The sequence below is a fragment of the Dermacentor variabilis genome, chromosome 6 (assembly GCF_050947875.1).
Source record: "Dermacentor variabilis isolate Ectoservices chromosome 6, ASM5094787v1, whole genome shotgun sequence".
Lineage (NCBI taxonomy): Eukaryota > Metazoa > Arthropoda > Arachnida > Ixodida > Ixodidae > Dermacentor > Dermacentor variabilis.
Genome location: NC_134573.1, coordinates 197043462 through 198137884, shown reverse-complemented (window position 1 = coordinate 198137884; position 1094423 = coordinate 197043462). Strand labels below are relative to the sequence as shown.

The following is a 1094423-nucleotide window of genomic DNA, read 5'->3' as shown; positions in this document are numbered from 1 at the left end:
GCAAAGAATCATGGCCCTCCGGTGAAGTTAAAACGTATTATGTACTATAAAATCCCTGAACACACTCAGGCGTATGCACGCGTTGGTGTGCACTCTTTATCAATACGTCGGCAAATAAGGCACGTTCACTCCTTTCATTTTTCTGCAGTGTTTTACATCTGGCACATATTTCAAGTGGCCGGATAGCTGCTTTACAAGTACGCTTTAGACATGAAATAGGTTGTTCTTAGATGAGCATGACGTTCATGTACACGTTAACTCTGTAAACAAAACTCATTGAATTGACAATTCTAAATCTGTTTAGGATCTCTATGTTTTTCATGATTGTAAAGGCGCAATAACTGTAGGCAAAGCACATTTTCAATAGACTGAATTAATTAACACCTGAAGAGGTTAAAATACGCCTAAATGCGACAGCTGCAATCACTACGGTATGCCTAACCTTCGCGCATAGTGCGACGCAGACGAGATTGGCGAGTACAGGCGCGCGCGTCAGACAAGTACATAAATTTGCGAGTTTGAGCATCAAACATTTACAGCGAAGCTGTTAGCCTCTAGTTGGTCGGAATTTCTCGTGGCGTGCTCACCCCAAAAAACAAACGGCAGTTCGAAGGACTTGTGTTCGTGTTACCGGGTAACATAATTATGTTTTCCCATGCATTCGAATTACAATCCAATGCTAACACGTCTGCAGGTTGTGTGTCAGCCATACTTTACGAACTTTCTGACGCATTTTACTTTCAGAAATTCAATAACGCACTTGCGTTAGGCGGACGGCCTACAAGAATGAGGATGTACGATGGATAGATGGATGTAATGAGCGTCCCCTTTGGAACAGGGCGGTGCGTTGCGCCACCAAGCTCTTGCTCTTATACTGCCCAATGTTCTAGTTAAGTTAAACAATAAAAAAAGGAAAAGGAAACACGATGAACTCCCACAACCGAGTTTTCTGATCCCCTATTGCGAACTGTGCTTTTGTACGTCTCCGTTTTTTGTCGTTTCCCTACTTTTCTTCCACCAATCCTCCAATCGCCTCTTACTAATCCCTATTGCGGACACGTTTACTTTTCCACTGCTCTCACTGAACCCAAAGGCTTCAAAGAGGCCAGTAGTGCCTAAATCGATCGCTGGGTAGACGTCTTCATATTCTAATAAAACATGCTCCATAGTTTCCCCAGCTTTAACGCAGCAAGCACATGCTTCATCTTCCTTCTTATGTCTCGCTTTATAGGTGCGTATTCTAAGGCATCCCGATCTCGCTCCGAAAACTAATGAGCTTCCCTTTGAGTTATCATAAATTGCTTTTTTCCTGATTTCGTTTTTTCCTCTTAAGTAGTTACTCATGGCAAGTTTCTTTTCCATTGCCGCCACCCATGAGATTATTTCAACCTCTCCGAATTTCCCCTTGACGTTCTTTGTTTCTGTGTTGCCCACCCTACAGGCCGCACACTTGCTGGTAAGCTTCTTAGTTCTCTTCCTCCCCTGTGAATCAATGTTTTTCCTGTACAGATGCCTCAACACTCTCCCAGCCCATTTACTTTCTTCCATCTTCCTCAGCCGTTGTTCATAATGAATTTTACTGTGAGCTTCCCTCACTTCAAAACTTGTCCAGCCCATATCAAATTGCACAGCTTCATTTGTAGCCTTCCCGTAAGCGCTCAATGCGAGGCGGCCCACTGAACTTTGGTTCACACCAAGTCCTGATGGTACCCCTGATTTAAAGCAAACAACCGCATTTCCAAAAGTAAGTGCTGGAACCATTACACCTTTCCACATACCTCGAAGCACCTCCTACCTATTGTATCCCCATAGCGCTCTGTACTTCATTATGGCTGCATTTCTCTTCCCTTCACTGTTAATGTTATTTCCTGTTTCCATATATCTATTCCTTCGTTTATCCATATACCAAGGTATTTATATTCTGCTACCCGAGGTATTTCCTGGCCCTGTATCGCCACTGTCTGTTTACTGTTTTCATTGAATGCCATAACACCTGATTTTCTAACACTAAATTTCAAACCTAAATTGTTGCCTTCCTCTCCACAGATATTAGCCAGACGTTGCAAATCGCTTTGCTTGTTAGCTAGCAACACAATGTCGTCCGCACAAAATAAACTTGGGAGTTGCTGCTCTACTACTGTACCCGCCTGTTTGTATGAGAGATTAAACCCGATATTACTTCCTTCTAGCGCCCTCTCCATCCTCACCATGTACATCATAAACAGCAGCGGAGATAAAGAGCACCCCTGCCTCAGTCCCTTGTTGATATGAACTTTCTCCTCGCTCCTCATCCCTTCCCATTCAACGCAAACGGTATTTTCTAGGTAAATCTCCCTCAAAAGCTGTAGCTAATAATCACCTAAGCCTTCACCTTCCAGAATATCCCATAAAATGTTGCGGTCTACGTTGTCATTGGCTCCTGTAATGTCTAAAAAAGCCGCATATAACGGTCTGCTTTCTACTTTTGATATTTCAATGCACTGAGTAAGAACAAATAAGTTATCATTTAAACGCCTACCTATTCTGAAGCCATTCTGAAGTTCTCCCAAAATGACATTATCCTCTGCCCATGCTTGAAGCTTTAATTTGATTGCATGCATTGCTAGCCTGTATATTACCGATGTAATAGTCAACTGTCTATACGAGTGAATTCTCTCCCCCTCACCTTTATAAGTTCATTCTACTTTGTCGCCAACTGCCTGGTATTCGTATATCTTTTAAAGTTTCTTCCACTGCTTTCACCAGAGCTTCCTTACTTCTTGGTCCTAGTTCAAAAATCAGCCTAACGGGAACCTCGTCTAGCCCAGTGGCTGTGCGCTTAGGAATTTTCTCCTCGGCTTTCTTTCAGTTGAAATTTGTCAGCACCAGCTCCCTTTCCCCCTGGGTCTCTTTCATGCTCTTTTTTTCTTCAAATACAACCTCGTCTATTGCCTTAGAAAGATTCGGCTGTTATTTTTCGGATGTAATTTATTGCCGCTTCTCCTTCCAGTCTGTTCTCATCTTCGTCTGGGATATGTTGTTGTATTGTTGTTGACTTCCTGCCTAACAATTTTATGTGATTCCAAAATATTCTAGGTGCGGCCTTCTTTTTCTCAAGTGTTTCTGACAACCATCGTTCACTCTCACCTTTTAATTTTGCTTGCACCAGTATTTGAACCGTAGAATTTTTCTCCCGGTATATTTCCCATTTACTGGGTACTTCATCCTGCGGCAACTGCGCCTTCTTTGCCTGCCTGTGCTCTTGTGATGCTTTCTGTCGTTCGGCGGTCGCTTCTCTTATCTCCCTGTTTCACCAGCTTTTCGGTTTATTTTTTCCTTTCCAACGAATATGTTGTTTCTGTTTCCGTATTTTGGCCATACCTGGCCATTGCGCCACTAAACAACATATATTCAATTCAATTCTTTCCGTATTTCTGTCGTTATTACACTTAGAAGCTCACTATATTCCCACTCTTTATTTGGCCATTTGCCAAGTTCTTCCTCGACTCTAGTGACTATATTTCTTATTTGTTCAGCGTTCAAATTTGGACTGGCCATTTTGCACTCCTTGCTCTCTTTCCCAACTACATATCCCATTTTCAAAATGATGCGTTTATGGTCACTCCCTAGGCTGCTATACCCTTCCTCATCAATGACCATTTCTCTAAACTAATCATTAATTCCTTCTGTCATCAGACAGTAATCAGTGGTTGACTGCCGCTTTCCCACTTCCCACGTGACCTGCCCTTCAAACTTAGGCCCTGTAGTCACGATAACGACGTTATGTTGCTCACAAAGCTCTAGCATTGACTTTCCGTTGTTGTCAGTACAGCCATCTAAATCCTGTATGTGGGCATTCATGTCACCTAATAAGATAATTTCAGCACCATTCCCGAAACACTCAATATCAGCGCTTATGCATACCACTAACTCTTTATTCTTCTCTGTCCAATTATTTCCGGTTCACAAATACGTAACGCCCAGCAAAGTTTTTTTCCCACTCATTGTACCTGATAACCAAAGATGCTCTTGACATATTGAATTTACTCTTTTCCATTTGGCTCCCTGATGGATCAGCATTCCGACTCCCCCTCCCTTGCCTTCCGACTTAGTTCTGTTGTACCCTTCCCAAACATAATTCTCAATCACTGGCGGCTCTTCTGAGTCTCTAAGTTGCGTTTCTGTCACCGCATACACTCCTATTTGTTCTCTATTTAACTGCTCCCAAATCTCTGCCCACTTTTTCTTTCTTCTGCCGCCCTGCATGTTTATGTAGCCTATTGCATGGCGAGCTCTCTTTCTTGCTTTCCTCCTTTTTTTGTTATCTACGGCAATGCTCTTCTGAGGTTCCCCTAGGGGACCTTCTTCATTACTACTCACTCTGGCCTCATGAGCGCCCGTGGGCCCCCTAAAGAAGCAACAGCGAGACCAAGTCGCCAGCCTGTAATTGAAGTGCATCCCGTCTCGTTTAAAACCACCTCCACACCGTCTCACTTCCCTGTTTACTTCGACAACCTTGAAACCTTTCTTTCGGCTCATTTTCCATATCTCCTCATTAGCAGCCAATATGGCTCTTTGTACGCGACTGTCACGTACAGGCACCTCCGGCACCTTGTACACCACGATCTGCACCTGAGGGGATAGCTCGCGCAAGTCGTCTACCCCCTTCGCCAAGTGCTGGGCTAGTCCTGTCCCTTTCCTGTTTAGGGCGTCATTAAGCCCACCTGCTACTATGACAAGGTTGCGCACATGGGCATTTTCCGCGAGCTTTTCTTTTACTCGCTCCATGACAGAACCCAGTGTCCGCCCTGGAAATGTCCCTACCGCCACTCTTTTATCGCCTTTCACCCTCTCCACAATTGCTTCTGAGCACCCAGCCAGGTTTGAGAGAGTGAATCACCCTTTCACTCTCTCCTACCTCTCCCTGCTTCCCTTTGTCCTTTTCCGCGTGATTCGGATTCGACAAGGGGCATTGTCCCCTGTGCTCCTGCTTTTTCCGCCTGGCAGCCTCAAGGTAGGTAGCGCTCTTTCCAGCTAACCCTTAACCATGTTGCACGCATTCCACGTACTTTGCTAGCACTCCCTCTCCTGTCACGTCGGGAGACTGCGTTCCATTGTCACGTACATTCTCGTTCACAATGGCGGCCCTGTTCAGCTTTTGCTCGGCTGCTTCAAGTCTTTTTTCAACTACCTTCCGTGCATCACGCTCCCTGTTTAGCTCATTTTTGAGCTGTTCCACCTGTTTTACAAGCTCTTCCTGGAAGGCCTCCATTTTCTGCAGCCTAGTATCGACATCGCAGCGTGTGCCGGTTGACTCGATTCCCTCTCCATTCTCATCCGTGCCCTCATCTGCCTTGAGGGACCCCCGCGCACTGCCTGCTTTCCCGCCTTCTTGCCATATTGCACGGCTTTTTCTGATGCAAATGCTATAATAATATAATAATGCAGAGCACGAACCTTTTAGCAAAAACCGATACGCACAGGATCCAAATCCTCAAAATGTCGCAAAGCAACTCTCACCACTGTTTCAAAAGCAATAAATGCTGCGGAGACCCAAGATATGACACGCTCTCGCACGCGCTCAACCACGCGCCCACGCTCTCATTTTCCTACCAAAACATGCACAGTAAAACCACTAATAGCTATTAGTCTCAACTATTAGTCAACTAAGCTATTAGTAGTCTCGACTATTACTAATAGCAATTAGTCTCTCTAATAACTCAACATCCCACCCGGCCGCACGTGTTGAAGCACGTAGCCCGAAAGGACTCTCTAACCATCCTGAAAAATCAAATGTATACGAAACACACCCGCGCACGCGAAATACGAGAGGCAAAAAAAAGGAAAAAGAAAACCACCCAATAACTATTTAAAGGAAAAAAAGAAGGGCAAATAAAGAACAGAAGCAAGCTCAAAGCATGCACAGAAACTGTGGATTTTGTCGCCGCCACGGAGCCCGGAAAAGTACGTCAATTCGCCACAAAATCTCAAGCTTTCGCTGTGCTAAGGTTACCGCCACTTAGCGGCTGCGGTCACTCAAGACTTCAAACGGCAGCTGGAAAAGGGCTTTGTCTTTCAGCTTCCGTCAACGTTCTTCAGATCTAAAAATGTTGGTTTGCGAGTAACATAATGTTACGGGGACGTTGCGAGTATATAAAAACTATATTTACAATATATATACAGGATGAGTCAGAATAGTTAAGATGGCTGACCCCCAACAACACGTAGCAGCCGGCGTCTCCGATCTTCTTCCTCTGTCTTCCCTCATCCTTCCGTAACCGGACCCCCGGGTGGCGAAGCGCCGTCTCGGCGCATGGCAGGCGATGAATTGCGAGCGAAGTATGGTTACAGTCGCGAAACGTGCACGACGACGACAGGCGTCTGACTTGAGGATACATCAAAGAGTAACGGCGAAATCTCGTAATTGACGTCGTTAACTTGGCGTAGGACTTCATAAGGCTCTGTGTAGCGAGACAGAAGCTTCTGGGAGAGGCCAACCCGACGATATGGTGGCCAAAGGAGCACTCAAGCACCTGGTGCGAACTTAACATCGCGATTGCAGCGGTCGTAACGATCTTTCGGTATATGCTGTGAGGCTAATAAACGAGATTGGGCGGCTTGACGTGCCATGCGAGCGCGATAGATGACTTCACGAGCGTACTCAGTTGCAACACGTGGCACAGAAGGAAGGATGGTGTCATACGGCTGTGTGGGGTCGCGACCATGCAAGAGATAAAAGGGTGAATACCCTGCGGTGTCATGTCGGGACGAGTTATACGCGAACGTCACGTAAGCCGGCGTCGCGTCCCAGTCGCGGTGATGGTTGGAGACGTACATCGACAGCATCTCTGTGAGTGTTCGGTTGAGACGTTCCGTAAGACCGTTCGTTTGTGGTTGGTAGGCGGTGGACAGCTTGTGATCAGTGGCACAAGAGCGGAGGAGGTCGTCCACAACTCGACACAAGAACGAGCGGCCGCGGTCTGTAAGCAACTGTCGAGGTGCACTGTGCTGGAGAATGACGTCATGAAGGAGAAAATCGGCGACGTCAGTTGCGCAACTAGTCGGCAACGCCTTTGTTGTCGCGTAGCGTGTCGCGTAATCGGTAGCGACGGCGATCCACTTGTTCCCTCTAGTCGTTGTCGGAAAAGGGCCAAGCACGCGAACGAACGGCTCAGAGGGAACTTCAATGGAATAGAGTCGTCCGACAGGTGACAGGGGAGGTTTCTTCCGGCGCTAACACAATTCGCTAGTTGCGACATAGCGACGCACGGAGCGGTAGAGATCCGGTCAGAAGAACCGGCGTTGTACGCGGTCGCATGTACGCAAAACTCTAAGGTGTCCCGCCGTCGGTGCATCGTGAAGCTGTTTGAGAACGACGGGTCGCAGATGACGAGGAAGCACAAGCAGCAACTCAGGGCCGTCAGGGTTGATATTGCGGTGGCAGAGGATGTCGTCATGCAGCACAAGCATGCGGCACGTGCCGTCAGTGCTGCCAGATTGCACTCCGGCGATGTTGGACTGTAAGGATGTCTCGCGTTGTTCAGCGCGCATGTCGGTCATGTCAGTCAAAGCCATCACGCAGGTCACCGGATCATGCGCAACAGGATCGGGAGAATTCACGAGGTGACGCGAGAGGCAGTCAGCGTCCTTGTGGAAGCGTCCAGTCTTGTAATGGACACTAAATGAAAATTCCTGGAGCCGCAAAGCCCAGCGACCAAGCCGTCCAGTCGGGTCCCGTAGGGAGGACAGCCAGCAGAGTGCGTGGTGGTCTGTGACGACCGAAAACCTGCGGCCGTACAAACATGGCCGGAACTTGACGACAGCCCAAACTAAAGCCAAGCACTCCCTCTCGGTGATGGAGTAATTTCTCCCGGCAGGTGACAGCAGGCGGCTGGCGTAAGCTGTCACGCACTCGGTACTATTCTGATGTTGGGTGAGAACAGCGCCGATGCCATAGCCGCTTGCGTCAGTGTGGACTTCGGTCGGTGCAGACGGATCAAAGTGGGCAAGTATGGGAGGGGTGGTCAGAAACCCGATGACAGCGGCGAACGCGTGAGCCTGCTCCGGGCCCCATGAGAATGGCGTGTTCTTCTTTAGAACATCTGTCAAAAGCCGAGCAACGTCGGCGAAGTTTTTGACGAAAGGGCGAAAGTAAAAACACAGGCCGACGAAGCAGGGCACGTCAGAGGCAGAACATGGCACAAGGAAAGTGCGCACGACGCGAACTTTTTCCGGGTCTGGTAGGACACCGGATGCGTCAATGAGGTGTCCCAACACGGTAATCTGATGGCACCCGAATCGACATTTCGTGGAGTTCAGTTGGAAACCGGCTTTTCGGAAGGCCGCAAGAATTGCAGCGAGACGGGTAAGGTGGCAGCCGAACGTGGGAGAAAAAATAACATCATTGGTGTAACAAATACAGGTGGTCCATTTGTAGCCCCGCAGAAGAGAGTCCACCATACGTTCAAATATCGCAGGAGCGTTGCATAGGCCAAAGGGCATGACTTTGAAATTATATAAGTAGAAACCGGATTTTAGGCAAATGCCTATTTTGACTTTTGCGCTCCTATCGCCCCACTTTGATATATGAGCATGAATTAAAGGTTAAGAAGGGCTTTTATGGTGTTTTTATAGTGCCTATAAATGCCTATTTTGGCGTTTGTGCCTAAATGCCGACAACTGCCTATAAATGCCTATTTTCAATATCAGCGCCCATATGAAAACTATTTAGCCTCAAGTTTCGCTTTTGAGTGCAGCTTGAGACCGTTATTTATGTTGCCCGGCAACATTGTCTGTTCGGAACTTCATGATGTTCAACCTAGTCCTCTAGTTCAATTAACTCTCGGAAAACAACCGCCAGCAGCACTGAAATGGGACGCGCCGGCTAGCATACGCCGCCGCGCTGACATGGCGCGAGCGGTTGGCGAATGCGAAACCACGGAAAGCCGTCAGAGGAAAGGAGAGTGAAGAGCACAAGAAGAAAGATGTGACGCGCACGCGGCTTTTGTTTCGTTTGTAATTTACTTTTTAAGGTGTTCACCGCCAGGTGTGAAATTGGCTCTATGCGATTCGACCCGGCTAGGGAGCCTACATGCAAGCTCTGTTTAAAACAGCGCTTGCATGTTGGTTCCCTACGACCCGGCCATCCCTCCCTTCTGGTTTTTTAGCGGTCCGCCCTTCTCAACCATGCCGAAAAGAAAGACACCCAGGAGTGTGTTGATTCGACGGTGGACACTTGACTCACCATGCTACAGAATAAACGGAGAGGCCGTGTTTTGCGAACCGTGCGGGAATAAGGTGAGCCGACGTGTTTTTTACGTGCCGTGAGCGTTTCATTTGATTCCGCAACTGTGAAGTCGTCCATTGCGCCGCGTTGGTTGGCGACTAGGGGTCATGGCCGGGATTCGCTGTTTGCCTTTCGTTTATATTGTCACGTGGTGGTGACGTTGAAGAACTCAGTAGCAAATACTGTGAAAGACAAAACTAACTTTTATTGGGCGAACCTGTGCCCACAAACACAGGCTACACTTATAGCACAACGATAGCGGCGAACACAGTCGGCGATCGTCGAAAATCTGACCAGCGGGTCAAGCGCGTCGGCTTTTATACATCAGTCTTCGAATGTTCCAGAGTAATCGCTGGGACCCGTGTGCTTTCCACAAAGTTCTACATTATTCGCGTCGCGCACACATGCGACCAGATTACACAAGGTTCGGTCAGAGACAGCGCGTAGAAGCATCGATAACATTTCAGAAGCTTCCGATACATGCAGGCGCGTCCTGCGCTGTGCGATAAGATTTGTTAGGCGGTAAAACGTGTCGCCCGATAAAGACAAACAAGTTCACGTGTCAATACTGTCCCTTGCGCTAAAAAAGGAAGGAGGCACCTGTATTTCGAAAAATGCAGTGCTTCTTTGGGTGCCTGCTTTTGGTCAAACGTTGCTTATTTTGCATACTAGCTTTGTTTATAAAGTTCTAAACATTCCATACCATTGAGGTTATTGGGACAAACTGTGTTAGAAACCTTGTGGTAGTGAGTCACAATTCTATGTACCGTCCCTGTGTGCTGCGTTAAGTGAACATTGAAGCATTTGTTGATCGAACGACCAATTGATCGGTTGATACTGAAAAACGATGTTTCAGAAAGATGACGTACGGAGCATATTTTTATGCTGTGCTCTAAACATTGGTTAAAATGAGGTCCACCTAGTAGCTGCACGGCTAAATAACATGTGTATGCCAGCCAGGCACATACGCAGGATTCTTTTTCGGGGGGGGGGGGGGGGGGGGGGGTCCCAACCCAAGGTAACTTTTCTGAGCAAATAAGGGGGGAGGGGTACATTTGCTAGTGTAAATGTGAATAATGTCCACCGTTCGCCATAAAAACGCGTAATCCCGCAAAAGTGAAATAAATTCAGGTGTATCTCAAAGGTATACGCCTGTGAGATAGAACTCTCCTTTGCTTGAAAAACAAGGAACCACATCAAATGGACTAAGCACAGGAAAGAAGCGCAGGAAGAACACTGCCCAGAACAAGTAAACAAGCGTAAGTGTAAAATAACGATTTCTAGTAGCGTTTTTCTTTTAATTAGCTTTGGAAGAAATACAGAGAAATATATGTTTGCGGAACAATCACAGTTCTTTTGGATCCCTCGTTTACTGATTACCAAGTTAAATGCCAAAACCGACTGGTATTGTTATTTGGGAAGTTGCGTAATGATGCGTGGCTGCCAGTCCCGTACAGCCGCGCAGAGCGTAGGACGCTGCCGTTCTAGACATACTGCGCCCACCACGGAATGTTAGGAAAACACCCACATAAGCATAGTAGAGAAGTGGCTACGTCAGGTAGATAGACTGATAACGGTAGAAGCGTCATTCAAAACACACGGAATCCTTCTCCATTTCCGGCGGTGTTCCCGCTACTTCCGTTTTTTAAGTAAAAAGGTGTTGATCCATAAATAGTTTCACAAGCAACGGTTAAATATGTTAATTTTCGTTTTTTTCCTTTCTCACTCTAAGAACAGTTTACACCCTTTGGCGTGCCCCTTCTGCCACACAACGATAATCCTTAACGCTGCGAGCCCGGTACTTTCCAGTAACGAACGGCACGCGCGTTATCAGCATGATAGCATTGCCGACAGGAAATGCTATCATGCTGATAACGCGCATGCTGTTCGTTACTGGAAAGTACCGGGCTCGCAGCGTTAAAGAAAGGAAACGTATCAAAGCAGATGACGATTATCGTTGTGTGGCAGAAGGGGCACTCCAAAGGGTGTAAACTGTTCTTAGAGTGCTGTTTGAGTGTTGCCTCGGCTCTCTCCTTTAGTAGATCGCTTAATTTCTCAACTCCTTGCGACTCTTGTTTCCAGGTGACAATTTTGCATGAAAAGTACTGTACAATTAGGGAAAAACCAGACGAGGTAACGGATCACATTCATATTCCTTATGGGTTTAACGGTTATTGCAGGGTTTGATCATGGACGCTGTTTCGCATGATTTTATTTTCCACCTTATCTAACCCATATCGCGGGTATATGGTTTCGAGAACATGCCAGCGTCGCAGCGAGCCGTCACTCGAGGAAATAATGAAGCAAAAGGAAAAGTTAAGCGCAACTGGCATTAGTCAGTTTTAGAATAGCGTTTGTCGCCTTACGTACGTTAAACATAAGAGACCTTTAGCGTGTCCGCTATTCCGGCAAACCGGGGCGATTTGGGCGGATTACCGGATGGTCGGGGGCGTAAACGTGAGCGGCCGGAGCGGTGCAGCCGCCTGGTGTTGTAGAGCTCAATCAGACAAACACAGAGCTAAAATTGCAGTAACCCACTTTATTCTGCTTCGCTGCTGGTGCAAATTTTCGGCAGCGGCGTAATTGTGTTCACAATTACGCCGCTGTCGAAAACTTACACCCCAGCTAAGAAGAATATAGTAATTGGCACTGTGTTCGGGTGGTTGAGCTTTGCACCACCAGCTGGCGCCACCAATCTGGCCGCTTACGTTTACGCCCCCCGACCATTCGGTAATCCGCCCCACGGAGGAAGGAAACTAAGGAGAGGCCCTACCCCCTCCGCGCGCTTGGCGAAAAGTGTGGTGGAAATGACGTAGAAGGTTCTCATTTTTTTTTTCTGCTTTTTTATTTATTTATTTATTTTTTTTTTTTTTTGCTGTATGGCCACGCCTTTTGGGCCACAATGGCGGCGTTGTTATGGTTTTGAGCGCTCACACGTGTTGCTCTGGTAGGTTTCATGCCGTGGCAAAGGCGCTGTGTGGGCGGGTTTTCGTTAGTCACCGTGTCTTTTTGCGCTGTGTTACCTGCACTGTGCTCTGCCGGATGTTGCTGTGGCCATGTGGGACAGGAGGAACTAAAGCTCGTGAAATGAACGCGCATATGTAACGCTGTACGCAATGTACCGCGCCACGGCACTGACAACGGACGAAGGAATATCCGCGGGAAATTTTGCCTCCACTTCAGCAGAATCATGCTAACGTGCCATCGCAGACCGAAACCGATGCGTTTCAGAATCTGTACAGTGAACGCCTTGCAGGTCAGTGATTCCTGCTTTTGACAGCGCATGTTGCATTTGCGGCACGTAGAACGTGCGTTATTCAAGAATGCATAATCCTAGTTTCAGAACTTCGTGTTCAGTAACAACATGCTTTTGCGCATATTAAAACACGTGTTGCTCAACTGTTGCTTGTTTCTCGCATTACTCGCGACAACGCCGACTCTTTTAGGCAGAGCACGTGCGAGGGTGATGCACACCTGCACAGGTGTACCACAATTAACACACGTGCTGCTAGAGATTTACCCAGAATATGTGCATTTTGCTGCCCTCGACATCGACATTTTCACAAGCTGCACGCCTGCTTTATACCAACATGTAGTGTTTCATGACCTAGATTGGCACGTCGATTTGTACAGCAGCCGTTAAAGCGCTGCATTCATGTAACGGCGCACCATACAGAGAAGCACACGGGTCTATAATTAAAAAAAAAACTAAATAAAACCAGTACTGTACAAAACTATTTGGAAGGCATTCATGACATGTACAAGTGGAAGTGAAATTTCAAAGCGCACAAAGAGCAAGAAATGCACAATCCTCGCGAGCCAGTTTGCATAATGAGTTTATTAAGCAAGTTCTCCAAATTGCGTCTTTGTCTAATACGATTTGAGCGTAGGGAAAAAACATTAGTTTAATTCGGTCACCTTTTCTATAGGCACTTGTGACTGGCAACTGTAAAAGTTCGCACACCCTGTGTCTTAAGTCCAGAAAAGGTTTGTTCATCTTCAAGCCTCTCATGGGAGGGGCTAAAGATTATCATTTAAATACAACATAGCAAATGCAAACCACTGAATCAACAAGTTGAATGTAAGGAGTTCTGCGCCATATAAATGGGACTAATCTAATAAGGAATATACGCATAAGATACTGCTGTGTATTGGTATGGATCAAAGAGATATGCGTGGCAATTGTATTCATATAATAAGTTCAATAGAACATTTAAACCATGGAGTAAAAATGTTGTGCATTAAAACAACTTAGATTGGCAACACAATCCGTTCTTTTCATCCATTTTTATTTTCCTTTCTTATTCATGTACATCAATTAAGAAGTATTGATTTCTCCTATGTTTCAATTTCTTTTGGTTTCCTACCGTTTTAACTAGCAGACATTGAGCCCCTGGATAAAAAATGTTTTAATATGTTGCTGTCACGTGACAAAATCACCTAAAATTATGTGACCGTGTTGGACAATGCCTAATGGAACTAATGTGTGTTTTGTTTATTTCTTATATTGTGGTGGAGAAAGTAAACGTTCAAAGAAGCAACTCGCACCAGAAGATAAATGCGTGTGAAATTGTATACGTCCCATACAACAGCAGCATATTCTAGCAATAGCCCGATATATTATTTTTTGCAGACTTGCGGAAGCTCTTCTTAAGTGCGCCAGTTTCTTCCTTGCTTTTTTCCACTATGGTTTTTCAAGTGTGAATTATTCTTCCTAAGGCTATCAGAAATATCTGACAGGCACTTATTACTAGATAGCACGGATAGTAGATTATGACTGATGCAATGAGTAAAAGGTTCTTCTAGGTATTGGTCAGTCAGAGTTCTTTATTTTTAGCATGGGATAAAAATGTGTTTAATGAGCCCATTCTAAGGCAAAATGGTTTCGTGGTACAGGATTGAAATATCAGCAAACTGCCATATATCCATGGCCATGTTATGGACAGTGTTATTACCAAATAGCAGATCCAAAAGAGAGGCACGCACAGAACATGTCAGAATACTCAACTGTATAGTAGCGCATGAACTTGTGGCAACACAAATTAAACACACATTGTTGTTTACAAAAACAGTATGCTTCATCAAAACGCTGAAGTCATTTCTCAGTATTAGTTTCAACTTCAGTAGCTAATCGATTATTTCTTTTTTTTATACCCTCAGTGCTTTCACATTGCATAGGGGAATGTTTTTAGACACTTGTGAACAAAAACAATAGACGGAAGTGTGATATAGGAACAATCTTGCAATCAACAAGAACATTTTAACATGCATGTATGAAGAACAGTGAATGCAGGGCTAATGAAGCACTAAATAACGCCACCGGTGCATACGCATTGGAACATCAGCAAAGTCAAAACTTGATGAAAAGATAAGCAGGAAAATGAAAAAAAAACACATTGAAGGTTTCAGTACACATTCAACACAAACACATATTTGGCATTACCTTGACTGGAAAAATTGAAATGACGTCATTACTTTCCTTAGTAAATGAAATGTTGCAACAAAACTTTATTGCCCTTTAAATTGAGTCAGTTTTGTGAACATTTGGCACACTTGAGTGCTGTGGAAACTCTGAGTTGTCTCTTTTCCGACATGATAGAGGCGTACATTCAATTAACATTCTGCTACACTTCTTAAAGGATGGACATAATGATTCTCCAGTGGAGAATTATCAAACATGTGCGAGTGTAGCTCTGCAAACAGCTCTCTTTGCTGCAGTGATTCAAGCACTTGGTTTACTAAGTCCTGCAATACTGTTTTTGATGACAATTTTTTTCATATGCACAGCCCATCGAAGAAGAGATACTGATTTTTGGCAAATTGAAATGACACTCTTTGATGGGTAGTGAAGCCTTCCTCTGCTCTTTCTTTGTATAAATGCAGTGTCTGCTGTTCCAGGTGTACTAAACAATGCCGCTGTGCACTGCTCACACATCAGCTTTTGGCCCAGCTTGTATACCACGTAGCCAGCGACGTAGGCCACAATACGACTCCCAAAATCACTGATTTTTTCTAGTGATGCAGAGTAATCATGTTCACTGGCTATTTGTCTCTGCTCAACCACCGACTCCTCGGTCAAAAGCTGCTTCCTCTGTGTGCTTGCATTCAGCACATCGGTTGGTGAACGTCTTATGGCTTAACTGCATGACAATATTGTAATACTGTCCAGGACTCGACAATTTCCCGAGACATCAGAAAGTTCATTTTGGACTATCACTTTCTTGAATGCTGCCTGAAACTGCTGTGATGTGGGGTTGTCGTTGTGACCGCCATGTGCTCTAATTAAACCCAAAAGTAATTCCAAATGGTCCTGGCGAATCTTGTGCACTGGAATGTACTGTAGTACTTTCTTTTCAGCAAGGAAATTATACATGGCTATCACACTCTTCATGCATATAATAAATCCCAAGAACCCAGTCTTCCGCGCTGTTTCTATCAAGTTTCTTCTATTTACAGGCTCTTTCAAAACGGAAAGGTACTGTACTGCAGTATTAAATGGACACTAAAGGTTACTATTAAGTCAACGTGGACTGTTGAAATACCATCACAGAAACCTCGAAACGCTTGTTTCGTGCCAAGGAGAGACTTAATTTAAGAGAAAATGCGTTCTGAAGCGTCCGCGTACCTCTAGCGCAGTTCAAATCGCCCGCCCTCCGATCGAGGAGTACTGACATCATGGTCTCATAGTGACGTTGCGCCATCGGTGAGTAGAACGGCGTCCGCAGGCGGCGCTACAGCTTTTCTGCGCAAAACGCAAACGCGCGGCCAGAAACAGAGCCAAGACAGAGCCGACAGCAGAGCGAAAGCGGGAGTATAGTGGCTAGTGGAAGGAGAAAAGCGCGACCATGGGACTCTTGCATTGCCCAGGGGGCGCTGCGAGAAAGGTGCTAAAAAGCGCCCTCTGTCCTAAAATGGGTCGTACCAAGCTCGGTCGTCTGCTTAGGAAAGCACGTTTACAATATGGACCCACCACTTTCGGTTGTGTTGAAGCACGGCCTGCTGCGTATATCGGGCGCCGAAGATTTTTTCAGGGGTGGCACGCTGCGTAAAGGCAAGAAATTATGCAGTGCCGAATACGTGTACGCCGTTCAAGAATTAGGCGGCGAAGTTTTAGCACGGTGTCAATCGCAAGTGAAGCGAGTCGCGTACGAAGTGGAACTACAGGTAAGGTTTGCACGCTAGCTGCTAGATTCAGGCGCGCAAACGCGAGGAAATGCGTGCTATAAATGAATCCACAGCAGCGATAAGCAGACATCATGTGTACGGAACTGCTTGAGCACACGACGGTACGCGCCGCGATGTACGAACTGCTCGAGCGCACGATCGTACGCGCCGCGACGGCAGCGGTCTTTCGACATGCCGCCAAACGGCGGGCCTCCTGCAATCTTTGTTGACTGCATGCCGCTAAACTGATGCAATGCATGTGAGCTCGCACGTACGTGCGAATCGCGCTGCAGCGCGAGCTCGTGCGCTGCTCGCTTGATGTAGATTTTAATGACAGCGCTCGAACATCGATGTGCTGCAATCAATATTGCCTTGCTGCGCTGCCTCAACGTGCTGGCTTGAGATCAAGGATGAGCGCATTTAACTCTCTTAACCTGTGCTGCTCGTAGAGTAGTAGTGAATTGTCATCGAATGAGCCCGACCATTTGTGCTCATTTGCACACACTTCACCACTTCGCATCGGTCGAATTGTTAATTGTCGCTGTGGCCGGGTCTCGAATCGTGAATTACCAGCCATGCCTGCTGCTATGTCGGTCTGCTGTCGGTACTGTAGGTGCAAAAGACCGAAATTTCGAACGCAGATAATCAAGCAAGCTTCAAGACAGGCGAAGCAGTCAGCATGGCACGAAGTTTCGCTTACTCAGCGCGACGAACTGCAGCTATGCAACGCGCCCGACGCTCCACTTCGTGAGGCCTTGAAAAAAACGGTAGAATCTGATGTTGGGATTCAGGCCCTCTTGTTCATGGCAGCCCACGACGCAGAAGTAATGACGGTGACGCCTTTTCGAGGCTGGGCAAGGTCTCTCCGGATCGGCATCACCGATTCCTTCTGCTCCCACCATTACGTCCCACGGCACACGGAGAGTCCGTATTCGTTAAAGGGGTTGAGACACCAAATTTTGAGGCTATAAAAAGCATGTTGTAGGCTGCTTCCGTATGCAAGGACACCCAGAACGAGGTATTGGACGCTGTAAACATTTCAAAATAATTTTAATTGAGCTCCAAAGAGTCATTAAAAACTCCTTCTCGTAGTCGAGACCCATCGCTAGCGCGGCAGTTACTACGTCACAGAGGAGGAACGAAAATATTGACGTCATAGCACACCAGCACAAAAACGTGACGTATGATGAGTAGCGATGAAATGCCGATTACGGAGCCTGCTGAGCCGAGCAACCGAGCATAGCCTCCACTACGACCGAGCTACAGGCATATAGAAATCCTTTCTTAATGCAAAGAAGGGGTAAGGCGTGCAGACACGGACACAAGAGGAGAGAAGTGGACAACATGAACGCCGCACGCCGGCCCGCGAACGGCAAACTGCGTGCGGCGAGTTGCCCTGCGGACGGGCCTTTACACGTTTGAGTGTAACACTAGCCGGCCGACTCCGAAAGGGACCAGGATATGCGGCGTTCGTGTTGTCTGCTTCTCTCCTCGCATAGTCGCGTAGTTCGGCAGCTCGTAGCGGACTCTCCTTCGCTTGGACTTTCCACGTTACCGGCCCGTCCACGTTACCGGCACGGAACTCGCCGCACGCCGTTTGCAGTTCGCGGGCTCCCGTGTGACGGCGGTTTTGCTCGCGAACGGCTGGATTTCCTTGCCGTAGAGAGGACGGGCCCAGGACCCATTTTTGCGGCAGCCGTACGGCGAAGCGGCCAATCAGCGACCGAGGAGTGGTCGCTCTGGCATCGACGGCAGCTTCACCGCCTCTGATCGTTCGGCGCCGCCGATATCGTCGCTAGGCCTTTTCCGGTTCACTTCAAAGCTAGAGCTTACGGCGCTTTGGAATGAATCACCGACTCTCACAAGCCGCAATATTTTCTTACCGTTGTTGTCGCTCTTCGCAATAATTATAATAATCACGACATGCACTTCGAATCGCCAGTGGTTGACCCCTGCTGGCAGAGCACGCGTATGCGCGAGCAGACGACGCAGCATAGTTTTACGTCACTATTTTTGTGGGCCACGTGACCAAGCCATGTTGCGTTTCCTCCTCTGTGACGTCATAGCATCCCCCGGAGCCCAGAAACCGAAACCGAAATCGCTCGGTATAATAATGCTATTATTAAATTATTTATCGGATATATATGAATCCCGCTGTGTGTATCGTGCTCCCTGAAGCATGACGCAACGTTTGAATCAACAAACGCATGAACGAAAATTTTGATGTCTCCACCCCTTTAAACTATAGGCTGCGGCGAGCTCGCAGCGTGGTCGGCGTGGTCTGTGAGAAGTGACGAGCCTTTTCGCACTCGCAACAGGGCATAAAAAAGTGCGAATCGACGCAAAACTCGGCCTAGAAACGTGCTTCGCCACAGCCAGGGCTCAATACGACCCAAGCTGGCACGACCCAGATGTCGTTTCCCGCACCGCCACCAGGCGCCGCTACTATACCTCAAACTTTATCAAACTCCAGCGCAAGACGCCCATAAGCTGGTACTTCATTCTATGACGCAAACTTCGACGCTCGTCACAATGGACCCTGACACCGACAGATTGGCTCGCGATGGTGGGCTCAACTTCAGCAATTTGAGCACATGTTTAGAAGAAATTCTATTTTCAGTCTTATCATAGACCAAGACGTCAGTAGCCGTTTCAAGAAGTTTTAAGAGGTTCTGTGTTTCATGGGCCGCTGGCACAGAAGTGTTGAATGGTGTTGATTTGACGGTCGACCGCTTCGGTAGTGTCTCCTGGACCCTGCAGTGCGCTTTAATTAATGCGGCTCTGCTTCTGCACGCCCTGTCTAAGTTGCCCGCTTGACATATTCGCATGGCGTTTCTTTTTCAGAAATAGCAGCAACGTACTGTACCGTACCTTGAACTTAATACCCTGTTTCCCCGCAACCGCTGTCGTATCATACCCAGGAATTCTGGACATGCGTTTAATTTCTTTTTTGGCCACCACGGTGGCGTATCGACCTTAAGAGGAAGCTTTAGCACAAGTGCTCCTATCTAAATACATGTAAAAGGAGAATTCGTTTTTCTCGGCAACCACTGCACCAAATTTGACAAGGTTTGTTGCATTTAAAAGACAAACTTAAAATCTAGTGACTGTTCGTTTCGAATTTTTGAGTTAGATTGTCAATTTTTTATTAAAAATTGGCAAAAATCAAAAATTTTCAAAAAACGAAACTATCAAGTTTACAACTCTGGAACTCAACAACGAAAAATGATAATACAATTCTGTGAATTGCATCTAATAGTACATCTAAAGCGGACAAAATTGATATGTTACACATGAATATAAAAAAAATTTAATAATAGAGAAATACAACTCTTGCAAAACCGTTGTAACCAACGTAACAAATTCACGTAAGATGTAAAATGACATATTGAATTTGTCCGCTTTGAATGTTCTAATGGATGCCGTTTGCAGAACCGCGATATCGGTTCTTGATGCAGAGCTATCAATTTATAAACTTCGTGCTTCTATTTTTTTCAAACGGTCAAATACTTGAAAATTGTTTTAAGAAAATTCAAGCCCTAAATCGAAATTCCGCTTCCAACAGTCACTAGAATTTAACTTTCTCTTTCAAACGCGACAAATTTCATCAAAATCGGTCCAGGGGTTATCTCATAAAAACGTTTTTGCGTTTTACATGTATTTGAATAGGCCGCGTCGGAGTTGGGCCCGAGCTAAAGCTTCCTCTTAAAGATTTAAAATTCGCGCCGTGACGTATCCAGACGCACAACCAAAGAAAACATAATAAAAAGAAGCACACCCAGAGACAGTTGCTTCACCTCGCCACTTGGAAACGAGTGCGCTTATGTATCAGCCTTATCTTGAAGACAACCTGCTACTTGCTCAACTTGCAATGAATCGACGATTTTGCTAGACACCTTGCCAGACAGCTCGTCGGCATTCCGGGTGAGATTCCTGGCCGAGATAACGGCTCCCGCAAAGCTTCCGCTGGGTTTCCTTTCTTCATTGTTTTTCCTTATTATTAATGCACCACTACGGCCGTGGGCTTCCGCATAGTCAGCGTTATTTTTCTTGTGTTTTCTAAGAACGCGTGTGAATCAATAAGAGGAAGCTTTAGCTTGGGCCCTTCTTCGATGCCAGCTGATCAAATACATGTAAAACGCATAAATGATTTTATGAGAAAATCGCTGAAACGATCTGAACGAGAATTCTTGCATTGAAGAGAGAACGTTAGGATGGATGGATGTGTGTTGTTTAGTGGCGCAAGGACCAGGTATGGCCAAAGAGCGCCATGACTGATAATGATGTGTTAAGCGCTGATTGGTGAGTTACGATGATGGGGTGTAACATGGCTGTAAAGCGGCCTTAAATTAATCGCTATCGTAGAAGCATAAAACGATATATAGTATAAAATTATGGCAGTGATACGTGGAGTGGTCTCTGAGCACGAATGACAAGTGATCATGGGGCTAAAATGCATGAATATGGAAATAGCACATATGTCTCCTTAAGGCCTTTGAGCCCGAAGGCTGGGAGGCAGGTGCTCTTTTAATGGTAGCTACCGCAGCAGAAACCTCTGTTAAGAGGCTGTGCTACGGATTTCCTGGGGCAATAATATGAAAAATATGTACAGCTTTTAAAAATTGAAACAGGGATTGATGTTTAAAGAGAGGTTCCATACCTATAATCATTTGAGGATGAAGTGGAATGTGTTGCCGGTGTGGTAATGGAAAATGCGTTATCCTATTTGCGTCTAATTCCCTGCATTGCATCAGGATGTGAAGCACGGTAAGTGTCTCACCACATTTATCACACGTGGGTGGATCACCACCGGACACGAGGTATGCGTGTGTACTGTATGTGTGTCCTATTCTAAGTCTGCAAAGTGTTACTTCCGTGCGGCGGTTCTTTGATACCGGCGGCCAGTTGCCAAGATATGGCTTGCTAACATGCAGTTTATTTTCTGTTCCTTTATCCCACAACCGCTGCCAGTAAGCCCTGAGCGTTTTCCTTAGGGAGGGCTTAAGGTCCATTACAGGGGCAGTCGTGGAAGAGTTGGAAGCGTTCGCGTGGACGGATGTGGCTAGCTGGTCAGCCAACACATTTCCTTTAATTTCGCGGTACCCCGGCGCCCAGCATACTACGATATGCTGCTTGGACGCATAGGTGGTGCATAATGCTGAATAGAGAGATACAACTATAGGATTTTGATATTTCTTGATAGTTTTCAATGCGTTTACGACGCTCAAAAAGTCTGTATATATAACTGCCTTTGGTATATTCAATTCTTTAATGTGTTTAACGGCAGCCTTTATCGCGTACGCCTCTGCTGTGAAGATGCTTGTGCTCGGGTGCAGAACACCGGTATCCGAAAAGGATGGACCGACTGCTGCGTAAGACACGCGAGAATAACACTTCGATGCGTCTGTAAAAAATTCAGGAGAAGAGTATTTGTGCTGTAATTCGAGGAAGTACATTCGGATATGCGCGACAGGCGCGCGCTTTGTAACAGCTACGAAAGATGTATCACAGTGTATAGGTTGCCACTGCTAGGGCGAGGGCGGTATAGCAGGGGGCATAAGGTGGTATTCAAGCAGTGGAACCCTTGTTTCTTCAGCTGTGTCTCTAACACGCAGTGAAAAAGGTTGTGCCACTGTGGGCCGGTTGCGAAAAAGTCGAAAACTGAACAAATCGTTTATAGTAGAATACGCGGGGTGCTCACTATTTGTGTTCACTCTCAGAAAATACACGAAAGACGAATATGTTCTCTGCAGATGAAGAGACCACTCATCCGATTCAACGCAAAGGCTTTCGACTGGGCTTGTTCTAAAGGCGCCTGTTGAGAAGCGAATTCCTAAGTGGTGGACAGGGTCTAGCATCTTTAGAGCAGTTGGAGTAGCCGACTGGTAAACTATGGCTCCATAGTCTAGTCGTGTGCGTATGAGGCTTTTATACAAGTTCATGAGGCATTTTCTATCACTGCCCCAGGTTGTGCGCGACAGCACCTTTAAGATATTCATTGTTTTCATACATTTCTAAGATACTTTATGTGCGGTACAAAGGTTAATTTCGCGTCTAAAATTATGCCTAATAATTGATGTTCCTTGTTTACAGGCAGACGCTCACCATGCAACACAATTTCAGGATCAGCGTGCAGGCCTATTTTTCTAGAGAAAACGACACAGGTGCTTTTTTGTAGGTTCAGTCTGAACCCGTTCTCATCAGCCCATTTGGAGACCTTGTTAAGGCCAAGCTGGACCTGTCGCTCACAGATTGCAAGAGAACTTGATTGAAATCCTATCTGCACATCGTGAACATATGTCGAATATAAGATGTTACGTGGTATGTGTAGACGAAGAGAATTCATTTTGCTATAAAGAGCGTGCAGCTGAGCACACCACCCTGCGGCACTCCTGTTTCCTGTGCAAATTTCCGTCACAGAACATTGCCCACTCGAACACGGAATGTGCGATTAGACAGATAACTTCCAATAACATTAAACATATTACCGTGTATACCTAACTGTGAGAGGTCTCTCAATATCCCAAACCGCCACGTAGTATCATAGGCTTTCTCGATATCTAAGAATACTGATAAAAAAAACTGCTTATGAACAAAAGCTTCACGGATACGTGCCTCGATACGTATGAGAAAGTCACTGGTGGATCGACCCTCCCGAAACCCGCACTGGTATGGGTCGAGGAATTTGTTTGACTCGAGAATATGTAGTAGGCGACAGTTAATCATTTTTTCGAATACTTTGCAGAGGCAACTTGTTAGCGCTATAGGTCGGTAACTTGATACAGAGGAAGGATCCTTCCCGTGCTTCAGAATTGGAATTATAATAGCCTCCTTCCAAACAGAGGGGATCTCGCCGGAAAACCATATAACGTTGTAAAGGGAAAGGGGTGTTTTCTGTGTTTCGGATGGTAGTTGTTTTAGCATCTCATATATTACGCGGTTTGAACCTGGGGCGGATGTATTACAACAGTTCAGTGCTGCCTGCAGTTCTGCTATGCAGAATGGTTCGTGGTACGCCGCACTTTTAGCAGATTTTCTTTCTAACTTTTGCCGTTCTGTTTGCGTTTTGTACTTTAGGAAGGTTTCGGAGTAGTGTGAGGAGCTCGATATGGTATTCAAAATGTGCACCAAGAAAGTTGGCTTGATCTTCAAGGCTTTCTCCGTGGCTATTTACTAGAGGTTAGGAATACATTTGTTGCCCATTAACTTTCTTAACTCTATCCCAGACTTTTCTCTCATCTGTATACGAGTTGATGCTTGATACAAAGTTTGCCCAACTCTCTCGCCTTGCTTGTCGGCGCGTTCTCCTTGCCTGGGGTTTGACATGCTTAATGTTTTCCAAGTTTTCTGCTGTTGGCGAATCGCGAAACAGCGCCCACGCTTTGTTCTGGTTCCTCCGTGCTTGCCTACATGCATCGTTCCACCAGGGAACACGCCGCTTGGAACCCATGCCACTCGCTTGAGTAATAAATTTACAGGCGGCATCTAGTATAAAAGCTGTAAAAATATGCAACAGCATCATTTATGGTTATACCAGACATCTCAGTCCAAGTCATGTGTGTAAGAGTTCGGTACCGTTCCCAATCGGCTGAGTAAATCTTCCACCGAGGGCCCTGCGGGGAAAGTTGACCTTGCTTCGGCGTAGTTAGGATCATTGGGAAGTGGTCACTCCCATACGGGTTGTTAAGCACATTCCATTTAAAATAGGGTAAAAGCGTCGGCGATAAAATGCTAAGATCTATGGCAGAGTACGACTTGTTGGCTAGGTTAAAATATGTGGGCTCCTTCGTATTCAAGAGACATGTTCCGGAGGAAAAAAGCACTTGTTCAATGACGCTACCTCGCGCATCACAGCGTGAATCGCCCATTAAACTACTGTGTGCATTAAAATCACCAAGAATCAAATAGGGCTTCGGGAGCTCCTCTATTAATGATTCTAAGTCGCGTCTGTGAAGCTGATAATGTGGTGGTATGTACAAAGAGCAGATGGTAATGAGTTTATTTAAAAGTACGGCTCGAACGGCCGCGGCCTCAAGGGCCGTTTTGAGCCTCAAATGCTGACACGCTACACTAGCTTCTATCAGCAATGATGGCTACACCGCCAGATGATGCGCAGCATCCTCGCGGTCTTTCCGGAAAGTCATGTATTCTCGGAGGAAGTTAGTGTGCTTCGAAGTTAGGTGGGTTTCTTGCACACACAGCACTTTAGGTTTAAACTTACAGAGAATTTCTTGGACGTCTTGTAGGTTTCTTAATAATCCTCTAATATTCCACTGTATGATGTCATCCATGTTGGAAAAGAAAGTTGAGCTGTGTGTCTCAAGAGATTTGTTAGGCCCTGCAATTGGCGTTTTGTCCTTTTTGGAGCGGTCAAGAGAACCTAGCCGCTCCTTCGACGCTACTTGCGCCGTTTGGCTTGGACTGGTGTCCATAGCCTCTTGCGAGGCACTGGATACCCGCTCCAGAGAGCGATGTGTTCGTCGCGTAGACTTTGTCTCAAGCGACGGAGTCTTCGATCGTCCCCACGGGGCCGGAGGTCGACAGGACCCCTGTGGCCTCTGCGGTGCCCTGGCTGCTCCCGGAGCCTGAAGAGGCCACTGGTGTGGACACTTTGAGAGATGGCAGGGCAGCGTTGGCTGCTCCTACCGTAGCGGCGGGTGGCGTTAGCCTCGGCACGCTAGGCGTGGTCCGGGCTGCCGCCAGAGGCCGTTGTGGTGCCGCCCCCCGATGCACCACTTCAGCGAAAGATGTTTTCAGTGAAAATATCGAGGAAACCCTTTGTCGTGCTTCACGGAATGTTATGTTCTCCTTAAATTTAATAGTAATTATTTCCTTTTCTTTCTTCTAGGCTGGACAAGCTCTGGAGTATGCAGGGTGACTGCCGTCGCAGTTCGCACAATGTACCTCATTGTTGCAGTCGTCAGCAGAGTGACCGGTTGTGGCGCACTTTGCACACATAAGTTGTCCTCGGCAGCTCTGGGATGCGTGACCAAATCTCTGACATTTGAAGCAACGTCGCGGGTTCGGAATGTAGGGTCGAACATGAAGTTTTACGTAGCCGGTTTCAAGAGTCTCGGGTAGAGTAGCTGAGCTAAAGGTATTAAATGCTTTGTTGGGATTTCATTGTCATTTCGTTTGATTTTGATGCGCTGCACATGGATTACGCCTTGGTCCTTCCATCCATCCAGGAGTTCTTCATTCAATGTCATTAGGTCTTCATCTGATACTACGCCTTTTACTGTGTTCATGGTTCGATGTGCGCTCACAGAAACAGGGATGTTACCAAAGGCTACGAGGTGTGCGAGTTTGTTGTATTGTTCCTTGTCTTTTAGCTCGAGGAGCAAATCCCGACTTTCCATCTTTGTTACCTTATAGCCAGCTCCAATGGTCTCTTTTAGGCACTTGGCCACAAGAAATGGTGAAATTGTTCTAGCTTTTGTGGATAATTGTTCGCAGTGAAGGACGTGGAATTTCGGGAAAGTTTCTTTGTTCTATGGAATGAATAGAGAGGTTGCGTCGGTGCGTACCCTTTTCGAGGCACGATCGGGTTAAAACGGGTTCGAGGATCCCATAGAAAAAGTGATTTGTTCGGCAACGGCGTCTGCCACCCACCACGGAGCCCAACGAGGGGACGTGGCAGAACATGTAAATAAGTCTGCACAGCGCCAGCAGCATGCCGTTACTATAACCCAATATGGTATACCCAAGGTAGGACAGCCACACCAGGTTAACCCTTGCCGCCAGGAAAAGTCGAAGTGAATGGAAAAGATGAGAAGACAGGAAAGATCAAAAGCGGAAGAGAAAGACAAAGATGAAGGTAGAGAGAGACAGGAAAAGGCGACTGACGCTTTCCTCCAGGTGGGTCAGTCTGGAGGTGCCGTCTATGTGAAGCAGAGGCCAAAGGGGTACGTGTGTTGCCTCCGCCGGGGGGCCTTAAAGGTCCAAGCACCCAGCATCGGCTCAACCCCCAGGATGGCCCTTTCCCAAGACACGGCTAAGCCGCACACGGCTACACGCGGGAGGATCCAACCCTCGTGTGCTCGGGTACGTGGTGTCGCAACACACCAAACGCCTGCTGACGCAGACGCCCCTGCGGGGAAGAGAGAACGTTAGATCACAGTGATCGCTGCAATAATAATTTTGATTTAGGCCATGACATTATTGACAAGAATTATCGGAAATCGGCAAATCTGCAAAAAGAATATAGTACGAAATTCGTTAGTTCGGATAAAAACTGATATCGCATCCCTCTAAACTGCATCACTTCGAGCATCTCAATCGGACAAATTCGATGTATGAATTTATAACATGTGAAGTTGTTACAATGCCTGCAAATATTTTGCGAATACCATACTCAGAAGTTAGTGGTGCATTTCAGGGTGGCATATGATACATCATTTTTGTCTGCATCAAATGGATATTAGGTGCAGCTTACAGAATTCCGATATTGTCTTTAGTTGCTGAGGTACAGAGTCGTATATTTCAAGTATTGTTTCTTGAAATTCCGAATTTTTTTTAAATTTAAAAAAGTGGAAGCTAAATAAAAATTCGTTTTCTGAAATCTCATTTTAACTGTTTCTTTTAAGTTCAACATAACTCATGAATTTTGGTGCAGTGGTTGTAAGAAGAAAGGATTGCTCATTTCCCATGTAGGAGCTAAAGCTTCCCGTTAAGTTAGGTTTATAATAACATTTTTGCTGAGAGAAGAAGCAAGACGGGTAGCATATGTACCAGGCACATACCCAGGGAGGTGCCCAGGGGGGCCCGCCCCCCCCCCAAATTCATCGGCATAACCCCCCCCCTTCATCGCCCACACCATCACTCCTCACACACATTTCTAAAGCGCTGACAAATCAATCTATTCGGCTGTCAACATTTTGATGCCGTTTACAGCGAGAGCTGTATATGACTAACCTTACGTAGTTTTTTTTCGTCATCCGTCAACAGAAAAATCGTCCTGTGGGCCGATCCTGGTGATAGTCCAGAAAGGGTCGAAGCTCAATGGCACATACCCCTGTGGGCTTGGGAACCTGGAACGACAGAAAGCTGAGCTAGTTGGTAAGGATTCATTATGCAAAAAAGAAGTGAGGCGCCTCACTCTAAAAAAAAACGCCTCACTTCTTTTTTGCATAATGAATCCTTACCAACTAGCTCAGCTTTCTGTCGTTCTAAGCTTCATTTCTGGTACTCTGAGCCCTTTTCCATGTTCCCCTACTTATCTGCACAATCCTGCTTCGTTAGCTTCCTTAATTGCGATATGTATGTTCCGCGCTAGAACCTTGTCGTGGTTTAGTCGTAATCGTGTCGTCCCATTGCAAGTTCATATGATGTGCGGTTTCCTTCAACCATCAACTGGGCATGCCAGGAGGATTGGGGCTATTCTTTCCGCTGAATCATGGCGCCAAGTTAGGTTCTACCAGGAGTGTCTAAGGGTCCGTTGCGAGGCCCTGGGAGACGGTCGCCATTGGAATCGGACTTCCTATGGAGGATGAAACTTCCGGAGCTTCAACAAAGTAAGAGGAAACACCTTTATAATTCACGGTCAAATAACGTACTGGTCCTTGGAGACGCCATCGTAAGTGATAACCATAGAAGAACCCTTGCTTTAGGTCCTAAGCACTCTTTTAAGCCTAACATAAAACCCGTTGACGTTTTAAGCATACCGCGCTGCATAACCAGGTTCGTCCCGGAAGAAGAACGCTCACGCTGTGTTTCGGATTGCATTGCTAGCATTAAACAATCAAATTCTCATTTTAAGACGTCTGACCCTGTCCGACCGTTAGTTGATTACCTTGTGGAGCATAAACTTAGACCAGTAATATCTGACAAGGAAGGTTATTTCGTAATTATGCCAGATGACGTTTTCAGAAAAAGCGATTTCAGCCATAGAATTTAGCCAGTAAAACTCAAGCCTTCGGTAGTTAAGCATGCAACGTGCGGTTGACCTCTTGTCAAGACATAATCTTGATAGGGTTGTCTGTAACGTCAAGAAAGCTAAATCTCTCAGCTTAGAACTGTTTTTCTTGGCCAAGACCCATAAACAAGAAATTCCGTTTCGTGCTATAGTGTCAGAGAAAGGGACGCGTGGCAGGTCTGCGTCGCTAGTTGCCTACAGAACTGCTTAGCTTCACTAGTTTTTTCAGACCCCTTTTGCTTACGTAATTCTCAGGCACTAGTTCAGTATTTGAGAGCGGAAAATCCTGGTGATTGTACAGCTTTTAGTATGGATATCGAAGACCTGTATTATTCCTTGCCGCATGACGGGTTGCTAAATTCCGCAAATGAGTGCATTAAAGAACAACTGCAAGAGTCGGCTTTTATTGACAGATGCGGAGATTAACTCTTGTGTCCTGTCTGCACGCCTCACTTCTTTTTTGCACATTGGGAACCTGTAACGCACCTTTCGAAATCTTTGGGATGGGCCCACGTATGGGGAGTGCTAAACGCCTGCTTCAACCCCGCCACCAGTGGGTCCAGTATTGCACTACCGTCGGGCCTACTCTTCTAGTACACTGTAGCCGGGCCGACCCGCGGCGGAGGTGAAGCAGGCATTAAGCACTCCCCATACGTGGGCCGATCCCGAATATTGTGTAATACTGGACCCACCCACTGCGGAGGTGAAGCAGGCGTTGAGTGCTCAGCATACGTGGGTCCATCCATAGGTAGTGCAATGCCGGGCCTGCCCACGGCGGAGGTGAACCAGGCGTTAAGCACTCCCCATAAGTGGTTGAAGCACTTTGCTTTTCGTTTGAGAGCTTTGACTGTCGTCAGCTCTCGCTGCCATTCCATCTTCACAGAGTCGAATGGTTGTAAATTTTTTCAATCCTTTGGATGGCGGTAGTTATCGGAATCTCCAGCGGCGTGAAGGCCAGTTTTCTCATCGATTCGGTGCCCGCGCGATTAACTCAAGACGAGTTCAGTTGTCACCATCTATTCAACGATCACGCGCATCGCTGCTCCTTTGTTAGTTCAACCTTCCTTGTTCAGCATACGTGGGTCCATCCATAGGTAGTGCAATGCCGGGCCTGACCACGGCGGAGGTGATCCAGGGACCAGGAAAAGGATTCGGTTCGTAGTCAGCTGGTCTGTATGCTCGAGGAACAAGTTGCGGTCGGAGAAAACGCCAGCTGCGTTAAGCGTTTCCCTTTGCTTCATTATTTCCTCGAATCACGGCTCGCCGCGACGCTGGCAGATCCTTGGAAGCATATACGCGCGATATGGATTAGATAAGGTGGAAAATAAAATAATGCCAAACAGCGTCCATCATCAGGCCCTGCAATAACTGGTAAAAATATAAACAATATGATTGTCACCCGTTGCCTCGTCTGGCTTTTCCCTAATTGTACAACACTTTTCATGCAAAATAGGCAACTAGAAAGAAGTGTCGCAAAGAGTTGAGAAATTAAGCGTAAGGGAAAGAGCCAAGGCAACAGCCCAATAGGAAGGAAAAGTGAAAATTAACAAATTTAACTGTTGTTTGTGAAAATATTATGGATCAATTTCTTTTTACTTAAAAAGGAAGTAGAGAAAAGGCCGCTGCAAGTGGAGAATAATTCCGTGTCTATTGAATCACGCTTCTACAGTTATTCAATTCAGTTATTCAGTTGTTCAATTCCAAGTTAAAAAGGCTTTCCAACCGAAAGAAATGACTATCAAATAGCGAATAAAATTTCACTGGCATCAAAATGGGATGCCTATAAGGAGGCGAACAGTACTTACACAGAAGCTATAAAACTGGCCAAAAAGTCATTCCAAGTACACACTTGGCCCACAATGCTTGTGAATGACCCTAAAAAGTTTTGGCATGTTATTAACCCTTCCAAAGATAATTCAGTCACATTGATTGATTCTAATGGTTCACCGGTACCAGAAGATGTATAACCCCATATCCTTAATTCTGTGTTCTGCAACAACTTTGTCGTATGTAGTAACCCTGTGCTTCCAACTCTCGAGTGTTGCGATTACCCACCTATGGGCTCTATTATCATTGAACCTCTCGGGGTCGAAAATGTAATTAAACATCTGAAGTTGTTATCAAGTCCTGGTGGTGATTTGGTTAACGTGAAATTTCTCAAAAATACTGTTGTTTATTATTCTCTTCTGCTTTAGAAAATTTTTCAGCAATCTTTAGATACCCATCAGCTACCTGCAGAGCGGAAGGTCGGGGAGGTGGTCCCATTTCATAAGTCCGGTAGCAAACATTCGACCCTCAACTACCACCCCACTTCCCTCACCAGCATTTCTTGCAAGGTTCTTGAACATATTTTGTACTCACATTTAGGAAAGCACTTAGACAATAATTCATTTTTCATAAAAGCACAACATGGTTTCCGAGAAAACGTGCCTTGCGAAACTCAACGTCTTTCTTTTACTCACAGCCTTCATCTTCTTCTCGACAAAGGTTCATTCGCAGAATTTTTCTTTGATTTTGCCAAGGCCTTCGACAAAGTGTGTCACAAGTTGCTTCTATTTAAACTTAGTAAACTTAATCTTGATCCTAACCTGTTTGCATAGCTTGTGTATTTTCTCCTTAATCGATCACAGTATGTTGTGTCAAACAATATGTCCCCACCTAATCCTGTAGACTCTGGTGTGCCCCAAGGATAAGTTATAGGCCCTCTTCTTTTCTTAATTTACATTAACGATTTACCCAATGGCGTTTGTTCTAATATTTACCTTTTTGCAGATGACTCTGTTGTCCTCCGTGAAATTTCGGACAAATCTGATAACAAACTCTTACAAGACAATATAAAGGCTATGCAATCGACAAATAGAACCAGGTAAAATACTTGGGCCTTCACCTCGTGTCCAACCTTAACTGGGACCCTCATATCTCCTCCATGTTAGAGTGCCGAAGGCAAAATCTTTCTTAGGAAGGAATTTGTGTAAACCTCCCCCACATGCCAAATTAAATGCCTACAAGACACTTATTAAACCATCATTAGAATACGCTGACTTAATCTGGAGCCCCTATCAGAAACACCCAATTAATAAAGTAGAGTGAACACAAAAAATAGCAGCCAGTTTCATATACTCTGATTATTCAAGACAGTCCAGTGTCTCAAATCTAATAGCGAAGGCAAATATAGAGCTACTTTCACAGCAGAGCAATTTCAAAGCTAAAGTTCCTTTACCTTCTATACCGTGGCCAATTCAATATTCTGCAGTCTTGTTATTTACTTGACCCTTTCCTACACTCATCAAGAACCAACCACATTAAAACAATTCGAGAACATTCAAGCTGCGTTAACACACTAATACTTGCTATTTCCCTCAGCAACCTCTTACTAGAGCATCTTACCTAATGGCAAGCTTACCCAACAGTGCTGTGTGTTGTAGTAACCTTTCGTTATCCAAGTTCAAACCATTCATTTGTGTTCGTGATGGCTTCTTTTTTTCACCTCTGTAGCCACTTCTGCAACAGCCATTCAGGCCTGCTGTATGTTTAAAAAAAATTAAGCAGACATGCTTAAGACTGCTCACATGTGGGAATGCAAAAGCACGATACTGTTTGTAGACCTCGGAACGTCACGAACGCACTCATTTTATATACTCATGACCTGGCACCACCACCTCCCCATTGGCAGCGCTGTCACGTGCCCAATGACGCCACGCATAAGGCCACAGTCAGCCAGATGGCAGCAATGTAAAGTGTGCAGTGACGCATGCACTAGGCACACCTTTAGATCAAGCAGAACCATAGAGCAGTCATGGTGTTGGGGAAGCATGCTCTTCTCACACCTAGGAGGTTCGAATCCCACCCAGGCCAAAATGTATCAAATTTTATTTTCAAAGCCATTAATTTTTTGCTTACAGGAACCTCCCCAAGAAATTAGACAGCAATCTGACCATTTCTTGGTGTGTTTTTACCCTTTGTTTCGTCAGCCATTTTGGGTACCATCTTTTGGCCATGCTATGACAAATTTTTGCGTAATGGGGCGTATGATGCTTTTGCAATAATAAAACCCTAGGTATATGCAACTGGGCATGTGCCATAGGGTATGTGAACATTCCTGACTAATACCCCAGGCTAGGTATGCACCACTGACTATGTGCAGGAAAAGACAGGCAGAACAAGAGGCAAGAAGTGAAGTCAGCTATAGAGATGTGAAGGAGACAACAACAGAAACAGCCGTGTGTGGAGAATGAAAAAAAAAATTTAATTTTGGTGTTTTACATGAGAAAACCCCAACATGACTGAGAAGCACTGTGAAGAAAAAAGTGAACGGAACAAAATGAGATCCAAGCAAGCATTAAGCAAGGTGTGTTGGGCTACAAAGAAATGAAGAAGTCGGTTACAAAGAAGTCAGCAACAGAAGCAGCGAGGCATGGGGAAGTTAAGTGAAAAATATAGGACCAGTGCGTGCATTGAGCAAGAAGCGTTGAGATACATAAAAGTGATGAAGTGAAGACGTTTCAGTAAACATAAAGGGAAGCTTCACTTGTTGCCAATTAACACATATGCATGGAATCTGCCAAACTTTTCAAGTTGGTGGGTGGATGCTTTCCAAGTATGCTGGACACAAAACAGCTGATTTTCTCATGTCTGAAGTTTGAGTAGCAAGTTCTCGTATGGAGTCTATATTTTGAAAACTTTAATATGTTCTGCAACATGTACACTTTTTCATAATTCTGAAGGTGCAAGAAATGTGGTGAAACTAAATTTTCAATTAACAAAATTATTTAGTGCCTGACGCGGATACGTCAGTGCTCTACAGGTCAACACAACTAAGACGTTGGCCACTGTATACAGTGGCAGCTTGTCTTGTTAAATTAAAGGATTAAGTGATACAACATTCCTGGTCTAATTATTATTGTAAAATCACATTTCACAGGGTACATCTGACCTGGAGAGAAGGTGAAGATCAAGAGGAAAGCCAAAGTGAAAACATGGGCTTTTCAATATGAGAAGTCACAGTTCTAGCAACTCTGACATCATAGTTTATCTAGACTTGGTGCCACAGATAACTGGCTCAAATTTTCCCAAAATTCCGGAAACCACATGTTGCACCACACTGCAACTAGGCCTTTGCAAAGCACTTCTAGAGCCTACTGCCTAGGCTTAGGTCAAGAAGACATGTAAACAGTTTCCAAATAATTTGTGACCACAATTCATACAGACCAGTCAGCTTGGATATATCAGTCACCACAGGTCGCCTACAATATGCAGAGTTAGTGGTGGAAGGCTTGGATATATTAAAAAAAAAGCTAATGATATTTTTTTTTCATGTTCCTTTTCTCATTCAGGTGCGTACAAGATTACATTTGTAGTAGTACTCATTAAACCATTAATTCACTTGACCGAAATTTAGTTCAGAAGTTTGAATGAGAAAATGATACTATGTTTTTCAAGATGTCTGATTCAACAGTTTTTAAGCTTTTTCCCATGTGCTCTGATGTACTCTCTGCAAACCCAACAAAGGTTCGGTTCTTTTCTGTCTGTACACATATTTGTGTGCATGTGTCTGTGTGCACAGCAATGTCTGCCAAGAAACGAAACGGTGCCAACCAGGTGCTGTTCACAAAGAAAGATGTGTACAAAGCTTCACTCTTTGCTCTCGAGTGCCTCAAGCACACAACTATCAGGCGGCGCACAGTCCTCTGGAACAATCACTTCATCTGCAGAGTCTTCCAGCAGGTTTTCATCTTCCAAAGTGCAGAGCAGTTGGTCATTTTCATAGGTTGGAAAATAGAACCTGCAACGATAAAGTGCTTAAACTTTACAATGACAGCCTTCATACAGAACTAAAAAAGTTGTCTGCTACCAATTTTGTGCTGCTCCCTTTCCTGTGAACTTTGTGTGGGCACAAGCAACAATATGAGACAGCATCAGATATGGCCAAAAGTGAAGAAAATTATGTTTAGTTTCACACAGAACATGCCAGACTAGAATTGCTTGTTTATCTGACATTACATGAATAGAAATTAAAGTGCTACAAATATTTTGCAGTCAGCAACAATGGTTTCTACTGTCTTTCTGTTAGCTAATGTTGAGTCGTGTTCGACTCCTGGTGACACCATAAATAACCGATCCCCTGTGAGACATATAAAGAATGCTTAAAGTCAGGGTGTTTGCCTGTGGCCTGATTGATGCTATTAATCCATTTTGTGCACTGGCAGCTAAGTGCTTTTTTTTATTCAAAGCTAGAAAGCAATAATCTATTTGGCATTCAATTAGCAGCCAACATTCAGGGTCAATCTCATTCAAGAATAGTTGGTAGGCGTCTATACTCTCTTGTATACTTAGCAGGCAATCATGTGGCTTTTCATGGTAACTACATTTACAACCGAAAGATAATGGGACACATGTTAAAAAAATATGGTAATGTATAACAAACTGGAAGCCAACAGACATGAATGCTAAGGACAGCACAATAGGAACTAAACTTATAGATACGCTGCCTATAAATTGGAGATGAGGGTTAATTTTCATGTTCTTGTTTATCATTATCATAATCTGATGTTCTTTATCAAGGGAAAATGAAAGTGGAAGAAAAGAAATTGCCATAGGTGATCACACCTACAATGTTCTACCAATTGAGCTATAGTAATAGCTGCCGACTGTCTCCGCTTTTTTTATATTTCTGTACATGTTAGGCTTGAAAGCCTTCTTCGGGGCTCTCTCTTTATAATGGCCAGTGCCATTAACAGTCAGCAGTATAACAACAGCCTCAATGATGGCAGTCTTTATGAATCATATAGCTTGCCAAATGGCTACTTTAAAGGGCCCCTCACCAGGTCTGGCCATTTTGAACTTACAAGCGCAGAGCATACACTGCTTGATAATGGTTGTGTTTGCAAAGTATTACATTGCTACGTGCCGCAGAAATATCTGAAATTTCAAACCGAATGCCATTTTTCCTTCTACTCGTGGCCGCCGCGCTCCAAGCCGGAGGATGACGTACTCGCGTCCCTGTGCTTACGTACTCCAGTCTGCAGTGTGATGTCGCTCGTGGTGACATGTGACTTCGAGAATTATTCAAGGCACCATCTGTTATTTCTGTGATCTGTTGCTTGAATTGACGAATTAAGTCTAGAGAAATAATAAAACACACAAACGGAATGTCTGCATGTTTTTTGCTTTACTTCACACCGAAGCAAGAGAGATGTACTTTTGCTTCGTCTGCTTGTCACGTGCGCAGGTACCGAAACTATGCCATTTTCTACCGTGTTCCAGCGTGTGATCGTGCTCTGCGATCCGCTTGTTCTGCCTCAGTATTCGTGTAGCACTGAATTATACCGCTAGTCATGTGTCTTTGTGCACAGCGAGCAAAATCGTGCGCTGCACGAAACGATGCCAGCTCGAGGGCAACACCGCCAGCGGAAATGCGCATCGCCGGTAAAAAAAAGACGAGAAAAAAATAAAGTGAAGGCGGGGCTCGTGACATATGTGTCACGTGATCCTTGAGGTCCGACATGGGAGAACGCAGGGAAGGAATTTCGCTTGCGAAGGCTAGACAGGGCGAGCAGAGAGGGAGTCTTGCTATGCAGTGGAGCCCGCCTGCTGAAATTATAAGTTCGCGGCACTGAAATATTTCTATCTTGACTATTAATGAGGAGACTTGAAAAATTCTTGCGGCAGAACATTTCCTAGAGGACACGTAACTTCCAGTATATAACCAAAATCTGCTATGGGGCCTGGTGAGGGGCCCTTTAAGAAACAGTGTGTAAAATCTAGAAAATGTATCAGTTCAGTTCGGGTCCAATTAGCGAATATTTCATTGTTCCAGTTCTGGATCGAAGGAATAAAAAACTATAACGCTCTGCCAACTGGTTTGGTGCATTGCACTTTATCACCTTATGAGTTGTTCTTGACACACAGGCTAAAGGCAAGTCCTCACTTGCAGAAATAAGCGTGTGCTAAAGAACGCGCCGCGTGAAAGGTGCTTTCGCAGCAAGAATTCGCTGCCGCGCAAGGATGGGTTGCGAACCCATTTTTTCGCGGCACCGCGTTTCTGCAAACCCGAGTGAACCAATCACAGGCGCTGAGGTCGTCACGTGGGCAGTGAGGTCAATGCTCTCGCCGAGTCCCAGCAGCCAGAGACGAACGACTGAAACGCACTTTTGAGGCATCTCGAGAGAGGGCAAGAACTCTCGCCTACCCGCCGCTCTCCGTGAATGCGCAGTGGTGTGACCTTTGGAACGCGGCGCGCGCTTTATTCCGCAAGTGAGGACATACCTTAAAACAACTTGCCCACATGAGAAAGTTCTGTCAACAGAAGGCACATATCCTGTGGAACTTGGGAGACAACAGTTGAAGTTTTAATGAGATTAGCATTGTTTGGGTACTTCACACGGTTTGCGGTATGTATCTAACTTCTTCCACAGGCGAGAGACCCAGCCACGGACAGCTCCTTCCCACCACTGCAGCCTCCGCCCACGAAGAGGCAGCAGCAACACAAGGGACAACAACAGATTAAGAAGACCCAAGACAACACTAAGGTGAGCTGGGGATCACCCAAAACACCACCTCCACACTCGGGGAAAGCTAATAATAATAGAGAGGAACTTAAAAATCTTAGAAAGGAAAACGAAGCATATCGCAAACGCATAGAACAGCTAGAAAGATGGTTGGAGGAGCTAATTAAAGCCTTGCAGGATCAAAGGACCGGTAGTCCCCCTAGACCGCAGACTCCACCACAACAACAACCACAGCTACCAGAATCTTTCGAAGACCAAATGAGAAAATTTATGATGTTTATACAAGAGAAAACAAATGCAATAGAACACAAAATGGCAATAATGGATCAGGAGATCCAAAACCAACACAAACAACAAATCTCACAACAAGCTAAAGACAAATTCAACCTAAGAAGACAGGGCCTCGAAAACTACAACGCGTCTAACACCGAGGACTAACCATGGCCAGACACGAAACAATAGAAATTTGGCTATGGAATTGCAGGGGCTATCGCAAAAAACAAGGGCAACTCCTAGAATACATGAACACACAACTCACACCACCAGATATCATAGCACTACAGGAGAAGGGGAAAACCACACCAATGCTAAAAGGCTACACATGCTATGAAAAAGAACGCACAGCAATACTAATCAGTAAATTCCTCACCGCCATAGCACACGACAGCATAGCCGACACAGACATAGACCACGGTATTGTCGAAATCATTCCAAAAAAGAAAAGACAGCAGTGTCTTTGTCATAAGTCTCTATAGTCCTTCGAGTCAAAAAGACGCGAACTTCCGCAAACTTTTTGCAGGAGCGAGCAAATTAGCCAAAACAAACCCCCTAGTGATTGTAGGAGATTTCAACGCCAAAGATCTGACCTGGGGTTACAAAAAACCAGACAAGAAAGGCATACAAGTTAAGGAAGCAGCAGATATATACGGCTGCACCCTCATAACAGACGACAGTACGCCAACCAGACTAGGTAACAGCATAAGCTCCGACACATGCCCCGACCTGACATACATCCCGGGAACAGACAAGGCGGTATGGGAAAACCTGCTGGAGAATCTGGGCAGCGATCACTACATCCTAAAAACGCAATTGGCAACCGGAAGAATAATAACGCAAAATTGGCACCACCAAGGTGACAGATTGGAATGCCTTCAGGAAGGAATGCAAAACTATACAGGGAAACATAGAGTCCCTAGAAGGCTTGGGAAACAAGCTCAGGGAGGTGCTCGACAAGTACACCAAAGAAATAGAAAGAACAGAGGAAACACCTGAGGTGGACTCGCGACTACTCAAGCTATGGGAGGCAAGACGCGGGCTCACTAAAAGATGGAAAAAACAAAGGCTAAACAGGAAGCTCAAAAAGAAAATCGCAGAGATAACCAAGGAGGCAGCGGAGTATGCGGCTCAGCTGACTAGGCAAAACTGGCAACAGTTTAGCAAGTCCCTAAACGGAACCCTTAGCACGGCAAAAACGTGGCACATACTCAAGGCGCTCCTGGACCCAACAAAAACAAAATCTGAAAACAATAAGGCCATACACTGCCTGGTACACCAATTCGAGGGACCGGACTCTGAACTGCTAGAGCAGGTCAGAGTCAAATGTTTTGGACATGACAACCCGGCGGCCTACACACAACAATACAAAGGGAAAGAAAACGAGCTGCTGGACAGGCCAATCACAAAAGAAGAGGTGTACGTGGCCATAAGAAGCATAAAAAAGAATACAGCAGCGGGCGCGGACAAAATCAGAAATTCACTTATTCGAAACCTAGGGGACGAACTGGTGGAACAACTCACCACCTTCCTCAACCAACACTGGGCTGAAGAAGCGGTACCAGAGGAATGGAAACACGCCGAGATTGTAATGATACCCAAACCAGGCAAAAAGCTACAGGTAACAAACTTAAGACCAATCTCCCTCACATCGTACTTAGGCAAATTGTACGAGAGGATAGTAACAAAAAGACTACAACATTACATGGAGGAAAACGAGCTATACCCCCATATTATGTTCGGTTTACGATCCAAGCTTTCGACACAGGATGTCCTTCTCCAAATTAAACATGAGGTTCTCAGCAACATACCATACAACGGAGAACACGTTTTAATGGCACCAGACAAAAAAGGAGCTTTTGACAATGTCAGCCACGCAGCAATCCTGGAAGGCCTTAACAGCGTAGACTGCGGGAAGAAAGTACACGGATGCGTCAAAGCCTTCATCTCCAATAGAACAGCCACAATAGGTTTGGGAGAGATCCGATCGCAAAAATTCCCCACACCAAACAAGGGGACACCTCAAGGTTCAGTAATTTCCCCGATACTCTTTAACATCGCAATGACTGGCCTAGGGCATAAACTAAGTGAAATCGAAGGCGTACAACACGCCATGTATGCAGATGACATCACCATCTGGGCCACTAAAGGCTCGCTGTGCCAAAAAGAAAGCTATCTGCAAGAAGCAGCCACAGCCAATTGCGTGGAAGAATACGTCGGGGAAAGAGGCCTTGAGTGCTCAACGGAGAAATCCAAGCTTCTGAGAATTACACGGGGCAAGAAAAGCATAGAAAGCCTTAACATGCGGCTAAAGGGGCAGCTGATACTGGAAAGCCAACGAATCAGGATCCTTGGAATGTGGGTGCAATCCAACCAGCGCTGCACCCACACTCTGAAAACACTCAAGCAGTAAACAACCCAAATAGCACGCATGATCACGCGGGTGTCACAAAAGAGATATGGGATGAAAGAAGGAGACACACTTAAGCTGGTTGGCAACCTGGTGGTCAGCAGGGTCGCATACTCACTCCCGTACTTCAACTGCACCAAACAGGAAATACAAGAAGCAAACACCATTTTACGCAAAGCGTACAAAACAGCACTTCACCTGCCGAACAATAAATCGACAGAGAAACTTGGTTTAAGCAACACCTTCGAAGAACTAAAAGAAGCCCACAGTATCGCACAGCTCATAAGACTCCAGCAGACCAGAACGGGAAGGGAACTGCTAATAAGGCTAGGCTTCGTGGAATCAGTCAAAGAAGCCCAAAGAACGGAGGGGATTCCTGATGAATATCGGAAAAAATACACTGTTAGGCCCCTACCCAAAAACATGGACCCAAACCTCCACACGGCGCGAAGGGACGCAAGGGCGAAATACGTCGAAAAGTACCTGGCCACAAAAAACACAACAGTATACACAGATGCTGCAGTATACGGCAAGCAAAGAGGCACAAACATAATAAAGACAGCTGCGATAGTAATAAGCCAGGACTACAAAGAGATCAGCAGCACGTCAATGAAGGATTGCTCGGTAACGGAAGCTGAGGAAATAGCTGTAGCTCTAGTGGCAGTGGAGGGCTACCGATCCGAAAGGTCTTTCACAATACTTGCAAGCTACGTGTCGGAATTACATGAACGGCAGAATAGGATGCAGAGCGCTTCACATCCTCTGCTCCTGCAGGGCTAACAACAAAGTCAGCCGTACAATTTTCTGGGTACCGGGACACGCTGGAATAGAAGGGAACCTAAGGGCAGACAAGGCAGCTCGAGAGCACACAAACCGAGCGGCCACAAGCACCGACCCTGAGGAACCCGTACCAGTCAACCCAAGCTACTCAGACATTCTGAATTACTATAAGGGGGTCCGAATCAAATACCCTCCACCCCACAACAGCCTAAATCAGCATGAAGCAACCTCTTGGAGGAGGCTGCAAACAGGAACATACCCAAATATAAACACACTAAGCAAGATGTTTCCCACCCAGTATAGAGACATTTGCCCCTGGTGTGGCGCCAAGCCCACCTTATATCACATTACATGGAGATGCATTCAGAATTCATTCCTTCAAGTAAAAGACCCGAGTGCAGAGCAGTGGGAGAGGGTGCTCTCCAGCAGCGACCCAAAAGTCCAGCATGGACTAGTAAAGCATGCTCACCGAGTAGCCACCCTCAGTGGTGCCCTGGAATAGGGGCGTCGACTCTGCACAGATGGGGAAGACCGTGAAGATGGCCGACCACATCTGCCACCGCTAATTTCTAACCAATTAGAGCAAATAAAGTTTTTCCTCCTCCTGCTCCACATTACTACTGGCCAAAATTGTCTACTAGCTTGGGCCACTAGGTATGTGCTGGCCCACTGTGTATGTGCCCAAGCAAACAACTTGCCGCCAATTGATGTCTGGCCCAGTAGACAACTTAGGTCACTGGGTATGTTCCCTAAAGAATGTGCCTAGTTGACAAGGGGGTTAGCGCCCCATACTCGTTCAGTGTGGTCGCTTGAGGGATAACCATTTTATTATTTTCACAATACTGCAGACATCTGTCCAAGCAGGAGGGGGCTACGTGAGCAGATACAAAAATAAGCAAACATACAAATATATACAAGGGTTACAGTCAACAAGATTCATCAAGTGGGTGGCTGTAACCAGCGGGAATTTCCAGGTAGGGCATTCCAATCATTGATTGTTTTCTGAAAAAATGAGTTTTTGAAAAGGTTTGTTTGTGCAAAGATCGGTTTTAAATACTGGCTGTGTTTGTGGCGGGAAATTCGAGATGTGTCCTTAATAATATAGTCACGCAGTTGTATTCCTAGTTTCCCGTAATAAAGCTGGTGAAAGATATTTAATCTGGCAGTTTTTCTTCGATCAGTTAGTGGTTCCAAGTTTGCGGCTTCCAGCATACTCGTTGGAGAATCACGTCATTTGAAGCGCTTATAAATGAAGCGCGCGGCTAACCTTTGAATTCTTTCTAGTTTTTCAATACCTACCACTGTGTGAGGATCCCAAACGATACTCGAATATTCTGAGATGCTTAACGTACGTTTTATAGGCTTTTAATCTTAATGAGGATGTGGAGTCACCTAATTTAAACTTTAGAAATCCTAATCTTTTTCGGGCTGCACAGGTTATATTGTCTATGTGAGGCACCCGGATAGACGTGAAGTTAAAGTTATCCCCAAGTATTTGCAGCTTTCTACTTCCCTAATCTTATTATCCTTTATTTTGTACAAGTATTCTAGCTTTCTTAACTTATTTGTAATACACATATGCACTGTTTTGTCATAATTAATAACCATATCCCTTCATTGCACCATTTGCAATGAAGTTCCATCAATCCATCAATGGACAAGAGGCTGCTGCTTAACCTGACAATGCGATGCCTTCAACCAATGCTGGTGCAGGTGAGCCAATGGACACTTCATCCTGAAGTGTGTATACACACGTGTATATAGAGAAAATGTATATAGAACAATTAAAGGGACAGTACGTCAAGCTCTTGAATAAACACTCCAAACTTGTACATACCACAACTCTGCCTGTCTATTTAGTTCCATTATTGTAATCATCAAATAATTGTCCCAATAATCATCATAACATACAACACACATCAATCACACCCCGATCTGTGATGAAGTACAGTGCAAAATTCAAAGCAGAAATGATAAAAGACAACGGAGAAGCTGACACCAAGAGGAAGATGAAACAGAAATGAAGGCCTCGCGCAGCACAAGAAAAAAAATCACCCGTGGCAGTGCAAGTGAACGCCAGTTGGACAAGATTGTTCAAACGCTGCTGGACCAGGTGGGCGTGACCAGGCCCACAGGGACAGCTGAACCCGCATCTACATATGGTGTTCTGAAGATCAGGTTCCTGTGTACAGGATGGGGAGTGCTTTGGGACGTAACCAGAAGTGTGACATCGGAGCGGTACGAGTTTGCTGCCGTCCTCTCTTCAAGTTTGCTGCCTGCTGCCATCATTCGTTGAAAATTACTGTTGGCTTCTGTTCAAGTCAGCGGCCATCCAAATTTCCTGCCCGTTCTGCCATTCCTTCCTCCTGCATCAGCCACCACCTCACCGGAGACAGTTCTACCGCATCGGGCACCACTAGCACTGCACCCAGTGAACTTTTGAGACTGACTAGCCTTATTTTGGAACCCCTCATGTTTGACTGAGCTTTTCACATGTGTAATGTCTGCGTGCCGATTTAATATAGTTTTTTCGTGTCGTAACAAAATGCCTTGTCTACCCTACCCACCACCTACCCAAAGTCACACACCTTGAAAAGTGCTTATCCTAACCTTTACACCATCATGAGATAGATTGCTAATTACATTAATGTTGCCAATTATGCCCAACAGACGGATGTGCCACCAATTTTTCTTACACTTCTTACATAGGACTGCGCAGCTAGTTGCATGTGTTTTAGGAATACTCCTCGCAGTAAATAGAGGTTAAATGTACGAGATATTAATAGTGCTAGTCAACCTACAAAATATTTAAGGTTTAACTTTGACACTACCGCATCACAGCTGCCACAGTAGCTTAACTCTTTCCTTATCACGAACAAAACAGCCCGTTTTTGAAGGCTTTAGCAATAATTTTTTATTGAATACACCATGAGTTACAATAAAATGCTATACATCAATAGTGCTTAGACCACTTATATTGTAGCCGCTTGTAGTGCAGAACTGGCTACAATGTGGCCTTTTCCAATTCCTGTTTACACTCCCATAGAAATCCATATATATGCATACCACTTACAGTGCAGTTGCACGAGATGAAATACCTGTCATAATGCTGCTTCCACAGGAAAATCCCGCCAACAAGCACGGTAGCGAGCACGCTTCTCAACGAGGGGCACTGGCTGACGGAAGGGGAGAGCAATGAGGGCGACGCGGAGAAGAAGGAGCACGAGACGAAGAGCAAGCAGAATGGAAAATAATAATAATAAAGCCGCGGTAGCACGATGCGGTGCTCAGTGGTTGCCTAGGCGATCGAGAAGCCTCATGATGGAGAAAGTTCAGCGCTCTGCACTGAACGCGGCTTCGGTTTCTGTGCACCCTTCGCAGTGTGCATCATTGTGATGTGCAGATATTGAGTGTGCAATCCTGACTGCTGTCACTTTAGGCAGTGTTCTGCCAATTTATTTTGGAGCTATTAGGCTTGTAATGAAGAAGAAGAGCACAGGAACAAGGCCAGCCAGATCGTCTCTTCCATGCCTGCTGTGCAACCAGTGGGCCAGCCGGATCGCCAGTGCTTGGCACGAGTGTGAGCCGTTCGAGCTACCAGCCGTTCCTGCTCTGTGTCATCTGCCTCCTCGGTTACGAAGAGACGTTACCATCGGAACTGCTCAGTTCACCCATTACAATTGGTGGAAGGTGCGGGGTACTCAAGAACATCTACACCCTGGAACTCCGGTCTTGGACTCTGCCTCCCGTCATGCCTGACTCTTGCCAGCCGACGCCACCGCCACCCCCCGTTGCCTGCTGTGGCGCTGTCCCGCAACGCCATCCAGCGGTTTTCAGCGGTACGGATGAACAGGACGTCAATGACTGGTTGGCTACGTACGAACGGGTGAGCTTGCACAATCGATGGGATGATACCGCCAAGTTAAATGCCGTCATATTCTACCTAGCGGGAGTGGCTCACCTGTGGTTTAAGAATCACGAAGCCGACTTTCAGTCCTGGTCCGCGTTCAAGACCAGTTTCGCTGCAGTTTTCGGTCGCCCTGCCGTCCACAAGTTGCGCGCCGAGCAGCGGTTACGAGAGCGAACGCAACAACCCGGTGAAACATTCACCTGTTATATCGAAGAGGTTCTCGACCTGTGCAAACGTGTGGATGCTTCTATGCCCGAAAATGAGAAATTAAAGCACATTTTGAAGGGCATCGCCGATGACATTTTTCAAATGTTGATTGCCAAGAGTCCGCGCACCGTAGCAGAGCTCATAAACTTGTGCCAAAGCTACGACGAGTTGAGAAGGCAACGCGCTTTGACCAGGCGCCCCTCAGTGGCTGACGAGGCCCGCTCTTCCATGACCGTCCTCCCTGATCGCTCCCCCCTGCTCACACAAATCCAAGCTTTCGTGCGGGAGGAAATTGCACGTCAGCTCTCTCTAATGCCCTTTGCTGAGCTACCCCAACAGCAGCCGCTGCCTTCACAGCCTCCTACACAGCTCGCCCCTACGCTCCGGCGGGTTATTGAAGAGCAAGTTGCTGAGGCCCTACCTATGCAGCATCAGCAGTACCCTGTCGCCGCGCCACTTACCTACACAACCGTCGCCGCGCAGCCTCAAGTTGCTGAGGCTCTACCAATGCAGCATCAGCTGTACCCTGGCGCCGTGTCACCTACTTACGCATCCGTCGCCGCGCAGCCTCCTCGTCAACCACTCGTTGCGCTACATCCACGGCCGCTACCACCCGTTCGTCATCCCGTTCATTGACCTGCTACTGCGTTTGCTAATCCTTGGCGCACACAAGACAACAGGCCCATATGTTATGCCTGCGGTATTCCCGGCCATGTTGCACGACTCTGCCGCCGCCGCATGCTGCACTCTGATGGGTTGGTGCAGTCGCCTCCCTACGCCGACGTGCAACCTTTTCAAGACACTTATCTTAGTCGGCAGTTGAACAGGCCACCAGCCGAGCGCCCGGTCCTTCCATGTCGTTCGCCTTCCCCGCGTCGCCGCTCGTTATCCCCCTTGCGTCGGCGCCCTTCACCCATGCAAGAGGAAAACTAAGCGCCGCAGTTCAGGAGGCAAGAACTGCGTCGCCATCGATCTGTACAAGTCCTCCATTGTCGCCTTCGAACGTAGTCGATCTAACTGTGGACGGCCTCCCTACCGTTGCGCTAATTGATACTGGAGCAGCCGTGTCTGTCCTAAACGAACGCCTCTCTCGCGCCTTACGAAAAGTTACGACGCCACTTTCTGGGTTTTCTCTTCGCACAGCAAGCGCCCAGCCAGTGCAGCCTTCAGCAGCTTGCACAGCTAGAGTTATTATTCAGGGCGTTCTCTATATTGTGGAGTTTGTGGTTCTTCAGTCCTGCTCTCACGACGTGATACTTGGGTGGGACTTTCTTTCGCGAAATAACGCCGTCATCAATTGTGCACGTGCTGAAGTCGAATTATCGCCTCTGTGTGACGTACCCCTCGTCGGCGCCACATCTCTTCCCGCTAAGCTAGTCCTTCGGGAAGACATCACCATACCGCCGTACTCGTCTGCCGTTGTTCCCGTCTTCTGTGGCACTGTCTCTGGAGGCACTGTCCTCTTCACTCCTTCGGAACTCTTCATAACCCCCAAAGATGTTCCCCTCCCTTTCGCCACGCTTGACATTTCAGCTGGACTCAGCGCCATCGTCCAATCGTCGTCCATCGTCTGCAATCTGCTTCCTACAGCCCTGACGGCTCTTTGCGGTGAAGCACTTGGCCATGTTCACCCTCTTGATGACATATTTATAATCGACGTGCCGGACGCTTCGTATACAGAGCTCACTGACTTCTGTGCACTTTCCACTTCTGCTCCGCCATCAGGTGACTTATTCACACCTTTCATTGCCGATGACCTTACTTCCGAGCAGCGCTCCTAACTTCTTCACCTGCTTGCCCAGTTCCGTTCTTCTTTTGATGTCGCTCAGCCTACTCTGGGTCGCACGTCAACCGTCAGCCACCACATCGACACTGGCTCCAATGCGCCATTGCGGCAGCGCCCGTACCGCGTATCCGCCAAGAAGCGTCAGGTGATCAGTGAGCACGTGGACGACATGCTTCAGCGCGGCGTCATTCGACCTTCCAATAGCCCGTGGGCATCACCGGTGGTTCTTGCCACAAAAAAAGATGGTTCCATTCGGTTCTGCGTCGATTATCGCCGTCACAATAAGATAACGCGCAAAGACGTATACCCTCAACCACGCATTGACGACGCTTTGGACAGCTTGCAAGGCGCTGAATTCTTCTCTTCGTTGGATTTATGCTCGGGCTACTGGCAGGTCCCGATGTCAGCAGTTGATCGCCCTAAAACTGCATTCATTACGCCAGATGGTTTATACGAATTTAATGTGATGCCATTTGGCTTATGCAATGCACCTGCTACCTTTGAACGAATGATGGACACTATCTTGCGCGGCCTAAAATGGAGCACGTGTTTGTGCTATCTCGATGACATCGTTGTGTTCGCCCCTGATTTCAGCACGCATCTTCCTCGCCTTCGGCAAGTGTCGACGTCCTTGACCAATGCAGGCCTGCAACTGAACCTGAAAAAGTGCCAGTTCGCCGCGCGCAAGCTCGTGATTCTGGGTCACGTCGTATCACAAGACGGCATTTGCCCCGACCCATCAAAACTTCGCGCCGTGGCAGAATTTCCGAAACCAAAGACACTCAAAGACCTCCGCGCCTTCATCGGCCTCTGTTCTTACTTCAGGCGATTTGTTCGCAATTTTGCCTGGATAATATCACCTCTGACACAACTCTTAAGTGGCGCCAACGACCTATCCTCCTGGTCTCCTGCATGCGACACCGCGTTCGTGACCTTACGCCGTCTCCTGACGTCTCCGCCTATACTGCGACACTTCGACCCCACCGCCCCAACTGAAGTGCATACCGATGCCAGTGGTATTGGCCTTGGCGCTGTCCTTGCGCAGCGCAAGTCTGGCTACTCCGAGTACATCGTTGCTTACGCCAGTCGTGCGCTGACCAAAGCGGAACGCAATTACAGCGTCACTGAAAAAGAATGCCTGGCCATCGTTTGGGCACTCGGGAAGTTTCGCCCCTATGTATACGGCAGGCCTTTCAATGTGGTTACTGACCATCACACCCTTTGTTGGGTATCCTCTTTAAAAGACCCGTCTGGACGCCTTGCCCGCTGGGCTCTGCGCATTCAAGAATACGACATACACGTCATATACCGCTCCGGTCGCAAGCACACTGACGCTGACGCTCTGTCCCGCTCTCCGCTGCCTGCCGACGCGGCCTCCCTCTCCACCATTGAGGCGGTATCCTCGGTCGACATCGACACGTTCGCATCAGAACAGCGCAAGGATCCTTGGGTGGCCTCTCTTTTGGATCTCCTTTCTGGCTCGCCTGCATCTCCCATCTCCCGCTCCCTGCGTCGCCAGGCTGTCCATTTTGCTGTCCGGGATAAACTCTTGTATCGACAGAACTACCAGCCCGATGGTCGCCAGTGGCTCCTGGTTATCCCTAAGACTTTGCGTTCCGACATGTGCGCGTCTTTCCATACTGACCCACAATGTGCACACGCAGGCGTTTTGAAGACGTATGAGCGCCTGCGGCAACGTTACTACTGGCGCGGAATGTTTACTTTTGTCCAAAAGTTTGTCCGCTCGTGCACGCAATGCCAACGCCGCAAATCTCTGCCTCATCCAGCCCACGGATTATTGCAGCCGCTTCCGTGCCCTGCTCGTGCCTTCGACCGTGTGGGAATTGACCTGTACGGGCCGCTACCACTAACACCCGCTGGAAAACGATGGATTATTGTCGCAGTTGACCACCTTACACGCTATGCCGAAACCGCTGCTCTACCTGCAGCGACCGCCAGTGACGTTGCATCCTTTCTGCTCCATCGTTTCATTTTTCGTCATGGCCCACCTCGGGAGCTGCTGAGTGATAGAGGCCGTGTGTTTCTGTCGCAGGTGGTTGAAGCTCTGCTTGCTCAATGCCGCATAGTTCACCGGACCACCACGGCATACCATCCTCAAACTAACGGACTTACAGAGCGTTTCAATCGCACCCTTGGTGATATGCTCGCCATGTACGTTTCATCGGAGCATACAAACTGGGACATCATCCTCCCATTTGTCACGTACGCATATAATACGGCTACACAAAGTACCACAGGATTTTCTCCATCCTTTCTTCTCTACGGTCGCGATCCTTCCCATACCATCGATACGGTTTTGCCTTATACACCAGACGCGTCAGAATGTGCTCCCGTTTCAGCCGTCGCCCGATACGCCGAGGAATGCCGTCAATTAGCCCGAAAGTTCACCTCCGCTGACCAACAACGACAAAAAGCCAATCGTGATGGCGACGCTACGAATCCGAACTTCGCTCCCGGCGCCCTTGTCTTGTTGTGCGTGCCTTCTACCACGCCTGGACTTTCGAAAAAACTTCTCTCGCAGTATGATGGACCATACCGCATCGTCGAACGGACCTCTCCCGTCAACTATGTCATAGGGCCGCTTACATCGACATCCGACAAGTGCCGCCGTGGACGGGATGTTGTTCACGTGCGCCGCCTGAAACAATTCTATGACCCGCTCGTCTCCACGTCGTAAGTCGCCAGGATGGCTCCGCTTTTGCACCGGGGGTAATTGTAATGAAGAAGAAGAGCACAGGAACAAGGCCAGCCAGATCGTCGCTTCCATGCCTGCTGTGCAACCAGTGGGCCAGCCGGATCGCCAGTGCTTGGCACGAGTGTGAGCCGTTCGAGCTACCAGCCGTTCCTGCTCTGAGTCATCTGCCTCCTCGGTTACGAAGAGACGTTACCATCGGAACTGTTCAGTGCACCCATTACAGGCTTTATGTGCACTCATGAGCATAAGCGCCACGTCTTCAATCTGCCAGGGAGAGAGGGGGCTGGGGCCTAATTCGCAGCCTCTTTTTTGTTATTTGTTTACGTCCCATTACCCGCCTGCCCATGCTCCTTAACAAGAGATGTACACAGGTGGAAAGGCAATACTGTATATGTAAACATCAGTGTTGTATGTTTCTAATGTCGAGTGAATATGCTAAAGAGAATGACCGCATGGTTCTTAAGATAGTAAATAAATAAATGAATAAACAAACTAAAAAGCATGTGCGTTATTTACTTGATTCTAACACATACTTTTTCCTGATATCATCATTATCAGCCTGTTTTATGCCCACTGCAGGACGAAGGCCTCTCTCCCTGCGATCTCTAATTACCCGTCATGCGCCAACTAAAAAAAAAAAAAAAGAAGAAGCTTACTGTGGAGCTCTAATACGATTCTGCTATTCCAAGATGGGTCTTAATATCAAAAGTTAAAAAGGTGATAAATGAATTTATGTAATTTATCAGATAGATGCCCATATAACTAGTGTCCGCCATGCTGATGGGGCAATAGATGTGTACGAAACCATTTTCACATTGATTAAATTTTACTATAGAAAATTTCCTTCTGATAATATCACACCGTATGTTTAACTGTTATGTGTGCTGCTGTCGCAGACATCTAAAGTATGTCCATGGTTCACACATCGTATATGTACATTAGACATCCAGAATGCGATGCCAAAGAACGTCTTTTTAATGACCACATAGCATGAAGAACAAATAGGACATTCCGTAGATGTTCATAAAACATTGTTTTTCATCTTAGACGTTGCGACCTTGCCAGTACATATTATGGACAATCATGGTTTACTAGGTAGACAGTTCATATAAAGGGCCGCCAGTTTTTCAAGTATTATGTCTCCTCCCTCTTTGATTAAATTGACTGTTATTCCATCTTCTCCTGCCACTTTTCCCCATTTCATATTGCAAGGCCCTTCTAACTTCATCGCTAGTTACAGAAGGAGCCTCTGTAACCTGTTCATTACTACTTCGAATGGAGGTATCGTAGCTGCTCTGGGTACTGTACAGGTCAGTATAGAATTCTTCCACTGCTTTTACGATATTTTCGAGATTGTCAATATTACCCTGCTTATCTTTCATTGCATACATCTTGGTTTGTCCTATGCCAAGTTTACTTCTCACCAATTTCATGCTGCATCAAGTCCGTACTGAACATGCGCAAGGCACAACAAAACAAAAACACGGTTAACACCTAATCTATACATGTCTACACTTACCAAGAAATAAGAGCTCTTTCTTGGTAAGGAACACAGATGGTGCGCTTACACACTTCTCGGGGCCAAGTTTATAGATGCGATAGGCTTCAATCAGCTCTCTTTCCTGCTGAGTTTTAGCCTTCGCCAAGATCGAAATGTCACTGAAGATAGGATTACAACCGCACTCCTTACAATGCAGCAGAAGATTACCTCCTGTGCCTGTAGGTATTAGATTCGCATGCTCACGCATGCGATCATTCACACAGTGACCTGTTTGTTCTATGTAATCTCTACATTTCAAAGGGATACTGTACACTACACGTGTCATACGTGTGGTGCATCACGACATGCTTGGTATTGCACATACTTTTTCGCGAACTGTGCTGCGAGACCCTCATGCAATGTTTTGCTAGCTCACAAGGCGCAGAACAAACTAAACTGACGTCGTTTCTTGCCACAACCTATTTCAATCTATGTGAAATGCCATGTACATACGGCATAACCACCAAGTTCTTTTTTATTTTGTCTCGCACTTCGTGATTCCCCATTTTTCCTTTTCAAACGCTTGTACATAGATTCAGTCACTGCAGTGATCAAATTCTTTGGCTAGCCTGCCACTAGCAGTCTCCTTTCTTGCTGGGCAGCACTGTCTTGCATTAGATGCGTACAACTCTTTTCCACCGCATTCGACAAGCACAAAGAGGTTATGCCACACTTGACCAGTTTCGAGTGAGCGGATTGGTACGGTAGCAACGTCTTTTTAGTTCTTGCATTATAAGCCCTGCAAATGTGACCTTGAGTATGAAAGGTTAGAGTCAAATCTAAAAACCTGATGGAATTTTCTTGTGGTGCGTCGTGGGTGAAACTAAGATGTCGAGAGCAATGCTGAAAAGCTGATAAGATACTGCAAATGATATCAGTGAGACAATCACTTCATCCAATACTTAAGAGAACAAGGAAACCATCATCATACCTAAACATACAAGCAACACAGTAATCGGTAATGGCGTCTGAAAGAGACCTGTCGAATTTCGCTAAGAAAATACCGCACAGTACCGACACAACACTTCACCCTATACATATACCATTCTTCTGCAAAAACACCTAGCCATCTAATTTAACAAAAGTTGTCGACAAGCAAAAAGATAACAGTTTCATAAAACTCTAAGTCGAGAGGCCAAACTAACTTGAAAAGAAGTCTCTCCTTGGCATTCAATAGCTTCCCGCACTGCCACAAAACGTTCATGCGGAATAGAATAATACAGTTCTTCGATGTCCACAGAAAATGCAGTGTTTGCTGTTTGCACTCCCGATCTCAAGGTGTCGCTCACTACATTTGAACTGTCAATGCCGAAAGAGTCCTCACTAGCAAGGGCATTCAAGGAACATTGCAAGAACCTTCCAACAGGCTTCTGCCATGAGCCTTCTTCTGTCACTATGGTTTTCATAGGGCAGTCAGGCTTGTGCATTTTTACAGTGAATAATGCGGAAAGCACATTACCATTGCTCTTCTTAACAGTCTTTTCTAAGAACTTCAGGTTAAGCCTCTTTCGCAGCTCCAAAGCCCTTTTTTTCACTTTTTCTGGCTATACACACACAGCCTTGAAGTTTTCGTTCAAAGCTTCTTTGGCTTTCTTACTGAACGAAGTATTCGGGAGGACAACAAACCCGCCTTCCTTATCGGACTGAAGAATTCCAAAGTCATTGTGAACGAGGAAACGTACAACCCGCCGCATGAGCTTTCCCGAGGGACCACGAGAAGGTTCTGAATTCTGGAGTTGTTCAATACCCTTTGATAGGCACCTTTCCTTCTCCTCGGAAGGTGCTTTTCGTGAAATTTCCCAGACAGTAGCTAGAAGCTGGTGACCACGCAAGCTCGGTGCTAAGGCAAACTTGGGTCCCTTGACCAGCAGGTCATGCACTCCAGCTGGAACCGAAGCGTCGTCGAGATAGACCATGCGTCCAGTATCCAGGTTTACCTTGCTCCGCTTCGGAACATGACGAATCACGTCACGCACCATCTGTGTTCCTTACCAAGAAAGAGCTCTTATTTCTTGATAAGTGTAGACATGTATAGATAAGGTGCTGACCGTATTTTTGTTTTGTTTTGCCTTGCACAAGTTCAGTACAGACTTGGGGGACGTCGTTTTCATGAATGAAGTTCAGTTGTTAGTCCAGCCACCTTCCTGTCCCTTTGTCTATGTCTGCTTCTTGATTTTTCCTACTTTCAAGTTTGCTGGCATTCTCCTAGTATAACCATGTACCAATTAGCCCAACAAGCCACTTTCATGATCACATTGCTTGTCGAGAAAAGAGCTCCAAGATACTTTTGAAAACAACAATGTGACAAAATACGTTAACTGTGTTTTCGGTCTGTGTCATCAACCAATATTTTGAATAAGCTCGATTATTCTGGCTTATTCATGGTTCCACCACAGGCACCATAAAGCCAGTGTAAAACAGCAACCAATACTTCATGTGTTGAACAATGGTTTATTAAAACCTTTGGACTCGAACTGTGCAAGTCGCATTGTGAACATCGTTGCCGCGAATGCAAGTTCGGAGGCTTGTGGTTTTGCTGAATGTTTAATTACGACCACAATTTCACGGCGTTCGCCCATTAATTGACGCAGATGTACCAATAGGGCGCAATATGGAGTGCTAAAATGTATAACAAAACTGATGAGCTACACACTGAGCAGACTGTACAACCTTATTCGTTCAGCACAGCTTTCCTTTCTGACCACCCCATGAAATGAGCGCCAGTTCAAATCATCTTTAGCTTATCTGCATATACGCAAACATGTAACATTTTTGTAATACACTCGTAACGCATTGTTTAGCACGAAACAGTTTTCATTTTCTCGTGACCTAGTTACAGTTATGCCACCAAACACATCCACACTTTAAAGATATCGACGCTGAAACGGATTGCTTAGGCTTGGATTACAGGGCTAAGTGCTAGCCAACGCATGTCTATGGGCTGTGTGGTTGCCACTGAACAAGCACATCCTTCTAAATTTGGCAACCTTATTTGGAATTAGTGTTTTGGCACAGGTTGGACCAGCTTGATGGTTGGGCACAAGATGGCGCAGGCGCGGCACTTCCATCCCTGACCATGATCGCAAAGCGAATCCCAGTCTCGGGTTGCATACTGAAGCAAAAGGCGGAGGCTTTCACACTTAAAATGAACATTGAGATTAGCGATGGGTGGCTCAGAAATTTCAATAATCGCAATGACTTCAAGTTCAAGATGATATACATTGAAAGTGGCGCTGTCGACAATTCAGCTGTCGCACAGTATCAGAATGGAAAGCTACAGTCTTTGTTTTAGCAGTTTGCACCTGAGAAAATTTTCAACTGCAATGAAACTGGACAAAATGCTTCCAGAGAAAACGCTTACATCTGCTGATGACCCCTACCATGGCGGAAACACAGCAAATAGCAGCTGACTGTCCTCGTCAGCAGCAACTTGTTGGGCAGCAAGAAGCTTCTGATGCTCGTTATAGGGAAATCGAAGAATCCAAGGCACTTTAAGGGGGCAACCCCACCTGTTCAGTATGAGGCCAACAAGAAAGCCTGGATAACACAGCACTTATTTGAATTGTACATTCGCAAGTTTATTGTACATTGTACAATAAACTTGATTGTACATTCGCAAGGACAGAAGGTTTGTGCAGCAGAATCGAAAAGTTACGCTGTTTGTGGACAACTGTGTTGTGCATGGCTACATCAAAGACCTAAAAGCTATACAGATGGAATTTCTGCTGCTGAACACCAAAGAAGTGCTGCAGCTAATGTACTAAGGTGTGATCTGGAAGATGAAGCTTGTGTATAGGTCAAGCAAGCTCAGCCACATGGTGCTGTGCTCAGACAGTGGCAAGTTACCCCATTGACCATAGGTCTGTTGGTGGCATGGTTGTGGACTCGCGGAAGGCGATTACCCAAGAGACGCTTCGCAACTGCTTTCGCCACGCGGGCTTCACACTCAGCACCGAGACAGCTGTTTTGCTCGGGAAGAAGGACAGCGTATATGATCAATCTCCTTCCACGAGTTTGTGTTCGATAAGTTGTGCGCACTGGCATTCAGATTCCAACCGGGATAACTTTTGAAGGATTCGCCAAAAAAGATCTCAAACTCTGTGTGGAGTTAACTGATGATGAAATCATCTGTCAAGTGATGGTGGAATCGAACGGCTCCGATGCCGAGATTGAAGAGCCAGTGCCTGCACAGCCGACGAGCTCAGAGTTGATGCAAGCATTGATGACGCTGTCATCAGTCTACAGCAATGATATGACCTTGGCTGAAATTGAAGCAAACATCATCGCATGCAAATGGAACACCATGCAAAAGGGGATGAACAATTTTTTTTCATGCTGCTAAGGCAGTAACAGGCAGCGTTGATTCAGCTAAAGCTAGCGCTGGCTACACTAACAGCAGTGTGTGTCAGATTTGAAAAAAATTTTATTAACAGCTCTTTTCAGAGAGACTGCAACAATGCATTGGCAGAGTTGCAGAAGTCTGATACTCCGTCCTTGACCCTCTCTATCCGTGAAATACCTATAAAACGGTGCATTTTCTGCATGCATTCGTTTTTTTTGGGACGGTTTTGCGGTCCCTTGGGAGTCTGAAAAATCGGACACTGACCGTATTCAAAACATTTCTACGGCTTACCAACAGGCCTAAATTGCCATGACGGTGAACCATTATGATCACGTATGTCTAAACATATTGTGCTTATACATACTGTGTATTTGTGATAAATCTAGCAATGAAGCAGGTGGAATCGTCTTGCTTGTGCCTATGAAACCAACTGCTCACTCATGTTTTGTATGTTTTCTACACAAATTGCTATCATGGCTGAGATAATGTGTCAATGCTTTCAGTTTATTCTTCCTCGTAGAGAACTGTATTGGTGCTCCTGCTGGCAAAAGGGCAATTTTATGGCAGTTAGTGCAGTGGAGACACTGGGTTTCTCACCCGTACTCTTGGGACAAAGGAACAACAACACAGTAGTGCAAACAATCTTAAGGGCATTTATTGCACCTTTCATAGACTAATGCCTGCTAGCCAAGTTGCTATCCACAAAACATGCCGATGGGCGCGCGACAAATTGCGGAAGTCCAACTCACCGCGACCGGATAACGAGCAAATATCTTCGCCCCATGCTGGACACCAACGCCTGGTCGTTCATGCGTACGGTCACGTGAACGGTGGCGCGTTCGAACGCTCATGTTCATCCATTACAGGGTAGGCTTCACGAGCAGTCTCGCAGAAGCATAGATTGGCACACGTGCAGAACGTCCACGCCGCTTTCCGACCCAGAGCCAAAGAGGAAGAGCCTTCTCCTTTACACACGCAAGTAACCCTGCTGTTAGGTGGCGTTAGCAGAGCCACGTTCACGCCATCTCTCGCAATGCGCTTCAACCACACCGACTGCTGCAGGCACCAAGCCAAGTGGTGAAGCCGGATTACAGGAGACTGGAGCTATGCGAGAAAACATGTCAGGGGACGCGAGTCGCGCATCCCCACAACACCTAATACATACAATGATGCTGGTGTGTTCTTGCTGTTTCAAAATGTAGATAACTTGTAAACATTTACTGTAAATATACTTTCATGCTTGCTTTTCTTTTCTTATTTAACAGTATGATTACAAGTGCTATGTACCTGGTCACATATTCTAAACCTAATTTAGTGACTTGTAAACAGACATGTGCCAGCAAGTTTTGCTTTCAAAGCCAGACCAGACTCTGCTTTTATGCCCCCCCCCCCCCCCGCCCACTATCTATACCAACAAAATACTTCAGTCTGAGTATATGGTTTGTTCTGCTTATGGCATCACACTTACTGTGGTTGATCCCAGCATGACTTGTCGATGACATTGTTGTCATGCACATTGCTGGATAAGTGAGACAACAGTTGATAATGACAGCTGAACTTTTCTGAGCACACGAAACATGCGTTCAAATAAACCTGTTGAACAAAAAGAGAAAGTTTATAGCAATGAAGAGCCAATAAATATATGCTAGAACTAAGGACAGACAGCTGTTCTATATTTCTCAAAGTACAGGATGTAATTTTTAGCTACATACTAAGCAATGTGGACAAACAGAAAATTCTGTCACAGAAATACCTAGCTTACAATGCTTCAAACACAATGATACATGACTTGGCAAGAGCTACACAGCACTCACTGCCCATAGTAATTGTGTCAGTACAAACCAAGCTGCAGAACCACCTCCTCTAAGCTTAATTGCACATCAATGCAGTTCAATCATATCATAGCCTTGTTTACTTTGTCCTTCACTAAAACAATGCTGCAAGTAACACTTCTGCATGGCCTGTAGTATGTACAGATTCAGTTGCCATTGTGTGCCCAATTACCAGCTATCCACTGCATTTGGATTCAGACACAAGAACAGACAGCATCTCCTCTTTTCATTCTGCAGACAAAAAACAGCAGCCATGGAATCAATGGCATGCAATGTCAATAGCATAGTCATGAAATGTCATTGGCAACACACGTAGTTGCCGTGATATGCCCAGGTTGCAAAACCACTTACAAGCATGTAATATCACTGATACTAACGATTACTTACCTGTTTCCGTAAATAGTTTATAACCTTTACTTGCTGGTAAAAGCCAAGGCTCTCTCTTATCTTAGTGAAATCAAATTTGTGAATGTCCTGGAATCCACAAAATGCCACAAATTCAGTGTGAGCAGATGAAGTTTAAACAAGTGGGAACTACTGAACACACCTTCATGTGCCTTGTGATGGCAGGAATGCTGGCATAGGCTTCGCTGCACATCAGGCATATGAGGCTTGTTTCTTCACTTTCATCCTCCCAGTCCTCACTGTAGTTACCAAAGTGCATGAGCATAAGCCTCATTTTCTGTATGTCCCAAATCTACTATGAAATAAGAGAAACTTGAACACATCTTTCATCTTATTATCTGGAAGTGAGATGTGTGATTGTTGAACAAGACTCTGCAAATGAATCACCCCAGTGTCATACACAGCATATAGAAACAAAAGTTCACCTTCTAGTTCATCTTATTGTGTTCACGTTTCATTCCAGCATGACAGTACATCACTGGAATGATGATAATGTGCTTAATGGAACAACGGTATTCTAGGCCATGGGGCCTAAGATGCCTCTGCGATTAAATGATCAGCATCATCATCTCAGCATGCATACATTTTGTAACATTATCTCCCTCCTCTCCCCCCCACCCCTGCATATTGTATGTCATCGGGATAACAGAAAGTATACGGTGGAAAAAGAAATGCATTCTTGCAATCAAGAACATGACAGCCCATGAAATATAAGTGCTACCACTTAGTTCTTTTTCACCCCATTTTTCATCATGGTGCCTCAGGCAAAAAGCAAAAGCACGATAAATAGCATTTAGGCACCAAGCAAGATGAACCTGAACCACAATGAGTCTATACCAACCAGCCCAAATTTCACTTCATCAACTTCATCATTTCATTTTTCCTTGGTTATTCTTTTTTCCAACAAACTATTAGGAAAGAACCTAGGACTTATGAAATCTTGCGGCAGAAAAACAGTTGCTTTACTGTTAAAAGCTTTAATACTCATAGGAAAATAACATTTATTCTGGTGCCCCATATTCTAGCAAGCAGTATTTATTAAGGCAACAGCAGCTTTTTTTAGCAGTGCTGATATGGTGTATGCACAGCGAGTTGAGGCTGTATAAGAGTGCTGTGTGGTGAAGTGTCCTTAAAAGCGGGTCCTTGTGTTGACCAAGTCAGGTGCAGAATGTTCCTTTCAGCAGAAAGTGCTAATTGTTGTAGGAGGTTCGACGAAAAGGAGTTTGTTCAGCATTTCAAAAAGCAAAAATGCAGAATCAGCAGGGACAGAATGCATAAATAAAAATAAAACTTTTCACATTCTTTCGAAAATCCTCACTTTCATTAATAATCCCTCAACTCAAAGAGCATGAATCCACAACATTGTCATGCACTCTGATGCAAGGTCTGATGTCATGGGTAACTACTGCTGTCTCATTACTTTTCTAATGCACCTCGTACTTTCATTACACAAAGAAAACGAATAAATATTTTTTTAATTTCTCAGTACATTGGCAGGTAGGTGAAGAGTCAACAAAGTTCAATGAGTCTCCACCATTGTTCTCCTTGTACATTTTACTTTAGATCTTGCAATTCTCAAGCAGTACTTGCTCAGACCCCAGTTGGAATATGTTTAATTAAATCATGACCACAATTACCACAAACAATATTTGCCTTTTTGTCAACTTGGGTTGACATTTCTGCAACTATAGACATATCTGTCCTGCACACTGAAGCTATGCCTCTTAGTGTAGGAGGTTAATCATAGCTTATATGTAACACAGAAAGACCTAAATATAGCACAAGAATCGAGAACAGGGAGAGCTGGATTAGGCTCGTCAAGCAGCCCGAAGAATAAACAAGGGCAAGTGCTTGTGTCTTGCCATCTTTGTGCTGCTGCATGACGAGCCTAAATATTGCAATTCAATGTCATTTTTCATTAATGCATGAGCGAAGCGCATAATCAGCACTCATCAATCTTGACATGCATGCAAAATAGCTACATACAATTCGTCAGGTTTGTCATTCACTGGCTCCATGTCTTCATCTTGCTCAGTTAATTTCGGGCCTCCGTGTTCCTGCAAGGCACCACAGTAAGGTGCAGTAACCCCCCCCCCCTCTTGTAATGAATGCACTTTACATGGCTTTTAGCTTATCCAAAATTCTGCTGACCAGTGAGCATTTGTTTTATACCAGAGTTTAAAAATTCTGGCAGAAACCACCTCAGGATGACAGTCAACATTATTGCAATTTGCACTGAAGCAGTGAAATGGTACACCATGTTGCCACCACCAAAACATGTCATGCAGGAGGCCGAGCCCCTCTCTTGCACTTCCCTCTGGACATGCTGTGCCATTTACCAGCACCGCCAGAAGGCATGTGCATAGCACGTGTCTAAATTTATAATCAGGCAAGGTTGTCTGAATACATGTGATGCTGCTTCGATTCCACCCAGCATCACAAAAATTTTGAAGTTCTTTTTTTTTTTTTTTCCTTATCACTGAAGAGTGGCAGTAGCACATACCAAGCGACCCTAGTTGCCATGAAGAAGGTTAATTGAATATACTCAGTAGCACATACCCAGTGACCCAAGTTGGCATGAAAGAGGTTAGATACAAAAGGAAAAACCTGAGAGGGGGTAAAGTTATGAAATAAAGCTAATCACATTGGAAATGCAATGATTAATTGGTTACTGTTTATTGGTGCAACGGTCAAATAGGGTCAAAGAGCACCACAAAGAATATTGATGAGTTGTCAATGGAAAAATGAATTGTAAATGATAGATTTAACATGTGTAAAGAGGCCTACAAATAGATTGTTGTAAAGTCAGTAAAATACGTAAGTATTAAAATAATAACAATGACTATTGATGGGTGCATAATAATAAAGGTTCCATCACAAAGAGATGATCTAGTAAAACATGTCGGTGACAGTAGCACTAGTGGCTTACCAGAGCTTAACACAAGGGTTGGGAGGCACATGCTCTACAAGAATGCTACTGGAGCAGCAGCCTCAAGTGAGGTTGTGCTACGAATCTATGGGGCTGATAACTGTGTACCAACATCTTTTAAAAACCTTAAAGGACCACTGACAGGCAAATTTTTGTTTGTGACTTTTACAATTTACTCAGTAGGTCTGCGCCTGATAACCACAGAATTCACTTACTCACTCAATCAATCAATCTTATTGATAACTAAATTAGTAAAGAAACAGTTGTATACAGGAAAGCGTCCCAAAGTAAAAACTCCAGGCAGGACCCCTTACAATGATGTAAATTAAGAAATAAAATGAACCTAACAATACATAGGTGAAATAATTAATGAGCAAGATGAAATTTGAAATAAGTACACTGATGTCATACATTTATTTATTTATTTGTATTTATTTGAGCACCCTGAGGGCCTGTTAGGGCATTATATGGGGGGGAGGGAAAGGTCTAGCATAAGTGGAATGTGTACAATGTAAATAATATAGGAAAACTTTAGGTACAATAAAAAAAAAAGACTGATCTAAACATTGAACAGAAACAAACAAAAAGAAAAAGAAAAGAAAAAAAGCGAAACGGAGTTTATACAATATCTGTTAATGTGAGAAATGCAAATGAACTAAAAACACGATGGAGAGGACCAGTCTCCATCAGAACAAGAGTTTAAATATACAATCAAAGAATGAATTAGGTAAACAACCTACAGAAATACATATAAGATAAAATGGAAGGAATGTTATACAATACTAAGCATACGAAAACACTGTTAAAGTAAATATCCAAGCATATGCTGGCTCAGACAGGTTGATACACTCCAAGAAGGTTAGCAGTGCTACGTGAAATGATGATTCCATAAGTGAGACAATACTTGAAGGTAGTGAGTTCCATTCGGCGATAGATAAAACCAGAGGTGAATTTTGATAAGCATTAGTCCTGGCAAATATAGGTTTTACTTTATGAACAGAGTAGCTATATCAATTTAACAAGTTACATGTAACTCCTCTCAAAGAGAGCTTAAAGCTGTAAACACCCGCACTAAATCTGCATATTAAAAGTCAATAAACACTGGTCACTTCCTATTTGTGTGTTGAAACAGTTTCTCCAACACTCCTCACTTGAAATGATTGCTTAACCGACAATGAGTGGCATGCTTTCGGGAAACAAGTGAGGACAGTAGAATTTCAAAAACAATCGTTCAGTCCTCTAGCTGCTGTCTGATATTTCAGTTGGCAAATGTGAAAATATTGTACATTATCAAAAATATGTCAGGCTATACTTTGGTCGACATTCCAGACCAGTAAATGCAGCGCAGTAATGAGAACGAAATGATGATGGTGTGCTTGTTAATCGTTCATATCCACATTGCTGTGCCACAATACTGCTATGAAAGTAAAATGTGAGTGTTATATCAAGGTATATATGAATTGAATGCTTGTTGCAGTTGTGCTGCAACTCAGCAAAAATTACACTGGACTGTAATTTAACTTCTCTACTGTATTTCTTCTATTATTATTGCAATACCAATTTTATGGGCAGTCTAAGCGCCTTTCTGCCATCGCCGTTGCCATGAGCTTCCGTATAAAGTCTAAGAGCGACAAAATTGTCGCCGTGCGCTGTATGCTACTTGCAGTGGCGTAACCAGAGATTTCGTTCGGGGGGGGGGGGCTCACAATGCAGCTCGGCCTCCTCCTAAGAGGAAACATTAGGTCAGATGCTCCTATCTAAATACATGTAGAAGGAGAATTCGTTTCTCTCGGCAACCACTTCACCAAATTTGACGATGTTTGTTGCATTTAAAAGAAAAACTTAAATTCTAGTGATTGCTTGTTTCGAATTTTCGATTTAGGTCGTCAAATTTTTATTGAAAAGTGGCAAAAATCGAAAATTTTAAGAAAACAAGACAATGAAGTTTACAACTCTGTAAATCAGCAATAAAAATTGATATCACAATTCTGTTAATTCCACATAATAGTACATCTACAGCAGAAAAAATTGATGTTACACATGAGTCTCAAGAAATTAAGTATTATGGAAGTACGGCTTTTGCAGAACCCTTGTACATAACATAACCAATACATGTAAGATACAAATAGACATACCGAATTTGTCCGCTTTTAATGGTGTAATGGATGCCATTTACAGAACCGCGATATCTGTTCTTGATGCAGAGCTATTAATTTGTAAACTTCGTGCTTCTATTTTTTTCGAAGTTTCGAATTTTTCAAATTATTTTAAACAAAGTTCGGGCCCTAAATCGAAATTCCGCTTCCAACAGACATTAGAATTTAACTTACTCTCTCAAATGCAACAAATTTCATTAAAAACTATTCAGGAGTTGTCTCAGAAAAGCGTGTCTGCGTTTTACATGTATCTGAATAGGCCACGTCGGTATTGGGCCTGAACTAAAGCTTCCTCTTAAACAATTTGCCTAGGGATCAAATACATGAATAACTGCATTGCCATTGCCAAATATGCTGCAAACGAATTCTTGGAATGCTACGCACTATCAATACAAGTAAAATATGTATTTTTTCATAAAATATTATACTCGTATGTGCCGAAAATTGTGCCCAACATAATTGATGTCAATGCTTCCATGTTTTTTGTCTATCTAGTAAGTAAAGAAATCATTCCACGAAATTTAGAAATATGTAATTTTGAAACCAGCCAAGCAGTGCACGCTGCTGATATAAAAAATGCAAAGGCCATGAAATGAACAAGTTGAGGACAAATATTTTAATGACCTTTGTCATTCAAGAGCCTTGTTTGCATTTTTGTACATATGCAACGACCAAGGAAAATCTCAATGTGCTGTCCTTTGTTACAGTGTATTCAGGATCAGCTCTCACCGGTCGTGTATCGTAATTGCACCGAAATTATAGTCGCAACAGAGAGCACGTGTAAAAAGCAGGAGTTCTGCAGAATATACGAGGGCGAGTCAAATGAAAGTGAGCCAATGCGAATATATAACAAACGGGGTACTTTATTTAAAAGTAGCGTCCATCAGCATTTAGACATTTGTCCCATTGACTAACGAGTCGTGTAATTCCCGTCTCATAAATCTCTTTGGGTTGTTGCTTCAAAACATCTGCAACTGACTTTCACGTCATCGTCCGAGACGAATCTAATTCTCTTGAGCTGTTTTTCTGGTTGCCTCAAAATGTGCAAGTCGCAAGGCGACAGGTCTGAGCTGTATGGCGGATGTTGCAGCGTTTCTTGCTTGAACTTTGCCAGTTTTGTATTAACCACATCAGCGAGATAAGGACGGGCATTGTCGTGGAACAAGATGACCCCATTCGACAATTTTTCACGTAGTTTGTTCTTGATTGCGACACACAGCCGATCCGGCGTTTCACAATATGGGAAACAATTGCTGGTCTCTCAAGATTTAGCAAATTCTATCAGTAATGGTCCCTAACGATCGAAAAATAAAAGTCAACAACACCTTTCCGGCGGAATAGACGGCCTTTGCTTTCTTTGGGGGTTGTGAATTCGAATGTTTCCATTGTAAGCTTTGCCGCCGTGTTTCAGGTTTGTAGTAGTGGCATGATTGTTCATCTCCGATCACAATTGCAGACAAGAAATCGTTACCCTTATTGTAATACCGGATCAGACGAGCAAAGGCAGCGCCAAACTTCTTCGTATTCTGGCGGTGGTTCAAAATCTTGGGCATCCATTGTGCACACAAGAGCCGATAGCCAAGATGGTCATGAATTATGGCGTGAGTGGTGACGGTGAACCGAATAGTGACTGATGTTCACACGCTCTGCCAGTTCATCGATGCTTATCCTCCGTTCTTGTGTCATCAGCTCATCGACCTTTGCAATTTTGTTCGGGGTGATTGCACAATGGCTTTGGTCCGGTCTGGGATCGTCTTTTCAACATTCACGTCCTTCTTAGAACCGTTTTATTCTAACGCTTCACAGCGGCCAATGAAATGCAATGTTCAATGTGCACGGCAGCCATACGGTGACTAATTTCTTTTTGGAAAACACCTTCAGCTGTCAAAAACCTCACGGCACCATGCTGCTCAACTTCTGGAGCGTCCATTACGTCATGCAACCATGTTCAACACAGTGTACGAGTGCATTAAAGAACATTTATCCTCACACCTGCGTGTCACTTTTGTAAATGAAAGATGCCTGTGTGTTAAGCGCAGGCCTTGCAGATAATGAACAGAACCATAATTGCGCAGGGCGGGTAGGCTCACTTTCATTTGACTTGCCCTCAGACATTAGAAATGCGAAGATACAATGGAATATACAAATGCGAAGATACAGCTTGGTAAAGGACAGAAAAGTGCCACTGGAAACAAAGTTCACTGCACGTATGCACAAAACCTCGCAACAAGATATCTAAACATATGTATAATTCTCCAATAAATCTACGTATCTAAGAAAAAGTCACAGTATATAATGGGTCAAACAAGGCAAAGAAACATGTTGTGCAATCAGATTCACAGAATCCTAGATCCCTCCCCCATTCCATCCACTCCCCCTGATGTATCGCGCGCGACGGAAAGCGGCGCGCTTGCTCCTCACTTTTCTCCTTTGCGCACACAAGACTGAGCCATCATCGACGGCTCACCGATGCCACTCCCCTCCCCCAAGATTTCACTCGCACATACAGCATGTGGCACAAGGTCGTGATGTTATCGCCCTTGGACTTTATGCGGAACATGAGGGTGACGGTGACGGCAGGAATGCGCCTAGTGTCCATGTAATTGCTATCGCAGTAATATAATAAGAGTATCCGGCAGCTGAAGCATCCCATGGCCCATTACTTTCTGAAAAAGAAGTAACAAAATAGAACTTTCACCATGCGACAATTCGCTGCGCCGCAATGTTTTTTATTTTCCTTTTGTGGGGCCCCCCGGGGGCACCGTAATGAAAAAAAAAAAACACGAAGGAAAGTATGTTGGTCACAACTGAATGCCTACTTTGGGCAACTAATGTGGCTAATAAAGGAATATCGAAGAAAACACGAGACGCTTGGTCCACCAAGAACCATGCGAATACTGCTCGGTATCCTATACCAGCGAGACAAGACTTTCTGGAGAGGTTGCGCTCAAGCGAACGTGATGCAATCTGTCGAGTCCCCACAGTGATGCCAGCAAGCGACCATTGTTTATTTTTCTCGTCTGCTAGCTAGAAAGCGTCCAAAACCTGCCAGGCGAAAATGCACTCAGCCAGAGAAAACCGAATGCGCACCGAAGTGTGCCATGCGGTAGTCGGGGCAACAAGAGAAAAATGCATGCGCTCTGGCTGGCTCTGGCAGCCCGCGGGTAGGGAGCGAGAACAAAAAAATTGAAGAGGCTCAATGTGTCGTCGCAAATAAAAGTCGAAGTTGAAAAAATAGATAAGAAATTCGTTGCTTTTGCTGGCTTTAGTGTCATGACATTGATGCTTTGGCAGAGGTGAATTAAAATGTTGATATTCTTTTCTGTGACATGACGGCACAAGTCTTGTCTGATAGTGTGATTTGGCATGTCTCATTGTATGGCCCGATGTACGACTTTGGAAAAGTTCATGAACCTTTGGCGTCAAATATTTATGGGAACATTAAACTTACAAAGTTCCGCAATTGAAAATTTAAAGCACACGTTTGGAAATGTCTATGCACCTTTCACATCAAAAGTTTCTGAGAACTTTATACACAAAAAGCTTCGGAATTGACATCCACACGCTTCGTAGATTTCATGATAGAGTGTAGATTCCGTGGCCTCCGCGAGATGCCGCAGCGAGCCCGTTCGCCATCAAAATGTCCTTGAAACTTTGTGATCGGATGGGGCTGCTTGCGTTATGTGACTCCCGGTGTGTGGGCTTTGCCGCGAAATCCAGCCCGAGTTCGCAATTCTTGTGGTGAAATGGCTTTTCGAGCGTGAAAAAGACGTTCTAACAAAATCCAGAATGATTTCCGGTGCTGCGGGTTGCTTTGATCGGCGGTGCATGGACAGCAAGAAAAAATTTCGGGGAGGGGGGGGGGGCTGAAGCTTCATAAGCCCCCCCCTCCCTCCCCCCGGCTACTTGGACGAGCGAGGAACGCGAGGTGGAAGCACACCCTCTTCTGTCGCGTGTGAGTCACGGGAGTTAGGCGAGCGAGGGGGGGCATTCTTCTCTGGCGGCTGCTGCTTACGGCGCAGCCATGCAGGCACCGTATCTTGAAACTGATGTGCAATGTGGCCAAAGTCTGCGCCAGTATGGGCCTCACCTTTACTGCGATCTGCGATGTTTGCAGTGTTTGTAATGCCGGTAGCTTTGTTTGTGTTGTGCTTTCAACGTTTCATTCACATTGAAGTGAGAGACAAACGAAGGTCAACTCACTCGTTGCTGCTGCCATGATTTCTCACTAGTGTTTTGACAGCGAGTTTAATAATAATAATATTTGGGGTTTTACGTGCCAAAACCACTTTCTGATTATGAGGCACGCCGTAGTGGAGGACTCCGGAAATTTTGACCACCTGGGGTTCTTTAACGTGCACCTAAATCTAAGCACACGGGTGTTTTCGCATTTCGCCCCCATCGAAATGCGGCCGCCGTGGCCGGGATTCGATCCCGCGACCTCGTGCTCAGCAGCCCAACACCATAGCCACTGAGCAACCACGGCGGGTTGACAGCGAGTTTGCGTGGTCATCGAGCGAGATGTGTTCATGTTTACCTGTGCATACGTCACACTTTGCTTGTTAATTTAGGTAGTAAGTGAATGTTTACAAGTCTATATTTATGCAGCCCATAAATATACTATCCTTACTTAGTACAGCTATCTACTAATTTGCTATCGCAATTGATACTTTGCTTTTCAGGCAAAACTTCGACTTCTTTATGCCTTCATTACCAACGTGAACTACTGCTGCAGGGCGTACAAACACATATGAAAACTGCACACCACAGTGGATTGAGCTGTATCAGCCAGAAATGCAGACCTCGCTCTTGAGAAAGGTTATTACTGTCTAGAAATGTGCTCTTTGATATATTTAGACATACGAAAACATTGAAAAAGCAATATGAAAGGTTAAAGCATTGAGAATGAGAGCAAATTAATGAAAAGGTCCACCATGATGCCATGTGAGCAGCGGTCAGTGTAGGCCACATGAGGTTAATCAGTACAAGCAGCGAGGCTAGCTTCATGGCAGAATGCTCATATCATGAATCCAAGTTTAATACTTGGCCAGCGGGAAAACTTTTTTTCAGGGTTAGAATATGAAGTGAGGCGGGATACAAAGTAATTACAAAAGAAAGAAGAGCACAACCTCCTACAGCAGTTAATGCAACAAGAAACAGAACAACTAACAAGCAAGGCTCTAGCAAACAGGAGTTATGTGAAACAAAAAATTACAAAAACAGAGGGCATAATGTTACACAATAGTCAAAGAAACAAAAATAGAGAAAAAGAAACAAATGCATGAAAAAAAAAAACAATTGCAGTAGTCTGTTATTCATAAATAGTTGTTATTCATGTCTGCACTTCATATGGTCACGAATACAAATGTCATCAGGTAAGTGGTTCCAAAGTTCAATGGTGTGCGGCAAGGCAGATAAGTTCACACACAGCTCACTTCACAGCTAAAAAGGCATGTGAAGCTGCAATGATTACATAAATGACGCAACATGTGAGACAGTGTGGAAAGGGGAAAAAATTGTTGCTTGTTCGCTGGAAGATACCTTCTGAAAAAAGCAAAGGAGGGCTATGGTTCGGCACAATTCTAAGGAAGGGAAGGAGACAAAGAAGATTTGATGCGAGCAACACTGGAATTTCTGCTGTCCTATTTCTTGGCAATAAAACAAGCAGTGTGGTTGCAAATGGATTCAAGTGATTGCATTAGATATTGTTGATGAGGGGACCAGATAGGAGAAGTATATTAAATTCTTAAACAAATTTTGTGTGCGAACAAACTGGGACAAAGAAAAGGAGCAACACAAGGACGAGCGCTTTCTAACAACTGGTTTTATTTTCGAAGAACCATCTGCGTGATCTAGTCAACAGAGCACACCTATAGCGCATATAACAACACTTGTGATAAAATGGCGTGCAACAACGCCACCCGGTCAACTTATAACAGCAAGGCGCATAAACCAAGCACTTAAGATGATGCGTTAGAGATATGATGACAGGAGTGAATTCTCTTTAACAACGAAACAGAAGGATGACTGATGCATTCTTCCTTTAGTTTTGCAATCCAGTGAGCTTCCACAATTTCTCTCGCGGTTTGATATCTATGCCTAAACAATATGTCAGTGCTTATAAGCTTATAAGACACGGTGCGCAAGCATGTTCTTGACAATGCATTGCCAAATGCGTACTAGGGCGACCTTTCAGACTTCCCTTTCAGTTCCCTTAGTCTAGTGTTAATGCATCTCGCAGTCTGCCCCATGTACACATGGCCACACGTCACAGGAATCTGATACACAACGTTCTTCACGCAATCGATAAATTGGTTCTAGCTCAGATGTTTAATGCTGCATTGTTTCTTTACATCATCCTTACTTTCGAACTTACTTTTTACCCTAGAACACACATTCCCTACTTTGTTTTTCGCCGAAAACACCACTTTTGCTTCGTAACTCCCGGCCACCTTTTTAAGTCTGTGTGAAAGGCCGTGCACATACGGAATCACTGAAACCTTGGAAGCTACATCTTTTTGCCTTTGATTCTTTATGCATAGTTCCTTATCCTGTTTAAGTTTTTTCGTTAGTCTAGCACATGACGCCAGCATCACAGCGAGCGGGCACCCAGCCTTTCTCAACCGATCAACTTGCTTAAGAAATGCAATGTTTACAGTGTGGTAACACGACTTCAACAACGCTGACCGGAAACATGAAATGGCTATACCATTCTTCACAAGCCTGGAATAGTTTGAGACATAGTTCATTAGCGGTTTTCCAGCTCGGGGCGAGAATGACCAACACACATGTTCCGGTATAAATTCTAACTTGACATCAAGAAACTGTAGCTTATTATCTACCGGTACTTCCGAAGTAAATGTCAAGCCTTTGCCCAGAGAATTAAAGGCTTCTACTACTCTATTCCTGAAAGCATCCTTGTCTACATGACAGCCCAAAATCAAGTAGTCATCTACATATCTGAATACCTCATATACTACACATTCTAAATCTTTTGCCAACTCTCCGTCTATGCTTCCCAGGATTTTCCCAGCGATATTCAATTACTCCTGTGTTGCGCCAGCCGATACAAAGTTATGCCTACAAGGTTCCTAATCTCATCACGCCACCTAATTCTCTGTTGTCAACTGGGCTTCCCTTCCCTTGACATCCATTCTATAACTCTAATAGACTGCTGGTTACCTGCCCTTAGGTCAGGTCAGTTTATTTCCTTAAAGGCCCCTTTATCAGGGGTGTTACATAAGGGGTGGGGTACATCTTGCAACAACAATTCAACGTGATAACAAACGTAACATTTGAAAAGTGGTAGATACCCTGTATAAACAAGTATATACTCGTGACAAATTGTCAATTAGAATAAAAAAGCAACAGTTATTTTGGCCAAAGAGAAGAAACAGTGGCAATGGACAATTCACTTCAGTAACTAGTGGAACATTTGAAAAAAGGTAGATACATTGCATACAATCAGAAACGTACGGTAGATGATGAACTTGTACAAAAGGTAATTAATTTGACAAAATTGAAGCAACCTTAGCAATGAACACATGGTGATTATTTGTACATACAACATGGTGGGGAAGGCCATTCCAATCAGTTGCGGTTCAAGAAAAAAAAGAAGCAGAGAAGGTAGTTGTGTGTGACCGTGGTTTTAAAACTTGGAGCGCATTGCGATATTCTTGCGGGTGGAATGATGTATGGTACACGATTAAGTGAACTGTAGAAAAACTTATGAAAAAGACCAATGCTGGCTATCTTACGGCGGTGCAAAAGCGACTCTAACTCAGATTTCTCTTTTAAGGATGATATGCTTACGTCATATGAGTATCTTACTGCACGATTTTGGAAGCGCTCAAGTGCATTAACGAGATATTTTTGATATGGGTTCAAGATTGGCGATGCATATTCAACTTTAGGCCTAGCATTCCTTTGCATTCTTTTGACTTAGCATTCCTTTGCCTCCCCAGCTCCATTTCTTCCTCTTAATATTGTTACGCGAACGAAGGATTAAGAACTGGAGACCATTTACAAAGTATATTTACAAAGGATAACTACAGCGCTGGCCAGTTCAGCTGACCGCTGTTGGAATCTCAGCGCTGACACCCGTTGTTGCAATCGGGTTGCAAGCCCCAAGGGTAGCGTTGGCCTGGCGGCCTGGGGCACAACTGGAAGCATCCGAAGGTCCCGGCAAAGCATGAGTCGACTGCTAACAGAACAACTTGTTTATTCTAGCATCGCAAAAGAGCGGCCGGTCAGGTCGACCGAAGTGGAGAGACGGGAGAGCACGTAACTCAACTGAAGAAATCGGAGCCTCTAGGGCGTCCGGGGGCAGCTGCTTTTATACTCTCGCAGTTGAGGGCAAGAAGGAACGCCTCCATAGATGCGCACGTGACGGCGCCGTTCGGGCACGTTGAGACGAGTAGGTGACGCATCCGCCGGGCCGGCGCCGGTCAGACCTCCTCGCTTCACAGTTGGGGGAGCTCCTCTCCCCGGCTGCCGCGCTTTGACAAGCGTGGGCACCAACATGCACACACACACACACGTGCACACGAAGACATGTGGCATTGGAACATGCCTGGACGCGCTTGGCGGGGAGGCGTAGCGGCGGCGCCGAACGGGCCAAAATGTCCGCCGCTTTGAACGAAGCCCCGGCGTCCGTTGCATCCGCGCCGGCTATACCGCGCGTCGTAGGCGAAACGTAACACCGCTCAAGAGCCAGAGAGCATTCGTCGTCTTCGTTGGGGCTCTCGCATGCATCGTCCACAAGAAACACGCAATATGCATGTATCATTATCCCCTGCAGCAGAAACACCGTTCCGCTGCATCTAAATATCGGTGATAACAGGAGAGTAATATGATTTGAGACGTGCAACATGCACCACGTATGTGGAATTCGGGGCAGGTGAGGCACTGGTACTGACTGGGGCGATTTCGTACGTAACTGGAGTCACAGCACGCAGCGCTCGATATGGGCCTGTGTACCAAGACAGGAGTTTTTCTGACAGCCCAATGTGATGAGTCAGGAACCACAGGAGTACCAGAGATCCAGGTGAAAAGTGTGCATCTCTGTGTTGGCGATTGTACAAACACCGTAGCTTCTCATGGAAGGTCAGCAGGCGAGCGCGGGCAATTTTGCGTGCTTGGGCTGCCATAGTGACGGCGTCAAGTGCATACTCGCTGGTATCTGCTGCGGTGGATGGAAGGGATGAGTCCAGTGGCAATGTGGTTTCTCAGCCGAACAATAGAAAGAACGGGGAATAACCGGTAGTGTTGTGACACAAAGAATTATATGCAAAAATGACATAGCGCAGGGCAAGGTCCAAATCAGTATGGTCGGACGAGACATACTTTGCAAACATGTCTGTTAGGGTGCGATTCAGATGCTCCGTGAGACCATTAGTCTGCGGATGATATGACGTAGTCAGCTTGTGCTTGGTTGAGCAGGACTGCAGGATGTCGGCGATGACTTTAGAAAGAAATGTCCGACCACGGTCAATAAGCAGTTGGTGTGGAGCACCATGCTGCAGAATCATGTCGCGTAAAAGAAAATCGGCGACATCTATCGCGCAGCTTGTTGGAAACGCTTTGGTGACGGCATAGCACATGGCGCAATCTGTCGCCACAGCGACCCACTTGTTGCCAGACAAGGATAGAGGGAAATGGCCAAGTAAGTCCAAGCCAACGCGAAAGAATGGCTCCGAAGGAATGTGAAGCGGTTGAAGGCACCTGGCAGGGAGCTACGATGGTGTTTTTCAGCGCTGCCATTTCTCACATGCCACAACGTATTTCCAGACAGAGTGGACATGGCCTGGCCAAAAGCGACGGCGAATCCAGTCGTAGGTAAGCGAGATGCCAAGGTGACCTGCCTTTGTTAATCGTGAAGTTCTTGCAGAAAAGCTGACCCGAGGTGCTTAGGAATGATGAGGAGTAGAGCAGGACCATCGGGATGTGCATTGTGGCGGTATAACGCACCATCCCGGAGAACAAACAGGTGAAGGGACGAATCAGAAGGCGAAGATTATAAGCCATCAATGATGGCGCACAAAGTGGCATCACGGCGTCGCTCGTCAGCAACATGTAGCAGCTGAGAAACGGAGAAAACGCAAGCGTCAGCATCGGGGTCAGGGTCGGCAGGTGGTCCGTCTACTGGATAGCATGATAAACGGTCTGCGTCTTGATGTAATCGGCCCGACTTGTACACTACCGCATAGGAATATTCTTGCAGCCGCAGAGCCCAGCAACCAAGCCGGCCAGTAGGATCCTTGAGTGAGGAAACCCAGCAGAGCGCATGGTGGTCCGCGATTACAGAGAAGCGCGTGCCATACAAGTACGGGCGGAATCTGGAAACCGCCCAGATGAGAGCCAGGCATTCACCATCTGCAATCGAATAGTTGTGCTCCGCTGCTGTGGGGTGGGGGCTAGCGCAGGCGATCAGATTGTGACCCTGTTGGCGCTGGGCTAAGACGGCTCCAATACTGTGACCACTGGCATCGGTACGTATCTCTGTAGGAGAGGACAGGTCAAAGTGGGCCAGTATAGGTGGCGTGGTGAGAATGTTGGTGAGGTGGGCAAATGCGGCAGTTTTAGCGGGGCTGCACGTAAACGGCATGGCATGTCCTTTTTCAGAAGACTAGTAAGTGGCCGGGCAATCACTGCGAAGTCTTTAACGAAGCGTCGGAAGTAGTAGCAGAGTCCTACAACACTTGGGACGTCTTTGACAGACTGAGTAAAGGAAACGGCGTGACAGCACGAATTTTCTCCGGGTCTGGTTGAATAGCAGAAGCATCGACGAGGTGGCCCAGCACTGTAATCTGCCGACGACCGAAGTGACACTTCGATGAATTTAGTTGGAGCCCAGCCTCGCAGAAGACTTGAAGAACAGCTGATAAGCACTCAAGGTGTGTCTCAAATGTAGGCGAAAATACGAGAATGTCGTCTAGGTAGCACAGGCATGTTGACCATTTGACCCCTTGAAGCAAAGAGTACATCATACGTTCGAACGTTGCTGAGGCGTTGCATAGACCACATGGCATAAATTTGAATTGGTATAGACCATCAGGAATGATGAACGCAGTCTTCTCTTGGTCCTTTTCATCCACATAAATTTGCCAATAACCAGACCAAAGGTCTATTGATGAAAAGTAGTTGGCACCATGGAGACAATCGAGGGCGTCGTCAATTCAAGGCAAGAGGTAGACATCTTTATTGGTAATGCTGTTTAGATGACAGCAATCTATGCAGAAATGCCATGTGCCACCTTTCTTTTTAACAAGCACCACGGGTGACGCCCAAGGGCTCAACGAAGGTTCAACAATGCCTTTGGCAAGCTTCTTGTTCACTTCATCTTCAACAACCTATGCTCTGAAGCAGAAACTCGATATGGCCGGCGATGAATAGGACTGGCATCACCAGTATTTATGCATTGCTTATCAACTGAAGTCTGGCCCAATTGGCGATTGTTGAGGTCAAAGATGTCATGGTAGGAAAGCAAAAGGCGACACAGAGCTGCTGCTTGTTCAGGCAATAGGTCCGCAGCAATCATGGTACGAAATGTGGCACCAGGGCAAATGCCATCCTGTGGCCATGGTGAAGAATCTGAGCAGACGTCTACTGAAAACGTTGTGACTTGGTCATCTCCTATAGCACACAGTGTTGCAACCATTGCCTTGGGGTAGAACTTCCTTTGTCAGGCCAAAATTGACGATGGGGACGCATGTATGGTTATTGGCGACGGTGACAACAGAGTGGGGCACAGTGATATTGCACATCAAAGGACATTAGGAACAGGTGTGGCGATGTAATCACCATCAGGCACAGGAAAAAATGATAGCAAATCGACAAAAGCCAAGGCTTTAGGCAGCAGGCGGACGAAGGCGGTCGTACTAAAGTTGTTTGGCAGCTCGGCACAAATATGCCCGAGCAGAGGAAGTTCGAGGCGAAGGGTTCCGGCAGAACAGTCAATCAAAGCTCAATGCACCGTAAGAAAGTTGAGTACGAGGATCAGGTCATGGGGAAAATTGGTCAGCACTGTAAAAAGAACAGGAACATGGCGGTCGGCGATATTTACACAGGGAGTACACATTCCAGTAACGTCAGCAATGCTGCCATAGGCCATGCGTACAGCTCGTGTAGTAGCAGGCTTGAGAACTTTCCTCAATCGACAACGGAGGTTACAACTCGTTATGGACACCTGGGCTCCAGTATCTATTAACGTCATCAAAGGGACACCGTTGACGTGAACATCAAGTAAGTTCTGGTTCATTGGGAGCGTCGATGGAGGATTTCGACAAGACGAAGATAATGCAGCACTACCCCCAGTATAGCTGCATGGTCTAGCTTTCCATCCGGCAGCGTCCATAATTGGTCGGCGACGAATAGCGGCTTGGCTGGGGCAACGAAGACTGACGGCGCTGACGTGATGGCGAGTGAGCAGGACAACTGTCATCGATGGATACATCAGAGGTAGGAGCCATATGGCAAAGTAACGGCGCGGGCCAGGGCGAGGAGACGAGGAAAAAGAAGCTCGGATACGGCAACGCCCAGGACGTGCAGCAGTGGCAAGCAACATTGCCAATGCAGAGGCAACGGAAGCAAATGGGCTGCTCGTCCGGAGTTCTCCACACGGTAGGGTTGCGGTACCTAGGAGGAGAATACAGATCGCTATGAGACGTAGCTATCGGCACCGGTCGGACGTCAGGTTGGGAGACGGAGTAGGCAGCAGGAAAACCTAGGTTTGATAATTCTTGCGCACAACTGCCTGAATGAGAGAGATTGCTGGGGCTGGTTGGTCAATGGTGGGGTCAAGTGGGCGTGGATGGAACGAACGGCACAGGACTTGTAGCCTTGAGCTCGCGGCGAACAATACGTGTGATGTGCTCATTTAAGGGTGGTGAAGCAGTAAGGTTGACGCAAGATGACGTCGCAGCCGTGTAAGGGAGCCGGGAGAACTGTAGGATGATGTGGTGGCTTTTGGCGAGCTCAAAGCGGTGGCATCCTTTGACAATGACGTCGATGGTGGACACATTGTTCAAGACCAACAAGTTGAATACGTCGTCCACAATCTCTTTGAGTACGTGCCCGACTTGGTCAACTTCAGCCATTTTCTCATTGACTTTCCGGCAAAGAGCAAGCACGTCTTGTATGTACGAGACATACGATTCAGTAGAAGATTGAACACAGGCAGCAAGCTCTTTTCTAGCAGCTACCTGCTGAACAGTAGGATTTCCAAAGAGGTCGCTGAGCTTCTCCTTGAAAGCATCTCAGCTAAAGATCTCGTCCTCGTGTGTCCGGAACCAGACACGAGGAGTTCCGCCTAAGTAGAATAGGACCTTTGCTAGCATAATGGTAGGATCCCAGCAGTTGTTTCGGCTAACATGCTCATACAGGCTGAGCCAGCCCTCAACGTTGAAATTATCTTGGCCGGAGAATATGCCAGGATCATGGGGATTGGTAACCATAACGTACGTTGTTATCGGGGTCACAGGAGTAGAAGCTGATGAGGTGTCATCACCGAGAGCCATGGCGGAAAGCGGGACGGTGCGGCTGCTGCGGAGCACCGTGGCGAGGGCAGGGAACAGCACCCTCCACCAAAATGTTATGTGAACGAAGGATTAAGAACTGGAGACTATTTACAATGTATATTTACAAAGGATAACTGCAGTGCTGGCCAGTTCAGCTGATAGCTCAAGAGCCAGAGAGTGTTCGTCGTCTTCGTCGGGACACTCGTGTGCATCGTCCACAAGAAACACGCAACATGCATGTATCAATATCAACTAGAATATCAGCTACATCCGTTTTCTCTCTTACCTATGCTGCTATCTTCCCGTCTCTTATAACATCTTTCACTCCATCGCTCGTAGCACAGTGCTTAATGTCTTCTCAAGCTTCTTTGTTAACCTCGATATTTCTGCCCCATGTGTTAGTACTGGTAGAATGCAATGATTGTATATACATTTCTTTTTAAGTATAGCCGTAAGCTGCAAGTCGAGATTTGGTAATGCCTGCCACATGTGCCACAACCCATTTCTTGAAGACAAGGTCTTCTTTGGTGAGTTCATGCTGATTTGGGGTTCGTGGGATCCGAGTATCTAACCACTTTCACATTGTAAATTAGTCTACTTGAGGCATTATAGTGCACACAAGACAAGGAAAAAGGTGTCAAAATGAAGCTTGGAACAAACACGATGCACCAAGTTAGCGTAGAGCTATGCACGGAGCAGTAATAATGCACAATTAGTGGAGAAAGGTGGGAATGAAACCTAGATGCGCTCGTTCCAACTGCACATGCCTATAACCAGAACCAAAATTGTGGTTTTACCGAACGAAAAATGCGGGCTGATCCTGAGGTAGTTAGTGCAGTCTGAAAACATGAGCCGATGTCGAAGGCAATACAGTGTAAACAACAAACATGGCAGGCTAATGCACCCAAGGAGACCTTGTATTTCTTCGATGTCAACCGCTGTTGATTCACGCCTGGCGAACACCTGGTGACTGGCCCAGCCCGGGGCCGGTCAGCGAGCCCATATCCGGAAAACTAAAAGCAGCAACCAATGGAGGTGCGGTTGCTGTCCGTCAAACTGACGAAGATCCTCCGCCGCTGAAGAAACTACCTCGACGACATAATGACACGCTGCTGTCCCGGCGAAGTCTGGAAGCAAAGAATACGAGGACAAAAGACCACCTGGTGACATCACATACCAGCCACAGGTCAACGCAACACAGCTGTGATCCGATGCCAAGACCGAACCGTAATGCAAGACAAAGAACCAACGACCTCGACGTGCTTCTCGACGGCCATGCAGTCCCCGTCTTAGTCGACACAGAGGCTGATTACTCCGTCATTAGTGGACACATCGCCGCCCAGATGAAGAAAGTTAAGGCTACACGGGAAGGCCTTCAAATTTAGACCGCTGGAGGACACCTCATAACGTTGACTGGAATATGCACGGCAAGAATTACCATATATGACTGGACTTACCCTGCCACCTTCCTTATTCTCCAACAGTGTTCAGGAGATGTCATTCTCGACATGGACTTCCTGAACCAACACGGCACAATCATCGACCTGAAGTCGAAGTCAATAATGCTGTCGGAAGATCAAGCGATACCGCCGGAGAGCCTTCCTAGGCACCGCGCCTTGAGTGTACGTACTTGAAGATCAAGTGAGCATCCCACCTCGCTCCAGCATTATTATTTCGGTCGGCACCGAAACACCCGCTGACGTAGAAGGCATCATCGAAGGCAACCAGTGTCTACTGCTCGACCGTGAAATTTGCGTCGCAAAAGGGACCGCTCGACTGCACGGAGGAAACAGGAAAGTGTTGCTGACAAACTTCAACCAGGTGTTCAAGCACATCAACAAGGGCACGACGATTGCATACATTGAGGAAATCCTGGAAACCAGCAATGCATTTGTTCTGTCGGATTCTGCCACATCTACCCCGACGACCGTAGTTCCCGAATCAGACTTCGACCTAAATCACAGTCTTCCCATGATTAAGCAACAGCAGCTCAGCAGTCTACTTCAACAATACAAAGAGTGCTTTTCGACGTCATCAAGGATTCAACAAACACCAGTCGCAAAGCATTGCATAACCAGCATCGCTGAACCAGAACCAATAAACTAAAAACATGCAGGAATACTCACGGTGTAATTGATGACATAGTATTTGTCATAAACTCTATTGTGAGGATTTATCTTCTTGTGCTGTTTTTTCCGCATGTGCTCTTTCAATGACTGCCAGTCTTTGAACGTCTTCTCACAGTACAAGCACTGCAGTCTTCATGAAAAAAAAAAATTGAAAAATGACAGCATTGCTTATGAAAATACCTCCTAAATGACAGCATAAATATGGTTTTAAACTTCCACGCACTTGTTCAGTTTGTCTTCCAAGACGTCAAGAAAGTCTTCAACATAAACTAAAAAAGAAAGGGCAATTTAGCAAGCTGTGCAGTACAACAATGCAATGGCACCAAGTTAAACTTTACCTAAATTATCAGGTCTTCCGACACTGAAGTTGTGGTCGCGAGCCATGTGATTGAGAAGCGCGGCCCTGCAATTAAAATACCGATGCTCACAAGCCTCAAGCGTGGTGCACAACACACGGTAATTATCGTACCTGTTTTCAGTAAAAATCTGCTTGCAAAACAAGCACGTTCTTCTGAAGGACGTGTCAGACCTTTCAAGTTCTTGACTTGCAAGGACATCATTCTAAATGTTGGAAAACATAGCACCGTACTTTAGACAAATATAAGCACCGTTTACTATAAGTTACGCACCAGCTTTGACTTGCGAAGTTTCCTGCGAATATCGTCGTCTTCAGGTAGCTTATCAGAAAGCAAAAAGTAGAATTCACTCGTTCCTGCGCACACAAGCACCTCCCATGTATCAAGACATCTTTGTTTCAGACTTTCAAGGCTAGAGAATTACGCTCACCGACATCATTCTGGCCACTGTTACTCTTCATTGCCACGCATACTTCTCTGATATCGGCAATCTCCCGAAACCGCTCTTTCCAATACGCAAAATATCTGGAAAGAAAGAAGTCGCTGTAAGCACAGGAACTGGGTTCGGGAAGTCTCGTGGGTGCCTGTGCACACAGGTATTACCCTTGAGGATCAGCAACGCCACTGAAATTGGTGATGACAAACTTGTGCGCGTTTAGCAGGTGTGTCAACAAGTTTTCGAAGTTACTCATCTTGTTGACATGAAACGCAATGTCACAGAAAATGCAGGCCACTTCATTGGTCTCTTCGTCTTTTTTACTTCGATTTCTAGATGGTAGAAACAGCGGTTCTAAAAGCGGACAAAAGAGCACTTCCGTCAACTCAAAATAGATCCACAGCAGTTTTCATGGGTGTTCACTGCGCTCTGCGCTTGGCTCACCGATCGAAGTAGCTGAAGCAGCCATTAGAAGACGAGCACGAGCGCCTACGGAGGGTTAAACTGAACCTATTAATACCCCTGTCACACGAGCATGCGAAAGGTCCTTTAAAGTTAAGGAGCATTGAGCATTTAAAGGTACGTTAGTTCAACGGATATGTGTAGGTGCTACACGCATGCTACACCAGCTACACGGCACGACCCATAGAGTTTCTATGGCATGACCTACAGTATCTGGGAACTGCTCGAACTCCAGACCAATGCCTCCTCCACAGAACAGCTATACAACCTATATGCCTCCTCCACACTCTATGGCCAGGCCCCGCACACTCTCAAGTTCAACAAATGGCCACAGAGGGCGAAAAGTCAATCGAGGCGCGTTTCAGCGTAAGCGCGCAAGTGTAGCTACTGTAATTTTGTCATATACTTTAATTTGTGCTTTCTCTGCTAGGGGCGCTGAACATGCCGGATTTTGCCGGATACCTGGTGGGATGAAGAAGTTAAGAAGGCCATAAAGAAACGTCAGGAAGCCTCCAGGGAACACAGGTATTCCAAAAGTAAGGGAGAACCTGAAGCAGAAGTAGAGAGGAAATGGGTAAACTACATAAAATGCAAAAGGGAAGCATCTTATTTGGTCAACGAGAAAATCAAGACAAAAGGGTCCCAATGGCTCTCAAAAATAAGCAATAAAAAAGATAAACAGGCAGCTAGAAAATTCTGGCAACATCTGAACTCCTTGGGTAATAGGACAAGCCTAGAGCAGAGGTATATAGTAACAGCTCAAGGTACTCGGTTAGAAGGAGAGGCGGCAATGGAGCATATAGGAACCATGATGAGGGAAAAATTTACAAAACAGACAAATGGTACATGCAGTACGTCGGAAAGGGATAGCCCGGTCAACCCACTGCTTTCGCTTGGACAAAAAGAGTGGGAAAGGGCGGAGAAGAGGGTACCAAGTAGCACATCGGCAGGCCCCGATGGTATTCCAATTATGTTAATAAAGAAATTGGGCCCGAAATCTAAGAAAGCATTGAGGGAGGTGGTGAGCAAAATGCTAGTGGATGGTAAAGTGCCTGACGAATGGAGGCTAAGTAGGATGAGAATGATATATAAGGGAAAGGGGGACAAAGCTGACATGAATAACTACCGGCCTATAACAGTGACGTCAGTGGTTTACAGGGTGGTTATGCAGATTATAAAGGACAGACTGCAGGCATGGGTAGAGAACGAGGGGGTACTTGGAGAGCTACAAAATGGGTTCCGGACGCATAGGAGGCTAGAAGACAATCTGTTCTCGCTAACACAGTGCATTGAAATAGCTGAAAAGGAACACAGACCCCTATGGCTGGCTTTTTTGGACATCAAGGGAGCCTATGACAGTGTACTTCAAGAGGGCTTGTGGGGCATTCTGGAAACTTTAGGAGTGCGAGATGGAGTAACCAATTTCTTAAAAGATATCTATGAAGGTAACCGGGTGATTATACAATGGGAAAAGCAGATTTCGGAGCCTGTGATGATTCGGCGGGGGCTTAGGCAGGGGTGCCCATTGTCACCTCTGATGTTTATGCTGTACCTACAAGGTCTAGAGGCCAAAATACAGCAAAGCGGACTCGGCTTCAACCTATCATTTCTCAAGCAAGGAAAATTGATTGAACAGTCAATACCAGGACTGATGTACGCGGATGATATTGTATTAATGGCTGACAATGCAGAAGATCTGCAGGAATTAATGGACATATGTGGTACAGAAGGAGACAGGTTAGGCTTGAAGTTTAGCAAAGAAAAATCAGCAGTCATGATTTTTAATGATAACAGTTGCGGCGAGCATAAGATACAGGAGGCCACGCTGGAGATAGTCGATAAATACAAGTACCTTGGGGTGTGGATAAATAATGGCATTGAGTATCTGACAGAGTACGAAAAATATCTAACGACTAAAGGTAACAGAAGTGCAGCGATTATGAAGAGTAGGGCACTGTGGAACTACAATAGGTACGAGGTAGTACGAGGGATATGGAAGGGGGTAATGGTACCAGGCCTGACTTTTGCCAATGCAGTTCTATGTATTAGAACAGAGACCCGGCAACAGTTGGAAATTAGGCAACGTGGTGTGGGTAGGCTCGCTCTGGGAGCACATGGCAAGACACCAAATCTTGGAGTGCAGGGGGATCTGGGATGGTCTTCTTTCGAGGGCAGAGAGGCTAGTAGCAAGATAGCATTTGAGGAGCGATTGAGAAAAATGGGGGAAATTCGGTGGGCTAGGAAGGTTTTCAGTTACTTATACACGAGGAATGTTGACACGAGGTGGAGGAAGCGAACTAGAAAATTGACAAGCAAATACTTGGGAAGTAGCGGGGGAACAAGTAAGGAATCATCTGTCAAGAAAAAGGTTAAGGAGGCAGAGAGGGGTATGTGGAGTACAGAGATGCAAACCAAATCGGCATTGGAGACATACAGGACGTTTAAGCAAGAAATAGCCAAAGAAAATATTTACGATAACTCTAAGGGAAGCTCATTGTTGTTCGAAGCCAGGACAGGTGTACTGAGGACTAAAACGTACCGAGCCAGATACCAGGAGATAGATTTGGTGTGCGAGGCGTGTAGAGAGGAGGAGGAAACGGCGGAACACCTGATACTTGCTTGTAAACAACTTCACCCTGCAGTTGAATCTAACGGGGAACTATTCAAAGCCTTGGGTTTTAAAGACAGTGAAAGTAGAATAGACTTTGAACAGGTAGAAATAACTAAACGGAGGCTATATGATTGGTGGACAATATCAACGCAAAAGTAAAGGAGTAAATACATAGGTATGCATGCATATAGAACCATTAAAGGCTAGGTGGCGCGCGGCGCCGCCGCCCGATTCAAAGGGTTGAGCCACAATCATCCATCCATCCATCCATCCATTTTACCCAAACCATTGACATAAACAATCGAGGTGTCTAAGGATGTTTTGTTACCTCAGACAAATAGGCAGTTGATTTTTTTTTAATTCGATTGTTGAAGCTGCTTTTTAGTCATAGCGTCAAGGTTTTTGTATTTGATTAACCACCGACAGCCGACAGCCTATTGGTATCGATGTGTTTCCTGGCCGTTGGCGTTCGAATACTACGGCGGTAAAACATTTTCGAAAGCATGCTGGTTTCGTCTGCGAGTCATTACATAGACTTGCTGTAAAGAGGTCTACTCTTGGCAAAAAATAGTGCCTCGTTTTGTTTTGGGCGTTGATTATCATAATGAATGCGGCGGAGGTTGAGGGAGTACGCTTGAAGGTACGTTTTTATGCCGTTGATCTCCATAACACCGTAAGTACGCAAACCGATGTCGCAGAACACCCGATGCATCATTGTGTGTTCTCCGTCATCGCTTGTTTGCTGTACGCCTACTAATTCTTCATTTCTTCTTCAAGTGTTGTACCCTCCTTTTGTCCTTGTTCTCTTGTGCTTCACTTACAGTATGTCGTTCCGTAAGCTGTAATGCGCATTTGCAAAACCAATACGTTTGATAAGACGCAGTGGTTATCATAATTTTACTACACATGTATTAAGCTGGCACATATGGTTCAGATACAGATGCCTGTTTGCGGACTTGCACGACGTTGATGCGGAGATTAGGATAATTATGACACCCGTAAGGAAGAGGCAGCTGACGGCCGTAAGCTGTTGCGTTCTTTCCGCCAAACTACCCGGCCTGGTAGTGCTGTAATGATGCCGTACAAAAGTGACACGCGGTGACAGGGAAATTATTATACTTAGCAGCCGACCGTACGTTTTGTAGCTTAGGTCTTCTTTCTTGTGCGCTTGTGCTACCCTTATTAATGAGCCATTTCTTGACTATGTTCTTGTCTATGTAACCGCGTTTGTGTGGATGCGTAGACGTGTGCTCTTTGTTGTACTTGTAAAATGCAAATAAAATATTTTCAGGCTTACTCAATCTTTGGTGTCGTGTGCGTTTATTCCAGTCGAGGCCATCGTGCCACCTGGAAACCGCATTCTGTCAGTAGCCCTACACGAAATGCAACAGCTGGAGCGCGGCGGCACAACTCGGGGTAACGGCGGCGTAATAAACGAAAACCCGCTCGAGATGCCCTTAAAAGTCAGTTCAGAGTGTGCCTCAACTCGATATGACTCAGCGCTACATGTATTCTGCTGCGCCTCGATCGTGCTACCGGCAGTTTGGTTGCTGTGTGGCAAACGTAGCGCCTACATATATATGTAGGCGCTACGTCTGCCACACAGCAACTAAACTGGCGGGTGCACGATCGAGGCGCAGCAGCCAGAAACCCAGTAAAGCGACAGAACACCTGGTAAAGCCAACGGCCATAATGTGCAAAACCCCGTTTCCGGATGGATGGATGGATGTTATGAGCGTCCCCTTTGGAACGGGGCGGTGGCTTGCGCCACCAAGCTCTTGCTACTATGCTGCCTAATATCCTACCTAGGTTAACCAATGAGAAACAAAAAAAAAAGACACTATGAACTACCACGTCCAAATTTTCTGATACCCTATTGCGAACTGTGCTTTTGTATGTCTCCGTCTTTTGTCGTTTCCCTACTTTTCTTCCACCAATCCTCCAATCGCCTCTTACTGATGTCTATTGCGGACCTGTTTGCTTTACCATTGCTCCCGCTGAACCCAAGGGCTTCAAGGAGGCCAGTGGTGCCTAAATCGACCGCTGGATAGACGTCTTCACATTCTAATAAAATATGCTCCGTCGTTTCCCTAGCTTTACCGCAGCAAGCACATGCTTCTTCTTCCTTCTTATATCTCGCTTTATAGGTGCGTGTTCTAAGGCATCCCGATCTCGCTTCGAAAAGTAATGAGCTTCCCTTTGAGTTATCATAAATGGTTTCTTTCCTAATTTCGTTTTTTCCCCTTAAGTAGTTACTCATGGCAGGTTTCTTTTCCATTGCCGCCACCCATGAGATTACTTCAGCCTCTCTGACTTTCCGCTTGTCCTTCTTTGTTGCTGTGTTGCCCACCCCACAGGCCGCATACTTGCTGGTAAGCTTCCTAGTTCTTTTCCTCCACTGTGAATCAATGTTTTGCCTGTACAGATACCTGAACACTCTCCCAGCCCATTTACTTTCCTCCATATTCCTCAGCCGTTCTTCATACTCAATTTTACTGCGAGCTTCCCTCACTTCAAAACTAGTCCAGCCCATATCCCCTTGCACAGCTTCATTTGTAGTCTTCCCGTGAGCGCCCAATGCGAGGCGACCCACTGACCTTTGGTTCCCGTCGAGTCCTGATTGTACCCCTGATTTAAAGCAAACAACCGCATTTCCAAAAGTAAGTCCTGGAACCATTACCCCTTTCCACATACCTCGGAGGACCTCGTACCTATATTGTATCCCCATAGCGCTCTGTGCTTCATTATGGCTGCACTTCTCTTCCCCTTGACTGTTATGGTTTTTTCCTGTGTTTCCATATATCCGTTGCCTTCGTTTATCCATATACTAGGTATTTATATTCTGTTACCCGAGGTATTTCTTGGCCCTGTATATCCACTGTCTGTTCACTGTTTTCATTGAATACAATAACACCTGATTTTCTAACACTAAATTTCAAACCTAAATTGTTGGCTTCCTGTCCACAGATATTAGCCAGACGTTACAAATCACTTTGCTTGTTTGCGAGCAACACAATGTCGTCCGCATAAAATAAACCTGGGAGTTGCTGCTCTATTACTGTACCTGCCTGTTTGTATGATAGATTAAACCCGATATTACTTCCTTCTAGCGCCCTCTCCATCCTCACCATGTACATCATAAACAGCAGCGGGGATAAAGGGCACCCCTGCCTCAGTCCCTTGTTGATATAAACTTTCTCCGCGCTCCTCATCCCTTCCCATTCAACGCAAACAGTATTTTCTAGGTAAATCTCTCTCAAAAGCTGTATACAATCGTTACCTAAGCCTTCCCCTTCCAGAATATCCCACAAAATGCTGCGGTCTACGTTGTCGTATGCTCCTGTAATGTCCAAAAAGGCCACATACAACGGTCTGCTTTCTGCTTTTGATATTTCAATACACTGAGTAAGAATAAACAAGTTATCATCCAAACGCCTACCTTTTCTAAAGCCATTCTGAAGCTCTCCCAAAATGCCATTATTTTCTGCCCATGCTTGAAGCTTTAATTTGATTGCCTGCATTGCTAGCCTGTATATTACCGATGTAATGGTCAACGGTCTATACGAGTGAATTCTGTCTTTCTCCCCTTACCTTTATAAATTAAATTCATTCTACTTTGTCGCCAACTGTCTGGTACTCGTCTATCTTTTAAAGTTTTTTCAACTGCTTTCACGAGAGCTTCCTTACTTTTTGGTCCCAGTTCATTTATCAGCCTAACGGGAACCTCGTCTAGCCCTGTGGCTGTGCGCTTAGGAATTTTCTCTTCCGCTTTCTTCCAGTTTAAATTTGTAAGCACTAGCTCCTTTCCCCCTTGGGTCTCTTTCATGCTCTTTTTTTCTTCAAATACAACCTCGTCCTTGCCTTTGAAAGATTCGGCTGTTACTTTTTGGATGTAATTTATTGCTGCTTCTCCTTCCAGTCTGTTTTCATCTTCGTCTAGGATATGTTGTTGTATTGTTGTTGACTTCCTGCCTAATAATTTTATGTGATTCCAAAATATTCTAGGTGCGGCCTTCTTTTTCTCACGTATTTCTGACAACCAACTTTCACTTTCACCTTTTAATTTTGCTTGCACCAGTATTTGAACCATAGACTTTTTCTCCCGGTATATTTCCCATTTACTGGTTACTTCATCCTGTGGCAACTGCGCCTTCTTTGCCTGCCTGTGCTCTCGAGATGCCTTCTGTCGTTCGGCGGTCGCTTCTCGTATCTCCTTGTTCCACCAGCTTTTCGGTTTCTTTTTTCCTTTCCAATGAACATGTTGTTTCTCTTTCCGTATTTCTGTCGTTACTACACTTAGAAGCTCACCATATTCCCACCCCTTACTTGGCAACTTGCCAATTTCTTCCTCCACTCTAGTGACTATATTTGCTATTTGTTCAGCGTTCAAATTTGGACTGGCCATTTTGCTTTCGTTGCTCTCTTTCCCAACTACATATCCCATTTTCAAAATGCTGCGTTTATGGTCACTCCCTATGCTGCTAAACCCTTCCTCATCGATGACCATTTCTCTCAACTTAACATGAATTCTAATTCTGTCAACAGACAGTAATCAATGGTCGATTGCCGGTTTCCCACTTCCCACGTGATCTGTCCTTCACACTTAGGCCCTGTATTCACGATCACGAGGTTATGTTGCTCGCAAAGGTCTAGCATTGACTTCCCGTTATTGTCGGTATAGCCATCTAAATCCAGTATGTGGGCATTCATGTCACCTAATAGGACTATCTCAGCACCATTCCCGAAACCCCTAATATCAGCGCTTATGCATTCCACTAACTCTTTATTCTTCTTTGTGCAATTTATTCCGGTCCACAAATACGTAACTCCAAGCCAAGTTTCTTTCCCACTCATTGTACCTGATAACCAAAGATGCTCTTGACATTGTGAATTTACTCTTTTCCATTTGGCTCCCTGATGGATGAGCATTCCGACTCCCCCTCCCTTTCTTTCCGACTTAGTTCTGTTGCACCCTTCCCATACATAATTCTCAATAACTGGCGGCTCTTCTGAGTCTCTAAGGTGCGTTTCTGTAACCGCATACACCCCTATTTGTTCTCTATGTAACTGCTCCTCAATCTCTGCCCACTTTTCCTTTCTTCTACCGCCCTGCATGTTTATGTAGCCTATTGCATGGCGAGCTCTTGTTCTTGCTTTCCTCCTTCTTCTGTTATCGACGGCGATGCTCTTCTGATGTTCCCCTAGGGGACCTTCTTTATTACTACCTACTCTGACCTCCTGAGCGCCCGCGGGCCCCCTAAAAAAGCAACAGCGCGACCCCAAAGTCGCCAGCCCACTTCTCGTGCTAGCCTGTAATTGAAGTGGATCCCATCTCGTTTAAAACCACCACAACTTCTCACTCCCCTGTTTACTTCGACAACCTCGAAGCCTTTCTCTCGGCTCATTTTCCATATTGTCTCATTGGCAGCCATTACGGCTCTTTGTACGTGACTGTCACGCACAGGCACCTCCGGCACCGTGCACACCACGATCTGCACCTGAGGGGATAGCTCGCGCAAGTCGTCGACCCCCTTCGCCAAGCGCTGGGCTAGTCCTGGCCCTTTCCTGTTCAGGACGTCATTTAGCCCACGCCATGCTGCTACGCTGCTACTGTTGCCGGATTAAAACTGACTACTGTCACCAAGTCTAGCAAGCGTCTCAGGAGCTGGCAACCTCGGCACGTAGCAACATGGCGGCGCTCTTGCGGTTCCCGAGGTGCTATTCTCGACACGCATGGCGGCTGCCATAGAAACTCTATGGCGGCTGCACGACCGCCATTATCCGCCATGTTGACTCTCTGATTGGCTGTGGCGAGCTCACGTGCCTTGAAATTTGTGCCGGGAAATGGAAGCTTTGCGAAATATCATTTTGCGTTTTCATCAAGATGACGAAACGTGACGTGAAGCTGCAAATTTGATGGATTAATACATTTTTGCGGTCCTTGGCAGATATATTGTGATGTTAGTGCTTCAAAAATAATGTGAGCGGTAGCGTGCAGAAGCCAGTGCAGTGCATCTGCAATTGCGCAAATATGTGTTGGCGATCCATGATACGCACCATGCCAGCCATAGAGTTAACTCTATGATGCCAGCTTGCTGATTGGCTGAAGGAATATCTCGTGAGGAGCGTCACAGGAAGGGCTGTTTCGTAAACGTCATTTTGACGATGCGTGACGTTGCGCTGGGCCGCCGTTGCTGAGATTTTCCGCCATAATTTTTGCTGCGACGAGCCGCGCGGATTATGCTAATGAGCAGCCATATGCAATGGCAGCCGAGAGGAATGCGTATCGCCACATTTTCCCCGTCGTTGGGCGCCTCGAAAAACTTTTGTTCATATCGCCAGTCAAATTCAAATCCAATCCGGCCGATCTTGCCGTTCGCTGTCCACGTGCGTGCTAGCTGCGTAGCAACAACGCAACGTGCGCAGCGCATCTCACGTTTGTGTCGTCGGCCTGCCTCGTGACACCTTACTGCAGTAATTGTTTTTCTTCCTGTGTAAAACTAGTGAAGGGTGTTCAGGTAAAGACACCTGAACAAACAAATTTTCAGCCAACTGCCTATTGCGTCAAGTGTGTATGAGATGAAATTGCTTGACTAACAGCTACGTGCTTTTTGGGCTGTGCTAAAAAAATTCACAGCTGGAATATTAAAAGCTACTGCAAGTCTGGATTTTTTTAAATAATGGAAGCACGTAGAGTTATACAGAAGATTTAGCTGGAATTACCAGTTTTTTGCATGTGATTCACCACACTGCTTTCACAGAAGTGTCGTAAAAAAGCCAGCTCACATTTTCATGATTATGCACTGCTTGGGTTGTTTCTGAATATGAAAGAGGTTACTACTAAGTAAAGATATTTAATCTACTACAGCTTATGTGAACCAGGATGCAAGAGGAATGAATGTCGTCATTTAACATACGGTAAGGGCCTAACTGTGTTTTGAATTATTCCCTATAATATAGCTATGTCAATCCTGTGAGAAAAACTTTCGCTATACACTCCCACAGAAGGCTACTTTTGGAATCCCTGCAGTGAAAAGGCACATAATGAAATCACACTTGCAGGTGTAGCTGATATCCATTGCTTGCTGGTAGATGGATATGTTCCTACACAAGATCTAATGGGGTACCAGAGTCGAAATAGCAATGGTTGGTCATTGATTCACCAGTAATATTTTAGACTGGCTACATGTTGAGAGTTATGGCACATAAGCAAGTATGAGCCTCATTATATTTAGTAGCGCCACTTGATAAAGCTCACTATATCAAAATATTTGCACGCGCATATACTAGTCTTTGTTTTTTTCTCCGAAATTCGCATTGTGATTTTATTGCCAAAAAAAGAGGTAGTTGCGGCTCGGTGCTTTTTGTTACTGTTTACATGCTAAAAGAGCACTGCACTGCTCTTAGTAGCGTATTTATCTCTGTTGAAACAAAACCTGAGTGCCAAGCAGTATTCAAGCGAAGGAAAGTTATTAAAGTATCTGATTGTTTACCTCAATTATTAAAGTTTGTCCAGTTTTTAATACGCTATCTTATTTCGAACCTTATACTACCTTGTGAAGTAGCTTTTCCGCACGAAAATTTTGTAGGATTTCCGGAATCTACAAAATAACATCACCATATTCCCTAAGTTTATTCGGTGAGATCTAATCGTTACCGTCGCGGTTCACGAATGCTGCATCTGATAGGCGTATATAGAATACACAATCTCTTCTAGATACGCGAGTGCCCATACGTTATTAGGGCGGAGAAAGTGCGCAGGTGAATGCAACTCCAAAAAAAGCTAATATACGCGCTGCATCTTACGCCGCGCGCTAAAAAAGGGCAGCGCCTTTTTCTTCACAATCTAATCAAGTCAGCTGTTTCGATGCGCTTTGTTTGCGATTAGGCGGAAAAGCGGTGCACAAGCGATGCAAAAGCGCCCACGGTCGATCGACGATACGCTAGGCATGTCGCCTGCAAAAACGGAGTGCGGCTTCGCCGCATAGACTTGGTTGCTTCTCAGGCAAGATGGCGGACCTACGCGCAACTCTGCTACCTACGGTAGCATATACAGACTCTATCCTCCCGTATCCTCCCGCGGTGCGAGTAACCAGCGAAACGAACAAGAGATGGCAGCGCCGGCGCTTGCGTCGCGCTAGTGGATATCTCTGGCGCGCGCAACGCTATCGGTGATATTCGGCCGTTTCTCAGCGAGCCGAGTCGGGCTGAGTCACCTGCGTTTCACGAGATAGCGATAACGTTGCCTAGAACGTGCGCGCATCGCCACTGGTAGGTCGCGTATCTTGTCTCAAGCAAGAAAACAAGCGCTTTGGCGCCAACATGCGATGACTCATTCCACTTTCCGGGGACACGCATCCTAGGTATTGAAGCAGACGACGGCTTGTACGCAGCAGACGACGGAAGCTGGAAGCGTTTTCGACGGAATAATCGTAGGCTTTGAGATAGGTGCTTTATTTTTACTGCGGAGGAAAACTGTTTTGCTTTACTGATAATGCCACATTCAGTGCCTTCATTTCAGTTTCTTAGGCGAAACGTCAAGTTGGCGTCACGTTAGGTAAGCAAAACGGGGCCACCAGCGCCATCTTGTTTGCGTCGCGCCTACGTCACGCATCGAAGAAAATGGCGGAATGTCCAGGGGCGCTATTCTGGACACGCATGGCGGCTGCACGGCCGCCATTATCCGCCATGTTTACGCTCTGATTGGCTGTGTAGAGCTCACGTGCCTGGAAACTTGTGCCGGAAAACGGAAGTTTTGCGAAACGTCATTTTGCGTTTTCATCAAGATGACGAAACGTGACGTGGAGCTGCAAATTTATTGGACTAATACATTTTTTTGGTCCTTGGCAGATATATTGTGATGTTAGCGCTTCAAAAAGAATGCGAGCGGTAGCGTGCAGAAGCCAGTGCAATGCATCTGCAATTGCGCGAATATGTGGTGGCGATCCAAGATATGAGCCATGCCAGCTTGCTGATTGGCTGAAGGAATATCTCGTGAGGAGTGTCACAGGAAGGGCTGTTTCGTAAACGTCATTTTGACGATGCGTGACGTTGCGCTGGGCCGCCATTGCTGAGATTTTCCGCCATGATTCTTGCTGCGACGAGCCGCGCGAATTGTGCTAATGAGCAGCCATGTGCAATGGAAGCCGAGAGGTATGCGTATCGCCACATTTTCCCCGTCGTTTGGCTTCACGAAAATCTTTTGTTCATAACCCGTGCTTATTGTATTTGCGTCGCTCTCGAGTGGTGTTGACATTTGTGTTTGGGGCCATCATTTTTTAAAAGAACGCGTTTATACGAAATAATATTGGTTAGACATAGCAAACTTTCGGCAATGTTGTCCACTTTTCACTGCTGCACTTGTATTGTAATCAAGATTAATGCCTTTTCGCACAATCAGAAGTTATGACAACGGCATCTTTCTAATTTATAAAAAGAAATGTACGCAAGGCGGCGCCTTGAAGTCTCCTCCCGCGGTGCGAGTAACCAGCGAAATGAACAAGAGATGGCAGCGCCGGCGCTTGCGTCGCGCTAGTGGATATCTCTGGCGTGTGCAACGCTATCGGTGATATTCAGTCGTTTCTCAGCCAGCCGAGTCGGGCTGAGTCACTTGCGTTTCACGAGATAGCGATAACGTTGCCTAGAACGTGCGCGCATCACCACTGGTAGGTCGCGTATGCTGTCTCAAGCAAGAAAACAAGCGCGTTGGCGCCGACATGCGATGACTCATTCCATTTTCCGGGGACACGCATCCTAGCTATTGAAGCAGACGACGTCTTGTACGCAGCAGACGACGGAAGCGAGAAGCGTTTTCGACCGAATAATCATATGCTTTGAGATAGCTGCTTTATTTTTATTGCGGAGGAAAACTGTTTTGCTTTACTGATAACGCTACATTCAGTGCCTTCATTTCAGTTTCTTAGGCGAAACGTCAAGTTGGCGTCACGTTACGTAAGCAAAACTGGGCCACCAGCGCCATTTTGTTTGCGTCGCGCCTACGTCACGCATCAAAGAAAATGGCGGAATGTCCAGAATAGCGCCCCAGAATAGCGCCCTCGAGTTCAATGCATGGGCCATAGAGTTTCTCACTATAACACCTAGAGGGTAATCTGGCGCCACCGTCTATGGGAGTTTCTTAGGGGGGCACCGTGCCGTCATGGGAATGACGGTATATGTGTCTGCGAGGCTCGTGTTGGCTGGTGTTGTAAGAGGCTTCGTCTAAAACGTGGATATGGCTACGCAAATAAAGCGTTCTCAAAGTAAAATCTTCATAAAATGTTTCCATTCACGCATATTACATCTTTACTCACCCACGATGCCTGACCAAGCGAAGAAAAGCAAGAACAGACGACCAACTGTTTCAAAGCGAGCGCGAACCTTGTCGTCCGTCCTCCAACTTTAGCGGCCCGCTGATACTTTTTACGTAACACGTAGTCGTACACACAATAACAAGTTCTCATAGCTAAACAAAACATGTTTTCGCGTAATAATAAAGCTAAAACAGCTTTTCATGTGCTGTTCTAGTAGAAAATGAATCATTGTGATACTTGCCATAGAGTTTCTAAATAAATACCCTAGAGGGAAATGTGGTGCTAGTGTCATGGGGTTCTCATGAGCGTTGCCTCAACCTACATGGGAATGACGGGAAGTACAGGCTTCGGATTGACTTCGATCTTTAGACTAGTGGCGTTTGCTTACAGCGCGGTAAACAAAGCTATACTCAAATATTATGGCGTAAAATCTAATTTTATTTCTTTATTATGTTATATAATGTACAACACGCTACATAAACTTTACTTGGCTTTGAGATGGAAGCATGTTGTACTATGGTTTGCTACTAGCACACACCAGGGTATGCATACTTGTGCGATTCTGTTCCCGATTTAACGCCAAAGAATAATTATTAATTTATTTTTGTAACAGCAATAACAACCGTGCATGTACTTATATAAGAATACTCATCAAATATTTATGGAAATAAAAATGTTGTATTGTGAGCAAGTGTTGCGCCCTTGAGCAGAATGCTACAAGTGTCGTCTGCTACGACGCCTGCTCGCTGCAATGCTAAATGCTAGTGGATGGTAAAGTACCTGACGAATGGAGGCTAAGTAGGATGAGAATGATATATAAGGGAAAGGAGGACAAAGCTGACATAAATAACTACCGGCCTATAACAGTGACGTCAGTGGTTTACAGGGTGGTTATGCAGATTATAAAGGACAGACTGCAGGCATGGGTAGAGAACGAGGGGGTACTTGGAGAGCTACAAAATGGGTTCCGGAAGCATAGGAGGCTAGAGGACAATCTGTTCTCGCTAACACAGTGCATTTAAATAGCTGAAAAGGAACACAGACCCCTATGGCTGGCTTTTTTGGACATCAAAGGAGCCTATGACAGTGTACTTCAAGAGGGCTTGTGGGGCATTCTGGAAACTTTAGGAGTGCAAGATGGAGTAACCAATTTCTTAAAAGATATCTATAAAGGTAACCGGGTGATTATACAATGTGAAAAGCAGGTTTCGGAGCCTGTAATGATTCGGTGGGGGCTTAGGCAGGGGTGCCCATTGTCACCTCTGATGTTTATGCTGTACCTACAAGGTTTAGAGGCCAAAATACAGCAAAGCGGACTCGGCTTCAACCTATCATTTTTCAAACAAGGAAAATTGATTGAACAGTCATTACCAGGACTGATGTACGCGGATGATATTGTATTAATGGCTGACAATGCAGAAGATCTGCAGGAATTAATGGACATATGTGGTACAGAAGGAGACAGATTAGGCTTGAAGTTTAGCAAAGAAAAATCAGCAGTCATGATTTTTAATGATAACATTTGCGGCGAGCATAAGATACAGGAGGCCACGCTGGAGATAGTCGATAAATACAAGTACCTTGGGGTGTGTATAAATAATGGCATTGAGTATCTGACAGAGTACGAAAAATATCTAACGACTAAAGGTAACAGAAGTGCAGCGATTATGAAGAGTAGGGCACTGTGGAACTACAATAGGTACGAGGTAGTACGAGGAATATGGAAGGGGGTAATGGTACCAGGCCTGACTTTTGCCAATGCAGTTCTATGTATTAGAGCAGAGACCCGGCAACAGTTGGAAATTAGGCAACGTGGTGTGGGTAGGCTCGCTCTGGGAGCACATGGCAAGACACCAAATCTTGGAGTGCAGGGGGATCTGGGATGGTCTTCTTTCGAGGGCAGAGAGGCTAGTAGCAAGATAGCATTTGAGGAGCGATTGAGAAAAATGGGGGAAATTCGGTGGGCTAGTAAGGTTTTCAGTTACTTATACACGAGGAATGTTGACACGAGGTGGAGGAAGCGAACTAGAAAATTAACAAGCAAATACTTGGGCAGTAGCGGGGGGACAAGTAAGGAATCATCTGTCAAGAAAAAGGTTAAGGAGACAGGGAGGGGTATGTGGAGTACAGAGATGCAAAGCAAATCGGCATTGGAGACATACAGGACGTTTAAGCAAGTAATAGCCCAAGAAAATATTTACGATAACTCTAAGGGAAGCTCATTGTTGTTTGAAGCCAGGACAGGTGTACTGCGGACTAAAACGTACCGAGCCAGATACCAGGAGATAGATTTGGTGTGCGAGGCGTGTGGAGAGGAGGAGGAAACGGCTGAACACCTGATACCACCTGATACTTGCTTGTAAACAACTTCACCCTGCAGTTGAATCTAACGGGGAACTATTCAAATCTTTGGGTTTTAAAGACAGTGAAAGTAGAATAGACTTTGAACAGGTAAAAATAACTAAACGGAGACTATCTGATTGGTGGATAATATCAACGCAAAAGTAAAGGAGTAAATACATAGGTATGCATGCATATAGAAACATTAAAGGCTAGGTAGCGCGCGCCGCCGCCGCCCGATTCAAAGGGTTGAGCCTCAATCATCCATCCATCCATCCATCGTCTGCTACGCGGTAGGCGGCTGTGCGCCGTTGTAATATATATAGTACGGTAGCTGTTGTGTTGTGACGAACTGCTTGTCTAGTTGATGATTTTTGCTAACACAATGACAGTGATGCCACAAGGCTTTGATCAGTCACTTGGCTCCAAAAGCTGACTGCCACCTAAAAAATGTCGGAGCGTGTAGTCCGCTGCTCTCTAAGACAGCGTTAAATAACCGCTCCTATTGCCTTTTTCAAGCAGATTATTATAAATCACATTGTGTATAGAGTTCGCAACGTACACAACAGTTTTATTGCACACGTTGTAAAATTCGCTTCTGCGCTCTTTAGAAACTTGAAACCACCGTAATGTTCGACGATAGAACGATTACCACTCATTTTAACTCTTAAAAGTTGTCTGTGAATGCGTCGCGAGTTCAAAAAGTGAATTATGCACACAGCTTCACTGCGTACGTATCTTAAGGGGACAGGGTAGGTCCTATTCTTGCCATGCATTTTAGGCTATGTTCGTGACCCTTTTTCTCATGATCTGTTGGGGTTAGAACATTAACCTTTGTTGCATTGTAATAAGCAATGTTACGTAGTGTTACTGAACCAGGATTATTCTTTTTTAAAGATTATTTTTTTGTTTTCTTTTTTTTACTGGACCCACCACATTTTAGAGCCAAAATCTGCAGTAAATAGCCTGTAAACAAAAATCCCCTACAAGAATATTTATAATCCTGGTTCAGTAGACTGTCTGTAATATTTGCTCAATATCTGGAATATATTATCTCCCTAGCGCTTGTAGTTTCTGAAAAAAAGGGTCAAATGCAGCAAAATTTGGTGTTTTGAGATAATTGGCTTTGAAGTGGAAGAAAGAGCTTTAATGCAATATAGGACTATATAGAAACAAATTCTGGCGCATTTTTTCAATAGCCACCAGCCTGGTAGTCCCCTCCGTCGTCAACACTTCTTTTCTATGCTAGCTGCCTTGTTTTCCGGGCCTCCTTAGTGACCAGTCGTGTAGCCCTCTCAGCAAAGTACAGTCGCCGCCGGTCAGCTTCGCGCAACCACTGGACTGTGAACCGTCCTGGAGAAACTCCGAATGACCTCAAAATGTCGGTTCGAGCAATGCTGCGGTCATTAAAAGTTAGCACAGCATCCATTGTCGCTATTTTCAGCGTCTTGAGGCCAAGAAAGACTTTCTTCGGAGCGCGCTCCCATACAACGTTGTTGAACGCCTCATTCGCGTTCTGAGTTTTTCCATGGAGACATTTCTGGAGAAGCTCAGGCTTTGAGAGCTGCTGAAACACCGGCGTTCTGCTTCAAGCGATCCGCCGAGCGCGAAAGCTTCGATGCAGACGCGCACGTGGTGGCCGCGGCGCCCACTCATGGATTGTGTTGCGGAGAATTGGCGTCATTGGAAATCGACTTATGCCGGTTTCCGTGGAAGAGACGTTTTTTAAAGCACTTCTTTCGCTTCGTCATTGCATTACCGCTAAATAACCAGCATCAAAGTATGAACAAATTCGATTGTCCGCGAAAACACGCCGAAGCACGAGCAAAATGCCGCGCGTTGCGAGTAATCCAGCTGCGTCTTAGGATTCGTTTTCCTAAGTGAAATATGCTAGCTAGGTTTTCACTTTTGCCAGATGAGTGGCAGCCATTCCGCTAAACGTGACGAAAAATAGGCGGTGAAAACAAAATTTTTTTTCAGTTTAGGAGAGGCACAGATCCCGAGCATGTGTCAAAAGGGGCGTGGCTGGATGCTGCCTAGGTTTCGAAAAATGTTGACTTTGAGGTAAATATTTCGCGTGCGCGCAAATGAAACACTGGGCCATGTTAAGGAAAGAATAGAGATTTTATATTACACAAAAACAAAAAATCGATTTTTTTCGGAAACTTTGCCTACCCTGTTCCTTTAAGCACCACCATTATGCTGCCGCCGTACCACGCAGAAAAGATAGCTTTACAGTTTGAAAAGAGTTCCGTGACACGATTTGAGGCCTGCAGTGCAGCACGTTTTCAAGCACTGGGATCGCTTAATTTTTTGCAAGCTTTCTACTGAGCTACACATCCAACGATATTAAAAACAAGATATGCTCACCTTCCCTTGAAACAGAATCGATCAGCCTATTGCACATATTGGGAGGAGGACTTACTCGTGAATACTTTTACTGTACTTTTACCAGAACATATGCCTTTCACTACGGCACACAGCAGTAAATCCTAATAACATCTACGACATTAGGCTATCTGTAATCAACTAAAAAAGCTAGATTATCCTATGAATCTCTTAAAACAATTTTTCCAGTCTCTTAAGGAGGCTAGGAAAGGGAAATTTATGCCGTCGATCCAGCATTGCAGCTGCCACCTATGCTCGTTGTTTACATTTCTTGCACCGCTCCTCCTCTTCTAGTTTCACTATTCAAACGCAAAACATTCGCAAATATGTTTTCTTTTGTATATTTGTGAATTTATTGATTTACCGCCAATACAAGCGCTTTGTGCCTGCCGAAGTGGCAAGACAAGCGCTGAACAGATCGCAGAAGCAGACGACAGCAAACAGGTTATAACTAGCGCCACTCTGCTTGTACGTTCTTTCCCTAGCGGCAAAAGGGGCGAACTAGACCAGGCGCGCTGCACTCTAAGAACAGTGTACACCCTTTGGCTTGCCCCATAGAGTTTCTAAATAAATACCTAGAGGGAAATGTGGCGCTAGTGCCTACGGGTGTTCTCATGAGCATAGAGTTTCCTACAAATTTTGTAGGAAACTCTATGCTCATGAGCGTTGCCTCAACCTACATGGGAATGATGGGAAGTACAGGCTTCGGAATGACTTCGATCTTTAGACTAGCGGCGTTTGGTTGCGGTGCAGGAAACGAAGCTTTACTCAAATATTATCGCGTAAAATCTAATTTTATTTCTGCAGTATGTTACATAATGTACAATACGCTACATAAACTTTGTATGGCTTTTAGATGGAAGCATGGTTTACTATGGTTTGACACCAGGACACACCAGGGTATGCATTCTTGTACGCTTCTGTTCCTGATTTAACCCCAGAGAATAATTATTTATTTATTTTTGCAACAGCAATAACAACCGTACACGTACTTATATAAAAATACTCAACAAGTATTTATGAAAATAAAAATGTTGTATTGTGATAAAGTGTTGCGCCCTTGAGCGGAATGCTACAAGTGTCATCTGCTACGACGCCTGCTCGCTGCAAACGCGAGACTTTTCTCGCAGAAGACAGGCACTTGCGAACTCTCTCGCTCTTTCGAAGGGCTGCGTCGGCTGTCATGATTGCTGAACGTCTTCAAGTACTTTTAAGCACATCTGCTGCAGTGCTAGCTAGGACGCTGTAATGGCCTCCTACGAGTAGGCTTCATCATATGTTATATTGACGTACCGCTTCCGAAGCGTTACGGCGTGGCTTTGCACGTACCCATTTTGCGACACTAGACTACAGCCAGGAAGCAGCAACCTTTCCTACCACAAGTAAGTTTGTGTTCTCAAAGACCTAGAACACGCATTTCAATGAGCACGTAAATGAGCAATGCATAATGAAGCATTCAATAAAATTTGATTGTCAACCCACTAGAAGTACAACTGTATATGTCTTGTATCAATAGTGCCTCCTTTTTCCTATTCTGAAGTTTCATAAAGCATGTAAGGCTATAGTGCCAACCTAACCCACTTAACAAACCAAGGTCCAAATGCTCAAAACATGTTCTTTCGACGTTTACGATGCCGCCGCTTTCTCGTCAGGGCTTCGACGCTACACCGCGACACAAACATCGTCCCAGTTGCTGGCCCAGCGCGCTGTCGCCACTTCGGGCAACAGTACAAAGGCAGAGAGCTTTGCGTTGCACTGTCCCACTGCAGGTTATAGCAATTGCGCTTGGAGCGAAACCAAAACTGCCAAAAAAATACTTGTAGACTAGTTCGCTAGTCAATAGAATGCCAATCCGAAGCCTGTACTTCCCATCATTCCCATGAGCGTGCGTCTAATTGTCGTACAAAAATCCCTCACGTGACCTGATCTTAGCTGCCTAGGGACAGGATCGTTTAGGGACTTTTGAGAAGGCATGATGGTGGTGGTGGTGGTAACAACTTTATTGACACTCTGCTCAGTTATGACCTGGCAGGCCCGAGTCCTAGAATGGCCCCTCACGAGGAGCGACCCTTTCGGCCCAGGCAACGAGGGCTTTTTGTACTTTTTCTTCCGGCGTTCTGAGCAGCTCTTCCCACGTCTGTTGTGAGGGAGCTGGCAAGAGCGACCTGGGAGGGGGTAAGCCCTCGCACCCCCAAAGAATGTGATTTTGGGTAGCCAATGTTTGATTTGTGCAATTTTGACATATTGGGTTCCATTGCCCGTTTGTAATTATGGATAGCCAATGTGGGTTGGGGAACGATTTAGTTTGGATTCGACGCAGGATCGAGGCTTGCGCTCGCGTGAGGCTTGCGTTTGGAGGCGGGTAAATTCGCCTTTTTTGCTTGTAATAGTTTGTTATTTCCTGGTATGTCGTCGGTGCCTCATCCATGGGATCCGAGTCTGAGGGGCACATCTCCCGGTTGATTAGACCTCGGGCTACCCAGTGCGCCTCCTCATTCCCTTGATTCCCCGAATGGGCAGGGACCCATACGAGTTCAACAGTGTTTTCATTATTAAAGTCCCGTAGGACTCGCGCTGCACATACGCCTATGCTGCCTCTCGAAAAGTTGACTATTGCCCTTTTGGAGTCGCTTATGATAGTTTGCACAGAGGGATTCATGATGGCCAAAGCAATGGCAGTCTCTTCCGCTTCCACGGTGGACGCTGTTTTTATGGTCGCGGCGTTGAGGATACTTCCCTCTCCGGTCACGACGCTCACTACGTAAGTTTGGTGATTTTGCTTTGCTGCATCGACATAAGCGGTGTGCTGGTTGTTTTGGTACCTTTCCTGAAGGGCCTTGGCTCTGGCAGACCGCCTCTTGTCGTGTCTCCCAGAGAGCATGTTCTTTGGTAATGGTTTTATAACCAAACGGCTTTTGACCGCACCGAGTAATGTTGTTCTTCCTGCTGAATTCATAACGGGATTCAGCCCGAGTTTACTTAGAATAACTCTGCCAGTTGCGGTGCGGGAGAGTCGTTCACGTTGGGCTGTTTTATGGGCCTCCACGAGTTCGTCTAGGGTATTATATATACCTAGCTCAAGTAATCGTTCAGTGTTCGCATACCTCGGGAGACCAAGGGCAGCTTTATGAGCTGTGCGAATGACGCTGTTAACCTTTTCCTTGTCAGAAAGGCGTAGGTGGTAGTAAGGGAAGGAATACACGACGCGACTGATCAGGAAAGCCTGCGTCAAATGGCAGATATCAGCCTCCTTCATACCGCGGTGTCGTGTGGCTACTCGTCTGATTAGGCCACATATTTGGCGGGCTGTCGTCCGTAATCGGACAATCGCCTCAGAATTATGGGTGTTATGTTGAATTAACATGCCCAGGACTCTTATAGTCAGTACGGGCGGAACTGGGCCGTCTTCCATACTGACTCGTATAGGGAAGGTGGCGTCCCTTTCGGTGGCGTGTTTGGTTGATTTATCACGGATGACGAGAAGCTCCGATTTTGTCGGCGAGCACGCTAGACCATTCTGTCGCACAAAATTTTGTACGGTATCCGCGGCCGCTTGTAATGCTTCCGTGATTTCTCCATCGGAACCGCTATTGGTCCAGATGGTGATATCATCGGCATAGATGGAGTGTTTGATATGCGGGATGCTTTCCAGTAATGGAGGCAGGTTTCGCATGGTCACATTGAAAAGGAAGGGGGAGAGGACCGCACCCTGAGGGGTGCCCCTTGTACCTAATTGAAATTGTCCGCTTTTAATGTCCCCAAAATGTATTTCTGCAGTGCGATCCTTGAGAAAGCTTGTAATATAGCTATAAGTGCGCTTCCCGACATTCATTTGGGCTAGATTTGTGAGTATTGAAGCATGTGACACATTGTCGAACGCTTTACTCACGTCCAGCCCTAGAATTGTACGGGTGGCTCTTATAGGGCCCGGATGTAGGATATCGTGCTGTATTTGCCACATAATGTCTTGAGTGGACAGATTTGATCTGAAGCCTATCAACGTATGGGGCAGCAGCCCATTGCTTTCAGTGTACTCGTTTAGCCTGTTAAGAATGACGTGTTCCATAACCTTCCCCAGGCAAGAGGTTAAGGAGATAGGGCGGAGATTCTCTAGCTCCAGCTTCTTGCCTGGTTTGGGTATGAAAATTACGTTTGCATGTTTCCAGCTGGTGGGTATAGTTCCCTCTTTCCAGTGGATGTTGAAAAGATTTGTGATTTCGGTAACCGACTGATCGTCTAGGTTCCGTAGCATTTTATTGGTGATGCGGTCCTCGCCAGCCGCCGCTGTTGTCTTGATGTTGTTTAGGACAGAACGTACTTCAGATTCCATAATGTCGCTGTCTAGTTCCCTGTTTTCCTTTCCGGTATAAGCTACGGGTAGAGGAATATCGGTGCTTGTATTAAAGTAGCGGTTTTTTAGAGCTTCAAAAAGGGCATCATTATCTCCCGGGAAAGAGTGTATGATCCTCTGAAGGTTCTTTTGTGATACTGTTTTAGTCTGACTGGGGTCAAGTAGGTGTTTAAGCAGGAACCAGGTGTTTTTGCACCCTAGCTGGCCATTAAGGCGGTCGCATAGCTGGTGCCAGTGTTCCTGACTGAGCTTTCGTGAGTATTTCTCGATATCCCGTTCCAGTTGCGCGATGCGTCTGCGTAGGCCACGGTTGTGTTTCTGCGCGAGCCAGCGCTTCTGCAAACTCCGCTGCGCAGACCATAGATGGACCAATTTAGCATCTGGAGCCGGGCCGTCCTCCTCCTGGTCTACCTCCGTGGTCGAGTTAGCTGCGTCTTTGAGAAGAGTGGATATCCATTCTTCAAGGTTTGTAATGGTTGCGGGTTCGCGTCTATTGCGAACATACCGGAAAGCGTCCCATCTAGTGTGCTTAATTTTCACCTTATTTCGCTTGTAGCCTCTGGAGGGTACCGTAATGGAAAGAATGTAATGGTCGCTACCAACGTTTAGTTCGGTATTCTCCCAGATGGCATTGTCTATGTTCCTGGTGAAAGTCAAATCAGGCGAGGTGTTTTGACTCACGCTATTGCCTATGCGGGTTGGTCTTTCAGGGTCAACAAGAAGAGTAAAACCAAGGTCTTGAACGGTCTCCCAGAGTTTAGTGCCCTTCTTTTGACATTTTTGGTAGCCCCAGGCCGAATGGTGCGCGTTAAAATCTCCCAGCAGCACGAGTTGTGCATGCTTTGCAGCTTTATATGCTTTGCCTATTAGTGTAGCTACTGCTAGGCTTTTATCCCTAGGGGGGCTATAAACATTCAGAATGTAGAGCGTTTGGTCCGATCGTCGTTTTGGCAGGATTTCAACGAAGGTGTATGACACCGCCATGAATTCAAGGTTTAATTGGTTGGCGGTCAGATTTCTGTTCACCATGATCGCCGTGGCCGGAGAGATATCTGGAGCGGTAATTTCGTTGTAAGTCGCAAAACCTGATAATTTTGCCTCTATCCCAGTTTCCTGAAGGGCAACTATGTCAGGTTTGGTTTGGTGATTTTGAAGCGTGTATTCCAGAGACCTGCGTTTACGGCGGAAGCCCCTGCAATTCCACTGCCAGATTACGATTGGTGCTTTGGCCATCACGTTTGTTTCTGCGGTTCCATGCACGGTGAAACCGTGCTAGGTGTTTTTGTGAGCACTCCGGAAGCGCGTTGAGTCACAGAATCGCGTAGCATGTTTGGTTCTGGCGTTGGTGCAGGCGGAGTTACCACCTGAGGCTGAAGGTAAGGTTGCGGTTGGGATTGGGGTTGTGCCGTGGTTAATCCAATGTGGGACATAACTGCAGTCATCGCGGAGCTAAGAGCGGCAACACTTTCTACCAGCTGTTTGTTTTGGGCGGCTTGCTGAGCAACCATACTCTCGATCACGCGTTCCAGTTTTGAAATTCGGGGGTCCGGCGCGGCGACACTCTCGACTGGTACTGCGGCGGGGCCTTCCGCCTTCCGTTTAGTGCGGCGCGCACCATCTACCTCCATGTCGTTTTCTGCATCCGCTCCACGCTTAGCACAAGCCACGATCTCGCTCGCGTTTTTTGTGCTGGGGGCATTACTAGGAGTATGTCCATTTTCTAATTGTCGAATTTTGTTATTAGCTGCAGCTAATTGTTGTTGGAGTAATTTCATTTGCTCCGCCAGCTCCCTTACCTGCGGGTTTTGGGGCAGCTTCTTCCGGGGCTTCGGCTGAGGCTTGGCTGTTCCCCAGGCGACTTGTGTGCTCTTGGAGCTCGAGCGGTCTCCAGGTGGCCGGGACGCCGACCGGTGCCTCACGCTATCGATCCGGCCGCGAAGAGGTGGAAAGGACTCGGTTCGGCTCTGGCCGCTCACCTGACCCCGCTCCTGTGGTCTGGACGTTCTCGCCGACGCCTTCTTGCCGTTTTCGTCTCCTCCACATGGTGACGGCGTGGTGTTAGCATTGGCTGGCTTGGCGGGCTGCTTTTTTCGGATAAACCGATATTTGCAACTCCTGCTGCCGGTCGGGTGGCCTCCACCGCATACTACGCAAGAGGGAGAGCAGGTTGGCTTTTCTCCGTTGGGTGGCGAAGGGTGTTCTTCCCCGCAGCGCCGGCATCTAGGTTCTGTCGGTCGGGGTTGAGGGCACACGTCTGCTCGGTGCCCCAGCTTCCAACAGTTGAAGCAGGCCTCCGGCCGTTCTCGGAACGGGAACACTTCAAACGTGAAAGCCAGGTAACGTACGAATTTCGGGAGCTTGACTCCGGCGAAGGTGATCACGAAGTGGCGAGTCGTGCCCATTCTCCGCGCGTTCACAATTGTCAGGTCAGGATTTCTGTTGCGAAGCTCGGCGTAGATGGTTTGGTCCGTTTCATAGCTGTATGCCCTGTACACCACCCCTCGCACCGAGTTGTCGGGCGCCGGAATGTACGTTGTCACAGGCGTATCAAGCTTATGCTGAGCGTGCTGCAGCTTTGTGATGTTGTAGTAGGCCTCGGCACGCTGCCGGTCCGGGGTACTGACCGTGATCGTGTTGTTGGTGGGGTGGATCCTCACCTGGTCAATAGGGAGGGCTTGGCGAACGTCGAGGTTGGCGGCGGCGCATATCGCGTCCGCGAGTATATATATACAGCTGGCCCAACCTCGGTCAGGTTGACGGCACCTTTCGGTCGAAAGACCACCTTGTAATCGTCCACTGGTAAGCGTGGCATGGGTCGACGGCGCACGATCGGAGGCGGGCGGGCCCGTCGTCGCGGTATCGGTGTTGGCTCACCCTTCGGCGAGGCTTCTCCGTTGTCGGGCCTCGATGCGGCTCCGGGCCGGCGTCGATATCTCTGCTGCATGTCCAGGGCCGTCTTCCACGTCCCGTCAGACAGCTCGGCTGGGTCAATGTCTTCGCCTTCTACGGCGTACTCCATGGCTGGGCTCGGGCGAGGCTCGGCGAGGCAGGCAAACGCCGCACAACGCGGCCGCGGCGGAGGCGAGACGCCGGTTGCCCTTAGGCAAGCGTGGCGCCCCGGCTTGATCAGGATAAAAGGGCTAACTGCCAAACAACTGTTACTTGCAGGGGTCTTCCGCTGGTAAAATCGGGTGCCGGATGAGTTAGGGAAGATCCATAGCAACTTTCGTGGTCATAGGTAGCCCGGTTGTGGTGAAATTGTAGAAAATATGATGGTTGCGCCGAGCGACGCCGTGGCGTGTTCGTTCTCGGCGTGATCGTTCACCGGCTCGCGCGGACCGCGCGTTGTTCAACGTTGCTTATGTGATTGTGCTTGCGTTGCTTGTGTGTTGGTTGTACGTACTTAGCGGGAAAGCCGCGAGTAGTGGTGATGCGACAGTGCGGCTTTCGCCATCTGTGCTTTCGCCTCGGTGAGCTCTGGCAGTACAGAATCTGCGTTGTGTGACCCGTGCTTCCTTGACAATTGAAATGTCGAAGTGCCTAGCGCCTCGGCAGCGAAGTTCTGCGAACCGCGATGCCGTGGCGTGCGTTGAATCTCCGGCCCACGCCGACCGCTGGTCGTGTGTCTCCGCAGTGGGATCAGTACTTGTTGGCTAAAAGTCGCGCAGTAGTAGTGGTGTGAGATCCGTATTTCTGAAGAATTCATTGGTGCTGACGATTGAAATATTCAAGTGGCGTAGCGCCACGGCAATGCAATTTGCGAACCGGCGCTGTGCAGCAGCGTCGTCGTGTTCGCCCCTTTTCGGCAGCGTCATCACATCGCACATGCACTTTACTTGACGGGACTCGTAGGCGGAGGTATCGCACGTGTTTTTCAACACGACTTACGTAAGTAATATAATGCTTAAGGTGGTGTTTGCTCACAACTGTTCACGCGTCCTTGAAATAGGGCAGCGCATGTTTTCAATCGTGTTCAGCGCTAGTGCACTATCCGTGACTTCATCTGATTTGCTTTTATCGTGGGCTTTACGACAATTATCGCGTAGTGCTGTGAACATAACGGAGCTTTAGTGATGTCACATGATCTGCCAGAATTCCGCGAACTGCAGAGTAGATGTTTACTATTATTCGTACTAAGGGCGCGATAAGCACAGTGAGGTGGAGCTTAATACTGTCCCCTGTGATGTTCAGCTGCATTTGTGCCCGTTTTTCGCGCTCTTAGTTTTAGCAACGGGACGCAGGGTTCGGTGCAAAGTTGGGACGAATGAATGTGTATATACGTCTGCAATAACTTCACCGCAACACATTTGTTACCTTGAACATACTGCCCCGCCCGCTTTACTATAATCTCAGGTGCTCTCGAACTCTCTATTTGCCGGTATTTTTATTTTCACGTGCTGAATGGTCCTACCGCAATACATATATATAGTGAGGTGAAGCTGATTAATGTTGCCAAGTGCTTTGACAGTGTCAGATCTAACAGTTATAGAATGACATGGCCAATACAACAGCTCATACCTTCACTTTAACAATTCTATTAGGACTGTCAAACTAATCTTACAGCACAGAAAAGCAACGTAAACACCTCAAGAGTTGATTAGCAAGTAATACTGGAAAGTTCAAGTCTAGTGACCAAGGGTGTAATGAAGTCCTTTAAACATTCAACCAACACACCTTAAGTGCTTAAAAATTTCTAGCATATTGATGCAGGCTGATCAGACTTACTTTGATATTGGTTGTTTTACAATGAAAATAATAGTACTGCATAAGAGGACGCAAGCGACTCGTGTGCTGCTTGGTTATGCAAACCACATGGGTGCCAGAAATACCCAAACATGGTGCTTGTTTACACACGCTGCTTGCGTCCACTAATCTAACGCTCTCTAATGTCAGCAGTATAAAGAGAGGCTGTAAAAATATGGCTTTGAATTTCACAACTCCAATTTTGTTTCTTCTGTACTTGTACAACCTATGGTTTTGTGACAGCATCTGCCTAGCTCATTGCCACATTTTGCGACAAAAGCAGTGACGATTCAATCAGAGTTGCCTGTCCTAATATTACTCCAATAATTCTTTAAACAGTTCATTTTTTAAGCACAAAGCATGTCATGCCCAACTAGAAAATTAACCATGCAATAATCTACTAGAAGTGGCTAAAAAATCAGCAGTCTTCTGAAGTCAGCTTGATTTGCAGCTGCTAAAATTGGCTATTATTGAATTAGGGCAAGGAAGAAACGGCTTGAATAAACATATGTCTCATCAGAAAGTTGCGGTGGTGTGCTGCAGGCTAAAAGCCGTTTTGGCATTGGTCTACCTCTGTCCCAAAACCAGGCACCACAGCCAAGGCGACTTCACTTGGCTTTGACAGCTTCAAATTCGCTTTCACAAGCACATAATACTCAGTCGAGGTGAGCTCAATGCACATCACCCGCACTGGGGATGCAAAGACATACGGCCAAGAGGATGCCACCTTGACGAAGCAGACACCACAGAGTGCACATGGCAAAGATGGAGTCATTTTTCAGATGTTGAGGAATCTTGCCGAAACAAGGAAGCAAGCACTATTGCTTGTAATCAATGAAATCTGGAATATTGGAATTCCCCACAGAGTGAAAACACTTGGTCATGATGCCACTACGGAAACCAGGCAAGAAACCTGACACCATAGACAACCTTTGATCAGTCTCACTCACATTGACAGTGTGCATATTGACTGAAGGAATGTGCCTCGCGAGGCTGAACCAGCATCTGGGAAAGACAATAGCCCCTTTCTGCATCAAACCATCGTCAATGCCAGCCGCTTTGGAGGAAAGATGTATGGGTTCTTAGTCACAGTCCAACCAAGAAGGATGTTGAGCACAGTCTGCAATGAGGAGGTACTGGTGGCCTTTCGTGAAGCCTGCCCAGTCATTAGTGGTGTGAAAGCCTCTAATGCAACCATATGTTTGAATATGAAGTTATAGTAAACAGCCAAAGACTTTTACCAACTGCACAGGTGGAAATGCAGGTAAAACCCGGACCAGCACACTTGGTTGCAGGAGCGATTTGCTGATGAGGTAAGAAGGTGACTTAACAGTTGGTGATAAGGTACACCGAATGCAGGTATGCGCAATATGTATACATACTGTTAGGCTGAAACAGATTAATTTTCTCCAAAGCAATATCAAAATCTCAATTTTGTTTAGGATGCCACTCATGTGCTTTAGGTAAGTGTGGACATCATCATCATCAATCTGGTTACACCCACTGCAGCGCAAAGGCCTCTCCCATACTTCTCCAACTACCCCGGTCATGTACTAATTGTGGCCATGTTGTCCCTGCAAATTTCTTAACCTCATCCGCCCACCCAACTTTCTGCCGCCCTCTGCTACGCTTCCCTTCCTAGCAGTGTGGACAGGGCTATATACAGCGGCATAGGCAAATGATACAACTAGATACAGCTGTTATGCGTAATATTTTTTTCTGGACTAAATTCTTGCTCCTTGAACTCATTCGAGATCATTAACTGTAGCACCAAAGTAGTGGAACACTACCAGAACAAAGGCATGTAGCGTGCACATCTCAATTCTTCTTATGCCAGTCTTCTTTTTTACACCAATAGCTGCTATGGGCCAACTCCCCTGGTTCTGATGTCTACTGGTGTTGTCACTCTAATTCCCAAATTTATTGCTAGAATATTGCAGATAAAGTTCTCATTGTGATTCATTCAAACATATGATCAAAAGATTGGCAGTCCACAATTCTACATTTCAGCCACTCTGCTGAAGGTACAGTCGTGGCGAATACCGATCCTGGAGAGTGCGATCTAGCCAACAGGTGCCATGATTGGCTAACACCTGTTCAATGTCTGCGTGCTGTATATAGAGCTGGCATCCACGCCTTCAAATTCTTACTCATCACTTTCCCCACTTGTGAAGGCAGTACTATGTTAATTTTTCTTCTTACATGTAATGACAGTGATTGGGTGCATCTGCTTTATTAATCTTCTAGTGCTTGGCTTCTCAGATTTGCTGGATGGGGCTGGTTGATGGGGCAGAGCGCGAGACCTAGCAATGAGTAGCTCAAATATAGCTTTGAGAAAACCAAATTAATTCAGCAGTAAGAAGCTAAAGGGTTGTTTTTCTGGAGACCAGAGACCAAGTCTGGATGTGAAAGAGGAGGAAGAAAACTAGTCTTTCCACTTCAACACTGGGAGGCACAACTCCCACTTATTTTACTTCTTTAAAGGAGATTACTGACTTGCACTGGCAAGTGTTCACTTCAACAAACACCGAATGAAGCAAGCTTCCTGCGCATATTTCACCATTTATTGCATCACTTTCACAGTATGAGTGGAACTCCAATTTTCGTTATGCCACAACTTGCCCAATCTTGTGTTTTGCAGTAGGATTTTAGCAGTGCTATTAAGGCACTTACATATTTGTGAATAGTAGCAGAGAAAAAAAGTAAGAAAACAGTGGCTCTTCGTGCATCGACTATGCATGCACCTGGTGCTCTCATGTCCATTTTTTTCCGCTATCTGCTAAACCGTTCTAAACAAGAAAAGCTCATACACAATTATTTTGCAGAGTCAGACAACTAAACCAGTATCCTTGGTAAGCAAGGTTTATTTATTTGGTGACATTTTCTGTGGCCCTGCTATTGGGCTTTCTTTTCATCCTTTTCCGCTGTGCAGATTCATTAAGAAGTGACAAGACAGTTTGACAATTTTAATCATTGAAAGACTTAGCGAAACCTTTTTTGGGTTGTTTTTCCTTGCTTTCAGACTCTGCACATTGCCGTTTAAGGCATGTTTTAAGTGTTTCTTTTTTTTTTATGGAGAGGGCATGTTAACATCTTTTACACCATGTCAATTATGTGGTGCCATAGTGCATTCTTGGATGGAGTCTTGCCCTTTCATTCAGTAAAATATAATGTTTTTTGTGTCATAGGCCGTTTTACATTTGAGTATGAGTGTAGCATTTCGCTAAGTTTTGCCTCTGTCACCCAAGCTTGCTACCCACTGTTGTTGACATGTGACTTTTGTTCAATAAAAGGAAGTCTGTCACTTATCCTGTGCACTGGTTGTCTTCTTGAATTACGATTTGTTGCCTATATTAGTTCTTTTGTTGTATCTCAGATTAGGAATGGCTATCAAAGTTGACATCATTTAATCATATTGCACACAATGTGGATGATATGTACTTGCAATATATGGCCACCATAAATAGAAGTTAATTCAAGAATAGTGCCTTTGCATGGTGGGGCAGCCATGAATTGTAGCTATAAGTTACCAGCACTGCAAGTAGCACTGTTTGTGCAGAATATAGTTCAACTCTACTACTTTCAAACATCATTGTTTTTATCTGCATTTGTATAGCTCCAGTTCCTGTGAACAACACGCATCTGGCGGAAGAGTGGCTTGCACCTGCAGTGGGGCCCAATGAATAGCCAAATTTCTGCCCGTTTTCATGTTATTAGCATATTAGTTGAGGCAGTCGTTCTTATAGTAAACTGTTTGCGCAGTGTAGAAGCCACTGCGGGTTTCAGGATCTTGTACACATCTTCAGCTTTGCAGGGGACACAGCATCTGGCACATAGTTTGTCACAGGCCATGTTTTTGGGGCAAGTTGGGTTTACTCACTTGCAAAGAGAGAACCAAGCTTGTTGGATATGAATTAAACCGCCTGTACACTCGGTGGCCTTCTTCATTTTGTGTGACATATATGGTTATAGCTACCCTTGCTTTATGCACTTCTTGTCCGGCAGCAGTTTTGCTTTTGAAACACTCAGGATAGCTTTCAGCAAGCTGGACAGGAATAGCACTGAAAAACCAGCAGATGTTAATTGTTGCACTTGTCATGCGAAGCTTCCTACAGTATGATGAGGACGGAAATTAATGAAGGTGTTCCTCAAGGCCTTCTAGCTTGTCATGAGTTTGGAGCAACGTGATGTATAGCACTTTTCTGATCGCATACTATAGGTTCAGTAGGTGTGGCCATGGTTGAAGTGCAGTGCAAGGTCAAGAAAACAGATATCTATGAGCAGCACACTGGTAAAGGAGATGCTGGGAAAACTAGTGGGAAGCCTGTTGAACATCTAATTGACCAAGTTGCTGGCTTCATCAGGCAAACTGTGATAAAGAGAAGGAAGTCATCAACACATCAGAAGGTTTTTGCGTATAGACACTGCTAAGGTTCTCAGACACGTCTCTTGTAACACGCCAACAAATCTTAGTGCGCAGGCTATGCATGACCAACTACATATGCCTTCTGTTTGGACAAAGAACTGCTCATTGTAACTGATGAAGATGGAGTGGACAAAAAAAAAAAAACGGCAGCTCCACTAATCTGGTTTCACTGGTATTGGCAGTGCTTTGTAAGTATGCATCGCCATACTCCCCACTGCCTTCTTGGTTGACATCAGCAAGGACCGGCTTGAGGCAAGGGGTAATAGACATCTTTACAAGCTAAAAATGCATGCATGCATGGAGAGCACGTTGTGTCCAAAAAGTAGGCACTTCACAGGGGCATTGGAGAAAAAACAGATTATTGACAGTGGCCAAAGGCAAGCTTATCTGCTACTAAACACCCAACGCTGTTGCCATGTGACACCTCTGAAACACTCCTTCTGAAAGAAGAAATCATCCTTGTGCATCCATAAAGAGGGCGGATAGGCAAAGCCCCTTCAGCAATGCGGCCAGCTTCAAAAGGCCCACTTGGCACATCCTGAATGCTTCCTTCTTAGACTTTGCTGGGTGCAAGCATTCTACTGTCCAAAAGTTGTCATTGAGAGCACTGTTGGTTTGGTGGCAATACAGTTCAGAAGCGATTGCAAGAAACCTTTCTTCCGAGTTGGTCTGGAGGCTCATGGTGCTCACAAAGCGACACCATGAGACAAGCAAGGTGACCGGATGCCTCCAAGCCCTTGTTCGTGTATCACACTGTTCTGTTAGTAACAACCATCAGATCTGAAACCAACAAGCTCAAGTTCAGCACTCGTGTGGTTACTGTGGAGGATCCATAATAGAAAGCACAAAACAGAAAACTGAAGGGAAAGGATAAGGCACCACTTAACACCTAGTATTGCTGCAGCCCACCCCCTTTTATTTTGTCTGGTCATGCTACATTTTTTTCTATATATAGGCATGAACTTATCCTGTGCACAGCTTATTGCAGAGAGCATAGGTGATGTTCCCAATCGGTGTCCGATTTTTATATACACTATATGCTGGCTCAAAGAGGCTCGAAACACTGCAATGGAAGCTTCTAATAGAAAAGGTGCCTGGAAGAAAGAAAAGCTGTGCTGCAACCATCTTGGCAACATCTTGTCCCCTTAATAAAAATTGTGCTTCCGTATAAACTTCAGCCTTCCAGTTTAGAGTAAAGTACCAGTGCACTTATGCAAAACGAATCAATTCTCAAAGAGCATGTGCAGTCCAGCCAGAAGCATAGGTATGAATCCGCATTGTGCTCCTGCATTGAAGGTGAATACTGCGTTACAAAATGACGAATGTGCCTTAGTAAGCTTCCCTGCAATATGAATTTGTAATGTACAAAGAATTGTCAATTAAGCTTACCAAGAGCACAGATGCACTTGCAAATTATATCACAATTGAAAATAATGAGCAAACCTATGTGCCCTTTCCACTATTAGTATGCTTTACTGCATAATGCTTATTTCATCCTCTGTATTGCGGTGTAGCAAGCTACGAAAGAAACGTTGCATAATTGAGCTTTTTAAGATTAACTTTTTTGCAATACACCTATGTTCTGCGGTGAAGCCTAAGCAATGTACTGCGTTGAAGCATACTAAAAGTGGAAAGGGGCCACTGTCACTGGACATAAAAAGAGTTCTTTAATTATACCCTATGATTATACACTCGCGCAACCGCCGCCTCTCAGGTCGCCTGAGTGGACATACTATGCTGGGTGATAGCGGCCCCCTCCCACTTTTAGTATCCTTTACCGCGTAACTAAAATGCACTGCGGCGAAGAAGCAGTAGATTTGTATTGAGTGAATAAACAAATGCTTTTTACAACAGTACAGAAATAAACGCGCACCATGCATCAGTCTACCACATGGAAGAGCGTCGCAACAAAAGGTAGCTGATTCACACAGGCTGTGTAGCCCACTTATCAGTCGTAAAGGCTATTCTGGGTAATTCATAATTTCGCACACACAGAAATATGTTTATATGTTTACGTTCGTACTCCTTGCGTAATAAGACTTCCAGAACTTCCACAACAGGTAGTAATTTACAACACACAAACGAAAACAACAGATACATATGCCTTGTTTTCAACTCGGTCGTCATGCAAATGACATATAGCACGGAAAAACGTGGAACATGCTGTGTGTTAGCATCGTAAACTTCATACTAGGCAAGGAGCACACCACAATCCCGCGACAGCCGCTAATGAGACCAAAACGGGAGCACATATCTGTGAACGTGCAAATGGAGACCCTAAGCCACTCTGCTCCTCCACCACCCCCCGCTGCACGGCTGAACCACTCGTTTCAAGCACAGCACACCTAACACACATTCAGCACTGAACAGTGGGCGGTCGACGCAGTCGCATTTACATGACTTGTAGCGAGCAGCACATCCCTCGATGTCCGTTAAGCAAAGTCGGACACGGCGACGCCACATCGCGGTTCGCAGAACTTCGCTACCGATGCGCTAGGCCACTTCGACATTTCAATTGTCAAGCAAGCACGGGTCACACAACGCAGATTCTCTACTGCGAGAGCTCACCGAGGTGAAAGCCGCACTGCCGCACCACCACTACTCGCGGCTTTCCGCCAAGTAACGCAGAACCTACAACCAACACACAAGCAACGCACGTACAATCACATGAGCAATGTTGAACAACGCGGGGTCGCGGGGTCCAGAGAACGATCACGCCGAGGACGAACACGCCACGGCGTCGCTCGGCGCCAGCATCGCGCCTTCTCAAAAATCCCTAAACGATGCAGTCCCTAGGAACCTAGGATCAGGTCACGTGACGGATTTTTGTACGACAAATAGACGCACGCTTCCCGCGATGGTTGAACGATCGCAGCGCCAGATTTGCCTCTAGGTATACTAATATAAAACTCTATGGCTTGCCCCTTCTGCCATAGAGTTTCCTACAAAATTTTTTAGGAAACTCTATGCCTTCTGCCACACAAGGATAATCGTCATCTGCCTTGACGCGTTTCCTTTCTTTATCGCTGCAAGCCCGGAACTTTCCAGTGACAAACGGCACGCGCGTTATCAGAAGGGGCACTCCAAAGGGTGTAAACTGTTCTATGCTGATAACGCGCGTGCCATTCGTTACTGGAAAGTTCTGGGCTCGCAGCAATAAATAAAGGAAACGCATCAAGGCAGATGACGATTATTTTTGTGTGGCAGAAGGGGCACGCCAAAGGGTGTAAACAGAGTTTCTCACTACATTACCTAGAGGGAAATCTGGCGCTGCTGCGCTGTGGTATGCATGGGAATGCCGGTATATTGTGGATTCGGATTGGCATCGTTCTCGTAGAGACAGGACACCTTGAAGACGCGCTTGGCAAGTACTGTTCCGTCTGTCACAATGATTCATTTTCTACTAGAACAGCACATGAAAAGCTGTTTTAGCTTTACTATTACGCGAAAACATGTTTTGTTTAACTATGAGAACTTGTTATTGTGTGTACGACTACATGTTACGTAAAAAGTATCAGCGGGCCGCTAAAGTTGGAGGACAGACGACAACGTTCGCGCTCGCTTTGAAACAGTTGGTCGTCTGTTCTTGCTTTTCTTCGCTTGGTCATGCATGGTGGGTGAGTAAAGATGTAATATGCGTGAATGGAAACATTTTATGAAGATTTTACTTTGAGAACGCGTTATTTGCGTAGCCATATCCACGTTTTAGACGAAGCCTCTTACAACACCAGCCAACACGAGCCTCGCAGACACATATACCGGCATTCCCATGACGGCACGGTGCCCCCTTAAGAAACTCCCATAGACGGTGGCGCCAGATTACCCTCTAGGTGTTATAGTGAGAAACTCTATGGGTGTAAACTGTTCTTAGAGTGTGGAGGAGGGAGATCTGTGCAGGTCTGGAGTTCAGTAGTTCGTGTGCATTTCCACTCTGTTTTAGCAGCGCCATCTGGCGTCCATCTAGGTAAGTTCCATGCGCTGCCGCTGCTTACTTTCGAACCACTGCGGAAGGTACAGTTTCCCTTCTCTAAAGTTGTTCTTTATTCTATGACGAACACGCCACGGCGTTGCTCGGCGCCACCGTCATGCCTTCTCAAAAATCCCTAAACAATCCTGTCTCTAGGCACCTAGGATCAGGTCACGTGAGGGATTTTTGTACAATTTAAGACGCACGCGAGATTTCGATAGAGTTGTAAGGTGCTCCGTTGACTCAATAGACTATTGACTCGGCGGTCTTTGAAACCGCCCGTGTAGCAGCTCGAACTTGACCTTTGAGTCAACTGACTATTGGTTGGAAGGCCTTCCAAACGCCCGTGTGACACGGGTATTAGTGTTTCTCGGTATGCCCGACAAACATGAGACTTGGCAAGCAACCCAAGACGCAGTCATTAATTTACTATCGAGTAGAACTGAATGAGTTTGACACGAATGCGACAGAAAGAGCCCATCGTTTAAGTGGTTCATATGTAAGTAAAATATGTCGTCCTGTCATAGTTAAATTCTCAACAGTTAAAATAAAAGGACTTGTGCTGGTGCAGTGACCGAGGTTGAGAAGCCAAAACTTCTTGGTATCGGAGGACTACTGTCAGGCGATAAGAACTGCACGCAAGATGCTGCACAATTATGCCAAAGCATTGCCTGGTAGACCGTTTCAGCTTTGTTACGTCAAGCTTATTGTGAACCACAAAAAATACGCTTATGAAGCTAGCACGGGTGAGGTTCATGAAACTACTACTCATATTTGCATCAATGGCAGCAGCATGCGTAACGAAGATAAGACGCACTCTTTTCCTGGTCACAGCCACAACCCTCATGCTTGTTCATCTTCTAACACTGCACCTCTGTCACATGCACTGACATCTAATGCTACTTAACAATCGGCGAAGGGAAGTGGCCACGAAAAAGTATTATGTACTATCTCTGTGCTGTATATTAACATCTGTAGTATCATGATGAAGCATGATGCTCTCGAGGATCTTACTGATTCATGTGAAGCCGAAGTGATCGCTACAACCGAGACATGGTTGAATTTGAATATTTGTGACGGTGAATTTTTTACAATTTCCAAGTCATTGCAAATTTATCGTTGTGATCGAGAAGGAAGACAGTGCGGTGGCACTTTGCTTGCTATTTCAAAACATTTCAAGTCGTTCCTTATTAACCTGATGCCTACGTTAGAAGGGATATCATGTGGACTGATTGCTAACAATAAGATGCATGTCTTTGGCGTCTGTAATTGCCCCCCAGATATGGACATTAGCTTGGTTCACAATAACATTAATGCAGTTACAATGCAGTACCCATCAGCATCAATGATTACTCTAGGCAACTAATTATCCTTCCATAACATGGGTGTTATCACAAGCCGTGCCATTTTCTTCTAACGGCCAATGTTTCCTCGATACCTGCAACTTTTTCAATTTAATGCAGATAGTGACTATTCCAACTCGTGTTACCAGTACTTCATCACACATTCAATGACCAAAACTATTCATTCAGTGTCCTCCCTTCCTGGTCTTAACGATCACTGCCTGTTACACTTTTACATAAACATCAGCATGCCTGCTCCTATTACGGAACACAAGGTCATCTGCGACTGCAATGCCACAAACTTCAAAGCAATTAACCATGAACTGTCTTTTCTTACACTTATACAATTTTGATCATAGAACCACACGGGAAAACTGGGATCTCTTTGTTAACAAAATTTATGAACTTACTAGAATGTTTATTCCTCAGAAGCTCACACCTGTAAACTGTCCCGCACCCTGGTATAATACATACTTGAAGCAACTTAAAAAAAAAAAATATTGTGTCGCAGTGCAAAATTCCAGGGTACTAATGAATGCTGGCGTGCTTGAATGAAAACTTTGTGCGCAGTTTTTCAGTTCTGTGTACTAGCATGTCTGTTTTTTGCCTATGCCCAATTTTTTTCCCATGTCTACAATAAAAATCGAAGCTCCTGGCATTGTAAAACTGACTGAATCACTCCCAATGTCCTCTGCTTGTGGTGTTGACAATGTTAATTCGAAATTTCTTAAAGAAACAAAACTATGCTCTTTTCTTGTGCAAAATATTTCGACAGTCTTTGGATCAAGGTGTAGTGCCTCGTGCTTGGAAAGAGGCGAAGGTGGTTCCACTACATAAATTGGGAAGCAAACAATCGGTCATTAAGTACCTACCTATTCACTCAGTTGCATACCATGCGAGATTCTGGAGCATATAATCTTCTCTAATCTGGTCACCTTCCTAGACTCTAACTCCGTCTTTAGGAAGTCACAGCATGGATTTAGGTAACCGTTCTCATGTGAAACACAGTTTTTATGCTTTACCCATTCCTTACACACCATTCTAGATCGTGGTTCTTGGGTCGACTGTATCTTTTTGGACTTTTCCCAAGACTTTTGACAAGGTTAACCACCACCTATTACTCTCCAAGCTAGGAGCCTAAATATCAACAGCAAAATTGTAACTTTTTGGATCGAGTTCCTTTTAACTAATCGCTTACGGTAAGTTGCTGCCAATAATTCTACCTCACTGCAGTCACCTGTTACCTCTGGCATGCCCCAAGGCTCTGTATTGGGTCCTTTGCGTTTCCTCATCTATATTAATGATTTACCCGATTGTGTTAGCTCTTCAATTCACCTCTTTGCAGATGACTGTGTCATTTACTGTGAAATTTCAAGTAACCTAGACGTTTGTTCTCTGCAAACTGATATCTCTAATATTGCTCATTGGTGCAGAACTTGGCACATGAAACTAAACACTAACAAATGCTAAGTTTTGCGCATTTCACAGACTAGCAGACCTCCTGTTATTTATAACCTAAACGCTACTCTAGAATTTGTTACTTGTTTTAAATACTGGGGATTCATATAACGTCTGAGCTGGAACGATCACATTAACTACGTTAACAATGGCAATTGCATGCTGGGATACCTACGACGTAACTTTAGTTGTGTTCTTGTAAGTGTGAAACTAGCAATGTATAAAACACTAGTGTGCCCAAAACTTGAATATGCATGCTCTATTTGAGAGCCCTCTCAATTGCACTTAACTTTTTGAGATGATACAGAATAATGTAGCACATTTTATATTATCTATCCCACTACACTAGTAGTAGCACATCGATGAAACACACCTTTTCCTTGCAGTCACTTGTGTCACGTCGCAAGGCATGTTGTCTTACACTTTTCCATAAGGTATTCCATCATCCAGTTTTCAAAGCTAAATTCATTACGATCCCATCTTATCATTCAGTCTGCTTAGAACATCACCACAAGGTATACGTCACTACTTGCTGCACTAACACTTCTTTTTTATTCTTTTGTTCCACGCACGTACGATGACTGGAACCACGTTCCCTCCGATATCGTTTTCATTTCAGGCCACAACTTTTGTGCAACCATACACAATTACTTATTTGATGATGCGTGAAGTGTGTGTGCGTGCATACATGTTAATTTCTTTTTTTATATATACTGTTTTTCGCGTTATACCTTAACTCTAACTTTCTTTTTTGTTAGCCTAACACTGCTTCCTCACGTCTTTTGTAGATTATATTATATTTGATATCTTGTTTTTATTTAATGTACCCCACTCCCCTTTCTAAAGCTTTGTGCGCTTGAGAGTAAAATAAATAAATACTTTATATGCTCCATATAGCTCATGTGGAATGCCAGCTTCTCAAGTCTGGTCTTTGTTCTACCCTTGAGTATGTTGATGAGGAAATAAAGGGATGTGGGGTATTACATTACTTTTTTTTATGGATGGTGGTGATGGTGAAACTTTATTTCCGAAAAGGTCCTGAAAGACACCCGACTGTTCAAGGTGTAGATGGCACCTCCAACGTTGGGACGGGGAGCTCTAGGTTCTCCACCACTTCGCGGGCCTTCTGGGCAGCCCAGAGTTGGTCTTGTAGCTCGCTGCTCTTAAGGGGGGACACTGTACTTCAAATAATGTCCATGACGTCTTCTATCAATATTCATGAAACTTTCTATTCTTGTTAAGACTTTTGTGCTGATTTCAAATATGTAATTATTTTTCCAATAGGCCATTTAGTTCTGAAGGTAAATGAAATTCATTGTTCATAATCTGCACAAACAATAGGGGAAAAAAAATGCGCTACAAAATTCATATTGGCACATGCCTGGGTACTAGAAAACATAAGGAATACAATGGTAGGAATACTATTTTGATACAACAAATATTAGTAATTTTATAGCAATTCAATCTTTACTGTTCGAATTGTGGCTACCCCACTATCTGATCTAAAGCTGAATTGAAAATTTTTAAAGCATAAATTCCAAAATCTGACCCTACCACTGTGTACCTTGCGCACTCAGCTACAAGCCACAACAAAAATTATGGCTCTATCTGCTTTGAAGGCAGAGATATCGCCGCGGCAAATCAGCAACAAGTCAAAAGTCGGTGTTTTGAGAAAACGAGAAAAAAGGAATACATTCACTTTTAATCAAAAGTACAGAAATAATTTTGCATTATTTTGCAGTGAAAGTGGCAAAAAGCCACCAGGAATATAGTCGCTCTGACCACGGCCACCCAAATGCGGCAAAAACATCGTTATTTAGCGCCGTTCGCCGATTCCCGGTGGCTTGCATCGCGCGCGCGGCAAGGTTGTCGTTCACGCGGGTCGAGCTCCGCGCCGACGCGATATCGCCGCAACACGCGCAAGTGATAACGATCTTTATGGCGAGGCCAGATTACCGTTCGCTTTTGCCTCCTGCGACGCTGCCGCCGCACACCTTGCACTTGACAAACGACATCAGTGCGTTCACGGAGTCCTACTGAGGATAGCGAAGCCTGCCTCGGCGTCGACTGGCGCGGCTGCAACGCCGTCGGCGCGAGTGAGCAAATCCAACACCCGCTTTGTTGCTGGCGTTGACGCAAGAACTCGAAGTTTTTTTTGAGCATTCATCTCCCTCTGCAACAAATCCGCACGCTGCAACATTGCAGTGTCACGCCGAACGCGGCCGCTGTCTGTAATGATTTCACTCATTTGTGAGCTGGCTAAGCCTACTTCGGCATCGTCCGCGGTTTCGGCATCATTTGCGGTTGGCGGCGAGCTACTCTCGATGCTTTCAGAAGGAATGGAGCGCTTTTGAAAGTTATAAGCTGATCGCTTCTTCTTTTTGCCGAACTTGTGCCTCGTGGCGAACTTTCCCGGTGGATCGGACATCGTTGGGCATGTGCCAACAAACCTACGAGACGCGCGGTCGCGTCGCCTCCGGAGTGGAGCAGACGATGGGAACCTCGCGCAGCCAACCACAGCACGCGTTTTTGGTCACGTGCGCTAGTCAACGAATCGGATCGCGCGTTCGGGCTTTTTTCCTCCCCGGATTTCAACGTCACTGGCGTACCGACGGAGTCACTTTTGGCGGGAAATTAAAGAAGGAAGGCTCCTCTTTCCAACGAGACCCAAGATGGCTGAGATCGCGCGCATAGAAAAAGAGCTACGCGCCGCGATAAAAAGGGCTGTTTTTGCGCGGAATTCAGCTCACAGTGATGTTATAAATTGATATTGCGGACGAAATACTCTTCCCTGAGATTCGAGACTTGGTGAATTAAAGGAATATTAGCTGTAGATATCGAAAATTTCATTTTCAAAAAATCGATTTTTTCGTGATTTTTTCGCCGCAAAGATCCGTGTCCCCCCTTAAAAGCGTCATCCCACTTGTTCTTGTCCTCCAGATAGGAGGCTTGCATTGCACATTTCCACAACATGTGTCCCAAGTTCACGTGTCCATCACACTATGCACAATTGAATGATCTGTTGTAGTCCAGGTCAATTCGGGTCATACGCCAAGGATTGGGGTACGAATTCATCTATAGCAAGCGGAGAGTGACTGACTGTGCCCTGTTAAGTCCCTTCTTTGGAAGAGAAAATTCTCTACGTCCTAAATAGAAGTGCTTGGCGAGGTCATTACATGTCTGAAATTGATCTTTAAAGGCCTTAGGAGGAGACAAGGGGGTCTGCAGGGGAGTGTGGCTGGCAAGTCCTCGCATGGCCGTATGAGCGGATTCGTTAAGGTTCTAATGTCCTCCCACAAAATTGCCCATATGGGCTAGGAACCAAACTGTAGAGTGGAGGCTAATGGATCTACCTTCGAGTAACTTGGAAACCTTTGCATCTACCACTCCCCTAGCAAAGGTGCGAGTGACTGTCCTAGAATCACTATAGATTACCAAGCGCTGTGGATCTAGCAGAGTGAGTGCAATGACAATTTGTTTGGCCACCTCCGGATTCTTGGTGTAAACAGAGTGTGCTGCAGGCTCGTTCGTGGGCATCTATTACGGCTACTGAAAAGCGTCACGACTGACGCTTGGGTGGCACGACCTGGGTGGCACGACCTGGGTGGCATCTATGAAGACAGCATCTGTAGTAGCCTCGGCAAGAAGAGCCTTTGCGGGGGCGAGCCTTCTCCCTTGGTTAAAGACTGGGTGGACGTTTCTGGGAAAGGGACGAACCACAATCGCATCCCTGATTTCTTTGCCAAGATGTCTGACGTTATCCTTTTTGCATTCTGTAAAAATTCCCGGAGTGACCAGGATGTCTCTGCCCGCTCCAGCGCCTGACAACCAGACTACCTGCGCTGTGTGCTGAGCCTCAGCAATTTCAGCAAGAGTATTGTGTGCTCTTAGTTTCAAAGAGCTTGGTGGATGCGTTGAACGGTAGCGCCAGGGCTACCTTGAAGACTCGAAGGATGGTGGTATCGAGGAGTTTCTCTTCTGTTTTCTTCCAATCGAGCATAGCTGCAACATATGACAAAGGACGAAAGCGTGAATGAGCCTAATGGCACATTCCTCGCTCATGACTCTATTTCTATTAATTGACAATGTGTCGAAACATTCGTAGAACATTCTCCACTTTGCCAGTTATCTTTTGTATCATCAAGCCATTGGATCCGTTATCTTGAATAGTTAGTCCTAGGACTCTGATCGACCCTACTTCAGGGATGCGGTTACCACTTATGTCAAAGAGCTCAATATGGCACCTACTATCTTGCTCCCAGCCCTTGGGTTTTCGTCCTGGCCTGGAAGGACGGTAAAAGAGCAATTCCAAATTTCTTGACAAGCATTTGAGGCCCGCTAGAGAAAGGCAGAGTTCCGTGATCCTCCTGCATTCGAGCCTCCAACTCTCTGTCGCTGCTCCCAGCACTCCACAGAGTAACATCATTGGCATAAATGGTGTGTTCGACACCCTCAATGTCCAACAGTCTTTTGGCCAACTTGGCCATGACCAGATTGAACAGGAAGGGAGAAAATATCGAGCCCTATGGAGTGCCCCTGTCACCTAGTGCATAAAGTTCTGATTTTAAGTCGCCAATGTGCAAGGAAGTGGTTCTGCCGTTCAGAAAAGATTGAATATAGCGGAAAAAGTGTTCACCAAGATTAAGATCCAAAATGGCCTGAAGAACTGCGATATGGCGTACAGTGTTGAAAGGCCCTGTCTACATATGACCCTTGTATCGCAAGTGACCCTTTCTATGAGCCTCTTCTTAATTCTAAGCATAGCATCCCGGGTCGAAAGTCCTGGACTGAATCCGCTCATGGTGTATGGAAAAAGTTTGTTCTCCTCCACATGGTTCGCGAGCCGGTTAAGCACAACATGTTTTGCGGCCTTACCGAGACATGACGTCAGAAAGATAGATCTGAGGTTTGCAAGCCCAAGAGGTTTGCCCGGCTTGGGAATGAGTACCGTACGTGCATGTTTTTATTCATTTGGAATGCGGCCCTCTTTCCAGGTTTTTGTTGATCTGCCTGGTTAGGTAATTGACAAAATTATTTTCGAGGTTGTGCAGAAGTCTGTTGGAGATCCCATCGGGGCGAGCGGCAGACCTACTGTTAAGCTCCCGAATCGCAAGGCGAATTTCACCTTCCGAGAAATCTCCGTCAAGGGCGTGATTGGGAGACCCCGAGTATCCGACCGAAAGGGGGTTGAACGATGGTGTCCTCTTGAGCGGCAGGTACTGACTAGCTAGGTCATCCAACAGCTTGTTATCCGCCATTTCTTTTTTCGCCTTGTGAATAATTTTGCATAGTAGCGACTATTGAGCGGATTTGGACTTGGAGCCACTCTCATCCAAGAGATGTTTCAGGTGGCCCCAGCCACCGCCTTTGCGGAGTCTGCCATCCAGGGAGAGGCATACCTCGTCCCACTGCTGTCTGCACAGAACTCTACAGTGTTCCTCAATTTCCTTATAAAGTCTCCTGTTCAACCGCTGACCTTTGCACTGTGCTAATATCGATTGCTTGGCCTCGAGGAGATGAGCGTGCCTGGAGTCCATCTTATCCATTTGGACGTCCGTGACAATAACCCTCTCCGACGCCCTGATGTCAGATCCGAATTGCTCTACCCAGTTTTAGAGCGGCGGATCAGCTGTAGCGGGGGCGAGTGTTGGGGGGGGGGGGGTCTCAATTTATGGAATTTGTCCCAATCAATCAGCTTATATTCCCTTAGCTTCATAGCGACTATCTCAAGTTTGATTGTTATTATATAATGGTCACTGCCCAGATCAATGTTGGTACTGTCCCAAATGGACTCCTCAATACCCCTGACAGAAGTTAGGTCGGGAGTAGAGTACCCGCACAAGGAGGTATCGCATCTAGTTGGATGTTTGGGGTCTGTAATAAGTGTTAGACTAAGGTCTGAAGCGTGCGTCTACAGCCTCTCCCCCTTGCTGATGGGGAAGGGGTATCCCCATGCTTGATGAGGTGCACTGAAGTCCCCCCCCCCAACAAGCAGAGGAGACTCCCTAACAAGTTTAGTGACCTTGGTTAGGATGGATTTCAAGCACTGTCTGGAATCTTTAGGACTGCTGTATAAATTGAGGAGAAATATGCTGCAGCTATTGCCTAGGTAACTGTTGGGAACAATCTCAACCGCAATAAATTCAACATTACTGTGTAGCGTGCGGAGCTAATGTCGGACATAAGAAATCTTCCCATTTATCACAATGGTGACACCCCTGCCTCTATCTCCTCTAAAAGACCACCTTGTAGCCTGCGAAGAGATCGATCGTCAGTGTTTTTTGGAGCATAACTGCGTCTGGTTTTTCAGCCTCCAATTTAATTAACTGCAGAAGGGCAGCGTGTTTAGGACTGATTCCCCTGCAGTTCCATTGCCAAACTCTGAAATTCTTATTAGCTGGTACCACCCTGATTATTTGGAGATATCTTATTCAAATGAGAGTTACTGCGAGACCTGCCCTGCATTGGTAGTTTTTTGGGGCAGATTTTCCCCATGACAAGAACTATCATCTCATTAAGATACGTCTTAATCTTCTGCAGTTCGATTCCCAATTCCTCCTTGCTACACTCAATACGACTAAGTCGGTCGTTGATTTGTCCGATGCTATCGTTAAAGGTAGAGAGAGCCTCCTTAATTTCAGACTTCGCGTTGGTTTGCAACTGGTTCGACAGATAAAGGGCCTTCTTTTTCAGAGCTGGGCAATGGTGGGCCCCACCTTCTAGCATTATCACCTCACCTCCACAGACTTTGGAACCTCATTAACCAACGGACACTCCGACGAAACAAACTTGTTATGAGTGATTTCTCTGTGGAACTCAACTAACTCTAGTGTAAGCCTATCGACCACCACCCTGAGGCTGCTAGTCACCTTTTCTAATGATACAATTCTGTTCCTCTCTATATTGTGCTAATGGCAGGAAGTGCTGCACTTTTTCAAACACAGATGAATATCTGCACAGGAAAAGAAATGGCAGCACCAGGCCTTTCAATTAATGCAAATAATTAAGTATGCCAAGTCTAGTAAAACATGTTGTTGGAGTAGTTGGTGCATCGTATTTAAGAAAAGAAACAGCCAAAAAAAAAAGAGACGCACACAGGAAACAGTGCCAAGGAGGTCTGGCAAAGTTCTCATACACAGAGGTTAAGAAACTCAATTGCTAATTATTTGGGAGGCACACACAGAAAAGGTGGCATAAGCCGCATTATCATTTTTTTTATTCATGCAGTTTGCCACAAGGCATGTGTAGTCAAAAATGAACAAAAGTGCATTTAATAAGAGCATGCAGCCCTGTGTAATGCAAGTGCTGCAGTAATGAGTTTGCACATATGTTGTCCATTACCTAACAGATGCAATCCTCTGGAACATTGGACTTGTCGGGTCTAAAGTGCTCTTGGCTACAAAGGAATGAAAACACATGGTAGTGCAGATGAACAAAATGGCATTTATTGCACTTTCATACACAGAAATGCCAGCTAGCCAAACTACACACAATCAATGGAACAGGCTGAGGAAATGAGGGGGTTCAACTTGCCATGGAAGCATACCAAATGAATAGGTTTGCCCCATGCAAGACACCAATTCCTAAGTCAATCGCAAGTGCAGTCAGGTGAATGGAGATGCATTCCAGTGATTAGGAAAGGCTTTGCGTATTGGTGCCATGGAGTGCTCAAACAAGTGTGTGGTTGGACTGCACGTGACGCCGTCCTCGTGCCAAAAAGAAAGGAAGCCAGTTCCTTTTGCAGCTGAGTACCCGTGCCATGAGGTGGCGCTAGTATTGAAACACTCACGCCATCTCTCTCACTACTATGTAACTATGACTTCCTCCACTGTGCATGTACTAAGCATGGAAGCCGTATATTAGGACAGAAGACGTAAGCCATGCGGGAAAAGCATAAAGGGATGTTCAAGTATAGCATCCTTACAGGCTTTAGTTTGGGTTGCTTGAGCATTGAATTCCAATTCAAGTTTTATTTCCTTGAGAGCAGGAGCTGCGACAAAAAGCTCAGATGAGCTTGACAGGGGACCCGACCCATTTGGTATGACAGCAATGCAGCACATGCACAAAAGAAAAATGAAATGAAATATAAGGCCTAAAATAAATCATACAGACAATAATACAAGCACACATAATTATAGACAAAGATAGATATCTACCTATACACCTATATATAGATAAACATACACCAATCCTTGTTGGCAGTACAGCCTAATTTGAGAGTTTGAGTTACAAGAAACTTCGAAATGTTTAGAAATAAGTTATTTAGGAGAGACGGCACAGTGTAAAGTGAGCAGCTGTGAAAGAGTTGCCCATTACCAATGTGTTCACACATATTTAAGATACCTAGGCCACCAAATTAACTCGCAATGTGGTCAGTTGATGTACGAAAAGTTTCAGAGCAAAAATATGGTGGTGTGGCCACATTTATAGAGCATGCATGATTCCATTTGGTTCAAAGCTGTCTTGTTGCTGGAATTCCAGAATCATGCTTAAAAATTAACTTTATGCAAATTTAAGATACAGCACAAATGACAAACCAAAATGATGTGAATGAATACTGAACAAATACCTTCAATTTGTTTTCTCAAATATGTAGTGTACTGTAGAAATGAAACATGTTTATGAAACTCTCGAGTCTTGCATTCCAAGTTAACCCTACAGTCATGTGTGACAATCTTTGGACATAATGGAGCCTTAATCTGTGACAAACATGGACAAGCTGTGTGCCACACAGTTTGCACACACTGTCACCTTGCATTGCTGTGCCAGTACATATTATAAAGTTATTATTCTAATATATTTATTTGTTTTCACTGTGATACTAAGAGCAAAAATATGGTGGCCATATTCGTAAGTGTATGCAAGAGATAAATGCATTGTTATGTGATTGTGATTACTTTAACATAGATCTCAGTGAACATTGCACTTCACAAAATTAAATTACATCAACGAGAACCAATGTGTCAATTATTTGAGACGCACAGGATATGTCTGAGGAAAGTTAAATGAAAATAAATAACTGTGTAATATATAAAGACCTAGTCAATATTCGTAAATGCAATGACAATTATTTGAATGAAAGAGTCCAAAGTGATTTGTGTGCCTTCAGGGTTTTCATGAACATTTATTTTCACTTTTTTTTAGATATGGTGCTGAAATCTGTCGTAACACAGGAAGAAAAGCACAATGTTATCCTCATGTAATTTGCTAATCACTCCTGCCTTCATGCATTATTAAAAATTTGCATGTGCACAATACTTCAATGTCTCGATCTATTCACAGCATGAGCCCATCTCTGGTAAGAATGGAAGCAGCATTGAGAGGTCAATGGCAGTTCCCTTGGTCTTTCCTTGCACTCTGTCAGTGGCCTAGCTGAAGAAGTTGGAATGTATTTCCTTGAATGTGCCTCCTGTGCATCACATTTAGTGCTTGGCACTAAACGTGTGCAGCAGAACCTCGTTCGTACGTTCTTCAAAAAAGAAACACAAGAAAAAACAGACTGGGAATTGTACAATCTAAAATCACAAAACAAATTTAGCAGACTCGACTGTAGTTGACATTTATATATTGCGGAGCGTTGCGTGAATTGTTGCAGCATGAGACGCCGATGTATGTCGATATAATGGGGACCAAGCGGCCCAACATGTATGCTGCCATTCTTGCTGCTTCAAAAAGCTTACATTCGCACTCCTTGACTTCAGCCCGAATCAGCAGCTTCTTCGGGAGGAGAATTTTCGCAGGAAGCTTTGACTTCCTGCAAAAGCTTCGGTGAGAATCATTGCAGCTTGCGTCAGCTAGAAAACGCATCATACGATTGCAATTTGTTGATATGATGAATATTAGTGCCAAAGCATCGTGTTTTTCGTGAACATATCACAAGATAAAGAAGAAGTGTAACTGTAGGGAGTCATTTCTTGCGTTCTTGACTGCAAACATTGGTGGCAGTAAATCATACAAAATAGGATCGTATCAACGAGGTTCTACTGTATAAGGTATTATGTAAAATTCTCCCTGCCATGTAGCCTGTGCAAACATTCTTTGCATGAAGTACTAAGAGTACGCGAAAACTCGTCCTAGCTTCAAGTGCCTGACAAGTCCAGCTTACTTTCGAAGGCAAATTGATCAGGTGATTGCATATAAGAAAGGTCTCGATGCTTCCTGTGTGGATAGCCATTGTTTCAAAAGCCTAAATAGCAGAAAAATAAGAGAAACAGAAGCTATGGTAAGAGGGTGCAGAAGAATCATTTTCTGCATGTTTAGTGGTATACTGTAACAACTTACTTGTAAGCTCTGTATTTTGCACTTGCAACCAAATGTAATGTTTTTGAATAACTAGTATAGTGCCCAGGAAAACACATTGCACGCCACTCAAAAACCATAAAAAGTTGTTTACAGCACACATTCATTCGCTTCAAAAATCAACTGTTCCCCCACATAGCACAGGCATATCGCAGCTAGCACTAATTCCAGCTAAGTCCACAATACTATTTTCTTTAGCCTGGTCTAACTTAGAAGAGTAGAAAGCCACAGGAACAAAACATGTGCTGTATCGTTATGATTTTATTTAATTGCAGTATGCTTCAGTAATGTCACAGATTATACTTGAGCATTTTTTTTTCTTCAGTGCTTGCAAAATTGAAAAAAGTGTTCGAAGGCGTTATCACTATTTACAGGGCGGGCAAGGAGTTTGAGAACATTACAACAACTTTAGAAAAAGCAATAATATTTTATACAAAAATAAGTACATTTGTGCCCAATTTCCTTGACTGTTGAGTGAAACCACCTTGAGCCTCAAAAACTGATTTAATTTGGCTTAGAAATGGCTGCATTGCTGAGAATTCCACAACAGGACCTTCCAGTCACTTTTTCACATTGTGCGGTCATTTGCTAGTCTACCTCATAAAGACATTCTATACCCACCATGGCTGCTTAGTGGCTATGCTGTTGGGCTCCTAAGCACGAGGTTGCGGGATCGAATCCCGGCCATGGCAGCTGCACTTCGATGAGGGCGAAATCAGAAAACACCTGTGTACTTAGATTTAGGTGCACGTTAAAGAACCCCAGGTGGTCCAAATTTCCGGAGTCCCCCACTACGGTGTGCCTCATAATCAGAAAGTGGTTTTGGCAATTAACCCTATAATTTAATTTTAAAGGCATCCTAGATGCAGTCTAGTGGGTTTAAGTTATGGGAACAAGGAGGGTGTGCTTTCAGTGTTCTTATCGCTTCACCACAAGTGACTTGTTGCCATTGAAAGCCATGCGCTTTTTCTGACCCTCAGGACAGAGGACCTTGTGAGGTGGAATCTGCAAGTTGCCTTGGCTAGGCTAAACCAACTTGGAGCAACTGTATTTATTTTCATCCCCTGTGTCAGAATGCCTACCTCTGAACAATCATGCAAGATAAGTGACAAAGCAGCTGATGAGGATAAATGCCTAGAGAGATGTAATGAGGGTGTTTTCCAAAGTTGTGTTCTCAAATACCCTGTGCACCCAGTACTTCTACTTAGCTTTTTTTTCAAAACACAGGCACTAAAACTACAACCTGATCTGATTCAGGGAAAACAGGGGGAAGGCGGGAGATGGAAATTCAAGACAATCAGCAAAACGGGAACAAGGTGAAAGCGGGAGCCAACGTTTCAACAAGTGGACTTGTCTTTTTCAAGGCGACATAAGTCGACATAAGTCAAAACAAGTCCAGTTGTCGAAACATTGGCTCCTGCTTTCACCTTGTTCTCGTTTTGCTCAACCTGATCCGATGTATCACAGTATAGATTGTGGCCAATATATTTTCATATAAAAAATAAAACATAACCATTAAAAGAGAGCAGATTTCTGTGGTGAGAGCTAATCCTCTGGAACAGTGCAGTAGAGATAAAGAGGGCATTTCTTCGGCAACAAATATTAGTTTGTTGCATTGGATATTAGTAAGTGGGTGATAACTGATGATGGGTTTAAACTGAAATACAGTAGTTAACTATTTTAGCAACCCTTTGTAACTGTGGAACTGAAGCTGGTTGTTCCGGCCTCTATAGTGTAATCCCAAGCCAAGCATCCCAATATGTTGCCAGAAAGCTGTGCAGCACCAAAATATATCATGCAAGGTCCAAACTGGTGCCAACCTGCTACAGCACTCACCAGTTTCAATTCCACAAGGATGTGTGTAAAGTAGACAAATCAATAGAGCACAATTCATGATGGCCAATGCCATGACTAGATTGCTAAAAATTACATCCCTAATGCACTGTTCTTAAGCTTTTGATTAAACACTTGATATACCAGCAGTACAGACAAATTCATTTTGGCTTTGCGTGGACAAGCACATATGTGTATTTGAGTGCTTGCTGCTTTTCAAGCCTTTGTCTTAAGGCAGGGCCTAGAATCATACAGTTCAGCAGCACAAAATGAACAGCTATTTCAATTGACTTAGCCATCAAGAGAGCAGGGCCTTTCTTCCATGGTAAACAGCAGAGCTTTCTCAATTTTCAGCTTCAGCCACTTGAGTAAATCTTGATCTTGGCAAACAAGGAAGCGCTCACTGCCTGTGAAACTTGCTATGGATTCATCCTGTGAGAAACAAGATCCTTAATAGAGCAGCTGCTCAGGGCAACCCCACAATGACAGTTCTTCTTGGACCTCACCTGTCTGACCCGTATGACAAGGCTGCTGCAAGAGATGAAGGGCACCGAGACTATGTCCTCCAATCGGATGCTCCACTGGATTGTCCAGCCACCCCAGGGTCGACATTTTTCCAAGAGAAACACATGCCTAACAAGAGGAGGGTGAATGCATACACTTAGTATAAAACGTTGTACTCACTTCCACAAGCAACAGACAAATCCACAGCAGACTGATCTCACTAGGTGCAGAGCACATGCACGCCTGTCCTAATGGCACCGGAAGTGCTTGGCAGCACCTTGCCATTTTTAAGCTCATGGCAGCATAGATTTGAGTGCAGAGGCCAGCTTCCCTGTGGGGTCTGTCAGTGGATTACATGGCTTCTTTTCTTCTTTGCTGACAGGGTGAAGGGCACATTTTGTGAGTCTCCTGCCACCTGAATCTACAGCACAATGCCCCAAGGGTTAAGCTGATTTGTCAGGAGAAAGACCACATGCTTTCAACCACAGTGGCCATTGTATCTGCTCAGGACTATCAGTATCTTCTGCAGCAGCGACCATGCTTGCCGTGAGATCAGCCTACAGTCCACGCAGAAATGGTGTTTGTAATGAAGCGCTTATTTCAGGCAAATGGTGTTACCGGTTATTTGTTGTAGGCTTTTTCAGTTGCTGCATTGGGTCCTTTTGCCAACTTCTGCATTTGTTTTGTTGTTTTGTGTTTGAACAAAAACATTGTTTTTGTTCCAAAGGTGATCTTTGCTTTCTCGATTTATTCAGTTTTGTCTATGCCTTCCATTGCAAGGTGGCTGAGCAACTGACCGCATGTGTGTCACGAAGTTGACCATGTTGTGTGTGTTTTACACATTGTACCACTACAAATAAAGATCAGTTGACAGCAAGTGCACCTGTCATGTTTGCATAAGAACCAATTAGACCAGCTTTCCACTCTCATGCAGAGAAACATCATGTTCTTTTGGCGTGACTTCCTGACATATATCACCAACAATTAACAGAGGCATCACACTGCTTCTATTATGCTTATACAGATGACTTTCGTTAATTGAACTCCACTTAGTTTGAAGTTTCAGATAATTTGATCCTAACAGAATGTCCTGGCCAGCATCCATACCCTTCTATGAGTGAAGACCGTCATTATTTCGATACTCAAATTGGCCCTCACTGAAAAATTCGTACTTGACTGGTCCCCATACACATGCCTTACCCCAATAACCACTGGAATTGTGACTTGGATGGCTGCCCCAATAACCACTGGAATTGTGACTTGGATGGCTGCAGCATCTTTCTTGAAGCCCTGATGGACAGTAACTTCATCAAAGGTGTGCCATATACGAGCAAAAATGCCGCTTTCTGACCTGTCTTCAGCAAATTTTCAAGCGAAAGTGGCAGTTCACAATTAAATGATTACCACATTTACCCAATTCTAATCTGCAATTTGATTTAATATGGGTTAAAAAAGTTGCCTGCACATTATACAGTGATACACAAGATAGGAACTGCATTCACAGTGTTGACAACAGCGTAATGTCAGAGCCAATTTAAACATCATCACTACTGTCCTCACCACAACTCTCATCACAACATAGCGACAGAACAAGCTTTTGCGTGGCTTGGCTCATTCAAAAGATAAGTTATTTCATGTGCTAAAGGTAGTCAAAACAGAGCTGTGTCAGCTGTTTTTGGTGTGTTGGAATCTTGCATGTGTCACAAGCATGTGCTGGTGGACTAGTTGGTTAAGCATGATTACAAAGACGGCGCCGAATAAAACAACACACGAAGAAGGGAGACAAAAAAAAAAAGCACCTACGTGCTTGTCTCGTGTCTCCCTTCTTCGTGTGTTGTTTTATTCGGCGCCGTCATTGTAATAGTGTGTCACAAGGTGAACTGGTGAATCGGCTGGCAGATGTGTAGGCCACCACCCCATTTGCGATAGTTGCGGAGTTGTTCAAGGAAAGTGGAACATGAAACGCAGTGGGCCACATGGAGGATGACATGTTGTGGCCCGTAGCAATAAAGAGCTGTCTGAGAGTCATGATGGTGGACATTATGTTTATACAAATTTCCATTCGGTGAAGTTAGCCTGATATAAAATTGTGTGGCCCACACACTCCCAAAATAAATTTTACACCCTTGGGATTTATCTTGTCCCCACACAATAATTTTTATGCACTTTGCATGCATCTCCTTTCGTTAACACTCTGTGCTCGCTTCTTTCCTATCAGTAATGGCTTGTCATGCTAATATGTGCATGCTGTCTGTCACCTCAAAGTACCAGGTGCAGCATTAAAGATAGGAAAGACAGGCAAGATAGATGACCATTACTGTTCGGTGACAAAATAAATCCTAAAGCAGGGGTCTCCAAACTATGGCCCACGGGCCGAATACGGTCTGGGGATGTCTTCCGACTGTACAGCAGCCAGTGGCGGTCCACCTGACGACAGCAGGCCTGCCGGTGTCTCCACCTTTAAGTGGGGCTTCTAAACAAAAGCTTGCACTATTGCGCATCTTCCAGGGAGGTGGCTTCACTGCAGTTACATGATTATATATGCTGTGATGCCACCTCAACCTAGGCAGTGCTGATGAATAAGTAGCCACGTGCGACCATCATGTGGGTAGTGCATGACACTCTCATTGGCCAGCCCTAGCCACGTCAGAATACATGCCAAAGCTTCCTTGACTTTGTGTAGGTGCGCTGAAGGGCCCAGGAAGATTTTGTCAGCCCTTTGCCCGTAGAACTACAACATGAATAGCTATATATAGTATAAAGCTCCTTTCTTCATTCCACAGAATGCAGCAAGCTTCTGTACATAGCATGCATGGTATAGCAACACGGCAGGACATCTTTAAAGAATCAAAAAAGACTGTATCTGCATACAGCTTGTCGCAATCTGTCACAATCAATGGGAGGAACATGCCTGAAATTAAAAAGCAGACACGTAGGGGGAACAATAAAAACTGCTGAATTTAGTAGATTCTCAAAGTCAACATTGTTGCACTGCATGATACACAAAAAGGCCCTTTATGGGAAGTACTATGTGGGCATGTCCTGTTTTGAAACTGGCTGTTTTAGCTGCTAATGTTATAAAGTCACACAAGCTCTATAACCACTAATCCCTATATTTATATATGCAATAGAATAGAAAATTGTAAACACAATGAATGATTATGGTACACTATTGTGAAATAGGACATAAGGATGCAAAGAAAGGATGCAGATGATAGTGAACAAGCCTGAACTAACAATATTGTTACGGTGGAAAAAGAGGACAAGGTCATCGACGGTGAAGAGGACGAAGTGGCAAGAGCCTCTCGGGATTCTCGGCAGCTGTGTATATACGCTTTGTAAATACAACATGTAAATAGTTTTATACTCGTGAAATTTGGTGGACGTGCAAAGTACGCGTCTTCGCCGCAGAGCTCCGCAGCGGACATCTCACCCAGCCTGGGACGATGCTTCCAGTGGAAGGCACCGCATCTGCAGCTGCAATGCCGACTATGCATACCCAGTACGTTGCTCTACCTCAGCCGCAAGACCCCGGCAAGTTCATCGGCCTCGATGGTGTTGAAGTGGAAGAATGGTTGAAGATGTATGAGCGCGTCAGCAAGGTGGGCAGGTGGGATCCAACCATAATGCTGGCCAATGTCGTGTTCTACCTCGACGGAACACCACGAACGTGGTTTTACACACGCGAGGAAGACCTGACCAGCTGGGACTTGTTCAAAGAAAAGCTGTCCGACGTTTTTGGTAATCCGACCGGTCGACAACTAGCCGCCAAGCAACAACTCGCCACATGTGCCCAAACTGCTACCGAGTCGTATGTCTCCTACATTCAGGACGTCCTAGCCCTCTGTCATAAAATCAACATGTCAATGCCAGAGACCTTCCGGAATTCCGGAATGCCAGAATTCCGGAACACCTTCCGGAATTCAAGTTCGCCCCGAAGTTCCTCACCCCACCGCTTCTATAACGCTTCTGACGCCACTACCTCGACTCGCCGCTATGCTCGCTCACCCTCACCTTAACGTCGGCAGCCACGTCCACCCCAGCTTCACCGCTCGCCCTTGCCGACTTACCCAGTACTGTCCCAGCAGGAAAATTAGGCAATGCGGCACCTCGAGGTGGTGCTGCAATGCCGGATTCGCCGCAAAATCCTCCTTTGACGCTGTTTACGAGATATAACCTTCTTGATGTCCAAGTTGATGTCACACCCGTCACAGCACTCATAGATACAGGAGCACACATATGGATTATGAGCAGTCGCCTACACCGCTATTTAAAGAAAATTGTTACGCCAGCTGTTACTCCGTTCGTACCAATCGCCAATGGTAGCATGGTGGCCGTGGTCGGAATGTGTACTGCACGTGTGAGCATTTCCCGCCGCCATACTGTCGTCCTTTTCACTGTGCTTGACCAATGCGCCCATGACCTCATACTAGGCCTAGACTTCCTCTTTGCCCATTCAGCGCTCATCGACTGTTCCTCAAGTACTGTGCGTCTTGACCTGCCTCTAGTGGATGTTCCTCCAACACCACACGAAATTCGCCTAAGACCGACTGATTTTGTTCACGCTCCACCAAAGGTGTTGACATACATCGAAATGTCGCCTTCTCCGCCAGTGCCCGATGGTGATTACACCTCCGCTCCCATAACTGCCATCGTTATCACCCACAACGTCACTGTCCCACATACAATCCTGAAGGTCACAGACAATCGCACATATCTCCCTGTGGTGAATTTCGGGCTCGCTAAGCAAACTCTGCCTAAAGATATCACCCTGGCTACAATCACTGCTTTAGAAGTTAGTTGCGTTGAGACTTTTGCCGTCGACGCTTCCTGTGAGCCTTTCCGGTCTGACAAATGTACTGACAACGACATTAGGAAAATGATTGCCCTGAATCTCGCTCCTACAGAGACTGAACAGCTCTGCAGTCTATTGCTTTTCTACAAGGATATATTTGACTTGAACAACCGACCCTTAGGCCAGACGTTACTTGTCAGACATCGTATCCATACAGGTGATAATCCACCTATCCATCAGCGACCCTACCGAGTCTCAGCTTCAGAGCGTCATGTCACCAAACAGAAGTAGACAAGATGCTAGCGAAAGACGTCATTGAGCTATCGTCAAGTCCTTGGGCGTCCCCTGTCGTGCTGGTCAAAAAGAAGGACGGCTCATGGAGATTCTGCGTCGATTACCGCCACCTCAACCGCATCATGAAGAAGGACGCATACCCACTACCTCGTATTGATGATGCCCTTGATTGCCTATACGGGGCACAGTATTTTTCGTCTATCGACCTGCGGTTCGGATATTGGCAAATCGCTGTCGATGATCTCGATCGTGAAAAGACTGCCTTTATAACGCCTGATGGTCTTTACCACTTCTAAGTTATGCCTTTTGGGCTATGCAACGTTCCGGCTACCTTTGAGCGTATGATGAACTCATTAATCCAAGAATTCAAGTGGTCGACTTGTCTGTGCTACCTAGATGATGTTATTGTGTTCTCGCCCTCATTCAGCACACACATTTGTGCGCCTTTCAGCTGTACTTGCTGTTTTTCGCAAGGCCGGTCTACAGCTCAACTCCAAGAAATTTAACTTCGACCACCGCGAGATTACTGTTCTTGGACATGTCGTCAATGCGACTGGCATCCGACCGGACCCACAGAAAATTTGCGCCGTGAAAGAGTTCCCTGTTCCACAGTCCGCAAAAGATGTCCGAAGTTTCGTGGGCCTTTGCTCTTACTTCCATTGCTTTGTTAAAGATTTTGCCACCATAGCACGCCCTCTCACAGATCTCCTGAAGAAAAGTGTGCCGTTTTCATGGGGACCCTCTCAGGCCACCGCCTTTTCTCACCTTACCACCATGCTCACCACCCCACCGATCTTAGGACACTTCGCTACTTCAGCCCCTACAGAGGTGAGCACCGATGCCAGTGGCCACGAAATCGGTGCCGTCTTGGCACAAGTTCAACTCGGCCATGAACGTGTCATTGCGTATGCTAGCCATCTTTTGTCACCTGCAGAGCGGAACTACTCTAATACCAAGCGTGAATGCTTGGCCGTTGTGTGGGCAGTGGTGAAATTCCGCCCCTATTTATGCGGCAGGCCCTTTTCTATTGTAACGGACCACCACACCCTTAGTCGGCTTTCGCCCTTAAAAGATCCCACAGGGAGGCTTGAACGATGGGCTCTGCAGCTGCAGGAGTATTCCTATTTGGTGATATATAGGTCTGGTCGCCTACACAAGGATGCCGACTGCTTGTCCTGCTACCCTGTACACACGCCCACCAACGCCGACATGGACACTTCCGCAAGTGTTCTTTCTGTTTCCCAGCTTTGGACACGGCCAACGAGCAATGCCATGACGCTACTTTGAAGACCCTCATTGATCGAATGGAATCTGTTCTTACTGATCCATCATTATGGTGCTTCGTCCTCAACGACGGGATATTGTACCGATGCAGTTTTCATCCTGATGGTCCTCCCTTTCTCCGTGTCATTCCTCAACACCTCCTCTCCACGGTGCTTCAGTAGCTTCATGACGCCCCAACTGCCGGACACCTTGGGTTTGCTCGCACTTACGACTGCGTGCGCCACCGCTTCTACTGGCCCGGCCTCGCTCGCTCCGTATGGTGCTATGTATCTGCTTGCAAGCCCTGTCAACATCGCAAAAAGCCAGCAACGCTTCCTGCCGGGTACTTACAGCCAATCAACATTCCATGTGAGCCTTTCTTTCGTGTGTGTTTGTATCTCCTTGGTCCTTTCCCCGAGTCCAGCTCTGGCAACAGGTGGATTGCTGTCGCTACTGATTACACGATGCGCTATGCCATCACTCGAGCCCTTCCCACAAGCTGCGCAACTGACGTCGCAGATTTCCTCCTCCATGATATCATTTTAGTATACGGCGCCCCACGACAGCTCCTTACTGACCGTAGCCGCACTATCCTCTCCCAAGCCATCACCGATATACTATGCTCATGTTCTAACCAGCACAAACTGGCTACCTCCTATCATCCCCAGACCAACGGCCTTACTGAGCGACTTAAAGGGACACTAAAGGTTACCAGAAACTCAAGTTAAAGTGGTAGAGCAATGTTCTAGAACGTCTAAGGCGTCAATATAATCGCGAACAGAGCTTTAGTAACCGAGAAATTGAGGTAAATGCATGACACGATTTGAGACCCCCCAGCGACATTCCGGTACTAGCCCGATGACGAAAGGACTCCTCATAATTTGTGTTACTAATACTCAACTACTCGTATTAAAAATATCATTTCATTCGATTATAAGACGGAAAAAAATGCTACTTGTCTACGTCTATTCGATTCTAAGAAAAAATAACATTTTGACGTTGCCCTTCAGTAATATGGGTGTTCGAAAGGTTTCGTATTCGCTCGACTCTGCGCGCTCGACTCTGCGCCGCGCACGCTTTGGAGTTTCAGTAGCTTCGTTATCGCGTCGTGCTGTGAGGGTTCTGCTGGCTCGCGAAACTTTCATTTGGAACAAGCAGCGAGAATGCCACGTCCATGTGATGTCGTGGGAAGCCCTCGTTGCTTTCCCGCTCCGGAGAGCCGGTGTCGAGGCCGCCGTCGTAGTACGCAACGACGCCGGCAGTGCGAGCCCTCAGCAGCAGGTCGCGCTCGTCGGTGCTCAAATCGCTGAAGTTGAGCCCACCATCGCGAGCCAATCTGTCGGTGTCAGGGTCCATTGCGGCGAGCGTCGAAGTTAGCGTCATAGAATGAAGTACCAGCTTATGGGCGTCTTCCGCTGGAGTTTGAGGTATAGTAGCGGCGCCTGGTGGCGGTGCGGGAAACGACATCTGGGTCGTGCCAGCTTGGGTCGTATTGAGCCCTGGCTGTGGCGAAGCACGTTTCTAGGCCGAGTTTTGCGTCGATTCGCACATTTTTATGCCCTGTTGCGAGTGCGAAAAGGCTCGTCGCTTCTCATAGACCACGCCGACCACGCTGCGAGCTCGCCGCAGCGTATAGTTTTACGAAAACGGACTCTCCGTGTGCCGTGGGACGTAATGTGGCACGTAATTCGTTTCTCCTTCCGCTAGCCACCATACTCCCGCTTTCGCTCTGCTCTCGGCTCTGTCTTGGCTCTGTTTCTGACCGCGCGTTCGCGTTTTGCGCAGAAAAGCCGTAGCGCCGTCTGCGGACGCCGTTCTACTCACCGATGGTGCAACGTCACTATGAGACCATGATGTCAGTGCTCCTCGATCAGAGGGCGGGCGATTTGAACTGCGCTAGAGGTACGCGGACGCTTCAGAACGCATTTTCTCTTAAAATAAGTCTCTCCTTGGCACGAAACAAGCGTTTCGAGGTTTCTGTGATGGTATTTCAACAGTCCACGTTGACTTAATAGTAACCTTTAGTGTCCCTTTAATTGGACCATTACAGACATGCTCTCGAAATACGTTTCACCCGACCGCAAGGACTGGGATGTGGTTCTCACTTGTGTCATGTTCGCCTATAATTTATCACGCCACGATACTGCTGGGTATTCCCCCTTTTACTTACTCTTCGGTCGTGACCCTGTCTTATCATTGGACACTTCACTCCCCTCGATAGAGGATTCGATGACCGAGTATGCCCGCGACGCCATCGCCCATGCTGACCATGCGCGCCAGCTTGCCCGTACTCGTCTGTTGGCATCGCAAGAATCTCAACAGCACACTTACAATCGCCGCCATCGTGACACATATTTTTCACCAGGCTCTCTCGTGCTACTTTGGTCCCTTTGCCGCCGAGTGGGGCTCTCGGAGAAACTTATTCCGTGCTACAAAGGCTCTTACCATGTTCTACGTCAAGTGACCAATGTCACTTACGAGATAATCCCTGTGACCTCCGACAAGCCACCCGATTCCACATCACCAGACGTCGTACACGTCTCTTGGCTTAAACCTTACTATGCCCGTACCGACGGCCCCGTCTGAAGCACCGGGACGGTGCTTTTTCTGCCGAGGGTCGTGTTACGGTGGAAAAGAGGACAAGGTCGTCAACGGTGAAGAGCACAAAGTGGCAAGAGCTTCTAGGAATTCTCGGCAGCTGTGTATATACACTTTGTAAATACTATGTGTAAATAGTTTTATACTTGTGACAACATGTATAACCAACTAGCCCCAACCTTAGCTCTTCTTTCATAGGCATGACTTATCATATGGCAGTTCGATGGCCGAGATTAGGAAAAGTTTTGTCTTGTTTGTTTACCATAGGGAAGAAATAATGATTGCCTTGCACGGAAGTATTGGGCCCTGAGCAACTTCTGTCCAGTTACGAGTAGCTCTAGAAATTGGCCTTTTGCATCGACTTAATGGACCACATGACTAAGCTTAATGTGAAGCTGCAAAGAGAGGCACACCTCACCTAATTCATGACCAGTACATGGACATAACAGGTCTCAGGGCAAAAGTCCAGTTTTTTGAGAAGCAGGTACAAAGTCACAACAGGGAGCATTTTTGCGGCTGTTCTAAGGATTAGTGCAGAGACTATAATATGGAATTTCCTTACCTGTTGCAACGTGAATACTTGGTCATCTGCACACAGAATTTTGTGAGCGATTCTCTGACCTTGATGCCAGGAAGAAAGAACTACAAATGTTCCAAAATCCATTTAGCTGCGATGTGAATGCACTGCCAGGTTCCTTTTAATTAGAAGCCATTGAACTGCAGGCAAACATCTTCAAGTCAGAAGTGAGTCAAAGTATCCTTATCATCATAAATGTAGCACCTTTGATTATCCATTTCTCATTTTTCTCGTGTAAATATTAGCTGCATTGCATGTGTTTTCATGTTCTCCACTGCTGGTGTGTTGTGTGCATATGATTCCAAACAGCGTAAAATATCTCCACCACATGAGCATTTCCGGTAGTGTATGAAGACGGCGACGGGAGTGACAGACTAGGCTTGGCCAACTATTTAAACACATAGCAGGGATGATCGTGTGCCAGCTTTAGCGATGGTTATCGAGCCCCTGAACGACATCGACAGCTTTGTTGAGTGTAGAGGCGGTGACAGCGAGCGAGATGCTGCACATGGTTAGAGGAGGGATTGTGACCCTTGATGATGCAGAATACGATATCAAGCAATCCTGCATCAATCATTATTTTGAGTAGTCCTGCTACAAGGGAAGGTAATGTGACATGCTTGTGCAATGCATTTTTGCCCTACTTTTTCTGTTTTTTTTTTCTTTTTGGGCAATTAAAAAATCTGCTTAATTTGAAGGTTTTTCGAAGTCCAGCAAACTTTGATTAACAATGCTTTACTGTACTTAGTGGAGATTTTAATTTGCTGGTATAGATCGGGATGCAAGAATTCCATTGTTTTCAGATAGGGCATCAGCTCATTGTATGCTCAAAACAATGGCAAAACACGGCATGGTTAGGGCTTTCAACAAGCGTCGACGAGTATAAGAACAATCCCAACCAATACTAAACTTATTATTCTGATGACACATCCATTCCCGACTATTTGGACTTGACATGTTTCACTTCGAAGATAGCATAGATAAGGTGTGGGTGTACTTTAAATCTGCCATTGCGACATTTCTTTGCAGTAGGTGCCACAAAGGAGGACTAAGCCCATTGACAAACGCAACCCATAGGTCTCCAGAAATCTTATCCACTTGAAGCAGCATCTAAGGTGAGCATGCCAAAAGATTCAAGTGAATGCTACAGCAGCTGCAACTCTTCGTACACAAGTTTGTCTTGAATTGAGTAAAGCTAGATCACCTTTCTTCAGATATTCTTTTGCCAATTACCAGCAGAATGCACAGCATTGCTTTTGGAGGTATCTGTCAGGTACAAAACTCTCTATTAAAATAGTATTAGTCAATGGAGCACATGCAGTGAATTTTCTCCTGTTGCCGAATAATTTAATAATCAGTTTACCTGAGTGTTTGCTTCCAGTGTAATTACATCCTCAAACAAAAAGCCACCACAAGTGGATCAGGACAATATATGGAATGGTGTTTTCAGAAGAGGGATAATTACATTGTTATTGAGGTTGGATGTCACCAGAATTCCTGGTCCTGATATGATGCTGAACGAATATTTGAAGACGCATTGTGAATGGGCATTGGAATATTTAGTTAAAATATTGTGATGGTGTCCAAATAGATGAAAAGTAAGGCACAGTTTATGTAGCCTATTTACAGAGATAGCCAAGATGGCTGAGTGCATGCAATGTCCCGGTTATTGTCATCTCCTTCATTTCTCCAAGGAGGTGGCTTGACATTTAACTGTTATGTTGTCTCAGTGCAGATTATTTACTACAGACCAGAACTTTAGGCAAAATGCCTATTATTTTACTTATAATGCTATCATGTCTATTAGATATATAAGCACGAATTAAGCCATTCTAAGCACTTTAAGTGTGGTTTGTTTGTGCCCATATGTGTATTGCAGCATTTCCACTAGTTGTTGAAGGCCTAAAGATGCCCTTTCCTGAGGTTTAAGGACCTAAAAATGCAATTTTCCACGTTTTCTTTTGGTTTCAATTCATTGCACACATCTTCAGGCTACATTCGCTGGCAACGCGAGCACCTTTACTCGCAACACTAGTGCATGTAAGCGCTTTGCTTTGAGCCTGTAAATTCATTCACTGTACACGTCACTTCATGTAAAGGTCATGAAAGCGAAGATTGTCATCCACCCAAATGTAGCATGAAGCTACAAAGGAAACCCACATGGGTTTCTCAGAAAGAAAGCTTCTGAGATTTTCCCTTTCATCACACTTCCTCCACCTTGTGAGATTCTGCAGAACTGATCTGACACGTGGAGGTTGCGCATCGTACATCTCACAGTAGAACCAGGACAAAATTATTCCTTTGTTATACAGGTCACTTCATTGCAGAGGCATTTGCCTGTAGTTGCTTTCTCATTGTATTATTTCTGCTGTTTTCTCTAGCTAATTCTTAGTCACCAGTGCATGAGGTGCATGAAAGATGCTGAAAAATAAGGACACTTAGAAGTGCGCTGCTCCAGCCATTGACCTGTGGTACTTCGTGGACGGAGGAACCATGTTCTGTCAACCATGTGGGAAACAAATGAGAAGCCACTGCAATGTATGGCTCTTAGCGCACTGAAAATGAGCAATGTATTAAAGTGCACACTTTCTAAATGATTTTCTCACAGTCAACCAAGAGCTTCTCCCATGTATGTATGAATATACTTTGGAGAGCGCATGGGCCTATCTTCCCCCGCGTCCTCAAGTTGTCGCGTTTGCACTCATCAGGAGCCGGTGCAGACAGGCGTGCTATGCCCTCTCCCGGTTGTCCCTCTCGACGCGCGTACCCTCTTTCCCTCCCTGACTTGCGGAAAAAGGAAAGCGATCTGACGCACAAGGAGGACATTTCCCTAGCAAAGGTAAAAAGGTATAAAAGACCCTTACCGGGAGAGACTCCTCTCTCTGGCACCTCGACCTCAAAGCTGTCAGATACGGACACCTGCTGCAACCCGTGGGTGACCTTGTTTGCCTGACTACGTCATGAAATGAGGCAAGCCTATTTATTATTATTGCGATCGCAATTACATGGACACTCCAGGCACATTTTTGCTGTTGGCATCACCGTGATGTTCCGTATAAAGCCCAAGGGCGATAACACCATGGCCACGCACTGTATGCTGTATGAGCTAGTGAAAGCATGCGAGGGGAGCCTACAATTACAGCACAATCTGGTGCTCGCAAAGGAGGAAGGTGGAGAGCAACCACGCCGTCTTTCGTCATGCAAAAGGCCGTAGGGAAACCGGAGGGAGGGAGGGGGAGACAGCACGAAGGTCACTTCGCTTGCTGCTGCTGTCGAACTTGCTCAAGCCAGCTTTTTGGCAGTGAGCGTCTGCAGTCAACGAGTGTGATGTGTTCATGTTTTCCACTGTGCGCTGACACCATGTTTCTTAATTCAGTTAGTAAGCGAATGTTTCCAAAGTTATATGGTCGACAAAACTATCCTTACTTCGTACAACTGTCTACTAATTTTCTGTCACAATCGATGCTCCACTTCGCTTTCAGGCGAAACTGTGACTTTCTTTATTACAGAGTGGACTTCCCTCTGCAAGTGTTACTTATTGCTTGTAGCAATAAACTACAATTACACAAACGATTGGTTGGGGAGTACCACAGAACGACTGTGGGTGGCTAGATCTGGAGCTTGCCTTCAGTCCTAGCCTTACGCAGAGCGAACCCCCTCCCCCCCCCTACAATATACTGGTTGATCATACTTAAGTTCTACAGAATCTTTAAATATTGCCTGAGGCAGATATAATAATTCTGGTGCTTGAGCTGTATAATTCGAAGAGGCAGAAATTACTAGCACGAGAATTTGAAACGCATATTCAATTAGTTAAGGAAATTTCACTAATTAATTTCCTAATTAATTACTTTACAGCATATATTGCAATTTGCAAATCATAGCCAGTAAGTTTGCAAGCTGTACCCACTTGTAATGAATTTCCAAGATTAAACCAGTTTCGTAATATCATTTCCTAAAGTGTAGGACAAAATACACTGCTTTTATGCTTCAATGCATAAAAAAGCACTGTTAGAAAAGTATGTATAACAGCAGTACATTTCTATGGCATGTTTACTGGTGTCATTCAGTAAATTTATTCCAAGTGTATACGCATTGCAAACTCATTGGCTACAATTCGTCAACTGCCACATGCGTCGGAACATAATTAATTGAAAAGTTAATGAGTAAATTGTTGTTAATTAGTTGAATATGTGTTTCAATTTCATGTAATGTCCACCTCTTCTAATAATACAGCTCAAGGATTAGAAGTATGTTATCTGCAATAGGTGATTTTTAAAAATTCCATAAAACTTAAAAATGGTCACCCTGTAAATCTTGAATACAGTCACAAATTTGCCATTGTGTTGATTTTCAGCTGCCTTTTTGAGTAGGCTTCACGCCTCGTAGTTTGTTTCTAGCTCTAAAAAATTATATAGATCCTATGCACTGTAGGTATCGATGTAAGCAAAGCTTCCTGTGCTGTTTGCTTTGACCTATGATAAATAGCGGTGATGCTGATGATGAATGTTTAATTTCTTCAGTGTTTAGTAAAATACAAGAGTAGTGAGTTGATGTTAAAGATTACCTTGCATGCACCACTGCTGTTTGTCTGTGTAGTACACAGAACACTGAGCGAGACATATTTACTTGAGGCATTCTTGTGTGCCATTGTTCATAACCTCTGAGAAGATTAGCATTGTCACTGCCTTATACGGCACATTGAATCATGGCAAAAGTGTTAAACTCTAATTGAATTATGGGGCTGTATGTGCCAAAAACACAATCATATTATCAGGTACGCCATAGTGGTGGAGCTCAGATTAATTTTGTCCCCCTGAGGTTCATTAACGATCATCTAAATTTAAGTATTTGAGCGTTTTTGTATTTCGCCCCCATTGGAAATGCAGCAGCCTTGGTCAGGATTGAACCCACAACCTCAGGCAATGCCATAGGCACAAAGCTACAGTGGCGGGCACAGAAGTGTTGATTCGACGTGCAGCCGCTTCCGCAGTGTCGCATAGACGCTATGGTGTTTTAATGCGGTACTGCATCTGCACGACCTACATTAGTTGTCTGCTTGACAAATTTCCGCGGTGTTTATTTTCAGAAATAGTAGAAAGGTGCCATACCATATCTCAAACATAAAATTATCCAGTTTGTTTGCAACTGCCGTCATGTATAGTAGTAGCATTTCATTGCCTTCTTATGTCTCCTTTTCCCTCTCCTGCCCTCCCACCAGATTTGTGAGCTGCAAGCGAAGGGTGGCAAGGCTGTTATTTTATTTATTTTATTTATTTAGTACCCACAGCGTCCATTCAGGCATTACAGTGGGGGGAGGGGGGGTACAGATGAAAAACAAGCATAAACATTGCAGGTTTGCATTACTTTTTGTAAGTCAACAACATATTATTATAGGCCGACAAAAAAAAAAGCACACAGCCAAGTTGCATGCAGCCATGTTGGACACAGGCACGTTGCAGATGTCACATGTCACATTTGAAAAAAAAACGAGTACATAAAGCACAATGATTACAGAGACTCATAATGAAAAAGCAGAAAGAAAAAAAAAATCGAATAAGTTGCAAAAAAAGAAAGAAACAAACAATGCGGTGATTAAGATACAGTGCGACAAGGTGAAAAAAGAGGCACTAAAAGTAAATGTCATTTGCAGCTGGGATTGTTTATAGGTCATGATGATTGCTAGACGTACACGGGATATTTATCAAGCCTTAGGGATCAAAAGATTCTATTGCTTTTAATGCGGAAAAGAACTTGTTAGGACAAGAAATTCCTACAACTGAGGAAGGAAGTCGGTTCCACTGAGTGATGGTTCTTGGGAAAAATGAGCTGCTAAAGGCCAATGTATTACATTTGTATTCTCTTATCTTCTGTTCATGATCTTTGTGTGCTGATGTGTAGTGAGGCTGGTTTATGTACACGTCACGCGGAATTCGAGTATGAGAGTGATATATGCTGTGTAAAAGCTTCAGTCGAAACGACGCTCTTCGGTGCTGGAGAGATTGCCAGTTTAGCATTGCCTTAGATTTAGTTGCACTAAACTGCCTGTCATACATTGCTATATCTAGTACATATCTTGCCGCCATGGACTGAACTTTTTCTAGTCTTTCTTTGTTGGTTACTGATGAAGGATCCCACACAGAGCATGCGTATTCGAGCGCAGATCTTACATAAGATTTATATAGTAACTCCCGGGTTTGTTGTAGAAACGCACGTGTATTTCGTCGTAAAATCCCAAGCTCCGACAAGCCTTGCCTACGGTATAATCCACGTGCCGATTCCATGATAAAGAGGGGCAAAAGTAAACGCCTAGGTATCTATATTCACACACCATTTTTACTGGACAGCAGTTTATCGTATATTCAAATTTTCCAGGATTTCTTTTTCTGGAGAACCTCATACACAGCATTTTCTCGAGATTCAGTTTCATTTCCCATCGCTCACACCACTCGTGTATGGCATATAAGTCGTTTTGAATTACGAAGCAGTCACTTTCACATGTAACTTTACAGTATAACATACAGTCATCTGCAAATAACCTAATATGGGACTGTACATTTTCATTAATGTCATTGATATAAAGTAGGAAGAGAAGGGGCCCCAGAACTGATCCCTGAGGTACCCCTGACGTAAAATTAGTTATTGCAGATTGTTTGCCGTTTACGACTACATATTGTCGCCTCTCACGTAAATATTCGGCGATCCACGCAATAACTTGGGGATTAATATTAATACTGGTTAGTTTCTGCAGTAACAGGTAATGTGAAACGGTGTCAAATGCTTTTCGAAAGTCAAGAAAAATACAGTCGACCGATGATTTGTTGTCCAGGGCTGCCTCTAAGACATGTGTGAACTCTACTAGTTGTGTGACGCATGATAATCCTCGCCTAAATCCATGCTGATTTGAGTTGAATAAAGAATTACTATCTATATGTTTGACTACTGCAGTATATAAAACATGCTCTAGAATTTTACTGCACACAGAAGTAAGTGAAATGGGACGGTAGTTATTAATAATGTTGCGCGGGCCAGTTTTATGTATAGGAGCAACCGATGCCATTTTCCAATCAGCCAGAAGTGAACTGTATTCCAAGGACTTCTCAAAAATAATTTTCAAATACATTGACACTATATGAGAGCAAGACTTCAACATAAAATTGGGTAAACAGTCAGGGCCCACAGCTTTTGCACAATTTAAATCACGAAGCAGTAATTCAATGCCCCAAGCTTCGATCACTATTTTAGGCATGGGTGTGTTTCAACAATTTCAGATCTTTCCGAGAATCTGTTGGGGCAGAGAACACTGATGTAAAATAAAGATTGAACAACTTGGCCTTTTCTGTGGCATCGCAAATTGTAACATCGCCATCGGTCAAAGCGGGGATAGAAATGTTGTCTTTTTTATTTCGTTTAATATGCTTCCAAAGTTCCTTCGGACTTTGCTTTATTTTACTTTCTATTGGTTTAAAGTAGGCTGATTTTGTTTGGATTGTAGCGTTGTTCACTTCTCGCGTTGCCAATTTTAGTTTACAACAGTTCTCTTTAGAAGGGTATCATTTAAATGAACGGTAAATTCTTTGCCTACGCTTCACTAAAACATTCAGTTCTTTAGTGTACCATGGCTTACTTCGATTACGCCTTCTAGTCAATACCCATGACGGAACAAACCGGTTGCGCAGTTCAAAGATTTTTTCTTTAAATAGAACCCATAGGTTTTCCACAGAATACTCATCCGCAAGTGTTTCGAACACAACGAAATATGCTTTCAGTGAAGTATTGATTGCTTGGATATCAGCCTTGGCGTAATTGTACATGCACCGACTTTCCTCATTGTAAATGCTTACATGTTTCATACTGTATTTATTTCGCTTAGCACGACGTCATGATCACTTATCCCTGGCAATATTTCAGTGTTCTGGACCATTTCTGGCATATTTGTGAAAAAGGATCTAGGATATGACTTCCTTGCGTAGGTTTCAGCACAGTTTGTCTTAATGAACGGAGGTTCATGAAATCGGCAATTTCAGATGTGAAGCTAGGGGAGCTTCCAGAGGCTATCGGCTGTTCATTCCAGTTGAGATTAGGTAGATTAAAGTCCCCACGCACAATGACGTAATCGGATGTGATTTTTGTAGCTGTGGCAGTGAAATGACACAATTCTCTGGCTGAACCAATTGGTGGCCGGTAAAAGGAGCAGACTGACAGGGATTTACCGTTCGGGAGTTTCAGCTGACACCAAACAGCTTCACTCCTATCCTCTATAATATTTATGCGTGTAGAAGGGATGCGCTAGTCTACCAAGATAAATACACCACCTCCGTGATAATTTCTATCTTTTCTATAAACTGTAAAGTTATCAGGAAATACTTCAGAGCTTGCTACGTCTTCATCTAGCCATGATCCGGTGCCAATAACTACACTAGGTTTGACCATGCGCACTAAATTGCTGAAAGCATCAACTTTGTTTTTAATGCTCCTACAGTTGACTACCAAAAAGGAAAGTGAAGTCGATAAGGACTTATTGGGTCATTTGCACGGCACAACCTTGTCTGAAAGGTCATCATAGGTGTACTTGATGCCGTCTATGTAGAGTATGTCATGCCTTAATTGAACACATGCGTCCTTACTTTTGTGTTCCTGAGCAAACCGCCACAGGTTTCGCCTTCTCTTGCGCACTGGCTCGGAAAAGTCTTCCGATATACTGATACCTGTATCTTTCAAATTCTTGGCCTTTCCTAAAATCAAATGTTTTTCTTTCAGAGACCCAAACCTTGCGATCAAGGGTCGCGTTTTCCCTTCTCGAAATTTTCCAAGTCGATGGGCTTTTTCGATCGACTCAGGGTTAACTTGCAATTTTGTTGCGCATACTTCCTTCAAAAGCAATTCAGATGATCACCAAGATTCGCGAATATTTGTATCAGGTATGCCGTAGAACACGAGGTTGTGCTGCCTACTACGATTTTCAAGATCATCAACCTTATTTTGGAGCAGCTTATTTCTTGACTGTGTTGGTTCTACCCATTCTCTGCCTCCTCTCTACCATTCCATCTACCTGCTCTCTGGACTGTTGCACGTTAATACAAAGTTAAGCACTGCAGCATCTGCGATGCCCTTTGGGGGGGGGGGGGGGTCATTTTTGTGTTCCTGTAGACCGGGATGAAGTCTAATTGATTAGATTGTGGTGATACGGTGATACGAGCTTGCGCTTAAGCTTCCATGTTTTATTGTCCCACAGTTGCCAACCGAATATTCACATTTGGCTAAATGCTATTAATAAACACTGCCCTACCCTCCTTGGAGAAAGTTAAATGAATGTGCCTATAATGTGATTAAGAAAACTATAAACAAAACAGTTTACTGCTGAAAGGTGGTGAATGTCTCCTACCAATAAACAGTCACAAAGTCAGGTTGTGAAATCAGAAAGGTGACGTGGAGGCTTTCTGTTTCTCTTTGGGTAGTGCTACGTTGGAGGACTCTGGTGCAATACAGGTGGTGCAGGACTGGGCACTGAGGTAGGTAGAGGATATACAATGTCATCACAGTCAAATGATGTTCTGGCTGGTGCTTGTTTAAGGCCAGAGGCATCTTTGAAAAAACTTGAGTTGTGCGTTATTACTCTATTTCCTCTCGATGCCTTGATTTGTGATCCGTGAATACTGACGATGGTATAAAGGCCTGCATCATAGCATGGAGGGAACTTGTCGTGTCCGTCTTTCTTGCACAAGACTCGTTGACCAACACAGAAGCGATGTGGTTGAGTGTGCCTTCGTGCACCAGCATGTTGCTTGTTGTATGCCTTTTTCTCGAGCACAGTTGTTTTCAGTTTTGTTAAGTCTTCCGTTACCGAAGCAGCTTCAGCGTAGCAAGGCAGAAGATTTTTCATCGCTCTCCCAAACAGCAGTTCATATGGTGATCTTCCTGTAGTCGAGTGCTTTGAAGACCCGTATGACATCAGGAAAGTGTAGAGCTCTACTTTCCAATCTGTGTTCTCAAGCTGACTTGTGTGAACATGCTTTTTCAATGTTCTCATGAACCGTTAAGCTTCGCCATTCACTTTAGGCCACAAAGGTGTGATCCGATGATGCCGAAATCCTAACTCTTTTGAGAGTGCAGCAAACTCTCGGCCTTAGAACGGTGGCCTATTGTCACTTATTACCTGTGCAGGGATTCCGAACTGGCAAAACACTTGTTGCAGAGAGGGAAGCACATTGTTTGCACTTGTGGAGTGTATGACATCCCACTGGGCATCATGAGAAGTCACCTATTACTACCATAGCGTACTTTCCACCTGGGAAAGGACCACAAAAGTCGACTGACACCTCTTCTCAGGGACTACTGGGTAGTTCCGTGATGGCAAGTGGTTTCTGCTTTGCTTGAGGTACAGGTGCTTGCCATGGTAGGCAGCTTTTAATCAAAGTGTGCACGAGCTTATCTATGCCTGGAAACCACACTTTCTCTCTCAACATTTGTTTTGACGATCCCCTTATGGCCCGTATGGGTGAGCAGCACTGCTTGTTTCTGCAGAGTAGTGGGAAGAACTAGGCATGTTCCTCGAAGGATGACGCCCTCAGGTATTGTTGTTAGTTCTGTCTTTATATATACAAATGGCTTCAGTTCAGCTGAGACTCAGCTGCTGAGTCTGGAGTGCTGGATAGCATTGATAAGTAACTGTAGCTGCTAGTCTGCTTTAGCTGCGTCAGCGACTTCTTGAACTGAGAAGGCCTTTGAGATGTTGTGGCACTGGAAAAGAAAGAAGCACAGCACAAGCGCTAACTCGCAACTAAATTTAGTTTCGAGTTAGTGCTTGCACTATGCTTCCGTGTTTGTTTTTTTTGTCCCGTCTTGGAACTGTGCTTATGAGTATTCAGTTGTTAAGCATGAACCAACTAGCCTAGCAACAAATTTTGTTACTTCTTGAATGAATAGAGTAAGGCACTCAACGCAAGCAGATGGTGATGATCTCGGGTTTCCCAGTATGCTTGCCAAAGGCTTGTGATCAGTCAGCAAAAGGAAGTTGATGCCATGAAGGTAAAGGCAGAAGTGTTCCATGGCCCATAAAGCTACGAGCATCTCATGTTCAATTTGGGAGTAGCAGCCTTCAACTGGTGTAAGCGCTTTACTTGCATAAGCTATCACTACAATTTGTTTATTGTCACGCTGTGTGAGGGTAGCACCCAGTCCATGTGGACTTGCATCTACCACAAGTTCTGTTGGTTTGGATAGGTCAAAGTAAGCATGGGTAGAGGCATCAGACATGGCTTGCTTTAGGCTCTCAAGAGCGTCCTGCTGTCGTTCTGTCCACTCCCATACAACATTCTTCAATGTCAGTTCACGTAAAGGCTTTGTGAGGTCAGCAAGATTTTTCAGAAATGTGCCTGTATAGTTAATCATTCTTAGCAGGCTCTTCACTTCTTGTGGTGAGCCCGGAGTTTTAATTTGTAGGAAGTTTAATTTGTAGGAGTTTTAATTTGTAGGATTTTGCTTTGTATGGGAACACTCTGATGGATGTTTCCTGGAGTTTCACCATTAGGCGATAGCTCCTAATCCCTTTCGGCAAAAATTGACACTGCTGCACCTGTGTCGATTATGAAAGTGACTGGCACATTGATGGCAGTGACAATAACTTTTGGAGATGGGCCTACTTGAGGGGAGGTCATGGCAACAAAAACATAGTCTTCTTGAACACACTGCCCTATGCACATTATAGAACCACAGGTGGTCAAAATTAATAGCTTACAGCATTGAAAAAAAATAAGTATTTTTCTTTAGTGTCCCTTAAAACATTGATGAAGAGGTTGAAGATTTTACAGAATGATTAAATATGTGGCACAAAAGTGGACCTAATAAATGAATGTTATATTTGATTACACTTATGATTATATTATCATGAGTTGCCTTCTTAGTAGACACAGTAGCAGCTGCAGCTTGCAGTTTGAGAAATTCAATTTATGGGGGTCTTACGGTCTCGCAGGAGTACTGACCACCGCAGGTTCGAGCTTAGAGAGCCACAAGTCGCATCAGCCGTCGCCTAGCGTGCCGTTGCATGCATAATCAGGCTGCAAAGGGGCTACCGAGCGCTACAAACGCAGGAATACACGGTATTGCCCTGATCAGTTGCTGGAAATCATTTATTGTCTCCGGTGGCACCCAACACTGCACAAAAGAACAGTCCCTGGGTTCACGGGAATCAAAGGTCTCCCACGCCAAGGGCGAAAATACGAACAGGGGCACCTAGAGCAAGTCGTTGCAAGAGCAAAGGCTCCCACGACATGCTGCTGAGAAAAGTCCTCGCAGCTATGTGCTTGCTCTTGCGATAACCAATGCGCCAACTTGCAAGAGCTCGGGTAATCTCCTTTAGCTTGGGCCTCTGATAAATGCAGCTCTGCAAAGTTAAACCATTTGCGAGCACTAGGCACCGCTCTTTGGCTTAGCGTCCGGACAGGATCAACACAAGGTACGCGCTTGCCGTACGGACAAAGGCACCGTATAGGAGCTCAAGTACGTGACACAAAGGGGCTGGTGGACGAGAGGAAACCGTCTGCGTACCCAGTGCCAGTCTAGTAACGTTGCCCAATGCAGTCCCAGGAGAGAAGCGTTGTGCTCCCATCATGAGCAGCTGACAGCAGCTATGGATGGATGGACGTTATGAGCGTCCCCTTTGGAAAGGGGCGGTGGGTTGCGCCACCAAGCTCTTGCTATTATACTGCCTAATGTCCTACCTAGGTTAAACAATAAAAAAAGAAAAAAAAAACAATGAACTCCCACAACCAAATTTTCTGATTCCCTATTGCGCACTGTGATATTGCACATCTCCGTTTTTTGTCGTTTCCCTACTTTTATTCAACCAATCCTCCAATCGCCTCTTACTAATCCCTATTGCAGACATGTTTTCTTTTCCACTGCTCTCGCTGAACCCAAGGGCTTCAAGGAGGCCAGTGGTGCCTAAATCGACCGCTGGGTAGGCGTCTTCACATTCTAATAAAACATGCTCCATAGTTTCCCTAGCTTTACCGCAGCAAGCACATGCTTCTTCTTCCTTCTTATATCTTGCTTTATAGGTGCGTGTTCTAAGGCATCCTGATCTCGCTTCGAAAAGTAATGCGCTTCCCTTTGAGTTATCATAATTTGTTTCTTTCCTGATTTCGTTTTTTCCTCTCAAGTAGTTACTCATGGCAGGTTTTTTTTCCATTGCCGCCACCCATGAGAATATTTCAGCCTCTCTGACTTTCCGCTTGACGTTCTTTGTAGCTGTGTTGCCCACCTTACAGCAGCGCTGGATTAAGGGGAGGGGGGCTAAGGGGGCTGCAGCCCAGGGCCTCACCTCAGACAGTAGGAGAAGGGAGCCCACTTATTCTAACCTGCTTAGTATATGGAACCATGGGCAACGGAACTTCGAGCGACATGTATGAAGCGAGAAAACCAGAACGAGCAGACGGGGCCCCCCGCCTAATGTAACAGCATGCATTTAGCCTGATTATTTTGGGAGAGCTTGTCGAGCTGCAAAAACAGGAATCCCCCGCCACCCCGGCGGGGCCTTCTCTCTTACGAAGCGAGGTGCGTTTGCTTGGAAGAGTTTTCGTGGTTTCCTGTCAGTCCATCTGTCCAGTGCTGTCTGGAGAGGAGGGGCAAGAGGGAAACACCTAAAACATGTAATGTGGGATGAGGACCTAAATCTCCCTTGCTCTTCGTCACCACCACGCTACCCTCCACCTCTCAAATAGTTCTGCCGCTGTCCTTCTCATAGAAAGGATGTGCTGCAGTACCCAACAGTGCCTCCCATTCGACTTTTCTTTACCGTGATGGTAAGTTGGACGGAAAAGGATGAGTCCGATAGCAGATGATGATGAGTCTGATGGCAGAGTCTAGGCAGGAAAGGAAAGAAGACGTCACACATGCTTTTGTCCGCATGCCGTGGGGCATGGAATCTTCACTGTTTGGGCTAGGGTTGTGGAAGAGTGAAGGGGGAAGTTGGAGAGCTGGACACAAAGGCCTGTCTCCAGGGCCCATTCCTGCCTAGTGGCTGTGCACCCTCGCGCGCGCTCGACGGAAGAAGTAGGTCAGACTGACCACCGAACTTTCCAAAAAGAAGTAGAAAAAGATGACTCAGAGGCGACGGAGGGCGTGCAACTTCGCCCGCACTAGGAGTCGCCCTCTCCCCTTCGTTCTCGCGCTCGGCGTCGACGGGGCGAAAGAAAAATCGAGAACCTCCGAGAACAGATGATTGCTCCTAGCCAATAGGAAGACGAGACTGGAATGGGAAAAGGAGTGAGTTTGTACGGAGAAGGAGGGAACTTGTACAAGGAACTCTATGCGTATGTGAACGCCTGCTTTGGCACTAGTAGCAGAAAGACGCGGCGCGCGTCTATAAAAGGAAGTTGATCGCGGGCTGCGATTCAGCCCTGAGCCGCCGGTTAAGCTTGCATAAGCCCGCCCGCTGAGGAGCCCCCGGGGGATGCACCACTCTCGGCCAGCCACGGACCATCCAGGCAGCATGCGCCAGTCATCGGGACGGCCACCGTTGGACACCTGCGTTGGACTGATGAAGTGTCCGGTGAACAATTAGCATCCATTCATGCGAAAATGCTCGGTCGGAAGCATCAAAGTGGTGCGTCTAAACGAAAGATGAAGTTAGAAAGGGAAGAGCATGAAAAGAAGCTACCAAAGATGACAAAGTACCTACTGAATGCAGCTTCCGCGGAGCAGTATGATAGCCCTACCCAGAGTCCATGTCAAACTCCCAATAGTACCAATTGTGCTTCTGTGGAGGACTTGCCAACTCCATCACCACGGTTTCCTGGCAAAAAGCAAGGTTTGACTCATCTTGGTTGTCTGGATCCTGTGAAAACGGTGCCAACCTCGGTCGTCCATATTTCTGAGCAACTGACGCTAACCGAGCCCTGTCCTGTTCCTGAGTCAGCAACGTCTATGCCACTCGGCCGGGCCCCTACCACAGAGCTTCAGGTGTACGGTCCGCCACACCCAGTTTCTACTACTGCTGATCAACAGGTGCGAAACCTCCCCGATGAGCCTCCTTCTACTGACGAGCGCCAGGAAACAACACTCCAAGAACCGACTCACTTGTTTCCTGTTAGTTTGGTTTCAAATAATCATGTTCCCACCCATAAAGTGTGCCTCAAGAGGACGAATGAGATGGCTTCTCAATGCGGCGACACAGAAGTGCAGACACCTTAGCAGCAAGAGGTACATTGCGAGATTCTCCGAAGTGACCCTGCTAAGTGGCCGGACGTTATTACTGACAGCTTTCGGAGTGTATGCCTTGAGAAAGGGCCATTGTATTTTCAAAATCAGGCAGAAAATTTTCTGTATTCCTAAATGCAATACAAAACTCAGAAACGCTATATGTCACCTCATCTTTTCGTGCGAAAGGCTGTAAATGTGGAGGCGTACGAGTGACACTGGTTAATGTACTCGGAGTCCAAAGGTTCCGTTTACAGTTTCATGTGCAAACTGTTTTCGATTTCAAGCAACCCCAGTGCTTTCACCACACACGGCTTTTCTGATTGGAAAAGAGCAGAAGAAAAGGTTTGCACACATGAAAATAGCATCGAGCACCGGAACTGCGTGGCAGCATGGCTCGCCCGCTCTAAATCTAGCAGCACAATTCACAAGGAGCTGGTTAAGCATCTTGTCACTGAGACCGCTTACTGGACAGAGGTGTTGAAGCGCATAGTCGTTGTAGTTAAGCTTCTAGCTGAGCGCAACCTAGCATTTAGGGGCAGTGAGGAGATTTTTGGTTCACCGAGAAATGGCAATTATATGGGAGTGCTTGAAGCCATTGCCAAGTTTCATCCCTTTCTAGAGGAGCACATCAAACGCTACAAGAACAAAGGAAAAGGTCACCCATCGTATCTGTCAAAAACCATTTGTGACGAATTTATCGAGCATATGGCAAAGGCTGTCAAGGAAAGTCTCGTTGACGAAGTGAAATGCGCAGAATACTTCTCTTTAATTGTTGATTCGACTCCAGACCTTACTCATGTTGATCAGCTGTCAGTTGTTTTATGATACTATTTAAATGGGAAAGTGGACGAACGCTTTCTTGAATTTGTTCCAATTGAATCGCATACCGGCTTGTATCTTTTCGATACCGTGATGTCCCTCTTGATGACCAATGGCATCTCAATTGATGATTGTAGTGGCCAAGCTTATGATAATGCGAGTAATATGTCAGGAAAATACAAAGGACTGCAACTCAAATCAAACACTTGAACGAATTGGCAGTCTATGTCCCATGTACTGGTCATTCACTGAACTTAGTTGGTGCGTGTAGCGTTGACAGTTGCCTTAAGGCAGTCAAATTTTTTCACTGTAAATCAGAGACTATTATGTGTTTTTTTGCTGCCTCACCTAAGCGATCAAGGTATCTTTTGGACAGCATGGGCGGAATTGGCCAGCAGCTTGTTTTGAAAAGTCTCTCTGAGACCAAGTGGTCAAGACACGCTGAATCCTGTAAGGCCATTCTGAAAAATGTCAATGCAGTCTTCTGTTGCCTTGAAGCTAATTAAAGAATGAGGAAGAAAATGGTGACACTAGGAATGAAGCGACTCTCTCTTCAAGAAAATGACAAAACTAGAGACTGCATCTATGGCGATTTTCTAGAGTGAAATCTTGGAGCGCTTTCACAAAATGAGCATAGCATTTCAGAAACCAGGCCTAGACATTTCAACTGCTGTAGACCTGTTGAGCTCTCTAGAAGGCTTTGTTAATTTTTTGCGACCTCTCTTTATACCTTCATAGAGAGAGCACGCACGCTAAGTACCAATCAATGTTATCAGGATGAGGGCAAACGCATCGTTTTGAGTAACTACCCGGGCCGAAAAAGCGATAGTGCGCTACAAGGTAGAAAAAGGTTTATCGTAGAGACCTAGAATGTTGTACTTGACAGTCTAGGCTCTGCTTTGGTAGTGCGAAAGGCTGCCTACACTGAACTCTGCGAAAGGTTCGGATTCTTAAAATTGCTGACAGAAGTTAGGAGCGAGGCCTCTCTGGCACAGCAGGCTGAGAAGTTGGTGAAAACCTACAAAAATGATTTGGAGCCAGCATTTTCTGCTGAAATCATTCAGTTTGTGAACTTTCTGCACAACTCTGTGTGCCAGGACACGAGTCCCCTGGGAATAATAAAGTTGCTGCACGAAAGAAAGCTTATTTATGTGTTTCCGAACCTTTCTATTGCTTTGAGAATGTACTTAAGCATACCCGTGGCAAACTGTGAGACCGAACAATATTTTTCCAAGTTGTCGCTGATAAAAAATCGCCTTCAGTCAAGCCTCCTCGACGACAAGGTGAACTCGCTTGCTATCATGTCCATTGAAAGTGACCTCCTGAGCGAAGGCGCGAAAGATGCCATTTTAAAAGAGGACCGTTTGCGCTATACATGAATAGTTCCAATAAGTTCGTTGTGTCGCTTCCCAGCCTCCAGGTTGCCAATGAAACGCTGAGCAGTGTAATTCAAGATATGCAAATCTTCGTTGCCCGTCTCTTGCTTGTTCTTCTTGTGATATTGAGCGTGCTTATAAAGAAGTGTATATTTGTTGTTTTTGATAGTGCCACGTTTATTTGGTGTCGTCCTTGCTTGTCTTACCTTTAACAAAATATTTTCAAATAATGTTTTGTAATTACAGTTGGTAATTTTCATCTGTATTATAGTGCATTTTCATGGTGTTTGTATTGTCTTAAGTATTGTATATATCTATATAATACTTATAGAGTAACATTTAAAGTGATTACTGCAGTCTGATGCTTGAATTTTAATAAAGAATGTTTTGGATACAACCATGTGTCTCCTCACGCGATTAAACTTAGTGATGCAAACAAAGCCTTGCTTCAGAAGGATCGTCATCTGAGCTGTGTTGTCTTTTCTACGTTCTTGTTCATCTTGAGTGCACTAAACTTTTCCTTAAAGCCTAGCTTTTGCTGAAAACAGAATGCAATTTAATCACAAAGTGAACATATGTGTTGATGTTTACAACAGCATGCATTTCAAGCAAGTGTTGTTGTTTTCTTTATAATAATAACAATAATAATAATCCTGTTGATCGCACTTCATTCTTTTTAATTTGGTGGAATTAAAATGAAACATGGCATATTTCCAGTAGCGTAGCAGGCGACGGGGGGGAGTCAGTACAGGGAAAGGGGGCCTGCATGCGCATTAGCCCAGGGCCCCCATTTTTCTTAATCCGGCCCTGCCCTACAGGCCACATACTTGCTGGTAAGCTTCCTAGTTTTTTTCCTCCACTGTGAATCAATGTTTTTCCTGTACAGATACCTCAACACTCTCCCAGCCCATTTACTCTCTTCCATATTCCTCAGTTGTTCTTCATACTCAATTTTACTGCGAGCTTCCCTCACTTCAAAACTAATCCAGCTCATATCACCCTGCATAGCTTCATTTGTAGCCTTCCCGTGAGCGCCCAATGCGAGGCGACCACTGACCTTTGGTTCCCATCGAGTTGTGCATGTACCCCTGATATAAAGCAAACAACCGCATTTCCAAAAGTAAGTGCTGGAACCATTACACCTTTCCACATACCTCGGAGCACCTTGTACCTATTGTATCCCCACAGCACTCTGCGTTTCATTATGGCTGCATTTCTCTTCCCCTTCACTGTTATTGTTTTTCGCTGATTTCTATATATCTATTGCCTTCATTTATCCATATACCAAGGTATTTATATTCTGTTACCCTAGGTATTTCCTGGCCCTGTACCACCACTGTTTGTTCGCTGTTTTCATTGAATACCATAACACCTGATTTTCTAACACTAAATTTCAAACTAGATTGTTGCTTTCTTGTCCACAGATATTAGCCAGATGTTGCAAATCCCTTTGCTTGTTAGCTTTCACTTTCACGTTAACTTTCACTTTTCAATTTTGCTTGCACCAGTATTTGAACCACATACTTTTTCTCCTGGTATATTTCCCATTTACTGGCTACTTCATCCTGCGGCAACTGTGCCTCCTTTGCCTGCCTGTGCTCTTGGGATGCTTTCTGTTGTTCGGCGATCGCTTCTCGTATCTCCCTGTTCCACCAGCTTTTCGGTTCCTTTTTTCCTTTCCAACGAATATGTTGTTTCTCTTTCCGTATTTCTGTCGTTATTACACTTAGAAGCTCACTATATTCCCACTCTTTATTTGGCCATTTGCCAAGTTCTTCCTCAACTCTAGTGACAATATTTGTTATTTGTTCAGCGTTCAAATTCGTACTGGCCATTTTGCACTCCTTGCTGCCTTTCCCAACTACATATCCCATTTTCAAAATGATGCATTTATGGTCACTCCCTATGCTGCTATACCCTTCCTCATCAATGACCATTTCTCTCAACTTATCATGAATTCCTTCTGTCATCAGACAGTAATCAATGGTGGATTGCTGGTTTCCCACTTTCCACGTGACCTGCTCTTCACACTTAGGCCCTGTGTTCATGATAACGAGGTTATGTTGCCCACAAAGGTCTAGCATAGGCTTCCCGTTGTTGTCGGTGTAGCCATCTAAATCCTGTATGTGGGCATTCATGTCACCTAATAGGACAATTTTAGCACCATTCTCGAAACACTTAATATCAGCGCTTATGCATTCCACTAACTCTTTACTCTTCTCTGTGCGATTATTTCCGGTACACAAATACGTAAGGCCCAGCCAAGTATTTTTCCCACTCATTGTACCTGATAACCAAAGATGCTCTTGACATATTGAATTTACTCTTTTCCATTTGGCTCCCTCATGGATGAGCATTCCGACTCCCCCTCCCTTTCTTTCCGACTTAGTTCTGTTGCACCCTTCCCAATGTAATTCTCAATAACTGGCGGCTCTTCCAAGTCTCTAAGGTGCGTTTCTGTCACCGCATACAGTCCTCTCTGTTCTCTATTTAACTGCTCCTCAATGTCTGCCCACTGTTCCTTTCTTCTGCGGCCCTGCATGTTTATGCAGCCTATTGCATGGCGGGCTCTCTTTCTTGCTTTCCTCTTTTTTCTGTTATCGACGACGATGCTCTTCTGAGGTTCCCCTAGGGGACCTTCTTCATTACTACCTACTCTGATCTTCTGAGTGCCCGTGGGCCCCCTAAAAAACCAACAGTGCGACCACCAAGTCGCCAGCCCACTTCTCGTGCCAGCCTGTAATTGAAGTGGATCCCGTCTCGTTTAAAACCCCCACACCTTCTCACCTCCCTGTTTACTTCGACAGCCTCGAAGTCTTTCTCTCGGCTCATTTTCCATATCGCCTCATTAGCAGCCACTACGGCTCTTTGTACGTGACTGTCACGTACAGGCACCTCCGGCACCGTGCACACCACGATCTGCACCTGAGGGGATAGCTCGCGCAAGTCGTCCACCCCCTTTGCCAGGCGCTGGACTAGTCCTGTCCCTTTCCTGTTTAGGACGCCATTTAGCCTGCCTGATACTATGACAAGGTTATGCATGTGGGCATTTTCCGCAAGCTTTTCTTTTGCTCGCTCCATGACAGAACCCAGTGACCGCCACTCTTTTATCGCCTTTCAAACTCTCCACAATTGCTTCTGAGCAACCAGCCAGGTTTGAGTCGCTGGCGATAATCACCCTTTCACTCTCTCCTACCTCTCCCTGCTGCCCTTTGTCCTTTTCTGCGTGATTCGGACTCGACAAGGGGCATTGTCCCCTGTGCTCCTGCTTTTTCCGCCTGGCAGCCTCAAGGTAGGTACCGCTCTTTCCAGCTAACCCTTAACCACGTTGCAAGGATTCCATGTAGTTTGCTAGCACTGCCTCTTCTGTCACGTCGGGGGACTGCGTTCCATCGTCATGCACATTCTCGTTCACAATGGCGGCCCTGTTCAGCTTTTCCTTGGCTACTTCAAGCCTTTTTTTCAACTACCTTCCATGCATCACGCCCCTGTTTAGCTCATTTATGAGTTGTTCCACCTGCTTGACAAGCTCTTTCTTGAAGGCCTCCATTTTCTGTAGCCTAATATCGACATCACAGTGTGTGCTTGTTGACTCGATTCCTTCTCCATTCTTATCCGTCCCCTCATCTGCCTTGAGGGACTCCCCACGCACTGCCTGCTTTCCCGGCTTTTTTGCCATGTATTGCACGGCTTTTTCTTATGCAAATACTATACTAATATAATAATAATGCAGAGCATGTGCCTTTTAGCAAAAACCGATACACACAGGATCCAAATCCTCAAATTGTCACAAAGCAACTCTCACCACTATTTCAAAAGCGCTGCGGAGACCCAAGATATGACACGCCCTCGCAAGCGCTCAACCATGCGCCCACGCTCTCATTTTCCTACCAAAACATGCACAGTAAAACCACTAATAGCTATTAGTCTCAATTATTAGTGAACTATTAGTAGTCTATGAGTAGTCAACTCAACTATTAGTAGTCTGGACTATTACTAATAGCTATTAGTCTCCCTGACCACTCAACGTACCATTCGTCTGCACGTGTTGAAGCACGTGGCATGAAAGGGCGCTCTAACCATCCTGCAAAACCAAATTTACATGAAACACACCCACACACACGAAATACGCGAGACAAAAAAAAAAAAGGAAAAAAGAAAACCACCCAATTACAATATAAAGGAAAAAAAAAACGGCAAATCAAAAACAGAAGCAAGCTCAAAGCATGCACAGAAACTTATGATTTCGTCACCGCCACGGAGGCCCGAAAAGCATGTCCATTCGCCACAAAATCTCAAGCCACTCTCCATGACGCGTGCGCCCTCACCACAAGTTATCGTGACTGGAGCGCCACCACCGACAACCGTCGCAAGTGGAAAGGGGGAGAGGCATAGGGATGACGGAACAGGTGAATGCCTGTACCATGGTGCCGGGGCACACCTCAATCCCCACAAATTTCATGAAGAGAAAAGTGGTTGATGGAAGAAGTGGAAATGATACATGGTTGCTAGATTCACAAAACATAGTTCGAAGATAACCCTCTAATAGTGAAATCAGAAATGAAGCTTTCTATAGTGCAGCTGCCTTTCTTGTGTCTCCTGCTTTCTGAATAAGAGTACAGTATTCATTCTTACATAGCTGCATTGCAGTTATTTTATTTGTAAAATATTTGCAATGACTCAGGCAGTAATGCTTTCATTTATGTTTTAACCACTTATGATACCAGTTTGTAGTAACAGTAACAACTTATTCATCATGCATAGACAAATTGAAATCTTGTAGACATTTTACAGCAAGCAGTTTATGCAATGTGCACTAGGGGCCATCCCAGGTGCACCGCCATTGAAAGCTTTCTGAATTGGGAGCAAGCAGGCACCAGCCACCGCTAGTTGCTCCAGCAGCATTCTACTGAGAGGCCAAGGATCGCGTAGCACTATTGAAAGAACAGACGGAAGACATGCTCTGCCATGAGCTGTAAGACTGTGACAGAGACTGGAAGGTGTGGGATAAAAGTGTGTGCGAGCTTTGGCTGCCTCAGCTGTATAAGAAGTGCCTGTGTTTAGGACCACTCGCTTTACACACCTTTCTGCAAGACAAGCACAAAAATCTCAACCACCAGTGCTGTATAGACAGTCACCAGCAATGACTTCCAGGCTAACGCCACTTGCAGCAAGAACACAGTGTTACTGCCACCACTGGCACAAAATATCACAAAATGCCGAACTTCAATAAGCATGCAAGTTAGCGCAATGTCCACTCCATGCAAGTGCGACTGATAGCAGTGAAGTCAAACGTGGAATAATAGGCAGGCACTGCGTGCTTTCTTTCTGCACCAGGAATCAAACAGCAGGTGAGCGATCACTCGGCCACAAACCTAACCCAACTTAACCTAACCTGCAACATTTTTGTGCAAGACATGTGAATGCATTTTAATCTGCGCTGTAAGTAATCAGAAAACCATTTCCAATTTCATTACTACATTTTACATTTACATATTGCCAGTTGGTGTTTTGAGCCAGCGAAGTCAGCATTGCGTGCCCAGCAAAACGGCGAAGAAGACGACGAAGTCAAAGATCCCGCGCCAGCTGGAGAACCGTCACTTAGTGCCTGGCATTTTTCATCTCTGGCTGCTCGTACTGTTACTTATTCTTGCGTTAGCACGTGACAAACTGGTGGAGGTGCTGGGTAATCTAACCTATGCACCACACCCCTCCGAGCCAGGAGCTCCAGCCCCGTACCGGTGGTTACGCCTGTATACTGCGCCAGCAGAAGGATCCGTGGACAAGCCCCTGAGTTTGGACTCCTCCCAGAGAAAATGGCAGCTCCGACCATGCCAACAGGTATGGAAGGCCTAACGCCGATTCATTGTAGGCTACTGAATCCACGAACGCCAAATCCCTTCTACAGCGCCATACATGAGGATGTTGAAGATTGGCTGGTCCACTATGAACGTGTTGCCGTGTTCAACAAGTGGGATGACGCAGAGAAACTGAAAAACGTATATTTCAGCCTTAATGATGGTGCACGTGTTTGGTACGAGAACTGTGCAGATGCCCTAAATTCATGGGCAGAATTCAAACGCCGGATTCTTGGGACGTATGCGAGCCCTGATCGCCGGGAGCGAGCTGAGCGTGATCTCCAGTCCCGTATACAAATGCCGAACGAAGGTGTCGCAATGTATGTTGAGGACATGACGCGTCTCTTTCGATGAGCCGACCCCAGCATGTCGGAAGAAAAGAAGGTGCGGTACCTGATGCATGGAGTGAAAGAGCAGCTGTTCGGCGGTCTCGTGCGCAGTCCTCCCAAGATTGTGTCAGAATTTCTTTCCGAGGCCGTCACCATGGAACAGACGCTTCGGCAGCGGGCACCATCATACGAACGCCAAGTGAACGCCGCCTCACCTTTGGACTTCTTCGGAACTCTCGGGGGCCACGTCGATTTCTTTCGAGAGCTCATTCGTTCCGTAATCCGCGAAGAACTCCAGAAGCTGTCAGTACCCTCACAGCCAACACTCAACTCCTTGTCCAGCATTCTCCGTGACAAAGTCCAGCAAGTGCTAACAGAACCACCCTTCAACTCAGAAGCTCGACCGCTAAGAACTGACGGCTCCTGTATGTCGTATTCGCAAGCTTTGAGGCAACCTGCCCCACCTCCCTCCCCGCTTCGCACCGCGTGCCCGGCCATGCTACAGCCCGTCCAAGCGGCCTCGTATTACCAGGACCACCGACAGGCCCCAAGCAAATCAGACGTGTGGCGGGCACCTGATCGCTGTCCCCTTTGCTTTCACTGTGGCGAAGCTGGGCACGTCTACCGACAGTGCTCCTATCGAGAGCTCGGACTACGCGGATTTTCAGCAAACTCGCCGCGACCTAGGTTCGGCCAGCATCCTCCTGAAATTGAAGAATACGTTGCCCAGCAGTGCGGATCCCCATAAACTCGACACCAGTCATGCTCCCCTTCGCCGCGGCGGTTTTCTCCGACTCACTGTACGTATTCGAGCGTGGTGCAGGGTCGGTTGCCCAGCCCGCGCCGGGAAAACTAACCACAGCGGCCTTCAGGGACGAGGCCGCTCAGTCTGGACGTGCTCAAGGACCCCTACTGACGCGTACGCGGACCGACGATACATTGACGACGACAGTACCTGCTGAATACAGAAAAGGAATTTCCTTGGACATTCCTGTAATGCTCGACGGTCGTGAATTGACTGCTTTAGTGGACACTGGAGCGAATTATTCTATAATCAGCGGAAAACTGGCCACCCTTCTGAAGAAAGTGACGACGCCTTGGAATCAAACGCCAGTTCGTACAGCTGGTGGGCACATCGTCACCCCACTCGGCATGTGCACGGCAAGAATACAGATTCGCGGCTCTACGTTTGTTGCCACCTTGAGCATTCTCCCTCAGTGTTCTTGAGACCTAATCATCGGCATGGACTTTCTCAGGGAGCACGGAGCTATCATCGACATTCGACAACGCCTCGTCACTTTCTCGACAAAGAGCGCCGCAGTGATGACCAATACCATCCACCCTTGAGCATCTTTTCGTGTCATCAACGACGCTGTCACGTTACCACCACGTGCAAGTGTCATGGTTCAGGTGGCATGTGACAGACTCTTACACGGTGAAGCGGTCGCAAAAAGCAATCGCTCTCTCCTGGTATCTCAAGGTGTTTGTGTAGCAAGAAGCCTTATTGATCTCCATGATGGCCACTGTGAGGTTCTTGTCACGAACTTCAGCTACGAGCACCGGCACCTTTCCCCGGTACTGTCATCGCCTACGCCGACCCGATCGCCGATGTCACTGAGTGCTTTGTTTCCGAGGCAATCGACAATGCTGAAGCACCTATACGCAATGTCGACATTAGTCCAACGCTTCCTGAAGAGAACAAACAACCCCTATGCGAGCTGTTGCTCAAGTTCCACTCTTGCTTTGCACGGTCGTCGAAGATACGTCAAACGTCGATTACGAAACACCGTATCATCACCTATGACGACGTGCCCCCCATACGACAACAGCCTTATCGTGTTTCCCCGACTGAATGACATGCAATTCAAACACAGGTGAAGGAAATGCTTCAAGATGGCGTAATACAGCCTTCATGCAGTCCCTGGTCATCGCCAGTCGTTCTTGTTAAAAAGAAAGATGGCACGCTTCGGTTTTGTGTTGACTACCGGAAGCTAAACAACGTCACAAAGAAAGACGTGTACCCATTGCCTCGTGTGGACGATTCTCTCGATAGACTGAGGCGCGCAAAGTATTTCTCTTCTATTGATCTGAAAAGTGGCTACTGGAAAATTGAAGTAGATGAGCGGGACCACGAGAAAACTGCGTTTGTGACTCCGGATGGCCTTTACGAATTTAGAGTACTCCCTTTCGGCCTCTGTTCCGCACCAGCCACATTCCAGCAAATGATGGATACAGTTCTCGCTGACCTCAAATGGAAAAGCTGCCTCGTCTATCTCGATAATGTCGTTATCTTTTCGGAGACTTTTGACGAGCACCTTCGACGCCTTCGGAACGTACTCGAAGCCATTCGATCGGCTGACCTTACACTCATGCCAGAGAAATGCCATTTCGGTTACGAGGAACTGAAGTTCCTTGGTCACGTCATGAGCGTGGCAGGTGTTCGGCTCGATCCCGAGAAGACTACTGCCGTAGCTGCTTTTCCCACTCCAACCGAGAAGAAAAGTGTCCGACGGGTTTGTGCTTGTGTGCCTATTATCGACGTTTCATTGAAAATTTTTTGAAGATTGCAGGGCCGCTATTTCGCCTTACACGTGACTACGTGCCATTCCTCTGGACTGATGAACAACAGACTGCCTTTGCGGAGCTACAACGTCGATTGTCTTCTCCTCCCATGCTCGGTCATTTTGATGAGGATGCTGACACAGAAGTACGCACTGACGCCAGCAATATCGGTCTCGGAGCTATCCTGGTGCAATGGCAAGACGGGACTGAACGAGTTATTGCCTACGTGAGCCACACTCTGTCACGGGCAGAGTCCAATTATGCCACCACAGAGAAGGAGTGCCTCGTGGTTATTTGGGCTAATATAAAGTTTAGGCCGTATCTCTATGGGCGGCCATTTAAAGTTGACCGACCATCACGCTTTGTGCTGGTTGACCAACGTCCGAGACCCTTCTGGACGATTGGCACGTTGGAGCCTGCGACTCCAGGAATTTAACATCACCATCGTATACAAGTCAGGTAGGAAACATGAAGATACTGACGCGCTATCAAGAGCACCTGTTGAATCTCAGAATCCTGACGAGGAAGATGACAACGCCTTCCTGGGAGCCCTCAGCAGACCGGACCTGCTCACTAAACAACAATCGGACGCTGAGTTAAGCCCCATCATTGATCACGTAGAAGGCGGCATTGCGTCCATTCCTCGCCCACTTTCGTGACGGTTGTCGTCATTTTGCCTTCCAGAGGGCATCTTATATAAAAGAAACACAGGTGCCAGCGACAAACCACATCTTCTAGTAGTGCCTCAAGCCCTTTGCGACGACATCCTATTAGCCTGCCACCACGAGCCGACATCTGGTCACTTGGGCTACTCAAGGACTCTGGACAGGGTACGGCAACTGTGCTACTGGCCTAGACCGACTGCTTGTGTCAAACGCTACGTGAAAGGATGCCGTGAATGCCAGCGCTGAAAGTCACCACCCTTCAAGCCTGCAGGCCTTCTACGACCCATCGACCCTCCACGTACGCCGTTTGATCAAGTTGGAATGGACCTTCTTGGACCATTTCCCTTGTCTTCCTCCGGCAATAAGTGGATCATTGTCGCAACTGACTACTTGGCGCGCTACGCTGAGACAAAGGCACTACCATGCGGGACAGCATCTGAAGTTGCCCAGTTTTTTATGCATAACATTGTGCTTCGGCATGGCACACCATCATACATCATCACTGACCGAGGGACGGCATTTATGGGGAAGCTTCTGGACGACATCTTCAAGTTGAGTTACACGAGTCATTGAAAGACCACTGTATACCATCCTCAGACTAACGGCTTGACAGAAAGACTAAACAAGACACTGGCAGACATGCTCTCTATGTACGTGGATGTGCAGCACAAAACGTGGGACGAAATCCTGCCGTACGTAACATTTGCGTACAACACTGCCACACAGGAAACTACACGATTTACGCCGTTTCGCCTCGTTTATGGTCGAGATGTTCAAACTATGCTAAACGCCATGATTCCATATGAAGACATCGATCAGCTCGACCAGTTAGCTCCTGACGTCGAGGAGTACATTCAGCATGCCAAGGAAGCACGTCAACTGGCCCGTGTCCACATGAGACAGCAGCAGTGTACAGATGCCATAAGGTACAATCTTCAAGATCGACAAGTTACCTATGAGCCTGGTGACCAAGTTTGGGTTTGGACCCCCATTAGATGGCGAGGCCTCAGCGAGAAACTCCTGAGCAAGTACTTCGGACCATACACAGAACTAAGGCATGTAAGCGATGTGAACTATGAAGTGGTTTCAGACGGAGACCTACCATCGCCCAAGCGCTGTTTACCACGCGCAGAGACTGCACATGTCGTCTGCCTGAAGCCGTATTTTGCACGGTGATGTTAAGTGTACTGGTGAAACAACCTTTTGTTTTTTGCTGTCGTCGCGTCGTCCTCCAAAGAACTTTGAAGCGTTTTTTTTTTCTTTTTTGTTCCCGACGACAGAACCCATTTTTTTTTTTGCCTCGTGTGCATGCCCATATGTGTGCTAGTGTGTTCCCCCCCCCCCCTTTTTTTTGTCTTACCTAATGTGCGTACTTTCCGTGTACGTCTTGTGTTTGAGCATCGAGTCGATGCTTCATTGGGAGGGGGAATAATGCCACCTGGTGTTTTGAGCCAGCGAACAGTCAGCATTGCGTGGCCAGCAAAACGGCGAAGAAGACGACGAAGTTAAAGATCCAGCGCCAGCTGGAGAATTGTCGCTTAGTGCCTGGCATTTTTCGTCTCTGGCTGCTCGTACTGTTACTTACTCTTGCGTTAGTGAGTGACAATATATTTACTCTCACTCTATATTTACATCTACATTTTACTACATTATGCAAGAAAAGGCGAGTTTGCACGCCTCACCTTTTCTTGCATAATGAATCCTTACCAACTAGCTCAGCTTTCTGTCGTTCCAAATTTTACTACATTTGCAATTTATTCAATTAGCACTAGCGACAAGAATAATGCGGTCGGAACCAACCACTATGGTCACAGCAGGTCGCAAACAGGCATTTTCTGTGCATGTACACGTGCCTATTCCCGGACAACGTTGTTGCACATACAGTTAATGACAACAGGCATATGGCTGTAACAGCCTTAAAAATCTGCCGGTGTAGAGACTAGAATATAAAGGGTAAAAGCAAACATTAGCAGGCTGTTAGGTTCATCACCTTCTGCTGGTAAGCTTGCACATAATAAGATTGCAGTGCAGACAGAACAGATAACTGAAAGTCATACTTAAACTGCCTCTCCATCAATGGGCACCATGAGAACCGAAATAACAGCTGTCTGAGCTGCGGGTGCAGCCATGGCGGCCATTGTAAACAAGAGAGCAAACACTGGTCAGAAGGCACTCACTGGTGAACGCTGCCATGTGACCAAATGTGACGGCACGCTGGGTATGGTGCTGTAAATGGTCTATACGGTTAAGATATGTGTATGGACAACTACACTACTCTTAGTTGGTACAAGTACTGGCTTTTTTGTGCTATTCTCATTTTAACATTCTTAAATGTTTGGCAGGAATGATACAGAGTATTGCTGACATTACAGAAACAGCACTACACTAGTTAAAACATGGTTGTCTTCATCTCTCAGTCATGCCACAAGAGATGCAGGGCCACTGCTTGAAGGCGCACTTGCCTGTCTGTAATCATGACAATGTTGGCCCTGTCATTGCTGCCAAGCGGTGCATGGGCCCAGTAGGTGTCAGTCTGTGAGTAATGGCCTTTGCTAAGCTGCAGGAGGAGCCGGTACCCTGTTGCCTGGTACTGGGAGAAAGGCCTCAGCCCCTGCAATTCCAAGGGAAAGTGCTGCTGTGGCCCACATTTGAAAGTCAAGAGTGGATTGGGGAATGCCCCTAAACATCTGCAGGAACAAGGTATACATTTGTAAAGTGGTATTATTAATATGCTTGACCTTATTTCTTTATCACCAGCATGCATATGCTGGTGATACAAATTGAGAAGGATGGCCGGAAGAATATTGTGTCTCATTTTGAAAAAAGTGCCACTGTATCTCCTTTGCAAACCATACATTTGACTAGTTAAAGGCACATTGCATATAGGTGTGTTTGATAACAAAACACTTAACTGAAATTGAGATAATCCAGCAAATTCTGACGTAACTGACGTGAATTTCAGAAAACAATGTTGATAAAAACAATGTGAAATCCACTTGGTTGTTGCCTACTGGTAAATCATTCAGACATATTGGAAAATGAGGGCATGCCCCAGATATCCCAGCTCTACCTATGTGTCAGCAGCATCTATGGGCAACATGGTGCTGTGGACTAGATGTGAGAAACCATAATAAAAATGAAAAAAATTTAGCCTGCTCAAAGTGTTGATGAGAGTTCATTGTGAGAGAATGTCTGGGACCGGTAATTAGAAATATGAAGCACAGTGCAGTGTGCCAGTGGCACAAGGACAACGCATATCAGCAAATTCGTTGGCACTCACCAGGTAAGTTACTCGAAAATAGTAGTTAGGTTACTTTACTGAGTAGCATAAAAAGTAACCAAGTGGACTAAAAGAAATACTTGAATATAATATTAATTACCGAAAAAATTATCTCATACTTGCAAGACACACTTAAGCTGCAAGTCACATATCCCAGAGGACAATCGTAAAGTCCAGCTTTACCAAAATGGCATGATTTTCCTCAAAAAGATTTCTTTCTTAGAATTACTGCACAGCTTCCACCATCTTTAATGGGCAGACTGATACTGAAAGAAAGGTGCAAGGGAGGTGGGAGCAAGGATTTATGGATGTGCTTAGCCAAGCTTTAAAGGCTGTTGCTGCTGCTGCGCAGCTGCAATAAAGGGCTTTGAATGTAAGCTTTAAAAATTTAACAACAGCTAATGCTCTTCCCATTGAATTTGTGTGAACTTCATAAGGTATATAGTTATCAATCAATCAAAAAGGAAAGTTTATTATATGATTAGTAAAAGTTAATACAGAAATATTTGGACCGATAGCCTAAATGGCTAGTGACTGGTCCAATACAAAAAACATTAGCAATCTTGTATAAACTGTTACTGGTAATAAAGACAGATAATCGGTACATATAAGCACTAATTAGTAACCAGCTATTTTTTACAATCAACATCAACCACAAAACAGACAAGAAAAAAAAAGAGAAAAATATAAATGATGGGCAGTACACAAAATGAAAAAGTACATCAGGAAAAGGTCAAGACAATGCTTGGTTAGAGAGGAAGTAGCGCTTGTATATTATGTTGAAATTTGTTGCAAGTTTTATTTTAAGAGGTAAGTCATTCCACATCTTGGCACTAGAAAATTTGATTAGCCTTTCACTGTATACATTGAAGCATATAAGATTGCCGTTGCTTGCACGTCATGTGTCTAGCGATGGGAAAATGAAGATGTTATGAGGCAGAGGTGTATTAGTGTTCATTATCTTGTTTACTAGGCAGGAGATCTTGTAGTTCCATATAGTAATAAACGACGGCACACATAGTCTCTCAAAGAGAGTACTACTGCAATGGTACACGTGGGAAAAAGTAATGATATGCACAGGCTGCTTTTGTAAACGGAGTAACGGTGTTAGGTAAGTTGTGTACATCTGGCTCCATGGTTTGCAACAATATCAAAGGTGGCAGTGAAATAGGCTAAAATACAAAGATTGTAGCAAAGTCAATTCAAAGTATTAAGGCGGAAGCCTTTAATGGCCCATTGTCAAGGTCATTTGCCATTAGCAGAAAATGTCACAGCTTTCCGGCCTCCTGATTAGTCTCCTCTGTGTTGTGACGTCATTGTCACTAGGCGCAGGTGTGCGCCACCAGATTGAGCGCTGTGTGGCCTGACGTCACAGTCGCGAGGCACGCGTGGTGACTGTCTGCTTGGGTGCGGTGTGGCGGCAGCGGAGGCGGCAGTTTACTTTGCGGTATCGTGTAGGAAGGCTACCTCGCCTTGCCAAACCAGTTTCTCCCAACACCCGACGTGAGGCAGCCGCTGAACGCAAGCGGCGCTCAAGAGACGCTGAGTGTATACATCGCATGTATCAAGGCGGCGAAGCGCGTCCGACACCACAGAGTCCAGGGACGCGATGGGCAAATGCAAGAGAGGCAATGCGTTTGAAGCGACTCGCTGCATCTGCGGGTACCAAGGCAAATGAAGCTTGAAAGCACCGTGACCAACATATTACCGCGGCAAGCTGAGCAAGTACAAGTCAATCGAGCGAAGTGGATGATGAGGATGGCCAACTACAGCCCGACACCGTCATGGAAGACACGTCTCCACCTGATCCACAAACGTGTACGAGTTGTGTGCTTCCGTGGTGTTTCCGATGCAACAATTAGATCGTCATTGGCAATGTGTCAGGCTTCCACTGTTTCACACTTTAGTCTCGACAAAGTGTCTTCCGTTTTTTTGTCATACATGCATGAGAGTGCAACAGCTGAAGGGCAACTTTTTACAAATGGCATTGATTTGGTCTTTCCGATGAAGGTTACTAGTGAGTATAATTCCCAGATATTTAATGATGTGAACACATTCAGTTTGGTTTTTAGTGATATATTATTTGAAGCAGAATTAGGGTTTTCATTCGTGAATGGAAAATAATGTACTTAGTCTTGTCAGCATTTAATAACAGTTGGTTGTCACGAAACCAGCTTGAAACCACTAGCAGTTTCTTGGACACAGTGTGTTGCAAGGATTCAAGTGTACTTCCTGTAAATAATATTGTAGTATCGTCTGCATACATTAAAGCATTTGATGACTGCAATACTCGCGGGAAATCAGTAACATATAAAGAGATCAAAATGGGACCCAATATGAACCCTTGTGGCACACCACATGTAACATTTCTTGATGTGGATAGAAACCCATCGATTTGTACTTTTGCGTTCACAATTTGAGATAACTAGAAAAGAAGTCATGGGAGCCATCAACAGTACCACAGCACTTCAGTTTCCCTAGCAGTGCCGAGTGACAAATAGTATCAAATGCCTTCTTTATATCAATGACAACTCCGATAATAATCATTTGCTGGTCAAGAACAGAGTTGATCATTTAGGATAGAGTAAGCACAGCAGTAGATGTGGACCTTCCTGGGAAGAAACAATGTTTCTCATGGCAAATCAGATTATTTTTGCGAAGGAAGCTCTTCAGCTGTTGTGCAATTAATTTTTCGTAAATATTGCTTACAGCATAGGTGGAAAGCTTTATTTCTCCAGGCGTGAGGGGGAGGGGGGGGCTCTGACCAGCTTTGCGAACTCTATATATATACATTTGACCTTAAATAACAGTTACACTTGAAGAAACTTCGTGTGACCTTGAAGAATTTTTCACTAAAGTGACAGCTGGATGGATGGATGTTATGAGCGTCCCCTTTGGAACGGGGTGGTGGGTTGCATCACCAAGCTCTTGGTATTATACTGCCTAATGTCCTACCTAGGTTAAACAACAAAAAAAAAAAAAAGAAAGAAAAAAACACTATGAACTCCCACAAACTAATTTTCTGATCCCCTATTGCGAACTGTGCTTTTGTACGTCTCCGCTTTTTGTCGTTTCCCCTCCTTTTATTCCACCAATCCTCCAATCGCCTCTTACTAATCCTTATTGCGGACATGTTTACTTTTCCACTGCTCTCGCTGAACCCAAGGGCTTCAAGGAGGCCAGTGGTGCCTAAATCGACCGCTGGGTAGGCGTCTTCACATTCTAATAAAACATGCTCCATAGTTTCCCTAGCTTTACCGCAGCAACTACATGCTTCTTCTTCCTTCTTATATCTTGCTTTATAGGTGCGTGTTCTAAGGCATCCCGATCTCGCTTTGAAAAGTAATGAGCTTCCCTTTGAGTTATCATAATTTGTTTCTTTCCTCATTTCATATTCTCCTCTTAAGTAGTTACTCATGGCAGGTTTCTTTTCCATTGCTGCCACCCATGAGATTAATTCGGCCTCTCTGACTCTCCGCTTGAAGTTCTTTGTTGCTGTGTTGCCCACCCTACAGGCAGCATACTTGCTGGTAAGCTTCCTAGTTCTTTTCCTCCACTGTGAATCAATGTTTTTCCTGTACAGATACCTCAACACGCTCCCAGCCCATTTACTTTCTTCCATATTCCTCAACCGTTCTTCATACTCAATTTTACTGCGAGTTTCCCTCCCTTCAAAACTAGTCCAGCCCATATCACCCTGCACAGCTTCCTTTGTAGTCTTCCCGTGAGTGCCCAATGCGAAGCGACCCAATGACCTTTGGTTCCCATCGAGTCGTGCATGTACCCCTGATATGAAGCAAACAACCGCATTCCCAAAAGTAAGTCCTGGAACCATTACACCTTTCCACATACCTCGGAGCACCTCATACCTATTGTGTCACCATAGCGCTCTGTGCTTCATTATGGCTGCATTTCTCTTCCCCTTCATTGTTATTATTTTTCCTGTGTTTCCATATATCTATTGCCTTCGTTTATCCATATACCAAGGTATTTATATTCTATTACCCAAGGTATTTCCTGGCCCTGTATCGCCACTGTCTGTTCACTGTTTTCATTGAATACCATAACATCTGATTTTCTAACACTAAATTTCAAACCTAAATTGTTGCCTTCCTGTTCACAGATATTAGCGAGACGTTGCAAATCACTTTGCTTGTTGGCTAGCAACACAATATCACCCACATAAAATAGACCTGGAAGCTGCTGCTCTGCTACTGTATCACATGATTTTGGGTTCTAGCGCGAAGTGAAACACGGACACAAAAAGGAAGCAGACAGGACAAGCGCTAACTCACAACTAAATTTTTATTGAAACGAAGAACATATATAAGGGCGATTGCAAAAACCGTAGCATGAGAACATGACAAAGTAAAAAGCATCAGTTAAACATATCAGGGGGTATGGAAGTCAAAGAACAAAAATTATTTCAGATTAGTACACGTATTGCGAAGGTACTCAAATTCGCAATCTAACAGAGACAACGAAGCATGACTGACGCAAGTGTCTCCTAATCTTTTTATGTGGAAAGCCTCGATAATTTCCCACGTGGTTTGGCATCTATGTCTAGAAAGAATTTTCGTGTCTTCAAAGAAAGGATTGCAACCACAATCGAAACAATGTGCCGCTAAATGTGATGCGTTAGGGTTGTTTAGTGAATGTTTGTGTTCTTTTAGTCTAATGTTAATGCACCTACCACTCTGTCCAATGTAAGCTTTCCCACACGCGAGTGGAATGTGATAAACTATACCCGTGTTGCAAGGGACTAAGGGGGACACATGTTTAACCCCGCAATCATCTTTTCTTTTTTTGCCTTCCTGTTCAAGTCTCCTATTTATCAAAGGGCACATGCTAGCCAACTTGCGTGGGGCCGAGAAAACGGTATTGACGTCATACCTATTGGCCACATTCTTTAATCCATGGGATAATCTATGTATGTAGGGTACTACAGCAAACTTCGTTTCTTTTTTCTGTTTTTCTTGTTTCTTACCAGGGCTTTTTACCCATTTTACAAGTTTTTCGCATGTTAATGATAACAAATGCACAGGATAGCTAGCCTTTCCAAGCCTTTCTATCTGTTGTGAAAAACTTTGTTGCATATTGTGTGGACATGACTTAGTAATGGCAGACCTGAGAGTTGAATAAGCTATCCCCTGTTTAACAAGTTTAGAATGGCAAGAAGAAAATTCTAGCAGTGGCTTCTTGGCCCTAGGCGAATAATGCCAACAGACATGCTCATCCTGGAATGTTAAGCAAAGATCTAGAAACTGTAACTTGTTGCCCTGGATAATCTCTAGCGTGAAACCTAGGCCCCCACCACATTCCCTAAAAACTTTTAAAATATCTGTAGCTTTCTTAGTGTAGTTATCGCGAGAACAAAACACCAGATAGTCGTCTACGTATCTAAACGTATGCACCGCCAATTCCTTAAGATTATTTTGCAGTTTTCTATTAACGCGACTTAGATAAATGTCGCTCAAAACTGGCGCAACTTTAGAACCAATACAAACTCCCGATTTTTGTACAAACATAGAACTACCCCATTTTACAACAGTATTCCCTATGTAAAACGACAAAAGTTCTAAAAACGATTCCACGGGCATCCCACAGTCCTGAGTAAACCGGAATTCATCATTGTTGAGAGTCAGTGCTTCTTTAACACTACACATTAGTTCCGATTGCGGAAGCGAATAAAAAAGGTCTTTAACATCAACACTGATCGCTTAATCTTAAGGAATTGGCGGTGCATACGTTTAGATACGTAGACGACTATCTGGTGTTTTGTTCTCGCGATAACTACACTAAGAAAGCTACAGATATTTTAAAAGTTTTTAGGGAATGTGGTGGGGACCTAGGTTTCACGCTAGAGATTATCCAGGGCAACAAGTTACAGTTTCTAGATCTTTGCTTAACATTCCAGGATGAGCATGTCTGTTGGCATTATTCGCCTAGGGCCAAGAAGCCACTGCTAGAATTTTCTTCTTGCCATTCTAAACTTGTTAAACAGGGGATAGCTTATTCAACTCTCAGGTCTGCCATTACTAAGTCATGTCCACACAATATGCAACAAAGTTTTTCACAACAGATAGAAAGGCTTGGAAAGGCTAGCTATCCTGTGCATTTGTTATCATTAACATGCGAAAAACTTGTAAAATGGGTAAAAAGCCCTGGTAAGAAACAAGAAAAACAGAAAAAAGAAACGAAGTTTGCTGTAGTACCCTACATACATAGATTATCCCATGGATTAAAGAATGTGGCCAATAGGTATGACGTCAATACCGTTTTCTCGGCCCCACGCAAGTTGGCTAGCATGTGCCCTTTGATAAATAGGAGACTTGAACAGGAAGGCAAAAAAAGAAAAGATGATTGCGGGGTTAAACATGTGTCCCCCTTAGTCCCTTGCAACACGGGTATAGTTTATCACATTCCACTCGCGTGTGGGAAAGCTTACATTGGACAGAGTGGTAGGTGCATTAACATTAGACTAAAAGAACACAAACATTCACTAAACAACCCTAACGCATCACATTTAGCGGCACATTGTTTCGATTGTGGTTGCAATCCTTTCTTTGAAGACACGAAAATTCTTTCTAGACATAGATGCCAAACCACGTGGGAAATTATCGAGGCTTTCCACATAAAAAGATTAGGAGACACTTGCGTCAGTCATGCTTCGTTGTCTCTGTTAGATTGCGAATTTGAGTACCTTCGCAATACGTGTACTAATCTGAAATAATTTTTGTTCTTTGACTTCCATACCCCCTGATATGTTTAACTGATGCTTTTTACTTTGTCATGTTCTCATGCTACGGTTTTTGCAATCGCCCTTATATATGTTCTTCGTTTCAATAAAAATTTAGTTGTGAGTTAGCGCTTGTCCTGTCTGCTTCCTTTTTGTGTCCGTGTTTCACTTCGCGCTAGAACCCAAAATCATGTTAACGTACCAACTCGCCCAAATGTCTATCCTTTTGCATTACTGTATCACCCTGTTTGTATGAGAGATTCAAACTGATATTACTTCCTTCTAGCGCCCTCTCCATTCTCACCATGTACATCACAAACAGGGGTTGGGATAAAGGGCACCCCTGCCTCAGTCTCTTGTTCATATTGTTACGTAGGAAGACACCGACGAAAAGCTATTTACAAGTACTATATTTACAAGGCAATACGCCGCAGTTGGCCAAGAGGCAACAGCCCGCGCTAGCTTCCAATCGTCGTCGTCGTCTTCTTACTGCTCGGCTTTTCGTCATTGGAAATACTATCCCGTAGCACTACCCCCGGCGGCAAAAGCGCCGTCCCGGAGCGACTAAAGGCCGGACTCTGAAGCAGTGTAGTAGCTCTTGAGCCTACTGACGTGCACGACATCACTAGATGCCAGAGTAGATGACGAGGTTGAGCTCACAGGAGCAATTTCGTACGTCACAGGCGTCACCTGGCGCAGCACGCGGTAGGGCCCTGTGTATCGCGAAAGGAGCTTTTCTGAAAGTCCGACGTGACGAGAGGGCGACCACAGGAGCACGAGTGCACCAGGCGAAAACTGTACGTCACGGTGGCGGGCGTTGTACAGACGCTGCTGCGTGGTTTGCGAGTCCGTCAGTCGAGCACGGGCAAGCTGGCGTGCATGGTCGGCAAGGGCGATGGCGTCGCGCGCATACTCGGTTGTTGAGGTCACAGCAGGAGGAAGTACCGTGTCAAGGGGCAAGGTCGGTTCGCGACCATAGAGTAGATAAAATGGAGAAAATCCGGCGGTGTCGTGCCGGGAGGAATTATAAGCAAATGTGACGTAAGGAAGGGCAACGTCCCAGTCGTGGTGTTCCTTCGAAACATACTTGGACAGCATGTCGGCAAGAGTACGGTTTAACCGCTCTGTCAGGCCATTGGTTTGAGGATGGTATGAGGTAGTCAGCTTGTGCTGAATAGAGCGGGAACGCACAATGTCGGCGATAACTTTCGAGAGGAAGTTACGACCACAGTCAGTAAGCAGCTGTCGCGGGGCGCCATGAATTAAGATAATGTCACGCAAGAGAAAGTCCGCGACGTCAGTTGCGCAACTGGTAGGGAGAGCCCGCGTGATAGCATATTGGGTGGCATAATCAGTTGCGACGGCTATCCATTTGTTCCCAGAGGATGACGTGGGAAAGGGATAGAGAAGGTCTAATCCAACACGAAAGAACGGTTCCACAGGGACGGTGATCGGCTGGAGATGACCGGAAGGTAGCACCTGAGGTGTTTTCCGACGCTGGCAGGGATCACAGGCAGCAACATAGCGTCGGACGGAGCGAGCCAGAGCAGGCCAATAGAAGCGGCGGCGGACGCGGTCGTACGTGCGGGTTACCCCAAGATGTCCTGCAGTGGGTGCGTCATGCATCTCAAAGACCACAGTCTGTCGTAGATGTTTTGGCACGACAAGAAGAAGATCAGGGCCATCAGGGAGGAAGTTCCTTCAGTACAGAATGCCGCCCTGGAGGACATATCGGCGAACGGATGCGTCAGTAGGTGTAGAGCGCAGACGCTCGATGAGTACTCGCAGCGATAGGTCTCGGTACTGCTCATCGGCGATGTTAGCGAAGGCAGACACAGAGAAAATGCCGTCGGCGGTACTACTGTCGGCGGAGTCAGGCTCGTCTACTGGGTAGCGAGACAGGCAGTCAGCGTCCTTGTGTAGTTGGCTAGATTTGTAGGTGACAGAGAACGAATATTCTTGGAGGCGTAAGGCCCAGCGACCAAGTCTTCCTGTAGGGTCTTTCAATGAGCATAACCAACAAAGCGCGTGATGGTCTGTGATAACTGAAAAGGGTCGGCCATATAAGTATGGGCGGAACTTCGCAACCGCCCAAACTAGGGCCAGACACTCACGCTCAGTGAAGGAATAGTTGCGCTCCGCGGGCGAGAGGAGCCTGCTGGCATAAGCGATAACACGGTCGTGGCCACACTGGCGTTGTGCCAGTACTGCGCCAATTCCGTGACCGCTGGCATCAGTACGGACTTCGGTAGGCGTAGAAGGATCGAAATGGGCCAGAATGGGAGGCGTTGTGAGAAGGTCGATTAGAAGCGAGAATGCAGAGGCCTCGTTATCGCCCCACTGGCAAGGGGCGTCTTTTTTCAAAAGCTCGGTTAGTGGTCGTGCTATGGCCGCGAAATTTTCCACGAAACGGCGGAAGTACGAGCAAAGGCCGATGAAGCTGTGCACATCCTTGACACACTTTGGAACAGGGAAGTGCGTAACAGCATGGGTCTTGCCAGGGTCCGGTTGCACTCTGTTCGCGTCAACGAGATGTCCAAGGACGGTAATCTGGTGACGGCCGAATTGGCACTTCGATGCGTTGAGTTGCAGACCGGCTCGTCGAAAAACGTCCAGGACTGCTGAGAGGCGCTCGAGGTGTGTAGCGAATGTTGGGGAAAATACTATAACGTCGTCCAAGTGGCACAGGCACGTGGACCATTTGAAACCGTGAAGAAGGGAGTCCATCATGCGTTCAAAAGTGGCAGGAGCGTTACATAGGCCGAACGGCATCACCTTGAATTGATAAAGACCGTCGGGTGTTACAAAGGCGGTTCTTGCGGTCGAGATCGTCCACGGCAATCTGCCAATAGCCAGAGCGAAGGTTAATAGAGGAGAAATAGCGAGCACCATGGAGGCAGTCAAGGGTGTCATCAATCCGAGGTAGGGGATACATGTCCTTTTTGGTAACCCTGTTAAGGTGCCGATAATCCACGCAAAAGCGCCATGAGCCATCCTTCTTTTTTACCAGCACAACAGGTGACGCCCATTGACTACATGACGGTTCAATAATGTTCTTGGCAAGCATTTTGCGAACTTCGGTGTGAATAACTTGACGCTCAGCCGGTGATACTCGATACGGGCGGCGATGAATAGGAGGGGCATCGCCGGTATTAATGCGATGTTTAACAGCTGTTGTTTGGGCCAAAGGACAATCGTTAAAGTAAAAAATATCTTGGTAGGAAATCAGAATGCGGTAGAGCGCACGAGCGTGCTCAGACGGCGTGTCGGGTGCAATCATTTTCTGTAAGTTGGCGATGGTATAAGTTGCTGACTGCGATGGTAGAGGAGGATCGGTTGAATTGTCGTCTACTGAAATCGATGCTACAGAGTGATCCTCGAATCAGCAAAGTTGGGCCAGAGACATCCCACGTGGCAGCACTTGTGTTGTCAAGCCAAAATTGACCACTGGCAGGCAGACGCAATTCGCCGTAATAGATAAAACTGTATGAGGTACTGTGATCCCGTGTGTAAGGAGGACGTCTTGCATAGGAGCCGCGATGTAGTGACTGTCGGGCACTGGTGGGGATGACACGAAGTCAACGTAAGTCAGTGCCGAAGGTGGAAAGCGAACGAAGTCGACGGAACTGAGGCGAGTAGGGTGTTGTTCAGCGGGATCCAGAACAGGCAGGTCAAGGCGGAGAGTACTGGCGGAGCAATCGATGAGAGCAGAATGTGCGGAGAGGAAGTCTAGGCCGAGGATGATGTCGTGGGGACAGTGAGCGATGACTGTGAATAGCATGGTAGTGGAGCGATCGGCAAAGGAGACGCGGGCGGCACACATACCAATTACAGGGGCTGTTCCGCCATCGGCGACACGGACAACAGGCGTCGTGGAGGGCGTGATTATTTTCCTCAGCCGGTTATGAAGGTCAGCGCTCATAACCGACAAATGCGCCCCAGTTTCTACGAGCGCAGATACAGGAACACCGTCGACTTGCACGTCAAGAAGGTTCAGATGAGTGGGCAACGTCAGGAGAGGATTTGGCGGCATAGGGAGCAATGCAGCATCACCTCGAGGTGCTGCATCGTCTAGTTTTCTGGCTGGGAGCGGCGTCCGAAGGGAGTTGGCGAATAGGAGCGACAGGGCTGCGGGGAGCGAGATTGTCGTCGTTGGGGCGAAGGCAAACGAGAATAGGGGCGGTTCGGCGCAGGAGAATCGGTGGCGGCTTTATCTGAGCGGGCAGCATAGGGACGAGAAAGGCCACCTGGGGGGCGAGAGTAGGCAGTATATGTAGACTGGTTCAGGGAACTCCAGCGACTGCGACAGTGCCGAGAAATATGCCCAATTCGATGGCAGTGAAAACAAATTGGCTTGTCGTCTGCAGTGCGCCATTCCGAGAGGTTGCGGAAACGTGGTGGGTAAGAAGGTGCGGGACGAGGTGGAATCGAAGAAGTCGGGTGGGTATCAGAGCGATGGGCAGAGCAGATGGTGTGAATACCCATGTTGGCGAACTCCTGGCGGACAACTGCCTGGATCAGGGAAACAGTGACTGCAGGTGCGTTGGAGGGGCTGGAGTCGAACGCAGCCGGATAGGCGGCCTCGATCTCACGCCGGACAATCCTGGTAACATCGCCAGTGTTGTTGGGACGAGGAGCGTTGGCACAGGAAGATGTCGCTGAGGTGTTGGGCAGACAGGCAAACTGTTGGTCGATACGTCGGCTTTTAGCGAGTTCCAGGCGGTGGCACTCTTTTATAACTGCATCCACCGTCGCCACGTTGTTAAATACGAGCAAGTTGAAGGCGTCATCGGCAATGCCTTTGAGGATGTGGGAGACCTCGTCGGACTCAGTCATGTGTGCGTCAACTTTGCGGCATAGAGCCAAGACGTCCTGAATGTACGTGACGTAGGGCTCCGTTGACGTCTGCACACGACCCGAAAGCGCCTTCTGCGCGGCAAGTTGGTGACCGTAGGGGTTGCCGAACAAGTCTCGAAGCTTTTGCTTAAGCGAATCCCAACTGGTCAGCTCATCTTCGTGCGTCCGATACCAAACTCGAGTTGTGCCACCGAGGTAAAAGACTACGTTGGCGAGCATGATAGTAGGGTCCCACCGGTTATTGCGGCTGACGTGTTCGTACAGGCTGATCCAGTCCTCGACGTCTTCCCCATCTTTTGCCGAGAATACGCCAGGATCACGGGGAGCGGAGAGGGTGATGTAGGTCATCGAAGTGGCAGCAGGTGTCGGAGCCGGCGGAGTCGGGTTGTTGTCGCCGGGAGCCATGAAGGAAGGCTCGACGTACCCTCCACTGCGAAGCTCCGTGACGAGGTACAGGGAACGTCCACCTCCACCAGATATGTTACGTAGGAAGACACCGACGAAAAGCTATTTACAAGTATATTTACAAGGCAATACGCCGCAGTTGGCCAAGAGGCAACAGCCCGCGCTAGCTTCCAATCGTTGTCGTCGTCTTCTTACTGCACGGCTCTTCGTCATTGGAAATACTATCCCGTAGCAATATGAACTTTCTCCTCGCTCCTCATCCTTTCCCATTCAACACAAACGGTATTTTCTAGGTAAATATCTCTTGAAATGTGTAGACAATTGTCACCTAAGCCCTCCCCTTCCAGAATATCCCACAAAATGTTGCGGTCTACATTGTCATAGGCTCCTGTAATGTCAAGAAGGCCACATATAACGGTCTGCTTTATACTTTTGATATTTGAATACATTGCGTAAGAACAAATAAGTTATCATCTAAATGCCTACCTATTCTGAAGCCATACTGAAGTTCTCCCAAAATGCCATTATTGTCTGCCCATGCTTGAAGCTTTAATTTGATTGCCTGCATTGCTAGCCTGTATATTACCAATGTAATGGCCAACGGTCTATACGAGTTAATTCGATCTTTCTCCGCCTTATGTATATAAATTAAGTTCATCCTACTTTGTCGCCAACTGTCTGATATTCATCTATCTTTTAAAGTTTTTTCCACTGCTTTCACCAGAGTTTCCTTACTTTTGGTCCTACTTCATTAGTCAGCCTAACGGGAACCTCGTCTAGCCCTGTGGCTGTGCGCTTAGGAATTTTCTCTTCGGCTTTCTTCCAGTTAAAATTTGTCAGCACCAGCTCCTTTTCCACCTGGGTCACTTTCATGCTCTTGTTTTCTTCAGATACAACCTCGGCATTGCCTAGGAAAGATTCGGCTGTTATTTTTCGGATGTAATTTATTGCCGCTTCTCCTTTCAGTCTGTTTTCATCTTCGTCTAGGATATGTTGTTGTATTCTTGTTGGCTTCGTGCCTAATACTTGTATGTGTTTCCAAAATATATTCTAGGTGTGGCCTTCTTTTCCTCACGTATTTCTGACAACCAACGTTCACTTTCACTTTTTAATTTTGCTTGCACCGGTATTTGAACCATGGACCTTTTCTCCCAGTATATTTCCCATTTACTGGCTACTTCATCCTGCGGCAACTGTGCCTTCTTTGCCTGCCTGTGCTCTTGGGATGCTTTCTGTCGTTCGGCGATCGCTTCTCGTATCTCCCTGTTCCACCAGCTTTTCAGTTTCTTTTACCCTTTCTAACAAACGTGTTGTTTCTCTTTCCGTATTTCTGTCGTTATTACACTTAGAATCTCACTATATTCCCACTTTTTATTTTCCAAGTTCTTCCTCGACTCTAGTGACTATATTTGTTATTTGTTCAGCGTTCAAATTTGGACTGGCCATTTTGCACTCCTTGCTTTCTTTCCCAACTACATATCTCATTTTCAAAATGATGCGTTTATGGTGACTCCCTATGCTGCTATACCCTTCCTTATATGGCCTTATATGAGTATACTGCCACCTGCAGTGCAAAATAAGAGACAGGAAGACAAGAAGGAAGAAGTGTGTGTGTCAACCCCGCCTGCTCGATAGCCTGGTCCCACCGCCATTGTTTCTCAGGAGCCAGCTGTCCTCATCAAACGTTGCCAGTCCTCTTTGAAGATGCATGACAAAAGTTGTGCGCAAAGAAATGCAGAAGATTTATGGTGCATCACCAGCTACAGTGAGCTCCATTGCAAATATTGTAAAAGATGAAGTACACCAAGCGCTCCGGTCCATCTTTCCTCTTGCTAACGCTGTGCCTGCACTGACTGAAAATCGCCATGCAACCTACACAGAAGCCCTGAGACTCCCTGCTTCATTACTCCCGATCTTTGTTCACGTCGCTTATCCGGTTGTACTTTTATCAGCCCAACCAGTAAAGTACATTGCAGAATGACGCATGCCTCCAGCGTTTCCACCTGCCACTCTTCCTGTCGTCCTTCATCTGGAGCAGCCAGTGCATTACACCGATGATTGACGCATGACCCGTTGGAAGACAGATGTTTGGCGCATCACCACACCGCCGTCCTCTGTGCTTCCCTGCGGTGAGGCAGACCATTTGTACCGCCAGTGCCCATACCGACGTCTCAGGTTTTGGGGCTTTTCCACCTACTCGTCGCCTCCCTGGCCTGGCCAACGATCCTAGGGTATTTAACATTATCTGGCTCAACAGCACACGCCATCACCTACTGGATGACAGTCACGCTCGCCGTTGTCAAGGTGATTTTCACCACTGCCCCAGCAACATTGCAGAGCATGATCGCCAAGTCCCCACTGAGAAAACTACAGCAACCTTTGGAGGTGAGGCCACTGGCAGTGGACGCGTTGAAGACCTCCGATCAAAGCGAACAAGGACGGGCACTGACACGACGTCAACTGCAGCTGAATGGAATGAACGGCTTTCGCTCGACATACCAGTGGAGATTGACGGTTACGCGGTTAGCGCTTTAGTGGATACTGGTGCGGACTTCTCTATCTTAAGTGGGAAGATGGCGATGTTTCTGAAGGAAGTAGTTACTCCTTCGCATGGCTCACAGATTCGGACGGCTGGTGGTCACGTCGTTACTCCGCTGGGAACCTGCATGACTAGAGTTCGGATTTCAGGATAGACATTCGTGGCCAGCTGCCTTGTCCTACACGAATGCTCCCGTGACGTCATTCTCGGGGTTGACTTTCTGCAAGAATAAGGTGCTGTTATTGACCTAGAAGAACTTCTTGCTGGGCAAGTTGGTGCATGACTGCATTTTAGGACGAGTTGAGCCTAAGAAAGAATGAACACAGGAAAAAACCAGGTAGACGAAAGGAGCGCAAACTATCGAATGGGTTTATTAGTGTCGAACCTGCACATATAGGCAGTGTTCACACGTGACAAAAGAAAAAAAAAAAAAGGAAGGGGGAGAGGAAGCTACATTTTTTCTGTTGGTGTGGAGTATTTGTTTTATTCGGTGCCTCATGATCAATTGTTCGTAGCTGTCAGAGAACGCATTAAAAGGAATGGTGAAATAGGGACCTTGAGAACAGAAATAGAAGGAACAATTGAATCCTGTACGGCCTTAAAGAATCAAAAGGGGAGCAGCAGAGTTTTCTCAAGGATACGGTTTCTAGGGCTGTTCTTGAAGGATTACTTCAGGTTTCAGATGTGAACATCAAACGGTTTCACAGTATTGGTAGGCCATCTGAGAATAAGGGTCAACCGGTAATATTTGCAGATTATGCCAGCTTGAGCATGTCCACACATTGAGAATGCGTGAACTTTGGAAGGTGCCTAGAACACGTACAAAGTACGGCACTCAGATGTTAAAATATCAGATAACTGTGCTGCTTAATAATCCAGAGTTCCAAATAAAACACAATACCACACCTATTTGTCTTATTTGCTTTGCTGTGATGCTATTTTCTCAGTGTTTTCCTTTCGCAACACAATGTGTAATCTCATGCGGTATTCATGCACTCATGTGAACCTGTTTGTGTCTACAAGCATTTTTTTTACACAATGATTTGTTACATGTTTTTCTACCAGTATTTATGACAGTAGCAACTGATTTAAGACTGTACAATTAATACACCTGACTACTGTACACTGTTCAGTTTATTTCTGTTGATGTGCTGTATTTCATGATCAAAAATAACGTACAGCGCGAAGGACAAGGACTGCGAAGACTGCGTTATTTTGATCATGAGTTACCAACTAGCTCAAGCAACCACCCTAGTGCTGTATTTGTCATGCGCCTTGTCTGCCAGTACTCGGGAGTGCAGACTTTGTCAAACCTGATATATGACTTTTTTGTCTGTACCCACCAAGTGTCTTTGATATAGAAATAATTGATTGATTGATTGAAGTTAATAGATGGCAGAGACAAGACCAGGATACTTAAGAGCTGTTCGGCGTGTAAGGGCACAGACTAGAGTATTTCAGAAGACTTAATTCTCTCCTAGAGTGCAATCACGCCGAAAAAAAAAAAAAAGCTCTGGGCGAATACGATAGAGAAAAGATTAAAGGGACACAAAGTGGTCTTGTCCTCTGACAAAGTAAAAATCAATGGCAAATTCTTTTGATGGGATGATGCGCAGTGCAACGTGGTGTCCGCAGTGCTAGCAAAGTGACCAAACTACTTATCTAGAAACTGCACTACTGGTTCCAGTAATGAACTGTGACCAAGTATGTCTACAGTGCCCACCGATTATAACTCAGTTTCTCTTATGAGCATTAATTCAAGAAGCATTGTGAATAAATGTGATGAAATTGAAAGACTTGTTTTGAAATATGATCCGGCCATAGTTACGATAACGAAAACGTGGCTGAATGAAAACATGCCTGATGTTGACATTATACCTAAGACACAAAATTATTTACCACGATCATGGCTCTAGAAGAGGAGGTGTGGCAATAGTTAAAAAAATGAAATTCCTTTCTTGCTTATGCCCCAAAGTACCAATGTAGAAATGGTGTGGGGTTTCGTTCAGTTACGTCACTGAAACATTCTTATCAGTGCATTTTATAGGCCACCCAATGCTGATATCACTGTTGTGGAATCACTACATGATTATTTACACGAACACAGCAAACAATTAGGTACATCATCATGTGTGGAGACTTTAAACTGCCAAAGATAAACTGGGACCTTTTGTGTGCTGAGCCGTCGAGTATGCACACTGAATTGCTCCTGGATTTAGCCTTCTCTTTTAATCTTAAACAGATTTTACGAGCCGACACACGTTCAGTCAAACTCAAATGCACTTCATCAAAATGGCAAGTTGGGCCAGTTGGGCCAGCGCCGGGTTGTCGTTTTTATACCTTGTTGTGTCCTTGTCTTGTATTGCACTGTAACAAACCACTATCATATGCATTTCTCGACCTTGTCTTTGTCTCACCTGCCGTTGACGAATGTGGGTTTACGGTTAAAATTCTGCCCGGCATAATGGATCACACAACAGTACACATTAGGAGCAAACTACAACGAATTCAGACAAGTGAGGAGCCGAAAAAATATTTAGATTTTAATAATGCTCAATACGAAAGTGTGCTTAATTTTCTGGAATGGGAATACGATGATTTTTCACAGAAACAAGCATCTGGCCTTGCTACTGTTAATGCATTGTGGTTACAATTAAAAAATGCCATACACCAATGCATCAATGAATATTTGCAAAAAAAAAATACAAGAAATGAATGTGCATCAACCCGTGGATCACTCGTGCGATCGTTTAAATAAAACAACGCCTAAAACGACTTTCATGTTCAAGTGTCAGCCATTGCAAAAGTAGTTTGCAAACTCTTCGTGCAGAGATGCAAGAGAAAATAAAATCATCCAAACATCACTTTTTTAATGTCGAGGTCCACAGATTCCTAACAACAGACCCACGTAAGTTTTAGTTGCACATTAAAGGAAGTAAATCCATTATAACCACGATACAGATCAATGACACCACTGTCACTGATAGCTGCATCATTGCTAAAACTTTCAATACATACTTTTCCTCTGTTTTTCTGGCAGGTAATGCACAGCTCGTCAATTTCTATGGCCCCAGTACTGACGTTCCAGAGCTTGCTGTGAGTGAGGAGGGCGTGTTCGCTGCTTTACTTAATTTAGATACAAAAAAAAATCTGCTTGCCAGGATGATATACCAAACACCTTCCTTTACAGATACGTTGAATCGTGTTCAAAATACCTTTGCATAATATATAACGAAAGTATAATGAAAGGGGAGCTTCCCATGGACTGGAAATTTGCCAAAGTATTCCCAATTCACAAATCCGGTCATAAATTTTCTGTACCTAACTATCGACCGGCCTCACTTTTATGTACTTTGAGCAAAGTACTTGAACACTTCATTTACAAGCATCTAAGCACCCATTTAGAAGGCAGAAACTTCTACAAGAGGCACCACAGGTTTCGTCGCGACCTGCAAGCTGTTACACAGTTGCTCCACATGACTAATGACCTAATGCTAGCACTAGACAAGGGAGAGCAAGTTTATATAATTTTTTTTTTTTCCAAAAAGCCTTCGATCGTGTATCTCATGCGAATTTAAGATAAAACTTAGATGTGTTCTTTGAGATCAACAGATTCTTCAATGGCCCGACTCCTATTTATCCAACAGAAAGCAATATGTTCACATAGGCACATCAGATTCACTACATGCACCCGTTCTATCAGGCGTTCACAAGGTTCAGTCCTTGGGCCACTTCTCTTCTTAATTTATTTAAACGATCTAGCACTTGATTCACCAGTGTGTTGGCATTTATTTGCAGATGATTGTGTTATCTACTTGAATATTCAGTCAGCTGAAGATAAACTAATATTGGATGATTACTTAAAGCCACTGGCAATTGGTGCTAGGAAATGTAGATGAGCCTTAATCTTTCAAAGTGCACACACATATCATTAACAAGAAAGAGGAATCCGTTAGAACACACATACACCATAAACAATGTCACAATTACGAGGGTTGACAAATACAAATATATTTGCGTGATCATACACAAAACACTGAACTGGAATGCTCATATTAAATACATAGCATCAGCAGCGTTATACAAATAATGGTTACCGAGACACTGTTTGAAACCCGCTACAAGTAAAACAAAGCTTGTCACTTACACATCATTAGTAAGACCCTTACTTTAATATGCTGATGTTGTTGGGGACCCGCATTTTAAGACAAATATTGCCCTTATTGAAAGTGTATGGAGAAAAGTATTTCGTTTCATTTATAATGCCTACAACCAAAATACATCTGTTAGTGAACTCCGAATTCGATCAGGCCTTCCAACACTCGACTCATGCTGTAAATTTCATCAATTAAGAATGATGTATAACATTCTGAACAACCAGACAAAACTGGAATTTGATACACACATGCAGTTAAACAAATCAAGACGCACGAGACATAAGCATGAAAAGACTATTCTAATTACGAACTTCAGCGTACCACTTTTCATTTTTCCCATGAACTATTGCAGAGTGGAATTCACTACTGCAAGAAGTAACAAAGTTAGCTGGTGTTGATTCATCTTTAGCTGCCCTTCCTGACCATGTGTGATCTATCAAATTTGCTACCTCAATTTTCTTTGTGTCTTATCAGTGGCGCACACTATGTGGTCTTACTACTGTCGTAACAATTTTTTTCTCAGTACACTTGTTGTTCACTAATTTATGTCCCATTTTTTTGTGTAATGTAGAGTTATCATTAAATATTTGCTCTTCATTACGCGCATGTGTTTTCAGATTGTTATTTGAAAGTGATCTTGACTTTGTGCTTGAGAACCTTTTTTTTTCTCTTTGTATTTTGCTTTTTTTTTTTCGCTCTTTTTGCTCTTTTGTTCTGAAATGTATGCACCTGTACCTAATGTAACACTAATACTTCATTGTTAACCACTCCTGCCTGGCTGCCACAAGGCAGCTAGTAGTGTTGTACAAATAAATAAAAATAAAATATACATGGAGGGGTAAAAAGAAAAAGCTGCCGATAAGGCAGCTTGATGGGTTCTCACCTCTGTATTTTTGAGTAGCAACCGTTTAAAGCCAGCAAAAATGATTAACAAAGAACAATGCATGTTCAAGCATTTTGCTCAACTAGTGCAGCTATAGTAACAATATGAAGTAGAAGACAAAAAGAAATAACTTGCATGCTGGCTTATACAAAGTTGCAGTAACATGCAAGTTTGTGAGTCATGTTAAAAAAAAAAGTTAAATTATGGGGTTTTCCATGCCAGAACCACTTTCTGATTATGAGGCACGCCGTAGTGGAGGACTTCGGAAATTTCGACCACCTGGGGTTCTTTAACGTGCACCTAAATCTAAGTACACGGGTGTTTTCGCATTTCGCCCCCATCAAAATGCGACCGCCGTGGCCGGGATTCGATCCCGCGACCTCATGCTCAGCAGCCCAACACCATAGCCACTGAGCAATCACGGCGGGTGTGAGCCATGTTCAACTGTATAGGAACGATTGATTATATAGGGGTAAAAAAATCAAAACAAGAAAAACAACACAAAGGAATAACCTATAAAAAATCTCCCTTAATTTATAATGTGGTTAGATTTTCTAACACAATACCACGATCATAAAAGTAATTTAATTTTTGGAATTGTACTTTTGACCATCTGCTCCCTGTAATTAGTACGGTTTAGGCGCACATTCCAGTGCTTCCAATTTCTTGTATTATATAGGTGTAACGGTAGTGTGAATTTCACAAGACAAGTTAGATCAGAATGGCGACGTCATTTTTCTCCTAATAATGTTTTTCTGAGACAATAATCATAGAAGGTTTCCATAGGGATTAAACCATACTTCTTTATTAGAGGAGCTGATGCCGTGTACCACTTAACACTAGATATAACTCTTAATTATCTAGGTTTGGGCACTAGCGAGTTTTCCTATATTAGTCGACATTGTATTGCCCCAGACAAGAAAGCAGTATTGTACGAGGGGAAGTCAAAAAGTAAAGGGACTTTTGCAATTTCTAGTACTAGGGTTTGGTAACACTGCTAGTATCCAGCGCAGAATTAGTGTCGTCTGTGACTCTTCTATGGAACATGTTTTCGTGCTATAATGTCAGACAAAGGGACATGGCAGGTCTGTGTGGCTAGTTGCCTGCAGAACTGCTTATCTTCATTAGTTTTTTCAGACCCCTTTTGCTTGTGTAATTCTCAGACATTAGTTCAGTTTCTGACAAAAAAATATGCTGGTGATTGTACAGCTTTTAGTATGGATATCGAAGACTTATATTACTCCTTGCCACATGACGAGTTGTTAAGCTCTGTAAATTAGTGTATTAAAAAACAAGTGGAAGAGTGGGCTTTTATAGATAGATGCGGTGTTTCCACGGGTGCTTTTCTAAAAATTATTTCAGTGTACTTAAAGTCGATGCTGGTTGGGTGGAGAGATGCTGTGTTTCTGCAGAAATCAGGAATTTGTATTGGTTCGAAGGTTGCCCCTATTCTTAGTGATATTTACCTGAGCAAGATTGACAACTGCTTAGAGAAGGCCTTGGGCGATTGTGTTATTAAGGTATTTTGTTACGTTGATGATTACCTGATTTTCTGCAATAGGGACGAATTTGATTCCGCTGGTACTTCAGTAAGTGAGAAATTTAAACTTAATGGAGGAGGATTAAAGTTTACCAAGGAATTTATTTCCTCAGAGATGCGTAATACAGTTTCTATACACTTCCTTCTAACAAAATCACATGTGTTGGCAGTACTTCCCTAGATCTTCAAAGCCATTGTTAAACTTTCAATCCAAGCATTCCAAAGTAGTAAAAAAGGGAATTGCCATGTCCTGCCTTAAGTCTTCTCTCCCCAGATCGTGCATGCACAAAATGAGCGCCAGTTTTAATGCACAGGTGCTGCGCCTATTAGAAGCAGGGTATCCTAGTGTAGCAGTGCCCAGTGTGGCTGAACACCTAAAGAAGTCGATTTTGAGGGGGACGGACATGATTACAGAAAGCAGTAATAGCAAGAAAAGAGTAGTGGCTATTCCTTACATTCATTCCACTATCGCACAGGCTTAAGAAAGTTGCAAGTAGATATGGTGTTAATGCTGTTCTCACTGCTCCCAATAAGCTAGGTAAGATATGTGCTGCCATGCAGAGAAAAAAGGAGCAGGTGAAAGGCAAAAAAAGAACAGATATTTGTCCAGTGAAGCACATCAAGAACAACAATTTTACTGACTGTCGTATGGGTGTGGTATATAAAGTTCCCCTTAGCTGTGACCATTTCTATGTAGGGCAATCAGAGGCTAATGGAACATAAAAGGTCGTTAACCGGTGGATCGCCTTCTAATCTTTCCTTACATTGCCAAGACTACCAAGATTGTAACTGCCCGCCTGAGTTAGATGAATGCGCGATATTCTACAGGCATAGGAATGAAGATACGCATCTTATGGTCGAGGCATGGCATATCAGTAATGGTGGAAGTGCGTGCATGAGTCAGCCTTCGATTACCTTACATAAGGAAGAGATCAAATGCCTTAACAGTTACCTCTCACATAGACTGGCACAAATACCTGATTGACACGCGGTGCTACCATTCCAGAGCATGTGCAGATGAGTTTTGTGTCTTTTCTCTTTTTTCCCCTCAGTGCTTCCTTCAGTTGATAGTTGGCGTTCATGTTATCCACTTCTCTTCTCTTGTGTCCATGTTTGCACGCCTTACCCCTTCTTTGCATTATGAACGTGTCACTATTATTCCTGCATTAGTCATTAGAATGTAGCAGACCGTTAAGCATGGCAGCTCCATTGTCGACCTGCACCAAGGAGGAAATGAGGGCAGTGATTGACTTTTTGTTTGCGAAAGGTGATAAACCTGCGTAAATTATTCGTCGAATGCAAGCACAGTGTGGTGACAGTTGTTTATCGCGAAGCAAGATCTATGAATGGATAGAGCATTTCAAACAGGCAAGAACTACTTTATGTGACGAGGAAAGATCAAGTAGGCCATCGACATTGACAACTGAGGACAAATTGAAAGATGTTGAGGGTATGGTGATGGAAAACAGACAAATAAAAGTGGACAAAATTGCCAATACTTTACATATCAGTCATGGTTCAGTGTATTCCATCTCACACGACAGGCTAAATTTTCGGAAAGTGAGTGCAAGGTAGGTCCCAAAAGAATTGTCAGCGCAGCATAAGGCATAAAAGTTGGACATCTCTTAAATTTGGCCTGTTCTTGTTGCGAGGGAGATGGAGTTTTACAGCAAATTGTTGCTGTAGAAGAAACTTGAGCACATCGTCACAAACCAGAAAGCAGGCTTGTGAGCATGGTTTGGCAAAACTCATCACCAGAAGGTAAGAAATTTAAACGTCAACTTTCAGCTGGTAAGATTATGTTAACACTATTCTGGGACCTGGAAGGTGTGGTAGCCGTTCATTTCATCCCAAGAGGCGAAACTGTGCACAGTGACAATTATTGTAATGTGTTGCAAACTAAACTGAAACCTGCAATGAGACCCAAACGTTGTGGAAAACTGCGAAAAGGTGTCATCCTGCAGCAAGATAACGCTCGGCCCCATCGTGCCAAATGGACGGCCGAAACAATAAAGGAGTTGGGGTTGGAATTGCTAGAACACCCTCCATACAGTCCAGACCAGGCTCCAAGCAATTTTGTTTGGACCATTAAAGGAAGCGCTCAGGGGAAGAAGATTTGCTACCAATGCAGAAGTCATTGATGCAGTGCAAAATTGGGTACAGATGCAAACCCAAAACTTTTTTTTTTCTGATGGAATCAAAAAGCTTGTGAAACGTTAGGCAAAGTGCATTGAAGTGCAGGGAGGTTATGTAGAAAAATAGTGTGCGTTTCAGTTTTCTATCATTAGAATAAACTTACCTTTTCTCAAAAGTCCCTTTACATTTTGACTTCCCCTTGTATGTTAGAAAGAAAAAGTGAGTGATATAGCAACATGCTAATGTCCACAGGTAGTACATCTCTATTCCGATAAAGCAAACATATTACTCGTGACAGCCTTGTTATTGTATAATCGGTCTGCATGCCCCAAAGCATATGTCCAGTGAATATTACACCTAAAGATTTAAAACTGCTGACTATGTCTATTGGATTGTCATTTAAAAAGAGTGAAAGATCTGCAGGCAGTTGCTTGCCCTTTAATCGAAATACAGTTGCCTTGGCTTTCTTCACATTTATAGCTAGTTCATTACTTGAGGCCCAGAGTGCTAGTTTTGAGAGAATTAAATTTTTTCGGCGGAATAGTGCCACAGGATTATTATCCAGAATGAATAAACTTGTATCGTTCGCATACATTACAAACTTTAAATTCTGATCAATCTGTGCAATATTATTATTGAACAAATTAAAATGGTATGGTCCTAAAATACTGCCTTGGGGTACGCGTTAAGGAATGGTTTTCACAGAAGAAAGGCGATGACGAATTGCTACACACTTTCTACGATTGCTCAAACGGGACAAAATAATGTTGTGTGATAAGCCACATATGCCATAGAATTGCAGCTTGCACAAAAGTAGATTGCGGTTAAAAGAATCAAATGCTTTAGTGAAATCAATAAAAATCCCTATCAAATTTTTACGTTTGTTGTTCTCCAATACACAGGGTGCCCCAGCTAACTTTAGCCACAGTTTAAAAATATGTGAATGCCATGTAGCTGGACAGAACTAAGGTAATATTGTTTGCCGTCACTTGGAAATACTCAAATTAATTTTTTTCATTCCGCCAAATTAGATAGTGAGCCTCAATTAATTAGTAAACTCCCCAAATATTATAATTCGATGAAAAATGTCAATTACAAAATTGTAGAGCGACATGAAAAACTCCCGATACAGCTTTATATTGCTCAAGACGTGCTGCTTAAAAGTGTTTCTCCGAGCACGAAAGAAGCCCGCAAAGTGGAAGTTTGTTGCACGTTTTGCTTTTCTGACAGGTACACAACCACACAGTTTTCCTGAGTGTGCTCACCTATGCAGTTCGATTATGCTATGTACGTAAATATTAGTGTAAGAGCAGGAACATTTGATATTTGCGAAATATTCTCGTGTGCGCATTTTCTAAGCCTTGAACTATGTGATAACATTGCATCAAAATTTTATTTCCTATAAGTTTCTTTTCTTTTTTTTATTGTTGTTATTCATGAATAAACAGTACATACATACGAACACAAAATATTTTTTTCTCACTTTACGGTCATCCCAGAAAAATTTCGGCAAATTTTGTTGGAAACAAGTCCCTCTGAAGAATCTAAATCTGCAATAAAAAACTCGACCCTGGGCGGTTGCATAAGGCGAAAAAAAATTGACCCTGAAAGGGTTGAGGGTTCGACAAAGACCAGTTGCTAAGCATTGTATAATAACCAATGAGTTTACATGACCACTACTTCAGAGCTTGCACAGAGTTTTGAAACGACAACATGAGGCCATAAAGCAACAAACTGATGAAATGCTGTGCAATGAAATTATCCAGCTGCCCAACAGTCTGTGGCCACCTGCTGTAGTTCTAGTGAAAAAAAAAGGATTGAACTTTGGACTTATGCATTGATTATCGTCATATGAACAAGATCATGGAGAAGGATGTAAACCCCCTCCCACAGGTAGAAGATGTGTTGGACTGGCTTTGTACACTAAGTATTTTAGAGTGCAGCTCTTAGGCACCCGTTCTTGCATTGAGCATCACCGTCCCTCGGTGTAACTGAGCGAACGATGAAAGAGCGAAAGCAGAATGCAGCAGGGGATGAAAAATGGCGACAGTGAAGAGAGCGCGAGGTGGAAAGCGGAGGAGGAGGGTATGAGAAGAAAAGTGTAGTATCATGCAAGATGTGTTCTGCAGCGACGATTGCTACAAGATGGCGCTAGAGTAGTGCGCATCGTCTTTTCACCGATGGCATCATCGATAAGGGATGTGGCGAGTATGACCATCTCATGCTCACCACATCCGCCTTTACCATACCACCTATACGTGGAAACAAAGTGCTGCATTAGCAGATATCTCCCTGTGGCGGCAGCTGTGAATCGCGCCCACACGTCACCCACACACTGCCTCTCACAATCTCACGATTAGCGAGGCAGTCGCACTGCACTTCGCTGCATTTGCGATGTGCCACACGAGACAGATTGTTTGCGCCAGCCAAAATATCACTAAATGAAAACAAATATAGAGTTGCGCTCAAATTTTGCCTTAGGGAGTATCATAATCGTTGGTGAATTTTGTTGATGGATCTCAAGACTGGCTATTGGCAAATAGAAGTCTACGAGAGGGACCGAGAGAAGACTGCCTTTGATATGCTGAATGGTCTCTATGAATTCAAGGTCATGCCATTTGGGCTTTGCTAGGCACCTGCAATGTTCCAGCACAGTGTTAGCAGCCGCTTGTCCGACTTTTTTTTGTTGTTGTTGTGCACTGCTACCATTTTGCTATGGTGCTGCTACCATGCATAAGTTCTAACTCATCTGATTTACCCTCTTTGGCAGACCTGTCTCATTTACTTGAATAACATAGTGTTTGCCTTGAGTTTTGACGATCACTTAGGAGGCCACGTACTGTATTAGAAGAAATCAAGTCTTTCATAGTGACCCTTAAGCCGGGAAAGAGCCACTTCACACACAAAAGAGCTCCTGTTCCTGGGCCACATCATCAGAAAATCTGGAGTCCATCCCAACAGAAAACAGCTGCCATCCCAAAGTTTCCACAGCCTTTTGACAAGAAGACAGTGTGCAGATTCCATGGCCTGTGTGCCTACTATAGATGCTTTGTCAAGCTAGGACTTGCATCGCAGTGCATCTGACCCTTCTAACAAAATAAGATGTCAATATTGTGAGGCTTGGGCTGAACGCAGGAAGACTCTCATAGTAGGGTAACGGTTTAATGCGGGTTAAGGTTACATCTTACACACCGACTGATCACTCCAGCGGCAATGGCTTGACTGACTCGCCCATCGCGGGCAAACAGCAAAAACAAGCGAGGCTCCCGGAAACGGAAGCAGGACAAGGTAGGTGACGATGTCGGTGCGGCTACTTGTTGCGCAGGTCACGTTGCGCCATCTGTAGCAGCCCACACCAACTGGGCCAAGCACCATCACGTCACTCACATTCCACCCCCGTCCGGATGACCATGTCCCTTGGTCTAACTTGGCGTCCATATAGTCACTCAAGCACGAAGTCTCGCAAGTGACGGGGAAGGTGGCGCACACGCTGTTGGCGCTGAGGCTGTGTTTGGTGGATGGCAGTTTCATCATCAGGGACTGTAGTGGCGGATGTTTCCCCTTCAAGGCTGGACGAAAGGTGTGCCACAGGAGATGACGGAGGCACATACAACTTAATTTGCGAAACATGCACAGTTCTTGGCTGGTTAAGCAGGCGAGCTGTCATTCCTGACACACGCAAAGCCTTGAATGTGGATGCAGTCAACTGCTCAATGAGATGGTAGAGCCTTCGGATGCGCGATGCCATTTTCTCGTGGGGCGCTGGTGCTTGACGTTTGATCCATACTAGGTCACCTACTGTGAAGCTATGAGAGCGATGGGTACTATCATAGTGGCGTTTGCGGGTGGCTTGAGCTGCTTCTGAATTGGCAGATGCCTCTGAACGTTGCGCTGTTACATCAAGGACACGCTCAACAAGGCCGGTTTGTTGGAGCAACCGTTGTTGCTGGAGAGGAACCTTAGGCACGTAGCTGAAGAGTAACTGGAATGGCGAAAAGCTGGTGCTCGAATTCACCGAAGTGTTAACCGCAAAGGCTGCTTCATGGAGCTTTGCAGGCCATGATAAAGGTTCCAAAGCACATATTTTCCGTAATACTGTAAGTAATGTTCCATTGCTTCGTTCAACAAGGCCATTCCCTTCAGGTCGGTAGGCTGTTGAATAGTGCAGCTCAACGTTATGTAAATGCATGAACCGCTTGAACTCTGTCGACTCAAAGGCCGACCCATGGTCTGAGAGACAGTGGTCACGTGCACCATAGCAATAAAATACTTTATGCAAAGTCTGAATAACTTCGCGTGCCGAGGTTGACGGAACGGCTCCTGGAGCAATAAAGCAAGTTGCAAAATCAATCACGTTCAGTATGTACCGTGATGAGTTGCTGGGAGGCATAGTTATGTGGTCGATAGCAATGCTCGAGAAAGGAACATCTGAAGTTGGCATTTTGCCAAGAAAACCAACACTTCTTGAGGTTGGACGGTTATACTGCTGGCAGCATTGGCAGGATGACACGTAGCTCTTGACTGCCTTTTCCATATCTGGCCACCAGTAGCGGTCTTGCACTTTGTGTAAAGTCCGCTTGACGTCGAAGTGACCTGCACCATCATGTAGTGCCTGGAGAATGGCGGGACGCAATGACGATGGCGCTACAACAGCGCCATCGTCCTGAAGGTGTCCGATGGTATAGCACGTTGTTGTAGGTTGAACAACAACGTGCTATACAATTACAATACAACGTGCAATTAGGTTGAACCCGGCCGGGGCATCTCCATTAGCAAGGCTTTGAAGAATTGCACTGCATTCGGGGTCTTTTTCTTGAATGGTAACCAGCGCTTGAGCGGAGTGCGTGACTGCACACGAAAGTCTATACAAATGGTCAGCTACAACATTCTGCCGTCCAGGCAAGTGTCTGACTGAGAAGTCAAATTCAACCAAGTCCATGAGCATGGAAGTAAATCTGCGAGATGATTTCACACACTTCGTCAAGCAAGCAACAGTCCAGTTATCTGTAACTAGGACGAACTTGATTCCGATTAGATACTGACGAAATTTCACTGTTATTGCCCAATGTACTGCGATGCCTTCCCACACGTTACTGTGAAGCTTGCGTTCGTCTCCATCCTGAAATTGTGACAACACTGCTCCTATGGCTTCACCAGAAGCATCAGTGGTTACTGTTGTTGCTGCATATTGATTGAAATGAGCAAGTAGTGGTGGCTTTGTAAGGGCTGAGCGAATAGCTTGGAAGGCACTTTCGCATTCTGGGGACCACAGAAATGTGGACGACTTGACAAGGGCTTGAAGAGGGGCTACCACTTTAGCGAAGCCCTTGATGAATCGACGGTAAAAGCTGGCTGTCTGTATCCAGAAAAGGACTTCCTTTCGGTTTCGGGGAGTTGCGATATGGTACATGGCAGCTGCTCTTTCTGGATCCGGGCGATGGCCTTCGCTTGAAATGATGAATCCAAGAAATTTGATGCAAGCGAGACCGAAGGAACATTTCTCAAGTGAGGCCTTAAGTTCACTGGTATGCAGCAACTGGAGGGCCTCTTCCATCAAGTCTGCAAATGTGGCGAATGACTCTGCATAGATAAGGATGTCATCGAGATATACTCGTATGCCGCATTTATCCGGGCGAGGCTGAAGGTCTTGGAATACCAGTTGCATGGCTCGCTGAAATGTGGACAGCGCATTCTTTAATCCGAATGGCATTCAGGTCCACATGTAAGTTCCATGGTGGGTGATGAATGCGGTTTTCTCATAGTCCTGGGGTCTCAGGCTGACTTGCCAGTAGGCGCACTTAATGTCCATTGTGGCGAAGTAGGCGCAGCCAGCGATGTCCTGAATGATGTCATCCACCAGAGGTAGGGGGTGCACAACCTTGATCGTACGTTCATTAAGTGGAATGTAATTCGCACACAAGTGTTTCTTTCCACAGCGAGACACCGCAACGGCTGGGAATGCCCACGGGCCAGATGCAGGGAGGATGATATTTTGAGCAAGAAGCTTTTTAATTTGCCTTTCGAGGAATTGCCTGTCTTCTGGCGTATATCTGTAAGGGCTGCGGCTGTACGGCACAGTATTGGGCAGCAAATCAATGCGATGTTGAGTGTCAGTAAAATGTCCAATGTCATCTTCATGGCGAGAAAAGACGGCATTGTTCTTGGCCAGTATGTCAGCAATGACAGACTGCTGTTCAGGGGAGAGCTGGCTGCCTAGGCTGGCTGGTGGGAGTTCGGGGTGGATCGTCACAGGCACCGTAGTGCAGACTTGTAGTGTGGCAGTGCTGCTTTTCAGCGGCACTGTCTTCGCCGCCAAAAGTTGCCAGGGAGGCTCTTCTGGCGAAGGTAAGGGTTCTCGTTGTAGACAGTCTTGTGACGTTGCTTCTGCCAGTGCAAAAAGTTTTGAGCGGGCTAAAATGACGGCATTGGCCATTCGCGGGACCAGACGCTGAGTGGCTAGAAGCGTTACACCCGTGGCTGGATGTTGTAGCTGAGTGGGCTCTGGTGGCTGGAAGATCAAGCGGGCTCGCGCTGCCAAAAACCAGTCTTCACCCAGAATAAGGGGCAGGACGTTGTTCTCCAAAACTGCTGCCTCAACCACACCAGTGATAGGGCCAATAGTTATCTTAAGGAGGGCGGACCCAACTGGTAGCGCTGTACCACCCCCAACGACGGCAAGAGGGAAATTAGTCCATGGCAAGATCACTGCGGAAGGTAGGATGGCTTTAGAAATCAATGTCACGTTTGAGCCAGAGTCCGGATATGCTTTGTGTTCACCGACTCCTGCAATGGCCGCCGTGAAAAATGGACATTGATGTTGGGAGCCTTCAAGTTTTTCAGGCATACTGTGAAAAGCCCGTGGCTGTTGGACATCAGGGATGGTTGACGGTGGTGCCCTGTTACTACGCGAGGGACATGCCGACGCCAAATGCCCTAACTCTTTGCACTTGTAACAGGTTGCTTGTGCGATGTCTTGGCCGCTCTGGAATGCTGGAGCCCCATACTGTGCAGAAATGGCTTCGTATCTTCGTTCCTGTTGTTCCTTGGGCAACTCGGAAATGCGCTGTCTTGGCTGTACTGTTGTAGCTGTTGGCGGAGCTGGTGGCTGGAAGTTATATTGCCGACGTCCTGTATAGCCACTTTGAGATGAACGAGGGGGTGGCTTCTGTGGAAGCAGCGGTTGCTTTACGCTTGCCCTGTCATGGGCACGTTGAGTGCACTTGTCTAGGCTTGTGCACGTGGACATGAAGTCACGCACTGTTAACGGCCTATTAGCGGCGATGGCCGCAATGACATGTGGTTCTTGAAGACCTTGTAGTAGGTAATCAATCTTCTGGGCATCGGTAAGGGTGACGGGGCAGCTTTCAACCACACGCAGCTTTGCGTAAGCGTACTCTTGTAGGCTCTCGCCTGGGCCCTGTCTGATCTTTATGATGCGTTCCTGCCATTTGATGAGGGTGAGCTCCGATGAAAATGTTTCCTTCAGGGCGGCGCTCCATGTTTCCCAGGTTGAATGGTGATTTCCAAAAGCGAGGTGCCAATTACGAGCTGTGCCTTTCAGTTTACTTGCGGCAATGAGACGGGTGGTGGCGTCGTCCCATGCGGCAAGCTGCTGTACCCGGCGGACGTCATTGAGCCAGACATTAACATTTTGTGCTGGAGACTGATCAAAGTAAGCAATCGATGACGACAGGTCTGGCAGTGTGGTAACTGTAGTCGAGGGGCATGGCAGCTGTTGAAACAGAAGTGCCAGACTTTCGAGCGTCGCGGTATCAAGGGTAAAACCTGAGTTGCCGGCGGTACCCGCCCTCTCCACGCTTGACCGTAGCGTTGCCTCACGACGTTGGTGAATGTGGGCTTCGAGGCGCTGAATGAGCTCTTCCTTAGAGCCGGTGCTCTCTAACTCGCGTCGGGCCAATTCATCGCGGATAAGGTCGACTCCGAGCCGCGACATGGTCGTTGAGTCAAGCTCCTCCCAAATAATTCCTGGCATGATGCACTGCAAAGCGAGGCTGGGCGCACGGGAGACTAGGCGAGTGAGCGCTAAGCCACAGGTTATGTGCGGGATTCAAGTTAGTTCCGGGCTAGTTGTGCACATTTTCAGTTTCAGTTTCAGTTTATTGAGCGTTTGAAATTTTTTACAGAAGTAACTCTAGGAGGTCCCATAGTCAAAGACTGAGGAGGGACCTCCAACAAAAAATACATAGAAAAAGTTTACTTAAAGCGGTTAACAACAGCAGTAGCAATCCTAGGAACAGAAAGTATTAACAAACAAAGTCGAGTCATAGTAATAACAACAAAGTATAAACACGAAAAGCAGATACAAGGTGTATTATTCGACATACAGAAGCGTAAAAAATATACAACACAATCACTTTCCCAAGAAGTGGTGACGAATTTTCCTCTTAAATAAATGAATGGAAGGAGATGATTTAATGGAGGGAGGTAGTGAATTCCATATAGATGTTGCCAAAAAGTTCGCAGTAAGTTTGCCGTAGTTAGTCCTTGGTTTCGGTAGGAGGTAGTTATTATGGTGTGAAAATCGAGTGCCAGTGAAATGGGGGGTTTGGTCTTTTGATATCAACGAAATTGGTAATTCTCCTCGACAAAATTTATACGTCAGGACACTAAGACAACATTTATTTAAATCCACTACGGACAAAATATTATATGTGCGGAGTAATGGCAGAGCACTACATGAAAAATGGCTGTAACTTATTATTCTCAAAGCTTGGTTTTGTGTGTGTTGCAGGGGTGCCAAGTGAGTTGCGTAAGTATTACCCCAAGAAGAAATGCAGTAAGAGATGTGGCTGTGAATAAATGCGTAGTAGAGTGAAATTAATATACGTATAGGAAAATAGGGGCGGACTTTGATTAGTATTCTGATACCATATGCTGCTTTACGCGTTAATAAGGATATGTGATTTGTAAATTTCAAATGATTGTCCAGTTCAACTCCAAGAAATGTTGCATGGTCAACAGCCTGAAGCGAAGTCAGACCAATGTTAATGCATGGCTTCTCCTGTACACTTTTTTGCGCGGATGAAAAAATTACAAATTTCGATTTAGTAGCATTAATACTGAGCATATTATCTCGGCACCAATTAACGATTCGAACCACGTCGGCATTAAGGTGAGATATTAGCGATTCCAAGGAAGTGTTAGAAGAATAAATTGTTGTGTCGTCAGCGTATAAAATACAACTATAAAATCAAATACATTCACGGCACTCTTCAGCTGATGGCCGTGCTTTTCTTCTGATGCGGAGTGAACACAGACGAGCGGTAAAATGGCAGAAGTATCTTCAGGAATGAGCCTTCGGCGGCGTGAGGGCGCCAGTACAATGACGAATGCGGCTAAAGAGGCGTACTGACCGTCATTCTTGCGCTGCCGTGGCTGAATGGCTTGGCAGAGGTTCGGGGTCGACTGCGCCAGATGTGAGGCTTGGGCTGAACGCAGGAAGACTCGCATAGTAGGGTAACGGTTTAATGCGGGTTAAGGTTACATTTTACACACCGACTGATCACTCCAGCGGCAATGGCTTGACTGACTCGCCCATCGCGGGCAAACAGCAAAAACAAGCGAGGCTCCCGGAAACGGAAGCAGGACAAGGTAGGTGACGATGTCGGTGCGGCTACTTGTTGCGCAGGTCACGTTGCGCCATCTGTAGCAGCCCACACCAACTGGGCCAAGCACCATCACGTCACTCACAATATGAAGTGGAAAACACCACAGGTTGAAACATTTCAAAAATTGAAATGATGCCTGCAGTCGCCACCAGCACTTACACACTTTGACAGTGACTCTGATGCCAAAATACATATACACTGGCGCAAGTAGTGACATAGGACTCAGTACCGTACTTGTCCAGAGAAAAGATGGACTTGAATGCTTCATAGCCTACCTAGCCAGTCGCTATTAAATGCAGAGGCCAATTATTTTATGATGGAAAAGGATTGCCCTGCGATAATTTGTGCTGCAGTGAAATTTCAACCTTACCTGTACGGTAGGCTGCTCAAAGTTCCAAGTGACCACTACACCTTGTTTCAGCTGGTGAACTTAAAGGATCCTTCAGGCTGGCTTTCATGGTGGAGCCTGAGACAGCAAGAGTTTGATATCACTGTGATCTACAAGCCCGCACCAAAACACTGATGCTGACTGCTCCTCTTATGCCCCCCTACGACACGATGACGACACCTTCTTAGGAGCAATAAGGGCAGATGACTTCGTCGAACAGCAGTGAGCAGTAACAGAGTTCCAAAGTCTTCTAGAGTACTTGGAAAGGCAAGACCGAAGTTGTTCCTAGGGTATTTAAGCATAGACTGCCTTCATTTGCATTGAAAAACAACATCCTTGTGGTGTCTTCTTGTCTCATCTCTTGTCTACATTTTGCGCTGTTAACAGCAGGATGGAAAACCAACAAGCCCAAGCTGCTATCCTTGTGGAGAACCTCTCACCAGTCTGTGCCAACTACCTTCGCGTTGTGCCATCAGCACTGTAGGCAGAGGTTCTGCACCCCTTTCATGATGATCCAACTGAAGGGCACCTTGGATTCTCTCGCGTGCTCATGAGGATTCAGAAGTATTACTTCCCAAGCCTGAACGCCTATGTCGCCCATTACGTCAAGACATGCTGAGACTGTCAGCGACGCAAGAGGTTGTTACAGCCTATTGAACACCCTCACCAACTGTTCCAGCAGATTGGGATGGACTTATTGGGGCCCTGTCCGATGTCAACATCAGAGAATAAGTGTATCATCGCGGCCACCAACTACCCTACCTGCTTCGGCAAAACGAAAATCCTGTGTTGAAGACAAAGACTGACATCCGTTGGACGTGGCTTATTCATTTAACTACCAAGATGGCTTGTTCTGCAAAGAGTTCTGACAAATTCTCATAATCCAAGCCATTACTTGGAGTAATTGGGAGAGGCGTCCAAAGCTTGCAACCTCAAGCAGTGGCTTGTGTGGAGGCACAGGGGGTGCCCCTACTGTGGTGAGACAAGCTGATACTGTATCACTTCACTGTTTTCGCTAGCAAGGGCATCAGTTGAAGGAGCTGCCTTTGGTGAAGAATCAGATCAGAACAAATCTTCACCAGCCATTGCAAATGAGGCTGTGACAACGATGAAGGACCGTTCCACCACAGAGTCTTGTGTGTTAATGGATCGTCGTTGCACGGCCGCTCAATAAAAAAGCAAGGTGCGGCCAGCTACGTCGCGCCATTGACAATAGGCGGGCATGTCTCGGTCCAGTTTACAGTTGCAACCGCTTTTCTTGGTAAGGGCGCCACTGCTCGAGGATACTTTTGTGACTTCGCATCGGGGCTAAGCAGGCGTTGGTTCTCACATCAGATAAACACTGGTGATGCTGGTGATGCTGTGGATCATTCATCGCCGACCGTATCGAGTGTTCACGGCAGAGCGGCAAGTCATTCAGCAAGAAGTAAACAAGATGCTCGCCAGAGGCATTGCTGAGCCTTCATCAAGTCCTTGGGCGTTGCCAGTCATGCTCGTCAAAAAGAAAAATGGCACGTGGCGTTTCTACATTGGAGATGCATCTTGAGAGCATCACAGCTATCCTTGATGTCTTCTGCAAGGCTGGGCTCCAATTAAACTCATTGAAGTGCCACTTGGTGCGGACAGATTACAGTGCTAGGCCATCTCGTCGATGCTTCCGGAGTAAAACCCCACCCGGAGAAGGTTCGAGCTGTAACTGCTTTTCCTGTACCTCAGTTTGTCAAAGACGTCCGGAGTTTTGTGGGGCTCTGTTCTTATTTCTGACGGTTCGTGAAAGATTTCGCAGCAACCGCTTGACCACTCACTGAACTTCTGAAGAAAGATGTACCTTTTACGTGGGGTTCCCCTCAGGCTGCCGCATTTTTATGCCTTATCGCGATTCTCACCAATCTACCGGTCTTGGCCCACTTTGACCCGTCTGCACCTACAAAGGTCCGAACCGATGCCAGTGGTTATGGGATCGGCGCCGCCTTATCGCAACGCCAACACAGATACGACCACGTTTTAGCCTATGCTAGCCGGCTCCTGACAACTGCAGAGTGCAACTATTCGATTACCGAGTGCGAATGTCTTGCTCTCATCTGGGCTGTTTCAAAGTTCCGCCCATATTCATATGGTAAGCCTTTCTCAGTAATCACAGACCATCATGCACTCTGTTGGCTTTCGTCGCCCAAGGATCCTACTGGCCGGCTCGGTCGTTAGGCCCTCCGACTACAAGAATATCCCTACACAGTGACTTGCAGGTCGGGACACCAACACCAGGATGCAGATTGCCTCTCTCGCCACCCAGTCGAAGACGCGACCTCTACGTCTGATACTGACACCGACGCCTGTGTTCTCTGTTTTTCCACTGCTCCATGTCGACAACGAGCAGCGCCGTGACCCGTCCTTTTGTATCATCATTGACCACCTGGAATTGTCACTTGCCGACAGTTCCCTTCGCTTATTCACACTTCAAGATGGCATACTCTACCGCCACAACATTCACCCCAACGGTCCTGCATTACTCCTTGTGATCCCTAAACACCTTCGCTCGGGTGTTCTCTACAAACTTTATGACCTTCCCACTGCTGGTCACCTGGCTGTGTCATGTACCTATGACCGGATCCGCCGACGCTTCTTTTGGCCAGGGCTTGCTTGCTCCGTTCAAAGATATGTAGCTACGTGTGAGAAGTGCCAGCGACGCAAGACACCATCGATGCTCCCTGCTGGTTACCTTCAACCACTCGACATTCCTGCAGAACCATTCCTTCAGGTTGGTTTGGACTTACTTGGCCCTTTTCTTCTTTCTAGCTCTGGGAACAGGTGGATCACTGTGGCCATGGATTACGCTACGCGCTACGACATCACCTGAGCGCTTCCTACAAACTGCGCCACAAATGTCGCCGATTTTCTTCTACGCGACGTGATTTTATTACATGGAGCTCCGTGACAATGTTTCACAGAACGTGGCTGGGCATTCCTATCAAAAGTTATTGCAGACATCCTGCAGTCCTGTGCCATGAGGCACAGGCTATCCACGTCAAACCATTCGCAAATAAATGGCCTCACGAAGCATCTCAATTGCACTCTGACAGACATGCTCGCAAAATATGTCTCTTCCGACCACACTAACTGGGACCTCACTCTACCGTTTGTCACATTTGCTTATAATTCCTTGCGCCACAACACAGCCGGTTATTCCCCTTTTTCCTTCTGTTCGGCCGAGAACCAGCACTGCCCCTCGACACAACCCTCCCTGTTCACGCGGCACCGACCAGTGAACATGCACTTGATGCCATCGCCCGCTGTGCCTACACAAGGGAAATTGCCTGTGACCGCCTTCTGAAATGCCAAGAGAGTCAAAGACGTTTGTATGACCGGTGACACCGAGACGTGCACTTCTTGCCTGGTTCTTCGGTGCTTCTATCGTCCTAGTCACATCAGGTCGGCCTGTCAGAAAAACTGGTGTCTTGTTACAGATGCCCATACCGAGCGCTTCGTGCTGTGACTCCCATCACCTACGAGATCGCCCCTGATGCCCCATCTGCTTCCCAGTCCAGTGATATTGTGCCCGTGATACGACTGAAGCAGTATCACCCTCCCAGTGATGACATTTAGACGCTCCGGAACGTCACTTGTGCCACCAGGAGATTATGCTACGCACGTGTGGTATTTGATTGTTTGAACGAGGCATGTGGGCGCCATCACTCGAGAAAAGAGGAGGAAGAACGAACTGGGCTCGTGCTGTGAATCTAACCGGTCAGTGCTGCAAACGCTGTTGCAAATATAACCTGCAAATAGTTGCTCATCTTACTGACTCGTTCTTCACGTAACAATGTGATAAAATAGCCAATGCAGCATCGTAGATTTCAAGGGCCTCTTCTTCAGTGGAAGCTCCCATGACGAGGTTGGCCACGTAGAATATGTCTGTAGGTGCGTAGCCATTATTGGCTGTCTTTTTCCACATTCCGAAGTGATGCTGCAAAGTAGCAGATAGAAAGAAAGAGCTAGATAACACTCCGAAGAGCACACAAGTCATTCGCCATTCGACGATGGAAGGTACTGTTTCCACTTCATCAGCTAGTCGGTCGACACACAGAAAGCGGAGAGCATCGTGGTCTTCTTGCCGAACTCAAATTTGAAGGAAATCCTTCCGGATGTCCACTGTCAACTGCTTATAGGTTCATCCTGAACTGTACAAGCAGTTGCAAGAGCTCAGCACCAAGTTTCACCCCTTTGTCCAAGATATCGTAGAGCTATGACATGGCAGGTTCATAGGTAGATGCATCAAACACTATGCATATCTTCGTAGTGATAGCTTTTTGGCGGATTACTGTATGGTGTGGGAGGTACTAAACCGTTGCTCCGTGCTCTAGAGAGGTGTCTACACATTCAGCCTGACCTTTTTTGATGCACTCACTGATGGTGTGGTCACAGTGGCATAGCCAGAAATTTATTTCGGGAGGAGGCGGGCGGGGGTTCTCTGCTAACAACTACCACTGCTCCTCCCCCTTCACCTCTCTCTCTGTGTACATATATGTGGAAGTCGTTTGACGTAGTAGTTCTGCGGGAACCCGCAAGGTGGAGAGAAGTAATTGATAAAGGGAAACTCAGACATCCACCGGTTCGTAGCAACTGCTACAAAGGAAACCCATACGGGTTCCTCAAAAGAAAAGCCTTAGAGTTGAAGAAAAATTTGTCCTGGTCCGGGACTCGAACCCGGGACCACCGCCTTTCCGGGGCAGCCGCTCTACCATCTGAGCTAACCAGGCAGCTAGCAGATAACAGGGCGAAGTCGAAATTTGTCGACAACACACGAAGCAAAGGTAAGTGTTTGACGTAGTAGTTCTGCGGAAACCCGCAAGGTGGAGAGAAGTAATTGATAAAGGGAAACTCAGACATCCACCGGTTCGTAGCAACTGCTACAAAGGAAACCCATACGGGTTCCTCGGAAGAAAAACCTCAGAGTTGAAGAAAAATTCGTCCTGGTCCGGGACTCGAACCCGGGACCACCGCCTTTCCGGGGCAGCCGCTCTACCATCTGAGCTAACCAGGCGGCTAGCAGATGGCAGGGCGAAGTTGAATCTGCATATGTGGAAGTCGTGCACCATGCAAAGACAAACTCCTGGCACTCCCCAGAGAAGAATGCTTTAACAAGGATGCGTGCATTTGCATTGCCAAAACAACACTTAGCTTAACTTCTGACAAACGTTTTTCATTGCTAAGGCGTCCACCCACTTCACATCAAATTATTCTGTTATCCTTAGCTATTTTTAAAAATGATATAAAAAAGAACAACCAAAATTTCATTTACAAATTGATACATTTATATAATGTCGATGACCTAGCTGGTACATGACTTCGAAAAACAAACAGCACTAAAAACGGGGCCAAACAAAAAAAGACAGCGTATTATCATGTGTCTTCTTCATCATCATCATCATCAGCCTGGTTACGCCCACTGCAGGGCAAAGGCCCCTCCCATACTTCATTTTGTACCTCTTATTAAGTTTCACAACAAGACCTGCCACCCTCTTGTTAATGCTACAGAATTCCTGTATGTTACCAGCTATATTCTTATTAATCAGGAATCCGACTCCTAGTTCTCGTCTCTCCGCTAAGCCCCGGTAGCACAGGACGTGCCCGCTTTTTAGCACTGTATATGCTTCTTTTGGCCTCCTAACTTCACTGAGCCCTATTATACCCCATTCACTGCCCTCTAATTCCTCCAATAGTACTGATAGACTCGCCTCACTATATAACGTTCTAGCGTTAAACGTTGGCAGGTTCATATTCCAATGGCGGCCTGTCTGGAGCCAGGGATTCTTAGCACCCTCTGCTGCGTCGTAGGTCTGACCGCCGCCGTGGTCAGTTGCTCCGCAGCTGCTGGGGACTGAGGGCCGGGGTTTGATTGTTGTATTCATATAGGAGGTTGTGGCCAAGTACTACACCAGGGTGGCCAATCCTGCTCTGGTGAGGGAGTGCATTACCGGTTCTGGTCACCGGGATCAGGCCATACTCCAGGCCTGTTTATGCAATTGTATCAACATGCGGCTTTTTTTTTTTTAATCTGGTGGAAAATTGTGCGGCACCGGGATTTGAACCACGGACCTCTTGCACGCGAGGCAGTGTTCTACCTCTACGCCATCTGTGTCTTCTTGTTGCAGGCCAAACTTGTTTCAGCCCAGGTTGTTTTCCAGCCAGACCTTCTAATGAGTGGTACGGCCATGGCTACATATGGAAGAGAGTGGCACTACTTTGCAAGCCGCCTATCACTCAATCGCACTTTCGGCAATGTGGGCATGCTATAGTATTCTAAACTTAAATATACAGGAATGGAGCTTTCCGCTAGAACATCAATAGTATCATATGACGCAAGTTTCACTCACTTTCGGCGATCTGCTGTTCGACTTTTTTGAAGAGATGTTTGGAAGTAACTTGCTAGCATGGTATTGTAGTCATCACACAAAGCAGGAGCCGCTGTGGTTGCTTAAATGCAGGACCGTGAAGGTCGCAGGATCAAATCCCGGCCACGGCGGCCGCATTTATATGGGGGAAAAATGCAAAGACACCTGTGTACTTTAATTTAGGTGCATGCTAACGAATCCCAGGTGGTCAAAATTGATCCGGAGTCCATTGCTACAGTGTGTCTCATTATCAGATCGTGGTTTTGGCACATAAAACCCCATAATTAATTAATCACGCAACAGATATTGTTATATGATCACACTCGGGAATTGATGAGGCAGCTAGTCCGAAGCAGGGCTGCTTTCTGTTTAGAAACCTTTGTGAAAATTACAGCATTCATAGTTCGTAGTAAAATAAGGGCCAGTAGCTCTGAGAGATTTGAAAGCGTCGTGTCTCCTGAAACCTGTCTATTCTGAAAATTGCTGAGACATTTAGTTAGGATGGGCTCTCCACAGCAAGCAGCATGTGTTACTATGGGGTAGGTGAGCCTCAGCTAGGCAACTGGAACGACTGTCTGGTGTTGAGTGATCGGGCAGTGACGAGATGGTCTTTGTTCATAACTACCCGCCAACTTTGTTCTTGACAACTTTTATGCGCATCCCCCCGCTCCTCATATCCATCACCCCTATCCTCTTCTTAAAATTCTTTTTCCATTAGTCACTGTCACACTCTTCAACATTCACTGGTTTGTTGAATGACGCTGCGGCTGCTAACATTCCTATACTTATGTTTCTGCGTGGACCTTGAGGCCATTCCCCTACCTGCCCTCCCACCTTTCTTTTGTGGCATTTTCTTAGCTTCCTTGGCCCAGCACCCCCATCCTTGATAAATTTTGCTGTGTGCAAATCAGCATTTTGTAGGTCTTTCTTTCTTGTCATGTTTTTTTGCATTGTTTTCATTCCTACCAGTGTGTACAAACTAGCCTAACTGCAAGCTCTTCTCAAGTTTATTAACACAATGGAAATTGGAGACAAAGGAAAGAAAAAAGAGAAAAAATAAGGGGTGCTTATTATGTGTATCCTAGACAAGCAAGTCCCATTATTTTTTAATGCTTTTCTTCTACACAGCGTGGTTGACGATTTGGTAAAGTAGCAGAAATGAGAAGCTCTTCGATAACACGAAGGTCTGCTGGGGAGCAACAGTGCCCCCATGTTTAATGCACACGCTTGTCCCATCTTTATCTGTGTGTGAAATTTTTATCACTGATCGTTCCTCAGCAGTTATGGTTAATATGATCCACAATAAGGTAGAGGCCCACCATGAGTGAGACCACAATGTTTTGTGCATTGGAAAGGGGATCGCCCCATGACACTTCCCCTCCTTTGGACCACCACTAGCCATCCCCTTGCTTTCACATTCAAGCTCCCCTTTCATCCATGTCGCTCTTTTGCAGCCCACCTCCTGAAACTTTGTTCTATGGGAAAGGGGGGAAGAGCTTCCACTGTCCTTTGAATCACTGAAGCTGGCATCTAAGCCCGTTTTTGGATACACTTTCGTTTTTGCTAGTCAGACTTCCCTAATGTCTTATCATGACAGGAGCCACGTAACGTACAGCTTACTTGTGTACGTATTGACATGTGAACTCGTTTATCTTTTACAGGTGAGCGCTTTTACTGTCCACGAAATCTTATTGCTCAGCACAGGACACGTCTACATGTATCAGAAGTTTCTAGAATGTTATCAATGCTTCTATCTGCTGTCTGTTGTCGCTGAACCTTGTATAATCTGATTACACAAGGCTTACACATTTGACGACTGATCTATAAAAGTCGACGCACTTGATCCGCTGAGCAGATTTTCGACGATCGCCAACTGTGTTCGCCGCTTTCGTTGAGCATTGAGTGTAGCCTGTTTTTGTGGGCACAGGTTCGCCCAATAAATCTTAGTTTTGTCTTTCACAGTATTGCTACTGTGTTCTTTAACATCACTACCACGTGACATCTGGTGGAGGTGCTGGGTAGGCGTGCCTAGGAGGGGGTGGTGGCGGATGACGGAACTGCGTCTTCACTGGGCCCTGCCGTTGGGGTGGAGAGGAAACGTGACGGTGGGCTACAGCGGCATATGTCATCGCTTGCGGCTGAGGCTGCAGTGATTCGGGGGCTACTCCGAGTTGTTGTTGGAGCTCCTCACGGACGGCGTCGGCAATTAAAACCACTTGAGGCTGTGATGAAGGGAACAGCTGCTGTAGCTCCTCCCGCACAACCACTCGGATAGCCTCGCTCATGTCTGCGGTGGCCAGTGACTGAACTCCGGCGTAGTTTGTTGAGTTCGTGTGGCGGTTGAATTGCCGGTTCCACATTTCCAGTGTCTTCTCAATGCTTGTGGGCTCGCGAAGAAGCTCGTCGACTGTCTTCGGTGGTCTCCGTACCATTCCGACGAAAAGTTCCTCCTTTACACCAAGCATCAGTAGGCGGACTTTCTTTTCCTCGGATATTTCCGGGTCGGCATGGCGGAATAGGCGGCTCATTTCTTCTATAAAAATCACGGTGGTCTCATTAGGCAGCTGCACTCGGGTTTCTAGGTGTGCTTGGGCTCGATCTCAATGTACGACGCTTGTGAATGTCTGCAGGAAGCCGCTTCGGAACAGGTCCCAGGTCATTAAGGTGGCTTCTCGGTTCTCGAACCACATCCTGGCAGCGTCTTTCAATGTGAGGAAGACATGTCGCAGTTTGTCGTCGCTGGTCCAGCTGTTCCAAGCCAAGCCAAGCCAGTCCCAAGCCAGCGTATGGTCGTCGTTGTGGCGACAAGTAGCGCCCTGGTGACAGCGAACGGGATGGTCGTCGAGAGTTTCACTGAGTGGCGGCTAGGTAGTCGGCGATGTCGTGTGGGTGCTCCCCAAGTTGTGGACGCGGCGCGTTGACGGCGAACCCTCTCAGTCCCAAGTCGCAGTATGGGCATCGGCGGTACACATGGCCGGCTTCTCCGCAGTGAAAGCAGAGCGGGCGGTGGTCAGTGGCTCACCAAATGTCAGTCTTCCTTGGAATGCTGCGTGGGGCGAGGGGTGGACGAAAACACTCTGACGCCGACTGCCTATTACGCGCCCCTATCGATCCCCCGCCGCAAGACGATGAGGACGACGATGCCTTCCTCGGAATAATAAGCGCGGAAGGCTTCACTAAACAGCAACGAGCAGACCCGGAGCTAAAAGGCCTCGTCGAGTATTTGGAAGGGGACGCTGACATAGTCCCTAGGGCATTTAGGCATGGATTGTCTTAGTTCACGTTACAAAACAACCTGCTCATAAAGAAGAACTTCTTACCAGTCCGCGCCAGCTACCTTCTTGTTCCATCAGCGCTGCGTCCAAAAGTACTGCACGCCCTACACGACGATCCAACCGCTGGGCACCTCGGATTCTCCCGAACGCTGTCGAGGGTACAGGAAAGGTATTACTGGCCGCGTATGACCGCCGATGTCGCCCGTTATGTCAAGACATGCCGAGACTGTCAGCGACGCAAGACACCACCGACAAGGCCAGCAGGATTGCTACAGCCGATCAAACCTCCTTGGCAACCATTTCAGCAGATTGGGATGGATTTGTTGGGACCATTTCCGGCGTCAACATCCGGAAATAAGCGGATCGTTATGGCGATGGACTATGTCACCCGGTTCGCTGAAACTAAAGCTCTACCGAAACGCAGCGCAGCCGAAGTGGCAAAATTTTTCGTCGAGAACATCCTGCTGCGACATGTTGCCCCACAAGTCCTCATCGCTGAAAGAGGAACAGCCTTTACAGCAGAGCTCACCCAAGCCATTCTGCAATACAAGCATACAAGCCACAGGAGAACAACTGCCTACCACCCGCAGACGAATGGTCTCACGGAGCGCCTGAACAAGACTCTCGCCAACATGCTAGCAATGTACGTCGATGTTGAGCACAAGACGTGGGATGCCGTCCTGCCGTACGTAACCTTCGCTTACAACATGGCGGTGCAAGAAACAACACAGATCATGCCGTTCAAGCTGGTTTACGGCAGGAACCCGACGACGACTCTTGACGCCATGCTGCCGCACGTGACTGACTCTTGACGTCGCTACCTATATGCAGCGCGCCAAAGAAGCCCGATAGCTCGCCCGCCTACGGATCAAGAATCAGCAGCATACCGACAGCAGACACTACAACCTCCGACGACGCTACGTCCAGCCTGGTGACCGTGTTTGGGTTTGGACCCCAATACGTTGACGAGGACTCAGTGAGAAACTATTGCGATGCTATTTCGGACCCTACAAGGTCATCCGAGGTGTTGGCAAACTGGACTATGAGGTAGGTCGTGCTGACGGCATTTTGCATTCACAGCAGCGCCGCTCACGACCTGAAGTAGTTCGTGTTGTGCGTCTAAAGCCGTTTCACCAGCGCTAATGAACTTTGGGGACGTCACATAGCTGAACTTTCGATTTTTTTAGACTGTGTCGCCCTGGTTTTTTTTTTTTGTTACTTTATTTAACAAGTGTCCTTATGTGTTTTACTCTGCTGTTATGTTTGCAGCATCAGGACGATGCCTTTTGAGAGGGTGGAATTGACATGTGAACTCGTTTATCTTTTACGGGTGAGCACTTTTACCATCCACGAAATGTTATCGCTCAGCGCAGGACGCGTCTACATGTATCGGAAGTTTCTGGAATGTTATCGATGCGTCTATCCGCTGTCTGTTGTCGGCGAACCTTGTGTAATCTGATTGCATGTATGCGCGACGCGAATGGTGTAGAACTTTGTGGAAGGCATGCGGGTCCCAGCGATTACTCTGGAACATTCGACGGCTGATCTATAAAAGCCGGCGCGCTTGACCCGCTGAGCAGATTTTCGCCAATCGCCGACTGCGTTCACCGCTTTCGTTGAGCATTGAGTGTAGCCTGTTATAGTGGGCACAGGTTCGCCCAATAAATGGTAGTTTTGTCTTTCCCAGTATTGCTACTTTGTTGTTTAACGTCACTATGTATTCGATAGTATAACGTCACGATAGTATTGTGTGAACTGCGTCACTGCTAGTTGATCACAAATGCCAGCGGTATCCTGAGGATTGGTGATCCTTAGTGCATCAAGTTGCCACACCTCCAATGTCATATGCAGCTTGCCCATTCTGCTCACACGCAATGAATAGGGCAAATGTGCTCGAGTTTCAATTAGGGAAGTCATTGGCGGGCTTTACAACCAACCGAAGACCGTCTCAATTGCACATTGGTCGCTGCTTAGGTGTTCTATTCTTCTACTCACTATGCACTAATATTAGTCTGATCCTATAAGGACATTGAGTGTTGGCATCGACTGATCGTCCAGTCGATGCTGATCTGCGACAAGCATCTTACGTTCACGCAGCAGTGCAAGCAGATCTTGTCCGATGGCTGGAGTGTTCAACGTGCAGACTTCTGCTACCTCCAAAGCATGCTTTGCATGCTTTGGTGCAGACTTCAGCTATCTCCAATGCATCTACATGATGTCATGGGAGACAAAATGACTATGAAGTTTGAGCTTGACACTTCCACAGCTGTAACGGTGGGAACACTTAGAAGTGCCAAACGTCAACAGAGAGAGGTCTTCTGTCACGAGGGAAGGCAGGTTGAGCCTTTTGAACAGGTCGCATCGAGTGAACGTTCCCTGGCTGCCGGTGTCAAGCAGTAATCAAATAACATAAAATTGCAGTTTTCGGATACCCACACTGTAGCCGTCTGCATCAAGACAGGTGCAGACGTAGAACTGCTGGCTGGAGCATTTGTTGCTGGCAACTCGTCGCTTTTCATTATGTCATGGTGGACAAGTGTATCACTGCTCTCAGTAGACGGGTGGTTGCCATCTTGTTTACATATGGTGCAAAGTGCTGAAAGATGTTTCGAGCAGCACTTGAACTTGAGCCATGCTGCGTTGCAACACTTTCGTGCGACGTGTCCCTCTCTGCTGAATTTAGAACAACAGTTCTTTCCCATTAGTTGGTGTCTAATCTTGCTGGCTGACAATGTGACATGCCAGTCCTTTGTGGCATGGTCACATTGATAGCACCGTACACAGCAGAGATGGCCATTCGGTGCAGATTCTGTGGCCAGTGCTAATGTTGACGATACTGGCGGTGGTAAACAAGGTTCGCATTGCCCTTGTCCAGCGGGGTTGGTTTCCGGTAGGGACTTTGAATGGGAGGCCTGGCTCTCTTCTCTGCTCTCAGTTTTTACCTGCAGGAACTTCATGACCTTCCGCACCTCCTCTTGCTGCAACCTTAAAGTAGCCTCCTCCTCGTCCTCAGTCTCCTTCATGTATTGACAGTAGAGAATGGTCATATCATTGGAGAGTGATTGCATAAGGACACAATAAAGTACCACCATGTATTCTGGTGCTGGAACCCCGAGAATGTCGAGGCAGCTTGTACAAAAGTGCACCTTTTCGCAGAGTTCCCACAGTGACGATACCTGAGAAGAGCAATCAACGAACGCGGTAGGACTGCCAAACCTCTCTAAGAGTATTTTCACTGCTACTGCATAGTTCACTTCCGTAAGGCGCACACCTCTGATGGCATGCTTTGCTGTTCCAGTTAAGTATGATCTTAAATATGAAAACTACTCTATGTTGAACAGCTTGCGGTTGTTATGGATTGTGGCCTTGCCCCTCACAAAATTCACTGGAGAAAATGGGTACCGGTAGTTTCAGCAAGGCAACTCACTGTATCAGTGCTCGGGAACATGCTTGAGTGGAAACGCCTTGGGTGGTGGGGTCGCTCACAACGCTCTGGGTCGCACTGTCTCCGGCCCTTGCAGCAGAATTCGAAAGCAAGTGGAAATGGCTCATGGTGTTACAGATCTTGTTGTGATACTCCAGAGCTACAGTGGCTTCCACCTCATACTCAGACCTCTTCCATTTAAGAATAGAACTGTTTATATTTATATATTTATCTTCTGCAGGAAACTTGCACAAAAGTGCACCTTTAATTTCATTCTTTGAAGGCTTGTTTCTATCTTCAATACTTGGAAGGCTTGTCTTAATTGCTTTGCAGTGCTTCTTATGGTTGCTTTGCCACACAACTGGTATACCAGCATCTAATGATGATTCGGCTGACATCAGTACCTGATGGCATTTTGTCAGGCAATACTGGCTCTGTCCAGCTGTGCCTGAGCACCAAGCTATGCTGCACATTGCCAGGAGCGACTCTCAAGGCGAGCAGTGAGTCTGCAGGATCCAGAGAAATAAACGGTTTCTTGTCGCATCTTGTGATGTTCCGAAAAGGGTTCCTAACATATCTCGGAACTACATTGTGTTGTAAACTTCTTAATTTACAGATGATAATGGTGGGCACAAACTGTGCTCAAGGTGTCCTTGCTTACATGTAAGAGGCAACATCGTTCTCTTTGTGCTAGGCCCTCTCTTTTAATAATGCACTTTCATTTCGCGTAAATTTTGCAGCGGCAGTTTTGCAAACCCAAGAAGCATGGCACAAAATCTCTGCAATGTAAGAACATATCTTGTGGTGTTTACTTGCTTACAGACTGAAAGCGTTCTTCTTTTCTCACAGGACGTATTATGTGATGTTAAAAATTGCAAATTTATATAAACCATATCTTGGTAATTTGGTGCAGCTCGTGGAAGTCAGGGAGTTGTTCCATTTAAAAAAGCTCAGTATGAACAATAAATTGAGCAACAAACATGCTACATGAGACATGCAACTTGCTGGACAGGAAACTCGGATGATATTATATGTACATACATATATAGCAGAAGTTTGCTTCTTGGCAACATTGTTCTAGGCTGGATTCTCGGCATATTGTTTATCGTCTGGTCTGAAATGGGCTCCACCTGCAGCACCAGCTGCAAGACTCCTATACAAAATCAGTGTTCGAGAATGATACTGTGGAAGTAAGAGAAAAAAAATGTATAGACTATGCTGCACTGTCACCCGACTAGAGCAAGTAAACTGCGCTAAGAGTTGTCTTTTACAGCACCTGTAGTCAACATGAATATTAAAATATTTATGTTGACGAAATGGCACTGTTTTGGCAGATGCTGTCAAGGCACTTGGAGGAAAAATGAGCAAGATGCGTGCCTCAATATACAGAGGGCATCTGCAGCAAAGGTCTTATTTGCATTCCATAATACTCCATTGCACTTCGTTACACCCATGTAATGCAGTGAAGCATACTGATAGCGGTAAGAACCTCCTTGCAGTGAAGCATACTACCTGCAGCTGTTTGTTATCGGAAAGAAGATTGCCAAGCTGCTTCAAGAATGCAAATGGAATCCCAGTTCGATCCATGTGTTCCACACAAAATGGGTGGTACTTGATTTTCTCACTGAGTGGCTCCGGGCATGGGAGCGTAAATTCCCACTTTTGATTTCTCAGGAGACTGTCTCGAGATGTGTGGGGTTGTTGAGATAATCTATATATAGGTAGATATACATCCGAATTCGTCTGTATTTATGCCGAATGAAAGTACCAGCGAACTGGCTCGAATAAAGTGCAAGTGTAAAATTCCGAAATAAAACCTGTAGATATAATGTCAGCTTACAAGTATCTCTAAAGCACACTGACCTGTTAATGGAATGGTAAGTTATCTTGTCACAGTGCACCGAAAATAGGAGACAAGGAGATGTACTACAAAAGCAGCCTCTTTAAGAAACCAAGCGTAGAGTCGTCTTCTTCATCTTTGGAGTTTCCCCACTGCAAAATGGAGTTTGCTGAAACTACCATTGTTCTTTGTCTTCTACATAGAACAAATGTGGCAATATTTAATGTATTACTTGATTGCATTATTCTCTTTGATTTAGCCATTCAGTGTGTTTGCATTCTTGGATAATGCCCTAGAATGGGTATGTGCCAATGTGATACAAATACAGAATTCTTAAATGTTATTTGGTATGCGTCATACTTCTCTGTGTATACACCTCCGTAATCACCATTCTTCCCTCCTCAAGCATAATTCATTACTTTCGTCCTCGTGACGTAGCTATGTAGATGTCCCGCACTATGCAGCCACCTGATTTAGAGTTTGCATTTTCATATAGTTTGTGACCATAGTGCTTAAACATAAAAAATGGGGGAGAATAAAGTTTTGAAATTTGTGGTGGATAAACATGAACATTGCATGACATTACAAATTGCATCGGATGAAAGTAAACAAAATTATATGCATCACTATTAGTTGTAAAGTGTTTAATTAACTGCTTTACTAAGCTTCGCTTTACATCAAATCTAACATGTGTGTTCGATCTGCACAATTTTCTATCTTAAGAGCAATCCTCAGGGATCGCTTCTTGCAACACTACCTTGCAGCAACATTGATCATAATAGGCAGGCAGCCATGTTCTTGCACAGAACTCTAGTTATCAAAGCTTAACTGAGAACATAAAGGGTGACATGTATCAAAGCCACGAAGGCATTAGCATATCAAATGAAACAAGACAGTGCTGTATAGCTCAGCGCTCAGCGAGCCTGCACATTAGAAAAATGGCTCTACTTTATATTGCAGCTTGGCAGCCAAAAACGCACATGCACAAAAATGCACATTACACACACATGTACAAAGAAACCTCAAAAAGTAGCAAAGTGGTGAAATGGGCCAGTTGGCACATTGTAATATGGATAAAAACCAGCGGATACACACGAGAAACCAGATGAAGACGATGGGACAAGACCCGTTGTCTTCTTCATCTGATCTCTCATGTGTATCCTCTGATTTTATCTGTTTTACAAGAACTTCAAAAAGCATGCTGATGTGTGCACCAGCCCAGATGGCAAGGTAAAATGATGCTGCCCTAACATCTCTCAGAAAGTTAAGGTGCTTGGTTGCAGCTTGATATATAAATGCACTTAAAAATTGTGTTAAGCTTTGCTTGTAAGTTAATGTGCTTGAAAGTTACTGAAACAAATAAAAGAACAGATATTAACAGTGGTCAAAAGTGATCAATCACAAGGCTCACCAGGCTAGGGTTGATGAACCTGGGTAGCCGCTGCCTCACCATGACACCTTTGCCCATTTCAGCAGCCCTTCAGCACCAAAAAGAAATTCCAAATACAGTGAGTTAAGGATAACAGTTCATATGCTGTTCTAAGTAGTTGTGACAAATTCCATCGTGATAACAGCAGAATAGCAGCTTAGGCTAAACTCTGGCACTCCACGACTGGCTGCGGCACTGCTTAGCAATCAATGACCCATTCTCGGCACTGAGCCAGCAAACATGACACTTATGAGGTCACATGATGAACTTAACGTTTTCTTAACTTAACATATTTACTTAACGTTTTCAGCTGGTGGACCAGCCTTCGTCAGAGTACAGTAAAGCATTAACAACATGCACACAGCTTTAAAATCACTGTATCAAGAGCAGATGGCGCACTATCTGTAAGCTGCAAGCTGAGTCCCTGCAAGCTGAGTCACCTTTGCGCCCGCATTCGGAGACTTCACGCCAGAAAGAAGCAAGGTGGCTGTGGCGTGAAACACAAGAACCCCCATGTAGATTGCCAAGTTGGCGTTATTTATCAGGTTCCCCTGACATGCGGCAAAACCTACATAGGCCAGATGTGCCGTTGTATGAACGTGCGAATCCGTGAACACGAAAGGTCTATTAAAAACTGGGAGCAACGTCATTTACCCACGCATTGCCTAGATCATAAATGCAGGCCTCTGCTCAATCAAGTTAAGATCCTGCGCAAGTGCAGTTACGAAAAAGCACAGGAGCTTCTAGAGGCATATTATATAAAAAAGAAGGGACAAGCATGCATCAGTGACACATCGATCATACTTTACAATAGGGAGGCACGTTTCCTAGAAAATATGATTAGCTGAGCCACGCCATTGGTTTTTTCTGATTTTGTGTTTTTTCTCCTCCTACCTGCTGCTGATACCCTGATGCGCCTGGCTGGCATGAACTGATATTTAAGTGTTTCCCTCGAATAAATATCAGCTGTTAGTTTGCGCCTGTCCCGTCGTCTTCCTTGTGATCGTCTACAAAACGCACCCAATCTTTCCAAATACAATGAATCAACTTGCCCAACAATGCATTCTGCTAAGCGCACTATCTGTGCTGACTAGAACTTACACTGGGCAACATAAATCATTATCAATGACACACATTTTGGAATACAAAAAATGAAATGCAGATATGTTCAGATACAATATATACAAACATGACTCAGGTAAGTGACAGCGGTTACCATGATTAGGCGTAGTGAAAACAAAATGATGTACACGTGCAGATACAAAGGCGTGATGTTTAGCACATGGCATCTCTAAGTGCAACTTGGAATTATCTAAAAATTGAGGTGTTAAGCGTACAACTTCAAGCCACATACGTCAAAAAGCCACATGCAAAAAAAGTGCTGAAATCATACATGTACACTGTGTGGGAAGTGCATATTTGTGCTCAATCTAAAGTTAGACAAGTTACTTTTCCTTTGTTTTCATTTATTCTGGACGAGACAGTGTTCAATTTATGAATAAGGTAAGATTTGCGAAGCTTGCGGCCATAGCTGGTGCGGAATCCAGATTCGAGTATGGTTACTTTGAGATTGTTAAATGAGTGGCCCGGCATGTTCAAATGTTTCGAGAGTGGTAGGTTTGGTAAGGATTTGGCATGTGATCTGTGGTTGTTAAAACCGATGCTGAAAGGTGTTTCAGTCTGGCCTATGTATTGCATGTGGCAAGTGCTGCACTCGAGCAGGTACACTACATTACATGAATTACAGTTGAAACTGCCTTTAATTGCGAACATGAATTGGCTGGCTATGCTGGTGGCAGTCAATGTAGGTGTTATATGAGGACAGACTTTGCAATGTGGTTTATTGCAGCGGCTGCAACCAGTCGGGTTAGAAGCAGCGATTTTTGACGACATTAGTATGTCACCTATGTTTTTCGAACACCGATACACGACACGAGGTGGCTCAGAAAAAAAACGGCCTTTAACCTGTCGCTTTGGGTGACAATGTTGTAGTGCTTGGGGAGTATGCCTGAGACCTTAGGGTTAGACGTGGAATGTGTGAGTATCAAATTAGCCGACTGGTAGCCACTGGGCTTGTTTCTGCTTTTTAGAAAGTCCATCCAGTCATGTCCTGCCACTCGGTGTATCGTGTCATCGATCATCTTTTCTGGGTATTTACAGTTGAGAACTTTCTTTTTGAGTTTCTGGCAAAAAGAATTAAAATCGTCTTCTTTGGAACATATGCACCTAAAGCACTGTGCCTGGCTTTATGGAATCGCAGTCTTGCAATGACGCACATGGCTGCTTTCAAAATGAATAAATTGATTATCAGTTGGCTTTTTGTAGAGTTTTGTGATTAGGAGTCTGTCAAAAACAGTAATAGTGACGTCAAGGAAGTCTACAGCCAATGGTGAGTAATGATGTGCGAATTTGTAGCGGGGTGTACCTGGTTGAATGCCACAATAAGTTTAAGAGTTCTGTTTTGCTATGTGTCCAAATACAAATTATATCATTGATGTAGCATTTACAGCAGACAGGTTTTAGTCGTACACTCTTAACGTTTTCGTTCCCATAAATGTTCCACTAATTTGTACATAATGAGAATTATTAAATTCGAAGTTGATAAACTCAAGAACTAACTTCAGCAGAATCTCGAGGGTTGAGCTGTCAATCGGGCTATTACACTGGAGGTGTTCGTAGGAGTTCAAGAGAGCCTGAATGCCATCCCTGTGGGGAATGTTCGTGTAGAGGGAAGTGACATCCATCGTCACCAGAAGCGAGCCTTCAGGAATGGTTAGATCTATTATGTTGTTAAGAAAAGCATTAGTATCCTTAACAAAAGAAGAAAATATGGCTGGAATAAATTTGATCAATCTGTCGACATAACAAGAGATGTTTTCTGTGACTGTTCTTATGCCGGATACAATTGGACGGCCTGGATTACCTGGTTAATGTACCTTCGGCAGCAGGTAAAAGCGTCCGGCTAATGGACTAAGTGGGATCAAGGAGCGTGCTGTCTTATCATCAATCTTCTGCTGCTTCACCAATGCTTTTATGGTGTCCTTAATCATGGATAGGAATTCGTCGGGAGGATCACAGGGAAGTTCTTTATAAAATGCGCCGTCAAATAACTGTCTTACAACTTCTTTTATGTAATTTTCTTTTGTCATTATCATGACTGAGCCACCCTTGTCCGCCGGTTTAATTACAATATCATCGTGTGTGGTTAGGCTTCTAAGAGCATTGGATTCGCTAGTGGAAAGATTTCCCTGGAATGGGGTGAGTGTCTTGTAGGTGTTGAGCACGTGAGAAACAGCTTTGATATATAGGTCTAGGCATTTGTCCTGTTGCGAGGCAGGCATCCAGTGTGTCGCGGACAGTATAGCTAGGTGGTCTTGTTTTCTGCTAGTGCAGTCATGAAAATATTCTTTGAGTCTTAAATTTCGGGAGAAGTTTTCAATGTCTTTCATTGATTGGAATTCGTCGAAGCCCCTGGTGGCTGGACAGAAATTAAGGCCTTTTGAAGGAACCCTTCCTTCTATAGGCAGAAGCGCAACATGGGAAAGGTTAACTATGGTAGTATCTCCAGCAATGTTTTAGCAATTGAGATTACAGAAGTTGTGGAACAGCTTTGTTTGGTAGAGTCAGTTACTACCGGGACATTGTCCTGCAACAGTTTCCGACTTTTTATTTTGCTTAACGCATTCACCTTTCTTCCTTCGTAAGCATTCAGCAAATGCACTTCATGCAGGATAAGTTGGTCAACCAAGGTACTTTCTTCTTTTAAAAGTGAGCTTGCCGATGATTCATAGTGATTTAATATAATACCGACTAGCTGGAGTGAAGCATTAGTCAGTACTTCTTGCGACTTATGCTTGTTTACGGTCGATAGTTATTTGGAGTTATTCGGGGTTATTTGGAGACTTGCAGCGTGGAACGTGGGATGGAGCTCTGTCCCTTGACATTGGGGTTCGTGCAGGTGGCTGTGTGGGCTCTTTGATAATGTGGCTGTGTGTCATTGATAATGATTTATGATGTACAGTGTAAGTTCTAGTCAGCGCAGATAGTGTGCATTCTGCTCTTGATATGGTGCTTTTAAAGCTGTGTATGTTTTGTTCATGCGTTACTGTACTCTGACAAAGGCTGGTGTGTGTGTGTGCGTGTGCATGCATGTGTGTGTGTTTTTCACAAAGAAAGGGTTTTCATACTTGGAAAAACACTTTTATGTAGTATGTATTAAGCAACAGAAAGCTGTATCGGGAGTTTTTTATGTCATGCTACAATTTTCTCATTGACACTTTTAATCTAACTATAATATTTGAGAAGTTCATTAATCATATTAGGACTAATTATCTAATTAGGCAGAATGAAAAAAATAATTTGATTATCTCCAAGCAACAGCAAACAACATTACCTTTGTTCTGTCCAACTATGTGGAATTTGCATATTTTTAAAGGTTTGGCTAAAGTTATGTGGGGCACCCTGCGTATGTGCGTGCGTGCATGTGTGTGTGAATTGATCAGTAATAAGTCAGAATGCATAATCTAGCACTCCTAACAATTCATACAAACATACAAGGTGTACAAAAAAAAAAAAGCCACTTCAGCAGTCACACAATGCATAACACACTCAACAAGTAACACTTATAAAACATGTAAGCTTACATGTAAGTAAACATGTAATATGCAATGTGATTATAATGTAACTGAACAAATACCAAAAGAAAAGGATGATTGGTGATACAGTTATTTTCTGAAGAATCATTGCTGCTTTCCAAATAGGTTAGCCATGCCTTTTGGACAGATGATGATTCTGTTAGTGTGACTACATTTGCTGGTAATGAATTCCATTTTGCCAGTTAATTGACAGCACAAAAGGGGAGCTTTGAAACCTAATTATTCGTGGAAAGATAGCTTTCAATTTTTTATTCTGGTTAATCCACTCGGAATTATAATGAGGCTGTTGAATGTGAGTCACGGCAAAGGGTGATTTGCTGTGATACAATGTCTGAAATAATGATAAGTGGGCGTGTTTTCTGCACATTGCAAGCGACCATATTTTAAGCCTTTCTTTCAGGCTCAACACACTGACATATACCTCTACCATATGACCGGCTTTCCACACTTCACACACATACACTTTTTTCCGCTTTGACACTATTAATGCCCATGCAACTCTTTACTTGACTTTTTTTAGGAATAACTTCAATCTTCACTAAAAAATCCACTATAGACAGCTTGGCTTGCGGAGTGTTGATTGACTACATGTTTCCATCCTGTTGATCTAGTGGAATAACCATAACGATTGGCACATAGCATGTGGCACATTTGAAAGCTCCTTTCAAACCCACTCCCTTGAGAAAATTGGATTCTCTACAGAAACTAAGCGAAATGACTTGTTAGTAAATTTATTCCTAAAGCATCTTTCTGCTCAAATAAATATAAACTATGGTCCTCTAGAACATTTAAAGGCTGAAAAATAAGAAAAAGTGTCTTATCCACATTGCGGAATGCAATGACAATCACGCTGTGTGGTCGAAGCATCATGAGGCTGAGGTTATCTACTTGATAGTAATTCGTGCAGCTAAATATTCTTTTACATCCCAACATAATGTGATGGCTGGAGGAAGTCTTGACTAACCACTTCAAGTTTGTGGTAGTCAACAGTCACTCATCTACCCTTATTTCTGTTAAATCGGGTGTCTCTCAGCGATGTGTTTTAGGGCCACTTCTCAAGGTGCTTTGAGACAACGTTATGCCACAAGACTCAGTGCAATTATTAGATAAAGGGCTGAAGTATGGCTTCAAACCCCATGTTCAGGTGTGTGAACATCTGACTTTAAACTGGCGTGTGGCAAATAGGACGTACACCTTGCGAGCAACGAGAATGATGGCTGCCAGATGGTGTGGACAGTTTGCACAGGTCTTCCCTCCAGTCATGTTAGTCGTCAAAACTTGGCTGCGCAATGTGTGGTAACCCTTTCCAAGATAATAATCTGTGTTTAGTGTAGTCTGACAAAGAAGGTGGTTTTGTGGCCCTACAGCACAGCACATTTAACGAGAAGGCCTTGCAGGCTATCACCAAAAATTTTAAACCTAACTAAAGTCACTTTAGAAAAAGTGAAAAGAAGTGCTGTTAAACTATGTGAAAAATGGGGTTGCATAAAACTGGCCAGGGACTCTCTATCTGGGCTTTTAGTGTGAAAACTTGCAAGTTAGACAACCTGTTTCGGTCTATTATAAGCGAGAAAGGGATGTGACAATACCAGGTGAGTAGATTTCTTCTCACAGCTCTTAATGCACTTGAGGTTAAGGATCCGTACCTCAGTAAGAGTTCTGACCATGTTGTTGTTTTTTCGGGGTTGCGGCAGTGTGGGTTACGGATATTCAGTGGACATATAAGACCTATTATATTCTGTTCCTCACTCTACTAAACTGTTTCCTGATGTGTTTGAATGCACTAGTAACAATGACGAGGTTGTATTTGTGAGAAAAGTTGAAATGACAGCAATTTTATGTCACTGTTGGAATTTTATTTGAACAACACCTTGTGTTGTACACACTTACCTGCAGAAGAAAGGTATTTGTATCAGTTTGCGCATTGCTCCAATTTTACGGGACATATTTTTATCTACTATTAACAATTCACTGGCAACGTGCTAACAGCTCACCTCTTTCTTTCAAAGTGTTTAGGTAAGTTTATGATTTTTTAGTTCTTTTAAGATGTGACTGCCCAGTGGCTTATCAGGAGGTCGTCGATTTAGTTTGAGCTGATTTCAAGCGATGTGGACAAGGACTGTCTTTTACCTTTGAACTGCCTGTTCAATTGAATCTCTCAGTTTCCCTTCTTCCCTCATTTATTCATTGCGAGGGTCTCGAATCTGGCAGCCTCGATGTCATTAGGTAGCATGCGAGGGTTTATTAGCCATGTGCCTGCTCTCTTAAGATCACGTGTTATGTGACGCCATTGAGCAATAAAGGATGTTCCAGATCTGCCCACCTTGGCTCTGAGTGGTGCTGGCTAACACTCCTAGGGCTAGAGCTAGTAAACATAAATACTCAAGTTAGTGGACCAATTGATAGCCATTGCTGTAGCACAATTGGCAATGCAATGCAAGCGTAATGCAGAGGTTGTGGGTATGGCTCCCACCAGCTACAAGTTATCTTTTCATCAACTTTCACTTCCCTTTTCTTTATTATTTTCTACATTCTAATTTAAACCACAGTTAATTTCCCCAATGCTTTCCTTGGCTTCATTGTCTGTTGGCTTTATGTGGTCATGATTAACAAAACCGAGCCCCTCAGTTTTCCTTCTAGACATGATAGGGATCATTGCAGCGGGAAGAGGAGTTTTTCAGAGAGGCTGATATGCTGAGACGGAGTCCATAATATGAAGGACATTCCAAAATTAAGTTTAATCATTTTTCTGAAAGAGAACATTAAATTAAGTACATGGTACACCAAGTGAAACAAACAATCAACATAAAAATTCACCGTTGTTGCTGGTGCAACGATGGAAGGAGCGTCAGTGGAGGAGGAATGACGCATGCGCAGTGCCCCAAAGAGACAGTAGCAGCAGACCAGCATGCCCACACAAGACCACACATGATCAGATTCATCACTTGGGATGGGAGAGATTGGATCATCCAGCCTACAGCCCTGATCTTGCCTCATCAGACTTTCACCTGTTCCCTGGATTGAAAGTCGCATTCTCGGGACGTCACTTCCAAAACAATGCTGAGGTGGAGCAGGCTGTGCGACAATTCCTTGCATCGCAGGGCACCAAGTTTTACTAGAGTGCCTTCTTCAAATTGATTGCATGCTACGACAAATGTCTCGATGTTGGTGGCGACTATGTGGAAAAATAGTGCAAGGTCTATAGTTCATGATGCCATGGTGTATATTTTTTTAGCAATAAAGTTTCCATGTGAAAATAAACGACAAAACATACATTCAGAATGTCCTCATAGTACGAGGGAGTGAGAAAGTAAGGGGTTGTGTGGTAGTGAGTGAACAGGGACTTCTGAGAATCCTGCAACTGCACAAGTGGCTCACTTGCAATATGGTGTGCCACACTAGCCCAGGTAATTGTGTCATGAGCAAGCTGAGTGTACAACTGCAGTACAGTGCGAAGCAAGAAGTCTATTGGAAGAATTCGTTCATGACCATACAGAAGATAGAATCCTCTTCTGAAGAGGAGGTCATGAAGCGGCTGGTGCAAAAGTACCTCCCCATCTACTCGAGCCCCAAAACAATGTACCTCGAGTACTCGGGACCTGCTGACCTTGAGCTGGACGCCAAGATCAGCAGACGCCGAGATCAGCAACGAAGAGGCTGCCTGTCACTCTACGAGCTCAACAGCAGTTCCATCCTGAGCTCCGACGGCATAACGAACAAGATCCTGCGCAACCTAGACGATCCATAGACTGACTTCCTGACTGAAGTCATCAACAAGGCATGGAAGTGCGGCCAGGTCCCTGACCCGTGGAAGCTCACGCACACTGTGTTCATCTCCAAGCCTGGCAAGCCACCCAGCCTGGACAAACTGTGCCTCATCTCGCTCATGTTATGTGTTGGCAAGGTGGCCGCTCAAAAGGCTGACCCGGTACTTGGAGGACAGTGGAGTGTTCCCACACACTATGATCGGTTTTCGGGCCAAGCTCTCAATGCAAGACGCCATGAAGCTGCTCAAGCGTTACGTCATCGACTGCAACACTCAAGAAATGCCGGCCATTCTCGGCCTGGGCCTGGAGAAGGCCTTTGACAACATTGCCCATTATTTTGTGTTGCGGTTGATCACCGAGCTCAGCCTGGGAGCCAGTTTCTACGAGCATACCAAATTGTTCCTGACCCGCAGGAAGGCCACCCTCACGGTGGGAGACCTCACGCCCGAAGAGATCGGGCTAGGCTTGTGCGGTACTCCGCAGGGATTGGCGATTTCAGCCACCCTGTTCAACCTTGCCATGATCGGGCTGTCCAAGAGGCTCTCGCGTATCGAGGGCATTAACCACATGATTTACGCCGACGACATCACCATTTGGCACTCGGCCGACAGTGACGGGCAGGTCTAGCACGCCCTGCAAGAAGCCATAAAAACCAGTGAAGACTACCTCCGTCCCACGGGCCTGAGATGTTCCCCAAGCAGGTCCGAGCACCTCTCTACCGACCCACATGGAGAGGGCCCAAGCCCAAGGGGCTGGAAACCGACTGCCGAGAGCGAGCTCAAGCTCCACATTGGTGATGGTGATGCAATACCCAGAGTCAACTCCATATGGGCCCTCGGCATGACCATCGAGTCTGCGCATCTCTCAGTGCACTGTAAAGCCTGCCCTTGTAAGCCGGTATTTCATGATGTGAAGATCCTGGGCAGAAGTAAAGATAAAATGGCATGTGAGCTATTAGACGCATTTTACATAAAAGAAAAATGTAGTGCCTGCGTAAGCCAGACTTCTGTTTTGTACAACGAAGAGATTTGGGAAGATCGTCAAGTGATCTTGCCAGCCCTGATAATCGCCCTCAGCAGTGGTAGGTGCATCTGTGTGTTAATAGTATATAGACTCTTCTCGCTGTCTTTCAAATAAAGTTGTTAGTAGTGCCTGTGATGTGTTCTGTATCTCTCCTTTGTAATTGTGCCTTCGCACTACATTATGTCGGTAAGTAAACACCAGCTAGCCCAACAACAAGTCCTTATACTATAGTCTAAGAATAAACGTTAATATAAACCAACCTCAAAGAAACACTGCAACTACAGTACAATATATGCAGCCTCACTCAAACGTAACTTTTTAGACTTCATGGCTAGCTTGTCGTAGCGTTGGGGTTACTGACATGGCGTAGTGTGAGCCTGGTCGCCATATGGCTGTTGTTGCACAGGACAAGCCTGACAGTAGGTGGGTTGTAGCACAAGACGGTGCCAGAGGCAGGGTGGCTACCATTCCATAGGATGGGGTCGGTGATTGAGTGGCACGGGTCAAAGTTTTGGCTGGTGTCTATGGTACAGGAAAGGTCTCAGACTGGCAGCAGAAACCTGACTGGGCACCATGATATACTGTCACAGCACTTTAGGGGAATGCCGAGCGGATGCGTTGCCAGTGGTTCCCCTCTCCTGGCCTGGTCTTGCATGCCATCTGCTGCCATCTCCAGAGCGCAGCCAATGACTTGCCTACTCAGCACATTCTCTTTTCCTTCTTTCCTTTCTCCCTGCGGTCACACACCACTTCTCTGGTACATTATTTCTGCATATCTAGCTGGACACTTCACTTCTTTGCCTTCTTTGTGTCCTGTTTTAGTATGTTTTTTTCTTTTCAGAGCACGTGAATGCATGGCATTCTCAGAGACACACTTTCTGCCTTATGCAGCAGATGATGGCTTGTACGCAGGAGACAACAGATGTTATCATTTTTTGACCGATTAATCTTTTGCTGTGAGCTGGCTCCCTTATCTTTACAGAGGCGGAAAAAGTGTTCTGCTTTATCAAGAATGTTAGCTTCACTGATTCCATTTCATTTTCTAAGGAGAAACATCAAGATTGCATCATGTTTCAAAAGCACATTGGCAGCTTACATTTGCCATCAGTGCTCTTATGTGTACGTCATGCTTACATCACACCCCAAAGAAATTCCAGAGTGTCAAGATGAGTGCCTGCATTCATTTGTCAGCAACAACACCAGTGTAAAATTTGACATAGTCAAATATGTCTATAGCAAAACATCTCTAGGTGGCCTGGTATTTTCGCAATAACCCAGAAGTGGACGATGCTTTGTTTGGGCTGAAGGAATAACGGGCTGAACCGTGCGCTCGGCTGGGCCAGAGCATGGCACTATTGTGCTCGGGCCGATCTTGGGAGGGGCCCGGGCCAAAAAAGATGGCTCATGCAGTGCCCTAGCTCAGGACGATGTAATGAGCAGTGGAACAGAAAACGGTAGGCATTACATTGAGAGTATGGAATAAGAGGCAAAGGCTGTTAGTTGACATTCTCATTTAGATAATGAACCAGAGGTCATTAATGCATAGAGAAAATAGCCAGTGGTCAACTAGAACAGATAGAGTGCCTATTAAGGAAGTAATACATATCTGGGCATGGTAGGGGATTGGGTGGGATTATAAAGATTACGGGCATGGGATGGGCTCAGTTAACTGCAGTGGCTCTAAGAAGACTGATGTGTAAAGCAAAACTCACCGTCGAATACCATCAAATGCTATGGTAAACATGTCAACAACTCCACCAGCAGGCTTAGTCATAAGCCCCATGAGCCCCTTGCCAATGCCTTTGAAGAATCCCTCAAGGCCTTCTGACTGGGCTCCTGGACAACACAGATGACATGGGCTATGATGTAATAGCACTCCTCACAAGACTCAGTGCATAAGTCCATGAGTGTTCATGGCACTGAAAGGCAGGTACAGAAACAGACACACAAAGGAATGAAATGGACAACACAGATGCCATCTGAAAAGTTGCACAATGGTGGAAAAGGAGGAAGTTCCAAACTTATCTGAACTTGCTCAAGAGAAGGCAGTGCCAACCCTGCCGACCTGGCAATCATGGACAGGTGTGGGCACTTGCAAAAGTTTACTGTTTAGGTATTAAAATTCCTCTGTGTGCAAGATGATCAAGAGCTGACTTACATGTGCGATACCACTATTAATGGTATGCCATGCCTCAAACATAAGGTGCACTTCTCTGTTTTTGTGCCTGAACTATACTGTCAGCAAATTTTGGAGTACACTTGCAATCACAACACTTAATGAAAGCTCGAACAGTGCTCCACTGGTCAATCAATGCTTATGCTCAATTAATCTCAGGTGCAATGTTCTGTTTGCCCCACACAAAGCGACCACACCTAAAGGGCACTTATAAGTTGCATCAATACGGCATTCTGCAAACTTTTTGGTAGGTTTCACATAATACCTGTCGGGCCTTTTTCTGCAGTTCAACTGGTTTTCCTTTCTTGCATGGCACTGCACATCTTTCCTTAACTTATTGTCAGCCATAAACACAACGACGACCCTGTATCAACTCTCTATACTCTCTTACGTCTGCGTGGCAGGGAATGAATGAAAGGAACAGCCCCAACTCTCTTCTTACTCTCAATGCACAGAAGACGCACCGCCATAGTAGGTAGATCGCACGAGTTCAATAAGAACCACCAGCAATTGCCACCCAGCGTATACCTCAGATACAACAAAGGGTGTTTATACAAGCCAGCATGGCGACAGTTCATAGATGGCACCACTGCCTATGCAATATGGCCGCGCCCATGAAAAAAAGGTCTATAGCTTAATCAAGCCCCCAAAGTTTGGTAATTGTGAAGTAAAAGCTGAGCCTGAGCAAAGTACCCCTGTGCTAACAGTGAATGACTAGAAAGTTGCTGTTTACAGTGGTGGGAAGTCCAAAGAAAACTTGCAGTAGTTCATTATGCAAAATAGAAGTGAGGCGTGCAGACAGGACACAAGAGTAGAGAAGAGATCGTAACTGCACGCCAGAGTTAGATGAATGCGTGATATTGTACAGGCATAAGAATGAAGATACGCGTCTTATGGTAGAGGCATGGCATATCTATAATGGTGGAAGTGCGTGCGTGAGTCAGCCTTTGATTACTTTACATAAGGAAGAGATTAAGTGCCTTAACAGTTATCTCTCACGTAGACCGGCACATGTACCCGATTGACACGTGGTGTTACCATTCCTGAGCATGCGCAGATTAGTTTTGTGTCTTCTTTCTTTTTTCGCCTCAGTGCTCCCTTCAGTTGATAGTCGGCGTTCGTGTTGTCCACTTCTCTACTCTTGTGTCCTGTCTGCATGCCTCACTTCTATTTTGCATAATGAATCCTTACCAACTAGCTCAGCTTTCTGTCGTTGCAGTAGTTAAAGCCAAAATTTGGTAGCTTGGTCACTGCTGAGATAAAAGCAGTAGTAGTTTATGACCAAGTTTATGCTGCTCCAGAGGCTGTAAACTGTATAATTGATTACTTGGCAAGGTTTATATGCTGAAAGTACTTGAAGAAAACAACCTGCACAATTAAACTGCCATGAAAACACAGTGCTCATCATCAGCCTGAGAGTGCTCTCGTCAACTGCAAAAGCAGAGGAATGCCTTCCACAGAAGGGGGTTTTTCAACTTCTCCATGCAGCTGAAAAAAAATATCACCTGAATACAGTTCACAGAAATGCTTATGAACTCACTATATGGGGTGATCATTTTAAGTTTTAAAGAATTCTTAAAAATCACCCATTGCAGATAACATAATTCTAGTCCTTGAGCTGGATTATTCAAAGAGGCAGACATTACTTCTACAAGCAATCAAAACACATATTAAACTAATTAACCAAAAGTCACCAAATAACTTTCTATTCAATTGCTTTATAGTACATATGGGAATTTATGAATTATAGCCAGTGAGGTCGCAAGGCATATCCAGTTGAAATGAGTTTCCAGAATGACACCAGTTTGGAGATAGTGCCATCAAGCTTGCCGTTCAATATGTGCTTTGATTTCCCATGCTAGTAATGTCCGCCTCTTTGAATAATACAGCTCAAAGACAAGGATTTTGCTATCTGCCACAGGTAATATTTAAAAATTCCATAAAACTTAAAACTGGCCACCCTGTATATAGAGTAGGCTTGAGGATCACATTCTCATTCTCTTGTTTTGAACACAAGGAAGATGTATAACAGCCAATCTCCTTCACAGCTTGTAGCCATGAGAATGAGACAATTTTATGTGACAAAAAAAAAACAAGACAAAAAATAAAATGTAGAAGCATGAAAGCTGGCAAAGCTTGACTATAGTAGAAGTATATTCTAGTGAAAGCTGCATCTAACAAACTAAGCGTATGAATTTTCTTCTTGTAGCTCATGTGACCTTTTGCTCAATTTAGTTCCTGGCTCACTGTTACAAAACACAAGTGCCTTTTTATCAAATCAAAGGTAATCCAGTTTGCCCATTTATATAGTTTCATTTAATTTCATTTTATTTCCTTAAAGACCCCGCAATAGGGGCATTGCATAAGGGGTGGTATTACATAAGTTAAACCATAAATGTCTTGCATGCTTATGCTTTTCCTTTTATATATATATATATATATATATATATATATATATATATATATGTAAATCCTGGCCTCATATAGGTAAAATAAATGCACTTTCTAAAATCATATTTAGTCAAACTTGAATTTAGAAAGCTGTAATGAATAACGAACGGGCTTGTCTTGTACAGTTGCATTTTCTTTGCTTTTCTGTTGTTGAATGCAAGAATTATTTTTTAATCATTATCACAAAATTTTTTTTGTTGGTGAATGTGCTTTTGATAGTGAAACAGTGGCTATCTTGTTTAACTGTGTAAATGGCAATGAATTCCAAACAAGCAAATGCCCTGATATGTTTAAATCACGTCTTGTGTTCTTGTGTTGTTCCTCTTTCTATATCTTAAACTTTGGCCTTGATTGTGGCAAAATAAATATTGCCTATCAAGTCATGCTCAGAAAAATATGAATTCCAAAAGGTGCAATAATGAATGGCCTTGTCCTTTATAGCAACTTTTTTTTTTCATTTTCTGTTCCTCAATACAAAAAAAAAATAAGAATTGACAAATGTCCTTTTTTTGGTTTTTGAGTGCGAGTGTCGTATAGATGGTAAAAAAGCGAACATCATGTTTTACATTGTAGATGTCAAACAAGTACCAAGCAAGCAAATGCCCTAACATGTTTACAAACTGTAGATTTTAGTATAAATATAGGTGTTTAGGAACTTAGGCACAGCGTTTAGGTTGCCATGTTATCTCTAGCATATCATTTATACCACATAACGGCAAAACCATGTTATACACGTGTCAAACAGCGCCCTTTCAGTCATAATCGAGCCTGACTGGGATCAAATTTCTTGATCGTGATTGGCTCATTTGCACAAGCTGTGGAGGGAGCCAGTTGCAGTCAAGAAATTCGACCATGACTGGGCTTGATCGTGATCAAGGCAGAAAGCTGGGCTAGTTGGTGTCCTGTCGTCTTCTCTGTCTTTGTCCCTGCTATTTTGCGCTAGTCTTTTGAATAATGTTGATCGTCATCGAAAGTGCTGGTGTGATACCGATATCGCAGCAACCACCTCCGGCTGGTACAATTTTTCTCCCATGTTCTTGTGATGCCATGTTCAAAGTCCTGCCGGGAGTTTTTCAATATAATATAATGTGGCCAGCATACCTGGTATTTTCACTCTGTTGGATTGCTGAAAGGTTGCTTGTGAGCCAATATACTACATCTGAACCTCGATATAACGAAGCTGTACATGCAGCGAAAAACTTCATTAAATGGTGAATTTTGTTAATTTGAGGTTTTAAATTTTCAGTAGAAAAAAATCATTATAAAATTCCCAGGACATTCCTCATGCATATTATTTTGTCAGTAATCACTTATAAACAAATCCTAAGGTCGGGCCATAGTAGCGTGGTTATGAGCACCAGTACAAGCGGTGAAGATCGTGCCAAGAGCAATACAATGGCGTGGCTCATGGCGTTTGAGATTATCGTGTCGCGTCGCTGAGCAGTAAATCTTGGACTCCATGGCTTACCACGCTTAGTGCCTGCAGCTGTCATCAGACAGCACCCTCAATTTAAAACAAAAGTACAAAAGGATATGAATATTTGTCCAGAGAACAAAAAGTCGCCGTTTTGCCACAAAGGCGGAACATTGATGCCGATAGCGAAGAGACAACTACACAAAGCAAGGTTCGTAGTTTTATCGGTGTCATGCACACTCAGGCAAAGATCTCTTGACAACCAAAAACACTCGCTGTCGCAACGCAAGCGAACGCTTCGCACTGTGCCTCGGAAAGTTGAGATTGCACAATGAACACTAGACACGTGGGAACAAAATGCACATGAAGGCACCAACCACCTCAGCTCAAACACGTTTGCAGTTGCCGAACATCACCTCCAAGATATGGTGCTTGGCACGCATATCGACAGTCATGCACAGTTACAGCAAGGATAGAGGAGAGGAGACGTGCTTACCCCCCCCCTCCCTTCTTGTGCTGAAGGAATCATTAGCTCTTGTGTTTCTCCGAGTGCTCAGAGCTGCTGTGCACCCTGCGGCCTCTGCAAGTTGCTACACGACAAATGGCGTGGTGCCGTTTCCTGTATACTGCATCGTGGCGTGCAGGCTTCGATGGCATTTTCGCCGCTTGAACTTTTTGTGCGAAAGGAGGCTAGCAAATAACTTCATGCTCGGCCGACATTTATATTTTGCTAGATTTACCAGCCATACAAGCTCCAATTAGAAGCTTGAAATGGCCAAAAGCTTCATAAAATCGAAATCGTGTCATGAAATTACTTTGTTAAATTGCGAAAAATGATACACGTTTTCAATGAAACCAAGATAGGGAAATAAAAATTGTTCGTTACATCCCGAATTTCGTTAAATCAAGGTTTGTTATACTGAGGTTTGACTGTACTATGTACAGATTGTCTATTGCGCTGATATAGTTTGCTAGGCTCTCCACAGTAGAAAACAAACTGCTCATTCTGACCAAGGCACTGGTGTTACGCAGTAGGATATTGAAAATCCTAAGCAAATTTTAAGATACATGTGCTTCAATAAAAGCAAATGTGTCACCGAGATGTAGGAGCCACATTTATTCACTGCCAGGAAGGTTTTTATGCATCGTATCAGCATGGCACTCCAGCAGCTTTCCATATGTTCTGCAGTGTCCTTGGAAACCTGTTGTACATTCTATAAAGAGATAAGCAAAACTCACATGCCCATTTGGCAGCTAAGTGATGGCTGTTCCAACACGCAAACTATTCTTCTACTCTGCTTGCTGAAAATGCTTTTTCCGAAAACATGCTCTCTAGCATAATAACAAAACAACCTACCTTATGCCAATATTACAGCTCCAAGCTCCTCTCTGCAAGCTAGCACCTGGTTCCTAAACGTTACCTTGGTTTTTCTGGACGATCATGTGGATTGGAAATGCTGTTTAAGATAATTCATACCTTTGCTGAAATTTTCCGTCAAGCATTCTAAAGCTGTAAAAATTGGAATAGCCAAGCCGTGCTTCAAGTCTACCCTCACCGAATAGCATGTGCACAAGAGGAGCATTAGCTTCAGCATGCAGGTCAAGTGTTTATTTAGAAGCAGGTTTTCCCTGTGTTGCCACTATCACAGCTCCCGAATGCCTGAAAAGGTACATCATGTGTTCCAGTTAGTGCATGGTTGCATAAAGTACTGACAGTAAGGAGAGATTTGTAGCTATTTCTTACATTCATTCTCTTTCACATAGACCAGAGTCCTTTAATTAGTCCAGAAATTTCAAGCCAAGTTTGCCATAGCTAGGGACAGCAGCTGCTGTTAGGGTATGCCACTGCAGATGAGGAGGCGCCAGTGTCGCTGGCTTGCTTTGGCCGTTTAGATGAGTTTAGGCCCAATTGCACTGGCCCGACAAGATTTGGTCTGCCGACTTCCTGCGGCATCTGTGTTGTGCCGGCGGCTGTGTTGGCAGGAGTGGAGCCGTTGGCAGACAAGTCAGATGATTTCATTGCCACACCAGAGCTAGCGCACTCTCAAGTTCAACAAATCGCCACAGAGTGTGAAAAAATCGACCATCGTGCTGCTAATAAAACAAGCATTGTACCTCCATTCAAAATATTCTATCTTGAGCATATCTCCCACTACAGGTGGCATAATAAGTGCAATTTTAACCTACAACCTTTCTTCCACACTTATTGAAGCATTTTTATTGCCTGACAAAAAAGTACAAAATTATTATTCCTAATTATACATTGCATTTTTTAATACTAACTGTCTTCTTTTAGCCACCATAAATGCAAAATAACGTTCAGCATCATCAACCTCCCACGTGACCTCGAGCATGAATTCATTGGTTCATACACTTCAGCTGGTTGCTTGTTTTGTACTAAAACTAGTTTACTGCACTTCGACATCTCGTGTTATTGAACTTGAGGTGATGTGTTTGCGAGCAGAGATGTAAGCCAGAAAGCTAGGTTTCGGCCGTGAACCATGCGGAACACATTTGCATCGAAACGGGAGCCGGATTTTACTGCGACTGAGGACGGCAATACTGGTCAGTCATTTAACATCGCAGCCTGAATCCTTATGTAATATTTGTCTTCTTAACTGACACGCGGAAACAAGCAAATGAACAAGATCCTGCAGTCATGTCGGCAGTGAGGACCCTTCATTGCTGTTCCTCAAATAAACCTTTAGATGCAAGTCAGCGTCAGTGTTTGTCCTCTTCTGCTTGTCCTCCTTTTTTGTGCTGCTTGTTCACATTAAAGACACTCTGTACAACAGTGGGTGTGAAAACAACGCACACTTGCAGCAGGCTGTCGTCATACACACACAATCATGAAAGAAAGAGAGAGTTATATCGGAACGCATGCCACATTTTTCATCTTGCAACTCTGGCCAAGGGCGACTGAGTAGCTTTATATATTTATGGATCATTATACCTCAAGTGTACTCGGTGCTTTTTGACCATGCATCTACGATTCTTCTGAAAAAAATCATACTGTTTTACCTCAATGTCGAAAGTAATTATTAAAGTGATTAAAAAAAAATTTCTAATGCCGCGAGGACGCTTCAAAGGTTGCGCACACAAGTGAAACTATACCAGGCAGAAACATTTCTACAAAAGTTATTGATGTGACCTGTTACTGCAAATATTTTTTTTGTATAGTCGCCAGATGGCACTCTTTTATGACTATTGTCGTTTATCACTTTTTGTTTTATTTACATAATTTTTAGCCGTACGGAAAAGCCGATAGTTGCCAATTGTTTATTATTTTTTTATAAAAACAGCTAACACTTCCATGAGGAATATATTCACAATATGGGGTTGGTATTTGTGTATACCAGATGATAAAAATACTCTGATAAGAAATAAAAACTGAACTTTTGCATAATGTCACGGCAAGAATGAAAAAAATTACATTCCGACTCAATTTGTGGCTTCGTTTTCACAATGTAGCGTTCCAAGTAAAAATATGGCTTAGTCATCATTGCATAGTATGCTTTGCTGCCTATCTGTGTAGAAAGATTTAAAGGATTAAATTTTGTTTTAAGCGAGAAAAAAATGTTTGAACTGCACAATCGCAAGATTGCGTGGAGCATCTCTTCGTTTAACCTTCACTGCACAGCACATCGGTTGGCATTTCAGCCTGTCTCATTTTATGTGTTTCTTCTTTTTCTTTTTGAAAACAAGGTCTTCTTTGGCAACTTCAGGTTGATTTGGGATTCATGGGGACTGAGTTTCTGGCCATTGTCATCTTGTAAAATTATATGATTTCAGGCCTTCTAGTGTACGTAGGACAAGAACATAGGCATCTGAGTTAAGCTTGGAACGAAAAAGATGCACAAAGTTAGCGTAACACTACATACGGAGAAGTTATAATACGGGATTATTACAAAACAGGGCAAAATAAATTTAATCCACATGTCCCTGTTCACACAAAGCGCGCCAAAACAAAAACCAAAACTGTGGCTTTATTCAACAAACAGGCGATTTGTGGCGTTCTGCTAAACCTAAAACAATGAAAAAGGCCACTGGCCCACTGGATACCGAAAATGTCTGCGAAGCGGCTTTAAATGTGTGGTTGTAACATGTATTCGTATCGTAAACGCGTCCCGCGACGCCAGCCACCAAAGTTGGGAAAGCGACATCAAGACGGCGGGAGGAGCTTGCATTACGAGCAGACGATAGGTATGTCGTCTGCTACTGCTCCTCAATATCCCAGGCAAAGCTACAGCTGGCACAGAGGCAAACAGGCGTCCACATTTATGGTTTCTTTACGATGGTCCATGAGTGAAGAAAATGTATCAAGTCGAGGACGTGGACAACAGTTTTGGTGCGTCTTCGGTTTCTGAGAATTCAGGTACATAGATTTGCGTAGTAATTCATGGGATGTTTAAACTACACGATGTCTCTAGTTCATGTATTTCCTCTCCAGGACAAGGGGTGATTTTTAAACCACTGTGTTGCCAGACGCACATAAAAATTCTAGCCTTACATTCGTAGGATGACGAAAAAACATAGCCGTAAAGTACAATAACATTTCTTGCTCTTTTTGCGTGACACAGGTGGCTTATGTCTGTTAGACTTTCTGGCATGTACGTGCCAACATATAATTCAATGGCACGTGTTCCTGGCAATAGTATTTTTACGCTTTATTTTCAGGTGGTGAATTACCACACTGTTCATTAGGACCGAATGGGTGTCACAGGACAATCTACGTGAAAGGTCAGTACATCAATAGTGTCAAAGAACTGAGCGAACTTGATCGCCGGCTCTTGATTCTGCGTTCACAATGCGCACTGTATAATACAGTATGTGGCCATCATCACCACCTCTATGTAAAGAAGTACACATCACACATATCATCCAAATGGTGCTCGAATCTATTTCTTACGCACATCAAGAATTACCGAGGATCATCTGTGATATCATTATCCTTGTCAGATTCGCACCCATCTTTCGATCTCATTCCTGGAGCTAGATTGTGCCAAGCTTGCATATGCCGGTGCGATGAAGTGGAGAAGAAGCATTCTTCTTTAGGGGTACTTCAGCATCTAAGGATGTCGGCACTTCCGGTGGTCGCACGTATGAGAGGTGTGAGTGGGTTGAGTGCCACAGCAATTGACGCATTTGCCAGCAGAGAAATCGGTGAAGGAAGCCCAACGTATTGTGTAACAGACTAAGGCCTGAGCCACGGAACCGCTGCACAGAGACAAGTGCGAACCTTTCCGGCACCCAGTCAGACTGCAAGGACAAAGAGACAATGCATCGATTTTATGCTTAGCGACTATGTGACTTTAATGGAAAATGTAAGAAAAAGGCCTCACGCAAAAGGAAAGCGCAAAAAGAAGATAGAGCTCTTAACCCTTGCTCCTGTGTCTCGGGCTCAAAAAAAATTATGGACTACTTTGGAGCCTCGCAAAAACAAGTACGGGCAGCAATCAAACTGAGAACTGCATGAATTCTCAGCACCCCCCCAAAAAAGAAATGCCACCCAATCAGGAAAGCATGAAGACTTTGATAAAGGACTTTTATGAAGATGATAGTGTCTCATATTGTCTCCCGGGGAAGAAAGATGTAATAGCAGGCCGACAAAAATGACTGCTGCTTTTGAATTTAAAGGAGCTGTATGCAGAGTGGAAAAGGACTCATAACATCAAGTGTGGATTTTCCAAGTTTGCAAGTTTGTGACTGTCAAACTGCATGGTAGCAGGGGCAAGTGGCACACACTCCATTTACGTCTGCATAGGTCATGAAAATTTTAAGTTGATGATCTACAGTTCTGGATTAAAGAAGTCCTTGCAAGAACTGTTGGCAACAACTGTGTGTGACACAGGAAATGAACACTGCATGCATGGGAGGTGCCAGACCTGCCCCGGTACAGATAATGCTGAAATGGCACTCCATAACAGCCCGCTACTTAATAACAAAGAAGTGGACCACATACATGTACAGCAGTGGGTAGGCGGCCTACGATGCAAACTCGAAACTCTTCTGCTAACACCAGAACACTTTTGAGATAAATTTTTGGGGATGCTAGCCAGAGTAAAAATTCACCATAATATCAGCTAGAAACAAGCATCCTACCGTTGTTATGCAAAGTCAAAGCTTACCAAAACCGAAGCGCCTGTTCTTCTAGACTTTTCAGAGAACTATACCTTCATTGTGCAAGATGCCCCGCAGGCCTACCACTGGGTGAATGAACAAACAACACTGCACCCATTTGTAGTCTATTGCTCCCCTGACGAAGAAATTGTAGTCAAGAATTACGTTGTCTTTTCCGACTGTACAGAGCATGAAACCGTTTCAGTGTCTGCGTTCCAGGCAGAAATTGCGACATTACTCAAGAAACAGTTGCCACATCTATGAAAAACACTCTACTTTTCTGACGAAGCTCCAGTACAGTACAAAAACAAAAGGAACCTTGTAAACCTCTGCAATCACGAAGATGACTTCGGAATTGATGCAGAATGGAATTTTTATGCTACGGCTCATGGCAACAGTTTCTGTGAAGGACTTGGAGGCACTGTGAAACACTCAGCAGCCTGAGCCAGTCTTCAGAGGCCTATTCATGACCAAATCATGACCCCACACCACCTTTTCACGTGGACAAAGGACAGTATTCAAGGGATAAATATTCTTTGGGTTTCGAAGGAAACTGTTCAAAAAAGAAAAATTGTGCTGTCCCCACAGTTCAGCAAAGTGACTACCACAAAAGGCACACGGAAGTTTCATCACTTTAAGCCCTTTCGCCGGCTTCAATTCTTGCTGGGGTTACATCCTATTCAACCACACAGGTAGTTCGAGTATCGAAGTGAACTATGCTTACAGCAGAAGGCTACACATGAACGGAGACAAGAAGACACGGGCACTTATATAAGTTATATCAAAGTAAGTTTGAAATAATGCCGTGCGAAATAAAGCAGTCATGAGAATGTATTTTTTATTTGCCATCTTTTATGTTGGGAATTGTAAATATTTGCAAACGAAACGCCGGGTAAAAAAACATGACTCACCATCTTGCGGTGGACATCAAAGAAAGTGTCTTTCATGGCGCACTAGGGCACCATGTGGTTTGTTGACTAGAGTGTTGTGGTTTGTTTGTTGTCTACCTTTGGGATCGGCCCAAAATTTTAGACAGCAATCTTTCCGGAATTGGCCCATATTTTTCATAGAGCCACACTACCGGTTTCGGATTTAGGTGCACGCTACGTAAACAGGCACGTGTAGATTTATTTTGCCATTGCGCATTGTAACTTCTCCATATATAGTTGTATGCTAACATTGTGCGTCTTTTTTCGTTCCAAGCTTAACTCAGATGCCTACTATCTTGCCCTACGTTCACTAGAAGGCCTGAAATCATCTGATTTTACAAGATGACATTGGTCAGAGACTCAGTCCCCACGAATCCCAAATCAACCTGAAGTCGCCAAAGAAGACGTTGACTTCAAAAAGAAAAAGAAGAAACACATAAAATGAGACAGGCTGAAAGGCCGACCAATGTGATGTGCAGTGAAGGCGAAACAAAGAGATGCTCCGCGCAACCTTGCGATTGTGCAGTTCAAACATTTTTTCCTCACTTAAAACAAAATTTAATCCTTTAAATTTTTCTGCATAGATAGGCAGCAAAGCATACTATGCAATGCTGACTAAGTCATATTTTTACTTGGAGCGCTACATTGTGAAAACAAAGCCTTAAATTGAGTCAGAACATCCTTTTTTTTTTCATTTTTGCCATGACATTAAGCGAAAGTTTAGGTTTTATTTTTTATCAGAGTATTTTTATCATCTAGTATACACACATACCAAGCCCATATTGTGAACATATTCCTCATGGAAATGTTAGTTTTTTTATATAAATAATATTAAACAAGGGGCAATTGTCGGCTTTTCCTTGCAGCTAAATATGATGTAAACTAAAACAAAAAGTAATAAATGACAATAGTCATGAAAGAGTACTGTCTGGCGACTATATATAAGACATATTTGCAGTAACAGGCCACAACAATAACTTTGTAGAGCTTTTTCTGCCTGGCATAGTTTCACTTGTGTGCATCCTCATGGCATTAGAAAATTTTAAAACATCACAAGAATAATTGCTTCTCACATTGAGGTAAAACAGTGCGATTTTTTTTTCAGCAGAATCGGAGATGGTCGAGAGAACACCGAGCATGCTTGAGATGGAATGACCCATATTATATATATATATATATATATATATATATATATATATATATATATATATATATACACTATATTTACTTTGACAAAGGCTGGTCCACCAACCGAAACATCAATCAAATATACTGTGCTTATTGAACAAACGTTGTACTCTTCTTCATTTTACTACCGGGGCCAGCGTGATTTCCTCTGCTATAACTATATATATATATATATTTACTTGTGCCTGCCGGCAGCTTCTCTTGTCCCCAAAACTGAATTGTATTGAAATGTATTAAACAGTTGCACGCATCGTGTGCAACTAATTGCCGACATCCCTGGCTGTGTTTTTGTGTCTTGAATGTTACTGTTCCGCCCCAACAGAACTTGTACCAAGCATGCCTCATGGGGTCCTTCCATAGCCAGCTGTCGCTGAAGGTGCGTTCAGAGCTGGTGCATGGCTTATTGCCAACCTTCTTGCCTGTGTTCTTGTGTCTTACATGCTACTGTTCTGCCCCAACAGTGCCTGTACTAAGTGTCTTGGTCTCAGGAGCCCCCATCTACACCAACAGGAAGGGGCTGAAGCCTAATTCGCAAGGTTTTTATACCATGAACAAAGAGGCGGATGCAGAAGTATTTAGATGAGATATCAAGTCTGCGGAGGACTGTTTCAAGACTGAAAAAGGCCTCTGTCATCATTCCACAAACATGGATATTGGCCGAGTCGTTCAGGTACCTAGAATTTGTAGAAATTCTTCATGCTCAGATGCAGCTGAAACCTCTGAACTAGCCCAGACGATGCTAGCCAGAAGAGTTCTGTCAGTTTGCCCTTAACTTCTTTTTCACTAGCCCAAAAGCATACAGGTACCTGGCATAAACGCTAAGCCTTACAACAGTAAAAAGTTTAAGAACCTGGTTATAGGCAATGTCACTCAAAACTAGATTGATGACAGAGATCCTGGATTTTGTAAAAGAAGAAAAATGAGAAATTGGGATATGATGGACAGGGCATATGTCCTCAATTTTGACGAAATTTCTCAAAAATGGAAGCTGCAATCCAAGCATAATTTTGTTGGTTACGTCGGCAGTGGCACTGAAAGGTCTGTTCATGTAGTAAATACAGCACTCTTGTTTCTGATGTCAGGTACAGTGAAGTGGTAGCTCCAGCCTTTAGCTTTTATGACAGGGGAAGGCACAGTTAATTGTGTTTACTGAGAGAACTAATAAGCCAGCTGAAGGACTGGTCGCAATATAAAGGCATTGATCTGCGATCAAGTTAGCAACAATTGTGCGGTTGGGACAGCACTCGAAACAACCCCACACAATCTTTTTTTTTTTAATGGATGGGACAAAAATATACTTTATTTTTGATCAACTGCATTTTTTGAAATGTACTAAGGACAACTTGCAGAAATGTGACCTCTACATTAGCAATGATGATGTTTCATATAAATACATGTTTAAAACATACGAGTCCACCCATCACCTAAAACTGAAATACCTACCAAGTGTCACTGAGAGGCATTTGTACAAAACTCCTTTTGGCAACGTGAAAGTAAAATTTGCCTTGCAAGTATTAAATAACAATTCCATTGAGGCATTCATTGTTTTTAACATTCTACCTGCTACTGCCATACACATAAGCAGCTTTGTAGAAAGGAAAGACAAGCTGTTCAATGCCTTGAACAGCTCTGCAGTGCACATAGAAAACTGACAAATGAGACAGGCCACTACCTCCTTCACAAAGCACAGTGAATTTCTAAAGGATTGCACGCATTGGATTAAGTCCGGAAGTTCAGTTGCTGTCGCCTACCTAGGACCATACCAGGATGGTGGATGACAATCAAAGCAGTCTTGCTGCTGTGGCAATATCTCCTGCAATCGTCTAATTTTTAATTCTTCGGACACAGCAGCTGAATCAGGATTCTCTTGAGAATATTTTCAGGCTCATTTGGCAGCAGTACGGTTGCACTGCAACTTCAAGAGTCGACCAGTTTTCTGCTGGACTTAGGCACATTGTTGTATCAAAGCTTTTCAAGCTATCTGGCAACCGCAACATTGAGGAGGACAAGGGTGTTCTTTTAACTCAAGTTAAGGCACTTCTACTGACTAACTTTAGCAGAGCGACTGAAGGGGCACCTATCTCCACTAGTGCTGCTTTTACAGAAGGGCCCTCTAAAAGTAGTGAAGAAGCAAGTGATGTGCTCGAGTCAAACATAGTTTACTATGCATACACACATTCCTAAAGAAAAGGCAGTAAAAGTTGTTGGGTTCTCACACCCGCACTCTTGGGACAAAGGAACGACAACACAGTAGTGCAAACAATCACAAGGGCATTTATTGCACCTTTCATAGATCAATGCCAGCTAGCCGAGTTGCTATCCACAAAACATGCCGATGGGTACGCAACAAATCTAAAAGTCCGACTCACTGTGACCGGATAACGAGCGAATATGTTCGCCCGATGCTGGATCCCAACGCCTGGTCGTTCGTGTGTACGGTCACGCGAACAGTGGCACGCTCGAAGGAGGCCTCACGAGACGGTCTCGCAGAAGCATGGATTGGCGCATGCGCGGCACGTCTGCACTGCTTGCTGTCCTCGACCCAAAGAGGAAGCGTGTTCTCCCTTGCGCCCCCAAGTAACCCTGCCATTAGCAGAGCAACACTCGCGCCATCTCTCGCACTGCACTTCAACCACATCGACCGCCGCGGGCCCCAGCCCATGCGGAGAAGCCGCATTGCAGGAGACGGGAGCTATGCGGGAAAACAAGACATCAGGGGACGTGTGAGAGTCGCGCATCTCCACTAACTCATGCCACGACCTTCATAAGGAAAGTAGCGAGGACCCTGCAAGACCTAGCCAGTTTGTTTAAAGCTATTTAAATAAAGACCTTTAAAGGCAGTTTGCATAAAGCGCAAAGCCCTCGGCCATCTAATTGTGCCAACTGAGGCAGCACACGTGTATCTTGTGAGGCTGGGGGACAAACTTAGACAAGCAACAGGTGCTATTGCACACCAGCAAGGTGTTACAAGTGAATTTTTCTCCATTGTGGCAGAGGACACCAGCAATTCCCCATTTTGCAGCACAGGCTACAAGTAGCAATTTCTGCAGCTCTATGTCCGCCTTTGGCTTCTTTGGCATTTGCAGTTTTAAGACTGCTACTTAGCTTGGCAAAAGTGTCTAAATTTGCTGCCAAAAGAAAACAGAACAAGCCACAGTAGTAGGTAGCTATCAGGGTTTCTTGACAAGCTAAGCATAATACTTCTTTTCTTTTTTGTTTCAATGACTCGTGGTTTTTGTTTTCCTCTTCTTAATCAGCTTCCTGGCCTTGTCAAATTGTTCCATTGGTGTCTTCAAGTATAACATTCTTTCTTTGAATGCAAGCTTTTTCATTCCCCATTCTTGTTGGAGATCATTTGTTTCCCTCATCCAAACATGAAGGTCACAACTGATTCTTTGCTCATTAATAACAGTCACTGTCTAGTAGCATAGTAACAAGTCTGTAGCAGTATTTCCTAATGTGTGCTGCCATGTGCAATTCTACTCCTGACATAGCTGATGCGGCATTGGATATGTCTTGCATTACCCTTTGCACCACATGCTATGTATCATTTGACTTTTCTCTATGTTTCTTGGCCTTCAGTGCTTGCAGAGCAGAGTGGCTTCTTTCTTTGAGATGCAAGCTTTCTCACTTGCATATGCAATTTCTGATTTTTAGTCTCATTCAGGATCGCTCTTCTTGCTTGACAGCCTGGTTTTTCTGCGGGAGGTACGCTTAAGTAATTGATTGCAGTCTGGTTTTGCTGCTGTCTCACTTGGTCATGGTTGCCATGCTATGTTTCTCGGGTGTGGTGGCCCAGTCAGTTGCATTGGGAAGCAGTCTTTCAAGATAAGCACCTGCTCCTGCAGTCTGCACAGCGACATAAACTCCCAATTTATGCACACTGTAGGTGGTGCTCCCTGCTCGTCCTTTCCTGCTGTAGCCATGGGCAAATTGCACTCGTGGCCTCCCTCGGCCAAGATTTGGCCTGAATGGAGACCAGCAGACATGTCTACATGGTCCAAAGTGTATGAAGTTGATAGCCACATGGGTGGAAAGGCACGCAAATGTGGCTGCGAAAAGTGATGCCCACGAATTAAACTGACCATGTCCATATTGAGACAAAGTGAGGCACCAAGTGTGAGCGACACGTTAGCGGCTCCTGAAACATCCAGATTGAAAAGGAGGTAACGCTAAAATGCTGGGTAGTCCAAATAGCTCTGTTGGCTGCGGCAGCAGATGCCTATGTCACACGACTGCTTCACATTGCAAGTTGCTTATCTTTTTTTACATGACACAGCGCCCGTCCTGTCATCTTCTTTCCTGTCGGTGTTTTTTTGCTCTGTTCCTAAGATGTTGCTTATTTTCAGTGGTGACTGTCAGTGCAAACAAGTGGGACGTGCTGCACAATCTTCTTGTGCTGCTAGTTGTCACTCATGACTGGACTGCTATGTGCGACAACTAAGGTGAGCTGCTTACGAGCTCACGCTAATGGTTTCAGCATATCTGGACATGCAAATTTCATTTCTGCTCTTGTGAAAGGAGGAGCTTTGCTCATTTCCTGTCAATAAAGTTTCACATCCTGTTCACTCACTTGTGGCTTGTTTGTATGGGCATCAGTAGAGGCGCCTTGGTCTACTGGCAATTAGAACACACCAGCTAGGTGGCGAGAACGCAGCGCATATGAAGCTATCAGCACTCGGTGCACTCTGTCCCCATCGCAGACTGCTTTCAAAATAGAGCTGCAAGCAGCCACGCCATACACAGCCACTGCCAGAGTATAACCCCCCTTCCCTCCCTCGACCCCCCCCCCCCCTCCCGTGCCTTGCACACGATGGAAGATGGCGTGCTACCTCCCTGCTTTCTTCCCTTGTGCACGAGAGATTAAGCGACCATCGTCAGCTCACCCTCGCATCCTTCCGCTCGCACATATAGCGTACGATTTGCGGCGTTGATGTTATTATACGGAGCATCACGGTGACACCGACGACCACGGCAACACCAACGACCACGGCGAAAATGTGCCTGGAGTATCCATATAAGTGCTATCGCAATAAAATCACACTGCAACACATGTGACTGCAGAGATATTTTCCGGTCCAGTTGCAGCATGTGAAACAGTCTTTAAAGTGCAACCTTCCACATTTGAATACTGATTTACCCGACTGGTGCATTTGTTTACACTCACATGTGGTCAAAGTTGGTCCATTAAAACTTCTTTCTGGGCGAGTTGGTGCATACTTGACATAAAAATTGTTACGGCGCAAACACATGCAACCACAAAGTAAGAAGGACGGGACACAAGCGCTGACTGTCAACTAAATTTTATTGACGGAAGACGGATACCTTTTATAAGGGGAAAGGCAGAAGTGAAGGGGGAAGGGAGTGATACAATCGGGGAAAATGACAAAGTGCATCGATGAACGAACGTGCCAGCAGTCAACGGAATCAGGCGCAGAAAAAACAAGAAAATGAAAAAACTAGAAAAACACTAGCAAAACGCGAGGGATACTAACATACAATGAAATCAGTAAGCAGTCGCTTCCAAAAAATGAAGCTCTGCCGCAAAAAGCGATGCAGAAGGGGTGCTTACGCACTTGCTGCCATATTTGTGTATGTGGAACGCTTCCAAACTGACGCGCGCCGTCGCGTCGGCACTCTTGCCGAGAACCTGCCCACGCATCTGCAACTCTAAAAAAAGAGGTTGTCAGCTAAAACATGAGAAGCGGTTCATCAAGTGTTCCACAGGAGTGGTCTACGCCATTCCCTTGAAGTGTGGAAAGGCTTATGTCGGCCAAACCGGCCGCTGCATTAATGAATGCTTGGGGGAACATGCCCGAAATTTAAGCAACTTAAAGGACGAGTACGCACATTTGATCGCGCACGTAATTGAATGCACAGGATGCGAAGCTCGTTTGGGAGAGACGAAGATTCTCGGCAAGAGTGCCGACGCGACGGCGCGCGTCAGTTTGGAAGCGTTCCACATACACAAATATGGCAGCAAGTGCGTAAGCACCCCTTTTGTATCGCTTTTTGCAGCAGAGCTTCATTTTTTGGAAGTGACTGCTTACTGATTTCATTGTATGTTAGTATCCCTCGCGTTTTGCTAGTGTTTTTCTAGTTTTTTCATTTTCTTGTTTTTTCTGCGCCTGATTCCGTTGACTGCTGGCACGTTCGTTCATTGATGCACTTTGTCATTTTCCCCGATTGTATCACTCCCTTCCCCCTTCACTTCTGCCTTTCCCCTTATATAAGGTATCCGTCTTCCGTCAATAAAATTTAGTTGACAGTCAGCGCTTGTGTCCCGTCCTTTTTACTTTGTGGTTGCATGTGTTTGCGCTGTAACAATTTTTATGCCAAAGTTGGTCGTTCCCTTCAAATACCATGTAACGCGTGTGTGCTGGCATAAAATAATGAAATTGTGACGAGGTTTATTGGACTTGTCAAGCGCCAGCCAGAAACACAGTGGCAGTAACGAGCGCTCAGCTAGATCAGTGAACTGGCTGTACGACACATGATGGCGACAGTGCTTTCTAATGTGCTGATCTTTTTCTGTCTCCAAGACAAGGGATAGTGATGGGACTATACAGCACCATATCTTCTTCCCTACAGTCACCCCCCCAGCTGAAAGAGGAGCCATCCTGGTGACCTATGGCAACGACGAAATGAGGGGCTCGTAATAAGGCTTGAGTCTGTTGACATGAACAATCTCGTGTCCCCAGTGACGATGGTCACTTGGGGGAATCAGTGGCTCATCAATGTAGTTTACAGGCGAAGTTTCGGCAATGATGCAATAAGGACCACAAAATTTCAGAAGTAGTTTGGAATAGAGGCCAGGACTTGTAGGTGGAGCCCAGAGCCATACAGGGGATTCAGTCGGGAAGGTAGGAGCAGCTCGGCCGTCGTCACGTTGAAGCTTTTGGCATGGCAGGATTGGTCTGCGGTAGTGAGCGAGCGGGCGAGCTGCAGACATTCCTCGGCGTGCTTAGTGGCCATAGAAACAGGAGTGCACCCTGAAGCATCTGTATCATTTGGACACACTGCCATGGCCACACTACAGGTTGGAATGAAATGAAGCACAGATGTTGCTATGGAGCTGGTGTGGGACCACTAGAAGTCACTTGCAACTATCGCAATGATAATTTCAGCGGTAGAGAAATCCACCTCAAATTGCAAAATGTTATGCTTGATGGTGGAGTGCATGAGACACCGGTAGTTCGACAGGATTCTCTAGAAGGTTCAGAAGAGTGGCTATCGACGAATATTTTTGCTGCGCTGAAGCCAAGTTTGTGATGTCCTCAGGTAACAGAGTGGGCAACAGGAGCGAAACGCTGTTGAAATCGGGTGAAACTAGTGAACGTGATAAAGCGTCGGCTTCAAAATGTTTGCACCCAGAGTGGTAGACAACCCTGATCTCATATTCATGTATATGTAGGGCCCATCGTGCAAGTTGGCCAGGTGGGTCTTTGAGCGATGACAACCAGCAAAGTGCATGGTGATCTGTGACGACATCGAAAGGTTGACTGTTAAGGTAAGGCCGAAATTTAGCAAGAGCCCACACAATGGCTAAACATTCCGCTATGACGTGCTCGCCAAAGCTATACTTTCGTTGTGCTAGCACTGTGCCCAGGTCAACGCCGCTAGTTTCAGTGTGAATTTCCGTAGGAGCATTTGGATCGAAGTGACGCAGAATTGGTGCCGAGGTAAGTAGACAATGTAAGGTGGTAAATGCGGCATGAAACTCTTCTGACGAGGTCAAAAGGTCACTGGTGCCAGCAAGCAGCTTTGTCAGGGGTGCAACGATGGTAGCGAAATTTCTACTAAAACAGCGAAAATATGAGCACAGACCTATGAAGCTCTGGGTCTGGACAGGCTGCCAATGGAAACTGACCCTGTTAACCTTTAATTGCCAAACTCTGTCGAGTGCGGCTAGCTTAGCAGGACTCTTTGAGGAACTATTAGACATTGTTTGGGATATCATCAACCTTAGTGAGATTAGAAGAACTGGTGAGGCTTATACATTACTGAATAACAGCCATGTCCTCTGCTATAGAGGTCTGCCAGATAAGAAACAATACGGGGTAGGACTCCTAATCCATAAGGATATAGCGGGCAACATTGACAAATTTTACAGCATTATTGAGAGTGTAGCTGTAGTCGTAATCAAACTTAATAAGAGGTATATATTAAAGGTACGTAGTACAAGCCTATGCTCCAACATCCACTCACAATGATGAGGAAGTAGTACATCAGTTTTATGAAGATGTTGAACTAGTGATGAGAAAAGTGCAAACTCAATCTACTGTAGTTATGGGCGACTTCAATGCAAAAGTGGAGGAAAAGGCAGGCTGGTGAACAAGCAATTGGTAACTACAGCGTCGATTTTAGGAACGCTAGAGGAGAGATGCTGGTAGAATTCGAATAATGAACACCTCTTTCAGGAAGCTTTTCCTTGTGTGCGTGTCCTTTGTGTTTCACTGCAGTAACCCCCGTTTTTCAAGTTTAGCAACAGAAAGTGGACCTGGAAAAGCTTTAATGGTGAAACAAGAAATGAAATTGACTTCATACTTTCTGCTGATCCCAGCATAGTGCAGGATGTAGAAGTGATAGGTAGGGTAAAGTGCAGTCATCATATAGGTTAGTAAGGGCTAGGATTCACCTCAATTTCAAGAGAAAAAGAGTAAAATTGGTCAAGAAGAAACAGGTCAACTTAGAGGCAGTAAGGGTAAAAGCAGACAAATTTAGGCTGGTACTTGTGAACAAATTTGCAGTCTTAGAACAGACAGATGAAGATGACATAGAGATAATGAATGAAACCGTAATGAGGCTGGCTTCAGAGGCAGCAATTGAAGTGGGAGGCAAGGCACCAAGACAACCAGTAGGCAAGCTCTCCCAAGTAACAAAGGACCTAATAAAGAAACGACAAAGAATGAAGGTGTCCAACTCAAGAGATAACATAGAATTCGCAGAGCTGTCAAAACTGGTCAACAAGGCGAAAGTAAGTGATATTCGAAATTATAATGTGAGAAAGACTGAAGAAGCCAAAGAAATGGATGCAGCCTGGAATCAGTGAGAAGGAAACTTGGCATAGGACAAACCAAGCTGCATGAACTGAAAGATAAGCAGGGTAATATCATCAGCAATCTCAAATGTATAATAAAAGCAGTGGAAAAATTCTATACTGACCTGTACAGTATCTAGAGGACTCAGGAGAACTCCATTCGAAACAATAATGAACAGGATACAGAAACTACTCCTATAACTAGAGATGAGGTCAGACGGGCCTTGCAAGGCATGAAACGGGGAAAAGCGGCAGGAGAAGATGGAATAACAGTCGATTTAATCAAAGATGGAGGAGACATAATGCTTGAAAAACTGGCGGCTTTCTATACCAAATGTCTATCCACTGCAAGGGTCCCAGAAAACTGGAAGAATGCAAACATTATACTAATCCACAAAAGGAAGACATTAAAGAACTGAAAAATTATAGGCCTATTAGCTTACTCCCAGTATTATATAAAATATTTACCCAAATAATTTCCAATAGAATAAGGGCAACACTGGTCTGTAGTCAACCAAGGGAACAGGCTGGCTTCAGGAAGAGATACTCTGCAATGGATCACATCCATGACATTAATCAGGTCAGCGAGAAATCCGCCGAGTACATACATAAGCCTCTCTATATGGCTTTCATGGATTACAAAAAGGCATTTGACTCAGTAAAGATACCAGCAGTCATCAAGGCATTGCGTAATCATAGAGTACAGAACGCTTACGTAAATATCGTGGAAGACATCTGCAGAGGTTCTACAGCTACCTTAATTCTACACAAGAAAAGGAGGAGGATACCTATAAAGAAAGGGGTCAGACAGGGAGGCACAATCTCTCCAATGCTATTCACTGCATGCTTGGAAGTATTCAAGCTATTAAACTGGGAAGGCTTAGGAGTAAGGATTGACGGCGAATATCTCAGCAACCTTCGGTTTGCTGATGACATTGTTCTATTCAGCAACAATGCAGACGAGTTGCAATAAATGATTGAGTACCTTAACAGAGAAAGTGTGGGAGTGGGGTTGAAGATTAATATGCAGAAGGCAAAGATAATGATGAGTAGCTAGGCAAGGGAATAAGAGTTCAAGGTTGCCAGTCAGCCTCTAAAGTCTGTGAAGGAGTATGTTTATCTAGGTCAACTAATCACAGGAAACTGTGACCATGATTAGGAAATTCATAGAAGAATAAAAACGGGTTGGATCACATACAGCAGACATTGTCAGTTCCTGACGGGAAGCTTACAATTATCGTTGAAAAGGAATGTGTACAACCAGTGCATTTGGCCAGTGCTGACATATGGGGCATAGACTTGGAGACTGACAAAGAAGCCCTAGCAAAAATTCTAATAGAAGTTTGTATTAGTCTAATACAGTTTTGTATTAGTTGTACAAATTTGGCATTATACCAATAGAAATTCCTATTAGTTGTACTGATTGACCTATAAGACCAATAGACCCTATTTATTAGACGTATTAGTCTTATACAAACAGTGTTGCATGTCTGCTAGTTTCGTTATTAGACTGATACGTCCTATTGTCTTCATACAGATTGTTGCTGGTCTGTTATGCAACATGCATTGTTGAATTCTGTTGCCCCTTTTTGCTGCTTGTTTAATGCGAGGGTGAAAGTTAATGAAAAATTAAGTCTGTATTGGGGACCATTTACAGAGAGGTCTCTGATTATTCACTGAATAATTAAGAATTTTGCTGTACAAAATATGCAGCACACAGCATTCGCACGTTTGTATTAGTTTCATCGCACTAAGCTTATCTCTCAGCGATATACACGATAGCGATCGTTCGACGCGTGCCTACATGGTCTTGCCAATTTTGTTTCACTGGCGACGTCTCATAACTAGGCCTCTGTTGAGCCTCGTCGCAATGAGTCGTGAGGAAACAGCTAGTGTTTACAACACCAGCAAATACTTCGCCACGAAAAAAAAAAAAAAAAAGCACAATGAACAACCAGCCGTGACCTGCAAGGCAGAGTCGCGATGCCCGGTGGGTTTACAAACGATGGTGCAATCGCAGCAACCATAGTTGTTTGCCACTGAAGTTTCGTTAGTCCCGTATCTTCTGTTGAAGTGCGCATAAAGCAGTGTTAAACTTGTAACCTAAATTGATAACTTAATACCGCATATAAAAGGCCGTAATATTTATTGACATCAATGAGCAGTATCGCAGAGAAGGGAACACGGCAGGCGGGAAGATCGCAAAAGTACGGCCGTAGTCAGCCGTAGTTGCGCACAGCACGTGTGCATTGGCGGCTGCCATGTTGCAGTGTACTGCAGCCATGTCAAGGCGAGGTGTGCGCGATTTTTAGTGAATGAACGATGTGTTTTTAAGGAACCCGAGATGCTGGCGTCTGCGCAATCTTATTCCTGCAGTATTATGTTTGGATAAGGGTGTTGTGTGACTTCAAAACAATGGAAGGCAACTGTTTTTACCCCTGTGCTTCGTGGATCTATCAGCGTGCATCGATGTGATGTGTTTTTGCCGGCGCCAATTCCTTTCCATTTGGAGGTAACTATTGTACTTATTTATGCTTCTATAGTATAGTATAAAGTTGTTTCTTTTTATCCCAATGGTGGATGCACTTCAGTACTGTGTCATTGGGCCGATTGTTGTGCGCATAGCAGCAGTGACATGCATGTTTCCGACAATGGTGTACAAGATTTCTGTCTAAAGTTGTTCCTTATCTGCCTACAGTTTTGATGTAACTCACAGAACATATTAGGTGCATTTTATGTGCTGTCTAATTGTTCTGTCATATCAGATGGCGTCATTTTTCTTTATGATAAACATGTCGAACTAAGCATATCAAACTTTGTCCTAAAATTAGTTTGGAAATTACGGGGCCATATTATTCCAATTTAGAAGCAAATATTGCCTGCTTAAACATTTAGTGGTAGAACTAGCACCCCTGCTTTTAAATGTTTCGATATGTGTGTATGTTTCTGCCCAGGTTTTTTTGACCACCCCAAAAGGACATTCTCTGGTCGAAGTGGTGGAGTAAAAGCTCTGGCAATCAAGATTGCTGACCTGACGAAGATCTCGAAAGAGAAATCTGTAAAAATATTTGTGTGCTAATAAATGCTTATAGCAATTATGCCTGTTTTTCATTCTGTAACTGGCGCATTGAAACCTTTTCTTTCACACCAATAGACCTATTAGACTAATATGCCGATATACCTATTAGACTAATACACCAATAGACCTATCAGACTAATAGGCCAATACACCAATAGATCTATTAGACTAATACACTAATAGACTGTATTAGTGTCAATAACCTCATAGGCTATTAGTTTTTGTATTAGAATTTTTGCTAGGGAGCTTACATCAAGTTAAGGACCACGCAAAGAGTGATGGAACTAAGAATGCTAGTCATAACATTAAGAGACAGAAAGAGAGCAGTTCAGATCAGAGAGCAAATGGGTATAGCCGATATTCTGAATGACATCAAGAGAAAAAAATGGAGCCGGGCAGGTCATGTAATGCGCCGGTTAGATAACCATTGGACCATTAGGGTTACAGAATGGGTACCAAGAGAAGAGAAATGCAGTTGAGGACGGCAGAAGACAAGATGGAGCAATGAAATTAGGAAATTTGCGGGAGCTAGTTGGAATGGGTTGACGCAGGACAGGGGTGATTGGAGATCGCGGGGAGAGGCCTTCATCCTGCAGTGGACACAAAACAGGCTGATGATGATGATGACACATTATCGAAGAAATAAACGTTTGCGGTGCACACTCCAATAGTCCTGAGCAACTCTCCACTCACAGCACGAAATGCATTAGCGTTATCCCAGTGAAACATCTCTTTACAACCTAGTCAGGTTTTGAAATCCAGGCTGATAACAGAGACACTCGCCCCTGTGTCCACTAAGGCCAATGTAGCAACATTGTCCACTTGTGTTAACTGACACCACCAAGGGCACGCGATGTACAATAAAAAGCAAAGCGCATGACCTGAGCAGGCAGTGTGCCTAGGCCCCTCACAGCGGCTACTGTGTCTTCATTGTCGTCTGGTCACCACAACTGGCGACGAGGGAAAATTCTTTAAGTAAACGGTGCCGGTGATGGTGACGCAAGAACAAGCATGCCGATCATTGGAAAGATAGATGAGTTCAACGCGGACATGGCAGACTGGACCAAGTACCGAGAATAGGTGGAACTGTTCTTGATGGTGAACGACGTGCCAGATGGTAAGAAGACGGCTGTATTTCTAACGTGTTGTGGGGCCGTCACGTATTCCTTGCTACGAAGCCTGCTGGCTCCTGAGAAACCTGCCGCAGCGAACTTAGCGGCAATTTTTGAGGCCCTCAACAACTGGCCAAAGGTGTTGGAAGTGGTAGCAAGTTTCAAGTTCTTCTCACGACATAGGTGGGACGGAGAGGCGGTGAGCGAGTACTTCGCGTCGTTAAAGCGGCTGGCCGACGACTGAAAATTTGGGCTATTCCGAGACCGCATGCTATGAGACCAAATCGTCAGTGGCATTGACGACGTGCCAATGCAAACACGGTTACTGGAAACAGCCGGGTTAAACCTGGAAACAGCAATGAGTATGGTACGAGCCATCAAGGATGCTAGAAAGGATTCCCGTACGCTGAGCGCACACCCAATGCCACAGTCGAAGTCAGCCCAATTGACAGTCGGAACTGTCATGGGGGCAGCAAATGTAGTGAAACCTGGGCGTCACGAATGCGGGTGTTTCCACAATGGTGGTGCCCATCAAGTGTGCCAGCGCCAACACGTCAACTCAGTTTGCTACAAATGTGGCCGGCAAGGGCATCTGGCAAGAGTGTGCAAAAGTGATAGTGAGATAGTAAATAGACAGGCGCGGTGCACAGACTCGAAGCGCGTGAAAACTGTGGATGAAGTGCTTGGGGCACTCAGAGTGAGTGAAACACCGGAAGCGTAGGTCCTTTAGGCACTTGAGGCGGTTGGGCCAGCGCCTATGCGCATTGCAGGTAACATTAACGGGGTTCCACTAGAGATGGAAGTTGATACTGGCGCCAATGTCTGAACCATATGTGAAACAAAGTTCATGCAACTGTTCCCATCGGAATTTTTGCAGAGACAAGCAACCAGTCGCCACAAAGTTTGCGGCTACTGTAAAGCTTGGGGAGGAGGACAGACAGCTGCTTCTGTTTGTGGTAAAGGGGCAGTGCCCAGCATTGTTTGGTAGAAGCACGATGAAGGAATTCCAGTTGGGAATCAGCAAGCCGAAATGTATTTTGTCTGTGTCATCTACAGAAGAAGCTGTGGACCGCTTTCAAGAGGTGTTTTCAGATGGTTTAGGCACATTCCGTGGGGTTAAGGCTCGCATCTTGGTGCTGCCAGATGCCAAACCCAGATTCCTTAAGCCCCGGCGGATGCCCTTTGCTTTGAAAGACAATTTTGAGGAATTGTTGCAGAGACTTGCTCGACCAAGGCGTGGTCCAATCAGTGAACACTGCCAGATGGGCAGCACCTGTCATTCCAGTACTAAAACAAGATAGGCAGTTGCGCATATGTGGCGATTTCAAGCTGACTGTAAATCCCATAGCACTCGTGGAAACGCATCCCGTGCTACGCATAGAGGAATTGTTCACAAAGCTGCAGGAAGGAGTAAAGTTCACAAATCTAGACCTAAAGGACACCTACCAGCAGATCGAGCTGGAAGAACAGTCACAGGTGTTCGTCACTATCAATACACCTAAGGGCTTGTTTCAATGCATGAGACTGCCATTCGGGATTGCTTCCACCCCAGCCATATTTCAAAGAGAGATGGAAAGCCCTCGTGTGTCCTCTTTCACTGTGTCCTCGTCAATTGTGCGCGCAAAATATTTCACTATGAATGGAAAATCTCCTGAGAAGTCTTGATCATGTCGCAGTTTACTTCGATGACATCTTGGTAACAGGCGGAAATGACAACGAACATTGGGCAAACGTCTGCAAGGTACTAGGGCACTTGCAAGAGGTGGGCTTGAAGCTGAAACCTGCAAAATGCAAGTTTTTGTAACCTGAGGTCTAATATTTAAGCCACATAATAAGTGCTGCCGGGCTACATCCAGATTCTGTCAAGACTGAAGCAGCAGGGAATGCTCCCAAACCTCGAGATGTGAAAGAGTTGCAAAGCTAATTGGGTTCGGTGAACTTCTATAGAAAGTTTCTCCCCAACCTGTCAGATGTACTGCAGCCACAGAATGGCTTGCTTAACACCGGAGCAAGGCGGCACTGGATGGCAGTTGAGCAATGTGCATTCATGAACAGCAAGGAGCTGCTCTCATCCGCCCGTGTCTTGGCCCATTATGACCCCTTCAAACCCACGGTGTTGATCACTGATGCTTCCCCTCATGGCCTGGGGGCAGTCCTGGCACAGAGAGAGCCTACTGAAGAAGAGCGACCGATAGCCTTTGCATCAAGAAGCCTCTCGGCTGCTGAGCAGAATTACAGACATTTGGATAAAGAGGCACTTGGTCTCATGTTTGGTCTCACAAAGTTCAGGCAGTATCTCTGGGGACGGAAATTTGAAGCGGCTACTGACCACAAATCCTTGTTGGGCCTGTTATGCTGGAAGGCCCATTCCAGAAACATGCTCGCCGAGGCTTCTTCACTAGGCGTTGCTGCTGGCGGGGTACAGCTACTGTTTGAGCTATAGGCCTGGAAGCCTGATAGCCCGTGTAGATGGGTTGAGTAGACTCCCCATGCCAACAATTGATTGCTCTCCAAGGGTGCCCGCGGAGGTATTCATGCTTGAAGGTGTCTATCCCCGTGTCCTTTCATCAAACGTGGTAGCAGAAGCCACTGCAAGAGATCCGGTCTTGTCAAGAGTGCTACAGGATTTATGGTCTGGTCATGTTCAAGACTTGACAGCAGAGGGCGGGGGGGGGGGGGGGGGGGGGGGGGGGGCGTATGTGTCCCAATTCAATGAGTTGAGTGTGCATCAGAACTGTGTGCTCTGGGGAAACCGTGTTGTGGTACCCTCCAGCCTCCAAGGGGAAGTCCTCAAGTTACTACACGACAGCCACCCTGGGGTCACAAAAATGAAAGCTATCGCCTGAAGTCATGTGTGGTGGCCGTTGTTAGACAGCGACATTGTAATTATGGTTCAAGAGTGCTTCGCCTGCCAACAACAACAGAGACCAATGAGACCAGTACCTATGATGCTGTGGCCGTTCCCAGACAGGTCTGGTCAAGGATCCACATGGACTATGTGGGGCCTTACCGGAATTCCTATTTTTTTTTATTCCAATTGACGCATTCTCCAAATGGATTGAAGTTTTTCCCATTTCATCACCCTCCGCGGAATGTACAATTGCATGAATGCGAGTCATGTTTGCGAATCAGGGCCTCCCTGACATGGTAGTATCAGACAATGGACCCGCATTCGTGAGTGAAGTGTACGAGACATTTTTGAAGGACGGCGTGAGCAGGATGCTAGTACCGCCCTATCACCCGGCTTCTACTGGTGCGGCGGAGAGAGCTGTTCAAACTATAAAAGTAAAATTACAGAAAGTTGGCCCAGGGGACCTTTATGCACAAATTGCACGAATACTGTTATCATATAGGTCGACACCCCACGAGGTCACCGGGTGTTGCCCATCCGAGCTGTTGATGGGACAGAGGCTCAGGACTGCATTGAATCTGCCGAGGCTGGACCTACGGAAAACAGTCCTCCAGAAACAACTTGCTCAGAAGATGGAGTACGATCAAAGAACAAAACCGAGAGTGCCAGTACAACCAGGAGACAGAGTATTTACTAGTAATTTTCGGCCAGGTCCGAGATGGATTCCTGCTGTAGTCACCAGGCAACACAATTCATAGGTGGAGCTAAAATTGTATGATGGGCGACGGATCCAGCATCTCGACCATGTAAGGCAACAGTCGATGCCCGACTAGCACAACTGTCAGTGCTCCAGTCCTTCTACCGCAAGCTTGGAACCACATTTGACTTTATCCTCAGAGACCGGAAGTACAACTGACAGTGTTTTACCCGAAGCAGCTACAAACTTGGAGGGTCAACTATTACTATCCGGTGAGCCCTATCAGCTGGAGACCAGTGACACCATAACATCAACACGCACTCGTTGCTCCCCTTCTCCTTCCATACCTCGGCTTCATCGGAGCACTAGGGAACGCCGTCCAGTACTTCGGTTTTCTCCTTGAATTGTAACTGCTTATATGCTGTTTATCTATTGTATTAAGGGAGGGGAAGTGTGGTAACTGACACCATCAGGGGGCGCGTGATGTACAATAAAAAGCAGAGCGCATGACCTGTGTGGGCAGTGTGCCTTTGCCCCTCACAGCGGCTACTGTGTCTTCATTGCCGTGCGCTATGGTCGTGGGTCTGGTCACCACACCACTAAAACACGAATCTTGTTATGATAAATGGTGACTGACAGAGGCATAGGGGCGTGTAGCTGATGATGACTGGTGACCTCACCTCCACTGGTCGCGCTCCGCCTAGTTTCCTGGCGGCGGTGAAGTGAGACGTCAATGCGGAGATGGAGACCTGCGCTGGCATCAAGGCGGCGGTGTCGTCAAGCTCCGCACAGAAGCTGGTGAGTTGCTATGGTAATTCGCCTGATAGTTTGTCCTGCTATCGAAGTCAGAAGGCTAGCATGTCCTGTCGCCATGCCGATTGCTACGCCAATAAAAAGTGCGTGGTCGCTCACAGAATGGTGGTGATGTGCAATGGCAATGAGGACAAAATCTGGCGACGTGACTGCAAATACCGCACTGGAAGCAGATGGGGCACTCACGGGACGCACCGAAATTGTCAGTAGCAGGATAACTGGCACGGCCATCCCACTCTTGATGAACTGCAGGTGGTCTGTTTGAGTAACCATCATAGAACTGATAACTGGGATGCACGTCCATAGTGTGGTTTGGTGCTCTTGAACGAGGAACGAAGTTGTAGGCGTCTAAGGAGGCGGCGGTGATGACATCTCACCAAAGTCGCAGTGAGAAAAGGGCTCTCGGACCCCCGGAGCTGAGAGGGAAGCCGCCTCACGTCGGTCAAACTCTTCGTGCACCACTTGCCGAATAACTTATGCAAGGTCGGATGGAGCTGGGACCATGTTAAAACTGGCAACATTAGTTACGTTGGCCAGGCAGCCGAACTTTGGTGTGATACGCCAAACTTTCAAGGCTTCAAATGTGTGGTAGTGCCAAATGATGTCACTTATGGAGTCCAGACTGTCTTTTCCGATGAGGAACTGTTACACGTCTTTGGCAATCCCTTTTAAAAGATGACCAACTTTGCCTTCTGTCATCTGAAGGTCCAGGGCCTTGCACAATTTCAGTACTTCCACGATGTACGTTGTGCAGGTTTCGGTGGGAACTTGGGCTCGCTGCATTAGGGTTTGCTCTGCACACTTTCTTTTAGCTGCCGGATCTCTGAAGCACTTTCTGATTTCGTCTACGAACTTTTCCCACGTCATCACACTTTGTTTGTGGTTTTCAAGCCACACAGACGTAGTTCCCCTGAGGAAGAAGGCAATGTTGTTAAGCTGGGCGGCGGCATTCCAGCTATTGAACCGACTTGCACGTTGGTAAAAGCTGAGCCATCTGTCCATGTCTTCCCCGGCTTTTTCGGTGAAGGTTCGGGGTTCGATGTAGGGCTGCCATGGGCAGGTGGAAGAAGGTGGTGAGTTGTCGCCGTTGGAAGCCATCTCTGGTGGCAGACCAGCAATTCCGCGACTCTGGCGAAGCTCCACGGATTCCGCTCCTGCGGGCGGTGCATTGTCGTTCTTCGGGGGCGCCATTGTTTTAACTTGCACCTCCACCAAAACTGTTACGATGGGGTGCGTTTATTTAAATATGAATTGACGAAAAGGGGCCACGCTGACACCGAGCCAATGCAAAGGCAAACACACTTCATTCTTCTCTTCCTTCGTCCTTGCTGTAGCTTTAGCGTAACAATATATATATATATATATATACATATATATATATTTGTTAGAGTAATAGATCCTACGTAGAAGCACATTTTTTGTTTCCAACATGGTTTTTGGAGGGAAATTCAAACAGCAGAATAGATGCAGCAGAGTTGCGCATGTTTTTGATGGACACTGATGCGTGCTTACTGTCAGAAAGTGAACTTTTATCAGGAAAAGAAGAAGAAAGCAAAGATGCAGTACTGAAAGTAATCTTTATGCTCCTAGAGGCACAGCAAGTCAAGGAAGTGGTTTCTGTTGAGCAAAATCCCAGGCATCAAAGTCATGTTTGGTGATGCGAGTCCATTAGGAATTTCTGAATACTTGGATTAGTCTTGGAAAACTAATCACTGACAAGATAAGTGTCTTTGCCTTGAAAAATATAACTGAGAAAAGCTTACTGGAGTGCTGAAGAAGTGAACCAAGAGCAAGCTTGAGTAACCAAGGCAAATATAAAGTTGCTCGTAGGTTCAAAGGATTGACCAGAAATCAATACTGGTATCCTATTTTTTCCTGAAGTGCTCTTTTCGGTACCTGTATTTTCTTGAAGCTAAACATTTCGACAGAATTACCTTTCTGGTTGGGGAATTGATTAAGTCTTTCAGACTGAGTCCAACCAAATAAGTGAATTTTATTAGCCCAACGTTTCGGAGCCTATTCGGCTCCTTCTTCAGGGGGTATTCTTTGGGGGTGGTGGTGCACAGCCTTTAAAGGGTCCTTTGTAAAAAGGAGGGCAGAGTACAGAAGGTGGGGAGATACTTGGCAGATGGGAAGAGACCTTCAACCATTGACTTCTCCCATACCCCAGAAACGAGTGTCCATCCCATATGTCAAAGGTACCAGTGAAACTCTCGGCCGAATATTGAAAAAAGAAGGCCTCAATGTTGTGCCCAAACTGATCAACACTTTCAATATCCTCCTCCCTAAGCCAAAAGATCATCCACCAAAAGAAAAAGCTCAAGGTGTTGTCTGCAAAATCAGCTATGCCAACTGTCTGGCATCGTACATCGGGGAAACCAAAAGTCTAAAAGAAAGAATCAGACAGCATGAGGATGATGTCAGGACGTTCAACTGAATACGCAGTGCTGTCGCCACACATTCTGAAGACGCCGACCACAAAACTGCTTTCCAAGACAACCAAGTCCTTCGAACAGAGACGAACTCACGAAAAAGGCTACTACTGGAGTCATGGCACATCCAGAATACAGGAGGTAACATAAACCGCATGAAGGGCAACCTACCCTCCATGTATATCCATGGCCTCGGTAACATGACGAAAGGAAGGAAAGGACGCCCAACCAGATAGATCCCTGCTCGAGGTCACCAACACCAAAATGTATGCGCTCCCCCATGCCCACCTGCCTCGCCTACCGTCAACGGCCCTCTCGCGGGTCAAGCTCCCCCAGCACCGGTCATCCCAGTCAACCAACACCAATGCAGCCATCCCCCCCTTTTGCTCCCCCCCCTTTCCTATATGTCAAGTGTTTCCCCACCTTCTGTACTCTGCCCCCTTTTTTTTACGAAGGACCCTTTAAAGGCTGCACACTGCCACCCTCAAAGAATACCCCATGAAGGAGCCGAATGGGCTCCAACACATTGGCATAATAAAATTCACTTATTTGGTTGGAGCCAGTCTGAAGGTCCTTGTATTTTCTACAAGGCAAATATAATATGAACAACATTACAGCCTGGTGTGATCAATGGTTAATGGTACTAAACAATAATAAATGTAAATCTATGTCAATTTCCCGCAGCCGTAATTGGCATGACTTTATCTACACAGTTAATGACATCCCAATCGACACTGTAAACTCTATTAAGTACCTAGGCATTACGATCACGCATGATTTAAACTGGTGCTCGCATATAACTAACATGATATCATCTGCTAACAAAACCTTGGGATTTCTGAAACGCAATCTCCGCAACGCTCCTCAACAAGCAAAACTACTAGCATATAAAACACTGGTTAGGCCACAACTCGAATACACATCACCCATATGGCATCCTCACCAGATTTACCTCAGCAACGCATTAGAATCCATACAGAACCGCGCCATAAGATACATTCACTCGACATACTCATATGATATCAGCGTATCGCCATTAAAAGTAGAGTCTGGTTTGGACACACTAGCGCACCGTCGCCGTATCGCGAGCTTATCATTATTCCATAAATTCTTCACCAGCTCGCTTCGCCACGCACCTTACATTGTACCACCTTCACGCATATCGCTGCGCACAGGCCTCACTAAATGTTGCGCGCCCTAGCGCGCGCACTGTCACCTGCTCTTCATCATTTTTTCATCGTACAGCTAAAGACTGGAATGGCCTTCCCCACCACGTCGCTGCCATCACCACCTCATCTGCCTTCGTGGATGAAGTAACGAATATTCTGTCTTGAAAATAAGATAGTGGGCAACCTCCTGTATTTTTGCACCACCCACCCCTTATGTAATACCCCGAAAGGGGTCTTTAAGGTAATAAAATGAAATGAAATGAAATGAAATGAAACATGATGTTCACAGAAAAGAGGTTCCTGCTGCAGCAAAAGTTTGTTAACGAGACATCCATTCTGCAAGACCAAGGCATTTTGTGCCTTTACAAGATCTCTGCTGTCTTGAATCACTTAGTCAAGTAGGGGCACAAAGAATCAGAAAGAAGATAATTCACTTTGGTAATAAGACTGCAACGTGGCTTTGTGTGCAGCTACACGTTTCATGGAGTACCACATGAATGTCTAAAACTTCATAAAATGCAGCCTCACCTTGTTCTATAGTAATATCTTGTGGAATCAATATAACATGTACATAGAAAGAAATTTGATGCAGAACACCATGTTATTGGGTAGATAACTCCTTGGTTAAGGGGTTAACGGGTGCATGGAAAATGAGCAACATGTTCATATTTCAACTTAAACAAGCCATACCTGAAATAGGGCTCATCACAACTCCGGAAACACCAAGCAGAATTCCAAGTGCAAATCCTTTAGCTGCAGTTGAAAGTGACTCTGGTAGAGAGCCTGAGTGTTGTTCTAGTCTTCGCCTTCGTTTCTGCAGAAAGAAATTAATGGTGATAAGAAAAGCAAAGGTTAGAATAAAAGCAAGTGAACTACAGCTGATACCCCTTTTAAACCCTTCCATGCCATGGCATTAACCCGAATTCTGACTCAACATGGCTAAATATCTAAAGCAAAGATTTTGATAGAACTAGGGCAATGGCGTAAGACAGCGCTGACCCCCTTTATTTGGCCACGGACATAGGGGACAGTAGGCCAGTGAACAGTGTCCTTATTCCAATGTGGCAGCAAACATAGCTGTTGTTTTGGCATGCTCTGCTCGAGAAGTGAGAAGATGATGACACCATACTTTTGTAGATAAAGGAGTGACGCATTCAGTCACATCACATAGTAATATATATTTTAACACTCACACTGGTGAACACATGGTGATCGGGAAACAACCGGCACACCAAGCACGTGCAACTTCATCATCCTCTTCTCTCTTCGAGCCGTTGCACCGAAAAGAAGTAGATGCTACAGGGCCTTCCCCATACTGAGGAAGGCACGGGGCTGCTGAACATGCGAAAGGAAGAAATGAAGCTCGTACCTGTAGCAAAACGCACTCTAGGATGGTAATATGTAGGTTTGAAGGAGTTTGCAGTGGTGTGTGTGCTTATTGATTTAATGTCTAAATGAGCCGGTTTAAGACGGTCAATGGATACGGTGTCTTCAGGCCCTCTGATCATCACTGTAAAGTGTTTGGGCGCATGGTTGAGTATCCTGAAGGGGCAATCTTATGGTGTTTGTAGCAGAGCATGGACTGTGCTTCGGCATCTGAAGACGTGTGAGCAGTCACTGAGGTGTGCGCTGACAAACGTGTTCTGACAAGTGGGGCAAACAGGTGGCGAAACAATGGTGTGCACCAATGCTCGGAGTTGGCTTGCATAGTTGGTGATTTCAAAGGGTACAGGTGATGACTGTGTACCAAAAAACTCTCCGGGCACGCAGAGTGTTATGCCAAAAACAAGTTCTGCCATAGAGCACCGCATGTTCCTCTTCAGTGCAGTCTGGAGGCCGAGGACGATAAGAGGCAGTCATTCCGTCCATGGCATGGTATTGTCAGAACACATTAAGGCAGCCTTTAACTGTTGATGAAAACATTTGACCATTCCATTAGCCGCCAAATGGTAGGCAGTTGTCTTAACATGTGTGATAACAAGTGTTTTCAAGATGTTACAAAAAAGTGGGGACTCAAACTGACAACCTCAGTCAGTTGTTATAGTAGAGGGTACACATTATCGGCTGATCCAAACTTCGACAACAGTCTGTGCGACTGTTTCTGTGGTAATGTTCGTAAGCAGAACAGCTTCAGGCCAACTAGTAAAACGGTCGACGCTTGTTAATATGTATCTATGCTCTTGCGCAGGAGGCAAAGGGCCAACGATATTGACACAATGTTAAAAGTTTCTTAAATGCAGCGCCCCCTGGCAGCCCTGCTTTTTGTGTTGCTGCTGCGCCATGCCTAGCGGGCAATATATAAGGGGCCGCAGTAGTCACGTTTTGGCTATAAAGATGTGAGTTCGTCACTACTAGGCGTGCTGGCCTGTTTCTTCGGTGGCTGCGTTTCGCGGGCCATACTCAATTGTATCAACTAGCAACGAGGTGAAAAGGACTTCTACTGCTGCGCACACTACGTCCGAGCCTTACTGCTGCTACGATACTGCTACTTCGGATTCTACTTCTGTGATGGATGCCAGGGACTTCGCCGCTGCTGAGACGCATCCTTGTTTGACCGCTACTGCTGCTACCGCGACGAATCCAAGTTGCTGCCCATGCTACTTTTGAAGAACCCCTTCTTGTATACTACAGCAACGACTTACACTACGGACTTCAGGCGCTACTATGGAAAGCATCACTACATCCTGCGACCTTTCCTCGGAATTTGTACGGTTGAGACGCTACCCGAACACTAACCCTACTTCGAACGCTTCTGCTGCGACGCGTCCACGAACGCCAGGTATGCCGCGCCTGCTGCGTTTCAAGTGAGTCTACGTTCCCGCACCATTCGACCACCCGTTCAACATGCCGAATTTCGGCAGTCTCGAGCCATTCGAGGGTGGAGGAAATGACTGGCCCTGCTATGTGGACCGACTCGAAGTGCGGCGAACGCTATCGCCGAAGTTTCAACTCCCGAGTTCGTGCGGAAGGTGAATCTATCAGCGAGTTCATTGCAGCGCTGAAAAGCCTCTCTGAGCATTGCAACTTCGGTGCCAAACTAGAAGACATGATACGCGACTGTATTGTATGTGGTGTGAACAATGCGGACATTCAAACAAGATTGCTGGAAAAAGCGGACCTCACTTTCCAGGATGCCGTGCAGACAGCCCTAGCAATGGAAGCAGTGAAAAGGGACACCGGGAAGATTGCACAAGCTAGCCCTAACAGCACCTTTTCAACCCACCGCGTCTCGTCAGGCTACGAGGCCGTCACCTGCTATCGCTGCGGGGGTGGACACCTTGCATCCGAATGCAAGCATGTGAGGACCGTCTGCAATTACTGCCACAAACGGGGTCATCTGGCGAAAGTCTGCAATACGAAACGAAAGGACAGCCAAGCCCGAAGCAGCAGCCCTCATGAGCAGCGTTTGCCCACTGCACGAAGTTTGCAGGCGTCAAGCAACCGCCTTCGCATGCACACTGTAAAAGATGAAGATGCCGCTGCAGTTTCGCCTTCAGAAGTCTGCGACATGTGGCATATTAACTACGCCGAACCGCCTCCGCTTTCACCGTCACCGTTGACGTTTGCAGCAAGCTGCTCCGCATGGAAGTGGACACGGGGGCAAGCGTCTCCGTCATTGCCAAGTCACGGCTCCTACAGCTTCTGCCTTTGGTTAATGTGCAGCCGTCGCAAGTGTTTCTGCGAAGCTATTCCGGGGAACTGAAAAAAGTCGAAGGCAAGGCTGACATCCTTGTGAAGTTTCATGGCAAGGAGGCGGATCTACCCATTTTTCTGACAGGGGACACTTCACCTACTCTACTAGGACGCAACTGGATGCGCGAGCTGGGCATCGGCCTCTTCAATGTTGAAGTAAATGTACATGCACTTTCTGACATCAAACACCTAGTCCAAGACTTCGCAGAGGTGTTCGAAGAAGGTCTTGGTACGTACAAAGGTACTGAAGCGTCATTACATGTTCCTTCAGATGCCCCACCTCGGTTCTTCATGCCACGCATTCTGCCATATGCCTTAACGGATGGAGTCACACAAGAAATACAACGATTAAGAAGAGATGGCATCCTTGTTCCAGTGAAAACATCCAGGTGGGCTGCACCTATTGTTCCTGTGGTAAAAAAGGTTGGGCGCATTAGAATCTGTGGAGACTTTAGTGTCACCATCAACCCAGTGGCAACAGTGGACAAATATCCAATTCCAAGAATTGAGGACCTGTGGACTGTCCTTGCAGGGGGTGAGAAATTCACCAAATTGGATTTGCGTGACGCGTATCAGCAAGTAGTTTTTGATGAGGCCTCCAGAGAGTATGTCACAATTTCGACACACATGGGGTTGTTTCAGTACACCCGCTTGCCTTTTGAAGTCTCATCAGCTACTGCTATATTTCAACGTGAGATGGAGAACTTGCTGAGAGGACTCCCACATCTGGCCGTCTATTTCGACGACATTCTTGTCACAGGTGCTAATGATGCTGAGCATTTCAACAACCTTCGTGCTGTGCTTCGCAAGCTTCAAGAATCTGGCCTCAGAGTGAAACTCGAAAAGTGTCATTTCTTCGTGCCACAAGTGGAGTATCTTGGGCACATCATCAGCAAGGAAGGCCTTTCCCTGAACGTCGACAGGGTGGCTGCCATTCTGCATGCCCCTGTGCCAAAAGACGTCAAAGAACTTCAGAGTTTCTTGGGACTTGTCAATTTTTATCGACGTTTTTTTCCTAATCTTTCTGCACTTCTTTCTCCCCTACACTCTCTTCTTTGTGATGGAAAGAAATGGGAGTGGGGGCAGGACCAGCAAGATGCATTCACAGCCTGCAAACACCTGGTGGCCTCAGCTCCAGTTTTCGTACATTTCCGCCCTGACACGCCTGTGTGCCTTAGCTGTGACGCATCACCTTACGGCATAGGTGCAGTTCTGGCCCACAAAGATGCTGATGGCCGAGAACATCCCATTGCTTTTGCCTCATGGAGCTTGTCAAAAGCAGAACGAAATTACAGTCAACTTGACAGGGAGGCCCTGGCACTCGTGTTTGGTGTAGAGCGGTTCCACCAGTACTTGTGGGGCATACCGTTTGAAGCATACACTGACCACAAGCCACTTCTCGGACTGCTGGGTGCCAACAAGCCTGTCCCTGTGCAAGCATCACCAAGATTAGTCCAGTGGGCTCTCAAGCTATCTGCGTACAAGTACGCACTTGTGTACAAGCCTGGAAGAGAGCTGGGCCCTGCTGATGCTCTTAGCAGACTGCCACTACCTAACAACAGCACCACACTGCCTGCCCCTGCCGAGATTTTCATGTTGGAGGAGGCCTATCCACGACTTCTTTCACCTGCTGTGGTGGCACAAGCCACCAGGAACGATCCAGTTCTGGGTCACGTTGTGCATTCTGTATTGAAAGGAGAGAGCCTTCCAGCTAGGCCAGAGTGGAACCCTTTCAGCACAAGAAGCTCAGAACTCAGTCTCCATGAAGGCTGCCTACTATGGGGGTCACGAGTAGTAATTCCCAAATCACTGCAGGCCCAAGTTCTTGGAGTACTTCATGCCAGTCACCCTGGTATTGAAAAAAGCAAAATGATTGCCAGGAGCCATGTCTGGTGGCCAGGCATAGGCAATGACATTGCCAAAAGTGTGAAAAGCTGCGCTACGTGCCAGACTCAACAACGGACTGCGCAGCCGGTCCCACAGATGCCATGGCCATTTCCGCACCGACCCTGGTCACGGCTCCACATTGATTTCGGGGGACCATTTCTAGGACACACATTCTTAGTCATCGTGGATGCTTTCTCGAAGTGGCTAGAAGTTTTGCCCATGTCATCCACATTTGCAGAAGCTACCATTTCTGCCCTGAGAATTGCATTCGCTCAGCATGGCCTCCCTGACGTAATAGTTTCTGACAATGGTCCTGCGTTTACCAGTGCACAGTACCTTGAGTTCTTAACTCGAAACGGAATACGCCGCATGCTTGTACCACCGTATCACCCCGCTTCCAACGGTGCAGCAGAACGAGTGGTACAGACTGTAAAGAACAAACTCAAGAAGTCTGGCTCTGGCGACTTCAAGACACAGATTTCCAGGCTTTTATTTCATTATCGGACAACCCCACACGAAGTAACTGGTTGGCCACCATGTGAGCTCCTAATGGGGAGAATGTTCAAGACTCCTCTGGATGTCCTGCGGCCTAGCCTACAAGCATCGGTGCTATTTAAACAACTGAAACGGAAGTTGAATGCTGACAGAGGGTCACGGCAGGCTCCATTACTCCAACCAGGAGATAAAGTGTATGCGAGAAACTTCCATACAGGTGCACCATGGGCACCTGCCAGTGTTTCAGATGTCAATCCACCGTCAGCCCAGGTTCTTTGTCAAGACGGTTCGACATGGTGCCGACATAATGACCACTTGCGCCTTGTGCAGACAGCGCCATTTCGTCCTGCTGGAGCAGAAGTTTCTCCTCAACTGGGGCAACCGCCCACCCATTCTCCAGCTGTCCCGGATGTGCTTCATGAAAGAGAACCAGCCATACATCTCCCAGCTGCACCCGATGTGCTACGTGAGGTACAGTCGCCGGGAAGTGTATCTGGAAGTAACTGTGCCATGGACGACCCTGTCATGGCTGCACCTTACACTCCACAGTTGCGCCGTAGCACAAGAACTCGCAAACCAGTGGTCAAGTACTCCCTGTAGCATATATCTTAAGAGAGGAGGAGTGACACAATGTTAAAAGTTTCTTAAATGCAGCGCCCCCTGGCAGCCCTGTTTTTGTGTTGCTGCTGCGGCAGGCCTAGCGGGCAATACATAAGGGGCCGCAGTAGTCGCGTTTTGGCTATAAAGATGTGAGTTTGTCACTACTAGGCGTGCTGGCCTGTTTCTTCGGTGGCTGCATTTCGCGGGCCATACTCAATTGTATCAGATATCTATGTTGATATGACTGAAGCAGGCATCAGGAGGTGGTAAACTTTCTAGTGGGCTGACTGTATGTCTAGAAACTTTAGCGTGTTGGCATTTCAAGGAACTGCACGTCCAGCTCTGAACACCAGCTTTTATATGGGCCACACATATTTAGAGGTTACTAGGCATTGCATCGCTCTCATTCGCGGGTATGACAGGGAGTGTAGGGCTTCAAAAACGGTTCGGCAAAAAGCTGGTGGCCCATATAGACAACAGCAGTTGTTTGAAGTATCACAGATGATAGGAACATCACTGCCAGGCATGAAAACTTCTTCAAGCGCAAACGAAGTACCAGTGGTGTGAAGCTCGCGGAGGTCGTTGTCATCGCACTGTGCTGCAGCTAAGCATGTGAAATTCACATGGGGTCTGGTGACGGAGGTTCAGTCAACCTGCAGCTGAGATAGTGCATCGGCCACTATGTTGTCATTGCCGTTGACCATGACGAATATCGCTGGTAAACTCGGATGTGTATGCCAGGTGTCAAAGCTCACAACGAGTATACGAGGTGCTGTTTGAATTCAGGGCATACGTTACGGGCTTGTGATCTGTCAGTATGAAAAACTGACAACCTTAGAGGTAGTGACAGAAGTGTTTGACGGCAAAGTATACAGCCAGCAACGCGCCGCCAAAAGTGCTGTAGCACCGCTCTTGTGCTGTCATCTTCTTAGAGAAGAAGGGGAGAGGCTGCCACGGGCCAGCAACAAATTGTTGGAGGACAGCACCAACAGTCACATCCGAAGCATCAACCATAACGGAGGTGAGCCTGTTGGGTATAGGATGAGCAAGGAGTGTCGCCTTGGCGAGTTCCACTTTTACGTTTTCGAATGCTGCGGTGGCTGCTTCTGTCCAAGGTAAAGGAACACTTGGTCTTGTGTGGCCACCCAACAAGTCATGAAGTGGCTGCAAGATGGTGGCACAGTATGGCAGGAACTTGCGGTAATAATTCATGAGTTCTAAAATCTCACAAAGTTTCCTCAGTGTTGTCGGCCATGGAAGTTCGGAAATGGCAGTGACATGACTGGGAAGTGGTCGGATACAGCAACAGTCGACACGATGGCCAAGGAAATCTAACTCTGAGATGCCGAATTCACTCTTTGTGGTGTTGGCAACAAGACCGTACTACCACAGTTGCATGAAAACTTGGTGCAGGTGAGTCTTGTGTTCTGATGTACTGCAGCTGAAGACAAGGATATCATCTAAATAGACGAAGGAACAGAAGAGGCCATGAAGTACTTCATCGGCAAAATGCTGAAATGTCTTAGCCGTGTTGCAGAGTCTGAATGGCATAGGAAGGTATTCGAAGATGCCAAAAGTAGCTATGATAGCAGTCTTCGGTATATCGGATGGCTCGATAGGGATCTGTTGATACACTTTCATCAAATCAGTTTTACAGAAAATTGTACAGCCATGGAGTGTGGCAGTGAAATCTTGTATACGCGGAAACGAATTTTGGTCGGGAATGCTTAGTTTATTCAAAGCACGATAATCCCCGCAAAGTCTCCAATCACCACTCTTTTTGGGCACCATGTGGAGCACTGAGGACCACGGGCTGGATGAAGGCCGCACAAAATCAAGTTTGAGCATGTGTTCAAATTCTTGGCGAGCAATCTTGCGGTGGTTTGGTGCTAGGTGACGAGGTTGTGCGGAGACTGCTGGGCCTTTTGTGAAGATGTGGTGCGTTACTTTATGGATGACAGGTGTGTCAGTGAAGTGCAGAAAGAAGGAAAAGGTCCGGTAATTCTGCAAGAACTGCTGACCAGGCAGATGGAATGCTGGAGTGTGTGTGGAGAAGCTGTAGTGGGGGAACATGCGATAAGATGCCTTGGACACTTGAGTGGGTTTCTGTGTCGATGAGGTGATGTTGTCCAACGTCAATGAGTAGCTAGAAATGCTTCACATGAAGTTCACGTGAACAAAGCTAACTTCCTTGAGTCGAACGAGTAGTTTCAATTCGTGCAAGGCTAACAGAATGAGGGAAGCAAAGTGGAACACCTCAACGCCTAGGTCCACCAGGTTGTGTCTCTCCACGTGCGACAGGCAGCTTCGTAAAGCCTTAGGCCTAAAGCATCGCTACCCTGACAACAACCGGCATCCAAAAACAACACCCAAAATGAGCGCAAAACAGGCAACCGTGAGGAGACGTCAGCTCGGAGTGCCTGGAGCCAGGCTGCAATACCAGTCAGCTCCTAGCCGCACCCGTTGCCCGTGGCCACCCAGCTCCCAGAGCCGCGACTTCATTAGAGTCAAAGAGATAGAAGAAGCTATTTATATAAGAAATTCGGACCACCCATGAGGCTTCCGTACTCAGTCGCTTCAGGCTTGCCAATGCTCTGTGGGCGCTAAGCCTCACTCTCGACGAATGTCATTGAAAAAAAATACTTGCGAAAATGCGTGGCCTGTTGAAAAATCAAACTCTACAGCCACTGATGCCTCGCTCAAGAAAGCCCACCGCCGACGCTAGCAATCGAAATCTATGCTAGCGGTACGTTCGGTTCAAACAAATGAATGAATGAATGTTTGATGTTTTATGGCGCAAGCGCCAATTATGGCCAAAGAGCGCCATGCCCGTGGTAATGAGTTTGCAGTGAAATCATGAGTTCTATGAAGTTGGTGTGATGTGGCTGTAGAGGGGCCTTAAAAATGATCGCGCTAAAGTGCGTAAAATCTGTATAATAAGATTATGGCGATGACTTATGTGTTCTATGAACAATAAGACGCACTTAAAAAGAATGATATGATGTCTAAAAATATATCAGGTTATATAAGATATGCTAGAGCACTACTGCCTCCTTAGAGCCCTTAAAACACAAGGGCCTGGAGGCATGTGCTATTAAAAACAATTATCGCAGCGGCATCCTCTGGAGCAAGGATGCTCTACAAATTTAATGGGCTTATAACATGTAGAACTACATCCTTTAGGAAGTCGAGCACTGCCTTGGTGTTAAAAAGCGGTTCCTTACCAAGAAACATAGCCGGGTGTAGAGGGATGTAATAACGGTATGCAAGCGGAAAATGTTTCTTTCTTTCAGGTTCAGCTTTCCGACACTCCAAGAGGACATGGAGGACGGTCAGCCTCTCACCGCATCTGCCACAGGTTGGAGGTTCACTTCCAGTAAGTAGAAAATGATGGGTCCCAAATGTGTGTCATATTCTGAGGCGACAGAATAGGACATCTGTTCGCCGAGATTTTGTTGGGGAGGGCCAAAAACCTAACTGTGGCTTTATAACGTGCAGTTTATTATTTACTTCTGCATCCCACATGTGTTGCCAGTGGTTTCGGAGTTTCCTTCTTAAGAAAGGCTTCAGGTCTGTAACAGGGACCGAAGCAGTAGGATTAGCTGCATGCAATGAAATTGATGTGGCCATCTGGTCCGCTAGAACGTTTCCCTCGATGCCCCTATGTCCAGGCACCCAGCATATAATCACATGTTGGTTAGACATATAGGCTTTACACAGTACGGAGTAGAGTTCATTAATTACTGGATTTCTGTGGTTACAGAAAGACATCAAGGCCTTCACAACACTAAGGGAATCCGTATATATAACTGATTTCTTGAGTTTTGATTTATTAATATACTTTACGGCTGACAGCAGGGCGTAGGCCTCAGCCGTAAAGATACTAGTTTCCGGATGCAGTACATCGGTTTCAGAGAATGATGGACCGACGGCTGCATAGGACACCCCCTCCCGTGCCTTCGATGTGTCTGTGTAGAACTCGGTGCAGGCGTACTTGTACTGGAGTTCCAGGAAATGCATTTGGATTTCAATCTCTGGAGCGTGCTTAGTAACTTGAGTGAAAGATGTATCGCATTGTATAAGCTGCCACTCCCAAGGAGGTAGCAGCTTGGCTGGATGCATTAGGCGAAGCTCGAGGAGTGGAACATGCATTTCCTGACTAAGCTCCCTCACACGCAGAGAGAAAGGCTGTCTTACGGAGGGACGATTGCGAAAGAGTGTAGCATATGTCATCTCGTTAACGGTATTATAACACGGATGTTGAGGATTAGAGTGGACTTTCAGAAAATATGTTTGGCTGATGTACGTTCTCTGGAGATGAAGTGACCACTCATTCGATTCTGCGTATAAAATTTCAACGGGACTTGTCCTGAAAGCGCCCGTGGCTAAGCGGATACCTAGATGGTGAACAGGGTCTAGCATCTTTAGCGCACTCGGGGCGGAGGAATGATAGATCACGGCACCATAATCTAATCGTGAACGAATCAGGCTCTTATAGAGATTCATTAAGCACTTCCTGTCACTACCCCACGTAGTCTGGGATAGAAGTTTCATTAGGTTCATTGTTTTCAGACATTTTTCTTTAAGATGTTTAATGTGGGGGACGAACGTGAGTCTATAGTCAAGTATAACACCTAGAAATTTGTGTTCTTTGTTTACAGGTATGTGTTGTCCACATAGTTCTAAGCAAGGATCTGGAATCAGGCCTCTCTTCCTTGTAAAAAGAACACAAGAACTTTTGTTAAGATTGATCTTACATCCATTTTTGTCTGCCCACATTGACACTTTGTTCAGGCCATGCTGTACCTGTCTCTCACAGACTGTGAGGTTACGAGATTTGAAAGCTATTTGAATGTCGTCCACATAGACAAAGCAAAAGATGGCCGGTGGGAATGAAGCACGAAGCGTGTTCATCTTCACGATAAAGAGCGTGCAGCTGAGCACGCCTCCTTGTGGTACACCTGTTTCTTGCGCAAAAGGACGTGAAAGTACAATGCCGACTTTTACCCGGAAGGTACGATTGGACAGAAAGCTTTCTATTAGGTTAAGCATATTACCATGGATGCCCATGTCTAACAAGTCTCTTAAGATTCCGTAACGCCACGTTGTATAATATGCCTTTTCCATATTGAGAAATATCGATAGGAAGAACTGTTTATGTATAAATGCATCTCGGATATTACCTTCAACACGTATGAGATGATCAGTTGTGGAGCGCCCTTCTCGGAAGCCACACTGATAAGGATCAAGCATTTTGCTCTGTTCAAGGAAATGAATGAGTCGCCGATTTATCATTTTTTCAAAAACCTTACATATGCAACTCGTGAGGGCTATCGGGCGGTAACTTGCCACTGAGGAAGGATCTTTGCCTTGTTTCAAAACAGGGACCACAATGGCTTCCTTCCATGTGGATGGAAGGTACCCTGCATCCCAGATGGTGTTGAATAGTGTGAGTAGTGTAACTTGCGTATCATTGTGTAAGTTTTTGAGCATTTAATACATGATTCTATCCGATCCTGGTGCGGAGCTCTTGCATGCGCTCAAGGCAGCTCTCAATTCGGCAATACTAAAAGGACGGTTGTAAGGCTCATTCTCTCGACTTTTTCTCGTTAATGGCTTACGTTCTTCTATTTGTTTGTATTTGAAAAAGGATTGTTAATAATTTGTTGGACTTGACATGCTCTCAAAATACTCCCCAAGTGAGTCTGCCTGGTCTTGGAGTGTATCGCCCTGTGTGTTTACCAGAGGGAGTGAATATGTTTGCTGCCCTCTAATCCTATTAACCTTGTTCCAGGCTTTGGCCTCATCTCTAAATGAGTTAATACTCGATAGAAACTTGTGCCAACTTTCTCTTTTGGCCTGTCGGCGGGTTCGCCTGCCTTGGGACTTCGCTTTCTTAAAGTTAACAAGATTCTCCGCAGTGGGAGAAGCGCGTAGCAACCCCCACGCCTTTTTCTGATTCTTACGGGCGATCCTACATTCGCTGTTCCACCACGGTACACGTTGTTTGCACGCCAAACCACTCACTTCGGATATGCATTTTGATGCGGCATCTATTATGAATGCTGTAAGATACTCCACAGCAGCATCAATTTCTAAAGAAGACATGTTAGCCCATGAGATGCTGGTGCGAGTTCGAAATTTCTCCCAGTCGGCTGTGTCTATCTTCCACCTAGGAGCTTGTGGAGGATATTCATTTTCTTTAGATGTTCTTATCAGTATGGGGAAGTGGTCGCTCCCGTAAGGATTGTTCGTAACTTCCCATTCGAGTTCGGGCAGTATAGACGGGGAAACTATACTAAGATCTATTGAAGAAAAGGTTCTGTTTGCTAGAGAGTAATATGTGGGTTCCTTCTTATTCAGCAAGCACGTACCTGAAGAAAAAAGGAACTGTTCAACAAGACGACCTCGCGCGTCTATACGAGAGTCGCCCCACAGGCAGCTGTGAGCATTGAGATCGCCAAGAACAACATAAGGTTCTGGCAATTCATCTATAAATGACTGAAATTCATGTTTGTTTAATTTGTAGTGTGGGAGTACGTAAAGCGAGCAAATGGTGATGAGTTTATTTAGAAGAACAGCTCGAACCGCCACTGCTTCAAGGGGTGTTTGTAGCTGTAAACGCTGACAGGAAATACTTTTATGAGTAAAAATGGCAACACCGCCTGATGATACGACAGCATCATCGCGATCTTTGCGAAACTTGACGTACGGTTGGAGAAAGTTTGTGTGTTGTGGTTTTAAGTGTGTTTCCTGCAGGCACAGCACTTTTGGATTGTGTTTTTGGACAAGTTCTTGCACGTCATCAAGGTTCCCAAGAAGACCTCTGACGTTCCATTGGATTATTTGTGTATCCATATTGGAAGTAAATAAGTGCTGTGTGTATGGAAACGGAGGTGATGCCTTAGGTTACAGAGCTCTTTCGAGGCCCCGTAACGGGGGTTCTGCCCTTTTTGAAGCATTCGAGGGAGCCTCGCCGCTCCTTAGGCGCTTGGTGCGCCTTGAGGATAGGTGTAGTGTCCATTGCCTCTTGTGAGGCGCCGGACACGTGCTCTTGTGAGCGAGAAGTTTCCCGAGAGAGTCCCACCTTGGAGGGCAAGACCCCTGCGCCCACCAGCCCGGAGGTCGATGGGGCTCCCTGAGGGATTTGGCTGCGCTGGCCATTGCCAGCGCTGGAAGGGGCCTCGGAGGTTGGAGCAGCCTTGGCTGTGCCCACCTTCGGGGTCGATGGCCCCGTCTGCTGGGTTGGTGGTGCAGCGCTAGCTGCAACCGCTACGGGGGCAGACGGCGTAGCTGCCAACTCACTGCTTGTGGGTCGGACAGCCGCCGGAGGCCGTTGTGACGCTGCCCCCTGACGCGCCACTTCGGCAAAGCTTTTTTTTGGCAGGTATGCTACCCACCTGCGTGCCTCCTTGAATGAGATATTTTCTTTTACTTTGATCGTTACGATTTCTTTTTCTTTCTTCCAGGATGGGCACGACCGCGAGTACGCGGTGTGCTACCCATCACAGTTTACACAGTGCAGAGGGTTCTCGCAAGTTTTAGTGGTGTGTTCATGGGCACTGCATTTTGCACATGTTTGGCGGCCCCGACAGCTCTGCGAACTGTGGCTGTAACGCTGGCGTTTGAAACATCGAAGCGGATTTGGCATGTACGGCCTAACGCGGAGCTTTATATACCCGGCCTCGATTGACTCGGGCAGGACACTTGAACCAAAGGGATTATTAAGTGCTTCGTCTGAATCTCTTTACCATCTCGCCTCATCTTAATTCTTCTGACATTGATCACATTTTGTTTGCTGAAGCCCTCCAGGAGTTCCGCTTCAGTCAGCTCAAGCAAATCATCATCCGACACAACACTGCGGGTGATGTTCATTGTACGGTGTGGGGTTACTGTTATGTGGGTCTCCCCAAATGACACTAGTTTCGGTAGTTTTTCATATTGTTTCAAATCGCGGAGCTCCAAGAGTAGGTCACCGCTTGCCATCCTGGACACCTTGTAACCTGGACCAAAAACCTGGACCATCCTTGTGTCAAGAATTTTGACACAAGGAATGGTGAAATGTTTCGCACTACTTTGCTTGGCTTTTCAGAGTGAATAACATGGAACCGAGGAAAATTCTGGATTTGGTGTCCGAAAAACTGAAATACATCTTCGGTGCGCCCTTGTTTCTGAGGGCGATCAGGAAGTTTGGGGAAAGAAGTTTCCATGAAAATATATAAAAATTCGGCAACAGCGCCGACCGCCCACCACGGAGCCCAACGAGGGGACGCGGCAGAGCTTGCATGCAAGTCTGCACGACGCCAGTCGTACACCGCCACTATAACCAAATATGGTGTACCCAAGGTTGGATAACCACACAGGGTTAACCCTTGCCGCCAAGAAGCAAGTAAATAAAAGAGAGAAGGAGACAGGAAAGGTGGAAAGTAAGGGAAAGACGAAGGTTGTAGGAAGAGAGAGACAGGAAAAGGCGACTGCCGATTTCCTCCAAGTGGGTCAGTTTGGAGGCGCCGTCTATGTGAAGCCGAGGCCGAAGAAGTGTGTTGCCTCCTCCGGGGAACCTTAAAGGTCCAAACGCCCAGCATCGGCTCAACTCCCAGGATCCCCTTTTCCCCAGACATTGCTAAGCCACGCACGGCTACACGCGGGAGGGTCCAACCCTCGTGTGCTCGGGTCCGTGGTGTCGCAACACACCAAACGCCTGCTGACGCAGACGCCCCTGTGGGGTCGGTTCAAACAAAGGTCTCGAACGAAGCAAAACTGTTAAAATTATCGTCCAATGCCCCAAGAGGTCCACGTTAGCCAGCCAGATGTGGATTTCTCACTCGTGCTCTTGAGACAAAGAAACGACAACACAGTAGTGCAAACAATCACAAGGGCATTTATTGCACCTTTCATAGACTAATGCCTGCTAGCCGAGTTGCTATCCACAAAACATGCCGATGGGCGCACGACAAATTGCAGAAGTCCTACTCACCGCGACCGGATAACAAGCAAATATGTTCGCCCCATGCTGGACACCAACGCCTGGTCGTTCGTGCGTATGGTCACCCGAACAGTGGCGCGTTTGAACGAACCTGTTCGTCCATTCTGGGGGTAGGCTTTGCGAGACGGTTTCGCAGAAGCATGGATCGGTGCATGCACAGGACGTCCGCACCGCTTGCTGATCCCGAGCCAAGGAGGAAGAGCCTTCTCCTTTCCGCGCCCAAGTAACCCCGCTGTTAGGTGGTGTTAGATAGATAGATAGATACTGTGGCTTTGCCCTTTGTATTGGGGGGTCACAACAGTGTGTTCTAGCCAGAATAAAGAAGAAGACGTTGCACGCACACAACATATACATCACAGTGTGGGAGTACTGTGCCCACAAGAGTGTGGCATAGTCAGTCTGAGTCTAGTGGTGGCATAGGGCAACCCACCATTGAGAGAGTCGTCGCTTAGTTACTGTCACTTCAGCGTTCGCCTCGTCCATAAAACCGAGCACCTGTGCCAGCATAACAGCCCCTCCTGGAGTCGGTGAGAGGCCGGCACAGGCCAGGATGAAGTACTCTGCAGTTTCCTCACCCACACCACACATGCTGCACGTTTTGTTCTGGAGACTTGAGTCGAAGCGCTGCCGGTAGGCAAGAGTGCATAGAGCTCTCGCTCGTGCCTCGAAGAGAAGGCTGCTGCCCACACCATTGTCAAACAGCCGCTTCATTCGAATTTCCTGCTTGGAACTTCTGTACAAGTCGAGCATCGGCTTCACCTCCATCGGCTGCCTCCACATCTCCCTTTCTCTTTCACGGACCTGGGTACCGGCAGCCACGGCCCACTTGCGCTTGCTTGTCTAACTCACAGGGTTGGAGAAAAAGCCGTATCGCTTGCAATGATGTTGTAGGCGCTTGGTCCACCTGGTGCGTACCCCACAGCGATGTAGGTAGTGTTAAGAACGGCCCAGCTGAAGTGCAAGTTTTGCCAGCCATTTGCGACAGCGTCGGCAACCTCATCTCGGAATGCCGCCGTTACGCTCTTGCCTCGTCGCCACTGTGACTAAATGGGTTCGGCGGGCTAACCATTGTTACCGAGCCCACCAACGTCGTCCTGTTCTGCTATGAGTGGGGGAGTCGCTGCGGGAACGCAGTTCAAGGCTCCTTCCCACGCGCCGACCAAGACGCAAGACAATGTGCTATCGGCCGTGCTACCCAGGGTCAGCTCTGAGTTCTACGAAATCCGTGTGACGTCGGCTCGGGACCGGGTGTGCGTGTGTGTGTGTAAGTAAGCCCTCGCGCAGAGAGGCGACTTGCTTACGATGACTGGACGGCTGTTTCCGTCACCTTGGGATCGAGGGGGGGACCGAGTGTTTATAAACGGCTGTTGTGCGGCTGCTCAGGACACTTCCTCAAGCAGTCATGTTAGACTGAGGTACTTTCTCTCGCAGTTATGCTCGACTGATGTAGATACTGTAAATAAACCCATATTCCTCGTTCTCGATGAGAAGTAGTCTTTCCCTTCATCAACGTCCTCAGCGTGGATAAGTTGGAGGACGGCATGGGCCAGCTACCTTCTAATCCATGCCGGACTCCAATCTTGACAACGAGTTACGAATGGTGGGATTGAGCCCCCAATCCTGACAGTAGTCGAAGACCCCTGGGCTCAACGATGGGATTGCATCAGCTGGAGTCTCCCATCGTATGCCACCTTGCTTGGCACCTCGTGCGCCTCGAAAGTCAACCACCCAAGGTCTCCCTGCATGGCCTCATTGACAACATTGCCATGGCATCGTGGCGCCAGCCTGCCCACCACACGCTGGGCGTGTTCTAGCCATTCGTGCATCGGTGCGGTCAGACAGATTGGCAAATTGGTTGATTGGCAAAAGTTAGTGTGGGCACATGCACCATCTTCCACAACTTCCGGACCATGAGGAACTGGTTACATCCCCAGAGGCTTCGCCTCCGGAGGATATTCCCGGGCACGTATTGAGCTCTGTTTAAGGTGGCCTTCATGCTGGTCTATACAGTCCGCACCATCGCTGAACTGGACACCCAGGTATCTGTAGCTGGCGACTACAGCCAGAACCTCACCACCTGGCAACTGCAGAAGATCTTCGATAGCAGCAGAGCCCATGAAGCACACCACGGCTGGCTTTTTGGCATTGGAGGTGAGCTTCAGCTGTGCCATACCATTAGCACAAATTGTCAGCGGTGCCTACAGTTCTTGCATTGTGTTAGCCAGGAGCAGTATGTCATCCGCAAACACCAGTGCCGGCAGGTTAGACTGTAGCCTTACACCCTCGCTTACAGAGCCCAGCATGAAGCCCAACTTCGACGCTATCAGTTGACGCTCCAATGGGGCTGCGTAGAGCATGTAGAGTAAGAGGGACATTGGACAGCCTTGTTTTAAGCTTTTCTTCACTGGCACTTCCTGGGATGTCACCCCATAGATGCCGGCCCTAGCTGCGTTGTTGGTGTAGAGGCGGCGCAGGATATTCAGCCATATTTGTGGCATCTCTAGACTCTCAAGGCAGGTGAAAAGCTCTCCATGGTGGTATGCTGTCATATGCCTTTGACACACCCAAGAAAGCGCAGATTAGGCCATGTTCTTCTTTCTGTGCAATCTCAATGCACTGGCTAAGCATGAAAAGATTGTCCTCAAGCCTCCGACCTCTCCGGAAGCCATTCTGAAGTTCGGTTAGGTGGCCATTAGTCTCTGCCCAACCGCTCAGCCACATGTTGACCACCTGGGCAAACACTCTGTAAAAGACACTGGTGACAGTGAGGGGTTGGTAGTCACGAAGCAGGCCTGCGTCTCCGCCTCATTTTGGCACAAAGGTCACCTTTCCCCGAACCCAATCTCGCGGCAGTGGCTCTCCTGCCAGGATGCCATTGAAGATATCGGCCAGTTGATCTCTCTTCTGGGGTCCCAGGTGCTTGATGACTCCAGCTGGGATATTATTGAGACCCTGTGCAGTGTGAGCGCTAATACAACCGATGGCTGTATCAATAGCTTGTCTCGACATCGTCCGCAGCCCTAGGTCGCTTGGTTGCATTGGCAAGTCTTCCCTGCCTCCTGGCCCACCGTAGGGATCATTACGGGAGAGCTGATAGGGTTCGGCTGTGTACAGATCACGGAGGTGTTTGTTAGGAGGTGCCGGAGAACGTCCGTTTTATGTCCTGACTTTTCATCATGAATTTCGGGCTGTGTTGCTTTCTTATCCATGAACGATACGTATGCCCATAATTTCCCTGTCGCCCCTCCCCCTGCTGCTCGGATCTCCTGGAGCTTGCGTTGATCTGCATCGGCTACCTAGCGCTGTGTGTCAGTGCCTGCATTTCGCGCTTACACCGAAGGCATTCTAGGCAGTATTGCTGGACGTCCTCACTGCCTAGCGTCTTTACAGTATGGTGGTGTTGTCGGTTCACCAATCTTCGGGCTTTGAAGGCTGCCTGAACTTCGGTGTCCCACCAGCTCTTTCTCAAAAATCCCCTATGAGAGCTGACATGCTTTTCATGTTTGCACATGACACGCCAAAGTTCCGAGATGAATGTCTTGTAGGACTCAGCTACCTTGTGCTGCTCACTATTTTCAAAGTCTGCCGCGACTAGCTCGTAGGGTGTGCTGGGAAGAAACCAAGTCGACATTTCTTGCGGTTTCATCTTTGGCCGGTGGTGCCACGGCGACGGCACGAAGTCTAGCCAAAGCCTGTTGTGGTCACTGCCCAGACTGTAAAGTCCCTCTTCATCGATGTGCATTGAGTTTAGTAGGCCACTCAGACCGTCAGAGAGCAGTGCGTAGTCAATGCAATTGTGGCTTCCACATGCACACCAGGTGAAAGGACCAGTACAGTCTCCCCTCATGTTCGCTATGTCAAGATGCAGGTTTTGTGTCAGCATTTTTATGAGTGTTCCATTGTGGTCTTCGTATCCATCCAGGTCCTGTATATGGCCGTTGAAATTATCCAGTAGCAGCACTTGTTCGTCGAGACCCCATCTTGCGACATCCTGTGCAATGCAGCGCATAATGGCAGAATTCTCGGAATGTTTCGCAGGGGATACCCCTCGGTACACCACTTGGATTAGGAAGAAACAGCGCTAACTAAGACGATCACGAGAGGGAGAACAACACAGGACAAGCGCCAACTTCATCTATCTTTATTCCGAAATCACCGAAAAATCAGCAAATATAAGGAAAATCACAGACATGCGCACAATGACCATAATGCATCATCTGCCAAACCGTTCCAGATAGGACATTTCGCTTTTGAAGAGGGTCACGGAAGTATCACTAACACAGTTTTTTCCTCTCTTCTTTATATGGAATGCTTCCAAAACCTCACGTGCCTTTGTTTCCCTGCTTCTGCCAAGAATCTTTATCTCTCCGAACCATGGTTCACACTTCTTGCAGTACTGGCATTGTTTCCGTGGCGAATGTTCTGCTGCTTGGTCACACGTAGTGCAACTTGCACAATGTTGCGTACCTCCTTCCTTCAGCAACCACACATGTTCAGCTGCACGACCATTCACGCATGTACCCGTTTGGCCCACATAGGTTTTCCCGCAGGTCAAAGGTATTTCATATACCACACCGGTGCAGCACTTTACAAACTGCTTTCCATGTTTTTTGGTGCAGCTGCTCCTCGTACCCTCACTTGCAACGCGGGCACAGAGCTGTGCTTATTTTCGAGGAGCCGAAAACACGACTGGGACGCTGTGTCTGTTTGCCACCTTTTTCATATTGTGGGCCATCCTATGCACATACGGAACCACTTCCGGCTTTGCAGCTAGTTTTTCTTGTGCGCACGGTTTCTTGACCATGGCACCTTTGATTTTTTGCAAGATCGCTTCAGCCACTGCTGTGATAACCGTGCTTGGGAACCCCGCTAAAACCAACCTATCAACTTGCTTGTCAAAGCTCGCACGCATTGCATGGTGACACGATTTCACGAGAGCAGACTCAAGACAAAGTTTAGCAATGGAACGTTTTACAGTTTTTGAATGCGCCGACGCATAAGGAAGAAACTCCTTTTGTGCTTGAGGTGCGTACTGCCAACATACATGATCTTCACCCAAGGTAATGTTAATGTCTAAAAACTGTAATCGCCCCTGCAAGGGTAGTTCGTGCATGAATACCAACTCCTGTCCCTCCTCTTTAACACTGTCTAGGACAGTGCTTACACCATCTGTGTAAGTCGACACGTTCAGTTTGTTAAAAGCTATTAAAAATCTGAACATGAACATGTTCAGAACACAGATGAACATGTGCAGTCGCTGAAAGAAGGAGGTGGGCATCTTTCGCAACATTGTGCAACTTGCACTGCGTGTGACCGAGCGGCAGAACATTCGCCACGGAAACAATGCCAGTACTGCAAAAAGTGTGAACCATGGTTCGGAGAGATAAAGATTCTTGGCAGAAGCAGGGAAACAAAGGCACGCGAGGTTTTGAAAGCATTCCATATATAGAAGAGAGGAAAAAACTGTGTTAGTGATACTTCCGTGACCCTCTTTAAAAGCGAAATGTCCTATCTAGAACGGTTTGGCAGATGATGCATTATGGTCATTGTGCGCATGTCTGTGATTTTCCTTATTTTTGCTGATTTTTCAGTGATTTCGGAATAAAGATAGATGAAGTTGGCGCTTGTCCTGTGTCGTTCTCCCTCTTGTGATCGTCTTAGTTGGCGCTGTTCCTTCCTAACCTAAGTATGCACTATCTAGCACAAATGAATGTTGTCCTGAACTAGGCATACCACGCCCACCATCACTTGAACATCATGTATGTGTCCAGACACCCATGTATGATCTGTGCATGAGTTCAGCATAGGCGTCCATGTGCTGTCATCTCGCCACAGAATACCCACCCCACCACCTCTCCGGGACGCACTGTCGTGTTTAGACCCAGTCCAGTGTGAACTGGGGGTTGCTCCAGTTCTCGCAGGTGTGTGTCTGCAACACCAAAAAGCGTCACGTCCTCCTCAAGCAACACTTTGTACAGCTCTTCCCATTTCGAGAGCCGGCGGCCACCGTGTAGGTTCAGGAACCCCACTGTCACTTTCTGTACCTGCTTGTGGTTTCGCCGCTTAAGTCGACATGTGGCTGCAGATGCAAGACCCACTCTCGTGTTTATATTCATCCCAGCAGTCACCGCTCGTTGCAAGCTCTGTTGCATGTCGATGGAGGAGCTTTGGTTTGCATTCTGCTGCAACTGTGCTTTTCTCGGCATGGGGTTGCTTATAGGGGTGGCCATTGCTTGGCTAGGGCTCTCTGAACTGCTGTTTCGACCAGGTCGGCTAAATTGTTTCGGCGCCTCTGGGGCAGACTTCTCCCGCCATGGTGCAGTGTATGGCTTTCGTTGCTCTCTTTGTTCAGACAGTGTGCCAGCGGTAAGGCCTGCACGCTCCACATCTGTTTTACATCTTGTCTGCCAGCTGGATTTTCTCTTTGACCTATCGTTCCTGGCTCTAGAAGTGTCCTCAGCAGCGGTCTCGAGTTCCAGGCGCTGGATCCATCCTGAGTGCTGGTTTGTTTTTTGTATGCACATTGGCACATTGCATGTATGCACGTATGCACATTTTTATATGCAGCTGTGATTTGTGCCAGTGTATTGCTCTAGGGCACAAAAACAAGCTGCCAGTTCGCCTATGATCTGTCCGACTGCCAGCGCGCCTTCTGGCCCGTAATGTATGCCATTTTTATGGAGCCGCGGTGATCGCTCTGCCTTAGTCACATCAAGATAGCGGTTGCCTGTGTTCTGGCACCACTTCTTCAGTTTGGCATTGGCGAGCACTGCCACTGCTCTGATCTCTACCTTGATTGGTCGGTTCTGCGATTGAACACACAATCAAGTCCCCCGGGTGGCCTGTCCACTTTGATCCTAGAATGTGAGTCACTTTTTCTGGCTGTCCCTTGAGTACATCCTGGATACCCACATGTAGGAGGTACTTAAGCGACGCTTCGCGTCCTTTGAGCTCATACTTTGCCACAAACCCCATTGCCTTTTCTACTGCAGCATTCCTGCTATATATAAGCTTGAGTGCATTCCGTAGACCAACCTTGTTCGCAACAGCTGGGGCTATAACTCCGACATTATCGTACCTTACTGGTGAAGCAGAGCACTGACACGGACACAGTGAAGACACACAAGAAAAGACGACACTCGCTGCACTCGCAACTATTTCATTTCAGAACACATACTTCATATTTATATACCTGCGCACCCTCAGGCGTCAAAGAAAATCAAGGCAAGATTAAATGCATTTTTTTTTCAATCATTTGCCCGCGCATACTCGGGCGTCACAGATATGGCACCTATCTATCATGGTGCGCAATCCTATTGTATTTTTTACAACCCTAACAACCATTTTTATTACACAATTATTTTATTTTCTTTCTTTTAGTGTACTTCCAAAAAGGCAACCTCACCATGGCTTAGATGTACAGATGGCTGACTGATACAACCCTCTCCCCTCTTGTGAATATGAAAAGCTTCGATTATTTCCCTGGTTAGCTGATCCTTATGGTGCGATAAAACTGTCGTATCATTGTAACGCGGCCAGCACCCATGTTGTGAGCAGCGCCCCTTAATGTGCGAATGAATGTTTTCCCCCATTGACCTTCTGTGCTCCAAAAGTCTTGTGTTTACACACCAACCCATTTGGCCGATGTATACTTTTCCACACGATATGGGCAAACAGTAGACTACGGATGACCTGCACTCGACAAGTTTTTCTTGTCTTTTCTTGTCTTGTCCGGACTGGATCGTAAAGTTTTAACAAAAATAAAAGTAGATGGTCGTAAGTGCACGGTGTATTATCCAGATATGTATTATCCAAGTAAGAAGCTACTTTGCTGGATTCAATCCGCGGTACAGTGCTCTTCTGTGGCATCTCTTGGTCGCAACTGACCCCAGTCGACTGCACGCTCTCTTCAGGTCCCCTGTGCCCACTCATGGTAGCTGCTGCTGTGGATTCGGGCCGCGATACAGTGCTCTTCTGTGTCGTCTCTTGGTCGCAGTTGACCCCCGTCAACTGCAAGGTCGCTTCAGCTCCCCCGTGTCTACTCATGACATCACGCAGCTGCACGCTTAGCTGAGCGACACAGCATTCTAGACCATCTATTACGCCCTGCTGCGCTGTATAGTGAGAGGGGTCCCACCTGGGCAGTCGTTCCTCAAGATTGGTCGTCCTGGAGCGGATATCTAAATCGGCATCTTCCCCGTAAGGTGGTTTGCCCAGTAACACCCGGAGTTGATCCTGCAGCTCTTGGACAGATAGCTGCAGTGTTTCCATTTCGACCCTTGTATCCTGTAGCTTTGCATGCAGAGCTTCGTGCATGGTGCACATCTCGCAGACAAACGGGCTTGCCGTGGCCGATTTCAGGTCAGGGAATCCCGTTTCTTCAAGGTACGCCCACCTTCCGCACTTATCGCACTTCACCTGTTCTTCATCAGCATGCTTCTGCCTCTTTGCACCCCTTGTCATGGCTAAGTGAGATTGCTTATCCTAGAAGGATGTTGGTAGCGGGTAGCGTCACCGCGTGTCACAGAGTTAAGGCAGAGCCACACTCGCAGAGCCATACTCACGCAAAGCCACACTCGTGCCATCTCTCGCAATGCGCTTCAACCACACCGACTGCCGTGGACGCCAAGCCACACGGTGAAGCCAGATTACAAGAGACGGGAGCTATGCGGGAAAACAACATATCAGGGGATGTGTGAGAGTCGCGCACACCTACAAGTGTTAGAAGGCATAAAACACAACTACTGCATGGCATTTCTTGACGATGTGCTCATTTATTCAGAAACTTTTGAGTACCACCAACAACATATCGATGAGGTACTGCAAGGAATTGACTCTGCAGGTCTGACAAACAATTCCAGCACCCGCCGTGGTTGCTCAGTGGCTATGGTGTTAGGCTGCTGAGCACGAGATCGCAGGATCGAATCCCGGCCACGGCGGCCGCATTTCAATGGGGGCGAAATGCGAAAACACCCGTGTACTTAGATTTAGGTGCACGTTAAAGAACCCCAGGTGGTCGAAATTTCCGGAGTCCTCCACTACGGCGTGCCTCATAATCAGAAAGTGGTTTTGGCACGTAAAACCCCATAATTTAATTTTTTTTAAACAATTCCAGCAAAGTTATATGCTGTGAACAGGCACCAAAGTTCCTTGGACATGTAATCTCCCCAAGCAAATGTCAACCTGACCCGGACAAGGTGCGAGCAGTTGCAGAGTTCCCATGCCTTAAAACAGTCAAGGAGCTCCAAATGTTTTTGGGCCTTATGGGATACTACAGGAATTTTATTCCCTGGTTTTCTGAAAACGCCAGACCACTGACAGCTCAAGAAAGGAGCCCATTGGGTCTTGGGTGCCGAGCAACAGACAGTATTCAAGGCTCTGAGGCTAACGCTGGCAGGAGAGGTGGCTGTGATACTGCCTGACCTGAACAGGCCCTTTGCGATTGAAACAGATGCCAGTGGCACTGGCATATCGGCAGTGTTGTTGCAGGACGTTGAAGGTGAATTCAGGCCTGTGTCACTTATAAGCAGGACCCTCAGCGCTGCTGAAAAAAACTATACTGTCCAAGAATGGGAATGCCTCGCTGTGGTGTAGGCTGTCAATAGATTCCGACCGTATGTAGAATTAACATAATTTGAGGTTCATTGTGACCATGCATCATTGGCTTGGATGTTTACAACTGAGCAGACATCATGCAGAGTGCTATGTAGGGTGCTGAGATTAGAAAGGTTCAAGTGTACCATAAGGCATCGTAAAGAATGGGCCAAAATCCCAGCGGATGCACTAAGCAGGTGCCCTATCCCTGCTGCTGAATCTGCTCTGCCTTGTTTGGTGGAGGACTGGTTTCCAGTCGAAGTGCAAGAGCCACAACAAACCATTCATTTTGAACTGACAGCTCCTGTTGACGTGACTGATGTGTCCCCACTCACCAACACTGCCAAGTTCCAGTTGGAACAACGCAAGGATCCACTTCTGCTCCAGCTGCTGCAGTACAATGTCTGGCCAGCTACCTGGTGACGCTAAATAGTCCAAGAGGATACAGGACCTAGCTGATGACAGTGAAATCTCGAACAAGGGTATCCTTATGTACACGGCAGATGAACGTAAAGTTGCCTGGCTTCCCCAACAATTACGAGACATGGCTCTTAAAATGGAGCATTACCACCCCCTAAGTCAGCATTTAGGCTTTTTTAAACTTGGAAACGTGTGAAGAGCCAGTTCACATGGCTCGGTATCCGTGCCAATATCTGCTGTTACATCCGCAGCTGCCAGCAGTTCCAGGCTTTCAAACCTCACCGGCAAAAACCAAAAGTACTGATGGACAGTTCATGACCCACCCAATGCAGCAGCTAAGTGTGGACCTTATTGGGAGACTGCCCACAATGGCACCTCAAGTACATCTTGGTGGTACTGGATAAGTTCACGAAGCTTGTGGAGCTTTTTCCATTATATGCGCCTACACCAAATTGATCACTGATAAAATGGTCAATGTTTTTTGCCGGCATGGTGTGCCTAGCTCCATCTCTAGCGACAATGAGAAATCATTCATAAGCAAACTGTGCAAAGGCATTCTCCAGCACTGTGGAATCAAGGAGAGCCCCACAGTCCCATACAGACCAGCAGGACAGACTGTGGAACACCATAACGCAATGGTTAAACAATGCCTAGTGGGCTACTGCACTTCCCACAGGGACTTGGACAAAAGGCGTTTGCAATGCGCACATCTGAAAATATAGTTACTGGTTTTACGCCTGCCTTCTTGTGCTATTGGCGGGAACTACAGAATCCGTGGAGCAATCACAATCAGGCAGCTGGCACCGGGGTGCCCGTTTCTATGCCTCATGCCCTAGCTGCTGAACTGGATGTGTACCTTCGAGATGCCTGGGCCTTTGGACGGGACGACCAAACTTTGGCAAAAGCCAGCCAGGCAAAGTATTACAACAAAAAGTACACTCCAGCTACCTTCCAGGTTGGAGACTTGGTTCTCCGGGACGCGCACCCACTAAGTAAGGCAGCCATTGGATTTACAGCCAAGTTTGCCCCTTGACGCACAGGGCCATTTAGAGTGACTGCATACCTTGCACGCAATACCTACAGACTGAAAGACCCGGCTACAGGGAAACAGAAAGGCCTCACTAATGCAGACCAGCTGAGCCCTTATCATGTGCCTTGGAAGCCCTCTTCACAGGATAAAAGGTGAGGGGGGAGATCTGTGAGGTTACCGGGGTGATGCCAGGTGGCATAGAGTCGCAGGCACGAGATGGTAGGCAACTGTGTAGAGTAGCAGGCATGGGACGGTAGGCAACGGTGTGTGGCAGGGAGGGAGAACATGGAAGGCATGTGCATGCGGTCAGCATGCGGGGAGCGCGCGAAAACGAACGGAGTGAGTGAAGTAAGCGGCGGAGCAAGCCACATGCGGTGCGGCGGGACGGAATGCAGACTGCGTGTGTGTGCATGCGCCAAGGATTTCCCGAAATAAAGAATGTACTTGACAGTTTGATCCAAGGTGATGTAGAAGGTGATGATTTATCATTTTTTCGAACAACTTACAGAGGCAACTTGTTATGCTGTCGGACGATAACTTGCTACTGAGCCCAGATCTTTAGCCCGTTACAACACAGGGATGACAATAGCTTCTTTCCATGAGGATGGAAGATGTCCAGCTACCCAGAGAGTATTAAATAGTGGGAGTAGTGTGATTTGTATGTCTTGGTGAAGGTATATAATCATCTTGTACATAACTCCGTCGCGACCCGCAGCAGAGTTCTGGCATGCATTCAGAGAAGCTTTCAGCTCAGCAATACAAGAAGGCTGGTTTAAAGGTTTGTTTGGGCTACATTTGTGGTCAAGTGACTTCTGTTCCTCCATTTATTTCAATTTCAGAAAAGACAAAGAATAGCGCATAGAGCTAGAAATGCGCTCAAAGTGGATGGATTTGCTGCCCCTTCAGTCTTAGCCCGTACCAAACTTTCACCTCCTGTGTGTACAAATTAATACCAGAGAGAAACCTCTCCGAGCTTGCCCTCCTTGCTTGCCTTCAGAGTCCTCCTTCCCTGCGATTTAATGTGTTTCAGTGCAATAAGGTTCTCTGCATTAGGATATCAACAGAGATTACCACATGCTTTGTTTTGTTTATTACGCACCTGTCCATCATTCCACCAAGGAGCTTGTTTTTTGCATGAGATACCATTTGTCTGTGGAATGTATTTTTCTGCTGCGTCTATTATAAAAGTGGTAAAATAAGCTAAGGTGTCGTCTATGCTAAATGTACTGATGAAATGTTGTGATAAATAACTTGCTTCTTTAAAATGATCCCAGCTGGCCGATGATATCCAACTCATACCTTTTCTTCTTATGTATTCAGGTTTTGCTATATCTAACACAATGTATTTTGAAGGAACTGGCCCCGTAGTTTCCCAGGAACGCTGCAGGCCTATACGCTAGGAAGTCAGGAATGCTATGCCTCATTTAACCTACAGTAGTGCCGTCTTCGATCAGTGAGGCATGGTTTGAACATTTCGCAGGTGGAAGCAATTTATGGCCCTGCTACAGTCACGCTCATAGTACAATTCCCAGGAATACGAACAAAAATACGCAAGAAAGAATAACTGCAAATATATATAAAAGGAACGGACGCAACTACAATCGTTCTGACATGATGAAAATCTGTGTGTTAACGTTACAAGTGGTGTTGCTACTTGCTTCTTCCTTATTCTTTGCATGAACACTGTAAATACGATCATTCTGACATGATGAAAATCTGTGTGTTAACTTTACAAGTGGTGTCACTACTTGCGTTTTCCTTATTATTCGCATGAACACTGTAAATACAATCATTCTAACGTGATGAAAATCTGCTGGTTAACTTTACAAGTGGTGTCGCTACTTGCATTTTCCTTATTCTTTACATGAACACTGTAAAACTTTCTCGTCACTTTTCTTCGTTCCTTTTATGCGTACATTTTGCATCATCAAAGAAAGCCAGTTTTGGTAGCTCGCCTCGTAAGTTGCTGTGGATAAATTCTTGAACATTTGTAATGTTATGGAGTGTGCAGTGCTAGCATCTATTCATATATTAGGTACCCCGAATATGTTTGCAAGTTCTGTATAAGCAAGTTTCTATGTATGTAGGCATACAAAGAAAGGATTGCGGCATGTGCAGATGTTAGGAATTTGTCTAAGTTAAATTTTCTAGTGTTGTCACTAGAAAGTATGTGCAAGGTATGCCAGTAGTGTATTGCAAAGCCTTTTCATAAAGCTTTCATGCTTAAGAGATCCGTTGATTTATCCACCCTCTGCGGCTTTTGCTGATTGTCATAGGTTGCACGATATAGTGTCAATTCTCGGTGGTCCTAACATGATGGTTCCTGAATCTCTGCATGGCCATTCTAGTATTATAAAATGTGTGTTCTGTGAGTTAAGGAGAAATTCAAATTTATATTCATGTGTCCTTGCCTGCACCCATGATCTTTGTTTGTATATTTTGGCATGGTCGAGAGAATCGTGCTGCTCTTTCGGCACCTGTGTGCCGGTGTTGCATCCATTGGCTCCCGAGAGAGGCTGGATGCCAACTTGCAGGCGGCTTGTTCCGTGTTTTAGGCTTCGACTGATGAATAGAGGCCTTGTAGCCCGAAGGCCCAAGAGTCGCCGAGCTCTTCTGCTGGGTCGGTGGAGTAGTTTTACCCACTGCCACCATGGGGGCAGGCGCCACACCCGAACACTTGCTGTGCTCAGGCTGGGGAAGTGACAGATGCCAACGCAGTGCTGCCCCTGACGCACCACATCTGCTTAAGCTGTACTGCGAAAAACTGAGCAAATTTTTCTGGCTTCTTTGAATAAGATATTTTTTTTTTATTTTCAACATAATTGTTTCTTTCTCTTTTTTCCATGTTTCACAGAATCAGGAATATGCTGAGTGGTCGCCTTCAAATTTCACACAGTACGATGTGCCAGAACATCTATCGGAGGGGGTGAACTTTGTCACCACATTTTGCGTAGGTGAGTTGACCTTGGCAGCTTTGCGAGCCATGGCCGTATTTCTGGCCGTACTTGAAACACCATTGAGGATTAGGGATGTAGGGTCTAACGTGGGTTTTAGTATAGCCTGTCTCGAGAGTGTCTGGTAGAGTACTAGAGGAAAATGTAATTACCTCAGATGCTTTGTTGGGCTTTCGTTGTTTCCTCACCTGATTTTTATTCGTTTTACCGCAATGACACTTTGGTCTTGCCAGCCTTCCAAGAGTTCTACTTTGGTTAGTTCTAGCAAGTCTAACAATGTGGGGTCATTGTTATTGGCATGACAGCAAAGGCTGTGAGTTTTGCAAGCTTTTCATGTTGCAGCTTGTCACTAACCTCAAGTAGCAGGTCGCTGCTTGCCATCTGGCTATAGCTTTATAGCCAAGTTCAATGGTGTTTGTTAGGAATTTCGATACAAGGAAAGGTGAGATAACTCTTAATGGTTTTTCAGGTTCATCGCTGTGGATTACGTGCTATTGTGGGAAAGATTCTTTGCGTTGAACAAAAAATTCAGGGAGCCTTCCGTGCGTTGCAGCGGTACGATCAGGAAACAAAGGGAAAGATGCTCTATGCATGCTGGATGTAATTACTTTGGCAGCAATGGCAGTGACCCACCAATGAGCCCAACAAGGGGATGCTACAAGTTTGACAGAGCAATGACTTGTACACACCATGCATGCATCGCTGTTATAACTCGATGTGCCACACTCAAGGGGGATACACTGCACCAGATTAACCCAAGCTGCCTGGGAGAAACAGAAAAAGTGGGAAGAAAAGAGATGACAAGACAAAAGAGGTAAGTTGATAGGAAAGCAATAGATTGAGGAGAGGGACAGGAAAAGGCGACCACTGATTTTCCCCAGGTGGGTCAGTCCGGGGGTACCATCTACGTGAAGCGGAGGCGAAAGAAGTGTGTTGCCTCCACCGAGGGGCCTTAAAGGTCCCAAACCCCGGCTTCGGCTCAACCCCCAGGATCCCTTTTCCTTGAACACAGCTAAGCCATGCACGGCTAGACGCGGGAGGGTCCAACCCTCATGTGCTTGGGTATTGTGGAGATGCGCGACTCTCACGCGTCCCCCAATATGTTGTTTTCCCGCATAGCTCCTGTCACCTGTAATCTGGCTTCGCCGCATGGCCTGGTACCCGCGGCAGTCGGTGTGGTTGAAACACATTGCGAGAGATGGCGCGAGTGTGGCTCTGCTAACGCCACCTAACAGCAGGGTTACTTGGGCGCAGAAAGGTGAAGGCTCTTCCTCTTTGGTTTGGGATCGGCAAACGACGCGGAAGTTCTGCATGTGCGCCGATCCGTGCTTCCACGAGACCGTCTCGTGAGGCCTCATTCGAACGTGCCACCGTTCGTGTGCCCATACGCGTGAATGACCAGGCGTTGGTGTCTAGCTTGGGGTGAACATATTCGCTCATTATCCGGTCGCGGTGAGTCGGACTTCCATGATTTGTCGCGCGCCCATCGGCATGTTTTGTGGATAGTAACTGGGCTAGCAGACATTAGTCTATGAAAGGTGCAATAAATGCCCTTGTGATAGTTTGCACTTCTGTGTTGTCGTTCCTTTGTCCCAAGAGCATGGGTGAGAACCCGACACTATGTAGTCTCACAACACACCAAATGCCTGCCCCTGCAAAGGGTTTTTGTTCACATGTGTTGGCTGTTATCCTTACCCTATTTTTTGTTTTGGTTGGTTTCCTCTGTTGCTTCTAGCCTTCAGTTTGCCAGTGCGATAGATGCAGTTTGCGCTATTAGCTGGCTGTTCGGCCATAGTTCTTGCCTCATTTGTTGCCTCATTAACTCACAACTTTAGTTCTTTTGTGACATTGGCTATGTTTCTTGACTCCCTCCTTTTTCTTGTATATAGTTCCATCTGTCAAATAAACCACCAGTTGATAGTCAGCACTTGCGTTGTGGCTCGGTCCTTGTTTCTCAAGCTGTTTCCGCTACAATTCTACTTAGCACCGATCACCAATTCCCACATATGCATGGTAATTTTTTTGTTATAGTATACTTGAAAAAAAAAAGAAAAAGGGACTCCTACTTGAAGCATTCATTTATAAAAAACCTCAACTATTTTATTGCAAAAGTGAACAGTACTATACAAGAAATTCACCAAATATTATGATACTCCCAATGCGAATTTTGTGTGCAGCTGTTTAGTGGTTTTGAATTTTCGATATATTGTGGCAAAGAATTTGATCCTAAATGACAGGGTCCTCTCGGTGGCGGCACGGAGCCTCTCCTCGGGCAGCTCATTTAGCAGTAGCGGCAGCCGAAGCATTTCCATCGGTCGCGTTGCTCATTGTTCAGAAAGAAAGCACGCACAAGAATGTGTGGCTCGTGCGGAGGGCATTTTTTAGGAGCAGCAGCGCAGGCGAAGTAGCCCATATGCAGTGGGTTCGATGCCCATGCCAGCACTTTGTTTCCATATGTGGCATTGGTGTATGTGCTTGCCACATGCCTGGTCACTGCCGTGAAGCACATTTTGTGTGGCACTCTGCTTTCCTCCTCACCCTTTTGCCCTACTCTCCTCCTCTGCTTTTCTCCTCATGCTTCCACAGCACCCTTTTCCTCCACTTTCCTCCTAGCACTCTCTTCACTCTCCCCGTCTCTCATACCCCACTGCACTCCACATTCACCCTTTCATCCTTCGCTGTGCTCATTCACCCAAGAGAACAGACTGGTGGCCTAGTTGGTAATACATAACTTGAGGCAAAGCACAAAAAAACATGAGGACAACAGAAGGAAACGATGTGGCTTCGTTTCCTTTTCTTGTCCTTGTGTTTTTTTTGTGCTTTGCCTCAACTCATTCGCTTGGTTACGCCAATGCTGGCAACTCAATGCAGGAACGGGTGCCTAAAAGCTGCGCTCTAAAATAATGTTGACGAAAACTGAAAAATGCATGTAAATAAAAAGTATTGCGATGAGCTGAGGTTGCTTTTGGCTATTTTTACCAGAAATGAATGGATCAACAGGCCAATACATGGCACAGAAGAGGTTAAAAGATTTTTAGCCTCTTCCTCCCCTTTGTGGGTGCTTGCTGCTGTCTTGCGCAATGGGGTGGTCCCAGATATAGTTCAAACTGAGGTGGTTCGAGGCAACCAGAGCCAGTATACACCATGTGGGGATGCACAACTCTCACGCGTCCCCTGATATGTTGTTTTCCCACATAGCTCGTATAAACCGGCTTCGCCGCGTGGCTTGGTGCCCGCAGCAGTCGGTGTGGTTGACGCGCATTGTGAGAGATGGCGCGAGTGTGGCTCTGCTAACGCCACCTAACGGTGGGGTTACTTGGGCGCGGAAAGGAGAAGGCTCTTCCTCTTTGGCTCGGGATCGGCAAGCGGAGCGGACGTTCTGCGCGTGAGCCGATCCATGCTTCTGCGAGACCATCTCGTGAAGCCTACCTATGGACGAACACAATCGTTCGAACACGCCACCGTTCGCGTGACCATACGCGTGAACAACCAGGCATTGATGCCCAGCAGGGGGAGAACATATTCGCTCGTTATCCGGTCACGGACAGTTGGACTTCCGCCATTTGTCGCGCACCTATCGGCATATTTTATGGGTAGTGATTGGCTAGCAGGCATTGATCTATGAAAGGTGCAATAAATGCCCTTGTGATTGTTTGCACTACTGTGTTGTCGTTCCTTTGTCCCAAGAGCACAGGTGAGAACCCCACAACCAATGCTGAAGATAATGAAAACAGAGGCAGCCCAGGCTAACCATGGGCTTTACACCGAGTGCAGACATGAGACCCAACACAACCAAAATAGGTCAAAACATGCGCTGAGTGCAGAGGAGATGACGGCTCAGAAGCATCAATCGAAGCAGGAATGTTTTTGATAAGCAGCGAAACATGGTTTAGAATGAGGAAATGCAAAGTGGTAACAATAAGCATCGACGAGTACTGTGAACATTTTGCTCAGTAACACAAAATGAAGCAGTGTCGACAAGCAGTGAAGAATGGCTTGGAACATGAGTGCACATTTGCTTGTAAACAAGAAGCTGGGCATTGTCAATACAAATCAATGAGACAGACAAGAAGACAACGAGACAAGCAGTGAAGAATGGCTTGGAACATGAGTGCACATTTGCTTGTAAACAGGAAGCTGGGCATTGTCAATACAAATCAATGAGACAGGAGCCGAACTGGATCGTGTCATGAATGCATGCAAACAAGACGTATGCTTGGGAAACACTTGGTGCAGGATGAGTTTAGTTTGGTATGAAGTCTGTGTGACAGACTCCGGTTCCTCTTGGATGCTGCTGCGGCACTGGAGTACCACTAATTTATGCTGAATGTATCCTAGTGAATATGTGTACAACTTCACTGTGTAATCTGTACATGCAAAGGTACATGTACATGTACATGTACATGTACGGCATTTCTCATAAACACCAAAGAAAGCTTAGCTTAAATCGATTTCTGCAGTGTGCGGGATCCACATAAACTTTCCAGGATGGCTCCAGAAAATTTGAGTGTACCAAATTAAGACGGCATAACACGCTGGTGACATTGGTCGTAGTACAAATGTGAGACTGCATACTGAGTAGCATTGGTGGAGAGGGGAAATGAAGTAGTGAGGCACAGGGTGAATGAAAAAAATATGATTAGTACGGCTCTGCAATTTACACTGTGGTAGTGGCAGAATAAAGTACAAACCTTCTTTTGCATCCTTCAATGTTTGAAATTTGTGCCAGCTGTTACCTTATGTATTAAATGTCTGACAAAAATCACCAGAGACTTAAGTCTATGTAAACTTGCATCAAAAGAGGCCATACCGCAAGGACTTAAGCAATGGCTGTGGTGAAATCAAGCCAACCACATGTACACTTACGTTCTGGTAATCTTCATCAAAGGAAAGCACAGCCAGAACTTGCCCCAGGGATCCTGTGATCAGGGCGATGGAACCAGCAGAGCTTCCTGGAATAAAAAAGGTGCTGCACAACATGAGCAAGAATAACCTTTTGCTTATGCATTTTAGGTTACTGACCAATGACGTGACCCATCAGGCTCTGTGCTCCTCTTGACAGACCTTCAGCAAACTCGTCTGGGCTCTGAATAGATCCCTGCAAAAAAAGAAAAAAAAGAAAAAAAAAGAAAGGTGATATTCAAACTGCAGCTATGCATAACAAGGCCTAATGTTTCTCCATTGTTCACAACTCAAATGGTTGCAGTGGTGAACTTTGTTATTGTCGGCTTTCTTTATTGCATTTGTCTCAATAGCAAGCAAGCAACTTTAATTCACCATGACAGAACCATAGAGAAGTGAGCCAGTAACAAATAACCCTAAACAGCAGCATGCTTGCTAAACACAGTGTTGCTTTTGGAAGTCATAGCCTTTGTGACACAGCCTTTGGAAGGGTCATATGTGCCCAGTTTCAGCCAGTGCTGTCTTGTTCTCCATATGTCACTCATGTTAATAACTGCAAGTCAAATGTGCAATTTCTGTCCCATTCAATGATAACATGACCCTCTTGAAGGGATTAGCAGATGAGAGAGGAGCGTTGAATCGGGGGGGTGTTTGATTCAGGTTCAACACACTCCGATTTTGTTCCGGTTTGGTTCCTTTTCCGAGAGATAAAAACTATAATGCACCATTTTGGTGCAGTCCACTTTATCCTCCCCAATGACGACATGCTGCACAGTGCTCTAGAATTGTCCCACGTTTTCTCAAGAGGAGGCAGAGATGGACTCCCTGGCAAATGTCAGACAGCAATTCATGTTTTTACATGAATATCATTATGAAGTTTAATATTGTACAGCTGCACCAGGCATAGACATAAAGACAACCACCTTAAGGAGTGGCATCACTAGAGTGTAAGGCAAGCAGTGCTGTGCCTCGAGGTGTCCATCCCTGCACTTCCTTTACCCCACATTTGCTTTTATGATCATCTGCACCATGTATGTGCAAGATTGCAGAAAATCGTCTTTCACTACAAGTGTTCAGGTTCCAGCATTCGTAAACACAAAATCTCATGGTCACAACAGAATTATGATAAGGTATTTCCTTCATAAATGGCACCTCGCAGACATTACAAAGAACTTTGTCATGAATATGCACAAGGACAACAAATGGCAAATCTTGAAGGTCAATGTCGTAAACTAGTCTTGAGCAAAAAATAAAACATCTGATTTTCTATGCTTCGCAATGTCAACAAACCCATTATAAAAAATTAGCCTACAATAACTTTGAAGCTCGATCATCAAGTGCACAGCTGAAAGTATCTTGCAGAAAAAATCTAATTTATCTGAAAAAAAAATCCAAAGAGAGAAGAAACACCATAGATGTAGTTGCTGTTCACTCAGTTATAATAATTTTTGCTGACACTCAGTGGCATGCTTGCCAAGACTGCATTGTAAGCCGCGTGTCATTTTTCCCCTTCTGCATAACCAAAAATTAACTGTCGTGTACGTTTAATAATATCAGAGAAAAAAAAAAACGGAAGCTGGCAGTGCATCACCTCTGAAAATACCCAACATTGAAAAGGTTAATTTTATTACGTTTTAAAATAAACCTAATGTCCTGTTTATTAGCAGTCATTGAATATACTTGACAGATAGTTGCCAGGAGGTTACATGTTGTTATGAGCTGGTTTAAATGTTTCTTTCATGTTTGTACCATATCCTCACTTATTAAAACCCAGTTTTTTTTTTCAGAGCACTAATTACTCATTTTGCCTTTGCTTTACTTTCAAGACCCTTAAAGTGAGCTGTGTCCTAACAGCAGAGAGACCAGCTCAAGCAGAGAAAGAGAAAAGCACTGACCACAATGGGTTCATAGAAGAAGTCTCCAAAGCCCTTGGTGAAATCCTTCACAAGACCGTAGGGATTGCCAAGCACATCCAGGCCAAAGATGAGGACATAGCACTGCTGCACAACTTGGGAGATGTAATGAGACTTGACCTCATTCACCAAGTCACCTGGAGCCACAAGCCTCCCCTTCTGCTCAAAAAAGGCCATCCTGAAGGAAAGGCACAAAATGTGAGTCAAGAGGGACCAGAAAGCATACATACCACTCATTCATTTGAAGAGCAGTGGTGGGAATGACAAAGAACGTTTTGGAGATAAAAATAACATTTCAAGATAGATACCCTTGGAATTTCTACCAAAAGAGCACTCAAAGAACTGCAGAAAAAAAAAACACAAAGTTGAATTCAACATATAATTTACTGATTTCAGCAGTGGGGCTGAATAAACAACCTTCTCCTCAGATTTAATCTGGAATGGGCAGATGAAATCTATATCCGTTAAAAAATATATAACAAAAGTTTAGACCTCAACCAAATTTTATATACTGCCAACATAAGACCCATTCTCGAGTATACCGCTGCGGTATGGGACCCGAACACAAATAAACTCGTCAGAAAATTGAAGGCAATTCAAAACCTATCAGCAGGCTTCATCATTAGCTCGTATCACTCTAACATAAGTATCACAGCAATAAAGAATACCTTGTCATGAGAACCACTGAAAAGCTGCCATACATTTTTCAGGCTCTCTCTTTTAATCAGATTGCTTATGAAATTACAGGAACTGATAAGTTAACATACCTTAAGCTACCTACTTAGGTATCACATAGGTAAGGTCATAGCCTTAAATTAAGCAAATATCATTGCTGTACTTCAATTTTCCCATAGCTATTTTTTCCCTGTAGCAAAAATGATTGGAATAAACTTACTGACACTCCTGTTCGTGCTTCTGATAATGCATTTACTGCAGCACCTAAACAAACATACTACAAATGAAGATCTGAATTCCTTTAGTCACATGATTGTTAATAGCTTGGTTGTCCCAGCTTTCCAGCATATATTCCACAATGTGTTGTAATTGCAGCTGTGCAAACATTGATTATTTTCTACTTGTGTTTGAACTGCATTCATGTTCCCTGTTAAATGCTTTTATTTTTTCACTGTATACTTGAATTGAGTTAAAGAGAAGAAACACTCCAAACAAAATTTATTTTAAAAACCCGACGTTTTGGAGCCTGACCAGCTTCTTCTTCAGGGGTGAGATGGCATGAGGCATAGATAGCAGTGCTTATATGCATTTTTGATGCTTTGACAGGTGTGCAGACATTTTTCATATACCGTGAGATTAAACGGCGGGAAGTGTTCCTGATGAATTATTGATGTTACCGGGCCGGTGTCTTCTGGATGTGCCAGGATTCCGAAAAGAGCTACCGCCGGTGGTTGTTTTCTGTCTCCAAGATGACAGCACTGTTAGGGCTAATCCGGTAATCAAAGCTTGCAGTGTTCTGCCACAGCACAGTGTTCTCTGTTTAGGTGGCGAATGTCATTCTTGTGCTGACGAATTTTTTTGGGAAGTTCTTAGTTTTGCCAATACACAACGCGGAGCACTTAGTGCAGGTAATTTTGTAAACAATTCCCTGTACCTTTTCGACAGGAATGTGGTTTTTTTGGATGAAGGAGGAGGCCACCAACCATTGAGAGAGGCTCGTGAGCGATGTCAACCCCTGCCCCTCACAGCACACAGGCTAATGTCTCGCTGATGCCTTAAACACATGGTATACCTGGCACCGTTGCGTGGGTGGTAAGGTAGTCACTGTCTTCCTTTCATTCTCGTTTTGTCGGTGGAGGGCGCAGTGAATAAATTCCTTTGTGTAACTGTTCATCTCAAGGCCACGGATCACTGTGCTCTTTTCTTCCTTCTTGAGGTGTGGAGATGAACAAGTTCTTGCAGCTCTTTTGATGAGGCTTCTGACAACAGAAAACTTATGGCAGGTGGGGTGATTAGAATTAAAGTAAAGACCATTCTGCATGTGTCGGTCTTTTTAATATGAAAAAGGCATTGTTCACTTGCTTTCTTTTCACAAGGATATCTAAGAAAGGGAGAGAAACATAATTTTCACAATTCACTGTAAACTGTACAGCCGGCTCTATGAAATTTATGTGCATGGGCAAATCATGTGCACGGGCAAATCATGTGCACGAGCAAATGTGCACGAGCAAAATGTCTGCAGTATGTTTACCTTAACTTGAACTGCACTGAATTGTACAGAATCGTACTGTAGCATCTGAATTGTGTTCATGGTGAGAACAGGAAAGAGATGTCGAGCAAGGTGAATTTTCTATATTTTTTTCATTAATTGTATTCATGAAAATGAAAAATTGCCATCCACTCGAATGTAGCATGAAGCTCCAAAGAAACCCACACAAGTTTCTCAGAAAGAATGCTTTGCAGTTGAGAAAAAATTCGTCCTGGCCCGGGATAAAAACCAGAGGTCAACGCCTTTTCGAGGCGGTTGCTCTACCATCTGAGCTAACCAGGAGGCTAGCAGCTTGCAGTGCAAGGGCGAATTAATCAACAACACTTGTCGATTAATTCACCCTCATGATACTTCCTCCACCTTGCACAATTCCACAGAGCTGATTTGCCTTAATTTATGTATTCATGTCCCCTGTCAAAAACTTTCTTGTATTTTTCTTTTCTATCGTACTTTTCTTCTTTTGAATGAATCATGCACCCCCTGCTTCAGTGTAGTTCGGCAAATGTAGTTATCGCAATAAAGAAAACAAAAAGGGATATGCCTCTTTTCAAAGTAGAAAAGAATCCATGATATAGAAAAGATAACACAGAATAATAAACTAGCACAAACGCTGCTCATATGATGGTGTTGTACTGTATATACAGTTGCTGCAAAATTTTCTAAAACAGAAGAGATTGTCAAAATCTCCATAGAATTGGCCAATTGAAAGAAAGGAATGGAGAGAAAAAAAAAAACAAGAGCAAACTCAGCTTCTTTGTTCACAAGCAGGCTTGTTAATTGCTGGCTGGCTGTCATCAGATACACAAGCAGGTGTCAGTGCACATGACCATGGGACCAATTGCCATTGATGACTACAAAGATGAATACAGCAGCAGCAACCTTCCCACGATAGCTGGCTGTCCGCCACCACACTGGCCAGTGATGAATTTTCATCGCAGTCACACAATGTCACTATGCCTAACACGTGCTGCTTCATCGGATGCTAGCGATCGATAGTTGCGGTCTGGTACTGAGTCAACAAACAATATTTTTGTAGTACCCAGTAATATGGAAAAAAGATGAAAAAGCAGTGAGTAACATTGCTTTCTTGCAAAGATCATTTCAGTCTGGCAAGAAACACTTGGACCTCACCTGAGCTCAACATCCTTGATTTCACTCAGAGTGGCTCCAATGGAGTTGAGGAAGACATCCAGGATGTCCTGCGACAGGCCAACTCCATCAGGAGCTGCCTTGTACACGGTGCCTCGTGGGCTGAAGCTCAGGTGGATCTGAAAGCAAAGCTGCTATTGACACACCCTCCATCCTCCTCCCATGGTGGCAGCTTACCTTTACAGGCGACAGGTGGACAAATTCAAACACAGTTCGCTGGGTGCGTGCAGTGTCCTGTTGCGAAAAGACAAAATGCATATCTGAGCCGGTCAAGGCCTACAGAAGATTCTTATGCACAAAAGTGAGCATAAGTCTGCACCAAATGTAAAGCTCTAAGGCTCACATTTTATTCGCCAAGGCCTAGTACTCAACTGGTTGTCATCTCATCTCTTTCGCTCATTTTGTCTAACTTGATGAGGAACATCACATATGCCATCAGTAGCACCATGTTTATAAAACTAAAACTGCTGTGCATAAATGGCACTGTTCAGCAGTCACACATCAGTTCCTGGTGTGTTAGGCTTTGTCAAGGAAGACGTAGTCAAAAAGCTCTTCTAACACTTATACTGAGATAATTATTATTATTTAGTGTGACAACACACACACGCACACACACACACACACACACACACACACACACACACACACTTGAAAGAGAAAAAAGGAAAAGCAGGCTGGTGTTTGCCACTAGAAGGGGCCTGCCTACAATTCAGAAAGAAGAGGACATAAACATAGAAATGGACTATGGTTGCACATTGCACTTGTTGGTGTGTCATATTAAATGCCATTGGTGTGGTGCATCTTAATATGGGACAAAGAGCCAGAGCACTGTGTGTGTGTGTGTTTCTGTGTCTCTTCGTCCTGCCTTAAATGTTTCTGAGTGGTCGTTGGTCTTTTAAGTGTTGAATTGCTAGTCAAAAGGTTGTGATGGTGCTGTCGATTAGCACAAAAAAATGTGCACGAAGCATCACTTTAAATTCACAGTTATATCAGGGACGTCATGAAACTTGCCATATAAAAAGCCTGCAGAGCAGCTACAGTTACTGGTATAATGGCCAGGTTTCTGTACTAACTTTAGATAGGGCCATGCTCAAGAGTAAGATGCATCAAGTTCAGAGCCACAATACTTAAGCAACAACTTTTAGAAAGAAAAATCCATCCAAATTCAACAAAACACTAAACCCGACTTCTCCTAAATCAGCTTCATTCGTTCTCTACTTTGATACTTTCGCAATTCCTGGATCTCAATAACTTTTTTTTTGCCTTTCTTTGCCTAGCACAAACCCCATGTGTTCTATCAACAGTATGCTAGCTTCCTTCCCCTTAAAATTGAGATATTTCTTTCTGGTGTTTATAATCTCCTATTAAACATTAACACAACTGTAACTGATACCGTAACACCCTATTACAGTCAAACCTTGATATAACGAACCTCAATGTAAGGAAATTTGCAATGTAATGAATAATTCTCATTTCCCCATCTAAGTTGCACGGAAAACCGTGTATTTTCTTTCACAATTTAACATAGTTTTCGGCCATCTCAAGCATGAACTTGGAGCCTGTATGGCTAGTTCAACTAGAAGAAAACTTAAAATGTCGGTCGAGGCAAAAGTTATTTCAAACACCTTTTTTTCATGAAAAGTTTGAACAGCAAAACTGCTATCAAAGCACGCGTGCCAATACGCGGTAGGCAGGAAACACTGCTGTGCCATTTGTTGCATTGATAAACAACTTGCAGAGGCAGCGGGGCATGCAGCAGCTTCCAGCACTCGGAGAAATGTGAGACTTGACGATGCCTTCTGCGCAAGAGGGATGGGGAGAGAGTGAATGCATGGTAATGTGCCAAGCACACGATGCGGGCAGGAGAGGCGGGCATTAATGTGCGCGTCTCCTCCTTTCACACCATGCACTCTCTCCACAGTAAGTACAAAGGTAAAGTCAAAATGGTTGGTGCCTTCACACGCATTTTGTTGTTACCACGCATCTAGTGTTGGCGGTAGAATAATCTCAAATTTCCAAAACATGCTGTGAAGCACTTGCGCATGTTGTGACTGCAAGTTCATGGTCATTGAGTAAGGTCCATTAATGTTTGCCTGAGTATGCATGGTACCGACAAAACTACAAGCCTTACCTTGTCTTGCTATCATCAATGCTCTGCCTTTCTGCCAAAACTGTGACTTTTCTTTTCCTTTCTATTTTTTTTTTTTGCTCAGGACGAATACCTGTATCTTTTCACACTTTTGTTTTTAATTTGTGGGTGCCAGCTGCGGGCACTAAGCGTGGTCAGCCATGACATCCAAGATTTACGGCTCCGTGCGATGCAACAGACGCATATCTTGAATGCTGTGAGCTCCATCAATGCATTGCTCCCGGCACAATCTCCACTGTATACGCTGGTGCTTATAACCTTGTTATTATGGCCCAACCTACTTGCAATTTGTTTATAAGTGCTTACTAACAAGATACTGTGGGTGAAGAAAAACTAGACAGACCCTGGTGCCTGGCATCCACAAATTATATTTTAGTCGAGCCCGCTCAATCAGGTGGAAGCCTGATTCCACCGATTTCACTGCTCACGCACCATCAGTGTGCTGGGCATGTCTTCGTCGTCTTTTTGTGACTGGATTATTGTGGCACGTAGTAGTGCACTACAAGGCCCCCCTTCTAGCAAGGAAGCCGTGAGCTGGACGAATGGCAAAGAGCGGATGGAGGTGGTGCGAAATGCATGCGGCGAGTGGAACTGGCTTGGTCAGGAGGGATTGTGACAGCAGAAGCGACTAAAGCTTCAGAGTTTAAGTAGGCAGGTTTCAGATGGTTGACAGGACCGTATCTTCCCAGCCGTTGATGAGCAATAGAAAGTGTTCAGGCGCACGCTTGAATACTTTGAACGGAACATCATACGGGGGCCATAAGAGAGGATCCAGAGCATTGTGGCACACAAAGGCGTGTGTGCAATTCTCAAGGTCAGTGTTTATGTATGCACACTGGAAAGAACATCATTGTCGGGAGGGAACAACAGTACACATGGTGCTGCGTAGACAGTAGGCATAGTCAGAAACGTCAGCAGGTACGGTGGGTGAGTCGAGAGGATGGCGGCACTAAGCCAACGTAGAAGGAAGGATGCAAATCTCAGTGTCAGTATCGATGAGATAGCGGACTTTGGTGGCATGGTGGGTGACATGAAAAAGGCGACTGGATTTGGGGCTGGGAACAGTGGTCGCCATCAGGATTCGGCCCAACCGCTTCCTGCATAGGAGCAGGGCTGGCGGCACTGGTTTGTACGAGAGTCATAGAGACGGTGGTACCAGCTAAGCATAATGTGAAGAGGAGAATGGCGTCCAGAGCGACCGGGTCTGGGACAGTGGGGTCGTGACGAAAAATGCGGCCGGCATGCTCGGATGACAAAGACCTCAGCTGTCAGTCGGGCTACTTGCCGTGCGAGTTCCTCATTAGCTTCAAGGAGACGTGCATAGCTGTGGCCAACGGCTGCACCGTGGGACGAAGGGTCAGGAGGGCAATGAACTGTGGCTACGAACGAAAAACTGACATCCATATTTTTGTCGGCCAACTGGGCCAGAGATTCCAATGTCGAGAATGAAGGCGCAATCAGGATCATGCACACCTGCGGTGGAAGGCGCTGTAGGAAAAGTTCCCGGAGAAGTGCGCTGTCAGTTGAAGGAGCCAGGTCTCCAGCCAAGGCTTGCATGCAACGCATTAAGTTGATAGGTTTGCGGTCGCCGAGCTCTTCCAGTGTAAGAAGTTGCTGTAATCGATGCTGCTCCATTTCAGTGGTGTACTGGATAAGCGTTGCCTTAAGGTGGTCATAGGGTTGGTTGACGGGTGGAAAGCATAACACATCGCAAACAATTGCAGCAGTAGTAGGTGGAAGTGCTCCAAGACGTGGTCAAACATGCTCAACTGCAAACTGAGGTGTTGACGACGGAACAAGGATTCGATGGTAATGAACCAAAGTACTGAATCCAACGATCAGAACTCCGGGAGCTTGAAAGCGGAGACCATGGGATTGCGGGGTAGTGGCTCCGACATCTGTCACAGCATTGTCAGACTGAATAGCAAAGGCCAAAAGGAATGAAAAATAAATGAGTCATTCTAAAATACAATTTCTTGACTGTGAATGTGCCGCAGAATATCGCAGTCACAGCTAGAAAGCGCAGCGTGCTGCAACTGCCCCACTTCTTCGACCAAGGTGCAGTGCACACGCAGGGGAGTGCAGTAACCAGCAGTAGCACTGGCAGAGTGCGATACCAGGCGGCAGGTGGTCTGTAATCGCTGACTAAGCAGAACGGTAGGTGTGGTGCAATGCCAAGTAGCTGACCGCTCGCGGGGGTCTTGAACTGCTGATTTAGATAGTTACAAGCAGCATCATGCACCACCAGATTTCGGCCCATTTGGCATGAAATTATCAGCAAATCCTTATTCTCAACAAAAAAGCGTTCATTATCTCCAGAAGCTGGTGTAACCATAGAAGCTAGGTATGCCCCTAGCCTCCATGGTTAGTTGAGGGTAACTCTCATTTTGCATGCATTTTTAAATTTCTTACTGTAATGAAGAAGAAGAGCACAGGAACAAGGCCAGCCAGATCGTCTCTTCCATGCCTGCTGTGCAACCAGTGGGCCAGCCGGATTGCCAGTGCTTGGCACGAGTGTGAGCCGTTCGAGCTACCAGCTGTTCCTGCTCTGCGTCACCTGCCTCCTCGGTTACGAAGAGACGTTACCATCGGAACTGTTCAGTGCACCCATTACAATTGGTGGAAGGTGCGGGGTACTCAAGAACATCTACACCCCGGAACTCCGGTCTCGGACTCTGCCTCCCGTCATGCCTGACTCTCGCCAGCCGCCGCCGCCGCCACCCCCCGTTGCCTGCTCTGGCGCTGTCCCGCAACGCCATCCAGCGGTTTTCAGCGGTACGGACGAACAGGACGTCAATGACTGGTTGGCTACGTACGAACGAGTGAGCTTGCACAATCGATGGGATGATACCGCCAAGTTAAATGCCGTCATATTCTACCTAGCGGGAGTGGCTCACCTGTGGTTTAAGAATCACGAAGCCGACTTTCAGTCCTGGTCCGCGTTCAAGACCAGTTTCGCTGCAGTTTTCGGTCGCCCTGCCGTCCACAAGTTGCGCGCCGAGCAGCGGTTACGAGAGCGAGCGCAACAACCCGGTGAAACATTCACCTGTTACATCGAAGAGGTTCTCGACCTGTGCAAACGTGTGGATGCTTCTATGCCCGAAAATGAGAAATTAAAGCACATTTTGAAGGGCATCGCCGATGACATTTTTCAAATGTTGATCGCCAAGAGTCCGCGCACCGTAGCAGAGCTCAAAAACTTGAGCCAAAGCTACGACGAGTTGAGAAGGCAACGCGCTTTGACCAGGCGCCCCTCAGTGGCTGACAAGGCCCTCTCTTCCATAACCGTCCTCCCTGATCGCTCCCCCCTGCTCCCACAAATCCAAGCTTTCGTGCGGGAGGAAATTGCACGTCAGCTCTCTCTAATGCCCTTTGCTGAGCTACCCCAACAGCAGCCGCTGCCTTCACAGCCTCCTACACAGCTCACCCCTACGTTCTGGCGGGTTATTGAAGAGCAAGTTGCTGAGGCCCTACCTATGCAGCATCAGCAGTACCCTGTCGCCGTGCCACTTACCTACGCAACCGTCGCCGCGCAGCTACAAGTTGCTGAGGCTCTACCAATGCAGCATCAGCTGTACCCTGGCGCCGCGCCACCTACTTACGCATCCGTCGCCGCGCAGCCTCCTCGTCAACCACTCGTTGCGCTACATCCACGGCCGCTACCACCCGTTCGTCATCCCGTTCATCGACCTGCTCCTGCGTTTGCTAATCCTTGGAGCACACAAGACAACAGGCCCATATGTTATGCCTGCGGTATTGCCGGCCATGTTGCACGACTCTGCCGCCGCCGCATGCTGCACTCTGATGGGTTGGTGCAGTCGCTTCCCTACGCCGACGTGCAACCTTTTCAAGACACTTATCTTAGTCGGCAGTCGAACAGGCCACCAGCCGAGCGCCCGGTCCTTCCACGTCGTTCGCCTTCCCCGCGTCGCTGCTCGTTATCCCCCTTGCGTCGGCACCCTTCACCCACGCAAGAGGAAAACTAAGCGCCGCAGTTCAGCAGGCAAGAACTGCGTCGCCATCGATCTGTACAAGTCCTCCATTGTCGCCTTCGAACGTTGTCGATCTAACTGTGGATGGCCTCCCTACCGTTGCGCTAATTGATACTGGAGCAGCCGTGTTTGTCCTAAACGAACGCCTCTCTCGCGCCTTACGAAAAGTTACAACGCCACTTTCTGGGTTTTCTCTTCGCACAGCAAGCGCCCAGCCAGTGCAGCCTTCAGCAGCTTGCACAGCTAGAGTTGTTATTCAGGGCGTTCTCTATATTGTGGAGTTTGTGGTTCTTCAGTCCTGCTCTCACGACGTGATACTTGGGTGGGACTTTCTTTCGCGAAATAACGCCGTCATCAATTGTGCACGTGCTGAAGTCGAATTATCGCCTCTGTGTGACGTACCCCTCGTCGGCACCACATCTCTTCCCGCTAAGCTAGTCCTTCGGGAAGACATCACCATACCGCCGTACTCGTCTGCCGTTGTTCCCGTCTTCTGTGGCACTGTCTCTGGAGGCACTGTCCTCTTCACTCCTTCGGAACTCTTCATAACCCGCAAAGATGTTCCCCTCCCTTTCGCCATGCTTGACATTTCAGCTGGACTCAGCGCCATCGTTGTCTGCAATCCGCTTCCTACAGCCCTGATGGCTCTTTGCGGTGAAGCACTTGGCCATGTTCAGCCTCTTGATGACATGTTTATAACCGACGTGCCGGATGCTTCGTATACAGAGCTCACTGACTTCTGTGCACTTTCCACTTCTGCTCCGCCATCAGGTGACTTATTCACACCTTTCATTGCCGATGACCTTACTTCCGAGCAGCGCTCCCAGCTTCTTCACCTGCTTGCCCAGTTCCGTTCTTCTTTTGATGTCGCTCAGCCTACTCTGGGTCGCACGTCAACCGTCAGCCACCACATCAACACTGGCTCCAACGCGCCATTGCGGCAGCGCCCGTACCGCGTATCCGCCAAGGAGCGTCAGGTGATCAGTGAGCACGTGGACGACATGCTTCAGCGCGGCGTCATTCGACCTTCCAATAGCCCGTGGACATCACCGGTGGTTCTTGCCACAAAAAAAGATGGTTCCATTCGGTTCTGCGTCGATTATCGCCGTCTCAATAAGATAACGCGCAAAGACGTATACCCTCAACCGCGCATTGACGACGCTTTGGACAGCTTGCAAGGCACTAAATTCTTCTCTTCGTTGGATTTACGCTCGGGCTACTGGCAGGTCCCGATGTCAGTAGTTGATCGCCCTAAAACTGCATTCATTACGCCAGATGGTTTATACGAATTTAATGTGATGCCATTTGGCTTATGCAATGCACCTGCTACCTTTGAACGAATGATGGACACTATCTTGCGCGGCCTAAAATGGAGCACGTGTTTGTGCTATCTCGATGACATCGTTGTGTTCGCCCCTGATTTCAGCACGCATCTTCTTCGCCTTCGGCAAGTGTTGACGTCCTTGACCAATGCAGGCCTGCAACTGAACCTGAAAAAGTGCCAGTTCGCCGCGCGCAAGCTCGTGATTCTGGGTCACGTCGTATCACAAGACGGCATTTGCCCCGACCCATCAAAACTTCGCGCCGTGGCAGAATTTCCGAAACCAAAGACACTCAAAGACCTCCGCGCCTTCATCGGCCTCTGTTCTTACTTCAGGCGATTTGTTCGCAATTTTGCCTCGATAATATCACCTCTGACACAACTCTTAAGTGGCGCCAACGACCTATCCTCCTGGTCTCCTGCATGCGACACCGCGTTCGTGACCTTACGCCGTCTCCTGACGTCTCCGCCTATACTGCGACACTTCGACCCCACCGCCCCAACTGAAGTGCATACCGATGCCAGTGGTATTGGCCTTGGCGCTGTCCTTGCGCAGCGCAAGTCTGGCTACTCCGAGTACGTCGTTGCTTACGCCAGTCGTGCGCTGACCAAAGCGGAACGCAATTACAGCGTCACTGAAAAAGAATGCCTGGCCATCGTTTGGGCACTCGGGAAGTTTCGCCCCTATGTATACGGCAGGCCTTTCAATGTGGTTACTGACCATCACACCCTTTGTTGGGTATCCTCTTTAAAAGACCCGTCTGGACGCCTTGCCCGCTGGGCTCTGCGCATTCAAGAATACGACATACACGTCATATACCGCTCCGGTCGCAAGCACACTGACGCTGACGCTCTGTCCCGCTCTCCGCTGCCTGCCGACGCGGCCTCCCTCTCCACCATTGAGGCGGTATCCTCGGTCGACATCGACACGTTCGCATCAGAACAGCGCAAGGATCCTTGGGTGGCCTCTCTTTTGGATCTCCTTTCTGGCTCGCCTGCATCTCCCATCTCCCGCTCCCTGCGTCGCCAGGCTGTCCATTTTGCTGTCCGGGATAAACTCTTGTATCGACAGAACTACCAGCCCGATGGTCGCCAGTGGCTCCTGGTTATCCCTAAGACTTTGCGTTCCGACATGTGCGCGTCTTTCCATACTGACCCACAATGTGCACACGCAGGCGTTTTGAAGACGTATGAGCGCCTGCGGCAACGTTACTACTGGCGCGGAATGTTTACTTTTGTCCAAAAGTTTGTCCGCTCGTGCACGCAATGCCAACGCTGCAAATCTCCGCCTCATCCAGCCCACGGATTATTGCAGCCGCTTCCGTGCCCTGCTCGTGCCTTCGACCGTGTGGGAATTGACCTGTACGGGCCGCTACCACTAACACCCGCTGGAAAACGATGGATTATTGTCGCAGTTGACCACCTTACACGCTATGCCGAAACCGCTGCTCTACCTGCAGCGAACGCCAGTGACGTTGCATCCTTTCTGCTCCATCGTTTCATTTTTCGTCATGGCCCACCTCGGGAGCTGCTGAGTGATAGAGGCCGTGTGTTTCTGTCGCAGGTGGTTGAAGCTCTGCTTGCTCAATGCCGCATAGTTCACCGGACCACCACGGCGTACCATCCTCAAACTAACGGACTTACAGAGCGTTTCAATCGCACCCTTGGTGATATGCTCGCCATGTACGTTTCATCGGAGCATACAAACTGGGACATCATCCTCCCATTTGTCACGTACGCATATAATACGGCTACACGAAGTGCCATAGGATTTTCTTCATACTTTCTTCTCTGCGGTCGCGATCCTTCCCATACCATTGATACGGTTTTGCCTTATACACCAGACGCGTCAGAATGTGCTCCCATCGGCGACACGGACAACAGGCGTCGTGGCGGGCGTGATAATTTTCTTGAGCCGGTTACGAAGGTCAGCGCTCATTACGGACAAATGCACCCCAGTGTCTATGAGTGCAGACACAAAAACGCTTTCGACTTGTACGTCAAGAAGGTTCAGATGAGTGGGCAACGTCAGTAGAGGATTTGGTGGCGTAGGGAGCAATGCAGCGTCAGCTCGAGGTGCTGCATCGTCTAGTTTTCCGGCTGGGAGCGGCGTCCGAAGGGAGCTGGCGAATAGGAGCGACGGGGCTGGGGAGAGCGAGATTGTCGTCGTTGGGGCGAAAGCGAAAGAGAATAGGAGCGGTTCGGTGCAGGAGAATCAGCGGCGGCGTTATCGGAGCGTGCGGCATAGGGACGAGAAGGGCCACCTGGGGGGCGAGAGTAGGCAGTATAAGTAGGCCGGGTCGGGGAACTCCAGTGACTGCGACAGTGCCGAGAAATGTGACCGATTCGATGGCAGTGGAAACAAATGGGCTTGTCGTCAGCAGTGCGCCATTCAGATGGGTTGCGGAAACGTGGTGGGTAAGAAGATGCGGGACGGGGTGGAATCGAAGAAGCTGGGCGGGTATCAGGACGATGGGCCGAGCAGATGGTGTGAAGACCCATGTTTTCGAACTCTTGGCGGACAACTGCCTGGATCAGTGAGACCGTGACTGCAGATGTGTTGGTGGGACTGGAGTCGAAGGTAGCCGGATAGGCGGCCTCGATCTGACGCCGGACGATCCTGGTAACACCGGCAGTGTTGTTGGGACGAGGAGTGTTGGCACAGGAAGATGTCGCTGGGGTGTTGGGCAGACAGGCAAACTGCTGGTCAATACGTCGGCTTTTAGCGAGTTCCAGGCGGCGGCAAAAACAGCATCCACCGTCGCTACGTTGTTAAATACGAGCAAGTTGAAGGCGTCATCGGCAATGCCTTTGAGGATGTGGGCAACCTTGTCAAACTCAGTCATGTGGGTGTCAACTTTGCGGCACAGAGCCAAGACGTCCTGAATGTACGTGACATAGGGCTCTGTTGACGTCTGCACATGGCCGGAAAGCCCCTTCTGTGCGGCAAGTTGGTGACCGTAGGGGTTGCCGAACAAGTCTCGAAGCTGTGTCTTAAGTGAATCCCAACTGGTGAGCTCATCTTCGTGCGTGTGATACCAAACTCTAGGTGTGCCACCGAGGTAAAAGACTACGTTGGCGAGCATAATAGTAGGGTCCCACCGGTTATTGCGGCTGACGTGTTCATACAGGCTGATCCAGTCATCGACGTCTGCCCCATCTTTGCCCGAAAATACGCCAGGATCACGGGGAGCGGGGAGAGTGATGTAGGTCGTCAAGGTGGCAGCAGGTGTCGGAGCCGGCACAGTCGGGTTGTTGTCGCTGGGAGCCATGAAGGAAGGCTCGACGTACCGTCCACTGCGAAGCTCCGTGATGAGGTACAGGGAACGTCCACCTCCACTAGATATGTTACGTAGGAAGACGCAGACAAAAAGCTATGTACAAGTATATTTACAAGAAAATACGCTGCGCTTGGCCAAGAGGCAACAGCCCGCACTAGCTTCTAATCGTCGTCGTCGTCTTCTTACTGCTCGGCTCTTCGTCATTGGAAATACTATCCCATAGCAATATGTTCCACAGGAGTTCCCTGTTCACGTTGTCGTATGCAGCGCTTACGTCCAGGAAGGCTAAATACAGAAGCCTATTTTCCGCATTAGCTATTTCTATGCACTGGGTAAGCACGAACAGGCTATCATCTAAGCGCCTACCACTCCTGAACCCGTTCTGAAGTTCTCCGAGTATTCTATTACTTTCTACCCATGACTGCATTTTTAATTTTACCGCCTGCATCGCCAGCCTATATATAACTGATGTTATCGTAATTGGTCGGAAGGATTTGATGTTCGTCTTATCGCCTTTCCCTTTATAAATAAAATTATTTTACTCTGTTTCCAGCTGTGCGGAATTTGCTTATTTGTTATGACTGCCTCCAATGCTTTTATCAGCGTTTCCTTGCTTCTTGGGCCAAGTTCATTAATTAACTCGATTGGAATTTCGTCTATCCCTGCAGACGTCCATTTTGGAACATTTGCTTCTGCTTTTTTCCAGTTAAGATTGGTCAGTTCTAAGCTGTTTTCTATTGTGCTATCCTGTGTTGCCCCCTCATTTGGGGCGATTACACTATCGTCTTTCCTAAATGACTCAGCTATAACTGAACTAATGTAGTTCACAGCGTCATCTCCCTCTAAACAATTTCCCTCGGCATCGTGAATCTGTTCCTGCTTTCTGTGATTTACTTTACCCAGCCAGCTTATATGATTCCAGAATTTTCTTGACCCTCCTTTACTTGCATCATGAACATCAGCCAGCCAGTGATCAGAGGACTGCTTTATTTTAGCCTGGACGAGGACCTGCACTTGTTGTTTCTTCTATCGATAAGATTCCCATTTTTGGACTATTTTCTCTTCAGATAACTGCGCCCTCTTTGCTTCTTTGTGTTCCCCGTGAGGCCAACCATTGTTGTTCGATGGCCTCCCTAATTTCCTTATTCCACCATCTTCGTGGCTTCCTCTTTCTTCTCCAGCGGTTTACTCCTTTTACTTCTTTTATTTTTGTACTCATGAGTAGCTCTAACTGATTTTAATCCCACTTTTCCATTGTATGTTTCTCTATTGCTTCCTCTATGCCAGCCGCTATTTGCGCTATTTGTTCGTCATTTAATTTTGCGTACTCTTTTTGACTTCCCTGCATTTCTCTTTTGAGTAGGGCTCCCAACTGTAGACTAATATGCTTATGATCACTTCCAAGGCTGTACTTCCCCTCTTCGTCTATTTCCATTATTGCGAGCTTGCTATACTTCCCCTGTGACATTAAGCAGTAATCAATGGTCGTTTGTCTGTTACGAGGTTCCCACGTGATTTGTCCCTCACACTTAGTTTCTCTATTTACTATAACTAGGTTGTGTCGCTCACAGAAGCCTAGCAACAACTTCCCGTTACAATCTCTGTATCCATCCAGATCCTCGATGTGACCATTCATGACACCCAGCAGACAAATATCGGCACCTTCTCCAAACTGCCTTATCTTGTCATTGAGACACTTCACTAGATCCTTGTTCTCTTGCTTGCATTTGTCCCCTGTTCCTAAATAAACTACTCCTAGCCATGTCTTTTTACCGGCAATTGTACCCGATACCCAGACATGTTCTTTGCAAGCTGACTTTATTCTTTGCCAATTTGTTCCTTGATGTATCAGCCATACCTACTCCTCCTCCCTTCCTCTCCATTGTTGTTCTGTTGCTCCCTTCCAAGACGTAGCCTTCAATAAACAGTGGGTCTTCTAGATTCACGAGATGTGTTTCGCATAGCGCGTATACACCTACTACTTCTGCTGTTCAATTTCTAACCACTTCACTCTCTTTCTACCAACTTGCAGGCTTATGTACCTTATACTGGTGTTAAATTTCTTTTTTGTACTTTTCTTCCTGGACCTCCTAGTGGCCATTTTATTGGTGTCAGCCTCTACTGTTGCGCTTTCTACATTGTTTCTACCTAACCCTATGCCCTGAGCCACAGTGGACCCCCTAAAAAAGCTACTGCCTGGCCTGCCAGGCACCAGCCGATCTCGGCTCCTAGCCTTCCATTAAAGTGGATGCCATTTCGTGTACAGCCTCCGCCAAAGCCTGCTCTATGCACTTATCTGTTTATGTCTGCCACTTCAAAGCCTTTCTCCTGGCTTAGCTTTCTTATCTCTCGATTAACAGCCACAACGTCCTTGGTAATTTCTCCGTTCCGTCCTTGCATCTCTGGCACTGTGCATACCACGATCTGAACTTGTTGTGCTATCACCCTTAAATCGTCAACTCCCTCCGCTAATCTTTCCACTACTTTTGCGGCTTCACCATTCAGGACATCATTTAGCCCCGCAGCTACCACTACCAAATTGCACTCTGCAACATTCTTAGAAAGCTCGCTTTTTGTCTCTCTCAGTACTGCGTCCATTGTCTTGCCTGGGAACGCCCAGACTGCTACTTGCTTATCACCTTTTGCATGCTCTATTATAGCTCTTTTGCACCTACTCATATTTGAGTCACCACCAATAAGTACTAGGGTATTCCCTTCCTCCCTCCTAACTTCCACATTATGCTGCCTCTTATCATTGACTATGACCTCATTCATTGGGGTTAGCTTGTTCCCCTTCTCTCCTTGCGCCCGCTGGTGCCCCTGTGGTTGCAGCGTTGCCTCACTCGGCGCACCGTTGCGCTGCTTCACTATAACTATGCCGATTCACCGGCGGCGAGTCGGCGACTGCTTGCTCTGCCTCCCTGCCTCCCACTTCGCCTGTAGCGTGTACCCTACTTTCTGGGCTTTTGCCACCGGCTTGATGTCGTGACCCATCATTTTTTGTTGCCCGCGTCTCAAGTGCATCGAGCCGCCTTTCCAGTTCTGCGCTCCTCTCCCTCTCTTCTCCAAGCTCGGCCACGGTACTTACTAATTGCGCGGCCTAGACCGCTTCCACCTTGACCAAATTGTCGACTTTCGCCTACAGTGCTACCCACTTCTCCCGCTCCTCCCTCAGATCTGCCTTAAGCTCTTCGAACTTGGCTGCCCAAGTTCCTTCCAGTTTTTGCACTGCTTCCCCAACACCCTCGCACAGCCTGCACGTAAAAGCTAGACCCCTCCACATCTGTTAAACTCTGGAAACTGGTCTCATCGAGGAAGCACCGGCGCAGGCACTCGTCGCACTGCACTTGCTTCCCCTCCCCCGTGGCCTTCCCTTTCTTCGGTTTCATTGCTAGGCCTACGTCCCTAGGCTCAACGAGCAAGTCTGCCAAATCACTCGAGCAAAGCCGACCACTATACCAAACAAAAATAAAAATTTAGCACTCCCTACCCCATGTAAGAATCACTTCAAAGAGCTAGCTGAGATAATTAAATAAGCTTATCAAATAGGTCCAGCCTACCACCTAGGCCTAACGGGGGAACTGCCAGACCTAGACAAAGCCGGTACGTTTACTACTGTTACCAAGAATTGAAAATTTGCACCCCTACTTCATGCAAAACAGAACACTTCGAAAAATCTAGCTAATAAAAAGAAAAGAGTACTTAGCTACGAATGACGTCGCCAAAGCCTTGTGCAGAGGAGCGCCCGCCACATCCACCGAGCAAGTACCACCAGCCTCTAACCCAGCGAGACCTACAGGAAATGTTTTTGCACTTTGGCATTCCTTGCGTCAAATTGCGAAATACCTGTAGTAGCTTTCTTGCTCAATTATTTACCTTGTTTCCTCTCTATTACCTACTGATTCACTATTGTGTGAAGTGCGCGAAAGTTGCCGCAATCAAAGACGCCCAAAAGTATGCTGCTCCAGCAATGGACTCTCGAATCTCATGGTAAATTCGGGTGGTCGATGCAGTCTTCATGATGGGAGCTTCACAATGTGAGCTTTCCTTTAGCCCTTGACTCCTGCAGAGCGTACCCCCACAGTGCATGGTGGCCGCACACAAGCAGCACTCCTCTCTTATCTTACTGCACCTCTCCTTCGCTGCGGTACAGCTGGTGAAGCTTAGTGAAATCTCAGATGCAACACCTAGCAGTGCCGTGCCACACATTGATGATGATGCTTGCACGTGGTGTGCTAAAAGCCAATGCCTCCACTTCTCTCTCTCACTGCAGCACATCGCGCTGGCTGAAAAAGAAAGGTATAACCTTTTGGTGTCTATGCCCCATGTCTACATCTCGTGTCTGCCCATTCTTTGATGCTGTGTCTGTCTTTCTGCACTCTTAAATCATGTCATATATGCACTAAGTCCTCTAAATGTATTTCTATGACCACCGAGATTGCATGAAATCTACACTAGCTAGCCAAGCCAAGCCGTGTGCTGACACAGTGGTGCCAAAGCAGCCGTGGGGACACTAAAGAGTGGTGGATAACACAGTTTCGCTTTCATGGGCCGAACGTGTCCGCATATATGGCTAACAGTGTTTCGAGTGCTGCGCCAAGCTCTGCAAAATGTAAACTGTACGAAAGCCTGTGAAACTGGAACTACAGTGAAACCTCGTTACTACGAACACCACATTAATGAACTGTTCAGATTAACAAACTTTTCAGAAATCTCCTGCTGACTTTTTATGGTTTCAATGTAAAAATATTCCAGTACTGCAAACTTCATAACTATGACCTTTTCAGAATAACAATCGTTATTCAGTTTCCATGTCACGTTAGCAACGCCTCAGTACTGTGAACTAATTTTCCGAAATCTGGGAATTCTTAGATTTTTGTGTATCCTCTACGGTAGCCAAAACAGTAGACTAGCAGACGACAAGGTGCAGGAGGTGGACGCCGTGGCGCACGGGTTTGAGAAACCTGAGACAGTGCTCAATAAATTTTTAAAAAAGAAAAAAAAAAGAAGAAACTCACACGAGGCCTTTAAAAACCTATTGTGGAGGCAACAATGCATTAGGTGTTGTGAGCGCATGATCCGCCCAGACAACTGTCTCCTAGCAATGGAGGCACGCCTCTTTCTTCCATGCTTCTTTCTCTGGCCGAACCTCCGTACTCGCGGGGATTTCACACAGTCGCACTTTGCACTTTCCGGAAAATGTTTACGCATGCTTGCACTTTGTAATAGTTCAGGTTACTGCCTTGAGTGAGACAATTGAGGTGTCCATGGCAAGGAATATGAAAAACAATCACCAAGAAACATTGCGCTTTGGAGGCGACATGGAGCTTCCTTTTTGTCAGTAGTTTTCTCAGGGTCTGCTTTGCGCATGTCACTCTTTTTATATGGTGCTTTGGCAGTGGAATCCATAAAAACAGCAAAAGTGCGGGCCGCGACCCTATAGCGACATTTTCGTGGATGGCTCAAACGGTGACAGCTTATGAACTGATGGGTTGATGGGTGGAATGGTTCATTTTGGGGCTTTCAGTATAAGAATTTTTCAGAATAATGAACGATTTTTGGCGGTCCCGCGTAATTCATTATATTGAGATTTTACTGCATTTTTTAAAGCCATGAAGGTCGCCCAAGAATACCACCCTAGCTGCTTAGTCGGCGCACCGTGTTGTGTGCTATGTGTTCTTCAACACAATGGACTGCATTCACATTGCAGCGTGCCAGTTGTTTCCTTCGACCACATCCCCATTTCACTGGTCTGAAAGAAAAATGAGCGAGCCAAGTGGAAAGCGGAAGCGAAGCACCATCACCTCAGAACGGAAGGAGGCTACTGTAAAGGCTGTCGTGCCAGATGCTAATAAGTCGCGTGTTGCACATGCCACAGAGTCTTTTGTTATCTTTTTTTTTATAGCACATCTGGCCACGTAGTAGTTTGGTGGGCCACAGAGCCATGACTGCTTTGCATGTTTAAAGTTGTGCACACCACCGGGCATACACTGCAGTAAAGGGCAATAGTCAATATAATGAAGTAATAGATAAAACAAAGTAATTTCGGCTTCCCCTTCAATTTCGATAGAATGAGGTTTGAGTTTACATATACAGTAAAAGTTTGTTAATTCAAAATTTTGGATAATTCAAAGTAGCCACCGCGATCCTTCCAATATCGTATTAAAATCAATATGTAATGCATCCCACTAATTCATACTGAAATCTTCACCGCCACTGATAATTCGAACTCCACGCCATCGTGGATGGGGTGAGTGCAAGTGCGCAGGAGCACGTTGGCGACGATCGTCACCAGGCAGCTTTGCTCATTCCATCTGTGGCTGTCTGTTGCAAGTCGGGTCTCTCCTTTTCTCAAGACCTTCAAAATAAAGACATGAACACAGCACTGCATCTTTTTTTAAAATTTATTTATTTATTTGTTTATTCATTTATTGCGATATGAATTATATGGACACTCCAAGTGCATTTCTGCCATCGGTGGTACAACGAGATTCGGTGTGAAGTCTAAGGGCATTAACACCGTCCCTGCGCGCCCTACGCTGTATGTGCGAGTGAAAACGTGCGAGGGGAGCCGACGATCGCGGCTTAATCTCACCCACGCGAAAGGGGTGAATAAAAAGAAGCACACCATCTTCTCTCACGCATGAGGCACCCAACGTTGTGCGGCACCAGCGTGGGGGTGGGGGAGGGGATTTTCTTTGGCTGCAACTGCGCATGTGGTGGCTGCACATGGTCGGGTGGCCATATCTTGAGAGCAATCTGTGTTGGGGAAAGAGTCTATTTGTGTCGGCGACTCGTAGGTTTGTGCGTGCTGTCTGTTCTCGGCGCTCACTTTCCGCTGAAGTGTTAGACAGCACGAATGCACTCACTGCTGTTGCCGCGTTTCCTCACACCAGGGTTTTGACAGCGAGTGTCCTAGTCATAGGGTGTGTTATGTTCATGTTTGCTGTGTGTGCCGACACCATGCTTAGTATTTTGGTTAGCAAGCGAATGTTGACAAGCTGATACGGCCGATAAGAGAACTATCCTTACTTCATACGGCTGTCTGCTAATTTGCTATCGCAATCGATGCTTCACCTTCTGGGCGAAACTGTGTCTTTTTTTTTTTCTTTCTTACTTTCATGTGTTCTGCCGAGAAGCAGCACCAGGTAATGTCTATAACACGGTGGCTGTGACGTGGCACCGTGTTGTAACATGGCGGCCGTGACTCAAAGGAAAGCATTGCTGGGATACGTGCTTGGATGCCACCTATGTGTATGGGCACCCTGCAATGGAGTTTGCCTGTACATGTCGCGCCACCTAGCAGCAGCGATGAGCCCCTGCGAGTAGGCCCTCACTCATTTCACCATTGTCCGTGGTGCCCTCAGGCCTGCCCGAAAGCCTGCTTTTCCAATTTTCTAATGGATTCACCATGGCCTCTCGGCAGCTCCACCATGGGAAGTTTGAACAAAAAGAGCAAGCACAGATACTACTGCATTCAGGAATGTCACAACTGCAAAGGGGATGTCGGCATTGAATTCTACCACTTCCCTTCAAAACTGGTGGAAGCAATCCAGCGGCTGAAATGGATCGTCGCGGTTCGTGTTGGTCTTAGGAATTTTTGAACTAAGGTAAATGCAAAAACAAGAAAAAGAATAAATAAATAAATAAAAAACCAGCAGCGGCAACTGTGAAAACACACAATAAAGCGTCAACTGCATAAAAACGGGTGAACAGATTCCCGCTATTGAAAATTAGTTTAGATATTTGTTTAGCTTGTCTTGCTCCAAAACACACGCGCAGTGGTTGTTACATGTCAAATCTAGCTTCGTAAGCACTCCGTGCTGGAGCCCTGTACACACTGTGCTTCTTCCTGCGCCAAAATCAAGACACAACTGCTGGAATCGGGCTCATTCATGCTGATGTTTTCTTGCGCTTGGAACAACAGAACTAAGGTTGGAGTACACTGCAGCACACGTCAAGTATTCGAAAATTAGCATTTCTCTCGCGCATGCTAGCACACATTTGTTCTCTATTATGCTTCAGTGGTAATGCCCTCTCACATTCGAGCCCGAATGGCAATACTAGAATATGTTCGAGGCACTTTGTCAACAGAGAAAAAAGCACTTGCCTGCCAATTCACCGAAATTTCTACAATTGTGAGGTGCAAGGCACGCTCAAAGTAATGAAGCTACAGATGACAGTTGAAAAATGTCCACGGCCGTATTTGCTCACTTAAGTGGCATAAAATAATGATTTGTTAATTTACTTTGAGTTCAACGTCGTAAGCATGCTTGCTTTGTTGTTACAAACACTTCACAAGCTGCGGTGGTTGCTTAGTGGCTATGGCGATGGGCTGCTAAACACGAGGTTGCGGGATCAAATCCCGGCCTCGGCGGCCGAATTTCGATGGGGGCAAAATGGGAAAACACTCATGTACTTAGATTTAGGTCCACGTTAAAGAACCTCAGGTGGTCCAAATTAATCCAGAGTCCCCCACTATGGCGTGCCTCATAATCAGATTGTGGTTCTGGCACCTAAAACCCCATAATTTAATTTAAGCACCTCGCTGCAATGTCCGTGCTGTTTACTTCTTGACATGAGGTACATGGTTCTGGTTGTAAATTTGATGTCCTTTCTCAAGCGTCGGTGATCCAAAATGGGCCTCGATACCTTCAATTGCCTTAAAACCGCAATTCAGAATGACTGACACTTTTCAAACGAGCACTGCAAAAGCATGCCTCCATAGCAGTGGCCGCCTCGGTGTTTCCTGGAACTGACACGGTGGCACTGACGGCTGAGCTGATCGTTGCGCAGTCTGACCATTGAAGGTAGCCCCATAAAGAAATATGGTAGCCCATAGTGGAACTCAGCAGCGTGCAGCCAGTGCATCTAGGAAAGTACAACTGAGACCACCGTCGCAGCAGGTTGTGATGCGTTTCGAGAGTGCATTTTAGAACCCGGCTCTTGTGAGTGCGGCAAGTGTCAGCACGTGTCGCGTGCGGCCAGTCACGCTATGGTGCTTGCGCTGTGCCAGCTGAAATGCCGTCCCCTCTAGACTTTGACGCGCACGCCGTCGGCTGTTCTCTTCGGAGCATACGCAGAACGATCCCTAACCCGTGTACCGCTTTGAACAGCTGCCGGTGATCATCGGCGAAGCAGTGTGGACACCTTTTTTTTTCCGTGCCATGCATTGTGTGTTGGCACAGTCAGCGTGACAAACGTGCGAATGGACGAAGAGCCATCTTGACACCAGGTACATCAGGCTGCATCCGGTTACATTGACTGCGCCAGTGCTTCGAAATATAGACATTTTTCTCGCCAACGTGACACAGCGTGTGCACGCACGCACTCACACTATTTCGGACTACATATGCACCTTAAACGAGCAATTTTTTTCTCCGACTTTCATTAGTTCAAATTATGTATAATTAGAATTTTTGTAGCATCCCTGTGGAATTCCAAGCTTTTACTGTATTTCATCAGAGAAATAAAACCTCTAATTGCAAGTACAGTGACCATATTGGGATGATGCTAACCCAACAACTCATCTAGCTTGCCACTTCAATCCATTACTAGACACTTACAAAGTGCCTAAACAACCCTGCTTTTATTTTGTGACACTTATAAAAAACAAAATTTCACTGTCATACATCATTATAAAAATGAAACATTTACTTACGAGGTCTGGCTTAAAAGGGTGCAGAGGTGCATAAATCAACTTCATATCGGACTTGAGATTCATTTTCTGCACACAGAATGCAAAACCATTGGAATTAAAAGCTCTGCACCAGAGTTGACCAAATCAATAAGTACCTCGTCTTGTCTAGCCAGCATCCCACTTAAGGCATCGTAGACGGAAAGGAGGAAGCCCTTGTCCAGTTTGATGTGCACCTCCTGCAGCAGAAGCTTCAGGTACCTGCAGAAACAGTATCGGGAAAGAAGTGCTCTGGCATCCGACAGTGCAGCCACCAACGTACTTGATGGTGTTCAGCTGGCAGGTGCAGCGCAGCAGCAAAGCAGCTTCCAGCATGGGCTGGGCTGAGCAGCGAGGTCTTGTAGGGGCCAAAGACCGGTGCAAGACAGTGGGGAAGACTGCATCGGGCAGCTGATTGTCCAGCTGGAAGGTGCCATTCCATTTTAGTATAAAAAATAACAGCATCAAGTGATTTGTCACTGTGCTTACATGACTATTCATAGGTCTTTCAAAGAGCAGATTTATGCAAATCCTGGTGCACGTATAACAAGGATGAGCATGACAAGCGAATTCTGCAGCAGCCTTCTTGGCTTGAGAATAACTTTCTAAGCTGCAGCTCTTTTTAGAGAGCACAACCCATCTTCGATGCATGTCATACTTACTAAGCGCATCCCCCAGGCTGTGTGCCCACATGATGTTATAGGCCAAGCATCTTCAACTGCACCCAGTCACCTTGCTGTGCATCCCCGCATATTCACAATCTGTGCTGTCCAGTTTGGACCCGCATAACCAGAAACAACTGGTGTGGCAGGCCTGACATGCAGCTAAGTCCATAGGTGTCCTGGACTAAGGAGCTGGTGCAAACCGAAAAAGAGGAGATGACTATGGCTGGTGTTCTCTTCTTTCGTTTCATGAAGTTTATTTCTGTGCCTCCTCCTTTACAATCTGTGAACATGTTTGCACTACCCTAGCTACTGCAATATACTGTCCACCTTTGTTGATGTACCCCATGCTCTATACGACAGCCTTTTCCTTGATCACCCTCCAACTGTCTTTTTATCTCTCTTCATTTTCCTGTAGCGATTCCCACAAAGCCTTCAGAGCAGTTTGGGTGAAAGTGACATGCTGTACAGATGTATTTTACCTCCACATGTGGCATAGAAAAGCACCAAATGAACTTAAAGCTGACACTTTAACCCAATAATGTAGCTGCTAGAACCTTGTATTTGTGAAAGAAGGTTTAAGCCACATGGCAACTAAGAAATGCTGACCAAGAAGTACTGATTGGGAATGTACAATAAAAGAAGGTCTAAAAAGGAACAATCACAGTTTCATGCAGTCGCATCTGGCCAGGATTCTCCACACCTACCAGAGGACTCCCTTGGCCTGCGGAAGAACTCCATCTATATTATTAATGGGACATGAGCTATGCAGATGAATTGACAATGTTTTAGTGTTATTGCCACTTATTGCCCGTCCAGTGGATTTCCTGCATGCATCAAGGTTGTTTCAAGTGGAAGATTCTATATGAACACACGACTACAGGTGGAGCAACTCTTGGACACTGGCCAAGGTGCTTGAAAGGGAAGTAAGGCTGAAGATTTGGATGGGGCTGTACACAACTGGCACCTGGACCATGTCAATCTGCGATTTCTAGAGCGATATCCAGTGCTCCAAGAATAGCCCTTAAGTCAGCCAGAGCTTCCCCATATTAGATTGAGGCTATGGAGGGCACCAAAGCTCACCAGGTGACACCTGTGCTTAGATCAATGCACGTCAAAAGACTGCTCGATCATTTCTCTTCTTAACCATTTCTTTCCCTACCATGGGGAAAATACAGTGGGCTCTCTTTAAATGGAACCTCAAGGGACCAGGGAAATTGGTTCCATTTATCAGGAGTTAAATTTACTGAGAGACAAAGCTGAACACAATTGCATGAATACAAAACCTACCAACCATGAGGATGGTGCACTGTTTAAGAGGCAATTCCATTTAAGCGATTTCCGTTTATCAAGATTCCACTGTACGTGTTTTTTGCATGTTAAGCCAGATTTCTTGTTCTGGAGGAACTACTGCACTCAATATATTATGTTATACATAAACAAAAAGCAGAATAAATGCCCTTTTCATGCACAAATGTTTTGTTAACAAGATCTATGTAAAAAAAAGAGATATAAATTGCCAGAATCAGGATTGTTGGATAAAACTGAACAAAATTTGTAAAGACAGGCTTCTATCTACAAAAAAATGTTACGAAAATTCTGAAACATAAAAGAAATGTAGCGTCATCTAATAGGCACTATCTTTGAAAAAATTGAAATTTTTCATTGACTAGGTCTCCCACAACAAAAATTACAAGCACTACAGTTGGGTGTGCCATGCGGCAAAGCAGCTCCTTGATGTAAAGCATAGCGGAATGTTGCATGTCTTGTACTAAACTCTTGTTTTCTGCTGGATTTTTCTATCTTGGTAGCACTCCTTACAGTTTTTATAGGTCTCCATCTTGGAAGGCTGGTGCTCAATAGCGAACTGGTGGTGTATCCTCAAGTTCAAGTAACTGTTTCAATAGCTCCGTTCCGAATGCCAGTTGATCACAGTGGGCAATTATTTTGAGCTCGGCGATTTCAGGATGTAGCTTCCAGTGTGCCTCAAAAATGATAAAGCTATTGACACAAGCAATGTCAATACAACGGAAAAAAACGATTTTCCACAACTGAATAGACTTCTGTAGCACATTGTACGAACCAATCAAATGGCCCGACTTGTCAACGCCAAGCATTTCTGCATTGTATTCATCAACCAGCATTGGCTTTTTTTTAATAGAAATTTTCTGCCATTTTCTATATTTTTTTTCCTTATCATTTGGCAAGCACATGCTGGTTTGCCATAGGTGCAATGCCCACCATGTGCACCACCCATTGATCTTTCCATTGGAGGTAAAGGATACCGCTGTCCCGGAGACAGCTCACATCTCCTCACGTGGTCTCTTTTTCCCAGCTGGTCTCTTTCAGTTCCATCGAGAATCCACGGTGGTCTTTACGTGTCGTCCCACATGCCAGTGTCTTTCGTTCAAGCTAGTGCCAAAACAGTGAGGTCAATGTGGAGAAGCTATTCATATAGATGCAGTATCTGTGGTCAAGGTAGAAATCACAAAGATGGGCTACAACATCATAGGCCAAGCCATTAAAACTAGGCTTTTCACATTTGCCAGTGTATACAAAGAATTTAACTCTCTATCCTGTTTTAGGGTCTGCAAGCACCAACAATTTGAAGCCCCATTTAGTCACTTTATCTCGAATATCTTGGCAAATTCCGGAGCGCTCCTCTGATTTCACCACCCATTTATCAACAGAAAATTCCTGGTGTGGCTGGAAAAACTCTGCTCATCGCTCATTCATGTGCTGTAGCAACCACGAAATTTTGTCCAATTTCGTTCCAGTGTGTCGTACGTCAATGTCTAGGTCGGGATACGTGCAGCATCCCCAACAGTGCCCAGAAACATCTTTTTGGCATTATTTTTGGTGGAATCAGACCAGGAAACAAGCTTGACGTGCTCCAATAAAGGCATAGGCCCGGCAGCTCGACCACTCCCGTGTATAGAAGAACGCCTATAAATATAAATCTCTGCAGGAGTGACCTCCTTCCTGGACCCGTCTTCTTCACTGTAGGTTGGTTTCTCTAGGATCATGAACCAGGCACATTTGTTAGTGCTTTCGCAGATCTTGGTAACTACCTCCACTGTGAAAAACAGACGGAAAACATCTAGCGCTCGAAGCAAACGATGAGGGATATGGTGTGGATACTCTGTCAATGAAATAAATAACATCGAGAACACAAATCAAGCACTCTAAACGACAATAGACAGGCCGAACGAACAAGCGAAACTAACTGGGCTGCAACCGCCAATGTTCCAGGCTGATTTGCATCGTTGTTGCGCTTCGATTCAAAGTCAGATAAAAAAGGCATCATCCTTAAACTCGCTGCTGCTCGATCCATCGACAAAATCAGCCACAGATGTAGTGGAATCGTGAGATCTGTGATCTGTTGAAGAACGTGCATGCGCTGTTTATAGGAGGTGGCCATTTTTTCTTTCTGCTATGATGATTGTGAGGCTTCGAAGCGTGTTAAAAAATCACCGTTAAGCAGGAAAAATGCAAGCTGACTGGAAAACAAAAATATACATCTCTTACTTCCCATCTTATGGTGCAGTGTGTCTGTGAGTGTTGCGGAAGGTCTCGAAAGCGGAATTTCATATCATCGTTAGCAGGCTAATGATGCCCAATGTGCATTGTATAGAAAGAGTTAAAGGAGAAGGAATGTGATGACAAAAGAAGACTGCCCGATTGCTTCTCTCCTTAAGGGAGAAGAAATGTTGTGATGAAAGATGATGACAAATGCGATACATGCTATCGTTTCCTTCTTCTTTCCCTCATTTTTGGTTCGGACAATAAATACGGCCTTGCTTGTGCAATAAACATCTTCTTATGCTCAACTATTACTGTCTTAACAACTACAGTGAAAGCTCTCAGCCATTTCCCAGTTTTTTTCTATGTGTAACGTTCCCTTGTGGCAAATCTTACCACCAAGATGAGAGAGAAGAGAAACACGCAGGAAGAGCAGTGCTGATGGGACAGAAGTTTCTTGAACTATCTTCTTTCTTAGCTTACTCTAACCTTTTCAATTCTTGACCTCCAACAACTTGATGCCATGAGTAGGACGGATTCTGTCTACAGTTGAAAACCTCTGCTGATGATGCAAGCTGGCTGAAGAGGTGGCCACAACGGATCAACGTCACAACACAGCGGAGGACCAGCTGTTCGGTGTTACACTCTGCCCATGCAACCTGGAACAATTCGAACGAAAGCATGGCACCATTCAAGCTTTTCCAAGATGAATTATCAATGACATGAAAGTGCTAATGAACACTACAATCCCAGTCGCTGAGTTGACTGACGAACTCAATCTGTTGAAGGTACTGTGCTCTACGACCTGGACAGCCAGATAGACGAATATGTAGCTGATGAAAATCTCAATGGGGAGTTGACAAGCACTGACCAGTGAGTAGAATTCTATAGTTCTAACCAAGTCTTGAGCCGAACTTCACTTGTCAGAGCTTCCATCCAGTACGTTGATATACTAATATAGATGCCCTGCACAAATGCCGGGAAGAGCTCAAGTGAGACTACTTAAGGCAGAAGCACAATAGCTTTATGGAGATATTATAGAATGGCCAGCATTTTTGGATCAATTTGAATCCTAAATCCATTCAAAGAAGTCTTTAGTAAACGTTGATAAGGTAAAGTGCCTATGTAGCTACTTGTCCAGATGAATTGAAAATGTGGTCTGCGGGTTACCAATGACCAACGAAAACTATGCGACAGCACTTTAACTACTGAAGGAAAATACAGACAGAGCTTGTTGATAATTAGGGACATATGAGCACATTTAAAGTGTACAATAGCTGTGTCTTACCAGTACTCATCTACGGGGCAGAAACCTGGAGGCTTACGAAAAGGGTTCTACTTAAATTGAGGACGACGCAACGAGCTATGGGAAGAAGAATGATGGGTGTAACGTTAAGGGATAAGAAAAGAGCAGATTGGGTGAGGGAACAAACGCCAGTTAATGACATCTTAGCTGAAATCAAGAAAAAGAAATGGGCATGGGCAGGACATGTAATGAGGAGGGAAGATAACCGATGGTCATTAAGGGTTACAGACTGGATTCCAAGGGACGGGAAGCGTAGCAGGGGGCGGCAGAAAGTTAGGTGGGCGGATGAGATTAAGAAGTTTGCAGGGACGACATGGCCACAATTAGTACATGACAGGGGTTGTTGGAGAAGTATGGGAGAGGCCTTTGCCCTGCAGTGGGCGTAACCAGGCTGATGATGATGATGAGCACATTTATGAACCATGGCAAGGTAATTCATCAGACGACTTGCATGGACTACAGAGACTACACAATGCAAATCAAACTCACGTGAGATCACTAAGAAAGTTTGGTGTAGAAAAAGACCAAAAAATTTAAGTCTTTCGTGCAACGTCAAAATAAAAAACCTAATGGCGTCTACTATAAAAATGCTGGAGTCCTTAAACAGAGCTAAAGAACACAAAGAGGGGTCTCTTAATAAGTTTTGCTTTCCTTGTGTGTGATCCATTTGGCCTCCCAGGAATCGTTACACTGATATTCAAGTTGCCAATGCAAAAGGTGTTACTGGAAAAGTATCTGGTACACGAAAACTTGCCAGGTCTTTTGCTCAGAGAACAGATGATGAGGACAAGCGGACTTTGCTGTATATGTCAAACTGCAGTGCCATGGTACTTTGGTTATTAGCTTGAAGATGCGAATGTGCACACAGTCATAAATATCCTCAGTGAAGCTAATCCTGATGCATATGGTTCCAAATGTGGTCCAAATGGATGAGCCCGGCTAGGTTGCTGAGAGATTGCCTCAAGTCCGTGTACGGTTTTATGAAAGGAAGACAACGAGAGTGCCTTCGATAGGTCAAGTGGTCTAGGTCAAGTCAGTCTTCGCTGGAATTCCTCTGGAACAACGTCCGGTGCACCCTACCCCCAAGGAGAAGGAACCGAAACCCAGGACCAAAGTGCTGAACCTGACCGATATTTCCGTTCCAGATAAGCACTTGAACATTCTTGAATTAGGCCCAAAGTTCTGCCTAGAGCCGTGCCTAGGCTCTAACAATAAGATAGCCGCCGTTAGATCAGTGTCCAAGCATGTAGAAGAAGATGAAAAATTCAGGTGCATTTCTGAGGGCGTTGACATGTTAGTCAGATATCAAGGAAACCAGAACGGCAGAGTGCAAGAGATTCAACCCCTTGTACAATTTCTAGGAGAAAATGAAGTGAAAGTACTGACTGCTGATAAAGAAGGGTACTTTGTCCTCCTAAAGGAAGGGCAGTTTTCTGAGAAAGCCTCAACTGCTTTAACAAAAAACTTCAAGAAAGTGCAAATTGAACCTAAGGAAGTCAAATATCAAGCAAAGAAATTGTTACTGGAATTGAACCTTGAACAAAAGTCAGGGGTTGAACCTTGAGGTTTTCTTTATGATAAAAACACATAAAGCTGAAAAGCCTTTACGCACAATTGTGTCTGAGAGAAACATATGGCAACACGTAGCCTCTGGTTATTTTCAGAAGAACTTAACAAGGCTCCAGGTAGAAGACCCATTCAAGGTAAAAACTCTGAAGATGTCGTTAGGTTCTTACAAGAAGGGGTGTATCCGGCATGCACAGCATTCAGCATCGACATCACAGATTTATATTATTCCCTTTCTAGAAATCAGCTGATCAAGACAATCAAAGATAGCATTATGGAATACGACGAGTTAAAGTTTAGGACTAGTGAGAGTGGTGTCCTGGTTCAGTCTTTTCACTAACTCTTGGTTTTTTATTTAAATTCCACATTTGTTATCTGGGATAATGAAATTATAATTCAGAAGCAGGGGGGTCTGCATTGGCTCTCAGGTCGCGCCAATTCTTAGCGGGATCTTTCTCGGCACTGTTGACCGGGCACTCGAGAGCGTCTTGGTAGGAACATTGATCAAGTGCTTCAGGTTTGTTGACGACTACTTGGTAGTTATCCGCTCTCAAAACAGTTCCAAAGATATTGGAGTTATTCTCGCAGCCTTTGATAAAGAACGAACGGGTCTCAGATTTACTCATGATTAATTGACTCATAATTAATTGAATCATGACTCATGGTTTACTCAAGATTAATATTGAAATTTAATTTTTGGATTTGCAGTTAAGATTAACAGCGCAACATATTTGTTGGCAATATAACCCCAGGACAAGCAAATGAAATCTAAACTAAGCGTTGGCACACTCAAAACTAGTGAAAAGAGGAATTGCTATGACGTGTTTAGGTTCATATCATATTGACTGGAAATAAGATGGGGACAGAGGGAGAGAACACAAACAGCACGGGCGGTAACTTTCAACTGTTTTATTCACAGCAGCCCATGGGCATATACCGTATTTACTCGCATAATGGTCGCACTTTTTTTGTCAGAAAAATTGACGCAAATTCAGGGGTGCGATCATTACGCGGGTTAAATTTCCCGCGAAAAAAAAAAATTTTTTTTTCGTACCGCGTTTGCTGCGGGATGCGAGATTGCGGGTGCGGGACACCAAAACAAAAATGGCGGCTGGCAGAGCAAGCCGAACGCGCCGAACGCGATTTTTTTTTCTTCTCGTGAGTACATTACGTGCATTGAAACACTTTCTTCCGTATCAGTGATGAATAATATCGTTAATATCGGCAAGTTTGCGGCAATAACGTAGCCATGTCCACTTTGAGGGGACAGAAACAGGTGGGCGCGCTTAGCTGCCAGTGACATAGAAATGCCTGGCCGACGTGCTGCGGAAACTGCGGCATCTGTCTTCACTACTATCCTAATACGGCACGTTTCCGCTAAGGGTGCGCGAATATCTTAGCTGTGTTACAAGCGTCGGCGTATGAATAGGGTACACTTTTAACGTATCAGAGTAAACGTGGCTACTATCATTGCCGCGCGCGATTTGTTGCGTGCTCACGAGTGCAGATGAAAAGGATCGAAATGCGCCTTTATTGTTTTTGTTGACATCAACCATTATAAAGCCAACCCATAATAAAGGCAAGTTTGGTTGCACCTCATTTTGTCATGGAAGTGCGGAAAGTGATGACAGTAATGAAATGAGGCATCTACTTAATGTTTGGTGCGTGCAGGCCAGTTAGCTTGTCTTGAAGAGTCGTTCGCGTAGCATTCGACAGATGGTAAGCGCGATCATTATTAGCTAGACTTAGCACACGACATATCGCTGCGGCAAGTTCGGGGTGCGATCATTACGCGAGTGCGATCATTATGCGAGTAAATACGGTATAGGCAAATAGAGCATTCGCAGATCGCAGCAAACAAGAATACACATCAGCTTAGCGTGGCAACCAATTATAAAAAAAATCTATTTCCGATTGAAACAACCTAATGGAGGTATCGCTAACACAGTCTTGGCCTTTCTTTTTTGTGTGATAAGCCTCCATCAGTTCACATGCAGTCTGGTCATGGCTTCTCCCCAGAATCTTTATCTCCTCAAAAAGAGGTACACAGCGACAGGCATTGCAGTGCGCAGGTAAGTGCAATGCCTGTCGCTGTGTACCTCCTTTTGAGGAGGTAAAGATTCTGGGGAGAAGCCATGACCAGGCTGAGTTGTTGCAGTGCAATGAACTTAGTACACTCTAGTAATGGGCGACTTTAATGCAAAAGTGGGGGAAACGCAGGCTGGTGAACAAGCAATTGGCAACTACAGCAGCGAGTCTAGGAACCCTAGAGCAGAGATGCTGGAAGAATTCACAGAAAGGAGTAAGCTTCGAATAATGAACACCTTTTTCAGGAAGTGTAGCAACAGAAAGTGGACCTGGAAAAGCCCTAATGGCGAAACAAGAAATGAAATTGACTCCATACTTTCTGCTGATCCCAGCATAGCGCAGGATGTAGAAGTGATAGGTAGGGTAAAGTGCAGTGACCATAGGTTAGTGAGAGCTAGGATTCACCACAATTTGAAGAGAGAAAGAGCAAAATTGGTCAAGAAGAAACAGGTCAACTTAGAGGCAGTAAGGGTAAAAGCAGACAAATTTAGGCTGGTACTTGCAAACAAATATACAGCCTTAGAACAGAGAGACGATAATGATGACATAGAGATAATGAATGAAAACGTAATGAGGCTGGCTCCAGAGGCAGCAATTGAAGTGGGAGGCAAAGCACCAAGGCAACCAGTAGGCAAGCTCTCCCAGGTAACAAAGGACCTAATAAAGAAACAACAAATAATGAAAGTGTCCTATACTCAAGAGATAAGATAGAATTCGCAGAGCTGTTAAAACTGATCAACAAGTCAAAATAAGTGATATTCGAAATTATAATGTGAGAAAGACTGAAGAAGCCATAAGAAATGGACGCAGCCTGAAATCAGTGAGAAGGAAACTTGGCATAGGACAAAACAAGATGTATGCACTGAAAGATAGGCAGAGTAATATCATCAGCAATCTCAAAGGTATAATAAATGATGCGGAAGAATTCTATGCTGACCTGTACAGTACCCCAGAGGACTCGGGAGAACTCCATTCGGAATGATAATGAACAGGATACAGAAACTCCTCCTATAACTAGAGATGAGGTCAGATGGGCCTTGCAAGACACGAAACGGGGAAAAGCGGCAGGAGAAGATGGAATAACAGTCAATTTAATCAAAGATAGAGGAGACATAATGCTTGAAAAAATGGTGGCTCTTTACACGAAGTGTCTATCAACTGCAAGGGTCCCAGAAAACTAGAAGAATGCAAACATTATACTAATCCACAAACAGGGAGACATTAAAGAATTGAAAAAATTTTCCAATAGAATAAGGGCAACACTGGACTGTAGTCAATCAAGGGAACAGGCTGGCTTCAGGAAGGGATACTCTACAATGGGTCACATCCATGTCATTAATCAGGTTATCGAGAAATTCGCAAAGTACAATAAGCTTCTTTATATAGGTTTCATAGATTACGAAAAAGCATTTGATTCAGTAGAAATACTAGCAGCCATAGAGGCATTGCATAATCAAGGAGTACAGACCGCTTATGTAAATACCTTAAAAGATATCTACAGAGATTCCACAGCCACCTTAATTCTACACAAGAAAAGTAGGAAGATACCTATAAAGAAAAGAGTCAGACAAGGAGACACAATCTCTCCAATGATATTCATTGCGTGCTTGGAAGAAATATTCAAGCTATTAAACTGGGAAGGTTTGGGAGTAAGGATTGACGGGGAATACCTCAGCAAGCTTTGGTTTGCCGGTGACATTGTTCTATTCGGCAACACCGCAGACGAGTTACAACAAATGATTGAGGACCTTAACAGAGAGAGTGTAAGAGTGCGGCTGAAGATTATCATGCAGAAGACAAAGATAATGATGAACAGCCGGGCAAGGGAACAGGAATTCAGGATCACCAGTCAGCCTCTAGAGTCTGTGGAGGAGTACGTTTACCTAGGTCAACTAATTACAGGGAACCCGGACCATGAGAAGGAAATTCACAGAAAAATAAAGATGAGTTGGATGGCTTATCTACGGCGGACATCGTGAGCTCCTGACTGGAAGCTTACCGTTATCATTGAAAAGGAAGGTATACAATCAGTGCATTTTACCAGTGTTGACATATGGGGCAGAGACTTGGAGACTGACAAAGAAACTTGAGAACAAATTGAGGACTGCACAAAGAGCAATGAAACGAAGAATGCTAGGCATAACTTTAGGAGACAGAAAAAGAGCGGTTTGGATCAGAGAGCAAACGGGTATAGACGATATTCTAATAGACATTAAGAGAAAAAAATGGCGCTGGGCAGGTCATGTAATGCGAAGATTAGATAACCGTTGGACCATTCAGGTGACAGAATGAGTACCAAGAGAAGGGAAGCACAGTAGAGGACGACAGAAGACTAGGTGGTGCGACGAAATCAGGAAATTTGCGGGTGCTAGTTGGAATCAGCTGGCGCAGGACAGGGGTAATTGGAGATCGCGGGGAGAGGCCTTCGTCCTGCAGTAGACATAAAATAGGCTGATTCTGATGATGATAACATCAGAAGAATTAGCGAAAATGGTAAAGTCATTGCCAGCTTTAGCTCCAAGTTCTGATGGCATAAGTACATCAATGATAAAAATATGTGAATTGTCTCTCCAGGAGTTCCCTAAATTTATAAATTTTTCAATTCAGAATGCATGAATTTATTCAGATTGGAAAGTTGACAAAGTAATTCCACTACTTAAAAAGCAGGGCGATAGATACACAATAGATAACATTAGGCCTATTTCACTCACTTTAAATCTTGTACAGTTAATAGAGAGAGAATTGTATGGCAATATTGAAAGGTGGATAGGTGACAACCAAATATAAAGTGACTCTCAAATACGATTCAGGCCTAGGTGCTCAATTTGGTGTGCTCATGTTGACTTGGAGAGTCGAATTCAACTCGCTCGCCACGACAACCAGTACACGGCATTAGTGACATTAGACATTATGAAAGCATATGACAGTGTCGAGCACACCATCTTGATCGACAGACTTGAAAGTGTGAATCTCCCACAATATATAATTGCATGGATTCGTAATTTCCTGAGTGAACATACATTTTATTCCTATCAAAACAATATTTCTTCTCGATGTTACAAAGAGGCCGGGCGTGTTCCTCAAGGTGCTGTACTCTCCCCCATTTTTATTTACTATTTTACGGAGTCCCATTCCTACACACCGTGACGTGCAGGTATATGTATACGCTGATGATATTGCATTTTTTTCAGTGTAAAGCGATATACATAGCCTTCACAAAGCATTGCAGTCATATTTGAATCAGATTGAAATGTGGCTTAAAGGAATACAAATGTCGCTAAATGTCAACAAAAGTGACATCATAGTTTTCCTCTTAACTTTCCCATCCTGATAACAATGACGTACGATCAGGAGACAATTCCACAGGTACAATCACTAAATTATCTGGGAATGATTTATACAGAAAAACTTGGTTGGCGGACACGCATAGAATACATAGCATCTAAAGGAGCAAGGACTGTTGGTTTAATACGAAGAGTCAGCAACAGTCATTTTAGGCTGCACAGGGATGATTTATTGTATGTATGTCCGCCCCATTTCGAAGTTTGGTTGGGTATTATTTTTTGGAGGTCCTGCTTATAAACTACACACTCTCATTCTTTTAGAACGCGAATCATTATGCCTATGTCTTGGCCTTCCAAAATTTGTAGCAAATAATATTCTTTATCATGAAACTCACTTGCCTTCTCTTCAAACTCAATTTCGAATACTGGCAGTCCAGATATTACTGAATATCTATGCTTCTCTCCAGAGACGCGCCTCCTATGTGTTCATTCGAGAGCTGACTGCATTCTTTGTGACTCAATGGTCTTGACTGCATCGTCCTCAGGTAATTTTGGTGTAGAAGCTATTAGAACCATTGCAAGCATCAATCTGTGATGTGATTTTATCAAATTTACTTACTGCAACAGTAAGCGTTGAATTCGATAATATATCTTCTAATAATGCTAAGCTTCTGCCTATTAGATACCTAAAAAGTTTGTTAGATGACCACTATGAGAACCTCCCTATATATACAGTAATAGCCACAGATGCTTCTGTCAGTGAAGAGAAGCCAGGAGTGGGAATTCTTTCGCCATCATCAAATTGGTCTTTCTCTCTTTGACTGCCTGACTTTACACCAATATTTCAGGTACAGTTATTAGCTATCATTCTAGCTCTACGAAAGCTTCCCTCATCTATTTCTTCAGCCGTAACCATGACAACTCCTTATCTATTTGTTCTGCTCCAACAGTGCCAAATTCATCTACCATTCTCCGAGAATTTCATTCATCTATTCCCCAACATTTACGCCTCATCCGTTTGGTATGGGTACCAGGACACATGGGACTCACTTTAAATGAGTCAGCAGACGCACTGGCATCTGTTAGAGGCCCTGTACTGAGAATCCTGAAACCTCCAGCATACACCACGGCTGCAAGATTTAGAAAATTTTGTGTTCAAGAAAAACATGACAAATCATGTGTATTAAATAACACTGATTTCCAGCACCTTAGATTCTCTTGGCACAGCAGGTGGTGTTCAACAAGAAAATTTGAAGTTTCATTCACGAGAATGCGTTGCCGAATACCAATGCTTCATTTTTATTCCCACAGGTCTGGTTTGGCACCTTCCCCTCATTGTCTTTATTGCAATGAACCTGAAACTATGGAACACTTCTTTATAGTGTTGTAGGTTCGATGTGCACAGAAAACGACTTCTAGAAGGTCCCCTTCGCCAACTTGGACTGGGCATTACGCTCCCTGAGATAATGTCTCTTGGGGTGTCGGCACTAGCACACTGCAATAGGAACGCATTTGATGCCATGTTTAATTTTGTAAGTGAAACAAAGAGACTGCCATGTTAATGTCATTGTTTTACTTTCCTAAATATGTACACAAAAATATTAACTTCAAATTTTAAAATAATACAGCCTGAAAATTGATAACGATTAGTATTCACTTCATATAATTTCTAAGTTAAAAAATTCTATTTAAGTATTCTTCCCTTTTTATGTACTTGCATATGTTAGAGGCATGTGGCGCAAAAAGAAAGGAAGAGGATGAAGTGCGCGGATCGGTCCAAACGGCACGAGCCCTCGAGGTGCGTGACCCAAGCTGTGATCAGGAAATAAGCGGCGCTGAGCTGGCATTATCGCACTGGCGACGGGAGCCATCGAGGTTCGGTGAAGCCCGCGACGCTGGCAATCCAGGGTATGGCCGTCGACCTCGGCGACATTCGAGCGAGGCTCCTTGGACCTGCTGCAGCCTCTCTCAGCAGTGCTGGGCACTCCAGAAATGATCCCCCTTCAGAGGCAGACCAGAACGCACGATAGCCCCTGGGGCGTCTCATCGGCATTCGAAGAAGTAGCGGCAGAACCCGGCGTTCGGCCTAGCCAGTGAGGCCGAAGTGCTACGTCACCGACAGAGTTCGGGACACCAGCATCAAAAGACGGACAGGTGGACTGGCCAACATCAAGGCAGCAACTTCTACAGCATCGGCGATGACGAACATCTGACACGCACCGGACTCAGAGGATACCATAGAGTTTCTCACTATAACACCTAGAGGAAAATCTGGCGCCACCGTCTATGGGAGTTTCTTAAGGGGCGCCGTGCCGTCATGGAAATGACGGCATATGTGTCTGGTCTGCGAGGCTTGTGTTGGCTGGTGTTGTAAGAGACTTCGTCTAAAACGTAGATATGGCTACACAAATAACGGGTTCTTAAAGTAAAATCTTCATAAAATGCTTCCATTCATGCATATTACATCTTTACTCACCTACAATGCATGACCAAGTGAAGAAAAGCAAGAACAGACAACAAACTGTTTCAAAGTGAGCACGAATCTCGTTGTCTATCCTCCAACGTAAGTATCAGTGGCTTGCTGATACTTACGTTTTATATAATTGCAACTGCAACAACAAGTTCTCGTGCATAGTTAAACAAAACATGTTCTTGTGCAATAATAAAGCTAAAACAGCTTTTCACGTACAGTTTTAGCAGAAAATTAATCATTGTGACTGACGGAATGGGGCTTGCCTGGCTTTCCGAGAACGATGCCAATCCAAAGTCACAATATACCAGCATTCCCAGGCATACCACAGCGCAGCAGCACCAGATTTTCCTCTAGGTAATACATGTATAGTGAGAAACTCTATGGTAGGTGGTAGGTGAGTACGACCACGACCTACTGGAAGTCCAGACCTGCACAGATACCCGGTTTCTACGGGAGCCACTTGCGCCCACTCTTGTTCAACCATTGGCCGTTGGTGTTGCTTTTATAACCTGTAATGATGTGCTCAAGGGGAGAAGCCAGGACCTTGAGAGGCACATTGAGACTGGGCTACCTAAGCTTAGAGAGGCCTCCAGGAGGGTGCAGGTGACCATATGCACTATCCCAGAGGTCTGGGGCCAGACTGACCAGGTAGAAAGGAGGGTGGTTGAGGCCAATCGGGTCATTAGGAGTCTGAGCCAACGACTCGGGTACAGTGTGATGGAGATCAACGGAGATGTGTACGGAGCCGGCTCCCGGCCTTTTGTACAGGATTGCATTCACTACAGTGGTGCCACTGGCAAAAGGGTAGGGAGCAGGATGGGTCGCCAGGCAACAGCTTTTTTAGGGGGACCCAGAGCCCTGAAGGAACCAGTGTAGGCATGGACGATTCGAGGCAGGAGCTACAAACAAGCAAGCATCGGCACTGTAGGAGAGGCAACAGAAGTAAGCACCAGAGCCAAATTAAGTCAGACATAAGGTTTATTAGCATGCAAGGTGGTGGAAATAGGCTAAAATGGGAGAAAATCGAAGAGCAACTAAGGCAGGAGAGCTTAATGGTTTATGGGTTTGTAGAGACACATCTTAGGGACATGGAACAACCGCCCTGCAACCCTGATTATGCATGGGGATACTGCAACAGAGTTCAGGGTAGCAGAAAGGGCGGGGGAATCAGAGCAGTCATTCATAAAAATACAAATTGGCAAAGGGAATGCAAGGAGCAGTTATGGCTGAAAGGAAAAGTAGCCGGGGAGAAAACACTTCTAGGCTATATACCTTTGGACAGGATCAAATGCTAAAGAGGAAAACAAAAAAATGTTGGACTGTATAGCAGCGGACATCAATGAGCTAGGAAAAGGATGTGAGATAATTGTTTTAGGAGACATGAATGCACATGTTGAAGATATGGATGGGTACACAGACTTCACAGGTAACATGCTGCTGGATATCTATGAGAAGTATAACTTAGTTGTCTGTAACTCTACTGAGGAGTGTGACGGTATCATAACATGGGAGGTAGGGGGTCGACACTCGGCAATAGATTATGCATTAATGTCACTTGGGATGTACGATAGATTTGGAGCCATGAATATAGATGAACAGGGCTCCAGATCTATATAGGTAGCAACCACAAACGTATCAAGTTGAGTTTTAAGAGGGAAACTAAAGCAGGAACGAGGCATGAGGAACAGCCAGATGGGGTTTTTAGACAGCTTTGGCAAGCTAGACAGCTTTGAAGATGTCCTTGGCTGCCAGTTCCAATTACATTATCACGTCATCATCAACTGTGACGTATTTGTCAGCTGTCACACCTGCTGATGCATTACAAGAAGCAGCATACAAACTGAGCAATTCCTGGAGCAGCGCAGCAGGACTACTTTTGACAGTGGCAATGTTGCCAAGTGTGTTGCTAGCACTGCCATTAGCAATAGCGCAGAACGCATCTCGCTGATGTCTCAGCTTGGCTCTCGATGACCAGCTCAAGCTGATCCAGAGAGCTGAGAAGATGGCAAGAGCCAGCGGATCCCTGGACTAGGGGCTCCAATCATTAGTGATTATTCTGATTATTCTTTTAATAAAGTATATATCTATCTGTAAAGGGCAGTGGTGGCACCACTGCTTCGTGTTGATTGTAAAGGAATAAATCAGCCATTGGGGCCGCCCAAATTCCTTCATAATACAGGCAAACTTGTTGTGTTCTTCATTGTAGAGGCATTCACAATAGAAATTAAAAATAGGAATCTGGCCTAGACCAAATTGATCTTTCATTAAACAGGCCTTTTCGCTGTATAGGCATTCGTTGTACAGGTGTTCTGACTGTACAAATTGATGCTTCATCAGAATATGATACAGGTTTAAGAACAGCATGCTGCATATTCTCTCATACAGCATGAGTACCTCTTCCTCACACAATTGAAAAGAAAAAATTTGGCAGAACCCATGTCACGATGACTGTCAAGGATGACTGTTTAGCACTGAATCACTATATTGACACAATGTATTGTCACCGTCAAAACAAGTTATGTATGAGGCATGAACTGCAGTGGCACTCCTCTTTCGGACTTCCATGAGAACAGTCGGCGCCATCTAGCAGCGTTAAGCTTGCACGTGGCCTCTGAAAAGCATGACACACTGATGCATGCGAGCGATTAGAAGTGCGTCAAATGGCAGCCAGGCTCCTCTCTCGAGCTTCTTTCTGGACACGCTGCACCATCTAGTGGCACTGCCAAGAAGTCTGCACATGGCCTCTGAGCCGAGAAGCATAGCGTGCTGGTGCCGGCAAAATGCTGAGAATTATTCTCTCACGTGCCGCACAGCCAGTGGCACATACTCAGCGACCCAAGTTGGTGAGAGGTTCATTAAGGAGTGGCACATACCAAACGCATTCATGGCGCAGCTCGCTAAAGTGTTGTCGTTAAAAGACGTTCATTGAAAAGCAGCATATACCCAGTGCATTTGTTGCACAGTTTGCTAAAGTGTCAGGTTGCTGTCCTTGAGGAACCCTTGTGACTTGGGTTCAATTTGGAGAAATTTAAGGGATCTTTTTCGTCATTGTAGAGCAGCACATTCCCAGTGGCATATGCCTAAGTACCCAAGTTGGTGCCAGATGTTCATTGAAGAGTGGCACATACCTACTGGCACCTACCTAATAAGTCAAGTTGGCACCAAAGAGGTTCATTGAAGACCAGCACAGAACGAGTGGCATATACCCAATGCTCAAAGTCGGCGTAAAAGAGTGAGTGAACAGCAGTACTTGCCCAGTCCTGCATCTACAGTGACCTATGTTGGCATGAAAGAGGCGAGTCCCACGGTTGGTTTCGAACCCTGTTCCTCTGCACAGCCACCTGATGCGCTACCCATTCGACCCATGGACCACGCAGCGACCCAGGTATGTGGGAAAATGATTAGATATTGTAAGTAAGAAGTGCGCCGTGCAGAGCTCCGCAGCCGCATCACCAGCGCTACTGAAGTGGGGCTCGGGCTAGACGGTGTTCCTGTGTGACTAGCTAAGCCTACGCTGTTGCGTCTTCCTGTAGGCGTCCTTCGTGTTGTCCACAGTCGTGTCGGACTTCTTTGCCATAATTGGTGGAGGCTTGCTGGGTCCCCTGCAATCCTGGAATTGCGCAGCCAGACTCTCCCTGCCATCATGACCACCGAAAGTGCCACAAGCTTACCACGACCTGGTCCCCAGTCCACCGTGTGCCCCGGCTCATTCCGCCAGCGGGACCCTCCTATCTTCAGCGGCACTGACGACCACGATGTTGATGACTGGCTCTCATCATATGAACGTGTCGGCCTGAACAACAAAAGGGATGACATTACGACATTGACCACCGTCCCTTTCTACCTCACCGGAATTGCCCACTTGTGTTTTCGGAACCACGAAAGCGAAGTCCCAAGCTGGACAGTGTTCAAGACAAAGTTCAGCGAGGTCTTTGGCCGCCCTGCTGTTTAAAAGCTTCGTGCCAAACAGCGTCTGCAGTCGTGCTCTTGGCAGCATGGTGAGAACTTTACCAGCTACATCGAAGATGCATCGATCTCTGCAAACGCGTCGATGCATCCATGACTGAGGGAAATAAAATCAAGCATATAATGAAGGGTATCGACAAGGATGCATTTCAGATGCTCATTTCAAAGAAACCCTCTACTGTTGCCCAAGTTATTGAACTGTGCCAAAGCTATGACGAGCTCCGCCGTTAACGTCTCCTCACCCGCCGTCCTGTTCCCCATCAAGAATCGTTGTCCGGCTCGACCTCTCCTTTTCCAGATTCCACCCTCTTCTCGCAAATCAAGGCTTTCGTCAGGGAAGAAGTTGCTCGCTAGCTCTCCCTCATCTCTAACCCGCTGGAATCAAGTTCGTCCCTTAGTCCAAGCCTAGGACACGTTATAGAAGAACAAGTGTCCGAGGTCCTTCCTCTGGAACGAGCGCCTCAACTCACCGCCCCATTGACTTATGCCGTCGCATGACCACGACCACCGACCGTCTAGGCTCCGCCTCTGATGCCTAGCCCTGTTTTTACCCCCACGCCGTCACGACCTCCAGTCCATCGAGTAATTAATCCCTGGCGCACAGCGGACAATCGGCCCATCTGCTATTCGTGCGGTATTCCCAGACACAATGCATTCCTGTGCCGCTGCCGTCCACTACATCCACGTGACGACCCACACACAGCTGCGCACGACCATCCGTTGTCTTACGCTCCGGATTGCGATTTACCCCCTTCTCCGCCCAAGGCTTCACCAGGTTTCTGACCGCCTTTCTCCTTCTCCTCATCGCTTGCTCTCCCCGATGCGTCGGCGTCCCTCTCCTGCTGACACGGAAAACTAAGTGGCGCAGTTCCCGAGGCAAAAACTGCGTCATTGCCGCAACGCTTAAGCCCTCTTCTTTTGTCGCACAACGTTATTGATGTCGCTGTTGAAGGAGTCTCTGTGCTTGCCCTCATTGACACAGGTGCCGCCTGTGATTGCCGAAAAACTATGCCACTCAATACGAAAAGTCACGACACCTTTCTTCGGTCCTTTACTCTGCACGGCCACAGCACAGCACGTCCAGCTGGTGTCTGCGTGCACCACCACACTTGAAATTCGAGGAGCGCTCTACACAGTCCAGTTCATCGCTCTTCCCCACTGTTCCCAAGATATTATTTTAGGTTGGGATTTTCTCTCCCGTCACCAAGCTGTCATTGATTGCTCCCGTGCAGAAGTCGCCTTCTCTTCGCTTGGCAATGCCATATCTGATGACGTTTTGCTTTCCTGCACCAAGTTGTCCCTGACTGACGACATCCAAATACCTCCGCACGCATCTGTTCTGGCACCTGTATCCTGTTCCGTTGCTTCCGACTCTACCGCACTCTTCACACCTTCGACTGCTTTCGTTCATTGCCACCTCTCACCTCTCCCAACTGCGCTACTTAGCCTTCAAGCTGGCTCAACTCACCTTCCTGTATACAGCCACTTCCCAATCCCGATTACGTTGCTTCACGGTGAATCTCTCGGCACTGTGGAGCCTTATGACACCATTGCCATGTTGGAACTTCCTAATGGATTTTCAGAGGTCAACACGCTCTACTGTAGTCCCGTAACTGCCACATCACCTGAAGACGTTTTCAATTATATCGTCGACAATGCCTTAAACCCCAAGCAACACCATGACCTTTGTCTCCTCGAGAATTGTTGCCCTGCTTTTGACAGCCATACCACTTCTCTGGGCCGAACGACGACTGTATGTCACCGGATTGACACCGGTTCTCACTCACCGCTACGGTAGGGACCAGACCGTGCATCGTCGACAGAACAACGCATCATTGATGAGCAAGTAGGTGACATGCTAAAGCGTGGTGTCATTGAACTATCCGACAGCCCATGGGCATTGCCAGTTGCTTTAGTTTAAAAAAATGGCTCGATCCGCTTTTGCGTGGATTACCGTTGCCTAAACAAAATAACCCGAAAGGATGTTTATCCATTGCCGTGGATCAACGCCACCTTAGAGTGCTTACAAGGTGCAGAGTTCTTTCCCTCCCTCGATCTACCCTCTGGTTATTGGCAGGTGCCTATGGCTGCAGACGATAAGCCTAAAACTGCTTTCATCACACCAGATGGCTTATACAAATTTCGTGTGACGCAATTCGGACTTTGCAACGTGCCTGCAACTTTTGAGCGGATGATGTGCACTATTGTTCGAGGCCTCAAATGGAACATGTGCTTGTGTTATTTGGATGATGTAGTAGTGTTTGCACCAGATTTTCTTATTCACCTTCATCGCTTGGAGCAGGTTTTACGCTGTCTCAGTGACGCTGGCCTCCAACTAAACCTGAAAATATGTCACTTTGGGGCACGCAAGCTGACTATTTTCGGACATGTTGTGCCGAAGAACGGTGTTCTCCCGGATGCCGCTAAGCTCCGTGCTGTTAAAGGATTCCAGAGGCCAATGTCTCTAAAAGACTTGCGCAGTTTCATTGGCCTCTGCTCGTACTTCCGCCGCTTTATTCGAAATTTCACTTTGATAATGGCACCACTGACAGAGCTTCTTCGGGGAGACCCCAATCTTTCTGCATGGTTCCCGGCTTGCGATGTTGCCTTTGCGACGCTACGTTGCCTGCTCACAACACCACCAATACTGCGCCATTTCGATCCAACTGCTCCCACGAAAATCCATACGGATGCTAGCGGTGTTGGTCTTGGCATTGTGCTCACCCAGCGAAAGCCTGGCTGCCAAGAATATGTTGTTGCTTATGCGAGCCGCACTCTCACGAAAGCTGAAGCGAACTATTCAGTCACGGAAAAAGAATGTCTAGCGATCATCTGGACCATCACAAAATTTCGTCCATACCTGTACGGCCGATCCTTCGATGTCGTTACCGAACACCACGCACTCTGCTGGTTGTTGTCTCTCAAGGATCCCTGCGGCCGCCTAAGCCTGGTAGGCACTGAAGCTCCAAGAGTACGATATCCGGGTTGTCTACCGCTCAGACAAGAAGCACGCCGATGCCAATGCTCTTTCGCGCTCGCCTGTCCATGCCGACATTGTCAGTGTCTCCGTCCTAGACGACCCACATCTCCCATTCGCTTCTGTCGACATGGCTTTGAAGCAGCGCAAGGACTCCTGGATTTCATCTTTGATAGATTACATCTCTGATTCACCTGCACGCCCACCATCCTGAGCGTTATGCCGACAAGCTTCGCACTTTGCCATCCGTGACAGAATCGTTTATCGCTGTAACTACAGCTCCGACGGCCGCAAATGGCTGCTTGTAATACCCCGGCAGCTCCGCACTGATGTATGTGCCGCTTTCCACACCAACCCTCAGTGCGCACACGCTGGTCTCTTCAAGACTGTGGGGAGGCGCGACTCTCGCGCGTCCCCTGATGTTTTTCCCGCATAGCGCATCTCCTGTAATCCCACTTCGCCGCGTGGCCTGCGTGACGTCAGCGGCGGTCGATGTGGTTGGGGCGCAGTGCGAGAGATGGCGCGAGTGTTGCGCTGCTAACGCCGCTGACAGGCGAGGTTACTTGGGCGCCGAAAGGAAGGCGCTTGCTCTTGGGGGTTCGGGACATCAAGCAGCACGGACGTGCCGTGCCGCGCGTGGAGCGACCCTCTTCCCCGGCGGGTCGGCGCGCGGCGTAGACGTCTCGCGCGCGCGCGGCAACCCATGCTTTCGCGAGACCGCCTAGCGTGGCCGCCTGCGAACGCGCCACCGTTGGCGTGACCGAACACGCGAACGACCAGGCGTTGGGATCCAGCATGGGGCGAACATATTCGCTCGCTTCCGGTTGCGGTGAGTCGGACTTCTGGATTTGTTGCGCGCCCATCGGCATGTTTCGCGGATAGCAACTCGGCTAGCAGGCATTGATCTATGAAAGGTGCAATAAATGCACTTGTGACTGTTTGCACTACTGTACTGTCGTTCCTTTGTCCCAAGAGTACGGGTGAGAGAGACCCCACAAGACCTACACCAGACTACGTCATCGATTTTATTGGCGTGGTGCGTACACATTTGTGCCAAAGTACATTCACTCTTGCACAGAATGTCAATGCCACAAGCCTGATCCTTGCCGCCCTTCTGGACCAATGCAACCTTTGCCGTGCCCTTTGCGACCATTTGACCGGGTTAGGATAGACTTATACGGACCTCTGCCATACGCAGCTGCTGGCAATCGCTGAGTCATTGTAGCTATAGACCACCTCCCGAGGTATGCAGAAACGGCCGCTCTACCAGCCACGACGGCTCGTGACGTTGCCTCCTTCCTGCTTCAACGCTTTGTTCTACGTCACAGCGCTCCCCGTGAACTCCTGAGCGACCGAGGCCGCGTCTTTCTCGCCGATGTCAATCAAGAACTTCTCGCTGAATGCCTCGTTATTCATCGCTGTACCACCGCATATCACCCACAAACAAACGGATTGACAGAGCGCTTTAACCGAACTCTTGGCGACATGCTTTTGATTTAGTAAAGCAATGAAGGGGCCTAGTTGGTGAACGTTCATGGTTATATTGCGCTCAGTTTTACAAACACGATATTAAAGAAGGAAAGGACGTGGACGGACGTAGCGCGAACTACCAACTGTTTAATATTGTTAAAGAACGTGCTTATATACAAGGAGATATGGTGCGGGGGCGGGGGGGTACATATAAAAAGATATGACAAGGTGACGACATGTGAACATAGTTTGAGTCAGGCATACATCATTCACATCGCACTTATCAAAGCTGAGGTCGAGTTTACCAGGGCGAACAGGTGCATGTGAACGATGTATGCCTGACTCAAACTATGATCACATGTCGTCACCTTGTCATATCTTTTTATATGTAACCTCTACATATAAATGTAGAGGTTACATATATATGTGTCGGACTTCTTTGCCATAATACAGACAGACAGACGGACGGACGGACAGCTCCTGGAAAATGTGTCAAGTACCCTAAGAAATGCTAATGCACTAAAAAAGAAAGCGTTGACCTTGTGACATAAATGTAGTTTGGCACAGGGCACAGCGTGTTACTCCAGCAGTGCTCTTCTTGGCCTCCTAGCAACAGGATACAAAACAACACAAGAAAAGGTTTTCCTTTGGGTATCATTACCTGGATCCTGTGAACCTTGACCAATACTAGAGCCTGACGATCTGACTGTCGGTACTGCAGCCACAGTGCCGGATGGTAAGTGCGCTGCAGTGATCCATAGAAAGGCTTGGTCATCTGCATCTTCTCAAAGTCCACCTGCGAAAACAGGGTCATTGCTATGATGCAGCTATGGCACATTTATTTATTGATTTATTTATTGGCTAATTAATTAAAAATACCTCCAGGGCCCAAAAGCACTACAGAAAGGAGTGGGGAAAAAATGGCAAGATGTGCAGCTTAAAAAAAAAAAATAAAAGCAAGGCATCTTGTAAAGCCATCTTTAACTCGTGATCATGTGGGTAGCATCACAAGACGCAAGGAGCAGAACTTTCTGACATTATTCACCTACAAACCACTGAATCACTCTGAGGAAGCAGTAGTATCAATTAATTGGATGTTAGTAGACATGCCATAGCATGTTTAGTGTCTGTCACAAGAAAGACAGTAGTGCTGGCGCAAATGACTATTAGTCGGCATCCTATAGGCAGTGTTGAAACTTAACACTGGCATCTAGCAGCAGCCTTGCAGTGTGATGAGCCCTCCTGCCATGCTGGCGACACCTCTCACTCTTAAATGTGCCAATTGCATCTTATCAGCAAACAAACTCTTTGCCCGAAGGTTATTGAGTTTGATGACTGGCTAACTTGGTTGAGAGGCTCGAAGAGGTGATCTCCTGAGAGAGGTGAGGCTGCATTGTTGTTGGGCACTGAGTGCGACACAGCTGGGACTGTAGTAGGCACATTATATGAGCCTATACTCAATGCTGATGAAGTTCGCCTGTGGCACAGGCCATCTAAGGAGACTTCACAAGTCTTTTGAGGTAGTGATCCTTCGCAGTCTAGCCAACCTAAGCTGCCTCAGAGAGCTAAGGCACGTTTCCCTAGTGAAATGCACCTAACTTTTTATTTTCACAAGCTCACAGCACATGTAATCTGGGGCATGTTGACTGAGGTGTTCCCTCATTTTGGCATTCTAGTGAAGATGACCATGGACAATGCATCCTACTTCACAGCAGAGGTGTTTGTGGTTGTGTGTATTGCCTGTTGCATTAAATGCTGCAAGATGACCACGCATGCCCACAAGATAACCTGAAAGAATGGTTTAACTGCAACCTCTAGCCCTCCCTCATGGTGTTTTGCCCAACAACACACTGATTGGGATGCGTACACCTGAACAGGAGGAGTTTCTTTTTACTGTCGCTAGTGAACCGATCAACAAGATACACACCCAGTTGTGACGCCCACGAAAGGTCTTTGCAAGCGAGAGTGAAGAGAGTGATGCTATGCATATTTCTATTGAGAATGATCTTGCAAAAATATCCTAATTGTCGTTTCACTATCGGTGAAGTATCGCTATGGCACTTTCAATATACTAATATCAAGAATTGAGGCTTCCACAGAATGTTCAGTTTGGGTATCACTAATTTCACTTTGTGTTGAACCTCAATGCACTTTCCACCTTAAGAGGACAAGATTGCACGATTGCTCGGTCAATTTATGAATCCATTTGACATAGGTTGGCCCACTCACTCATGAGTGCACTCACTCACACTCACTCGCACTCATTTCAAAGACGTCAGTGAGAGAGAGTGTGAGTGGAAGTGAGTGCAAGCGAGTGCCAATGAGTGTGAATGGAGGTGAGTGCGAGTAGAGGTGAGTGAGTGTGAGTGGAGGTGAGCATAACTGAGTGCTTGTAAGTGCTAGTGGAAGTGAGTCTGAACGTCGTGGTCTCTCGCTACGCTCGTGCCACACATGCTCAGATATTGTGCATGCCGGACAACCACCGTGGGTTCGAGCACTCCGAGCTGCCATGAATGCAGGGTGCCGCGCCTGTTCCAGCCTGGTGCATGTGCTGCTGCGCCCCGCCAGTCCCAGCTAGGGGGAAGGTGAGAGACCAAGCGCGCAGCAAGGGAGGCCCTAGGCGAAGCGCTTCGGAAGCAACAAAGAGCTGTGGTTTGGCACAAACCACAGCTCTTGGCAGAACCACAGCAATTAAGCTGTGGTTTGGCACAAACATAAGTTTAAACAAGACATCCGAATCTAAATCTAATTGCAACATAATACATGGCCAAACGGTCACTGGTGACTGCTAACGGCATAACAACAAAGAGCAAAGAGCCCAGCAGTAAGAGGCTGCCCATCCTTCGGCCAATGCCTGCCATCGTGTGCCCGATAGCAGAGAAAATGGAAACAGAAAGAAACAGAAGAACAGGTGGGGGCATGATCGAGCGGCGCTGCCTCAGGACATCGAGCTGACTGAGGCCCACTGAGGCCGGGACCCCGATGAGCCGAAGTAACCATCGGCAGGCGGTGGACAAAGGGGGCCACCGCTGGCAGAGAGGAACATGAACACACCTTTTTAAGCCTGATGTGGTTTCCTTAGACCCCGTCTTGTGTGTGCATACCCAGAGCGCATGCAAGCAGGGCCCAAATCCCACCAAAAAGTCAGCCAATTGATGAAGCCCGTTGACCTTCCGGTGGGCAGGACGACAGCTGAGTCATCTAGTTTTACAGCAGAGCTGTACATGGCTAGGGTTAGGTGACATAGGTGGATAGGTGACAACCAAATATAAAGTGACTCTCAAATACGATTCAGGCCCAGGTGCTCAATTTGGTGTGCTCATGTTGACTTGGAGAGTCGAATTCAACTCGCTCGCTACGACAACCAGTACACGGCCTTAGTGACATTAGACATTATGAAAGCATATGACAGTGTCAAGCACACCATCTTGATCGACAGACTTGAAAGTGTAAATTTCCCACAATATATAATTGCGTGGATTCGTAATTTTCTGAGTGGACATACATTTTGTTCCTATCAAAACAATATTTCTTCTCGATGTTACAAAGAGACCAGGGGTGTTCCTCAAGGTGCTGTACTCTCCCTTATTTTTATTTACTATTTTACGGAGTCCCATTCCTACAGCCGGAAAACTTTTCCCGCATGTAAAACGTCTGTGTAGATTGCCGACAGCTTTGAAGCAGCGCACAAATGCTGCATCCCCGCTTACGTTCCACGAGGCATGCAGGAACATAACAGTATAGTTGTTTGATCCGAAACGAACTCACTGGATCGCTGAATGCAGCTTTGCAAAAACATAATCACCAAAGAACATTTCTAACACGATGAGATGCTAACACTTCGCTTTCTTCATGTCGAAAGCACTGCTTGCTACCAGCATCTTTTGCTTTTTCGAGAGGCCAGCTCCTAGCAATCGGCTCGTACAAGTAGGGAGCAACGACGAACTCCTCAGACAAACGCAAGCTCCCGAAATTTACCATTACTGTCTCAGCAAAACAACACCGCCAAACCACCTTGCACCGTGCTTCATGTGTAGCTGCAGAGATCGGTCCGGACGAACACCACTGTTGACGTCACGAGATGCCTGACCAATCACAGGCGGAAACGAGGCGCGCGAGCTGCCCCGAGTCAAAATAAGATCTGTTTGCGTTTTCTTTCGCTCAATTTTGATGCGACATTCCAATTCGGAGGGTTGAAAACCATTACCTACAGTTATTCACTCATTTTTTCTGGAAAACCCTTCAGCTTCCCTTTAAAGGGGCCTGAGGCTGGGTCACGCATTAAAATAAAGAACATTTTATTCCCATTATAGAGACTGCATTCCGACACACCCCAACATTAACCTTTGGCAGCCTAGGAGTTCACTGCTTCGAAAGCAGATTCGATGGCAGATCCCAGTATGAAAAATTGCTCAAACCAGTTGGAAATTTCCAATTGGAACGAATTGGATATTTCCAACTGTGTTTTGGGACACTCACTGGAAAAATCCAACAGGTCCAATTGGACCAATTGTTTTTTTTAAACACAATTGGACTCAATTGGTCTCTGAATTAGACTTGGGACCAACATGAAAACCGAAAGAAAGAGAAACAGAAAAGCCTAGATGGGCCCCTAACCTTGGTGTGACACAGACATACTTGAAACTCCTTTTAAGAAGCACACTCATACATGAACACACCACGGCAATTCTCTTGATTCACATACCCAACACTCACGACTTCACTATGAGAGATGCAAGTCAGGTGCTATATATGTGAGCAGAATTTGGTTGACCAAGTGGTGCCAGTGGTACATGATAAATTGGTAAAATTTCAAGATAAATATTTAATGTGACAGAAGCTAAACGCTTCTCTCCATTGATCACACTAAAATACAAAGATCTCTTACTTTAAAGCTAACATTATAATTATGCTATTATTATTATAAACTATGTATTCTACTGTTTTGCAAGATTACTCATTGACTTCCAATTGGGTCCATTTGGGACCACTTGCCATACCAAGCTCTAGTGATGTCCAACTGAAACCAACTGGACTTCTTATGATGCCCAATTGGAACTTGGGCCTCCGATGGTGTCCAACTGGAACCAGTTGAGTCCCACTGAAAAATTCAACCAAACTCAATGGTTATTTTTTTTTACTGGGATGCGGCGAGATTTCGAACTTATCGGAACACAGCGAATCGCAGTTCCAATGGGAGGTGTGATGACAGGCAAACATCTCTGGCATCTAGGAAACATTCGCTGGAAGCCCAGAAGAGTAGTGCTTGGTCTGTTCACCGCCCATTTAGCAACTGAAATGGTGCTCTCCACTGCGCGGGGTGTAGGAAAGTGGTGTCATGGCACCCAGGAATCAAGCACACTGATCCATCTTCGATGGAGACTGTTGTGATGCAACCTAGCATTAATTTAATTATGCCCCAAAAACTATTATTGAATCTTACCAGAAGTTGAAGGCAAGAGAATTGCTTTTTGTTCCCGGAATGCCTGGCATTAAGTTGTGAGTTATGCTGCAGTACAAGCAGACTTTTTTTTTTATCACATATGCTGCCTTCTTCCAGTCTCTCTCTCTCTCATCTTTTTCTCCCTATACCCATTCCCCATGCTGCCCTGTTGAGGTGACCTCCAGTGAGAGTCAGTTACAGTGCTGCACTTATCTCTTCCTTTCCCTTTCAAAAGTCACTTTCTCTCATTGCAAGCGGCCTCATCCGGGCCTCATAAGAAAGATTGAGAAGCACACAGTTGTCCTCAATCATCAGAACAGACAAATGACCATGTACATTGTGACAATGACAAGTGCAAAGCTAAAATGTGCCAGCTTCCAGTACAAGGTCCCATGAACCTTTGAGTAGGCTAACGTTGTGGAGCAACAGACCATCTTGCAAATAGCCCTGCATGTAAGGTGCGCAAGTGCAGATGTCAGCGCTACTGGAAGATTGGGCATCTAGATTTTATGTTTCGTCTGGTAATTCAGCGAAAGTTCGACAAGTCGACGACGACGACTCTAGCTCACACAGCAGCAAAAAAACAATTTGTGTTGTCAAGGGACACAAACACGGCATTTACGCAATTGTCTGCATGGAAGGTCAGGCTATCTCGTTTCTGGTTAATACGAAATCGTCGGTCACCATTCTAGCAGAAGAACTCCATCGCCATTTTTTTCACAAGTACTTGCCTATGAAGCCTACCTCAGCACAGTTTTTCGACTACTCAAAGTCAAAAATAGGAGTTTAAGGATGCTTTATTGCATCAGCTACATTCCACGACAGAAGTGCTTGCACTAAAAAGCGCTTGCAAGTGTCTGTGGGGACCACTGTTCTGGGCCTAGATGCCATTGCGGCACTACAAATGAAGATTGAAGGTACATCGCTTCAGTGTCTTGCATTGAGCCTTAGCACTCGTGTATTGCCATCTGAGCTACGTTCAGATTACAAAAATCTGTTCGACAAACAGCTTGGATTTGCCAATGGATTCAAACACAGAGTTAAGGATTGCGATGTCCATTTCACCCATTGCCAGCAAGCTCCGAAGGTTGCCTGTTTCGCGAGCAAGTGTCAGCTGAATTACAGAAATTTGAAGCACAAGACAGACGTTATTAAGCATGTTGATGCCTCTCAGGGGGTTTCTCCAATAATGGTGGTTCAGAAAAAGGATGGATCAATATGAAGATGCATTGATCTGCTATAAATGTTGATAGCTTTCCACTTCCACAGACAGAAGAGCTGCTGCATAGCTTAGCTGGCGCCCAGCGATTTTCGAAGCTGGATTTAGCGTCTACTTACCACCAAATGGAACTCGACCCTGAGAGTCGTGACCTAACAACCATTATTACGCATGATGGGCTCTTTCATTTTAAGAGAGCTTCGCCTCCATCAGAATTTCAGTAGAGGATGCATCTCATACTTAAGAGGAAGCTTTAGCTCGGGCCCAACTCTGACGCGGACTATTCAAATACGTGTAAAACGCAAAAACGCTTTTCTGAGATAGCCCCTGGACCCCTTTTAATGAAACTTGTTGCATTTGAGAGAGAAAGTTAAATTCAAGTGACTGTTCGAAGTGGAATTTCGATTTAGGGCCTGAATTTCTTTACAGGTATTTTCAAAAATTCAAAAGTTTGAAAAAAATAGAAGCTCGAAGCTTACAGATTAATAGCTCTGCATAAAGAAAAGATATCGCGTTTCTGTAAATGGCATCCATCAGATCGTTGAAAGCGGACAAATTCAGTGTGTCATTTTATATCTTACGTGAATTTGTTACATTGTTTACAAGGGTTCTGCAAAAGCTGCATTTCCATATTACAATTTTTTTTTTTATTCGTATGTAACATATCGATTTTGCTGCTTTAGATGTACTCTTAGATGCAATTCATCGAATTGTCATATACTTCTTCTTTGCTGAGTTACAGAGTTGTAAACTTGATAGTTTTGTTTTATTAAAATGTTATATTTTTGCCATTTTTTAATAAAGGAATGAGGACCTAAATCGAAAATTCGATACCAACAGTCACTGGATTTTAAGTCTGTCTTTTAAATGCAACAAAGTTCTTCAAATTCGGTGCAGTGATTGCCGAGAAAAACGAATTATTGTTTTACATGTATTTAGATAGGAGCACCCGAGCTAAAGTTTCCGCTTAAGATGAAAATGTGCACTTTTCTACTGTGGGGTTCTCACCCATGCTCTTGGAACAAAGGAACGACAACACAGTAGTGCAAACAATCACAAGGGCATTTATTGCACCTTTCATAGATCAATGCCTGCTAGCCGAGTTGCTATCTCTAAAATATGCTGATGGGCGTGTGACAAATCGCGGAAGTCTGACTCACCGCGACCGGATAGCGAGTGAATATGTCCGCCCCATGCTGGATCCCAACGCCTGGTCGTCTGCGCGTACTGTGACGCAATGTTATTGATGGTTCGAATGTTATTGATGGTTCTGTCTGTTGTCTATATTGTTGCCAAGCCTTGTGTAATCAAATTCTGTGCACGATGGGAATAATGGTGTACATTTGTGGATATGGTTGATGTTATGTTGATAAGGCTCAACATGTGAGTGAACGGTCAGGAAAGGGCAGGACACTTTTCCACTTTGCAATGCACAAAGGTGCTGTGGCAGGGTTTGTCAACTCTCCGACACTGGGCAGAGAAGGCTCTGGAGTCAGTTCGCCAACAGACATGGGTTTATTCACCCAAGATACAGCACGGTGTGAAAGTTGCAGCACTTACGGGCAAAGGCAAGATTGATTGAGTACGCATGCCCGCTGTGCTAGGGCTAACCGAGTAGCGATCCACCATGCACAAGAACAAGAAGTCACGGAAGCAAAGGTCCCATGACACCAACTTGTTGCGTGCCTGTGAGCATATGCTGCAATGATGAAGTGCTCAGCGGAAGAAAGCTCGGGTGGCGAGGGCGTTCGGGGGCTGCCACTTGGGAGGCCAATAGGGCATGTCCTGATGACATTTGCTCGCGTGGTGACTTGACCTCGGGAGGGAGAAGCCCGGTCTGCGCGGGCAATTAGGTCCACTGCACTAGCCGTGTCCACTGTGTTGCAGTTATGGCAGCAGTTCCCGGAGAACGGGCTAAGCACAATGTGCAAGCTGGGGGATGAGGCGTGGGAAGGCACCTCGATCCCCACACATTCTAGAGCTTACGCAAGCACCAACAGTTAGGCTGGATGGTTAATTGAGCCGTGCATAAGTAGACTATGTGTCTGATCCACAGATCAGATTTCGCCTATCGCTGTCTGTGCTCGCCACCATTATTGTGTTTTAAGAGCGACTTGTTTTGCTAGGCACAGGTTCACCCAACAAAGAGTACATATATTTAAGTTACGCTTTTGATAGCATTATTCTATGCTGTCACAGCAATGTGACAATACGTAACTCCAAGATACGTTTGCTGATAATCCAGTGGCCACCTACTGATGCAAATTTGCATAAAGGTTTTGGACAGGGCTTGTACAAAAGGCACCATGTGCTAAATGGATACCTAAGTGATAGACAGGATCAAGCAACTTAAATGTTGTTTGTGACGCTGAGTGATAAACAATACAGCCATAGTCTATGCATGACTACGCAGAGCTTTTAAAAAGAGATAGACAGTACTTATCTGTTCCCCATGACTGATGAGATAAAATTATAAAAAGGTTTCGAGTTCTAAAACATTTCATCCTCAACAGTTTTACATGCCGGATGATAGTTAGCTTAGCATTGAATATGACATCCAAAAATGTCTGTTCTATTGTGATGACCAAGTTTCTCCCATTTGTTTCAAGTAAACATGAATAAACACAATGTTAATTGGCTGAAATACAATGGCTATAAAAATTTTACTTATTTTCTTGTTGAGGACACTTTTGTGCAATTCTGGGTAGCAACATTAAAATGGCATTCATGACCTGCACATAGTCCTTGAGCTCAGCGACCTTGCTGCTTGAGGACCACCGGTACTCGAGCCAGGCAGCCAGCTCCAGGGTCAGAGGCTTCCAGGCCTCATGGATGCGCACCTCCCACTGAGCGGGGGCACTGCACACACTCAGGTAGGCCAGCTCCACCAGAGACTTGCTCACCAAGGAGATGCCAGCCCCATGCAGGGACACAAACAGCTCAAGGTGCGACTGCTCACCATCCACCACCTGCGGTGCATTCACTGCCCATGCTGTGGTGGCTCCCTCATTTTTACACTGAGCAGGACACTGGGCTCATGTACAACTGCTGCAGCTAGCTAAGGTGAACTTATTAAAGCTTGGTCTATTAGCAACTCAACCAGTTAAATTAAACTATCAGCCAAATGCTGCATTCGATGCACACAGGGATCGATGAAGACTGCAGAACTATGTCCAACTGAGGAGAGGTTCAAGTACCATGATAGCAAACAAAGGCTTCCTCAACCACCTTCGCAATGGTTGCCTTTAGTCATTGTCTTAATGAACATGATAAAATGATAAGCTGCTTGCTTGACCTCACATGTTTACAAATCAACAAATTAAACTTAAATCTGTGGTCCAAGTCTTTACTCAAAGTAACCACGCCTCTTTATAAGATGGCTAAAACATGACAGCATGTCAAAATCCAGGCCTACAAGATGCCACTGACAAGAAAAAGTATGATATCTATGTCACTGACATAAACAACAAAAAGTGTGATATGTACGTCAGTGACGTAAACAACAAACATTTTGCAGGAAAATGTTCAACCTACACTAGCAGTCACCCAAGAAATCCATACAAACTGTCAACAAAGCAACTTGGCAAGCTGATAAATCTGCTGATATCCAGGACTGAGCCAGTCAGAATGATAACCAACCGCCAGTGCAAAGCTGAATCAACAAAGGACCGGATTACACGTCTTTGGTAACCACTCACTTTTCGAGCATCTTTCCAGACTCTCTCATCCTGTGTGAAGAGCAGCACCCTCTGACTCTGGTCAAGGAATGAGATCCAGTAGACAACAACAATGTCCTTGCGAGTCCTCTTGGAGAGCGGGCCATGCTCCGACTCGCTGTCATCTGCCACCATGGAAAGAGTAGATGGTAATTACAGAAGGCTCAAGTTGTCAGCGGTCTTGGTTGTGCATCAGTGAAAAAGGTAATGAATCTTGATTGTGTGTTCCTTAATGCAAAGCTTGCTCGTAAAGGCACCAGTAAACATACCATAGAAACAATCAGGGTGTCTACCAAGTTGACATTTCCAAATTCCCTGAGTTTTCCAGGTTTTCCCTGAGCACCTTTGCAAAATTCCCTGAATGAGCCAGAACTTTGTTTTATGTCAAGACAGGCTGACACCACATTGCCCGATGCTGTCACTCTCCAGTAAGCATACTGAAACAAAAAAAAAACTTAATCCAGTTTGAATAGTAAGGATTAATATCTATTTTATTTAAAAAGAAAACAGAAGGAAGGTGTTAGTAAAATGCACAGCGAAAGAAATGGTAAAGCCCATTCCAAATTGAGTCGAACATTTTCAAATACGAATGAAAAGGAGATGCATACGTAAGTAAATATTTTTTAATATGAGCTATTTCTATCAACTGATAGCAAGCTCATCTGTATGAGGCCCTGAACTTTGTCACAACTAAGGTTCTCTCTCAGCAGCTGGGAAGTCAACCTCAACTGTCCTGACATACTCTCAGCCCGTACACAACATCTCTGTGTTGGGTTTCACTGCTTAAAACAGTTTATTTTGGTTTGGACGAGGGACACCTGTATCTCAGCGTCAGCCAACACTTAGTTTTTTTACCTCAAGCTCCTTCAAAAAGGTGGCGGCACCCTTCCTTTCCCGTTAATTCCTCAGTGCATCGGTCCTTTCTGTTCTCATCCTCCTTCTACCACGCTTTCACCACATGGATCATCTGAAGCATCCTCTTGGTCAGTTGTACAGTCAACGTCCAATTTTTCGGATTCCCTAGGGGCCGCAAAAACATCAGAAAATTGGGCAGTCCAAAAATAATGAATGCCTGTCTTTAACTGTCCTTAAAGGATAAAATTGCCACAGGCACGTCCGAAAAAAGAGAGAGAGAGAGAGAGAGAGAGAGAGAGAGAGAGAGAGAGAGAGAGAGAGAGAGTGAGAGAGAGAAAATTATAAATGAAAGGTAGGGAGGTTAACCAGGACTGAGCCCGGTTGGCTACCCTACACTGGGCAAAGGGAAAGGGGGACGGAAAGATTAAAAGAGAAAGTCCACTGGGGATATCAGTCAGTCACTCAGTCCGGATCACAGACGCTGACTCAATCCGGTATCTTTCAAATATCGCAGCAGCGTTTTTGCGGCCTTTTGTAGCTGTGATATGCGAGGCCATGGTCCCAAGATCTTGTTCAAGGTGAACGGCTTTCCATCTAGCTGATAGAGAGCTGTGCAGAGGTCTTGCCTTTCATCTTCAAAAGATGGGCAGTAGCACAGTAGGTTTTCTACGGTTTACTCGACACCGCAGGCATTGCACTCAGCGCTATCAGCCATTCCAATCAGAAATGCATAAGCATTGGTGAATGCGACGCCCAAACGTAAGCGGCACAGCACTGTTTCCTCATTTCGCGGAAGACCTGGTAACAGCCGCAGTTGCATAAAGGGATCGAGGGAATGCAATCGATGTTGAGTGAATTCAGGTGTGTGCCACTTCTCCAATGTCAAAGAGTGCGCTAGCTTGCCTAAGTATTGGGCTGCATCGGTCTGCGATAAAGGTATAGAAACAAGGGTTGCTCCTTCGTGTGCTTTCCTAGCAGCTTCGTCAGCGAGGTCGTTGCCAGAGATACCGCAATGACCAGGCAGCCACTGAAACACGACGTCGTGTCCTTTCATGATCATGTGATGGTGCATTTCTTGTATCTTCGACACGAGTTGTTCACATGACCCGCGACGAAGAGATGACAGAAGACATTGTAAGGCCGCCTTTGAATCGCCCGAAAAAGCTCTTAAGGCCTGCCACTACACTTACTAGGCATATTGGTGCTCGTACTGTGACAGGAGATGGGGGTGCACGCGTGTATAATTAAGGAATACATACCGTGTCCCGTGACAATTGCTCCTTCCCACGCGACGAAGAGATGACAGAAGGCATTGTGAGGCCGCCTTTGAATCGCCCGAAAAAGCTCTTAAGGCCTGCCAGTACACTTACTAGGCATATCGGTGCTCGTACTGTGACAGGAGATGGGGATGCACGTGTGTATAATTAAGGAATACATACTGTGTCCCGTGACAATTGCCCCTTCCCACGCTTGTTATGTTTCACCGCCTAACACTAGTGTACTGAGGCGAAGCTAACTTTCGGAGACTGACATTACACAACGCGCTGTGCTCTGCGAGCTTCAAAGCCAATCGCGAGGATTACAAAGGCGAAGTGGGTGCCATTGGTGATAGCGGCGAATTCTTTCAATGAAAAACACGGCACCGCACGGCAAGAAGCTTAATAGCGAACATAGAAGCAGCTAGGCCTAACGTTGCCGCGGTGGTGGTTACGGCTGCCAGCGGATCTGCGTGCGAGAGTGCCGGTTGGAGGCGGCGAAATAATCAAAATAGCGGGGGTAGCGGCTTTGATTAATGCCATTTCAGACCTGCAGCCAGGGCAATATACGTGGTGGTGCCGCAAAGCCGTGCAAATTATTGGGTATGTCCGAAAAATCGGGCGTCTAGAAAATCGGTCGTTAACTACTCTGGCAATACATCGTGCCGATGACACGGCGTCAATGACGATTCGTTGCGATTCCTCTGTTACTGGAGCCAGCATTAACACGACTATCGTTCCCTTTCAATAAAGTTTACAGCTAATTTTCCCTGACAGAAGCACAAATTCCCCGAGTTTTTCCTGAGTTTTTCCAGACTGTTCAAATTCCCTGAGAATTCCCGGTTTTCCCGGTTTTCCCGGTTGGTTAGACACCCTGACAATGCACTAACCGCAGTATAATGCCCACTAACAGGGGGCATGTGGGAAGGAGTGCTTTGTGAACATACCAATAGGGATAAATGCAATCATGAAGCCTATAAAAGGCCCAAGAAAATGATCTGTGCCCCTGCAATGTGCAATGCACCATCAAAGGGAGTATGCTACTGAAACGCTGCTGATCATACGCTAGAGACCACATACAGTGTAAATGTGAAGGGTCGTATGGGGCTTCATCACAAACAATAAAATAAAAAATTTTGCAGATAGCCTGTGCATGCGAGAGAGTCCTTTCTGGGGTCACTATTTTTATGGCAGCATTCTTGCAAACAGAAATTGTAGGTGAAGAGAACAAAAACACAATACAAAGTTTAATAATACACCTTGACATATGGATATTCCTTGGCTGTAGCCTCATATTTATAGAAGCTTCTTTAGTTTTTCATAACACCAATTAGGAAATATGCAGGCACAACTTGGAATCAGCAAGTGCAAACAGAGTAAGTGGAGATCATTGGGAGAGGCCTTCATTGTACAGTGGACCTAAACATAGGCTAATGATTACGATGATGGCACCGTATGCGAGCTCAAGTCCGAGAAACAAAGGGGCCGACAGACAAGAGGAGAGCGCGATCATACCCAGTGGAGAGAGGGCACGCACTCCCATCGTGAGCAGCCGACCAGCGGCTATGCCACCCTGCGAACGCCCCTACTGCAAACCATCGCGAGTGGAGCGCCACCACCGGCAACCATCGTGAGTGGAAAGGGGAGAGGCATGGGATCGACAGAACAGGTTACTGCCCGCACAAAGGCACCAGAGCATATATCAATCCCCACAAACTGTACATATGAAAATGGATGGCTACACAGTACATGTATACAACTCAAACAACTCTATAGTTTTTAATAAAATCTGAGAAAAGAATCCGAAATCTGAGCTGTGGCAGCAGTGTGTTCACCACCCCAGAAAACTTCCAGCGATGCATTATTGACATGCATGTTGGCCAAGAAAGGAAGATAGGTACATGTTCTTGATGTGTTCAAATACAGTATAAGAAACATATCCCAAGCTACAAGGTTATGTATATGGCGTTAAACAACACTAAACAACAAATGCCCTTGTGATTGCAAACATGCAATCACAAGGGCATTCACTACATCTTTGACAGATCAGTGCCTGCTAGCCGAGTTGCTAAACACAAAGCAAGCCGATGGGTGCTCGACAAATCGAGGAAGTCCGATTCACCGCGACCAAATAGTGAGCCAATATGTTCGCCCCATGCTGGACACTAACGCCTGGTCGTTCGCACATATGGTCATGCGAACGGTGGCGCTTTCGAACTATCGTATTTGTCCATTACGGTATAGGCCTCGCGAGACGGTCTCGCAGAAGCATGGATCCGCACACGTGCGGAACGTCCATGCCGCTTGCCGACCTGAAGCCAAAGAGGAAGAGCCTTCTCCTTTCCGCGCCCAAGTAACCCCGCCGTTAGGTAGCGTTATATAGCAACCGCCATGCGGTTGCTATGCCATGCGACGAAGCCGGCTTACAGGAAACAGGCGCTATGCGGAAAAACAACATATCAGGGGACGCGTGAGAGTCGCGCATTCTCACATCGAAAACATAAGAAAGGGCTTATATTTTATTTTAAAAACATAGATACAAGCATATAGGGTCTCACACATAACTTTAGCCAAACTTTAAAAACATGCAAATGCCACGTAGCTGGACAAAACCAAGGTAATGTTTGCCGTTGCTTGGAGATCCTCAGATTATTTTTAAAATTCTGCCTAATCACCTAATTAGTCTGAATTAATTAACTTCTCAAATACTATAATTATATGATAAGTGAGATGAACAGCTCCTGATACAGCTTTCTGCTGCTCAATACGAGCTACATAAAAGTGTTTTTCTGACCATGAAAGAATTAAGCCTGCAAATGCATGTGAAATTGCCATGCAACTGGCCACTCAAGACACTCCTTTCATGCTCGGAAAAACACTTTTATGTAGCATGTATTGAGGAACAGAAAGCTGTATTGGGAATTTTTCATGTCACTTTACAATTTGCTCATTGACATTTTTAAATTAATTATAATAAGTTATAAGTTTTTTAATTAATTAATACTAGTTAATTAAACTTTGGAATTATGCAACATATACGAACAGCAAACCATCCGATGCTGTCACAACTACAACTAACTTGCGCAGTGTTAGTGACCTGTTGTCTAACATTTCAGCTAGGTGTGATAGCGCTGAAAATCGGATGCGACGCTCTAGCCTTCTGTTTTTTTTTTTTTTGGAATTGAAGATGCCTTTAACGAAGACTGGGTTGCATCTGAACAAAAAATAATAAAGTTCTGCCGAGAGAAACTTCAAATTACTGTGACAAATAGCCAATTTGAATGCGTTCATGGACTAGGCAGGTACAGTGACAATAAACGCAGGCCAATAATAGCAAAATTACATTTTTTTAAGGACAAAGAAAACATTCTGATGTCAGCACGCATACTCAAAGGATCGTCATTTACTATCAGTGAAGATTTCTCCCCAGCTACACGGCAGGTGAGAAGAAAGCTCATTGCATGCGCAAAGACACAGAAAAAGCAATTCAAATTAACATTTGACAGGCTGCGCATAGACAACAAGACATACATATTTGATATCGCTATACTAACTCTGTTATTCCTTCCAGTAGATAGCTCAGGGGCAGCACCCCCCCAAAATGCCATAATCGGTCTAACTCCTATCACGCCTTTCCTTCGGTTTCATTATTGTTCACTAACATTCGAAGCCTTGTGCATAAAAGTGACCAGCTTTCTTCCTTTCTTGAAGAGAGCAAATGTGACACACTAGCATTAACTGAAAACTTGATTGTATCCGGATATATCTGATAAAGAAATATTTGAATGTATTCAGGAATACAACATTCACAGATATCACCGAAAAGATTAAAGAGGCAGCGGCATCTTCTAGGAATAAGAAAAACACTTCCGTCTTATGTAATTAACTCATACTCTAACTTAAAAATTATCTGGGCTGCATGCACGTTCTCATCCTCGCAAATACTTATAGGTGTATGTTACCGACCTCCAAATTCCACTAATTCATTTATTAATGACTTGCGCAGCAACACAGAATCAGTGTCGAAGCTTCACCCGTTTGATGCCATCTATCTGCTAGATTTCAATTTTCCTCTGATCGACTGGGTTAACTTATCTTCATCCTATAATATTCCGAGAGAATTTATCAATTTAACCTTAGATTTTAACCTGTTTCAGGTTGTTACGCAGCCTACACGGGGTAATAATATTTTAGGTTTAATTCTCACCACAGCTCCTGAGACAGTTGATCAAATTGTGTCTATTAATGGTTTTAGTGATCATTCCTTACTGCAAGTAACTCTCAATGCACCCTCATCTTTTACAGGTTTCGATACTAAAAAATTATGCGATTATAATAAAGCCAATTACAATGTTCCGATTTTGGAATTAGATATATTCTTTTCCCACATGCTGTTTCACAGTTGGTCGGTGGAGGAGAACTGGATACTCTTCAGGAATAAGATGTCTGCCTTGGTTAACCAGTATGTCCCTCTCACTAAGATAACCAATGAGAAATCTAGCCCATGGTTCACCAGATCCCTACGCTTACTGAGAAACAGGAAGTGCCACTATGAAAGTGCTAAGCACTTGTGCACGCAAGCAGCTTGGGACATGTACAAAGAAAGCTTAAAAATTTACTATTCTGCCCTATCTTCAGCTAAAGATAAATGCTTCACTTATGGCCTACCATCTCTTCTAAAATCTAATCCCAGAAAGTTCTGGCACATTATAAGCCCATATCAGGACCACACTAACATTCTTCTACACAACTATAATAACGCTCCCATTCCAGATAATTACTGTGCTTCTACTTACAATTAATACTTCATTCCAGATAATTAATGTACTTCTACTTCCAATACTTATTTTTCTTCTATACTCGCTACAGAAGATCAGCTTGATCTGCCGGATGTATCGGAGCTAAACTACCGATACATGTCACCAATTGAAATAACAGTTGAAGGTTTCACATGCTTCATAAATAACCTCAAGCTTATTACTGAAGTACTATAGCGCCAAACAGACGACACAAGAAGAAGAGACACGGACGAGCGTTTACTAACAACTGATGCTTTAATGACGGAAACACACAATATATATACACAAATTTGGCGGCGCAACTCGCGCATTGTCAAAACATCACATGGTAACTAGGCAAAAGGCGATAGAACGATTGTGAAGGTGACGTTCGTGAAGATGACACGTGGTGTACAGGGCCAAATGACTATAAATGATTATGGTTACGCGATACACAAACACCGCCGTAAGGGAGTACCCCATAAAAAACTAAAAGATTAGGAATATTCACCCATTTAACTATGGGCTTCTAAAAATGACATCCCACTTTTATAGAGAATTTTCGATGGTTCGCTTACGCATTCAAGGCCCTTCCTTTTAATGTGGAAGGCTTCCTTCAGCTCGCGGGCCACGCTGTCTCGACTTCTGTCCAGAATGATGGTCTCTCTTAGGCGAGGCTTGCACCCGCACTCTTTGCAGTGGATAGCCATATTGGAACCAGTTCCTTTTTCCTGTGACCTTTCGTGTTCTTTCAGCCTCTCATTTAGACACCGCCCCGTTTGTCCTATGTAAACCTTTTTGCATGAGAGCGGAATTTGATATACTACCCCTTCCTTGCAACTGACAAGTGGATTGGTATGCTGGGTTCCGCAGGTCGCGCGTTCTGTTTTTTGGTTGTTAACGCGGGCGCACAATGTAGCAAGTTTTGAAGGGGCTGAGAAAACAACCGGGACTTTGAATTTACTGGCGACCTTTTTCAGGTTGTGGGCTACGCGGTGGGAGTACGGTACAACTACAGGTCTTAATCTCCTGGTTTGTTCTTGCGTGTTCTTTCTTGCTTTCCCTTTTATCTTCTGGAGCAGGCTCTCTACTACAGAACTTAGAACTGTCTGTGGGAACCCCGCCTCTTTTAGCCTTTCAATCTGCTGATGGAAGCTGCTCCGTATGGCATGCTTACATGACTTCCTGGTAGCCGATTCCAATGCCCCTGTGGCTATCGCTCTTTTTACGGTCTTAGAGTGGGCTGACTCATAAGACAAGAGCTGGGATTAACAGAGTTGTCACATTCTTCAAGGACAATGGCCTGCTGCTTTTACAGGCTGACAAGGAAGGAGGCTTCGTTGTGGTCCCACAAGGAATTTACAAGGAGAAGGCCTGCCGAGCTGTGGAAAAGAATTTCGCCACGTCAAGCCTCAAGCCGGCTAGGGTGAAATCTCAGGCTGTGTCCCTCTGCAAGGAACTGGAACTAGGAAAATAGCAAATGCCATAAGTAAGTGCAAAAATAAGACTTTGGGCATGTTTTTTACCGCTAAGACCCACAAAGAAGAAGTTCCGTTCCGGTGTATCGTGAGCGAAAGGGAATCTTGGCAACGTCATTTTAGCCAGTTTCTGTTGAAGCATTTGAGTTCACTTAACATGGAAGATCGTTTCGAAACAAGGAACTCCTATGATGTGGTAGGATTTTTACAGTCCTGCGGTACCGTAAAGATCTTTTCTATTCTATCCCACACAAGGAACTGTTTTCAGCTGTCCATGCATGTAATAAAAAGAAAGGCACCATTTCGTTTCAGAATTCTTTGGGCATGTCAGTTGAAAATTTTATTAGGCTTCTGAAGTTTTATCTCAGTTTCACGCTTGTTCAGTTTGATGATAGGGTTTATGTTCAGAAGAAGGGCATCTGTATAGGGTCCTGCGTAGCCCCTATCTTAAGCAACATTTTTCTTTCGGCCGTTGATAGCGTTTTGGACAGCATGCTTGACAAACAGAAGGTTTTGAAAGTATTTAGATATGTAGATGATTTCCTAATTGTGTTAAACAGACAGGATCCACCAGGCCACCAAGAAACTGTCAAAGAGATGCTAGATATTTTTATGAAATATAGCCATGGTTTAGAATACACCTTTGAACTACCAAAGAACAATAAGTTACAGTTTTTAGACCTCGAGCTCAGCCTGGGAGCGGAAGTGCACTGGAAGTACCAACCCTGAGCGCAAAAAGAGCTCTTGTCTTATGAGTCAGCCCACTCTAAGACCGTAAAAAGAGCGATAGCCACAGGGGCATCGGAATCGGCTACCAGGAAGTCATGTAAGCATGCCATACAGAGCAGCTTCCATCAGCAGATTGAAAGGCTAAAGGAGGCGGGGTTCCCACAGACAGTTCTAAGTTCTGTAGTAGAGAGCCTGCTCCAGAAGATAAAAGGGAAAGCAAGAAAGAACACACAAGAACAAACCAGGAGATTAAGACCTGTAGTTGTACAGTACTCCCACCGCGTAGCCCACAACCTGAAAAAGGTCGCCAGTAAATTCAAAGTCCCGGTTGTTTTCTCAGCCCCTTCAAAACTTGCTGCATTGTGTGCCCGCGTTAACAACCTAAAAACAGAACGCGTGACCTGCGGAATCCAGCATACCAATCCACTTGTCAGTTGCAAGGAAGGGGTAGTATATCAAATTCCGCTCTCATGCAAAAAGGTTTACATAGGACAAACGGGGCGGTGTCTAAATGAAAGGCTGAAAGAACACGAAAGGTCACAGGAAAAAGGAACTGGTTCCAATACGGCTATCCACTGCAAAGAGTGCGGGTGCAAGCCTCGCCTAAGAGAGACCATCATTCTGGACAGAAGTCGAGACAGCGTGGCCCGCGAGCTGAAGGAAGCCTTCCACATTAAAAGGAAGGGCCTTGAATGCGTAAGCGAACCATCGAAAATTCTCTATAAAAGTGGGATGTCATTTTTAGAAGCCCATAGTTAAATGGGTGAATATTCCTAATCTTTTAGTTTTTTATGGGGTACTCCCTTACGGCGGTGTTTGTGTATCGCGTAACCATAATCATTTATAGTCATTTGGCCCTGTACACCACGTGTCATCTTCACGAACGTCACCTTCACAATCGTTCTATCGCCTTTTGCCTAGTTACCATGTGATGTTTTGACAATGCGCGAGTTGCGCCGCCAAATTTGTGTATATATATTGTGTGTTTCCGTCATTAAAGCATCAGTTGTTAGTAAGCGCTCATCCGTGTCTCTTCTTCTTGTGTCGTCTGTTTGGCGCTATAGTACTTCAGTAATATGCACCAACTAGCCCAACAAAAAGTTCTGCTGGAACCTCAAACTAACCACATCCTGTGGCGTTCACATTAATTATAACATTCTGAAAAACACTGTTATAGCATCTAGTAAAATTCTGTCTCATATCTTAGAGACCGGTGCGCTACCCATAGACTGGAAGATAGCAGAGGTCATACCCATATTTAAGTCACGTAATAAACACACACCGGAAAACTACCGTCCAATATCATTAACATCTATATGCTGCAAAATGCTAGAACATGTAATTGCATCAAATGTCTACAGTCACCTGGAAGCCAACAAATTTTCATGTTCTAATCAACACGGATTTCAGAGAAACTTCTCTTGTGAGACGCAATTATTAGAATTAACAATTGATTTGCATACTAACATGGAAGAGCATCTACAAACTGATTGTGCTTTTCTAGACTTTTGAAGCATTTGACCTCGTAGCACATTGCCTTTTGATCTTGAAATTATCTGCTCTTAAATTAGATTCACTTACACCAACATGGATTCCCAATTTCCTTTCTAATTGTCAGCAATTCACAGCAGTTAATAATTTTTCCTCTCCTCTTTCGCACGTTACTTCAGGTGTACCCTAAGGCAGCGTTCTTGGGCCATTACTATTTCTAATATGCATTAATGGCTTACCCAATAACATTTCCTAACACGTGCGCATTTTTGTAGATGACTGCATTCATTGTCATTCCATCAAGTGTGCCGATGATCATGCAATCCTTCAAAAAGACTTATTTCTCTTTGGTGTAACACATGGCTAATCAAGCTTAACGTTTCTAACTGTAAAAATATCTTTTACCTGCAAGCATGCTAAATCTATGTTTCTTTATCACATAAATAACATCGCTATATTGCATGGTACTCAATAGAAATATTTTGGTGTTAACCTAACTTCGACTCTTTCGTGGTCGACACACATTGCATACACATGTGCCTATGCTTCCAGATCATTAGGGCACATAAGATGCAAGTTGCATAATTCTACTAAAGACATTCGTAAACTAGCTTATCCAACATTTGTTCAATCTCAGCTTGAATACACCGCATCTGTCTGGTCTCCCCATCAGAAATACTTGATCGAAAAACTCTAATCTATTCAGAATAGGGCTACGCATTTTATTTCACATTGTCATGACTATCAAAAGCATAACACAAATTAAACTTGACCTCTCACTACAGCCCTTGCATGATCGTCATGATATAGTCCTGCTATCATTATTTCACAAATATGTCCATAATACAGCACCATCAGTTCTGCCTCTTGAAACTGGTCACACCGTTTGTACAATCAATTAAATTTCATGCACATCTATGGAAAGACTGATTCACTTAACTACTCCACTCTTCTAAGAGCCATTCACCTTTGGAACAATCTTCTTAATGCCATCGCTTATGAGGGTGACCAGGAAAATTTCTGGCACCTTCTAACAACGCATTTTTCAAACTTTACATAACCCAACGTGTTATTTTTTCTTGCCTTTCACATTATTATTGTGCTATGCGAGGGTTCCACTCTGCGTGCGGCTAGGGCTGAAAGCGAGCTCCGGATCTAGCCCCACGCAGTCGCTTTGTGTTACTCCCCAACCCGTAGCGCGGGAATCGCGGCTACGTCGGGTTCGAACGAATAAGGCAACCAGCGGCCTCAACTGTAAGAATGTTTGTTGCTACCGGCAATAAAGAACACTGGCAGAGGGACGTCCTCTCTGTAATAGTAATAAATAGGCTGGCCTCGTTGCCCAGGATAGTCAGGCAAAAGTGGTCACTCACGGGTTGCGGCAGGTACTCCAGTCCGGCAGGTTAAGGGTCCGACCTCAGAGCGAGCGGGTCTCCCTCGGTCGCGCTGTTTTGTACCTTTTTACCTGGGCGAGGGGAATGTCCTCCTCGCCTGTCAGCTACCTGCCCGCGAGTCGGGGAGGAAGGGCGTGCACGCGTCGCGAGAGCAAGGGAGAATTGGGAGAGGGCATAGTGCACCTCTCTCCTGTCTATGCTGGCTCTCAACGTGACGGCGCGGGGGAAGATGGGCGCGTGTGCTCCCCACAGCTACAACCCCTTAAATACTGTTTTGTTATAGCCAAATATGTCCCACTCGCTCTGTAGTTCTATTGATTATATTTTACTTCGTGAAAGTTTCTTGTTCAATGACCTCTTGCATTCAACAGCATTCACTTTGTCCATTGTACAACTTGAACACCACATTACTGTATGTTAGCATATTTCATACACTGTATTTTTTGTACATTTATACGTGTACTTGTTTATCTTTAGCGGGCGACCACGTTTCACCGCCTAACAAATGTTATCACACAGCGCAGGACACGCCTGCATGTATCGTAAGTTTCTGGAATGTTATTGATGGTTCCATCCGCTGTCTGTCACCGAACGTTGTGTAATCTGATTGCATGTATGTGTGAAGCAAATAGTGTAGAACATTGTGGAAGACACGTGGGTCCCAGCGATTACTCTGGAACATTCAACGACTGATGTTCAAAAGCCGACACGCTTGACCCGCTGATTAGATTTTTGATGATTGCCGACTGTGTTCGCCACTTCCGTTGAGCATTGAGTGTAGCCTGTGTTTGTGGGCACAGGTTCGCCCAATAAAGTTATTTTCGCCATTCAGTTTTTTGCTGTGTTCTCGACCGTCACTACCACGTGACATCTGGTGGAGGTGCTAGTTCGTTCATGTACCAAACGCCCCCGACAAGCAGTGATCTAAGCCGGATGGCAAAGGCAACACCATCATCGTCCCGGAATATCGAGCAAGCTGCCGACTGCAACAGCTGCCCCCGAAGCATGGACTTCTACCTGAGAAGACCAAGAAGAGCGTGGCCAAGACAACACCAATGGCTGCCCCAGAGTCCCCAACTCTGCTGCAACAACCTCGGGACCCACAACCTTTCCATGGATCCTCAATTGAAGACCCAGAATCCTGACTAGAGACCTACGAATGAATCGCAACTTTAAAAAACTGGAACTCTGAAGACAAGCTACAGCATGTATACTTCGCCTTAGAAGACGCCGCCAGAACTTGGTTTGAGAACCGAGAGTCCACACTGACAACGTGGGACCTATTCCGTAGCAGCTTACAGGGGTCTTTTATGAGCATGGCACGCAAGGAAAGGGCCGAAGCTATGCTAGAAGCCCGAGTACAATTACCCAACGAGACCATAGCGATCTTCACTGAGGAGATGATGGGCCTGTTCCGGCACGCCAACCTGGATATGCCTTAGGAGAAGAAAATTCGGTTCCTCAAGCGTGGGGTAAAACACGAGCTCTTCGCCAGATTGATACGCAACCCGCCCAGGACTGTTAATGAATTTGTTTCTGAAGCAACAACCATTGAGAAGACACTCGATATGCAGACAAGGCAGTATAATCGCCGACACTACAACGATGTTCAATCACTCGGCAGTGAAGACATGCAAGAGACCATCAGAGCGGTAATTGTGAGGAGCAGCAGAGGCTCTTCCCTAGGTCCCAGCCTCAAGTGGCCTCTATCGCCAACATCATCAAAGAGGAGGTTCAGCGATGACTTGGGGTTACTGAAGTGCAACCGTCATCGCCACAACCCCAGCCAGAAACAATGACCTACGACACCATTGCTCGCTGTCAAGGTCTCCCTGCCCAATCATGCCAGGGCCTTGTAACGCAGCACTTCCGTTATCCACTGCCGCTGCCGCTGCCAGCATGCCCACCCATCGCCTAGCACAGCTACGTGAGGAAGACGGACATTTCGCGAGCCCCCGACCACCGCCTGCTCTGCTATCACTGTGGAGAAACCGGCCATGTGTACTGCCGATGCCTATACCGCGACTTTGGACTCCGAGGTTTCACTGTCAAAGCGCCACATCCACAGCTTGAAGAGCGCCCACGTGACATCGCCGACTACCTCGCCGCCACCCAGTGGAGTTCTCGACAACCATCCCGTTCACCCTCACCAGGCCGCTACTTGTCTCCACAACCCTGACCATACGCTGGCCTAGCCCTGGGGCCGGTCTGCGAGCCCATATCCAGAAAACAAAAATCAGCAACCGATGGAGGTGCGGTTGCTGTTCGTCGAACTGATGAAGATCCTCCGCCACTGAGGAAGGCGCCGAAAATCCTGTCTTGACGACATATCAACAAGACGCCACCATCGTGACGAAGTCTGGAAGCAAAGAATACACCGACGAAAGAAGACTTGACGACGCGACTTTCCAGCTTCAGTTCAACATGACACAGCCGTGACACGACATCAAGAACTAACCGCAACGCAAGGCAAAGAACCACCGATCTCGACGTGCTTCTCGACGGCCATGCAGTCCCTACCTTAGTGAACACAGGAGCCGACTACTCAGTCATAGGTGGACCCATTGTCGACCAGTCGAAGAAGGTTAAGACTGCATGGTAAGGCCCTCAAATTGAGACTGCTGGAGGACACCTAATAACATCGACTGAAATCTGCACCTCAAGAATCACAGTTCACAACCGGACCTACCCTGCCACATTCGTTATCCTCCAACAGTGTTCTTGAGACGTCATTCTCAGCATGGACTTCTTGAACCAACACGGCGCAATCATCGACCTGAAGTCGAAGTCGATAACATTGTCAGAAGATCAAGTGATACTGCCGGAGAGATGTCGTAGTCAATACGCCTTGAGTGTGCTCGAAGATCAAGTCAGCATCCCGCCTCGCTCCAGCATCGGCATCAAAACACCTGCAGACGTAGAAGGTGTCATCGAGGGTGACCAATGTCTACTACTCGACTGTGACATTTGTGTCGCAAGAGGGATTGCTCGACTGCACGGAGGAAAAATGAAAGTGTTGCTGACAAACTTCAGCCAGGAGTTTAAGCACAATTCTGGAAACCAACAATGCGTTTGTGCTCTCAGATTCTGTGGCGTCTACCCCGACGACCATAGTTCCCGACCAAGACTTCGACATAAATCCAAGTCTCCCCATGATTAAGCAGCAACAGCTCAGATGTCTGCTTTGATGATACAAATACTGCTTTTAGACGTCACGCAGGATTCGACAAACACCAGTCGCAAAGCATCGCATAATAACCAAAGAGTGTGCTCAACCACTCCGCCAGAGCCCTTACCGAGTTTCGACGTGAGAATCGGAAACTATAAGACAAGTTGATGAAATGCTGCGCAATGACATCATCAAGCTGTCTAAAAGCCCGTGGGCATCTCTTGTTGTCTTAGCCAAGAAAAAGGACGGAAGCTTACGTTTTTGCGTCGACTATCGTCGACTGAACATGATCACTAAGGACGTATACCCCCTCCCACGGATAGACGACAGATTAGATCGGCTCTGCAACGCTAAATATTTCTCGTCGATGGATCTCAAGTCTGGCTACTGGCAAATAGAAGTCGACGAGAGAGATTGCGAAAAGACCTCCTTCATCACGCCAGACGGCCTCTACGAGTTCAAGGTTGGCCTCTATGAGTTCAAGGTCATGTCACTTGAACTGTGCTCAGCGCCTGCAACGTTCTAGTGCATCATGGACACGGTGTTAGCAGCGCTGAAGTGGCAGACCTATCTTGTTTGCTTGGATGAAGGCAGTGCATAGATTCCTTCAGTAAAACACGTTGTGGGGCTAGTTGGTGCATAGCTTTCAATAGATTAGGCGCCAAAAGTGACAGCACACAAGAAGAAATACAGACAGGACAAGGAGCTACTTGCAACTGTTTATTGAAATGACAGGTGGCTGATTATATAGCTATGAGGAGAGAACAAAAAAAGGATGAACGGGTATGTGAAGCGAGGCTTCATGATATGACAATCATGTATAAAAGTAATGATTCTGTTGCGCATGAATTGTTGGAGGCCAACGAGATTAAGAAAAGAGGGGACAACTGTGTCAGTACCCCGTCTTTGAATATATACACGAATGAAGGCATGTTTTTAGATAAGTTTTATATTTAGATTAAGCGTGATTCCCTTTATCTTCAGTGTTCTCGCACGTGCGCATTCACATATTCAGCGTCCCTCTTTTTTCGTTCTCTCCTCATAGCTATATAATCAGCCACCTGTCATTTCAATAAACAGTTGCAAGTAGCGCCTTGTCCTGTCTGTATTTCTTCTTGTGTGCTGTCACTTTTGGTGCCTAATCTATTGAAAGCAGAGATTCCTTGGCATGTGTGCCTACTACAGGTGATTTGTCAAGGGCTTTTCATGCATCGCTGAGCCATTAACACATCTAACTAAATGTCATGCTTGGATGTGATGTTTGATGTTCTTCAATGTTGATGTTCAAACGTTTGAAGCTTTTCCACTGTGCCCTATATTGGTATAAAAAGGGAGAAATATTTAATGTTCTGTTTCAACCTTTTTCACCATGCCATATATCGGTATAAAAAAGGAGAAATATATAATGGAACCACATTACCGGTCACAATGCGTTCATAATTCATATAGCATCTGTGAAGCTGACTTGTCTTTTTTTTTCCCAAGACATTGTGTAGATCACACACACTGCAGGAATCTATGTTATGTGAAGCATTTTAGAATTCCGCAACACCATGACACATAGACCAACGTGCTCCTGCAAATTGTGTAGTTGTCTGTGTGGGTCGCAAGTACATGTGTGTCTGAATGGAGTGGTACGACAGCAACCGGGTGGTAGATGATCCTATGACAGCAGTGGCATGATTTCTACACCAGCTGTTCGATGTGAGCCTACAACATGGCAACTGTTGAGTTCTACATAGGTAGTGGACGAACATAAGCGACAGAAATGCGGACTATGACACCATCAGTGCCTATGTGTTAAACAATTGTACATACATATGACTAAATCATGTGGTGTATGCTAAAACAACTATGGCGTCTGTACTTTGGCAATAAAATGTTAAATCTTGATTTACTTGGATGACCATGAAGTTCGTACAAAGCCAAGCAGTTTCTATGCAGCGTAAGCTGCTATGAGGAAACCACTAGAGCAAGGTAGGCCAGTCCCAGCGATAGTGTAGCCTAGCATGGTGCTGCAAAGCGTGGGCTGTCACAAGGATAGAAGACAACAAAGTGGCATGGTGTGCATGTGTTTCAAAAAGCCGGCTTGCTTTGGCCTCAACTGCTGTGCCCTCAGCTGCTGCTGTGCTCGACCGCAGAGATTTGGTTCCCGCATCGGTCACACATTATTCCATTTCTTTTTTTAAAGTGAGGTGAGACAGAAACCTAGCTACTACAAAGAGCCAAGAATGAGCCAAAGACTGCTTCACATTAAAACTACTTTGTGATTGGAATAGATTGTCTTCTCATGTCATGAATGTTGCATCTAGTGATGTTTTCATTGCACTGTTAAAGTGACTATAGGTTCTTTCTTTTATTTGCACCACCTTGAAGCCCATGTTTCATCCTGCACTTTCTTTTCTGTTACCTGACTACTGCAGCTGATGTTACCTGATTCATGTTGTTAAACTTCATGTATATCTGCATAAGGGTTGCGCTGATATTAAAGATTATGAGATTTTACATGCCAAAACCATGATTTGATTACGAGGCACAATGTAGTGGGGGACTCCAGAATAATTTGGACCAACAGGGGTTCTTCAACGTGCACCTAAATATAAGTACACGGGTGTTACGCATTTCGCACCCATTAAAATGCGGCCGCGATGGCAGAGATTCAAGCCTGTGACCTCGTGCTTAGCAGCCAAACACCATAGCCACTAAGCAATCCTGGCAGGTCATAATGATATTATGATACTTGTATTGCGAATAGTGGTTTTAACCTGTAATATCAGGATAATTTAAATTAGATAATCTCTATGGTTATCTATTGGACCACTGTCACAGCTATGTCACAAACTTCTATCTTTGAATACTGTTATCATAAAGTACCATGAACACACAAGATATTGGAAGCTATACTCTTCAGTTGTTTCACATGTGCTGCTTCACAAAAAAAAATGCATTTGGCTGTCAGTGCCGCGATTATTCTGATGCTCTGTGTCATCATGCTGACAGTATCCTTTGCATCCAGTTCAAGCATGTTTACTCACGGCTTACATTCTGATAACAGTAACTGGGAACCACTAGCACATGAAACATTTTAGACATTCATGGACCTGCTTGACACCATTTGCTGCTAAAATGTAGTTTCAGCATAACACATGCAATTTGTGCAGCATTTGCACTGCAGTTGTAATTAAGCCACCTACAATGCAGAACATCTCAAAAATGATTTGTTCTAAACTCACCATCTGTGCTGCTCTGGTCAATCGACACCTTCTTAGTTGTTTTGTTGGTTTCCTTGACTGCAGGGCGAAGCGATCGAAACGAAACTTTTTCTTTGCCGAAACCATCCTGCAACACAGTTGACATGTCCATTTTACATGTTCTTCAAGGGCCCTTAATATACCAGAAAAGATCAGCCCATTTCATTAAACATATATAACAGGCAAACATGTACTAATTATGTTCACATGAAGTCATTTACCACTACACTATTGGAGTCTGACTGGGAACAGCGCCCATGTCTGTTGTTTCTTTGCTCAACCACATATCTTTTGCAGTTTTTTGTAAAGATGAAACCACACCAACCCATCCATTCTCAGTTTTGATGAACACCAAAAGGTCCGAATAACTCAGCATCTGAAAAAGTTCTGCCAGAAAAGCAGTAACTTTACTTCGTAAGTGGCCAAAGCTGCTTTGCTGTATGCGCCCCTAGGGGCTTGTAGGGGTGCTATCAAAAGCCCCAAAGTGGTGGATTTTGCAGTGGGTGAGCCGGTCCTGAGGTCGGCCAGAGAGACCTTGATCACCTACACCAAGATTACATTATATTATAGAAAAAATAGAAAAACGCTCCCAATGCCAGACAAAACCTTAATAAACCTCAACAAGTGGCATGGCAGAAGCTACAAATTAACGCCTTCCCCAACTCCTACATCTACTCCAAAGCCTACCCAGGAGTCTACACCCCCAAATGTAAGCTCTGCGGGGTCACAGAGGCAGATTTAAAATGGATTTTATTCAAATGCGACAATCGAAAACCGAAAAGAGAATGGCAACTCTCTAACGAGCTGGAGTGGGAGGATGCGGTGTCTAGCTCGGACCCGGCGGTTCAACTGTAGGCCATCAGCTGGGCTTTGGAAGTGGCTGACAGACAGGGCCTCACAACGATAACAGGTGGCACTGGAGGAACTGATCGGACGGCCAACTCACGCACCCTGGAAGCCCACTAAAGTCAACCAAATCCTTTCTGTTGACGAAATAAAGTTGTTACCACCACGTGAAACCAGGGATGGAAGAAGCAGCGTCCAGCCCTTTCACAAAGGGTGGCAGACATATGGGGCTGTGATGTTTTGCTTGTGTGTGTGCTGTGGTGACAGTGTACAGAAACAAAAGGCATTGTATACAGTGGTAGAACAGCCATTTCACCTTTTGGCGCAGGTCCTGGCGCAGGCAAAAAGCCGGTTTGGTGCGGCAGCTAGTACTTTTGGTGCAGGGTCCAACGCACGTGTGGTTACCAATGTTATGCAAATGTTAACTGATATAGTCGATATGTTGTAGAGATGGTTTTGCACGAGGCTTAACCTGCAAGCACGCTCAGGAAAGGATGCAAGGACGAAAGGACAACGGCTGGGTTCGTCAATGCGGCGCAGAGAAGGCACCACAGATATCATATACAGATGCATGTTTATTAACCCAGGATGCAATGCAGTGTGACAGTCACAGCTTATGGGCAAAGGCTCACTGCAAGACCAATCGAGTACACACACCTGCACTGAACGTGACATTATGCAATATACAGTCGAACGTTGATATATAAAACAGCACGGCATCATGAAATAGTTCGATATAGCCAGAATTTGACATAGAAAATCACGTAAGAAACACGTCAAAAACTTCTGCAAATAAATCAATGAACCAAGGGCGCGATCAGGGAACATTGTTCGGAGCGCGCATTCGGTTGGGCCATGTGTAAATGGCCTTGGTCGCACTGACTACATCAGCCGTGAGTGCCCGGTCGATTGCGCCGCATGCAGTTAGGCTAGGCTGCACCGCCTTTGTCAGCAATGTGAAGTTGGCGCGGCCTAGGCTAATCGTGCGTGGCACAACCGAACGCATGCTCCAAACAATCCCCTATCGCACCCCAATCGAGGCACAGTAAATACTCACTTGAAGTTTTACACAAAGTATCATTTAGTTGGCTTAAAGTACTGCAGCAGTGTAGCATGCTTCTTATTGGCAGCCGCGTGCTTAAACACGGAATCCACAACATAGTCTAATGATCCACAACCGATAGGCTGGTGCCCTCTATTGCGCCGCAGTAGCGGCACAGAATGGCCAAAGCAGCTACAGTCTCAGTTGAAGTCAGGAGCGGGGCAACATCAGCACTTGCAGGATCAACCTTGGCAGCGTCTCTGTTTGGCCGCTACTCCTGCTGCTATCTCCACGTCCGTTAATCGAAGCATTTTGAAATACTGTCAATAACAAAAGTATTAAGTGGCATCTGCCAAGGCATCTATGAGTGAGCCAGTGAGCGCGCACTGTCGTGTGTTTTTATGGATGCAAACTGCCAGTCCTCGCGAGGGGTGGAAGGCGCAGAACGCGGCAACAAGGAGGAGTCAGTGTGACAAATGCAATGCCAACGTCGTACAATGCGTCGTTGACATTGTCGAACTAGCCAAGCCGCTGCATGTGAACGCCGTTACTTTCAAATGGCACCCTTGGAGCAATCGATGCGTGCGCCTATAGTGCGCAGCAGTCGGGGATGCCCATCGTGCCACCGCTATCTTCGAGGATGTTGCGGCAAAGCTCACCGCCTGTCAACAGAGCGCATGTGGTCTGGGGTGGTAGAGTTCGATATATCGAGGTGTGACTGTATTCGTGTCATGCCATGCACATTAGCGAGTCTTCAAATAGGGGCCGCAAAAATTTTGTGACAGCAAAAAAAAAAAAAAAAGTCAGCACCACTGCACATGCACAAGATGCAAATATGGTTTTGCATTTGCATAGGCGAGGCCATTTCACAGAAATAGCGCAGCAACCCATGCTTGATACAAAAGTTTTGCATCAACGAACATGGCGGCACCCGTCAAAATGACCGCTCTCGCAGTGGACCACATTCGACCTCATTAGCTAATACCACTCTAAACTATGCACCATGTTTGATTCTTATTGCAGCAGCACTTTTACAAAACCACGATATTGACACGTGTACTTATCTTTATTGAGCGACCACGTTTCGCCGCTTAACAACTGTAATCGCACAGCGAGGGACGCGCCTGCATGTATCCGACGTTTCTGGAAAGTTATCGATGCTTCTACCCGGCTGTCTGTTGTCGCCGAACCTGTTATCTGATTGCGAATGGTGTAGAACTTTGTGGAAGGCACGCGGGTCCGAACGATTAGTCTGGAACATTCGACGACTGCTCTATAAAAGCCGAAGCGCTTGACCCGCAAATCAGATTTACGACGATTGCCGACTGTGTTCGCCGCTCTCGTTGTGCTTTAAGTGTAGCCTGTTTTGTGGGCACAGGTTCACCCAATAAAAGCTAGATTTTGCCTTTCACAGTATTGCTACTGCGTTCTTTGATGTCATGACCACATAACATCTGGTGGAGGTGCTTTGCGTTCATGTACCGGATGCCCCCACAAAGCAGTGACCCAAGCCCTCACTCGGAAGACACCAACGTCGCCAAGAACCAGCGAGGTAGCCGCAGGCTGCAAGGACTGCCCCCGGAGCACGGACTTTTGCCTGAGACGACTAGGAAGATGGCCACCAAGTCCACCCCTATGGCAGCCCCAGCGTCACCCGTCGTGCTGCAGCAGCCCAGGGGGCCTCCGACGTTCCGCGGTTCAACTTTCGAGGACCCAGAAAGCTGGCTTGAGACGTACGAGAGAGTCGCTACGTTTAACTGGAACAGCGACGACAAACTGCGATATGTCTTCTTCGCATTGGAAGACGCGGCCAGGACGTGGTTCGAGAACCGAGAGGCCACCTTAACGATCTGGGAACTTTTCCGAAGCGGCTTCCTGCAGACATTTGCAAGCGTCGTACGCCGAGAACGAGCCCAAGTGCTATTAGAAACCCGGGTGCAGCTACCTAATGAGACGACCGCGATCTACACGGAAGAAATGAGCCGTCTCTTCCGCCACGCCAACCTTGAAATGCCCGAGGAGAAGAAAGGCTGCCTGCTGATGCGTGGTGTGAAGGAGGAACTTTTTGCCGGAATGGTACGAAGCCCACCGAAGACCATCGACGAGTTTCTTCGCGAGGCCACCAGCATCAAGAAGACACTCGAGATGCGAAACCGGCAATTCGACCGCCACACGAACTCAACAAACTACGCTGGAGTTCAATCACTGGCCACCGACGACCTGCACGAGACTATCCGAGCGGTCATGCGGGAGGAGCTACAAAAGCTGTTCCCATCATCACAGCCTCAAGTGGCTTCGATTGCCGACGCCGTGCGTGAGGAGCTCCAACAACAACTTGGAGTAGCCCCTGAATCGCCCCAGCCTGAGCCGCAAGCGATGACCTACGCCGCCGTTGCACGCCGTCAAGGTCCCCCTCCGCGACCGCGCCAGGGCCCTGTCACGCCGCAGTTCCGTCGTCCGCCGCCGCCACCGCCAGCACGACCACCCGTCGCCCAGCGCACCTACGCGAGGAAGACGGACATTTGGCGCGCTCCTGACCACCGCCCGCTATGCTACCACTGTGGAGAAGCGGGTCACGTCTACCGACGATGTCCATACCGGGAGATGGGACTGCGAGGTTTCGCCGTGAATGCTCCGCGCCCGCAGCAAGGTGAACGCCCCCGTGATATCGCCGACTACCTCGCCGCTACTCAGTGGAGCTCTCGACGACCGTCGCGTTCGCCATCACCAGGCCGCTACCTGTCGCCGCAGCGCCGACCATACACTGGCCCAGCCCGGGGCCGGTCAGCGAGCCCATATCCGGAAAACTAAAAGCAGCAACCGATGGAGGTGCGGTTGCTGTTCGTCGAACTGACGAAGATCCTCCGCTGCCGACGAAGACACCGAAGAAAATACCTCGACGACATAACGACACGCCGCCGTCCCGACGAAATCAGGAAGCCAAGACTCCACCGATGAAAGACGACTTGACGACGCGACGTTCCAACTTCAGTTCAACACGATGCAGCCGTGATCCGACGCCAAGACCTAACTGTAACGCAAGACAAAGAACCACCGATCTCGACGTGCTTCTCGACGGCCATGCAGTCCCCACCTTAGTGAACACAGGAGCCGACTACTCAGTCATAAGTGGACCCATCGTCGACCAGTCGAAGAAGGTTAAGACTGCATGGTAAGGCCCTCAAATTCAAACCGCTGGAGGACACCTGATTATACCGACTGGGATCTGCACGGCAAGAATTACCGTTCATGACCGGACTTACCCTGCCACCTTCGTTGTCCTCCAACAGTGTTCACGAGACGTCATTCTCGGCATGGACTTCCGGAATCAATATGGCGCAGTCATCGACCTGAAGTCGAAATCGATAACGCTGTCAAAAGGTCAAGCGATACCGCCGGAGAGCTGTCGTAGTCACCACGCCTTGAGTGTGCTCGAAGATCAAGTGAGCATCCCGCCGCACTCCAGCATTATTATTTCCGTCAGCACTGAAACACCTGCTGACGTAGAAAGCGTCATCGAGGGCGACCAACATCTACTGCTCGACCGTGAAATTTGTGTCGCAAGAGGGATCGCTCGACTCCACGGAGGGCAAGTGGAAGTTATGCTAACCAAGTTCAGCCAAGAGTTCAAGCACATCAACAAGGGCACGACAATCGCATACATCGAGGAAATTGTGGAAACCAGCAATGCCTTTGTCCTCTCGGATTCAGCCGCATCTACCCCGATGAGCATTGTCCCCGAACCAGACTTCGACGTGAATCTAAGTCTTCCTATGAGTAAGCAGCAACAGATCAGAAGTCTTCTCCGATGATACAAAGACTGCTTTTCGACGTCATCGAGGATTCGACAAATACCAGTTGCAAACCATTGCATATTAACCGAAGAGAGTGCTCGACCACTCCGCCAGAGCCCTTACCGAGTTTCGACGCGAGAACGTGAAGCTATTAGGCAACAAGTCGACGAAATGCTGCGCGACGACATCATCCAGCCGTCGAAAAGCCCGTGGGCCTCTCCTGTAGTCCTGGTAAAGAAAAAGGATGGAACCCTACGCTTCTGCGTCTATTATCGTCGACTGAACAAGATCACGAAGAAGGATGTGTACCCCCTTCCATGGATAGACGACGCATTGGATCGGCTCTGCAACGCTAAATACTTCTCGTCGATGGACCTCAAGTCTGGCTACTGGCAAATAGAAGTCGACGAGAGAGATCGCGAAAAGACTGCCTCCATCACGCCAGACGGCCTCTACGAGTTCAAGGTGATGCCATTCGGACTGTGCTCGGCGCCTGCAACGTTTCAGCGCGTCATGGACACGGTGTTAGCCAGACTGAAGTGGCAGACGTGCCTTGTTTACCTGGACGATGTCGTTGTCTTCGCCGGAAATTTCGACAATCACCTTAGGCGGCTTGCGACAGTGTTAGAAGCCATCAAGTCATCAGGGCTCACTCTGAAGCCGGAAAAGTGCCGCTTCGCTTACGATGAGCTTTTGTTCCTAGGCCACGTGATCAGCAAATCAGGAGTATGCCCGTACCACAGAAGACAGCTGCCATCGCAAAGTTCCCGCAGCCAACCGACAAGAAGGCAGTGCGCAGATTCCTTGGCATGTGTGCCTACTATAGGCGCTTTGTCAAGGACTTTTCACGCATCGCGGAGCCGCTAACACATCTAACCAAATGTGATGTCGCGTTCAAGTGGGAAACGCAGCAGGCCAAGGCATTTCAATAACTCAAACGACGCATGCAGTTGCCGCCGGTACTTGCACACTTCGACGAGGACGCTGATACCGAAATCCACACTGACGCCAGTAGCCTAGGCCTCGGTGCCGTCCTAGTCCAGAGGAAAGAAGGACTTGAAAGGGTGATATCGTATGCTAGCCGGTCGCTGTCAAAAGCGGAAAGCAACTATTCTACGACTGAAAAGGAATGCCTCGCCATCATTTGGGCTACAGCTAAATTCCGCCCTTACCTCTATGGCAGGCCATTCAAAGTCGTCAGCGACCATTACACATTGTGTTGGCTAGCTTACTTAAAGGACCCTTCAGGACGGCTGGCGCGGTGGAGCCTCAGACTACAAGAATATGACGTCACGATAATTTACAAGTCCGGAAGAAAACACTCCGACGCCGACTGCTTATCGCGCGCCCCCTTCGATCCCCCGCCGCAAGACGACGAGGACGACGACGCCTTCCTTGGGATAATAAGCGCGGAAGACTTCACTAAACAGCAACGAGCAGACCCGGAGCTAAAAGGCCTCGTCGAGTATTTGGAAGGGAACACCGACGTAGTCCCTAGGGCATTTAAGCGCGGGTTGTCTTCGTTCACGCTACAAAACAACCTGCTCGTGAAGAAGAACTTCTCACCAGTCCGCGCCAGCTACCTTCTTGTTGTACCGTCAGCGCTGCATCCAGAGATACTGCACGCCCTACACGACGATCCAACCGCTGGGCACCTCGGATTCTCCCGGACGCTGTCGAGAATACAGGAAAGGTATTACTGGCCGCATCTGAACGCCGACGTCGCCCGTTACGTCAAGACATGCCGAGACTGTCAACGACGCAAGACACCACCGACAAGGCCAGCAGGATTACTACAGCCGATCGAACCTCCTTGCCGACCATTCCAGCAGATTGGGATGGATTTGTTGAGGCTGTTTCCGATATCAACATCCGGGAATAAGTGGATCGTTGTGGCGATGGACTATCTCACCCACTTTGCTGAAACTAAAGCTCTACCAAAAGGCAGCGCAGCCGAAGTGGCGAAATTTTTCGTCGAGAACATCCTGCTGCGACATGGTGCCCCAGAAGTCCTCATCACCGACAGAGGAACGGCTTTTACAGCAGAGCTCACCCAAGCCATTCTGCAGTACAGCCAGACAAGCCACAGGAGGACAACGGCCTACCATCCGCAGACGAATGGTCTCACGGAGCGCCTGAACAAGACCCTCACCGACATGCTAGCAATGTACGTCGACGTCGAACACAAGACGTGGGACGCGGTCCTGCCATACGTAACCTTTGCGTACAACACGGCGGTGCAAGAAACAACACAGATCACGCCGTTTAAGCTGGTTTACGGCAGGAACCCGACGACGACGCTTGACGCCATGTTGCCGCAGGTAACTGACGAAGAGAATGTTGACGTTGCTAGCTATCTCCAGCGCGCCGAAGAAGCCCGACAGCTCGCCTGCCTGCGAATCAAGAGCCAGCAGAGGACCGACAGCGAAACTACAACCTCCGACGACGCTTCGTCGAGTACCAGCCTGGCGACTGTGTTTGGGTCTGGACCCCGATACGCCAACGAGGACTCAGTGAGAAACTACTCCGACGCTATTTCGGGCCCTACAAGGTCATCCGACGTATTAGCGCTCTGGACTATGAGGTAGTGCCAGACGGCATTTCACATTCACAGCGGCGTCGCGCACGATCTGAAGTGGTCCATGTGGTGCGCCTTAAACCCTTTTACGGACGCTGACGAACTTCGTCATTTTTGTTCTTTTCTTTGCTACGAGTGCTTTTGTTTATTACCTTCGTTTGTTTGCAGCATCGGGTCGATGCTTTTTAAGAGGGGGGTATTGACACGTGTACTCATCTTTATCGAGCGACCACGTTTCGCCGCTTAACAACTGTAATTGCACAGCGAGGGACGCGCCTGCATGTATCCGATGTTTCTGGAAAGTTATCGATGCTTCTGTTGTCGAGGCTGTCTGTTGTCGCCGAACCTTGTGTTATCTGATTTCATCGCGTAACACGAATGGTGCAGAACTTTGTGGAAGGCACGCAGGTCCGAACGATTAGTCTGGAACATTCGACGACTGCTCTATAAAAGCCGACGCGCTTGACCCGCTGATCAGATTTACGACGATCGCCAACTGTGTTCGCCGCTCTCGTTGTGCTTTAAGTGTAGCCTGTTTTGTGGGCACAGGTTCGCCCAATAAAAGCTAGTTTTTGCCTTTCACAGTATTGCGACTGTGTTCTTTGACGTCACGACCACGTGACAATATTACCCACAGACATAAAAAGAAGCTTACCTCTAAACCTAGAGTGTGGCATCCTCCTTCGGCGAACTGTGAGGTATTACGCGTGTTCGATGAACACCAAAACAAAGCGCCAGTGGCACAGTGACAATACATTGTACGTCCGTCAGAAAAAAATTTGCGAATGACGAACCGTACAACTTTGATGGGCCCATAGAATTTCTCACTGTATAGTTAGAAACTCTATGCATGGGCCTCTGCTTCCTTCTATGTTGATGACGTTACATATTATGCTGTTGGTTTTGATTTCAGTTTTGCTAGCTGTGAAGCATCGACGGAAGGAGGGTTTCGCTCTTATACATGCTTTGGTGTAGGCTCGGCACAATTAGTGCAGCTGTTCCACCACTGTGCATATATCAGTGACCAATGAAACAGTATCCAATGAGACCGTCTGTGACGTTGATGATAACTGGAGGGCGCCACCACGTCGGTCAATAAAAAGCATAGAGTTTCTAAATAAATACCAATATGAAACTCTATGATAACAAGGCACGCATGACTGGGCTAGTCAGTGCATGGTAGGCCCTCGACTGGCGTGCTGTCCTTCACTCATGGCCGGGAAATGTTCCCAGCCTGGATTATCCCAACTGGCGACGAGCGATAAACCACGGTCACGTCTGCGTTGTCCACCCCCCTGTATTGGCCATGTCTGCTATTAGAAAGGTGGAACCATTCGGCGCGGGTATGTCGGATTGGACAGAGTATCGTAAACGGGTGGAACTGTACTTCGTAGTGAACGACATTGCTGAGGTGAAGAAGACTGCTGTGATTCTGACGTGCTGTGGATCATAAACGTACTCGCTGCTGCAGAGCCTGCTAGCCCCTACGAAGCCTGCCGACACCACGATGGCTGCAATTTTCAATGCTCTGAACAAGCACTACTCGCCAAAGGTATCGGAGGTTGTGGCCAGTTTCAAGTTTTTTTTCTGGACACCAGCGGGACAGAGAGTCAGTTAGCGACTTCATCGCATCACTAAAGAAGCTTGCCGATGACTGCAAGTTCGCATCGTTTTGTGAGCAGCATTAACAATGTCACAATGCAGACTCGGCTGCTGGAAACAACAGATTTGGAGTTTGAGATCGCAAAAGATACCATCATTGCCATGGAGGCTGCACAGAAAGATTGCTGTGCATTATGTACTCAGCTACCCCAAGCGACATCAGTACAATCCAAGGAGTCTGCGAATGTTGTGAAAACCAAGCAGCAGGCAAGTTTGCCTTGTTTCTGCTGTGGGGGGCAGCATCCGGCACCCCAATGCCATCATTTTAGCAGCGTTTGCTTCAAGTGCGAGCAGAGAGGTAATCTGGCCAGAGTATGCCGGTCAAGCATGTCACAGACTGCAAAAGCAAGGTTCCGAAACCTGTCCACAAGCTGGACGACGAGCTGGCGGCGACGGAATACAGGCCGGAGAAGGAGGGAGCATACAACCTATGCACGCTTCAAGCGGCCGGGCCAGAGCCAATGCGTGTTGAAGTTTTTAACAATGGGGTGACATTGGACATGGAGCTTGATACCGGCGCCAGTGCGTCAACTATTAGCGAGAGGAAGTTTACACAGCTGTTTCCCTCGGCTAGACTGGACACATCGGAGGTCCACCTCAGAGGATTTTTCGGCGACACAAAGCCAGTGGTAGGTAAGTTTCTGGCAACCGTGAAGCTCAGTGAGAGCGAATGTGTGCTGCCTTTGTTCGTCGTGAATGGCCCGTGCCCAACGTTGTTCGGAAGAAGTTGGATGAAAGAATTTCAGCTCGGAATCGGCAAGCCAGAAACAGTCAATGCGGCGACATCCGTGGAAGAAGTGGTGATTCAATTCCATGAAGTATTCTCGGAGGGACTGGGCACCCTTGACGGCGTGACCACCCAGATTACCGTGCAAGAGGGTGCTAAGCCACGATTTTTTAAGCCGCGGGTCGTCCCGTTTGTGCTACGAGAAAGAGTTGCCGAGGAGTTGCAGAGGATGGAGCCTGAGGGAGTCATCTGCCCTGTAAAGACGTCCGAATGGGCCACGCCCATCGTTCCTGTAGTAAAGTGGGATGGCCGCATTCATCTGTGCGGCGACTTCAAGATGACAGCCAACCCAGTGATGGTGCTGGAGTCATACCCAATCCCTCGCATCGAGGAGCTGTTTGCAAGGGTAACGGGGGGTGCTAAGTATACAAAGCTCGACCTGAGACATGCGTACCAGCAGGTTAAGCTGCACGAAGACTCCAAAAAATTTGTCACTATCAACACCCTGCAGGGCTTGTACCAGTTCACCCGATTTCCGTCTGGGGTGTTGTCAGCCCGGGCTTTATTTCAATGCGAGATGGAGAACCTTCTGCACAATCTTGACCACGTCATGGTATACTTTGACAATATACTGGTGACCGGCGCCAACGACAGCGACCATTGGACTAATGCGTGCTGAGTGATGGAGTGACTGAGGAGAGCTGGGCTGCGGCTCATCATCATCATCATCATCATCAGCCTGGTTACGCCCACTGCAGGGCAAAGGCCTCTCCCATATTTCTCCAACAGCCCCGGTCATGTACTAATTGTGGCCATGCCGTCCCTGCAAACTTCTTAATCTCATCCGTCCACCTAACTTTCTGCCGCCCCCTGCTACGATTCCCTTCCCTTGGAATCCAGCCCGTAACTCCTAATGACCATCGGTTATCTTCCCTCCTCATTACATGTCCTGCCCATGCCCATTTCTTTTTCTTGATTTCAACTAAGATGTCATTAACTCGCGTTTGTTCCCTCACCCAATCTGCTCTTTTCTTATCCCTTAACGTTACACCTATCATTCTTCTTTCCATAGCTCGTTGCATCGTCCTCAATTTGAGTAGAACCCTTTTCGTAAGCCTCCATGTTTCTGCCCCGTAGGTGAGTACTGGTAAGACACAGCTATTACACACTTTTCTCTTGAGGGATAATGGCAACTTGCTGTTCATGATCTGAGAATGCCTGCCAAATGCACCCCAGCCCATTCTTGTTTTTCTGATTATTTTCATCTCATGATCCGGATCCGCAGTCACTACCTGCCCTAAGTAGATGTATTCCCTTACGACTTCCAGTGCCTCGCTGCCTATTGTAAATTGCTGTTCTCTTCCGAGACTGTTAAACATTACTTTAGTTTTCTGCAGATTAATTTTTAGACCCACTCTTCTGCTTTGCCTCTCCAGGTCAGTGAGCATGCATTGCAGTTGGCTGCGGCTGAAGCTTTCTAAATGCGAGTTCTTGGTACCTAAGGTAGAGTATCTAGGGCATGTCATCAGTGCAACCGGTCTTCAACCGAACCCAACCAAAACCGAAGCTGTGCTGGCAGCACCAGTGCCTCAGAATGTGAAGGAGCTACAGAGCTACTTGGGCCTGATCAACTTTTATAGACAGTTCATGCCGAATCTGTCTAGTGTGTTGCACCCCCTGAACCGCTTGCTGAGGAGAGGGGCCCAGTGGTGCTGGACGTCTGAGGAGGACCAAGCTTTCCGGAAAAGCAAAGAGCTGCTTACGTCCGCTAGAGTTTTAGCACATTTTGACCCTGCAAGGCCGACTTTGCTGATCACAGATGCCTCACCTTATGGGCTGGGGGCAGTCTTGGCGCAGCGTGAGACGTCGGGGAAGAATGTCCCATTGCTTTTGTGTCTAGAAGTCTGGTGGCTGCAGAAAATAACTACAGCCAGTTGGACAAAGAAGCGTTAGTGCTTGTGTTTGGGGCCACGAAGTTCAGACAGTACTTGTGGGGTCGTCCGTTCGAAACCGTCACTGACCACAAGCCACTACTAGGTTTGCTTGCAGCAGACAGACCTGTCCCAGAGTCCTGCTCTCCCAGGGTGCTACGATGGGCCGTGCTGTTGTCTGAGTACCGATATACACTAAGCTACAGGTCTGGTAGCCACATAGCACATGCGGACGGACTTATGTCGCCTACCACTTCCCACAATAGAGTTTCTCGTGGACTGCCCTGCTGATGTCTTCATGCTGGCGGGAGTATACCCGCGAATGCTGTCGTCAGCTGCTGTTGCTGACGCCACTGCTCGAGATCCAGTGGTTTCGCGAGTTAGGGAAGCCTTGTGGACTGGCCGCCAGACCTGAGGGGAAACCCTATTAAACGCGGTTCCGTGAGATGAGTGTGCAAAGGAACTGCGTACTCTGGGGCAACCATGTGTTGGTCCCTGTGTCACTCCAGGGCGACACAGACTGCTTCATGAGAGCCATCCAGGGATATCCAAGATGAAAGCTGTAGCGCGGAGCCATGTATGGTGGCCTGCAATGAATGACAATATCGTTGCTGCCATCCAGGGGTGCCCAACATGCCAGGAGCAGCGGCGAGCGTGACGGCCAATACCCGTCATGCCCTGGCCATTCCCGGACAGACCCTGGTCAAGACTTCATGTGGACTATGCTGGGCCATACCGGAACACTTATTTTTTTATTGCAGTGGATGCATTTTCTAAATGGATTGAGGTGTTCCCAGTTCCTTCGCCATCTGCAGAAGCCACCATTACGTGCTTGAGAGTCATGTTCGCGAACCAGGGGTTACCTGACATTGTGGTGTCCGACAATGGTCCAGCATTTATTAGTGATGTGCATGCAACATTCTTGAAGAAGAATGGGGTGAGACGGATGCTGGTACCACCGTACCATCCAGCGTCTAATGGCGCTGCAGAACATGCCGTTCAGACCGTAAAGCAGAAGTTGCAGAAGGCTGGTCCTGGGGACCTTCGGGCACAAATTGCACGCTTCTTGCAGACTTATCGATCGACACCACATGAAGTCACGGGATGCAGTCCCACAGAGCTACTGCTGGGACGAAAAATGAAGACTGCAATTGACCTGCCTCGACCGGATCTAAGGGCCACCGTACAGCAAAAACAGCTCAAGCAGAAGATCAGATGCAACCAGTGAATGAAACCTCGGATTCAGGGACTGCCTGGAGATCAGGTATTCGCCAGAAACTTTCGGCCAGGCCCTGCATGGGTGCCGGCTGTAGTCACAGCTCACGGAGCGTTTTCATCGGACCTCCAACTGGCAGACGGACGACGATGGGCACGCCATCATGATCATCTCCGGCAGGCAAACCCGCTACCCCAGGCTGAGTATAGCCAAACATCCAGCACAGTCACGGACCCTGACGTTCCTGGGCCCAGTCCTGACATATCCAAGCCGGCAGGGCAGGTTGTGGCACCTGACTTGTCAGACCAGAGTTCTGAAATCTCCTGTCCAGGGGCATCAACTGAGGAACCAATGCAGCCAAGGGCTGCAGAAGGTGCAGCGTCTCCTCGTCAAACACCTGTCACCACGCCTTCTTAACGGGGCACCAGGGTTCATTGGCCTGTACAGCGCTACTCCCCATAACTCAAGTGCTGCCATTGTTACACTTAATCACCTTAAAATTGTTTGAGTTTTTTTATTTAACGTAGGGTGGGAGGCATTTGAGGTTATTGATCACTGGAGGGTGCCACCGCATCGGTCAATAAAAAGGCACGCATGAGTGGGCTAGTCAGTGCATGGTATGCCCTCTACTGGCGTGTTGTCCTTCACTCGTGGCCGGGAAATGTTCCCAGCCCGGATTATCAGAGGTCATTGGGATGACCCAGCCCACATAGACTTGCTTTATCCAGACAAGCATGACAAAGCCTGGCTGTTAAGTGTAGCTGAGCACTATTTAGCCACTTCAATGAATTTAGCCAATGCATGGTGCCACCACAGTGCATGCCACAACAACACAGCCAATAATTAGCGTAGAGGTGCACCTCACTTTTCTTTCTTGTTTTTCTTTTTTCTTTTTGCTTGCACATGTGCTGCTGCAAATCATGGCATCGCACAAGCAGCCATAGCTGTGCAGTGCGTCACCGTTCCTCTTTTTTTTTTTTTTAAGGCACATGTACTGTAAACGCTCCCGAACAGCACGGACAAATTTTTGTCGAGGAGGTTTCGTAACCAGTTTGAGGTTGCCATTACAAATAGCACAGCAGCGTTCATGTTTCTTTCTTCCTTCAGTTAAATTACTTTTCTGAATTTGGAAAGTACAGAAAGAAATTGGAAAGTGGGTTCAAGTTTACGAACAGAAAAAAACTAGCATCTACTCAAAACTAGTGCAAAGCTACAAGGCAATAGTGTACAGCTTTCTCAGTTTTGCAGTTGAAGAAAAATTTGTCTTGGTGCGGGGATCTCACTTGGTGAGACCAGCCTCTTTCCAGGACAGTCATTCTACCATGTGAGATAACCAGGAGGCTAGCAGATGCCCCAGTGCAAGGCTGAATTATTTGACAACTCGAAGCACAGAAACACTGACAGACCTGCCAACCTTAAAATTCGAAACACATTACAGAGGAAGGCAAGAAATATAAAAATTATTTGAAAGATACTAAAAATTATTTTTTTATTCAATATGTTTACTGTTTATTAAACACTCATAGACATTGTTCTGTAGGGATGCTGTTAACAGGCACTCTGCTCTATATAGTCGCAGCAACAATGTCCTGTGCCACAGAGAAAGAGAATTAATAAAGGGAAAGTGAGACATCCACCCAAATGTAGCTAAGTGCTGCAAAAGAAACCCATACGGGTTCCTCGAAAGAAAAGCTTCGTAGATGAAGAAAAATTGAAAGCTGAAAAAGTCCTGGTCCAGGACTCGAACCAGGGACCACTGCCTTTCCGGGGCAGCCGCTCTACCATCTGAGCTAACCAGTTGGCTAGCAGATAGCAGGTGAAGTCGAATTTATCAACAACTCAGAAGCAAAGGCAATAGTTTGGCATAATAGTTCTGCAGAAACCCGCGAGGTGTAGAGAAGTAATTAATAAAGGGAAAGTCAGACGTCCACCCAAAAGTAGCTAAGTGCTACAAAGGAAACCCATATGGGTTTCTCAAAAGAAAAGCATTGGAGTTGAAGGAAAATTCGTCGTCCGGGACTTGAACCCGGGACCATTGCCTTTCCGGGGCAGCCGCTCTACCACCTGAGCTAACCAGGCGGCTCACAGATGGCAGGCGAAGTTGAATTTTAACAACTCAGAAGCAAAGGCAAGAGTTTGACGTAATAGTTCTGTGGAGACCCGCAAGGTGGAGAGACAAGCAGAAATGCCTATGAAATTTATTACTGCAATATTCACGTAATGACAGTTAAAGATTTGGTTGCTGTTATACATTGGTTCTATCAGATGATGTCACTGCCGCACGAGTGCGACTGCTGAATAAATGTGTCTGAAAAATTGGGCCTTAAAAAGTCGCTTAGTAACTGTATTTGCCTTTTGTCGTTGCCTTAAATTATGTGCCAATATAAAATATTTGTGTCAATGTGACAATCACAAACAATCACTAAACATCAGGCGTTTTCGTAAAAGCTGGCAGGTATGCACTGGGTATAGTAAATCACTTCTGCAGAATTCTGCAAAGTGGAGAAATTTTTACGAAAAAAGAAAGTGTTGTCCACCTTTTTTCTTTCATGAAAATTCCTCAATTTCACTGCAGGATTTGCTGCATCTAGGGGTCAAGTTCAATTAGGCCATTCAGAAAACCCAACTTGGAAAACCCTAAGCCAGAGCTGCAAAGACATGCCACAGTTCTGATATAGGTGTTTCTGACTCAGTGGTTCGTGACCTGGGCGCCAATAAATGGTGCCCAGGCCAAAGACATGAGAGATTACCACACACACAAAAAAGGAGCCACAGAAGAATGAAGGAGCCTGGAGGTGCACTCAGCTCACCTGTTGTATGTGTGCAATGAATCCTGGCTTTTTCCTGTTGTAAATATTCCACATGAGCGTTCTTTCTAGAGTTGGGTCGTCCCAGGTGTATAACACTGACTGGTATGGACTCAGCAGTGTCACCTGACCCAAGCCCCTGAAAAAGGTGAGAAAAACGTCTAAGGGATTTCCAGAGGCATGTCCACCAGCAAAAAATGCCTCCATTGAAGTGCGTTCTATCAAAAATAAATTGGCGGATCTCACGCATAAGTGGGAGTTGGGGATAAATCTAGCTTTCGTTAATGTTCATGGGAAAGGTTAAAGCAAATGTTATGCAAATGTAGTGCTACTGAAACAAATGCAGTGTCATTTTTATGTAAATATAACATGCTCAAGCAAACGTAACCCAATAATGGACATTCAGTGCAATTTTTATGCAAATATAGTGTGGTCAAGCAAATGTAACACAATGACGTAACTGTTTCCAAGTGGGGGTGGCATCCATATCAACACGACATGAGTGCATGTTAAAGGGGCCCTGAACCACCCTGTGGTCTTGGTGAAAAACCACTTTCCACAGATGGTACACGATGCCGTGAGCATCTCAGCCACAATTTGCAGTCGTGTGTGGCATGTGGAGCACACAAACGGAGCACGAAGTTGCCTTTTTTTTTTAAGTATCCTCTTTTCAAACAGAAGCCTTCTCCTTACCCATTTTGGGGCTGTCAGTGGCTGCCATTTCATGTCATTAGGCAGGTTCCCCTTAAGTGCTCATGACCGATAGTTGACGATGGATAGCTGAGACTTGGCCGCCCCCACCCACATAGGAATGAAACTTGGGCCACAATGCTTATCGGTGTCATGGCCATCAGGTTTCGCTCATTTCGATTATTTTTGAACCCTCAACTCACCTCGAACCACGTGAAACTTAAGCCCAAACCCCCCTACGCTACGCTTACAGCGCCTTGTGAGGAATTGCGGTCAGCATCTACAAAGGACACATGCCAGCACAAGCTCCTTCTTGGTCACTCCTATCTAGACACATTGGCAGACAACACTTCGTATTGAGCTATTGATAAGACTTAAAAATGTGCTATTTGGATTTGTCTGCTATCCCTGCAGGGCAAAGCTATCCCTGCAGGGCATAGCATAGACAGGCTAGAGCATACGAGCACGAGTGCACACCAGCAATGCCTTGCACATAGCAACGGTTGCACACAGTTGCGTCTCCTACGTATCTATGATACGCAGCAGCCTTGGAGTGCCACGACGAGCCCTCTCGCCTCCGTGATGCTTGGACAACTGCATGTTCCGAGTGGTCTCTGTGGGTAACACGGATGCTCCAGCCCCAAGGAGATTAAACTTTTTTTGAAACTTCCTCAACCAGCCTGAGCCCTCACATACGAGTGGAAAAAGATGGAAGCAGTCATCTTCTCCCCAAGTTGCACACCTTCGAGTTAAGTTGCCATCATGGACAGAGATCATTACGTTAGGAATACTTTAAACCCAAGTTCGGAGTGCAGCATTCATCGTTTAGCTGATGTTGTGGGGATGCGCGACTCTCACGCGTCCCCTGATATGTTTTCCCCACGTCTCGCGTCTCCTGTAATCCGGCTTCTCTACATAGCTTAGTGCAGGTATCGGTTGGTCTGGTTGCAGCGCATTACAAGAAATGGCGCTAGTGCGGCACTTCTAGTGCCACCTAACGGTGAGGTTGGTCGGGCCCAACATGGGAGTAGGCTCTTCCTCTTTGGCTCCGGGTCGGCAAGCGATGTGGAGGTTCCGCGTGTGCGCCGGTCCTTGCTTCTGCAAGACCGTCTCATGATGCCTACACCAGAATGGACGAACACGATCGTTTGAACATGCCACTATTCGCGTGACTGTACGCGCGAACAACCAGGCATTACTGTCCCGCATGGGGCGAACATATTCGCCCACTGTCCAGTCGCAGTGAGTCAGACTTCCACAATTTGTCGCGCGCCCATCGGCATGTTTATGGATAGCAACTCGGCTAGCAGGCATTAGTCTATGAAAGGTGCAATAAATGCCTTTGTGATCGTATGCACTACTGTGTTGTCGTTCCTTTGTCCTGAGAGCATGGGTGAAAACCCCACAATGTGCACGATGCTCACATATTCGTAGAAGCGAACATAAAGACAATGTTTCCTTTGAGCCTTCTAAAATGTGTGACTGCAGTGGAGATAAGTGCGAAAGGAACAGTGCTACTCATGCCACTCAGTACGAGAAAAAGCAGCTGTGCGCAGCTATCTATTATGCAGTAGCACAGCAAAGTGATGAGACCAACGTTAGTACAGTAACAGCAACCGAAAGTATGTGTTGCCAACAGCACCCATGAGCATTCGCAGAAAGAAGAAACACAAAATTGAAGCTAGGTGTTGTCACACCATGGGCAGGCACTGCCCAACTTCCTCAGAACAGAGGCCATTGTGGGAGAACGAGAAAGGTTTATTGACATGATTAAAGAGAGCGAGAAGGCAGACATGGCACAAAAGAAAAGGGTAGACATGGGACAAGTGCTATTGTCAACTGTCCCATGTCTGCCCTTGTCTTTCGTGCATGTCTGTTTTTTTTGTGCTCTTTAATTATGTCATATATGCACCAACGAGGCCCTCTAAAAGTATATTTAAGAAAGGTTAATATTACGCTCATTATAACTGCTTGTACTAGGTCTTTTCAAAAATTTTCAAAAATTTCTTTCAGTGATGTATTCCTGCAAGGTACTATACCCGTTCCAAGGAATTTGAACCGTTGAACCGTAACTGAAACAACACAATTTGAAAGAACTAGTAACGAGGGTTTAGTGAATTCAAAGCTTTAGAATAACAAGTTCAATACTGTCCTATTCAGTTCGGTCGTTGAATGGAATAGTTGCTCTTGGAAAATTGAAATATTTATAGAATAACTTTCGAATACTTCGCATTGCCAACTATGCACCATTAAGCGTGAAAGCAAAGCAAAAATGCAATAAATTTCATCCTGGCAACCATAATTGACACAAAAGTTATGCAGCAGAGCACATAACATCCCTCAGAAAGCCAAACTTTTCTGGCTAAACTGCTGTCATTAACACTCAAATTTTTCTCAAACATGGCATTCAGCAGTGGGTATTGTTTGGCATTATTTATGAAAGCTGCATCTGTGCGTTCGCTTCAAATAAGATCTGAAACATTCTTTTCTGAAACATTATCATATACTAGGCTGCATGTTCTCATGTAAGGGTCACACTTTCTTTCGAACATAAATTTGGGCTCAAATTTCTTGGGTGCAGTTTATAAATGTAAACAAACATGTGTTGGCATGTTTGGCGCTGGGAGCAACGACATTGGGAAGCCTTTATTTTAGCAACCATTTGCTACCCCATGCATTGCATTGGCACACAAACGCAAAGCTGGAGTAACTAGAATCTAATCCCAGCAAGTGCGCTGTTACAATATGAAGCCATTCTCGAATGTGGGCTCCAACATCATACTACACATAAAGCTGCACGATGAAAAGAACCTGCAAACATTTTAGCTGGTGCAGTAGTGGCCAAAGCTCATTACACAAGTGTGTACAGAATGTACGCACAAAATGTGGAGCCCGTGGGGGATGCTGTGTATGTATTACATATTCGAATGCGTACACACAGTGCTACAAGACAAGCTGCAAGGCAACAGGATATAAATTTTACTGGTGCTAAGTCAACACTACAGAAATAAGTGAAGAGGAGACCAACATGCCAAGTGATACGCCTATATCTGCTTTTTAAAGGTGAATTTGCCCTCAGATGTTGTGTTGCATGTAAGGTTTTTGCGCAGGGGAAATTTAGGTTTGTATGTGAAATGACAACAGAATAAACATGTGCACACTTTTTGGGCAGTGAAGGAGCAGTTCCATATGCACGAAACAAAGACAACTTTGTATACACTGCATTGGTTGCTTGGCTGTGGCTGATAAAGTGCACGCATAGGAAGAAGGGAGTGCAGCCCCAACACATTCCTTTTTCTGAAATATTTATGCCTAAATTCATGGTTGCAGCCCTCGCACAAGAATATGACATAACAGCCGCATGAGTGGTAATCATTCCAACCAAAGAAAATATATATCTCTCTCTCTCTCTTTTTTTTGCTCTGCCAATGCTGGAAATGTCGCCCATTTCCAATTTACGCAGATACTAACTGGCCCATAAGGCTGCCGTTTTAAACTTTATTCCGATAATGCATGACTACTACATATGCTATGGAGAGTGCTCAGTATGCAAACAAACTGCTCATTCGTTTCTAATGCTTTATTTGTTCTTTGAATGAACTATGCCTCATAGTATGCAATGCAATGGCACAAACTTTCCGATGTTGGGAATATACTAGGGTGTGAACAATGTTTTTTATAAATTGTGAAAACTGCTGTTCATTATTTTAAAACTGTTCAATTCATATTCAATTCTGTTTCAAAAATCGCTATTCCAATACCCCAACTGGGTGGCTTTGGTAAGAAAGAATAATGAAGTTCAGATGAGGACAAATCCCACACACCTCTTGGTATGTGACCAATAGAAAAGACAAGAAACAGGTCTCACTTCTGGTGAATCTTGAGAAATAGGTCTTCACAGAGGTTCTCTACCCGCACAGGTGCATCTCCAGAGCTGTATGAGAACAGCGATATCTTCATGGGGCCATCTACTCCACCAGATACCTCCACACAAACTGCAGACTGCAATGAAAAAGAAAGAAAGTACTCCCTTAAGCAGGATATTTGTTTTGTTTTTGTGGCAGATACACAACGTTGCATCACAGAACAACATGGTGTTCCTGTGCCAGACACACTCCTTCCCTTATATGCCATTTGTCATTGACAATATGTGATCACTGAAGGAATGTGAACCTAGCACACTCATACTGCATCATCAGAACAAACCACCAAGAAACCTGGCAGCAGATGTCATTCTCATTTAAACCATTTTCATGCAAAAAGAAAGAGGGAAAAGTACTACCAGTCATGCGCTTTTGATGGCTTTGTGCTCTCGCTTTGACAGAATTGCATTCACTCGCATTCTATGCAGGGAGTGTTCAATTATTGGGACAACCACTGCTGTTCAAAGACAACTGAGGTAAGCAGTGTGTGAAGCAAGACCAGCCCAATTTGGTGTACTGCATTTGAGGCAGCTATGTGGTGGTGACTAAGGCAAGCATCCCACATGCAACAGCTGTTGTACTCAAAATAAAATCTGCTGGAATACCCTGCATTATTTTGTGCTTATGTTGCATACTAGCCAAGCTTTGTTGTAATTATTCCCATAGTTTGAATGAGACAGTGAAAAATGCTCAAAACACAGGACAAATAAAGTAAGGACGGGGAGGACAAAACTCTTAGCCTTGATTGAAATTTGCTCATGGTAAAATTAAAAAAAAAGAATAGCATTATCCAAATTGAAGTAATGTATTTGAGAGTCTGTCAGAACCCCATCTGGTAAAGGAACATCATGGTGAACGAAAGACATAATGCAAACCAAGGTAAAGTTCATTAAATAATGTTTTTTTAACTCTTCCATGGAAGGCCTGTTTACAGTAAAAGCAAATTTTGGATCCGGTGTTTAAAAACATGAAAGAAGTGCAGGTGCACGTAGAAAAGTATACAGACAGACAGACAGACAGACGGACGGACGGACGGACGGACGGACGGACGGACGGACGGACGGACGGACGGACGGACGGACGGACGGACAGACAGACAGACAGACAGTGAACTTTATTTGATCCTGAGGAGCTTCAGTGGGGGCCCCTATCGGGGACCCGTGGAAGCCGCTGGCCGCGTCCAAGTCGGGGCAGGAATACCGTGATGTTCCGCCCTTTCTCGGGCCCTCTGGATTGCCTCTAGTTGTGTCTGGAGCGATGGGCTTCAGAGTGCCTCTTCCCAGTTGGCTTCGCTGGATAGAGGGCCGTTAGGTAATGCGGGGCATTGCCAGGGCATGTGCGCTAAGGAACAATAAATCTCATTACAGTCCAGACAGCTTGAATCGACGTCTGTCTAGATACGGCTGAGAAAGCCCAGCGAGGGGAATGAGCCCGTCTGGAGCATTCTAAGTGAAACTGACTGAGACCTGTCTAACTACGGGTGAGGAAGAGGATAGGCCCTTCTACTAAGCCGATAGTGAGATGTTATCTCATGAAAAGTAAGGAGCGGATCGTTCTGCTGGATTTCATCCTGTCCCCATAAGGCCTCCATGCCGCCGCCACGTGTTAGATCTCGCGCACAGTCACGGGCAAGCTCGTTGAGGTTAGGTATGTTCTGATGAATGTCCGCACCCATATGGGCGGGAAACCAAGAGATGAAGTGAGTGCCAGGGTTTGTTCTCTTTTCCAGAATGGAGGCAGCCTCTTGGGCTAGGTTACCCAATTCGAAAGCTTTGATGGCCGCTCGTGAGTCGGTGAAAACGCTGGTGCGCGAGGGGTCGGTCATGGCCACGGCTATGGCGACCTGTTCCGCGACTCCGCTCGTAGATAACCTAACCGAGGCCGAGGAGCGTAATTCCCCTTTGCCGTCAATGATTGCCAACGCGAACGTGCTAGAGTTGCCGTACTGAGCCGCGTCGACAAAGACTGTCGAATCTTGATTTTCGCTGGCCTTCTGCAAAATCGCCCATACTCGGGCTTTTCGCCTCCCTACATTGTATTGCGGGTGCATATTCCGAGGGAATGGGCTGACCACAAAGGTTGCCCGTACCTCCCTGGATAAGGTGATTTTCCATTCATTGAGTATTCTTGAAGCCATGCAGGCCTCCTCTAGGATGTGTCTCCCTGCCCTGGCTGACGAGAGCCTGACTACCTGAGCAGTGACCTGCGCTTCGATCACTTCATCAATGTCGTTGTGCATAGTGAGTTTGCTTAACCTGTCCAAGCAAGTGGTTATACTGGTAACCCCAGTAGCTTTTCAATGCTCTTGCGCATGAGAATGTTAAGCTTATTCCTTTCGGTTTTGGTCCAGTTAAGGGCCGAGGCTACATAGTTGATGTGGCTCATTAGGAAAGCGTGATGGATCCTGAGGAGGTTGTCTTCACCTAGTCCCTTCTTTCTTCCGGATACTCTAGCAACTAGTCTCAGCATGCTCTCGGTTTTCGCCGTGATGCGCGTGAGCGTTTTGGCGTTACATCCACGCGTGTCAATCAGTAATCCTAGGATTCGGATAGATTCGACTTGAGGAATGGGCTGTCCGTTTCTTGCAAAGAGGGATATGGGAAGTTGGTTTAGGGGGGTGAGCCCCCTAACACTTTGCCTGGCCGGCCTGTACAGTAACAATTCAGATTTGTTTGGGGATAGTTGGAGGCCTGTGTCTTCCAGGTAGGACTCCATTGCGTCTAGGACTGATTGTAGCGTGTGCTCTACCTCTGCGAGTGATCCTCCCGGGCACCGAATCGTGATATCGTCCGCGTATAGCGAGTGGCTTATATTAGGAAGGGATCTGAGCCTTTCCGATAAGCCCTTCATGACTATGCTGAACAGTAAGGGGGAGATGACTGCTCCTTGGGGAGTGCCTCTGGCCCCTAGTGCGAACTCATCTGGCTTGAGTTGCGCAATCCTGATGGTGGCTGTTCTGTTCATGAGGAATGATCTAACAAAAGCCTGAAACCTTGCTCCCAGACCTAGGCTGGCCATGGCCTACAGGACAAATCGATGAGATACGGTGTCAAAGGCCTTGGCCAGGTCAAGGGCTAAGATACCTTTAACATGCCTAGTGCTGTTATCGAAAATGTGCTTAAGGAGTAGCATTACATCCTGTGTGGAAAGGCCGGGCCTGAAGCCGACTATTTTGTGTGGGAAAAGCAAAAACAAAAATTTTATTTTGATGTTTTAGCCGGGGTCCGGCCTTCATCAAGAGTAGAAGTGTGTGTGTGTGTGTGTGTGTGTGTGTGTGTGTGTGTGTGTGTGTGTGTGTGTGCATGTGTGCGTGTGTGCGTGTGTTGTTTAGGGGTTTTTTTTTTTTGCTGCACCAAATTTTTTAAAGATTGCCTATGGCAGATAGCACCATTATTCAAAAGACTAGCGCAAAATAGCAGGGACAAAGACAGAGAAGACGACAGGACGAGCGCTCGTCCTGTCGTCTTCTCTGCTTTGTCCCTACTATGTTGCGCTAGTCTTTTGAATAATGATGACACACCAACTAGCCCAGCTTTCTGCCTTGATGGCAGATAGCACAACTCTAACCCTTGATCTAGATTACTTGATAAGGCAGTCATTACTTCTATGAGAAATCAAAATGCTCAATTGAATAATTAACACAATTACATGAATTACATTTTTAATCAGTTACATTACGCCACATATTTAAATTTACAAATTATAGCTGCGGAGTTCGCACGGCATATCCACTTGAAACGATTTCTCTGGACAGCACCAGTTCTAAGATATTAATTTTCAAAGTGTCTATCAAAATGCATTGGTGTTCCACTTACCTTTGTATTTCAATGCATAAAACAGCAGTTTCTTTAAAAAGTAAGTGGAATGCCAATGCATTTTGTCAGACGCTTTGAAAATTAATAACTCGGAATTGGTGCTGTCCAAAGAATTCATTTCAAGTGGATACGCCTTGCGAACTCAGCTAATATAATTCGTAGATTTCGTAGATTGCGATAAGCATCTTCACCTATCTGTTTTACAGCGCATGGTGCGTAGTGCCGTTGGTAGCGTACTGCACGCTTTTAGTAGGCGATAATCCAAATGTGTCGCCTTTCCCTCCTGCAAGCGGCGCGATGTGGGCATCACACAACTGGAGCACTACCAGCTCAACGCGTCTCGGTGTCTCGTGCCCCAACGATCTGCCTACAATTCGCTTTACATAGATGTCCACAATAGTTGAGTCCAAAATAGTTTAGTCTGTCAAATTTTTTAGTTACTTTGGATCGTACGTTTCCTGGTTAGTACATTTTTCTCTTGGTTTTTCCAAAACATATAAACAAGGTCCTAAACAAGTGGGTACGGTGGACCAGACTGTGGCATGTTGTCACGAAATCCCCTTTTCTACTTCGTGCAGGTTCTGCTCGGTCTTGCCGGAAGGCTTGTTCCAGAATCTTTCTTTGTCACTGCCATGTGTCTCTGTGCTGACATGTGCGCTACCACGTCTCGGCTAGTTCATGGTGCGACTCCTTTCTTCATTGAAGCCAGAACGACAGCGCCATTTACTGCGACTGCGTCATTAGACCTGCCAATAAAGGATCGCCCACAGAACTACACCTTCAGTGGGTACGGCGGACCAGACTGAGGCACGTCACGAAATGCCCTTTTCTACTTTTTGCAGGTTATTTCTAGCTACAGCAGCTTTCGTAGTGATTATCATGGCCTTCTGGTCCTGCTATGCCCACAGAAGTGTATTATGATTGCATATGACGTATTCTCTGTATATGCGCTACTTCTGTGTGGTGATGTGGAGACTAATCCAGGCCCTCCTACAGCAGAAATGCTGAAGGAATTCTTGGCAAGGCAAAACAAATTAGCTGAAGAATGGCTGCCCTAAGGGAACAGCAAAAGAGCACGGAAAAAGTAATGTGTGATGTTACTTTGCACTTTCTTGAAACAGAAAAACGAACTGCCGAGGTCTAATCACTCAAAAAATCAATTAAGGTCTTAAGACGTTCAAATTTAGACGTTAAAATTTAGTGATTCTTGGAATGCAGGAAGATCCTAATGAGAAAGACTCGGATTTAAAGCAACAAGTTCTAAACGAGTTCTTTGCATCAAAATTACAGGTATCATGCTTATCATTAATAGAATTCATCGCTTAGGCAGACGTGGCAATCCTAGACCAATTGTAGTTCATTTTCAGGACTATAATGAGAAGAATGCATACAAGCTTAAAGGGACAAAAATATCCATTCAAAATGATTAATTGTGTGAGACACTGCAGAAAAGAAAGTGGTTTTGGGCTATTGCTAAGGATGAAAAACAGCAAAGAAAGAATGTTTCACTCATTAACGACAAGCTGCAAGTAAATGGGGAGCTGAAGATGCCTGAAACGAAGATGCCTAAACCAGAATAAAGGTTACTTTCTTTCATGCTAATTCTAAAATGGACTGACCTGTACGATCCCCTAGTAATTAACTTAAAGTTATTAACATAAATGTGCATAGCATCATTAACAGATCAACAGAACTAGAAGCCATCTTGTTAGCTTACGATCCCGACTATGTTGTTATAACAGAGACCTGGCCTCGTGAAGACATTGATGGCATTGATGTTTTTCCACCCTCATATCAGGTTTTTTTGCCGTGACCCTCCTCCTAGAGGCGGAGGCGTTGCTGTCTTGATAAAATGTGGCATTCAAACATCACTGCTATGTCGTATAGATAACCACGAAAGTGTTACTTTGAAATTGTTCTGTCCAGGGCGTGCTTTATTGTTGTCTGCAGTTTATAGAGCACCGGATGCACCACCACGATTTCTGAAAGATCTACATGATCATCTAGGGTTATTTTCTTGTAAAGAAGTAATCATCTTTAGCGATTTTAATTTACCTTCTGTTGATTGGCATTATCCATTTTCAAATACAGATCAATGTTCAGATGTTGGATCCTTGCTTGATATTATGCTTAACCTGGATGTGCAACAAGTAATAACAGAACCTATGCGAGATTGTGGTGCATCCTCTTCAATCCTAATCTTGTTTTTCTTCCTAAGACAATTGAAGAATATGCAGTCTCTGCTAATCCTGGTATATCTGATCATGCAATGGTGTCGTTATTGTGTAGCCTTGAAAAACCTTGTACTGCTCCCTCTGAAATAGTTTCTATAAAAGATTTTTCTTGTGCCAGGGATGAGTGTGTCCTGGATTACCTTGAACTAAAATTCAGCAGATTTCAAGTCTCAGATGTTAATATGATTTGGAATCAATTTAAACAGATATGCACTTACTGTCTCGATAATTTCGCACCAAAGAAAACTAAGAAAACAAAAAAATTGAATCCCTGGATAATGAGAGACGTCTTACATCTAAAAAAAACTTCAGCGCCTTAAAAAAAATTATCATCTACAAACACTGTTAAAGCCGCTCAAACGGCTTTTAATGAGGCATTGAAACATTCCAAATGCCATTATTTTCAACATACCCTACAAAATTTTTTAAAAGAATAACCTCAGAAGTTTCAGAAGAAAAAGTCTGTTAATGAGATAAAACTTGATGGCGTTTATATTGTTGACAATGAAGCCGTTGCGGAACATTTTAACATATTTTCACAGCATGCTTTTTGTCTCACCCCTGTATCACATTTTAATCTTGAAGGTATTATATCACTACAAGGTCTTTTGGCTATGCTTCTTAACATGAAGACTAAAGCACCACTTGGCCCTGATGGTCTTCCAAATGCGTTCCTTCGTCGCTATGTGGAAATGCTCGCCCCATTTCTTGCATGCATTTTTGGTGCATTCATATCATCTGCGGATCTACTGGCTGACTGGCGAACGGCACGTGTGGTGCCCATACACTAGAAAGGTGACACATCGCCGATTCCAAATTATCATCTTATATCTCCAACTTCTTCGAGCTGTAAGATGCTTGAACATATTGTTACACACGAGGTGTTTAACACAGAACCAGATGAATCTGGTTGATAGGCGCGGTTCTTGAAGAGCGGTCTCGCGGCAGCTTGGCCAACTTCGTTTTCTTCTTTCTTCTGGTTGTCTGCGCGGCAGGCGTGGTTCATGACAGCTTGTAACATTTCCCCGCTGGCAGATGAAGCCCGCCGGGCGAGTCAGTCATCTCGTGGGTTGTAACGCCTCAGACGCGCGACGTGCGTCACTTCAGCCTTGGCCGAGCGTCGTCCACTGCTCGTGAGACGCGCAATGCGGTATTTTACATCGCTGAGGCGCTCCAGAATAACGCAAGGGCCGACGTAGTGGGCGAGAAACTTCTGGCACAAGCCATGCTTCCGCAACGGCGTCCAGAGCCACACAAGATCACCAGGGTCGAAGTAAACGTGGCGGTGACGCCCGTCATAGCGGATCTTGGACCGATCCTGCGATGCTAGGGTGCGTAGCCTAGCGAGGCGTCGCGCTTCTTCTGCTCGACATAGGATCTCATCAATTGATTCGTTGTCATGAGCGAAGTAGGGAAAGATGGTGTCGAGGGTGTAGCGCGGCGGACGAGCATACAGAAGGAAAAATGGTGAGTAACCAGTGGTCTCGTGTCTCGCGGTATTGAAGGCATAGGTAATAAAAGGCAAGATACTGTCCCAATTCTTGTGTGCTGTAGCGACGTACATGGACAGCATGTTGGCAAGCGTTCTGTTTGTGCGCTCGACCAGACCATTAGTTTGTGGATGGTAGGGCGTTGAATGGCGGAAGCTACATGAACACAGACGAAGGGTTGCTTCAACCACGTCCGCGGTAAACTGTCGCCCACAATCGCTGATTACTATGCGAGGAGGTCCATGTTGGAGTATAACGTTAGCCAGCAAGAAGATAGAAACTTCTGTAGCTGTGGCCGATGGCAATGCGGCGGTCGCACAATAGCGGGTAAGGTGATCTATGCAAACGATAACCCAACGATTACCCTTGGAGGATCGCGGGAAAGGGCCCAGAAGATCTATACCAACTTGCTCAAAGGGGACGCTAGAAGGGGGGACTGGTTGAAGCAGGCCATGTGGCGCTTGTGGCGGACGCTTGTAGCGCTGGCATTGAGAGCAGCTGGCGACGTACCGTTCAATATCTGTCCGCATCTTAGGCCAGTAAAAACGTTCTTGAGCCCAGTAGAGTGTACGCGTGGAACCAAGATGACCGGAAGTTGGGTCATCGTGCATGGCGTGTAATACTTGATGGCGAAGGTTCTTGGGGACAACTAAAAGGTAGCGTGCACCGGTGGTCAAGTAGCACTTCTTATACAGCGCGCCACCATCACGGAGGCGAAAGCGACTGCCTGCAGGTGACTCCTGTGCTGCCGCGAAGAGCGGTTGTAAGCTCTCGTCCTTGTGCTGCTCGGATATGATGGTACCCATATCCGGAAATTCCGGAGACACAAAAGCGATGTATTCATCAAAATTGTCCGCATCACATTCAGTGGTTTGAAGTGGCATCCGAGAGAGACAATCAGCGTCAGCATGTCGCCGGCCACTTTTGTAGCAAATAACGAAATCATATTCCTGTAGACGGAGGGCCCAGCGCGCTAGTCGTCCTGAGGGATCCCGCAGATTCACAAGCCAGCATAGCGAATGATGATCTGTTATCACAGTGAAGGGGTGCCCATAGAGATACGAACGAAACCGTTGCACGGCGAAGATGACCGCCAGACACTCTTGTTCGGTCACTGTGTAGTTTCGCTCGGAGCGGCTCAAGGACCGGCTAGCGTAAGAGATCATGTGCTCACTGTCGTTAACACGCTGAACTAGCACAGCACCGATGCCTACGCCGCTGGCATCGGTGTGAATCTCAGTTGGTGATGAAGGATCAAAGTGCCGTAGAATTGGTTGGGATGTCAACAGGAACCTGAGCTGGCAAAACGATGAGTCGCAATCTGCAGTTCACTCAAAGGGAACGCCTTTTTGGAGAAGGCGTGTAAGGGGATGAGCCATGTCAGCAAACCGGGGAATGAATCGGCGAAAATAGGAGCACAAGCCCAAGAAACTTCTTAACTGCTTGACAGAGTTGGGTACTCTAAATGCTTCTATGGCCGCAGTCTTTTGTGGATCTGGTCGGATGCCTTCTTTAGCGACCAGATGGCCTAGCACAAGAGTTTGTCGTTCCCCAAAACGGCATTTTCTTTAATTGAGCACAAGGCCCGCTTTCTCCAAGCAGTTCAAGACCAAATCCAAACGTTTGTTGTGCTCACTAAACGTGCGCCCGAAGATCACAACGTTGTCTAAGTAGCACATGCAAACTTCCCATTTTAAGCCGCGTAATATCGTGTCCATGAACCTTTCGAACGTTGCGGGTGCGTTACACAACCCGAAAGGCATCACGTTAAACTCGAATAGTCCGTCGGGTGCTACAAATGCTGTCTTTTCTCTGTCGTCCTTGTGTATAGGAATTTGCCAGTAACCTGACCGTAAATCGATTGAGGAAAAGTAAGATGCCGCAAAGAGACAGTCGATGGCGTCATCAATTCGTGGGAGCGGATATACATCTTTCTTAGTGACGGCATTTAGGCGACGGTAATCAACACAGAACCGCCACGTACCGTCTTTCTTCTTCACCAATATCACGGGGGCTGCCCAAGGACTAGATGATTCTCGAATGACGCCTTTGTATAGCATTTCTTGGACCTGATCGCCGATTATCTTGTGTTCTGACGGGGATACACGATAGGGTTTTTGTCGGATGGGCTGGGCGGCTCCCGTGTTGATGCGGTGACGAGTTCTGGACGCAGGAATTGATGGCGGGCCATCGTGCTGCGCAAAGTCGAATACCGAGGTATGTTTCATAAGCAGGGCCATCAAAACTCGACGCTCGTGATCGCTGAGTGACTTGTCAATCATGGAAAGTATCTTCGAGCTCCCGGGGCTCGAGACACTGGTTGCTCCTCCATCGGGGAGCTCTGTAAGTACTGCCACCGATACGGGCGAGTCTTCCTGAAACGTGGCAATCTTTAGGCCTTGCGGTAGCACTGCCGCTTCAGCGGAACAGCTTAGCACCCACAGCCCCGCGCATGCATTGGTCACTGAGACCACGCAGTGCGGGACTAACACGTTTTTCTTGAGGCAGTTCCGATGTACAGGTTCCACTGCAGCGTTGAACGAGATAGGAGTCGGAGATGAACAGGCGACGGCAACATGCATCGCGGATAAGGCGGGCACAACTGTATCCTCAGACACGCACAGCACACTCTCCGGGCAAGCTTCACCTTCAAAGAGCACAGGTGAAACACTGGTGTCAACACTGAGTTCTCCCGTCCGGCAGTCAACATTCGCACCACACAATTGCAAAAAGTCAATCCCCAGAATCACGTCATGCGAGGAGCGAGGAAGAACAGTAAACTCTGCATTAAAAGCTTTCTCACCCAATGACACATCCACATTACACACACCAACCGGGTATAATGATTCACCGTTGACTCCACGATCAATAACTTGTGCACTGGTCCCAACGAAACATAACCTTGCGTCCCAGAAGGCCTTAACCCCCACACTCATGACCGAGACAGTTGCAACGTGGCGCCGCATAATGTGCCTGTTCTTCATGTCGCTGTAGCTCCTCACGGACTATCTGGCGGATGGCGGACGAAAGGTTTGGGAGCGGAGAACTCGTGTCAACACTTGCTACAGTTGTTACATTGGACAGCCGTCCAAACTTTGGTGTAATTCGGCGAGTCTTCAGCGCCTCGAACGTACGGCAGTGCCGTATCAGTTCTGATACAGTGTGCAAGTTCTCTTTACCTATGAGGAAGTTGTACACGTCTTCCACTATTCCTTTTACCACGTGCCCCACTTTATCTTCCTCTGTCATGTGAGGGTTGACGGTTCGGCACAACTTCAAAATTTCTTCCATATAGGTAGTGCAAGTCTCGCCGGGTACCTGAGCTCTCTGGGCTAATGTGAGTTCCGCACGTTTCCTCTTTGCGTCCGAGTCACCGAAACACTTTTTGATTTCCTCAACGAAGCGTGTCCATGTAGTTAGCATGTCCGCGTGGTTGTCGTACCATACCAGCGCCGTGCCGGCCAGGAAGAAAACAATGTTCCTAAGCTGACTGGCAGCATTCCAGTTATTGTATTGGCTTACCCTTTCGTAATGGGTTAGCCACTCATCCACATCTTCCTCTGCCTTCGCCGAGAATGTGTGCGGCTCTCGGTAGTGCTGGATAGGGACTGGGCTTGCCGAGGCACTGCTGGTGGGGGTATTTTGCTCTGTAGCCATGATGGAGCGCGACGGCGAAAGTCCGGCGAGGCGACGGCTTCGGCGTAGATCTTGTGCTGGTGGTTCCGTTGTAGGTCGTGGGAGTTACCCAGCACCTCCACCAAATGTTACACACGAGGTGTTTAACACAGAACCAGATGAATCTGGTTGATAGGCGCGGTTCTTGAAGAGCGGTCTCGCGGCAGCTTGGCCAACGTCGTTTTCTTCTTTCTTCTGGTTGTCTGCGCGGCAGGCGTGGTTCATGACAGCTTGTAACATTATTGTCACTAATTACATAATCAAGTTTTTAACAGGTAACAACATTCTCGCCTCTTTTCAAAATCGTTTTAGGAAGGACGTCTCTACAGTCACACAACTAACCACAGTAATTCACAATTTTGCAAGTGTTATCGACAAGTCTGGTCAAACTGACCTCATTTTCTTTTGGACTTTCGAAAAGCGTTCAACCTTGTGTGACGTAGTAGTTCTGCGGAAACCCGCAAGGTGGAGAGAAGTATTTTTTTTTTCTGCATTTTCTTCAACTATGAGCCTTATCTTTCGAAGAACCCGTATGGGTTTCCATTGTAGCAATTGCTACGAACGGGTGGATGTCTGATTTTCCCTTTATTCGACCTTGTGTCACATCAAAAGTTAATCTTCAAGCTAAAATACATTGGCCTCCCCTCTTTCATAATAAATTGGATTTCTGCTTACTTAGCAAACCGCACACAGTTGGTTTATGTTAATGGTAACCACTCATGTCGTTTGCCAGTTACTTCCGGGGTACCCCAAGGTAGCGCACTTGGACCACTCTTACTTTTTTATTTTTATTAATGATATTGTTAGCGCTATTACTGAACCTGTACAAATACGTTTGTTCGCAGACGGCTCAATTTTGTTTCATGATATTGCTCGCCAAGATGTTCAGGAACTTTTGAGTACTAACCTTCATAACATTTATTCATGGTGTAAAGAATGGGACATCAAGCTGAATGAAAAAAACAAAAACAGTATACATGCAGATAACCAAAAAAAGATGTAGATTGGCATTTCCCTATAGTCGTCCTACTCATCCTCTCGTTGAAGTAAATGAATAGTATAAATGTTTGGGTGTAACAATAACTAACAACCTAAGTTGGAATTCTCATGTCTCTAATGTATGTGCTGCATCATTTTGCAAACTCTGTATTCTGCTTCATAAACTAAAAGAAGCACCCCCATAACTAAACTTAATGCATACAGATCACTCATAAGGTTGCAAATGGAATATGCATGAACTGTCTGGAATCCACATAATAAACACAATATTAATGCACTGGAAATGATTCAGTGGAAAGCAGTTAGGTTTATTTCTTCCAAGTACCATATAACTGACACACCAACAACTATCATGCACAATCATGTTATTAAAACTACGGTGAAAAATTCTAAGGATAATATTTTGTTTTCTATTCATAAATAAAAAACTCTCGATCCATCCTGCTCCATATGCCAGACCCTTAACCACAAAACAAACCACACATCACCACTCTGAATCCTTAACTCCCTATCAAACAAGAACTAATGCCTTCAAATTTTCCTTTTTCCCTCGTACTATTGAAGAATGCAATGCACTACCATTATTATTCTTAAACAGCACTGACTCAATTGATCTGATTCATTTTTGATCTGTTAATGTTGCAACAGGGATGTGAGCGTATTGTTTGTTTTCTTCTGAATGCATGTGTGATGACTTTTTTTGTAATTTTACCACTCCTGCTTGGGCCTGTATGGCTTGCAGTATTTTGTAAGTACATAAATAAATAAATATAACACTAGTTCTGATAGTAAAACATAAATACCCAAGAAAGTGGATGGGAAAATGGCGCTGCGGTAGCTCAATTGGTAGAGTATCATATATATATGTATACTGCCACGACAACTTGGTCACATTCAAGTTGCGTGCCCTTCGTATAGGACACTGTGCATGCCGTACCGTAGTGTTGTTCCGCAACAACAGGCAGCAATCTTCATGGCAGGGATAGCCGGTTGGACCCGGCTCACATGCGCCACGCGCATGAGAAATCATGCAGGAAAGAAGACAACGATTTGAGGCCAGTTTTTGAATGCTACTGCCGGGGATTTCTTCACGACTGCAATGACTTTTAGTTGTGGGCACAGGTTTGCCCTTAATAAATATTGTTGTTTTGTTAACCTGTGGTCCTCAACATTGTTACATTTCTGGAGGAGGTGCGGGGTGTGAGTTGAAGCCCCACGAACAAAAGTCAGCGCAGCCCCGGCCACCAGCGAGTCCATCCCATAGAACTGACACCTGTGCACCAGCAGACCAGCCGTCGTTTTCGAGGTGACTTGCCCGAATTCCGCCCTCTTCTCTTCACGCTGTGGGGTTCTCCTCCCGTACTCTTGGGACAAAGGAATGACAACACAGTAGTGCAAACAATCACAAGGGCATTTATTGCACCTTTCATAGATCAATGCCTGCTAGCCGAGTTGCTATCCACAAAACAGGCCGATGGGCGCGCGACAAATCTAGAAGTCCGACTCACCGCGACCGGATAGCGAGCGAATATGTTCGCCCCATGCTGGATCCCAATGCCTGGTCGTCCGCGTGTACGGTCACGTGAACGGTGGCGCGTTCGAAGGCGGCCACGCAAGACAGTCTCGCAGAAGCATGGATCGGCGCACGCGCAGCACGGCACGTCCGCCCTGCTTGCTGTCCCGAACCAAAGAGGAAGCGCCTTGTCTTTCGGCACCCAAGTAACCTCGCCTGTCAGCGGCGTTAGAAGCGCAACACTCGCGCCATCTCTCGTACTGCGCCTCAACCACTCCGCCTGCGGCGGGCGCCAGGCCACGCGAGCCGTGCAGGAAAACAACATATCAGGGGACGCGTGAGAGTCGCGCATCCTCACAACGCCAAGGGAAATTCAAACAACGGACGCTGCCACAATGACTAGCCAGGTAACACCGGCACAGCTGGTCGTAAGTCAACCTTGCAAGCCGCCGACATTTCATGGTGGCTCGTTCGAAGACGTGGAAGACTGGCTGGAGCTGTTCGAGAGAGTGGCGAGCTTTGATGAATGGAATGAGAAACAGAAGCTCCATAACGTATATTTCGCTTTGGAGGACTTTGCAAAAACGTGGTATGAAAACCACGAACCCTCTTTGTCCTTTTGGGAGGAATTCGACGACAACTGCTAGCAACATATGCCAGCACGGATCGTAAAGAAAAGGTGAAAATTGCACTTCAAGCTAGGAACCAGCTCACAAACAAGAATGTGGCGATGTACATCGAGGACATGTCCTGCCTGTTCAAGCATGCTGATCCAAACATGAGTGAAGATAAGAAGCTGCGCCATCTTATGCGTGGAGTAAAGCAGGAACTCTTAGCCGTTCTCGTCCACAACCCACTGTGCACGGTCGCCAAGTTCAGATACGAAGCAACGACCATTGAAAAGACGCTGGAACAGCAGGCTCAGCAATACAACCGTGAGGCAAGCTGTGCACCTGCCCATGTCTTCTCTGGAGGTGTGCCGAACGACCTTGAAGTCCTGCGGGAGCTCATCCAGTCAGTGATCAGGTAAGAGCTCAACAAGTTGCAGACACCTCAGACTCCAACTGCACTATCTATCGTCGGCATTGTCCGGGACGAACTGAGGCAGGTCATACGGGATCCAGAGCGTGAGCCACAGCCGATGCGGTGCAGCCCAATGTACACCGACGTACTCAGGCAACCCGTGGTACACAGTAGTGGAGCAGTTGCGACGAACATTCCCTACCCGCCGACAGTATGCAGTGCACCTCATCTGCTGGAACCACCGGCTGCCTATCCGCCTCCAGTATGTAGTGCACCTCGTCTTGTAGAAGAAAGGCCCCGGAAAAGTGACGTCTATCGTGACCACGAGCGCAGGCCTCTGTGTTTTCACTGTGGAGAAGCGGGTCAGCTCTATAGGTTCTGCTCATACTGTCAAGCCCTTAAGTGCACCATGCCCCCAAAACGGTGAACGGCCAGCAGAGATCAAAGAATACTTGTTCACGCGTCAAAGTCCCATTGCTCCTTGCCAACATTAACCATGGTCACCGTTGCCCATGAACTACTGATAATCTAGCCCACGCGCATCTCCAAGATTGCCTAGGCATCGTTCACCAAGCCCACACCAGAAAAACTGAAGCAAGGGACCTGTGGAGGTGAGGCCGCTGATAACCAGAGTTACGAAGATCCTCCAACATGGTTCCAGGGCGATGACAGGATAATTCCAGTAAACAGCTGCACGAACGAAACAATGACATCAGGTTTGCGGTTGATAATAGACGAATGTGAGCTGAATGCCTTAGTCAACATCGGCGCTGATTATTCGATAATAAGCTTCAAGATGGCGAAGCATCTGAAAAAAGTTGTGAAGCAGTGGACTGGACTGCAGATATGCACGGCAGGTGGTTATCTTATTATGCCCCTTGGCCGATGCACTGCAAGAATTACGATAAAAGGTTTCACTTACGTTTCTGACTTTATTGTACTGCCAGAATTTTCACGGAAACTTATATGGGGAATGGATTTTCTACAAGCTAACGGCACCATAATTAACCTACGTAGGCCTAGTGTGTCTTTCTCGACAAAACAAGCTATACCTGTGGAAGAATCGGAGGAGTGACGTCTTGCTGCACTGCACGTCGTTGATGATGATGTAACTGTGCTGCCACGCTGCAGTATAATGGTTTTGTGGAGAATGAAACATTTTACGACTGCGAAGGCATAGCGGATGGAAACACAGAGCTCCTTTTCAACAAAGGTATTTGCGTGGCTTGGGGTCTTGTCCACTTAAGCAATGGCCATGCAAATGTCGCACTCACGAATTTCAGAAATGAATTCCAACACATCGCACAAGGAACAGCTATTGCCTATTTCCACGACTTCTGTGTAACGACCGAGTTATGCAGCCTAATGACGTCAACTGCTCTGCCAGGAACCTGCAATGTCAACAGATCAATTACCATCAACCTGAGACTCCCGGAAGCCTAAAAGAAACAGATATATGCCCTGATAAAGGATTTTTCTGACTGCTTCTCCACTTTCTCGAAGGTATGGTGCACGTCTGTTGCAAAGCACAGAACCATAACAGAGGACGCCACAAGACCAGTATGCCAGCACCTGTATCGAGTTTCGCCAAAAGAAAGGGAGATCATCAAGAAGCAACTAGAGGAGATGCTTTCAGGTGACGTTATTAAGCCTTCCAGCAGTCCATGGGCATCTCCTGTAGTGCTTGTCAAGAAAAAAGATAACACACTTTGATTCTGCGTCGACTACCGTAAATTGAAGAACAGCGTAACTAATCGGGATGTACTATACCCCCTTCAATGTATTGACGATACATTAGATGAGCTCCGATGTGCAAAGTTTTTCTCCTCCCTGGATCTCAAGAGTGGATATTGGCAAATAGAGGTGGATGAGCGGGACCGTGAAAAGACAACATTTGTAACCCCTGATGGCCTCTACGAATTTAAAGCGCTTCCATTTGGCCTCTGTTCCGCGCCTGCAACATTCCAGCGAATGATGGACACTGTGCTCACAGGATTGGAATGGCAGTCTGCTTAGTGTATTTGGATGATGTGTCCATATTTTCCGCAACATTGGCCAACGTCTAGAGCACCTGCGACTAGTATTACAAACTATTAGTGCAGCAGACTTGACAACTAAGCCGGAAAAATGTCAATTCAGCTTCGATGAACTTCGGTTTCTCGGACACGTCATCAGTGCTGAAGGCGTTCGGCCGGATCCCGAAAAGGCAGCTGCTGTTGCGAGGTTCCTGACACCCACAGACAAAAAGTCAATGCACCGTTCTTTGGGTTTATACGCATACTACCGAAGATTCGTGGAAAACTTTTCAAAGATTGCTGAGCCCCTTACAATAGTAACAAGAGAAGATGAACCTTTCATGTGGAAAAGCAAACAAGACGCCTTTGATGAGTTAAGGAAATGCCTGCAAGCTTCTCCAATCCTTGCCCATTTTGATGAGACAGCCGACACTGAAGTTCATACTGATGCGAGTAACGACAGCCTTGGTGCCATACTAGTGCAGTGGAAGAACGGGCAGGAGAAAGTAATAGCTTATGCCAGCCGTAAGCTCTTGAAAGCAGAGGCAAACTACTCAGCAACCGAGAAAGAGTGTCTTGCAGTCATTTGGGCAATATTAACTTTCGACCCTACCTCTATGATAAACCATTCAGAGCAGTCAGTGATCACCATTCGCTTTGCTGGCTGGCGAATCTCAAGGATCCATCCGGACGACTAGCAAGATGGAGCCTTAGGCTTCAAGAGTATAATATTACTGTCGTATACCGATCCGAGAGGAAACACAGCGATGCCGACTGCTTGTCACACGTACCAGTCGAGAGAACTGTGTCAGAAGAAGAGAATTCATCATTCCTTGTTATTGTTGACACGTCACAAATCGCTCAACAACGAGAACAACAACGAGAGACCCAGAATTGCTTCCACTTATGCAGCGCCTGGAGAGACTCGACGTTCAACTCCCGCATATTTTCTCTAGAGGGCTATCTTCATTCTGTCTGCAAGGAAGTGAAGTGTCCTCTAAAAGAGAAATTTCAAGAACAGCGAGACTGAGTTTTTACTTGTCATACCCACAGCTATGCGAGAAGAAATTTTGCATGCATGTCACGATGAACCGACGTCTGGACACATGGGCGTGAGCCGTACAGTCGCTAGGATTCGTCTGAAATACTACTGGCCCAAGTTATTAGCATCAATGCAGCACTACGTAAAGACTTGTCGCGAGTGTTAGAGGTGCAAGACTCCATCCATAAAACTGGCAGGCCTCCTCCAGCCAATAGAGCCACCAAAAGCCCCATTCCAACAAGTCAATATGGACCTCCTTGGACCCTTCCCAACATCATCTTTAGGCAAAGAGTGGATAGTTGTGGCCATGGACTATCTGACCCGTTACACAGAAACTGATTCCCTGTACAGTGCAACGGCTGTCAAAGTTGCAAAATTCTTTGTCAATAATATCGTGCTCAGGCATGACGCTCCCACAGTTGTCATTACCGATTGTGGAACAGCCTTTACTGTGAACCTAATGAAATGCTTGTTGCAAATGACATATACTGATCATAGGAGAACTACGGCGCATCACCCTCAGACAAACAGTTTAACTAAACGCTCCAACAGAACACTGGCTGACATGCTTTCTGTGTACGTTGACGTTGAACATAGGCTGTGGGATGAAATTTTGCCATACATCACCTTTGCATATAATACGGCCGTTCAAGAAACAACCCGAGTCGCCTCATTTGAACTTGTATTCGGCCGAGCAGTAACCACAACTTTGGATGCTATGTTGCCGTTAGATGAAGAAAACAATAACTCATCTGACCTAGATGATTTCTTGCAAAGAGCCGAGGAGGCACGACAGATGGCAAGGTACCGATACCCACCAACAATGCATCGACTCCAGCCGGTACAACCAGCGACGTAGTGAAGCTCATTATCAGCCCGGTGACAAGGTGTGGGTACGGACCCCAGTGCGACGCTATGGACTGTCTGAAAAGCTTCTCTGCCGATACTTCGGCCCTTACGAAATACTTTGTCGTATAAGCGATGTCACCTACAAAGTGAAAATCCACTGGACATGAGAGCCCAAGACAGTGCAACTCCACGGAAGTTGTGCAAGTTATTCACATGAAACCCTAACACGAGAGGTGAGGAAAAAAAAAAAAATGTGGCAGCCCACAGGAACCCCTACTTCCTCGCACGCATTAGGTCAATGCGGTAAGGAGGGGGGATAATGCCATGACACCTTGGTTACATTCAAGTTGCGCGCCCTTCGTATTGGACACTGTGCACGCTGTATCGTGGTGTTGTTCAGCAACATCAGGCAGCGATCTTCGCGGCACAGGTAGCCGGTTGGACCTGGCTCGCATACGCCACGTGCAAGAGGTATCACATGGGAAAAAAGAAGAAGACGGTTCGAGGCCAGTTTTAAAATGCAACTGCTGGGGATTTCTTCACGACCGGAGTAACTTTTAGTTGTGGGCACAGGTTTTTCCTTAATAAATATAGCTGTTTTATTAACCTGTTGTCCTCAACATCATTACAATATAAACGAAAAAAAAGGGGGCAAACCAAGGAGTTCGATATTTTATTAGTAATATCATAAGAAGCCAACAAACAATGACACCAAGGACAACATAGAGGAAATTACTTGTACTTACTAATTGAATTAAAGAAATGATAAATATAATGGAAATGAAAGTGGATGAAAAAACAACTTGCCGCAGGTCAGGAACGATATGACGTCTTCGCATTACGCATGCGATGCTCCACCAATTTAGCTACCACAGCACTGTTTTCCCATCCACTTTCTTGGGTATTCATGTTCTACACTAGAACTAACCCTGGGAGTATATATATATATATATATATATATATATATATATATATATATATATATATATATATATTGCAGTGAAGAGGAATGGATGGCAAAGGAGAAGGAATGGAGAAGAGGATGGTAGGCAGTGGTGGTGCAATGAACGATGCGACATTCAGCAAGGAGTGCGTTTATGACTTCGGAGAGGAAGACACGCCCTCTATCACTTAAAAGTTCACGAGGTGCACCGTGACTGAGAATAAAGTTTTTCAGGAGGAAGAATGCTATATCACGAGCAGTGGCAGCAGGCAGAGTGGCTGCTTCTGCGTATCGCGTCAAATGGTCGATGGCGACGACTATCCAGCGGTTCCCGAAAGCCGTGCTCGGAAGGGGGCTATACAGGTCAATGCCAATGCGATTGAAGGGTCTGGCAGGACAGGGGATTGGTTGGAGTGGACCAGAGACATGCTGAGCAGGAACCTTGCGATGTTGGCACTGAGGGCACGACCGAATGTACTTGCACACAAAGGTGTACATGCCATGCCAATAAAACCTGGAGCGAAGCCGGGTGTACGTCATGAAAACACCCACATGTGTACACTGCGGATTAGTTTGGAAGGCAGAACATATTTCATCACGAAGATGTCAAGGTATGACCAGCAACCACTTGCGGACGTCAGAGACGTAATTCCGGTGATAGAGAAGTCCATCCCGAATTTCGAAGTGAGATGCTTGACGGAGCAAAGCTCGAGAAGGTGAAGGAACAGTCGACAGGTTTGAAAGGAAGCGGATAAGAGTACTAATCCAGGCATCCTTGCATTGCTCCGAAGCCATGTCGCAGCATGCTGGGAACGAAAGTACTTGGTCAATGACAGAGAGGCAGGCATTGCTTTCGGTTGACACGGGCGAATGGGAAAGCGTGTCAGCATCAGTGTGGCGGCGGCCAGACCTGTAGCCAATGCGCACGTTGAAATCTTGCAGCCGCAAAGCCCAGCGAGCTAATCAACCTGAGGGGTCCTTCAACATGGACAGCCAACAAAGTGCATGATGGTCTGTAATCACGTCGAAGGGGTGGCCATAGAGGTAGGGTCGAAATTTACCAAGTGCCCAGATTATGACCAAACATTCCTGAGGGTGTGGCTTGCGTATGCAACAATGTACTCGTCGAGTCCAGATTTTCGCTGCGCGATCACAGTGCCAAGTTCAACACCGCTGGCGTCGATGTGTACTTCAGTTGGAGCTGTCGGGTCGAAGTGACGCAGTATGGGTGGCGAGATCAGTAGACGACACAACTCTTGGAAGGCATCGTCACAAGCGGACGACCAGGTGTAATCATTCAAGTCGCTCCGTAGAAGCTGATTCAAGGGAGCGGTGATGGACGCAAAATTCCGAATGAAGCGGCGAAAGTAAGAATACAGGCCAAGGAAGCTGCGAAGTTCTCTTACACAGGAAGGTTTGGGAAAATCAGCAACTGCACGGAGCTTGGCGGTGTCAGGAAGAATACCGTGTTTAGATACTACATGGCAAAGGATGGTGAGCTGACTTGTCCAAAGTGGCATATCTTCAGGTTGAGCTGAAGGCCGGCGGCAGTTAGGCACTGTAACACTTCCTCCAGCCTACAGAGATGGGTGGGAAAATTGGGTGAGAAAATGACCACATCATCTAAGTAGCACAGGCACTTTTTCAACTTGAGACCACGCAAAAGGTTGTCCATCATACGCTCAAATGTTGCAGGGGCGTTGCAAAGCCCGAAAGGCACGACATGAAATTTATATAGGCCATCTGGTGTCACAAAGGCCGTTCTAGGTTGGTCTTCGGGTGCCATGGGGACTTGCCAACAGCCACTGCGTAAGTTGATAGAAGAGAAGAACTCAGCGCCTTGAAGCCAGTCAAGGGCGTCGTCAATTCTCGGAAGAGGGTAAACATCTTTACGAGTTATTTTGTTAAGACGATGGTAATTGACACAGAATCGAATCGATCCATCCTTCTTCTTAAAAAGAACAACGGGAGATGCCCAGGGGCTGTCCGAAGGCTGCATGACGCCGCGCTTGAGCATGTCAGCTACTTGGTCGTCGATAACACGGCGCTCTGTCCAGGATACACGATATTGTCTTTGTCGCAGTGGCGCACTGGTACCCGTGTCGATGCGATGACAAACAGTTGATGTGCGGCCCAAGGGAACGTGCTGGCAGTTGAAAGATGAAAGGAACTTGTCAAGAAGGCATAGAAGCTGGGCGCATTGAGAAACAATCAAAGTGTTGGCGATGGAGCTATGTAAAAGATTGGACGAAGTCGGCTCCTCCGCGGCATTACAGGTCACTCCGGCCACCTCATGAGTGGCGATGAGACCAATTGGCATGTCAATGACGGTAGCAAGGTCGACACACTGGGCACGGCCAACGCACTCCCCATGAAGCAAAGTGAGAGCACAGGATAATCGGTTGGCGACGAGCAATCTGTTGACGCCAGCCTGAACGTCCAAAAGAGTGAAAGGCAGCGGGGAACATTTGCGACGAGCGAAAATTGCAGATGGTGTAAAAAGCGTGCTGGCATCAGCAACAATGTTGCATGACACTGTGGCAAGGGCAGATGAGTGCGGTGGAATTGTAACGCTTTTGGCAACAAATACTTTATCTTCAGGTTCACGAGCGTCAAGGAGTGGGGCATTACACAGCGTTTGAAATTCCACTTCAGCACAACAAACGTCGATGACGGCCTTATTAGCGGAAAGGAAATCCCAGCCCAAAATAAGATTGTGGGAACAAGAACACAGCACCATTCGACAATGTAGAGGAGGTCGTTGATCACAATGCGAGCAGTACACGCAGCTGCAGGCATGATGTGGTTTGCGCTGGCAGCACGAAGTGACACGTTGGACAGTGGCGTCGTGACTTTTTTGAGCGAACGGCAAAGTTTGGCACTAATAACTGAAACTGCGGAACCAGTGTCAACGAGGGCGAGTGCAGCGACGCCGTCCACACATACATCAATAACATTAGTCGGAGAAGGGAGAGGCCTTGGTCTGTCCGTGGGTGATGCAGTTCTTGCCTCTGGAACTGTGACGATTAGTTTTCCCATTCTGGCGAAGAAGGACAACGGCACATCATAGAAAGCGAGCGGCTTCGAGGCGATGGCGAATGGCGGTCAACAAGAGGGCGGTGGTCCGACTAGGAAGACATCTGGCCGGGGTTCTGAGACGCGGAGGATGACGGGTATGGGGAAACGCATGGTGCAGCATCAAAGCTACGTTGGTAGGACATTGCGCGGCGACAACAAAATCATGCAACGTGGCCAGGTACACCACACGCAAAACATATTGGCCAGTTGTTAGGAGTGCGCCATTGTCCACTGCTGTACCGCAGCTGAACGAAGCCAGGAGGTGGACACAGTGGCACGACCGAAGGGGATGGCGCAAAGGCCGGAGGTGGTGGCCACGCGAGAGCCTCGGCATAGCTGAGAGGTGCAGTCACCTCGGGAAAAGCAACGGGAGTCGGCACAGGCAGAGTCTTGCGGGCAGAAGGGGGAGCTGTGCACACTTGCTCGTGGATGACCTGGTGAAGGTTGGCCGGCAAAGGCGAAGGTGGTGGCGAGGCTGAGGACAGCAGCGAAAGCTGACGAGTGACCTCAGCATGGACGAACTCTTTTATCTGGCCAAGCAGGGAGTCCATCTCAGGAGCCGCGGTCATGCTCGCGAGGGTTTCGTTGGACGCAGGGGGGCGCCACGTGAGAAGGCGCTGTCTGCAGAGCTCGTCGAAACTCTGGCAAAGCTCAATGACCTGAGAGACAGTGCCTGGGTTTTTGGAGAGGAGCATATGAAAGGCATCGACGGAAATGCCCTTCATGATGTGACATACCTTGTCCGCCTCCACTATCGTTGGGTTGACACGCCGGCAGAGGTCGACGATGTCCTCTATGTAGCTTGTGAACGTTTCACCAGTTTGCTGGGATCGGCTTCGTAGGCGTTGTTCAGCGCGAAGTTTGCGCACGCCAGGGCGGCCGAATGAAAACTTCTGCAATGCCGGTTTTGAAGCTAGCCCACATAAGGAGATCGGCTTCGTGGTTTTTGAACCACAGCTTGGCGACGCCCGATAAATAGAAGATCGCATTGCCGAGCTTTAGGGGAACGTCCCATTTGTTGGTGTTGCTGGTGCATTCATATGATTCCAGCCACTCTTCAACGTCTTTCTCATCGATGCCGCTAAGATATCAGGATCCCGCTGATGCTGAGCACTGGCACATACGATGGCTGGAGTAACCGGAGGGGATGTCGGGCTGGGGTCGTCAGGCATGACGGATGGCAGGGTTCAGGTGCGTAATTCCAGGTTGGGGAAAACCGTAGCACCTCCACCAGAATCTAATATGAATACAGCACAAGAGAGCAGCAGGCAGCGTGTCTCAACCAGAGCAGCTCAGGCAATCTCGAGCTCGCGCCTCCCGGGCAACTGGCAATGTGGCTGCGGTGCCAGGCATTCCTCTTCACTACAATATATATTGTCGCAATGCAGGACAGGATGTGCAGACAAGAGACGAAGAAGAAGTGTTGTTGTTGCTGGGGCGCTTCGGCTGCCATATTCTAGTGTCAGCTCGTGCCTTTAGCATTCACCTTGCAGAAACAACATTCGTGCTTGCTTCCACCTCGCAACATTTTGGTGGGCGTGCGAGGTACCAACACAGAGTTCCGCAGTGGTCACCACGTGAGCCCTGACCCGATGATCGACAGCCAAGGTGCCACAATAACCAATCGCCCACCTGCGTTGCCACAGACTCTGACCTCCGTCGTGTTGTGCAGCCACGAGACCCAGGGACCTTCAATGGCATCGATGGTATGGGCGTTGAAGACTGGATTTCCAGGTATGAGCATGTAAGTGAAAATAATCGCTGGGACCCAACGCTAATGCTAGTGAATGTGATATTCCACTTCCAAGAGACAGCGCTAGCATGGTATGACACCCATAACGAGTTGGGACGTCATCAAGCAGAAGCTTCTAGACCTCTTTGGAAAGCTTTTTGGCCATCAGCTGGCAATGAAGAAGGAGCTATCGACCCATGCTCAAATGTCAACGGGCATATATTCAAGATGTCCTTGCACTCTGTCGTAAAGTGGACAAAGACATGAACGAGACTGACAAGATTGGCCACATCCTGAAGGGCATAGGAGATGATGCATTTAACCTGCTTATCTGCAAGAACTAAAACTTGGTGGACGCGATCATCGAAGAGTGCCGCAATTTCGAACTGATAAAGAGTCACTGCATTACACAGCAGTTCAACAGGCTACGAAATACAGCTTCGACATCTTTGTGTGAGGAACAGCCACGTAGACCTCCTCTGCCTAGACAAGAAAATTTGATGCGGTTACTTCGTCGCAAGCTCGAAGCCATGTCTCCTGCCATTCCTCATCAACATTACCCAGACAATGCATGTTCTGTCTCACTTATACAGGCCATTGTCAGACAAGAGCAAATTTAGGGCTCCCGTCTCTCTGCTCTATTCGAGGTTCCGCGGGCAGTCAGGACCGGCCCCGCCCAAACAATGGTTCCCCATTTTCAGCGGTTCCAACTCGCCGTCATAGCCCAGCCAACTGGAGAACACCAGACGACAGGCCGATTTGTTTCAAGTGTGCGCATGTTGGACATATCACTCATGATTGCCGCCGTCACTGGTCATCGCCCCCTAGGTGGAGCTCTCCGTCCGACAGTCCAGATCAAAGTGCCCCCCATCTCTCTGTGCATCCTTCATCTACGAATACCGACAACGTAACTCTGACCTTACGAACCAGCCAGTCACTATCGCCCCCAAGTCATCGGTCTAGTTCGCCACTGGCCCACCATTCTTCCTCCGCGCTCATGCCACAAAAAAACTAGTACGTGCAGCTCCCGGAGGTGACGCTGCATCAACGACCCAACCTGCAAATCCTCTGATCACATTGCCTACCCTTGGAAGTATATTAGACGTTGAGGTGGATGGAGTCCCAATCAAGTCCCTCGTTGACACCGGTGCGCAGATGTCTGCAATGAGTGCCGCCCTTCGCAAAAGATTGAGAAAGGTCCTCCCACCTGCCGTGCCGTGTACAGTACATGTTGCCGATGACAGTACGCCACCAGTTGTTGGCATGTGTACAGCACGAATAACGTTTGCCGGCCATCAAACCACTGTCTTATTTATTGTGCTAGAGCGCTGTCCGCATGATCTGATTCTGAGACTGAACTTTCTTTTGACCCATTCTGCCCTAATAGACTGCGCTACAGGTGTCATGCAGTTGAACCGTTCTTCTGACACCTACTTTGTTTCTGATGCTCATCATTCATCCCTGCGGTCTGCCAAATTCAACCGGTTGCTGCCTCAAGCTGCTACTACTGTACCTTTTAACGCTCAACCACATGTTCCTGATGGTGACTACATCGTCTCTCCGCTTGTCGGCGTTATTCTACAGCATGGCGTCAGGCTCCCAAGTACTGTTGTCACTATTGCCAATAATTCTACTTGGCTTCCTGTTCTCAACTTTGGGTTTGTTGCACATGTTCTTCCTGATAACATGACAGTGGCTCGTCTGACACGTGTGCACGAGTACGAAATATCTCCGCTCACGACCACTATTTCTGTCTCTGTCAGCCCTATCGTTATGTGTTCCTGTTTGGCTTCGTCATCCTACCACGACGTCAATAAAATGATCGCTACCAACCTCTCTCCAGCTTAAACTGAAGACCTTAGGTGCATTCTGTTTAGTTACCACAATGTTTTTGATTTCGATAACTGCCCGCACGGCCAGACAGCTGTAGTTACTCATCGGGTTCACACTAGCGATGCAAGTCCCATTCATCGCCGCTCCTACTACGCATTTGCTGCAGAGCGCAGCATCATTCAAAGCGAAGTCATGAAGGTGCTGAAGAACATCATTGAGCATTCCACTAGCCCGTGGGCCTCACCAATTGTCCTGGTTAAGAAAAAGGACAATGCCTGGAGATCTTGTGTTGATTATCGCCACCTGAACAAGATCACCAAGAAGAATGTGTAGCCACTGCCTCATATCGATGATGCACTTGACAGTCTACATGGGGCGAAATATTTTTCATCAATTGACCTCCGCTCGGGCTACTGGCAGATTGCTGTTGATGAGAAGAAACGAGAGAAGACAGCCCTTATTATGCCTGATGGACTTTTTCAATTCAGAGTCATGTCCTTCAGGCTTTGCAATGCCCCAGCAACGTTCAAGAGAATGATGGACACCCTTCTCCGAGGCTTGAAGTGGACGATCTGTCTGTGTTATCAATGACGTAATCATTTTTGCCTTAACCTTTGAAACCCACATTGAGCATCTCGCAACTGTCCTTGGTGTGTTTCGTGCTACGAAACTGCAGCTCAACTCGTCGTAGTGTCACTTCAGCTGTTGTGAAATAATCATTCCCGGGCACCTTCTAAACGTCAATTCAATTCAACCTGACCCGGCCAAAGTTCGAGCCATGCAAGACTTTCCTGTGCCATGCTCAGTTAAGGATGTTCGCAGCTTCATAGGCTTATGCTTGTACTTTCATCGATTTGTTCAAAATTTTGCTCACATTGCGCACCCTCTCATCAAGCTTTTAAGGAATGACGTCGCTTTCGCATGGGGACAGCAGCAAGCCGAAACTTCCACAGCACTCATCAGAATCTCGACGAGCTCCCCAATTTTAGCCCATTTTGACTCTACAGCACCCACTGAAATCTGTAGAGATGTTAGTGATCACAGCATTGGCGCTGTTCTTGTCCAGGTTTAGCGTGGTCAAGAGTGCGTTATCGCTTATGCAAGCCGTCTTCTGTCCACACCCGAGCGCAACTATCCTATCACAGAGCGAGAGTGCCTAGTACTGGTTTGGGTGATAGTGAAGTTTCACCTATACCTATTTGGTCGCCATTTCTGCATAATTACTGACCACCATGCGCTCTGCTGGCTCTCCTCGTTGAAGGACCCTACAGGGCGTCTTGGCATTGCGCTTGCAAGAGTACTTTTTCTGTAGTGTACAAACCTGGCTGCTTACATCAGGACGCCGACTGCCTGTCTCACCACCCTGTTGACCCAGGGGAAGCCACAGACCTCGAATCTGACACAAGCATTATGTCCATCTCAGGTTTCCTCAACATTGCCGATGAACAGTGCTGTGATCCCTTTCTGCGAACCGTCATTGATCGGTTAAGCTTGTTCCTGATCCTTCCCTTTGTCTCTTCTGTATTTCCAACGAAGACCTGAACAAATGCAACTTGCGCCCTAATGGTGATGACCTACTGCTGGCCATATTGCTACGGGATAGTATTTCCAATGACGAAGAGCCGAGCAGTAAGAAGTCGACGACGACGATTTGAAGCTAGCGCGGGCTGTTGCCTCTTGGCCAAGCGCAGCGTATTTTCTTGTAAATATACTTGTACATAGCTTTTCGTCTGCGTCTTCCTACGCAACATATCTGGTGGAGGTGGACGTTCCCTGTACCTCGTCACGGAGCTTCGCAGTGGACTGTACGTCGAGCCTTCCTTCATGGCTCCCGGCGACGACAACCCGACTCCGCCGGCTCCGACACCTGCTGCCACCTCGACGACCTACATCACTCTCCCCGCGATCCTGGCGTATTCTCGGGCAAAGATGGGGAAGACGTCGATGACTGGATCAGCCTGTATGAACACGTCAGCCGCAATAACCGGTGGGACCCTACTATTATGCTTGCCAACGTAGTCTTTTACCTCGGTGGCACACCTAGAGTCTGGTATCGCACACACGAAGATGAGCTCACCAGTTGGGATTCACTTAAGACACAGCTTCGACACTTGTTCGGCAACCCCTACGGTCACAAACTTGCCGCGCAGAAGGCGCTTTCCGGCAGTGTGCAGACGTCAAAAGAGCCCTATGTCACGTACATTCAGGATGTCTTGGCTCTGTGGCGCAAAGTTGACACTCACATGACTGAGTCCGACAAGGTCTCCCACATCCTCAAAGGCATTGCCGATGACGCCTTCAACTTGCTCGTATTTAACAACGTGGCGACGGTGGATGCAGTTATAAAAGAGTGCCGCCGCCTGGAACTCGCTAAAAGCCGACGTATTGACCAGCAGTTTGCCCATCTGCCCAACACCCCAGCGACATCTTCCTGTGCCGACACTCCTCGTCTTAACAACACTGCCGATGTTACCAGGATCGTCCGGCGTGAGATCGAGGCCGTCTATCCGGCTGCCTTCGACTCCAGTCCCACCAACACATCTGCAGTCACGGTCTCACTGATCCAGGCAGTTGTCCGCCAAGAGTTCGAAAACATGGGTCTTCACACCATCTGCTCGGCCCATCGTCCTGATACCCGCCCGGCTTCTTCGATTCCGCCCCGTCCCGCATCTACTAACCCACCATGTTTCCGCAACCCATTTGAATGGCGCACTGCTGACGACAAGCCCATTTGTTTCCACTGCCATCGAATCGGGCACATTTCTCGGTACTGTCGCAGTCACTGGAGTTCCCCGACCCGGCGTACTTATACTGCCTACTGTCGCCCCCCAGGTGGCCCTTCTCGTCCCTATGCCGCACGCTCCTATAACGCCGCCACTGATTCTCCTGCACCGAACCGCTCCTATTCTCGTTCGCCTTCGCCCCAACGATGACAATCTCGGTCTCCCCAGCCCCATCGCTCCTATTCGCCGACTCCCTTCGTATGCCACTCCCAGCCGGAAAACTAGACGATGCAGCGCCTCGAGGTGACGCTGCATTGCTCCCTACGCCGCCAAATCCTCTCCCGACGTTGCCCACTCATCTGAACCTTCTTGACGTGCAAGTCGACGGTGTTTCTGTGTCTGCACTCAAGACACTGGGGCGCATTTGTCCGTAATGAGCACTGACCTTTGTAACCGGCTCAAGAAAATTATCACGCCCACCACGACGCCTGTTGTCCGTGTCGCCGATGGCGGAACAGCCCCCGTAATTGGTACGTGTACCGCCCGCGTCTCCTTCGCCGATCGCTCAACAATCGTGCTATTCACAGTCATCGCTCACTGTCCCCACGACATCATCCTCGGCTTAGACTTCCTCTCCGCACATTCTGCTCTCATTGATTGCTCCGCCAGTACTCTCCGCCTCGACCTGCAAGTTCTGGATCCCGCTGAACAACACCCTACTCGCCTCAGTTCTGTCGATTTCGTTCGCTTGCCACCTTTGGCACTGACTTACGTTGACTTCGTGTCATCCCCACCAGTCCCCGACGGTCACTACATCGCGGCTCCTATGCAAGACGTCCTCCTTACACACGGGATCACAGTACCTCATACAGTTTTATCTATTACGGCGAATTTCATCTGCCTGCCAGTGGTCAATTTTGGCTTGACGACACAAGTGCTGCCACGCGGCATGTCTCTGGCCCAACTTTGCTCATTCGAGGATCACTCTGTAGCATCGATTTCAGTAGACGACCATTCAGCCGATCCTCTTCTACCGTTGCAGTCGGCAACTTGTACCATCGCCAACTTACAGAAAATCATTGCACCCGACATGCCCTCCGAGCACCCTTGTGCACTCTACCGCATGCTGATTTCCTACCAAGATATTTTTTAATTGAACAATCGTCCTTTGGCCCAAACAACAGCTGTCAAACATCGCATTAATACCGGCGATGCCCCTCCTATTCATCGCCGCCCGTATCGAGTATCACCGGCTGAGCGTCAAGTTATTCACACCGAAGTTCGCAAAATGCTTGCCAAGAACATTATTGAACCGTCATGTAGTCCATCGGCGTCACCTGTTGTGCTGGTAAAAAAGAAGGATGGCTCATGGCACTCTTGCATGGATTATCGGCACCTTAACAAGGTTACCAAAAAGGACGTGTACCCCCTACCTCGGATTGATGACGCCCTTGATTGCCTCCACAGTGCCCGCTATTTCTCCTCTATTGACCTTCGCTCCGGCTATTGGCAGATTGCCGTGGACGATCTCGACCGCGAGAAGACTGCCTTTGTAACACCCGACGGTCTTTATCAATTCAAAGTGATGCCGTTCGGTCCATGTAAGGCTCCTGCCACTTTTGAACGCATGATGGACTCCCTTCTTCACGGTTTCAAATGGTCCACGTGCCTGTGCTACTTGGACGACGTTATAGTATTCTCCCCAACATTCGTTACGAACCTCGAGCGCCTCTCAGCAGTCCTGGATGTTTTTCGGCGAGCCGGTCTGCAACTCAACGCATCGAAGTGCCAATTCGGCCGTCGCCAGATTACCGTCCTTGGACATCTTGTTGACGCGAACGGAGTGCAACCGGACCCAGGCAAGATCCATGCTGTTACGCACTTCCCTGTTCCAAAGTGTGTCAAGGATGTGCGCAGCTTCATCGGCGTTTGCTCGTACTTCCGCCGTTTCGTGAAAAATTTCGCGGCCATAGCACGACCACTAACCGAGCTTTTGAAAAAAAGACGCCCCTTTCCAGTGGGGCGGTAACGAGGCCTCTGCATTCTCGCTTCTAATCGACCTTCTCACAACGCCTCCCGTTCTGGCCCATTTTGATCCTTCTGCGCCTACCGAAGTCCGTACTGATGCCAGCGGTCACGGAATTGGCACAGTACTGGCACAGTACTGGCACAACGCCAGCGTGGCCGCGACCGTGTTATCGCTTACGCCAGCAGGCTCCTCTTGCCCGCGGAGCGCAACTATTCCATCACTGAGCTTGAGTGTCTGGTCCTAGTTTGGGTGGTTGCGAAGTTCCGCCCATACATATATGGCCGACCCTTTTCCGTTGTCACAGACAATCACACACTGTGCTCGTTATGCTCACTGAAAGATCCTACAGGAAGACTTGGTCGGTGGGCCTTACGCCTCCAAGAATATTCATTCTCTGTCATCTACAAATCTGGCCAACTACACAAGGACACTGACTGCATGTCTCGCTACCCGGTAGACGAGCCTGACGACGCCGACAGTAGTACCGCCGACGGCATTTGCTCTGTGTCTGCCTTCGCTAACATAGCCGATGAGCAGTACCGAGACCTATCATCGCGAGTACTCATTGAGCGTCTGCGCGCTACACCTATCGACACATCCGTTCGCCGATATGTCCTCCAGGGCGGCATTCTGTACCGAAGGAACTTCCTCCCTGATGGCCCTGATCTTCTTCTTGTCGTGTCATAACATCTACAACAGACTGTGGTCTTTGAGATGCATGATGCACCCACTGCAGGACATCTTGGGGTAACCCGCACGTACGACCGCGTCCGCCGCCGCTTCTATTGGCCTGGTCTCGCTCGCTCCGTCCGACACTATGTTGCTGCCAGTGATACCTGCCAGCGTCGGAAAACACCTCAGGTGCTACCTTCCGGTTATTTACAGCCGATCACCGTCCCTGTGGAACCGTTCTTTCGTGTTGGATTAGACCTCCTTGGTCCCTTTCCCACGTCATCCTCTGGGAACAAATGGGTAGCCGTCGCAACTGATTAGGCCACCCGATACGCTATCACGCGAGCTCTCCCTACCAGTTGCGCCACTGACGTCACGGACTTTCTCTTGCGTGACATTATCTTAGTGCATGGCGCCCCGCGACAGCTGCTTACTGACCGTGGTCGTAACTTCCTCTCGAAAGTTATCGCCGACATTGTGCGTTCCTGCTCTATTCAACACAAGCTGACTACCTCATAACATCCTCAAACCAATGACCTGACAGAGCGGTTAAACCGTACTCTTACCGACATGCTGTCCAAGTACGTTTCGAAGGACCGCCACGGCTGGGACGTTGCCCTTCCTTACGTCACATTTGCTTATAATTTTATCTACTCTACAGTCGCGAACCGACCTTGCCCCTTGACACGGTACTTCCTCCTGCTGCGATCTCAACAACCGAGTATGCGCGCGACGCCATCGCCTTCGCCGAACATGAACGCCAGCTTGCCCGTACTCTACTGATGGCCTCGCAAACCACTCAGCAGCGTCAGTACAATGCCTGCCACCGTGACGTACAGTTCTCGCCTGCTGCGCTCGTGCCCCTGTGGTCGCCCTCTCGTTACGTCGGACTTTCAGAGAAACTCCTTTCGCGATACACAGGGCCCTACCGCGTGCTGCGCCAGGTGACGCCTGTGACTTACGAAATTGCTCCTGTGAGCTCAACCTTGTCATCTACTCTGGCATCTACTGATGTTGTGCACGTCAGTAGGCTTAAGACCTACTACACTGCTTCAGACTCCGGCCTCAGACTCCGGGCTCCGGGACGGCGCTTTTGCCGCCGGGGGTAGTGCTACGGGATAGTATTTCCAATGACGAAGAGCCGAGCAGTAAGAAGACGACGACAACGATTTGAAGCTAGCGCGGGCTGTTGCCTCTTGGCCAAGCGCAGCGTATTTTCTTGTAAATATACTTGTACATAGCTTTTCGTCTGCGTCTTCCTACGTAACAATATTGAGGCACTTTCAGTGCACTTTGATTCAACAACTCTACGACGTGCCCCGCTAGGCATCTCGGTGTACTCGCCCCTTTGACCGAGTCCGGCGCTGTTTCTTCTGGCCCGGCCTCAACCTTTCTGTGCGCCGGTATCTGACTGCTTGCCACCTGTGCCAATGACGGAAGCCCACTCTCATGGCTCCAGCTGGGCTTTTACAACCCATCGATATTCCTACTGAGCCTTTCTTCCCTGTGGGACTCTACCTACTTGGCCCTTTCCCTTTCTCAACTAAGTGCAACAAATGGGTTGCGGTTACCAATTACGCCATGTGCTTCACCATTACGGGAGCTCTGCCTATAAGTTGTGCCACTGACATCGCAGATTTCCTCCTACACAACGTCATCCCCCAGCACAGTGCTCCACGTCAGCTCCTCACGGATTGCGGACGATACTTCCTGTTAAAGGTAATTGATGATATCCTCCGCCTATGCTCTACTGAACATCAAATAACCACTGCTTACGGTCTCACAAACCAACGGTATCACAGAGCGACTGAACAGAATGCTTATCGACATGCTAGCTATGTACGTTTCTCCAGACAATCAGGACTGAGACATCACTTTGCCATATATCCCCTTCGTGTACAATTCATCCCGTAGGTGACACTGTAGGTTACTCACCATTTTATATACAGTTTGGTCGTAATCCTGCTTTGCTCCTGGGCACTGCACTTCCACAAGTCACACAGTCACACACCGCTTAAGCCCTCAATGCGGTTTCTATGGCTGCACAAGTCCGTCAGGTTGCCCGCGCTCTCCTCAGTGATTCCAAGGCTGCCCAGAAGTCCCATTTACAATACGCACTATAGAGACATGCAGTATTTACCTGGCTCCCTCATGCTCCTGTGGTCACCATTTCGTCTTGTGGGCCTATGGGAAAGACTTCTGCTGCAATATTCAGGTCTCTACCGAATCCTGTGCCAGCTTTTGGATGTGACGTACGAGATTGCTCCAGAAGAACCAGGCCCGTCATCCGTACAGCCAAGAACTGATGTCATTCATGTCTCCCATTTAAAGCCCTACGTGCGTGCCTTTGCCGGGCCATAATCGCTTGTGCCGGGTCAGCGCTCCAACCCTGGCAGTAAAGTGTCGCGATGCAAAACAGGATGTGCAGGGAAGAGACGATGACAAAGAAGTGTTGTTGTTGCTGTGGTGCTTCAGCCACCATGTTCTAGTGTCAGCTGATGCCTTCAGCATTCGCCTTGCATAACCAACATCCGTGCTTGTCTCTCTCTCGCAAAAAAAAAAAGATATATATATATATATAAATAAATTATTATTATTATTATTATTACGATATTATCGGTAGAGACCCGAGAGACGAGCCGCCGCGAGAACGACGACGAAGTGGCTCTGTGCCCTTGGGCGAGAAAATGTCGGCCTGGCGCTCTGGCTCCAGTCCAGTGTAAATAGCTTGTAAATAACCTTTTCCGTCTGTATCTTTCTACACGTAACATTCTGGTGGCGGTCAGCGATCCCCGTCCTCGGCACGGAACTTCGGAGTGGTCGGTACATCGAGCTTGTCACCATGCCTCCCGGTGACGAGACCACCTCTGCAACGGCTTCGGCTTGTCCGACTGCTCCCGTCATCACGGTTGCCCAACATCGCGACCCTGGTGTGTTCTCTGGCCTTGAGGAATAGAACGTTGACGAATGGATCAAGCTATATGAACATGCCAGCGCTAATAACAGGCGGGACCCAACGATCATGTTCGCCAATGTCATCTTTTATCTCGGCGGCACCCCACGCGTGTGGCACCAGACGCACGACAACAATATAACCAGTTGGGACAATTTCAAAGAAAAGCTCAGGGAACTGTTCGGCGACCCCACTGGCTGCAAGGTGGCCCGAGAAAGGCTCTTGCGTCTCGTGTTCAGACATCTACAGAGCCGTACGTTTCATACATCCTCAACGTCTTGGCTCTATGCCGAAAAGCTGACGACGCTATGTCTGAAGCTGATAAAGTGTCACATGTCCTAAAAGGCATCGCCAACAACGCTTTCAATTTGCTTGTTTTCGGCAACGTCTCGACAATCGACGCCATCATTACAGAATGCCATCGCCTTGAACAGGCTAAGAGCTGCCATATCACAAACCACATCACGCGGCTACCCAACACTGCTGCTACGTCGACATGTGAGGGTCGACCACGTCAGGCTACCACCTGTGACGACGTCACCCGTATTGTTTGCCGCGAGCTCGAGGCCACTGTCCGCCAGCTTTCGCCGCGACGCCTCCCGATTCGCCAGCAACCACGATTGCGATGATTCAGGCCATAGTCAGACAGGAATTTGAGAACATGGGTCTGAACTCCGTGTGTACAACGTCTCAACCCAACATTCGCCAGTTCCCTACCGGCCCTCCTCGTCCCCGACAGTCCTTTTCTGCCATATCTCGACGCAACCCGTCCGAATGGCGTACCCCTGATGACAGGCCGATTTGCTTCCACTGCTGTTGCATCGGCACTGCCGCAACCGATGGCTACCACCTCCTCGAACATACGCCGCCACTTATTCCCGCACTTTTGGACCTTCTGTTCCCTATGCCACCCGCCATGAACCCACTGTTGCTGATGCCCCTGCTCCAAAGCTTCACTACAGCCGCTCGCCCTCACCTTGACGCCATCAGTCTCGTTCGCCACAACCCCGCCGATTCTCTTCGCCGCCTATCGCCTCCTGGACCCAGCCGGAAAACTAGGCACTGCAGCTTCTGGAGGTGAAGCTGCGTTGTCGACCCTGCCCTCATATCCTCTGCTCACGTTACCAACGAACCAAAACCTTCTTGACGTTGACGGCTATCCTGTCACTGCACTCATCGATACAGGCGCACATCTTTCTATTATGAGTGCTGGCTTCCGACGACGACTCAAAAAGCTCCTCACCCCAGCGTCGGCATGCGTCGTCCGCATTGCGGATGGCAGTACTGTGCCTATTATCGGCTTGTGTACAGCACGAGTCAGCATTGCCGGCCGCCACACCCCTGTCCTCTTCACCGTGATTGCTCATTGCCCCCACGACCTAATTCTCGGCCTCGACTTTCTCTCCGCGCATTCTGCCCTTATTGACTGCTCTGCCAGTACCCTTCGCCTTGAGTTGCCGATTCTCACAGAACCTTCTGACACACCCCAGCGCCGCCTACGCCCCACCGGCTTTATTCACCTGCCGCCAAAATCAATAGCCTATATTGAACTCGTCTTCACCACCAGTCCCTGATGGCGAGTACCTCGTCACTCCTCTGCCCGACATTCCACTACAGTATGATGTTACCGTGCCGCGCAGTATACTTGCTATTACTGCGAACCGCAAATGGTCCACATGTCTCTGCTACCTCGACGACCGTCATCGTCTTCTCGCCCATGTTCGACACTCACCTTGAGCATCTAACAGCTATACTTGATGTATTTCGAAAGGCGAAGCTGCAACTTAACTCATCGAAATGTTGTTTCGGCCACTGCCAAATTACTGTTCTGGGCCACCTCGTTGATGCTTCCAGAGTACAGCCTGATCCCGACAAAACTCCCGCTGTCCGAGACTTTCCAGTTCTGAAGACAGCCGCAGACGTTCGAAGTTTTGTCGGACTATGCTCGTACTTTCGTCGTTTTGTTCAAGATTTTGCGGCAATTGCTAGGCCCCTCACTAATCTTTTGAAGAAAGGCGTATGATTCTCGTGGGGTACTGCAGAAGCCGCCGCCTTCTCTCGTCTCGTCACTCTTCTCTCCTCACCACCCATTCTCGCCCACTTCGACCCTGATGCCCCTACAGAATTGCGTACAGATGCCAGCGGTCATGGCGTAGGTGCCGTCTTAGCCCAGCGTCAGCGTGGCCTGGATCGCATTATTGCTTATGCAAGCCGCCTCCTCACACCATCGGAGCGCAACTATTCCATTACGGAACAAGAATGCCTTGCTGTAGTCTGGGCGGTTGCGAAGTTCCATCCTTACCTCTACGGTCGCCCTTTTTCTGTAGTCACTGACCAGCATGCTCTCTGCTGGCTCTCATCCCTAAAAGATCCTACAGGACGGCTTGGTCGATAGGCTTTAAGACTACAAGAATTTTCGTATTCTGTGGTCTACAAGTCTGGCCGCCTGCACCAAGACGCTGACAGCCTGTGACGTTACCCTGCTGACGACCCTGACTCCTCCAATATTACCAGTGCTGCTTGTGTATTCTCTGTGTCGCAGCTGCTTCATTTCACCGACGAGCAACGTCGTGACGCCAACGTCAGAGGAGGACCCATCGACCGTTTTGAACACTCTCCGGCCGACGCCATTCTACGCCTCTTCGTCCTCCGCAATGGTACTCTGTACCATCGTAACCTTCATCTGGATGGCTCTGAGTTCCTACTTGTCATACCTAAACCCCTCCGTTCTAGAAGAGCTCCATGACGCACCAACGGCAGGACACCTCGGCGTATCTCGAACCTATGACTGTGTACGTCGCCGTTTTTTCTGGCCGGGCCTTGCCCGTTCCGTATGACGTTACGTCGCCGCTTGTGAAATTTGCCAACGACGCAAGAAGCCTTCCCAGCCCCCTGCTGGTTACCTGCAGCCACTCGACATCCCTGCCGAGTCCTTCCATTGTGTTTGCTTAAACCTTCTCGGCCCATTTCCGGAATCTACATCAGGAAACAAGCGGGTTGCAGTCGCGACTGACTACGCGACCCGCTACGCCGTAACCCGCGCTCTTCTGACCAGTTGCGCAACTGACGTTGAAGACTTCCTTCTACATGAAATCATTTTGATGCATGGTGCTCCGCGTCAATTGCTAACAGACCGTGGCCATACGTTTTTGGCGAAAGTCATTGACAACATCATGCGGGCCTGCTCCATTCAGCATAAATTTACTACCTCCTACCACCCTCAAACGAACGGCCTCACTGAGTGTTTGAACAGCGCCCTTACAGATATGCTATCCAAATATGTTTCAGACGACCACCGTGACTGGGACCTCGCTCTACCCTACATTACCTTTGCATACAACTCTTCCCGTCTCGAAACTGCCGGCTTTTCCCCGTTTTACTTCTTCTTTGGCCCCGAACCAACGCTACTACTAGACACCGTGCTTCCGTCCACCACAGCTTCAACTAGCGCTTATGCCCGTGATGCAATCGCCCATGCTCACCATGCTCGTCAACTTGCGCGCATTCGTCTACAAGTCTCTCAAGACAAACAGAAGCGATGCTACGACCTCCGTCACCGTGATGTCCATTTTGCGCCCAGCACCCTCGTGTTGCTTTCGTCACCATCGCGTAAAGTTGGCCTTTGTGAGAAACTGCTATCCTGTTATACCGGCCCATATCGCATGCTCCGCCAAGTGACTGATGTCACCTATGAAATTGTTCTAGCCATGCCCACTACGTCCTCCGGTGTGACAACCAGTGACATTGTCCACGTCACCCGACTCAAGCCCTACAACTCTGCACATGCCTTGGATATTTAAAAGCACCGTGACAGCACTTTTGCCGCCGGGGGGTAGTATTACAATATTATCGTTAGATACCCGAGAGACGAGCCGCCGCGAGAACGACGACCAAGTGGGTCTGTACCCTTGGGCGAGAAAATGTCGGCCTGGCGCTCTGGCTCCAGTCCAGTGTAAATAGCTTGTAAATAACCTCTTCCGTCTGTATCTTTCTACACGTAACAATATATATATATATATATATATATATATATATATATATATATATATCAGTGGTATATGCATGTGCAGCTGCATCAATAAAAGAATGAAAAAAGTGACTATGCTTTCCTGATAAATGCTGAAGACATTGCATCTCTCTTGCATACAAGGAAATAGAAGGATAACAGGTGCACCCCTCTTGTTAATACGATTTTATGCTGCCATTAGACAGTTAGGAACATCTCTCTCCACCACTTATTATTTTTCTTTGTGTGGCTTGTGTGTTTGTACTTCCTATGTCAAAAGCAAGTGCGCCAGCTTATTTTTTACCACAGTGCTAGGAATAAATTTTTACACTATTAGTTCGATAAACACAATCTCTTCTCTTTGACAAGCACCACAAAACACCAGAACTTGCTCTACACAGAAATAAGATGCTCAGCCATGCAAACTTGCACAGGCCAATTCACAGGCAATGAAACCTGGTACAGTCGACTTGTGTTAAATCAATCTTGATGGGCCCGCCAAGATTGATTCGAGTCATCCTGTGGGTTGAATTAAAAGAAGAGGCAGAAAACAGTCCATACACAGCACTGCTTTATTAGGTAATGTTTACTTATAGACAGACAGACAAAGAACTTTATTTACAAGGTCCTGAGAAGCTTTTCCCTATAGCAGGGCTGCGGGCCGCTCTCGCGTGGGGACTGGTAGGCAGAGCCTAAACGCTGCGTCGTGGGCTCTCTGGACAGCTGAAGTTTTTCGTGAAAGTTCTGAGCTCTGGATGGCAAAGCTCCATTCTTCTTCCGTGATGCGATGGGTCCCCGTAATGAGGGGCATCACCAGAGCATGTGTACAAGATTGCTAACAGACCCCCAGTCAGGGCAAGTAAAGCTAAAAGCCTCTGGAGTGATCGTATGGAAAAGGGCCAGGTTTGGATAGGACTCACTCTGAAGCATGCGTAAAGTGGACACCAGAGGTCTAGCCAGTTTGCTATGAGGGAGAGGATAAGTCCTCCTACCCAGGTGATAGTGCAGAGTGATTTCACTGAAAGTAGTGAGAGTGTCCCAAAATTCGAGAACCCCAAGTCTGAGCTCGACCCTGCTCCCCCGCACGGTGGGTTAGTGTGCACGCTTGGGAGTGGGCGATGTCACTAAGATTGGAAAAGGAGTCAAGTTGGGGGTCGAGGTGCACCAGAAACCATGTGATGGTGTACGGAGAGAGTATCTTGTTCTTGAGAACCTTGTGAGTCTCCTCAGTGATGACGCCTGAAGCGAAAGCCTTGACCACCGATCTCAAATCGGTGAAGATTTGTGATCTGCTGTTATCTAGGAGTGCTATAGCAACTGCGACTTACTACGCTCTGGTTGGTGTTGAGCACTTCAGGGAAACTGCATTCACTATCTGTCCATTGTGATTGACGAGGGCAATGGTGAAGTTAGACGACTGTCCGTATTGGGCTGCATCGACAAAACATGCCGAGTAGGGATCGTGTTTGGTATGTTTGAGGAGGGCGAGGGCTCTTGCCCTGCATCTGCCTACGTTGTGTTGAGGATGAACATTACGGGGAAATGGTGCAATATGCATGTTGTTTCTTTGATCTTCTGAGATTTCATATTTCCGCCCTTCCATGAGGATAGGGTTGATCCCAAGAACTGTCAGGATCTTCTTTCCAGCTGGGGTACAGGATAGATGGGCCAGTTGGTCTGACTCCTGGGCCTCAATTATCTCGTACAATGTGTTGTGCACTCCTAGTTGCATAAGGAGGTCCGTGCTCGCCCGTAACGGAATGCCTATTACTTTTTTGATACCTTTTTTGATGAGCGTGTTTAATCATTTCTTCTCGAAGTTATACCAATTGTGTATGGCAGCCACATAAACTATATGACTCATGAGAAAGGCATGGAACAACCTGAGGAGGTTGACTTCCTGAAGACCTCCACGCCTATATTCGAGACTCTGTTGATGAGTCTAATCATGTTCTCAGTCTTGGCTGTGAGCTTTTTGAGCGTCTTATTGTTACTGCCATTGGATTCGATGAACATGCGAAGACCCGAATGGTGTCTACTCTGGGGATGGTATAGCCACTTTTAGTGTAGAGTTTGATGTTTATTTCAGACAACGGTTTCCAGCCTCTAGGTTTGGGACTTCTCCTGACTGGCCTGTAGAGGAGGAGCTCAGACTTGCTCGGGGTGCATCTAAGCGTTGTATTTTCCAGGTACATCTCTGTTTGATCTACAGCCTTCTGTAAGCCTAATTCAACAGCTCCTTCGCTTTCTCCGGTGCACCAAATTGTCATGTCATCAGCACAGAGCGTATGATTGATCCCTTCTATGTTGGAGAGCATTTGCGATCGTTTCTTCATGGCAATGTTAAAAAGCAGTGGTGAGACTACTGCTCCTTGTTGCGCGCCTCTGGGGCCCAAACTGAAATTGTCGGACTTGAGGTCACTGATTCTGAGCGTGGCCTTGTGATCTCTGAGGAACGAGCTTATGTATCTATGGAAGGCATCTCCCAAATTGAGCTCCGAGATGGAGTTCAGAATGTGAGCATGGGATACAAAGTCAAAGGTCTTCTCCAGGTCAAGGCTAAGATGCCACTTATATCTCTTGTGGTGTTGTCAATGATTTGACACTTGATGATGAGCTTCATCACGTCCCGCGTTGACAGGGCCAGACGAAAGCCAATCATGTATGGAAACAATCCTTGTTTCTAGATGTACTTGTAGATGCGATTGTGTATAACATGTTCCACCACTTTCCCCGCGCAGGACGTGAGGGAAATGGGCCTGAGGTTTGACAGACTCGGAGGTCTTCCAGGCTTTGGAATGAGGATGACTGAGGCCATTTTTCAGGACTCCAGGACAACCCCTTGTTCCCATATTCCATTGATCTTCTCTGTGAAGCCGTCGTCAAGGTTTCTGAGGGCCTGATTGGGGATGCCATCAGGACCAGTGACCTGGTTATTTAGATTCTGGAGGGCTTCCCTTACTTCGCATGCCCTGAAGGGGTTATTTAGCTCGGGGCAAGATGTGCCTTTGTAAGGCGGATAGTCTTTGTCACTTGAGTTGCCCAGCGGCAGATACTTGCGAGCGAGTCGTTCGAGTACGGTATTTACTGCCTCTGATTGTGATGCCTCGTGTAGAACCTTCGCTATCAGTTGTGTTTGGTTTGACTTGGTATTGGTATCATCAAGCAGATGCTTGAGTAGGTTCCATTTAGCTCCAACTCTCATCTGGCCATCCACGAAATTGCAGACCTCATCCCACTGTTGTGTGCTCAGGGTTTGGCAGCGATCTTCTATAGTTTCGTTGAGCTCCGTGATATTTTTTCGGAGCCTTCAGTTGTGTTTCTGCCCTTTTCATCTGTTCAACAGTGACGTTTTAGCTTCTAGAAGATGAGCGAGGCAGCAATCCATCCTGTCCACCTCCAGTTCAGTCTGGACTTTCTTTGCCACCGTACTGATATTCTTTTTTAACTGTTCAGCCCACTGCTGTAGGCTAAGTACTGAGCCATGTGTTTGTGCTCGCTCTTCCCTAATCTTGCGAAAGTAATCCCAATCTGTAATAGCTAACTCTTTGAGGTCCCCGCTTTTCACGTTGATGGAGGTGGCCAGGATATTGTGATTACTGCAAAGGTCCACTTGGAGGTTGGACCAAGAGGCCGACTCTATATTCCGTATGAAAAAGAGGTCAGGCGTGGTATCTCTAGAGCAAGAGTTGCCAACCTTGGCCGAAAAAGCCGGATCTATTATAAGCATGAGGTTATTATTGGCTATAGTTTGCCATAGGTCAACGCCCTCGCAGTTAGTTTGTTGGTATCACCATGCTTGATGCGGAGCGTTGAAGTCTCCGGCCGCAGGGAGTGCGAATGTCTTGGCCTTGCTAGTAGCCCTATTGATAATTGCCGCGAATTTTTGTCTGAGGTCTTTGGGTGTATTGTATATGTTAAGTATAAATATACTGGTCTTGAACTGTCCACTGGGGACGATTTCAACGAGCAAGTGTTCTACCTTATTAGATTCAAGATTGAGATCGTGGGCTATGAATTACATTTGTTGGTGACTAATGTGCTGATGCCCCTCTTCCAATCACCATATTGGGTATGCGATATATAGCCAGGTAGGGTGACCATATCCGTGAGCGTTTCTTGTAATAGGATGACATGTGGCTTTTCCGGGTGGGTGCAAATGAACTGTTGGAGGGCATTCCTTTTACGATGGAGTCCCCTACAGTTCCACTGCCAGACATTAATTACCCCTGTGATGTGCCGCCATGGTGGGATGTAGCAGTTAGCTTGTATTATAAAATGCTGCAGAGTGCAGCCATTACCGACCTTTCAGTGTCGGTATTATTCAGTTTGTCCAACGATGCAATTGGAGCTGTTGCAGACACGTGGCGCTCCAAATTATCGCAACTGACCCCTAGTTTTCTGAATGCATCCGCGAGTTTGTCAATTACAATTTGAACTTTTTCGAGGGCTTCGTCAATTTTATCTATTTTTTTTTTTCAATTTAAGAGCACTGGCACTCTTGTCCGAGGCATGAACCGCCAATGCCCTCTTTTTGGGTAGACCAATGGCAGTTTGTTCCGTTAATGGGATCTCCATGGGCGTTTCTACCACAGGGGCCTGAGTGGGTTGAACTGTCTCTCACTTGCTGGCCTTTTTGAGTTCTGCAATTTCTGCTGTGAGCTGCTCCATTGCGTATTTTAACAGAGGGTTTTCTCTTTCCAACTGTGCTATCCTATTGTGCTCTGGCGATTGACCCCTTGTTACCTTTTCGGTGATTCCTTGACCTCGGTCAACACATGTAGTACCCCGATCAGCAGGCTCCTGGATCTGAACTCCTGGTCCCCTGGAACGAGAGTGGCCCTTGGAGCGGGAGCGGGTCCTAGGGGCCTTGCGGCTCCTGGAAGACGAGCGTACCTTTCAGAAACCTCTAGAAGAGGCCCGATCCTGGTAGCTGCCAGCCTCACTACCGGGGTTTCGGGATCGGCTCCTGGATCTGTGCAAGCTGCTGAGGGCTGGCTTGAGAGGGGTTGGCAACCCCATCGGTTGGTTCGATCATTTGCGGTTGTGCCATTCTCTTCTCTGTTGTCTAACTACAAAGGGCATTTGAAACCTTTGCTTGCAGGTTCTGTCGGCCGTGGGATGAGAGCCTCCGCAAGGGTGCACTTCGGTGTACCTTCGTGCTCATTGTCCGGGTTGCTCGCACCACAGCCGTGGCAGATTGCATTTTCAGGGGTTGGGCAAATGTCAGCTCTGTGACCAAGCCTTCCACATGCATATCAAACGTCAGTTTGTCTGCAATAGAGTGAGCATTTGACCAAACTGGGACCGCATTTTACGTAGTCCAGGACTTTGAGTCCATCAAACAGCATGACTACCATGCTGGTGTTCTTGATTCTTCTAACCTCGAGGGCGCTTGGATTCTTGGATTGAATGATGAGACATTTGAGCTCCTCTCACTCGATGGTTGGAACAATGTCACGAATAACTCCCTTGCATGAGTTTTCGGGGGCTGCGAAATATACACTAACTTTGTAACTTGCTGGTCCAATAAGTATCGCATTGAACATTGGCCTAAGCACTTTGATGGTGTGCTTACCACCAATATGTTTTGCACCATGTTCGGACATATGATATCCCCTGTCGTATCCGCCTCCGTAAGTCTAGCAGTGGTAGTGAGGAACAGGGCAACTCTGAGGTGGCCCATCTTATTGATGTCCAGTCCTTCATGGGGACAGATTATGACTCGAACATGCCCTTTCAGTAGTCGAGGCAATCTCCAAGCAGTGGTTAGCCGTGTCTTGACACTCGACAGAGCCTGGCTTTTGTTCCCACCACGTGGTGTATCTGTGACTCGGCTGCCCTGCCCGAGCGGGTCCTTGCTGATGGGCTTTCGCTTCCACTCAATGCTTTCACTGACTTCGTCGGGAGGAATATCCTCACCTTCAACGGTGATTTGCATAGCCGTAAACATTGTGGCTTGAGCGTGCAGAACCGCGCCGAGCTCCCCCGCCGAGCCTCTGCCGGGGAGAGGTCGCACAGAAAAGTCTTCGAACGATTGGGAAAACGTCCACCCACTGCTGAAAACTTGGTACCAGTGTAATCCTTGCAATTTTAGGCGTCGATTGGTGCTGACATCTTCAAGATTGAAGCGAATTTTCAACCGTAATTATGTAGACAAGCAGGAGAAGCAGATATTCGGTAATGTTTACTAGGGGTGTGCTAATAGTAATTTTTGAGACCAAATTGAATACAAAGTAGTGCCAGATAGGAATTGAATTGAATATAGAATACTTTACAAATAATGAGTAGTCGTTATCACAATTAATATAGCATGATGTTTTTTCTTTCTTATTTTTTTATTATGGGGCTTTCCGTGCCATAACCATTTTCTGATTATGAGGCACGCCGTAGTGGAGGACTCCGGAAATTTTGACCCCCTGGGGTTCTTTAACGTGCACTTAAATCTAAGTACATGGGTGTTTTCGCATTTCGCCCCTATCGAAATGCGGCCGCCGTGGCCGGGATAGCATGATGTTCACATCCCAGTACTCTAAAAGCTATCAACTGTCTGTCATTACATGATACATTATGAAGCATTTATGTTTATATGTTTATTTATGTTTATTAAAAGCACAAATGGAGCATTAGGAGCAAGCAAGTAATTTCTTCATATGCACAGGACTCTTCAGTAAGTGCGAATGATCGCTGTACAGCCTGCAAAGTACAGCTACCGACAGCCTGCTCTACTACACAAGTTCTCATTTTTTTATGTCCATGCTATGCCCGCAAAGGTGAAAATGTGCTGAAATTTTGCTCCAATTTTACGTTAAATTGGGTGCAGCTGACATTTCTAAATATTCTATGAGTATTAAGAAAACATTTGCATTCAGAAATACTGACTATTTGATTATAAGACTGAATATAACAGGGCACTATTCAATTTGTTATTCGAATGTTTTGAATATTCGCACACCCCTAACATTTACCTGATTCTAATGTGCCACCAAATGTAACACACATACAGTTTTTATCGGTTTTATAAGCTTATTTATACCAAGGAAAATGTAGCACACCTCAAATGATGGCAATCAAAAAAAGATTTTTGCAGAATTTACCTTCACAAAATGGAAACTTGCTTACATTTAATGTCCGTTGTCATCACTCTCAGATAGCTCTTTAATGCTATAGGCCACAAGATGTCATCCTCCATGCAGTCCAATGCCTTTGATATTCCACAGTTCTTGAACAACTTCACAACCGTTAAGAAGAGTACAGTGGCTTATGTCAGAACTCGCCAGTTCGTCCTGCGACACAAGACTCTGACATATCAAAAACATATGATGAGGCTCCACTACTGCTAGCTTAGCATGTAAAAGAACTTCTCTTCTGAATAAGCTCTCATCATTAAGGTCAAGTGTCATGACTGCCAATCTACATGAAAGCTTTATCTGTTGCCACATTGTGATAACAGTGCCGATGACGATGACACTGACCACAGTCTAGTGCCAATGTCGCAAATGTATTTTTAGTTTTATATCCAATTGTAACGCGTAGACAATTTTCAAACTATTTTTCTTGGATGAAGGTGCATGTTAGGATCGCAAAAATATAGTAATAATTCATTGTGAGCTGAATATTCACTTAAAACTCAGTTGAGGGGAGGTCAAAAACAAGGCATTCTCATTGGCATGTCCTTGATGCGTTCACTGCCCGCTAGTGCCGACAAGAAAGACGGTGTGGCCATTGGGGTTACCAATACCGTTTGGCATGTGTCTGCTGACCAGTTGAGTAAGAATTATCTGGCAAGGGCCAATTTCAGGAATAAAATAACGAAATTCTTGGCCTATAGAAGTGTATTGTTGCTGGCTGGGACCCTTAATTGGTATCAAATTAACTGAAAATCACATTAAAAGAGAGAAGGCCACTTCCAAGGTCACCTATATTACGCGCGGCTGAGAACCATTGTTTGGCGGCCCATCTCACCACCGAGAATTTGCCTTTGAGTGAAAGTCTCTGTCAATGCACCCTCTTCACATCCGACGTCCCAGCCTTGCGCAGAGCATCAGTACCAGCTCCGTCCCGTTCGATGCATGAGACAGGCAGCCAGGAACGTGAATGGTTTGGTGTACCTCCCTCCAGACGCGACTAGTGAATTCACAGTAAGCGCTGAAAGCTTTTTCATTTCCCAACTATCTTTCTTTTTTCCCCATTACATTTAAGTGCTGTTCAATTCCGCCGAAAATATATCATGTATCCAGCCACTTTCAGGGCAGCTTGCATACGGGAGACTCCGAAACCACGATGTTAGAACCATTGAGAAATACTATGCCGTGCCACCTGCCACGATCATCAAACCTGTATACTGCGGATAATTCAAGCACCTTTTCACGCATCTGAGATATACTAAATGGACTTAAATTGACTCTACCGACATGCCCCATGCTGACTTTCTAAGCCCCCTCCCCCCAAAAAAATTGCAGCGCTAAAGGAAGAGAAAAAGTGATGAGAAGGTTTGCAACAGCATGCGTAACGTAACGTCAACAGTTGCAAAGTTGAAACACAGAGTTTCATCAAGTAAAAAAAAAAAAAAAGTCATAGTTTGCGTCCAGTTATTTCTTCTGCATTTGCAGTTACATTTGTTTTCACGGGTTTCCTTTTGTACTCCTGTAGAGCACGAGCATGTAATCGCAACTGCAAATGGTCATCGGTACGCCTGTAGGGTTTGCCTAGCCGAGCTCACGGCCGTCAGCGCACGTGCTATTCCGGAACTACGAGGTCAGAACCATTTAGAAATCGTTCTATATTCTGTCGTGGATAAATCAAAGAAGCTTTTAGGCATGTAGTGCCCTCTGGGCTGCACTTGCCGGCGACAAGGTAGCCTTACTGCCTATGGGATTATCTGACTGAGCTATATCGAATGCTTGGTTGCGAAAGTTTGAATCCCTCTACAAGGTTTTTTTTTTTTCTTTAACATGGTGAGCTTGTAATTCACCTCCTCCAGTGCATAACATCTGCAGGCTTGGAGTGATGCGTGTCCCCACCAAAGGACACCGAGAGCGAGTGGGGCTACACTAATCCAGGTACAACCAAATTAGGAAAGCCCACTAAGCTTCAACAAGACACTCCCCCACGAGAACAGGAATTGGCCTTCCTGGTGCAGTATTCAGCCACTCCCTCCCAAATGGCTAACTCAATTACCCAATGGCCCTCAGTCCCCAGCGGCTGCGGAGCACCTGACCAAGGCGGCAGTCAGGTATGTAACGCAGCAGAGGGTGCTAAGAATCTCTGGATCCAGACAGGTCGCCAATGGATACTGACCCTTTGAATGGTTAACACCCGAGCACTCTCGAGTGAGGCTAGCTTAGCAGGACTCTTTGAGGAATTATCAGACATTGTTTGGGATATCATCGGCCTTAGTGAGATTAGAAGAACTGGTGAGGCTTATACATTGTTGAATAGCGAACATGTCCTCTGCTATAGATGTCTCCGAGATAAGAAGCAATACGGGGTAGGATTCCTAATCCATAAGGACATAGCGGGCAACACTTGCGAATTCAACAACATTAATGAGTGGGTAGCTGTAGTCATAATCAAACTTAATAAGACGTATAGATTAAAGGTAGTGCAAGCCTACGCTCCAACATCTAGTTACAATGATGAGGAAGTAGATCAGTTTTAAGAAGATGTTGAATTAGTGATGAAAAAAGTGCAAACTCAATATACTGTAGTAATGGGTGACTTCAACGCAAAAGTGGGGAAAAAGCAGGCTGGTCAACAAGCAATTGGCAACTACGGCGTCAATTCTAGGAATGCTAGAGGAGAGATGCTGGTAGAATTCACAGAAAGGAATAAGCTTCGAATAATGAACGCCTTTTTCAAGAAGCGTAGCAACAGAAAGTGGACCTGGAAGAGCCCTAATGGCAAAACAAGAAATGACATTGACGTCATACTTTCTGCTGATCCCAGCATAGTACAGGATGTAGAAGTGATAGGTAGGGTAAAGTGCAGTGACCATAGGTTAGTGAGGGCTAGGATTCACCACAATTTGAAGAGAGAAAGAGAAAAATTGGTCAAGAAGAAACAGGTCAACTTAGAGGCAGTAAGGGTAAAAGCAGACAAATTTAGGCTGGTACTTGCAAACAAATATGCAGCCTTAGAACAGAGAGATGATGACGATGACATAGAGGTAATGAATGAAACCGTAACTAGGCTGGCTTCAGAGGCAGCAACTGAAGTGGGAGGCAAGGCACCAAGGCAATTAGTAGGCAAGTGCTGCCGAGTAACAAAGGACCTAATAAAGAAACGACCAGAAATGAAAGTGTCCTACTCAAGAGATAAGATAGAATCACGAAACTGTCAAAACTGATCAACAAGGTGAAAATAAGTGATATTCAAAATTATAACATGAGAAAGACTGAAGAAGCGATAAAAATATAGATGCAGCCTGAAATCAGTGAGAAAGAAACTTGGCATAGGACAAACCAAGATGTATGCACTGAAAGATAAGCAGGGTAATATCATCAGCAATCTCGAAGGTATAATATAAGCTGCGGAAGAATTGTATACTGACCTGTACAGTACCCAGAGGACTCAGGAGAACTCCATTCGAAAGAATAATGAACTGGATACAGAAACTCCTCCTATAACTAGCAATGAGGTCAGAAGACCTTGCAAGACATGAAACGAGGAAGGGCGGCAGGAGAAGATGGAATAACAATCAATTTAATCAAAGATGGAGGAGACATAATGCTTGGAAGACTGGTGGCTCTTCATACGAAGTGTCTATATTGACTGCAAGGGTCTCAGAAAACTGGAAGAATGCAATCATACTAATCCACAAAAAGGGAGACGTTAAAGAATTGAAAAAATATAGGCCCATTAGCTTATAGTATTTATAAAATATTGACCATGATAATCTCCAATAGAATAAGGGCAACACTAGACTTTACCCAACCAAGGGAACAGGCAGGTTTCAGGAACGGATACTCTACAATGGATCACATCCATGGCATCAATCAGGTTGAGAAATCCGCAGAGTACAATAAGCCTCTATATGGCTTTCATAGATTACAAAAAAGCATTTGACTCAGTAGAGATACCAGCAGTTATAGAGGCATTACGTAATCAAGCAGAACAGTATGCTTACGTACATACCTTGGAAGATATCTACAGAGGTTCTACAGCTATCTTAATCCTACACAAGGAAAGCAGGAAGACAACTATAGAGAAAGAGGTCTGAGAGGGAGACACAATCTCTCCAATGCTATTCACTGCGTGCTTGGAAGAAGTAATCAAGCTATTAAACTGGGAAGGCTTAGGAGTAAGGATGGACGGCGAATATCTCAGCAACCTTCGGTTTGCCGATGACATTGCTCTATTCAGCAACAATGCAGACAAGTTACAACAAATTATTGAGGACCTTAACAAAGAGAATGTAAGAGTGGGGTTGAAGATTAATACGCAGAAGACAAAGATAATGATGAATAGCCAGGCAAAGGAACAAGAGTTTAGGATCACCAGTCAGCCTCTAGAGTCTGTGAAGGAGTATGTTTACCTAGGTCAATTAATCACAGGGAACCCTGATCATGAGAAGGAAATTCATAGAAGAATAAAAATAGGTTGGATCGCATACGGCAGACTTTGTCAGCTCCTGACTAGAAGCTTACCATTATCATTGAAAACAAAGGTGTACAATCAGTGAATTTTACCAGTGCTGACACATGGGGAAGAGACTTGGAGACTGACAAAGAAGCTCGAGAACAAGCTAAAGATTGCGCCAAGAGTGATGGAATGGAGATTGCTAGGCATAATGTTAAGAGACAGAAAGAGAGCGGTTTGGATCAGAGAGCAAACAGGTATAGACAATATTCTAATTGACATCAAGAGAAACAAAATGGAGCTGGGCAGGTCATGTGATGCGCCGGTTACATAACCGTTGGACCATTAGATTTACAAAATGGGTAACAAGAGAAGGGAAACGCTGGTGAGGATGTCAGAATACTAGGTGGAGCGATGAAATTAAGAAATTCGCGGGCACTAGTTCAAATCAGTTGGCGCAGGACAGGGTTAATTAGAGATCGCAGGGAGAGGCCTTCGTCCTGCAGTGGACATAAAACAGGCTGCTAGTGATGATGATGATGTGGATGTCCCCACAAACAAATATGGCTCATGCACCCCCCTCCATCCAGCCCAACAGTTCACTTGCCCCATGGTCCATGCGCAGCACGGTGCTCTGGTTGCTGCCAAACGGGAAGTGCTGGGAGGTGACGCTGCTGTCCTTGTGGCGCAGGTACATCTTCATGCTGTCCTTGTCTGGCCAGAACGGGAGGCACTGCAAGGTATGTGTCCGTTCTGACCATACCATCACAGGAGAGAACAACAGGCATACCTGGTGAGGGCCGATGTCGAACCAGAGGTCAGCAGCCTCGTTCTGCTCCATGAACCGGAAGTGATGCTGTTCCAGGGCATGCACAACATAAGCTCCTTTATTGATATGCCAACAGAATGCTAGCTTCTTAGCGTACCTGGCACCAGGGTTTCATAATAAAGGCACAACAGGCAACAAAGCTGATAATTCTATAATTTGGTTGATGCTGATTTTGATGACAGTAGTGCACTATACCACACAGAACAACAAAAAGAGCATGGTAACAATGACATAGGAAAAAATCAACAACAGAATCATGGTTGCACTTGAAAAGTGGGCACATAAGTTATTATGATTTCATTTTGCTTGTTGGCATCTGTGTTCCGAAGCAAGGTAAAATTTTCAATAAAAGTGAGTCGCAAGGCAGCACTTGTTCTGTGTGCTTATTCTTGATCTGTGTTGCATATTGTGCTGCAGTAATCAAAATTAAGTAGAACTTACATTTATATTGAGTGCAGAATATCAAAGACCCTACGCAGACAAAGAAATAGACAGGAGGTGCGCTTGGCTTGTAACAGTGAAATAAAACTCATAATGAAAGCGGCTGCAAGGAAGAAGTCGACAAAAGACAAATAATGCTTGTCCCCTATTTGTCCCTTATATGTAGTCACTTTCTTTGCAGATCACCAACTAGTTCATCCATGTTAATAATACTCAGTTCATGTCCAGCACTTGGGCCATCTATTTAATTTCTTTCCTTGTCCTGTGTTGGAAGCGTTGGAATGTTCTTGGAAGCAAACTGAATGTGCGACATGTGACCCCCCCTACCTCAATGTGAAATTGCATGTGAAATGAATGTGCAAAGTGAAATTGCTCTGTAGCCAGTTTCTAATGATGGAGTAAACCCAAATGTATTTTTTGAATGATGAATTAGGCTACTGTTACAAATGCTGGTAAACTTGAATATGAAACAAGGCGTTGTCGTTGTTTCAAAATTGTTCGCATTATGCAAACAATTTCACACTGAACTACACACTTACTATGCAGCAAACGCTTGTGGCGTCCGTTGGGCATCTGCTCCAATGCCCTTCTGCTTGTGCCAGAGTGTCCACTGAGGGGTGCTATAGGAAGCACTCCCATACCTTTACATGGGAATTTCGTGACCAAATAAAAAGTATACTCACATACAGTACAAGCAGATGATTGAAAATGACTCATAGAGAGCACAGACCTGACCTTTCCTCCAATGTAACTTGAAAGAGCGTAGGTTAGGGCGTGTTGGTATTCCATAACTGAGGTTTTTTAGCGCACGAAAAGGGACGAAAGACAGTGGCGAAACGAGGACACAGCGCTAACTTCCAACAATGGTTTTATTCCACAAAGCGGTAGACACATATATATATAGGTAACACCCACAACCATACGCATGCGCATATGTACTGATTTTTAGTCAAATGAGACAGCACCGAGACATGTGTAATGGAAAGTTAAGATGATATCAAAGATGAAGACCGACCATGCATAGCCAAAAAAATTTTTTTTGTAATTGCAAGTCTAAAAGATTATAGAAGAAGTAATAGGGTACCTGAAGACGCATGTAGGCAGCAATTTGAAAGCTTTCTCTATAAATGTCAAAGATCTATATTATTCACTGCTACATGATAAGTTATTAGTATGTGTTCAAGAGGCTATTGATGCTTACGATGAACTGAAGTTTGTAAACACCATTTGCATATCCACACAGGGTTTTCTTGAACTATTGTCCATGTATCTACGCTCGACATTCTCCAAGTGGGATGGAAGTGTTTATCTTCAAAAACAAGGAATTTGCATTGGTTCCTGTATTGCGCCAATTTTAAGTGACCTTTATCTTGCTCGTGTAAACAGGATACTGGATGCCAAATTAGAAAACTCAAATGTAAAAAAGGTGTATAGGTACATTGACGACTACCTTGTTCTTCTCGATCCAAGCCCTAGCGGGGAGGTTTGTCTTGATGTCACACAAGTGCTAGATCTTTTCAGCAAGTGTTTACAACCGCTCACTGTTACGCATGAAACGCCACAGGATGGTACTTTGCGATTTCTCGATCTAAAAATATTTTTTGAGGGATACCAGCTGTGCTGGGCATATGAACCAAGGGCGAAAAAACCGCTACTGCCATTTTCATCAGGCCACTCTAAGTTGGTTAAGAGGGGGATTGCAAAGTCAACCCTAATGAATGCTCTTTGCCGCTCATGTCCTCACAAGTGTTTGTCCAGTTTTATGGCGCAAGTGGATCGCCTGAAACAGGCCGGTTTCCCGCAGCACATCATCACAGCTGTGGCCGAAGGTCTCCTAAAGACCACAAAACGCGGACGACAGGATGAGGAGTCCACTTCACGGGAAAATACGAGAGTGAAGCAGAAACGCGCAATCATACCGTACATCCACGATATCTCGCACAGACTGAAGAAGATTGGCAATAACGCAAATGTAAGCGTCATCTTTTCAGCGCCAATCAAGCTGTCCAACTTGTGCAAGGCCAGCTACTGTGGTTCTGAGAAGCCCAGTTGCCGGACAAATCACAAGGAACGCTACGTTCATTGTGTGAACAATATCGTGTATGAACTGCCCCTGTCGTGCGGCAAAAAATACATCGGCCAAATGGGAAGGTGCCTAAATGACAGGTTGCGTGAACACGCAAATAATGTGCGAACTGGAGGAGTGGGGCATCTGGCTTTTCACTGCAGAAAGCATGGGTGCAGTCCCATTTTTAAACAGTGCACGGTGATAGGAAGAAGCCCAGCGCAAACAACACGTGAGATTATTGAAGCGGCAAAGATTGCTAGTTTAGGGAGCGCGTGTGTTAGCGCGCCTTCAATAGATCTTTCAAGTAAAGAATTCAATTTTTTAAACGTGACACAGAGGGTGGCCTGATGGAGATTACATTTTAATCTTTTAGACTTGCAATTACAAAAAAATTTTTTTGGCTATGCATGGTCGGTCTTCATCTTTGATATCATCTTAACTTTCCATTACACATGTCTCGGTGCTGTCTCATTTGACTAAAAATCAGTACATATGCGCATGCGTACGGTTGTGGGTGTTACCTATATATATATGTGTCTACCGCTTTGTGGAATAAAACCATTGTTGGAAGTTAGCGCTGTGTCCTCGTTTCGCCACTGTCTTTCGTCCCTTTTCGTGCTCCAATGTACTTTAGCCTGCAGCTCATATTGTTCAGATTTAATATATAACCCCAGTGTGAGTGCTTATGTTTTGATAAAAGGTGTTCTTATCTAATACACAAAAAAACAGTGTTTTATTAAGCAGACACTTTCAATAGGCAATGCCCTATTTTCCAGAGGTGCCTTCAAGGTGTTACAGCCCTCGAACAAAGATGTCAATCCAAAGCCACCAATTCACAGCATTCCCATACACACAATGCACCACTTATCCCCCTGATGGTAGTTGCAAAAAGAAAACACTACTGCAACATTTACAAAGGCAACAATTTACCTTTGTGTTGTTTATCACAAGAAATAAAGGGCTGATGGTGACAATCTTTGAGAGGTTCAGGCTTGACATCTGAATCCGCACAGAGAACTGAAAGCACAAAAGGCCAGCATGTGAAGCAGAGCCTGCAGTGAGGCCAGTGACAGACAACAGACCCTGTACTTCTTGTTACGCTCTTTGTCCTTGCACATGGCCACACCACTGTTGCCCACAGTGTCAAGGCAGAAGGATGATGACCAGGTTGAGTTGTACACCCGGATTTTGACCTGCACAGGGAGCCCACATATCAAGGGTTGCAACAACTGGCCAGCTTTCTTACTTATTTGACATTACGTTATAAAGGTATTCCAACCATTGATGCGCTAGAAGAAAGTCACAGTTTCGACCAAAAGGCAAAGTATTGATTGCAAGAGCTCATTATTAAACCATTAAATGCAGCAAGTTTAGTGGAGTTATCAGCTGTATAAACTGTTGTAAATGTTCACTGACTAACTAAATTGACAAGCATGGTGTCATGTGCACACAAGCAAAGATGAACGCTTCTCACTTGATAACTATGGACACTCGCTGTAAGAATGCTGGCATGATGAAAAATGGCAGCAGCGGCAAGCGAATGCCCCTTTGCACTGCCTCTCACTTCAACGCAAACTAGGTGCACGAAAACATGCGAAGCCAGCAGCTATCTCGGGTTGGCTAGCCTTTGAACCGACCCCAGGCTGCCTCCAAGATAGGATGCACGCGGCCATGCCATGCAATCCCGCAACCAGAATAGAAGCAGAGATGCGTGCTACCCTGTTCTCCTTTCCCCTCTCTTCGCACGCGCATATCTTCCCTCTCTCCCCATTGCTTCTAACACGAAAGGCTGGCGTGCATTCTCCCCACCTTCTTTCCTTAGGGGTGTGAGAAGACATCTCCACACCAAGTTACCATCATTCTCAGCTCAATTTCGGATGCTTTCCCTCACACCTACACCATACGGCGGGCGGCCACAATCTTGCTGCACTTAGACTTTATATGGGACCTCACGGCAAACCTGACACCAACGCTGAAGGTGTAAATTTGCCTAGAGTGCCCACATAATTGCCATCACAATAAAATATTCATTATAGACTGGTGCCAACAGTGCAGACCTTGTGAAGAAAGGAATAAGCTTAATTCACAAATCTATTAGAAAGCTTGTTTCATGTCCTTCCTCACTTTCCTGATGAAGAAGCCCTGGAGCCAGAGGGGGAGGACAAAAAGGGAGCTTGTTTTATTCGACAACAAATGTTTCAGCAGGAAAGCTAGGCTGTTTATAAGGACATATGATAAAAGCATGAAATTGTAGGCCAAGTAGCTACTCACAGCTTACCTTTCACAAGCAGCCAATGCTGCCAGTGCTATGTTTCTGATGTGAAAACCATTCTGGAATTCACTTAAGTGTGCTTTTCAAAATGCAACCCCGTTGAAGAGGAAGCTTTAGCTTGGGCCCAACTCCAATTCTGTCTATTCAAATACACATGAAACGCAAAAATGCACTTTTGCGAAAACTTATGGGTTGAGTTTAATGAAATTTATTGCATGAGAGAGAGAGCTAAATTCTACTGACTTTTGGAATCAGAATTACGATTTAGGGCCTGAATTATTTAAAGGGATTTTTCAAAAACAGGTAAGTTTGAAAAAATATAGAAGCATGAGGTTTACAAATGTGCAGCGCAGCTCTGCACTAAGAACAGATTGCACATAATAGTACATCCAAAGCGGATAAATTAGACATGTCAATTTATATCTTACGTGAATTTGTTACATTGTTTGCAATAGTTTTGCAAAAGTTCTGCTCATATATTAGTGGTTTATATATATTTATATATTATACATATTAGAGCCATGCATAATATATATTATAATATTAATATATAAATATATATAAATTTTCGATAAAAAGACCGATGACCTAAGTAAAGAATTCGCAACAAACAGTCACTAGACATTAACCTTTACTTTTAAATGCAACAAACCTCATCAAATTTGGTGCAGTGGATGTCAAGAAAAATGATTTCTCCTTTCCCATGTATTTGAGTAGGAGCCCCTGAGCTAAAGCTTCCTGTAAAATCCCCAGACAATGGGAACATTTCTGTTCACACAGAAGTCGATAAGGAAATCGAAGTGGCATTTTTGCGTCCCCAAATGTCAGAAACCATTTCTATATGAACTAGAATTACTCGACATTAAACATTAAAATAGACAGACATACATTTTATTCAGCACTCTTTTTTTCATACAAACAACCTAAAAAAATTGCACATCAGAGAAAAAGAAAAGTCACTAGCACAGAAATCCAGCTACTTCATACAAATACTTAGACATTAATCTTCCACCAAGCCTTTCCTGGACCCATCATGTTACTACATGTGCTAATGCTTCAAAATCACTAGGGTGCTGAAACCTACATTATTTGCCCTCCAACATCCGCAAGCTAGCTTATCAGACGTTTGTTTGCCCCAGCTCAAATTTGCCTCTCCAATGTGGTCACCCCTTCATAACAACCTAATCAGATTATTAGAATCAGTTCAAAATAAGGCCACTAGGTTTATCTCACGTAACTACACCAACAATTCAAGCATCTTACAAATAAAACTTGACATTACACTTCAGCACCTAAGTAATCGACGTGACTTTGGGCTCATATCATTATTTCACAAGTACGTTCATGTGGCTAGGAAATCTTCTTTATGGCTTCAAGTTGCACCTAGCACATCTCGCCGATTATATAATATATATATATATATATATATATATATATATATATATATATATATATATATATATATATATATATATATTTATATATTATATATAGGTGATTATATAATCACCTCAGCTTCACACACGTCTATGGGACCACTCATGCATTCAATTGGTCAGCGTTTCCTCGTACCATTCGGTTGTGGAACGCTCTTCTCGATTTCATTGTTTCCGAAACAAATCCCAATAAATTTCGCCAGCTCATAAGTTCATATTCCACTGCCTAACTTGAATAACATGCATGACACATTTTCTTTTGTTTTCCAATTATGTGCTCTCTTGTTTATGAGCTCATTACTTTCCTCATTATTCTTGTATTTTTTGTCCTATGACATTGGAGTGGCTATATTTATTACACAATTGTTTATCGAAAGAACTGTACGTTTTGTCTTTTCTCTAATATGTACACTACCGGTCTTATTGTTTTTGTGAAATGCTTTAATCTTTGTGTAAGATGTTGTGTAAACGTTTTTATACTGTCTAATAATAATGTATGTATATTATGTTTTGTTATATGCCCACTATATATACTATTTTAGCCCTTCTGTGATGTCCCCCTTACCCAATGCCTCATACAAGGCCTGTAAGGATATCTTAAATAAAAATTAAATAAAGTGGTTTATGCTTAGAGGAAAATAAGTCGTAGCGGCTGCACCTCGGTCAAGAAAACCCTATTGTCACAGCAGAGGAGATGCACAGGCGAACACTGTACGCGCTTGCACCTTTAATGGTGTGCTGGCACTCCCGGCAATATGGTTTCCAGAATCTCACTTTTTCGTTGCTGCCATTTGCACCCAGCTGCGCAAGTACCCCTCGGTCATCTCCACTCTGTCCATAGCTGCCATAGCCAAGGTTAATGATACCTTGTCTTTGCTGCTTTCCGCTACGCTATATGGTGATATCAAAACTGCACTGCTACAGCGCACAGCGACGTCGTCACACAGTTGCTTACAGCAGCTGTTCTCCATAGAAGAAATCAGAGATCATCAGCCTTCGTAACTTTTTCGGCACTTGTGTTCGTTTCTGGACCCAAGTGTGGCTAACATAGGTGACGCACTTTTATGCGAGTTGTTCCGGCACCACCTGCCAGAGAACGTACAGATAGTCCTTGCCGTTGTCGGTAACTTCAGCCTGGACGACCCTGTTTCTTTGGCTGACAATGCGTTGTAAGTCACTGGATCATCAGTCTCGGCTCTCACCTTCACAAATTCCTGTGAGCAGCCAGTCATTGTCGAGTTCCTCCGCCACTCCGTCATCACTTGACAGCATTATTCAAAAGACTAGCGCAAAATAGCAGGGACAAAGACAGAGAAGACGACAGGACGAGCGCTAAATAGCTTGACGAGCGCTTGACAGCCTCTGCGACCCTCTTGAGTGCATTGCCTGTGTCGCAGAACATCGGCGTTCTTCACCTTCTCACAATTGTTGATGGGGCAGAAGCATTTTTCGCCCCACACTTTCCTCCCATGAACACTCCCCTACTCCGTCCGGAGTGTGCTGGTACCATAGCTGTTTTGGAGAGGATGCGCGCCACTGTCTGTGCCCCTTCTTCTGGCTGGGAAACTGTCTGACCGACTTCTAGAAGTGACGAGTGGCCCGGCCCAAAGAGCAAGTCATCTGTTCTATGCCCGTGACTGTACCATAAGTTAGCAGTTTCTGGTAGATAGAGGTGCTGAAGTCAATATCGTCCCAGCGCAGCACACCAGATCATAAATAGCCACCAACTTTGTACCTTCGGGAAGTAAATGGCACAATTCCTGCCTACACACAGCGATCACTCACCCTACACTTGGGCTTATGCTGAAGTTTCTGTTGGGTATTTCTTGTTGCCGATATCTGCTGTGCAATCATCGGAGCCGACTTCCTGACGAGTCATGGCTTCCTGGTTGATGTCAAGCGTCGACGGCTTCTTGACAGCGTGATTCATAGGTCAGATGCAGGCTCTATAACACATGTGCCTTTCATTGCACAACTGACCATTGCCCCGACAGTTCTTTCGTTGCACTGCTTCGAGAACTTTCAAGCCTCACTTGACCACCTGATTTGATGCAACCTGTACAACGCAATGTACACCACCATATTAGAACAAGCAGTCCCCTCGTTAAATTACGTCTGTGCCACTTGGCGCCTGAAAAACTAAAAATCGCATGAGCAGCGCTTGAGCACATTCTCAAGATTGGCATCGTACAGCCTTCTTCTAGTGGCTTGGCTTTTCCACTACACATGGTTCCTAAGAAATATGGGCACTGGCGATTTTGCAGCAATTACTGTGCACAAAACAGAATAACAGTTCCCAACAGGTATCCTCTCCAAAACATCCAGGACTTCACAGTTGCCCTTCATGGCACAACGATCTTTTCAAAGATGGACCTGGTATGTGCCTACCATCAGCTACCTGTCACGGAAGATGATATACCGAAGACCACCTTAACCACCCTGTTTGGCTTTCTTTAATTTGTTCAGATGCCTTTTAGCCTTCGCAACATCGGCCAGTCTTTCCACTGGTTTACAGACTCATCACTCGAGGGTTCTCTTTTGTGTTTGCTTACATGCACGACCAGCTCATTGCAAGTTTCTCCCCTGACGAGCACATGGAGCATGTCATAGTGATATTCTCGCGCCTTGCAAGCCATGGGGTCGTGATCAGTGAGATGAAGGGTCAACTTGAGTTCCTCAGACATCTGGCCGACCCCTCCAGTATTAAGCCGCTACCACATAATGTTGACGCCAACAAGGATTTCCCTCTGCCCACATCAGTGACAAAGTTACGCCAGTTTCTCAACTTATTAAACTTTTACTGCTGCTTCATCCCGAAATGCACTCAACTAGTCGCTCCTCTCGACACCATGTTGCCAAGAAAGAAAAAGACTCCACATTGCAATGGATAGAAGAAGCTACCGAAGCATTCACTCAAGTAAAAATCGGGCTTGCCAAGGCCATACTGCTTGCACACCTCAAGGCCGATGCAGCAACCTCCATCATTACCGCCACACTCAGCACAGCTGTCGGTGCTGTCCCATAGCCATACATATGTCTTTTTCTCAAGGAAGCTCAAGCCGGCAAAAACACAGTACAGCATCTTTAAGCTGGAGCTCCTGGCTGCCAAACTTTGCTGTAAAGCATTTTTGCCACTTCGTCAAGTGTTGACACCTCGTGATCCTCACTGACCACAAACTCCTCGCCTGTGCGGTCAACCAGTCAGCATTGACTTATACTCTGAGAGAAATAGCAAATTTGCACGATTGTAATGTGCAAATTTATTAAATGATAGGTGCATTTAATTTGCATCTGCATTACAATCACAAACAATTCTACTGAAAATCAAATATAAAATAACGATTCGCACTACAAAAAAGAAAGAAAAGAAAAAAAAAGAAAGGAAAGCTCAATGCAAGGTAGCTAGCCACATTGTCATCGAACAGGTCATCTGAAAGCAATGTTCAGAGACATCGCAAGGCAAGTCCGTGGTGCATGGAATGCCCTCCCTCAGATGATGGTTGCGCAAGCTTTCAAGAAGTGTGGCAATTCTAATGCATTAAATGGAACTGAAGATGACTTTATGTGGTCAGAAGACAGCGAAAAGGAGGTGTCGTCAGACTATGATAGCGTCTAGTTGTCTGTGTCCCTCTCCTCATCCTGTTGTTTAGCGCTGTTACACTGATCATAGTTGCTAAAATTCAGCTGTGTATGTGCCAGTGTACCTTTGTGTGTTCCATAAAATCGTTTCTACACGCTGCGCATCGACTCAGGTTTCGTTATTTGATGTGCGCGATAGAATTGGCACCAAGTTATTTTTTGGGATATTTGGGCGATAATATAACTACGCATTACAACTAGTGGCATGGTAGAATTGTGCAAATATGGTATGTCAGCTTTCTTTTATCTCGAAATTTACAGCCGATTTCCGGCATGGCAAGGGTCGACATTCCTGCTGATGTACTGAGTCGCGTGGACGCTGTTAGGAATTTCACCTCTACACCGCCTCACTTGGATGCAGAACTTCTAGCTTGCCAGGAGAACACCACATGCACTTGTCGATGTCAGGCGTGCCTAAACACTGCTCCACGGCACGTACTTTGGCCCGAATCGCTGCCCCCAGCCGGGGGCCCCCGAGGTACCCCGGCGGCTCTGGCTCACCAGCTCTGGAGAGACACTCGGCCGCCGTGACAGCGAAATTTGCCAGTCGCTGATATCTTGAGTGCGCACAACTACACCAACGCTTTCATACAGCATGGAGGTTCAGGTGCAAGGGATGGACATGGACCCGAGCCAGTATGACCCTCAGGACTGGACCCAAGTCCTGAGAACATGGGCGAGCCCCATACCGATTGCTATGAGGCGTAGGTGTTGGCACCAGTCAGGTGTCAGGTCGGGAGACGAAGCAGGCAGCAGGAAAACAGAGGTCGACAAATTCTTGACGCGCAACTACCTGAATGACAGAGATCGCTGGGGCTGGTTGGTCAATAGTGCGGTCAAGTGAGCGTGGATGGAACAGCGCAGGACTTGTAGCCTCGAGCTCGCGGCGAATAATACGGGTGACACACTCATTTAAGGGTGGTAAAGCAGTAAGGTTGATGCAAGACGACGTTGCAGTTGTGTTAGGGAGCCAGGAGAACTGTGGAATGACGCGGCGGCTTTTGGCGAGCTCAAAGCGGCAGCATTCCTTGACAATGACTTTGATGGTGGACACGTTGTTGGAGCTCAACAAGTTGAACGCGTCGTCCGCGATCCCTTTAAGTACGTGGCTGACTTTGTCAACCTCGGCCATTTTGTCATCTACTTTCCGGCACAGAGCGAGCACGTCTTGTATGTACAAGACATACGATTCAGTAGAAGACTGAACTCGGGTCATCATCATCATCATCATCATCAGCCTGTTTTATGTTCACTGCAGGACGAAGGCCTCTCCCTGCGTTCTCCAATTACCCATGTCCTGCACCAACTGATTTTAACTAGCACCCGCAACTTTCCTAATTTCATCGCTCCACCTAGTCTTTTGTCGTCCTCGATTGCGTTTTCCTTCTCTTGGTAACCATTGTGTAAGCCTAATGATCCAACGGTTGTCTAACCAGAGCATTATGTGACCTGCCCAGCTCCATTTTTTCCTCTTGATGTCAATTAGAATACCGTCTATACCCGTTTGCTCCCTGATCCAAACCGCTCTCTTTCTGCCTCTTAACGTTATGCCTAGAAATCATTGTTCCATCAATCTTTGCGCGGTTCTTGTTCTCAAGCTTCTTTGTCAGTCTCCAGGTATCTACTCCATATGTCAGCACTGGTAGAATGCACTGATGGTACATCTTCCTTTTCAATGATAATGGTAAGGTTCCCGTCAGGAGCATGCAATGTCTGCCATATGCGATCCAACCCATTTTTATTCTTCTATGAATTTCCTTGTCATGATCAGGGTTCCCTCTGATTAATTGACCTAGGTAAATATACTCCTTCACAGACTCTAGAGGTCGACTGGCGATCCTGAACTCTTGTTCCTTTGCCCGACTATTTATCATTATCTTTGTCTTCTGTATATTAATCTTCAACCCCACTCTTACACTCCCTCTGTTAAGGTCCTCAATCATTTGTTGTAACTTGTCTGCATTGTTGCCGAATAGAGCAATGTCATCGGCAAACCGAAGGTTGCTGAAATATTTGCCGTCGATCTGTACTCCTAAGCCCTCCCAGTTTAATAGCTTGAATACTTCTTCTAAGCATGAAGTGAATAGTATTGGAGAGATTATCTCCCTGTCTGACCCCTTTCTTCATAGGAATCTTCCCGCTTTTCTTGTGTAGAATTGAGGTAGGTGTAGAACCTCTGTAGATATTTTCCATGGTATTTATGTAAGCGTTTTGTACTCCTTGATTACGTGATGCCTCTATGACTGCTGGTATCTCTACTGAGTGAAATGCCTTTTAGAAATCTATGAAAGCCGTATAGAGAGGCTTATTGTGCTCTGCGGATTTCTTGATAACCAGATTGATGACACGGATGTGATCTATTGAAGAGACTCCCTTCCTGAAGCCAACTTGTTCCCTTGGCTGACCAAAGTCCAGTGTTGACCATATTCTATTGGAGATTATTTTGGTGAATATTTTACATAATACTGGGAGTAAGCTAATGGGCCTATAATTTTCAATTCTTTAACGTCTCCCTTTTTGTGGATTAGTATGATTGCATTCTTCCAGTTTTCTGAGACCCTTGCAGTCAATATAGACACTTCGTGTAAAGAGCCGCCAGTTTTTCAAGCATTACGTCTCCTCCATCTTTGATTAAATTGACTGTTATTCCATCCTCTCCTGCCGCCCTTCCTCGTTTCACGTATTGCAAGGCCCTTCTGACCTCATCGCTAGATATAGGAGGAGTTCCTGTATCCTGTTCGTTAGTTTCTAATTGAGGTATCCTTACTCCTCTGGGTAATGTACAGGTCAGTATAGAATTCTTCCGCTGCTTTTACTATATCTTCGAGATTACTGATGATATTACCCTGCTTATCTTTCAGTGCATACATCTTGGTTTGTCCTATGCCAAGTTTCTTTCTCACTGATTTCAGGCTGCATCTATATTTTTATCGCTTCTTCAGTCTTTCTCATGTTATAATTTTGAATATCACTTATTTTCGCCTTGTTGATCAGTTTTGACAGTTTCGTGATTCTATTTTATCTCTTGAGTAGGACACTTTCATTTTTGGTCGTTTCTTTATTAGGTCCTTTGTTACTCGGCAGCACTTGCCTACTAGTTGCCTTGGTGCCTTGCCTCCCATTTCAGTTGCTGCCTCTGAAGCCAGCCTAGTTACGGTTTCATTCATTACCTCTATGTCATCGTCATCATCTCTCTGTTCTAAGGCTGCATATTTGTTTGCAAGTACCAGCCTAAATTTGTCTGCTTTTACCCTTACTGCCTCTAAGTTGACCTGTTTCTTCTTGACCAATTTTGCTCTTTCTCTCTTCAAATTGTGGTGAATCCTAGCCCTCACTAACCTATGGTCACTGCACTTTACCCTACCTATCACTTCTACATCCTGCACTATGCTGGGATCAGCAGAAAGTATGACGTCAATGTCATTTCTTGTTTTGCCATTAGGGCTCTTCCAGGTCCACTTTCTGTTGCTACGCTTCTTGAAAAAGGCGTTCATTATTCGAAGCTTATTCCTTTCTGTGAATTCTACCAGCATCTCTCCTCTAGCATTCCTAGAATGGACGCCATAGTTGCCAATTGCTTGTTGACCAGCCTGCTTTTTCCCCACTTTTGCGTTGAAGTCATCCATTACTACAGTATATTGAGTTTGCACTTTTTTCATCACTAATCCAACATCTTCATAAAACTGATCCACTTCCTCATCATTGTGACCAGATGTTGGAGCGTAGGCTTGCACTACCTTTAATCTATATGTCTTATTAAGTTTTATTATGACTACAGCTACCCTCCCATTAATGTTGTTGAATTCGTCAATGTTGCCCGCTATGTCCTTATGGATTAGGAATCCTACCCCGTATTGCTTCTTATCTCGGAGACCTCTATAGCAGAGGACATGTTCGCTATTCAACAATGTATAAGCCTCACCAGTTCTTCTAATCTCACTAAGGCCGATGATATCCCAAACAATGTCTGATAATTCCTCAAAGAGTCCTGCTAAGCTAGCCTCACTCGAGAGGGCTCGGGTGTTAAACGTTCAAAGGGTCAGTTTCCATTGGCGACCTGTCTGGATCCAGAGATTCTTAGCACCCTCTGCTGCGTTACATATCTGACTTCCGCCTTGGTCAGGTGCTCCGCAGCCACTGGGGACTGAGGGCCATTGGGTAATTGAGTTAGCCATTTGGGAGGGGGTGGCCGAATACTGCACCAGGGAGGCCAATTCCTGATCTGGTGAGGGAGTGTCTTCTCGAGTAGCAAGTTCTTTTCTAGCAGCCAGCTGCCGACCGATGGGATTTCCAAAGAGGTCGGTGAGCTTCTCTTTGAAAGCATCCCAGCTAGAGACCCCGCACCTCCACCAAAATGTAGCTTGAACGAAGGAATAAGAACTGGATAATATTTACAAAGTGTACTTACAAAGGATAATCCAGCCCTAGCCAGTTTAGCCGACAGCTCGAGAGCCAGAGAGCGTTCGTTGCCTTCGTCAGAGTGCCCGCGTGCATCGGCCACAAGAAACACGCAATATGCACATATCAATATCTACAGAGATTCCACAGCCACCTTAATTCTGCACAAGAAATGTAGGAAGATACCTATAAAGAAAGGGGTCAGACAAGGGGACACAATCTCTCCAATGCTATTCACTGTGAGCTTGGAAGAAGTACTCAAGCTATTAAACTGGAAAGGTTTAGGAGTAAGGATCGACGGCGAATACCTCAGCAACCTTCGGTTTGCTGATAACATCGTTCTATTCAGCAACAGTGTAGACGAGCTACAACAAATGATTGAGGACGTTAACAGCGAGAGTGTAAGAGTGGAGTTGAAGATTAATATGCAGGAGACAAAGATAATGATGAATAACCGGGCAAGGGAACAAGTGTTCAGGATCGCCAGTCAGCCTCTATAATCTGTGAAGGAGTACATTTACCTAGGTCAACTAAACACAGAGAACCCTGATCATGAGAAGGAAATTCATAGAAAAATAAAAATGGGTTGGATCGCATATGGCAGACATTGTCAACTCCTGACTGGAAGCTTACCGTTATCGTTGAAAAGGAAGGTTTACAATCAGTGCATTTTACAGGTGCTGATATATGGGGCAGATACCTGGAGATTGACAAAGAAGCTTGAGATGAAGTTAAGGTTCCTGCAAATAGTGATGGAATGAAGAATGCTAGGCATACCATTAAGAGACAGTAAGACAGCGGTGTGGATCACAGAGCAAACGGGTATAGATGATATTCTAATTGACATTAAGAGAAAAAAAATGGCACTGGGCAGGTCATGTAATGCACAGAGTAGATAACCGTCGGCCCATTAGGGTGACAGAATGGGTACCAAGAGAAGGGAAGTGCAGTAGCGGATGGCAGAAGACTAGGTGGTGCGACAAAATTAGGAAATTTGCGGGTGCTAGTTGAAATCAGTTGGTGCAGGACAGGGGTAATTGGAGATCGCAGGAAAGGCTTTCGTCCTGCAGTGGAGATAAAATAGGCTGATGATGGTTATCTATTTATGATGTTGTTCTTTATATTCAAACAAAAACAAGTACTTTTTGACTATTTTGAATAGCTAATTCTCCAGATGAACACAAATCAAATATCAAAGATTGTGTTCAATTCGTATTAGAAAATTCAAATACTCACATGCTCCTACTAATTAAAAAAGATTCATTAAGGAGCTTTTTGGTGATTATCACAGTTTTTGATGTTTGCCATTGCTATAAATCTTGGCCATCAAAAACTACAATCTTTTTCTTTTACCCCTTACTTCTCATAACTGGAGATAGTTAAGACATGCACGCAAAGCTAATACCCCAAGAGAGCTAGCTGATCAGGTATGGTGATCCAGTCCACTTTTCACAGAAGAAAAAGGGAAAAGGAAAAGCAATAAGCTTGATTGCACCAATTTACCTTTTTGTGCTTTCGTTTCTTGAATCGGAACAGCAGTGGTTCCTCAGATGAAGCACTACAGTCATAGATTATGTCTGAACTAGAGCTCTGAAAAAGAACAATAGGCAGGCTTATTTGTTGCTTACTTTCAACATGCCTTACAGGAGTACTGACAAATTATTTTCAAATCTTTTTTTATGCATTAATTGAAAGTACGGTACCTTTGAACCCCAGAACATACTGTTAAGCGTCACAGCACACCAAATAATTTAACATAATAGCTTTTCTACAACCAGTTTCAGTTTTGTTTCTACTGTGTTGCGACGTTATGATACAGTGTGTGGTCAAGAGGGAGTAGGATATCGCAATGTTTTGCCATGCGTTCCAGCTTGGTCAGTTGTCCACTATGCTGCTACATTAGCCCTCAAAATGAGCAGCAGCATATGAGGTGACTGACCAAGCTAGGGCAAGTGTCAAAATATCGCAATGTTTTGCTCCCACGTGACCACATACTGCGTCGTGACGTGAAAACACAGTATCCTCCTGGGAAACGAAGCTGTAACTGGCTGTAGAAGAAAATAAATTATTTACAGTGCTCCGAGGCTTGCTAGCACTTTTTCTAGGGTTTAGAGGTCTAGCACCTTCACTTACCAAAAAAGAAAAAAGAATAGTAAGTGTGACCAGGTTTATTGGACTTGTCAAGCAGCAGCCAGAAACACAGTGGCAGCAACGATAGCTTAGCTGGATAGGCGAACTGCCCACATGACATGTGATGGTGACAGCGCTTTCTAGCATGCCAATTTTCCTTTTGCTCTAAGACACGCAATGGAGATGGGACTTTCCAGTTCCATTCTTCTTCCATACATAAGAAATATGATGTCAGTACCCCTTTAAGGCGTATCTCAGCACAAGATAGAATGAGGTGGACAGATGCAGGCTCCCAACTGAAATTCACTACGAAAAATAACTATTTACAACAAAAATCTGTGCATGTACAAAAATGCAATCCCAACAGGTAGTTGTATTATTTAGTTTTTTTATATAGGGTACTGATTGTACTGAGTGTAGAACTGTATGCATCAACTATGCAGGCGTTAGCTAATATACATCACATATCAATGATCTGAGGAGAACCTGGAAAGCATATATGTGAATAACTAAACAAAGGAACCAGAGGCATATGCACACTTAAGATGGAGGCATCAATACGCAACTGGGCTGGTATTTTGTAGCGATGCCTTTTCCGATTCTATGCTTTTTCAGGCTTTTCGCGCTTGGCCGGTGGTCAGAGCGACAGTCTGCCCATGTTATCAACGGGATCAGGCGGCCGTGAGTGGTGGATGATAAGAATAGCATAGAATAAGGCATAAGGCATCGCTACAAAATAGCGGCCCTGTTGGAGAAAGATAACTATTCCAGTTAAAGAGTCTGTCACAGGGGTCACTGAAGTCTGCAGGTATTTTTCAGGGTCAAAAAAGCACACAAGGTAATTTGAAGCGAGGTGAACATACAGAAGCGCATTCATTCTCAAGGCATCAGTCATCCATACCTTTAAAAATAATTTTTAACAGGCTACTCTCTTTCAAAAATGTAATAAATTTTGTCCTGTTTGTATACTTAAATATATTGTCTATGTGCTTGGTGTTTAGAGTGAAAATTTTAAAACAATGTTGAAGTGAGAAAACATGGATGAGGCAGCCGCTGCTATTGCTTGTAATGCACTTGTCCTCCTATTGTCAGGATTTGCAGAAATAAAGCGAAAGTCTGGGTGCATGTGGGTGAGAAAACTCTGGTAATTACATTTTCGATGTGTGTGTGACGGGGGTGGGAGAGGGTGTTGGAGGGTAGGTTTCGGCATCGCCGGGGAAGGGGAGGGGGACTCTGCTCGGCCTGGAAAACTCTGGAGGAGGCTCGGGCCCCGGAGCTCACCTGTAGTCGGCATCTATGACCGACAGCACAGCACAAGTCAGCTATAAAAAAACGACACCCACCTTTGGCACACTGTGGGCTCTGCGGCTGTGCCACTGCATGGGCCGTTAATATGTTTGGCTACGTCATGCAGATTGGTGGTTGATATAACCTTTTCGTTAAAAAAATTAGTAGTTATTACTTGGTACAGCTGCCGAGCCTGCAGTGCTGCTTGTGTCTTGCTTTTGAATGTGTCAATGTTGCTCGCGCTCTGCTGCTGATGCCGGGCAATGTTGAAACAAATCTGGGACCACCTAATTTTCATGCTGTTTTGGCCGAACTACAAAAGTTGACCGCTGGACGGTCAACACTTATCACTGAAGTGCAAGACCTCAAAAATCAGCTTGTAGCAATAGATAAAACAATATCTTCCCTAAGGAAACAAATAGCTGATCTTGAAACCTAATGCGAGAGTGTCTTAGCACCCTGCGAACCGAACTCGAAACACTTCAAACTAGCACTGCGGGACTGCTCAACGGCTTTCCGAGTTAGATTCATGTCCTGATGACCTCGAGAACAGCTCGAGAAGAAATAACCTAGTATTCTATGGACGTTCCGACCCAAATGAAAAGTAATCTTACAAACAATCAGAGAAAATAATCATTCAGCACTGCCTTGATAGCCTGAACCTGGTAATCAAACCTAAACACATAGAGCACGCTCACCCTCTAGGCCGCCACAGCATAGGCCGCCAAAGACCGGTAATAGTAAAGTTTACTTCCTTCAAAACAAAAGGGATCGTACTTTTGAAAGGCCCTCACCTTTCGGACCTCGTTTCAACCTGTAAATAAACATCACTCGTAACATCTTTGGTGGACGTGCGAGGTAAATCTTGTACGATCCTGGACGACCCAGCTCTACCAACTGTCTGACGGAGTAGACGCTTGGCCGGTTTACGACCACAAGCAGCGGACATGGCCAATTCCGGAGAAGGCAATGACAATCCCACCTGCGGCAGACCAGACAGCAATCACGCAGGCCAGGCTGGCTACTGGACACCGCTGCGAGAGCCACCCACCTTTTTGGGGAAGGCGAACGAAGACGTCAACGACTGGCTTAAACACTACAACACAGTGAGTTGCCACAACCACTGGAGCACTACGAAGCGGCTCGATAACGTGTTTTTTTTTTCTCGCTGGAACCGCGCTCCTCTGGTTTGAAAACCACGAGACCGTTCTTACAAGCTGGGATAATTTTGTAGAAGAATTCACCAAGTGCTTCGGGGACCCGTTCTCTAAGAAAGAGAAGGCTGAGCAGACGCTTTCTCGACGAGCTCAACTACCTGGCGAAACATGTACAACGTACATAGAGGCTGTTCTGAAATTACATGGAATCGTCAGCGCTACCATGACAGACGAGGACAAAGTAGGACATCTGCTTAAAGGAATCGCTGAAGATGTTTATAATTTTGTTCTAATGAAGGAAGATCTTAGTACTCCGTCTGATCTGAAGAAACACTGCCGGGCATTTGAAGCGCTGAAAATGAGAAGGATTGGACAAAAGTTCGGAGGCTTGGAGAATGTCACCGCTATTGCAAGTGTGTCCGTCCCTGCCCATGACATCTCCTCGGTGATACGGCAAGTCGTTAAAGAAGAGCTTGAACGCCTTAAAGTTGTTGACGATGCTCATGTGTGCCATCAGTGTGCATTTGATCATCGCTCTCGTGTGCCACCGGCCACCTGGGCACCTCAGAGTTACCGAGGACCTCGCAGGACCTATGCTGATCGTACGAAGAGCAGCAACTTGCCACCGCAACACAGAAGTCTGGGACACCAACAAGATGCACCACAACGGTTTGTTCCGCGGGCTCTTACCTCCTACAACAAGCCTGAGAGTATGTTTCTACCCATGACACCCATGTCACCGGTGTCACCCGCGACAAGCTGCGACTCACGCATTTGCTACAGCTGCGGTGTGCCTGGACACATTGCTAGGTATTGCCACCGCCGCCAGCAGCATGCTCCGCAGTTTAATTCCTACACACCTCGCGTGCCCGCTGATGAGCCCTGGCCGTATCCCAGTTCCTTCCAGCCGCTGCAGCAGGGATGCACGAACCGCAGTGACTCCCCCGTTTCCGATCGCAGCCTCACACCACCACCGACATGACAACGACGCTCTCTATCCCCTCGCCGTCGCTTGTTATCACCACCGCCGCTGGGAAACTAGCTGGTGCGACCGACATGGGTGAGGCCGCAATATGTTCATCTTCATCAAGACCCCCTTGCGCAAAATTGTTTATAAACAAAGTGTGCATTTTAGTTGACAATGTGAGTGCTTTTGCTTTAGTTGACACCGGGGCGGCAGTTTCTGTTATGAGCCTGTCCTTCGAAAATCGTCTTGGACAAAGAGTTATGTTTTCTTGGGATCGGAACGCTACCTTTCGTGGAGTTGGCGGGGAAATGTTACACCCACTTGGGGTCTCTTCTGTTTCAGTTACGATAGGGGACCAGACATTTCGAAGTGAATTTACTGTGCTTGCACGTACAACGCATGACATTATTTTAGGAATTGATTTCTTGCGTGACTGGGGGGCAACTTTGGATTGTGGAAGTGGCGCAATTTCTCTTCGCCGCGACACACGAACTTCTATGACAGATAGCACCAGTGATGCCGCCAATGTTCTCTCCGTGTCACAAAATGTGTGTTTGCCCCCTCAGACTGCAATGTTTGTACCTGTCAATACTTCTCGCCCTCGTACAGGTTCTTGTTGTGGTTTAGCCGAGCCCGATTATAACAATGCGCTAAAAAAAAAATGTGATAGTCCCTCGCTCCCTCGTTGTAACCACTGATGGTTGTACTCATTTGTGGACAATGAACGTTTCAACCCAATCCATAACATTGCCGCTAGGACTTAAACTGGCAATTTTTGATGAACAAGCCATTGTCAGCGTCGGAACGGTCAAAATGTCAACTGCTGAAAAAAAATCCAACCCCGATTCCAACCATGATAATTCTGCTGACTTTAAGCGCATGATTAACAAGTCGTTGTCTTCTAGTGAGCAGTGTCTGCTGGAAGCTATGCTCACTCGCTACGCCACAGTGTTTGATTTTGCTCAAGGCCAACGAGCGTCCCATACCCCACCGGCATCTCGTATGCAACACCACATCGATACAGGGCAGGCAACGCCAATTCGTCAGAAGCCCTACCGCGTTTCACCTTCAGAAAGAAAAGTCATCGCCGAGCAGGTCGAAGAAATGTTACAGAAAGGAGTGATCCAGGAATCATGAAGCCCTTGGGCTGCTCCTGTGATCCTAGTAAAAGAAAAAAGACAACTCATGGAGATTCTGTGTGGACTATTGCCGCCTAAACACCGTCACAAAGAAAGACGTGTACCCCCTACCATGAATAGATGACGCCGTCGACTGCCTCCACTCCGCGTCGTATTTCTCTTCTGTTGATTTATGGTGAGGATATTGGCAAATTCCCATGCACCCCTCAGACAAGGAGAAGACAGCCTTCGTGACACCTGACGGTCTCTTTGAGTTCAACGTTAAGCCCTTTGGCTTATGCAACGCTCCAGCGACATTTGAGCGATTTATGGATACTGTGCTCTGCGGACTCAAATGGGAAATTTGCATATGCTATTTAGACGACGTCATTATTTACAGCCGGACATTTCACGAGCACAATCAGTGCCTGTCGATCGTTCTTGACTGTATCCAGCAAGCTGGCCTTATTTTAACCTCAAAGAAATGTCATTTCGGTGAGCATCAAGCCCTCGTACTAGGCTTTCTGGTCGACAAAGACGGCATACGACCAGACCCTGAAAAGATAGCAGTGGTTCGCAACTTCCAACAGCCACAAATGGTGAAAGATCTGCGAAGCTTCTTGGGCCTTTGCTCATATTTCTGGCGCTTTATCAAGAATTTCGCACAGCTTGCCTCTCCCCTCACGTCTCTCCTTCACAAAGACACCCCATACTTGTGGACTGGTGACTGCGAGTCGGCGTTTCAACAGCTGAAATTTTTGTTGACTTCTGGATCGCTGCATACTGACGCCAGCGGTGCAGGTGTTGGTGCTGTACTTGTTCAGCTCTGCGGTGGCCGTGAGCATGTCATCGCCTATGCTAGTAGGACACGTACAAAAACGGAGACAAACTACACCATTACTGAACTCGTGCGCCTAGCAGTCGTCTTCACCATTCAGAAGTTCTGTCCGTAACTGCATGGCCACGCATTCACGATAGTGACTTACCATCATTCACTCTGTTGGCTGGTTGGGCTATGTGACCCGTCTGGCCAGTTGGCCCGCTGGGCTTTGCGCCTTCAAGAGTACAGCTTTTCCGTTAACTACAAGAGCAGACGCTGTCACACGAATGCTGACTGCCTATCCCGTCTCCCTTCGCCGCACACTAAAGCTGAGGATGATGACTTCGATGACTACCTAGTTTCCATCTCTTCCGACTTTCCAGACCTGCGTACCTTCGAGAGCGAGCAACGTTGCGACCCTACCTTGAAATCTCTATGGGCAGCTGCATGTGAGCCAGCAGGAACAACCCCTTTTACTTTTCATAATGGTTTGCTGTACAAAAAAAATTACTCGGCTGATGGTCCCCCATTGCTTCTAGTTGTGCCCAAAAGCCTGCGCCCTGCTGTCCTTCGTTCCATGCATGACGATATCACATCCGGGCACCATGGCTTTGCACGCACACTACACTGACTTAGACAGAGATTTTTCTCGCCCAAGCTCTGGAAAACAACGAAACAGTATGTCGCCAGCTGTACTGTTTGCCAGCGCCACAAGCAAACGACGACGGCCCCAGCAGGCTATTTACAACCAGTTAGGCCACCGACGTTACCCTTAGAAAAAGTCGGCATCGACTTGCTTGGCCCGCTCCCAAAGACGTCAGCTGGCTACTGCTGAATTATAGTATGCGTAGATTACCTTACTCGCTACACGGAAACGGCGGCACTTCCATCTGCCACTGCAGCAGATGTCTCTTCATTTCTGTTGCATCATGTCATACTCAGTCACGGCACTCCCCGTGTTGTCATCAGTGACCGTGTACGGCAATTCACCGCCGACGTCATTGAAGAACTTTTACGGCTTTGTGCTCCTGCATATCGTCATTCCACTCCTTACCACCCGCAAACCAATGGCCTCATGAAGCGGACGAATTGAACCCTTACCAACATGTTATCAATGTATGTCGCTGCTGATCACAAGAATTGGGACGCCGTCTTACCTTTTGTAACGTACGCGTACAATAGTGCCAAGCACGAAGTTACTGGATATGCGCCGTTCTTTTTGCTGTATGCACGCACTCCCCAGAGCTTTCTGGACACTATTATACCTTTATCACGCCAAGAAGATCCTTCCATCGCCCAAACTCTGTGTCGTGCTGAGGAAGCACGTCGACTGGCGCATCTTAGGACGTTGTCCTCACAAGGCAACAGCAAGATTTGCTATGATGCGCGGCATATCCCCGTCAGCTTTCCTCCCGGTGATTATGTTTGGTTGTGGACACCTGTTTGCAAAAAGGGATTGTACCGCAAGTTTCTCGCCACTTACACCGGACCATTCGTTATACTCAGCCACTTCAGTGATGTGAGCTATGTCGTCGCCAAAGTGACTGCAAGTAATCGACGTTCACGTGCGATGCAAGTTGTTCATGTGGCCAGACTAAAGCAGTACCATCACAGGTCCCTTTAACTTGCTCAGCGAGCTTCGTGTGCCCCGGGGAAAATGTCGCAGCACTGCGCAACTGAGGCAGAGAAAGAAGAAGTAGAGTGTGCGCGCATGATCTCGGGGTACTCTGCGCCGACTGGGCCTAGCCTGTAGCTTCCCTCTCAGACCTCGTTTCACCCTGTAAATAAACATAATTCGCAACAATATTATGGTTCAAGTGCAGCGCCCCACCAGAAACCGTCCTCCTTAATGTCTGCTACAGGGCTTGTATCAGTAAGCCAAAATTAGTGCACAAACTTAACGACGCACTCCTCTAGATTACTAGGAAACACCCCAATGCACAAATTCCTTTCTTGGGAGATTTTAACTATCCAAGTATAAACTGGCAAACCATAGTCCCTCTAACTGCTGGTAACTGTGAAGCTAGTGACTTCATTCACTTGTGTTTAAACTTTGACCTGAGGCAAGTGGTGCTCGAACAAACTCGAGTTATGCATGGATCATCAAACACTCTGGATTTAATTCTAACTAACAACCCCGAAAGCTTATCGCTGATTATTTACCTGCATGAAATTAGTGACCATAAGGTCATTCATGCTATCTTAGGGTTTACCCCCATTCCCGGCAAAATGTTCAAGAAAACCATGTGCACGTACAACAGAGGAAATTACGAAGGAATTAACAACGAACTAGATGCTTTTCTGCCGTCTTTTCAATTTATATTTCATCACCGATCTGTCGTTGATAACTGGAGAGTTTTCAGAAACAAGATGAATGAACTAACAAACAAATTTATTTCCTGTATCAATTTTCGTGCAAACCGCCAAAGATAGTGGTTCTCAGACAATCTGAAAATATTAGAAAAAAAAAAATCTTTACAGTGCAGCAAAACGGAACCCGTGTACAGATGTATGGGATAAATACTATGTAGCCGAGGATATTTATTATGATGCAATTTGCTGTGCCGAAACAAAACTTTTTTTCTAACTGACCTACCAAAAATTCTAACGAATAACCCCAGGAGGTTTTGGGAAATAATAAACCCGCAAGGAACATGTGCCATTGCTCTCATGAACACCGCAGCCAAGGAATCTACTGATAGTGAATGCGCTGACATATTTAACCGTGCGTTTGTTTTCATTTTTACAGACAAAACTGACTCATCATTTCCCGCTCTGCCTAGCGTAATACTTTCAGCAATGACATCGATCGAATTCACTACGCAAGGCATCACGAACCTTATCGACAGAATTAAACTCTCATCACCTACTGGAGCTGACAAAATCAATTAAAAGATATTAAAAAACACAAAACATGTTGAAGCCATATATCTTTACTACTGTTTGCTCAGTCGCTTTCAACAGGAACCTTACAGGATGACTGGAATATGGGGAGGGTCATTCCGGCTCACAAATTAGGTATAAAAGATTCTCCGTTAAACTATCGTCCCATCTCCTTAACCAGCGCGCCTTGCAAACTCGTGGAACATGCCATTTATTCACATATCATCACCATTCTAGATTTCAACAATTTCCTTCATCCGGCTCAGCATGGGTTTCGTAGAGTACTATTCTGTGAAACCCAATTGGCAATCTTCATCTTAGACCTACATTCTAACCTTGACCGACGCATTTTTTAAATATTTCATGAAAGCATTTGACAACGTACCACACCAATGTCTATTACTAAAACTCATCGTTTTAAATTTGCACTCTAATATTCTAGCATGGATTAAAGAATTCCTAACTAGGTAAGTGCTCTCAGTTCGTTTCTATCAAGAATCACAGCTCAAGCACTCTCCTTATAAGACTGGGCATACCACAAGGGCCTGTGCTAGGCCCGCTTTCGTTCCTCATATATATTAATGATCTGGCACTCTAAGTATCGTATAAATTCCATATGTTCGCCAACTATGTAATTTATCATACTATTATTAACACTTCGGATCAAGCTACCCTTCAAGATGACCTTAACCACGTCTATGAAAGGTGTGGCCTCTGGTTAATGACACTAAATGCTAAAAAATTCAAACTGGTCTCATTTCATCGTCAACACAACCCTTTTATTTTTTCTTATGCAGTTGCTAACTCACCTATAGAAAGCGTCCAGTCACCAAAGTATCTTGGTATCACCCTCTGCAGTGAACTTTCTTGGCGGACACACATTACCACAATCATATTGTTATGGGAATGTTGGAAGTATAAGACTGTATTTACAATGTATATAAAAGCAGAGTCAATGGGGTTAAGATGGCTGACTAGTAACAACATGCCGCAGCCAGCGTCTCGCAATCTTCTCTTTCCTCTCTCTCCTTTTATGCTTTCGTAACAGGATCAGGAATCCGACTTTTAGTTCTCGTCTCTCCACTAAGCCCTGGCAGCATAGGACGTGCGCGCTTTTTAGCATTGTATATGCTTCTTTTGCCCTCCTAACTTCAATAAGCCCTATTATATTCCATTTACTGCCCTCTATTTCCTGCAATAGCACTGCTAGACTCGCCTCAGTAGATAACGTTCTAGCGTTAAATGTTGCCAGGTTCAGATTCCAATGGCGGCCTGTCCGGAACCAGGGATTCTTAGCACCCTCTGCTGCATCGCAGGTCTGACCGCCGCCGTGGTGGTCAGTTGCTTCGCAGCTGCAAGAGACTGGGCCCGGGGTTTTATTGTTGTATTCATATAGGAGGTTGCGGCCAAGTACTGCACCAGGGTGGCCAATCCTGCTTTGGTGAGGGAGTGCGTTACCGGTTCTGGTCACCAGGATCAGGCTGCACTCCAGGCCTGTTTATGCAATTTTATCAACACGCATTTTCTTTTTTTTTTAATCCGGAGGAAAATTGCACGGCACTGGGATTAGAACTACGGTCCTCTTGCACGCGAGGCGGATGCTCTACCTCTACGCCACCGCTGCACCTTGCAGTATATGTGGGTTATATTGCCACACCATTTTATCACTAAAGTTGCTTATACTTTGTCTTATATTCTTGAGAAAGTTATTCCTCGGAATTTTGGGAATGAGAGCCCACAAACAAATATCTTGAAACAAGAAACAAGAGCACAAGCCTTTTATCATAAATCTTCTCAGATTGAAATATTAAAAGCGTGACACATTAAGAGAAATCTAAAAATTATGCAATTTTCTTGGTGTGGCTGCGCACTACCTCTGGGATCAGCCCACGCAAGAGGCTGCATTTCTACCAGAAAACTTGCCATCATGCATAGCCTTCACTACCAGCATTTCCAGGTAAATATTTAGGTTACATAAGCTGCGGTTGCCGGGAAGCATCAGAAGCAGTCAGGGATCATTGAATGCTATCGTGTTACACTCTTAAAGGTGATGCTTAAGCATCCTCCAAATTTTAACTTTCTTTTTGTAGTAGCGAGTCAAAATAGAAAAGTTACAATTTACTTGTGAGGCAAAATAATCTCACCCTCGTGGAATCAGAACCACATATTAAAGAACACCTCAGGCTACCATGTTACCACAAAGCGAGAGTTATGCAATTATTGCAATTATCATGATGCAGTTATTACAACATAAATTGTATGGTGTGTTAATGAGTGCTTGCTGTGTGATATGCATGTCACCTCACTAATGTGGCTTTTTATCACAGGGACTGCGGAGTGATCAACACATCTTGACAAGTCTCTAAAGCACAGCATTCATGTATCGCTGCAAACCCTTCATTTCTTTAAAATGAGTGACAATGCTTTCTGTAGTTCAGCTGAAACACAAAGTGACAATAAAATATAATTAAGTATAATTGTGGTGAGCAGTGGGTGTAGCAGTCACAAATTGCGCACTCGACATGGGCAGTCATTGATTTTACTACAACAGCGCAAGGCTAACTGCTTCTGTACATTGTCAAAAAATGCAAACGAGATTTTGGGGCAGTGCTAAAACCACAGAAGAAATGGTCCTTAAAGATATGCATGCCATACGTGCACATGTAACATGTTGAGCACAGCAGACAATGTGTGGTGCGATCCATACTATCCGTGGTACTGTCAGCGCCCACCAGACAGCAAGTCTGCTCGATCTCTTGGCCAACAGTATCAAGGTTTGATTTTGCTGTGTAGAGAACTACAGTAAAATAACAAACCAAAAAATTGTGCAGCAAAATATATTTGATACACAAAAGACTACAAACAAGGATGTTAGAACAGTGTGATGTTCCGATGCACAGTACAGTTGCCGATGCAGTTTTCTTATACAGAAGGGTCCACAACGTTTTTCGAATTATTAAGCAATCGGAAAATGCAAATCTGAATGAGATAAAAAAAATTGCTAAATTTGGGAGTCAGTGACAAAAGATATGGTTTCATGCCTTGCTAACAACATCTTCACATCGGCGGTATGAAGCAAAGTCAGCCGTGCTTGCGCATTCACTTTGCCCCCTCATCTGATAGTGTTGCCTGCATTGGGACGACGCTATCATGAAAAGTGCTGGGGTGCAATGCTTCGTCTACGTGTCTCCAAAACTCGAGATTATGCAACCTCCAGTTGTGGGAAGGCAGCGCACATGATACCATGTCATCATCTCCAAGCGCATATACTTTGTGCAAGTGACCAATTAACTTCTAAAGCACAGCGCGTGGGCTGAATATGCGCTCAGTGGTGCCAACAGCTATGTGCAGCTATGGCCATGCAAAAAACCAGACATATGCCACCCTGGCCTCCATTCCTCCCGTCCTCCACCTACCACCCTCATGTGCACTTGATTGCATTATTGCGAGCTCACTCCATTCCCCACCTTTCCCCTTGATCGTACAAGATGCTGCCGCTGATTAAACCACAATCCTTCTCAGCTCACCTTCACATGCTTTCACTTGCACGTAAAACATACAGTACTCAGGGCACAATAGGATCTTATCGCTCTTGGACTTTATACAGAATGTGACGCTGCTTTGCTTCAGCAATCACTATTGGTTGTGCGGTTTGAGAGGTACGTTCACAAGCAGCTGCATGTATTTCGACCATTTGACCACCTGTGTCAGCAGAAGTTTCCATTTATTGTTTCAATATTCCTTCATGGTGGTAGCGAACTTTCGTTATACTGAAATTGTGTATAAACACACTTTATTATATAGAGGTTAAAATACATGGTGTTCAATGGACAAAAACATTTAGAAAATGAAATACATCGTTATATTGAGAATGACGTTATATTGAAGTTTGTTATATCGAACTTTAACTGCACTGGACTTCTACATCTATGGTGTTCTATAGACAAGTTATACAAAGCTAAATACTTCGTTATATAGAGAATTTCATTATATTGAAGTCAGTTATATTGAGGTTTACTAGATTAAAAAAGAAAGAGCTTGCGCGAGCACTGCCTTGAATCATTTGACCAGACAACTAGTCGGACTTGTTTCTGATGTCATGCAATATACGTTGTCAGGATCTACCCGGGTTCGTGAACAAGGGAGGGCTCGAGGCACCCTCCGATATACGGACGCTCCACAGCGTGGTGGTGCTGAACGATGGTGCTGACACTGGCGACGAGGATGGGATCCTCGTGACATACGTAGCATTTAACTTGACAAGCATCAGCCAAGCTGTTGTGATTAGATTGTCTTGAATGCATAGAACACAGTAGTAAGTGATGCTAAGCAAACTTCAGTATCAAGTGCGCATCTGTCCATTGTCTCTTTTGTGCATTCATAGTGAATGTGCACCTCCTTTCATCACTTGCCAAAGCCCACTGACCCTGATCTGCAGCGGCAGGCCTGTCTTGTTGATAATCCAGTAGGGAGCATAAAGGGACAGGTCGAGGCTGCCCCTGTCGGCCGGGTGGATGGTGATGCTGAGATGACGGTGCATGCGTTCCGCCTGCTGGGGCTGCATGCCAACCACTCGGCTCTCGTCCAAGCTTGCTGACAGCTCGGCCCGGCCCTTCCATGAGGAGCCCAGGTAGTAGGGCACCTGTCAAAAAAACCTCTTCACTGTACATACAATAAATGCAGCTCAAAACGAGCCACAAATGAATCACTGACCCATTCCCTATTGGCTAGAAACACAATTAGGGGAAGCCCCAGGAAATGAGCAAAGGCTCCACCAAACATTTTGCAGACTTGGGAATTCCATTATTCCCCACCACTGTCAATTTAGTGGATTTGCTGTTAAATAAAGAGTTAATAAATGTTCCTCAACTGTCCATCAGGTAACTTCAGGCGTACCGCAAGGCAGCATATTAGGACCGCTTTTATTTTTGATCTATATTAATGATATTGTTACGTAGGAAGACGCCGACAAAAAGCTATTTACAAGTATATTTACAAGGCAATACACCGCAGTTGCCCAAAAGGCAACAGCCCGCGCTAGCTTCCAATCGTCGTCGTCGTCTTCTTACTGCTCGGCTCTTCGTCATAGGAAATACTATCCCATAGCACTACCCCCGGCGGCAAAAGCGCCGTCCCGGAGCGACTAAAGGCCGGATTCTGAAGCAGTGTAGTAGCTCTTGAGCCTACTGACATGCACGACATCACTAGATGCCAGAGTAGATGATGAGGTTGAGCTCACAGGAGCAATTTCGTACGTCACAGGCGTCACCTGGCGCAGCACGCGGTAGGGCCCTGTGTATCGAAAAAGGAGCTTTCCTGAAAGTCCGATGTGATGAGAGGGCGACCACAGGAGCACGAGTGCACCAGGCGAAAACTGTACGTCACGGTGGCGGGCGTTGTACTGACGCTGCTGCGTGGTTTGCGAGTCCGTCAGTCGAGCAGCACGGGCAAGCTGACGTGCATGGTCGGCGAGGGCGATGGCGTCGTGCACATACTCGGTTGTTGAGGTCGCAGCAGGAGGAAGTACCGTGTCAAGGGACAAGGTCGGTTCGCAACCGTAGAGTAGATAAAATGGAGAAAATCTGGCGGTGTCGTGCCGGGCAGAATTATAAGCAAATGTGACGTAAGGAAGGGCAACGTCCCAGCCGTGGCGGTCCTTTGAAACGTACTTGGACAGCATGTCGGTAATAGTACGGTTTAACCGCTCTGTCAGGCCATTGGTTTGAGGGTGGTATGAGGTAGTCAGCTTGTGTTGAATAGAGCAGGAATGCACAATGTCGGCGATAAATTTCGAGAGGAAGTTACGACCACGGTCAGTAAGCAACTGTCGCGGGGCGCCATGCACTAAGATAATGTCACGCAAGAGAAAGTCCGCGACGTCAGTGGCGTAACTGGTAGGGAGAGCTCGCGTGATAGCGTATCGGGTGGCGTAATCAGTTGCGACGGCTACCCATTTGTTCCCAGAGGATGACGTGGGAAAGGGACCGAGGAGGTCTAATCCAACATGAAAGAACGGTTCCACAGGGACGGTGATCGGCTGTAAATAACCGGAAGGTAGCACCTGAGGTGTTTTCCGACGCTGGCAGGTATCACTGGCAGCAACATAGCGTCGGATGGAGCGAGCGAGACCAGACCAATAGAAGCGGCGGCGGACGCGGTCGTACGTGCGGGTTGCCCCAAAATGTCCTGCACTGGGTGCGTCATGCATCTCAAAGAGCACAGTCTGTCGTAGATGTTTTGGCACGACAAGAAGATCAGGGCCATCAGGGAGGAAGTTCCTTCGGTACAGAATGCCGCCCTGGAGGACATATCGGCGAACGGATGCGTCGGTAGGTGTAGCGTGCAGACGCTCGATGAGTACTCGCAGCGATAGGTCTCGGTACTGCTCATCGGCTATGTTAGCGAAGGCAGACGCAGAGAAAATGTCGTTGGCGGTACTACTGTTGGCATCATCACGCTCATCAACCAGGTAGAGAGAAAGGCAGTCAGCGTCCTTGTGTAGTCGGTCAGATTTGTAGGTGACAGATTATGAATATTCTTGGAGGCATAAGGCCCAGCGACCAAGTCTTCCTGTAGGGTATTTCAAGGAGCATAACCAACAAAGCGCGTGATGGTCTGTGATAACGGAAAAGGGTCGGCCATATAAGTATGGGCGGAACTTCGCAACTGCCCAAACTAGGGCCAGACACTCACGCTCAGTGATGGAATAGTTGCGCTCCGCGGGCGAGAGGAGCCTGCTGGCGTAAGCGATAACACGGTCATGGCCACGCTGGCGTTGTGCCAGTACTGCGCCAATTCCGTAACCGCTGGCATCAGTATGGACTTCGGTAGGCGCAGAAGGATCGAAATGGGCCAGAACGGGAGGCATTGTGAGAAGGTTGATTAGAAGCGAGAGTGCAGAGGCCTCGTTACCGCCCCACTGGAAAGGGGCGTCTTTTTTTCAAAAGCTCGGTTAGTGGTCGTGCTATGGCCGCGAAATTTTCCACAAAACGGCGGAAGTACAAGCAAAGGCCGATGAAGCTGCGCACATCCTTTACACACTTCAGAACAGGGAAGTGCATAACAGCATGGATCTTGCCTGGGTCCGGTTGCACTCCGTTCACGTCAACGAGATGTCCAAGGACGGTAATCTGGCGACGGCCGAATTGGCACTTCGATGCGTTGAGTTGCAGACCGGCTCGCCGAAAAACGTCCAGGACTGCTGAGAGGCACTCGAGGTGCGTAGCGAATGTTGGGGAGAATACTATAAGGTCGTCCAAGTAGCACAGGCACGTGGACCATTTGAAACCGTGAAGAAGGGAGTCCATCATGCGTTCAAAAGTGGCAGGAGCGTTACATAGGCCGAATGGCATCACCTTGAATTGATAAAGACCGTCGGGTGTTACAAAGGCAGTCTTCTTGCGGTCGAGATCGTCCACGGCAATCTGCCAATAGCCGGAGCGAAGGTTAATAGAGGAGAAATAGCGAGCACCGTGGAGGCAGTCAAGGGCGTCATTAATACGAGGTAGGGGATACACGTCCTTTTTGGTAACCCTGTTAAGGTGCCAATAATCCACGCAAAAGCGCCATGAGCCATCCTTCATTTTTTACGAGCACAACAGGTGAGGCCCATGGACTACATGACAGTTCAATAATGTTCTTGGCAAGCATTTTGCGAACTTCGGTGTGAATAACTTGACGCTCAGCTGGTGATGCTCGATACGGGCGGCGATGAATAGGAGGGGCATCGCCGGTATTAATGCAATGTTTAACAGCTGTTGTTTGTGCCAAAGGACGATCGTTGAAGTAAAAAGTATCACGAGCGTGCTCGGACGGCATCTCGGGTGCAATCATTTTCTGTAAGTTGGCGATGGTACAAGCTGCTGACTGCGATGGTAGAGGAGGATCGGTTGAATTCTCGTCTACTGAAATCGATGCTACAGAGTGATCCTCGAATGAGCAAACTTTGGTCCAGAGACATCCCGCTTGGCAGCACTTGTGTCGTCAAGCCAAAATTGACCACTGTCAGGCAGACGCAATTCGCCGTAATAGATAAAACTGTATGAGGTACTGTGATCCCGTGTGTAAGGAGGATGTCTTGCATAGGAGCCGCGATGTAGTGACCGTCGGGCACTGGTGGGGATGACACGAAGTCAACGTAAGTCAGAGCTGAAGGTGGCAAGCGAACGAAGTCGACGGAACTGAGGCGAGCAGGGTGTTGTTCAGCGGGATCCAGAACAGGCAGGTCGAGGCGTAGAGTACTGGCGGAGAGGAAGTCTAGGCCGAGGATGATGTCGTGGGGACAGTGAGCGATGACTGTGAATAGCACTGTAGTGGGGCGATCGGCGAAGGAGACGCGGGTGGCACACATACCAATTACAGGGGCTGTTCCGCCATCGGCGACACGGTACACAGGCGTCGTGGCGGGCGTGATTATTTTCCTCAGCCGGTTATGAAGATCAGCGCTCATAACCGACAAATGCGGCCCAGTGTCCATGAGAGCAGATACAGGAATACCGTCGACTTGCACGTCAAGAAGGTTCAGATGAGTGGGCAACGTCAGGAGAGGATTTGGCGGCGTAGGGAGCAATGCAGCGTCACCTCGAGGCGCTGCATCGTCTAGTTTTCTGGCTGGAAGCGGCGCCCGAAGGGAGTCGGCGAATATGAGCGACGGGGCTGGGGGGAGCGAGATTGTCATCGTTGGGGCGAAGGCGAACGAGAATAGGGGTGGTTCGGCGCAGGAGAATCGGTGGCGGCATTATCTGAGCGGGCAGCATAGGGATGAGAAAGGCCACCTGGGGGGCGAGAGTAGGCAGTATATGCAGACTGGTTCAGGGAACTCCAGCGACTGCGACAGTGCCGAGAAATGTCCCCAATTCGATGGCAGTGAAAACAAATTGACTTGTCTCCAGTGCGCCATTCAGAGGGGTTGCGGAAACGTGGTGGGTAAGAAGGTGCGGGACGGGGTGGAATCGAAGAAGCCGGGTGGGTATCAGGACGATGGGCCGAGCAGATGGTGTGAATACCCATGTTGGCGAACTCCTGGCGGACAACTGCCTGGATCAGGGAAACAGTGACTGCAGGTGCGTTGGAGGGGCTGGAGTCGAACGCAGCCGGATAGGCAGCCTCGATCTCACGCCAAACAATCCTGGTAACATCGCCAGTGTTGTTGGGACGAGGAGCGTCGGCACAGGAAGATGTCGCTGGGGTGTTGGGCAGACAGGCAAACTGTTGGTCGATACGTCGGCTTTTAGCGAGTTCCAGGCGGCGGCACTCTTTTATAACTGCATCCACCGTCGCCACGTTGTTAAATACGAGCAAGTTGAAGGCGTCATCGGCAATGCCTTTGAGGATGTGGGAGACCTTGTCGGACTCAGTCATGTGTGCGTCAACTTTGCGGCATAGAGCCAAGACGTCCTGAATGTACGTGACGTCGGGCTCTGTTGACGTCTGCACACGACCCGAAAGCGCCTTCTGCGCGGCAAGTTGGTGACCGTAGGGATTGCCGAACAAGTCTCGAAGCTCTTGCTTAAGCGAATCCCAACTGGTCAGCTCATCTTCGTGCGTCCGATACCAAACTCGAGGTGTGCCACCGAGGTAAAAGGCTATGTTGGCGAGCATGATAGTAGGGTCCCACCGGTTATTGTGGCTGACGTGTTCGTACAGGCTGATCCAGTCCTCGACGTCTTCCCCATCTTTTGCCGAGAATACGCCAGGATCACGGGGAGCGGAGAGGGTGATGTAGGTCGTCGAAGTGGCAGCAGGTGTCGGAGCCGGCGGAGTCGGGTTGTCGTCGCCGGGAGCCATGAAGGAAGGCTCGACGTATGTTCACTGCGAAGCTCCGTGATGAGGTACAGGGAACGTCCACCTCCACCAGATATGTTGCGTAGGAAGATGCAGACGAAAAGCTTATTAACAAGGATATTTACAAGGCAATACGCCGCAGTTGGCCAAAAGGCAACATCCCGCGCTAGCTTCCAATCGTCGTCGTCGTCTTCTTACTGCTCGGTTCTTCGTCACTGGAAATACTAGCCCGTAGCAATATAATAGACGCAATCCCCGATGATGTGCATGTCAATCTATTTGCGGATGACTGTGTCGTATTTAAAAAAATCGCTTCACGAAATGATCACGCATGCTTGCAGAAATCGGTCATGGCAATTTCCAATTGGTGCATACTTTGGGGCATGGAATTAAATGTACATAAAACAGTCTTGCTGCGAGTAACAAGAAAAAAGGAACCTAGTATATTTTCCTATGTTCTAAATGACACAAAAATAACTGAAGTTGAACAATACAAATACTTAGGCGTCACATTCTCTAACAGATTCTCCTGGTCAGACCATATTTCCCTTACATGTTCAGCAGCTTTGCGGAAATTATGGTTCTTGAAAAGGAAACTTAAGAAGGCTCCGGTAAACACAAGAATTTTAGCATATAACACATTTGTGCGATCGAAACTCGAATACGCAGCGGTTGTATGGGATCCTCGTACCAAAAAGGACATCAGGAATTTGGAACGAGTACAAAAGAAGGCCATTAGATTTATCTTTGGAAAATATAAAAGAGAGGATTCCCCGTCCTTACTAATGCTTAGGAATACAATCACTTCACTAGAGCGCAGGCGTAAAGTTAGTCGTCTCCAGTTTTTACATAACATCATAAATGGAAAAATCGGGCTTCAAGTACCTCAATATGTAACACCTCTTAATGCACGAAAAACAATATATAGACACAACTTTTCCCTTACGCCATTATTTGCTAAAACAAAATCTCACATGAATAGTTTTTATCCGCGTACTATAAACGAATGGAATTCTCCCCCTGTTGAAGTACTTCAATCAGGGAACTTCACAAATGCGTTGGAAAACTATTTTTTACATAAAATAACACAACCATAAACACAAATCTTTTCACTATTTTTCTCGTTTTCATATGTGAAATTTCCTGTATTTAGTTATGTTTAGAGTCCGATTGTTGTTTGGCACAGCATTTTGATCCACATATAAATTCAAATGTGCGATTATTTTGTTGTAGTCACTGTGCTAAGGGAAGCATTGTGATTTTTGTAACGTGGCTATGGGATGCATCATTTTCATGCACTGTTTATATATACATTTTTTTATTATCTTTGTTGCATTGTTATTACCTTGTCAACTGTATTACCCCTCCTGCATGGGCCAGTATGTTGGCCTGCAGTATGAAAAAATAAATAAATAAATAAATAAATAAATAAATAAATAAAGAAACAAACACAGTCACGAAAAGTGAAACACTATGTTTTACAGAAAAATCTTGTACAAGTTCACACATGATTGAGACAAACTGTAAGATAAACATTTTTTATGTAACTACTAGGGGCAATGCAAACATAAAATTTTCAATTTCGAAGCAAATTCGAATAATGAAAACCAAGTGCAAATCAAATATTTTTCTATATGCACTTGAAAGGAATATACCTTGAATATACCTGAAAGGAACTTCTCCCAGCTTTCTCTCTTCACCTGATGTCATATTCGCCTTCCCTGCGATATTATGTGTTTAAACTCAATGAGATTTTCTGTATTTGGCAATCTACGTAATATGGCCCATGCTTTATTCTGCCTCTTTTGCACATCTCTAGTCTTCATTCCACCAGGGAACATGTCTTCTAAGTGAACCGCCATTCGCTTGCGGGATATACTCTTCAGCAGCGTCAATAATAAAAGGGCTAAAATATGCGACAGCATCATCTATACTAAAATTGTTTATAAAATTGGGTGATAAATGAGTTGATTCTTTAAAATGCTCCCAGTCGGCTGATGCTACTTTTCACTGAGGAATATTTGGAGGGTCGTCATGCCGCATTATTAAGTTTAAAGTTACACGGAAGTGGTCACTTCCAAAAGGATTATTGATTAGATTCTATTCCAGATAAGGCAGAAGAGAAGCAGAGCCCATTGCTTGATCTATCGATGAACATGAGTTGTGTCGGATGCTATAATAGGTTGGTTCCTTCTCATTAAGCAAGCAGGCGCCAGATGTAAAAATAAAATTTTCAATAAGTCGGCCTCTTGCGTCACATCGAGTGTCTCGCCATAACGTGTTGTGTGCGTTAAAATCACCCACGAGTATGTAGGGTTCCAGAAGTTGATTTACGAGGTTATAGATACCTGTTTTTTGGAGGTGATAGTTCGGGGGTATATATATATGGAACAAACAGCTACCAACTTATCGAAAAGAACGCCTCTAACTGATACTGCCTCAAGGGTTGTCTGTAAGGCTGTGTGGCGACAAGCTACAGACTTGTCTGCAAGGATTGCTACACTGCCGCATGAGTCGTTAGCCTTGTCATGGTCCTTTCGGAAGATGGCGTACTGACGAAGAAAGTTTGTGTGCATTTTAGATGAGTCTCTTGCACACACAGCAACATTAGATTATATTTGTGTAAGAGTTCTCTAATATCGTCAAGGTTATGAATGAGTCTTCTAACATTCCATTGCAGTATTTGTGTCTCCATTATGATAAATGTATTGTGTGCTGTGTGCTTAAGAGACGAAGACTAGCTCACGGGCCCTTTCCAGGTGCCGTGACAAGAGCTTTGTCTTTTTTGGAGCGATTGTGAGAGTCTCGCCGCTCCTTAGGTGCTGATGGCGTCGTTTGGCTGGTGGTTGCGTCCATCGCCTCTTGCGAGGCACTGGACACACGCTCTTCTGAGCGCTGTGCTTGACCTGAAGGCCTCAACACTTTGGAAGAGACCTTTGAGGCCACCAGCCCGGAAGTCGATGGCCCCTTCTGCTGGGGTGGCAGAGAAGCGCTAGCTGCAGCCGCCAAGGGGGCAGATGGAGTCACCGTAGGCTTACTGCGTATGGGCCAGACAGCCGACGGGAGCCGTTGTGGCGCCGACCCCTGAAGCACCACTTCGGCAAAGCTGTTTGCTGGCAGGTATGACCCTCGCCTGTGAGCCTTATGAACGTTATATTTTCCTTTACTTTGATTGTGACGATTTATTTAAATTTTTTTTCAATATGTGCAGCACCACAAGTATGCGGCACGCTCACCATCACAGTTGACACAGTGTGGAATGTTCTGGCAGGTTGCAGAGGAGTGTTCATTGCCACTACACTTGGCAAGAGTCAGCCGACCTCGGCAGTTCTGGGAACTGTGGCCAAACCTTTGACACTTGAAGCATCTAAGGGGATTTGGCACATACGGCCTAGCACGAATCTTGAGGTACCTGGGATCAATGGTTCCGGGCAAAGCACTTGAACTGAAAGTAAGTATTAGGTGTTCGGTCTGAATTTCTTTTCCATCCCGCCTCAACTTAATTCGTTTGACACTGATAACATTCTGATTACTCCAGCCCTCCAGGAGTTCAGCTTCAGATAGCTCCACCACATCTGCATCAAAGACAACGACGCGGGTGGTATTCATGGTACAATGGGGGGTAACTGCCACCGGAACATCCCCAAAGGAAACTAGATTAGCTAGTTTTTCATGCTGTTTCTGATCACAGAGCTCTAGTAGCAGATCACCACTTGCCATTTTCGATGCTTTGTACACTGGTTTAAAGACTTTAGTTGGAGATTTCGTGATGAGAAACGGTGAGATCGTTCTCACCGTCTTTCCAGCTTGATCAGAGTGGACGATGTGAAAGCGGGGAAAGGTGTGCGTTAGGTTGGCCAAAAATTGAAAGACTTCGGTGCAGCCTCGTTTAATGGGGCGATCAGGAAGTGGGGGAAAAAAAACTTTCCATGAATAAACATAAAAAATTTGGCAACAGCGCCAACCGCCCACCACGGAGCCCAATGAGGGGACGCGGCAGAGCTTGCATGCAAGTCTGAACAATGCCAGTCGTGCGCCGTCACTATAACCAAATATGGTGTACCCAAGTTTGCATAGCCACACAAGGTTAACCCTTACTGCCAAGGAGAAAGGAAGTAAATGAAAGAGAGAAGAAGACAGGAAAGGCCAAAAAGTGGGAGGGAGAGAGAGACGAAGGTTTCAGGAGAGAGAGAGACAGGAGAGAGACAGTGGGCAATACAGCAGCAGCAGCAGCTTCAGCATGTTGCCTAAACGCTTCTTCTTGTTTGCACAGCTCCTGGATTTCTTCGCTGGTCATGCCGTTCGTCGCCGGGGCATGGCGTGCCCTGCACCAGTTGAACACGTGGTTGTTGCCGGCAATTCGTCATGGTTCTGCCCTATCGTCCAGGCGTATGACTGGCGTGAATTTCCTGTGCACTTTCTTCCTGGGGCAATTCTGCGCACTTCTGTGGATGCTCCTAGCATGGCTACTCTGACAGGGGACGCCATCGTATCAGTGACATCAAGCTTCATCACTATAGAAATTCCGTCGTTCCGGCGCCCCGGCAGTGGGCAATGCAGCAGCAGCAGCAGCTTCAGCATGTTGCCTAAACATTTCTTGTTTGCACAGGAACGTTACTTGAACAACTCGTACTGTATCCGATCCGATAATCGATTCCTGCTGCTGCTGTGTTGCCCACACAGTTGTTTGCGTAGTAGACTGACGACTGTAAGTAGTGTTTTGACAGCTTTGTTACCATTCAAAATGAGACTTTTGAATTCTGGCGACGTTGAGTCAAACCCTGGCCCAACGGAAAAGGAAATGTCGCAACTTTTATCTGGCCAAAGTAGCACGACTGCCTCTATCAATGATGTACTAGCCAAACAGAGTAAAATTGAAACAGACATCGCTGATTTAAAAGAGCGCATGCTTAGCTTGGAAGCTCAACTGAGTACTTTACACTTATTGCAAACCGATGTTATTAATTTCATTTTTCATTTCATTTCATTTATTAATACTGTCAGCCTCATTCAGGGGCTGTAACAGGAGTGGAAAGAAGAAAACGAAACTGAACAGTAAAATAAGTAGTACACAACATATTGAAATCCATAGTTATACATTAGTTAAAGAAAAAAAAAAGATCATCTCGTGAAATGCACACATAAACAAAAACAAAAATGCATCACTCAGAAATCAGAACAGCAATCTTATACAGCAGCAATCTGACCTCATCGCCCTGTGCTAGTGCCATAGATGAAGTTATCTAAGTGGCGTAGAAATACAGCTAATGATGTCGATCGAACAGCAGAATCTGGAAGAGAGTTCCAGTCCCTACAAGTTCGGGGAAAATAACTAAACTTGAAACAATTATTTTTTATAGTCGGTAATGGGATAAACTTACTATGACGATGCCTTGATGTTTAATTAGTTTTGATCTCAAAGTAATTTGATTTATTTATTTTAAGATAATTATTGATAATGAGGTAAAGAGTTTTTAGTCTTTCATATCTGGTTCTGGTTTCTAGCATAGGTAGTTGGAATTGTTGGCAGAGTTCTGTTGAAGAATGGTTCCAGCGGTATTTATTAAGATAAACCTTACAGCGAGTCGCTGAATCCTTTCAAGCATGCGACGATTAGTTGCTGTGTGAGGATCCCATATTACTTTAGCATATTCGATTATCGGTCTGACTAGGGTTTTGTAAGCGAGGCACTTTACATCGGGAGTGCCTAGTGCATAGTGCGTCGCAGGTACCATAGTGTTTTAAAAGCTTTGGAAATGACAATTTCAATGTGGGTATTCCATCGTAGATCTGATTTAAATGCTATGCCTAGGTATTTATACTGATCGACTCTTTCAAGGATATAACCGTTGATTTGATAACTGTAATCAAGAACATTTTTATTTCTAGTTACTGACACGAACACAGACTTTTTAATGTTTAACTCCATCTGCCAGTCGTTACACCATTTCACTATTCTTTGCAGGTTTGAATTTAATTTAATCTGATCATCAACTGTACTTACGGTACTGTACATCACACAGTCGTCTGCAAAAAGTCTTAATGGAACATCAATGTTACTTTGTAAATCATTAATAAAGATCAAAACTAGGAGTGGGCTTAAGACGCTACCTTGCGGTACACCAGGAGCAACGGGAAGTATCTTGGATTGACAACCTCTAACAGTTGCACACTGTTCACGGGAGGATATATACGCAGAAAACCATTGTGTGAGTGTTTGATTTTTAAAAACCGCATTAATCTTATATAACAATTTTTGGTGCGAAACTTTATCAAATGCTTTTGCAAAGTCAAGGTAGATAATGTCTGTTTGACCACGTGAATTTATTGTTTCTGCGAGGTCATGAACTATTTCTATCAGTTGGGTAATCGTGGACAGTTCCTTTCAAAAGCCATGCTGATGATAATACAGGATATCATGCTGGTCGAGATAGCCGAGCAGGTGTTTGGATATGATGTGTTCGAGTAACTTCGAAACAGTACTAGTGAGCGAGATCGGGCGATAATTACTAACAGAATTATTTCCGCTTTTATGAACCGGTATAACTTTTGCTCGCTTCCAATCAGTTGGAAAGCATCCGCTACTAAAAGAAGACTGAAAAATTTTGGACAAGTATTTAGATACCCATTCAGCATATCTATATAAAAACTCATTAGGGATACGATCTGGACCTTGGCTTTTCTTAATGTCAATATGTAATAGCAGATTTAGAACACCTTGCTCATCAATCTGTAAATCAGTAATAGGAGGTCTTTTAGTTTCAACATTAAAAGGAGGCAGTATACCATTATCACGTATGTAAACAGATGAAAAATATAGATTAAAATCTTCGGCACGCTATGGGCGTTCTCCTCGGTCTGAGCAGGGTGCAGAACTTTAGACGGATTTATATAGCGCCAGAATTTGCCAGGTGCCTCGCGAAGAAATTTTGCGAGTGTCACATCATAGAATCTTGTTTTTGATTCCTTAAGAAGTCTGTTTAAATCCTGACTCATGCGGCGAATACATAGTTTATTTTCGGGGTTTGGGTTGGGTGAGTAAGCCTTACATTTGCATTTAAGTCTTCGTTTGAGATGAAGTATATCTCTAGTTATCCAGGGATTATTTTTATTCGTGCGCTTAGTTTTCTTAGGAATAAAGTGATTAAGGCACCGTTCTGCTAATTCAGAAAAGAATTCCCATAGTTGGTCCGTGCTAGCACCTAAGTCATACAGCTGCATAAAATCTGAATATGAATAATAAAGACAGCCGATCACAGCAGCGTCATCAGCGTCATCAGCGTCATGAAAATTAAAGAAACTTTTTTTGGACAAAGTACTTATGACATCTGGTGATGCCTTTAATGACAACAAAACCATCCTGGGATTTGACAAGCCCTCCAGCGTTTCACATTCGCAGACAGAACTTCGTATTCGTTGGGAAACAAAAATTAAATCAAGTATGGATGATGTTGTAGGACATATCCTTGTGTAATCAGACACAACTTGACTTAAATTATGACAAAAAGCCAGTTCAAGTAACTGCTCACAACTAGGCACTTCACATGTTCCAGGTAATTGCGAACACCAGTCAATGCCGGGTAGGTTGAAATCTCCAAGTAACAATGTCCTACTATCCTGAGGCAGGTAAGTGTCCATAAATGTTCCTAGATTTACCAGGACGTCCAACGGAGCATTTGGAGCCCTGTAAACACCGCCAATGAAGACTGTTTGTGTATCTAATTTTAACTTGACCCAAGCGCTTCTACGCCATTCACATCTGGAAGTACAGAAAATGCTATGTTGTCTTTGATAATTAACGCAACTCTCCCCCATCTGTCTTCTCGATCCCTTCTTACTATTTTATAGTTAGGAGGGGTGACTTCAGTGTTGAGTACATCCTTGTGCAGCCAAGTTTCGGTGACTACTATTAGGTGAGGTTCATGTTCTATAAATAGGCTTTCTAATTTGACAAGTTTATTTAATATGCTTCTGGCATTCACATTTATCACTTTGAACGGTTTTGACCCTTTGTTCCTGCGTCAATTGCCACTCCCAGAAGGGGTGTGGCATTTGTACCTTTGTTTCGTAGTTTCGTCCTAGGCGTAAAGGATTTTGTTCACCTTAATCTTATCGAATACCATCTTTACCTTGGCCCCGTTTTTCCTTTCGTCAACAGTGGTATTCCAGAGTTTTTTCCGAATATCATGCACTCATTTAGAATAGTCCTCTGAAATGCTTATTTTCCCTCCTTTAAGCTTGTAGCAATTATTCATAATCTTCGTTTTTTCCTTAAAATCACCAATCCTAAGGATAACTGGACGATGCTTACCCGGATTCACCTTACCAAGACGGTGTATTCTCTCAATGGTACTTAGCTTCTCTCTGAGTTTTGCCTCAAAAACATCGTCGTTTACTTTTCTCAGCAACGTTTCTTCGTTTTCATTCTCTTCTTCCAGTGTACCTCTTACAATCAGGTTGCTATGCCGGGATTAATTTTCCAAGCCATCGACTTGTTCAGCTAGTGCAGCGATTTCCACCTGACAATCACTCATAGTAGCCTCAATATTTGATAGCCTTATTTGGGATTTCTCTAAGACCACGAGTTTTGCTTCGATGGAATCGAGTCGTGTTTGCATTTTCACTATACCTGCCTCAGACGAAGCTTGTTTTTCTTGAATTTGAGTAACTTTGGCCAAATATCTTTTTGGGTTTGTAGAATTTCATTTAGGGTGGCTTCAGAAACAGGCCCCGTGTTTTCCTCTACATCCCCTGTCAAGAAAACAGTAACTGATTTGGAATATAACGTCTCCAGCTTGCTATGTAAATTCGAATTAGAAAACAGAGGTAGAAGAAACAATTTGATCGTGTATGGCCTAAATGAACAAGACGGGGAGACAAACGATAGTCTCTTGAATGTGATCAAAAAAGATGTTTTCAAGGAAAGGCTTGGACTTACTATTGATAATTTAGAAAGATGTCACAGGCTAGGAAAGAAAAAAGAAAAAGCACGCCCCGTGATCCTAAGATTCTTGGACTATCGCGATAAAAGTTCAGTGCTGAAAGAGTGCAAAAAGCTTAAAGGGACAACGCTTTCTATAACCAAGAACTTTTCTTTGAAAGTTCGGGAAATAAGAAAAAAATTATGGCAAAACTAAAAAAAAAAGAATGTGACCAGGGCTCCAAAGTTAAACTAGTTTATGATAAATGCAGCATAGATGGTGAAATGTTTGTGTGGGATGTGGAAAAGGACAAGGGCTGTAAGCTAAAAAGAAGGAGCAAATGACCCGCTAACACTTGCCAATCACCATTCACCATCTTATACCTTAACTGCCGCAGCGTTGTCAACAAAGTAGAACAGCTTGAAGGCATCCTTTGCTCGCTTGACCCCGATATTGCCGTATTGACGGAAACATGGTTAAATGAAGATATATATGATAGCGAATTTGTCCCAATAAACTACAGAATAATGCGAAAAGACCGTGATAGAAGAGGAGGGGGCGTAGCTATATTTTTTAAACATTCCCTTCAAATCTTAAGAATGCCGGACACCTCGGGAGTAGAAAGTGTTTTCTGCACCTTTTGTATTAGCAATGCCAAATACATTCTTGGTGCCGTATACAGGCCCCCTAACTCGCCTGTTGCAAACTTGGAATGCTTAAGAGAATATATGTACACCCATATAAAACAAGCAGATAAACTAATCCTAACTGGCGATTTTAACTTGCCAAATGTCGACTGGAGCACATTCATGTTCCGCTCCACCACAAATATTGATAGTCAAATGATTGATATTGCTTTATTGCTTTTAATTTTGACTTATTACAGCTAGTTAAGGATTTCACTAGACCCCACAAAGATTCAAATGCAGTTCTCGATCTATTTTTTGTAAGTGGAAATATACAACATGATGCCTCATGTATGGTCACAGACGGCATTTCTGATCATCAAGCAGTGGTATTGTCATTGCAATGTGCCCCTCATAGTAAAAATGACAAGATTCAGTATTACCCGAATTTTTCTCGTGCAGATGACGCGTCTGTAACTGATACACTAGCATTTCATCTGGACGACTTTAAAAATAACACAGCTAGCATGAATGATCTGTGGCTTTTATTTAAAGGCATTATATTCAACTGTATGCAACAGTTTGTCCCCAAAACTGCGAGAAAGGCTACGCATCGGAATCCCTGGATTTCCCGGGAGACGTTGCGCCAGCAACGCAGGCTTAAACGGCTTAAGAATTCCGTAAAATTGAAAACTAGTTCCAAATCCGAAAGGGTCATTGAGGAAGCATCAAATAAATTAAAACAAATGATCATAAATGACAAAAAAATTACTTTAATGTACAGCTTCCTAGTTTCATGAAAACGTCTCCAGGGAGATTCTGGAGGACGATGAGTCATTCTTCTTCCCTGTCCAATATGTTTATAATAGGCGGTGAGAGTGTACACGATGAGCAGGTTGTATGTTCTACTTTTAACAATAATTTCAGTAGTGTGTTCACAACGGATGACGGTTGTCTGCCTTCTTTTAACATGGATTTGCCTTCCATTCCCGATATTGTTATTTCTTAGAATGGTATACGTCACTTACTGTTAAAAATTGATGAAAGAAAATCCCCCGGTCCAGATGGCATACCAAACACTTTCTTATAATGTTATGCCGAGTGGTGTGCGAAATACTTGGAAATTTTGTTTAGTAAATCGCTTCAGGATGGCATGCTTCCGGACGACTGGAAAACAGCAATAATCAAACCCTTATACAAATTGGGAAACAAGAATTGCATAAAAAAACTACAGACAAATTTCTCTGACTTCGACAACCTGCAAAATTTTTGAACACATAATCTATAAGCATGTAATCGGTTTCCTTGATGAGCATTGCGTGTTGACAAACGCTCAGCATGGATTTTGGCAGGGCTTTTCCACAACCACACAGTTAGCAGAAATAATTCACGATTTTGCCAACACAATAAATAATAGAAAACAAATCGACGCTATATTCATGGATTTCAGCAAAGCATTCGACAAAGTAGCCCACAGCAAATTACTTCACAAATTAAGTTTTATAAGTCATTACACAAAATTCTTTATCCCGTTTTCACAGGTGTACCTGCATTCATGAATCAACTGCACATACTTTATTTGCTTCTTTCTTCATGCGTCTTGTCCTTTTGAATTCAAGCATCGGCATGATTGCTTGAACTGTATGTTTGTATGAATGTACTTGTATGTTCCCGCCCTGCTAAGATCTTGTAAAAGATCGCAGTATATATAAATAAACAAATAAATAAATAAATAAATAAATAAATAAAAAGTGACTGCCGGTTTCCTCCAGGTGGGTCAGTCCGGAGGTGCCGTCTATGTGAAGCAGAGGCAAAGAGGTGTGTTGCATCCGCTGGGGGACCTTGAAGGTTCAAACACGCGGCATTGGCTCACCCCCCAGGATCCCCCGTTCTTCAGACACGGCTACACCGCGCATGGCTACACGAGTGAGGGTCCAACCCTCATGTGCTCGGGTACGTAGTGTCATAAGGCACCAAACACCTGCCGAGGCAGACGCCCCTGGGTGCACACTCTGACTAGTGAAACAAAAGAAGTCTTGCTGCTTGCTGAGGGGAACTCAAGAGCAAGCTGCAGTGTTCACAACACCAGACAGTGCTTGCACAAAATAAAGGCGAAGGCGTGTTAACTAGGGGTGTGTGTATATTGAATAACACCAAATAGAATCGAATAGTGGATGTACAAATATTTCAATCTGCAAATCAAATGTCTACTATTTGATTTTTCATATATTTGATATTGTTAAGATATAACAGCTGCTTAAAAGTCATGGTTCATTCAGTGTACAGGCCTGCACAGTGCCATATATGTTGCATGCGACGCGAAGCCCCTTGTGCATGATGCTGCCAAAATGAGCGTTACACTTTCTCTTTGCCACAAAAAGAGAGTGCCGTGTGTTCTGCACAGTAGCTGAGGGACGAGGCGGACTACCGGCAAGGTGGAAACCAAAACAATCTTTATTGTCGGAGCTCAACAGCAACTTGAGGCGCGAGAAGGCCTTTTCTTGACTGGGACCCCAAGTCCACGTGCTGTTCTCGTTTAGGAGGGAACGAATGGGCTCCATAATGTCGGATAAGTGAGGTATGAACCGTGCAACGTGATTGGTCATTCCCAGCAATCGTCGCACTCCACTGACGTCGGTCGGTGGCGGCAGATCTCTGACAGCCTTCACCGGGTGTGGCGAAATCCTGTCCGCCCCAATCACTACTCCAAGGAACTTGACCGAGCTGACCAAAAACGCACACTTCTTTTCGTTAAAGGTGACACCCTCCTCAAGGCGAGCTAGGACTGCAGCCAGACGCTCGTCGTGCTCTTGACGATCTTTCCCGAAGATTAGAATGTCATCAATCAGGTTCACGACTCCAGGCAAGCGCTCAAGAACCCCCGACATTAACTGCTGGAAATACTCTGGTGCCATGGCTATACCAAAAGAGAGTCTCTTGTAACAGTGCCGGCCGAACGGCGTTATAAATGTAGTGAGTTCCTGGCTGTTGGCGCTAAGCTTCACCTGATGGAAACTAGACCGCGCATCCAACTTGGAGAATACTCGCGCTCCACCCAACTGGCCGAGGATCTGTTCTACCGTCAGCAAGATGAAGAGCTCCCTTTCTATGATTTCGTTCAGCTTCCTCAGATCGACGCAGATTCTGTAGCCATCTGATTATTTTGGCATGACTACAAGACCGAAGCACCACTCAGTTGGAGCCTCTACTTTCCTTATGACATCCTGCGACTCAGGTCATCTAGCTCTCTCTTGACAACGTCGTTTAAGGGAATTGGAATCCGCCTTGGGGCGCTCAGGGAAAATGGAAGAGCGCCAGGTTTAACGCGAATGTGATAGTCGGCTTGCCGAAATTTTCCCAACTCTTGGAAAATCTTGGCTGGTGGGGAATGAACGCACTCGGCAGAATCCACGAAATAACAACACCAAGGGACTCAATTGCAGGGAGCCCAAGCAGGTGAGTGCGCTGACGTTCAACCACGTATAAAATCTGCACTGTGGACTTATTACCCCACTGTAAGGTTGCTTTAAAGGTACCAAGAAAATGCAGACTCTGTTTGCCAGGGCCCAAGATTTCCCCCTTCAACATCATCCAGCAATCGCGGTCGACCTGGGAACGACAGCGAGACAACAGAGACTTCCGCGCCAGAGTCTATCTTAAACACGGCCAGGTGCCCGTTCACTAGTATGTCTATGTACCTTGCTCATTGTGAATCCACGTCGTGAAGTTCGATGGAACCCAGTCGCTCATTTGCGTTTTTCGTCATGCACACTTCAGCAAAATGTCCTAGCTTTCTACAGTAGTGGCAAACTGATTTTCTGGCTGGGCAGTCTTTTCGAGAGTGACGCTATCGTCCACAAAAGCCACACGATAACCTAGCCGGGTCGTCAGACTGGTTGTGGAAACGTGGCGAAGGGGTGGGAGTATTGTTTCGCCGAGCCGAGTTAATATTTAGCGTTTCGGCAAGAGCGTTATCCATAGTCAATTTAGTGCGTAATAACCGCTCTTTTTCTGCGTTCTTGTGTATGCGGGCTTGGCACAGTGCTTCCTCAGCGGGAAGTTTTGTGCACCGGTACAATTGATCAGACAGTTTCTCGTCACGTATGCCTACGACGAATCTGTTGCAAACAAGGTGGTCCTCGACGAGCGGGCTGTTATAGCTGCAGCGTTTTACCAGGTTGCGTATTGCCGAAAAAAAGTCGTCCACAGATTCACCTGGCTGCTGAGTGCAGCGGTGGAAACGACGACTTTCGTATATCTCATTTACCGGATGCACGAAGTGCGAATCCAACTTTTCTTTGACGGCACTGAAAGAAAGCACTTCTGGTGTTGACACCCCCAAGGACGAAAGAATGGTCCTGGCTAGCGGTCCCGTACAGTAAAGAAGTGTCCATACCTGGGCCTCATTGCTGGCACTGTGGAGGCCGGCCACGAAAGCGTAATCCTTGGAACGTCGAAATCCACGTTGGCCATTCTCCCGGGTTTGAAAACGTGAAGTTCTCCAGTGGGCGCAGACCAGATGCACCAGCGTGAACGTTGTGCACTTTTGGTTCTGCGGTCTCGGCGGGGGTGGATCCCGTGTCAGGCATGTCAGTGTTAACGGTGGGATCCTATTCTGACACCGTGTTCTGCACAGGAGCCGAGGGACGAGGCGGACTACCAGCAAGGCGGAAACCAAAAAATGTTTATTCCCGCTCCCCAAAGCCCCTTATAAATACAAGGTCCTGTCAGATTGTAGCGCCACCTTATATAGACAGGTGGCGACCTCTACACCATGGACAGGCTTCCCCAGCTGATGCAGTAGCAGACTTTGTTACTGCAAGTGCTCCCTGACATCAGCCCGATGCGGGAACGGCAGATAGAGAACCAGAATGCAAAATAGCGCCGTGTCGACAGGGGCCACCTGTGTTGGTACTATCGGTTTGGCTGGGTCCAGAGGACCGATAAAAATGATAATGCGACACAATGCGACAGAGAGAATGGCAACAATGGTAATGCATACTTCATAAAGTGCAAAAGCATGTGTGAAGATCAGGCCGATTAGATTGTGTTGAATATGTGGCGACGAGCTTCACACCACTTCAAGAGCCATCAATCTAACCTGCACTTGTCACTTTGGGACCAATCGCATGACGAGCCATCTGTAACATAGTAGAGGTAAGCATTCCGTAGAGGCTTGCAGTGAATTTTCATCATGGACACACTGCCTAGGCTGTTTAGAAGAACTTCATGGCTATGTTAGGAAGAGTTGCACATATAAAAGGACGAACACAGGCGCCAAATGTACCACGAGTATGGTATACTAAATCCCGCTCAAATGTGGATAAGTATATGAGGGCCCAACAGGGAACTGCTTGAATGAACATGCAGGCAAGCATGCAGGGTCAATTCGGAAAAGAGAAGAAGCACACTTGCCCACTCATTACGCTGCATGTAAAGGATGTAAGCCACTGTTCAAGAACATTAAGATTCTAAGCAGGAGCAAGAACAAAATAGCCTGTGGGCTTTTCGAAACTTTTTACATCAAGAAAAAGGGCGATGACAGCATAAGTGAAACTTCAGTTACCTTGTATTACGTGGAAAACAATTTTATGTGCAGTTTCTGTTCAATTGGGGCAGGCTTGATTTGCCACTCCACCCCCACCCCCCCCCCTTTCCTTTTTGTCAAGTGTGAACACGACCTATACATGCAGCTTCGAAATGAATAAAGCCAGCTGCAGGATGGTTTCCACTCTTTCCATCTACCTTGTTTTTTCCTGTGCTCATCCTTTTATATGCGCAACTCTTCCTAACCTAACACTGCCTAGGCCATTAGGCCTAATCGGCAACATCGGGCATCACTGACTAATGCTACAATTTCGTGCCTAACAAGTGTAGGTCTATTCACAGCAGCTGCACACCACTCGGAAAGCTGACGCACCGCCTTGCAAACGAAAGCGAGTGCACAGGATGGCAACAAAGTTATTTACAGGCACCATCTTTGCAACACACGGTACGGTGGCCTCTCATTTCCGACATTGTTCATAGATACACATCAATGTTTTCTTTTTCTTTCTTTTTCTTCTTTTTCTTTAGCTTCAAGCAGCCATCACAAAAATAGCTCTGGTTTTCCATAAAAGGCGCAAAAGTGGATGGCGGATGATGGTAGAAGGGGGGAGCGACCATTACGCGAACTTACCATGACCCTACGGATTCCACAATCTTTCAGATGTGGCAAATCACGCCAAACTTGACAATGAAGCGGCGCTTGCTCTTTACTGTTGGCGAATTCTATGTGCAGAGCAGTACCCGCCACAATGGCTTAGCGGCTATATGGTCTTGCGCTGCTAAGCATGAGCTTTCAAGGTCAAATCCCGGCCACTGTGGCTGCATTTCAATGGGCGCGAAATGCAAAAACGGCCGTTTCCTGTGCATTGGAGGCATGTTAAAGATCCCCTGGTGGTCAAAATTAATCCGTAGTCCCCCACTATGGCATGCCTCATAATCAAGTCATGGTTTTGGCACGAAAAACTCCAAATTTATTCACGCACAGAGTGGTGATCGAGTCCCACGATGCGTGGTCGTCTTGATTGTCGTACAGATTGGCCTTACGATAACTCCCCTGCCGTAAAGTTGGGATAATCCTGCGATTTGGAGAAGCAGAACACTTTAGTGTAATGATGAAGACAGCCCAAGCGTTGCTGCCGCCACATGGCTTGTCAGGTGAGGAAAACAAAGGCCAAAGGGTCGGTGTCGCTGCTTTTGCTTGTGCTAGCGCTTGGCTGGAACTGCTCGGCTGCTCTCTGCTCTGGACCCAATGTGACTGGGATTCCCATTAACTGCCAATAAACCTCATAGTATTTGATGGAAGTACAGAGTACCTTAACACCTCACCCTGGAACTCCGCAGCTGCATTCTGCCTACCGCTGCCACCAAAACCATGCCAGATGACACCAGTGAGCGACCCACCCACTTCATTCACTGGACCAGTCACCTGTAGTGCCATTCATCAACGAGACCCAGCTGTGTTTAGTGGCACTGCTGATACTGACGTTGATGAATGGCTTTCGTCATATGAACGAGTGAGCAACTACAGCAAATGGGATGATTTGACAATGCTTACCAATGTTACTTTTTATCTTGCAAATGTCCCCAACCTCTGGTTCCGAAACCATGAGGCCACTATTGTGAAATGGAATGACTTTAAGACTGCTTTTGGGGAGGCATTTGGCGAAAGCTTCACCTCCACCAACGAGCTACAACAGCCGGGTGAGAATTTCACTAGTTATATCGAGGACGTCATCGATCTCCGCAACCGAGTAAGCTCCGCAACTGAGGATGATAAGAATAAACAAATCCTCAAAGGCATTGAAGACAACACTTTTCAAATGCTCCTGGCTATGAATCCTACTACGGTTGCAGCCATAGTAACCTACTGCCAAAGTTTTGACGAATTATGCCAGCAACGAGTTCTTGCCCATCAAACTGTTCCTCATGTGGCCTCCCTTTCCATTTGGCGAAAACTCCCAGACAGACTGATGAAGGGCCTCTGCTTCCTCACATCAAAGGCTTCAATCGTGAAGAGGTGGCCCGCCAGCTCTCGCTGCTCCCTCTCATCCAAAAGCTTGTCCAAGCTTTGTCCTCAGCCGTGCAGCAGGCCATCCGCGAGCAGGTTGCAGAGGCATTTCCACCAGCCTACCAGCATGTACCGATTGTTGCACCGCTGATGTACGCTGAAGATGTGCCGCATCCTAGACCAACGACGCTCCCCTACCCCAGTTGAAGCACTTCTCCCTGTGCTTCAAATGGCTCCTCAGTACTTTCGGCAGCAAGATCCATGGCGCACACGAGACAATTGGTCAATACGCTTCTTGTGCGGTCTCGCAGAACACGTGGTGTGCTATTGTCGCCGCCACCTACTGGGTCTGGACGTCGTTGTTGATCCACACATACCTGCAGCCCACTAGTATGGTGATTCAAAACTGTCACCAAACTTCTAGGCCAGGAACTTCAGCAGCCGTCGATCACCATCACCATGTTGGCATTCGATATCGCCGATGTGTCATTGCCTGCGTTCCAACGAGGGAAACTAAATGCTGCAGCTTCGGAGGCAAGAGCTGCATGCTTGTAGAAATGCCAAAGACCTCCAGTATCACCGCAAGACATTATAGAAATGCAAGTTGAAGGAGTCACTATGTTCACACTTGTCGACATGGGTGTTGCCATTTCCGTCATAGATGAGACTCTTTGCTGTAAGATCAGGAAGGTCACCACATCACTTTCTGCCCTTGTACTTTGTACTGCCACCACGGAGCCCATCAAACCTTCAGCCACATACACTGCTAGGATCTTTATTCAGGACATACTTAACACGACTGAGTTCCTTGTGCTGCCTTCCTGCTCTCATGACACCATCTTGGAATGGGACTTTCTCTCATGCCACAGTGCAGTCATTGACTGCGCCCGTGCCAGAGTTCCTCTGTCTTGCCTTAACAACACTCTGCCAGCCGCCTCTCCTGCCCCATTAATGATTATTGTTGTCGCCGATACTGATCTGCCACTAAGCACCTCAACGCCAGTCCCTTTGTTCTGTCCATCTGTGCCTGACGCCCAGGTACACTTCACGGCCTCATCTCCTTTTCTTCACCGCAAACCTCTACCACTTCCGTTTGCCATTCTTGAGGTAGCCGCTGGTACTACAATTATGCTAGTGCACAACCTGTCCGCATACCCTCTCACTCTCCTTTGCAACGAGTCCCTCGGCTGTGTCGAGCCCATTGACATCTTTGAGTGTTTAGATGTGCAGGGCTCCTCTTCTGGACTTTCGTTCAGTGCCATGACACCATTTACAAAGAGCTCCCAAATGGCTACCAAGGTCTTTGATTCGTTCGTTGACACCAACTTTTTCCATGAATACCACGAGCAACTCCTCCCTCTCCTAGATACTTTCCACTCTGACTGTACGGAACATGCCTTGGTGTCGTACGGACAGTGTTTCCCACCACACTGATAATGGGGTCCAGCCTTCGATCAGAGGACACCCTTATCGCGTCTCAGTGGTGGAGCGTCGTATAATCAACAACCAAGTGAATGACATGCTCGAGCATGGCGACATTCAACCATCTCAAGAGTCCGAGGTTTTCTGCAGTTGTGCTAGTGCATGAAGAAGATGGTTCTATTCGATTTTGTGTCGGTTATCGCCGTCTCAACAAAGTAACATGGAAGGACGTCTACCCTCTATCCCACGTTGACAATGCATTTGATTTTTTACAAGGCGCCTGGTACTTCTCGTCATTGGACCTGCTATCTTGTTCCTGGCAAGTTCCCATGGCTGCATGCGATTATCCTAAGACAGCGCTTGTCACTCCTGATGGGCTATATGAATTTAACGCCATGCCATTCGGACTCTGCAATGCGCCCGCAACTTTCAAGCTCATCATGGAAAACATACTTCGCAGTCTCAGATGGAACATCCGCCTGTGCTACCTTGATGACATCATCGCGTTTTCTTCAGATTTCTCGACGCACCTCTCTTCTCCAACAAGTTTTGACATGTCTTAAGAACGCTGGTCTTCAGTTGAATATCAACAAGTGTCACTTTGCAGCTCACACATTCACAATCTTGGGCCACGTAACCAATGGCCGCGTCCTCCTTGATCCCGCGAAACTTCGAGCTGTCACCTAATTCCATAAACCGACGTGACTGTAGAACCTCCGGAGCTTCATCAGCCTTTGTTCTTGTTTCCGTCACTTTGTGTGTAATTTCATGACCGCTATCGCTCCTTTGACACAGCTTCTCACTGTTGGCATCGACATGTCTAACTAATCTCCTGAATGCGATGACACATTCCAGATGCTATGCCAGCTGTTCGCATCTCCTCCAGCACTACGATCCCCGGGCACCTACAGAGGTACACATGGATGCAAGCGGCATGGGCCTTGGTGCGATGCTTGTGCCATGCAAGCCTGGCTATAACGAGAATGTTGTCGCCTACGCGAGCTAAACACTCACAAAGGCCAAGACCAACTATTCAAGCACTGAGAAAGAGTGCCTGGCTATGGTCTGGGCTCTTGGGAAGTTCTGACCCTACCTTTATGGCTGACCCTTTTATGTCATCATGAACTACCACACTCTTTGCTTGTTGTCGACTTTGAAAGACCCCTCGGGTGACATCGGTTGCTGGACCCTTCGGCTACAAGAGCATGATATTTAAGTGGTGTACAGTGTGCAAGTTGTGTACTCTGACGGCTGCTGCTTACGGTGCGGCCGCCGTATCTTGAAAGCGATCTGCGATGTGGAGAAAGTGCATGCCCACGCAGGCCTCATCTTCAAAACAATCTGCGATGTGGACAAAGCGCACCCAGTGCCGGTAGCTTCGTATGCGCTGTGCTTTCAACATGTAGTTCATGTTGAAACGAAAGAGAGCAAGTAGGTCAATTCACTCGATGCTGCTGCCGCTCTTATCTTGCTTAATTTGCTACCACAATCGATGCTTCGCCGGCGAAACTGCATTTTTGTTTGTTTTTTACTTTGGTCGTTCATCACTCACTTTTTGCAATAAAGTTGTTAGAGATAGCGACGAAAGCTTTGGAAGCGAGGCGTTTTGGATATTACGAACTTTGGATAAAATGTGCATTTCTTGTCGGACTATCAGGGTCCGCTGTAACGAGAGTCGGCTGTATTGACGTCTTAGAGATTCTTGAGGAGGGAATAGAAATGCAGAAGGCAGGGAGGTTAACCAGAATAACATCCGGTTGGCTACGCTACACCGGGGAATGGGAAAGGGGAAACAAAGATGACAGGGAGAGAGAGGAGGGAAGGGAAGAAGGAAATTGCGGTGAGTTCGCTGACGCGTGTGGTCTTATAGAAATTGCATTAATAGTCACAGATGGTTGCACAAGCCCGTCGCCCTCAAGAAGTGCAAAAGCACCTTCACCGCTTTATGGGCCGACGAGCGATGGGGGCGGTGTTCCAGCAGCACCTGCACAGAAAGCGGCCGATTGTACAGTTTTTGGAGAGCTTTGGCAAGTTCTTGTCTTTCTGGGGCATATCGTGGACAGTGGCACAGCAGGTGGTCGATATTTTCTTCGGTGCCGAAGACCTCGCATGCTGCAGAGATTCTTGAGCACTCTAATCTATCACTTTAGCTTGACTTAATATTTGCCTTTAGTGTCCCTTTAACAGCCAAGGGCCAATGCTTCATTGGCCTCAAGCTCTTCACTAACACCTTCCCCCCTATGTTCAACATATACACTATGTGATATTAGGAATCTCTTTTTGGTGCTTGAATTCCCTCTTGATGTTTATTGGATCATAGTAAGGTGGAAAGCAGGGCAATTTGGAATTTATCCATTCTTTGGATCAGCACAGAAATTTTCGCTGATCTAAAGAATGTGTCATAGGTGCCAGCAATGTTCCCAGCTAAATGGAGATTTGGAACACGTACCTCACCCATACATTAGACTTGCCAAACCCTGCAAAATACTGCAACATATCAACCTGATCCTGACCTTTGTAACCTTTGTACATTATTGAAGGCTGAGAACATATGGCCTGTAGCTACCACCATAATTTGCAATAATCTCCATTTGTTCACATACCACTGTAAAAGCTACGTTCTGACCACCAGCTCATCCATTCTGATGGCACATTATGCCTCAACTGGTCACACCTTGTTTAGCAGCGGATTCTGAATAGTGTATGCTCTTGTGCATTGGAACAACATTGCGTAGACCACCACTGCAACAGTTACTGTGATATTGACCCCATGACATCATGAGCCAATTTTCCATCACCAGTTGACCTCTCTGACATTACAGTGTATAGACAATTTCCATGCATTTGTCACAACATGGGTAGTGTGTCTAAGGTGAACACCAAATACAAACAGCAGTTGATGGCTGCTGCATCAACACTGCCAGTACTTCTGCAAGTGCCAGGCTCCCAGAGCCCACGTTGCCCCTAACAATTTCCAGGAAAGTGTAGATATGATTGCTGCAAAATAAAAAGCTCCAACACGTTCTGCACCAGGGGAATAAAAAGAAATGTGGATAATACCGGTGCATGTGGTCTTGGAGCATTGTTGTGCTTGCTACCTGCCAATGCCAAAAGGATAGGCAAATAGTGTGGCTGGGTCTTAGTGCTAGATAAGCTGTTGATGACAAACATATATGCTTAAATGGTAGAGAGTGCAGCAGTGCTTTTAGACCACCATGCTACTACGCTCACATTTCTTTTTATTCTACCAGTACAATGGCCAAAGTGGTGCTGCATTCCACCCTAATATCAGAACATAGACGTACATACCTCTATGGAGACTTCTTCACTTTCATTCGGTGGCACAGAAAAGACAGGTGCTGAGTCACCTTCATCAAGCTTGATTTCCTGAAGCAAGTTCTGCAAAAACATTGCATCAAAAAAAAAAAAAAGCTTTAAACATATTTACGATATGAACCTGCCATAGACCTTTCACACTATGAACTTTTACACGAACATTGACAAGCATGCAGCAAGAGCGCACTACTTCAAATGCATATTTATTTACTTGCATGACGCATGCCTCTGATGCAAGCAATATATCTGTAGCAGCAATACACAATGGTCGCGTGAAGTTAAGTACAAGAATTTGTTTGGTTAGTTGGTCTTACATTGTTGACGAAGAAAATTGTCGCAAAACAAAAGACAACTGACATAGGAAGAAATGGCAAGGACAAGCGCTGCACTCAGAACTGTTTATTAACAGGAAGGGTTTCACACATATAATACCTTGCCATGCATGCACACAATAAAAATGTACAGAAACACCACATATAGGTAAATGGTAGGTAAATGGCCAGGTAAAAACCCATATAGGTAAAATGCAGTTTCACAGGAAGTCGAAATCTGAGTTAAGAAGTGCAATCGAGAACTCACCTATACAACAATTTGTCCTTTTTTATAAGAAAGGCTTCCAATGAAAGTCTGGAAGCGTTACTGCTCGTACCAAGTATGGTAGTTCCTGAAAAAGTAGCCTCACCACCACATGCATATACCTGGGCCAACATATGAGCACCCTTGTCCTCTTTCTTGCTTACTTTTTGTGCACACTCCCTTAAGCGGTCGTTCATGCAATGCTTGGTTTGGTCGATATAAACTTTACCGCATGACATCTGGACGCCATAAACCACACCTCTGGAGCATCTGACAAAAGCCTTCTCATGCCTTGTACGGCAACCTCGCCTGCTTTCACAGCAAATTCGAGGGCACAGCTTAGAAAGTGGTTCGAGTGGTCCTGTTGACTTGAAAAAAACCTTGTGCCAACAAAGTGCACACAGAAGAAAAGCTGCACATGCCAAGACACCAACCACAGCGGGCGTTTTACCAAATAGTCGGCGAATACAGTTAAAGCTTGATATAACAAACTCCAATATAAGAAAACTCTCGATACAACAAACTATTTACCTTTTTATAACTTCATGTCCATAGAACATAAGATTTTTAAGTTCAACATAAGAAAGCGTGTTTATCTGGAATTTCAATACAAAAACATTTCACCCCTGCTGTAAAGAAAGACCGAGGCAACAAATTGACAGTACTGCAGGTGCCAGTGATAAGACGGTTAAATTACATGAGGTGGTTTGCGAATGTGCCTTTTCAAATTGCACACCATGTGACAAAGGGCCATTGGCCACGTATATATTGAGCTCTGCTGATGCTATCACAAGTGAGAGCAAAAGGGAGAGGGTGAGGATGAAAGGAGTCAAACACCATCGACAGCCTTTATTTGGTTTTTACACACACAGGGTTCGGTGAGTCCAGGGTGTGCTTGTTCAAGCACAAACATTTCAGCAGGTGCAGGCAGATCAACAACGTTTGCTGGCAGCGGTAAGCTACTGAAGGCATCAGCATCACCTGAGTCTTGACCAGGCTCGTACACAAGCTTGTACTTGTAAGCAGAAAGTTTCAGTGCCCATCTGACCAGTAGTGGTAAAGCTTGCACTGGAATGGGCTTGTCAACACTCAACAATCCCAGTAGTGGTTTATGATCCGTATACTCAGTGAAAGGAATGCCCCACAAGCACTAGTGGAACTTTTTAACACTGAATACGAAGGCTAATGCCTATTTGCCAATTTTGCTGCAGTTTTGCTCTGCACAAGACAAAGCTCTGGAGGCAAATACAATGGGAAGTTCTCGACCCACCCTCATCGCCACTAGTTACGAGTGTATGCTGAGCAGTGCCAAGAGGCATGCTCAGCAGTTTCTGTGGTCGCTCTCAACGGTTACGCCCAAGGAACAGGAAGCAACATGTACTACAGCCCGACAGTACACTGGGAATCGCACTGGAAACTGATCCCATGAAACTGTAACACGGCGCTAAACAGGTGCACAAAGTTACTTCTCCACCTCTTCCATCAGCAGCTGTGAAATAGTGCTTGAAGTCCTGGTGGAGGTCAAAGCCCCAAAAACATTCCACACGTCATTAGTCACAGGTGGTGCAGATGCACAGCTGGCACTGGACTCATCGTTGTCCCTCTACCGAGGCAGGGTTTTTTCCACAGCTGAGCAGAGACGACTTTTGAGCCAATTTCTCACTTGGGGTGGTGTAACAGGTAGTCTTAAATCGGAAGCCCAACACTGTGCTCAGGGCATATGTGGTCCGCAATATTATTTCAAAAAAACTAAACTTAATGCTTCAAAGAAGGTATCTTGTGAATACAGACTCATCCCCACCACTGTGCCCACAGCTGGGTCAGTAGAACTCTCATGCAATGCGTTAGATGTGAAAGAGTCAGGTGCTTTTCAGACCAAGATTCCCTTGTCGCCTCACGAACACATTTGAGGACTGATGTGACAGATGTCGTTAGGTGCCATTCACCTACGATTTGGATTATTATTCGGAATTATTTTGATTTCTTTGAGGTGACTCCTGGCCTGGGAGCTTCTCTTGTAGTGCCCTGCAATTGCTCAGGCCTTGGCATTGGCCCGACAGTACACAGTTTTTTAAAGTTCGGAGTGCCCTTTTCAAAGCAGCCGCAGCAGCAGCAGCAGCAGCAGCGGCGGCGGCGGCGGCGGCGGCGGCGGCAGCAGCAGCTGCTTTTTAATCTTCTTAATCTTAATCTCATCCACCCACCTAACTTTCTGCCGCCCTCTGCTATGCTTCCCTTCCCTTGGAATCCATTCCGTAACTCTTAATGACCATCGCTTATCTTCCCTACTCATTACGTGTCCTGCCCATGCCCCCATTTCTTTTTCTTGATTTCAACTAAGATATCATTAACTCACGTTTGTTCCCTCACCCAATCTGCTCTTTTCTTATCCCTTAATGTTACACTTATCATTCTTCTTTCCATAGCTCGTTGCGTCGCCCTCAATTTAAGTAGAACCCTTTTCGTAAGCCTCCAGGTTTCTGCCCCATACATGAGTACTGGTAAGACACAGCTGTTATAAACTTTTCTCTTGAGGGATAATGGCAACCTGCTCTTCATGATCTGAGAATGCCTGACAAATGCACCCCAGCCCATTCTTATTCTTCTGATTATTTCAGTCTCATGATCCGGATCTGCAGTCACTACCTATCCTAAGTAGATATATTCCCTTACCACTTCCAGCGCCTCGCTACCTATTGTAAACCGCAGTTCTCTTCCGAGACTGTTAAACATTACTTTATTTTTCTGCAGATTAATTTTCAGACCCACCCTTCTGCTTTGCCTCTCCAGGTCAGTGAGCATGCATTGCAATTGGTCTCCTGAGTTACTAAGCAAGGCAATATCACCAGCGAATCTCAAGTTGCTAAGGTATTCTCCATCTACTTTTATCCCCAATTCTTCCCACTCCAGGTCTCTGAATACCTCCTGTAAACATGCTGTGAATAGCATTGGCGAGATCGTATCTCCCTGCCTGACGCCTTTCTTTATTGGGATTTTGTTGCTTTCTTTATGGAGGACTACGGTGGCTGTGGAGCCGCTATAGATATCTTTCAGTATTTTTACATACGGCTCGTCTACACCCTGATTCCGCAATGCCTCCATGACTGCTGAGGTTTCGACTGAATCAAACGCTTTCTCGTAATCAATGAAAGCTATATATAAAGGTTGGTTATATTCCGCACATCTTTCTATCACCTGATTGATAGTGTGAATATGGTCTATTGCTGAGTAACCTTTACGGAATCCTGCCTGGTCCTTTGGTTGACGGAAGTCTAAGGTGTTCCTGATTCTATTTGCAATTACCTTAGTAAGTACTTTGTAGGCAACGGACAGTAAGCTGACCGGTATATAATTTTTCAAGTCTTTGGCGTCCCCTTTCTTATGGATTAGGATTATGTTAGCGTTTTTTCAAGATTCCGGTACGCTCGAAGTCACGAGGCATTGCATATACAGGGTGGCCAGTTTCTCTAGAACAATCTGCCCACCATCCTTCAACAAATCTGCTGTTACCTTATCCTCTCCAGCTGCCTTGCCCCTTTGCATAGCACCCAAGGCTTTCTTTACTTCTTCCGGCGTTACCTGTGGGATTTCGAATTCCTCTAGACTATTCTCCCTTCCATTATCGTCGAGGGTGCCACTGGTACTGTATAAATCTCTATAGAACTGCTCAGCCACTTGAACTATCTCATTCATATTAGTAATGATATTGCCGGCTTTGTCTCTTAACGCACACGTCTGATTCTTGCCTATTCCTAGTTTCTTCTTCACTGTTTTTAGGCTTCCTCCGTTCCTGAGAGCCTGTTCAATTCTATCCATATTATAGTTTCTGATGTCCGCTGTCTTACGCTTGTTGATTAACTTCGAAAGTTCTGCCAGTTCTATTCTAGCTGTAGGGTTAGAGGCTTTCATACATTGGCGTTTCTTGACCAGACCTTTCGTCTCCTGCGATAGCTTACCGGTATCCTGTCTAACGAAGTTACCACCGACTTCTATTACACACTCCTTAATGATGCCAACAAGATTGTCGTTCATTGCTTCAACACTAAGGTCCTCTTCCTGAGTTAAAGCCGAATACCTGTTCTGTAGCTTGATCTGGAATTCCTATATTTTCCCTCTTACCGCTAACGCATTGATCGGCTTCTTATGTACCACTTTCTTCCGTTTCCTCCTCAGGTCTAGGCTAATACGAGTTCTTACCATCCTATGGTCACTGCAGTGCACATTGCTGAGCACGTCCACATCTTGTATGATGCCAGGGTTCGCGCAGAGTATGAAGTCTATTTCTTTTCTAGTCTCGCGGTTCGGGCTCCTCCACGTCCACTTTCGGCTATCCCGCTTGCGGAAGAACGTATTCATTATCCACATATTATTCTGTTCCGCAAACTCTACTAATAACTCTCCCCTGCTATTCCTAGTGCCTATGCCATATTCCCCCACTGCCTTGTCTCCAGCCTGCTTCTTGCCTACCTTGGCATTGAAGTCGCCCATCAGTATAGTTTATTTTGTTTTGACTTTACCCATCGCCGATTCCACGTCTTCACAGAAGCTTTCGACTTCCTGGTCATCATGATTGGATGTAGGGACGTAGACCTGTACAACCTTCATTTTGTACCTCTTATTAAGTTTCACAACAAGACCCGCCACCCTCTCGTTAATGCTATAAAATTCCTGTATATTACCAGCTATATTCTTATTAATCAGGAATCCTATTCCTAGTTCTCGTCTCTCCGCTAAGCCCGGTAGCAAAGGACGTGTTTTGCACAGGAGCCGAGGGACGAGGCCGACTACCGGCAAGGCGGAAACCAAAACAATGTTTCTTCCCACTCCCCAAAGCTCCTTATGAATACTAGGTCATATCAGATTGTAGCGCCACCTTGTATACACAGGTGGCGACCTCTACATCCCTCCTTTTCACCTCTTATGGGACAGGGCCGTACAAGTCCAACCGTGGTCTCACTATACGACCGCTGCGAGTCAGTGTGACCGTTTCCTGCGGCGTTACTTCTGGTTGCATTGTATCTTCTTGAGGTGCTGCAGGCTGCATAACCTCGGGAAGGACAGGCGATGAAGGTGCCGGTTTAGCTGGGGCCGATGAATGAAGTACCAGATGTTGACGATTACGCTGAAGGACGCCTCTGGGGGTCTGAACAAGGTAGGACTGCGGACGCTGGGCCTGCGAGAGTACTTCACCATTGCAGAGTGCGTCAGTGACCCATACATAGTCTCTAGGACTCAGAGGGGCCAATTGGCTTGAAGCATGACGGCGATTGTAGGTCATCGCTTGCCGTGCCTTGTTCCCCGAGTCCTTTTCCCTGAAACTTGTGTGGCATGGTAACGACGGCATTAGTTGTTCTGGGAATTTCGGGAGACGAGTTTGTAATTTCCTTCCCATGAGGGCGTGAGCCGGGGAAATGCCATTAGGACCGGGCGTGTCACGGTACGACAGTAAGGCAAGGTAGGGATCAGGACCTTTGAAGAGGAAGTCTTTCCATGTGCATACCATGCGCTCTGCCTCTCCGTTGCTCTGGGGGTACCTCGGGCTGGTGGTCTCGTGATGGAAGCCGTATGACCGCGCAAACTCGGCGAACTCGTTGGACCCAAACTGCGGTCCGTTGTCGATCCGGACGATGTCTGGTATGCCAAAACGGGCAATACAGCTCTTGATCGCCGAGATAACTGCTGGTGCCATGGTGGACCCCACGGAGACTACTTCAGGCAACCTGGAATAATAATCAACAATCAGGACGTAATCGTGCCCTCTAAGTTGAAACAGATTGATGCCAAGGTGCTGCCATGGTCTGTCGGGTGTCACCATGGACAACATAGGCTCAGAACGCGGAACTCGAGTTTCAGCGCATATGGCACATTGGGTCACCATACGCTCAACATGCATATTACAGTTAGGCCACCAAACAGACTCCCTGGCCCGTTCTTGGCAGTGCCACACTCCCTGATGCCCTTCGTGTAATAGGGCGAAAATGTCTTGACGCAAGGCTGAAGGAATGACAAGTCGTCGGTTGAGCAGAAGGATGCCGTCGTATATGCTCAATCTGTCTCTCTCCTTCCAAAATGGAGCGATTTGCAGCGGCACCTTGTTTTTGTCTGGCCATCCTTTCGTGCAATACTTCATGACCGCAGAGCAGACTCCATCTTGGGCTTGGTGTATGTGGACATCTTCTAGCCGTCTTGCTACAAGAGGCGGTAATTCCTTGAACACTTCACTGACAAACAACTCCAGGGTGTCTACCGTGCGAGTAGCTGGCAAATCAGAGGGAGCTCGTGACAAAGTATCCGCCGTAGCTAAATGCTTTCCAGGCACATATTTCACCACATACTGATATCGCATCAGTTTTATCCGCATTCGTTGTATGTGAGGCGGCACGAGTTCTAGGTCCTTGTTTCCCAGAAAGGTGACCAGAAGAAGGTGGTCTGTCTCTACCTCGAAGCCTAAGCCGCAAAGGAATTGGTTGTACCGTGAAATGGCCCAAGTCACCACGAGACCTTCTTTTTCTGTTTGACTATAACATGCTTCCGTCGGAGTAAGCGCCCTTGAAGCATACGCTACAGCCCGTCGAGTACCTACAGGCTGGTCCTGTAGCAGTACAGCTCCCAGACCGTAGGAGCTGGCATCCGCAGATACTACAGTGTGGTAGGAAGAATCGTATTTTGCCATGCATGTGTCGGAGCTCAACAGCAACTTGAGAAATGAGAAGGCCTTTTCTTGACTGGGACCCCAAGTCCAGGCGCTGTTCTTGTTTAGGAGGGAACGAATGGGCTCCATAATGTCGGACAAGTGAGGTATGAACCGTGCGACGTGATTGGTCATTCCCAGCAATCGTCGTACTCCGCTGATGTCGGTTGGTGGCGGCAGATCTCTGACAGCCTTCACCTTGTCCGGTGTCTGGCGAGATCCCGTCCGCCCCAATCACTACTCCAAGGAACTTGACCGAACTGACCCGAAACGCAGATTTCGTTAAGGGTGACACCCTTCTCCTCAAGGCGAGCTAGGACTGCAGCCAGACACTTGTCGTGCTGTTGACGATCTTTCCCGAAGATTAGAATGTCATCAACCAGGTTCACGACTCCAGGCAAGCGCTCAAGAACCCTCGACATTAACTGCTGGAAATACTCTGGTGCCGTGGCTATACCAAAAGGGAGTCTCTTGTAACAGCGCCGGCCGAACGGCGTTATAAATGTAGTGAGTTCCTGGCTGTTGGCGCTAAGCTTCACCTGATGGAAACTAGACCGCGCATCCAACTTGGAGAATACTCACGCTCCACCCAACTGGTCGAGGATCTGTTCTACCATTAGCAAGATGAAGAGCTCCCTTTCCATGATTTCGTTCAGCTTCGTCAGATCGACGCAGATTCTGTAGCCGCCTGATGATTTGGGCACAACTACAAGCCCGAAGCACCACTCAGTTGGGGTCGCTACCTTCCTTATGGCGTCCTGCGACTCTAGGTGGTCTAAGATGGAGCCCAAGATGGAGTCTGCGGTCATGAAGTATTGCATGAAAGGATGGCCAGACAAAAACAAGGTGCCGCTGCAAATCGCTCCATTTTGGAAGGAGAGAGACAGATTGAGCATATACGACGGCATTAGTTGTTCCGGCAATTTCGGGAGATGAATTTGTAATTTCCTTCCCATGAGGGCTTGAGCCGGGGAAATGCCGTTGGGACCGGGCGTGTCACGGTACGACAGTAAGGCAAGGTAGGGATCAGGACCTTTGAAGAGCAAGTCTTTCACTGTGCGTACCATGCGCTCTGCCTCTCCGTTGCTCTGGGGGTACCTCGGGCTGCTGGTCTCGTGACGGAAGCCGTATGACCGAAGCCGTATGGGCGATAAATACTAGGTCATATCAGATTGTAGCGCCACCTTGTATACACAGGTGGCGACCTCTACAGGCCGTGCCCGCTTTTTAGCACTGTATATGCTTCTTTTGGCCTCCTAACCTCACTGAGCCCTATTATATCCCATTTACTGCCCTCTAATTCCTCCAATAGCACTGCTAGACTCGCCGCACTAGATAACGTTCTAGCGTTAAACCTTGCCTTTTGCACACTGGATGCCCAATCGTAAGCTATGTGCGAAGCGTGTGAACTAGACCATCCCGTTCGTGATGCTGCAACCAGGAAGTTTCTGGCATTGTCAGTGACAATGAAAACTAGAACCTCTTGACAGAGTCCTCATTCTTTTGCCATGTTCAAAGGGATGCACTTCAAGTTATCAGATAAATGGCTCTCAGGCATATGCCGGCATTCAATATGATAATTTGTAGCAGCTAACATGTCAATGTGACACAGCTAACCCTGTGCCTCGATGCCTACCCATGAGCCATCAGCAAGTAGCATCGGGTTTCATATTTGAAGTGAATGCAAAGTTCATTTTTAATCCGTTCTTTTCCCTTGGCGTAAAGTTCTGGCCTCACTCTCAAAGAAAACATTGTCCTTGATGGGACTTTCAACTCGAGTACTGCGGTGTGCTGCATCAAAGACAAAAAGCCTGGCTCCTCAATGCTGGAGTACGAGTGCAAGCCAGTGGCCAGGTACTGCACAACCATCATTGTTGGGCGAGATATAATATAAATGAATATAATGTAAATGTAGTGTAGTCATGCTACAGTTACACTACATTTACTGTTCGAAGTAATAGTTCTGCAGAAACCTGCGAAGTGGAGAGATTCAAGTAATTAATAAAGAAAAATGAAACATCCACCCAAACGGGCTCCTCGAAAGAAAAGCATCGCAGTTGAAGAAAAATTCGTCCTAGTCTGGGACTCGAATTCGGGACCACCGCCTTTCCGGGGCAGCCGCTCTACCATCTGAGCTAACCAGGCGGCTAACAGATGGCAAGGCGAAGTTGAATTTATCAACAACTCAAAGCAAAGGCAAGAGTTCGATGTAATAGTTATGCGGAAACCTGCAAGGTGGAGAGAAGTAATTAATAAAGGGAAATTCAGACATCCACCCAAACATAGCTCATTGCTACAAAGGAAACCCATACGGGTTCTTCGAAAGAAAAGCATCGCAGTTGAAGAAAAATTCGTCCTGGTCGGGGACTCGAACCCGAGACCACTGCCTCTCCAGGGCAGCCGCTCTACCATCTGAGCTAATCAGGTGGCTAGCAGATGGCAGGGCGAAGTCGAATTTATCAACAGCGCGAACCAAAGGCAAGAGCAATTTGTAGCAATTAGCTATGTCTGGGTGGATGTCTCATTTTCCCTTGATTAATTACTTTTCTCTACGTTGTGGGTTTCCGCAGAACTATTATGTTGAACTCTTGCCTTTGCTTTGAGTTGTTGATAAATTCGACTTCGCCCTGCCATCTGCTAGTTGCCTGGTTAGCTCCGGCGATAGAGTGGATGCCCCGGAAAGGCGGTGGTCCTGGGTTCGAGTCCCAGACCAAGGGGAATTTTTCTTCAACTGCGATGCCTTTCTTTCGAGAAATTCATATGGGTTTCCTTTGTAGCATTTAGCTACGTTTTGGGTGGATGTCTCATTTTCCCTTTATTAATTACATTTAGTGTGCTTAAAAATGTAATAGGTGGTGTCCAAATCCACACCCTAGTGGTGGCGCCCTTTCAATAAACAGATGCAGATCTGAAAGGCTATGCTTTTGGAAACGATTGCAGGAGCTGAAAACACGACACAGACTTCCGTTTTTAGACACCACTTATAGTAAATGTTTTCTGTAAAACTTCAGAAAACCATCGCTAGCAATATTGTTTACATTCATGCATTTATGTATACTCAGTCAACAAAGGTGCATGAGAATGGTGTAAGCAGGGCAAATATGAGAAGTGCACCCGTCATGTCAAGTCTCACGGCCAAAAAAAGAAAAAGAATTACGTGTAACATTATTACTGTAGCACATAATGTGATGCTTTTTGATGTGCAGTGCCCAGCGAATGAAATGCGAGGGGGCACGCCACCATACAGAACAAGGTCATACAACTGCCATTCTTTCTGCAGGCCACCCTTCAGTGAGCCGTTGCCCCTTTGCCCGACTGCTTTGAGCATAGCAAGGTAGCCTGGATGCTTCACTGACACCTGCTATCTCAACCGGAATACTACTAATACTACTAATTAATACTACTAACGCCACTAATACTCCTTGGGGACTTTAACTTTCCTGGCATTAACTGGCATACTGATCCCCCTTCAACCCAAGAGTGCTGTTCTGAATATTCCGAATTCATCAGCCGTTGCCTCGATTTTAACCTGCACCAGCTTGTTCTGAAGCCTACTCAATGTTCCGCACACTCGGCTAATATCCTAGATTTAATCCTTACTACATCCCCGGAATTTGTTTCGCCCCTAACTTACCTACCGGGTATTAGCGACCATTGTATAATCCAGTGTAATTTGCAGTTAACCATCCCATCTGTTACCTCGTCGAAAGTTATACGTGATTACAAAAATGCTGATTTTGCCGCAATTAATAACGAACTAGAAACATTCATCACTGACTACATTCCAAGTTTCCACACTCGATCGGTTGAAGAAAACTGGTCAACATTCAAAGAAAAAGTCAACTCCTTAATTAACCGGTACATCCCGCAAAAACGTATTTATTCTAATTCTCGCGCACCCTGGTTCAACTCGCGTCTTAAACGTTTACTGAACAAAAAGAAAAGGCTTTTCCGACGAGCAAAATTAACTGGCAATCATGATCGCTGGAATGATTACACAATAGCACTGAGCGACTACAAGAATACTGTAGCAGAGTCCAAAACAACATTTTATGAGCAAACGTTGCCTTCTTTTTTGAAAGACAACCCACAGAAATTTTGGAGTGTGGTCAACGCTAAAAATTCTAGTGCCATTGAACTGTGTGATCTTAACAACGAACCTGTCGATCGGAGTGTCTATTGTGAAGTATTGAATGACGCGTTCATCTCGGTATTTTCAGATTCTGTGCTGTGCGCAAGCGCTGTTTTTTCTCATGTGCATTATTTTCCAATGCTCCCTATTACCATTGACCTTGATGGCGTTGTAAAGTTGATACAGACCTCAAAAGTTTCTGCATGCAGTGGAGTAGATGGTATCAACACGAAATTTCTTAAGGGAACTATTACTTATTCATCTATAATTCTGAGCGAAATCTTTGCTCAGTCACTTCAAACCACCATCCTTCCAAATGATTGGAAGGCAGGGATGGTGATTCCCGTACATAAGTCTGGCAGTCGGTACTCCCCACTTAATTACAGACATATATCCCTAACCAGCGTTCCCTGCAAATTAATGGAGCACATAATTTACTCACACCTGGTTTCATTTCTCGAGTCCAACTTATTTTTCACCCCCTACCAACATGGATTTAGAAAACACTATTCCTGCGAAACACAGCTTTTGTCATTCACTAATGATTTATTCCAGGCGATGGATGCTAACGTTATTATTGACTGCATTTCTTTAGACTTCGCCAAAGCATTCGATACTGTTTCACATGAATTACTTTTAACTAAATTAAGTAACCTCAACATTGATCCTAACGTGCTTGCTTGGATCAGGTGTTTTTTGTGTAACCGTTCCCAATTTGTTTATGCTAACGAATACTTCTCTTCCACTGGTCGAGTAACCTCCGGTGTACCGCAAGGCTCGGTTCTAGGACCATTATTATTTTTAATTTATATTAATGACCTCCCAGACCAAATTAAATCATCAATTAGGTTATTCGCAGATGACTGTGTTCTCTATCGTGTCATTTCTAACTCTGGCAACTACGATACTCTTCAATCAGACATTGGCATAGTAACATCATGGTGTGCTAGATCCCAAATGAAGCTCAATTCTAATAAATGTAAGGCGATGCGTGTGTCCCGTGTTGTAAGAAATACCACCTTTCCTACGTACAATATTAACAACATACCTATAGAAAATGTATCATCATACAAATATCTTGGTATCTACATTACGCACAATCTTACATGGAACATTCATATAAATTACATTTACAGTAACGCTAATCGCATGCTTGGGTTTTTACGGCGTAATTTTTCATCGGCAACTGCAGCTGTCAAGTTATTTCTGTACAAATCCTTAGTGAGGCCTAAACTTGAATATGCATGCTCCATTTTCGACCCTTCTACTCTAAAGCTAAAAAACACCATCGAATCCATTCAAAACCGAGCTGCTCGTTTTATTCTTTCGAATTATTCTCGTCATGCAAGTGTCTCATCAATGAAACTAACCCTTGACTTGCCTAACCTAGAGTTACGTCGTAAATACTTTCGCCTATGCCTTTTTCACAAGATTTATTACTCTAACGAAACACTTAAGGATGAACTAATCTCCCCGCCATCATACATATCGTCACGCACGGATCATCGTTTCAAGGTTGAAGTTCCAACTTGTCGCACCAACGTTTATTTTGATTCCTTTATACCAAGAACGACGAATGACTGGAACCGCCTCCCTGCCTCCATCACTGCCATTTCTGACGCCACAAACTTCAAGAATATTGTTAACGAATATGTTTGTAATAATCACCACTCCTCTCTGTAATGCCTCCGGGCCTTGAGAGTATGACAATAAATAAATAAATAAATAAATAAATAAATAAATAAATAAATACCTGCCTGTCCAACTCGAAGCGGATCATCAACTTACCAATTTGCCTCCATTCCTGGGCACAAACGCACTTCCCGCCTAGCAGCCTAGCTGCACTATCAGTGTGGCCGCCCCGCCCCAGCTGCTACTTAGCCCGGAACTGTTTCTCGGCCAGTCGGGGCATGCCACCATATGGAACAAGGTCATGCAACTGCCGTTCTTTCTGCAGGTTAGTTACTTTGCAAATGCAAGTTGTGGTGGTGGTGGTGGTGGTGGTGAATTGTAGCAACAGGCAGGTTTAGCCTGGAGATCAAGGCCGGCAATTGCTCCGCCCGAGTGTCTCGCACAATACCGCTGAAGGGTTTCACCATATGTCCATCAAACCAGTCTCTCTTAAAAATTCGATGAGGAGACGTGAGGTTTCTTTGCGGGCTATAACTGAACCCTCGGGAAATATAAGGTGTTGCAGGCGCGCATGCGGAACGTCCTTGTTTTGCAGATTCTTCAGGAGAGTGTCTCTTTCATTTTGGAATTGCTGGCAGGACCACAAAAAGTGCTCAATGTCTCCTGTCTCATTGCATGCCGTGCAGTTCGGAGAATTGATTCGCTCCGTTTTAAATAACCAGGCCGGTGTATTAGCAGATCCTGTCGTTATTCGATATAGAAGTGAGGCTTCCTCTCGGTGCAAGTTGCTTCTGTCCTAATGACCGTTTTTTATTTGCGGTGTTGTCCCCCCCCACCCCTTGAGTTCACTGACACTTGCCGCAATCCATTGTGCAAGCTGTTTTGCTCCTGTTACGTTACTTTTCACATTGTATCTCTTCTACTCATACTGCCTGGTGATGTAGAATTGAATCCCTGCCCTGTCACCGACACTATTTCATCGCTTGAATCTATTTCCAAAGCACCACGCCAAATGAACTCGCACTAATCCGTACTTCCCGAACTAACAATGAAGCTGCGATCAGTGCATTTTCTGCTTGAGTTGACATCTTAGAAAAAAATAGTTGATGAATTTCAATCATTGTTAAAAGGTAAAGAAAAACCCGGGGCACTTCGCCGACCAAATAAAGATTTAAAAGAAAAGAAGACGTTTTGGCTCCCACACGGGAGCCTTGTTCACAGGTAAAATAAACAAAGGTGCTCGAGCAGTTCGCTTAAGTAGTCTTGAACACGTGACGCAGGCAGCGCGCGTACACTGACGGCAGATTGCCATCACTCCTGTTCAAAGTGTGTGGCATAGTCTGAATCATGAGGGACTCAAGATAAAGGCGTCTAGATAGGCCTTTTTCCCTGACAAGGACACGTGCCTTCCCCCAGTCGATTGCGTGGCCGCTTGAACTGGCATGCTCAGCCAAAGCACTGGATTTCACATTTTCTTTTTTGACGTCATAATTGTGCTGTTTAAGACGCCTTTCAAAGTCACCAGTTTCGCCAATGTACACGTAGTCGCAATCCGTGCATGGGACAACGTACACAACACCTGGGAATTTCTCTTTTGGTAATTTGTCCTTAACATTGACGAGTGATTGCCGTAGTTTCTGGTTTGGAATGTGTGCCACTTGAACATTGTATGAATGCAGAATACGGCTTAGAACTTCACTTGTGGACAGGATATATGGTATTCCGGCGCGCTTTTGACTAGAGGCAGCATAGGGTAACTGCGGATGTGCCATTTGTCGTTCGACAGAATTCAAGAAAGAGCACGGGTAACCACAGGCTGATAGTTCCCGCCATACCACACTTCAGGGTGTCTACCAAGCTGACATATCCAAATTCCTTGAGTTTTCCAGGTTTTCCCTGAGCACTTTTGCTAAATTCCCTGAATGAGCCAGAACTTTGTTTTATATCAAGACAGGCTGACACCATGTTGCCCGATGCTGTCACTCTCTAGTAAGCATGTTGAAACAAAAAATAACTTAATCCAGTTTGAATATTAAGGAGTAATATCTATTTTATTTAAAAAGAAAACAGAAGGAAGGTGTTAGTAAAATGCACAGTCAAAAAAATGATAAAACCCATTGCAAATTGGGTCAAACATTTTCAAATACGAATGTAAGGAGATGCATACATAAGTAAATATTTTTTTGAATATGAGCTATTTCTATCAACTGATAGCAAGCTCATCGGTATGAGGCCTGAACTTTGTCACAACTAAGATTCTCTCTCAGCAGCTGGGAAGTCAATCTCAACTGTCCTGACAATGACATACTCTCAGCCCGTACAAAACATCTCAGTGTTGGGTTTCACTGCTTTAAATAGCTTATTTTGGTTTGAATGAGAGACACCTGGATCCCGGCATCAGCCAACGCTTTTTTTTGAGCTCAAGCTCCTTCAAAGAGGTGGTGGCACGCTTCATTTCCCGTTAATTCCTCAGGACGTCGGTCCTTCCTGTTCTCATCCTCCTTCTGCCACACGTTCACCCCATGGATCATTTGAAGCATCCTCTTGGTCAGTTGTACAGTCAACGTCCGATTTTTCGGACTCCCTAGTGGCCGCAAAAACATCCGAAAAATCGGGCAGTGCGAAAAAAATGAATGCATGTCTCTAACTGCCTATAAGGGCTAAAATTGGCACAGGCACGCCCGCAAAAGTTCTTAAGGCCTGCCAGTACACTTATTAGGCATATCAGTGCTCGTACTGTGACAGGAGATGGGGGTGCACGCGCGTATATTTAAAGGGAAGCTGAAAGCTTTTCCAGAAAAAATGAGTGAAGAGCAGTACGTCGTGGTTTTCAACTCTCTTAATTCGAATATTGCATCGAAATTGAGCGAAAGAAAGCGCAAACATATTTTATTTTGACGAAAAGTGCAGCAGCAGACACGCCCAGCTCGCGCGCCTCGTTTTCGCCTGTGATTGGTCGGACGCCTCGTGACGTCAACAATGGTGTTCGTATGGACCGACTGCTGCCGCTACACATGAAGCACGGTTCAAGGTAGTTTGGTGGTGTTTTGCTGAGACGGTCATAGAAAATTTCGAGAGCTGGCGTTTCTCTGAGGAGTTCGGCATTAAGTCCAAACTCCACGAGAGCGATTTTGCACGCAACGGTGACGGGCGACGGCTTCGAGCAACAAAACGGGCCGTCGCTTTGCCCGTTTTGTCGAAGCCGAAACTGGATGTACATAACTCAAATACTACTGTTTGTCGCACCGAACGTGCAAACTATTGAATTTTACACGTGCAAAAATAAGAACCTAGTGCAAGACCTTCAGAAATATTTTATGCTCCTTCTTCAGTAAAATACATCAACTTAAGTTGATAATGCATGCGTCAAGCTAGTTTCGCCGCGTATATTACTGCCCTCATACCGGGAAGTCGTCGCTCAAAGCCGTCGCTCACGTGGAGTTCGGCTTGCCGGCGACGAGTGAACACGACAGACATTGCCTCGCTTGTCGCGCTGTCGCTGTCGCGTGCAAGATCACTTGTAAGGGGTTTATACTTTATTCCCTACATGTACGAACCGAGTGCGAAGAGCCGGCCTCCCCAAGAAGCAAAACATGCTGGTGCAAGCACTGCTTTCCACGCGAACGAAGGCGAAGTGTTAGCATCTCCTTTTGTTGGAAATGTTCTTTGGCGAGTATGTTTTTTGCTAAGCTGCATTCACCGTTCCAGTGACTACGTTTTCGGGCAAACAACTGTAGTGTTATGTTCCTACATGCCTCCTCGTAGAACGTAAGCGGTGGTGTGATCTTCGGCATTTGTGCGCTGCCCCAAAGCTGTCGGCAATCTACACAGACGGTTTAAACGCGGGAAAAGTTTACCGGCTGTTGTAGCACGTGTAGTATAGAACCTTCATCAGCGCGCCATCCGCACGCTACTCGTAATCGGCGAATTCCGTCAGCTACGTGAGATGGTCGGTTTCTCTATGTGTGCGAGAGAAGGGGGAGCTGTTAGGGTTGGCATCTGACACCACATGGCGACAGGAATTTTGCCCGACCTTCTCCCAGGATTCGTCGAAAAGAGGATTGACTTCTCCTGCGAGGGTCAACGCCAGTCAGCTTGCGCACAAAGGGCCTTCTCCCAGGATTCGTCGAAAAGAGGGCTGACTTCTCCGGCGAGGGCCAACGTCAGTCAGCTTGCGCACAAAGCGCCTTCTACCAGGATTCGTCGAAGTGAGGGTTGACTTCTTCTTCCCGTGCTCGGTAATGCAGGAGGAGGGGCCCTCTCTCTGTGCCTGTCACGTGACATCGACGGAAGCAAGATCCCGCCCACACTTGTAGAGAGCCTATTTAAGGGGCTCCGAAATGTACTTGATACTTCATGCTTTTCTTATTTTCTTTCAACTACCTTTGAATAAACTGTGCAAGTTTCCCACTAGCAAACCGTCTCGCCCTTGCTCGGTCGCCATGGTCTACCGGAGGCCTGCAGCCCGCCGACAACGCCACGCTACCCAATAAGTAATATCGGTCGAGCTTCGATAGGCAGGCACCACTACTTCTCGGCAGCAGTACGGTACGCTACCCTGGAGTACGCAACAGAGCGCAGCGTCCTGGCGTGAGCAGGCTTTCCAACACATGTAAACTTTACCCTTGCACTGCATTACGGTAGGTGCATGCAGGCTGTTTCACGACACACGTGCGAATAGAAAATTTGCGTTGCTTGGCGATGAAACCTGCGTCAAGAGTGGGAGATAAACATGCACCTTCCGTTCAGCGTGCTATATTATTTTTTTTTAAGCAGAAGCCAAAGCCCGCATTATTGACAAACTCCAGTAGTAATCGTCACGGAAGTGGTTAGAGCACAACACTGTTGTTCTTGAGCGCTTGAAGTTGTTTCGCTTCACAGCAGCCTCCAACTTAGCTGAAAGCTTCTTGTCTTGCAGGAACTAATGGAACATCGAAACATTGTCACGGCCGCTGGTGTTCGTGCAAGCGTAGGCTGCACAGAATGCCAGCATGATCGGCCTACAAGTTCAATTGATGCTCCGCACGTCAACTACCACTCCTATATACGCACAAACAAAGGAATGTAGGGTCGAGCGAAGCAGATTAGGACGGCACGCACACAGAAATAAGCCCGGTCAGGCACGGTCGCGGACACTGCGAAGGAGCGGAACACTAGTGTTGACGTCACTACGCCGCGGTTTCCGGTCTCCGCTCGCATCGTCAGCGTCAGCAGCAGCGCGTGGCGCTCGACGGGGGGCGGAGCTAAAGCGCAATTTTAACCGACGATTGCGTCGCTCCTAAGAGACAAATCCCCCCAAAATTTTACTTCCATGGTTTATAAGGTTCCCGCATCCGTATATGAGCGTCTTATTGAATTCGACAGACTCTTCAGCTTCCCTTTATGGAATACATACTGTGTCCCGTGACAATTGCCCCTTCCGACGCTTGTTAAGCTTCACCGCCTCACACTGCTGTAATGAGGCGAAGCTAACTTTCGGAGAATGGCATTACGAAACGCGCTGTGTGCGCTCTGCGAGCTTCGAAGCCAATGGCGAAGATTACAAACGTGGTGTTGGTGCCATTACTGACAGCGGCGAATTCTTTCAATGAAAAACACGGCACCGCACGGCAAGAAGCTTAACAGCGAACGTAGAAGCAGCTAGGTCTAACGTTGCCGTGGTGGTGGCTACGGCTGCCGGCGGATCTGCATGCGATAGTGCCAGTTCGAGGCGGCGAGATAATCAAAATGGCGGCGGTGGCGGCTTTGATTAATGCCATTTCAGACTTGCAGTCAGGGCAATATACATTTACTATATGGAGTACGTCGTGGTGCCGCAAAGCCGTATAAATTATCGGGCACGTCCGAAAAAGCGTCTGGAAAATCGGCCGTTAACTACTCTGGCAATACATCGTGCCGATGACACGGCGTCAATGACGATTCATTGCGATTCCTCTGTTACTCGAGCCAGCATTAACACGACTTTCGTTCCCTTTCAATAAAGTTACAGCTAATTTTCCCTGACAGAAGCACAAATTCCCTGAGTTTTTCCAGACTGTTCAAATTCCCTGAGAATTCCCGGTTTTCCCGGTTGGTAGACACCCTGCGCTTACGTCGGCTGCGTAGTCTTCTTGTCTCGTGCATATTTTCTCCGCGCGTCGTAGAAGCGTCGAAACCACTGCCCTTTTGTGAGAAACAGGTTGCAAGGAGCCGAAATGCAAGTAGTGTCCTGTGTGAGTTGGCTTTCTGAAAACTGCGAACGACAAAGTAGGCCCCTTTGTTTCAATCAGCATATCAAAGAACAGAAGCTTGCCGTCGACTTCCTCTTCTACCGTGAACTGGATCGCTGCTTCCATGCTGTTTAGGTGCGAAGTGAACGACTGAACTGCTTCTTTGTGAATGATGCAAAAACAGTCGTCCACGTAGAGAAAGAATGCCTTCGGAGCAGGGCTGAACGCGTAGAGAGTGCTCGACTTTCAAGTGCTTCCATTGTCAAGTTAGCGGCGGTTACCGATATAGAAGCTCCCATAGCCATTCCGTGGACCTGTTTGTAGAAACACTTTTGGAACGTAAAGTATGTGTTTGATAAACAGAACTGTAACAGCCGAGCCAGGTCCGGTGCATCAATGGGCGATCTCTCGAGTAGAGTTGCATCCGACTCCAGAGCGGTACTGCATACATCCACGGCCAGTTCCGTTGGCACACTAGTAAAAAGCGATTTCACGTCAAAAGAGACCAAGATGTCGTTTTTATCCAGTACGACGTCACGGACTTTGTCCATCAAGTCGTAGGAATTGCATATGTGAGTGGCACATTGTCCGACAAGGGGTAAAATCACACGAAAGAGAAATTCTCAGGTGTTGTGTACGTTGTCCCATGCGCGGATTGCGACTACGTGTACAATGGCGGAACTGGCGACTTTGAAAGGCGTCTTAAACAGCACAATTATGGTGTCAAAAAAGAAAATTGAAGGCTTATCAAGGTTAAGCCCAGTGGATGCTTCGCATCCACTGGGCTTAACCTTAGCATATCCTTAGCGTTTGGAGGCATCTTGACCGCATACACGCCCGGCGCAAAGACGCTGGCGCGGTTGCGGGCACAGAGACTGACGCGACGGCGGGCGCGCGCCGCTTCATCCCTGGCGTGACATCACATATCACGTGATGCAGCGATGGTGGCGCCGCCGCCGCGTCGTGCGCGACGGCGCGAACCGAAGCGTGGAGGCCTCCGCCGGGCGACGTCCGACGTCGCGATATGAGGCCCCATCTGCAGCCGGTGTGACGTCATCACGTGACGTCACATCATGTGATCTCACTTCAGGGTCAATGGTGGGCACCGCCGGGAGGCAACCGACGGCGCGATATGAGGCCCCATCTGCAGCCGGTGTGACGTCATCACGTGACGTCATGTCACGTGACCTACTTGAAGGTCAATGGTGGCCACCGCCGGGAGGCGACCGACGGCGCGATATGAGGCCCCATCTGCAGCCTGTGCGACGTCATCATGTGACGTCATGTCACGTGACCCCACTTCAGGGTCAATCGTGGCCACCGCCGGGCGTCGCGCGAAGGCCCGAAACCTACGTTAATATGCTTCACATAAAAAGAAAATGTGAAATCCAGTGCTTTGGCTGAGCATGCCAGTTCAAGCGGCCACGCAATCGACTGGGGAAAGGCACGTGTCCTTGCCAGGGAAAAAGGGCTATCTCGTTGGCTTTATCTTGAGTCCCTCATGATTCAGACTATGCCACACACTTTGAACAGGAGTGATGGCAATCTGCCGTCAGTGTACGCGCGCTGCCTGTGTCACGTGTTCAAGACTACTTAAGCGAGCTGCTCGAGCACCTTTGTTTATTTTACCTGTGAACAAGGCTCCCGTGTGGGAGCCGAAACGTATTCTTTTCTTTTAAATCTTTATTTGGTTGGCGAAGTGCCCCGGGTTTTTGTTTACCTTTTAACCATGTTTCATCCCGACCAGACGGGCTTCCGTCAAACACTGAACTTCAATTTCAATCAGTGCACTCCCAGCCTTCTTATGGCAAAAGCGACTGCGTTGCTAATCTGGGTTGCCAATTAAAAGTGCTGGTGGAAAAATTTGACGTGGAAAATCGACAGATGCGTTCTAACCTGCTGTTCTTGGGAATTCCCGATGCAAACAACGAAAGATGGGCGCAATCAGAAACGCAGATAACCACATCCATATCGGAGAAGCTTACCATTTCCAATGCAGCGGCTGATTTAGAGTGTGCACACAGACTATGCCGCTTCCAAAAAACAAAAATCGTCCGATCATTGTCAAATTTGTGCATTTTAAAGATAAAGCTGCCATCCTTCAAGCAGCTTATAAACTTGCAGGATATTCAAAAATTTTGCGCCTCATGAGAATTTCTCTACGTGCATGCGCTCAGCCCAGAAAAAGTTATATTCATTTGATATACAAACGGGCTCCCAATTTAAAATTCATTTTGACAGGCTCATCATAGAAGACAAACAGTATGCCAGCTATTAATATAACTACTCAGGGAATCTCCTATTTAATCAATGACCTTAAAGTTTCAGTGCACCAGGCCCAGACGGCATAATGGCTAAAGCCTTCAGGGGCACCAAAGCCCAATCTAGCAACTTCTTGCAATTGATTTTCACTCAATCTATTGCCTCTTCCACTATTCCAAATGATTGGAAAATTAGCAGTGTTGTACCTATACATAAATCCGATAGCTGTTCCAGTCCACGTAATTACCGGCCTATTTCTTTAACATGCACACCTTGTAAACTTCTAGAGCATATATTGTACTCCAGCACTGCATCTCATTTAGACAAGCACTCGTTTCTCTTTCCCAATCAACATGAATTTAGACGAGGCCACTCATGTGAAACACAACTGTTTGAGTGGACCACAGACCTTTACCTCCACCTTGACTCCTGTTTTCAAACCGATGTTATCTATCTTGACTTTGCAAAGGCATTTGATTGTGTTGCCTATCGTTGTCTTAACGCGAAACTTGCTAGCCTTAATCTTGACCTTCTTGTACAGTCCTGGATTGAATGTTTTCTCACAAACTACTCACAACACATTGTCATCGATAACCTCAAGTTGTCAACTAGTCCAGTCTTGTCAGGTGTACCACAGGGCTTGGTGCTTAGGCCTCTTCTGTTTCTCATTTTTATAAATGACCTCCCTAACAGCATTCTTTCATCAATCCGGTTATTCGTTGATGAGTGGGTCCTGTATCGGCGCATATCCTCCCATAATGACCAACTAATACTCCAGGAAGACCTAAGCAAAATAGTAAATTGGTGCTCTCTTTGGCTCATGTTCCTCAATGTTTCCAAATGCAAGTCATCATCATCATCATCAGCCTGGTTAAGCCCATTGCAGGGCAAAGGCCTCTCCCATACTTCTCCAACAACCGCGGTCATGTACTAATTGTGGCCATGTCATCCCTACAAGCTTCTTAATCTCATCCGCCCACCTAACTTTCTGCCGCCCTCTGCTACGCTTCCCTTCCCTTGAAATCCAGTCCATAACCCTTAATGACCATCGGTTATCTTCCCTCCTCATTACATGTCCTGCCCACGCCCCCCATTTCTTTTTCTTGATTTCAACTAAGATGTCATTAACTCACGTTTGTTCCTTCACCCAATCTGCTCTTTTCTTATCCCTTAACGTTACACCCATCATTCTTCTTTCCATAGCTCGTTGCGTCGCCCTCAATTTAAGTAGAACCCTTTTCGTAAGCCTCCAGGTTTCTGCCCCGTAGGTGAGTACTGGTAAGACACAGCTATTATACACTTTTCTCTTGAGGGACAATGGCAACCTGCTGATCATGATCTGAGAATGCCTGCCAAACGCGCCCCAGCCCATTCTTATTCTTCTGATTATTTCCGTCTCATGATCCGGATCCGCCGTCACTACCTGCCCTAAGTAGATGTATTCCCTTACCACATGCAAGTACATGTGTGTAACTCGCAAGCGGGAAATCCTTAACCACCAGTACTCTCTTAATTCTACAGTCCTCGCTCAAGTTGACTCTTACCGTTATCTCAGCGTTACTATCACTAATCAGCTTACATGGTCTGCACACATAACGCAACTTATAAACGACTGTTCTAAATCATTTGGCCTTCTCAAAAGATCGATTTTTCTGTGCCCTGTTCACGTACACGAGCTCGCCTATGAAACGGTCATTCGGACTAAACTTGAGAATGCCTCCGAGATTTGGAACCCTCACTAGACTTATTTTATCAACTCGCTTGAAACAGTGCACAATCGCGTGGCACGGTTTATCGCTTCAAACTATGACTGGTATAGAAGTGGCATTAAATCATCACTCAGCATCCTTGGTCTGACATTGCATAGGAAGATTTCACAACTTTCCGTTTTCCACAAACTGTATTATAATTTCCCACACCTCAGGAACACTATTCTGCTTCCACCCAACCGCACTTCTGACCGTCTGTTTAACCACCTCAGTCTACGTCTGCATGGTACCTCTAATGCCTTCAAGAAATCTTTCTTACCTACTGCTATTGAACTGCGGAATGTGCTACCCGACAGTATAGTAAATGAAAGTGACTCAGATAAACTCAGGCACCTATTGTCATGTTTTTTAACCCCCTTAACCTACCACTACTGCGCTGTTACTCTAATGTCTACCTTTTTTTTTTTTACTGCTCTGTTATAGTGCCAGTTGTGCTGCCATTTATATTGGCAGTTTGTACGTTATTTCTTGTTTTGTTTTTATTTTTTTCTCGCCCATCATCTAGCATGTATACTAAGTTTTGTTAACTGTTGTATAAATAAGTTAGCCATTGTATAATAATGACCATAGTGTTTATTGATGCCTTTGCCCATCCTTTATCTAATACCCTGAAAGGGGTCCTTTTTAAAAGAAATAAATTATGGTGATGATGATGATGATGACGACGACGACACTCAGAGCATGTATCTGGCGGAACGTTTTTCTGCCAGCGGTGGGTTCTGGGGACACTGATCTGATTGTTTTTTGTGTTAAATAAAAGCAAGTATTTTTGTGATGGACTGTGTCTGCATTTCGCCCCCTCAGTGATCACCCAGCATTTACCAGTGGCACAAAAAGCCAACCCTATGCAGTCTGAGTATCAATCTTTAATTGCTGAACACTGTACATGCTGCTTGGCTTTGTTCTGATTTCTAAAAAAAATGTATGCAGACAGGAATTCTCAAACTTCGAAAATGTTTGAAGCTTCTGAATAGTCCTATTCGATTCGATGGTCAAAGTGAACATGGTATCATTTGTTTTGTTATTAGAAAGCTTAGAATATTTGCACAACCATAACTTATTTACATAACAAGTTGAATTTCAATAGTATAACAAAATTTCCCTATAATGAACTAGTGCCAATTTTACTGACTTCATAATATCAAGTCTAGCTGTATGTCTGTTTTGTACTTCCTGAGGATATGAAGTTTTCTGCAACATTGTGAAGTGTTGGTAGCTCGCGGTGACATGCTTTAATGTTTGCAGAAAACAAAGGAAGTTAGCAGTAAGATGTTTGTTTTGTACTTCCTGATGAGAATCAGATTGGATTAGATTGGGAAAACGTTTATTGAGCCTGCCATAAAGCGTGCAGGCGCACTTCGGACGTGGCCTACATCGTCATCTTGGCGGGTGCTCTGCGAGGATCCCTGCTCGTCGTTTCCGGTTCGCCAGGCTCCTGCCTAGCCAGTGCCTCAATGACCTGTTGGAAGGCCTGGAGTTGTTTTTCTTGGTCATCGATCCACGTTGCTTTCTCGAGCTGCGGCGGTATACATCCTGAGTTAGCTTCGCTTGGATGTTTGGAGCAATCCCATAGCATGTGCTCGAATGTGGCCGACTCCCTGCAGCACGGTCTGCACTTGTCATCGGGGTGTGATGCTGCGTACATCCTATGCAATAGTGCCGGGCTTGGAAGCGTTCTCGTTTGTAATTGCCTGAACAGTACGGCCTGCGACCTGCTCAGCCCTTTGTAGGACGGCGGGAGAAGTCTGGGGGCCAGCCAAAAGGCCTTGGTCAATTCATTATAGCTGGTCATCCTGTCTTTGGCGCTGAACCACAGCGGGCGGCCATTGCCTTGGGCGTGGTCGGTTAGTCCTCACACATGGGCGTGTGCAGTTTTGTTGCGATTGGCACTCTTCGACGCTTGACCTGCGTTCGCCGGGAACCACTTGATTCGAGTCCTCTTGTCGTGGTCTGCCTGTAGGAGCAGGATGCTAGCTGCCGTTGGGGCAATTCTTCCTTTGGCGTAGTTCCTCACCGCCTGTCTGTAGTCGCTGAGGATCGTGTGGCATTCTCGGTCTACGATGGCCAGGGCGATGGCTATTTCTTCTGCTTCCTCCACTTGCTTGGTCAATGTGCTGGCGGTCACCCGTACATTGCCTCCAGAGTCGACCACCGCAATCACGAAGCCATTGCGGCCAGCATATTCGGCTGCATCCACGTATCTGGCGCCAGGGTCTTCCGCATGCAGGTCCGTCAGTGCCTTGGCTCTAGTGTGTCTTCTGCCTTCGTTGAATTCCGGGTGCATGTTCCTCGGCAAGGTTCCGTCGTACGTGGTCGGGGACAGGGCATTTTGGTCCGTGGTGTTCGTGATAACCGATGCCTAGGTTGCACAGGATCTTTCTGCCAGCCTTTGTTGATAACAATCTTTCCAACTGAGAGGCTCTTTGTGCTTCGGTGAGAATTGGAAGTCTTCCAAATGTACGTTAAGGGACACCAGATCTGGGTGGAGCCTACATACTGCTCACTCACATGGCCGTTCCATATGTTCCAAATAGTTGTAATTGGTAAGTTCGGCCCGCACGCATTGTAGAATGGATGCCATGGGAAATCATACTGGCAGTCTGAACCAGGGTGTCTACCAAGTTGGCATTTCTAAATTCCCCGAGTTTTCCAGGTTTTCCCTGAGTCCCTTTGCAATATTCCTTAATCCAGTTTGAATAGTAAGGGGTAGTGTTCATTTTATTCAAAAAGAAAGCAGAGGGAGGGGTTAGTAAAATGCACAGTGAATAAAATATCTTCGAAGGAAAATAGTAAAACCCATTGCAAACTGAGTCGAACATTCTCAAATGTGAATAAAAAAAAAAGATGCATACAGAATATTTTCAAACATGAGCTATTTCTATCGATTGATAGCAAGCTAACTGGTATGGAGCCCGAACTTTATCACAAGTTAGATTCTCTCGCAACAGCTGGTAAGTCAACCTCAACTGTCCTGACATACTCAGCCCGCGCACACAAGGCCTCAGTGTTGCGTTTCACTGCTTTAAAGAGTTTTTTTTTTACTTGGGTGACGGACACCTGCATCTCCGTGTCCGCCAACACTTTGCTTTTAACCCGCCGTGGTTGCTCAGTGGCTATGGTGTTGGGCTGCTGAGCACGAGGTCGCGGGATCGAATCCCGGCCACGGCGGCCGCATTTCGATGGGGGCGAAATGCGAAAACACCCGTGTGCTTAGATTTAGGTGCACGTTAAAGAACCCCAGGTGGTCAAAATTTCCGGAGTCCTCCACTACGGCGTGCCTCATAATCAGAAAGTGGTTTTGGCACGTAAAACCCCAAATATTATTATTATTAACACTTTGCTTTTAGAGTGCAAGCTCCCTCAAAAAAGCAGCAGCGTGCTTCCTTCCCTGTTCATTTCTCAATGCCTAGGTCTTTTGTCTTCTTGTTTTCCTTAGGCTGCGCATTCGCCACACGGACTATTTGAAGCATCCTCTTGGACAATTGTGCAGTCAGTGTCCGATTTTTCGGACTCCCTAGGGGCCGACAAAACGTCAAAGAAAATGAATGCATGTCTTTCACAGCCCTTAAGGGTTCAAATGCCACAGGCACGCCCGAAAAAGTTCTGAAGGCCTGCCAGTACACTAATTAGGCATATAGGTACTCGTACTGTGACAGAAGATGGCGGGTGTACGCGTGTATAATTAAGGAATATATGTCATACTGTGTACCGTGGCAGTTGCCCCTTCACACACTTGTTATGCTTCATAGCGTAACACCCCTGTAATGCGGTGAAGCTGACTTTCGGGAACCAGCATTATGCAACGCGGCGTGCTTTCCGAACTTCAAAGCCAGTCGCGATGACCACAAAGGCGGTGTCGGTGACATTGCTGATAGCGGCGAATTCTTTCAATGAGAAACACGGTACAGAATGGCAAGAAGCTTAAGCTAGGTCTAGCATTGCTGCGGTGGTTGCTACGGCTGCCAGCTGATCTGCGTGCAAGTGTGCCGGTTCGAGGCGGCGAGGTTATCAAAATGGCAGCAGTTGTGGCTTTTATCAATGCCGTTTCGGACCTGCGGTCACGGCAAAAAGTCCGGAAAATTGGGTTCGGCGAAGGGTTCTTGCGTCCGAAATTTCAGCGTTCTTATACACCCTATGGGGTACGTACTGGTGCCGCGAAGCCGTCCGAATTTTCTAGCGTCCGGAAAATCGCTCGCTGACTGTACTCAGACAAGTCCTCCAGCCGATGAGGCGGCGTCAAAGACTCGGGCCAGCATTACCTCTCTGTTACTCGGGCCAGCATTACCGTGACTTTGGGTTCGCTTTCAATAAATTTACAGCCAATTTTCCCTGATAGAAGCACTAATTCCCTGAGTTTTCCCTGCTTTTTTCCAGACTACTCAAAATCCCTGAGAATTCCCGGTTTTCCCGGTTTTCCCGGTTGGTAGACACCCTGCTGAACACACTGTCCTGACGAGGCATTGGCGCAGGATGCAGCAATGTCCACTGAAGCAGAGAAATAGCATTGCTGCCACCGCATTAGCCATCAAGTTGATTTGTTTCTAATGCAAGGCTCTGACAACAGTGGGTCAACATTGATTGCAACAACAGTCAGAATGAATGGACACCAGGGAAAGCAGTCAAACCAGAGTGTACGTTTTCATTTACATCTTCATTGCTGCTTGCAGAGCTGTCATTTTCCAACTTGCTGCTCTACAGGGGTCAAACTGAAAATGGCACACTACGTTCCCCATGGAAGGAGTTTCATCTTGCACAATGTCGTTGGCCACACTTAACAGTGACGATGACTAAGGTACTGATGGCAACAGCATAGTGTAACATGTCTGCAACAAGCTCATGGATTTTCCAATTGGCAATAGTGCCTCCCACCTTCATTGTTTGCGAGTGCACGTGATCATGGGTCTGGACAGCCGCAACCACAGCAGCGGCTAGCTATCTTTTCTGGCGATTGCTTTAATGTGGCGACAGAATTGATCATAATTATTCATATTATCTTTAATAATTCATAATGTCAGAGCTTTTACGATTTCATTCCATGATTATCACATAGACATCCCCTCATTAAAGCACATAAGTCAAAAACAAAAATTGTCCTGTCAGTGCTTTAATATATGAACAAAGACGCAATTTATTCTCCAGTAACTCCACCTGCTTGGCCAACTTATGTTCTAAATAAATAATAAAAAAATATCACCTAAATTTCATGCATCCTCTGACCTTGCCACCTGGTCTTGATAACAACAGACATGGTAAATAAATTTGGTCATAGTTGCTGCACTAAAACAACATGACCTCTTTTATACCAGCCACTGCATGAAAACAGCTGTGGACTGCTGTACCCACCTTGAGGTGCAGTTCTATGGTGTACGGCAGCGCATTGTGAAGCATAATGGGTGGCACAATGAGTAGTGTGCAGTTGGGCAGGGTGCCTTGGGCCACTGGGCGTGCGTCACGACTTTCTCGGCACACCACCTGCAGTGAAAAGCCAGTGTTGTTCTGGGAGCACATCTCAGGCGGTTGCAGTGCACTCTCTGCAGCAACTACGAATCGATGACAAGAGGATATGACAGCTGCGCTTATCATAGAGGAAGAGTGAGGTTAACTGTAGAAACCAAAGAAATGAATTGTGCCTTATACTATACAGTGTCAAAGCATAAGCAAGCTATGTGCAAGCTTAAGGATATGTGGCAGTTAACTTCTTCTTCTTCTTCTTCTTCTTCATCATCATCATCTTTTACGTCCACTGCAGGACGAAGGTCTCTCCCTGCAATCTCCTATTACCCCTGTCCTGCGCCAACCAATTCTAACTAGCACCCGCAAATTTCCTAATTTCATCGCACCACCTAGTCTTCTGCCTTCCTCTACTGCATTTCCCTTCTCTTGGTACCCATTCTGTAGCCCTAATGGTCCAATGGTTATCTAACCTGTGCATTACATGACCTGCCCAGCGCCATTTCTTTCTCTTAATGTCAATTAGAATAATGGCTAAACCCGTTTGCTCTCCGATCCAAACCGCTCTCTTTCCGTCTCTCAAAGTTATGCCTAGCATTCTTCATTCCATCACTGTTTGCACGGTCCTTAACTTGTTCTCAAGCTTCTATGTCAGTCTCCAAGTCTCTGCCCCATATGTTAGCACCGGTAAAATGCACTGACTATACACCTTCCTTTTCAATGATAATGGTAAGCTTCCAGTCAGGAGTTGGCAATGTCTGCCGTATGCGATCCAACCCATTTTTTTCTTCTATTAATTTTCTTCTCATGATCAGGGTTCCCTATGGTTAATTAACTTAGGTAAACACACTGCTTCACAGACTCTAGAGGCTGATGGACGATCCTGAACTCTTGTTCCTTTGCCTAGTTATTCATCATTATCTTTGCCTTTTGCATATTAATCTTCAACCCCACTCTTACACTCTCTCTGTTAAGGTCCTCAACATTTGTTGTAACTTGTCTACATTGTTGCTGAATAGAGCAATATCATCGGCAAACCGAAGGTTGCTGAAATATTTGCCGTCGATCTGTACTCCTAAGCCATCCCAGTTTAATAGCTTGAATACTTCTTCTAAGCATGCAGTGAACAGTATTGGAGAGATTATCTCCCTGTCTGACCCCTTTCTTTATAGGAAGCTTCCCACTTTTCTTGTGTAGAGTTGAGGTAGGTGTAGAACCTCTGTAGATATTTTCCATGGTATTTATCCAAGTGTTTTGTACTCCATGATTACCTAATGCCTCTATGACTGCTGGTATCTCTACTGAGTCAAATGCCTTTTAGCAATCTATGAAAGCCGTATAAAGAGGCTTATTGTACTCTGCGGATTTCTCGATAACCCGATTGATGACATGGATGTGATCTATTGAAGAGACTGACTTCCTGAAGCCAACTTGTTCCCTTGGTTGACTAAAGTCCAGCGTTGCCCATATACTATTGGAGATTATTTTGGTGAATATTTTATATAATACTGGGAGTAAGCTAATGGGCCTATAATTTTTCAATTCTCTAACGTCTCCCTTTTTGTGGATTAGTATAATTGCATTCTTCCAGTTTTCTGGAACCCTTGCAGTCAATAGACACTTCGTGTAAAGAGCCGCCAGTTTTTCAAGCATTATGTCTCCTCCATCTTTGATTAAATCAACTGTTATTCCATCTTCTCCTGCCGCCCTTCCTCATTTCACGTATTGCAAGGCCCTTCTGACCTCATCGCTAGTTATAGGAGGAGTTCCTGTATCCTATTCGTTAGTTTCTAATTGAGGTATCCTGACTCCTCTGGGTAATGTACAGGTCAGTATAGAATTCTTCCGCTGCTTTTACTATATCTTGGAGAGTGCTGATGATATTACCCTGGTTATCTTTCAATGCATACATCTTGGTTTGTCCTATGCCAAGTTTCTTTCTCACTGATTTCAGGCTGCATCCATATTTTTATCGCTTCTTCAGTCTTTCTCATGTTATAATTTTGAATATCACTTATTTTCGCCTTGTTGATCAGTTTTGACAGTTTCGCGATTCTATTTTATCTCTTGAGTAGGACACTTTCATTCTTGGTCGTTTCTTTATTAGGTCCTTTGTTACTCGGCAGCACTTGCCTACTAGTTGCCTTGGTGCCTTGCCTACCACTTCAGTTGCTGCCTCTGAAGCCAGCCTAGTTACGGTTTCATTCATTACCTCTATGTCATCATCATCATCTCTTTGTTCTAAGGCTGCATATTTCTTTGCAAGTACCAGCCTAAATTTGTCTGCTTTTACCCTTACTGCCTCTAAGTTGACCTGTTTCTTCTTGACCAATTTTGCTCTTTCTCTCTTCAAATTGAGGTGAATCCTAGCCCTCACTAACCTATGGTCACTGCACTTTACCCTACCTATCACACATCTACATCCTGCACTTTGCTGGGATCAGCAGAAAGTATGACGTCAATGTCATTTCTTGTTTTGCCATTAGGGCTCTTCCAGGTCCACTTTCTGTTGCTACGCTTCTTGAAAAAGGCGTTCATTATTCGAAGCTTATTCCTTTCTGTGAATTCTACCAGCATCTCTCCTCTAGCATTCCTAGAATCGATGCTGTAGTTGCCAATTGCTTGTTCACTAGCCTGATTTTTTCCCACTTTTACACTGAAGTCGCCCATTACTACAGTATACCGAGTTTGCACTTTTCTCATTGTTAATTCAACATCCTCATAAAACTGATCTACTTCCTCATCATCGTGACTGGATGTAGGAGCTGTGGGGATGTGGGACTCTCGCGCGTACCCTGATATGTTTTTCCCGCATAGCGCGTCTCCTGTAATCCGGCTTCGCGGCGTGGCCTGGCGCCCAAAGCGGTCGGAGTGGTTGAGGTGCAGTACGAGAGATGGCGCGAGTGCTGCGCTGCTAACGCCGCCGAAAGGCGGGGGTTACTTGGGCGCCGAAAGACAAGGCGCTTGCTCTCTTTGGTTCGGGACAGCAAGCAGTGCGGACCGTGCGTGCCGTGCCGCGCGTGCGCCAATCCAAGCTTCTTCGAGACCGTCTCGCGTGGCCGCCTTCGGACGTGCCACCGTTTGCGTGACCATACACACAAACGACCAGGCGTTGGGATCCAGCATGGGGCGAACATATTCGCTCGCTATCCGGTCGCGGTCAGTCGGACTTCTAGATTTGTCGCGCGCCCATCGGCATGTTTTGTGGATAGCAACTCGGCTAGCAGGCATTGATCTATGAAAGGTGCAATAAATGCCCTTGTGATTGTTTGCACTACTGTGCTGTCGTTCCTTTGTCCCAAGAGTAAGGGAGGAGAACCCCACAGAGCATAGGCTTGTACTGCCTTTAATCGATATCTCTTATTAAGTTTTACTACGACTGCTGCTACCCTCTCATTATTGCTGTAGAATTCGTCAATGTTACCCACTATTTCCGTATGGATTAGGAACCCCACCCCGTATTGCTTCTTATCTGGCAGACATCTATAGCAGAGGACATGGCCGTTATTCAGCAATGTGTAAGCCTCACCAGTTCTTCCAATCTCACTAAGGCTGATGATATCCCAAACAATGTCTGATAGTTTCTAAAGAGTCCTGCTAAGCTAGCCTCACTAGACAAAGTTCGGCTGTTAACGGTTGACGGGGTCAGTTGTCATTGGCGGCCTGTCCAGACCCAGAAATTCTTAGCATCCTCTGCTGCGTTAGAGGTCTCACCGCAGCCTTGGTCAGGTGCTCCGCAGCTGCTGGGGACTGAGGGCCATGGGTTAATTGTAAAATGTGCACACCATACAACTTATGTGGGCAGTACTGTTGCAGTTGACTGGAAGTTTGTAGTTCAGTGCTGGTGCACCCAAGAGCCAACAAGACTGGAAAGTTAGATACAGTGTCAGAGCCTGTGTTTTAATGCCTCATGGAGAGTGGTTTGTAAATTTTGTGCATTTACTTACACACATGATCAGCAGAGTGGCAAGAGGGGCTAGTTGGTGGAAGTTCATCTTATAATAATGCGGGTACTGTGCTATAAGCATACCTGTCCTGTCCTGTCCAAATCTACTTCTGTTGTCCGTGTGTTTATAGTGCAGCACCTCCCCTTATTACAAGGTGAACACACAATCAACTCCCATTTATTCAATCTTGATGGCACTAACAAAATTTACTGAATTATTCTGTGGGTCGAATCAAAAGAAGAATAAAAGCGTCTGAACACACCACTGCATTATATAGCAGTAATTGCCCGATTCCAACATGCTCAAAATCAAATGCACACCCAGTTATTATGGGTGCAAAGCAATGTGCACCCAAATATAAAGTGCAACAGATTTTATGAGACCAAAAAAAAAAAAGGTATAGCATGGTTCAAATTCTGGCAATCACCAAAAGAACATGTAGTTTTACCGTCACAGTATGAAAGTTTATTTACAGTTAATGTCCATCACTATCAATCTCGAAATGCTTTTTAAGACTAAGTACGGATTACGTGTCGTCCTCTGTGCAGCGCCTCATATTTGATATTCCGTATTCCTTGAAGGACTGTGCAACCATACCGAACCGGATGGTGGCCAACATTTAGACTTATCCCTTGGCCAATATGTTGTGTGTTGCATGCAGGTCTCCGGTGCAGTAGCATAGCCAGAAATTTATTTCGGGACGGGGTGGCTTCTCCACCGGCCACTACCACTCCTCCCCCTGCATTCACCTGTCTCTTTCTTTCTCTATACAGTCGACTCCCGTTAATACGAAGTTCACGGGGACCGCAAAAAACTTCGAATTAAACGAACTTCTAATTAAGCACAAAACACAAAAAACAGCACTTTATTTGTGGCGAAATCGAGTATTTTCTCCAAGAAAAATAGTCGGTCATCTTGCTTTGTTTCTTCTTGCCGAATCGCGCTGCTGAAAGCAAGTTCTGCAGGCTGTAGATGTGGCGGAACGCTTCTTCCGCGTTACCTTCAAAGAAGCGCTCCGCAAGAGCAAGGCCCGCAGCTACATCGGCAGCCTTTTAGGTTGCGGCTCGCCTTCAACGTCATCGTCGCTTTCCTGGGTCGCTTCCTGGGGCCGAATAATCTCTACAATTTCGCTATCCGTCAGCGCACCACACGTTTCGACCGCCTTGTCTACGGCGACGTAATCTTCAAAATTGACGTCCCCGAGAGCATCACCAAAATCAGTGCAGTCAAGCTCGCTTGTTGACGCTTCCTCCGCTGAAATTTCAGAGGCATCCTCCGAAGAAGCTGCCACAAAACCGCAAGCCCTGAAGCAGTTTGCGATTGTTTCTTGCTTCACACGATCCCATGCTCGCACCAACATGTGGATGGCACTAAGCAGGCTCATCTCGTACTTTGTGGAGCTATCCATACACAAAATCATGCGCTCGAGGAGGTGCCGCCTGTACAGGACTTTAACATTCTTGATGATGCCTTGGTCCATTGGCTGCAAAACAGCCGTTGTGTTTGCAGGAATAAATGCGAGGCGTATTGCACTCAAGGCTGGCACATTCACGTGAGCACTGCAGTGATCGACAAGGAACACCTTGCAGTTCGAAGCAGCAAACTTGCGGTCCAATTTGCTTATCCAGCTCTTGAAGATTTCGGCCGTCATCCACGCTTTTTTGTTCGCCTCACAGTCCACAGGCAGCGTCTTCACGCCTTTAAAACATCTCGGCTTCGCGGCTTTCCCGATCACAAGTAACCGACATCGTTCCGTGCCAGTCATGTTTGCCGCGTTCAGCACCGACACTCTCTCCTTGCTGCGTTTGCCCCCAGCACAGTCGTCATGCTTGAATGTCAGGGTCTTCTCTGGTAGAAGCCGATAGAAGAGTGCAGTCTCATCTGCATTGAAGATGTCTTCCGGTCTGTATTCGGCGAGATATTCATGCAGCTTTCCGTCCTTCCACGTGGCGCATGTTTCCTGGTTAACGGACGCCTTTTCAGCACACACGCTCTTGAAAACCAGGTCATGGCGATCTTTAAAGCGCGTCAGCCATCTATCTGACGAAACGAAGTCATCGATCCCCAACACTGCTGCAAGCGTTCGGGCTTTCATCGCAACGATGTCTCCGCTGAGAGGAAGTTTGTTGCTCCTGGCCTCCCTAATCCAAACCAGCAGAGCCTTCTCCAACTCTGGGTAAGCGCCGGTGCGCATTCGCTTCCGAGAAGTCTTGAACTTGTCGTTCTCAAATGCATCCATTATTGTGCGCTTGTTCTTGATGTAGTTAGAGAGCGTGTTCGGCTTGATCCCGTACTTCCGCGCTATGTCTTGTTTGGCGGCACCTCCCTTCTCAACTTCCTTCAAAACCTCGACTTTCGTTGCCAGGTCGAGCGTGCGATAAGAGCCACGGTTTGCCATGGCTATAAACTGCGCGACTAGGTTCAGTCAATTCCGAATCACTCGTGGAACAACCTAGCCTACGAGCTTCCCGCTTCCCGCACAAAGGCGCTCGACCAACACACGCCAGGCCCCGCACACTCTCAAGTTCAACAAATGGCCACAGAGGGCGAAAAATCAATCGAGGCGCGTTTCAGCGTAAGCGCGCAAGTGGAGCTACTGTAATTTGGTTGAATACTTTAATTTGTGCTTTCTCTGCTAGGGGCGCTAAACATGCTGAATTTTTTAATTTACACAAACCATTGACATGAACAATCGAGGTGTCTAAGGATGTTTTTTTACCTCAGGCAAATAGTCAGTTGATTTTTTTAAAATTTGATTGTTGAAGCTGCTTTTTAGTCATAGCGTCAAGGTTTTTGTACTTGATTAACCACTGACAGCCGACAGCCTATTCGTATCGATGTGTTTCCTGGCCGTTGGCATTCGAATACTACGGCGGTAAAACATTTTCGAAAGCATGCTGGTTTCGTCTGCGAGTCATTACACAGACTTGCTGTAAAGAGGTCTACTCTTGGCAAAAAATAGTGCCTCATTTTGTTTAGGCGTTGATTATCTTAATGAATGCGGCGGAGGTTGACGGAATACGCTTGAAGGTACGTTTTTATGCCGTTGATCTCCATAACACGGTAAGTACGCAAACCGATGTCACAGAACACCCGATGCATCATTGTGTGTTCTCCGTCATCGCTTGTTTGCTGTACGCCTACTAATTCTTGACTTCTTCTTCAAGTGTTGCATCCTCCTTTTGACCTTGTTCTCTTGTGCTTCACTTACAGTATATTGTTCCGTCAGCTGTAATGCGCATTTGCAAAACCAATACGTTTGATAAGACGCAGTGGTTATCATTATTTCACTACACATGTATTAAGCTGGCACATATGGTTCAGATACAGATACCTGTATGCGGACTTGCACGACGTTGATGCGGAGATTAGGATAATTATGACACCTGTAAAGAAGAGGCAGCTGACGGCCGTAAGCTGTTGCGTTCTTTCCGCCAAATTACCCGGCCTGGTAGTGCTCTAAAGATGCTGTATAAAAGTGACACGCGGTGACAGGGAAATTATTATGTTTAGCAGCCGACTGTACATTTTGTAGCTTAAGTTTTCTTTCTTGTGCGTTTGTGCTACCCTTATTAATGAGCCATTTCTTGACTATGTTGTTGACTATGTAACCGCGTTTGTGTGGATCCGTAGACGTGTGCTTTTTGTTGTACTTGTAAAATGCAAATAAAATACTTTCAAGCTTACTCAATCTTTGGTGTGTGCGTTTATTTCAGTCGAGGCCATCGTGCCACCTGGAAACCGCACTCTGTCAGTAGCCCTACACGAAATGCAGCAGCTGGAGCGCGGCGGCACAACTCGGGGTAACGGCGGCGTAATAAACGAAAAACCGCTCGGGATGCCCTTAAAAGTCAGTTCAGAGTGTGCCTTAACTCGATATGACTCAGCGCTACATATATTCTGCTGCGCCTTGATCGTGCTCCCGCCAGTTTGGTTGCTGTGTGGCAAACGTAGCGCCTACATACATATGTAGGTGCTACGTTTGCCACACAGCAACCTAACTGGCAAGAGCACGATCGATGCGCAGCAGCCAGAACCCAGTAGGTAAAGCGACCATACTGTGCAAAACCCCGTTTCCGTTTCCTGTTGTACAGCGCCGCCTGTGGTCACATACTTTAGTTCACGACGCCACCGCTACGCTTATTTCCGTAGCACTGTGGAAGGTACAGTTTCCCTTCTCTAAGTTTGTATAGGTGTTCTGTGCACACGCCTCGACGTAACGCCACAGAACACCTATACAAACTGGTAACGCTGCGCACACTGCAAGACTAATCTCGCACAATCTCGCCACTGCGAGTATGCAGCGCTGCGTGCACCTATGGCACCCGCGTGTCCTCCGCGATCAGCTCCGGCCACGCGCGGCAGCCGCGCGTGGCCTCCGGCGGGAGCCGCTTCGCCTCCCGCCGGAGTTGATCGCGGAGGCCACAGCAGCCGTAGCAATGAATAATCGCGCCGCTCCAAGAAGGATGGTGTTGCGGGCGGCTGCGGTGGCGATGACACCAACACGGCGCACGGAACTGTTGCAACACTTGAAAAATTGCACATTCTACCAAAGAATGACTGTCATCTCGAGGATCCCGTCTGAAAATTAACTTCCAATTAAACAATATTACTGGATGAGGACTTCGAATTATCGAGCGATTTCTTCTATAGGATTACCTGCAAAACTGACGGGACCAGCACTTCACTTCTAATTAACCGAAAATTCCAATTAAGTGGCTTCGAATTATCGGGAGTCGACTGTATTTATACCGTAGAACCTCGTTGATATGTTCCTGTAATGTACGTTTTCCCGACGCCAATGTTCGCAATCGTGAACGCAAAAAAATGACCCAATAGAGTTATGCTCATTTTTTACCAGTTCATGTGTTCCCGGAAAACTTGATTTTCCGGCACCAATGTTCAGTATGTCGCTAAACTGCGATGGTATGATACGTTTTCCAGCCGCTAGATCCCATGTAAACAAGAAAATGCGCGAGGTGCACGCAATCAAGAAGAGTATATGGCTGCCCACTGCGGCAGCTTAACTGATAGTCACCCGACTGTCTCACGTGAAAACGCTGGTGCACCATCAGTTTCTGATTTCAGTATCAGCAAATCTTCTCCTTGGTAGTTGCATGCCGCATTCACAGCTGTCGCCACCAAGCATGCTGCGATAAAAATCTTCAGCTACCTGTTTTACAGCAAGTGATGCATTGATAGCGTACTGCATGCTTTTAGTAGGCAATAATTCTAACGCGCCGCCGTTTCCTGCTGAAGGCGGTGCAATGTGGGCATCACATTCAGATTCGGTGGCATCTGGCATTGCCCTCTTAAAATACCACGCAATAGGAAAACAACAAAATGCGTCTCAGGCCGCCGAAGCTCCACCAGCCCCCTGTGCGTCGGTGTCTCATGCTGCAACGATCCGCGCAACGCTTCGCTTTACGTAGATGGCAACAATAGTTGAGTCGGTCAAAATTTTTTAGTTACTTCCGATCAGACGTTTTCCCGGTTAGTATGTGCTTTTTTCTTGTGGTTTTTTCCAGAACGTATGAACGAGATTCTACTGCATATATACTGAGTTTGTACACCTTGCGAAGATTCCTAGCACTCTCTGAAAAATAATGCTTTAATAATGAGGATGCTCATCTTAAATTGCCGACACAAGACTTTGCTTAACTTTTGACAAAAGTTTATTTATTTATTTATTTATTAGATACTGCCAACTGCCTCTTGGCAGTCCAGGCAGGAGTGAGTGTATACAAAGTCGGCACTGCAAGTCAAAATAACAAAAGCATGGGTTACAAGGAACCATAAAAAAATGCTGAAATATACAGACTATTGCATCGGGAAAGGCAGCATGTACAAAATTTACATAAATAGGAAAATGGTGATTCTAAAACGAACACGCTTCATTGCAAAGATTGTACGGCAGACACAAATGATTCAACCGAGGACATACAAGCGACTTCTTGCGGTAGAGCATTCCACTCTGCTATAGTTCGAGGAAAAAACGAGAAGCGATAAGCAGTAGTTTTAGTCGGTGGCATCACAATCGTTTTGCTGTGCTTGCGTCTGGTTTCTCTTGTTTTATTAAAATTGATGTATATGTCGGGATCCATTTTTGTTTGTTTATTAACGATATTAAACAAAGTTTGTAGGCGATGCAGTCTATGCCGAAATTCTAGCGATGGGAGGCCAGACCATGTTCTGAGATCAGTGATCGAGACTCGTCTATTATAAATATTATAAATAAATCTAAGGGCTTTCTTTTGCACGCTTTCAATGCTGTTGACACCGGTCTTTGTGTGGGGATCCCAGACAGCATCGGCATATTCAAGCAGTGGTCTAATGAGTGTCGTATAGGCAGCGAATTTAGTCCTACTAGTGCAATGTTTGAGCCAGTGTTTAATTAGCCATAGCTTCCTTAGCAACGCCGAAACGACGTATTGGACATGAGCATTCCAGGTTAACTTCGAGTCAATAACTACACCCAGATACTTAAATTTGTCAACCGTCCTAATTGCTACATTATTGATTTTATATGTACAAATTGATGGTGCTTTCTTTCTTGTAATCATCATTTGAGTACATTTTGAGGCATTTAAGTTCATACGCCAGGATTGACACCAATTATCGATTGCATTAAGGTAATCCTGTATAGCAGTCTGATCATTGAATGTTGTGGTACACAATACAATCATCAGCGAAGAACCGGCATCGTACCGGGGAATCGAAGGACAAGTCATTCAGATAAATAAAAAAGAGAAGAGGTCCAAGTACTGAACCTTGCGGTACACCGGAAAGTACGGGAGCAGGTGAAGAAAATGAGTTTCCTATACGGACATGTTGTGTTCGATTAGTTAAATAAGAGTCAAGCCAGCGAAGAATTTGTTCATTTTTCAGCGCACATTGTAGCTTGAGCTAAGCTTGAGTTAATTGCTAAGGCGTGCAGCCCGCTTTGTATCAAATTATGCTATCACACTTATACTATTTTTAAAAGCGATGATATTAAAACTATAACATTTCCTTTACAAATTGATGCATTTATATAAGGTATGTTGATGACCAAGTTTTTACTTAGAAAATGAACAGTACTAAAAATGGAACCAAACAAAACCAAGACAGTGCACTGTCTCATGTCTTCTTGAACAGCACCGTTTTTAGCGCTGCTTGCTTTTACAGGCATTTATATAAGCAGCAGCATTTACAAACACATGGTGGCTTCAGACAGCTTTTTGCAAGCTTCCCGATAGTTCCTTCACTAAAGTTTTTCTCTCGCGCTACCGTAATCACTATGTGCCTGTTGTATGCCATAGGAGAGCAGCAACGCAGGGGGGGGGGGGGGGGGGGAGAAGCAGTGACTCGGATGAACTTGAGTGTTCACTTCGAAAATGCCTCAATATCAGCTGTGAACGAAGCTAAGGCCGGCAAATATTTCTGGCATCTTCCTAGATACAAAAGCCCACCAGATTGCCCCTCTTGAAATGAGCTATATAAATTGTCTGCTGCCCTGTTCATGCCCACTAGCCGGTGTGTCCTATGCATAGGAGGTGAAATGTCTCAGTAAATTGCCCTAATATATTCACTACTGTAAACAGGCCTTCTATAATTTCTTGCTTCCCACCTTGTGCTTTCTTTAATTATTTTCCCTCTTCATTGCACCATCCCGCATTCTGGCCAATGTTCAGGTGTCAGCCATCAACAGTGTGGCCTGCGAAATTCTTTATTTCTTCCTACAAGCACAAATGTAGTCGCTCTTTCCACAATCAGATGTGAGCTGACACGGCCATGTAGTAAGATGAACCTTCCATGCATGGAAAACAACATCAGGGGACATGTGAAAGTTGCGCATCCCCACAGCTTATAGTACAACATTGAAATGTCAGATGCTACGCTGTCACGTCATATCCCCTAGACACAGCATTTAACCATAGTTGCATATTTGTTTAATTGCTCTCTACGCACGAGACTTAATCATAATACATATGGCCGTAAAAACATACTGCTGTATAACTGTGCCATTTTCGTATACCGCGAGTAGCATGTACAGAAGAAACCAGAAAATTGGAATGACATCCGAAGGCCATGTCTTCTCTTGAAGGGCATCTCATAGTATTTACAACTTACAGTGTATGTGAATAACCAAAAGGTGCACAAAACTATGTACTCGGCACCCAAAACCAACATGAAATAAATGTTGCTTGATTAGTAACATAGCGTACCAACAAATGCATAAAAATAACAGAACCGAATCTCTGAAGTACGAGTTTCTATCTGCCTTGTTTGCGTGTCAGTGCTGATGGTACATACCACTTGCACAATCTGCAGCTCCACTCGATTAGTTGCAGTTTTCTGGATTTGTTGAATGACAGACATTTCCCAACAACCTCTATAACAAAAAAAAAAAAACCATGAAATAGCTCTAGGCCATATGTCAACAGGTTTTCCGTCTTTTTTACTTTACTTTTTTATGTTGGTGTGCAACAAATGGCACCAATCACAGCAATCAGTGCGACACACCAATTGCTGCCAAGCTGCCAAGAGCGGGGGTGTTAATGTCTGCGATTGCGTTTTGCCTTGCACTTCTGGAGTGAGGAAAATTGCACCACGTGAAACAAGTTTAACTCGGCTAGCTAGCTTACTTTATAGAAGGTGAAAATAAATGCCTTTGTGTTTGCTTCCACTACTCTGTTGTCATTCCTTTATCCTAAGAGCATGTGACATTTGAGACCTCCAAATATCGGTGCGCGATGCCAACCCCAAGCCAAGAGCCGGTAGCTCGTTCTCTTTCCACCCGGGTGTCCACGTCATCAGATGGTGCTAGAATCAGAACACAAGTGCCATCATCATCATCATCATCATCCTGGTTACGCCCACTGCAGTGCAAAGGCCTCTCCCATACTTCTCCAACTACCCCGGTCATGTACTAATTGTGGCCATGTTGTCCCTGCGAAGTTCTTAATCTCATCCGCCCACCTAACTTTCTGCCGCCCCCTGCTACGCTCCCCTTCCCTTGGAATCCATTCCGTAACCCTTAATGACCATCGGTTATCTTCAATCCTCATTACATGTCCGGCCCATGCCCATTTCTTTTTCTTGATTTCAACTAAGATGTCATTTACCCGCGTTTGTTCCCTCACCCAATCTGCTCTTTTCTTATCCCTTAAAGTATGTTACACCCATCATTCTTCTTTCCATAGCTTGTTGCGTCGTCCTCAATTTCAGCAGAACCCTTTATGTAAGCCTCCAGGTTTCTGCCCCATACGTGAGTACTGGTAAGACACAGCTGTTATACACTTTTCTCTTGAGGGATAGTGGCAACCTGCTGTTCATGATTTGAGAATGCCTGCCAAACACTCCCCAGCCCATTCTTATTCTTCTGGTTATTTCAGTCTCATGATCTGGATCCGTGGTCACTACTTGCCCTAAGTAGATGTATTCCCTTACCACATCCAGTGCCTCGCTACCTATCGTAAACTGCTGTTCTCTTCCGAGTCTGTTAAACATTACTTTAGTTTTCTGCAGATTCATTTTGAGACCCACCCTTCTGCTTTGCCTCTCTAGGTCAGTGAGCATGCATTGCGATTGGTCTCCTGAGTTACTAAGCAAGGCAATATCATCAGCGAATCTCAAGTTACTAAGGTATTCTCCATCTACTTTTATCCCCAATTCTTCCCACTCCAGTTCTCTGAATACCTCCTGTAAACATGCTGTGAATAGCATTGGAGAGATCGTATCTCCCTGTCTGACGCCTTTCTTTATTGGGATTTTGTTGCTTTCTTTATGGAGGACTACGGTGGCTGTGGAGCCGCTATAGATATCGTCCAGTATTTTTACATATGGCTCATCTACACCCTGGTTCCGTAATGCCTCCATGACTGCTGAGGTTTCGACTGAATCAAGCGCTTTTTCGTAATCAATGAAGGCTATATATAAGGATTGGTTATATTCCGCACATTTCTCTATCACCTGATTGATAGTGTGAATATGGTCTACTGTTGAGTAGCCTTTACGGAATCCTGCCTGGTCCTTTGGTTGACAGAATTCTAAGGTGTTCCTGATTCTATTTGCGATTACCTTAGTAAATGCTTTGTAGGCAACGGACAGCAAGCTGATCGGTATATAATTTTTCAAGTCTTTGGAGTCCCCTTTCTTATGGCTTAGAATTATGTTAGCGTTCTTCCAAGATTCCGGCACGTTCAAGGTCATGAGGCATTGTGTATATAGGGTGGCCAGTCTTTCTAGGACAATGTTCCCACCATCCTTCAACAAATCTGCTGTTACCTGATCCTTGCCAGCTGCCTTCCCCCTTGGCATAGCACCCAAGGCTTTCTTTACTTCTTCCGGCGTTACTTGTGGGATTTCAAGTTCCTCTAGACTATTCTCTCTCACATTATCGTCGTGGGTGTTACTGGTACTGTATAAATCTCTATAGAACTCCTCAGCCACTTGAACTATCTCATCCATATTAGCAATGATATTGCCGGCTTTGTCTCTTAACGCATACATCTGATTCTTGCCTATTCCTAGTTTCTTCTTCACTGCTTTTAGGCTTCCTCCATTCCTGAGAGCCTGTTCAATTCTATGCAAATTATAGTTCCTTATGTCAGCTGTCTTACGCTTGTTGATTAACTTCGAGAGTTCTGCCAGTTCTATTCTAGCTGTAGGGTTAGAGGCTTTCATACATTGGCGTTTCTTGATCAGATCTTTCGTCTCCTGCGATAGCTTGCTGGTCTCCTGTCTAACGGAGTTACCACCGACTTCTATTGCGCACTCCTTAATGATGCCCATAAGATTGTCGTTCATTGCTTCAACACTGAGGTCCTCTTCCTGAGTTAAAGCCGAATACCTGTTCTGTAGCTTGATCCGGAATTCCTCTAGTTTCCCTCTTACCGCTAACTCATTTATTGGCTTCTTATGTACCAGTTTCTTCCGTTCCCTCCTCAAGTCTAGCCTAATTCGAGTTCTTACCATCCTATGGTCACTGCTGCGCACCTTGCCGAGCACGTCTACATCTTGTATGATGCCAGGGTTCGTGCAGAGTATGAAGTCGATTTCATTTATAGTCTCACCATTCGGGCTCCTCCACGTCCACTTTTGGCTAACCCGCTTGTGGAAAAAGGTATTCATTATCCGCATATTATTTTGTTCTGCAAACTCTACTAATAACTACCCGCCGTGGTTGCTCAGTGGCTATGGTGTTAGGCTGCTGAGCACCAGGTCGCGGGATCTAATCCCGGCCACGGCGGCCGCATTTCGATGGGGGCGAAATGCGAAAACACCCGTGTACTTAGATTTAGGTGCACGTTAAAGAACCCCAGGTTGTCAAAATTTCCGGAGTCCTCCACTACGGCGTGCCTCACCAGAAAGTGGTTTTGGCACGTAAAACCCCATAATTTAATTTTTTTTTACTAATAACTCTCCCCTGCTATTACTAGAGCCTATGCCATATTCCCCCACTGACTTGTCTCCAGCCTGCTTCTTGCCTACCTTGGCATTGAAGTCGCCCATCAGTGCCATCAGCTATGCATAAAAAGCCAGATTACAGGAGAAGTGAAAGCCCTGTGGGAAAAACAATATCAGGGGACAAGAGGGAGTCCCCACAATATATGTCTGATCAGTGATTTACCATATGCCAGAGGTAGCGAATACTACACTACTTGCTGTGCACATGCAGCCAGATTGGTTCCTCTATTTACTAGTGCCCACTTGCTGTGTTGACCTTCATGCTGACCTTCATACTTCATTTTGCTGTGTTGACCTTCAGTGAATTGATCTTCATGCTGCATCTCGCTACAATGCAAGCTATGAGGCGAAAACACAGCGTACACGAAGCTATCAGCACTCAGTGCACCATGTCCCCATCGCAGATAGCTGTCAAGATAGGGCCTGCAAGGCCGTGCACAGCTGCACCATATGCAGCCCCCGCCGAAGTAGAGTACTACCTCTTCTCCTCCTAGTGCCTTGCATGTGACGGAAGATGGCGTGCTTCCTCCCCGCTTTCCTTCCTTGCATACGCGAGGTTGAGCAACCATCACTGGCTCAGCCTCACATGCTTTCACTTGCACATAGAGCATATGGCGGTGACGACGTTAACGCCTTTGGACTTTATACGGGACATCACTGAGATGGCAGAAATGCACCTGGATTGTCCACATATTTGCCATCGCAGTAATAAATATTGTGACCACGTGGCCCCAGACAGCTTCCTGAGACAAGTCAATTGCTCCTTGTCTGTAGGATACAAGGCAGCAGAATAAAAAAATTAAGTTGGGCTTCTTCCTTTGCACAAAGTTTTCAACAATTTTAAAAGAATTGGTGAACGCATTGATGTCAGCGTGTTATTTCCTGCACCACACAAGATGATTGGTCTTTGTGCAAAGGTCAACTCTAGCACAGAGGCAGTCTTGTTACTTTTACCAAGTGTTAAGCCTGCTGGCTGGCAAGAGAACGACGCACATTCCAAATTATTTGTTCGTCCTCAAGAAGATCTGCAATATAACTTTGAATTACATATTGGTGTTTTTAGACATCAAGTTGCTCTTCACTTTCCCATCGATATGGCCATGGTTAGGCGCAAAGATGTGCTGCTTGCAGATCACATGCTCACTGAATGTATGCCATTGAACATACCAGGTGTTTCTGGGAATTCTGTTCGGGCAATACCTGTTTCACATATGGCCAATACAGGAAAATCAATGAAATAATGGAAGCCTGTATCTCTGTCACTACCACTAACCTTGGCCTTGCCAACTGCAACTCTGGGCCAAAGGTATTCGCATGCTATGCGGACTACCGACTTCTGTATTGTATGTAAGCAGTATGCACCACGTCTCCTGCTTCTCTGGATTTCTGTAGAACCAATGATTCCCTTCATAACTAAATCCGAGTGGGACAACAACCTTCCTTCATTGATGTCCTTGTGCTACAAATCCGCAGTGGGCACGCCAGCTGGTCATCCGTCAGAGCCATGACCAACCCGTTCATGTTGTTTACGCAGATTCTTCTATCCGTTGCGACAGCGATAGCCGGCGCCCTTCAAGATACGACTGGCAGCACCACCCCTGCACTCCCTTTCATACTCTGTGGAGACTGCGCAAACGGACCACTGCTTCAGCTGGATTCTTGGGCAAGCCTTCACAAGAAACCAGCGCACTCAACTTCTGTTCCACCCGACTACTTAAACACCCTCCTGCCCCGGGATACTCTCAGTGGGCACGCCAGCTGGTCATCCATCAGAGCCAGGACCAACTCATTCATGTTGTTTATGCAGGTTAGTAACACATACTCCTTCGTCAAAACGTCTCACCGCTGTCTAGTCCAGCTGGCGTGCCCTTCCAGCGTTAGTACTGTATGCATATTCGTTTAAAAATTCTTGCTCTCGTTGCTGCTGCTCAGTGTGGATATTGAATCGAATCCTGGACCCACTACTGAGCAGTTGCTGAGGGAAATTCTTGATGGACGAAAGAGTATGCAGAAGCGATTAAACACCATTGAGTCTAAACTTGAGAACGTGGAAACCATAGCAGCCAAATATGCATATGCGGAACTCGGAGCACAATTTGAGAACATGCAAAGAACAATACAGAATCTAGAAAAGAAACTCATTGATTTAGAAGATAGGAGTAGACGAAACAACCTATTAGTCTTCGGCTGTAAAGAAGATGTGAACGAAACACCGGATTCGCTATTGACCACATTAAATGAAGAATTATTTTTAAAGCACTTAGGTGTTCGTGTATTTTCCGTTGAAAGTATTTAACCTTAATACTCGAGAAATCACTGTCATGCGTGGAAATTTCAACCGACTGGATGTACGCGAAAGTCATCCCCATACCAAAAACAGCAAATCCGTCTCTCCTCACATCATACAGGCCAATATCTTTTCTATGCACATGCGTAAAAACCCTCGAACACATAATTTTCAAGCACATTTCTGCCTTTCTTAATGACAACGCAATAATTGATGCAAGACAACATGGTTTCCGGCGAGGTTTTTCTACCGTAACTCAGCTCATAGAAACAGTTCATGACTTAGCGACAGCTTTAGACAGACAAGGCCAAGTTGACTTAATATTTCTCGATTTTGAAAAAGCATTTGACCGTGTCTCTCACTCCAAACTACTTCTTAAACTAAAACCCATTTTAAAGAATGATGCCTTAGTTAACTGGATTAAAGCATAACTTTCATTACGGAAACAAAGTGTCCAGGTCAACGATGCAGCTTCGACACCCACAACTGTAGACTCGGGGCATTCCACAGGGATCAGTGTTAGGGCCGCTTCTCTTTCTTATCTTTATCAACAACATTATCAGTGACATACACGTCAAGATAAAGCTTTTTGCAGATGACTGCATCTCGTACAACGAAATACGCAATTCAAATGATCAGGAAGCTTTAAACACCTCGCTGTCTACAATACAAACATGGTGCTCAACATAGTAAATGACTATTAACCTCAAAAAGACTGTTGCAATGACCATTACTCGCAAAAAGAATCCCTTAACCCCTACATATAGCATTAACAACTAGTCTTTATCAGTCGTCATCATCATCATCATCATCATCAGCCTGGTTACGCCCACTGCAGGGCAAAGGCCTCTCCCATACTTCTCCAACAACCCCGGTCATGTACTAATTGTGGCCATGCCGTCCCTGCAAAACTTCTTAATCTCATCCGCCCACCTAACTTTCTGCCGCCCCCTGCTACGCTTCCCTTCCCTTGGGATCCAGTCCGTAACCCTTAATGACCATCGGTTATCTTCCCTCCTCATTACATGTCCTGCCCATGCCCATTTCTTTTTCTTGATTTCAACTAAGATGTCATTAACTCGCGTTTGTTCCCTCACCCAATCTGCTCTTTTCTTATCCCTTAACGTTACACCTATCATTCTTCTTTCCATAGCTCGTTGTGTCGTCCTCAATTTGAGTAGAACCCTTTTCGTAAGCCTCCAGGTTTCTGCCCCGTAGGTGAGTACTGGTAAGACACAGCTATTATATACTTTTCTCTTGAGGGATAACGGCAACCTGCTGTTCATGATTTGGGAATGCCTGCGAAACGCACTCCAGCCCATTCTTATTCTTCTGATTATTTCCGTCTCATGATCCGGATCCGCCGTCACTACCTGCCCTAAGTAGATGTATTCCCTTACGACTTCCAGTGCCTCGCTGCCTATTGTAAATTGCTGTTCTCTCCCGAGACTGTTAAGCATTACTTTAGTTTTCTGCATATTAATTTTTAGACCCACTCTTCTGCTTTGCCTCTCCAGGTCAGTGAGCATGCATTGCAATTGGTCCCCTGAGTTACTAAGCAAGGCAATATCATCAGCGAATCGCAAGTTACTAAGGTATTCTCCATTAACTTTTATCCCCAATTCTTCCCAGTCCAGGTCTCTGAATACCTCCTGTAAACACGCTGTGAATAGCATTGGCATTATCAGTCGTGTCTACGTACAAATACCTGGGAGTAATAATAACATCAGATCTTAGGTGTAATGAACATGTAACATACATTTATAAGAAAGCAATGAAGAAACTATGCTTTTTAAGCGATCAATAGGAAACGCTTCACCTGAAATAAAACTTTTAGCATATAAAACATTCATCCGACCAATACTAGAATATGCTGCGATTCTTCGGGATCCGCACACACAAACCAACATCACTAAAATTGAGAAAGTCCAAAGAAAATCAGCCAGGTTTATTTTCAATTCGTACAGCTGGTGCACATCCCCATCATCTTTTCTAGAAGCTGCAGAACTGAAAAACCTTGCAATAAGGCCTTACAGGGACAGAATGAAATTTTTCTTCTTACTCTATAACAGTCATTTAGGAATAGATAAAACATTATATATTCTACCGGCTAGCCACCGCTGCACGCACTCTTATCACAACAAAAAGGTTAGAGAAGATTTTTCCTGCAGGCCCAACGCATTTAAAATTCTTTTTTCCCGCTCACGATTTCCGAATGGAACGCATTACCTGGCAGAACTGTCGACTGTCCAACAGTTTCATCCTTTCTTTCTGCACTTTGTGAATAAACCCTAGCGTTCATCCCTCGTTTTTACCAGTCAAATCATGATTGTGAAAAGGTTTCTCTTATGTTGTTTGTAATGCAGATTCTTGTTCAGTGTCTGTAATGTTGTTTGATTTTATTTCATACTTGTTTTTTTGTTCCAAATGCCTATTCCTGCCTAAGGCCTGGTAACAAGGCTGGCAGTACTTGTAAATTAAATAAATAAGGCTCTTCTTTGCTGTGTACAGGTGGAATGCCCACACTGGTTGTTACTTTAATTTGGTTCATGTCACACTTCTTGCCGTATAAGCAGACTGTTGCCACATCTCTTATGACACAGGTCACATAAATCTGCTGGAACAAAGGCGAACAAACTGAAGACGCTTCACCGTCAACTGTCAGTGAACAGGTAGCCTGAAAAGCTTATTAGCAGACTCAAAGCCCGTGCCCTCCATCCTATGGCGTCTCCCACTAAGTCATTTTGAAAGTGTACTAGCGTTCCTTATGTAGCTGGTGTCAGCGAAGCTTTGAATCATGGCTCCACAAGATACAATCTAGGTATTGCATACATGTCGTCCAGCAAGCTAGGAAACCAACTTGTGAATGTGAAAAATCAGCTCAACAATAGGAATGATCCCACTGCGGTATACAAGGCATGATGTTCTGACTGCAACTGGAATTACATCAGTGAAACCACCCAATTCACTAGTAAACTAAAGGAACATCAAAGGGACATTTTTCTGACACAAAAAGATTTCAAATTCTCTTACCAGGCAGTTATGATAACAAAATATTATTTATCAACACTTGTAATTGTCTTACCATTTACTGCATATATTATCACACCAGAAAAATATCCTATATTAATTATTAGCAGCGAATTAAGATTTGGTGAAAGCCACTGCACCAATGAAAAACTCGTCCAGAAAGCAAGAACATCACGTTTCAGGAGCACATTGTTTGCTATTGAGGACAAGAAGCTCAAGACAAGCGATTGTGGCAGGGCTCCAAGGTGGCACCATGAGGGATTCTTGTCTGCAAAGGGATTTCTACAACCTGTCAGAACAGCTATTAGTCTTGAATTGAAGCCTGGTGCAGTGCCCAAGCCAGCTCTCTCCCAACAGCAATTCCGCAAGCATCGTTGACACTATTTTAGGAGTTCATTCACAACTTGTCAACAACAGTTTGAGTGGAGAGAGAGCTCTGCACCAAGAAATGTTTATGAAAAATTACAGAAACAAAACATGTTAGAGCAAAGTGAAAGTCAATGTGAACTTTGCCTAAAAGTATCATCTATAGCTGAAGACAGAAAAAAAAAAGAACAGTGTTTCAGAAGGAATAACAATACTCTAAGAACTATTCTTTCTTTTGCAGATTTCATCAGCAGCACTCATGCCCTCACTGCTGTAGCAAGTTTTCATGGAGGGGAGATAGAAACCTGAAATTACACTTACCTTCATCCAAAATAGGCGCTTGTCTTGGGGATTCCGTGAACAGCAGCTAAGAAATTTGGCACTCTTGTTGTTAAACACAATTTCCTGGGACCAGAGACCATCCGTGGAGGGATCATACCTGAAAAAAGGCAGCACCCAGACTATTCTTAACAAAATAAGACAATGCCACTATTCAGCTTGCAGATGTGGTGGTTTTGCCCATGCATGTAGACAAAAGCAAGATAGAATGCCTCAAAACTTTTTAAAGAGCAACAAAAAGTTGAAGGACAGAGGAACAACAGAAGAACAAGGTGCTTACTCACAACTAAAGAAGTTATTGACAACGCTTCACATACCGTGTGTCCCAGCTAATGTGGGTCAATCTGTTGGAAAAAAAAAGGGCCATGAGATACATACCACGATGGGACCAACATTGTTTTGTTGGCAGTCACCTTGTGCGTGCTGGTGAGTTCTTCTGCCATCATCCATTAGCTATTTAGTAAAAATTTCCTCAATATATAATTACTTGTATAACTGCACAAGCTTGAATGTCAAATTGCAAATTGCATTCGAAAACACCATATTAAACATTTTCCAGCTCGCTACGTTTTCTGCAGTTACTTTTTCTGCATTTTGAAGACGTGGTGCAAGATGTGAAAAAGAATGTGAAGTGAAGGTAAGCTCGCAGATTTTGCACATGCAACAGCAGCACTCTCAAAAGGATTTTCAAAGAATCATTGGTTGCCTTGGTGACCGCGAAAAAGTGACAAGGTGACAGCGTAGCAGGCGGCTGCTGCTATGAACACGCAGCCGTGTCATACTGTTTGATAGAGCATTGTGCATCGGCTTAGTGTGCCTATAATAGGACATGAGCAAAGCAAAAAAGAAAAAGAGAGGGAGCCCCGTCCGCTTGCTAGTACTTATTCTTTGAAAGTCCTCTTAAGGGTGCTGCTGTCGAGCGCATCTTCACTGAACATTCTTTTTCATGTTTTGCGGCACAACTTTGAAATGCGGAAAAAAAACTGGGGAAAACGTAGCAAGGTGAAAAGTGTTGAATGTGATGTTTACGAATGTGATGCACAATTTGACATTCCAGCTTATGCAATTATGTCAGTAATTATAAATTTAGACAATTAATTTTGACTAATTAGCATATCTTTAGTAACAGAAAAATTCACCAGTGTGCGCAAGGTGACTGCTAATGAAACTCTGTTGGTCTCGTTGTCGTATCTCATAGTCCTTGTATTTTTTTTAAACATCCTGGCCCGCATTAGCTGAGAGACACAGCAGATACTCATAGAAGTGATTGCATATTCAGAGCAAAGCAGGGTTAAAAATCAAAACAATATACCAATACTTAATCGTAACGAAAGCCGACAGCTAAAATTTACCATGCGTGCAGGCTAACAATAGAGAAAAGCAATTTCTTACCATGTAGCAAGATAGAATGAATGGCTGGCACATGCATCTAATTTTTTTCTAATGTGAAAGGTATCTGCTCTTTCTTGCATGAGTTGGTTAATATTAGCCGCCCACCCTACAATGGGCTGCGAAATGTGATAGCACTGATTATTTTTGTTATGCTTGAAACTCTCTTAGATGTACGTTGATACAATGGCCAGACTGGCCCACATAAACCTTGCAACAGCTAAACAAGGTAATGTGTACAATGCTTGAAATACACTCCACAAGCTTTTTGCTATGTTTAATGGTACATTCAAGGGACTTTCTATGAAGTTAAGAGCAAATATGTTGAAGCTTATCCTTAGCTGAAAATAGGACATCAACTTTATATCTGGCACCTATGTGCTTTAAATCATGAGTTGTCCTATGTAGGTACGAGATGACTGCAAATTTGTTTTTGAAATATCTCTACAACTGCGCGTCTTTTGCGCAAAGGCTTTCAATTCCTTAATGAGACTTAATACAAAAGCCATAACAACAGTCTGTGGATAGCCATCCTGCTTTTCAATGTGTCAACGTTACTTTAGAAACTCAAATCCATTAGGTGTTCGCACAATGTTTTTCAACATGGAGCCCGAAGTGGCTTTAAAGGGATCAATGACAGAGCAAAACGTGTCACGAGATTTTGATGGCAGTGAAAAGATTATGATTTATAGCAGACTTGTACATTACAAATGACATGAATTACTTGTAATTAATAACACTTTGGTAATTTATTAGAGAAAAATGAGACGTCCACCAAATTGTAGCAATTGCTACAAGGAAAACCCATACGGGTTCCTCGAAAGAAAAGCCTCGCAGTTGAAGAAAAAATCATCCTGGTTCGGGAGTCGAACCCGGACTGCTAGCCGCCTGGTTTGCTCAGATGGCAGAGTGGCTGCCCCGAAAAGACGGTGGTTCCGGGTTTGAGTCCTGGACCAGGACGAATTTGTTTTCGACTGTGAGGATTTTCTTTTGAGGAACCCGTATGGGTTTCCTTTGTAGCAATTGCTAAGATTGGGTGGGTGTCTCATTTTCCCTTAATTAATTACTTCACTTTACCTTGGGAGTTTCTGCAGAACTCTCATGTCAAACACTTTGGTGATGTTGTAATTTAACGATTACTTTGGTTACTAGGTGATGCTCACTGTAATTCAATTACTTTTTTCAGTAACCAATTACATGAAACCAGTAACATTTTTGACGAAACAAGCTCTGACAGGTGACACAGCTTTGAACACCTAAATTTGGTGGGAACTACCGAGTCTAAAGAGATGAAAACATCTATACGGGCTACCTCCTTCCCACAACCGGCACACTATTGCTATGCCTGAATCACCTGCATATGGCAGGCTTGCAGATTTTCACACTTCTCCTGTAAGTACAGCCTCTGAGATTTTCTCTTGTATTAAATGCACTTCTAGGCAGCCTTCATAGATGGTAAGCTGCTCAATTCTTCTTCATTTACTGCAGTCTATGACTGCTCTAATATAGACAGAAGTTTTTGGCTATTGACCTCATATGTCTTTATCTGTTTGATATTATGTGACTCATATATTACACCTATTTTTGTAATTGTAACAGTATTTATATGATGGTATAATATGCAGCATTAAATGACATAACAAATTTGGCCACCTTTTGAAGGAACGTGAAAGTTTGCTGGCATCCATTCTAAATAGTCTAAATAGCCAACAAGTGAAGGGCGCTGAGAGGACGTCCACCAGATGGCCGAAAAATTGAAACGGCACTTCTATGGCTAGATAGCAAAGGAAACTTCTGACGTTAATACCAGGGCTACCACAATTCTATAGGAATGGCACCGATATGCTTGCACATGGTCTGCACTGAGAAAGTGAAACATCACCATTTTTTTTTATTACTTACCGAAGGTACAGGTGTGTCTCATACACCGGTGTGACTTATAGACCGGAAAATACGGTCAGTGTAATTATAATCGGTTACCTTCTTTCTGTAACATGTACAAGTTTGATTCATAGCAATAGAATGGAGCATGCTGTTTGCAGTTTAAGTAGGAAATATAATTTTTAATTTGAGCAGAATGTCTCCAAAAACAAAAAAATTAATTTCTTACGGCCGGCCTGGTGGCACTTGTTGTCAACTTCCCATCCCCACCAAAGCCAGTGTACAATCGCTCACCTCTCTCTTTGATCGCTCACACCCCGCTGTTTCCAGCATGGAATTTATAAGCACAAGTGCGACGTCAGATAAAAAAATTGGATAAAAAAATGTTCCACAATGTTTTCTGCATTACTACTGATGTATTGGACACTCTGACCAGCAAGCTCTCTGTTGGTCTAAAAATAATAATAATAAATGAATAAATAACGAAAAAAAAAAAAGAAATAGACACTATAAATATTGGCTATCAGTCCTTTTACCATTTACTCTTGTTACCAGTTTTGAGTGCCCCACAAGAATGAGTAGAGCCTTTTTATATAAGAAAAAGAGGATATGCTTGCATCAGCCATCCTTCTTTCCTGCTACGCGGTAAGAACTTGCTTTTCTCGATTTCACATGCCTATGTACAAGTTTAACTTTCAGGTTGCTTTACAATTAGGTATCAGTATATATAATTTAGATTTTTACACCTGCCTTTGTCCACATGTGCGACTACTTCTATCTGCACATATGTGAAGCTTGTTCAATAAATTCTTCAACTGCGAGTATGCTTTTTGCCCGGTCGTTCCTCTGTCTTTACTGTTTTTATTGCACTTTACAAGGTTCTGAAGATGAATGTCAACCAACTAGCTCACTTGTTCATATTGCTGCAAGTGAGAATGCATGCAACAACTAGCAGGAAATGATGGTGCACTCATATACCAAAACCTATGTGCACTTTTGAAAGAAAGATTTCAGCCTTCAGTCTGCTTAAAGAGCAGGTGGTATTACAGCAGACCCTCCTTAACTCGAACTCTGATATCTCAATATATCGGTCAAGTTGTGGTTTCAACCCGTGTGTTTTTCACCTTGAAAAGCTTTGCACAGGACTCCAGATACCTGAAAATCTGGACTTCAAAAATAACAGGAAAAAGGGGACGGAGTAGCATTGGCAGCGTCGCTTAAACTCGCTTTTTACCCGGCGACAGTTTGCTAGCCGAGCCAGACGGCCTGCCGGGCCGTGCTCCTCGCTTGCCTTTCCCCCTGCTATTTACATATCACCGCTCACACGCACTTGCTTGGCTCTTGGCTGCTAAATACTACTTTGTTGTGGCCTCACACGACAGTGGTGAGGTGGGAGTCCATCCTTTTTTTCTCCCTCTCATTTAGGACACTGTCAGTGACACATCAATGTTGTTCACAGCATATTAATTGTAACCTTGGGCAAAATAATTGGCACTTTTGAGCAGGGGCGATCAGTCCACACCCTGCACCTTAATGAAGCCAGCAACCTTGATTAGGACGCTTGCTTCATGCTTGCACGACGGTGAGGCATAAACGCCCTGTCACTCGGAGTCTGCTAAAGCCATGACAATTGTGCTCTATTGTAGTTTCGGTTCTTTAAGCTAAATTTTCTGCAATTCATTACGATGTAGAAAGCAACAGTGTCGGCATTTGAATTTCTGAAAAAGGGTTAAGCTCAGGTGATTAGCTTCAAATGTATCATTAGGATCAATCATCTCGACTCTGTGCCAAGCATGATGTCTCGGTACACTGCCAGTAGCACCACTGCCCATTGACATCGACGTCTCCAATATCGATGCACACAAAATTGACTGAAAATATTACTAGCGGTATTTTCGAAAGAAACTCTTATGTAGTGTATGTGCTGCGAAGAGCTTCTATTTTCCTCATTTCGCTTATCTCGAAATTTTTTCTGGTTTTTACAATTCAAGTTAACGGGGGTTTACATATATTTGCATTTTCTACAGAGAACTTGCAATGGTTACAATTTCTTGGCACCTGCAATATGCACATTATTAATAAAAGAAATCGTCGATTAAAAGGTAAAAATTTGGCAGATAACTGCCTGGTTGGGGAAAACTGCACCTTTTCGACAGGAACCCGGTCTTTTACATGAGAAAGGATGCTATCCAACATAGAGAGAGGCTTGTGAGCGATGTCAACCCTTGCCCTTCACAGCACATGAGCTAATGTCTCGCTCATGCCTTGAAAATATGGTATAGAGACATGGCTCCATTGCAGGGGTGTGTCGGCAGCTGCCGTCTTTCTTCCAAATTTGGAATCCTGCCACATCCAGAACCCGCAGGCTAACATAAATCATTTGTCAGGAACACTTCCTGTCGTTTACTCTCAAGGTCAACAAAAAGTGTCTGTACGCCTGTCAAAGCACCAAAAACGCATATAAGCACTACTACTACACCTCATGTTTTCTCATCTCTGAAGAAGGAGCCGGTTGGGCTAGGAAATGTCACGAATTTTAAAATAAATTTTGATTGGAGTTTTCCTTCTCTTTAATTATATTGTCAATTAGTACATGACCTATTTTTATCTCCTGTCTCCCCAATGCTTTCACAATAGCAATAAACAATCACCAAGCTGCTACTTTCCTTGGCTCTTTCAAGGTTTCTTGGATGCCCTTGGTTTGTCAAGCAGGCAGAGAATGGAGAAAAAAGTGAACCTAAGCATACACATAGAGGTGTGCGAATACCGATTTCTGAGACCACATCAAATGGGAATTGAACAGTGACAGAAGCAAACAGAATATCGAGCACTTTTCGAACAGATCTTGAATAATGAATAGTTGTTACAACAATTAATATAAAACAATGTTCACACTCCAGTACTGTTAAAGTTAGAAACTTTCTGTCTCTGCATAGTACATTATGAAGCGTTGTTTATTAAAAGCACAAATAGAGCATTAGGGGCAGATAAATAGTTTATTCGTATGCACAGGGCTCTCCAGAGAGTGAGAATGATCCGTGTGCAGCCTGTAAAGTATGGTAACCTAAGTGACGTAACCTGTTCCACTGGACAAGTTCTCAAGTTTTATTTATTTTTATTTATTTAGAAAATACTGCAGGCCTTGTAGTGGCCCTTGCAGGAGGGGCAGAAGTACAGAAAAAAAACAGCAAGAACAAGGAAATGCAAGAGTATGTGAATAGCAAAACAAAAATAACAAGGATTAATTACAATGGAATGATTGCAGGAAAATTAAAAAAACAATTTCAGAAACACTGAACCGAAACAAAAAAAAGAAGCAAACAACATTTTTCAACTGTCACATGTTCAGCTGTCAATGCATTCAATGCTTTCAGTGTTAATAAGAGGCGATATGGGCAAGTTATTCCATTCAGTTATTGTGTGAGGAAACAAGGAATATTTATAGGTGTTGGTCCTGGCAAAATACGGAGTTAATGATTTGGCACGTTGGTGCCTTGTTAATCGCACTGTTAGCGGTTGTATGTATCGCTGCGGATTAAGAGATAGCTGATTATTCTGAAGCAGATAGAGGAACTTAATCCTTTGAATTTTCTTTCGCAATTTTAGTGTTCGTATATTATTCATTTTCATGTTTATAGTATGCCCGGGGGGTGAAAATTTACTGTACTTTAGCTCCTATTTTATGGTTCTTTGGATTTTGAAATATTCAAAAAGTATCAGACAAATATTTGCGTTTATGAATATTGAATAGTCAATTCAAAAACCAAATCCAATAGGACACTATTCAATTCATTATTCAGATGTTTTCAATATTCGCACAACCCTACACAGACGTTATGTTTGTTGGATTTTATATTCCAAACTTGCAAAGTGAACAACAAGGGATGCTCTGCACTGGGGTTGCAGTTAAATCTGGGGTTGCAAAGTGTGCACACCCACACAAATATATAAGTGTAATAGTGCGTATTGGCCAGATTCCAATGCAGCCATGTGCTCAGCTACAGAACACTACAGTGATGCAGAGGTGCACAAAAACCTTTTTTTTTCTTAAAGAGAGCTTTTTCATTGTTACAGACGAGGTGAAAGCAAAGAAGGTGTACCCTGCGCAGTCACTGGTGACGGATGTCGGCTGCAGGAAGATGCGTGAGTGGTAGGCCACAAACAGGGGCACATGATAAGTGGCACCCCCAGGGCCAAGTGTTGCCAGCCGAAGGTGTGTCTCGTGGAATGGGTTTTGAGCATATCGTTCTGTAGGCACGCCCACTGTTTCCAAACTGCACTTCTCGCACAGCAACTGTACTGGCCGCGGAAGGTGGTTCTCCAGCTGCAAAAGCCACGTTGTTCTCACCTTTCACAGCATCTCACAAATCACTTTAAATATAATGCCAACCAACAGTGGTGTAGCCAGGATTTTATAGGGGAAGCATCCAATACTTGTATACACAATGATGGCCTCCTCACTACCACTCCCTTGCATGCACCAGCACTACCTACGCATTGCTCACAAGACAGCAGTCTTAGAGTACCACGATATATTAAATTAGAGGTTTGCGAATGTTCGAATAACATCGAATCGAGTAGTGAATGTTTCAATAATTCGATTTGTGAATTGAATATCTACTATTCGATTTCTCTAATATTCGATATATTCAGCATAGAGACCTGCTCAGTGTCATGTGCGTTGCAGAGCCCCTTGTACTCTATGTCGCCCAAGTGAACATTTCACTTCATTTTCGGCATTTTCATTTGACATAGTAGTGGACTTTGTCACTGCAAGCGAGCCCCGACATTGGAACATTGCAGGGTGTGGGGATGCGCGACTCTCACGCGTCCCCTGATATGTTGTTTTCTCGCATAGCTCCCGCCTCCTGCAATCCGGCTTCGCCGCGTGGCCTGCATATGCCCGCGGCAGTCGGTCTGGTTGAGGCGCAGTACGAGAGATGGCGCGAGTGCAGCTCTGCTAACGCCACCCACCGGCAGGGTTACTTGGGCCCGAATAGGAGAAGGCTCTTCCTCTTTGGTTCAGGAACGGCAAGCAGCGCGGACATGCCATGTGCGCCAATCCATGCTTCTGTAAGACCGTCTCGCGTGGCCTCCTTCGAACGCGCCACCATTCGTGTGACCGTACGCGTGAATGACCAGGCGTTGGGATCCAGCATGGGGGGAACATATTCGCTCGTTATCCGGTCGCGGTGAGTCGGACTTCTAGATTTGTCGCGCGCCCATTGGCATGTTTTGTGGATGGACGTCAGACTCTGGAGTTTTGCAAGATGCGTAGCGCCACCTGCCGTCGCAAAGATGCAGTAATAGAGTAGTGCGAAGCCCGACTCCCTTGCGAAGTTGCGTATACAGCTAGCGACTGCGAAACAACGATTTAGCTAGATTTTGGTCCATATTGCGAGTGTTTTGAGCATTTAACACCCAGACAGAGAGCTATGAATTTCTACGCCAGTCGGATGCGCCGCCGAACTGCCATAAAGCGCTTGCTGGCTCACTCTTCAGACTGATGGCAGAAACGATGGCAACCGCGATAGCCCCGCGTGCTAGGAAGAAATGCCGCAATCGACGCTACTGTTGTGTTGTAAATTGCAATGAACGTGAAGGACAGAATAACAACGTTCGGTTTTACCAATTTCCATCGCGATCGTATGAAGGGGAAAGGTGAGAGCGCTGGATACGGGCCGTTCAACCTGTTGGGTAATCGGATTACTTGCATTCCCCACAACAGAGCGGCTCGCATAAGAAAGTGCGACAATTTTGTTCTTCTGTAATTGTGTTGTGTAGCCCTGACGGAGTACCGTGGTAACCATGCGAAAACTCAAGAATCTGCAGCCGCCACTTCATTGGTAACAGAAAAAACAACGTTGCGAACCATCCTGCTTATGTGCCATCGATATCTCCACCTTTTAACAGACGTCCGCATCTGCTTGACTTAACAAGTGGAACGGAGAGATTTGGCAGGTCAGCTTAGCCAAACATTTTGGTTCGTTTATGAATTCAAAATCCTGTTCTATAGCATCGCTGTATCACGAGTTCCTTTCTACGTTCGGTATTTTGTATGTCCTGCGCCGATACAACAAGCACGCTTCGCAATGTGCTCAGCCTGCTCGACTGCGTTTTTCAAATGTGAGCAATAAAGTTGCTTTTTAGGAGCACTGGATGAGTAATTGTGAAGTAACGCACGCGTGTGAAGAAACAAAATGTCACGTTTATTTACATTTATTTGTACGCACTTGTTGGTTGAAGCGTCTGCGAAAATCTGCGAAAAGTTCAAATTAAGGTACTGAGCGATGCTGTAGCTCCTGCGAGAAAGAAAGATGCAGCGTGTAGGCACTATAGGAAGCTTACATTCGATATGATCGCACGCTGTTTGCTGCCCTGCAAAAGGCTATGAAAGGATTTACACTTTGTAAATAATTGCGAGACAAAACATTACGATAAAATACATAAAAATATAGGAGGTACATAAGTCTTGCGTTCAGGACATATTCAATATGAACCAATTTGAAATGCTTAGATTTTTATGCTGATATGCCTATAGACAAACCTGATGCTCTCTGTACTTGCGAGTTGCAGCACGCCGAAATAACACTTGAGACTTTATTTTATATTGTACACGTACTTCGCCCTGCTGAGCTTCCTTTCCGAAGCGTAGATGGGCAGAAGAAGCTTTCCAGGTCCTTGATTTTTAGTAAACCGTGCCTCAACACAAATGAAAGAGAAGGGTCCATCGAGGCCTAAGCACCTTCGCTTGCGGACAGCTCTCCTTGCACTACTCAGTTAGCGCTACGACTGCGATGGGGGTGCTGGTGACGGGTTTTTCCGCAGAGCTGCCTGGGCAGTCTGAGGTCGGCTAGCAGGCATTTATCTATGAAAGGTGCAATAAATGCCCTTGTGATTGTTTGCACTACTGTGTTGTCGTTCCTTTGTCCCAAGAGCACGGGAGGAGAATCCCACATTTGGCTGCCCAACGTGGACCTCTTGGGGCATCGGACGATAGTTTTAACAGTTTTGCTTCGTTCGAGACCTTTGTTTGAACTGAAGCATAAGCCTAGCGTGGATTTTGATCGCTAGCGTCGGCGGCGTGCTTTCTTGAGTGAGGAGACGGTGGCTGTAGTGCGTTCGAACTTTTCAACCTGCTAAGCCTTTTCGCAAGTGTTTTTTTTTAATGACATTCGTAGGTACGAGAGCCACGTGGTCTGCATCCTGGAAGAGCGAGGCTTAGCGCCAACGGATCATTGGCAAGCCTGAAGCGAGTGAGGGGAAGCCTCGTGGGTGGTCCAAATTTCTTATGTAAATAGCTTCTTCTATCATTTTGGCTCTGATGAAGTCGCGGCTCAGAGAGCCGGGTGGCCGTGGGCCACGGGTGCCACTACGGGCTGACTGGTATTGCGGCCTGGCACTGGGCGCTCCGACACCGTCTGGGACGGCGGGCGCCGTCAACTCGGATGCTGTGTGCACCGAGCGGGGTAGGACCACCTTACAGAGTTGACGTCTCCTCGCGGCTGCCTGTTTTGCGCCCATTTTGGGTGCTGTTTTTTGGATGCCGGTTGTTGTCACGGTAGCGAAACTTTAGGCCTAAGGCTTTACAAAGCTGCCTGTCGCACGTGGAGAGACACAACCTGGTGGACTGTGGCGTTGAGGTGTTGCAATTTGCTTCCCTCATTCTAGTTAGCCTCACACGAATTGAAATTACTCGTTCGACTCAAGGAAGCGAGCTTCGTTCACGTGAACTTAGCATCTGAGTAGTTGCTCGATCTTTTGCTAGCCGAGTTGAACATCATACCACGTGGGCGATGCGCATGCAGAATTCCTCTCCCTTGCACTCCTTTAGTGTTTGCCAAGTGCGAGTGTACGCAGCGTGAGCTGAGTCACCCCTAGTTTTCTGTCACCTGCACATATCTGTGCTGCTGCCCCGGGCTACGATCGAGCCACCCCAGGCGATGGTGATGCTGTGGCCAGTTCAGCGCAGTGACTTCGGCGGCCGCCTGTATCCAGCTCGCAACCCTCGGCGGCGGAGAAAACAGCCGGCGGTCACCAACAGCTACTGCAGCTCTCACCAGCAGGGCGCGAGCGACGCTTGCTCGTGCCACCTACTGCATTGCCGTTTCCGGAGTCCTGGCCTGGAGTCGTGCCGTCGAGTCTGCAGAGCTGCTGCTGTTACCAGTGGACTAGCAGTGTACCCAAGGCCAATGTCGGCTCGCATGTTATGGACAGCGTGTGGACATTTCTTCGGCACGGCCTGTTGCATGTACCACCTTGTTCGCGAAGCACGCATTGATGTTAGACCGTGTGACATGTTTCGCCGGAATATGTAGCGAATTAAGGTTGGAGGGACGTGGAGATGCGCGACTCTCACGCGTCCCCTGATATGTTGTTTTCCTACATAGCTCCAGTCTCCTGCAATCCGGCTTCGCCGCGTGGCCTGCATATGCTCGTGGCAGTCGGTCTGGTTGAGGCGCAGTACGAGAGATGGCGCGAGTGTTGCGCTGCTAACGCTACCCACCGGCGGGGTTACTTGGGCCCGAATAGGAGAAGGCTCTTCCTCTTTGGTTCGGGAACGGAAAGCAGCGCAGACGTGCTGTGCATGCGCCGATCCATGCTTCTGCGAGACCGTCTCACGTGGCCTCCTTCAAATGCGCCACCGTTCACGTGACCGTACGCGGGAACGACCAGGCGTTGGGATCCAGCATGGGGCAAACATATTCGCTCGTTATCCGGTCATGGTGAGTCAGACTTCTAGATCTGTCGCGGGCCCATCGGCATGTTTTGTGGATAGCAACTCGGCTAGCAGGCATTGATCTATGAAAGGTGCAATAAATGCCCTTGTGATTGTTTTCACTACTGTGTTGTCATTCCTTTGTACCAAGAGCACGGATGAGAAACCCACAGGATATGGCACACACACACAGTGCCCAAACACCACAATTCACAAAGCTGTTCTGCACTGGCCGGGGCTGCCTCTGTCAGTACAAGGTTCAGCCGGGCCGACACGACCGATCGAAATGATAATGAGACATGGACAGATGGGACTGCAACAGAAGCAGCATATAATTCGGAAAGCGCGAAAGCATGTGCAAAGCTCAGGCCAATTAGCTACCATTAGGCAAGCAGATCGTATTGAGGTTTTTTAGCGCACGAAAAGGGACGAAAGACAGTGGCAAGATGCGGACACAGCGCTACTGTCTGTCTACTGTCTGTCTACTGTCTGTCTACTGTCTGTGCTACTGTCTTGCCACTGTCTTTCGTCCCTTTTCGTGCGCTAAAGAAACCTCAGTTATGGAATACCAACACACCCTAACCTACGCTCTTTCAAGATCGTATTGGATATGAGGCGGTGAACTTCACGTCTCGTCAACAGCCATTGATTAAACCATCATGCGTTATCTCAGGAATTATCGCTGATAAGCCACTGGCATGAACATGTTAGTGGTAAGCATTCCACGGTGGCTTGCAGCCCGTTACCATAATGGCCAGTGGCAAACTTTCATCACGGCCAGCTGCGCGACACTTCTTTTCGGGGAGGGGGGCCTACCCAAGGCAACATTTCTGTGCAAATGAGGGGGGGGGGTACCTTTACTAGTGTAAATGTGAATAATGCCTACTGGCAGGCGGTTCCAATCGTTACTTGTCTTAGGAATGAATGAATAAAAATATGAGCTAGTTCGAGAAAACAGGATACCTACTTTATGAAGGTGATCTCTACGGGATGAAATGCATCCTGGCTCAGATAGGACTTACTTAAGATGGCGATGATAAATTTTGTGAGTGATGAAAGACATTTCCCTTCGTAAGGAAAGAAGAGAAAGGTTCAAAGTAGAGTTCACTGTGGACACACTAGATAGACAAGAGTAGTTGTGAAGTATAAATCTTGCGATGCGATTTTGCACCGATTCCAAAGTTTGAATGAAACACTTAAGACCGGGATCCCACACTGAGCATGCATATTCCAGTTTTGGCCGTAAGAGCTATTTATAGAGTAAAAGTTTTAATGAGGATGGTGCCATAAAGAAATTGCGCCTTAAACACCCAAGCATGCGACTGCCATTGTTGGCAACGCAACTGGCGTTGTCTCTGACCACAACTCGTTCGACAAGCATACCGACCTGCTGACTACAAATTGAATTCCTTTCCTGGTCCCTGCATCAGTCTAAACAAAGAAGGTTGAACTAACAAAGCAACAGCGATGCGCGTGACCGTTGCAATATATAGTGACAACTAAATGCATCTCGAGTTAATGGTGAGGGCACTGAATCGATTAAAAAAGTGGCCTTCACACCTCAGGAGATGCCGAGACGTACCACCATCCAAAATGAGTGCAAGAGGCAGCAAAATGTCGACTGCCGAATAGCTGTCAAGTCTCAAGATTGAGTTGGTGGCGCTTTGGGAATGTGTGTGAGGAGTGGTGGCGCGGGTAAGGGGGGGGCAGCCCCCCCCCCCCCCCCGGTTACGTGCCTGAATAGCATACTAATTAATTTGGTGTTCCCTTTAATAAGAGTAGACCGCAGTATATGTCTTGACTTCTAGTACCTATGTTACTGATAGCTTGTAACATTCTTGTTATGCAATGCTAGGAGACTCCCAAGATGTGCAACACCGTACTTTCTTGCCCAATATTTGTAAACAGTAAATTTTGTGAAATATTTTCTGATATCTGACAGGATATTCGACTTTTTTCTTTATTCATTTCAATATCTACTATTTGGTATTCGCACATCTCAATATTAAATGCTAGCTAAGAAAGGCAGCAAAGAGAATTGAAGGGGCACTGATAAACTTTCCAAGTTACAAAAAGTGCCACAAACACTTCCCATGCATATTCTCTCGAGGTATCCCTGCTGAAAATTATTAACAGTGACTAATTTTGTTACAGTGTTGGCAATCCAAGCAAACTCAAATTACTGCACCTATCACGATAATTTATTTATCACCACTGTCATATCATTAAAAAAAATACTAAAGCAGTGACATTTTTCAGCGGCATTAAGACAACCAATGACACAAGACGAGCTGGGTATTTGCTTTCCTACGGCTAGTGTAGCAGCTGTGGGTGACTTTGATGTGGAGATCGTAGCAGCATGACAGTCTCTAATGCTACATGCACATAGTATTCCCTACTGCACATTCTCCAGGGCACTATGGGAGGAACACCATGCATGCAGCATGGTTGCCTTGCAAGGAGTGCACAAGAGTCAACTGGTGTAATGTGAGTCAGTGTAACGGGCTTGAGTGAGTTTAGAAAAGCCATCAAGTGGGACTGCATCATTACTTTGGGCTACAGCACACAGGTATTTACAACATGGCTTTAACCGTGGCCATGAGAGACGAGCGTGTGCCTCGAAAGCCTGGGTGTCCTGATTGTCCTCACAAGCCAGCACTCTTTACATGTTTGCGGGAACCGGCACAAAAGATGAAAAAGAGGGTTAGTCCGCAATATACCATGAAAGTGAGTACGATGATTCCAAGTGAATCTGACAATCTTTGAGCAATTTGCTTCTGACCCAAAATTTAAAGTGCAAGAGAATAGATGGCTTACATCCCCTAAATCAGCATTTGCAAATATAAGTGGCTAGGCTGTATAACAAATTGAGCAGTGCAAATATTGTGGAATAAAAGGTCTATATATGGCAAAATAATATAGTTCTGCACAGCTTCGCACTCAGCATGCACCCCATAATTACGATCAGTCAAACTTTCGCATATGACGGCATCTGCCTTGGCTTACACTGGTGGCACCACATTTATCTATGCAAGAAGAACAATATTGTAAACAAAGAGCCTTAACAAAATTGTGCTGTACTGCAGGCATGTCAGGCTTGATGCACTGAGGTAGAAATGAACAAACCTTGAATGCAATTCAAAGTGACAATTTTGATCACATGTGAAACGATTATACTAAACAGAAACATTTCATGAAACATTTCTGATTCACCAAAACATAGTTCTCTTTTCCTTGCATGATAAAAAAAAAATGTGCAGAAAGCTAAGTTGCATGATTAGATAGAGTTGATTCAAAGTATAACAAATTCAAAGGGGATTGAGAAATAGTTCAAAACAGTCGATCCCCGATAGATCAAACTCAAAGGGGATCATGAAATAGTTTGATACATTGATAATTCAAAATATAAAATATGCCTATCTGAAGCTTATCTGAGCATATCTCTGCACATCTTTGACAGTTTCGTGAGATTGTGAAACGCGAAAATTTACTGATTTGCTCTTCGAAGGCTGTGTGGAACACACAGAAGTTGACTTATTATTTGCTCGTGAATGTTGCAAGTCGCTCATGCTGCGAAATGATCTTTGATATACTGATTGCAATATTGACCCTGCAAGCCTGCATTGCCCAGATGCGAGACCACAGTGTGCCTTGCGCGTCGGAGAGCTTGTTGTGCATTTTCATTCAACATAAGGTAGAAAGTTATGTACCACCGAAGCCAACTAGCCTGTACAAATACACACCATGTCGCCATCAGTGCATTTAGATTGGTTTGGCCTGCGGACGAAGCTGCCAATTTTGGCTTGTTTAATTGATAAGTTGACAATGAAAATGTGGTGGAGAATGTCAAGAAATGACAGATAACAGTGTTTGAAGCAACCTAGGTCTAGCGTGGTCCTTTTTTCCAACCAAAAAAGAAAGACTGCAAAATTTAAGGAAAGAATACTACATTAGAATGCAGCCCCACACCAACGATATCAGCAGCCTCACGTGTAAGTCATCTAGTATGTTTTATACCTTACGTAAGTGCGAACAAGGGATGAGGTCTTGTAACAATTTGGAAAGCGCATCATTTCCTTGCCCTAGCGTGATTGGTCAGAATCTACCGTATTTTTGCTAGTGGTTTTCATAACGACTGAGCACAGTTTGTTCCTGGCAGATTTGTTGCGCTATGCGCATACAGTACAGTCCACTTATAACGATATCGAGAAGAAAGAAAAATTCAATTGTTCGTTTCAACGTACATGTTAACTCATGTCAGCTTTAAAGTGTGTGTAGGTGAAGACGCAGCGGTGGAGCACTCACAAAGAAAATGTGCGGTCACCCGCTCGTTCATTGGCTGGCTTAGTTGTCGTTCGCTTGTCCGTTTAGTTGTTAGCTTACTCGTTCAACTATTAGCTTGTTCGATCACTATGTCTCTGAGACACATGTAATGAGACAACAAAAGGTGCCTCAATATGAGTGACTGCATCATTTCACTAACCGCAATTTTGGCCGCGTCATAGTGTGACAATTCTTTGCGTGGTCATCACTCCACTGAAGTCATTTTTTTTCTCGGAAATCTTATTTCGGAGTGAGCACAACCATACTCAATGCATGCACCTTAGTACACCTCAGTTTGTGACAAGTATGTCACTTCGTGAATGGACGAGCAAGATGAAATGTTATTCGCAATGAGTCACTAACCTGAAAAAATAATGCACTTATTTGAGCCTGAATAAAGCGCTGTTGCTGCGCTTCCGCTTCGGGAACAAATACTAAGAAACTTATCATTTTCTATATACGCAGAATCCCGACTCGATGACCAGCTGCGCATATTTTTGTCGACTTTGAGGACTGAGAAATACAATAGCACCAGCGCCCACTTTGCGTGTGCTTAGTAAATTGTCAAGCACGCACGTTGGCGGCCCTGTAGCTTGTAATACTCTTTCGAACCTTTAGAGCAGTGGTCGTTCGTGCCTTCTGCCAGCCTATGTGTGTCATAGCTGATACGCTCCACGAATTTACGTGGTAAGGATGGTAAGGATTATTTAGGCTGCAGAGGGCTTACTGGAGGTCAGGATGATGGCACTCGATCGTAAACATATTATTTACAAATATCCATAACAAGATCTTGCAACACATGCTTGAATAATGTTGCGTACCTAATTGTAGTGCACTTGATATATTCGGAGTCGCCATGGCACAGCGTTAGTGCTCGTTCACATACTTTAAAAAAAAAAAAAGTTATCAAAACAGAAAAAAGGAAAGCTGCCATCACTGAATTTCTACAACCATCCATATAAAAATTCTATGCTGTACACGAAGTTATTCGGAGCTAAAAAGCCAACGTGAATGCTTAAAGTGCACCACCTTGCTATGCATGCATTCACTCTGCGAAAGGTTGTCTGCTATGCTCGAGCGGTGTAGGCAGCGCCACGGTTAGAGAGGAAGTGTGAAAGAGAGGAGAAATAAGGAGAAGTGAAGGCGGAGGAGGAGAGTGTTGCTACTTTACGAAGTTTAAGGGTCTTTACAGATGCGGAGCTACTAGTGTCATCTTGTGGCATGCAATGGCAACTTACGATGCTCTGAATCGGCGTTCGTGCGGGATACGCTGTGTGGTAGTGGCGGCAGACACGAACTCGCATAGGCAAACTTTTTGCCCCATCTCAGTTAAGGGGAACTTCGCAAAGCAAATTTCTCGATCATTCTGCATGGAAAGCGCTACCCAAAAGGCAGAATTTAGATCGTTATATCCGATATGTGGTGAATAGCATATATATATATATGTTTTTTTCTCATAGCCCTAATGCATACTTGATACTCTGAAGTCAACTCATCGTTATAACTGATATATCGTTATACGTGGTATCGGTATAATTGGACTGCACTGTTGGTATACCCTCTTCTAGAAAACGATGCTCAAATGTAATATTGCAGGCCATGCTAACATACATGCAAACGCAGCAAAAGCACCCAAGCCTGTGCATTTATACAAAACCCATTGTGTGAGTGGTATTTTTCTGTCCTGTCTTAGCTGTCACACATGGCAGTGGCCAGTACCGCTTGACTAGGAAGTCTCTTATAGCATCTTTGGCTGTGTTAATATCCATGTAAGTGGGCTTGTAAAATTCTAGACTTCCACTGGCAGCAAGATGCTTTACTTTGGTTCATCTGTGAAGCATGGTGCCGTAGATACATATATTTAGTCTGTTTATTTAATAAGACTAAAGCTAACAATAATAAAATTATCACTAACAATTCATGGTAACCAGAACAGTTCTCAAGCCCGGACTGCCCTGTGTGTAGTGATTATGCGGACTTCGAACATGTCCCGTGGGGCTGTGCCTCTGCCGGTCCCCCTTTCATCCAAGAGGAAATGACGAAGCTAATTAGGGCCCAGGATCAGACCTCTCAAATCCTGGCTGTCCAGAGGGCTCACGAGAGGGCCGTCAGGTTTCACCTGATGGTCCCCGAGTGGGCCTAGCCAGGTGACGTTGAGTTTGCTTGTGTCTATAGTGGACCTAAATAAAGTTGTTTCACCCTCTCACTAACAATTCATGGTGGAAATTTGTAGCGTGCGCATTAGGCAAGGACGCAGAGAAGATGGACACATGAGCACTTTCTCTGCATCCTTGTCGATTGTGCGCGCTGCAAGTTTCACCATGAATACTTAACGACTCACCCAACTATCAGTTCTGCTGCCATCACTAACAAGTTACTGTTGCAAACTGATGGAGCACATCATTAGTAAAGCAGTCATGACATATTTAGAACAAAATAACTTGTTATATCCCATGCAACACATGCTTTAGAAAATGACTAGTAACCCAACTTTTAGAGATAACAGAAGACTTTGCTTCAGTAATTAATTCCCGATTCCAAACTGATGCTATATTTACTGACTTCTTGAAGGCATACGATCCATCATACATTCCAAACTAACTGAAAAGCTTAGGTCCATTGGCATAGACTCAAAATTAATGGCATGGACTAGTGCCTATTGAATCATGTTGAATCATTTGTTAAATCAGATATGCTTGAAGTGCACTCAGGTGTACTGCAGGGGGTCAGCATTAAGGCCATTATTGTTTCTTATATATGTTAATAATGTCGCTATTTGCGCTGAGGATGGCATGGTGTAAAAGTGAGGCTATCTGCTAACAATCTTGTGGTGTACACCTGTGTGCATGGTACAGATGATCAGAAGGAACCAAACTCGTTACTAGATAAAATCGCTAGATGGCGCAATATGTAGGGTATAGAAATTAACATAAGTAAAACAAAGTGCATGAATATAGGCTATAAGAAGTCGATTACATTTGATTACACATCGATGGTTTCTACTATAAATCGAACAGAGGCTATAACATGTTTAGGTATAACCATTGGACGTACACTAAAGTGGGATATTCATATTGAACATATATGTGCAAAAGCATTCAGAAGACTCAAGTTCTTACGAAGTAAGTTGGCTGTGGCACCTGCTCTTGTCAAGCTAACAGCTACAAAACATTAGTGCAACCAATGCTTGAGTACGGTAGTCTAGTTTGGAACCCTCTTCCCATATACTTTGCAGGTAGGTTGAAAGGTGTCCAAAGTAGAGCACTACGGTTTATCTATTCTAAGTATTCTCACCAGGATAGCGTGTGTGCTCTTCAAAATGTAGCTGGGATACCTACGCTTGCTTGTCGATGACATGTGGCTACAATGAAGTTCATTTTTATGCTTTATCACGACTGCGTTAACGTGGATAAAAACCCGAACTTGAAGCCATCCTATTGCCATTTCAGTAGAAACTGCCATAACAAGCACCTGAGGCCAACCATCACACACTGCGACACATTCAAATTCTCTTTTTTTCCAAGGTCTATAGAGATATGGAACGCGTTGCTGCGAGATATTGTCGAAACGGACAGTGCTGAAAACTTTGTGGCTAAAGTGGAATTTTACTTTCTCACACAATAAGTGTACTGATATGTACTGATTTACGTGAATGCTTAGTACCACCTGCATATTGTCACAATTTAGTGTGAATTTTTTTCCCATTAACAAGGTGTAACAGTTATTTTATTGTACACGTTGTTTGGTAATGTAAATATTGTTAGGAATGGTCTGCTGAGGTGGCAACGTGCAAGTTATTTCAGCCCGCTGCACGTGTTTCGATCCACCCGCGGTGGGGGCGTCCTTCAGAGGACCAGCGAGGACAGCGCCAACCAACCGTGAACTTACTTCAGAGAACTGCGGACTACGGCAGCTCTGGAATTTAGAGGTGCCGGCTGGGCCCGGGCGTGACCAGCTGGCTACGGGGACGCAAGACAATGGACACCACGATGGCTGTGCTGCAAAGGTCATCAGCCCTCGGAGGGGGCACTGAAACCTGTGCAGAATGTGTGTGTGTAAACCCCCTGCCCACTTCTCTCAAAGGTGGCCACGAGGACTTTCTACGATGACGTCGAACGATGACGTCGAACGGAGTGGTTATAAGCGGCTGTTTGTCGGCTGCTAGAGTGTGCTCGAGTGCTCGTGCTCGTCTGTCCTCGTCAAGGTACCCGTCATCGTACTTGTGAGCTGTGTGCTCTTAAGCTGTGTGCTAGCCATGCTAGACTGTCGATGTATCTCTTGCTTAAAATGTAAATACTGTAAATAAACCCTGTTCACCTAGTTCCTCCCAAGTTCCTCTCTACGACCTTCAACCCTTACAAATGGTGGCAGCGGCGAGGTCGTCCGACGACTCCTACAACTGTATGCCAGTGGTGGGATCATCCGACAAATCTGACAATATGTGTACTACATGTGCTTCTGTGTCCACTTTATATCCCACTTCCTGTAACAGCCTGTGCAAGAATGACAATCTTTCTAAAAAAAAAGTTTTTGTTAACATATATACAAGAGTTTGACAATTAAATGGTTTACATTTTTACAAAGAGAGAGTATATAAAATTTTGTCAACGATCTCCCACTATAAGACACCAAATTATGTCCTACTGTAAAAAAAAAATTGGCCAAGCTATTCTTCTTGCTCTCGAGTTCCTAAAAGGTAAAAAAATCAATATAAGTTGTGCTTAGCTATTTATATTAAAATATTCTAGAACACAGTTTACCTTTCCCTGAAGTGAACTAGTTGTTCAATTGAAATTAAGGCCAGATTTGAAAAAAAAAAAAACTATTCTTCAAGAGCAAGAAATAATTGTGTGCTTACAATGATGGAATGGAGGCCTATATCAGCTAAAGAAATTATGTTCTGTGACTGTCTAAAGATCTGCAGCACTGCATAATCATAGTTGACAAACTGCTCTTACTTTCTCAAAGTAGAGGGAAGGTCAGCAGCTCACTGCAGGCCTCGATGCTGTGGTATTGCAAAGACGTATTTCAGAAGTAGCTACTGCATTGCCATGAATGAATGAAAGGCACTTGGTGATGACTTCATATGCTTGTAGCTTGTCAACTCGGGGCCGTGGTTTCATGTGTGAAAAATCTTCCACAAAATCATATATCATTCGCATATCAATATCATTCATCTTAAAAGAACACACAATCATGTAAGATAGCCCTGCTGTAGTATGAATTGCAGACTGTCAAGTGCTGAATGGCACGCACAAGCATGGTAAACAATAGGAAAAGCCGCATCGTCTGCTAGCATGCATGTCTGCTAGCAACAGCACTGGTGGCAGGGTACTCTGGCTGCCCAGTGTCACTACAATGTTGAAAGGTTCACGTAAAAAAAAAAGTTGGAAATTTGCACTACGGGGCCCAACGACTTTACTTTTGCCTTTATTTGTCATGCGCTACCAAACTCGATTTATGACTGCTTTAGGGTTATAAAAATCATGCAGATTCCATGCCCAATGGGGAATAAATGTAAGTGAATGCTTCCTGTGCTGTTTGCATAGATTGACCATAAACAGCAGTGATGTTGACGCCGAATGTTTAAGTTGTAGAGGATCCGATTCCGGCGCCGCTACCGTAAATGCCTGCACAACGAGCAGATGTTTATGTTTGTGGCGCCGGTCTCCTCAGCATGGAAGGCACACACAATAAAGGCTCAGTTTCACCGCCGCTCGGCTGCTCACCGGTTGCACTAAAAGTTCGTTCTCTTCACTCTGTGTGCGTCTTCCTATAGCAGACGCATTTTGCACCCCTAAAGCCTGGTGACCCGTCCATAGCAAGCACACGCCATGGAAGACGAAACGAACACTACAGCGTCCAGCAACGATGCCCTGGCTCCTCAACCCCAGTCAACAGTGACAGCCGACATCCCTGCCCCCAGCGCTGCCATGGACGCCATTTCCAATGCCCAGCTGTGGCTACCATCGCTTTGGCCGAAGAATCCCGCCGTGTGGTTCACGCAAGTAGAAGCCCTCTTCGACCTGCAGCGCATCACATCGCAACGTGTGATGTACCTGCACGTCGTCTTGGCACTTTCCTCTGAGGTAGCTGAAGAGTTCAACGGCGTCATGAGAGCCCCACATCCAGCAACACCCTTCGACCATTTCAAGGCCACAGTGCTCACACACAAAACCGTGTCGGAGAAAAGCCGCTTGCAGCAACTCCTCAATGCGGAAGAACTTGGCGATCGCCGACCGTCGCAGCTATTACACCGGATGCGACAGCTACTCGGCGACCGTACCCAAGACTCCGAGAGTCCAATATTGAGTGAGCTATTTCTGCAACGCTTGCCTCAGACACTTGTCGTGGTTTTGGCAGCTGCGGATGATATGCCTCTTGACAAACTGGCAGAGCTCGCAGACCGCATCAATGACTACTCCGATGCAAGCTCCGTGGTGTCCTCGACCACTGTCATATCAGACCTCGAGGCCTGGCAATCTCGCCTCGAGGAGAAAATTGACAGGCTGATGGACACCATGGCAGCAATGCAGATGGACACGCCTCATCACTCTCCATTGGCTAGGGGTGGCTCGTGTTCACATCGTCGGTACCCACCACATCCACACAACTGCATACCATCTGTTAGCAAATGGAATGGTGGAAAGGCTTCACCACCAGTTGAAAGCCAATCTTATTGTCTGTGACGCTCGAACTTCATGAGTCAACGACCTGCCGCTAGTTCTACTAGGTATTCGGTCGGCAATAAAAGAGGACCTCGGGTGTACTGCTGCCGAAATGGTCTATGAGAAGATACTATGTCTACCTGGTGAATTCTTCGCACCTCCTGCTGTCCCCAGCCTCACGCCTCCTGCCTACGTTGAGCAACTTCGGTCGCTCTTTGAGCGCTTGCGACCAAGATCAGCTCGACAGCCCTCCACTTACGACTTTTATGTAAGCAAAGACCTAGCTGCCTCAACTCACCTTTTCATGCATAGCGAAGGCACCCGGCCCACCCTCACTGCATTGTACGATGGCCTGTTCGAAGTGCTACAGCGCGGAACAAAGACTTTCACTGTTTCTGTGAACGGCCGTGAAAACATGATTGCAATTGACCGTGTCAACCTGCGTACATGGTAAAGTTGTGTGCTTCTCTTGCACTCCCCACTTGTTTCCTGGCCGAATCTCCCCCATCCGTACCGTGCCCCATGAGTAAACACGTGTCCTGGGCATCAGCGCGACAACAGCGACCTTTGTATCTACGGGGGGGAGGGGTCTGGAGAGGTTTCGATTCCGCCGCCGTGAATGTCTGCAGAACGAGCGGATGCTTATGTTTGTGGCACCGGCTCGGCGTGGAAGGCATGTAGAATAAAGGCTCAGTTTCATCACCACTCAGCTGCTCACCGGTTCCACTCAAAGTTCGTTCTCTTCTCTCTTTGCACATCTGTCTATACCGGATGCATTTCGCGCCCCTATAATGCTGTTCAGCACTTAGTGATATATGAGAGTGGGGAGGTGATGTTAAATATTACCTTGCATGCATCATGTGTTTGTCTACATAGTGCACAGAACAAACACTGACATGTTTGCTTGAAGCATAGTGGACCACTGTTTGTAGCCTGTGAAACTAGCACTGTCATTACTTCCCACAGCACATCGCATCATGGTGGAAATGTTAATTTGCTGGACAGTCGCTTGTGTAATGTCGTCTTGACATTACGGTACTCTAATGTGTATTTCCATCTGCACACCCTGCATGAGTTGTCAGCCTGGACAAACTTGCAAAGTGTTAATTTTTCAGAATCTGTATCTTAAATTTGCATTTTTCCAGTTTGTCCCTAATTGTTGGCATGTATAGTAGATGCGTTTCTTGTGTTGAAGAGACCTCAAACAAGGCTTGCTTTCTGATGTCGCCTTTTATCTTACCCATGCTCTTTCCATGTATGCAAGCTGTCACGAGCAAAGAGCGGCAAGGCTCTTATTCACTCATTTCGTGACTATGTTGGCTCTACCAATTTTCTGCCTCCTCTCTCTACCTTTCTTCTGCCATTCTGCCTACCTCCTCCCTGCACTGTTACATGTAAATACAAGGGTAAGCGCTGCAGCTTACCGCACAGCTTTACGGGGGCGCTGATTCACAAATGCAGCAGTCCAGAGGGCATTGTGGCAACAGGCAGGGTGCTATGGAGAGCACTGTGGCGCTGCCCAGGATGTGCTCATTGGAAAGGCCTAATAGATCTCAAATGAGGCATACCTAACACTCACTTTTTTCCCGATAAAACGGGTCCAAAAATTCTGTGCGCATTAGAATCGAGTACGACCCTAAATCTGTGTTACCATATCGGCATCAGCATTTCAAAATGGCCGCCTCGTACGCGCTTCGAGCTTAGCTGCTGTAGCTTTCTCCATGTGCTGCAGTACGGGTGCTTAGGCAATGCTTCTTTTCGCTTAGGTTAGTGCATCGTCCGTCTTCCCATTTTCTGCGTTTACTCTATCAGCATGGAAGTACCGACTGCAAAGACATGCTGTGTTCATCCCAATGCCGCAATTAAAAGGAAAGCAATCACGTGTAAATGACACTCTGTATGCAGTTCATGAACTGTGTCCTGTGGTTAACCGTACATACACTGCATGTCCCATCATCTTAAGAAAATAGGAGAATTCTTGGATGTTAAAGCTGTTTTCAGCACTCCTAACCAGCAGTCTCAGTTGGCAAGAAGGAGCTGCCCTGTTAAGGAAAGCAGGAGCCAATATTCCGTTAGCACAGAACACAGTTGGTGGACTGCGCACAGAGTGTCGTTTACAGAATTCCCTTGTCCTGTGGTGCGCGCTACGTGGGATAGATGATGCCTCTATGAGTGCTTGCAGGAGCATGCTAATAATGTCTGAAATGGAAAGGAAGGCTTTCTTTCTCTGCATGCCAGCACGAGTGGATGTACCCCAATTTTCCAGCAAACCATAGTGATTTGGGAATGTGAGGATGAGCTAATGCGTGTAATAAGCTAGGCAGCTCAGATGGCTAGGCAACAATGTATCTGCATGAGAAAACCGCCAGTTGCCTAATCCAGTAAAGAAATTGGATACTTGGAAGTATCTTGGAATACTTGGAGATACTTGAAAGCACAGTGGGCATCTGTGAAGTCTAAGCTTTCACTTTGCTTTTTGGTTTTTGTTGTCTGTTTTTTCTCATTGCAAATTGGTTTTATGTAAATATTTCTGCATATGCGTACATATTCACATTCCTGTGAATAAATATCGTCAGTTGGAAGCCAGCGCTTGTCCCATCTGGTTGCTTTTCATTCCTGTATTTTTTTCACACCGTTTACTGTCAGTATGAATCACCAACTAGCCCAGGAAGCCACCTTGCTAACTTACAACGTCCTGACTATGGTTGCTCAGCTGTATTTATTTCAGGAGCATGCATGTGTATCTAACAGAAAAAGGTGTTACTGGAGCTCTCAGTACCTAGCAGACAACCTAAGTGCACAAGAAAAGACCAATGACCATGCTATCAAGAAATAAAAACAAAGGTTATGAGCAGACGAGGATGAAGTGAGACACAAACATCATATACTGGCACCAACTTCCTACTGTTTATTCACTAGAAAACATGCAATTTTACACATGAAACCTAAGTGCAGAGTAATCACAGTAGAGATAAACTAACAGGGGTGATAAGAGCTAACACTACTCATAAGCCAGTGATATGATCTGAATTATCATGACAGGTACATAGAAGAATGTGTGCATCATAGACGTAATCTGAGTATCCAACCAAATGAGGTGGCTGCACATTCTAATCTTGGCCGCGATTACAGGCTATCTTTTATGAATGCCATTACTTTGTCACTTAATGCTAGTGATGGCATGCTAATGCACTTATTTCCTGCTCTTGTTATTAAGAAAGCCTCAATGATCTAATAATATATCTTATAGAAAGATGTAATATTTAACTCATTTAATATCTGAATATTTTGTGGGTGCGGTTTATAGAATGGTGCAACTTATATACGGAGTAGTTCTGCGGATAAAACGGACATTTTTTGTTGCATTATTAGGGTGCATTGTAATGAGAGTCGACTGTATCTGTGTAATCTGTTGCTTCACTAGACGAATTAAAGTTCAGAGAAATACTAAAACACAAACCAAATACCTGCATGTTTTCGTTTTACTTTGCACTGCAGCAAAAGAGATCAACTTCCGTTTTGTCTGGTCATTCCCATATCGTTCAGTCGTGCGCGCAGACAATGAAACTATGTAATTTGCTACCATGTTACAGCGTGTGATCATACTCTGTGATCCACTTGTGTCTGCTTCAGTATTCGTGTAGCACTGACTTATACCGCCAGACAAGTGTTCTTGTGCACAGCGCGTGACATCAGGTGCTGTGTGAAATGAGACAAACATAGGTTCTGCACGACAGTGTCAGCGGAAGTGCGCTGCGCAGCAATAAAAGCAAGGGGAAAAAAATGAATGCGGGGCCCGTGATGTATGTGTCGTGCGATCCTCGAGCTCCGCCATGGGAGAACGCAGGGAAGGAATTTCGCTAGCGGAGGCTTGACGGAGCAAGTGGAGAGAGTGTCTCTTGGCAGTGGCATTTACCTCCTGAAGTCATGGATTCGCAGAACTAAAATATTTCTATCTTGGCTATTAATGAACCAATTTGAAAAATTCTTGTGGCAGAACGCCCCCCCAAAGGGCACATAATAACTTCTAGCGTATAACTGAAATTTGCAATGTGGCCTGGTGAGAGGCCCTTTAAAACTATTGTCTAGACGTTGGAAGGTGCTTGCACGCATGTCAGCACTGCCTACTGCAAGATGCATGCAAAGGCGGTGGCCACTACAAACATGTATTTTTGTCACGGTTTCTCACGAGCTGATCCTCAATGAGTTTTTAAATTGCTTACTGAATGAACAGGTGCATCTTATACACCGGTGCAACTTATATACATCTTTTTCTGGAAAAGCAGCTGTTTTGAGGGGGGTGCAACTTATAGACAAGAAAATATGGTACTTGGAGCCTCTGTGGCTATTAAATCTAGCAAAACACTCTCAAAAATTGGCCGCGGCAGAAGTCATTATATGCAAGCATCCTTCCACATGAGAAGTTTCAGCCGCAGAAATGGCACTGCATGAATGCAATAATCGCATTCCTCGAAGAGCATGCGCAGAAGCGCAGTATGCAAGAGACACCGCTGCACCATCTGTAGCAATGGTAACCTTACGGAGGCAGTTGGGCTTGCCCAGCAGCTAAAAAATGAATGAATTAATGAATTGGACTAACAATAGCCAATCATGAAGGCCATGCATTTATGTGCTAAAGGTGCCAGAAGCCATTCTTAGAGTCTAAAACAAGTATTATCAGTCATGTTTCACCACCCAGCGATGGTTCCTTCAACACAAGGGGGTTGGGAAGGGGGGTGAGAATGCAGCAACGTGATCAAGTGCGTGCGAGGGGGGGGGGGCAGGAAACTTGCCTGCCATCCCTCCTTAGCGCACGCTCCTCCTCCTTTACCCTGGCCGTGGCTGCACATAGCTGTCTGCGCGGCTCAGCACATGAGCGAGCATTTTTTGTGTCGAGTGTTTTTCTAGTTTTTTTCTCGTTTTCTTATTTTTTCTGCACCTGATTCCGTTGACTGCTGGCACGTTCGTTCATCAATGCACAATGTCATTTTCCCCGATTGTATCACTCCCTTCCCCCTTCACTTCTGCCTTTCCCCTTATATAAGGTATCCGTCTTCCGTAAATAAAATTTAGTTGACAGTCAGCGCTTGTGTCCCGTCCTTGATACTTGTGGTTGCATGTGTTTGCGCTGTAACAATTTTTATGCCAAGTATGCACCAACTCGCCCAGAAAGAAGTTTTAATGGAGCGAGCCAAGCCTGAGCAGGGATGGCTAGTTCCTAGATGTGCGCTGCATTCCTCTGCACCTAGTGTTAGAGGTAGTGTAATATCAAGCTTCTGAGACAGGGTGAAGGAAGAGGCAACAAGAGAATCGGCTCCCCATTGCTGGCACTCTTAATCACGCCAGATTTGTGACAGTGAGTGTTCGTGGGCATCGAGTGACATCTGTTCATGTTTGCATGTGCATGCATGACACCAAGCCTCCTAATTTAATTAGCAGGTGAATATTTACTGCAATTTATACGGCTGGTAAAACTATGAACCTTATTTGTGTAGTTGTTTCTCTGCTATCGTCATCAATGCTTTGCCTTTTGGGTGAAACAGCTACATTTTCTTTTTCAGGGAGGATAAATATTCACATTTTTTACACCATTCTTTTTAATTTGTGGGAATCACCTGATGGTGGCTACAGGCACTAAGCACAGCCAATCATGGCAACGAAGATTTAGTGCACCACATGAGGCGCCGCATGCAAACCTCAGATGCCATAACCCACACCGATGCATTGCTCTTGGTGCGACGTGAACAGCACACATTGGTGCTCATAATTGTGCAATTACAGCCTAACCTTCTTGCAAATATTTGTTTATAAGTGCTTACCGACAAGATGCTATCCACCAGGAATGCCCTGGGAATATGTGAAATCACTCTTTACAGCTTAATCTTTAAAACCTCTCCTTATTAAAATTCCTGATTTAACGAGACGTTTATCATTGCAAGTATCACTTTGTTATGTCGAAGTTTGACTATTTCTTTACCACAGCAAGCACACGAGTTCTTGTAGGCGAGCACAGTTCTCGAACTTTATGGTAAAGGCAAAGCTGTTTTTGTTCATTCACAGCAGAAAATGTTTATTCAGCCCCAAACATGAGTCAACTCATGAATTTATGACCTGTGGCCACTGGTGCTTGCTCAAGTTACACTCACACTCACACAGACGACCACTGGGGACATATTCTATGACGATGACTTCGGTGATACTATCCCCTTCACGTGACAGTGCTCAACCAGCCAATCAGCGCATACCTGACAACCGAGGTGATACAATCGCTGAAAGTGGACCTCGCAAGATAAGTACCCCGGTTGCACTCAACTGCCCTCATCAGCACTCTCTCACCTTCACACTCACAGGCAATCACTCGTGTTCATACTTGCAACAGCCCACATTGGCACTGATGTATACTCACACTTGTACTCACTCTCACCAACATTCATTAAAAGTCATACTGATGTCAACTCACACTCACCAGCATTCACTCACACTTGCATTTACTCATACTCATTGGCACTCACTCGCATTCATACTCTCGTGTCCATTCACACTTGCCAACAGCCACTCCCATTCACAATAACATCCACTCACACACACTCACGATCATCACAGCCTTCATCCTTCACTCACACTTGTGCCTACGAAATAAGTGTATGAGTGAGTGTACTCATGAGTAAGTATGCTGAGCTATGTCAAATTTTATTTTGTGTATATCTTTGTGTGTGTGTGTAAAATGTAGCAATCTGTTTCAGTGTCTGCCATACACTGAATGTGCAATTTAATCATATAATATTTCATCATATACCTAAGTACTGTGGGGTTCTCACCCGTGCTCTTCGGAAAAAGGAACAACACAGTAGGGCAAACAATCACAAGGGCATTTATTGCACCTTTCATAGATTAATGCCTACTAGCCGAGTTCCTATCCACAAAACATGCCGATGGGCACCCGACGAATCGTGGAAGTGCGACTCACCCGACTGCATAGCGAGGGAATGTGTTTGCCCCATGCTGGACTAGACACCAATGCCTGGTTGTCCGCGTGTACGGTCACGCGAACGATGGCGTGTTCGAACGACCGTGTTCGTCCATTCCGGGGGTTGGCTTCGCGAGACGGTCACGCGGAAGTATGGAACGGCGCATGCGCAGGACTTCCGCGCCGCTTGCCGATCCCGAGCCAAAAAAAGAAAGAGCCTACTCCTTTCCACGCACAAGTAACCCCGCTGTTAGGTGGCGTTAGCAGAGCCCCGCTTGCGCCATCTCTCGCAATGCGCTTCAACCACATCGACTGCCGCGGGCACCAAGCCATGCGGTGAAGCCGGATTACAGCAGATCGGAGCTATGCGAGAAAACAACATATCAGGGGATGCGTGAGAGTCGCGCATCCCCACAGTACATAATAATGAATCCAATATAACATGCAAATGATATTTCTGCTGATATATGTACGTAGAGATCATTGCTATACTGATCATCTTGTGTAAAGTGCCAATTTTTGGGTCTCTATGGCTACTTGAAAACAAGAAACATATTGAACTGTACCATAGTGCTTGCCTGAGCTCGTTGGTTGCATCTGGGATAAAAGGTTTCCAGCAGAACGTAGTGACATGGACAGAAAGAGACGACAACACATGCTGAACTAGCAAGTGAATGTTTATTATTCATTTTCCACACTTTTTAGAGCCCAAGACAGCCAATGCTTTTCATTTTGTTTCCTTTTGTCATGCAGATTATCTGTCTCCGAGGGTGAAAGCTTGTTTTTGCATAAGTAGCCCTTTCCTTTTTTTTGTTAGTAGTACGTATCGATGGTGCACTGATGCAGGATTGCGCACTTCTGTCAATGGTCACAGCTTCGAAAATCTCGTGCGTCAGCTTGTTTTTACTTTTTTTCAAAACTGGATGTCGTGAGATTGTACGGTGCAATGAGAATGGTGATAATGAAAAGCGAGATGCTAGGTGGAGATTCTTTCCAAAGATGCTGCATGCTCTCTTGAGCTCTCTGCATGTTTGTCCTATATATCATAGGCCACATGATAATGGTATATCATACATCACCCCTTTCTTGCAGGCAGTGTACTTCTTGTGTTTTTTTGTACATTCTTTACTTTTCTGGCCAGTATTGACTCATGCACACATTAAATATGCCTCGTTTGGAGCTGAACATATTGCTACGGAACAGTATTTGCGATGACGAAGAGGTGAGCGGTGTGAAGACGACGACGACGACGATTAGAGGCTAGCGTGGGCTGTTACCTCTTGGCCAAGTGCACCATATTTCCTTGTAAATATACTTGTATAAAGCTTTTTCTCTGCGTCTTCCTACGTAACATATCTGGTGGAGGTGGACGTTCCCTGCACCTCGTCACGGAGCTTCGCAGTGGACGGTACGTCGAGCCTTCCTTCATGGCTCCCAGCGACAACAACTCGACTCCGCCAGCTCTGACACCTGCTGCCACTTCGACGACCTACATCACTCTCCCCACTTCCCGTGATCCTGGCATATTCTCAGGCAAAGATGGGGAAGACGTAAAGGACTGGATCAGCCTGTACGAACACGTCAGCCGCAATAACCGGTGGGACCCTACTATCATGATCGCCAACGTAGTCTCACACCTCGAGTTTGGTTTCAGACGCACAAAGATGAGCTCATCAGTTGGGATTCGCTTAAGCAAAAGCTCCGAGACTTGTTCAGCAACCCCTACGGTCACCAACTTTCCGCGCAGAAGGTGCTTTCCGGCCATGTGCATACGTCAACAGAGCCCTACGTCACATATATTCAGGATGACATGGCTCTGTGCCGCAAGGTTGACGCACACATGACTGAGTCAGACAAAGTTTCCTACATCCTCAAAGGCATTGCCGATGACGCCTTCAACTTGCTTGTTTACAAGAACGTGGCGACAGTGGATGCAGTTATAAAAGAGTGGCGCTGCCTGGAACTCGCTAAAAGCCGACGTATCCACCAGCAGTTTGCTCGTCTGCCCAACAGCCCAGCGACACCTTCCTGTGCCAACGCTCCTTGTCCCAACAACACTGGCGATGTTACCAGGATAGTCTGGCGTGAGATCGAGGCCGCCTATCCGGCTGCCTTCGACTCCAGCCCCTCTAACGCACCTGCAGTCACGGTTTCCCTGATCCAGGCAGTTATCTGCCAGCAGTTCGCAAACATGGGTCTTCACATCATCTGCTCGGCCCATCGCCCTGATACCCATCCGGCTTCTTCGATTCAACCCCGTCCCGAATCTTCTTAGCCACCACGTTTCCGCAACCCATCTGAATGGCGCACTGCTGACAACAAGCCCATTTGTTTTCACTGTCGTCGAATCGGGCAGATTTCTCAGCACCATCGCAGTCGCTGGAGTTCCCTGACCCGGTCTACTTATACTGCTCTTCTCGCCCCCCAGGTGGCCCTTCTCGTCCCTATGCCGCACGCTCAGATAATGCCGCCACTGGTTCCCCTGTGCCGAACCGCTCCTATTCTCGTTCACCTTCGTCCCAATGATGACAATCTCGCTCCCCCCAGACCCATTGCTCCTATTCGTCGACTCCCTTCGGACGCCGCTCCCAGCCGGAAAATTAGACGATGCAGCGCCTCAAAGTGACGCTGCATTGCTCCTTCCCTACGCCACTAAATCCTTTACTGACGTTGCCCACTCATCTGAGCCTTCTTGACGAGCAAGTCGACGGTGTTTCTGTGTCTGCTCTTACAGACACTGGGGTGCATTTGTCGGTAATGAGCGCTGACCTTCGTAACTGACTGAAGAAAATAATCACGCCCGCCACAACGCCTGTTGTCAGTGTCGCCGATGGCGGAACAGCCTCCATAATTGGTATGTGTGCCACCTGCATCTCCTTTGCCCATAGCTCCCCTATCGTGCTATTCACAGCCATCGTCAACTGTCCCTACGACATCATCCCCAGCTTTACCTTCCTCTCCGCACATTCTGCTCTCACCGATTGTTCCGCCAGCACTCTCCGCCGTGACCTGCCTGTTCTGGATCCCGCTGAACCACACCCTAGTCGCCTCAGTTCCGTCGACTTCGTTCGCTTGCCACATTCGGCACTGACTTACGTTGACTTAGTGTCATCCCCACCAGTGCCCGATGGTCACATCGCGGCTCCTATGCAAGACGTCCTCCTTACACACGGGATCACAGTACCTAATACAGTTTCATCTATTACGGCGAATTGCGTCTGCCTGCCAGTGGTCAATTTTGGCTTGACAACACAAGTGCTGCCATGCGGGATGTCTCTGGGCCAGATTTGCTCATTCGAGGATCACTCAGTAGCATCTATTGCAGTAGACGACAATTCAGCCGATCCTCCTCTACCATCGCAGTCGGCAACTGATACCATTGCCGACTTACAGAAAATCATTGCGCCCGGCATGCAGTCCGAGCACGCTCGTCAGCTCTATCGTGTTCTGTTTTCCTACCACAATATCTTTGACTTTCACGATCGTCCTTTGGCCCAAACTACAGCTGTTATACATCGCATTAATACCAGCGATGCCCCTCCTATTCATCGCCGCCCGTATAGAGTGTCACCGGCTGAGCGTCAAGTTATTCACACCGAAGTTCGCAAAATGCTTGCCAAGAACATTATTGAACCGTCATGTAGTCCATGGGCGTCACCTGTTGTGCTGGTAAAAAAAGAAGGATGGCTCATGGCGCTTTTGCGTGGATTATCGGCACCTTAACAGGGTTACGAAAAAGGACGTGTATCCCCTACCTCGGATTGATGACGCCCTTGTCTGCCTCCATGGTGCTCACTATTCCTCCTCTATTGACCTTCGCTCCGGCTACTGGCAGATTGCCGTGGATGATCTCAACTGCAAGAAGACTGCTTTTGTAACACCCGACGGTCTTTACCAATTCAAAGTGATGCCGTTCGGTCTATGTAACGCTCCTGCCACTTTTGAACGCATGATGTCATCATGATGACTCCCTTCTTCCCGGTTTCAAATGGTCCACGTGCCTGTGCTACTTGGACGATGTTATAGTATTCACCACAATGTTTGCTATGCACCTCGAGCACCTCTCTGCAGTTATGGATGTTTTTCGTCGAGCCGGTCTGCAACTCAACGCATCCAAGTGCCAATTCAGCCATCGCCAGAATACCTTCCTTGGACATCTCGTTGACGCGAATGGAGTGCGACTGGACCCAGGCAAGATCCGTGCTGTTACGCACTTCCCTGTTCCGAAGTGTGTCAAGGATGTGCGTAGCTTCATCAGCCTTTCTTCATACTTCCGCCATTTCGTGAAAAATTTCGTGGCCATAGCACGACCACTAACCGAGATTTTGAAAAAAGATGCCCCTTTCCAGTGGGGCGATGATGAAGCATCTGCATTCTCGCATCTAATCGACCTTCTCACAACCCCTCCCATTTTGGCCCGTTTCGATCGTTCTGCGCCTACCGAAGTCCGTACTGATGCCAGCGGTTACGGAATTGGCGCAGTACTGGCACAATGCCAGCGCAGCAACGACCGTCTTATCGCTTACGCCAGCAGGCTCCTCTCCCCCTCGGAGCGCAGCTATTCCATCATTGAGTGTGAGCGTCTGGCCCTAGTTTGGGCGGTTGCGAAGTTCCGCCCATACTTATATGGCCAACCCTTTTCCGTTGTGACAGACCATCACGCGCTGTGCTGGTTATGCTCACTGAAAGATCCTACAGGAAGACTTGGTCGCTGGGCCTTATGCCTCCAAGAATATTCATAATCTGTCACCTACAAATCTGACAGACTACACAAGGACGCTGACTGCCTTTCTCTCTACCTGGTAGATGAGCCTGATGATGCTAACAGTAGTACCGCCAATGGCATTTTCTCTGCATCTGCCTTCGCTAACATCGCTGATGAGCAGTACCGAGACCTATCGCTGCAAGCACTCATCGAGCGTCTGCGCTCTACACCTACCGACGCATCTGTTTGCCGATATGTCCTCCAGGGCAGCATTCTGTACCGAAGGAACTTCGTCCCTGACGGATCTGATCTTCTTCTTGTCGTGCCAAAACATCTACAACAGACTGTGCTCTTTCAGATGCATGACGCACCCACTGCAGGACATCTTGGGGTAACCCGCACGTACGACTGCGTCCGCCGCTGCTTCTAATGGCCTGGTATCGCTCGCTCCGTCCGACGCTATGTTGCTGCCTGTGATCCCTGCCAGTGTCGGAAAACACCTCAAGTGCTACCTGCCGGTCATCTCCAGCCGATCACCGTCTCTCTGGGACCGTTTTCGTGTATTAGACCTCCTCGGTCCCTTTCCCACGTCATCCTCTGGGAACAAATCGGTAGCCGTCGCAACTGATTACGCCACCCGATACACTATCACGCGGGCTCTCCCTACCAGTTGCGCCACTGACGTAGCGGACTTTCTCTTGCGTGACGTTATCTTAGTGCATGGCGCCCCGTGACAGCTGCTTACTGACCGTGGTCATAACTTTCTCTCGAAAGTTATCGCCGACATTGTGCGTTGTTCCTGCTCCATTCAACACAAGCTGACTGCCTCATACCATCCTCAAACCAATGGCCTGACAGAGCGGTTAAACCGTACTCTTACCGATATGCTGTCCAAGTACGTTTCCAAGGACCACCACTACTGGGACATTGCCCTTCCTTACGTCACATTTGAGTATAATTCTTCCCGGCACGACACCGCCGGATTTCCTCTATTTTATCTACTGTACGGTCGCGAACCGACCTTGCCCCTAGACACGACATTTCCTTCTGCTGCGATCTCAACAAGCGAGTATGCGCACGACGCCATCGCCTTCGCCGAGCATGCACGCCAGCTTGCCCGTACTCTACTGATGGCCTCGCAAACCACTCAGCAGTGTCAGTACAACGCCTACGCCGTGACGTACAGTTTTTGCCTGCTGCGCTCGTGCCCCTGTGGTCGCCCTCTCGTCACGTCAGACTTTCAGAGAAACTCCTTTCGCGATACACAGGGCCCTACCGTGTGCTGCGCCAGGTTGACGCCTGTGACGTACGAAATTGCTCCTGTGAGTTCAACCTCGTCCTCTACTCTGGCATCTAGTGATGTCGTGCCCATCAGTAGGCTCAAGGCCTACTACACTGCTTCCGAGTCCGGCCTTTAGTCCTTCCGAGTCTGGTGCTTTTGCTGCCAGGGGTAGTGCTACGGAACAGTATTTGCGATGACGAAGAGGCGAGCAGTGTGAAGATGACGACGACGATTAGAGGCTAGCGCGGGCTGTTGCCTCTTGGCCAAGTGCGGCGTCATCATCATCATCATCAGCCTGGTTACGCCCACTGCAGGGCAAAGGCCTCTCCCATACTTCTCCAACTACCCCGGTCATGTACCAATTGTGGCCATGTTGTCCCTCCAAACTTCTTAATCTCATCTGACCACCTCACTTTCTGCCGCCCCCTGCTACGCTTCCCTTCCCTTGGAATCCAGGCCATAACCCTTAATGACCATCGGTTATCTTCCCTCCTCGTTACATGTCCTGCCCATTCCCATTTCTTTTTCTTGATTACAACTAAGATGTCATTAACACGCTGTGATGTGCAAGGGCCCGGGCAAGCGAGCCCAAGACCCACGACGAGGAGCCACGGTTCTCCGAGGCCAAGTGCGGGATCGACAGTAGTTGACTGAGCGGTGAACAGGTGGCGTGAGTGCGGGGAGGACAGTGGCATGAGTGTGCAGGGAGAGAGTGGGAAGGGATCGGAGTGTGGTTACGGATGTTGTGGGCATGGAAGGTTGGTGTTCGGGAAATAAAGCAGTAGTTCGGGACAACGTGTGGCGTGTCGTCGATCGTGACAAGTGGGGGCTCGTCTGGGATCTACGTGGCCATGGAGACAGTGGACGTTCCCGAGCAATTAGTACAGCATCTGCTGGGGCAGACGAGCGGATCTACCATAGAACGCGAGCAAATCGCGGCAGCTGTCAGAAAAAGACTGATGGCGGCCGAGGCAGTACCTATGTGTTCTACGACAACGGCGGCGGCGATTCAACCGGCGAGCGACTGCGCTCCACGCTCCACAGGAGGCCAGCCAGGTCAGCCTCCAAGGTTTAAGGGGTTTAACGACCATCAGTCCCCCGAGGAATTTTTGGACTGGCTTGAAACGTTTTGTTTGGTCAGCGGTGTCACAGCTGACAAGAGGCTTACGCACATTGTGCCTGCTGTGCTGGAAGGTAGCGCGAAGTTGTGGTGGCGATTCGTGAACTCGTTTGCATCGTGGGAGGAGTTCACTGCGGCGTTTATTGCGGAATTCTCCTCCATTGACGCGAAGCGCCGCTTGAAACAAGAGCTGGAGCACCAGACGCAACATTCCCAAGAAAATTTAAAGGAATTCGTATATACCATCGCGGCCTACTACGACTGGATTGGCGGTGAAGTGCCCGAGTCGGAAAGGGTTGACCGCGTGCTGCGGCAGATGCACCCGCAACTCCAGGATTTGGTGGAGGGAAGACAGTTCAGCAGTCTCGCAGAGTTGGCGAAGGCCGCTGATGGTCTCATGGAGCGTTTCTGGAGGCGCATGCAGTACAAGCCACCACCGCCCCCGACTGACCAAGTCGCGAGAGACTTGGCCTTCCAATTGGCTATAAACGTAGCCGGCGTGCCGGGAACACAACCCGGAGGGTTGATCACAGCGGCTGCCGCGCCGTTCCAGTATCCACCGGCGGCATCCCCCTGGCCGTTGCACCCCGCGGCGATACAGCCCTCCTACCACCGAGACCAACTGCACAGATTGGCCGCATTCGCCACAAGGACGCCACATCTCTCAACACCGTCACAGCAGCAAAGGTACCAGCCACGGCAAAGGTACCACGGCAGATTCAACTGCCATCGCTGCGGAGGCGTCGGTCACATGGCCCGCGAGTGCCCTACAGGTCGGCGTGACGGGCCACCCCGCTGCTACCAATGCAACGGGATCGGACATATCCGCTCTCAGTGTACGAGAAACGGGGGACGGTAGGTGCTACACCGGCAAGCACCTACGAGACTGCGCTGCAAGTAGCGGCCTTGGCCGGCAACAAGGAGCCTCTCCTGGAAGTGCAGATCGGGAGGACGACGTTCCAGGCCCTACTGGACACAGGCTCGAGTGTGAGCTTGCTTGGATTGCCGGCGGCATGGGTAGCCGTCGAGGCGGGCGCCAAACCCAAGACACAGGAACAAGCACTCCGCCTGGCAACAGGTTGGTCTCAGTCAACGACTTCCCTCTAGTGCAAAATAAAGTCGGCCACAAGCAGCCGCAATCAACGCTTCCTGTGTGTGCCAGACTTGTGTCGGAACATTGTGCTGGGCAGAGATTTTTTAACAGCAACAGGCATCTCTTTACATGTATCGCTGGGTGGATGGACGATTGGAACCGATCCACAGTGCATGGTGCCATTTGCTAAGCGCGAAAAGGACCCAGCAACAGCACTTGGCAATAGAAGATGGAGAGTCGTACCACTTGCACAGCCTCTTTGAAGAAGTGCTTGTAGTTTCAGGCATTGAGAACATGCATCAGGCTGGCATCAGGGAACTACACCCAAGCATGAGTAAAGTTCTCGATGACTTTAGCCATCTGTTTACTACAGTTGCGGGATGTACTACCCTGGCTCAGCACCGCATTGACACGGGGGACAGTGTGCCCGTGAGATGCAAGCTACGTCCAGTGAATGCGAAGAAGCAGAAGATCATCGAGGGCTGTGTGGATGACCTCCTAGAACAGGGCCTTACAACACGAAGCACAAGCCCGTGGACTAGCGCCCCAGTGCTCGCTGCAAAGAAGTCTGGAGGCTACCGGCTCGCTGTGGACTACCGTCCGTTAAATGCACGCACCCGAGTACCTGCCTACCCAGTGCCTTGAACAGACTGGCTGCTAGCGCAGTTGGGCCGAGCAATGTGGTTTTCCAGCTTTGATCTCTCCCAAGGGTTTTTCCAAATTCTTGTTTGCAAGGCTGACATAGCTAAAACGGCCTTCATTTGCCATCAAGGTACATTTGAATTTACGAGGATGCCCTTCGGGGTGGCAGGCGGTCCAGCAACTTTTCAAACCCTAATGGACCGGGTGCTGCCGGGAATCAATCACCACTTTGCTATGGCATTTTTAGATGATGTCATTGTATACTCAGAGACACTGGAGAACCATGTTGAACATGTAAGGGAAGTGCTACAACGCATTGAGGGTGCTGGCCTTACGATTAATCCAGATAAAGTACAGGTCTGCCGTCAGTCCCTCAAGCTTTTAGGTCACATCATCTCCCCTGGGCAGTGCAGACCAGATGAGCGCAAGGTGCGTGCAGTGCTGGATTACCCAAGACCCAGTACAGTTAAGCAGCTGCAAGCCTTCCTGGGACTTGCCGGCTACTATAGAAGCTTCATCCCTCACTTTTCACTGACGGCACATTCACTGACCAACCTTTTGAAGAAGAACGAGCCATGGCAGTGGAAAGAGTGCCAAGAACAGGCTTTCACTGCACTCAAGCAAGCCTTAGCTCAGGATGCTGTTATAAGCCTCCCAGATCTAAATCGACCCTTTGTGGTGGAGACAGATGCAAGTGGCATTGGCATTGCAGCTGTGCTACTACAGGCTGGCCCTGATGGTCTGCAGCCTGTTTCCTTCATTAGCAGAGTCCTTACAGCAGCCGAGAGCCATTATACTGTCCAGGAGTGGGAATGCCTGGCAGTAGTCTGGGCAGTGGACAAGTTCAGGGCATATCTTGAATTTACGGAGTTTCAGATACACTGTGACCACTCCTCCCTGGCATGGATGTTTAATACCGACCAAGCTTCACCCAGGGTTAAGCGTTGGGTTCTTCGGCTGCAGGGCTTCAACTGCCGAATCAAGCACAGACGAGGGCTGGCAAACATACCCGCTGATGCCTTGAGTAGAGCCCCTCTCCAGTGTGAAGACAACCCAAGTGACAACCTACATGAGACGCTGTTCCCTATTGCTGCTCCAGAACCTGAAGGCAAAATTACATTTGATGAAGTAGCTGTGGCCTCGGAGGTTGACTCTTCCCTGCTGAGTGACACAACACAGCTGGTACAAGAACAGGCTCGTGATGACCGCCTCTTAAAGCTGAAGGCGGTGGTCCAAGGGACTCAGCTACCAAGCTCGGACCCTGATCATCGCCTCTTTCGCGATCTGGCCGAAACAACGGAACTGCAGCCAAGCGGATTGCTGGTTCAGCAAAGAGGCAACCAGAAGGTAGCGTGGTTACCTAATCACTAGCGGCAGCTGGCACTGAAGGTGGCCCACGACCATCCCACTGCAGGCCATGCTGGATTTTCAAAACTCTCAAGCGTATTGCTGCACGATTCGTCTGGCTGGGCATGCGAGCAGACATATCAAAGTATGTGCGATGCTGTACTGTCTGTCAGCGCACAAAAGCTCGGCACAAGAAACCAGAAGGCCTCATGAGCAGTCAGTGGGCAACATCGCCCATGGAAGAGCTCAGTGTTGACAATATCGGGCCCTTGCCATCTACACCTCGGGGCCACAAATACTTGCTGGTAGTTATTGACAAATTTACGAAGTTCCCAGAGCTTTTCCCTCTACGAGCAGCAACAAGTGCAAAAATACTGGAGTGCATGGTGCAAGTCTTCTGCCACCATGGCACACCTGTGGCCATCACCAGTGACAATGGCAAGCCCTTTGTTAGCACACTATGGCACAACCTCTTGAAACACTGGGGCTTCAAAGATCGTCACACAGTACCTTACCGGCCGGCTGGCCAAATGGTGGAGCGTCACAATGGCACAATTAAGCAGTGTCTACGGGCATACTGCTCCAATCATAAAGACTGGGACCAGCGTATACCTGAGATCGCCCTTGCCATGCGTACTGCCGAGAGCGTCGTCACCGGATATACTCCAGCATTGTTGTGTTACGGCCGCGAGTTGCGCACCCCATGGGAACCTGCAAGCGACAAGGAGGACACGGAGCCTCCGAAAGTAGCACACCATGCACTTGCTGCAGAACTCCAGCGGTGTCATGGAGAGGCCCTCCAGTACGCTCGGTCCCATCAGGCAGCTGCTTGGAAGGTGCAGAAATCCTGTTACGACCGTCATCGTCAGCCAACAACCATCAAAGAGGGTGACCTTGTGCTCCTGGATTCACATACCTTGAGTGATGCGGCCGAGGGCGTTTCGGCGAAATTGGCACCGCAGCGAAGTGGACCTTATTGTGTAGTCAAACGATTAGGTGACAATGACTTTGTTTTGAGCGATCCTGCTACAGGACGTCATCGAACTACCGCCCACGCTGATCAGCTGATGCTCTACCATGAGCCATGGCTTCTCCCTACCAGCACAGCTTCACGATTCGAGGGGGGAGAGAGTTGTGACGTGCAAGGGCCGGGGCAAGCGAGCCCAAGACCCACGATGAGGAGCCACGGTTCTCGGAGGCCAAGCGCGGGATCGACAGTAGTTGACTGAGCGGTGAACAGGTGGCGTGAGTGCGGGGAGGACAGCGGCGCGAGTGTGCGGGGAGAGAGTGGGAAGGGATCGGAGTGTGGTTGCGGATGTTGCGGGCACGGAAGGTTGGCGTTCGGGAAATAAAGCGGTAGTTCGGGACAATGTGTGGCGTGTCGTCTATCGTGACAGCGCACTTGTTCCCTCACCTAATCTGCTCTTTTCTTATCCCTTAACATTACACCTATCATTCTTCTTTCCATGGCTCGTTGTGGCGTCCTCAATTTAAGTAGAACCCTTTTCGTAAGCCTCCAGGTTTCTGCCCCGTACGTGAGTACTGGTAACACACAGCTGTTATACACTTTCCTTTTGAGGGATAGTGGCAACCTGCTGTTCATGATTTGAGAATGCCTGCCAAACGCACCCCAGCCCATTCTTATTCTTCTGGTTATTTCATTCTCATGATCTGGATCAGCAGTCACTACCTGTCTTAAGTAGATGTGTTCCCTTAACGCTTCCAGTGACTTGTTACCTATCGTAAACTGCTGTTCCATTCCGAGACTGTTAAACATTACTTTAGTTTTCTGCAGATTAATTTTAGTCCCACCCTTCTGCTTTGCCTCTCCAGGTCAGTGAGCATGCGTTGCAGTTGGTCCCCTGAGTTACTAAGCAAGGCAATATCATCAGCGAAGCGCAAGTTACTAAAGTATTCTCCATTTACTCTTATCCCCAATTTCTAAGTCCCCAAGTGCAGCGTATTTCATTGTAAACATACTTGTATATAGCTTTTCGTCTGCGTCTTTCTACGTAAAAATATAACTATGACGCCTTTTTTCCAGCTATCTTCTTACGTTTGTGGTTTAGGCCGTGTAAGATTTCACCCTTTTTTATAGTGAACACCCACAAAAAAGCATTCCCTTCGAAGTCATCGTGTCAGAAAGAAGCATGTGGCAGGCACAAGTTTCCATGTATCTGGCAGTGCAATAAATTATGGGGTTTTATATGGCAAAACTATGATCTGATTATGAGGCATGTCATAGTGAGGGACTCTGGAATAATTTAGGCCACCTGAGGTTTTTTAATGTGCCCCTAAATCTAAGTACATCAATGATTTCGCATTTCACCCCCATCGAAATGTGGCCACCGTGACCGGAATTTGTATCTGGCAAGGCAGTTGTAGTGGCTCAACGTCCATGATCCATACAGGATTGAAAACTCAGAAGCTGTTATACACTACCTTCAATTCCCATGGTTCTGTGGTCTCGGCAGGTTTTCTGTCGACATTCAAGACATGTACTACTTACTCTGTCCTCCATTCAGGTATGTTGCCGGTGCTAGGAGCATCATTCGAGGAGAAAGGCATTGTGCCATTCCAGAATAGTGTTGGCGTTTCCTTGGACGCCTTCCTCAAACTTCTATTGTCTTATTTTAATGCAACTGTAATTTATGTTGGAGAACAGCACTACATTCAGAGAAGCAGAATCTGTATCAACTCACAAGTTGCACCATACTTGTGTGACCTTTTCTTTCTCAGTTATGGCAGAAGAATTGAGGGTGCCATAAAGGACAACCATGTTCCAGCTATATTTTGCTATGCAGATGATTTTCTCATCTTATGCAATACAGCAAATGAGCCAGAACTAACCAAATGCACGGAAGGTGTCCTGGCCACATTCTATGAAGCATGTATGGATTTAAGCTTCACCTTTGAAATGCCAGAAAGAAAAAGAATCAGGTTCCTCGATTTGGCTGTCACCTCCGAAAAGCAACATACATGCTGGAAGTATGAGACCCGCTCATGCAACAGGTTCTTGCCATACAATTTCGACCATTCCAAGAATGTTAAACGAGTCATCATGACCACGGCACTACAAGCCACCGTAAAGAAGTTGTGTCATTACGTAATGGAAGAAAGCTTCATGTACCAGGTAACCAGGCTCAACAATGCTGGCTATTCCAAAGGCCCTACTTACAGCGGTTGTGGGCTGCTAAAGATGATGGGACTCCTGAACAGCAAGGTTCAAGCAGGAAAAAACATTCAAAAGAAAAGAAAGAAGGTTGCTGTTGTGCCTTATGTGCAAGGCCTAACCTACAAACCAAACAAGATAGTGGGAAAGGAAGGCATCACAGTTGTATGTTTGGCACCAAACGAACCGTATTCAATGTGTTCACGAGTCGACACTGGCCAGAAAAGTAAAGAATGTAAAAAAAAAAAACACAAGAAGAAGTACAATGCCTACAAGACAGGGGTGATATATGATATACCTTTATCATGTGGCCTACGATATATAGGACAAACAGGGAGGTGTCTCAATGACAGGACAAGAGAGCATGCAGCATATTCAGAGGGAATCTCCGCGGGGCATCTCACTTTTCATCATCGCCATTCCCATTGCACTGTATAATTTCACGACATCCAGGTTTTGGAAAAAAAAATAGAAACAAGCTGACGCACGAAATTTTAGAAGCTAAGGTCATTAACAGATGTAGGTAATCATGCATCAGAGCCTGATTGATACTACTAAGAGAGAAAAAAAAAGGGCTACTTCTGCAAAAACAATCTTTCACCAAGGAGACGGATAATTGGCATGACAAAAGGAAAGCATTGGCTGTCTCATGTTATAAAAAGTGTTGGAAACGAATAATAAACATTCAGTTGCTACTCCGGCGTGTGTCATTCTCCCTTTCTGTCAGTGTCACTATGTTCTGCTGGAAACCATTTGTGCTATGATGAACTGCAGCATCTGCTAGGTCTCTGTAAATTGATGTCTTTTCCACCTCAGCAAATGCTGCTCCAATCCTACCACAGTGTGATTCATTACTATGTGGACAGAAGCAAGTTCACCGATGTTAAAGAAAGGACAAACCCTGAGAGGGGACTGGGCAGTGATGGTCTTGATGCCATTTGCAATCTTCACATCCAGAATAAAAAAGTATCGCATCTTGTTCTGGAAGGAAGAAACAACAACATGCATAACTTTGCATACAACTGTTGCTAGCACAGAATAAAAGTGCAGAGCAGAGAAATGCTGGCAACAGAAACTTCACTCATGAGATATTGTGTTTACATTTATTATGCTGCACTTGCCGGTGAAAAAAGAAAGAAAAAAGACATAAGATTGCTAGGGTCGGCAGAAGTCAAGTTTTGAATTTGTCTAACCTGGAAAGCTCATGCAACACCTCTACGGGACTTTCTTGCACCGCCTGTGATGAACCACAGTGACCCACACACCAAACGATCCTGCTCTTGTTGCACCATAAGAGCATAATCCCCAAATGGCAGCACAAATGGGGCGCTTGAACCAAAACCCCAAATGCCGAGCCTGTGAGTCTCTAGAAACACACAGCTGCACTTTTGGCTCAACCTTATAGACAGGAAACTTGCTACTTGATATTATTATGCAATAGCCATCACATTCAGTACAAACTACAGAAAATGAAGTCAGCACTCACTTTCATTGGATGAAGGGCAAACAGTGAACTCCCTGCTTTTGTTGGCATCCAGCACTGGAACTTTTCAAAACCTGGAACCTGGAGTAAAGCAAGCGCATTACTTCACACAAGTCGCTTGGTAAGAAATGAAAACTGCTCAACCATCTAATGAAGCCGAACATCACAAGCAAAACTGAAACTGTTCAAAGCAGTGCACATCTCGTTGTGCTTTATCTACATTGAAGACAAGCATTCGACAACTTGTGTTACAGAGCAGTAATTCAAAAGAAAATTTAACTACAGCTCAGTACAGATCTGTCAAGGTCAGACTCTCATAGGTGCACTGCCCAAAGGCAGTTTGGGCAGTGTCTATGCTTACAAAGTTGGAGCGCTCCTTAGCAAAAACCTAGAGATGATTTTAAATGTTCATTCCCGTCTCATGTCTAGGTGTATCTAAAGGTTATACCCTTGAAAATGTCATAAAGAAGCAATGCTTGATCAATATGAGTTCACCAAAGAGCCACTAGATGAGCTCAAAGCTTCTTGTAAATTATTGCAAGAAGCTTGCGGCTCATCCAATGGCTCACCGGTGATTCCGCCTAAGAGTGCACGCACAAGATATACTGAAGGCCGCAGAAGCAGCATGCGAGTCCATGGGCAGCCAGCTGTAAACTACTGCGGGCATGCTTATCAAGTTGGGCCGCTATCTTGTATGCATTCGAAAAGCCGATGTTCGGTTTCACCTCAAGCAATTGTCCAGGCTGCGCCAATATCGTAGCCTAGGTCAATATAGGCCAATTGCGTGAGGGGAAACCGAACGTCGGCTTTTCGAACGTGTATAAGATGGCAGCCTTGGTCGTTGCGTGTACTGAATGGAATAGGTTAAAGTTCGCATGTTAGTAGAAAGCACAGAGCTGTATTAGCGCAGCATTGCCCAAACTGCGTCCATTGTGCAGTCAAATTTGCATGCAACATTTGGAATTCATAGAATCGCAACATACATAGAGCTGCGTGAAGGGTGAACACGAAACGCCTCCGTAGCTGTGAGCATAATGAAATTCCAGTTTACTAGCTGAACAAGCAAAAGTCTGTTAGTAAATTTTCTGTACTTCTGGCCAAACTGCTGGCATTGTAATGAAATGCCGAACTTATGCTTTTGAATGAAAATACGTGAATAACAGCAATGAAAATAAGCTGTTTCCCATGATTAAACTTTCAATCTGTGGGAATAAAAGCGCTCCCCCCCCCCCCACCCCCCTCTGTCTTTCTTTTTTGTTAGGTTTGTCAGTTTCTGGCTCTTGTCTCGAGGCTTTATGCAAAGACCACTATTCTCTTTGAACCAAAAAATTAGTATTTGCACCAGCCTAATTATAGGAAAGGCTGTGGCATTTTTCTTAACTAAGATAAGTGACATAAAAAAGTACTATACTATTCAAACTATTGCATTCGAAATTATTCGATCTGAATTACTATTCAATTTGACTGTGGCATCCCTAAACAGAAGTCCAAGCTCCGGCTCCTTGGTATGCGCCAATAACTGTCATAACAAAGAAAAGCGGTCACCTTAGGCTTTGGGTGACTGGCATTGCACAATGCTGAACAAAAGTGTGCTAAGGGAGCATACCTAATCTCTAGCATGGAACATACAGACTCCTCGAAGGAGTGAAGCATCTCTCAAAACTCGGTGCGCACTCTGAATTCTACCAAATTGAAATGGATCCAAAAGTAATTCAAACTGACGACCTTCATCACCCTTTTAGGGTGATATAAGTTTCACAAGATGCCTTTTAGAATCTCAACCATTTCAGAACATTACCAGAGGATGATGATTAAGTCGCATACTCGAGGGCTCGCAAGGCATTGGGTGCCACAGTTACGGCGTGCTAGTGTGGAGAAAGACCAAGCAATCCCACAATGAATGCCTTGATGTGGTCACTGAAAGCAGGTGTGCCCATGAACAAAGAAAAGTGCTCATAATGATCAAGACAGCAGAAGAGTGCTCATAATGATCAAGGACAGACCATGGCCCTCAGTTCCCTTCTAAGTGCCATGTTTTCTAATGACTATGGATTCAAGTACCACCCCAGTAGCCCCGATTCCTACAGTCAAATGGGGAAGCGGAGTGAGCAGTTTGCACCATCAAAGAGCTGCTGGTCATGGCAGAAGAATTCTACTTGGTGCTGCTATGTTACTGAGACACTCGCGGTATGTCGGGTGACAGCCCAGCCAAACTGTTATTCAGGCAAAAAAAAAAAAAAAGTTGAATTGCCTACCCAAGTCCCAGGAAGGTGGAGACCGATGGACACCGGACACCCTCACCAGATTGAGTTGCCAGGAAAAACAAATGGTACAAAAAGAGACAAGTGCTAGACTACAACCACAGACATGTGGCTTGTGATCCAACTCTAATGCACTCAGGCGACCTTGTCTGGGTTTAGTCTGAACAGTGTCCAGCAACAGTACTCAGTACTGGTCAGTGTCCTCGCTGCTACATTGTTGAAGCACGAGGAGCAATTTTGCAGCATAATTAGAGAGAGCTGGTGTCTTTGTCTTCTCCGTGAGAACAGCCAACAGATGAGTAAGTTCCCTTGTCACTTGCTACACAATTTCTACGGCTAAGCATTGGGCCACAAAGTGGCTATCGCACCCGCCACGGATGTTTAGTGGTTCCTCTAATGTCATTAGATTTACGAATGCAAAGAGGGGGAGATGTAGTGGTTGCTATTATCATAATCAGTGTCACAGGGTGACAGGTGGTGCCCTTGGTGTTGTGTATGTGGAAAGGTGTAATGGTCCAGGACTTTCATTTGGAAATGCAGTTGTTTGCTTGAAATCAGGGGTACAATCGAGACTCGATGGCAACCAAAGGTGAGTGGGACGCCTCGCACTGGGCGCTCATTGGAAGACTACAAATGAAGCTGTGCAGAACTCACAGAAGAATTCATTATGAAGACTGACTGAGGAATATGGAAAAAAGTAAATGGGCTGGGAGAGTGTTCAGGTATTTGTGCAGGAATAGCATTGATACACTAGTGGAGAAAAAATACTAGAAAGCTTGCCAGCAAGTATGCGGCTGGTATGGTGAGCAACACAGTAACAAAGAATGTTAAGCGGAAAGTCAGAGAGGTTGAGATAGTCTCATGGGTGGCGGCAATGGATAAGAAACCTGCCATAAGTAACTACTTAAGAGGAAAAAAACCGAAATCGGGAAAGAAACAATTTATGATAACTCAAAGGGAAGCTCATGACTTTTTGAAGAGAGATCAGGATGTCTTTGAACACACACTTATAAAGCGAGATATAAGGAGGAAGAAAAAGCATGTGCTTGCTGCAGTAAAGCTAAGGAAACGATGGAGCATGTTTTACTTGAATGTGAAGGTATCTGCCCAGCGGTTGATTTAGGAATCACTAGCATCCTTGAAGCCCTTGGGTTCTGTGAGAGCAGGGGGAAAGTAAACGTGTCCACAATAGAGATTAGTAAGAGGCGATAAAAAAGATTGGTGGAAGAAAAGTAGGGAAACAACAAACAGCGGTGGTGTACAAAAATCTGCCCGCCCGCCTGCCCATCCATCCGTCCGTCCGTCTGTTCAAGATTAACTCATTTGGTACCATGAGAAATGTGCTGATTTTCGATGCTTTTATGTTTAAACGTTTTATTTCAACGCGTAGTAGTCACAGCGTATACTGCAATACATAATATAGCCTGATCACTGATGTATTGAATGGATGTATAGTAGTAATATATGCTTAGACAATTCCGAGAATTCTGACGTGAAACTTCAAAGAAGTACCTCAAGGAACATGAATGAAAGTAATAATTTGCTATTTTTAGTTTAAGTACTGAGAGTAAAGAAAGCTGAAATATACAAAATGTGCACCTGGTTCCTTATTTTCCAATTTTTGTAAGTCAGATTACGCAAAACATTATTATGAAGAATTGTTGGTTTGAATACTATGGCCATGCTATGCTGGAAAGCAGTGTCTTCGCAAATGTGAGGATGGGTAATTTACTACTGCACAGGAAGCATTTGTTTTTATTCATTGCAGCAGGTACTTAGTTCATTTCTTACTGCATTCTTTAGGCTCACCAAGTAATGACTGTGAGGTCAGGGAGCATGCAGAATTAAGCCTCCTCCTACTTAATTATTTTGACCTGATGTAGTTGCTTAGTGGCTATGGTGTTGGGCTGCTAAGCACGAGGTCGCGAGACTGAATCCTGGCCATGGCAGCCGCATTTTGATGGGGGCGAAATGCGAAAACACCCGTGGACTTAGATTAAGGTACATGTTGAAGAAAATCGGTTGGTCCAAATTATTCCGGAATCTCCCACTACGGCATGCCTCATAATCAGGCTATGACTTTGGCACGTAAAACCCCCAAATTTTGTTTACTTTATTATTAATTCGATCAGCTTTTTCTCAGCAAGCAAGGTGGTCTAGCGTGTGTGCAACTGGCACTGAATCCTCCACATGCATTGTTCAGTTCATGTACAGTGCTGTACAGTAATGTTGAATGTTGCACAATATAATGTACAGTAATGAATGAGGGCACTCCAACAGGTGGCATTCAAAATATAAGAGCTCAGACAGGTAGTCGAGCTTCGGTCAAAGGTCGGTCTGTAATTGACTGCATGCTCTTGTGCAAATGAGAGCTATATGCAAGACAGGAAAGACTGCTCGTAATAACTTGTGCATATGCTGTCGAAGCGCTGATGGATAAAAGCAACCCACAGGGGATAGAATTAAGTTGCACTTGATTTTAGCTGAACACAATTATCAAAATAACATGCGCTTGTGAGCATCTATTATTGTATAAAGGGACACTAAAGGCAAATTTTAGGTCAACGTGGACTGTTAAAATACCATTACAGAACCCTCTCAGAGCTTCTAGCGTTCCAAGAAAACACTTTGTTTAAGCGAAAATTGTATCTGAAGGGTCCACATTCCTTTAGCGTAATTCAAATTGCCCACCTCAGACCAAGGGAGTGGCGACATTGCGTACGCCATCATCACACTTACTGCCGTTGGTGAGCAAAATGGAGGCCGACAGACAGCTTCTAGCACAAAATGCAAACGTGCGGCCATTGAGAAACAGAGTCAAGACAAAGCATCGAGTTCGCCACAGCAGGTGCTTTTGGTCAAGCAGTGTGAACCGTTTGGCCATCCCACAACATCACATGGACATGGAATCCTCTGCTACTTGTAATTTGTTTGAGTTTCGCGAGCCAGCAAAACCAGCACAGCACTGCACTATAGCTAAATTACTAAAACGCGACAAAGCAGGTGGAGTGCATTTGAGCGAAAACGAAACCTTTCAAACGACCGCATCGTTGTCTAGGGTAATGTGAATGAGTTCTTTTTTCTAAGCATCAACTAGAACTGGACAAGTTGTATCTTCTTCCTTCTTATAATCCGCCGCAATTATCTTTTTATTACGAGAGGTTCAGTACTAGTGAGATAATTATCAGGAATGCCTACATTATTGGGCTAGTACTCGGATGTCCCAGGTGAGTCGCGAATCAGGTCCTACATTTACACCAATTTCTTGATTACTAAAACTTTCTTTGCGATAATATTGATGCCTTAGATGTTCTCGAGCATTAATCTATCACTTCAGGTCACGGAGTAAGACAGTTAGGAGGTGAAACTCCCGTCAGCGCGAGCGAGCGCGGGCGACCAGGTAAGGTCACAATTGTTGTATGCGCCGACGGGGCCGTATACAGTGGTGGCGCCATGCAGCGCGTCGTAGAAGCCGCAGCGAAAAAAAAAGAAATGCAGCGCCCGGGCAGGCTGCTCCGGCGCGCTCTCAACGGCGGTAATTTCTTTCCAGGCCGCCAGCACGATAACGGCTCTGTGGGCTTGTGACCTTTTCTGGTCGCCGCAAACAGCGGAGTTTCCTCTCCTAAACGTTTCTTGCTCCGTGCTTTAGGTTGACTTAATATTTGCCTTTGGTGTTGTTATGATTGGGGGTTCAATCCCATCGCTTGTGATCCGTTGTCAAAATTGGAGTCGGGCATGAATTAGAAGGTAGCTGGCCCATGCCGTCGTCCAACTAATCCACACTGAGGACGTTGATGAAGGGAAGGACTGCTTCTCATCGAGAACGAGGAATATGGGTTTATTTACAGTATTTATATCAGTCTAACATGACTGCTTGAGAGAGAGTGTATCGAGCATCCGCACAAAAGCCGTTTATAAACACTCGGTCCTCCCCCGATACCCAGGTGACGGAAACGGCCGTCCAAGCACCGTAGGGGAGACGAGGCACCGTAGGGGATACGAGGCCCCGCAGGGGAGACAACCCGGCACCGTAGGGGCATTTATTCCCCGAGCTGCAGCGCGCCCGCCGGCCGCCCATTGTCTGGCGTCTTGGTCGGCGCATGGGAAGGGGTTTCAGTAGACGTTCCCGCGGCTCAGTAACAATAGTTGGTCTGCCGAGCCCATTTAGTTATAATGGCGACTTCGTCAAACTCGACTCCAGCAACGGAGAGTCGAGGACGCACGTATTGTTGTTTACACACAGTCAACTTAGTCACGCCGTGGCTAGAGGTGTGCGGCGACGCTCCAGGAAAGTTGCCGCCACAGTCGCAACTGGCCAGCAAAACTTGCACAGCAGCTGGCCGTTCTTAACAGTGTCCCTTTAAGAAAGCGTTAAAACAGCCTATATGCCTGATCAGAAAAATGGCAAGACAAGGTAAGCTTCTATGTCTTCACAGCTGCTGTCATTTAAAAATGATCTAGTCAAGTCCATGAAAGTGCAGATGTTGAGTCTTTTTATTCAAGAAGTGATAGAAACACCAGAAACTGATATTGACAATACCTCCAGTCGAAGATTTATTTTTCCAGACTCCTAAATCTGCAAGAAATTGTAAACTCTGAGAAGTAGCTAAAGTTCTTCGCGCATCCTCGGCAAGTCTTTCCAAATCGATCAGTAGCCTTACATATGCTTGAGTTTTTGCAGAGCTGAAAATAACGACATCCACTTCCACCTTACAGGCCACTATCACTAAACCATGCGACACCCCCTGCATGTATGGAACAACCACTTTCTTTCTAGTTTTGCGCATGCGCTTGCACATGCCAGGTCCCGGTTCCCTTAGCTTTTTCAGTAGATTTTCTGCCACTAACAGATGCAAGTGGACATGGTAACCTGTGTCCCGCAGCTGCTCTTTTTTAAGCTCAACGCATCCAATGAAGGCATGATGCATGGTGCACATTCACAAAACACAGGTTTATGATGGCTCACTTCACCAGCTTCAAATGTGACAAAGCATGCAGAAGCAGCACCTTTTTCTCTCAAGGGTGATATTCCCAACAGCAATGATTGGCAGTCAAAATTAGTTTGATGTCTAAAAACTGGATGGCGTTATTTAATAGGTAACTCATGCGTAAGAACCAGATTATCGAGACACACACGGAACAAGGCAACCACATCAGTCACTGTTTCAGTGCTATTTGAATAGAATTCCCATGGTACTAGGTAATTGCTTACATACCTAAAAATTTTTAAATTATTAACGCCTCCATTTTCTTTCTTTTAGACGTCTGTCATGACAGCTGAGAAACAGATCCCTTAAGGCAGGGGCTAGGCATGACCCTGTCAAGTACATTCTTTATTTTGGGAAATACTCGGTGCACGCACATACACGCAGTCTGTGTTCCGTCCAGCCCGGCACACGCGGCTTGCTCCACTGATTACTTCACTCCCTCAGTTCGTTGTTGCGCACACCCCGCATGCCAACCGCGCACACACTGCCTTCCATGATCTCCCTCCCCGGCACACACCATTGCCTATTATCTCGTGCCTGCGACTCTACGCCACCTGCCATCGGCCCGGTACCCTCACAGATCCCCCCCCGCCCCTTTATCCAGTGAAGAAGGCTTTCAAGGCACATAAGGGCTCAGCTGGTCTGCATTCGCGAGGCCTTTCTGTTTCCCTGTAGCCGGGTCTGAGCCTGCAGGTATTGCGTCCAATGTGTGCAGTCACTCTAAACGGCCCTGTGCGTCAAGGGGCAAATGTGGCTGTGAATCCAATGGCTGCCTTACTTAGCGGGTGCCTGTACCGGAGAACCAAGTCTCCAACCTGGAAGGTAGCTGGAGTGAGCTTTTTGTTGTGTGATACTTTGCCTGGCTGGCTTTTGCCAAGGTTTGGTGGTCCTGTGCAAAGGCCCAGGCATCTCGAAGGTACACATCCAGTTCAGCAGCTAGGGCATGAGGCACAGAAGGGGGCATCTCGGTGCCAGCTAACTGATTGTGATGGCTCCACAGGTTCCGTAGACCCCGCCCATAGCACAAGAAGGCAGGCATAATGCCAGTAACTACACTTTCAGACATGCGCATTGAAAATGCCACTTCAGGCAGACTTTTGTCCCAGTTCCAGTGGGAAGTGTAGTAGCCCACCAGGCATTGTTTAACCGTTGCGTTATGGCATTCCACAGTCTGTCCTGCTGGTCTGTATGGGACTGTGGGGCTCTCCTTCATTTCCCAGTGCTGGAGAATGTCTTTCCATAGATTGCTTATGAATGGTTTGCCATTGTCGCTAGAGATGGAGCTAGGCACACCATGGCAGCAAAAAACATCGATCATTTTATCAGTGATCAATTTGGATCGGTAGGCGCATGTAATGGGAAAAGCTCCACAAACTTCGTAAACTTGTCCAGCACCACCAGGATGTAATAGTGGCGCCACGGGGCTGAATGAATGAATGAATTTGTTGTTTTATGGAGCAAGGGCCAATTATGGCCAAAGAGCGCCAGGTCAGTGTTGATGAGTTTGCAGTGGGTAGATGAGTTCCATGAGTTATTGTGACGTAGCTGTAAAGGGGCCTAAAAGTGATCTCTGTAAAGTGCATAAAAGCTACATGTAATAAAATTATGGCAATGACTAGTGAGTACTACTAAAAACACAAGAGATACATTGTGATAGATTGATCATATTTTAAAATAAATGTAGGCAAACGTTTGCAAGACGCACTACTGCCTTAGAGAGCCCTTGAAACGGAAGGGCCTGAAGGCATGTGCTGTACAAAAATAAATTATCGCAGCGGCATCCTCTGGAGAGAGGATGTGCTACAAATTCGTAGGGCTAACAACGTGTAAGACAACGTCGTTTAAGAAGCTTAGGACTGCTCTGGTGTCAAACAACGGTTCTGTACCAAGAAACATTACAGGATGAAAGGGGATGTGCTGCTGGTATGCTAGCGGAAAGTGCTTTTTTCTCTCCGTTTCGGCTTCCCGACACTCCAGGAGGGCGTGGAGGACGGTGAGCCTTTCACCGCATCTACCGCAGGATGGTGGCTCATTTCCAGTTAGCAGGAAACTGCGTGTGGCATCATCATCATCATCATCATCATCATCATCATCATCAGCCTAGTTACGCCCACTGCAGGGCAAAGGCCTCTCCCATACTTCTCCAACTACCCCGGTCATGTACTAATTGTGGCCATGTTGTCCCTGCAAACGTCTTAATTTCATCCGCCCACCTAACTTTCTGCCGCCCCCTGCTACGCTTCCCTTCCCTTGGAATCCAGTCCGTAACCCTTAATGACCATCGGTTATCTCCCACATGTCCTGCCCATGCCCATTTCTTTTTCTTGATTTCAACTAAGATGTCGTTTACCCGCGTTTGTTGCCTCACCCAATCTGCTCTTTTCTTATCCCTTAACGTTACACCCATCATTCTTCTTTCCATAGCTCGTTGCGTCGTCCTCAATTTCAGCAGAACCCTTTTCGTAAGCCTCCAGGTTTCTGCCCCATATGTGAGTACTGGTAACACACAGCTGTTATACACTTTCTTTTTGAGGGATAGTGGTAACCTGCTGTTCATGATTTGAGAATGCCTGCCAAACGCAATCCAGCCCATTCTTATTCTTCTGGTTATTTCAGTCTCATGATCCGGATCCGTGGTCACTACCTGCCCTAAGTAGATGTATTCCCTTACCACTTCCAGTGCTTCGCTACCTATCGTAAACTGCTGTTCTCTTCCGAGACTGTTAAACAATACTTTAGTTTTCTGCAAATTAATTTTCAGACCCACCCTTCTGCTTTGCCTCTCCAGGTCAGTGAGCATGCATTGCAATTGGTCTCCTGAGTTACTAAGCAAGGCAATATCATCAGCGAATCGCAAGTTGCTAAGGTATTCTCCATCAACTTTTATCCCCAATTCTTCCCACTCCAGGCCTCTGAATACCTCCTGTAAACATGCTGTGAATAGCATTGGAGATATCGTATCTCCCTGTCTGACGCCTTTCTTTATAGGGATTTTGTTACTTTCTTTGTGGAGGACTACGGTGGCTGTGGAGCCGCTATAGATATCTTCCAGTATTTTTACATATGGCTCATCTACACCCTGATTCCGTAATGCCTCCATGACTGCTGAGGTTTCGACTGAATCAAACGCTTTCTCGTAATCAATGAAAGCTATATATAAGGGTTGGTTATATTCTGCACATTTCTCTATCACTTGATTGACAGTGTGAATATGGTCTATTGTTGAGTAGCCTTTACGGAATCCTGCCTGGTCCTTTGGTTGACAGAAGTCTAAGGTGTTCCTGATTCTATTTGCGATTACCTTAGTAAATACTTTGTAGGCAACGGACAGTAAGCTGATCGGTCTATAATTTTTCAAGTCTTTGGCGTCCCCTTTCTTATGGATTAGGATTATGTTAGCGTTCTTCCAAGATTCCGGTACGCTCGAGGTTATGAGGCATTGCGTATACAGGGTGGCCAGTTTCTCTAGAACAATCTGACCACCATCCTTCAACAAATCTGCTGTTACCTGATCCTCCCCAGCTGCCTTCCCCCTTTGCATAGCTCCTAAGGCTTTCTTTACTTCTTCTGGCGTTACCTGTGGGATTTCGAATTCCTCTAGGCTATTCTCTCTTCCACTATCGTCGTGGGTACCACTGGTACTGTATAAATCTCTATAGAACTCCTCAGCCACTTGAACTATCTCATCCATATTAGTAACGATATTTCCGGCTTTGTCTCTTAACGCACACGTCTGATTCTTGCCTATTCCTAGTTTCTTCTTCACTGTTTTTAGGCTTCCTCCGTTCCTGAGAGCCTGTTCAATTCTATCCATATTATAGTTTCTGATGTCCGCTGTCTTACGCTTGTTGATTAACTTAGAAAGTTCTGCCAGTTCTATTCTAGCTGTAGGGTTAGAGGCTTTCATACATTGGCGTTTCTTGATCAGAGCTTTCGTCTCCTGCGATAGCTTACTGGTTTCCTGTATAACGGCGTTACCACCGACTTCTATTGTGCACTCCTTAATGATGTCCATGAGATTGTCGTTCATTGCTGCAACACTAAGGTCCTCTTCCTGAGTTAAAGCCGAGTACCTGTTCTGTAGCTTGATCCGGAATTCCTCTAGTTTCCCTCTTACCGCTAACTCATTGATTGGCTTCTTGTGTACCAATTTCTTCCGTTCCCTCCTCAAGTCTAGGCTAATTCGAGTTCTTACCATTCTATGGTCACTGCAGCGTACCTTGCCGAGCACGTCTACATCTTGTATGATGCCAGGGTTCGCGCAGAGTATGAAGTCGATTTCATTTCTAGTCTCACCATTCGGGCTCCTCCACGTCCACTTTCGACTAACCCGCTTGCGGAAAAAGGTGTTCATTATCCGCATATTATTCTGTTCTGCAAACTCTACTAATAATTCTCCTCTGCTATTCCTAGAGCCTATGCCATATTCCCCCACTGACTTGTCTCCAGCCTGCTTCTTGCCTACCCTGGCATTGAAGTCGCCCATCAGTATAGTGTATTTTGTTTTGACTTTACCCATCGCCGATTCCACGTCTTCATAAAAGCTTTCGACTTCCTGGTCATCATGACTGCATGTAGGGGCATAGACTTGTACCACCTTCAATTTGTACCTCTTATTAAGCTTCACAACAAGACCTGCCACCCTCTCGTTAATGCTATAGAATTCCTGTATGTTACCAGCTATTTCCTTATTAATCAGGAATCCGACTCCTAGTTCTCGTCTCTCTGCTAAGCCCCGGTAACACAGTACATGCCCGCTTTTTAGCACTGTATATGCTTTTTTTGTCCTCCTAACCTCACTGAGCCCTATTATATCCCATTTACTACCCTCTAATTCCTCCAATAACACTGCTAGACTCGCCTCGCTAGATAGCGTTCTAACGTTAAACGTTGCCAGGTTCAGATTCCAATGGCAGCCTGTCCGGAGCCAGGTATTCTTAGCACCCTCTGCAGGGTCACAGATCTGACCGCCGCCGTGGTCAGTTGCTTCGCGGCTGCTGGGGACTGAGGGCCGGGGTTTGATTGTTGTATTCATATAGGAGGTTGTGGCCAAGTACTGCACCAGGGTGGCCAATCCTGCTCTGGTGAGAGAGTGCGTTACCGGTTCTGGTCACCGGGATCAGGCCGCACTCCAGGCCTGTTTGTGCAATTTTCTCAACACACGTTTTTTTTTTGTATTTTCCGGTGGAGAATTGCGCTGCACCGGGATTTGAATCACGGTCCTTTTGCACTGGAGACGGATACTCTACCATCCCCGCAGGAATTAAATTAAATATTGGAGAATGGGGTTTTGCGTGACAAAACCACTTTCTGATTATGCACGCCTTAGTGGAGGACTCCGAAAATTTCGACCACCTGGGGTTCTTTAACGTGCACCAAATTCTAAGTACACGGGTGTTTTCGCATTTCGCCCCCATCGATATGCGGCCGCCGTGGCCGGGGTCCGATCCCGCGACCTCGTGCTCAGCAGTCTAACACCATGACCACTGAGCAACCACGGCGGGTCCCGCAGGAGTTGTACGCCTCATTTAACCTACAGTGGTGCCCAATTTGATCAGTCAAGGTGGGCCAATCTGAGCTCGGTTATACCGCATGGATGGCACTCGGCTAGAGAACCTGGTATTTATGACCTGCACATGTGTGGCCACACATAATTGAGGATATATAATTTTTTTTTTTTTAGGAGGGTTTCCGTACAGTGATAAAATGAAGGAAAAGACATTAAAAAGAAAGAAAAAAAAAGGGGAAAAAAAGGAACATAACTTGTGATTTGAACTCGTGATCCTTCAATGTTGCCCGGAAAGGTGGCTCAGTCGGTTGGTTCGTCAAGCCAGCGGTTACTTTCAAGTGGTTGGAAGGCATAATTTCTTGGAAAAATGGCCGCCAGAGGAGCAGCGTGAACTCGAGCGGCTTTAGAGACTAGGAAAACTGCCTTACAATATTTAGACTTGAGGGGAAGCTTCGTTAACAAACTATAACACGGCAATCAGCACTCGAATACGACGAGAGAAATTATTGAGACGTGGAAAATTCCCTTGAAATAAATCTGGTTTGCGAGACAAATGCTTGTATGTATTGAATCTCTTAAAAGATGAGGGGGGAAATATGCGCTCACCGAGAGGGCATCGTCAGCACGAGCCCACCACCAGGCTCCTTACGGGGATGTGGAGAGCTTCGCGGCCGGAACGAAGCCTCCCCTCTCCGCCGGCCAGGCGTGGAAAACGCGCTTTCCGATCGCTCAAGGTTGCGCAGGAATAGTATAGCTCTAGCGTCTAGGAAAAGCTTTCACAGGTGCGAGGGCGGCACGCATAGCGTGGGAAGCTAGCCGCCGCGTGTGGCATATGTGTGTCCTATTCTGAGACGACAGAATAGGACTTCTGTTCGTCGTGTTTTTGTTGCGGGGGGCCAATAACCAGTTTTGGCTTAACCAAGTGAAGCTTATTATTTGTTTCAGCATCCCATAAGCGCTGACAGTGGCTTCTGAGTTTCTTTCGGATGAAAGGCTTTAGGTCTAAGGCAGCTAGTGCAGTGGTAGAATGTATGTCTTGTGAAGCTACTGATGTGGCAATTTGGTCAGCCAGCATATTACCCTCAATGCCCCTGTGTCCAGGTACCCAGTATACTATGACTTGCTGCTGAGACATGTACGATGTGCAAATAACGGAATAAAGCTCAGTAAGTACAGGGTTTCGATGATTGCGGAGGAACATTAGGGATTTTACGACGCTTAGAGAGTCGGTGTATATGATGGCTTTGTGCAACTTTCTTTTCTTGATTTCTTTAACAGCAGATAGAATTGCAAAGCTTCCGCGGTGAATATGCTTGTTTCTGGATGCAGTCCATTGGACTCAGAGAAGGATGGTCCGATTGCAGCATAAAACACTCCGGCATGTGACTTAGAAGTGTCAGTGTAAAACTCTATGCACGAGTACTTCGAGTGAAGTTCCAAGAAGTGCATTCGAATATGTGCCTGTGGGGCGTGTTTCGTCACCTCTACGAATGATGTATCGCATTCTATGGGTTTCCACTGCCATGGCGGCAATGGCCAATTAGCTAGGACCATTAGGTTTTGCTGAAGAACTGGAACTTGCATTTCCTCAGCAAGCTTTCTAATGCACAGAGAGAATGGTTCTCTTGCTGCAGGTCGATTATTAAAGAGCTGTGCAGATGCCACGTCATTTATGCTTACATAAGAGGGATGGTCACGGTTTGCGTTCACTTTTAGAAAGTACATGAAACTAGAGTATGACCTCTGAAGATGAAGCGACCACTCATTAGCTTCAACGTAGAAACTTTCTACAGGACTTGTCCTGAAGGCACCGGTCGCCAAGCGGATACCTAAATGGTGAACAGGGTCAAGCATCTTCAAGGCGCTTGGACTGGCAGATTGATACACTATGGCCCCATAGTCTAAGCGCGTGCGTATAAGAATTTTGTAAACGTTCATCAGACATTTCCTGTCGCTTCCCCATGTTTTATGTGATAAAAGTTTAAGAAGGTTCATTGTTTTTAGACATTTCTCTTTTAGGTGCTTTAACTGTGGAATGAAGGTCAGTTTTGAATCTAATATGATTCCTAAAAATTTGTGTTGCGTGACAACTGGTATGTGCTGTCCATGTAGTTCCAGGCTGGGCTCTGCAAATAAGCCTCCTTTTCGCGTGAAAAGTACACATGAGCTTTTAACAGGATTCAGTTTAAAGCCATTTTCCTCTGCCCATTTACACACTTTGTTCAAGCAAAGCTGGACATGTCGCTCACATATAGAAAGGTTGCATGACTTGAAACCCAATTGCACGTCATCTACGTACACCGAATAAAACATGCTCTGTGGTATATATAAGCGTAAGGAATTCATTTTGATTATAAAAAGGGTACAGCTTAATACCCCTCCTTGCGGCACCCCAGTTTCTTGTGTAAATGGCCTGGATAGAGCATTGCCCACCCTAACTCGAAATGTACGGTTTGATAGGTAACTTTCAATTAAATTAAGCATATTCCCTCGAATACCCATTTCTGAGAGGTCTCGCAATATCCCATATCTCCAAGTCATGTCATATGCCTTTTCCATGTCTAGGAAAACAGAAAGAAAAAACTGCTTATGGATAAACGCGTCGCGAATGCCTGCCTCAATGCGCACGAGCTGGTCAGTGCTCGACCTACCCTCTCTGAAGCCGCACTGATAAGGGTCGAGCATTTTATTCGATTCAAGGAAATGTAAAAGACGACGATTTATCATTTTCTCAAACGGTTTGCATAAGCAACTTGTCAGTGCTATTGGACGGTAACTTGAAACATCGGATGGGTCCTTGCCTTGTTTCAAGACCGGCACTACTAAAGCTTCTTTCCATGAGGATGGGAGGTATCCAGCAGCCCAAACAGAGTTAAAAAGTGCCAGAAGTGTCATGTGTGTATCAGTGTGTAGGTTTTTAATAATGTCATACATGATTTTGTCAACTCCAGGTGCAGAGCTCATGCACGAGCTCAACGCAGCTCTAAGCTTGACAATATTAAAAGGACAGTTGTACGGTAGATTTGGTCTGCATTTACGGTTTATTGACTGAAGTTCTGCTATTTGCTTATATTGAACGAATGTTTGTGAATAGCTTATAGAACTTGATACACGTGCATAATGTAATCCAAGGGCATCGGCCTGCTTTTCCAAGGTATTCCCTCGCTCATCAATCAAAGGTAATGGGTTGATCTGCTGCCCTTTTAGCCTTCTCAGCCCATCCCATACTTTAGCCTCCTGGGTACAGGAATTGATGCCTGAGAGAAAACTCTCCCATCTTGCTCTTCTAGCCGGCCGTCTTGTGCACCGTCCTTGTGACTTGATGTGTTTAAATGCGATGTAATTTTCTGCCGTAGGATATTGGCACAATCTGCCCCACGCCTTATTTTGTCTTTTTCGTGCATCCCTGCAGTCTTCATTCCACCAAGGAACTCGTTTCTTAGATGAGTGACCATTTGTTTGTGGAATGAACTTTTCAGCTGCATCAATAATAAAAGCGGTAAAATATGCTACAGCGTTATCCATGCTAAAATCGCGTATAAAATCTTGTGATAAGTAAGTAGATTCCTTAAAACTCTTCCAATCAGCGGAGTCAAGTTTCCAGCGACATACCTGTGGACGAGTGTCGTGTCGTGTTAGTAAGTTTAAAGTTATCAGAAAGTGGTCACTCCCAAATGGATTTTCTATAATATTCCATTCTAAGTAAGAGAAAAGTATGGAAGATCCAAGTGCTAAATCTATGGAGGAGTATGAATTATGCGCAACATTGTAGTAGGTGGGTTTTCTACTATTAAAGAGGCACACACCGGACGTAACAAGAAAGGATTCAATCAGTCGACCCCTCGAATCAGTCCTGGAATCTCCCCAGAGACTGTTGTGTGCATTAAAGTCCCCGACAATAAGAAATGGCTCTGGAAGTTGATTAATAAGTTCGTGGAATTCAATTTTACTCATGTGATAGTTTGGAGGTATGTAGATAGAGCAGACGGCTACTAACTTATTAAAAAGAATTGCGCGAACCGCAACTGCCTCGAGGGACGTCCGAAGCGGCAAGTGTTGGCAAGCAACAGTTTTATGGACAATTATCGCTACACCGCCGGATGAGGTGTTGACCTAATCACGATCTTTACGAAAAATAATGTGTGACCGGAGAAAATTTGTCTGTGTAGCTTTTAAGTGCGTTTCCTGAACACACAGTACCTTTGGATTAAGTTTGTGTAGGAGTTCTGTTACGTCGTCAAGATTGTGGATGAGACCTCTCACATTCCATTGCATAATTTGTGTATCCATTTTGATAGAGTTGGATACTGTGTGTTCTGGAAAGGAAAGGAAAGGTTAGTTCACCGGCACTTTGCAGGCGCCGTGACGGCAGTTTTATCTCTTTTGGAGCGATCGAGAGATCCTCGCCGCTCCTTAGGCGCTGGTGGCACCGTCTTGCTGGTGGTTGTGTCCATCGCCTTTAGCGAGGCGCTGGACACGCGCTCTTCCGAGCGCTTTGCCTTGACGTGAAGGCCTCGGCACGTTGGACGAGACCTTCGAGGTCACCTGCCCGGAGGTAGATGGCGCCGTCTGCTGGGGTGACAGAGCAGCGCTAGCTGCAACCGTTGCGGGGGCAGGTGGCGTAACTGCCGACTCACTGTTTGTGGGTCGGACAGCCGCCGGAAGCCATTGTGTCACTGCCCCCTGACGCGTCACATCGGCAAAGCTGCTCTTAGACAGGTATGACACCCGCCTACGTGCCTCCTTGAAAGATATGTTTTCTTTGACTTTGATTGTCACAATTTCTTTTTCTCTTTTCCAAGACGGGCAGGACCGCGAGTAAGCGGCATGCTCGCCATCACAGTTGACACAATGTGGAGTGTTCTGGCACGTTTCGGAGGAATGTTCATTGTCACTGCACTTGGCACATGTCAGCTGGCCTCGACAGTTCTGTGAACTGTGGCCAAACCTTTGGCACTTAAAGCATCTAAGAGGATTGGGCACGTACGGCCTGACACGGAGCTTGATGTACCCGGCCTCGATTGACTCGGGCAGGACACTCGAACCGAAGGTGATTATCAAGTGTTTGGTTTGGATTTCTTTGCCATCTGATCTCATTTTAATTCTTTTGACATTTATAACATTCTGTTCCTGAAGCCCTCCAAAAGCTCAGCCTCAGTGAGCTCCAGCAAATCATCGTCCGAGACAATGCCGCGGGAGGTATTCATCGTGCTGTGCAGGGTTACTACTACTTGGCTCTCTCGAAATGATACTAGTTTAGGGAGTTTCTCAAATTGCTTCTGATTGCGGAGCTCCAAGAGGAGGTCACCGCTAGCCATCCTCGAAGCCTTATATCCTGGCGCAAACACTTCGGTAAGAGTCTTCGATACAAGGAATGGTGAGATTGCTCGCACTTGTTTAGCTGGTTTTTCTGAGTGGATCACGTGAAAACGAGGAAAATTGTGGAATTGCCGTCCGAAAAACTGAAAGAATTCTTCGGTGCGCCCTCGCTTCTGAGGGCGATCAGGGAGTTTAGGAAACGCGTTTTCCATAGGTACAGTTGGGTTTTCGGCCGCGATGCCGACCACCCACCATGGAGCCCAACAGGGGGACGTGACAGAAGTTGCTGCTAGAGAAACCCTGCCAACGCCAGCCGTACATCGCTGCTATAACCAAATACAGCATAACCAAGGCTGGCTAGCCACACAAGGTTAACCCTTGCCGCTGGGAAACTAGGAAGTGAGGAGAAGTGATGAGAAGACAGGAAAGATGAAAAAAGGCGAGAGAGAAAGACGAAGATTGGAGAGGAGGACAGGAAAAGGCGACTGCCGATTTCCCCCGGGTGGGTCTGTCCGGGGGTGCCGTCTATGTGAAGCAGAGGCCAAAGAGGTGTGTTGCCTCCGCCGGGGGGCCTTAAAGGTCCAAACACCCAGCATCGGCTCAACCTCCAGGATCCCCGTTTCTCCAGACACGGCTAAGCCACACACGGCTACACGCGGGAGGGTCCAACCCTCGTGTGCTCGGGTACGTGGTGTCGCAATACACCAAACGCCTGCTGACGAAGGCGCCCCTGCGGGGTGCCACGGGGCTGTGGGCAGTGGCCCAATAAGGTCCACACTTAGCTGCTGCATTGGATGGGTCATGAACTAACCATCAGTCCTTTTGGTTTCTGCCGGTGAGGCTTGAAAGCCTGGCACTGCTGGCAGCTGCGGATGTAACGGGAGATATCGGAGCTGATACCAAGCCATGTGAACCGGCTCTTCACACATTTCCAAGTTATAAAAAAGCCTAAATGCCCACTTAGGGGGTGGTCATGCTCCATTTTCAGTGCTGTGTCTCGTAAGTGTTGGGGAAGCCAGGCAACCTTACGTTCACCGACCGTGTATATAAGGATACCATTGTTCGAGATTTTGCTGTCATCAGCTAGGCCCTTTACCCTCTTGGACTCTTTAGCGTCACCAGGTAGCAGGCCAGACTAAGTATTGCAGCAGTGGACCCTTGTGTTGTTCCAATTAGAACTTTGCAGTGTCTATTTTGTCTATTGCAGTGTATGGTATGCATGACTATCACAGAAGTAGATAACGTAACTATGTTATGTTATCTACTTGTTCGCGGGTTGTTGGCAGTCAGCGCTCGTCCTGTGTCCTCCCTTGTCCGTGTTTTTTGCGCTGTTTTAATTATGAATAACATAACTAAATGAGCAACATATTTGGGAGCAAACAGTGCTAACATGCCACACAGAGCAAGAGGACACAGACTTCAAGTACATGCATGTTATTCCACTGAGGAACAGGACTGAGCAAAGTCAACAAGCTTCCCATGCTGCTGGCATTGTAAAATTGAACAATCAATTTTTTTCTAGGAAATAAGTTTCTTTTTCAATTGCTTTTTTGCATACTTTAGCTATCTTCTCCGTGCTTGAAAAGTTAGTCAATGAATGCACACTTTTCAAGAGAGAGAGAGAGAGAAACAACTTTACTGGTCCGTTATGAAATGGAAAACCTTAAGCGTCTGATGGGGTGGCTCCCTCTTCACGGGCTCCATATACTTCCAGAGCTGCCTGGCCCCTGTGGATCAGTCGGAGCTGGTCTTGCAGGGCGGGGCTGGATAGCATGCTCTCCCATCGCTCGTAAAGGGTGGGGATAGTAGCGGGGTGGTCTTTTGAAAATTTGCATTTTCCTATGACGTGCCAAAGGGTGCCTAGCGCACTGCAATGAGGACATGTGTTCTTGCATCTTTCTGGGTATATTTTGTTCTGGAGGCAGGGGTGGGGAAAGGATCCTGCCTGGATTTGCCTGTATATTGTTTGTTCGGCTCTGGTCAAGGAGTGGAGGGGGTGCGGGAATGTCTTCCTACAGTCCCTGTAATATTTGACTATATCTATGTAACTTGCGATGGGCTGCCATCCCCTTGCCTCCTCGTCGGTGGCTCGGGAGTTGAGTGCTCGGGCCTGTTTATGAGCATATTCATTGCCCTCAACTGAGGAATGAGCCGGGACCCAAACTAATTAGATTGTTTGTTTAGGAGGTGTAGCTTTTCCGAGGATTTTTAGTGCCACAAGGGACACCCAGCCAGATCTGTAGCTCTTGTATGCAGCTTGTGAGTCCGCGACAATCTTGGCGACATTAGGTTGCAGGAGTGCGAGAGCTATCGCCGCTTCTTCTGCTTCCTCCAAAGACAGTGTTGATTGATGCGCAGGTGACCAGCTTTTCTAGCCCGGTGACCACGACTGTTGCCCTCGTAGAGCGTTTGGATAGAGAGGCGTCTGTATATAGGACAGTGTCGTCTTCTTCTAGGGTCCTGCAGATGGCTCTTGCCCGGGCGTCGCATCGTCCATCGCATCGCGGTAGTGGTTTGCATTCCAGCTTGTCACTCCACTTTTCGGGTAATTGGCCGTGGCGGGTGTAGTGCGATTCTTGCCATCCGATCTTGCGAAGGATGCTTCTGCCCGCCTTGGTCTGGCTAAGGTGTACCCTTTGATTGGATAGGTGGGCTTCTACGAGCTTGGCTACTGTGTTGTGGACTGCTATTTGAAGTAATTTTGTCGTGGACGAATTTATAGGAATACCTAGGGCCTGCTTCGTGGCTTTCCTGATTATTGTGTCAAGTTGTAAGACGTCCTTCTTGAGGAGTTGCAGGTATGGCGCTGCGTAGACTATTCGTGAGATAACAAAGGCCTGAACGAGGCACAAGGTGTTCGATTCCTTCAGACCCCTCCACCTGTAGACCACTCGTCTGATCATGTTCAAGATCTGGTCTGACATGAGCTTGATTTTTCTAATCATGGCTGTTGCCTTGCCGTCTGCCTGGATCAAGAGGCCCAGGATCCTGAGTTGAGGTACTGGGAGGATCCAGGTCCCTCCCAAAGTGATTTCTATGTTTTCTGCTTGTTTCACTGATTCACATGGTCTGACAATGGTCAGCCCCGACTTTTTAGGCGAACAGCAAAGGCCACAGGTCTTCGCATGGCTATTGACCATGTCAGCCACTTTTTGGAGTGTGTTTTCCATCCAGCCATCAGACCCTGCCCTCACAGTCCAGAGGGTGATGTCGTCGGCATATAATGCATGGCCCAGGCCATCTATTGATTCGAGAAACTTGGGCAACGGCAGGAGAGCCATGTTAAATAGGAGGGGGGAAAGGACCAAACCTTGCGGCGTTCCTCTAACCCCCAGAGAGATCGGTTGGAATGTCTCCTCTCCTATTCTGATCCTGGCCGTTCGGTTACAAAGAAAGTCTCGGATGTAGTTGTACGCTTTTACTCCACAATCTGTGTTGCGTAGGTTGTGGAGGACACTTTAATGTGTGACGTTATCAAAGGCACCTGTGAGGTCTAGCGCTAGTATCGCTTGCGGCGCCTGCTTCGTTGCCCGCTTAATTACCAGCTTGTTGAGTTGCACGAGAACATCCTGGGTGCCCAGGTGTTGCCTAAAGGCATACATTGTCTCTGGCATCTGATCGGTGGCATCCAGATGTCACTGCAACCTCTTAAGTACCATACGTTCCATGACGTTCCCCATGCAGGACGTGAGGGATACCAGTCGAATGTTGTCGATGTGAGGTGTCTTCCCAGGCTTGGGTATGAAGCGGACTTCTGCCTCCTTCCATTCCTGTGGAAGTTTGCCAGACTTCCAGACCCGGTTGATATACTCAAACAGCTCTCTGTGGGCCTTGTGCTCAAGGTTGTTGAGTAACTTTAGGTAATGGTATCGGGTCCCGGCACGCTGCCCCTGTTGCTCTCAATGAGACAGAAAGCTGGGGCTAGCTGGTATGTGTATATACATATTTACATGTGTGCTTGTTTATCTTTCTCCGGTGATCACTGTTCGCCGGCTAACAAATGTTAAATGTTGTCGCTCAGCCCAAGATGCACCTGCATGATTTGTAACTTACACGAATATTATCGTTCATTCTATGTGTTGTGTACGTCCTCGCCGAACCTTGTATTGCATGTGCGACACGAAATGCGTAGTAGTTACTGAAAACCAAGTGGGCACCGCCAATTACACTAGAACCTTCGACAAGTGATGTATAAAAGCCAACACACTTGACCTGCTGATCAGATTTCGCCAATTGCCAGCTGTGTTCGCCACTATGATTGTGCTTTGAATGTAACTTGCTTTTGTGGGCAAAGGTTCACCCAATAAGAAAGTTAAGCTATTGACAGTTTTGCTGCTGTGTTTTTTTACTGTCACTACTACATGACAATATACAGTAGACTTCTGCTAATTAGACTCCAACTAATTCAATTTTTCGGTTAATTCAATCCCAACCAAAAGTCCTGGCTGGTGCCCATGCATTTCTATGGGCCCAAATTTTTGTTATTTCGATCATAAAATTGACTTTTGCCAGATAATTAGAACTTGACCAGTCAGGACGCACGTGCCCAAGTGCTATAGGGACCCTATTAGCGACATCTTTAGTGGCAGCGAATGTCTCTACGAAGCTTAGGGGACAATGAATGCGTTGAACATGCATCATCTTCCATCAAAAACGCCTATTTTCGGCCTGTCCTAGGAAAATTTTCAAGCACCCATAGCTCTCACAATGTCCGATTATGGCAGTTACCCAATTCGAATGTGCACCTTCTTTTTAAAAAAAATTTGGTCAAAAATTGCCTGTGCAGTGCAATCGAACACAAAACCAAAAACTGCCTTCATGCCATTCATATGCTTTACCTGCAGCAAAGCTGACTTTTAGAAACCAGCCACAATTGAGCAACAAATATGAGAACCTTGCCCATTTTATTGCTAGAAAAACAGGTGTACATTAGATTTCTAGTTTGTTTAGAAGCTTTAGTGTCATTTCTACACGAGTTTTCTACTTTGTACATATCAAAAGTGGGCACGTGTTCGATTCGAGGCTGTGCTAGAACCGGGCAAACATTGCAAAATGAATCAGCAGTGTTTTCTGCCGTCTTTTTCAGCATATTGTTTAATTTGACCTGCCAGATAATTAGATCAATTTCGTTGGTGCCATCAGGGTCAAATTAAAGGAAGTTGACTGTATATATAATTATTAGAAAACAGTGAAGCACCATAACAATTAAGTGCGCTATGCTTCCAGCTATGCTTTCTGTGCTTGTTTTAAATCCATGCTGCGTTCCAGAAACTATGCATTACTTCTCCCTCTAGTTTCAAAAATGCACTACCTCTGTGCATCCACCTACCTCCAATGAGAGCTTCTCCTTTGTTCTCTCCCTGTAGAGGTCACACAAGGGTTTTTCCTGAAATGGTGAAAGAGGCGTGCCCACTGCCTTGGCATCTTCATTGAGCTGATCAAACGAGAACTGTCTCCTGCATAAAGCCACCAAGTGCACACATCTTGCATATAAGCCTTGAACAAAATGTCAGCACACTGTACACATAGGTGATGCAGTCTGGAAGCCTAGCCGATGGTTCATTCCCGTTCCTTTACAGCACTCAAAAACAACAATGGATAGTGTGATCACACTTCTTGATGGAGAGTATATTCAACAAACAAGGTGAAACCAGCGCAACAGAGACGCACAATACCTTTACACACCTTGAAACTGTTGCGCTTCCTCTTCAACAGTCGGTACAGGAAAGTGAAGCATACGAAACATTGTTGTCAAAGCTTCCTCAGAGCAAGTACTATGACAACTGTTGTGATCGTAGATGGTGCTGCATGTGCAAAACCACCAAAAGGCTTGTGATTGAACCACTTATATCAAGCGTCGTGGGGCACGAAGCTGACTGTTTGGTTTGGACAGCCAAGTAGACTGGCCACTTTCTAGTAAGCATATTTATTAACTCGTAACATTTGGCGATGAGGGTCCCTCAAGTAACATGTTTTGTTAACAGTTATTTCATTGTAATATTCGTCGGCCGCCCATGCTATAGCTGTCTTGGCGAAGTTGGAAGCGTTCACTGGTGAAGCCCAAGAGTGGGAGGAATATGTGGAAGTCTTAGAACAACACTTCATCACCAATATGGCATTGCTGACGACAAGAAACGACAAGCGTTACTGAGCTCCTATGGACCGCCGACATACTCATTACTACGCAGGCTACGGGCACTAATGAGACCTTGCAAAGTCACGCTTATGGGAAGCCTGTACCTGCTGACAATGTACTATGCCCCAGGACTTCGGTAATTGCTCTGCACTACCAGTTCTACTGCCAGGCGCAAAGAGAGGGCGAAGCAGTGAAGGACCTTGTTGCCAAACTGCAGAACCAGGTAGACCCACGCACATTTGGACAAGAACTGGATAATAACCTGAAGAGCAGCTCACCGACGGTTTTTAAGACAATGTGATGAGAAGGCATCTGCTAGAAGAGGAACACCTCCCACTGGAGCAGACCATCAAAGTCATAAATGGTATGGAGGCCTCTGCGAAAGGGACACAACAGCTGAACAGCCACGTGTCCGCAGTAGCCATTCACTGGCTGCCATAAGACAAGGACGGTGTTGGCATGCCTCTTCATTATCAGTCCCTAACAGTTCCAAACTATTGGGGACTGCTGTCCTGCATAAGATCTTCTTGGACAGCTTCACAAGCTCCACCTACCAGTTCGAGAGCGGCTACAATCGTGTTCAGACCGGAAGTCAAGGATTGTCTATGGACTCTAGGAGCTGTCAGCAGATTTTTGCTCAAACTGGGGCAAGCAGTTAGCAGACGATGGCTGTCTGAAAAAGAAGGAAGAAGTATTCAAGCTATTAAACTGGGAAGGTTTAGGAATAAGGATTGATGGCAAATACCTCAGCAACCTTTGGTTCGCCGAAGACATTGTTTTATTCAGCAACACTGCAGACGAGCTACAACAAATGATTGAGGACGTTAACAGGGAGAGTGTAAGAGTGTGGTTGAAGATTAATATGCAGAAGACAAGGATAATGATGAATTTATTATTTTTACCTAGGTCAAATAATCACAGGGAACCCTAATCATGAGAAGGAAATTCATAAAAGAATAACAATGGGTTGGATCGCATACGGCAGACATTGTCAGCTTCTGACTGGAAGCTTACCATTATCATTGAAAAGGAAGGTGTACAATCAGTGCAATTTACCAGTGCTGACATATGGGGTAGAGACTTGGAGACTCACAAAGAAGCGTAAGAACCAGTTAAGGACCGCGCAAAGTGCGATGGAACGAAGAATGCTAGACATAACGTTGAGAGACAGAAAGAGAGCGGTTTGGATCAGAGAGCAAACGGATATAGCCGATATTCTAATTGACATTAAGAGCAAAGAATGGCACTGGGCAGGTCATGTAATGCGCAGGTTAGACAACCGGTGGACCATCAGAGTTACAGAATTGGTGCCAAGAGAAGGAAAGTGCAGTCGAGGACGGCAGAAAATAGGTGGTGCGATGAAATTAGGAAATTTGTAGGTGCCAGTTGGAATAAGTTGGCGCAGGACAGGGGTAATTGGAGATCGCGAGAGAGGCCTTCGTCCTGCAGTGAACATAAATATAGGCTGATGATGATGATGATGAGAATAAGTTGCAGCAAAATGACTGAATCACCCACAGCCTTTACACACACACACACACACACACACACACACACACACACACACACACACACACACACACACACACACACACACACACACACACACACACACACACACACACACACACACTATGGATAGCCTCCTAAACCACCCAGTTGGGAGACAATGATTAGCAGAGTGAGAGCTGGCAAGGCAGTGCTCACCCAACACAGCCAGGGGTGCCCGAGCTGGTGGGGCTGAACGCTGGGGCCTGTCCCCATGCTTGCTGGGACACCACGAACCTCTCACCTGCATCCTGCACCAGTACAGTGTTGCTAGATTGAAAACTAGACTACTGGACACATTTTTGTTAGTACTGAAAAAAAATTATTTTGATCAACAACGTTGATGTCCTTGCATTTTTAATACAGCTTTGTTTTCTACCAATACTCATGTAGTAATAAGCAACACAGACTGCAACTCTAAATAAAATATTCACACTAGACCACATATATATTAGATTGCTATTATTGGAAAATGCAGGAATAAATAACCTCATATACAAAAAAGATCCTGATCGTGTGTTAATGTGGTTTTGCTGCATGTATGCTTAGGTAGCGTTTGCAACTTTTATTGGGAAGAGTAACAAAACAATGAAAGGCAAATCAAAGAACAAATCTCACATAGAAGTAACATTTCATGGCAGGCCTAAACAAGGGCCCTATGTGTAGCTAATTATCTCATTTCCATCAAGGTAGTGGTTGTACATATTACACAATTTCATTGCGCTTAATCGCTGGGTTTTTTGGGCATCACAACTCAGGCCTGCCTGGCATTACAACATTGCAAGAGTTGTCAGGTGAACTTTGAGATTGGCCCATGCTAACCTTTTTTACTGTTGACACACAAACACAAAAAAAAATATATTGAAATTATTATTATTATTATTATTATTATTATTCCACCGCAGGTCGGCCTGGTATTGCACCACCTCTAGGAATGGCCCACATTTTTGCCCAAGGTCAGGACAAAAGAAGTGGGGGCAGAGGTATACACCTTTGTTGTAAAACATAACTGCATAAGAAATAATGTGTTGATCAAAGAAACTATAGGAAGGAAAACCCAAAACGTTGTTGCATTACTAGCTTCCCCAAAAATGGAAGCAAATGTCTTCTTGACATCAACAATAAAACTTGAACAGAGAAATTCCAGTTCTTTCGGTTTGTCCATTTTCTCTATGTTAGTTTAGTTAATGGAAGAACAAATGAATAGATTTCATCAGCATTCAGCTGCTGTGTACCAAAAATGCAGCTGAGGTCACTGGGGCACCATGCTGGTGTCCGAGACAAAGCATGCTCTTCTTTTTTCCCACCAACGCTTAGCACCCCAATATTTGGCACATATCATAACGACTGCATGCACTGCACTTGCTCATTCACAATGTTCAAACCTGCTTAAGGTCGCCTAAGGAAAACAATTGAAATACTGCAGAGAATCCCTTCTTCCATCATCCCACAGGTTCAGAGAGAACCTGAGAGGAATGTCACCCGCATTTCAATTTGCAGTCTTCTGCTGCTGCATCACATGCACTGGCTGCTACAGGGCACCAGCTTTTGAACCTCCCATATTGTTTTTGAGGGCAGCAGATTTTAAGCACAGTGCACCTAAAAGCCTTGGTAAAGTGGGAAATTATTCCATAGCTTATGTCATGAAGTACGTGGCCAAAAGCCCCAAATACTCACAGTTACATGCAGAAGCCTAAACAAACAGTAAATAGAGTCAATGGCTGCACCACATTATTGCGTCAAACTTGATTTGAATTACTCAAACAAAACACTGCAACAGGAGAAACAAATTCACACCGAGTCATAAGAAGATCACTAAGGATTTACAGTAGAACCTTATTCATACAATTCCTTTTGTATGATTTCCCAGTGCCAACATTCGCGATCGAGAACACAACAAAATAACCCAATTTAGTGACATTCCCAGAAAACAACACCTTTAGGCACCAAAGCGCCATATATCCCGAAATTGCGATTGAAGTCTTTCGGCAGTTGGATCCCATGTACACAAGAAAAGGTGCGAAGCGCACCTGATTGAGAGCAGTAGGTACCCGCAATGGCAGCCTCCCCATAGTACTTGCTTGCCCGTGTCACATGAAAATGCCACAATGAACTCAGTTTCTTATTCCAGTTAACAGTTGCAGTTCCAGTTAACAGTTCCAGTTAACAGTTGCACACTGCCATTCAAAGCTATGGCCGCCAACCCATTGCAATAAGCATCTTCACCTATCTGATTTACAGGGCGCACTTCATACTGCCGTTGGAAGTGTACTGCACGGTTTTAATAGGCGATAAACCGACCCTGCTGCAGGCGGCGCGAAGTCATCCAATTCTAGTGTTACCCACCAGCTTGATCTCGTTTCGGTTTCCCATAGCCTGTCTTAAAACAACAATGCGCCTCTCACGTCGCTCGGCCCCACAAGCTTGATGCCCATCTGTGTCTTGTGCTGCAACGATTCTTCCCAAGTAGGCACATCAGAACTTCCTGCCAAAATGCTCAGCCCAAAGAAGCTGTTGACATACTGGACGAGTGCAAACATAAGCTTGCTAAAGCAATAAGAATGACAGTGTGCACCTTGGGACACTCGGCCCACACCAGATCGATATGCGTTGGCATCTCGTGCTGCAACAATTCATGCAAGACTTCACATTATCAAGATGTCCACTATAGCTGTGTTTTTAATAACTTCGGATTATATGCTCTCCCTGGTAGTCCGTTCTTGCATTTATTTCTTCTGAATGTATGAACAATGTTCTACTGTATTCATTAGTGTTGCAAAAATCTATGCCACTAAAACAAATACTTTGTACAACCAGAATTTTTTCTGGAAACCTAACAAAATGTTATAGACAAGCTTAAGCAAAAGCCAATTTTTTTTAGAGAATAATAGCTCTTCAATACGTCTCCTAAATACCAGAAAGCGACTTTCGTTCATATATATCTTAGCAAACGAGTTCTTGTCCATAATGACAAGTGCATAGTCATTCAGCAAAGGTTTCATGAACATTAGCTGGAGAAAAGGTTCCCTGTGGCCTTTGTCTTTGTATTGGCATAAAAGAACCAGCCAGCTTCTGATGACATCAACACTTTGTTGCAACCATGCTTCTATATGCTACATGTTACATGCAACCATGTAATGGCCTTTACAGAGATTTTCTGTCCAGCAGCATGATGTCCATGAACTTCTTAAGATAAAAAAGCATCACCTTAATCAGCAATGACACCAATGATGGCAGCGTTTATTTTCTGCACCAAATCCTAGCTGTGTTCGTGTGCAATCTTCTCGCCGACTACATGAGTCCAATGGTTGCCCTTTCTAGAGTCAGTAGGAATGCCTCTGATGACTTGAACAGACCTTGAATCTTAGTGTGGCCAGATCATGCTTACAAGCTCGCCAGGCTCGCTTGCAAGAATTACGAAACCAGGGACGAAAGACTTGGAGCTTCGGACATTGCTGTTCTTCGTTGATGTGACAATGCCAGTCTGTAGCATTTTCTATAAACCGCACAGTACACTTCTCACATCCAGCATATCCTTATAGTTACCTGCTGTTTGAAAGAGGAAGTTGAAGAAAGACTAGATAGGTTTGCTCAGAAATGTTCGTGTAAGCATGAACTAGAAGTCACACTCTTCAGCAGGTACCCAATGCACGGCCCACTTGACTGGGTTGTGAAAATCAGAGTGTGATGCATCTCTTTGCTAAGGAAATTAGCTTTCCAACTTGTGTCTCTTGAACTTATACACTGACTGATTTCAAGTTCTAGCCAGCACAACCTGGTGTCCTTAACATCGTAAAATTCTCTCATGTCCATGAGGTGTAGTTGAATGTGCTGTATACAGTTGCTGACGTCTATGATAATAAACCACCTGTGTGTGTTGGTCATAAACTTAACTGTTGGGCCTACATTTTTCAAATATAGGATCACAGGTAAGTCCTGCTTGGTCCTTCATGAAAGCTATAGTCACAGAAGAAAAATAGCTGCATAGCTAGTCTTACATACATAATCTCTATGTTGGTGGGGTAAACTTTGTGAGGAAATGCATGGGCTTCATGGCAGACAGCTGCTATATGCTGCACAGTTATCTTATGTATGTATAAAAATTCCCTTGTTTTGGACGCATGTTCTTTTTTTCATAAAAAAATAAGAGTGCACATTCTTAATTACGCAACTTTCAGCAAGGTAACTAGGCCTTAGCAGTCACTATTAAAATCCATGACGTCATGTCGAGCTGGTGTGAAAACTCCAAGCAACGTTGCCACCTGTCTTTCGTTTTTATGTCTTTTCTGACTTACCAAGCCTTTCCTCATGGTATAAGTGGTTTTTCTGGAATTGATATGTGTTTCTACTAGGGGAGTGAAAATACTGACATATAACTGCATCGAATCAAATAGTGAACATTCAAATAAGGGGGGTAGGGTAAACGAGCATCGCTCTAACTTGCCATGGCCCTCCACATTGCTAAGAGCACTCAAGACTAGTTTCGACCACGGTGGAAGAATATGAGAAGTGTAGGAACTGTGCGGCAGCACCGAGGAAAGAGCATCTCCAGAACTAGGTATAGTTTCTGATGATCAATCAGTAGATGGCACGAGTAATTTGGGACCTGCGAGGGCTGGGCCATCTTTACACTGAGGTAATGAGAAAATAAGAGCACACAGTCATGTTGCATGTGCTTTCTGAGGGATGTGTTGAGCTTTTTAAGTCATAATGGGGGGAAAATGCTTTGTCCCATATTTAGACTTGTGTGAATAGTGCTTTTTTGGTTCGAATTCGAAGCGAATAGCAATTCTTCTTGAATAATTTCGAAGCAAATACTGTACTTCGAATAGTAGCAAGTAAAGAAAAAAAAAAAAACGACAGAGGGCTGAGGTCTGGGATTTATTCAAGGAAAGTAAACAACTTGATCATTTACGAAAACCTACAAATTTTCGTGCAAAAACACTAGCTGTTCCTCATGCTGGGGTATGAGGTGCTCCCTTCTGCAGCTTACAACGGCTCTTGCAGTCGAAAAAAGTTTTTCACTTCTTGTCTGGGTGGCTGGTATCGAAAGATACCTACGGGCAGCTGCAACCAGGGTTGGGTAAAGGTGGCTGCCCTTGCTTTTCCACCACACAAGGGGTCTTCGGACTGGGAAAGAAGGGGGGCCTTCAAGTACCCAGCAACCTCATCCGAGATTGTACGGCTTGACTGATAATGTGCATGCGAACTGAGGTGTGTAAAAGCACTCCACACAGAGTCCCCCGATGCGTCTGCAGAGCAGGTGCTGTTCTCACTTGTTGCTGTACCATGTTGATCAACTGGCACAGTCTCTTCTGCTGCCGTTGTGAGTAGAGTGAATGCCCATTGCTTTGCAGGTCATTCAGCAAAACAGACATCTTTGTATCTAGGATCGACCAACATTGCCAATGCAGGAAGGCATGACATCTTGATATCAGGGAACCTCGTCTTGATGCTACGCAAAAGGCTTGAGGCAAGCAATGCTGCCTCACCACCTTTAGAAACATGTACAGCTAGAATCACCTCGGTACACTGCAAAAGGGGAATGACTTGTGACAGCGTGGGATATCTGTCCCCAGACAGTTCAGTTGTGGCATGGTCAAGTGGCTTCAAGACTTGCACTGCTGCATTCATAAGCTTCCACTCACTTGCGTTCAAGTTTGGAAATGCGTCATATTCCAAAAATTTTACAGTGATGACCGTACGGAGCTTCACGAGCCTGGCCATCATGGCACGCTCACTGTTCCATCGCGTTGGGACATAACCTCGAGAGGGTCCAGCTGCATGTTTCTCTGAATTTCCTGAAGCCTTCCTCGGGCCTTGGCACTCCGTTTGTATCTAGCCATAATTGCTCTTGCCTCAGCACAGAGCTGCAAAAACCCTGACACTTCTCCTTTGGCATCACTGACACAAAACTGAAGGGTGTGCCCGAAACACTGCACACCAATCCAGGACGACCGGGCTACTGCAGAAGTTAAGTTCCTTCCATTATCTGTAACGACGAAGATCGGCACAGCATCGTGGGCTGGAAGTTCCCACATCTTTATGACACCTGCGATAAAGAGCTCGAGATTTTCTGCAGTGTGAGAGTCCGTCATCTCCGTGCAAGCCAATGCATGCACATGTTGCACGAAGTCACTGTCCATGACGTGACGAGTTACACAAACGTAGCTGTGATTTGCCTGCGATGTCCAACCATCAGTTGTGATTCAAAGCGACTCCACTCCGCTTGCAAAAATGTCCCCGAGCTTCTTTTTCACCTTCTCTTTGCTTGATGCGTAGAGGTCCGGAATAATGGCTCTCGAGAACGTTGTCCGAGACGGCACAGCATAATCTGGCATAGCGAACTTCATCATGACGAGGAAACCCGGTTCTTCGACAATGTTGTAGGGGTGCATACCCCGAGCTACGAAGTGAGCTATCATTTTTGTCATCTGTTGGGCTTTTGGGGCCGACGCTTTCATTTTCGGCTTGAAACTATCAGCTATGGATGGCTGTTGACCACTTGCCTTGCTTGCCCCCTTGAGCTTGGATGGCCTTTCGCGTGCGTCCCGCTTCTCTTGGTAGTCCTTGTGCAAGTCCAGGTGTCTCCTTAAATGCGTTGCTAGGGTTGTTGTCGTACTTGTCGGGGTCTTCAGGACTGCCTTGCATTTAAGACATCCGAGCTTCCATCCCAGTGGAATCTTTACAAAAAAGTTCCAAATTGGATTGCTGGCCACATGGTGCTCTCTGGAGTGGTCGAAGGCGGCTGGAATTGATCCAATGCCGCAGCGGCAGAGCCAGAGTCGCCCACTAAATGCAATTGACCACACCACCATGCCGATGAGATGCGTTTTTGTACGCCGTTGTTCTGAGTATAGTTCTGTTTTCCTGGCTTGGTTTGGATTGGATTGGATTGGAAAAAGTATTACTGAATCCAAAACCGAAACTTCCGAAAATGCCTTGTCCCTGCCGCGTGTGGCTATTCGTTTGAGCCGAATACTTCGAAATTTCCGGATAACAAAATTCAAATCGAAGCGAATATTGAATAGCACATTATTCGTTCAACTATTCAAAAATATTGAATATTCGCACAAGCCTACCCGTGTTGTAATACAGGGTACAAGTCGTGCAAGGAAAAGTCCAGTTTTTTGTGCCAAAAGATTGAAGACATTGATGATCGTCTGAACAGTGCATGCAATCTCGAGGGAGGCTCATTTCTATTCAGCTGACAGACTATGTCTGCGAAAAACATTTCGAGCACGAAGTTGTGTGAAATTAATGGACAGCACAGCACAATCTAGTTTGTGGTTACAATGCGTAAAGATATGTTCCTATGTTCTTGCCGCAACCACAAATAAAAATTTTTTTTTTGTACATGTTCTGTAGCGCTTGATCTCTGTGGTGTCTGCGCCCTCGGTGCATTTGCAAATGCCCGTGTCATCTCTGTTCAGTAAACGCTTGTACTCTCACAGGTGCCCCCAAAACAAACATGACATTTAATGGTTTCTAAGTTGCTACATCGAATCACATAAGTTCAATTCAAACACTATTTATACTACTTCCGTTATTGTGAATACACTCTCTGGCAATTTGGATAAGGAACATGCCTGCCTGAATGGGTTTATTTCATTGCAACAAGTGCACAACTTCCCAACGACAGGCTCACCCTCCTAGAAACTGTGCGAGTTCACATGCACGATCAAATAAGTTGGACGGAAAGGTGGCAAGCGAAAATTAACATTCACAACTTGGTTGATGATGAGCACTCAATTCATTAAATACGAGGTTTAAGCCAATGCCTCATAGTACGATAACGAGGGATCGTTTCCCAGCATGTAGGTGTGCAAACTACGCAACAACAAAGCATAGACTACGGGCATAATACTTAAAAGCAATAAATGCTGACCTGCTCTTTTGAGATACTCAAGCTGAGAGAGCCGCTATTAAATTCACAAAGTGAAAGTGCCATAATTTGGCTGTTACAATCCCTAAAAAAAAGAAGGATGCAAAAAAAAAAATTGCACCAAGCTCCTTTTGGTTCATCTTGCAGCAGCACATCATTCCAGAGACAGCATATGTGTAGCATCTGCGTGTTATGCTGATATGTGTAAGAATGTGTCTTTTTGCAATTCCCCACCAATGTGATTCAACTAAGGGTCTAGCGTAGGCATACGGCTGTATTGAATTTGTGTTTCTAGCTTCGTTTAGCGGTTGTCATTATTACATCGGGGGATAAATTAATGTACTACAAAACACCAAGTGGAGCAGCCGCCTCGATATCAGTGTTTTTTATGCCCATTAATACGTGCCTAAGTTTGCTTTACCATATTTCTTACCATAAACAGTCCATAGTCAGTACTTGAAAAGAAAAGAAATGCATGAAAACAAGCTTCGGTGCACACTATATTACATATTATACTTGGGCATGCTTTGATAATGCACATATGCCAAACCGGCGGAACCCCGACGTGCAACATTAGCAAGTCTTTTTTCTCACTTGGATGCTAGAGTTCATACTCTTCTCATATTGTTCCATCGTGGTTTCAACGATACCCCCAATCACGCTTTTCTTTTCAGACTCCCCAATCTGCCCAAAAGTGGTTAACAATAAATGTTCAACAACGTGTTGAAAAACTTTCGATCAAATTGATCAAGTTCTATAGGCATGGTAACAAGAGTTAGTAAGAGTAGATCGTACTGTACATCTTGATTTCTATGTACCTAAATTACTGATAGTTTGCTACATTCTTGTTATGCAATGCAGGAATACTCCCAAGCAAGCATGCACAGCATCATATTTTTTTGCCCAAGATTTGTAGCCCAAGTTTTGCGAAAAATTTTCTGACATTCGCTTGATATTCAGCTTTTCTTTCTTGATTCAATTTGCTATTCAATTCAAAATCTACTATTCAGCATTCACACACCCCTAGACTTTACTACTGCACCTCAAATTTTTCTTTAGTGTCCATTTAAGGCCCACTGAAACGAAATTACACTTTGGCTAAATTTGTTATATGTGAGCAGTATATACCACTGAAGCAATTTTAGCACAATGGTTTTCTTGTTAGCACCACTTAAGCAGAATCACGTGACCCTGGTGATTGTCCCAGCACACTGCCTCTGGAATTTTTGAGCGCACTGTGGGCAGCGTTGCCTTAGCTCAGAGGTCATGCTGAGGAGTCACATGTTAGAGATTTCTGTCGGCTCATCCATCCATCTTCTGGCAAGTTTACTCCTCGCTAGGAGGCCTACAAACTCCATTAGCCTACGTTCGTCAGGCAGAAATATTAAAAAACGGCGGTTGTCGGTCGCAAGTTGCTGCAACTGTCATCAAAGCGTGGCTTTTATTTAATTGAGTCATCAAGTTCCAAAGATTATTTGCTTCTGCATGAAAGCAATGAGAGTAACAATAGTGTTTTCAATGCTACAGACATACAGAATTAAAATATATAGACTGTCCTACAAACATATAACAAATGGTTTGATTTTGTCGCTAATTCAGATCCTTTCCCAGTTACACTGTGTGTCCTCCAAGGATCAGTGTTCGGACCCATTTTGTTTTCACCATATGTGAATGACCTCCTGTTAATGCTACATAACTTCAATCCTGTCATGTGTGCAGATGACACTGCTCTCATTTGCGTACATGGGTTCATGGCTGAAGCTTTTCATGCCGCTAACAAAAAAAAAAGGAGGCTAATTTATGATTGGTTCCACGCCAATAAATGACTCCTAAACATTAAGAAGACAAAATATACTGCCACGGAGATTCACGAGTACACGGGGAAGAGATGTAACCATATATTACAATATTTACAGGCTGCTGCTACCACAGAATGGTTCACAGCATCTCACATGGTATGTCCTGTCTTCTTTCTCTTCACAGAACAAAACAGTCCATTAAGGGCAAGCTAATACGTGATGCCTCGTAACATCACTCCCGGAGGACTAAGCGCCACCACAGCACCTTCTAAAATCAGTCAGCACTGCTGGAGTCCACAACACGCTGGACGAAATAGCCGAAGCACAGAGAACGGTGCAACTTGAGCGTCTCTCCGAAACGAGAACCGGAAGACCGATACTGCGGGACCTCGGCCTTGAACCGAGGGAAGGCAAGCAGCAGAAAGACGTACCTATACCGGATAGCAACAACAGAAAGCTCAGGGCCTGCCCGATTCCAAGGAACGTGAACCCCGAGCACAACAAGGAGCAGAGGTTGGCGAGGGCCAGGGCTCTCGTGGACCTCCACGCCAGAGAAGAAGGCGCCGTTTACGTGGACGCGGTGCAGTATCAAGGGAGCAGCGACGCATATGCAGTGGTGGTTGTCAGGGCATCAACGGCTGCAACGAAGACAGCGGCGAGCGTCCAGACTCGAGAAGCGCACCGGGTGGAGGAGGTGGCCATCGCCTTGGCCGTCTCCGATCCAGGATGCACCACAGTGTTGTGTGACTCTAGAATGGCAGTGAAGAACTATGCCAAGGGTAGGGTATGTAGTGAGGCAGTGCACATAATGCGCAAGGCCGAAGACATTGGACGCAAAAGTGCTGTGGTGATCAAGTGGTTTCCGGCCCGCATGGGCAGTGACGTGTCGGAACGCGGGAACGTGAACCACAACGAGACGGCCAACTCGTCCGCACGAGGACTAACCAACTGTGCAGCTGCAAGCACGGCCAACTCGGAGTGTTGGTCGCGGTGCAGTGCCAAGGACAAGATGACCACCTTCAACGAAATAGTGAAGTGGTACAGACTGAACAGACAGACTATGCCACCACCTCACCCGGGGCTTACCCGGAAGGAGGCAGTGTTATACAGACAGTTACAGACGGGGTCCCTGCTCACCCTGGTGCTAGCTAAGCACGTGTGTCTGAGTGTGTATGCGAGTGACGTGTGTAGATTGTGCGCGAAGGAGAGAGACACCATGGCTCACATCCTTTGGGACTGTAGCATAAATTCGCGAGAAGACGACGATCCCACCGCAGCTAGAGGCTGCAACGAGGAGCTATGATCAAGAGACACAACTCAAGGCTGTCCAGCAGGTCTCGGCAGCTCTAGAGAGGCAGCGCCTGAGTGAAACCGAGGAGAAAGGGGGCAGCACCCCCAGGAAGGGGGCGGCGGCCCTCTCGGACCCGCAGAAGTAGTGAGGGACCAAGACCTCGAGGAGCACAACGCATGAGACTGACATAGTGGCCACATCGCGGTAAAAGCTTGTCCTCCCTGCGTGGAGGGAGCCTAACCGATTCTGCAGGCATTTTCAATAAAGTTGTTCTCTCTCTCTCGCTCACTGCTGGTGAAGTAGCGTTTTAGCCACGACACATGGACAACGTCAGTAGCACACATAAAAGAAGACAGGCGATGTGGAAGCAGAGTGATGAGGTAGGCAACGCCTTTAAACTTGCGGAGAACTTTGTAGGGTCCGGTGTAGTGAGGGAGGAGGTTCTTGCACAGGCCTTTGCGTCGAGACGGCATCCAGTTTAGGAGGGTACTCGACTTCATGGTGCCAGTTATCATAGCATTCTTTTTGGGAGGTTTGCAATGCACATAGCCTAGTGTGAGCAACCTGGCAAGCTATTCTGGCTCAAGAGATGAATTCTTGAGCACATGCGGTGGGTACGGGGATATCCTAGGGAGTTCAGCTGAGGCACTCAGTAAGATCGTTGATCTGTGGATGGCAGGCTGTCATAAGGCAGTACAGCAGCTACAAGGAATATCATTAATGACCTTCGCTAGGAAATTGCGGCCACGATCCGTAAGGAGCTGGTGCGGGGCCCCTTGTTGAAGAATGACGTCACTGAGCAGTAAGTCTGCAACGTCTGTAGCACAGCCACTGGGCAGCTACTGGGCATAATCATATCATATTTGATCGTATTGTCATGTGGTAGTGATGGTGAAGGAAGCAGCAATACGGTGGAATACAAAACTAGCTTTTATTGGGCGAACCTGTGCCCACAAAAACAGGCTACACTTATAGCACAACGATAGCGGCGAACATGGTCGGCGATCGTCGGAAATCTGATCAGCGGGTCAAGTGCGTCAGCTTTTAAAGAGCAGTCGTCGAATGTTCCAGAATAATCGTTCGGACCCACGTGCCTTCCGCAAAGTTCTACACCATTCGCGTCAGGTGATGAAATCAGATAACTTAAGGTTCGGCGACAACAGACAGCGGATAGAAGCATCGATAACTTTCCAGAAACTTCAGATACATGCAGGCGCGTCCCACACTGTGCGATTACATTTGCTAGGCGGCGAAACGTGGTTGCCCGATAAAGATAAGTACACGTGTCAGTATAGTCAGTTGCGACGGCAGTGCATTTGTTGCGAGATACTGATGTAGGGAAAGGTTTGAGCAAGTCAAGGCTGACGCGAAAGAAGGGCTCTGATGAAATGTCGACAGATTGAAGCAGGGCAGCCTGTGGAAGAGCAGGATGTTAGCGCTGTTGACAGTACTCAAAGGCAGCAACGTATTAGCACACAGAACGATACAAGCCAGGCCAAAAGAACTGCCGTCACATGCGGTTGTAGGTGCGTGAGGCACCGAGGTGTCCCGAAGTTCGAGCATCGTGTAGATGTTGAAGACTGGTGGTATGCAGGTGTTGAGGAATAACTAGCAAAACTTCCGGCCAGTCAGGTTTCATATTGCAACAGTATATAATTTCATTGTGCAGGACATACTGACATAAAGAAGGGTTGGAATGTGCAGAACAGAGTTGCTGAATGATGAGCTTTAGAGATTCATCCCAATGCTGGTCGGTGCAGCTGATGTCGCGCAAGTCAGATAGGGCAAGCACACAGGAATCATTATCATGGCCAGCGAGGCCATGACAATGAGGCCTTTCCGCCGGACCGTTCAAACTTGAGAAGCGGAACTTCACCACAGTTTAGCCCATGTGTTAGGCTGCCATCAGTACGTGATGCCACCTGTGACTTCTCGAGTCTATATATATTTGTGCGCAATAAAGGAGGTGCGTTCTTTTCATTGAGCTGCAAAGCGCCTCCATGTCACTTGTTGCCTGTGTGCATGTACTCCCATGGCACAATACACGAGACGCTTCCTATTAGCAAGCATACTAGAGTCAATGTCATCTTGCATACCAGGTCAGATGGTACCAAAGATAGTCTTCCTTATGTACTAACAAGACCAGATGCCTACAGGTAAGCATTTTTTCCCCATGACCATTGACAACAGATAATTTATAGCCAACATTAAATTCCTATATCCATCAAATCCTTGAATTCCCTTGAGGTAGACATTTCGTAAGTTCCACAGCTTACAAAAAGTAATGGCCTAGTGATAACATATCTGAACAGAGCCGTTAAACACAACAGTGAACACTAGCTGACTGGCAAGAGAAAACCAAAATTACAAGGCCAATACGTTGTCATGGTGTAGTGATGGTGAATAAATAATGAGTCTGACAATTCACCATGGCATGCCCAGAAAAATCAGAAACAATAAAGTGACAACAGCAGTGGTGAGCACAATCCGCAGTTGTCAAATCTAGTCTCACAGCTCGAGTCAGTCCAGTGAATTTATGCACACATTACCATATGTTCCAGAGCAATGACTCGTGCTCTGTAATGTACCTAGATTTGAAAAGTTACGACCACTAACACTATTCACATCATACTTGCAACCTGATTAGACACGACTTCCTAATTCTTGATTTGGTGAAGACATTTGTGAAGCTTCACATACACTAAGCATGTCTTTCTCGAGAGCGACAACTTGGCAACAGCGGCAATCCAGTAAAAGCAGTCACCTTCTCGAAATAAAACAGCGCATACATGACAATTCACCAATGTGCTCAGAGCTGCACTTGAATGTTGCCATGCAAATTTTAAGGTAGAGCACTAGTATCACCAGCAAGTGAAAATGACCCGAGTGAAACAAGATGGCAAACATAGAAAAGGGTAAGTATACTTATATGCTTACTTTGACAAGCACAGAGAGGAGCGACTCTGGGCCCAGCAAGTTGTCAACTATAACAGCTTCCTGGGACACATGACGGTGTTGTGGACAGACCATCTTTCTCTCCTGGACATCCTAAAGAATCAAAATGTTTAGCAACAACAAACATGGTATACTTTTCCTTAAGATTTGCAATAGCATTGATACACACATTTTCTACAGTCCACAATACTGGGAAACTGGCTATTCATAAAGAATGCTGGAGCTACAAACACAAGTCATTTCCATTAATACGAGACTTTTACAATAATAAAAATTAGGCACATATAAAAAGTTCGAAGGGCAATCATGGTAGATGGCAGAAAAAAAATTTGTTAAAAGAAGCACATAACGAATTTGACAGTTTTGTGTTCATCAACGGCTATAGCAAGGTTTAGCATTGATCTTGAACTCTTTGGACGATGTTTGAACTGTGCGCGGGTGTGACATACTCGCTCAACATAGCACACAAGGCTGCTGGGCAGAAGAAACAGTGCCCCGAGAGCTGCCAGGCATCGTGCCACGCTGGCGTGAAGAAGAGCACCACCAGTGGCATTGCAGGCGTCGCATCTCGATGGTGCACAAGATGAGATGACAGGAAACTATCGGGATTGGCCAGTGCTCATTAAAATATTAGACAACATTAGCTTGATGTTTACTGCTCGTACAGCTCAGACCAGTGCATACACACATCAGTTCAGCAGCAATGCTAGTCTGCTTATACTGCGCATCCATGCAATGCTCATGACAGAGAGAGAGAGAGAGAGAGAGAGAGAAAACATTTATTTATCATGAGTTTGGGCGACTTCCTCGCAGGGTGGAGCCCTTAGTTCAGGGCCCCATTGGCTCTCGCCACTCCGCGTGCCCGCCGGATCAGCCGTCGCTGCTCTTGCGGGTCTGAGCTGGTCAGCGCAGTCTCCCAGGAGGAAGGGGTAGGTGAAGGAATAGGGGAGTAGCCCGGAGGGTGTGGGCACTCCCACGTGCAATGATATACTGTGGGCTTTGCTCCACAATAGGGACAGTATGAGGGATATTGTGTGGGGTGGAAAAGGTGAAGGTAAAAGAGGCAGGGAAATGAATTAGTTTGAAGCTGTCGCCACGCGACGGCATCTTCTTGATTAAGGGAATTATGTGGGGGAGGGAAGTGTCTCCTGGTATCTCTGTAATATTGTAGAGTTTCAGTGTAGTTCAGTGGTTCTGTAGGTGCGTCGTCTGGGTTGGACAGCTATTCCAATGGCGCCCGGTTAGCGAGCTCTCGGGCTACCGCATTAGCGCGTTCATTACCATGGAGAGAGGCGTGTCCAGGTGTCCAGATGATACGCACCTTGTGTAACGCTGTGGGGTGTAATGATGTAAGGATGCGGTGTGTGTAGGGTGTCACCCTCCCTTGTGCCAAAGTCCTGCAGGCGGTCTGAGAATCAGTGACCACTGTGATAGGTCCATCCGGCACCGGCATGGTTGAAGCATGTACGATGGCTAGGGCAATAGCAGCCTCTTCCGCCGTGCCACTGTCCACAGTGTTGAGCGTGGCCGAAGCTCTCAGAATGTCTGCACTATCTAGTACGACTAGACATAGACATAGACTAGACATAGGGCACGTTTCTGTGGGTAGCGTGCCACGTCGGTGTATAGGACTGGAGTGTTTGATTTGTCATCGCCAAATAGGCGAGCCAGGGCTTGTGCTCTTGCCTTTCGTCGACCTTTATGACGGTCAGGGTGCATATTCCGGGGAATCGGGGCCACGTGAATTTTGTTGCGAATGCTAAGCGGAAGAAGTGTGCGGTTTTCCTGTTGTGGTTTTCTTGGTATTTGGTATCCTAGCCGGGATAGAATGTGGCACCCTTGCATTGTTCGTTGCAGACGTTGCAATTGGCTGTTAAAATGACCTTCAACTAGTTCGCAGATGGTGTTGTGCACCCCCAGTCGTAGTAGGAGCTGCGTAGACGCATGTTGGGGTAGTCCCAGCGCTGCCTTTAGTGCCGTACGGAGGAGGGTGTCCATCTGGTGCATCTCAGTCTGAGTCAGATTATGATAGGGGAGGTGGTATGTTAATCGGCTAATTATGAGGGCTTGCATGATTCGGAGTACGTCGTTTTCTTTCAGTCCTTGTCGGCGGTTTGTAATGCGCTTTATCATGTGCGTTATTTGGGTAAGTTGTTGGCGGAGCACGTGTAGGGTATGTGTGGCCTTCCCGTTGTGTTGTATGATAAGTCCTAGTACACGTAGTCTGTCTACCCTTGGAATAACGTTGCCATTGAGATGCAATGTGATGGCTGGTGGAATATGGGCCTTGTTCCGTTTTTTGAATACAAGCAGGAGCTCAGACTTCTCAGCCGCGCATGTGAGTCCTCCGGCTGTTGCATACTCTTGAACTATATTTACGGCTTCCTGTAGTGCGTCTTGAATGGCGCCGTCTGACCCTGCGGTTACCCAGATTGTAATATCATCGGCGTACAGGGCGTGCTGCACGTTCGGAAGTTTGTCGAGGAGCGGTGGTAGCTTTGCCATCGCCACGTTGAACAGGGTGGGTGAGAGAACCGAACCCTGGGGAGTCCCTCTGCCGGAAAGAGCAGGTTGTATGTTCTGCTTTTAACAATCATTTCAGTAGTGTATTCACAACGGATGACGGTTGTCTGCCCTCTTTTTACATGGATATGCTTCCCATTCCCGATATTGTTATTTCTGAGAATGGTATACGTCACTTACTGTTAAAAATTGATGAAAAAAAATCCCCCGGTCCAGATGGCATACCAAACACTTTCTTAAAACGTTATGCCGAGTGGTGTGCGAAATACTTGGAAATTTTATTTAGTAAATCGCTTCAGGATGGCATCCTTCCGGATGACTGGAAGACAGCAATAATCAAACCCTTGCACAAATCGGGAAACAAGAATTGCATAAAAACTATCGACCAATTTCCCTGACTTCAACAAGATGCAAAATTTTTGAACACATAGTCTATAAGCATGTAATCGGTTTCATTGATGAGCATTGCGTATTGACAAATGCTCAGCATGGATTTCGGCAGGGCTTTTCCACAACCACTCAGTTAGCAGAAATAATTCACGATTTTGCCAACACAATAAATAATAGAAAACAAACCGACGCTATATTCATGGATTTCAGTAAAGCATTCGACAAAGTAGCCCACAGCAAATTACTTCACAAATTAAGTTTTATAATTAGAAATGATAAGTTATTCAAATGGATACAGGCATACCTAACCAACCGTTTCCAATACGTTAAAATAAACCAGACTTCCTCCAACACATTACCTGTTGCCTCTGGCGTTCCGCAGGGATCCGTGCTGGGTCCTCTTTTATTTTTGCTTTATATAAATGACATTGGCAATAATTTATCTGTAAAAATTAAACTTTATGCGGATGACTGTGTACTATATGATGAAATTGACTCACCCCAAGATCAAATGAGGTTAAATAGTGACTTTGGCAAAATAGTTGCATGGTGCCATCAATGGCAAATGACTATTAACTATGAAAAAACCGTCTTTATGAGAATTACACTAAGAAAAAAGCCTCTTCTCTTCCACTATTTTGCCCAGAACACTTATATCTCCGAAGTATCTCACTATAAATATCTCGGTGTACACATATCCCACAATCTTTCCTGGTCAAAACATACTGACACTGTAATGGCTAATTGTCTTCGCAAATTGTTCACCCTCAGACGGTCGCTTAAATTCTCCACACCAACTGTCCGCCTCCTGGCATATAATACAATAGTTCGTCCTACTTTAGAATATCCAATAATCATTTGGGACCCTTACACAAAAACAAATATAGAGAAATTAGAAAGAATTCAAAAGAAAGCTGTCCGATTCATCTGCAATTCTTACGGTCGAACATCTATAACAGATCTCCTTAAACGTAGTGGCTTCTCTTCGATTACAGAACAAAATCGTGTCTCCCGATTAAAATTCTTTTTTCAACTAATGAATGGCCACTACCATATTGATACCTCACACATCTTAACACCTTTAACTGGTTATGCTACTCGTCATAAACACTCCCTAGCAGTAACCCCGTTAACACCGCACAACAACTGCTTCAAATACTCTTATTTTACAAGAACAATAGTTGATTGGAATAAACTTCCTGATAAAGTCGTTACAGAAAATTCTTTATCCCGTTTTCAGGTGCACCTGCACTCATGAATCAACCGCACATACTTTATTTGCTCCTTTTTCCATGCATTTTGTCCTTTTGCCATTTTCGAATTCAAGCGTCGGCATGATTGCTTAAACTTTATGTTTTTGTGGATGTACTTGAATGTTCCCACCCTGCTAAGATCTTGTAAAAGATCGCAGTATCTATAAATAAATAAAAAAATAAATAAAGTTTTATGATATCAGACCGAATATCACCTAGGCCGATGGTGGCTGTTCGGTCAGATAAAAAGGCTCGGACATAATCATAGATGCGCTTTCCGCATCGAGAGAATGCAAGGTTGTTTAGAATGAGGTCATGTGAGACGTTATCGAAGGCTCCTTTGAGGTCCAACGCCAGAATGGCTCTTGTTTGAGCTTTACTTGGACCATCCACAACCTCCTCCTTAAGTTGTAGGAGTATGTCCTGCGCAGACAGACCTGGTCGATAGCCGAATAAGGTATTGGGAAAGAACAGGTTCGCTTTGAGGTGAGGCTGGAGGCGATTTAGAACTACGTGCTCGAAGAGTTTGCCAATACACGAAGTCAAGGAAATGGGTCTGAGATTTTGGAGGGACAGCGGTTTCCCGGGTTTCGGAATTAAGGTGATATAGGCGTGTCGCCATTCCTGTGGAAGCGTTCCGTTTTGCCAATTGTCGTTGTAGTATGCAGTGAGTTGCCGTATGGCCTGGTCGTCGAGGTTGCGTAGCAGTGCATAGTGAATGCCGTCTGCTCCGGGGGCCGTGTTTCGTCTTATGCCGTGTAGGGCTGCCCTCACTTCTGTCTCTGTAATATCGCCATCCAATTGGGTTTCTTCCTCATGTGGATAGTCTTTGTACTCCGGTCGGTGGCCTGTAGCAATGTATCTTTGTTGCAGTGTTTGGAGGAGCGCGTCATCATTCATTTGTTCTTTGTGAATGATAGTGAGGACTGTGTTCGTTGTGTGCGTTTTTGTGTGCGTTGGGTCGAGTAGTGCTCTGAGGAGGGACCACGTTTTGGAAGTACTTAGTGTGCCATTAAGGCGGTCGCAGAGGTTGTGCCAATTACTATTAGTGAGGCTGGTGGCGTATTCTTCAGCTTCTGCTGTGATCCGGGCGATTCTTTGTTTCAGCCTACGGTTGTGTCTCTGCCTCTTCCATCGTTTTGTCAGGCCTCTTCGAGCATCCCAGAGATGGAGCAGATGTCTGTCCACATCAGGTGTCTCCGTTGTTGCAGTAATTTGCTTAGTGGCTGCTTTAAAATCTGCTTGTAGCTATTGTGTCCACTCGCGTAGAGATGGCGGGTCGTGTTGTTCAGATTTGGTTCTGTTGCGCCGGAAAGTGTCCCAGTTTGTTATTTTAATTGAACGCTCTGAGGTGTGTATGGCCACCAGTTGGACGTCTGTGGCTACAATGCTGTGGTCACTGCCCAGATTCTCCATTAGGTTGTTCCAGGAGCATTGAGTCAACCCCTTGACCATTGTTAGGTCAGGGCAGGTATCCCTGCTTACACTGTTACCCGTTCTGGTTGGTTTGTCAGGTTCTTTCAGCAGAGTGAATTGATGAAGGTTCATGGCGTGGGCTAGACGGCGGCCTTTTGGAGTTTCTGTTTGGTACCCCCATGCTGGGTGGGACGCATTGAAATCTCCCAGAATAATCAATTTTTTTGGCTTGTTTACTGGTGGCCGAAAAAAGTTGCCCAAAGTCGTCTCGTCGCGATTTGGGTGCACTGTAGATATTAAGTAAAAACAAGCTGGGTTCATATCGATTCCTAGGTACAATTTCTAAGAGCACATGCGGAATGTGACAGCTGTCGAGCGTGTGCCCGATCACTGTGATTTGTTTGGACACAAAGGTGGCAGCTAGTGGTTGTTTGGTGGTGTCATGCTTGTCGGTGTATGCATTGTATCCACTGAGTGTGGGAGTGCAATGTACTTCTTGAAGTGCTATAACGTCTGGTGGGTGAGGACGTGTGGCTAGGAACTGTGTGAGGGAACCCTTCTTCCTTCGGTACCCTCTACAATTCCATTGCCACACCCGGAAGGTGGTGGTAGTGCGCCTCTTAGGTTTATTTTATTTATTTTTTTATTTATGCAGCATTGATTTAGACACTGTGAAGGTCTTGGATGGCAAGGCTAAAGGCAGTACATTGTCTGCCTGACTAAGGCCCTGTCACCCATACATTGCTCAACAGTGCGGTAGCATATAACATACAGATAGTATACACACATATCAATAGCGTGGATTAGACATACATAGCATACATTGCAAACATACGTGCATTAAATTCAACAATCACTATACAACTTTCCAAGTAGAGATAGTTTAGGATCAACAGAGTAATATGAACACGAAAAAAGAACTTTATCTATTTACAAGCACAAAATGAAACGCACTTAAAATAATTGTACGTAAAAGACACAAAAACCAATTAGCACAATGTCAATCAGAAAGAGAAAGCAAATATTTTTTCATGGCACTTTTAAAGCAGTTTAATGATCTGAAGTTCTGCGCTATAGTGATCGTGTTAGGATGTGCATTTATGAAGGATGGGACTAAGTATGCTAGTTGTTTTCTACCGTAGTTCGTCCTGCAAAATGGAACTCTAATATGGTCATGCCTGAAATTGTATTGGGTGTAGCTTGAGAGGTGGTTTTGATAAAGAATGAGTGAATTTTTCACGAGTTCGCCTCGTATGTATATAGCGAGCTTAAGTTCGTACAGTTGATTAATTTTTAAAAGTGCATGCTTTGTGAAAAAAGGTGCCGTGTGATCGCGGTGTGATCGTGCTTGCCATGACTGGTTGATACCGCCTCGCTGGTGAGGGTAGGTGTTGTTGTACGAGCCGGACGGGTATAAGGGTGTGACCTTCTTGGTTCTCTAGTGGCGTTAGTGTCATGTGGAAGTGAGTCGTTTTGATGGCTGAAAGTTGAGCTAAAGGTTGCACTGATGAATTGTTTCATGTCAGTCATGGCTTGTTGTATGACCTGTTGTAGCATGTGCTTGACATCAGCCATGATCTCTTCCTTCATTTTTTGCATCTCCGCTCTTAAAACAGTCGCCATTTCCTCTATCATTGCGCACACTTCTTGTTTGGTGCAGGAATTGTGAGGGAGTTTCTCAGGTGCGAGTGTGTGTGTCTGGGTGAGTGAAAGCGTACATCTGAAAGCCTACATCTGAAATTGCGCAATAAGAGCTCGCAGCTGCCCCCGCTACCGATCGACGACTTGAAAGTGGTCTTCCGACCGAGAGATGGACTGAATCTCGGTGAGTGGCCGCAGCACTCTATAGCCAGAGCTATAGGCACAGCGGCTCAATTAAACGAGAGCACGCTCCACCAGCTAACCATCCGCATACGCCGAGAGCAGAACGTCGCAGTGGTCAGCACACCGGACGAAGAACTAGCGGCAAGACTGCAGCTGATCAAGTCTATATGCCTGGAAAACAAGCAGTACGAGGTTCAGGCCTATGTGGCTGCTCCGGATGCTTCCTGCAAAGGAGTCATCTCCGGCATAGAAAAGAACACAACCCCGACAACGCTGATGACAAATATCCGATCACCGATGGCTCAGGTCCTGCATGCACGAATGATGGGAACTTCAGCCACGGCCATCATCACGTTCTCTGGCATTCGGGTTCCCCGGTACATCTACTATTACGGAGCAGAATACCGGTGCTACATTCATAAACCCCGACAGCAGCTGTGCAGCGGGTGCCTCTCCACGGGTCATCGAGCAGATGTGTGCCCAACCCCGATAAACCCCGGTGTGCTGCGTGCGGAACTTCCAACCCCTCCGAAGGACATGACTGCACGCTGAAATGTTTTCATTGTGGTGGTGAGCACCCCGCCACTGACTCTCGATGTCCTGTAAGGCAACGCAAACCATTTAACAAGAGCCACGTGTTCCGAGAGCAGCAGAAAATGGCGGAGCAACAACTCCAGCACGACAAGAAGTCTAGCAAGGTAACGACATTCAACGATGCGGCACCTGGGACTACTGATGCAACACGTGGTCGTCCTCGCTACCGATCCCGGGGACACAGCCAGTCCCAAAGTCGCAGTAGGTCCAGGGTCCGCAGGCCATCCAAGGACCAGAAGCAACCACGTGGTCGAAGCCGATCTGGGAGCCGCAGCCTGACGCAGCAGAAACAGCCACCGAAGGAACCTCAGGCCGCGTGGACGAAAACGACCGACCATCACACCAGGAAGGCGACAGCGGTGAGCAGAAGTGAAAGGCAGAATACTGCACTGGCTCTGCCACTGAGGCATAGCGTTGGTGGTGCATCCATGCAGCTTCATATTTCTTGATTCCAATGCACTCGCGTCTTGGAGACCCTCTGACCCTCCTTGCACAAGCTGCGCATGCATGTCAATAGTGGGGACATACCACAAAGGCACCAACAGCGTGAATGTGCCTCAAAATGACTATCCAACCAAAACAATAGCGGACATAATTTTAGGTTTAATAGTCAGAGATAACACCGGGCTATCAAACTGAATTATAGTGGAACTAATGGGTATCTCAATAAGATCACTTAGCAATAGACAAAAATATAAGCCATATCACTACTTATAGTTATCAGTGGGCCAACCAGGCTCAGAAATAGAAGCTGCGCAACATTATCCATACCAAGACACACAGTCGGCACGTCGTTGACCAATCAACTGCCAACTTCCAGCCTTGCAGTACACCAGTCATAAACAAAGCACAACCTCGAAGGAGTGAAGTTTTGGCGTTCTCTCCATCGAAGGCCACTGCGAGGACGCCAACCACTTCTGCAGGGCATGTCCTTACCTTAGCCACGGAGGGCTTTTTGCCTCATGCACCCTACCCACGCAATGGTGAACACCCACTCAAGATTGAAGCGTACTTCACAGATATTGCAACGGGGGTGCTCGCCTAGCAGCGCTAATTCTAGGCTATAGCGGTAGGCTTAAACAGGTCGGCACTATATCGAAATGGGGAAGCAAGCACTTCTCGTCGTCGTCTTCTCTTTCACCAGCACCATGCCCACTGCCTTCAGTACAATCACTCCGCACGGAAAGTGTAGCCATCCTGGCGACCTAAGGACAGGAGCACACAGGGGGGTCATGGCACTGCTTGAGCCGGGAGACGTGAACAATCTCCTGGCCACGACGACGCTGGTTGTAAGGCGCTTCCATTGGCTCGATGAGGTAGTTGACCGCGGATGTTTGTTTCAGTACCCGATAAGGACCGTGGTACTTGGAGAGCAGCTTAGAGGAAAGGCCTAGAGGAGTAGAGGGCACCCACAACCAGACCAGTAAGCCAGGAGCAAAGTACGCAGCCATAGTAGATGAATAATGGCGATGCTTTTGGCGCCACTGGTCCTGGGATGTGAACGAACGAGCGAGCTGGCGACATTTTTCGGCGTAAGCAGCCGCTATAGAAACAGTCGTCCACTCCGAAGCATCTAGCGGGCAAGGTAGAATCGTGTCTATAGTTCATGAAGGTTCGTGTCCGTAAAGGAGAAAGAAAGGGGAGAACCCAGTGGTGCTTTGCGTGGCAGTATTGTAAGCGTAGGTGACGAAAGGCAGAATGCGATCCCAATTCGAGTGGTCAGATGAAACATACATGGCCAACATGTTGCCAAAGGTGCGGTTGAAACGTTCTGTCATCCCATTAGCTTGAGGATGACATGCCGTGGTAGTGCGGTGAATGATGCGACACTCCTTTAGCAATGCTGAAATGACATCTGAGAGGAAAACGCGACCACGGTCGCTCAGTAATTCTCAAGGTGCTCCATGGCGTAAAAGCGGGTTTTGAAGGATAAAACTGGCGATGGCTTTTGCTGTGGCAGATGCTAGGGCTGAAGTTCCAGCGTACCACGTGAGGTGGTCCATATCAACAATAACTCAGCAGTTGCCGCTTGGAGTGTTGGGAAGTGGACCATATAGGTCAATGCGGACGCGGTCGAACATACGTGCGGAGCATGGTAAAGGTTGCAAGGGGCCGGTGGCATGTTGAGGTGGTGTCTTGCGTCGTTGGCATATGGGGCATGACCGGACGTACTGGCGAATGAAACGGTACATACCGCGCCAGTAGTACCAAAGCTGGAGGCGAGAGTATGTCTTTAATACACCAGCGTGGCCGCATTGTAGGTCATCGTTGAACGTGGCGCAGATGTCGGATCGGAGGTGTTGGGTTATAACAAGCAACCACTTGCGGATGCTCGAATTGTAGTTGCGGCAGTACAGCAGGTTATCCCGAATGATGAAGTGCGTGGCTTGACGATGGAGCGTCTGAGAGATCAGCGCTGGCGACTGGCTAGACAGGAAGTCAATAAGCGAAGAGATCCATGGGTCTTTGCAGTGCTCTGATGGCAAGTCGGAAATGTTGAGGGCGAAGGCTCCTTAGGTGGAAATACGGGAGTGGACAGGACCAGAGGGGAGGGGTGACCGGGACAGAGTGTCTGCGTCTGAATGCTTTCGGCCTGAGCAATAAACGACGTGGATGTCGTACACTTGTAGGCGCAATGCCCAACGGGCGAGCCGACCAGCTGGATCTTTTAGTGAAGATAACCAGCATAGGGCATGATGGTCGGTCACAATGTCAAATGGACGCCTGTACACATAAGGATGAAATTTTCCGATAGCCCAAATGATGGCCAGACATTCCTTCTCAGTAACAGAGTAGTTCGCCTCGGCCTTGGTAAGGGTGTGGCTGGCATATGTGACAACATACTCTTCGAAGCCATCCTTGCGTTGTGCAAGAACAGCGCCAAGCCCGACACCACTAGCGTCTGTATGGATCTCAGTTGTAGCAGAGGGATCAATATGTCGCAGTACTGGAGGAGAGGTGAGAATGCGTCGCAGTTCTTGGAATGCGTCGTCACACATTGGGGACCAGGCTGATAGGTCAGAGCTGCCGGTGAGAAGCTGCGTCAAGGGGGCAATGATAGAAGCAAAGTTACGGATGAAGCGTCAGAAATATGTGCACAGGCCGATGAAGCTGAGAAGCTCTTTCGTGGTGGTTGGTTTAGGGAACTCAGATATGGCGCAAAGTTTCGTGGGGTCCAGGAGGATACCGTCTTTTGAAACTACATGGCCGAGAATAGTAAGCGTGTGAGTGCCAAAGTGGAATTTCTTCAAATTTAGTTGCAGTCCTGCAGTGGAGAGGCACGCAAGGACTTGCTCAAGGCAGCTGGGGTGCGATGCAAAGTCAGTGGAAAAGACCACAATGTCATCTAAATAACAGAGGCACGTTTTCCACTTCAGCCCTCGAAGAATGGTGTCCATCATTCGCTCAAAAGTGGCAGGCGCGTTGCAGAGGCTGAATGGCCTGACGGTAAATTCATATAGCCCATCAGGAGTTAAAAAGGCTGTCTTCTGGCGATCGGCCTCTGCCATTGGCACTTTCCAGCACCTGGAGCGTAGATCCAGCGAGGAAAAGAATTCCGCTCCCTGCAGACTGTCCAAGGCATCGTCGATGCGCAGCAGAGGATAGACATCTTTGCGCTTTATTCGGTTAAGGCAGCGATAGTCGTTGCAGAACCAAAAGGAGCCATCTTTTTTTTTAACAAGGACAACTAGAGATGCCGAGGGACTGTTAGAGGGCTGGATGATGCCAAGCTCCAGCTTGTCGTCAACGTGCTGGTTGATGATACGGCATTCAGCGGTCGACACCCGATACGGACGCTGGCGCAATGGCGTTTGTTGACCGGTGTCAATACGGTAAACGACTGTGGACGCTCGGCCCAAGGATGGTTGATCAAGGTCAAATGAGGAACGAAAACGTTGGAGAAGCTTGATGATTTCTGTGTGCTGCGCAGGTGTGAGTTCTGCATCGATGGCACGAGCGAAGACGACTACAGGGGCATCGGCCGCGGCGGGAGGAGTGAAGGTACAAATCGGAAGTGATACCATATCACCAAACATGGTGGCTGGGAGAACGCAATCGAAAGCTTCAGAGGCACCCAGGCACTCGCCGCAGAGTAGGGATGATGGGCAGGCAGACGTATTGCACATGTAAAGGGCAGCAGAACTGTCGCAAAAAGTGATGACAGCAAACGGAAGCAGAAAGTTCCGGCAGCGCGCACAAGTGGCCGACGGCGTAAACAGAACAGATGGGTTTGCAGCAGAGTTACATGACACAGGAACCAGAGCGACAGAGAAAGGTGCGATACTGATGTCAGAGGCGGCAACAACTTTAGTAGAATAATGGTCGTCAGGGTCAAAGCACGGCACTGATAAAGTAAGTTCAGCACAAGTGCAGTCGATAAGAGCTTGATTGACAGATAGGAAATTCCATCCAAGAATAACATTGTGCGAGGAACGAGGTAGGACGACAAATTCGATAGCATACATGACGCTTTGAATGACGACCCGAGCTGTGCATGATGCTAAAGGCTGAATGCGATGCGAGGTTGCCGTACGCAGAGAAAGGGAGGTAAGGGGAATAGTCACTTTGTTCAAATTGTGGCAAAGCTTCTCATTAATAATAGAAACGGCGGCTACGGTGTCGATAAGTGCGTGTACGGTGACGCCGTCTATGGACAGTTCAATTTCCTTCGCCGGGGCAGAATGAGGCTTTGAAATGTTCGATGTAAACGTAGTTCTTGCATCTGGAACTGCCACTGTTAGTTTTCCTCTTGGGCTCGGCTAGGTCGGCGAACCATCGGGGAATTGGATCAGCGACGTGGGGAAGGTGACCGGCGTGAATCGAAGGGGAGGTGACTGTAAGACGAGTCCGGAGGAAGGTTAGATGGGTCCTTACGCGGAAGTCGAGCAGGCCCGTAGCTTGAGGTGCCCCCACTGCCGAGTAAACGGGGGATGCGACGGCGGCAGAATCGTGCTATGTGGCCTGGAAAATGGCAGGAATAGCATATTGGCCGGTTATCAGGTGTACGCCATGGGTTGACAAGAGGGGCTCCAGCGGCCGAGTCAGGGACGACAATTGGACGCGAAGGTGGCGGCGGCACATGGAAGGTGCCGGTGGCCCAGTAGGCATCAGGAGCCGGCGGAGCGTAAGGCCGGGTGACAATGTCAGCGTAAGTTAGCGGTCCAGCTGCAGGCTGCGGAGGTAGGGCAGATGACAGCGCAGCAGCAACTTGCATCTGAATGAATGCCTGGAGTGTGGATGGTAATAAAAGGTGTGAAGCAAGCAGAGACAAGAGATGATCCGGCGGGAAGCAAGTGATGGTAGTTCAAGTGTACGTTTTAGTGCGGTTATGCTGGTATCACGAGAGTAATTGGAAGTTATAAACCGAGCAGCGCGATCTTGTATCGCTTCTATGTCATAGGTTAGATACGAATGGGAAGGGTGCCAGATAGATGACGCATATTCCAACTGTGGACGTACGAATGTTAGATATGCTAGCTTTCTAATTTCTGGTGATGCGGCTTTCAGGTTGCATTTTAAATATCTAAAGGTGCATGAAGCTCTAGAACAGATGGTGTCAATATGAGTTGCCCATGACAGTGTCGCTACAATGTGAACGCCAAGATATTTATAAGACGGGGCATTATTGGTAGGAGCTGAATTTATGGTTTAGGTGTGACTGGTTTAGGTGTGACTGGTTAAGCTGTGGTTGCGGGTGAATGACAGAGCTTTGCATTTAGTAAGGTTAAGCGGCATGTACCATTTCTCGCACCATACTGCGATGGAATCGAGATCCTGTTGTAGTGCGGTGATGTCATTCAAGCCTTTGATTGGGGAATATAGGACACAGTCATCTGCGAAAAGACGTAATTTATTCTTTATGTTAGCAGATAAGTCATTGATGTAGATGAGGAAAAGTAGAGGCGATAAACACGCGCCCAGTGGCATACCCAATGTTACGCTGCTAAGAGATGAATTATGATTCTTAACAAACTAGGCGAAGGCTACAGTTTGGCGGATAACATGCTTGCTGAAATTTTCCGTCAATAACGAACCACAGAAAACACCAATGCTGCACCGTGTGCTTAGTTCGGCCCGCCCGCATAGCCAGCTAGTGAGGAAGTGAAGCTGGGCGCGACTGCAGCGCCACGAAGGCGCGGATGGGTGGCGGTTCCGCACAACGGTGCCGAGTTTGAAAACTGAAGCTAGTCTAGTAAAGTTGGGTAAGGCAGAGCTGGACATGACGCTACCACACATTCAAAGATTTTGAATGAGGCTCATGCCATTACAGTACCAGTAAAATGTTTGTATGTCCCAGAAAGCTCTTGGCCACTGCATATACCCTGTCACAAGCTCCAACTGTTGCATCAAAGAGAAACCAAGATACAGAATGCCTGGCGAAAGAGGTTGCAGTTATAGAAGCCACAGAAGCTATAGCAATGACTGTGGATGCCCTCCTCAAACACTACCAAGAAGATGCTGTTTGTGTGGGTCTTCTCAAATTGTGCAAAGGTGGCTGGCCGGACCATTCATCGGATGTGCCTCAACTACTGCTCGACTATTGGAAAGAATGAGGCAGCTTATCTGTCGTCAAAGAACTGCTGAAAGACTGCAGAATAGTGGTTCCTAAGCCCCTCCAGAAAGCCATGCTGCTGAAGATTCCCGAGGGACACCAAGGTATGGGAAGATGCAAGGCCCTAACGCATGATTCGGTATGGTGGCGCACTATCAACAGTGAAATAGAGAAGATGGTGACTGGTTGCATGAATTGTGTGCAAACAAGAGTCCAGCACAGTGAGCTTCTACTTAGCTTAGTGTCTACTCCTGCACCCAAGGGTCCTTGGGAGTGAGTAGGCGTGGATCTTTTTGAACTCAAGGGCAAGCGATACATGATCCTTGAAGATTACTCCTCACGGTTTCTGGAAGTGATGAGCCTATCCTCAACAACGTAGCAAGCAGTGATTACTGCCATAAGAGTTGTTCTGTTCGTTTTGGTATAACATCCGTTGTGGTTTCTGACAATTAGCCACAATTTGCTGCTGAAGCTTTCATAGCTTTTAGTAAAGCATACGGCTTTTTGCATGTCACTGCAAGTACGCATTACCCACAAGTCAACGGGGAAGTGGAGCAAATAGTGCGCACCATGAAAGATATGATCTCAAATTTGCAGGATGTTTACTTGGCTCTTATGAAACTGAGATACACCCGGTGTTACAGGCTACAGCCCAGCACAGCTGTTGATGGGCAGACGTTTGAGGACAACGGTTCCAAAGGTCAATGACGCAGTAACTCCAAAATGGCCGCCCATGTTCAAGTTCAGGAAGAAGAACAATGCAGTCAAGAAAAAGCAAGCATACAATTCCAACAGGCATCATGCAGTCAGGCAGTTACGCTCTTTAGAACCAGGAGAAGAAATGTGGATACAAGGTATCCCTTGTGTGGCCAAAGCGGTAAGCCCAGTGCAGAGACCTCGGTCACACATAATTGAAACACCAACAGGAGTGATCCAGAGAAACTGTAGACACCTGGTGCCCTTAAACATGAAGTCAAGTGATAGTAGCCCGTCGCCCTTGGAAGACATCGATGCAGCACCAGTGGGCAAATCTCCATGAGAAGAGCCAATGGATCAACACACCTATCGAATGTGGACTTGCCGAATTGTCAAGAAGTCCGAAAGGCTGGACTTGTGATGGCATCATGCCTTTCAGGCTGAGAAGGGGGAGTGTAGCGACCCCTCGTGAGTGAACACTTGATTTACGCAATGACAATTGTGTGAGCTGCGACAGAGGGTGCGTCCAGTCTATATGTGCTGCAAGGTCGTGGCATGTGTGTTCTGTGTAATAAAAGGGGCTTTTGGTGTTTGGTCACGAGAGTGTGCAGTCGTGCTTGTAAAGGCGTTCCGGCATCGGCAGTGCCTAGGCCATGTAACATGCGACAGCACCTAAAGCACATAGTGAGCACGGCGTGATAGGATCATATCGCACTTGGACTTTATACGGAACGTGATGCGGCTCCACTTCAGCAGTGGCTCTTGTCGCGCAGCACACTATTTGAGAGGTGCGTTTGCAAACAGCCACATGTAATTAAATCATTTGACCATCTGTGTCTGTGGAAGCTTCCATTTATCGTCTCAACATTCCTTTGCAGCGGCAGTGAAATTTCATTATATTGAAATGGCATACAAACACACTTCGTTATATTGAGGTTCTAAATACATGCTTTTCTATGGACAAGAGGTTATGAAAAGTTAAATCCTTCGTTATATCAAGAATTTCATTATATTGAAGCTCGTTATATCAAGGTTTAACTGTATTATGAATCACATCGCTCAATGTTAATGATTAAACTCTACCTGCACACTTCAATTGTAGCCAAAGTTTGCTTTGTACAGAAATTGCATGAAACTGGTACCTTGTGGTATGTATTTAAAGTAATGTGCTATAGATGTGTTCCACATTGCTCTGTTTGGTGCAAAGAAAGAGCCTTTTCTTTCTTACCACCAGTGAGGCCAAGCAGTTGCATTGCACATTATTGCTGCGGTGTACATTGCCGCCTTGCATATTGTTGTTACAGAGTACAATAAAAGCTCATTAAACCATACCCACTTATACAGTATATTCGTTTTAAAAGCAGTAGAGTTAAATCCCCGATTCAGTGGCCATTGAAAATAATGCATTTTGTATCTGCATAGACCATACCAGCTTACTGCATACATATCGGTTAACATGTAGTGTTTCCTCTTTTCGTCTCGCAATCACGGCGGTGCACCATCCCCATCGGGCGGCCCAGCAGAACAACACGCCTCAGAGATCAGAACAACAGCCTCCAAGTGCCCTGTGCATTTGTGCCTGAAGCCACATAAACATCAACATCATTTCACTGCCTTGCCAAAGAGCGTTGTGGCATTCTGCAAGCTAGGACTCACGTCATGCCGAAGCTCGGATAAAAACAACGGGTGCTCAGCATAGAAACAAAATTGGACATTGTTCATGCTATCGAATGTGGCCCGAAGAAGTCGGTGCTGGAACGTGACAGGGATCTACCATTGACTATGGTGTGCAGCATTCGGAATGCAGAGAAGTTGCTCGGCAGCTCTGCTGTGACCGCGGAGCGATGACGGCTACGAGGTTCAACTTTTGGCCATCATTGCCTCTGTTGTTGCCAAAGTGTCGTCTAACGACAGTGATGATGACAACATGGAAAGCGACAGCATGGACCATTCAGGCCCAACAGTGGCAGAAGCTGCGCATTTCATCAGCCTCATGAATGCAATCATCGCAATGAGAAAAGCACCCTGCAATGAAAAAGGCGCCCCGCGACTTCTGCAGCGCTACTGCGCCCGTGCAAGGAGAATATGCAACGCCAACGAGAAATCTGCAATGCGAGCATTTGCCGAGAAGAGGGGGCTGGCTGAAAAGCTGGCTCGCAGCTTCAGTAAGTTTGAGGCCGCTGTCGTCGCTGCTAGGCCGCCACTGCATCAAATAAAAATAGCGGACTTTTGTCGCGCGAAGTGAATAAATACTGCATGTTTTTGCCCTTTCATCGCACTCTCCCCGAGTTCCATTTTTGACAGGCAAGTGGGCAATCTCATGCTATTTCAGTTAAGCACTACTACTGTTTAATGCATACTTTTCCTAGCTCCGGCCAATTACAGTTTAACAAGGTTTCACTGTATTGCATGGAGCATCACACCTCACTACAGCATCAGAATCCTAGAATATATTAAAGTGTAGCCCTAATTGCTAGCAATGATGCGTTTAGGATCATCCAATGCCAGTTTTGACCACAATACATGGCATGCAACTTTGCTCTCTCCTGACGTCCCTGTGCATTACACATTTAACATACAAAATGTCAACCAGTGAATTTGATCATGATATTATCATGAAATTTGTGTCATGTAACCCCTTATGCAATACCCCGTTACGGGGTCATTAAGGAATAAAAATGATATGAATGAAATGAAATTTGCTTGTAAGATTTTATTCAAACTGCTTAGAAATGTCATTTATGCTAAAATAAGGTCTCTTGGGAACTCGTGAAACAAAACTTAATTCACATTTTCAACATAAGAAAGTTTTCAGCAGAAAGTATTTCATTATATTGAGATTTGACTCTAAGTAAATTGATTTTTCAATCTAATGTGTCTTTTTAGAAATATCAAAAGTCTAAAAAAGAAATGTGGCCTACATTCCACAACTTGAAGAAAATTCTGGCTGCAGTGGAGGTGATATTGATGTTAAGATGGTCCCGAGAGTCAGCAAGGATGTATGTTGCAAGAGGAGTCTCGCTAAAGGTGTCTTCTGCACCGTCTCGAGCATCACCTGCAGCAAACAAATTGAAACTGGCAAGTCCAAAGACAGTCCAAGAGCTCCAAAAAACTTTCCAGAATATATACAGTCACTGTTTGCACCTTTTTCACTCCCAATATGAATCTAGGTTCAGTAGTAGAAAAATTTGGGAGCGTGATATGTAAATTTAATTAATGTATGCCTTTGTCATTAAAAAATCTGAAAAGGCAACACATAGATTACCTCATTATTTGCTACTAGTCGGGTCAAAGAATGTAGAAAGTGAGTTATCTTCAAATCCAAAGGAATATGTCCAAAGGAATATAATTACACTCTTCTTTCTGCTGCCATGCTTCATTTATTGTATCAACATGAATCTCTGAGCACCTTTCTCAAGAAATACTGGCCGGTCATCTGCAGTAGAGAGCTCGTTGTCAGCCATTTCAGTCTCTTCGGACTCGGACTTAGGCTCGGCAGCAGCCTCATTATCACTCCGCTCGTCGTCACTGCTGTGGTCCGAGAAGAGGTGCCCAAACGCATGTGCAATCCTCTGCAGGACGTTCTCATCAGTCTCCGAATCAGAGTCCACTGCCACCAGTGTCGAAGACTCTGAGGTGCAAAACATTATGGTAAATGTGTGCCCTCAGCGTGAGCCCCTCACCGGACGCACCCTTAGACCTGTGGCTGAGCGCCCTCTTGGACCGTGTGATTGGGTGCCTTCGGATGACAGTCATCTCAGTTTCTTCCTCACTGGCATCATCTGAAGTGCTTGCACTGCCAAAGGAACCGGTATTTGACACTCCGTCCAGCCCATCAACAGCATCAACAAGCAGGTTTGAGCTGCGGTGGTCTTGTGCTGAGGCGATTGGGTAACTGTGATCCTTGAACACCTGCATGGCGGAGCACTCATTTACTGAACAGGAAACGTTCACTGATGTAACCATGTCAATACAATCACAAATGAGAATGTTCCAAATACAGTCGAATCCCATTAATCTGACACTAACGAGGCCAACAAAATTGATTGAATTACTCAGTGAATCAAATTAAGTGACATAACTGCCGTGAAAAGCACGCAAGCAGAAGGCAAAGAGAACACACACAAGACGACGCATGTGTCTTCCTTTTGTGTGTGTGCTTTTGTGTCACTCAGCAAGAAACAACTAGACCAAGAGTAAGTTCTATTGGAGTTGAATAAACAAGAGGCAGAAAAACCCACAGATACAATGCAATCTTGCAGCCTAAATGAGGTGAAGCTTGTCAGAGTTAGCGAGGCAGCAGAAGTAGCGGATGAGAGGAGCACAGCGTCACCGCCTGTAGCTGCTAGCTGTCTGCATCACGAGGACAAAGGTGAGGTACGATGGCTGTTGACAGACGAATGTTAATGACAGGTTATGTATACAGAAATACAACACATACCTAAATATACATTTACAGCTTCAAACCCCATGCATCACAGTGGCACAGCCATTTTGGGAGAGTGGCCAGAAGTGGGCACATAGTCCAAGTTGTCTATTAGGCCAGACAGCAGCGAGCAACGAGTTGTCTATTGGGACATGTACGTACCTAGTGGCCCATGCAAGTTATCTACATATATTCACAAATATATCTGGCAAGGAAACAATGACTGCAAAGCCAAGAGGCAAAGTAAGTTACGCTTATAAAAAATGCTACAACACACAGCCCATTCATTTGGCAGTATTCATCTACTAACACACCCTCAGATCAAGTGTGCACCTAATTTAAAACCAAACCACTCTTTGCTAGCCCGCCTTAGTTTTTTGTCTGGGTCTCGAACTATATATAGGGTGTTCCAACTATCATGCACCAAGATTTAAATATATGCAAATGCCACATAGCTGCACAGAACCAAGGTAATGTTGTTTGCCGTCGCTTGGAGACGTTCAGATTATTTTTTGTATTCTGCTTAATTACATAATTAAACTTATTTAAGCTTTCCATTGCTCAATACGTTCTACGTAAAAGTGATTTTCCAAACGTGAAAGAACCTGCGAATATGTGCAAAGTGCCTCATGTGGCCAGTCATGCGGCACAACTGTTTGTCAACATTTCGTGCAATCAATCCCAGAATGACACCACTGGATATTTGCCAACTTAGTTGCTCTTTGGGCAGCATGTTGAATTGGCTTTAAAGACTCTACTTCCTTCAGCTGCCCACTTTTTTAAGGAATACGCCAGGGATGTCATTCCTAGACCCTATGCAGCTTGTCAATTTTCCCACGAACAACTCTCTGCATTGCAATTATCCCAGAATGCTCAATAAGACAGCCAGCACAGAGGCACGGACTTCACACTGAGCTTTCTAGCTCTCCTCTGGTCGCCATGTCACTGTGTGGGTCTATAAGAGAAGCTTCTCTCCTGTTACACCAGGTCGTACAATGTATAGAGTCACCTCGATGACGTCAATTATGAGATTGCGACACTGGGCCCTGCCTCTTGGGCTTCTCCACTACCGACTGACGTTGTGCATGCTTGGCAACTAAAACCACATTATGCATTCCACTAGCCGACGCTTACAACCAATGTAGGAGAAATATGACCGTTTTTCCTTCTCAGTTATGAACCAACTCGCCAAAATAAATGTTCTACTATGTCATATTTCACCTACATTGGGTGTAAGCACCAGTTCTTTGTATTCATCCCATCCGAGTTTATTCTGTGCAACCATTATTTCCTTGTCAGTTATTAACCAACTCGCCCAAGAAAATGGTCTACTAAGTCATATTTCTCCTACAGTGGATGTAAGCACCAGTTCTTTGTATTCATCCCATCTTAGTTTATTCTGTGCAACTATTATTTCCTTGTCAGTTATTAACCAACTCGCCCAAGAAAATGGTCTACTAAGTCATATTTCTCCTACGGCGGATGTAAGCACCAGTTCTTTGTATTCATCCCATCTTAGTTTATTCTGTGCAACTATTATTTCCTTGTCAGTTATTAACCAACTCGCCCAAGAAAATGGTCTACTAAGTCATATTTCTCCTACAGCGGATGTAAGCACCAGTTCTGTGTATTCGTCTCATCCCTGTTTGTTTCCTGCTACCATTTTTCCTTCTCATTTATGAACCAACTCACCCACGAAAATGTTCTACTAAGCCATATTTCTCCTACATTGGGCATAAGCACCAGTTCTCTGTATTCGTCTTGCCTTTGTTTGTTCTGTGTTACCATTGTTCCTTCTCAGTTATGAACCAACTCGCCCACACAAATGGTCTACTAAGTCATATTTATCCTACATTGGGCATAAGCACCAGTTCTGTGCAGTCGTCTCATCCTTGTTTGTTCCACACTTCTGTTTTCCTTCTCAGTTATGAACCAATTCGCCCACACAAATGGTCTACCAAGTCACATTTCTCCTACATTGGGCATAAGCACCAGTTCTATGTATTCGTCTCATCCATGTTCGTTTTGTGTTAAAATTTTTCCTTCTCAGTAATGAATGAACTCATCCCCCCCCCCCCCCCAAAAAAAAAGAGAATGTCCTATAGTAAGCCATACGTCTTTTACATTGGGTGTAAGTGGCAGTTCTGTGTACTTATCTCATCCCTGTTTGTTTCCTGCTACCATTTTTCCTTCTCATTTATGAACCAACTCACCCACGAAAATGTTCTACTAAGCCATATTTCTCCTACATTGGGCATAAGCACCAGTTCTCTGTATTCGTCTTGCCTTTGTTTGTTCTGTGTTACCATTGTTCCTTCTCAGTTATGAACCAACTCGCCCACACAAATGGTCTACTAAGTCATATTTATCCTACATTGGGCATAAGCACCAGTTCTGTGCAGTCGTCTCATCCTTGTTTGTTCCACACTTCTGTTTTCCTTCTCAGTTATGAACCAATTCGCCCACACAAATGGTCTACCAAGTCACATTTCTCCTACATTGGGCATAAGCACCAGTTCTATGTATTCGTCTCATCCATGTTCGTTTTGTGTTAAAATTTTTCCTTCTCAGTAATGAATGAACTCATCCCCCCCCCCCCCAAAAAAAAAGAGAATGTCCTATAGTAAGCCATACGTCTTTTACATTGGGTGTAAGTGGCAGTTCTGTGTACTTATCTCATCCCTGTTTGTTTCCTGCAACCGTTTTTCATTTGCATTTATAAACCAACTCACCCACTAAAATGTTCTACTAAGCCATGTTTCTCCTACATTGGGCATAGGCACCAGTTCTGTGTATTCGTCTTATCCTTGTTCATTTTGTGTTATCATTTTTCCTTCTCATTTATCAACGAACTCACCCCAAAAAAAGAACATTCTATACTAAGCCATATTTCTTTTACATTGGGTGTAAGCATCAGTTCTGTGTACTCATCTGATCCCCGTTTGTTTCCTGCTACTGTTTTTCCTTTGCATTTATAAACAGACTCACCCACTCAAATGTTCTACTAAGCCATATTTCTCCTACACTGGGCATAAGCACCAGTTCTCTGTATTCGTCTCGCCCTTGTTCGTTTTGCATTACCATTGTTCCTTCTCAGTTATGAATGAACTTGCCTGCCCCCCAAAAAAGATTCCATACTAAGCCATATTTCTTCTACATTGGGTGCAAGTGCCAGCACTATGTACTTGTCTCATTCCTATTTGTTTCCTTCTACCGTTTTTCTTTTTCAGTTATGAACTAACTCACCAAAGAAAATGTACTAAGCCATACTTCTTTTACATTGGGTGTAAGTGTCAGTTCTGAGTACTTGTCTCTACCCTGTTCGTTTCGCACTACCATTTTTCCTTCTGAAAGGCACATTTAAGAAGTGAAAGTACCAACGAATCCCCCTACACACAAGTCTCAGCATGCTTTTGTTTCTTTTTGTGCAATGAGATAACAAATTTTTATTGTAAGCAGCCAAATCCTACTTACAGATATATAATTTATTTATTTATATATTTATTTATTTATTAATACTGTCAAGCCACATTGGGTCATTACAGGAGTGGAAGAAGTACAGAAAGAACATACAAAGTGTTACATTCCTTGGCAGGTAGTGGAGCATCATACATCAATGTTGATTTTCTAGGTACAAGAATATTCTTTCAGATGAAAACTAGGTATACAATGTATACAAGATCAAGAAAGTGTGTTGTACACAAATGCACTCAAAGTGGCATACAAAGGTGATGCATAGAAAGACATACAAAGAGTGTCCAGACCCTAGCCCCCCCCCCCCCCCCCTAAAGCAATATCCGGTACGATCGGAACATTGCGCTTCTAATACTGTTTCATAGTTGAGCAAATATTCTAACGAACGAACACTTTCTGGAAGACGCACTATAGAGGTGTACTGATGAACAAATAAAGGTCACAGGGGACAAATTATGTAAAATATACAGACTTGACTTTTTCCTGAAATTCACCTATTGATGGTAGTTCCACTATAACGTCTGGTAGCCCGTTCCATTCACTGTTAGCCCTAGGGAAAAAACTAAATTTAAAAGCATCAATAAAGACAGAGGGAGGGGGAATGTACATACTGTGTCTATGCCTAAAATAGGTGTCTGGTTGGATGATCAAGTAATCGTTTCTCAGGGTGTCTACCAAGTTGACATTTCCAAATTCCCCGAGTTTTCCAGGTTTTTCCTGAGTGCCATTGCAAGTTTCCTTGAGTGATGCAGAACTATGTTTTATGTCAAGACGGGCTGAAACCACATCACCTGATGCTGTCACTCTCTAGCAAGCACATGAAAAAAATAAAGAAGCGCCTTAATCCAATTTGAATACTAAGGAGTAGTGTTTGTGTTATTCAAAAAGAGAATAGAAGGCAGGGGTTAGTAAAATGCAGAGCAAATAAAGTGTCTTAAAAAAATTGCAAATGGAGTCGGACATTCTCAAATACGAAAAAAAAGGAGATGGATATAGAAGCAAATATTTTCGAATATGAGCTATTTCTATCACCTGATAGCAAGCTCAGTGGTATGAGGCCCGAACTCTGTCACAATTCAGATTCTCTCTCAACAGCTCGTAAGTCAACCTCAACTGTCCTGACATACTCTCAGCCCACGCACGACTCCCGAGTGTTGTGTTTCACTGCTTTAAAGAGTTTATTTTGGTTTGGATGACGGACACTTGCATCTCGGCATTAGCCAAAACTTTATTTATTGAGCTCAAGCTCCTTCAAAACGGCAGCAGCAAGCTTCCTTTCCCGTTTATTCCTCAATGCGTAGGTCATTTCTGTTGTTGTTTTTCTTCCGCCACTCATTCGCCCCAAAGACCATTTGAAGCATCTTGGTCAGTTGCACAGTCTACGGCCGATTTTTCGAACTCCCTAAGGGCCGCGAAAACGTCCGAAAAATCGGCCAGTTGGAAAAAAAATAAATGCGTGTCATTTAGTGCCTTTAGGGGCTCAAACTGCCACAGGCACGTTCGAAAACGCTCTGAAGGCCAGTCGGTACACATATTAGGCATATCGGTGCTCGTACTGTGACGGGAAATACCGGGTGCACGCGTGTATAATTAAGGAATACATACTGTGTTCCGTGGCAATAGCCCCTTCCCACGCTTGTTATGCTTCACTGCTATACTTTAGCATATGCTTCACCAAGTAACATTTCTGTACAGAGGCGAAGCTGACTTTCAAGAACCGGCATTATGCAACGCACCGTGTTTTCGAAGTTTCTAAGCCAATCGCGAGGACCACAATGGCGTAGTCCATGCCACTGCTGACAGCAGATAATTCTTTAAATAAAAAACTCTGCATCCAACGGCAAGAAGCTTCATAGCGAACGTCGAAGCAGCTAGGCCTAGCGTTGCCGCAGTGGCGGCAACGGCTGACAGCGGATCTGCGTGCGAGAGTGCCGGTTCGAGGTGGCGAAGTAATCAAAATGGCAGCGGTGGTGCCTTTGATTATTGCCGTTTCGGACCTGCGGTCACGGCAAAACGTCCGGAAAATCGGACGGCGAAGGGTTCTTGCGTAGGAAATGTCACCCGTTCTGATACGTTGACTCTATGGGATACGTGGCGGTTTTGCGAAGCCGTCCAAATTATTGGGAATCCGGAAAGTCGGTCGTTGACTGTACACTGGTAACTCCTCCAGCCGACGACAGGGCGTCAAAGATGATTCATTACGATTCCTGTCCGCTACTCGAGCCAGCATTACCGCAACTTTCGACCCTTTCAATAAAATTGCCGCTAGTTTTCCCTGATAGAGGCCCAAATTCCCTGAGTATTCCCTGACTTTTTCCAGACTACTCAAAATCCCTGAGAATTCCCGGTTTTCCCGGTTGGTAGACACCCTGTTTCTAGTTATGCTAAGGTGATCATGAATAACAAGAAAGAGAAATTTTAGTCTTTCGAGGGAAGTTCTTGATTCTAGAGAGGGTAGATTGGCAATTTTGTTAAGTTCTGAGGGGGAGTCATGCCGCCGATACTTATTGTAAAGAAACCTTAAAGCGAGGCATTGAATTTCATTAAGTTTAGATATATTCATTACCGTGTAAGGGCCCCATATTATTTTGGCGCACTCCAAGATTGGTCTAATTAACGTTTTGTATGCCAGAATATTTATTTCAGGAGTTGCGCTGTGAATGCGTCTTCTTAAGGACCATAGTGCATTGCGTGACTTGGTACACATGTCATCGATATGAACACTCCATCTTAAGTCAGACACATTAGTAACACCAAGATATTTATGAGCGGAAACCCATGTTAAGGAAGTGTTCTCAATGGAGTATGTATAAAACAGAGGTTTCTTTTTTCTCGTAACCGTCATGACAACAGTTTTATTTGTGTTTAATACCATTTGCCATGTGTCACACCAGGTTTTAATTTTTTGCAAGTTTAATTCAAGAAGAGTCTGGTCATCGGGTTTTTCTACCTTATTATACAAGACACAATAGTCTGCAAACAGCCGAATGGATACTGCAATATTATTAGGCATATCATTAATGAAAATTTAAAAAAGGAGCGGACCCAAAATGCTGCCTTGGGGTACACCGGATAGTACCCCTGAGGAATCAGAGCGACAGTTTTCAAGCACAACATACTGTTCTCTGTTGGAGAGATAGGATAAAAACCATTTAGTGATCATCGGATTTTTGAAAATTTTACCAATCTTTAGGAGCAGTTTAGGGTGGGAAACTTTATCAAAAGCTTTGGCAAAGTCAAGGAATATTATGTCTACTTGTTTGAGTTCCTTCAAGGCACTTGCGAGATCATGTGTTAATTCAACCAACTGTCGAAGTGCTGCTTACGGAAACCATGTTGGTAGGGATTTAGGATATTTAAATCAGCGAGTTGTATGGATAATTGTTTGGAGACAATATGTTCTAGTATTTTGGCACATGTACTAATTAATGAAATAGGTCTATAGTTATTAACATCTAATTTATTACCACTTTTATGAATCGGAACAATTTTCGCCCACTTCCAAGCATATGGGAAGCAGCCAGTAGAAATTGAGGACTGATAGATAACTGTAAGGTATTTAGCGGTCCACACTGCATATCTATACAAAAACTCGTTAGGAATGTTATTGGGTCCTTGGCTCTTTTTGCTATCTATATTCAGTATGAGATTTAATACACCCTGTTCATTTATTTCAATGTCATTCATAGGGGGTTGATTGGGAACTTCATCAAAATTAGGTGTGGAGCAATCGTCTTTAGTTTAAACGGTAGAAAAATAAAACTGTTAAGAGACTGAGCTGTGTCTAAAGTATTATCCTTAGAGTCAGTGGGAGGCGAGGGGTATACATATCTCCAGAATTTACTAGGAGCATTTTTGAGGAATGATACCAAGGTAGTGTTGAAGAAGTTAGTTTTGAATCTTTAATAAGTTGCTTAGATTCCTGGCTCATATTCTTGATAACATTAATGGAATGTGGGCTACCAGGCTGTCCAAGCACCTGACGCCTTCGCTTTAATCTTCTTTTTGCATTAATAATGTCTCTGGTTATCCATGGATTTCTTTTTCTAGTGGTCTTAAAGACAGTTCGGAACATAGCACTTTATGCAATGTTGAACCATGTTGGAAAAATGATCCCAGAGTTCGTCAACGCTCTCACCAGAACGGTGCATAGTAATGAAGTCTTCAAATGATAAGGCAAGGTGATCTGATATACATACATCATTAGCATCTTTAAAATTCGGGATCAACTTTCGCATGCAGTCTGCTGAGATCCTTGCATCAAGCCTAAAGCATGTGATAACCATTTTGTGGTCAGACATTCCATCCTCAACCGAGCAGCCAGAAAGATAGGTATGTAACGGCTCAGAAAGAAATACAAGATCTAGGATTGAGGAAGTATTCGCACACACCCTAGTATTTTCCGAGACAATCTGGGATAAATTAAAACAGAAGGTCAAATTAAGCAGTTCTTCACACGATCGAGGTTCAGATGAGCCTGGATCCATTATTACCCAATTGATTCCAGGTAAATTAAAGTCGCCAATCAAGCATAATGCCACCTGGTGTTTTGAGCCAGCGTTGCGTGCCCAGCAAAAACGGTGATTGAAGACGACGAAGTCGAGGATCTTGGGCCAGCTGGAGAACCGTCCTTCTTGTGTCTGACATTTTCGTGTCTGGCTGCTGATACTGCTACTTATTTTGCCTTAGCGCGTGACAAACTGGTGGAGGTGCGGGGTACTTGCTGAGGAGTTTCTCGCTGAGGCCTCGCCGTCTAATGGGTGTGCAAACTCAAACTTGGTCACCAGGCTCATAGGTCACTTGTCGGCGGTGGAGATTGTACCTTATTGCATCGGTACACTGCTGCTGTCTTATGCGCACGCGGGCCAGTTGACGCGCTTCCTCGGCGCGCTGAATGTACTCCTCGACGTCAGGAGCTAACTGGTCGAGCTGGTCGGTATCTTCATATGGAATCATGGTGTCTAGCATAGTTTGGACATCTCGACCATAAACGAGGCGGAAAGGCGGGAAGCGTGTAGTTTCCTGCGTGGCAGTGTTGTACGCAAACGTTACGTACGGTAGGATTTCGTCCCACGTTTTGTGCTGCACATCCACGTACATAGCGATCATGTCTGCCAGTGTTTTGTTTAGTCTTTCTGTCAAGCCGTTAGTCTGAGGGTGGTATGCAGTGGCTTTTCGATGACTCGTGTAACTCATCTTGAAGATGTCGTCCAGAAGCTTTGCCGTAAATGCGGTCCCTCGGTCAGTGATGATGAATGACGGTGCGCCATGCCGAAGCACAATGTGATGCATAAAAAACTGGGCAACTTCAGATGCTGTCCCGCGTGGTAGTGCTTTCGTCTCAGCGTAACGCGTCAAGTAGTCAGTCGCGACAATGATCCACTTATTGCCGGAGGAAGACAAGGGAAATGGTCCAAGAAGGTCCATTACAACTTGATCAAACGGCGTACGCGGAGGGTCGATGGGTTGTAGAAGGCCTGCAGGCTTGAAGGGTGGTGACTTGCGGCGCTGGCATTCACGGCATCCTTTCACGTAGCGTTTGACGCAAGCAGTCAGTCTAGGCCAGTAGTATAGTGGCCGTACCCTGTCCAGAGTCCTTGAGTAGCCCAAGTGACCAGATGTCGGCTCGTCGTGGCAAGCTAATAGGATGTCGTCGCGAAGGGCTTGAGGTACTACTAGCAGATGTGGTTTGTCGCCGGCACCTGTGTTTCTTTTGTATAAGATGCCCCCTCGTAGGCAAAATGACGACAACCGTCGCGAAAGTGGGCGAGGAATGGACGCGATTCCGCCTTCTAAGTGATCGATGAGGGGTCTTAACTCAGCGTCCGATCGCTGGTGAGCGAGCAGATCTGGCCCGCTGAGGGCTCCCAGAAAGGCGCTGTCGTCTTCCTCGTCAGGATTCTGAGATTTAACAGGTGCCCGTGATAACGTGTCAGCATCTTCATGTTTCCTGCCTGACTTGTACACGATGGTGATGTTAAATTCCTGGAGTCGCAGACTCCAACGTGCCAATCGTCCAGAAGGGTCTCGGAGGTTGGTCAACCAACACAAAGCGTGATGGTCGGTCACAACTTTAAATGGCCACCCGTAGACATACGGCCTAAACTTTGTTGTAGCCCAAATAACCGCGAGGCACTCCTTCTCTGTGGTGGAATAATTGGGCTCTGCGCGTGACAGAGTGCGGCTCGCGTAGGCGATAACTTGTTCAGTCCCGTCTTGTCGTTGCACCAGGATAGCTCCGAGACCGATATTGCTGGCGTCAGTGCGTACTTCTGTGTCAGCATCCTCATCAAAATGACCGAGCACAGGAGGAGAAGACAATCGATGTTGGAGCTCCGCAAAGGCAGTCTGTTGTTCATCAGTCCAGAGGAATGGCACGTCGTCACGTGTAAGGCGAAATAGCGGCTCTGCAATCTTCGAAAAATTTTCAATGAAACGTCGATAATAGGCACACAACCCCAAAAACCGTCGGACACTTTTCTTGTCGGTTGGAGTGGGAAAAGCAGCTACGGCATCAGTCTTCTCGGGATTGGGCCGAACACCTGCCGCGCTCACGACGTGACCAAGGAACTTCAGTTCCTCGTAACCGAAATGGCATTTCTCTGGCTTGAGTGTAAGGTCAGCCAATCGAATGGCTTCGAGTACATTCCGAAGGCGTCGAAGGTGCTCGTCAAAAGTCTCCGAAAAGATAACGACATCATCGAGATAGACGAGGCAGCTTTTCCATTTGAGGTCAGCGAAAACGGTATCCATCATTCGCTGGAATGTGGCTGGCGCGGAACAGAGGCCGAAAGGGAGTACTCTAAATTCGTAAAGGCCGTCCGGAGTCGCAAACGCAGTTTTCTCGCGGTCCCGCTCATCTACTTCAATTTGCCAGTAGCCACTTTTCAGATTGATAGAGGAGAAATACTTCGCGCGCCTCAATCTATCCAGAGAATCGTCGACACGAGGCAACGGGTACACGTCTTTCTTTGTGACGTTGTTTAGCTTCCGGTAGTCCACACAAAACCGAAGCGTGCCATCTTTCTTTTTAACGAGAACGACTGGCGATGACCAGGGACTGCATGAAGGCTGTATTACGCCGTCTTGAAGCATTTGCTTCACCTGCGTTTGAATCGCATGTCGTTCTGTCGGAGAAACACGATAAGGCTGTTGCCGTATGGGGGGCACGTCGTCATAGGTGATGATACGGTGTTTCGTAATCGTCGTTTGACGTATCTTCGACGACCGTGCAAAGCAAGAGTGGAACTCGAGCAACAGCTCGCATAGGGGTTGTTTGTTCTCTTCAGGAAGCGTTGGACTAATGTCGACGTTGCGTATAGGTGGTTCAGCATTGTCGATTGCCTCGGAAACAAAACACTCAGTGACACAATATATTATCTGTGTGGCAAAAACTTGCTTCCATAAATGCTCTAAGGTTTCCCATTACGCTGTCGGTTGAGCCAGGAGGTCTGTAAAATACGCCTATGCAAAATGAACGGTTTGAAAGTTTTAGTTTAATCCATAGAGCTTCGATATTTCTGAAATCCGGCAATACTGTGTATGTAATGGAATTTTTTTACAAGTAATCCTACGCCCCCCTCCTCTACTGCATCGGTCCTTTCTCAAAAGAGTGTAACCGCAGGGAGTAACCTCAGCTTCAGAAATGTCATTGCGGAGCCATGTTTCCGTAATGCCAACAATGGGGGATCTGGCGCCGACATGGCTACCAGAAATTTACGCCTACTTTTCATGCAGATGACGTATGCTGCTTACGTGTTCGCCAACTTGACGTGTCCCCTAAGCGCCGAGAGCGCCGGATTGACCGACAGCTGTACGGCCCTTCGCTTTCCGGTTCGACGCGGAGCACTGAACACGACACCTTTCGACTTTGACGGCACCTGCCCAACTCTTCGCTTCACGGATCCACAAAGAACACTGGACGCTACAGCGACACCTGTGGTTGATCAACTCATCTGCTGGCAACAGGGGTTAGCCTCGGACAGAAAACTACATAAGCAGCTGCCTCGCCACACCACTCTGGGATCTGGTGCCGACATGGCTACCAGAAATTTACGCCTACTTTTCATGCAGATGACGTACGCTGCTTACGTGTTCGCCAACTTTACGTGTCCCCTAAGCGCCGAGAGCGCCGGATTGACCGACAGCTGTACGGCCCTTCGCTTTCCAGTTCGGCGCGTAGCACTGAACACGACACCTTTCGACTTTGACGGCACCTGCCCAACTCTTCGCTTCACGGATCCACAAAGAACACTGGACGCTACAGCGACACCTGTGGTTGATCAACTCGTCTGCTGGCAACAGGGGTTAGCCTCGGACAGAAAACTACATACCGTATTTACCCGCGTATAACCCGCCCCTGCGTATAACCCGCACCCCTAACTTTGAACTCGGCGGAAAAAAAAAAAAAAGAACTCGCGTATAACCCGCACGTTTACCTGAAAAAAAAAAAAAATGAGCGCTAGAAAGATGCAACTCACACTCAGTGATCATTTCGTTTTCAGAACATTTATTCAAACGACCGCCACCAAGTCACTGCTTATCCGATTCTTAATCGTCGCCGCTCTCACTACTGCCATCCGAGGCTTCATCGCCACTCTCAAAGACGTAGTCGTCCTCGGAACCATCCAGACTATTACTGATCGCACATTTTTTAAAGCTTTTGCGCACCAAATCGGCCGGTATCGCTTTCCACGCATCCACGATCCACTGGCACAGCAATGGAATATCAGGCCTTCGCACGCGTCCCGTCGGTGTGAGGGCGTACATGCCGTCGGCCATCCACTGGGCATACAGCCGCTTCACGTGTGCCTTGAACGGCTTGTTCAGGCACACGTCGAGTGGCTGTAGCATGGACGTCATGCCGCCAGGTATTATGACGAGGTCGGTGCTGGTCTCGGCAAGGCGAGCCTTCACCGCATCAGTGCAGTGGCCTCTGAAGGAATCTAGTACGAGCATCGACCGGCGTGCCAGCAAGGCACCTGGTCTTCGCTCCCAGATTACTCGAAGCCAGTCACCGACTAGGCCACTGTTCATCCACGAATTTTCTTCCGCACGCACAACGATTCCTGGGGGCAGTGGAATGCTAGGTAGCGTCTTGCGTTTGAAAATCACATACGGGCGCAGTTTCGTGCCGTCAGCCAAAGCGCATAGCATGACTGTGCAGCGCAGCTTGGCATTTCCGCCGGTCAGCACGCCGACTGATTTGGAGCCCTTTTTTTCCATGGTCGTGTCCATCGGCATCTCAAAGTACACAGGTGTTTGATCAGCATTTCCCACCTGAGACAGCAAATAGCTGTGCTCCTTCCGAAGTGCGATCACATATCGTTGAAAGTTCAACAACATTTCCTCGTAGGCTTCAGGAAGCCGCTGGCACATGGTTGTTCGCCGCCGCATAGAAAATCCATGTCTTCGCATGAAGCGCTGAAGCCATCCACGGCTTGCACGAAACTCACGTGGAATGTTCAATTCCCGGGCCAACTTCAGGGCTTCCATTTGCGCCATCTCAGTCGAAACAGCGTGGCCACGACTTCTCTGCTCCTCAATGAACTTCGCAAGCTGCGTCTCGAGGTGGGGGTACGCGCCAGTCTTCGGACCCCGAAACGCTCGCCTGTTCCGGTTCGTTGCTTCGAGACTCTCTTTTTTTCTTCCTCCAGTCGCGAATGCACGACTCGTCGACGTCATGCTGTCTTGCAGCAGCTCTGTTGCCGATTTCTTCGGCAGCGGCTATAATCTTTAGCTTCTCTTTCGCTGTGAAACACTGCCGTCGAGTCGCACTCATGATGCCAAAACAAAGCAGGCAAACAGTGCAAACTGGGGTAAGTACACTAAACAGCGCCTAACGCGAGGCTCAACAATGCTGGCCTTTCGTTGGCCCTTCATCGGCTTGACAAGCGTCGATGACGATGGGGATGGCGGACTACACGGGGAGGCCGCCGCACATTGCGGTGAAGCCGACCCCCCCCCCCTCCCAAGGAAACCCGCACCCCCACTTTTTAAACGCGTTTTTTCACATTTTGGTGCGGGTTATACGCGAATAAATACGGTAAGCAGCTGCCTCGCCACACCACTCTGGGATCTGGCGCCGACATGGCTACCAGAAATTTACGCCTACTTTTCATGCAGGTTAGTTACTCCTACCGTTTTGTGAATGGCAAGCCATTTAAAAAATCGGCGTCAGATCCCATTGCATGCTTACTATTCGCTGCAAGCAAACTGTGTTATTTTGGGTTAAGTTGCATTTTTAGCCCTGGTTGTCTGTCTAAGATTCACTTACTGCTCTCTGGAGATGTAGAACAAAATCCAGGACCCCTTTCTACAGAACAATAACAGCAAATGTTTCAAGCTATTATGAAAATTCCATTGATGATGCAAGGGCAGTCCGACATACTAGATGAGATCCGCTGCCTTCGAGCTAATCAGCAAGCTATGGAACAAAAGATAAACGATTTGAGTGTCAAAGTTCAACTCGCTGAGGAAACCGCATCAAGAGTCACATCACTGCATGCCACGATAGAAAGGATTTCATCTCGTGTTGAATCGGCCACTTCTGCACTTGCCTCAATGCGCGATAGCCAAGACGACCTAGAAAATAGGTCTCGCCGGAATAACTTGATTTTTTTCGGCCTTCCCGACACCGCGAAGGAGACATGGGCTGAATCAGAAGAAAAAATTACGTCCTTCTGTACAGAAAAATTAAATGTGTCACTTGAACTACAATCTATTGAGAGAACACATAGAATAGGGCGGTACTCTGAGCACAAGAAAAGACCATTAATAGTAAAATTTATATAATTTAAAGAAAGACAATGTGTCCTTGAGGCCGCCTCGAGACTAAAGGGAACAGGATTTGGCATTAGTGAAGACTACTCTAAGAAGGTTTGTTTTGAGCGCAAGAAGTTGCTTCAGTTTGCTAAATCACGTGGCAGTGATTTCAAACTTATCTTCAATAAGCTTAAAATAGGTAAAAAGACCTACAAGTATAATGCTGGTTCTGATAATGTAATCGAGTTAGACGGATAGCCATCACAGTTCGCTACATCTCGGAAGACTGCTCATAACCTGAATTTCATTGTCGTGAATTGTCGAAGTCTAAAAAACAAAAAACATGAGTTTGAATCTCTTTTGGAATCGACAAAACCACATGTAGTCATTGGCACAGAGTCATGGCTAGATAGTTCAGTCTACAACAGCGAACTATTTCCGTCAGACTACACTGTTTACAGAAAAGACCGCAACTGCCACGGTGGTGGCATCTTTGTTTTGATCCACAGCAGCCTCAGCAGCACTCCATCAACGTAGAAAGCTGCCTTTGTGAAACGGTCTGGTGTAGGGTGATGCTCGCAAACGGCCATTCTGTAGTAATCGGATCGTACTACAGGCCCCCAAACTGCAGGTCACCGGAGCCTTTGCTTCAAATGAATGACATCATGCTCTCGTTAAACACGACATATATTATTCTTGGTGGCGACTTTAACTTTCCCCATATTAAATGGGAAAACTTTCAACCGCAAAACAATTCCTCGTCTCTTATTTCCACAGCATTTTGCGAGCTGATAAAAGCCAACTCTCTGTTCCAATTTGTTGAGCGCTCAACAAGGTTAGGATCAGCTAATGAAAGCATAATTGATCTGTTCCTCTGTAACGATCGAGATCTTGTGTCCAGCGTCACCGTAATTCCTGGTGTAAGCGACCATGAAGTCGTTACTGCAAAACTAACGTGTACTGCTATGCGCAGAAAAAGCCCACCGCCACGGAAAGTGTTCTTTTATAATAAAGCAGATTACTCATCCCTATCTCTGGAACTTGACGGCTTTCTAGCTGAATTTCGGCGACACACCTCGAACATCGACGTTAATTCTGCCTGGTGTTTGTTTAAAGCTAAGCTATTGTCATTAGTTCAAATTTACGTGCCATCACGCATCGTATCTTCTCGACGGCAATCTGATAAGCCATGGATGAACCACAACCTTCGATCAATTATTAACAGAATGCACCGATTATATCGCAAATATTGCACATGCCTGGATTCCGACACGTATCTTAAGATGAAAGACCTAAGCAAGACTATCAACAAAGAAATGAGGAACGCTGAGGCTACATACCTGCGCACATTAGGTGACAAAATAAAATCTAATCCGAAAGATCTCTGGAAGTATGTCAAAAGTAAAAGGAACAACAAAGTAGCTGTGCCTGATACCATAGATGACGTAAATTATGGTGATGACGTAACCAGCAAAACTGAGCACTTTAATCACTACTTCCAATCAATATTTTCCGGCACTGCTGCTAATGTGAAAGACTTACCAATTCCTACCGACTTCGAACAAATGGAAAACATAGAAATAACAGAACAGGGAGTTGCTTTACTGCTCAAGAACGTTAAAGTTAGCTCCGCATCTGGTCCTGATCACATTCCAAACTATGTCTTAAAGAACTGTGCTGCATCCGTCGCCCCATTTCTAGTAATTCTTTTTCAGGCATCCATCGAAGAGGGGTCCCTGCCTAAAGATTGGAAAAGTGGTAACGTAGTACCTGTATTTAAAGGCAGCGACAAGACAAAGACAAAAAATTACAGACCTATTTCACTCATTAGCGTCTCATGTAAGCTACTAGAGCATATAATTTATACCAACCTAATGAGTCACTTACAGAGTAACGGATTCTTTTGCCCCACGCAACATGGGTTTTGCCGGGGATTCTCATGTGACACTCAGCTAATCGAATTCAGCCATGATATCGCATCATCAATAAATAACGGACACCAGGTTGACTGCGTATTTCTCGATTTTCAGAAAGCTTTTGATTCTGTTGCACATAACCTTCTACTCACAAAACTGTCTGCCATCAAAATTCCAGCATCACTGATGAAATGGCTTGAGGCGTATCTTACTGGTAGAAAGCAGCGTGTTGTCCTTGAAGGACTGACCTCATCAGAGACTGAAGTCTTATCGGGCGTTCCACAGGGGTCCGTCTTGGGCCCACTGTTATTTCTAATATTCATAAATGACATAGGAACGCATCTTTCCAGTCACATACGCCTGTATGCTGATGATTGTCGCGTATATCGCGCCATTACGTCCCCTGCCGATTCAAGTATCTTACAAAATGACCTTCTAACAGTGTCCACGTGGTGCGACAGCTGGAGCATGAAATTAAACTCTGCCAAGTGCAATGTCATTCACTTCACTAATAAGAGGGTGCCACTTGTTAAAAATTACTTTCTAAACACTGAACCATTGATCGAGGTAAGTAGTTACAAGTACTTAGGCGTTGTCTTTAAAAATAATCTTTCTTGGAATGACCATATAGAGAGCGTGGCGTCTAAGGCTAGTCGTATGTTAAATTTTCTAAAATGTAATTTCTGGAGAGCCCCCCATAAGGTAAAGGAAACGCTTTATTTAACAAACGTTCGTCCGATTTTAGAGTACGGCAGCTCTGCCTGGGACCCAGAGACAAACACAGCCATTAACCAACTGGAACGAATACAAAAACGCGCCGCCCGGTTCGTTACTGCCAACTATGATTTCACTCAGAGCTCATCACAAATACGTGTTAACTTGGGATGGCCACTTCTCGAGAACCGACGGAAATATTTGCGACTTAAACTTTTCTTCAATATTTACACAGGCAAGACTGGTTTGTGCAGGGACACATACATAAAGAATCCAAGCTACATATCACCTAGAACAGATCATCCGCTCAAGGTACAAGAGTACAAATGCCGTATCAACCTATATAAGCATTCCTTCTTTCCAAAAACAGTACATGATTGGAATAAACTGCCGCTCGAAATTGTTACAGTAACGCCAACTGTGTTCGAAACTTTGTTGTCGAAACATTTATATCTTTAGTTCTAAAATGTGTTTCGCTTCGGACAGAATAGGAGATTAACCTTTTCTGTCCGCGGCTTTTTGCCTTACTCGCTGTTCTTTTTTTTCCGTTACTTTATTATAATTATAAATAATACCATTGCATTGTATTATGTACTAAAGTGTATTTATATTGTATTTCATAATAACCTTAGGTGTAATGTTGTGTTAAGTACTGTGTTTTCAAATGTCAATATTTTGTTTTATTGTGTATTAGATGTATCCTTTTGTAACATCAATCATCTGTATTTTCATCATTTGTATATTCCTTCCCCCTACTCTAATGCCCAACATTGGGCACTGTAGGTATGTAAGTAAATAAATAAATAAATAAAAAATATCTGCCTCATGCTTGAATAGAATACTTTCTAACACATCTAATTTGTTCAGTAGGCTGCGGGCGTTAAGATTTATGATCTTTAAACATGCAAGGTCGTTTGGTTGAAGTCACGCATCCCTGCTCATTGAAGGATCCGAGCACGCGTACCGTTTATTATTTACGTCATCCCAAGCGTATACGGTGTTATTAATTTTTATCTTATCAAAGATGAGCTGAACTTTAGCACCCCTCTTTTTTTCCTCAAGTGCCGAGTTCCACAGGCCTTTGCGCGCGTTATTAACTCCCATAGAAAAATCCTCCTGGATGTTGAAATGTGTTCCCTTAAGCTTCGAACAATTGTTTAGTACCTTCTTTTTTTCCCTGAAATCAACGAAGCGCAAAATAACCGGCCTGTTTCTTCCGTCTATCTTCTTACCAAGCCTGTGGATACGGTCAATCGAGTTCAACTTCACTTTCAGTATTTGCTCAAAAATGTCATAGTTTACTTTGCGCATGAGATCTTCGTCTGTTTCTTTGTCTTCTTCTGCTATACTCCTAATTATAAGGTTATTTCGCCTTGAGCGGTTTTTTATATCATCAATTCTTTTAGCCAACTTGCCCATCTCACAATCAACTTTACTTACAGCACAATCAAGCACCGAAAGATGCTTATGAACATTGTCTAAGGATTCAAGCTCTTTTTCAATAGCTTGAAGTCTGCTGTCAACCTGCGAGAGGAAAGCCTCTGATGTTGCCTGCTTATCTCTAATTTCAGTCACTTTCTCAAGTAGTCCTTTTTGAGACAGCATGAGCTGTTCAAGCATGCTATCCTTCGGTCCTGGGTTTTCTTCGATATCCCCAGAAAGTTTCAGTAGTAGGCTTATTACAGATAGGCATTCAGTGATACAAAAACCAAGAGTGCGTGGACACTGAATCTGTTGCTTCAGGACCTCCTCCATTAGCCCCTACAAGTGCTTCATAATTAATTTGTCCCTTGATGTCTCTTTGCCCACACATGTAGGCAACATAAGAAATGAGGCTAATTACATTTTCTGGTGCCATCACCATAATATCCAACTACTGTCCCCCTCTATCAAACTTCTAACTGTTCCCACATCAGGCCTAAACTGAAGTAAGCATGCACTCTTTAGGATTCTTACCAACCTAATCACATGAATTAAGGGTGTGCGAATACCGAATAATAAGTTTTGAGTTGAATATAAATTTGAATTTGAAAAAAATAAAGCAGAATATTGAATCAATATCAAATATTGAAAAATTTATCCCATAGTTTAATGCTTACAAATTCTGTACAAGAAGACACTGTGCTGAACATGTTCAGGAGTCTACTAGCATTTCTAAACAAGGATGTTGCAAGCGACCGAGAATTTTGGTACGTGGGAATCAAAAAGTACAGTGTGGTCTACTCTTAATAAAGGGAACACCAATTTAGTATGCTTGCACTGATTACAGCTAAATTCTATATAAAGGTCTGGAAAATAGTTTTGATTTTATCAATAGAATCAAGTGCTTTTTACCCTCAGAAGTTGAAAAGTGCTGAGGTTAAGTTGTACTGAACATTCTATGAGATTTTCTGTTTAATAGTGGACCTCTGTTTTGCGGGCAGGTGGATTCCGTGTAGTCAGTGTAGGAAATCAAGGCTCCCGATGCACAGAAAAAGGGGTTTAGCATAAATAAACTGTAGCCGAACTTTGTGGGTAGCTGCTGGTGTGCGTTGTCCGAAGCATGAGAGCCCTTCATCTCCTTCTTCATCATCCCTGTTCTAACAGTCAGATCATGAAGGTCATCCTTCGCAACAGATGAAAGCGTGGGCTAGCTGCTTCACATGAAACGATCACTGCTTCATGCATAGCCATTGTTGGCGTTGTGCAGGTCGATCTGCGGTCACACTGATAGTAAGAGCAGGGGTTTTTTTGTTGTCAGCGCCACCGTCATTTGTCACCTCTCAATGGTTTTGAAATTGGGAGGGCCACGGCATGTTCAGGCGAGGCACCCACCTTCTCCTTCCCATCCTCCTCTGTGTCCATCCACTACTGCACACAGACGGTCAGCACAATGGTGACAGGACACTTTCGCACGCACTGTGTAAATCTGAAACTAGTCTTATGGGGGGTTGCTCGAGCTAGAGAAGAAAACTATGTGCGTCTACAAACAACATTGGGAACAAGAGGCTGTCATACAGTATGTCGCAAAGATGGTGGCCGTAAACAATGTCAATGCTATCCCATACACTTGTTGACGTTGACGGGGCAGTTTGTCGGCTTTCCAAGTATATTGTGCGGCTGCTGCGAATAGATGTGTGTCGATTCAGCACCAAACTAACCTAAGTGGCCAATGTCCAATGAAGCAGCGTCGATTAGGCTTAATGGCCTGACCTATGATTGTTGAAGTGGCATTCAGGTTCGCGTGCATGCACGCCAAATTCTTCTATGTACTTAAACTTGTGTGCGGACAGAAAGCTCCGACTGCATGAATGTGTTTGTAAACACATGTACCAGATACAATCTGCGTGCCTTCTGCAGGCTAACTGGCCCGATATTCGTGCCTTCTGAATTTGCAGTGCTTTTGTCACCACAGCACCTGTGTCCCGTCCTTGTTACTTCGTGGATGCATGTGTTAGCACTGTAGCAATTTTCAAATCAAGTATGCACCAACTCGCCCAGAAAGAAGTTTTAATGAATTTGTCACCATTCCTGGTCAGTGCCACATTATCATTCCGATTGGTTCTGCCAACCGACGAACCTTGTATCGGCTGCGACCAGTCATCATGAAAAGGCCGTGCATGTTAGGCACTGACCACTTCAGATATTTCATCGAACATACTGAATATTTGAAAAATCAAACAGTAGATATTCGATTCGAAAATCAAATTATTCGTACGTTCACTATTCAACTCGACTCAGTGATATATGAGTATTCACACACCCTTAATATTAACATACAAGAATCCGTGCACAGCTGCACAGTTAAGATTAATTTTCTCCTGCTATTTGTACACCTCTTGCTCGTTGAACCTCAAACTGTAGGCCAATCTCTCCAGACATGCATCACGCCAAAGTCACCCGTCTTTCTTCCTGGCTTCCACAAATTTTACCATACATCACGATAGGCAGATAACGTATGTAAGCCTACCACCACTTAAGCCCCAGAAACCATGATGTGCCCGTACTCCCATGCTTCTATGTCTAGACACCAAAGGACTGAAATAACCATCCTGCCAACGGCATGCTTCCACCACACCTAACTAATTTGAAATGCATCATTGAATAAATCATCTGTGAAAACAGTCTGCCCCTCAGGTCTACATATAGGTTATAAAATAAATGTAACAGAAATGTACCACCAAGCACCTACATTAAAATTGACCACTTTTCATTAGCAATATGCGACAGGTACAGCCACTCAGGTTAAGCTGGCACAATCTTGGTCAGCCAATTAGTATACTGATGCAGCCATCATGATCAGATGAATTTGAACAAAGGCTATGAGGTCCGAGCAACCTCACAAGATTTTAACTCTAGATTTACACTGCGGGCATGAAAGCGTCATGGCCAGTTGCATGCATTTGAGCAGATGGCAGATTTACTAGGGGGAGGGGTACATGGAACATGTTACATCTACCTTTTTATTGTCCTCTTTTTTTTTTTTTTTAGAGCCGTTTTACAATCATCATTGTATAATCATGCTGTCTATCATGTCTATAGTAGGTCATCATGAACAATTCCCTATTCATCTTTCAAGAAAATTGCTCAACACGTGCTACATAAGTTTTTATCCCAAGCATGAAAAAAAGCCTGCAAAACATGAAAAAGTGCTTTCGTGTGCTTTTGTGGGTCTCTTTCAGGCTTAGAAAAAATGTTTATGAAAGTAAGTATGTATAGAGCAACAAAGAGAGGGATTGGGAACTATTCACGACAGCTTACAATTTCCTGATTGAAAATATTTTTCTGGTTATAATATTTGAGAATAATACCGTACGTACTCACATAATAAAAGCATAATTTAATAATGTTGCCACGTCAGAAACGCCGAGATCAAGTAAACGGAATTTTGCAGCCAACTTATGTAGGCTGCGCATCCATGCTAGCAGTCGTAGCAGCACATCGGCTGGGGTGGTGGGTTTGACGACTATGAAGCTACTGGCACTGGGCGCACTTTGTCCACATCGCAGATCCCTTTCAAGATATGGCGGCTGCGCTGTAAGCAGCAGCCGCCGAAGTAGAAACACCGCTCCCGCCTCACGTGCAAAAAAAGATGGCACGCTTCCGCCCTGCCTTCCTCCCTTGTGCGCGTGATATTGAGCTGCGATGGCCGGTTGACCCTTGCAAGTAAGTTGTCAACCCGTTTAGACAAGGCAAAAGTCCGTTTTACACGACTGATGTTGACAAAAATTGCCGCTAATTTCATTTCCTGTAGCTCATAGTCCGTTGTAGCGCGGTCCATTAAAAGGAAGCTTCGTTGCATTAATAGAATATGTAGAGCAAACTAAGGTTGAAATATGGCCCATCATATCCGAAAGTCTGTTGTACGCGGGTCCGTTGTAACAAGCGTAGACTGTATTATATACAGTCGCCGACTGATTTTTTGGACTCCCAAAATTCAGACATGCTCAATTATTCGATCTGATTCGCGGCACCGCCATTCTCCCCATAGACCATGATGTATAACAAATGCCGAAAGTTCAGACACCTTGCAACCTCTCGTCTGATTTTTCGGACACTCGTTGAGCCAACTCAATCGAGAGCATCATGCACCGACTATGACTGGTGCATGGTTCGCCTTGCTGAACGACATTTTTCTTTTGAACGGCGCCTCCTTGCTGCCACACAAAGTGGCGCTACTGCAAATCCTCGCTCATCATCATCGTTCCTGCCCGATTCGATAGAGTGGCTACCGCAGTTCCGGTCTCAGCTTAGTAAGCCATGTCAAGACAATCCACCAGTTGATTTGTTTCTTCATGCAAGACGCTGCGAGTAGGCCACGTTTTTCATTTGTGTGACCGGTGTCGGCGTGACGGCGTGGTGGTGTTTGCTTTGTGTGCTGTGTCGAGGTTGCGGAAATCCAACGTGGCATACGGAAACATCATGTCAAGTGTCTAATGGCGCCGACAGTACCCACGCAGACTGCGCTGGGGAATGCTGGCAAGCGGGTGCCGGGAGGCGTAAGATTTGTCGCCTTCCGATGTGCTCCCTACTGAAGCCAAAAATGTTCTGCCGAGACCTATGCAGTGGTTGCATTGCGATTCTGGACACCGTCTCATTTGACAGTTTCACAGGTGCTGACACTGCTGTACTGACTTGTGCAGAACTCAATGACGGTGAGATCATTCACCAGGTTTCTGCTGCACCGCCGGACAATGACTCCGAGTCGGAAGATGACGCACCATGTGCTATGCTGCCATCACATGCGGAGCGTGTACAAGCAGTGACTGTGCTTTCAGCCACCTATAGTGACCGTACGACCCTCTCCGAGATTCAGGCTTATCTGATTGCGCGTAAATGGAACAGCATGCAATGGCGCATTCAAGATTTCTTCAAGCCTGCTGCTGAGCCCGAATAAGTGCGTGGAAAGAAAGGATTTCATTTTTTTTTTCTTAATCTGCTTTTTCGGACACCTGTTTATTCGGACATTTCCGCAGTCCCTGTGAGGTCCGAATAAACGGTCGGCGACTGTATAGCCTGGCACCAGGTGCTCGGACACAGTCTAATGTGTGCACCAAGTGGTGTCAGACTGCGTCAAGGAGATGATATCTCCTTGAAATTGCTTGTCTCGTGCCCATTTTAGGTGTTGTTTTTGGATGCCAGTTGTTGTCAGAGTAGCGGCTTGTTAGGCCTAAGGATTTTCAGAGCTTCCTGTCACACGTGGAGGGACACAACCTGGTGGACTGTGCCTCCGAGGTGTCGCATATGCTTCCCTCAGTCTAGTCACATAGCCTTGCACGAATTGTTTTTACTCGTTCAACTCAAGAAAGTGATCTTGATTCACATAAACTTAGCATCTGAGTTTGAACCACTTGAGATTTTACTAGCCAAATTAAACATCGTACACATAAGCAGGAGTGGTGGGTTTGATGACTGAGAAGCTGGTGGCAAAGCTGTGACAAGAGAACACTGGCAGCAGGCATGCAGTAAGAACAGGCTACGTTTTGTCACGCTCACTTAAGAGCTGACGGAAAAAGAGACTGCGATAACGCTCAGCCTGTTCTTAGCACATACTTGCCGCCAGTGCTGATGCACAGGCACCTCTGCAGGCTCAAGATAGAAAAAAATCGCAACTGGCTCCCTGCAACAGTAACTTTACTGCAGTTTATGAACTTTATACCCTTACACAATAGAAAGATAGCGCGCATAGATATGTGGCTGGGTGCAGCGCACGAGAGAGTGCAAGTAACAAAGGTGTGGCCATCACATGGTCGGCATAGGCGGGCGTAGTGTCGAATTGGCTCGCTTTGCAACCTGTCTGGTTTCGCTGTGTGGGATGGGCCCCAACTTTAGTTATGCGCCTGTGGCGGGAGAGAGTTTATCTGCTCACAAAATGGAAATGCTAATCAGACACCGATAAACCGACATGTCCATCAGCAGGACGGCCACACACAGTGTGCTCGTCAAAACAACACATGCCAAAAATCAGTGCTTTAACGGGAAATGGCCGGAAGCGGCTGCAAGGACAAGCAGATATGGAAGCACAATATGGATAAAATGGCCAGCAACCTGCACGACAAGTCTGGTTGTTTTGTTGCAGAGCGAAGTGCAATAGTAATGCTTTTACGGTTTGCAAATATACATGTGTATTTTTACAGTGAAGTTATCTAATGCATTTTTAAAATCATTACTGTCTTACTTTTCAATTTTTGCTGTTGTGAAAAAGTTCCCATAAAATCTACCATGCATAATAAACGCACTCCTGAAATTTGCTTCTTTTTTTTTTTGCAAAATAAAGTGCATTCATTATGCGATTACATACAGTAACTAATTATGCAATTAGTCAAAATATAAATAATATTCTGACTTGCTCCAAGCAACGGCAAACAACATTACCTAGGCTCTGTCCAGCTATGTGGCACTTGCATATTTTTAAGTTTAGGCACAAGTTACGTGGGACATCCTGTATATATAAACATCATGCTCTGTGTGGTGTATGCCTCGTCCAGTTTTGTGCAAGTGAATAACAGTGTGCTAGTGCAAATATGTACGATATAGGCACTACTTTGATATACCCGGGTTCGACTGTGGTATGACGTGATGCAGTATTTCAGCATTACATCATTAACACCAGTGGCAATGTGGCACAGAATGCATTAGTGTCTGCACAATATGTAGAGCCTTGCAGGCCTAAAAAGCCACACAAGCATTCACCCACTCACCTTGATTACCAGTTCCCAAGGGCGATAGCTATTCTCACACTCCATTACAGGCTCGATCAGTGGCTCCCAAGTGCTGCGTTCTTCACTGTAGTACAGGACTTCAAGCTTCATATCTGCTGTCAAGTACACCTGCAGAAACAGTAAGTCTCTGTTGGGTAAGCACAAGACTCAGCATGCACGACGGAGTAGTGCAAGCAGTAAATGCTTGGATAATGAGAAGCACCTTTCTAGACCAGTCATGTATGTCAGCCTTCAGTGAAGCTTGCAAAAACAAGGTGGGCACTTTCCCTTGCCCTGTGTCTGTCTCCAGGAGTACGGACACTTTTGGTAGGCTGATTTGGAGGGACTCAGTTGGAGCATGTGATGGATAAGCAGCTTTGCGACAGCCCATCTGCTCTTCTTCTAAAAGTGCGCACAGAGACCGAGTCATCAGCAAGCTGCTAGACAACACAAGAAGGCAATATACCCTCACCCTGGTATGCTGGCGGCCTCACCACTTTCGGTGACCATAGCTCAAAGAGGTCAGACGAGCCCTGTGTAGAGGATGCATCCTGGGAAGCCTCCTAGGTAAAGAGACCGTACTGAATGTAGTTACTTTCATGTGTCAAGGACACAACCAGTAGTCCTTAAGGGATGCACAAATAGTTGATTAGACATGCTCAACATTGCAAATATTCAAGTTGTTTATTATTAATCTACACCACCATATGAATAAATGAGAGGCCAATGTGGAAGAAAAAGGTGTTAACAATCCGCCAAAGGTTCAGGTAATGCAGCATGCAGTCAGCCTGCTTTGGAGTAAATCTACACACACCTTGTAGGGTAATGTCATCGTAGTCGTTTCATGAACTCACCTGCACAGTGCACACAGGATCTAGGCACAGGTGGCCACAAAAGTTTAACAATCTGTACAATTTTCCAAAAAGATGTCATTGTTCGCGACAGTTCACTGTACTAGCTTGACTTATCAATGGTCTCACGACAAAAGAGGACATGAAAGAGCCGACAGAACACAACACTGACTACTTATAATAGTGTTTATTGCAGTGACAAGATTAATGTCCTGAGGCAGTGATAGTGCGCATACAGAAGCACTAGCTGAAAAGATGAACGAGAAGAATAAAATTTCTAAGCATGATAACAATAGCAGCAAGTATGGCTGGTGATTGTCCAAATATATTGCACTGCTTAACTTTTTCGCTATATATACCATCTGTCACCATACAGTACTTGACAGTGCCTGGAGGAACCTAAAACAGTGTTTGCAACATGCATCAAATCCAACTAAAATGAACAACTCTCACCAGTGAAGTGACAACGTTAACAAATGTTCCAGTACAGCAAACTCATTTTGAGTCAGCACGAACATAACAGTGATGATTTGCTAAAAGCAACTACAAACAAAAGTAAAACAATGCAATTGTGCTAATTTGTGTACTTAAGAAATAAGACAGTGGCAGAGCCCCATGTCCGGTCTGTTCTTTCATGTCCCATTTTCTTAACGAACCTCCTCGTGTTCGTAATATTGTCACTTTTCATATTCTAGCCTCCAAACAAGGATGAAATTATCTCCCTAGAGAAAGGGACACAACCAAATCATTCCAGGCTACTGACTTGGCTGTAAGATGGCTTGTTGGTTGTGCCCAAACAAAGAAGATATCCCTATAAATGAGTGCAAATTAACTGCCACTTTCCTCCCCTCCCTCATTTTTTTTTCTGAAAGCAGTCAGACTTTGCAGTTTAGTAAAAAAAAAAGTGGATGGGGGAGAGCGATAGCAGGGGGTGTCGCTGGTCATCATCAAAGTTTCGAAAATGCTCCATCTCCCCTCAACCCATAAATTGTCTCAATGACCCAACTGAGTCCCCCATACAGTGGCGTAGCAACGGGGGGAGGGGGGGGGGGGGCGTGGGCCCCGGGTGCAAGGGGCCAGTGGGGAGTGGTGGGGGTGCCATATACGTCTGAAGACACCCGGAAATTGTCGATATCCTCGCCTCCCTCGACTACACTCGGGGGGGGGGGGGGGGGGGGGGGTGACAGAAGACTTATGGGCCCCGGGTGCCAGACAACCTAGCTATGCCACTGCACCCATATTCTTGTTCAGGAAAGAATAGACACTCGAAATTACAAAGAAGAAAAGAAAAACGCATGTAAAAAAATATTTATGCGTACCCTTGCGTACAATGTTTAATTGGCCTATGTGAACGATGTTTAATTTGGCTAGTAAAATCTCAAGTGGCCACTCAGATGCTAAGTTCGTGTGAACCGAGGTCACTTTCTTGAGTTGAACAGGTAATTACAATTCGTACAAGGCTATATGACTAGACTGAGGGAAGCATATGCAATACCTCAGAGGCACAGTCCACCAGGTTGTGTCCCTCCGCCTGTGACAGGAAGCTCTAAAAATCCTTAGGCCTAACAAGTCGCTACTCTGACAAAAACTGGCATCCAAAAACAACACCTAAAATAGGCACGAGACAAGCAATTCCAAAGAGATGTCAGCTCCGTTACACGGTCTGACACCACTTGGTGTACACATTAGACCGTGTTCGAGCGCCTGATGGCAGGCTGTATATTATTACGATATCATCGAGCGATGCTCAAGAGACGAGCCGCTGCAAGAATGGCAAAGTTGGTCGGTGCCCTTGGCGCGAGCCAGCGTCAGCCTGGCTGCCTGGCTCCAGTGTAAATAGACTGTAAATAGCCCCTTTTGTCTGTGTCTTTCCACACGTAACATTCTGGTAGAGGTTAACGATCCCCGTCCTCACCACGGAACTCCGAAGCGTACCCCTGATGACAGGTCAATCTGCTTCCACTGCAGTCGCATCGGCCACGTCGCTTGTCACTGCTGCAACCGATGGCCACCACCTCCTCGGACATACACCGCCGTTTATTCCCGCACCTTTGGACCTTCTGTTCCCTATACCACCCGCCATGAACCCACTGCCGCTGATGCTCCTGCTCTGAACTTTCGCTACAGCCGCTCGCCCGCACCTCGATGCCATCAGTCTCGTTCGCCCCAACCCCGTCGCTTCTCTTCGCCACCTATCGCCTCCTGGATCCAGTTGGAAAACTAGGCACTGCAGCTTCTGGAGGTGAAGCTGCATTGTCGACCCTGCCCTCAAATCCTCTGCTCCCGTTACCTACGAACTGAAACCTTTTTGATGTTGACGGCTATCCTGTCACGGCACTCATCGATACAGGAGCACATCTTTCTATTATGAGTGCTGCCTTCCGATGACGACTGAACAAGCTCCTCACCCCAGCGTCGGCACACGTCGTCCGCGTTGCGGATGGCGGTACTGTGCCTATCATCGGCATGTGTACGGCACATGTCAGCATCGCCGGCCGCCACACTCCTGTCCTCTTCAACGTAATTGCTCATTGTCCCCACGACCTCATTCTCGGCCTCGATTTTCTCTCCGCGCATTCTGCTCTTATTGACTGCTCTTCCAGTACCCTTCGCCTTGAGTTGCCGATGCTTGCAGAACCTTCTGACGCACCCCACTGCCGCTTACGCCCCACCGGCTTTCTTCGCCTGCCGCCAAAGTCAATAGCCTACATTGAACTGTTATCCTTCCCACCAGTTCCTGATGGCGAGTATATCGTCACTCCTCTGCCCAACATTCCAATACGGTATGACGTTACCATGCCTCACAGTATACTTACTATTGCTGCGAACCGCACTCGCATGTCTATCTGTAACTTTGGATTGGCAAAGCAAATTCTACCGCAAGGTATTTGCCTTGCCACCGCTGATTGTCTCGACAACCAATACATGGCAGCACTATCGACTGATGGTTCTCGCGAGCTTAGCATGCCCCTCGTGCCAGCCTTGGGCATCAATCCTAACATAAAGAAAAGGTAATGGATACATTGTTGCGCCAAAAAAGGAAAAATAAAGATTTGGGAGGGAGAGTACGAAACGACAGATTGAGCACTGAACTTCAACTGATTTTATTCTTACAGCAAGGCAGAGAGAATGAACATGCGTACATCAGTGTTGCCTAGAGCAATTACAGTGACATTTTTAACAGTTGTAACTCGTTTTCAAACAGAAAAACACATGTATCACTAATACAACTCGTGCCTCTCTCTTTTATGTGATACGCCTCCAAAAGTTTTCTTGCTAACCTATCACCACTCCTGCCAAATACCTCATGCAGTAGTGGCTGGCATCTGCCTTCCAGGCAAACCGTGCAATGCGCAGGTAAATGCACATTACCTTTGTTGATTACAGACAATTCATGCTCCTGATTACAGACAATTCCGAATCCATCAGTCGAGAGTCAGAGGACGATGACAGCTTCCTGGGCGCTATTACTGCATCGGACTTGATAAGATGGCAGCGTGACAACACTGAAATTCTACTTAACATCGACCACTTAGAGGGCCGGCCAACAGCCATTCCACGCCACCTATGTTGCGTATTGATGTCCTTCTGTCATCATCATCGTTTATTGTTCCCTTAAGAGTCCCTTCGGGGACATTACATAAGGGGGGGGAAACAGCGATGTGAAAGTGCCATACATCACCTCAAAAGAAAAAAAAAATGCAAACAAAGGCAACAGAAATATAAATAATAAACTGTAGAAAACATCAGGTATAAACAGAACAATGAAAATATCTCAAACTGAGTAGCAATAAATTAAAAGAAAAGTGTACACATATATGTGGAACATGCTAAACATAAGTGGCAAAAAAGGAGAAAAGGAAAAATAGGCGATGACAAAAGCAAGACGGATTGCTGGGAGAGGAAACGTGAGGAAAAGTGGCTATTTTGGGTTGAAATGGTCTGATAGTACAATAACTGTCTAAATTTGGAGGGATTTGACTCTAAAACCACGGCTTCGGGAAGATTGTTCCATTCTTTTATTATGGGGAGGAAGGATTTGTTGAAGGCGTTGGAAGAACCATGCAAACACTGTATACTAAGGGAGTTAAACAAACGGTGAGATGAGCGTATCGGAGCATGTAATAAGTTCTCGCGCAGTGCAGGAAGGTAAAGTATAATTTATGAAAAAGACAGAGCATTGCCATTTTCCGGCGGAGTGCTAGGGGTTCGAGTCCGAGAGTCAATTTCATGTCAGTAACGCTGTGCCAAGGTGAGTAGTGGGAAGTTATGAAACGGGCTGCCTGTTTATGAATGGCTTCGAGCGACTGAATCAAGTAAACCTGGTGAGGGTTCCATATGGCTGAGGCATACTCCATTTTAGAGCGGACGTATGTTTCGTATGCTAGTTGCCTGATGGATGGAGGGGACATAGCCAGAGATCTTCGGATGAAACCAAGTGTTCTGGAAGTGTTAGCACAGAGTTTCGTGATATGGTCCACCCAAATTAGCTTGTTAGTTATTTCGACTCCTAGGTACCTGTATGAGTTTGTTACTGATAGCGCCGTGGAGTTCAGCGAGTACGGGAAAAGGGTAGTGGAAAGTTTACGTGAAATGTGCATGCATTTACATTTTGAAATATTAAGCTGCATAAGCCAGTCAGAACACCATCTCTGGATTTTGTTTAGGTCGTCTTATAATGATTCCTGGTCGGTATTATCGGAGACGCGGCGATAAATGACGCAATCGTCCGCAAAAAGACGGACGGATGACGAAATCCCAGATGGCAGGTCGTTGATGAAAATTAGGAAGAGAAGCGGAGCAAGGACGGAACCCTGGGGAACTCCAGAGATAACGTCAGTAGTTTTAGACGCATGGCTGGCGATGACTGTGAACTGTGAGCGGTTAGTTAAAAAGCAGCGAATCCAGGATAAGATAAGAGGGTCGAGTGATAAGCATGCAAGTTTACACAATAGACGTTGGTGAGGAACGCGGTCAAATGCTTTTGAAAAATCTAAGTAGATGATGTCTGTTTGGAATGAAGAATCTAAATTAAGGTGAAGATCGGTTGTAAATTCGAAAAGTTGGGTTTCGCACGAGAAGCCTGCCCTGATACCATGCTGCTTGGGGAAGAAGAAAGAATTGTGATCGAGGTGATTAGCAATATGGGAGTAGAGTATATGTTCGAAGAGCTTACATGAGATGCATGTTAGTGAAATGGGACGATAATTAGAGGGGTTAGCACGGTCGCCGCTCTTAAAAATTGGCACAACCTTGCTTGATTTCCAGTCATCCGGAATTTGGCTGGTATTGAGGGACTGGGTGAAGATGAGTTGCACGATTTGGCTTGTGAAATGTTTCGTGCCTTTTAAGTATTTTAGCAGGAATGTTATCAGGTCCGGGTGAAGTGGATGGCTTGAGGTTATCAATGAGCTTTGAAATTCCCTCAGATGTGATGGTTACGGGTGGCATTGGAATAAAATTTAGGCTCGGTAAAATAATGCTCTTATCCGCTGGCTCGTGGGTGAAAACTGAGGTGAAGTAGGAATTCATCGCGTCTGATCGCTCGCAAAGCGGAACGTCTGTGCCGTCTTGTTTTTTTTAAAGATATGTTATAGGAGCTGTTTTTGTTGGGCTGTAGCAAATTGCAAAATTTCTTGGGGTTAACACGCAATATTTCTAGAAGATCGTGACTCTAGAATTTTCTTTTGGATGACCGCAATAATCTAGTGTATTCGCGAAGGATGCCGAAGTATTTTTCCCATTTTACAGGTGATCCGGAGTTATTGGCATTACGGAAGAGGCGCTTCTTTTTTCGTGATATCTTACGCAGCGAGTTAGAATACCATGGCTTTGTGGAATCCCCGCGAATCCAGATGAGTGGGACGTAGGCATCTATGAGCGATAAGATTTTGTGCTTAAAAAGACACCAATTTTCGTTCATGGATCTGGTAGCCATGGACGCTTGAAAGGAGGTGAAAAAGTGTTCGAGGTCGGAGTTTATGCTCGCAAAGTCAACCTTACTGTAATCACGGATGTATTTGATGGACGGTTGACGGGGGGAGACTTCAATCATCAGGTTAAAGAACAAGAGATTGTGGTCACTCAGCCCACTGCAACATGAAAAGGACTGGATTAGCTCAGGACTGGAAACAAGAATGAGGTCAAGGATATTTGAGCCTCGTGTTGGCTTGTTTACTGCTTGGGAAAGGTTTGAAGTGAGGACCATTTCAAGGAAATCTTTAGATTGGAGAGATGACGCAGTAAGAGCCTCCCAGTCGATGTCTGGGTAGTTAAAATCACCGCAAAGTATTAGATTGGCATGAGGAAATCGGGTTTGCAAGTCTTGAACTACAGAGTGAAGGTCCGTAATAAAAGAATGATCCGCGTCAGGTGCTCGATAACATACAATTAGTATATTGGTACAAGAGGGAAGGCAAATTTTCAGACACATTATTTCGCTGTGGCTGCTTATCTCGAGTAAAGTGGATGAATAAGTTGAATTCACAAGAGCAAGAATGCCGCCTCCCCGGCGATCTACTCGATGTCGCCTGTAGATATGAAAGGACCGGTTGCTGTGGAGCAATTCTGAATCGTTAATATCAGGTGTTAGCCAAGATTCAGTAAATAAAGCGATGTCAGTTCTATGGTCTTCGAGGACGGCCTCAACTGTTTCTTTTTTTGGCAGGTAGCTTCTTATATTTGTCAGTAGCACAGAAATTTTGTTAGTTTTAGCTGTGCGCAGGCATTCTGACAGCTGGACCTGCGGCAGGGAAGTGTCGCACGGCACCCGCGTTAACCGCTATGAATGAAGTTCTACAACGGCATCTGTTTCGGCGTTGTAAGTGAAAAGTTTTCTGCCGATAACCAACTTATCAAAGCGGATCTTAAATGAAGCGTTAGTTTGTTGTCCATAAGAAAAAAGCTTTTTCCGGGCTAGCCGAACTTTAGCCGAGTAATCCTCACGAACTGAGAATGGGGTTTCTTTAAGTTTCTGTCCTGCAACAAGAATTCTTGATTTATCTTTGAAGTGTGCAAGCTTAACTATTATTGGGCGGTTTTTACCCAACTGGAAACGACCTAGGCGGTGTGCACGTTCAATATCTTGGCTACCAATTGAAATACCTAGGTGTTCGGAACAGAAGGAAGTAATGTGGGCCTCAGACTGGTCCCAGCTTTCGCCGAGTTCGTCCTAAGTCCGAGGAACAATATGTTTGTGCGTCGCAAGCGGTTTTCAGCGTCGTCGCACTTGTTTGTCAGTGCTTTAACGTCTGAAGCAAGCTGGGCCAAGTCGGTGTTTGTTACGGATGCAGCTGCTTTTTCTGGGTGTGTTTTGATAGTTTTTTCGAGTATTTCGACGCGCGCTGAAAGACGATGCACCGAGTCTTCAATGTTCATTTGTGCGGACTGGATCAAGGCAAGCTCAGCAAGTACGGTGCTCTGAGCGGATTCAATACGAGATATGGCTTGGTAAATTGTTTCCAAAGACGGCGGAGCATCGTTTCCGTTAGGGCCTGGGTTTAGTTCGACATCACCAGACAAAACAAGAAGAAGAGAAATAAGGTGGGCGTTGAGCCAACCAAGCGATACACAGCATCCTTTGGCAACACTCGATGGCGTCTTTGGGGCACGACACCGCTAGCAAAAATGGGTTGCTAGAGCGACAGTACGTGGCATAGGGAAGATAACTAACCTGTAGCAGATGAAAAAAGGGCGTCTGCATGACGAGTTGCGATGCGGTTGCGTGCCCCAAATGACTCCAGTGGTACAGCGGCTTATGTAGGTGCCGGATTCCCGCGCTTGTGCCAGGTTGCCAGATGACAGACTGGTCCACCGCTGGAAGCAGCGGATGCAGGTCGATGTGGTCGTTGCCGATGTAGTCGTCGCCAGCTGGCAGCCAAGCGATTTCGTTGAGGTCGTGTGGCCCAAAAAAGCCTGAGCTTTCGGCGTTGGAGCGTGAAGTGGCGGGGCCCCATATCAAGATTGCCTGCAGCAGATGAAAAAAGGGCGTCTACATGACGAGTTGCGATGTGGTGGCGTGCCCCAAATGACTCCAGTGGTACAGCGGCTTATGTAGGTGCCGGATTCCCGCGCTTGTGCCAGTTGCCAGATGACAGACTGGTCCATTGCTGGAAGCAGCGGATGCAGGTCGATATGGTCGTTGTCGATGTAGTCGTCGCCAGCTGGCAGCCAAACGATTTCGTTGAGGTCGTGTGGCCCAAAAAAGCCTGAGCTTTCGGCGTTGGAGCGTGAAGTGGCAGCGCCCCATATCAAGATTGCCTGCAGCAGATGAAAAAAGGGCGTCAGCATGACGAGTTGCGATGCGGTGGCGTGCCCCCTGCGATGCGGTGTCTGCGAGAGAACATGCTTTACAAGAAAAACACCTGTTCAAATGACCGAGCCTACTGCCTGGTGGTTCCAAAAGACTTGCGGGACGACATTCTTTTCAGTTGCCATGATGAGCCCACATCTGGCCACTTAGGCTCCTCACGGACGCTTGCCAGAGTATGCGAGATGTATTACTGGCCCTGGCTTTCGGCAAGCATCAAACAGTACATTAAAGGCTGCCGTGAATGTCAGTGGCGAAATGACCACCCATGAAGGCCACCGAGTTATTGCAACCCATCAAGCCACCTCATAAGCCATTCGACCAAGTCGGCTTGGACATTCTTGGGCCTTTTCCTTTGTCAGCCAACGGCAACAAGTGGGTGATTGTCGCGACTGACTATTTAACCCGCTATGCCAAGACAGACGCACTACCGTGAGCCACAGCTTCTGAGGTAGTGCAGTTCTTCATGCACCACATTGTCTTGCGTCATGGTGCCCCGTCCACTGTAATCGCAGACTGAGGGATGGCGTTCACAGCTCAGCTCATGGACTAAATTTTTCAGTTGAGCAACACTAGGCATCGAAAGACTACTGCTTACTATGTGCAGTCCAACAGACTTACGGAATGCTGAAATAAGACCATCACAGACATCATTTCTATGTACATCGACATCCAGCACAAAACATGGAATCAGAGCTTGCCTTACGTGACCTTCGTGCATGATATCGCTGTACAAGAAACAACGCACTTTACACCATTTCGTCTCGTTTACAGCCGCGAAGTTCAGACGATGCTGGACACTATGCTACCATGTCAAGATGACAAGCGCCTAACTACTGATGCTGAAGAATTTGCCCAGTGCGCTGAGGAAGCTCGCCAGCTTGCGCGGCTTCACATTGGTCAGCAGCAACACACAGATGCATGGCATTATAACGTCCGCCACAGACAAGTATGCTACAACCCCGGCAACCAAGTGTGGGTGTAGACTCCTGTTCGACGTTGTGGCCTTAGTGAAAAGTTGCTCAGCCAGAATTTTGGCCCATACAAAGTGCTGCACTGCATTAGTGACGTGAACTACGAAGTCCTTCCGGACAGTGCATCTCACACACGGCGCAGACAACAACCTAGTCCTGACATCGTCCACGTTGTCCGCATAAAGCCATATGTTGTGCTTTCCTGATTATTTTTTCTTCATTTATCCTTTTTTTTTATATTTGCGCTCATATGTGCAGCTAATGCGGTTATTTCTGTTTCTTTAGACTCTGCGCATCATGCTTCACCTCTCTGCAGTTGTGTCTTTCCTGTGGCGGTCACTGTGTTCATTGCGCCAGCATCTGCCTTGAAAACGTTTTTGTTTCCTTTACATGGTTTCTTAACCATCGAGTCAATTCTCTTTTAGAGGAAGGGGGGAAATGCCACCTGCAATAGTGGGGACAGTGCAAAAAAAGAGACAGGAAGGCCAAGAAGAAAGTGTGCGTGCTAACCCCGGCCCATTCGATAGCCTGGTCCCATCGGTGTTGTTTTTCAAAAGCCAGCTGTCCCCATTAAACATCGGCAGTATTTTTCGGTTACACGTGACAATATAGACCAGAACACGATAGCCTCGCACCCAGACTAACCAAACGCATACTCTCGCACCCGGGTTGCCCGGTCGACCGGCGCCATATTGTACTGGGCTGCCAAAGTGTGTTCGCCGGTGACCAGTAGACACGGCAAGCGTTAGCCCTAGGACTCCAAAGTGCGGAAATGTGCCCGTTCACGCGGATCCAAAGTACAAGAAGTCATCTGGGCATCATTGCGTCCTGTTTGGATGCCAAAACAACCAGCGCAAAAGGAGCAGGTTGCTTAGCGCTGTTTGCGAAGAGCACAACACACGTAGGGAATCGTGCCGGTGCGGTGTTTTCAGCTTGCGCCGATTTCCATCCGCAACGAAGAATGCCAAGCTGCGCCACCGGTGGATAGCTACAGTGAATAGGAAGAACTACCAACCCAGTGAAAATACACGAGTGAGTATACGATCTGTGTATATTTTGGTGGCACGTTCAACTTTGCGCCCTATGAACGTAATATGTGCAACACGCAGGTTTGCTCCGAGCACTTTCTTAACAACAAGCCTACAGAGAAGAATCCCGTGCCGGTGCTTCGCCTTGGCTATTACAAAAAGGCAAGACTTTTCGTGTTTTAAGTAATGCAGAGCCCTCGACAGTTAAGCGGAACCGTTGAGTTTGCGGTTAGTGATACTTGCAGCTGGTGCACGGCATGACCATTAAGCGTGAACGACAAGTTGTAGGCAATAGAATGTTGCCCTGCTGGTGAGCGTTATTGCTATGAAAGTAAACTGAAGCCTGCTCGTCACGTAGCACGCGTCCACAAAAATGTAAACAACGACTGCTCGTCGCCGAAGGTGTTCTTGCAGCGCGCCTGTCTTTACGAGCTGGTGTTGCAGGTGTCATTCGTAACGAATTCATTTGAGCCTCCTGAGCTCTAAACTGCGTACGAGCTGTTATGCGGGGCAAAGCGCAAGATTTTTCCGTTCTTATAGCGAGGAAAATAAGGTGGTTAATTATTGCTGTATTTTGTAACAAAATTTTGCTCGTTCTCGCCAGTTTTTTTTTTTTACTGTTTTTTTTTTCTAAAGGAGTGCCAACAATCCGATATGGCCTCGCACAAGCGTAACAGGTCTGATACCAGGTAGCTGCAGTTGGTGGGGCTAATTTCTTGGAATGCAGGTGCGGTTGTTGTCTTGTACCAAAGGGGTCCCTGATGATGCAGCTTTAAGTAGGTATGGTAATTTTATAGATGGCGCGACCAGCGCTTATCAATATGGCGGCATGCTTTGAATTCACGGTGTTCTGGTGTATAATACAGTCTACGATTGTTACAATGGACCCGCGTACAACAGACTTTTGGATATGACGGGCCATATTTCAATCTTAGCTTACTCTACGTATTTGATTGATGCAACGAAGTTTGCCTTTAACGGACCGTGCTACAACGGACTATCAGCTACAGTGGACGAAATTAACGGCAAATTTTGTCAAAATCCGGCGTGTAAAACGGACTTTTGCTGTGTCTACATGGGCTGACAATTTACTCGTGAGGGTGAACCGACGATCGCGACTCAATATCCCACACACAAGGGAGGAAGGCAGGGCAGAAGCACACCATCTTTTTTTTTTTTGCATGCGAGCCACGAGGAGGGAGATGAGGGAGAGGGGGTTCTACTTTGGCGGCGGCTGCTTACAGTGCGGCCGCGCGGATGCCATATCTGCGATGCGGACAAAGTGCACCCAGTGCCAGTAGCTTTGTATGCACTGTGCTTTCGACGTTTAGTTCGCAATGAAGTGAGAGACAGCACGAAGGTCGATTCGCTCGCTGCTGCTACTGTGCTTCTCACTCCAATGTTTTGACAGCAACTTTCTGCAGTCATCAAGCGAGATGTGTTCACATTTACCTGCACGCGCGTGACACCGTGCTTGTTAATTTAGTTAGTAAGTGAATGTTTACAACTTTATACAGCCGACAAAACTACTATCCTTACTTCGCCTAGCTGTCTACTAATTTGCTATCACAATTGATGCTTCGTCTCTCGGGTGAAACTGCAGCTTTTCTTTTGTTTGCTTTTTTTATTTTGGACGTTCGTCACTCACTCTTTGCAATAACATTGTTACACATCACAACCAAAGTTTTGGAAGTGAGGCGTTCCAGATATTGCGGACTTCAGATAAAATGGACATTTTTTGTCAGATTATCAAGGCCTGTTGTAACGAGAGTCGACTGTGCTAAACAGCCCCTAGCCACACCCATGGCCCGTGGCCACCCGGCTCCCAGAGCCACTACTCCCAGAGTAAAAGAGATAAAAGAAGCTATTAATGAATTGGCATCGTTAGGATACTCCATGCATTTCATGCATGCATGCATGCATGCATGTATGCATGTATGCATGTATGCATGTACGTACGCATGTATGTATGTATGTACGTACATGCGTACACTTATATGTATCTGTGTTTGTATATAACCGTTATATCACCAGCCTGGGTTGCTGAGTTGTCTGTGGTCGAATGGGTAGCGCAGAGAGCTGATGTGCTGAGCAACAGGGTTCGAAACCAACCATCAGACCAACTTGGGCCACTGAGCATGAGGCAGTACGTATGTACGTGCCACTCTTCAATGATCCTCTTTCGTGCCAATGTGTCACTGTATGATACAGAACTGGGTATAGGTGCCGCTATTCCTCGAACACCTCGGCCCCGACTTTGTGGGGATCGAGGTGCCTTCTCGCGCCTCGTCCCCCAGCTCGCGTGTTGTGCTTAGCTCGATCTCCGGGAACCGCCACCGTACTGGCAACATGGCAGATGCGGCTAGCACACCGGAGCTAATTTCCCGCGCAAACCGTGCTTTTCTCTCTCCGGCTCGAAGTGGTGGGCCCCGGGAGCCCTCTCCACCCGAGCTCTCTTCCGCCGAGCACTTTATCACAGCGGCAGATGCTCACAGGCTTGCAATGAGTTCGCTACATGGGACCTTTGCTCCCACGACTCCTCGTTCTCGTGCTTGGTGGACCGCTTACCGGTTAGGCCTAGCACAGCGGGTACTCATACTCGATCGGTCTTGCGGTGAGCCTTTGCCCATAAGCGCCGTTACTGTTGCACTGCGCTGTATTTCGCGTAAATAAACTCGCATTTGTTGGCGATCTGACTCTGGAGCCTTCTCTGCGGTGTGTCGGAGAGTCGACACCGCCTGCTGTAGCATTTTTGTGCGTTGCAGAGTGGAGGAGCGTCGTGCCCTTTCCTGACCTTTCCTGGTGGGGTGAGCATTGGTGCAAACCCATCTCCACAACTTGAAGCACTGGGTACGTGCCACTCAGTCTGCGCTGATCTTCAGTGAACCTCTTTGATGGGTCACAAATAGATCCCTTAAACTTTTCCAATGTTGAGCCGAATCAAATTCACGTCACAATTAAGGGATCCTCAAGGACAGGATTCCGATGCATTAGCAGGCTGTGCCACAAATGCACTAGGTATGTGCTGCTGTTCAAAGAATGCCATTCACGCCAACGCCTTAGTGAGCTGCACCATGAATGCGCTAGACATGTGCCGCTCTTCAAAGACGCTCTCGCCAACTTGGGTCACCGACTATGTGCAACTGAGTGTGCAGCAGGCAAGGGAACCATTCTCAGGGTTTGCAGGTACCAGCGCGCCACGCTTCTAGTCTCAGAAGCCATGCACTGACTTCTGAGCAGGGCCACTAGATGGCACAGCGTGTCCAAAAGAAGCATGAGAGAGGAGCCTGGTTGCCGCATAACAGGTTTCTCAGCGATTGCACACATCAGTGCACTATGCATTTTGGAGGCCACGTTCAGGCTTCGTGGTAAGGGTGCAAGATGGCGCCGAGTGTTCTTAGGGAAGTGCGAAAGAGGAATCTTGCTGCATACATACCTCAGACATATCTCATTTCAGTGGTGGCAATACATTGTGTCACTATATTGATAAATGCCAATGCTTATTATCGACAGTCATCGTGAGAGAGGTTTTGCCGCAATTTTTTCTTTAGCTGTAATGGTTGCTACAGATGGCGCCACAATAATATCAAATAATGTCGCAATCAAGTGTATTTAGGTTTAATCCCAGGTTAATCACAGCTGCACCATCAATAAACAGTATGAAATGATACTAATTACCAAATGTGGGCGAAATTTGACTGTGAAGAATGGTAATTTAGCTGGAAAAGTCTTTGAGCTATGCAGTGTGCTCTAAATAGATTTGTGTTCCTTATGTCCACTGTGCCAGTTTGAAATTCGCTTCATTTTTGCTTCATTTACATGTTCAACAGTGTACAACGGTTATCAATGCAAAGTATTTAAAGGCTAAATAGATTTGCATTTGCGAATAGTAAATCTACAATTCAAGGAACGGACTGAATAAGACAATATTCAATTAGAAAATGTTGGATATTTGCACACTCCTATCGATAAGGCAGCCAAGAGCTCTCTTGTATCCTCATGTTTGTCTTCCTGGCATGACTACTGACACACGTGTGAAGGCATGTGTCACAATTAGACGGTGCAAGTACCCGTGCCACCTCATGACATGAAAGGTTGCTACAGAAAAACCACATTAATTAGACTTTTGTTAATTTTAAAAATTGGATAAATCGTGCACTGTCCTCTGGTCCCAACAGGTGTATGCATTATATAATGTAATCAATCTCTTTCATTAATTCGGATGTATATGGCTACACATATTTGTTAATTTCGACAACTCTCGAAGCTCAGCAGCACGTAAATGTGCATCATAAAAAAGCAGGAACAGAGTTAGCGTCCAACCAAAATGAAGCAGCGGAGTTTGCATTGCCATGATTGCATCGATGATCACCCCAGTTTCATTCACAGCAGTTCCAGCAAATGGTAGTTTCATTTTGAATCGGCACGCGTAGACTGCATGCCTTCTAAACTGTGTAGTTGTGATCCATTATCGCGTGAATAGCAACTGAACTTTCATCTGCAGTTGCTGAAGCAAAGGGTGGTTGCACTTTGACTCGGTGCATGCATTGGCTGCATGCCTTCAGAACTGCAAGGTGGCCACCCATGATCGCATTGATAGAGGTGGTGCTTCGTCTGCAGCGGTTGTGGCAAACAGTAGTTTAATTTTGACTCAGTGCAAAGCTGTCAAGGATGAAAAGCACCAGCTAGATCATGATGGATAATCTGTTGGCAACCAGCTCACTGGCTAAAAAATAATCAAGATGTGTATGCGGTAGTGAAAAGCATGTCTCAGATGAAAATACGTGCCACGGACATGCTGAGAAGGAAGTCAAGAGGCCTGCTGCTGAAAGCGCTAATCAGTCATGAGATGACAAGAATTGTAGCTTCCACACTGACCTGGCTGGCAAAGCAGCAGACTTTGTCCCTGGGAGTGCTCCCCGACATTGGCCTGATGCGGGGATCACACACACAGCACCCAAACACCCCACCATAATTTGCAGAATGGGGCATTGTCGGTTGAGGTCGACTCTCTTGGCACAAAGGTCGTTCATATTGACAGGATTGATTGAAATGATAATGGTACATGGACAGAGAGAATGGTAACAAAAGCAAAACAAAAGTGTGAAAGCATGTGCGAAGGTCGGGCCAATTAGCAACCCGTCACAAGACTAGCTTTGGATTTACTTGACAAGTGCGAAATTGTTATGACCCTGTTGCAAGCATTTACGCAGATGGCGGATAAATGGGGGAGGGGGGGAGGCATCGCACCAACTAGTCGTAACCCTTCAAATTCATAATCTTTGACAGGTGGCAAATGACACCAAACCTGCCAATGAAACGGCACTGATGGCACCTGCTCTTTACTGTTGGTGCTGGCTACGCTTGGGAGCGGTGATGCATGATCTGTGTGTTTGTCTCACAGATTTGCCTTCATGCCGTAAAGTTGGGATAGCCCTTCTGTATTCTGAAAAAAAAACAAAAACTGCAAAGCAAAACTTTCTATGCAATAAATAAAAGAGTGCTACAAAACAGAGGTCCGCTATTAACTGAGAAGCTCATTGGTATTAAGTAGAGCAGAACGACACTAATTCATTAGTTTCAGAGGAAATAAATCACTTGATTGCATTCAACAGAAATTCTACTGATAAACAAAATATATTTTCTAGACCTTAATAAACTAAAGCTGAGCTGTAATCAGTGCTGGCATATTAATTTGGTGTTCCCTTTAAAGAGTAGACTGTAGTGTATATCCTGATTTGTAGGTACCAAAGTTACTGATAGCTTGCTACATTCTTGTTATGCAATGCTAGGATACTCTTGAGTATCGGCAGCACCTTATTTTTTTGCCCAAAATTTGTAACCACTAAATTTTTAAAAAGGTTTTTGATATTCGATATCTGATTCAACATTCGGAATTTTTTTCCCCAATATGAACTTCAAATTCTACTATTAAGTATTCATGCACCCTACTTGTTACCAATTGGGCACGGCAGCGCAGTTGCGATGGTGGCATCTAACCCTTTTGTCTTCGTCATGCAGCTTTGCTTCGTCCTGCTGTGTTCCGTGGCTTGGGTGCGCATGGACCATCCTGAACATGCCAGCTTCGCGCAGACCGACCAGACCAGCGCGCAAGCTATCATGGTCGAAGATTTGCACATGCAAGATGGTCTTCGCAACACACCGTGGGACTGCAGGATACGTCACTCGACAGCGCCTGCGCAGCTGCACAACCAACAAGCAGCGCCTCACCACAGCACCTGTACAAAAGGTCTTCCTCGACACTATGGCTTCATTGGGCATGGCAGTGCAGTTGAGATGGTGGCATCTAATCCTTTTGTCTTCGTCGTGCAGCTTTGCTTCGTCCTGCTGTGTTCCGTGGCTGGGGTGCGCAAGGACTATCCTGAACACGCCAGCTTCGCGCAGACCGACCAGACCAGCACGCAAGCTATCATGGTCGAAGATTTGCACGTGCAAGATGGTCTTCGCGATTCACCGTGGGACTGCAGGATACGTCACTCGACAGCGCCTGCGCAGCTGCACGACCAACAAGCAGCACCTCACCACAGCACTCGTATATAAGGCCTTCCTCGGCGCTATGGCTTCATTGGGCACGGCAGCACAGTTGCGATGGTGGCATCTAACCCTTTTGTCTTCGTCGTGCAGGTGAGACGATATGGTTCATGCTTTTGGTCAAACGACCCATTTCTGCTACTGCTGCCGTGCCCACGGTCTTGCCTTTCCGTTGATTCGGTCGATTGTATATTGATTTGCATCGACATCACATTGTATTTGAGATAACTCCTATTGCTGTGCGGTGATGTAGAATCTAACCCGGGACCTGACATAAACCATATCGCCAAACAACTTAAGGACATAGCCACTGATATTAAAGATATTAAAGAAGGATGCCTTGTTCAGATGGACCAAAAGTTAGATGTGTTAACAGCAATCGAGGCAAAGGTGTCATTCTTTGAAAGTGAAATAATAGATATGAAGGTGCGGTTGCAAATGCTTGAAGAGAGAGCTGAAGACCTCGAAAATCGGAGCAGACGAGCAAATCTATTAGTATATGACCTCCTTGAAACAGAGGGAGAAAGCAGTGAAAGCCTAGAAGCAGCTGTGAATGACAACATAATTAAGAACACTCTTGGTCTGGAACCCGTTGGTATTGAGTGCATCCACCGTTTAGGTATATACTCAAGAAATAAAACCAGACCAGTCATATTCAGGCTTCTTGACACTAGACAGAAGAATCATATATTACAAAAAGGCTACAAGCTCAAAGGCTCCAACTTGTCTATCGGAGAGGATTTCAGCCGCAAAATGCGGGAGACTGGAAAAAACTCTGGGAAAGTGCAAAACCCAATCGGGAAAAACACGAAAAAGTCTCTTTATAATATTGCAAGCTCTACATTAATGATCGCATATTTGTTTGGGATCGCGAAAAAAATGAAAGGGTTTCACTACAAAAAAAACATAGAAAAAAATCGTCCATCAAACCGAAGTAAAAACAATCGTGAGACCCTAACAAAGAAACTTGAGACCCTAACAGTGCTTAATATAAATGCGAGAAGCATAGTAAACAAAGTGGAACTCCTGGAAGGACTGTTACTAGAACACAATCCTGATATAGTGGCCATCACTGAAACCTGGCTATCCCCAGATATCTTCAGTCACGAGATATCTCCACCAGGTTCCTCTGTTATTCGTAATGATAGGCTATCTCGTGGCGGCGTGGCCCTGCTTCTTAAGAATGATATTCCATTCGTTCCACTCCCTGAGGTCTCCAACGCAGAGGCTGTATTTTGTAAAATATCGTACAATGAGACCGGTATATTTGCTGGTTACGTCTATTGAAGCCCTACTAGTGGATCCGAAGGCGTACTTGCCTTGCAGGAGTATATGCAGTTCCACGTTCGTACCAGCAGAGTAATCCTCATGGGGGACTTCAATTTACCAGACCTCAACTGGAGTACCATGCACTACACTACAGCCACATCCTCAGCACTTACGTATCTAATACTAAATTTCAACATTTACCAAGTAGTTGACCAGCCAGCTCGCTCACAAGAACGACAGAAAGCTGAGCTAGTTAGTAAGGATTCATTATGCAAAATAGAAGTGAGGCGTGCAGACAGGACACAAGAGTAGAGAAGTGGACAACACGAACGCCGAGAACGACAGAAAGCTGAGCTAGTTGGTAAGGATTCATTATGCAAAATAGAAGTGAGGCGTGCAGACAGGACACAAGAGTAGAGAAGTGGACAACACGAATGCTCACAAGGCTCTACGAATAGCATACTTGACCTCCTACTCATAAGTAACCATTTCCCACCTCACGCAATTGAGATAGCAATAGTCGGTGGTATATCAGACCACGACATACCTAAATGTAAGCTCTCGCTTGAAGGCAACATAAAGAAGCTAAACCTGGAGCATGCTGTACTTGATTTTCGTAGAGCAGCTCATGACTGTATTCTCACTCACCTGGCACACGAATTTGATGTTTTCCTCCGAGCAGCTTCAGAAATGTGTTGTGATGTCAACAATTTGTGGCATCAATTTAAGTCAATCGTGCTACAGTGCACAACAAACTTCATCCTGATGAAACGTTGCAAACCACAAAAGCAGAACCCATGGATATCGCGCGAGGTCCTTCAAGCGAAGCGTAAAGTAAAAAGACTTAGACATACTATTAAAAGAAAAGGGAAGAATGAATCTCTGAAAGACAAACTGACCTCCACTCTAGCTGACTTCAGAGGAAAGTTTAAAAATGCAAAGCATCACTATTTCAGCATAACATTCCCCGACTTCATTACCAACAATCCACACAGGTTTTGGAAATACTTTCGCCCGTGTTCAGGTGTGTCACCTGAACAGTCTGTAGAAGAGAAAACGGCTCGAGCAAACACATTCAATAACTTTTTCTTTTCGGTTTTCCCTTCAGATAATGGCTTAATTCCCTCCCTACCCCGTCCACCTAAAACCATCGATTCATTAAGCATTACCAATGCCAGAGTTCTTAATTTATTGCTTAATCTCGACATCAAGAAAGCTAACGGGCCAGATAATATCCCGAATGAGTTTTTAAAAATGTATGCAGAATGGTGTAGCCAATACCTTGCCATTATATACCGCAAATCACTTGCGTCCGCACAACTACCAGATGACTGGAAAAAAGCAAAGGTGATTCCTATACATAAATCTGGCGACAGCAATGAACCTTCTAACTACAGGCCAATCTCACTTATCAGCCCATCTTGTAAAATATTGGAACATATTATCTTCAAACGCATCACTATATTTCTCGAGCAAGAACATATATTAATACCTCAACAACACGGCTTCAGAAGTGGTCTTTCAATGGTCACACAACTAACCGAAGTAGTGCATGACCTTTCGCTCAACCTAAACAACCGAAGCCAGACAGAAATGATCCTCCTTGACTTCAGTAAAGCATTTGATTGTGTAAGCCATGTAAAATTAGTTGCAAAACTAGAGGCTACGATCAGGAATGGTCAGATTACTGCATGGATAAAGAACTTCTTATCGCATCTAACACAGCACGTTATTGTAGATAGCACCCCTTCCAGGTCTGTAGCTGTGACCTCCGGTGTTCCCTAAAGGTCAGTACTGGGCCCATTGCTATTTTTTATCTTTATTAACGACATTGCTGCTAACATTGAATGTGACATTAAGCTCTTTGCGGATGATCGTATTATTTATAAAGAAATTGCCAGTTACGCAGACCACTTATGATTAAACAGAGCACTCGATTTGGTGTCCAATTGGTGTAAGGAATGGCAAATGTCAATTAACACTAGTAAATCTGTATGCATATCTTTTACAACAAAAAAGAAGCCTTCGGAATTTACTTACGCCCTCGGTGGCACTTGCCTGAATAAAGTAAATAACCACAAATACCTAGGTTTGACATTCTCTTCTGACCGTTCATGGAACTTACATATTGATAATATTACCTCAGTCGCATTACGCAAGCTTTTTTTTCTTAGACGATGTTTACGCCTTGCGCCAAAGCACACCAGACTACTAGCCTATACAACTTTTGTATGCCCTATCTTAGAATACGCTAACATCGTCTGGTTCCCACACACATCAACTAACATATAAAAACTAGAAAAGGTGCAAAGAAAAGCTGTGAGGTTCATTTTAAACAAATACAGGCCCTATGACTCCCCAACAAACCTCTTAGCTAACGCAGGTCTTAATACACTATCTGTTAGGGCCAGAGAAGCCCGCTTAAAATTCACCTAACAACTAATGCACGGCAGTTATAAGATAGACCGAGCTAAGTACATTACTTTGTCTGTGTCACGTCTATCGCGAAAAAATCATCCATTTACACTAAACCATTACAGTGTTCGCAATGACACGTTCAAGTTTTCACTTTTCCCACGTGCGATCAAAGAATGGAATCTCCTCCACTCAGACATAGTTTCCTCTTCGTCACTTTCATCATTTATCAACCTACTAGACACATCCAACAGAGAAGACGCCACCTACCTAATGCAACCACATATATTAAAGTGTAATACTTACTTCTGCGCGTGGAATGTCTGCCTTTCAACCCCCAAACTGGCCGCTTCTGCGTGGTTATCTGTTAGCTTTATAGCTTCTCTAATCTTACATGGGTCATTTATTCGCTAATTTTTATATAAATTCTAGTAATACTATATTATTATATTGTTATACCAACTATGTTGTTATACTGTTATGGCCATATTGTAGTACCAACCAAAAGTATTGTACTTCACATTGTCATTGGTGATTTCTACAGTAGTTAAGGAAACTTTTTCTCTTTGCTTTCTTTCTTTTACTGTGCCATGTATAATGACTTGTTTGTTTCTTTTTGTAAAACTGTCCCCCCCTGCTTTGGTCTCACTGAGACTAGCAGTATCGCAAATAAAATAAATAAATTCTTAGATGTATGACATCTATACAACTCTAAACTATTTAAATTACTTCAGGATGCACATTCAAGAGCTCTGCTACTTGACATTGTGTTCAGTGCATGCCACGTCCAATGTGAGTCCTAATCTGCTTGCCTTCTTGCAAGGAAATCCAAAGATGTTACACGAAACTTGTTCCAATAAAGTGGTATCAACAAGCTCCTTCAATATCCCCTCTGCATTCTCAAACATTACATAATTTGACAACACCAGTGTCTCATCCATTGACAAGCTGTACAGCACGCTAGAGGAATGTTTTGACACATGCTGCATAGTCAAAACAGAGAAAAAGCTCCACACCACGACTCAATGCTCTGCAAAGTGGAATGACATAACCTTTTCTTGTGGAAAGTAACATAGAGTTTCATACAATAATTACTAGAGGGAACTCTGGTGCTGCGATCGTTCAGCCACCATGGGAATGGTGGGAAGTACATGGATTAGTCTGATCTTCGTACTTGCGAATTCAGACATTCTTGTGGCTTTGTTTGTTACACTTTATCTGTTTTCATTGTCCTAAATTTCAAAGCGAGCTATACTTCTCTAAGTGCAGAATAGTCTGCAGACACGCACAATCACTACTAAGTGCAGCGGCTCAACCTGTCAAAGTGGTCAAATTGAAATGCGCCAACCATCTAAGCGTGCTGCTTTGCCCGCAAGAAAATAATAAGGGCATTCTGTGCCGCTTGTCAATGCATGTGTCCTTGGCGCTATGGTTTCAATATTGGGCTTCTGTGCTAGAGGTCCTGTGTTCGAATCCTGCCATCTGACAATTTTAATATTGTTTATTTAATTATCTATTATGCAGTACTTTGTTGCACCTGACAAATTTACAAAGTTGTAGGGCCATTTGAAGCCAGAAGGACAAAGTCCATCTCAATGTGCTTCCCATAATTTCCATGCTGGCTGAGCCACCCTGATTGCAGCTCCTGTAGACAATAGCGCCAGAGCTCCCTTGAGTAATTATTGTATGAAACTCTATGGATAGAAATCCTTTTGCCTAATGCTCTGACGTACATACAGTAGACTACCGTTATTTCGACTATGCTTAATTCAAATTTTCGGTTAATACGATATTGACCAAAGGTCCTGGCTGGTGTCCATAGGCCTAAGCTTTCCTTATTTCGATCCTAGAACTGGCCTTCAATGGATAATTTGAACTTGACCAATCAGCCCTAAAAAGATTTTCAAGCAACAACCATAGCTCACAATGTCAGATTATGGTATTTATACAATTGTAACACACACCTTTTTTTTGTCAGGAAAATTTCTCTGTACTTTCCCAGCCAGGTGCAATCGGATACAAAACCAAAACTGCCTTTGTGATGCTTATCTGCTTTACCGCATAACATAAGTGTATTGGCGCGAAGCTGACTTTAAAAACCATGCTGTGAAGCTGATTGAAGGAAACCAGCCGCCTTTATGAGACAAATATTAGACCCTTGCAAATTCTTCTTGCTAAAATATTGTAAAAAGCATTATATTTTTACCTTGTTTGGGAGCTTTAATATCCTTTCTATGTTAGTTTTTACTTTGAACGAACACAAGGTGGTCTCGCATTTGATTCGGTGTATTAGACTTGGGCAAATTAATGCTGAATGAATCAGTGATATGTTTTGACGTTTTTTCTGCAAATTGTTTAATTCGACCCACTAGATAATTCAGTCAATTTCAACAGTCCCATCAAGGTTGAATTAGTGGCAATTGACAGTATCGACATGCATATTTGTTTACCTTTTTCCAGTGATTGCGTTTCACCGGCTACACATGTTAAAACTTATCGCTCGGTGCAAGACGCAGCCGCATGAATCAGAACATTCTTGATCATTTTCAAAGATTCCATCTGTTGCGAATGCTGTAGCCGAACCTTCTGTAATCAGATTGCATGTGGAATGACTTTTTCATGTACATAGCAATCCTTTTGCCAAGCGTTCTAACCCACATATATACAGGACTTTATAGCAGCATTACTGCCTGCGAAATGCATATAGGCATCGAAAATTTTCTTGCTGCCTTCTAGATGGAGCTATGCTACCTCCTATTTATTTTTTGGTTTTGCCTACAAATTCTTTATTTTCAATATTCTTGTGGTCACTTTCAACAAATCTGTTATTTGACAATATTTGACAATAACAAGAACTTGTTTAGCCACCCCCATGCAATATTATATAAAGTGAAGAATAAATTACAGCACCTTTAAGTTAGACAGAAGCTCGGTGACTATGGACGCCGCCATCGACAAGACATGTGAGGACAAGTGTATGCTGATATCACTGGCCTTGGCAAGAAGCGAGTGCTCCCCACTGCTTGGCTTGTATGACTGGTTCACTTCGATGCTGAAAGGCTTGGCCACCTGGCAGATAAGAATGAGAAAGCATCCACAGAGGCTGGTTGTATCAATGTGTAACATGCCTAGTATAGACAATGCCACAACAAGGAGCGAGTAAAAATATCACATGTTGGTGCATTTCATTGGGAAAAACATTCTATAACTCCAACATGTCAAAATGATTTGTAGATCATATGATGCAGGCCACATGATGAGACTTGCAGGTCATATGATGCTTGAACCCAAACCCTGGGTTCAACAACACACTACTGAATGCTTCAGAACAAGCAATAGCATATCTTTCTGCAGTATGTTGCCTAGGACTGTGTAACCCTGGCCAATTGGGTTCAATACTTGATGCCATGTTAAAACTTAGCTTGGAAATAAATGCATTTTAGCATTAATGCTCTGGGTTGCTGCAGTGACAGCGCTTAAATGAGGCCTCAACTGAGGGAGGATACACTGGAAGTTGCTCAATGCACATATGCCAGGAGAGTCAACTACTATATTTCATTTGCACGTCAAACATCTCACTTATTTACTAGCCAATTCCTAGCAGTGATATTGTGAAGCAAATAGTAAGCCAAGGAGACTTGTAATTAGTCTAATCATTTTTAAGCGAATACTTTGAATAGTTGTAAGATTTGCATAGAACCTTTGCATAGGAACCAGATGTTGACCAATGTAAGAAAATTTAGTTTCTTACTAGCAAACACGGAAACAAGGTTCATCTCCGGAATTAGGAAGGAACAGCGCCAACTAAGACGATCACAAGTGGGGAGAATGACACAGGACAAGCGCCAACTTCATCTATCTTTATTCACCAAAAAATCCGCAAATATAAGGAAAAACACAGACATGCGCACAATGACCATCATGCGTCATCTGCCAAACCGTTCCAGATAGGACATTTTGCTTTTGAAGAGGGTCACGGAAGTATCACTAACACAGTTTTTTCCTCCAGGTTAGTGATACTTCTGTGACCCTCTTCAAAAGTTCGGTGTTGAATCTATCGTAGTTACCATGGTTATAATCCTGAATAGTTTTAGTCACTGAACCTGTAAAAGTTAAAGGTAGACTAATTTGGAAATTAAAGAGTTTGTGGTCACTAAATCCTTCTATGTAAGAAATCAGACTAGTAGCCAAACCAGTAGTTAAAACCAGGTCCAATATGTTAGTACCGCTGGTGAATTGGTTAACAACTTATGTTAACCTGTGCGGCAGCAAGGGTTGCGGCAGCGAGCAAGCAACTAATTTTGTCCCGATACTTGGTGCAGGTTTGTCTCCTATTTCCTATTCCATCTTTACCACTGCCCTGTTGCCACAAGTGTCTGTGTTTTCTTGAGGATGCTGTCGTGTGCTGAGCTAGTGAAAGAAATAGAAACACTATGTGCCAAAATGAAATCAATGCAACGAAGTCTTAGCAAGTTTAATGGACTGTATGAATTCATGAAAGTCCAGAACAAGACCATCTTGAAGGAAAACAAGTTGTTGAAGGACGATAATGCAAAGCTGTTTCAACGTCTCATGTCTCTCTAGCAGTATTCTCACCTGAATAATGTAGAAATAAAAGGCATTGCCGTCACCGAAGGTGAAAAGAATGGCTGTCCTGTCATTCCCTCCGAAATTGACATTGCTCATCTTGTGTCCACAAAAAAAGACAAGAACATTATCATACGTTTCTGTTCTAGATCGAAGAGAGCGTAATTCATTAGTAAAGCTTGTGGGGTTTCTCTCCCGTGCTCTTGGGACAGAGGAACGACAACACAGTAGTGCACACAATCACAAGGGCATTTATTGCACCTTTCATAGATCAATGCCTGCTAGCCGAGTTGCTATCCACAAAACATGCCGATGGGCCCGCGACAGATCTAGAAGTCTGACTCACCATGACCGGATAACGAGCGAATATGTTCGCCCCATGCTGGATCCCAACGCCTGGTCATTCGCGTGTACGGTCACGCGGACGGTGGCGTGTTCCAAGGCAGCCACGCGAGACGGTCTCGCAGAAGCATGGGTCGGCGCGCGGGACATACACGCTGTTCCCCGACCCGCCGGGAAAGAGACAGCGCCTTGTCTCCCGGCGCCCGAGTAACCCCGCAGCGGCGCGACACTCGCGCCATCTCTCGCACCGCGCTTCAACCACATCGACCGCCGCGGGCGTCACGCAGGCCACGCGGCGAAGCGGGATTGCAGGAGATGGGGGAAAACAAGATATCTGGGGACGCGCGTGAGTCACGCATCCCCACAAGCTAAAAAGGCTAAGCTCACCCCATCAGCCATTAGATTTTCGCGAAACAGTGACTCCCCGTTTTTCATGAATGATCAGCTCACGCCAGAGAACAAGCAACTTTTCATGCAAGCTCTCAAATTGAAAAAGAATAAAGGATGGCGGTTCCTCTTGATTTAAAACTGCGCGATCAAAGCCAGAAAGACTGAGAATTGTTGTGTTTATAGCATCTTGAACGTAAACAATCTGGGCATCTTTGCATAATCAGTGCGCCTGCACTTGCTTTTTCATGTGTTATATGCTCACCATGAACAGAGGCACGTTTTCATGTGATCAGAGGAAAACTTTGCTACATGACAATTCACCTAAATCATTCACTGCAATATTCAATGCCTCCGCAAGCGTCATGACAACCTTGTAAGCTTTATTTCTATACTTAACCATAATTTTTCTTTAATATGCCTCTCTGAAACATAGCTAACACCAGTTGATGACAATCTATTTGGCCTGCAGGGATATATCAGTGAATATAGTTACAGTGGGGTTCAGTGAAGCGGTGGATCTGCCATTCTTGTGAATTTGCCGATTGCATACACTCGTTCTCATGATCTTTCGTTAGGTAATTTGTTCTGAGAATCTGTCTGGTCGAAGTTCGACCGGAATGTCCTGTCACTCAATAACTGGAACAAAATCCTGGCATCCGTGTATCGTTCCCCATCACCCTCTTATTCAGATTTTTGTTCACAGCTAGAAGGAATACTCAGTGTTTAACCAACGAAGACAAAAACATCATCATTTATGGTGACATTAACCCTTTCAGGTGCTGTGTACACATTTGTGTACACCAAGATGTTGCATCAACAGCAAAAGCACTGATGAAAGTTAAAATATTTCGATTGTGTTGTATACATATTGAAACACTTCTGATTGGAACAGTGCTGCAAGTTTGAATAACAAGCACAGAATGTTTTAGTAAAACGAATGAGAAAGCATCAGCATGTTATATGTAGCAGGTTGACTTCTCTTGTGGTTTTTCACAATGTTTCGCAGCAGGAATTATATTGAAGTGGCTGGATAGGTACATTTCAAGCCTATAGACATGAAATAGTTGGCGTTTTTATATTTGAAGTTCCTGTTGTGCATTTTTGCATGGAGTCCACATTCTGTACACTTTACACAACTTGCTAAAACATTCAAAATACTATTTTTATGATTATGAAGAAGTAAGAAATGTGGTGAACGTAAGTTTTCAATCAACGCAATTAATCAGCATCTAAAAGGGTTAACATAAACATACTTAATCCCAACTGTCAGTAATGCTCTGATTTTTAGTTGGCACAGAAGCAGCATTTGGAGCACCATGGCTCAAAAAGCGCACCTTCCACTTCGCAGGCTATCTTCGGGTTCTTGCTGCTGCTGTGTCCGTGCACAGTGTATTCGGAGTATGACCCTTCACAACCACTGCTACTATCAAGCAAGGCCACAATCTACCAGCAGACTGGCAGCTACCTCCACATCGACCCACTACAACTGCTGCGCCCAGCCTTCTGCACACTATCGCCGTCAACTATGTCGTCACATCGCAGTGGCAACTTAAGCGGCTGTCTGAGCGTCAGCCTATTTAGTTGGCACAGAAGCAGCATTTCGAGCACCATGGCTCATCTAATGCACCTATCCACTTCGCAGGTGTGTAAAAGCGTTCTGCTTTATGCTAAGAAAAGTGACGACCCATTTTTGCTATTGCTTCCATGCCAACAAGTGCTCTGTGAAATTGTCGGAGATTGCTTCTCTATGGCGTTGCTGTTAATGCGCTCAGGTGACATGGAAACTAATCCAGGTCCTACTACGCGTACTGTGACATTACTTGAGCTGCAGAATTTGCCCTCAAATCCTTCTGAGCAGACGGAAGTTATTTTCCGGATTCACGGTTTTGCCACAGGCGCCGCGCCATAAAGACCATGTGAAACGGCAACTGATATTTCGTGCACTGAACAATCGTTTATTAAAATTTTTGTGCTCAATCTGCGCAAGTTGCGTGGTGAACATCGTTGCCACGAATGCAATTTCGGAGGTTTGCGGTTTCGCCGAACATTTAATTATGACCACAATTTGTCTGCTAAGGTTGAGTAAATATGAAATTTTACATTCTTGGCTTGCGTTCTGTGATGGCAAGAGCCTGATTTCGTGCGGTGTGGCCAGGCAGAAAGTTGTGTAGCCTCAGTGCACACATGAATGATGATTGCAGTTGCCATTGTATATTTGTGACCAAGAAGCTTCATGAAAGCAAGCAGGTCATTTGTCGGCGTGCCGCGCTATCACCCCCAGTAACCGGACATGGTGCACGTACGAAATAGATTTAGAATGTCACGCACACAGTGGTTCAATTCACAGACGCCAGTTTGTTTCATCGAGTGAAAACTAATACAGCCAAAATAGTTCACACCACATACACACACAGCGATTTATGATGCACGTCGCATGTTTGCTCAGCCAAGATAAATTTCTGCATACTGTAGTTACTGCTGCGCTGAAGGGCTACACAGTGGTTCTATGACGACCTTGTATGAACTGACATCCCTTAATTTCCATGTAGAACGAGCCAAAAGGCCTCCAAATCATTTCACGGCATGCGACAGCAACATTTTCAAGCAGCGCTGCGCATTCTTTCCTCCTCACCTGATGAAAAGCTCTATAAACTTGTACTGAAGAATATGCTTGTCCTCATTTTATCTACGGTAAACCCGAGTTAACTCAAAAATGTTAAAACCAGAAAAAAATTTCCAAATAAGTGAAGTCACGAAAATAGAAAAACAAGTGAGCGGTGATAGATGAAATTAATAGGGAAAGATAAGCCAAGAGTGCAGCCAGGCATGGCGTCTGGCTCAGCTAGCAAGATCCTGCCAGGTGAAAAGCAAATGCAAGCAACATTGCCAATGCTGCCCTTGTGCTGGCCTTTTCGATATCTAGAGTCCAGTGCAAGAACTATTTGAGGTAAGAGGTGAAAAACACATGGGTTGACAAAATGGCTAGAAATAATTTTGAAATAATCGATATTTCAAGATATCAGAGTTTAAATTAAAGTGGATTTACTGCATAATACATGCTGCATTGTGGGAAAATTATGGGAAGAATTGCTTTGGCGGTGGCTGATGTCCGGCAACTTTGTGGGGTCTCAAACATGCGCTTGGGACAATAAAAGACAACCCAGTAGTGGAAACAAACAAAAGGGTATTTATCGTGCCTTCTATACAGCTAGCTAGCTAGCTGAATCCCAACCAGCATGCCGATGGGTGCTAACAAATCAATGAAGTCCGACTCACCATAACAGGATATGTGGCGAATATGTTCGCCCCAAGCTTAACACCAATGCCTAATCGTTCGCTTGTACAGTCATACAAATGGTGACACATTCGAACGATCGTGTTCATCTATTCTGGTACCCTGCTCCAAGGCCTCTCGTAGGATGGTCCTGCGAGGGGCGCGAGTGAGCCGCACATCCCAACTTCCAAACAAGATAGACACTGAGGAACGTCTGCCTAACAAGGAACCGGTGCTGACACACCCCCGATTTTTATTCTATGCATTATTTGCCTTCATTATTTGCATTCATGCCATGTAACCAGGGGCCCCAGACCCTGTCAAACTACTGGCTGTAGCTTTTTGTCTGGGGTCCCTCCCAAATCTTGGGAGAATAAAATCAGATTCAGAATGTGATGCTCTGCTGCATCCGAAGTGATAAGATGGCACACACACCTGTGAAGCTGCATCACCCTAGCTGCAGCAGGCGACTTACAGTGTACAGGGTGTTCTTCCTCTGGTCCCAGAAGAATGACAGGGCATGCAGGTCAATCACAGAGGCAGTCATATTCTGCTGGCCCAGGTTGCGGCAGTAGTCCACCATGATGTCCATCTGCAAGCACGCAGTGCAAGATGCCTCTACAGGGCTGCACTTCTTTTTTCCACTTTTCTCACTGATGATAACATGAATTGCACCCTGCACAGCTTGCAGGAATTCACAGCTGCACAGAATTGCACAGCTGTATAGATCACAATGTCAGCATTGTGAAAAAATGTATACGCATATTTAAACAAGATCCTACCGGCAAGCAAAATAAAAATCATCATGTGGTTTATTAGAGGTTGGATAGCGCAGCATTTTGACGAGACACGCAGAAGAGAAACACACACCACAGAGCGCTACTTGCAACTATCGTTTAATTCCCTTGTCAGTGGAATAAATACAAGAAGATACTTAAAGGGGGAGAGCGACAAAAATCTTTACAAACAGGGCCATCCACCAATGCCAAGCCGGCTTTGTCACGTGATCATTTTTGCTGCACTTGACATCACAAAAAATGGACGAGTATACAAAAAATGGACGAGTATACAAAACTTCAGATTAGTGTGTGAGGAAATCTATTTCTTTTGCACTAAAGGAGATGAATGGCATGCTTACGCACATATTCCCGCAAGCGCAATTTCAGCGGCTTCGATTATCTCCTGTGTCATATGGCTGCCATCTTTGCTCAGAATCTTTCATTTCTTAAAGAATGGCTGACATCCGCAATCTCTACAATGTATCCCAAGGTGTCCGACTGCTTTTAAAACATTATAATCATGCTCCTTTAATCTTTCGTTCAAACATTGTCCAATCTGTCCGATGTACTTTTTGCTGCACTGAAGTAGAACAGAATGTACCACTCCCCAAGTGCAGTCAATGAACTTCTTTCTGTGTTATGCTTCACAGCCCCGTTTCTGTGTGGCACCTGGGTTTACCTTCACACACATGCTCAGCAATTTTTCCGGTGTGGAAAACGAAAACGTGATGTCAAGTGCAGCAAAAATGATCATGTGACAAAGCCGGCTTGGCATTGGTGGGTGGCCCTGCCTGTAAATTTTTTTTGTCACTCTCCTCCTTTGAGTATATTCTTGCATTTATTCCATTGACAAGGGAATAAAACGATAGTTCCAAGTAGTGCTCTGTGGTGTGCATTTCTCTTCCGTGTGTCTCATCAAAGTGTTGTGCAATCCAACCTCAAGTATGCTATACCAACACGCCATGTCTTCAACCTTATCATGTGGTTGAAGAGGCAGTACATCAAAGTTGATGACACAAGAAAGCCTTATACTTTGGCGATCTTCTTACATTCAAATGACTAGAAACTGCTTAATACAAATTAAACTAAAGAATTAACCTTTTTGTATTTTTGCTTGCAAAACAGTGCATACGAATCAGCAATGAGAATTTGCTAAATGTGTTGGAATTTCGCCCACTTCATTTCATTAACAAAAAAGCCAACATGAATGCAAGAAAAACTTGGAACCATGCTCATACATGTTGCCATGGCAATGAGCATACTATATGATGAGTGAGATGAGCAATGTCAAGTGCAGTGAACAAGGAACAGAAACTGATGACCAAGACTGTGTGGAAGTGAGGCAAGTGCTTGAGAAAAGATGTTGACATCAAAGAATGGAAAGCACAAGAGCACGAGGAGCAAGAAACAAATAAAAGGCTAAGGAGCCAACCACAGGATTCTATGGAGCTCCAACAAACCAATCGATGAAAAACATGAAGCTCTATAGAAAACCTTTCCTGTGGAATCACAAAGCCACAGAAAAGAAGAAAAAGTCGATGCGCATTGGTAGGTAGTTCCAGGAGGTTGGCTACCGGACCAGGAGAATACTGGCCATCAAGTTTTGGACCCAAGCCACCAAGGCTTCATCCGACCAACGCAACCTGTCAACCTGTTCCTGTGCTTCATGACTTCAGACCACGGAATTCTGTCCCGAGTACTGTGGACTCCAGCGGCCATTGGCAAAACGTTAGCAGTCGGACTACAGGCCCAAGCTTACGTACACAGCTGCCTGGTCAGGACGTCTTGGTACTACGTCACTTCTATCCTCAAGGCTTCTGGTGCAGAGCATACTTTTTCTCAGCTGGCTGGACAAAACACTCGTTGCTTCACTGTTGGTGAGATTATAGCTCATCAACTCGCCTCGCCCTTGATGCTACGGTGAACTGCTTAGTTTGGCAGCACCGCATGTTGGCCATAACAGTGTTTCACAGAATTTTACATATGGATTCCCTCTTACTCTCAGTTCAAGATGTGTAATGTTGTTATTTGTGTTATTAGGTCATTGCTATCATATTTTGGTTTATTGAGGGCATTAAATGTTTTGTGTGCCAGTGTAATAAACAGCTTTGTCCTTAACTGACTGCTTTGAGGTTCTGCCTAACGGAATTTTTTGAAATCTAAAAAGAACCTGCATAACAAGTCGGCGTCCGTAGCGACAGGACGGGGTCGTTTGTTACGCTGTGAATTTTCTAAGCGTTTGGAAAGATGAACACACGGGAGTTACTGGAGTTGGCAGAGCGTATCGGTCTGAGGGGAGCAGAGTTAAAGGCATGGTAAGAGTAGCAAAAAGTGCGAGTGCATCAAGAGCGGGCTGCAGAGTGAGAAGGAAAAAAGCAGCAGATAGAATATGAGTGAGATGCAAAAATACTGCTGCTAGAAGGTGAACAAAATGCAAAGAGGGAGCAGTTCGAAGTTGAGCAGCATACGTGGTTGTTGAGCCCAAAGGTTGAGAAGGAAAAAAATGGCATGTGTATAGGAAGAGATGCACGAGCTTGAGTCGTGCGCAAGCTCCACTGAGCAAGCGTTTGATGTGCGCTCCAAAAGCAGTTCTAGGTGAAGCGATTCGGAATCTTTCCAGTGACTGCATCGAACCTTGTCACGGTCTTTCATTAGCGCTAGGCATTCAGCAAGAGGATGAGAGAGAGGTGGGCAGGAAACAGACCAGCGCAGGTTGACATGAACCACGGTAGGGTTGAGAATAGCTACAAAGCAGGGAACAGGAAGCAGGGAACAGGCAAGTTCCACCAAAAATGGGGCATGCCTTCAAAGTGAATGCACAATAAATAATGAGGTAAAACCTCTAAAAAGCCAGACGGAATGGGCAATAATTGTTCACATGGGCTCTGACCTCGTTAGTACAAGGCAAATAATAGTACGGTCGCCCATTCTTGCGTAGTAGCTCTTGTAGCAGTAACAAGTGGCCTTGTCAGATTTGAGGAACAAGCAGATAGCTTACCTCAGGAGAGGACAAGTTTAACTTCGTGTCGCTCAGAGAGAATGGAACATGCAAGTTCCACACAAGATGGAGTGTGCTTTCGAGCCTCCGGGTGGCAAGGCAGATATGACCAAGAGGTAGGCATACCCCTCTAATAAATGTTTATCTCTCTCTCTCTTTCCACAGCTCTGTCAGTGGTTTCACCGATAATGTCCTTGAAGACTGCGGAGTAAACTCAGGGTTGGTTGCCAAGTATTCATATGTATCGCTTACAGTGGTACCAAGTGGTCTTGTCGTGTTAGAAGACCATTCCAATGTCTCACCTCAAGAGCAGGTGAGTGTAGCTTCTGATGTCTCACCTCAGGAGGAGGTGAGCATAGCTTCCTGTGTCTGTGGAAACAGTTTAGGTCATGGTGGTGAGCAGGAGACAAGTACCGAGGCACTCAATAAAAAGAGCAAATAAACTGAAAAAAGAAAAAGCCAGTGACTTACAAACAAGACCAATTGCAAGTCAGCACTTAGTGATGAAGTGCGCGTGCTAGATGTGTGTGATTACCGTATTTACTCGCATAATGATCGCACTCCTTTGTCAGAAAAATTGGCACAAATTCAGGGGTGCGATCATTACGCTGGTTAAATTTCCCGCGAAAAAAAATTTTTTTTCGTCCCGCGTTTGCTGCGGGATGCGGGTGCGGGACACCAAAACAAAAATGGCGGCCGGCGGAGCAAGCCGAATGCGATCTTTTTTTTTCTTCTTGTGAGTACATTACGTGCATTGAAACAGTTTCTTCCGTATCAGTGATGAATAATGTCGTTAATATTGGCAAGTCTGGGGCAATAACGTAGCCAAGTCCACTTTGAGGGGACAGAAACAGATGGGCGCGCTTAGCTGCCAGTGACAGAAACGCATGGCCAGCGTGCTGCGGAAACTGCGGCATCTGTCTTCACTACTATCCTAATACGGGACGTTTCCGCTAAGGGTGGGCGAATATCTTACCTGTGTTACAAGCGTCGGCGTATGAATAGGGTACACTTTTAACGTATCAGTGTAAACGTGGCTACTATCATTGCCGCGCGCGATTTGTTGCGTGCTCACGAGTGCAGATGAAAAGAATCGAAAGGCTTTTTTTTTTTTTGTTGTTGTTGACCACAACCATTATAAAGCCTACCCATTATAAAGGCAAGTTTGGTTGTACCTCTTTTTGTCATGGAAGTGCGGAAAGTGATGAAAGCAATGAAATGAGGCATCTACTTAAGAATGTTTGGTGCGTGCAGACCGCTTGGCTTGCCTTGAAGAGTTGTTCGCGTAGCATTCGACAGATGGTAAGCGCGATCATTATTAGCTAGACTTGGCCCACGACATATCGCTGCGGCAAGTTCGGGGTGCGATCATTACACGGGAAATAAAAAAAATCGAATTTTGATGACAAGATTCAGGGGTGCGATCATTACGCAAGTGCGATCATTATGCGAGTAAATACGGTACTTGATTTGAAAGGTCAACATGATGAAACGCAATTTTTCTAAAGAACACTCTGTCAAGATTTCACAAAGCGATTCCGCAAAGGGTAGCACAGTGACTGTACATTCTTTGATCAAAAAGGAAGCGGATACCTCATCTGTGGCGTTGTGTGTGATAGAAAGCATTCCCATTGAGATATTGGCTGCATGTTCGGCCAATCGGTAAGGATGACACTCTAGCCTCCCTGGAGCAATCATTAGGACATATGTGCCTCAGTGCATGTACTCACAGCACCTTTTGTTCGATGCCAATGATTCCCAGGTTGTGGCTTGCAAATCAGCTAAGCACCTGAATCAGGTCCTGCAGAGGCCGAGTTGTTCGCCTCTTTGAAGCTGCATCAGAGCAGCACCAGCATTGTCCTCCAATAGGCAAAAGGGACATGCCATTCATCTGATTAGGGATGGGATAACAAAAGCAAGCTGAGGAATAAATGATTATCATCTCAGAATTTGTGATGAAGTTTATTTTTAGATTTTAAACAGGTCCCTGAAGCAGAACCTCAGAGCACTCAACTAAGGACAAAACTGTTTGTTGACACTGGAACACAAAACATTTAATGCATGCAACAAACCAAAATATGATAGCAAAGACTTAACACAACTAACAATACTGTACCTGTTGAACTGTGAGTAATAAAGAATAAATAAGGAAAATACTACGAAACAAAGCTATGGAAGACATGCGCTGCGGTCAAACTAAGCAGTTTACCGCAGCATGGAGGGTGAGGCGAGTTCATGACCGATGATGTCATGAAGGCAGTGATGGGACTGAGCGACGGGTGATGAATGGCCGAGTTGCAATTTCGTCCTTCCAACTAACAAGAAGCATGCACCGTAGCGGTTCTGGCCAGGCAACTGACTTTAAGCCTGATAGCCTTGCAATACTTTAGGAGGCTGTATTCTGAACACATACGTGCAGGTGCTATTATTTGGCATGCTTGCCCTCTGCTTGGCTAGTTGTGGGGTGTGTGCTTCTTGGGGTACATTCATGCTGGTCAGTTGCAGTGTGATGAACTTAGTTGTAAAGCAATGCTCATAAATGATGGTTTTGGTTCATGTCAGCAATGTCAGTCAATTTCTGCTTGATTTTTCCGCTCGGCAACTTGAGTTGCAAAGGTGCTGAATCAACCAGCAGAGCAGGGAATTAGAATGCACAAACAGCTATTTTATATGTAGGTTCTGACAAATTAATTAACGCGTTGCATCGCTGCTGCCACACTTACCCACATACTGCAGTGCCAGTGCTGATGCAATATGGTGCATATCTCCGCAGTGAACCATCACAGCAGGTGAAGTGAACCGCATATAATTTAAACAGACTTCCAGTAAATTGCAACAAGATTGTCATCAAAATGCACGAACAGAGCCCAAGACTGAACGCAAAAAGAAGCGAGAGCCAGGCACAGCCACGCTAGCAGAGTGCACCGTAGTAAACAAGACTCAAAGCAGCTCTATTCAAGTCGTTAGGAAGATGCAAACTCATTTCATACAAAAGCAGGTGACATTAATTCTGAGAATTGAGCAACACAGTTACACTTGCTGGTGTAAACATTGCTCACTGCCTTGGTCACCACTTGTAGCAGCCGGTAACATCAGCTCTGTCAGTACACCTTTAAGGCAGAGCACCGTGACGCCTGTGGGTTTTTCTAACAAGTTGACAAGAAGTGCAGTTTCTGCTGCATGGTCTTTGTAACTAAAAAAGTCTGCACATGCTGGTGAACACTACAAAGAACATATCGTGCCTCCTGTGCTTACATCTCTCTTTATGTAACTCTTCAATAGCATTCATTTACTGCAATTTGCTGTTTGACAATGCTGCACATAAATTATGCATGCACCTTGAGGACGACGACCTCGCTGCCTGGGTCCCGAGGGTCAGCAAAGAAGACAATCTCGGGTTTCTTGAGGACCAGTGAGCAGGAGAGGCCCACAGTGGCATTGTGCACACTGACGACTGAGTGGTAGCCACTAGTGTTGTTCGAGGGCAGGCAGCGCCTCACGGTTGCACCCCGCTTCTGACTGCCGTGCAGCGGCAGTGCCTCGTACACAAAGTGCAGCAAGGCCAGCAAGTAGGGCACGGACACCCGCAGAGATGTCTCCGCCACCAGCACATCCACTGCAGCATTTTATTAAAGACAGAAAGGTCACACCCCACAACACAAACATAACTGCCACGAATGGAAAGACAGCACTTTTCTTGCTTAATGTTCAGGTGAATGAAGAAACACTATTATATATGCCTGAGGTGATCTTCCTGGTTTACTACCACTGCCAAGACATTTTGCTTTGTGCATGGTTGTCAACATTGTTTTGCTCTTGCGTTCAGAAAACATTAACAGTAACCTGCAAACTATTAATGCTGCTTTGTTGCAGTTTTTCTTTGGTGGTCAACATGAAAATAACTGAGGAATATCATCAATGAAGGCCAAGCAAGTAAGCGTCATGGCTACGACATCCAAAAGACGCTTTCGAAAAGTCTGAAAGAGGTATTCAGCTTCAGTTCTAGCATTCACAACATCACAAGCAAAAGTGATTACATTGAAAACTATATTTAATGTAATAACTTTGTTATTTGGGGCCTTAGGGAGGTTTCTAACAAGACCAAGCAATAGCTCAGAAAGGACATCCTGAATGGTATTTCTCAGGATAAGCTTGGCATGCTAGCAAACAGGGTTTCACCTTATAAACCGAGGCTCTTTAATTTACATTTCTGGGAACCTCATTGAAAAGCAGGGCAGTAAAACCTAGCTCTAACGCACTTCAAGAGGGAGCCATAATTATTTGTCATAACTGTCATTATGTAACATTGCCAACATTGCCCACTGGGGAAGTGGGAGTTACTGGTGCTTAAACCAAAGCCAATGCACCAGCCGGCTGTGCACTGCTAGAGGACTACAAAAGAAATGAAAAACATTATGCAGATACCACGTGCCATGTGTGATGTGTGGTGCGCGACATGGTGCGGCGATCGGGACGGTCGGGAGCAGACAACAAGGAGTGCACGCGCCAAGGCAAATTCCGTGCTGGAAGGAGAACGACGACAACGCCGAAGAGCGTCCGGCACGTGAACGCGCGGCGCAAGAAAAACAACTAAAAGAAGAAAAGCAAACCAATTAGAAAAGACCACGGGGCATCTGGCAGCCAATCCGAGAATGCCTAATCGGCCAGAGAGAAGAAAAAGCGTGGTGCGCTGACAGAAGGGGAGGAGACACAGAGGAGATGCAGGGGAGACGCAGAGGAGACACAGAGGAGACGCCGGGGAGACGCCAGGAGAGTTCCAGGAAGCGACGGCAGGAGGAGGTCAACCACCGGAGCGGGCGTTGAAGACGGGCCGTTGGGTTCCGGACCCGAGCCACCAGGACTTCACCCGACCGGGGCCTCCTGCCGACCTGTTCCTGTGCGTCGCCCGTCTACCCGAGCGTGCTGCCAGCTCCTCAAGGCCGGTGAGCTTCTGTGCCCATGGGCAGGACAAGAGCAGTCGGGCTACAGGCCCGAGCTCTACACCCAGCTGCCTGGCCAGAACGCCGCCGCCGTCTGCTCGTGCCACCAAGCCGCCTGCTTTACTTCTCCGAGACAGAGCTGGCCAGCTCCGGTCACCCGGTCAACCAACTTAGACCACGACCTTTGGTGAGACCGGCGCCACTCCTTTCACCAGTTTGTCGCAGCGTCGCAGCTTCGAGACTGTTATGTATCCCTGCGGTCGTGGCAAGCCCGGACTCGCGCACTACTTAGCTCCATACTAGCCCCAAATGTGCGTCTTGATGTGTATTTGAGTGTTTCTTTCATGTTTGCTATTTTCTTCTATTTATTTTTTAGCCTTCTTTAGTTCCATTAAACCCTTGTGTGTGTGTTCGAAACGAACGGCTTTGTCCTCAATTGGGTTCTCGGAGGCTCCGCCTACGAAAACCATCAGAACCTTTTGAGTACACGAACCGTTGCCGCCATATTAGGGTCATCACAAATTGGTGTCCGCGACACCATGGGACCATATGCTATGTGAAGAATTTCTCAGGTAACAAGAGCAGGGTCTCGCACGCAACCTTGGGACAAAGGAACGACAACACAGTAGTGCAAACAATCAAAGGGCATTTATTGCACCTTTCAAACACCAAGGCCTGCTATCCCAATCAATACAAATAGCTGACGGGCATGCAACAGGTTGATGAAGTTCGACTCGCACACGACAGGATAGCGAGCAAATATGTTCGCTCCCATTCTAGACACCAGCACCTAATCGTTCGCATGTACGATCACACAAGTGGTGGCGCATTTGAATGATCGTGTTTGTCCATTCCGGTGTCCTGCTCTTAAGCCTTTCACCGGACAGTCCCACGAACGGTGGGCGAGTGCGCGAAATGTCTTGGCCGCTTGCCGACCCCAAGCCAAAGAGGGAAAGCCTACTCCCTTTCACACCCCAGTAACCCCGCTGTTTGGTGGCGTTAGCAGTGCGACACTGGCACAATCTCTCGTAATAAGCTGTAACCACACTGACCACCACTAACACTTAGCTACACGGAGAAGCCAGACTACAGGAGATGCAAGAGCCATGCGGGGAAAATAACAACAGAAGACGCGTGAGAGTCGAGCGCACCCACATCCCCCCAGCCTTAAACCACTACATACTCCGGCGCAACATGTCACACAGTCTAATTTCAATGCATGCTTCGTGAACAAGAGGTAGATGCAGCTATGGCCACACTGAGGAAATGGTCACCACTGTCCATAACATGCGTGCCTACAATGTCTCTGGGGTGCACTGCTGGCATCCGTTGGTCACAGCAGCAGCTCTGCAGACTTGATGGCACGAGTCCAGGCTAGACTCCTGGAAACAGCAACATACTAGTCGGCACAAGCAGACATTGCTTGAGATACGTGCCCTGCAGCGAGAGCTGTGGTAGCCATTGGCAACTGCCGGCTCTTTTCCTAGCCACCAAGGGTTGCAAGCTGCACACAGGCGGCCGCTGAAGTCACTGCGTTGAACTGGTGACAGGCATCTCCATGGCAAGGAGTGGCTCAATCGTAGTCCGGGGCAGTAGAGCAGACAAGGTGCAGGTGACAGCAAACTAGGGATGACAGCACTCATGCTGCGTACTTAACGCACTCCGGAAAGAACAAAGAACATTTATTAAGCTGGGGTTCGATAAAACACAATTTTAAGCAGCACATCTGAATCTAAATCTAATTGCGACACAAAACATGGAGAAATGGTCGCTGGTAGCCGCTAACAGTGCACGGTGACAGAGAAAACAAAGAACAAAGAACCCAGCAGAAAGAGGCTGCCTATTTTTCACAAAGCACCTGCAATCGCACACCTCCACAGCAGAGAAAATGAAAACAAAAGCAAATTGAAGAACAGATGGGGAAGCGATCGGAAGGTGTTGCCTCAGGACGTCAAGGTGACAGAAGAGATCATGTGCGCACTGAGGCCAGAATCTCAACGAGCCGGACTGCGGCGAACAAAGGGGCCACCGCGGGCAGAAAGGAGCACATACACACCTTCTGACACCTGGATGTGGTCTCCTCATGCCCCATCTTGCGCACGTGTACCCAGAGGCGCACACAAGCAGGGCCTGAATCCCACCAAAAAGTCGGCCAATGGGTGAAGCCCATTGACCTTCCCATGGGTGGGATGACAACCAAGTAACAAGTGTTTTATGACCAACTGCCATCCCGTCCAGGCAGGGAGGAGAGGGACACAGAGTCCTCGGAAACGCAATGCAATGGAACGGCATTGCAAAACCAGTGCAAGTGCTAGAGCCCCACAGCCTTTAGTAGCTTTTGCCTGCTGAAGATGATACCAGAGAGGGTAATGGGGTGCAACAGGTACATGTCCTCTCCTAAGGCTGGCAATCTGGGGATCACCTTGCCATCAAGGGTCACACCATTCAAGCTACTGGAGACACAGGCTCCGGTCTCTATCTCTTGCAATCCCTTCCTGGTCTCCACTGTGTCTGGATGCATGTTATGGCGCCCCGGAACCCATAGAAACTAACGGCCACAACGGCATGTCACATTTGGCACCCAGCGGCTTGGGGTGAGTTACGAAGACGTTTATTTCTTTTTCATGTGGGGACGTCACTCACTGCACGATCCTTTGGTTGAACCACTGACTTCAGGACAGCGTCACCTCTGTAAACCCAAGATGGCAATCGCCCAGTGTTCCATCTATGTGTTCGAACAGCTGGATGACGCCACAGGGGTGGAAGCCTACAGAGCAGTTGTGTTTGAAGCAGGTGCCCTAAGGACTGCAGTGGATCAGCTCCATCTCGAATTGCAAGGACTGAAAATAATGTTTTCAGACGGACACGCCGCCACCAAAGAAATTGACGCACCAAAGCCACTTCTTGACCCACAGCTGCAGGCAAGTCACGACTTCTTTTGCAACTTACTCGCTCTGATTGTGCAATGCATCAACAGTGTGGAGCCGAAAAAGCGTGAGGACTCAGATGCCGAATCTTGCACAAGTGTGGTGATGAGCGTTGTGTCAATAAATCTTAAACACGGCTCAAAAAACCAATGCGGCAAAGCTAAAAACGAAGCTACTTCATGCATTTCTATCGGATCGGGCGAAAGCGCTCGCGACAGACTTTCAAGTTTTGCAGCTAGCTCGTTACCACATCTTGGGAGGGATGTCACCACCTGGTTTCCTCAAGTTCATTTTTGGTTCAGAACCTTCAGCATTCATGAAGAGGTCGTGATACCCTTCATTATCTCCAGGCTCCCAGCTAAGAATTTCACATGGAAGTGCCACCCCGCACAGGTGCCCAATATCACTACTTGGGCTGATGTGAAGGCAGCATTGTGCCGTCGTTATAACATAGATTGTGATGTAACCTCTAAGCAGCAAATGTTCGGAGCTACACGAGCTGGAGAGTCGTGTACAGACTTTACATACCGCAAGTTGGACCTCATGGAACAATGTAATTATTCAGTATTGCAGCAGGAGAAGTGTCAGGTCATCAAGGCTGTGCTTTCAGTCAAGGCCAAGAAACACTTCTTTACAAGAATTTCAACAACCTGGATGACATGATAAACGCTTCTCTGCGCTTTGACCAGATCAGCAATGCTGAGGAAGACATTAAAGTTCTTGTTGCGGTTTAACCATCCACACCACAGACTATGAAACGCCCCATTTTGGTAAAAGCGTTCGCCTCGAAAGACTATGCGGGATCATCAGCGCAAGAAAAAGCGTAGAGTCGAGCAGTTCCTCAGAGAACCAGGTGCCACAGAGAAACCTGCCTCAAAGGCAACATGCGAACGTGCAGCTGTCTCCGAGGCATCCAACTTATTATTCACTGGAGGTTTTTGACAGATCTCAAGAGAATACCTCCAGAATTCGTAAACTATGCTTGAACTGCTTTAGAAAAGGACATTTTGTCACACAATGTCATCTACCGCTAACTGCAGAATTTTTGAAGTGGCAGCAGGAATTTGAGTCCACCAGTCCAAAACAGCAGAGAAATCTGGTGATGCCAATGCCCGCGAGCAGTCATCAGTGATTGAGTAGGTATCTTGTGCTACTGAAGCGGACATTTTTTCCATTTCTGTCATCATCAATGGCCAAACGTTTAAAGGTATCTTCGACTCAGGAGCTGTTAAAAGTTTGATTACTGCACCACTAGTTGAGAGACTCAAAGTAACTATTGGGCTTTCGTCCCTGCATTCGGTAGGAGCATCACTTGGAAAATTGGGTCAAGTCAAAACTATTGTAACAGTCGACGGCCAGACATTGCAGCATGAATTTGTCATGGTTATGTGGTTACCTCAAGACTGAGTGCTTCTAGGCGATGACTCCCTATGGGCCTCAAGAACCATCACTGACTGGGGTTCACAAAGTTTTGCCTTGTCTGTTCCTCAGATGTTACAAAAGGTCCACCTAAACAGGGAGCAACCACTACCTGCTTTATCACAAAAGTTAGTTCCAGTGGACTGGCATCGCATGTCCAGAGACAAAGATTGTGTGATGGTCATCACAGGGATCAAGCTCTTGTACGACTGCTATTCAGTCATTGTGGAGCCCATGGTTACAGATGCATCAGAAAAAGTAGTCAAGGTTTTGCTGATGAACTGTTCATCTCAAGCCCTCCTGCATCCATCTCAGATGACAATTGGAATCATGGAAGAGGCAAGTGGAATAGAGGACATTGAAGTCTCTGCAGAAGAATTTCAAGAGATTCTCCAAATTTCATGGCTGCCTCTTCCTGAGGACCTTGATAAGCCACCAGCTTATGCAGGTGTTGACCCGCAGCATCGCTCAATCCAAACTGGCGACATCAACTTTAACGTTGGAACAACATTATCCTCAAGTAAGCTGCAAGTTGTGAAGGAGTTGTCAGCGTAACATGCTGCTTGCTTTGCACAATGAAGTATGGATGTACGCTCCTGCAAAGTTGAGTAACATTGCATTCCAACTGGGGATGCAAAGCCCATCTCCCAACAGCCTCGCAGATTGTCTCCTGTGCAGCATGACCTCGTCAAAAGTCTGATCAAGGACCTCATCGATGCCAACATAGTCCGGCATTGTCGAAATCCTTGGGCTTCACTGCTGGTCCTAGTAGCAAAGAAAGACGGGACAACGTGTATGTGCGTCCGTTACTGGCGGCTCAACAGAGTGACTGAAGATATTGTTTATCTCTTTCCAATATTGAAGATGCCCTGCAGGAACTCACTGGGAGCAAGTACATTTCTGTCATGAACTTGGTGTCTGGTTTTTATCAGACAGCCATGCATTCAGAACACATACAGCTAGAAGACGGCTTTTGTGACACCTTGGGGTCTCTACGAATTCCTACAGATGCCGTCTGGCCTTAAAGGTGCTCCTTTCACGTGTTAACGAGCCGTGGATACAATCACTGATGGAATTGAGTGCGACAATCCCTCGTCTACATCGACGATTGCATAGTCTTCAGTCGGAGGTTTCGCACTTGAAGGACATTTTTTCAAGGTTCCAGAAAGCAGCTTTGAAGTTTAAACCACGGAAGTCTTTCTTCTTTTGCACCGCTATTAATTACGTAGGGAATGTTGCCACAAAATATGGTGTAAGCCCTGACTCATCGAAACTGGCATCTGTTCAGATGTTCCCGCCTCCTAGAACAGTGCTGGAACGCTAGTCATTTTAGGGGCATCCGTCATACTTCAGGAAGTTTATCGCTAACTTAGAATGACAGAAAGCTGAGCTAGTTGGTAAGGATTCATTATGCAAAAAAGAAGTGAGGCACGCAGACAGGACACAAGAGCATTGTCCACTTCTCTACTCTTGTGTCCTGTCTGCATGCCTCACTTCTTTTTTGCATAATTATCCCTAACTATAGCGTTATCGCTGGACCTCTACGATCCCTCCTAAAGAATTCTACTTTTTTTCTGGGACAAGAATCAGCAAGTGGCATTTGAGATATTAAATTACTCTTTGTGTCAGCTGCCTGTCCTTAAGCTGTTCTCAGAGAAGCCAGAATTCGGTGTGCAAGTACACACAGATGCATCTCATCTTGGCTTAGGAGGTCTGTTGCTGCAAGAGGATGAAGAGTGACAATATTGCCCTGTGTTACACCTGAGCATGGCACTTATAGGCGCAGAGCTTAATCACACTTCGACGGAACTGGAAGCCCTTGCCGTGAAATAGGCATTAGAATAGTTGTGACATTACTTGACAGGCTGCAAATTCCAAGTTGTCAGTGACCACCACGGCCTTTGCTGGATTTTGCACTACAAGGAAGGTAACTAATGTCTTCTTCGTTGGTCGCTGGTTTTACAGGAGTTCAACTTTGACATACCCTACAAATCAAGAATCCTGCACAGCGCACTGGATTATTTCTCAAGGATACCTGCCACTGTTACAGAGAAAAACCAAATCCTTACAGTATCCCATCGATCATTGCGATAGTGTGGCAACATGGGTGACGAACAGCATCAGGACGCATTCTGCAGTCCTGGATCTGCTACTGGTGCGTTCGGCACAAAGAAGCAACAGAAACAGGCCCAAAAGAGATTTTTTGAGCACAAGGAGGTATTTGTGAGATCAAGGTGTGGTCAGCAGTCAATTTCTCCTCTGCCTTCCTTCTCAGTGACAGGTTGAGACACCTTGAGAAATGCATGAAGGAAGGTATGGTGGCCACATGGGCATCAAAAGAACTTTCGAAGCGCGGAGGCCTGAATACTACTGGCCAAAGCTTTATACAGATGTTAAATGGTATGTGAGCAACTGAGACCTTTGTCAAAGAATGAAGATGTCGACATTGGTGCCCTATGGATTACTACAACCAAGAGAGATGCACAGCCCTTTCCATATAGTTGGGATGGACATAGCAGGACCCTTCAACAGCTCTAGAGGATATAAATATATCATCATAGCCATTGACTACCTCACAAAGTTTGTTGAGGCAAAACCCTTGAGGAATATAGAGGCTATGGCAGTTCGTAAGTTCATTGAGTGCAGAATCATCTTGAAGCACAGATGCCCAGCCACAATTATTACAGACTACAGACCGCAGTACTCAAATGATGACGTGTTCTACTGAAGCTTACTTCAAGCATTGCAGCACCACACATGCTTCCACTACTGCATATCATCCTGCAGAGAATGGCTGGTGCAAAAGCTCAAGCAGATGATTACCATCAGTACAGCCGGAGGAGGAAAGTGGGGCCAATGTACTCCCTCCCGTACATTGTATTTTGCTACAACACTAGGTACCAGGACACGGTTTGCCAAACTCCATTCTTCTTGATGTATGGTAGAGATCCAATGCTTCCACTAGATGTTGTTTACAGCAGATGAGAACTTGAAGAATTGAAAGAAGAGACCAGTTATGGCACAGTAGTTCGTGAAAGTCTGCAGAAAGCTAGAGAGCTTGCGGTTGCGTACACCAGACTGGTGCAAGAAAAACAGAAGGACTACTTCAACAAGAACCGTAAGGATGTTGTGCTCGAAAGAAGACTACTAGTGCTTCTTAAAGCTCCACTGTCCGGTGTTAAATCGACCACATGGTATAACAGCCCTTACAAGATAGTGAACAGACCGTCTCCTGTGAACTACGAGATCGAACTCACTGGTAACAGGAGAACGGACATTGTGCACGTGGAGAAATTGAAGCCCTACCTGATGGAACAACCTCGTGCTTTGGACTAAGCTGTAGATATGTCAGATGCAGTGTGGAGGCAGTGCAGTGTGTGGTGCAGTATAGTGCCAGTGATTGTATTTACTTTTCGTATGTGAGAACAGGACGACAATACTCCCCTTGTAAATAGTTAAGAGTTAAATAGTTCATTTCTTTTTTACTATTGCGAATGTTATGTGTTGTGCATTTAGTGTTGAATGCAGTCTGGACGACTTAGACTTATCTCAAAATCTGGGCATGTCACGAGCGCTACCAGACAATGCTTGGTGCGTACGTGTCTTACACCTTGGCGCGGAGAAAACAACAAAAATCGGTGCCAAGCTCGTGCTCGCAAGGGGGGCTCGAGGAATAATTTCTGGTCTCCATTGTGTCTGGATGCATCTTATGCCACCTCAGAACTCAGAAACCTACGGAAACACCGGCACGTCACAGGCGACATTTGAGTAATTGGCAAAAAAAATTGTGGCAAAACTCATCTTACGATGGATGTCGAGGGTAATGCGAAAAGTAATTGAGCAAAGTAGCGACAGACCATATTTCTGAAGTCACGTGCGTACTTGTACGTTCCAGATGGCATAGATTGTGCACTCAGCTATAGCGTCTGTTACATAGGGGCTTTGTGTACCATTATGCAAGCTCTACATAACCATGTAATTCTGCAGCTTTAGTCTTCGTGTTTTTTTTTTCTTTTTTGAAATTTTAAACAGACAAGCACAGCGATGAGGCACACCTGCTTGCATTTCTTGATACGTTTCATTAAATCTGTCATGCTCATTATTATACGTGTAGAAAGCAAGTGGATTTTGCCTTTCAGGTAAGCGAAACTGGTGTGCGAGGAAGCATATCCTAATACATATGTGGCTGTTTCTCACCAGTAGCTGGAATGGTATACAATAGGAGCTTCACCAATTGCTGTTCACATGTGTTGATCACTTCTATTGCGAATCGAGCGCTACATTTTTGATGTGCAGGATTAGTAGAGGGTGTAATATGCTCCATTCGAGACACGCATCGGGCCTTTCAGAGACGGTCTCATGAGCTTTAACCCTTTGAGGGTCGATTTTTTTCACCATATGCGACCACCCACGGTCGATTCTTTTTATTGCACATTTAAATTCTTCAGAGGGACCTATTTCGAAAAAAATTTACCGTAAGTTTTCTAGGGTGACCGTAAAGTGAGAAAAAATGCTTTCCATTGGTATATATGTACTGTTTATTCATGAAAAACAACAAAAAATAGCAAATAAAGTTATAAGAATTTTAAAAAATGGCGCATTGTTATATACAATGTCCACACGAGAAAAATACACAAGAAGAATGCGCACACGAAAATTTTTCGCAAGTCTCAAATGTTCCTCTTGCACTAATATTTCTTCAGCGTGTGGTAGTCCTTGAAGCATGGCTCCACACAGAGCGGTTTGTTGCACACAGCGCACATGTACCTTGTGTCTTTACGATATTTTTGCTGCCGAGTGGTGTTGGCGCATACGTGGCACCTCCTCTGGGTACTGCTTCCCTGAGCAGCCGTGGGAGAATCAATTATGGGGTTTTACGTGCCAAAACCACTTTCTGATTATGAGGCACGCCGTAGTGGAGGACTTCGGAAATTTCGACCACCTGGGGTTCTTTAACGTGCACCTAAATCTAAGTACACGGGTGTTTTCGCATTTCGGCCCCATCGAAATGCGGCCGCCGTGGCCGGGATTCGATCCCGCGACCTCGTGCTCAGCAGCCCAACACCATAGCCACTGAGCAACCACGGCGGGTAGCCGTGGGAGAAAACTTCTGAATAAAGTGCCAGAAAAGGAAACGCACGCACGGCGGCATCCTTCGTATGCGGACCCCTGTGAGTAACAAACGAGCGAGTAACAGGCGGTCACCCTTTGAGTGATAAGAACGAGATAGCCATCAGTTTTGCAAGCGAAAGAAGCCGAAACCGCACGCGAAACAAAACCAAAACTAACCGCCGCGTGCCCGCGAGGGCGCCAATGCGCGAGCGGTAGCAGACGATTCGGAGCAAAAAAAAAGAACTATACAACGAAAACCGAAAGAGAGAGACGCGAGAAAAAAAATTCCATGTATTCCCACCTAGCGGCAGCACATGCCAGGCAAGAAAAAGTTAGGAAATTAGCACACGTTTTAAACGTACAGACGGCGCGTAAATATACGGCTTCGACCATTTTTGGACCTGTTCGTGGCGCCGTATATTTACGGCATCGACCCTCAAAGGGTTAAGGATATTGGCAAACGCTTTCTGCGTGAACAGCGATGTGGTACGACTGCAATATTGTTTATGTTCGTGCATCCTGCTTAAATTTCACAGGCTATGAGAGGGCTTAAATACAGCAGTTAAGTGGCACGAAGAACGAGACTGATGTAAACAGCGCTTTGCGAGCACATTCTATGAGCTCAGGCTCTGATTATACTATGCATGTGTTATGGTTGTGTCAGCGACGCGGCCTCCAAGGCTGCACCATCTTGGAGGCCACAATAATGAATCTGCTGAGTAGCGATGCTATCTACGAGTAACTATGAGCAGATGACAGCAGTCAGAAGGATTACTTCCGGTTACAGTGCTTTCGTGTAAAACATCGGACAGTCCCTGATCTGGATCACGCGACGGTGAAATGTCCTTCTGTCAGGACTAGTCAGACCGAAAGCCGTGGACAGTTTGAGGACACTCCGGGAAGAAGCCCCCTACCTGACAGTCCCAGAATGCTTGGGACTACTGTTTCGCATTCGGTTTTGCTCGTACACCTTTGGAAGCTCTGCACAACAATCCGAGAGCTGCCAGAATCGTGTTTGTTTTTTGCAGACAGGAACTCATGGACTATCCGTGGATTGTCGGAGCTACCAGCAGATTTTTGCTCATTGCAAGCAGCTAGCAGACAACGGCTGTTTGAAAAAGATGCATGCAGCATTCACCAGCATGTTGTGAAAGATGTCGTGTGCTTCTGCATTTTTTATGCATTACAGATAGCATAGATTGTACGCTCAGCTAGATTGTGCATTCAACTATCGTGTCTGTTACATCAGTGCTTTGTGTGCCATTATGCAAGCTTTTCATGATCCCTTTGGTCCTCATGCTTTTTAAGAGACAAGTACAGAGATCAGCAGCACAAGCTTGCTTTTCTTGATTCATTTTGCTAAATCTGTTGTGTTCATCACTATATGTGTAGTAAACTGGTGGATTTTGCTTTTCAGGTGTCATATCATATCGTATATGGCTATTTCATGCTGGTAGCTGGGGTGATAAATGATCAGAGCTTAGCCTATTATCCCTTAAGTTTCCAAGTTTTAGCTTTTGCTTTTTGATGTGTAGGTCTAGCAGACAATGTACATGCACTCTGTTCTAGACGCCCGTTGGGCGTTTCATAGATGGCCTCACAAGTTTTAAAGATATCGGCGGGTGCTTTCTAGGTGAACAATGACGTGGCACTATCGCGACATTGCTTACGTTCATGTGACAATTCTGTTCAAATTTCGCAGGCAATTACCTAGCTCAATAATAGCGTTTAAGTGGCATGAAGAGCGAGAGCGCGACATGAACGGCACTTTTGATGTGATGACGTGAACACCATGTCCAGACAGATGCAGAAGCTTTTGCTTCGGAAGGTGAACATTGCATGTTCGGAGCAGTACAGCCGCGTTCATGACAATGGTAGCAGACAATGCCTCAGTCCGATTAAGGACATCTGGGCATGTCTCGAGTGCTAGGTGGTTTCCATTCACTAGCCAAAGGGGCACCGTGATACGATTTACCTTCATGTGCAGGGGCACGGGTTTCCCATTCTCGTTGGCTATGCAGGGCAGAACAGTGCATCCAGGTGTACGAGTACAGGTTGAAAGCGTGGTCAAAAAGGTGATGCGCATTTCGTTGCTCTCTCGGGGCCAAGGCTGCCTCGGATTTCGGAGAATTATGGGGTGACGAGTCACCACCAGCCGACACACAACGAGGTTCGAGAGAGGCGTAAGATGGTGGCAGAGGGTGGTAGGCTCTCGCTGCCAGTATGTCGTCCTGAATGTGCTTCACATCGGAGACAAACTCGTTTCGGTTATGATAAAGGGTGCTCCGAATTCGCAAAGGTTGGATGGGCTTGACAGATGGACCGCTCCACCTTCTTGGCATCAGATGCCGTGGGTCAGCAAGAAGGTATAGCTCCTGCACAGCCCCGACATACTCAAGCAGAAATTCGTCGGGGCATTGGGTCTGAAGCTCTAGCTCTCAACGCATGCAGCGCACATAGTCAGAAGGGAGAAATTCGATGCATAAAAGCATCCTAAACTCCTCCATTGGAAGAGCTTGGTGGCTGACAAGTTGGTAACACCGTGCAGTGGGGGCTGTTAGCAAGACGGGCAATACAGTGCCCAGCATCGCGCTGTCATCCAGCCGCATTGCTTCAACTGACTGACAGACGATTCGACGGTGGAACGAGATGGCTCATGCACGTTGAACACTCAGCTGTGCATAAGGTAAGTGGTAGTCAGAAAGCGCAGCGGCATTGTCGGCTGAGCAGGGTGGCTCGCACTCGACACTGTCTACTAGCTAAGTTTGGGACAAGGAGAGGCCAGTGAGTGGTTTTGCACCAAAAGCGAGGCAGGGAGGCTCAGCTGCGGCGCACTGGACATCAAACTGCACTCGAGACAAAGACAGGCCAGCAAGTGAGCACGCACCTACGGCTGAGCAGGAAGGCTGCACCTCAGTGGATGTGTGTTTGAGAAAGGTACTTGGAACAAAAGTAGGCCAGTGAGCGCATGCATGTCAATGCCTAAGCAGGGTGGCTCCAATGTGGCACCTTGAGCACTAAACTGCACTAGGGACAAAGACGAGGCCGGTGAGAAAATTTGTGTTAACGCCTAAGCAAAGTGGCGCCAGTGCGACGAAGGGGACTATGGCCTGCGGTCGGGGCAGGGAAATGCCCGCAAGTGAACCGGCAGAGCAAGGTGGCTCCAATGCAGCACATGGCACAGTGAACAACGCTCAGAACAAAGGGAGGCCAGTGAGCATATTTGTGCGAGCATCTAAGCATGGCTGCTCCGATGTGGCACATGGCACAGTGAACAACGCTCAGGACAAAAGGACACCAGCAAGCATACTCGTGCTCACATCTAAGTAGGGTGGCTCCGATGTGGCTCATGGGGCCCTGAACTGCGTTCGGGACCAAAAAGCAGCCAGTGAGCAGGGACAGCATGTCAGAGGGGCTAGCAAGAACCTGCTCTGCGCACATCTCTAACAGCTGAGGAAACCCATAACTGGCAAGGCTACACAACCGAGCAGTTGACATTAACCAAGGGCTTTGTAAAGAAAGGGTTGCTCCCAGTGGCTGAAAGCAGAGGGTCGCCAAGGCGACTGTACCTCATGCTGTCAGTATCGTCCGTGTCAAAGGACAAGTCCATAGCCGGCGGTCTAGCAAGAACGAGAGCCATGCTGAAACCGAGTTCGACACCAATTATGTGGGGGTGCACCACAGTGCGACAGTCACGGCGCATACAGGCAAAAGCTCACAGCGAGACCGATAGAGTATTCATGTCCGCCGTACAAAGGCTAACTAAACTAGGTGGCGGTCCATCAAGCACAAGGACGAGAATTCGCAGGAGGAAAGGTCCCACAGAGCCAACTTGTTGTGGGCCTGTGAGCATCTGCTGCGGTGACGAAGCGCTCAGCGGAAGAGAACTCGAGTGGAGAGGGTGCCCAGGGCCTGCCACTTGGGAGGCCAATCATGGCGCGTCTGGGTGATGTGTGCTCATGCGGTGACTTGATGCCGGGAAAAAGAAGCAAAATTGGCTGCAGCGCTCTAGCTGTGTCGGCCATGTTGCCACTGGGGTAGCAGTTCCCAGAGGTTGAACTATGCACAACACGCAAGCTGGGGGACGAAGCACAAGAAGGCACCTCGATCCCCACAGCATGCGCTGGGAGTGGAGCAGAAATGCGCACCTATCTGCCCTCTCCCCCTATCATGCACGTCTACTCCTCGCGCACATCCATACACGGGCCACGTGCTGTATCTTGGAGGTAATCTGTGGCAAGTGCAAAGCAAGAGCTGAAACTCTTGACGCCTTGATGCGCATTGTGTACTTTCATGTCTAGTTTTGGCGGTCGCGTAATTTGTGGTATCCCAGATAAGGTGCGACGCATTGACCTGTGTGAAGCATTGACCAGTGCGAAGCGTTGAAAGAAGCTGTTCACCTAGGGACGAATTCAAAGCACACAAACACAAGTCGCAAGAAAGCCACTGCACGTATCAAGCCAGTCAGGCCCCACCAGCTTAGCGTGCATTGGCATTTCTTGCTGCAACAACTCAAGTTAGGTAAATGTCGACAATGCTTCAGCCTGCCAAATTTTTTATTGACTTCGATAATTCGTTTTTCTGGTACATTTCTCCTGAAGCTGTTTTCCAAAATGTATGAATGATGTTCTACTGTATCTAGCCTCAACTTGCTACACATGTTGGTGGCTTTCTCAAGCTTGCTAAGATGAACTTCAGCTTAGTTCTTCTGACCAGCTTAGTTCTGCTAACTAAAGCCAGAGCAAAGCATTAGCCTAGTTTCGCTCTGGCTTTAGTTAGCAACACACCCAAGACACAAACTGGTACTTGAAGTCAAGAAGTAACAAGCTTTTATTGCTGTATTGCTCCACATATTCGAAATTTGTCAAGAGGAACATTATTGAAATGTGTCACTCTAATAGCTTGAAAAGGTCGTGTGAGCACAGAAAGTACTTGCAGTGTACCACATTGACGACATAAACTTGTGTGTCTACATATTGCTATATTTTTCTGCATATTGCTAACCTTTCAATAAACACCAGTTGGAAGTAGGGCTGCATTTTTTGTACCTGTGTTTTTGCCTTTTTACTATTTATAAGGCACTTTTGATAATTTACTATGAATACAAACATGCCAAAGTTCGCACCCTGGTCAGATTTAGATAGATATGACTAACCTTTTTTAATTCAGAATGAAGATTTGCTAGCATTTAGTGCTGATTTGGTTGGCTACCTGCAATGTAGCAAACTGGCCACTCTGCGAAGTCTACCACTGCCGTATCCAACAGCACTCCCTAATGCCACTGACTCCAGCACTCTCCTGCGCTCTGTACACACAACCTGCTGTATGTTGGTCGAAGGTTGGGTACTCCTACAATGGGATGAAATGCAAGAGCGGGGTGCATGGCTTCAAGCGGAAGATGCACACAAAGATGCTTCAGTACATGCTGTACCGTCTAACAGCTGCCATGAGAAACTGCTTCACATGCACACTCTTGCCACTTCCTGGAACTAAATTCTATAAAAATCGATTTCATTGTCCATTCTTTTCTCCCTGTTCATTTGAATGCAGTGGAAAGTCAAAGGCAGCATTACCGACAAAGGTCAAGTCATTCACTGCACTGTACGGCTCCCACTGTCCAAAAAGACAAATCATTTCAGTAGACGAGCTCGCTTTCCTAAGAAACATCTGTGGTGTGCTTACAACTTGGCTTTCTTCACTAAGTTGGCGCCACAAATTATATGTTGCATGATACTAACAGTAGATGCTACAATGCACACTAGGAGCAGACCAACTGTGGGGGACAATGAGAGCACTTTGTGTGGCAGCTTTTACATAGCGCAACACTCCATGCTGCATTTCATGTTTAATAAATACAGATCCCTGTCACATCTCATGCCCAATAACAACATACCCCCATAGGAAAACAGAACGATAAAATTTTTGTGTAATGGTCGTAACAAGTTACCTGATGCAGGGGAGTTACATTGAAGCCATCGCAGCACATGCAAACAGCCCCCCCCCCCCCCCCATCTCACAACTTTCTATGGTACTTGGCACATACCATATTCAAGAATAGTTTCCCCCCTGCACCCCCAGTAAAAGGATGGTCTTGTAGCTGCTAGTACTCTTGCAGTATCTTTTAACATATACATCTTTTTCAACTTTAAGTGCTTAGCAGCTGTTACCTTATTTTAATCTCATGGTTTATCACATTTTCCAGTACAATGACGTTTTGTGTGTCATATTTATTACTATTTGTGCATGTAAATGTAGCTTATTTAACGTGATACTATACATATCTATTTTCTTCTTATAACAAGGTTGACTTCATTGTTGCTGACTAAGCACTATAGTTTCTGCCCTAGGTATGTATCTTGACTAGGGTGCATAAAGATTACAACACTGTGTGTTACTCTTCTAGTGTCATGCAGAATGAACCTTCTTTCGGCTTACTTGAGTCAAACTTACAAATTGCTTACCTGGTGTAGCTTGTTATTTATCATGTCTATTGCTGTGTTTCTTTATAGTATGTACATGCACATTCCTTTGTTCTATGCTTCAACACACTGTACGTCACTGTATACTTTACACCACGTTTGATCTTTCAAAAACTGCAGCATTTTTGCAAATAAGCACATGCAAGAAAGGTATGTCCAGGGCACCTGAGCATTATGCTTACCGGTTGCATCTCCCGAGGAAGTCTCCCTGTATGTTATGTCAACCACGTTAGGAGAACTGACGCTGATGCCAGCAGCCACTGTGTCGGGGTCTCCAGTGCAGGAGCAAAACACCCTGCAAGCACACATCACAGCCACTTGTTACCTAATCAGAGACTGCTTGTCACACAATACAGCACAAGCTTTTATTAGAACTAGTAGCCGGAGCAGAGAAAAAATTTATCAACAGCACCAAAAATATGTCACAAAGACAATCACCGCACCCGTAGCAGTGTACAAAGTCCAGGAGTCACTCCTCAAACCAGTGGACTCACACGCTTTGCACAGCGCAACTGCGCCCCCACAGGGATGACTTCGCCAACAGACTGAGCAAACCGAGAGAGAGAAAATATGTTTCTGGAAATATACATATGGCGGAACCACGTCGGAGCTCGCCAGCTTTGTGTTACTGCACACATCCAAGCGGAGAAATAGGAAAATGTACGGGTACATCAGTGACATGGCAAGACAGAAAGACAGAAACATACCGGTACGTCAGTGACACTGAAATAGTTACGTCCCCGAAAATTGGCTGCACGTTAGATTAAGGAACGCTTTAGAATCGGGTAAATACGGTTTTTTATGGCCTATTTTGCCTCAATGCCCTAAGGACATTGGCCATGCTCTGAGTGTCGTTATCGCAGTCCACGAAGACTATGTAATCATTGACATAGCGGAATATTCATGTCACCCAAACATCTACGTGCCATTTTGGGGCACAGTCTACGTTACTCAGAAAAGTACAACTGAAAACAGAACAACTCTGAAGCCTGTGCAGACACTGGGAAATTGAACAAACAGGTCACCTTACCAAGACCAAGGTCACACTGAAACATTAGCACTTTTACTACTTGTTCTATGAGATCGTTTCCCAGCAGTGACATTCCTCCATGTAGTTCTTGAGGTTGCCTCAAGAGACGCGAAAGCCGGCGCTGCCAAAACTGCATCCCGTCAGCTGTACTATGGCGTCACTGATGCATTTGAGTATGGGATGTTTGCTTGTCCACCTGCTTTTGGTAGGTTTGATGAGAGTGAAAGAAGTTTTGTGCTCAACTTTTGCTCATTGCAGTTGAGTATTGCGCGTGGTTGTTTTCTGGCTAGTAGGGCATTCTCCCGGACACAGTTAGTGGTGTGGAAAGTTCAGGTTGCCTCTTTTCCATGAGTCAACAACACATAAGTCTAGTTCACATGAGTGGATTCTTGGGCATTGTACTAGCGCTGTGATGCTTCACTACGTCTCTGTGTTTTTCATGTTGTAAGCTGCATGCCGAAGAATGTTTTTCACATTACTCACGCTACAGAATCTGCAGAGCCCATCTCGTGACGACAAGCAGCGGCAATATGTTTGGCAATGAATCAATATAGTGACAACATATTGCCATCATCAAAACGAGTTGTGTATGAGGCGTGTACTGCAGTGCGACTCCTCTTTCGTGCTTTCCTAAGAACACTTGGCAAGCCATCTAGCATCAATGCCACAAAGCCTTCGTGTGGCCTTCGAAATGCTTCGAAATGGCAAGCCGGTGCATGTGAACACTGATAAACGCATCATGCGGCAATCAGGCTCCTCTCTCAAGCTTTGATGATGATAATTTATTGGCACCCCCTTTGAAACGGGGCAGTGACAAATGATGGATGAAAGCAAAGGAGCTTTGGAGCAGCTCTGGGGGCAGCAAATTTGACACATTGTAGCAGGTTTGGAGCAGAAATTGTCCATAATGGGGCAGAAGATAGATGTTTAGGAGCAGCTTGGTAAAACCCACCATTCATTCATTCATTCAAATAACTATATTCAGTGCCCTGTGATTTGGTGGGGTGGGCCTGGACCCCGCATAGGTTTCGGCCAAAGGTTGTTGGCTCTTGGCGGCTTCCTCGGCTCGCGGGATGGCCCAGAGTTGGTGCTGCAGGTCCGAGCTGAGCAACGCAGACTCCCAGCACGCGCGGAGGCTGTCGCTGTTTGAGGCTGCATCACGATTATCCTGTATTACAGCCGTACATTCCCGTAGTATATGCTACAGGGTGGCTCTAGAGTCGCAATGTCTGCACTTGTCCGTCATGTATAAATCTGGGTGTATTAGGTGCATAATAGCTGGACTCTGATAGGATCTGGTCTGTAACTGCTGCCATTCGACAGACTGATTTTTGCTTAATTTGGGTGCGGCAGCAGGAATGCACACCTCTGCAATCTATGGTGTTGTGTAATTTCGTGAAATCTGGTCATTTTATCTTTCCACTCCCACTCATCAGTAGCTGGTGAGGCGGGGCTAACCGAGGCTCGGTCCGTAAGCTCTCGAGTCACACAGTGCGCCGCCTCATTGCTACCGTCTGGTAGTGCATGAGCGGGTGTCCAGATGAGATGGACACTTTGTCGTCGTTATTAGCTAATTTTAGGAGTCGCCGTGCCTCTGGGGAGATTCGACCGTTGGCAAAGTTTCATATGGCCATCTGGGAATCACTGATGATTATGCCCGCTTGTGTTTGTACTATGGCTAGGGCGATAGCTATTTCCTCTGCGGTTTCTGCGTGCAGTGTGTTGACTGCAGCGCTCGTCGTGCATTTTCCCTTGTAATTTATCACCACTGCTGTGTAGGCGCGCTTGTGTCTGTATCTAGCTGCGTCTGCAAATGTTGTGTCCTTGCTGTTACCGAATTTCTTCTGTATATTACATGCTAAACATGAGTGAAATAAAGGTAGATCAAGAAAAGGTGTTCTTTACTTCACTTTGCAGAACACTATTAAGTTGCGGCAAATCAGTTCTGTGGAAGCCTGCAAGGTGGAGGAAAGTTCATGAAATGGAAAAATTGTCATACGCCCGACACAGGAAACCCATATGGGTTTCTCAGAAACTATAATCAATGAAGTTACATACCGGAAGTGTCCAACTAAATGTAGCCAAGAAAGAAATAACCAAGGGCTTTACGCAAACACTACCCATTGTATGTTGATAGGCATCTGTTAATGCTAGTGTGAGGCTTGGTCTGAAGGCAAGAAGGCTCGCAATGTAGGAAAATGGTTTAATGAGGGTTAAGGTTACATAATGTAAAACACCAACTGAACACGCCAGCGGCTATGGCTTGAATGATCTGCCCATCGTGAGGAGAATGCAAAATAAAACTAGACTCCTGGAAACATAAGCAGAAAAATGAGCTGATGTTGGCACAGCTACTTGCTGTGCAGGACATGTTGCGCCATCTGTAGCAGCCCACACCAACGGGACCATGCACATCACTCACACTAGCCAATAGGTTTTTTTTTTCTTTTCATTATGCACGAGCAACTAATACTTTATCTTAATTAGCTAACATTTTTTTTTAAATTTATTTACTGGATAAAGTGTCAATGCAAGATTGTGGAGGACATCGAGAAATTACTTATAGCAGTGTTTAAAGCAACCTAGGTCTTCTGTGGCCCTTGTTTTCAGCAAAAGGGGAAAGAAAAGAAAAAGAAAAAGCCAGCGGACTTTTTAAAATATCCACATGACAATACTTCACAGTATCAGCATTATCAGCGATGTCAGACATAAGCATCTTTATCTAGTACGTCGTATACATTACGCAAATGCAAACCAAGGGTATGGTCTTTTAACGGTTCACTTTCCAAACTGTTAAAAGATTGCGCTACTTCATGTTTGATAATGAGAGAAGATGTGCGCCAAAAGCGTCTGACGCATCAAAAAAACTGCATGGCCACTTGTTCCCAGCGCCCGTATATGACGACATTCGCGATGAGATTGATGCAATCTATGGTATGCGGAAACATTGTCATGGGCACACAATTTATTTTAAATTTTATGGACTTCCTTTTTCACTAGAAAAAAGTTTTACACGAATCCTAGATTGCTTTATAAATGCTGTTATCGGCAGTTTGTCAACATCCTTCACAACTTTTACCATTGACATCTCATTGGTCAAGGGAGTTATAAAGTTAGCTAATAAAACATGCTGGTGCACAATAAACAAGAATTACTCACAGTGACCACCATGAACAACCACCATGAATCAATGTACATTTAATGCCGTCAAATAATGCCCTCTGTTGATTTTAAAGTCTGGTCGACATTCAGATCAGCTTCCCACTGCTCAGCTAAATGTCGACAAGGCTAGGCACACAGCATCCTGGACTAGGGACGCCGTCCATTTTATTTTTTATTTATTTATTTACACAATACTGCAGGCAGCAATGCTGCCCAAGCAGGAGAGGGTTCACAAAAGATGCTTTGTCAACATATTTTCAAATGAAACATAAGAAGTGCATGCAACAACACATTCCGGTAAATGATTCCATTCTTCGCTCGTAAGTGGAAAAAATGCTTTCTGAAAGATTTTAGTTCGAGCAAAGCATGACTGAACTATTTTAGAATGAAAAATATGCGACAACCTTTGTGGAACATGGGTAATATATGTGGCATTTGCTAAACCAGTTTCATTATGATACAACGAGTAAAAAAATTTCAACCTGGCGATTTTGCGGCGCACGTGGAGCGGATCCAGTCCAAGTTGGCCTAACATGCCAGAAACTGATGAAGATGTTTTGAAATCAGAGCAAATAAACCGTGCAGCCAGGCGCTGAATTCGTTCAAGTTTGTCAATTTCCTTTTTAATGAACAAGTCCCACACTATGGAAGCATACTCTAGGACTGGGCGTACGAGGGAACGATAAGCCTGTAGCTTGACAGATGAAGGGGACTTTTTTAGCTTTCTACGTAGAAAGCAAAGTTTTTTAAAGCTTTGTTGCATATGTTGTTAATATGGGTGTCCCATTTGAGGTTGCTGTGAATTGCTATGCCTAAATATTTAACAGAAGTAATTGATTCAAGGTTCCGATTGCCAATGTGGTAAGTATAAAGTAGTGGTTTTCGTTTCAATGTTATTGTCATTGACACTGTTTTGGAAAAATTTATTTGCATTCCTCTATCGTCGCACCAGCCCGCGAGTTTACAAAGACTGTTGTTAAGTGTATCCTGGCATGAGGAACTCCTTACAGTGGAATAAATGACACAATCATCAGCAAACAATTTCACCTTGACATTAGGATCCAAATTTTTAGCAATATCATTTACATAGATAAGGAACAGCAGGGGTCCCAACACTGACCCCTGTGGTACACCGGATTAAACAGGCAGGCTATTAGATTTCACACCATCGATTTCCACAAATTGAACACGATTCGCCAAATAAGCTTGAATCCAATGTACTATATTTTCTGGTAACCCAAGTGATTTAAGAATTTCAATTAGATTTGCATGTGGCACACGGTCAAATGCCTTTGACAAGTCTAGGAATATAGCGTTGATCTGCAGGCGGTCATCAATGGCACTGGCAAAGTCATGTACAATGGATAACAATTGAGTTGAGGTTGAAAACTTTCTATGAAAGCCATGCTGAAAATAAAAAAAAAATTTATTCGCTTACAAGTGGTTAGATATGTGATTAGCGATAATATGCTCCAAGAGCTTACAACATGTGCTTATGAGGAAAATAGGTCTATAATTGTTAGGAGTAAGTTTATCACCAGATTTAAACACTGGTATTACTTTGGCCGTGAGCCAGTCTTTCGGTACAGAGCTCTGTTTAAGAGATGCATTAAAAAGTATAGGAATTCAGAAGTTAGTTCTGAGTAGCGTCGAAGAAAGTTGTTAGGCAAACCAACGGCTCCAGGAGATTTTTTTACGTCAATATCAAGCAACATAGTAAGAATTCCTTCACGACTAATTGAAATGTCAGGAATTGATTGAGATGTAGATAGCGTATACGACTTATCATGGGCGCTGAGAACTGAAGGTGGAGTGAATGCTTTATAAAATGTGTCATTGAATTCATTGACGATATCATTAAGATTAGAACTTACGCTGTTGTTTATTCTCAGCTGCTGAACACTACAATTAGAGTCAGACAGGAAATGCCAAAACTTGTTTGGGGAGCTTTTTAGGAATGTAATCATAGTCTGATTATGAAATTTGTCACGGGCGTTGCGAAGCTTGATGAGTAAAGCATCCCTTAAAGAGCGGAGTTCGGCACTCTGAGGAAGCTTATATTTGCGTTTGCACTTTATTCTACATTTGAGATGAATGATTTCACGAGTGATCCATGGATTATGACGTTTAGTTTTCTTTCTACGCGTCGGTACGAATTTATCGATACAATACTTAACAACAGAGTTAAACTTGTCCCAGAGAAGCATGACGTCATCATCACATTTGAATTCATCGAGGGAAAGGTGCAAGCAATCCAAGACGGATTCGTCATCAGCTGATGAAAAATCTAGAAAGGACTGCGTGATCGGTGTAACTTGGTTGTTTTTTTGTATTTCTAAGTCCACATGTACAAGTTTGTGGTCAGCTATACCTTCAGTTAAGACAACAGTAGGGTTGTCCGACAAGCCTTTGATAAAAACAAGATCAAGAATTGATTGGGTGAGTTCTGTGACACGTGTGGGATGTAGTACAACCTGTTTAAGATCATGAAAGAACATAGAATCAACAAGAACGTGCACACTGTCAGCATCATGAGAGCCAGAGATTGATAACTGTTCCCAATCAACGCAAGGTAGATTGAAGTCACCGGCCATCAGAAATTTATGATTAGGTCGGAGCATGCGCTCTAGGTAGACGGCAAGGGATTCCACGAATGACACTGGGCTTTTGGGAGGCCTGTACACGACACCGACTAAAATAGAAAAATCTCGATATTTAACGTCACATCAAATGCTTTCATGCTGTGGTACGTTTGGAAGCTGGACACAACTTATCTCCCTTTTTGTGATCAAGGCAACGCCCCCTCCACGCCCAGTACGGTCATGTCTAATTTTTTTGTGGGATGGGGGAATTATTTCGGAGTCATTTATCTCCGGTGTCAACCAAGTTTCTGTGACTGCCAAAATGTGTGGGTCATAGAGGATGAGGATATCTTCTAACTGGGTTGACTTGTTGGCAAGACTTCTTGCATTAAGCAAGATAAAACGGAGCGTCTCTGTTTGCAATCAAGGACCAATTCTAGGGAAATTAATTTGAGGTAGCATAACTGGCCGCGAGGTGGCCTCATCCCAAACGTAAACGCTATCGTCTACCCGAAGTCGCTCATAGTCCAGAGAAACTTTGTGGCCTTTACCTTTAAACTGTTTGCCATGTTGCCATAGTTTAGAACGTTTGTTTAAGGTAGCCACACAAAAGTCATGGCTAACAGAAATGGTTGAGCCTTTCAGTTTGAATGAATTGTGTAGGACGCACAATTTCTCATTGTAATCAAAGAAGTTCATTATGATTGGTCTATGTTTATCAGGCCGTTTTTTTCCTATTCTATGCACCCTTTCTATGGTACTGACCGATAATCCCAGATTTACGCGGATTAGGTCTTCAGTAATTGCGTGCTTTAAAGTGCTCGGACTTTCATGATCAGATTCAGGAAGGCCAAAAACAACTAAATTGCGGCGCCGACTTCTTTCTTCAAAATCGTCCAATTTCTTTTGTTGCGCATTAATCACCTTCTTAAGAGAAGCAACTTCAGATTGCAATTGGCTGATTGCTTCGGTATGCTGAGCGAGCAATTTTAGCGTATCATTTAATTCATTGAAACGGGCGCTCATAGATTTTTCGAGATCGGAATGCGACGTAGCTAGGTTATTAATAGATGCTTGTAAGGATCAGGACACATCGGAAAGAAGAAGCTTAATCTCATCCCTAGAAGGTCCGGGATTTTGCTCAATATCACCAGCAAGCAACAGCAAAAGCACACTTCATGCATCATCAAGTAAAGAAATGCACTGTTGAGGGCACGGCAGGATGATAATACACCTATCATCACTACGAAAGCAACGACAGGAATAATGAGGACGAACCTGTACAAAGAACATAAGGCGGTTCATGGCTGCATCTGCGATGGTCTCGCTGCGCCCTCTGAAGGTGTGCTTGAGTTGCCCGGGTATTTGTACTGTCAGTGGTGGCGCTGTAGGTCGGGGCTGATGAGCAGACTGCATGACCAAGCCTCGGTTGATATTGGCAGCCACGTGGTCGACAAGAAGGATTCCGCCATCAAGACTGCAAGATGAGTTGACTGATGGTGCGCACAGGATTGAAGTGGTCAGCGTGACCTGTACAAAGAACATAAGGCAGTTCATGGCTGCATCTGCGATGGTCTCGCCGTGCCCTCTGCAGGTGTGCTTGAGTTGCCCGGGTATTTGTACTGTCAGTGGTGGCGCTGTAGGTCGGGGCTGATGAGCAGACTGCGTGACCAAGCCTCGGTTGATATTGGCAGCCACGTGGTCGACAAGAAGGATTCCGCCATCAAGACTGCAAGATGAGTTGACTGATGGTGCGCACAGGATTGAAGTGGTCAGCGTGACCTGTACAAAGAACATAAGGCGGTTCATGGCTGCATCTGCGATGGTCTCGCCGTGCCCTCTGAAGGTGTGCTCGAGTTCCCCGGGTATTTGTACTGTCAGTGGAGGCGCTGTAGGTCGGGGCTGATGAGCAGACTGCGTGACCAAGCCTCGGTTGATATTGGCAGCCACGTGGTCGACAAGAAGGATTCCGCCATCAAGACTGCAAGATGAGTTCACTGATGGTGCGCACAGGATTGAAGTGGTCAGCGTGACCTGTACAAAGAACATAAGGCGGTTCATGGCTGCATCTGCGATGGTCTCGCCGTGCCCTCTGAAGGTGTGCTTGAGTTGCCCGGGTATTTGTACTGTCAGTGGTGGCGCTGTAGGTCGGGGCTGATGAGCAGACTGCGTGACCAAGCCTCGGTTGATATTGGCAGCCACGTGGTCGACAAGAAGGATTCCGCCATCAAGACTGCAAGATGAGTTGACTGATGGTGCGCACAGGATTGAAGTGGTCAGCGTGACCTGTACAAAGAACATAAGGCGGTTCATGGCTGCATCTGCGATGGTCTCGCCGTGCCCTCTGAAGGTGTGCTCGAGTTCCCCGGGTATTTGTACAGTCAGTGGTGGCGCTGTAGGTCGGGGCTGATGAGCAGACTGCGTGACCAAGCCTCGGTTGATATTGGCAGCCACGTGGTCGACAAGAAGGATTCCGCCATCAAGACTGCAAGATGAGTTGACTGATGGTGCGCACAGGATTGAAGTGGTCAGCGTGACCTGTACAAAGAACATAAGGCGGTTCATGGCTGCATCTGCGATGGTCTCGCCGTGCCCTCTGAAGGTGTGCTCGAGTTCCCCGGGTATTTGTACTGTCAGTGGAGGCGCTGTAGGTCGGGGCTGATGAGCAGACTGCGTGACCAAGCCTCGGTTGATATTGGCAGCCACGTGGTCGACAAGAAGGATTCCGCCATCAAGACTGCAAGATGAGTTGACTGATGGTGCGCACAGGATTGAAGTGGTCAGCGTGACCTGTACAAAGAACATAAGGCGGTTCATGGCTGCATCTGCGATGGTCTCGCCGTGCCCTCTGAAGGTGTGCTTGAGTTGCCCGGGTATTTGTACTGTCAGTGGTGGCGCTGTAGGTCGGGGCTGATGAGCAGACTGCGTGACCAAGCCTCGGTTGATATTGGCAGCCACGTGGTCGACAAGAAGGATTCCGCCATCAAGACTGCAAGATGAGTTGACTGATGGTGCGCACAGGATTGAAGTGGTCAGCGTGACCTGTACAAAGAACATAAGGCGGTTCATGGCTGCATCTGCGATGGTCTCGCCGTGCCCTCTGAAGGTGTGCTCGAGTTCCCCGGGTATTTGTACTGTCAGTGGAGGCGCTGTAGGTCGGGGCTGATGAGCAGACTGCGTGACCAAGCCTCGGTTGATATTGGCAGCCACGTGGTCGACAAGAAGGATTCCGCCATCAAGACTGCAAGATGAGTTGACTGATGGTGCGCACAGGATTGAAGTGGTCAGCGTGACCTGTACAAAGAACATAAGGCGGTTCATGGCTGCATCTGCGATGGTCTCGCCGTGCCCTCTGAAGGTGTGCTTGAGTTGCCCGGGTATTTGTACTGTCAGTGGTGGCACTGTAGGTCGGGGCTGATGAGCAGACTGCGTGACCAAGCCTCGGTTGATATTGGCAGCCACGTGGTCGACAAGAAGGATTCCGCCATCAAGACTGCAAGATGAGTTGACTGATGGTGCGCACATGATTGAAGTGGTCAGCGTGACCTGTACAAAGAACATAAGGCGGTTCATGGCTGCATCTGCGATGGTCTCGCCGTGCCCTCTGAAGGTGTGCTCGAGTTCCCCGGGTATTTGTACTGTCAGTGGAGGCGCTGTAGGTCGGGGCTGATGAGCAGACTGCGTGACCAAGCCTCGGTTGATATTGGCAGCCACGTGGTCGACAAGAAGGATTCCGCCATCAAGACTGCAAGATGAGTTGACTGATGGTGCGCACAGGATTGAAGTGGTCAGCGTGACCTGTACAAAGAACATAAGGCGGTTCATGGCTGCATCTGCGATGGTCTCGCCGTGCCCTCTGAAGGTGTGCTTGAGTTGCCCGGGTATTTGTACTGTCAGTGGTGGCGCTGTAGGTCGGGGCTGATGAGCAGACTGCGTGACCAAGCCTCGGTTGATATTGGCAGCCACGTGGTCGACAAGAAGGATTCCGCCATCAAGACTGCAAGATGAGTTGACTGATGGTGCGCACAGGATTGAAGTGGTCAGCGTGACCTGTACAAAGAACATAAGGCGGTTCATGGCTGCATCTGCGATGGTCTCGCCGTGCCCTCATCGCCGTGCCCATCTCGGGTGATTCCACCATTGGCTCATTTTTATAATGTTTATTCCTTTTCTTTGTTAACATTCAGTTGGGATAGCAGAATACCAAAGAATAAATGTGAAGTTACTTCCCAGGTTATTACCTGTTTGCCTGTAGTCCACATTGCTTGCTGAGAAAAAAAAAAATGATACTTCTTTTCTATAAAGAAAAAGAGAAAGAATTCTTCACTAGCATTCTCATAAGTGCCTTCGACCAATATTTAGCATGAACTCGGTTATTCAGGCCTTATTCATGACTTCGCTGCAGGCACTATCAAGCCACTGTAAAAACTGTGACTTTGTCACTGTAAATGGTAGTTTAATGAAATTTTCAGACTCGATCTGCACAATTGGTGTTGTTAACATTGTTGTTGAGAACACAATTTCTTGTCACTTGTGTATTCTCCGACCTTTTACAACTGCCATTTGGTCACTGAGATTGGCTAAAACCAAAGCTCTACATGCTCAGCTTGTGTTTTGTGGCTGCAAAAGTTCGATTTTGTGTGGTGTTGTCGTGCAGGAAACAGAGTACCTGGAGTCCAAATTTCAGTGGTGATTACGGTTGCCATTTGATGTTTCTGGTCAAGAAGTTTAAGGAAAGCAAGCAGGTTCTTTGGAGGCACGCCGCACTATTATCGCAGCAACTGGACGTGTTACACGCACAGGTGTTCGCCATTAATCGGCGCAGGTTTACCAATAGAGCATACAAGCGAGCCCTAAAATGTATAAAGAAGCTACTGAGCTACATGCTCAACAGACTGTACGACTTATCCATTAAGCAGAGAGCGCAGCTTTCTTCCCCAACTGTCCCACAAAGTGAGCGCCAGTGCAAATCACCTTTAGCTGGTCTGCATAGCATGCAAACAGGTCAGACATATATAAAACATTCGTAATGCACTGTATAGCACAAAACAATTCTGATTTTCTTGCGGCCAAGTTACAATGCTCCACCAAACACATCTACACTTCAAAGACCGCGATGATGAAAAGGATTGCTTAGGCTTGGATTCCAGGGCTAAACACTAGTCAAGACATGGCTGTGTGGTTGCCTTACAACCCACACATCCCACAAAATTTAACGAGTTAATTCGATATTAGTGTTAATGCACAGGTTGGCGCAGCTCGATGGTTTGGCACAAATGGCGCAGTTGACACAGCACTTCCATCCCTGCAAATAGACACTTAGCCTGCTTGAGTTAATCAGGTATGCTATACATGCTTTTCATTTAGCGTATTTGTCTACAGCTCTTAATTTTTTTCTTTATCTTCCTCAAAACTTCCCTATCTACTTTGTACTGCTACCTATGCCTGTAACAGATTCGGTCATATCAATCTCTTCTCCGCTTTTTTCCACTAATCCTCTAAATGTCTCTTGCTTATCTTGACTGCTGACCGGTTGATGCTTCCATCCACTTTAAATCCAGGTGCTTTTGGAAGGTGTATGTTACTTACAGCTCTAACTGGGTGAATCCCTTTGGATTCAATTTGCTGAGTGGTGTCAGGGCTTCTGCTGAAGCATACAAATACCTCGCCTTGTTGGGCATATTTGCTCCGGTATGTTTTTTGTCCTTAGGCAACCAACTCGAGCCTCAAATAGCAAGGTACTGCCCTATGTGTTAGCGTACAAATTGTCCCTTCTAATTTCTCTCTCCTAATTTCTGTAAATTTGCATGGTCTTTTTTTATTCCATTCTTTGCATCCAATTCACTGTCTCCGTTTCTCTCACTTTCTTTTTTGATGAGTCCTGGTTGCCTATTTACACTTTCAATTACCCTATACTTGGTTGCCATCTTTCGTGACCTTTTCCTCCATTCTGTGTCTCGACTCTTCAGGTACAGACACTTGTGCACTTTAGCCGCCCATTTATTTTGATCCATGTTCCTGAGTCTTCCTTCAAAACTAATTTTGCTCTGCGCTTCTCTGACTTCAAAAAAGGCCCAACTCATGTTGCCCTGCACTGCCCCATTTGTGCTTTTACCATGGGCTCCCAAAGCCAACTGGCCTACCTATAGTTGGTCAACATCCAACACCGACAAGATGTCCAATTTCAAGCAAAGAATGGTATTCGAGTATGTTAGCGTTGTCAGGATTACTCCTTTCCAGATTACATGCAACACCTCATATTTCTTGTGGCCCCAAAATGCACTATGTTTCATAATTGCTGCATGGTGCTTCCCCTTTATTGTCACTTTATCTTGGTGGATGCTTTAGTAAGTCTCTCTTTCATTTATGTATACCCGATTCCCGATATCTCTATGCTAAAGGCCTAGATTTGTCCCTGCATTGCTATACATACTTGCCAGTGTCTGTAAATCTTTTGCATTGTCTGCTAGTAGGACTAAGCCGTTTGCATACTTCAGTTTGTGGACCTTCTGTTGCACCATTTGCCGATTACACATGTCGAATAAATCAAACCATAATTCACTGCTTTCCAGTCGTTCTTCTATGCCCTTAACATAAAGCGTAAAAAACAATGAAGACAGAAGACATCCTTGCTTCAGTTTTTGGCCAATTTCCCCCACTTCATTACATTTTCGGCCCTCCCATACAAATTGTACTCAGTTGTCTTTATATATAACTCACTCAGCAGCTCCACGAAATCATGCCCTACGCCTTCTTGCTTGAGAATGCCCCATAACAATTCCCTGTTGATGTTATCGTAGCCTCCCTTAATATGTAAAAATGCTAGTGAGCATTATTGAGATTCGATTGTAGTTTCTTTTACACATTGTAACAAGAACTTATGCGCTAAGGAATAGAAAAGGTCTTGTACATAACCATTGAAACCTGTACATCTTCCAGGATTAGAACTGGTTAAGAAACTAACGACCTAGTCTGAGTTATTGACAAAGAAAGGTCACAGTTTCGCCCGAAAGGCCAAGCATTGATAGCAGAAAGCCATACAATGTAAAGATAGTACTTTTGTCAGCCGTATCAACTTGTAAACATTCGCTTGCTAATTAACAAGCATTGTGTCAGCACACACACAGCAAGCACGAATGCACCACACTTGATGACTGCGGACATTCACAGTCAAAATGCTGGCATGAGAAAACGTGGTGGCAGCAGCGAGCAAAGTGACCTTTGTGCTGTCTATCCCTTACACACAAACTGAGCTCCGAGAACACACAGCACGCACAAAGCTACGAGCCAGTGACGCACCTAAACTCTGCCCCCAACACAGATAGCTTTCCAAATACAGCCACGTGACGGCGTGCAGCCGCAACATGCGCAGTTGCAGCCAAAGTAGGAAGCCACTCCCGCCCCAACCCTCCTCCGGTGCCTCGCAATGTTGGGTGCCTCATGCATGACGGAAGACGGCACACTTCCTCCCTGCTTTTCTCCCTTTCGTGCACGCAAGACTCGGCTGCGATCTTCAACTTCCCTCTCATTCTTTCACTCGCACATACAGCATAGGGCATGCGATGACAGTGTTATTGCCCTTAGATTTTATACACAAAATCATGGCTACGGCGATGGCAGAAATACGTTGGGAGTGTCTGTATAATTGCTATCACAATAAAATTGGTCTGAGTTGTGGGGCCTCACACATGCTCTTGGGACAAAGGAACAACAACAAAGTAGTGCAAACAATCACAAGGGCATTTATTGCACCTTTCATACACTAATCTAGCCAGCCAAATCATTACCAATATTACATGCTGATGGGCGCCGATGAATCAATGAAGTTCAGCTCACTGTCACAGGATGGCGAGCGAATATGTCCGCTCCCATGCTGGACACCAACACCTAATCATTCGTGTGTACAGTCATACGAATGGTGTCGCATACGAACAATTGAGTTCATCCATTCCAGCGTGCTGTTCCTAAGCGTTTTGCAGGATGGTCCCATGAACGGTGGGCAAGCACAAGAAACGTCCATGTTGCACACCAACCCCAAGGCAAAGAGGAAGAACCTACTCCCTTTTGCACTCGAGTAACCCTGCTGTTAGGCAGGGCTAGCAGGGCAACACTTGTGCTATCTCTCGCACTATTCTGCAACTACCAACCGGCGGCGACACTTAGCTACAAGAAGAAGCTGGAATACAGGAGACGCAATAGCCAGGCGGGGAAAACAACTTCAGGGGAGGCGTGCGAGTCGAGCATCCCCACATCCACCAACCTCAACACTTTGAGGGTTAATGATGTAAATATACGGCGCCGTGAACAAACTCCAAAATGGTCAATGCCGTATACTTACGGCACTGTCTGTACATTTAAAAAGCACGCCAATTTCCTAACTTTTTCTTTTCTGTCAAGTGCTGCCACTACGTGGGAACACAGGGAATTTTTTTCGCACGCCTCCCTCACTCGGTTTTTGTTGCGTGGTTTGTTTTAGTGCTAGTTCGCTCTGGCGTGTCTATGCACTACTACTCGCACATTGGAGCACGCGCGGGCTGGCGGCAGCTTGGGTTTTGTTTTCACGGGCGGTTTCGGCTTCTTGCACTTTCAAAACTGATGGCTATCTCGTTACTAATCACTCAAAGGCCGACTGCCTCTTTCTCGCTCGTTATGGCTCACAGGGGTGCGCATAGGAAGGATGCCGCCGTGCATGCGTTTCTGAAGGTTTTTTTTTTTGAGACTCTCAAGAACTAATTGGCTCTGGTTGCCGACAGGATGAAGATTAGCAGAAGTTTGTCACACGTATTGCTTTTTTGACGGGTGCACAACCATACAGTTTTCTTGAGTGCGCGCACCTACGCAGTTCGGTTACGCTATGAATGTACATATCAGGGTAAGAGCAGGAACACTTGAGTCTTGCGAAATATTCTCGTGTCTGCATTTTCAAAGCCTTGAACTATGACAATACATAAAATTTTCAATTCTTATAAGTTCATTTCCTTTTTTATTGTTGTTATTCATGATTGAAGAGTACATATATACCAACGCGAAATATTTTTTTCTCACTTTACGGTCACCCTAGAAAAATTATGGTAAATTTTTTTCGAAATAACTCCCTAAGAAGAATTGGAATCTGCAATTAAAGGAAACGACCCTTGGCAGTTGCATCTGGAGAAAAAAAATCGACCCTCAAAGGGTTAAATCACTACACACTCTGTCGAAACATGTCGCACCGTCTAACATAAATGCGTGATCTGAGAAAGAGTGAAGGTAAATGCAGCAGTGGCCGTGCCGACAAAATGTCCACACACTTTCCATAACATGGGCACAGACAATGTCTCTGGTGTATGCTGGTCTGGGCTGATTGGTACATCATTAGAATGGGAACAAATGGCTCTTGGACGGGATAAAGTGAGGACAAAAGATAAGGTGCCCTGTCTGTCATCCTCACTTCTTTCTATACAAGCACTATTTGTTCCCGTCCTAACTCTGGGGTACACCGCTGGCATCAGTTAGTCACAGCAGCAGTTCTGCAGACTCGACAGCGCAACTCCAGGCCAGGAACTGTATTCTCTAATGATTAAATTTCTGAAGAATTCACTTTGGCGGTGGCGTCAAATTCGGGCGGTCCACTGACATAATAAGAATGAGAGGAAGGACAGAGGCCAATCGGCACACAGGGTTTTTTCTGGAAGTGAACGTCACAAACCAAGCGAAAATTTAGCAAATTCGGAATGCCTTCTTGATAAATAACAAATAAATTGTTGATGCCATTGATGAGGTTTATGTTTTTCATTATGAAACGTGTGTGTGAGATAGTGGTGGCAGCGAGTTATTTAGTACGTTTAGTTTACTGTGGTTGACCTATTTATGCCGCTAGGTGGTACGTCGTACGTAACATGGCTCTACGCTAAGAGTGCAAAAACTCCACTTCAGTTGTCTGAGTATGTGTAAGCATGCCGCCTAACTTAAGTTGGCCCACCCACAGATTTCAAGTTTGCCCACGTCCAAATTTCAAGCTGGCCCTTGTCCAAATTTTAGGTTGGCCAACCCCTAAAATTAAGTTGGCCCATGTTCAAATTTAACATAGTCTATGTGCAAATTTCAAGCTCGCCCACCCCAAATTTCAAGTTGGCCCACCCCCAAATTTCAGTTGGCTGACTCTACTAAACACCAACACAGGCACCACAGGTATCACCATCGCCACCATTTTACTCTGAACGCAGATCTTGCCCATGCACACAGCACCCACAGGCTCTGCACACAGCACACTGAGCATTAAGGTCACACCAAAGCACCTCGTGCAGCTTTGCTTTGCAACAGACGATGGATTTGGTTTCCCCATGATTGACATGTGCATTACGTCATCATAATATGCATGCGAGCCTCGAGATGATGGCGTCATGCAGGCAACGACCAATCGCTGCTTGCAAAGCAAATTCTTCGAAAATCAAAAGCATCACAGAATACGACTCCAGGATTCGGATTTCAGAAACGGTGACGTAGTGGTCGGCACAAGCAAGTGTCGCTTGAGCTGACGTGCTCTGCTGGTGAGAGCTGCAGTAGCCGTTGGTTCCTGCCCATTCCTTTACTAGCCCCGAAGGGTTGCGGGCCAGACACAGGCGGCAGCTGAAGTCGCTGTGCCGAACTGGCCACAGGCATCTCCATTGCTTGGGGTGGCTCGATCGTAGGTTACAGCAAACCAGGGATGACTCTGCTCATGCTGCATACTCAATGCACTCAACAAATACTGACATAGTGCAAGAGAGAGCCATTCTGCACGCACATCGCTCACATGGTACAATGTTCAATTCGCCTAGCAAAAGGTCAGGCGGCTACTCAGCTACTCAGTTCACGTGAACAAGGCTCACTTTCTTGAGCTGAACAAGTAATTTCAATTTGTGCCAGGCTAACTAGAATGAGGGAAGCAAAGTGCGACACTTCAGTGCCACAGTCCACCAGGTACATTGTGTCCCTCCACATGTGACAGGCTGCATAATAAAGCCTTAGGCCTAATAAGTTGCTACTTTGACGACAACTGGCATCCAAAAGCAACACCGAAAATAGGTTCAAAACAGGCAGTTGTGAGGAGATGTCAGTTGTGAAGTGGTCCTACCCTACTTGGTCCTACCCTACTTGCACACAGATTCCAAGTTGACAATGACCACTGTCCCAGGCAGTGTTGCAGTGCCCAGTGCCAGACAGCAATACCAGTCAGCCCGTAGCAACACCCATGGCCCGCAGCCACCCAGCGCCCAGAGCCGCAACTTCATCAGAGTCAAAGAGATAGATGAAGGTATTTACATAACAAACTCAGACCACCCACGAGGCTTCCATACTCACTCACTTCAGGCTCGTTACTGCTCTGCAAGCTATAAGCTTCACTCTCCATAGATACAGATCGTGTGGTTCTCGTACCAACGAATGTTCTTCAAAAACATTTGCGAAAAGACTTCGAATGTTGAAAAGTTGAAATACACGACAGCAACTGTCATGTCGCTCAAGAAAGCATGCCGCAGACGCTAGAGATCAAAATTCACACTAGGGCTATGCTTCAGTAAAAACAAAGGTTGTCTTGAACCAAGCAACTATTGTCCAAAACCAAAACTATTGTCCTATGCCCCAAGAGCGCTACGTTGAACACCAGATGTGGGGTCTCACACATGTTCTTTGGACAAAGGAACGACAACACAGTAGTGCAAATCTAGCCAGCCAAATCATGACCAATATTGCATGCCGATGGGCACTGACGAATCAATGAAGTTCAACTCACCGTGACAGGATAGCGAGCGAATATGTTCACTCCCATGCTCGGCACCAACGCCTAAACATTTGTGTGTACAGTCACGCGAGTGGTGTTGCATTTGAACAGTCGAGTTCATTCATGCAGGTGTCCTGTTCCTAAACCTTTCACAGGATGGTCCCGTGGATGGTGGGCAAGCACAAGAAACATCCGTATCGCTCGCCGGCCTCAAGCTAAAGAGGAAGAGCCTACTCCTTCCTGCACCCTAGTAACCCTGCCATTAGGTAGCGTTAGCAGCTCAACACTTGCACAATCTCTCGCACTACCCTGCAACCACACCGACCACTGCCGGTGCAAGGTCATGTGGCGAAGCCAGATTACAGGAGATGCGAGCCACATGTGGAAAACAACTTCAGGGGATGTGTGAGAGTTGAGCATCCCCGCAGAGTTAATAAACTTAACCTGTACACAACCTGAAACAGCAGGCTGCTATGAGCCTTGCACTGACACAATTGCCTGAAAGGGTATTTCAGGTTTGTGAGTCTTCACTGTGAACAAAAACCTGCAACTCGAGGTTTCCGGAAGTCTTCACCAAGGAATGTAAGCATTCAAGCTCGAGGTCCAACAACTCTTCTACAGTTCACTGCAAACTCGCATTGCAGCTGAACTCAATCCTAGACAACTGGTCGCAACATTGAACCTAAAAGCCTACAAGTGCACCTGGGAAGAACTGATTGGCCATTTGATACGAAGTAGCACCAGTCATGTTTCTTTCTTAGGTTTCGTAGCTAATAGAGATAAAGGGTAAATGAGACAACCACCCAAACTTAGCTAAGTGCTAGAAAGGTGCTACATAGCTAAGTGCTACCTTTATTAATTACTCCTCTCCACCTTACGGGTTTACACAGAACTATTACGTCAAAGCTAATAGAGATGCTCAAGCATAACAGCTTGGATAAAAACTTGACTGTGCTGGTGCAGCTATTGGTCACCTCACAAATGCATCCTACAAACAAGATGTGGCCAACACTAGGGCCCTATTTGAGCACAGAAGTGGTGGTCAGCAACTCTGTCTGGGCATTCCAAGACACGTGCAGCAAGCCACCAACAGACAGCAAGACAGTATTACCGGGTGTGAACAAGTGTAGAATCACTGCGGGTGTCTTCCAGCAGCAGGCTCTGCAAGGAGCACTTCACTTCAAGCGATCGGTCACTGAACAGGTTCAGGGTGGCAGTGACCTCTTCCAGCTCCAGCTTTGAGAGTGCATGTAGGGGATCCCGCACAGGTGACGACAGCTGAGGAGAAACGCACATGTGAGGTATGAGCCATATTAGGCCACTGTGGAGTAGACTCACAATGCTGTATGCAGCACCTGGTGACTGAATACAAGATCTAACAAAGTAGGGACAATGACAGCACACCTTCAGTAATGCAAACCAACCTGTTGCAGCAGCTTTTGAGGTATGTTATTATGAAGTGGAAAAAGACTTAGCACTCAAGCTATAACAAGTCAAATATACTTTCCTTCTTTAAAAGAAATAGAAATTGTATGTAGATACAGTAGAGAAACAAAATATTAATCAACAGCAGTTTGGACAAGAAAAAGCAGTTTGATCAATAACTTTTGAGGCAGAGGCAACCATTAAAGGGCATTAAAAAATCATTCCTGATATTATGAGGCACTATACACACTTACGTGGCAGGTGAATTACTAGCAGAGAAGTTATAGCTAGTTTCCTTTTTCGAATATCGCATCTACACTGCCACGTCAATGTGACTCTACAGATTTAGAAGTATTTAGACTAAATTCATATCAGGGTCATTCTAGGCGCAGAAAACATAGGCTTAAGTTATTGGTTCCTTTAGAATGCAATGTACTACATCAATAAACAATGGCCAGAACCACGTAGAGGCTGCCAAATGTCATGGGTGTAGCAAGGCTGAATAGGTGCTACGTCACGCTTATATGTATGCACTGCGCATGACCCACTGCGGCACTACTTTGTATATATATCCCGTTCATTCTTGCAATAAAGTTGTTCATTGCCTGACCCCGACTCGCCTACAATGGGGTCTCACTTTTGCATGCCTTTCCTGGCAGCTGAACCTAGGTGGCTCTTTAAAAGCAATCATGAAAGAATTGGGAGTGACAGGAACAGCACAGCAATGTGGCAAGCAGCTTTACCACATTAAGATACAGCAGCAAGATTTAATGCAGCACATGCACAAAAGTGACATACAATTAATTCAAAGTGCAGGAAACATGAAAACAAACATCACAGTCAAATAAAATAAAAAGTAGGTGTATCCCATACTTATGTGAGAACCTGTATGAATGTTTCCTTGATGTTTGCTGAAATGCTAGTTCAAACAATGCTCAAATGTACGTTAATATGCATTATGCTAATCAGTCCATTGCAAGGTCAGCTCTTTTGTCTCTTCTTGAGAGCATTGTGTGAAGTGTAGCGGATAGCAGAGGGCACATTTCAGAATGAAACAGCAGTAGAACTTTATGAAGCCTAAAAACTTGCGCAACTTAGTCGCCAATTTGGGCAGCAGGAAATCCTTGATGGCGCGACACCTTAGCTGTTAGTGGCTTAATACCGGAGGCATCAACCAGGGTTGCAATTGTGCGGTTTGCTAGCTTTCTGAACATTCGGTTTGGCTCACACATCACAACGTAGGCCGTCCGCAAAATTTGTGAGAACAGCAGGAAGAGCACAGCCAATAGACAAGCGAGTGCTGCCACAAAAGCTTGTGTTGCCAATTCGGGCTTCAAGTGGAGACGATACAATAACAGCAGAGTGTTTCTAGAGCTTAAAAATATAAAGGTTTCATACTAAAAACTTTCTCTTACCTTCGCAAAATACAATCTGTGCAGAAGAAGTTATGCGTGAAAGTTGAAACAATTAATTGCCTCATTAATTTTCTTTGACAACTAGGTCATGAACGATGCATGCAGAATTATTTGTCGTCTGTTGCATGTCGTCTATTACTGCCCTTATCAGTTCTCATCAGTTCAGTGCCAGTTCTTGCTCATGTGAAACCGACACATCACTACCTGCACGAATGCTGCAATACCTTCCTCAGGGTGTCTACCAAGTTGACGTTTCCAAATTACCCGTGTTTTTCAAGTTTTCTCTGAGTGCCTTTGCAAAATTCCCTGAGTGACACAGAACTTTGTCTTGTGTTAAGATGGGCTGACACCATGTCGCCCGATGCTGTCACTCTCTAGTAAGCATGCTAAAAAATTAAAAAAAACGACTTAATCCAGTTTGAACAGTAAGGAGTAGTGCTTATTTAGTAATGAGTAGTGTTTAGTAGTGTCATTCGGACCTGCGGTCACGGCAAAAAGTTCGGAAAATCGTACGGCAAAGGGCTTTGGAGTCCAAAATTTCAGACATTCTTATACATTAACTTTATGGGGTATGTGGTGGTGCCGTGAAGCCGTCCGAATTATCGAGCATGTTCCAAAAATCAGGCATCTAAAAAATTGGTCATTGACTGTACACTGGCAACTCCTCAAACCAACGACATGGCATCAAAGACGATTTGTTGTGATTCCTCTATGTTACTCAAGCCAGCTTTAGCACGGCTTTCATTTCCTTTAAATAACATTACCGCTAATTTTCCCTGATAGAATCACAAATTCCCCGAGTTTTCCCTGAGCATTTCCAGACTATTCAAAATCCCTGAGAATTCCCAGTTTTCCCGGTTGGTAGACATCCTGCTTTCAGACGAGTGCAGGGAATGTCGTTAACTCATCCTGCATGAACCCTGCACTGAGAAACGAATGGTGTTGTGCAGATGCCGTTGTGTTGGACTAGTGAAACAAATAGCGAAATGTGGTCCCTCAGGAAACAGTTCAGGAAATGCAGGTGTATCGAATGGACCTCACATCTCGTCCACTCAGTGAAAACAGACATTGGCCAGAAGTAAAACAACAGTGCGTTGCCCAACAACTTCGAGCAGTGCCGGTTCAGAGATACCTGAGAGCACAAAGGACCTTCTGTGTCTTGAGGCCACTGGCTCACTGGTTACCAAAAATACCCACCAAGCGCATACACAAGAGCGGTGGAATGTGTCTTCATATTGAAAAACACATCCCACAACGCCAAGATGACAAGGGGAGCAGCCATTATGAGCAAACGCCAAGCATGTGGTCTGCTATGAGCAAAACAGCTATTCATTCAGAGGGAACAGCAAAGCGAACGAATTTGCCGCCCATTCCTCCTTAGCTGAAGACGCATTCGGTTTGAGAATGCTCGACAGGTTCATGACGCGTGTACATTTTGTCGTCACACTCGCCGCAATGGCAGCCGCTGACGAACGGTGTAGAATTCGTCGGACGATCTCGCCGCTGCCACCATTTGTTAGAGTTGTCGGACGATCTATGAGCTGTAGGCCGATCTTACCGCTGCAATTCAGATGTAAGATTTGGCAGTCGTAGCTGTAGGAATGAACTTGGGAGGAACAAGGTGAACAGGATTTATTTACATTATTTACATCTTAGACAAGACATACATCGACAGTCTAGCGTGACTCCCAAATGGAGCCCGCAAGACTAACATACAGCAAACAGCTTACGAGCACACAGCTCACGAGTGCATTTCTGGCACGACAACGAGCACGCAGCTCATGAGTACATTTATAGCACGACAACGAGCACACCCTAGCAGCTGACAATCACTGCTTATAAGTACTCTGCTTGACGTCACAGTTCGACGTCATTGAAGATGACCCGCCCTTTTGGAGGAGGATGAGGGCTGTCGACTTGGAGGAGGATGAGGGCTCACATACATGTGCCGCACACACACACAGGTGTAATGATCCGGAGCCGACGTCAGAGGGGCTTCGTAGAACTCTGAGCCGTCCCGGGTGGCACGGCCGGGTAGCACATTGTCTGGTGTTTTGAAAAGCTCATGGGGAGGTTCCGCCAATTACCTCCCCTCGAGAACTCCCCTGAGCTGACCCCGCGGCATGTGGCTGCCGGTTATCCGCAGTTCTCTGAAGTGCACCCCGTCCCGGTTGGATTGGAACATGTGCAGCGGGCCGATCCTAACAACGGGCAGCATTAGTGAATCACAAGAGGGCAACCAAACGTTTGAAAAAGTGAGGAGCTTAATGATTATGCCTTATATGTCCAAGGAACTCAAGTTGCTACTATCCAGGATGACCTTTTGTTGAATATATCATGATCCCGTGGCTTGAAAGGCGAGAGAACAGCATTCTGAGGGGCTTAATGCATTCACTAGGAGAGGAGCTGGCAACAAGCAGGTCGTCCACGTAAGTAAATATAAAAAGTACCCCTCGAGTGACCAAGTCTATAAACCTTTGGAATAACTGGCTGGCACTGCGAAGGCCAAAAGGCATCCAAACGAATTTGAGGAGGCGAAATGGGGTGGTTACGGCGGTCTTCTGAAAGCTGTCTTCCACGACAGGTCATAGGCATAGACCAGGTCAATCTTCGAGAAGAGTGTCGCACCGTGAAGGGCTACCGTGAAATCTCGGATGTTTGGGAGAGGATACCTGTCAGGAACTGTGATTCTGTTTAGCGCATGGTAGTTGCCACTAAGTCACCAGTTCCTTGTCTTTTCGGGGACTATGTGCAGTGGGGAAAAGCTAGTCGCGACAAGAAGGTCGGGCGATGCCAATCTCGAGCGTGTGCTCAAACTTTGCTTACATGCTCTTGAGTTTTTCTGCTACCACACAATGTGGACAGAAGTGAACAGGTTGACGCTTGTTACGACATGATGGGAGATGTCGTTTATACAGATAGTATTCAATCAGGTGATCATTTGAGGCTTCAAAATTCTCAGAGCAGCACGGAATGGACCGTCGGGAACAGTAGTCAGTCGCGTGATCAGGGACACATTGGAAGAGATGGAGATACATATGGCCTGTGACAGACATATCAGTGATGCTGTTGAGCAGCTGTCAATGCTTGACATCAACTGGCAGGCCATGATTTGTCAAGAAGTCAGCACTGATGATGGCACAGAAAACATCGTCAACAAGAAAAACACAGCAGAAAGCTTGGCATAGGCTTAGGGTTAGGGCGATATGTAGGCAGGAATTCACATGCCATTTACGGCCTGAAGGTACGGTTTTGGCAGCCTTTTACAGTCGGAATGCTACACCCAGACAACACTGACTTCAGCACCTGTGTCAACTAGGCACTGCTGACCACTGGCATGGTTGCAGAAGTAGAGCAGGCGACTTGGGCCACACCACTAACCATCTCTAGAGGTCAGCCAGGCGGTTTTCCTGCCACAAGCAGGGGTGAAGACAGTGGCACTCAACCCCTCCAAAACGGCTATGGTACTAGTCCACACTGGGTGGAGACGGGAGCGCGCACGAGAAGCAAGTTCACAAACACTGGTGACCCATCAACATGCTTAAGAAGGCAAAGAACACTGTAGCCATTTCATCAGACTGTCGGCCACAGTAACGAAGTCAGGCAGGCTCACGTTAACAGCAGCAGAAAGAATAATCTGCATGTTCCTTGGCACTGCTGCAGACACAATTCATGCAGAAGCGGGTTGCTGATGGCAGCTGCACTTGGGCCCAGAAGCTTACCCAAGTGCTGAAAACGTTGCGAAGGCCAACAGTCTTTGATATCTTCTATAGAGCACAGCTACTGTAGACAAGTGTATAATGACGGAGTGGCGCACAGCAGCAGAGCAGCTTTGAGGTCATCATACGGCAAAGCAACGAGTGGGGAGGACAAAATTTTGTTACCCTTGGCTATTGTGTCTGGGGACAGTGCAGAGACGACCAAAGTGTATTTGCACAGATAGGAGTGAATGCCAATGATGGAATAGTGTAATTCTGCCTGGAGGAAACAAATTGTCGGGCTCTGGTCCAAAAGCACTGGCGGTCTAACACTCGGAGCAGACTTCTGTGGAGTTGATGGTGCCCTGGCCCTTGGCAGGTTATGGTAGCTGCTTGGTCGACATGGTCCCGAAAAATTGCACAGGAAATGATAGGTTGTCATGCTGAGGGGCCTCGGAGGGAGCCAAGTACAGAGAAGCAACATCAGGCCCAAACGAAAACCAGATTTATTCTGACTACATCAGCAGGAGCCCGGAGCACCGGTGAACCACTGCGCAAGTGCACTCTGCTCAAGCCAGTGTGACTCTGCTGCTAAGACTATGGCAATGTTTCGACCATGGTGTAGCCGCTACAAATGAAGCAAATGCCTTCAAAGAAGTAATTGTTGGGCTAGTTGGTCATGCATTAACTGCCACGAAAAATTAGCACAACAAAAAGACAATGCACCCAGGTAGGGAAGACAAAGACAAGTGCTTGTCTTTGTCTTGCCTTCCTGTGTGTGTTGTCTCTTTGTTGTGTTAATTTTCGTCATCAGTGTTGTATACTGTTATTTTATTGCTTTGTTCTATTGGATGGCCCCTGGGGTTGCCCCACTTCACATATATAAACACCCTTGCTGCAGCCAAGGGGTAATTTGGGCATGGTGTGGAGCTAGTGTGTGTGTTGTTCCTTCAAAGCCAACAACAGTACTCAGTGCCTCCCTTCACAAACACTACAATGGCACAGACAACAGGATATGCTCCCAGATCTTGGGTGAACATGGCTGTAGATATCATTGGTCCATTTCATTCAGCCCCTCAAGACTGCCAGTATGTCACAGTAATGGTAGACTACTACTCTAAGTGGCCTGAGGTGATTTTAACACCATGTGTAACTAGTCAATCTGCAATCGGTTTCCTAGCCTCCGTGTTTTCTATAGCGGGACTGCCTGAGGAAATCATAACTGATAACTGCCCCCAGTTCACCTCTGTTGGATTCAAAACATACTCCACTACAGAGGGAATTAAGCACATCTGGTCCTCACTTGATTTCCCTCAGTCTGATGGACAGGTTGAGGGTTTAACTGCATTTTCAAGTCATTCATTCAGTGCGCACTTCAAGAATGAAGTCCTCTAAAGAAGACAGTTCTCGAATACGTCACAACATACCGAACCATTCCTCATACTGCAACGAAGTTGTCTCCATTTTACTTATTACGTGGTCGAAAACCTTGAACGCGTTTCCATGTTGTAGGCTTCTCTGCACACAGTTTTCACAAGAACCCATACCACGAGTACCAGCAACTGCGACAATGTGTTGAACACTATCAGCGTAAAACACAAGAGGATGCCAATCGAAGACATCCTGCCTACCACAGTTCTTTCAACCTGGCGACCAAGTCCGTGTGCGTCAGAAAGAACAAGGAAAAATGTCCTGCCAGTATTCACGCCCCAGGATCATTCATTCCAAGGTAGCCGTAACACTATCATCTGAACAACAGCACTCACTACCTGGCATGCATCAAAGCTTTCCAAGATTACACTGAAGGGCCCCACAAAACAGTCACTACAATGGTATGATTATTCATACCCTATTCCACTACACCAAACACACACAGCACCACCCATGCCATTGCATTCAAGTCTGCCAGAATCTCAATCCACCCAAGATTTCACAGCCTCGGACACAAGTGGAATCACCCGAGTACCGCCAACGATCGTTGTCCCTCACGTCACGACTTCAAGATGCGCAGCCACAGCAACAAGTGGAGTCGCCCAAATCACGCCAACGGTCGTTGTCCATCATGCCACAACCTCAACCACCAGAGCAATCGGCAAAGCCTCAACGGGAGCGCCGGTACCCACGGCACCTCGACAACTATGCGTAGTTCAATACTATTTTTGTTGAGGGGAGGAGAAATGTTGTATATTTATATGTTGAGCCTGCTCAGAAAAACCCATTGAAGTTGTTTTTGAGATAATCATTTACATCATTTTTCCTGGCTCTGAACAAAGCTAATGAAATATTGTCACCCAGCTATTACAACTAAAACAGTTTGGCAAAATACAGATTGGCAAAGAACGTCTGCCTTTAGCGATGGCTGGTCCTTGGAGAGCCCGCGCGCAACCACGAACTTCGTCGTTCTCGCCTTAAGGGTCCCGTGTCAACACGTGCAAACTTATTTCGCGTCATTGCTCCCCTCTCAAAAGCGACCGGCCCGGTCGCTTCAAGGGCAGCGGGCGCGCACTATGGGCAAGAGTGCCAACATGAAAAGAAAAAAAAAACATACAGGAATGTACACAATGCTGAAGCGGTTTGTGAGGGTTGCTTAGCCCTGGCGTGCATAGTACGGCTTCATCCGTACTACGTGGACGACTTCAGCACGGGGACGGCGTCGGTTCGAACCAGGATCAGAGCTTTGAGGCACCACCTCGTAGTTCACATCACTGAGGCAGCGTACAACTTCATAGGGGCCGAAGTAGCGGCGCAACAATTTCTCTGAGAGCCCACGGTGTCGGATAGGTGTCCATATCCACACGCGGTCGCCTGGTAAGTATTGGACATTCCGTCGGGTCCGTTTGTAACGGTAGGCGTCGGTATTCTGCTGGGTGCGGATGCGATTCCGTACAAGCTGGCGAGCTTCCTCGGCTTTCTTGACGAAATCTTCAGTGGTGTCATTCCTTGTGGTTCCGTGGTCTACCGGGAGCATGGCGTTTAAGGGGGTTGTAACGCGACATCCGTAAACAAGCTCGAATGGTGTAAACTCGGTGGTCTCCTGCACAGGGGTATTGTAATCAAACGTGACGTATGGCAAAATTTCATCCCATGTTTCGTGTTCCACATCAACGTACATGGAGAGCATGTCAGCTAATGTTCTGTTTAGGCGCTCTGTTAAGCCGTTAGTTTGAGGGTGATAGGCTGTGGTCTTTCGGTGGTCGGTGTGCGTCAGTGTGACGACTTGTTGCAATAACTCCACTGTAAACGCTGCACCGCGGTCAGTAATGAGTACAGCGGGTGCAACGTGGCGAAGCACGATGTTATGGACGAAGAAGCTGGCAACTTCAGCAGCAGTTCCCCGCGGCACAGCTTTCGTCTCCGAAAAGCTCCCTTTTCCACGTCATCCTCTGGGAACAAATGGGTAGCCGACGCAACTGATTACGCCATCCGATACGCTATCACGTGGGCAATCCCTACCAGTTGCGCCACTGACGTCACGCACTTTCTCTTGCATGACATTATCTTGCTTCATGGCGCCCCGCGACAGCTGCTTACTGACCATGGTCATAGCTTCATCTCGAAAGTTATCGCCGACATTGTGCATTCCTGCTCCACTCAACACCAGTCGACTACCTCGTACCATCCTCAAACCAATGGCCTGACAGAGCAGTGAAACCGTACTTTTATTGATATGCTGTCCAAGTACGCTTCCAAGGACCACCACGACTTGGACATTGCCCTTCCTTACGTCACATTTGCGTATAATTCTTTCCGGCACGACACCGCCGAAATTTCTTCATTTTATCTACTGTATGGTCGCAAACCAACCTTGCCCCTAGACACGACACTTCCTCCTGCTGCGATGTCAACAAGCGAGTATGCGCGCGAAGCCATCGCCCTCGCCGACCATGCACGCCAGCTGGCCCGTACTCAACTGAAGGCCTCGCAAACCACTCAGCAGCGTCAGTACAATGCCCCCACCGTGACGTACAGTTTTTGCCTGATGCGCGCATGCTCCTGTGGTCGCCCTCCTGTCACGTCGAACTTTTAGAAAAGGTCCTATCGCGGTACACAGGGCCCTGGCGCGTGCTGCGCCAGGTGACGCCTGTGACGTACAAAATTGTTCCAGTGAGTTCGGCATCTAGTGATGTCGTGCACGTCAGTAGGCTCAAGGCATACTACAATGCTTCCGAATCCGGCCTTTAGTGGCTCCGGGACGGCGCTTTTGCCGCTGGGGGTAGTGCTACGGAACAGTATTTGCGATAACGAAGAGGCGAGCAGTGTGAAGACGACGACGAAGATTAGAGGCTAGCGCAGGCTGTTGCCTCTTGGCCAAGTGCGGCGTATTTCCTTATAAATATACTTGTATATAGGTTTCCGTCTGTGTCTTCCTACGTAATAATATTATAGTGAAATAAACCAGGCTAACTGCATGGCACAAAAAGATGCAGATGACCAATGCACTTCTAGGTAAATCTAAGGATATATATATATATATATATATATATATATATATATATATATATATATATATATATATATATATATATATATATATATATATATATATATATATCCACGACATATATGTAAGAGAAAAATTATCAAGTATCCCAAATTCACTGATTTTTTTGAAAAAGTGAAAACTCCCACCGGAATAAGGATGTTTCTTTTAAAATCTCCACCAGCACCAGGTGAGCCAAGTGACTTTCCAAGCAATGGAATCATGGTAATTATTGTAAGTTAATATGAACAACAGTGTTAGAGAAAAAACATTGCCTATGGACTCCTACTGAAGCTGGGAGACCGGAAACTCTTTACCAATGTAGGTAATCTCTGTGGCTTGTCTGGCGCTCCCTTAACATGCCAGCAGGCAAAATCTAATCAAATGTTATTTGCTGTTCAGATCGTATTCGACTTCAGAATTCACTATCAAAAATTATCAAATAGCCGTTTCCGTTCTAATATAATGCCAAACAGCACTTTTAAAGTCTTGAAGGTGAGGGCCCGATGTAAGTGAGGACTCTTATTTCAAATTATTGTGTTGCTGGAGAATCGTAGCTGTTGCACAGAGGTGCAACAAATCCTGAGAGAATTAATGCACAGGTGTTAATTGGTTCTGTTGAACAAGTTCCCAGCTGTCATTCAATATAAACACACCGTTTTGGGGCAGCCTGTAAGTATGCTAACTAGATTCAGGCAAGGAACACATTTTTTTTAGTCTCACTATGTGTGCAACCTATTAAAACTGGGCGCCCGATGTCGTACCACACCTATCTTCTTCAACGAACACAGCAGATCTACAAATATCTATGTGAGACAAGTATCTATGTGAGACATGCCGTTCCTTTAATTGCTTCATTATTGTCCTTATGATAGAGCACCTGATAACTGAAAGCAGCCGTTTATAATAGAGATGCTGCTTAGTTAAGCGGACTTAACAGTTCTGAACAGCGGCATTATATTCAGGTATGAAATATAAGTCCCTAGAAAGAAGGCAAAGGACGCAGCTACCTTCTCTTCTTTCTTGTTCTTTTTTAAAATAAATTCTGGCATTTTATGTCTGGCAATAAGATTATTAATCACCCTGTTCAGTTCTCACCACCTGGGGTTCTTCAATCTGCATCTGAACAGAAGCACACAAGTGTTTTTTTCATTTTGTTCCCATCGAATTCCGCAACCTGGTTTGAACCCGCGAGCCCGAGTTTAGCAGCGCACTACCATATTGTCACGGGTATAAAACTATTTACATGTCGTATTTACAAGGTGTATATAAACAGCAGCCAAGGATCCCGAGAGGCTGTTGCCACTTCGTCGTCTTCACCATCGACGTTCTTGTTTTCTTTTGTCACCGTAACACGACCCCCAGCAGAAAAAGCACCGTCCCGGTGCTTCAGACGGGGCCGTCGGTGAGGGCATAGTAAGGCTTAAGCCGAGAGACATGTACAACGTCAGGTGATGTGGAACCAGGTGGCATGATGGAGGTCTCGGTGATTATCTCGTAAGTGACATTGGTCACTTGACGTAGAACACGGTGGGGCCTTTGTAGCACTGAAGGAGTTTCTCAGAGAGCCCCACTCGGTGGCAAGAGGACCAAAGTAGCACGAGAGAGCCTGGTGGAAAATATGTGTCCCGATGGCGACGATTTTAAGTGTGCCGTTGAGATTCCTGCGATGCCAACAGATGAGTACGGGCAAGCTGGCGCGCATGGTCAGCGTTGGTGATGGCGTCGCGGGCATACTTGGTCCTCAAATCCTGTGTCAAGGGGACTAAATTGTCCTATGGTAAGACAGGGTCACAACCGAAGAGTAACTAACAGGGGGAATACCCAGCAGTATCGTGGCGTGATGAATTACAGGCGAACGTGACATAAGGGAACGCCACATCCCAGTCCTTGCGGTCGGGTCAAACGTATTTCAATAGCATGTCAGTAGTGTTCCGACTAACTCGCTCAGTAAGGCCGTTGGTCTGGGAATGATAGGAGGTAGCCAGTTTGTGCTTGGTTGAACATGAGCGTAGGATATCGGCAATGACTTGGGAGAGGAAAGTGCGGCCGCGGTCAGTAAGGAGCTGTCGCGGGGCGCCATGTACTAAAATGATATCCTGGAGTAGGAAATCTGCGACGTTGGTTGCGCAGCTCGTGGGAAGTGCCCGAGTGATGGCATAGCGCGTCGCGCAATCAGTAGCGACAGCGATCCACCTGTTGCCGGAGTTGGACTTGGGGAAAGGGCCAAGGAGATCCAAACCCACGTGAAAGAATGGCTCAGGTGGAATGTCGATCGACTGTACGTACCCGGCAGGAAGCGTCGCTGGCTTTTTGCAATGTTGACAGGGCTTGCAAGCAGCTACATAGCGCTGTGCGGAACGTGCGAGGCCGGGCCAGTAGAAACGGTGGCGCACGTGGTCGTAAGTGCAAGCAAACCCAAGGTGTCCAGCAGTTGGGGCGTCATGAAGCTCCTGAAGCACGGTTGAGTGGAGGTGTTGAGGGACGACAAGGAGAAGGGGAGGACCGTCTGGATGAAAACTGTGTCGGTACAATATGCCGTAATATGCTGGTAATAGAGTAGTTCCGCTCCGCAGGTGACAAAAGACGGCTAGCGTACGCGATGACACGTTCATGGTTATGTTGAACTTTTGCCAAGACGGCACCAATTCCGTACCCACTGACATCGGTGCGCACCTCTGTTGGGGCTGATGTATCGGAGTGTCCTAGAATCGGTGGGGTGGTGAGCATTGTGGTAAGGCACGAAAAGGCGGTGGCCTGAGAGGATCCCCATGAAAACGGCACACTTTTTTTCAGGAAATCTGTGAGAGGGTGTGCAATGGTGGCAAAATTTTTAACAAAGCAGCGGAAGTAAGAGCAAAGGCCCACGAAACTTCGGACATCTTTTGCGCACCGTGGAACAGGAAACACTTTCACGGCGCGAATTTTCTCTGGGTTTGGTCGGATGCCAGTCGCATTGACGAAATGTCCAAGAACAGTAATCTCACGATGGCCAAAGTTACATTTCTTAAAGTTAAGCTGTAGACCGGCCTTGCGAAAGACGGCAAGTACAGCTGAAAGGCGCTCAATGTGTGTGCTGAATGAGGGCGAGAACACAATAACATCATCCACGTAGCAGAGACAAGTCGACCACTTGAATCCTTGGAGTAATGAGTCCATCATACACTCAAAGGTAGCCGGAGCGTTGCATAGCCCAAAAGGCATAGCTTTGAAGTGGTAAAGACCATCAGGTGTTATAAAGGCGGTCTTTTCACGATCTAGATCATCGACAGCGATTTGCCAATATCTGGACCGTAGGTCGATGGACGAAAAATACTGTGCCCTGTATAGGCAATCGAGGACGTCATCGATACGAGGTAGTGGGTAGACGTCCTTCTTCGTGATGCGGTTGAGGTGGTGGTAATCAACGCAGAATCTCCATAAGCCGTCCTTCTTTTTGACCTGCACGACAGGGGATGCCCAGGGACTTGACGATGGCTCAATGATGTCTTTCGCTAGAATCTTGTCTACTTCTGTTTTGATGACATGACGCTCTGAAGCTGAGACTCGGTAGGATCGCCAATGGATGGGTGGATTATTTCCTGTATGGATACGATGTTTGACAAGTGACATCTGGCCTAAGGGTCGGTTGTTCAAGTCGAATATCTCCTTGTAGGAAAGCAATAGGCTGCAGAGCTGTTCAGTCTCCGTAGGAGTGAGATTCGGGGCAATCATTTTCCTAATGTCGTTGTCAATACATTTGTCAGCCCGGAAAGGCTCACAGGAAGCATCGACAGCAAAAGTCTCAACGCAACTAACTTCTAAAGCAGTGATTGTAGCCAGGGTGATATCTTTAGGCAGAGTTTCCTTAGCGAGCCCAAAATTCACCACAGGGAGATATGTGCGATTGTCTGTGACCTTCAGGATTGTATGCAGGACAGTAACGTGGGTGAGAACGATGGCAGTTATGGGAGCGGAGATGTAATCACCATTGAGCACTGGCGGAGAAGGCGACATTTCGATGTATGTCAACACCTTTGGTGGAGCGTGAACAAAATCAGTCGGTCTTAGGCGAATTTTGTGTGGTGTTGGAGGAACATCCACTAGAGGCAGGTCAAGACGCACAGTACTTGAGGAACAGTCGATGAGCGCTGAATGGGCAAAGAGGAAGTCTAGGCCTAGTATGAGGTCATGGGCGCATTGGTCAAGCACAGTGAAAAGGACGACAGTATGGCGGCGGGAAATGCTCACACGTGCAGTACACATTCCGACCACGGTCATCGTGCTACCATCAGCGATCCGTACAAACCAAGTAACGGCAGGCGTAACAATTTTCTTTAAATGGCGGCATAGGTGGCTGGTCATAATCGATATACAGTAAAACCTCGTTAAACCGTACCCGCTTAAACAGTAGTTTCGGTTTAAAAGTAGTAAAGTCAATTCCCGACTCAGCGGCCATTGAACATAATGTATTTAGTATCCGCATAAACCGTACCAGCTTATTGCGTACGCATCGGTTAAAACGTAGCGTTTCCACTTTTCGCCGCGCAAACACGGCGGTGCGTCGTCTCCACCGGGCGGTCCGGCAGAACAACAAGCCTCAGAGATCGGTACAACGGCCTCCAAGCGCCCTGTGCGTTTGCAAGTGAAGCCGCATCAACATCAACATCATTTCGACGCCGTGCCAGAGAGCGAGAGAGCGTTATGGCGTCGTGCAAGCGAGGACTCGCGTCATGCCGAAGCTCGGATAAAAAAGACGCCGGGTGCTCAGCATAGAAGAAAAATTAGACATTGTCCGTGCTATCGAACGTGACATGAAGAGTCGGCGCTGGCCCGCGACATGGATCTGCTGTTGACTACAGTGTGTGGCATTTGGAATGCGAAGTTGCTCGGCAGCGCTGCTGCGACCGCGAAGAGATGTCGGCTACGAGGTTCGACTTTTCGCCATCGTTGCCTCTGTTGTTGCCGAAGTGTCGACTAGCGACAGTGGTGAGGACGACACGGAAAGCGACAGCACGGGCGATTCAGGCCCGACAGTGGCAGAAGTTGCGCGTTACGTCAGCCTCGTGAATGCAATCGTCGCAACGAGAACAGGGGCGCGATAACGTAACTATTCCAAATGAAAAGTTTTCCAAACTCCGGCACCCGGCAATGAAAAAGGCGCCCCGGAACTTATGCAGCACTAGCGCGTGCACGGAGAATACGTAACGCCAACGAGGAATCTGCTGTGCGAATGTTTGCCGAGAGGAGGGGGGGCTGGCTGAGAAGCTGGCACGCAGCTTGAGTAAGTTTGAGGCTGCTGTCGTCGTGCTAGGCCGCCGCGGCATCAAACTAAAATAACACTTATGTCGCGCGAAGTGAATAAATACTGCATGTTTTTTCCCCTTTCATCGCACTCTCTCTGAGTTCTGTTTTCTACAGGTAAGTGGGCGATCTCATGCTATTTCGGTTAAACAGTACTACCGTTTAGTACGTACTTTTTCCGAGCTCCGGCCGACTACGGTTTAACGAGGTTTCACTGTATGTGCTTCGGTATCTATGAAGGCTGTGACGGGTGTCCCATCAACTTGGACACCAAGGAGGTTACGTCTTGTAAACAGCGTCAAAGGAGTATTTTGCGGTGAATCCGACATTGCAGCACCACCTCGAGGTGCCACATTGCCTAGTTTTCCTGCTGGGACGGTCCTGGGTAGGTCGGCGACGGCAAGTGGTGAAGCTGGGGCGTACGTGGCTGGTGACGTTGAGGCGACAGCGAGCGAGCGTAGCGGCGAGTTGAGGTAGTGGCGTCGGAAGCATCGTAGAAGCGACGAGGTGAGGAACTTCAGGGCAAACTTTAATTCCGGAAGGTGTTTCGAGGAGGGGACAGCCAACGGCTCCGGCAGTGATGGGAAATGTAACCGATTCGTCCGCAACAGAAACAAATCGGCCTGTCGTCAGGTGTACGCCAGTCCAAGGGATTCCTGTTAGTGCAGGGATAACGGACACTGTGAGGTGGACTACGGTAGGATCGAGCCATAGGAGCAGGGCCGGTGTCATGGCGACTCAAGGAGCAGGTGCTGGGAAGATCCATATTAGCAATTTCCTGGCTAACGACGGACTGGATCAACGATATTATCTCAGTAGTGTTGTTCCAAGATGTCTGTTGAGGTGAGGCAGGAAACGCTGCTTCGAGTTAGTGGCGTACAATTCGGGTCACATTTTCGCTTGGCGGTGGCAAGCTAGATTGGTCGGTGGGGTTGGTTCAGGAAGAGGTCGCTGCACTATTTGGAAGCCGTGTAAAATGATTGTATATACGACGACTCTTCGCGTGCTCGAAATGGCGGCATTCCTTCATGATGACGTCAATAGTCGATAAGTTTCTGAAGACCAGAAGCTTGAATGCATCGTCCACAATGCCTTTGATAATGTGTCCAACCTTGTCCGCCTCTGGCGTGGACGTGTCGATTTTATGACAGAGGGCCAGGACGTCCAGAATATAGGAGGGATACGACTCGGTAGCAGTTAGGGCACGCATGGCAAGTTGTTGCTTGGCAGCTAGTTGTCGACCAGTCGGATTACCAAAAACGTCGGACAGTTTTCCATTGAACAAGTCCAGCTCGTTAGCCCTTCCTCGTGTGTGTAAAACCATGTTCGCGGTGTTCCTCCGAGGTGGAACACGACATTGGCCAGCATTATGGTCGGATCCCACCTGCTCACCTTGCTGATGCGCTCATACATCTTCAACCATTCTTCAACGCCAACACCATCGAGGCCAGTGAACTTGCCGGGGTCTTGCAGCTGAGGTAGAGCAATGTGCTGGGCATGCGTAGTCGGCATTGCTGCTCCAGATGCGGCGCCTTCCACCGGAAGCATGGTCGCGGGCTGGGTGAGACGTCCGCTGTGGAGCTCCGTGGCGAAGACGCGTACTCCGCACCTCCACCAAAATGTCACAGGTATAAAAATATTTACACGGTGTATTTACAAGGTGTATATAGAGAGCAGCCAACGATCCCGAGAGGCTGTTGCCACTTCATCATCTTCACCGTCGACGATCTTGTTCTCTTTTGCCCCCGTAACAATATCCACTAAGTAGCCTCTAATTAGGCTACCCCGCCACTTTCTTTCTTTCTGTTGTTGTTGTTGTTAAGCATGGACTGAACAAAAAAATGTCACATGGCTTACGGGCCAAAGATTAGCATATATAATGGCTACATAAAGCTGTTTTGGGCGCCCTAAGTCCGACCACAATAAAAGAACCTGTACCAATTATTCCGCATTCTGTTACACAAGGAAGACAGAAACATGAATGGAATGTTGCACTGCATTTTGTTTACTTTTCCTAAAGAATACTTCCCATAAATCTGTATACAGGGCACCAGATGGGGCAGATATGCTTTATTTGTTTGAAGTGGCAAGCAGGAAGTTTACACGTTTTCCCGTCTGTGTTTCGCAAGACCTACTGATGGAAAACTATATGTGCAAAAATAAGACAGGAGAGATACATGCTGCTTGAAAAATAAAAACATTTGTTCTCCAAAGGGAACCTTACAACAACATAGCAGAATGAAAGCCGACCATGCGGCCGCAATGCACGCACAAGCCCTGAGCAGCATTAAAATAATATGAAGTGAAATAAAGAAAGGGAAGAAAGGCATTTATTACCAAGGCCTAAATACATGTCATATCAATTATAAACATTGTTTGAGCGGTCTGAACACATATACCAGTGTGCGAAGTAGCACAAATGGCCCTTCCGAGAAGTATCGCCAGCAGTTTCCAAAGGCGTAACCTCGATGCGGCCCAATCCACTTTGATCGCAGCACCCCTACAGTGTTTCTCGTCGCCTTGCGCCTCACTGCAAAGCATGCGCCACCCCAGCCACTTGTCCCTCTCAAGCATATTCTAGTACATTCTAGCCGAACGTGCCAAAGGATATTTTTTTTTTCTTGCGAGTACATTACGTGCATTGAAACAGTTTCTGTATCAATAATGAGTAATGTCGTTAATATTGGCAAGTTTGCAGCAATAACATAGCCATGTCTACCTTTAGGGGAAAGAAACAGAGATAGGCATGCTCACATAGAAACACATGGCGGGCTTGTTATGAAAGCTGCGGCATTTGTCTTCACTACAATCCTAATACGGCACGTTTATGTTAAGGATGGGCGAATATCTTAGCTGTGTTACAAGTTCCGGCATATGAATAAGGTACACTTCAAATGTACCAATGTAAACATGGCTACTGTTGTTGCCACTCGAGATTTGTTGTGTGCCCACAAGTGCAGACAAGAGAAATCGAAGGGCACCCTCTTTTTTATCTGTTGTTGTTGATCACAACCATTATAAGGCCTACAAATAATAAAGCCAAGGTAAGTTCGGTTGTAGATTTTTTTTTCCTGGAAGTGCAGAAAGTGATAAAAGGAATGAAACGGGGCATCTGTTTAAGAATCTGTTTGGTGCATGCAGATCACTTGGTAAGTCTTGAAGAGTCATTCACATAGCATTCGACAGATGGTAAGCACGATCATCATCAGTTAGCCATGGCACACGACATATCGCTGCTGCAAGTTCGGGGTGCAATCATTATGCAGGAAAGAAAAAAATTTTATTTTGATTACAAAATTCAGGGGTGTGATCATTACGAGAGTGCGATCATAATGCAAGTAAATACGGTACTCGAAGCAACCTACTTTGCCGTTAGCCATTTAATGCTTACATCTACTCTTGATTAAAGGAAAGCCCGCATTCCTTTTTTTTGCCTTGCAAGTGCTCAAAAGATAAAATAATGTATAACTGAAGCAACCACACATTCAATCAATGGAACATGATTTCTGAACTAGCGAGGTCCCTGAATGCAGTCGCTTATTTCATGCTGTAGCACTTCAAACTCGCTCTTGCCGCAACAGTTGAGCACGGTAGACAGCTGAACTTTTGCACAAAGCTGAAGACCTGTTTCTGCAGTGCAGGACTTACCTGAGCATCTTCTGCATCAGTATACAGCACCAGGTGCAGCCCTTCCAGGGCAAGAAAGACATTTGTCTTTTTGTAGACATCAACTGAGCTTGTCAGGAAAGTCTCCAGCTTCTTGACAGAGTCAACCGCAGGGGCTGGGGAAACCATCAGAGGTGGAGACAGTGGGGTGGACACTGCAGCGTCAAGGGGTCAATGCACATGGGGAAGGGCATGTCAGGTCCTGCACAAATCCTTGCCCATAGCCGCACTGCATTTCAACAAGCAAAAATGTGGGCCATTTAATGTACCTTGGTTGTGAGACTCAATGACTTCTTTTTCTTCCAAGTTTTCTTTGAAGATAGCAATGACTGTGCTTAGATCCCTCTGACCGATGTTGACCTGGTTATTGATAAGTCAAAACAAGCAAATGTGAGATGCATAAAATAATCTATTGCACACTGTCTCCAGTCTGCATTCTCGAAATGCTCATTTAGACATACATCACGTCTCAAGTGACATTGCAAAGCTTCAAACATCTTAACATTAAATAGAGACAAAGGTTCAGTTTCAAAGATCAACATGCATATGCACACTCACCGACAATTGTGAATGGGTTCACAAGAATGTTTTAATTGTGAGCCCATCCAAAAAACAAGTTTCCAAAAAAATAAGCCGTACCATTGTTTTCTAGAGCACCAGCAGTATGGCATATCTTTTTTACAGACTTCCATTCACTCTTAAGTGCTTTACTGGAGCAATATCGTCTCTAAATTTTACCACAGTCGAGGCAGTGACTGGCAGAAGAGAGGCAGCTGCCATTGGTACCAGTGGTACAAGGCACTACTGTTTCCCCCTAGTCAGGGCCTTCGTTGTTTGACACACACTCCTTTGCAGCAACTGCGCTGCCCAAAAATGCACAAATGGTCACTGACAATCCAAAAGCATGCAAGGCATCTTGCTGTTCACTCTTTATAGTAAATTATCTACAATGATATGGCTGTTGCGCTACAGTGCCCATAGATGTCAGCATTCATATCCCTATTAAAGCCAGAGAGCCCGTCTCTGCGGTCACTGCAGGAAAGAATTGCACCAGGTGTCAAAAGATTGAGGTTGAGGTTGAGGTTTATTTTCCTTGAATGTGATGGGAGCCCTGTATGTCTATTCTATACTCGTCTATAGATTTAAGTGCTGTTATTAGAGAAGTGTAAACAACCAATTAGCCCAAATTCCTCTTCTAGTGATATGGAGAAAGACAGCGCCATTTGATTTTAAGTCAAATTAATTAAAAGGTTCAATAAATCATCCAGCATGTCCAAAACAGTTTGCTTACAAAATACCTGTCAGCATCATGCTTGTAAGTGACTGAAAATGCATAGTTTCTCAGGAAATTAACAGATTAACAGGAATTAACAATTCAGCCAGTGTGGCTGTGAAGGACATGGATCACTGTCACTTCATCATCACGTCTTTGCAATCAATAGATTGGAGCCAGAGAGAGCTGGAACCACACGTGCTACCAATTAAGCTGGTGCTCGGATGCCAGCACAGACTTTCCTCTACTAATAAAGGTAAAACACCTGCCTCGCGTGCAAGCGGTCCGTGGTTCGAATCCCGGTGCCGCGCAATTTTCCATCGGATTAAAAATAAATCCGCGTGTTGATAAAATTGCATAAACAGGCCTGGAGTGTGGCCTGATATCAGTGACCAGAACCGGTAACGCACTCCCTCACCAGAGCAGGATTGGCCACCCTGGTGCAGTACTAGGCCACAACCTCCTATATGAACACAACAATCAAACCCCGGCCCTCAGTCCCCAGCAGCTGCGAAGCAACTGACCACGGTGGCGGTCAGACCTGCGACGCACCAGAGGGTGCTAAGAATCTCTGGTTCCGGACAGGCCGCCATTGGAATATGAACCTGGCAACGTTTAAGGCTAAAACGTTATCTAGTGAGGCGCGTCTAGCAGTGCTATTGGAGGAATTAGAGGGCAGTAAATGAGATATAATAGGGCTCAGTGAAGTTAGGAGGCCAAAAGAAGCATATACAGTGCTAAAAAGCGGGCAAGTCCTGTGCTACCGGGTTTTAGCGGAGAGACGAGAACTAGGAGTCGGATTCCTGATTAATAAGACTATAGCTGGTAACATACAGGAATTCTACAGCAATAACGAGAGGGTGGCAGGTCTTGTTGTGAAACTTAATAAGAGGTACAAAATGAAGATTGTACAGGTCTACGCCCCTACATCCAGTCATGATGACCAGGAAGTCGAAAGCTTCTATGAAGACGTGGAATCGGCAATTGGGTAAAGTCAAAACAAAATACACTATACTGATGGGTGATTTCAATGCCAAGGTAGGCAAGAAGCAGGCTGGAGACAAGGCAGTGGGGGAATATGGCATAGGCACTAGGAATAGCAGGGGAGAGTTATTAGTAGAGTTTGCGGAACAGAATAATATGCGGATAATGAATACCTTCTTCCGCAAGTGGGATAGCCGAAAGTGAACGTGGAGGAGCCCGAACGGCAAGACTAGAAATGAAATAGACCTCATACTCTGCGCTAACCCTGGCATCATACAAGATGTGGACGTGCTCAGCAAGGTGCGCTGCAGTGACCACAGGATGGTAAGAACTCGAATTAGCCTAGACCTGAGGAGAGAACGGAAGAAACTGGTACATAAGAAGCCGATAAATGAGTTAGCGGTAAGAGGGAAAATAGAGGAATTCCAGATCAAGCTACAGAACAGGTATTCGGCTTAAACTCAGGAAGAGGACCTTAGTGTTGAAGCAATGAATGACAATCTTGTGGGCATCATTAAGGAGTGTGCAATAGAAGTCGGTGGTAACTCCGCTAGACCGGATACCAGTAAGCTATCGCAGGAGACGAAAGGTCTGGTCAAGAAACGCCAATGTATGAAAGCCTCTAACCCTACAGCTAGAATAGAACTGGAAGAACTTTCGAACTTAATCAACAAGCGTAAGCCAGCTGACATAAGGAAGTATAATATGGATAGAATCGAACATGCTCTCGGGAACGGAGAAAGCCTAAAAGCAGTGAAGAAGAAACTAGGAAATGGCAAGAATCAGATGCATGCGTTAAGAGACAAAGCTGGCAATATCATTACTAATATGGATGAGATAGTTCAAGTGGCTGAGGAGTTCTATAGAGATTTATACAGCATGAGTGGTACCCACGACAATAATGGAAGAGAGAACAGTCTAGAGGAATTCGAAATCCCACAGGTAACGCCGGAAGAAGTAAAGAAAGCCTTGGGAGCTATGCAAAGGGGGAAGGCAGCTGGGGAGGATCAGGTAACAGCAGATTTGTTGAAGGATGGTGGGCAGATTGTTCTAGAAAAACTGGCCACCTTGTATATGCAATGCCTCATGACTTCGAGCGTACTGGAATCTTGGAAAAACGCTAATATAATCCTAATCCATAAGAAAGGGGACGCCAAAGACTTGAAAAATTACAGACCGATCAGCTTAATGTCCGTTGCCTACAAAGTATTTACTAAGATAATTGCAAATAGAATCGGGAACACCTTAGACTTCCGTCAACCAAAGGACCAGGGAGGATTCCGTAAAGGCTACTCAACAATAGACCATATTCACACTATCAATCAGGTGATAGAAAAATGTGCGGAGTATAACCAACCTTTATATATAGCTTTCATAGATTACGAGAAAGCGTTTGATTCAGTCGAAACCTCAGCAGTCATGGAGGCATTGCGGAATCAGGGTGTAGACGAGCCGTATGTAAAAATACTGAAAGATATCTATAGCGGCTCCACAGCCACTGTAGTCCTCCATAAAGAAAGCAACAAAATCCCAATAAAGAAAGGTGTCAGGCAGGGAGATACGATCTCTCCAATGCTATTCACAGCAAGTTTACAGGAGGTATTCAGAGACCTGCATTGGGAAGAATTGGGGATAAAAGTAGATGGAGAATACCTTAGTAACCTGCGATTCGCTGATGGTATTGCCTTGCTTAGTAACTCAGGGGACCAACTGCAATGCATGCTCACTGACCTGGAGAGGCAAAGTCGAAGAGTGGGTCTAAAGGTTATTCTGAAGAAAACTAAAGTAATGTTTCACAGTCTCGGAAGAGAACAGCAGTTTACGATAGGTAGTGAGGCGCTGGAAGTGGTAAGGGAATACATTTACTTAGGACAGATAGTGACTGCGGATCCGGATCATGAGACTGAAATAATCAGAAGAATAAGAATGGGCTGGGGTGCGTTTGGCAGACATTCTCAGATCATGAACAGCAGATTGCCATTATCCCTCAAGAGAAAAGTTTGTAACAGCTGTGTCTTACCAGTACTCACGTACGGGGCAGAAACCTGGAGGCTTACAAAAAGGGTTCTACTTAAATTGAGGACGACGCAACGAGCTATGGAAAGAATGATTGGTGTAACATTAAGGGATAAGAAAAGAGCAGATTGGGTGAGGGAACAAACGCGAGTTAATGATATCTTAGTTGAAACCAAGAAAAAGAAATGGGCATGGGCAGGACACGTATTGAGGAGGGAAGATAACCGTTGGTCATTAAGAGTTACGGAATGGATTCCAAGGGAAGGGAAGCGTAGCAGAGGGTGGCAGAAAGTTAGGTGGGCAGATGAGATTAAGAAGTTTGCAGGGACAACATGGCCACAATTAGTACATGACCGGGGTAGTTGGAGAAGTATGGGAGAGGCCTTTGCCCTGCAAAGGGCATAACCAGGCTGATGATGATGATGATGATGATGATGCATGCAATGCTCTGGAATGCCGAAAATACCTGATGTGACTTCGTTACTGCCATTGTAAGATGTAAAATAGCTTTACTTTCGAATTAGCTTTTGTAAAAATACAGAAACCAGTGTGTCGGCATTGCCATCCTGCACAAGAACCTGTTCCTTCTCCATCTTGTGAGGACAATGACGGTGGCTCTTAACAGTACGGTGTCGTGAACACGGTTTCATATCCGATTGGATTGTGCCATCAATTTTCGTACTAATTCTTTATTGAAAAAAAATGCAGGAATTTAAAATGAGTAAACACGGCAATTGTACACTGTCAGCTGCCTTTTTCCCTTGACTATCTTTCTAGGGCAGATCAAAAGTAGGAGTTTTTGGTGGGAGATAATGTGTGTTTCGATGCATTCACTGTGTCCTAGCACTGCCAAGACAGGCGCTGCACTCTCTGGTGCCCCAAATGAGGTCATGATTTGGGTTGGGCAGGTTCATGCTGACCAGCCAAGTTCAAATTATCTGAAAAGGGGCAATTTTAAGATCTAAATGACAAAAGTATTGACCCATAGAAATGTATGGGTGCTCGCTGGGTCCTTTGATGGGGATTGAATTAAACAAAAAATTTGAATTAGCCAGAGTCGAATAAAAAAAGTCTACTGTACTAGGTCTTTAGAGCACTCTTTTCCCTCAATCTCTATCTTCGTCCCTTCCTTATGTTTCGCACTGTTACATAAGTTGCAATAAACCAACTAGCCCAGCAAAGCAACCATTCTAGATCTTACAGCTATTTAGTAAGCTACATGATGTTTTACCTTGACTAGGTCCACTGTGCCACGAATTTCATATTCCATAACATTTCTGTTGAACAGTGTCAGTGCTCTCTTGATATCAAGGCTCATCTTCATAGGCTCCAGGATCGACTCCTGTGGCTGGGTGCTTCCATCAAGCAAAATAATAGCTCTAAAGAGAAAAAAAAGACGTCATAAATTCATAACAATCAATAAAAACTCAGACATTTCAAAAGAAATAACCCTCGGCCAGACCATGAACTATTGCTATGCACTAGAGACAGTGCCTAAAACATATTCATTAACTCTTAAGCAGGAAATTCAGGAAATACTTAGAGTGCTTCTACATACATAATTTACTTATACTAAAAAATCCTTATTCGCTACAGAAAGTATGATCTACTTAAGTGCAGGTTAGCCGTTATTTCTTTGCACGTAAGTGAGCATGTTCAGACAAAAAGATTGTGAACTTATTTTTATAAAGAAGCACATAAAAAGAAGGCAGCAAGGAGAATGATTTCTGATTTCTCTGAAAAGTACTTGAAAAGAATCTGAAGAGTACAATAATGTCTCACAGTGGTGATTGATTGATTGATTGATCAAGCGAGTGAGTGCATGTGTGTGAGCGCCCTTTGCCGCATCCCGTGGCTTTCAAGTGTGTCAAGGACAAGCAACACATGGAAGGAAGGAGAAGAAAAGCTGCGCTGTCTGCCGCTGTGTTCCAGAGACTTCGCCGGGAAGACGACGGAAAAGAAAGCAATAAACGCTATCTGCTTGTGGCAGGCACTCTTACACGCGAAGGCAAGGGGTCCAGTCTATTCATTCCGAGCTTCCACTCGACTTTCCCATTCAGGCACATAAGTGCGCCTTTCCCTCAAGTCACCATCTTGTGGCAACTCCTAACAATATGTGCCTCAAGTGCACATGATTTAAACTTATGGGAATTGGAACGTGATTGATTCATGGCGCTTAACCCATTGCAAAGCAACAGTGATACTATGAAAGACATGATAAAGGAGGGATCCAGATATTAATTTTCACTGGCTGGGCTTCTATATTCTAAATATAGAAGCATTATTGCATTTCTGTCCCACCGGGAAGAATGCAGCCTGCAACCAAAAGAATGTTGCAGAGAGGAAGGACTTCGCAAGCAGCTCGTATGATGTTGGGCACCTTCACTGAAATGAAAAACTCATTAGCTAACATGAAGGAATCGTTCCTGCCCTGTGGTACCCGCAAGTGATTGGGAGGACACTGTCCTTCCTGCCTAAACCGCAGTTCTTCTGTCATTGCCACAACACAGTGGTACTTAAGCCTGTCTTGTGCCTTGCAGTCAGTAAAACTGTTGTTCTTATTATGCTTTACTGGACAAATATCTGTTCGTTTTTTGCCTTTTACCCGCTCCTCTTTATTCTGTACGGCCGCGCATATCTTACCTAGCTTATTGGGAGCAGTGAAAGCAACATCAACATCATGTCTACTAGCAAATTTTTTAAGCCTGTGCGACTGACTGTCGTATGGGTGTGGTTTATGAAATTCCCCTTAGCAGTGGCCAGTTCTACGTAAGGCAAACGGGACGGTGTATCAATCAGAGGCTAATGGAACATAAAAGGTCGTTAACCGGTGGATCGCCTTCTAATCTTTCGCTACGTTGCCGAGATTGTAACTGCATGCCATAGTTAGATGAATGCGCGATATTGTACAGACGTAAGAATGAAGATACGCGTCTTATGGTAGAGGCATGGCATATCTATAATGGTGGAAGTGCATGTGTGAGTCAGCCTTCGATTACTTTACATAAGGAAGAGATTAAGTGCCTTAACAGTTATCTCTCACGTGGACCGGCACGTGTACCCGATTGACATGTGGTGTTACCATTCCTGAGCATGCGCGGATGAGTTTTGTCTTCTTTCTTTTTTTCACCTCAGTGCTCCCTTCAGTTGATAGCCGGCGTTCGTGTTGTCCACTTCTCTACTCTTGTGTCCTGTCTGCACGCCTCACTTTTATTTGCATAATGAATCCTTACCAACTAGCTCAGCTTTCTGTCGTTCTAAACTCTCCTAGGAAATCCCGCCCTCACCCCACCGCTGCATGTTGAAGCTCCTTTCTCCCTTCCTTCCTGTTAATTCATTATCCTCCTTTTTATGGGTTGGCATTTTGTGTATAGCGAATAGCGCTTGCGGCGCTGGCAAACACATACGTCACCCGTTCCTGTGGCACTCCCTCGGTCCACGCAAAGCACTTCGCAATGCAGCGAAAAGCAAAATTGCCATTGCCCATGCTTCGGCTGCTCCGGCTGCACTGTCATCCTCTGTTGTGTGAATGCTAGCTGCACCTGCGAAATGATCTGATTCACGTCAGATGTCACATGACTGATTCATCGATGATCATTCCTGATGATCATTCAGCTTTATCAGTGTCGCCAAAGAAGGGGGTTACAGAGCTGCTGGCTCAGGCTATGACGTGGGCGCGCCGTGCATCTGTAAGTTGATTGATTTTGCAAAGATTTGAGTGTTGTTGCATGTGTCAAGAGGCGTTATAGTTTAATTGGTAGAACCCTCAGGTAGTAGAGCACCGCAGGAAAAGGTCACACAGCTTAGGTAACACAGGCACAAGGCTTCCAGCCACTCGTTGTCGTCACCTTTCTCAAAGCAGTGCCTGTTGCTCATTCTTCTTCAGTAAAATTGCCTCCCCGGAGAAGAGGAGCCATCTCGGCGACCTACGGGCAAGATAGCACAGGCGGATCAAAGTACGACTTGAGGCGCTGAACATGCACGATTTCGCGCCCTCTGCGGCGCTTATCGGAAGGCGGCTCAAGCGGTTCTACCAAGTAGTTCACAGGAGACATTTGACTGATGACACGGTAGGGACCCTGGTACTGGGAAACAAGCTTGGGTGAAAGTCCAGGACTGGTAGCGGGAACTCAAAGCCAGACTAGTGAGTCAGGGGCATAGGGTGCAGGAGAGGAGGAAATATCCCGAAGGTGCTTCTGTCAATGCTGATCTTCCGAAGTAAATGTGCGGACGAGATTTCGGCACTCTTCCGCGTGTGCAGCAAATTCGGACAGGGTAGTAGCCTCCGTTGTGTCAGGGCGATATGGAAGGATGGTATCCATTGTGCAGGAAGGCTTGCGTCCGTAAAGAACGGAGAAAATCCCACAGTGGTCTGTGTGGCAGTATTATAAGTGTACATCACGAAGGGTAGAATGCAGTCCCAATTGGTTTGGTCAGATGTGACGTGCATGGCTAACATGTCGCCAAGAGTGTGTTTCAAGTGCTCAGTCATCCCATTAGTTTGCGGGTGGTATGCAGTAGTGGTACGGTGAACGTGGCATTCCTTGAGTAGGGCTTCTATAACATCAGAGAGAAAGACGCGGCCTCTGTCGCTCAGCAGCTCTCTGGGGGCTCCATGGCGAAGTATGATGTCACGCAGGAGGAACCAGGCAACATCCCGTGGAGATGCGTTGGGCAGAGGTGAAGCTTCCGCATAGCGCGTGAGATGGTCTATCGCCACTATCACCCAGCGGTTGCCAACTGAAGTATTTGCAAGGGACCCATAAAGATCAACTCCGACCGGTCAAAGGCCCGTCCCAGACAAGGCAATGGTTGCAGTGGTGCAGCCGAGGCATAAGGGGTATTCTTGCGGCATTGGCAAGCGAGGCAGGAGCAGACATTTGGCGGACGAATCGGTACATCCCGCACCAGTAATAACGGAGTCGCAGGTGCATGTATGTTATTAGTACTCCTGCATGTGTGCATTGCGGGTCATTGTGAAACACTGCACACATGTTGGAATGTAGGTGCCGAGGGACAATGAGTAACCATTTGTGGCCGTCTGAGAGGTAGTTGCGGCGGTATAGGAGCCCGTCACGAACAGGGAAGTGGTATGCTTGGTGACACAATGCACAGCCAGTAGAAGGCGCTGATGGGTCTGAAAGAAAAGCCAGCATAGCAACCATCCATTGATCCCTCTGCTGCTCCGAAAGCATGTCCGTGGCGGTGAGGGAGGCCTCGCATATTCGTACTTTCGGATAATTGGGCTAGCCTGACACTGATGAGCGAGACAAGGCATCTGCGTCCGAATGTTTACCGCCAGAGCGGTACAGCACTCAAATATTGTACTCTTGGAGGCGAAGTGCCCATCGAGCGGGGCGACCAGAAGGATCTTTCAAGGACAACAGCCAGCAGAGTGCATAGTGGTCCGTGATGACACTGAACGGGCGACCATAGAGATAAGGATGAAACTTAGATATGGCCCAAATGATAGCCAGGCATTCTTTTTCTGTAATGGAATAGTTTGCTTCTGCTTTCGTGAGTGCAGGGCTAGTGAAGGCAACAACGTATTCATCGAAGGCAGTACTTTGTTGTGCAAGAACAGCACCAATGCCAATGCCACTGGCATCCGTGTGTATTTCTGTTGGTGCACTTGGGTCAAAATGTCAGAGTATGGGGGGTGAGGTTAGCAGACGACACAGCGTCATGAATGCGGCATCGCAAACTGGCGGCCAGGCCAAGAGGTCGTGGTTACCCGCGAGAAGCTGCGTCAAAGGCGCTATTATGGTGACGAAGTTACAGATGAAACAACGAAAGTAGGAGCATAATCCGATGAAGCTGCAGAGTTCTTTTGTGGTCTTTGGTCGTGGGAATTCGGCAACGGCTTGGACTTTGGTTGGATCTGGGAACACACCATCTTTCAACACAACGTGGCCAAGGATGACTAGCTGCTGAGCGGCGAAACGACACTTCTTTAGGTTGAGCTGGAGTCCAGCATCGGCGAGGAAGGTGAACACGCGTTTGAGTTGGAGCAGGTGAGAAGAAAAGCCCGGGGAAAAGATGACAATGTCATCGAGGTAACAAAGGCATGTCTGCCATTTGAGGCCCTTGAGGATGTTATCCATCATTCTTTCAAACGTTGCAGGTGCATTACACAGGCCAAAGGGCATCACGGTAAATCCATATAAGCTGTCGGGCGTAACAGATGCTGTTTTAGGACGGTCTGCGTCAGCCACTGGAAACTACCAATAACCGGATCGCAAGTCTAAGGATGAAAATAATTCAGCAACTTGAAGGCAGTTCAGTGCGTCGTCGATACGAGGAAGAGGATAGACATCTTTCCGGGTTATCTTGTTGAGTCGTCGATAGTCCACACAAAAACGAATTGTCCCATCTTTCTTTTTGACCAGCACTACCAGAGAAGCCGAGGGACTGTGTGATGGCTGTTTCATGCCGCGTCGGAGCATGTCTCCTACGTGCTCATCGATGACACGGTGCTCTGTCGCTGACACACAGTATGGACGTTGGCGTAGAGGCGCGGGGCTGCCGATGTCAATGTGATGAACGAGTGTGGAGGTACGTCCTAAACATTGTTTTTGGAGGTCGAAAGAAGTTTGAAATCGGTTAAGGAGGTTGACAATCTGCATACGCTGACTCGGAGTGAGGTTGGGATCAATAGACGCAGCAAACGTTCGGTCACATGCAGGCGCAGGCGCAGAGACAGGGAGAGCCATGGCGTCAACGTGAAGAGGAGTAGAGTCATCAGGCACATCATAGACAGAACTCGTGTCAAATTCGTCAGAAAACCGAGGCACTCGCCACAATGTAAGCTTGATGGACACGAAAATGGATTCGAAACGTAAAGTGCGCTGGAGCCCTGGCGAAAGGGAAGGAGGGCAAAGGGAAGCAAGAAGAGATGACGGCGTGCAGCAAGTTGAGATGGCGTGAAAAGAACTGTGTAATCTTAGAAAGGAGCACACGAAACGGGTACAAGGGTGGAAGAGAAAGGAGGGGTATCAGTGTCGGTGGTGATAAACACTTGAGCAGAAGGTGGAGGCAAATCTTAAGAAAGACTGCCGCAAAATGGAGTCAGTGAAAGTTCTGCATGGGCACAATAAATTATAGCGTGATGAGATGAGAGGAAGTCCCATCCTAGAATGATGGCATGAGAGCCACCATTTCCACCATGCCTCAGGATGCCACACAGCGCGATCCTCCCCTGGCATCACCTGTCGTCTGCTCCGGTGCTCTACGCCAATGAGATCCTCCAGTCTTCAGCGGCAGCGACGACCATGATGTGGAGGATTGGCTCTCGTCATACAATCTCGTGAGCATGCATAACAAATGGGATGACACAGCTAAACTGACTAACGTCATCTTCTATCTTTCTAGAGTCGCTAATCTCTGGTTCTGGAATCATGAATCCAACCTTTCCACCTGGACATCATTTACCCATTGTTTCAAAGAAGTCTTTGGTCGCCCTGCTGTGTGCAAGCTTCACGCAGAACAATGCTTGCACGGTCGCGCTCAGCAAAAGGGTGAAAATTTCACCAGCTACATTGAAGACGTAGTTGACCTTTGCCGGCGCATTAATCCCGCTATGCCCGACTCTGAAGAGATCAAGAATGTCATGAAGGGCATAAAGGATGACACCTTCCAAATGCTTTTGGCGAAGAATCCTCAAACGACTGACGAGGTCATTACCCTGTGCCATAGCTACAATGAGCTCCCCAAACAACGCCTTACTACGCACCGAGCTGCCGCGCCAGATGGCACGGTTTCGGCTTTAACCGACAGTTCCAGTGGTGCTCCCGCCCACTCTTTGTTCCTCGACCAAATCAAGCAATTTGTTTGTGAAGAAGTCGCACGCCAACTGTCACTGCTGCCTGCTACCCAGTCATCTGAGTCCTCTTTGTCCCCGGAACTCGGACGGGTCATACATGAACAAGTCAGCGACGCACTACCTCTCTCTAATGAGCCACCTTCAGCGCTGGTTCCGCTCACGTACGCTGCTGTCATTACCAAGCGAAGACCTCCGCCTGAAGTCGTGCACTAAACGGCCACAAGTGGCTTCTGCACGCCTCCGCAGCCCCTAAGCCCAGCTCAGAACTGTGCACCCAAACATAGGCCCCCTGTTGACAATCCGTGGTGTACCCAAGACAACCGGCCGATCTCCTTCGCGTGTGGCTTTGCTGGCCATGTGGCACGGTTCTGCTGCCGGCGAGGATGGCACCCTCCTGATACTGCGAGACTTCAAGGGAATGCTCCTGACTCCCAGTCCCGCTATTCGCCAGCAGTTCCACATTTCACTCCATCTCCTGTTCCCCAATGCTTCAACACTCGTCGGTTTCCATATCCCCATCGACGTTCCCTGTCCCCCATCATCCGCTGCACTCCAGCTGTGGAGGGAAACTGAAAGGCGCAGTTCCGGAGGCAAGAGCTGCGATCTCTTCGAACTGCTCAAGCCCTCGTTTATTCCCTACGAACGTCATTGAAGTTTTTGCTGAAGGTATCGCCACTCACGAGCTTGTCGACATGGGCGTCGCAGTGTCCGTGATTGCCAACCAGCTTCGCCGTACACTCCGAAAAGTCGTGACGCCATTTTCTGCCATTTCGCTACGTAGAGCAAGTGCTGAGCCAATTGAGCTCTAAGGAACAGCTACTGTCCATGTCACCCTACAAGACTGTTTATGCCACATTGAGTTTGTTGTTCTACCCCGCACCTCCACCAAATGTCAAGAGGCGTTATTGTTTAATTGGTAGAACCCTCAGGTAGCAGAGCACCGCAGCAAAAGGACACACAGCTTAGGCAACACAGACACAAGGCTTCCAACCCCTCGTCGTAATCTTTCTCGAAGCAGTGCCTGCTGCTTGTTCTTCTCCAGTACACATGCAATTATTTCCGCGGGTTATACGAGCAGAGATTCTTTTTTTCTTTCCTGCCTGTTGTAATTGGGATGCAGGTTATACGCGGCCCTGTTTCAATACCAGTTGTGGCATCTTTCTTCTTTTTTTTTTTGTAATGTTACATTCTAATTAATCATCCTACGAACATTGTGATGATCATTTCTCATAGAACAAAGGACTCAGTGTTGCTGACCAGCTGTACAGGTCTTGCGCAGAGCACAGGACTAAAAGCTGTAAAATAATTACCTTGATAACAACTGTGCACTGATAATCACACAGACATGTCTGTTCTAGCATTTTCTAACATTGAGGTGGACCTCATGTGAGTTTTAGTTTTTTAGTCTTCTGACCAAAAATCTGCAATAAGGATGTATCTATAACATGACTCTTCTTGAAAGCAACTTGGAATTCAGCGTTCAGGAACTGCACCTGGCTCAAGATACCCAACCACATCGGATGTATGGCATTGGGGCACGCAAGACAAGCTCTTGCTACAGGACATTGATTCGGACAGTGGATGCAACTATGGTTCAAGGAGGAAGTTCAGTAATGCTCTGTTACATGAATCCTGCTGAACTCAGGGGCTGGAGTCAGCATGCAGTCACTATGGATGTTTACCATTTCTCCTCACACAGCTTACCTCATAGCTAAGCAGCCTACACTGATACTCTCCACTAGACAACACTGTTAACTTATGTGACAAATTGACTGCTGACATTCGCTGAAGAAATACACACATTTGTATGGCACAGCCCACCAACAAAGCAATGCGCGACTCCACCACACAAACCCTAAACGTGTAGGTGTCTCTGAGCTGTGCTCTCTTCCAGCACTGTCATTCCAGTCTATTGTGCGAAAACCAGACTGGGATAGGGTTCATCGCATAATTATAGTAAGGCTTCTTGAAGAAATGACGGAACAAAACCAACCCATGATTGATGGTGTATGATTTTATTGACTCACGAGGTTCAACATCCTTAAGCAACAACCATCAAACAGCCGTCCACAGCAAAAAAAGAAAAATGAACAGACTGTCTTTTTGGAAGACGACAGTTGGCATTTTCACAATGCAGGAAGCAGGCTGATGTGCTTATTTCAATCAGGATTAAGATGCCCCTGTATAAGCAGTCATCGCCACAAAACCCAGGGAGATGAGAGACAGAGGAATTTATTTTAGGAGGCTTTGTCATATGCTTGTAAAGGTGACAATAATCTTGCCTTTTCATCCAGTTTATACATTAAAATGGTGTGTTATGGCTGCAAAGAGAAAAATAAAATTTAAAATTAAAAAAATAAATGTCAGCCCAAGCACTATGTACAGATGGTTAACCAGTGAAGCTGAAACGTGCGGCCCCGGTCTTTATCACTGGGTAAATTCCAACGGTTCATTAAGGTCTTTCTCAAGTATTGGCTATGTCTTTGTGATTCTTAATTAATTATGACGATGAACGCTGCAGCAGTGGCATGAGCACATTCGTGCAGTAGTGCCGAGGGTGCCAACAGAGCCAGCCATGGAAGAAGACGACGACGCTGGAGCCAATGCTGATGATGACAGTCATTTTTCTACACTCGGACACGATAGTGAGAAAAGTAGCCCTTAACAGCGAAGCTGTTAAGGGCTACTTAAGGACAGGGGTGCAGCGGTGGCGTAGAGGTAGAACACCCGCTTCGCGTGTAAGAGGTCCGTGGTTCGAATCCCGGTGCCACGCAATTTTCCACCGGATTAAAAAACAAAAAATCCGCGAGTTGATAAAATTGCATAAACAGGCCTGGAGTGTGGCCTGATCCCAGTGACCAGAACCGGTAACGCACTCCTTCACCAGAGCAGGATTGGCCACCCTGGTGCAGTACTTGGCCACAACCTCCTATATGAACACAACAATCAAACCCGGGCCCTCAGTCCCCAGCAGCTGCGAAGCAACTGACCACGGTGGCGGTCAGACCTGCGACGCACCAGAGGGTGCTAAGAATCCCTGGCTCCGGACAGGCCGCCATTGGAATATGAACCTGGCAACGTTTAATGCTAGAACGTTATCTAGTGAGGCGCGTCTAGCAGTGCTATTGGAGGAATTAGAGGGCAGTAAATGAGATATAATAGGGCTCAGTGAAGTTAGGAGGCCAAAAGAAGCATATACAGTGCTAAAAAGCGGGCACGTCCTGTGCTACCAGGGCTTAGCAGAGAGACGAGAACTAGGAGTCGGATTCCTGATTAATAAGAATATAGCTGGTAACATACAAGAATTCTACAGCATTAACGAGAGGGTGGCAGGTCTTGTTGTGAAACTTAATACGAAGTACAAAATGAAGGTTGTACAGGTCTACGCCCCTACATCCAGTCAAGATGACCAGGAAGTCGAAAGCTTCTATGAAGACGTGGAATCGGCAATGGGTAAAGTGAAAACAAAATACACTATACTGATGGGCGATGTCAATGCCAAGGTAGGGAAGAAGCAGGCTGGAGACAAGGCAGTGGGGGAATATGGCATAGGCACTAGGAATAGCAGGGGAGAGTTATTAGTAGAGTTTGCCGAACAGGATAATATGTCGATAATGAATACCTTCTTCCGCAAGTGGGATAGCTGAAAGTGAACGTGGAGGAGCCCGAACGGCAAGACTAGAAATGGAATAGACCTCATACTCTGCGCTAACCCTGGCATCATACAAGATGTGGACGTGCTCAGCAAGGTGCGCTGCAGTGATTATAGGATGGTACGAACTCGAATTAGCCTAGACCTGAGGAGGGAACGGAAGAAACTGGTACATAAGAAGCCGATAAATGAGTTAGCGGTAAGAGGGAAAATAGAGGAATTCCAGATCAAGCTACAGAACAGGTATTCGGCTTAAACTCAGGAAGAGGACCTTAGTGTTGAAGCAATGAATGACAATCTTGTGGGCATCATTAAGGAGTGTGCAATAGAAGTCGGTGGTAATTCCGCTAGACCGGATACCAGTAAGCTATCGCAGGAGACGAAAGATCTCATCAAGAAACGCCAATGTATGAAAGCCTCTAACCCTATAGGTAGAATAGAACTGGCAGAACTTTCGAAGTTAATCAACAAGCGTAAGACAGCTGACATAAGGAAGTATAATATGGATAGAATTGAACATGCTCTCAGGAATGGAGGAAGCCTAAAAGCAGTGAAGAAGAAACTAGGAATTGGCAAGAATCAGATGTATGCGTTAAGAGACAAAGCCGGCAATATCATTACTAATATGAATGAGATAGTTCAAGTGGCTGAGGAGTTCTATAGAGATTTATACAGTGCCAGTGGCACCCACGACAATAATGGAAGAGAGAATAGTCTAGAGGAATTCGAAATCCCACTGGTAACGCCAGAAGAAGTAAAGAAAGCCTTGGGAGCTATGCAAAGGGGCAAGGCAGCTGGGTAGGATCAGGTAACAGCAGATTTGTTGAAGGATGGCGGGCAGATTGTTCTAGAGAAACTGGCCATCCTGTATACGCAATGCCTCATGACTTTGAGCGTACCGGAATCTTGGAAAAACGCTAACATAATCCTAATCCATACGAAAGGGGACGCCAAAGACTTGAAAAATTATAGACCTATCAGCTTACTGTCCATTGCCTACAAAGTACTTGCTAAGGTAATTGCAAATAGAATCAGAAACACCTTAGACTTCCGTCAACCAAAGGACCAGGCAGGATTCCGTAAAGGTTACTCAACAATACACCATATTCACACTATCAATCAGGTGATAGAAAAATGTGCGGAATATAACCAACCCTTATGTATAGCTTTCACTGATTACAAAAAAGCGTTTGATTTAGTCGAAACCTCAGCAGTCATGGAGGCATTGCGGAATCAGGGTGTAGACGAGCCGTATGTAAAAATACTGAAAGATATCAATAGCGGCTCCACAGCCACCATAATCCTCCACAAAGAAAGCAACAAAATCCCAATAAAGAAAGGCGTCAGGCAGGGAGATACGATCTCGCCAATGCTATTCACAGCAAGTTTACAGGAGGTATTCAGAGACCTGGATTGGGAAGAATTGGGGATAAAAGTAGATGGAGAATACCTTAGTAACCTGCGATTCGCTGATGGTATTGCCTTGCTTAGTAACTCAGGGGACCAACTGCAATGCATGCTCACTGACCTGGAGAGGCAAAGTCGAAGGGTGGGTCTAAAAGTTAATCTGCAGAAAACTAAAGTAATGTTTAACAGTCTCTGAAGAGAACAGCAGTTTACGATAGGCAGTGAGGCACTGGAAGTGGTAAGGGAATACATCAACTTAGGACAGGCAGTGTCTGCGGATCCGGATCATGAGACTGAAATAATCAGAAGAATAAGAATGGGCTGGGGTGCATTTGGCAGACATTCTCAGATCATGAAGAGCAGGTTGCCATTATCCCTCAAGAGAAAAGTGTATAACAGCTGTGTCTTACCAGTACTCACGTACGGGGCAGAAACCTGGAGGCTTACGAAAAGGGTTCTACTTAAATTGAGGACGACGCAACGAGCTATGGAAAGAAGAATGATAGGTGTAATGTTAAGGGATAAGAAAAGAGCACATTGGGTGAGGGAACAAACGCGAGTTAATGATATCTTAGTTGAAATCAAGAAAAAGAAATGGGCATGGGCAGGACACGTAATGAGGAGAGAAGATAACCGATGGTCATTAAGAGTTACGGAATGGATTCCAAGGGAAGGGAAGCGTAGCAGAGGGCGGCAGAAAGTTAGGTTGGCGGATGAGATGAAGAAGTTTGCAGGGACAACATGGCCACAATTAGTACATGACTGGGGTAGTTGAAGAAGTATGGGAGAGGCCTTTGCCCTGCAGTGGGCGTAACCAGGCTGATGATGATGATGATGTAAAAGGACAGGCAATCATCTGCAGCAAGTTTAGTCAACTGAGCCTGAAGCTGGCAAGGTCGCACCTGTATGAGGATGCTCATTTCGTGGTCACCCGACGGCGAGACAGTAACAGTCACGTCAATCACGTGCCGTCTGCTGAAGTCGAGAAAGTTGCGCTCTTCTGCAATTCAATTTCAGTTTTTTGGATGAACCTTGCAGGAATTGTTACTCTGAACAAATTCATTACTCTCCAACCAGTTATCAATACTCTTAGAATGTCTTGCTTTAAGATCAATTGTCTGACTCTTCAAGTTAAAAAAGTTCGTTATAATTTTCATAATTACTTCTCTATGATTGCCTTGGGCCAATCAAGATATGCGTGCAATCTTTTGGTCAGATTATGGTTTTGCAAGGCAGCCAACCTATGAGAACTTCCAACATTAATTCACTTGGTCATTTTCCATGACTCCCCTCAGCCACGACTCTCATCGGTAAAATAAAAATTCCCTGGCAATTCCATGACTTTTCTAGGTTCTTAAAATTTCTTTGACTTTTACAGGTTTTCGAGCCCGCTAGAAACACTGCTAAGCTATCATAAATCATGGTTCGCCACTCTCTTGCTTTCATCAACCACCAACACAGTGTATTCGGCCAGTGCTAGGCAGGCATGCCTTAGGCCTACGGAACTCGCTGCCTTCCCCATGTCGTCTGCTGGTGCTGAAGCACCTTTGCGGAGCATCCGGATTTTTTGCCGCCTCTCATGCAGCTGGGCACCTTCTCACTGCATTACCTTTTTTTCTGCATGAACAGCAATGAAGGTTGCAAAACTTGCATGATAACTCGCTCTGACTGCTTCAGCGGTGACAGGAGCCAACAGCATCGTCTTCTCGTGACAGCCAGTGCATGTCTGCCACCGGTGCACGTTTGCCACCAGTGCAAGTCTGCTACCGGTGCATGTCTGCCACCAATGCATGTCTACTCAACAGTTGCATAACCTTGACGGCGGCCTCCATACCAGTGATGGTTTTGATGGCCTGCTCCAGTATGAAGTCTTCCAGCAAATGCCTTCTCTTTGCATCGTCTTGAATAGCATGTACAAGCCGGTCTCTCCGATTATTATCCACTTGCTGGTTATTATTTAGCCATGACAGCTCTTGACACAGCCAGCCAACGAATATTAGAACAAAACAAGAAAACATGTTACTCCGGGTACCCTCGTCGCCAATTCTTACAAGTTACTAAATACGTTCAGTAGAAAGCATGTAGCTGAGGAACAAACTGTCGGCACAGCGCCTCGTGCTGCTTGATATAGGCAAGTCAACTACATGCCCTCAGTAGCTCTGCAGGTGAAGCACGATCTACGATCACAACAAGCTCCTGGAAACAGTTTTATAACTGCGCGAACAAACGACCACAGAGAGAGGGAGCCCACAAGGACAGGCACCTGTCTTGGTGTGCTCTCTCTCTGTGGTCATTTGTTCGCGCAGTTATAAAACTGTTTGCTATGGAAAGAAGAATGGAAATGAGCTATGGAAAGAAGAATTATAGGTGTAACGTTAAGGGATAAGAAAAGAGCACATTGGGTGAGGGAACAAACGCGAGTTAATGATATCTTAGTTGAAATCAAGAAAAAGAAATGGGCATGGGCAGGACACTTAATGAGGAGGGAGGATAACAGATGGTCATTAAGGGTTACGGAATGGATTCAAGGGAAGGGAAGCGTAGCAGAGGGTGGTAGAAAGTTAGGTGGGCGGATGAGATTAAGAAGTTTGCAGGGACAACAGGGCCACAATTAGTGCATGACCGGGGTAGTTATAGAAGTATGGGAGAGGCCTTTGCCCTGCAGTGGGCTTAACCAGGATGATGATGATGATGATGATGATGAATGTGCACCAACTCGTCCAACAACAAGTTCTTCTAAGCTCCTGGACACGTCCCAAGAAAAATTTGATTCGAAGCGCCATGTGTGGGAAAAACTGAAAATGCAGTGCCCGAGTTATGAACCTTGCACAAGAATGTCAGACTTAATATTTGGTTCACCTGGTCATATGCAGTGAGCTGAGGCGCACCAAGATATTGTCCACATAGTCGGGTTTTGGGCCCAGCAAGATTTCCTTGAAGAAGTTCTCAATGCTCAGGTCTCCCAGGCTAAGCACCACCAAGTTGGGAGAGTCAGACTTCTGGGGCACCAGCACAGTCGGAGCATGGATGTCGATGCAGAGCTGGAGCATCACAGACTTGTGTGCAAAGTCAGCCACCTGGGTGCATGCAGCATGCCACTCAGCACATGATGGCATGCAAAGTGTTGCTCTGAAGTGTTTTTTTTTCTTTTTCTTTTTTTTACTGCTAGCCTGTGGCAGGCCCACTCACAAGGCTCGTACACAATTGCAGATAATGAAATACACCAAAAAATAACATTTAGCACACAAAAACATTGACTCTCCATTCCAGTTGGTACAAACTAGAGCAAGGTGGGTTAAGGTGGCTAAATGTGGATTTGGGTGGATTAAGGTGGATTAAAGTGGATTAAGGTTGGTACAAGTTAGAGCAAAGTGGACTAAGGTGGAGTTTTAAGTTAAAGTGGTAACTTAGACAAGTGCTCATGATTTTGTATTCAAATCAAGTAAGGATACTTAAGTGAGTATAGATTTTTTTGTACAAGAATTAGCCAATTATATCCACGTTTAATTAGCTCAGCTTTATTAACTAACTTGGTGGATAATGTGTCCCTGCAAAGGTTATGATGGCTGTCAAGAAATGACCGATAACAGCTTTTAAAGTAACCTAGGCTTTGTGTAACCATCTTTTTTTTTCAACAAAAACAAAGAAACAGGAAACAGGAAAGGGAAACAGACATGGAGGAGAATGTAGCTACTCCAGCTAAACGTAAAACCATGGAAGATACAATGGGAAACAGGGAGAAAAAGACCAAACTGGTTAGTATACTTCCGGAATGTCAGGAAGAAGTCGAGCAAATAATCGAGGCAAAAATAGAGGAAATGGGCTCAAGAATCCTGCAACAAATACAGCAGCAGCTTAATGTGATAGTGACCCGTGTCGCGGACAGAGAAACAAGAACAGTAGCATGAGGACCACAATCCAGTGGGGGTGGTGCTACATCAAAACCCCGGTACTAACCAAGGGAGCAGGAAAACTGTAACGTCATCATGGATAGACGCAACACATACACGATCCAACAACAAAATTGTAGGCGATACCATAGAAAAAGATTCAATCTACAAGCAGTGCCTGATTAGCAAAGAAAGCCCAGATATCATAATGATACAAGGAACGCACGAAATTGCAAAATGATCAGGATACAAACCGTTTAGTTGTGCCGAAGGGTACACAAAGGCCATAAACACTCTAAAGCGAAACTTTATGGTCGTGCAATACGACATGGAAATTAGGGATATTGACAATGTCTTAATAGAGATTATACCCACACAGAAATTAGCAAACAGCCTCTTTCTCCTCAACATTTACAGTAACCCACAGTGTAAAAAACACAAATTCCAAAGACTATTTCATAAAACTCTCGCCATAGCGGGTAATCAGGCTATAGTAATCAGGGGAGACTTTAATGCTCAACACACAGCATGGGGCTATTAATTCGAGAGTCCCAAAGGCAGAAACCTCTGGTTGTATGCACAACAGGAGGGCCTAACCCTCGTAACCAATCCTTCAGCTCCCACCAGGAGAGGCACCACTGTTTGCGTCAACACTATGCCAGACCTTACTTTCACCAAAAACAAGTACAAGCAGTGGATAAATACACAGCAAGATCTGGGCAGCGACCACAGTATCATAGAAATAACAGTTGGGGTGGGACCGCATAAAAACAAGAGCAGGAAACTTAAAATTGTAGACTGGGATAAGTACCGGAACATTAGAGAGGATACCAGCGGATAAATTAAACACATAGAAGAATCAACTGAACAGCTAACGGAAGACATAACCGCAGCTACGCAAATAGTTCCATCAGAAGCACAGTTAGAGGTCAATAGACAGTAGGCCCCTGCACATGTCGGGGGCTAAGGAAGTGCTACGAAGAAGATGGAATAGTCAGAAACACAACTGGGCAATCAGAAGGAGGATAGCCAGATTAAACAGAGATATAGCAGCATGCACAACAACTATGTAAGCAGCAATGGGAGGAGATATGTAGTAACACGGATAATCAATTACAGCTAGCAAAGACATGGAACCTTCTCAGGTACCTGCATACAAGCAAACTATTAACAAGGTAGTTCATGCCTATAGAGGTTCAGAACAAGAGTTTCTACGAGAGGTTACAGGGAAATACATGTCTCAGGCAAGATCAATTATAAACCCAGACTATACAGGAGTAGACAGCAACTAACCTGACAGGGAAATTAGTGAAGCAGAAGTAAAGGCAGCCGTGCAAAAACTTAATGCTAAATCAGCACCTGGATGAGACGGAATCACAAATGAGATACTAAGGAACCTAGACAATAAGTATATAACAAAATTGACAGAATATATTAATGACTGCTGGAAAACCAGCAAAATACCACAACAATGGAAGACAGCACACATGATCTTAATACCTAAGCTAGGCAAGTGCTTACAGCTGCAGAATCTGAGACCCATATCTCTCACATCTTGCATTGGAAAGCTCATGGAGCTTGCGGCCCTAGTGAGACTAACCAACTATCTTGAGGACAGGGACCTGTTCCCCTCCACGATGCTGGGTTTCAGAAGAAATCTTTCCACGCAGGATGCGATGCTCCTGCTTAAGCACCAAATCATAGACAACCCAGGAAGATCCACTAGAACCATCCTTGGCCTAGACTTATAGAAAGCTTTTGATAGTGTAACACACACAACAATACTCAGCAGCCTAGAAGAGCTGGATTAGGAAGAACATACAATTATGTTCGTGACTTACTAACTGGTAGAAAGGTAAACATCAGCGTGGGGGACCTCGCCTTGGAAGAAATTGAGATTGGTAGTGATGGAACACCACAGGGGGCAGTGATATCGCTGATGCTGTTTAATCTGGCATTAATCGGGTTACCAGCGAAACTACACGAAAGTGAGGGCCTCAACCACACTATATATGCTGATGATATTACCCCAAGGGTAAAGGAGGGTAATGATGGGCAGATAGAACTGTCACTCCAAAGCCAGACTGAAACAGACGAACAATACCTAGAGGGAACTGGATTAGTTTGCTCGGTGGAAAAATCTGAAATAGTATTGTATAGGCCGACACGGAGGGGCCGTAAACCAGACAGCTACGGAGACGCAGACAATCCAGAAACGGACATACAAATGAAGACCGCCAATGATGAACCCATACCTAAGGTCGATAAAATCAGAGTTTTGGGGCTACTCATTAAAGCAAAAGGCAACAATGGAGAAACCATTAAGAAATTCAAAAGAACAGTACCTCAAGTTATGAGGTTGACCAAAAGGATAGCCAATAGAGACACAGTGGAATGAAGGTAGGAAACATGATCAGATTGGTGGAGGCGCTCGTTATCAGTAGGATTGTATATGTCGCACCCTATATTAGATTTACTTATTTATTTATTTATGCTGCAGGAAATATTAAATTAAAATGCTTAAATAGGAAAATTTATAACCAAGTTGTAGGACTTCCAATCAGCACTAGTACCATCAGGGTAATATTGTCACGTGGTGGTGACGAAGAACACAGTAGCAATACTGTGAACGACAAAACTAACTTTTATTGGGCTAACCTGTGCCCCACAAAACAGGCTACACTTATAGCACAACGATAGCGGCGAACACGGTTGGCGATCGTCGAAAATCTGACCAGCGGGTCAAGCGCGTCGGCTTTTATAGATCGGTCGTCGAATGTTCCAGATTAACCACTGGGACCCGCGTGTCTTCCACAAAGTTCTACACTATTCGCATTGCGCATAGATGCAATCAGATTACACAAGTTGCAGTGAAAGACAGTGGATGGAACCATCAATAACATTCCAGAAACTTCTTTTACATGCAGGCACGTCCTGCGCTGTGCAATAACATTTGTTAGGCAGCGAAACGTGGTCGCCCGATAAAGTTAAGTACACGTGTCAATATAAATAGGCCTATGCAACGCGATGGATGAGCTCTTAGAGACACAGCGGATAGCACAATATGAATGCCTTTCTAAGACCAAGGCAGGAAGACACATACTAGAAAGACTAGGTATCGGGTACCATACTCAATACGGAACCAAAGTGGACATCCCGAATGATGTCAGGAATACGATAACCGCTCCACCTTACCAAAGAGCATGTACCCTCTATATCATAAAGGTAGAAGAGAAGGCACAGCAATGGACATACAAAAGAAATTTGGGAATAGTAAAGAAGCAGTCTTTGTAGACGCGGCAAGATACAAGCACAGGTGTGGCTTTACAGCCATTGTAATTGATCACGAAAAGAAATGCAAAACATGCATTACGGCAAGCACAGCAGCAATCGAGCCTGCGGAGGAGATAGGTATTGCGCTAGCAGTATCACAGACCGAAACGGACGTAATAGCCAGCAACTCTCAGGCGAAAGTACAAAATTTCGTTAATGGCCAAATCTCTCCGGAAGCACTACGAATCCTGATGGTAGGTAACAAAAGTCAAGAAAGGAATGTTTATTTAATATGGACACCTATTCACACCTCCGGAGACCTTGCAAGGAGACAGCAATAATAATAAGACGGCGCATGACATGGCTCGAGGGCTTGAGGACTGAGCCACGGCCGATAATAGGGTCGGCACCTTAGCGTCTCCCAAGAACAAGGATGGAGAGGAAGGCAAATGGGAGGATCGTAGGACCAAATTTAATGACATCACACAACACTTCAAACTGCAAAGGTGCATTTTCTCGCCACCTGGCCAAAAGCTCAGGAAAAAGCAGTCTGTCGAAAGGCAGCAGTTACAGACCAGAACTTATCCGAACGCTGATCTCGCACCTTGCTTACCCAGGCATATGCAAGACAGATAAATGCAAGACCGCTAAATGCAAGAACTGTGGTTCTAGAGACACTCTGGAACATGTACTATGGGAATGGCGAGGCATAACAAACAATAATGGGAATGCAGCCTCTCGCGATCACCTCCACGCACACTGGAAGACTGTGCTGCTCAGCTCTACCCTTGACGATCAACTTTGGGCAGTCCAGCAGGCCCAGGAAGCTGCGAGGGCTCAAGAACTCCTGGCCGACACCTAGGTGGGACCTTTTGCCTGTCCCACAAACTCGCAAGACCTTTCAATAAATTTCTTTGACTGACTGACAATTTCCAAAAATTTACTTCTGCATAATAATTAAGCGCTCTCTTAGAGTTAAAAACTGGATGCTCTGACAAGAATAACGAAAGTTGCCAAAGTTGAAGACTGGGCGTGTTGGTATAGCATATTAGAGGCTCAATTGCGCAACATTTGGACAACCCACACAGAAGAGAAGCACACACCACAGAGCGCTACTTGCAACTTGTGGGGATGCACGACTCTCACGTGTCCCCTGATATGTTGCTTTTTCGCACGGCTCGCGTCTCCTGTAATCCGGCTTCGCCGCCTGGCCTGGTGCCCGTGGCGGTCGGAGTGGTGGAGGCACAGTAAGAGAGATGGCGCGAGTGTTGCGCTGCTAACGACGCCACAGGCGGGGGTTACTTGGGCACCGAAAGACAAGGCGCTTGCTCTTGGGCTGCGGACCGGCGAGCACGGTGTACATCCCGCGCGCACGCTGATCCATGCTTCTGCGAGACTGTCTCGCGTGGCCGCTTTCGAACGCGCCACCGTTCGCGTGACCGTACATGCGAACGATCAGGCGTTGGGATCCAGCATGGGGCGAACATATTCGCTCGTTATCCGGTCGTGGTGAGTCGGGCTTCTAGATTTGTCACGCGCCCATCGGCATGTTTTGTGGATAGCAACTCGGCTAGCAGGCATTGATCTATGAAAGGTGCAATAAATGCTTTTGTGATTGTTTGCACTACTGTGTTACAGACATCATTTTTGTTGGTAAGGTTATATAATGCCCGAATTATACAAAATTTTTGTGTGTTCCAGAAAAGCTCATACAGACGGGGTCCACTGTATCAGCAATCAGCAGAAGTGGCAGTAGTATGTTCTGCAACATTCAGGAACAGTGTGCACAGGCGTCAATAGATGAGGTAAGCTCAAGTTTCTGCCCACAACACCAGCACCGATCACTCCTCTAGAGGGAACGTCAAGAGTCACTTTCTGTCCTGTCAGAGCAACCACACGTCTGTTCATTTATTATCAATTATATGGACACACCAGGTGCATTTTTGTTGTCACCATCACCGTGATGTTCCGTATAAAGTCCAAGGGCGATAACACCATTACCACGCGTCGTAAGATGTGCGAGTGAAAGCACATGAAGGAAGCCAGCGATCGCAGCTCAATCGGGCATGCGCGAAGGAAGAAAGGGGAGAGCAAAAGCGCCGTCTTCTGTTGTGCAAAAGGCCGTGGGGGGAGGGGAGGGGGGGTGTTGCGCTCTGGCAGCAATTGTGCATTGCGTGGCTCAAACTCGAACGCAATATATGGATAAAAAGCGGGGAGGCAGTGCGGGAGGGAAGGGTGGGGGGGCGGCTTCAACTCTGCCAACAAGTGTGTATTTTGCACGGGTGCGTGCGCCGTATCTTGAAAGGGATCTGCAGACGGCTCATACCTTTGTGCGCAATGTGTTGTCGCCGCTCTTGTGTTGAAGCAATAAGACTGCACAAAGGTCACTTTGCCGCTGCTGCTGCCATACTTACTCACATCAGTGTTTTGACAGCAGGTGCCCACATTCATCGAGTGTGATGCACTCATGTTTGCCTGTGCATGCTTACACCATACTTGTTAATTCAGTTAGCAAGCGGACATTCCCAAGTTCATACATCCGACAAAACTACTATCCTTACATCGTATAGGTGTGTACTAAGTTGCTATCGCAATCGATGCTTTGCCTTTCGGGTGAAACTGTGACTTCTTTTTTATTTATACAATACTGCCAGCTTCCATCAGGCCCAGGCAGGAGGGACAATACACAATAAAATGCATCAAGTAAAAATATTTAGTGCACAAAAATAACCCAAAGATCGCTATGTCAAGTGATCTAGAGTCTATGAAAAGGGGTGAGGAGTAATACACAATGAACTATATCAAGAAAAAAAAATGTATAGTACAAAAAATGCCACGGCGGGCACAGAAGTGGTGATTTGATGTGCGCCTGCTTCCGTAGTGTTGCTTGGACACTGAGGTGTGCTTTAAAGCGGCCATGCTTCTGTATGCCCTGCGTAAGTTGTCCACTTGACACATTTGCATGTTGTTTATCTTTCATAAATAGTAGAAACCTACTGTACCGTACCTTGAACGTAACTTTATCCAGTTTCCCTGCAACCACTGTCGTGTCTATAGTAGCAGCATTTCCTTGCCTTCTCACCTCCCCTGTTCTCTCTCCCCCTTGTATATATGTATGGGAATTGCCTCTTCTACCCCCTCCTCTCTACAATTATATTTATGGCCCCTCTGAACTCGCGCATTAGTAGAAAGGTAAGTGCTGCAATTCCTACAATGATTTTGAGGGGGTTCACGGATAATTAAACTGTCAAGAAGCTAATGTGGCGACGCCCAGGGAGCTCCAGAGGGCGTTGTGTGCATTTGATGCGGTGCCAAAGGTCCAAACGAGTTTCTCGCGTCACTTTGCTCCTGTCTAGTATGCAGTGTGCCAGACAACAGCAGCAGCACCAGCAGTAGTAGTAGCAGTAGTAGCAGTAGTAGCAGCAGCAGCAGCAGCAATGGGTAAGTCGGAAAAAGAGGCAAAGAAAGCTTCACTTTAATATGTTTGTCCTTGCGCAGAAAGCGATTACGTGCATGGTGATGCCTTGTTTGTCAGGTTGTTAAGGGCTTTAGATATGGATCAAGGCTCACTGGCAGCTTGTTACTTTTCAGCAGAGAAACAAACTTCCCCAGCAGAGAGTCGAGCTGAGCTTCAAGTACTGGTATGCTGTGATTGTTCATTAAGGAAGTAGGAGAGCCAGTATTGCGGAATTTCAAGAACATAAATCAGACAGCTTTTCACTGAATCATCTCCATGGCAGCAATGTTAATGAATGACAGTAATTATGGCAGCATTAATGAATGAATCCCAAACTGTGCATGCGTACTCCAATGTTGGTCTAATAATCGTGCAAGCCAGAAGTATAATAGAAGCAGGTGCACATTTTAGTTTGTCATAGGAGATGTTACTAAATAATGGTGTGCATACTTTAGAAACATAAGTATTCCAGCTTAAGACGCTCATTATTGCGACACCAAAGTACTTATACACACTTACTTCATTAAGGGGTCGAGTAGAAAGGTGGTAATGGTATGATAAGCTGTGAACCTTATTATTTTCATGAAGCAGTTTTTTCTACATTTAGTTCCATGTCCTATTTAGTCATCATCATCATCAGCTGCCTCATGTCCACTGCAGGACAAAGGCCTTTCCCTGAGATCTCCAATTACCCCTGTCCTGCGCCAACAGATTCCAAATAGCACTCGCAAATTTCCTAATTTCGTCACTCCATCTAGTCTTCTGCCGTCCTCTACTGCGCTTCCCTTCTCTTGGTACCCATTCTGTTACCCTAATGGTCCAACGGTTATCTAGTCTGCGCATTACATAAACTATCCAGCACCATTTTTTTCTCTTAATGTCTATTAGAATATCGTCTATGCCCATTTGCTCTCTGATACAAACTGCTCTCTTTCGGTCCCTTGAAGTTATGCCTAGCATTCTTCGTTCCATCGCTCTTTGCGCGGTCCTTAACTTGTTCTCAAGCTTTTTTTGTACACCAATCAGAAATATTATTTAGGTAGGAAGTAGGAAGCAGTTGATCATCCTGGGTGGCAATCGCTGTAAACAAAACATAATCATCTGTAAAGAAAATTGAAGGGCACTTAGGTATCTCTATGTGCATGGTGTGCATAAGTTAGAAATGTGGGTATTCCAGCTTAAGGTGTCGTGGTGTCGTGGCAAGTTTGTGTGACTTTAGTTGAAATCAAGAAAAAGAGATGGGCATGTAATGAGGAGGGAAGATAACCTACGGTCATTAAGGGTTACGGACTGGATTCCAAGAGAAGGGAAACGTAGCAGGGGGAGGCAGAAAGTTAGGTGGGCGGATGAGATTAAGAAGTTTGCAGGGACAACATGGCCACAATTAGCACATGACCGGTGTAGTTGGAGAAGTATGGGAGAGGCCTTTGCCTGTGGGCGTAGCCAAGCTGATGATGATGATGCTTTAAATGAACCATTACTTGAACTTGCTTTATTGCACCTGATATCTGTAAAAAAAAATTTTTTTTTTTTTGTAAAAATGTAGCAAGGCTGACATCTGGACGGGGCACTATATGCAAGATGAGTCAGTGCACGAACACAGTCGGCATCACGTCTGGCTGCAGCCTCAGCTTCTTCACGGGTATACCAAACTCGGCCAGCAGGTGCAAATCGTCATTGTAGCTGTCTAGAGTAAAGTGTTCCAAGAACTAAACAAATTGTCAGATGAGCGCCAGTCTATCCTGCCCACATTCATCTCCCAAGCCTTACTCTTGATGGGCTCCTTGGGGAACCTGAAGTACCATATGGAGCACTCCTTGCTCCGTTCACTCTGGCACCCAACAGCTCTACATAGGTGACACGGTGGCATTGTTTCAGCAGCTGCATGTTGAACAATTCCAATGGCAAGCTGAACAAAGCAGAAGTTTCCAGCATGCACGCAAAGATGAAACACTGATTGCAGCCTATGACATCCTGGCTTGCGAACGTACCAGTGTTGCTCAACTACTATGCCGTTCGAGTGTAATATAAAAAATTCAACTATGTATTACATGCTGGCTCAAATGCACTAAAATTTTGCCATGTTCTTGAACGCACAAGGATGATCTTACACCATACAGATTATGATTGAAAATTTGGTGTCATGCCCCATTTAAGAAAATTAGTTATATTGTTGGCTATGATAAGCAGCTACGAAATGTGGTTATGATATGCTCCAAGATTTTTCAACACAATAGCGTTAGGGAAATCAGGTAATAACTGTTGAGCTTTCTCAAACACCGGCACTGAACTTGTTGTTCACCAGTCATTAGGAAGGCAAGCTGAGAAAGCTGAGCTGGGTATTCATAGCTCCAAACGAACTGTTAGGTACGTGAGCTGATCTGGCACAACTGTTCAGGGAAAAGAGAAAGTGTTCTTCCCCAATTTATTTGTGTGAACCTGTTTTAGAGCTGATTCCCCCCTAACTGCACCAGTGCACTGCTTCTCAAAGCAGTAAGCAGCAACAATCATTCATACGTCCCAATGTCAGCTAGGCTTGATGTGCTGCATGTTTTGAACAGGTGTCAATCTGTTAAACTGTGCTACTGTGCTTGTAGTTTAGATGTGTGCGCCTCTGGAAACTGTTAGTGACCTACACTGTATTACACTGACACAGTAATCAAATCAAACTGAAGCAGGATAAAATGAAAATAAGAAAAAGCACTTTCATTACACTTATGACATGTGCATAAATAAATAAAATGGGAGAAACATACACAGAAGGGGCCACTTGTTTTGACAAACAGACCTTTTGCTGGACAACTTTCTCAGCTGACTTGAGTGCAAGCAACTTGGAATCAGACTGCAGGAATGGCTCCAAGAATTTCTGCAGAACAGGGTCAGAGCAGTCAAGGCCACAAGTTGAAAATCCAGTAGTCAGCTCACCTGGAGGTCTACAAGAAACCTGCGAAGCAGCACCAGCTGCACTCGGCCTATGTGGAGGCGGATACTACCGTCAGGGCCTTTCAGCTTTTCCTCATCCATCCCCTCAACAGACTTGGTTCGTGGAGCTTTCCTGACGTACTGGCAAAACATGGGGGCACACACTAAGCCTAAAGACAAACACTGCAGTTCATATATACTTACCTTCAAGTCAAAAAGCTTGTCATCTTCAATGGACAGAACCTGCAACATAGAAGTGCACAATGGACACAACTCCATGTATGGGACACACATACAATGACAACACTGGGTTGGTGACATTTCAAACTACTAGATTTTTTTGCAAAAGGGCCCTGGCACATGTCTAAATACTTAAGGAAAAATCATTTCATAATACACTAGTATGTGTCTAAATATTCTCTCTGCAAGATATCATCGCAGCCAAAGTCTGCTGATTTTACAACTGATGGTCAGTCAGAGAGAGGCTTGACTACTGTCCAACTGCGAGCATACACAGCATGTATACCATGAGAACCCACACAACTTTGTGAGCAACACTTGTCACCCTGACTTTCCATACTGCAAAGGTTCTTTTGTGTAGTGAACATTCTTCACTCTTGAACAACTTGAATCGACTGTGACATTGCACTCACATTTTGCATGAAAATTCCTAGTTTCTTTCACTGCACGACCTTATGTACAATGACACCAAAGCCCATATCAAAGGACAGCTTCATATCCTCTCAAGACCCCTCATACGTTAGGTTGCACATTGCCTTCAATCTTTTTTTAAGATCAACTCGGAAGCGATTTCCGAAAATACTCATCCTGAATATGAAGATCGGTGCATGTGGAACTGTATGGGAGTGGTTCACTCATATTCTTGCCTTCTGCTTTCAAGAAAGTTGACATTACATTGATTTAGACCTCTGTGTTATCACAGATGGTGGAAAGTAATCTTTCAAATTTCTCAGGATGGCGTGGAAATAAAGGATGGAGGAGATGCAACTATTGGCATCTAACCATGGTATTTAAAAGGACCCTGAAACAATTTTGACGATTGTGCACAAACATGTACTATACATGTGTACATTCGGTAGGGTAAGTCCTTCTGATCATTAAGAGACAAATTCAAGTGCTCCATGTAAGGCACCTAATTTACTACAAGGTTTTAAAGATGTGGATTACTACCGATTGCAGTGGCACAGCTCCCTGAAGTTTTCAGCCACCTCTTCTCACACTACATATTTGATCGCACCCTGGAGAGACCCAGACAGCGATCCAATTGGCTACCCATGCAACATTATTGGGAATATTAGAAACATGTCGCTTCATGAAGCTTATTAAAGCGAAGCTTTCTTGCCAAGTTCCAGGCAATTTTTTGTACGTATGTGGCCTCTAATGCCAAGCGTGTTTAACAGGATGGCGCCGTCTATGAATGGTTCAGCAAAGAAATAGTTGACCATTTCAAGCATAGAGTTTCATACAATTACTTCAGGGAACTGTGGCACTGGTGTCTGCAGAGAAGCTGCAAGCAGGGCAATTCAGCCAGCATGGGGTTAGCACATTGATTTGCTTAAACTTTGTCCTTTTAGCATCAAACGGCTTTGCCAGTTTGAAAACTCATTGTTTTCAACAAAGTATGGTGTTATAAATGACTAAATAAACATTCATCAATAGTACAACGGAACAACTCAGACATAGTACTTCTAGCACACAAGTTTGATATTGAAACCATTATGCCATAGATACAAGCGTCGACAAGCGGCATACTACACAGTTTCTCGTGGGCAAGACAGCGCATTGAGACAAGTGGTGCGTTTCAATCTGCAGTTGCACTAGAAGAAACCAATGCATCAGAAACACCACAAGTGCAACATGACACTAAAGACACCACTGAAAATTTAAACAAATAATATATGTATTTGATGTACTTGTAATAAGATGATTTATTATGAGGCACTAGGCCCAGTCTAGTAGCACTGGCAGTAGACGAAAGCTGATCACGCGCACAGCCGACACAAGAGCGCCTTCTTCGTCTTCGTCTTCACCACAATGGCCCCCGGGAGAGAAGAGGAGCCATCCTGGCGACTTACGGCATAGGTAGGATGAGGGGGTCATAGTACGGCTTAAGTCGGTTGACATGAACCGTGTCACGCCCGCGATGCCTATGGTCGGGTGAAGGTGTCACAGGTTCCACAACATAGGTGACAGCGGAGGTACGGTCTATGACGCGGTAGGGGCCATCATAGCGTGCAAGGAGTTTGGTCGAAAGGCCAGGGCTGTGAGGCGGGACCCACAACCAAACAAGGGAACCAGTCGGGAAAACTGGTGTAAGCGCGTCACTGTCACACCGCAGCTTTTGACGACCTTGAGCAGCGGTCGTAAGGGTTCGCGCGAGCTGCCTACAGTCCTCGGCGGATTTGGCGGCTTCAGACACAGTCGTGCATTCGGAAGCGTCGGGTCGGTATGGGAGCATTGTGTCCATAGTACACGAGGGCTCTCGTCCATACAGCAGAAAAAAGGGCGAAAAGCCAGTGGTAGCTTGTGTGGCCGTATTATAGGCATATGTGACGAAAGGCAAAACAGTGTCCCAGTTACTGTGATCCGAGGCGACGTACATAGTCAACATGTCACCGAGTGTGCGGTTGAACCTCTCTGTCAAGCCGTTCGTTTGCGGGTGGTAGGCTGTAGACTTGCGGTGAACGATGCTGCATGCAGCGAGAAGGGCTTGGACGACTTCGGACAAGAAGACACGTCCCCTGTCGCTGAGCAGTTCGCGTGGTGCGCCATGTCGAAGAACGAAGTTCCGCAAGATGAAGAACGCAACTTCGCGCGCAGAGGCTGCCGGGAGTGCGGCAGTCTCGGCGTAGCGCGTCAGGTGGTCGACACCTACAATTATCCATCGGTTACCCGAGGAACTGCAGGGAAGTGGCCCGTATAGGTCTATGCCGACGCGATCGAAGGGCCGAGCCGGGCAGGGCAGCGGCTGTAGCTCACCAGAAGGGCGCTGTGGAATTTTACGCCGTTGGCACGCCGTGCAAGCGCGTACGTACTGGCGCACGAAGTGATACATGCCGTGCCAGTAGAAACGCTGCCTTAGCCGAGTATACGTTTTCAGAACACCGGCGTGACCATTATGAGGAGCAGCATGAAAATAAGCGCATATGTCAGAACGCATGTGTCGTGGTATCACCAGGAGCCATTTGTGACCATCAGGCAAATAATTTCTGCGGTAAAGAACGTTGTCGCGGACAGTAAAGTGAGCGGCTTGGCGACGAAGTGTTCGAGAAGAGGGTGTGGCGGATGGGTCGTGGAGGAAATTCAGCATAGTTGAAAGCAGGGGATCCTTACGCTGCTCGTCCGGCATATCAGCGACGTTGAAGGCTGACATGGATGCGAAGAGCGGAGACACTGAAGCCACATCACAAGGTAGCGGCGATCGGGAAAGCGCATCGGCGTCAGAGTGCTTTCTGCCCGATCGGTAGACAACGCGGATATCATATTCTTGTAAGCGGAGTGCCCATCGCCCTAGGCGACCTGACGGATCCTTCAACGAGGACAGCCAGCAAAGTGAATGGTGGTCGGTGACAATGTCAAAAGGGCGACCATATAGGTATGGACGAAATTTGACGAGCGCCCAAATAATGGCCAAGCACTCCTTTTCTGTTACTGAGTAGTTGGCTTCTGCCTTCTTGAAAGTGCGGCTCGCATACGCGACGACGTACTCGTCATAGCCGTCTTTCCGTTGTGCGAGGACTGCACCAAGTCCGATACCGCTGGCGTCCGTATGTACCTCTGTAGGCGCTGTGGGATCGTAGTGTCGAAGAATCGGTGGCGAAGTAAGTAGGCGACGTAGTTGCTGGAAGGCTTCGTCACAGGAAGTTGACCACGCGGAGATGCCGTTGGTAGCGGTAAGCAAATTGGTCAGTGGTGCGATGATAGTCGCGAAATTGCGCACAAAACGCCGAAAGTAAGAGCAGAGCCCTATAAAGCTGCGGAGCGCCTTAAGAGTAGTGGGCGTCGGAAACTCTGCGACCGCGCGAAGCTTGGCTGGGTCAGGAAGCACGCCGTCCTTCGATACAACGTGACCCAATATTGTTAACTTGCGAGCAGCAAAACGGCACTTTTTGATGTTAAGTTGGAGGCCAGCAGAGGTGAGGCAGGTCAGTATCTCATGCAAGCGAACGAGGTGCGTCGGGAAATCTGGCGAAAACACCACGATATCATCAAGGTAGCACAGACATGTTTTCCACTTGTAGTTGCGAAGGATGGTGTCCATCATACGCTCGAAAGTAGCGGGCGCGTTGCAGAGCCCGAATGGCATTACGGTAAATTCGTACAAGCCATCGGGCGTGATGAAAGCTGTCTTCTCACAGTCATCATCTGCCATCGGCACTTGCCAATAGCCGGAGCGAAGATCCAAAGATGAGAAGTACTCCGCGCCTTGCAAGGAGTCGAGGGCGTCATCTATCCGAGGCAGCGGATAGACATCTTTACGAGTGATCTTATTGAGTCGACGGTAATCCACACAGAAGCGTATTGACCCGTCCTTCTTGCGTACTAATACTACAGGAGACGCCCAAGGACTGTGGGAAGGGCGAATGACGCCACGGTGCAGCATGTCGTCGACCTGCTCGTTGATGATCTTTCGCTCGGCTGCCGACACGCGGTATGGTCGCTGGCGTAAAGGAGGATGGGAACCAGTGTGGACGCTGTGAGTGACGGTTGCCGTACGCCCCAGAGATAGTTGGTCACAGTCAAACGACGAGCGAAAATTCTGAAGAAGCGCGAAGACTTGTTGGCGATATGGAGGCGGCAGATCGGCGTCTACGACAGATTCAAGAACGTCTGACGACGACAATGATGATGATGAAGTGCACGGCACGGGAGAAGTGAGGGCGTCGAGTTCATAACAGGCCGTGTCGTCGGAAACATCGAGAATGTGAAGCGGGTCAAGGGGCTGAACACGACCGAGGGATTCGCCGCGCAGTAACGTCACATGGTAGTGAGACGGGTTACACACAAGCATTGAGGATAATCCAGACTCAGTGGTGAGTACGGCAAATGGGAGAGGTAGGGCCTTGCGACGTAGAAAAATCGGCGATGGTGTAAAAAGTACTGTAGCGTCTGGCGCGGTAGAGCAAGAGACGGGCACAAGCACACACATGTCGGGTGGTATGTCCGTATCGGACACAATAGTGAGCTTGGAGGCTGTTTGTTCAGAGGGGTCAGGCAGCGGGGCATCGGCAAGCGGGAAAAGCGCTACTTCGGCCCGGGCACAGTCGATGATGGCACGATGGTGAGACAAGAAGTCCCAGCCGAGAATAATGTCATGCGAGCATGATGACAACACGAGAAATTCAACAACATAGACAATGCCGTCGATGACCACCCTTGCAGTACATTGAGCGAGCGGGGCTATATGCTGCGCAGTCGCGGTGCTTAGAAGCATACCAGACAACGGCATTGTGACCTTATGGAGGCGGCGACAAAGCTTTTCGTCGATAACAGAAACTGCAGCCCCAGTATCAATAAGCGCAATTGCGGCGGTTCCTTCGACCAAAACGTCCAATAAATTGCGTGGCGACTGTGCAGGCCTTGTAGAAGTCGCGAAGCTTGCAGTTCGTGCCTGCGGAACTGCAGCAACTAGTTTCCCTCGCCAGGTGACTGGCGGCGACGTAAGGGGGAAAGTGAGCGACGACGTGGTGATGGCGAACGATGGGAGCCGACAGGGCGTCGAGGAGGCGGCGAAAACTCGTGGTCGGGAAGCATCGCATGCCCGGTGGTATCGTGGGAATAGGCATATCCAGGTGGTGCGACAGTAGCGTTAGCAGCTGGCATACGACGATGGCAGAAGCGCGCAACGTGGCCGGCGACACCGCAAGCGAAGCATATGGGTCGGTTGTCGCGTGTGCGCCAAGGGGTCGGAACTGGACGTCGAGATGGAACGGCAGGCGACGCGGGAGGAGGTGCAGCTTGAAGTCGCATTGGCGCCGGAAACGAGAACGTCGGCGGCGCAGGTCGCGCGGCGACTTCGGCATAGGTCAGAGGTGCAGCCACGGGAGGGCAGGGTTGGGCGAAAGGTAAAGACCCAGCAAGTTCCTCGCGAATGGCCCGCCTAATGGGAGCAGCCAAAGATGTGTCAGGCTGGGGAGGTCCATCGTTGAGAGGCAGCATAGACAATTGGCGCGCCACCTCCTCACGAATGAAATCCTTAATCTCAACAGAGAGCGATGCTGCTGGCGTGGTGTGTGAGCGAAGCGTGAGGCCCGAGAGAGAGTCGCCAGGTGCGAGAGCGCTGCGCGCAAGGACCCTCTGTCGACGCAGCTCATCGAAGCTCTGGCAAAGAGTGACGACAGCTGCGACAGAAGTAGGGTTCCGCGCCAGGAGCATTTGAAATGCGTCGTCCTCGATGCCCTTGAGGATGTGCTTCACCTTGTCCTCTTCAGGCATGGTGGAATCGACGCGGGCGCAAATATCAACGACATCCTCTATGTAACTAGTATAAGTCTCGCCGGGCTGTTGAGCGCGCTGGCGGAGGCGTTGTTCAGCACGGAGTTTTCGCAAGGCTGGGCGACCGAAGACTTCCGCGAATGCAGTTTTGAAAGCGGACCAAGTTTGGAGTTCCCGTTCGTGATTGTGGAACCAGAGGTTCGCAACGTCAGCAAGATAGAAGATGACGCTACGGAGCTTCGTCGGGTCATCCCACTTGTTGTGTTCACTGACGCGCTCGTAGGTAGAGAGCCAATCTTCTACGTCAGTCTCACCTGATCCGCTATAAACAGGAGGGTCCCGCTGCCGTTGCACGGCGCCGCACATGACAGGAACGGCAGATGCGCCAAGCGGATTGTTGGGAGCGTCGTTCATAGTAGCGGCTGGAGCAGATGTTAAAGTTCGGCTGCGAAGTTCCAGGGTGAGGTCGGGGAGTGCAGCACCTTCCACCAAATGTAATAAGATGATTTATTATGAGGCACTAGGCCCAGTCTAGTAGCACTGGCAGTAGACGAAAGCTGATCACGCGCACAGCCGACACAAGAGCGCCTTCTTCGTCTTCGTCTTCACCACATACTGTATGTATATACATACATACAATATCTAGCCTGTCTATAATTCACTGCAAACGAAATCATTTCGGCATGTAATGTGCTGCTCTTTAATACTAATATTTATAAAGGGCCAGACTAGTATGAATTTTTCTTCAACTGTGAGGCTTTTCTTTCAAGGAAATCGTATGGGTTTCCTTTGTAGCAATTGCTACGAACGGGTGGATGTTTGATTTTCCCTTTATTAATTACTTTTCTCCACCTTGCGAGTTTCCACAGGACTATTACGTCACACTAATATTTATACCTCGAAAACCACACTTCATATACACACACACATATTTCATGAGGGAATCACAACAAGAATGCTTCACTTTTTAATGCCAACTAGAGTTGAGTCTGCCTGTTCTTTTTTAATAGCATATGTGTACATAAAAATTTCCATCCCCTGAAAAATAGAGAAATGCAACAAATGCACACGTTTCTTCAAACCAATGGCCCATTTCTGCCTGAGATTGCAGATTCATATGTGCAGTTCTGCTAGCCTATTCTAGGCTGTAAGGTCATGGTTAATCTCTTTAGGTTGTCATTTTTAACAAACCAGTAGACAAAAAAGCTTTTGTTTTGCGTAGCACCCTACAGCTTGTCAGCCATTTTTCAACCACCTGGCGAGTTTATCAGGAACCAGCAATCACACGCAACCCTATTTTGCCACGTCAGTGAGAGCAGTGGCATTCGCTTCCGTGGTGTAGTATAGTGCCACCCCCTGTCAGATTTCGGTGTCGTCGTACATGTATGTTTTGTAGTTGTTTAGCTAGATGGCGCACCCCCCTTCTGTCATGTGACGAGCTTGGGCCAATCTGGAGGTGTCATCTAGCGTGTGAAGCCTTTATAAGTAATAAACGGCCGTGGGTCGGCCGAGTCTTCGTCCAGTTTTCATCGGGAGCAGTTCGCTCCGTGTCTCCTTCCTGCGCCGGCGCTAGCCGCGCGTTCGCCCGGTCGGGGCCCCCCGCTTGCCTGCCGCTGCCGACACAACATCTTTTGGCGACGAGGGTGGGACTCCCGCAGCGGTTCCGACCGAAGCCCCGGGAAACCAGCGAGCTTCGTAAGTGAAGCGTCCTTTACGTGTCGGCACGACCTGCAAACGCCGCCGACGCACTTGGCGTCGCGAGGCTTCCGAGCCTAGGCCTACTCGCCCCCTTGTTCTTCCGTGCCCCATTCCTGCTGCGAGCTCCGGCTTGTTTTCTGCACTGTCTCCTGCGCGCTACCGGGCATGGCGTCTTTTACGGCGAACCTTCCCGTTTTTCTGGAATTGCCCGGGCCACCGTTAATTCCATGGTATCGATGGAAAAAAATTTTTCAGGCCCACCTCGAAGCGGCCGGCGGTGGCGACTGGACGGACGCGCGACGAGCGTCCGCGCTCGTCAGCGCTCTCGGGCGTGAGGGACAACGGAAGTACTTTGCAGACGAGGAGCAGGAAGCAGCAAGGCATTTAACCAGCGCAGCGTCAGCTTCAAGCGAAGCAGCAAGGCAGTCGACCGGCGCAGCGTCAACGTCAAGTGATGCGGTCCCGCCAGCGTCAGAGTTCCCGAGACTCGTGCAGCGGCTTGACCGGCTGTTCGCCGCGTCAACAAATGTCCTGGCGGAAAGGCACGAATTCACCAGTCGAAAGCAGTTCGAGGGAGAAGGATTCCTGGAATTCGTGACCGCATTGAAGGAGAAGGCGGTACAGTGCAACTTCGGCACAAGCTATGACGAGCGCGTCCGAGACCAAATCATACATGGGGTAGCGAACGCCAGCGTTCGCGAAAAGTTATTAGGTCATGGCGAAACCCTGTCCCTGGACAAGGCCGAAGAAATTGGGCGCTCGTTAGAAGCCTTGCATCGAGCGAACCGCGCGTTCGGCTCCGAAAATGTACGAAGAATCGAGGCATCTCAACTTGGCGTTCCGTCGACGGGCCAAGATGGCCGACTTCTTCCGGGGAGCCGCCAAGATGGCCGACGTAGTCTGGGAGGCCGCCAAGATGGCCGACGTATTCCGGGAGGCCGCCAAGATGGCCGACGTAGTCCTGGAGGCCGCCAAGATGGCCGACCTAGTCCGGGAGGCCGCCAAGAGGGCCGACGTAGTCCGGGAGGCCGCCAAGAGGGCCGACGTAGTCCGGGAGGCCGCCAAGAGGGCCGACTTCTTCCGAGAAGCCGCCAAGAGGGCCGACATTTCGCACATGGCTCCTCCGGGAACCCTGGTGCATGCGACCGGTGTGGCAGCACGAAACATATTGCAACGTACAGGAATTGCCCCGCAAGGAACCGGCGGTGCAACGCCTGCCACACGTTGGGCCATTTTGCATCATTATGCCGGAAAACCCGTACTGTTCAACACGTCTCTTCCGCAGAGACGCTGTCTTCAACTTCCGCAAGGCAGCCGTCCGCGTCTGTCTTGACGGTAAGCGCTTTTGAAACTAAAAAAGATTTGGAAGTTCCGGTCGTAGTGAACGGCGTCTCCATGCGACTGCCGGTGGATACGGGAGCGTCTGTGTCATGCATGACGGCCGAAGATTTTAGAAATAACTTTGGTCGACAGCACAGGCTGTCACAACCAACAGTGGACTTGAGAAATTTCTCCAAGCAATGCATCAACATTCAAGGCCTGTTTCAAGCCACTGTCCAGTTTTTCCAAAGGTCATGCTCCGTCACGTTCCACGTAACGACTACAGGAACATCACTGCTGGGTTTAGACGCTATCCAACGCTTGGGCATACAGATCAACGGTACGTCGCTGACATGTCGTCTACCATCGCTTCCTTCAGTACAGAGCCCCACAGGTGTGCCTCTGGGTTTTGATCACCTCTTCAGTGACGAGTTGAGTCTCGTCAACAACTGTGTGCACCGAATTCATCGGCAGCAAGATGCGAAACCAGTATCTTCAAAGTTGCGCAGACTACCCCTGGCTCTCCGTGACCAGGTCCCAAATGAATTGCGACGTCTCGAGGACTGCGACGTCATCAAGCGTGTCGAGGCTTCTGAGTGGGTGTCTCCACTCGTGGTGGTGCGCAAGAAGGATGGAACCATGCAGCTCTGTGTAGATCTAAGGAAACAGGACAGTCTTGTGCCTCACGTTCAAGAAAGGGTCTTGCAGAAACAGTGGCAGACTAAACAGTACGTAGACAAACGTAGAGGTGCTCAGGCAACTCGTATCAAGGTGGGAGACACCGTCAGAATAAGATTTAAGAGGAAACGATTTTTTAAGTACAGTAAACCTCGTAAAGTCAAGGCCCAGGTAGGACCATCTACTTTTCTACTCAGTGATGGGAAGACGTGGCATGTGTCTAAGTTAACCCTAGTGATAAAGGATTCAGCAGGTAGTACATTGTGTACAAGTGACAAAGATTTTTTGTACTCGTATTCAAACTTGGATAGTCATTCCGATGACTCGTCTGTAGCGACAGCGTCTTCTCAGAGTCATAAGCTTCAGTTGAGTAGTCCGTCTGACTGTATCACTTCCGAGTTTACACAGTCAGCAGTCGTCTCTGATTCCGTATGAGAATCGGTAGCCTCCCAGGACTTGTTGGGACGTCGAGAGGAGCTTCCTGGGCAACCCTCTCCAGCTTTGAGCGACAACCACATTCAATTGTCCAACCAGGGGGAGGGAAATAGTGGGACGACTGGGTCTTTAAAGTCGACCGATACGCGTCGCAACCCCCAAAGTTCTGAGGTACGCACGCGTCCTCATCGTGACAGAAAACTGCCTCCGTGGCTCGATGATTTTGTTTCTGTAGTGTAGAGCGTATTGCCGTCTTCGAAATGCCACGGCTAGGGACCTCGCTGTGACATTTAGGAGACAGTCCACATGTTTCATTAACACAGGAAAAAGTGCTTATTGTTGCGGTGCAGTGAGTTTTGTGCCATGTTCCTTGTCAGACCTTGTTCGAGTGACTGCCTGTGTTATGGTGCCCAAGACTGGTGCGCGTGTATGTGAACTTGGGCAGGGACGGATTGAATTTGTTGTGGACTTAAGTGCGTGCTTTGTGTGCGACTGGTGCGCGTGTGTGAACATGGGGGGAACGAACTGAAATTGCCTTTGGACTTAAGTGCGCATCTTGTGTGCGCGTTTCGCTGTATGTTTACTTTGTTTCCAGGGGGGGATGATGTAGTATAGTGCCACCCCCTGTCAGATTTCGGTGTCGTCGTACATGTATGTTTTGTAGTTGTTTAGCTAGATGGCGCACCCCCCTTCTGTCATGTGACGAGCTTGGGCCAATCTGGAGGTGTCATCTAGCGTGTGAAGCCTTTATAAGTAATAAACGGCCGTGGGTCGGCCGAGTCTTCGTCCAGTTTTCATCGGGAGCAGTTCGCTCCGTGTCTCCTTCCTGCGCCGGCGCTAGCCGCGCGTTCGCCCGGTCGGGGCCCCCCGCTTGCCTGCCGCTGCCGACACAACACGTGGATACCCTTAAAACTGTATACCCCGCCTTCCATTGTCTTCGGCACCCAATGACAATTCAAAACTTTTATATCTTTCCGAAACCCGGCAGATCACACAATACAAAGTAGCTTCATTGCCGCCACAAGGAAAAGTAAACAGATTTCCTTATCTTATGCAAATCATGTCCATATCATCATCAGGCAGCAGCTAGAATGCAGCAATTAAAGAAGCTCAAGGTAACCAGGCACATCTTAAAATGTCTGCCACTAAGCAAGTGAAGTGCACAGCTCTCTGCTGCAAAAATGTGCACCAAACAAGTGCAGCAGTGATTCAAATTCACATCAGCCAACAGAAGTGCTCGCTGCGTCCATGTGACTGCAGTAATGAACCGTGATGCTAGTTTTCCTTTTTTATACTCGCACTTGTTGCTTTTATTTCTGCATAGAGAAATACAGTGCCGCTATCTGAATCTCGGCTGTTTACGGTAATGGCAGTGTTGCATCAACGAAAAGCTGTGCTCACACAATTATCAGTGCAACAGCACCTCCCAAAGCCAGATTTTATTACCAATTTCGAAAACAACATACTAAAAAAGTGTGATTCTCTCAAATGCTGCTGCATGTTTCTTTCAAATATTTTGCCATGAGATAAAAGGGGCCTCAACATTGCGTTAAAAAAAAATCGAGCAAGTTGGCCATTTCATTGCTCTGTCCTCCACTTAATTTCCCAATTATTTTTTACGCTTCTGGATGATACGAATTTCGGGCAATGAAATTTTTTGTTGCGATACCAAGAGATTCATATCATGGAGATATTACTGAATTTCTCTGAACACTCTTATTAAAGAGAACTTCAAATTAGTATGCCAACACTGACTACAGCTCAGTTCTAGCATATGAAGCTAAGCAGTAGAATGTCCATCAATTGTCGTGTGTCACCGATCTCGGGGTTGTGCAGATGTTACGAGAGATGGGGTTGAGAGACGCAGAGCAGCACCGCAGATTTTAATTACACTCTACCCCAACCTCAAAATAAAACTCGCACAAACTAAAACACAATGAACAAATACTAACACTTATGCAATCTACTTAATAATCATTAAGCATGTCCTTATAACCGGCTGCGTTGATCCTTGGTGTTTGCTACGTGAAAGACAGGCCACCCTAGCCTATGGCTGCGACGCTACTAGAAAGGAGTGTCCTTACTGAGTTTTGTCGTCCCACGTATATTCCAAGTCCGAAACATGTCGAATCTTCATCATAGTCGGTATTCTCGCCGACTCTGTAAACGTTGCTGCCTTTGTGTTGGCCAATCAACTCGTCCGTCTCTGATGCCAGTGTCCTGAACTCCATTGATGATGTGGCACCCCGGCCTCACCAGTTAGGTCTTAACTCCGGGTTCCCCCGCTACTTCTTCTTTGAGTGCCAACGAGAAGCCGCGGGGACTATAGTTTGTGCTGGTCTGCCTCTGACAGGCAATCCTCCCTGGAGTGCCCAGCACTGCCGTGAGAGGCTGCAGCCTCGACTTTGCCAAGGTTGATGGCCACACCCTGGACTGCCAGCATTATAGACTTGACCGAACTTCCATGGCTCCCGTCACCAGTGCGATGCTGACGCTACAACCTTCTAGGCCCGGAGCCATGTCGATAATCAGAGCTTGGCGCTGCTTCTCCCTCGATCACAGCTCGAGGCACGCGCCTCAAGGGCTCGTGCCATTCAGATCGATACGTACACATCGTCCTCTTTTTCCTTTCTGTGCCGAATGCCTCTTACATGTGACACCGTTGAATGGATTCAAGTGCTTTTTTACCTCTGAAGCTAAAGGATTAGTGACATATTGTGCTGAAGGGGACCCTGAAATGATTTTGACTACATTGTACAAATGTACTAAGATGTTAGGGTAGGTTTTTCTGATCATTAAATTATGCATTTAAGCGCTCCGCGTAAAGTTGGTAAATTATTATAATGCTTTAAAAATTTGGAACGCTTCTGATCACAGCGGCCCACTTCTCAGTTTTCAGCCACCCCCCCACAATTCACGAAGTTATCCCAACTGAAGCCACTTGGGCGAGCTGTTTGATTGGCTAACCAGGTTGTGTCATCGATAATTCTTCCAACTTTACTGTGATGAAATCTTCGTAATAGTTGGAATATTGGTTAATTTGTTTCAATAGAAAAAAAGTGACTCGCCATCCTGGCTTTACAAAAGTTAATGTCCCAGAAAGCTGTTGAAAACCCCCACTACAACTGCTGAGGTGATGTATACAATGCTTTACTGCTTTAAAGAAATGGTACCGTATTTACACGATTGTAAGTCGACCCCTTTTTTTAAATTTGAAAGTCTGAAGTTGGGGGGTCGACTTACAATCGAAACCAAAACATGGCCCCGCCAAAAAAAGCGATACCAACTGGAGCTACAACGTGGTTACAATTTTATGTTTGCTCTATGGCCCTACCCGTATCTTTTCGTTATCCCGCGTGTTTGTTCACTTTTCGGAAGGGTTTTTAAACATTTTTGAGAGTCTTACAGTGCATGCAACACTCATGGGGGAGTGTCGATAGTTGATGGAAGCGCCGCTGTTCTCATTTGCGGCGGCACCCTCAGAACGGTGGTGCTTGTGGGGAGCATCGGTAGTTCATGGAAGAGCAGACACCGTTCGCAAGTTTCTCTTTCTCTGTTTAAAGGCATTGGTATTGGTTTGACGCATTCCACTTGGCTGCCGGCTACGTGCTACTTCTATGCTTCCCCAGTCGTCATGAGTGCTATAGGCCCACTAATCATTCGGCACTCGTTCACAGCAGCGTTCAAGAGGGCTGCCATCCTTTACGCCGAAGAAACAAATCACTGCGCAGCGGGCCGCAATTTCGATGTTTCTAAACGGGTTGTGCGAGAGTGGCGACTGCAGCGAAGCGAAATTTTCACCTGTGTGACGGCAAATAAGAAATTTCCCACGTGCCGAAGTATGGACGCTTTCCGGAGCTGTAGGCTAAGCTTGCGGCGTACGTCGCTGAAATGCGTGATCGGTTCCTGCCAGTGAAGTGCGACGTGGTCATGAAATAAGCCCGGACCAACGCCTTAATTTTAAGGTTCTGCTCTGCCGTGAGTACAACGAGTGGCTGGCGGCAGAAGACTGCGAAATTACGCCAACCGGACCTGTGAAAAGAGCCTCCCTGATGGATGCGTGTGGTTGGGTGCATTTGGCGTGGGCTGCTGTTCTGCAAGATGTCCTGGTGCAGTCGTTTGCCAAATTAGAAATTTCGCTGGACCACGACACGCTGTGGGACCGCAGCAACGATGACGGTGGCAGCACTAGTGAAGACGAGTAGTCCAGTGACCATGTCAGCTACTAATACATTTTCGCTATCGAATGCGCCCTCGGGTATGCTCTCTTATTTTATTTTTTTCCAGTCAAGCGATATGGGGGGGTCGACTTACATTCGAGTCGACTTACAATCGTGTAAATACGGTAGTAATTGTAATTTAGAGTAATGGCAGTAATGGGAGTAATGGTAATTTCGACAGCACACAACCACCGCCCATAGTGGCAATGAAATCAGTTGCTAGGCTGATTCTTTTATACACGAAAGGCTAGGGATGTAATTCCACACATCCCAAGCTACCATCACTGCAGCAGCTTGCACAACAGTAATCTTTACTGGAAAACGTGTGCAGAGAACGCTATATGCTTCGCATTGTTATCAGGAGTGCCTTATCATCAATTATATGGTTTGGATGCTTGTTTTTTGCTTGTTCTTCATTGAAAAGTACGCTGTTCTATGTTGTATGCATGATTCGAAAGATTGTAAGTACTGTTCGCCTCACTTTGCTGAGTGCTTGAGGCCTCTGCCTTATGGGGGTATGAGCCACTGCTCCTGGTCTGCACTGCTGCCGATCGAGATCGGCCCACATTTTTGCTAACAGACGCGGACATGAAAAATGCCGACCACTGAGAGGCTAACAGCTTTGCTGTAAGAGTAACAGAAAAAGAATACACAATGATAATTTAATTATCACTACAATCAAGCACTTCGGCACACCGCAAGCGTCGTCTGCTCGTGTTACAAAATTCTCTGTGTTTACGCGAGCTGCGTGGTCAGTGTTGCTCTCACAATTTCTTTTCCCCGAGCACCATGGAAAGTGCTTGTTACATTGCAGTCTGCAAATCTAGCGATCGGTGACATGTCAAGATGCAACATTGTGTCCCTCTACAAGGCAACGTGCGAGCAGAGTGGCTGCAGTGCATCGGGCTGTCAGTATTCGATCAGTGCCAGCATCTACCCGTGTGCGGCCGTCACTTCACACCGGCGGACTACAACAATAGTGAGCAATAGTGTGTCCGATATTCAGGTAAACGCAAGCGCAAGTGGACTGGGAGTTTTACTGGATGAGCGGAGGTGCCAACGTGAATTGCCTGCACAGTACAGCCACCTGGTGGCACAGAGCTTAACCAGACAAACCCAAAGTTAAAATTATGCGGATCCCACGCACTGTGGGAGTCCATGTAAGCGAAGCTTTCTGTGCTCGATGCTTTGATTGATGATAATTAGCAGTGATGTTGACGGCTAAAGCTTAATTTCTTCAACGTTTAGGCTAACACAAGAGTGGTGAGTTGATGTTAAACATTTCCATGCGTGCACCACTACTGTTTGTTTGCATAGTAGACAGAACACACAGGGAGAGGTGTTTGCTTGAGGCATAACTTCTGAGAGGGTTTAGCGTTGTCATTTCCTCACATGGCACATCACATTGTGGCAGGAGTGCCAAACATGGATTGGATTATGGAGCTGTACGTTCCAAAACCACACTCGGATTATGAGGCAAGCCGTAGTGGCGGACTCCGGATTAACTTTGACATCATGATGTTCTTTAACGTGTCCCAAAATCTAAGTGCACGTGCATTTTCTATTTCGCCCCCGTTGAAATGCAGCTGCCGCGATTCGAATCAAATCCACGACCTCTACCAATGCCATAGCCACAAAGCTAATGCAGCAGCCACAGAAGTGTTGATTTGATGGTTGACCGCTTTCGTAGTGTCTCCTGAACCCTGCGATGCGCTTTAATTAATGCGGCTCTGCTTCTGCACACCCTGTGCATAAGTAGCCCGCTTGACATATTCGCATGGCATTTATTTTTCAGAAATAGCAGCAATGTACTCTGCCATACCTTGAACTTAAGCTTATCCTGTTTCCCCCAACCGCTGTCATATAGTAGTGGGGATTCCTTGCCTTCTCGCATCACCTCCCCCCTCTCATAAATTGGAACTGCCTCTTCTACCGCTGCTTCGTCTCCGTTTTACAGTTCTATCTGCGTCCCCTCTGGCCTCACATGTTAGTAACAGGGAAGTGCTGCAGTTTCTGCAATGCTTCTGAGCGGAATCACGGACAATTACAGCTGTCAAGCAGCTAATGTGGCGACGGGCAGGGAGCTCCAGAGGGCATTGTGCACATTCGACGTGGTGGGGTGAAAATGAGTTTCTCCCGTCGCCTTTTCTTTCTTACTCGCGCTGTCATCTATGCACACGCTCTGAACCCCCCCCCCGACGCGGTGTGCATGACAGCAGCCCATAGCAGCAGCAGCAGCAGTGGGAAAGTCGAAGGAAGAGGCAAAGAAAGCTTTACTTTAACAACAGGAACAAAGTGTATTCTACTTTGCTGCGAAGTGTATTCTACTTTGCTGCAGGCGTAAATTTTTGGCAGGAACGTACTCGTGAACATGTCCTTTTAAATGTTTAGAATCTCTCGCACATCATTACAGCAATATAAGCTCTGTGTTTGGCTGGTTAAGCTCTGGGTCACCAGGTAGCTTCACTGTGCATGCCGCTCACATTTATGCTAAAGCCCCTTCATTACAGTGGTAGCAGTATGGAGGAGCTTTAGTTTATGCCTCCGTCCATCTGTCAAAACACCCAGCTTGCCTACAGTTACCAGAATACCAGACACCCTCGGCACTGCGACAGAATGCTCACAATGCACGCTTCTTGGATAGCTCTCACTGGCGATTGATGGCTAAGCCGTTAGCAGAGAGGTTGGAATAGAGTTACTGTACAGGCTCCCTTTAGGAGCTTATACAATGTGGGGATGCGCGACTCTCGCGCGTCCCCTGATGTTCTTCCCGCATAGCGCGTCTCCTGCTCTCCCACTTCGCCGCGTGGCCTGCGTGACGCCAGCGGCAGTCGATGTGGTTGAAGCGCAGTGCGAGAGATGGCGCGAGTGTTGCGCTGCTAACGCCGCCGACAGGCGAGGTTACCTGGGCGCCGAAGGGAAGGCGCTTGCTCTCTTGGGGGTCGAGACAGCAAGCAGCACGGACGTGCCGTGCCGCGCGTGGAGCGACCCTCTTCCCCGGCGGGTCGGCGCGCGGCGTGGACATCCTGCGCGCCGCCGACCGATGCTTCTGCGAGACCGCCTCACGTGGCTGCCTTCGAACGCGCCACGATTCGCGTGACCATACACGCGAAGGACCAGGCGTTGGGATCCAGCATGGGGCGAACATATTCGCTCGCTTCCGGTCGCGGTGAATCAGATTTCTAGATTTGTCGCGTGCCCATCGGCATGTTTTGTGGATAGCACCTCGGCTAGCAGGCACTGATCTATGAAAGGTGCAATAAATGCCCTTGTGATTGTTTGCACTACTGTGTTGTCGTTCCTTTGTCCCAAGAGTACGGGTGTGAGAGACCCCACAATAATAACTCTAGATTGCGGAAGCCTCGCACGCCGATTCCAAGACAACCGGAAGTAGATGACAAGACATCACAGCTTGATGTAGAACCAGTGAAGTGGAGCTTAAAGGGAGCCTCACCACGCCACATAAAAAAATTTGGTTATACGCTGGAAGTTATGTGCCGTCTAGGGCGCATTCTGCCACAAGAATTTTTTAAATCGGCTCATTAGTAGCCGAGATAGTGTGTGGTTCGACTGCGTTTGTGCTGACGGTAAAGAGCACGTACCTTTTCATTGTCAGGTTTGGTATGATTTGCGACCTGTCTAAGATTCTTAAATCGGGAGGGTCACGGCGAGTTCGTATGTAACTCCCCTCCTCACCACCCCTTTCTACCCTCATTGGGCATCCACTGTGTGCAATATATGCACCCGGGCAATGAGTGCACTAGTTGCATGACTTTTGCACCCACCACATTAATTCAAAGCTAGTTTCGAGATGGGTTGCTAAAAGCTACGAAAGAAGACCGATGTACTGCTGTGAACACCGTCAGGAACAAGAGGCCACTGTACAGTGTGTAGCAAAAGTGGCAACCACCCGTGAACAACTTTGTTGCCATCCCGTACACTCACTTTCACTTTCTAGGCAGTTTGTCGGCTTTCCAAGTGTCGCGCGACTGCTGCGAATAGATCTGTGTTGATCCGGCACCAAACTGTAACTATAAATAGCCGATGTCCAACGAAGCAGCGTCGATCAACTAAGGCAGTGTGGCCGTGACAAAATTCGCCGTTGGCCGATGTAATAATGGGCTGTAAGCTGTCACGAAACGCTTGATGCAAATACAGTCAACGACCGATTTTTCGGACCCTCTAGGGAATGTAAAAACGTCCGAAAATTCAGGCAGTCCGAAAAAAATGAATGCATGCAAAAAACCACACCTTTTTCTTTTTTTTCTCCGATCTAGAGGTAAAGGGCAAAGTACCAATCTTCCAAAACCCTGCCAAAGCATCAATGAAGGTGCTATAAAAAGAGGCGTTCAAAAACTCTGTACGCAGCCGACTGCCGGTTTATTATGTACATGTGCATCGTCGGCAGCCAGTGTTATTGCTGCAGTTGCTTGAAGAACTTGTTGATTGTTGTTTGGACGGTGTTCCGGTTGCATGCGATCATATTCGCCTCGATCTGAGCAAGGGTCATGTCAGCACTGTACACCGATGAAAAAGTCAACAGTGCTCGCGTCAACTCAGCGCTTGTAGGCGGCGCAGGCATTGGCTCCTCATTTTCAACATCGGAGTCTTCTGAATCCCCCACAACCTGACGGACTATTCCCTCGTCAGTCAGTTCTGCGCAGAAGTTGAGCTCGTTGTCAGCGTCAACAAACTGTTCAAAAGTTATTTCCGTGGGTACAGTACTGCTTTCCGCGCTTCGATGCCATCAGCGAGGACGACAAAGACGGAGTGGGGACCATCGAAGGCAAGCGAAATCTTCAAGCTGCGAACAGTGGAGTTCGCTGATGAGCGTCGAAGCACCTAGGCCTAGCGTCGCAGAGCACACTTGACACAACAGCACAACCACACACCATGCTAGCCAAAACGCGGCCTGCGCAAACAAACGAAATAGCGCCGCTCCGGAAACTCTGCCGGAAGCAGAAGTGTGGCCATTTGCGGCGATGAACATAGCCAGCGTGGCCAGACCAAATCGGTGTGTGACGGCTAGATTCGGCTAGTTGTGGTTCAAAGCGGTGATATGCTTTGTCTTTCGGCTGCAGGTCGATTTCCTTCGCAAGGGCGCTGCGCGAGGAGCCAAAGGACCTTCCGTTGCATCAAAAAGTCCGGAAAATTGGACGGCAGGGGGTTCGAGCGTCCGAAACTTCAGATGTCCATATACATTGACTCTATGGGGCTCGTGGCGGTGCCGCGAAGACGTACGAAATATCAGGCATGCCGGAAAATTCAGTCGTTGACTGTATGTTCATACAGGTGGCTCGTCAATGATTGGTCACAAGATCACGCTTTTGGGTAGATTGCTGTTGAAGCGGCATTAAAGACAAGATGGACGTCTGAAATTCTATCAAACAATCTTACATGATCCACGTGCCACTTATTCATTATACTCATAAAATCATGGGAGAACAGATATAAATAATATGTATATATACGAGAACATAATAAGTTAATCGCTGGGTTTCAAATACGATCTTCTTGCCTTCCTGCATCTAATCGGCCCGATCTTTGCACGTGCTTTCACACTTTCCAAAATGTGCTGCTTTTGTTGCCGTTCCCTCTGTCTGCATCGCGTTATCATTTAAATCAGTCCTGTCGACCTGGATGAGCCTTATAACCCAACAGGCAGCCAGCGCAGCGGCATCCTGCAGATTGCGGGAGTTCGGCCACTGTGCGTGCAATCCCCACACTGGGCTGACATCAGGAAGTCCATAAAGCCCGTTTCACATTGTGTGATTTTACATTGCATTTTTTGCAGCAATGATTTCAGCAAATGCAAAATTCACAAAGCCATTTCACATGAACCAAACACAGCGCAGCTGCAATTTTCGCATTTGCAAGCACCTAACGAAGTTCACTAGGGTTGAGGATTGGGCAAGTTGGTATTGCATTCTAAAACTGGTACAGCGTAACATATTATTACGATATCATTGAGCGATGTTCAAGAGACGAGCCGCCGCGTGAACGACGAAGAAGTTGGTTGGTGCCCTTGGCACGAGCGAGTGTCAGCCTGGCTGCCTGGCTCCAGTGTAAATAGCGAGTAAATAGCATCTTTCGTCTGTGTCTTTCCACACGTAACATTTCTGGTGGAGGTCAGCGATCCCCGTCCTCACCACAGAACTCTGAAGTGGTCGGCACACCGAGCTTGTCACCATGCCTCCCAGTGATGAGCCCACCTCTGCAACGGCTTCGGCTTGTCCGACAGCTCAAATCGTCATGTTTGCGCCACATCGAGACCCAGGTGTGTTCTCTGGCCTAGAGGGACAGGATGTCAACGACTGGATCAAGCTCTATGAACATGCCAGCGTTAACAACAGGTGAGACCCAACGATTATGCTCGCCAATGTCATCTTTTATCTCGGCGGCACCCCAGGCGTGTGGCACCAAACGCATGATGACGAAATAACCAGTTGGGACAGTTTCAAAGAAAAGCTGTGGGAACTGTTCGGCGACCCCATTGGGCGCAAGGCTGCCACAAGAAAGGCTCTTGCGTCTCATGTTCAGTCATCTACAGAGCCATACATTTCCTACATCCTCGATGTCTTGGCTCTATGCCGTAAAGCTGACGATCATATGTCCGAAGCAGATAAAGTGGCACATGTGCTAAAAGGAATCGCCGACGATGCTTTCTATTTCCTTCTTTTCGGCAACGTCTCGACTATCCACGCCATTATAAAAGAATGCCGTCGCCTTGAACAGGCTAAGAGCCGCCGTATCTCACATCACATTGCACGGCTACCCAACACTGCTGCTACGTCGACATGTGAGGGTTGACCGCGTCAGACCACCACCTGTGACGACGTCACCCGTATTGTTTGCCGCGAACTCGAGGCCGCCTGTTCGCCAACCTTTTCCACGACACCTCCCGATCCGCCAGCAACCAACATTGCGATGATTCAGGCCGTCGTCAGACAGGAATTTGAAAACATGGGTTTCAACACCATGTGTTCCACGTCTCGACCCAGAGTTCCCCAGTTATCTAGCAGCCCTCCTCGTCCCCGGCAGTCCTTTTCTGCCACATCTCGCCGCAACCCGTCCGAATGGCATACCCCTGATGACAGGCCGATCTGCTTCCACTGCTGTCGCATTGGACACATCGCCCGTCACTGCCGCAACCGATGGCCACCACCATCCTCGGACTTACGCCGCCACTTATTCCCGCACCTTTGGACCTTCTGTACCCTATGCCAACCGCCATGAACCCACTACCGCTGATGCCCCTGCTCCGAACCTTCGCTACAGCCGCTCGCCCTCACCTCGACGCCACCAGTCTCGTTCGCCCCTACCCCGCCGCTTCTCTTCGCCGCCTATCGCCTCCCGGACCAAGCCGGAAAACTAGGCACTGCATCTTCTGTAGGTGAAGCTGTGTTGTCGATCCTGCCCTCAAATCCTCTGCTCACGTTACCTACTGACCGAAACCTTCTTGACGCTGACGTTGACGGCTATCCTGTCACAGCACTCATCGATACAGGCGCACATCTTTCTATTATGAGTGCTGCCTTCCGACGACGACTGAACAAGCTCCTCACCCAAGCGTCGGCACGCGTCGTACGCGTTGCAGATGGCGGTACTGTGCCTATCATCGGCATGTGTATGGCACATGTCCGCATTGCCGGCCGCCACACTCCTGTCCTCTTCACCGTAATTGCTCATTATCCCCACAACCTTATTCTCGGCCTCAATTTTCTCTCCGCCCATTCTGCTCTTATTGACTGCTCTTCCAGTACCCTTCACTTTGAGCTGGCGACGCTCGCAGAACCTTCTGACGCACCCCACCGCCGCTTACGCTCCACCGGCTTTCTTCGCCTGCTGCCAAAGTCCATAGCCTACATTGAACTGTTGTCTTTCCCACCAGTTCCTGATGGCGAGTGCCTCGACCCTCCTCTGCCTGACATCCCAATACAGTATGACGTCACCGTGCCTCACAGTATACTTACTATTACTGTGAACCACACTCGCATGTCTGCCTGTAACTTTGGAGTGGCAAAGCAAATTCTACTGCAAGTTATTTGCCTTGCCACCATTGATTGTCTCGGCGACAATACGTGGCAGCGTTATCGACCGATGGTTCTCGCAAGCTTAGCATGCCCCTCGCGCCCGCCTCGGGCGTCGACCCAACATAAAGAAAATGGTTGCGACGGACCTGTCCTTTACACAGGCTGAAGACCTTTGCGAAGTATTATCGTCCTACCGCGATATTTTCGACTTCGACGACCGCCCTTTAGGCCAGACGCTCGCGGCCAAGCATCGCATTCTTACTGGCGATGCTGCGCCTATTCACCGACAACCGTATCGAGTTTCTGTGTCGAAACGCCGAGTAATCCAAGATGAAGTGAACAAAATGCTCGATAAGGACATCATTGAGCCTTCATCGAGTCCCTGGGCGTCACCTGTGGTGTTGGTTAAGAAGAAAGACGGCATGTGGTGCTTCCGTGTAGACTACCGTCACCTGAACAGCATTACAAAAAAGGACGTCTACCCACTCCCATGTATAGACGACGCCCTTGACTGCCTGTACGGTTCCAGCTATTTCTCGTCTATTGATCTTCGTTCGGGATATTGGCAGATTGCTGTTGACAATATGGACAGAGAAAAAACCGCGTTCATCACACCTGATGGCCTATACCAATTTAAAGTAATGCCGTTTGGATTATGCAATGCCCCTGCCACCTTTGAGCGTATGATGGACTCCTTGCTCTAAGGTTTCAAATGGTCCACATGCCTCTGCTACCTCGACGACGCCATCGCCTTCTCGCCAACGTTCGACTCTCACCTTGAACGTCTCACAACTATACGTGATATATTTCGGAAGGCGAAGCTGTAACTTAACTCGTCCAAATGTCGTTTTGGCCACCGATAAATTACTCTTCTGGGCCATCTCATTGACGCTTCCGGAGTACAGCTTGATCCCGACAAAACTCACACTGTCAGAGAGTTTCCGGTTCCGAAGACAGCCACAGACGTTCGAAGTTTTGTAGGGCTATGCTCGTACTTTCGTCGTTTTGTTCCAGATTTTGCGACAATTGCTAGACCCCTAACTAATCTTTTGAAGAAAGGCGTACAATCCTCGTAGGGCACTGGAGAAGCCGCCGCATTCTCTCGTCCCGTCACTCTTCTAACCTCACCACCCATTCTCGCCCATTTCGACCCTGATGCCTCTACAGAACTGCGTACAGATGCCAGCGGTCATGACGTAGGTGCCGTCTTGGCCCAGCGTCAGCGTGGCCAGGATCGCGTTATTGCTTACGCGAGTCGCCTCCTAGCATCATCGGAGCACAACTATTCCATTACTGAACGAGAATGCCTTGCTGTTGTCTGGGCTGTTGCGAAGTTCCGTCCTTACCTTTACGGTCGCCCTTTTTCCGCAGTCACTGATCATCATGCTCTCTGCTGGCTCTCATCGCTAAAAGATCCTACAGGCCGGCTTGGTCGATGGGCTTTGAGGCTATATTCCGTGGCGTACAAGTCTGGCCGCCTGCACCAAGATGCTGACAGCTTGTCGCGTGTGGGGATGCGCGACTCTCGCGCGTCCCCAGATATCTTGTTTTCCCTCATCTCCTGCAATCCTGCTTTGCCGCGTGGCCTGCGTGATGCCCGCGGCGGTCGATGTGGTTGAAGCGCAGCGAGAGGTGGCGCGAGTGTTGCGCTGCTACCGGCGGGGTTACTTGGGTGCGGGAGCAGAAGGCGCTTGGTCTCTTGGGTGCGGGACAGCAAGCAGTCCGGACATGCCGTGCCGCGCGTGCGCCGACCCATGCTTCTGCGAGACCGTCTCGCGTGGCCGCCTTCGATTGCGCCACCGTTCACGTGACCGTACACGCGAATGACCAGGCGTTGGGATGCAGCATGGGGCGAACATATTCGCTCCCTATACGGTCGCGGTGAGTCGGACTTCTAGATTTGTTGCACGCCCATCAGCATGTTTTGTGGATAGCCACTCGGCTAGCAGGCATTGATCTATGAAAGGTGCAATAAATGCCTTTGTGATTGTTTGCGCTACTGTGTTGTCGTTCCTTTGTCCCAAGAGCACGGAGGAGAACGCCACATCTGGCTGCCCAACGTGGACCTCTTGGGGCATCGGACGATAAATTTAACAGTTTTGCTTCGTTCGAGACGTTTGTTTGAACCGAAGCGTAGGGCTAGCGTGGATTTTGATCGCTAGTGTTGGCGGCGTGCTTTCTTGAGCGAGGCGACGGTGGCTGTAGTGTGTTTGAACATGTCAACATGCTAAGCCTTTTCGCAAGTGTTTTTTTAATGACATTCGTCGATACGAGAGCCACGTGGTTTGCTTCCTGGGAGAGCGAGGCTTAGCGCCCGCGGAGCATTGCCAAGCCTGAAGCGAGTGAGTACGGAAGCCTCGTGGGTGGTCCGAATTTCTTATGTAAATAGCTTCTTCTATCTCTTTGACTCTGATGAAGTCGTGGCTCTGGGAGCCGGGTGGCCGCAGGCCACGGGTGCCACTACGGGCTGACTGATATTGCGGCCTGGCACCGGGCACTCCGACACCATCTGGGACGGTGGGCGCCGTCAACTCGGATGCTGTGCGCACCGAGCGGAATAGGACCACCTCACAGAGCTGACGTCTCCTCGCGGCTGCCTGTTTTGCGCTCATTTTGGGTGTTGTTTTTGGATGCCAGTTGTCAGGGTAGCGACGCTTTAGGCCTAAGGCTTTACGAATCTGCCTGTCGCACGTGGAAGGACACAACCTGGTGGACCGTGGCGTTGAGGTGTTGCGATTTGCTTCCCTCATTCTATTTAGCCTCGCAGGAATTGAAATTACTCGTTCGACTCAAGGAAACGAGCTTCGTTTACGTGAACTTCACAACTGAGTAGCCGCCCGATCTTTTGCTAGCCGAGTTGAACATCGTACCACGTGGGCGATGCGCATGCAGAATTCCTCTCCCTTGCACTACGTTAGTGTTTGCCGAGTGTGTTGAGTCTACGCAGCGTGAGTGGAGTCACCCCTGGTTTGCCGTCACCTGCACATCGTCTGCGCTGCTGCCCCGGACTACGATCGAGCCACCCCGGGCGACGGTGATGCTGTGGCCAGTTCGGCGCAGCGACTTCGGCGGCCTCCTGTATCCAGCTCACAACCCTCGGCGGCGGAGAAAAGAGCCGGCAGTCACCGACAGCTACTGCGGCTCTCGCCAGCAGGGTGCGTTGGCGCAAGTGACGCTTGCTTGTTCCGGCTACTGCGTCGCCGTTTCCGGAGTCCTGGCCTGGAATCGTGCCGTCAAGTCTGCAAAGCTGCTGCTGTGACCGGCGGACGCCAGCAGTGTACCCGGGGAAAATGTCGGCTCGCATGCTATGGACAGCGTGTGGACATTTCTTCGGCGCGGCCACTGTTGCATGTACTATCTTGTTCGCGAAGCACGGGTTGATGTTAGACCGAGTGACATGTTTCTCCGAAATATGTAGTGACTTAAGGTTGGGGGGACGTGGTGATGCGCGACTCTCGCACATCCCCAGATATCTTGTTTTCCCCCATCTCCTGCAATACCGCTTCGCCGCGTGGCCTGCGTGACGCCTGCGGCGGTCGATGTGGTTGAAGCGCAGCGCGAGAGATGGCACGAGTGTTGCGCTGCTACCGGCGGGGTTACATGGGTGCGGGAGCGGAAGGCGCTTGGTCTCTTGGGTGCGGGACAGCAAGCAGTCCGGACGTGCCGTGCCGCGCGTGGGCCGACCCATGCTTCTGCGAGACCGTCTTGCGTGGCCGCCTTCGAACGCGCCACCGTTCGCGTGACCGTACACGCGAATGACCAGGCGTTGGGATCCAGCATGGGGCGAACATATTCGCTCGCTATCCGGTCGCGGTGAGTCGGACTTCTAGATTTGTCGCGCGCCCATCGGCATGTTTTGTGGATAGCCACTCGCTAGTAGGCATTGATCTATGAAAGGTGCAATAAATGCCCTTGTGATTGTTTGCACTACTGTGTTGTCGTTCCTTTGTTCCAAGAGCACGGAGGAGAACCCCACAAGCGTTACCCTGTTCACGACTCTGACTCCTCCAATATTGCCAGTGCTTCTTGCATATTCTCTGTATCACAGCTGCTTCATTTTGCCGACGAGCAACGCCGTGACGCCTACATCAAAGCACTCATCGACCGTTTTGAACACTCTCCGGCCGATGCTGCTCTACGCCTCTTCGACGGTACTCTGTAACGTCGTAACCTTCATACGGACTGCTCTGAGTTCCTGCTTGTAATACCAAAACACCTCCACTCCACCATTCTAGAAGAGCTCCACGACGCACCAACGGCAGGACATCTCAGCATATCTCGAACCTATGACCTTGTATGTCGCCGTTTTTTTTGGCCGGGCCTTGCCCGTTCCATACGACGTTACGTTGCCGCTTGTGAACTTTGCCAACGATGCAAGAAGCCTTCCCAGCTCCCCGCTGGTTACCTGCAGCCGCTCGACATCCCTGCCAAGCCCGTTCATCGTGTCGGCTTAGACCTTCTCGGTCCATTTCCGGAATCTACATCAGGAAACAAGTGGGTTGCAGTCGCGACAGACTACGCGACCCGCTACGCCGTAACCCGTGCTCTTCCGACCAGTTGCGCAACTGATGTTGCGGACTTCCTCCTACATGATATCATTTTGATGCATGGTGCCCCGCGTCAATTGCTAAGAGACCGTGGCCGTACGTTTTTGGCCAAAGTCAACGACGACATCATGCGTGCCTGCTCAATACGGAATTTACCACCTCCTACCACCCCCAAATGAACAACCTCACTGAGCGCTTGAACCGCACCCTTACAGGCATGCTATCCAAATACGTTTCCGACGACCACCGTGACTGGGACCTGGCTCTACCTTACATTACCTTTGCATACAACTCTTCCCGTCTCGAAACAGCTGGCTTTTCCCCGTTCTACGTCTTGTATGGCCGCAAACCAACGCTACCACTGGACACGGTGCTTCCGTCCGCCACAGCTTTAACTAGCGATTATGCCCGTGATGCAATCGCCCCTGCTGACCATGCTCGCCTACTTGCGCACGCTTGTCTACAAGTGTCTCAAGACAAGCAGAAACAACGCTACGACCTCCGTCACCGTGATGTCCATTTTGTGCCCGGTGCCCTCGTGTTGCTTTGGTCACCATCGCGTAAAGTCGGCCTTTGTGAAAAACTGCTTTCCTGTTACACAGGCCCATATTGCGTGATACGCAAAGCGACCGATGTCACCTATGAAATCGTTCTAGCCACGCCCACTACGTCCTCTGCTGTGACAACCAGTGACATTGTCCATTGACTCAAGCCCTACGACTCTCCATGCACCTTGGATATTTAACGGCACCGTGACGGTGCTTTTGCCGCCGGGGGGTAATATTACGATATCATTGAGCGATGCTCAAGAGACGAGCTGCCGCGTGAACGACGAAGAAGTTGGTCGGTGCCCTTGGCACGAGCGAGTGTCAGCCTGGCTGCCTGGCTCCAGTGTAAATAGCGTGTAAATAGCATCTTTCGTCTGTGTCTTTCCACACGTAACAATATAAAGGAAGAAACAAGCCAAGCCGGCCAGATGAAAGAACAGAGCGCAGAATTTTAAAGATATATGGCTGGTAGTGCTACAAGAAAGCACCAAGGAATGTCGTCACAACGCTTTACAAAATGTCACACCAATAGAAGACTACACCTTCATGAGCCACAGAACATGCAATTCTGTCATAAAAAATTAAATTTATCAAGAAATCTTAGTTCCCGAGAAGATAGGCACAAAGATGGCGCGCTAATACACGTGCTGCCAGCCGTTGCCATGAGATCAGCTTCAATAATCTCCCACGTAAGTTGTGATCGGTGCTTTGTTTAGCAGTTCACACCAATAAAAATTTAGCTTACTCCAAAGTCCTGCGACAGTGATTCCCTAAGTGTCCCTGTGTAGCTCGGTGCACATTGTAATCACATTCTTTTAGTCTTTCATTAGGGCATCGAACAGTTTGGCCTATATATCTCTCCCCACATGATAGTGGAATTAAATAAACAACCCCAACAACGCAAGACCCAAAGCGCTTCTTGTGCATGGTCACACAGACAGTGGTGCGCGGATGGATAAAGATGCGACGACAAAAACCATGTTTTTTTACTTTAATCACACTGACAACACTATTATTTTAGACCTTCTCAATCTGAACTATGACATGCTAGATAAAATGGCTGCGGATGGTACTTCTAGTGCTGATGATTTATGGCTGAGTTCCAAAACACGGTTCATGAATGGATACAGAAGTTTGTCCCTCTTAAACTTAGGAAAGTGGACAGCTCTAACCCTTGGATTACCCATGAAATCCTCCAACTAAAACGATGCATCAAGGGCTTGTCAAGTGCTCGTTCACAGAAAAGGTAAAACTTGCAAGTTGTTCGAGAAAAATTACATAAGAAGATTAGATTGTCAAAGTACCAGTTCTTTAACATCAGAATGCACAACTTCCTTACTAGCAACCCCCAAAAGTTTTGGAGGTATCTTACAGATAAGACACAGCCTGTAAGCAAAGTCTTTTTGAACAACTCTGCCGTTACGGACACATGTACAATAGCGTCAGCCTTCAATGACCAATTTTCCAGCGTATTTCTGCGTGGAAGAGACACGGTTGCCGAATTTAGAGGCAAAAATCTAGATATTGTAAGGAAGATGACGAACGTGCGCGCAGTCAGCAGCATCGGCAGCATCAAGCGCCGGTTGTTGCTTAACCTTGTTATAAGCAAACAGGGAATTTTTTTCAGCACTTCTTCACCTTGGCACAAAGAAGTCATCCAGACTGGACGACATTCCAAACTGTTTTCTGTAAGATATGCCGAATGGTTCGTGAAATATTTATTATCAGCACAAGTCTGCATAAAGGTGAAGTACTCAAAGATTAGAAAACGGCAAAGGTCATACCTATCTACAAATCCGGCGATAAGTACTTTGTAGCAAATTATAGGCCCATTTCTCTGTTGTGCACTACCAGCAAGGTTATTGAACACTTAATTTTTAAACACGTGAGCTCATTTTTGGAGAGCGTGAATTTTTTCATGAGCAACCAGCATGGTTTTCAGCGTGGCCTGATTCATATCACCAATGAATTCTTCGTGACCTTGGACAAAGGTGGTCAAATAGACGTAATTTTTCTCTATTTCTAGAAAGCATTCGACCACATGTCACATTTGAATTTAATGATAAAACTTAAGAGCCTCTTAAACAATAGACAACTTGTAATGTGGCTTCACTCTTACCTTTCTAACTGCCATCAATATGTACAAATAGCTAAATCAAAGTCTCATACAGCACCAGTGCTTTCTGGGGTTCCTAAAGGCTCTGTCCTTGGGCCCCTTCTTGTTCTTATATATCTCAATGATCGGGCCATCGACTTTCCTATACGCAGCCGTTTTTTTGCAGACGACTGCATTGTCTACCACACCACTGAAACAAGTGAGGATCAAGACGCACTAAGCAACTACCTAATGGCTATTACTAACTGGTGCCATGTGTAGGAGACAACTCTGAATACCTCAAAATGCGCTCAGATGACAATAACTCGTAGAAAAAACCATTTCCCTATGCGTACAATGTCAACAATAACGAAATCATCCTTGTTAACTAGTTCAAATACTGGGGTATAATTATTGATTCCACATTAAGTTCAACCTCCCATATTAAAAACATCATCTCTACAGCATCAAAACGACTGTGGTTGCTCAGGCATCGCTTGAAACACTGTAACAGTAAAACAAAATTAGTTGCATACATGTCCCTCATACGCCCGTTACTTGAGTATGCAGATGTAGTGTGGGATCCACACACCAAAACAGAAGCTAACCGCATGGAACGTATTTTTAAAAATCGCTTCACTTCGTTTACAACGCCTATGGTAGGCTGATGTCCATGTCTGATCTTTATACGCGGTCCAGTCTTTGCACACTCGAATCACAGCGAAAGTTGCATCGTCTAAAAATGGTATTCAACATCATTAACAGTCAAGTAAAACTAGATTTCCAGGCATACATGCAATATAACATGTCATGACCTACCCATAAGAAACACAGCAAGGCTATTTTAGTACCTCAATGTAGGACACATGCATACAAAGGTTCCTTATTCCCAAGGACTGTTGTTGAATGGAACGGCTGCCGAATGAGGTGGTGAACCTGTCAACGTCGGAATCTTTTTTAACAGCCGTTGTTCCGTTCTTGTGATTGACTGCGTGTTCTTTGTTACTCTTTCGAAGGTGTCCATATGTAAATAAGTGTTGATTGTTCATTGTATTACTCTTGCTGGTGTTTGTTTATGTCATTGTCCTTTTATCGTCGCAGCATGACAATGATTAGTAGCATAAATAACTTGTAATGCAATGTACCCAGTTCTGCCTTGGTGGCCAAAAGGTTGCTGGCAGTATTGAATAAATAAAATTAAAATAAATAAATAAATGGAGAGGATCTATGGCCGCCCAAAGCCTACGTAGAGTATCCGGTGCGAAAAGCACTGCTTCCACGCTACCCTAGCGGCCAATCTTTTTTAATGTGTGAGAGATGTTATGCAAATATGGCAGCGCTCTGTTCTTTATTCTAGCCGGCTCGGCTTTGTTTCGTCCTTTCTATGTTGCACTGTACCAGTTTTAGAACACCTAACAGAAAACTGAATTATTCTTGGCGTCAGTTCGCTTTGGTGAAAACAAAGTAAAACAACTTAGAAACTATTTTTGTGACATAGGGAGGCCACAAAGACGTGTCTACGATCCACGTTGAGATTGTTTCAACACATGTACATTTTCACAGAGAAGTTCAGCACTTGGAACATTGAAAATCACATGTATGAAGGGTCTGATGGCCCATATGCTGCAACTATTAATTCGCAAGTGTAAAAGCGCAGTCGAATTTACACTATGTGAAACGGGCTAAAGCAGAAGCACATTCAGAGCCAAAATCCGTGATCGCATCAGCCGGGGCAGGGCGCTTAGCATTTCTCTTTTGCTAAAAACAACGAAGTGAGGTGCTCGCGTGCAGAGGGATTTTGTGGCACACATAACATGCGACACTGCACCGTTTCCCCATTACAAGTGAGGATAATGTCACAAGCATTTATGGTGAAAAAAATGTTTCCTGCTGGCCTGTTCCAACGAACTCAGTCTTACTGAGTTTACGCATCTTTTTAGACATGTGAGAGCATTCTTCCTTTTGAAAGAAAGATGTAAGGAAAAATCAGTTCCATAGCAAACTTTGCATGTGAAGTTCCTTACCTTGGTGTAGAGTGTCGTTTCCATGAGGTCAGTTACAGACAGGTGTGTCAAGTCAACCCGAACTATCACCTTTTCATTTGCCTTCTGGACATAGTCACAATCAAACCCTGGAACATCAGACAGAAAGCACACTGTACTGGGGACATGGAAGTTTTGTGTGAAAGGGGCTTTGTGCTCATGTTTACTGTTACAGTGTATTAAATTATTAAAGTATTATTATTATTATTATTATTAAAAACAGTATTATTAAATAAATTATTAAATAGAAGAGAAGCCAGCAGCAATGACTGTCCTTAAGTGACAAATGGAACAAAAAGAAAGGCAACCTAGCACTTGTAGCATTTTTCCTTCCTTTTTTTTTTCATCTTTCTTTAATGTTAACTATACCAAGTATTTTATTGGAGGTAAACAAGCCCAATTTTCAGTGTGGACCTTTCGTATGACTAAGGCAGTCATGTCGACAGATGAGTAATTCCATTTCCCTACAGATGCTCTCTCAATATCACGGTTCTGTCAACTGCATCCACATCAATAACAGACAAATTTGTAATATGAATTTACAGCTTATCTGAAATTGTTACAATGTTTACGATAGTTTTGCAAAAGTTCTACTGATCAACAATTGGTATACTTCAGAGTGGTGTAACACACGTGAATTTTGGCAGCTTTAGATGTATTATTATGCACAGTTTACAAAATTGTGATATCGTTACTCATTGCTAAGTTGTAGACTTAATACTTGAGTTTTCTTCTTTCTTTTTAATCTAGCAATTTTCAACTACTTTTGTAAGAAAATTGACATTTTAAACAAGAAATCTGCTTCCTACAGTTGCTATATTTTATAGGGACACTAAAAAGAAGCATTAAAACAGTTTAGACTGACAAAGCGATCTTTAAAAACACTATTATAGCCTATTTCGCAATAAGTTGTTCATTAAAACAGAAAATGAAGGTCAAAGTTTCATTTTATGAATTTCACGCCAGAACACCAATGCCGGCATTTTAGTGTGACGCCATAGATTTCACAGCAATTCTTTTTTTTATTATTTCGGCCGCGTTAGTGCAGTAAAAGTACCAGAAACTTGCCATGTTCAATTGCTGGCTCCTTTTCGGAACACAATGTATTCAATCTTTAGCGATAAACAGTTTCATCTAGGCCATAACAGATGTCAAAATCAATGCCATGGTGAGCTACGCACATCAGCACTCATCTTGCCTTTTCGCACCTGTTCCGGCTTCTTGTAATCCAAGTAAGAGTAGTGTTTTCAGTGTTGCAGAAGGGTACTTTACTAATAGAGAATACATCATTTTTATCTTTAGTGTCCCTTTAAGTTATTTTTTTAAGCGCAACAAACCTAACCAAAACCAGTACGTCGATAGCTGCGAAAAAGCATTTCTCCATTGCCATGCATTAAGACAGGCGCTCGCAAGTTAAAGTTTCATCTCAAAGGCGTAAAATTGAAATAAGGTCACAGCCAGAGTGTTGAAGTTTAGTTGAAGTTGAAATTTATTGACATTTTGTAATTTGATAATACATTTGCATAGGATGAGTGTGCAGTCAGAGGTCCCAAAGTGAAAACTGTCAGGGGGACCTCCTAACAAAAAGTAGACAGGGGATGGATATATCAGACAGCAGACAATGGTGTATTAGCAGGATAAAAATACATTATCAAAGATATACATGACAATTACGGCAATGAATAACAATAATTATAGGTTGTTTAAAACAAAGAAATCATAAGAAGGGAAACAAGGATATCAAATCGATAGCTTACCTAATAAATGGATTTTAAGACATTGACAAAAGGAGTACATTGTGCATGATTTTAAATCAGAAGGTAACATGTTCCAAAGTTATATAAATGAAAACATTGCTCTCATTCGGCCGTAATTAGTTCATATTATAGGTAAAAGCAGATTATGGTTTGTGAAAAACCTGGTGTTGTTGGTATTCGTAAGACTAAGATCAGCAAAACTGAGAATACATAATTCATGATTTATAAGACGAGACATGATCAGTAATTTATGACTAACAAGTTTGCATAGAGGTAAAACATTCAGGCTACGAAAAATGGGGGCTGATGGAGATGAAAATGGGTTAAAGGTGATGAGTCTTAAAGCTTGCTTTTGCAAACGTTCAAGGTGCCCAAAATGTGACCAGTACGTATTGCCCCATGTGGATAGGCAGTACGACAGATGACTATGAATAAATGCATAATAAAGGAAAGAAGGATTTATGTTTCAAAGTAAGACTGAAATTTGATAACAACATGAATGCCAAAAGAAACTTTTTGAATAAGCGGCTGAGCCTGCTCATGGAATATTAAATGTTTATTCAAGGTGACTCCAAGAAATTTTGTAGACTCAGATGTATGAATGAGGTGTCCATTAAGTGTCACCGATAAGGAAGAAATGTTTGGCGATAACCAAGGGGAATGAAACACCATGAATTTTATCTTCGATGGATTGCTACGCAATGCGTTCGTTACGCACCATGAGTGAACATTGTTTACACCAACATTCAGTAGATGTAGCGTAAGTGCATTCTTATGTTTGTTAAAAATTGTGGTATCATCAGTATAAAGGAGAGAGTTAGTGCGTTTCAATCTTAGTAAATCATTATTGAACAGCAAGAACAAAATGGGCCCCAAGATTGATCCCTGGGGAATGCCTATGTTAGTGATGTTTGTGTTGAGAGACAATCATTTACCTGAACAACCAGCATCCGATTAGTAAGATAGGTTTATATTAGTTGTAAAGGTGGTCCAGATATGCTGTAACAATCAAGTTTATTATTTATTAGGTGACTCATTGCATCAAATGCCTTAGTGAAATCAATAAACACCGCTCCAAAGAGTAAGCGCTCATCTATTGCTAGTTTAACTCTGTCAGTGAAAGTGATTAATGCGACTTAAGTAGAGAGGCCTTGTCGGAAACCAAATTGATCATCAGATAGCAAGTTAAATTTAGATAAGCATTTCATTAAACGGTAATATATATTAGTTTTTTCAATTACTTTACTAAATAATGGTAAAATGCAAATTGGGCAATAATTGTTAATGGATTTGCGGTCACCTTTTTTAAAGATGGGAATTATTTTTCCTGGCTTCAGGCTTCGAGGAAACACAGCAGCTGAAAAAAATTTGTTGATTAAATCGGCCAAAATTGGCGAGAGCTCTGTCGATACAAGTTTAATTTTGGAAGGCAATCAAGATCTGGGCCAGTAGTCTTTAGTGATGAGATAATTTTGTCAACTTCCTCCAGAACTGTAGGGTACAGAAAAAAAGAATCGGGACTGTGCGGAAGACCGACCAGTGCGAGTTTTGACCGAGTGTTTTTATCTGTATCCACTAGGGTGCTGAAATGAGGGTCAGCTGTCATTAGTATCCATGTATCTATGTTTATTAAAAGTTATGTTGGCTGGGTGTGATTTAGGTTCTTTGGTGTGAAGTTCTTTAAGTAGTTGCCATTTCTTTCTGGTATTGTTACTGTTTTTCTTAATCTTATTTTGATAGTAGTCATGTTTACCGTGTTTCAAAGCAGCACCCAGTATATTGGCATAAATTTTTAGTCGACATCTTAGAGAATAATCTAATGCTTCTGCCTTGAGCTTCCTATGAAGATTTTTTTTTTTTTAATATAGAACGCATTAGTGCCTTAGTTATCCAAGGATTCCTAGGTTTAAGAAACCATTGCTTGACTGTAGTTTCAGAAGAACACTGACTGATAGATTCACTTCTCTTAGCTGAGAATCAAATGCTGTTTCTGCATTTTTTTCCTGATATATACAATGTTCCATTTAGTATATCGAATGATTTCAACAAATTTTATAGTCAAAATCTGTATACACATTATCTCTAATACGGCGAATGTGTTTGGAGCCAGAACGCAAAAATACATAATAATGATCTGTAATAGCATAATTTGACACTCCTGCTGTAATATAGCCGTTAGTCAAACTGGCAAAAGTATGATCGATCAAAGTTTTAGAACCATTTGGATCATACATATTTGGGGCATGTATTCATGATGAACAACAACAATTAAGAAAGCAGCGCACGTATTCAGAACAGGATTGGCTGTTTAGGTCAGCAATGTTAATATTGACGTCACCACAGATTACAATTTTCTTGTTCTCTTCAATTAATTTTTTGAGCATTAGTTCAAATTCAGAGCAAAATTCTGCATATTATGAAGAAGTGTGTCTGTCAAGGTAACAGGGAGGTTCACCAGCCAAGGTTTAACAGCTGGCAGCATGCTCACCAGAGACACAGATGTCAGCAAGCTCCACATCAACGTCGCACAGTCGAGCCCTGACCTCATGGACACGAAGTACGACATTCAGCTTGGTCGAGCCTGGAGGAACTGGCGGGTCTTGGTCACCTAGGAAAAGTCCAGTGGTTCGCTTGACCTCAGGGATGACCTTTGCGCAGCCTAGGTCTTTGACATTAAGCCTGGAATCACCAAGATTTGTCACCTGTCAATTAAAAATGCAACTTTCTGTACAGTTCATGCACTAGCAAGTGCTAATGACAATGTGGGGTTCTCACCCGTGCTCTTGGGACAAAGGAACGACAACACAGTAGGGCAAACAATTGCAAGGGCACTTATCACGCCTTTCATAGATCAATGCCTGCTAGACGAGTTGCTATCCACAAAACATGCTGATGGGCGTGCGACAAATTGCAGAAGTCCGACTCACCACGGCCGGACAACGAGGGAATATGTTCGCCCCATGCTGGACACCCAACGCCTGGTCGTTCGCGCGTACGGTGACGCGAATGGTGGCGCGTTCTAACGCTCGTGTTCGTCCATCCCTGAGTCGGCCTGACGAGACGGTCTTATAGAAGCCTAGATCGGCGCACGCGCAGAATGTCCATGCCACTTGCCGTACCCGAGCCAAAGAGGAAGAGCCTTCTCCTTTCCGCGCCCAAGTAACCCCGCAAAACTGTTAGGTGCCGCAGAACAGAGCCACACTCGCGCCATCTCTTGCAATGCGCTTTAACCACACCGACTGCCACAGGCACCAGGCCATGCGGCGAAGCCGGATTACAGGAGACGGGAGCTATGCGGGAAAACAACATATAAGGGGACACGAGAAGAAAGGGGGTTAACCGAGGGGCCCTATTTTTATTAGTCATATCATGAGAAGCCAACAAACACTGACACCAAGGATGACATACGGGAAATTAGTTGTGCTTAATAAATGGAATGAAGAAACGATAAATTAATGGAAATTAAAGTGGATGAAAAAACAACTTGCCGCAGGTGGGAACCGAACCCACAACCTTCGCATTTCGCGTGCGATGCTCTACCAATTGAGCTACCTCGGCGCTGTTTCCCCATCCACTCTCTTAGGTATTTATGTGCACTAGTAAACCCTGGGAGTGTTAGCCAGCGCCACCACTCACAGACCTTGGCGGCGGACGTGGAACGTCCTTGTTACTGCAGGCGTCACGAGAACGTGATCTTTTTAGCTGAAGGCAACTGGTCAATAAACCCACATATGCTACCTGAAGGCATCAATGTTGCCGGATTCGAGACCCTCGTTATGTAATAAATGAGAAGAAAGGGGGTTAACCGAGGAGCTCGATTTTTATTAGTCATATCATGAGAAGCCAACAAACACTGACACCAAGGACAACATAGGGGAAATTAGTTGGGCTTAATAAATGGAATGAAGAAACGATAAATTAATGGAAATTAAAGTAGATAAAAAAACAACTTGCCGCAGGTGGGAACCGAACCCACAACCTTCGTTGGTGTCAGTGTTTGTTGGCTTCTCATATGACTAATAAAAATCGGACCCCTCGGTTAACCCCCTTTCTTCTCGTTTATTACATAACGAAGGTCTCAAATCCGGCAACATTGATGCCTTCAGGTAGCATATGTGGGTTTATTGACCAGTTGCCTTCACCCAAAAAGATCACATTCTCGTGACGCCTGCGGAAACAAGGACGTTCCACGTCCACCGCCAAGGTCTGTGAGTGGTGGCGCTGGCTAACACTCCCAGGGTTTACTAGTACACATAAATACCCAAGAAAGTGGATGGGGAAACAGCGCCGCGGTAGCTCAATTGGTAGAGCATCGCACGCGAAATGCGAAGGTTGTGGGTTCGGTTCCTACCTGCGGCAAGTTGTTTTTTCATCCAATTTAATTTCCATTAATTTATCGTTTCTTCATTCCATTTATTAAGCACAGCTAATTTCTCCTATGTTGTCCTTGGTGTCAGTGTTTGTTGGCTTCTCATTATAAGGGGACACGTGAGAACCGCGCATCCTCACAACAAACATCCGTGTAACCACAGAAATTTAGAGAAGACAGGCACCACCACGCTCACCGAGGCTACAGCAAACAAAAGCTTCATTGAATGTCCTATGTCTGCACCTTGCAGAACCTTAATTGCAGAACCTTAAATTGCCATTCAAGGAAACTCTCCTAGACAAAAACCTGGTGGCGCAGACATTTTCAGTTAAACATCTCAAGCCCGGAATCACTCAGTGAAAACACTGAGTGCCATCCATGCTTTCTTGTGGAACATGTGTATCAGACCGGGAGGCCTTTTGCATTTTCAAAGCCATGTGGCGATCCTCTTTTCGATAGCCAACGGTTGCAGCTATTATGCTTCACAACACAACGGGCATTTCTAGAATGCTTCACCACATAATATGTCCGTGCTGTGTGTGACGTTTATTAAAGGAAATCTACCATTATTACAGTCTCAGAAGGGAACAGAAATTTACGATAGGTAGCGAGGCACTGGAAGTGGTAAGGGAATACATCTACTGGACAGGTAGTGACTGCTGATCCGGATCATGAGAGTGAAATAATCAGAAGAATAAGAATGGGCTGGGGTGCGTTTGGCAGGCATTCCCAGATCATGAACAGCAGGTTGCCATTATCCCTTAAGAGAAAAGTGTATAACAGCTGTGTCTTACCAGTACTCACGTACGGGGCAGAAACCTGGAGGCTTACGAAAAAGGTTCTACTTAAATTGAGGGCGACGCAACGAGCTATGGAAAGAAGAATGATAGGTGTAACGTTAAGGGATAAGAAAAGAGCAGATTGGGTGAGGGAACAAACGCACATTAATGACATCTTAGCTGAAATCAAGAGAAAGAAATGGGCACGGGCAGGACATGTAATGAGGAGGGAAGATAACCGATGGTCATTAAGGGTTACGGACTGGATTCCAAGGGAAAGGAAGCGTAGCAGGGGGCAACAGAAAGTTAGGTGGGCAGATGAGATTAGGAAGTTTGGAGGGGCAACATGGCCACAATTAGTACATGACCAGGGTAGTTGGAGAAGAATGGGAGAGGCCTATGCCCTGCAGTGTGCGTAACCAGGCTGATGATGATGATGATGACCATTATGGAGCCCTCGGTAATACTCCCCTTCTGCTCAAGGACGACAGCATGCATGCGCACTCAGACGCACATCTCCGACCCAGCTCTCCTCCTTCCCGAACTCTAGAATGCCTCAATGTGCACACCCTCCTTCCTGCCATGCGCAGCGTGTAGTGCGTGTGCATCGTGGCACACTACCGAACTTGGGCACTTCACACCATTTGACGGAGGGCACAGCAGTTAAGTTAGATGGCACTTGGCGACAGCACAGCAGAGGGCGACAGCTATGCAGAGACTGAAATCTCAACTTGTTTACAGCTAATCACACTCACTTTTGAATATATCCTTAGTTGCTGACTTTGCTACGTTCTCCCAGCATGATGATGCATCATTTAATACCAGTAACCTAAGTGACCATTTTTCTTTTTTATTGCAATAGCAATAATATGAACACTAAGTGAATTTTTGCTGGTGTCGGCGTCAGCGCCGTGAGGTTTCATATATATTTGGGTATATGTGTGCTATATGCCATGCCATGCTATATGACATCTGGTATATACGGGTTATGTTGCCACACCATTCTATCACTAAAGTTGCTCATACCAGATCTTAACATTCTTGAAGACAAGATTATTCCTCAGAATTTTGAGAAAGGCAGCCCACAAACAGATGTGATGAAACAAAACGCGAACAGGACATGCCCGTTATCTTAAATCTTCTCAGACCAGAATATTAAGTGTGAAACAAGGACAGAGCTCAAACTTGAAAATGATGTAATTTCATTGGTACGGCTGTGCACTACCTCCATGAACAGCCCGGCTAAAGAGGTTTGAAACATACCCTATACAGAAAAGTGGCGGTAAAATCGTTAAGAAAGATATTGGCTTTAATTAATAAACATAAATGAAATTGTTCGATGGTGGGATTCAAATAAAGAACCACTAGCACAACAACATGTTTTTACTTAGCTTATGCTTACTTGTTGACGTTGTAATATTCCAACCTGTTGCTATAACCTGTTGTCATAACCTGTTGCTACCGCATTCATTGCTATGCCCTCATGGCGAAACTGAAATTTTATAGAAGTGGTTGCAAGATACCCAGATCCCATATATGCTAAATGCATCTGAAGCCAACTAAGGAAGATCTTGGCTTCGATAAAATCACTTAGAAGTCGCCGTTGTCCATGTTGTTTCTCGTCTCTGTCTATGTTTCACATTACATTGTAAGCACAATCAGGATGCTCCATCAAGTTCATTCAGCAGCACTGCTTGGCAATGGGTGAGGCACACGTATTCTGGCTAAATATGTGCACATACGTGCACAGCATGCACATACTTTTGATACACATAGAGTAGGTATCGGCCCAGCGTGAGCAGTGCCTCTCGATGGAATGTAACAATGACCGAGGTGAAGTCGACCACAGCTGAGTGCTCCACCTGGTGAAAGTCCGACTTGAACTCTGGGCAGCTCGCTTTGACCTGCAATGGATGGCCAGTGAGCGGGTGCACAGCGTTACCAATGATCGGGCACATGCCTTGCGGTAGAGAATGGAGATCATGTCCTTAGCCGCTTCAGACGTGAGCAGCTCAAGGTATTCACCAGTGGGGCCTGCAAAAGAGTGCACACAAACCTGGTGCCAGAATTTATTTAATTCCCTAAAGGACAGAAAAATTATGTGGCACTTGAGCGCAAACTCCACTGCCACTCCGAGCACTCATTCACTTGATGTTTTAATTTTGCCTTAAATTTGCAAGTTTTTCTAAAAAATAAGCAAAATTTTTTTACCCCTGCTTTTCTGTAGAAGAAAACTTATTTTACTTTCTACTCAGGGTGCCATGGGCTTAAAAGCCACACTTGGTCCTCTGGTTGCATGCCAATTATGGTCTCAAGCTGAGCAATAGTGATTTTTCAGCACAATGCTGTGCTTCTCAAGCAATTCATAGGCAGGTTACATGAGGTTCAGCTGCTGGCCATGCATCTGTGTTCCCAGTAGGAGACTTACAAAAGACCCGACCAGTCAGCAGACATGATTTTACGACAAGGTTGCTGGGCAATACTTAATGGCATTGAGCGATTCCACTGAGCGATGCTAGTGGAAAGCAGCAGGTTTAGTTCTCTGCAGTGTGTTGCTTCAGGTTTTGTACACCGAATACAAGTCAATTAATCAGTTTACACATGCTATTAAAAAAATGTCCATTTTTCGGTGTTGTCAAGCAACATCTGCAGCCTCCGACTAAGGCTCAAGAAAAATACATATTTACAGCCATTATGACACTGATATTCGCTTGAGACAAGTGAGTGGAGATTATTGAAGAAATCCTTTCATTCAGTCACACAAAAGGGTGCTTGAAGAAATGTTAGCAGAAGTTGAAAACAAGTTCTCGGTAGAAAAGGGTAAGGTCTCATCAGTTTCGCCACTAAAAAAAGCAATCTGATCAAACATGCCACGTGTGTTTCATCCAAATGTGCAACACTGCAAGATAGCCATTATTATTTAGAAAAATGTATTCAGCGCCTGATAGGAGCAATGTCTGCTGGCTCATCCGATAGCTGAAAGTGATATCTGTGAGAGCCATTGACATGCAGCTGCTCGCAAGTTGTGCCATAGGGGCAGGAACTCACCAATGTGAAGCTTGTCAACCAGGTAGATGCCACTAATGCTGGCCTGGAATGCAGGTCCATATTGCATGAGTACAGCATCGGCACAGAGCTTTTCCAAGCGCAGCATCAGATACGGTTTGTCTGCCTGGTCGCTCGAACGGGCCAAGTGCAGGCACACCTCGCCCAGCACAAAACGCAGCAGCGAGTTGATGGTGTTGCTGGCCGACACATTGTCATCAAAACCCGGCACGTCCAAAGCACGGCCCCAGTCTTCCTCATCCGAGTGGTCAGATGCCGACAAGTACTGGTCTGAACCTGCATCGCAGTGAAGCCACACCCCTGGGAATGTACCCCTGCAATGCCACTTGGCCAGGTTCCTTGTTGATCACCCACTCATTCCTGCTTCAATAACTCCTACTTCATATTGACAAAGTGTGCGGCCACCTTCTTGGAAGCACCACAGGGCACATCCCCAGCTCTCCAACACTGTCAGCATGCACTGCTTCAGCGCAATAGGCTAGCAGTGCAACAACATCCAGAGTGAGTGGCACTGAATGCACACATATACTAAATGAGGGCGAAGGAGGCAAGCATGTGGCACAACACTTGTCCTGCAATCAACCATACATAGTGCATGCAGATTACAAGTCTGTTTTTTGTATCTGACATGTGCAGGTATTGAATTTTTATCTAAGATACATTTTTTGAATGTTTTCACCAGCATTGTCACAGCAGTGGTACACTTTCTTTAGAGCACTCAACGATGGAAGAGTTATTTGACCTATTGGCACCAGTCTTGGCTTAGGCAGAAAAGTGCTTTCCATATCACATATAGGCTCAAGTACAGACAATTTTAGTTAATTCGGTCTGGACGGGGCTAGTGAAATTAGTCTAATTATCCAGTTGGTCAAACTAAACAAGACACAGAAAAAACACAGAAAGAGATTGCAATTCATCAGCAGTATTTGCCCCAATTCTAAAACACCCATGAATTTAATATGCACTCGCTTTTTTATTGGTTCAAAGCAGAAAACTAATGTAAAATCACAGAGCTCCTTAACAAAGTAGAAATCGGATGCGCACCCAACATTTTAGCAAGAAAAACGTAGCATACCTCAGATACCAGTAATAAGAAAAGACAAAACGAACAAACTAACTTCACAGAATGAAAATTTATTTAGCTAATGTCCATTGTTATCGCTCTTGGACAGCACTTTATCACTGTCTATTAAAAGCCACAAAATGTTTTTCACACGGTCCATGGTGCCTCGCTCGAGTGATGGTCAAGAAAGGGCATGACACTCTACATCGCAACGCACAGAGACGCTATGAGAGGCTTTGTCAATTCTCACTGCGGAGAGAAGGCTCTAGAATCAGATCGCCAACAAAGACGGGTTTATGCATTAATTAATTAAGTAATTATTTAATTAATTAATTTATTTATTTATTTATTATTTGACATACCCTCAAGCACCTAAGACATACCAAAATACAACACAGTGCAACCATCATGGTGCTTGTGAGCAAAGGCTCACCTTAAGACCGATGAAGTATGCACACCTGCTGCATTATAGCTAACCAGATAGTGGTCCACCAAGCACAAGAACGAGAAGCTACGGCAGCAGAGGTCCCATGTAAGCAACATGTTGTGAGCCTGTTAGTATCTGCCACAGCGATGAAGCGCTCAGGGGAAGAGGGCTCAGGTGGAGGAGGCGCACAGGGGCCACTACTCAGGCGGCCAATTAGGGTGCATCCTGGAAACTGTGCTTGTGCTGTGAATCAGCACCAAGAGGGAGAATTATACAGGACGGCAGCTTGGCTGCGCTAACCGTGTCTGCCATGTTGCCACTGGGCAGCAGTTCCCAGAGATCAAGCTAAGCACCACACACGACCTATGGGATGAGGCACAGGAAGATACCTTGATCCCCACATAGTCTGCATTTATTAAGCGACTCCACAACGATCAAAAATGGTATTGTGGTCCATGCCTAGACTAATCACTTTGCTAGCTCGTCCTGCAATGCATACGATTCTTTTTCAGTGGTTTCATAAGCATTCTTTTTCAGTGGTTGAGTAGTTTTCCTCAGCCTTGGTGAGACTGCGGCTAGCATAAGCAATGTGGCGTTCCGCACCAGCTTGCCATTGCACAAGAACTGCGCCGAGACCCGTATTGCTGGCGTCAGTATGAATTTCAGTGTCAGCGTCGTCGTCGAAATGAGCAAGTATTGGGGCCGCTTGCAAGTGCTTGCGCAATTCATTGAACGACTGCTGCTGCTCGTCCGACCAAATGAAAGGCACATCGTCACGTGTGAGCCATGTCAGAGGCTCAGCAATTCTCGAGAATCCCTCAACGAAGCGCCTATAATATGCGCACAAACCAAGGAAGCATTGGACAGCCTTCTTGTCTGTGGGTGGCGAAAACTCGACTACGGCAGCTAATTTGTCGGGGTCTGGTCGGACGCCTTTAGGACCAACGACATGGCCAAGAAATTTGAGCTCTTGGAACCCGAAGTAGCATTTTTCAGGCTTGATGGTGAGGCCGGCAGTGCGGATCGCCGCGAGGACACTCTCGAGTCGTGTGAGATGTTCGTCAAATGTGCTCGAGAACACGACGACGTCGTCCAAGTATACAAGGCAGGTTTGCCATTTGAGTTCAGCAAGCACAGTATCCATCATCCGCTGAAAGGTGGCAGGTGCGGAACAGAGACCAAAGGGGAGAACTTTAACTCATAAAGCCCGTCAGGTGTCACAAACGCTGTTTTTTCACGATCCTGTTCATCGACTTCGATTTGCCAATACCCTGATTGAGGATCCAATGAAGAAAAAAAATTGGTATGTTGTAGACGATCCAATGCGTCGTCGATGTGTGGCAATGGATAAACATCGCGCTTGGTGACACGGTTCAACTTTCTATAATCTACACAGAAGCGCAGTGCGTGTCTTTCTGACTAACACTACAGGGGAGGCCCACGGGCTTGTGGACGGCTGGATCACGTCATCTTGGAGCATCTCTTTCACCTGATGCTTGATCGCTTCCCTTTCCACTGGAGACACTCTGTAAGGATGCTGACGAACAGGACGTGCGCACTCGTCCGTTATAATGCGGTGCTTTGTGATCGACGTGTGCTCTACTTTGGACGATGTTGAAAAACAGTCCGCGAATTCATTCACGAGACTCAGTAGACGGTCTTTCTGATGGTCTGGCAGAGCAGCGTTAACGTGAGCCCGTTCTTTTAGGCTGGGTAACTCAGATTGCTGAGACGATGCGATTTCCAATGTGGCAATGTCAGTAACATCAATGATTTCACGAAGAAATGCGATAGTCGTTCCTCGCGGTACATGCCAATATTCGTTGCTAAAGTTTGTTAACAAGACAACTGAACATTTGTTACGCATCTGAAGAAGCCCTCTCGCTATGCAAATGTGGTGCTCAAGAAGCAGAGGGACGTTTGCCTCCGCAATTCCTTCAGCGTCATCCTCCATGTAGCATCGGACAAGGGTAAGCACGCTGCTCTTGGGTGGTAACGCGACATGATCGTCAGCTACATGAAGAGCGATGTCACGGTCGTTGCCATTGCTGTTCGCTATGGCTTGCGTAGTAGCGAAGCTGACTCTGGACTCTTGCAAGTCGATGATGGCACCATTCGCCTGAAGGAAATCCATGGCGAGTATAAGGTCCTTTGAACATTCAGAAAGAATGACGAAGTCGCCAATGTACGTGAAGCCCTGAAGGTTGACTCGTGCCGTGCACCGGCACATTGGAGTTATGAGGTCCCCGCATAGTCCTCGAGGGCAAAGTAGGCGTTGTGTGGCTTGCGCTCTGGAGTCCAGCCGTTTAATTCTGCGACACACTCAAAGTGATCAAGCCAGTCCTCAACATCTTCGAAGGTGTGCCCATGGAAGGATATGGGGATTTGCGGCTGGTTAAGGACGACCACGGTTGGTGCGATTGAGGAAGAAGACGGAATTGAGGTGCTTATCCTTATGACTCGGTTGGGTAGAGGCTCGTGCTCAAGTGGCAGTCCTTGAAGTCGACGGCTTGTCCATACGTGAACTGGAGTCAGCTCGACCGGACTTCATACTGGGCTTGTAGGCGGTGTTCGACCTGGGGGTGGTAGCACATACCCCGCACCTCCACCAGAAAACTGTAACATAGATTGAAGAGAGAGTCTTACAAAATAGACGCTTCTGTTTAATGCCGGGCCAGGAGAAAAATGTGCAGCTCACGCACTTCATCGTCTTTCATGGCACCGACCTTTGCACGCGCCGTCCCGCGGTGCGGGAGCCCCACATCATTGCGTCAATATGATGCAACTCGCTGCCACCGGCTGACCATGTAAAATAATTTATCATTTCAGAGAAATTTCGTAATCAAAATGAAAGCAGCATGTTTTAACTGCCATCTATGCGAGAAAGCTTGTTTTGTAGCCATGCACGTTTGTCACCACACCGTGTTTGCCACCATCTTGTGATGGCAATGGCAATGACATTAGTTAGGCGGGCTCCCAACAGTTGAATGCCATGAGCGCTCTTTTGGTTTTGTATTGGATTGCACTGCCCAAGCAATTTATGAACAAATTTTCTTGGGCAAAAAAGAAAGAACGCTTTAGAATTGGATGGATGCAGTAAAAATTCTCTGTAAGCTACAACTATTGCTTAAAAATGTTCCTGGGGTAGGCCGGAAATAGCCGTTCTCAACGAGAGAGGATGCATGTCCGATGCATTCACTGTGCCCTAATTAGCGCCAAGGCGGACAGTGCCACAAGGGGAGTCACTAAGTGCGGTCATTATTGGGGTTGGGCAAGTGTGCGATGACACGCCATGTTCGAATTATCCAGCGAAGGCTAATTTCTGGATCAATATAACGAAAGGTGGGTCCCATAGAAATGTATTTGGTAGACCAGGACTTCCAGTAGGGTTCGAATCAACATGCAAATCAAATCAACAGAAGACTACTGTATTACAGTTTAATGACAATGACAAAATTTCCGTGGGTGGATGTGAGGCATTTCCCAAAAAAAGATTTTTGGAACAATATTTTCACAAGTTCTACAGCTTAGCACTGTTACACTATTGCTAGGAAATGACATGCAAATGGCAGAGTGTACAAGCACAATTTGCAAGTTGTGTCACAGGGTCCCTCAAGCCTTAAGTGATCAGACATTTCTACGTCCAATGTATCTGCGATAAAACAGATAAGTTTGGTGCCACATCACCCATGTATCAAACACAAAAGCCTCAAAGTTGGAACCACGGAACAGCCCAAAACGCTCACACTTCACGTGAAGCATGTGCAAAAAGCACAGGATTGATGCACCCTTTTCTGTGTGCTTCATGTGACCACGTAACTGAGAATAAGACATAACAGTGCAATGTTCAAGTCTGATAGAAGAGCTAAGGTTGGGGCTAGTTGGTTGTACATGTTGAATCATTGCAGCACACTATTGTGAAATAAGGTGCTTGGACCTAAAGAAAGGACGACGAAGCCACTGAACAAGCGTGCCATGCCTAATGCCTCGATCACATCCTTGGCTGAAAAGCTTTAAAGAAAATCAGCAATAAACAGAGTACAGATGTGGTTGCAATCTGAAAATCAAAAGAGCAGCCTATCATAACACCATACATTCATGTGTCTCATGGACTAAAACAGATTACAAGCAGAAACAGCATTCCTATGGTTTTCATGACACCTAACAATTTAATTGGCCTTTGTCATTGAATTAACAAAAGCAACCAGAAATCTAACCCAATGGGTATGATGTGAAGCTTGTTAAAAAATTTGTGGCATGCGATGAAGAAATAGTCTACTGTGTTCAACTTTCCTGTGGAATATAGCATATATAGGACAAACTGCAAGATGCATTACCACGTGCTTGGGTGAACATAATCATAACTGTAAGCAAATCAGGCCTTGCGGAAACATTGCTACACGCTGCAGCACATGCGAGTGCCAATAAAATTTGAATGCAGGAGCATTAAAAAATTAAATTATGGCGTTTTACGTGCCAAAACCACGATCTGATTATGAGGTACGCCGTAGTGGGGGACTGCGGAAATTTTGACCACCTGGGGTTCTTTAACATTAATCTAAATCTAAGTACACGGGCGGTGTTTTCGCATTTCATCCCCATCAAAATGCAACCGCCATGCCAGGGATTTGATCCCGCGACCTCGTGCTTAGCAGCCCAGCACCACAGCCACTAAGCAACCACAGCGGTGCATGAGCACCATTTCCCGATAAAGAGATACAAGAGAAAGGGAAATTATCGCAGCCTTCACTTCGAGATTCGTGACAACATGGGCCATAGTGCGCCATCAATTCTACCCACTGGGGATGAGGCTACGTTTATTCGGAGAAACAAAGATAAAAGGTTTCGACAGCATACATGCGAGTAAAGAAGCGGACCGAACCCTCTCCTGTTCTTTTATGAATGCCTTGTAATATCTTACATGTGCCATGTTTTGACTTGGCACCACTCGGCACTACACTCGTCTACACGAGCCTACATGAAGTGTAGGTTAAAAAAAAAATAGCCCTATTGTAGGTGTAGGTTAACATGCGCCTCCTAATCTTCGAGGCTATTGGGCAAGCCACTGGAATCCAAGCCTGCCTAAGCCAGCGGAAAATCCAACATGGTGGCCTCCAAGATCGGGTAGCATGCATGGAGGAAGGAAAACGTTAAGACGGAGCATTGCACAATACGACTGAAGCCAAACCTGGTGGCCCAACACATGATCGCACGTTGAAGTGCGCGGTTGGTTTTAGTGTTCTTGCTCTACAAGTAGATGACAGTGCAGCCAAAAAAACGCATACTGTATAAAAACTACTGGCATAGCAACTGGGAACCAATTGTCTCAGACAATGTTGATCCTTGCTCCATGATCTCGACACAAGAAGTCATGTATTGGGTCACCACTAAGCAAATGTATGGGCTTCACGAAGCATTCGCTTGCCAAGGATGGCTCCATGACGTAATGCTCTCTCCTAACTTTTTCCTTCCTGCATGGTAGCATGCCTTGGAATGAGCGACATAGTCCAGGGCCGGTATTTTGTAGTGATGCCTTTTCCGATTCTATGCTTTTTCAGGCTTTTCGCGCTTGGCCACTGGTCAGAGCGACGGTCTGCCCACATTATCAACGCGATCAGGCGGCCGTGTGTGGTGGATGCTAAGAATAGCATAGAATAAGGCATAAGGCATCGCTACAAAATAGCGGCCCAGAAAATCAAACTTTGGGGCTTACCATAAAATTCCGAGCAAGCAGTCCCCTAAAGTGAAAAATAATCCAAAAAGTTTGCGGGGGGGGCGGGGGGGCTTGCTCGGTCATGAACTGAAATTCAGGGGCTCTCAGCCCCAGATCTCGCAACCCAGCAATCACAGGCTCGCCTGGCTTGCTTGTTCGCTTCTGTCGATAAACTCAAATGTAGTGCAATTTAAGCATGACATAATTGAGTACATGTTGTGCTGACCAAAATAGATGCTTTATTACAAGCTACATGTGGTCGTGTCGCAAGCGCCACCAGTCTCTGATTTAACAGCCCAGTGAGCTGGGCCTGCCTACTCCTAGTCATCAGCGGCCATCAACGGAGGTGATGCTGTGGACGTGGCCTTGTGAAAACATGTCTATGCTGCTCGCATAGTCGTGTTTATATTGGCATCTTTCGTTCGAAATGACAGAGCTGTGCAAACGCTTGTTTTCACTTTATTTGTGAAGTCATTCCGAGCATCCATGCAGGGGCACCGGTTCTGGGCAGTGCTACGCACCTCTCGCTCATTCGTACGATGCGTCATTGTATGCGTCAAGTCAGGCTTCGACGCGTCGTATGACGGATTACACCCAAACTCGCACCATGTGTTTCGCGCTTAACTCACACGAGACAATTCACACACTTTACCAAAATAGCGACTGACGAAGGCTATGGCCATGGTGTACTACTGGGCATCAGAAGAAGTGCAGCTAAACAATAAATTTCTTAGTAAATTGTGTCATTTTATGTTATTTAATATGCAATTTTGTAAAAAGTTGACAGAAAACTATAGCCAAGCAGTTCAGCAAAAATGCACGAATCGGTGAAAAGGGTGAAGGAAGGGAGGGGGTGCTTGCTCAGTAGTTGGCACCAATTTCAAATCACTCGCAAGTGCAGGGGGAGACCTTTGCATGGGTAGGGCCATTGCGCGGGTAGGGCACTTGCTCGGAATTTTACGGTAAATTAATCCAAAATAGGTCGCGAAAATGAATTAGCTCTATGGGAACCCTGACAGTGCATTTCTAAAGCTCAAAATCTTCATCAAGTCCGAATTTTCGGAGTGCAAAAAACCTGCCGACTACGGTATACCTTTGGGGATGCCCTTTCACGCTCCATACAAACCACCAAGTTCTTGTCTCTCTGTTGTCATCTCAAGGAACTGGAAGATGGCCCTTTCACATTGCTCACTGGTCTGAATGTCTTCTGCACTATAAGTACATTGCAGAGTATCAAAAGGGTTTCAGAAAACCAAGTCACAGACATCCTATCTCGTCTTTCTATTTCATCTCACTAGGAAGATGCTAGAGAGGATCCCACAATGGAGCACGTCAAGGGTTTCATACTATCATGGTGGCCTGAACACAAATCACTATCTTCTGAACTTCAGCCTTTCTTCAGGGTGTATGAAGACCTTTCAACCATCGGGAACTTACTCTTGTGAGAAGAATGACTCGCCATCCCCGTATCTCTCACACCACAAGTGATCACAACGGCTCATCAAGCTCACCCTGGAATTGTCCAAACGAAGGTGCACCTCTGTGAATGCTTTTGGTGGCTGGGCATGGACAAGCAAGCGGAAATCGCAAACAGCAGCTGTGCTGCCAGCCGAAATGCTGACAAGAGCATGAAGACAGCTCCAGTTCCATTACAACCTGTACCCCTACCAGAGGGCCCATGGCAAAACTTGCTATTGATATAAGTTGGACCATCGAAGAGGGCCCCACACGACTGCAGATATGCGATTACTCTCACCAGTTAGCTTTCAAGATGGCTTGAAATACAATTATGCAGTGAAGTGTCAGCCTGCACAATCATCACTTTTCTTATTTCTGTGTTTGTGCAAAGAAGGGTACCCTGACAAGACCATTTGAGACAATGGGACTCAGTTCACATCCAGACCACCATATCACAGTTGGACCATTATATCACTGTTATGAGCACTAACTCCAGCAGTACAAGTTGCGTGGAGAGCAATGCATTAGTGTGGTTCACGGTGTCCAAGATTAGCGAGCGTTTCATCACGAGGTGCCACAAATTTTGGACGCCATGGGTGACCATGCTTAGTGCCCACAGCCATCATCAGATGACACCTACCAATTAAACAAAAAAGTGTAGAAAGACACAAATATTCGTCCTGAGAAAAAAATGTAGCAGCTTCACCGAAAAGGCGGAGCATTGATTGTGATAAGAAAGAGACTACAGCAAGAAGTATGGCTAGTAGTTCTATTTGTGTCACTCGCGCTCATGCAAAGAACAGATCTCAATCGATGACAACAAGCACTTGCTATTGCAATGTGAGTGAACAGTTTGCACCGTGTCTCAGAAACTTGAGATTATGCGACCACCAACACAAGACGTGCGCGAACACAGCACGCATCAAGGCACCATGCATAGGTGCAGACTACAAAGGGGAGTCCCCCCCTCTATAAGGTGTCACTATCAGAGTTCTGTTACCCAGAGACGCGAGGTGGCGTCGCCGCGTGTGGACGTGTCTCATCGGCTCCGTGAGTTTTTGGGTGTAGCGCCCATTCTTTTTGCTATATCCTAGTGGCTCTTTCACGCAACATGTGTGAAGATTTCTGCGACGTTTTGAGACTATTTTTGAAGAGGTCTGTGCATTAGAACGCTTGTTATTGTGACTTCTGTGGTTCCTCACCTACGAGAGCTTGGTGGCTCTCCGACGCCGTAGGCGTTGACACGCCTCGTGCGGGCGTCATGAACCCGGTTGAGGTAGTAGAAGGGGAAGATCTTTCCCCGGAGGAGATGCTCAAGTGGCGACAAACGCACATATACGACGCCGCATATCAAGACTCACTCCGCAAGGACACCATCACTGCCTCGGCCAAGGCTGCTGTATGGAAACAGATGATCTCAAGGAATAACAAAGTGAGGCCTCCCAAGTTACCTGAAGGCTCATACAAGGCCATTTTTCGCATTCGCGGAGGCTTCGACGCCTCCCGCTTCAGCCACTTCCAACTCACCAAGATTCTCTCTACGGCAGCCGGCTTTCCAGCCACTGCGGAGCTGCGCCAAGACATCGTTACCATCAACCCCACCACCAACACAGTTACCCTCAGCACGGAAAGCTGCGATCGCTTGAAGAAATACCTCGCCATCAAGTCGCTCACAGCCAACGGCCAAGAGCACGAAGTCACCTCCTACAGCGTTCGAAACTCCGAGACGTGCAAAGGCATTATCTACATCGACAGAGTATGCCTGGGAGAAGTTATCTATGAAAAAGACATTCTACCCATGCTTCGTGAGTGCAACCCACAAATGCACTTTTTAGAAGCCAGACGAATGGGAAAAACTTCCGATGCAGTCCTCGTGACTTTCTTGGGAACGAAAGTTCCTTTTTGGGTCAAATATGAAATGGCGATGCTCCGGTGCAAGCCTTTTCGACAAAAAATGGAGGCCTGCACATGCTGTTGGAAAGTTGGACATCGACCGGACGTGTGCCCTACGCATACTGAGGATACTTGCCATAAATGCGGAACTGTGAATCCTCCGACTGATCATGTGTGCATTCCTAAGTGTGTACTATGTAGTGGAAGTCATGAGACTGGATCCATTCAGTGTCCACTACGATATAAGCCCAAAACCTCACTCCTCAAGGCTGACAAGGCTCCTCCTCAAGCCAAGACCAAGTCTTCTCCTTCGCCCAAGAAGCAGGGACCTCTTCCTAACAAAAAACAAGAAGAAGATTGGCCTCTTCTATCCGCTGCTCCATCTAACAACAAATCAAGCTCTCCTCAGGTAAGCTGGGCATCGGTAGCTTCCCACGGCTTACCTAAACCTAAGCAACCTGATGCCCCAATCTATGCCCTCCTACAGCACTATCAGGACGAAAATAGTCTTCTGCGTAAACAAATTCTCGACCTCCAAACCCCTTCTCCATGTACGACTACTACCACTCGATCTCAACCCTCCACTGATGAGCAACCCACTGTAACTCCTCCCCCTGCCAGTGAGAATGGCGATCAATCTCTAACCGTGGACACTTCTCCTCCTCCCACTACCATAACCGCCACAAAGCGCAAATCTATTGATGATGGGAGAGATACTTGGGAGGAACACGATAAGCTAAGTCGTAAACTCACCGCACACATTAGAAACTCTAACAATCGCTTTGAGGCCCTTGAAAAACGCATGGATGCCGTAGAAGCCAAGCTTGAGTCCCTCACTACTAACGTTCATAGCCTCAGTGCCCATATAAATGCTAAATTTAACCAGGATGACGCGCGACTTAGCCAGATTGATGAGCGATTCAGTCAAATTATCGAAAGACTCGATCGACTGCATGGCCGCATCCCCTAAGCGCTCCAACCTAGTTGTTTGGCAGTGGAATTGTAGGGGCTTTTCGAAAAAGAAGGCCAGTCTGCAACAATACATAGCCAATCTCACGCAACCACCCGCAGTCATTGCTTTACAAGAAACGAATGGTTACGTTAAATTCCCCAGATACAACACATTCCAATGCAAAAGATGCGAACGTCCCAATACCGCGATCATAGCACAAAAACATTTGACTGTTACTTGCTCCCATTTTGAGAATATCGACATTGATCACTACTTCGTAGAAATACTTCCTAAAAAGACCAGGTCAGCTGCTATTTACATCCTTAACGTTTACAGCAGTCCCAGCTCTAAACACCACTGTTTTACTACCGTTTTTGCTCGTGCTAAACGGGAAGCTCGAAGAAACCCGCTCCTCATTGTTGGCGATTTTACCTCTCCAAATCAACTATGGGGTCACAGTACTTCCACACCTAAAGGTCAAGCTTTATGGACCCACATTCACGATCATCAACTCACCCTCCACAATGACTTCGACACACCCACTCGCTTAGGAAATAGTGTCTCCGTAGATACATCACCAGATCTTACCCTCACCTCTCGGGTTAACTTCACTAAATGGGAAAACCTTCAAATCAATTTTGGTAGCGATCACTACGTCATACAGATTTCTGTTACCTTCTCTCACAAGCCCTTTCACACTCTGCCTCCCAAACTTACGGATTGGGACAAATTTCGGAAAACTCGCGCAAATAATGCTCCCAATTCCATTCTTGATCTACAGCAATGGATTAGTCAACTCCAAACTGACGTTGACAATCATACTACAACTATGCCACCTGATGCTCCTTTTCAAACAGCTGATGCCAAACTATTACACATGTGGCAAGCGAAGGAATCACTACTAAAGCGGTGGAAAAGACGCCGCCATAACCGCAGGCTTCGCATACGTGTAGCTAGACTTGACGATGACATACAAGCATATGCGACCCAACTAGTTAATCAACAATGGGGCCAAGTATGTGAGAGCATGCATGGTAATCTCAGTAGTAAAAAGACTTGGCAACTGCTGAGACATTTGCTTGATCCCTCGACCTCGCGCGCGCAACACAGTCACTACATCACTCAATTATTGCACAAACACAAGGATAATATTCCCCATCTTTTTCAGGAGCTTGCACGATTACACCTCCCTCCTACCACAACTCATGAGAATTCAGATTATGCAGGCGATGTTAACGAACTTCTCGACGCCCCAATAACGGAGGCAGAAGTGCGACATGCCTTAGCTTCCCTTAAAACTACATCTGCTCCCGGTATAGATAATGTAAATAATAAATTACTCCGAAATCTGGACGACAAATCAATCTCTGCCCTCACAGAATACTATAACCATTGCTTCGATAACAGCTCTCTTCCGAGCTCATGGAAAACTGCTAAAGTAATCTTTATTCCCAAACCCAATAAACCCTCTGACATAGCTAATCTTAGACCTATTTCCCTCACGTCATGCTTGGGCAAAACGCTCGAACATGTCATGCTTAATCGCGTCAATAAATACGCGGAAGACAATCAGTTATTCCCGCCGGAGATGATTGGCTTTCGCCAGTCGCTTTCTTGCCAGGACGCCATGCTAAGGCTCAAGCATGACCTTCTCACTCCTACGTTTAGTAAAGACACCCAAGCCATCTTAGGACTCGACCTTCGCGGTGCATTCAACAACATAGATCATGGATCTATCTTACGTGAGTTGAATGTTATTAACTGCGGTAGAAAAATGCATGACTACATCCGCGAATTTCTTACCAATCACACAGCTATCATAAGTCTCAATGATCAAACTTCGCCCCCAATCACCCTAGGTAGCTTTGGCACTCCTCAGGGATCTGTGCTCTCGCCGTTTCTATTTAACCTAGCTATGAGGTCTATTGCTGGGAAGCTGGCACAAATACCGGATCTCCAATATTCCTTATATGCAGACGACATTACCCTATGGATTAAGGGTGGCTCGGCTGGCTACATTCAAGATACCTTACAAGAGGCTGCAGACGCAGTGGCTACGAGAGCCGGGTTCATGAACCTCGAGTGCTCACCCACCAAATCTGAGCTGTTAATTCTATCCGCAAATAAATGTGTTACGTCGAACATTCAGATTAACATTAACGGGAAGGAAGTTCCCGTAGTAGACAAAATCCGTGTACTTGGCATGCACATTCAATCTAACAGACTCAATACGTATACACTTCAAACGGTTACTGCCAGCGTAGGTCATACCACACGGCTAATAGGAAGGGTGTGCAATAAGCACGGAGGTGTCCGCGAGGCAGAATTGCTAAGACTGGTACAGGCGTTTTCTGTCAGTAAAATCACATTCTCCCTACCCTATCTCCACTTAACTAGGGCCGAGGAAGATAAAGTTAACTCATTGATACGCAGACTCTACAAATTTGCCCTTGGAGTGCCAAGTAGAGCTTCTACTGAGAGACTTTTGGCTACAGGTACCTTGAATACTTTTAGTGAGCTCGCAGAAGCCCACCTGACCGCTCAATACCAGCGCTTATCGAACACCCACACTGGTAGGCACATCCTAAACTCCCTAAGTATTGCCCCAGCACCCATGACCACTGAGAAATTCAATATTCCCCACTCGATACATGAGCACTTTCATATCCCTCCTCTACCTAAGAATATGCACCCTGTTCATCACGAACATAGAAGGCAACAACGAGCTAAAGCCCTGCAGAAAAAGTTATTTAACTACAAAGACGTGCTCTATGTCAATGCCGCAGAGTATCCGTGTGGACATAAATTCGCCATATCAGTTGTTGACTCCACTGGCAGTATTGCGACGGGAGCATCCATCATAGCCGCTTCCTCGGAGGAGGCAGAGGAGGCGGCGGTGGCACTCGCCGCGACAATACCCAATTACTCTGTCATAGTAAGTGACTCCAAAACTGCCATACACAACTTTGGAGCGGGTAGGGTTTGCAGGACAGCCCTGGCAATTCTATCTCACAATCCGCCAGCCCAACTTCTGAGTTTAATCTGGACACCTGCTCACGCAGGCCTAATCGGCACTGAAGCGGCCCACCTAAGTGCTCGAGCTTTCACGAACCGAGCACAGGCAGGGGACGGTTCAGACGCCAATAATCTCCCTCCAGCATTCACCTCCAAAGACAGATTACTTACTTACCACGACATTTGCGGGCATTACCGCCTAGGTCGCCTAACCCTCCCTCCTTTAATGATTCGGTCGTCACGCATACACAAGGTACTATGGCGTAAACTACAGACTTGCACTTTTCTATCTCCTGCCTTACGTCACAAAATTCACCCGGGAATATACCCTACTTCAGCCTGCAAGTTTTGCCCTGCCAGCAGAGCGGACCTTAACCACATTATGTGGCAATGCAAGAACCACTCCCCTCCCCCTAACCTTTGTAGAGCTTTAAGTAGTAGGGAGCTGTGGGAGGCTGCCATGCGCAGCTACAACCCCGAACTTCAGGAAGCTATCCTGAGGTGGGCTGAGATGGTAGAGGAGGCCTACCGCGAGTAGGATAACCTCCCTCGCCTTCTTCCCGCACTTCCTTTCCCTTTAAGATGGGATAAATAAAGTTGTCTCTCTCTCTCTCTCTCTGTTACCCACATCATTTGAGGTTTCTTTTGAGCTGCTTCTACCTTTCACCTAGAATTTTATTGTCGCTAAAAGCTTACTGCATCATTATCAGCGCGGACGAACACAGCTTTTAATTCATATTTTCGCTTTATTTCTGCAAATCCTGACAATAAGAGGATAAACGCATTAGAAGCACGAGTGGCGGCTACCTCATCTGTATTTTCTAACTTCAATATATTTTTTCATTTACATTCTGAGCCATGCACACACACAATATATTTAAATACATACACAGGAAGAAGTTTATTATATTTCTTCAAAAAAAGAGGTAGCAACAAACAATTATTTCTGATAGTATGGATAGCCTATGCCTAGAGAATGATTATGTTGCTGTATGTTCACTTCGCTTCAAATTGCTTTGCGTGCTTTTTTGATCCTGAAAAAAAAAAGCTGCAGAATTCAGTGACCCCTTCGGCAGAGTATTTTATCAACGGCATGTGAAATGCATGTGAATGATATGTGTCTCAATATTGCTTCTCCTTCCAGTGGAAAATGCAAATGCTCATGAAAAAAAAATATCTTCAAATAATTTACATTTATTAGGGATGGAAACATTGCCACTTTCATGCAGAGGTCATAAATATATTGTAAGCACTATTAACGTGCTTACAGAAGATGATGATGGCTATGTACAAATGAAAACGACGAAGTACGTTAATAGTGCTTACAATATATATATATATATATATATATATATATATATATATATATATTGTGAAGGCGCAGTGCACACTTGGTCTAAGGCACTCATACAGCGAGTACGAGAATGGAAGAAGAGGCAGAAGTAAACCAGGCATTCAGTTGGATGGCTGATTATCTGCTTCTCTCTTTACAATGGCGCAGTTGATGGAAGCCCAGTCTTAAGAAGCTCCAGCCTTAAGCACCATACGGCGGAGGCCTTACGTCCTTCCGCATCTCAGCGTCCTGGGTCCTTCTGGCGACGGAACACCATCAACGCTTCTCTTGTCATGGACGCCGTACCTGGAACTGCCTCAATCCCCGAGCCGCTAAGGCATGCCGTCCACGCAGCCTTGCACATGGTTCCTCACCGTACGTCACCTTTTACTCACCTTTTGAGGCCAGGGAACGCCATCCACGCTTTCCCGGCCCTGGGTCGCAGCCTCTAGGCATCATCGACCTCTCAGCCAGCGACGGCTGCTGTTCACGCTCCCCTGGCCATGCTTCCGGCTACAATGAGTGCCGCGGCTGCCCCCAGCCATGGCTCAACGGATGCCGTTCACGCTCCCTTGGCCACTTGTCCAGCTGGCACGGGTACTGCAGCTGCTGCCGCCAACTCAGTGTGCGCGGATTTCACTGCTGGCTCCACGTGTGGCTCAAACGGCTGCTTGATGGACTACATGCAAGCCATCTTGCTGCTGCCGCAGCAGCTGAGCTACATCATTTCGCCCACCTCCAGTTTCCCGCCTGCAACTTTAGCATTACAAGTTCCCTCAGAACTACCAGAGTTCCACGGATTTCACAATGACCCTATTCTGTGGGTGGAAGCAGCGAACATGCTCGCCGCTCGCCATGCCTGGCCCAACAACACGATATGGCTGGTTGCAACGGGGCAACTATGCGGTGGTGCCGAAGCGTGGGACAACTGCGAAGGTCACAAGTACCAGTCCTGGGCAGAATAGAGCACTGCTTTGATGGCTGTATTCCACCCGCTCGCATATGCCTACGACGAGCCAAATCGGCACTGCTCAGCGACCGGACCTCTTCAGACACACCACCTCCACGAAACAGTCGTGGCCAGTAATGCCTCGATAGAGGGGTCCGCAGGCTCCTCCGCCACAGAAACCGGCTCGCTGGGTGTCGCCGTTGGCTTCACCCCAGACGATGGGAAACTCATGACGACCACCGCTACAGTGTCGTTCCGTTACAGGGCTGCACTTCACAATCCAACGCCGTTGGCTCCAGCACTATCCACAAACACGCAGCAGATTACCGCTGCTGCTTTGAGTTGGCAGTATTCGCCAGCTGAGCCACTGCGGCAGCAACCCGGTGAAGCTCGGCAACTGCACAATCTCACCTCTCCAGCTGCACCTGGAAAGGCTTTAGTAGACGGGCTCGCAGCTTTCTCTGTGGCAGACTGCGGATGCGAGCCGTTTTTTTTCACCACAGGTCTTGGACTCTGCATCAGCTTCAGACACTGTACCATCACTTCCACACACTGAGACCACTTTTGGTCCACAGTAGTCAGTGAAACGACTTCCAAATGCATCAACGCTGGGGCGCATAGAGGCGTCAACATTACAACTTCAGGAACCTGATCTGCAATCCGAGAAGCGGGGCCAAGCTGGAATTATCGACGTGGCTCTGGGCCAAGAAGGCTTTAGTGCAAGCATCGCACTGGCAATGGGAGCCTTGGAGGTTCGGTCAAGTCCGTGATGCTGGAGGTCCAAGGTGTGGCCATCGACTTTGGCGACGTTTGAGTGAGGCACCTTGGACCTACTGCAGCCTGCCACGGCAGTGCTGGGCACTCCAGTAAGGATTCCCCTTCAGACGCACACCAGCACATACGATAGTCCCCGGGGCATCTCTTCGGCACTCAAAGAAATAGCGGCAGAACCCAGAGCTAGGCCTACCCGGTGAGAGCGGGGAGTCACATCCCTGACGGAGTTTGAGACACCGGCATAAAAGACGGACGAGTTGACTGGGCAACACCAAGGCAGCAACGTTTACAGAGCCGGCGAGAACACCGACTATGATGAAGATCTGACGCGCTTCAGACTTGGAAGATATGTACGTGCGACGACAAAACACAGTAACAATGGTCCTTTCTAGAAGTGTTGCTGCCATAGGCTAGGGTGGCCCGACTTTCATGTAGCAAACGCCAAGGACTAACGTAGCTGGTAATAAGGGCATGTTTAGTGATTGTTAAGTAGGTTGCACAAGTGTTAGTATTTCTTCATTTTGTTTTAGTTTGAGTGAGCTTTATTTTGACTTTGGGTAGAGTGTAATTAAAATCTGTTTGTGGTGCCATGCTGCATCTCCTAATCCCATCTCTCGTAACATCTGCACGACCCCGAGATCAGTCACACACGACAATTGGCAAGCCTGCCACGATCCATTCCAAGATACGTCCCAGGATACGTTCCAGGATATGTTCCAGGATTCTATTCCGGCCCTGTCACTGACCTTGGTGGTTTAGAGATGGAGCGGGAATGTTTGGCAGTGACAGCTAAAGATTTGAACCTGTGAAGGATGAGACGATGACATTCTTCGAGTATGCGCAATAAGAAAAAGAAAAGCAACACGAACGAACATGCAAGGAGCACAAAAGAGAAAAAGAAATTTTGCAGTTGAAGATAAAACTAGCAGAGATGGGCGTGGGCTCTCGTGATGGCATGAGTACGCCCGGATCGGAGTCATCCGACTCACCTTCTTCCAGGCCAAGACAGATTTGCCCTAGGAAATTGATGGCACCTTTCAATGAGCGTAGGGATGACCTGGATGCGTCGTTGCATCGGTTTGAGAGGATAGCAGTCGGGCAAAGCTGGGAGAGGAGCGAGTGGGCTAACGCTTTAAGCCTGTGTTTAGTGGGCGAGGCTCTGAGTGTCGTTGGACGTATGCCAGCAGAGGAGTCATTAGACTATGACAAGGTGAAGAAAACTTTATCGCAGAGATTCAAGTTAACTGCAGAAGGGTTCCGGGAGAAGTTTAGGTCATGTAAGCCTGAAGATTCAGAAACAGGCAAGCAGGTCGCATGTCGTCTAACAAATTATTTTGAGAGGTGGATAGAGATGTCCAAGACGGACAAAACATATGAAGGGGTTTGCGACGAAGTCGTGGTTGAACAATTTCTTGCCAGGCGTAGCAGCAGTTTAGCAATATTTCTTAAAGAGAGAAAACTACAAACTGTGGAGCAGACGGCAGAACAAACAGACCAGTTCGTAGAGGCACAAGGATTGAGAAATTTGGGAAAAGGCGACAAAGATGCGCACATGACAGCAGTAGGAGAGATAAAGAATGAGGGGCAAATTAGTAGACAAAGGGGACCGCAGAGATGTTTTCTATGTAACTGGTTAGGTCATTTAGTGCTGAACTGCCGAGTGAGAGGTAATCGACACGAAGCACTGGTGGTTTGTCAGCTGCGCCAAAAGAAAGGTCACAGGGCAGACGAATGCAGGACTAGATCCCTGGATAAGACGGCATGTATAACGAGGTTAAGAGAGGACGGACAGAGAGAGCAGGACAAGCCCGTAGTGGAAGGCGAGGTATAAGGACGCAAAGCTACAGTCTTGAGAGACATGGGAGCCAATACAATTTTAGTAAGGAGGAGTCTAGTACCACCAGAAAGCATGACTGGGTACATTAAACCAGTAATAATGGTAGATAAGTCCATTAAATATCTGCCAGAGGCACTGATTCAAATATCAACACCCTTTTATACAGGGCTGGTCACAGCTAGATGGGTGAAACCCCCTTTATGATTTGATTGTGGGAAATGCACCTGGGGTGAGGAAGGCAGACGACCCATGCCCAAGTTGGAAGAGGACAGGGAAGTATGTGGAAGAGAAAGAACACTGAGAAGCGCAAAAAGAGGGCATGCAAGAGGCCGACGTAGCGGCTGCAGTACAAACATGAGCAAGCAGTAGTAGTACCAAACCTTTGACAGCATTGCAGGCTACAGCCATTAATGGATTAAATTTAACTGCAGAAGAATTCAAAGAATTACAGAAGGAGGATGAGTCAATACGAAAGCGTGAACTAAAGATAGGGGACCTGGTGCGAAGGAAAAGGAGTAAGACAATAGTGGAGTTTATAAAGAAGAATAACCTATTGTACCGGAAGTGTGTGTTTAGTTCAGGTAGGGAAGTACTACAGTTGATGGTCCCGAAGGAGCTGAGGGATACAGTACTGAAGATAGGGCACTATAGTGTAATGGCAAATCACCAAGGAATAAATAACATGTTAGAAAGGATCACAGAAGAGTTCTTTTGGATCGGGTTGCAGAGTGATGTGAAACAGTATGTGAAATCATGTGATGAATGCAAAAAGACGGTGGCTAAGGGATGTGTAGGAAAGGCTTCTCTAGGAAAGATGCCCATTGTTGAGCTGCCATTTCACAAAGTGGTGATTGATATTGACACAAGATGATTTCAAATTACATGTGCCAGCCACCTCCTGCGTCGTCCAGTTGTTTACCGCTACCTGCGAAAGATAGCAGCAGTGAAGCAACAACACAGGCTCGCAAGGCATGCACAATCGGAGCAACATGTCATCAGCGCGGGACACAAGGGAAGAAGAAGAGGTGCGGGTCTCTTGCAAAAAGACTGTGGACGTTCTAGTGAGGCTCTCGTTTAGCTATTTGTAGGGCACAAGTTCACCCAACATAAAGTGATTAAAGCACCGTCACTCAACTGTGCGTTACAATATTGTAGGGCCTATGCCCATGCCTGTCCCATGCCTGGAAAAGGAAATGAAAATGGAAAGGAAATGCTCATGCTAATGGACGTAGCTACCAGGTACCCTTATGCTGTAACGCTGAAAATGGTAGATACCATTCAGGTGGATGAAGTATTGTTGAAGTTTATGCGGTACAGGGTGCCCAGGGAAGTTTTGAGTGACAGAGGCTCTAATTTCCCATCGGAGGTTATAAAGGAGGTAAACAGATTGTTGTCCATAGATAAAAGCTAACCACTCCATACCACCCAATGGCGAACGGTTTAGTAGAGAGGTTTAATGGAACGTTGAAGACAATGATAAGGAGGATGTGTCAGGAAAGACCAAAAGACTGGGATAGGTACCTGCCAGCACTCTTGTTCGCTTACCAAGTGCCACAAGCTAGCTTAGGGTTTTCCCCATTCGAGATGCTATACGGGTGAGCAGTTAGAGGGCTAATAATCATTCTGAAAGGTCCAGAGAGGAATTGGACAATGAGGAAAAGACCACATTCACTAGAACTCCAAAATCGATGGGAAGCAACCTGCAAATTGGCCCACGAGAAGTTGGCGGAAGCGAAACAGATACAGAAGAAATATTAGGACGCTAAGCAATGCACCGAAAGTTACAACTGGGAGACAAGGTGTTGCTACCACTGCGCACAGATAATAATAATATGCTTATGCAATGGAGGGGACCTTGTACAGTTACTCAAAAGAAAAAGGAGTTGGACTATGAGATGTCAGTTCAGTACCATAAGAAGGTGTTCCACATCAACATGTTGAAAAACTATGAAGAGAGAAAGGAGATAGAAAAGGGGAAGAACGAGGAGAGGACTAGAGTTTGCATGGTGATTGCCGAAGAGAAGGACCACGGGGAGGTGCCCACTTATATCGATAAGAAGAACATGGGGGTAGAGAGTGTTAAGGTTGAACCAATCCCTAGCGGCAACACAAGTAAAGAAGGTGAGAGGGTTGTTTCACAAGTTCGAGGAAGTGTTTTCAGGTCTCCCTGCGCGGAGAGAAGTAGTGCGGTGCGAGCTAGTGTTCAACAGAAGAACCAGTGCATGTAAAGCAATATCCATTACCCCTTGCAATGCAAGAAGTGATTGATAGTGAGATAGATGAGACGTTGAGGCAAGGAATCATAGAAAGGGATAATTCTCCTTATAACATGCGATTAGTGGTGGTTAAGAAATCCGACAGTTCTTATAGAGTATGCCTTGACTTCAGACGTCTGAACAACGTGTTTAAAACAGACGCAGAACCAATCCCCAGGATAGACGTTGTAGTAGCAAGAGTGGCAAATAAGAAATGTTTCTCAAAACTGGATTTGTCTAAAGGGTACTGGCAGATTCCTATGGAAGAAGCGTCCAAAGAAAAGACACCTTTCTTGTGCTCAAAAGGACTATATTAATTTAAGTATATGCCATTAGGTCTAAAGATAGCGGCAGCAGTGTTCACAAGACTGATGAGACGGGTCCTACATGGTGTGCCGCAGGTTGGACACTATACTGATGACATACTGGTTGCCACTGATACGTGGGATGAACATCTTCAGGCCCTGGAAAAGCTACTAACGAGAGTAAAGGATACGGGGTTGACAATAAAGCCAACAAAATGTGAGCTTGGGTACAACGCCGTGGAATTTTGGGGGCACAAATTGGGAATGGGACAAGCTGAACCCAAGGAGGATACCCTAGACAAGATACAAGCAGTGGGCAGGTCTAAGACAAAGAAACAAGTACAATCGTCTTTGGGATTTACAGAATTTTATAGAGAATTTATCCCACAGAACGATGAAGTAGCTGGACCATGGATAGAGTTGACAAAAAAAAGGGGGCAAACAACGCAGTGGAATGGGGTGAATAACAGCAGAGAGCCTTTAAAATGCTAAAGAAAAGCTTAGCACATCCACCAGTGCTGTTAGCACAAGACATACGGAAGGAGCTTGTGCTAAGCACTGATGCCTCCGATAAGGGATTAGGAGCTGTACTCCTGCAAGAGACAGACGAGAGACTCCATCCTGTATTTTTTGCTAGCAGGTGACTTAACAATGCAGAATGGAATTACTCAACCTTTATGGGCCAATAAAGAAATTCCACATATATTTATTTGGCAAACAATTTAGGGTGCAAATGGACCACCAGCCCCTAGAGTTTTTGAGCAAAGCTAGGCTATCTAATGGGAGAATAATGAGATGGAGCTTCACCTTGCAAGAATACTGCTTCCATATAGAGTTCATTAAAGGATGACAGAATCTGGGGCACCCAAAAGCACCCAAGTCACAGTGGGAGAGTCAAATTCACCGCCAAGAAGATCGACAGAAGGCAATGTTTTGGAAAAAAAGAACTCCTGAAAAGGAGACACATGTCAAATGTAAGAGGCATGCAGCCCAGAAAGGAAGTAGAGGACGATGTGCACGTATCGGTTCGAACAGCAGGAGCCCTTGAGGCGGGTGATCCGAGCTGTGATCGAAGGAGAAGCGGCGCCGAGCTGGGATTATTGACACAGCTCTGGGCCAAGAAAGTCATAGTGTCAGCATTGCACTGGCGATGGTAACCATGGAGGTTCAGTCAAGTCCATGACGCTGGCCGTCCAAGGTGTAGCAGTCGACCTTGGTGACGTTCGAGCAAGGCTCCTTGGACCTGCTGCAGCCTGTCACAGCAGTGCTGGGCACTCGAGGAAGGATGCCTCTTCAGAGGCAGACCAGCACATTTGATAGTCTCCAGGGCGTTTCATCGGCACTCGAAGAAGAAGTAGCAGCGGAAGCCAGAGTTAAGCATAACCGGTGAGGCCAGGGTGCCACGTCACCGACAGAGTTCGGGTCACCGGCATAAGAGACAGGCGAATTGACTGGCCAAGACCAAGGCAGCAATGTCTACGGAGTCGGCGAGAACACTGACTATGATGAAGATCCGAAACGCTTTGGACTCTGAAGATACGTGCGATGACAAAACTCAGTAAGAACGGTCCTTTTCAGTAGCGTCGCAGCCATAGGCTAGGATGGCCTGACTTTCACGTAGCAAACGTGAAAGACTAACATAGCCGGTAAGAAGGAGATGTTTAGTGATTATTTAGTAGGTTGCATAAGTGTTAGTAATTGTTCATTGTGTTTATAGTTTGAGTGAGTTTTATCTTGAGTTTGGGGAATAGAGTGTAATTAAAATCTGTTTGGGGTGCCACTCTGCATCTCCCAACCCCATCTCTCGTAACATCCGCACCCCTCCAAGATTGGCAACACACGATAGCATATATGTGTGTGGGGGGGAGGGGGAGGGAAAATGGTACCCTCTCCGCGGGAAAATGGAAATTTTCCGCCTATGGCACCATGCATCTCAACTTGCTTTTTGCACTTGCCGCTGATTACCTCCAAGACACAGCACGTGGCCCATGTATAGACAGCCATGCCAGCCATGGCAAGGGTAGAGGCGAAGATGCGCATGCTAGGGGGAGAAGGCACATTGTCACGAGTGTCAACAGTATTGGCCATAGACGCCGACACCTCCGGTGCCGATACATGTGAAAATGACAAAAACTACTGCTAGTGACATTTTGGGAAGACTCCACATGGTCTATATCCAGCCAGTGGGATTCTATTTTCACGATTTCACTTATCTTGTAACTCCACTTATCTCAAAAATATTTTTCTGGTTTTTAGAGCTTTGAGTTAATGGGGGTTTACTGTACACCCGTGAGCATGTGGACCAGGTATCGCACGATAAAACTAATTTTCTCCTTTGTCTATGAATGCAACTTGAAAGTAAACATTGCAGTCCAAACTTGGCATTACAAATTCTCTAGTACACTTGTCAGTTTCCGTTTATGCATGTTAATTACGAAGAAATTCTGTTTTTTCAGCGACCCTATGGTCCGTATACTTTTGCTCACGGTTGTACATTATTTGCAGACTATTAGAAAAAAAAAATTGATATTAGATTTGGTTATCTTTTGGTACTATTCAATTCAATTCGCTTCTGGCACTATTGGATCCATGTTTAATGCAGTCCCAAAAACTGTTGTTCGCAAGCTACTATTTTTACATCACAGTGATTTGTACAGCAACACTAATGTTGCTGATTTTGCCTGTTTCAGGAAATTGCCAGAATAAATGTGCTCCAAGCAGGTAATCCCCCTTTGGTGCCCTTTACCAATCAGGAGACTCCCAACAGATGGTCAGTATGGTCAGAGACCAACGAGTAAAAATATTTAATGAATTCATTCTTTCAATTCAAATTTGGTATGAGCACGACCAATGACTGACTCTTCTCCATCTCTACACATCATCACCACTTGTACAAATTCCTCATCTGTAATTATCATCATCAGCCGCACAGCTTGTTCTTCGTCGTTGCTCTAGCTTGGCTGGATTAAATGGTTCCTTATAAGTGGTGGACAGTGCTTTTCGTTCCCCGCGACCTCTCGCCCTTCTCACTGGAGCTTCGCTCGGGTCGCCGCATACCACCTCTTGCCATGCTTGCTCAAGACAATCCGAGCATGTCCGATACTACCACCCCAGCACAGCCTTTGCCATCTGTCATGGCCATCCACACACCCCCACCATGATCCGCCAGTCTTCGCTGGTCAGCGGGGAGATGACGTCGAGGAATAGCTCCAAAACTACAACCTGGCAAGCAACTTCAATAAGTGGGATACCTCACAGAAGTTGCACAATGTGTGATACCTCACAGAAGCTGCACAATGTCCCCTTCTACCTAGCCGATGTCACGAAAACCCGGTTTTGGAACCATCAGCCTGATCTCCCTGACTGGGACATGTTCACGCGGCAACTTCGTCAGATCTTTGGCACCTCCACTGTCTGCACTGAGGTCGCGAAGAAGAGGCTCGGTGAGCGCGTCCAGTTTCCCGGGGAATTGTTCACATCCTACATTGAGGATGTGCTAGCTTTCTGCAAATATGTCAACACCACCATGTCCAAGACCGACCGCATACAGCATATTATTAAAGGCATAAACACTGTCGCCTTTAGCGCACTTGCCACACAAAATCCTGCCATCATCCAAGATGTAATGGCCACTTGCCAGCACCTCAAGAAACTTCAATCTCTATGGCTATGCACAGATAACACAGACCTTCGTTTGCCTTCAGCAGTAGAATTGCGTACGATCATAGTGATATCGTTCAGGAGGAACATCATGGGCGGTGCTCTTCTTGTGCGCCAGAACCTGGTGTCACCCCTTCGCCGATCGGCTTACATGAGATAATCAAGCAAGAGATCACCTCTGCGTCGCGTCTAACACGCTCCGATGGCCCTTGCGCTCGACACGTGCCTAAATATGCGAACGTCGCGGCACTCCTTCCGGTCACCGCAGCCCCTCCACAAGAGGACTACTATGTCCCTGTGGCTTCATTGTCGCCACCTGTGCATGTACAGCCTTACCACTCCGCTCCGCTTCCTGATCAACCCATTTGCTACTACTGTGGCTACCGCGGGCATATCTCCCAATTCTGTCGATGGCGTCAACAGGATGAGCAACGTGGTTTTACATCCAAAGAGCGAACAGGCGTCTGTCCAGCAACAGGCTACCAGAGAACCTTCTACCGCTCTTCATTTCACCAATCACCCTCTCCTCCATACCCTACCAACACGCCTCTGAATTCTCGAGAATCTCGCCGCAGGTCACTTTCTCCACATCGTCGTGCCGTATCACCTCTCCGACCTGTTTCTCATGTCTCCAACGCTCACTTGGAAAACTCTTCGATGCTGTTTCAGGAGGGGAAACTGTACCACAGGACAGCCTACAATTCCTCCAGAGCGACCGTCGAACTTATTATCAGTGGTTCTGGAAGGTGTGCTCGTCGCAGCTCTCATTGACACAGGTGCCGCCATTTCGATTATTTGGCCAGACTTTTGTTCCCGCCTCCGGAAAGTGACGATGCCTTATTGTGGCCCGTCACTTCATGCAGCGACCAACGCCGTTCTTCGGCCCATCGTGCAACGTACAGTTCAAGTATTCATTGACGGAATACGTCATCGCATTGTTTTTGGCGTGTTTCCCGAGTGTTCCCACGAAGTTATTTTAGGATGAGATTTCTTGTCTTCTGCATCCGCTGCTGTTTCTTATCGTGAACGACTTGTACACCTGAATGCCACCGGTTACTCTCTTTCTGATAATGAAGAACGCATGCACCTCGTCATCTCCTCCGGTTATGTTCTTTGGCCATCAGGAGAAGAAATTGTAAATGTCAATTCCAGTAATATTCGGGATGGTGACACTCTCATTCTTCCCTATGGTTATATGGTATCTAAAAAAATTCTTATTACTCCTGGCCTTGTTCGCTTCTCTCATAGCTTTGCATTGCTCACTGTGTTAAACCAAACTACCAAACCTCGATTGCTACCCCGTGGACGAAGTGTCACTTGCGCTGTTGATACACAGCCTAATGCGGTTGCTGCCCTTTCGAATGTGCTACCGGAGTCAACGTAGTCACCACTCACTGCCTCTTCCACACCGCTGTCGGCAACCATAAACAGTGACCTGACCCCTGCCCAGAGTCGCGATCTACTCCAACTATTAGAAAAACACCATTCCTTGTTCAACATCAATTCGCCAGCCCTCGGTATGACAGCTGCTGCTACTCATCGCATACACACTGACAGCTCCCGCATTGTTTGCCGGCGGCCATATCACGTGTCTCATAAGGAGTGCTAAATCATTGAGGAAAATGTATCTGACATGGTTCGACGGAATATAATACGACCTTCCTCGAGTCCCGCGTCCTCTCCAGTTGTTCTAGTGCAGAAGAAAGACAGTTCAGTGTGTTTTTGTGTCAATTACCATGCCCTGAACAAAATCAAGCGCAAGGATGTTTACGCTTTACCATGGATCAACAACACACTAGATTCTCTACAGGGCGCCGATTATTTTTCTAGTCTTGATCTTAGATCTGGCTACTGGCAAATACCAGTGTCAGAGTCCAACAAGGAGAAAACTGCTTTTGCCACCCCAGATGGGCTATACGAGTTTAATGTGATGCCCTTTGGGCTCTGCAATGCGCCTGCCACTTTCAAAGGCATGATAGATAATGTCCTGCACGGTTTAAAATGGAAGACCTGTCTTTGCTATCTTGACAACATCGTAGTGTTTTCAGCCACATTCTCAGAACACCTGCAGTGTCTTGAACAAGTTCTAACCTGCCTCGCAAATGCTGGCCTACAGCTCAACAAAAAAAAAAAAAATTTGCTTTCGCAGGAAAGATTATCAAAGTTCTGGGGCACTTAGTCAGCAAAGATGGGATTCGACCAGACCCTCAGAAATCTTCCGCCATCCTTGAGTTTTCTTGTGCTCTGCGCCCAAAAGACCTGCGCAGTTTTCTCGGACTGGCTTCGTACTTCCAGCGCATCACAAGCAACTTCGCTGCACTTGCGTCTCCGCTCCACCAGCTCTACTCAAATAATGCACCCTTCGTTAGGTCCGCCGATTGTGAAAGGGCCGTTCTGACGCTTAACAGACCCTGACGTCCGACCCGGTACTGTGCCACTTTGACCAATTTGGAGCTACAATCATTCACACTGACACTAGTAGTCGTGGTCTCGGTGCTGTTCTCCTGCAACGTGACACCACCTTACGTGAACGAGTCATTGCTTACGCCAGTCAGACGCTGACTGCTGCTGAGAAAAATTACGTCATCACCGAACAAGAGTGCCTTGCTGTTGTTCGGGCAGTGCAAAAATTCAGCCATACCTCTATAGCTGTCACTTTACAATCATCACCAACCATAATGCACTGTGCTGGCTATGGGCGCTCAAGAACCTATCGGGTTGACTTGGTTGTTGGCTGATCCATTTACAGGAGTATGATTTCGGCATTACCTACAGGTCTGGCAAGAGTCACCAAGATGCAGATGCCCTATCTCTTTGCCCTCTGCGCAGCAATAATGACTCGGCATCGCCTAATTGTACTGATGTACAGCCCGAGCCCACTTCACCCCCCTTGTGGATCTCAACGCTCTACTGGCTGAAACCTAATCACCAATCTGTCCTTCGTTTCATACCAACATGCCGACCCACACTGCCGAACTATTCTCGACCGCATGCAAGGCTCTGCTTCACCTCCGAACGCCCAAGTTCGTTGACAACTTAAACAATTCAATCACGTCGATGGCAACAAATGGGTACCCATCATACCAAGTTCTCTGCAACATGAAGTGCAGCAGAACTGATAGTTGGGCGAGTTGGTACGAATTCATAGTGTCCCCCTTCACTGTGTCCTTGTCAATTGTGCGCGCACAAATATTTTACTATGAACATGAGGTGCTTGAAGCCTTTCATGATTATCCGATGGCAGGTCACCTCGGATACCACAAGACATATGACAGAATACAAAGTCGGTGCTCTTGGCCTGGCCTCTCTTCTGCTGTAGCCAGGTACGTCGCATCATGCACTCTTTGTCAACACAGCAAATGACCTACGACTTCTTCTGGTCTTTTGCAACCTCTTCATTGTCCCGCTTCACCTTTCGAGGTCGTCGAAATAGACTTGTACGGTCCTCTTCCCAAGACCTCTAATGGCAATCGCTGGATTGTTACAGCTGTTGACCATCTGACACACTACGCTGTGACAGCCTGTATACAATCTGGGAGTGCCGCTGAAGTCTCTGATTTCTTTCTAAGCAACATCCTCTTACGTCACGGAGCTCCGCGCGTTCTCCTCAGCGACAGCTGCAAAGCCTTCCTCTCGTCTATTCTTACCGAAGTTCTGCGCACCTCCAACACAGTTCACAAGACCACTTCGAGTTACCACCCGCAGACCAACGGCTTGACAGAGCGTTTCCATCGTACTCAGTTGGATATGATTGCTATGTCCATCAGGCCCGACCACACCAACTGGGATGCAATCATGCTGTTTGTGACATTTGCATACAACACGGCTGTACAACACACACCAGCTTTTCTCCATTTTTCCTCGTCTATGGCCGCTCACCTAATTTCGTCCTGGACGTCTCGTTCCTTATGGCTCCCGTGTCTTCAGCAATGCCCTTCTCAGACCAATTTTTGTCTCCATGAATACTTTGTTTAGCGCGAAAAAACAACAGACACAAGGAAGACGACAGGACAAAGCGCCACAAAGCGCCTTGTCCTGTCGTCTTCCTTGTGTCTGTTGTTTTTTTGCGCTAAACAAAGTATTCATGGATTCGCACCAACTAGCCCGCCAACGCATTGTGATGAACCAATTTTTGTCTCACCTCAAAGACTGCCATCATTGAGTCCACATTAACACCGACATTGTTCAGGATGTGCGGAAGCCTCGCTACAACTCGACTCACCGTGTTGTCACTTTTTTCCCTGGTGACAAAGTTCTTCTATGGACTACTGTGTGGGTTTCCGGTTTATAGGAAAAATTCGCCAGTCATTTTATTGGACCCTACACAATCACTGGGCAGACATCTCCGGTTAATTACCGCATTTCACCCCTTAGAATTTCTTCCGACCACCGTTGCCGTGGTACAGAAATTGCGCATGTATCGTGCTTAAAACCGTACACTTACAGTGTTTCATCATAATGCTGCGCGACCAGCTGGCCGCTTCCACCAGGGGAGGGAATTAGTGTGAGCGCAACCCATGAACGACTCTTCATCTCTACACATCATCACTTGTACAAATTCCTCATCTGTAATTATGATCGTCAGCTGCACAGCTTGTTCTTCTTTGTCGTAGCTCGAGCTCAGCTGGATTAAACGGTTCCTTATATCGGGAGAGCTGACAGCTTTGTTGAACCTGGTACTGCTGAACAGAAGAGTGCACGCGCATTTATGTGGCTAAATGACTACTGCACCCAATCTTTACATTTCTTTTGCTGGCATTAGAAGCTAGCCCGGTTTGTCCAATGTTCATCTTTCTACAGCTTAAAGGCATCTCTACGCAGCATCAGATGCGCACATGGTGAATTTAATTTCACAAATAGTAAAGCATTACAGGCGATTGCAATTTTCCCTTATGTTGCACACTTTCAAAAGTCTGCAAGGAGCAGAGAACACAAAGTCAACTTGCCAGGAAGTGGCCGCATACATCTTTTCAGATTCCTTTGCTCCAGGCAGGTGTACAGCATTAATTTTTGCTTGATTGTACACCTGTGTAAGCCTTGGCTGATTTGGCCTTTGCCACAATCACTATAAACATGTGATCTGTTCTTTCAGATTTTCAACAAAACACCAGGCCACGGAACATACTCACAGGTCCCCAACGAGTTGGTTATGTAGGCCCTTTGCTCTTGCGACTTCTTCTTCTCATGCTTGGTGGACCCCTACACAGGAGCCCTAGTGTAGTGGGCGTGCATACTCTATAGGTCTTGCAGTGAGCCTTTGCCCGTAAGTGCCATAACTGTCACACTGTGCTGTAGCTTGGGTTAATAAACCTGCGTTCGTTGGCGATCTATTTCTGGAGCCTTCTCGGCACCATACCAGAGAGTTACCGAACCCTTCCATAGCACCTTTGTGCATTGTGGAGTGGAGGAGCATCATGCCTTTTCCTGACTGTCGCTTGTAGACTAAGCCTGTGCAAACCCATCTCCACAGAATAGCTTAATAAATTTTTCATTATTGATGTTAAGGCTTTTTGTAGAACATATACAGTCAAACCTCGATATAACGAAGTTGTACTTGCAGGGAAAAACTTCATGAAGTCACGAATTTCAAGGTTTTAAATTCTTAGCAAGTTCCCAGAGCATTCCTGGTGGATAGCATCTTGTTACTAAGCACTTATAAACAAATCACAAGAAGGTTAGGCTGTAACAGCACAGTCATGAGCAGGTGTGATGCAGATAGCACCAAGAGAAATGCATCAACGTGGCTCATGGCATCTGGAGATTTGCATGTGTTGCGTCCCGCGGTTCCGGAAATCTTGGATGCCATGGCCGACTGCACTTAGTGCCCACAGCCAGTGTTCATAAATTAAAATCAAATGTGTAAAAATATACAGATAATCATCTTCGGCAACAAAAAAAAATATATTAGTCACAGTTTTGCCAGAAAGGCGTAGCACTGATAGTAAAAGCAAAGAGATAACTACATGAAGCCATGTTTGCAGTTTTATCAGTGTCCCGCATGCTCAGGCAAACATTAACAGATCTCACTAGATCACCACAAACTCACTCTCGCAACGTGAGCAAAGAATTCGCACCCTGTCTCGGAAACCTTAGATTACATCACCGAAAACACTAGACGTACAGAAACTTAATGTGCATCAGCGCATAAACTGCATCGTTTCAACCTTGGCACTCGCCACAGAAAGATTACCTCCAAGATATGGCCTGTGGCCCATGTGTGGACGCATGCTAGGAAGAGAGGGCAAATAGGCGCACATTCCGAGTGCTGCAAGCTGCCACGCATCCCGCGGCCTCAGCAAGTTGTTTACAAACGTGACAAATGGTGCTGTGGTGCTTCATGCCTACTGCATTTCGGCATGTGCGCTTTGATGAGGTTTTTCTAACAAGCATGTGACGCCCCCTCGGGCATAATCTTTGTTGACCCACCAAGCTCGGTGGGCAACATTGGTCACCGCATCAAATAAACACTGACGAGCGCAGCTGCTCAGTGGTCAGTCATCGTTCATCACCTCCACGTTGCGAAGCATCTGCCTCATTCACGAACCCAGGCGGATTGTGATACTGGCGACAAGTACCCACTGTAAGATTCGTCGGACGATCTCGCCGCTGCCACCATTTGTTAGAGTTGTCGGACGATCTACAAGCTGTAGGCCGATCTCACCGCTGCCATTCAGATGTAAGATTTGGCAGTCGTAGCTGTAGGAAGGAGCTTGACTCTTCGTCGGGACTTAGGAGAGCAAGATTTATTTACACGTTATTTACAGTTGAACATGAGGTACATCGACAGTCTAGCGCGACTCCCAAATGGGGCCCGCAAGACGAGCATACAGCAAACAGCTTACAAACACACAGCTCACGAGTACATTTCGAGCGCGACAACGAGCACACTCTAGCAGCCGACAATCGCTGCTTATAAGCACTCCGCTCGACGTCATAGTTCAACGTCATTGTAGATGACCCGCCCTTTTGGAGGAGGCGGGCTCTCGACTTGGAGGAGGAGGAGGGCTCACACCCACGTGCACACACACACACATAGGTGCAATGGTCCGGAGCCGACGTCAGAGGGGCTTCGTAGAACTCTGAGCCGTCCCGGGTAGCGCGCCCGGGTAGCACATTGTCTTGCGTCTTGGTCGGCGCGTGGGAAGGAGCCCTCGTCAACATTCCCGCGGCAACTCCCCCACTCACAGCAGAACAGGGCGGCGTTGTCGTGTTGCGCACAAAGCCTGCTTCGTTGATCTCGGAGCCGTCCCAGGTGGCGCGCCCAGGTAGCACATTGTCTGGTGTCTCGAAAAGCGCATGGGGAAGTTCCGCCAATTACCTCCCGTCGAGAACTCCCCTGAGCTGACCCCTCGCCACGTGGCTGCCGGTTATCAGCAGTTCTCTGAAGTGCACCACCGTCCCGGTTGGATCGGAACACGTGCAGCGGGCTGAAATAGCTGCAGGCCGATCCTAACACCACACATCATCCCACGCTGCCACGAGTGGCGAAACACTGCCCCTTGTTGCTGCCACCATGCCGCTGTATGGAAGGCTCGAGCCGTTCGAGGGAGATGGATCCACCTGGCCAGTTTACGAGGAGCAAGTCCACGTGTTCTTCCAGGCAAATGACACACCCGAGGCTGAACAGCGGGACATTTTCCTGGCCAGCTACGGGACCCACGTCTTCAGTCTCCTGCTCGACCTTGTCAAGCCATCCATGCCGCATGTTAAGATGCTGGGTGAGCTGCTCAGCATAATGCGCTAGCATTTCAACCCAGCACCGTACACACTAATGGAGCGTTTTCGTTTCAACAACTGGAGCCGCTGGGAAGGAGATTCTCGGGCAGTTCGTCACTGCTCTACAAGGGTTAGCGAGTGCCTGGGCCTTCGGGGACCAGCTGGACTTGCTGCTCCGGGACCGCTTCGTCTGCGGCATCAACAAACCCACCGTGCAGATGCAACTCCTGGAGCTTCTCGACCTCTAGCTGGACGATGCCATGAAGGCAGCGCTGGCAATGGAAACTGCTGCCACTGACGCCAGCGAGATTGCCCGTGCGACTGGCTCACAGTCGGCGGAAGCGGAAGGACAAACGGTGAACAGCAGCAGCAGCAGCAGCAGCAGCCTGGTTCAAGCCCAGGTTCCACACAAGCCCGCGGCCAGGGTAGCCGTCACATGGGTACGCGACGGGGGTGTGCGGCAGCAGGCTCGAGTTCTTCCACGGCCAGGCTCCACGTCGTGGCTGAAGACCCGCCGATTTCCGACATGTGGCACACCGGCTTTGTACCGTCCTCTGTGCCGTTGTACATGCTGACCATCAAAGTCTGCAGGCACCCCATTTCCATGGAGCTGGACACAGGGGCCAGCGTGTCAGTCATGGCCGGGAAACTGTTCAAGCTTACCTTCCCTGGCGTGTCTGTCGAGGCTTTGGGTGTGATGCTGCGCAGCTACTCCGGGCAGCTCTCCCAGGTCCAGGGTCAGGCCCAGGCCAGCATTCGCTTTGGCAACAGCAAGGCAACCCTTCCCCTTTGCTTAACCAAGGGGTCATCACCGACGCTGCTGGGCCAAACAAAACTGGACTCATGCTCTGGGCATTCGTCTGCCAGAGTACCAGGAAGCCAGCCTGCATGTGGTGAGAGACGTCCCCAGTCTCCTAACCGAGTTCAAGTAGCTGTTCCAGCCAGGGGTGGGCACATTCGCTGGCACGACGGCTGGCATCTATGTAACTGAGGGAGCCCAGCCTCGTTTTTTCAAACCTCGCCCACTGCCATTTGCACTGAAGGACATGGTTGTCCAGGAGCTGCAACAGTTACAGCGAGAGGGCATCCTGGTGCCCGTCAAGATGTCTGAATGGGCTGCTCCCATCGTACCAGTCCTCAAGCGAGACGGCAGAGTCAAAATCTATGGGGATTTCGAGGTTACCATCAACCCCGCATCGAGAAGTACCCGCTGCCCCGGATTGAGAATCTCTGATCAACATTGTCTGGTGGACAGAATTTTACCAAGCTTGGCCTCAGACATGCTTACCAGCAGCTGGTGTTCCAGGATGCCTCGTGAAAGTATGTCACAATATCGACAACTTTGGGGCTCTTCCAGTACTCGCACTTACCGTTTGGCGTGGCCTCAGCCCCAGTCATATTTCAGAGGGAGGTGGACAACCTCTTCAGGGGCATGAGGCACGTGGCAGTGTACTTGGACGGCACCTTGGTTACTGGCAGCAATGACGGGGACCACCTGCAGAACCTGCACAACGTCCTGGGATGACCGCAGGACGCCGGTCTCAAGCTCAAGCTGGAAAATTGCTTTTTGCTGGCCTGCAGTGTTGAGTACTTGGGACATGTCAGTTCCCAGGCTTGCCTAGCCCCGGCTCCCTGCAAAGCTGATGCTGCGCTCAAGGTGCCTAAGCCCCAAAACAAGAAAGAGTTTCAAAGCTACCTCGGCCTCATTGACTTCTACAGGAGTTTCCTGCCGAATCTGTCTGAGCATCAACAGCCGCTCCATCTTCTGCTTCGAGATGGTCAGCAATGAGTCTGGAAGAAGGAGCAGGACCGTGCCTTCCAGAGCATCAAGCAGCTAATCACCAATGCTCCAGTACTGGTACACTTCGATCCTGCCAAGCCTGTCGTCCTGGCCATAGATGCATCGCTGCACGGCGGGGGAGCTGTCCTGGCGCACCGGGAAAAGGATGGCCAGGAACACCCTGTGTCGTTTGCTTTTCGTCGGCTTCATCCTGCAGAGCAATGCTACAGCCAGCTGGACAAGGAAGGCCTGGCCCTCATGTTCGGGGTCGAACGCTTCCACCAGTATCTGTGGGGCTGGAAGTTCGAGGCGATCATGGACCACAAGCCGCTGTTGGGTCTGCTTGACAAGGCAGTTCCCATGCAGGCATCATCTTCAGTGGTACACTGGTCCTTGAGGCTGGCAGCTTACAGTTACCAGCTGGTTTACCATCCGGGAAAGGACCTGGGACCTGCTGATGCCCTGAGCCGCCTGCCCCTGCCAGAGGTGCCTGATGCTGTTCCAGAACGTGCTGAAGTGTTCATGCTGGAGCACACATACCTGGAGGAACTCTCCAGATCTGCGGTATCCCAAGCGACCAGCCGGGACCCAGTCCTGTCTCAGGTGGTCGAGGTGGAGTCCTATGGGGAGGAATTGGTTCAGCAGGCCTATAGCCACAAGGCCACCGAGCTGAGCTTGCAGCAGGGCTGCCTACTGTGAGATTTCAGAGTGGTGATCCCATAAAGTCTTTGGTCCAGGGTCCTGCAGTTGCTGCATGCGGGTCATCCTGGCATGGAACAGACCAAGTTGGTGGCCCGGTCCCACGTTTAGTGGCCTGGCCTGGACCAGGACCTTGCTCACATGGTGCAGAGCTGCCAAGTCTGCCAGGAGCATCGGCGGGCCTCACGTCTTGTGGGAATCAACCCCTGGCCATTCCCACAGAGACCTTGGTCCCGCCTGCATGTGGATTTTGGGGGGCCATTCAAGGGCCATTACTTCCTGGTGGTGGTGGACGCCTTTTCGAAGTAGTCACCACTCCATCAGCAGGCGCGACCATTGCAGTGCTACGACAGGTCTTTGCCGCCCAGGGGTTGCTGGACGTCATCGTGTCCAACAATGGTCCTGCTTTTGCCAGCACAGAGTACCTGGCCTAGCTGACGAGGAACGGAATCCGCCGGATGATTATTCCGCCGTACCACCCTACTTCAGAAGGTGCACCCGAGCAGGTGGTGCAGGCCATCAAGGACAAGCTCAAGAAGAGCCAGTCTGGGGATTTCCGGACGCAGATTTCCCAGGTTCTGTTCCAGTGCCACGCCCCACGATGTCACTGGCCATTCCCCCTGTAAGCTCCTGCTGTGTCAGCTGGTCAAGACACCCTTGGACATCTTGCATCCGGACCTCTGATCCACAGCACTCCTGAAGCAGCTGAAGCAGAAGCTGGCTGCTGATCGAGGGTGCTGTCTCAGGCCTTTGCTGGAGTCGGGAGCTCCAGTTTCTGCCAGGAACTTCTGTCCTGGCCCACCTTGGTCCGCCGGACAGGTGGTGTCTTTCGCCAGCGCCTCATCACTGCTCGTCCGCATGCCAGATGGGGCCACATGGCACCGACATGCCGACCACGTTAGGCCTCGCCTTGGGACTTGGCTAGTACCGTCAACTGCCGCTTCAGAAGTCAAGCCCGCAGGAGGACCAGCGGCAGCATGTGTCGCTTTCCGCAAAGCACCACCTACCTCGGAGGTGCCAAGCGTCGCCAGTGGTGTGGCGCCCATTGGGCCAGTGTCAAGTCTGGCACCACTGACGAGGCCGACCACTGCAGATGGAGCGAAGCTGGCTTAGGCAGCACCCGACGTTGCCTCACCCGGCCTGTCAACACCGGTGACCAGGCGGAGTACTCGACCACGGAGGCCACCGGACCGTTACTCGCATGGATAGCAGGCCCCACCGACTTGGCTTGGATGGCGGCAGAGCCTTATGCTCTGAGCTTGGACGTTTGTTTTTGTAGTTAACAAACAAACTGGGGGTAAGGGGGTGTAACAAGCATGTGACGCCCCCTTGGGCATAATCTTTGTTGGCCCGCAAGGCTCGGTGGCCTGCCATGCTCGGTGGGCAACATTGGTCACCGCACCAAATAAACACCAACAAGCCCAGCTGCTCGGTGGTCAATCATCGTTCATCACCTCCACACTGCAGAGCATCTGTCTAACGGAGGGTGCCTCGAACCCTCCCTCATTCATGAACCCGGGTGGATCGTGACACTTTTTGCCGCTCAAACTTTTCATGCGGAAGGACATTTGAAATAATTCTTGCCTTGGCTGACATTTTTATAGTCTTGCAAGATTTACTACCCATAGAGGCTCAAAGTACATGGTTGAAATGGCTGAAAAGTTCACTAAATCGAATCCCTGTTAAGAAATTACTCCATAAACCTGCGGTAACAAATATGTGGTTTTCAATAGAATTAAGATTGGGGAATGAGTATATTTCATTGCATTATGAATTTCAATGCATCGAGGTTTGTTATATTGAGGTTTCACTGTAGTGATTGGGGCAGGTTTGGCTCAATTTCCTGCTTAAATACTGTTCTGGTGCATTGCGGTACACAAGTTTACCCTAGTTTCATCAGTGCAGCACGTCAGTAGATTGTTATCAGTAAATGTGAGCATATTACTAAGTGACCAGTTGGCACTCCAGATAGCTGTGCCCTGTCAGTAACTAGAAAATACTTGAGAACAACCTCATTTCACCTTCCCCATGCAGTGCATGCCACTGACAGCAAAAGAGAACCTGTAGCTCCTCATTTCAGCAACTGCAAACTGAATATATATATATATATATATATATATATATATATATATATATATATATATATATATATATATTACCTTGCAACAGCTTCTCGCACACAACTAGTACTTGTATGTTTAATATCCACACCATCACCTTTGTGCCTGTGTTGTGAAATTAGCACAAAGTGGCCTGTAGAGATCACTTGTTTCAGGGCACAATTCACAAGAGCAACATCAACATTCATAATTTGCGGTAAGGCTACAACACTGCTGTCCCACAGATGGCTAGGAGTGTGCAATACACAAATTTTGATAAGATTAATCAAGCTATAAGTGTGCACTGGAAGAAACAGACCAGAAATGATTGGATGCATACCAGCAATAGAAAGCTGAGTTGACGATCGCGATGGCTTGCTCAACACAGCAACGAGAGGAGCCTGAATGACATGCTGCTTGATGAGCTTCAATTCCTCAGTTGTGGGTTCAGTCTTTGTGTCCTCACCAGCCTAGAAAATAACATGACAGGAGACTAGCAGGTTTTTCTCAATATCATCAATCAATGTGAACAGCGTCATTCAAGTATTGCACTACCATGAACACAAGCACGAGACTGTCTTATAAAAGAATGTAGATGACAAACATCCTGTAAGAACACAGCCTAAAGTTTCTGCAGACATAAAAACAACTGTTTCGCTTTGCCAGTATGCAACATATTTTGCTCTATTGAGCCAAGGCTCATACTAGAAAACCAGGTCACAATGTGAATGCAACAAAGGCAAGCATTGTTCATCGGTCCCCTTTCTCTCTCCACCATGAAACAATGTTACTGTGCGTTTGTTTTTCACTGGGCTCATTCAGCACTTGACTACCATGCTCTTCTTGACCAGGAATGCTCTCAGACTACTGTAAAAGCATTTCAGTGCAGCTTGCTGCTTCTCATGTGGTGATTACCCCAGGAACAAAGTGGGCCCTTTGTTACCCATTTGTTGACAGTGTAACTTATTAAAATAATGAGATAAACCAAACCCAGAATCCAGCAGATGTACCAGAGTTGTTCTTTTCAAACCAGCTAGTTCGGTTTACAAGCCTCGATGCAAGACATGCCAGCTGTGCAACACTTGCTCAGTCCTGAAAAGGTCAACAGGAGTACGCAATCTATTGCTTTCGCTCATGCACAGCCACTTAATGGTTTCTGCTAGTAGTATTTCTCCACAAGTGAAAATTATGCCAGAAACTAAAGTGCCCACCATAAGCGTGCTTCCTCTTTTCGAGAGACTCCTGCTTCGCAACGTTTACATCAGCCAAATGGCTGCATCATCTCCATTCACACGGCAATCACATCGAACACTCGGGCACAGGCAGGTGCATGTAAGTACCAAACGAAGTACTGTGACCCCAGAACCTCTCAAATGAGCGTGCATCTTTTTATGTGATTTGCCCACTTACACCTGTTAATATAATGAATAGTTTGCATAGTGTTGAAATTAGAAAGCATTTATACAACTACAGAGAGAGGAATAGAAGAGAAAGCTGCCTGCTCTTCACAGAAATAATCAAGATGGAATATAGGAAAGGAAGTTCAGTGTTGTTCAGTGTTGAGTGGTTGAAACAAAAATGTGATCGACTTCAATGCAATTTACTGCAATTTATTTCTGCAGGCATCTTGAACACACCCAGTGCACTGCTCTGTCCTGACCGGAGGTGTGCAAATGCGCTCATTTTTCGTTCTCCTCCCTCACCCTCATCACGCAGGTACTGTCCTCACCTCACCCTCACGTTTAAAATTTTGATCTCCCGCCACCCTCGTCTCCATCTATAAAAAACTTGTTTGCCCTCCCTCACCCTCACCCTGAAATGGCTACCATCTTTCTCTTACCTTACGTTTTCTACAATTTTAAATAAGCTATACGCTCGACCCACAAGCTAAGTCCAAAACACTGATTGTCTAGTGCCATCTCTATTGCCAAAGTGTGCCACATTGCTTTGCTTTTAGCCACTTGACCATAGGACGGCAAAATAAACAGAGTTCACTCATACTCACTCACAAATTATATTTTTTGCTTAGAGCTCGTTTGGACTCAGACTCACCAAAATTCTACTCTGTCAGGCTCACTAGGATTCAAACTCACCAGATCTATACTCAGCTGGGCTCACTCGAACCAAGACTCACCAAAATTATACTCAGCCGGTGTCACTCGGACTCAGACTCGCCAGAATTGTACTCAGCCGGATGATTCAGACTCAAACTAAGTAAATTTCTACTCAGCTGGGTTTACTCGGACTCACTCAATGAGACGAGACGTCTCCTTGGCCCACCGGCCTCATGAACTTTGACTTTTTCATGAACTGAACATATCAATAATAAAAATACCTTCATACTAGGCTAATATATATTCACTTCAGCTCTCAATGAGGCGCATGACTTTTGGTAATCATTTATTGCGTAGTTGTTCCCCTGCACGAAGTGTACAAACCCCGTCTGACTGACTGCCCCACCTCTAGTTGACAGATGCATTTGCTGTAGCTAATAAGAGGCATAACATTCCCGAATGATTAGCAACTGGGTCTGAAAAGGCTTCTTTAATGCCTGTGGCAGCTAGACGCGCCAGTAAGCAGCTGGATGTGTCACCATGCACACATGGCTTGTGCTTTTCGGGTGAGCACAGTGACCCGCTCTGACACTTTTTTTCCCCTTCTCATTTAATCACTGTTCAAGCTTGTCGAAATGTCTAGTGTACCTAGCCGCTTTCACGGTCACCTGCTTAAGTGCAGCTCAGAACCACTACTTTAGAACCATCTGAAAATATTTTCGGAACTTTTTATCTCCCACGCCTCTCAACGCAGCCAGACAGTGGAATGGAGTGAATAAATAACAGAGTTAAATAACAGAGTGCTACATATAGCGAACAGAAAAACCTGTCTATCAGGGATAATTCAAGTCAGCTTTTAGGCATGTAGGATCCTCTGGGCTGGTCTTCTGCGCCTTAAGGAGGCCTCACCACCTTAAGTCATAACCAGGGTTATCTGACTGAGCTATCGGTTACTCGGTTGCTACAGTCAGAAATTCAAATCTTTTATTCTTTTTTTTTTAAAGAAGTCTTCTATTTGTATCTATGTGACTGAGGTGGTGGCCTGGAGCAGAATTAGAACACCAGGCTGAAGGTCGTAAGTTTGAATCCTCCTCCAGCACACTACATCTCCAGGCTTGGAATGGTGCCTGACACCGGCAAAAAAAAAAAAAAAAAAACGTGGGGAGCAGGTGGGGCTATACTAGTCCAGATGCAACCAAGTTAGGAAGGCTGAATAGTTTTCAACAAGGACACTCCCTCACCAGAACAGGAAGAAACCCCCCTGGTGCTGTATTCGTTCACTACCTTCTTCATGCCTCCTACAATTAACCCATGGCCCTCAGTCCCCAGCAGCTGCGGAGCACCTGACCAAGCCGGCGGTCAGACCTGCGACGCGGAAGAGGGTGCTAAGAATCTTGAGACCAGAATAGGCTGCCACTGGAAACTGAACCTGGCAACATTCAACACATGAACCCTCTCGAGTCAAGCTAGCTTAGCAGGACTATTTGAGTAACTATCAGGCATTGCGTGGGATATTACTGGTCTTAGTGAGGTTAGAAGTGGTGAGGTTTATACAGTGCTGTACCATGGCCACATACTCTGCTACAGAGGACTTCCAGATAAGAAACAATACGGGGTAGGATTCCTAATCCATAAGGATATGGCGGGAAACATTGATGAATTCTACAGCATTAATGAGAGGGTAGCAGTAGTCATAATAAAGCTGAATAACAGGTATAGAATAAAGGTAGTACAAGCCTATGCTCCAAACTCCAGTCTCGATGATGAACAAATAGAACAGTTTTATGAAGATGTTGAATTAGCGATGAGAAAAGTGCATGTGCAAACTCAGCATACCGTAGTCATGGGCAACTGCAATGCAAAAGTGAGCAAAAAACAGGCTGGTGAATGCGCAATTGGCAACTATGACAAGGATTCTAGGAACACCAGAGGAGAGGTGTTGGTAGGATTTGTGGAAAGGAATAAGCTACGAATAATTATAATACCTTCTTTAGGAAGTGTAGCAACTGGAATTGAACCTGGAAAAGCAATAATGGAGAAACAAGAAATTAAATAGATTTCATACTCTCTGCCGATCCCAGAATAGTGCGGAACGTAGAAGTGTAAGGTAGGGTAAAGTGCAGTGATCATAGGTTAGTGAGGTCAAGGATTTCCCTCAATATGACAGGAGAAAGAGCAAAATTGGTCAAGAAGAAACAGGTCAACTTAGAGGCAGTAAGGGTAAAAGCAGACAAATTTAGGCTGGTACTTGCAAACAAATATGCAGCCTTAGAACAGAGAGATGATGACGATGACATAGAGGTAATGAATAAAACCGTAACTAGGCTGCCTTCAGAAGCAACATTTTAAGTGGGAGGTAAAGCACCAAGGCAACCAGTAGGTAAGCTCTCCCAAGTAACAAAGGACCTAATAAAACGACAAAGAAAGAGTGTGTCCAACTCAAGAGATCAGATAGAATTTGCGAAACTGTCAAAACTGATCAACAAGGCGAAAATAAGTGATATTCGAAATTATAACGAGAGAAAGACTGAAGAAGCCATAAAAAATGGACGCAACATGAAATCACGGAGAAGAAAACTTGGCATAGGACAAACCAAGATATATGCACTGAAAGATAAGCAGGGTAATATCATCAGCAATCTCAAAGGTATAGTAAAAGCAGTGGAAGAATTCTATACTGACCTGTACAGTACCCAGCTAAGTCAAGATACCTCTATTCAAAACAGTAATGAACAGGATACAGAAACTCCTCCTATAACAAGCAATGAGGTCAGAAGGGCCTTGCAAGACATGAAACGAGGAAGAGTAGCAGGAGAGGATGGAATACCAGCTGATTTAAATAAAGATGGAGGAGATATGTTTGAAAAGCTTGAGGTCCTAAATACACAATGTGAGAGACTTCAAGTGTTCCAGAGTACTGGAAGAATGCCAACATTATAGTAACCCACATAAAGGGAGACGTTAAAGAATTGAAAAATTATAGGCCCATCAGCTTACTTTCAGTATGGTACAAAATATTCACTGAGATAATTTCCGATAGATTAAGGGCAACACTTCAGTCAACCAAGAGAACAGGCTGGCTTCAGGAAAGGATGCTCTACAATAGATCACATAAATGTCATAAATTGGGCAATCAAGAAATCTGCAGGGTACAATCAACCTCTTTATATGGCTTTCATAGATAATGAAAAGTCATTTGATTCAGTAGAGATATCAGTAGTCATAGAGGCATTACGTAATCAAGGATTACAGGAGGCATATGTTAATTTCTTTGGAAATATCTACAAAGATTCTACTGCTGCCTTTGTCCTCCAAAAGAAAAGTAGAAAGACACCTATGAAGAAAGGGGTCTGGCAAGAAGACACAATCACTCCAATGCTATTCACTACATGGTTGGAAGAAGTATTCAAGCTATTAAACTGGGAAGGCTTAGAAGTGAGGATCAACAGCGAATATCTCAGCAACCTTCGGTCTGCAGGTGACATTGTCCGATTCATCAACACTGGGGATGAATTACAACAAATGATTGAGGACCTTAACAGATCAAGTGTAAGAGTGGCACTGAAGATTAATATGCAGAATACCAAGATAATTACCAATAGCCTGGCAAGGGAACAAGAGTTCAGGATCACCAGTCAGCCTCTTAGAGTCTGTGAAGGAGTACATTTATCTAGGTCAATTACTCACAAGGGACCTTGATTAAGAGAAGGAAATTTACAGAATAAAAATGGGTTGAAGTGCATACAGCAGGCATTGCCAGGTCCTGACTCGGAGCTTACCACTATCACTGAAAAGAAGGGAGTAGGTGTACAATCACTGAAATTCTGCCGGCGTTAACATATGGGGCAGCAACTTGGAGGTTGAAAGAAGCTCGAGAACAAGTCAACCCTTTGAGGGTCAATGACGTAAATATACGGTGCCACGAATTAGTCTGGCAAGTTCGTTCCTGCGCGTCTATATACTACCGCTCGCGCATTGGCGTAAGCGCGGGTGGGCAGTGGTTTGGGTTTTGTACCGCAGGCAGCTTCGGCTCCTTGCACTTGCAAAACTGATGGCTATCTTGTTACTAATCGCTCAAAGGGCAACCGCTTGTTTTTCGCTCGTTTAGTGCTCACAGGGATGCGCATAGAAAGGATGCCGCTGTGCATGCGTATCCGCTGTTTTTTTTTCTTTTTGACTCGCGAAAACTAGTTGCCTCTGGTTGGCAATAGGATGAAGATTAGCGGAAGTTTGTCACACGTTTTGCTTTTTTGATGGGCACACAATCACAGTTTTCTTGAGTGCGCGCACCTACGCAGTTCGATTACACTATGGATGTACATATTAGTGTAAGAGCAGGAACATTTGAGTCTTGCGAAATATTCTCGTGTGCGCATTTTCAAAGCCTTGAACTATAACAATACATCAATTTTTTTATTCTTATAAGTTTATTTCCTTTTTTATTGTTGTTATTCATGAATGAATAGTGCATATATACAAACACAAAATATTTTTTTCTCACTTTACGGTCACCCTAGAAGAATTACGGTAAATTTTTTTCGAAATAAGTCCCTAAGAAGAATTCGAATCTGCAATAAAAGAAATCGACCCTGGGTGGTTGCATATGGTGAAAAAAATTGACCCTCAAAGGGTTAAAGACAGTGCAAGGAGAGATGGAACAAGAATTGTTAGGCGTAACATTAAGAGACAGGAAGAGAGCAAACGGGGATAGCTGATATTCTAATTGGCAATACCAAAAAAAAAAAAAATGGAGCTGGTCAGACAATGTAATGCATAGGATGCATAACCAGTGGGCCATTACAGTTACAGATTGGTGCCAAGAGAAGGGAAGCGCAGTCGAGGACAGCAGAAAACTAGGTGGGGTGATGAAATTAGGAAATTCGCAGGCACAAGTTGGAATTAGTTCGGGCAAGACAGGGGTAATTGGAGATCACAAAGAGAGGCCTTCGCCCTACAGTGGACATAAAAATAGGCTAATGATGAATATATAAGGAATGCAGAGGGATTACAAACACTAATAATTTAGCAAAGAGTATGCACGAGAGTATGCACAGCTTGTGGTTCACCAGGAAGTTGCCAACATGGGCTTCCCCACCACTTGCTCTGTTAACTGCCCCAATGCCGGAATGTCTCCTCCTATGACCATGCCCTACTACAGCCCACCCTTTACTTCCAGTTATCATAATCTACCTGAATGGCACACACCAGACAACGAGCCATTCTGCTGCAATCAAATTGGTCACGTCTCCCGTCACAGCCCCAGTCGTTGGACACTTTCACCCCGAAACAACTTTTGGAATTCCACCACTTCACCCCGTGGCGCTTCCAATGCCTCTGTTGCTGACTGCGGTTACGCTTGCTCGCCCTAATCACAACGTCGTCGGACATGTCTGCCCCAGCTTCGTCGCTCTACTTCATTGACATACCCAGCACGCCTGCTGCCAGAAAACTAGACGATGCGACACCTCGAGGTGGTGCTGCCATGCCCATTTGCCGCAAAATCCTCCACTTATATTATTGTAATGCCCACCAATGCCACTATGCGCTGCCGTGCCAGACGGTTCTTCTGGACAAGGATGCTTCACCGCCAAACCAGCAGCTTTGAAATGCTGTTGTGACCTCGTCCCTGCAGACAATTACGCTCCGTCCCCCGGCGCCGCAACTCTACCACCCCCCTTCACCAGACTGAAAACAACTCAGGGGAGGATACAATAGCACACCGTGCACCGGCGGTCTCCACGCTTCGACCCGATCAGATTCGGAGAACGGGATTTCAACAAACTGCCAAATTCCTAGAAGGGTTGCCAGAGGTGTCACTGGTTTTCAGCACTCAACCATGACATTTCTGCTCTGTCAACTGGACCTAGACCTTTGAGAGGGGAAAAGGTACCCTCTCAGTTCAAGTGCATGTTCGTGACTTATAATGACCCTACCAAAGTTCCTGAATGGATGTGATCCTGGCCACCACGAGGAGAAAGGGAAAAAGGGGATGGACCAACCTGGCTAGTTAAGTCGGCACAGCAAGGAGCGCCAGAGTCTGTTCACTGAGTTCTTTCAAACATGTAAATACATGTATAAAGTTCTTCTTCCGTCTCTGAACTTGTCCTGATGACTGCCCCGGCACGCCACCAACTCGACACTGCATCGGCCACGAAACCTCAGTCCCAACAGTGCAGACACTAAAGATCAGTGCTCTCGGTCGGCACTGTGAAAGATGATGAAAATAAAGTTGGTAGGCACAGGCTCGCGGTGCTAGCACGGCATGCGCTACAGCCTGCTACACTGGTCCTCTTGTCTGGCACTCCGCTGCAACCCCTTGGTTCGCAACATTGGTGACTCCGGGCTACGAGATGGCCAACCCCAGCAACCTACCGCCCTCAGGATACCTGCCGTCTGAGGCTACCTCGCGCCCACAGGACGTCGCAGTGCTACAGCTTTGCCTGCCCACGTTCTGGAACAAGGACCCACAGGTTTGGTTCACCCAGGTCGACGCCTCCTTTGATCTGCACCACACCACCTCAGAGACTTATCGGTATCGCCACTTACTTGCCAACCTGTCTCCTGAGGTTGCTCACAAGGTGGCAGACGTCATTGCTGCACCTTTGGGGGATGCCCCGCACCGGCAACTGAAGCAGAGTACTTTAGACCATATCACAGCATCCGAGAGTGCACGTCTACAACACCTGCTCACCTCCGAGGAGCTTGGAGATCGTTGCCCTTCCCAGCTGCTCAACAGCATGCGATAGCCCCTGGGCTCAAGCAACATGGACGCGAACGGTGTGCTGTTGAAGGAGCTATTCCTGCAGTCCCTGCCACAGTCGACCTGCCTTGTCTTGGCCTCTGCAGGAGACTTGACCCTCGACCACCTCGCCCAGCTTGCTGATTGAATCCATGACACGACTTCTCCTTCTGTCGCTGCCCTCTCTTCAACACCCAAGTCGTCTATCATGGCCCATTTAAAGACCCGGATCGACCAGCTTGCCATCTCCATCGATGCCTTGGGATGTCCTCTCTTGACCAGTACAGCTCCTCCTCACGTCCAAGCCACCGTCCCTCTTACCTGAGCAGTCCCCACTTGCACAGACCTTGAAGCTTGCCTATTTGCTTGTACCATCACACTTTCCCGCACCACACCAGCCAGTGCAAGTCCCCATGCTTATTCTTGAGAATTAGTGCAACAGCTTGACATTGTGGAGTTGGAGCCAAAACACTTAAGCTGAATGTTTACTTTAAATAATGTTGCTCGATTGCTGTTGCCATGTGCGAGCTTAAGAATAAAACAAACAAGTTTTGGTTGTACGGTAGACGAGCTCTAGCTATATTAACGACATGTCTTTTCTTCATCTTGATGTTTCCTTTAGTTCATATGTCAACAAACGCTATCAGTGCCCGAAATTCCTCAAACTCAAATTATTGTCCATTCAATTAGATCAAGAAAAGGCAAATTCCAGGGTGTTTACTTCGGACAAAGGAGTACGCTGGCCAGTGGTGATCAGTGAAAAAAATCATCTTGGAGCGATGCCAAAAAGCCACCTTCACTCCTCCTGCTCTCGTTGCTGCTTTCAGTAGCTACAGCTTTCAATAGAGTTAGCTACAGCTAACATCAACAGCCATTTATGACTTTAATCAGTTGAAAGTGGCTTCCATGTACATCTGCGCTAGAGTGCCTTCCTGCCAGCACACTTCAATACCCACTACCCACTACCCACTTCAAACCCACTACGCATACAATTTGAGTGACTTTTCTGTAACAATATGAATCCCCTTTTCCTCATTTAACCTCGCATCATCACTGCACCTTTCCTCAGCCTCACCTCATGTCTACCCTCCCCCTTCAATTCACCCTCATCAATATTTCCAAAGGCGATCCTCACCTCACTCCCCACAAGAGGATGCCTATGTCTGGCGCTGACCACTGGCATTGATTAACCCTCTCAGTCTGTCTTACTGCTTTCTGTTCAAGTGGAGCTAAGATAATAAAGATAGGACTTTATGCTTTGGCACTCCAACCACATGTTCAGCATAGAACTGAAGGCCTTGTTGTCTCTTAAAGGGACACTAAAGGTTACTATTAAGTCAACGTGGACTGTTGAAATACCATCACAGAAACCTCGAAACGCTTGTTTCGTGCCAAGGAGAGACTTATTTTAAAAGAAAATGCGTTCTGAAGCGTCCGCGCACCTCTAGCGCAGTTCAAATCGCCCGCCCTCCGATCGAGGAGCACTGACATCATGGTCTCATAGTGACGTTGCGCCATCGGTGAGTAGAACGGCGTCCGCAGACGGCGCTACGTCTTTTCTTCGCAAAACGCGAACGCGCGGCCAGAAACAGAGCCAAGACAGAGCCGACAGCAGAGCGAAAGCGGGAGTATGGTGGCTAGCGGAAGGAGAAACGAATTACGTCCCACATTACGTCCCACAGCACACGGAGAGTCCGTTTTCGTTAAACTATAGGCTGCGGCGAGCTCGCAGCGTGGTCGGTGTGGTCTATGAGAAGCGACGAGCCTTTTCGCACTCGCAACAGGGCATAAAAATCTGCGAATCGACGCAAAACTCGGCCTAGAAATGTGCTTCACCACAGCCAGGGCTCAATACGACCCAAGCTGGCACGACCCAGATGTCGTTTCCCGCACCGCCACCAGGCGCCGCTACTATACCTCAAACTTCAGCGCAAGACGCCCATAAGCTGGTACTTCATTCTATGACGCAAACTTCGACGCTCGTCGCAATGGACCCTGACACCGACAGATTGGTTCGCGATGGTGGGCTCAACTTCAGCGATTTGAGCACCGACGAGCGCGACCTGCTGCTGAGGGCTCGCACTGCCGGCGTCGTTGCGTACTACGACGGCGGCCTCGACACCGGCTCTCCGGAGCGGAAAAGCAACGAGGGCTTCCCACGACATCACATGGACGTGGCATTCTCGCTGCTTGTTCCAAATGAAAGTTTCGCGAGCCAGCAGAACCCTCACAGCACGACGCGATAACGAAACTACTGAAACTCCAAAGCGTGCGCGGCGCAGAGTCGAGCGCGCAGAGTCGAGCGAAAACGAAACCTTTCGAACACTCATATTACTGAAGGGTAACGTCAAAATGTTATTTTTTCTTAGAATCGAATAGACGTAGACAAGTAGCATTTTTTTCCGTCTTATAATCGAATGAAATGATATTTTTAATACGAGTAGTTGAGTATTAATAACACAAATTATGAGGAGTCCTTTCGTCATCGGGTTAGTACCGGAATGTCGCTGGGGGGTCTCAAATCGTGTCATGCATTTACCTCAATTTCTCGGTTACTAAAGCTCTGTTCGCGATTATATTGACGCCTTAGACGTTCTAGAACATTGCTCTACCACTTTAACTTGAGTTTCTGGTAACCTTTAGTGTCCCTTTAACAACGTTCCTACACTAAGAAATTACTTGAATAGCAGAGTGAAGAGGACAGATTTAGCCACATGAACAGGTGACAAAGCAGACTAGCTTTCCACTACAGTGCTTCAATGATAAAGATAGCTTTGATAGAATGGCAGGAATTACTGCAATACAGTCTGTACCGGTAATAAATAAACGAGTCAATCAGCTTTGCACAGTAATCTTTGTTGAACTATCAGTCCTTAGCTCTTTGCGTAAACTTGGCCAAGGGATAATCTTTTCGCTTGGCTACAGAAAGGACAAAACCCTGCCTAAGAAACTTCCTCTAATGCAATATGAAAACCATTTCATAAACACATAAAGACAATGCCGCAACAGCATCTCATGCAGGTGGTATGAATGAAAAAGGAAATTGACACGTTATTCTCCACCATAGCATGCAAGCCACACGTCTTAACCCCAGCAGTGTGGCCAATTAACACTGCCTCAATGTAAAAAACATCTTTTGGTGGACATAAGAAACACATCTTTTACTGCTTATTGGGCAGTTGAAAGACTGATTTGCTTCTTTCTGCATCTTAAAAGCTGGGCAAACAGTAAGGTGTTACGCTAAAAGTGCTTCATGCTTGATATCCAATCCAACTCTGTAAGCAAAATGTGGTGCAGCCAGACCCATCAGCAAGCACACTGACACCTTAGCCAAAAGCGAATGCACTTGTGAACCTTTGGCTGCAAGCCAACAATGCATCTGCTGAACAACTTCCTCTCTCCTTTCCTCAATGATGTTCTAAGTCTCTAGTGGCAGAAAGCCTCACCCTGAAGGCATCGCACACCAACTCCTCCCAGTGTTCCCTGCCGAAGCCATCGACGGTGTCTTCAGACATCAACAAATGAGGCAGGGGAAAATGGCGGGCAAACTCCACAAGGAGGCTCAGTCGCCTGTCTGACAGGTTGAGCTTCAGGCTGGAAACAGACACGTTCAGCTTGTGCCTGCATAAGGTTTGACCAGGTGAATACACCCTCGAAGTTCACACAGGGCAGATGCCCTCACCTGGGCAGGAATTGATAGTCTGGCTTGACACTGTTTGAGAAAAGAACCTGCACCTTGACTTTGGGCAGTAGGTGCATGTCCGACTCGGGAAGCAGACGAGCCATCCTCCACTCGTCCCCTGCAGTAATGCAGCACTCGTTGTTCCCCAGGCTTAATTTCACCTATGTCAAACAAGGCCCCACCTGAGTCTGCAAAGAGCAGCTGGACATCCGAGAGGCAGATGCTGAACCGGTCGTACAGCTTCTCCTCAATCTCCATACTGGTGGCTTCCTGAAACACACCCCATTTCCAGCATGTACAAGGACCTCAATTTGCAACTCTTTAATCTAAGTTCTACGCAAGTTATGATACACTTGCTTGCTTGCAAATATTCTAGAAACACAAGGGCATTGGTCGGGACATCTCTAACTATTGTGCCAGTTATAGCATATGCGAGGTATCTGAGGCCATAAATACACCAGGAATGGCAACAATATTTCACACAAGATTCAATATATTCATTCAAAATTTGTTACATTGCTTTCTTCTTTTACCACTCTTTTAGGACTCTCAAATAATACCATCTTCAGCCTGAATTATTATTTGAACTCAGCTGTGATAACTGCATGCTCAGATTAGATAGAACTTACATTCATGAGCCATTTCCTTCATTACAAACGTAAATTCTACCAAAAATTTAACCCTTACCTTTAAATATACAGTTCATTTCCGCTATACTTGGTTTCGCTGACTGTTGGCTGTTCCTAAAGATCTATCCTTTCAGTCTCCCATATTCGTTTTGCTTGAGGAGACTTGCGTTGTTTTCCTTTAAAGGGAAGCTGAAAGCTTTTCCAGAAAAAATTAGTGAAGAGCAGTACGTCGTGGTTTTCAACCCTCTGAATTCGAATATCGCATCGAAATTGAGCGAAAGAAAGCGCAAACATATTTTATTTCGACGAAAAGTGTAGCAGCAGACACGCCCAGCTCGCGCACCTCGTTTCCGCCTGTGATCGGTCGGGCGTCTCGTGACGTCAACAATGGTGTCCGTCCTGACCGACTGCTGTCGCTACACACGAAGCACGGTGCAGAGTAGTTTGGTGCTGTTTTGCTGAGATGGTCATGGAAAATTTCGAGAGCTTGCGTTTCTCTGAGGAGTTCGGCGTTAAGTTCAAACTCCACAAGAGCGATTTTGTGCGCGACGATTATGGGCGACGGCTTCGAGCGACAAAATGGGCCATCGCTTGAACAGATTGCTCGGTGTTGTCGCTCGATCGCTCGTTTCTAGAAATCTAGAACTCGTCACTCATCGCCCGGAACCGCTATGAGCGACTAGCCAATAGTGCGAAGTAGGAACTGGATGTACATAACTCAAATACTACCGTTTGTCGCACGGAATGAGCAAACTATTGAATTTTACATGTGCGAGAATAAGAACCTAGTGCAATATCTTCAGAAATATTTTATGCTCCTCTTTCAGTAAAATACATCAACGTAAATTGATAAAGCGTGCGTCACGCTAGTTTCGGCACATATATTGCTGCCCTCATACCGGGAAGTCGTCGCTCAAAGCCGTCGCTGGCATGGAGTTCAGCTTGCAGGCGACGAGTGAAAGCAACAGCCATCGCCTCGCTTGTCGCGCTGTCGCGTGCAAGATCACTTGTAAGGGGTTTATACTTTACTCCCTACATGTACGAGCCGATTGCGAAGAGCCAGCCTCTCCAAGAAGCAAAATATGCTGGTGCAAGCACTGCTTTCCACGCGAACGAAGGCAAAGTGTTAGCATCTCCTTGTGTTGGAAATGTTCTTTGGCAAGTATGTTTTTTGCTAAGCTGCATTCAGCGTTCCAGTGAGTACGTTTCCGGGCAAACAACTGTAGTGTTATGTTCCTGCATGACTCCTCGTAGAATGTAAGTGGTGATGCGATCTTCGGCATTTGTGCGCTGCCCCAAAGCTGTCAGCAATCTACACAGACGGTTTAAACGTGGGAAAAGTTTACCTGCTGTTGTAGCACGTGTAGTATAGAACCTTCATCAGCGCGTCATCCGCACGCTACTCGTAACCGGCGAATTCAGTCGGCTACGTGAGAAGGTCGGTTTCTCTATGTGTGCGGAGAAGGGGGAGCGCAGCGTCCTGGCATGAGCAGGCTTCCAACACATGCAAACTTTACGCTTGCACTGCGTTATGGTAGCTGCATGCAGGCTGTTTCACAACACACGTGCGAATAGAAAATTCTCGGCACTTGGCAATGAAACCTGTGTCAAGGGTGGGAGATAAACATGCACCTTCCGTTCAGCGTGCAAACACGAAGGAGAACCCAAAGCACGCATTATTGATAAACTCTGGTAGTAATCGTCGTCACGGAAGTGGTTAGAGCACAGCACTGTTGTTCTTGAGCGCTTGAAGTTCTTTCGCTTCACAGCAGCCTCCCACTTAGCTGAAAGCTTCTTGTCTTGCAGGAACTAATGGAACATCGGAACATTGTCGCGGCCGCTGGTGTTCGTGCAAGCATAGGCTGCACAGAACGCCGGCATGATCGACCTACAAGTTCAATTGATGCTGCGCACGTCAACCACCACTCCTATATACACACAAACAAAGGAATGTAGGGTCGAGCAAAGCAGATTAGGACGGCACGCACGCAGAAATAAGCCCGGTCAGGCACAGTCGTGGACACAACGAAGGAATGAAACACCAATGCTGACGTCACTACGCCGCGGTTTCCGGTCTCTGTTCGCATCGTTGGGGTCAGCAGCAGCGCGCGGCGCTCGACGGAGGGCGGAGCTACAGCGCAATTTTAACCGACGATTGCGTCGCTCCTAAGTGAAAAATCCCCCCCCCCCCCCAATTTTACCTGCATGGTTTATAAGGTTCCCGCATCCGTATATGAGCATCTTATTGAATTCGACAGAGTCTTCAGCTTCCCTTTAAATTACTTCTGAATTCACATAAACAGTCGTGGGCATTGAAAACATTATTTCTAATGTCAACCTACGCTTGTGATCTCTGTACAGCAGCATCCTACGAAGCTCTTGCACATCATTGCGTGTGAGCATGTTCAACCTACCAGGTGGTTTTGGCAGAAATATTAACTTCAAACAGTCTTTTTTCTGCTAATAAAAGGCACACAGTGCAAGAAATGTGCTGTAGTATTTGAATACACCATCTCAAGATGTCACTACCAGTGCTCTTGTTTGAAGTGTGCTGTTATTGATTTCACAAGCAGCAGCACTTTGGATTCAGTTTCGACCGTATTTTTTTGCTTGTTTAAAATTATTTATTCTGTAAAGGGGGTTTATTCGAGTCGTAGTTCAGGAGCAACAAACGCAGCACCAGCAGATAGAGCACCGCCAGAAAGCAAACTGTGTACGAGTTACACGATGGCAACGGGGCTTTTCAGTGTGCCAGTCTTCTTCTTCGCAATCACCCCTGATATGGAAGAGCAGCCATCCAGGCGACCTAGGGAGAGGTCAGCAGATTGTAATACCGCTTGAGCCGGTAAATGTGCACAGCCTCTCGCCTGCGACAATGAATATAGTAAGATGGCGATATGGCTTCGACCACGTAATTAACTGGTAATGTTTGCACAACCACGCGGTAGGACCCGTGGTACTTTGGAAGGAGCTTGGACAAAAGGCCAGGAGCAGCAACAGGCAGGACCCAAAGCCACACAAGGGAGTCAATGGCGAAAGGATAAGGAGGTGGTCGGAGGTCATGACGCTGTTTTTGGATGCACTGTTGAGCAGACATAAAAAAATAGGCCAGTTGTCAGAATTTCTTGGCATGCTGAGCGATTGTAGAAACAGGTGAGCAGTCGGCAGGGTCCGGCCGGTACGAAAGAACCGTATCAATGGTGCTAGAGGGCTGGCAGCCGTGAAGCAGAAAGAATGGTGAGAATCCGATAGTGGCTTGGGAGGCAGTATTATATGCTTATGTGATGAAGGGAAGTACAAGATCCCAGTTAGAGTGGTCTGACACAACATAGACTGACAGCATGTCACCAAAGTACTGTTTAATCGTTCTGTTAAGCCATTGAGATATGAGTGATTGCAGGACGACTGAAAGGAATATGCGGCCCCGACAGCTGAGCAGTTCACGAGGTGCACCATGGTGGTGAACAAAGTTGTTTAGAATGAATAAGGCGAAGTCTTTTGCCGATGTGGCAGGCAAGGCGGCAGTTTCAGCATATTGTGTCAAAAAATCTACGGCAATGACAATCCATCGGTTGCCAGCGCCAGTAGATGGAGGAGGCCCGTATAAATCAATGCCAACAAAGTCAAATAAATGAGCTGGACCGAGAAGTGGTTGCAGAGGTACGGTGGAGAGATGTGGGACACATCTGCATTGTTGGCAGGCAATGCAGGAGCATACATATCTGCGGACGAATATGGCTTCGCCTACGAAGATCGTAGGTGAAGCCATGTGTAGGTCTTTGACACTCCACCGTGACCGCACTGGGGGACACCGTGAAAAGCAGAGCACCGATCATCTATTCAAAGGTGGCAGGGCACCCCTAAGAGCCAAGTGTGGCCGTCATTGTGGTAGTTGCGGCGGTATGAAATTCCATCACAGATAGCGAAATGCTGCACCTGTCGGCGTAATGCTCGAGGTGCCTAAGCTGCCGGAGGGTTTGACAAAATACCGAATATCATGACAATCCATGGGTCTTTTCGTTGCTCCGAGGACCTGTCCAGGATGTCAAGTGGTGAGATATCATGACTGTAGGTAGAAGTATTGGTGTCTGAAGTAACTTGGAAGCAGGAGAGGTCATCGGCGTCAGAGTGTCTGCATCCAGAGCTACAGACAACGCAGATATCATATTCCTGCATTCGGAGGGCCCACTGAGTGAGCTCTTTCAGTGCGAGACGATTCTGCTCGTAACATCGGTACAGATTAGCATTTCCTAATCCAAGTACTTTTCCTCAACATTGCGGCCATTAAAGCGCCCTGGCGCCTTTACGCGGGAATTCGCCTATCCTGTCGTTCTTACCTCCCTTTCCACCCTTTTTTTTATACGCAGATTGGTTTGCGACGGCGGTGCTTTGTGCTTCCAGCTGTAGCGGCGATCGCTGCGATTGGCAGAGCAAGCGCAAGGGAGCCTTCTTTCCCAGGTCAGCATCAGGTGCGTACACATATTTCCACTCCTCAACCAGCCCCTTTGTCTAAAGCATCGTTCGGAATCGAACTTGTCTACAGTGCCTTGCACCTTCACGAAGCACATACCTGGTGTAGCTCCTTCTTCAAGTGCTAAGTTGAAGAGTGGTACCTAGTGCTGGTGCGTGGTCATACTACAAGCTTCACTTATTGGAGACCCAAGCTGATGGAGGTTACCCTAGCTCTCGCAAGCAGGCTCATTGGACATCGCGAGAGTATGCAGCATAGCTGCCAAGATGCTTTTCTCTAGTGCCATGTCGCAGCGGACCGTCCTCCCACTGCCAGAGCCAGAGCCAGAACCAGGAGCCAGAGCAGCGCATCTGTTTTCCACGTGCAACTTCGCTGTTCTCGCCATTGGACGAGCACAGTCACGCAGAACTGCAAAATATTGCTGACAAGTCAACCATACATGTTTTGCACGACACCGTCCCTTCTTCTCGTCTTGCCGATACCAGCGCTATCACCATCACTGCAGCGCAGTTTGAGCCGTTGGTTTTGGGTGCATCGTTTGGCAGCTGTACAGCTATCGTGTGACTGCATTTGATGTTTTGACGAGTTGCCTGACATCATCCTGTGCTGTGCCTGTGCTTGGGTTGACAGGCAGTGACAGGCAGTAGTGTGCCCTACTGCAGTAATTGTACCAAGAGGGGCAAGGCATTTTACTATATACCGTGGGCACGGTCAGCTAGCCGACACAGACAGCATTGGCTTTTGTGGATGGGCCACGACAAGGCAGCTCAGACAAATGCAAGAATACACGAGGTAAGATAGCTCCAAAATAGTGGGGAGTTTATTCCTGTTTGCTGGGAAATGGTGTTTCGTTGTATTTTTTAAACGTTCAGGTAGAAAAACATATAACACAAGAGTCCATCAGTGACTTTCTTGAGTTTATTTCATGCTGCAATAAAGTGCTCAAATGTTTAACATCATAGCAAACTGCAAAACACTTGTTAATTTCTGCTGGTGCTCACATGCTTTAATAACTGCAATTTGTTTGCTCAGTAGATTTGGAAGTGTTTAATTCCAAAACTAGGCTATCAAGGCCACTGTTGATTGTGCAGTGCGGTGGCTTTCTGCTGTTGTGGGGTAATAAAAAGAAGTTGTTTTGCATTACCTGCGTGATGTGTGGAATAAAGGATGAGCAGAAGAGTTTGTAATTATTGCACACCGCAAAACCTGCATTCCGATGGAGGTGGAATGCAAGAACTTTCACATACCGCAATTCTGGTGTAGAGCTTTCAGGCTTTTTCAAGAACCCCTGATGCTCAAAATAATCCTCATCCTTCCACTATGCTAAGCACCTTTATTTAACAGGGATAAGCGGGCTAGTTGGTGGTCGTTATTTAACTTCAACTAAGGTTTACTCCGGGAAATCCCACATTTATACAGGCAACATATAATCACACTTGCTAATCACCAGACAGCCATCACTCGACGTTGGCATGCGGGCGTGAGTGCCACAAATTTGCTTGTAAATATTTGAACTCTTTATCGCTCAATGACACTGAAGGGCTGCTTACGCAGCTGCCAGATTGCATTTTTATACAATAAGCTTCATAAATTTCTTGGCTCAGTTGTGATGCAAACATCTTCAAGACTTTAGTGTCACGGAACCTAGGCGTACAATTACGACAGTGGCGACAATGGTCAGCCAGTTTGCCACCCCCTGCCAATCCTTCTACCACAATTTCTATTTGGTGCATAGCAGATGCAACTAGCCACATAACTTCGGCGGTCGCCAATAAAAACTGCATTTCTAAGCAATGCATGCGAGTACAGTATGCTGTACTGCATGCCAAAATTGTACTACAAGTTCTCATTGTGTGTGGCTAGTAATCATGAACAAAAGTACTTGCAATTAGCTCTACTTTTCTAACCGAGCTGTGAACTGTGCATTTTAGAATGGAATATGCTGTTTTGCTGGAATTTCTTTAAATAACAATTACCATAATGTTCTTTGCACCTCCTTGAAGGCTAACTTCAAGCAAATGCCTGATCAATACAGTAATAGAGTATTACAGTAATACAGTAAATATCACGTTCCATGCAACAGCACATTCATTGATTACTGCAACAAGCGCACAAATGTGCCTCATAATCAAATCACCGTTTTGGATGACTGCTTTGAACGACCGCCTCGTGCAAACGAGAGGTGGCCTTACCGCACAAAATTGCATCGAAAGATGGTGGACTCTCGCACAACTCTGCTACATTTGGTAGCATGTACAGTAACTTCAATGTGCTAGCAGCAACGCCTTGGCATGGGAGCCTCTTTGCTTCCTCTGCTGCCCTGAGATTGGGAGCTGTGTAGGATTGCATGCCGCAAAAGACAAACCTGTTTCCATTGACTTATGGCAACACAGACGCTTTCCATTAATTCAACCCTGATGGGACCGGCGAAATTGATTGAATTAAACAATATGCACAGAAAAAAAATGTCAAAGCACTGCCACTGATTCAATTGGCACTATTTGCTCAATTCTGACACTCCCCAGAATCAAATGAGCGGCTGCTTCCTATAAATCCAAGGTAGAAAACTAATGTACAGATAATATTAAAGCTCCTACACAAAGTAGAAATCTAACACACACCCGACTTTTTTTGCAAGAAAAATGGGCAAGGATCTAATATGTGTTGTACAGTGGTGGCCGGTTTCCTGGTCAACCTCGCTTCAATACAGCCATGTTATGCGGCAAAGCATACAAATGCAGCGAACGCAGTATATGATTAAATTTTCTTCAAAGAAAATAAGGCGCACATTAAATGGTAAATACTGTAATCAGACATTGTGAGCTACCATTATCACTTTAAGATCTTCGTAATAGCAGTTTTCCATGGGAGATGACATCTGTTCAGCGCATTCACTGTTCCCCAAGTACTGTCACGACAGACGCTACCAGTAAAGGGGTCGCTATTGGAACCGCTGTAGGGGTCAGGTGCTTGCAAGCAGACTGATTAGGTTTGAATTATGCGGCGAAGGCCAATTTTTAGTATGGTAACAACGGACGTTTGGGCCCACAGAAATGCACGGGCGCTGGTTAGGACCTTTGGTCAAGATTAAATTAAACAAAAAGTCAAATTAGCTGGAGTCAAATTAACGGAAGTCTTCTGTGCTGTGTTTTCTTGCTGCACAGCACTCGGCACCCTTTTGTAGGTCGTGGGTGCACGCATAGCGGCGCAATAGATTACGCAAAGCAACAGCTGATGTGGCCTTGAGGCTCAGTAGCCCCGCAGCGGTAGGTACTCCTGTGAGATAACCACCACAATATGTTCTGGGACCACACAAGAGATGTGCCCTTGTGAAGTATGTTATGCTTCAACTAATTTATGCATTTACATTCTTCACATTAATGCAAGACAAATCCAAGACAAAAGAGTTTGCACTTTCTTCAGTACAAATGCACAGAACAGACAGCAGAATCTTCCACTTTTGCCAACAAGTCATCGTAAACATTGAGTGAAAAAACATCCTGGCTGTAACCTCTGCAAACTAAAATCTTTACCTGTTATGACTCCAATGTGATACAGCACTATTATGAGCATGCTCATGTCAAAAACCCTGACAAGCGACTGGTCAGCTGCAGTCACAAGCTAGCTTTAACAATTTCGAGCATGAGAACAATGCTGTTGGGACACCTTGTGCACAAAGACTGCCCACCTCAAGCAGAAGAGAATCACTCTGGAGGTCGCTCTTGAAGCTTAGCTTTCCCATGTCAATCACAAGGATGTTACCACTCCTATAAGGGGAACAAACATGCATCAAAGAAGTGCTCCTCCCACTGTTACCAGTACTCCAACAAGCAATATAACACTGACGTGTAGTCACATGCTTGGACTGTTTCTACAACCCAACACTTCCTGAGAGAAGCTGTCGAAATAAGAGCAAAGCTGTGGTCTAGACAGGGCTAATGGCATAAAGGTTGCACTGAAACATGACAAGGTTAGAATAAATGAGAAAGGCAACTGTGGCGCTGTCAATAATGTTACAGAGGTTGAATATTTCTTACTTTTCCAAAGCCGGCACATGAAAGCTATCAAGACATCGCTACACAATTGTGTACTTGACTGGACTGTGCATGCCAGTTACAAAATAATAAGAAAGTGCGAGGACTGACAAGGCGGCAGTGTTGCTATACACCAGGACACCTCTAGATCCAAGTGAGATATGTGAGCTTGTTCAGTTTTGTTTGAGTAACACATACTTTACCTATAATTCCAAGGTATATATTGACACGTTTACTAGTCTTTATCGGACAACACGTTTCACCACCAAACAAATGTTATCGCACAGCGCAGGACGCGCCTGCATGTATCGGAAGTTTCTGGAATGTTATCGATGGTTCCATCTGTGACTGAACCTTGTGTAATCTGATTGCATGTGTGCGCGAAGCGAATAATGTAGAACTTTGTAGAAGGCACGCGGGTGTCAGCGATTACTTTGGAACATTCGACGACTGATGTATAAAAGCCGATGTGCTTGACCCACTAATCAGATTTTCGACAATCGCCGAGTGTATTCGCCGCTATCGTTATTTGAGTGTAGCCTGCTTTTGAGGGCACACATTCGCCCAATAAAACACTAGTTTCTTCAATCAAAGTTTTGCTGCCTTCTTCACCGTCACTACCATGTGACAATATGCAGAAGTAAGGAACTGCCACGGGTGCATCAATATCGATAACAATGGCAAATCTTGTCATGGAAACACTGTAAGAAAAAGTTCTTGCTACCTCCACTCCCGCACCGATAGATTTCGTACACTACCTTATGATTGCTTTTGCATTCTCTGAAAGGACGACGCCGACCACTTTCTGCAACGTCTGAATGCTACAGAAGCAGCCATACACCATCGAACAAGAAGATGGAAAACTGCCTTTTCTTGATGTACTAGTGTGCTGTTCTGGCGGCAGTTTGTCCTTTTCCATTTACCGAAAGGCAACTCACACGGGCCGCTACCTCAACTACGCATCCTGCAACCCGGTTGGCCGCAAGACATCTGTTGTGTCGTCCCTTGCAAACAGTGTGACACATGTGCTCCAGTGACGAAGCAAGGCAACGGAAACTGAAGGTTATACGCCAAAAACTTTCTCGGAACAGTTATCCCGCTGCATTCATAGCCAAGAAGATAGAAAAGTGCACGCTGAAGCCTAGGCCACAAGGTCAAAGGCTTCACCGAAACCGCACCAGCATCCTGTACGTGCCGGGCATATGTCAGGCATTGTCCCGGGCTGATGACGAATTCAGTGGTGTTATATGCAGAATACTTTGCAAAAACCGCAATTTCTATCACATTGGCGAAACCGGGAATTTCACACTCAGATTTCAAGAGCACAAGCACAACACTGATTCACATAACATGTGCAAAAGTGCAATCACACAATCAACTGGGACGATGCATCAATTATTGCAAAAGAGAAGAACGAGACAATGCAGCTTCTGCTCGAATCTCTACTGATATAGGCAACACCTAGCACTATCAACCGGACGGATAGCACCATGCCCCAAGATTATCTTTGCTCTCTTCGTCACATGCTATGCATATAAACTGACTATGACCCTAGTTTGCTGCATTGTGAACAAGGAACCTTCCAAAACGTGGGAGCTAATACTGACTTGGTCAGGCACCGGGTTTAATTAAAAGTGTGGACTCCGCGAATTCCTGGAATCTCGCATTATGTCCACAATGTACCGTCAGCACAATGGTCTATTCTTCCCACTAGGTGACATTCACTCATTATGTGCCCTGCATGTATATAAAGTAAATTGCACCTATAGTCGCTATTGTAAATGCTGCAAATATAACAATTAGTCACTCTTTACTTTTCCTTTTTATTACACCCACTTTGTAGGCCATTGTTCAGGTGAGAGCCATCGCCAGTGAAACCAGAATTCTCCTCCTCTCTTTTTTTCTCAACAATCACAGATAACACTAGCTTTTTTCACAATCAGACATTTGTTGAGGCATATGATGATGCCAACACTGACACTGTACGTGTGGCTGGGCTTTAATTTTCTGTGCCATCATTACAATAGAAATAAACCCATACCAACTTTATGTACTTCTGTACAACAGGAAAATGTAAGGAGCGTGAAGATGTTGCGGTTTGGAAGAGCGAATGTCTGTTTTCGTGGTACCTGTGCAGTTGCATGCTTGCATACAGCAAGATCAAGAAAGATCCACCATCACAAACCCCCAAACTCAAATGAACAAAATTTTCTCATAAATTTTCAAGTAACATCCTAAATATAAAGCTCTCTACTTGGGGCTGATAGGTAGAAATGGCTATGCCCCAAGCTTCTATTGTCTCCCCAAGATTCCCAAAAATGGGAATTCCTCTACGGCCTATAGTAGATTTCCCATCTTCACCCCTACAAGCCCTATCAACCTACCTTCCCACTATTGCTCCACTCACCATAAAAACAGAAACCTATATTCGCCACTCAGGACACGTCGTTGAACTAGCTTCCAATGAGTCTGGACAAAAACAACTGCATGGCATCTTTTGATGTGGTTTCACTATTCACTAATTTGCCTGTACCCGTCACAGTTTGTGTGACATGCAGTTCACCTGAACGTGACTCCATGCTGAATGACCACGCTCCTCTTTCTGTTAATGACATCTGTCGTTTATTAGAATTCTGCCTCTCAACCACGTTTATATTTAACAGTCAGTTCTTCAAGCACACTAATGGAACAGCTATTAGGTATCGCAATCTTCATTACTGTTGCAGAACTAATAGCAGATATCAAAAAGCGGGAGCCAATGCTTTCACCCCTCAAGCTAAAAATGTTTGTATGCTACGTGGACGACTGTTCTTGCGTGGTGAAAAATCAAAAGACGTACAATATTCTTGCACACTTAAACATCATAGACTCTTCTATACGATTCACAGTGGAATGTGAAAATCCTGGTTTTCTCCTTTTCTTAGATGTCTTTATAAAGAGAGAGCGACCGAACCTGTCCTTTACATACCAAACATACCAAACGATACCTGACATACCGGACAATCCAAATCACCATACCTGCAACAAGATTTATGTGGTCCAAAGCCTCATCAGGACATCCGAAACAATCTGTTCTTCTCTACAGCTTCAGAATAAAAAAAAACACTGCAATCAGGGGCCTCAAGAAAAACGGTTACAAAAAGGCATCCATTCTCTCCACCAATGAAACTTCAAATGGTCGCTGTTGACCCTCTCCGTCAGTGGTCCCGTGTCTCTATACCTTATGTACAAGGGTTCAGTGACACATTGGTCCATGTACTACGGTGAGTACGGGTCGACGTCACTCTACTATCGCAAGCATCCTGCTCCCCTCCTAAGGAATGCACTCCTGTCCAAAAAAAGACTGCTGGCTCTCCCGTAATCGAGAGTACATGTAAGCATGGAATGGCAAACAGCAAAGCAGACATGTTGGAGATGACACTAGCCACAACCTTAAAATGAGTGCAGTGCATGTTCACAACAGCACACCGCACAACACCACACCACACCATACCGTGCACCGGTTCATACTGACATGGGCCAAGCTAGCTACGGACCAAGCTATCAATACAGGCCAAGCTAGAAGAAAACCAGCAGAAGGCCGCACGACAGGCAGCGAAAGACGCCAGGGAGACAGAGCGCACTGCCCAGCTAGAAGAAAAACATATGAAGGAGGCGTCATCTCTCGAGGCGATGCAAAACCTGCGCCGCAGAGCTCACGGATCGCTGGCATTCAAAAGATATTCAAAAGTGTATGGTGCCCCGTATCTGCCTTTTGAACGTCGCTATTGGAAATGACAAAATTTCAGCATGATAGACGTTACAGCTTGAGTGAGCATCAGGAAGAACTCGGAAGCAATATGTTTTGTAACTTGTTTTGGCAGTAACAAGCGTATATAATGCAGTCCTGTACAAAGGGTTGGGCACCAGAGACCGCATTTTCCTAACTTTTGATTGGTTGCCCGGATGATCTCATTTTGTTCCCGCAACATGCCTGGATGTTCTCATTTGAGTGCCCAGATAGCAACTCTGGCTTTAGGCTCAAGGTCACCAACAACGGGAGCTAAAAGCGTTTCATGTTTAAAAGTGCAGATTACAGCACTTGTGTCTCGTCCTTGTTACTTTGTGGATGCATGTGTTAGTGCTGTAACAATTTTCAAATCAATGCACAAGTTTACTTGCACCGAGTGCGCTGCGTTTTATAGTGTTGAAACTAAAAATTTTCCTTAAACACAACCTTCACCACCTCAACAGGGAACACAGTGCTGTTGCAGAACACTGCGAATTCTTCGAGCACCACATTCCCTGACAGCCTCCCATCTTGGAGAAAGAAAGCCACCGGAGGCAACTTCTTTTGGAGTCATGGCAGATTCAAAAAACGCTTGGAAACATCAATCAGTCATAGGGAACTCTCTTCGCCATGTATTTCCAGAGATTATGCAATGCCTCTGCATGCCTGTCTAAGCTCCACAAACATATATAACACTGCTGCGCCCCTGCCATTTTACCCTCGAGGAAGGAGCTGGCCCGGCTCTGAAACAAAGTTTCTAAAGATGAATTTTGTTTAAATTTCTTAGTCCTTAATTCAGTTATTGTTCATAACCTTCCTAACCAGGCAGGTCTCCAACGAATGTTTAACTTTGATTGTTAACCACAAGCACTGTAAACAAGATTGGACCCAATTCACAAAGTTGTATCTGGCGAAGCTGACCTCCGATCTTAGAACAAACTTTGGAGGTGACCAACCGTTGGCACTGGCATACTTCTGCTGTTTTGTTACGCTTATAAAAGTATCAGAATGCACTTGTAGCAGCAGTCTGGGCAGTAATAACAACCCAGGGGATACCTAGCTCACTCAGACTTCATGGTCAGCATGTAATGCAAATGTACAGACTTAAATATGTTTTGTTGATAAGTAAGACTTTAAGTGACAAAGTACAGGTTTACTGCATCTTTTCTGCCTTTATTGCATATGTATTCAACTTACGCAGTTTTGTCCTGTAACATATTTGCTCTTGAAGTCTTAATTTGTCAACGTCGAGAACAATCTCAAAGTCCCTTTGGTAGTATCCCCGGTGATCACCGAAGAACCCTTGTTCTTTGCAATAAACCATTTTATGTTTACTCTGCTGGTGATCGGAGTTTTATAAGTAGAGGACCCAAAGTTAAAGGCGGCTATTGGCCAGACGCACAAAAATATTGTGCTCCATTTGTATGCTTTTGTACAGTTGGCTGATATTTTAACAATGGTTTTCCACTTTCTGAAACTCCCATTTTAAAGGGCAAGTAAGTGCACGATGTTGGAGCTGGAAAAGCAGCGAGGCTGCAGTTGGCAAATGTAATGACATTCAAAATTTAGAGAATTTTGATAAGATCAGTGCTGTGGGTATTAAAAGGAAGCATTAGTCCTCTCTGCTGGCATACAGACAGACTGTGAAAAGGAAAAAATGAAAACAATTCCCGAATTACACACTAAGTAGGCATTCAAGATTGTTAGTAATAGAGAGGGAGATTCCCTTTAATATAAACTGGAGAGGTTTGCCTGGCAGTATTAAGAGAGTGAATATTGTGAAACTGGCAATTATTCAAATGGTTTATGACTGTACTCGCTAGCTGTTTACATGCCAAGAAGAAAATAAGCAGCCTTTTTCCCTCGTATAGAACTCGCTGCAAAGGCTACTTCAATTGCATGTGGATCATTTCACGCCAAACAACACAGATCCCAAAAGTGACGACTGCCAATTCCCTCGGAAAAAATTGGGCTAATTGGAGATTGTGTAAATAAGGTATTACCAAAGTATTTTTCTTGGAAACAAATTTTTTGTGACATAAGCACTCTTTGAAGTTTTTGCAAACAAGCAAAAGTTGGTTGGAGGTAAATGTTTTAAACTCAAGTTTGAAACTAGGTACAATGGCAAATCTTATTTTAGAATATTCTACTGGCACAGTTCTTTCCCGCGACGTCATAGGAGGAGAACACACTTACAAATTTTACGCGTTTAAGTGGCTCAGTAAGAAAGCAAAAATTGTGCATTTCCAGAATTTTTTTTTTCATAAGCATCATTGTTTTGGCCACAATATGTTTTTTTTTTACTATTTTTTCCCATCGCTATATTTTATGCTAAAAATAATGTTTGACTATGAAATCAAGCATTTTTCCAGAAAACTACTTCCAGAACTGCCAAAAAGTCACTCTCTGATGATGTTCAAACCTAAATTAAGCATTACGGCCCTACAGATGAGAACATGTGAGATAACTCATTACACACACCAACATTTCAGGTTGTGATCTAGAAATTTTAATTTGAGTAAATTTTGTTTGAGGCAAGAAAAAAATTTTTCAAGTCCCCGACAAATCTCGGTAGGCACTCCCGAATGGTGCCTTCACTTCAGTATATGTATACCCCGCCAGCTATTTTTCTGTCACGCATATGCACTGTAACTCTTTGTTAAGCGAATGCATGCTGTGTCACTTCACATCAGTATAGATACATTATAAACGGCGCATGTTCAGCAGTTCACCAATTTCAATTTTGGGGGCTCGGGGCAGCCAGGTCGGGCAGCCAGGGCAGCCGAACACAGCATAGAGGTGAGCTTTCTGCAGTGGCAGGCTGTGGCTGTGAATTAACCTCATTCTGTCTTACGTGGAGGCAGAATAACCAGTCAATTCTTTTCTGCTGCTTTACACCAGACTGAAAACGGCGCTTGACCAGACCCAAGGACTATCACACCAGCCTATAGCCTGCACACAGGAAATTTCTTCACATTTGTGTCCTATGCCACAGATGGCGCAGAATGTCGATGATTCAGGGTTTTGCATAATTTGTAACCTGCTGACCTGTAGTGCTTGCAAAACAATGAATCAGCACCATGCACAATATCTTGTATCTGAAAACTATCCGATCCTGACGACAACCTCCAAGCAGTCATCATTTACTTTCATTGCGCAAATGTACTATCGTAAAGCGTAGTTGCGGGGGGATCGACATTCAAACAGTGTAACCAGATACTTTACTGCTACTTACTGCACCCAAAAAAGCTTCTGCCCATATTTTATGCATAAAGAGTTCATAAGCACGGCAAGAATTCAGTTGTGGCCTGCACATGTTTTACTGTGAAGACACAGTTCAGTAGGGCCTACCAGCAAGACTGGTTGAGGGCTTCAAAATCTTTTTTTCTCACGTCAAACAGAATTTACTCGAATTAAAATTTCTAGATCGCAAGCTGGAAGGTTGGTGCAAATATTGAGCTATCTCACATATTTATATCTGGATTTTTATCTGAATGCTTATTTAAAGTCTGAAATTTTTGAAAACTTTGGAAGTAATTTCCTGGAAAAGCACCTGATTTCATAATCAAACATTACCTTTAGCATAAACAATAGCAACAGGAAGAAAAAGTAATAAAATATTGTGGCCAAAGCGTCAACAATGTTTATGAAAAAAAATTCTGAGAGCACAATATTTTGCTTTCTTACTGAGCAACTTAACCTCGTGAAATTCATAAATGTGTTCACCTGTGATGTCACATGAAAGAACCATGGCAGTAGAATATTCTAGAATAAGATTTGTAATAGTACCTAGTTTCACAGATGAGCTTAGAAAATTTATTTACAACCAACATTCACTCCTTTGGAAAACTTCAAAGAGTGCTTACGTCACCAAAATCTTGTTTGTTTTTTTCGTAAAAAAATAATTCGGTGAAATCTCACTCACACAACAGCCAACTAGCCCAACCTTTTCCACGAGAAACAGCAATGGTCACTTTTAGGGTCTGGGATTTTGCGTGGAATACCCATGTGCTTTTTTGCAGAATTAAATATATCATGATCGTCAAACCAGGGGCAGAAAATGAAGAGAACACAGTTTACTTACTTTTCGAATGACCCATACTCATGCACAACGAAGTATGGCGACTTGAGTTCAATGTTAAAAAGGAAAGTCTGAAAATGGAAAAAGATAGAGAACATTTTATGGGAGGTGACCTAAAAAAAGTAAGCGACTGCAGAATTTATACAGGAGACTTCTGTTAATTCAACTCTGTTGAAGGGCCCCTCATCAGGACACATAGTAAACTTTGGTTATATGCTAGAAATTGTTGCATGCCCTCTAAGTAGCATTCTACCGCAAAAACTTTTCAAATTAGTTCATTAACAACAGAGATAGAAATACTTAAGTGCTGCAAACCCATGATTTCAGGAGGCGAGTGCCACCGGCAAGAGAGACTCCCTCTGTACTTGCCCTGTCTAGCCTCTGCAAGTGAAATTCCTTTCCTGCATTCTTCCATACTGGAGCCGGAGGAATCTGTGACAAATATGTGTCGTGCCCCACCCTTTTCTTTTTCTTTCTCTCTCTCTTTCTCGCATGTTTTTGCCAGGTGGCACACTAGCAGTGACGGTCTTGCGCACAAGCTGTTGCACTTGTCTCATTCCGCACAGCATATAATTTTGCGCGCTCTGCACAAGAACACCTGGTTAGCAGTATAAGTCAGTGCCATAATCACGAGCACCAAGAGTGATGTGAGAGGATGAAAGGGCATTTTCGCGGCACTGAAACATGGTAGAAAATGACATAGTTTCGTTCTCTATGTGCACGACTACACAACATGGGAACAAGCAGATGAAAGGGAAGTACTGGAACATGGTAGAAAATGACATAGTTTCATTCTCTATGTGTGCGACTACACCAACATGGGAACAAGCAGACGAAAGGAAAGTACATCTCTCTTGCTATGGTACGAAGTAAAACAAAAACATGCAGACATTCGGTTTCTATGTTTTATTATTTCTCAAACTTTAATCTGTCTACTAAGGCAACAGATTAAACAACTGATGCTGCCTCGAATAATTCTCAAAGTCACGTGTCACTATGAGTGACTTCACAGCCCTGCCACATATGTAAGACGCGCTTGCGCGTTTGACATCGACTCTCCAGTGGGAGCGCAGCGCTTGCGAGGAGAAGAGCAAACAGCGTTTGGTTTGAAATTCAAGCTCTTTTCGTGGCGCATAAGGATGTAATACTTACCAGACACAATCGTTAGCATGCACTGTATGCACTGCGCTTGTCAGCTCTAAATGGCCAGACCCGGTGAGGGGCCCTTTAATTAGATTTCCTCGGTCAATTCGATTATGAGCGAAAATCCCAGCTAGCATCTATACGTTTGTATGAGCCAAAACTTTTAATATTTTGATCTGCGAATTGGTATTTTGTAGATAATTTGAACTTTACTGGCTGCCAAACATGCCTGATCCCAAGCATCTGTCTTTGCAGCGATATGAGACAGCGAGTGTGTTGAATGCATCATCTCTTGCAAAAAAACACCTATTTTGAGCCTCCCTAGGAAGACTTTTAAGCGAAAACAGCCAGTCTTAATTAATGATTACTGAATTTCTTGCAAGACTGGTTCGAAAACTGCCTGGGCAGTGCAATGGTACATGAGACCAACCGCATTTGCAGCATTAGCAATGGCCTCCTTATCAGAGCTGGTGCCATTACAATATGGCAATGACGACACACCGCTTTCAATCTTTAAATATGAAAGCTCATTTAAAAAATAAGTTGCTTTACATGCTAAGCTAGTAGCAACAAAGTCAAGCATCAAGCTGCAGTCAAGCTGCAGGCAGAGAGTGAACTCACTTCCCATAGCTTTCTTTGTAAATAATAAAAAATTTAGACTCCCAGGTCCCCTTAGTCTCCTCAGAGACTTACATGATTAGTCTAGGTGTAGGCCACCATCCTGTTTGCCATCACTGCGGAATCATTCGACAAATGCGGAATATCAAATGCAACGTACTGCACAGAGGACATCTTGCAGTCTATAAAGAGCAATGGAATAGCTGTTTGAGAGTGACAAAGATGGATTATAGGTATAAATACATTTTCGGTCTGCCACGGTAAGTTAGGTGGTTTCATTATTTTGTGATCCCTAGGATCAAAGGCATGCTACATATTTTTTGGAAAAAAAGTTGGGTGTGCATTAGATTCAGGGATACGTTAGAATCGAGTAAAATAATTTCAGATGAAATAGTAGTGCACTCGTTTTTCCTTATTTCAACTCACCAAATAAATAAGTGGATTTATTACGTCAGTCCCATCAAGGTCAAATGAATGGAACTACAGTTGCTCTTAATAGTACACTGATGATTTGTCAAAGAGCATCCATAAAAGTGTTGTCCGTAAAGCATATAAGAGAGCCCACAGCGTAGACAGAACCTATGCAAATGTAAAGAACTGTGTGACCTAAGCTCACTAGGAGAAAAAGTCATGGTACTTGATGGCAGTAAAAAGTGCACCGGTACAGTACTGCATGCACTTTTTACTGGATGAAGAACACAACAAAGCAATCCCATGTGTTGCTTGCACTAGGGTTTCTGGAATTCCCCAACAAAGTTACTCATAAACATTTGGCAGTACAAAGCAAACAATGCATAGTCACTGCAGGAAATGTATAAGCTACACAGCTTCAATCCTTTCCAAAGGGCCATCAAGAAGTCACTATGTACCTATACACTTGAGAGCACATACAGGGCACATCAAAGTGGCTCAATAAGTGGCAAAGCCTGCCAAGCTATTTCTTACAAATTTATCACCTCTAGGGTAGGCTAATTCTGCAAATATGCACGTTTTGCTATTGTTGGTGCGGCTCAGTGGCCTAGGTGGCAGTTTTCAGTTGCTGCACACCTTTCCTGTCTAAAATTCAAGCCGTGATAGTTGACACACTATTATAATGCCCTGTGTTGCCGAAAATCTCCATTTAGGCCTTCTGCAACATCATTTGAGGGACGAAACTGGCAGCGCAATAGTCGAGCGGAGACAAAGGCCACAAAACGAGCCTGCTCTGCGAAAAAATTTGCCTCTTACTGCTGGGTTCTTTGTTCTCTCTATCGCGGTGCGTCGCGGCCACTGGCGACCATTTGACCATACTTTATGTCGCGATTAGATTCATATACAGACATGTTTAAATTTCTGTTTGTATCGAACGCTAGAGCTTAACAAAAGTTCCTTGTTGCTTCTAGAGAGCTTCACCTACGGTCTCCTTTGGTGTGCGCATGGTCTCGCCTTCCCCTAGCTGGGATCGGCAGGGTGCGTACGCGCGCAGCGGGCGCGGCGGCACACAGAGCGGGCCCGAGCAGTTGCAGACGCGGCCCCCAGCGTGGATGGCGGCTTGAAGTGCTTGAACCCACGGTAATCGTCCGGTGCACGCTATATCAGAGCGTGCGCTCTGTGAGCATCGCGAGGAGACCACAAAGTGGAGGCCAATGTGGGGCCAGAGTCCCAAACAGCCCCTGGCTGTGCAGGTTCCGAGCCCCTGCGTTGATGCAGTGAGGGTTGCTGCGAAAGCCCTGTTTTAACCGAGCCATGTCTCTCACCAGGTGCAGAATTTATCTATTTTCCTCTCACTCTTTCTGTCATGCACTATCTCAGTAAAAGTAGTGTGTTAAGCGTATTGGACACCCGATTCAATGTTCTGGCTGTGAAGCACAGATGAGAAAAGGAGTCAAGTGACTGTCGAGATGCTGCAGTCGCCCTCAGTTGCGGAGACCATGCGAGAGCCGGAGGTCTCACCGATTTGTACTGGGAGGGCTGACTATTCCGTTCTCCCATGTGTTTGTGATATGTGTAGTGCGCGAGACGGTGCGGTGCTTGGAGACTGTGATGTCCATAGTGCGCAACATGGTGCAGTGGCTGGAGAGGACAAGAAGCAGACGACAAGTAGTGCGCGCACCGAGGCGAATTCCGCACTGGATGGAAAATGACAACGTCGAAGAGTGTCTGGCATGTGAACATGTGGCGCAAGAAAAGAAACTAAAAGAAAGAAAAAGCCAATCCAATCAGAAGAAACCATGGAGCTTCAAGCAGCCAATGAGCAAATGACGAATCAGCCAGAGTGGCAGAAAAGCGAGGCACACTGGCAGGAAATGGAGAATTCCAGAAAGCGATGCCAAGAGAAGGTCGGCCACTGGACCAGGAGTTGAAGGCAGGCCGTCGGGTTCCAGATCCAAGCCACCAGGACTTCACCCTACTGGGGCCTCCTGCCAACCCGTTCCTGTGCGTCCCCGCTCTACCCAATCGTGAACTGCTGCCCGAGGGGGCAAGTTTCTGCGCCCGTGGGCAGAACGAGAGCAGTCGGGCTACGGGCCCAAGTTCTACGCCCAGCTGCCTGGACAGAACGTCGCCGCCATCTGCTTGTGCCGCCAAGCCGCCTGCCTTCCCTTCCAAGCCAGAGCTGCCGCGCTCTGGTCGCCCGGTCATTGGTCCAACACCCTGACCTTTGGTGAGACTGACACCACTTCACTCGTCATCCTGTCTCCGCTTCTCCACGTTGAGACTACTATGCGCCCTCACAGTCGTGATCCACCCGGACTCGCGTACTGTTAATACCATCCTAGCCCTAAGCGCGTTTCTTGCCATGATGTCTCTTTGAGTGTTTATTTTTTTTTTTATCCTCGTTCTAGTTTTATTAAAAGCTTGTGTGTGTTTTTTGAAAACAAATGGCTTTGTCCTCAATTGGGTTCTCAGAGGTTCCACCTCAGAGAACCATCTGAACCTTTAAACAAAAGAACCTGCATCACAAAGTTCAATGATTCGGTGAGTCCAACGAATTTCCATGAGTCTCTAGCATCATTACAAGTCTGGCTGCTGTTAATTGCGGTGACTGCTCGAGAACAGCGCCTCTAAGGCCGGCTAATTCTGTAAATATACGCATTTTGCTATTGTTGACATGGCTCAGTGGCCTGCCCAGCAGTTTTCAGTTGGTGCACACCTTTCCTTGCTAAAATTCAAGCCGTGATAGTTGACACACTATTATTATGCCCTGTGTCGCTGAAAATCTCCATTTAAGCAGACCGGTTAGTGGTGGTGCCTTTTTGCGCCATCAACACCATCAATTCAGGTCGAACCTGCAGCACAATAACCGAGCGGAGACAAAGGCCACAAGACGAACCCGCTCCGCTATGAACCAAGCGCCCCGGACATCCAACCGTCGCACGCGCAGAAGGGGACACTCCTCCGCAACCCTGCGGTGATGACGGGGACGACAGCCCAGGTGGAGAGCCAGCCCAGGAAGCAAAACCAACCACCCCCCCCTGGGGCGTCAAATAGTCTTTTTTTCTGATTTTTTTTTAATGGCCCGAAGAGTGGTGAAGGGACCGCAGAGTGACCCGGTTTGCAAATGATTTTAGATAGCTGTAGGGAGGCGGAGCCCCGGAACATGGCTGGTATTGCACAGGTGCGGGCACCGTAACGTTGCTGGTATTGTAACGGGGCATGTGGCCAGATACAGCATGTGTCGGTGTTGCCCCGGGAGTGTTCACTCTGTGGGGTCACAATGAGCTTGGCCAATGAAAATCACATGCCACCCGCTAACCCTGCAATGTGAGGGCTGTGTTTAAGGTGGTAACCCTTGGTGTCGGAGAAACGTGAATTAGCACCACTCCCACAAGTATCGCACAGTCATCAGAGTGACAAGGTTTTCTTTTAAAATCGATTCGCTCTGTGACTTGGCCCGGCGTGGAGCGACTTTTCATTTATCACCGAACTTTCCATGTCTGTTCATTATATAGACATCACGTCATCACAATCAATTTTACTGGGTGTCACGGATGAACAGTTAAAAAAAATTAAGTTTTACGTGCCAAAACCACGATTTCATTACGAGGCACGCCGTAGTGGGTTCGTGTGGATTTTTGTTGCTGTTGTGTACCTCGGACCTATCTATTTAATTTATTGAATCGCTTGATTTTTTTTCTTTTGGCGTTTTCTTTTCAATTTATTTTTTGGAGGCTGGTGATTTTAGGTACTAGCTACCAATGAATAGCGCTGGTATGGCATTGTAATGGCATTCTTTTTCTTTTGTATTTTATTTTTCTTGGCCGACACCAAAGCCACCAGCCTTGCATTGGTAGGGGGCATTTAAGGGGGGAGGGATGTGAGGTTTTGGGCACTCGTGGTGGTTGTGTGGAGCCGTTATGTTGCGCTTCCGGGGGCTCCGTGTCCCTCTCCTCCCTGCCTAGACGGGGTGGCAGCGGGTCATAAAACACTGTCACTCAGCTGTCATCCCACCCACGGAAAGGTCAACGGGCTTCATTCATTGGCCGGCATTTTGGTGGGATTCAGGCCCTGCTTGCGTGCGCTCCGGGTATGCGCGCAAGACAGGGGCTCGAGGAAACCGCATCAGGGCGTCTGAAGGTGTGTACGTGTTCCTCTCTGCCACCAGTGGCCCCCTTTGTCCGCCGCCGGCCGATGGTTACTTCGGCGAGGCGAGGTCCCGGCCTCAGCGGGAATGCGCACTCTTACGTTGTCTCGATGTCCTGGCAGCATCTTCTGATCGTGCCCCCGTCTGTTCTTCTGTTTCTCTTTGTTTCCATTTCCTCTGCTGTGGGGGTGCACGATGGCAGGTGCTGGCCGAAGGATGGGCAGCCTCTTACTGCTGGGTTCCTTGCTCTGTCGGTCGCGGTGCGCCATTAGCAGCCACCGGCGACCATTTGATCATGTCTTATGTTGCGGTTAAATTTTGATTCGGACGTCTTGTTTAAACTTCTGTTTGTATCGAACACCAGCGCTTAATAAATGTTCTCTGTTGCTTCTAGAAAGCTTCGCCTAGGGTTTCCCTTGCTGCGCATGCGGTCTCACTTTCCCTTAGCTGGGATCGATGGGGCGCGTACGCGTGTAGCGACGTATTGGCACATGGAGTAGGCCTGACCAGTTGCAAACGCGGCGCCCTGCATACATGGCGGCTCGAAGTGCTCGAACCCGCGGTGGTCCAATATCAGAGCGTGCGCTCCATGAGTGTAGCAAGGTGACCACAAATTGTACGGCAGTAATATTTGCGAACACGGCGGTTATTTCGTTTGAGCAGCATCATGCAGGTTTGTTTCAATTAGATAACTATAAAATATCTCAGCCAGTTTATGCATCCAACATTTTATAGCCGCCACCAAGCGAACGTGTTTAAAGACAATGAATTTTATCAGCTCTGGCATTTCACTGGCAGAACGATGGCACAGCTTCCATCACTAGTGATCTGCCGCGTCTGGCTGTGTAATGACGTGTTGCTTGAAAAAAGATGTGCTTGCTAGCGCAAAAATTCATTGCTGGAACCGAGCACAGTCAGTTTGGAGACTACCCACGAAAGTGGATTAACATTGCAAGCCTCTGGGCTTGTGCACCGGTGAATAAAAAAGCACTGCTTCGCATTCTCAACTTTAAATTTCTTTGCATGTCAGGCGGATAAAACAGATTCCTGTAGTCAATTTTAGAAGTGGAAAATAGTAATTATCATAATCTTATCCCTCCTCAATGGCAATCCAAATGAGGCTCTTGTTATTTTGCCACGTTGCTTTCTTTTTTTTCCTAGTGTTTTTGCTGAGCAGCAAACTTCCGGCGATGGGCTCGAACTTGAGCTGTTGCATTTGTCTCGTTAAGCACAGCAGACAATTTTGCATGCTCTGCACGAGAACATCCAATTCGCGATATAAGTCAGTGCCACAATGACACGCTCTGCAACAGACATAAGAAGATGAAAGGAAGCACATGATCACAGCACTGGAACACGGGAGAAAACGTCATAGTTTTGTTCTCTGCACACGCAACTGCACGACGTCGGACCAAGCAGGTGAAATGGAAGTACATCTCTCTGGCTACGGAACGAAGTAAAACAAAAACACGCAGACATTCGGTTTGTATGTTTTGTTATTTCGCTAAATTTTAATTTGTTGATTGAAGCAACAGATTAAAGAAATAAATGATGTTGACTCGAATAATTCTTGCAGTCACGTGTCACTATGGGCGACGTCACAGCACTACAACAAACGTAGGCCCACTTGTGCAAGATACGGCGACTCTTCGGCTGAGAGCGCGGCGCCCATGAGAAGTGAAATGGCATTTGGTATGAAATTTAAGCTCTTTCCGCAGCACATAGGGATATAATAGGAACAAATGCGAGCTAATGACATCTTAGCTGAAATCAAGAAAAAGAAATGGGCATGGGCAGGACATGTAATGTGGAAGGAAGATAACCGATGGTCATTAAGGGTTACGGACTGGATTCCAAGAGAAGCGTAGCAGGGGGCGGCAGAAAGTTAGGTGGGCAGATGAGATTAAGAAGTTTGCAGGGACAACATGGCCACAATTAGCACATGACTGGGGTAGTCGGAGAAATATGGGAGAGGCCTTTGCCCTGCAGTGGGCGTAGCCAGGCTGATGATGATGATGATGACGATGATGCCTCTCGACATTTGGTGGATGTGCTGGGCTCTTTATAGACCTAGAACTGTAGGTTAGGGCCAAAGCCGTGCTGTCCAGCCTGACAGCTCAGCACATAGCAAGGCGTTGTTTGCGGAGCTCGTCGTAGCTCTGGCACACGGTAATGACCTCATCAACTGTTTGAGGATTTTTCGCAAAGAGCATTTGGAAGGCGTCATTCTTTATGACTTTCCTGGCATTCTTTATCTTTTACAGCGAAGCTGTTTATGGCTAGGGTTCCGTGGATTTTTCGTGTCCATCAACAAATCTGTGTGAGGAAAACTATCATCATCAGTAATGGCTTGTGCCACTGTTCACGCATTCGATGTCACCTTCTACCACAGCTGGCTCGTTGACACCCCTCGGTGCAACCGCATGGACACGCTTGTGCCAGTGCTCACGCCTTCGTCATCGTCGTCGTCTTCCACAGCTGGCTCCGTTGCCGCTCATCATGCCAGCATTCCCATACTGCTCCTCCCTCTGCGAATGTGCTGACAGCACTGCCAGTCGGTGCGGTGATTTCAGTCTCAAATTCTTGGCCGCAGTATATCACGAAATGAAAATACGAATGTACATAATGAATGTATAACATGAATGAACGTGTATATATAAAAATAAATGTGTGTGCATACCTTTTGTCACAATGACCACCAATCAGGACAATAAATGTGGGCGTACCTTTGTTCAAAATTCTGTGTTGCCTCTTTGTCATGTGCTACACAGCTTCGCTGGCCATCCACCCTCGCAGAGTGGGATGGCTCACAATTTTTCCGTTTCAGGCATAGTGGGATTAATGTGCCGACAAAGGTAAACTACATCTTCAATGTAGCTTGTGAAGTTTTCACCTTTTCGCTGAACATGACCACGCAACTGTTGTTTTGCGAGCAGCAGGGTGACTGAATAATTCTTTGAAACTAGTCGTAACTGCTGTCCAGGTGGAAAAGTCGAATTTGTGATTCTGGAACCAGAGATTGGCAACTCCAGAGACTTAGAAGATGACATCAGATAGTTTAACTGTGTCATCCTATTTGTTATGTGCACTCACGTAGTCATATGATGAGAGTCAATCCTCCATGTCATGGTCGCCGATGAAGATAGAAGGATCTTGTTTGCCTAGAGCACCAGAATAGATGACAGGCGATGCCTAGTGAGGATCCGGCTGTGCAGCATCCTCAGGCATGGCAGACCACAACCAAAGACCGTAAAAGAACTCTGCGGTTTCATCGGATTGTGCACATACTTTCGCCGATTCATCCACAACATCGCCACCATTACAGCACCTTTGATGCAGCTTCTTGCTGGTAACCACAAGCTTTCTGCCTGGCCACCACTTTGCGATGCTGCGTCATCTTCTAACATCACCCGGATTCTCCGGCATTTGGATTCAAGCGCACAGACAGAAATACACATGGATGCCAGTGGCATCGGCATTGGCGTTGATCTTTTACAACGATAGACTGGCTTCGATGAATACGTCGTTGCCTTCGCCAGCCACACATTCATGAAAGCAGAAGCCAACAATTTTGTTACAGAAAAAGAATGCCTGGCTATTATTTGGGCCATATCTAAGTTTCGTCCTTATCTCTACGGATGTCCGTTCGACCTTGAAAGATCCTTCAGGTCGCCTCGCTCGATGGGCACTTTGCCTCCAAGAGTACGATATTCGAGTGCTGTACTGCTCTGGCCATAAACGTTCGGACGTGAATGCCTTGTCTCACTCCCCTGTGTCATGCTAGCCTAATTATCAGAAAGGACCGATATGAGAGTCCTCCCTTACCACCACGAACATGCTTTCGGAACAGCAGAAGGATAAATGGATGGTTTCTATGCTGGCTTTTCTGTCGCACCCATCAATGCCTTCTCCTGGCCATGCATTGTGTCTCTGAGCACACCACTTCACTGTTAGCGATGTAGGAGCCCAACGATGGGCTCCTACACCGCTGTAACTACCTCTTGGGCGACCACTAATGGTTAATTGTGGTCGCTCAGCATCTACGCTCGGACATATGCGCAGTGTTTCACGATGACCCGAAATGCACGCCTACAACTCCGTTAGTATTGGCGGGGCATGTACCGATTCATCCGCCAATATGTCTGCTCTTGCATCACTTCCCAATGCCGCAAGAACCCTCTTTGTCCCTCGGCTGCTCAACTGCAATCATTTCATTGCCCAGGAAGCACCTTTGACCATGTTGGAGTTGATCTTTATGGGCCCTTCTGAGTGCTTCAGACAGCAGCCGATGGCTGATTGTGGCGATAGACAATCTTACGCACTACGCGGAAACTTCGCCTCAGCCCAACCCATCTGTGCGTGATGTTGCCTGGTTCTTCCTGCATAACATCATACTTTGCCACGAAGCCCCCAGAGAATTGCTGAGTGACAAAGGCTGTGTCTTTCTCTCCGATGTTAAAGAAGCCTTGCTCAAGGAATGCCACTTAATTTACCATACAAATACTGTATAACACCAGCAGACTAATGAAATGACTCAGCTCTTTAACTGCACTCTTGGCGACATGTTGGCCATGTACGTCGCATCTGACCAGACCAATTGGGACAGTGTTTCACCATTTGTGATGTACGCTTACAATACTGCCACACAGACCACTATGCAATTTTCCCCATTTTTTCTCCTTTACAGACACGAGCCTTCCTGCACTATGTATACTATCTTTCCGTATTGCCCTGACACAATAGAGTCCACTACCCTGTCCATGCACATGCAGAAGAGTGCCAAAAGCTCGCCCGTAGATTTACTTCAGAAGACCAGCAGCGCCAGAGGCACCGTCAAGGTATTCATGCAGCTCCTGCGCCTCATGCTCCTGACTCGCTAGTCTAGCTTTGGGTTCCTGCCACCAGCCCTGGACTTTCATGCAAACTCGTTTCTAAGCACCAGGGTCCCTACCGTGTGGTCAATCAAACGTATCCTGTGAACTGCATGGTAGAATCCCTTGAGCCACCTTCGGAAAAGTGCCGACAAGGGCATGAAATCGTGCATGTTCAACGGCTAAAGCCTTAATTCGATATACCAGTACTATCCTGCCTGTAGGTCGCTGGGATGGATTCTCTTTTCCGGGGGGGTGGGGGGTGGGGGGGGTGAGGATAATTGTACTGGAGAAGAATGAGCAGTATGTACTGCTTCGAGAAAGAGGACGATGGCGGGTTGTTCAAAGACTTGTGCCTGCACTGCCTGAGCTGTGTGGCCTCTTGCTGTGGTGCTCTATTCTCTGAGGGCTTCATTAATTAAACCAGAACGCCTTTTGACACTTACAAATTTTGGGCGAGAAAATACAGAGATGCGCATGCTCGTAAGTCTCCTAGCATGAACTCCTAACAAGAATCTAGCAAACTAGCCGTAACAGAGGTACACTGAAATTAAGACATACACTACGGTCTACTCTTACTAAAGGGAACACCAAATTAGTAAGTGCCAATGCATGCAAGCAGATCATGACACCTTTACACATGACACTTGTGTAAATTCAAAGCTGGTTTTGTGGCGGGTTGCTTGAAGCTGAAAAAAAAAAAAAAAGAGAGAGCAATGTGACTCTACGCACGGTGTTGGCTTTCCAAATATTGTGCGGCTGCTGTGAATAGTCCTGTGTCGATTCGGCTCCAAACCCTAGCTTTAGTCGCCAACACTGGATGAAGCAGTGCCAATTTGGCCTAATGGCCTAGACAGTGTGCCCACGACGAAAATTCACTGCTGGGTGATTTGGTAACGGGCCATAAGCCGTCGCGGAATGCTTGCCACTAGTATGTTTATACGGGTGATCAGACCCAATCAGTATGCGATCAGTATCTTTATCATGTGATAAGTCCCAAGGTCACACGTGTGGGTTAGATTGACAGCTGTCAAAGTAGCATGAAGTTCGTCACGGCATATCCAACAAATCTGCATGCCTATCAGTGGCTAATTAGAACAATCTTCACACATTACAAAATACATGCTGCTTATATTGCCATTCCCTCTGTCCGTGTCCCATTATCATTTCAATCAGTCCTGTCGACTTGGATAAACCTTGAATCGACAGAGGTGGCCCCGGCTGCTGCGGCGCCGGTCTACGAATTGCAGCATTCGAGTGTTGTGTGCACGATCCCTGTAACGTCGGGGAGCGCTGGACTGATAAAGTCCGCTACGACGTCAGCCAGGGCAGCCTGTCTGTGGCGCAATCGATGGTCCTTTTGCAGCGAAAACAAAGTCAAATAGTACTCACTTGTATGGCATTGAACACGAGGGGCTCTGCGGCGCACACAACATGTGGCACTGCGAAGGTCTCTACAGCACATATAGAATATTCTAGAAATCGAATAAAAGATATTCGATTTGCGAATCTAATTATTTGAAACTTCTCTATTAGATTCAATGGTGTTCAGTATTTGCACATGCCTACTAAAATGTATAGTGAAGCTGATAAGCTGCACGCTGAAAAGACCGCACGACTTATTCATTCACCTGAGACTGCAGCTTTCCTTCTTGACTGCCACATAAAAAGAGCACCAGTTCAAACCATCTTTAGCTGGTCCGTATAGTATGTAAGAGTGTAAGACATATAAAACATTCATAATGCATTGTATAGCACAACATGGTCTTCATTTTGCTGTGGCCAAGTTACAATACGCTAACAAACACACCTACACTCCAGAGCCACTGACACTGAAACGGTTCGCTTGGGCTTGGATTCCAGGGCTAAACGCTAGTCAATGCTTCACTATGGTTGCATGGTTGCCACTTAACATGCACATCCTGTTAAATTTGGCAACTTCATTAGAAATTAGTGTTTAGGCACTGGTTGGGGATCATCAATGGTTTTGTGCAATTGGTGCAGCACTTCCATTCCTGCGGCGAGGAAAGGTTTGCGTGTTGTCAGACAAGTGGTGAGGAGAAACCGAAGGGAGGAGGATGGCAGGCTGTCGCTCACACGTTTGTCACACATCTTGCTGGCAAACCAGTAGTGGCCAGCCCATCGTGGACAATGCAGCAGACGAGAATACATAACGGATTCGCACCCATGACGAATACCCTGCAGCTGCAGGCAAGCATTTTGTCGAATGCTGATGGCATTGGCACCGTCACACGACACATGAGACCATGAAGTGGACTCGTTTGCTCTCCACGACTGCCATGAAGGAACTCCAGGCAGGCATGGGAGAGCACAGAGATAAAGGGTGCGAACACTCAAGCAACTGAGTTGCGGGATGGGCAGGAGGGAAACTATCACTTGCTCGTTCTTCGTCCATTCATTTGGGCTATTCACTTACTTTGACAATCATCATCAGTTGTTTCTGCATAATTTTTTCCTCGGGATGAATATTCGTATTCTTCATATTCCACCGGACGACGGATGCGAGCGCTAAGCAGTATCAGCCATGGTGTCCAAGATTTACAGCATTGCACGATGAAACATATGCAAATCTTGCAACGCTGTGAGCCAAGCCTATGCATTGCTCTCAGTCCAATCTGCACCATATGCACGGGAACTGGTAACCATGCTGCAAAAAGGAGTGAGGCGTGCAGACAGGACACGAGAGTAGACAAGTGGACAACACGAACGCCGACTATCAACTGAAGGGTGCACTGAGGCGAAAAAAGAAGAAGACACAAAACTCATCTGCGCATGCTCAGGAATGGTAATACCACGTGTCAGTCAGGTACACGTGCCGGTCTACGTTAGAGATAACTGTTAAGACACTTAATCTCTTTCTTATGTAATGTAATCGAAGGCTGACTCACGCACGCACTTCCACCATTAAAGATATGCCATGCCTCTACCATAAGACGCGTATCTTCATTCTTATGCCTGTACAATATCGCGCATTCATCTAACTCTGGCGTGCAGTTACAATCTCGGCAATGTAGCGAAACATTAGAAGATTAGTGTCGCCAGTTACCTACAGAACTGCTTAGCTTCACTAGTTTTTTCAGACCCCTTTTGCTTACGTAATTCTCAGGTACTAGTTCAGTATTTGAGAGAGGAAAATCCTGGTGATTGTACAGCTTTTAGTATGGATATCGAAGACCTGTAACATTCCTTGCCGCATGACGGGTTACTAAATTCCGTAAATGAGTGCATTAAAGAACAAGTGCAAGAATCGGCTTTTATTGACAGATGCGGTGTTTCTACTGCAGCTTTTCTAGAAATTCTTTCAATGTACTTGAAGTCGACGCTGATTGGATGGAGAGATTCCGTTTTTCTGCAGAAATCAGGCATTTGTAATGGCTCAAAGGTTGCCCCTATTCTTAGCAACATTTACCTGAGTAAGGTTGACAACTGCTTAGAGAAAGCCTTAGGTGATAGCGTTATCAAGATATTTCGGTACGTTGATGATTACCTGATTTTCTGCAATAGGGAAGAATTCGATTCCGCTGCTACCCCAGTAAGTGATCAATTTAAACTTTATGGGGGAGGATTAAAGTTTACCAAGGAATTTCCTCAGCGACGCGTAATTCAGTTTCTTGACATTTCCTTGATCTTCGAACAAAACCATGTTTGTTGGCAGTACACCCCAAGATCTTCGAAGCCGTTGCTAAACTTTCAATCCAAGCATTCGAAATTAGTAAAAAACGGAATTGCCATGTCGTGCCTTAAGGCTTCCCTCACCAGATCCTGCATGCACAAAATGAGCGCCAGTTTTAATGCGCAGGTCCGGCGCCTATTAGAAGCAGGTTATCCTAGTGTAGCGGTGGCCACTGTGGCTGAGCGCCTAAAGAAGTCCATTTCGAGAGGGACGGACGTGATTATGGAAAGCAGTAGTAGCAAAAAAAGAGTAGTGGCTATTCCGTATATTCATTCAGTGTCGCACAGGCTTAAAAAAGTTGCAAGTAGATATGATGTTAATGTTGCTTTCCCTGCTCCCAATAAGCTAGGTAAGATATGTACTGCCGTACAGAATAAAAAGGAGCGGGTAAAAGGCAAAAAACGAACAGGTATTTGTCCAGTGAAGCACAATAAGAACAACAGTTTTACTGACTGTCGTATGGGTGCGGTGTATAAAATTCCCCTTAGCTGTGGCCAGTTCTACGTAGGGCAAACGGGACGGTGTATCAATCAGAGGCTAATGGAACATAAAAGGTCATTAACTGGTGGGTCGCCTTCTAATCTTTCGCTACACTGCGGAGATTGTAACTGCATGCCAGAGTTAGATGAATGCGCGATATTGTACAGGCATAAGAATGAAGATACGCGTCTTATGGTAGAGGCATGGCATATCTTTAATGGTGGAAGTGGGTGCGTGAGTCAGCCTTCGATTACTTTACATAAGGAAGAGATTAAGTATTAAGATTAAGTGATAGTCCTCCGCAAACAGTTATCTCTCACGTAGACCGGCACGTATACCCGACTGACACGTGGTGTTACCATTCCTGAGCATGCGCAGATGAGTTTTGTGTCTTCTTCTTTTTTCGCCTCAGTGCTCCCTTCAGTTGATAGTCGGCGTTCGTGTTGTCCACTTCTCTACTCTCGTGTCCTGTCTGCACGCCTCACTCCTTTTTGCATAATGAATCCTTACCAACTAGCTCAGCTTTCTGTTGTTCTAACCATGCTATTATGGCCCAACCTTCCGGCGGTTTGTTCATGAGTGATTACTGAGAAAACGTTTCACACTGTGGTGCCTATGATTCATCGAACGCTGCCCAACAATCGAGCATCCAGCCCCTTAAAGTCTGACATCTTTGCTACCATCAATAGCAAAACAGCAACCACAGGGTGTCTACCAAGTTGACATTTCCAAATTCCCTGATTTTTCCAGGTTTTCCCTGAGCACCTTTGCAACATTCCCTGAATGAGCTAGAACTTTGTTTTATGTCAAGACAGGCTGACACCATGTAGCCCGATGCTGTCACTCTCTTGTAAGCATGTTGAAACAAAAAAAATTACTTAATCCAATTTGAATAATAAAGAGTAATATCTATTTTATTTAAAAAGAAAGCAGAAGGAAGGAGCTAGTAAAATGCACAGCGAAAGAAATGGTCAAACCCATTGCAAATTGAGTCGAACATTTTGAAATATGAATGAAAAGGAGATGCATGCATAAGTAAATATTTTTGAATATGAGCTATTTCTATCAACTGATAGCAAGCTCATCGGTATGAGGCCTGAACTTTGTCACAACTAAGATTCTCTCTCAGCAGCTGGGAAGTCAATCTCAACTGTCCTGACATACTCTCAGCCAGTACACAACATCTCAGTGTTGGGTTTCACTGCTTTAAAAAGTTTATTTTGGTTTGGATGAGGGACACCTGCATCACGTCGTCAGCCAACACTGTTTTTTGAGCTCAACCTCCTTCGAAGAGGCAGCGGCACGCTTCTGTTCCCATTAATTCCTTAATGCGTCGGTCCTTTCTGTTCTCATCCTCCTTCTGCCACGCTTCCACCCCATGGATTATTTGAAGCGTCCTCTTGGTCAGTTGTACAGTGAACATCCAATTTTTCAGACTCCCTAGGGGCCGCAAAAACATCCGAAAAATCTGGCATTCTGAAAAAATAATTCAATGCACGTCTTTAACTACCCTTAAGGGCTAAAATTGCCACAAGCACGTCTGAAAAAGCTCTTAAGGAGGTATGGTAGGGTAAATGGTACATGTTAGTTTTAACGTATTATTTTAGAAGCGCCGGCAGATATTCACATCAAACTTCGCGTGCTTACAAAAGTTGCTCTTGGGTACAACGTGAGACACTTTGTTTGATTCTAGATGGTTTTCCTTTCCTGTGGCCCACTCCCAAAATTTCAGGTGTGTTTGATTATTTGATGTACCTTTTCTCTCCAAGAACGCAGAGGAATGTGATGATATTACAGTGTTATTCTAGATACCAATAGGTTATATCTGAACTAAAGAGATATCATATCCACTTTGGAGCTCGCACCCCCAAAAAATAATATCTCTGCTTGTGCAAAGCCAGAAGGGGGGTTTCTTGCAATGTAAATTTTTCCAGTGTTGGTCATTCATATTATCAGAGATTTCTTTAGTTCAGAATATTTATGACTGGTTGTAGTACATGTTTACAATGTTTCACTGGAATGGGATGAATACTTTCTGAGAAAAGGTGCATTGAATTTGAAAAAATAATAAAAACTGCAACTTGAGAAAAATGAAGTCTTCTGTTCGATTACTGCTTGTGGATGTTCAAAATGCCCCAGGAGAACACATTTCACTGCCGACTTTCTTGCAGGTGTCTCCAAAACCCTTCTTAGTGTTCCTTTTTATCAGTCCTCCTTCCTTTCTCTCGGTGGAGTCATAGAATTCTGCCCTGTCAACACGCTCTTTGTCCGTCCTGTCGAGGGTAATATAACAAAACAGACCTGGAACAATTCCAAGGGCCTCCAGAACAGCTTTTTGTGCAAAATTACTGTCACTGTAGTTGGCTACAGCATTGCTAGTTGCTGCCTTCAATGTGTAAGCACTGAGAAAGTTTTCTTAGGGCAGCAGCACCAGATGAGTGGGTTGAGCGACTCATTGGTGTTCACCAATGGGTCGCTCATTGGAACACACCAATGAGCGACTCATTGGAGTGTTCGTCCATGAATACATTGGCTCAGAAGACCGATTACTGTTGAAAGTTCTCATTCTGCTCCATTTTCTGGATGATCGTGCCATCTTATGGACAAGTAATATGTTTGAAACTCAAAACAGAGGCGACCATGACCACGTAAGCAAAAGCAAGAGTTTGACGTAATAGTTATTTTCTACAAAGGCTATTGCGTCAAACTCTTGCTTCGAGTTGTTAACAAATTCGACTTCGCCCTGCCATCTGCTAGTCACCTAGTTAGCTCGGATGGTAGAGTGGCTGCCCCAGAAAGGCGGTAGTCCCTAGTTCGAGCCCCGGACCAGGACGAGATTTTCATCAACTGCGATGCTTTTCTTTCAAAGAAACCGTATGGGATTCCTTTGCAGCAAGTGCTACGATTGGGTGGATGTCTCCTTTTCTTTTAATTCATCTATTATATTTTAGTACAAATAATTTACTTACCACACACACACACACACAAATATAACCATGCCATAACGAAGAAAACTGCGAACGACAATGATAAACAAACCAGACTCTGTCCGCCATTCTTAACACCAGGACGCATGGCACACTTTGGCACGACATTTGAACCGCTTGAGCGGGTGCTCGAGGTCGCGCTTCCGCAGGTTTGTTCCTCATAGCGCAGTCGATTTTTCTGTGCCAAAATTGCAAATTCGATTTTTTGGGGGGTTTACCCTACCAGGTGCGCTGCAGGGACCACAGGATGGTAAGAACTCGAATTAGCCTAGACCTGAGGAGGGAACGGAAGAAACTGGTACATAAGAAGCCGATCAATGAGTTAGCGGTAAGAGGGAAAATAGAGGAATTCCAGATCAAGCTACAGAACAGGTATTCGGCTTTAACTCAGGAAGAGGACCTTAGTGTTGAAGCAATGAACGACAATCTTGTGGGCATCATTAAGAAGTGTGCTATGGAAGTCGGTGGTAACTCGGTTAGGCAGGATACCAGTAAACTATCGCAGGAGACGAAAGATCTGATCAAGAAACGCCAATGTATGAAAGCCTCTAACCCTACAGCTAGAATAGAACTGGCCGAACTTTCGAAGTTAATCAACAAGCGTAAGACAGCTGACATAAGGAAGTATAATATGGATAGAATTGAACATGCTCTCAGGAACGGCGGAAGCCTAAAAACAGTGAAGAAGAAACTAGGAATTGGCAAGAATCAGATGTATGCGTTAAGAGACAAAGCCGGCAATATCATTACTAATATGGATGAGATAGTTCAAGTGGCTGAGGAGTTCTATAGAGATTTATACAGTACCAGTGGCACCCACGACGATAATGGAAGAGAAAATAGTCTAGAGGAATTCGAAGTCCCAAAGGTAACGCCGGAAGAAGTAAAGAAAGCCTTGGGAGATATGCAAAGGGGGAAGGCAGCTGGGGAGGATCAGGTAACAGCAGATTTGTTGAAGGATGGTGGGCACATTGTTCTAGAGAAACTGGCCACCCTGTATACGCAATGCCTCATGACGTCGAGCGTACCGGAATCTTGGAAGAACGCTAACATAATCCTAATCCATAAGAAAGGGGACGCCAAAGACTTGAAGAATTATAGACCGATCAGCTTACTGTCCGTTGCCTACATAATATTTTCTAAGGTAATCGCAAACAGAATCAGCAACACCTTAGACTTCTGTCAAGCAAAGGACCAGGCAGGATTCCGTAAAGGCTACTCAACAATAGATCATATTCACACTATCAATCAGGTGATAGAGAAATGTGCGGAATATAACCAACCCATATATATAGCTTTCATTGATTATGAGAAAGCGTTTGATTCTGTCGAAACCTCAGCAGTCATGGAGGCATTACGAAATCAGGGTGTAGACGAGCCGTATGTAAAAATACTGAAAAATATCTATAGCGGCTCCACAGCCACCGTAGTCCTCCATAAAGAAAGCAACAAAATCCCAATAAAGAAAGGCGTCAGGCAGGGAGATACGATCTCTCCAATGCTATTCACAGCGTGTTTACAGGAGGTATTCAGAGACCTGGATTGGGAAGAATTGGGGATAAAAATTAATGGAGAATACCTTAGTAACTTGCGATTCGCTGATGATATTGCCTTGCTTAGTAACTCAGGGGACCAATTGCAATGCATGCTCACTGACCTGGAGAGGCAAAGCAGAAGAGTGGGTCTAAAAATTAATCTGCAGAAAACTAAAGTAATGTTTACCAGTCTCGGAAGAGAACAGCAGTTTACGATAGGTAGTGAGGCACTGGAAGTGGTAAGGGAATACATATACTTAGGGCAGGTAGTGACTGCGGATCTGGATCATGAGAATGAAATAATCAGAAGAATGAGAATGGGCTGGGGTGCGTTTGGCAGGCATTCTCAAATCACGAACAGGAGGTTGCCATTATCCCTCAAGAGAAAAGTGTATGATAGCTGTGTCTTACCAGTACTCACCTACGGGGCAGAAACCTGGAGGCTTACGAAAAGGGTTCTACTCAAATTGAGGACGACGCAACGAGCTATGGAAAGAAGAATGATAGGTGTAACGTTAACGGATAAGAAAAGAGCAGATTGGGTGAGGGAACAAACGCGAGTTAATGACATCTTAGTTCAAATCAAGAAAAAGAAATGGGCATGGGCAGGACATGTAATGAGGAGGGAAGATAACCGATGGTCATTAAGGGTTACGGACTGGATCCCAAGGGAAGGGAAGCGTAGCAGGGGGCGGCAGAAAGTTAGGTGGGTAGATGAGATTAAGAAGTTTGCAGGGACGGCATGGCCGCAATTAGTACATGACCGGGATTATTGGAGAAGTATGGGAGAGGCCTTTGCCCTGCAGTGGGCGTAACCAGGCTGATGATGATGATGATGACTCCCTTAAGGCCTGCCAGTACACTTATTAGGCATATCGGTGCTCGTACTGTGACAGGAGATGGGGGTGCACGCGTGTATAATTAAGGAATACATACTGTGTCCCATAACAATTGCCCCTTCCCACACTTGTCATGCTTCACCGCCTAACACTGCTGTACTCAGGCAAAGCTAACTATCAAAAACTGGCATTACGCAACGCGCTGTGCTCTGCGAGCTTCGAAGCCAACCACGAGGATTACAAAGGCGGAGTCGGTGCCATTGCTGACAGCGGCGAATTCTTTCTATGAAAAATACGGCACCGCACGGTAAAAAGCTTAATAGCGAATGTAGAAGCAGCTGGGCGTAACGTTGCGGCGGTGGTGGCTATGGCTACCAGCGGATCTGCGTGCGAGAGTGCCGGTTCGAGGCGGCGAGATAATCAAAATGGCGGCGATGGTGGCTTCGGTTAATGCCATTTCAGACCTGCAGTCCGGGAAATATACATTGACTATATGGAGTACGTGGTGGTGCCGCAAAGTCGTGCGAATTATCGGGCATGTCCGAAAAATCAGGCATCTGGAAAATCGGTCGTTAACTATTCTGGCAATAGATTGTGCCAATGACACGGCGTCAATGACGATTCTTTGCGATTCCTCTGTTACTGAAGCCAGCATTAACACGGCTTTCGTTCCCTTTCTATAATGTTACAGCTAATTTTCCCTGATAGAAGCACAAATTCCCTGAGTTTTCCCTGAGTATTTCCAGACTATGCAAATTGCCTGAGAATTCCCGGTTTTCCAGGTTGGTAGACACCCTGAACCACCTCAGTGCCTTCAGTAGGCTCAGCCAAGATGGTTCACGTTGCTCTCATTCTGCTGAGCAAAATAGTTGATGTTTACAAGCCCACACTACTTCGGTCATTATTAATTTAATAGCATGAGTGCATTGCATGCAGAGTCTTATTAAAGTATACAGTGACTTTCTTGACCAACATGCGCAAGATTAATGCAGAAAGGTGGGCCTTTCAGACAAGAAAAGATAAGAATGTGGTTCACGCTCTCACCTTTCGATGTGTCAGCGCATGAAGCAGCCCTGTCTTGCTCCATGCAGCCAATGTGTTTAGCTGCTTTGCAGCAAGGCTGTAGATGTCATACACTGACACATTTGGGACGCTGAAGAATGTCAGTAGTTCTGACAATGAATGCTGGAAGAAAAAGAGCATACAACTTGGCCAATACTCCTTCAAAATACTCTTGATGGCACTAGTAAACAGCTAACAAGCTGACAAACATTGCTATAAGATGTCAGTTATAGTGTGGCATTGTTGAAGCACCATCATAAATGCAATTAATAATTTGCACTAAAAATGATGGCAGTCAGACCCCTTGAATAATGCCTGCTAAAATAAAAATTTATCGCAATAGATTTTTATGAGGAAAGAATATCATCACATTTTGGAACTATGCAATAAATGCAATTATGATGATGCACACAGCACAAATGCTCCATCTTAAGCTTCCAAGATGAACATCAATTTAGTAGCAATGTTTGGGCTACATACAAGAGACAAAAAGAAATGTGTTATAGTCCTCTTTCGTTTTGCATGCGCAAGATGGCTGCGCTAGCCATCTTGCCATATTGAGGAGCACAAATCATGTCCCTCACTTGCATTTTATTTCTATTTCATTAACTTTGGCTCTGAAATACAGTTAAATCTCGATATAATGAACTTCAATATAATGAAACTCTCTATATAACGAAGTATTTACCTTTTTCACAACCTCTTGCCCATTAAACACCATGCAATCAGAACCTCAATATAACGAAGTGTGTTTGTATGCGATTGCAATATAATGAAATTTTGCTTCTGCAGCAAAGGAATGCCGAAACAATAAATGAAAATTTTCGTGGATGCAGATGGCCAAATCATTTAATTACAAGCGGCTGGTTGCAAATGCACCTCTCAAATCGCACGTGGCACGACAAAAGTGAGAGCCGAAGTGAAGCTGCATAGTGTTCCGTGTAAAGTCCAAGTGCGATAAGATTTTATCACACCCCACGCACTTTATGCTTAGGTGCGAGTGAAAATGTGTGAGGGTGAGAAAAAAAGATGGTGGCTTCACGCACAAATGCTGCCTCCCAGCGCAAGCAAAGGGAAAGAGGGGGAGGGGAGTGAGCTCACGATCACGCAACCAAGCGCACACGACGGGAAGTTTCTTTGCAAAATTCCCTGAGTGACGCAAAACTGTTTTAAGTCAAGACGGGCTGAAACCATATCGCTCGATGCTGTCAGTCTCTAGCAAGCAGGTGAAAAAAAATTTTTTTAAACTACTTAATCCAGTTTAATACTAAGAAGTAGTGCTTATTTTATTCAAAAAGCGAGTAGAAAGGAGGGGTTAGTAAAATACACAGCAAATAAAATGTCTTAAAAAAATTTCAAATCGAGTCGGACATTCTCAAATACGAATAAAAAGGAGATGCATACAGAAGTAAACGTTTTTGAATGTGAGCTATTTCTATCAACTGATGGCGAGCTCAGTGGTATGAGGCCCAAACTTTGTCACAATTGAGATTCTCTCTCAACAGCTTGTAAGCCAACCTTAACTGTTCTGACATATTCTCAGCCCGTGCACAATGCATCAGTGTTGTGTTTCACTGCCTTAAAGAGTTCATTTTGGTTTGGACGAGGAATGCCTGCATCTCAGCATCAGCCAACACTTTGTTTTTTGAGCTCAAGCTCCTTCAAAATGGAGGCAGCATGCTTCCTTTGCCGTTCATTCCTCAATGCGTAAGTGCTTTCTGTTCTCGTCCTCCTTCAGCCACTCGTTCACCACACAGACCATTTGAAGCATTTTCTTGGTCAATTGTACTGTCAACGTTCAATTTTTCAAACTCCCTAGGGGCAGCGAAAATGTCAGAAAAATCGACCAGTTGCAAAAAATGAATGCATGTCTTTACTGCCCTTAAAGGCTCAAACCGCCACAGGCACATTCGAAAAAGCTCTCAAGGCCTGTCGGTACACGTATTAGGCATATCAGTGCTCATACTGTGATAGGAGATACCAGGTGCATGCGTGTATATTTAAGGAATACATACTGTGTATCGTGGCAATAGCCACACTTGTTATGCTTCACCGCAATACTTTTGCGTATGCTTCACCAAGTACCATTTCTGTACAGAGGCAAAGCTGACTTTCGGGAACCGGCATTATGCAACACACCGTGCTTTCCGAGCTTCGTAGCCAATCGCGAGGACCACAAAGGGGGAGCCGGTACCATTGCTGACAGCGGCGAATTCTTTCAATAAAAAACACGGCATCCAATGCCAAGAAGCTTAACAGCGAACGTCACAGCAGCTATGCCTAGCGTTGCCGCAGTGGTGGCTATGGCTGCCAGCAGATGTGTGTGCACGAGTGCCGGTTCGAGGCGGTGAGGTAATCAAAATGGCAATGGTGGTGGCTTTGATTAATTCTATTTTGTCACGGCGAAAATGTCCGGAAAATCAGACAGCAAAGGGTTCTTGCATCCGAAATTTCAGGCATTGTGATACATTGACTCTATGCAGTACATAGTGATACCACGAAGCCGTCTGAAAAGTCGGTCGTTGAGTTTACACTGGCAACTCCTCCAGCCAACGACAGGGCATCAAAGACAATTCATTATGATTCCTGTCTGTTACTCGAGCCAGCATTACCACGACTTTCATTCCCTTTCAATAAAATTACAGCCAATTTTCCCCGATAGAAGCACAAATTCCCTGAGTTTTCCCTGTGTTTTTCCAGACTACTCAAAATCCCTCAGAAATTCCCAGTTTTCCCGGTTGGTTGTCACGCTGGTTTAACTGTAACTGCTGAACGCTCCACTTACTTCATTGTAGACAACTTCAACTGGTTCCGCATACATCATCATGCCATAATCAGCCTTAATGTCCAGTGGGTTCTGCTCAAAGTCCAGAGCAAACACATGCTGTGGAGCTATCTCTGCAAAGATGAAACAGCTCATCTGTACACCTCTGCACAGCTTGTGGAACAGGCCAAGAGTATTGCCACATGCTCCACAAAGTCAACAACAATTGCCCAACAAAGTCAACAACAAGGAGGTCCCGATACAGTCTTTGACTATGGGACCTCCTCCTGCATACTAAATACATGCAATTTGACCCAAATTCTAACAATAAATTCTGATTCTGAATTCAATCCTATGGCTGTGGCTGTTAGCGCAAGCAAGAACAAAGAGACAAATACAAGCTAATCTTTGTGTTTGCACTAAAGCACAGATATGATTTCATGCCCCTGCTCACAAAGATTGTTTTTCAGACACAGCCTGCATACATGATGTCATATATATGTTCATTTCTGCATGATTCACTGCTGCTCCGAGCACTGCTGGCTGCTAGGTACTGTCCGGGTTGAGCTGAAATAGAACATGCAAGTGTGCAGCTGTGACTGATCTTTGCGATCTGACAGCGGACATGCCATTCATGGCTCGCAACCAGCTGACAGCAGTCCTGCACAAGGCATACACGCACAACTTCTTCCATCCCGAAGTTAAACCTCATTTAACCCAGTGGTTGGGTGCACAAACCAAATCCTCAGTGGACAGGCTATCACACCTCAACCACCCAGTGTAAACTGGCAACAGCCCCCAAGTGACGAAGCCAGGGCTGCTTTTATTAAACAACAAACAAGGCAGGCAACCTGTTTACACTGCTTTTTCACCTGTTACCATTACATTAGCAAGGGTGCTCCTAAATCATATGCTGCAAATGTGACTGCACAAGGTCCTGCAATTACATGTGTCAGTCATTTGTGCATAACCGTCTTTTTAGACGTGATTTCATCTCAGGCAAAAAGTGCTTTTCTAACAGTCAGAACACAAATAGTGCTGCCCTCACTTCACAATAAAAAGATTAAGTGTAAATTCGTTGTGCATTTCATTTAGCACACGCCCAGAAAATCTGGGAGTTCATATGGAAAGTCAATAATAACCGTCAAAAGAAAGAAAACGGGTTAGCAGGAAAGTACTTCCCTAGAGTAAACGTTTACAACTGTTCTGTGAAAATAAAGTGCACTCTGCAGCAACAACTGAAAACTTCGGACTCTGCAGTGGTTGCTCTTCTACGAAAGAAGAGAACCTTCTTTAAAGCACTAATTCTGCCAGAAATAAAAGTTTGAATATTGTGTTGTTTTCGCGCATAGCCCACATAAAAAAAAAAATTCAGAAACTTAGCAGTAACGTTGGGGCGCAGGTTATGTGCAAATTTTACTTTGAGGTGATGCTCCACAGCATTGCAAATTTGGCCTTAAATTGTGATTTCATGGCAGCGCACTCCATGCTGCCATGAAACCAAATTTCATGGGCAAACTTCTCCACCATTCAGTTTCATTATCTCCTGGGGAACCTTACACTTTTCTAACCCTCGTGTGTTGAAGCCCCCTTTCTTCTCTGTTGCTATTTAGCGTTTTGGCTGTGTTAATATAGTTAGCGAATAGTGCATGCGGTACTGGCGAACCAAAACTCGGTTCATGATGAGCTGCGTCCAATGCCTGCCCTTTACAGTGCAGCAGAAGCTGAGGACTGTGAGTGTCGACAAAGAGGTGTGGAAACAGCCACTGGCCGAAGAAGTAACATGAACGATCAGCAAATTAAGACTGTTTTCAGATAGATCTTAGCACTGTTGTATGTAGTTATTTTCAATCACATGGATTTTCATTTTTCTGGGTTGTTGTAATAGAGGGTGTGGCTCATACATGGAGGCAGGTTATACCCAGAAAAATATGGTATATTCGGTTTAGTTTCTTTTTAATAAAAATAGAGACACTCACTCAACTATGCATGGCCAATCCAAATTTGTGACAACACCCATAAACTTTTTGGGAAAGACAGAGCACTCTGTCTTTCCCATACTCTTCTCACACTCTTGCACTATTCAAAACCTCTACTATGGCATACCAACAGGCCTAAATTGCCACGATGCTGTCATATCCCACAAACAAAAAACAGAATCAACCACCATTCGATTCTAATTTAAAGAAAAGCTGAAACTTCATTATTTTAATAACCTAGAAATGACAGAAAGACTGCTGATCTCATAACAGACTGTGTAACACAACAGAGGATGCAAAGTGTACACATGCCCAAAGATCAACGTTGATTTTAAACAGCAAAAGTAAACTGCAGAGAAGCTAAAAATTCCATCAGAAGGATTATACAAGTTTAGGTGTAGGCATGGTATATTCCAAGAGTAAGAAATGTTGTACAGCAATTCAGAAAGCGCTCAAGTTGTAGCAACAACCACGACTGTCTTTCTTTGTTGGCATCTTCCGTAGGCACTCGTCCTTGCTGCTATCAATGCTGATACATGACAGACCTTACCAGTAGCTGACTTCTCCACTGATAAGACAGTGACCAGGTCATGGTGGTCACTGGAGGCGCCCTCGATGACAAAGCCCTCGGCACGAGTTGACACTTTGAAAGCGTGCGCCCCGGGACGGGTCTCCAGGCTCATCAGGAACTGACTGAGCGTGCACACCAGCACCTCATGGCCACTACCAGCCACCAGAGACAGCGTGCAGTTGGCCAGTGTGAAATTCACCTGCACCATGCAGTTGAGGTTGGCTTCCACCCAGCTGGGAACAAACTGCCGAGCGGCACCGCCTACCTTGTGAGCAATGTAGTGCTCGGGCACCTCAGACGAGGCATCAGCATACTCAATAGCCTCATACAGCTTCTCCTTCTCCTCGGGGGTGAGACGGGACCAGAAGCTGCGCTCTCGCTCCCCAATCACGTCTACCTCCTCCACCGGCTCACTTTCAGTGCTGCCAAACCAAGAGGCCCACCAGCCTCGGTCACGCTTGCGTGGCACGGCACGGTTCGGCTCCTCCCGCAGAAGCTGCAAGGGTATTACTCCACACTAGACTCAAATCAATTGCACCAGTTGAACACCAGCACAAGGCTGTCCCAGGCACACAAAAATGATCAACTCTGAAACCACTATGAGACCTCAAGACATCACCATAGGAATGCAAGAGACTTTGCAAACACTGTTTAAATTCCAATGAAGTGATTGGCCAAACCTGTTTTGGAGAAGCTTCCTGGAGCAGCCAAAAGTGTGTTTAAGAGCAGAAAAAGAGGCTTTTGGAACATCTAGGCATAATGAAAAAATTGGCTTTGAGAGAAGTGAGACAGCTTACAGAAGCAAGAAACCGAAGTAAAAAAATATTTCTGCCCGAAAATGGGTGTTGGTGCCAATTGTGTAACTGCATCAGATATTGCCCCAAATTAAATATGAGACAAGTTGTACACTATGTTGTTTGGTCTGTTCACTAAGCGTAAATGAGTGCTGTACTCAAGCTTCCAAACTTCTGTAGGACTGCCCTCCTGTACTGCGCAACAATTACGTCAATGAGGAACTTATTTTATTTCAAAGTGACTAGGTATGCTTAGCTTGCAAACATTGTAATAATTATCTTTAAAAAAGAAACCAACACTGCTTACAATTCACAATATAAAGATATAGACATGTATGCTACTGACATATATGAAATGTCTTGACAAATTCTTGGCTTGCAGACCCATCATGAAGTAGGGGACTTGTCCTCTGCCCTGTATGTGTGTGGCACTGCTTGCGCTTTCCTTCAATTACAAATACTGGCAAATTAGCACTCTTCTGATGCAACATTTTGTCCAGAGCAGCAGAGAGCCTTCTCATGCAAAAGTCAAGCAAATGCTCCCTACTTTCAACATCACTGAAACACCTGGTCTCAGCATTCTCGACATGAGGAGCTCAGCATGAGGAGCTCAGCATTCACCAACACTTTCTTTGCAGTTTTTACATCCTGTTGAAAGAAATAGATGGTGGAAGAATGGCTTCACTTGTGATAGTAAAGTGCCTCGACCTCGAGACATTAGTTCTGTTTTCCAATGTAGCAGAAAATACTTTTGGCACCGTTTGGCACATTATGTGGGATTGTGCCAGATTCCTGACCAAAGCTATTCCAGGACATACGTGCCCAAACTTCAAAGGGCTGTGCAGTCTATAGACAAGGACACTAAACTATGGGCTGTACAGCAGGCCCGGGGTGCACTTGAAAAGCATAAGCCTCACAACCCACCACAAACAAGCCGAACAGGGGTAGTGCAGAGTAGGGCATAGCCCCAGGTCAACACTTGGCCAGCGTCCCAATGCATTAAACCATCGGTTGTCGGCATTTTAAAAAGTTTTTCCTATCCTATCCTTGGAGAACACTAGCAACGATGTAACAGTATGTGGCAGAAACTGCCTTTTGGAACCGTTTGGATCAATTGGAGCAGCCATGACATCACTGAAATTCTTTGAAGACAGACTTGTAGCATTTAACATGTCACGACAACCTTTCTGTCTCTCTGAGGTAAACTTAATCAATCGCAGTAATGCTGCTGAACTGTGAAAGTGAAAACAAAGAAGCGTACATGCTCACCTCTAGCTTGGCCTCCTCTCTGGCCATGAGAATGTTTGAAACATCCAGCTTATCTTCCAGCATTTGCACGTCGACCCGAATTTCCGTATCATTTGGTGCCTGCAGCCGCTTGACGTACATCTCCTTGTAATGCCGATAGTTCAGCCTGCGTTTGTGTTGCAAACCTCAGACCAGTATAACATCCAGTGACACTAATCAATGTTTTCTTTTTATCTTTTGGAAGGCCTGAGGGTTGCAGGGTGCAAATTTTTAAACACTACAGCACTGCCCTTGTATTGTATTATCTAGAAGCACTCCTTTGCATGTCAGGAATGGTTGAAACAGTGCTTTGTACTGCATAGACCACTTATAGCGTAAGTCGCCGAAGTCGTGAACATCCACACTATGATCAGTTCCACACTATAACCAAAAGATATTTCAAAGGGTGCACAGCTGCAAAACATGTCGTGAACATGTAGACCAAACAGCTGCATGTATCTGAGAATCAAAGCATGCAACCAGAATTTTTGCATTTGTTTAAATTTGTGAATGTTGGAAGGTTAATGTCCAAGGACCTGTGGTCTTTGCATGAAGCAGACACCAACGAGGCGCGCTGGGTAGTCATAGCTGGCGGCGGCGTTGGGCTGCATGTGATATTTGGAGAGTTCGCCCTTGATATGCATTCCTACCTGTAGTTGATTACATAGAGAATGGGCATGTGACCATGCGCAGTGGCTGAACTGACAGCAGTGCATGCAGTGGTAACTGTTTTTTCAGGCATCAGCTGCAGCAACTACTGCAAATACCTACCAAGTTGGTATGTGCACGTAATGGTAGGAACAGCGGAAGCTTGCATGTGGGCATAAAGCCTAAAAGTCCCAAACTATGTCTGCTTAAACTGAGAGCAGTTGGCATCGTACAAGCAATATGTGCACTTCACGATGCACACAAACTAAAGATCTATAGAGCAACATGTTCAATATGGAAGGGACGTCGCTGATAAGTGGCCAAGCAAAGGATTCGCCACTACTGAGGCAACAGCCGCATGACTGCCAATATGTTTTTCTTTCTTGCTCAGTGTTTCCTCCTCCTCTTTATCTGCATCACTTTCCTCACTCTCCCCTCCTGTTGGCCAGTACACCTCATTGAGAAGCACATTTACTGCTTCCCTCGCCTGGGGGATTTTGCCATGGAAGCCACATTGTAAAGGGTATTTTTTGTCTTGCACGGGTGCACTCTGATATGTATATAAATAGAATTATATGGGAGGATAAATGAGAGTCAGAAAAAGCTGCAGTATATCCAGTCTGCACAATAAGGAGTTATGTTATAAGTGGTCTAAGCTATATAAGCAAAGTGAAGCGATCAGAGAAGTTTCTTAACGAAACAACAGTAGACTCCACAGCTGCATACCTGTGTTTCTTGATTGATTTCCAGGAGTAAGGCCTGACGTACTCTCCGACGACTGCATTGTATGCATACTGCCACCACACTTTTTCATTCCTGCTGCAAGCAACGTTCGGTCGATATTTCCTGTATCGCTGGTTGATCTCCATAAATGCGAATGACTGGCCAAGCAGGATCATCTCCAGGTACTGCAAAGGTGCAAGCGGGTGTTCCTGGCCTTTAAGTGCTCAGTTCAGAGTGTGGAACAATCAGCAAAGCAACCTGAGCAGCTACAACAGGGCCTAATATTTACTACATTTAACTGGCAAAATAAGTAGCTCAATAAGTGAGCAAATAAAATAACCACAGGTTCTAAGAGGGTGCAACTATGACATCCAGTCATGCAATTACACCACCTTAAGAAAAACATTCAGAAGCAGAAAAAGGTGATCAACAATTTTGCATGTTGCTTGTGTCAAGTGCCTAAAATAGACACTAAAGAGAAACACTCAGGCCGTGATAAAGTAGTCTTTCAAAACCGTTCGTTAATTTCACAGGTTTATTAGAAGAACAGAAAGTAACAAAAGGTCATCATCATTATGCCAGTTCGAAGCCAAAAATTTCAAAGCAATTTTTTGCTTTTGGGCTGCACCCAAGCACCTGGGGCGAACTGAACATCGCGATGACACCGGTCGTAACGCTCTTTTTGCAGATGCTGCGAGGCTAATAAACGAGATCGGGCAACTTTACATGCCGTGTGAGCGCGATCGATGACTTCATGAGCGTACTCAGTGGCAACGTGGAGCACAGAAGGTAGGATGGTGTCAAAGGGCAAAGTGGGCTCGCGACCATACAAAAGATAAAAGGGTGAATATCCTGCAATGTCATGTTGGGATGGGTTATACGCGAATGTCACATAGGCCAGCAGGATGACCCAGTCGCTGTGGTCGTTGGTAACGTACATCGACAGCATCGCTGTGAGTGTTCGGTTGAGACATTCCGTAAGGTTGTTCATTTGTGGGTGGTAGGTGGTGGACAGCTTGTGCTCAGTGGCACGAGAGCGGAGGAGGTCGTCCACAACTTGAGCCACGAACGAGCGGGCGCTGTCTGTAAGTAACTGTCAAGGTGCACCGTGCTCGAGAATGACGTCGTGAAGGAGAAAATCGGCGACGTCAGTTGTGCAACTAGTTGGGAATTCCTTTGTTATCGCGCAGCGTGTCGCATAATCAGTAGCGACAGCGATCCACTTATTCCCTCTAGTTGCTGTCGGAAAAGGGCCAAGCAGGTCAAGGCCTACGCAAAAGAATGGTTCAGAGGGAACCTCAATTGGGTGGATTCATCCAACAGGTCTGCAGGGAAGGTATCTTCCAGCGCTGACACAATTCGCAAGTTGCGACATAACGATGCACAGAGCGGTAGAGGCCCGGCCAGAACAATCAGCGTCGTACGCGATCGTATTTACGCAACACTCCAAGGTGTCCCGCCATCGGTGCATCGTGAAGTTGTTCGAGGACGACAGATCGCAGATGACGAGGAAGGACAAGGCGCAACTTAGGGCCGTCAGGGTTGATATGGCGGTGGTAGAGGATGCCGTCATGCAACACGAACATGCGGCACATGCTGTTGGTGCTTCCAGATTGCATTCCGGCGATGATGGCCTTTAAGGATGCATCGCATTGTTGTTCAATGCACAGGTCGGACATGTTAGTCAAAGCCATCACGCAGGTCACCGGATCATGAGCAACAGGATCGGGAGGATCCACGGGGTGACGCGAGAGGCAGTCAACGTCCTCGTGCTGACATCCAGACTTACAGTTGACAACAAATGAAAATTCCTGAAGCCGCAAAGCCCAGCGACCAAGCCATCTTGTGGTGTCCTGGAGGGAAGACAGCCAGCAGAGGGTGTGGTGGTCTGCAACGACCGAAAACATGCGGCTGTACAAATATGGCCGGAACTTGGCGACAGCCCAAACTAAAGCCAAGCACTCCCTCTCGGTGATGGAGTAATTTCCTTTGGCAGGTGACAGCAGGCGGCTGGCGTAAGCTATCACGCACTCGGTACCCTTCTGCTGTTGCGTGAGAACAGCGCCGATGCAGTGGCCGCTTGCGTCAGTGTGGACTTTGGTCGGTGCAGATGGATCAAAGTGGGCAAATATGGGAGAGGTGGTCAGAAACCCGATGAGAGCGTCGAACGCGTGAGCTTGCTCAGGGCCCCATGAGAATGGCCTGTTCTTCATAAGAAGATCTGTCAAAGGCCTAGCAACATCTGCGAAGTTTTTAATGAAACGGCGAAAGTAAGAACACAGGCCGACGAAGCAGCGCATGTCAGTAGCAGAACGTAGCAGAGGGAAACTGCGTACGGCGCGAACTTTTCCCCGATCTGGTTGGACAACGGATGCGTCAACGAGGTGTCCCAACATGGTAATCTGATGGCGCCCGAATTGATACTTCGTGGAGTTCAGCTGGAGGCCAGCTTTTCAGAAGACTGCAAAAATGGCATACGAGTCGGATAAGGTGGCTGCCAAACGTGGGGGAAAAAGATAAAAACATCATCAAGGTAACAGAGACAGGTGGTCCATTTGTAGCCTCGCAGGAGAGAGTCCATCATATGTTCAATTGTCGCAAGAGCATTGCATAGGCTAAAGAGCACGACTTCGAACTGATATAAGCCATCCGGCATGATGAAGATCATTTTCTCGCAGTCCATTTCATCAACTGAAATCTGCCAGTAGCCAGATTGAAGATCGATGGACGAGAAGTATTTAGCTCCATGCAGGCAGTCCAAGACGTCATCGATGCATGGTAGTGGGTAGACGTCTTTGCACGTGATCTTGTTTAAATGGCGATAATCGACGCAAAAACGCTAGGTACCTTCTTTTTCTTTCACAAGGACGACAGGCGAAGCCCAAGGGCTGGCTGATGGTTCGATGACCTCTTTGCGGGGCATTTTGTCCACTTCTGATTGGATGACTCGACGTTCAGCATGCGATACACAATAGGGGCACCGACGAATAGGATTCGTGTCTCCAGTGTTGATACGGTGGTGAACAACAGATGTTTGTCCTAAAGGCTTGTCGCCGAAATCAAAGATGTCAACGTACGATTCGAGGAGGAGACATATGTCCGTGGCCTGTGCAGAAGTGAGGCCAGGTGCAATCAGCCTCACCAAGTCATCCGTTAGGGAACCAGAGCTGTGAGCTGCAATTGGTGCTAAGAAATAGCTCTCGGCATTCAGACTTTCAATGTCAAATTTGGAAGTATTCGAAACGCTGGCCAAGAACATGCCTGCTGGAAACACTTGAGGGCACAGGCTGAAATTCAGAAGCGGAAGAACGAGGTTGTTATTATTAATTGTCACCAGCGTATGCAGAAGAGCAACGTTCCGGTTACAAAAGCATGTCGATGATGGAGCGAAGGACATATTCACTATCGGGAATCTGGCTGTGCGGTCAAAGCGACGTAAGTGACTCCCTTAGGTGACAGACGCACATCTTGAAGTTAACACAAGTGCGGTGGAGTGCTCGGAGCATCAGCAACTTGAGGCAGTTCCAACTTAAGAACGCCGGTTGCGCAGTCGATGAGATAGGAATGATGGAATAAAAAGTCCAATCCGAGGATAATGTTGTGAGGGCAGTTGTCGATCACAGCAAAGGGAACAGAAGTAGGGCGGCTGGCTATATTTATGCATGCAGTGTGTTGTGTCGGCAGCGGCAGGCAAGTGGGGGCCCCCGGCCAGCGAACGCGCGGCGAGCGCCGGCGCAGTGAAGGAGACTCTGAGCTAACTGCTCCTGATGAAAACCGGAACGAAGACTCAGCCGGCTAGCGGCCGTTTATTACTAAATAGGACTGCACACACCAGATGACACCTCCTGATTGGTCCCAGCTCGTCACATGACAGAAGGGGGGTGCGCCATCTAGCTATACTACTACAAAACATATATGTATGATAACACAGATCTGGCAGGGGGCGACACTATACTACATCATCCCCCCCCTGGAAACAAAGCAAGCATACAGTGAAACGCGCACACAAAACGCGCACTTAAGTCCAAAGGCAATTTCAGTTCGTTCCCCCCACGTTCACACACACGCGCACAAGTCGCACACAAGGCATGCACTTAAGTCCAAGGACAAATTCAGTTCGTTCCCGCCCAAGTCCACATGCGCACCAGCACTTGGGGCACCAAAACACAGGCAGTCACTCAAAACAAAATCTGACAAGGAACACGGCACAAGACTCACTGCACCGCAACAAGGAACACATTTTATACCTGTGTTAATGAAACATGTGAATTGCCTGAGACGACAATACGCTCTACACTCAGAAAACAAAATCATCGAGCCACGGAGGCCGTTTTCTGTCACGATGAGGACGCGTGCGTACCTCAGAACTTTGGGGGTTGCGACGCGTATGGGTCGACTTTAAGGACCCAGTCGTCCCACTACTATTTCCCTCCCCCTGGTTGGGCAATTGAATGTGGGTGTCGCTCAAAGCTGGAGAGGGTTGCCCAGGAGGCTCCTCTCGAAGTCCCAACAAGTACTGGGAGGCTACCGATTCCACCACGGAATCAGAGACGACTGCTGACTGTGTAGACTCTGAAGTGATACAGTCAGACGAACTACTTAACTGATGCTTATGACTATGAAAGGACGATGTCACGACAGACGAGTCATCGGAAAGGTTTGAATATGAGTACAAAACGTCTTTATCACTTGTACACAATGTACTATCTGCTGAATCCTTTATCACTAGGGTTAACTTAGACACATGCCACGTCTTCCCATCACTGAGTAGAAAAGTAAATGGTCCTATCTGGGCTTTGACTTTACGAGGTTTACTGTACTTAAAAAATCCTTTCCTCTTAAATCTTATTCTGACGGTGTCTCCCACCTTGACACGAGTTGCCTGAGCACCTCTACGTTTGTCTACGTACTGCTTAGTTTGCCACTGTTTCTGCAAGACCCTTTCTTGAACTTGAGGCACAAGACTGTCCTGTTCCCGTAGATCTACACAGAGCTGCATGGTTCCATCCTTGCGCACCACCATGAGTGGAGACACCCACTCAGAAGCCTCGATGCGCTCGATGACGTCGCAGTCCTCGAGACGTCGCAATTCATGTGTGACCTGGTCACGGAGAGCCAGGGGTAGTCGGCGCAACTGTGAAGATACTGGTTTCGCATCTTGCTGCCGATGAATTCGGTGGACAAAGTTGTTGACGAGACCCAACTCGTCACTGAAGAGGTGATCAAAACCCGGAGGCACACCTGTGGGGCTCTGTACTGAAGGAAGCGATGGTAGACGACATGTCAGCGACGTACCGTCAATCTGTATGCCCAAGCGTTGGATGGCGTCTAAACCCAGCAGTGATGTTCCTGTAGTCGTTACGTGGAACGTGACGGAGCATGACCTTTGGAAAAACTGGACAGTGGCTTGAAACAGGCCTTGAATGTCGATGCATTGCTTGGAGAAATTTCTCAAGTCCACTGTTGTTTGTGACAGCCTGTGCTGTCGACCAAAGTGATTTCTAAAATCTTCAGCCATCATGAATGACACAGACGCTCCCGTATCCACCAGCAGTCACATGGAGACGCCGTTAACTACGACCGGAACTTCCAAATCTTTTTTAGTTTCAAAAGCGCTTACCGTCAAGACAGACGCGGACGGCTGCCCTGCGGAAGTTGACGAAGACAGCGTCTCTGCGGAAGAGACATGTTGCACCGCTGTTTGGGTCTTTTGACATACCGAAGCGAAATGGCCCAACGTGTGGCAGGCGTTGCATCGCCGATTTCTTGCTGGACAATTCCTGTAAGACGCGATATGGTTCCTGCTGCCACATCGATCGCATGAACCACGGTTCCCGGAGGAGCCATGTGCGAAATGTTGGCCCTCTTGGCGGCTTCTCGGAAGAAGTCGGCCCTCTTGGCGGCCTCTCGGAAGAAGTCGGCCCTCTTGGCGGCCTCTCGGAAGAAGTCGGCCCTCTTGGCGGCCTCTCGGAAGAAGTCGGCCCTCTTGGCGGCTTCTCGGAAGAAGTCGGACATCTTGGCGGCTTCTCGGAAGAAGTCGGACATCTTGGCGGCTTCTCAGAAGAAGTCGGCCAACTTCATGGCCTGCCGGACTAAGTCGGCCATCTTGGCAGCTTCCCGGAAGAAGTCTGTCATCTTGGCCCGTCGACGGAACGCCAAGTTGAGATGCCTCGATTCTTTGTACATTTTCGGAGCCGAACGCGCGGTTCGCTCGATGCAAGGCTTCTAACGAGCGTCCAATTTCTTCGGCCTTGTCCAGGGACAGGGTTTCGCCATGAGCTAATAACTTTTCGCGAACGCTGGCGTTCGCTACCCCATGTATTATTTGGTCTCGGACGCGCTCGTTGTAGGCTGTGCCGAAGTTGCACTGTACCGCATTCTCCTTCAATGCGGTCACGAATTCCAGGAATCCTTCTCCCTCGAACTGCCGTCGACTGGTGAATTCGTGCCTCTCCGCCAGAACATTTGTTGACGCGGTGAACAGCCGGTCAAGCCGCTGCAAGAGTTTCTGGAACTCTGACGCTGGCGGAACCGCATCACTTGACGTTGACGCTGCGCCGGTCCACTGCCTTTATGCTTCGCTTGACGGTGACGCTGCGCCGGTTAACTGCCTTGCTGCTTCCTGCTCCTCGTCTGCAAAGTACTTTCGTTGTCCCTCAGGCCCGAGAGCGCTGATGAGCGCGGACGCTCGTCGCGCGTCCGTCCAGTTGCCACCGCCGGCCGCTTCGAGGTGGGCCTGAAAAATTTTTTTCCATCGATACCATGGAATTAACGGTGGCCCGGGCACTTCGAGAAAAACGGGAAGGTTCGCCGTAAAAGAAGCCATGCCCGGTAGCGTGCGGGGGACAGTGCAGAAGACAAGCCGGAGCTCGAGTAGAATGGAGCAAGGAAGAACAAAGGGGCAAGAAGGCCTAGGCTCGGAAGCCTCGCGACGCCAAGTGCGTCGGCGGCGTTTGCCTGCCGTGCAGACACAGGAAGGGACGCTTCACTTACGAAGCTCGTTGGTTTCTCGGAGCTTCGGTCGGAACCGCTGCGGGAATTCCATCCTCGTCGCCAAAAGATGTTGTGTCGGCAGCGGCAGGCAAGTGGGGGCCGCCGGCCAGCGAACGCGCGGCGAGCGCCGGCGCAGTGAAGGAGACTCGGAGCTAACTGCTCTTGATGAAAACTGGAACGAAGACTCAGCCGGCTAGCGGCCGTTTATTACTAAATAGGACTGCACACGCCAGATGACACCTCCTGATTGGTCCCAGCTCGTCACATGACAGAAGGGGGGTGCGCCATCTAGCTAAACTACTACAAAATATATATGTATGATAACACAGAGATCTGGCAGGGGGCGACACTATACTACACAGTGCACATTCCAAGTACAACCAGCACACCGCCGTCGGCCACATGAAGCACTCGGGCAGCTGCTGGGGTGAAGACCTTCTTTAAACGTCTATGTAGGCTAGCACTCATCACAGATACGTGGGCTCCAGTGTCGATGAGTGCTTGGACAGGTAAGCTGTCTATTTTAACGTCAATTACACTTCTCTTTGTAGGTACAGACAGAGGATTTGCTGCAGTAGTGGGTAATGCAGCACCCCCTCCAAGGGTTGCATTTCTTCGTTTTCCAACAGGGTGCGGCCAAAAGCCACAGGGGACGAAAGGCGACATGGCTGCGGCCAACGGGAAGATGGGCGACATGTTTGTGGTGAGCGAGACTGGTGTCCGCGCGGCGATGGTGAGAGACCGTACCACGTGTTCCTAGCAGAGTTGTCAACGCTGTTAGACTCGGTGATGGGCGAAACATTGCGGGCATTTCCATTAAAACGGCTCAGGTTGGTCGACGTGCGAGGTGTTGAGGGCCATGAGCTGCGACAGTATCAGGCGACATGACCAATGCGGCTACAGGTAAAACATATCGGCTGGTTGTCCACGGTTCTCTACTCAGCCGGGTTACGATAATGCGGCGGGAAGCGGCGGGGTGCAACGAAAATAGTAGAAGGGCGTTCGTTGGCTCTGGGGTTGGTGACAGCACAGACAGAATGTAGGCCAAAGTTTTCAAGTTCCTGTCGAACGTTGGCTTGCACGAGGGTAACTGAAAAAGGGGTAGCATCAGGGCTACGCGAACAGAAAGCTGCGGGCGCCATCGCGTCCAGTTCACGTCGAACGATTTGCGCCACGTCTTGTGATGGCTACATGTGCTGCTGTGCGTGCTGATCTTCACACATCGACGTTGCGGCAGTATTGGGAAGTCTGGTGAATTGGTGCAGCATGCATCGGCTTTTGGCCTGCTCAAATTGTCGACACTCTTTGATGATTGCGTCAACTGTACAGCAGCTCTTGCATATGAGCAGATTAAATGCATCGTCAGCAATGACCTTAAGCACGTGCCCGACATTCTCACCTTCTATGATGTCGTGATCAGCTTTACGACAAAATGCCAGCACGTCATCTATGTACGAGACATAGGACTCCATGGGGGATTGGGCACGGGAGGCCAGTTCTTGCTTTGCGGCAATTTTACGGCCGGCTGCTTTGCCAAACAACTCCATCAATTTCTCTTTTCATTCGTCCCAGCTGGTCAGCTCCTCTTCATGGTTTTCGAACCACACCTTTGCCCTGCCTCTTAGGTAGAACAACAGGTTAGCTAGCAGAAGCGTAGGGTCCCATCTGTTGATTCCACTGACACCTTCGTACATAGCCACCCACTCTTCAACGTCGGCACCATCAGTCCTGCAGAAAGTTCCAGGATCCTTGGGTTGCACAACCCCAACCGAAGGGGACAGCGACGTAGCGGGCGATGGTGACGTCAGAGGCGGCAACGACATTGATTCCGAGTGCTCACCGTCATTCATGGTGAGGACGGTGATGCGACGTCCACTGCGGAGCTCAGTTTCCAGCCGTGGTACTTCGCACCTCCACCAATATGTTACGGGGATGTTGGGAGTATTTACAATGTATATACAAGCAGAGTCAATGGGGTTAAAATGGCTGACCACCAACAACACGAAGCAGCCAGCGTCTCGCAATCTTCTTCCTCTCTCTCTTCTTTCATCCTTTCGTAACAATATATCCTGCCGATCATTACGAACCATGTGCTACTGACAGTGATCATCAGCTGTAGAGAGGCTGTGCGTAGCAAGGCATCAACCCTGGTTTTTGCAACCAGATATTGAGAAACTGAATTATAGATATCCGATTCGCAGATCAAATTATTAGAGTATTTACTATTCAATTTGTATTCACATAACCGAGTGATTGTGCACCTTTAATGCATATGTGAAAACAACATAGAACTGGGCATGTGTTAGCATCACAAGTCTACCAAGAACAAATAAACAGAGACCTCAAGAGGTAAATGGCACATTCTTAATCATAACACCCCAAAGAAAATTAATGGGTTTTGATGATAAAGAAATTGATGTGCACAAACTGTCCCATTCATCATAGTTATAGGATAAGATTTGACCTCTCTTTGAGGAGATTGCTGGGATAAGACGAGTATATAGTCTATGTGTGCTTCTGAATAAACTTTGGTTTGACATCAACACCTGTCACGTCAATTTCTTTTCTCAGTCCCCATCTTTCTTGCACTGTTCATTATGCAACTTAACCAATCCGCCCAAATTTCCGCATTTGTCAACCTCACTTTGCTATCGGTGCCGATCTTAGCACCACTAAACAGAGGCACACATGTGCATGACACCAAAGGTTGTCAAACCTTATCATCAGTCTCTGTCGTTAAAGCAATAAATTTGCTCGAATTTACTGTTTATCCCTGGGGCCTCCTTTCTTTCCCTCTTTGGAGGGTTTGTGGCTTCAGCACATGGAGGCATGAAGAGGGTCCTTCAGCAAGTACACGAGCGGAGACCAATCTTTTTACTCAATACGCACGAAGCCACTTGCGAGCAAGGTTGAGAACCCCTTGTTCGTGCATCGCTAACAGTGTAGTTGCGCTTCAGGACAAGGTCACCCACCTTAAATGAAAGATGGCAATGCTTCTGGTCATACTGAGCCTTCTGCTGAGCCCTGGCCGATGCCAAACTCTGCCTTGCTCTACAGAGAGCCCGACAAAGCCTGTCCCAAAGTGCTGAAGCCTAAGCAGAACAGTCTTCCAGCACCTCCTCGTCACCAAGTTGGCATTGAATGACACTGGTCACCAGATCTGCCAGCTCCGTTCCAAAATTGTGGAAGGCAGGAGAGAAACTAGTTGAGCAATTCCCGGCAGTTTGGATTGCGAATACGAGCTCCCTTAAGTTGTTTGCCCAATCCTTTCGACTTTCGGCAAAGGCCACCAACATTGGTTTAAGAGTTCTGTTAAGTCTTGGACTGGGGATGGTAGGGCGAAGTGGTGCAGTGATTGATCCCGAGGCAACAGCACATAGCACAAAACACCCGAGCAGTGAAATGGGACGTGTTGTGTGTAATCAGTCTTTTCGGAAAGCTGAAACAACAAAACATTTCCTCTAACCTCTCCAGCACCGCTCGTGCTGTCACTTTCCAAAGAGGAAACAACTCCACCCACTTCGAAAAATGATCAACGACTACCATCAGGTGGGTGTACCCCTGCTTACTCCTGGGGAAAGGCCTTATGAGATCGCAGGTTGCCACTTGCCATAGACACTCACTGTCAACAGGCTTTTATTTCACTGTTTGACAGACAGGGCAGGAATGGCAATAGTGAAAAATGTCATGCTTTGTGCCAGGCCAGGTCAAAGTTTGGCTCAGCTTTGCAAAAACTTTGGACCCACTCAAATGACCTACCAAGGGTTTGTCATGAGAGAATCGCAACAGTGCACATCTTAGACTTTTGGGGATAACCTTCTTAAACAGGTCTACAGACTCCTCATCAGTGGTTGCCTCATCAGTGGCTATGTGTTTCAGCAGGAGCCTGTCATATGAATCAGTGGGGGGACCCAGCGACACAGCTGGTTCCGGCACCCCCTGTGCCTGCCGCGCCACCAGCAGCGTCTCGGAGCTCAATCTCCCCGAGACCATCATTCAATTCGTGACAAAATGGATCAATTTCCTGCACCTTCAGTAGCTCTTCCAATTCCAATTCTCCCAAAGGTCCCCACTCAGGACTGCATCCATCCCTGCCACTTGCGATGGCGTCATGGGTTCGCTTTCGAGAAACTCCCTTCTTCACCCACTTTACAGTGCACTGCTTGCCTGGAGAACGTAACAACAGGCTTGCCCGCCTGTGGACTCGCCTTTCTCTTCGCTTGTTACACCCAAGACGCTTGCTGGCGTAAAGGCACCGTTAGCGGCACTCGCACATGGAAGAAGGCTTCGGGTAGATATTGGGGCACATGATAGCGCGTCAGCTACCACGCTGATGCTCCCCTTTCAATACAGCACTGTAAAGTCATAATGCTGTATCAGGAGAGCTAAGGATGCTAGCCAGCCCGCAGGCTCATGGAGCCACATCAGCCAGCTTAGTGCACTGTGGTCCGTCTGCACTATGAATTTCGTTCTATCAAAGTAAATATCGAATTTCCGTAGTGCCAACACGATGGCGAGGCACTCCTCAGTCATGGAATAATTCCTCTCCACTGGTACCAAGGAGTGGCTAGCAAAGGCCAATGGCTGCAACATGCCATCGTATTCCTGTAGGAGGACTGCTCCTAAGCCCAGATCGCTCACCAGTCTGGACCACGAACGGTCTGGTCAAGTCGAGGAGTCTTAGCTGCGCTGTATTCGCAATGGCATTAGACAAACGGCAAAAAGCTTGCTGCTCCTCAGGTCTTCATTGCCGCACGGCCGACTTATCCAAGAGCTTGGTAAAGGGCACCTGCAGTCGGGCACAGGAAGATATGAACGACTGGTAAATGTTGGCCATTCCCAAAAAGCGGCGAAGGCCACATACGTTCTTGGGCATGGGAAAATAGATTACCTGGAGTTTCTCCAAGTCCGGCTCAATGGAGCCTCCACCCAGCGGCATAAATGCTAGTAACAGAACCCAGGTTTGCGCTGGTTGGGCCTTTGCAGGATTCAACGTCATCCCGGCGGTCCGCACCCTCTCGAATGCATCAGCAACATGGGCCAAGTGTTCTTCGAACATTCATAAATAAATGACAATGTTGAGAGGTAGCACATGCACTATGGCTACTTAGCTTCCCCAAGGACATGGTCCATGAGTCCCTGAAAGGTGGCAGGACGGTCGCAAAAACCAAAGGGCATACAAGTTGTGGGTGTGAATGACCCTGCATGAGGCTAGGGCTGAAGGCGAGCTCCGGATCTAGCTCCACACAGTCATTCCGTGGTATTACTCAACCCATAGTGCGGGAATTGCAGCTACGTCAGGTTCGAACGAATAAGGCAACCAGTGGCATCAACTGCAACATTTATTTCTACAAGCAATAAAGAACACTGGCAGCAGGAAGTCCTCTCTATAATAAGCAATAAATAGGCTTGCCCCGTTGCCCGGGACAGTCAGGCAAACGAGGTCACTCACGGGTTGTGGCTGGTACTCCAGTCCGGCAGGTTAGGGGTCCGCCGTGAGAGAGTGAGGGTCTTCCCCAGTGGCACTGTTTTATACCTTCTTACCTTTGCGAGAGGAATGTCCTCCTCGCCCATCAGATACCTTCCCGCAAGTCGGGGAGGAAGGATGCGCATGTCATGACAGCGAGAGAGAACCGGGAGAAGACGTATTGCACCTCTCCTGTGTCTACACCAGCTCTCGATGCGGGGGAAGATGGGCACATGCGCTCCCCACATCCTCCTCTCCTTAAGTCCCCCGTACGTCGATGCTGGCACCTAGGTACGCCCGATGAGTTCGGGCGCACGTTTGCTAAAGTTCCCGCCAAGGTTCACAACCAAGGAAGCGTTGCACACGCCGGCTTGAGCGTCGGGCTGGTGGTGCTGTAGCCCTCAGCTGGCAGACACTTGATGCTGACTTGAAGGTGCCTTGTCAGCGGAACTGCCCAGTCTTGCAAGGCAGAATTGTAGTCCGGGCTCGAAGGTGGCTCTCCGTGCCGCACCCCAGGTGCCGGCTGCGTAAGCCGGGAGGTCGTCCGCTGGGCGCCGGGTAGTGGTTCGTGCGGCTGCAAGGCCAGCATAGCGCCGTCGGTGCCGCAGGTGCGTCAGTTGTGCCCACGAGTATTGCAGGCAATTTGCATGGCCGTGTCTTGTTTTCTGCTCCTGGAAATTGGATTAGTCCACTGCACAGAACGGCAGGTTAGGGATCCGGTGTCAAAGAAAGCGAGGGTCTCCCCCGGTGGTGCTGTTTTATACATTTTTACCTTTGCGAGGGGAATGTCCTCCTCACCCGTCAGATACCTTCCCGCGAGTAGGGGAAGAAGGGTGTGCGCATTACGAGAGCGAGGGAGAACCAGGAAAGAGTGTAGTGCACCTCTCCCATGTTTATGCCAGCTCTCGACACGACCGCGACAACGCGGTGCAAGATGGGCGCATGTGCTCCCCACAAAGTGCACTCAAACAACCCTCTGTGGGATGCGAACGCAGTCTTGCACTGATCACTCTCATCCATCCAGACCTCTAGGTAGCGTTTCGCAGCATCCAAAGCTTTAAAATACCATGCAGTGCCCAGGTTTCCTACAATCGAGCTAATTGTAGAGAGCAGACAGGCATTATTCTGAGTCAACCGATTCAGACAGTTGTAGTCTACGCAGAGGTGATGACTGCCATCTTTCTTAGGCACCAACACTACTGGAGATGCCCAGGTGGTGGATGAGTGACAAATAATGCCACCCAATAGCATATTGTATAGCAAGCCATCAATCACGCCCCTCCTGGCCAGGGTGATGGGCCAGAGTTTACACTTCAAAGGAAGTGCATCTCCAGTTTCAATCACGTGGCTCGCAAAATTGGTACAGTTAGCTTGAACTGTGAAGAGATCTTCGTTCTGGCATAGCTCTGCCGACAAAGGAGCCTTCTGTGTATCATCCAAATGAACCACACAGGTGGCCAGAAGATGTGCCTCTTCAAATCCATGTCGCTTGATCCCAATGGGGCCTTCAAGCTCACAACCACATAGTGCAGAGGCTTGCCCCCGAATTCTGCGCGCGACATCCTTCATGTGCCGTGCCTCTCGTAGACCGGGTTAGCACACCAGCTTGGAGGCTTGCTCCCAAACTCTGCATGCAGCACATTTGTAACGCATCATCTGCACAGGCAAGATCGGACGCTCGTGTGCTGATGAATGGCTTTAGCAGCGTAAAAGGTCCATCACGACAGCCGATATTCGCAATGTCCACAATGATCCCGGTTTTAACACTTTCCTGTCTGCACTGAAACCCATCAATAGACCATTATCAATGGTTTCAACTTTAAACTCTGCTGCGCTCGGGGTGCTTTCGGACAGCTAGCATCATCCAGCACATAAAAGAGGAACTATTTTTCTAGTTTCGCTTATGCATTGTTTTGTTTTTTTTTCACTGTGGGGAGATGTTTAAAGCAGCCTTTAGTCAGGCGTGACAAGTGCTCATAGCTTCCGACATGGCGTCGACATGGCATCGACATCACGTCGACATCGCGTGCAGATGCCTTTCAGAAACAGCGAATTTCGACAGATTTCGATGAGTCTGCATCAGAATTTCTTGATGGTGGTAGCAGCACAGACTGGGAAAATGATTTTGATTCATCAGACTTCAGTACAGACGGCAAAAGTGCGTCGAATAGCCCCAGAATGTCAACAGGTATCCACTGGCAGGTTTCATTGTCTACTTCGAACCATTTCGCCACTGCCACGCTGAGATCTAAAGATATCCGGTATCTTCTAAATGCGACAGTTCTTATCTGAAGGGTGTCAACGTCGTTTGAGCAAGCCCACATGCCCGTGGCAGCGCAAAGAGTGTAGTTCTGCACAATGAGGTGGCTGGGAGTGGACATTGGCACAGCACAATTATTGTGCTTCGCAGTGCCACGTGGCGGTTCATAAGACATGCCACATGAGTACAAAGCAACTAGGGCTAAGATTTTTCTTCTTATATAAAGAACTTCTACAGAGCTTATATAGCTTATATTTCGAGGACTGTTGCATATAGCGTTTTCGTTCAGAATGTATATTTCGAAATTTTTTTTGTTTTCTTAATGCAACGCGCCGTTGATGTTTTTGCAGAGCTTTCTCCTTTTCATAACAAATTTTTTTTATTGAATAATCTTTTTCGAAGAATTGTTAGTGAATGTTGGCTTGAAAATGATACCATTAGTAAGCACATTGTTTCTTGTACGAATTGACACCATACATTCTAATATCAAGCATTTGCTGTAGGAATAAAAAAATTGTTCACTGGACTACTCAAAAACTGCCTATGTATCCTCAGACAGGAAAGTGTTAAAGGGCCAGACTGGGTGTCTGGCCATTCCGAACTGACAAGTGCACTGCATACAATGTGCACTAATGATCATGCCTGCAAAATATTACACCACTATGTGTTGCAAAAAGAGCTAAAATTTCAAACCAAATGCTGTTTGCCCTTCTCCTCGCGGGTGCCACGCTCCCAGCTGAAGAGTTGACGTCGATGGTGCAGGGTGCACCTACGTACATGGTAGTGCTATGACGTCGCTCACAGTGACACGTGACTTCGAGAATTATGCCAGGCAACATCAGTTATTTGTTTAATCTGTTGCTTCAATAGACCGACTGAATGTCTGCGTGTTTTTGTTTTGCAGTAAAACATCATTATAACGAAGTTGAAGGGGGGGGTCGTAATTACTTTGTTATAACCATTAGTTCATTATAGCCACTATCCATTTCTATCCACAATTAGCAAGCAACAGAGGATGTACTCCCCACCAAATCTCACAGCAGCCCACCACACAAAAAAGATAACGGCCATCGCACGGGAAAAAACAAGCGAAAAAAGACAGCAAGGAATTGCTACTTTATTCATGTCAAACGGCTCATCACTGATCGATCAACAGCACACCAGCTGGTGGCTCATTTCACAGAAAAAAAGACCTTGATAGATTTTTGCCATGTCTTCTTCAGACGAATGATGGCTTTTTCAGCTGCAGCCGCTATTTAGAGTCCGTCCTCACCATCACCATGAGTGCCAAAGAAGTGGTGCAGCAGGTCTGCTGCATCCGGCACTTGAGTGGGTGTCGGTATGTCAGGTTGGCCAATATTAGGCTCCAGGCTGTCGTCGACACATTCGTCCCTGTCGTCATTAGGCACTCCCGTCACTGCGCATACAATTTCTGCCTCCGTTAGCTCTTATGTCATAACCAAGTCAGCATCGGCACCGACGTACCTGCAGAAGGTGTCGCAGTCGGGCACAACGCCGGCGCCAAGGAGAGCGTCCCATGACGCTAGCGCTTGATCGCCCGTGGCACCCTTATTGGCAGCAGGACCGAGAGCTTCGCTATAACCCCGCTGCTGATGCCAAATGAGGCATGCCGAAAGCAATTTGCGAAAGTGCTCGCCGGCACAGCCATTCAAGCAGCCTGTAGCATCTCGATCGCCATGTACACGTTGATCGTGGACTCATGCTTCACGCTCATATTGAGCAGAATCCAGTCGCTCACACGCTTGCGGTAGCCCGACTTAAAGTTCATGATAACTCCTTGGTCGAGGAGTTGTAAAACTGCAGTGCACTTTGGCAGCAAGAAGCATAGCTCAATGTTTTTGAGCACAGCGGCAGTGTGATGGGCTGCACAGTTGTCCAGTACGAGGCATATCTTCCGGTTCAACTTGCCCAGCCACTCGTCTCACTCCCGCAGCCATTGTCAAAAATTTCTCTCATCATCCAAGCCTTACGGTTCGACACATAACTCACTTGGAGCTTTTGTTTGCCTTTGAAGCATCGTGGTGACGTATTTTTGCCGACCACGAGGGCCGGCACCTTTTCCAATCCATCCATGTTGGCACAAAGCAACAAGGTTACACGGACCTTGCTCTGCTTACCACCCTGGCAGCGTTCACCTTTGAGGGCCAAGGTTTCTTTACGGCAGCATCTGGTAGAACAGGGCTGTCTCAACCGCGTTGAACAAATACTTGGCACTGTATTTTTCTAGCAGCTGTCCAACGTTTGTCTCCACCCACACCACTGCAGCTTCACGGTCAACAGAGTGTACTTCCTCGCTGACAGCCCTGCCGACGATGTCGTGGCACTCCTTGAAACGCTGCAGCCAGCCGACACTAACCACAAGATCGTCCTGCCCCATGATGCACGTGAAGTCCCTCGTTTTCTGCTGCAACAGTGCCCCACTCATAGCGGTTTTTGCGTCCAAAAACCACTTGAAGACCGCCTTCTCTACAGCTTTGAAAGCGGAGGTTCGCAGCTTCTTTCTGTCGCCTTTTACGCCACATGTGACAGCACTGGTGACAGCTTCTTTGCTGCTCAAAATCGTCGACAGTGTGTTCAATGCTATGCCGAAATCTTTGGCCACTTTTATCTTCTTCACACCGGACTCGATGGCTTTCAGCATAGCCACCTTCTGCTCGACTGATATTGTTTTGTGCTTCTGTTTGCCGTCGTCGATCTCCTTTCTGGAGGCGGGAAATCGCACGAACGAATCGATAGAAACACTGATATCATTGATGCACACGGAGGCAATGACAAGCAACAACAAAACCGCAGTCGGCGCCGCCCCACACGCGCAGCGGAAGAGCGGGCGGGTCCACCAGTTCCACGGGAAACAGGAGGCCGGCAGACGCGAACGTTGAGCACTATAAGACACTGACCTGACGAGTACCAAAATGATCAGTAAATGCTCGTTGTGGAAAAAAAAAATTGCCAATGATTACGTTACTTCCTAATGCAAAATACGAGCGCAGCTGTTCAGCTGTTTCAGCTTTTCTATATACTGAGGCAAATAATTCGAGCTAGACATGTATGTGCAGTTATAACTTTTTATTCTTCACTTCTTCAAGAAACCCTCCACTCCCAGTTCTTGATTGTCATGAAGGTAGCTTTGTGGTCAGAGAAATAGATGGATATAAGCTAGACTTGCTGCACCATTGCCTGGTTCGGCATAGCCCACCTCTGGATTCTTGCAGCGACGGCACTGGGCCTCTGCTCAGACAGCTCGTTTAGCAGCAGTGGCTGACGAAGGACTTCCACCGGTTGCCTCACTCATGGCTCAGAAAGAACTGGCTGAGAATAAACTACTTATATAGGCAGACGGATTATATTATAATATAAACAGTCTGTGAGCCTCAGACAATCCGTCTGGTGCGGAACATTTCGCACCAGCCGCCGCAAACGCAACATAGCTTGGCACAGCTGCCTCGCTTATCGGAAGGTTGCGGAAGGCAGCGCGTCGGCACATAGGAACTATACGCGGCGAAGAGATGGCAGTGACTGACTGACGCCGCTGATGCTGCTAGCGAGTCTACTGAAGGTGGCTTTACGTTTTGGCATGGGAAATGCACACTGTAATCCGCTGATACCGAGCCGGCGCTTCGGCAACCGGAGAACACCGCGCGCTCTCGCACAGTCGCCGCCACGGAGGACAGGAGGGGGGGGAAGGGGTACACGCAGTGGTGAACGGCAGCGGCTATGCGTTTCGGCTTGAGCAGCAGCCCATCATCAAGATCCGCCGCCACCGAGCCGGCGCTCTGATTGCCCCCGGACATGGGTGGCATTGGAGGAGGAGCGAAGAGAGCAAGGCTCACGCTATGTGCGAGAGATGGCGCCAGGAGCACACGCAACTAGAGCAGCACACTGGCCTCTGCTACGGAGCTGGTTGTGGCGAGGCACGACAGTGCCACGAAACGCAGGAACAGGCACCAAAGAGCTGCACTCTAAAGAAAAGTTCGTCATACCCATTGCGAGGAAATTTTAGCTTCATTAAAACATGGTTTTCAATACATGGGCATCTATTAGAATTTCAAGGGGAATCACAATTGTTTCGTTGTATCCATTAGTTCGTTATATCCCATTTCATTATTACGAGGCTTTACTGTACTTCGTACCGTAGAAAGACATGTCTTTCATTTACATCTGCTTGTTCCCACGTCATGCAGTCACACATGCAGAGAAGAAAACTATGTCATTTTCTACCGGGTTCCAGTGCCACAATCATGCTCCCTCATCCTCTCGCATCTGTCTCAGTGCTCCTGATTGTGGTGCTGACTTATACCACTAATCAGGTGTTCTTGTGCAGAGTGCATAAAATAGCCCTCGGCACAAAACAGGACAAACGCAATAGCTCAAGTGCGAGACTGTCTTCACAAGTGCACCCCTCAGCAAAAACACAAGAGAAAAAAATGAAAGAAAAGAAAAAGGTGGGGCCCGTGACATAACTATCAAGTGATCCTCCGGCTCCGGTATGGGAGAACACAGGAAAGAAATTTCACTTGCGGAGGCTATACGAGGGCAGGTGGTGAGTGTGTCTATGTTGGCAGTGACCCTCACTTCTTGAAATCATGGGTTCATGGCCCTGAAATATTTCTATTTAAGCTATTAATGAACCAATTTGAAAAATTCTTGCAGTAAAACACCCACTAGAGGGAACATAACTTCCAGCATATAGCCAAAGTTTGCTACGTGGGCCTGGTGAGGGGCCCTTTAAGGAGAATGTCTCTGCAGAGAATCACAGGAACACCGAGCTTCCTGGGAGATGAACAAAACGTATGCGTCTTATTCACTCTCCCCATCTGACAGTCAGCCTTGCAGTGCTAGCCAAATGGGCAACGCCTTTCACAAGATTGAATGTCATTCGGCAGTCCCACAAGCATACTGAGTGCTTCCGGAAGTGGGACAACACCTGTACGCCAAACAATGAAGCACTTGCACCCGTGTCCAACAGAACCAAAAATTCACAGCCGACAATGGTGATCGGAATAATCAGCACATGTGCACCAGCAACACAATCTGCTTGGTACGCGAAGGGGACAAGCAAAGCTTTGGCCACTCCTGCCTTCACGAGCTACCCGCTTTCCCATTTCTCTGCCCCACGGGAGGATGCGACACAGTGCAGTCCCTCATTATGTGCACGTGTTGTTGGCCACGAAAACAGTGCACTGCACTACAGTCTCTTTCCCGAGAAGGAGTGGCTTCAACTCCCTGCAGGGTCGGCTAGATGCTTGACCAAAGAGCCTGCTATAAAGAGTGTCACTCTTTGCAATGCACTGGGTCGAAGTCCATCCCTTTGCATGTGTTTCGTGTGCCCATTGCTGCCAATGTAAGTGTAAGCCTCTGCTCAAGGAGACAATATTGTTTAAGCATACTGATGTATCCACCAGATTAGTCGTGGAAGCAGCCCACATTGAGCGGAAAGGCACATGGTGCATTAGACAGCTTTCGATTGCGCTTTCTCAGCAGAAATAAATTTACCTTGACAGCTCAGTATGGTAACAGATGCCTTGTATCCTAGTGGCCTGGTTGTGCGTTCGATTGACAATGTGATTACCTGTGTCGCTTATACAGTGAACTCTCACTTTAGTGAACTTCAAGGGAACCAAAGAACTAGTTCACTTAAGTGAAAGTTCACTAAGCTGAATATTCACTAGAACATGGAACAGCATAGGGCACAGCAGACATCGTCAAAAGTGTGAAATGCGATTTATGGAGTTATATACATCAATATATATGAAGTGCATATCAGTGAAATTGTTGCCTATCTCGTTGTGAAAAAAATATATATAATTTTCATTTGCACTGATGCTCAAGCGCAAGAACTAACAAAGCTATCGATAGCTTGTTACTGAGACATGAAGTTTCGCAGCTTTCCAAGGCACCCTACAGCCTCGGCTAGAATTACAGGATTTGAATCTGCTTCTGCCATTGCACCTTCCTCGTTGCATTCTTCCTCTTAGGGACGAACACTGGAAACAATTTCCAGATCTCATAGTTCAGCACAGGTAACGGGCTCGTGTCACACCGCACATAGCCACCACTGGAAGGTGAGGGGGGGGGAGGCAATTTGGGAGTGGCGGGCATTGGCTGCGCCAGCACTGCAGAGTGCAAAACTTCATTGAACCGATTTCAAAAATGAGCTCAGGTCTACTGATTAAGTTCGTTCATCTGAAATATTCACTATTCAGAAATTCGTCTAACTGAAAGATCTTTGCATAGAATGCATAGGAAAACTGCCGGGGATTTTCTAAAGGTTTGTTATTCTGAAATATTCATTAAACTGACATTCGTACAACTGAGAGTTTACTGTATTCCTTGATGTGTGTGTTTCAGTAAACTTGGTTGTGAGTCAGTGCTCGTCCCGTGTCCTTTCACTCCATTGTCATTTTGTTCGTGCTGTTACCATTATGAATGCATACCAACCTGCCCACTTTAATGCAAGTACTCAGTGCTGTCCTGGAGAGATCCCCCCCGCACTCGCTCTGTGGACAGCGGTGAGCTGCAGATAGCAATGCGAGTGCCCCCTCCAACAACAATTGCAAGTGGAGTGCCACCGCCAACTAAAGCCCCTCTATCCATGCGCTACCCCCGGCGAAAACATCTATGGAGGGACTTTACTGCCGACACCCGTCGCAGGTGGAAAGGGAGAGGCGTACGAACAACAGAACAGGTGAATGCCTGCACAGAAATGGCAAGACATACCTCAATTCCCACAACCTTCAGAAAGATTCAAAAGGCAACGCAATATGCGGCTGGAAGTGAGGCAGCAGCACCTGTGACCTTATAACTGTTTAGAAATCAAACCGTTTGCTTTCCCTCGTGTGACTGGTCAGAATGGCATGTCCGCTGACAAAAGCACGATTCTGATCAATCAAGCGAGGGCAAGCGAACAGTTCACTTTATGAATCGTTATAATTTTGCACCACTTCTAGAATGCACAACCACCTACGGCTCATGTGTTTTCTTGATCCAGTTAAAATGAACTCCTCAATGTGTTGGCTAACGAGCCATAGCCAAGCTAAACCACGCTGACCCCGTTGTCTTCCTGCCGTCTTGCTTGTCACGCATGTGGTGTTGGAAGCACGTGGAATAATGCCAAAATCCAAGTGCACATTGCCATGTGTGGCAATTTTGTGGTCGGTGCTTGAAAGATGGCGACGACAACGACGGTGTGGCTATCTGGTGTGAAAGCGCTAGCCCTACCATTGCTGCAGCGTTGTGCACCTTGCAGGCAGGATTTTTTTTGGGGGGGGCAGGGGAGCGCAGCCCTAGGTAACTTTTCTATGCAAATGAGGGGGGGAGGTACCGTTACTAGTGCAAATGTGAATAATCCCCATCATTCGCCATAAAGACCCATAAACCCACAAAAGTGAATTGAAATAAGGTGTATATCACTGGTATGCCTATGAGATGCACCTCTCCTTTACTTGGCAAACAAGGAACCACATCAAATGGACGCACACATGAAAGAAGCGCAGGAAGAACACTGCCAAGAACAAGTAAAGAAGCGAAACTGTAAAAGAAAGATTTCTAGTAGCGTTTTTTGCAATGGAGAAATATATACTTGTGGAACAATCACAGTTCTTTTGGATCCCTCGTTTACTGCTCTACCAAGTTCAGCGCCAAAACCGACTCGTGGTGTTATTTGGGAAGCTGCATAACGATGCGTGGCCACCAGTCCCATACAACCGCGCAGGGCGCAGGACGCTCCAGTTCTAGACGTACTGCGACCACCGCGAAAGGTTAGAAAAACACCCACATCAGCACAGCAGAGAAGTGGCTACGTCAGGCAGCTCGACTGATAACTGTAGAAGCATCATTCAAAACGCACGGAATTATTCTCCACTTCTGGCGGCATTTTCTCTACTTCCTTTTCAAATGAAGATATGTTGATTCATAAATATTTTCGCAAACAATGGTTAAATTTGTTAATTTTAACTTTTCCTTTCCATTTGGCTGTTGCCTTGGCTTGCTCCCTTGGTAGATCGCTTAATTTTTCAACTCCTTGCAACTCTTGTTTCCAGCTGCCAATTTTGCACAAAAAGTGCTGTACAATTAGGGAAAAACCAGACGAGGTAACGGGTGACAGTCATATTTCTTATGAGTTTAACAGCTATTGTAGGGCTTGATGATGGATGCTGTTTCGCATTATTTTATTTCCCACCTTACCTTACCCGTATAAAGTCAAATCAAATCACTTTATTATTATTGCACTGTATGCTAGAGTTCAGGATCACCAGTCGGCCTCTAGAGTCTGTGAAGGAGTACATTTACCTAGGTCAATTAATCACAGGGAACCCTGATCATAAGAAGGAAATTCACAGAAGAATAAGAATGGTTTGGATCACGTACACAAGACATTGCCAGCTCCTGACTGGAAGCTTACCATTATCATTGAAAAGGAAGGTGTACAATCAGTGCATTTTACCAGTGCTGACATATGGGGCTTGGAGACTGACTTGGAGACTGACAAAGAAGCTTGAGAACAAGTTAAGGACCATGCAAAGCGCAATGGAACGAAGATTGCTAGGCATAATATTAAGAGACAGAAACAGAGCGGCTTAGATCAGAGAGCAAATGGGTATAGACGATATTCTAATTGACATCAAGAGAAAAAAATGGAGCTGGGCAGGTCATGTAATGCACAGGTTAGATAAACCTTGGACCATTAGGGTGACAGAATGGGTACCAAGAGAAGGGAAGCGCAGTGGAGGACGGCAGAAGACTAGGTGGTGCAACGAAATTAGGAAATTTGCTGGTGCCAGTTGTAAACGGTTGGCACAGGACGGGTAATTGGAGATCGCAGGGAGAGGCCTTCGTCCTGCAGTGGACATAAAATAGGCTGATGATGATGATGATGTTAATTACAGCATATAAGATATACAGAAGAGGGTATATGGTTCCGAGAATATGCCAGCGTCGCTGCGAGCCATGACTCGAGGAAATAATAAAGCAAAAGGGGAAGTTAAACGCAACTGGCATTTTCTCCAGTCGCAACTCGTTGCACGAGCATACAGACTGGCTGATTACGAACCGAATCGCTTTCCTGGTCCCTGGATCAGTCTAAACAAAGAAGGTTGAACTAACGAAACAACAGAGATGCGCATGATCGTTGAATAGATCGTAACAACTGAACTCATCTCGAGTTAACCGCGCTGGCACCGAATTGAGGAGAAAACTGGCCTTCACACCTCAGGAAATGCCGATAACTACCGCCATCCAAAAGGACTGAAAAAATTGACAACCATTCCACTCTGTGAAGATGAAATGGCAGCGAAATCTCGCGACAGTCAAAGCTTTCAAACGAAAAGCAAAGTGCTTCACCTCCGCCGTGGGTCGGCCACAAGGTAGAGCGATGCCAGGCCGACCTGCTGCGGAGGTGATGCAGGCGTTAAAGGTGTATCCAAATGAAGGACCACGGACCACCACAGACCGGGCCGCGGACTGGTCACATGGGGCCAACCATTCTTGGCCCTGCCTGTGACAGCATCCACACGGCAGGTTCCAAGAGCAGACAACTGCATGGCCCGGTAGGGATACTCTCAACCCCGCAGCTCCGCGAATTCGCTGCAAGGCACTGCTTCTGAGATTAACGTGACGGATGCCGCGATGGGGGGGGGGGGACATCTCCTTGCAAATGTTCATCCACAGAAGTTCTTTTTTCAGAGACGTCAAGAAGTCATCCCAGCTGCTGTCCCACAAGGTTGTCGGACCAAGGCCAAAAAGTAAAATGTGGCGTCATCTGACCATGATGCCACGGTCGCTTGTCGCCAACTTGTCGCCAGCGCTGCAGCCCATGAGTATGGTGGCACTGCTGATTCGGCTGCCGAAAACGACCAGCATTGTACTATTGCCAGACCTGGTGACTGCAAATGCTCAAAAAGTCCCTGGGCTGCCGCCAGAAAATAATCTCGCCTGGTGGTGAGAAAGAGCAGTGTTGCTCTACGGTGTAATCGACATAGGAACACAGGAGTTTTCATCTGCCGCGGCAAATAAGTGCCGAACCCTACGTAAAGCGTTGTATCCGGCGCACAACGGTCACATATTTTTTGGTTTCGACGACGAATCTACAGTCCTATTTAAGGTGAAAAAATTCTGCGCAAACACTCAAGACAACCCACAAAGAAGAGATGAGACAAGCACTGCACTAGTGCTTCTCTCGTCCCTTCTTTGTGGGTTGTTAGCCTGGGTGTTTGCGCTGAATTCTTTCACCTGAACGATACTATGCACCAACTAGCCCCATCCGAAGTTTTATTGAATCTACAGTTCACTATATCTATTGGCAGGACAATTTCACTTCGTTAAAATTAGGTTTTAAATACTACATGGATCATCTCTATGTCGATTTTAAGGGCAATTTCATTTACTTCGTTATATCCATTATTTCATTATATCCCGTTTCGTTATAGTGAGGTTTGAGTGTATATCCTCTGTATATAGCTTCTTTCAGTAACAACATTTACTGAATAGCTTGGAAAAGAGTTTCCCTTCACATAAACAGACATTTGAATAATAAATTAATATCCCCCCACTCTCTAGAGACTGTGGTCCCTCACACATACATTGTGCACATGCTCACACACAACTCTCACACATACATTCTGCACAACTGAAGCTTTGTTGATAGCAAGTCTTTTCAGCTCTCTTCATATAACCTGCACTTTGTTCAACTTACTCATCACTGTTGGCCAGCTTCAACCATAGTGCTTGTTCTGGATTAGTTCTAATCCCCAGCACAAACCATCTTGCCATCATGCTGGTAAAAGATACGGCTCACCTGCTGTTGAGATAACTGCAGTGCCACATCTTGCAGCAGAACATCCACAAGAAGCTTTGGGACCTTGGATTCAAGTGACTTGTTGAAGATTACCTTGACCTTTGCCGATATTGGCTTCAGAACTGACAGAAGAAGGCAAGACCGTCAAATAATCAACATCAGCTGAGTGCACATCAAGTACATACCAAAGTCAAATTCCTCATTGCCAATGCTGAATGTTTCCAGTGCCTTTTTCATCAGGTTCTGGGTGAGAAAAAGAAACAAATATCAGTAGTATGTTAATGTGGTGGCCAGCTTTAACTAACAACACAGAACTCCAACTTTGAATATCATTACCACAACTAGGTTCGAAGAAAGCTACAGTGCAGCAGGCATACAGGGTTTGGATGAAAAATCTAGGAATCGTGATGGCTTTAAAGGAACACTAAAAATAAAAATGAGTTGAGCTGCATTTGTAATTTGTGCTTCTACAATGCCACAAAAAGTCATCCTTACTGTGAGAAGAGCCTTGGCAAGCAACAAAAGATGCCACAGCAAAGGACAGGTGGCAACACCATCTCAATGTTCACACACCAACTCACCCAGACGTTATGGATTTTGACGTCTGCTAAGGCCTAGTTCATTTTTAATCGGCAAACTACTTTGTGTATTGAAAAAGCCAAAAACTGAACTTGGCAAAGTTTGAAAACATTTGCTAAGCCACAGCGGCCAAAATGTGAAAAAAATCGTTTAAATCCATGACATTTGTGGTCACCTTCAGTGCTCTAATCAACATCTTACTGCAACTAGAAGGGAAACTTGGGCAAGTTGGTGGTAATTCATGTTTTGAAAAGTAACAGCACTTTGGAAACAATACTTTATCAGCTTTAAATATTTTACAAAAATTTCTCAAAATACATTATTTTTTTTATTGAAGCACTAAGTCTACAAACAACGCACGGGTGTACCATCCATTAGGGAACCTGAAGCACCTGAAGTCTTCACCGTAAACGAGATATTCACATTGTCTATGGGAGTTTTTTAAAAAGTTCTACTCACAAGTTAGAGTGGTGAAAATATATCCATTTTCGTTTATGTTTCTACAATGCAGTTTAAAGAACTGCGACACTACTTTGCTGCCTAGTTAGAGAGTTGTAAACATAATGCTTGCTTTTCAAAAAATATTTTTTAGCAATTTTTGTCAAAAAATGTGCTCCCCACAATTATTACTATTATTTTCTTTAATGCAACAAACCTCATCAAATTCGGTGAAGTGACTCCTGGGAAAAACATTATCTTCATTCCCATTATCCAGAACAAAGCTCTCAAGGTTCATCTTGAAAACGTTTCTTGTTATCGATCACTTTCTAGCAAGTACTGACAGCAATAGCCACTGTTAAAAAAATGAAATGGGGTTTTACGAGCCAAAACCAATTTCTGAGGCACATCGCAGTGGGGACTCCGGAAATTCGGACCACCTGGGGTTCTTTAACGTGCACCTAAATCTAAGTACAGTGGTGTTCTCGCGTTTCGCCCCCATCGAAATGCAGAAGCTGTGGTCAGGACTCGATCCTGCGACCTCGTGCTTAGCAGCCCAACACCATAGCCACTAAACAACCATGGCGGTTCAATAGCCACTGCTGTAACACAGAAGTGCCATCCATACTGTTAACTTTTTGAATATTGCATGAAGCCAGTACCACTGATGCATGCGGTACCACACAACATTTGCCTCAGGTTTCTCAATTTAGGAATCTCCTAAGCATTTCCTGGATGTTTAAATACACAAATAACAGGCTATTGTTGCCCATACTGCTCCAGAAACATAAATTATTTAACAGGAGCCCTGCTGGAATATGCATTCTCATCTCAGTAGGTGTTTTAAGCACAGCCTGCACATTCTGCTCAGAAACTAAAAGGAAGAGTTCTCTTAGATTGAAGCAATTGTCATGGATATAAACTGCCTGACACCACAAGCAATAAATGTGGACTGCTACCACTGAGCATCTGTCTTGATGAAAGCACCTTTGTAAGTGTTACATCAAAAGCCCTAGGAAAAATTGCTGGTTCCGAATGCATTTACTTGATTTGACCACACATGGATGCAGTTTTTGAAATATTTGTGCATTTGCACAACTGTTGATAAGATTCTCTACTTCATGAAGAGCACAAGAACTCCATTTACATTGCACACATAACATTTTCATACATTCTGGCATCATTAATTATTGCTATTGGGGCAGTGCAGTCCAGCAAACCTGCAGCGTTACTCGGAAGGCCCACAATGGCTAGACTTGTGCATTGTATGTGGTTCAATTATCTTTGCAACCGCCAAGACCTGTGGCGTCTCAGACGTACTCTTGGGACAAAGGAACGACAACACAGTAGTGCAACCAATCACAAGGGAATTTATAGCACCTTTCATACACTAATGCCTGCTAGCTGAATTACCATCTACAGAACATGCTGATGGGGGCGCGAGAAATCGAGAAAGTCCGACTCGCCACGAACAGATAGCGAGTGAATACGTTCGCCCCCATGCTGGACACCGCCTGTTAGGGTGTATGGTCATGCGAACAGTGGCACGCTCGAACGATCGTGTTCGTTCATTCCATTGTCCCTCGAGGCGGGTCGCCACACACGTGGAATGTCTGCGCCACTCACCGACCCAAGCCCAAGAGGAACAGCCTTCTCTCTTTTGCGCCTAAGTAACCATGCCGTTAGGTTGCATTAGCAGTGCAACACTCACACCATCTCTTGTACTACTCTGCAACCACACCGATAGCCGCCGTAAAGCCATGCGGGGAAAACAACATCAGGAGACGCGTCAGAGTCGCGCATCCCTAGTGGCAGTAGTGAAATTTCCTAGTGGCAGTAGTGAAGACTGCTTTACACAGTTCACAAATGGGTGACAGTTTCAATTCGCTGACTCAAGAGTGCTGCACCACCCATGACTTAGCATGTAAAGTGCAACATTTGGAACACAAATATTGTGGGTATGTTCTGTTTCAAAAGGAAGGCTCGTTGATCTCGCCAGGTTACATTTTCTAGGCAGTCTTCCAGAGGCCACTGCTAAGTACTGCACACTACAGACACACAAAGACAGCGCTGTCTCTGTGTGTCTGTTTCTTTCTACATCCTCGTTGGGTCACGCTTACACATTCTATCACTGTTAATTTAATTAGTAAGTGAACATTCACAAGTTTATACGGCCGATAAAACTACTGTCCTTACTTCGTACAGCTATCTACTAATTTGCTATCACAATCGGTGTTTTGCTTTTCGGGCAGAACTGCAAATTTTTTTAACTGCGCAAACAAACGATCACACAGAAAGCAAACAAGGACAGGTGCTGTCATTTGTATGCTGGAATGCTTGTTCAGCCACAAGAATTATACCAGGAAAACAGGACTGCCAACAAATGTTACATATATATTTTGGGTCTTTCATTCTTACACAAAATGAAATCCCGGTTTTTGTATCCCAAACAAGTTTTATGAAAGTTGGGTAAAACAATTTTTCCTTGAAGTTAAGCCCTTCCGTAAAGGATAACTAATGCAGGTGTTACAAAACAAATAAATGCTGCCCATTTTGTGTGAAGCAAGCGAAGATAAAGAACACGGTAAATGACTCCTTTCTGTTTCAGACTCAAGTAAGAGCTAGCAGATATGACCTATTCAGCACCTTCCAGCCTTGAGTGAAAGAAAGCCTGTTTCCCTTTTCTTAGCAGCCATTTTTACTTGAATATGGCAATGCCACATTGCATCCCATTTCCACCACATTGTATACATGTAAACTACGGTGATCGTAATGCGCAGGGAAGCGAATGCAGCTCTGCATTGAACGGCAGCTGTGGAATTGAGAGGACATTTACTCAACTAGGTGTGCCACCTTCATAAAAGTGGGGCTGATACAGCGACTAGTCGGTATTTTATTAATTTTGTTGCAAGACCATACAGCAGGAACCACTAACCACTAACCACTAAGACAAGATGACAACAGACAAGGACGAAAGGCCCAACAGGTCTATGATAAACACAGAAATGCTCAAAATGCACATATGAAGTCAACAAGGGTTTCTAAGATAAGGAAAAGCATCACACCTTTGGCGAAGCATGCCGACATACAATACTATTTGTACTTTCTTTTGTTTTGTCAAAAAAGTACTTGCCAAACATCTCTTTTGTTTCTGTTCACATTATTTATTTTAAAAGTATTAGTGATAGGCTTGTGCGAATATTCAATATTTCCAAATATTTGATCGAACATTACGCCATTCGATAGTCGCTTTGGCTCAAATTTCAGTGCTTAAGATTTCCAAAATATCCAAACCGAATGAATTAATCTATTCTACATAAAAGGCTCACACCCAATTACAACACCCCAGAAAGGAAAACATGTCTGCATGGATAACCCGTGAAAATAGCTGCATACAAAGCCCAAACATTTGCAAAAACAGTTGCCATTTGCGGATGCACAAATCATCCACGTCGTATATTCAGGAAGTGGCACTGTTGAATTTAATTTATTTCTGGGGTTTTACGTGTCAAAACCACGATTTGATTATGAGGCTTGCCGTAGTGGGGGACTCCGGACTAATTCTGACCACCAAGGAAACTTTAACATGTCTCTAATGCATGGGACACAGCCGTTTTTGCGTTTTGCCCCCATCGAAATGCAACCGCCACGGCTGGGATTTGATCCCGCGACTTTTCACTTAGCAGCGCAACACCATAGCTACTAACCTACCACGGCGGGTCCAGTGGCACTGTTACCCAGCTCTTCCGCAATGCTGACGGTGGAGAACTTTTCCCTAAAGATGGTTTCACAGCAGGGTAGGCCGCGCTGCCCTAAAATCACACCTCGAGACAAGATTGGCGCTGCCATGAAGCCGCACCTCTTTAAGTCAAAATTTTCTCATATAACCTGAACCTTGATTTTAGCGTTAATTTTTTTTTTTTTCAATCTTTAGTGCAGGTTGTATGCGCAAGTTTTGGATGCTGTAGGGTGACTGGCTCTATTTTTCAGAGATATACGTGCACAATATCATTAAAAATTGAGCTTGCAAAGGTAGCACCATGCAGCCACACCTCATACTTTTGCTTTCGCTGGTGAGATGGTTTTTCAACTTCCCAAGAGCCGTACTGCTGTTGCAAACAGATTTGCATTGACACGGCACTAAACTGCAACTTTGGTGGTCGACACCCGACAAATCAGCGCTGGTCAGCCCTAAAGCCAAGGCAGGCATAGCGGCGGAAAGCAAACCGTCACAAGAAGTTTGCCACCCATCAGTTATTGGGCCCAAGATAATGTGCATAGGCTAGACTGAGGACCGCTACAAGCAACAAGCATGCCTACCAAGTTCATCTGTGCTCTTACAGAAAGGAACAGGTTAGGCGTGCATGTGTTAGAAGGCATCATGCTGAACTTTTCAAAGCATATTTAGCGCCAGCAAACAAGGACGGAAGGGAGACGACAACACCCTTCCGTCCTTGTTTGCTGGCGCTAAATATGCTTTCAATTTACCAACACGCCCAACAAATGGCAATGAGCTTTTCAATCTAGCACAAGCTGACGCTGTTGCACTCCACAGCATCACAATGATGCACAGCATGTGAAAGCAAAACACTCTCGTGGCTTAAACCACTACCATATTCGAAACTGGAGCATGAGCAAGAGCCTGTAAACAAGTTTTCTGGGCTGCCAGACTATGTCAAACTTGCATTTTTGTATGAAAAAAATCTGAACGGCATTTTGAAAATAAACTGACTCCAGAGATGAACCTCTTTTTTGCCAAGAAAGAACTTCTTTAAATATTTGTGTGCATCTGACCTAGTGTCACCATTTTATGCAAATTCGAAAAATATTCAAACTACCTGTTTTGAAATTATTCAACACTAATTGCTATTTGCTTTGATTTCACTTAGAACCAAGAAAGTTAATTGCACAAGCCCATTTAATAATACCTGCACCTCGGGGATTTTTGTAAATAAGTTTGTCACATGATTTGCAAGCAGCCAGCTACCTTTAACATTACATATGTTCCTGTGAGTGATTTCACTTGTTTAAATAACATGTTTGTGTCCAAAACAATACTGTGATAATGGCTTGTGAAATTACAAAACATTACCGTCCATTTTGTAAGAAAAGACATGCGCAGTGCCTTGTTCACGAAATGCAGGAAAGAAAGGCTAGACACCACTGTCCTTGGTCAGTGGGAAGGAAAGCCAATCTATGTAAATGAACAACTTACACAGCGCAATGAGGCATTGCTCTCAGCCACAATAAAAAAAAAAAAGAAGGAAGCTCGGTGGAAGTATGTTTGGACTTCTAGTGGACAGGTGTTGGCACGCAGAAATGAGGAGTCACCTGTTAATTAATTAATTAAATTATGGGGTATTACACGCCAAAACCACTTTATAATTATGAGGAACGCCATAGTGGAGTGCTCCGGAAATTTTGACCACCTGGGGTTCTTTAACATGCACCTAAATCTAAATAGACAGGTGTTTTCGCATTTCACCCCCATCGAAATGCGCCTGCCGTGGCAGGGATTCGAGGAGTCGCCTGTAGTCCGAATTACAGATGAAAGAGACCTTACCATATCACAGTAGAATTTTGAGAGATAAAGCTTTATTGAGAATGGATCCCGTTTTAACTAACAGTACCGATTACTTTACCGTCACTGACTTCAATTCGAAATTTTCTACTGCTGGTAAAACATTTGCTGCATTGCACATGAACACAAGAAGCATAAAAAGCAAGGTAGATGACATAACTACTTTTCTTGAGTCATTATCTGTTAACTTCAGTGTGTTGTTCTCTGAGACATGGATCACTAAAAATGATGACCTGCCTCACCTGTCAGGATATAATTCAAAAGATATATGTCATGTTAATAAGAAAGGCGACGGAGTTGCAATTTATTTCAAAGAAACATTTTTTCACGAGGTACTTGAAGATTACTGTGTTATTAATGATGATGTTGAATGTCTAGCACAGCAAATTGAAAAAACAATTACTGTAGCCATATGTAGACCACCTATGGGAAGAAAAAGTCGCTTTATATGTTTCTTGGAGAATCTATTCTCAAGTTTTTCGTCGAGCTATATGCTTTTAATTATGGGTGACATAAATGTGGACATGATGTAGAGTGATATGGGTGCTAGAGAAATGGTGATGTTATTGTCTGCTTATGGTTGCACAAATCACATTAACTCGCCCACTAGAATAACTACAACTACCGCTACACAGCTCGACATTTGAATCTCAAATCAAAACGAAAATTACTTAAAGAGCGGGATTTTTGCACGATATAAGCGGCCATTTACCAACCTTTTGAGTCACCTGTTCGGATACCGGTCCACTCAACAAACAAATACATTTTAAACGACGTATGGATGACACCGCAAGAAAAACATTATTTGAAATTGAAGATAAAATTGATTGGAAAAATGTTTATAACAACAAAAAATGCAGATAGAGCTTAAGAGTTATTTTCCCAGTTATTAAAGGAAAAATATGACGAAGCTTTCCCATTACAGCAGATTGATAACCGTAAGAACAAAAAGTACCAAAAGCCCTGGATGAATTCCACACTTCGTAAACGAATCAAAGAAAAGAACTCGTATCATACCTTTGTTCAGACATGAAATCCAGGCTTATTTGTCAAATATAAAAACTACAGAAACACTCTGATCTGAACAGATAAAGAACAGAATATTTCCAAAATATTTTTGAGAAAATACTAGGCAATCCTAAAAAGGTCTGGGAGCTTGTCAACCCCCCGAGCGGCAACAGCAAACAAAAATGTAATAAACTCATCATAGCTACCTCAGATGGTTCTATTCTAAGTGGCCAGGCTTTGGCAGACGGTATGAACGACTTCTTCTTCAGCGCGGGCGCATATCCAGTTGGCAATGAAGATATGTGCACCAATTCTGCAGTGGATATTGTTCCGATAAAGTCTTCTCTTTTCTTAAAACCGACTGGCCCCTCAGAAATCGCACAAACTATTGAGAAATTAAAGAACAATGTGGCAGCTGATATCGATGGCATAGGTCCCATAAAAATTAAGTGTTTATCACCTTTAATATGTAACGTTCTTGTACACATTATTAACCTTACCCTGAGCACGGATATCTTTCCACAAGTCTAAAGAGTGCAAGAGTGACATCCATCTATAAAAATGGTAGAAGGAATATGCTTACAAATTACCGACCGGTGTCAGTCCTACCCACTATATCCAAGGTTTTTGAAAACATCATACACAGTAAACTAATATCATTCATAAATAAGCACAACATACTAACTCAGTATGGCTTTCAGAAGAATAAATCAATAGAGCAAGCTTTGATGTTCATTAAAGATAAAATAATAACAACTATTGAAAGCAAAAAATATATGCTTGGTTTGTTCCTGAACTTTAAAAAGGCTTTTGACTGAAATTATCATGAAATATTGCTTAATTAATAAACTGTCAAGGCATGGTATAAGGGGGACGGCATTAAAAGTAGTAGCGAATTACTTAAAAGATCGTTTTGAAGTAGTTAAGGCAAATAATATATTTCCTTTCAAACAAATGTTAACATAAGGTGTACTACAGGGATCGATTCTAAGGACACTTTTGTTTCTTATTTATGTAAATGAACTAGTAAATATTCCAGAGTCCCCTGACATAATCATGTATGCAGACGACACAAATGTGTTCTTCGCATCAAAAGAGCTACAAACAATCAAAACAAATGTAAACCATTATCTGTCAGTTCTTTCATGCTGACTAAGGGTCAATCGAATGCAACTAAATACAAAAAAGACGACATACATCATATTTCATGCAGTTCATAAAATAATAAACAAAGAGTTGAAAATTACATTTGATGGAGAGTCTATTAATAGAGTCAACATGCAAAAATTTCATGGTATAATATTTGTAGAGCACCTATCATGGAATGCTCATATGAATAGTCTAGCAGTAGAGCTTGCAAAGTGTGTGGGATGTTTATACAAAGTGGCCATTTTCATTCCTGTGTGGCTAATGAAATCTATGCATTACGCACTGTTTTGTTCCCAACTATGTTATGGAAATTTAGTATGGGAAACAACACGTGGTAATTACAATAAATTATTGCTATTACAAAAACGAGTACTACACTGCTACGAACGTTATAAAGGGAACCCACGGGATCTCAGAACACCACCTTTATTTTTAAAACAAGATATGTTAAGAGATGACCAAATATTTTATTACAAGCTACTACAATTTGTGCATCATGAAAAATTATACATAGATAGCAGCATTGACAAATCATCTCACTACTTTAGAGAACAAAAACGACGCATGCCAATAACACGAACTATGGAAAACAATCCACGATATATCAAATAACATCACTTCTTATTAAACTAGAAAGAGATTTCGACATTGAAGTTAGTCAAAACCTCTTTAAGAAACAGCTAAAGAAAGTATTATTAACCAATGCACCTAGTTTTACTTTATCCAACTGAACAAAAAGATTCCTTGTATTTTAGGTATTTTTCTTTGTATTGTCTGCAACACATACTGTTAAGTTTATTATAACACTGCGCATACGAAGCTCTCGTAGTTATATTGTTAGGTAGCGTACACATCTTTAAGAAAGAATTGTGAATGTACCATTCTTTGTCTTATATAAAAGAGAATTGCCACATGCTGCGAACTTTTTTAATATGTATGTATTATGTTTATGTATAACCAGTACAGAGGCCTCTCTCAGGTATTGCCATATTTTTAGCTTCTGTACCTTTCTTGAAGAAAAAAAAATTCAAGAAAAATAAATCTGAATCTGAAATAAATAAATAAATATACTTCTTTGTCAGTTTGCATTTTCTTATCACCAAAGTTCAGGCAAACAAACTATGGTATTTAAAATACATGAGCCAGCATTCTTTATGGCATGTTCTATAGTGAAATTCTATGCAGAATACAACTATGGACTATTTTGCCTTCCTTACTTGTATAACAAAATTTAAAGAGCCAAGGTTCAAGTTGCAATGTAGTGGTGTCCTTTGTACAAATTATTCTTCTATGAAAAGTAATGAATTATAAAATAGATCCACAGTTTCTCAATCTGTATCTTCCTAAGACACAACATGCAAGATGGTGAAATTTTTTTATTTTGCAATGATAGTCTTTGTTAGTAACCATAGCTATTTATACATTTTAAAAGTCACAACTCTTACAAAAATTAAGATTGAGCAAGCATATTTACTGCAGTCTTGTATCATTGCCACAAAGAAACTCCCCGATTTTCACTAACATTAACCTAGTAGTCTAAAGTTCGGCTTTGCAGTATGGCCAAAACAGAGCTTGCCATTGAGTTTCTTTACAAGGCACATTTGTTTTTATTGTCGTGCAAGTTATTATTCATTGTCCATTAAATTTTAGCCTTCTTCTTCACCTTCAACATTAATGTACTTATAAAAATTGCTTTCCTCTCCTATTCTTTAGTCTTCCAATCTGTTCATCCCGATGTTGACTAATCCTGCTAATAGTGCCATGCAAACGTCTAAGCAGACAAATTAGCAACAAAGACATTATAAGTGATGTTTTACAGCAGAGATCACTTTGTCATTTTACTCCTCCTCTAAGAGGAACATGGCAAGTCATCCATCACATAGAATATCACTGATGATAGCGCTGCCCTCTTCACTAGCAGGCCAATAAGCCAAACCATTGCCAGCTGCATGATATCACACAACTGTGGGTGCTTGTTCTTCAGTGATAATTTCACCATTACAAACCACAACTGGGACCCCAGCATCTGGGACATCCCTTCTGAGGGACACTGATGTGGCTAGCATTCTGTCTTAATAAGAAATTTAAAAAAAAGGCATCTAGTTAGCTTCGTTGCCATCTTGTTCCTTCGTATACGGTGTGGGGATGCGTGACTCTCACGCCTCCCCTGAGATCTAGTTTTCCCGCATGGCTCGTCTCCTGCAGGGCGGCTTCGCCCGCCGCGTGGCCTGGCGCCCGCGGCGGTCGGGTGGTACAAGCGCGGTGCGAGAGATGGCGCGAGCGTCGCGCCGCTGCGGGGTTACTCGGGCGTCGGGAGACAAGGCGCTCGGGCTGTTGGGTTCGAGACAGGAAGCGGGACGGCCGTGCCGCACGTGCAGCGACCCTCTTGCCCGGCGGGTCGGCGCGCGGCGGGGACGTATCCCGCGTGCGCGCCGACCCATGCTTCTGCGAGACCGCCTCGCGTGGCCGCCCTCGAACGCGCCACGATTCGCGTGACCATACACGCGAACGACCAGGCCTTGGGATCCAGCATGGGGCGAACATATTCGCTCGCTTCCGGTCGCGGTGAGTCAGACTTCTAGATTTGTCGCGCGCCCATCGGCATGTTTTGTGGATAGCAACTCGGCTAGCAGGCACTGATCTATGAAAGGTGCAATAAATGCCCTTGTGATTGTTTGCACTACTGTGTTGTCGTTCCTTTATCCCAAGAGCACGGGTGTGAGAGGACCCCACATCTGGCTGCCCAACGTGGAGCTCTTGGGGCATCGGACAATAGTTTTAACAGTTCTGCTTCGTTCGAGACCTTTGTTTGAACCGAAGCGTAGGGCTAGCGTGAATTTTGATCGCTAGCATCGGCGGCGTGCTTTCTTGAGCGAGGTGATGGTGGCTGTAGTGTGTTTGAACATGTCAACATGCTAAGCCTTTCCGCAAGTGTTTTTTTTTTTTAATGAAATTCGTCAGTACGAGAGCCACGTGGTCTGCATCCTGGGAGAGCGAGGCTGAGCGCCCGCAGAGCAGTGGCAAGCCTGAAGCGAGTGAGTACGGAAGCCTCGTGGGTGGTCCGAATTTCTCATGTAAATAGCTTCTCCTATCTCTTTGACGTTGGTATGCGTTAAGAGACAAAGCCGGCAATATCATTACTAATATGGATGAGATAGTTGAAGTGGCAGAGGAGTTTTATAGAGATTTATACAGTACCAGTGGCACCCACGACGATAATGGAAGAGAAAATAGTCTAGAGGAATTCGAAATCCCGAAGGTAACGCCGGAAGAGGTAAAGAAAGCCTTAGGAGATATGCAAAGGGGGAAGGCAGCTGGGGAGGATCAGGTAACAGCAGATTTGTTGAAGGATGGTGGACAGATTGTTCTAGAGAAACTGGCCACCCTGTATACGCAATGCCTCATGACCTCGAGCGTACCGGAATCTTGGAAGAACGCTAACATAATCCTAATCCATAAGAAAGGGGACGCCAAAGACTTGAAAAATTATAGACCGATCAGCTTACTGTCTGTTGCCAACAAAGTATTTACTAAGGTAATTGCAAATAGAATCAGGAACACCTTAGACTTCTGTCAACCAAAGGACCAGGCAGGATTCCGTAAAGGCTACTCAACAATAGACCATATTCACACTATCAATCAAGTGATAGAGAAATGTGCAGAATATAAGCAACCGTTATATATAGCTTTCATTGATTACGAGAAAGCGTTTGATTCAGTCGAAACCTCAGCAGTCATGGAGGCATTACGGAATCAGGGTGTAGATGAGCCATATGTAAAAATACTGGAAGATATCTATAGCGGCTCCACAGCCACCGTAGTCCTCCATAAAGCAAGCAACCGAATCCCAATAAAGAAAGGCGTCAGGCAGGGAGATACGATATCTCCAATGCTATTCACAGCGTGTTTACAGGAGGTATTCAGAGACCTGGATTGGGAAGAATCGGGGGTAAAAGTTAATGGAGAATACCTTAGTAACTTGCGATTCGCTGATGATATTGCCTTGCTTAGTAACTCAGGGGACCAATTGCAATGCATGCTCACTGACCTGGAGAGGCAAAGCAGAAGAGTGGGTCTAAAAATTAATATGCAGAAAACTAAAGTAATGCTTAACAGTCTCGGGAGAAAACAGCAATTTACAATAGGCAGCGAGGCACTGGAAGTCGTAAGGGAATACATCTACTTAGGGCAGGTAGTGACGGCGGATCCGGATCATGAGACGGAAATAATAAGAAGAATAAGAATGGGCTGGAGTGCGTTTGGCAGGCATTCCCAAATCATGAACAGCAGGTTGCCGTTATCCCTCAAGAGAAAAGTATATAATAGCTGTGTCTTACCAGTACTCACCTACGGGGCAGAAACCTGGAGGCTTACGAAAAGGGTTCTACTCAAATTGAGGACGACACAACGAGCTATGGAAAGAAGAATGATAGGTGTAACGTTAAGGGATAAGAAAAGAGCAGATTGGGTGAGGGAACAAACGCGAGTTAATGACATCTTAGTTCAAATCAAGAAAAAGAAATGGGCATGGGCAGGACATGTAATGAGGAGGGAAGATAACCGATGGTCATTAAGGGTTACGGACTGGATCCCAAGGGAAGGGAAGCGTAGCAGGGGGCGGCAGAAAGTTAGGTGGGCGGATGAGATTAAGAAGTTTGCAGGGACGGCATGGCCACAATTAGTACATGACCGGGGTTGTTGGAGAAGTATGGGAGAGGCCTTTGCCCTGCAGTGGGCGTAACCAGGCTGATGATGATGATGATGATGATGATCTCTTTGACTCGGATGAAGTCGCGGCTCTGGGAGCCGGGTGGCCGCGGGCCACGGGTGCCACTACGGGCTGACTGGTATTGCGGCCTGGCACCGGGCGCTCCGACACCGTCTGGGACGGTGGGCGCCGTCAACTCGGATGCTTTGTACACCGAGCGGAGTAGGACCACCTCACAGAGCTAACATCTCCTCGCGGCTGCCTGTTTTGCGCCCATTTTGGGTGTTGTTTTTGGATGCCGGTTGTTGTCAGGGTAGCGACGCTTTAGGCCTAAGGCTTTACGAAGCTGCCTGTCGCACGTGGAGGGACACAACCTGGTGGACCGTGGCGTTGAGGTGTTGCAATTCGCTTCCCTCATTCTATTTAGCCTCGCACGAATTGAAATTACTCGTTCGACTCAAGAAAGCGAGCTTCGTTCACGTGAACCTAGCATCTGAGTAGCTGCCCGATCTTTTGCTAGCCGAGTTGAACATCGTACCACGTGGGCGATGCGCATGCACAATTCCTCTCCCTTGCACTACTTTAGTGTTTGCCGAGTGTGTTGAGTTTACGCAGCGTGATTGGAGTCACCCCTGGTTTGCCGTCACCTGCACATCGTCTGCTGCTGCCCCGGACTACGATCGAGCCACCCCGGGCGATGGTGATGCTGTGGCCAGTTCGGCGCAGCGATTTCGGCGGCCTCCTGCATCCAGCTCACAACCCTCGGTGGCGGACAAAAGAGCCGGCGGTCACCGACAGCTACGGCGGCTCTTCCCAGCAGGGCGCGTCGGCGCGAGCGACGCTTGTTCGTACCGACTACTGCGTCGTCGTCTCCGGAGTCCTGGCCTGGCATCGTGCCGTCGAGTCTGCAAAGCTGCCGCTGTGACCGGCGGACGCCAGCGGTGCACCCAAGGACAATGTCGGCTCGCATGTTATGGACAGCGTGCGGACATTTCTTCGGCGCGACCACTGTTTAATGTTCTACCTTGTTTGCGAAGCACAGTTTGATGTTAGACCGTGTCACATGTCTCGCCGGAATATGTAGTGATTTAAGGTTGGGGGGATGTGGGGATGCGTGACTCTCACGCCTCCCCTGAGATCTAGTTTTCCCGCATGGCTCGTCTCCTGCAGGGCGGCTTCGCCCGCCGCGTGGCCTGGCGCCCGCGGCGGTCGGGTGGTACAAGCGCGGTGCGAGAGATGGCGCGAGCGTCGCGCCGCTGCGGGGTTACTCGGGCGTCGGGAGACAAGGCGCTCGGGCTGTTGGGTTCGAGACAGGAAGCGGGACGGCCGTGCCGCACGTGCAGCGACCCTCTTGCCCGGCGGGTCGGCGCGCGGCGGGGACGTATCCCGCGTGCGCGCCGACCCATGCTTCTGCGAGACCGCCTCGCGTGGCCGCCCTCGAACGCGCCACGATTCGCGTGACCATACACGCGAACGACCAGGCCTTGGGATCCAGCATGGGGCGAACATATTCGCTCGCTTCCGGTCGCGGTGAGTCAGACTTCTAGATTTGTCGCGCGCCCATCGGCATGTTTTGTGGATAGCAACTCGGCTAGCAGGCACTGATCTATGAAAGGTGCAATAAATGCCCTTGTGATTGTTTGCACTACTGTGTTGTCGTTCCTTTGTCCCAAGAGTACGGCCATGGGAGAGACCCCACAATGGAGGTTGTGGACGGAGCCAAACATGGTCGCCTGAACGCTGCCTTTATTCTTCGTCTTCCTCTCCTTTCACACAGCGTCCTTCTCTCCACCATCATACATTTCCCTTCCCCTCAAGAGAAGGCAAGCAACAAGGAACATGAGAGGGAGCAAGAAGATAAATAAATATATGAGAAGGTGCAGTTACTACACGTTCTGGCCTTCCGAGAAATGTGTGGGTGAGCTCAGGTGAGCGGGGCTGGCTGTAGCACTCCAGACGACGGATGCCTGCCCCGATGAAGGAAAGTTTGGACACATGGCAGCCATGGGGGCTGAGATGTTGTGGTGACTTGTAGACACAGGGTGTCTCCTGTTCGAACGTTCAGTGGACTAAGCCATTGAGGCAACATTTCTGTTGCTTCGGTATGCCAGGAAAGTGCCAGTGTTCTTTTTCGCTGCTGCATGCAGTGTCGTCGCAGTTGTCCTCGCAATAAGCGCAGTCTTGACTGGTGGCACTGAAGAGGTCTTTGGTGATATTTTTTTCTAGAACAACAACACTGATGGGCTCGCCTCGTGTTTAGTTGATTAGCGAGTTCACATTTTCATTGTTGTTGCATCCATATTTTTGGTGATGCTTTTTATTGTTGCCTGTGCCGAAGTTGCCGTCGTAGTAAGTGAAGCTGCTGAGGTATAATTTCCATCAGAATATGTTTATGACTTGCTTTGCAAATTGACATGGTGATCTGTGGGTAGCAGGTACATTGCACGCTTTTGGGAGACTTGTTTGGTGGCAGAAGTATTGTACGAGGCTTTACAGAAGACTTCTGAGGCTGCTGCAACGACATGACGAATGGGCACTACTGTCATTTGGCAGGGTGCGATGTTTAGGAAGACTTGTGACACTTCTGCAGTGGTAGCGGTTCCTTGGGGTGTTGTACGCTGAAGAATGTGTGTTGCAATGCGGCTTGGTCTCCTAATGTGCGTGGTTCATCCGCTGCTGCTAAAGTGCACTGTCTTCCTTGTGAAAAGAGCACACGCTGGTGGTGGTTCCCTTCTGTTGTCTAGGTGGGAATGCAGTCTGCATCATGTTACCAGTGCAAATATTAACAACATTCTTCCCTTGACTGGTGTGAATGGTACCGTAGTCTGAGTTAATGCAGCTTGGAATCCTGGATGCTCGATCACTGGATGGCGCAGCAGTAGCGTGGCTTCACTACATGCTTCAAGTGATAAGTCTGTCTCTGGAAAATTCGGGGTGCCAAATCTAAGCCCAAATCTAAGTTAAGCCCAAATCTAACATATCATTGTCTGTAATCTTTACCAAAGCACGCAGTTTCCTTCCAAGATGTGACGCTTTTTCCAACCTTGTTTTATCATCCAACAGTAATATAATGGTGATAACCGAAACCTGGCAAACGGAAGGTATAACAGATACAGAATTACTAGCCGACCTACCGAAATTTCATGTCTATCAAAAGGATCGCAAAGGCATGCGGGGGGGGGGCGGTGTACTAATTGCTGTGCACCAGCAGTTATCAATAAAGGGAAAATCAGACATCCACCCGTTCGTAGCAATTGCTACAAAGTTGCTACTTTGCTACTACATCAGACCAGCAGTTATCGTGCTCCGTAGCCAAAAACATCACCTCTGATCTTAAAGTATTATGGCTAATTATTCATGCTTGCCCCCACACTATCATTCTAGGTGTTTGCTACAGAACTCTGAATAATATTCCAGATTTCACATTTAAACTTAATAACAGTTTGAGTGACCTTAGTAATCAACACCCGCAGGCAGAAGTCCTCCTTTTTGGCAATTTTAATTTTCCTCAAATAGACTGGAGTAATGATGTCCCCATAACTATGGGCAGTAAGCCTGCCAGAGATTTTGTGGATTTCTGCCTTAATTTCAATTTAATCTAACTTGTATCAGAACCTACACGCGTTGCACTGAGCACTTCTAGCACCTTAGATCTCATACTAACCAGTAATGCAGAAAGCTTATCATCAATAGCATATTACCTGAAGCCAGCGACCACAGAGTGATTCACGCCACATTTTCGTTTCAACCTGTAAAATGGCATTTAGTCAGCAAAACAATCTGCCTGTACAATAAAGGTAATTATGATGCAATTAATAGTGACCTGAGGACATTTCTTCCTACGTTCGTGAGGTTATGTTCTACGCGCTCTACTAATGAAAACTGGTCAATATTTAAAAACAAGCTAGGTGAGCTCGTTGATATGTTCATACCGAGAATAACGTTCCGTGGAAACCGAAACAAGCCATGGTTCATTAAAACGCTTAAGCAATTTGAAAACAAAAAGAAACATCTCTTCCACTCAGCCAAACTAACCAGACACCCCTCTGCTTGGGGGAAATATTTTGTGGCCGAAGACAATTATCTGAGGGCTATACGGAATGCTGAATTCTCATTTTTCCACGACAAACTGTCTAAAATGCTTACGAACAGTCCTTGTCAATTTTGGCAAATAATAAACTCCCAGGAGGTGCGCATGATCAGCATGTTAAATGCACATGGCGAAGTGGTCAGCGACAGCGAGTGTGGTGACATTTCTAACGCAGCCTTTTTCTCTGTATTTACTAATGAGACTTCAACTCCAGATCTTCCCACATCTACTAACATAAATGCGTGTGTCACCAATTATATTCTCAGCAGACAGAATCCTCTCGATCATTGACAATGTCAAGCTTTCATCGTCAGCAGGTGTAGATGATATCAGTTCTAAACTCTTAAACAATATTAACCATGTATCTGCTGCGCACCTAACTTTGTTGTTTTCGCAGTCACTCTCTACAGGCATCTTACCATCTGACTGGAAAGTGGGCAAGGTCGTTCCAGTCTTCAAATCATGCAAGAGACACCCCATTAAATTATCGTCCTATATCATTAACTAGTGTCCCCTGCAAAATCATGGAACACGTCATATACTCGCATATCATCAACTTTTTAGACTCAATCTGTTTTTTTCACCTTTGTCAGCACGGATTTCGAAAAGGCTATTCTTGCGAAACAGAGTTGGCAATGTTCCTTCACGACCTGCATGTTAACGTTGACAGTAACCTTCAGACTGATGCCATATTCCTGGATTTTGCAAAAGCATTTGACATAGTTCCTCATAAACGTTTGCTGCTAAAATCGTCTCAGTTAAATTTACACCCCGACGTACTAAAGTGGACAGAAGCATTCTTGACTAACTGCTCTCACTTTGTTTTTGTTAATAACCATTATTCTAGCAGACTCCCCGTAACATCAGGCGTTCCCCAGGGATCCATCTTAGGACCACTTCTTTTTTTTAATTTACATTAACGATCTACCAACGCATGTATCATGTAACATTCGTATGTTTGCAGATGATTGTGTAATCAACTGCAAAGTTAGCAACACATCTGACCACACATTCATCCAGAATGATCTCAATAACGTACAAGAATGGTGTAATCGCTGGCTAATGAACCTAAATCCTAACAAATGTAAACTCGTGTCTTTTACTCGCTGCCATAACCACCTCACATTTACCTATTTCATTGCTGATGTTCCAATAGAATCAGTCCAATCATTCAAATACCTTGGTGTTACCCTATCTTGTGATCTGTCCTGGCGGTTGCACACTACTAACATCATCTCAGCTGCTAATAGGTCACTGGGATTTCTTAGGCGACATCTGCGTCATACCCACAACAAGTAAAAACGTTGGCCTATAAATCATTTGTAAGATCGAAACTTGAGTATGCATCTCCCATCTGGAACCCGCATCAGATTTATATCATAAATGCACTTGAAGCTGTGCAAAATTGTGCTACTAGGTTTATTCAATCTTCATATTCGTACAATATCAGCATTTCATCTATGAAAGCGGAATCTGGCTTGGAAAAGCTTTCTTTCCATCGACAGGTTGCCACCCTCTCTCACTTCCATTCATTTTTTTTTCAGCCCCCTAAATCGCCCACCGTACATCACGCCCTCTTCATACATATCTCATTGCACCGGTCATCCACTTCAAGTTGCACGTGCACGTGCTTGGACCACCACTTTTCAAGCATCATTTTTTATTCGAGCATCAAGGGACTGGAACGGCCTTCCACACGCCATCGCAGCCATCACAAGCCCATCTGCCTTTACCGAAGCTGTTGTCACCCATATCTCAAAATGAACGCCCGTTTCTAATGTTTATATTATTAACCACCCCATATGTAACACCACTCCAATGGGGTTTTTAAGGTAATAAAGTGAAGTGAAGTGAAATGAAGCAGTGAAGACATTCGATGCTTCATCGATGACCGGCGTCCGATGGTGTAATGAAGATGCACATAACAGCAATTTCTGTGTGGAGGAGAAACCTGGTGGAAGGTGTGCTCTCGAAGAAAAGCAATGTGGATGTCGCTCAGTGAATGGAGGCTTTAGTTTGTCCATTCTGCATGGTGAAATCATGCTAGGCGTGCGATTATGCATCGTCTTTTCGAGAGGTTCACGACAGGGGTAACTTGTCGACGATCTACTACCATGAAGCTTTGTTTGGAAATGATGATGATCGCTACATGGTGTGGGGATGCGTGACTCTCACGCGTCCCCTGATATCTTGTTTTCTCGCATAGCTCCTGTCTTCTGCAGTGCGGCTTCGCCGCGTAGCCTGGCGCCCACGGCGGTCGGAGTGGTTGAGGCGCAGTGCGAGAGATGGCGCGAGCGTTGCGCTGCTAGCGCCGCCTCACGGCAGGGTTACTTGGGGGTGCGAGAAAGATAAGGGGCTCTTTGGCAGCGGGTCGGCGAGCGCCGCGGACGTCCCGTGCGCGTGCGCCGATTTATGCCTTTGCGAGACCTTCTCGCGTGGCCGCCTTTGAGCACGCCACAGTTCGTGTGACCGTACACGCGAACGACCAGGCGTTGGGATCCAGCATGGGGCGAACATATTCGCTCGTTATCTGGTCGCGGTGAGTCGCACTCCTAGATTTGTCGCGCGCCCATCGGCATGTTTTGTGGATAGCAACTCGGCTAGCAAGCATTGATCTATGAAAGGTGCAATAAATGCCCTTGTGATTGTTTGCACTACTGTGTTGTCGTTCCTTTGTCCCAAGCGTATGGGGGAGGAGAATACCACAATGGAGATGGTGTGCGACTGCGGCAACCCAATTGCAATGTCTCTAGCTGTAGGATAATGAGGGAGTCCGCAGCGTGTACTTTAAATTGGCTGTTCATTCCATCTTTGATTTTGTTCCATGATTCATCATTTTCAAATATGTGCGTAAGGTAGAAACAAAATGCCTCGCCGGTCACATATTCACTGCAGTTGGTGACGATCTCCCATTCTGACTATGATGCAGCAGATGCATCAAGAGGCGGAACCGGTCTTCCACGGGCCCATCGTCCACTGAACCAGTGTACTTGGGTATGTACAAGGCTTGCAGTGACGCAGTCATGAGGCTGGTCGGCGTCGGTGGAGGAGCTGCGCGGCTTACGAGGGGGCTGCCAGGTCCTTATTTTGTTGACTTGTGTGACGCGAGCAGGAGGTTGCAGATGGAGATAAATATGGTCGCCCAAACACTGTGTTTGCTCTTATTGTTCCTCTCCTTTCATATACCATCCTTCTGTCCACCGTAGTAGATATATTCCACTCAACAGGCGTCCACAAGGCAGCCACGAATATCAATCAAAATGGCTACATCCAGCGATAGGGATTGTGGTTAGATTTGTCACCCATTCTTATGATGGAAATAATATGGGATGCCACAGCCACACAGATAAATTGCAAAGTGGCTAATGCTGGAGGACTCTGCTCCACAGCACATAGAAGAGGTGGTTGAAAAAGGACAGCTTTCTGCCACAGATGTTCTGGTCACCTGTACCGGTGAAGGAGGAAATGTGGCTTGCACAGCATCACGAGAGCGCAACATAGTCAGTAGAAAAAACGTGTAACATGATAATATGTGCATGACATTATGTGTTGCACATGCTGAATTTTACAAGGCCTCACAAGCAAAAATGAGGACCCACTTCATGAGTCTACACACCAAAGTGAAACCTAAATGTAGCACATTGTCCCAGCAATGAAACAACAATTGGGAAACAGTCAACGTATGCTGAAAAATGTCAATGAGTCAAGGAAACCTACTAGGTACAGTGAGCAAATCCTCAAAGCAGCACTTCCACAAAGAACATCCAGGCATAGCAAGACACTGAAGCCAGCTCACTGGAGTGATTGGCACAGTTTGAGTATGTGCATTGAAGTGCACTTGGAACTGCCACACAACCTTTATCTCATGCGGCTACAGGAATACCATTGCTGCAACACTATCAGTTTGCAGAGAAATCGCTTCTTACGCATACTGCACATCATTCTTGCAATAACAGCGCCAACGAGGTCTACATTCAGCAATACTAATAAACATTTTCTGTCTATTAAAATTGCCATAAAATATGACCTTCAATTAAAATATCCTAATCTCCCCAAGCAAGTGGTTTATTAATGGGACTGACTAAATCTAATCAAGCTGAAAGGGATATTGCACCTTCCAGCTGGCCGATGGCAGCTGACGTCGAATAAAGCCATCACTTGGGCGGCAATAGCTCCAGTAGACAGAGGACGACTCCAACTTGACTAGCTGCAACAAAAGAAAATAATGTCACCACTATGACACTGTGAAAGGAAAATTAACATCCATCTGACTTGTAGTCAGAAACTACAAAGAAAGCTTATACGGGTTTCACAGAAAGAAAACGACATAGTTGAAAAAAAAATCTGTCCTTGTCCAGAAGCCAAACCCAGGACTAACGCCTTTTCGGGGCTGTCGCTCTACCATCTAAGCTAACTAGGAGGCTGGCCAATTGCAGTGAGAGGCCAAATTAATTGACAACTCAACGCAAGGGACGCTGAACATGCCAAATCAGTTCTGTAAAAGCTTGCAAAGTAAAAGAAGGTTCATGAAATGGAAAATTAACATGAACTTTCCTCCACCTTGCGGGCTTCCAAAAAAAATTATTTGCAGAAGTGCGAGTTGTATAAGGCAGACGATGCACTGCCGTGTATGATGTGGCACATGATATCAAGAGCAACGATGATGTAAGCTAGCCAACCAGATTCCTTGCCTTGTAGATTGTCTTGGATGAAGAATCCAGTTGAATTGGCTTCCACTTGCTGCTGGTGGTGATGGCAGTCAGGGACTGGAGCACAGCACCACATGCAAACGGGTGCTTGGCACTGCTCACTGTGTCTTCATAGCGAATGTGCACATTCTGCACTGACACCTGCAGCAGGGATTACGGATGATGTGAGCAGACAGCAATAGTGATGATGAAGGGGAGAAGCATACCTGCAGATTGTTCATGATGGTCCCAAGGAAATTTTCAACGAACCCTCGTGGTTGATCTGCAATAAACGCACTCACTTTGTCCACCCATCATGCACCAATAAGAAACAGTCAGCGGCATACCAAGCTCAGCCAGGGGGACCTCCAAGACCTCCAGCCTACGAGACTTGCGTGCCCGGGCTAGCAGGCGCTCCCTGTCTGCATCATATGGCTCATCACCAATGGGTGCGGCCAAGATAAACACATCCTCTACGTGGACAAGCACGGGCTCCGAGGACAGGCTCAGCCAGGGGATGTCCACAGACACCTTGCCTAATATGCATGCAGAAGGCAGGCATGTTATGAAGACACAGCTGCTCAGGCAGGAGGCAACCAACACTTACCGATGCAGCCAGCTTTGACTTCTATGGGCAGCTCTAATTCATACTGAAATGCAGAGGCAGCACATGTAGGCACGCACGACAATACTAAACTACAAAAGCAGGACATACCAAAGCCTCTGCCTTCAACTTCAGATCTGTGAGCTGCACAGTACCTAAGGAACAGAATCCATTTTTCGTAAGTCTTACAAATGCAGCATACAGTGCAGACACACATGTAGTGAGTGTGAGCTCACTAGTCCTTTTTAAAGGCACACTAGTGCAGTACGATGTGATGGCTGCACAGACAAGCCTCAAAACGGGGCAATACAAGTTGACTGATCAATACTGGGCTACAAGAAGTGTAGTCCGAAACTGATCAATCAACTTGCTATTACGGAGATCCAACACACATGTTGGAATCTATTAGAAGTGGAGCTTTCGTGAAGTGGTTTATAAGATATTAGAGTTTCACATTAGTGGATGAAAGCAGCTGGCGTTACCAAGAATTAGGGGCCACGGTATTGTGCATGAGCAGACCTTGTGTACGCAAGAACTAGGGACCACAGTACTGCACATGTGCAGACCCTGGGTCTGCTCATGCGCAATACCGTGGAGCTTAGTTCTTGCGTATATGCAAGCCATCTGCATCCCCTAATCTAAGCCTCTCTATTATAAATTTGCCCATTTCAATACTTTATCCTTAGCGTAAAGGAAACTGCGATGCACAAAAGTTCTTGCTCACCCATGCTGTGCAAGGTAACAAATCTTATATTGGCTTATATTTATTGACTTTTCTTTTTTATTTATGTTAAATACACCAGCTGCTTCTAGGCCAATCCTTCATTTTAAGTGTGTGGCATAGTATGGAAATCGTCATCCCAATGAACATGCAGACCCACTTCTTGGCTGATACCCTGCTGAGGGTATAGTATGGAAATCATCATCATCATTAACATGCAGACGGACTTTTTGACAGAACCCACATTGTGGGTACGTGTGATAGTAGGAAATCATAATCAGCAGCAGCATGTGGCAATCATCTCAAAGAGCTACTTGGCGGCAGGAAACAGATTGAGGGCGCCGCCATTTTGTGATAACCGCGCTATCTATTGCCCGGTGCCATGCTGGTATGTGGGATCACACTGGAGGGTGCACAGCGAACGTGCTGTTGATGACAAGCAGCAAGTTTTTGCGATTTCCTGAGAGATCTCAACAAGTTTTTGCATTTGGGAAACTTCTTAGCAAGCCGTAACTAAGCTTTCAGCTTCGATGGCAATGAGCTTAGAGTTGCTTAGATATGGCAACGAGCCTAGAGATGCTGCCACACCTTTGCCCGCAATCGAAATAGGAGGCGAGTCAAGTCTTAGCATTGCCAATACATAACACATGTACAACATGTTATTACTGCGATAATAATTATATGGACACTTCAGGCAAATTTTCGTTGCCAGCCCATCAGCATGGGGAACCAGATAAAGTTCACGTGTGATAACATCGCGGCTGCATGCTTTAGCTGCAAGGGAAAGTTTGCAAGGATGAACTGAGAAGGATGGTGGCTTGATGCAGCAGCTTCTTCTCGCACATAGGAAGAAGGCGGCAAGGATGTGCGGTTTTCTCACATTGGTGGGATGCAAGATGAGGGGGGGAGGGGGGGGGAAATGTGCCCATGCTAGTAGGGGGAAGGGGCAGGTGTGTGCATCTCTCTTCTACTCCAGCATCTGAGCACGGCCTCCTGTGCACCATCTTGGAGGCAATCTGCAATCAGTTAGAACGCTAAGCAGCTAAAGACAGCTGACGGCTTCGTGTGTGCTGCGTCTTCACACGCCTAGTTTGCACTGAAGCACAAAAGGGAACCCGCTCACTGCTGCTGCTGCTCTTTATCCCGCCAGCGTTCTGCCAGTGTTCACATTTGCCTGTGCACGTGTGACAGTGTACTAGTTAATTTAGTTAGTAATCAAATATTTAAAGTAGTTTATGCACCTGATAGAACTGCTACCTTTGCTTCATATAGCTGTCTAATAATTTGATATTGCAATCAAAGCTTCGCCTTTTGGGTGAAACTGCGATATTGTATGTCTAGCCTATAACTCTATTAAGGCAACACTCAGGCGACAACAATCAGAGGTGTCTCACGTGTACCATGCGGTGTACCATGCAGTGTGCCACACCAGCATACATCACAGTCTAGGTAACTAGCAAAGATCAATAGCAAAGGTCTAGGTAACTAGCAAAGAACTTGCTTTGCTAGCTTTCATGCTCTTAAGTTTTTGCGGCCCAATTTTCTAAGCATTGTTTACCTGGCAACAGGGCATCAAGCTTTACAAAATAAAGAACTGCAAAATAACTACGCCGAAAGGGCCTTTAACATAGATGAAACGACCTGATGACAGTGGACACGAATATGCCACTATCAACAAGACGCACGCAATGTATGTATGTATGTATTTATTTACTTATTTATTTATTTATTTATTCATTCATTCATTCATTCATTCATTCATTCATTCATTTATATTAGGCAGTACAGAAAGGAGTGGTACATAACAAAGCAATGCAACGACAATGGTATACAGACAATGTTAAGCGATAGCGTGGTAGACTGCTGTTTTGAATGAAGATCTATCTGTGATCTGAATGATGGAATCAGGAAGGTGGTTCCAGTCGACACTTGTGCGGGGTAAAAAAGAATCATGATACCTGTTCGTTCGGCAGGATGGGACAGCAACTTTATATTTGTAGTCAGAACGTGGGGTGATAAGTTGATTCTTGATCACGTGGTTAGAGTGATAAACCTTGTGGAATAGGCAAAGACGAGCACGTTTGCGGCATAATGAAAGATCTGGCAGATTCAGGGTTTTTGTCATACGTGTAACACTGGAATTGTGGGAACAGTTAGATAAAATAAAGTGAGCTGCTCGATTTTGAATTGCTTCAAGGTTTACGGTTAGCGATGCTTGATTGTTATCCCAAATGGCAGATGCTTATTCTAGTTTTGAGCGAACGACGGTTTTGTAGAGTGTCAATTTTACCGAAGTAGAAACGGTAGAAAAGTTACGACGGAGATATCCTAACATGCGAATAGCATTAACAGTAATATAATTAGTATGCATATTCCACGAGAGATCATTAGTTACGTGAAGGCCAAGATATTTGTGAGCGTTAACGGACGCTAGTAAAGTGTCATTCAGTACATATTGGTACTGATTGCTATTGCTGGCCGTACGTGATATGCGCATAGATTTACAGTTGCTAGCGTTCAGTTTCGTGAGCCATTTCTTAGACCAGAGTGATACAATGTGAAGATCTTGCAGTTTACCTGAATCACCAGGGTTAGTGATATTTCGGTATATTATGCAATCGTCTGCGAACAGATTAATTGATGATGACATTACACAGTTAGGGAGATCAGTAATATAAACCAAGAAGCCTAAAGGCCCCAAGACAGAGCCTTATGGCACTCCGGATGTAACTGTTGACAAAGCAGATGAATAGTTATTGGTTATGACATATTGAGTTCGATTAGAAAGAAACTCCTTAATCCAAGACAACACATTTGGGTCAATATTAAGATGATTAAGTTTATGGATAAGTAGGTTATGACATATGGTGTCGAAAGCTTTGGCAAAATCTAAAAAAATACAGTCAATGTAGAATCCTTGATCTAAGGCGGCAAACAAATCGTTAGTGAAACAAAGAAATTGAGTATTGCATGAAAAAGTTTTTCTGTAACGGTGTTGAGATGGATGGAAGAACGAGTTGCTTTCCAGGAAATCGATGAGGTGAGAATGTGCACTCTTAGATCTTGTGGGGATGCGCGACCCTCGCGCCTCCCCTGATATGTTTTTCCCGCATGGCGCGTATCCTGTAATCCGGCTTTGTCGCGTGGCCTGCGTGATGCCCGCGGCGGTCGATGTGGTTGGGGCGCAGTGTGAAAGATGGCGCGAGTGTTGCGTTGCTAACGCCGCCTCCCGGCAGGGTTACTTGGGGGCGCAGGGGAGAAGGGGCTGGCTCTTTTCCGGCGAGTCGGCGCACGGCGTGGACGTCCCGCGCGCGCGCGGCGGCCCATGCTTCTGCGAGACCGCCTCGCGTGGCCGCCTTCGAACGCACGACCGTTGGCGTGACCGAACACGCGAACGACCAGGCGTTGGGATCCAGCATGGGGCGAACATATTCGCTCGTTTTCCGGTCGCGGTGAGTCGGACTTCTAGATTTGTCGCGCGCCCATCGGCATGTGTTGTGGATAGCAACTCGGCTAGCAGGCATTGATCTATGAAAGGTGCAATAAATGCCCTTGTGATTGTTTGCACTACTGTGTTGTCATTCCTTTGTCCCAAGAGCACGGGTGTGAGAGACCCCACAGTATTAAGTGGTGCCAATGCAAGGGCATCTCTCCAACTTGAGAGAGCTGAAAAACAAACTACTCTGTTGAACAGCAACTAACATTATTTTCTAAAACAATACACCATGCATGCGCATCTTCAGCCAGACAGCCAGCACATGGTAGGCATAGCTTTGATGATGATGATGTTGGACACCTTTTATGGCTCATACCCCCTAGGGATCCCCCTAGTGGGTACGAGCCAAGAATCGGGAAGCAGGAGGTAGCTCAACAAAATTCTTACTTAAAGAGGAGAAACGCAAAGTAAAAGAAAAAAGTTACAGAACGAAAAAAAAAACCATTCATTTTGTTCATCGGCAGGTACTGTTCTCATAATACGTATCTGGTCAACTTCGAACAGAATGATGATTGCCGAGCATAATAATCTAAGAACAGGTTTGAACAGAATAACTTTAGTGTGCATTGACAAATAGTCAACTTCGTCGATTCACTATAGCTGACTGACTCAAATACGCATCTTTCTTTCATATGCCAGTTTGATCATGGGTGCCAAGTTCATCGCTCACTGCAATCAAATTCTTCTGAACAGTCCACGGCATCGCCACAGCTGAAGATGCACTTTAAATTCACTTCCCAAAGCTATTTTTGCAGCTGAATACAGCACAGTGTTAGCCCATTGACCTTGAGTCATCTCACAGTGCATAGAGGAGCGGCGCGGTCACTGGCTCGAGGCTACATTCCTCTTTTGTTCACGCCGATAAAACAATCTATTAGGAGCAAGCTCCACCACTGGAAGAGCGGGTGCGGCCATCAGCGTGACATGGTATGAGGGATAACATGGACACGGCGGCCACGTCAGCTGCTTTGGAAGAGCCGAAGCGAGCTGAAAACGAAAGTTTCAAGTCCCACCTGCACTGCATTTCTGATTAAGTGGGAGGCTTTCCTGTGTCAGATGTCTGCTTGACAACACTTGAAAGCCCTATAATAGATATTGGCTGCCTCTGAAGGCATCCAACATGTTAGGCTACTGCTCGGTGCTGCAATGCCAGATGTACGCAATGGCCCGGTGTCAGCCTGAGTGAGTGAGTGAAGAAAGTTTATTGCAGGTCCAACTAGGATGCAAACTCATCGTGCACCCGGCTAGTCCCACGTCAGCACCGGCAGGTCTAGCCCACCGGCCCGGTTGCGGGCATGCCAGACATCCAGGATTTGCTTTTCTAGAGTGAGTCCCACTCCTCCTTGATGAACTTGGGGTATGTCGACCCGCACTCAATCAATCAATCAATTTTTATTATTACATAAAAATAATATACAGACAGAGATATACAGAAGGAGGTCCCATAGTTAAATCTGAATTGGGACCTCCTGTTCATGGTTAACATAAAAGTTCATTTGGCAAGCAACAACTCAACTGGTACAAATCTAGTAATAATAAATCATGAGATACCAATCTAAGTAGATCAAGTAATTAATAGACAATATAACGGCAGTAAGCAATATTTTGAAACCAGATAAAACTAAAGTAAAAGAGGAAGAAAGACAAACAAAAAGAATGTAAGAAAAAAAATTGATTATATGTTGGAGTACATAAGAATGGCAGGTCTAAAACCAAAATCGGATTATACAGTGCATAGTGTCGCTTACATATCACTTAACAGAAAATTTTTCAGTTCATCACAAAATCGATGGGGTTTCAGGAGTTTTATGACAAATGGTAATGTATTCCATGATGATATGGCTGCAAAGTGAACTATCTGTTTCCCATAATTAGTGCGCACTTTGGGCAAAATGAAGTTATTATGCAGCGCAAAATGAGTTGAGTTACTGTTTGTTAGAGATGATATAGGAATTAGAGATGATGATATTTTGTCATTTATTAGTTTGAAAAGAAAAGTGGCAAGGTTGTACTTGCAAGGGCTGCAACGTCTAGACTGTTATTTGCTTGTAGTAATTGTTTAGCATTGGCGGTGTGTGGATTCGACGTGATTATTCTAATTGCCTGGTTTTGGATGGTTTGTATCGGCTTTAGCTGAGTAGTGTACGTGTTACACCAGGAGGTTATGCAGTAGTTAATGTGAGAGTGTACAAACGCGAAATAGAGTGAGAGCAACACAGGTCGTGAAAAAAATGGACGTGCCCTGATGAGAATACGTATTCCATGTGATAACTTCTTTTTAATATGTGTTATATGGCGATGAAACTTTAGGTTACAGTTAATAATAACACCTAAGTACGTGCATTCTTCACTTGCTGGTAATAAAATAAAATAAATAAAATAAATTTAGTTTTAGTAGGATTAATGGTAAGTCTATTCATTTTGCACCATTCTAACAAGTTATAAAGATCACTATTAAGCTTGGTTATTACCGTTGACAGACATTCGCCAGAATTCGTAATTGTTGTATCATTGGCATATAGTATACATTTAGAAAATGTGAGGCAGTTAGGTAGATCATTAACATAAAGCAAAAAGAGTAACGGGCCCAATATGGATCCTTGTGGTACACCTAAATTAGTCATTTTAGGTTTAGAATGAGCATCGGAAACATTAACAACCTGGTATCTGTCTCGTAAGTAGCTGCATAATAGTAGTAAAGGAGGACGTGTGATACCGATCGAACCTAGTTTTCAGATAAAGAATCTCGTGGTCAATGCTGTCAAATGCCTTTGAAAAGTCTAAAAATAAGGATGCTACAAATTTACCGTTATCAATGACTTTCTTTAATTGATCAGTAAGAGATGCAAGTGCTAGGTCAGTAGAGTAACCGGATCGAAATCCAAATTGGTCAGGTGAAAGAATATTAAATTTGGTTATGTATTTGGTCAATCGTTTTTCGATTATTTTCTCGATGACCTTGCTAAAAAAGGGTAAAACACAAACTGGCCTGCAGTTAGATAGTAATGAGCGATCGCCTTTCTTAAAAAATGGGATAACCCTACCACGTTTAAGCTCGCGAGGAAATGTGCCTGTTTTAAACATGAGGTCAATAATTTCAGACAGTACAAATGATATTAGTTTAGAAATTATTTTAACATGACCAGGATGAATGTTGTCCAGTCCAGCACTAGTTATTTTTAAGTTGTTGATTACTGATACCACCTCATCAGGAGTGGTTGGAAACATAAAATGAATGTGGAGGTCACTTTGATGCATATAAGTTGTGTTGAGTTTGAGTGGAGTTATTACCAAAAAAGAAATTACTGAAAGCATCCGCAATCTTAAGAGGTTCGAAATAAGTATTACCATCGTGGGACATTTTAGTTACGCTATCCGCTCCTTGTTTCCTATTCAAAAAGGAGTTCACTATTTGCCATTTTTTCTTTACATCAGAACCACATCTAAGCATTTTTTTCTTCGTAATATTTGGTTCTAGCTTTTTTAAGCCGTGAAGAAAGTGTGTTGCAAAATTTCTTGTATCGCGCGTGTAGGTTTATATTGAATTGTTGTCTTTTAGTTTTTTTATACATGTTTTCTCGTGTGCGCATGGCCTTGTGACCCAGGGATTTTGAGGTGAAGCCACTTTCTTTCTGCATTTACTTATATGAGAGTAGGTATGATAGTATGATATCAATTTTGTTGTAAATCTCCCAAAGCATGTGCGCTAGAGTGGAGGTCTGCCCGCAGGACGGGCAGGCATCGTCACGATGCACGTCGGGGTAAGCCTCGTGGAGAACGGACAGACACGGATATGTGCTGGTCTGTAGAGGTCTAAGCGAAACGGCTTGCACCCTATTCAACTTGGGGTGAGGGGGTGGAAAAACCCTTCTAGACATGTAGAATTTAATAACCTCATTGTGAATAGCGGGAGCGTACCTGTGGCTTCACACGTACCCGAAGGACAAGAAACTGTGTGAAGATTCGACCACACAATTTAGAACTGGCAAGCAGCCATCGGCTACAACTCGGATGTGCATCAAGCACTTCCTTGAGAAAGATTTCTGCTACGGCATCAGGGTTGCGATGTCCGGTGAGTAGCAGAAAGCGTGCACTGAGATGCTCGCCTGCGTGTGCTACCCAGCTAATGTCATGAATCTCTGGTCTATGAACTTGTTGATGCTAAACACTGGCAAGTTCACTGGAATGGAAAGGGAACTGTAAGAAGCACATTAAAAAAAGGCAGGACATATGCTCATGTTTGTGTTAGCACCAAAAAATGAATGCATACTGGAAGAAGAAAAAGAAGCAGCAGGAAATTGCTCGGTGGGAAGACTGATAAACATACAGTGCAATGCGACTGATATTGAAAGGTCCAAGAATTTAGAAAAAAAAAAAAAACTGACTGCCCTTCCACTACTGTGAAGAGGGGTGCAAGCGAAGCACGGGATCCAAGGCTCTTTGTTGCCATAACGCGTCGGCTTCGCGCTCCCTTATGGCGAGGTCAGCACGCCGACGACATGCCCTTTCTCAAGCGAGTTCTTGGCGGCGTTCATAAAACGCCATCTGTTCTTCGGCCAAACGCACAACACGTGGCTTGCTCCCGCTGCCATTCCTTCAACGCAGCCTGCTCTTCGGCAGAACGAACCAAACATGACCTCCCCATCCAACTGCCAGGCCTGAACTGGTGGGAAACGGCGGGCACGAGGCAAGCGAACACGTGATCACACCCTTTCCCTCCTCCGGAGGGAGGGGCACCAGAGACTGGTTCGCGCCTTGCGCTGCGTCTACTTCTTCATGCATATAAAACCTCGCCTTGAAGGGCCCCTCACCAGGTCTGGCCATTTTGAGCTGACAAGCGCAAAGCATACATTGAGGGATAACGATCATGTCTGCAAAGTATTACATCGCTACGCTCAGCGAACAGATTTGAAATTTCAAACCGAACGCCGTTTTCCCTTCTCCTCGCGGCTGCCGTGCCCCAAGCTGGAGGATGACGTAGTCGCATCCCTGCACCTACGTACTCGAGTCCGCAGTGTGACGTCGGTCTTGGTGACACGTGACATCGAGAATTATTCAAGACAACATCTGCTATCTGTGCAATCTGTTGCTTGAATTGATGGATTTAAGTTTAGAAAATAATAAAACAAACAAACGGAATGTCTGCGTGCTTTTTGTTTTACTTCACACCAAAGCAAGAGAGATGTACTTCCGCTTCGTCTGCTTGTTCCCAGGGTCGTGCAGTCACGTGCATAGCTACCGAAACTATGCCATTTTCTACAGTGCTACCGCGCGTGATCATGCTCTGCGATCTGCTTGTTCTGCCTCAGTATTCGTGTAGCACTGAATTATACCACTAGTCATGTTTCCTTGTGCACAGCGTGCAAAATCGTGCACTGTGCAAATGAGACAACAGCTCGCACGCGGCGCCGTTAGCGGAAGTGTGTTAGCGGAAATGATTTGCCATCCAACATAACATCAGCAATCAGATTATTTGCTGACGATTGCGTAGTTTATCGCCAAATTAAGACACCCGACGACCACATCGTTCTTCAAAAAGATCTAGATAAAATTACAAATTGATGCACGCTATGGCAAATGTCACTAAATACAGAAGAATGCAAATTAATGACCATAAGCTGAAAGAAAACTACCTCTCTTTACACTTACTCACTTAATAACAGTGCAGTTACTGTCACCCCCCTGTACAAATATCTCGGTATCCATATTACAACAAGCTTATCATGGAAGGCGGATATAAAGCATGTTACAGCAAAAGGATCTAGCACACTTGGTTACCTAAAACGAAACCTATGTGAAACCCTTTCAGCCACTCGGGAAATAGCGTACAGAACCTTTGTTCGTCCTCGCTCGAATTCGCTTCTGCCACCTGGTCGCCACATCAGGAATATTTAATAAATTCTCTCGAATCTGTTCAAAACTGTGCCGCACCGTTTCATCGCTGAAGATTACAGTAGGCATTCTAGCGTTACTGCTATAGAGAAAACCCTATCACTCCCATCTCTTGAATCTAGAAGGACGATAGCTCTGTTTAGCGTACTGCACGAAATCACTCACAGACAATACGCAACTACATTACCCCTTTCCCGCCCATTTCGCACATCTCGCCGCTCATATAACGCACACAGTTTCACACGTGTTTGGCCACACAAATGCATTTAACAAATCTGTATTACCTATGGCAATTGCAGCTTGGAATGATCTTCCAAGCCACATTGTTGAAATTAATAATCTGAAATCATTTAGAGAAACATTTAAAAAAATGATTCCGTAGTTATGCGCACACATTGTTTCATTTGTACCATGTGACTTGACTGTCGTCATTCTCGCTCCTTGCAAACAGTTTATAGGTATACATGCGTTTGCAGTTCTTTGCCAGGAGTTCGATGAGTCATGCACGTTTCTGATCGACCAGAGTGTTGTTGTTCTTCGTTTGCTTGATGTTAAACAGCGTCTTTTTTTCAATCGTTTAATTTGTTGTTTATTTATTTACTTATTCAATATACTCACAGGCTCCAAAAAGGAGAATTGTGTGAGGGGGGCATGTAAAGAAATTTGACAATTTGACAAATTGACAATTGACAAATTGAGGTTCAATATTGACATGTGTGCACAGTGCAAAAAACGACTTATAAAAGTTTTCCGTTTTGTAGATGACTTCTTGTTACTTTTTGCATGTTAAGGACAAGTTTTGGAGCCTGCTGTTTCGGATGTACTTTGCCAATTCAACGAGTGTTTGTCGCCACTTGCCCCTACGCATGAACTACCGCTAGATGACTCATTAAGGTTTATAGATTTGCGACTTACTATCTCCAGAGATCACTTGTGCTGGATGTACGAGCCCAGAGGGAACAAGCCACTTTTGACTTATCTGTCAGCCCATTCCTAGCTGGTTAAAGGGGGCATTGTAAATCTTCGCTTCACAAATGCCCTAAATAAGTCTTGCTTCCACTCTTTAACACGCACTCTCCTGGCGCAGGCCTCCTGCCTAACGTATGCTGGATACCCCGAGCTTTTGTTAGTTTCTGTAGCAGAAAAGATATTAAAGAAAATCAAGCTTGGAGACAAAGCACCAGCAGACTGCGCTGCCGGAGACAATAAGCCAGTCACAGTGTTCCCTTACTTGCACAAGATATCGTCCAGCTCGAAGGAGATCGGCAGTAAAGTGGACGTTAAAAGCTGTTTTGTCTTTTTGCCCCAGAAAAATTATCAGTGCTCTGCAGGCACGTGAATGCTCATGCCACATGACGAAATATTTGCACTACTAACCCTAGGAAGCGGTTTGGAGCATGCGTCCTGGGTGTGGTTTACATGATTCCCCTGACTTTCAGAAAGAAATACATTGGCCAAACAGGCAGATGTTTAAATGAGCGATTGAAAGAGCATTTTTAAAATGTTTACACCGCCGTGCAAGGTAATCTTGGCATTCACTGCAGATACTACCCTTGTGACTCTGAATTTGAACACTGCTTCGTAACCTCCAAACACCAAGAACAACTTACACGTGAAATCATAGAGGCTAACAAGATACAGCGGCTGGGTGACTTTTGCATCAGCGTGCCGTCTATTGCCCTCACCAATAACGAAATCAAGTTTCTCCCTGTGATGCAATAGAGGTTCATGTGTGACATAATGCAAAAGTGGTTTCTCATTACTTTTGGTCATGTATATAGTTCTGGCGATTTCGAAAATAAAGATCAGTTGAAGTCACCGCCTGTGTTGGGTTCTTCCTTCAGTCCTCATCTTTTGCACTATGCACATGTCGATATGGAAATCATCATCTGTGGGAATGCAGACTCATTCCGATATCTTCGTAGCAGCCGCGCAGTTATCACATAATGATCACATGCTCACTTGTGGAGGGTAGCAGGGAGAGGGTATGTCTCGTCGCTCCCACTGCTCTTCGTGCCTGGCTGCAACGCTGCAGCCAAGGCACCCCCGTTCGCTCCTCTCCCCTTTCTTGGAACCAGGGACACTTCCACTTCAGCGCTCAAGGAGAGGCGCTATTCCCCCAATGCGTCTTTGTCTTTCGGATAATGAGCTTGCGACTGGCTGCAACTCAATTCAGCTGTGGAGACCACCGCACACCATCCTTCTGCAATGCCCGGCCTTCGTGAGTGACTGAACGCCCCAGGGCTCGAGCGCAGATCTACGCTGGGTGATCTGAACCCTTATCAGCCTCTTGTGCGGTACCCCCAATTGTGTGGTTTGTCATGTCAGCCATGCGGAACACTCCGCAGCTGTGGTTTCCTTTGTGTTTGTTTGTTCCCTTTGTTGGTATAAGGAACTAAAGTGAATAAACTCCTTAATTTAAAGGCTCGCCCTGCCCCCCTGGCCTGAACCCACCATGGTCGCAACTCACTGCGCACCGTGGGTTAGGGGTCACACATCTGACTGTTAGGGCTGCTGCAAAAGTGCTAGCGGGCAACTGCCGCTCTGCTGGCACGGTGTGATCTAGAGAAAGGTCCGGTGCACACACACGAACTTGAGTACTACCCCTATACATCGAAATAAACATGAGGTGACCATTTGAAAGGGCTTGTTGATGTTGGCACAAGAGAAATGTAAGGGCAATTCAATATCGCATTTATATAAAGCATCGAGCTGCTGTGCTGCTCGGCCGAGGTTAGAATTCTGGAGTTTGGAGCAGGATGGTTTCTTTTTTTTTTTCATGCGAGAGCATCAAATGGCCCATTAGGTGAAAAAGCCGACATCTGTAGTCTGTAGCAGAGAAACGACAGGTAAATTCCCATTGGCTGCGATTCCATGTCCCAAGTGTGCCTCAACAGGGCAAAGCAGGAGAAAGCAGACACCACGCTGTCACGCTAGCATGCCAGGTGTTGTGTGAGGGGAGAAGGCATCGCTGCAATGCCACGTCACCCTCACTCTCACTGTCGCAAGCCGGTGCACGGCCCACGTCTCTTTCTGATCCTCACTGGGCTTAGCTGCTGCACAAATCTGTCGGTCTTGGTGGCAGCCGCTGCTTCCTCGGTCTCTTGTCACGCAGGACGTTGGTGGCATGCCGCATTGGCACCACAGGCTGCTGCTGCTTGCTGGCTCGGGCAGCAAGTACTGCTATGGTGCATTACTTGTAGAGCAAAACTAAAAGAACCGCTCAGCAGCATTCAATAGGGCATTAATGCTTTCGCAGTTTTTAAAGGCCAAGCCATGGGATGGTAGGCAAAGAAAGCTTCACTTTAAAGACTAGGCTACACCACCTGTAGGACCACCTGAGAAGGATGGCTGGTAGGTATGGTATACCTGTGCTGATCTCAGCATCGGAGAAGCTGGATCATATGTGGAGAGTTGTTTATGATGTGGGGTTCTGGTAACTCGCGGGAGTACCAACCACAGCGGGTTCAAGCTTAGTGAGACACAGGGCCGCATCAGCTGTCGCCTCACATACTCAAGAGCACCGCTGTGCACGCACTCACACTGCAAAAGAAGACTACCGAGCGCTATGCACGCAAGAGAACACAGTATTGCTCCGAGTTATTGGAAACTGTCTCCGGCAGCCCCCAACACTGCACAAACGCGCAGTCCTGAGCCTGTGCAGGAACGCCATTGGAGAAATATGCATGGGTGCACACGGCTCACTGCCACCCCAGAGAAAGGAGGGGACCCTCGTAGATAGAAGTTGTCACGCTTGACTCCATTAGCACGTCCTGGCTCCTAGGATGGTGTCGCATGTCACCGATCTCAGGGGCGTGTGGATGTTATGAGAGGTGGGGTTGGAAGACGCAAGGCAGCACAGCAAACAGATTTTAATTACACTCAAAACTTGAAAACTCAAAACTAAATTGACTACAAACAAAACTCAATGAAGAAATGGTAGCACTTATGTAACCCAAACATGTCCTTTCCCCCTCTGCGATAGTTCTAGACGTTTTCTATGCGAAAGTCAGGCAACCCTAGCCTATGGCTGCACCGCTATCAGAAAGGAGCTACAGTGTACTAGAAGGCTTTGTAGTGGGCTCACTAGCCTATCCTGCCAATGCTCTCCATTGAAGCCTCTGCTGTCGCCTGCCAGTGCGCCCGCTAGAGGCGCTGCAGCAGCTTCCTGCTGAACTTGCCAGTCGCCTGCTCCGCCTCGCATGTGGTGTTTCTTTGTGCTATGCTGCATTGACGGTCAGATGTCAGTGACTTCGTTGTCTGCTGCCTGCTTATTTTCCGTGTAGTGCCTGTCTCCGCGTGTTGCCAACGTCACAGATGTGTGTCCCAGGTAGGCGAAAATGCCTAACCGTCGCTGCAACTGTTGTTTTGCGCCCAGGTGCCGTAAGGGGTACAGCCGCGTGAAAGGTGCACCGAAGGTGTCCTTGTTCAATGTTCCACAAGAAGAACGAAGAAAGCAGGGGGAAGGGAATTTGCACTGTGCAGATAAAGTATTGGATCAGACATGTGTGGTCTGCGAGCTCCATTTCGAGCTGCGATACATAATCAGAAACTATGTGCACATGATTGATTGCAAAAAAACACGTATTCCTCGCGGAAGGCCCCTGCTATCAGAAGATGCCATCCCCACGATTCTCCCGTACCTACCTGCCTACCTGCCGAAACCAACTCCAAAGCCAAGAAGCAAGAGAAAACGACTTGACAGTGAAGCCACAGCCAGCAAGAAAAGCCAAGACGGCCTCGTGCTTGACGCTCCTGACCCGATGTTCATGAGTGTCAACACTTCTAACACTGAGAAGACGCCACAGACAGCAGCTGGCCCAGAGGAGATAAATCACCCTTTGGCCTTCCTATTTCATCTCAAGACTATCTACGTACTAGAGCACGCACTACTTCCCAGAACTTGATGGGGTGCTTTACTGTACGGCAGTTTTGTGCAATAGTGCTGTCGTCACATCTGAAAAAGTCGTAATGTTTGTCTTTGACTGGCATCCAGATGGCTCATGCAAAGTCAATCTCAGGGAAAGACTGGCTGAAGAGCATTGCGTGACCACCCAGACAGAAGCAGAGAACCTTCTGGTGAAAGTAGAAGCCTTTGAACTCTGCATTAGAGCACTGAATGCCCAAGAGTATGATTCATGCTTCTTGACAAAAGGAATTCAAAGCAAGCTGAAGCTCAGGCACGGGACGTACTTCAACAACAACTGTCACAGCAAAGTGAAAACCAAAGGTAGGCACCACTCTCAGCATTTCGTTGTCTCTATATGATTTCTCAATGGCATTAGCAAAATATGATTGCAGACGAGTGTTAGAGGGTGTGAGGCTCGCTAAGAGAACTAGCAGAGGCGTTTATAATGAGGCGTGCTATGTATGAATACTTCCATGCTGCTTTGCCAGGGCGTTTATGACTGTTGGTCTCTTTCTTGGTAATTTATAAGTGTATACTTCACATTCTTTCTGCTCTCATTTAATTTGGGTATATGTTCTTTCCACAGGAGGGCAGTACGTCAACTGGAAGAATCTATGCAAGGTCCTTTTGAACAGAAAGGCCAGGGTTTGGCGTGCATCTGCCAGGACGTCACAAAATGTGGCCCAAAAAGTTAAGAAGTTTTGCATAGCTTAATAGACGCCTTGTTTCACGGATGTCTTCATTACATGACAACATGGAGAAGATGCAGGCATTTAATGCTTCTGTGTCAGAAGTACTCAATGAGCATATTTGTAAACTCCCACAAAAACAGCAAGAAAGTGTTGAGCAATGTTTCACTGCAATATACAACATGGGGGAGGGCGGGGAAATGGTCGTTTTGGATGCTGCTTGGCTTCTGCATGCTGTTCTGCTATGTTTTTGCAAGATGCGCCTCATCGATGTGCTGTATTTATTACTGTAAAACACGTCTTACTCGTCACATATCATCTATGTTACTGAGACCTGGTTACATGATGGTGTGCATGAGTCTGAAGTAACCCTCCCTGGGTTCAAAGTGGTTTGGGAAAACAGAAAATTCAGGAGAGGAGGCAGTGTTGCTCTATTTCTTCAATCTGATCTCCACTTTCCTGTACTCCCTGCCACGCCTGTTACTGAGTCTTTGTGGTGTAAAATCAAACTTGAAAATATGTCTTCGATTATAGGGGTCGTTTGCCGTCCACCTGATTCTAAAATCGGGTATTTACACAATCTACTAAGTGAATTTTTTCATACCCCTAGTTACAATACTTCTTCATCCAATGTTCTATGCATGGGCGATTTTAATGCTCCTGGTGTTGATTGGACTTCTGTGAAAGTGAGCGGACACGAAGTAGCTAACTCTCTTTGGTGCAGCAGATATATAACAATTATCTTAAGAAAATCTCTCTCAACCACCATCCTTCCGCACTCATGGAAACTTGCTTCAATTTTCGCCTTATGTGAGTCAGGTGACATTCAATTGTTATCTATGGGCCCATCTCCTTAACAGCACATTCATGTAAATTACTCGAACACATTATCTTTAAACATATTATGGAATTTCTTCAAACTAACAAAATTTTATGCACTTTCCAGAATGGTTTTAGATGTGGTCTCAGCACTATAACACAACTGACAGAGAATTCATTCACGACATCAGCAGCTCTTTAGACATAGGTGACCAGATGGATGCTATATTTATAGACTATGCAAAGCTGTTTGCTCTACTAAAAAAAATTCATCCTTCATTGTATGGGTATCGTACTTTCTTTCCCAGCGCTCGCAATATGTACATTTCAACTCTACTAGCTCACCCTTGATGCCCGTTTCATCAGGGGTGACCCAAGGCTCAGTACTGGGTGCTCTTTTATTCTCGCTTTATATTAATGATCTCCCCTCACCTACCTCAGTTAAAATACGGCTTTTTGCAGACGATTGCAATTTATATCATACAATTGAATCCCCAACTGATCACGTTGACCTTAACAATTCTTTCGCTGACTTCTGTAACTGGTCCAAAGCATGGCCAATGACGAGACAATCTACGAGACCTCGTGCGACGCCGACTTCGCGATCCAGCAATATGGTGAGGTTACCTTCGGCGATGCCTATTCCTAGTTGTTCTTGAGGGCATTCAACGAGGACGAAGATGCTACTTCGAGGCGGTAACGTCACGCACTCATCGACCACGCGTAAAGCCGCGCGGTGATGTTCATCCGCCACATTCGAATCCGAAGAAACATAGTTAGAAAAAGTCACGAACAAGTCACGAAGGTTAATGATCGCCCCATATTCCTGGAGAAAATCCATGCCCAGTATAACTAGCCGAGAACACTTGGGCAGCACAAGGAAAGACGCTACGAAAGTCGAAGTAGAAATTGCAAGTCTGGCGGTGCATCGTCCAATGGGTGACACGAGGTGTCCTCCGGCCGTAATCAGATGTGGGCCGTCCCACGCTGTCAGCACCTTGCGTAGCCGAGTCGCCAGTGAGGCACTCATAACCGAGTAGTCAGCTCCCGTATCTACAAGTGCAGTTACTGGATAACCGTCGATTGAAGCAGTAATAGCAGCAGAAGTTTTTTTTGCAGTTGCGAATGAAGGCGTCAGTGGTACGTCGCGAGGGGATGGCGTCGGCGGAGGATATTTGACGGTTCGCATGACAGCGGCCTCACCCCCGGAGGTCGCCGTTTTCAGTTTCCCCGGCGCGGGCTTCCACCGTTGACTCCAGCGGGATCAAAGGCGGGTCGAGCACGGTTCGGTGACGCGTACCGACGAGGTGAAGGCGACCGTGACTGTCTTCGCTGTTGGGCAGGAGGAAGCCGGTTACTTTCTAAGTATTTCTCGATTTCGTGCGGGCGTTCGCCATAGCGCGGGCAACGGGCGTCCGGATGGTATCCCCGAAGACCAATCCGTCGGTACTGGCAATCGCGATACATGTGACCAGCCTCCCCGCAGTGATAGCACAACGGACTGTTGTCGGGGGCGCGCCATACTGTAGATTTGCGCGGACCGGGATGAAAGGGTGCTGGCGGATTCGTGCGGTGGATTGGACTTTGGGAGCGTCGAGAAATCCCAGCAGGTGGCTGCGAAAAACGGCCCGTCGACGGCGCGCAAGCCCGAAGAGCATCCGCGTACGAGAACATGGGAGGTTCGGATCGTGTTGGTGGCGAGGGATGAACCACTTTGCCGATTTCTTCTCGAATGACATCCGTAAGAACCGCGGCACTAGGAGGTGTCGAAGCCGATGCATAGGACTTTTGCAGTTCTTCTCGAACAATTTGTCGTATTAGCTCGGTAAGTGACTCCCTGTCATCATTTGCAGGTACGAGAGAGCATGCAGCAGTCATGGTGGTCTGGCGTTCATACTGCGAGAGCCGCTGCCGAAGCATACGTTCCATGACTGTTGCCTCACGAACGAACTGAGAGACTGTTGCAGGAGGATTACGCACGAGGCCCGCGAAAAGCTGTTCCTTTACGCCTCGCATTAACAGACGCACCTTCTTGTCTTGTGGCATTAGTGGGTCCGCCCGACGGAACAATCGCGTCATGTCTTCGACGAACATGGCGACGGTTTCGTTTGGCATTTGGAACCTCGAAGACAGTGCCTGTTCGGCTCTTTCTTTCCTTTCGGGAGTGCAGAAGGCTTCGCATAGCAGTCGGTAAAACTCCTGCCAGCTGGTAAATGAGGCTTCGTGGTTCTCGTACCATACTCTCGCCGCGTCTAAAAGGGAAAAGTAGACGTTCTTCAACTTACGGCGATCGTCCCAGTCGTTAAAGGCGGCGACCCGGTCGAAATGGTCCAACCAGTCTTCAACGTCCTCAAAGGCGTCGCCATGGAACGGGTTAGGCGTGCGAGGCGCGTTGAGAATGCATGGTACGGGAGCATTTGGGATCACCTCGGTTTGGCTTGCGGTAGTTGTTGACATCTTCCTCACGGAGCTTGCCAGGGGACTGTATTGCGGTGGAAGACCTTGGAGGCGACGGCTGCTTCGATAGATTTCTGCCGTCCCCGAGGTACTGGCGTCGGTAGCTTCTGGTTCAGGACCCGTAGGCATACGATGGATGCGTACCCAGCACCTCCACCAGTTTGTCACGAGAGGAAAAGCCAGCCAGTCAGTTCTAAGCGAACAGCCGTTTACAGTTCGTGTTTGCAGCAGCTACCACGCACACTTCTTCTTCCTCGACCTCTAGCGTAACTAGTGCGTGCCATTATAAACTTTTCCAAAACTGTCTCCATGTCTTTTACATGGCGCTCATGCCCTTCCTTCTTTGCCTATGCCTTTAATACTGTTACTTTAAATAGAGTGCTCGAATTCATATACTTAGGTAGGCTACTAACACACGATTTGTGATGGTCGGAACACACTGATGTCACCTGTAACAAGGCCCTTAAAAGACCAGGTTGCTTACATCATACGCAGTGTCTTGCTTCTCAAGAAACTAAACTAAACTAAACTAATTCGTCCCATCCTCAAACATGGCTGCGTTGTATGAAATCCATGCAGACACTGACATTAAAAAACTAGAATCAGTGCAAAAAAAGGCAGCATGTTTCGTTCATAGGAGATATGACAATAACTTTTTTCACCATCTAACTCTCTTCGCCTACTTGGTATTGCTCTTCTTGCAGAGCATTGCGAGCTTGAATACCTAGAATTCCTCCACATGTTAATCAATTCTCTTCATCTTTCCTCTCTAGATAACTATTTGACCTTTTCTAAACCCTCATTATGAGGAGTCAACACGGTCTAAATATCTCAACCTTTTCTGCCCGCACCATTTTTTTTAAATACAGCTTTTTCTCCATCAACAATTGAAGTCTGGAATTCATTACCAGGTGACTTCTATTCACTACTACAGAAGCAATTCACGCAAGCTTGGTTATAAACGTTTGTATGTTTGCTGTTCGTCTCACTCCTGCAATAGCTTCATTGAGGCTGCAGTATGTATAAATAAGTAAAATAAAAATAAAGTATTTATACATGCCCTGAACAAATGCCTCTTTGTTTCGGCGAACTTGCCCATGCTTTGTATTGTAAGGAAATGGGCTTGTAAAGGAGAGCAAGTACGAGTGCCGTCGACAAACCATTTGAGATTGCATATCCATAATCACTGAACAAATTGGCCTCCGAGCCTATGAGAGCGCATGGCAAGTTTACTTTCCTGCAGCCATGTAATGTACCACGGCAGTTTAACAATCAAGCTTGAAGCGGTTAAAACACACAGGATGATGAAGGTAACGGGTCAGCCCTTTGCGCATGATTAGGCTGTGGCATTGACACAGACAAATTAAGCTTCCCGTCTAAGCATAATGATTGTAAAAACAAACTGGGCAGATATTTAACATCATCGCAGGAATGACGTATAATCTTCCCCGAGCCATCTCCAGTGGTCCGGAGAATCGCACTTTTTATTCCTGCCAAAGTGGCGAGATACCCTACAAATAATTGCCCGGTCAGCAGTGCAGAAACCGGCAGTCTACTTCAAAGTGAAATGGTAAAAGTAACGCCGCCTGCTAGGCAGCCGCTGTGCCCCGGAGCTACCGGAGCGAAGCTTCAAGAGGAACCTCTTGCTGCGCCACCTCTCAGCGGCAACATGCAACACATCAGGCCAGGCCCTCCTCTGAGCCCACTACAAACCTTCTAGTACACTGTAAAGGAGCATTCTTACAGACTTTTGTTGTCGCACGTATCCTCAAAGTCTGGTGCGTGTCAGATCTTCATCATAGTCGGTGCTCTCGCAGACTCCGTAAGTGTTGCTGCCTTGGTGTTGGCCAGTCAACTCGTCCGTCTCGAATGCCGATGTCCCGAACTCTGTCGCTGACATGGCACTCTGGCCTTACTAGTTAGGCCTAACTCCGGGTTACGCCGCTACTTCTTCGAGTGCCGACAAGACACCCCGGGGACTATCGTACGTGCTGGTCTGCCTCTGAAGGGGATCCTTCCTGGAGTTCCCGGCACTGCCGTGAGAGGCAGCAGCAGGTACAAGGAGCCTCACTCGAACGTCGCCAAGGTCGACGGCCACACCGTGGATCGCCAGGACTTGACCAAACCTCCATGGCTTTCGTCGCCAGTGCGATGCTAACGCTACAACCTTCTTGGCCCAGAGCCACGTCAATAATGCCAGCTCTGCGCCGCTTCTCTCTCATCACAGCTCGGGTCACACGCCTCGAGGGCTCATGCCATTTGGACCAATACGTGCCCATCGTCCTCTTCCTTTTTTTTCTATGCCACATGCCTCTTACAATGACAGCTGGCCTAGCGATTAGCTGGGTCATCTGTCAATTAGCTTTGGCAACTAGCAGCGACCACAATGACGCGGCGTAGAATGCGCTTTCCCAGGAGTTCTTTGATCTCAGCATTTTGGTCGCTGACCAAGTGTCAGCCATCAACCCCGTAGCCGTTAAACCGATTCATCTCACTAAAACAGGAGAGGTTCAAAAATCGTTGCCCCCACTGGCCTAATGTAACAGCTCCTCCATGGCCCAAAAAAATCTTCACCGTTGGTCAGGATGAGAATGGATGGTAACCAAGAAGATGGCCTGGCTCTCTGCAACAACTGCAGTCAGGGCAATATAGGTTGACTATATGGAGTACGTGGTGGTGCCGCAAAGCCGTGCGAATTATCGGGCGTCTGGAAAATCGGTCATTAACTACTCTGGCAATACCTCGTGCCGATGACACGGCGTCAATGACGATTCGTGGCGATTCCTCTGTTACTGGAGCCAGCATTACCACGACTTTCGTTCCCTTTCAATAAAGTTACAGCTAATTTTCCCTGATAGAAGCACAAATTCCCCGAGTTATCCCTGAGTATTTGCAGACTATTCAAATTCCCTGAGAATTCTCGGTTTTCCCGGTTGGTAGACACCCTGAGTACAATTGGCTTGAAGCGCAAAAAAAAAACACTGGGACAGAGGAAAGGAACTCCAGACAGGATGAGCGCTAACTTCAAACTAAAGTTTATTCTCAGAAAACCATGTGTTTTTATCAGTCAACACTGATCAAAAGCACAATGCGTCAATGCGCAAGCACGCTCCAATCCTCCCAGAAAGCTTGAAATATTTGTAAAATTCAATCGCAACATAGCTATGTGCATAAAAACACTAAAAACCTAACACTCTGAGATTGTAAGAGAGAATCAAGCTCTGAATCAGGCCCTTCTCATGGGTGCACTGATAGCACCGTGTTAGCAGCTAAAAACGCTTTGTCAAGAAATTTCGCTTGCGTGAAGGTTAATCGAGGGCTGGCTGGCACACGTAAAACCGTTTTTGTGAATGTAGAAAGCCTCTACAACCTCCCTAGTTGTCCTGTCTCGGTACTGAAAGAGGACAATTGTTTCACATAGAACGGGTTTACATCAGAATTGTCTGCAGCGCATGGCAAGATGCGAATATGAATTCATGGAGCTTGAGGGCCTCATGAACAGTCAGTGGGCGCCGGTTCTCACGGAAGAGTTGTGTCTATATTAATGGGTCTTTGCCTACTGCACTTCATGGCCACAAATACTTGTTGGTAATTACCGACAAATTCACTAAGTTTCCAGAGCTCTTCCCTCTAGGAACGGCAAGTATGAAAATCTTCTATTGTTTAGTTGCAGTTTTCTGTTGCCATGGCACACCTGTGGCCATCACAAGCAACAATGGAAAGCCCTTTGTGAGCCCTTTATAGTGCAATCTAAAACACTGGGGCATCAAGGACCGTCACACTGTGCCATACTGACCAGTAGGATAAATGGTCGAGTGCCACAAGGACAACATTAAGCAGTGCCTATGAGCACACAGCTCCAACCATAAAAACTGGTACCAGCACATACCTGACATTACCCTTGCCATGCGTATTGCAGAGAGCATAGTCACTGGTTATACTCCAGCCTAGCTGTGTTACGGCGTTGAGCTCTGCAAGCTCACGGCCAGTGAGAACCCGCACGTGACCCCATGGGAACCTACACCTGACAAGGAAGATGCAGAGCCTCCAGCAGTGGTACACTACGCCTTTGCTGCAGAACTCCAGCAGTGCCTTGAAGAGGCCTTCAAGTATGCTCAGAAACATCCAAGCAGCTGCTTGGCAAGCACAGAAGCCGAGTTATGGCCATCATCGGCAGTCAACAACCATTAAAAACGGTATCATGCTCTTAGACAGTCATTCCTTGATTGATGCTGCCAAGGATGTCTCAGCCAAGTTGGCACTGCGGCAATGTAGACCTTATCGCGTGGTCAAGCGGTTAGGAGAAAATGACTGTTCTGAGTAACCCTACTACGGGACATCGTCAAACTATTGTCCACACAGACCAGTTGGTGCTCTACCATGAACCACAGCTTCTCTTCCTGTACTGTTTCACGTTTCGAGGGGAGAGGGAGTTGTGGGGAGAGAGTGGCGGCATAAGTGGACCGAGAGCTCCGCGTGAGGCAAGGCAAGGCACAGTTGTCGGAGGCCGCGTGTGCAGTTGACTGTAATTGCCAGAGAGAGGACCACATGGCGCAAGTATGGTGGCGAGAGGGGAAGGAAGATGTGGGCAGCACGAAGTTTATTTATACTGTCAGCCTAAGAAAGGGCCTTTACAGGAGTGGAATTTTGTTACATGTCGAGTGAAAAATGACAAGGCAGTACAATGGCAGTATCTATAAAAAGTGACATGCAGTGAACAAAGACAAAATACATTTTTTATGCGCATCACAAACAGAAATACATGCTAAGACACACTCATATCAGAGAAGAATGTCTAAACCAGCCATAAAAGCACTGATGAAGGAAGATATGACAATATGATATGATAAGCACATGTGGCAGTGCTCCCCCACAAAAGAGCGCTGCCACATGCGCTTATTTCTGTTCATGTCCATTTCTTTGCGCAGCACCATTTTTAACTTGTTTACAGGGTCGTGTCGATAGCACGATTGGCGTTTGTCCAATTTGCTAGAAACTGAAGTTCGCAATGAGAATGTCCGCTCAGCTTCGATGTAAATGGACCACACCACATGCGACAGAAATTTGTCAATCGAGAAGCAACTGCACATTCCATTCGACGATCCTGTATCTGGCTGCTTTTTCTTCCATTTCAACAGATCTGAGGACGCTTGCATGGGGCGGGATGCTCACTGTATCCTCAAGGATTGTGAGTGCAGCGCGTTGGTAGCCAGTGCTTTCCAATGATGCTGACTGTCCACTGGTGAGCATTAAAGAGCTTGCTTTTAGGTCGATTACTGCACTTCTTTTACCCAGGAAGTCCGTCCCGAGAATAATGTTACGCGAGCGCTGTTGCAGGATGACAAAGTTCACTGGGTACGCAGGACCACGAAGAGTAACTCGCATGGTGCGTCTTCCAGTTGGCGTTACGAGATGCCCTCCAGCTGTGCGAATTTGCGGGCCGTCCCATACAGTTCTGATTTTCCTCAACTGCACCAGAAATGGTTTGCTCATCACTGAGTAGTCAGCCCCAGTGTCAATGAGCGCGGTTACTTGACATCCGTTGATGGCCACCTGCAAGCCGGCACTTGGCATCCGACTTCAAGGTCAATGGGTGATCGACTGTGCGGTGTGTTGCTTAGAGAGGTCATGACTACGTCGGGCCGAAACTTCAAAGTTGGGCATTGTTGCGGCATTGGTTCGTGGTGTCACAGCGTCGGGTCATGGTGTAGTATCGTCGCTTCATGGAGCAGTAGCATCGGCTCGTGGCATATCAGTTGGAGGGTCTTGCTGGGTTCGCTGGGAAGCAGCGTCACCTCCGTACGTTGCTTTCGTTAGTTTCCCCAACGAGGGCTCGGGGATCACCTTCTTGCTCCATAGGCATACGCTGGGTGTGGTGACTGGGGGCAGCTTAAGAGCAGTGATGGTGACCTGTAACGAATCTGGGCTTGCCCTTCCGTTTCTCTCAGGTAGGCCTCAACTTCATGTGGCCGCTGGCCTGGGCCTCGATGGCATGGGGCATCGATGGTGAACCCGTGTAGGCCCATCTGGCGGTAAGGTCAGGTTTGGAGCACGTGGCCGGCTTCCCCACAGTGGAAGCATAATGGGCGTCGGTCTGGTGTCCGCCAGAGGTCAGACTTCCTCGAAGTGGCTTCTTGAAAAGATGTACGTTGGCTATGCGGCTGCAGTCATGGTAATGGTGTGTAGAACAGAGGCGTGTTGACGGCACGTATGGTTGACTGCACGGAACTAGATGCATCTGGTCACGGGTAGGGTCAGCGTAAGTCATCACCACGGGTGAGGACTGTCTGAGTTGGCAATGCTGTCCCCAGGTTCTGGTGCAGCCCCGGGTGGGACAGCAGCAGGGAGCAGTTTTTGAAGTTCTTCCCAAATTATAGAATGAATAGTCGCATGGAGGCTATTAGCGTCGAGTGCAACTGGCAAGTCCTGGTTGTACAGCCTGGCCTCTAGCTCAAGCATTTTTTCAATGGTAGCTGCCCCTGTTACAAGCTCTGCAATTGTTTTTGGTGGGTTACGAATGAGACCGACGAATAGCTGTTTCTTCATGGCCCGCATCAGGTACTGGAGCTTCTTTCCCTCAGTCATATCGGCATCCATGTGTCGGAAGATTTTCTGCATTTCCTCGACGAATGTAGCTACGGGCTCATTGTGGTGTTGCTGCCGGGTTTGAAGCATGGCCTCAGCTAGTTCCTTTCGTTGGGCACTCAGAAATGTCGATGCCAACTGCATGGGGCCCAGAGAGGTCCCAACTTGTCAGTGTAGTTTCCTGGTTTTCGAACCGCATGTGAGCGGATGCTTCTAGTGAGAAAAAGACATTTCACAGCTTTTCTTCTCCTAACCACCCGTTATATGATGCAACCCTCTCGAACGTGTCTAGCCATTCTTGCGAGACCTCGCAGGTGGAGCCATGACACTTCGGAGCTTCCTTCGGTTGTTGAAAAGTGAACGTAGTGGGCGTAGCAGCGTTGGTCATGGCTGTAGCAGGGTGGGTTTCCACACAGCATTTAGGGTCACGCAAGAGTCCATACTCTGGGGGCAGCCCCAGGAGTCTATGGCTGGTCTGCATTTCTCTAGGGCCCCTTCCTTAATGACTTTGGTGTGATTGTCGGTGCATACTGAGCTGGTTTCCCAGCTTGAGGGGAGTGTTCGAATTATAAGCACCTCCACCAAATGTCATGCTGAAGTGCCAGTTTTTGTCCGTAGGCATAGGGACGAGGTGACTTGGGAAGTAAATGAACTTTATTTGGGTGAACTTGTGCCCATAAGAGAACTTCTGGCAAACACCATTCGGTGGGGGAAATAACATGTGCGATCAAGCATCAGTGGAAAAGAATGCCAGCACTCTTGCCAGATCGGTATTTGTAACTGTGACGCCAAACGTACTAGCGCATGAATGCCCCACAACGCGCACATAAGCTGAAAAAGTGGGCCCACCGTTTTATCAAACTAGCGACAGTTATCTTTTTTGCGGATGAAATGTAGTAGTGCATTCATCATCCAGGGATTTCTTGAAGCAGAATATCAGTCGAGGAAGCGAGTGCGCATGTATTAATGATATCTGACAGAACTTGTTGCATGAAATATTATAGCAGATAGCACAGCTGTCAGTCAAGTCAGAGACAGGCAAGAAATAACAGAGGGTCACTACCTTTAAATTTAGTACAAAGTACTAAAATTCTAGTGCATACACTATAATTTCATTCAGGGGGCCTAATTGGGAGCAACTGTTGGCACCCACTGGCAGCCAGAATACGAAAGCCACATTTATGCAACACCTCAGAGACCAGCCACACCATGCACTGCACCCGTTGGCGATCTTTCACGGAGGCTTGCCAGAGGCAAAGCTGCCAAAGCTGATCTGGCGCAGCGTGGAGAAATTTCAGCGATTTTTCTTCTTTTGGCACAATTTGGCAAAGCAATTTATGAGAGTATCAAATGGCACAATTGGCACAGGATTCCCACCCCTAAATTTTGCCACAATGTCAAAAAAAGTTTGTAGTTATTAGTGGATTAAATTTGAAAGGATCGATGTCTGCTGGTTGGAGGTAAGAAATTCGCAAGTGAACACCTGCGAACTTCCGGCGGCCTCTACAGTGGAGCTATAAATGAGAAATTAACTCATGTGCATGTACCAAGGTATCATAACATACATACAGCAAGTATCATATCAAATACAATTAATCCTCTTGTATCTCAAATACTTATCACCCTAGTATTTTATACCTGTAACATGATAAATTTGATAGTATCTTTGCCAAGCTCTGGACTGTATACCACACAAATGACACATTTATCAGCAGTGAGCATTCACGCACACTTGCATGATAGCATGTCAGCAATGAATATCACAGATCCCACATGGTAAGAGTTTGATAGATGCTGATATTCTATTTGATTGTCAGGTAGGCTGGAAACACTATCATCAAAGGACAAAGCCACGTTTTGGACATTCATACCAATGAAAGTGAATTTTTCAGTAAAGGAACTGCCTAAATACAGTAATCCCAGTAGAATATCTTATTGGCAAAAAAAAAAAAAAGAAGGAAAGGTATGAGAAGTTTCAGTCTTAAAAGCTTGTAGCGATTTTAAGCACTCCAAGTATACTTAGCTGAACCAGCTGCTTGTATTGTAACCTCTTACCCTGCAAAGTGAATGTGACATACACTCTCAAGCTGACCAGCATGGAACAGATTGCACACAGGTGAAGAATACAGGGGGGTGCACATCTCAACAGCAGTAAACTTTTGTGAGGCCACTCACCATTAAAAATCCCTACATTGAGGTTCTCACTGTCGAGATCTTTGATGTATTTCCCAAGATACTTGTTTAGAAGATGCGCAACAACACCTTCAAACATCTTGAATTGACTTTCCTCACAGGCTTGTCATATCTGGATAACAAAAAGAAAAAGGGGAGACAGGTTATTGTTACAGTGATCATTTATGAACCATCAAAGAAGTGCGTTTACTACAAGTTGTCTAGAAACTTCTACCTTTCTTATATAACATCGACAATATTGCATTTATTTTAGTGAAACTAGTTTTATCTTGAATAGAAGGAAGTATCCAGGATTTCGTTCTCTTGTGCACACAATAGCAAAAAGTCTACCAAGCTGCTAATTCATACAGATTCCTCGAATGTTCAACAACACATTCAGCTGACACACGAAATACAAAGTGTGGTAGTCTCTAATACGCATGCAATGGTAGTGGCAGGGCACCAGTCAACGCAATCAGAAATTCATAAAGGACCTGCCACAAGTAGTCGCTTCTTCGCCACCCATGCCTAAGGTGACAGTTAATTCTTTTCTCCCATTCTGGCCTTTAAAAGCGACATTATACTCTAAAGAACTGTCGGCAAAGGACTGCGATCACCACATAGTGCATGCAGAGAGCTTTCATGCTACAGGTCACAATTATTCGACCACATTCTCTGCATGTGGCAAAGCCATGTGGGACAAAACAAAGACCAAAGGCATAACATCAGCCAAAGTTATGAGCCAATTTGTTCTCCAGATTAAAATAAATGCTTCACCATGCTGCATAATGAGGATCTTCTCATTTTTATACAAGATGGTGCACATGCCCGTTTACGAGGCCTCGGTTTTATATTTCTGGCCCTGCCATATGACTGGCCACCACACAGTCCTACTGTGATAGCCCGCAATTTTCTCTTTGCATAATGTATCACATGAGACACCTACAAAAACACTGAAACATCCTTACAAATGTTTTGCCAGAGATATGCTCAAAGGGACATGAAAGAGAAAAATTATTTGAGCTGAGCTAGTAAATTACCTTTTTACAACATCAAAAACAAGCCACTTTTACCGCAAGAAAAGGCTAGCCAGAAAAGGTATGAAAAGCAAAAATCGTGTGACGCCACACTACCCTGAAGTTCTCACACCAGTTCACAGTGACGTCATGGATTTTGCTGCCGTCTGCTTGGGCTAGGTTAACTAGTTATCAGTAAAGACCAACTACTTTATTTTCTAAAAGACTGAGCTGGCAAGAACTTCTACTCGGCCCCAGCAGCCCAAATACGAAAATATACTTCGACACTCCCGACACCACACTGGAGTACCAGCGTTGGGGGCACAAAATTCAAAAAAAGAAACATTAACCTTCACTTAATTTCTTATAACCAACCTGTTAGGACAAGACTAACTAAAATAGAGCTTTGCAAGAACACCTTAACTGATTTACTTTCTCTTTACTGGTTGGGCTTTCAGCATAACTAGCGTAATTACATAACCCTGCGGACAATGTAGACAACAGTAGAAATTTGGAACAGCGTTAAATGTTTCTAATGATTGCTGCACAAAACAAAACTTGCTTCAATAAGATTGACTGACAGCTTTGTATGTTATAAAAAATTCGCTAGGCACCAAGTTTAAAGAGGCTTTCTGTATCTATCTATCTACACCAGGGGTCTAGAAACTATGAGCCGCGAGCTGGATCCAACACACCGAGGTCTCTCAAGTGACCCGTGGCTAGCAGCAGTTCATCCCATGACAGTCGGCCCCCAGACGGGCCTTATTTTTTTTTCAGCGGCTGTCGGGACTCACAAGCGTAATCCTATTGGCTGCACTATGCGGTGGCCCCTGTTACGTCTCAACCCACCAATGGCGTTAATTCGACATTCGCCACATGTCAAACCAATGCTCCTCCTAACCAGACATCAGTGCGGCATGGAAAACAACCGAAGGCGCTCACCCCCCCCACCCCACCCCCATTACCTGGAAACCAGAGAAAAAGATAAACGAGAGGGAACGCCATGAACGAATGGATAAGCGTAGTTAGTTAGACGAGTCAAATCACTACAGCATACAAACAGGCTGCTGCAGGATGCCACGAAAGGCCCTCGGCCTTTCAGCCCATCTTGCAGGCTCAGTGAAGAAAGACAGTGTGCAAACTGGCTGCTGCAGAATTCCACGAAAGACCATCAGCCCACGCTTCACCCACTAGACTGAGCGAAGAACGGGGTGGGAAACGACGAACCAACCATGTGTCACTAGATGATTTCTTTTTGCACAAATTTCAAACCAGTTTCTTCGAGGCGGAGTTACTACGGGTTATGGATAGCCTGGGCATGGTATCGCAACAGAGTTGACGATGGTGATTTGCTGCTGGACAGTCTTCAGATTACTTAGTCGACTCGCCTAGGGAAGACAACGGGATTAAAAGCAGAGACTTTTCGAGAGTGAGGACGGAGGGTCTTGATGTGAACTGAGACGTTAACTTGCTCCTGTATGGAGCGGGCTTCCGCACTGCAGCCATGTAACTAAGCTAAATAAACCCTTTTCCCTTCATTTTCTACATGCCTGACATAGTAGTTGATGGGCTTGGTGGATTCCATGCCCTGAATACCACCCTAGCCGCAACATCCCCCTCATGCGACAACACCGCCCCGATTCCCATTGACACGTCACACTCGAGGATTAATTGCTTGTCTGGGTAATAGTGTGCCAAAAAGATGGTTTCTTTCAGCAGACATTGTATACCACAGAATGCCTGTTGGTGTTTAGAGCCCTATTCCCATTGTGCCTTTGTGCAACAGTTCATACAATGGGACGGTGAATGTAGAAGCATTCGACAGAAACTTGTGATAATACTTAACCAGGCCTAGATATGTCCATTCCCAAGCCGTGTAGTGGGGTTGTTTGACCCACAAAATCGCCTCTAAATTTGCTGCTTTGTACTGAAGGCCTTTGTCACTCATTCGGTGCCCTAAGAAGCCAACCTCTGCTTGCTGGAATTTAGACTCCTCTAGATAAAGGTGTAACCCGAAATCCTGGAACCTTTGCAATACCTGGCAAAGTTTAGTGGTGTCATTCCACTTCTTGGCGATAATCATGTCGTCTAAATAGGCCTGAACCTCACGTAAACCACTCAGTGTTGACCCTATGCGAAGTTGGAACAGTATGCGTGCTAAGGCAACTTTGAAAGGTAGGCAGGTAAAGCGAAGCTGGTCCTTTGGTGTGTTAATGGTGATAAGTGGTTGCAATTCCTCGTCTAAGGGAAGCTGGTTGTACGCTTCCCATAGGTCGATGGCGGTGAACACTTCATCGCCATTTAGTGTTGTCAAAATGTCCTCTATGCAGGGCAAATGATACTGCACAGTGTGTCAAGCCGGGTTAACTGGAGTTTTGAAATCTTTGCATGGTTGAATGCTGCCGTTCAGCTTGACCGCAGCCACTACAGGCACAGCCCACTCAGGATGGGCAACAGAGATCAGAGTTCTGGCTTCTACTAGACAGTCGACTTCTGCCTCTACCTTGACCCACAATGCATATGGTACCATGCAATCTTTACAGAATCTCCGAACTGTACCTTCCCAAAGGGGCAAATAGGCAGGTGGCCCTTTACTGAGACCTATCTCCAGTTTATACACTTCTGCAACTCCGTCAGCACATTCTCAAGGTTAGCATTATCAGATACTTTGGTTGGTTGGCACTCAATTTCTCATTCTACATGGAGTACTGATGTTCAAGAAGTCCAAACGCCCCTATGAGGTCCCAACCGCACAGGTTCAGACCGGAGCATGCCAGAACAGTCAAGCTGCTTTCTGTGGTGCAGTTTCTTAGTGCATCTTCGAGCTGAAGTTGACCATGTACTAGTAGTCTCCAAAGAAAGCAGTGTAGCTTCAACAGCAAATCTCACAGCTTTGGCCACACTGTTTGATGCCGCTCAAAGGTAGGCCAAGTGATGAGCAATAGAGGCGGCCCCATATCTACCTGCATTTTCACAGGAATCCCTCCCCAGTCAAAAATTTGCACCTTTAGTCGCGACGTGTCTGTATTCCTAACGAATCCAGGTGGTGCTCTCATCAGAAACAAGCCATCTGCATCGTAGTCGTCTGTGTACAGAGAGGCTACTGATTTTGCTCATGGTCATGTTGAACTTCTGGTCGCTTTATTTGAAACAGTTCCACGGTGACAGCACGTTCTGGCAATGTAGCCCAACTGTTTGCATTTGTAGCAGTGTGCGGGCTGAAATTGGCATGCTCCCATGCTGTGGCCACTGACTCCACATCTGAAACATGGCACCTTGATGCCTCATTCTCTCAGACCTGCGCATGCCAGTTTTGCAACACCTGTATGCATTAGTCCTTTTCTGCACATTTTATCGCTTCCCCATTTTCTTCTGCCATTCTGGCAGTCAAAGCAATTTCCTCCGCCTCAACCTGTGTCAGAGATGACTTTGCGAGTAACTATCGACGCACTGCCGACTTCTGTAAGCTGCAGATGATTTTGGCTCAAAGCATTTGGTCCAACATAGAGCCAAAGTTGCAGGCGTCTGAAATTTGAGGGATGGCCACGAAATTCCCGACCAGCTCCCTGAGTAACTGGTTGCATGTAAAATACTTGTATGAGTGGGCAATCTCATTCAAGCTGAGCAAAAAAATACGGCTGCAGGCAGGCGACTACTTCGCTGTACAAAAGTTCATTGACCCTCTGCGGGCACACCAGCCACTGCTGACGCCGGTACCAGTGCTCAGCCCTGCTATTAGCAAGGCCCGCTTCTTTTTGTCGGATACCCCGTTGGCTTCGAAGAATGCCTCTAGACACACCTGGTAAGCAGGCCACTTGCCCACGGCTTTGTCAAACAGCGGAAGACTTGTGTATGCTGCCATGGTTCCAGAAAAGCCGGGGGAGGGAATGACTTCAACTCATCTCATGCTCGTCGCCATGGTATGAGTAGCAAAAAGAGCCTTTATTGTTTGGCCCAGGCACGTTTATATGCACTTGGCCTCAAGAGGGACAAAGAGGAATGAGGCAGGTCATAACAATAACAGCATAGTGATGCGTCAGAGAAGCGCGTCACAACACCTACTCTTATACTTTCTCGGTTAACGTCCCCAATAATTAGCTGCAGTTCATCCCCAATGTTTCTGAACAGAACAATGTTATCTGGTAACCAAAGGTTGATGAGATATTTGCCGCTGATCCTCACTCCTAAGCCTTCCCAGTCTAATATCTTGAATACTTCTACACATGCAGTGAATAGCATCGGAGAGATTCTGTCTCCTTGCATGACCCTTTCCTCGATAGGTAATTTTCTACTTTCAATGTGGAAAAACTAGGTAGCTGTGGAATTTTCGTGCATATTTCCCAGGATATTCCGTATGCCTCAGGTAGTCCTTGATTATGCAATGCCTCTATGACTGCAGGTATCTCTACTGAATCAAATGCCTTTTCATAATCTATGAAAGCAATATAGAGAGTTTAATTCTACTCTGCAGATTTCTCAATTACCTGATTGATGACAGAACATGCCTTCCTAAAGTCAGCCTGTTCTTTGGTTGACTGCAGTCAAGTGTTACTCTGATTCTATCGGAAATTATCTTGAATATTTTATACGATACTGAAAGCAAGCCAATGGGTTTACAATTCTTCCAACTCTCTCTTGTTTGGTTGTGGGTGCCTCCTACTTCGACACAAGGTGTCTCCTCCAAGTTTGTATCCCGATACCATGGACCTTACCGGGTTCCTTCCTTATGTATTAGTATAATGTGGCATTCTTACAGCTCTCTGGTACACTTGAAGACATGAGGCATTGTGTATTAAGGGTCGCAAGCTTTTCAAGCATATCTCCTCCATGTTTGATTAAATTGACTGCAATTCCATCCACTTTTTCTGGACCTGTTCCAGGGAAAAGCAGCAGGAGAAGATGTAACAGGCAGGCTTCATGTTGCTTCTGAGCCAATGAATTAAAGAATGTTCAAGGACTCTCAAGGCTAAGCCATTATATTTTCAAGGGCCATACCGTGAATAGTAATGCCACAAAACAAAACAAGGACGCAGCAGGCCCACACAAGATCTTGGAAAGTTCATGCTGCTTTTTTTTTTTTTTTTTCAAGTTCTTAGCTGATGCTCAGAATCTCTTGGACTTTGTCTCTGGCAGCCTTCCTTGCGCTCATTCATTTCAAAATGCAAGCCAAGTCACATTTAGCCTCTGCTGTCTAAGCATAGGTGTCTGCAGAAGCTGTTAACTCAGCCACCGCTGCTACCAAGTTGCTCTTCTTTTTTTTTTTTTTCAAACTTTCAATTTCCCCCTTGAGACAGCACTTGCTCAGAGCTACTTCAACCTGCTTCTTCTCGGCTTCTAAACCAGCACAATAATGTCTTGAGGAGGCCACTCACTTCCTCAGTTCTCTCGTGATCTTAACGTTCAGGATGCTGCCTGTTCTAGTCACGTCACAAACAATGCATTGGGAGATGTCTTCACGCGGTCACCGCAGCAATTAGCCAGTTATTTTATGAGCATGAACTGCATGCCTGCACTTACACACAGCCACACAATGCAAGATATATGTACTGAAATAATTGCTTCAACATTGCTAGACAATTCACAAAATCTACTAAATGTAGTCTATGCTTAAAATTCCAGCGTTTATAAGGACCCACAGAAATTCCAGGACTTTTAAGGACTGAAAAACATGATTTCGGAATTCAAGGTTTTTCAAGGACTGCATGGACTCTGACAGGAGAAGATGCAGCTTTTTCCCACTTCTATACCACTCTAAAAAGTTATATATATATATATATTTTTTTAACAGAGTTTTACATGCCAAAACCACTTTCTGATTATGAGGCACGCCGTAGTGGAGGACTCCGGAAATTTCGACCACCTGGGGATCTTTAACGTGCACCTAAATCTAAGTACACGGGTGTTTTCACATTTCGCTGCCATCGAAATGTGGCCGCCATGGCCGGGATTCGATCCCGCGACCTCGTGCTCAGCAGCCCAACACCACAGCCACTGAGCAACCACGGCGGGAGCAAAGTTATATTCTTGCAACCTTCAGGCCCAATGAGCAAGACGGCCCAATGGGTCACATAGTCCAGTGAGCCAACACAGTGAATAATGATCAGTGAGATTGAGAATCGATGGCTCTATATACATGGGCAAAACTTGTGGATGGCAAAGATGAGTGCGAGGCAATGTTTCTCTGCTACAGTGTAGTTGTGCTCTGGTTTACTCTGGTAATGGCTGGCATAGGCAACCACATGTTCTACGACGTCATGAAGTTGGACAAGCACTGTGCCGAGGCCAATTACACTGGCATTGGTATGTTCTTCAGTGGCAGCAGAAAGGTAAAAGTGGCGAAATACGGGCCCCAAAGCAAGCACAAACTAGAGCTTTGAGAACTATTGATCACACTAGGCTGTCCATTGAAAAGGTATGTCCTAGTTAAGTAGGCAAGTCAGGCGAACACCAGGTCAGTAAACTTGGGCATGGAACGGCAGAAGTAAGAGCACAAGCCTGAAATAATTTGGAGTACACGTGATAACTGCGGTTGCTTGAAGCTGCCAAATGCTGCGACCTTTTGCGAATTCGGTCAAAGGCTGTGCTTCTCAACAAAATGACGGAGAACTTGAGTTTCACAGTCACCAAAGTGACATTTGATAGAATTCAAGGCAAGCGCAGCTCTCTCAAGGCAAGTAAGGACAAGGCCAAGACGACAGTTGCACTCATCAAGTGTGCAGCCTGTTAGGATTGGCCTGCAGGGGTACTGCTCTGCAAAGCTATTTCAGCCCGCTGCACGTGCTTTGATCAACCCGCGGTGGTGGCGCACTTCAGAGAACTGCAGACTACAAGAGCGTCAATCCACCAGGCACCTCGTTTGGAGAATCGGTGACGGCAGCAGGGCGAGCCACGTTTGGCACCCAACGTATTGTTGGTTGATTTGCTGAGTCTTCATGGTCTCTCTCGGCAGCAAGAAGAGCTTCCCCCCAAAAGGGTGCGTTGCGGTGCATGGGCCCCAGGATTCATCACAGTCTGCTGACACTCGTGGCGACTACAGGAGAGAGGCAGCTCTGGAATTTAGAGGCGCAAGAAAGTGGGAAACCGGCGGCTGTGCTGGGGGGGTCAGCTCCCGAGTTCTGCGAAGGCTGTCTGACGTAGGTTGGGGACCGTGAACCTCACGCAAAAAGTGTGTGTGTGTAATCCCTCGTGCAGAGAGGCGACTCGTTTACGATGACTGGTCGAAAATTCTCTCACCTAGGGAACTAGGGACCAATGGAGTGTTTATAAGCGGCTGCTGTCGGCTGCTAGTGTGTGCTTGTCATCGTGCTCTGTGCTCGTTCGTGTTTGGAGCTTCGTGCTCGTATGTTGGATGCTTCGTCTTGCGTGCTCCATGTGCGAGTCACGCTAGACTGTCGAACGTCTCTTGTTTAAAATGTAAATACTGTAAATAAACCCTGTACGCCTAGTTCCTCCCAAGTTCCTCTCTACGACCTTCAACCCTTACAAATGGTGGCAGCGGCGAGATCATCCGACAACTCCTAGATCGGCCTACGGCTCGTAGATCGGCCTACGACTCGGAGACAGCAACGGATGCTGACGGACTTTGGCACATGGTGACCGACCAGTATCCTAATCAAGTTGGAGGCCACTTGGGATTGACCACCTCTTGCAACTGACTGGATACGGCGGAGAAGGACTGGTGATATGGTGCTGCTTCAGTGGGTAAGCGTTTTGTTTTGGCTGTAAGATTTACCAGGCTTTAATTTCTCTGTGTTTGTGGATTTGATTTGCTGGGGATCTTTTACTTGTATGTTGATTTGCGTGGGTATCGCAGCAAGTATTGTGTGACAGCAGAGCCAAAGCTTAAAGTAGCGACCATGGTCCTATTGTGTTTGACGAGAGCTGCCCTGTTGTGGTTGTGTCAGGGGATCAAGGTTGAAGTAGAGGAGGACTTGACGGAATCAAAGATTCGTAAGACCATTCTGCAATGTGAAAATGATTTGAAATTCATAGAACAAATGGGTAAACGAATTCTAAGCAAAAGACAGGAACGGGAATCAATTAGACAAGAACGCCAAGAGCGTGAGCAAAAACGGCAAGAGCTTGAAAAAGAAATGGCAGCAGTGAACAAACAGATACAGGATTTGCAGTAGTTAAACGCACGAAGTCAACAACGGCTTGAGAAATCTGTAGGCTAAACGCAGCAAAAGTGGGATGAAGTAGATTGCAGATTTTGTTCGAAAGCCGACAGAAGTAGTAGCACCTGCGAGATTAGCAGCACATTCATAAGTGAACTCGAAGTGCTAGCAGCTAACGATGCCTTAGTGGCAGCAGAGGCCGTTAAAGTCCGTAATGAGAGCGACGAGGTGCTGTGCCAACAGAGCACTGTAGAGACAGCTAGGCCAGCTGTGAATGAATTGGCACAATCACCGCGCGTATGCGTCGCTTGTAATGTTAGCGAGGTTGCTAAAGAAATAGAGAGTACTGTTGACCCGACAGACACGAGCACCCATGTCAAGTCAGATCTGCATGCCGAAGTGAAGTGCGAGCTGGACAATGCAGTTGAGGGTAGTTCGCAGGATTGCGGGCTCCGTAGCTCAAGGGAAGACCACTGCATTATTCAGGGATCGGTGCAGCTCTCCGCCAGTCTAGGTAGCCTAGAGGGGGATGATTTAGTAAGGAATCATTCGGACTGTGCGCGTGAGACAGCGATCAAGACCGACGGGCTGTGCGCCGAGGCACAGCGTGAGCTGGGCGATGCAGTAGAGGGCAATTCGCAAGAGTGCGAGTTGCATAGCTTGTGTAAAGACTGCTGCATTGTTCGAGAGTCGGTTGGGCTGTCTGCCAGTCGTGGCAAAGTGAGGGTTGATTTAAATGAAAATCACTCAGACTGTGCGGGTAGGAGACCGATCCGGGCCGGCGAGATGTGTACCGGCCAGCACGAGGCGCCAGAAGGCGGCATGAAAGAGAGTTCGAGGAAAAGGCGCAGCAGAAAGAAGCGCCATAAAGATCAGAATGCGGTGGCTAATGTAGCACAGCCAAAGACAGCGAAAGATGCAAAAAGCCAGGGCGTGAGGAAAAGAAAGGTGCGGTCGTCATTGACGATGTTGGCGCATCAAACACGTTCGAGCCACCGGTAAAAGAGAGACCGAGAAGCATGTTCTGCGCGAACGCGGACAAAGGCCACAGGGTTGTTATGTTCCTCATCGTTCCGTCGTTCTTTTAGGAATGCAGCATGTAGTGCGAAGGAGAGCAAGGTGGCAAGACGAGACGAGGTGGTAGGGAGTTGCGACGCGGTCAGTCGAGTTCGTGATCAAAGCGTGGCGCAGGACGCAAATTGGCAGGAGACTATAACGTCTTGAAGGAGCTGATAGTGTGTCAGCACTTTTGTTGTTCCTCAGTAGCCAGAGTAGCGTTCGAACCGCGACCACCTCGAGTGCGGCTCAAAAGTATGAGTCAGACGTAAACGTCTGGAACAGGAGGCCAGGGAGCCTCTGTAGAAGTGAAAGGTGTTGTTTTGTTTTATTTTTGAGCATTTTGAAAATTTTCGCGATTTGAGGCTAGTATTTCTTTCAATAAATAAGGTATGAGCTTTATGTTTTGTTCGAGAAGCTCCGAGATTTGAAAGATGCGTTTTAAGTAAAACTTTAGTTTCGCGAGGTGTTCATTAATGAGTAGATAGGCTTTCTTTCTTTTTGGTGTGTGTGTGAGTAACCTGAGTGTCAAGGTTATTGGTGAGAGGCCTATGGTAACGTGCGTGTGTATTATTTAACCTTCTTATTTTTATAAGTTTTCTTGAATTTTCTAAGTTAAGCACTGTTGTGCCATTACCACCAGCCCGGATTCCGAATCTACAAGATGCAGAATTTATCCTGCGAACGCCCTTTGGACAAACCCGGGGCTGCGCCGAAAGGCCCAGCGCCGTAATTCTCCCTTGACAAGTCAAGATGCTGAGCCGTCAGGCAGCGGCGTCCCCGGAGAAGCATCAGCAAGCGACATGTCCAAACGTGCAACAATGTGCCAGACAGCCCGGCACCGTATTTCCTTTTCCCTGGAGGTCACCGCGCACGGCAACTTGGAAGCGGGTGGCCAGCGCGGTCGCTGGTTTGACCTCTCGGATGACCGTCGAGTGCTGGCTTTGTATTGGGCCGTTTGAGTAACAATCGTTTCTCGGGGCTTTATAAGTCCCGACGCCGCCGCCTGGAAAACCGGATCCACCGACCCACCGGGAGCCCAGTGCCGCTCTCAAGTGGAGTGAGATGTGTCACGCGTTGGAGTCTCACCGGACGTCGCCGAGCGGGAACAGTCGCGTTTGCTGTGAGCTCTCGGCCCCCGTGCCGATCCGATCTTGTCCTGTATAATGACCTGTATATAGTGTATAAAGTCCCTTTCGTTATTCTCACCGACACCCGACTCGGAGTCTTCGCTACTAACACTTTGTCACGAAACGGGTGATGAGCGCTACGGGACCACCTCAAAGTCGTAATAGTGGTGGCAGCAGTGCAAAGTCGTAACAGCGCATAGATTTTCAGTTGTTGCATCATTTGCACTGAGAAGCGTTCGTAGTTCCCTTAGCGCGTGTCCTGTGCAGACCGAAGGAAGCAGAAGGCTTTTGACTGGGTTGCTCGTGTGTGTTGAGGGCCGCCGTACTTTCACTTCTCTAGTACGCGTGCGTGGAACGAGTTATTAGCAGACGAATATTTTTAAGGGTTCTGCGGTGTGCGTAAGTTACGCAAGTTTGGTTGTTTGTTTAGGGAACGTGTCCTGTATGGACTAGAGAAAGACACGTAAGTAAGCGTAATGGAACGTTTGCATGCGACACAAGCACGTGTTCAGAATAGGGACCACAAAGCTGGCACGATTCTGATTACGTACCTGTGGAGTTGACCAGACTGTTCAGTGGCACCAGTACGTGCGATAAGTACGCCACTGCGATAGGGTAAGAACAGGCTGTTCGTGAAGTTAGACTGCTTAAGTTATGTTTGGGTGTTGGTATTTGAGAGCCTTCGGTTTAGTTCTGTCATGATTCTGCGTAAACCTTTGCTCTTGTGAAGCACAGAAGTCAGATCTGGTTGAACTCAGGGGGAATGTGAACGCTCGCTTTGGCGGCACAAAATTTTGGTGCATAATTTGGGGTTCCCAGTTGAGTGGCTTGCACTGAAATTTTGATGGGAAGCCTGGTAGGTTAACAGCTGATTCCGGGCGTTTGAACGCCGAGCGGTATTTTGTTGCCGGGATCGAATCTTCTGTGCTTGTTGTGAGATGGTTGCAGGCATTACAAGTGTGCAAGGGTTGCAGAGAGCAAAGCCATCTTCTTGCTCGTGAGCCATTTTCTTCCTGCCCAGCAGTTGTCAGCACTGGCCAGGCAAGATTTTCCGGGCCATGGAGGAGCTGTTAGGATAGGCCTGCAGGGGTACTACTCTGCAAAGATATTTCAGCCCACTGCACGTGCTTCGATCGACCCGCAGTGGTGGCGCACTTCAGAGAACTGCGGACTATGGCAGCGTCAATCTACCGGGCGCCTCGTTCGGAGAATTGGTGACGGCAGCAGGGCAGGCCACGTTTGGCGCCCAACGTATTCTTGGTTGATTTGCCGGGTCTTCATGGTCTCTTTCGGCAGCAAGAAGAGCTTCCCCCAAAAGGGTATTTTGCGGTGCGTGGGCCCCAGGATTCATCACAGTCTGCTGACACTCGTGGCGACTACAGGAGAAAGGCAGCTCTGGAATTTAGAGGCGCAAGACAGTGGCAAACCAGCGGCCGTGCTGCAAGGGTCAGTTCCAAGTTCTGCGAAGGCTGTATGACATAGGTTGGGGACCGTGAACCTCACGCAAAAAGTGCGTGTGTAATCCCTCGTGCAGAGAGGCGACTCGGTGACTGGTCGAACGTTCTCTCACCTAGGGAACTAGGGACCAATGGAGTGTTTATAAGCGGCTGTTGTCAACTGCTAGTGTGTGCTCGTCCGTGCGTTTCGAGCTTCGTTCTCGTGTGTTGGGTGCTTCATCTTGCGTGCTCCATGTGGGAGTCACGCTAAACTGTCGAATGTCTCTTGTTTAAAATGTAAATACTGTAAATAAACCCTGTACGCCTAGTTCCTCCCAAGTTCCTCTCAACGACCTTCAACCCTTACAAATGGTGGCAGCGGCGAGATCGTCCGACAACTCCTACAACTGGTAACAGCGGTGGGATCGTCCTCAAATCTTACAAGCCAGAAGCCACAATATCATCAGAAAAACAGACAAATTTCCCACTTTGGACAATGGAGAATGGTGTACCTCATTCCATGTGAGTGAAGCAGCACGCTGACCAACTCGCGCAACTTTCCACATTACAGAATGATCTCCACATACTGCTCAAACATGGAAGGGGCATTACATAGGCCAAGTTCACAGAAACTGTCAGGTGTTATAAAGGCACTTTTCTCCTTATCTGAATGCCAAGGGAATTTGCCAATAGCCAAACCTTAGCTCTGCGGAGGAGAAAAAGCCGAATGCAAGAAATCAATGACATCATCAATACAGGGAAGCGAGTATAGAGCCTTCTCGGTGACATTGAGACATCTGCAAAGAACCTCCAAGAGTTGTCTTTCTGCCTTAGAGGATAACAGGTGGAGCCCAGAACTAGACGACTCTTCAATAACATTCTTCCTTAACATGTTGTTTACGTGTTGAGCAATAATTTCCGCTCTACCGATGAGACACTGTACGATTTTTGCCCAATAGGATGGGCAGACCCAGTGTGAATCATGTGGTTAGTGTGGGACGCTGGTACACGAGCTTGTTTGACGCTCCGAGCAAAATCAAATACTGTTGCATGCTTGGCGAGAACATAGTACGGAAATTGACGCCCTGCACCTCCACCAATACTGTTGTGGTGAGACGAGTTTTTTTATGGGAGACGGTGAATGACGATAGCAGGAGGCCTAGGTGTCGAGCAGGTCACAGTTAGGGCCAAAGTCATTCTCTTTTACAAAGTCTACCGTGGCATATCAATGTCAATATTGCAACTATGTGAATATGCTAATATATTTATATAGATATGTTTCCACTCCCAAATTTTTGGGGGAAGAATCATAGACCAAATTTATTGGTGTGATTATCACCTTTCATAGTTTTGTTATTCAGCTGCTTCTACTTTATTATATTGCATTTCGTGCCCGTTCAGACTAGTGTCATTCTGAAAGCGCATTGTTTTATATGTTGTACACTGTAGTCGCCAGCCACCGTTGCTCTTGGTCAAAAATTTAAAGCCTTCATAATTGTGTAAAATTTTCTTTATGACCTCATGCATATTATGCTTTTGCCTATTTCAGTTCTCATTGCTGTCAATGCTATTTCAATTCATCTCCTGTTCTCTGTACATACTGTGATGTTCCTATGTGCTCTAGAAGGCTTGCAAATTATGCTCGATGTGATCTGTCTCGCAACTATACAATGTTGGTACTAGGTAAATAGGAAGTTCCCACATAGATCTCTTGCAGCCACCCACCTCAGATTCTTTTTTTAACCCCTCTTGAAAACCTGCCATGAAAGACTTACTTGATAGGCTTGACGGTGTGGTCGATGAGCTATCAAGTGATTCATTAGTGGACCAGTTGCAGTTGATTTTTCAACCACATTAACCAGACTCAACAGCGCAAGAAAATTGGCTTAGCGTGCCATGCAAAAATGCCTATGCCCACCTGAAGATATTTCTTGAGCTTCTGAAGGAGTAAGGTATCCAATGCAGCAATGATTATTGCTCATAAGTAGCATGAAAACAGCAACTGAGGTCGCATGGCTGCGATCAGAGAGGAAAAAAATGGGCTGGCTTTTCAAATTACAGTCATGTAACATTCTTAGTCTCATTCTATTAAAATAAGTGTATAGCAGTTGTCTTTGGCGTAAACATTGTCAAGGATAAAATAGCACAATACACAGGACAGAGTAAGATGAAAGAATATGAGCACTCTCCTGCGTATTGCACTATTTTACACTTAGCAATGATATACAAACTGGCCTAGGCTTCTACACTGCTGAAACGTGAACACTATGCATGAAAGTCAACATGGAATCAAAGAAATACCAAATTTGCGGTAAAGATATCCCAGCCAAACAAAAAACCCATTGTAAATAATGGTGATGCTTCCCAGACCTCCTAAATTTCATGAAGATATCTACTGTTTGGTGCTGACAGAATGACTGGGAACAAAATAAAAAAACATTCATCAGCCCTTCCCTTCTGTGAAGAAAGACAAGCAGCGAAGCTGTGGTGTGTTTTATCTCAATCAACGCATCTATGTATATATAGGTATCATCATCATTATTATAATTATAATTATTATTACTGAAGGACACAGACAACAAATACATCTTTTGACTGTGGAGGGATTTCTTCTTTTATGAAGTAGTGACGTGTGGAAGTACCACCGAATCGCAGTTGGTAGTTCCACAATATAGCCAACTTCACTGTGAACTAACGAATTATGACAAGTAAATGAAACTCGGCATAATGATTGAGTCGTCTTAGTGGCGAACTTCAGTGCAATTTTTTTCCGAGATACCTACATTATATTGAGAGCTACAAAGCATTCGTAAGAAACTTGAGACGAAAATTTTTGTGTGTCAACGCGACGCGCACACAGGCGAACATTGACCACCACCTATATATATATATATATATATGTATATATATATGCAGCTATATACAGCCTGGCTGTAAAAAAGAACTGCGTGCTGCCGGGTAATGTGAACAAACCTGTTTGTAACCAATGAATGTTAAATATTTCATATTGATATACTCACGATGACTTGGCGGTAAAAGCTAACTATAAGAACATGAAATAGTTATTTTGCTCCTTTTTGGGATGTTATGCCAAGATGTCAACACAACTAATTAAAATTTTACAAAATATTAAAGCAAACAAGGAATAATTGGAAGAATTTTTTTGGGCCACACCCTGTATGGTTACTAATGCTTGCAAATATACATCAAACCGGCTATCCAGTTTAACCGGAGGAAAGTGAATCCGGTCTCAAAAATCGGTTATCTGGATATTAAGAAACGGATATTCAGGATATCTGGTTTATATAACTGGTTAGCCAGATATGCAAATATTTGAATCTACTATACTTTCGTGCTTAAAATAACCCAAGTGCCAGCTGTGTCAGTCCAAGCGCCAGCAAATTTAATTCAGCTGCCACCCATTTAATCTCAGCGCCAAATAATTTAATCTAAAGATACATTTGCAGAGGTGTTCTAGGATATTCAAGATAATGACGAAATTTATAATTTTGCACTGACAAAACATAACTGAAGAGCTTTCTTGATGAGCGTTGTCATGCGACAACAAAAATGGTTTTCCCGCACAATACATGATCTAAATATTGCACTGTTATGGACATTACTGCCATAAAGGGGTCATGTAGAACGCAGCTATTTGATGGTTTTGCTAACATGCATTGAAACAAAGGGGCATCCAGCAACAAACCGTTACATTTTTAAAGCTAATAAAAAACAGGCTGAAAAGAGCGTCAGGTGACCTCTCATCATTTTGTTTTCTACAAGGACCGTTCACATGGATATCAAATTGCGGTAACCCATGAACATGACAAGCAAGCTATTTCCTTCAGTGCGCATGTGCGCACTCTTTCTGACACACCTTCTCTCTCCCCTTATCTTTTCTTTATATTTCCGAGCGTGAACAAACCCGGTGTTCTTTGGCTGGAACGACTGTCTCGTTCACTATGGGAGGGGCGTTGCCTCCGCCCGTCAACTATCGTAACAGTGGTGACGAGTACCCCCACGGATACGCAACAGCGACCAGGCACCAGCCACGACACGAAGACGCCCATCAGCCCAGCCGCGGCCATGGCCCTCAAGCTTCCGGATTTTATAGAGGACACAGATAAGTGGCAGGCATATCTCGTAAAAGTCGACGCTTACTTTGAAGCAAACGAGGTTACAGACGACGCCAAGAAGAGAGCCTTGTTGGTTGCGGCATTAGGATCTAGGACCGTGGAGATTCTTTGCGGTAGAGTTGCACCTAGAAAACCGAGCTCGCTAAGCTATGAAGAAGTCGTTTCAACCTTGAATGAGCACTACGATTCATCTCCTAACGAGATATCGGAAAGTTTCAAGTTCTTTCATCGAAGCCAACAAGAAGGAGAGTCTATGCAGGCGTTTATCGTAGAGATTCGTAGAAATAGCCCATAACTGCAATTTCTCTTCGATGTCGCAGCGAATGCTGAGGGATCGCATCGTTTGCAGAGTGCGGTCGAAAAACTTGCAGAAACAGCTACTAGCGAAGAAGGATTTGACTCTTGCGGAAGCCGAAGCACTTGCTCTAGCAGCAGAAAGCGCAGAGCTAGTTTCGCAACAGTCAAGGTGACGCCATCGATGGGCTCAACTTTCAGCGGAAAGGGGAACCCGCAATATCAAGAAATGAACCGAGTATGTCAGTGCAACAATGCAGCTGCTGTGGCAGACAAGGGCATCAAGCCATTGCGTGCTCGCTGCGAAGGCGCCGGTGTTAGAAATGTGGGCGACAAGGACACTTGGCGCGAGTATGCTCGCGAACAGTTCCCGCCCATCGAACCTTGGCGATAACCGAATGTTCAGCTGAAATTGAAGACAGCAGCAGCAATGCATTGCAAATATGGTCAGTAAAAAGTAATGAATGTCTGGTTCCGCCCACACAGAAACTTGTCACGTGGAATGGAATTCCGCTGAAGATGATAATCGACACCGGTTCGCCTGTCTGCGTGGTGCCTAAAGCAATATACGAAGCTCATCGTCATAACTGGCCACCGTTCCGTGAGGCTGCGCTAACCCTTTCATGTTACCTTGGAAAGCTACCAGTGCTGGGCGTTCTGCAAATGCAAGCTTCCTATAAGTCTGCGACAGTTGACTACAATCTCTTAGTGTTGAACTGCGAAGGCCCTAGCCTTTGTGGCCGTGACTTACTGCAGAAACTCGAAATAAAAGGGGCGCCGCTTATTCAGATCACGTCGCTGTCAACCGAAGTGAAGCTGGAGAGCCAAGGAGCAGTACCCGTGATGGAGCAGTACGCTGACCTTTTCACGGAGGGGCTGGGACTCATCAAGGGGCCACCGGCACGGCTGCATATAAAGGACAGAGCACCACCAAGGTTCTGCAAGGCAAGAAACATTCCGTTCGCTCTGTTAGACAAGGTCTCCGCCGAGTTAGACCGACTCGTGGCCGTAGGCATTATCTCGCCTGTTTCCTATGCAGAATGGGCCACCCCAGTGGTTCCCGTATTGATAAGCGATGGGACAGTTCTCATCTGTGGAGATGTTAAAGTAACACTGAACCTAGTTTGTGAAATGGAAAGGTATCCTCTACCCGTAGTAGACATTTTCACTACGCTTCGCGGGGGACAGCAGTTCAGCATCTTGGATTTACGCGATGCCTACAACCAAATTCTTCTAGACGAAGATTCGCGTAAATTTGCTGTTATAAACACACACAAGGGCCTCTTCTGCTATAATCGACTGCCATTTGGAATCGAGCCTGCACCTCCGATTTTTCAAAGAACGATTGAGTATGTTCTGCAAGGTCTTCCAAAGGTTCAAGCGTACTTAGATGATGTCTTAATAGCAGATGCGAAGGATCAGCCAAATATGAATCTGCAAGCAGTTCTGCAGTGTTTCAGGGAATACGGCATAAAGCTCCGGGCGGACAAGTACCGAATAGGCGTACCGCCCGTTACGTATCTAGGACACAGAATTGATGCCACAGGGCTGCACCCGTCAGAGAAGAACATCGAGGCAATTAAGCTGGCTCCGACTCCTCGAAACGTTGCGGAGCTTCGGTCCTTTTTGGGCATGCTCACTTTTTATAACAAATTCTTGCCTAATCTGTCCACACTCCTCAGCCCCTTATACCGACTTCTGGAAAAGAAATCGAAATGGTCTTGGGAAGGGCCTGAGGATGAGGCATTCCGGAAGGCTAAAGCCGTTTTGTGTTCCGCTCCGGTGCTGACTCACTTAGACTCTGCAAAAGAGCTATTTTTGGAGGCTGATGCGTCACCCTACGGCGTGGGAGCGGCCTTATTCCATCGCATTGTAGGACAGTATCAGCCCCTAGGAATCCGGTCTCGTACGCTCACTGCCGCAGAAAAGAACTATTCGCAGATCGAGCGTGAGGCATTAGCTCTCGTCTACGATGTCATGAGGTTTCGAGATTATTTGCTGGGCAGGCAATTCACACTAATAACTAACCACCAGCCATTGTTGGGTCTCCTAAGAGCGGACAGGCAAACGCCGGTTATGGCCGCTGCCCGCATTCAGCGATGGGCAATCATACTCAGGGCCTACCAATATCGATTGCAACATAAGACTGGAAAATTCATGTGCAATGCCGATGCTCTGAGCCGCCTACCTCAACCGTTACAGGACGAAGTGGACCAGGAGGATGAGGCCCTAATTGTACTGACCCTGGACCAGTTGGATCAGCCTGCCGTGCCGTTAAAGGAACTCAAAGCACTCGCTGTCGCTGATGAGGTACTCTCACAGGTACGCAAGTACACATGGAAAGGTTGGCCGCGCAGTTTTGACATAGAAACGAAAGAGGGCAGAGTTCTACAAAAAGCGGCATGAGCTGTCTGTTACTGAAAAAGTGCTCTACTGGGGTCATCGCCTTGTAATGCCGACAAATGCGCAACGGAAGCTGCTAAAGCTACTACATGCAGCCCACCACGGCATGTCCGCTATGAAGGCAAAAGCCAGGTCTTTATTTTGGGGGCCCGGGTTAGACCACGACATCGAGCACATTGCAGTGACCTGCCACAACTGCGCGCAAACGTTACCGATGCCTCAGGCGAAAGAACCATTAAGTGGGCCCGATACACGTGAAAGGTGGTCGCGCTTGCATAATTGACTATGTGGGACCAATCATAGGGAAAATGATTCTGGTAGTCGTCCATTGACACACAAAGTGGATTGAGGCGGTACCCATGTCGCAGGCTAACGCTCACAGCACCATTAATGCCCTCAGGACAATATTTAGCCGTTTCAGTATACCGCGCACGGTCGTGTCCGACAACGGGACGCCATTCACAGCATGGGAGTTCGAGCAGTTTATGAAGCGAAATGGAATGGTGCATATTCAGGCACCTCCCTATCACCCCCAGAGTAACAGCCTAGCCGAGTGGGCTGTGCGCACCGTCAAAGAAGGCTTGAAGAAGATAGGAGGCGGTTGCATCATAACGTCGTTGACCTGGCTGTTGTGCAATTATCGAAACGCACCACACCAAGGAGGCCCTTCTCCTTCAGAGATGCTATTAGGTTACCGGTTGCGCACAAGACTGAACATGTCTTTTCCTTCCAGAGCCTGCCCTGCCAAATATGTGAATGACTCAAGCTGGAACTTTGCACCGGGAGAGTATGTGTACGTGCAAAATTACGGCGTCGGCGATAAGTGGGCCCCAGGCACTGTGGAAGCTACTTCCGGCGCTCGCCTCCTGGATGTTAAGACTGCGGACGGCTTTGTCAGCCGCCACTTGGATCAAGTTTGTAAGTGGAGCACAGATGAGACCCCAGCAGCTGTCGACCTGTCGAGGCTTCCTACAACGGGTTCCCTGGTATTAAAGGAACCAAGGACCTCTGAAACATCTGAGAGAATACCAGAAGCGCACCCTCAGGAGCTGCATCACTCCACACGATCAAAGACACCGTTGTGCGTTTTGGTTACTAAGGGTGAAGAAATGTGGTAACCCATGAACATGACAAGCAAGCTATTTCCTGCAGTGCGCATGTGTGCACTCTTTCTGTCACACCTTCCCTCTCCCCTTATCTTTTCTTTATATTTCCTAGCGTGAATAAACCCGGTGTCTTTCAGCTGGAACGACTGTCTCGCTCTCTATGGGAGGGGCGTTGCCTCCGCCTGTCAACCATCGTAACACAAATGAACGAGCTTCGAACAATCTCTGCGATTATAAGCACATAACGCATCTGAGATCTTGTGGAACAGGGTGCTCGGGATCTCACGTAACATTCACCAGCGTAGTTCTGATTCTCAACCATATTGACATGGATATCAAGCGATCTGGCTTCAAAGGAGCTCTGTGATAGTACCCACGAAGGGTACGCTAGACCACCAGGTGAAGGATGTCACGTGACCTTGCGTAATGTTCGGAAGCCCACATCTGATTCACAAACACAGTGAGATGGGTGTCAAACGAACGGGAATCACAAGAGCTTTGCGATGGTACACATGTAGCGAACGTCAAATCACATGGGAGACGCTGTCCTGTGACCTCACGTATATTTCACTTGAAGATGCTCGATTCCCAATCATACTGATATAAAACGATCGGGTTTCGAACAAGGTCTGCGATGGCACGCACTTCGCATACGTAATACCATGTGAAAAAGAGTCACGTGACATCACGTAACTTTAGCCAGACCATGGGTAATTACCAACCATGTGGACATGGATATCAAACAAATGGGAATAGCAAAAGCTAAGCGATGGTCCCACATAGAGAAAGTCAAATCACATGGGAAACGGTGTCATGTGATCTCGCATATCTTTTGCTAGCTCACGCATGATTCCCAACCATACTGATATGGATATCAAATGATCGGGCTTCGAACAAGGTCTGCGATGGTGGGCACTTTGCGCACTTCAGACCACGTGGCAAAGAGTCACGTGACATCACGTAACTTTAGCCAGACCATGGGTAATTACCAACCATGCCAACATGGATATCAAGCGAATAGGGAAATCAAAATCGCGTGGGAAAGGGTGTCACATGACCGCATGTACCTTTTGCTAGCCCATGCGCGATTCCCAGCCATACTGACATGGATATCAAACGATTGGGCTTCGAGCTAGGTCTGCGACGGTACGCACGTCGCGTACTTCAGACCACATGGAAAAGAGTCGCATAACATTACATAATTTTAGCCAGACCATGGGTAATTTCCAACCACCCCGACATGGATATCAAACTAACTGGAATCGAGAAAGCTATGTGATGGTCCCATGTAGCGAAAGTCAAATCACATGGGAAACGGTGTCACGTGATCTCAAGTATCTTTTGCTAGCCCATGCATGATTCCCAACTATACTGACATGGATATCAACCGATCGGGCTTCGAACAAGGTCTGCGATGGTACGCACTTCACATACTTCAGACCATTTGGAAAGAGTCGCGTGACATCACGTAACTTTAGCCAGACCATGGGTAATTACCAACCATGCAGACATGGATATCAAACGAATGGGAAAATCAAAAGCTATGCAATGGTACACACGTAGTGAACGTCAAACCACCTGAGAAAGGGTGTCACGTGACCTCACATATCTTTCACTAGCCCATGTGTGACTCCCAGCCATACTGGAATGGATATCAGACGATCGGGCTTTGAAGAACGTCTGTGATGGTACGGACGTCACATACTTCAGACCACATGGAAAAGAGTCATGTAACATCACGCAACTTTAGCCAGATCATGGGTAATTAAAAATAACCATGCTAACATAGATATCGAACGAATGGGGAAATCAAAAGCTATGCGATGGTGTATACATAGTTAACGTCAAATCACATAAAAAGGGTGTCACATGACCGCATGCACCTTTCGCTAGCCCATGCATGATTCCCAACCATACTGATATGGATATCAAACGATCGGGCTTCGAAGGCCTGCAATGGTGTGATGTGTGTAGTGCGCAACACGGTGTGGTGGTTGGAGAGGACAAGAAGCAGATGACAAGTAGTGCGCACGCCGAGGCGAATTCCGTGCTGGATGGAAAACTACAACGCCGAAGAGTGTCCCGCATGTGAACGGGCAGTGCAAGAAAAGAAACAAAAAGAGAAAAAGCCAATCCAATCACAAGAGACCACAGAGCTTCAAGCAGCCAATGAGCAAACGACGAATCGGCTAGAGCGGGAGAAAAAGCGAGGCACGCTGGCAGAAGGGGGGAGACGCAGGGAGAGTTATAGGAAGCGACGCCATGAGAAGGTCGGCCACGGGACCGGGAGTTGAAGACGGCTGTCGGGTTCCAGACCCGAGCCACCGGGACTTCACCCGACCAGGGGCCTTCTGCCAACCCGTTCCTGTGTGTCGCCACTCTACCCGATCATGAACTGCTGCCCGAGGCCAACGAGCTTCTCCGCCCGTGGGCAGGATGAGAGCAGTCGGGCTATGGGCCTGAGATCTACGGCCAGCTGCCTGGCCAGAATGTCGCCGCCATCTGCTCATGCCGCCAAGCCGCCAACCTTCCCTCTCCAAGCTCTGCACCCGTGGGCAGGACGAGAGCAGTCGGGCTACGGGCCCGAGTTCTATGCCCAGCTGCCTGGCCAGAACGCTGCCGCCATCTGCTCGTGCCGCCAAGCCGCCGACCTTCCCTCTCCAAGCTCTGCGCCCGTGGGCAAAACAAGAACAGTCGGGCTACGGGCCCGAGTTCTAACCCCAGCTGCCTTGCCAGAATGCTGCTGCCATCTGCTCGTGCCGCCAAGCTGCCTACCTTCCCTCTCCAAGCTGTGCGCCCGTGGGCAGGACGAGAGCAGTCGGGCTGCGGGCCCGAGTTTTATGCCCAGCTGCCTGGCCAAAACGCCGCCGCCATCTGCCCATGCCGCCAAGCCGCCTGCCTTCCCTCTTCAAGCCAGAGCTGTTGCGCTCTGGTTGCCCGATCAACGGTCCAACACCCCGACCTTTGGTGAGGCTACTACCACGTCGAGACTACCATACGCCGTCAAAGTCGTGGTCAGCCCAGACTCGCGTACTGTTAACACCATCCTAGCCCTAAGTGCGTTTCTTGCCATGATGTCTCTTTGAGTGTTTATTTTGTTCTATTCTCTTTCTAGTTTTATTAAAAGTTTGTGTGCGTTTCTCAAACAAACGGCTTTGTCCTCAATTGGGTTCTCGGAGGCTCCGCCTCAGAGAACCGTATGAACCTTTAAACAAAAAAACCTGCATCACAAATCGTTCGTACTTCGCATACTTCAGACCACGTGGAAAACAGTCACGTGACATCACGTAACTTTAGCCAGACCATGGGTAATTACCAACCATGCAGACATGGATATCAAACGAATGGGAAAATCAAAAGCTATGCGATGGTACACACATAGTGAACGTCAAACCACCTGGGAAAGGGTGTCATGTGACCTCACATATCTTTCGCTAGCCTATGTGTGATTCCCAGCCATACTGGCATGGATATCAAACGATCAGGCTTCGAAGAACATCTGCGATGGTACGGACTTCGCGTACTTCAGACCACATGGAAAAGAGTCACATAACATCACATAACTTTAGCCAGACCATGGGCGATTTCCAACCACCCCAACATGAATATCAAGCTAACTGGAATCGAGAAAGCTATGCTGTGGTGCCCACATAGCGAACCTCAGAGCAGGTGTGAAGGGTATCACGTGACCTCACATCACTTTCACAGGCCCATAGATGCTTCTCAACCATATCGACAGGGATGGCATATGAACTGGCTTCCAAGAGGCTCTGCAATGGTGATCCCATAATGGGTACATCAGACTATGTGAGGAGTGTTATGTAACCTCACGAGGCTTTCTCCAGTCATTGGGTGATTCACAGACGTACTGGTATGTATACTAAACAAATGGGAATCGAACAGCCAGTGTGAATTTTGCCACACAGCACCATGAAAACGGAGGTGATACGTGTGTCATGTGACTTCACGTAAATCTGCGTAAATCACGTAAACTGCTGAATCGATTGCCGTGGATATCACGGCGAGCGGAATTTACCTTGAAAGTGATGTGGTACTGATGAGCAAAACGTGAACAAGGTGAATGCAGGAGCCAACATTTCGACAAGTGGACTTGTCTTCTTCAAGGAGACATATGCTTTCTTCGCCACAGTATATATAGGTGGGGTTCTTCTAAAGGGGAGGGGGTGTGAGGCGGGAGGACGCGGAAACGAGGGAAAATGTGTTAGCATGTCGAATTGAGAGTAAAGGAACACTGTGTACAAGGTCAAAGCCAGGACCCCCCCCCCCCACCCCAGTCTGTCAACACACACGCATTAGCCGGCGTGTCAAGGGCGTCTGACACGCCGGCTGAAAAAAAAGGAAGGAAAGGGGAAAAGAAAAGGGGGGGGGGATACGCCAAGAAATCAAACTAAGTGTTGTTGCCTATAGCTTGAGGTTTAGCATAGCGAATAGATTCTAAAGCTCCCTTTGAAACGTTTATGCCTATTGGTTGCAATGTCTTGAACTTATGGATAAGGTATGATTCTCTGTATTTTCTTTCTCGTTCAGAAAGGAAATTTGACTGTAAGATGTAGAGTTTAAGTTCATCAAAGTTATGACCCGGTTGGTTGAAATGCTCGGCGACGGCTTTGGGAAGCTTTTTAGCTGTGTACGCGCGATGTCCGTTTAATCTGACGTTCATTGATTGTCCTGTTTCACCTATATATTGTTTCTTACAGAAGGAACATTCAAGCACATAAATCACATCCGAACTTGTGCAAGTGAAGCTAGATTTGACTTCATGTGTATAACTATTTGCGGTGCTTTTAATTTTAATGTCACTTTGAAGGTGCCATGAATTGGTAATCCTTGCCATTATTGTTTTGTTTCCTCGCACACACGCAGGACTGAAATACTTGCAAATTCTGGTTTTGGTAGTTGCTGTTCACACATTAACTATGCTATCGAATAGTTGTAATGGTCTCATTCCTCCAGATGCTGTGCTACATTGTGCGTAATTACTGCAGGCTAAGTCAGAATCTTCAAGGCAAATGTTTGCAACCATCGCGAATGCATTACGTGCTAGTGAAATTTATTCATTTTTTCTTCCACTTCCATTCGCAAACATCACCCTCACCCCAGAAATAGGGTTTCGTTGTTGGGAAATGAAGATGTTAGGAAGCTCAGGCAGTCGTGGTAAGCAATAATAATTTGATATAGACATGTTAGGTAAACATGTTTGCTAAAGCTCGGTGGTGCCTGCCAAGTTGATTGTTGCATAAATGCCACTCTATTTTTTCGCGCACGTTGGTTAACTGAGCAAGTTGCCCCAAATGAGCCAGATGTGCTGCGGAGAAATCTCGAAATGTTGTCATGAGAAAGCACAGCATTGCAGGTAAGAAGATTCTCTGACTTGTATCCTTTTGATGTGCATAGTGTGCTATGATATGACACTTTCTTGCTATTTGCACACATCAGTGCATCACAAAGCGTGCATATAGATAAAGATGGCGAACTGAAATGTTATAAAAAATTACGAAAGATATAGTACAATGCTACATAAGTTCAAGCATTGCGTTGGCTGACATAGAGAAATAGTACCAAGATAACTGTCGTCGATTCTATTCTGTTCACATATTCCGTTCCGTTGAGTGGCGAATTCTGGTGAAAGCTGGCACTCAACCTGTTCAATCCAAAGTCACATGGCAAATATTTTTTTTAAATATATAGAAATGAGTGTTATTATCTATTACGCCTAGTTGTGCTTCTGCTCACCCAGGGTTCAGAAAGGTGTGTACCTTTTTTCACATAGTAAGAAATTTTGTGCAGTGATAACGCACAAAGCAGCCCAGCGTTCCCAGCAACGAGTCCATAACAATAATTCGATAGCATCGTTAATGTGAGAGCAACTACCGAAGCAAGAATTTGCAAGTATTTCAGGCTTCCTGTGTGTGTGTGAGGAAAGAAAAAAAATATGGCAAGCTTTCCCATTTCATTTCTTCTATCAGTACCACATGGCTTTCAAGGTAAATTCCTCTCGCCGTGAAATCTACGTCAATCAGTTCAGCAGTCACTTCAATGCAGAGTTACGTGAAGTCCCGTGACGTGCTTTTCACCTCTGTTTAAGTGGTGTTGCGTGGCAAAAGACGCACTGGCTGTTTAATTTCCGTGCATTTAGTTTGCATGTTGTTACGATTCACTGTGTGCGGCTATGAATGGAACGGATGCCAAGCGCCCGAGACGACGTGCCTGCTCGTCACGCTCCTCAACATGAAAAGACTTGTCCATTGGGGGTGTGAGACAGGATTATGCACCAGAGCAAATCCCACTCTCCATTGTCCTACATTCTCTCCCTCTATGCCAGGGAGTAGTATCGCTTCGAATTCCTCTATGCGGGTTGCCCAGTGGATTGACCAATGTGTTGACGCGACGTGACCTATGCTCCCCACCACACCAGTGAGTGGTATTTCCTCATATTCCTGTGTGTGGATTGCAAGTGAGTGGCTTTTCTCCGTATTAATCTGTTTTTCGTGTCTCTGTCATTTGTTTATTTCGTATTTTCTTATTTCTTCGCTTCCTATCTTCTTCTCTTCTCTTTTCATTCCCTCCTCGCGAAGGAGTAGGCAGGTGTTGTGCCCCTCTCGGTCACAGTTGTCAGGTTGCTCCCTCCCTGTTTTTTTTTGTGTGTGTTTCCATACCTAATAATACTAATATTAATAATGTGTGGGCTGACTAGTGTGGTGACAAGGCCCTCAACCAGGGAGCAAGAGAGAGTGAAGTTGCCGAACTGGTGTAGCGTATAAGGAGGTAGGCGAGACGCCACAAACAGATCTCTGTCCATGCATGTAGGGGCACGCACGCAGAACATTCGCTCACCCATAATGATGCATTAAACTTCTTATATTTGCTTTTACATCATATTGTCTTTCCTGCCGGACCCTCTCTGATGATGCTCAATCTGGTTCGAACTCCAAGTAGACGCCGTTGAAGGTCGCCGAAACCCTGTCCGGTGACGTCTATGTTTGTGAATCACCGGTCCCATGAGGGCACGTGACATTCTTTAACATGTGGTCTGACATGGTCTTCGTAGGTACCATTGCAGAAGGATCGACATTTGGGCGAGTTGGTACTGGTTGAACATATTGAAGGGGCAGCGAAAAAAAACGACGACAGAAGGCAGGAACACACAGGACAGCGCTGAACTCACAACTAACTTTATTCGAAGGCATACATACACTTAAGTACACAACCCATAGCCACGTGCTCTCCCATCCATGGCGTCATTATCAGTGCGCAGGCAAAAAAACACGCGAAACCATTTAATCTAATACTACGTTATGGAGCTGCTTAAAAATTCAAATTCACTATCATGCAAATTTATCGATGGCATGCTTACACAGCGCGACCCTTTTTTTCTGATATAGAAGGCCTCAATAATCTCCCTCGTAGTCTGATTTTTGTGCGTGGAAAGTATTGTGGTGTCTTTATATATTGGAGTGCACCCATGCTCAGAGCAATGCCGCGCGACATGCGAGTAGGCATTACCCGTTAGTGAGCGCCTATGTTCAGACAATCTAATATTGAGGCAACGTCCTGTTTGACCGATATATACGTGACCGCAGGAAAATGGAAGTTCGTACACAACTCCCATTCTACAGCGCACAAACGGGGACAAATGCTTAACAGTACAGCCTTTCCCAGCATGAGTGGAGGCAGCCTGGGCCAATTTCCTATCGATCTTACCACAAATTTTGATCAACTTGTTAGGGGCAGAAAAAACAACCTTTATATCAAATCTGCCTGCTACATTCCTGAGATTATGGGATAGTTTATGCACATATGGAATTACAACCAGTTTTTTCTTCTTGTCAGCAGGCTCTGGATTATTCATTCTTGAGGGTGCTCCTAATTTCACACGTTTAACCAGTTTCTGTACTGTCATGCGGATAGCATCCTCTCGAAAACCTGCCGCTCTCAAACGCTCCAGTTGTGTTAAGAAACTCTTAGACATCTTGTGAAAACACGATTTCGAAAGTGCGGAAAATAAAACCGAAAAACGCAATGCCGTTTTTTACAACCTTGGAATGTGCGGAGTGAAAATTTAAAATTGGTTTTTCTGACCTTGGGCAATACATCCAGCACACATGCGTATCAGTTAAGTTGAGCCTCGTATCTAAAAATTGTAATTCGTTCTTATCCGGCACTTCATGTGTGAAAACTAGTCCTGAGCCACATTTGTGGAATATTTGAAGTACATTATGAATCATTTGTTGGAGATGAGTACTCTTCACAAAGATGAGAAAATCATCAACATATCTTAACACTTTCAATGTTCGGTCATCTAAGTTACTTTCTATATTTCTGTCTACGCTACCTAGGAAAATGTTAGTTAGTACCGGTGCAACCTTGGAGCCAATGCAAATGCCAGATTTTTGTCGGTATAAATTTCCTTTCCATTCAACAACAAATTTTCACTCCGCACATTCCAAGGTTGTAAAAAACGGCATTGCGTTTTCGGTTTTATTTTCCGCACTTTCGAAATCGTGTTTTCACAAGACGTCTAAGAGTTTCTTAACACAACTGGAGCGTTTGAGAGCGGCAGGTTTTCGAGAGGATGCTATCCGCATGACAGTACAGAAACTGGTTAAACGTGTGAAATTAGGAGCACCCTCAAGAATGAATAATCCAGAGCCTGCTGACAAGAAGAAAAAACTGGTTGTAATTCCATATGTGCATAAACTATCCCATAATCTCAGGAATGTAGCAGGCAGATTTGATATAAAGGTTGTTTTTTCTGCCCCTAACAAGTTGATCAAAATTTGTGGTAAGATCGATAGGAAATTGGCCCAGGCTGCCTCCACTCATGCTGGGAAAGGCTGTACTGTTAAGCATTTGTCCCCGTTTGTGCGCTGTAGAATGGGAGTTGTGTACGAACTTCCATTTTCCTGCGGTCACGTATATATCGGTCAAACAGGACGTTGCCTCAATATTAGATTGTCTGAACATAGGCGCTCACTAACGGGTAATGCCTACTCGCATGTCGCGCGGCATTGCTCTGAGCATGGGTGCACTCCAATATATAAAGACACCACAATACTTTCCACGCACAAAAATCAGACTACGAGGGAGATTATTGAGGCCTTCTATATCAGAAAAAAAGGGTCGCGCTGTGTAAGCATGCCATCGATAAATTTGCATGATAGTGAATTTGAATTTTTAAGCAGCTCCATAACGTAGTATTAGATTAAATGGTTTCGCGTGTTTTTTTGCCTGCGCACTGATAATGACGCCATGGATGGGAGAGCACGTGGCTATGGGTTGTGTACTTAAGTGTATGTATGCCTTCGAATAAAGTTAGTTGTGAGTTCAGCGCTGTCCTGTGTGTTCCTGCCTTCTGTCGTCGTTTTTTTGCGCTGCCCCTTCAATATGTTCAACCATTGCAGAACGTCTTCAAAGCTAGTTCGTATAATATTCAAGAATAAGGAAGTTAAAATAAATTTAAAATATGATTGCGAAACACCCATGGGCACGCGAAAGTTATGTGGGGTCACATGGTATCCTTCGCCGGCTGTCTGAGGTTCGCGACGTGGGTACCACCGCATAGCTTTAGATTTTCGGGTTCGTTTGATATCTACGTCGGCATGGTTGTAAATTAACCATGGGCTTGCGAAAGTTACCTGATGTTACGTGACTCTTTTTCTCGTGATCTGAAGTATGCGATGTGCTTGCTGTCGCGCAGCTTCTTCGAAGCCGGTTGGTTTGATATCCATGTCAGTATAGTTGGGAATGACCCATGAGCCTGGTGAAAGATACGCTGTCACGTGACACCGTTTCCCACGTAGTTTGACGTTCACTATGTGTGTACCATTGCATAGCTTTTGATTTTCCTGTTCGTTAGATATCCATGTCGGCATGATTGGTAATTACGCATGGTCTGGCTAGAGTTACGTGATGTCACATGACTCTTTTCCACGTGGTCTGAAGTAGGCGAAGTGCGTACCATTGCAGACCTTGTTCGAAGTCCGAACATTTGATATCCATGTCAGTGTGACTGGGAATCACGCATGGGCCAGCGAAATATACGTGAGGTCACAGGACAGAGTCTCCCACATGATTTGACGTTCGCTATGTGTGTACCATCGCAAAGCTCTTGTGATTCCCGTTCGTTTGACACCCATTTCACTGTGTTTGTGAATCAGATGTGGGCTTCCGAACGTTACGCCAGGTCACGTGACATCCTTCACCTGGTGGTCTAGCGTACCCTTCGTGGGTACTATCACAGAGCTCCTTTGAAGCCAGATCGCTTGATATCCATGTCAATATGGTTGAGAATCAGAGCTATGCTGGTGAATGTTACGTGAGATCCCAAGCTCCCCTGTTTCCACGTGATCTCAGATGCGTTACGTGGTTATAATTGCAGAGATTGTTCGAAGCCTGTTCATTTGATATCTATGTCAACGGGCCTTGTAGAAAACGAAATGATGAGAGGTCACGTAATGCTCTTTTCAGCCTGTTTTTATCAGCTTACGAATCAACAGTTTGCTGCTGGATGCCCCTTTGTTTTAATGCATGTCACCAAAGACATCAAATAGCTAGGTTTTGCATAACATGTTCACGGCAGTAATATAATGTCCATATCAGTGCAATATGTCGATGATATACCACACGCGAAAAGCAGTTTTGTAGTCCCATGACTATGCTCTTCAAGAAAGCTGTTTGGTCAGCGCAAAATTATAGCATTTCGTTTTTGTTTTGAACTGCTATAACATCTCCGCAAATGCAGCTTTGGATTAAATTCATTGGCGTTAGGATTAAAATATGTGGCGAGTAGTATACATTATTTGGCGCTGGGATTAAACTGACTGGTGCTTTGACTAAAATAGCTGGCGCTTGGAATAATTTGAGGGGGAAAAACTGTAGTACTATTTTAGAGAGCACAGCAATTCAGAAAGATAAATTTAACGAACGAAAGGTAAGGAGGTTAACGAGATAGGATATCTGGCCCGTACAAGCGTTTGCAAAACTAACTACAAATAATTGAGAGTGAGAGAGGTAATTTGGGCAAAAGTACAGATGAACAAATACCAGGGTATCCGAATAGCCGGTTACTAATGACCTAATAACCAACCGAATAACCGATCACTCCAGTTATCTGGTTTTCAAATTCGAATAACCAATGAATCAAATAATCAGATAACTGGTTTTTCTACAAAACCAGTTTGATGTTGTTGCACTAATGATTACTATGTTTTCAAATTTATGTACACAAATATTCATTTTTTTCTTTATCATCCAGCCCTCAACACCACCACTGGTGAGCAATCCAGCCCTTTGGCAAAAAAGTTTGAAGACCCCAGATCTACAACACCAAATAAATGAACCATCTCGTTTGCGTGATATAACACAGCGTCCCAAGAATATTTTCTTTTCATGTTCCTATTTAATTGTAATGCATTTCATGGCATCACACTGTAGAAAATTTAGCTCCTGCACAGTACAAGTCTCCCCATACACAGAGAACAAGAGCAGACCAGACATATTGAAAAACTATACAGTGGTGCATGTTGGATGTGTGTGAAATAGCCCTGGCAGTAAGAGAGACAAAATTTTGTGTTTGGCAGCAAAGAGCTGTCTTTGTACAGTGGCAAATCATGTGTTACCTCTGTGCGATTACTGAGGTTCTTTTAGTCACCATCTGCTTAATAGGGACCTGTGTAGAACAACAACCTCGAAACATTCTCGCACAGTAGGGCAGTAGAGTGGCAAGTTGGGCTAGATGGTGGATGTTAATTTTGTAAAAAGGGGGGTGTTTTGCTAAAGACACACGGACAACAGAAGTAGAAGTGGACGGTACATGCACAGTCACAAGTCAGTTCTGCAGAAAGATTGAAAATATTTCTCAAAAGGGAGAATTCACTTCAAAGTAGCGCATAAGCTACAACCCATACATCACAAAGAAAGCTTCATAGTTCTGGAGATCAAACACAACACCATCTCTTTTGTTTTATTCCTTTTCTTTTATGCTATGCTAGAAAGGGCACTTCAGAGGCTCTCCAGAAAAACATCAAAATTGTCTCGAGGAATGCTTTCCTTCCAGAAGGCTAGACAAAATTGAGCAAGTAAACAGTTAAAACTTTGATTTTGAGAAGTACCTGCTCAGAGGGAAATTATGCCTTGCATGCATGAGGGGCAACGTGCCAAAGGCCCCTAACTAGGAGAGTATGGAGTATATATTTAAAAAAAAATAATGTAAACAAGGTAATCAAGTTACAACTGTTTCTTAGAAAATATGCATTTTTGCACAAGGGTTCTTAGGTGGACTAGTTGGTTTACATACGTTATCGAGAAACAGCGCAGACAACAGGACAGGTGAAAACGGACAGGTACGAGCAGAGTCTTTATTCAAAGTGACACAGTTTATAAGGCAGAGGACGCAAAGGGCCCCCCGCTATCTGCAAGTGATTTTGCCGGCAGGCACAGAAACGCGGTAAAATATCAAACATTGCCCTGTCCATTGTCACCTGTCCCGTAGTCTGACCTGTCTCACCATAATGCATTTTCACTTCCATGTCTCTGCACATTCGGTCAAAGAACCAACTAATTGCCCTAGCTGCTAATTGTCTCCCACTTCCATGTGCAGCAGGTAAACAGCATGGAAACAAAAGTGCCACTGCCTTCTTAACCGTGCTTGCCACACATTCAAGATGGCGACCAATTTTTTGTCCAAGTTTTGCCTGCAGCATGCAAGCCCTCAGCTTCTTGAAAATCAGCCAATGATGTTTGGGCCCATGGCCTGAAAATTCCAAAGGCGGGCAAGGACACTCATGCCTCCACAAAGAATGTGACGCTCCTATGCTGTCGATCCATCCTTTGTAACCAGATCAAAGAAGGCAAGAAATACTGAAGCATTGAGTGCTGGTTTTGAGTGAGCTGCTTCGCCCTGTGGTGCCTGAGGCACCACTTGCAATCCACTCCGCTGCCCTTGTCACAACGTCAGAGCCAGTGCTGGAGTCGATCAGAGTTTGCAAAGGCTTATGGGAAAGCATTGGTAGAAATAATGTAGCAAGGAAAAAGAATGAACAGGTGCTCACAGATTTATAATCTAGTTTATATGGAGAAAAAAAATAAACCTTACTTAATATACAGCGAAGTGCCATGTTGGAAAACAACAGCATGTTTCGTTTTCTTGCACTGCATGTGGAAAATAGATTGGTTAGAAAGATTAATCCAAGCAGTTCGTACAAACTTGTCCAGCTGTAAAGCCTATTATGAGAATGCAGGGAGCACAGCTATTTTGCACTCCGGTACAGTATGCTCAACTGTCTCACTGTCATTGCCACACACACCACTCAAGTCACACACTGTCAAAGGACCTCAAGCAACAATACAGGAAGCTGTTCTGGTAGTGACAAACTGCCTTGATTGCGCTCTTGTTGTAAAGCTTCGGGCAGTTACGCTGTTCATTGCCTCCAATCCTAAGCATTTTTCATAGAAATCTTTCATTTTCATTGACAAAAACTGACCTTCTCCTCCGTGACATTTACCAAATGCTCCCCTAATCTCAGATGATTCCCATCCCAACTTGTGCTTTTTGAATGAACCATTGTTTAGTTTACTCCCAGTTCTGACAAAACATCACCACCACGCCATGAACGCATGACATGACCCTCACTATTATCGAACGTGCTTTTTGCGCTCCCTCGATTCAAGCCATAACCTCTCTATGTTCAAGCAATCATTTAGGTCGCGAATATAATTTTGCGCGACGACATAGCTCTATCTCTGGCCGCATTTCAAAATAAAGCCTAGTCAGCAGCGGAAGAGTTTGGAGGAAAAAATCTGAAAAGCGTGCGCGCCCTGAATCGCGAGCACAAGTAGCCATCGCCAAATTCCCCTGAGCAAAGGTATACGGACCAGGGATCCTGCCTATGAGAGTAACTTGAGGACACGCGTCAATTTACGAACACTCCAGCTGTCCAGCTGCGTTCTCGGCGGCCAGAACCCATGGGCCGCCCCGTTTCAGTTCCCCCCAGAAGCAGTCAAAACGCAATCGATAAAGCTAATGCCTCGACTCTGGCACGTTAGCTCTGATCGCCGGGCTCAAACAGCTGCTCGTTGTACCTCGCATATTTCGCGCGCAGAACGCCGCGCACCACAGATCCGGTCGGGAGAGACCCGACGCTCTACGGATTGGCCGGCACGACTCGCGACGTCTCTCCATAGAACAATGAACTTCCGTCCCTCTTGCTCAAAGAACCAGCGATCGCCGCCGGAGAACCACCACCCGACCGAGCATGCTGGCGACATCGTACCTAAAGGTTACATAACTCAGAAAACTAAACTGTGTTGAACACGGAAAATGGTAAGTGCATTGCACATTGTCAAATATACGACACTAAGTACCAAAAACAAATTATCAACGGCACAGACTGAGAGCCTGTTGTGTTAAGGAGCGGCCTTCAGAACTCCAATTCAACACACAATTAATGCAACACATACTTCACTGTTGCACCTTTTGCAAAATTCTATAACTGTGGGGCGCCAATGAATGGAGCCATATAGTAAGACGCAAAGCCGCTTCGGTTAGCATGCAAATTTAGCGACGGTAACATAAGTAAAGCTTTTATCGCTGCCCTACCATACGCCTCGCGGAGTAAGGCTTATACAAACCTGACGCAGTCGGCACAGAGTTCCACGAACACCGCAAAGTCACCAGCGTTCTGATTCAAAACGAATATTTCTAAAATGTGGGTTAATAAGTAGCCGTCATGGAGGCACTGTTGTTTCAATGAGAGCGAGAAAGCAGAACTATCGATTGCAGTATGCTATTGGGGGCGAGGACTTGCAGAGTCGCCATCTCTCGGAAGCGCCTCCCTTGCGTAGTATGAAGAATCACGCGGCGCGCTCCTCATAGGTTTCGCTTTCGCTTACGGCGCTCAATAAAAAAACCACGCGGCAGCCCTCCTGGACATTTATGTAAATACTCTCAAAACGAGGGAAGTTTCAAAGCGAAACTTGAGATTTCGCCGTGGCGGTGCTCCGAGGAGGCACATGACGTCAAAACGCCCGCCTCGCCACGGATATTATTTCTCTCTCTCTCTCTCTCGCTTTCTAGTCACTACTGCGCATGCGCCACTAGCAGCAACGAGCAATGCCTCCTTTACTAGATGCTCGCCACGTTGCTCGCTTTAGCATAAATTCCGTGAGGCGGCGCTCGTTGCCTTTCAACTTCCGACGGATGTGGCAGCGGCGGCTGAATGCATCCGCCGGCATATGCGCGGGCGTTTGTTAGCGAGCGTTATCGCAAGCCTCCGAGACGGCAACAGACGCCGTGTTAATCTCAGAGGCCGCAGCAAGTGATCTAAATTGCAGGCGTTCGCCATGAGAGGCGCTCGTTGCCTTTTCGCGGACTACCACCGCAGTTGTGGCCATAGAGCTTCTCACTACATTCATAATCATCATCAGCCTAGTTACGCCCACTGCAGGGCAAAGGCCTCTCCCATACTTCCCCAACTACCCCGGCCATGTACTAACTGTGGCCATGTTGTCCCTGCAAACGTCTTAATGTCATCCGCCCACCTAACTTTCTGCCACCCCCTGCTACGTTTCCCTTCCCTTGGAATCCAGTCTGCAACCCTTAATGACCATCGGTTATCATCCCTCCTCATTACATGTCCTGCCCATGCCCCCCCCCCCATTTCTTTTTCTTGATTTCAACTAAGATATCATTAACTCGCGTTTGTTTCCTCACCCAATCTGCTCTTTTCTTATCCCTTAACGTTACACCTATCATTCTTCTTTCCATAGCTCGTTGCGTCGTCCTCAATTTAAGTAGAACCCTTTCTGTAAGCCTCCAGGTTTCTACCCCGTACGTGAGTACTAGTAAGACACAGCTGTTATATACTTTTCTCTTGAGGGATAATGGCAACCTGCTGTTTATGATTTGAGAATGCCTGCCAAACGCACCCCAGCCCATTCTTATTCTTCTGGTTATTTCAGTCTCATGATCCGGATCACGGAGTAAGACAACTCCCGTCAGCGCGAGCGAGCGCGGGCGACCAGATAAAGTCACAATTGTTGCATGCGCCGACGCTACCGTATACAGTGGCGGCACCATGCGGCGCGTCGTAAAAGCCGCAGCGAAAAAAAAAAGGCCGCCGTTCCTGCGACCCGGTCGCAGGAGTGGAAAGGGGGGGTAAGCGTTATAGTGCCCTGGTCGTTCGAACGCACGAGCACATCGAAATTGGATTTCACCGCTCTTTCTGCGCACGCGCGAGGAGCAGTAGTTGCGAGAGAGAAATGTGGGGACTTTTGGTGCTCAAAATTTCTCTTCGCCTAGGTACTACGGGGAAGAAAGCTGTTAGCTCCGTTTGTCCCTAGCCGAGCTTGCAGCACAGAATCGACAGGATGCGTGGGCGGCAAGACCAAAAAGCCGCGTCCGAGGTGAGTTTGTTGCTATTTTGTTGCGACGGCAGCATATTAAATTTTGTAGTCGCAGGGGATACGTTTGGAAGTGAGGTGTCTTCTCGAATGACTTTAGTGGCAAAGTATTACGTCGTGCCGATGCATTGTTCATTAGTGTCGTTGATCAAGGTCAGCATACCACGCACTTCAGGGGAATCGCGGGAACGGAAACAGTTTATGAATTAACTGCCGTGCCGATGCATTAGTTCTTAATGTAACTGAGCATACAACACACTTGGAGATTCGTGGGAATGGAAATTTTGTACTCTGTATGTGTATGTGTGTACTTGCGTCTCCATGCGATCGAGCCGTAGATCGTTGTGAGAGCTGTACAGCCACACTGGCAAAAGACTACGCCCTGCGGATGAATACGGAAGAAATGTATGCTAAAGAAAAATGGTCGTCATGCAACTTCATAGCAGTAGACCTTTGTGAAAGCTGTACAGTAACACTGATATTGGCTAGTTAATAATCCCGGCTGTTACAATGTCTAGCTCATATAAGGGGCGCTCTATGTGGACGAAACAAGGGCTCAGATCGCTACAACCGCATGCGAAATACTCTGAATGCCTGCCAGTACACTTGTTCGGCGTCTCCGTGCTTGTACTGCGGCAGGAGACGTGACGGCAAGTGGGCGCGTATATCACAGTGGCCGCTTTCCACTCTTGGTATACTTTGCCGCAATACAATGCGCATGCTTCATTGCGCGACACTGGTGCCCTGCAGCGAAGCTGGCTTTAGGCAAACGGCATTATGCAACGCTCGAGCCATCTTGTCCGTCACTGCGGATAGAAAACGCATACACGTTCAACCTATTTGAGCTGCATCATTTTGTCGATGTTTACCCCTCTATACTAAATGAAGAGGATAACGTACGCCAGTGTGGGTGATTTAAAAGATTAATAAAAAGCCCGGTAACATATGTGCTGTCAGTGAAAAAACACTATTAATGCAGGTCTCCACGCTCCTGTAAAGAAAAAAAAAGATGCAATTCAGTAGTGACCCTCTGGAGGTGGATCCGTACCTATGTAAGCACAGCCGGCTCATTAGTCACAAAGTAGGAGCTGAAGAGAACTTTTTAATGCTCATTAGACTACATTGACAGCGATTATTTGTGGTCAGCCAGTGACAAATGCATTGCACCAAACAGTGAGACTTCGTCTTAATCCGCAATGCTTACGTGGCGAACAGGAGAGCAAAAGGTGAAAACAATGTTTTCATACAAGGCAAGTCATCCATGTAGTGGAATTGCATTTATCGTTGGTGTAGTGTTGATGCACTTTCTGAAGTCCAACCTTTAATGCAGCTTAGTTTCCGTTGGTGCAAGTGCTTCTACTGGAAACATCCAAAATATGATTTATCAAATCAGGTTGCCGTCTTGTAATTTTTGAAATTTTCCTCTGGTCTTAACTCTTTTCTGAATCTGGAAGAGCTGGCTGATTGTACATTTCATCTCGAGATAGTTTACACACTTCCAGCAACACAGGTTACCACACTTTGTTGAGTGCAGATGAGCACTGCAAATTCTATCATTTTGATGAGGCACCGATCTAATGCCACTCACTCTTGCCACAACGCTTTCTCAACTTGTACTGTACTTGTTTCTTCCACCTTCCATTTGCAGCACCAGGGCTAAGGCGCAACAGCAATAACATTTCTAGCAGAAAATGCTTGCTCCTTGGCATCTGATCCCCCGTTCATTTGCTACTTTCTTCCAATTTTTTTTAATGTGGTGCTCCTGCCTTCACACACTGTCAGACTGTTCTCCTTCATGCGTTTCCTTGTACTCTTTCTGTCCGCTTCTTGCTCAACATACCGTGCATGCCTTCAGTCATTTCCAATTGATCGATGCAGTCTTGTCCTTTTCTATCTCTCCTCCAGAACCTGCAACTTTCGACAACCTAGCATTATTTTGCTTCTTTTTGTGATAGTGCCTGGCTATCTGTTGCTGATGCCACACATTCACTTTGCAATGGTTTATTAGACCACATACATAAATTAATAGCTGTATAAAACCTTGACCCTCCAGCACTTCCACAAAATTCATGCAGAAGTGGAAACAAAGATTACTTAATTCCTCACCACACGTTACTATGTCTGCATCAAAGCTTGATATTACCAACATGTGTGCAGTGTCGTTGCCCATGCTTCCTGGACAGGAAAGCCAGTTGCTCCAGTTCACAAGGCTAGAACAACTGCGAAGTGATTGAGCTATCTGCTTGTGCTGCATTTTTTTGCCACAAGCTGTACAAGGTCATGGCTTGTGCTGCAGAAACCGCATCTTTTTGCCTGCTGCATTCCTTTGTGATGCATTGAACGTGTCTGCTTCTGTTTCCCCTGCTATTTTTACAGAGAAGCTGTATATGGCTAGGTTCTGACCATGACCAATAGTGCATACATCGACAGGGTGTGCAGAAAAAAGTTGCGTCGACAAAATTGAATCCACAGTAGCCTGCTGTGCGCCAGCAGTGATCAGTGGCTCCGGAGTGCATGGCAGAATAATAAAACGTCATTGTGTACCCACCAATGTCTGTGCCTCGTTTTCTTGTGAAGTCGACATCGCTCTAGCGACGTTATCAGCAGTTTTACTTTGGTCCTGCTATGGCCAGGACGCGTCTAGTTCGTACTGAAGAACAACAATGTGCATGTTAAGAGCACCGGTGTGAGCAACAGCGTGAAGGCAACGGGCAGTTGCTATAGCCAGACCCGCCTTGTCTGCAGATCCGTAATGTCGGCTAGCTGCTCTGTGACCGATGAAGAACAGCGTGCCCGTGAGGATCACCTTTGCAAACAGAAGCGGGAGTGGGCACGAAAGCATCGGCGACCAATTGCAGTATATCACAGTGACCACAAAGCAATGGTTACCATGGTGACAAAGTAAATAGAAAATCAAAGATAACGAAGTTGTGTGTATGTTTCTTTATTTAATCAATATAGCAATTAACCATATATAACTCAATATACTTGTCAACAAGTACAGCTTCAGCTGGTCTTCCATCTTCACATAGTGGAAGGGCTCTGAATTGTATTTTTTTTATCATTTGTCATCAAACTTGTGCATTTTCTTTTTGTAATGCTACAGCCTGTTTCATGCCATTACTGTTTTCTCTGCTTTTGCCTATTCTGCAGCAGTTGCTGGCATTGTCTCTTGCCTAGGTGTTGGTCCGCACGACATGCTAGAGATGCCATAGACAGTTTAATCACAGGGTGTTCAATGTAAGAGAAGGTCAAAATTACTGGTGTTTCTAATTTTTTAAGCAGCGATTTTTGAACTCTTGTGTGATAAAATCTCGCTTTGTTGATAAACAAGTGATTATCTTTGACAAGTTGTTTCCTATGACAACATTTTTTCTGCGTCGAAAGTTCACACATTTGCCAACAAGGTGCACACACGAGTCAAAGAACTTTGAAACTTTATATATAGGTCTTGCTTCATGCTTTGTCACTTGGTTTGACATTTTATTCTCATTTTTGATCTCATTAACCTGGCTGCTGTGTGGGAATACCGAACTTGCTGCTTAGTACTCAGCATGAAACAATGCTTTAAAACCACTGTGTTGTCCACTTGCCTCACCATGCCACTGTGTGGTTTTGATCAGAATTTTCCATCATAAGTACACTGTTACAAACTTGCACATGACAAGTATGTTACCCTATATGCAAGCAATGCACTGTTTAAAGCCGAGCTAAATACTTCACCAAAAGAACTGCTTTCACCTCCAGTCCACTCTTTTTAGTCTGTTGTCTAAACATCCTGCCAAATACTGTCATTGCTATTGCGTCCTGCCGCAGATGTTCATTGTCAGTATACCTTAATTGTTTTGCCTGCTAGCGCAAGTAATATGCCTGAAAATGTACTATGGTGGTGTCCTGTCCGCTTAAGGATGACCAATTTTCCTGTAAACCATAGTAGCCAGAAGAATGGTATTTAAAATGTGCATCACCAAGGTCCTGCAGAAGAGCAGAGCTCAGTGTTTGAGCTTTGACATCACTCCATAGAATACCTGCATATAATTTGTGCTCAATTAACCTTGCTGCAAGACTTTTTCCAAGGGCAAGGCCTAGAATGTTGGTCAATTTTTGATGCTCTGACCTAGTTTGATGTGATTTTCTGTGACATTTTTCTCTATTCCTTTCTTGATTATCTTGGATAGTGGCCTTCTTAGGAGCTATTGCTTCATTAGATGTTTCCTAGGAAGGAAAATCTTGGAAGCCTTTATACCACACTAGTGCGCATCATCTGTAAGGAAACAAAGCACTGCATGAGCAGAGGTCTGTCTGCGGCAGCTGCTGTGAATTGCGCCCACGCATCACCCATGTGCTGCCCTCATGGTCTTCCAATTAGCAACGCAGTTGCGCCACACCTTGCTTTGTTTGCGAAGTGCCACACGAGATAGATTGTCCATGCTAGCCAATATATTGCGAAATGGAAACCTGTATAGAGCTGCACTCAAATTTCGCATTAGGCAGTAGGCGAAATATTTTGTAAAAGTAACAATTATATAAATACCATGCAATGAAACCAATCAATATGTACTGAACCAAACTTGTCACCTAATCGCACTGCAGGGAACCCCTGATCATTCTAAGTTACACCAAAGGCTTGTCATATTTAAATAGTCTCTTGTGCACGCAGTGTATGAATGGGATATCATTGAAAAATATGTGAATGCCTAACGGAGTGTAATCAGGACTGGCACTTTTTCACTGTAACTGTCAGTTCCCTATATGTTGCTTTGCTATAGGGAGGTTATGCTCTAATAGAAACAGTTGGAAGACGGTTCTGTCCACATTGTCACTTCCATCTATATTTGTGCATTCGTTTAAGACCCATCAACTAGCCCAAATTAATTTACATATTTCATAAAAGCAAGTGCACTGCAGTTGGAGCTTTGGAAATAGGCCTGTGTTTAAAACAGATTCGAGTGGTCGACACACGAAGTGGGCTCGTTCATGCGAGTACCCATGTCAGTGCTGTATTGTCTTTTTTTGAAGAGGATCGATCTATTGTTCCTGCTTTAGATAAAGTCTAGTGATCTAGAGAGCATATTTTAAAAGGCTGATGAAAAAGGGAACACTTTTGGATTTTGCGTGCTAACTACTATCTTGTCAGCTGCTACAGTTTTTGTAAATATTCAGTAAATATATTTGGTGCATCTCTTTTCCTGTGTAACACTTTCATGGAGGTTGCGGACGCTTCCAGACGCAAGACTGATTTATGCAGCAGGTGCTCCTTGGCTGCATCTGCAATGCTAGCTCAAGGCGAGAATGCTTTGGCCACGTTGCCATCTGCATCCACAGTCATCCTGGCACAACCGCCATGGTATGTTGGCCACAGAAACGTCACGTGGGTTGACAATATGTGTAGGCTGCTGTGAACACAGTTGGCAGGTGGGCTTTGCTTGCCTTGCATGGTTTAGATTCCAGCTTATGATCTTGAAAATCTCACCTTGTGCTTCTACTGAAGCATTACAAGCAATGGTGTCTGTCCTTTGGCATCATTATCTAAAACTTTTCACCTGTGTTGCCATCTGTTTACAGCAATGTTTCTCTAACTTATCTTATGTTCAAGTGCCATTGTAAGTTAATTCTGGTTCACACATTTGACCCATCCTGTCATGTCTCGGCACCAAATGTTACGGAACCTGTATCTGTGAAAATAGAGGGTTTTCACACCATTTTCTCCTCTAACACAGGATACTGATGATGTTTAGAGCATCAGCAAATGTCGATAGCGTCTTGTTTCTGGAGAGAAATCGGCAAGGAAATGCTCTGTCCTGACAGACGCATGTACCGTGATGGGGCTGATAACACCTGTGTGAATCAGGCCTTCGTGAGGAACATAGTTGTCAATTTACCTTTAGACTAGTCTGGCTATGTCAAGAATTGCTAGATAAAACATACTTCTCTCTTTCAGAAAGAGATAATTGAAGTGTTTTGGAGGTTTTCCTAATTTCCTGCCTCTGGCTTGAGCAGGTGTGCAAGATGCAAGCATTAGGTCCATAGAATTGACTGAAGGTGCACCACTGTAAATGTTTGGTTTGCCTGCAAGACTGTGAAACATGCTTTGTTAAGAGTCTTATGGCTTTGGTAAATATTACATCTCAATGTGCAGAAATACGTCTCAAGATGTTGAACTTTAAAGGGGTACTTGCATGATATTTTTGACTATTCATTTCTTGCGTTAAATCAAGGTCCTAGACTTCTAAACTCTAGAAAAAATTGTGACAAGCTTCAGAGCGCAGTTAGTAATTAGTAGTACTGACTTTTCTACAGCCAATTTCAGTGTAGTTTTTTTATACAGTGGAACCTCGATACGATTCTGCTTAATACGTTTTTCGAAATGTTAAGTTTTTTTTTTTTTCTTGAAAATCCGATTTGGTTGGATAATATGTTGGATGATATGATTTTCCTATGGTACACTTTATTTTCCAGTTCCTGTGAAGATCGTATCAATGAGGTTCTACTGTATTTCAGTTTTTAATTTATTTCTCATTAACCCTTTATTGACAATTGTTGCCTACAGGCAACATACCAGAAAAAAGAATGTTTGTCTTGCGTAGTTTAATTATTCAGTACCAAGATTCTGGCTAGCTGTCTTTGGCCAACACTGAATGAGAGGCAACAACTGTCATTTGTTAGTTCAGAGCAGACGAGGAAGTAGTTTGGCACGTGACTCACTGTCTTTTAAAAGTAAGGTCAGAGGATACAGGCCGATGCAAGATATCCAACTGCGGTGGTGTCACACATCTGAAGTAAAGCAAAAGAAATGTTCACCTATGGTTCATATGTGACGAGAGCTGTCTATACAAATTGAAAACAAAGCCTCAGGTGGCTTGGGGTGAGGCCCACTTCCAGATTCCTGCCTGGGGCTATTGTATTATTATCATAAATATTTACCCCTTCATATCAGTAAAATCATAAAACTTTCCACATATTTATTCATGAGGTGGAAATGTGCACATCAGCTGCTGTGAAATATAACCTCACCGAGCATTCGACCTCAGTCAACCTCAAATTTGTCCATGAGGTTGCCACTGCCATAGCTAAAAAATTTTAACAGCCAACCAATGTCGCATCACTTAGGGAGGTTGAGATCAGCTTAGGTTGACTTCATTATGTCAGCCGTGTGAACCTTGTGAGGTTGGCCATCTTTGCATGGAAGCCTACATTCTATGGCCCCCTGTAGAATCCTGGGATGCTATAACATAAAATGATTCCAAATTTTTCTATTCCAATTCTGCAATCAGCCCACCATGATTGGTCAAAACTTTTTCAGGCCACTCCAAACTTCACCCGTCTGTCACGCGACGTCACGAAAACCGTGATGGCTCTCCATCTGCTATACATGTACACACTGATTATGAATGATTAAACTGCACAAAAGAAAAATAATTATTCCTGATTCAACGCCTTTTCACCATTGGCCCTCTGCTATTGGTTCAATGTTTTTGGGTAACACCCACCTCGCCTGTCTGTCACGCGACCTCACAAAACCACAAAAACTGACTGCATCAAAGTGACGTGTACGTGAAAAAAAAATGCATTAATATGCTGAACAAAACTGAAAATTTTTCTGAATAGCCAGAGACTGCCCCGTTCTGAAAGGAATAGAAGATGGCTGCCCGCCGATCGCTCAGGCCCTCGCTACTCACATCTGCCGGTCAGCATGTATTTGTTTGCACATTATAAACCTTTTTGCACGGCAGTAAAACGTTATCGAGCCCTTGCGGCATGTATACAGCATCGCTCTGCCAACTCTTCCTTGCTGAGGATTCGTTTTAGCGGCATTCTTATCCTTCTGTTGCAAGCCGCCGCGATTTTCGACCAGCCACTGCAAGCTAAATAAGGTGAAGCGGACCATTCGGAGAAGCCAGCACCACCCTCTTCATGCGGTTATCTATTTTCACTGTGCTGGCTCGGCCCCATCGAAACCCTCTCCACTAGACCGTACACCTCGCCTCTTGTCAGCCAATTAGATAAGAAAAACCGCTGAGTGTAGGCAATGTTATTGGTTTTGGAAGTGAACAAAGGTGACCACCTATAAACGAGGAGAGTGTTTGGTTGGGTTGTTCAGACCACGCTGCAAGTCACTGCCCGATGCTTGCGCCGGTGGTTACATAAATTTGATGTCAGGAGATTGGAATCAAAACAGTTTGAAATCATTTTATGTTATAGCACCCCTGAATGTGCTTTACTTTAGGTACGTTCAATTCGCTTGCACCGCCTGAACCAGTTCACGAGGTGTTGCACCTTGCCATTCGTTCCAGTGGTGCAGCAATGGCACCCGCTGAACCACTCCGTTCGCTTCAAAAGGTGCAGGGCTGATTCATGATTTTGCTGCACCTACTCCGCTGTCGGTGCCGACTTGGTGCAGGCGTACAGGTGCGACGCAGCAGTGCAGCAGACAATCCAGCACATGGGTGCAAGCACCATTAAAAGCCCGCTTACACACGTCTGATGTGTCTACAAGTGTGGTTTGTAGTTAGGCCCACAAGCTGATAATTCTTGTAGTTCACAATCTTTCAAATGTACGCACTCTGTGCACATTAATCGGGCATAACATAACGCCTGCACCGCATCTGCACCTTGGCATTTGTTTCGAGTGTTGCGCTGTGCCTGCACCGCAGAAACAAGCTGCACAATTTCTGAACTTCTCGTGAACCTTCGTTAACTGGTTCACAGTTGTGCAGGTGAATTGAGCAGACCTTTTAAGTGCTTCCACATGAAGCTCTTATTTGCCCTTACGTTGCTTGGTGGCCTGATGGCTGCTTCAGGTATTGTACAAAATGTTCGATTCAACATTGAAAGAAAATTCAAGGATATGAATGCTTATGAAGGCCAAAATTCAGTGACATACAAATGCATTAATTCTGCACATAAACTAAAAATTGTCAAATTTCCTTCTTCCTAGCTGCATTCAGTTAAGCATGCTACTAAGTTGGAATTGCTGGAAAAGTGTAAAAAAAGGCAATTCTCTTTTATAGTGTAGAGCGTCGACTGATAACTGGCCTTACGGCCAGAAATGATGTGCTTACCTTGAGGAGGATGCTTTAGTTCAGTGCCAACTCTAATCTCTTCATTCAAATACATGTAAAATGCAGAAATGCTTTTGAGACTACTGGAATAATTTCAATGAAATTTGTTGCATTTGAGAGAAAAAGTTAAATTTTAGTCATTCTAGGCTGCATAATTTTGATTTAGGACCTTGAATATTTAGGAAAAATTGCTGAGAGTCAGTAAGCTTACAAATATAAGCACAAAGTTTACAATTTCATAGCTTTTGTATCAAGTTGTAAACTTCATACGGAAGTCTTTTTAATTTCACAATTTTCAAAATTTCCTGCCACAAAAAATTGCCCCCTAAAACAGTCGCTACATTTCAGCTTTTTTTTTTTACATGTAACCAACCTCATCGAATTCTGCTGCTGGCTTCAGAGAAAAACTATTTCTCTGTTCCCATGTATTCAGATAGGAGCTCCCAAGATAAAACTGCCTCCAAGTCAGGTAAACCATTGTATTAAAGAACATTATAAGGAAGAGGAGGAGAAGGAAAAACATTTATTAAAAGAAAGAAAGGAAAAGCAGGTGTCATTCTGCTTGTGTGGGAGGCGCCCTTAGTCCAGGACTCCTGCGGCTCTTGCTGTCTCCCGGGCTCGCCACACCTGGTGTAACAAGAATTGTGTTCTCATTTGAATTACTGGAGTATACTTTTTCCTTTGTCATAGGTGGAAAAGTAAAGTATCAGCAACGTTCTCACACCTACACTGTCCTTATTGGTATGTAGTGTGACTAAATTCTGCTTTTGCATTAGTTGTGTTGATAGCATGCTTGTTCCAAATTCTTATTTGTTCCTTTTGCAAATTTTCATTTTGTTCACAGAACTTTCCAAAAGGGGAACGTATCCAATAAAATAAAGCACTAATTTACTTTCATGCTGAAGATTCATAACTCTTACAAATTGATGTGGTTTCTACCTGGTGATCTTTACTTCACTAAAGAGTTATGAGCTAGGTACTAGGGTATCCCAGCAACATCATGAGCAAGCAACACCATCTTCTCTCATCTCTTAGAGAAAAAAAAATCGTTATAACTTTACTTCACTCTGCAAAATGCTTAAAGCATAAAAATATCACTCGTTTTTTTTATTTTTACATGCTATAGTACACAAGCGCCTATTAAACAATGAACAGTACACCTCATTGTCTTCTCCCATCCAGTCATCCCTGGCCCAAGACTATGCGGCTGCCAGGTCAGCAAGCCAAATTAAAGAAAGTGTACCACACATGAAATAGCACGCTGAAAAACTTATAGATAAATTGTGTTGTAGTTTAACCTAACCCCCCCTCCTAAATGACAAAAATTTGTTTGCATGTCAAGGTAGCATCAGAAAATACTAAATTTCTTTTCTGATTGAAATTAAACCTGGAAAGTATTCTATCAAGTGCAGAGGGCAGAAGGGCATTAGCAAATAGCATAGCTTTCAAGATTTTTCACGCAGTGCCTATAGGTTGCCTTGATGCTGCCTCCAATCTCCCTTGTACTGAAGCATGCACACACACATTATACCTCCATTGATACCGAAGTCCCACTCAAAAGTCTGGCCAACGCAAATCATCCTGCATGTACCGCTGACAAGGTGTACATCTTTGGCGAAGTTATTTGCGATTCAAACATCTGATGGGCCAGAAAACTATAAATTTCGTTATGTCACCATTAACCAAAACACGAATTAATATTCCTGCTTGCAGGGACACAAACTGACTGCTGTTACTGAACAGCGCTCCGTGGCATTCAAGTGAAGAATGATCTTGATCGTCACTTATACGAATAATCATTCGGTTGTAAGGCTGGGATTCCTAGGTCATGTGAATTGTAGTGGAGCTGCTTAGTGTAGTGACTGATTTGGGGCTGCTCAATATTTTTTTTTTTTTTGATGCCACTCTAATGTCTGCCAAATAAAAGAAAATGTTTCTTTCTACATTGTGTCTTATCATTGCTTTGCAATTTGCAAGCACAGTACAGCAAAAAAGGGGCCTTGCCTTACATAGGTTCTATTTGAAATAGGCAATAGCTGTTTATTTCGGCATACATGCTGCAGCTTGTGCTCTCCAGGTGTCCAAGCATGAGTACCTGCTTCTGAGAAGATGACAGCTGTAAGAAACAAATGACTCTGTGTCACACAACTACAAAAACATGAAAGTGCCTGCTTTATGATAAATACAAAAAAATGACAACTCAGGCAGACTGGCAGAGCAGTCATCAATAATAAAACAAGACATTGCACAGTTTATTTGCCTAAGAAATGAGGTCTGCACATCAAGCTTAGCAATTCTCGGCAGCTTGCTCGCTTTATACAATCAGTCCACATTGTTAGCTCAACATATCCGTTTGATGGATTTCACAGTTCTCTTTAACACTCTGCCTGTCCCTTACTTCACCAAATCTGTTGTTGCTGTGAGCACCGCTGAAATTACAGCGGAATCTCATTGATAAGTGTCCAGGAAATTGTAGCTGTCATTCGTTTTAACATCTATTTCAACAAACCAGTTGGGCAAGGGCCTAAAAACCAGCAATTTGGAACCATCAAGTTACAGTGCACAGGGCTGGGCAAACACTTTGAAATTGGGTGCCAACAGCACAGAAGGTTCCACTACCCGCCGTGGTTGCTCAGTGGCTATGGTGTTAAGCTGCTGAGCACGAGGTAGCGGGATCGAATCCCGGCCACGGCGGCCGCATTTCGATGGGGGCGAAATGCGAAAACACCCGTGTACTTAGATTTAGGTGCACGTTAAAGGACCCCAGGTGGTCGAAATTTCCAAAGTCCTCCACTACGGCATGCCTCATAATCAGAAAGTGGTTTTGGCACGTAAAACCCCACAATTTAATTTAATTTTAATGTTTGCACTAACTTTCAAAATGCAGGCAGATTTAGGTGAACAATCACATTTAAGGTGGAGGTTATGTGCTGCTGATCTATGGTGTAAAAACACACATCTTGCTTTTACGTTGGCCTTGTTAATCAAAGAAACATATGTGCCATAGAATCTTGACTGTGGGTAATATTAGTGATAGCCACATTAGACAACTGCACCCGTCCTTCTGGGGAGCTTCTTTGCATTCTTATGAGAGGAACTTTTGAAGTTCAACCATGTTATAGTGCTGCACAGCGAGGGCAATTTCGTTTCAAGGCCAATGAACCAGGAACGCAAAACATTTCTCTATGGAGTGAACAGCGTACCCTACTTTTTTAAACTTACCAAGCTGATTGAGCGTATTTTTTCTGTCCATATCGCCAACAGAAATCTGCCAATATCCAGAACGAAGATCAATAGAAGAGAAATAGCTGGAACCATGGAGGCAGTGAAGGACATCGTCTATATTTGGGAGCAGGTAGACTTCCTTCTTAGTAATTTTGTTCAGATGACGGTAGTCTACACAGAAGCGCCACGTGCCGTCCTTCTTAACCAAAACCACAGGTGACGCCCAGGGACTCGAAGAAAGCTTAATGATGTTTTTATCTAGCATTTTGTTCACTTCACTTAGAATTACTCGGCGTTCCGATGCAGAAACTTGATATGGTCATCGGTGAATAGGCGTAGCATCGCCAGTAGAAATCCGATGCTGGACCGCGAGCGTCTGGCCTAAAGGGTGATCGTTTGAAGTAAAAAAATATCTCGGTAGGAGGATAATACGTGGCAAAGGTTGTCAGCCTGCGCAGAGAACAGGTCCACCGCAACCATTTTCTTTATGTTGGCATCGGTGCCCGAGGCTGGTGCAAGGGGCTTGCTAAGCTCAGAAGAACCATCGGTTGATAAAGCTGCTACGTGATAGTCGCCGAGACAATCAACGTTGACAAGGCAAATACCTTGCAGTAGGATTTGCTTTCCCAATCCAAAGTTAAAGATAGGCATGCGAGTATGGTTAGCAGTAACAGTCAGAATGCTGTGAGGCACGGTGATGTCATACTGTGGTGGAATGTTGGGCAGAGGAGTGCCGAGGTACTCGCCATCAGGAACAGGTGGGCAACACAACAGTTTAATATAGGCTATTGACTTCGGTGGCAGGCGAATAAAGCAGGTGAGGCGTAAGCGACACTGGGGTGCGTTAGAAGGTTCTACGAGAATCGGCAACTCAAGGCAAAGGGTACTGGCAGAGCAGTCAATAAGAGCAGAATGCGCAGAGAGAAAATCGAGTCCGAGAATTAGGTCATGGGGCAATGAGCAATCACGGTGAAGAGGACAGGAGTGTGGCGGCCGGCGATGCTCACACATGCCGTACATATGCTGATGATAGGCACAGTACCGCCATCCGCAACGCAACCGACGCGTGCAGACACTGGGGTGAAGTGCTTTTTCAGTCGTCGTCGGAAGGCAGCACTCATAATAGAAAGATGTGCTCCTGCATCGATGAGTGCAGTGACAGGTGTAATGGTTGGAGTCGGGCATGAAATAGATGGTAGCTGGCCCACGCGGTCATCGAACTTATCCACGCTGAGGACGTTGTTGAAGGAAGAGACTTGTTCTCATCAAGAATGAGGAATCTGGGATTTATTTACAGTATCTGCATGAGAATGTGACAGTTCATCAGTCTAACATGACTGAAAAAGGAATGCACCCTGAGGAGCCGCCAACGGCTCCTTAAATACACTGTCCTCCCGAAATCCCTAGGTGAGGGAAAACGGCAGTTCACCGCCGACTAATTCGGAGCGTCCAAAGTCATCGTAACCAACCCGCCTTTGAGGGGGAGGGTTTATGCACTCACTTCTGCACAGGTTGCACTGACCACACCAAGGTGAGAGGGTTTTCGCAGACACTGTGCTTGACCCGAGCAGGCGCCTCTTTATTCCAGAGTTGACCCTGCAGTCAGTGGCCGCCGCATCTGTCCATTGACTGATGCGCGAGACGGGTTCTAAGCTGCCTGAGACGGCACCGCAAAATATCTTCCAGGAGCTCCCCTGCTCCAAGCAGACCTTGACGGTGTACACACTAATAATACTTGCTCCGTCCACTGTGTCTAGCCATCTCGGCACCCTTCCGTTGGAAACGAGGCGCATTGTCCTCCTTACAAAACCAATCGCCGCCACAGCCATGGTAGCGCCGATGGGCTGGGGACTGATGTCTGGTCGTCCTTTCAAAGCGAGTCGTCAGAGCAGACCTGGTGGTGCCTTTCCATCGGTCCCTTCCTCGAAGATCGCCAGCACCTGCTGGTCGAACGTAACACAGGATACCCGTCAACGTCAAGAAAGTTTTGGTTCGTAGGTAACATGAGCAGAGAATTTGAGGGCAGGGTCGACAACACAGCTTCACCTCCAGAAGCTGTGGTGCCTAGTTTTTTGGCTGCATCCAGGAGGCAATAGGCGGCGAGGAGAAGCGACGGGCCTTGGGCGTACGAGACTAATGGCATTGAGATGAGGGCGAGTGGCTGTAGCGAAGGTTCGGAGGTGGGGCATCAGCGGCAGTGGGTTCTAGGCGGGTGGCATAGGGAACAGTAGGTCCAAAGGTGCAGGAATAAGCGCAGGCGTATGTCCGAGGAGGTGGTGGCCATTGGTTGCGGCAGTGACAAGCAACGTGGTCGATGCGACAGCAGTGGAAGCAGATCGGCTTGTCATCAGGGGTACGCCATTTGGACGGGTTGCGATATGTGGCAGAAAAGGAGTGCCGGGGACGAGGAGGGCCGCTAGAGAACGGGGGAACGCTGGGTTGAGACGTGCAACACACGGAGTTCAGACCCATGTTCTCAAATTCCTGTCTGACGACGGCCTGAATCCTGGCAATTGTGGTTGCTAGCGGGTCGGGAGGTGTTGCAGAGAAGGCTGGCCAACAGGTGGCCTCGAGCTGGCGGCGAACAATACGGGTTCGGTCATCACAGGTGGTCGCCTGATGTGGTCGACCCTCACATGTCGACGTAGCAGCACTGTTGGGTAGCTGCGTGATGTGGTGTGTGATACGGCGGCTCTTAGCTTGTTCAAGGCGACGGTATTAATTTGTCATGGCGCCGATAGGAAAGACGTTGCCGAAAACAAGAAAATTGAAAGCGTCGTAGGCGATGCCTTTTAGCCACCTTATCTGCTTCAGACATAGTATGGTGGGCTTTGTGGCAAAGAGCCAAGACGTCTAGGATGTATCAAACGTATGGCTCTGTAGATGTCTGGTCACAAGGCGCAAGAGCCTTTCTCGCGGCAACCTTGCGCCCAAAGGGGTCGCTAAACAGTTCTCGTAGCTTTACTTTGAAACTGTCCCAGCTCGTTATCTCGTCATGCGTTCAGAGTCGCATGCGTGGGGTGCCACCGAGATAAAAGATTACATTAGCAAGCATAATTGTTGGATTTCACCTGTTATTAGCACTGGCGCATTCATAGAGCTTGAGCCAATCATCAACGTCCTGTCCCTCCAGGCCACAGAAGAGACCAGGGTCACGATGTTGGGCAACCATGACGATAAGAGCAGTCGGACAAGCTGAAGCCATTGCAGATGCGGTCTCGTCACTGGGAGGTACGGTGACAAGCTCGATGTACCGACCACTTTGGAGTGCCGTGACGAGGACGGGGATCGCTAACCTCCACCAGAATGTTGCACAGACACAGACGAAATACACAGATGAAAGAGGCTATTTACATGCTATTTACACTGGAGCCAGACAGCCAGGCCGACACTCGCTCACGCCATGAGCCCAGACACACTTCATCTCTTCCTCGCGGCGGCTCATCTCTTGAGCATCTCTCGATGAGATCGTAATAATATGAATGTCTGTACTACATAGTGTGGTGTGTAGTGTGTGACACGGTGCAGCAGATGGAGAGAGACAATAAGCAGACGAGAAAGAATGTGCGCGCAGAGGCGAATTCCGTACTGGATGGAAGACAACGTTGAAGAGCGTCCGGCACGTGAGCACGCAGCACAAGAAAAAAAAATAATAAAATGAAAATGCATCCAATCAGAAGAAAACACGGAGCTTCCAGGGGCCAATCAGGAAACGAAAAATCGACGAGAGCAGCAGAAAAGCGAGGTGCGCTGGCAGAAGGGAGAGTTCTAGGAAGCGACGCCAAGAGAAGGTCGGCCACCGGACTGGGAGTTCAAGACTGACCGGCAGGTTGCGGACCCGAGCCACCAGGACTTCACCCAACTGGGACCTCCTGCCAACCCGTTCCTGGGCTTCACCACTCTACCCGATCGTGAACGGCTGCTCGAAACCGGCGAGTTTCTGCGCCCATGAGCAGAACGAGAGCAGTCGGGCTATGGGCCCGAGTTCTACGCCCAGCTGCCTGGTCAGAACGCCATCACCATCTGCCGCCGCCTGCCTTCCCTCTTCAAACCGGAGCCACCACACTCTGGTCGCCTGTTCATCCACCAATCCCATCGACATTGTGGTGAGACATTACATTCTTTTCTGTTTTTCAAATCCCCTTCACCAACGAGAAATTTCGCAGCATCCCCCCTTCAAGTATTTATTGAAGAAAACTTTCAATCAAGAATTCATTCATGCTGATGTAATTATGCAATGAATTACACAACTTCATTCAACTTGCTTGAACAATGAATAAAGAAATTAAATGGAAATCATTAGTCGGTTGGACTACACCTTAACGTGCAACATAATTGGTGAATGCATATCCATAATTTATTTCCTTCCATGTCAATTAATTTCATTGCTCTGATAAATTTTCTAATTATTTTTTTTTTTGCTTGCATTACTATGACCACAGCTAAAGTAATGTAAGGTGGCAAATTATTCGCTGCTGCCAAAAATTAAAAAAAAAATTATTTTTTTTTGCCACTTGTCGGCAGCAATGCAAGTGGAAAACTGCTTAGCAAGATTTGTATCTAGCAAATACGTATGCAGTTGGCATCTTCATAACAACAGAGAGGTGGATCATGCTACACTGAGGCTGAAGGGCTAACAGGACAAACCTAGCTGAGCTAGACAAGGGTGGACCAGTGCATGGCACTGGCTCGGGTCAGGCCAGGGAAAAGTGTCCATGCAGTGCTCTACTTTTATGCACTGTTTTCAAGTACTGAAATTTCATCCTTAAAATATTTCTAGGTATTGCAAGCATACTATGCTCTTCTATATCCATCGCAGCTGCCTCTCATTTTCACAACTACCTAAGCTTTATAGCTCAGAATAGCTGTAAAAATAAGGTATACTGAAGCGTAATGTTTTGTTTATGTGTTCCTGTCGTATGTTGAAAGGCAGCGTTTTGGTTGCAAGGTGACTTTCAGTTGTGTTTTGCCTCGGCACCATGACAATGACGTATTGTCAAAAATTCATTCAACATGAGAGATAGCAGTTGATGCCATAACGTCACGCTTACTTTTTAAGTAGCCGGAACACATTTTTACACAAAATGAATTCGCCCAAGGCGCACGATCACCAGGTCACTACAGATGTTGGTAAAGCACTATTTATTTCACACAACTGTTGCACCTTCCTTGCAACTGTTGCATCTTCCTTTCCTTAAATTCTTTTCTTTTTCACACGGAAGGGGTGGTTTGCATAAAATTAAAATATCCGGATACACAAAAATACGGAGCAGTAAAGGTAAAGCGGCAGATGAGCAATATTCTCGCACCAACGTAGTGACAAATGAGCTGCTGCAAATGCTTCTTAACAGTCATGCTTTAACGGTGCGAGTGGTGCCTGCATTATGTTTAGAAAAAAATTACGATGCACTACCGAGGTTTTGCTTCGTTTAACACGTTAAAGGTAAACAGCGGGACTCCGCTGTTATACTCTGCGTCGTCGCAAACTACCGAAAGGCGTCACAACGCATCTACAGCGCTTAAATGGATAAAGTAAGGCTATCAAAAGCTCCCCTTAAATGCAAATCGGAGCGCCGAACCTATGCGTCCTGTTGGAAAGACGAAGCGAGTGCTCTTCAAAACGCTATAAACAATGGCCACATATCGATTCATCAATAAAGATCGTTATAAAACGATTCTGTGTACTGGCGGTGCAAAAAATACGAGCTGTTTGAAGAATTTAAACCATTTAAACTGGGACTGAATCTTTCAATGACACGGACGCCCTGCAACAAACCAATAGAATAACTTATAACTTCCGAGCACTGAAAACAAGATTAACGCTTACAAAAAAAAAAAAAAAAGATTGGCTTTGCTAGTTTCTGTTTCGGTTTCTGATGCATGAAGCGCCACCTGCTTCCTGAAAAAAGTGCCATGGCAGCTTCCTGTTTACTTTTCGAAGTTGGCGTAACTAACGCAGCTGAGTATGGCTGAGTCTCGAAGCTTTCGTGTGCCGTTATGCATAACGCAATCTCATTGAATAGATGCTGTGAGTATTTGTGAAGCCTCTAGAAAGTCCTGCATCGATACGTGTGTGTCTTTGTATACGCGCCATCTCTGGAGGTAAGCAAACCCTCTCAGCCAGCTTGCGCCGACCTTCGTTGCAAGGGCAATATTTGTAATTTAACTACATGCTTTATCGGTATACGGCTGCATCTGACCGCCACTTTCTTATAGGCCTGATGAAAAGTGGTATTGAAACCACTACATGGGTACTACCGTAACCGTAATCTCTACCGTAATCTTAACCTGCGTTTGCGTTTGCTTCAGTTCTAGTTCGATTTCAAAACAAAATCCCATTATTATATGCTTAGCATGTTGGCTTCGCCCGATTTGTCCAGAATAATATATATATCATCGCCTTATAACAGACACGTCGGTATCAGAGAAGCTCGCACGTAGGTGTGCCGTTTTTACTGCCTAAAGTACGTATGAACGACGTAGATAATGACACCTAGTGATTCCTAAATAACTTAGAGTAAAGAAATGCTGTGTTGCTGCGAAATTTTAGTAATAAAGCAAAGATACGCCTGAAATGTTTTTCAGTGAAGTATTCGTGCACATACTTGGGGACGTATTCTGAAACGTTCCACTTCGGCGATAGTTTGCCTAGGCAACAATTTCGCCTTCAGGCGCGCGCTGAGATGCTAAAATTGCATAACAAAATACAAATTGCATAGCAAAATACAGTGGTGACTACCAGCTGATGCTTTTTGCGGGTATTACCAATATATGTAGCAATCAAAATGCAAGAAAAAGTAGCAACAGAAGAAAACAAATTAAACACCTGTGAGTTTATTCAACCATACACTTGTGCATATATATGTGCTCACAGGTAGTTCTAGCTTTCTTTTATTGTGTACGTGTTTTGCTGCACTACCCAGATACCATTCCATGATGACCGACCAACAAGCCCATATTGACACCCTTGTCAATTTCATTTCTAGTACAACAGGCTTTTTTCAATATGTTCCTCGGGATTTTGGGCATACTGTTGCCCTCATTGCCACAGCTGCTAGCAGCACGTGTGTCCTAAGGTTCTGTATTCATAACAAGCAGCTTCCACAGGATATAAAATCGTTGTTTACTGGTTTCGCACCATTCGAATGTCGGTCACGGAAAAAGAATTTTGAAGATTGTATGTGCTAAACGACTTCAGCAGGCATGTCTCCACAGAGATTACCTCAGCGTGCAGATGTTTGATCAGTATGAGCCGTGCGTCGCAAGGAATCTTCTGTGGAGGCACCTGCACTTAGCTGATCAGGCCACCAAGTTCCTTTGGCAACCTCAAATAAGACTACTACGGGCTCACGTGGACAAGAATTGACAGAAAGCAACAAGTGATGTCTACGTTTCTGAAGGTTTCATCCTTCCCAACAGTGTGTGCAAAGTTCTTGGCCTCGGTCCAAAATGTGCCCAAGCTACCAGCTGGACTAAACCGGAACTTCCCTGTCCATCATGAGTAAAGTGTCCAGAAGAGCCCCGCAAGAAGATGGTGTGAGGATGAACTTAGAAGTTTAGATGCCCTGTTACGATGTAAGCCCCAACCTTCTAAGTTACCTGTAAAATGTGTAGTCTTACCTGAAGAATAATTCATTGTGTGTCATACCAGCTGACAAAGAGGGTGGTTTTGCAGTTTTTTCCTTTAAATGTTTCTTGGAAAAAGCCAGTCAAGCAATTTCTGCAGTGTTGAATGAGCGCAAGCATGTATCACTTATGAAAGCAGCAGCGAAACCAAGTGAAATTTACAGAAAGTTTAATCTCGATAAACTAAGGAAAAGTTCAGAGATGTAATTTTTAGTAAGTGCACAAGGAGGATGTTCCTTTTCAGGTCATAATTTTCGAAAGGAGTACCTGGCAGAAGCAAGCTGCCCTGTACCTGGTTTCAAAGCTGAACGTTAGATTGATGACCAGTTTCTTGTAAAAGGTTCTGACAAATCCTTGATTTTGTTAGGTTTCACGGCAAAAAGGGCTTCAAGGCCTTCTCAGCTAAGGTCAGAGAATTATATTATTCTACCCTGCTCAATGACATTATTCAATGTGTCGAGGATTGTATTGACAAATATGGTGCCGTAAGGCTTTCACAGGAAGCAGGTTGTTTCAGTAGAAGGGTATTTAGAATTATGGTGTTTTTACATGTCGTCAACCTTTGCACAGTGGAACAATAGGCTGCATCTGCAGAAGAAAGGCATTTGCATAGGGTTGTGTCTGGCTCCCGTCTTTAGCAACCTATATTTAGCACAATTAGATAGGCACATATATGACCACCTCACGGGACTAACAGTTTTTCAGCGAGCTTTTAGATTTGTCAACAATTTTTTAGTGTATCTGGATTTCCCTAGTAATAGTTTTCTAGAAAAATGTCCTGATGTCTAAGATTTTTTGCGAGTGTTTGAGACCTCTTGAAGTGCAATACATTTCAGTTTCTTGACTTTCAGTTCATCTCTACTGATAGTAGGACTTGCTGGGCTTACAGTCCATGAGCTAAGAAACCCCTTCTCCAATTTCGTTCAGCCCATTTGAATTTGGTGAATAGGGGCATAACTAACTAATAGGGATGGCATTCTGCCCACTGCTGCGCATGTGGATGTAGGCCGAAATTCAAAACATGTTTTATCGTTGCAAAACACGGAGACCGTGTTACACGTGAGATAATCAAAGCGGGAGAAATTCTACGTTTAAAGAATGGTTGAGTCAGCACCCCTCTATTGCTCTCACTGACGAGGAGATCAGACACCTCGGGCTATCACCACGTTGAATTTTGTGTGGCTTTGTCGTGGCGTTCTAAGCATGGTTGGTGGGCTATTGTGTGACTATAAATAGCGATGCTTTCTGAAAAGAAAATAAACAGTTGGAAGTTCAGCACTCCGTTCTCTCTTCTATCCCTTCTGGTGGCTTTGCGCTGTTAACCTGAGTTTGAAGCATAATTTATCAACAAGCCCAATCTTAAACCCTTTGTAACTAACATGTGTTTCAAAAACATCCTGATGAAAACCAGTTTCCAGCAACAGGCTGCAAGTCTTAAGGAGGCTGGTTACCCTAACCATGTGTTGGTGTCAATGGCAGAAAGGCTGCTCAAACAGGAACGTTCGAGACGATGCCTCCGTGCAAATGCAAGAGCTAGCAGCCGTGACCAGGTGAAAACCGCTGTGATTCCGTATATACACCAGATATCACATAGCCTGAAAAAGATAGGAAGCCAAGGTAACGTGCGGGTATTTTTTCAGCTCCAAATAAGCCAAGCACCTTGTGTAAAACCACTAACCCAATAAGGACAAAAAAGCCGGTTTGCGGTAGAATCGCAAAGATGAGTTCGTCGGATGCGCTGTAGGAGTGGTCTATCATATTCCACTGTCATGCGGTAGATGCTACATAGGCCAAACCGGAAGATGCATTAATGAGCACTTAAGAGAGAAATAGTGTATCAGGTGATGATTTTCTTGCTTTGCATTGCAATACATGTCCATGTCGCCCTCTTCTAAATGACACCGCTGTTATATACAGGGATAAGCACAAGTGTGTAAAATTAATAGTAGAAACTGGGCAAATCCTCTCGGCCGCTGACCAATGTATCAGCGAACTATCACTATCATTGTCCGTGAGAAAGTTAGATTATTTGCGCATGCCATGAAAGTTGACTGCATTTGCAATGGATCATTTAGGTTTCTTGGTGTTTTCTTGTTGTACCGGTTTTAGACAGTGGTGGCTCTACTCATGAGCCATATATACAGTCGACTTCCATTAATTTGATCACCTCTCTGGGGTTTTACTTGCCAAAACCAGTTCTGATTATGAGGCATGCCCGTTAATTGATCCTGACGGGACCATTGAGACTGGTTGAATTGAACAAAAGGCATAAAAGAACATTGAAACATGCCATTGCTTCACTTTACAGTATTTGCCTTTAAAATTAACTTTGGCCGCGTTTCAGTTTAGCGCTACACCTGCAACCATCAACAGCTACCAACTCGCCCAGTTTACTATTTTTCTTAATTTTAGCTTGACTGCAATACAGCCATGTTATGCATAGAACCATACCAAGCAGGGAAAGGTGCCATTGTTGCAAGACAGCACGTGTTCCCTAATTTACGTACATGCACATGTGCAGTCTCCAGTCACAGTATGAGCACCAAGACGCCTAATAGGTGTATGGGCAGGCCTTCAGAGTTTGATATATTCACACTCTTTTGTTGGCTTTTAACATCTCCTCGGCTTATCGCAGTTTTTTCAACTTACTGCCTTCCTTTTTGCTAGCTTTCCCAAAACACATGATTGTTTTCCACTTCTCTGTGCACGGCACATTTACTTAAAGAACACATACTAGGCCTCATTAATGGTCTCATATACGAGACATGCATGGAAGGTGAAAAAAGGACTCAAATCACCACTGAAACGTAAGAAACAGCTCTGAATGGCTGCCAGTATGCTTATTAGGTGGCTAGGTGCTCCTACTGTGACAGGAGACTGCATGCCTGTATAATCAAGGAACACGTGCTATGTCCTGTGACAGTGGCCCTTTTCCATTCTTGGTGTGCTTCACCACAGCAAGTTGCATATGCTTCAGCGCTTAACACAGCTGTATTTGGGCGAATCTGACCAGTGAGGTTTGAATTATCTGACGAAGGCCAATTTTGAGATTGAAATAACAGAAGTTTGGGCTAACAGAAACATATTTCATTAAATAAAAAACAATCATCAACAAAACTTTACTTAAAAGGGGTGACTGACTACTTCTATATCATTAATATATATTAAAAATGACAAGAGGCCAAGCATGCTGCTTTGAGGAACACTGGAAGTAACTGGCACTTCATGGGAAGGGCAATCGCTTATGCTGACAAATTGTTTGTGCTTAGTTAAGTATGCAGAGATTCAGCCAATTAAGTATGGCAGAAGATTTGTGATTTCGAGCTTCTCAATTAGTTTTGAGTGTCAAACAAGCTCAAATGCTTTTCTGTCTGCAATACAGGAATATAGCATCAATCTGGCCAGGTTTATCAAGAATGCTAGCAAATGCTTGCATGTATAAACCCGTGATCCAACTTCCAATAAATCGTTGAAAGTACCACTTGTGTGCGGTCTCTTCTCTCGTCTGTCTTGTGTATGGTTTCTGCGCGAAGCACTAAAAAAATGTTGTACCAACAATGTTAAAAGTCCACCCTTGCAATGTAAAGTTTCTTTTTTTTTTTCAGAAATATTCCACACTTCTCTGAAATGTGAACATATTTGTTATTCAATATTCAATAGGTCAGTTTCGTCAAATATCCATATTTAATTCTATCCAGAAATATCAGAATATGAAAACCCCTACTACACATGGGCCTTGAGTGGAGCAGTATGGCCTTAAATGCGTGTAACCAATGCTACTTACAGGGGACACAAGAGGTGAGTCTGGGGTTTTATGTGCAAAAACCACGACATGATTATGAGACACACAATAGTGGGGGACTTTGGATTAATTTTGACCACCTGGAATTCTTCAATGTGCACTCAATGCATGGTAAACAGGTGTTCTTGCATTTCTTCCCCGTGGAAATGCAGCTGCTGCAGTCGGAATTTGATTCCGCGCCCTTGGGTTTAGCAGCACACAATGCCAAAGGCATTATGGCGGGTTTTGAAACTCGAGAGGTGGAAAAGAAACCGCGGAAAGCTTTAGAAGAGATGTTTTTTAGATTGTTCGACACACGTAATGCCAGTCACAACCAGGCTTCTGGTCAACTGATAAGTTTGTAAATGAGAGTGACTGAAAGGTAATAGTATCTGCCGCACCAAGATGACATCAGGAACATGTTCACATTGTCCAAATGATAATTTTTACAGCCTCAATTGAGAAAACAAATCTGTTGGCTGCCTAAAGGCAAGGCATCCCTACTGCGTGACTAGAAATTACTAAGCAAAGCAAAAAAGTACCTGCTCTATATGTCCACTCAGGAACTCCAGTTCCCTTTGAGAATGGTCACCACATGCACCTGACTTTCTCCCTAAAGATTCTAGTGTGTGTAATTATTGACAGAAAGGAAGATTTGATAACTTCTAATTGCGTGTTCTCCAATTGAATACAAGTCAAATGGTCAACAACTATTTGATTTACATTTGACATTTTGAACATTCGCACAGCACAAGCCATACTCGAGAAGAACACCATCAGTGCAGATTGTGAAACACCTGACGAGTAGGGAAAAGAAAGCTTCGTTTTCAGGGCTCTGAAATTATTTTGAGTTTTGTGCAAGTGCACAGTCAGTAGCGTACCTTCTGGTGATCATCAAGGGTTCAGCATTTAATATATCTGCTCTTACCAACACTAACAATACGAGACATTCCTCTAACAATTCTTTCGTTCCTCAAATAAACACTAATTGTCAATGTTTACTGCTCTTTTATGGTGATTAAACACTAAATTAAACCACCCCCTATTAAAGCCTGCCGCACAACATTAACATTCAAGAGAGATATGAAGAAATATTTACTATCGACACTACTGGCTACAGACTCATTACTACGAACATATATTATATACAAATTTATTTTAACACTTTCAGTGCTTCTGTATTTGCCTAATGTATCGCTTTTATTCTCTATATCCCATTGTCTTTATTTTTTCCTTCCTTATTTTTAGAAATTTTAAGTTTTTTGTCGCACAATATATATTTCACTTGTACTTTGCATATTGTAAGCATATTTTTGTTTCTAATTATCTCGTACATTAACCCTGTGTTCTTTGATATGTGTCATCCCTATGTTTCCATAACGTGCCAATTACTACATTTTTATTTATTCATACACAGCATCTATTTCATTTGCTTGCATTTGTAAGCACCTTCCTTGTATTTGATTACTTGCTTCATTAACTTCGTGTATTCTGATGTGTATCACTGCTATGTTGCCATAATGTATTCATTACTATATTAACTACTAATAGGTCCCACTGACAGTTTTTGTAACTCTGGGACCTCCATCTGTACTAATGATGAATGATGAAATAAAATTTAGGTATTCTGCATAAATTGTGTAATTATTAGGTATTAAACATCACCATTGCTAGGTGTCACAGCGGCACCACTTCCCAGGTTTTGAGCCACCTCTAGTAGAACGAACAAGTGATCTTTTTTCATGAAGTGTATTGGCTTCCCACATGACATCATTAATAATACGCAAAGCAAGCCTCCTCATTAAGCTTATTTTTAGTAGGATATGAAGGCACAGTAATTGATGTACCTGTAAAAGTAAACACACTAATGTAAGACATGTAGATGTTTCTTGAGTCCAATGGTAGACTTGCCTGAGATAGCAGATTGTCTGCCACTGTTGTCTACACACATACTATTGACTAAGAAAGTTTACGGACCACGGGATCTCAGAAAACGCTAAATATCCGAGCAGCCTTTAAAAGTAGCCAGTAAAACCGTACATCACAATGTTCGCATATACTAGTAGAGGCTGGAAATGGGAATACCAGGCTTCGTTTTGAGGCTGCGGAGATATTCAGCTTTTTGTGAGATCCCTCCATTCGTTAACTTTTTGGGTCGATAGTACATTTGTATGTGTGTGGTAGGGAAGGTATGAATTAGAGTTTCCCTAAAAAATCAGGGCTTTGCTATAGATGTGCCAGGCTGTAGATGTGCAGGCAAAAAGTGAAAAAGAATGCAATAATGTTTAACGATAGCACAGTGACGACAGCAACCAAAGCAAAGCAGCAGAGGGGTACATGTGGTGGCAGAAACTTGCACTGTATCTATTGCACTTATATTCTTGTACTGCAGGTGAGTGCAGAGAGTAAGTTACCGCGACTGCACACTGTACAAAACATAAGCACTCTATGTAAACTTCGTTTTGAGGCCTTCATCACCACAATAACAAAAAAAAGCTGCATCTCTAAGTGACACAGGAACACACTAGGTTCAAGTAAACTGCAAGTAGCCAACACTACTGTCATTGTACGATGTCGTGTCCAATGAGGCAGGACATAGCCAAGGCCACATAGAATAAAAGTGACATTGGAGAGGAAAGGCTTTAGAGGAGGGTAATTTTTAACCACTTGCAGCTCTTTATATAGCATGGTGACATGAAGCTTTTTTGAGTAACCATTCGAGGAGAGATACTGTGTACGTGTAGGTAACACACAACTAAAATAGTTTCAGGGACCCTTTGGGTGATGAGGTTAACATTTAGTCTTTTTTTCTTTATGCACCCACAAGGTTCTGTTACACATGTACAGTTTTTCCGTGAACATTTTATTTCCTTATCAATTTGTGTTGTACCTGTTTCTTCACCAATAAACTTCCAGTTGTGAATAGGTGCTCGTGTGTGTTCGTTACTTTCCTTGTACGATTTTGTTCTGTTTTCTTTAACTTCAGTCTTTTCTCAGCGGCAATGCTGATGTCATTGTTATTGATTTCTAGTGCTTTAAGCTAATATGGCCAGTCCTACACAATAGAGAAAAAGTGAAATAAAGAAATGCGCAAGATATGCATGCTGGGATGTGAAGTGATTGCTTACGATGGGGCAGGGTGGACACCTTAGGGAATGATGGCTGGAACAATGTTATAATTATTTTCTTTTTCACACTTTCTCATTGGTCTCAGCAGCATTCTGCTTACATTATCATCGGCAGGTCTACCAGTAAATGATAAACAAATTCTGACATTATACCAGCTAATAACTGCCTTGCTCAAGATGGACAACTGAGCTATTTCATGATAGGAGTGTTTGAAAACTTGCATCAATACTGACTGAACGAAATGCTATTTTGCTTCAGCTACCTAGAAAGAACTAGCATTATTGGGGTTGATCTCTTGATATGTCTTATGGTAAATGAATGGAGGTGCATTTGCCCATTTAGAATGAGAATAGTGGAAATTAATGGGACATTGAAAAGACACTTCAATATTCCGACGGTTGTTACAATTATGAAGGGGATGACAGTTCCCGTAGCATTACTGTTCTGCTTACCATTTAAAAGTTACCAGCTTACTGCTGTGGTTTGGACATTAAACTCTACATTCGACCTCACATTGGGTGTTGTTGTTGCACCTGCCTTGAACCCCACCCTTTCCATGCATATGAGGTGTGTTGAAAAAGAAACCGAACTTTTGCTAAAACAGCTTTGCTGCTTATGGTACATCTTCAGTGCTGTCCCCTTCAAAGTAGTCCCCCCTACTGGCAATGCACTCTTCCCATCTTCCATTTTTTGGAAAGCCTCCTGGAATGCAATTTCTCGAATGGCATGCAGGTCTCTTCTCGCATTGTCCTGGATCTCCTCTAGGATTTGGAAAGGGTCTAGGTCCGGAGAATATGGTGGGTGGGGCACAAAAGGAGTGTGGTGTTTCGCTAAGTAGCTGCAGACAAGGAGCCACATGTGAGCCAGGGCATTGTCATGATGCAACATTCAAGCCTGATTTTCCCACAATTCAGGCCTCCTACTGCACACACAATCTCTCAAACATGTTAGGGTTCCCTGGCAAACTTCTTTGTTTATCATCTAACCATGTGGCACAAATTCCTGATGGGCAATGCCTTTGCAGTCAAAAAACACAACCAACATCACTTTCATTTTTGACCGACTCATGCGTGCTTTTTTTGGACGAACAGAACCTTTGGCCACCCACTGCGACGACTGCACTTTCGTTTCAACATTGTAGGCATAAACCCATGTCTCATCGCCTGTTATGATGTTCTTAAGAAAGTTTTCATCGTCATTGGCAGCGGCAAGCATTTCCTGGCTTATTTCAACACGGGTCTGCTTCTGTGCACCAGACAACAAACGTGGCACAAATTTTGCACTGACACGATGCATCCCAAGTTTGTCACACAAAATTTCATGACATGATCCTACGCTGATACCCACGTCATCAGCGACTTTTCAAACAGTCAAACAACGATTTCCACGAATCATAATTCGAACTCTCTCGATGTTGTCATCATCTGTGGGTGTGGAAGGTTGTCCAGGCTTGGGATCGTTACCGACAAACATTCTTCCCTCTTCAAAACGCTTGAACCAATCATAGCACTGCGTGCGACTCATATAGTCCTCCCCGTATGCTTGGCTAAGCAACTGAAATGTCTCTGTGAAAGTTTTCCCAAGTTTATAGCAGAACTTCACACACACACACTGTTCTTCCAATTCCTTCATTGTCACTTTGGCACCAATCCGAAGAGCAGCTTGTTCATGTGCTCACTTCAGCGGCTGTAGCTCGCCAAATAACAATCAGAGCGAAACGCGGCGAATGGCAGTTTGTTGTCTAAACCTGCCGCTACATGCGCTCAGTAGCCGCAGCGCGCTCCCTCTGCTGATTGGCACGCTATTTCAAAAGTTCGGTTTCTTTTTGAACCCACCTTGTATATATTACTGCACACACACACACACACAAAAACCTTGAGTCGTAAGTGAGCACTGTGTCTGTCCCCTTTCCTTTTCCAATCAGTTGACACTGTTTTTGTTCTAAATACCTTCTAGGTAGTAGGCCATCAAGAAACTGTCTTGAAAGTGCCCTATATTATCTGTGTTGTAGAGTCCAGTTTGTCAGTCCACCTAAATTTAGCATTGTTTATAAATTCTGCTTAAGTGCTTCAAGATTTTATGTATTCTGTACACTTCTGCAGGTCAACACGACCACATATTTCATGTAAGTAAAAGTTACTATGTAGAAAATGCTCGTTTTATTTGAAAACTAAGCAGTTTAAGTGATAATGCATGTCCTGACTAGCTAAAGTTAATGAAAAGTGACCAAACATATTTTTCCTCAAAGAAAGGCTATGTATATGTACTACAGCTAATACAAACCTCTATTTGCATGCCGCTGCTATAGCTCCCATGACCAGTGTGACTTGCTTTCTGTAAGCAGTACAGGCTGTACAGAGCTGTCAAGTCAGCTAGTCTTTAGTCTATCTAGCTTGCTTTCCTGGTGCTTTCATGTATACAAACCAGAAGGCCGCCTTCTACAGTATTATGCTGAAGATTATAAATGGCTGCCTGACACTTTGCCTTGCAATGTTCACAGGCATTCGGCTTACCAGGAGGCATCATTTGTGTTGGCAACAGTAGGTGAGAGGTAAATAAAAAGTAAAGTACACATTAATTTAAAAGCCTTCATCTTCACTACATTGTGCAACATGATGCCTTTCCAAAGGAATGTAGCCAGTGCCATCTGCAAGCACATTGCTCACCAGCTGCAGTGGCTTCATATCGACACAGGTGACACGCAAAGACATCATTGTGCTTGAAGTGAGGTGCATGTAAAGCACCACAATCCAATAAAACTGCTCATCTTTTATACATGTACGTACTGCGTTTTTGCTCCCACTTTGAGGATGACATGATGAGCCTGAATGCCATCAGCCATCCCATACAAAAACTGTCCCAACTTTCATTCAAATGACTCAACCTAACTGCGATAGGCTAGCAATTTTCTTGTTTGGATATGCTGTTCAGTTTGTGCATGTTATAGTGCAGGCATACCACCAATTGAGTTAAGCATTGTGAAAATCAAGTACACCACATTGCCTGCTTAAGCACATGAACATTAAGCAACAAAATCTTTTTTCTGCTCATGCAGTGACCTACAGCTACAAAGGAAGACACAAAGACAGTGCAGACGTGTAGGTAATATCAAGTTTTGATGCAGACATAGTAAGCTGTGGTGAAGAATGAAGTGTAATCTGTGTTTCCACTTCTGCATGAATTTTGTGGAAGTGCTGGAGGGTCAACGTTTTATACAGCTGCTAATTTATGTATGTGGTCTAATAAACCATTGCAAAATGAATGCGTGGCATCAGCAACAGATAGCCAGGCACTATCACAAAAAGAAGCAAAATAATGCTGGGGAGTGGTTGTCGAAAGTTGCAGGTTCTGGAGGAGAGAGACAAAAGGACAAGACTGCATCGATCAATTGGACATGACTGAAGGCATGCACGGTATGTCGAGCAAGAAGCGGATAGAAGGAGTATTAAGGAAACGCATGAAGGAGAAGTCTGACAGCGTGTGAAGGCAAGAGCATCACATAAAAAGAAAAATTTGAAGAAAGTAGCAAATGAATAAGGAGATCGGATGCCAAGGAGCAAGCACTTTCTGCTAGAAATGTTATTGCTCTCCTGTTCGCCACATAAGCATTGCGGATTAAACGAAGTCTCGCTGTTTCGTGCAATGAGTTTGTCACTGGCTGACCACAAATGAATCGCTGTGTAATGAGCATTAAAAATTTCTCTTCAGCTCCTACTTTGTGATTGATGAGCCGGCTGTGCTTATATAGGTGCGGATCCACCTCCAGAGGGTCATCACTGAATTGCATTTTTTTTACAGGAGCGTGGACGCCTGCATATATAGTGTTTTTTGACTGACTGCACATGTTACCAGGCTTTTTATCAATCTTTTAAATCACCCACACAGGCGTACGTTATGCTCTTCATTTAGTACAGAGGGTTAAACATCGAAAAAATGATGCAGCTCAAATAGGTTGAACGTGTATGCGTTTTCTATCCGCAGTGACGGACAACATGGCTCGAGCGTTGCATAATACCGTTTGCCTAAAGCCAGCTTCGAAGCCAGCAATGAAGCATGCGCATTGTATTGCGGCAAAGTATACCAAGAGTGAAAGCGGCCACTGTGATATACGTGCCCACTTGCCGTCACGTCTCCTGCCGCAGTACAAGCACGGAGACGCCGAACAAGTGTACTGGCAGGCATTCAGAGTATTTCGCATGCGGTTGTAGCGATCTGAGCCCTTGTTTCGTCCACACAGAGCGCCCCGTATATGAGCTAGACATCGTAACAGCCGGGATTATTCAACGATCTACGGCTCAGATTGCATGGCGACGCAAGTACACACATACACATACAGAGTACAAAATTTCCATTCCCACGAATCTCCAAGTGTGTTGTATGCTCAGTTACATAAAGAACTAATGCATCGGCACGGCAGTTAATTCATAGACTGTTTCCGTTCCCGCAATTCCCCTGAAGTGTGTGGTATGCTGACCTTGATCAACGACGCTAATGAACAATGCATCGGCACGACGTAATGCTTTGCCACTAAAGTCATCCGAGAAGACACCTCACTTCCAAACGTATCCCCTTGCGACTACAAAATTTAATATGCTACCGTCGCAACAAAATAGCAACAAACTCACCTCGGACGCGGCTTTTTCGCCTTGCCGGTCACGCATCCTGTCGATTCTCTTCAGCAAGCTCGGCTAGGGACAAACGGAGGAAACGGTTTTCTTCCCCGTAGTACCTAAATGACGAGAAATTTTGAGCACCTAAAGTCCCCACATTTCTCTCTCGCAACCACTGCTCCTCGCGCGTGCGCAGAAAGAGCGGTGAAATCCAATTTCGATGTGCTCGTTTCGAACGCTTAGGGCCCGAAAGCGTTAGGTTCACCCAAATAGACGCTGAATAATGGTTTGGCTTGGCTCCGCATATTATTTTTAAATAGGTGGCGCTAAACCGATGAACGCGACGATCGAGCCCTGAATCGGTGCTTCCGTTCTGCCCGTGTGGTCTTCGCCTGTGTCCGTGGCTGTGGAGAAGTGATTGTAGCTGTTTGATGTCGTTAAATGTGAGAGCTTGTGGCGAAGTGATTGAGTATGGCCGTAGTAGTTCTGCCCATGTAGTGTTTTGCGGACTTCACCTGTGCCTGTGACTGATAGTGTTGCCCAATAGCTTTGTGGAAAGCGACGTGGTTTGTGTGGATGTCATCGCAGCGTTTGCCAGCTCCTGGGTGGCCCGTGTGCCAGTTATTGATGGCGTTGCCCAGTAACTTTGTGGAAGTTGATGTACTTTGTGTGGATTTCGTTGCCGCTTATGACTGCCTTAATTATAGGTGGTGACGCTGCCTTTTGAAGCGCGTCCGAGCGCGAGAAACTTCACCGCTTTTTTGTAAACAACGTAGACGTCTCGAAATGTTAGCTAGAAATCAACCAGCAGCAAGCCAAGTCTTAATTTGTGGTTTTTCGAGCTTATGCTCATGCGAGCAGCAGAAGGACAAAAGGACCGTTACATAATGTCAGTTCCATAAAATCAGCTTTGCCGCAATACAGTCATGTTATGCGGTGAAGCATACGTAATGTATTGCGGTAAAGTATATGAAAACGTAGGCAGGGACCACTGCGTTACTGGGGCGATTTTCTTGTATTATGGTCATGGCCGTGCGCGAACAAGGAAAAATCACGGTCGAAGCGCATGGCACAAACCTTGCCAATGCTTCAATTGGAAAAAGAAAGAAAACGAATTGGAGTGGGTGATGCTTGGAGTGGGTGATGCTTGGAGTGGGTGATGCCAAAAACAAAGCCTTGACTTTTGTATTATCAAAGCAGTTCCGAGAATAGTCGATCATATTCCAAGCTCCTGCATTATTTATGATTGTTTAAAGTATATTCATATATTGTGCACCAGCCTTAGCACCAATTCTAATGTACTTTAATGATGTTAGTTTAATAACACGTGGCAAATATATAATTTGTGCTGTATGGTATTGTGCTCTTTGTAAGCTGCTGCTTTCATGTGGTAATGTGTACATTGGCTGGAAGACTTGATGCATCCTCCTTATAGAACTCATTGAAAGGTGAACCACCTGTCAAGCCATCGTTGTTCTTGTTGTACACCAGATTTCACAAACATGGGGATAGTTATGATACAGAAAGAGTAGCTGAGGTTTATTATATCCAGATGCATGCACAGGAGTGCGGGTGTCGACCATCTATCTCTCTAACTCAGGTTGAATGTGCCTACATGAGTAACATGTAACACTTGTTGGGTGTCTGGTTTCTTTTATTGTTAGCTTAGTTTGTGTTTTTTCTCCCATTTGTAGGTTTTAGTGTGTGTTGCTGTGTATGTATATAATTGCTTCCAGAGTGGCTTTCTTGTTGCTAATAAATTTAGAGAAGGCAGCGTTCTTCATTTTGTGCATCAGACAGCAAGTGAGCATGTTTCAAAGGATGTTGGATTTTGTTGCCATAAGCAACAAAAAGGCATAAGCATATAGACTGCTTGCTGGAGGTACTCTTTATAGCATTAAGGATATTATCATGCTGATAACTCTGTGCACAATAATTAGAAAGATCACATCATGTCTGACATGTCTTC

At 46.0% G+C, this 1094423-nt stretch overlaps 4 protein-coding genes and 1 non-coding gene across 31 annotated transcripts; 1 reads left to right on the top strand and 4 right to left on the bottom strand.

Moving 5' to 3' along the window:
- Positions 1–32568: 32568 nt before the first annotated feature.
- On the bottom strand, positions 32569–79330 carry LOC142586049 (zinc finger protein 277). Of its 5 annotated transcripts, XR_012829206.1 has the most exons (14): positions 79019–79330; positions 78742–78928; positions 78569–78663; positions 78412–78494; positions 78252–78343; positions 78121–78185; positions 78006–78051; positions 77780–77912; positions 59038–59108; positions 57194–57290; positions 57034–57120; positions 56283–56407; positions 39607–39664; positions 33932–34125 (listed from the first exon to the last, which is right to left on the bottom strand). XR_012829206.1 is itself a non-coding variant. In XM_075697296.1 (13 exons), the coding sequence occupies exons 1-13, from the start codon at positions 79041–79043 to the stop codon at positions 33975–33977; spliced, it is 1257 nt and encodes a 418-aa protein (XP_075553411.1). In that variant the 5' UTR covers positions 79044–79328; the 3' UTR covers positions 32569–33974. The 5 variants fall into 5 exon arrangements, 4 of the variants coding, with proteins under 4 accessions (XP_075553411.1, XP_075553413.1, XP_075553412.1 ...); XM_075697296.1 differs by lacking the exon at positions 39607–39664 and having other exon boundaries at positions 32569–34125; positions 79019–79328; XM_075697299.1 differs by lacking the exon at positions 39607–39664 and having other exon boundaries at positions 33932–34141.
- Positions 79331–124396: 45066 nt separating this feature from the next.
- LOC142586048 (intermembrane lipid transfer protein VPS13A-like) lies at positions 124397–1059430 on the bottom strand. 3 transcript variants are annotated; one of them, XM_075697293.1, is made up of 82 exons: positions 1059252–1059430; positions 1057717–1057772; positions 1023912–1024041; positions 996280–996323; positions 996172–996214; positions 995912–996100; positions 995792–995847; positions 995568–995726; positions 994991–995083; positions 990488–990535; positions 973509–973566; positions 973324–973445; positions 947794–947975; positions 946402–946546; positions 944604–944834; positions 944318–944537; positions 941810–941922; positions 939007–939147; positions 917238–917305; positions 909039–909117; positions 900433–900520; positions 900251–900368; positions 900015–900189; positions 888116–888245; positions 849830–850123; positions 848742–848815; positions 848543–848685; positions 844122–844312; positions 839859–839965; positions 808009–808047; positions 807808–807945; positions 807671–807748; positions 797122–797339; positions 782613–782760; positions 777378–777468; positions 777091–777263; positions 758253–758419; positions 738810–738922; positions 721089–721366; positions 714449–714565; positions 708291–708449; positions 684456–684546; positions 684207–684385; positions 683984–684112; positions 658202–658421; positions 657919–658140; positions 657431–657564; positions 639243–639353; positions 625490–625581; positions 622976–623102; positions 599573–599650; positions 598987–599067; positions 562149–562372; positions 554761–554878; positions 533251–533379; positions 504613–504702; positions 477423–477638; positions 464138–464224; positions 451972–452082; positions 451820–451906; positions 448342–448407; positions 448159–448284; positions 397293–397426; positions 392738–392873; positions 376114–376219; positions 357713–357855; positions 356747–356983; positions 348014–348148; positions 324322–324461; positions 324158–324260; positions 324024–324089; positions 303797–303853; positions 303602–303738; positions 300229–300424; positions 298454–298529; positions 298298–298383; positions 264463–264586; positions 230014–230137; positions 218839–218905; positions 168409–168557; positions 129612–129738; positions 124397–129537 (listed from the first exon to the last, which is right to left on the bottom strand). In XM_075697293.1, the coding sequence occupies exons 3-82, from the start codon at positions 1024006–1024008 to the stop codon at positions 129397–129399; spliced, it is 10329 nt and encodes a 3442-aa protein (XP_075553408.1). In that variant the 5' UTR covers positions 1024009–1024041; positions 1057717–1057772; positions 1059252–1059430; the 3' UTR covers positions 124397–129396. The 3 variants fall into 3 exon arrangements, with proteins under 3 accessions (XP_075553408.1, XP_075553409.1, XP_075553410.1); XM_075697294.1 differs by lacking the exon at positions 990488–990535; XM_075697295.1 differs by lacking the exons at positions 990488–990535; positions 994991–995083; positions 995568–995726; ... (4 more) ...; positions 1057717–1057772; positions 1059252–1059430.
- On the bottom strand, positions 207179–207253 carry TRNAS-GGA (transfer RNA serine (anticodon GGA)). The gene has a single exon. It is a non-coding gene; the product is annotated as a tRNA-Ser (tRNA).
- Positions 510131–511036, bottom strand: LOC142584534 (uncharacterized). Its single transcript, XM_075694642.1, has one exon. The coding sequence runs from the start codon at positions 511034–511036 to the stop codon at positions 510131–510133; it is 906 nt and encodes a 301-aa protein (XP_075550757.1).
- Positions 1059431–1060810: 1380 nt separating the features above from the next.
- LOC142586047 (uncharacterized) lies at positions 1060811–1080802 on the top strand. Of its 21 annotated transcripts, none has more exons than XR_012829201.1 (7): positions 1060811–1061024; positions 1063398–1063955; positions 1066232–1066368; positions 1070484–1070552; positions 1070774–1070824; positions 1073348–1073438; positions 1076442–1077716. XR_012829201.1 is itself a non-coding variant. In XM_075697288.1 (6 exons), the coding sequence occupies exons 2-5, from the start codon at positions 1066314–1066316 to the stop codon at positions 1073389–1073391; spliced, it is 219 nt and encodes a 72-aa protein (XP_075553403.1). In that variant the 5' UTR covers positions 1060827–1062073; positions 1066232–1066313; the 3' UTR covers positions 1073392–1073438; positions 1076442–1076483. The 21 variants fall into 21 exon arrangements, 11 of the variants coding, with proteins under 11 accessions (XP_075553397.1, XP_075553396.1, XP_075553398.1 ...); XR_012829200.1 differs by having other exon boundaries at positions 1062001–1063955; positions 1076442–1077715; XR_012829202.1 differs by having other exon boundaries at positions 1060819–1062073; positions 1063767–1063955; positions 1076442–1077715.
- The last annotated feature ends 13621 nt before the right edge of the window (positions 1080803–1094423 follow it).

Coding starts and splice junctions, on each gene's coding strand:
- LOC142584534 (XM_075694642.1), bottom strand. CDS start 511,036: ATGTTGTCCATGGTGACACCCGACAGACCATGGCAGCACCTTGGCATC.
- LOC142586048 (XM_075697293.1), bottom strand. CDS start 1,024,008: ATGTTTGAAGGTGTTGTTGCGCATCTTCTAAACAAGTATCTTGGGAAA. Junction 848,816..849,829: donor GGTTGACAAGCTTCACATTG/GTGAGTTCCTGC, acceptor ACTCTTTTGCAG/GCCCCACTGGTGAATACCTT. Junction 303,739..303,796: donor TCCACCTGTCGCCTGTAAAG/GTAAGCTGCCAC, acceptor CTTTGCTTTCAG/ATCCACCTGAGCTTCAGCCC.
- LOC142586049 (XM_075697296.1), bottom strand. CDS start 79,043: ATGGCTGCTTCAGCTACTTCGATCG. Junction 78,186..78,251: donor CAGATTTTTACTGAAAACAG/GTACGATAATTA, acceptor TTTTAATTGCAG/GGCCGCGCTTCTCAATCACA. Junction 57,291..59,037: donor AATGACAAACCTGACGAATT/GTATGTAGCTAT, acceptor TGGTAACTACAG/TGAGGACTGGGAGGATGAAA.
- LOC142586047 (XM_075697281.1), top strand. CDS start 1,060,989: ATGCGTGGGCGGCAAGACCAAAAAGCCGCGTCCGAG. Junction 1,061,025..1,066,231: donor ACCAAAAAGCCGCGTCCGAG/GTGAGTTTGTTG, acceptor ACTTTCATGGAG/GTTGCGGACGCTTCCAGACG. Junction 1,066,369..1,076,441: donor ATCCTGGCACAACCGCCATG/GTATGTTGGCCA, acceptor CTGTCCCTCCAG/GCCACAGAAGAGACCAGGGT.